Genomic DNA, 1,153,433 nt, shown 5'->3' with positions numbered 1-1,153,433 from the left:
GGGTTGAATACTCTACCCTCGAAAACAACCGCGATCCCACATGTTGGTGGGCCATTGCAAGACAATTTCTAATTGTTGAGCAACTCGGAGCAGCTCTTTTCTGGCGCCGTTGCCAGGGAGGCATCAAGTCAAGAATAGTTGTCCGTCAACACATACCCGGGGTAAGTACCCGATCAATACCTTTTCCCTGAAAAGAGGTCCACTAGATTGGTACCCAGCCCACATGTTGTACGTCTTACGAGCACCGACTCTGGAGAGTATCAACCATGCGGGGACCAACGGTGTGCCTCGAACACGTAAAAACGGCATAGTCGCCCTACCTGGCATGACCCAATCACAAGAGTGACCACACATCACTGTCGGCACTAGTAATGTGGCTCTTTGCTAGCACTGACCAGAGTAATCAGCAAAGCCCCGTCCCATAAAGGGGCAACGTGGTCGTACATGTAAGGTTGGGACGGTTGCCACATCATAAATCTATTCCCATTTCCGAAACCATACTCACACAAATACCCGGTGCACCACTTCACCAAAAGTGGCCACCTAACTCATCATCACCCTCGGGCATTAGTGGCACCCGATGGGGTTTTATAAACCTTTGGTTTATACCAACAATGCTCATGCTACTATGCTTAGATCTACTTGTCAACATGATATTAGCGTGACCCTCATAGGTGGTAGGATCATGCTCAGAATGCAAGTGCTCCGGAGGAGCCATCGGTAACATCACTTCAATGATTTACTGATACTTATGATCACATGCAACCGAATGTTTTCTATCCTAGCATGCAATATAATGTATGTTCAAAACATAGTCAAAGGGATGCTTGCCTTTGCTCACATAAGTCCTCATGGTCTTCGAGGTCTTCCGATCCAACTCCGAGTATTCCATCTACCCCATAAATTGTAGTCGGAAACAACCACGGTAAGCCGAGCAAAAATAATAGTGCTACAAAAATAGAAGTTATATTTTTCTTGGACCTCTCTCGTCATAAGAAAAATACCTGAAGCTTGCTAGAGGAGAGTTGGACCATCAGGGATTTTTGAATGGATGAACGGGGGAATAGGTGGTTCTTGAAGAAGCCTATAGAAAATATCATGATAAAAATGAGTGGAGTCACTCATTTAATAGAGCATAATTCTATAAATATTTAGGAAGTTGTTTCACTAGATTTGGAGTTGGTATGAATATTCTATGGATTTTACAATCTGGAATAACTAGCAAAATGAGCTATTTATTTAATGCAACAAAAACACGGCAGAGAAAAATATCCACCTTGGCTAGAAAATTAAGTAAGGATTTAATATGTCTCTAGAAATTATAATCACTCCATTGGTAGTTGATTTGGATCCTCTAGGAATTTCACAAAGTGGGGCTAAATATATCCAAATTTGAATTTAAATAAATACACTACATAAAGTTCTCTGGAAAAATGTGCCATGCACATATTTGGATAGGTTTTGAATTTAGGAACCTGTAGAAATTTGAATCATTAGAATTAGAGTTAAAATGAATTTTCTATAGAATATTGAACTTCCAGGAAAAAAGAAAAAGGCAAGGAAAAGGGCTACCAGGGAGTTATTCAACTCTGAGGGCGCAGAATAGCCACTGGGCCGGCCCGGTTGCGCAGACTGCCTGACGGTCCTGGTGACGCCCTAGGTGTACTCCTACCAATGCGCCTCCGCGCCACGGAGACGTCGACGGCCAGGGCGCGACCACTTAAAACTGGGGGCCCGGCCGCTGTGTGGCTGACGTGGGGGACCCGCCCGTCAGCCATTCTTCCTCCTCCTGCTTGATCTGGGAGTAGGCAGGGGAGGCAGGGTCGGCTACCGCAGGGGCTGGCTCCAGCGGTGCTCCGGCCACCAAAGGATCGGGGGGAACCACCCGCACCCAGTCAGGGGTCCAGCTACGCAAGGGAGGCCCTGGGGCGAGGGGGCCCTCGGCCATGGCGGAGGCCGAGGTCGGCGGACACGGCAGGGGGCTTTGGCCACCGCGAGGATAAAGGAAGAAGTGGGGCGGCTTCATGCTGGTGCTCCGGCGAGGGAGAAGGAGGCCGGAGAGAGGCTGCGGCGGTCGAATTTTGATCGAGGCCACTGGCATGGCTTCGGCCATTGCGGCGGGTGTAGGGGAAGAAGAGACACTACTAGGGAAAACCCTAGTAGTAGCGCTTGAAATATGCATAGCAGTAGCGCTGGGCCAAGCGCTACTGCTATCGCGCTACATCTAAACCCTAGTAGGAGCGCTGGTATAGGCAGCGCTACTAGTAAGTAGTGTTAGCAGTAGTGCTTCCCTGACCAGCGCTACCGATAATTATCTATAGCGCTTGTTCATATGGCGCGCTGCTGCTAAGTATTTTCAAGCGCTACTGCTAATATTTCTTCTTTCATAGATTTTCACCCTCTACGTATTTGTGATGTATTTATACAAGCTCTATACAACAGTTTGATCACATCATATTAAACATGCACTATTCTCACATATCATAGACATATAGTAGTCTTGTCATACCATCATCATCATCATCATTCAACACAAATATCATCACATCATCTCGAAAATAGCGATACATAAGTGTGATCATGTCATGTCTCGAATAAGTGCAACTGCATGGTCATGGCACACCCACAAGTTTCATCATCTCTATCTACAACATGATGTAGAAGAGAAGAGCGATCAGCATGAGGAAGAGCGCGACTATGTAGTATCGGCGGTCCCGCCCATGTTCATGCTGGAGTGTCCACCTCAAGTAACTACTTTCCGCTTCGGCTTTGGTGTCGAACCCTCCGTGGCTAGCACCCGGGTACCTGCGCACCTGGGCCTGAGCAGGTGGCCAGTGGTCGTAGACTCCTGGAACCCTCGCAACATACACGACGTAGTAGTCCTTTGCCATCTCTGATCGAGGTACCTGCATCGTGAGTTGTTGATTTGAACGATAATATGCAACATAATGTACTTAAGAAAAAAAAGAGGCATGATTAGCAAAATAAAAGCAACCAATAGTAAACATAAATGACGAAGTTCCTCATACCCAAACTAATTAACTAGAGCGATCTACGCTAGTTCAGGACCACAGTTTAGTTACATCACATAGTTTCGCCGTGCATAATTTCAAAGTTTTGCCATAGAAAGACAGTAGTGATAAGGCACGCTAATTCAGGACCACGGTTTAGTTACATCACATTGTCATTGACAATCAGTCCTCCATGTCGGCGTTCCAATCTACATAGTCAGGGAGGAAGCACCCGAGCTTTGTGAAAGGCTTCATGTCCAGACGCTGAGTGACTAGCAGTGCTCGGACATCAACCCACGTGCTTGGCCCATGGTAGAACATCCCCGTTGGTTCGAGGAAATGCTTCATGAACACTTGGGCTAGTTCACACTATGCGTGATAAAACTCAGCTCGGATTCAATGATCCAGTGTCTTTCCTATGCTTGTGGCCGAGCTAACAATCTCGGCATCTTCGGTAGTAGATGACATGCGAAGGCGTTGATTATCCCTTCTATGCTCCATCAGGTGATGCATGAGGTAGAATTCATCAGTTGTACTGTTGTGCGGTTGCTGTATGCAGCAGAACTCGGTCTTATGGAGGATAACCGGACCGGTCTTCGTCCTATGCCTTTTCACCTTGATATATCCACCAGTCAGGCTGAAGGTTAACAGGGCACAGTCGAGAACACTCTTTATGTGCGTGTAATCCTTTTTCTTGAGGTTCTTCGACGAGTCCAAGTACATAGCATGGGAGTATTCCGGGTACAGAACGATGAGGACGGAACTGCCCCCGCGTCGCGAATTAAGTACACCTCAAATTAGCCTGCATGATTGCAAAGGAATGATTAACATGTACGAAAGATATGCGTGTATGACTTACAAGGGATGATAAGGCAGGAGAATCGCTTACTTGTCCTTATTAACGATCATGAATTTTCCGAGGTACTTGCTCGCATAGTCACGGTGCTCTTTGCAAACTTCCAAGAAGCTCTCGTGCATATAGTATGGGTCCGTGACGCAGATATATTTGATGCTCTCCATGCTGATGAAGTAGTTAAGATACATCGCATACATGCGGATGAACTGGAAATCCAGCTTGGTCATGTGGAACATGTTGTAGATGTAGTCAAATCGCAGGAGGAACTGATTCGTCGGCCAGGTATCGACGTACAACTTCCCACCCGGCACCTCAACCACGTAAAGAGGGTATCCCGGATCTTTCGTGACCAGAAGGCTTTTCTCTCTGGCCAGCACATCTTCATGGAGTCTCTTTAGATCATTGTTACGTATGTAATCTAGCGCTTTGGCAGGTAGGATCGGCTCGCCGGCGACATGTGTCGGTGCACTAAAGACTGGGGTCTCTAGTGCCCCATACTTGTGCACGGGCGCAAAGAGCCCCTGACGGTAGGGCGCGGCAGGATCCAGGCAAGACTCAGTCCCAAGGTATCCAAGGCCCCGGCAAGCCTGCCTTGTCGGGAAGACATCCAAGGCCACGACCGTCTAATGGACGTGTTGAACACACCTAGCACAAAATCCCGGCGAGCCTCCCTCGCCGAGAAGACAACCGAAGCCCCCGGCAAGCTCCCTTGCCATCACGAAGCACCAAGGCCCCGGCAAGCACCCTTGCCGGGATGACGTGGGAAGATACTAGAGGGCGACCGCCCTTGCCACAGTGCCACCGCCCCCGAGTTCCAGCGCATTCCACGTGCGCCAACGAGGCGTCCATGTGTCGAAGCACCTGGACACATGTCTTCACCAGCACATAGCTGACATGGACAAGACGCACATTTAATGCACCTGACAAGCGGTAGATAGATAAGTGCCGCTATAGGTTCACTGTAACATCTCGTGAACCTACCATCGAGCATTGTAGGTGACCCCTTTGCCTATAAAAAGCGGCCCTTAGCTCATTCACAAGGGTTTTTTAGAATTTTTGGAGATTGGCCAAGAAGACAGTTATCATCACTGTAAATGAAGAACAAAAGAATGCTTAACACGATCAGACGAGCAGGACGTAGGGTTTTATGCGTAAGTGGCCCGAACCTGGGTAAAAAGGCTTCCCGGGTGTTGATAGTTAGTTCTGCTATTGACATTGCTTTTCCCCTCCCTATGATCACATGGGTATCATGTTAATCCCCATAGGTGTCGACCTAGCATCGCCGACATCTTTTGAGCGCCAGGTAGGGGGAGGGGGCAAGACGCGTGAATTAGGAGCAGGCTCAACTCCCGCTCCATCGAAGTTTGGGCACTATGCCGCATTCCTCCAGAAATGGAGTACCGCGGCGGGCACCCCATTGTGCTACAGATTCCCAAGGCCTGCGCAAGCGCGTTGCTACACGCGCGAGCAGGGCAGGGAGGCGGAGACTCCAAGAGCAGCCTTGTCAGGCTGATGCATCTCTCGGGGGGGCCGACGCGCAGCTGTCGAGGGTATGCCTGGGCGCTTCACAGAGGCCCCTGCCATACTCTAGTGGACGCACCTCCTTAGAGCGATGCATAGTCATTCAGGATGCGCCACACGGTCCCAAAGCACCGGCACGCACTCCAGTGCGAATGTTGGGCCCCTGAGTGCGTCGCATCGTCGCCCAAAGACGCGCTCGAGTGCTTCGCAAGCACGGCCTAGCAAGAGAAAAGCAACAGGGGTTACACCTTGGCTGGCTCTTCCTCCAAGCGACGGTCATGGACCATCAGGAAAAAGTCCTAGCCAGAGAAGAGACCCCCAGGAGCAGTAATTACCTGCTCGCCGAGGGCTCCTATGCCCCGACGAAAGATTCAAACGCCTCGCAGCCGCGGCGCGGACAGATAAGATTTTAAGTTTGAGAGTTAGATTTGAACTAGATAGATCTTTTCCTTTTTCCCTTCGGAAGTTTCAAATCTTTGTGTGAGGATTTTGTGCATACTGGGACCTTCCCAAAGCTCGGTGCACCTTGTCTTTGTTTCGAACTCATTCAAACAACCTGAACGGCCACAGAGCGCCTTCAAATAGTTGTGAACCTCATCAACAGAGCAAGCGGCTATGTAGCACCCGATTTCGTCTCAAGCTGCGCTTGGCGATTTCCATGGTTGCACCGAACGCGGCAAGGAGCCTTGCTGGTAGTCGCCAGCAAGCTGCTAGATATACAAGAACAAATCACACAAAGAGCAGAATCAAAAAAAGGAAAAAAGGTCTTTTCATTCATTTGTTTGAGGCATTTCTCAAACACGTCATATAGATGATATGATGTATTATAACCTAGAGTTTTTGTCCTTGGCGAGGAACTAAGCTCGCCGGACTGGAGCTCCGGAAGATGAAGAGCGGCCCTCCGCACGATCCATGCTGGTTCCCCCAGGACCAGCATTGCGCGGAGGAGAATGAAGCCGAAGAGATAGAGGAACAAAAGCCCGGGGCCAGGCTCCCTCATGCAGATATTTACTTCACCAGCACTTACCTGACATGTCTTCACCATCACTTAGCTGACATGGACAAAACGTTCATTTAATGCGCCTGACAAGAAGTAGATAGATAAGCGACATTGTAGGTTCACTGTAACATCTTGTGAACCTACCATCAAGCACTATAGGTGACCCCTTTGCCTATAAAAGGAGGCCCTTAGCTCATTCACAAGGTTTTTTTAGACTTTTTGGAGATTGGCCAAGGAGACGGTTATCATCACTCTAAACGAACAACAAAAGAACGCTTAACACGATCAGACGAGCAGGACGTAGGGTTTTATGCGTAAGCGGGCCGAACTTGGGTAAAAAGGCTTCCCAGGTGTTGATCGTTAGGTCTGCTCTTGACGTTGCTTTTCCCCTCCCCACGATCAAAAGGGTATCACGTTGATCCCCATAGGTGTCAACCTAGCATCGCCGACAACATGGAAACGCTTCTTACCTTCGTCAGGTATTCTATCTACCACCCGGGGTTTCGGAGGCATCTCGGTGCTTGAAGCAACTATGGCGCCTTTAGGGTCTTTCCTGGACGGTCTCTTCCTTTTGCTTCTTGGTGGGTGGCGGTAGTGATCCCATCATACCTTGCCTAACCACCACCCTAAGTGTCGTCGGGCTAAACAGTGGACGAGCCTCGGGGGGTTGTTGGGTAGAGGCGGCATCTGGAGGCGTCTCCTGCGAGGATGGCATGAAGAGAGATTTTTTGCATTCCGCCTTAGGAAGTTCCGGCTCCGGCAAATCAGGCAGCATCAAGTCATCATCTCCACGCTCAAAGCCTGAGTCTTCGGCGTCCCGAGCCATCAATCCATCATAGGCGGTATTGAAATACTTGTTCGGATCCTCATCATCATCCTCCATGTCATCATCAACATTTGCTTCTACGACAACGGGGGACGAGATGATCTGGCACTAATGGAGGCTCTCCCTCGTGTCGTACGCTACCATCATCCGCCACGACAGTTGCAGATAATTTGGTAGGTGGTGTGGTGTTCATACCTTGTTCATAATGTGGCGTTGGCGTGATATTGGGCTCCTCGAGACGAAGAAGAGACTTCGGCCAAGGCAAGAACCAGTCATGCGCTAATCATCTTAGGGGTCTCGACGTCATCGACTGATATCGGAGGAGGCAAATCCTGGAAGCCCGCTAAGACATTGGCCACGTTAACCTTGAAGCCGCTATCGGGCATCTCTCGGTTGTGGAACATGCGGTCTTTCGGCTTCATGATGGTTTCCTTTCCCACAACCACCTTCTGGCCCCTTGATGTCGTAGAGTAGGGTACATGGGGTGTCGTCGGCCTATGAAGGAGACATGCCTGCGACATCAAACATCTGAAAGGCAACTGAAACGGAAGACTATAGACATGCTGGTGAAAAGGGTATGACGTGTAATTACCCTGAGGGCGTCGAGCTCAGCCAATGACGAAGGCACGTCGAGCATGCTAGAGACGGAGTTCGGGCTGCTATGAATAGGAAGGGGACCTTTTGCGGTTGCTTGCGCAGGTGTTGGTGTTGTGGTGTTCGCCGAGTTGCTCCCGACAAAGCTGGTAAGGGGAAAGTCCTCCGGCCATGCATTTGGATAGCTCTTCGACCAATTGAAAATTTCCGGAATCAAGGTGGCCACCGCTTGAGTGACCAACCCACTCATTACCCCGACCAACTCTTCTTTGGTCTCAGCTTTGGTCTTATTGACCGCAATCGCAACCTTCTCGTCGATGCTCTCCTAAGTGACGACCAACCATCTCTTCCTTCTTTGCTCTGGCTCCTCGGAGTAGCACGTCTTCCACGAGGCGCCATCTCCGAAGCTGTGCACACGTCCATAGGACGGCGGCTTGTCCACCGGGACCTTATACAGTATGTTCAGGGCCTGGTTGAATGGGGTGTCCCACTTGGGCCTTGCTGACGACTGTGATGACTCGTCGCTTTCGACTGCCTTTTGGTGCTGCTCTTTCTGCAAAACGAACGTGGATGATTTACTAATGTGACAAAACTAACATTCAAATTGATTGGAAGCTAACATGATAATGTGGTAATATAAAAATTACCAGAAGTCTCATGAACTCCCTCGTGTTCGGGTCCGAGTAAAAGATCTTTCTAACTTTGTCCCACTTGTACTGGGCCCTGATCCAGTCATGCTCTAGCGGGTCGACGAACTCCGCCAAGGAGTCCGGGATCCCGAGACTTTCACGTTCGGCGTCCTCCTTGGCCCATATGTGCCTCTTCCCCTCGTAACAAAGGCTTCCGAGGCAGTGGGGACGCGTGTTCCTGGCTTGGAGCGCCATCATTTGCTCCGACTTTGCCTTGACTTCTTCTTTATCGCAATTCTCCTGGAATTTTGCAAAGTTCTCTGTCGTTATTGTCCAATTTATGAGCATGAATCTTGGACCACGGTTCATTCTTTGCAATCGCTTTTTTCATCTGAACTTTCCAGGAGGACAAGTCATTGGTGAACGTCAGCATGGCCTTGTCATTTATCTTTGTCATGGCGACGTCGTCCCATGGCTCTTTATATTTGCCTTCATCCCGGCCGAGGAACATGAACCTATTGTGCAACTTCTTTAGGAGCATCTGCTCCATATGTGGTATCTGCTTCAAGTTCTCGTCGTTGATGTTGGCGGTTTCCCTGAGGATGCACCCAAATTGATTGCCCGAGCACTTGCGTGCTTCCTCTGACGTTGTTGGCTCTAAATTCTTGGGGTGCATCTCCGTGACCACAATTTGTCTGATGCCAAGCTTGTTTGGTCTTTGTGTCCTCTTCTTCTTCGGTGCTTTACCGGCTACGATAGCATCGTTGCCGGTCTGAGGGGTGGTGTCGGTGCTGGTGCCAGTGCTGGTGTCGGTGTTGGCGCCGGGGTCAGGGTTGGGACCACTGCCGCCACCATGCAACCCCATCTGGTGTTTGTCCAGGTGATCGAAATAGTGATTTGCTACCTCGATGGGGTCTGGAGAGTGAGCAGAACCACCCACGACTTCGGCGGCGGTAGACATGTTTCCTATGCAACAATTGTAAATAAAAGATATAATGAAGAGAAAAAAGGGGGCCTATATTTGGTAGAAATGTTGATTCATTCCTCTTCCCACAAATCTGGGGTACTGCATATGTTCTGGTTTCTAGCACAAGTCATGCCGAAAATTTCGGCATGACCTTTGCTAAAAAGTGGACATATGGAGCACCTGAAATTTGTCGAAAAGGAAATGAATCAACATTCCGACAAAACATAGGCCACTCGGACATTCCGGCAAAACATCAATGACAAGAAGGGACATTCCGACATTATTTCATCATCTCTATCTAAACCATGTTAAAAATAAAAAGTAATTAATTATATTAGAGGATCAGCACCTACTTTTGTTGCTAGAACAATTATGTAAATGGAAATTCACATAGACCTGTATAAGACTTACGAATAGTTACACTATTGAAACAATAATTAACAATGCTAGTTAATCATATCCATAAATAAAAGATGCTCCCCAAAGTTATTCACTTTGATATCTAATCGATTCATCGAGTCCATTTGATTATGAAATAATGTATAACTATTTTTCATTTGAACAATTTTTATGTCAGCTGCACTTCTACAAACATCTTTGATGTTACTAGAGAACAAAAGGTAAGAAATCTTCTCATGGAACACTCTAAGTTCTGGTGGAAGGAACAAAACATTTCTTTGGCAAGCATTTGAGAAATGCTCCTATAAAAGTTGTTATTTGAGAAACTTCATGAACCTTTCGCACAACATTTTCGGCACATATGGAGTACATAGCTGTAATGCCGTAAAACTACAACACCTTGCTTGACGAAGTATATGATCAGACATGAAAATTGTTGGTTCACCAAATAACTAAAGATTTTCTATAGTTGTTTCAGTAGCCAAACAGACAAAGTTGTATTAAAAATCTACATAGTAGCAATGTCATCTCACTTCAACAATAGTGTTCATGTATACCTGTCGGCGGAGAGAAGATGGCGCGGCAGCGCTGGCCTGACAGGACCTGCTGCAGGAGGGAGGCGGCACGGGGAAGAGGCGCAGTGGGGGAGTCGGTGGAGGGGGTGGTGGGGGAGTGCCGGTGGGGGGCATCGATGGAGGGGATGGTGGGGGCGCCAGTGGAGAGCGCCGGTGGGGGCTGTCGGTGGAGGGGACGATCGGGGATGTCGGTGGAGGGCGTCGGTTGATGGGACCATGGGGGCGTCGGTGGACGGCGCCGGTGGAGGGGCGGTGGGGGCGCCGGTGGAGGAGAGCTGCGTGCGAGATCTGCCGCGGGATGGAGGCGGCAGGGGGATTTGGTGAAAAAACTTAGTGCGCGGGGCGTGGGGTTAACTCAAAATAGAGGTAGCGCTGGTTTTGAACCAGCACTATAGCTAACTTAGCGATAGCGCTTGTTTACAAACCAGCGCTACGGCTATCATTTCGAATTATTATTTTTTAATTGTAAAATACAGTAGCGCTGGTTTAGGAGCCAGCGCTATAGCTAACTTAGCTATAGCGCTGGTTCCCTAAACCAGCGCTACTGCTCTCTTTTCCATCTTTTCTTTTTTAATTAATTTCCTTTTCTAGTTTTTTGTTTTCTTTTTTTCATTATTTTCCTTTTCTTTTCTGCTTACTTTTATTTTTATTTTGTACTAGTTTCTCCCTTTTGTTTTTGTTTTTTGTTTTTGTCCCGACGACGGCGTCTCCCTCTCCCCCAACGCGCGAATATTACAGGAACCATGCATGTGGTGGTAACATATCAGTTGACCGATAACGGTTACTTAAGTGCGTACACAAAATAGATACATATATATAAATGTAGGTTTCTGATCAGCCGCGTCGATGACGTTTCACATTGAGCTTCTTCCCTTTCTTGTTTGTTGCCGAGTAATTGAGCCCCTCCTTTTGACTTTTTTGGAGCCATGGAGTACGGTCTTTCTTACGTAATGTAGTCTTGATTCTTCTTTTCACATATGCTGCATCGTCATCGTCATCTTCCCTCATCGGGTTGCGTATTGGTCGTAGTCTTCCTCGTTGGTGACTCCATCCATTCCAACGATGCTCCTTTTGGATCTCCTCACGACAACACGGCTGGGATAGGCCTGGTCGGTTATGAAGAAGCATTGTGTCACGTGCTTAGCGTGTACCCATGGCTCATTTTTGGCGATGATGTTAACGTTCACGGGAGTGCTCTTCGCATCGGGTATAGACATGGTGGTGAAATACTTGTTTTCTCTTACGATGTCCTTGGCCCATCTGACACGGAATATCGTCACATCGTGCATTCCAGCATAGTCAAGCTCCCAGATCTCTTCGACCCTTCTGTAGAATCTTTCAGTTGTGCCGTTTTCGTCGGTGACGCATTGAATTGTCACCCCAGAGTTCTGGTAATCACTGTCCATGTCTTTGGCCTCCGTGTAGAATGTGCACCCAGTGATATCGTAGAACTTATAGGTCGCGAGCTTGGCCGCAGGACCATGTGCTAAGGTGTGTATGAGCAATCGGTCCGAACTGCCCTCTTCCGGGGGATTTTAAAGAACTTGCTCTTTGAACCAACGCAAGAAAGTAGCGTTGTGCTCTACAGTAACTTCGTCGTCCGTCTTGAGCATCCCCTTATCACCGTACTTCTTTGTGTTGCTTTCTTTGTGTCGTTCCACATAATCATCTACCACATCTAGGTGTTGTAGCACTACTAAGTTAGCCCTATCAAAGTCGTTCCGTCGATTCGAGTAGTCCATGTGTAATTCCCTCCGGCCGTTGTTGTGACCATCTCCTTCGAGCTTCCCATCGTGCTTCTTGACGGGACAACCAACAACAGGGTCTGCGATGCTTATATAATTCTCGCAAAAGGAGACGCACTCATGTGTCAGATACCCCTCGACGATGCTCCCTTTGGTACGGGACTTGTTAAGAACGAATCCTTTGATGACCGCATTCATCCTCTCGAACGGCATCATGCTATGAAGGAATGTCGGCCCGAGGTCGATGATGTCGTCAACGATGTGGACACACAGATGCACCATGACGTCAAAGAACGCGGGCGGGCAGTATATCGCAAGCTCACATAGTATGACAATGATCTCTTCCTATGGCCTTCGGAGCTGCTTCACACTTATGGACTTTCGAGAGATAACGTCGAAGAAGTTGTAGAGACTAGTAAGCATGTCACGGACGTGCTGGTCCATTATACCTCTAATGGCAAACGGGAGCATCTGCGTAATCATCACATGATAGTCATGAGACTTCATCCCGCTGAACCTTTTTTTCTTGGGGTCTAGAAATCTGCTTATCTTCCCACAGTAACCGGAACTGACTTTGATTCCCAGAAGGCACTTGATGAATTGATCGACCTCCTTCGCACGTAAGGTGAAGCAAGAAGGGGGCAAGAATTCTCCTTCTTCTTGTTGACTTTTCTTCCCCTTTCCCCCTCCTCTATCTCCGTCTCCTCCATCAACTTTTTACGGTGGAGGTCTTTCCTGATCTTCAAATCTTCCAAGTCTTTCCTTGCCTTCGGCCCATCCTTGGTCTTCTCCGGCTTGTTCATCAGTGTGCCAAGCAAGATCTCGAGGACATTCTTCGTGACATACATTTGATCAAGGCAATGAGGCGTGTTGTGATTGGGCCAATACTCCAAGTCCCAAAAACAGACCTTGTTTTCCATACCTTCAGAAGCGGCTCTGGCGCATTTTTGATCTTTCCCAGCGCGGGGCATTGTTCCCAGTTACTCAACAGCTTGTCGATTTTGGCGCCGCTCCTCTTACATTAAGGTCCTCGAAGCTCAGGCAACCCATTGAATAGATCTCCATGCTTTCTCCATGGGTCATCCTTCTCGAGCCATCTACGATGCCCCATATACACAATTTTCCCAGACCGACCATCTTTCATTGACATAAGCTGCTGAGACGTTGTATCATCCATGCGCCTCGTGCATCCGTAGTATCCATGGCACACCTGGCCTGAGGTGTACCCGTAACCGAGATAGTTGTGCACCGTCGTCATCAGCGCGACTCTCATATGGAAATACTCTCCTTTGCTGGCATCCCATGTCCACGTCGGTGATTTCCATAACGTGTCTAGCTCCTCTTGCAGAAGCCCCATATACAGGTTAATACTATTTCCCGGTTGTTTTGGCACTTGAACCAGCATGCACATGTGTATGTACCTTGTCTTCATGCACTTCCATGGGGGGAGGTTGTACATCCATACAAACAAGGGCCATGTGTTGTGGTTGGTGTTCTGGTTTCCAAACGGATTCATGCCATCGGTACTCGCACCAAGCACGATGTTCCTTGGATCTTCTTTAGCAAATCCATATACGGTGTTGAATGCTCTCCACTGGCTACCATCTACGAGGTGTCTTAGCCTCGGATCATCTCCATCGTCGGGCTTCTTCCTCTCCGCATGCCAGCGCATGAGCTTTGCTTCCTTTGGATCTACGAAATACCACTGCAGAAGGGGAGTGATTGGAAAGTACCATACAACTTTCTGAGGAGCTTTCTTTCCTGCCTTCTTGTATCGAGAAGCATTGCACACTGGACAGTTGGTTTTTTCCGCGTGCTCCCCCCGATAAATGATGCAATCGATGATGCATGTGTGGTACGTAATGTGCGGCAAACCAAAAGGGAAAATGATTTTCTTCGCCTCCTCGACACTACTAGGACACAGGTTCCCCGCGGGAAGAACTTTATTATGTAGATACTTCAAATGCTCATCAAGGCTTTTGTATGTCCATTTGTTTTTGGCCTTCGTATTTAGAAGTTCGAGCGTGAAACTCAAGCAGGTCACCTCGGGATCGCAACCGTCATACAAAGGAGTCCTCGAGCCCACTTCAAGTTGAGCCAGCTTGTCCTCCTCTCTAGAAGCAGCTATCTCGCTAGTCGTACTCTTGTGAATGAGGTCTTGAACATGAGGGTCTTGCACGACTGCACTTAGTAGCGACGAAGACTGCAGCGTGACCACCGCCTCTTCTCCTCCATGTCCGGACTCTTCTTTGCTGTGTCCGGAACATTCTCCACCGCCGCTATTTCCGGACTCTTCCCGCCGCCATGTCTGGCACCATCGCCTTCGTGTCGATCGGTCATGTCTTTGTCTAGCCCCATGTCATTATTTTGTGCCATTTGTACGTCCTCATCATCATCATATTCTTCACTTATCCATTGAGTATAGCCATCCATGAAACCATTCATCAGCAGGTGCGTCTTCAAAGTGCCACGATCAAAAGGGTCCAAAAGGACTCCTTCCTTGCATCTTGCACACGGACATCTAATCCTAGTCCGATTATTTGCATACATGTCCATCACTACGAATTGCATATACCGCTCCACCTTCCATCCACTCACCTTCATGACCGCCTTCACGGTATAACAAGAAAAAAGGTTATAAAATAAATAATGCATGCATGCTTCAAAGTCATATAAACTTTTGGCATGACCTTGCCTAAAAATAGGACATGTTGAGTTTGCTCGAAATTCAATGAAACGGAAATAAGTCAACATTTCGGCAAAACATAAGCAACTCGAGGGTATGTCACACTCGCACAAATCTAACCATATATATATTTCCCAAACACACATATTCTCATTCACGCACATATTCCCGTTCTTTAAATGAACAAATTTTTTTACTCACCTATATATCTCCCGAGAGATACCGATCGAGAGAGATGATGAGAGAGACTGATCGAAAGAGCATGCGTGGATGGCTAAATAGCTAGCTAGATCTAGTTGTTGGGGAGGAGAGGTGAATCTAGCTATCTAACTAATGGAGAGGGGGTTATGGTGGAGGGGGCATTAACGGGGAGAGGAAGAGAGCTAGGACAAAGAGAGATGTGAGAGAGGCCATTTATGAAGGAGAGTTATGGTGGAGGGGGACATTAATGAGGAGAGAAGAGAGGTAGGAGGAAGAGAGAAGAAGAGCAACAATGGTGTGGAGAGTGGAGAGGGGAAAGGAGGGGGAGAGAGGTCAAAGTGGGGGAGAGGAGGGGGAGGGGGTAAAAAGGTGGCAGCAACCGCAACTAGCAGTAGCACTGCATACCAGAAAGCTTTGTTGCTATGCTATTAGTAGTAGCGCTTGTCAAATGCGAGCGCTACTACTAAGTGTGGCCCACTAGCAGCAGCGGTGCTGCGAAACAAAGCTCTACCACTAAACACTTAGCAGCAACGCTGGATTTTGGGCAACGCTGCTACTACAGCTACCGTCGGTGGCATCATCTGGTCCCACATAGTAGTAGAGCATTTTTCATAAGCAGCGGTACTGCTAAGGTGTTAGTAGTAGCGCTTAACTGGATCAGCGCTACTGCTAATTAGCAGTAGCATTTTCTTTTTTCCAGCGCTACTACTGAGGTCCTGCCTATAAGCATTTCCCTAGTAGTAAGAGCAGAGGGGAGATCGGAGGCTTAAGAAGGTGAAAGAGAAGGAGATGGAAGGCAGCAGGTACTCGGGGAGGCTCTAAGTGGGGGAGGAGAAGCCAAGAAGGATCTCGGTGCACCTTGGATGCTCTAGGCACGGGAGAGCACGCGTGCTAGGGCGATTTGGAGGCAAGCTGGCATCGGGGAGGGGCTTGAACGGTCCAAGGGAGGTGGAGGGAAAGCTCTGTCGCGCTGGGGTTCTCTGCAGCTATGGGACACGAGTTGTAGGACGAAGAAATGATGGACAGCACCTTTTTTGCATGCTGCCTCCATGGTCACCGTGGCCACGCGTGTCCAAAGTGCCCTTATGACCAGTAAATGATGTCCTACACGTAGAGCACACATGCAGGAGGAAGACTCTGGAGTTTGGCCCTGAGTGGAGTTAGTTTGAATTGATTTTGACTGCTGTTAAGTTTGCGGCAGCAAACTTAGGGCTTTTTATGAGGGCACTTACTGGAGAGAAAATGGGGGGAAAGCATGTCTTGGAGTCTTAGGCATGGAAGGATTACATTTCTGCAAAGTTTCAGCTCAAGAGGAGGTGTCTAGCTACCAGTTGCAGTTCAAAGCTATATTTCAGCCAGAAATCAAGTTTCATATGGGCTGCTCATATTTCCCACATGAGCATGCTATATATTGATATGAAATGGTGCATTAGCATGGTAGAGATTCCCTGGAAGAATGTACGGGCTTTTGATTAAGCATGAGTGGGGCAAGAAGAGTAAAAATGATGATTCCAAGGGTAAAATGAGAAGTAACTACAAGGGGTCCGTCTCCAATAATTGACAAGTGTCCATGGCAAGGCTACTGGAGTAAAAAGGTAACTAGGAGAGGATGTGGTAGAAAGTTGAGCTCAAGGGTAAAAGTTGAAGGGGTCAAAGTAGCCAATAAAGTGAGTGCACACAAGGTGTTTGATTAGTGTCAGGGCAATCAAATAGACTTCAATGGATATGAAACTTAACATAATCAAATAATAGATGAAAATAAGCTTGGACACCAAATTTGGGATTTGGTGGAGAAGATTTCCAGTGTAGACTTGGAAAACCCATGAAATGGGCAAAAGTGGCCTTCTGCTTATAAATCTATTCAAATCAATTCCCACAAATCCAATATTTGGTGTGGGGGCATTATTTGAGCATTAAATCATGCCCAAAAAGTTTGGGGTTAATTGGAGAAACTTTATAATGTAAAGTTTCCCAAAGTCAAAAATCAACAAAGAGGATTTTGAGGGGCTTGGGACAAGTTCTTCTATTCTCCTTGATGCACCACTTGGTGTGGATGCATTATTGGAGTATCAGAACATGTCTACCAAATTTGACCACGATTGGAGATACTTGACAATGTGGAATTGCTCAAATTCGGATCTGGACATATAAGGTTTCAGAATAATTAGGGGAAGCAAATCAACTTGGAATGAGATAAAACTTGGCAAGACCATCACATATATCATATGTGACATGTTATAATTTTACTGGAATTTATTGAGAATATTTCTTATAGAAATATTCCAAAAGCTTGAAATAGGCAGGAAGGGTTTTCAAGGGGGTTGCCCAATATTTTGAACATAACCATGTGTTGAAACTCATGAACATGGAATATATATGTCCACTGAGTTTCCCTAAATTTTCTTAAATAATTTGAAAGCAATAAAAATAACTTTCCTTCATAAGAGACCATTTCTGGCCTCATAGGAAGGCATTGAAATAAAATAGTAAAATAACTATTAAAATAGTAATATTGTGGTTTGGGAAGCCATTTTGATAGTGGGTTTTAAATAAAATAATTGGCGCAAAATAAATTCCCTAATTTGAGGACTTGTAGAACATATCCCATCTCACGGGTTTTGAAAGCTTAATTCAAAAAATGCTTTTTGGTGAAAATAATATTTGGTAAGAATTGTTTTTGGTCCTCAACACATGGCATGATCATTAGGTAGGAGTTTTGGGCTAAGGAGGTGAGTCTGGAGAGTAACAGGAATTATTGAGGATCAGCCACATGCATTCAAGCAAGCAAGCAAACAAGAGTCACTTCAAGCATCACAAGCATTCACAAAAAAATTAATTGGTCCTAATTATTGAAATAAGTAAATTAGTCAGGAAAGCTAAACACGGGGTGTTACAGACCTTACCACCTTAAGAAAATCTCGTCCCCGAGATTTCTAGGCAAGGGGTTGGAGAGATACAAAATCTTGAGTCAGAGGTAGCCTTCATGTCACCATGTTGCTGTTGTGGGTCTTGAGGTGCTTGATGATACAACTTCAATGCTGTGCACGTCCTTGCCTGATTGAGGGGGTTCTCGCAATAACTTAGGCTTGATCGAGTGTCGGTGGCTTGGTTAACTAAGTTCGTGCAAGGTTCTGGCTTGCAAGTGCATTCCAAGATAGGAATACGTGGCAAGATAATGTGTGTGGTTTGGGTCTAGGGGCCGCTCATGCCGGTTAGTGACATCTAGATGTCTCGCTTTAGAACATAAGGGTCAAGGCCTTTGTGTAGCTTCCTACTGATCGGGAAGTACTAGACTCCCTTAAGGCAGGCAAGCTATGGTCGCGGGTGTTCTTCATCCTCGAGGGTGTTGCAGTGGTGTGGGTTCGGTCTCGCCCATGAGTCAAAGCTCGGAGGCTCAGAGTATAGATCAGGTCCTACCATCTCGGAGGGCTCGCGTGGGGTTCTGGATGAGGTGACTACCCAAGTGTATAGACCAGTCATCTACTCCCAAGGTTTGCGGCTCGGAAAGCGGGTGAATCAGCTTTTGCAGGTTTTCACCATGATCTAATCAGGACCCTCGTCCTTGGTTTGGACCAAGAAGAAGTCGCCTGATTCTCTCATTGTCCAAGGGCTTCATCGTATTTATTCATCGAGGCTTCTTGACATCGTTGATGTAGTGGGTGCAGGATCTGTGGTTGACGTCTTCTGCTTCTTCGTTAGTGTCGTGGCTTCCCAACCATGGCGTTTCTTCATCCTGTCTTGAGTAGAATGGACTTTTGCTGACTTGAGGTTGCTTCGAGAATCCCACCTTCTCGAGATAACACTGTACCCTCGAGAGGCATAGCGATCGGCATTCTTGGGGCTCGTCCAAACAGGACTAAGGTGTTTTTACCTTTATTTGGTGAATAATTACATCATCCGTGAGGACAACAACATCTTTTCCCAAGCATCACATAAGCATAGTGCTTACGAGACAGGTGAGGAGAACGGGGACTTGCTATGCGTGGTTGCTGGCCGAAGGGTTTGTGGTCCAACATGACCTAGTCCTTCATCCCCATGTTCGACATGACACGATGGGTGGTAGTCGGGTGAAGTACTGGCCATATTCCAACAACTTAGAGTCATTCTCTATGGTCGTAGTCCGACCACCTTATGGCTCGAAGGAGCTTCGGGGTTTCAACGAACTTGGGATGTGAGTGAACAGTCATCATCTTATCTCTAAGCACATTCCTTAGATGCCAATAGTTCGACCTCTAACTCAGGACGACATCACCCTATTTCATCAAGGATACCATCTCACGTAAGTCAACTCCACACCACTCATGCTAGTCAACTCCGGGGTTGAGGGAAGGACTAAACCCAAACACCACAAGTATTATACAACATACATTGCACATGCGTCCCTATGCAGGAACCTCGGGGAAGCATACGAGCTGTTAAGCTTGAACTAGGATGCTACAAATCCAAATGCCCAGCTAGATCATTCAATGGACATGGTACTACATTCCTATATTAAGAAAACACGTAGTATTCGAATCCAAGATCTCGTTTCCTTCCTAAGAATCCGATCAAGTGATCCATCAATCCGGTCGATCACCACTGGACCCATCACTCCTACAAATCTGATACTGATGGGGTTCTACAGGATCACTGAGAGTACTCATAATTCACATGTTACCGCAAGGATTCCACCGTAGTATATACACCAACTTCCAATATCATGGCCATCTAATCTCCAAGGCCAATCCACATAGGTTAGTAAATCAATTCAACAACTCCAAGTATTCACACTCGTTATCCACCGAGAAACATGGTATCATGATCGAGATTATCAGGCTAAATCCATTTTACTCCGAACCATGTGGTGTTTGTCATCATCGATACTCTATTGAGATTACCTATTTAAATCCAGAACTCAAGTCCAATAAGAACTCTTACTGGATACTCCAAGTCATTATGGTAATCAGCGTCAATCCATGCCAACTACTTGATAAAGTCAATTATACCACCAAGAATAAATTCTCGTGATCATAATCGTCCAACTAAATCCAATCTTACTCCAGGAACATGTAGGTTATGCTACTATATCAATTTGTTCCACCAAGTTCACCTACCTTCATAAGGGTCTTACGATCCACCAAGGTAGTCCAGTTATATCCTCGAGACAACTACCATCATCACAACAATCTTTAGTCCAATACTTTTATATCTGAGAACGATCCCTCTTATGGCATCAGGGTTATGGTGCTAGCTTAAGAATGAAGGATACTCGTTCACCGCGATCACTTGTTCCATAAAGAACCCGATGCCAAGCGGGGTTCATCGGGGCTCTACGGGTGTTCTGGCAATTCTATGTATTATACACGTGACCAGAAATTTGAGCCGGAAAGTCGTGTGGAGGTTAGTCTGGTCTAGAGAGGGTTCCCGATCTTGAGGGAAAAGCATAACCTCTACAGGTTGCGCGTGGTTAAGCAGGGTATAGTTAGTGTCTTCAGCGTCAGCTGCCGTCGAAGTGGATCCCTGGTGCATCTTGTCTTGTTGGTCTTCCATTGTCGAGTGGGATGAGAGAGAGAGAGAGAGAGAGAGTAGCAGCACAGAGGAGAGTGCCTAAGGGGTGCTATAGTGCAAGTGCAATCAAACAAGTGTTGGAAGAGTCAACTCAACATCAAGATGAGGCAGGTGATATAACCGCATGCTTGTTGCCTAGAGCAAAAGTGCGACTTATATCAAAGCACAAACATGGTCCCATCCGAGCCATTTCACGGACTCGACTTCATATAAGGGATTTACGACTCTTCCTACTCTAGGGGTCCTCGCACTCGACAGTCGTACTTGCTTCATGTCCCGAAGAGGGCCTGCTTAGCATTCTAGATATTCTAATGGTATTGCCATGTGTCTTGTTGTTGCTTGCCGAAATGACTCGGGTTGACTTGAAAGAATTCTTGATGACTTATCATGTGGTGAGTTGCCGATGAAGGTGGTTCTTCATGGCTGTCGCTGACAGGGTCATGTGTTGTCTTCATAATCTTGTCATTGTCTTCTTGTCCTATAAGGCTTCGAGAGTCCAAACTGGATGACCTTTATGCAATGACATCAACATGGCATGATAGAGTTCCGACCCTTCAGCCACGTTGATCACGATATCGACACCTGGAGTGGGGGATGAAGAGAACCGTTTTCCTGCTCATTGAGGTGAGGCGGACCAAATGGCGAAATTCTCATCCACCGGTGGTGGTCGACACAATCCTTAATGTTGACAGGGTCGCTCTATTAGCGATGCAGATCATGGCCTTGCATATATTACGTCTTGATTATCACAGGTGTAGGTGGCATCACCTCGGAACAGTGTCGATGGTGTCGCTATCCTCTGGATCTCGATATCCTTCTTCCTCATGGAGATACTTCTGTTGGTGTCGTCTGGTCGTTGCTTGTCATCCTGGTTCTTTAGTACATGGGTGGTTGCTTGGAAAGATTGCTTCCTTCCAAGTTGCCCATGCGGACTTTCAAGTAAGCCCGGGGACAGAGGGCATAAGTATGCTAGTGACCATTTGCAAGTTTTGAAAAAGTAGGCGAGGAGTGTCACAGAATAAGGGTGGAAGGCTAAAGTATAACCTTCATTTTCTTTGAGGATTTAGGAGAGGCGAGAAAATATATAGGTTTTGCAAGTACTTTTGAAGGGTTTGGAAAGCAGCTTTATCCTAACTAACGTGCATGCTAACTAAGGGCTACCTACAGTCATGATGGCTCTGATACCAGCTCTCTGGTGACCCCGACTTACGAGTCGAGATCGCCGAATGAACGTGCTCAGTGATCCCAGAGATCAATGCTCACCAAACACACAGAAACTGAATTACAAGAGTCTTACATCCGTACATACCATTTCATACAATAAATGACCATTGCGGTCAAGTCTTACATATATAGGACCTTGAGGGCCAACACAGCAAACTGGACCAATATCGGAAATATTGCTCGAAAGGGTAAACCCATGGCATCAGCCTTAACATACAGGCATTCTGACTTGGAAGCGTCCTAACTCGCAGGAACGTCACCAAGTTACTCTTCACCATATCCTGTTCTCTCATACCTGGTCAATGAAATAACTAGTGGCAAGCCAATGAGTACTTTGAATGTACTTGCAAACAGCCCATGATATGGGTAATGCAGTTGGTACGGTAACAAGTAATATGCAGTTTGGTGGATAGCAACTCAACTGTAAATAAACATGATCATGGATGTGCGACATAAGCTAGATGATATTTAGAAGAATAGGTTACAGATATCAACATATTTGTCAAGGGTTGAACACTCCGGGTTCACCTGATATGCCAAGTCACCAAACTTGGTCATATCAACTCTTTCATATTAACACCATTTACCACACACACACACACTCACACTTGGTTTATGCGAAAACGACTAGACGTAGTTTAAGCAGGATTACCCAACTGTCCTTGACCGTGGACACGGCTATTCGAATAGTTTTACACTCTGCAGAGGTAGTACGCTGGACCCACATGATCCAGGAAACTTCTGTGTCATCCACGACTCGTGGTATATAACGTACCCGAGGTAAGTACCCGATCAATGCCTTTTCCCTGGCAATACTATACAAAGAGGTCGACTCGATTGGTACCCAGCCCACATGTTGTACGGCTTATGAGCACTGACTCTAGACAGTATCAACCATGCGGGGACCAACGGTGTCCCTGGAACACGTAAAAATGGCATAGTCGCCGTACCTGGCACGACCCCATCACGAGAGTGACCACACATCACTCCTGCCACTAGTGATGTGGCTCTTTGCTAGCACCGACCAGAGTAATCAACAAAGCCCCGTCCCATAAAGGGGTAATATGGTCGTATATGTAACGTTGGGATGGTCGACACATCATAAATCTATTCCCATTTCCGAAACCATACTCTCACAAATACCCGGTGTACCACTTCACCAAAAGTGGCCACATAACTCATCATCACCTCGGGCATTAGTGGCAGTCGACGGGGTTTTTATAAACCTTTGATTTATACCAACAATGCCCATGCTACTATGCTTAGCTCTACTTGTCAACATGGTATTAGCGTGACCCTCATAGGTGGTAGGATAATTCTCAGAATGCAAGTGCTTCGGAGGAGTCATTGGTAACATCACTTCAATGATTTACCGATACTTATGATCACATGCAACAGAATGTTTTCTCTCCTAGCATGCAATATAACATATGTTCAAAACAAGGTTAAAGGGATGCTTGCCTTTTCTCACATATCTCATCGGGGTCTTCGAGGTCTTCCGATTCAACTCCGAGTATTCCATCTACCCCGTCAACTACCGTCGGAAACAACCACGGTAAGCCAAGCAGAAATAAAAGTGCTACATAAATAGAAGTTATATTTTTCTTGGACCTCTCAGGTCATGAAAAACAAATACCTGAAGCTTGCTAGAGCAGAGTTGGACCATCAGGGAGTTTTGATTAGATAAAAGGGGGAATAGGTGGTTCTTTAAGAAGCCTACAAAAAATATCATGATAAAAATAAGTGGAGGCACTCATTTAATAGAGCATAATTTCAGAAATATTCAGGAAGTTGTTTCACTGCATTTGGAATTGGTATGAATATTCTATTGATTTTACAATATGGAATAAATAGCAGAAGGAGCTATTTACTTAATGCAACAAAAACAAGGCAGAGAAAATGTCCACCTTGGCTAGAAAATTAGGTAAGTATTTAATATGTCTCTAGAAAATGAAAGCGGTCCATTTGGACTTGATTTGGATCCTCTAGGAATTTCACAAAGTGGGGCTAAATATATCCAGATTTGAATTTCAATAAATACACTACACGAAGTTGCTCTAGAAAAATGTGACATGCGCATATTTGGATAGGGTTTGAATTTAGGAACCTCTAGAAATTTGAGTCATTAGAATTGGAGTTAAAATGAATTTTCTATAGAATATTGAACTTTCTGGAAAAAGAAAAAGGCAAGGAAAAGGGCTACCAGGGAGTTATTCAACGCTCAGGGTGCAAAATAGCCACTGGGCCGGACCGGTTGCGCAGACTGCCTGGGGGGTCCTGGTGACGCCGAAGGCATACTCCTACCGATACGCCTACGTGCCAGGGAGACGTCAACGGCGAGGGCGCGACTACTTAAAGCTGGGGGCCCGGTCGGTGTGTGGCTGACGCGGGGGTCCCGCCTGTTGGGCCCTTCTTCCTCCTCCCGCTCGATCTAGGAGCGGGCACGGGAGACAGGGCCGGCTAGCGCAGGGGCTGGCTCCGGCGGCTCTAGACACCCCCCCCGGCGACACTCCGGCCTACAGAGGCTCGGGGGGCCTCCTGCACCCGGCCAGGGGTCCAGCGACGTAGGGGAGGCCCTGGGGCGAGGGGGCCCTCGGCCATGGCGGAGGCCGTTGTCAGCGGACACGTCAAGGGGCTTTGGCCACCGCGAGGAGAAAGGCAGGAGCGGGGCGGCTTCATGTTGGTGCTGCGGGGAGGGAGAAGGAGGCAGGGGAGAGGCTGTTGCGATCGAATTTTGATCGACGCCGCCGGCATGGCTTCGGCCATTGTCGCGGGTGTAGGGGAAGAAGAGGGCAGAGGGAAGCTCTGAGGCTTAAGAAGGTGAAAGATAAGGAAATGGGAGGCTCTAAGTGGGGTAGGAGAAGTCGAGAAGGATCTTGGTGCACCTTGGATGCTCTGGGCACGGGAGAGCACGAGTGCCAGGGTGATTTAGAGGCGAGCTGGCGTCGGGGAGGACCTTGAACGGTCAAAGGGAGCTGGAGGGAAAGCTCTGGCGCGCTGGGGCCCTCTGCAGCTGCGGGACACGAGCTGTAGGACGGAGAAATAGTGCAGAGCACCATTTTTTGCATGCTGCCAGCATGGTCACCATGGCCACGCGTGTCCAAAGTGCCCTTATGACCAGTCAATGATGTCCTACAGGTAGGGCACACATGCAGGAGGAAGACTCTAGAGTTTAGCCCTTAGTGGAGTTAGTTTGAATTGGTTTTGACTATTGTTAAGTTTGTAGTAGCAAACTTAGGGCTAATGATGAGGGAACTTACTGGAGAGATAATGGGGGAAAAGCATGTCTAGCACTCTTAGGCATGGAAAGATTACATTTCTGCAAAGTTCCAGCTCAAGAGGAGGTGTTTAGCTAGCAGTTGCAGTTCAAAGCTATATTTTAGCCAGAAATCAAGTTTCATATGGGCTGCTCATATTTCGCACATGAGCATGCTATATTTTGATATGAAATGGTGCATTAGCATGCTAGAGATGTCCTGGAAGAGTGTGGGGGCTTTTGATTAAGCACGAGTGCGCCAGAGGAGTAAAAATGATGATTCCAAGGGTAAAATGAGAAGTAGCTACAAGGTGTCTCACTCCAATAATTGACCAGTGGCCATGGCAGGGCTACTGGAGTAAAAAGGGTAACTAGGAGAGGTTGTGGTAGAAAGTTGAGCTCAAGGGTAAAGGTGGAAGGGGTCAAAGTAGCCAATAAAGTGAGTGCACACAAGGTGTTTGATGAGTGTTAGGGCAATCAAATAGACTTCAATGGATATGTAACTTAACAGAATCAAACAATAGATGAAAATAAGCTTGGACACCAAATTTGGGATTTGCTGGAGAAGATTTCCAATGTAGACTTGGAAAACCCATGAAATGGGCAGAAGTGGCCTTCTGCTTATAAAGCTATTCAAATCAATTCCCACAAATCCAATATTTGGTGTGGGGGCATTATTTCAGCATTAAAACATGCCCAAAAAGTTTGGGGTCAATTGGAGAAACTTAATAATGTAAAGTTTCCCAAAGTCAGAAATCAACACAGAGAGTTTTGAGGGGCTTGCGACAAGTTCTTCTTTTCTCCTTGATGCACCACTTGGTGCGGATGTATTATTGGAGTATCAGAACATGTCTACCAAATTTGAGCAGAATTGGAGATACTTGACAACGTAGAGTTGCTCAAATTTGGATCTGGACAGATAAGGTTTTAGAATAATTAGGGGAAGCAAATCAACGTGGTATGAGATTAAAGTTGGCAAGACCATCACATATATCATATGTGACATGCTACAATTTTACTGGAATTTATTGATAATATTTCTTATAGAAATATTCCAAAATCTTGAAATAGGCAGGAAGGATTTTGAAGGGGTTTGCCCAATATTTTGAACATAATCATGTGTTGAAACTCATATATATGGAATATATATGTCCACTCAGTTTCCCTAAATTTTCTTAAATATTTTGAGAACAATAAAAATAACTTTCCTTCATAAGAGACCATTTTTGGCCTCACAGGATGGCATTTAAACAAAATAGTAAAATAACTTTTAAAATAATAATATTGTGGTTTTGGGAAGACATTTTGATAATGGGTTTTAAATAAAATAATTGGTGCAAAATAAATTCCCTAATTTGAGGACTTGTAGAACAAATCCAATCTAAGGGGTTTTGAAAGCATAATTCAAAGAAATGCTTTTTGGTGAAAATAATATTTGGTCCTAAACACATGGCATGATCATTAGGCAGGAGTTTTGGGCTAAGGAGGTGAGTGTGGAGAGTAACAGGAATTATTAAGGATCAACCACAGGCATTCAAGCAAGCAAGCAAACAACAGTCACTTCAAGCATCACAAGCATTCACAAAAAAAAATGGTCCTAATTTTTGTAATAAGTAAATTAGTCAGGAAAGCTAAACACAGTGTGTTACAGACATCAACAACGTCGCGACCACCTCTCGCGTACGCACTGGCTTACAATGATGCAGCTGACTCACGCGTTGACGCCGGGCTACAACACCATGGCTGACTCGCATGTCCACACCAGCGTACAACGCCGTGGCCGACTTGCATCCACATCGGTCTTCAATGCTACAAGAAACTCTCGCGCCTACATCGACACACCAGTGTTGTGCCTTCTCGCTCGAGCCCCCCAACGGATGCGCGCGAGTATTCGTTCCCGCGGTCCGGTCTTCATCATCATGCCGGTGTCGTGCGTGTTCGCACGAGCTGCCCCACAAATGCGCGTGAGCCACCGCCCCCGCGGCCTGGTCTATATCAAATTTATCCCAAGCTTTGTGATGTTTATCCGTGAAAAATACTAGGTGCTATCCATCTTATTTATTTTATCAATATAATATTTATTTTGAGAACAATTACTTTGTATACAATGTTTTTTCTTTGGAGGAAAAGTGCTCACTATGAAGCTGATATAATATTGTGGATATGGAGCTAGCGCCAACATTATCATGCACCAGCATTCGTCCATGGCACATCCTCCAAGGGAAGCGTGCAAGCCGTCGCCCCCGTGGTACGATCTACATCAACTGGACACGACCGACCTACTGTCTAAACTCGCTTACAACGCTCTGGCTGGCTCGCCGTTCGTGCCGTCTTGCAATGCCACGGCCGTCTTGTTGTCCTCACAGGTTTCAAACATCATGTCTGACTCCCACATGTACATCAACACGTCGGGATTACATACGCCCGTACGATCCGCCCAATGGATGCACACAACCCTGCGTCCGCGCGGTCCGGTCTACATCAACACGTTGGAGCCGCGCCTACTCGCTCAGGCGCCGTCCCCACCAACGCATGCAAGCCACCCCCACGACCCGTGTCCTTCAACATCACTAAAGCAAAGGAAAAAGTGACATTCAGAATCATGTCTTACACAACATTGCCAAAATATGAGCTAGCCGCCACTCGCAACGTGTTGATCAATGGATAGACACATTGGCTTGTTATCCCAGTGATACGTTCTACTTCAATATCAAAAGAAACGAAAGATCTTTCCATGAAGGAAATATCCCTGGAGAAGCTACAATTTTAGCCGGGCAACATTGAGCCAGTAATTCAAAGGCCAGCAGCAAAGAAAAAATGGTCGTGGAGAAACAATGAAAGCTGGACTACATGAGAATAACAAAGCATGGGTCACGAGGCGTATGAACTCAATAGGGCCACGACTTTTGCCAAAATATATACGATGAGCATCACGAAGATTATCAACTCGCCAAATCATCTCCAGTTTTAGTAAATTCCATTATTTAGTCATCAACCTTATACCGGCTTATGCCACAACAAAGTATGAAGATTCTCAAGCCGCCTCCATGAGTCGACTTAAATATCGAGGGTTAGACAAACATGACTCAGCAGATTTGGTTGTTTCCAACAAATTCAAGAACTCCGGATCATCGCAGGGAAGACAACCGGGACCCGGGGGTTGCTGTCGTATTGGCCAACAGTTAAATGTTGCAAAAAAGAACTTGCTTCCACGATGCACAATTCTAACATAAATGCCCTACCTTATGGGCGAAAAAGTAAAGATTCGAAAATATAAACAGCTGCCATGATGCGTTGTTCAAACACAGGTATACCCCTTTATTGGATCATCATAATATTGTTGTGATGAATGGAATCAAGCCAAGTTATCTGATCTCCAGATTGTTTGGCAGTGATAGCATTTTCTTCTGCAATCCTATGTTCGGCTTTCCTATTGATCACATGTCACTTGGGAGCTTCCAACTCATCGAGTTTAGCTTTCTCACCCTCTTGATCTGGCAAACACGCCATAAAATGGTTATACCTGCCTGTATGTTTGTTGCAACTCCGATGTGGTGACTCCATGTACTCTTGACTATTCAATCCATTGTGGACCCTGAATCAGCAAGGTTAAAACGTTGGTTTGTCACGTGAGAGACGGCATACTGCAGTAGGCCAAACCATGGGTTAACATACCCGCTTCATTGAAGCAAGACTTGACCTCTAAAGCCAGTCTCTTTTTACCGTGTCTCACTGAGCCGGCTTATTATCAGTATTTTATTATTCTTACTAGATACACATACATCATCCTCCATTGCATCATGCATCATACATACATATCATGTCGCTCTTCAAATCGGGTTACAACATAAACTTTTGCATGAGAAAATAAGTCTTTGAGAGCCAAAACTGGCTGGATTTTTGTCATGGTTTATCATAACCAGTGTTAAATGATTGGGGGTTTTAAAATCAGCTTAGGAGAAATAAATATCCTCGAAAATACAGATTCTCACATATTGTTTAGCTTGTAGACGACATGTTGCTGAGCTAGCCCGTCACTTATAATGTCGGGTCATCTAATTCACGAGCTCATGGATTTCCTCAACATGTACTCTATAGTAAACTACAACAGTTATGGATTTCTCAAGCATATATTTGCTGTGTTGCACCATAAACCACGAGCAATGATTTCATCTCCAAGACAATGGCATTATTCTAGGATATTCATACAAACAACAAAATATCGGGTTACACTACAACCACGGTTAAGGATTCATTCAAATCAGATTAATATCAGTTCCAGAGAACTTCTTAAGTGCATTATGATGAGTTATATTTTACTCACAGAGTCCCAAGTCGATGTAGGCACTTGGGGGCTACATTATACAAATTGAATCAAGTATTAAAGTCCCATGTCGCTGCAAGCATGCACCACGACACTTGGAATGCATAGTCATTTTGACTAGTCTCATTGAAAATCCAACCCATCATGTAATAATGAGCCGGTCCTTGGGGCTACCAATTGCTCCTATCAAAAATTGAAAATGACCTCAACTTTGGGGGCTACACCATATGATATTTTCTTTTCAAAAGGAAAATTACATGTAAGTCCCAAGTCAATTCAGGCATACAACCCGGCACTTAGTGTTGGGGAACGTTGCATGGGAAACACAAAATTTCCTACGCACACGAAGACCTATCATGGTGATGATCATCTACGAGAGGGAGATCGGATCCACATACCCTTGTAGATCGCTAAGAGGAAGCATTAATAAACGCGGTTGATGTAGTGGTACGTCTTCATGATCCGTCCCATGAACTGTCCCACGTTCCGTCCCACGAACCGTCTCACGATCCGTCCCCCGATCAAGTGCCGAACGGACGGCACCTCCGCGTTCCGCACACGTACAGCTCGATGACGATCTCCACCTTCTTGATTCAGCAAGAGGGGGCGGAGAGGTAGATGAGTTCTCCAGCATGATAGCATGGTGGTGGTGGTGGTGATGCTATTCCAGCAGGGCTTCGCCTAAGCACCGCTGAAACTAGAGGAGAAATAGATCTAGAGAAAGAGGGCAGCACGTGGCTGTTTTCTGTTGTGTCAAAAACCCTCAAAACCGTTAGTATATATAGGAGGATAGGAGGGAGAGGGTTGCACCCTAGGGCAGCCTTTTTTTCTCTCTTGCGCAAGGGAGAGAGGAGGAGTCCTACTCCAATCCTATTTGGAGTAGGATTCCTCCTTCCCACTTGGAGACTCTTTCCACCTTGTGTTTTTTCTTCTCAAACCTTATGGGATTTAGTGGAAACTTATTCCAACCCACTAGGGGCTGATTTATCTCTTCCCACAGCCCATGAGGCCCCTTGGGGCGTGACAATCCTCCCAATGGTCCCTGGCACCCCTCCCGGCACTCCCGGTACACTACCGATGAGCCCAAAACTTTTCCGGTGACCAAAACATGACTTCCTATATATCAATCTTTACCTCTAGACCATTCCGGAGCTCCTCGTAACGTCTGGGATCTCATCCGGGACTTCAAACAACCTTCGGTCACCAACACCTATAACTCAACTATACCGAAACGTCACCGAACCTTAAGCGTGCACACCCTGCAGGTTCGAGAACTATGCAGACATGACCTGAGACACTCTCCGATCAATAACCAACAGCGGGACTTGGATGTCCTTATTCGCTCCTACATATTCTACGAAGATATCTATCGGTTGAACCTCTATGTCAAGGATTCATATAATCCCGTATACTATTCCCTTTGTCCTTCGGTATGTTACTTGCCCGAGATTCGATCCTCAGTATCACCACACCTAGTTCAATCTCATTAAAGGCAAGTCTCTTTACTCGTTCCGTAATACAAGATCCCGTGACTAACTCCTTAGTCACATTGCTTGCAAGGCTTGTTGTGATGTTGTATTACCGAGTGGGCCCCGAGATACTTCTCCGTCACACGGAGTGACAAATCCCAGTCTTGATCCATGCCACCCCAATAGACACCTTTGGAGATACCTATAGAGCACCTTTATAGTCACCCAGTTACATTGCAACGTTTGATACACACAAGGTATTCCTCCGGTGTCCGGGAGTTGCATGATCTCATGGCCATAGGAACAGATACTTTGACATGCAAAAAACAGTAGCAATAAACTGACACGATCATACACTACGTTTATAGTTTGGGTCTTGTCCATCACATCATTCTCCTAATTATGTGATCCCGTTATCAAGTGACAACACTTGTCTATGGTTAGGAAACCTTAACCAGCTTTGATCAACGAGCTAGTCAACTAGAGACTTACTAGGGACAGTGTTTTGTCTATGTATCCACACATGTATTTGTGTTTCCAATCAATACATTTATAGCATGGATAATAAACGATTATCATTAACAAAGAAATATAATAGTAAATAATTTATTATTGCCTCTAGGGCATATTTCCAATAGTCTCCCACTTGCACTAGAGTCAATAATCTAGTTCACATCACTATGTGATTTTAATGAATCCAACACCCATACAGTTCTGGGGTTTGACCATGTCTTGCTTGTGAGAGAGATTTTAGTCAATGAGTCTGAACCTTTCAGATCTATGTGTGATTTACAAATATCTATGTTATCCTGTAGATGTTGCTACTACGTGCCATTTGGGACTATTCCAAATGACTGCTCCATTATACGAATCCGCTTTACTCCTTAGAGTTATTCGGATTAGTGTCAAAGCTTGCATCGACGTAACCCTTTACGACAAACTCTTTAATCACCTCCATGATCGAGAAAAATTCCTCAGTCCATTAGTTACTAAGGATAACTTTGACCGCTGTTCAGTGATTCAATCCTAGATCACTCTTTGTACCCCTTGACAGACTTATGGCAAGGCACACATCAGGTGCGATACACAGCATGGCATACTTTAGAGCCTACAGCTAAGGCATAGGGGACGACCTTCGTCCTTTCTCTTTCTTCTGTCGTGGTCAGGCTTTCAGTCTTACTCAAATTCACACCTTACAACACAGCCAAGAACTCCTTCATTGCTGATCTATTTTGAACTCCTTCAAAAATTTGTCGAGGAATGCATTTAGTTGAAATTTCTATTAAGCGTTTCGATCTAGCTCCGTAGATCTTGATGCTCAATGTTCAAGTAGCTCAATCCAGGTTTTCCTTTGAAAAACTCCTTTCAAACAACCCTTTATGCTTTCCAGGAATTCTACATTACTTCCGATCAACAATATGTCAACCACATATACTTATCAGAAATTCAATAGTGCTCCCACTCACTTCTTTGGAAATACAAGTTTCTCACAAACCTTGTATAAACCCAAAAACTTTGATCATCTCACCAAAGTGTATATTCCAACTCTGAGATGCTTGTACTAGTCCATAGAAGGATCGCTGGTGCTTCCAAACTTGTTAGCATCCTTAGGATCGACAAAACCTTCCCCTTGTATCACATACAACCTTTCCTCAAGGAAACCGTCGAGGAAACAATGTTTTCACATCCTATAATGCAGCAACTGCTAACATAATTCAAACAGACTTTTAGCATCTCTATGAGTGAGAAAGTCTCACCATAGTCAGCTCTTTGAACTTGTCAGAAACATCTTTGCGATAAGTCGAGATTTTCTCAATGGTGACTTTTCGCCATCATCGTATGTCTTGCTTTTAAAGATCCATTTGTACATAATAGTGTTACGACCATCAAGTAGTTTTTCCAAAGTATACACTTTGTTTTATACACGGATCCTCTCTCGGAATTCATGGCCTCCAGTCATTTGCCGGAATCCGGGCCCACCATCGCTTCTCCATAGCTCGTAGGTTCATTTGTTGTCCAACAAGATGACCTCCAAGACAGGGTTACCGTACCACTCTGTAGCAGTACATGACCTTGTCGACCTACGATGTTTGTAGTAACTTGATCCGAACCTTAATGATCACTATCATCAGTTTCCACTTCAATTGGCATAGGCGCCACAGGAACAACTTCCTATGCCCTGCTACACATTGGTTGAAGTGACGGTTCAGTAAGCTCATCAAGTTCCACCATCCTCCCACTCAATTCTTTCGAGAGAAACCGTTCCTAGAGAAAGGACCCATTTCTAGAAACAAACACTTTGCTTCCGGATCTGAGATAGGAGGTATACCCAACTGTTTTGGTTGTCCTATGAAGATGCATTTATCCACTTTCGGTTTGAGCTTTATCATGCTGAAACTTTTCCACATAATCATCGCAGCCCCAAACTTTTAAGAAACGACAACTTAGGTTTCTCCAAACCATAGTTCATACGGTGTCATCTCAATGAAAATACGTGGTGCCCTATTTAAAGTGAATGCGGTTGTCTCTAATGCATAACCCATAAACAATAGTGGTAATTCGATAAGAGACATCATAGTATGCACCATATCAAATAGGGCGCGGCTATGACGTTTGGACACACCATCACACTATGGTGTTCTAGGTGGCATGAGATGTGGAACAATTTTCACATTTGTCTTAATTGTGTACCAAACTTGCAACTCAAATTTTCATCTCTATGATCATATCGTAGACATGTTACCCTCTTGTCACGACAATCTTCAACTTCACTATGGAACTCCTTTAACCTTTCAATAATTTAGACGTTTGTTTCATCAAGCAAATACACTAGTATCTATTCAAATCATCTGTGAAGTAAGAACATAATGATATCCACTGCGTGCCTCAGCACTCATTGGACTTCATACATCCAAATTATTACTTCCAATAAGTTACTTTCTAGTCCCATCTCACTGGAAAACAAGGTATTCAGTCATCTTGCCCATGTGGTATGATTTGCGTGTCTCAAGTGATTCAAAAATCAAGTGAGTCCAAACGATCCATCTGCATGGAGTTTCTTCACGCGTTTATACCAATAGGCTTGGTTTGCATGTCCCAAACGTTTCAAAAATGCGTGAGTACAAAGATCCATCAGCATGGAGCTTCTTCATGCATTTTATACCAACATGACTCAAGCGACAGTGCCACAAGTAAGTGGTACTATCATTACTACTTTGTATCTTTTGGCATCGATATTATGAACATGTGTAGCACTACGATCGAGATTCAATAAACCATTGAAGGTATTTATTCAAGAAAATAGAATAACCATTATACTCTTTAAATGAATAATTGTATTGCAATAAACATGATCCGATCACGTTCATGCTCAACGCAAACACCAAATAACAATTATTTAGGTTTAACACCAATCCCGATGGTAGAGGGAGCGTGCGATGTTTGATCACATCAACCTTGGAAACACTTCCAACACATATCGTCACCTCGCCGTTAGCTAGTCTCCGTTTATTACGTAGCTTTTCTTTCGAGTTACTAACACTTAGCAACTGAACCGGTATCTAATACCCTCGTGCTACTAGGAGTACTAGTAAAGTACACATCAATATCATGTATATCAAATATACTTATGTCGACTTCGCGAGCCTTCTCATCTACCAAGTATCTAGGATAGCTCCTCTTCAGTGATTGTTCCCCTCATTACACAAGCACTTAGTCTCGGGCTTGGGTTCAACCTTGGGTCTCTTTACCAGAGCAACAACTGGTTTGCCGTTCCATGAAGTATCCCTTCTTGCCCTTGCCCTTCTTGAAACTAGTGGTTTTACTAAGCATCAACAATTGATGGTCCTATTTGATTTCTTGTCACATCCCTAGTTTTCCTATTGGTGATTAGCAAGATTGTGCTCATGTTTTATTCTTTCATTAAAAATGAAATAGGGATGAAAGAAACCCTAGCACCTCACCTTGTTTAAACCAAAATAAAAAGAGTGTGATTTCAATGAACCTAAAATGGCCTTCATTAAAAGCCCACTCTATTTGATAAATATTGGAAACAATATTTCAGGGTTGGGTATTATTTTTAAAGTACTTTTGGCATTTTATTTAAACCACCAAAGCCACTGATATCACGCAAATGTGTGGTTTTAAATATCTCAAGATATTATAAAATGTTGAAATATTTTTGTGGACTTGGAAATAATTCAAATAACACCCACAATTATTTTCACTATTTGTAGGAATAGTTTGGAGCCAAAAATAAAGTAAACAAATGTCAGAAATGTTAAGCAGAAAACAGAAAAGAAGAAAATAGAAAAAAAACTATCTACCGCTCACTTGGCCCAGCCCACTTACCCCCTCCGTGACGTCTTCCTCCTCTCTAGTCAGCAGCAGGAGGTGGCCGCCGCTTCCTCCGGCGATGGTACACAACTGGGTGCGTGCCTGGCCGCCCTATCGTGCTGGCAAGGGAGATAAGCTCCCCCGCAACCCATTCCAAGCTCCCCCCCCCCCTCCTCATTCGGGATCCTTCCCTCTCCTCTCTCTGCCGCCATTGGAGCCAAGCTCGAGCTCGAGCTCGCCGTCGTCTCCGGCCACATCAGGCTTCCCCGAGCGCCTCATCGCCTCCGCCTCGTCAAGCTTGTTGTCTACGCCGTAGGAATCGAGGCACCGAGCCCTGCATCACCCCATCACCGCTGTTTCCCATCTCCGGCCACCGAGGCTTGGCCGTCGATCCGGCCGTCCCCGACCTCCTTCCTCGTTTCCGTTGCCTCCTATAGCACCGCTGTGTGTTGCGGATCGTTTCCCACCATCTAATCGAGTCCCTCGCGTTCCCTAGCTCCTTGGTCATCGGACCCGAGCTCCAGCAGCCGCCACGGCTCATCGCCGGTGCCCTCCGGCCACCGTCAGCCCCTCCCTATGCACCTGGTAGATGAGGCCGAGCGAGGGCTACATGCCGGTGCCCTCAGCTCACGATTTGGCCGCCTGTAGCGCAAGCCAGAGCGATTCCAGCGAGCCCTCCGCCACAGCTAAGGTCGCATGTGACCACCCTCCAGTGGGAGCCAACGTGGCCAGCTCATTAGAGCTTAATTAACCCCATGTGCCACTGACAGTGGGCCCCACGAGTGGGTCAAACCCACTTAGGGGCTAGTCAGCGCGGGTTTACCCCGTGGGTCATTGACCAGTGGCCCCCACTGGTCAGTTTGACCAAACTAGGCGCAGTTCACTGTGATGACGTCAGCCTGACGCAATAAATCAAATTCTGTGATTAAAAATAATTCCAGAAATGCTGAGAACTTTGAAAAATCATAGAAAATAAAATATGACTCCAAATTTGACAAATACCATATGTTAAATGATCACAAAAATTCAATGAACACAATGGTGCTACTTTCATGCCTGACAAACAAAGTTATGAAACAACACCAGGTCAAATCAATTAAATGAATTTGATAAATATCGTATTTCAAATAATATTCGAATTATGAATTCAAATCAGAATCATATTAAGGTTTTGTTAGCCACATTAAACAATACCACATTTCATTTCATGCCTGTTCATGAATCATATTGTTGCATATGAATGATATTGATTGTCGCTATTATTTCGGTAGGCTCTGCCCTCCGATTACGTCCGAATATCCGACTGACGAATTTAATCCTTCCGCTGAGCAACAAGGCAAGCACCATTTTTTATCATCCCGATAAAATCCCATGTTCCCGCTCCTGCTCTCACTTATTGCATTAGGACAAAATATTTCAAATGCTTTACTTCAGTAGCTGAACCCATTCCTTTGCATGACCTATCATTTTCACAATAAATAGCTAAACCTTGCAACCTAGCATACCTGGTAGTTGCTTGATACATGATGTGTGTTATCCTGCTATGCTTGCCATGCCTAGAGTTTTGTCAGGTTTATTTCATCTGGGTGATGAACAGGAATGGAAGAATGTGTTCTAGTGACAAAAGAATAAGTGTGGAACCTGATTTGATAAAGGTATCGATGAAAGGCTATGTAGGAGTACATGACAGGTTGTTTCATTGGAACCGTCCTTAGGAACTGAGTTCCGTGTATGTATTCCAAGTCTAGTTACTACCACATGTTGGGCCCTAAAATATGACCCCGCTCGACTTATTAATCGCCTAGTACTCGGTCCAGGAGTTGCAAGTAGTTTCTGGTGTTTATAGTCATGCTGGAGGCCGTGCATAGTGCTGACGTGAGAGGTGGGGTGTGACGCGGTAGGCAATGGCACGGTGTACCAAGTGGCACCCGCATGGTAGGCTTGGGAACCCTGCGCACATCATTTGGGGCCGTAGCGGAAACCTCGGCCGGACATCCGTGTTGGTTCACTCTCAAATAGGTGATAAACCTGGACTAGGTATTAGTGTGGTTAATGGTCGTGGCCGACTCCCTCGCTGGGCTTCCGCTTGAAGGTCGCCGAGGTGCATGACGTGCATATGGCGGTAAGTGGCGAGAGCGTGTGTGAAGAAGTACACCCCTAGAGGGTTATGATCTATTCGAATAGCCGCGTCCGGGGATATGGACTACTTGGAGACATATGTTGTTCATAGATAACTTTAATGGCTACTCATAAAAGTATCAAGATAAGTGTGAGTATCATGTATGGCATTCCCGTAGGGAGACGGGAAGGAATCCATGATAGTGTATTGTTGTAGTGGTAGTGGACTCGTGTATGAGTTATCAAAGTTGTTTAAAACTATTTAAAGTTGTAGTATAGGCTAGCCAAGAGTCAAAGTTGCCTTGCTGCATGAAACCCCACAACCCCTTTATTGATACATGTGCATGAGTAGATAGATCTGTTCTAAAGTATTGTTGAGTGCCTTTGTACTCATGTTTGTTTAATAAATGTTGCAGAAGACACCCACGAGCCAATAGGTGGGTTCTATCTAGACCTTGATGATGACGAGTAGCTGGTGTCACAGCTACGACCTGGCCCCTTTCAGAAGGTATCTATAGATAGCCAGGCTTTATGCCTTTTCCTTTCAACTGTCTGTATTGAGACAGCTTTAATGCTTCCGCATGGCTTGTATAACTTTGTTTGTATGACTTGAGTGTCGGGTCATGTGACCCCTACCTGTATGCACTTATTATGCCAGACTCTTCCTAGTCTTCTAAATGAATGTTGTGATGTTGTATGGTTATGTTGTGATGCCATTGTTGTATCTATGCATATCGAGTATGTCATGCATACGTGTGATGTACTGTGATATGTATGGGGTTCGACACCTAATCGTATGCCCTTAGTAGCTCTCTATACAGGGAAATGCCCCTTTTTCTTCCACCAAGCCTTGGTAGTTCGCTACTGCTCCGGACACATTGGTTGACCGGCATGTATCCTTCTTAGTTGATGTGTGTGTCCCTACGGGGAAATGTCACGCGATGTAATGGAGTCCTTCTAGCTTGCTACGACTCGTCTACACTCGCTGATGACTAACACCTGCTTTGTTGGGTTATGTATGCCTGTCTCTGTACAATTGAGCCACTTGAGTTTATGACTAGTTATGTCGACCCGGGTTCTTTGACGTTAGAATGCTAGCGACACAATTGCATACGTGAGTCAAAAGGCGCAAACCGTCTCGGCTAAGCTAAGGTGGCAGCCGTGGGGTTAACCATGTGTGAGATTGCAAATGGATGTGATGTGTTACAGGCTGGATTCCTATGGCTTAGGATCGGGGTCCTGACATCGTTGGTATCAGAGCCTGACTGACTGTAGGATTACCAAGCCAAACCGGTCGAACTCGAGTCTAGAAGTACTTTAGTTATATGTAAGGGAATTGTTTGTGGAAGGGAATGTAAGGCTCTTGATTCTCTTCTCAAGACATTCTGTTTTGGTCACTCTCATCTTTTCTATGGGGATTAAGAACTAGGTTTCTTATCTATCTCTCAGGATCGCGTGTTCCTAACTAGGTTTCTTATTAAGCGGTTTGAGAGTCAATCTGAATTTTCTTTTGTTCCAAGAAAAAAAAAATATTTGATGACCATGGAATTTGAACTTGATAGATTAGTGGTTATGTTATCCAATATTTTGTGGGTTGTCTCAAAATTAGTTTTTGAGCATTTACCGCCGTTATGTTGCCCAATTTCATTTCTAGAGCTCTAATGCCTTTGCATTATTCTCTATTTCAGATGTCGGCCCGTCCTTTTCGTCAGGTGGTCCGTCTGACTAGGTGCATTGATGTACCGGGTCACACGGCCATGATGGTCAGGATGATGTCAGTAGCAGGTTACCGTTGGTACCCAGATTATACAGTGGAGGAGTGATACGTCTCCAACGTATCTATAATTTTTTATGGTTTCATGCTATTATCTTGTCAAACTTTCGATGTTTTGTATGCCTTTTATATCTTTTTTGGGACTAACTTATTAACTCAGTGCCAAGTGCGAGTTCCTGTTTTTTCCGTGTTTTTGACCCTTTTCAGAGGAGGATTTGAAACGGCGTCCAAACGGAATAAAACTTCCAAAAAGATTTTTTCCAAAACAGAAGATGATCGGGAGACTTGAGAACCAAGGCACAGGGTCACCAGGGACCCCACAAGCCCTCATCGCGCGACCAAGGGGGCGCGCCTCCCAGGCTTGTGGGCTCCCTGGGCCTCCTCTGCCCTAGCTCCTTCGCCTATATATTCCGTAAAATCCCAGAAAAAATCAAGAGATCCACGAAAACACTTTTCGGCCACCGCAAGCTTCTTTAACCGCAAGATCCCATCTGGGGCACGTTCTGGTGCCCTACCGGAGCGGGGATTCGGATACGGAGGGATTCTTCATCAACACCATGACCTCTCCGATGATGCGTGAGTAGTTCACCATAGACCTACAGGTCCATAGCTAGTAGCTAGATGGCTTCTTCTCACTCTTGGATCTTCAATACAAAGTTCTCCATGATCTTCACGGAGATCTATCCGATGTAATCTTGTTTTGCGATGTGTTTGTCGGATCCGATGAATTGTGGATTTATTATCAAATTATCTATGAATCTTATTTGAGTTTCTTCTCATCTCTTAGATGCATGATTTCTTATCCTTGTAATTCTCTTTGAGTTGTGGGTTTTGTTTGGCCAACTTGATCTATGATTCTTGCAATGGGAGAAGTGCTTGGTTTTGGGTTCATACCGTGCGGTGACCTCACCCAGTAACAGAAGGGGTAGCAAGGCCTGCATCATGTTGTTGCAATCAAGGGTAAAAAGATGGGGTTTTCATCATTGGTTTGAGTTTATCCCTCTACATCATGTCATCTTTCTTAAGGCGTTACTCTGTTCGTCATGAACTCAATACACTAGATGCATGCCGGATAGTGGTCGATATGTCGAGTAATAGTAGTAGATGCATAAAGTATCGGCCTACTTGTCTCGGACGTGATGACTATATGTATGATCATTGCCTTAGATATCGTCATGACTTTGCGTGGTTCTATCAATTGCTCGATAGTAATTTGTTCACCCACCGTAATATTTGCTATTTTGAGATAAGCCTCTAGTGAACACTATGGCCCCCGGGTCTACTTCACATCATATTTTCAGCATTACACTTTTACTTCGTTGCACTTTCCGCCTTTAGATCTCACTTTGCAATCAATCTTGAAGGGATTGACAACCCCTTTATAGCGTTGGGTGCAAGCTCTTTTTGTGTTTGCGCAGGTGCTCTGGACTTGACGCGATTCTCCTACTGGATTGATACCTTGATTCTCAAACTGAGGGAAATACTTTCTGCTCTTGTGCTGCATCACCCTTTCCTCTTCAAGGGAAAAACCAGCGCAACCAAGTCTCCGTCAACGTGCCAATTTCTGGCGCTGTTGTCTCTTGCCGTAGCAGAAGAATTTATGGCGCCGTTGCCGGGGAGGATCAAGTCAAGAACTCATCCAAGTAAGTGTCACAAACTCATCTCTTGCGTTTACCTTTTTTGCCTCTCGTTTTCCTCTCCCCCACTTGTGAAAAACAAAAATTTACAAAAATATTTGCCCTTTTTCGTTTGCCTTTTTCATTCGCCCTTTTCTCTCGCTTGCTTTCTATTCGCTTGTGTGCTTGTTTGCTTGTTGAAGTCACCATGACTGAAAACACCTAACTTTGTGACTTCTCGAATACTAATAATAATGATTTTATTAGTACTCCGATTGCTCCCGCCACTAGTGCGGAATCATAAGAAATCAATGCTGCTTTGCTGAATCTTGTTATGAAAGAGAAATTCTCTGGCCTTCCTAGTGAAGATGTCGCATCCCACCTTAATACCTTCATTAAGCTTTGCGATATGCAAAATAAGAAAGATGTGGATAATGATGTGATTAAATTGAAGCTTTTTGCTTTCTCGTTGCGAGATCGAGCAAAAACTTGGTATTCGTCTTTGCCCAAAAATAGTATTGATTCTTGGAACAAGTGCAAAGATGCTTACATATCCAAGTATTTTCTGCCGGCTAAGATTATCTCTCTCTGTAATGATATCAAGAATTTTAAGCAACTTGATCATGAACATGTTGCACAATCTTGGGAGAGAATGAAATTGATGATTAGAAATTGTCCCGCTCATGGCTTGAGTCTTTGGATGATTATATAAATCTTCTACGTTGGCTTGAATTTCGCTTATAGAAACATCTTGGACTACGCCTTAGGTGGAACGTTCATGGAAATCACGTTAGGAGAAGCCACAAAACTCCTAGGCAATATCATGACGAACTACTCTCAGTGGCACACTGAAAGGTCACCTACTAGTAAGAAGGTACACGCTATAGAAGAAATTAACTCGTTGAGTGCTAAGATGGATGAGTTAATGAATTTGGTTGCTAGTAGAAGTTCTCCTTTAGATCCTAATGACATGCCCTTGTCTTCCTTGATTGAGAGTAGCAACGCTAGCTTGGACGTTAATTTTATTGGTAGGAATAATTTTGGCAATAACAATGCTTTTAGAGGAAACTATGTTCCTAGGCCTTTTCCTAGTAACCCCTCTAATAACTTTGGCAACTCCTACAACAATACTCATGGAAATTACAATATATTACCCTCTGATCTAGAGAGTAATATCAAAGAGTTTATCAACTCACAAAAAATTCAATGCGTCCATAGACGAAAAACTACTCAAAATTGACGATTTGGCTAGGAGCGTTGATAGAATGTCTAGTGATATTGATCCTTTGAAAGTTAGATGTGCTCCTCCCAAGATCAATATGGATGAAACTTTGAAAGCTATGCGTGTTTCCATGAGTGAGAGCAAAGAAAGAACCGCCCAAGTTCGTGCTAGTCATGAATGGCTTAAGAAGGCGTGTTCTCGTGATAAAAATCACGAAGATCTTAAAGTTCTTGGTGTGACTCCCATTTAATCTTTGTTCTCTTGTGTCAAACCTAATGATGATTGGTGTGGATATGAATCCACTTTGGTTGAAAAACGCCCCAATGATACGGAGTCCATCTATCTTGATGCTAAAAGCATTGAAAGTGGAGTAGAAGATATTAAAACTTTGAGTAGTAATGAAATTACTACTTTGGATTTCAAGGAATTTAATTATGATAGTTTCTCCTTGATTGAGTGCATTTCCTTGATGCAATCCATGCTAAACTCTACACACGCTTATAGCCAATACAAGGCCTTTACCGATCATATCATCGAAGCTATGATAAAATCTCTTGAAGAGAAACTAGAATTGGATGTTTCTATCCCTAGAAAGCTTCATGATGAGTGGGACCTACTATCAAAATCAAAATCAAAAACTATGAATGCAATGCTTTGTGTGATTTGGGTGCCAGTGTTTCCGCGATTCCAAAGTCTTTATGTGATCTTCTGTGTTTTAATGAGATTGAGGAGTCTTCTCTTAATTTGCATCTTGCGGATTCTACTGTGAAGAAATCCATGGGAAGGATCAATGATGTTCTTATTATTTCAAATAGGAACTATGTACCTGTGGATTTCATTGTGCTTGACATTGGTTGCAATCCTACATGCCCTATCATTCTTGGTAGACCTTTCCTAAGGACTATCGGTGCTATCATCGATATGAAGGAAGGGAATATTAGATTTCAATTTCCTTTAAAGAAGGGCATGGAGCATTTTCCTAGAAAGAAAATAAGATTGCCTTATGAATCCATGATGAGGGCTAGTTATGGTTTGAGCATCAAAGACGACGATACGTGATTCTATCACTTTATGCCTAGCTAAGGGTGTTAAAAAATAGCGCTTGTTGGGAGGCAACCCAATGAATTTATATTTTTCTTTCTGTTTTGTTGCGTCCACACCATCATAATTCTGTTATGATAGTGTCTTTTGTGTTTCTTTTTGTGTTTGAGCCAAGCAAAATCTTTATGACTAGTATTGGTGATGGTTGTTTGATCCTTCTCGGAAAAGACAGAAATTGTTCGCTCACGAGATTATTTTTCATTTTTATTGAGAAAGATATTTTGAGTTGATTCTTTTTTATGCTGTTTGATATGCCTTTTTACCAGGCAGTCGTAATTTTTCAGAATTTTTGAGGTAACAGAAGTATACGAAGTATACAGATTGCTACAGATTGGTCTGTTTTTGACAGATTCTGTTTTTTGTTGAGTTGGTTGCTTGTTTTGATGAAACTATGGATAGTATCGGGGGGTACTAGCCATGAAAAAGTGAGAATTCAGTAATCTAACACCAATATAAATAGAAATCAAAATTTCTACAGTACCTAAAGTGGTGGTAGTTTGTTTTCTTCTGCTAACGAAATCACGAGTTTCTGTTTAAGTTTTGTGTTGTGAAGTTTTCAAGTTTTGGGTGATGATCTCAAGGACAAAGGGATAAAGAGTGGAAAGAGCTCAATCTTGGGGATGCCCAAGGCATCCCAAGCCAAATTCAAGGACACCAGAAAGCCTAAGCTTGGGGATGCCCCGGGAAGGCATCCCCTCTTTCGTCTTCAATCCATCGGTAACATTACTTGGAGCTATATTTTTATTCACCGCATTATATGTGTTTTGATTGGAGAATCTTGTATCGTAGGAGTCTTTTATTTTTGTTGTGTCACAATCATCCTTGCTGCACACCTTTTGAGAGAGACATGCACTCATCGTGATTTTGCTAGAATGCTCATTGTGCTTCACTTATATCTTTTGAGCTAGATAATTTTGCTCTATGTGCTTCACTTAGATCTTTTAGAGAACGGCGGTGTGTGACTTGGTAGTATGCTTGTGCAATGAAAGTAGTCCCAAAGGTGATAGGTACCCGAAGAGGATACAAAAACTTCCATCTTCATGTGCGTTGAGTAGAAAGAAAAGTTTGATTCCTCTCAATTAGTTTTGAGACGTGGATTTGGTAATATGAAGAGTTATGTTAGTAGGGTGTTGTGAATCTAGAAATACTTGTGTTGACGTTAGTGATTCCCGTAATATGCACGTATGGTGAACCGCTATGTTAGGAAGTCGGAGCATAATTGATCTATTGATTGTCATCCTTTGTGTTGCGGTCGGGATCGCGCGATGGTTAACACCTACCAACCGTTCCCCTAGGAGTATGCGTTTAGCACTTTGTTTCGATTACTAATAAAAACTTTCACAACAAGTATGTGAGTTCTTCATGACTAATGTGAGTCCATGGTATAGATGCACTTTCACCTTCCATCATTGCTAGCCTCTCTGGTACCGAACAATTTTTGCCGGTGCACAAACCCACCATATGCCTTCCTCAAAACAGCCACCCTACCTACCTACTATGGCATTTTCATAGCCATTCCGAGATATATTGCCATGCAACTCCCACCGTTCCGTCTCATGACTTGTGCCATCACTCTCATATTGCCATTGCATGATCGTAAGATAGCTAGCGAGATGTTTCAACGTCATACACCAAGCTAGATCGTTGCACATCCCGGTACACTGCCAGAGGCATTTCCTATAGAGTCATCATCATTCTAATCTTTGAGCTGTGAGTAAATAAAAGTGTGATGATCATCATTATTAGAGCATTGTCCCATGTGAGGAAATAAATAAAAAGGCCAAAGTTTCCCAAAATAAAAAAAAGATTTGGAAAGAGGCCAAAGAGGCCAAATAAAAAAATAAAAAAAGAGAGAAAAAGAGAGAAGGGACAATGCTACTATCTTTTTCCACACTTGTGCTTCATAATAGCACCATGTTATTCATGATTGAGAGCCTCTCGTTTCGTCACCACCATATGCTAGTGGGAATATTTATTATATAACTTGGCTTGTATATTCCAATGATGGGCTTCCTCAAATTGCCCTAGGTCTTCCTGAGCAGTCAAGTTGGATGCACACTCACTAGTTCTCCTTTTGAGCTTTCACATACTTCTAGCTCTAGTGCATCCTTTGTATGGCAATCCCTACTCATTCACATTGATATCTATTAATGGGCATCTCCATAGGCCTTTGATACGCCGAGTCAATGTGACCATATCCTCCTTTTTTTGTCTCAGAACCACCACCACACTCTATTCCACCTATAGTTCTATATCCATGACTCACGCTCATGTATTGCATGATAGTTGTAAAAGGTTTGAGAAAGTAAGAGTGCAAAAACAATTACTTGGCCAATACCGGGGTTGTGCATCATTTAAATTAGTTGTGTGGGGATGATGGGGCATAGCCAGACTATATGATTTTGTAGGGATAACTTTCTTTGACATTGTTATTTCGAAAGTTCATGATTACCTTGCTAGTTTGCTTGAAGTATTATTGTTTTCATGTCAATAGCAAACTATTGTTTTGAATCTTACGGATTTGAACATTCATGTCACATGAAATAAGTTACAAAGGACAACCATGTTAGGTAGCATTCCACATCAAAAATTCAGTCTTTATCACTTCCCTGCTCGAGGACGAGCAGGAGTTAAGCTTGGGGATGCTTGATACGTCTCAGACGTATCTATAATTTTTCATGGTTTCATGCTATTATCTTGTCAAACTTTGGATGTTTTGTATGCCTTTTGTATCTTTTTTGGGACTAACTTATTAACTCAGTGCCAAGTGCGAGTTCCTGTTTTTTCCGTGTTTTTGACCCTTTTCAGAGGAGGATTTTAAATGGAGTCCAAACGGAATAAAACTTCCGAAAAGAATTTTTCCAAAACAGAAGACGATCGGGAGACTTGAGAACCAAGGTAGAGGGCCACCAGGGACCCCACAAGCCCCCTAGTCGCGGCCAGGGGGGCGCGCCTCCCAGGTTTGTGGGCTCCCTCGGCCACCTTTGCCCTAGGTCTTTCGCCTATATATTGCCAAAAATTCCATAAAAAATGAGGAGATCATCGAAAGTACTTTTCGGACGCCGCAAGCTTCTGTGTCCGCAAGATCCCATCTGGGGCACATTCTGGTGCCCTCCTGGAGGGGGGATTCAGATACGGAGGGCTTCTTCATCAACACCATGACCTCTCCGATGATGCGTGAGTAGTTCACCATAGACCTACGGGTCCATAGCTAGTACCTAGATGGCTTCTTCTCTCTCTTGGATCTTCAATACAAAGTTCTCCATGATCTTCATGGAGATCTATCCGATGTAATCTTCTTTTGCGGTGTGTTTGTCGAGATCCGATGAATTGTGGATTTATGATCAGATTATCTATGAATCGTATTTGAGTTTCTTCTGATCTCTTATATGCATGATTTCTTATCCTTGTAATTCTCTTCGAGTTGTGGGTTTTGTTTGGCCAACTTCATCTATGATTCTTGCAATGGGAGAAGTGCTTGGTTTTGGGTTCATTCCATGCGGTGACCTCACCCAGTGACACAAGGGGTAGCGAGGCACGCATCGTGTTGTTGTCGTCAAGGGTAAAAAGATGGGGGTTTTATCATTGGTTTGAGTTTATCCCTCTACATCATGTCATCTTGCTTAAAGCGTTACTCTGTTCGTCATGAACTCAATACACTAGATGCATGTTGGATAACGGTCGGTGTGTGTAGTAATAGTAGTAGATTCAGATACTTGTCTCGGACGTGATGCCTATATGTATGATCGTTGCGTTAGATATAGTCAGGACTTTGCGCGGTTATATCAATTGGTCGACGGTAATTTGTTCACCCACCGTAATATTTGCTATTTTGAGAGAAGCCTCTAGTGAACACTATGGCCCCCGGGTCTACTTCACATCATATTTTCAGCCTTACACTTTTACTTCGTTGCACTTTCCGCCTTCAGATCTCACTTTGCAATCAATCTTGAAGGGATTGACAACCCCTTTATAGCGTTGGGTGCAAGCTCATTTGTGTTTGCGGAGGTACTCTGGACTTGACACGATTCTCCTACTGGATTGACACCTTGGTTCTCAAACTGAGGGAAATACTTACTGCTCCTGTGCTGCATCACCCTTTACTCTTCAAGGGAAAAACCAGCGCAAGCCAAGTCTCCGTCAACGTGGCAATTTCTGGCGCTGTTGTCTATTGTCGTAGCAAGGAGCAGTACCGGGATTTCAACCAAAGTCAGTACATGTGCACTGTTAGGGTATTCCCAGATTACCCTGGAGCCGAGGAGCCGATCCATTGGTCTTATGTTTTGGGGGTTACCATTGACATGGCGGTACTAGATGTCGCCTATTCAATGTTGACCATCATGAGAGCCAGACATGCACTTCTGCAGAATTTAGAGTTTTGCTATGTTCCAGCTTCTCAGCCAGGAAAAGAAGGATATCTCACTGGAGTCTAGTTTGATTCTTCTTTGGAGGATCCGCTGGTGCAGATTACCACTCAGATGTTAGAGAATAGAGACCGAGATGCTCGTGCCCTTCGTATGGAGCTTTATGCTACTTGTTCCCATCTGTGGACAGCTTTGACATAGCTGGCACCTGTAGTTCAGACAGGCTATGGAGACATGCAGATGTTGAACCCAGTTAGGACTCATCTTCTAGCTCATGTTGACTGGCCTTCTATCGGAGGTGTCACCCCTCTACGTGGACATCTGTTGCCACCAGTCAGGGGACCGAGGCCACATCCGTGTCCTTACGGTTCCTAGGGGTCTCAGGATAGAGTGTTCCCTGATCTGCACGTTCAGCTCCCAGGTCACGGAGGAAACCTGTATGAGATGTTCTATGCGGATGCTTGAGCTCGTGAGTGGATCAATAGTATTGTACCAGTTATATTTCCACAGTCCTGTGTGTCTTGTGGAATATGACTATGTTGTGAGATGAGTTCCGGAGGCATAGATAAATAATGTATAGGAAGCTTGGAAAGCGTGTGATGAGTAGTATCATCTTTTCAGTAGTTTGCTCTTCAGTTTGAGGTTGTACTAAACTATGTTATGGTGTGTATGAACCATGGTGTATATATAGCAGCTTGCTTGTTTCCATGTGATGACCCACAAGTATAGGGGATCTATCGTAGTCCTTTCGATATGTAAGAGTGTCGAACCCAACGAGGAGCAGAAGGATCTGACAAGTGGTTTTCAGCAAGGTAATATCTGCAAGCACTAAAATTATTGGTAACAAGTGGTTGTGTGGTGAGATGATTCGTAGCAAGTAGCAAGCAACAAAAGTAACAACGGTGCAGCAAAGTGGCCCAATCCCTTTTGTAGCAAGGGACAAGCCTGCACAAAGTCTTATGGGAGGTAAAACGCTCCCGAGGACACATGGGAATTTCTGTCAAGCTAGTTTTCATCATGTTCATATGATTCGTGTTTGCTACTTTGATAGTTTGATATGTGGGTGGACCGGCGCTTGGGTACTCCCCTTACTTGGAAAAACATCCCACTTATGATTAACCCCTCTCGCAAGCATCCGCAACTACGGAAGAAGAATTAAGACAAAGTCTAACCATAGCATTAAACTAGTGGATCCAAATCAGCCCCTTACGAAGCAACGCCTAAACTAGGGTTTAAGCTCCTGTCACTCTAGCAACCCATCATCTACTTACTACTTCCCAATGCTTTCCTTGAGGTCCAAATAATGGAGAAGTGTTATGTAGTCGACGTTCACATAACACCACTAGAGGAAAAATAAAATACAACACATCAAAATATCGAACGAATACCAAATTCCCATGACTACTTATAGCATGACTTATCCCATGTCCTCAGGAACAAAAGTAACTACTCACAAAGCATAATCATATTCATGACCATAGAGGTAATGAGTAGCATCAAATATCTGAACGTAAACTCTTCCACCAAGTAATCCAACTAGCATCAACTACAAAGAGTAATTAACACTACTAGCAACCTTACAAGTACCAATCTGAGTCGTGAGACGGAGATTGGTTCCAAGAGATGAACTAGGGTTTGGAGAGGAGATGGTGCTGATGAAGATGTTGATGTTGATGAGTCCCCTCCGATGAGAAGAGTGTTGGTGATGACGATGGCGATGATTTCCCCCTTCGGGAGGGAAGTTTCCCCCGCAGGATCGTCCTGCCAGAGCTCTAGATTGGTTCTCCTCAAGTTCCGCCTCATGGCGGCGGCGAATCCTCAGAAAAGCCTCCTCCTGATTTTTCCAGACTCAAACCCTTCTTGTAGAAAAAGAGGGGGGCCAGTGGGCCAGCAGGGAGCTCACAAGCCCCCAAGGCGCGGCCAGGGGGGAGGCCGCGCCTAGCAGGCTTGTGGCCTCCTGCTCGCGCCCGTGTGGCACTTCTTCGGCCCAGTATTTTTTATAAATCCCAAAAAAATACTCGTTGATTATCAAGGCTTTTGGAGTTGCGCGGAATAGGTATCTCAAACTTGCTCCATTTTTAGGCCAGAATTCCAGCTGCCCGCATTCTCCCTCTTCATGTAAACCTTGCAAAATAAGAGAGAAAAGGCATAAGTATTGTACCATGAAGTGAAATGACAGCCCAAAAAGCGATAAATATCAACATGAAAGCATGATGCAAAATGGACGTGTCAACTCCCCCAAGCTTAGACCTTGCTTGTCCTCAAGCGAAAGCCGAGATCAATAAATATGCCCCCATGTTTTGAGAGAGAGGTGTCGACAAAACAAGATACGAACATGCAGGCACCATGATCATGATCAGAACAGCAATACCATCATATCAACTCTTATGCTAAAGTGGCAATTCCTTCACAAAGTAAAGTACGGATCAAGAACCTTACCGAGAATCAACAACCGATAGCCTTTAGTCATTGAAGCAATTGCAATTTATCAAAACATCGGACAGAGTCAAATAAGAGCTTGTAAAGCAAATCCACATACTCAATCATCTTGTTTCTTATACAATTGCTACAACTCACGTGGTACTCATGAGACCAAAGTTTCAGCTGGACACAGAGAAAGATAGGGGCTTATAATTTCACCTCCCAACCATTTCCCTCAAGGGTAATGTCAACAGTAATAATTCATGAATGCTTACCTCCAAGTTGGCATATGAATATAGATCTTTCCCAAGCATATGACGTGAGCCAAGATAAAGGCAAAACAAGGAATTGGTGAAGATCACCATGACTCTTTCAAGGGAAAAATTAAAGGTACAAGATAGGCCCTTCGCAGAGGGAAGCAGAGGTTTTCATGCGCTTTTGAGGTTTGGATGTGTGTCCTCTTAGTGCAGAGGAATGTCACTTTATATTGCCTCATGTGATAAAGAACTTTATTATGTATTCTATCGCTTTTATGTCTTCCTCATCACAAGTTCGTACAAAGCTAATTTTCCACACACCAATAGATCATACATATTAGGGAGAAATTTTTATTTCTTGCACCGATGACAACTTACTTGAGGGATCTTATCCAATCCATAGGTAGGTATGGTGGACTCTCATGGCAAAACTGGGTTGAAGGTTTATGTATGCACAAGTAGTATCTCTACTTGGTGTGGGAGTTTTGGCTAATATGAGGTGGAAGCAATCGTCACATGCTAAGGGATCTCTAGTCATATAACATTGTTCGAAACCAAGCAAACACAATTCATTATGGTGTCTTCCTTGTCCAACATCTACTTCTAAGCATGTAATAGTGTAGTGAGTGTTCACAATCATAGATGGTGTCAAAGATGATATATTTATATGTGAACCGCTCCGTCTTTATCACTTCCTATTAATTGCAACAATGACCAAGGTCTACGTTTGTCTACCCTCAGCAAGTTTCAATCATCATTATTTTTATATGTGAAGCCATCACTTCCCATAAGATCATTGCATGATCTTTCATGCTTTTGTTCTTTTCTCAATCTCTTGATCATGGCATGAGGCTCTTTATTATATGGCTCACGAGCTCGAATACATCGGGGGTGACACAAAGCAAAACTCAAGCCTAAAACACTAAGACCTTTATTCTACTAGAGAAGAGAAAACTGAAAAGGAAGAAACTAAGAAAAGGTAAAGGCAAAAGATATGATGGTGATACGATACCGGGGCAACTCCCCCAAGCTTGGCACAAGCCAAGGGGATTGACCATACTTAGTCATCTTCCTTTGGAAGTGATGGTGGTGGAGTTGTTTTGTCCTTTGATTCCAAGAGGGCCATCAATCTTTGATTTATACCTTGGAGATCCGTGATATGTTTCTCCAACAAAACAACTTCACGAGTGAGATAAGTATTGCGAGCACGAGTTGTTTCACAAAACCTCAAGAGTTCAATCAAGGATGGAGACAGTAGGTGGAGGTAGGTTTGGAGGAAATCCACTTCTTCAACTTCTTCCTTGTTGAACACAGATTGTACTTCGTCCCATGCCTGATTCTTCTCCTTAGTTTTGCCCTTGGCTTCCGTGACATCCACTCTTTTCAGATCAGCATCTACTTCTTGATATACTTGAGGGAAATTGTTCTCCCCGACAGATTCCTGAGACGGCATCCTTGCTCTAAATCTGCGGCACAAAATAGGCTCGAAACAAAAACAGAGGAAATTTGCGTCATACGAGGGTCAGACCTTTCGGGCGAATATATAATGATTTTTTCTAGACCAGAAGGAGTACTCCGCAAGAAAACGGAGTACGGGAGGCACACGAAGTGGCCATAAGCCCCCCAGGTGCGGCCAGGATGGTGGCCCGCGCCTGACAGGCTTGTCGCCTCCTTGTTCGCTTTCCGGACTACTTCAAATTTTTCTATTTTTCTGAATATTCCAAAACGGAGAAAATTCCTACTGGAAAAGTTTTGGAGTCTGTTTACTTACCGAATCACATACCTCTTCATTTTCGGAGTCTCAAACACGCTGATAAATATCCCTTAGGTATTCCTCCGGAGTTATGGTATTGATAATATTGCTTTCAACATTTATGGGAGTACGTGAGATATAATGCTTGATTCTCTGCCCATTTACAACTCTCGGACAATTAACTTCCGTGTTGTTGATCTTGATAGCACCGGAACAATATACTTCCTCAACAATATAGGGACCTTCTCATTTACAGAGAAGCTTGCCTGCAAAAAATATTAAACAAGAATTATATAGCAAGACATAATCACCTACATTGAACTCACGCTTTTGTATCCTTTTATCATGCCACCTCTTAACCTTTTCTTTGAAAAACTTGGCATTCTCATATGCCCGAGTTCTCCATTCATCAAGTGAGCTAATGTAAAATAACCTCTTCTCACCAACAAGTTTGAAATCAAAGTTGAGCTCTTCGATTGCCTAATAAGCCTTATGCTCTAGCTCAAGAGGTAAGTGACATGATTTACCGTACACCATTTTGTACGGAGACATTCCCATGGGATTCTTATAGGCAGTTCTATAAGCCCACAGTGCATCATCGAGCTTCTTAGACCAATTCTTTCTAGACCTATTGACAGTCTTTTGCAGAATCAGTTTAATCTCTCTATTGCTTAGCTCAACTTGACCACTGGACTGAGGGTGATAGGGAGACAAGAATATATGGTTGACATCGTACTTAGCAAGTGTTTTACGGAAAGCACCATGAATGAAATGTGAACCACCGTCGGTCATTAGATATCTAGGGACTCCAAATCTAGGGAAAATAACTTCTTTAAGCATCCTAATAGAAGTGTTGTGATCAGCACTACTAGTGGGGATAGCTTGTACCTACATAGTGACGTAATCAACAACAACTAGGATATGAGTATACCCGTTGGATTTTGGAAAAGGTCCCATATAATCAAAGCCCTAGACATCAAATGGTTCAATGACAAGTGAATAATTCATAGGCATTTCTTGACGTTTACCGATATTACCTATTCTTTGACATTCGTCACAAGACAAGACAAACTTACGGGCATCCTTGAAGAGAGTGGGCAAATAGAAACCTGCTTGCAATACCTTGTGTGCAGTTCTATCTCCCGCATGATGTCCTCCGTAGGCCTCGCAGTGACAATTCTGTAGGATCTGTCCCTATTCACGTTCAGGTACACAACGTCTAATAACACCATCTACTCCTTCCTTATAAAGGTGAGGATCATCCCAAAAGTAATGTCTCAAATCGAAGAAGAATTTCTTCTTTTGCTGGTATGTGAAACTAGGTGGTATATATTTGGCAACTATATAGTTTGCATAATAAGCATACCATGGTGTACTACGTGAAGTATTGATGACATTCAATTGCTCATTAGGAAAGCTATCATCAATAGGTTGTGGGTCATCAAGAACGTTCTCCAACCTACAAAAGTTATCTGCTACGGGGTTATCAGCACCCTTCCTGTCGACAACACGCAAATCAAATTCTTGTAGCAAGAGAACCCATCTGGTAAGTCTAGGTTTAGTGTCTTTCTTCTCCATTAGGTACTTAATAGCAGCATGATCAGTGTGAATAGTGACTTTGGAATCAACTATGTAAGACCTGAACTTTTCACATGCGAACACGACTGCTAAAAATTCCTTTTTCGTAGTAGCATAGTTTCTTTGGGCACTGTCTAGAGTTTTACTATCATAGTGAATAACATTCAACTTCTTATCAACTCTTTGCCCTAAGACAGCACTAACAGCATAATCACTAGCGTCACACATGATTTCATAAGATAAGTTCCAATCAGGTGATTGAACAATAGGTGCAGTTATCATAGCCTTCTTAAGTATTTCGAAGGCTTCCTCACAATCATGTCAAAAACAAAAGGAATATCCTTTTGCAAGAGATTGCTAAGAGGCCTAGAAATCTAAGAGAAGTCTTTAATGAACCTTCTATAGAAACCAACATGACCAAGGAAACTTCTTATACCTTTGATATCTGTGGGATATGGCATTTTCTCGATTGCATCAACCTTAGCCTTATCGACTTCAATACCTCTTTTAGAAATTTTATGTCCTAAGATGATGCCTTCATTAACCATAAAGTGGCACTTCTCCCAATTCAAGACAAGATTGGTATATATACATCTCTGCAAGACTCGATCAAGGTTGCTGAGGCAATCATTAAAAGAAGACCCGTAAACGGAGAAGTCATCCATGAAAACCTCGACAATCTTTTCACAGAAGTCAGAGAATATAGCCATCATACATCTTTGAAAGGTGGCAGTTGCATTACCTAATCCAAAAGGCATACGTCTATAAGCAAAGGTACCGAAAGGGCAGGTGAAAGTGGTTTTCTCCTGATCAGATTGTGCAACAGGTATTTGGGAGAAACCAGAATAACCGTCTAGAAAGCAGAAGTGTGTGTGTTTAGATAGTCTTTCTAGAATTTGGTTGATAAAAGGCAAAGGGTAATGATCTTTCCTAGTGGCCTTATTCAATCTCCTAAAATCGATCACCATCCTATAGCCAGTAATAATCCTCTGTGGGATCAATTCATCCTTATCATTAGGGACAACGGTAATACCTCCCTTCTTAGGGACGCAATGCATCGGACTTACCCAATCACTATGAGCAACAGGATAGATAATACCTACTTCCAGGAACTTTAGTATTTCTTTACTTACTACCTCTTTCATCTTAGGCTTTAATCTCCATTGATGATCAACAACTGGTTTGGAATCAGGATCAGTCTTAATCTTGTGCTGGCATAGAGTGGGACTAATGCGCTTAAGATCATCAAGAGTATATCCAATAGCAGCACGGTGCTTCCTCAGTGTTTTTAATAACTTCTTTTCTTCATGCTCTGAGAGTCTAGCACTAATAATAACAGGATATATCTCTTTTTCATCAAGATAAGCATACTTAAGAGTATCTGGCAACTGTTTAAGCTCGAACACAGGATCACCCTTTGGTGGGGGTGGATCCCCAAGCAGTTCAACAGGCAAATTATTCTTAAGGATAGGATATTGTTCTAAGACAACTCTATCTATCTCATCCCTTTCATCCATATGCATATCATTTTCATGCTCAAGCAAGTATTGCTCTAAAGGATCAGTAGCAGGCACAGCAATAGAAGCTAAAGCAATAGTTTCATCCTTACTAGGCAACTCCTTTTCATGAGGTTGTCTACCAAGCTTGGAGAAATTGAACTCGTGTGACACACCTTCAAAGCCAACAGTGACAGTTTGCTTCTCACAGTCAATATGAGCATTGACAGTATTGAGAAAAGGTCTACCAAATATGATGGGACAAATTCTATCTTGTGTGATAGCAAGAATGAGGAAATCGACAGGATACTTCATTTTACCACACAAGACTTCAACATCCCTAACAATTCCCACACTGCAGATAGTATCTCTATTGGCAAGCTGAATAGTGACGTCAATGGGTTCTATCTTGACAGGTGCATTCTCGTCTTTAATTTCATCATATAAGGATTGAGGTATTGCACTAACACTAGCACCCACATCACAGAAACCATGATAACAATGATCTCCTATCTTAACAGAAACAACAGGCGTGCCAACAATAGGCCTATGTTTGTCTCTAGCGTGTGGTTTAGCAATTCTAACAGCATTTTCACAGAAGTTAATATCATGGCCCTCAACATTGTCGAACAGGAGATCTTTGATAATAGCAATGCTAGGTTCAACTCTAATTTGCTCAGGGGGTGTAGGTGTTCTAATGTAGCCCCTACGTATCACAGTTGAAGCTTTAGAATGATCCTTTATCCTAACAGGGAAAGGTGGTTTCTCAATGTAAGCATTGGGAACAACAGGATCATTATAGGCAATGACTCTCTCTTCAATTGGGTTAGGTTTAACTACATTGACTTCTAAGGGACGATGATATTTAAACCACTTCTCTTTGGGGATATCAATATGAGCAGCAAATGATTCACACAATGAAGCTACTATCTCAGAGTCAAGTCCATACTTAGCGATAAAATCACAAAAAGTATTTGTTTCAACAAAGGATTTAACGCAATCAAACTTGAAATTCATACCTGACTCCTTACCTTCATCAAGCTCCCAATCTTCAGAGTTGCGTTTAATTCTTTCCAATAAATTCCATCTAAAGTCAATATCTCTCTTCATAAAAGAACCGGTACAAGAAGTGTCAAGCATGGTGCGGTCATCATGAGAAAGTCGAGCATAGAAGTTTTGAATGATAATTTCCCTCGAGAGATCATGGTTGGGGCATGAATATAACATTGGTTTAAGCGTCCCCCAAGCTTGAGCGATGCTTTCTCTGTCATGAGGCCAAAAATTATAAATATAATTCCGATCACGATGTACTAAATGCATAGGATAAAACTTTTGGTGAAATTCTAATTTCAACCGATTGTAGTTCCATGATCCAGTATCATCACATAGCCTATACCATGTCAACGCCTTATCCCTCAAAGATAAGGGAAAGACCTTCTTATTGGCCTCATCCTCGGGCAAACCTGCAAGCTTAAATAAACCACAAACTTTATCTACATATATTAGATGCAAGTATGGATGTGATGTTCCATCTCCTGTAAAAGGATTAGCCAGCAGTTTCTCAAGCATACCCGAAGGAAATTCATAGGAAATATTTTCAGTAGGTGCAGCAGGTTGAGGAGCAACTCTTTGTGCTTCCGTTCGAGGTGAAGATACCCCGAACAAGCCCCTCAAAGGATTAGTTTCCATAGTGACAAGTGACAATAAATTTTAGCACACTATATGAATGTTTCCTTACCAATTTCCACTTACCAAAGGCGCTTCACTCCCCGGCAACGGCGCCAGAAAAGAGTCTTGATGACCCACAAGTATAGGGTATCTATCGTAGTCCTTTTGATAAGTAATAGTATCGAACCCAACGAGGAGCAGAAGGATCTGACAAGTGGTTTTCAGCAAGTTGATATCTGCAAGCACTGAAATTAACGGTAAGAAGTGGTTGTGTGGTGAGATGATTCGTAGCAAGTAGCAAGAAACAAAAGTAACAACGGTGCAGAAAAGTGGCCCAATCATTTTTGTAGCAAGGGACAAGCCTGGACAAAGTCTTATAGGAGGCAAAACGCTCCCGAGGACACATGGGAATTTCTGTCTAGCTAGTTTTCATCATGTTCATATGATTCGCGTTTGCTACTTTGATAGTTTTATATGTGGGTGGACCAGCCCTTGGGTACTGCCCTTACTTGGACAAACATCCCACTTATGATTAACCCATCTCGCAAGAATCCGCAACTACGAAAGAAGAATTAAGACAAAGTCTAACCATAGCATTAAACTAGTGGATCCAAATCAGCCCCTTACGAAGCAACGCATAAACTAGGGTTTAAGCTTCTGTCACTCTAGCAACCCATCATCTACTTACTACTTCCCAATGCTTTCCTCTAGGCCCAAATAATGGTGAAGTGTTATGTAGTCGACGTTCACATAACACCACTAGAGGAAAAACAACATACAACACATCAAAATATCGAACGAATACCAAATTCACATGACTACTTATAGCATGACTTATCCCATGTCCTCAGGAACAAAAGTAACTACTCACAAAGCATAATCATATTCATGACCAGAGAGGTAATGAGTAGCATCAAAGATCTGAACATAAACTCTTCCACCAAGTAATCCAACTAGCATCAAGTACAAAGAGTAATTAACACTACTAGCAACCTTATAAGTACCAATCCGAGTCGCGAGACGGAGATTGGTTAGAAGAGATGAACTAGGGTTTGGAGAGGAGATGGTGCTGATGAACATGTTGATGGTGATGTGTCCCCTCCGATGAGAGGAGTGTTGGTGATGACGATGGCGATGATTTCCCCCTCCAGGAGGGACGTTTCCCCGGCAGGAATCGTCCTACCGGAGCTCTAGATTGGTTCTTCTCAAGTTCCGCCTCGTGGCGGCGACGAATCCTCCGAAAAGCCTCCTCCTGATTTTTCCATACCGAAACCCTTCTTGTAGCAAAAGAGGGGGGCCAGTGGGTCAGCAGGGACCTCACAAGCCCCCTAGGCGCGGCTAGGGGGGAGGTCGTGCCTAGCAGGCTTGTGGCCTCCTGCTGGCGCCCCTCTGGCACTTCTTCGGCCCTGTATTTTTTATAAATCCCAAGAAAATCCTCGTTGATTTTCACGGCTTTTGGAGTTGCGCAGAATAGGTATCTCAAACTTGCTCCATTTTCAGGCCAGAATTCCAGCTGCTCGCATTCTCCCTCTTCATGTAAACCGTGCAAAATAAGAGAGAAAAGGCATAAGTATTGTACTGTGAAGTGAAATAACAGCCCAAAAAGCGATAAATATCAACATGAAAGCATGATGCAAAATGGACGTATCACCATGTTGTTCGGATGTTCATTTCTGCATTCCATGTTGTTTAGTGCATTCTTAATATATAGTTAGTATTGATGTTGATCTAGTCTAAGCTGTGAGTTTGCTTGCCAGGATTGTGTTTACCAGGCACAACCGTGCCCCTAGCCATGAGCAGGGAGAGGGTAGTCATGCAGCTCAGGAGGACCTGCCTCACCCGCCTTCTCTGGCGGAGGTTATGCTAGAGGCAGAAAGGAAAAAGAGAGAGACCAACCGTCTGTTAGAGCGTATTGAGCAAAATATGGCTTGTCAGCCGCGAAATGACGCAGTGTATCTCAATGACTTTGTGAAGCTCAATCCCCCTAAATTCCATCATTCCGTCGATCCTCTCGATGCTGATGATTGGTTGTCCAGTATATTATACAAGATACGATCTGCCAACGTTGCTGAGGCTGACAAGGTGATCTTTGCTGCTTACTTTCTCAAAGGCCCTGCCAATCTGTGGTGGGAAAATTATGAAGCTATGCGTCTTGCCGGACCAACAGTCACCTGGGCTGATTTCAGCGCAGCTTTCCGTCTGCATCACATTCCAGAGGGTCTGATGGACCGCAAGACAGAGGAATTTTGTGCTTTCACTCAGGGAAAGTTGACCGTGGATACTTATAGCCGCGAGTTTGGAAATCTCGCTCCCTACGCAACTGAAGAGGTGTCAACTGACGCCAAGAAGCAAGCAAGATTCCACAAGGGACTGAGCCCCGAACTCCGTCGTGATCTATGTCCTCATGAATGTACAAGTTTCCAAGCTCTTGCCAACAAGGCGATCAGTGTTGAGACTGGTCATACCTAGTATGAAGCAACGAAGAAGCACGCTCGTGATTCTGGCTCTTCATCCGGTTCAGCGTTTCAGAAGCGCTGGGTGTGGGTCCCAAATAGTTCTCTGTCGCCAATATATACCCCGAGACCATCCTATGTGGCGCCTCAGGCAAACCAGACCAACCCCCCAGCCAAGACCTATGGTGATTCAGCTACCAATGCTACACCACGTGCCAATCAGGTGATCTGTTACAAGTGTGGAGAACCCGGTCACTATGCGCGTGAGTGTCCTCAGAATATCGCTGCCAAGCAACCTGGGAAGTCTAGTGGGCAAGGCAAGTCGGGCAAGGCTTATTATGTGAAGCCAACTCCTGCGGATGGCCGCATGAATTATGTTTCAGCAGAAGAAGCTGCACAGGATCCCGACGTCATTTGGGGTACGCTCCTTGTCAATCGTCACCCAGCGTCTGTTCTTTTTTATACTGGGTCATCTCATTCCTTCATTTCCGAAAAGTTATGCGCAGTTGCATAACATATCCGTTTGTGATATATCAATTCCATTAGTGGTCCAAACTCCGGGTAGTAAATGGCAAACTTCTAGGATAAGTTATGATAATGAAATTCTAGTGGACAGGCTAGTTTTCCTAGCATCTTTGATAGCCCTTAAATCCTCAGATATCAATATCATCTTGGGTATGGACTGGATGTTAGCTCAATACACCAAGATTGATACCCATTCTAGGAATGTTCAGCTTACCCATCCATCGGGTGAGATAGTTAATGTCTCAACTTGAGTTGCCAAATGCCAACTCTATTCCCTCAATGCTAGTCCTCTTCCAGAACTTGAAGACATTCCGGTAGTCCGTGACTTTCCGGATGTTTTTTCAGAAGAACTGCCAGGAATTCCACCTGACAGGGATGTAGAGTTTGTGATAGATCTTGTTCCGAGAACTGTCCCAATAGCCAGAAGACCCTATAAGATGGCACCCTTAGAGGTAGCCGAACTTAAGAAACAACTAGATGAGGCCTTGAGTAAAGGTTTCATTCGTCCTAGCTCTTCTCCTTGGGCTTGTCCCATCCTCTTCATCAAGAAAAAGGATGGAACAGATCGGATGGTTGTAGATTATCGACCAGTTAATCTGGTCACCATAAAGAACAAGTATCCGCTCCCCAGGATCAACGATCTGTATGATCAGCTCGCTGGATCCTCAGTATTCTCCAAGATGGATTTGAGGTTGGGATACCATCAAATCAAGATCAAGATCGGGGCATTCCAAAAACGCCCTTTGTCACTCGTTATGGCCAATACGAGTACACCGTCATGTCCTTCGGTTTAACCAATGCCCCAGCCACCTTCTCTTGCTTGATGAATTCGATCTTCATGGAGTATCTAGATAAATTCGTCGTGGTATACCTCGATGATATTCTCATCTACTCGAAGAACGAACAAGAACATGCCGAGCATCTAACGCTGGTAGTGTTGAAACTTTGAGAGCATCGCCTTTATGCCAAGTTTTCAAAATGTGAATTTTGGTTACCAGAAGTGACCTATTTAGGCCACGTAATCTCTGGTAAGGGTATTGCTGTCAATCCCGAGAGAGTTCAAGCCGTCCTTGATTGGACTCAACCTCAATCGGTTAAGCAAGTTAGGAGTTTTCTTGGTCTTCGGAGCTATTGTCGCCGCTTTGTCGAGAACTTCTCCAAGGTTGCAAAGCCTCTAACTGAACTCCTCAAGAAAGATAAAAAGGTTGAGTGGACACCACACTGTGAGCATAGTTTTCAGGAACTGAAAAGGCGCCTGACTTGCGCACCTGTGTTGCTACCACCAGATTTCTCTAAGGACTTGTTATCTGTTGCGACGCCTCGCGACAATGATTAAGTTGCATTCTCATGCAGGATCGTCACGTGATTGCATACGCATCTCGACAGTTGCGTCCACATGAGGATAAATATCCCATACATGATCTTGAGCTTGCAGCTGTAGTCCATGCACTAAAAACCTGGCGACATTACCTTCTTGGTAATTGTTGCAAAAAATTTAATGATCACCAAAGTCTGAAATATATCTTCACCCAACCGGATTTGAATCTCGGGCAAAGACGGTGGGTCGAGTTGATCACAGATTACGACTTAGGGATAACTTACACCCCGGGGTAGGCCAATGTCATGGTTGATGCACTAAGTCATAAGTCTTATTGTAACAATCTGATGTTACAACGAGGTCAACCACGTCTCTATGAGGAATTTCGGAAGTTAAACCACCACATTGTTCCTCAAGGATGTATTTCCAACCTGGTGGAAAAACCTACTCTTAGGGATCAAATCATAGCTGGCCAAAAGCGTGATAAGGGTATATCACGGATCAAGGACAATATTACTAGTGGAAACACTAAGGAATTCTCCATGAATGATCAAGATGTCGTGTTCTTCCAAAACCGTCTAGTGGTTCCTAAGAATCCACATCTGAGGCAGTTGATCATTAAGGAGGCTCATGAATCTCCTCTCATGATTCATCCTGGTAGTACCAAAACGTATCAGGACCTATGCCAGAGATTATGGTGGACTAGGATGAAGAGCGACATTGCTGAGTTCGTTGCTAACTGCGATGTTTGTCATCGAGTTAAGGGAGAACATCAATGGCCTGCTAGGACCCTTCAACCCTTAGCTATTCCTGAATGGAAATGGGATAAAGTTAGTATGGATTTCATCACCGGATTTCCGAGGACCAAGAAAGGGAATAATGCTATCTTTGTGGTCATTGACCGTCTTTCCAAAGTAGATCATTTTCTTCCAGTTCGTGAGAGTATAACAGCTAGTGAGCTAGCAGAGTTATATATATCTCGAATAGTGTCTCTTCATGGTATTCCATTGGATATTAACTTGGACCGTGGAAGTATTTTTACTTCTCGTTTCTGGGAAAGCTTTCAGAATGCCATGGGGACTCATGTGTCCTTTAGCACTGCTTTTCATCCTCAATCAACTGGTCAAGTATAAAGAGTCAATCAAATCCTAGAGGATATGCTTCGTGCTTGTGTTATATCGTTCGGTATGAATTAGGAGAAGTGTCTTCCATTCGCCAAATTTGCTTATAACAATAGTTGTCAATCAAGCTTGGGCAAAGCCCCTTTTGAAGTTCTTTATGGACGAAGATGTCAAAAACCTCTTAATTGGTCAGAAACCGAAGAGAGGCAACTCTTCGGTCCGGATATGATCCAGGAAGCACAAGAGCAAGTTCGCATTATTCTTGAAAAGTTGAAAACAACCCAATCTCGTCAAAAGAGCCAATATGATCGTCATCATAAGGCTTTGACCTTTGAAGTTGACGAGAAGGCTTACCTTCGGGTTACACCTTTAAAGGGTACCCATCGATTCGGTATCAAAGGCAAATTGGCTCCTTGTTACATTGGTCCTTTCCGCATTCTTGTCAAACAAGGAGAAGGTGCCTACCAATTGGAACTTCCTCCGCATCTTTCCAAGGTTCATGATGTTTTCCACGTCTTGCAACTCAGGCGTTGCATCTCGGATCCTATCCGCGAAGTAGACCACGAAACGCTTCATCTCCAAGATAACCTTTCATACCGAGAATGCCCTGTTCGTATTCTTGATCAAGCTGAGCGTACCACTCGACAGCGAAACCTCAAGTTTCTTAAAGTTCAATGGTCAAATCATTCTGAAAAAGAAGCAACATGGGAAAGAGAGGACCGTCTCCGACTTGAGTATCACGTGCTCTTCCCGATGACTTCCAAATCTCGGGACGAGATTCTTTTGAGTGGGGGTGAGTTGTCACATCCCTAGTTTTCCTATTGGTGGTTAGCAAGATTGTGCTCATCTTTTATTCTTTCATTAAAAATGAAATAGGGATGAAAGAAACCCTAGCATCTCACCTAGTTTAAACCAAAATAAAAAAGAGTGTGATTTCAATGAACCCAAAATGGCCTTCATAAAAGCCCACTCTTTTTGATAAATATTGGAAACAATATTTTAGGGTTGGGTATAATTTTTAAAATACTTTTGGCATTTTATTTAAACCACCAAAGCCACTGATATTACCCAAATATGTGGTTTTAAATATCTCAGTATATTGTAATATTTTTGTGGGCTTGGAAAAAATTCAAATAACACGCACAATTATTTTCACTATTTATCGGAATAGTTTGGAGCCAAAAATAAAGTAAACAAATGTCAGAAATGTTAAACAGAAAACACAAAAGAAGAAAATAGAAAAAAAAACCTATCTACCGCTCACCTGGCCCAGCCCAATTACCCCCTCCCTGTCGTCGTCCTCCTCGCCACTTAGCAGTAGGAGGTGGTCGCCACTTCCTCCAGTGATGGCACGCACCTGGGTGCCTGGCTGGCCGCCCTGTCATGCTGACGAGGGAGATAAGCTCCCCCACAACCCATTCCAAGCTCCTCCCCCTCCTCATTTGGGATCCTTCCCTCTCCTCTCTCTGCCTCCATTGGATCCGAGCTCGAGCTCGAGCTTGCTGTCGTCTCCGGCCACAGTAGGCTTCCCCGAGCATCTCATCGCCTCCACCTCGTCAAGCTCGTCATCTACGCCGAAGGAAACGAGCCCCCGAGCCCTGCATCTCCCCATCGCCATCGTTCCCCATCTCCGGCCACCGAGGCTTCACCGTCGATCCGGTCGTCCCCGACCTCCTTCCTCATCTCCGTTGCCTCCGACAGCACCGCGGTGAGCTGCGGATCGTTTTGCCCCATCTAATGGAGCCCCTCGCGTTCCCTAGCACCATGGTCATCGCACCCGAGCTCTGGCAGCCGCCACGGCTCGTCACTGGTGCCCTCTGATACGTCCATTTTGCATCATGCTTTCATGTTGATATTTATTGCTTTATGGGCTGTTATTACACTTCACGGAACAATACTTATGCCTTTTCTCTCTTATTTTGCAAGGTTTACATGAAGAGCGAGAATGCGGGCAGCAGGAATTCTGGCCTGAAAAGGAGCAAGTTTGAGATACCTATTATGCGCAACTCCAAAAGTCGTGAAAATCAACGAGGATTTATTTTGGAATCTATAAAAAATACTAGGCCGAAGAAGTACCAGAGGGGAGCCAGCAGGAGGCCACAAGCCTGCTAGGCACGACCTACCTCCCTGGCCGCGCCTAGGGGGCTTGTCAGCTCCATGTTGGCCCTCTGGCCCCCTCTCTTTTTCTATAAGGAGGGTTTCCTTCCCGAAAAAATCAAGAGGAGGCTTTCGGGAGGAATCCCCGCCGCCACGAGGCGGAACTTGAGCAGAACCAATCTAGAGCTCCGGAGGGGGAAATCGTCGCCATCGTCATCACCAACACTCCTCTCATCGGAGGGGACACATCACCATCAACATCTTCATCAGCACCATCTCATCTCCAAACCCTAGTTCATCTCTTGTAACCAATCTCCGTCTCGCGACTCCGATTGGTACTTGTAAGGTTGCTAGTAGTGTTAATAACTCTTTGTAGTTGATGCTAGTTGGATTACTCGGTGGAAGATTATATGTTCAGATCCTTGATGCTATTCAATACCTCTCTAGTCATGAATATTATTATTCTTTGTGAGTATTTACTTTTGTTCCTGACTACATGGGATAAGTCATGCTATAAGTAGTCATGTGAATTTGCTATTTGATCGATATTTTGATGCGTTGTATGTTGTTTTTCCTCTAGTGGTGTTATGTGAACGTCGACTACATAACACTTCACCATTATTTGGGCCTAGAGGAAGGCATTGGGAAGTAGTAAGTAGATGATGAGTTGCTAGAGTGACAGAAGCTTAAACCCTAGTTTATGCGTTGCTTCGTAAGGGGCTGATTTGGATCCACTAGTTTAATGCTATGGTTAGACTTTGTCTTAATTCTTCTTTCGTAGTTGCGGATTCTTGCGAGAGGCGTTAATCATAAGTGGGAGGTTTTTCCAAGTAATGGCAGCACCCAAGCACCTGTCCACCCACATATCAAACTATCAAAGTAGCGAACGCGAATCATATGAACATGATGAAAACTAGCTTGACAGAAATTCCCATGTGTCCTCGGGAGCGCTTTACCTCCTATAAGAGTTTGTCCAGGCTTGTCCCTTTCTAGAAAAGGGATTGGGCCACTTTGCTGCACCGTTGTTACTTTTGCTACTTGCTACTTGCTACGAATCATCTTACCACACAACTATCTGTTACCGATAATTTCAATGCTTCAAGAGAATACGTTGCTGAAAACCACTTGTCAGATCCTTCTGCTCCAGGAGTGGGCCCCAGGAGTGGGTCAAACCCACATACGGCCTGGTGAGCACGGGTTTACCCCATGGGTCACTAACCAGTGGCCCCCACTGGTCAGTTTGACCAGACCTGGCGCAGTTGACTGTGATGACGTCATCCTGACGCAATAAATCAAATTATGTGATTAAAAATAATTGCAGAAATGCTGAAAACTTTGAAAAATCATAGAAAATAAAATATAACTCCAAAGTTGATAAATAATATATGTAAAATGATCAGAAAAATTCAATGAACATAAAGGTGCTACTTTCATGCATGACAAACAAAGTTATGAAACAACATCAGGTGAAATCAAATAAATGAATTTGATAAATATGATATTTCAAATAATATTTGAATTTTGAATTCAAATCAGAATCATTCAAAGGTTCTGTTAGCCACATTAAACCATACCACATTTCATTTCTTGCTTGTTCATGCATCATATTGTTGCACATGAATGATATTGATTGCGCTATTATTTTGATAGGCTCTGCCCTCTAGATACGTCCGAATTTCCGACTGACGGATTTAATTCTTTCGCTCAGCAACAAGGCAAGCACCATTTTTGATGATCCCGATAAAATGCCATGTTCCCACTCCTGCTCTCACTTATTACATTAGGACAAAATATTTCAAACGCTTTACTTCGGTAGCTGAACCCATTCCTTTGCATGACCTGTCATTGTCACAGTAAATAGCTAAACCTTCCAACCTAGCATACCTGGTAGTTGCTTGAGCCATGATGTGTCTTATCCTACTATGCTTGCTATGCCTAGAGTTGTGTGAGGTCTGTTTCATCTGGGTGATGAACAGGAATGGAAGAATGTGTTCTAGTGACAAAAGAATAAGTGTGGAACCTGATTTGGTAAAGGTACCGATGAAAGGCTATGTAGGAGTACATGGCGGGTTGTTTCCTTTGAACCGTCCTTTGGAACTGAGTTCCGTGTATGTATTCCAAGTCTAGTTACTACCACATGATGGGCCCTGAAATATGACCCCGCTCGACTTATTAATCGCCTAGTACTCGGTCCAGGAAAAGCAAGTAGTTTATGGTGTTTATAGTCATGCTGGAGGCCGTGCATAGTGCTGACCTTAGAGGTGGCCTGTGACGCGGTAGGCAATGGCACGGTGTACCAAGTGGCACCCGGATGGTGGGCTTGGGAACCTTGCGCACATCGTTTGGGGCCATAGCGGAAACCTCGGCCGGACTTCCGTGCGGGTTCACTCTCAAATAGGCGATAAACCTGGACTAGGTATTAGTGTGGTTAACGGTCATGGCCGACTCCCTCGCTGGGCTTCCGCTTGAAGGTTGCCGAGGTGCATGACGTGCACATGGCGATAAGTGGCAAGAGCGTCTGTGAAGAAGTACACCCCTGTAGGGTTATGATTTATTCGAATAGCCGCGTCCGCGAATATGGACTACTTGGAGACATATGTTGTTCATAGATAACTTTAATGGCTACTCATAAAAGTATCAAGATAAGTATGAGTATCATGTATGGAATTCTTGTAGGGAGACGGGAAGGAATCCATGATAGTGTAATGTTGTGGTGGTAGTGGACTCGTGTACGACTTATCAAAGTTGTTTTAAACTATTTAAAGTTGTAGTATAGACTAGCCAAGAGTCAAAGCTAGCTTGCTGCATGAAACCCCACAACCCCTTTATTGATACATGTGCATGAGTAGATAGATCTGTTCTAAAGTCTTGTTGAGTACCTTTGTACTCATGTTTGTTTAATAAATGTTGCAGAAGACACCCACGAGCCAACTGGTGGGTTCTATCTAGACCTCGATGATGACGAGTAGCTGGTGTCCCAGCTACGACCTCGCCCCTTTGAGAAGGGATCTATAGATAGTCAGGCTTTATGCCTTTTCCTTTCAACTGTGTGTACTCAGACAGCCTTAATGCTTCCGTGTGGCTTGTATGACTTTGTTTGTATGACTTGAGTGTTGGTTCATGTGACCCCTACCTGTATGCACTTATTATGCAAGACTTTTCCGAGACTTCTAAATAAATGTTGTGATGTTGTATGGTTATGTTGTGATGCCATTGTTGTATCTATGCATATCGACTATGTCATGCGTATGTGTGATGTACTGTGATATGTATGGGGTTCGACACCTAGTCGTATGTCCTTAGTAGCTCCCTATACAAAGAAATGCCCCTTTGTGCTTCCACCAAGCCTTGGTAGTTCGCTACTGCTCCGGACACATTGGGTGACCGACATGTATCCTTCTTAGTTGTTGTGTCTCTCCCTATGGGGAAATGTCACACGATGTAATGGAGTCCTTGTAGCTTGCTACTACTCGTCTACACTCGCTGATGACCGACACCTGCTTTGCTGGGTTATGTATGCTTGTCTCTGTACAGTTGAGCCACTATAGTTTATGACTAGTTATGTCGACCCGGGTTCTTTGACGTTAGAATGCTAGCGACACAATTGCATACGTGAGTCAAAAGGCACAAACGGTCCCGGCTAAGGTAAGGTGGAAGCCATGGGGTTAACCGTGCGTGAGACCACAAAGGGATGCGATGTGTTACAGGCTGGATTCCTATGGCTTAGGATCGGGGTCTCGACATTTCTACTTTGGCGATGTCAAACATCGTGAATAGCTTAAGGATCATCATATGTATCCTTGATATGTTATAGTTCATCACGAAGCTCTAGTAGCTTGGTGGCAGTGAATTTGGAGAACCATCACTATCTCATCTAGAAGATCAACTCCCACTCGATTCAAGCGATTGTAGCACTCAAACAATCTGAGCACATGCTAAACGATTGAGCTTTTCTCCTTTACTTTGTAGACAAAGAATCTTGTCGGAGGTCTCATACCTCTTCACAAGGGCACGAGCATGAAATCCCAATTTCATCTCTTGGAACATATCATATGTTACATGATGTTTCGAAACGTCTTCGGGGTCCCAATTCTAAGTTGTTTAAGCATTACGCACCGAACTATCACGTAGTCATCAAAAACGTATGTTAGATGTTCGCAACATCCACATACGACGCTCGAGGTTCAACACACCGAGCGGTGCATTAAGGACATAAGCCTTTCGTGCAGCAATGAAGACAATCCTCAGTTTACGGACTCAATCCGCAAAAAATTTACAATCATCTTTCAACTAAATTTTCTCTAGGAACATATAAAAATAGTAGAGCTACAACGCAAGCTACAACATAATTTGCAAAGACCTTTTTGACTATGTTCATGATAATTGAGTTTAGCTAATCATATTACTAATAACTCCCACTCAAAATAGTCATCCCTCTAGTCATTTGAGTGGTGCATGATCCAAATCCACTAACTCAAGTCTGATCATCACGTGAGTTGAGTATAGTTTCAGTGGTGAACATCTCCATGTTGATCATATCAACTATATGATTCATGCTCGACCTTTCGGTCTCTTGTGTTCCGAGGCCATGTATGTACATGCTAGGCTCATCAAGTTTAACCCGAGTGTTCCGTGTGTGCAACTGTTTTCCAACCGTTGTATGTGAACGTTGAGTCTATCACACCCGATCATCACGTGGTGTCTCGAAACAGCGAACTGTCGCAACGGTACATAGTCGGGGAGAACAAAATTTTATCTTGAAATCTTAGTGAGGGATCACCTTATAATGCTACCGTCGTTCTAAGAAAAATAAGGTGCATAAAAAGGATTAATATCACATGCAATTCATAATTGACATGATATGGCATTGATCTTGTGCTTCTTGATCTCCATCACCAAAGCACCGGCATGATCTTCATCATCACCGGCGCCACACCATGATCTCCATCATCATGATCTCCATCATCGTGACGCCATCGAGGTTGTCATGCTATCTATGCTATGACTACTAAAGATACAACCTAGCATTATAGTAAACGCATCTGCAAGCACACACGTTAGTTTAAAGACAACCCTATGGCTCCTGCCGGTTGCCGTAGCATCGACGCGCAAGTCGATATTAACTATTACAACATGATTCATCTCATACATCCAATATATCACATCATGTCGTTGTCCATATCACATCACATGCATACCCTGCAAAAACAAATTTGACGTCCTCTAATTTGTTGTTGCATGTTTTACGTGGCTGCTATGGGTATCTAGTATGATCGCATCTTACTTACGCAAAGCCACAACGGTGATATGCAATTTTCTATTTAACCTTCTCCAAGGACCGCCTCAGTCAAATATGATTCAACTAAAGTTGAAGAAACAGGCACCTGACAGTCATCTTTATGCAATAAGTTGCATGTTAGTCGATGAAACCGGTCTCTCGTAAGCGTACGAGTAAGGTTGGTCCGGGCCGCTTCAATCCAACAATACCACCGAATCGAGAAAAGACTAAGGAGGGCAGAAAAAAGAACATCAAGGCCCACAAACTCTTTTGTGTTCTACTTGAGATATCATCTACGCATGAACTTTGCTCATGATGCCACTGTTGGGGAACGTTGCATGGGAAACAAAAAATTTCCTACGCACACGAAGACCTATCATGGTGATGATCATCTACGAGAGGGAGATCACATCCACATACCCTTGTAGATCGCTAAGAGGAAGCGTTAATAAACACGGTTGATGTAGTGGTACGTCTTCACGATCTGTCCCACGAACCGTCTCACGATCTGTCCCAATCAAGTGCCGAACGGACGGCACCTCCGCGTTCTACACACGTACAGCTCGATGACGATCTCCATCTTCTTGATCCAGCAAGAGGGCGCGGAGATGTAGATGAGTTCTCCAGCACGACGGCGTGGTGGTGGTGGTGGTGATGCTATTCCAGGAGGGCTTCGCCTAAGCACCGCTGAAACTAGAGGAGAAACAGATCTAGAGAGAGAGGGCAGAACGTGGCTGTTTTCTGTTGTGTCAAAAACCCTCAAAACCCTTAGTATATATAGAAGTAGAGGAGGGAGAAGGCTGCGCCCTAGGGCAGCCTTTTTTCTCTCTTGCGCAAGGGAGAGAGGAGGAGTCCTACTCCAATCCTATTTGGAGTAGGATTCCTCCTTCCCACTTGGAAACTCTTTCCACCTTGTGTTTTTTTTTCAAAACTTATGGGCTTTAGTGGGAACTTATTCCAGCACACTAGGGGCTGATTTATCTCTTCCCACAGCCCATGAGGCCCCTTGTGGCGTGACACCCCTCCCGATGGTCCACGACACCCCTCCCGGCACTCCCGGTACACTCCCGATGAGCCCGAAACTTTTCTGCTGACCAAAATAGGACTTCCTATATATCAATCTTTACCTCCGGACCATCCCGGAGCTCCTCGTGATGTCCGGGATCTCATCCGGGACTCCGGACAACCTTCGGTCACCAACACCTATAACTCAACTATACCGAAATGTCATCAAACCTTAAGTGTGCAGACCTTGCGGGTTTGAGAACTATGCAGACATGACCTAAGACACTCTGTGGTAAATAACTGCTACGACCACAGACAACAGCGCTAGAGATTGACACGTTGTCGGAGACTGGCTTTGATACGTCCATTTTGCATCATGCTTTCATGTTGATATTTATTGCTTTTTGTGCTGTTATATTACTTGTGGTTCCATATTTATGCCTTTTTCTCTCTTATTTTGCAAGGTTTATTTGAAGGGGGAGAATTCAGGCAGCTGGAATTGTGGACTAGAAAAGGAGCAAATCCTAGTCCACTATTATGCACATCTCCAAATGCCCTGAAAATTTACGTGGATTGTTTCTGGAATATATTATAAATACTGGGCGAAAGAACTACCACAGGGGGGCCACCAGGGCTCCACAAGCTTGCCCATCGCCACCACCCCCTGGTGGCGCAGGGCATGCTTCTGGGCTGCCTGACGGCCCACTAGCCCCCCTCTTTTGCTATATGAAGCGTCCTGGTCTGGAAAAAATCATTCGGGAGCTTTTTCGTGGTTTCGCCGCCGCCACGAGGCGGAACTTGAGCTGATCCAATCTAGAGCTCCGGCAGGACGATCCTGACGGGGAAACTTCCCTCCCGGAGGGGGAAATCATCGCCATCGTCATCACCAACACTCCTCTCGTCGGAGGGGAGGCCTCTTCATTAACATCTTCATCAGCACCATCTCCTGTCCAACCGTTAGTTCATCTCTTGTAACCAATCTTTGCCTCGCAACTCCGATTGGTACTTGTAAGGTTGCTAGTAGTGTTGATTACTCTCTGTAGTTGATGCTAGTTGGATTACTTGGTGGAAGAGTTTATGTTCAGATCCTTGATGCTATTCATTACACCTCTGATCATGATTATGATTATGTCTTGTGAGTAGTTACTTTTGTTCCTGAGGACATGGGATAAGTCATGTTAATAATAGTCATGTGAATTTGATATTCGTTCGGTATTTTGATATGTTGTATGTTGTCTTTTCCTCTAGTGGTGTTATGTGAACGTCAACTACATAACACTTCACCATATTTGGGCCTAGAGGAAGGCATTGGGAAGTGGTAAGTAGATGATGGGTTGCTGGAGTGACAGAAGCTTAAACCCCAGTCTATGCGTTGCTTCGTGAGGGGCTGATTTGGATCCACTAGTTTAATGCTATGGTTAGACTTTGTCTTAATTCTTCTTTTGTAGTTGCGGGTGCTTGCGAGAGTGGTTAATCATAAGTGGGATGCTTGTACAAGTAAGGGCAGTACCCAAGCGCCGGTCCACCCACATATCAAACTATCAAAGTAACGAACGCGAATCATATGAACATGATGAAACTAGCATGACAGAAATTCTCGTGTGTCCTCGGGAGCGTTTTTCCTCCTATAAGACTTTGTTCAGGCTTGTCCCTTGCTACAAAAGAGATTGGGCCACTTGCTGCACCGTTGCTACTACTTGTTACTTGTTACTCTTTGCTTGCTACGTTTTACCTCGCTACACAAATACTTGTTACCGCTACTTTCAGTGCTTGCAGTTATGATTAACCATTTATATTACCTTGCTGAAATCCATTTATCAGAGCCTTCTGCTCCTCGTTGGGTTCGACACTCTTACTTATCGAAAGGACTACGATTGATCCCCTATACTTGTGGGTCATCAAGACTCTTTTCTGGCGCCGTTGCCGGGGAGTGAAGCGCCTTTGGTAAGTGGAAATTGGTAAGGAAACATTTATATATTGTGCTGAAATTTATTGTCACTTGTCACTATGGAAACTATTTCTTTGAGGAGTTTGTTTGGGGTATCTTCACCATGAACGGAAGCACGAGGAGTTTCTCCTCAACCTGAGGTTGTCGGGACCCCGATCCTAAGCCATAGGAATCCAGCGTGTAACACATCACATCCCTTTGCGGTCTCACGCACGGTTAACTCCATGGCTGCAGGCTTACCTTAGCCGGTACCGTTTGCGTCTTTTCACTCACGTATGCAATAGTGTCGCTAGCATTCCAGTGTCAAAGAACCCGGATCGACAAGTCTAGTCATAAACCAAAGTGGCAGTACCGCACAAGGACAGGCATACATGACCCAACAAAGCAGGTGTCGATTACAGCGAGTGTAGACGAGTCGTAGCAAGCTACAAGGACTCCATTACATCGCGTGACATTTCCCCAAAGGGGACAGACACAGCAGCTAAGAGGGACACATGCCGGTCAACCAATGTGTCCGGAGCAGTAGCAAGCTACCATGGCTCGTTGGATCACAAAGGGGCATTTCCCTGTAAGGAGTGCTACTAAAATTCACGACTAGGTAATCGAACCCCATACATATCAAGTACGACACACGTACGCATGGCGTACTGATATGTATAGATACATCGATGGCATCACAACATAACCATAAACATACAAGCTTTATTTAAGAGGCTCGGAAGAGCCACACACATAATATTACACAGTAAGGGTCTCACGACCCATAATAGCAGTCATTCAGTTACAAGCCAACGGAAGAGTTTAAAACTGTGTGAGTACAGACAGGTGCAACTAGAAGGCACATGGCCTGACTATACTACAGACCCAACCTAGGGCCAGATCGTAGCTGGGATACCAGCTACTCGTCGTCGTCGATGTCTATGAAGAACCCTCCGTTAGGGTCATTAGCAACCTCTGCAACATTTATTAAGCAAACATGAGTACGGAGGTACTCAGCAAGACTTTAGGATAACTAACTACTCATGCAATGTATCAACTAGGTATTGTGGGGTTTCATGCGGGAAGCCAGCATTTGACTCGTGGCTAGAAACTTGCATTTTTAAATAATTTTGACAACTTGATTTCTCGCACACGAGTCCACTAACACCACAACAATACACCATCGTGGAATCATTCCGTCTCCATACGGAATTGCCGTCCACGACACTCACGCTTATCTTGACAATTTTATGAGTAGTCGTTGAAGTTATCTATGAACAACATATGTCTCCAAGTAGTCCATATCCGCGGACGCGGCTATTCGAATAGATCATAACCCTGCAGGGGTGTACTTCGTCACACACGCTCTCGCCACTTATCGCCATGTGCACGTCATGCACCTCGGCAACCTTCAAGCGGAAGCCTAGCGAGGGAGTCGGCCACGACCTTTAACCACACTAGTACCTAGTCCAGGTTTATCGCCTATGTGAGGGTAACCCGCACGGAAGTCGGGCCGAGGTTTCCGCCACGGCCCCAAACATTGTGCGCAGGGTTCCCAAGCCCACCATCCGGGTGCCACTTGGTACACCATGCCACTGCCTACCGCATCACAGCCCACCTCTCAGGTCAGCACCATGCACGGCCTCCAGCATGACTATAAACACCAGAAACTACTTGGAACTCCTGGACCGAGTACTAAGCGATTAATAAGTCGAGCGGGGTCATATTTCAGGGCCCAGCATGTGGTAGTATCTCATCTTGGATTACATACACGGAACTCAGTTCCTAAGGACAGTTACAATGAAACAACCCGCCATGTACTCCTACACAGCCTTTCACCAGTACCTTTACCAATCAGGTTCAACACACAACCTTTGCTTACCGAACACATTCTCACAATTCTGTTCATCTCCCAGATGACAGACCATACACAACTCTAAGCATAGCATGCATAGCAGGATAAGGCACATCATGGCTCAAGCAACTACCAGGTATGCTAGGTTGCAAGGTTCGGCTATTTACTGTGACAAGGATAGGTCATGCAAAGGAAGTGGGTTCAACTAACGTGGCAAAAGCAGTTGAAGCATTTGATCCTAATGCAATAAGTAAGTGCAGGAGCAAGAACATGGGATTTATCGGGATGATCAAAATGGTTGCTTGCCTTGTTTCTCAGAGGAGTGACAATATCCATCAGACGGATATTCGGCGGAATCCGGGGGAGCGAAGCCTACCAAAAGGAATGATAACAATCAATAACAAACATATGCAATCAAGATGATGCATGAGCATGGCATGAGAATGCAAGATGGTATACTATTATGGCTAACATGTATTAGGTTTGAAGTTGATTTGAATCAAATTCAAATATCACTTCAAACGAGGTATTCTCGAATACCATTTTAATTGATTCGACCTGATGCTCAGATCAACTTGATGTTAACATGCATGGGATGACATGTTAGGTTGCTGGTTTGTAATTAGGACAGTATTTGATCATGTCAATCATAGTGAAATTTAAATATTTTCCATATTCCATTTATAAAGTATTTATAAGAATTGACTTATTCATTAATCTACATGTTTGGCTTCCGTAACATTTTCAAACATGTTTGAAAATGGCATATTCAGATTCCTTGACTTTTTTTGATACTTTTTCATATATAAATTATTTTCATTGGAGTTACAGATTAATTTCTATGAATTTTTGAAGTTTTAAACATTTCTCGAAATATTCTTATACTCGAAAATCCCTTTATTGCGTCAGCCTGACATCAGCAGGTCAACTGACCTGCTCAGGTCAAACCTGACACGGGGGACCCACTGGTCAGCCTCTTAGGGGTTAATCCCGCACTAACCAGCCCCAAAGTGGGTTTGACTTGGCCTTGGGCCCACTGTCAGTGAGTGTTTAGGATTTAAACTTATGGATTAGGCTGGCCACGTCGGCCCCCGCTCGAGCCTGGCCGGCGGCGACCAGATCCGTGGCAGAACCTCGTCGGCGACACGCTAAAACGTGCTGTGGTGCTCGGAAAAGGAGGCTGAGAGCACTGGAGTGATCTCCAGGCTCGACCACATCCATTACTAGCCTCAGGGAGAGGTATAGGTGGCCGGAGTAAGCCGGCGACAAGGGGAAAGAGAGGGGAAATGATCGCAGGCTCACAGGGAGTGTAGAGCAGGGCTTAGACGGCTCGGGGAAGGGCTGTTGCCGGTGTTTCACCGTCGATTTCCCGGCGACCGAAGGTTGAAGACGATGGCGTTGGGGACGTTGCAGAGCTCGGGGAGACTTCGGCCGTTGCAGAGAGAACCAGCTCGACGAGCCGAAGCTACTGGACTACTCGGAGGGGGGGTTCCTGTGGCTAGAGGCGCAGCGGCTCGAGCTCGAGCTCGTGGCAATGGTGGCAGAAGGAGGGAGGAGAGATCCCGAGAGGAGGGGGGAACTGGAGATGGGGAACGGATAGGGTCAGGCTCGGGGTGGATATCCCCGTGCTTGCCAGCGCGAGGCGGCGGCCAAGCAGCTAGGGAGCTGCGTGGAGGCGTGCGGCGACGCGGCGGCCACCTCCTGCTCCTAATGGCGAGGAGGAAGATGGCAGGAGAAGATGGGCCGGGCCAGGTGAGCGTCAGGTAATTCCTTTTCTCTTTTTTTTTCTGATTTGTTTCTGTTTTTCTATTTCATTAACTTGCTATTTATTTCAGCTCCCAAATAGTTTGTAAAAGCTATTTTAAACACACCAGAATATTTGTTGGAATATTTCCAACCATTCCTAAAGTTTCCAACATTTTTGAAATTTTAAAGTTTCTGATTTCAAATTTAAAACTTGAAACCAGTAGCTTTTTGCATTTATTTAAAATGCTTAAAGTGTCAAGAAAAAGGTTTTCTTCATTGCTTATATACTTTCATGAATTATCAGAAAGATTGAACTTTTCTTGAGGCCATTTTGGGTTCATTGATTTTAGCTAGTTTGAATTTTTCCTTCATTTGAGAAGTGGCTAGGGTTTTAGCATTTTCCTTCATCACTTGCTTTGTTCTTGTTGAAAATTTCCTAGATGCAATGCAAAGAAAACATGAGCACAAAGCTAACTTGCTTAAGATGTCAGGGATGTTACAACTCACCCCCACTCAAAAGAATCTCGTCCCGAGATTTAGAAGTCGTCGGGAATAACGCAGGATACTCAAGTCGGAGACGATCCTCTCGTTCCCAAGTTGCCTCCTTTTTAGAATGATTTGACCATTGAACTTTAAGAAACTTGATGTTTCGACGTCGAGTGGTACGCTCAGCTTGATCGAGAATATGCACGGGGTATTCTCGGTATGAAAGGTTATCTTGGAGATCAAGCGTTTCGTGGTCCACTTCACGGATAGGATCCGAAAAGCAACGCCTGAGTTGCGAGACGTGGAAGACATCATGAACCTTGGAAAGATGCGGAGGAAGTTCCAACTGGTAGGCAACTTCTCCTCGTTTGGCAAGAATGCGAAAAGGACCAATGTAACGAGGAGCCAACTTGCCCTTGATACCGAATCGATGGGTACCCTTCAAAGGTGTAACCCGAAGGTAAGCCTTCTCGTCAACTTCAAAGGTCACAGCCTTATGATGACGATCATATTGGCTCTTTTGATGAGACTAGGTTGTTTTCAACTTTTCACGAATAATGCGAACCTGCTCTTCTGCATCCTGGATCATGTCCGGGCCAAAGAGTTGCCTCTCTCCGGTTTCTGACCAATTAAGAGGTGTTCGACATCTTCGTCCATAGAGAACTTCAAAAGGAGCTTTGCCCAAGCTTGATTGATAACTATTGTTATAAGCGAACTCGGCGAATGGAAGGCACTTCTCCCAATTCATACCGAACGGTATAACACAAGCTCGGAGCCTATCTTCTAGGATTTGATTCACTCTTTCTACTTGACCACTTGATTGGGGATGGAAAGCAGTGCTAAAAGATAAGTGAGTCCCCATGGCATTCTGAAAACTTTCCCAGAAGCGAGAAGTAAAGATACTCCCACGGTCCGAGTTAATCTCCAGGGGAACACCATGAAGAGACACTATTCGAGAGACATATAACTCTCCTAGCTGGCTAGCTGTTATACTCTCACGGACGAGAAGAAAATGAGCCACTTTGGAAAGACGGTCAATGACCACAAAGATAGCATTATTTCCTTTCTTGGTCTTGGGAAATCCGGTAATGAAATCCATACTAACTTTATCCCATTTCCATTCAGGAATAGCTAGAGGTTGAAGGCTGCCAGCAGGCCTTTGATGTTCTGCCTTAACTCGACGACAAACGTCGCAGTTAGCAACGAACTCAGCAATTTCTCTCTTCATCCTGGTCCACCAGAACCTCTGGCATAGGTCCTGATTCATCTTAGTACTACCGGGATGAATGGTGAGAGGAGAGTCATGAGTCTCCTTAAGGATCTACTGTCTTAGATGTGGGTTCTTAGGAACCACTAGACGATTCTGGAAGAACACAACACCTTGATCGTTCATGGAAAATTCTTTAGCGTTTCCGCTAAAAATATTCTCCTTGATCCGTGATATACCCTTGTCACGCTTTTGGCCAGCTATAATTTGATCCTTAAGAGTAGGCTTCGCCACCAGGGTAGAAAGGAATCCTTGAGGAACAATATGAAGATTCAACTTCCGAAATTCCTCATAGAGATGTGGTTGACCTTGTTGTAGCATCAAATTGTTACAATAAGATTTACGACTTAGTGCATCAGCCATAACATTGGCCTTCCCCGGGGTGTAAGTTATCCCTAAATCGTAATCCGAGATCAACTCAACCCACCGTCTTTGCCTGAGATTCAAATCCGGCTGGGTGAAGATATATTTCAGACTTTGGTGATCAGTGAATATTTCGCAACGATTACCCAGAAGGTAATGTCGCCAGGTTTTTAGTGCATGGACCACAGCTGCAAGCTCAAGGTCATGTGTGGGATAATTATCCTCATATGGATGCAACTATCGAGATGCGTATGCGATCACATGACGATCTTTCATGAGAATGCAACCTAATCCTTGTCGCGAGGCGTCGCAATAGATAACAAAGTCCTTAGAAAAATCTGGTGGTAGCAACACAGGTGCGGAAGTCAGGCGTCTTTTCAGTTCCTGAAAACTATGCTCACACTGTGGTGTCCACTCGAACTTTTTCTTCTTGAGGAGTTCGGTTAGAGGCTTTGCAACCTTGGAGAAATTCTCGACAAAGCGGCGACAATAGCTCGCTAGACCAAGAAAACTCCTAACTTGCTTAACCGATTCAGGTTGAGTCCAATCAAGGACAGCTTGAACTCTCTCGGGATTGACGGCAATACCCTTACCATAGATTACGTGACCTAGATAGGTCACTTCTGGTAACCAAAATTCACATTTTGAAAACTTGGCATAAAGGCGATGCTCTCGAAGTTTCATCAATACCAGCCTTAGATGCTCGGCATGTTCTCCTTCGTTCTTCGAGTAGATGAGAATATCATCGAGGTATACCACGACGAATTTATCCAAATACTCCATGAAGATTGAATTCATCAGACGAGAGAAGGTGGCTGGGGCATTGGTTAAACCGAAGGACATGACGGTGTACTCGTATTGGCCATAACGAGTAACAAAAGCCGTTTTTGGAATGTCCGTGTTCTTGATCTTGATTTGATGGTATCCCAACCTCAAATCCATTTTGGAGAAGACTGAGGATCCAGCGAGCTGATCATACAGATCGTTGATCCTGGGGAGCGGATACTTGTTCTTTATGGTGACCAGATTCACTGGTCGGTAATCTACAACCATCCGATCCGTTTCGTCTTTCTTCTTGACGAAGAGGACGGGACAAGCCCAAGGAGAAGAGCTAGGACGAATGAAACCTTTATTTAAGGCCTCGTCTAGTTGCTTCTTAAGTTCAGCTAGCTCCAGGGGTGCCATCTTATATGGTCTTCTGGCTATTGGGACAGTTCCCGGAACAAGATCTATCACAAACTCTACATCTCTGTCAGGTGGAATTCCTGGCAGTTCCTCTGGAAAAACATCCGGAAAGTCACGGACTACCGGAATGTCTTCAAGTTCCGGAAGAGGGTTGGCATTTAAGGAATAGAGTTGGCATTTGGCAACTCGAGTAGAGACATTTACTATCTGACCCGAGGGATGGGTAAGCTGGACATTTCTAGAATGAGTATCAATCTTGGCATAGTGAGCTGACATCCAGTCCATACCCAAGATGATATTAATATCCGAAGATTTCAAGGCTATTAATGAGGCTAGAAAAACTAGCCTGTCTACTAGAATTTCATTGTCATAGGTTATCCTAGAGGTTAGCCATTTACTACCAGGAGTTTGGACAACCAATGGAATTGGCATATCACAAAAAGACATGTTATGCAACTGTGCATAACTTTCTGAAATGAAGGAATGAGAAGACCCAGTGTCAAAGAGAACAGACGATGGGTGATGATTAACAAGAAGCGTACCCAGCATGATGTCGGGATCCTCTGCGGCTTCTTCTGTTGAGACATAGATCACACGGCCACGTGCAGGAGTTGGCTTCACATAGTAAGCTTTGCCCGACTTGCCTTGCCCGACGGACTTTCCGCGTTGCTTGGCACCCACATTTTGAGGACACTCACGGGAGTAGTGCCCTATTTCTCCATGATTGTAGCATATCACTTGGTTGGCACGTGGTGCAGCATTGCTAGTTGGACCACCATAAGTTTTTGCTGGAGGGTTGGCCTGATTCGTCTGAGGCGCCACGTAGGATGTCCTCGGAGTGTATCTTGGCGGCAGAGAATTGTTCGGAACCCACAACCTGCGTTTTGGAAACGCGGAACCAGAAGACGAGCCAAAGTCACGGGAGTGCTTCCTTGTAGCTTCAAAGTCAGTATGACCAGTCTCGGCACTGATCGCCTTGTTGACCAGGGCTTGAAAGCTTGCACACTCGTGGAGGCGCAGATCACGACGAAGCTCAGGGCTCAGACCCTTACGAAATCTTGCTTGCTTCTTAGCGTCAGTAGACACCTCCTCTGTTGCATAGCGGGCGAGGTTACCGAACTCGCGGCTATAAGCATCCACGGTCAACTTGCCCTGAGTGAAGGCACAGAACTCCTCTCTCTTTCTGTCCATCAGGCCCTCTGGAATATGGTGCAGACGAAAAGCTGCACTGAAATCTGCCCATGTGGCTGCTGGTTCAGCGGGACGCATAGCTTCAAAGTTCTCCCACCACAGATTGGCGGGTCCTTCCAGGAAATACGCCGCAAAGGTCACCTTGTCGGCCTCAGAGACATTCGCAGAGCGAATCTTGCGTGCGATGCTGCACAGCCAGTCATCAGCGTTGAGGGGATCGAGGAATGATGAAACTTTGGAGGATTCAGCTTCACAAAGTCGTTGAGGGACACTGTAGCACTCCTAGGCTGACGAGCCGTATTCTTCTCAATACGCTCTAACAGTCGGTTGGTCTCTCTTTTGTTTCTCTCTGCCTCAAGCATAACTTCCGCCAGAGAGGGCGGGTGAGGCAGGTCTTCCTGCGACACTTGACTACCCTCGCCTTGCTCATGACCAGGGGCACGGTTCAACCTGGTGAACACCATCCTGACAAACAAACTCACAGCTTAGACCAATATTATATCAATAATAGCTATGGATTAAGAATGTACTGAACACACGGAATGCGGAAATGAATATCCGAACAGCATGGTAACAAGCAACTGCTATATATACACCATGGTTTCTACACACCCTTACATAGTTCAGTGCAACCTTAACCGAAGAGCAAACTACTGAAATTATGAAACTACTCATTAGAGGCTTACAAGCTTCCTATACATTATTTATCTAGGCCTCCGGAATTCATTTCACATCACAGGCGTACTTCACAAGTCACGCAGGACTGTGAACTTACGGCTACTACCATATTATCCTTCCGCTCACAGCTCAGGCATCCGCATAGAACATCTCATAGAGATTACCTCCATGACCTGGAAGCTCAACCTGCGGATCAGGAAACACTCTGGCCTGAGATCCCTGGGATCCATAATGACACGGATGTGGCCTTGGTCCCCTGACTGGTGGTAAGAGGGGCCCCCAAAGAGGGGTGACTCCTCCTATAGATGGCCAGTCAACGTGGGCCGGAAGATGGGTCCTAACAAGGTTCAGCATCTCCATATCTCCGTACCCTGTCTGGACTACTGGTGCCAGCTGTGTCAAAGCCGTCCACAGACGGGCACGGGTAGCATAAAGCTCCATGCGGAGAGCACGAGCATCCCTGTCTCTGTTCTCTAACATCTCAACAGTGGACTGCAGTAGTGGATCCTCCATAGAAGAATCAAAATAGACTCCGCTGAGGTATCCCTCTTCACAAGGCTGAGAGGCCGGAACATAGCAGAACTCTGAATTCTGCAGCAGTGCATGTCTCGATCTCATAATGGTCAGCATTGAATAGGCAACATCTTGTACTGCCATGTCAACAGTGACTCCAAATCCATAGGACCAATGGATTGGCTCCTCAGCTCCAGGGTAGTCTGGGAATACCCTAACAGTGCAGATATACTGGCTCTGGTTGAAGTCTCGGTACTGTTCCTCCACTGTGTACTCGGGGTACTAGCGGTAACCGCACACCGACATCACCCTGACCAGCATGGCCGTATGACCCGGCACATCAATGCACCTGGTCAGACGTACCACCTGACGACAAGGACGGCCAGGCATCTGTAAATAGAGAGTAATGCAAAAGCATTAGAGCTCTGTATGCAAAATTGGGCCGCATAACGGTTGTAAATGCTCAAAAACAAATTTTGAGACAACCCAAAAAAAATGGAATTGCGTAACCACTCAACTATCAAGTTCAACTCTCTGATCATCAAACTTACTTCCTTTTTCCTAGGAATATAAGAAACCCAAATATCTCTTGACCCGTAGTCCTATAATCTACCGATCAGAAACACGAGCCTAGAAGAAGATGAGTAACCTAGTCCTTAATTCCCGCAGAAAAGACGAGGATGACCAGAATAGAATAACTTGAGAAGAGAACAAGAGTCTTACGTTCCCTTCCACAAACAATTCCCTTATATATAACTAAAGCAATTCTAGACTCAACTTCGACCAGTTTGGCTTAGTAATCCTACAGTCAGGCTCTGATACCAACGCTGTCGGGACCCCGATCCTAAGCCATAGGAATCCAGCCTGTAACACATCGCATCCCTTTGCGGTCTCACGCACGGTTAACTCCACGGCTGCAGCCTTACCTTAGCCGGGACCATTTGCGTCTTTTGACTCACGTATGCAATAGTGTCGCTAGCATTCCAATGTCAAAGAACCCGGATCGACAAGTCTAGTCATAAACCAAAGTGGCAGTACCGCACAAGGACAGGCATACATGACCCAACAAAGAAGGTGTCGGTCACAGCGAGTGTAGATGAGTCGTAGCAAGCTACAAGTACTCCATTACATCGCGTGACATTTCCCCAAAGGGGACAGACACAACAGCTAAGAAATACACATGCCGGTCAACCAATATGTCCGGAGCAGTAGCAAGCTACCATGGCTCGTTGGATCACAAAGGGGCATTTCCCTGTAAGGAGTGCTACTAAAATTCATGACTAGGTAATCGAACCCCATACATATCAAGTACGACACATGTACGCATGGCGTACTGATATGTATAGATACATCGATGGCATCACAACATAACCATAAACATACAAGCTTTATTTAAGAGGCTCGGAAGAGCCACACACATAATATTACATAGTAAGGGTCTCACGACCCATAATAGCAGTCATTCAGTTACAAGGCAGTGGAAGAGTTTAAAACTGTCTGAGTACTGACAGGTGCCACTAGAAGGCACATGGCCTGACTATACTACAGACCCAACCTAGGCCCAGATCGTAGCTGGGACACCAGCTACTCGTCGTCGTCGATGTCTATGAAGAACCCTCCGTTAGGGTCATTAGCAACCTCTGCAACATTTATTAAGCAAACATGAGTATAGAGGTACTCAGCAAGACTTTAGGATAACTAACTACTCATGCAATGTATCAACAAGGTATTGTGGGGTTTCATGCGGGAAGCCAGCATTTGACTCGTGGCTAGACAACTTGCATTTTTAAATAATTTTGACAACTTGATTTCTCGCACATGAGTCCACTAACACCACAACAATACACCATCGTGTAATCATTCCGTCTCCATACGGAATTTCCGTCCACGACACTCACGCTTATCTTGACAATTTTATGAGTAGCCGTTGAAGTTATCTATGAACAACATATGTCTCCAAGTAGTCCATATCCGCGGACGCGGCTATTTGAATAGATCATAACCCTGCAGGGGTGTACTTCGTCACACACGCTCTCGCCACTTATCGCCATGTGCACGTCATGCACCTCGGCAACCTTCAAGCGGAAGCCTAGCGAGGGAGTCGGCCACGACCGTTAACCACACTAGTACCTAGTCCGGTTTATCGCCTATGTGAGGGTAACCCGCACGGAAGTCTAGCTGAGGTTTCCGCCACGGCCCCAAACGATGTGCGCAAGGTTCCCAAGCCCGCCATCCGGGTGCCACTTGGTACACCGTGCCACTGCCTACCGCATCACAGCCCACCTCTCAGGTCAGCACAATGCACGGCCTCCAGCATGACTATAAACACCAGAAACTACTTGCAACTCCTGGACCGAGTACTAAACGATTAATAAGTCGAGCGGGGTCATATTTCAGGGCCCAGCATCTGGTACTATCTCATCTTGTATTACATACATGGAACTCAGTTCCTAAGGACGGTTCCAATGAAACAACCCGCCATGTACTCCTACACAGCCTTTCACCGGTACCTTTACCAATCAGGTTCAACACACAACCTTTGCTTACCGAACACATTCTCACAATTCTGTTCATCTCCCAGATGACAGACCATACACAACTCTAAGCATAGCATGCATAGCAGGATAAGGCACATCATGGCTCAAGCAACTACCAGGTATGCTAGGTTGCAAGGTTCGGCTATTTACTGTGACGAGGATAGCTCATGCAAAGGAAGTGGCTTCAACTAACATGGCAAAAGCAGTTGAAGCATTCGATCCTAATGCAATAAGTAAGTGTAGGAGCAAGAACATGGGATTTATCGGGATGATCAAAATGGTTGCTTGCCTTGTTGCGCAGAGGAGTGACCATATCCGTCAGACGGATATTCGGTGGAATCCGGGGGAGCGGAGCCTACCGAAAGGAATGACAACAATCAATAACAAACATATGCAATCAAGATGATGCATGAGCATGGCATGAGAATGCAAGATGGTATACTATTATGGCTAACATGTATTAGGTTTCAAGTTGATTTGAATCAAATTCAAATATCACTTCAAACGAGGTATTCTCGAATACCATTTTAATTGATTCGACCTGATGCTCAGATCAACTTGATGTTAACATGCATGGGATGACATGTTAGGTTGCTGGTTTGTAATTAGGACAGTATTTGATCATGTCAATCATAGTGAAATTTAAATATTTTCCATATTCCATTTATAAAGTATTTATAAGAATTGACTTATTCATTAATCTACATGTTTGGGTTCTGTAACATTTTCAAACATGTTTGAAAATGGCATATTCAGATTCCTTGAATTTTTCTGATACTTTTTGATATATAAATTATTTTCATTGGAGTTACACACTAATTTCTATGAATTTTTGAAGTTTTAAACATTTCTGGAATTATTCTTATACTGGAAAATCCCTTTATTGCGTGAGCCTGACATTAGCAGGTCAACTGACCTGCTCAGGTCAAACCTGACAGGGGGGACCCACTGGTCAGCCTCTCAGGGGTTAATCCCGCGCTGACCAGCCCCTAAGTGGGTTTGACTTGGCCTTGGGCCCACTGTCAGTGAGTGTTTAGGCTTTAAACTTCTGGATTACGCTGGCCACGTCGGCCCTCGCCGGAGCCTGGCCGGCGGCGACCAGATCCGCGGTAGAACCTCGCCGGCGACACGCTAAAACGTGCTGTGGTGCTCGAAAAAGGAGGCTGAGAGCACTAGAGTAATCTCCAGGCTCGACCACATCCATTGTTGGCCTCAGGGAGAGCTATAGGTGGCCGGAGTAAGCCGGCGACGAGCCGGGGCGGCTGCCGGAGTACGGGTTCGATGGTCAAGTGGCTAGGGGGCTCGAATCCAAGGGGAAAGAGAGGGGAAATGATCGCAGGCTCACGGGGAGTGCAGAACAGGGCTTTGACAGCTCGGGGAAGGGCTGTTGCCGGCGTTTCACCGTCGATTTGTCGGCGACCGAAGGTTGAAGACGATGGCGTTGGGGACATTGCAGATCTCAGGGAGACTTCGGCCATTGCAGACAGAACCAGCTCGACGAGGCGAAGCTACTGGACTACTCAGAGGGGGGGTTCCTGTGGCTAGAGGCGCGGCGGCTCGAGCTCGAGCTCGTGGCAATGGCGGCAGAAGGAGGGAGGAGAGATCCCGAGAGGAGGGGGGAACTGGAGCTGGGGAACGAATAGGGTCGGGCTCGGGGTGGATATCCCTGTGCTTGCCAGCGTGAGGTGGCGGCCAGGCAGCCAGGGAGCTGCGTGGAGGCGCGCGGCGACGCGACGACCACCTCCTGCTCCTACTCGCGAGGAGGAAGACGGCAGGAGAAGATGGGCCGGGCCAGGTGAGCGTCAGGTAATTCCTTTTCTCTTTTTTTTCTTATTTGTTTCTGTTTTGCTATTTCATTAACTTGTTATTTATTTCAGCTCCCAAATAGTTTCTAATAGCTATTTTAAACACACCAGAATATTTGTTGGAATATTTCCAACCATTCCTAAAGTTTCCAACATTTTTGAAAGTTTAAAGTTTCTGATTTCAAATTTAAAACTTGAAACAAGTAGCTTTTTGCATTTATTTAAAATGGTTAAAGTGTCAACAAAAAGGTTTTCTTCATTGCTTATATACTTTCATGATTTATCAGAAAGATTGAACTTTTCTTGAGGCCATTTTGGGTTCATTGATTTTAACTAGTTTGAATTTTCCTTCATTTGAGAAGTGGCTAGGGTTTTAGCATTTTCCTTCAACACTTGCTTTGTTCTTGTTGAAAATTTCCTAGATGCAATGAAAATAAAACATGGGCATAAATCTAACTTGCTTAAGATGTCAGGGATGTGACAGAGGTACCTACTGAAAATATCTTTTATGAAATTCCTTTGGGTATGCTTGAGAAACTGCTGGCTAATCCTTTCACAGGAGATGGATCTTCACATCCAGACTTGCATCTAATCTATGTAGATGAAGTTTGTGGTTTATTTAAGCTTGCAGGTTTGCCCGAGGATGAGGTAAAGAAGAAAGTCTTTCCTTTATCTTTGAAGGATAAGGCATTGACATGGTATAGGCTATGTGATGATACTGGATCATGGGGCTACAATCGGATGAAATTGGAATTTCATCAAAAGTTCTATCCTATGCATTTAGTACATCATGATTGGAACTTTATTTATAACTTTTGGCCTCGTGACAGGGAAAGCATAGCTCAAGCTTGGGAGAGGCTTAAATCAATGCTATATTCATGCCCCAATCATGAGCTCTCGAGAGAAATCATCTCTCAAAACTTTTATGCTCGGCTTTGTCATGAAGATCATACCATGCTTGACACTTATTGTGCCTCTTTTTTTATGAAGAAGGATATTGATCACAAGTGGAATTTATTGGAGAGAATCAAACGCAACTCTGAAGATTAGGAGCTGGAGGAAGGTAAGGAGTCAGGTATGAATTTCCAGTTTGATTGCGTTAAATCTTTTGTTGAGACAAACACTTCTAGAGATTTTAGCGCTAAGTATAGACTTGCCTCTCAGATAGTAACTTCTCTATGTGAATATTTTGCTGCTCATGTTGATCTTCCCAAACAGAAGTGGTTTAAATATCATCCTCCTGTAGAAAGCAACATAGCAAAAACCAATCTAGTTGAGGAGAAAATTATATCTTTTAGTGATGTTGTTGTTCCTTGTGCTTACACTGAGAAACCACCATACCCTGCTAGGATAAAGGATTATTCTAAAGCTACAACTGTGATACGTAGGGGTTACATTAGACCACTTGCACCCCCTGAGGAGATTAGAGTTGAACATAGTGTTGCTATTATGAAAGATCTCTTCGCCGAAGACATAGATGGGCATGTTATCAAATTCTGTGAAGACTCCGCTAGAATTGCTAAACCTCACGTGAAAGACAAACACGGACATATAGTTGGCCTGCCCGTTGTTTCTGTTAAGATAGGAGATCACTGTTACCATGGTTTATGTGATATGGGAGCTAATGTTAGTGCAATACCCCGTTCTCTATATGATGAAATCAAAGATGAGATTGCACCTGCTGAGTTAGAACCCATTGATGTCACTATTACGCTAGCTAATAGAGACACTATTTGCCCTCTGGGAATTGTGAGAGACGTACAAGTCATGTGTGGTAAGACGAACTATCCTACTGATTTCCTCGTCCTTGGTACTTCGCAAGATAGCTTTTGTCCCATCATATTCGGTAGACCCTTTGTCAACACTGTCAATGGTCACATTGATTGCATTAAGGACACTGTCACAGTAAGCTTCGAGGGTGTGTCTCATGAATTTAACTTCTCCAAGTTTGAAAGACAACCCCATGTAAGAGAGCCGTCTGGTAGAGATGAAATCATTGCTCTTGCCTCTATTGTCGTACCTCCTACGGATCCTTTAGAGCAATATATGCTTGAGCATGAAAATGATATGCATATGGAGGAGAGAGATGAGATAGATAAAATTGTTTTAGAACAATATCCTATTTTCAAGAATAATCTACATGTTGAACTGCTCGAGGATCCTCCCCCACCAAAGGGTGATCCTATGTTCAAGTTTAAACAGTTGCCTGATACTCTTAAGTATGCCTATCTTGATGAGGAGATATATCCAGTCATTATTAGTGCTCTCCTCTCACAGCGCGAAGAGAAGAAGTTACTAAAAACTCTGAGGAAGCACCGCGCTGCTATTGGATATACTCTTGATGATCTTAAGGGTATTAGTCCTACTCTATGTCAGCACAAGATTAAAACGGATCCTGACTTTAAACCAGTTGTTGATCATCAAAGGAAATTAAATCCTAAGATGAAAGAGGTTGTTAGAAAAGAAATATTAAAGCTTCTGGAAGCAGGAATCATTTATCCTGTTGCTCATAGTGATTGGGTAAGTCCAGTACATTGCGTACCTAAGAAGGGAGGTATCACCGTCGTTCCTAATGATAAGGATGAACTTCCTAATGATAAGGATGAACTAATCCCATAAAGGATTATTACCAGCTATAGAATGGTGATAGACTTCCGGAAACTGAATAAGGCAACCAGAAAAGATCATTATCCTTTGTCGTTTATCGACCGAATGCTAGCAAGGCTATCAAAACACACACACTTTTGCTTTCTAGACGGTTATTCAGGTTTCTCGCAAATACCTGTTGCACAATCTGATCAAGAGAAAAACACTTTCATCTGCCCTTTCGGTACCTTTGCCTATAGACGTATGCCTTTTGGCTTATGTAATGCACCTGCCACCTTCCAAAGATGTATGATGGCTATATTCTCTGACTTTTGTGAAAAGATCGTCGAGGTTTTCATGGATGACTTCTCCGTTTACGGGTCTTCCTTTGATGATTGCCTCAGCAACCTTGATCGAGTCTTACAGAGATGCGAAGAAACCAACCTCGTCTTGAATTGGGAGAAGTGCCACTTTATGGTTAATGAAGGTATCGTCTTAGGACACAAAATTTCTGAGAGAGGCATTGAAGTTGATAAGGCTAAGGTTGATGCAATTCAGAAAATGCCTTGCCCCACAGATATCAGAGGTATACGAAGTTTCCTAGGTCATGCTGGTTTCTATAGAAGGTTCATTAAAGACTTCTCTAAGATTTCTAGGCCTCTTACCAACCTCTTGCAGAAGGATGTTCCTTTTGTTTTTGATGATGATTGTGAGGAAGCCTTTGAAATACTTAAGAAGGCTTTGATAACTGCACCTATTGTTCAACCACCTGACTGGAACTTGCCCTTTGAAATCATGTGTGACGCTAGTGATTATGCTGTTGGTGCTATTCTAGGACAAAGAGTTGACAAGAAGTTAAATGTCATTCACTATGCTAGTAAAAGTCTAGACGGTGCCCAAAGAAACTATGCCACCACGGAGAAGGAATTTTTAGCAGTCGTGTTTGCATGTGAAAAGTTCAGATCTTACATAGTTGACTCCAAAGTCACTATTCACTCTGATCATGCTTCTATTAAGTACCTCATGGAGAAGAAGGACGCTAAGCCTAGGATGATCAGATGGGTTCTCCTCCTACAGGAATTTGATTTGCACGTCGTTGACCGAAAGGGTGCTGATAACCCTGTAGCAGATAACTTGTCTAGGCTAGAGAATGTCCTTGATGACCCACTACCTATTGATGACAGCTTTCCTGATGAGCAATTAATTGTCATCCGCACTTCACTTAGTGCACCGTGGTATGCCGATTATGCAAACTATATCCTAGCCAAATACATACCACCCAGTTTCACCTATCAGCAAAAGAAGAAATTCTTTTTTGATTTGAGACACTACTTTTGGAATGATCCTCACCTTTATAAGGAAGGAGTAGATGGTGTTATTAGACGTTGTGTGCCTGAACATGAACAGGGACAGATCTTGCAGAAGTGTCATTCCGAAGCATACGGAGGACACCACGCTAGAGATAGAACTGCCCATAAGGTATTGCAATCAGGTTTCTATTGGCCCACTCTCTTCAAAGATGCTCGTAAGTTTGTCTTGTCTTGTGATGAATGCCAAAGGATAGGGAACATTAGTAAGCGTCAAGAGATGCCTATGAACTATTCACTTGTCATTGAACCATTTGATGTCTGGGGATTTGATTATATGGGACCCTTCCCTAGTTCCAATGGGTACACTCACATCTTAGTTGTTGTGGATTACGTTACTAAGTGGGTAGAAGCTATCCCCACTAAAAATGCTGATCACCACACCTCTATTAAGATGCTTAAAGAAGTCATATTCCCAAGATTTGGAGTCCCTAGATACTTGATGACTGATGGCGGTTCACACTTCATTCATGGTGTTTTCCGCAAGATGCTAGCTAAGTATGATGTCAACCATAGAGTTGCATCTCCTTAACATCCTCAGTCTAGTGGTCAAGTTAAGTTGAGTAATAGGGAGATCAAGTTGATCCTACAAAAGACCGTCAATAGATCTCGAAAAAACTGTTCTAGCAAACTTGACGATGCACTATGGGCTTATAGGACTGCTTTTAAGAATCCCATGGGCATGTCACCGTATAAAATGATTTATGGTAAGGCCTATCATTTACCTCTTGAGCTGGAACACAATGCTTATTGGGCAATCAAAGAGCTCAACTTTGATTTCAAACTTGCCGGTGAGAAGCGGTTGTTTGATATCAGCTCGTTAGATGAATGGAGAGCCTAGGCATATGAGAATGCCAAGTTGTTCAAGGAAAAGGTTAAGAGATGGCACGACAAATGAATACAGAAACAAGAGTTCAACGTAGGTGATTATGTCTTGCTATACAATTCTCCTTTGAGATTCTTTGTAGGCAAGCTTCTCTCTAAATGGGAAGGTCCCTATGTTATCGAGGAAGTATATCGTTCCGGTGCCATCAAAATCAATAACACGGAAGGAAATTTTCCTAGAGTGGTAAATGGGCAAAGAATCAAGCATTACATCTGTGGTACTCCCATAAATGTTGAGACCAATATCATCAATGTCATAACTCCAGAGGAGTACATAAGGGATGTTTATCAGCCTGTTTGAGACCTTGAAAACGAAAATAGAAAAATAGGAAATTTCTTCCGTTTTGGAATTTTTGAAATTTTTGGAAAATTAGAAAAATAAAAGGCAGTCCAGAGAGCGAACGAGACGGCCACAAGCCTGCCACCGCCCCCTACCCCCCTGGTGGCGGAGGGCAAGCTTGTGGGCACCTCGTGTACCTCCCGGACTCCGTTTTCTTGCGGAGGACTCCTTCTGGCCAAGAAAAATCAATATATAGTCGCCCGAAGGTTTTGATCTCCGTATCACGCAGTTTTCCTCTAATTTCGTTTCGACCTTGTTCTGCCGCAGATCTAGGTCAAGATTTCTTCTCAAGATTCACAGGGAGAGAGCTATGTGGCTGACTACCTTGCTAACCCCAAGGTCTATGGGGACTTGGAACCATATGGCTGGACCACTGATGAGTAAGAGGACTATGAGCCCAAAGGGAAGGAGCAAACGAGTTCTGATGAAGAGGAGGCTCCTCTACCTCAACCTGCAAACACCCATGTGGAGTTCAAGAAGTCAAGCCTCCCTGACCATATGAAGAAGCCTAAGACCTTGTTTATCCCTTCTCGTTTCTTGCATGAGAGTAAACAGGAACTTTGCCATAGAGTGCTGATACATATGACACATATCATGATTGAAACTTGTTGAGAATAAATCAACATAGACCTAAGTCATTGTTGCAATTAATAAGAAGTAATAAGGGAAGAGAGGTTCACATATAGATATATCATCTTAGACACTTTTTACAATTGTGAGCACTCACCAAACTATTACATGCCTAGGAGTAGATGTTGGACAAGGAAGACAACATAATGAATTGTGTTTGCTTGGTTCCAAACAATGTTATATGATTAGAGATCCCTTAGCACGTGACGGTTGCTTCTACCTCATATTAGCCAAAACTCCCGCACCAAGTAGAGATACTACTTGTGCATCCATAAACCTCCAACCCAGTTTTGCCATGAGAGTCCACCATACCTACCTATGGATTGAATAAGATCCTTCAAGTAAGTTGTCATCGGTGCAAGCAATAAAAATTGCTCTCTAATATGTATGATCTATTAGTGTGTGGAAAATAAGCTTTGTACGAACCTGTGATGAGGAAGACATAAAAGCGATAGACTGCATAATAAAGTTCTTTATCACAGGAGGCAATATAAAGTGACGTTCCTCCGCACTAAGAGGACAAGCATTCAAACCTCAAAAGTGCATGACAACCTCTGCTTCCCTCTGCGAAGGGCCTATCTTGTACCTTTACTTTTTACCCTTGTAAGAGTCATGGTGATCTTCACCAATTCCCTTTTTGCCTTTGTCTTGGCTACCGTCACATGCTTGGGAAAGATCTATATTCATATATCAACTTGGAGTTGAGTACTTATGCTTTATTGTTGTTGACTTTACCCTTGAGGTAAATCGTTGGGAGGCAAAACTATAAGCACTTGTCTTCCTCTGTGTCCAGCTGAAACTTTGACACCATGAGTACCACGTGAGTTGTAACAATTGTGGAAAACAAAAGAGATGATTGAGTATGTGGGTTTGCCTTACAAGCTCTTATTTGACTCTTTCTGATGTTGTGATAAATTACAATTGCTTCAATGACTATGGAGTATTGTTGGTTACTTCTCGGTAAGGTTTTTGCTTCATGCTTTGCTTTGTGAAGGAATTGTTACTTACCCATAATAATCTTTATGATGTATTGTTGTTCTATGTGTGATCATGATGCCCTCATGTCCGTATTATGTTTTATCGACACCTTCGTCCCTCAACATGTGGACATGTTTATGGAACTTGGTTTTCGCTTGAGGACAAGCGAGGTCTAAGCTTGGGGGAGTTGATACGCCCATTTTGCATCATGCTTTCATGTTGATATTTATTGCTTTTTGGGCTGTTATATTACTTGTGGTTCCATATTTATGCCTTTTCTCTCTTATTTTGCAAGGTTTATTTGAAGAGGGAGAATTCAGGCAGCTGGAATTCTGGACTGGAAAAGGAGCAAATCCTAGTCCACTATTCTGCACATGTCCAAATGCCCTGAAAATTTACGTGGATTTTTTCTGGAATATATTAAAAATACTGGGCGAAAGAACTACCGGAGGGGGGCCACCAGGGCTCCACAAGCTTGCCCACCGCCACCACCCCCTAGTGGCGCAGGGCAGGCTTGTGGGCTGCATGACGGACCACTAGCCCCCCTCTTTTGCTATATGAAGTGTCCTGGCCTGGAAAAAATCAATCGGGAGCTTTTTCGTGGTTTTGCCGACGCCACGAGGCGGAACTTGAGCAGATCCAATCTAGAGCTCCGGCAGGACGATCGTGCCGGGGAAACTTCCTCCCGGATGGGGAAATCGTCGCCATCGTCATCACCAACACTCCTCTCGTCGAAGGGGAGGCATCTTCATCAACATCTTCATCAGCACCATCTCCTCTCCAACCCCTAGTTCATCTCTTGTAGCCAATCTTTGTCTCGCAACTCCGATTGGTACTTGTAAGGTTGCTAGTAGTGTTGATTACTCTTTGTAGTTGATGCTAGATTGATTACTTGGTGGAAGAGTTTATGTTCAGATCCTTGATGCTATTCATTACACCTCTGATCATGATTATGATTATGTCATGTGAGCAGTTACTTTTGTTCCTGAGGACATGGGGTAAGTCATGTTAATAATAGTCATGTGAATTTGATATTCGTTCGGTATTTTGATATGTTGTATGTTGTCTTTTCCTCTAGTGGTGTTATGTGAACGTCGACTACATAACACTTCACCGTATTTGGGCCTAGAGGAAGGCATTGGGAAGTAGTAAGTAGATGATGGGTTGCTAGAGTGACAGAAGCTTAAACCCCAGTCTATGTGTTGCTTCGTGAGGGGCTGATTTGGATCCACTAGTTTAATACTATGGTTAGACTTTGTCTTAATTCTTCTTTTGTAGTTCTGGATGCTTGCGAGAGAGGTTAATCATAAGTGGGATGCTTGTCCAAGTAAGGGCAGTACCCAAGCGCCGGTCCACCCACATATCAAACTATCAAAGTAACGAACGCGAATCATATGAACATGATGAAACTAGCATGACAGAAATTCCCGTGTGTCCTCGGGAGCATTTTTCCTCCTATAAGACTTTGTTCAGGCTTGTCCCTTGCTACAAAAGGGATTGGGCCACTTGCTGCATCGTTGCTACTACTTGTTACTTGTTACTCTTTGCTTGCTACATTTCACCTCGCTACACAATCACTTGTTACCGCTACTTTCAGTGCTTGCAGTTATTACCTTGCTGAAATCCGTTTATCACAGCCTTCTTCTCCTTGTTGGGTTAGACACTCTTACTTACTGAAAGGACTACGATTGATCCCCTATACTTGTGGGTCATCAGGCTTGCATTGGTTTTTCCCTTGAAGAGGAAAGGGTGATGCAGCACAGGAGCAGAAAGTATTTCCCTCAGTTTGAGAACCAAGGTATCAATCCAGTAGGAGAACCTCGTCAAGTCCAGAGTACCTGCGCAAACACAAAAGAGCTTGCACCCAACGCTATAAAGGGGTTGTCAATCCCTTCAAGATTGATTGCAAAGTGAGATCTCAAGGTGGAAAGTGCAACGAAGTAAAAGTGTAAGGCTGAAAATATGGTGTGAAGTAGACCCGAGGGACATAGTGTTCACTAGAGGCTTCTCTCAAAATAGCAAATATTACGGTGGGTGAACAAATTATTGTCGAGCAATTGATAGAACCGCGCAAAGTCATGACGATATCTAAGGCAATGATCATACATATAGGCATCACGTCCGAGACAAGTAGACCGATACTTTCTGCATGTACTACTATTACTCCACACATCGACTGCTATCCAGCATGCATCTAGTGTGTTGAGTTCATGACGAACAGAGTAACGCCTTAAGCAAGTGACATGATGTAGAGGGATAATCTCAAACCAATGACGAAAACCCCATCCTTTTACCCTTGATGGCAACAACACGATGCGTGCCTCACTACCCCTTCTGTCACTGGGTGAGATCACCGCACGGTATGAACCCAAAACCAAGCACTTCTCCCATTGCAAGAATCATAGATCAAGCTGGCCAAACAAAACCCACAACTCGAAGAGAATTACAAGGATATGAAATCATGCATATAAGAGATCAGAAGAAACTCAATTAAGATTCATAGATAATCTCATCATAAATCCACAATTCATCGGATCTCGACAAACACACCGCAAAATAAGATTACATCGGATAGATCTCCATGAAGATCATGGAGAACTTTGTATTGAAGATACAAGAGAGAGAAGAAGCCATCTAGCTACTAGATATGGACCCGTAGGTCTATGGTGAACTACTCACGCATCATCGTAGAGGTCATGGTGTTGATGAAGAAGCCCTCCATATCCGAATCCCCCCTCCGGCAGGGCACCAGAATGTGCCCCGGATGGGATCTTGCGGAGTCAGAAGCTTGTGGCGGCGGAAAAGTACTTTCGATGATCTCCTGATTTTTTCTGGAATTTTTGGGAATACATAGGCGAAAGACCTAGGGCAGAGGTGGCCCAGGGATCCCACAAGCCTGGGAGGCGCGGGCCCCCTGGCCGCGGCTAGGGGGCTTGTGGGGTCCCTGGTGGCCCCCTGCCCTGGTTCTCAGGCTCCCCGATCTTCTTCTGTTTTGGAAAAAATCTTTTTGGAAGTTTCGTTCCGTTTGGACTCCGTTTAAAATCCTCCTCTGAAAAGGGTCAAAAACACGGAAAAAACAGGAACTGGTACTTGGCACTGAGTTAATAGGTTAGTCCCAAAAAATATATAAAAGGCATACAAAACATCCAAAGTTTCACAAGATAATAGCATGAAACCATCAAAAATTATAGATTCATTGGAGACGTATCAAGCATCCTCAAGCTTAACTCATGCCCGTCCTCGAGTAGGGAAGTGATAAAGAATGAATTTTTGATGTGGAATGCTACCTAGCATATTTGTCCTTTGTAACTTCTTTCATGTGACATGAATGTTCATATCCGTAAGATTCAAAACAATAGTTTTCTATTGACATGAAAACAATAATACTTCAAGCAAACTAGCAAGGTAATCATGAACTTTCAAAATAACAAGGCCAAGGAAAGTTATCCCTACAAAATCATATAGTGTGGCTATGCTCCATCATCCTCACACAACTAATGTAAATCATGCACAACCCCGTTATTGGCCAAGTAATTGTCTTCACACTGTTACTTTCTCAAACTTTTTATAACTATCACGCAATACATGAGCGTGAGCCATGGATATAGCACTATAGGTGGAATAGAGTGTGGTGGTGGTTGTGAGACAAAAAGGAGGACATGGTCACATTGACTCGGCGTATCAAAGGGCTATGGAGATGCCCATTAATAGATATCAATGTGAATGAGTAGGGGTTGCCATACAAAGGTTGCACTAGAGCTATAAGTATGTGAAAGCTCAAAAAGGAGAACTAGTGGGTGTGCATCCAACTTGCTTGATCACGAAGACCTAGGGCAATTCGAGGAAGCCCATCATTGGAATATACAAGCCAAGTTATATAATAAAGATTTTCACTAGCATATGGTGGTGATGAAACGAGAGGCTCTCAATCATGAACAACATGGAGCTATTATGAAGCACAAGTGTGGAAAAAGATAGTAGCATTGTCCCTTCTCTCTTTTTCTCTTTTTTTTATTTGGGCTCTTTGGCCTCTTTTTTTTTATTTACTCACATGGGACAATGCTCTAATAATGATGATCATCACACTTTTATTTACTCACATCTCAAAGCTTAGAACGATGATGACTCTATAGGAAATGCCGCCGGCAGTATACCGGGATGTGCAACGATCTAGCTTGGCGTATGACGTTGAAACATCTCGCTAGCTATTTTACGATCATGCAATGGCAATATGAGACTGATGGCACAAGTCATGAGACGGAATGGTGGGAGTTGCATGGCAATATATCTCGGAATGGCTATGAAAATGCCATAGTAGGTGGGTATGGTGGCTGTTTTGAGGAAGGCATATGGTGGGTTTGTGTACCGGCAAAAGTTGTGCGGCACTAGAGAAGCTAGAAATGGTGGAAGGTGAAAGTGCATCTATACCAAGGACTCAAATTAGTCATGAAGAACTCACATACTTGTTGCGAAAGTTTTTATTAGTAATCCAAACAAAGTGCTAAACGCATACTCCTAGGGGAAGGGTTGGTAGGTGTTAACCATCACGCGATCCCGACCTCAACACAAAGGATGACAATCAATAGATCAATTATGCTCCGACTTCCTAACATAGCGGTTCACCATACGTGCATGATACGAGAATCACTAACTTCAACACAAGTATTTCTAGATTCACAACACCCTACTAACATAACTCTTAATATTACCAAATCCACGTCTCAAAACTAATTGAGAGGAACCAAGACTTCTCTTTCTACTCAATGCACATGAAGATGGAAGTTTTTGTATCCTCTTTGGGTACCTAACACCTTTGGGACTACTTTCATAGCATAAGCCAACTACCAAGTCATGCACCGCCGTGCTCTAAAAGATCTAAGTGAAGCACATAGAGCAAAATTATCTAGCTCAAAAGATATAAGTGAAGCATGATGAGCATTCTAGCAAAATCACGATGAGTGCATGTCTCTCTCTCTCAAAAAGGTGTGCAGCAAGGATGATTGTGACACAACAAAAAGAAAAGACTCCTACGATACAAGATTCTCCAAGCAAAACACATATCATGTGGTGAATAAGAATATAGCTCCAAGTAATGTTAACGATGGATTGAAGACGAAAGAGGGGATGCCTTCCCGGGGCATCCCCAAGCTTATGCTTTTTGGTGTCCTTGAATTTGCCTTGGGATGCCTTGGGAATCCCCAAGCTTGAGATCTTTCCAGTCCTTATCTCTTTGTCCATGAGAACATCACCCAAAACTTGAAAACTTCACAACACAAAACTTAAACACAAACGCGTGATAACATTAGCACAAGAAAACAAACTACCACCTCTCTAGATACTGTAGAAATCTTGATTTCTATTTATATTCGTGTTAGGCTACTGTATTCTCACTTTTCCATTGCTAGTACCCCCCGATACTATCCATAGTTTCATCAAAACAAGCAACCAACACAACAAAAACAGAATTTGTCAAAAACAGACCAATCTGTAGCAATCTGTATACTTTGTATACTTCTAGTACCTAAAAACTTCTGAAACATTACGACTGCCAGGGAAAAAAGTATATCAACCAGCATAAAAAAGAATCAACTCAAAATCTCTTTCTGAATAAAAATGAAATATCATCTCGTGAGCGAAAAGTTTCTGTCTTTTTCCAGCAGGATCAAACAACCATCACCAAGACTAACATAAAGGTTTTGCTTGGCTCAAACACAAAAAGAAACACACAAAAAACACAATCATAATAGAATTATGATAGTGTGGACGCAACAAAATAGAAAGAAAAAGATAAATTCATTGGGTTGCCTCCCAACAAGCTCTATTGTATAACGCCCTTAGCTAGGCATAAGGCGATAAAATAACGTATCGTCGTGTTTGGTGCTCAAACCATAAGTGGACCTTATCAGGGATTCATAAGGCAATCTTATTTTCTTTCTGGGAAAGTGCTCCATGCCCTTATTTAAAGGAAATTGAAATCTAATATTCCCTTCCTTCATATCGATGATAGCACCGATAGTCCTTAGGAAAGGTCTACCAAGAATAATAGGGCATGTAGGATTGCAATCAATGTCAAGCAAAATGAAATCCACGGGTACATAGTTCCTATTTGCAATAATAAGAACATCATTGATCCTTCCCATGGATTTCTTGACAGTAGAATCTGCAAGATGCAAATTAAGAGAACACTCTTCAATCTCATTAAAATCCAGAATATCACATAAAGACTTTGGAATCGCGGAAACACTAGCACCCAAATCACAGAAAGCATTGCATTCATAGTTTTTGATTTTGATTTTTATAGTAGGTTCCCACTCATCATGAAGCTTTCTAGGGATAGAGACTTCCAATTCAAGTTTCTCTTCAAGAGATTTTATCTTAGCTTCGACGATATGATCGTCAAGGCCTTGTTTTGGCTATAAGCGTGTGGAGAGTTTAGCATGGATTGCATCAAGGAAATGCATACAATCAAGGAGCAACTATCATAATTGAATTCCTTGAAAGTCAAAGTAGTAATTTCATTATTACTCAAAGTTTTAATATATTCTACTCCACTTTCAATGCTTTTAGCATCAAGATAGATGGACTCCAAATCATTGGGGTGTTTTTCAACCAAAGTGGCTTCATATCCAGCCCCATAATCATTGGGTTCGACACATGAAAACAAAGATTCAATGGGAGTCACACCAAGGACTTTAAGATCTTCGTGATTCTTATCACGAGAACACGCCTTTTTAAGCCATTCATGTCTAGCATGAATTTGGGTGGTTCTCTCTTTGCTCTCACTCATGGAAACACGCATAGCTTTGAAAGTTTCATCCATGTTGATCTTGGGAGGAGAACATCTAACTTTCAAAGCATCAATATCACTACACATTCTATCAACGCTCTTAGCCAAATCGTCAATTTTGAGTAGTTTTTCCTCTATGGACGCATTGAAAAAAAATTGCGAGTTGATAAACTCTTTGATATTACTCTCTAGATCAGAGGGTAATATATTGTAATTTCCATGAGTATTGTTGTAGGAGTTGCCAAATTTATTAGTGGGGTTACTAGGAAAAGGCCTAGGAACATAGTTTCCTCTAAAAGCATTGTTGTTGCCAAAATTATTCCTACCAACAAAATTAACGTCCAAGCTAGCGTTGCTACTCTCAATCAAGGAAGACAAGGGCATATCATTAGGATCTAAAGGAGCACTTCTACTAGCAACCAAATTCATTAACTCATCCATCTTAGCACTCAATGAGTTAATTTCTTCTATAGCGTGTACATTCTTACTAGTACGTGACCTTTCAGTGTGCCACTAAGAATAGTTCATCATGATATTGTCTAGGAGTTTTGTGGCTTCTCCTAACGTGATTTCCATGAACGTTCCACCTAAGGCGGAGTCCAAGATATTTCTAGAAGCGAAATTCAAGCCAACGTAGAAGATTTGTATTATCATCCAAAGACTCAAGACATGAGCGGGACAATTTCTAATCATCAATTTCATTCTCTCCCAAGATTGTGCAACATGTTCATGATAAAGTTGCTTAAAATTCATGATATCATTACAGAGATAGATAATCTTAACCGGCAGAAAATACTTGGATATATAAGCATCTTTGCACTTATCCCAAGAATAGATACTATTTTTGGGCAAAGACGAAAACCAAGTTTTTGCTCGATCTCGGAACGAGAAAGGAAAAAGCTTCAAATTAATCACATAATTATCCACATCTTTCTTCTTTTGCATATCACAAAGCTTAATGAAGGTATTAAGATGGGATGCGGCATCTTCACCAGGAAGACCGAAAAATTGCTCTTTCATAACAAGACTGAGCAAAGCGGCATTGATTTCGTATGACTCCGCACTAGTGGCGGGAGCAATCAGAGTACTAATAAAATCATTATTATTAGTATTCGAGAAGTCACAAAGTTTTTTGTTTTCAGGCAGGGTGACTTCAGCAAGAAAATAAGCACACAAGCGAACAAGGAGCATGCGAGAAAAAAGGGCGAACGAAAAAGGAAAATCATTTTGTAATTTTTTGTTTTTCAGAAGTGGGGGATAGGAAAACGAGAGGCAAAAAAGTAAATGCAAGGGATGAGTTTGCGACACTTACTTGGATGATTGCTTGACTTGATCCTCCCCGGCAACGGCACCAGAAATCCTTCTGCTATGGCCACACACAACAGCGCCACAAATTGACACGTTGTCGGAGAATGTGCTTGCGTTGGTTTTTCCCTTGAAGAGGAAAGGGTGATGCAGCACAGGAGCAGTAAGTATTTCCCTCAGTTTGAGAACCAAGGTATCAATCCAGTAGGAGAATCTCGTCAAGTCCAGAGTACCTGCGCAAACACAAAAGAGCTTGCACCCAATGCTATAAAGGGGTTGTCAATCCCTTCAAGATTGATTGCAAAGTGAGATCTGAAGGCGGAAAGTGCACCGAAGTAAAAGTGTAAGGCTGAAAATATGGTGTGAAGTAGACCCGGGGGCCATAGTGTTCACTAGAGGCTTCTCTCAAAATAGCAAATATTACGGTGGGTGAACAAATTACTGTCGAGCAATTGATAGAACCGCGCAAAGTCATGACGATATCTAAGGCAATGATCATACATATAGGCATCACGTCCGAGACAAGTAGACCGATACTTTCTGCATCTACTACTATTACTCCACACATCGACTACTATCCAGCATGCATCTAGTGTATTGAGTTCATGACGAACAGAGTAACGCCTTAAGAAAGATGACATGATGTAGAGGGATAATCTCAAACCAATGATGAAAACCCCATCTTTTTACCCTTGATGGAAACAACACAATGCATGCCTCGCTACCCCTTCTGTCACTGGGTGAGGTCACCGCACGGTATGAACCCAAAACAAACACTTCTCCCATTGCAAGAATCATAGATCAAGCTGGCCAAACAAAACCCACAACTCGAAGAGAATTACAAGGATATGAAATCATGCATATAAGAGATCAGAAGAAACTCAAATAAGATTCATAGATAATCTGATCATAAATCCACAATTCATCGGATCTCGACAAACACACCGCAAAAGAAGATTACATCGGATAGATCTCCATGAAGATCATGGAGAACTTTGTATTGAAGATCAAAGAGAGAGAAGAAGCCATCTAGCTACTAGCTATGGACCCGTAGGTCTATGGTGAACTACTCATGCATCATCGGAGAGGTCATAGTGTTATGAAGAAGCCCTCCGTATCCAAATCCCCCTCCGGAAGGGCACCAGAATGTGCCCCAGATGGGATCTTGCGGAGACAGAAGCTTGCGGCGGTGGAAAAGTACTTTCGATGATCTCCTGATTTTTTCTGGAATTTTTGGGAATATATAGGCGAAAGACCTAGGGCAGAGGTGTCCCAGGGAGCCCACAAGCCTCGGAGGCGCCCCCTGGCCACGGCTAGGGGGATTGTGGGGTCCCTGGTGGCCCCCTGTCCTGGTTCTCAGGCTCCCCGATCTTCTTCTGTTTTGGAAAAAATCTTTTGGAAGTTTCGTTCCGTTTGGACTCCGTCTAAAATCCTCCTCTGAAAAGGGTCAAAAACACGAAAAAAATAGGAACTGGCACTTGGCACTGAGTTAATAGGTTAGTCCCAAAAAAGATATAAAATGCATACAAAACATCCAAAGTTTGACAAGATAATAGCATGAAACCATAAAAAATTATAGATACGTTGGAGACGTATCAATAACCAACACCGGGACCTGGATGTCCATATTGGCTGCTACATATTCTACGAAGATCTCTATCGGCTGAACCTCTATGTCAAGGACTCATATAATCCCGTATATTATTCCCTTTGTCCTTCGGTATGTTACTTGCCCGAGATTCGATCGTCGGTATATCCATACCTAGTTCAATCTCGTTACCGGCAAGTCTCTTTGCTCGTTCCGTAATACAAGATCCGGTGACTAACTCCTTCGTAACATTGCTTGCAAGGCTTGTTGTGATGTTGTATTACCGAGTGGGCCCCGAGATACCTCTCCGTCACACGGAGTGACAAATCCCAGTCTTCATCCATGCCAACCCAACAGACACCTTTGGAGATACCTGTAGAGCACCCTTATAGTCACCCAGTTACGTTGCTACGTTTGATACACAAATGGTATTCCTCCGGTGTCCGGGAGATTCATGATCTCATGGTCAGAGGAACATATACTTTGACATGCAGAAAATAGTAGCAATAAACTAACACGATCATAAGCTACGATTATAGTTTGGCTCTTGTCCATCACATCATTCTCCTAATAATGTGATCCCGTTATCAAGTGACAACACTTGTTTATGGTTAGGAAACCTTAACCATCTTTGATCAACGAGCTAGTGAACTAGAGGCTTACTAGGGACAGTGTTTTGTCTATGTATCCACACATGTATTTGTGTTTCCAATCAAGAGAATTATAGCATGGATAATAAATGATTATAATGAACAAAGAAATATAATAATAACTAATTATTATTGCCTCTAGGGAATTATTCCAACACTTAGGGGCTACATTACTCAGATCAATTTCTAAAAAAAGTCCAAGTCGCCGCACGCGTGCGACCTCGCACTTGGAGGCTACAACATTCACGTGTCTAACAGATTATGAGGTCCAAATTGAAGACCCGACCCATCACACACTAATGAGCCGGCCCTTGGGGGCTACACATGTGAAATTCAAGACATTCAGTTCATATCTGGCGACTCGAAAGACAATCTGAATTTCTCAAAGTTATCTACAATACTCAAAGCTAAAGTTCAAGTCCCGGGTTGTTGCGGGCAAAACTAACCGGCCGTTGGGGCCTATACTAGTTGAAGCTTTATAAGCACAAGACAATTACAAAGAACTAGGCTACTGTAGGCAACACAACCCGACGCTTGGGGGCTACGCAGTCAAGATATTATTCTACCCGAAGCACCAAGTCATCATGAACTGATAACTCGGAGCTTGGGGGCTACACGTAGTGTGGAGATAAAAAATAGAGGAAGAACACCCTAAAGCGATCAATTTTAAATAGGAACTCAACCATTGAAAGACAGGCTCAGCATCACACAGATTTCTTTATTCCCAATAGAAAGACCGGGGTACAGTTGTTTGACCTGGCATCACCAACAATCAGGACCTGACATTTTTGAAGGAACATGCAAACGGCCGATGATAATTGTGGATCTTCAACACTGTGTCCAGTGCACACGCGAGTCGGGTAATTATTGGACCCGGCGGGTTGCAAAAATCATCCACTCGCCCGACAGCATTATGGCCTCCCAACCCGTCCTGATTTTGGAGAAAAATTGCCACTTCCAGCCCCTAGTCCTGAAGCTTGGTTGCCTAAAATGGAAGAATCGAGATATGGGCGATTTAATGGATGTTCTGACGAGGTATGTTAATTCATACGACACGAAGGATCCCGGCTCAAACGAAGAGAAAGTTGTCAAGAACAAGATAGTGAAGGTGGAAAGAGCAATCAACAAGGAGTTCCGGAATCAAGCCTTCCAGAGTCACCACGGGACTAATGGTGGAGTACATCCGGGTTAGTATGGTCAAACTGGCTCACAAGGCGGCTCGTCTGGCCGGTTCTCATGATCAGTTTTCAATGAACCAGGCGGCGCGCGATTGGGTTTTCCACACCAAGGAAACACTGGTACTGGGCAGCATCCCCATCAAGGCAATGTGCACCATAACAATCAATCTGGGTATCAAAGCAACCCTAAGCAGTTGAACAATGGTCAATACAACATTTTCATTACTAACACTTGCAAACAAGACCAGAAGTGCAAGCACAGAGCCAACAATATGATCGAGCCGGCAGTCCCTAGATACCTCAACTAGTGTGAGAAACCAATCATTTGGAGCAGAGAGAATCACCCTGCCCGGGTTGATAACCCAGGAGGGCAGATTAAGCTCAATGTTTCTTTTTGGGGACGGACATAACTGAGATGCGAGCCCTTAATGTTTGAGGTGGTGAAGATAAAAATGCATGATAGTACATTGACGAGCAAGATGATTGTGAAGACGGCTTGAATAAATCGGGATTTTCGAGGAGCCACTTCATTGAAATAAGCCGGCCAAGGAGCAAGCCGGCCCCTTAACATAATTATTATTCTTATTTGAGGAGCTTACAATGAATAAATTCAAGCCAACCTCGGGGCTAATGTCGGGGATATACCCCACTAATTGATCCGGCCAGGAGGTATGACCCGGCTAGGAGATTTGACCATTCCAGGAGGAATGATACGGCCATGAAGTATGACTCGGCCCATCAGCTAGCGACTCGTGGGCTACACCACTCGCCAGATCGACCTATACAATGAGGCCCAAGGTCCAGTATGCAGGCTGGCGTAAAGGTGGTTCATGGAGAGGCCTGGAGGGCGGTTCACAGAGAAGGCCCAAGAAGAGGAGGAATTCCTTCCAAGAGAGACTAGTCCAAGTCCGAGTAGGACACTATGTAAACCTACACCTTCAACCTATATAAGAAGGGGTAGGTCACCAAAGAGGGACAAGAAAAATTAGGTCTAGACAAGACAAATCATTAGATAGACACATTAGAAAACCTCAAGACTAGAGGTCATGATTCCGTACCGTGGTAATCGACATCATCATCTTCATCAATGAAACGCAAGAAGGATGTAGGCTTTTACCTCCATCGCAGGGGCCGAACCATGGTAACACGCGTCTCTCAATTCCGACCAACCCTTCTCAAGCCGCCACACAGCTGCGATGGCTCGACACCTAAGTCCTTTCACGGGGACATCTGCCATGATAAAAACCACGACACCCGATATAGTGTCACCATCACTTTTACCATCATTACTTATTTCCATTCAATACTTAGTTATCCTATTATTTAGAAGAATGAACTTTTAGTATGGCATAGTTTTGATTTCTTGCTTCATAATCTATCCATCGATGTAATCGAGTTTGAGAATTCTATAATAAAGAGTACTTTGAGTTTTTTTGCTTTGCCTTCTTGCATCAATCCTAGCAATGAAAATTATAAATAAAATATCATATGCTAATCCCATGAGGATTGACGACTTCAAATAAATTTAGTATAATTGATAAAGCTTGTTGGGAGTTGATAAACATAGTATTAGTCATTGACGCAATTCATAAAAAATTAATAATAGAAGAGGTTCTCACATATAAATATACTATCTTGGACATCTTTCAAGATTGTGAGCCCCCATTAAATATTCTATGCATGATCAATTAGTTTACATTGCAAAAGGAAGACAACGTAGAAGTTATATTGACATAGAAGTTATATTGTTTTGGATCCTCTAACTTTGCTGGCCAAAACTTTGCACCAAGTAGAGATACTACTTGTGCATCCAAAAACCCTTAAAACCAGTTTCTTGCCATAAGGGTCCACCATATCAACCTATGGATTGAACAAGATCCTTCAAGTTAGTTGTGAGCAATGCAAAAGCAATAAAAATTGTGTCTAAATATGTATGATATTTTATTGTAAGGGAAAATAAGCTTTGTATGAAATGTTGATGGCAAAGAAATAAAAGCGACGGAGTGCAAAATAAAGGTTGCTATCAAAAGGGGCAATATGAAGTGACATTCTTTCCATTAAGAGGTTGTGCATCCAAATAAAAAGCTCATGACAACCTTTGCTTCCCTCTACGAAAGGTCTATCTTTTACTTTCATGTATTTACTTTTATGCAAGAGTCATTAATGTTCATCCCTATTCCATCCTTATTTACTTTCTACTTGGCAAGCATCATGTGGTGGGGAAAGATCCAATCATATATATCACGTTGGATGTAGGTGATCATGATTTATTATTGTTGACATTATCCCCGAGATAAGTAGTTGGATCGTGAAAACGATAAACGCCTATTTTTGTATCTGTGTGATTGATACTTTTTATTTCATAAATGATGGTTGAGTATGTGAACTTGCTAAATACAGCTCTCACATAGACTTTTTGTGAATATATGATAAATTGTAATTGCTTCAGTGACTAAGAACATAGCTTGTTAGTTTCCAATAAGATTTGTGGTTTATGCTTTAGCGTGTGAATAAATTGCCACTTGATCGTGAGAAGTTTTATGATGATATATTGTTTCTATGGAAAGGAACATGAAGCATGCATGCATGTATTATATTTTATCGACACCTCTCTCTCTCTCTTTAAGCATGTGGGCATGGTTATCGAGTTCAGCTTTCGCTTGAGGACAAGCGAGGTCTAAACTTGGGGGAGTTGATATATCCATTTTGCACCATCATTTCATATTGTTATTCATATTGTTTTTGGCCATTATTCCTCCTCATGATGCAATTCTAATGTCGGTTCTCTCTTAATTTGCAATATTTACATGGAGAGGGAGATTACCAGCAGCTGGAATTCTGGACCTAAAAAAGATACATCAGAGATACCTATTCTACAAAACTCCAAATGATCTAAAACTTCATGGAGATTTTGTATTGAATATATAAAAAATACCGGAGCAAGGGAATACAAGAGGGGGCCACCACCTGCCCACAAGGCAACAAGACACGGCCACCCCCGAGGCGCGCCCCGAGGCCTTTTGGGTCCCACGGGCGGCCTCCAGTGCCCATCTTCTGCTATATGAGGGGTTCTAACCTAGAAAAAAAGGGGAAGACTTTTGGGACGAAGCTCCGTCTTCTCGAGGTGGAACCTGGGCAGGAATGGTTTTGCTCTCCGGCGGAGCAATTCCGTCGGGGAATCTTCCCTCTAGGAGGGGGAGATTGAAGCCATCGTCCTTACGAATGTCTCCTCGATTGTGGGAGGACCAACCTTCATCTACATATTCACCAACACCATCTCATCTCAAACCCTAGTTCATCTCTTGTATTCAATCTTTGCCTCAAAACCTCAGATTGGTACCTATGGGTTGCTAGTAGTGTTGATTACATCTTGTAGTTGATGCTAGTTGGTTTATTTGGTGGAAGATTATATGTTCATATCTTTAATGATATACAATATCCCTCTGATCTTGAACATGAACATGATTTGTGAGTAGTTACTTTTGTTATCGAGGACATGGGAGAAGTCCTGCTTGAAGTAATCATGTGAAGTTGTCATTCATTCGATATTTTGATATATGTATGTTGCTCTTCCTTTAGTGGTGTCATGTGAACATCGATTACATGACACTTCACCATACTTGCGCCTAACGGATGACATTATGGAGTAATAAGTAGATGATGGGTTGCTAGAGTGACAAAAGCTTAAACCCTAGGTTATGTGTTATTCTGTAAGTGGCTGATTTGGATCCATATGTTACATGTTGTGGTTAGATTTATCTTAATTATTCTTTCGTAGTTGCGGATTCTTGTGAGAGAGGCAATCATAAGTGGGTTTCTTCTTCAAGTAAGAACGTCACCCAAGCACCGGTCAACCCACCTATCAAATTATCAAAGTAGCAAACCCGAATCAACTAATAGGATGAACACGACAAGACGAAAATTCCCATGTGTCCTCGAGAGCACTTTGCCTTAGATGAGAGAACTTCCGGCTTGTCCTTTGCTATCAAAAGGATTGTGCCACCTTGTTGCACCTTTACTACTAGTTTTACTTGTTACTTGTTACGATTTATCTTGCAACAAAACTATCTATCACTGTTACTTACAACACTTGCACAGAATACCTTGCCGAAAACTGCTTGTCATTTTCTTTTACTCCTCGTTGGGTTTGACACTCTTACTTATCAAAAGGACAATGATTGATCCCCTGTACTTGTGGTTCATCAAGAGGTGCCATGATTTGCCCATTTTTGGCACCATGACCGTGTTTGACGACTAGTCTGAATATCTTACTTCTCAGATGAAGCCAAGCTTGAGTATCATGGCGAACTCTTCATCCATATCCTTACGCGTGGGATCCAAGAACATACAGAATGGCTGTTTTACCAGCTTGTATCTGGGGATGATGCTTAGGTCGTGCTGAAAGCACATATGCTCCCTTGGTGATTTTGATAATTCATGACAACATACATTGTCTCTTAGACTAACACTTTTACCTAGATATTTCAGAATTAGTCCATGGAGAGCTATGGCGTAAGTTTATTTTTGGAGATACCTGGATGCAAGAAAGGAATAATATTGGCTCAAGATTCAAGCTAGAAGACTCTTCAATTTATATTTGTGAAAAAACACTTTTGAGTCCATAGGAAAGCCAATACTATTAAAAGGGGGTGAGGTAGTAAAATGAACTGATTGCTCAAATGCTCAAAGTTAGCCACCAAAACACTTAGTCATTTTTCCCACATTTCCACTTTGTCAAATTCCACATTCACAAATTCGGTGTCACCAACATTTACATATTGGACCCTCCGAGTTTGACCTCACAGAGGAACACTGGCCATTCCCACCAAATAGTTGCTACCGAGTTTGGGTGACCAACATTCTGTTGCCAAGATACACAAAATTGGAATTTCCGAGTTTGAGTATCGGTGCCACCAAGTTTGGCCATATGACCGTTAGTCACCTTTTTGGTGCCACCGAGTTGTATATATCGGTCTCACCGAGATTCAAAAGTTCACACCTTTAGTGCTAGTCGGTACCACCGAGTTTCCAACTTCGGTGTCACCGAGTTTGCTCTTTTGTGTGTAACGGTTGAATTTTGGCTGCTGCCTATATATACCCCTTCACCCACCTCTCATTCATGGGAGAAGCACTTAGAACACACACTTCATTTCCGGATCCATTTTCTGAGAGAGAACCACCTACTCATGTGTTGAGACCAAGATATTCCAATCCAGTCATTTGAAACTTCATCTCTAGCCTCCCCAAACTGCTTTCCACCAAATAAACCTCTCCTACCCATGCATATTCTCTAAGAGAGTGATTTGTGTTAAGGAGACTATCTTCAGAAGCACAAGAACAAGGACTTCATTGATCTACCACATACATTACCTTTTGAAGGATGGTGCCTCCTAGATTGGTTAGGTGTCGCTTGGGAGCCTCCTACTTCGTGTTGTGGAGTTGAACCAAGATGTTTGTAAGGGCAAGGAGATCGCCTACTTCGTGAAGATCTACCGTGGGTAAGGCTAGTCCTCCGTGGACGGAAGCCGTGGTGGGATAGACAATGTCGCTTCTTTGTCGACCCTCCATGGGTGGAGCCCTCCGTGGACTCTCGCAGTCGTTACCCTTCGTGGGTTGAAGTCTCCACTAACATTGACGTATGATAGCGCCGCCTATCGGAACCATGCCAAAAATCGCCGTGTCAACATCACGCGTTTGATGTCCCTACCTTACTCCTGTATATTACACTTGCATGTTTTACTTTCCGCTGCTATACTCTTAGAACTGCATGTGTAGGGTGACCTGAACTTGTTACACCTACTAGATTTCTGCCCTCCTAGAAATAGGTTAGGCTAGAATTTTTATCTTGACAAGTAGTCTATTCACCCCCCCCCCCTCTAGACACATCTTGAATCGATCCCTGACGTGCTTCGCGAGGGTCGTGCCGAAAGGAAGTTCTGAAAAACATGTATTTTCCTATATTAAAAGGTAAGCAATCCATATAAACCAAAGTTGTAAGTTTGTGTGATAGGTGTGCTTAGCATACAAATGCTCTTAAATAGTGAATTGTGCTCTATGTTTCCATGAGCATAGAGGTTTAAGGGATGGATATGTGTGGGCTATTGGTTTCCATACGTTGTTCGCCAGGGAGACATGTGTGCTATTGGTTTCCACCGCATACATTTTGCAATTCTTGAGTATGATGTAAACCAAATTAGTTACCATGTAACCGAGACAACGAAGATAATGGGCAAGGGTCATCGTTGCATGTCATTGCTGAGAAAATTACAAATGCACTACGAATACAATAGCTTGGATGCAATTCACCATAGGCATCCTTCAAATGGTTGACCTAATTTCTCGGTTGTTCTTTTCCGCTAAAATTATGAGACGGGGAAAGGTTGGTGCATAAAAAAATATCTCAGAGTCAATTTACATGCCCAAGCACACGAGTTATGCATCTAAAAAAAGCTATGGGCAATGATTATTGTGAAGACAAACACACACTCAGTATGAACATAATCATTGCATATAGTTGAGGGAAAATACTTCATATTGCTCCCTTAATTTCTCACGTGTGAATTGGCGCAATGGGTAATCTATATAGTCTGAATTAGAACATGCATATAGTTTATCGAATAGGCACCATGTTGATCAAGTTGATCCAAAATCACCACAACATAACATGTATTATGCCGCAGATTGAACCCAACCAAAGGCTTGAAACACTAACTGAAACACCATCATCACTAAGTAAATCTTGACCACGTCCATAGTCACCACCTCGACGTCCACCACCATCCACAAGACCATGACCACAATCTTCTCGTTGTTCATCACCGTCTCCACTTCCACCATCACCATCACCAACATCAGTACCTCCAAGTATGCCACCACGACCTCCACCAGCATTCCGAAGAGAGACCTCCAATTGAGTCAAGATCTCCACGAGTGAGCTCCCCAATTTTTCTTGTCATGGAATCCATTATCCTTGGGTTCATAAGCATGATATCATGTTCTTCGACCTTCTTCTATTTCACAAGTCTCTCCTCCTGGAGAGCAACACTACGCTCCTTCGCCTTCAATTTACTCTATTCTGTCGCCAACTTTGACCACCATTTATCATCCTCCAACAACATGAACTCGTTCCATCTAGCCTCCTTCTCTTCTTTACGTTCAGATGCCAAGGATTCCTTGGTATCAATCATGGCCACAAGCTCTTCTTTGTAAGTGCAGACGAAGGCTCCTCTTCTTTCCCTCTCATTTGGAACTTGTTACCATCCAGTCTCTTGTTGGGATTTTTCATCCTTCTCGTCATCTTGTTCAAAGGATATGCTTATCCTTAACCTCTCCGGTGTGGTCTCAGAGTTTCTCCTAATCCTATTATCATCGTTGCAAAGTTCTTTGTAGAAACGGTGAATTGTGAAAGGCTTGTACTGTAATTGTCGTTGTGTTGCTTGAATATCTCTTTGATGATAGGCCCATGGTCTGATATTTGCACACCACTCGGTGGCGCATGGTTGACTTGACCAATACAAATGTACCATTGGTTGCATTGGTCTTGGATGGTACCCGAACGGTGCCCAAGAGAGCCTCGGGTACAACTTGATGAGACTTCCACGATGGTGTTATAGTACTCGTCAATCCTACCCCAAACCTCGTCTTTTGATTGATCTGTTACAACCAATGCATCAAGTGACACATTCATCCAACCGTGACACAAAGCAATATCTTCATCTTGTCAATAATTGTGTGTCCTTAACCTTGAGGGTGTCTTCATGCTTGATTGTGTCTTCATAAGATCATCAACCTCTTCGACCTCCATCTCCCCCCCCCCTTCGGCCTTCTCCTCCTCCATTTCGGGCTCATAGTCGCCGAGCAAACAACAAGTCGTAGTTGACACCATCAAGGCCAAGCTTGTCTCTCACTCCTCCAGAGACGACAAGAATTTGGCTGCGTTCATCTCCACACTACGATAACAACAACAAAAACAACACTCTCATTACCCTACGACCACAAGCAATCACCAAATAATGCACCGGCCGAAATGAAAAGTTTCTTTTACCTTGATGGGTTTCATCAAAAACTTGGTGACAACGGGCCTTAGTTGCGTTAGGTGGGCCCGAACTCACCGGACGAGCGGGTATAGGAGCGGACGGAGACATGGTACGAGGCGGCATGAGAGGACGAGGTCCACCGTCGGTTCCTCACTCGCTTGCCAACGGCTAGATCAATTGGAGGACAACCTACTGTCACCGAAGACGTTGTGGGCTAGCTATAGACCTTGCTACCGGCATTGGTTGCCAGTGCGGTGGCCCGAGTGAGGTGTCTAGTGCCCAGCATTTTTTCTTCCTGTGGGCGGTGGAGCGGTAGTTTTTGGCGGCGATGCACCAGTGGCGGTGGCCGGTGGGGTGGCGAAAGGATCTTGGCGATGGCCAGTGGGGTGGCGGAAGGATCTGGCCGAAATCAAAGGCATCGGAGGTGGTGATGGCGAGAACGGATGACGGTTGTGGGAAGTTGTGACAGTGGCGAGAATGGTGGCCGTGGCAGGAAGTGGTGGCCGCTCGGTCGGGAAGAGAGGGAGCCGAAACATTTTCTATGGGAGGCGCCGCGCGATTATACTTAGGAGAGTTGGGCTCACTTTTGGGCCGGCGGAGTAAAATATATCCTCCTCCAACGGTTTGAGACATGGGTTTTGGTGCGGTTAGAGGAGAAAAATAGGGGTTCTAACTTTTAGGGGATCGGTAGAGATTTCAGTCAAATTCAGATCTGTCCTAAATTTTAGGGATCTAAATTTTGACGGATCGGCTAGACATGTCCTAGGAAAGAAGACCCGGTTTCTGCAGCAACTAATAACTAGTTGACCATGGCAACAGAAGAGAGGCAAACTATCGAGTTTAGTGCACCAAAATTTACTTCAGCTAGATGTTACCTGCAATCTGAATGAGCTGCCGGACGTACGCGTTCCATACAAGGCAAATTTCAAGCACTGGGCCGGTACGAGTTGATGAGTTGTGAAACTAAATGGATCTTTCAGCAACTGCACTTACATACGTACGCAGGTAGCACAAAAAACGATCGATCTAGCTAGCTAGCTAGTTAGCTATAGCTAGAGTACCCACCTGCTGTACTACGACCATTCAAGTTCCCGGCTCATTCTCGGTTTCGATCATAATAGACACACTCACACACACATGCACAAACCTATGCATGCGTAACAATGCATGCATCTTCACCATTCAATTCGACGAGATTCAACCCTGTTGGGAACACAAGAAAGAGTTTAACTCGAAGCGGGGACCTTATAACTAGCTAAACGTTTATGAGAACGTTTGCTGAATTTCTTGCACCAGCTCCTCCGCGCTGAGCGAGCACTCGATTCCAATCTGTGAGAAGGTATACATGCACAACGTTAGGAATCGTTGCAGGTTTGCTAAAAAAGTGTAATTCGCACGAGAGATGCACTTTACACGCATGCATGATGAAACAGCTGTGGAAATGTGGGTGTATAGCTTCCAATTACACACTAATGTAAGACGTTTTTGCAGGTAGTAACTAAAAACAGGGTATCAGAGTTCCTAGCAAATGTGTGTTTCACAGATTCTAGACACTACTTGTGCAAATATATGGCCCTTGTATCGAAATATGTTGCTCACGTTTTTCATCAGTTTAGTCCTTTGAGTTAACAACTTGCTACATGCACTCAGCAGTACACTCAGCAGTTCAAAATATATGCACTGGACTGTTACATAGGTCGTGATCCCTATTTTGAAGCTGGGTCCGGGTCCAAGCTAGCCATCCAGCCCACAGTGCAGCTTCAACATGATTGGCCAGTAGGATATACACATGCTCTTAACAAGGGAACCTCACATGAAACGAAATGCAGTCCTCTACTCCTCTTCGGCTTTAATTAGTACTCCCTCCGTTTCAAAATAAGTGTCTCGAACTTAGTACAATTTTGTACTAGAGCTAATATAAAGTTGAGACACTTATTTTGACGAGGGAGTATACGTCCATGCAGTGTTTGGTCCCATGCATGCATGCCTGCCTTTACTACGTTCATGCTAAAGAGCGAGGGAAGCAAGGACAACTGCTAGTAGTTAGCTATACTAGGTACGGTACGTACACACCTTGACGGTGAAGGCGTTGACGTCGGTGTCGTCGATGGTGCTGATCTTGGCGTGGAGGATCTCCAGAGCCGGCGCCCGTGACTCGAGCGCGGCGATGATTTTGACCGCCTGCCCCGGCGCGCGGTGCGACACCGTCTTCAGCACCAGGTTTGCGCCGGCGAACTCCACCCTAACGTCGGGGAGTAGGTCAGTCGGTGGCAGCTGAAGCGCCTGCCTGTTGGCGTACACTGACAGCTCGGCGGCGATCGCGTCGAGCGAGGGGAGGTAGGAGGAGCCCGGTTCGTAGCCGGTAGGCGTCATCGCCGGGGATACGTAGGTGGAGCCGGAAATCGGCGGCGGCAGGGGCCGGAGCTTGTAGGGGCTGCCTGGCGTGGGCGGCGTCCTGGCAGGGCTGATCGGGACGGCGAGCCGCGGGCTGAGCGGCGGAGTGGACCTGAGCAGTGGGCTGAGCGGCGGCGTGGATTTGTGGAGCGGGCTGAGCGGGAGGCGTGGGCTGTAGGACGACGGCGGTGGACGCGGGCTGAGGACGTGCTCGGTGTAGGCCTTGCGCTGCTTCTTGGCCTCCAGCGACTGCTTCACTTGCTGCAGCTCCTTGATGTAGTCCACCACTCCTCCTATGATGGATGCTTGGTCACCCTGATCCAAAAACGGCCTAGTATATGTCAGTGTCACGGTCACCCACATACATAGGTCTAATTAAGTAATGACTGATGAATAAGCATCCTACTGCAGCTAGCTATCTAAGCTCAGGGTTTCCAAGAAAAAAAAGTAGATAGGCTACCCAGTTATAGCTAGGCAGGGCCATGGCCTTGCATTCAGCATGCATGCACTGATGCACTTGGCAGGTAGGCAGTGATATAGACATGTAGTACACCAGTACCTACTTTAATGTAGGACTAGATCCCCATTCCCAACGAGGAAGATCCATGTAGGTTGATGTCACTGTCAATAAGTGATCATCTACCCGAGTACTGGTAGTACAGAACCTGGACTAACGGAATCATCGACTAGTTCGTTAGTTGACACAAAAGAATCAACGCCTAGCTAAACAAGTAAAAGATCGAGTACGTACTCAATGTCGAGAGGAATGGATAGAAATGGAAGCAAGGCATAGACTGATAGACATAGACAGTAGGAGGGTCTTACACGCTTGACATAGAAGCAAGGCATGAGCGACCGCAACACGGTCAGGTGCTCGTTCATCTGCTTCCGGCGGTTGCGCTCCACCGTGATGTGGGCCGTCTTCGGTGCCGCGCCGCCTCCCTCCTCCGGCGAGCACTTCTGCCTCTTATGCTCATGCGATATTCCGTCACATTCGCCCTGCCGCGCTCGCCGCTTGCTGCTGCCTTTGTTCCCCGGCGCAGAACCGCCCAGCAGCCCACCACCGCTGCCGGCGCCAGCAGTGGGGCTCAACGCTGCCGCAGCGCCGTTCACACAGTCCTCCCAAGTCTCGAGGATGCTGAATAAGTCTTCGGCGTCGGTGGGGAGCTGGAACTCGCCGTCGACGTCCACGAGGAGCTGATCGCACAGCGCATCTCCCATGATCAATGCTTTGCACTACGAGCTTACCAGAGGCTTGTGTTTGCTAGCTGCTCGCTGAGTGGTGCAAGGAAGAATGTTGTGTGCAAGTGGAAGATCTTGGCTAGATAGCTTTGCTTCTTTTTAGCATAGAGAGATCGGCCGTTGCTTGGGTGATGGTCATGAGAAGAGTCGGGATGACATAAATACCGGAGGAGATGTACGGCTGCAAGGGATGCCCCACCAACAACACTTCGGCCATACCTGATAGGGCAACTCAAGCAGTGTACCGGCCTGTTGGTCGCTCTTAAATCAGCTATGACGGTGAAATATTAATCTAGCTCTCTTATGTGGAGTAGGGAAGTTTGGATCTCGGTCTCCATGGAGCCCTTTATTTAAAAAAAATCAAACTTTATGATTTTGAAAAAATCTAAGAAAGAATATGCAAATATACAAGGATGTAATGTATATGTGTGTAAAAATTCAGAATGAAATACCTTGAGACGCGTACAAAAAAAACAAATTCATGAGTGCGACTTTTTGAAGGACGGGCTCCTTGGAGCCCTTTTTTCAAAAAATCAAAATTGGTATTTTTAGTTTCCAAAGAAATTCAAAACAAATCATGTGAAAACTTATACATATTCGTGACGGATCTGTAAAATTTCACCAAATAATATTATGATTTGCAAGCTGTGCAAAAAAAAAAATCCCTCCCAAGAATAAAAGAAAAATGGCCTATTGCCATGTATGTATTCGTCTTTTTGTCTATACCATGTATGGAACTATATTGCTACAAAACTTTTCACAGACGTGTTATACACGTATTTTTATATGTATACCTTTTAAAAAAAATTGGGCTGTGGAAATATGATATTTTAAAACGGGCTCCATGGAGCCCGTCCTCTACTCGGGACATCCGCAAATTCATGGACTTTTATAATGAATAGTATCATGTGTTAAAAGGTCATATATTTTTTTTTTTTTTTGCACAACCCTCGTTTCAACGTATTTCGTTCTGAAAAATCACACACGTGTGTGTTATGCCTCTATACATATCTGTAACTTTTTCAGATTATTTTAGGATGAAAAAAATATAAATTTTGATGAATTTTTGGTTTTTCAAAACCCGGCCTCCATGGAGGCCGAGCTCCATACGGCATTTTCGCCTTATATTTACATATACACACATAAGTGTCTTGATTAGTCAAATGAAAATCACAAGATGTTTTGTTCGGTACACCCTCTAACAAAAGATTGCATTTAAAAAATAAATGTTGAGATTACAACTCAGCTCTTTCATGGTAATCTTGTCCATTTAACATGGCAGAATTAGTAAGTGCTTAAGGCTCCTTTGCTTCGGATGATTCTAAAAACATGTGAATACGAAAAACATAGGAATTAACATGCTATAAATGAAAGCGCAAAGCATAGGATTGGTAAACATAGGAGTTACATCAACTTGGATCTTCATTGGAATCCGAAGAAATAGGGTCAAATCAAATTCAAACCACATAAAAACATATAGTGAGAATGTTATTATTTCACTAAGAATCTTAATCTTGTTCTCCAGACATAGTAATTTGAGAAGGAAGTCCATGTGAATGTTGGAATTCTTTTGTTCTCTTTTGAAATCGAAATCAATTAAGGAAAATTTTCTTTGATTTTTGTTTGCCTAATTCCTTTGAACCAAAAATTGAATATTCCCGTCATAAGATAATTTCCTATTCCTATTTTTCCCGCCACTTTTTATTTGAACCAAATGAACTACTAATTAACCCATATATTGTTAGGGCATCTCCACCCCCCCCCCCCTAAAATGGATACATTATTTTTTTGACGGGATAGCCCGTGGATAAGGATGCCGGAGCCAATCATCCAACAACATCTCCTAAACATCCGCCCAGGTGTAACCAATTTCAGTTCAAATGCATAGAAATATGAGCAAATTATAGTGCAGCGCCCATAGTGCCTTATCACAACCAAAAAGAGGCGGATGTTCATAGTTTGTACATGCAATCGATCACAAAGGTCTTGTTGTGGTAGTTTGTACAGAAAATGGCATTTTTGCCTTGCCAGATCGGATGTCCGAGCCTCCTCTCGACCACATGGTCGGCAGCTCCAGCACACGACCAGTCTTCATCTTTACTTCCTTCATCCCAGCCACCGAGCGCTTCAATATCTTGACACATATGTCGTGCATGATCATCATTGCACCATCATCCAACTTGTACTTCCTCATAGTAAACATCTTGGTATCCTCGGAAGTGGTCGCGAGCACAACCATCCTCTCTTCAAGACTGGTTATCTTCTCTTTGAGGTTGATCTTCTTCTCGGCCTCCACCATCAAGTTGTTAAACCTCTCGTGTCCTTCCTTTTCCCTATACATCATAGCATTTGACACATGCATCCTCCATATCTAATATGCCATTGAACCTCTCTGTCATGTTGGCTGACGCTCCTTTCTCATGGTCCCACTTATTTTCCTGGAACGCCCTTCTAACCTTCTTGGACACCCCTTTTGTTGGGTTGGTTGTATCACCCGCTTCTTCCTCATTGCGAATGCCAACACTCTTGACGGTTTTGATCATGGATAGTTACCACTTGGGTTGCCCACTCAACTTGAACCTACAATGTGTGAGGGCGAAGTTATTCTTCTCCACCTTTTTAGAACAAGTTGCAAGAACGGGCGGGATAAGAAAAAAAAGAAATTATCACAAGTCACATATCTGACCAAATGACCAACACATTGAGCATGTCCGGCCAAATGGCCAACACATATGATAACTTACTTGCTCGGTGCCACTTGGTCATCATCCAATTAGTTGTTTTAAAGGGTACCAATACTTGCTCACAACCTCTTGGGTGATGTAACGTCGATGGTTGAGCGACTTCGTTGCACGATCGCTGATGAGTTTATTGCAGCAGAGATCAAAATTCATGTGCTCATGGAACCAGGAGTGGATGTGGACCAAAATCTTGCTTCCTTTTGCTCTGTTCCCTAGACCAAACCGGTGCTACTGGCCAAACATCGTCTCGACTGGTTGAGACATACATCATCTCGACCGGTTGAGACATACTGGCCAACAGAGAGTGGGCACTAAGTTGATGCATGCTTGGCATCCACGACTAAACAAGTTCTAGCGATGCCAAATCAGGAAAATGGAGTGGCTCTCCATTAACATGACCAAAATATGGCATGTACCCAATAGCAGAAGCCGATGACTCATGGTGTTGGCATAGTTATTTGGCGGCATATAAGTAGGGTGGTTGTTATTACTCCATCAAGCAGGCGGTGGTGGCTCGCATCCCCGGCCTTCCCCCCATCACACTTCTTCTCGACGGTCGTGTCATCCTTTGTTGAGAACGTTGCAAGGAAAACAAAAACAAAAAAAATCCTACAAACACCCACGATCTAATCTAGGATATGTAGAGCAACGACAGGGAGAGTGTGTCTACGCACCCTTGTAGACCATTAAGCCGAAGAGTATATAACGCGATTGATGTAGTCATACTCTTCGCGATCCAAGCAGGATCCAAACTGATCTAGCGCCAAACGGTCTTGATCGATCTAGCCAGTGCAATGTCGGTGGTTGGACCCCTTTAGCAAGCTGGTCTTGCTCAACTTTATTCCACAACGGTCGGGCTTTGATGTAGCCACTGACCCCGTGGTATGGTGATACTTCTTCAATGCAGCATTTCGCTTGTTTGACTCTGGCCTTTGCTTACCCTTGTTCGATTTCTTATAGGCCACAAATGCGGGCCAGTGATCTCTGATCGTCTCATACTAACCGATGAACTGTGGAGTCTCGGCTTTCTCGACAAACTTTGTGTTCAAATATTTCCCCCAGTTCTTGAATAGTTCTGCCATCTTCTTAATAGCAAACGCCTTGACCTTTTGCTCTATAACTGCGTTATTCGGATCCTCCTCTAGAGGTAGGCTGAAATTTCTCATCAGCAAGGTCCACCGATCGTCTTTCAGTCTATAATGGACATAAGAAACTTGAGGGGTCCTTCTTCTTATTCCATTCATAGATTGTGATCGGGATGCTGTCCCTAACAACAACTCCGCACTGATGTACAAATAAATACCAAAATAATTAATGCATCAAGTCAGCACATGCTTTATATATATATATATATATATATATATATATATATATATATATATATATATATATATATATATACCTCGCCGGACTTTGCAACAGTTAAGGCTCCCTCCTCCGTTCGGTCACCGAAGCCATCACCATGATCTCCTTCCTCCGCCATTCGGTCACCAGAGCCGTCCTGAAGTCGTCATCCTCTCCTCAATTGTTGGATGACTGAAGTCGTCATCCTCTCCTTCCTGACCATCTGTGTCATTGGGAAACGACAAGGGATCACGTCCGTCGAAGATTATATTCCCCAACAGTTCTTCTTGTTCAAAGTCTCTGCCGTCCATGGTTTCTACAAATATTACAACATGGCAATACACAAACATGAGAGATGGATTAGCATGAACGACATCGGGGTCGGCGTCAGCATCGGCATCGCGGTCGGGATTGGGAAGCAGCGCAGGCGGCCGATGTTGGCACCATGCAGGGGGGATAAGAGGAGAGGAGGGATCGAGGAGCGGTCACAGCAAAGAGTCATCGACGACGGGGCAGGGCTCGAGAACAGCGTCGGGGGCGGCGTCGACGAAGAGGAGGGTATCGGGGTGCAAGATCTAAAGATATACCTTCAAGCACTCACCTCCACGACAACGGCGTCAGAAAATAGCTTGATGTCTACTACACAATTTTATTCTTGTAGACTCGTGTTGGGCCTCCAAGCGCAGAGTTTTGTTGGACAGTAGCAATTTTCCTTCAAGTGGATGACCTAAGGTTTATAAATCCATGGGAGGTGTAGGATGAAGAGGGTCTCTCTCAAGCAACTCTGCAATCAAATACAAGAAATCTGTTGTGTCCCCAACACACCCAATACAATGGTAAATTGTATAGGTGCACTAGTTCGGTGAAGAGATGGTGATACGAGTGCAATATGGATGGTAGATATAGGTTTTCGTAATCTGAAAATATAAAAACAGCAAGGTAACAAGTGTCAAACAGCAAGCAAAACGTTGTATTGATGCTTGCAAATAAGGCCTAGGGTACATACTTTCACTAGTTCAATCTCTCAACAATGCTAACATAGTTGGATCCCTCAACGTGCAACAAAGAATCACTCCAAAGTTCCTATCTAGTGGAGAACAATAAGATGAAATTAGTGTATGTAGTAGAACCACCTCAAAGTTATTCTTTTCGATCAATCTATTCAAGAGTTCGTACTAAGATAATATCAAGCTATCCTTTCCATTCGATCTATCCAAGAGTTCGTACTAAGATAACATCAAGCTATCCTTTCCGCTCAATCTATCTAAGAGTTCATACTAGAATAACACTAACGATACATATCAATCGACCCTAATGTCACCCAGATAGTCCAATGTCACCTCCAGTATCCGTGGGTAAATTATGCGACATGCATCAAACAATTTCAAAGCTATCGTATTCAATCCAACACAAAGAACGTGCAAGGAGCACCCCAAGATTTATATTGGAGAACATGTTATGAGAACGTGCAATCAACCCCTATGTGTAGATCCCCAAGGTCACCAGAACCCGCAAGTTGATGCCTCAACATATATCTAGTGAAACAATAGAATACCCCAATGTCACTATGGTTATCCCATGCAAGACGTACATCAAGTGCTGTCATACCAATATACTCATACCAATATGTTGTTATCCCATGCAAGACGTACATCGTGACATCTTGAGAACACGAGAGAGAGAGAGAGAGAGAGAGAGAGAGAGGGAGGGAGGGAGGGATAGAGAGGGAGGGAGAGGGAGAGAGGGAGAGGGAGAGGGAGAGAGAGAGGGAGAGGGAGAGGGAGAGGGAGAGGGAGAGAGAGAGAGAGAGAGAGAGAGAGGGAGAGAGGGAGAGAGGGAGGGAGGGAGGGAGGGAGGGAGGGAGGGGGAGATAGAGAGAGAGAGATCGAACACATAGCTACTGGTATATATCCTCAGCCTCGAGGGTGAAATACTCCCTCCTCATCATGGCCTCCGTCGGGATAATGAAGAATGCCACCGGTGATGGTTTTCCCCCTTCGGCACGGTACTGGAATCGCTCCAGATTGGTTTGTCGGCAATATAGAGAGTTGCGGCGGCAGAGCGGAAGTTCTCTCTTTACTTCTTGGGTTTCTGGGATTTGTAGGATTTTTTAACGTTGGAATCACGCGCAACGGAGCCACGTGGGCCCCATAAGCCATCAGGGCGCGACCAAGGCCTAGACCGCGCCCTATTGGCTAGTGCCTCCGTGGCAGCCCTTTTCTCGTGGTTCTTCGCTCCAACGTTGCTCATATGTTCCAGAAAAAATTCACAAAAAAGTTTTGGGCGATTCCAAGAACATTCATTTTCAACACAAAAAACAACACCACGGTAATTCTACTGAAAACAGCGTCAGTCCGGGTTAGTTATAAATAAATCATATAAAGTGCATCAATATCATATAAACTTACTATAAAAATAGGCAAATATGTCATGAATACTTCATAAATTATTGATACATTGTAGACGTATCAGTGGCTCCAACCGGGACTAAAGGGTGAATTTTACCAGCCCAAAGGGCGTGAAACCGCTAGTCCTTTAGTCCCGGTTGGTGGTTTGGACAGGGACTAAAGGGGTACTTTAGTCCCGGTTGGAGCCACCAACTAGGACTAAAGGTCTAGTCCTGACGCTCGTGCAGGGTGGTGGGAGTTTAGTCCCACCTCACCAACCGAAGGGCGCTCAAAGTGGTTTATAACGCCTCTTGCGGCTTACCTCTCGAGAACTCTCCATTGCAAGCAGTATATGGATGCATAACACTTTCTTTGCCCTGTTGGGGTAGGCCCTCTAGGTCTTTCCAATAGGGTAGGTCCCAAAATATGAATTTCTTCTTCCACATGGGTGCGCATCCCTCAGAGTCATTTAGAACTGATTGTCCGCCAAGACCCTTTCCAAAGATTACTTGTAAATCATTGACCATATCAAGTATGTGATCACGAGTACGCAGGGCGGGCTTATTCTAGTGATCTTCCTCACCTTTAAAATGCTTGGTTTTCCTTCGACATTGATGGTTAGTTGGAAGAAATCGACGATGTCCCATGTACACATTCTTCTTGCATTTGTCCAAATATATACTTCTAGTGTCATCTAAATAGTGTGTGCATGCGTGGTACCCCTTGTTTGTCTGTCCTGAAAGGTTACTGAGAGCAGGCCAATCATTTATGGTTACAAACAGCAACGCATGTAGGTCAAATTCATGTTGTTTGTGCTCATCCCACACACGTACACCTTTTCCATTCTACGGCTGTAAAAGTTCTTCAACTAATAGCCTTAGGTACACATCAATGTTGTTGCCGGTTTTCTTAGGGCCTTGGATGATCACTGGCATCATAATAAACTTTCGCTTCATGCACAACCAAGGAGGAAGGTTATAGATACATAGAGTCACGAGCCAGGTGCTACGATTGCTGCTCTGCTCCCCAAAAGGATTAATTCCATCTACACTTAAACCAAACCATACGTTCCTTGTATCATGCGCAAAGTCCCCCCACCTTCTCTCGAGTTTTCTCCACTGTGACCCATTAGTGGGTGCTCTCAACTTCCCGTCTTTCTTACGGTCTTCCTTGTGCCATCGCATCAACTTGGCATGCTCTTTGTTTCTGAACAAACGTTTCAACTGTGATATTTTAGGAGCATACCACATCACCTTTGTAGGAACCGTCTTAATGGGGCGATCGCACTCAACATCACGAGGGTCATCCCGTCTGATCTTATACCGCAATGCACCACACATCGGGGGAAGCATTCAAATCCTCGTACTCACCGCGGTAGAGGATGCAGTCAGTAGGGCATGCATGTATCTTCTGCACCTCCAATCAGAGGGGACAGAGAACCTTCTTTGCTTCGTACGTATTGTCAGGCAATTCATTATCCTTTGGAAGCTTCTTATTCATTATTTTCAGTAGCTTCCCAAATCCCTTGTCACATAAACCATTTTCTGCCTTCCATTGCAGCAATTCCAGTGTGGTACCGAGCTTTGTGTTCTCATCTTCGCAATTTGGGTACAACCCTTTTTTGTGATCCTCTAACATGACCTCGAACTTCAACTTCTCCCTTTCACTTCCGCATTCTCTTTGTGCATCGACAATGACCCGGCGAAGATCATCATCGGGCACATCGTCTGGTGCCTCTTGATCTTCAGCTTCCCCCATTGCAGTATCACCATATTCAGGAAACATAGGATGCGAATAGTTGTCATCATCCTCTTCTTCTTCATTGTCTACCATCATAACCCCTCTTTCTCCGTGCTTGGTCCAAACATAATAGTGGGGCATGAAACCCTTCTCAAGAAGGTGGATGTGAAGGGTTTTCGGGGAAGAGTAATCCTTCGTATTCTCACAGTTAATACATGGATGGTACATAAAACCATTCTGCTTGGCTGCCTCGGCCACACCGAGAAAATTACGCAGGCCCGTAATGTACTCCGAAGTGTGTCGGTCACCGTACATCCATTGGCGGTTCATCTGTATTATGAAATTAAGTATATCAAAAACCATTGCAGAACATCATGAATATAGAAATGACCAAATTAATACAAGTTCATCATCACATTAAAACAGAAGTACAGTAGTGATCAAATGTTATTACTGCAAAAATAAATACATAAAGTCCATATATAGTTCTCGTAAAACAACATAAAACTATGTAAAACATTTAAATGCAACATCAAATGTGATCAATATCGCAACTAAGGTAACAGTTGACCCAACAACATAATGATACCAAGCCTCTTTATCAATGGCACATTTTCTAATATTCCTAATCGTCAAGCGCATTGCATCTATCTTCAACTGCATTGCATCCATATTGATCTTGTGATCATCGACGACGTTGCCAACATGCGACTCCAATTCCATATTCTTCTCCTCAATTATTTTCAAATGTTTCCTTCAAGAAATTATTTTCTTTTTCAATTAAATATAACCTCTCGACAAGAGGGTCGGTTGGAATTTCTTGTTGACATACCTCCTAGATAAAAACATCCATGTCACGTTGGTCGACATGATTGTCATAAACGGTAAATGAAACAAATAGTTATAAAAGAACATATACCACATCCGAATCATAGGCCCTACGAGGGCCGACGTGGGCGGATACCAAAACCATATCACTATATAATAACAAAAAATAATAAAAGTAAGAAATTTATACAAGTTTCTATCTAAATCATACAAGTAAGCATTTTTTCTTCTTTTAAAAAGAGATGAAAGGATGAAGTAGCTAATCTTTTAGAACACTTGTGTACTTGGTGCACCGCCAAACCTAGACAAATATTGAGGAAAATGGATCTTGGAGGTAGAGCTTGGAGAGGACAAAGGTTAAGTGTGTCTCGGGCATTTCATCAAACACCTCATGTGCATGCATAGAACAGTGAACAGAGCAGGGCATGCACACCTCCCACACGGCCGAAAAACTAAGGAGAGGGTGGGCAGGGGGCAAGTTTATATATGCATCTCTTTGGTCCCGGTTGGTGGCCAGAACCGAGACAGAAGACTGACCTTTAGTCCCGGTTCCACCCACCAACCGGGACTAAAGGTGTTGCGCCCGGAGCGAGGACCATTGGTCTCGGTTCGTGTTTGGAACCAGGACAAAAGGGGTAAGACGAACAGGGACCCTGGCCCCGCCGGCACTGTGGCCTCAAGAACCGGGACCGATGCACCCATTGGTCCTGATTCGTAACAGAACCGAGATTAAAGCCCTTTCATCGCCTGGACCAAAGCCATGTTTCTACTAGTGTGTATGTCATATAACTTATCTACCTCATAATCAACTAACAACTCATCATCCTCTTAATCATCTAAGAACTCATCATTCTTTAAATCATCTAACAACTTATAATCATCTTGATCATCATCTTAATCATCTAACAATTTATCATCATCTTGATCATCAAATCATTAGTACATAATGTCATAAACTAAAAAATGCATCTCTCTTAGCTAGCACATATTAATCTCTCCTAGGTAGAACCTACTACCCTCTACTGGATAAAATAGTATAGAAAAGGTAAGCTCAACTCTTTCCATTGTGAAGAATAGAGATCCACCTATCTCCAGCATGTGGCATGCGCAAATCCTTTGCGTCTCCGCCAAGTAGTTCTAGGAGGTTTTTCATTAAATTGTCAAATCCTTCAAGTTTTAGTCTTCCATACTTCTAGAAAGCGAGTATGCATTACAGAAACATATAGGACACCGTGGCCATAAGCTAATGACATTCAAATGAAGACCTTTTATAGTCATTAGTTCAAGCACAACCTCTGGCGGGAATTTGTGTTGAAGAACATAATAGTAACATAGTTAGCAATCCAGTTTTGCACTCGTGCACTAGGGCACGTATTCAGAATAATTTCCGCCAACATCTTCATAATTGGTCTTATAATCATTAACATAGTCAATAAATGAGATCAGATGATTTTCCTCTAACCAAGTTAGATCGGAGCCACGACTTTAGTAGGTCCTTTCCACTGTCTTTTGATTTTTTTAAAGAAGAGAAATAAGATGTCAATTAAAAACAAACAAGTTAAGTAGGGATGAACACTAACTATTTTAAAATAAACAATGCAATTTACTTAATATGGTTGTCAAAATCACATAGAGGTAAAACTGGAAGCGTATCGACATCCACCCAAATTTCGGTATTACCTTCAATATCATCTTCAAGACAAATATCGAAAGTTATTTCCATATCCTCCTGAAATCCATATGCCTTGCCTAGAGATTCCCAAGTTTAGAAACCAAAATGCGAGTGATTAACTGCATTGTACAGTGTAACCAAAAATGTGAAACCATGTTTAGTCCTCACGTGCTCTATTCTCGTCTCCATATTCTCCAATTCTTGGAAACCGAGCTTCTCCAAGACAAACCATCTTGCAAGTTAGGGGATGCACTAGTCGAATAGTAAAAAAAAGAAATTACACATTGAACGAAGCAAACAAACACAAAGCAAAGAAGCAAAAATAGTGGTCATATTGTTGCGTACCGTAAAAACATCAAAGGTCTCATCAAGCTTGATGATGAAGACCATATTGTTTTGTAGGTGACGTCGGTCGCAAAGACCCCGATCTTCGCCGCAATAAGCACACTCAGGGATCCCCTCGTCGTCAGACGACATTTATATGTTCATGATTCAAAGATTAAAAATCAACGACAACTTTTGGTGTATATGAAAAATCAGCATGGGTTGAGTTTCGTTCCGTCAAGGCTTTCTTTGAAAAACTCACATATCTCATAGTGTATATGATCCATACTCTCTCAAATAAATATGGTGATGTATGTTGGTGGACAATCCCTCCTCCTAATATTTCGACCGTCGGTGATGGTCGCACCTCTTCTTCTCTCCTTGCGCGATATACCGAGGTATATATCGCAAGAAGAGAAGAAGAGGAAGCGACCCCCATGGCAACAATCGGTATTCTTCCATCAAGAACATACTGAAAGTCACACAAGGACGTCCGACAAACTAAAAGTCAACCCTATAAGCATTATTCAATTATCATTACATTTATGGAGTACCGACATAAACATGGACTATGTTTTGTCGGAATGTCATCTAATTCATATTCTAACAAATCACGGGCACTCAATATTTCCTACTTTCGAGCACAAGTCATGCCAAAATCAAAATTTTGGCACGACCTTTTCTAAAAACAAGACATACTAAGCACCTGAAATTTGCTGAAACGGAAATAAATCTATATTTAGCAAAACGTAGGCCACTCGAAGGTGTTCCCTCCAAAATCATACACTCCAATAATGATATATAACATTATTTGTTGATAAAGTGATAATGACATAAAATTAATTAATAACAAAATTCTATTGCTAAATTTGAGAAACCTATTATGTTCTATTTTTATACCTATTTTTTAATTCCATTCTACTTCTGCACATAAATATTTTTACTAAAATTTCTATACCTATTATATTCTGTTTAAACCTATTCTATTCTATTTAAAAACCAATACCATTTTAATCTCTAGAAGAAGAGAGGGAGGAGGGAGGGGGGAGGGAGGGAAGTGGAGGGAGGAGCAACCTCGTCTGGGCGGCAGCGGGTGCGGGGCGGGAATGAAGAGAGTGGGAGGGCGGTGAGAGTGGGAGGGCGGCGAGCATGGGATGGAGTGCGTCTTGATTTAATAACTGAAACAAATATGTAAACTCAATCCACAAATCGTTTTCATAGAAGAAATGTTGTGGCTTGACTTTCACCATGAGACTCTCTCGCCCGACTTTTATTTACCTCGGGTACGAGTTATGCAATTTGTACATTTGCGTTATAATCGAGAAAAAGACAAAACAATTTAGTATTCACTTTAGCTACCAAGATCATTATATATATAATAACACTAATATATCGAATAATATACTTAATGCATCATTGAATATTATCGAATATAATCTCGAATACATCTCGAGTATTATCATCTAACATCACTAGCTTCTACAGTTCGGATATTTTCGAATAATCTAGTTCATTCGTGGTTCCTCATCAAACTGGTCACCCAAAGACTTGCCGCTGTACTGAGGGGCGGGCGATGAACACCCAAAGATAAGGAATCATCATAGCATCATAGCTCAGCTGACATCCCTGAAGAACCTACCAGGTATTGGAGAACCTGACGTCCAACACATCCATAAAGCGAAATACGTGCTCGTCCTCCTGCCTGACACGACGATGTACCTCCTCCTTGGGGTCGGCTGCCTCCGCACCGAAAGTAGCCTACGCGACCGCCACCAAAGAAGCTCTGAGTCGACGACGGGAGACTGATTCCTCATCAAGATGCGCGCCGCGGAAGGTAGCAACTCCTAGTGCCACCCCGGCGGAGCCGAGTCCCGAACATGGCGCCTCTCAAGCAGGTTGTCCCCACCAACGATAACGATGAAGGCCGGGCATCGTTGAAGTCGAGAACAAATTCTATAGCTATTTAAATTCTTAGTATTTAATAAACTTTACCAAAGTTTTACAACTATTTAATAAACGAGGCTGTAACTCACACCAGGACGGCGTGACTATGTATAATGAGAGGTCGTAAAAATTAACGAGGGATGCATACAATGAAGCCCATTGTAGTCAAAAGTGTAAAGGATGATATCTTTTGGAATTTCTTTAGGGCCTCTTTGATTCATAGAATTGTAAAAAACATAGGAATATAAAAAACATAGGATTGAAATTCCATATTCATTGCTTTCCTACATTATTTTGGTTCGTTTGATCGTATCGGCGAGAAAAGGAAAGGATTCTTTCCAAGAGATTGGACTGGATGCAAGAATTTAGATGGAATACAAATGATTTGTTAAGATAATTCCTATAAGATTCAATCCTAGGAATCAAACGCCCACGGCGAGGTCCATGGCGCCGCCGCGCTCGGGAAGGCCGACGGTCATGGCTCAGTCGCGCTCAGGCAGAGTGTCACAACCACGACGAGGGCCTTGGCGCCGCCGCGCTCGGGCAGGCCGGCGGCCATGGCGCAGCCGTGCTCGGGCAGAGTGTCACTGATACAGGGAGGGCCATGGCGCTGTCGCGCCCGGGCGAGGGTGGAGGCGAGGGGCAAGTGCAGCGGCGAGGTGCAAAGGAGAGGGAGGAACGAGGGAGAGGGCTCACCGTGGGGCTCGCTGGTGGTTAGGAGTAGCACGGGAGGGGGCAGCGATTTCCTCGGAGTCGCTGGTGGTTCGATCCAAATGTGTCCCATGCGGTGCATGGAACTGGGACACAAAGGCGAGGGGGTTATATACCATAGACCTTTAGTCTCGGTTGGAGCCACGAGCCGGGACTAAAGGGTCTTTAGTCCCGGCTCTAGCCGCCAACTGGGACTAAAGTTGGGATGCCTGGCCCACTAGCAGTAACCCTTAATCCGAGTTGGTGCCACCAACCGGTACTAAAGGTCTCCCTTTCAGCGGCCCAAATTGATGTCTCCAACCGGGACTAAAGGTGTATTTTCTACTTTTTGGTTTGTTTTGTTTTCTAAACAGGATAGTTTCTTCTTTTAGAGTTGGAATAACTGTTAGAATATTTATATTTTTTGAATGAATCTTTTTTGCTTTAGGTCAAAAAAATTATAAACTTTTTGTTAGTGCCAGTAGTTTTCTAATTTAAATATTTTAAATTTGAATTCTTTTCTAATTTGTGTGAATCACTAGTTTGAGAATAACTTTAATTTAAAAATATATTTTGGAGTGATTCTTTTTCCTAATGTTTAATATTATTGTGTTTTATCAGTATATTAAATTTGGTAATTTTTAGGTTATTTTAAATGGGTGGTTTAATCAAAAAAAGATTTTGTTTAGCTCTTTTAGTAATATATCTCAAAAAAAATCATTAAATGAATTAAAAATAGAAAATGAAGTCAGGAAGGGTTGAAAATTGATGATGAGGCTTTGAATGGCGCATATTGAACGCACAAAAAGTCAGAGTTCAAATAAGTTTAAAAAATGAGATGCCTTTGTAACACATGAGTACTCGTACGGAACCTTCATTCTTCGAAAAAGATTGTCCAGTTTGTACATGAAGTGTATCTAGTTTTTGTCGTAACCCTCTCAACTTTTTAGCAAATGCTATGTGGGTGAAATGATGATACAATGCAAAGTTTTAGCCTTTTCAGAGTTCATTTGTAGTGCTTTTCAATTTGAGGGTCATTTGGCTCAAAAAATATCATTAAATGCATGAAAAATAGCAAATGAAGTCAGATAGGATTGAAATTTGATGACGTGGCTTTAAATGATGCATATTGAAAGCACAAAAAGTTTGGAGTTGAAATAAGCTTAAAAATGAAATGCCTTTTTAACATATGGGTATTCGTCTCAAACCCTCATACTTTGAAAGAGATAGTCCAGTTCATACACAAAGTGCACCCAGTTTTTGCCGTAACCCTCTCAACTTTATAGCACATGCTATGTGGGCGAAATGATGATACCAAGCCAAGTTACACCCTTTTCAGGGTTAATTTGTAATGCTATTCAATTTCAGGGTCATTTGGCTAAAAAAATCATTAAGTGCATGAAAAATAGCAAACGAAGTTAGAAAGGGTTGAAAATTGATGACATGGCTTTGAATGGCGCATATTGAATGCACAAATATTCCGGAGTTGAAATAATATTTAAGAAATGGAATGCCTTTGTAACAAATGAGTATTCGTCCGAAATCCTCATACTTCGAAAGAGATTGTCCAGTTTCTACACGAAGTGCATCTAGTTTTTTCCATAACCCTCTCAACTTTTTGGCACATGCTATGTGGGCGAAATGATGATACCATGTCATATTTCAGCCTTTTCAGAGTTCATTTGTTCTGCTTTTCAATTTTAGGGTCATTTGGCTAAAAAAAATCATTAAATGCATGCAAAATAGCAAATGAAGTTAGAAAGGGTTGAAAATTGATGACGTGGTTTTGATGGTATATCCTGAATCGACAAAAAGTATGGAGTTAAAATAAGCTTAAAAAATAAATGCCTTTGTAAGAGATGAGTATTTGTCCAAAACTGTGATACTTCAAAAGAGACTGTCCTTCTTGTACACGAAGTGCATCCAATTTTTGCTATGACCCTCTCAACTTTTTGGCACATATGCTATGCGGGTGAAATGATGATACCATGCCAAGTTTCAGCCTTTTCAGAGTTCGTTTGTACTGCTTTTCAATTTGCGGGTTATTTTTCTCAAAAAATCATTAAATGCATGAAAAATAGCAAATGAAGTCGGAAAGGGTTGAAAATTGATGACGTGGCTTTGAATGATGCATATGGCCAACGCACAAAAAGTGCGGAGTTGAAATAAGCTTAAAAAACGAAACGCCCTCATAATTCGAATGAGATTGTCTAGTTTATACACGAAGTGCATCCAGGTTTTTCCGTAATCCTCTCAACTTTTTATCACATGCTATGTGCATGAAATGATGATATTATGGCAAGTTTCAGCCTTTTCACACTTCATTTGTAGTGCTTTATAATTCCAGGGTCATTTGGCTCCAAAACAAATCATCAAATGCATGAAAAATAGCAAATGAAGTCAGAAAGTGTTGAAAATTGATGAAGTGGCTTTAAATATTGCATATTGAACCCACAAAATGTCTGGAGTTGAAATAAGTTTAAAAAATGAAATGCATTTGTAAGAGATGAGTATTCGTCCAAAATCCTGATACTTCGAAAGAGATTGTCCAGTTTGCACACAAAGTGCATCCAGTTTTTGTCATAACCTTTCAACATTTTAGCACATGCTATATGGGTGAAATAATGATACCAATGCCAAGTTTTATCCTTTTCAGAGTTCATTTGTAGTGCTTTTCAATGTTAGGGTCATTTGGCTAAAAAAATCTTTAAATGCATGAAAAATAGCACATGAAGTAAGAAAGGGTTGAAAATTGATGATGTGGCTTTGAATGGTGCATATTGAATGCACAAAAAGTCCAGAGTTGAAATAAGCTTAAAATGAAATGCTTTTGTAACATATGAGTATTCGTTAAAACTGTGATACTTCGAAAGAGATTGTCGAGTTTGTACATGAAGTGCATCCAATTTTTGCCGTAACCCTCTCAACTTTTTAGCACATGCTATGTGGGTGAAATGATAATACGTACCTTGCCAAGTTTTAGCCTTTTGAGAGTTCATTTGTAGTGTTTTTCAGTTTCACGGTCATTTGGCTCAAAACAAATCCTAATGTGCATGAAAAATAGCATATTAAGTCGGAAAGGCTTGAAAATTGATGACGTGGCTTTGAATGATGCATATTGAATGCACAAAAAGTCTAGAGTTGAAATAAGCTTGAAAATGAAATGCCTTTGTAACAAATGAGTATTTGACCGAAACCCTCATACTTCGAAAGAGATTGTCCAGTTTGTACATGAAGTGCATTCAGTTTTGCAGTAACCCTCTCAAATTTTGAGCACATGCTATGTGGATGAAATGATGATACCATACCAACTTTCATCCTTTTCAGAGTTCATTTGTAGTGCTTTTTAATTTCGGGTTCATTTGGCTCAATGGAGAAAACAAAGAAATAGGCCTTTTCGGAGATGGGAATGGAGAAAATAGATAAATGGGGTCGGGGAACAAAGGTCTTATATAGGGAAATCTTTAGTACATGTTGGTTATACAAGCCGGGACTAAATGGCTAACTATAATCCCGGTTTGTAATACAAATCGGGACTATATGGGTTCGTGGGGCCCAGCCTCACACGAGCGTGCTAACATATATTTAGTCCTGGTTTGTATCACAAACCGGGACTGTAGGTACAAAATGAACCGGAACTAAAGATGCCCATGCCCCGACCGCTCCTAGCCATTGGAACCGGGACCAATGATCACATTAATCCGAGGCTGAAATCACACCGGGTCTAATGATCCAAACTTAAGGTTTGTTTTCTATTAGTGGTATGTTTTAACCTGTTAAACTGAATATGTCTCATCAAAACAGATAGGCCTTTTGCACATATCCACCACACATTCTGTGGTCTACATAATAATAGAAAAAAATAATAACACAAAGGTGCACAACAAACATCCAATTATTCTCTGGTGAAAAAACGTATTCTTGTGTGTTAATGCGACCAGTTCAAGCCCATCAAATAGATGTCGAATGCAACTAAATCAAGGGGAGCAAATTTCACCATGCCATAGTATATGACCTTAGGCTCCTCATAGTGGAGAGTAACATATAGTAGTATCATGCATATGTTACAATTGTATGATACTACCTTCATAGTGCATAATAACATAAACTAGTATCATAGGTGATCTCATTTATTGACATGCATGACACATAGTAGCATAGCATTTAACATGTTACGGTATCTATCTATGTTACTCTAATCCTCTCTCTCTTCTTTAATTATTTGCCACATCACCATGTTTGCTAGTCCCAAGACTATGTCACTAGCTATGATACCCCCACTATGGCCAGCCTTAAAGAATGTAGAAATTGTGATCCCGAGGTTGATACCAAATGGAAGATCTGCTTCGTAGTTAGTCACCTCGACATACGGAAGGTGCTAAACCTGCAAGGGGTACCGATGCGTCAACTACTAATTAACTTAATTATCTTGACATGCAATTATGCCAAGTCATCATACCATCATGCATGCCACATTAAATTTAATTCTCTCAACATGCAACTACGTCAACTCACTATGTCACCATGCATGTAAAAAGATCCATCTTAACATGCATCATGTATAATCAAATATATTAAATTATACTCCCTTCGTCCCAAAATAAGTGTCACAACTTTATACTAGCTGTAGTATAAAATTGTACTAAGCTTGAGACACTTATTTTGGAACGGAGGAAGTATGTTCTTGACTTTGAGTTCTCATATTGTTAATCGTGATAATAAGGTTTCATAAGGCTAATCTCACAGAAATCACCGCATCCAATTGGTGCTACAAACGAGCGTGTATCGTCTTTAGTTATACATGTTTAGGTGATTGTAAAATCCTTTCTACGTGAGTTAGTTAGTTTGAAAAACTTAGACCACACATATCGCTATGTGCATGAACACTAAAATTCCTATGTGGGCGTAAAGATGTATACCCAAATAGTTGATTCCCGCCAACTCAATTATCTTGACATATAAGTATGGTAACTCATCATGCTACCATGCATGTCACACTAAATTTAACTCTCTCGACATGCAACTATGCCAACTCACTATGCCACTTTGCATGAAAAAATACGCACATTAACATGCATTTATTTCAAATAAATTGTCTACAACTATATAATAATCCAATATACTCCCTCCGTCACGATTTAGAAGCCGTGTTTGAAGATTCTCTAGAACCTAGGTGGTTAGTGATTGACTATGAGATGGGGTAAAAAATAGCATTCACACTACGCATGCATATAGAAATAATACAGCAGAGTACTAATTAGCTGTTATGAGTAAATGCAATGCGCCTTAAACCTTGTCTATTATGGAAATGCACGTAAATTTAAATGTGTCTTCTAAACCGTGACAGAGGTAATATTGAATTATGTGTGCTTGAGTTTCAATTCTACTACTCCCTTTATTTCAGTTTATAAGTCCGGCACGTCTATCTAGGTCGTTAATTTGACAAACTTAATGAGAGACATATATTATAAAAAATATATCATTAAAAACTTTAGATGTTCTATCTTTAATGATATAATTTTTATGTTAAATAATATATTTTATATAAGTCAAATTGACGACCTAGGTACACATGCATTCCTTATAAACTGTGACGAAGAAAGTATTGTTAATCATAATAATAAAGTTAGGTACTACGGAATCTTCTATATCTAAATAGCTAGCCCTACTAACTATTTCTCTCACATGCAAGTATGCCACATCGAGAAAAGGTCCACCCCACTATCATATGTCTCTAAACATGCAAGCATGCCACTTCATCATGAAACATGCATGAAAAAACAACCCATCTCAACATGCAAACATAACACACGAGAATTTTCATTCTAGTTATATTTAATTGACATTTTACAACTGTACGATAATCAAACATAATAAAGTATATGTATTTTCTGTTTTAATGTTTTATATTATTACTTCAAATATTCATGTTTAATACAATGAATTGTATTGAAATATATTGTAAAATATTCCCGCAACAACTACCATCCAGTCTCATAAAAATAACTACACCCAACTTGCGCCGCAGGCGCGGGTATCATATTTAGTTTTAGGCCATGTTTGGATCACCGTTTCTCTTTTAAATACACTTGTAGAAAATATAGACCTACGTCTATCGTTTCACTTCCGGCTGAAATTGGCACAACGGTCAGTAAATTACAGATGTAAGTTATACACCTCCATATGGGAATACATCCAATCCAAGCAGGGCCTTACAGGTTTAGATGATTGTAAAGTCCATTGTACGTGCATTAGTTGTGTGGCTAAAACAGGTTACGCATAGCCCTTCGTGCATGAATACCAAAATTCCTAGTTTGGGATAAAGAGGTGTACTCCATTACTTAGCGTTGAAAATTACTTTGAGACTTTGAGTAGGTTTACAACAAGCTTCTCGTTACTTTGCGTTACTCTGAAAATTAAATGTATTAACTTTCTCTTGCCTGCGGCCCTTGCATTTCCTCGATCCATTTGCAGCCTGCCACGCTTGAATGCAGCAGCAAACATGGTAATTAAATTCCATTTAAGGCAGTACTGCGGATGGTCATCACTGTACACACTTTTCACCGCAGTAATAACGTTACATTCCTTTTGCCCCGCAAGTAGTAACATGCATGCTAACGTTTAGACCGCATGCATCGATCTCTAGGTAATATTCCCTGCGAGTGGCTCGTCTCACCATTAGTTAAGAAAGCTGCTTATACAATAAACCGCAAGGATCTAACAAGATAGAGCCAAGGCAAGCTTATGAAGTTCGGTTAATGTATAAAGTAGCCATATAGCCATTTCTCTATGTCTTTTTGTGTATGTCATGGAGTAGAGTTATGCAATCTAATAATCAGCTAGTTACTCGTCTGGGTGTGTCTTTTTGTGTATGTCTTATTGTTCCTTTGTCCTTTTGTCTATGTCTTTCTCTGTATGTCTTACTAGCGAGTACTACACTAAATGCTAGCGACTGCAGGGGGGTGGGGGTGGGGGGGGGGGTCTAATTTGTAAAATTACTACTTTGATTTGGGAATTATTTCTGCTTCTTTATCTTAGGAGATATGTCTGCATACAGCGGCACACAGTTTCTCTTGTTCTGTCTATGGCTGGCAATCCTAAACTCCCCATCTCCCCTGCCCTCTAATTAAACACAATCGTGCACCTAAGTAATGTTTTTTTTTCAGTTATAATATCCATGATTGGTTCATACACACGTCACACCACCAAACACATTGTTGTACACCGTTTAAAACTGAAGGATGCCATGGATAAATGGTTGATCCGGTAAAGTGCCCATTAAGCCATACTCATGGGTTCATTATATACCGAAATTTGCACTCCTTCATGTTTGTATATACAAAGCCACAAAGAAAAATACATTTTACAGCTATACAAAAGTCACAACAGTAATCGAGGTAAAATTGATAATCTTTCCTTGTACTTCAACTCATGATTTAACTACTTGCATATACATGAAGTGGATGATAATGATACCCTCAACTACTTTCTCCGTCCCGCCCACTCAATTTCCTCTAATTTGCTTGTGTCCTATTTAATTAACCTGGTAAATGAGAAGACAAGCTAGCTTGCATAGTAGGCATTAATTTTTATCTTGATACCTATAACTCGAGTTTGTGACAATGTATAAGTAAATGAAGGGAATACTATGTTCAGCGGAGTTATACACATATGATTCAACAATATTTCACAAGGCAATTTCCTCGCCAATTTGTATATTTGTTTCATTCGATTATCTCTGAATGGAAACAACGGGAAAAAGGAAAGCATAATTGCACTTGCCCTTACTTCATTTAATGTAGTTATCGTTGGGTTGTAGGATTCCAAAATATAGGAATCTAGCAGGGTTAACAATGCAAAATAAAGGACCGCAAAACATACGAAAGCTGTAGGAATATTCATTTGGATGGAATGTGAAAAAAACACGGGAAAAACCTCTTGATTTTGTATGATTGAGTCTCAAAAACATGGTCGGTGAATTCTAGAATTCATGTGGAACTGAGGTATAGGAATCCACTTCATGGGAATTTTTGTGCAACCATTCTTGTGATCCAAAGGCATTCCAACGAATTGGAATCCTACACAAATCCTGCAATCTATAGACGTCCTAGAAAGTATGTATACATCCATAGTTTCTGTGTATGGGTCAACTTCCTGATTATTAGTCACCCTTGACGAACCATCCTATCGCTATAAAATTACTCGGTCAGATAAATTTGTGCAAAACTAGAAAAACTTCCGGCTTAAATTTTTTAAAATTTGTATAAGATTGTTATTTTGATTGAAGTCGGTTCCATTTGGGTATACTATCAAGAAGAAAATCTCCTAACTATTGCTTCTCCCCTTGTAGCCAAGGAAGCAGTTGCTCTTCACCCCTAATGCTATATGGTTCCACACATGACTTGGCCAATGTAAGATGTTGCACCACTTACTTCTACACTATATCATAACCATAATTTCCTTGCCTTACGTACTCATACACTAACGGATTCAATAAACCCAACTTATGGAATTTATTATTTAAAATCTTGCTAGGCCTTGGCAATAGGTCTAGGGCATCCCAAGCTACTAGATCCTTGACGTGGAACTTCTTAGTTTGAGCTCATGTGAGCTCGAATGAACAGTAAAATCCGAACAAATAGGAAAAGAATAAGAAAAACCGAAATTGTTTTGTCAACAACATGAATGCAAAATTTCACGATAAAATCTTATTCCTGGAGGACGATTCTTGAAACGAATAATACGTAGAGGACTGGCCAAAAATAAATTGATGCTCCAAAATTCTATTTTGGGTTTAGGGTTTAGGGTGCATCTTTTTTCTTTCACACTTCTACAAATGTGATTTCATCCTGGAAATTTGCACGCATATGAAACACATATCAGCATTTTAAGGAAAAAAAAACAGCAGAAACTTCTGAATTTGTTTCTTATCTATTTTTCAGATTTAACTGTTTACTCAAGCTTACATGAGCTTTAGCTAAGAAGAGGACATTGACTAGCTAGATCGCTTCTACCACCATATGCCGCCCCCGAACAACCTCGTTGGTGAGGGCGATCCACTGCCTCCACGGTCCATAACCACACTCACATTTGCCTTCTCTCCTTTGTTGGCGAAGACATTCTGCATTTAGCTGTTATGTGTACTCGGTTTGTTCCTTCTTTTTTGTGAATAATCTGTAGTCGGTTTGCTGGCGTGCCAATAATGATAATGATATGATTAATTTGTTATATAGGCGAATCCTAACCTTTTTTCTACCAGCAAGGAAAGTGCGTGCTTGTGTCGAAGAGGAAAACATCCCAAAAATCACAAATTGCAATAATGTGGATTCACAGGTGAGAACCCTGTAACGAACTGTTTCTCCTCATGCCTTGAAGGCATAAACCATTCCCTTTAAAAACATGAACCATGAATGATGCAAGACACGGAGAAGTCATGGCACAGTTAAGTAGGACATGAATATGATCGTCCCATCTTCGCCAATCGAAGTTATGGCAACTGCAGCCCCTATTTAGTGATCATCAGCTAGCCGTCGCATCCCTCCCTCTCGTGTCTGCCTCCTGCCCAACATTTACTCCTATATTAATCCCATCAACTACCGGGATGCATGAGGAACTTAGCTTATCATTTCTCTCAACCATGAAGCATATGGGAGCGTTGGTGCATGCGTATGAAGAGTGAGAGAGAGAGGGTACGTTACAAATTGCATTGGTGCATTGATGCTTGCATGCGATACAATACAATATAGCACGTACGTACCAACATGCACAGCACAGTGCTGCTTCCTCTGATCCTTGATTGCATGTCAGGGCGAAGAAGAAAACAACAGCGAGACGACAAAGAAGGATCCTGCGTTCCCGCCGGTGGCCACGGAACAGAACTGCCAGGGCAACAATTATAGGGCACCATGCATGCAGCGACAATGCATGTATGCACATGTCAGGAAACTTAAATTTCTCGTGCCATGCAGAACCTCATCATCTCTGCATGCATGGCTACCGCTACCTAAGCGATAGTTTAGCTAGCTTGAGGTTGAGGGTCACACAGACACACACCATGCAGAACCTTCATAGCATGGTTTCATTTCATATAACACCGAGTCACCGACTACGGACTCTAATGGATAATTTAGTTTTTGCTCGATCGAGGTTCGTATGTGCAAACAACATTCAGAGGTCAGGGTTTAAGCAGAAAAAAATGGCTAATCCTTTATTAAGGCGCGCCAAGCAGTTTATAGAGCACCAAGGTCAGGGTCATGGCTCATGATCTAGAACCCATTCGAAGTTGCCTCGCATATGTAAATTTAAATTATGACTGCATGCATCACTCGATGCAGAGGCCGGGGCCTAGCGCTAGTGGAAAACGGGCCTTTGGCCTCGACCCTTTAGTCCCGGCCTCCCTCTGGACCGGGACTAAAGGCTCGGTCACGTCCCCCCAAATCGCAATGCCGCCCACGAGGCTTTGGTCCCGACCCGTAAGGAGCCTTTAGTCCCGGTTTGTGTCTCAAACCGGGACTACAGGGCTACGCGGTGTGCAGCCCGCATGTGCGCCACCTTTAGTCCCGGTTTGTGTCTCAAACCGGGACTAAAGTCCTCTGCCTATATATAGCACAACCCCCCTCTCCCCTCTTCCTTGCATTTTTCTTGGATGGAAGAGTGTGGGTGTGTGCTAGCTCTCTATTTTTTTATGCACTAGAGGTGTTTGTTGAAATGTGTGTTAGAGCGATGCCGCTTCAGTTCACCGAACACAACTACGATATGAGATGCCTGAGCCACGCTTAAACCTCTTCCTCTTTATTTCTACTTATTCTAAAAGGTTAGCAACTATATTTCCTCGTTTAGACCATGCGGTACTAATTTTTAGGATCGTGATTGTATTTGATATACTGTCGTATAACGCAGATGAGCCATCCATGGATGTACGGTGATCGACGCACAACCGCTTACAGAGAAGGCGTGCATTCCTTTCGAGATGCAGCCGATGCGAACAAGCATGGTGGTGGCTTTATGTTTTGTCCATGTGTTGAATGTCGGAATGAGAAGGATTACACTTCCTCAAGAGTCATTCAGAGCCACCAGCTTCGGTCCGGTTTTATGTCGGGCTATAATGTTTGGACCAAGCATGGAGAAAGAGGGGTTATGATGGAAGACGACGATGAAGAAGAAGAGAACGATGATGACAACTACCGATCTATGTTCCCTGAGTATGCTGATACCGCAATGGAAGACAATGAAGAAGAAGATCAGGATGAAGAACGGGAACCAGATGAGCCCGCTGATGATCTTCGCCGGGTCATTTCTGATGCACGGCGAGGTTGCGACACAGAAAAGGAGAGGTTGCAGTTCGAGCAGATGTTACAGGACCACAACAAATTGTTGTACCCAACTTGCGAAGATGGCCAAAAGAAGCTGGGTAGCACACTGGAATTGCTGAAGTGGAAGGCAGAGACCGGTGTGACTGACTCGTCATTTGAAAAGTTGCTGGTACTGATGAAGAAGATGCTTCCAAGAAAGAACGAATTGCCCGCCAGCACGTACGAAGCAAAGAAGCTTGTCTGCCCTCTAGGATTAGACGTGCAGATGATACATGCATGCCCTAATGACTGCATCCTCTACCGCGGTGAGAAGTACGAGAATATGGATAAATGCCCGGTATGCACTGCATTGCGGTATAAGATCAGAAAAGATGACCATGGTGATATTGAGGGCGAGCCACCCAGGAAGAGGGTTCCTGCCAAGGTGATGTGGTATGCTCCTATAATACCACGGTTGAAACGTCTGTTCAGAAATAAAGATCATGTGAAGTTGTTGCGATGGCACATGGAAGATCATATGAAAGACGATAAGTTGAGGCACACCGCTGATGGTCGGCAGTGGAGAAAAATCGAGAGAGAGTTCCCGAGATTTGCAGCTGACGCAAGGAACTTATGGTTAGGTCTGAGTACAGATGGCATGAATCCTTTTGGGGAGCAGAGTTGTAGTCACAGCACCTGGCCCATTACTCTATGTATCTACAACCTTCCTCCTTGGTTGTGCATGAAGCGGAAGTTCATTATGATGCCAGTGCTTATCCAAGGTCCAAAGCAACCCGGCAACGACATTGATGTGTACCTAAGGCCATTAGTTGATGAACTTTTACAGCTGTCGGCCGAACCAGGTGTACGTGTGTGGGACGAGCACAAACAAGAGGAATTTGACCTTCGAGCGTTGCTTTTCGTAACCATCAATGATTGGCCTGCTCTTAGTAACATTTCAGGACAGTCAAACAAGGGATGCAATGCATGCACGCACTGTTTGGATCAGACAGAAAGTATATATCTGGACAAATGTAGGAAGAATGTGTACCCGTACAATCGACGTTTTCTTCCGCCCAAGCATCCCTTAAAGAAAAAAGGTAAGCATTTCAATGGCAAGGCAGAACCCGGGGGGAAGCCTGTCATCCGTACTGGTGCTGAAGTATTTGATATGGTCAAAGATTTAAAAGTAATCTTTGGAAAGGGTCCTGGCAGCCAACCTATTCCTAACGGCCCTGATAAGCGCGTACCCATGTGGAAGAAGAAATCTATATTTTGGGAGCTACCCTACTGGGAAGTCCATGAGGTCCGCTCGACAATCGATGTGATGCACCTGACGAAGAATCTCTGCGTGAATATTCTAGGCTTCCTGGGCTTGTATGGGAAGTCAAAAGATACACGGAAGCACGGGAGGACCAGGAACATCATAAAGGAAGAGATGGCATGCATCCAGGGCAGTTTCAAGGGCGTGCCAGCTACGCTCTTACTAAGGAAGAGAAGGTAATCTTCTTTGAAGTCATTTTCAGTATCAAGGTCCCGACTGGCTTCTCGTCGAATATAAAGGGAATCGTAAATATGAAAGACAAAAAATTCCAAAACCTAAAGTCTCATGACTGCCACGTGCTTATGACGCAATTGCTTCCGGTTGCATTGAGGGGAATTCTACCGGAAAATGTTCGCCAGGCAATTGTGAAGGTATGTGCATTCCTCAATGCAATTTCTCAGAAGGTAATCGATCGAGAAAGTCTATCAGGGTTACAGATTGATGTGGTCCAATGTCTGGTCAGCTTTGAGTTGTTGTTCCCGCCATCCTTCTTCAATATAATGACACACCTCCTAGTTCACCTAGTCGAAGAGATTAGAATTCTCGGTCCTGTGTTTCTACACAATATGTTCCCCTTCGAGAGGTTCATGGGAGTCTTAAAGAAATATGTTCGTAACCGTGCTAGGCGAGAAGGAAGCATCTCCAAGGGCTATGGAATAGAGGAGGTCATTGAGTTTTGTGTGGACTTTCTTCCTGACCTTAAGCCGATTGGTGTTCCTGAATCTCGGTATGAGGGTAGGCTGACAGGAAAAGGCACACTAGGAAGGAAAGCAAAAGTATGTATGGACGGGCATTCTTTCTCTCAAGCACACTACACAGTTCTACACAATTCCACCGTGGTGGCTCCGTATATCGTGAGACACAAGAATATTCTAAGCTCCGAAAACCCGGGGAAGGCTGACTCTTAGATTAAAGGGGAACACGAGAAGACTTTCGGCAGTTGGTTGCAGACACATCTCATGAATGACGACACCGTTGGAGATCAGCTGTACTGTTTGGCCAGGCCACCATCTTCGACTATATGTACTTTCCAAGGGTATGAGATAAATGGGAATACATTTTACACGGTTGCCCAAGATAAAAAGAGCACCAACCAAAATAGTGGTGTCCGTTTGATGCAACAGACGAGAATGGGCACTGTTTGGAAACATATTACGGGTACATAGAGGAGATATGGGAACTTGACTATGGACCTACTTTTAAGATTCCTTTGTTTCGGTGCAAATGGGTGAAGCCGACAGGAGGCGGGGTAGTTGTAGACCAAAAGTACGGCATGACAACAGTGGATCTCAACAATCTTGCATACATGGACGAACCATTTGTCCTAGCCAATGATGTCGCTTAGGTTTTCTATGTGAAGGACATGTCTACAAAAACGAGAAAAAGAAATCAGCAAAAGAAGATATCGTCCGATGAGCCAAAACGCTACATAGTTCTTTCAGGGAAAAGAAACATCGTGGGAGTAGATGACAAGACAGACATGTCAGTAGATTATAATAAGTTCCATGAAATTCCGCCCTTCAAAGTGAAAACTGACCCAAGCATCCTACTGAATGATGAAGATTCTCCATGACTACGACCCAGAAGAAAACATAAATAATAGATAGGAATATTGGTGCAATAATGTAATAATGTATTAAACCTTTTATGTAATGCATGTATGGAATGTACTAAACCTTTTAGTTTTGAATTATTTATTCAATTTCAAACACTTTTCATTTTCATAGTTTTGTCAAATTCTCAAATATGCAAAAAGAATTTTAATAAACCTTTGTAAGAGATGAGTTCTCGTTCGAACGCTCATACTTCAAGAGAGATTGTCTGTTTTGTACACGAAGTGCATCCAGTTTTTGTCGTAGCCCTCTCAACTTTTTAACACATGCTATGTGGGTGAAATGATGATATCATGCCAACTTTCAACATTTTGAGAGTTCATTTGTAGTGCTTTTCAATTTCAGGGTCAACTAGCTCAAAAAAAAAAGTAAATGCACGAAGAATACCAAATGAAGTCAGAAATTGTTGAAATTTTGTGATGTGCCTTTGAATGGTGCATTTTGAACACACAAAAAGTATGGAGTTCAAATAAGTTCAAAAAAATGAAATCCCTTTGTAAGAGATGAGTTCTCGTTCGAAACACTGATACTTCGAGAGAGATTGTCCGTTTTGTACACGAAGTGCATCCAGTTTTTGTTGTAGCCCTCTCAACTTTTTAACACATGCTATGTGGGTGAAATGATGATAGCATGCCAACTTTCAACATTTTCAGAGTTCATTTGTAGTGCTTTCAATTTCAGGGTCAACTAGCTCAAAAAAAATAAGTAAATGCACGAAGAATACCAAATGAAGTCAGAAATTGTTGAAATTTTGTGATGTGCCTTTGAATGGTGCATTTTGAACACACAAAAAGTATGGAGTTCAAATAAGTTCAAAAGAATGAAATCCCTTTGTAAGAGATGAGTTCTCGTTCGAAACCCTGATACTTCGAGAGAGATTGTCCGTTTTGTACACGAAGTGCATCCAGTTTTTGCCGTAGCCCTCTCAACTTTTTAACACATGCTATGTGGGTGAAATGATGATAGCATGCCAACTTTCAACATTTTTAGAGTTCATTTGTAGTGCTTTTCAATTTCAGGGTCAACTAGCTCAGAAAAACATAGTTTTTCATTGAAAATAACAAAATAGTTAATAGTTTGGATAGTCAAAATAATTAATTTTGAAAATAGAAAATAGTTTTGAATTATTTATTCAATTTCAAACACTTTTCATTATCATAGTTTTGTCAAATTCTCAAATATGCAAAAAGAATTTTAATAAACATAGTTTTTAATTGAAAATAACAAAATAGTAAATATTTTGGAGTGTCAAAATAATTACTTTTGAAAATAGAAAATAGTTTTGAATTATTTATTCAATTTCAAACACTTTTCATTATCATAGTTTTGTCAAATTCTCAAATATGCAAAAAGAATTTTAATAAACATAGTTTTTAATTGAAAAGAACAAAATAGTTAATAGTTTGGATAGTCAAAATAATTACTTTTGAAAATATAAAATAGTTTTGAATTATTTATTCAATTTCAAGCACTTTTCATTATCATAGTTTTGTCAAATTCTCAAATATGCAAAAAGAATTTTAATAAACATAGTTTTTAATTGAAAATAACAAAATAGTTAATAGTTTGGATAGTCAAAATAATTAATTTTGAAAATAGAAAATAGTTTTGAATTATTTATTCAATTTCAAACACTTTTCATTATCATAGTTTTGTCAAATTCTCAAATATGCAAAAAGAATTTTAATAAACATAGTTTTTAATTGAAAATAACAAAATAGTTAATTTTGAAAATAGAAAAAAATTGAAACTATATGAGAATTTATAGAGAAACTTAAACCTAAATTCAAAGTGACCTCACTTTGAATTCACGTTTAATTTTCTCCATAATTTCAAATATAGTTTCAATTTTTAAATTTACAATCAGTTTAGGCCCGGAAGCTTTCTTTAGAGAGGAGCTCGATGGAGATGCTGCGACGGGGCTTATAAACAAGTGTTAGTCCCCCTCGCTGGGCGAGGTGGGACTAAACTTATCGTGCAGCCAGCGGAGGGGCTTTAGTCCCGGGTCGTGGCTCCACCCGGGACTAAAGGGTGTCTTTAGTCCCGGCTCGAGCCCCGACCCGGGACTAAAGGCCCCTGCTTCCCGCCTTTTGGTCTGCCGAAAAAGGGCCTTTAGTCCCGGGTCGTGGCTCCACCCGGGACTAAAGGGTGTCTTTAGTCCCGGTTCGAGCCCCGAACCTGGACTAAAGATCCACCTATATAAGCGGGAGTTTGAAAATTTTCAACCCAAATCGCATTTCGTTCTCTCCTTCTTCCTCGTTCTCCTGCTCGGCGCGGCACACCGACGAACTCGACGACGCCGTCAGGCTGCCCGCCGTCCTCCTCGCTGCCGCCTGCCGTCCTCCTCGCCGTCTCCGTCGTCCTCCTCGCTGCCGCCGTCCTCCCCGTCGCCGCCTGCCGTCCTCCTTGCCGTCGTCGACGACTCCAGCCGGTAAGCCCCCCGCCCCCTCCTCCCCAACACTCCGGCCGGTAGAAGAAAAGAAGAAAAAGGAGAAGAAAAGAAGAAAAATGAGAAGAAAATAAGAAAAAGGGAAGGAAAGAAGAAAAAGGAGAAGAAAAGAAGAAAAAGGAGAAGAAAAGAAGAAAAAGGAGAAGAAAAGAAGAAAAAGGGAAGAAAGGAAGAAAAAGGAGAAGAAAGGAAGAAAAAGGAGAAGAAAAGAAGAAAAAGGAGAAGAACGGAAGAAAAAGGAGAAGAAAAGAAGAAAAAGGAGAAGAAAAGAAGAAAAAGGGAAGAAAAGAAGAAAAGGGAGAAGAAAAGAAGAAAAAAGAGAAGAAAAGAAGAAAAAGGAGAAGAAAATAAGAAAAAGGAGAAGAAAGGAAGAAAAAGGGAAGAAAGGAATAAAAAGGAGAAGAAAGGAAGAAAAAGGAGAAGAAAGGAAGAAAAAGGAGAAGAAAAGAAGAAAAAGGAGAAGAAAAGAAGAAAAGATTTTTTTTGTCATTTAATTCCTATAGTTATTAGGTTTGTGCTAGATTATTAGGGTTAGTAATATTTAGAATTAGGTTAGGGTTACAAGAAGAAGAAAGATGAACAAAAATAAGAAAATAAGATTAGGAAAAAGGAAAATAAGAAGAGGAGGATAAGAAAAGAAGAAAAAGGAGAATAAGAAGAGGAGGAGAGGAGAAGAAGAGGAAAAATAGAAGAAGAGGAGAAGTAGAGGAAGAGAAGTTGAAGAAGAAGCGGAGAAGAAGAAGAAGAAGAAGAAGAAGAAGAAGAAGAAGAAGAAGAAGAAGACATTTCTACGTATATAGATGCTTAATTAGTGTTTCTTAGATTATTGCTTAATTTTGCTATTGTATATGCTTAAGTGTTAATAGTTTAATTTTGCTATTGTATATGCTTAAGTGTCAAAAGTTTATTTTTAGCAAGAAAATTAATAGAACTAGTTTATTTTTTAGTTCATTTTACGATGCCTATCCCGCATCCTCGTCGTCGACTCGGCAGAGGACACCTGCTTGATCAGAGGGGCCATGTCCGGGACTGGGCTCCGCCCGGCTGGTATTGGGAGGTGCTACCTTCCGGGGGTAGTAGGTTGGTGAGGAGCCAGCCCGTTGTTGACCCGATCCTTGTTTGGTGGCGGTCGCGTGGGCGAGTGACGGTGCCGAGGCTTCCGGACACCGCGGAGGTGGTACGTCACCGTGTCAGCGAGGAGGATGAGCACGTCCGTCGCTACATGGTTGCGTTGGAGGGCAGGTTCGAGCATACCTGGCAGGTTCTTCGAGGATCTCACTGGAGCTATGATCCTGTGATGGTTCCTTCTCTTTGGGTGTCCACCGCCCGCGACGATACCCGTCGGGTGCTACGGTTCTAGCTGTATCAGTGATGCTATATGTATGATAGTATTCGAGGAGTATTAGTGATAATATTCGACGATGTACGGACAAAAGAGATGATGTAGTTTTGCTTATAATTGAATGCATGCTAATTTGAATACTACTTTATTTTACCATTTGGTTTTGCTTATTGAATGCTCAAATTGGAAAAGTACTCCTACTTTGAATACTATGCAGAAATCTAGGAGAATCCGTTAGACATATTTTAGAGTTTAGGTTCTAGCCAAGACCCGGGACTAAAGGTCCTCCTATATAAAACGACACTTCAAAGTTTCCAACCCCTCTTATATAGTTTGTTAGTTTATTAGTTAATCAAATGTCCGTTTTTTGCAGAACTATGGATCCACATATCAGGAACCTCGAAGAGGAAGAACTTCTCGAAGATATAATCAAAGACGGCCCCGACGTTGAACTAGCTGAATCTCCGTCGTCATATCTAAACCCCTCCGGATATGGAATGGAGGTCGACCGACACGAAGATGAAGCCGATGGGGCAGGAGATATGTCCAATGACGGAGAATGTGATAGCTCCACTGATGGAGAAGCCGGTGGAGAAATAATAAAGTCCGGCGAGGTATACATATGAAGTTCGACAATCACTTGTAATATGTGAAAAATATTGGACATAGCTCTATATTGTATACATATACATTCATTTGACGAATGTTTCTCCCTCTTATGCGTCCACATCGAGCAAAGCTACGAAACGAGGCCCGACTAGAAAGTTGGATGCACGGACGCATTACACCTTTGAGGTGATATTGCCTACGGGCGAACCCAAGCTTCCTAAGAATGTTGCTGACACATTCAAGAAGCAATGCGGAGTTCTCGTCAGGGATCACGTCCCGATCAGCGTTCAGGAGTGGAACAAGCGCAAAGGGGCAGCCGATAGTGACTATGTCGCCGAAAGGTACAAATATAATCTTTGGAATGATCTCATGTCACATTTCAACCTGCCAGAATGTGAGAATGAAGACGCCGCAAAAAAAACTGAGGGCCAAAGTCAAGCAGTGGACTCTAAAGAAGATGGCCGAACTGTTCCGTAGCTGGAAGAAGAAGCTATGGAAAAACTATCTGGAGACAAAGAAAGTGCCAGTATTCGAGGGGTATCTAGCCAAGCAGGCGAATCACTGGAAGGTATTTCAAGAGTACAAGGAGTGAGAAGATGCCTAGGCATTATCAGAAAAGAACAAGAAAAATGCCGACAAGGAGAAATATCACCACAAGCTGGGGCGAGGGGGCTATGAGACTGCCATCCCAAAGTGGGATAAGAAAGAGCAAGATCTGCTAGCTAAAGGCATCGTACCTGAACCACTTCGTGATGAGTGGGAATTAAGAGCAAGAAATTGGTTCCTTGCGCATGGTGGTTCGTACGACGAAGAAACAGGGGACCTCATCTGCAGTGACAGTCTTAGGATACCCAGGGAGAATTGGAAAAAGATAGTGAAAGAAATTAAGGAGGGAAAAAGACAGTTCACTGCAGATAGAGAGAAAGATTTGCTCACACTGGTCCTCGGCAATGACGAACATGGAGGACGAACGCGAGGCTTCGGTCCTTCTTACCCGTGGTGGCTTGGGTTTGCCAGAGACCAAGACACTTACAGAAGCCGAGCGAGAGCAAAGAAGCGGCAGCAGGATGAGGAGAATGACAAGTTCAACCAGTTGCTTGCCAGGATTAACGAGCAACAGAAGCATATTGATGAGCTTAGAGGAGTAGCGCGCCAGGAAGATCCTGCACTCGATATTACCGACGCCCCATCAAAGCGGAAAAGCAGCGTGGCTGAATCTGAGGCTCCGCCAGACGATGCACGAAGAATGATAGAGGGCGGTCCCGGCTACCTCGTGAATGGAATCAAGGAGTCAACATCATGTGAACTCCATCAGAAATTCAAGAACATATCCATGAAGGTGGCCGTCGGACAAGCTTTACCTTCTGGCCCTGATGCACGCTGGCATGGCCGTGAGATTCCAGCTGGCTTTGCTAAAGTCGGGGTGGATGAAATCATGGAGGGGTTTCATGATATGGAGCTCGACATAGCTGGACCCGAAGATGAGAGGACACTCAGAGAAGTACTGGGTGGAGTCATCCTATGGGACAAGAACTACATCAAGCTTCCAGGCTCGGCCCCAAGGACAACACCGCCTCCGAGTCGTCGCAGGTCACCTACACCTCCATCACCTCCAAGCCCTCCACATGACGTCGGCCAGCACAACATGAGTCCATGTCGATCACCCCCGCCGGACTTGGGTCGTCCGTCTCCGCCATCGCCCGCTCCGGATACTAAGCGGAAGCGTGCCAGCAAGAACGCTCCGCCGATGATTTCTAAGCGACGGAGCCCCCCAAAGCGCAAACTGTCGCCCTCCCAAAGGTACCTCATGCTAATATTCCTATCAGACCTTATGATCGTACCCCCGAGGAAAATGCCAGGATAGCAAAGGAACATCATGATGCGCAGATGAAAAGAAGGAACCCGAGCCCTGCCCGGAATACACCGAGAAGCAAATAGCATTTGCAAAATACTTCACGAAACTTCCATCACAGTATGACTTACACCATAAGCCTGATGACTATACACGCACATTGCAGAAGGAAGTGAAAAAGAGCAGATCACGTGCAAGTGCGAGTGGGAGCAAATCAATTTCAACTACAAGAAAAAAAAGATCAGACGTTCCTCAGCTTGGACAACAGGCTAAACAGTCGATCCCACCCCTCAGGGTGTTACCCGAGAATGTCCCCCCTCTGGTGCAGGGGCAAGATGTGGAATTAGCAAAGAAGTGGGCGAATGAATGGGGTATCCCGGTTGAAGACATTCTGGCTTCCCAAGATGACAGGTTACCCAAGGCTGTGGTAGCCCCTAAGCCACAGTTTGTCATGGGAGCGCCTTTGGTCAGCAAAGATGATCTCCCAACAAATATGCGTTACTTGCATACATGGTACTTAAGTGAATCAAAGAATGGGAGAACGATGATCGTGGTGAGTGTCCCACGGGAGTACTACGGCCGCCCCGAAGAAATCCATATCAACTTTGATGAACTCTTCCAGATGTACAATGTCGACGCTCTTGACAAATCGCTTATGAGTTGCTATTGTCTGTAAGTTTTTCAATTTGTTGTCTACATATAACTTGTTTAGTTATTTCAATTCATTGTCTATATATAACTTGTACTCTATTATGCAGAATGACGATTCTGGATTGTAAAAATAGGAACATCCTAAATATTGGGTTTATTGACCCAGATAAAATACATATAGCGACGCTAACTGATAAACCCAAGGAGACGGAGGAAAACCTTCTAAGGTTTCTAACAGATCAAAATTTCTGTGACCACATACTGTTTCCTTACAACTTCAGGTGAGGGTCTTTACTCTGTTGTGTCCATTCACTTATAAGTGTAATTGATAAGTTACTGACACACACACACACACACACACATATATATATATATATATATACATGTGCAGCTTCCATTGGATTCTGTTGGACATTCAAATTGATAAGGGAAGAGTTGATGCCTTCAACCTATTATCGAGACCCTTGGAACAGTTCCAAAGCCTGCAGGACATGCTCCAAGGGTAATTTCAATCATTCTTGCGCTCTATCAGTCTCTTTCGATGATTTTCCGATATATCAATTAATGAAAAACTTAGCAAATCATTATCCTTGTCGGGCAGGGTTTGGAAGCGGTTCAAGTGCGTGACTCCCGGTATCGAGCCTGAGAAGCTGACCTTTAGAGCGGCTTAGGTAAGTAGTAGTATGATATACTTCTATTTTCAATACATTTATGATGCTAGATTATTATTTTGATTATATATATTCTATTCTCGTAAAGTGCGACCAGTAGCCACGGGGGACGCATCTATGCGGATACTATGTTTGCGAGACCATTCGCACGTTTACCTCTGAGCACAAGGATCACACATACGACGTAAGCAATGAACATTCACACCTCTATTTTTACCCGTCATTCTTTGTTATCATGATTGATATTCATATTCATCTCCTCTTCTTATATAGTACATGGCCATGAGGGAGAAGTCCCTACCAGAGCAACGCGCGATTGCTGTTGCAGAGGAGCTTGCGACCTTTCTGAGGACGGAAGATATAGATGACAAAGGACGATTTAGTGTAGCTAGGGGCCATTAGTGATGTTGGTCCATGTAATCGAATAGACGGGCTCTAGTCCCGATAATTCAGATCTCCATATAATTGTATATATATGCTCGCTTGTAAGATAAGTTAATCTTATATATATATGCATAATTATTTCTATTTAGAATTATATGAAAACTAATTCCCGAACACCAAACGAGGCATCACGTTAATCTCCCGAACACCTAAACCCTAAAACCCTAAAACCCAAAAATAAACAAAATCTGAAACTCTTTAGTCCCGGTCCGTGTAAACACCCGGGACTAAAGGGCCTGCACCTGAGGGCGCTCCGAGGCGCCCACGTGGAGCACCTTTGGTCCCGGCTTGGAACAGGGCCGGGACTAAAGGTTAGGCCTTTAGTCCCGCCCCTTTGGTCCCGGTTGGTGAACCGGGACTAAAGCCCCTTACGGGCCGGGACTATAGGCCCTGTCCCCACTAGTGTAGCCTCTTTTTCTAAAAAAAATATGTAAATTTAAATGCCTTATGTATGTTACAGTACCGTTATTATCACCTGCATTATTTATCGTTGCTAGCAAGAATGTGCGATTGCCTATGTAGAACTCCCCTAGTCCAAAAATACGTGTCATAAGAATGAATGTATCTAGATGTATTTTAGTTCTAGATACATCATTTTTTATCCATTTGTGCGACAAATAATTTCGGACGGAGGGAATATGAATATACACCATATTCTCAAAACAATATACATATATAATATATTGTGAAAAATTCACATTTGATGGCTCTCTCCCCTCTCCCTCCCCTCCCCTCCCTTCTCCGCGCGTCCCCTCCCTTGCCCCTGCTCCTCACCATGGTGGTATTCCCCAGTCCCACCCCCATCTCCCCCTCCCCCTCCTCCTAGTCGTCCCCTGCACTCTGTCTCCCTCCCTCGCCCTGGGCTGTGGGGATCTGGTGAGACGGCGTGGGCCAACAACTTCCGGGTGCTTGGGGACGACACGTCAGATTCGGAGGATGAGATGGCCTCGTGTGTGGCCTCCGAGGCGCGCCTCGGGCGGGCGTGGGAGTGTGATGGCCTCGTCTCCGATGGACCATGGCTAGTGTCATGTTCGTCGTCATAGGCGTAGATTGGCTAAAGATCCCAGGTTTGCTTCTCCCTCTCTCTCTTTGGGGATCTTTGGTCGGGCTATGTTGGGAGGTGTGTTGTGTGCGTCTTCTCGGGCATCCCCGGCTAGTTCGCCCCCGTCGCATGGGCGGCGTTCCCTGGCTCCGTCCTTCCCTCCATTGTCGGCCTTGGGTAGTGGCCTGCTGGCAGCGGAGCGGGGAGGTTCAAACGAAACCCTAGAGATCAGTGGACCTAGGGCGGGGGATGAATTGGGCCATCGTGTGGGCTGCCAGGTTCCAGGGGAGTGGTTGCACTAGTAGAAAAAGGGTTTTTTCGGTCGAGGGCCGAAAGACCATTAGTCCCGGTTCAAATGAAAACCGGGACCAATGCATGGCATTGGTCCCGGTTCGGTTCACCTCATTAGTCCCGGTTCGGGGCAAAACCCGGGACTAAAGATCCAGCGACTGCCACGTGGTGTGCCGCAAAGCATTAGTCCCGGTTTGTGGCTCGAACCGGGACTAAAGGGTATGCTATTAATCCCGGTTTCAGACAAAAACCGGGACTAAAGTGTTGCCTATATAAACCCTCGCCCCTGCCCAACCTCTCCTCTGTTTTTTGGGTGTTGAGGTGTGACAATGCCATGCTCTTGCCACTCTAGTTCATGCACATGAGGTGTTCGATGAAATGCCCGAGCCACACTACTTAAGCTTTCTCCTCTCCAAGCTCGACCTCCAAGCTCCATTTTCCTCAATATTGGTCTAGGTTTGGCCGTGCACCAACTGCACAAGTGTTCTAAAAGTTTAGCTACTTCATCCTTTCACCTGTCACTGCTAGTTTAGCTCATTTCAAATGCTCTAGAAGTAGAGTGATTTGTGAGGGAGTATCAACCATATATGAGAGAAGAAGAATGCCGACTGTTGTTGTGGGGGTCGCTTCTCCTTCTTCTCCTTGTGCTAGATATTTGTTATGCACTAGGGGAAGTAGGAGTAGCGACCATCATCGACGACCGAAAAATCAGGTGAGGGACTGTCCACCATATATGAGAGAAGAAGAATGCCGACTGTTGTTGTGGGGGTGGTTTTCCTTCTTCTCCTTGTGCTAGATATTTGTTATGCACTAGGGAAAGTAGGAGTAGCGACCATCATCGACGGCTGAAAACTCGATGAGGGAGTGTTCACCATATATGAGAGAAGAAGAATGCCAACTGTTGTTGTGGGGGTCGCTTCTCCTTCTTCTCCTTGTGCTAGATATTTGTTATGCACTAGGGGAAGTAGGAGTAGCGACCATCATCGACGGTCGAAAAATCAGGGAGGGGAGTGTCCACCATATATGAGAGAAGAAGAATGCCGACTGATGTTGTGGGGGTCGCTTCTCCTTCTTCTCCTCATGCTAGATATTTGTTATGCACTGGGGAAGTAGGAGTAGCGACCATCATCGACGGTTGACAAATCAGGTCAGGGAGTGTCCACCATATATGAGAGAAGAAGAATGCCGATTGTTCTTGTGGGGGTCGCTTCTCCTTCTTCTCCTTGTGCTAGATATTTGTTATGCACTAGGGGAAGTAGGAGTAGCGACCATCATCGACGGTCTAAAAATCAGTCAGGGAGTGTCCACCATATATGAGAGAAGAAGAATGTCGACTGTTGTTGTGGGGGTCGCTTCTCCTTCTTCTACTTGTTCTAGATATTTGTTATGCACTAGGGGAAGTAGGAGTAGGGACCATCCTCGATGGTCGAAAAATCGGTGAGGGGAGTGTCCACCATATATGAGAGAAGAAGAATGCCGACTGTTCTTGTGGGGGCCGTTTCTCCTTCTTCTCCTTGTGCCAGATATTTGTTATGCACTAGGGGCAGTAGGAGTAGAGACCATCATCGACGGTCGAAAAATTGGTGAGGGAGTGTCCATCATATATGAGAGAAGAAAAATGCCGACTGTTGTTGTGGGGGTCGCTTCTCCTTCTTCTACTTGTGCTAGATATTTTTTATGCACTAGGGGAAGTAGGAGTAGCGATCATCATCGATGGACGAAAAAACGGTGAGGGGTATGTCCACCATATATGAGAGAAGAAGAATGCCGACATTTGTGGGGGTCGCTTCTCCTTCTTCTCCTTGTGCTAGATATTTGTTATGCACTAGGGGAAGTAGGAGTAGCGACCATCATCGACGGTCGAAAAATCGGTGAGGGAGTGTCCACCACATATGAGAGAAGAAGAATGCCGACTGTTGTTGTGGGGGTCGTTTCTCCTTCTTCTCCTTGTGCTTGATATTTGTTATGCACTAGGGGAAGTAGGAGTAGCGACCATCATCGACGGTCGAAAAATCAGGTGAGGGAGTGTCCACCATATATGAGAGAAGATGAATGCCGACTGTTGTTGTGGGGGTCGCTTGTCCTTCTTCTCATTGTGCTAGATATTTGTTATGTACTAGGGGAAGTAGGAGTAGCGACCATCATCCACGGTCGAAAAACCAGGGAGGGGAGTATCCACCATATATGAGAGAAGAAGAATGCCGACTATTGTTGTGGGGGTCGCTTCTCCATCTTCTCCTTGTGCTAGATATTTGTTATGCACTAGGGGAAGTAGGAGTAGCGACCATCATCGATGGTCGAAAAATTGGTGAGGGAGTGTCCACCATATATGAGAGAAGAAGAATGCCGACTGTTCTTTTGGGGTCGCTTCTCCTTCTTCCCCTTGTGCTACATATTTGTTGTGCACTAGGGGAAGTAGGTGTAATTACCATCATCGACGGTCGAAAAATCACGTGAGGGAGTGTCCACCATATATGAGAGAAGAAGAATGCCGACTGTTGTTGGGGGGTCGCTTCTCCTTCTTTTCCTTATGCTAGATATTTGTTATGCACTAGGGGAAGTCGGCGTAGCGTCCATCACCGATGGTCGAAAAATCAGGTGAGGGATTGTCCACCATATATGAGAGAAGAAGAATGTCAACTGTTGTTGTGGGGGCCGTTTCTCCTTCTTCTCCCTGTGCTAGATATTTGTTATGCACTAGGGGAAATAGGAATAGCGACCGTCATCGACGGTCGAAAAATCGGTGAGGGGAGTGTCCACCATATATGAGAGAAGAAGACTGCCAACTATTGTTGTGGGGGTCGCTTCTCTTTCTTCTCGTTGAGCTAGATATTTTTTATGCACTAGGGGAAGTAGGAGTAGCGACCATCATGACGGTTGAAAAATCGGTGTGGGGAGTATCCACCATATATGAGAGAAGAAGAATGTCGACTGTTGTTGTGGGGGTAGCTTCTCCTTCTTCTCCTTGTGCTAGATATTTGTTATGCACTAGGGGAAGTAGGAGTAGCGACCATCATCGATGGTCAAAAAATCGGTGAAGGAGTGTCCACCATATATGAGAGAAGAAGAATGCTGACTATTGTTGTGGGGGTCGCTTCTCCTTCTTCTCCTTGTCTTAGATATTTGCTATGCACTAGGGGAAGTAGGAGTAGCGACCATCAGAGACGGTAGAAAAATCAGGGAGGGGAGTGTCCACCATATATGAGAGAAGAAGAATGTCGAGTGTTGTTGTGGGGGTCGCTTCTCCTTCTTCTCCTTGTGCTAGATATTTGTTATGCACTAGGGGAAGTAGGAGTAGCGACCATCATCGACGGTCGAAAAATCGGTGAGGGAGTGTCCACCATATATGAGAGAAGAAGAATGCCGACTGTTGTTGTGGGGGTCGCTTCTCCTTCTTCTCCTTGTGCTAGATATTTGCTATGCACTAGGGGAAGTAGGAGTAGCGACCATCATCGACAGTCGAAAAATCAGTTGAGGGAGTGTCCACCATATATGGGAGAAGAAGAATGTCGACTGTTGTTGTGGGGCTCGCTTCTCCTTCTTCTCCTTGTGCTATTTATTTGCTATGCACTAGGGGAACTAGGAGTAGCGACCATCATCGACGGTCGAAAATCAGGTGAGGGAGTATCCACCATATATGAGAGAAGAAGAATGCCGACTGTTGTTGTGGGGTTCGTTTCTCCTTCTTCTCCTTGTGCTATTTATTTGTTATGCACTAGGGGAACTAGGAGTAGCGACCATCATCGGCGGTCGAAAATCAGGTGAGGGAGTATCCACCATATATGAGAGAAGAAGAATGCCGACTGTTGTTGTGGGGTTCGTTTCTCCTTCTTCTCCTTATGCTTGATATTTGTTATGCACTCGGGGAAGTAGGAGTAGAGACCATCATGGACAGTCGAAAAATCAGGTTAGGGAGTGTCCACCATATATGAGAGAAGAAGAATGTCGACTGTTGTTGTGGGGCTCGCTTCTCCTTCTTCTCCTTGTGCTATTTATTTGTTATGCACTAGGGGAACTAGGAGTAGCGACCATCATCGGCGGTCGAAAAATCAGGTAAGGGAGTGTCCACCATATATCAGAGAAGAAGAATGCCGACTATTGTTGTGGGGGTCGCTTCTCCTTCTTCTCCTTGTGCTAGATATTTGTTATGCACTAGGGGAACTAGGAGTAGCGACCATGATCGACGGTCAAAAAATCAGGTGAGGGAGTATCCGCCATATATGAGGGAAGAAGAATGCCGACTGTTATTGGGGGTTCGTTTCTCCTTCTCCTTGTGCTATATATTTGTTATGCACTAGGGGAAGTAGGACTAGTGACCATCATCGACAGTCGAAAAATCAGGTGAGGGAGTGTCCACCATATATGAGAGAAGAAGAATGCCGACTGTATTTGTGGGGTCACTTCTCCTTCTTCTCCTTGTGCTAGATATTTGTTATGCACTAGGGGAAGTAGGAGTAGTGACCATCATCGACGGTCGAAAAATCAGGTGAGGTAGTGTCCACCATATATGAGAGAAGAAGAATGCCGACTATTGTTGTGGGGTCGTTTCTCCTTCTTCTCCTTGTGCTAGATATTTGTTATGCACTAGGGGAACTAGGAGTAGCGACCATCATCGACGGTCGAAAAATCAGGTGAGGGAGTATCCACCATATATGAGAGAAGAAGAATGCCGATTGTTGTTGTGGGGTTCGTTTCTCCTTCTTCTCCTTGTGCTAGATATTCGTTTTGCACTAAGGGAAGTAGGAGTAGCGACCATCATCGACGGTCGAAAAATCGGTGACGGAGTGTCCACCATATGAGAAGAAGAATGCCGACGGTTGTTGTGGGGGTCGCTTCTCCTTCTTCTCCTTGCGCTAGATATTTATTATGCACTAGGGTAAGTAGGAGTAGCGACCATCATCAACGACCGAAAAATCGGTGACGGGAGTGTCCACCATATATGAGAGAAGAAGAATGTCGACTGTTGTTGTGGCGGTCGCTTCTCCTTCTTCTCCTTGTGCTAGATATTTGTTATGCACTAGGGGAGTAGGAGTAGCGACCATCATCGATGGTCGAAAAATCGGTGAGGGTGTGTCCACCATATATGAGAGAATAAGAATGCCGACTGTTGTTGTGGGGTTCGTTTCTCCTTCTTCTCCTTGTGCTAGATATTTGTTATGCACTAGGGGAAGTAGGAGTAGCGACCATCATCGACGGTCGAAAAATCAGGTGAGGGAGTGTCCACCATATATGAGAGAAGAACAATGCCGACTGTTGTTATGGGGGTCGCTTCTCCTTCTTATCCTTGTGCTAGATATTTGTTATGCACTAGGGGAAGTAGGAGTAGCGACTATCATCGATGGTTGAAATATCAGGAAGGGGAGTGTCCACCATATATGAGAGAAGAATAATGCCGACTGTTGTTGTGGGGGTCGCTTCTCCTTCTTCTCCTTGTGCTAGATATTTGTTATGCACTAGGGGAAGTAGGAGTAGCGGCCATCATCGACGGTCAAAAAATCGGTGAGCGAGTGTCCACCATATATGAGAGAAGAAGAATGTCGGTTGTTGTTGTGGGGGTCGCTTCTCCTTCTTCTCCTTGTGCTAGATATTTGTTATGCACTAGGGGAAGTAGGAGTAGCGACCATCATCGACGGTCGAAAAATCAGGATAGCGAGTGTCCACCATATATGAGAGAAGAATAATGTCGACTGTTGTTGTGGGGTTTGCTTCTCCCTCTTCTTCTTGTGCTAGATATTCGTTATGCACTATGGGAAGTAGGAGTAGCGACCATCATCGACGGTCGAAAAATCGGTGATGGAGTGTCCACCATATATGATAGAAGAAGAATGCCCACTGTTGTTGTGGGTGTCGCTTCTCCTTCTTCTCCCTGTGCTATATATTTGTTATGCACTAGGATAAGTAGGAGAAGCGACAATCATCGACGGTCAAAAAATCAAGTGAGGTAGTGTCCCCCATATATGAGAGAAGAAGAATGCCGACTGTTGTCGTGGGGGTCGCTTCTCCTTCTTCTCCTTCTGATAGATATTTGTTATGCACTAGGGGAAGTAGGAGAAGCGACCATCATCGACGGTCAAAAAATCAAGTGAGGTAGTGTCCCCCATATATGAGAGAAGAAGGATGCCGACTGTTGTCGTGGGGGTCGCTTCTCCTTCTTCTCCTTGTGATAGATATTTGTTATGCACTAGGGGAAGTAGGAGTAGCGACCATCATCGACGGTTGAAAAATGAGGTGCGGTAGTGTCCCCCATATATGAGAGAAGAAGAATGCCGGTTGTTGTTGTGGGGGTCGCTTCTCCTTCTTCTCCTTGTGCTAGATATTTGTTATGCACTATGGGAAGTAGGAGTAGCGACCATCATAGACAGTAGAAAAATCAGGTGAGGGAGTGTCCACTATATATGAGAGAAGAAGAATGCCGACTGTTGTTGTGGGGGTCGTTCGCATTCTTATTCTTGTGGTAGATATTTGTTATGCACTAGGGGAATTAGGAGTAGAGACCATCATCGACGGTCAAAAATCGGTGACGGAGTGTCCACCATATATGAGAGAAGAAGAATGCCGACTGTTGTTGCGGGGGTCGCTTCTCCTTCTTCTCCTTGTGCTAGATATTTGTTATGCACTAGGGGAAGTAGGAGTAGCGAGCATCATCGACGGTAGAAAAATCGGTGAGGGGAGTGTCCACCATATATGTGAGAAGAAGAATGCCGACTGTTGTTGTGGGGGTCGCTTCTCCTTCTTCTCCTTGTGCTAGATATTTGTTATGCACTAGGGGATGTAGGAGTAGCAAGTATCATCGACGGTCGAAAAATCAGGTGTGGGAGTGTCCACCATATCTGAGAGAAGAAGAATGCCGACTGTTGTTGTGGGGGTCGCTTCTCCTTCTTCTCCTTGTGCTAGATATTTGTTATGCACTAGGGGAAGTAGGAGTAGCGACCATCATCGACGGTCGAAAAATCGGTGAGGGGACTGTCCACCATATATGAGAGAAGAAGAATGCCGACTGTTGTTGTGGGGGTCGGTTCTCCTTCTCCTTGAGCTAGATATTTATTATGCACTAGGGGAAGTAGGAGTAACGACCATCATCAACGGTAGAAAAGTCGGTGAGGGAGTGTCCACCATATATGAGAGAAGAAGAATGCCGACTATTGTTGTGGGTCTCGTTTCTCCTTCTTCTCCTTGTGCTAGATATTTGTTATGCACTAGGGGAACTAGGAGTAGCGACCATCATCGACGGTCGAAAAATCAGGTAAGGGAGTGTCTACCATATATGAGAGAAGAAGAATGCCGACTGTTGTTGTGGGGGTCGATTCTCCTTCTTCTCCTTTGTGCTAGATATTTGTTATGCACTAGGGGAAGTAGGAGTAGCGACCATCATCGATGGTCGAAAAATCAGGTGAGCGAGTGTCCACCATATATGAGAGAAGAAGAATGCCGACTGTTGTTCTGGGGTTCGCTTCTCCTTCTTCTCCTTGTGCTAGATATTTGTTATGCACTAGGGGAAATAGGAGAAGGGACCATCATCGATGGTCGAAAAATCGGTGAGGGAGTGTCCACCATATATGAGAGAAGAAGAATGTCGACTGTTGCTGTGGGGGTCGCTTCTCCTTCTTCTCCTTGTGCTAGATATTTGTTATGCACTAGGGGAAGTAGGAGTAGCGACCATCATCGACGGTCGAAAAATCGGTGAGGGGAGTGTCCACCATATATGAGAGAAGAAAAATGCCGATTGTTGTTGTGGGGGTCGCTTCTCCGTCTCCTTGAGCTAGATATTTGTTATGCACTAGGGGAAGTAGGAGTAGCGACCATCATCGACGGTCGAAAAGTCGGTGAGGGAGTGTCCACCATATATGAGAGAAGAAGAATGCTGACTGTTGTTGTGGGGGTCGCTTCTCCTTCTTCTCCTTGTGCTAGATATTTGTTATGCACTACGGGAAGTAGGAGTAGCGACCATCATAGACAGTAGAAAAATCAGGTGAGGGAGTGTCCACTATATATGAGAGAAGAAGAATGCCGACTGTTGTTGTGGGGGTCGTTCGCATTCTTATTCTTGTGGTAGATATTTGTTATGCACTAGGGGAATCAGGAGTAGAGACCATCATCGACGGTCAAAAATCGGTGACGGAGTGTCCACCATATATGAGAGAAGAAGAATGCCGACTGTTGTTGCGGGGGTCGCTTCTCCTTCTTCTCCTTGTGCTAGATATTTGTTATGCACTAGGGGAAGTAGGAGTAGCGAGCATCATTGACGGTCGAAAAATCGGTGAGGGGAGTGTCCACCATATATGTGAGAAGAAGAATGCCGACTGTTGTTGTGGGGGTCGCTTCTCCTTCTTCTCCTTGTGCTAGATATTTGTTATGCACTAGGGGATGTAGGAGTAGCAAGTATCATCGACGGTCGAAAAATCAGGTGTGGGAGTGTCCACCATATCTGAGAGAAGAAGAATGCCGACTGTTGTTGTGGGGGTCGCTTCTCCTTCTTCTCCTTGTGCTAGATATTTGTTATGCACTAGGGGAAGTAGGAGTAGCGACCATCATCGACGGTCGAAAATCGGTGAGGGGAGTGTCCACCATATATGAGAGAAGAAGAATGCCGACTGTTGTTGTGGGGGTCGGTTCTCCTTCTCCTTGAGCTAGATATTTATTATGCACTAGGGGAAGTAGGAGTAACGACCATCATCAACGGTAGAAAAGTCGGTGAGGGAGTGTCCACCATATATGAGAGAAGAAGAATGCCGACTATTGTTGTGGGGCTCGTTTCTCCTTCTTCTCCTTGTGCTAGATATTTGTTATGCACTAGGGGAAGTAGGAGTAGCGACCATCATCGACGGTCGAAAAATCAGGTGAGGGAGTGTCTACCATATATGAGAGAAGAAGAATGCCGACTGTTGTTGTGGGGGTCGCTTCTCCTTCTTCTCCTTTGTGCTAGATATTTGTTATGCACTAGGGGAAGTAGGAGTAGCGACCATCATCGATGGTCGAAAAATCAGGTGAGCGAGTGTCCACCATATATGAGAGAAGAAGAATGCCGACTGTAGTTCTGGGGTTCGCTTCTCCTTCTTCTCCTTGTGCTAGATATTTGTTATGCACTAGGGGAAATAGGAGAAGGGACCATCATCGATGGTCGAAAAATCGGTGAGGGAGTGTCCACCATATATGAGAGAAGAAGAATGTCGACTGTTGCTGTGGGGGTCGCTTCTCCTTCTTCTCCTTGTGCTAGATATTTGTTATGCACTAGGGGAAGTAGGAGTAGCGACCATCATCGACGGTCGAAAAATCGGTGAGGGGAGTGTCCACCATATATGAGAGAAGAAGAATGCCGATTGTTGTTGTGGGGGTCGCTTCTCCGTCTCCTTGAGCTAGATATTTGTTATGCACTAGGGGAAGTAGGAGTAGCGACCATCATCGACGGTCGAAAAGTCGGTGAGGGTGTGTCCACCATATATGAGAGAAGAAGAATGCTGACTGTTGTTGTGGGGCTCGTTTCTCCTTCTTCTCCTTGTGCTAGATATTTGTTATGCACTTGGGGAAGTAGGAATAGCGACCATCATCGACGGTCGAAAAATCAGGTGAGGGAGTGTCTACCATATATGAGATAAGAAGAATGCCGACTGTTGTTGTGGGGGTCGCTTATCCTTCTTCTCCTTGTGCTAGATATTTGTTATGCACTAGGGTAATTAGGAGTATCGACCATCATTGATGGTCGAAAAATCACGGAGGGGAGTGTCCACCATATAAGAGAGAAGATGAATGCCGGCTGTTGTTGTGGGGGGCGCTTCTCGTTCTTCTCCTTGTGATAGATATTTGTTATACACTAGGGGAAGTAGGAGTAGCGACCATCATCGACGGTCGAAAAATCGGTGAGGGAGTGTCCACCATATATGTGAGAAGAAGAATGTTGACTGTTGTTGTGGGGGTCGCTTCTCCTTCTTCTCCTTGTGCTAGATATTTTTTTTTGCACTAGGGGAAGTAGGAGTAGCGACCATCATCGACGGTCGAAAAATCAGGTGAGGGACTGTCCACCACATATGAGAGAATAAGAATGCCGACTGTTGTTGTGGGGTTCGCTTCTCCTTCTTCTCCTTGTGCTAGATATTTGTTATGCACTTGGGGAAATAGGAGTAGGGAGCATCATCGATGGTCGAAAAACGGAGAGGGAGTGTCCATCATATATGAGAGAAGAAGAATGCCGACTGTTGTTGTGGGAGTCGCTTCTCCTTCTTCTCCTTGAGCTAGATATTTGTTATGCACTAGGGGAAGTAGGAGTAGCGACCATCATCAATGATCGAAAAATGAGGTGCGGTAGTGTCCCCCATATATGAGAGAAGAAGAATGCCGGCTGTTGTTGTGGGGGTCGCTTCTCCTTCTTCTCCTTGTGCTAGATATTTGATATGCACTAGGGGAAGTTGGAGTAGCGATCATCATAGATAGTAGAAAAATCAGGTGAGGGACTGTCCACCATATATGAGAGAAGAAGAATGCCGACTGTTGTTGTGGGGGTCTTTCGCATTCTTCTTCTTGTGGTAGATATTTGTTATGCACTAGGGGAATTAGGAGTAGCGACCATCATCGATGGTCGAAAAAACAGGTGAGGGAGTGTCCACCATATATGAGAGAAGAAGAATGTCGACTCTTGTTGTGGGGGTCGTTTCTCCTTCTTCTCCTTGTGCTAGATATTTATTATGCACTAGGGGAAGTAAGAGTAGCGACCATCATCGACGGTCGAAAAATGGGTGAGGGAGTGTCCACCATATATGAGAGAAGAAGAATGCCGACTGTTGTTGCGGGGGTCGCTTCTCCTTCTTCTCCTTGTGCTAGATATTTGTTATGCCCTAGGGGAAGTAGGAGTAGAGAGCATCATCGACGGTCGAAAAATCGGTGATGGGAGTGTCCACCATATATGTGAGAAGAAGAATGCCGACTGTTGTTGTGGGGGTCGCTTCTCCTTCTTCTCCTTGTGCTAGATATTTGTTTTCCACTAGGGGAAGTAGGAGTAGCAAGTATCATCGACGGTAGAAAAATCAGGTGAGGGAGTGTCCACCATATATGAGATAAGAAGAATGCCGATTGTTGTTGTGGGGGTCGCTTCTCGTTCTTCTCCTTGTGCTAGATATTTGTTATGCACTAGGGGAAGTAGGAGTAGCGACCATCATCGACGGTCGAAAAATCGGTGAGGGGAGTGTTCACCATATATGAGAGAAGAAGAATGCCGACTGTTGTTGTGGGGGTCGCTTCTCCTTCTCCTTGAGCTAGATATTTGTTATGCACTAGGGGAAGTAGGAGTAGCGACCATCATCGACGGTCGAAAAGTCGGTGAGGGAGTGTCCACCATATATGAGAGAAGAAGAATACCGACTGTTGTTGTGGGGCTCGTTTCTCCTTGTTCTCCTTGTGCTAGATATTTTTTATGCACTAGGGGAAGTAGGAGTAGCGACCATCATCGACGGTCGAAAAATCAGGTGAGGGAGTGTCTACCATATATGAGAGAAGAAGAATGCCGACTGTTGTTGTGGGGTTCGCTTTTCCTTCTTCTCCTTGTGCTAGATATTTGTTATGCACTAGGGGAAATAGGAGTAGGGACCATCATCGATGGTCGAAAAATCGGTGAGGGAGTGGTCACCATATATGAGAGAAGAAGAATGCCGACTGTTGTTGTGGGGGTCGCTTCTCCTTCTTCTCCTTGAGCTAGATATTTGTTATGCACTAGGGGAAGTAGGAGTAGCGACCATCATCGACAGTCGGAAAATCAGGTGCGGTAGTGTCCCCCATATATGAGAGAAGAAGAATGCCGGCTGTTGTTGTGGGGGTCGCTTCTCCTTCTTGTCCTTGTGCTAGATATTTGTTATGCACTAGGGGAAATAGGAGTAGCGACCATCATCTACGGTCGAAAAATCGGTGAGGGAGTGTCCACCATATATGAGAGAAGAAGAATGTCGACTGTTGTTGTGGCGGTCGCTTCTCCTTCTTCTCCTTGTGCTAGATATTTGTTATGCACTAGGGTAAGTAGGAGTAGCGACCATCATCAACAGTCAAAAAATCGGTGAGGGGAGTGTCGACCATATTTGAGAGAATAAGAATGATGACTGTTGTTGTGGGGGTCGCTTCTGCATCTTCTCCTTGTGCTAGATATTTGTTATGCACTAGGGGAAGTAGGAGTCGCGACCATCATAGACAGTAGAAAAATCAGGTGAGGGAGTGTCCACCATATATGTGAGAAGAAGAATGCCGACTGTTGTTGTGGGGGTCGTTCGCATTCTTCTTCTTGTGGTAGATATTTGTTATGCACTAGGGGAATTAGGAGTAGCGACCATCATCGATGGTCAAAAAAACAGGTGAGGGAGTGTCCACCATATATGAGAGAAGAAGAATGTCGACTGTTGTTGTGGGGGTCGTTTTTCCTTCTGCTCCTTGTGCTAGATATTTATTATGCACTAGGGGAAGTAAGAGTAGTGACCATCATCGACGGTCGAAAAATCGGTGAGGGAGTGTCCACCATATATGAGAGAAGAAGAATCCCGACTGTTGTTGCGGGGGTCGCTTCTCCTTCTTCTCCTTGTGCTAGATATTTGTTATGCACTAGGGGCAGTAAGAGTAGCGAGCATCATCGACGGTCGAAAAATCGGTGAGGGGAGTGTCCACCATATATGAGAGAAGAAGAATGCCGGCTGTTGTTGTGGAGGTCTCTTCTCCTTCTTCTCCTTGTGTTAGATATTTGTTATGCACTAGGGGAAGTAGGAGTTGCGACAATCATCGACGGTCGAAAAATCGGTGAGGAAGTGTCGACCATATATGAGAGAAGAAGAATGTCGACTGTTGTTGTGGGGGTCGTCTCTCCTTCTTATCCTTGTGCTAGATATTTGTTATGCACTAGGGGAAGTAGGAGTAGAGACCATCATCAACGGTCAAAAAATCAGGTGAGGGAGTGTCCAACATATATGACAGAATAGCAATGTCGACTGTTGTTGTGGGGGGCGCTTCTCCTTCTTCTCCTTGTGATAGATATTTGTTATGCACTAGGGGAAGTAGGAGTAGCGAGCATCATCGACGGTCGAAAAATCGGTGAGGGAGTGTCCACCATATATGTGAGAAGAAGAATGCCGATTGTTGTTGTGGGGGTCGCTTCTCCTTCTTCTCCTTGTGCTAGATATTTGTTATGCACTAGGGGAAGTAGGAGTAGCGACCATCATCGATGGTAGAAAAGTCGGTGAGGGAGTGTCCACCATATATAAGAGAACAAGAATGCCGACTGTTCTTGTGGGGGGTCACTTCTCCTTCTTCTCCTTGTGCTAGTTATTTGTTATGCACTAGGGGAAGTAGGAGTAGCGACCAACATCGATGGTCGAAAAATCAGGTGAGGGAGTGTCCACCACATATGAGAGAAAAACAATGCTGACTGTTGTTGTGGGGGTCGCTTCTGCTTCTTCTCCTTGTGATAGATATTTGTTATGCACTAGGGGAAGTAGGAGTAGCAAGCATCATCGACGGTCGAAAAATCAAGTGAGGGAGTGTCCACCATATATGAGAGAAGAAGAATGTCAACTGTTTTTGTGGGAGTCGTTTCTCCTTCTTCTCCTTGTGCTAGATATTTGTTATGCACTAGGGGAAGTAGGAATAGCGACCATCATCGACGGTCGAAAAAACGGTGAGGGAGTATCCACCATATATGATAGAAGAAGAATGTTGGCTGCTGTTGTGGGGGTCGCTTTTCCTTCTTCTCCTTGTGCTAGATATTTGTTATGAACTAGGGGAAGTAGGAGTAGCGACCTTCATAGACGGTCGAAAAATCGGCGAGGGGAGTGTCCACCATATATGAGAGAATAAGAATGCCGACTGTTGTTGTGGGGGTCTGATACGTCTCCAACATATCTATATTTTTTGATGGTTTCATGCTATTATCTTGTCAAACTTTGGATGTTTTGCATGCCTTTTATTTATTTTCTGGGACTAACCTATTAACTCAGTGCCATGTGCCAGTTCCTGTTTTTTTCCATGTTGTTGACCCCTTTCAGATGAGATTTTTAAACGGAGTCTAATCGGAAGAAACTCCCCAAAAAGATTTTTTCTGGAACGGAAGAAGATCAGAGAGCTTGGGGGCCATGCCAGAAGAGCCCCATGGGCCCCACAAGCCCCCACCCCGCGGCCTGGGGGGCCGCACCGTGCAGGCTTGTGGCCCCCCTGGAGGTCCCCTAACCTAGATCTTGTGCCTTTAAATTCCCAAATATTCCCAAAAAAGTCAGGGGAGCATCGTAATCACTTTTCCGCCGACGCAAGCTTCTGTCTCCGCAAGATCCCATCTGGGACACGTCCTGGTGCCCTGTCGGAGGGGGGATTCGGACAGGGAAGTGTAAGTGCATCTAGTGCCCCTTAGTGATTTTTGTGGTTTGAAGACTTATAGGTTAAGTATCTAATGTGTTCATGAGTGTACATAGGATCTATAAGTCACTGAGGAGTTTGAAATATTTGATGAATATCGAACCCTAAAAATGTATATCTTCGATTGAAGAAATTGGTATGAAGCTGAAGAATTGAATCGCGAAGAATCTGCGATGAAATTGATATTCCTCATGAAGATATTGAAATTGAGGAATTCGGTGTGTCCTGAAGAAAACAGGTGAGGGAGTGTCCACCATATATGAGAGAAGAAGAATGTCGACTGTTGTTGTGGGGGTCGTTTCTCCTTCTTCTCCTTGTGCTAGATATTTATTATGCACTAGGGGAAGTAAGAGTAGCGACCATCATCGACGGTCGAAAAATCGGTGAGGGAGTGTCCACCATATATGAGAGAAGAAGAATGCCGACTATTGTTGTGGGGGTCGCTTCTCCTTCTTCTCCTTGTGCTGGATAGTTGTTATGCACTAGGGGAAGTAGGAGTAGCGAGCATCAACGACGGTCGAAAAATCGGTGAGGGGAGTGTCCACCATATATGTGATCAGAAGAATGCCGAATGTTGTTGTGGGGGTCGCTTCTCCTTCTTCTCCTTGTGCTAGATATTTGTTATGCACTAGGGGAAGTAGCAGTAGCAAGTATCATCGACGGTCGAAAAATCAGGTATGGGAGTGTCCACCATATATGAGAGAAGAAGAATGCCGACTGTTGTTGTGGGGGTCGCTTCTCCTTCTTCTCCTTGTGCTAGATATTTGTTATGCACTAGGGGAAGTAGGAGTAGCGACCATCATCGACGGTCGAAAAACTGGTGAGGGGAGTGTCCACCATATATGAGAGAAGGAGAATGCCGACTGTTGTTGTGGGGGTCGCTTCTCCTTCTCCTTGAGCTAGATAATTGTTATGCACTAGGGGAAGTAGGAGTAGCGACCATCATGGACGGTCGAAAAGTCGGTGAGGGAGTGTCCACCATATATGAGAGAAGAAGAATGTCGACTGTTGTTGTGGGGCTCATTTCTCCTTCTTCTCCTTCTGCTAGATATTTGTTATGCACTAGGGGAAGTAGGAGTAGCAACCATCATCGACGGTCGAAAAATCAGGTGAGGGAGTGTCTACCATATATGAGAGAAGAAGAATGCCGACTGTTGTTGTGGGGGTCGCTTCTCCTTCTTCTCCTTTGTGCTACATATTTGTTATGCACTAGGATAAGTAGGAGTAGGGACCATCATCGACGGTAAAAAAATCACGGAGGGGAGTGTCCACCATATATGAGAGAAGATGAATGTCGACTGTTGTTGTGGGGGGCGCTTCTCCTTCTTCTCCTTGTGATAGATATTTGTTATGCACTAGGGGAAGTAGGAGTAGCGAGCATCATCGACGGTCGAAAAATCGGTGAGGGAGTGTCCACCATATATATGACAAGAAGCATGCCGACCGTTGTTGTGGGGGTCGCTTCTCCTTCTTCTCCTTGTGCTAGATATTTGTTATGCACTAGGGGAAATAGGAGTAGCGACCATCATCGACGGTCGAAAAATTAGGTGAGCGAGTGTCCACCATATATGAGAGAAGAAGAATGCTGACTGTTGTTGTGGGGTTCGCTTCTCCTTCTTCTCCTTGTGCTAGATATTTGTTATGCACTAGGGGAAATAGGAGTAGGGACCATCATCGATGGTCGAAAAATCGGTGAGGGAGTGTCCACCATATATGAGAGAAGAAGAATGCCGACTGTTGTTGTGGGGGTCGCTTCTCCTTCTTCTCCTTGTGCTAGATATTTGTTATGCACTAGGGGAAGTAGGAGTAGCGACCATCATCGACGGTCGAAAAATCGGTGAGGGGAGTGTCCACCATATATGAGAGAAGAAGAATGCCTACTATTGTTGTGGGGGTTGCTTCTCCTTCTCCTTGAGCTAGATATTTGTTATGCACTAGGGGAAGTAGGAGTAGCGACCATCATCGACGGTCGAAAAGTTGGTGAGGAAGTGTCCACCATATATGAGAGAAGAAGAATGCTGACTGTTGTTGTGGGGCTCGTTTCTCCTTCTTCTCCTTGTGCTAGATGTTTGTTATGCACTAGGGGAAGTAGGAGTAGCGACCATCATCGACGGTCGAAAAATCAGGTGAGGGAGTGTCTACCATATATGAGAGAAGAAGAATGCCGACTGTTATGGTGGGGATCGCTTATCCTTCTTCTCCTTGTGCTAGATATTTGTTTTTCACTAGGGTAAGTAGGAGTAGCGACTATCATTGACGGTCGAAAAATCACGGAGGGGAGTGTCCACCATATATGAGAGAAGATGAATGCCGACTGTTGTTGTGGGGGGCGCTTCTCCTTCTTCTCCTTGTGATAGATATTTGTTATGCACTAGGGGAAGTAGGAGTAGCCACCATCATCGACGGACGAAAAATCGGTGAGGGAGTGTCCACCATATATGTGAGAAGAAGAATGCCGACTGTTGTAGTGGGGGTCGCTTCTCCTTCTTCTCCTTGTGCTAGATATTTGTTATGCACTAGGGGAACTAGGAGTAGCGACCATCATCGACGGTCGAAAAATCAGGTGAGGGAGTGTCCACCATATATGAGAGAAGAAGAATGCCGACTGTTGTTGTGGGGTTCGCTTGTCCTTCTTCTCCTTGTGCTAGCTATTTGTTATGCACTAGGGGAAATAGGAGTAGGGACCATCATCGATGGTCGAAAAATCGGTGAGGGAGTGTCCACCATATATGAGAGAAGAAGAATGCCGGCTGTTGTTGTGGGGGTCGCTTTTCCTTCTCCTTGTGCTAGATATTTGTTATGCACTAGGGGAAGTAGGAGTAGCGACCATCATAGACAGTAGAAAAATCAGGTGAGGGACTGTCCACCATATATGAGAGAAGAAGAATGCCAACTGTTGTTGTGGGGGTCGTTCCCATTCTTCTTCTTGTGGTAGATATTTGTTATGCACTAGGGGAATTAGGAGTAGCGACCATCATCGATGGTCAAAAAAACAGGTGAGGGAATGTCCACCATATATGAGAGAAGAAGAATGTCGACTGTTGTTGTGGGGGTCATTTCTCCTTCTTCTCCTTGTGCTAGATATTTATTATGCACTAGGGGAAGTAAGAGTAGTGACCATCATCGACGGTCGAAAAATCGGTGAGCGAGTGTCCACCATATATGAGAGAAGAAGAATGCCGACTATTGTTGCGGGGGTCGCTTCTCCTTCTTCTGCTTGTGCTAGATATTTTTTATGCACTAGGGGAAGTAGGAGTAGCGAGCATCATCGACGGTCGAAAAATCGGTGAGGGGAGTGTCCACCATATATGTGAGAAGAAGAATGCCGACTGTTATTGTGGGGGTCGCTTCTCTTTCTTCTCCTTGTGCTAGATATTTGTTATGCACTAGGGGAAGTAGGAGTAGAAAGTATCATCGACGGTCGAAAAATCAGGTGAGGGAGTGTCCACGATATATGAGAGAAGATGAATGCCGACTGTTGTTGTGGGGGACGCTTCTCCTTCTTCTCCTTGTGATAGATATTTGTTATGCACAAGGGGAAGTAGGAGTAGCGAGCATCATCGACGGTCGAAAAATCAGTGAGAGAGTGTCCAACATATATTTGAGAAGAAGAATGCCGACTGTTGTTGTGGGGGTCGCTTCTCCTTCTTCTCCTTGTGCTAGATATTTGTTATGCACTAGGGGAAGTAGGAGTAGCGACCATCATCGACGGTCGAAAAATCAGGTGAGCGAGTGTCCACCATATATGAGAGAAGATGAATGCCGACTGTTGTTGTGGGGGACGCTTCTCCTTCTTCTCCTTGTGATAGATATTTGTTATGCACAAGGGGAAGTAGGAGTAGCGAGCATCATCGACGGTCGAAAAATTGGTGAGGGAGTGTCCACCATATATGAGAGAAGAAGAATGCCGACTGTTGTTGCGGGGGTCACTTCTCCTTCTTCTCCTTGTGCTAGATATTTGTTATGCACTAGGGGAAGTAGGAGTAGCGACCATCATCCACGGTCGAAAAATCGGTGAGGGAGTGTCCACCATATATGTGAGAAGAAGAATGCCGACTGTTGTAGTGGGGTCGCTTCTCCTTCTTCTCCTTGTGCTAGATATTTGTTATGCACTAGGGGAAGTAGGAGTAGCGACCATCATCGACGGTCGAAAAATCAGGTGAGGGAGTGTCCACCATATATGAGAGAACAAGAATGCCGACTGTTGTTGTGGGGTTCGCTTCTCCTTATTCTCCTTGTGCTAGATATTTGTTATGCACTAGGGGAAATAGGAGTAGGGACCATCACCGATGGTCGAAAAATCGGAGAGGGAGTGTCCACCATATATGAGAGAAGAAGAATGCCGACTGTTGTTGTGGGGGTCGCTTCTCCTTCTTCTCCTTGAGCTAGATATTTGTTATGCACTAGGGGAAGTAGGAGTAGCGACCATCATCGACGGTCGAAAATTGAGGTGCGGTAGTGTCCCCCATATATGAGAGAAGAAGAATGCTGGCTGTTGTTGTGGGGGTCGCTTTTCCTTCTTCTCCTTGTGCTAGATATTTGTTATGCACTAGGGGAAGTAGGAGTAGCGACCATCGTAGACAGTAGAAAAATCAGGTGAGGGACTGTCCACCATATATGAGAGAAGAAGAATGCCGACTGTTATTGTGGGGGTCGTTCCCATTCTTCTTCTTGTGGTAGATATTTGTTATGCACTAGGGGAATTAGGAGTAGCGACCATCATCGATGGTCGAAAAAACAGGTGAGGGAGTGTCCACCATATATGAGAGAAGAAGAATGTCGACTGTTGTTGTGGGGGTCGTTTCTCCTTCTTCTCCTTGTGCTAGATATTTATTATACACTAGGGGAAGTAAGAGTAGTGACCATCATCGACGGTCGAAAAATCGGTGAGGGAGAGTCCACCATATATGAGAGAAGAAGAATGCCGACTGTTGTTGCGGGGGTCGCTTCTCCTTCTTCTCCTTGTGCTAGATATTTGTTATGCACTAGGGGAATTAGGAGTAGCGAGCATCATCGACGGTCGAAAAATCGGTGAGGGGAGTGTCCACCATATATGTGAGAAGAAGAACGCCGACTGTTGTTGTGGGGGTCGCTTCTCCTTCTTCTCCTTGTGCTAGATATTTGTTATGCACTAGGGGAAGTAGGAGTAGAAAGTATCATCGACGGTCGAAAAATTAGGTGAGGGAGTGTCCACCATATATGAGAGAAGAAGAATGCCGATTGTTGTTGTGGGGGTCGCTTCTCCTTCATCTCCTTGTGCTAGATATTTTTTATGCACTAGGAGAAGTAGGAGTAGCGACCATCATCGACGGTTAAAAAATCACGGAGGGGAGTGTCCACCATATATGAGAGAAGATGAATGCCGACTGTTGTTGTGGGGGACGCTTCTCCTTCTTCTCCTTGTGATAGATATTTGTTATGCACAAGGGGAAGTAGGAGTAGCGAGCATCATCGACGGTCGAAAAATTGGTGAGGGAGTGTCCACCATATATGTGAGAAGAAGAATGCCGACTGTTGTTGTGGGGGTCGCTTCTCCTTCTTCTCCTTGTGCTAGATATTTGTTATGCACTAGGGGAAGTAGGAGTAGCGACCATAATCGACGGTCGAAAAATCAGGTGAGCGAGTGTCCACCATATATGAGAGAAGAAGAATGCCGATTGTTGTTGTGGGGTTCGCTTCTCCTTCTTCTCCTTGTGCTAGATATTTGTTATGCACTAGGGGAAATATGAGTAGGGACCATCATCGATGGTCGAAAAATTGGTGAGGGAGTGTCCACCATATATGAGAGAAGAAGAATGCCGACTGTTGTTGTGGGGTGTCGCTTCTCCTTCTTCTCCTTGAGCTAGATATTTGTTATGCACTAGGGGAATTAGGAGTAGCGACCATCATCGACGGCCGAAAAATCAGGTACGGTAGTGTCCCCCATATATGAGAGAAGAAGAATGCTAGCTGTTGTTGTGGGGGTCGCTTCTCCTTCTTCTCCTTGTGCTAGATATTTGTTATGCACTAGGGGAAATAGGAGTAGCGACCATCATCGACGGTCGAAAAATCGGTGAGGGATTGTCCACCATATATGAGAGAAGAAGAATGTCGACTGTTGTTGTGGGGGTCGCTTCTCCTTCTTCTCCTTGTGCTAGATATTTGTTGTGCACTAGGGTAAGTAGGAGTAGCGACCATCATCGACAGTCAAAAAATCGGTGAGGGGAGTGTCCACCATATATGAGAGAAGAAGAATGACGACTTTTGTTGTGGGGGTCGCTTCTCCATCTTCTCCTTGTGCTAGATATTTGTTATGCACTAGGGGAAGTAGGAGTAGCAACCATCATAGACAGTAGAAAAATCAGGTGAGGGAGTGTCCACCATATATGAGAGAAGAAGAATGCCGACTGTTGTTGTGGGGGTCGTTCGCATTCTTCTTCTTGTGGTAGATATTTGTTATGCACTAGGGGAATTAGGAGTAGCGACCATCATCGATGGTTGAAAAAACAGGTGAGGGAGTGTCCACCATATATGAGAGAAGAAGAATGTCGACTGTTGTTGTGGCGGTCGTTTTTCCTTCTTCTCCTTGTGCTAGATATTTATTATGCACTAGGGGAAGTACGAGTAGCGACCATCATCGACGGTCGAAAAATCGGTGAGGGAGTGTCCACCATATATGAGAGAAGAAGAATACCGACTTTTGTTGCGGGGGTCGCTTCTCCTTCTTCTCCTTGTGCTAGATATTTGTTATGCACTAGGGGAAGTAGGAGTAGCGAGCATCATCGAGGGTCGAAAAATCGGTGAGGGGAGTGTCCACCATATATGAGAGAAGAAGAATGCCGGCTGTTGGTGTGGGGGTCTCTTCTCCTTCTTATCCTTGTGCTAGATATTTGTTATGCACTAGGGGAAGTAGGAGTAGCGATCATCATCAACGGTCAAAAAATCAGGTGAGGGAGTGTCCAGCATATATGACAGAAGAACAATGTCGACTGTTGTTGTGGGGGTCGCTTCTCCTTCTTCTCCTTGTGCTAGATATTTGTTATGCACTAGGGGAAGTAGGAGTAGCGACCATCATCGACGGTCGAAAATTGAGGTGCGGTAGTGTCCCCCATATATGAGAGAAGAAGAATGCTGGCTGTTGTTGTGGGGGTCGCTTTTCCTTCTTCTCCTTGTGCTAGATATTTGTTATGCACTAGGGGAAGTAGGAGTAGCGACCATCGTAGACAGTAGAAAAATCAGGTGAGGGACTGTCCACCATATATGAGAGAAGAAGAATGCCGACTGTTATTGTGGGGGTCGTTCCCATTCTTCTTCTTGTGGTAGATATTTGTTATGCACTAGGGGAATTAGGAGTAGCGACCATCATCGATGGTCGAAAAAACAGGTGAGGGAGTGTCCACCATATATGAGAGAAGAAGAATGTCGACTGTTGTTGTGGGGGTCGTTTCTCCTTCTTCTCCTTGTGCTAGATATTTATTATACACTAGGGGAAGTAAGAGTAGTGACCATCATCGACGGTCGAAAAATCGGTGAGGGAGTGTCCACCATATATGAGAGAAGAAGAATGCCGACTGTTGTTGCGGGGGTCGCTTCTCCTTCTTCTCCTTGTGCTAGATATTTGTTATGCACTAGGGGAATTAGGAGTAGCGAGCATCATCGACGGTCGAAAAATCGGTGAGGGGAGTGTCCACCATATATGTGAGAAGAAGAACGCCGACTGTTGTTGTGGGGGTCGCTTCTCCTTCTTCTCCTTGTGCTAGATATTTGTTATGCACTAGGGGAAGTAGGAGTAGCGACCATAATCGACGGTCGAAAAATCAGGTGAGCGAGTGTCCACCATATATGAGAGAAGAAGAATGCCGATTGTTGTTGTGGGGTTCGCTTCTCCTTCTTCTCCTTGTGCTAGATATTTGTTATGCACTAGGGGAAATATGAGTAGGGACCATCATCGATGGTCGAAAAATTGGTGAGGGAGTGTCCACCATATATGAGAGAAGAAGAATGCCGACTGTTGTTGTGGGGGTCGCTTCTCCTTCTTCTCCTTGAGCTAGATATTTGTTATGCACTAGGGGAATTAGGAGTAGCGACCATCATCGACGGCCGAAAAATCAGGTGCGGTAGTGTCCCCCATATATGAGAGAAGAAGAATGCTAGCTGTTGTTGTGGGGGTCGCTTCTCCTTCTTCTCCTTGTGCTAGATATTTGTTATGCACTAGGGGAAATAGGAGTAGCGACCATCATCGACGGTCGAAAAATCGGTGAGGGATTGTCCACCATATATGAGAGAAGAAGAATGTCGACTGTTGTTGTGGGGGTCGCTTCTCCTTCTTCTCCTTGTGCTAGATATTTGTTATGCACTAGGGTAAGTAGGAGTAGCGACCATCATCGACAGTCAAAAAATCGGTGAGGGGAGTGTCCACCATATATGAGAGAAGAAGAATGACGACTTTTGTTGTGGGGGTCGCTTCTCCATCTTCTCCTTGTGCTAGATATTTGTTATGCACTAGGGGAAGTAGGAGTAGCAACCATCATAGACAGTAGAAAAATCAGGTGAGGGAGTGTCCACCATATATGAGAGAAGAAGAATGCCGACTGTTGTTGTGGGGGTCGTTCGCATTCTTCTTCTTGTGGTAGATATTTGTTATGCACTAGGGGAATTAGGAGTAGCGACCATCATCGATGGTTGAAAAAACAGGTGAGGGAGTGTCCACCATATATGAGAGAAGAAGAATGTCGACTGTTGTTGTGGCGGTCGTTTTTCCTTCTTCTCCTTGTGCTAGATATTTATTATGCACTAGGGGAAGTACGAGTAGCGACCATCATCGACGGTCGAAAAATCGGTGAGGGAGTGTCCACCATATATGAGAGAAGAAGAATACCGACTTTTGTTGCGGGGGTCGCTTCTCCTTCTTCTCCTTGTGCTAGATATTTGTTATGCACTAGGGGAAGTAGGAGTAGCGAGCATCATCGAGGGTCGAAAAATCGGTGAGGGGAGTGTCCACCATATATGAGAGAAGAAGAATGCCGGCTGTTGGTGTGGGGGTCTCTTCTCCTTCTTATCCTTGTGCTAGATATTTGTTATGCACTAGGGGAAGTAGGAGTAGCGATCATCATCAACGGTCAAAAAATCAGGTGAGGGAGTGTCCAGCATATATGACAGAAGAACAATGTCGACTGTTGTTGTGGGGGTCGCTTCTCCTTCTTCTCCTTGTGCTAGATATTTGTTATGCACTAGGGGAAGTAGGAGTAGCGACCATCATCGACGGTCGAAAATTGAGGTGCGGTAGTGTCCACCATATATGAGAGAACAAGAATGCCGACTGTTGTTGTGGGGGTCGCTTTTCCTTCTTCTCCTTTTGCTAGATATTTGTTATGCACTAGGGGAAGTAGGAGTAGCGACCATCGTAGACAGTAGAAAAATCAGGTGAGGGACTGTCCACCATATATGAGAGAAGAAGAATGCCGACTGTTATTGTGGGGGTCGTTCCCATTCTTCTTCTTGTGGTAGATATTTGTTATGCACTAGGGGAATTAGGAGTAGCGACCATCATCGATGGTCGAAAAAACAGGTGAGGGAGTGTCCACCATATATGAGAGAAGAAGAATGTCGACTGTTGTTGTGGGGGTCGTTTCTCCTTCTTCTCCTTGTGCTAGATATTTATTATACACTAGGGGAAGTAAGAGTAGTGACCATCATCGACGGTCGAAAAATCGGTGAGGGAGTGTCCACCATATATGAGAGAAGAAGAATGCCGACTGTTGTTGCGGGGGTCGCTTCTCCTTCTTCTCCTTGTGCTAGATATTTGTTATGCACTAGGGGAATTAGGAGTAGCGAGCATCATCGACGGTCGAAAAATCGGTGAGGGGAGTGTCCACCATATATGTGAGAAGAAGAACGCCGACTGTTGTTGTGGGGGTCGCTTCTCCTTCTTCTCCTTGTGCTAGATATTTGTTATGCACTAGGGGAAGTAGGAGTAGAAAGTATCATCGACGGTCGAAAAATTAGGTGAGGGAGTGTCCACCATATATGAGAGAAGAAGAATGCCGATTGTTGTTGTGGGGGTCGCTTCTCCTTCTTCTCCTTGTGCTAGATATTTTTTATGCACTAGGAGAAGTAGGAGTAGCGACCATCATCGACGGTTAAAAAATCACGGAGGGGAGTGTCCACCATATATGAGAGAAGATGAATGCCGACTGTTGTTGTGGGGGACGCTTCTCCTTCTTCTCCTTGTGATAGATATTTGTTATGCACAAGGGGAAGTAGGAGTAGCGAGCATCATCGACGGTCGAAAAATTGGTGAGGGAGTGTCCACCATATATGTGAGAAGAAGAATGCCGACTGTTGTTGTGGGGGTCGCTTCTCCTTCTTCTCCTTGTGCTAGATATTTGTTATGCACTAGGGGAAGTAGGAGTAGCGACCATAATCGACGGTCGAAAAATCAGGTGAGCGAGTGTCCACCATATATGAGAGAAGAAGAATGCCGATTGTTGTTGTGGGGTTCGCTTCTCCTTCTTCTCCTTGTGCTAGATATTTGTTATGCACTAGGGGAAATATGAGTAGGGACCATCATCGATGGTCGAAAAATTGGTGAGGGAGTGTCCACCATATATGAGAGAAGAAGAATGCCGACTGTTGTTGTGGGGGTCGCTTCTCCTTCTTCTCCTTGAGCTAGATATTTGTTATGCACTAGGGGAATTAGGAGTAGCGACCATCATCGACGGCCGAAAAATCAGGTGCGGTAGTGTCCCCCATATATGAGAGAAGAAGAATGCTAGCTGTTGTTGTGGGGGTCGCTTCTCCTTCTTCTCCTTGTGCTAGATATTTGTTATGCACTAGGGGAAATAGGAGTAGCGACCATCATCGACGGTCGAAAAATCGGTGAGGGATTGTCCACCATATATGAGAGAAGAAGAATGTCGACTGTTGTTGTGGGGGTCGCTTCTCCTTCTTCTCCTTGTGCTAGATATTTGTTATGCACTAGGGTAAGTCGGAGTAGCGACCATCATCGACAGTCAAAAAATCGGTGAGGGGAGTGTCCACCATATATGAGAGAAGAAGAATGACGACTTTTGTTGTGGGGGTCGCTTCTCCATCTTCTCCTTGTGCTAGATATTTGTTATGCACTAGGGGAAGTAGGAGTAGCAACCATCATAGACAGTAGAAAAATCAGGTGAGGGAGTGTCCACCATATATGAGAGAAGAAGAATGCCGACTGTTGTTGTGGGGGTCGTTCGCATTCTTCTTCTTGTGGTAGATATTTGTTATGCACTAGGGGAATTAGGAGTAGCGACCATCATCGATGGTTGAAAAAACAGGTGAGGGAGTGTCCACCATATATGAGAGAAGAAGAATGTCGACTGTTGTTGTGGGGGTCGTTTTTCCTTCTTCTCCTTGTGCTAGATATTTATTATGCACTAGGGGAAGTACGAGTAGCGACCATCATCGACGGTCGAAAAATCGGTGAGGGAGTGTCCACCATATATGAGAGAAGAAGAATACCGACTTTTGTTGCGGGGGTCGCTTCTCCTTCTTCTCCTTGTGCTAGATATTTGTTATGCACTAGGGGAAGTAGGAGTAGCGAGCATCATCGAGGGTCGAAAAATCGGTGAGGGGAGTGTCCACCATATATGAGAGAAGAAGAATGCCGGCTGTTGGTGTGGGGGTCTCTTCTCCTTCTTATCCTTGTGCTAGATATTTGTTATGCACTAGGGGAAGTAGGAGTAGCGATCATCATCAACGGTCAAAAAATCAGGTGAGAGAGTGTCCAGCATATATGACAGAAGAACAATGTCGACTGTTGTTGTGGGGGTCGCTTCTCCTTCTTCTCCTTGTGCTAGATATTTGTTATGCACTAGGGGAAGTAGGAGTAGCGACCATCATCGATGGTAGAAAAATCGGTGAGGGAGTGTCCACCATATAAGAGAGAACAAGAATGCCGACTGTTCTTGTGGGGGTTACTTGTCCTTCTTCTCCTTGTGCTAGTTATTTGTTATGCACTAGGGGAAGTAGGAGTAGCGACCAACATCGATGGTCGAAAAATCAGGTGAGGGAGTGTCCACCATATATGAGAGAAGAAGAATGCTGACTGTTGTTGTGGGGGTCGCTTCTGCTTCTTCTCCTTGTGCTAGATATTTGTTATGCACTAGGGGAAGTAGGAGTAGCGAGCATCATCGACGGTCGAAAAATCAGTGAGAGAGTGTCCAACATATATTTGAGAAGAAGAATGCCGACTGTTGTTGTGGGGGTCGCTTCTCCTTCTTCTCCTTGTGCTAGATATTTGTTATGCACTAGGGGAAGTAGGAGTAGCGACCATCATCGACGGTCGAAAAATCAGGTGAGCGAGTGTCCACCATATATGAGAGAAGATGAATGCCGACTGTTGTTGTGGGGGACGCTTCTCCTTCTTCTCCTTGTGATAGATATTTGTTATGCACTAGGGGAATTAGGAGTAGCGAGCATCATCGACGGTCGAAAAATCGGTGAGGGGAGTGTCCACCATATATGAGAGAATAAGAATGCCGACTGTTGTTGTGGGGGTCTGATACGTCTCCAACATATCTATATTTTTTGATGGTTTCATGCTATTATCTTGTCAAACTTTGGATGTTTTGGATGCCTTTTATTTATTTTCTGGGACTAACCTATTAACTCAGTGCCATGTGCCAGTTCCTGTTTTTTTCCATGTTTTTGACCCCTTTCAGATGAGATTTTTAAACGGAGTCTAATCGGAAGAAAATCCCCAAAAAGATTTTTTCTGGAACGGAAGAAGATCGGAGAGCTTGGGGTCCATGCCAGAAGAGCCCCATGGGCCCCACAAGCCCCCACTCCGCGGCCTGGGGGGCGCACCGTGCAGGCTTGTGCCCCCCTGGAGGTCCCCTAACCTAGATTTTGCGCCTATAAATTCCCAAATATTCCCAAAAAAATCAGGGGAGCATCGTAATCACTTTTCCGCCGCCGCAAGCTTCTGTCTCCGCAAGATCCCATCTGGGACACGTCCTGGTGCCCTGTCAGAGGGGGGATTCGGACAGGGAAGTGTAAGTGCATCTAGTGCCCCTTAGTGATTTTTGTGGTTTGAAGACTTATAGGTTAAGTATCTAATGTGTTCATGAGTGTACACAGGATCTATAAGTCACTGAGGAGTTTGAAATATTTGATGAATATCGACCCCTAAAAATGTATATCTTCGATTGAAGAAATTGGTATGAAGCTGAAGAATTGAATCGTGAAGAATCTGCGATGAAATTGATATTCCTCATGAAGATATTGAAATTGAGGAATTCGGTGTGTCCTGAAGAAAACAGGTGAGGGAGTGTCCACCATATATGAGAGAAGAAGAATGCCGACTGTTGTTGTGGGGGTCGTTTCTCCTTCTTCTCCTTGTGCTAGATATTTATTATGCACTGGGGGAAGTAAGAGTAGCGACCAGACGGTTAGGTGTCATGCTCTAGAGCAATCCAGCAGTCAATTATGGATCGCCGGGTGACCAAGTTTGTGAGGGTTTGGAAGTCTGCCCTGAAGACTTACCACGAGAGTTGGGCGAGGACTGTGTGTTCTTAGCCCAAGGAGAATACGGTAGGGACTGTGTGTCCCGGGACTGTGTGTCTTTTGGTTTCAATACCAAGCCGCTCCAAACCAGATGTACAACTGTCACAGTAGTTGGAACTAGGTCATCAACTACTGTCTTCGGTGTGAAACTGGTTCTAATTTCTCAACCCTTTACATTCCTCAGACTATGTGTTGATGACTTTCACTGTGACTGTTTGAAGAATTTGCTGAAGATTTTCTCTGAAATTCCTCAACCCCAAATTCTTCACACTAGTTAATCCTCATCTGTTTCTGTGTGCTTGCTCACTGTGCAATCTGTCTTCACATTCCTCACACTGAGAAACTGCTATTGTGAAACTTTGCACTCCTCATCCTTTACTATTTTCACTGTAAGTTAGTCATCAGTGAGGAATTTCCTCAAAAGGAATTTCCTCGGTGATGAAATTCTAAAAATCTCCTATTCACCCCCCTCTAGTCGATATAATGCACTTTCAATTGGTATTGGAGCGAGGTACTCCCTTGTTCTGTGTGATTTTGGTTTAACCACCTGTAGTTTTAGTTATGTCAACTGCAGGCATGATTAAGGTTACTGCATCATGTCCTACTTTCGAAGGAAAGAACTTTCCCTTCCGGAACACCAACATGCAATTGCATCTACAAGCTATTGATAGTGATCTCTGGTATATTGTGGAACATGGCGTCCCCATCATCTCTGCTAGTGTCTCTGCTGATGTGAAGAAATTCAAGCAACTTGATTCTCAAGCGAAGAATATCATCTGTGGCCATCTGAGCCCAGGCCAGTTTGGAAGAGTGAGTGCTTTGGGCTCTGCAACACTTATCTGGGAGAGACTGTGCAAAGTAAATGAAGGAGTATCAACCCATCGTGACTCTCGTGTTGATGTTCTTCGCAATCTCTTCAATCGCTTCAAGAGGCATGACAATGAAAGCTGCCAAGATACCTTTGATCGCCTCACTGACATATCAAATGAACTACAAGCACTGGGAGCTCGAGACATCACTAATCACGAAGTTGTGAAGAAACTGCTAAGATCTTTGGATTCTTCATTTGATACTTTAGTCCTGATGATTCAAGAAACACCAGACTACAAGATGCTTGATCCAGCTGATATACTCGAAAGGCTCAATACTCATGAATTCCAGCAAGAAGAAAAGAAAGATCTATATGGACCAAGCTATTCTAGACCACGTGCACTGAAGGCTAGAGCAATTTCCTCATCTGAATAAGAAGACTCAGGTGAAAGCATTGGTGACCCTGAAGAATTTGGAAAGGAGCTTGCAATGCTCGTGAAGAAATTCCAGAGGTTTACACGACGTGGCCAGTTCGGTAAATCTTCAAGAAGAGACATGAGGAAATAAAAATCTTCATCTGAGGACTACAAGAAAAGAACCTGCCACAAATGCAAGAAATCAGGTCATTACATTGCTAACTGTCCCCATTGGGGAAAGGAATCAAAGAAGAAGAAATACAAGGATGACAGTTCTGATGACTCGAAGAAGAAGAAGAAATCTTCAAAATCCTCATCTTCAAAGCCCTCATCGCACAAGAAGACTAGTTTCAGAAAGGCTCGGGCAATTATTAGCAAGGAAATGGATCCCGAGGCAAAATCAGAGGAATGTGATGAAGAAGACGGTTCTGATGAAGACTCAGAATCCGGACAGGCCAGTCTTGCACTGGCAACCACTTTCATTCAGCAAGTCAATCTTCAACCTTGAAGAAGATCATAACACCATCCACACTGATGACTATGCTGATGGCTTCGCTCCAACCTATTTCTTCATGGAAAAAGGTTCAAAGGTACCAAATGATGCGTCCTCCTCTGATTCAAGTGACTGTGAACCTGATGATTATAAAAAACCCAGTTACAGTAAACTTGTTATCATTGCCACTAAACAACAAACTGCCCTGGAAAAGCTTCAGAAACTGCTAGATAGAAGTGATGATCTGTTGAATGATGAAATGAATCTTACCCAAATCCTCACTGAAGATGTGAAAAGTCTTCAGTCTAGATTTGATAATCTTCAAGATCGTTATGATACACTCCTCGTTGGTCATGAGAAACTTTCCTATGAATTTCTTCAAAGGAAGCTTGATCTAGAGAAGCTGAGGATTTCTCATGATGATCTTCGTATGGAAAATGATTCATTACTAGCTCAACAGATCAGCGCTGCTCAAGCTGAATTCATTCCTCCATGTCTTAAATGCATTGAACGCGAAACTGTTAATTCTTCACCAGAATCATCAAATGCTTCTATTGCTACAAATTCTTCAACTGCACCTGTAGTGTCTATTTCATCACTTGAGGAAAACACAAATGTTACTGATGAAAATGCAGGTTTGAAGGAATTGTATGTGACAGGCATATACAAAAGCCTCAAAGGACATCAAACCCTTTGTGATGTGCTCAAAAAGCAGATCTTGAACAGGAATCCGAGGAAAGAAGGAATTGCCTTTGAGAGGAAATTGAATGCTGATGGATCTTATTGGAAACCTGAGCAGTATCCCAAAACCTCATGGGTTGCTGCTACTGGGCCTCCTTTTGATCCATCCAATCTAACTGGCTTTTCATGTGAATTATCCTATTCCTCAGATGAATCATTTGACTCCAACTATAAACTGTTCAAAAATCAATCTGGTGAAGTATTTGCTCGATATGTTGGAACTAACTGTAGGAATGGTCCTCCCTTGAGGAAAATCTGGGTTCCCAAAAGTTGTCTTGAAAGTCTTCAGGTGAATGTCCTCATGACACCACCGATGAAGAATCTGAACCCCAGATCAAATTCCTCAGGAGGACCAAAGTCTTCAAGAGGATCAAAATCCTCAACTGGTCAAAATTATGCTCGTACCCGTGCTAATGCTTCTAACATGGAGGGAAACTACAAGGAATATGAATATGAGCGTTACTCTTCAAATCATTATGTTCATAAATCCTCAAATCAGTTCTCTGCATATTCATATGAGTACTTTAACCCCCCTACTGTTAAGAGAAGTGCATTAGCTTCAATGCCACCTTTCTCATATGGTGCTCGCAGGATGATGAATGCTTTACCACCCCTTCAGATGTGGGTGGTAAGGAAATCGAACTAATCACTTCTGTAGGACAGGTCTCTAGATGAAAATCATCATCTGAAGAATTTGCTGGAGACCTGAGAAAATGCTTGATAGGACGCAAGCCAATATTGATGAAATAGAAATATTTCACATGTCCTTATAATTCTGTTGTGACGAAATTTTTATCTGATGAAATTGATATCATATTCTTCAAATCTGAAGCATATGAGATGGTAAGGTGTACTAATTCATCTGCAGGATGACAAACCCAAGAATACCGAGTGGGTTCTTGATAGTGGCTGCACACATCACATGACTGGTGATAAAAGCTTGCTGATGAATATGCCACTAACTCCATCACCTCTGAAGCAAATCACATATGCTGACAAAGGTAAAAGCAAGGTATTGGGACTTGGCAAAGTGGCTATTTCCAAGGATAGGCATATGGACAAAGTGATGCTTGTTGAATCGCTTGGTTTTAACCTCATGTCGGTCTCGATGCTTTGTGATCTTGATATGATTGTTATCTTTGGTAGATATAGATGTGTAGTCATCATGGAATCTGACAGATCCAAAGTCTTCGAAGGTGTAAGAAGAGGGGATTTGTACATTGTTGATTTCTCTACAGGTCCTCAACCAGCCACTTGCTTACTAGCAAAGACCTCAGAAGGATGGCCATGGCACCGAAGACTAGGTCATGCAGGCATGAGGAATTTGCACACGCTCGCGAAGAAGAAGCATGTCATCGGCATCAAATCAGTCAAATTCCTTAAGGATCATCTCTGCGGTGCATGTGAACCTGGGAAAATGACCAGATCCAAGCATCCCTCAAAGACTATCATGACCACTACACGTCCCTTCGAATTGCTTCATATGGATCTATTTGGACCTACTCACTATGCCACACTAACCAATGCAGCATCTTTATATGGCTTCGTCATAGTTGATGATTATTCTAGATATACATGGGTGCATATCATCGTATATAAAACTGAAGTGCAGGAAATCTTCAAACGATTTTCTTCAAGGACCTCGACGAACTTTGGCATCAAGATCAAACATATCAGGAGTGACAATGGAACAGAGTTCAAAAACACTGGTCTTGATGATTATCTTGATGATTTTGGTATTACTCATGAATTATCTGCTCCTTATACTCCTTAGCAGAACGGTGTCGTCGAAAGGAAGAACATGACTCTGGTTGAGATGGCAAGAACTATGCTTGAAGAATATCAGACTCCTCGTCGCTTTTGGCCTGGAGAAATCAACACTGCATGCCATATCATCAACAGGGTATATCTTCATAAATTCCTCAAGAAAACCTCATATGAACTCCTCACTGATAAGAAACCCAATGTAAGTTATTTCAAAGTCTTCGGTGCAAAATGTTGGATTAGAGATCCTCACCATAGCTCAAAATTTGCACCTAAGGCACATGAGGGTTTTATGATCGGTTATGGAAAGGACTCGCACACCTACAGAGTCTTCAACAACTATCACAACAAAGTTGTTGAGACTGTAGATGTGCGGTTCGATGAAACTAATGGCTCGCAAAGAGAGCAATTGCCTTCTGATCTAGATAAGTTGTCTCGTGACGAAGCAATAAAGCTCAAACCTACTGAAGACATTGTTCCCACTAAGGAAATTGATGAAGAAACCATCCCCATCACTGATGAAAATCAAGAAGATGCTCCTGAGGAAATTGCTCCAGAACCACTTCCTCAGCCGAGACAAAATCCTCAACCAGCTCATCCAAGGATTGCAAATGAAGTAGAACTTGACAAAATCCTCACTGACATCAACACGCCAGGTCCTCTCACTCGCTCAAAAGCTTCACATTTACTTAACTTTTGTGGGCATTTCTCCTTTGTATCTATCACAGAATCCTCAAAAGTTGCTGAGGCTTTCTTGGAACCGGAGTGGATCCAAGCTATGCAAGGCAAACTTCTTCAATTCAAGCTGAATGACGTATATGGGAGCTCATCAAACGACCAGATCCTCGCAAGCACAACATCATCGGAACCAAGTGGATTTTCCGAAACAAGCAAGATGAGGATGGTCAAGTGGTGAGGAATAAGGCACGACTTGTATCCCAAGGCTACACCCAGGTTGAAGGAATAGATTTCAATGAAAATTTTGCACTTGTTGCTAGACTTGAAGCTATTCGAATACTACTTGCTTATGCTAATCATCATAACATCATCTTATATCAAATGGATGTGAAAAGTGCATTCCTCAATGGTAAGCTTGACGAAGAAGTATATGTTGCTCAGCCCCCAGGTTTTGAGGATCCAAAGAATCCAGACAAAGTCTTCAGACTCAAAAAGGCGCTCTATGGTCTCAAGCTAGCCCCTCAGGCATGGTATGATACATTGAAGGAATTCCTCATGAAGAAAGGCTTCAAACCTGGTTCACTAGATCCAATTCTTTTCACTAAATCCTATGACAATGAGCTATTTGTGTGCCAACTATATGTCGATGATATCATATTTGGCTATACTGACAAACGATACAGTGATGAATTTGCTTACATGATGAGTGAAGAATATCAGATGTCTATGATGGGGGAGCTGAAATTCTTTTTAGGTCTTCAAATTCGTCAACAACGCAATGGAATCTTCATATCACAGGAGAAATACCTCAAGGATGTTCTGAGGAAATTCGACATGCATGAATGCAAAGGTGCCAAGACTCCAATGCCTACCAACGGCCACCTCGGCACTGATGAAAATGGTAAAGAATTCGATCAGCAGGTATATCGCTCTATGATTGGCTCTTTATTGTATCTATGTGCATCTAGGCTAGATATAATGCTTAGTGTTTGCATGTGTGCACGTTTTCAAGCAAAACCGAAGGAATCACACCATAAGGCTGTGAAGCATATTTTTCGATACTTAGCTCACACACGAACACTAGGACTATGGTATCCCAAGGGCTCAAATCTTCATCTGGTAGGATATTCTGATTCTGACTATGCTGGTGATCATGTGGATCGCAAGTCAACTTCTGGTACATGCCATTTCCTCGGAAGATCACTAGTTTGCTCATCCTCAAAGATGCAGAACTGCGTATCACTCTCCACTGCTGAAGCTGAGTACATTGTTGCTAGTTCATGCTGTGCTCAATTACTATGGATGAAGCAAATCCTCAAGGACTACGACATGAACTTGAAGAATGTGCCTCTCTACTATGACAATGAGAGTGCAATCAATATTGCATACAACCCAGTACAACACTCGAAGACTAAGCACATCCAGATTCGTCATCATTTTCTTCGGGACCATGTCCTCAAGGGCAATATCCTCATTGACCATGTGAAGACTGATGATCAACTGGCAGATATCTTCACTAAGCCCTTGGATGAGAAAAGGTTTTGCAAGTTGCGGTGTGAGCTAAATATCTTAGAATCTTCAAATGTTTTGTAAAAACATGCACACATCCTAACACTTATGCAAAATTGATGACTTAGATGTGCAACACATGATGAATCAATTTTCTTCAACTGATGAAGAATATCACTCTGGATGTGAAGAAATCAATGAAGAAAGTGATTCTCAGGGCCCTACGACAATTGTACGCGGCGTCTGTAATCAACATTCTTATATGGTGGGTCACGCCACCGCCCAACATGAAATTCCTCAAGTTGATTTTCTTCAAAGTTCCATTTCCTCAAAATTTGATTTTCTTCAAAACAGTTTTTCCTCATTGTGACGATTTATCACAAAATCCTCAAGTTAGTCAAATCTTCAAAAACACTTGATGAATTTCGTTTGACTAGATAGACTGTGATTTCAAGTCCTCAACATCATTCACTTATAGCTATTTCTTCAAGTTGATATTTCATCTAAGTGAATGTGATTGGACCCTACTTCCCTCTATGCTATTCTCATCCAGTCTATTCAATTCTTCATATGCGTTCTACTTGAAACTTTGTTCAAAATCCTCACTGCGTCCTTGTCAGCTAATGATTTTGTAACAAAATCCTCAAATCTTCAAAAATGTTTCTTTAATGCACAGTAACTGAACCCCACTTCCCTCATTCGGATAACCACGATCTCCACGATCTCCACGATCACCACCGCTTTGCTCGGGAGCTACACGTGTCCTGCGGAGACATAGAGGCAGGGGCTATTTGGTCCAATTTCTTTGTGCCAACAGTAACTGCCTGGCTATAAGTATGTCCTTATCCCCCTCGGCAACACTTCTTCGCTCCATCGCTCCCCTGCTACAGCAGAAGCCCCGAACCCTAGCGCCACCGCTCGAAGTCCCGTCGCCGGTGAAGAAGAGCTTCACTGCCTCGACTTTTCCGTCGCCGAAACCAGGCCGGAGTCAGACCATCTTCGTCCGCCGCCACCGTAGACGTCCTCTGCTGCCGGGTTAGGGCGCATTGGAACGCACCGAAGAGCTTCTCCCGACAACTCTCCTCTGTTCTTCGTGCGCGCCATCTAGGGTAAATAAAAACCCTATTTTTACAGCAAGTTAGATCTACTATTTTACATCTGAGATGTGAAATCTGTTTTTCCTCAAGAATCAATACACATCTGATTCCTCAAACACTTCCTATCACCACACTATTGATGAACTTCAGTAAGCATCTAAGATTTTCACGAGATTCCTTAATTGTGCGAATTTTCGGATCTGTACAACTCTGGAACCCAAGAACAGTATGCTTAGGCAAATTCCTCAACCACTAGTTAAATTCCTCAACTGTCAAACTTTTTCATTTTCTTCAAATCTGAGAACGCATATGACCTCTCCAAATTCCTCGCAATTATACTCTGTTCACAGGTACACACATGTCAGCTAATGAATCTCTCGGTTCTCATCACATTAACTCATTTGCAGCGTTTCTTGAAGAAAATCTTCAAGTCTCATCAGAATCCTCAAGAGTTCAATCTCATCAGCAAAATCCTCAGCTGAAGAAAATGGAGGATGACAGGAAATAGAAGGGAGGCAAGAAACTTGAGCAGAATACAGCTTTGGATATCCCTGAGGATATTTACTTGGACTATTGCACACCTGATGAAAATGAAACAATGGCCAAGAGAAAGATTCGGCTGTAGAAGATAGAACGCCGATGGGCTAAGGAGTGGAAGGAATACAGATTTGTCACTCCCAAGTATGCGAAGAAATTCGCTCTGAAGCCTCCAGGCAAACGGGCTCCACTTGAGGAACATCAAGTAGCACATCCCTCAAGCCTCAAGACACTTGATGACTATCCTGATGAAAAGGAAAAGCACTTGGCTAAACCTAAGAAGCAAGCAGAAGCTAGTGTGAGGAAATTCAATGAATCATCTGCTGCAGCTTCAACTTCAGCTACTTCCTCTGCCGCTGAGACCTCTGGTTCAACAATTCCTCAACAAAAGTCTGTGCCATCAAAACCAAAGGCTCCAAAGCCTCAAGAGAAACCAGCTCTGGCATCAGTTACAAAACCATCAGCGCCAAAATCTTCAGCACCACCACTGGTTTCAAAACCAGAATAGAAGCCAGTCATGAAGCCACTGCCCGCTACCTCCAGCTCCTCACTCCCAGCTGCAACCAGCTCAGAGACAAAGTCTTCACCACCTTCTATGAAGACTCAGGTGTCTACTGGAAGAGGAACAAAACTAAGCCCTAACAAAATCATCACCGTCCCTTCTGCATCAGAGGGTAGTGATGAATATGATGATGAAACCCTGCAAGCTATAATCAGAAACAAGCAGGAGAGGGTAGCTCAAGCTTCTAGTAGTGCCATTCCTCTGGCCATGGACCCCAAAGTCCTCCTAGACTATATAAACATCTGGTATGAGGACCCCAACACTCCGCTTGATGATTTGAAACTTCCCCTGGCATCAGCCACATGGTGGCCACATTCATCAACGAGGCCAAGTGGAAGGAGCAGCAAGCCAAACAGGCCTAAGTTGGTAAGCTCAAGAAGGAGAAATTCCTCAAGCAGAATCTCCTCAACCTGACGCCTGATGCACTAGTGTCAACACAGGCTGAGCTGAAGACTTTGACAGATAAGTACTCCAAGCTATCTGATCGTCAGAGTCTCAAAAGAAGTTTCATCAAATTTGCCACTAAAGCTGTTGACGACTACAACAAGAAGGTTGCCCCTCCAGTACCAACTCCTCAGCCTCAAGAAGGTTGACAGATAAGTACAAGAAGATTGAAGAGCCAGCCGACAAATCTCTTCAAGCTGATGAAACTCCTCAAGCTGAGGAAATACTACAAGAAAGTCGTGTGGATGTGCCGGCAATTGAAGAAATCACCACGGAAAATCCAGCTGATGAATCTGCTACAGCTAGTGAGACTGCCCCTGATCCAGCTGCTGCTTCAAAGCAAGCTGATGACTCTGATCCAGCTGGTTCCTCAAAGCCAGCTGATGAATCTGCTGAGAAAACACCTTCACCAAAAGCTTCAAAGGTGAAGAAGATGACTCCGTCTGCATCAGACATGAAGAAGAAAGGGCTGCTGAGAAGGAAGCCAAAAAGAGAAAGGCCTCCTCAGCAGAAGAAAACACTGAGGCCAAGCGCCTCAAAGCGCTTGAAGAAAATGCTCCACTGGACCCTGTGCCCCTCAACGTCGCTCCATCTTATGGAATGGTCACCTTTGAAGACCAGGAGAAAGGGCCAGATGAGGAAATGAAGGATGTTGCATCTGAGGAACACACTGACGAAGAAATTCGCATTGACGACAGTCCTCAGCCCTCCATTCCTCAGGTAAGAACTGTACAAGGATCAGCTGCACCAGCTGATGAATCTGGCTCGGTCACTAAGCAAGCTAAGGAAGAGCAAAGTGAAAATCTTCAAGCTGTTGAAATTCAGAGTCCTAAGAAAAATCCTCAAGTTGAGGACCAGGTTGACCCAACTCCTCCTCCTGAGCAAGATCTTCACACTAAGGCTCAGAATGAACCTACTCCTCCTCCTGAGCAGAACACTCAACATGATGCTCCAGTTGATGACATTCCTCAGTCTGAGGCATAGCCGGATCCCGTTCCTCAACCTGAAGCACAACACGAGCATGCTCCTCAGCCTGACGCCCAAGCTGATGAAATTCCTCACCCTGAGGACAATGCTGAGGAAAATGCACCAGACCAAGACAATGCTTTCGTCATGCTCAATCCAGAGACTGCAATTGTTGTCTCCCCTCCAGTTCCACAGCAAAATGATCAGCCAATGCAGCGCCAGCCATTCTCCAAGCGACCACAGTTTCAAAAGGAGAACTTCTTTGAAGAACGTATGTACTTCATTGGAGAAAATCCCTATGACAAGCCTCAAATCAGGCATCTGAAGTTTTGGACAAGAACACGGCTGAATTACTATGCCTCTGTGCTGTGTGAAGAAATAAGATATTCCGGCACATGCATATTCGTCATGTTGAACTTGAAGCAATACCATGCCTGGCTCCAGTCCTCAACGTCCTTCATGAAGTTGGACTGTTACCATTGTGCTCAGACATCTCTGATTGGAACAGTGAGCTCATTCTTCAGTTTTACGCCACTCTTCACATATCTGGCGATCCTGAAGATATTAACACCTGGGTGCTTGACTAGATGACGCAAAACACTCACTACAAGGCTCCTGCTACTGAGCTATTGCATCAATTGCCAGTATCAATTCCCTCAGAGGAGGCCGTGAAGTTTTATGGTGAGCGTGAGCTGCCCAACAGGATGATGGAAGTCCTCATGAAGCCCTTGGCTAAAGGGCAACCACCTAGAAAAACCTTCCTCGTCCACGAGCTCAAATATACACCAAGCTCCGTTTACATAATCCTTTGCAGTGTTCTTGCGCCGATCAAATGCCATGATGATGAAGAAGATGTCGTAGGAATCATGAAGAATATCCTCTTCAAGATCATCCATGGTATTCCTATCAACATACATGACTTCTTCTTGAGGACTTTGGCCGACAATGCCATGTGTCCATTTGACCACAAGATATATGCCCCATGGATCATGAGATTCATTAGGACAAGGACATGCATCAACTTCCACGCTGATTTCAACAACCATGTTGGTTATATACCTCCTATCACGGTCAACAAGAAGACTTTCAAGACAGTTGAAGGAAAAGGCAAGTCAGTTATTGAGGAAGGCCGTAGGCCCCTTGATGGCTAGTTCAGAGAGACGGAAGCATATTCTTCATGCGATGATACTGAGACTCATCCTCCAAGCCCTGTTGCTCCTCGCGTGATGAATCCAATAGAACTTCTCCTCAGTCTTCACCAGAAGGTGGATCACAATCACAAGTGGGTCAAACGCCAGTTCGGCGCCATTGTGAAAACCCTCACTGAAACACAGAACTCTGTGAAGCTTAACCATCACTATTTGCATGAGGTTTTTGATCGCACCTGGGCCACACTTGCTCATCTGAAGACTCAGACACAACTTGAAGAATTGGAGTTTGAGCGAGACTTTGACTGGTCGTGGCCTCCCAAGAAGAAGTTCAGGCCAATTCCAGTTCCAGACCTTGAAGACAGTTCCTTTTCTTCATTCCGCACTGCTGAATGTGATGAAGAACAACACGACACTACCACCGGTCGAAGGAAGAAGACTACTCCCAAGAAGCACCATGCATCTTCATCAACCGCCAAGGAGTGAAGTCTTCACAGGCGTTAGTCCTCAGTTTGTCCCTTTTTTGTCACTTGATGACAAAGGGGGAGAAACTTGAGATTTAGTCTTCAAGCGGGATATTTTGGGGCTTATGAACTATATTTAAGTTAAAAACTCTTGGCTCTTCTGAAGTTTTTACGTAATGAGTTGTAACTTAAGCCTGATGGTACTCTGACGCTTTTGAACATTTTTCTTCGCATGCTTACTCCTCAAGTTTTTAATGCACGCATGCTGAAATTCGTCAGATACCTTTTGTCATCAGGCATCTTCACGTTCTTCATACTATGTGTTATATGTATGCATGATTTACAGGACTCAGGGGGAGATCTCCATGATATAAATCATCAATGTGCATTTTTTGTGAAAAGCAACATCCTCAAGATATGCACACCTTCAGGGGGAGTCTCTGTGAATCTTGATTTCAAATTCCTCAAATGAGTATTTACACTTCATATTTTTATCCCTGTTGAAGACTTAACCTAATTGTCATCAACCACCAAAAAGGGGGAGATTGTAAGTGCATCTAGTGCCCCTTAGTGATTTTGTGGTTTGAAGACTTATAGGTTAAGTATCTAATGTGTTCATGAGTGTACACATGATCTATAAGTCACTGAGGAGTTTGAAATATTTGATGAATATCGACCCCTAAAAATGTATATCTTCGGTTGAAGAAATTGGTCTGAAGCTGAAGAACTGAATCGCGAAGAATCTGCGATGAAATTGATATTCCTCATGAAGATATTGAAATTGAGGAATTCGGTGTGTCCTCAAGAAAATCATTCTGAAGACTTTGAAGAATGAAGATTTACTCTTTCTATTTTGTTTTCTTCACACTTGAGTAATAGGAACACCGTATTGTTAAAGGGGGTCGAAGTTACACTTTGGAATGAATTTCCTCATGATGCTCCACCCAAGCCTAATCCTACCAAAAGCCTCAAGTGAGGAATACGAGTGACATGAGGACTCTCACAGTTGAGGGTTCCGACCGTTTCGATAGCCACGCCACATCATTGGTCTTATCCACACCAACGGTCATATTATTTAAGGGCATTAGTGTCAAATCATGTCGGGATGCTCCCAGGCTATAAATAGCCGCCCCCACAACCATTAGCTGGTTGGCTACTCCGTTAGAAACTGACACTTGTCAAAAGATCAACCCAATTCCTCAGAGTCTTCGAGAGTAATTCATCAGTGAGGAAATACCCCAAACACCAAACCACAAACCTAGAACCAAGTGATTGAGCATCACTTAAGAAGTTGGTCCTATGTGGGACTGAAGCCTTTTACCTTTGAGGACTGTGCATCCTCCAGACGGTTAGGCGTCATGGTCTAGACCAATCCAGCAGTCAAGTGTGGATCGCCGGGTGACCAAGTTTGTGAGGGTTTGGAAGTCTGCCCTGAAGACTTACCATGAGTGTTGGGCAAGGACTGTGTGTTCTTAGCCCAAGGAGAATACGGTAGGGACTGTGTGTCCCGGGACTATGTGTCTTTTAGTTTCAGTACCAAGCCGCTACAAACCAGATGTACAACTGTCACAGCAGTTGGAACTGGGTCATCAACTACTGCCTTTGCTGTGAAACTGGTTCTCATTCCTCAACCCTTTACATTCCTCAAATTATGTGTTGATGACTTTCACTGTGACTGTTTGAAGAATTTGCTGAAGATTTTCTCTGAAATTCCTCAACCCCAAATTCTTCGCACTAGTTAATCCTCATATGTTTCTGCGTGCCTGCTCACTTTGCAATCTGTCTTCACATTCCTCACACTGAGAAACTGCTGTTGTGAAACTTTGCACTCATGACCCTTTACTGTTTCCGTTGTAAGTTAGTCATCAGTGAGGAATTTAATCAAAAGCAATTTCCTCAGTGATGAAATTCTAAAAAACTCCTATTAACCCGCCTCTAGTTGATATAACACACTTTCAGGAAAGCTTCTTCATCAACACCATGACCTCTCTGATGATGCGTGAGTAGTTCACCATAGACCTATGGGTCCATAGCTAGTAACTGATATGTCTCCATCGTATCTACTTTTCCAAACTCTTTTGCCCTTGTTTTGGACTCTAATTTGCATGATTTGAATGGAACTAACCTGGACTGACGCCGTTTTCAGCAGAATTGCATTGGTGTTATTTTTGTGCAGAAATGAAAGTTCTCAGAACGTCCTGAAAATTTACAGAAAATATTTTTGGAAAATATGAAAAATATCTGCGCAAAGATCCACCAGAGGAGGTGGGCCCATGGGCCACAAGCCGTGTAGCCGCCACCCCCTCGTGGCGGATGGCAAGCTTGTGGGGCCCACGTGGCTCTGCTGCCCCCAATCTCAGCTCTATAAGTTCACTTTCGTCCCAGAAAAAATAAGGAGAGAAGATTTCGTCGCGTTTGCGTACGGAGGCACCGCCACATCCTGTTCTTCATCTGGATGGCAGATCTAGAGTCCGTTTTGGGCTCCAAAGAGGGGAAATCGTCGCCATCGTCATCATCAACCTTCTTCCCTCTCCAATTCCATGAAGCTCTTCGTCATTCGTTAGTAATCTATTCGTAGGCTCACTGGGCGGTGATGAGTAGGATGAGATCTATCATGTAATCGAGTAAGTTTTGACGGGGATTGATCCCTAGTATCCACTATGTTCTGAGATTGATGTTGCTACTACTTTGCCATGCTTAATGCTTGTCACTAGGGCCCGAGTGCCATGATTTCAGATCTGAAATTATTATGTTGTCACCAATATATGTGTGCTTTAGATCCAATCTTGCAAGTTGTAGTTACCTACTATGTGTTATCATCGGGCAACCCCGGAGTGACAATAACCGGAAGCACTCCCGGTGATGAACATAGTTTGAGGAGTTCATGTGTTCACCAAGTGCTAATGCGTTGGTCCGGTTCTTTATTAAAAGGAGAACCTTAATATCCCGTAGTTTCCTTTTGGACCCCGCTGCCACAGGTGGGATGGACAATAGATGTCATGCAAGTTCTTTTCCCTAAGCACGTATGATGACACATGGAATGCATGCCTACATCACATTGACGAACGGGAGCTAGCCACATATCTCTGCGTGTTATAACTATTGCATGATGAATATCATCCAAACAAATCACCGACCCATTGCCTACGAGTTTGTCCTACTGCTGTTGTTACTTGTCTTGCCCTGTTGCTACTGCTGTTACTTGTCTTGCTCTGCTGCTACTACTGTTACTTGTCTTGCTTTGCTGCTACTGTTGCTACTACTGTCGCTTGCTACTGTTGCTATTTGCTACTGCTGTCACTACTGCTGTTCCTTGCCACTGCTATTACTCGTTACACTGCTGCTACCTGCTACAATTTTGATTCGCTCGACGTTGACGGGAGAAGACAATTTCCGTCAACGGGCAACTTGGCGCCATTGATACAATCGTTAGGAATAGTCTGCCGTCAACAGATCGTTTCTGACACCGTTGTTATCATACTACTTTGCTGCTGACTCTTTGCTTGTAGATACTAATGTTTCAGGTGTGGTAGATTCTGACACATTCAGCTTCTAATACTCGAGAGTATTCTCTCACCTCCTATTTGGCGATCAAAAAATTTGGGTCGAATACTCTACCCTCGAAAACTGCTGCGATCCCACACGCTGGTGGGCCGTCAACAACATTCTTCTAGTTTCGATTGCCGGAGAGTGCTAGTAGCATTCTTCTAGTGCCGTTGCAGGGGAAGGTCTACTGTCACGGAATCAACATTTTTCTAGCGCCGTTGCCGGGGAGGTATTGCTATATTCTCTGAGTTACTTGGGATTTATATCTGCTGATCACTATGAAGAATCGGAAGGATCGAAAAACCAAAGTATTGCCCTCAACTACGAGGGTAGGTAAGGAACTGCCATCTAGCTCTGCACTTGATTCACCTTCAGTTATGAGTAAGTTTGCGACACCACCTCCTGCTAGAAATCTTGATATGTCGCATGTGCTTGATGATGCTTATGATGCTACTGCTAGAGATGCTATGCCTGATGATACTATGCTTGATACTGCCAGAGATGCTATGCTTGATACTGCTTTGCCTGATGATGCTAGAGATGCTATTTTTCCTGATGATGCTAGAGAAACTACTTTTCCTGATATGCCACTAGGGGTATTCCTTGATGCTCATATTGCTAGAGTTACTGCGAATGTTCGTGATGCTTCTGAAACTACCGATACTATTGAGATAGAACCTGCTTTTGCTCCGGCTAGATCTAGCTCTCCTAGATATGAATTGCCTCATATACCTGAGGGTTACGTTATGGAGGGAGAGATAGCTGTGGATTTTTTTGCGTGTAAGGATGCCTATGACGCTGGGACATTACTTCTCAAGTGGAAGGAAAAATCTCTGAAAGCTAGGATGAAATACGACCCGAAGTTTGCCACTTCAGCTATCTTTATCACCGATAAGGATTATGAATTCTCTGTCGATCCTGAGATAATCTCTCTAGTCGAATCTGATCCTTTCCACGGTTATGAGTCTAAGACGGTCGTAGCCCATCTTACCAAACTACACGATATAGCCACCCTTTTCACTAATGAGGAGAAGATCTGCCACTACTACATCCTTAAGTTGTTTCCTTTATCTCTAAAGGATGACGCTAAAGCCTGGTTCACCTCTCTTGCTCCTGGATGTGTGAGTAGTCCCCAGGATATGGTCTATTACTTCTGTGAGAAATATTTCCCTATCCATAAGAAGCAAGCTGCCTTGCAGGAAATATACAACTTTGCTCAACTCCAAGAAGAGAGTCTCCCACAAGCTTGGGGGAGGCTCGTCCAGCTACAAAATGCTTTGCCTGATGACCCTCTTAAGAAGAACGAGATACTTGATATCTTCTATAACGGACTTACCGATGCCTCTACAGACCACCTAGATAGTTGTGCCGGTTGTGTTTTTAGGGAACGAACTGTAGAACAAGCTAAGACCCTACTGAATAACATCTTGATCAACGATAATGCTTGGACTATTCCCGAACCACCTCCTAAGCCAACTCCGAAGAAAAGAGGTATTCCATTCCTCAGTCCCGAAGATATGTAAGAAGCCAAGAAATCTATGCAAGAGAAAGGCATTAGATCTGAAGATGTCAAAAATCTACCACCTATCGAAGAGATCCATGGTCTCGATAACCCGATATAAGTAGTAGAAGTGAATTCTCTGCGTAGGTTTGATGAGAGTGATATTCGCTTTGACAAACCTGCTAGCCTATGCTTTGATGAATTTGACAACTTTGTTGCCAAACAACAGAGTTTCAATGATTATGTTAGCAGACATTTGGAATAAAGTACTCGTATGCTTACCATTTAAGTGCTTGTGTAGACAGGAATGTCAATGATTTGAAGCTTCTGAGTAAACATGCCTCTATGATTACTACTCAGGTAGAACAAGTACTTAAAGCTCAAAATGACCTGCTCAATGAATTAAATGACAACTCTCTCAGAGTCATTACTAGAGGAGGCAAAATGACTCAGGAACCTTTCTATCCTGAAGGTCATCCTAAGAGAATTGATCAAGATTCTCAAGGAATCAATGCTGATACACCTAGTCATCCTAAGGAGAAGAAGAAGGATGATAGAAACCTACATGCCAGTTCACCAAATACTGTCACACTTGAAGAACCTAATGATATTTCTGCGTCTGATGCAGAAACACAATCTGGTGATGAACATGAACGTGGTGACAATATGGACAGTGATGTTCATAATAATGCTCAACCTAGCAATGGTGAGGATGTGGAGATGGAACCTACGGTTAATCCTGATAACCCACAACCTAAGAGATACGATAAGAATGACTTCACTGCTAGGAAGCATGGTAAAGAAAGGGAGCCATGGGTTCAGAGATCTATGCCCTTTCCTCCTTAGCCATCCAAGAAAAAGGATGATGAGGATTTTGAGCGCTTCGTTTAGATGATAAGACCCATCTTTCTGCAGATGCGGTTAACTGTATGCTCAAAATGTCTCCGTATGCCAAGTACATGAAAGATATCGGGACTAATAAACGGAAGATACCAGATCTTGAGATCTCCACCATGCTTGCCAATTACACTTTCAAAGGTGGAACTCCTAAGAAACTTGGTCATCCCAGAGTGCCCACTATACCTTGTTCCATTAAAGGAAACTACGTAAGAACTGCCTTTTGTCACCTTGGAGCCGGTGATAGTGTTCTGCCGCTCTCTCTTTATTGTAGACTTGAATTGGATAAGTTGACACCCACTGAAGTTTCTCTGCAAATGGCCGACAAATCAACTGCTTTCCCTATCAGCATTTGCGAGGATGTGCTTGTTGTGGTTGCTAACACCACTATCTTAGCAGACTTTGTTATCTTGGATATTCCCGAGGACGATGCCATGGCTGTCATCCTCGGAAGACCCTTTTTAAACATGGCAGGGGCTGTTATAGATTGCAACAAAGGCAATGTCACTATCCATGTCAACAGTTATGAGCACATAGTGCACTTTCCAAAGAAACGATATCAAGTGCATTGCATCAATGCTATCGAAAAGACTTCATCGATTCTTATTGGGAGCCTTGAATGCCCTGTTCCTAGTGTCAAGATGAAGTATGATTTGCTTGTTGGGGAGATACATATCCCCATTGAGGTGACTTAGTGGCTATTCGAAAATTCTCCGTTCTCTCTTGCGATTCGAGAAGGTTTTGTCATGAGGACTTGATCAACCCCATTGACGGATTTCTTTTGATGACCATGAAATGGATGAATCAAAGAGTTACATACCTCTGTTTTGAGCTTTCATTTTCTGTTGCTTAGAAGAAAAATGATGGATTTAGTTTAGTTTTTCCTGTTTTCTGTTTTAGCGTCCCGGAGAAAAATATCCCGAAAATAAAAGTTCCCCGATGGTCCTGAAATTTAGTATGATTTTTTTTTGGAATATTTGAAAAATATTGGGCCTGAGAGCTGGCCTGGGGGCCAGACAAGTGGGCCACAAGCCCTGCCACCGCCACCCCCTGGTGGCGGCTAGCAAGCTTGTGGGGCCCATAGGGACCCCCTCCACTCATTCTCGCTCTCATCTGGTTCTCCTACCTCCAGAAAAAATCGTTTCGCAGCTCAAACCCGTGTTCTTGCTCCTCTTGCTGGGATTTTCGAAAAGTTTCAACATGGGAGCTATTATAGCAAGGAGGCTCAATAAGAATGCTAATGAAGGGGATTTCTTTGGTGGGATCTATGCCACTCGCATAGCAAATTTTCTTGGAGTACCCATCCGCGAAGGAGATCCCCCGCTCCATACAGCTTTCCTTGACCGCGTCGCTTTGACACGCTACCAGTTCCTTGAGAGGGATGATGAATCCCTCCTATACCATTTGATATTTAACCGGCAGCGTATTTTCCATATTACCCTTCCCACTCCTGACATTTTTGACTTTCAGGTAAAACGGAGATATTACATAACCAGAGGAGAGGCAGAGGAGTATGAGAGGGAGGCAAAGGCTGCTCGTCTCCGTGAGGCAGCTATTCAGGTAGTGGCTGCAGCGCTCCCTTATAACACCCATTACGGTTTTGGGTTTCACCAGGACCATCCATGGGAGTAGACCAAGCTAGGCCAAAAGCCTAAGCTTGGGGGAGTACGTGTTCTCACCGACCTTACATTCATGCTTATGCTTTCGCTTTGTTAGCCGGTGTTTACATTTTGCCACTGTATTATCCATGCTAGTTTATTTTCGTTTTCTTGTTTTGTGTCCTTTTGAGAAAACCCAAAAAGATTTTTCTTTCTTCTTTTGCTAGTTGGGAGTTTTCATGTGTAAATAGTTTTCTCTTTTTCTTTGGGTCAAGGTAGAAGATATTGATTACAATGTTTAGTGTCTCTTGCATGCATACATGTTTAGCTTTCAAAGAGCAATATTACTTTGTATTCTCCTTTGTGTTTGCCTGCAGATTCAGCTTAGTCCAATGCACGAGCACTCTTATTATTGTTCACATCGTTCGGTCGTGCAAGTGAAAGGCAATAATGATGATATATGATGAAGTGACTGAGACTGAAAAGCTGGTATGAACTCTATCTATTTTGTTTTTGTAAATATGACTAGCTTGTCGACCCAAATTTAGCTTTGTTGTGAGAGAACCATGTTTGCAATGACAACTTAGATATCATAGTTTCTCATGCCATGCTTAATTAGCTGAGAGTTTATAATGGTTTGTCTTGAATGCCAACATAGATTTTGAGATGACTATGATGTAGTATGATAGGATGGTATTCTCCTTTGAATGATTCAAGTGGCTTGATTTGGCGCATGTCCATGCATGTAGTTGAAACAAAATCAACATAGCCTCTATGATGTTCGTGTTCATGGTGATTTATATCCTGTTCATGCTTGCATTCAATGTTAGTCAAACTCATTGCATCTTGATGACTGTTGTCGCTCTCTAGTTGGTCTCTTCCCAGTCTTTTGCTAGCCTCCACTTGTACTAAGCGGAATACTGCATCCACTTCCATAAACCCAAAAGTTTTTCCATGAGAGTCCACCATACCTACCTATTTGCGGTATCTACCTGCCGTTCCAACTAAATTTGCATGTGCCACCCTCTAAACCTTCGAGAAATAATCCGTTTTGCATGCCCGAACCGCTCATGTGGTGACAGGGGGCTATTGGTATCTTCCATGCTAGGAGTGTTATCCTCGACATGTGTTTATCCACTGTCATTCACGAGAAAGGGGCCGGTAATTGGAATGCCCATTTCCACGCTTAAATCAAAAACATAACTGTAAAACAAGACTCCCCCCGGATTGATGTTAGTATGGACGGTACCCGAGGATTCGGCTAGCCGTGGAGTCTGATTGCTTGGTGGTGGGGGAGTTAAAACTTTACTTTTCTGTTAGGCAACCGCCTATAGCATGAGTAGCATGGAAGATATTGAGAACTCTTGGACATTGCGTTGACAATGAAAGCATGTCACCCAAAATTATTATCTCTGTTTTCAAAGCTTGAGCTCTGGCACCTCTGCAAATCAATGCTTCCCTCTGCGAAGGGCCTGTCTATTTATTTTCCTGTTGAGTCGTCCTTCTCTTATATAAGCACCAATTAGAGAGCACCTCTGTCATTTTTATGGTTTTCTTTTGATTGATGTTGAGTATGACTATGACTGGATCTTCGTTGCTATGAATTACAATGTTTAGTCAGCCCTTGATCTTTGAAAGTGCTCTGCATTTATGTTTTGCGGTCTGAGAAATAGCTAGCGAGATACCACCTATTCATGTTGCTTCATGCTTGTTTTGATTGAAGTGTTGGTATTTGAAACTCATTATTATTTGCTCGTTAGCTGATTATGCCATTGATATTAGTTTACCGTGAGACCTTTGTGTTACTTGCTTATGTGGTTAACGTGTGATCTTGCTGAAATTCTGGTTATGAGTTAGACATAGTTGCAACAACAAGATCAAACAGAGTTTGTCAAAGTTTTTCTTTCTCCCTCAGTTTGTCAACTGAGTTGCTTGAGGACAAGTAAGGTTTTAAGCTTGGGGGAGTTGACACGTCTCCATCGTATCTACTTTTCCAAACTCTTTTGCCCTTGTTTTGGTCTCTAATTTGTATGATTTGAATGGAACTAACCTGGACTGACGCTGTTTTCAGCAGAACTGCCTTGGTGTTATTTTTGTGCAGAAATGAAAGTTCTCCGAATGTCCTGAAAATTTACGGAGAATATTTTTGGAAAATAGGAAAAATACATGCGCAAAGATCCACCAGATGAGGTGGGCCAGTGGGCCACAAGCCCTATAGCCACCACCCCTAGTGGCGGATGGCAAGCTTGTGGGGCCCACGTGGCTCTGCTGCCCCCAATCTCAGCTCTATAAGTTCACTTTCGTCCCAGAAAAATAAGGACAGAAGATTTTGTCGCGTTTGCGATACGGAGGCGCCGCCACATCCTCTTCCTCATCTGGAGGACAGATCTGGAGTCCGTTTTGGGCTCCGGAGAGGGGAAATCGTCACCATCGTCATCATCAACCTTCTCCCCTCTCCAATTCCATGAAGCTCTTCGTCGTTCATGAGTAATCTATTCGTAGGCTTGCTGGGCGGTGATGAGTAGGATGAGATCTATCATGTAATCGAGTTAGTTTTCACGGGGATTGATCCCTAGTATCCACTATGTTCTGAGATTGATGTTGCTACTACTTTGCCATGCTTAATGCTTGTCACTAGGGCCCGCGTGCCATGATTTCAGATCTAAAATTATTATGTTGTCACCAATATATGTGTGTTTTAGATCCAATCTTGCAAGTTGTAGTTACCTACTATGTGTTATGATCCGGCAACCCCGGAGTGACAATAACCAGAACCACTCCCGGTGATGACCATAGTTTGAGGAGTTCATGTGTTCACCAAGTGCTAATGCATTGGCCGGTTCTTTATTAAAAGGAGAACCTTAATATCCCGTAGTTTCCTTTTGGACCCCGCTGCCACGGGAGGGATGGACAATAGATGTCATGCAAGTTCTTTTCCCTAAGCACGTATGACGACACACGGAATGCATGCCTACATCACATTGACGAACAGGAGCTAGCCACATATCTCCCCGTGTTATAACTGTTGCATGATGAATATCACCCAAACAAATCAACGACCCATTGCTACGAGTTTGTCCAACTGCTGCTGTTACTTGTCTTGCTCTGTTGCTACTGATGTTACTTGTCTTGCTCTGCTGCTGTTACTACTGCTGCGACTGCTGTTACTTGTCTTGCTCTGCTGCTACTGTTGCTACTACTGTCATTTGCTACTGTTGCTACTTTCTACTACTGTCACTACTCTTGTTCCTTGCCACTGCTATTACTCGTTACACTCCTGCTACCTGCTACAATTTTGATTCGCTCGACGTTGACGGGAAAAGACAATTTCAGTCAACGGGCAACTTGGCTCCATTGATACAATCGTTAGGAATAGTCTGCCGTCAACAGATCGTTTCTGACATCGTTGTTATCATACTACTTTGCTGCTGACTCTTTGCTTGCAGATACTAATCTTTCAGGTGTGGTTGAATCTGACACATTCAGGTGCTAATACTGGAGAGTATTCTCTCACCTCCTCTTTGGCGATCAACAAATTTGGGTCGAATACTCTACCCTCGAAAACTGCAGCGATCCCACGCGCGGGTGGGCCGTCAACAACATTCTTCTAGTTTCGATTGCCGGAGAGTGCTAGCAGCATTCTTCTGGTGCCATTGCAGGGGAATGTCTGCTGTCACGGAATCAGTAACTAGATGGCTTCTTCTCTCTCTTGGATCTTCAATACAAAGTTCTCCATGATCTTCATGGAGATCTATCCGATGTAATCTTCTTTTGCGGTGTGTTTGTCGAGATCCGATGAATTGTGGATTTATGATCAGATTATCTATGAATCTTAATTGATTTTCTTTTGATCTCTCTTATGCATGATTTCATATCCTTTTAATTCTCTTCGAGTTGTGGGTTTTGTTTGGCCAACTATATCTATGATTCTTGCCATGGGAGAAGTGCTTGGTTTTGGGTTCATACCGTGCGGTGACCTGATACGTCTCCATCGTATCTACTTTTCCAAACTCTTTTGCCCTTGTTTTGGACTCTAATTTGCATGATTTGAATGGAACTAACCTGGACTGACGCTGTTTTCAGCAGAATTGCCTTGGTGTTATTTTTGTGCGGAAATCAAAGTTCTCTAGACGTCCTGAAAATTTACGGAGACCATTTTTGGAAAATATGAAAAATATTTGCGCCAAGTTCCACCTGAGGGGGTAGGCCAGTGGTCCACAAGCCCTGGCTCCGCCACCACCCCTGGTGGCGGTGGGCAGGCTTGTGGGGCCCACACGGCTCTGCCGCCCCCAACCTCAGGTCTATAAGTTCCCTTTCGTCCAAGAAAAAAAAAGAGAAGTTTTCGTCGCGTTTGCGATACGGAGGCGCCGCCACCACCTGTTCTTCATCTGGAGGGCAGATCTGGAGTCTGTCTTGGGCTCCGGAGAGGGAAATCGTCGCCATCGTCATCATCAACCTTCTTCCCCCTCTAATTCCATGAAGCTCTTCGTCGTTCGTGAGTAATCTATTCGTAGGCTTGCTGGGCGGTGATGAGTAGGATGAGATCTATCATGTAATCGAGTTAGTTTTGACGAGATTTGATCCCTAGTATCCACTATGTTCTGAGATTGATGTTGCTACTACTTTGCCATGCTTAATGCTTGTCACTATGGCCCGAGTGCCATGATTTCAGATATGAAATTATTATGTTGTCACCAATATATGTGTGTTTTAGATCCGATCTTGCAAGTTGTAGTTACCTACTATGTGTTATGATCTGGCAACCCCGGAGTGACAATAACGGGAACCACTCCCGGTGATGACCATAGTTTGAGGAGTTCATGTGTTCACCAAGTGTTAATGCGTTGGTCCGGTTCTTTATTAAAAGGAGAACCTTAATATCCCATAGTTTCCTTTTGGACCCCGCTGCCACGGGAGGGATGGACAATAGATGTCATGCAAGTTCTTTTCCCTAAGCACGTATGACGACACACGGAATGCATGCCTACATCACATTGACGAACGGGAGCTAGCCACATATCTCTCCGTGTTATAACTGTTGCATGATGAATATCATCCAAACAAATCACCGACCCATTGCCTACGAGTTTGTCCTACTGCTGCTGTTACTTGTCTTGCTGTGCTGTTGTTACTACTGTTGCTACTACTCTTACTTGTCTTGCTCTGCTGCTGTTACTTGTCTTGCTCTGCTGCTACTGTTGCTACTATTGTCGCTTGCTACTGTTGGTACTTGCTACTGTTGTCACTACTACTATTTCTTGCCGCTGCTATTGCTCGTTACACTTCTGCTACCTGCTACAAGCTTGATTCGCTGGTCGTTGACGGGAACAAACTATTTCCGTCAACGAGGCAACTTGGCGCCATTGATACAATCGCTAGGAATAGTCTGCCGTCAACAGATCGTTTCTGACACCGTTGTTATCATACTACTCTGCTGTTACTACTTTGCTTGAAGATACTAATCTTTCAGGTGTGGTTGAATCTGACAAATTCAACTGCTAATACTCGAGAGTATTCTCTCACCTCCTGTTTTGGCGATCAACAAATTTGGGTCGAATACTCTACCCTCGAAAACTGCTACGATCCCACGCGCTGGTGGGCCGTCAACAACATTCTTCTAGTTTCGATTGCCGAAGAGTGCTAGCAGCATTCTTCTGGTGGCGTTGCAATGGGGAAGAACAGTTGACATCAAGCATTTTTCTGGCACCGTTGCCGGGGAGGTATTTCTATATTCTCTGAGTCACTTGGGATTTATATCTGCTCATCACTATGAAGAATCTAAAGGATCCGAAGACCAAAGTCTTGCCCTCAACTACGAGGGGAGGTAAGGAATTGCCATCTAGCTCTGCACTTGATTCACCTTCAGTTATGAGTAAGTTTGCGACATCACCTCCTGCTAGAAATCTTGATATGTCGCGTGTGCTTGATGATGCTTATGATGCTACTGCTAGAGATGCTATGCTTGATACTATGCCTGGTGCTATGCCTGATACTGCTAGAGATGTTATGCCTGATACTGCTAGAGATGCTATGCTTGATACTGCTTTGCCTGATGATGCTAGAGATGCTATTTTCCCTGATGATGCTATGCTTGATACTGCTAGAGATGCTACTTTGCCCGATGTTCCACTATGGGTGTTCCTTGATGCTCATATTGCTAGAGTTACTACCAATGCTCGGGATGCTTCTGATACAGCCGATACCATTGAGATAGAACCTGCTTTTTCTCCTGTTAGATCTAGCTCTCCTAGATATGAATTGCCTGATATACCTGAGGGTTACGTTATGGAGGGAGAGATAGCTGAGGATTTTCTTGCATGTAAGGATGCCTATGACGCTGAGAAATTACTTCTCAAGTGGAAGGAAAAATCTCGGGAAGCTAGGATGAAATACTACCCGAAGATTGCCACTTCACCTATCTTTATCACCGATAAGGATTATGAATTCTATGTCGACCCTCATATAATCTCTCTAGTCGAATCTGATCCTTTTCACGGTTATGAGTCTGAGACGGTCGTAGCCCATCTTGCCAAACTACATGATATAGCCACCCTTTTCACTAATGAGGAGAAGATCTGCCACTACTATATCCTTAAGCTATTTCCTTCCTCTCTAAAGGATGACGCTAAAGCCTGGTTCACCTCTCTTGCTCCTGGATGTGTGAGTAGTCCCCAGGATATGGTCTATTACTTCTGTGAGAAATATTTCCCTACCCATAAGAAGCAAGCTGCCTTGCAGGAAATATACAACTTCGCTCAACTCCAAGAAGAGAGTCTTCCACAAGCTTGGGGGAGGCTCTTCCAGCTACAGAATGCTTTGCCTGATCACCCTCTTAAGAAGAATGAGATACTTGATATCCTCTATAACGGACTTACCGATGCCTCTAGAGACCACCTAGATAGTTGTGCCGGTTGTGTTTTTAGGGAATGAACTGTAGAACAAGCTGAGACTTTACTGAATAACATCTTGATCAACGATAATGCTTGGACTATTCCCGAACCACCTCCTAAGCCAACTCCAAAGAAAAGAGGTATTCTATTCCTCAGTCCCGAAGATATGCAAAAAGCCAAGAAATCTATGCAAGAGAAAGGCATTAGATCTAAAGATGTCAAAAATTTACCACCTATCGAAGAGATCCATGGTCTCGATAACCCGATACAGGTAGTAGAAGTGAATTCTCTGCGTAGGTTTGATGAGAGTGATATTCCTTTTGATAAACCTGCTTGCCTATGCTTTAATGAATTTGACAACTTTGTTGCCAAACAACAGAGTTTCAATGATTATGTTAGCAGACATTTGGAACAAAGAACTCGTATGCTTAGCCATTTAAGTGCTTGCGTAGACAGAAATGTCAATGATCTGAAGCTTCTGAGTAAACATGCCTCTATGATTACTACTCAGTTTGAACAAGTACTTAAAGCTCAGAATGACTTGCTCAATGAATTAAATGACAACTCTGTTAGAGTCATTACTAGAGGAGGCAAAATGACACAGAAACTTTGTATCCTGAGGGTCATCCTAAGAGAATTGACGAAGATTCTCAAGGAATCAATGCGGATACACCTAGTCATCCTAAGGAGAAGAAGAAGGATGATAGAAACCTGCATGCCAGTTCAACAAATACTGTCACACCGGAAGAACCTAATGATATTTCTGCGTCTGATGTAGAAACACAATCTAATGATGAACATGAACCTCGTGACAATATGGACAGTGATGTTCATAATAATGCTCAACCTAGCAATGATGAGGATATGGAAATTGAACCTACGGTTAATCCTGATAACCCACAACCTAAGAGATACGATAAGAATGACTTCACTGCTAGGAAGCATGGTAAGGAAAGGGAGTCGTGGGTTCAGAGACCTATGCCCTTCCCTCCTAAGCCATCCAAGAAAAAGGATGATGAGGATTTTGAGCGCTTCGTTGAGATGATAAGACCCATCTTTCTGCAGATGTGGTTAACTGATATGCTCAAGATGTCTCCGTCTGCCAAGTACATGATCTCCACCATGCTTGCCAACTACACTTTCAAAGGTGGAACTCCTAAGAAACTTGGTGATCCTAGAGTGCCCACTATACCTTGCTCCATTGAAGGAAACTACGTAAGAACTGCCTTATGCGACCTTGGAGCCGGTGTTAGTGTTATGCCGCTTTCTCTTTATCGTAGACTTGATTTGGATAAGTTGACACCCACTGAAATTTCTCTGCAAATGGCCGACAAATAAATTGCTTTCCCTATAGGCATTTGCGAGGATGTGCTTGTTGTGGTTGCTAATACCACTATCTTAACATACTTTGTTATCTTGGATATTCCAGAGGACAATGCCATGGCTGTCATCCTCGGAAGACCTTTTTTAAACACTGCAGGGGCTGTTATAGATTGCAACAAAGGCAATGTCACTTTCCATGTCAACGGTAATGAGCACACCATGCACTTTCCTAAGAAACGATATCAAGTACATTGCATCAATGCTATCGAAAAGACTTCATCGATTCGCATTGGGAGCTTTGAATGCCCTATTCCTCGTGTCAAGATGAAGTATGATTTATTTGTTGGGGAGATACATATCCCCATTGAGGTGATTTAGTGACTATTTGAAAATTCTCCATTCTCTCTTGCGATTTGAGAAAGTTTTGTCATAAGGACTTGATCAATCCCATTGACGGATTTCTTTCGATGACCATGAAACGGATGAATCAAAGAGTCACATACCTCTGTTTTAGGTTTTCATTTTCTGTTGCTTAGAAGGAAAATGATGGAATTAGTTTAGATTTTCCTGTTTTCCGTTTTAGCGTCCCGGAAAAAATACCTCGAAAATAAAAGTTCTCCGATGGTCCTGAAAATTTAGTATGATTTTTTCTGGAATTTTTGAAAATTTCTGGGCCTGAGAGCTGGCCTGGGGGCCAGATCAGTGGGCCACAAGCCCTGCCATCGCCACCCCCTGGTGGCGGAGTGCAAGCTTGTGGGGCCCACAGGCACCCCCTCCACTCATTCCAGCTCCCAGCCTCTTCTTCGACCTCCAGAAAAAATTGTCTCGCAGCTCAAACCCGTGTTCTTGCTCATTTGGCTGTGATTTTCGATCTCGTTGCTCAAAGCACCATTCTCCGAACCGGTTTGGGGAAATTACTCCTTGGTAAGTGACTCCTCCATTGGTCCAATTAGTTTTTGCTCTAGTGCTTTATCCTTCGCGTATTCTTGCTACCTTGGTGACCCTTTGCTTGAGCTAGAAAAGTTGATTTTAGATGGTCCCAAGTAGTTTTAGCGCGTGATACGGTCTCTAGGCACTAGTAGGAGTAGTTGCTACAAGGTGTGGTGGGTCTTTATTCACTTTTCTCTTGAACTTCAAAAATTTCAGCAAAAGGAAATTATGTTCAGGAGGAAGTTTGATGGTGGTTCCTCAAGTAAGAAGGGTCCTCGTCTTTCTTTTCGAGAGCCCGAACCTTTTCAACTAAGGGACGTACCGGTACAACCATGTGAATGGCCTTCCGATGAGTTCATGATCGAAGCAGGTTTCAAGGATGAGTTTGATACACTTGTCCGCAATGCCGGGTTAGAAGAGTTCCTCTCAGATAAATGTGAACAGTATGCCATGCTCACTGCCTCTTTCGTGCGTAGATTTAAATTTTCAGTTGGCCGTGACTCATCCATACTGTTTGATCTGTACGATAAATCCTATACCATGGATTCGGAGGATTTCAATAGGATTTGCAAGATACCCGATGGGGGTAGTATTAATGATCCTTCTAAGTCTTCGGTCAGATACTTTGTCTCGAGTATAACTGTTGGAGAAACCAGAGATATTACGCAAGCCACCATAGGAAGCATCCATTTTCCTGCCTTGCACTACCTTTCCCTCTTAATAGGTAGGTGCATTAACGGCAAGGGTGCACATTGTCACCTATGCGCTTCTGACCTTAGTATCCTTAAGAGCGCAGTAACAGGTGACAGGAGCTTCAATATGGGAGCTATAATAGCAAGGAGGCTGAATAAAAATGCCAGTGAGGGGGATTTCTTTGGTGGAGTTTATGGTACACGCTTAGCAAATTTTCTTGGAGTATCCATCCGTCCCGAAGACCCTCCTCTCCGTACAGCCTACCTTGATCGTGTCGCTCTAACACGCTACCAGTTCCTAGAGAGAGATCATGGATCCCTCCTATACCGCTTGATATTTAACCAGCAATGTGTTTTCCATATTACCCTTCCTGCTCCTGCTTTCTTTGACTTTCAGGTAAAACAAAGATACTACATAACCATAGGAGAGGCAGAGGAGTATGAGAGGGAGGCGACTGCTGCTCGACTTCGTGAGGCAGCTATTCAGGCAGTGACTGCAGCACTCCCGTATAACACCCATTATGATTTTGGGTTTCTCCAGGACCATCAATAGGAGTAGACCAAGCTAGGCCAAAAGCCTAAGCTTGGGGGAGTACATGTTCTCTCTGACTTTACATTCATGCTTATGCTTTAACTTTGTTAGCCGGTGTTTACACTTTGCTACTGTATTATCCATGCTAGTTTATTTTTGTTTTCTTGTTTTGTGTCCTTTTGAGAAAACCCAAAAAGATTTTTCTTTCTTCTTTTTCTTGTTGGGAGCTTTCCCGTGTAAATAGTTTTCTTTTTCTTTGTGTCAAGGTAGAAGATATTGGTTACAATGTTTAGTGGTTCTTGCATGCTTACCTGTTTAGCTTTCAAAGAGCAATATTACTTTGTATTCTCCTTTGTGTTTGCCTGCAGATTCAGCTTAGTCCAATGCACAAGCACTCTTATTATTGTTCACATTGTTCGATCGTGCAAGTGAAAGGCAATGATGATGATATATGATGAAGTGACTGAGACTGAAAAGCTGGTATAAACTCTATCTATTTTGTATTTGTAAATATGACTAGCTTGTCGACCCAGATTCAGCTTTGTTGTGAGAGAACCATGTTTGCAATGACAACTTAGAGATCATAGTTTCTGATGCCATGCTTATTTAGCTAAGAGTTTATTATGGTTTGTCTTGAATTCCAACATAGATTTTGAGATGACTATGATGTAGTATGATAGGATGGTATTCTCCTTTGAATGTTTCAAGTGGCTTGACTTGGCGCATGTTCATGCATGTAGTTGAAACAGAATCAACATAGCCTCTATTATGATCGTGTTCATGGTGATTTATATCATGTTCATGCTTGCATTTAATGTTAGTCAAACTCATTGCATCTTGATGACTGTTGTCGCTCTCTAGTTGGTCGCTTCCCAGTCTTTTGCTAGCCTTCACTTGTACTAAGCGGAATACTGCTTGTGCATTCACTTCCATAAACCCAAAAAAAATTCCATGAGAGTCCACCATACCTACCTATTTGCGGTATCTACCTGCCGTTCCAAGTAAATTTGCATGTGCCATTCTCTATACCTTCAAGAAATAATCTGTTTTCCATTGCCCAAACCGCTCATGTGGTGACAGGGGGCTATTGGTATCTTCCATGCTAAGAGTGTTATCCTCGACATGTGTTTATTCACTGTCATTCACGAGAAAGGGGCCAGTAATTGCAATGCCCAGTTCCACGCTTAAATAGAAAACATAACTGTAAAACAAGACTCCCCCTGGATTGATGTTAGTATGGACGGTACCCGAGGATTCGGCTAGCCGTGGAGTGTGATTGATTGGTGGTGGGGGAGTTAAAAGTTTACTTTTCTGTTTAGGAACCGCCTATAGCATGAGTAGCATGGAAGATATTGAGAACTCTTGGTCATTGCGTTGACAATGAAAGCATGCCACCCAAAATTATTATCTCTGTTTTCAAAGCTTGAGCTCTGGCACCTCTGCAAATCAATGCTTCCCTTTGCGAAGGGCCCGTCTATTTATTTTCCTGTTGAGTCATCCTCCTCTTATATAAGCACCAATTAGAGAGCACCTCTCTCATTTTTACGCTTTGCTTTTGATTAATATTGAGTATGACTATGGCTGGATCTTCGTTGCTATGAATTACAATGTTTAGTCAGCCCTTGATCTTTGAAAGTGCTCTGAATTTATGTTTTGCGGTCTGAGAAAGAGCTAGCGAGATACCACCTATTCATTTTGCTTAATGCTTGTTTTGATTGAAGTGTTGGTATTTGAAACTCATTATTATTTGCTCGTTAGCTGATTATGCCATTGATATTAGTTTACCGTGAGACCTTTGTGTCACTTGCTTATGTGGTTAACTTGTGATCTTGCTGAAATTCTCGTTATGAGTTAGACATAGTTGCAACAACAAGATCAAACAGAGTTTGTCAAAGTTTTTCTTTCTCTCTCAGTTTGTCAACTGAGTTGCTTGAGGACAAGCAAGGTTTTAAGCTTGGGGGAGTTGATACGTCTCCATCGTATCTACTTTTCCAAACTCTTTTGCCCTTGTTTTGGACTCTAATTTGCATGATTTGAATGGAACTAACCTGGACTGACGCTGTTTTAAGCAGAATTGCCTTGGTGTTATTTTTGTGCAGAAATCAAAGTTCTCCAAACGTCCTGAAAATTTACGGAGATCATTTTTGGAAAATATGAAAAATATCTGCGCCAAGTGATACGTCCATTTTTCATCATGCTTTCATGTTGAATTACTTGTGGTACCATATTTATGCCTTTTCTCTCTTCTTTTACAAGGTTTATTTGAAGAGGGAGAATTCAGGCAGCTGGAATTCTGGACTGGAATAGGAGCAAATCCTAGTCCACTATTCTACACATCTCCAAATGCCCTGAAAAGTTACGTGGAATTTTTGGGGAATATATAAAAATACTGGGCGAAAGAACTATCGGAGGGGGGCCACCAGGGCTACACAAGCTTGCCCACCGCCAGCACCCCCCTGGTGGCGCACGGCAGGCTTGTGGGCTGCCTGACGGCCCACTAGCCCCCCCTCTTTTGCTATATGAAGGGTTTTGGTCTGGAAAAAATCAATCGGGAGCTTTTTCGTGGTATCACCGCCGCCACGAGGCGGAACTCGAGCACATCCAATCTAGAGCTCCGGCAGGACGATCCTGCCGGGGAAATTTCCCTCTCGGAGGTGGAAATCGTCGCCATCGTCATCACCAACACTCCTCTCGTTGGAGGGGAGGAATTTTCATCAACATCTTCATCATCACCATATCCTATCCAATCCCTAGTTCATCTCTTGTAACCAATCTTCGTCTCGCAACTCCGATTGGTACTTGTAAGGTTGCTAGTAGTGTTGATTACTCTTTGTAGTTGATGCTAGTTGGATTACTTGGTGGAAGAGTTTATGTTCAGATCCTTGATGCTATTCATTACACCTCTGGTCATGATTATGATTATGTCTTGTGAGTAGTTACTTTTGTTCCTGAGGACATGGGATAAGTCATGTTAATAATAGTCATGTGAATTTGATATTTGTTCGGTATTTTGATATGTTGTATGTTGTTTTTCTTCTAGTGGTGTTATGTGAACGTCGACTATATAACACTTCACCATATTTGGGCCTAGAGGAAGGCATTGGGAAGTAGTAAGTAGATGATGGGTTGCTGGAGTGACAGAAGCTTAAACCCCAGTCTTTGCGTTGCTTCGTGAGGGGTTGATTTGGATCCACTAGTTTAATGCTATGGTTAGACTTTGTCTCAATTCTTATTTTGTAGTTGCGGATGCTTGCGAGAGAGGTTAATCATAAGTGGTATGCTTGTCCAAGTAAGGGCAGTACCCAAGCGCTGGTCCACCCACATATCAAACTATCAAAGTAACGAACGCGAATCGTATGAACATGATGAAACTAGCATGACAGAAAGTCCCGTGTGTCCTCGGGAGCGGTTTTCCTCCTATAAGACTTTGTTCAGGCTTGTACCTTGCTACAAAAGGGATTGGGCCATTTGCTGCACCATTTCTACTACTTGTTACTTGTTACTCTTTGCTTGCTACGCTTCACCTTGCTACATAATCACTTGTTACCGATACTTTCAGTGCTTGCAGTTATTACCTTGCTGAAATTCGTTTATCAGAGCCTTCTGCTCCTCGTTGGGTTCGACACTCTTACTTATCGAAAGGACTACGATTGATCCCCTATACTTGTGGGTCATCAAGACCCTTTTCTGGCGCCGTTGCTGGGGAGTGAAGCGCCTTTGGTAAGTGGAAATTGGTAAGGAAACATTTATATACTGTGCTGAAATTTATTGTCACTTGTCACTATGGAAACTCTTCCTTTGAGGAGTTTGTTCGAGGTATCTTCACCACGAACGGAAGCACGAGGAATTTTTCCTCAACTTTGGGTACCTACTGAAAATATCTTTTACGAAATTCCTTCGGGTATGCTTGAGAAACTGCTGTCTAATCCTTTTACAGGAGATGGATGAGGTAAAGAAGAAAGTCTTTCCTTTATCTTTGAAGGATAAGGCGTTGACATGGTATAGGCTATGTGATGATACTGGATCATGGGGCTACAATCGGTTGAAATTGGAATTTCATCAAAAGTTTTATCCTATGCATTCAGTACATCGTGATCGGAACTTTATTTATAACTTTTGGCCTCGTGACAGGGAAAGCATAGCTAAAGCTTGGCGGAGGCTTAAATCAATGTTATATTCATGCCCCAATCATGAGCTCTCAAGAGAAATCATCACCCAAAACTTTTATGCTCGGCTTTCTCATGAAGATCGTACCATGCTTGACACTTCTTGTGTCGGTTCTTTTATGAAGAAGGATATTGATCACAAGTGGAATTTATTGGAGAGAATCAAACGCAACTCTGAAGATTGGGAGCTGGAGGAAGGTAAGGAATGAGGTATGAATTTCCAGTTTGATTGCGTTAAATCTTTTGTTGAGACAAACACTTCTAGAGATTTTAGCGCTAAGTATGGACTTGACTCTGAGATAGTAGCTTCTCTATGTGAATGTTTTGCTGCTCATGTTGATCTTCCCAAAGAGAAGTGGTTTAAATATCATCCTCCTGTAGAAAGCAACATAGCCAAAACCAATCTAGTTGAGGAGAAAATCATATCTTTTAGTGATCCTGTTGTTCCTTGTGCTTACACTGAGAAACCACCATACCCTGCTAGGATAAAGGATTATTCTAAAGCTCGAACTGTGATACGTAGGGGTTACATTAGACCACTTGCACCCCGTGAGGAGATTAGAGTTGATCCTAGTGTTCCTATTATCAAAGATCTCTTAGCCGAATACATAGGTGGGCATATTATCAAATTCTGTGAGGACGCCGCTAGAATTGCTAAACCTCACGCGAGAGACAAACACGGACCTGTAGTTGGCTTGCCCGTTGTTTCTGTTAAGATAGGAGATCACTGTTACCATGGTTTATGTGATATGGGAGCTAGTGTTAGTGCAATACCCCGTTCTCTATATGATGAAATCAAAGATGAGATTGCACCTGCTGAGTTAGAACCCGTTGATGTCACAATTACGCTAGCTAATAGAGACACTATCTTCCCTCTAGGAATTGTGAGAGACGTAGAAGTCCTGTGTGGTAAGACGAGGTATCCTATTGATTTCCTCGTCCTTGGTACTACACAAGATAGCTTTTGTCCCATCATATTTGGTAGACCCTTTCTCAACACTGTCAATGCTCACATTGATTGCATTAAGCAGACTATCACAGTAAGTTTCAAGGGTGTTTCTCATGAATTTAACTTCTCCAAGTTTGGAAGACAAACCCATGAAAGAGAGTCGTCTGGTAGAGATGAAATCATTGCTCTTGCCTCTATTGCCGTACCTCCTACGAATCCTTTAGAGCAATATCTGCTTGAGCATGAAAATGATGTGCATATGGAGGAGAGGGATGAGATAGATAAAATTGTCTTAGAACAATATCCTATTCTCAAGAATAATCTGCATGTTGAACTGCTTGGGGATCCTCCCCCACCAAAGGGTGATCCTGTGTTCGAGCTTAAACAGTTGCCTGATACTCTTAATTATGCTTATCTTGATGAGAAGGAGATATATCCTGTCATTATTAGTGCTCTCCTCTCAGAGCGCGAAGAGATGAAGTTACTAAAAACTCTGAGGAAGCATCGCGCTACTATTGGATATACTTTTGATGATCTTAAGGGTATTAGTCCTACTCTATGTCAGCACAAGATTAAAACCGATCCTGACTTTAAACCAGTTGCTGATCATCAAAGGAGATTGAATTCTAAGATGAAAGAGGTCGTTAGAAAAGAAATATTAAAGCTTCTGGAAGCAGGAATCATTTATCCTGTTGCTCATAGCGATTGGGTAAGTCGAGTACATTGCGTACCTAAGAAGGGACGTATCACCGTCGTTCCTAATGATAAGGATGAACTAATCCCACAAAGGGTTATTACCGGCTATAGAATGGTTATAGACTTCCGGAAAGTGAACAAGGCAACGAGGAAAGATCATTATCCTTTGTCGTTTATCGACCGAATGCTAGAAAGGCTATCAAAACACACACACTTCTGCTTTCTAGACGGTTATTCAGGTTTCTCGCAAATACCTGTTGCACAATCTGATCAGGAGAAAACCACTTTCACCTGCCCTTTCGGTACCTTTGCCTATAGACGTATGCCTTTTGGCTTATGTAACGCACCTGCCACCTTCCAAAGATGTATGATGGCTATATTCTCTGACTTTTGTGAAAAGATCGTCGAGGTTTTCATGGATGACTTCTTCGTTTACGGGTCTTTCTTTGATGATTTCCTCAGCAACCTTGATCGAGTCTTACAGAGATGCGAAGAAACCAACCTCGTCTTGAATTGGGAGAAGTGCCACTTTATGGTTAATGAAGGTATCGTCTTAGGACACAAAATCTCTGAGAGAGGCATTGAAGTTGATAAAGCTAAGGTTGATGCAATTGAGAAAATGCCTTGCCCCATAGATATCAGAGGTATACGAAGTTTCCTAGGTCATGCGGGTTTCTATAGAAGGTTCATTAAAGACTTCTCTAAGAATTATAGGCCTCTTACCAACCTCTTGCAGAAGGATGTTCCTTTTGTTTTTTATGAGGATTGCGAGGAAGCTTTCGAAATACTTAGGAAGGCTTTGATAACCGCACCTATTGTTCAACCACCTGACTGGAACTTGCCCTTTGAAGTCATGTGCGAGGCTAGTGATTATGCTGTTGGTGCTGTTCTAGGACAAAGAGTTGACAAGAAGTTGAATGTTCTTCACTACGCTAGTAAAACTCTAGACAGTGCCCAAAGAAACTATGCTACTACGGAGAAGGAATTTTTAGCAGTGGTGTTTGCATGTGAAAAGTTCAGATCTTACATAGTTGACTCCAAAGTCACTATTCACTCTAATCATGCTGCTATTAAGTACCTCATGGAGAAGAAGGACGCTAAGCCTAGGCTAATCAGATGGGTTCTCCTGCTACAGGAATTTGATTTGCACGTCGTTGACCGAAAGGGTGGTGATAACCCTGTAGCAGATAACTTGTCTAGGCTAGAGAATGTCCTTGATGACCCACTACCTATTGATGACAGCTTTCCTGATGAGCAATTAAATGTCATCCGCACTTCACTTAGTGCACCATGGTATGACGATTATGCAAACTATATCGTAGCCAAATACATACCACCCAGTTTCACCTATCAACAAAAGAAGAAATTCTTCTTTGATTTGAGACACTACTTTTGGGATGATCCTCACCTTTATAAGGAAGGAGTAGATGGTGTTATTAGAAGTTGTGTGCCTGAACATGAACAGGGACATATCCTGCAGAAGTGTCATTCCGAAGCCTACGGAGGACACCATGCTGGAGATAGAACTGCCCATAAGGTATTGCAATCAGGTTTCTATTGGCCCACTCTCTTCAAGGATGCCCGTAAGTTTGTCTTGTCTTGTGACGAATGCCAAAGGATAGGGAATATCAGTAAGCGTCAAGAGATGCCTATGAACTATTCACTTGTCATTGAACCATTTGATGTCTGGGCTTTGATTATATGGGACCCTTCCCGAGTTCCAATGGGTACACTCACATCTTAGTTGCTGTGGATTACGTTACTAAGTGGGTAGAAGCTATCCCCACTAAAAATGCTGATCACCACACCTCTATTAAGATGCTTAAAGAAGTCATATTCCCACGATTTGGAGTCCCTAGATACTTGATTACTAATGGCGGTTCACACTTCATTCATGGTGTTTTCCGCAAGATGCTAGCTAAGTATGATGTCAACCATAGAGTTACATATCCTTATCATCCCCAGTCTAGTGGTCAAGTGGAGTTGAGTAATAGGGAGATCAAGTTGATCCTACAAAAGACCGTCAATAGATCTCGAAAGAATTGGTCTAGCAAACTTGACAATGCACTATGGGCTTATAGGACTGCTTATAAGAATCCCATGGGCATATCACTGTATAAAATGGTTTATGGTAAGGCTTGTATTTTACCTCTTGAGCTGGAACACAAAGCTTATTGGGCAATCAAAGAGCCCAACTTTGATTTCAAACTTGCCAATGAGAAGCGGTTGTTTGATGTCAGCTCGTTAGATGAATGGAGAGCCCAGGCATACGAGAATGCCAGGTTGTTCAAGGAAAAGGTTAAGAGATGGCACGACAAACGAATACAGAAACGAGAGTTCAATGTAGGTGATTATGTCTTGCTATACAATTCTCGTTTGAGATTCTTTGCAGGCAAGCTTCTCTCTAAATGGGAAGGTCCCTATGTTGTCGAGAAAGTATATCGTTTCGGTGCCATCAAAATCAATAACACGGAAGGAAATTTTCCTAGAGTGGTAAATGGGCAAAGAATCAAGCATTACATCTCTGGTACTCCCATAAATGTTGAGACCAATATCATCAATGTCATAACTCCAGAGGAGTACATAAGGGATGTTTATCAGCCTATTTCAGACCTCGAAAACGAAGATGTATCTGTTTCGACAAGAAATTGGACTCCGATACTTTCCCAATAGGAAATTTCTTCCGTTTCGGAATTTTTGGAAAATTAGAAAAATAAAAAGCAGTCCGGAGAGCGAACGAGGCGGCCACAAGCCCTGCCACCGCCCCTACCCCCCTGGTGGCGGAGGGAAACCTTGTGGGCACCTCGTGTGCCTCCCGGACTCCGTTTTCTTGTGGAGGACTCCTTCTGGTCCAGAAAAAATCAATATATACTCGCCCAAAAGTTTTGATCTCCGTATTGCATAGTTTCCCTCTGTTTTCGTTTCGAGCCTGTTTCTGTGACAGATCTAGATCATCATGACTTCCCCAAACGTTCCTAAGGACAAGATCTTCGAGAAGGTCATCAATACCTACCTCACGGAAGTGCTGAAACACCCTCAATCTATCAAGATGAGCGAGGGGATGTTGCACATCCGTGATGTTGAGGGGCCTAAGAACACCAGGAGCGTGGAGAGGAGGCTCGAAGCAATGGAGCACCAAGTCTTCAAGTGCCAAGGGATGCTGGAGCGTGGACTCAACGCCAACCACACGATGATCACGGAGTTCACTAGCAATCACAAGATGGATGCCATTGATATTGGGAAACACCTCTCCAGGCTCTACGATAGGATTGACCAACTTCAGGGCCAGATCTATGACCTGCAGAATCAAAACTGTGAGTATGAGTATAGATTTAAATCAATAAGGTTAGCTGCAGATTTGAGGATTCCGGTGACTCGTTCATCCTGCCATGATGGAGCACCTATGCCTTGGAAGACGGAGGATCAGACTACTCCGATAACAACACCACCATCACTACCAAAGGAAGACAACTAAGCATTGGTATGGGCAATCCCCTTGGCTTCTGCCAAGCTTGGGGGAGTTGCCCTGGTATCGTATCACCTTTATATCTTTTGCTTTTACCTTTGTTTTAGTTCTTTCCTTTTCTGTTATTATTTCTTCTCTTAGAGGAATAAGTCTTTAGTTTTTAGTTTGAGTCTTTTGCTTTTGTCTCTCCCCTGATGTATTCAAGCTTACGAGTTATATAATAAAGAGTATCTTAGTCAAGGGCTTTGCTTTGTGCCATGATCAAAAGTATGAAAAGAACGATAGCATGAAAGATCATGAGATGATCTTATGGAAAGGGATAACTTCACTTATGACACGTATGATGATTGAAACTTGTTGATAATAAATCAACATAGACCTCAGTCATTGTTGCAATTAATAAGAAGTAATAAGGAAAGAGAGGTTCACATATAAATATAGCATCTTAGACACTTTTTACAATTGTGAGCACTCACCAAACTATTACATGCCTAGGAGTAGATGTTGGACAAGAAAGACAACATAATGAATTGTGTTTGCTTGGTTCCAAACAATGTTATATGATTAGAGATCCCTTAGCATGTGACGATTGCTTCCACCTCATATTAGCCAAAACTCCCGCACCAAGTAGAGATACTAATTGTCATCCATAAACCTTCAACCCTAGATCTTTGAAAGTGATCTGAATTTATGTTTTGCGGTCTCAGAAAGAGCTAGCGAGATACCACCTATTCATTTTGCTTCATGCTTGTTTTGATTGAAGTGTTCGTATTTGAAACTCATTATTATTTTCTCGTTAGCTGATTATGCCATTGATATTAGTTTACCGTGAGACCTTTGTGTCACTTGCTTATGTGGTTAACTTGTGATCTTGCTGAAATTCTGGTTATGAGTTAGACATAGTTGCAACAACAAGATCAAACAGAGTTTGTCAAAGTTTTTCTTTCTCTCTCAGTTTGTCAACTGAGTTGCTTGAGGACAAGCAAGGTTTTAAGCTTGGGGGAGTTGATACGTCTCCATCGTATCTACTTTTCCAAACTCTTTTGCCCTTGTTTTGGACTCTAATTTGCATGATTTGAATGGAACTAACCTGGACTCACGCTGTTTTCAGCAGAATTGCCTTGGTGTTATTTTTATGCAGAAATCAATGTTCTCCAAACGTCTTGAAAACTTACGGAGATCATTTTTGGGAAATATGAAAAATATCTACGCCAAGTGATACGTCCATTTTGCATCATGCTTTCATGTTGATATTTATTGCTTTTCGGGCTATTATATTACTTGTGGTACCATATTTATGGCTATTCTCTCTTATTTTGCAAGGTTTATTTAAAGAGGGAGAATTCAGGCAGCTGGAATTCTGGAGTAGAAAATGAGAAGATCCTAGTCCACTATTCTGCACATCTCCAAATGCCCTGAAAATTTACGTGGAATTTTTGGGGAATATATAAAAAAAATACTGAGCGAAAGAACTACCGGAGGGGGGCCACCAGGGCTCCACAAGCTTGCCCACCGCCACCACCCCCCCTGGTGGCGCAGGGCAGGCTTGTGGGCTGCCTGACGGCCCACTAGCCCCCCTCTTTTGCTATATGAAGGGTTTTGGTCTGGAAAAAATCAATCCGGAGCTTTTTCGTGGTTTCACCGCCATCACGAGGCGGAACTTGAGCACATCCAATCTAGAGCTCGAGCAGGACGATCCTGCCGGGGAAATTTCCCTCTCGGAGGGGGAAATCGTCGCCATCGTCATCACCAACACTCCTCTCATCGGAGGGGAGGCATCTTCATCAACATCTTCATCAGCACCATCTCCTCTCCAATCCCTAGTTCATCTCTTGTAACCAATCTTCGTCTCGCAACTTCGATTGGTAATTGTAAGGTTGCTAGTACTGTTGATTACTCTTTGTAGTTGATGCTAGTTGGATTACTTGGTGGAAGAGTTTATGTTCAGATCCTTGATGCTATTCGTTACACCTCTGGTCAAGATTATGATTATGTCTTGTGAGTAGTTACTTTTTTTCCTGAGGACATGGGATAAGTCATGTTAATAATAGTCATGTGAATTTGATATTCGTTCGGTATTTTCATATGCTCTATGTTGCTTTTCCTCTAGTGGTGTTATGTGAACGTCGACTTTATAAAACTTCACCATATTTCGGCCTAGAGGAAAGCATTGGGAAGTAGTAAGTATATGATGGGTTGCTCGAGTGACAGAAGCTTAAACACCAGTCTATGCGTTGCTTCGTGAGGGGCTGATTTGGATCCACTAGTTTAATGCTATGGTTAGACTTTGTCTTAATTCTTCTTTTGTAGTTGCGGATGCTTGTGAGAGAGGTTAATCATAAGTGGTATGCTTGTCCAAGTAAGGGAAGTACCCAAGCGCCGGTCCACCCACATATCAAACTATCAAAGTAACGAACGTGGATCATATGAACATGATGAAACTAGCATGACAGAAATTCCCGTGTGTCCTCGGGAGCGTTTTTCCTCCTATAAGACTTTGTTCAGGCTTGTCCCTTGCTACAAAAGGGATTGGGCCATTTGCTGCACCGTTGCTACTACTTGTTACTTGTTACTCTTTGCTTGCTACGTTGCACCTCGCTACACAATCACTTGTTACCGCTACTTTCAGTGCTTGCAGTTATTAGGATGACTTCATTTGGTTACCGAAAAGTTTTCACGCATTACCGGGAATGTACCGAGAGTGACGAATGGGTTCTAGAAGTTCACCGGGAGGGGGGCTACCTTCCCGGGGGAAGCCCAAAGGACCTATGGGTGGCGCACCATCCCTTAGTGCGCTGGTGGGACAGCCCAAGAGGAACAATGCGCAAGGAAGAGAAAAACCAAAGAAAAAAAAGAAAGGTGGGAAGGAAGAGAAGGACTCCACTTTCCAATCCTAGTTGTACTAGGATTGGAGTAGGACTCCTCCTCCTCCCTATCCGGCGCACCCTTGAGGGCTTGGCCCTCAAGGCAAGCCTCCTCCCCCTCCCTCCTTGCTCCGGTGGGGCTGATTTGAGACAACTTTTGCCATGTGCAACTCAGATCTAGACACCATAGTTTTACCTCTAGATCGTATTTCGGCAGAGCTCGGGCAGAGCCCTGCATGAGTAGATCCTTCACCACCACCGGAGCACCTCCATGCTGCCGGAGAACTCATCTACTTCCCCGTCTTGCTTGCTGGATCAAGAAGGCCGAGATCATCATCGAGTTGTACGTGTGCTGAACGCGGAGGTGTCGTCCGTTCGGCACTAGATCAGAGCGGGTCGTGGGACGGATCACGGGACGGTTCGTGGGACAGTTCGCGGGGCGGATCAAGGGACGTTAGGACGTTCCACTACATCAATCGCGTTTCTTAACGCTTCCTGTTGTGCGATCTACAAGGGTACATAGATCCAAATCTCCTCTTGTAGATGGACATCACCATGATAGGTCGTCGTGCGCGTAGGAAATTTTTTGTTTCACATGCGACGTTCCACAACATGAACATGCCCTACCATTCTACAAAATCTTGAAGAAGGCAGGACCAATGGAATGGACCACCGAGGTGGAAGTAGTGCTACGAGACCTGAAGAAATACATTTCCTCTACACCAATCCTGGTAGCGCCTAGACCACAAGAACCACTGCTCCTGTACCTAGCGGCAACCAACCAAGTGGTTAGCGCTGCCCTGGTGGTGTAGAGGGAAGACGACGAAGATATGCCGGCAAAGACGACACCATAGAATGAGGAAGCGCACACGGGCAACCAAGAACCCCCGGCAGAGTCCGGGAGCGATCAAGAGAAACCCCCGCCAATAGGCGGGCTACTGCAGAAGAAGAAGACAGTGTAGCGCCCGGTCTATTTCGTCAGCTCCCTCTTGCAGGGGGCTAGAATGAGATACTCTGGAGTGCAAAAATTGCTTTTCAGCCTCCTCATGGCCTCGAGAAAGCTGCGCCACTACTTCCAAGCACACAAGATCACCATGGTCACTCGCTTCCCGCTGCAAAGGGTTTTGCGAAACCCTGATGCAACTGGAAGGATCGTGGAGTGGGCGTTGGAGTTGTCCAGTTTTGGCCTAAAGTTTGAAAGCACGTCAAGCATCCAGAGTAGGGCCTTGGCGGAGTTCATTGCCAAATGGACCCCGATGCTAGACGAAGAAATGCGAGAATCAACTCTCCCGGGTGAGGAGTCGAGCCAAGAATGGATCATGTATTTTGATGGAGTCTTCTCACTGCAAGGTGCTGGAGCCGGCGTGCTGCTAGTGGCACCTACACGAGAACACCTCAAGTACGTAATCCATATGTACTTTCCTCGGGAGAAGTCGAAAAATAACACTACCGAGTACGAAGGACTACTTGTCGGCCTCCGGATCGCGGCAGATTTGGGGATCAGGAAGCTCATTGTCAGAGGAGATTCACAACTAGTAGTCTGGCAGGTCAACAAGGACTACCAGAGTTCACTGATGGAGGCATACGTAGATGAGGTGAGAAAGTTGGAAGAGCGCTTCGACGATCTACAGACGGAGCACGTCCCTCGTGCCGAGAATACCATCGCCGACAACCTGTCGAAGCGTGCAACCCTTAAGTTGCATGTGGAACCAGGAACTTTTGTTCTACGACTGGCTCAACCCTCTATAACACCATCAACCAAGCCAGGAAAGAGAAGGAGACTAAACTCCGGCCATTATTTTCCAGCAGACCTGTCAAGGAGTCCCGGCAGGAATCTTGCTGGGGAAGACGTTGCCGGAGAGGAGGACAAGCCTGCCGAGAGGGATGCCCCCTCGGCAGAGGATATGCCTTTAGTCCTTGCCGCCGAACCTCAGGCTCCGACATGGGCGCAACACATAGTCTAGTACCTCCAAACTGGGGATCTGCCCGAAGAGCGGGAAGAAGCAGAAAGAGTAGCCCGTCAGTCCAACATGTACAAGTTCGTGGATGATGCTCTCTACAGAAGACGACTGAACGACGTGAAATTGAAATGCATCCCCCAAGAGCAAGGACTGGAGCTGTTGGCCGAGATACATGGGGGGATATGTGGCTCCCATATAGGGTCAAGAGCCCTTGTCATCAAGGCATTCCGGCAAGGCTTCTTTTGGCCCACAGCCTTCCAGGATGCAACTGAACTAGTAACCAAGTGTGAAGCGTGCTAGTTCCATTCAAGAAAGCTTCATCAGCGAGCCCAAGCTCTCCAGACGATCCCTCTCTCCTGGCCATTCTCGGTCTGGGGGCTCGATATCCTCGACCCTTTCCCCCGCACTGTCGGGGGCTTTGAGTACTTGTACGTCACAATCGACAAGTTCACAAAGTGGCCAGAGGTGGAACCAGTGAGAAAGGTGGCAGCGCAGTCAGCCATCAAGTTCTTCAAGGGGATTGTTTGTCGTTTCGGTATCCCGAACAGGGTCATCACAGACAATGGCACTCAGTTCATGAGTCGGGCCTTCATGCAGTACGCCCAAGACCTCGACAGCAAAATATGCTTCGCTTTTGTTGCCCATCCTAAGAGCAATGGTCAACCTGAAAGGGTAAACGCCGAAGTACTACGGGGGCTCAAGACAAGTACTTTTGACAAGCTGCGAAGGCATGGAAAGCACTAGATTGATGAACCGTTGGCGGTTCTTTGGTCGATGAGAACAGCAGCAAATTGAGCCACCGGCCAAACACCTTCTCCCTGGTCTACGGGGTGTAGGCAGTTCCACGGAACTAACTTATGAGTCCCCTCGGGTGCTTGCTTATGATGAGCTTGAGCAAGAGCAATTGCGTCGGGATGATGAAGTGCTCCTCGAGGAGAACCGGATTCAGGCAGTTGTGCGAGCCACTCGCTATCAGCAAGCCTTGCGTCGCTATCATAGCCGCAAGGTACGAGCCAGAAGTCTTGAGGAAGGCGACCTTGTTCTTAGGCACATTCAGTCGGCCAAGAATTAAAACAAGTTGACGCAAAAGTGGGAAGGCCCATATCGGGTAGTACGAGTCACCAAGCCCGGCGCTGTCCGCCTGGAGATCGAATATGTCACACCGGTGAGCAATTCCTGGAACATTGAACATCTTCGAAAGTTCTACCCGTAGGGAGAGGTTTCCGGGTCCACCAGCAACCACCTTTTGTACAAGTCTTGCCGAAATTGCATGTAATCCTTTGTACAAATCCAGGCGAATACCCTCTATGCAGTTGAATAAAGCTTAGAGTTCTGCATCATCTCTAAGAATTTCATGTTAGATCATATACATGCATAATCTAGGATTTTGTGAAATGCCTGAAGTAATAGACCGCCAAGGTCCAAGCATCTATCTTCTCTTCTTTCTTTTTCAAAAGACAGATGCAACCCCGCGCACAAGTTTGCCAAGGGGAAGATAGTGGGGACGCCCACGGCAGCAACAAGAACAAGGACAACCTACTCGAGACAGAAAGAAGTACTACAGCCTAGAGATAAGTTGCGAAAACTTTGAGTAAGTTATTGGGTAGATACAGTATCCCCTTCACACGTCCTCAGTTCTTTTGTATGGAAAACCTATACGCGGGGAAACTCAGTCGCGAACCTCCTAAGCATTGTCTTGAAGCGCGCTCGATAACCTAAGGGGATTATCTTGTATACCCCTTCTGTTTAAGAAAGAGCGTGCTCAACAACATGGAGAGGGAGCCAGAGGAAAGCAAGGCGTCTTGCGAGCAGTGACGACTCCGGCAAGAGATGCTCCTCGAGACGCTCACGACAAGGCCAAATGATCTGGCAAATCCCTAGCGAAACACGGGGGCAAGCCAGACAAAAAGAACAACCAAAGGAGGGGGTAATACTTATCAAGGATATCAAATATATTACAATACTAATTCTCATAATCAAAATACAACTGCTCTTAGCTGGGAGATGCAGCAACATGAATTAATCTCGGCGCGGTCCTTCCACCCTCTTAATCTAGTCCACCTTATTGACGATGGGCATGACCAGCTTCTCGAGCTCCCCAAGGTCCGCCTCCTTCGGCAAGCGCCCCAAAGTGAGGTCGATACCGGGATTCATGTGCACCAACTTGGTGAGTACTTTCAAAAGGGCGCCCCGGCACAACCTCCTGGACTCGTTCGCCAGGCGTGCCGCCTCACCGGCTTGGATCTGTTTCAAGGCGTCGGTCACGCTCTTGAAGAACAGAGTCAACTTGGTGCTTGGAGACACCTCCGGGCCCGAGGGATAGACAAAGCCTTGAAGATTCATAGAAGCCAGCTGCACGACGATCCTCTCCACGGCGTTGACGAGGCGTTTGGTCCAGAACTCCATGCCCCGCGTGTAATCCTCGTGGGCGATGGAGGCGGTCTCGAGCTGATTCATCGCGTCAAGGAGCTTACGAGCCAAGACCCCTTTGCGGGCCTTGGTTTCTTCAAGGTCCTACTCCAGGGGAGCTAGTTTATCCTGCAAGACGGCAAGGGAGGCTTTGGCGAAGCGAAGTTGGGCATCCTTGTCGAAAACGGCAGCTTGGATCTCCGTCAAGTTGGAGACAACTTTCTCTCTCTCAACTATGAGGGTTGAGATCTCCTTGCCGAGGCCTTCAAGGTCTTCCTCGATCTTCTTCAACTTGTCGGCAAGCTCCTCCCTGGCAGCCTCGGTGCCGGCAGCCTTGTAAGCAACCTCCTGCAACTTGCCGGCGTGCTCTGGAGCTTGGGCGGCGAGGGCGTCCTTGTGTTGATCCATCAGCTCTTGGGTACGCTGCGCCAGGAGCCTCTTGACTTCCTTGTCCTTGTCGCGGAGCTTGTCGCTGAGCGCTTTCTCACGATCAGCAAGTTCCTCCTTGTGGGACTGGAGGCTGATCCGAAGCGCATTTAGGCAGGCGTCTTTGTCGGAAATGCGGCGTCGAGCCTCTTCCTCCTCCTTCCGGATGTCATACGATTTCAAAAGGATCTCGTCCCGCATGGCCCTCAGCTTTTCGCGATCGACCTAAACCTCGTGGTGAGCCTCGGCGAAGTGGATCCAAATCTCCTTGAAGCGCTTCTCGAAGGCCTCCTTTGCTGCCTCGACAATCGCCGCCCGGGAGTCTAATTTCTCGTTCCGGGCCCGATAAAGGGTCTGGAGCTGGCTGACGTTGTCCCTCATGGACTGGAAGAGCTGCTCTTCGCTGACTTTCCCGCTGCTGGTCTCCAATCCATCCAATCTCAAGCCCGGCACTAGCGGAGATTTCAGCGTCGAAGCTTTTCCCCTCCATGGCTATCCTCGTGCGACTCACACCTGGCGGGTTGATGAATCGACCCTCGCCAGCGCGAATGTATTCGATGGCTAGAGGGGCCCAGACATGGGAGGTTAGTTGCCACCAACATCCTCGCCGGCAAGAGGGGGCTCCTCATCCAGTACTGCCTCCTCAGCCCCGGCAGCAGGACAATTGCCAGCACGTGCTCGAGGTTCCTCGATGGACTCCTCCGTCGGTTTCTGAGTGGCGTGTTCCTGCGCCTCGCCGGTGGACTCGCTCGCGGCAACCTTATCGGCTTCAGCAGGCGCATCCCGGGCGGTCTCCTCGATGACGAAGTCAACGTCCATGTCCTCCAAAGGGGAGAGATTTGAGGTGCAAGACAAGGAAGACTATGATCAGAGCAAGATGAATAACCAAGAAAACAAAAAGGAAGCTCGCGGATGTCCTTCGCTGGGACGCTCACCCTCGTCGAGCTCATGAGGGGTAGATGTCCCCTCTCCGGCGATGTCGGCTACCGTGGGCTCGTCTTCGGGCGTAGTGGGCCTCGTCGGCTCACGTTGGGGGCTTTGCCGAGGGCTGGGCACCGGGGTGGCCTAAGCCACCGGCGGCACCTCCGAAGTGCTTTCCGAGGGGCGGTCGCTTGCCGACACCTTGGCCTTTTTTGCCATCCTTTGGGCTAGCGTTCCCGTGTCCCTACGGAGGAGAGCCAGCACTAGATAAACAAGAATATGAAGCAAGGGGTTTAAAGGAGATAAATGGTCAGGCGCGTACTCTTCCTCCTCCCCCAAGCTGAAGGCCGGAAGATCAAAGTCTGCTCTCCTTCGGCGTCCCCCAAGGGGGATGCCACCCTGGAGCGCTTGACGGGCGCGGTGGGCGGAGCTTGCCGGACGGGGAGATTGAAGCCGACGTGTCGAAGCACTCGTTTGCACTTCCGACGGGCTAGAGGTTCTTCCTATTCCTCCTCCTCCCCTTTATCGGGCGCCCGTTCCTTTGAAGGGCCCCCGACGGCTGAGCCGCTACACTCCGGCAAGCCCTCCCGCCAGCAGCACCCCTTCCTCGGGCGCTCCCTCGTTGAAAAAGTCGACGCTTCTAGTCGCCTCGGCAAGGGCTTGTTCCTCGACATGGCTGGCGATGTACATCACTTCCTCGTCGGTGGTGTCGCGGATGAGGACAATTTCTTCCCTGATGGGTTTCTCCGACAAACTGTCAAAGAAAGACAAGACATTCTCCTCCTTGGGCGCAACCCAAGTTGCGACCACGCCATGAGCATTGCACTCCGGCATCATTGCCATGAGCGCACTTAAGGCTGAATTGTTGCACAAGGGTATGACGCCATGCGGCAACCGAGGCCTCAAGTCATATTTGAACAGCTTGTGGAAAACGTATGCATGTTGCATCATCGTCGGATTACTATTCTGGCCAGTCCGCAACCGCATAACATCTACGGCGTTCACGAAGGACGAGGCTGGCCTTCCTCCCATGTTCTGGAGGGTGGCGATGCACCTGCGGATAAAGTCGGCACCCACCATCTCCATTGTCAACCCTGCGGTCGTGAGACGCAGGATCCTGCTGACAGCGGCGGTCAGCTTCTTATCATCAGGGGCAAAATCACTCCAATGCTTTTCCCGGGAATCAGTCTGGGCAGTCCTGGGCTCGCAAAAGGGCAGATACCCCTCCTCACGGATCCAACACCATTTTCCTCACCATTCTTACCACTTCTCACGAAGGGCCCCATCCGGGTATAACTCCTTACATCCGTGCCTTGGGATCCAGGTAATGGAGCCCGGAAGGGCGTCCCTACCCTGGATACGAGGAGTGAAGTAATGGCGGAAGAGGGCCGTGTTGGGGGTGATCCCGACGAAGTTCTCGCAGAGATGCGCGAATATGGACATGCATGTCATCGTGTTCGGCGTGAAGTCCAGAAGATGGAAGAAGAATTCTAAGAAGGGCGGGCAGATCCCGCAATAAAAGTAGTCGACAAAGAAAGGATACTTGTCTGAGCCACCGCCGGCCTCTCCCGGGGTCACACGGGTGGTCGGATGCGCCATCGCTGGGCCGCCCACATGAACTGGTAGTGTCGCTTCAGGGTGAGCGCATCAGGCCCCGAGGAGAAGTAGGCGAACTCTTTCCGCATCATCACCAACTCCCTCTCCGCGGTGACAGCCTGCTTCTTGCATTTGGTTCCCTTCGACGCCATAGAAAAGGCGGAGGCTACGGCTGCCCGGAGCACAAGTTTAGAAGTGGGAGGGGGGAAGGGGCGGAAACTCTAGCGGAAGGGAGGCGACGGCAATGGCTTCGAGATTGAAGGGAACTAGGGGCAATGGGCTTGTGCGCTTGCGTTCCCCCCTCTTATGTGGGGGGAGGGGATGTGCGGGTCGACCCTTGCATACCCAACCAACGGCTCTGCGTGCGTGTGGCCACCTTGGCCACTATGCACACGCCTCCCCACTTCATGGGTTCAGTGCGCGATTTGGGGAAGGGCCACTTGCAACGTCTACAGATTGCCAAGTACCCCATCACAGAAGCACGTGCACCACTTTGGGCCTGGCCCAACGATGCTTCGTGTACGTGTGTGGCACAGGCCCGGGGCCTCCTGTCGGTGCACTAGAGACTGGAGTCTCCTGTGCCCCAGACTTGTGCACAGGCACCAGCAGCACCTTTGGCGGCAGTACGCTAAGAGAGCCGACGGGAAGACAAACCCTAGGCTCACCAAGACCACACCCCACCAAAGGTGTGAACAACCAGCCCAAGCTACAAGGCCCTAGCAAGACCTCCTTGGCAGGAAGACCCTCAAGGCTCCGGTAAGCTCTCCTTACCGAGAAGACTCCGAGGCCCCCAGCAAGCCCTCCTTGTCGGGAAGATGTCCAAGGCATCGTCAAGCCATCCTTGCCGGGAAGATGAGTGAGGCCACAGGCAAGGACGCCGGGCCAGCAGGTTCCCTTCGCCCGCTAGGTGTCCCTCCTACCACAGTGCCACCGACCTCCACCGCTCCAGCGCATCACCCATGCGCCAGCACAAAGGCCAGGCGTCAATACACTTGGGCACGCGTCGAAGCCACCTCGATGAAGATCAGGGGGGAGACAAGGCATTTACTGCCCCTAACACCACAGTAGAAAGATAAGCGGTGAACCCTGTTCACTATGCAACCCGTGAGCACACTATTGCTGACTCCTTTGCCTCTAAAAGGAGGCCCAAAGCTCATTCCTAGGGATTCGACATTTTGGGGTCTAGCCTCTTTGATCACCAGCAAATTATTGTAGCAAATAACCCTACAGTAAGCACCCAAAACAAACAAGTAGGAGTAAGGTTTTACGCGCCAAGCGGCCCGCACCTGGGTAAAACTATTCTGTAAGGGGCTGATTTGGATCCCTATGTTTAATGCTATGGTTAGAATTTATTCTTGGTACTTTTCTCGTAGTTGCAGATGCTTGCGGGAGGGTCAATCATAAGTGGGAGGTTTGGTCAAGTAAGAATAGCAACCAAGCACAGGTCCACCAACATATCAAATTAGCAAAATAACGAACGTGAATTAACCCAACATGACAAAAGTGACTAGATGAAATTCCCGTGTGCCCTCAAGAACGATTTTCCTATTATAGGATACCTTGCTGCACTTATTGTTACTATTGCTACTTGTCACTTGTTACAATTATCTTTTTATCAAACAACTTGTTACCCCTATTTTAGTGCTTTCATAAATTACCTTGCTCAAAACGGCTTGTCATTTCCTTCCGCTCCTCGTTGGGTTCAACACTCTTACTTATCGAAAGGACTATGATTGATCCCCTATAATTGTGGGCCATTAGGTCCCTTGACTCATTTTTTTAGATTTTTCTAAAATACTAAAACCAACAGAACATATTTTTTTCTAAATTTTTGGAGTCGGTTTACTTATAGTATCACATACCTACCCCCTTTTCAGCTTTCTGGAGTGTTCTGGAAGGTGTCTATTATGTGTTCTTCTCGAGTCATAACTTGAACAATATTAGTTTCAGCATTGATGAGCGTACGTGAGATATATTGTTTAATTCTTTGCCCAATTACCACTCTCGGATTTTTGCCTTGAAAGTTGTTAATCTTGATAGCACCGGAGTGATAGACTTCCTAACCGACATAAGGGCCTTCCGATTTGGAGAGAAGTTTGCCTAGAAAATATCTAAAATGAGAATTGTACAAAAGAACTAGGTCTCCTACACTGATTTCCCATTTTTGGATTCTTCTATCATGCCATCTTTTAACCTTTTGTTTAAACAACTTCGCATTTTCATAAGCTTGTGTCCTTCATTCGTCTAATGAACTCATATCAAATAGCCTCTTTTCAAGGACAATTTTAAAGTCACAGTTAAGTTATGTAATTGCCTAATAAGCTTTATGTTCTAACTCAAGAGGTCAATTGCATGCTTTTCCTTCGACTATTTTATGGGGGGACATTCCCATGGGATTTTTGTAAGCAGTTCTATAAGCCAATAAAGCATCATCAAGTTTCTTAGACCAATCCTTTCTAGATCTATTAATAGTGTTTTGCGAGATCAATTTTAATTCTCAGTTACTCAATTCAACTTGGCCACTGTAATGAGGATGATAAGATCATGCAATTGTATGGTTAACATCATATTTTGCTACAATTTTATGAAAAGAACCATGAATAAAATGTGAACCACCATGAGTCATCAAGTATCTAGGGACTCCAAACCTCGAGAAGATAATATCTTTAAGAATTTTAATAGAAGTGTCAAGATCAGCACTGCTAGTTGGAATAGCTTCTACCCACTTAGTAATGTAATCAACAACAACTAAAATATGTGTGTACCCATTAGAGGAAGGAAAAGGTCCCATATAATCAAAGCCCCAAACATCAAATGGTTCAATTTGAAGTGAATAATTCATAGGCACTTCCTCATGTTTACTAATGTTACCAATTCTTTGGCATTCATCACATGAGAGTACATACTTACGAGCATCTTTGGAAAGAGTAGGACAATAAAAACCGGATTGTAATACCTTGTGTGCAGTTCTGTCACTAGTGTGGTGCCCTCCGTAGGCCTTAGAATGGCACTTCCGTAGGATGTGTTCCTATTCATGCTCACGTAAAAAGCGTCTAATAACACCAACTTCTCCTTCTTGATAAAGATGTGGGTCATCCCAAAATCATAAAAGAACTTTCTCTTTTGTTGGTAAGTGAAACTTGGTGGTATATATTTAGCAACAATGTAATTAGCATAATCTCCATACTAAGGGGTACTACGGGAATCATTTATAACAACTAATTGCTCACCAAGAGAATTATCATCAATGGGTAGTGGGTCATCAATAACATTTTCCATTCTAGACGAATTATCTTCTATAGGATTTGCAGCTCCCTTTTTATCAACAATATGCAAATCAAACTCTAGAAGTAAAAGCAGTAACTAGTCTAGGCTTAGAATCTTTCTTCTCCATAAGGTATTTAATAGCCGCACGATCAGAGTGAATAGTAACTTTGGAACCAACAATGTAAGGTCTAACCTTATTACATGCAAACACAATTGCTAAAGATTCCTTCTGAGTATTAGCGTAATTTCTTTGAGCTCGAGGGTCTTAGTAGCATAATGAATAACATTCAATTTCTTGTCTACTCTTTGCACTAGAACAACACCAACAACATAATGAATAGCATCACACATAATCTCGAATAGTAAATTCCAATCAGGTGGTTGAACAATAGGTGCAGAAATCAAGGCTTTCTTAAGTATTTCAAAGTCTTCTACACAATCATCATCCAAAACAAAAGGAATATCTTTTGAAGAAGATTGGTTAGTGGATTAGAAATATTTGAGAAATCTTTGATGAAGCACCTATAGAAACCAGCATGACCAAGGAAAATTCTTATACCTCTTATATCTTCAGGACATAGCATTTTCTCTATTGCATCAACTTTAGCTTTGTCTACCTCAATGCCTCCTTAAGAGATTTTATGCCCAAGTACTATACCTTCATTTACCATAAATTGGCACTTCTCCTAGTTCAAGAAAAGATTAGTTTCTTTGCATCTCTACAAAACTCGATCAAGGTTGCTCAAGTAATCATCAAAAGAAGTCCCATATACAGAAAAATCATCAATGAAAATCTCAATAATCTTTTCACAAAAGTCAGAGAATATAGCAGTCATACATGTTTGAAAGGTAGGAGGTGCATGGTATGAACCAAAAGTCATACGTCTATATGCATAAGTTCCAAAAGGTCATGTCAAAGTAGTTTTCTTTTGGTCCTATTTTGACAAAAGTATTTGAGAGAACCAGAATATCCATCAAGGGAACAGAAGTGTGCATGCTTCGATAACCTTTCTAACATTTGATCAATAAAAGGCAAGGGGTAATGATCATTTCTTGTAACTTGTGTAATTTCCTGAAATCAATTACCATCCTATAACCACTTATGATTCTTTGTGTGATAAGTTCATTTTTATCATTAGGAACAACACTTATTCCTCCTTTCTTAGGAACACAATGAACAAAACTTACTCATCTACTATCATAAATAGGATAAATTGTACCTACCTCCAGAAGTTTTAGTATTTCCGCTCTTACCACTTCCTTGATGTTAGGATTTAAGTGGCGTTGATGATCAACGACAGGTTTAGCATATGGTTCCATGTTAATCTTGTGCTCGCATAGAGTGGGGCTTATTCCCTTAAGATCATCAAGAGTATATCCAATAGTATCCATGTGCTTCTTCAAAGATTTAAGTAATCTCTTTTCTTCATGCTCTAAAAGGTTAGCACTGATAATAATAGGATATATCTTTTTTCATCTAGATAATCATATTTCAAAGTATCCAGTAATTTCTTTAGATGAAACATGGGATATCCTTTAGATGGTGGAGGATCCACTAAGATATCAACTCCTAAGTTGTGTTCAATAATAGGTGTTTGTCTAAGAAATCTATCTCATTTATTTCATTCGTATGCATATCATTTTCATGGTCTAGAAAATATTGTTCTAATAGATCGTTAGGAGGCATGGCAATAAAAGCAAGACCAATTATTTCAGCCTTACTGGGTAATTCTTTCTCATGTTCTTGTCTAACAAACTTAGAGAAATTAAATTCATGAGACACATCACCAAAGCTTATTTTAACCTTCTGAGTAGGACAATTAATTTTGACGTTAGAAGTATTAAAGGAAGGCCTACCAAATATAATGGGACAAAAGTTATCTTGTTCTGAACCAAGTACTCAAAAATCAGTAGCGTACTTAACTTTTTTCACACAAGACTTCAACATCTCTAACAATCCCAAGTGGTGAAATAGTGTGTGTGTGTGTGTGTGTGCAAGTTTAATTGTGACATTAATATCTTCAATCTCACAGGGTGACATGTCATTCATAATTTCTTGATATAAAGTAAAAGGTAGCACTAACACTAGCATCCATGTCACACAGGCCATGATAACAATGATATCCAATCTTAACAGAAAAATAGGCATGCCAATAACTTGTTTCTTTTTGTCTAACTAATCATGATTGTTTCTAACCTATTTTGCAATTCTAGCAGCTTCATCACTGATGGGGTTATACTCCCAGGGTAGGGTCATAGGCCTGCCCTATAGGTCCTACCCAAGGACTACCCTTCATAAGGGACAAGGCCCTTAGTCAGTTCCGACTGAATTAAGGACTTCCCATCATCCAGTCGGTGACGATTCCCCCATAATCCAGTCGGGGACGAGCAACCGACTGGATTCCACTCTGTATATCATAACCTCCCTGGAGGGCAACAGTCATACGTTTTCATGCGCCATTATTAGCATTTAAGGCATACATTACCTGTAATGTAGGCATTTATTCGCCACTACTCCACCCCTGTGCACCAGACCGTTGTGAAGGGCAGCGCACTCTATATAAGCCGCCCTTTCCCACTGGTGCAGGGGTTAGCATTTTACGGTACTCCATATTTCACTCGACATTAAGCTCCCAAGAGCACTGAGACGTAGGGCTTTTACCTCCACCGTAGAGGGGCCTGAACTCATACAACCTCGTCGTAGCTAAGGCTCTGCCCATCCTTTCGTACCCTACACATCTACTGTCATACTTATACCCACGACAATCACAGAAGTAAATAACATGACCATCAATGTTATCAAATAGGAGATCTTTAACGATAGCAATATTAGGATCAAAATTTAATTGTTCAGAGGGTTTAGGTGTTCTAATATAACTTTTTTAACCATAGTTGCAGCTTTAGCATGTTCCTTAATCCTAGCAGGAAACTCAGGTTTCTCAATATAAGTAGTAGGTACAACTAGATCCACATGATAAACAATTGTTTCCTATTTAACTTTAACAGGTTCCTCTATTGGTTTTTCAATAGGTGCATGATATTTAAACCACTAATCTTTAAGGAGATCAACACCAGTACCAAATGATTACATAAAGAAGCTACTATCTCGGAGTCGAGCCCATATTTATTGCTAAACTCATGGAAAGTATCGTTCTCCATAAAAGATTTAACACAATCAAACTTAAGCTTTATACTTGACTCTTTACCTTTTTTGAATTCCAAATCTTCAGAGTTGCGTTCAATTCTTTCCAGAAGAACCCATTTTAATTCAAAAGTCCTCTTCATGTAGGAACTACTAGAAGAAGAATCGAGTAATAATTGATCATCATGAGAAAATCGAGCATAAAAATTTTGTATAATCATTTCTCTTGAGAGCTCATGGTTGGGGAAAGTGTGCATCATAGTTTAAGCCTCACCCAATCTTGAGGGATACTTTCTCCTTCACAAGGCTAGCAACTATATATAAAGTTCGGATCACGATGGACTACATGCATAGGATAAAACTTATGATGAAATTCCAGCTTCAAGCGATTCCAGTCCCATGATGCAATATCATCCAATAGCATGTACCGTATCAATGACTTTCCCTCAAAAGATAAAGGGAAAACCTTCGTATTAACATTGTCTCTGGATAAACCTACAAGCTTAAATAATCCACAAATCTCATCATCTATATCAAGTGGTAATGAGGATGAGTTGTACCATCATAAAGATTAACTAGCAGTTTCTCTACCATACCCGAAGGAATCTCATAGTAAATTTTTGAATATGTTCAATAGGTTGATATACAACCTTTTCCACTTTCGTTTGATTCAAAGATGCCCTGGTCAAGCCACTCAAAGGGTGATTGTCCATAATAACAAGCAATAGTAAATTTAAGCACAGACCAAAAATGATTCCTTACCAATTTCCACTTACCAAAGGTGCTTCACTCCCCAAAAACGGCGCCAGAAAAGAGTATTGATGACCCACAAGTATAGGGTATTAATCATAGTACTTTTGATAAGTAAAAGTGTAGAATCCAACAAGAAGCAGAATGAAATGATTAGAAGTTTCAGCAAGGTATTCTCTGCAAGTGATGTGAGTAACAATGATAGATAGTTTGGTAACAAGAGAATTCCTAACAAGTGACAAGTAAAAATAGTAGCAAGTGTGCAGCAAGATTGCCCAATCCTTTTTATGAAAAATGGCAGGCCTGAGAGTACTCTTATATGAAGGAAGCGCTCCCGAGGACACATGGGAGTTTCTGTCTAGTCATGTTCATCATGTTGAGTTGATTCGTGTTCGTTACTTTGATAATTTGATATGTGGGTGGACCGATGATAAGGTGTTGTTCTTACTTGAACAAGCAACCCAATTATGACTACCCCCTCTCGCAAGCATCCACAACTGTGAAATAATAATTAATATAATTCCAACCATAGCATGAAACGTGTGGATCAATTAAGCCCCTTGTGAAGCAACGCATAAACTGGGTTTAAGCTTCTGTCACTCTCGCAACCCATCATCTATTTGTTACTCCATAGAGCATTCCCTTAGGCCCATAGCATGGTGAAGTGTCGTGTAGTCGATGTTCACACAACACCACTAAAAGAAGCAACAACATACATATCGTAAAAATATCGAGCGAATACCAACTTCACATGACTACTTATAACAAGACTTCTCCCATGTCCTTAAAGACAATAGTAAATACTCACACATCATCAACATGTCCAAGATCATAGGTTTGATAGTCATAATTAAGGATCTGAACATAATATCTCCCACCAAGTAAACCAACTAGCATCAACTACGAGATGTAATCAACACTACTAGTAACCCACGTGTACGAGTTTGAGATTTTGAGACAAAAATTGAATACAAGAGATGAACTAGGGTTTTAGATGACATGGATCTGGTGAAGATGTTGATGAAGATTGGTCCTCCCGCGAAGGAGGAAGCATTGGTGATGATGATGGCTTCGATTTCCCCCTCCCGGAGGGAAATTTCCTCGGGAAAATCTCTTTGTCGGAGAGCAAAAGGGCCTCTGCCCTAGTTTACTCCTCGAGACAACGCCGCTTCATCCTGAGTGTATCCTTATTATTTTTTCTACAATAAAACACACCATATAGGAGAAGAGGGGGTCGGGAGACCTTCTGCGCCCCCCACACACAAGGCAACAGGGAGCGCCAAGCGGGGTCAGCGCGCCATGTTGGCTTGTGGACAGTAGGTGGACCCCCCTCGTAAATATTTGGCCCAATTGTTCTTTTACATTCCATGAAAATCCTTTGTGAAGTTTCAGGTCATTTGTAGTCTACTAAATTTTCAGCCATTTTCTTGGTTTTCACATCCATAATTCCAATTTCTAGTAATTTCCCTCTTTGTGATGTACCTTGCATATTCATAGTGAAAAAGAATAAGAACTGTACCATAATGAGGAATGATGGACAAGAATAACATAAATATAAATAATAATTCATGATGCAAAATGGACGTATCAGGATGCATGCTGGATAGCGGTTGATGTCAGTTGTGCTTCCCTGGCAAAGGGAATCCTTTGCTACGGCTACGCCTTAAGGGACTTCCTAGGAAAATATGCAAAGGATTTCCCCCGTGGCCTTGGAGCCTTGAGTTGGTGTTCCCTTGAAGCAGAAAGGGTGATGTAGCACAGCGGTGGTAAGTATTTCCCTCAGTTTGAGAACCAAGGTATCGATCCAGTGGAGGAGTATCACAAGATCCTGCATAAACACAAAAGTTTGCTCCCAACGCTATGAAGGGGTTGTCAATCCCTTATAGATTGTTCGCCAAGTGAGAACTGAAAGCAACAAAGTAACAAAGCAAAGTAAAAGCGAAAGTGGAAACGATAGATGTGAATAGACCTGGGGGCCGCAGTGTTTACTAGTGGCTTCTCTCATGAAAGCAAGTAGACGATGGGTGAACAAATTACTGTCGAGCAATAGATAGAACCGAGCAAAGTCGTGACGTCATCTATGGCAATGATTATATCTATAGGCATCAAGTCCAAAACAAGTAGACCGATATTGTCTGCATCTACTACTATTACTCCACACGTCGACCGCTATCCAGCATGCATCTAGTGTATTAAGTCCAAAAGAACAAAGTAACGGCTTAAGCAATATGACCTGATGTAGATGGACAATCTCATATCAATGATAGAGCCCATCTTGTTACCCTTGATGGCAACTACTTAATGTGTGCCTTGCTGCCCCTACTCTCACTGGGAAAGGTCACCACATGGTAAGAACCCAAAACCAAGCACTTCTCCCACTGCAAGAATCATAGATCTAGTTGGCCAAACAAAACCCAAGACTCGGAGAGACTTACAAGGATATCAAATCATGCATATAAGACATCAGCAAAGACTCAAATATATATCATAGATAATTTGATCACAAATTCACAATTCATCAGATGTCGACAAACACACCGCCAAAGAAGATTACATCGGATAGATCTCCATGAAGATCATGGAGAACTTTGTATTGAAGATCCAAGAGAGAGAAGAAGCCATCTAGCTACTAACTACGGACCCATAGGTCTGAAGTGAACTACTCACGAGTCATTGGAGGGGCGATGATGATGATGAAGAAGCCCTCCAACTCCAAAGTCCCCTCCGACAGGGCGCCGGAAGGGTCTCCAGATGAGATCTCGCTGAAACGGAAGCTTGCGGCGGCGGAAAAGTATTGTCGTGGATCCCCTCATTTTTTGCTGTATTTTAGGGAATATATAGCCCAAAGATCTAGGTCAGGGGGCGCTCAGGGAGGCCACAAGCCCTGCCACCGCCGCCTCCCCCCTGGTGGTGGAGTGGGGGCTTGTGGGCTCCCAGGAGCCCTCCTGGCTTGGCCCACAGGCCCCCTGATCTTCTTTCGTTCGGGAAAAAATCATTTCGGGGATTTTATTCCGTTTGGACTCCGTTCCAAAATCAGATCTAAAAAGAGCCAAACACCCAGAAAAAACAGGAACTGGCACTTGGCACTGAATCAATAAGTTAGTCCCAAAAAAGATATAAAATGTACATAAAACATCCAAAGATGAAAAGATAACAGCATGAAACCATCAAAAATTATAGATACGTTTGAGACGTATCAAGCATCCCCAAGCTTAACTCTTGCTCGTCCTCGAGTAGGGAAGTGATAAAGAATGAATTTTTGATGCTTTCATGCTACCTAGCATAGATGTCCTTTGTAACTCCTCTTATGTGACGTGAATGTTCAGATCCATTAGATTCAAAACAAAAGTTTTCTATTGACGTGGAAACAATAATAATTCAAGCAAACTAGCAAGGTAATCATAAACTTTCAAAATAACAAGGCCAAAAGAAAGTTATCCCTACAAAAGCATATAGTCTCGCTATGCTCTATCATCATTCCACAACGAATTTAAATCATGCACAACCCCGGTATTGGCCAAGTAATTGTTTCACACCTTTACTTTCTCAAACCTTTTCAACTCTCACGCAATACATGAGCGTGAGCCATGGTTATAGCACTATAGATGGTGTGGAGTGTGGTGGAGGTTGCAAGACAAAAAGGAGAAGATAGTCACATTAACTAGGCATTTCAATGAGCTATGGAGATGCTCATCAATAGATATCAATGTGAATGAGTAGGGATTGCCATACAAATGATGCACTAGAGCTACGAGTAAGTGAAAGCTCTTAAAGAAAACTAGTGGGTGTGCATCCAACTTGCTTGCTCACGAAGACCTAAGGCAATTTTGAGGAAGCCTATCATTGGAATATAGAAGCCAAGTTATATAATGAAACTTTCCCACTAGCTATAATGTGGTGACAAAATGAGAGACTCTCAATCATGAAGATCATGGTGCTTAATATGCACAAGTGTGGAAAAAGTGGTAGCATTGTGCCTTCTCTCTTTTTCTCTCATTTTTTTTGGTGGGCTCTTTGGCCTCTTTTTTTTATTTTTGTGGGCTTCTTCAGCCTCTTTTATTTCCTCACATGGGACAATGCTCCATTAATGATGATCATCACACTTTCAACTCAAAACTTAGAGCAACTATGACTCTATATGGAATGCCTTCGGTATTGTACCGTGGTAATGATCTAGTATGGCATAGACATCAAAGGAAAACATCATGCTAGCTATCTTACGATCATGCAATGGCAATGTAGATGTGGTGGCACATGTCATGGTGGTAGTTGCATGGCAATATATCTCATAATGTCTTTGAAAAAGCCATAGTAGGTAGGTATGGTGGCTGTTTTGAGGGAGGCTAATGGTCGGTTTTCTGCACCGGCGAAAGTTGCACGGCACTAAGAAGATAGTTATGGTGGAAGGTGAAAGTGCATCTAAACCATGGACTCAACATTAGTCATGAAGAACTCATATACTTGTTGCAAAAGTTTTATTAGTAATCGAAACAAAGCATTCAACGCATACTCCTAGGGGAAGGGTTGGTAGGTATAAACCTTCGCGCGATCCCGACCGCCACGCAAAGGATGATAATCAATAGACTAATCATGCTCAGATTTCATCACAGAGTGGTTCACCATACGTGCATGCTACGGGAATCACTAACTTCAACACAAGTATTTCTAGATCCACAACACCTTACTAGCATGACTTCAATATTACCATAACCACAACTCAAAACTAATTGAGATGAATCAAACTTCTCTAACTATTCAATTCACATGAAGGTGGAAGTTTTCGTATCCCTTTGGATAACTACCCCATTTGAGACTACTTTCAAAGCATAGATCAACTACCAAGCCACGCACCGCTGTGCTCTAAAAGATAAAAGTGAAGCACATAGAGCAAAAGTATCTAGCTCAAAAGATATAAGTGAAGCTCGACAAAATCACGGTGAGTGCATGTCTCTCTCTCTAGATGTGCAGCAAGGATGATTGTGACACAACAAAAATAAAAAGACTCCTATGATACAAGACGCTCCAAGCAAAAACACATAACATGTGGTGAATAAAAATATAGCCCCAAGTAACATTACCGATGGATTGAAGACGAGAGAGGGGATGCCTTCCCGGGGAATCCCCAAGCTTAGGCTTTTACGACATCCTTGAATCTCTTGGGGTGCCTTGGGCATCCCCAAGATTGAGATCTTGCCACTCTTTATCTCTTTGTCCATAAGAACTTCACCCAAAACTTGAAAACTTCACAACACGAACCTTAAACACAAACTCGTGATAACATTAGTATGAGAAAGCAAACCACCACTTCCTTAGGTACTGTAGAAAACTTAAATTTTACTTGTGCTGATGTTGGGTTACTGTATTTTCAATCTTCCATGGCTAATACCCCCCGATACTATCCATAGTTTCATCAAAATAAGCAACCAACACAACAAAAACAGAATCTGTTAACAGCAAACTAGTCTGTAGAAATCTGTATATTTCGTCTACCTCTCGTACTTCAAAAATTCTGAAAAATTACTACAGTCTAAAGAATTTGTGTAGAAATCATCAGCAGAAAGAATCAACTCAAAAGCTCTTACATAAAAAAATGAAAATTCGTTTTGTGAGCACAAAGTTTCTGTCTTTTCCAGCATGACCAAACAATCATCCCCAAGACTAATCATAACGGTTTTGCTTGGCACAAACGCAAAAATACACACAAAAAACACAATCATAACAGAATTATGAAAGTGTGGAAAACACAAAACAGAAAGAAAAAGGATAGATTCGATGGGTTGCCTCCCAACAAGCGCTATTGTTTAACGCCCTTATCTAGGCATTCAATGATGCTCTCACAAAAGACAAGAATTGAAGCACAACAAGAGCATCCTAAAACATGTGAAAATCACATCTAAGTCTAACATACTTCCTATGCATAGGCATTTTATAGAAAAACAGATTGTCAAGATAACCAATAGTTGCCATATGCAAGGAAGAAGAAAAAGACAATAGCAATCTCAACATAACGAGAGGTAATTTGGTAACATGAAAGTTTCTACCAAAATAGTTTCCTCTCTCATAGCAATTACAGTGGGATCATATTCGAATTCAACAATGTAACTATCACATAGGATATTCTTTTCATGATCCACATGCATGCAGAGTTGACGCTCTTCAAAAATAGTGGGATTATAATCATAAAAAAGTCATGACGTCTCCAAACGCACTTTCAATAATATTGAGAATATCATATTCATCATGAGGTTTGAACAAATTTTCAAGATCATAAGAAAGATCATCACCCCAATCATGATTATTGCCACAAGTAGTGGACATAGCAAAACTAGCATCCCCAAGCTTAGGGTTTTGCATATTTTTAGCATGGTTGTCACTAATAGAATTTATAGTGAAACCATTGCAATCATGCTTTTCATCCAAAGAGCCCTCGTGAATCACTTTATGAATTTCTTCCGCACAATTTTCAGATCCACGCATCTCAAGCAAAACTCCATAAAGATAGTCAAGAGCCCTCAACTCACTAGCAATTCGTTCCACATAAGTGGGTCTCTTAAAGAGATTAGCTAGTGGATGAGGATCCATATCACTAGATTTTCAGCAAGCGAAGATGCAAGCATATTGAAGGCACATAGCACACAAGCAACGGAAAGGCAAACGAGAGAAAAGGGCGAACAAAAAAGGCAAATGAAAACGGAAAATGTGAAGTGGGGGAGAGGAAAACGAGAGGCAACTCGCAACAAAAGTATATGCAAGAGATGAGTTTGTGAGACCTACTTGGATAGATCTTGATCTCTCCTTCCCCAGCAACGGCACCAGAAATACTTCCGATGTCACTTGTGCTTCCCTGGCAACGGCGCCAAGAATAGTCGTGTTGACGGCACCAGGAATCCTTCTGCTACGGCTACGCCTTAAGGGACTTCCTAGGAAAATATGCAAAGGATTTCCCCCGTGGTCTTGGGGCCTTGCGTTGGTGTTCCCTCGAAGCGGAAAGGGTGATGTAGCACAGCGGTCGTAAGTATTTCCCTCAGTTTGAGAACCAAGGTATCGATCCAGTGCAGGAGTATCACAAGATCCTGCACAAACACAAAAGCTTTTTCCCAACGCTATGAAGGGGTTGTCAATCCCTTATAGCTTGTTCGCCAAGTGAGAACTGAAAGCAACAAAGTAACAAAGAAAAGTAAAAGCAAAAGTGGAAACGATAGATGTGAATAGACCCGGGGGCCGTAGTGTTTACTAGTGGCTTCTCTCATGAAAGCAAGTAGACGGTGGGTGAACAAATTACTGTCGACCAATTGATAGAACCGCGCAAAGTCGTGACGTCATCTATGGCAATGATTATATCTATAGGCATCACGTCCAAAACAAGTAGACCGATACTGTCTACATCTACTACTATTACTCCACACGTCGACCGCTATCCAACATGCATCTAGTGTATTAAGTCCAAAAGAACAGAGTAACGCCTTAAGCAAGATGGCATGATGTAGATGGACAATCTCATATCAACGACAGAGCCCATCTTGTTACCCTTGATGGAAACTACTTAATGTGTGCCTTGCTGCCCCAACTATCACTGGGAAAGGTCACCGCATGGTAAGAACCCAAAACCAATCACCTCTCCCATTGCAAGAATCATAGATCTAGTTGGCCAAACAAAACCCAAGACTCGGAGAGACTTACAAGCATATCAAATCATGCATATAAGAAATCAGCAAAGACTCAAATATATATCATAGATAATCTGATCACAAATCCACAATTCATCGGATGTCGACAAACACACCGCCAAAGAAGATTACATCAAATAGATCTCCATGAAGATCATGGAGAACTTTGTATTGAAGATCCAAGAGAGAGAAGATGGCATCTAGCTACTAACTACGGACCCGTAGGTCTGAAGTGAACTACTCATGAGTCATTGGAGAGGCGATGATGATGATGAAGAAGCCCTCCAACTCCAAAGTCCCCTCCGGCAGGGCGCCGGGAAGGGTCTCCATATGAGATCTCGCGGAAACGGAAGCTTGCGGCGGCGGAAAAGTATTTTCATGGATCCCCTCATTTTTTGCTGTATTTTAGGGAATATATAGGCCAAAGATCTAGGTCAGGGGGCGCTCAGGGAGGCCACAAGCCCTGCCATTGCCACCTCCCCCCTGGTGGCGGAGTGGGGGCTTGTGGGCTCCCAGGAGCCCTCCTGACTTGGCCCACAGGCCCCCTGATCTTCTTTCGTTCGGGAAAAAATCATTTCAGGGATTTTATTCCATTTGGACTCCATTCCAAAATCAGATCTGAAAAGAGCCAAAAACACAGAAAAAACAGGAACTGGCACTTGGCACTGAATCAATAAGTTAGTCCCAAAAAAGATATAAAAGGTACATAAAACATCCAAAGATGGCAAGATAACAGCATGAAACCATCAAAAATTATAGATACGTTTGAGACGTATCAGCGGTCGATGGGTGGAGTAATAATAGTACATGCACGCAAGAGTCGGTCTACTTGCTTATGGATGTGATGCCTATATGTAATGAACATTGACATGAATGAAACATTGTATAACTATGCTGTTTCTATCAATTACCCAAGAGTAATTTGTTTACCCACCGTATACTTTCTATGAGAGAGAAGCCTCCAGCAAAAACTATGGCACTGGGTGTCTACAAATGAAATTCCAAAGACTAAAAATACATTGTTGTTATTATTTACTCTATTTTATTTTATATTTATATTTAGCAAAAAATCTATCTATTAGTACGTATCACTTGCAAGTAACGAGTTCAAGGGGATTGACAACCCTCTTGCCCGCGTTGGGTGCATGTGTGTCCTCTTTTGTGTGGAGGCGCTGAAGAGGAAAATGCATGGTCCTCCTATTAGTTTGATAAACATGGTTCTCACTAAGGGAAATACTTACCTCTACCATGCTTCATTATCCTCTCCTCTTCAGGGAGAATCCCAACGCAGTTTACAAGTATCAACACAACACTGAAACTATACGATACACCAATGTCTCTTCATCATCATAATCACAGTGACACAACATAGTCTCATCACCATAGAAATAGCGATACAAGTTAATGAAAGTCTTGTATACAACTACATGATCACATAGAAATATTTCATCGTCCATCTAAACTATGATCACATACAACAGAAACTCGATCAGGATGAGAAAACAAGGGATTATGAAGTAGTTCTTAAGCCGAATATTCCTCATCTCTGCCGTGAGCGTGAAACTCAAGTAACTAGCTTCCGCTTCACTTTTACTTTGAACCCTTTGTGATTGCTGACCGGGAAGCGATCCACTCGGTCCGAACACTTTGACCACTCATCCTACACTCCTTGAACCCTCCCTCTATACATGACATACCACTTATTTTTCATCTATATCCCTAACACAAATGCATCATGATTATGCAAATTCATAGATAATATGGAACATAATACTAAAGCAATACCAAGAGAAAGAGTTAAAAGATTTAGCAAATAGAAGCAACATAGTAAGCATAATGAACTTCATCATACCCAAACTAGAACGCTACGCAAGTTTAGGAAGACCGTTTACATCACAAAGCTTGATCATACACAAATTCAATGCTTCTACATACACAAAGTACTAAATGGACATCATCATCATCAATCACCTTTTTTGAATCACCTTCATCCTTTCCAGGAGAATGTCACCTAGCTTTGTGAAAGGCGTGAGGTCCTAATATTTTTTGTTGTATGCGAGTGTCAACGTCATCCCGCAATTGTGGGACGGTGAAGAAATCTCATCATCTGCGATGACATCTTCGTAGATGATTGACGCAAGTGGCTCGTGGATGTGATAGAACTCAACTCTGAGTTTGTCATTGGTTCATATGCTAACTTTGCTCCCCAATCACGGAGATGGTTAACGGGTCCAGTTGGCATGCGAAGTCTTCGTTCATATCTTACGAACGCCTCCATGTGATGGACGACGTAGAATTTATCCCTCGTACTTGTTTGGGGGACGGACGCAACAGAAGTTAGTAGTGTGGACGAAAAACAGCACGCATGTCCTGTGTTTTTCTGCCTAATGTAGCATCCCCTACAACTTTCGGCGAAGAGAGGAGCATCCAGAAAACTCTTGATGTGGGTGTAGTATTTGTTCTCCTTATTTCTGGACGAGTCCAAATAGAGAGTATGGCATATTGTGGGTAAAGAATGATTGGGATGTAGTGGTCGCTGCGCATAAAAAATAAGCTCCATACATGCAAACAAAATGATTGATCTATGAAAGGATGTGTGGCTAGATGCAAATGACTTACTTGGCATGCTAAGGCACGAGAAACACTTCCATGTCCTTATTCGCCACCATGAAATCTTCAAGGTACTTCATCACAACATCATGTTCTACTTTGCGAGCCTTCAAGAAGTACTCAAACATGATGTTGGTGTCCACTACTGCAACGACATAGATTTCTTCTTTTCTAACCCCATAGTTTAGATGGAGCGCAAAAAGGCGGACACACATAAAATCGACTGGCCTCATGTGATACATCTCGAAGATGTTATAAGTTGCAGGAAGAACATATCCACGTGGGATATGTCGATGAACCCTAAGCTCTCTGACACCTTAACCGTATCAATAGGGTATCATGCATCATCCGATTGAAGAAGACTCATCTCTATCAATAGCACATGGTTATGCAACATCTTGAAATCCCCCATTGTGTTGTGGAGTGCATCCAACGGTAGAATTGTCTGCCCACTTTATGGATCAGCGAAGCATTTCCGATCGGTACCATTAACACGGAACGTTGGAGGTGGACGGATGTTGGAAGCTCCGGCAATAGTGCCTTTCTTCATTTTTATCTCCCGTTGCTTTGTCACGGGCATAGGTAGTGAGCCTACCATAACCTCCTTGACCACCACCCCCAATGTGCCTAACCTCAATACAGTATGATGCTTGGATCATTGATCTTGGGTGTAGGCATGTAGAGGTTTATCCTCAAAGGATTTCCCATAATAGGAACTTCTTGTACTCAATAGGAGGATGTTCCTTCGCTGGTAGATCATCCATTTCAGTATCCCTATTATCACACTCATGGTCATAGCTTGAATCATATAGAGCCATTCCTTTGTAATAGCTGATATTGAGGTATTGTTTAATGTCATCCTCCATCTCATCTTCTTGATCCACGGGGTCGACATGATGATCAGCCATCGGAATGCTTGAACCTCCTTATTTTCGTCCACTCTGACCCCCCCCCCCCCCAAGATAGAGTGTTGTAATGGTGGAGTGATCTCGCTTTGGACCGACCTTGACCCGAATGGTGTTCCATTGATGTGCTCTCGGCCTCCACATGAATTAGGTATTTCGGCCACAACATCGGCCAATTATTGCTTTGTCCCACAGAATACGGGCTCTCATTATCCTATCCCATGGTTCAAAGCGGAGGGGCCAAACTCTCATGGCCCGGTATTACACATGCCACATAAATCATCTACGCGCCACTTGGCATTGGTTGGCTGTGGAACAAGTGATCTAATGGCTTCAATATTGTACCTTGTGCAATATCCACGAACTGACCCCAGGTGTAGCATAGGAGGGTGCATGGAGTTTTGTCGACCTGCGAAGACATGTGCAGAGTCATAGATCCGAAAGGCAAAGGAAAGGAAGAATAAATTTGTTGATTGATACTTGTGATCTGCGTTGGGTTTCAGTGAAGAGGAACTGGTTATTGCAACACAATATGTGTAATTATTTGCCTCAGTTATGAAACCAAGGTTTATCAAACCAATAGGAATATCAACCAGATCCGTCTTCGGCGGCTGCACACAAAATTACTAACAACTTGCACCCAACGCGGGCAAGAGGGCTGTCAATCCCCTTGGTCTCGTTATTTGCATGCAAATAAGGTGTGTATATAGTTGTAGATAATTGTAAAGTTCAAAATAAAAAAATGGCAGCAAGGTATTGAAAGTTTTGTAAATATGATGTGAATAGACCTCGGGGACATAGTTTTCGTAATGGCGTCTCTCATGGGAAATAGCATACGGTGGGTAAACAAATTACTTTTGAGCAATTAAGATAAAAGCCGATAGTTATGTGATATTCACGATAATGATCATGTGTATATAGGCATCACATACATAAACAAATAGGTCGACTCATGCGTGCACCTATTACTATTACTTCACTTCAAGAGCGCTTCAATGCTTTCCTCTTTACATATTAAGTTCATGACGAACAAAGTAATGCATGGAGAAAGATGACATGATGTACAAAAGTAAAATCAAGCAATATGAATAAACCCCATCGTTTTATCCATAGTATCAGCAACACAAAGATGCATCTTGTACCCTTCTGTCACTAGCATATAAAAATTCACCAGGTTGAACCTACTAAAATGCACCTCTCTCGCTAAAGAAATATCAATATATTTGGACAAACTATTTCAATAGATTGGGGAGAATTAGGAAGCTATCATAATCATGCAATTAAGAATCATATAATATTTTACAGAAGACACAAATATTTATCTTGAATAATCTGAACATAAAACCACAATTCATCGGATCCCAACAAAAAAATGCACAAAAGTGAATTACATCATGTGGATCAAAGCGAAGATGCGGTGACCATTGTATTGAAGATCAAAGAGAGATATTGCCATCTAGGTAGAGGCCATGGACCTGTAGGTCTATGGTGAAATACTCACACATCATCATGCGGGAAGCAAGGTTGATGAAGAAGCCCTCCGTGATTGACCCCCTTCCGACAGGGTGCTGGAACAGAGATCCAGATGGCCTCATATCGGAACAAAGACTTGCGGCAGCGTAAAACGTGTTGTGTGTCCTCTTCTGGTGTTTTTAGGGTAGAGGAGAATTTATAAACCAGAGAACGGAGTTGGGACGGCCACAAGGGAGTCACAAGCCATCAGGGCGCCTCCCCCAAGAACGCACCCTGTTGGCTTGTGGGGCCCTCATGATGCCTCCGACCTTCTTCCTATGCTCCTCGGTCTTCTTTTGTTCTAGCAAAAAACACCAAAATGTTTCACATCAATTCGACTTTGTTTGGTATTGAAAACCTAAAAAGTGAAAAACATACAGAAAACAGAAAATGTCACTGGGCACTGGGTCAGTAGGTTAGTTCTCAAAAATAATATAAATTGGTAAATAAATACCCCAAAAGTATTCTAAAATTGTAATATATCAACATTGAACAATCAAAAATTATAGATACGTTGTAGACATATCAAGTATCCCCAAGATCAACTCATGCTCGTCCTCGAGTAGGTAAATGATAAAACATAATTTTTGGTGTGACATGCTATCCATGATGTAACCTTATGCATGTATGCTCATTGAGAAATTATGAATTAACAAATATTAACATAGCAATACTTATAGGTATGAGCAAAAAAATAATTAATCTTTCAAAGTATACAATCCTCAAATAATGTTTTACCCCTATCCATCTTATTATATTAGCAAGGCATGGCCCCATCTTCAACACATTAATACAAATGCTAAGAACCACAGTGTCCAATTGAGGCAATTGGATCATACTTTTTCAATATGCATCAACTTTTTATTCTTCACGCAGTACATGAGCGTAAACCATTTGACATAGCACAAACGTGGAATAGAGTATGGTGGTAGGATTCAAAGGGGTGAAAAGTGGAGAAGATAGTCTCACATCAACTAGGCGTACCAACGGGCTATGGAGATGCCCATCGATAGATATTGATGCAAGGAGTAGGGATTGCCATGCAAATAATGCACTAGAGCTATAAGTGTATGAAAGATCCACTGAGGATAAGTGGGTTGTGCATCCAACTTGCTTGCCTATGAAGACTTCGGGCATTTGAGGAAGATCGTCATCGGAATGTACAAGCCAAGTTTATGAAAAAGTAAATTTCACTAGAATATGAATGATATAACATGAGACTCTCTATATGAAGAACAAAGTGCCACTTTGAGGCACAAGTGTGGTAAAGGATAATAGCAAAGTCCCTTTTCTCTTTTTATCTTATTCTTTTTTTTAATTTTTTTATGTTGGGATCATTTGGCCTCCCCCATATTTATTTCCTCACTTGGACAACTCTGTAATAATGATGATCATCACACATTTATTCACTTACAACTCATTGACAACTGGATATTGTGAACTATGAAGTAGTATGACTCCAATATGAATGCCTCTGACTATGTACCAGGATGTGCAATGATCTAGCGTGACATGTTATGGGCATATGATGAATGGTGGCTTTTCCACAAATTCTATAATGAACTATGGCTTTGCCAACAATACTATGGTACCTCTGTATGATCATCCAAAGCAATATGATGACGAACGAACTAGTCATGTGAAGTCATGATGGCATTTGCATGGCAATATATCATGAAATAGCTTTGGAAATGCCATGATAGGTATGTATGGTGGCTGTATTTAGGAGGATATAAAAAGGATTGTGTGCAAGAGAGTGTGTCATGTCATGGGGTTTGGATGCACCGGCAAAAGTTGCACCAATCCTCGAGGTGAGAATGGGCTATGCATGGTAGTGAAGAGGCTAGCAAATATGAGGAGGTGAGATTGCGTATGTCCATGGTGTCACATTAATCATGAAGAAATCATATTCTTATTGCAAAGTTTTATTAGTCTTATCACGAATAAAAGTACTACTCCCATGCCCTGAGGGAGAGGGTTGGTAGGAATTAACCATCACGCGACTACGACTCAAAACAACACAAGGATTTCCATGAGGAATAGAAATACTCACACATCATCACCATGCCCTTTTATTTTATTAGATGGGCCATAAATTTATCATCTCTTAATATCGACACCTCTTTGAATTAATAATAATGCACACACACCTTTTTATATTACCACATCAATATCATTAACCCACAATTTTTCTATATGTGCTACATGATGGTTTCAATTATCACACATTGAATACCCATTATTTTTAGCTAGTCTTATGACCCATGCAAATTAACATCACTATTTATTTAGCTCTCAAACAAATATAAGTGAAGAATGAGAGCATATTATTTCTATAAAATCAACACGCCATCATGCTCTACAAGATATAAGTGAAGTACTACTCGAGCAACTCCTAAGGTCAAAAGATATAAGTGAAGCACATAGTGTATTCTAACAAATTATGATGATTTGGTATCTGTATCAAATAGGTGTGCCTAGCAAACAACGATTGTGGCAAACTGAAAGTAAAAGAAAACTAAGACAAACGACGCTAAAGCAAAACTCATATCATCCGATGAATAATAATGTAGATCCAAGTGACATACCAATGGTGTGAGACAAAATAGGGGATGCCTTCAAGGGCATCCCCAAGCTTAGATGTTTGCTGCTCTTCAATCCTGAGTCCATCAAGATAATACCCAAAACTTGAAAACTTCAATCACATAAAACTCAACAAAACTTTGTGAAATTAGTTAGTATAAGCAACATATAAAGTACTTTCAAGTATTGTTATAAGTTGATTCTTATTTTATTTTAGCATAAGGTATTGTATTCTAACTTCTTTATAGCTTATACCTCCTGATACAATCCATAGCATCATCAAAACAAGCAAACTATGCAAGCAAAAAACTGAATCTGACTGAAACAAAACAGTATGTAGTAATCTGTAATGAACCTATACTTCTGTAACTCCAAAAATTCTGGACAATTAGGATGACCTGAGTAATTTTTTCGGCAATACTGTGTAAAATTTTAGCTTAAAAATATGTTCTAGTAAAATAAGAGAAATCTGCACTTGACGTCAAAGTTTTTGTTTTTGCACTGTATCAATTCTACTCATCATGCAAATCATCCCAAAGGCTTTACTTGGCACAAACACTAATTAAAGATAACTATTGGGTTGCCTCCCAACAAGCGATATTGTTTCATGCCCCTAGCTAGGCATATTGCATAGTTTCAAGTGTTGTCGTCTTTCACACTCCACCCATAAGTTGCTCTAACGATTGATTCATAAGGTGGTATAATTATCTTTCTAGGGAAGTGTTCCATTCCTTTCTTTAATGGGAATTGGAACCTTATGTTTCCCTCTTTCATGTCAATAATTGCACCTCTAGTTTGAAGGAAAGGCCTTCCAAGTATAATTGGACAAGTAGGATTACAATAAATATCGATAACAATGAAATCTATAGGCACATAATTTTTATTAGCAATTATCAGTACATCATTAATTCTACCTAAGGCTTTTAATGGTAAAATCCGCAAGATGCAAGTTCAGGGAACATCCTTCAATATTAGTGAGACCAAGTAAATCACATAAAGATTCAGGTATAGTTGAAACACTAGCACCAAGGTCACACAAATCATTGCATTAATATTTATTTATCTTAATTTTGATAGTAGGTTTCCACTCGTCATGCAACTTTCTATCAATAGAAACTTCAAGCTCAAGTTTCTCATCATATGCTTTTACCATAGCTTCTACTATATGTTGAATAAAAGCTTTATTTTGTTCATAAGCATTGGGTGAGATAATAATGAATTACACCAAGGAAATGCATTCTACTAAAGATCAATTATCATAATTACAGACCTTGTAATCCAAGATAGTGGGTACATCACTAGTTAAAGTTTTGACCTCTCCAAACCCACTTTTCAGTTTTATCATTAAAATCATCACCCTCCAAACAAATGGGATGATCCTTTACTAGAGTTGACTCATCTAAAGTCCCTTTATCATCAATATTTAGAGAAGTAAACAAAGATTCAATAGGAGAAGTACCAATAATTTTAAGACCTTCATCATTATTTCAATAAAAACTCGGTGGAAGAGCTTTTTCTAGGAATTCCTGCTTAGCTTTCAACTTAGCGGTTCTCTCCTTACTCTCATTAATAGAAATTTGTTTATATTTACTAGTATCATTAAAATCATGCTTTGTAGGCATAGTCTTTTTAAGAGTTTCTACATCAAGAGCAATTTTATCCATGTTTTTAGCCAAAGTATCAACAACATGCAATTTCTCTTCTACCATAGTATTGAAAACTTTTTGAGAATTAATGAATTCTTTAATTGTGTTCTCAAGATTAGAGCGTATCCTATTAGAATTTTAAGAAGAATTCCCATAAGAATTACCATAATAATTGTCATAACCATTAGGATTATTACCGGGATATGGCCTAGCATTGAAATTACCCCTATAAGTATTGTTGTTGAAATTATTTCGCGAGACAAAGTTCATATCAATAGCATCATTATTTTTCTCAATCAAATTAGACAATGGCATATCATTGGGATCAACATGAGTATTTTTATTAGCAATCAAACTCATAAGAGCATCCATTTTTTCACTCAAAGTAGTGATTTCCTCAACAAAATTTACCTTCTTACTAGTTAGAGCTCGCTCGGTATGCCATTGAGAATAGTTGGCCATCATGTTGTTCAGAATTTTGGTGGCCTCTCCTCAGGTCACCTCCATGAAGGTACCACCTGCGGAAGAATCTAGAAGATTTCTAGATACAAAGTTTAGTCCAACATAGTAATTTTGGATAATCATCCACAAGTTTAAACCATGCGTTGGGAAATTTATTATCATCAATTTGATCCTCTCCCAAGATTGTGCAACATGTTCATGATCTTGCTATTTAAAATTCATTATTTTATTTCTAAGGGAGACGGTTTTAGCAGGAGGAAATGTAACGAGTAAGATGCGGCACTTTCCCTATTTGGGGGCAAGGCCTCAAAAGGGGAAAGGGTCGCATCTAAGCGTATCGCAAGCAGGATAATATTACCATTACCTAAATAGAGAGATGAGTATAAGATTCGCCTTACACTCGCCACATGCTAGATTACAATCCACACAAGCATTCATTATTCATTCATAAGATAGGGCCCGACTACGGACAAGATAAACGGCAAAATAATGCTATATCCTGCCTTGCTAGGCCCACGATCATGACCATGCGCCTCTAATCCTCGGGATACGTCACATATAGCCTGCCATTGTCTTCGTCGAACTTCCACCTCAGCTGGGTATCCACGGGGACGTCTGCATCTGGAGTACCTATACCTGTGGATGGTTGCAGCAAACTGTGAGCCACGAGGACTCAGCAATCTCATGACCTTGGTAACGAGTCTAACTAAGTTAATGGGTGAGGTAGGGTTAAGTGTTTGAGTTTGCAGCATCCTAAGAAGATATGGTGGCTAACTTACGAAAATAGAATTAAGTTATGGTGGTCTACGTAAGATGGTCGAGATCTAAGAATGATCACTAAGTGATCCTGAACACCTACTTACGTCATTCATAACCCCACCGTGTTCTCGATCAGAGAAAGAGCTCTGAAAGAAACAGTCACGGTTACGCACACAGTTGGCAGGTTTTATTTAAGTTACTTTAAGTTATGTAGAACTGGATGTTAACAAAATATCCATGTTTGCCACATAACCGTGGGCACAGCTTTCTGAAAGATTTAACCCTGCAGGGGTGCTCCAACTAGTCCATCACAAATTACCACAGGCCGCATAGTAATCCTCGACCACAAAACTCGCGATCTCTTCGGATTCCTTAAAGGAAAACCTCAACTCCGAGAAGACCCAACATCTCACCGTAATCCCAATGTGCAAGACATATCGCTAAGGTAAGACAAGTCCAGCAAGACCTCCCGACGTGTCGACGAACCCGATAGGAGCCGCATATCTCATTCTCAGGACACGATGGATAAGCACACGTACGGTGGCCTAATAGAAATCACCCAAGTTTCCCTGGGTTGGCCCAGCACAGTGCTCTAGTTTGGACCAACACTCATGAGGAGCACTGGCCCGGGGGGCTTGATTAGATTCCTCGAGGTAGCTATTACCTATGATTTTTATTATTAAGTTGTTAGTAGATTAACACTAAAGTTGGATCTTGCCAGACAAGCCTTAACACTAAACGATTTATCAAGGGGTTCCACATAACAACCCCGAACGTGTTAGGAGCGCTCAGTTATGGAATAAAACACTGATAGCCGAAACTAAGGCGGCAACAGCGGAACAAATCACCCGACAAAAGGCTAGGCCTTCCGCTATTTACCAAGTATATAGGTGCATTAATTAAATAGCAATTTAAATAAGATGATATCAAATTGTCCATGTTATCACATGGACCAGCTGGCACCTGCAACTAGCAATGCTAACAAATTAGTGGTTGAGCAAGCCTAAATTAGCCAAACAATATTTGCTAGGAGGGGAGGTGTTTGAGGCTTCATGGCAATGTTTGATGGCCTATATATCATGTGGTAGGCAGGGGAGAGGTAACAATAGAAATGAATCACTAAGCATAGCAAAGTTAGAAACGGTGTCATGGTCACGATCATCTTGCCTATGATTTCTTCACAGTAGAACTATTCCTAAATCTTCCTGGACGAACTCACCGGACTCCTCGAACTCGTTTCCGGCCCCAGTAGCTATCCAAAAGAAACAAACATATAATAAACACTAGCAACAGATGATGCAACAGACAACATGGTGCATGTATGCACAGCTCCAAACATGCACAGAAAACAATCCTACTTGGATAAACAAGTGCCACCTCACCACAAGGTGACTTTTTACACAACTGCTCAAAACTGAATTCCAGTACCAACATTGGATTCCTTGGGATTTTCTACCCCAAATCCATATATCATACTGCCATATTTGCATGCAAAAAAACACCACAAACAGCAAAAGAAAAAACTACTCAAAATCAAGCTACACTAATGTCAAGAACAGGAATTGTTCTTGAGCATGCCAAATTTGGCATATGCCAGAATAGGAAAATTCCATTTCTGTACTATTCCAAAAATGGAATCATCACATCAAACAGAATAAGTAATAAAAACAAAAGGAAACAAATCAACTAACCTATTCAGACAGGGCCCACTAGTCATAGATACCAGGGTCCCTCGAGCATGGCATGTCGGCCCTTGATGTCAACTGTTCTTCCCCTTGCAACGGCACCACAAGAATGCTGCTAGCACTCTCCGGCAATCGAAACTATAAGAATGTTGTTGATGGCCCACCAGCGCGTGGGATCGTAGCAGTTTTCGAGGGTAGAGTATTCGACCCAAATTTGTTGGTACGCCAGACAAGAGGTCAGAGAATACTCTCGAGTATTAGCAGCTGAATGGGTCAGATTCAACCACACCTGAAAGATTAGTATCTGCAAGCAAAGTAGTAACAGCAAAGTAGTATGATAACAACGGTGTCAGAAACGATTTGTTGACGGCAGACTATTCCTAACGATTGTATCAATGGCGCCAAGTTGCCTCGTTGACGGAAATTGTCAGTTCCCGTCAACGACCAGCGATTAAGATTGTAGCAGGTAGCAGCAGTGTAACGAGTAATAGCAGCGGCAAGGAACAACAGTAGCAAGTAGCAACAGTAGCAAGCAACAGTAGCAGCAGAGCAAGACAAGTAACAGCAACAGCAACAGTAGTAACAGCAGTAGAGCAAGACAAGTAACAGCAGTAGTAGGACAAACTCGTAGGCAATGGGTCGATGATTTGTTTGGATGATATTCATCATGCAACAGTTATGACACACAGAGATATGTGGCTAGCTCCCGTTTGTCAATGTGATGTAGGCATGCATTCTGTGTGTCGTCATATGTGCTTAGGGAAAAGAACTTGCATGACATCTATTGTCCATCCCTCCCGTGGCAGCGGGGTCTAAAAGGAAACTACGGGATATTAAGGTTCTCCTTTTAATAAAGAACTGGACCAACGCATTAGCACTTGGTGAACACATGAACTCCTCAAACTATGGTCATCACCAGGAGTGGTTCCGGTTATTGTCACTCCGGGGTTGCCAGATCATAACACATAGTAGGTAACTACAACTTGCAAGATCGAATCTAAAACACACATATATTGGTGACAACATAATAATTTCAGATATGAAATCATGGCACTCAGGCCCTAGTGACAAGCATTAAGCATGGCAAAGTAGTAGCAACATCAATCTCAGAACATAGTGGATACTAGGGATCAATCCCCATCAAAACTAACTCGATTACATGATAGACCTCATCCTACTCATCACCGCCCAGTGAGCCTACGAATAGATTACTCATGAACGACGAAGAGCTTCAGCGAATTGGAGAGGGAAGAAGGTTGATGATGACGATGGCGATGATTTCCCCTCTCCGGAGCCCAAGACGGACTCCAGATCTGCCCTCCAGATGAAGAACAGGTTGTGGCGGCGCCTCCGTATCGCAAACGCGATGAAAAGTTCTCTTTTTATTTTTTCTCGGACGAAAGTGAACTTATAGACCTGAGGTTGGGGGCGGCAGAGCCGTGTGGGACCCACAAGCCTGCCCACCGCCACCAGGGGGTGGTGGCGGAGCCACGGCTTGTGGCCCACTCGCCCACCCCCTCAGGTGGAACTTGCGCAAATATTTTTCATATTTTCCAAAAATGCTCCCCGTAAATTTTCAGGATGTTTGGAGAACTTTGATTTATGCACAAAAATAACACCAAGGCAATTGTGCTGAAAAGAGCGTCAGTCCAGGTTAGTTCCATTCAAATCATGCAAATTAGAGTCCAAAACAAGGGCAAAAGAGTTTGGAAAAGTAGATACGATGGAGACGTATCAACTCCCCGAAGCTTAAAACCTTTCTTGTCCTCAAGCAACTCAGTTGACAAACTGAGAGAGAAAGAAAAACTTTGACAAACTCTGTTTGATCTTGTTGTTGCAACTATGTCTAACTCATAACTAGGATTTCAGCAAGATCACAAGTTAACCACATAAGCAAATGACACAAAGATCTCACGGTAAGCTAATATCAATGGCATAATCATCTAACGAGCAAATAATAATGAGTTTCAAATACCAACACTTCAATCAAAACAAGCATGAAGCAATATGAATAGGTGGTATCTCGTTAGCTCTTTCTAAGACCGCAAAACATAAATGCAGAGCACTTTCAAACATCAAGGGCTGACTAAACATTGTAATTCATAGCAACGAAGATCCAGTCATAGTCATACTCAATATCAATCAAAAGCAAAGCATAAAAATGACAGAGGTGCTCTCTAATTGGTGCTTATATAAGAGGAGGATGACTCGACGGGAAAATAAATAGACAGGCCCTTCGCAGAGGGAAGCATTGATTTGTAGAGGTGCCACAACTCAAGCTTTGAAAACAGAGATAATAATTTTGGGTGGCATGCTTTCATTGTCAACGCAATGACCAAGAGTTCTCAATATCTTCCATGCAACTCATGCTATAGGCAGTTCCCAAACAGAAAAGTAAAGTTTTAACTCCCCCACCACCAATCAATCACACTCCACAGCTAGATGGATCCTCGGGTACCGTCCATACTAACATCAATCCGGGGGGAGTCTTGTTTTACAGTTATGTTTTCGATTTAAGCGTGGAACTGGGCATTCCAATTACAGGCCCCTTTCTCGTGAATGACAGTGAATAAACACATGTCGAGGATAACACTCCTAGCATGGAAGATACCAATAGCCCCCTGTCACCACATGAGCGATTCGGGCATGCAAAACAGATTATTTCTTGAAGGTTTAGAGAATGGCACATGCAAATTTACTTGGAACGGCAGGTAGATACCGCAAATAGGTAGGTATGGTGGACTCTCATGGAAAAACTTTTGGGTTTATGGAAGTGGATGCACAAGCAGTATTCCGCTTAGTACAAGTGAAGGCTAGCAAAAGACTGGGAAGCAACCAACTAGAGAGCGATAATAGTCATCAAGATGCAATGAGTTTGACTAACATTAAATGCAAGCATGAACAGGATATAAATCACCATGAACACGAACATCATGGAGGCTATATTGATTTTGTTTCAACTACATGCATGAACATGTGCCAAGTCAAGCCACTTGAAACATTCAAAGGAGAATACCATCCTATCATACTACATCATAGTCATCTCAAAATCTATGTTGGCATTCAAGACAAACCATTATAAGCTCTCAGCTAAATAAGCATGGCATCAGAAACTATGATCTCTAAGTTGTCATTGCAAACATGGTTCTCTCATAACAAAGCTGAATCTCGGTCGACAAGCTAGTCATATTTACAAAAACAAAATAGATAGAGTTCATACTAGCTTTTCAGTCTTAGTCACTTCATCATATATCATCATTGTTGCCTTTCATTTGCACGACCGAACGATGTGAATGATAATAAGAGTGCTTGTGCATTGGACTAAGCTGAATCTGCAGGCAAACACAAAGGAGAAGACAAAGTAATATGGCTCTTTGAAAGCTAAACAGGTAAGCATGCAAGAACCAATAAACATTGTAACCAATATCTTCTACCTTGACATAAAGAAAAAGAAAACTATTTACACGGGAAAGCTCCCAACAAGCAAAAGAAGAAAGAAAAATCTTTTTGGGTTTTCTCAAGAGGACACAAAACAAGAAAACGAGAAAACGAAAATAAACTAGCATGGATAATACAGTGGCAAAGTGTAAACACCGGCTAACAAAGTGAAAGCATAAGCATGAATGTAAAGTCGGTGAGAACACGTACTCCCCCAAGCTTAGGCTTTTGGCCTAGCTTGGTCTACTCCCAAGGATGGTCCTGGCGAAACCCAAAATCATAATGGGTGTTATACGGGAGTGTTGCACCCACTGCCTCAATAGCTGCCTCACGAAGTCGAGCAGCAGTCGCCTCCCTCTCATACTTCTCTGCCTCTCCTATGGTTATGTAGTATCTTCGTTTTACCTGAAAGTCAAAGAAAGCAGGAGCAAGAAGGGTAATATGGAAAACATGCTGCCGGTTAAATATCAAGCGGTATAGGAGGGATCCATGATCTCTCTCAAGAAACTGGTAGCGTGTTAGAGCGACACGATCAAGGTAGGCTGTACGGAGAGGAGGGTCTTCTGGATGGATGGATACTCCAAGAAAATTTGCTAAGCGTGTAGCATAAACTCCACCAAAGAAATCCCCCTCACTGGCATTTTTATTCAGCCTCCTTGCTATTATAGCTCCCATATTGAAGCTCCTATCACGTGTTACTGCGCTCTTAAGGATACTAAGGTCGGAAGCGCATAGGTGACAATGTGCACCCTTGCCGTTAATGCACCTACCTATGAAGAGGGCAAGGTAGTGCAAGGCAGGGAAATGGATGCTTCCTATGGTGGCTTGCGTGATATCTCTGGTTTCTCCAACAGTTATACTGGAGACAAAGTCTCTGACCGAAGACTTAGAAGGATCATTAATACTACCCCCATCGGGTATCTTGCAAATCCTATTGAAATCCTCTAAATCCACGGTATAGGATTTATCGTACAGATCAAACAGTATGGATGAGTCACGGCCAACTAAAAATTTAAATCTACGCACGAAAGAGGCAATGAGCATAGCATAATGTTCACATTTATCTGAGAGGAATTCTTCTAACCCGGCATTGCGGACAAATGTATCAAACTCATCCTTGAAACCTGCTTCGATCATGAACTCATTGGAAGGCCATTCACATGGTTGTACCGGTGCGTCCCTTAGTTGAAAATGTTCGGGCTCCCAAAAAGAAAGACGAGGACCCTTCTTACTTGAGGAACCACCATGAAACTTCCTCTTGAACATAATTTCCTTTTGCTGAAATTTTTGAAGTTCAAGAGAAAAGTGAATAAAGACCCACCACACCTTGTAGAAACTACTCCTACTAGTGCCTAGAGACCGTATCACACGCTAAAACTACTTGGGACCAGCTAAAATCAACATTTCTAGCTCAAGAACAGGGTCACCGAGGTAGCAAGAATACGCGAAGGATAAAGCACTAGAGCAAAAACTAATTGGACCAATGGAGGAGTCACTTACCAAGGAGTAATTTCCCCAAAACGGTTCGAAGAATAGTGGTTTGAGCAAGGAGATCGAAAATCACAGCCAAATGAGCAAGAACACGGGTTTGAGCTGCGAAACAATTTTTTCTGGAGGTGGAAGAAGAGGCTCGGAGCTGGAATGAGTGGAGGGGGTGCCTGTGGGCCCCACAAGCTTGCACTCCGCCACCAGGGGGTGGGTGGCGGTTGCAGGGCTTTTGGCCCACTGGTTTGGCCCCCAGGCTAGCTCTCAGGCCCAGTAATCTTCAAAAATTCCAGAAAAAATCATACTAAATTTTCAGGACCATTGGAGAAATTTTATTTTTGAGGTATTTTTCTCCGGGACGCTAAAACAGAAAACAGGAAAAACTAAACTAATTCTATCATTTTTCTTCTAAGCAACAGAAAATTAAAGCTCAAAACAGAGGTATGTGACTCTTTGATTCATCCGTTTCATGGTCATCGAAAGAATCCGTCAATGGGGTTGATCAAGTCCTCATGACAAAACCTTCTGGAATCTCAAGAGAGAACGGAGAATTTTCTGAATGCCACTAAGTCACCTCAATGGGGATATGTATCTCCCCAACAAGCAAATCATAATTCATCTTGACACGAGGAATAGGGCATTCAAAGCTCCCAATAAGAATCGATGAAGTCTTTTCGATAGCATTGATGCAATGTACTTGATATTGTTTCTTTGGAAAGTGCACCATGTGCTCATTACCGTTGACATGGAAAGTGACATTGCCTTTGTTGCAATCTATAACAGCCCCTGCAGTGTTTAAAAAGGGTCTTCCGAGGATGACAGCCATGGCATCATCCTCGGAAATATCCAAGATAACAAAGTCTGTTAAGATAGTGGTGTTAGCAACCACAACAGGCACATCCTCGCAAATGCCGATAGGGAAAGTAGTTGATTTGTCGGCGATTTACAGAGAAATTTCAGTGGGTGTCAACTTACCCAATTCAAGTCTACGATAAAGAGAAAGCGGCATAACACTAACACCGGCTCCAAGGTCACATAATGCAGTTCTTACGTAGTTTCCTTTAATAGAGCAAGGTATAGCGGGCACTCCAGGATCACCAAGTCTCTTAGGAGTTCCACTTTTAAAAGTGTAATTGGCAAGCATGGTGGAGATCTCAAGATCTGGTATCTTCGTTTATTAGTCACGATATCTTTCATGTACTTGGCATACGGAGACATCTTGAGCATATCAGTTAACCGCATCTGCAGAAAGATGGGTCTTATCATCTCAACGAAACGCTCAAAATCCTCATCATCTTTTTTCTTGGATGTCTTAGGAGGAAAGGGCATAGGTCTCTCAACCCATGGCTCTCTTTCTTTACCATGCTTCCTAGCAGTGAAGTCATTCTTATCGTATTTCTTAGGTTGTGGGTTATCAGGATTAACCGTAGGTTCAATCTCCACATCCTCATCATTGCTAGGTTGAGCATTATTATGAACATCACTGTCCATATTGTCACCAGGATCATGTTCATCACCAGATTGTGTTTCTGCATCAGACACAGAAATATCATTAGGTTCTTCAGGTGTGATAGTATTTGGTGAATTGGTGTGTAGATTTCTATCATCCTTCTTCTTCTCCTTAGGATGACTGGGTGTATCAGCATTGATTCCTTGAGAATCTTGATCAATTCTCTTAGGGTGGCCTTCAGGATACAAAGGTTCCTGAGTCATTTTGCCTCCTCTAGTAATGACCCTGACAGAGTTGTCATTTAATTCACTAAGCAAGTCATTCTGAGCTTTAAGTACTTGTTCTACCTGAGTAGTAATCACAGAGGCATGTTTACTCAGAAGCTTCAGATCATTGACATTTCTGTCTACACAAGCACTTAAATGGCTAAGCATACGAGTACTTTGTTCCAAATGTCTGCTAACATAATCACTGAAACTCTGTTGTTTGGCAACAAAGTTGTCAAATTCATCAAAGCATAGGCTAGCAGGTTTGTCCAAAGGAATATCACCCTCATCAAACCTACGCAGAGAATTTACTTCTACTACCTGTATCGGGTTATAGAGACCATGGATCTCTTCGATAGGTGGTAGATTTTTGACATCTTCAGATCTAATGCCTTTCTCTTGCATATATTTCTTGGCTTCTTGCATATCTTCGGGACTGAGGAATAGAATACCTCTTTTCTTCGGAGTTGGCTTAGGAGGTGGTTGGGAATAGTCCAAGCATTATCGTTGATCAAGATGTTATTCAGTAGAGTCTCAGCTTGTTTTACAGTTCGTTCCCTAAAAACACAACCGGCACAACTATCTAGGTGGTCTCTAGAGGCATCGGTAAGTCCGTTATAGAGGATATCAAGTATCTCGTTCTTCTTAAGAGGGTGATCAGGCAAAGCATTCTGTAGCTGGACGAGCCTCCCCCAAGCTTGTGGAAGACTCTCTTCTTGGAGTTGAGAAAAGTTGTATATTTCCTGCAATGCAGCTTCCTTCTTATGGGCAGGGAAATATTTCTCACAGAAGTAATAGACCATCTCCTGGGGACTACTCACACATCCAGGAGCAAGAGAGGTGAACCAGACTTTAGCATCATCCTTTAGAGAGAAAGGAAACAGCTTAAGGATATAGTAGTGGCGGATCTTCTCCTCATTAGTGAAAAGGGTGGCTATATCGTGTAGTTTGGCAAGATGGGCTACGACCGTCTCAGACTCATAACCATGAAAAGGATCAGATTCGACTAGAGAGATTGTCTCAGGATCGACAAAGAATTCATAATCCTTATCGGTGATAAAGATAGGTGAAGTGGCAAACTTCGGGTCATATTTCATCTTAGCTTTTAGAGATTTTTCCTTCCACTTGAGAAGTAATTTCTCAGCGTCATAGGCATCCTTACATGCAAGAAAATCCTCAGCTATCTCTCCCTCCATAACGTAACCCTCAGGTATATCAGGCAATTCATATCTAGGAGAGCTAGATCTAGCAGGAGAAAAAGCAGGTTCTATCTCAATAGTATCGGCAGTATCAGAAGCATCACGAGCATTGGCAGTAACTCTAGCAATATGAGAATCAAGGAACACCCCTAGTGGAACATCAGGAAAAGTAGCATCTCTAGCAATATCAAGCATACATCATCAGGCAAAATAGCATCTCTAGCAGTATCAGGCAAAGCAGTATCAGGCATAGCATCTCTAGCAGTATCAAGCATAGTATCATCAGGCATAGCATCTCTAGCAGTATCAGGCAAAGCAGTATCAGGCATAGTATCAAGCATAGCATCTCTAGCAGTAGCATCATAAGCATCATCAAGCACAGGCGACATATCAAGATTTCTAGCAGGAGGTGATGTCGCAAACTTACTCATAACTGAAGGTGAATCAAGTGCAGAGCTAGATGGCAATTCCTTACCTCCCCTCGTAGTTGAGGGCAAGACTTTGGTTTTTGGATCCTTTAGATTCTTCATAGTGATCAGCAGATATAAATCCCAAGTAACTTAGAGAATATAGCAATACCTCCCCGGCAACAACGCCAGAAAAATGCTTGATGTCAACTGTTCTTCCCCTTGCAACGGCACCAGAAGAATGCTGCTAGCACTCTCCGGCAATCGAAACTAGAAGAATGTTGTTGACGGCCCACCAGCGCGTGGGATGGTAGCAGTTTTCAAGGGTAGAGTATTCGAACCAAATTTATTGGTACGCCAGACAGGAGGTGAGAGAATACTCTCGAGTATTAGCAGCTGAATGGGTCAGATTCAACCACACCTGAAAGATTAGTATCTACAAGAAAAGTAGTAACAGCAAAGTAGTATGATAACAATGGTGTCAGAAATGATCTGTTGACGGCACACACTTCCTAACGATTGTATCAATGGCACCAAGTTGCCTCGTTGACGGAAATTGTCAGTTCGAGTCAACGACCAGCGATCAAGATTGTAGCAGGTAGCAGCAGTGTAACGAGTAATAGCAACGGCAAGGAACAGCAGTAGCAAGTAGCAACAGTAGCAAGCAACAGTAGCAGCAGAGCAAGACAAGTAACAGTAGCAACAATAGTAGTAACAGCAGCAGAGCAAGACAAGTAACAGCAGCAGTAGGACAAACTCGTAGGCAATAGGTCGGTGATTTGTTTGGATGATACTCATCATTCAACAGTTATAACACGGAGAGATATGTGGCTAGCTCCCGTTCGTCAATGTTATGTAGGCATGCATTCCGTGTGTCGTCATACGTGCTTAGGGAAAAGAACTTGCATGACATCCATTGTCCATCCCTCCCGTGGCAGCGGGGTCCAAAAGGAAACTACGGGATATTAAGGTTCTCCTTTTAATAAAGAACTGGACCAACGCATTAGCACTTGGTGAACACATGAACTCCTCAAACTATGGTCATCACGGGAGTGATTCCGGTTATTGTCACTCCGGGGTTGCCGGATCATAACACATAGTAGGTAACTACAACTTGCAAGATCGGATCTAAAACACAAATATATTGGTGACAACATAATAATTTCAGATCTGAAATCATGGCACTCGGGCCCTAGTGAAAAAGCATTAAGCATGGCAAAGTAGTAGCAACATCAATCTGAGAACATAGTGGATACTAGGGATCAATCCCCATCAAAACTAACTCGATTACATGATAGATCACATCCTACTCATCACCGCCCAGTGAGCCTACGAATAGATTACTTCGAACGACGAAGAGATTCATGGAATTGGAGAGGGAAGAAAGTTGATGATGACGATGGCGATGATTTCCCCTCTCCAGAGCCCAAGACAGACTCCAGATCTTCCCTCTAGATGAAGAACAGGTTGTGGCGGCCCCTCCGTATCGCAAACGCGATGAAAACTTCTCTTTTTATTTTTTCTTGGACGAAAGTAAACTTATAGACCTGAGGTTGGGGGGCAGAGCCGTGTGGGCCCCACAAGCCTACCCACTGCCACCAGGGGGGTGGCAGAGCCAGGGCTTGTGGCCCACTGGCCCACCCCTTCAGATGGAACTTGGCGCAAATATTTTTCATATTTTCCAAAAATGCTCCTCGTAAATTTTTAGGACGTTTAGAGAACTTTGATTTCTGCACAAAAATAACACCAAGGCAATTCTGCTGAAAACAGCGTCAGTCCATGTTAGTTCCATTCAAATCATGCAAATTAGAGTCCAAAGCTTGGAAAAGTAGATACGATGGAGACGTATGAGCCCTCGACCCACTGTCAGTGGCACACACTGCACAACACACAAAGGGAAAAATACAGGTGCAGAGGGGGGACTCGAACCCACCACCTCCTACCACCTCACACTACCAACAACCACTGGGCTATGCTCGGGTAGCTGATCTAACAGGGCAAGGAATTACTATCTAGTTATACTGCCATGGGCTACAGAGGGAAAAACCCCTCAAAAGATAAAAGGGGCGTGCCAGGGCTCGAACCCTGGACCTCTTGCGCTCACTCTGGTTCTGCTGCCACTACACTAGCGTCGATCACTTGTTATAATAGTGGTAGGAACTAAGGTAAAGAGAGGACACTGACTAGTACACAAAAGAAATATCACCATACAATAAAAAGGGCGCGCGGGGGATTCGATCATAGGTCACACGCGCAAGGTACGAGTCGGTCGGGCTAGGTAGGTGGTTTTCGGGGGGAAGACTAACGTAGGTATAAGGAAACGGGGGGTGCTAAGTCTATACAAACCCAAACGCTTTGATCACCTCATCAAAGCGAATGTTCCAACTCCGAGATGCTTGCACCAGCCCATAGATGGAGCGCTGGAGCTTGCATACCTTGTTAGCATTACTAGGATCGACAAAACCTTCTGGTTGTATCATATACAATTCTTCCTTAAGAAAGCCGTTCAGGAATGCCGTTTTGAAGTCCATTTGACAGATTTCATAATCATAAAATGCGGCAACTGCTAACATGATTCGGACCGACTTTAGCATCGCTACGGGTGATAAGGTCTCATCATAGTCAAGCCCTTGAACTTGTCGATAACCCTTAGCGACAAACCGAGCCTTATAGATGGTCACATTATCATCCGCGTGAGTCTTCTTCTTAAAGATCCATTTATTTTCTATGGCTCGCCGATCATCGGGCAAGTCCACCAAACTCCATACTTTGTTCTCATACATGGATCCTATCTCATATTTCATGGCCTCAAGCCACTTGTTGGAATCCGGGCCCGCCATCGCTTCTTCATAGTTCGAAGGTTCACTATTTTCTAACAACATGATTTCCATGACAGGGTTGTCGTACCACTCTGTTGCGGTACGTACCCTTGTGGACCTTCAAGGTTCAATAGCAACTTGATCTAAAGTTTCATGATCATCATCATTAACTTCTTCTCTAGCCCGTGCAGGCGCCTCAGAAACATTTTCTTGCACTACGCTACTCTCTGGTTCGAGAGGAGGTACAATTACCTCATCAAGTTCTATTTTCCTCCCACTTACTTCTTTCGAGAGAAACTCTTTCTCTAGAAAGGATCCTTTCTTGGATACAAAGATTTTGCCTTCGGATCTAAGATAGCAGGTGTACCCAATAGTTTCCTTAGGGTATCATATGAAGACGCATTTTTATGCTTTGGGTTTGAGCTTCTCTGGTTGAAGTTTCTTCACATAAGCATCGCAGCCCCGAACTTTCAAAAACGATAGCTTACGTTTCTTGCCAAACCATAATTCATTACGTGTCGTCTCAACGGATTTAGACGGTTCCCTATTTAAAATGAATGCGGCAGTTTCCAATGCATATCCCCAAAATGATAGCGGTAAATCGGTAAGAGACATCATAGATCGCACCATATCCAATAAAGTGCGATTACGACGTTCAGATACACCGTTACGCTGCGGTGTGCGAGGCGGCGTGAGTTGTGAAGCAATTCCACATTTCCTTAGGTGCGTGCCAAACCCGTGACTCAAATATTCTCCTCCACGAACAGATCATAGAAACTTTATTTTCTTGTCACGTTGATTCTCCACCTCACTCTGACATATCTTGAACCTTTCAAAGGTTTCAGACTTGTGCTTCATTAAGTAGACATACCCATATCTACTTAAATCATTTGTGAGAGTGAGAACATAACGATAGCCAACGCGAGCCTTAACACTCATTGGACCGCATACATTGGTATGTATTATTTCCAATAAGCTGGTTTCTCGCTCCATTGTTCCGGAGAACGGAGTCTTGATCATCTTTCCCATGAGGCACGGTTCACACGTGTCAAATGATTCAAAATCAAAAGACTCCAAAAGTCCATCTGTATGGAGTTTCTTCATGCGCTTGACACCGATATGACCAAGGCAGCAGTGCCACAAGTATGTGGGACTATCATTATCAACCTTACATCTTTTGGTACTCACACTATGAATATGTGTAACATCACGATCGAGATTCATCAAGAATAAACCATTGACCAGCGGGGCATGACCATAAAACATACCACTCATATAAATAGAACAACCATTATTCCCAGATTTAAATGAGTATCCATCTTGCATCAAGCGAGATCCCGATACGATGTTCATGCTCAAAGCTGGTACTAAATAACAATTATTAAGGTTTAAAACTAATCCTAAACGTAGATGTAGAGGTAGTGTGCCGACGGCGATCACATCGACCTTGGAACCATTCCCGACGCGCATCGTCACCTTGTGCTTTGCCAGCCTACGTTTGTTCCGCGGTTCCTGTTTAGAGTTGAAAATGCGAGAAACAGCACCGGTATCAAATACCCAGGGGCTACTACGTGCGCTGGTAAGGTACACATCACTAACAAGTATATCACATATACCTTTGAGGTTGCCGGCCTTCTTATCCGCTAAGTACTTGGGGCAATTCCGCTTCCAGTGACCGGTTCCCTTGCAGTAATAGCACTCAGTCTCACGATTGGGTCCTTTCTTTGGCTTCTTCCGGACAACTGCTTTGCGTCTTTCTTTAAGTTCTTTTTACCCTTGCCTTTCTTGAAACTGGTGGTCTTATTCACCATCAGCACTTGATGTTCTTTCTTGATTACTACCTTCGCAGATTTCAGCATTGAATACAACTTGGGAATAGTCTTTTCCATCCCTTGCATGTTGTAATTCATCACAAAGCCTTTCTAGCTAGGTTTAAGCGACTGGAGGACTCTATCAATGACCGCGTCATCCGGAAGTTCAACTCCGTGCTGAGTCAAGCGGTTGTGCAACCCAGACATTCTGAGTATGTGCTCACTCACATAACTATTCTCCTCCATCTTACAGCTAAAGAACTTGTCGGAGACTTCATATCTCTCGACCCAGGCATGATCTTGAAAAACAAGTTTTTGCTCCTCGAACATCTCATATGCTCCGTGTTGCTCAAAACGCCTTTGGAGCCCCGGTTCTAAACTGTAAAGCATGTCGCACTAAACCAGAGAGTAGTCATCACTCCACGACTACCAGGCGTTCCTAACGTCCTGGGTTGCCGCGGGAACAGGAGGATCACCTAGCGGTGCATTAATGACATATGCCTTCTTGGAAGCAGTGAGGATGAGCTTTAAGTTACAAGCCCAATCCGCATAGTTGCTCCCATCATCTTTCAGCTTGGTTTTCTCTAGGAACGCATTGAAGTTGAATGAGACATTTGCGTTGGCCATTAGATCTACAATATTTGTAAAGACAATTTTAGACTAAGTTAATGATAATTATGTTCATCTAATCAAATTACTAATGAACTCCCACTTAGATTGACATCTCTCTAGTCATCCAAGTGTTACATGATCCACGTCGACTAGTCCGTGTCTGATCATCACGTGAGACGAACTAGTCATCAATGGTGATCATCTCCATGCTGATCGTATCACCCATACAACTCATGTTTGACCTTTCGGTCTCCCGTACTCAAGGCCATGTTTGTACATGCTAGGCTCGTCGAGTCAACCTAAGTGTTTTGCGTGTGTAAACTGGCTTACACCCGTTGTATGTGAACGTTAGAATCTATCACACCCGATCATCACGTGGTGCATCAAGACAACGATCCTTCGCAACGGTGCACACTTAGGGGAATACATATCTCGAAATTTTAATGAGGGATCATCTTATCTTTGCTACCTTTGTTCTAAGCAATAAGATGAAAAACATGATAAACATCACATGCAATCATATAGTGACATGATATGGCCAATCTCATCTTGCTCCTTTGATCTCCATCTTCGAGGCACCATGATCATCATTGTCACCGGCGTGACACCATGATCTCCATCATTGTGTCTCCGTGAAATCGTCATGCCAACTATTACTTCTACTACTATATCTAACGTTTAGCAATAAAGTAAAGTAATCACATGGTGTTGCATCTCATACAATAAATTAAGACAACTCCTATGGCTCCTGCCGGTTATCATACTCATCGACATGCAAGTCGTGAATCCTATTACAAGAACATGATCAATCTCATACATCACGTATGTAACATCACATCCTTTTGGACATATCACATCACATTGCATACCCTGCAAAAACAAGTTAGACGTCCTCTAATTGTTGTTACAAGTTTTCCGTGGCTGATGAGGGTTTCTAGCAAGAACGCTTCTTACCTACGTGACAGCCACAACGTTGATATGCCAATGCTATTTACCCTTCATAACGACCCTCTTCATCGAATATGATCCGACTAAAGTGGGAGAGACAGACACCTGCTCGCCACCTTATGCAACAAGTGCATGTCTGTCGGTGGAACCAGTCTCACGTAAGAGTACGTGTAAAGTCGGTATGGGCCGCTTCATCCCATGATGCCGCCGAATCAAGAGAAGACTAGTAATGGAAAGCAATTGACAAATCAGCGCCCACAATTTTTGTGTTCTACTCGTGCATAGAATCTATGCATAGAACCTTGGCTCTGATGCCACTGTTGGGGAACGTGGTAATTTCAAAAAAAATCCTACGCCACACAAGGATCTATCTATGGAGAAACCAGCAACGAGCAAAGGGGTAGAGCATCTTCATACCTTTGAAGATCGCTAAGCGGAAGCGTTGCTAGAACGTGGTTGATGGAGTCGTACTCGCAGCGATTCAGATCGTGGTGGATTCCGATCTATGCACCGAACAACGGCGCCTCCACGTTCAACACACGTGCATCCTGGTGACGTCTCCAATGCCTTGATCCAGCAAGGAGGGAGGAGAGGTTGAGGGAGAGCTCCGGCAGCACGAGGGCGTGGTGACAGTGGAGCTGCGTGGTACTCCGACAGGGCTTCGCCAAGCACTACGGAGGACGAGGAAGACGAGAAGTAGGGCTGCGCCGAGAGAGAGAGAGAAATTGTGTCTCAAAACAGCCCCAAACCCTCCACTATATATATGAGGATAGGGAGGAGGTGGCACCCTAGGGTGGGAAGCACACCACGCCTAGGGTTAGCCCACCACCCCTCTCTTCCACCTTGGGCTGATGGTGGTGCGCACCAGCCCACTTATGAGCTGGTTCCCATCGACGTTTGGCCCATGTACCCCTTCGGGGCTGGTGGACCCCCGGAACCCTTCAGGTCGTCCCGGTACATTACCGGTGACGCCCGAAACACTTTCGACGATCAAATCCTCACTTCCTATATATGAATCTTTACCTCCGGGCCATTCCGGAGCTCCCCGTGACGTCCGAGATCTCATCCGGGACTATGAACAACCTTCGATAACCACGCATACTATTCCCATATAATCATAACATCATCAAACCTTAAGTGTGTAGACCCTACGGGTTTGGGAAGCATGCAGACATGACCGAGACATCTCTCCGGTCAATAACCAACAGCAGGGTCTGGATATCCTGTTGGCTCCCACATGTTCCAGGATGATCTCATCGGATGAGCCACGATGTCGGGGATTCAATCAATCCTGTATGCAATTGTCTACCGGTATGATACTTGCCCGAGGTTCGACCGTTGGTATCCCTATACCTTGTTAAATCTCCTTACTGTTAAGTCTCTTTACTCATTCCGTAACACATCATCCCGTTACTAACTCCTTAGTCACACTGAGCTCAATATGATGATGGATTACCGAGTGGGCCCAGAGATACCTCTCTGTCATGCGGAGTGACAAATCCCAGTCTCGATTCGTACAACCCAACAGACACTTTCGGAGATACTTGTAGTGCACCTTTATAATCACCCAGTTACGTTGTGACGCTTTATACACCCAAAGGACTCCTATGGTATCTGGGAGTTGCACAATCTCATGGTCTAAGGAAACGATACATGACATTAGAAAAGCTTTAGCACACGAACAACACGATCTAGTGTTATGCTTAGGATTGGGTCTTGTCCATCACATCATTCCCCAATGATGTGATCCCGTTATCAGTGACATCCAATGTCCATGATTAGGAAACCATGATCATCTATTGATCAACGAGCTAGCCAACTAGAGGCTTACTAGGGACACATTCTGAATTATATATTCACACATGTATTACGGTTTCCGGTTAATACAATTATAGCATGAACAATAGACAATTATCTTGAACTAGGAAATATAATAATAACCACTTTATTATTGCCTCTAGGGCATATTTTCAATAGTGGGCCCCGACATTCCTAGCCTAAAGACCCTTGAAATGTTCTGACTAGGCCTGCGTTACAGGCTGATCGGTGGTACCCGTGAAAATAGTGAATTGCCCATCTGTAATCATCCACCATATCGTGTGGATCGTGGCATGGCATGCACCTTCTTAAGCCATCTCTCGTCGCACCCTATGTTTCCACGCGCTCAAGTCCTTACTATCCATTTTGAGGCCTTTACTATTTATCAGATCAATGTTCAGATCTTTTCCTGGATCAACTTCCGGATTAGAGCCGAGAACTTGTATCTTTGCAACTTAGTTTGGAGGTGTGTCACCAAAGGTCCTTTGCCATCCTCTCTCATGTTCATCTTGTTGATCGAGACACTTTCTCAAAGGGTGCTTGCTACGTTGTTGTCGTAGCCTGCTAACACCATTCCAGGACTTGTTGGCTCTCCTATGTTGGGTGCACTACATGGACATTGAGTCTTCCTGTGTTGAGCTTATATATTTGCGGTTCAGATCCTCTTCTTCTTAATGTCTTGGTTATCACCATATGTGGTCCAGTTGCCACCATCTATGGTCTCAGTTCTGGTCTCCATGCCATCTGTGGTGTCGGTGCGACCAACACCCTCTTGTATGCGAAGAGGGCCCTAATACCCTTCTTGACTCATCAAATATTGTAGGTATCGGTTGTTTGTCGCTGTTGAGAACCCCATCTTTGTCCTTCTGTGATATATTGCCTAGGGTCTACTGGATTAATTTTAGTAATAATAAAATGAATAATGACATAAAAATGCTATTTTGCCAGAATGTCGTTTAGTTCCCGTCCCGGCAAATTCTGGGCACTCAATATGTCCTACTTAGCAAATGTCATTCCAAAATCCATGGAAAAATTTATCACAATCACGCACAATTTTTGCAATATATAGGCAACTCATGTCACACACAATTACTCAATTTCATCATGGTCACGCACAATTCGATCATTTCCAGCACATAAATTTCATTCTTTGATCAACATATTATTTACTCACATCTAGCTATCTCAAGAGACCACGGTAATGTGAGGTTGGTATCTCTTGGGATCAAAATGGACAAAGATATTTAATGCTCCTTCATTATTGAGGAAGGGATATAGCTAAGTTCATCTAATGAGTGGGAGAGATAGGTGATTAAGTACTATATCTACTTGGAGGAGATGAGTTCAAAAACTGGAGAGGGTGAGCAAGCTAGTGAGTGAATGGGGTGAAGGGGCAAGATATATTGGGAGAAAGGAGAGAGAAGAAAGCAAGTTAGGAAGAGAGGAAGGGGAGCCTAATAATAAAGATGGTGGAGAGAGAGAGAGAGAGGTATCTAGCTAGCCCATTACTGGAGATGGTGGATGGCAAGATACGGGGAGAAGTAAGAGAGAAGAAAGAAAATGGGAGGAAAGAGGTTGCTAGAGGAAGGGATAACAGGGTATAGTGGATGTTGCGCTTAGTAGTTGCAAGGGGCATGCGGGGCGCACTACTACTAACCATAGTAGTTGTAGAGCGGCCTCGAGCACCAGCACCACTACTAAGTGTGGCTCACCAGCTGGCCACGTCTAACCATAGTAGTAGCGTCGGACCTACATATCGCATACTAATATCAACTTAGTAATAGCGCAGGTTCTATGCTCCATGCTACTACTATGGCATGTCGGCAAGGTGGGGACCACTTAGTAGTAGCGTGTGTGTTCCGTGCCTGTGCTATTATTATGCCCCACTAGTAGAGCGTTTATTTAAATTTGGCCCACGCTACTACTAAGTAGTAGTAGTGCGTGCCTATTAATCCGCAACACTACTAAGGGCATCTCCAATAGTTTGTATGTAGTCTTATTGGTAAAATTGTTCATTTCATCAACCAACAAGGGATCATACAACTACTCCAATGGTTGCATCTAAATTATCCAATAGGAGAAGAGGGAATAAATGCAATTGCTCTTTATTTAACCTTGAAGCATGTGCAAGAGGTGTTGGTTAGACTACCCACAATGGGAGTAACATAGGAAGTATCATAGATGCCACCTAAGCAAAAAAATATGATGTGGCAACTAATCAATGAGAAGAGAGAGAAATTGAGTAACTTAGCATGTTACAACCCCTATGAGTAACATAACACATATCAAGGCAAGATGAGTCTATAAACTAATAAATGAAAGGTTCAATGTTACTATCCCTATGTTACTATCCACTATGGAGGTAGTAACTTAGACTAGTAACATGTGCATGTTACTACTCTACGTTACTCCCCATTGTGGGTAGTCTTAATCTACATACAACTTTCCTATCTCTCCTCATTTATTTGTTGTCACATCATATTATATCCTAGGTGGCAAAGTTTACCAAAAACTATCTTATAGCTATTGGACATGCCCTAAGTGGCTCCTTGTAGGGATTTTCCTAGTAGTGTTGCACTAGTAGGAAAAGGGCCATCAGTCCCGGTTTGAGAAGGTCATTAGTCCTGGTTACTCAACCAGGACAAAGCAATCGGGACTAAAGGCCCAAACCTTTAGTCCCGGTTGGCTTACGAACCGGGCCCAAAGGAGCTCCACGTGGCCGCTGCGGGGCGCCCAGGCAGGAGGACCTTTAGTCCCGGTTGGTAACACCAACCGGGACAAAGAGGCAGCCACACGTCGCAGCTCGCAGTCGCTGCTTTTCAAAGGGGAGGGTTAGGGTTCCAGAGGTTTTTTTAGGGGTTTCATATTGTGTTTCCCCTTTTTCTTTTTGTGTCCATCATCTTTGGTTCCTTATGCTTGTTGGTGTTTTCGGTCGGTGTCAACTAGATGCTAGCTACTACGTACATAAAGCATTACACGGCATCATATATCACTCCTCGTCATTGCACATACTAGTTAAAAAGCTCTTCATTATTCTAGGTAAAACAGCATAAAAAGATGGACTCCTCATCATTCTGGTTGTTATCATAGTAGCAAAGGACCAAGTTATCACAAGGTTGAAACACTAACTACTACTCTCTCCTATGGTAAAAAAAGAAAAAGAAAGGCGAACTCCCACATCTCCGTATTGATACATGTTCTGGAATTTTCAACCCTTTCTGACTTCATTTGTCATTTTTTTCATGCATTTACTGATTATTTTGAGCTAAATGACCCTGAAATTGAAAATCACTACAAATGAACTCTGAAAAGGTTGAAAGTTGGCATGGTATCATCATTTCACCCACATAGCTTGTGCTAAAAAGTTGAAAGGGTTATGGCTAAAATTATATGCACTTCGTGTAAAAAATGGGCAATCTCTTTCAAAGTATGAGGGTTTGAGACGAAAACTCATTTACTACAAAGGAATTTCATTTTTTGAACTTATTTCAACTCCAGACTTTTTGTGCGTTCAACAAGCACCATTCTAAGACACATCATCAATTTTCAACCCTTTCTGACTTCATTTGGTATTTTCCATGCATTTACTATTTATTTTGAGCTAAATGACCCTGAAATTGAAAAGCACAACAAATGAACTCTCAAAAGATTTAAAGTTGGCATGGTATATCATCATTTCACCCACATAGAATGTGCTAAAAAGTTGAGAGGGTTATGGCAAAAACTAGATGCACTTCGTGTGCAAAATGGACAATCTCTTTCGAAGTATCACGGTTTCGGACGAAACTTATCTGTTACAAAGGGATTTAATTTTTTTAACTTATTCCAACTCCACACTTTTTGTGCGTTCAACATGCACAATTCAAAGCCACATCATTTCAACCCTTTCTGACTTCATTTGGTATTTTTGATGCATTTAGTGATTATTTTGAGCTAAATGACCCTGGAATTGATAAGCACTACAAATCAACTCTGAAAAACGTTGAAAGTTGGCATGGTATCATCATTTCATCCACATAGCATGTGCTAAAAAGTTAAGAGGGTTAAGGAAAAAAGTGGATGCACTTCGTGTACAAAATGGACAATCTCTTTCGAAGTATGAGGGTTTCGGACAAAAACTCATTTCCTACAAAGGGATTTCTTTTTTTTAATTATTTCAACTCCACACTTTTTGTGTGTTCAACATGCACCATTCGAAGACACATCATCAATTTTCAACCCTTTCTGACTTCATTTGGTATTTTTCAGTCATTTACTGATTATTTTGAGCTAAATTACCCTGAAATTGAAAAGCACTACAAATGAACTCTGAAAAGGTTGAAAGTTGGCATGGTATCATAATTTCACCCACATAGCATGTGCTAAAAAATTGAGAGGGTTACGGAAAAAACTAGATGCACTTCATGTGCAAAATGGACAATCTCTTTCGAAGTATCAGGGTTTCGGACGAAAACTCATGTGTTACAAAGGGATTTCATTTTTTGGAACTTATTTCAACTCCAGACTTTTTGTGCGTTCAACATGCACCATTCAAAGCCATATCATCAATTTTCAACCCTTTTTGACTTCATTTGTTATTTTGTCATGCATTTACTGATTATTTTGAGCTAAATGACCTTGAAATAGAACCGGGACAGAAGACTCATCTTTTGTCCCGGTTCTAGACACGAAATGGGACTAAAGGTGTTGTGCCAGAAGCGAGGATCATTGGTCCCGGTTCGTGTGTGTAACCATGACCAAAGGGGTCAGACGAACCGGGACCTTGGCCCGGCCGGTGCCCTGGGCTCACAAACCGGGATTGATGCACCTATTGGTCCCGATTCGTAACAGAACATGGATTAAAGCTCTTTTCTCACATGGACCAAAGCCTTATTTTCTACTAGTGTAGGTCTTTTTCTTATTGCACATTCTAGACTTAGGCCGTGTTTGGAACCACCCAGATTATATAATTCAGTTTTTATAATCTTCTTTGTCTCCAAACAGGACAGATTATGATGTAGATTATAAAAACTAGATAGATAGATTATTCAAAACTCATAATCTATTCTACATCAGCTAAAATCAGATTATTGATTGCTAATGACCCATTACCCTTGTAAAGTTGGAGATAATTACATTCCTACCACCGCCACCCTCCTCTTTTTACAAAAACAGACGGCATACATGTCATTATGCAATGTAAAACCTGGATTACAGTTTATATAATCTGGCCTCCAAACATGTCCACCTAGATTATTTTTATAAACCAGATTATATAATCTATCTTCATAATCCAGATTATCATAATCTATTATGGTTCCTAACAGGGCCTTACATCTCTATCCTCTACACAACTTGTGTTCCTTCTTTAATGGGTCGATCATTGCCAAATAATAGCCGCACCTCACCCTTTGCCTTTTTTTCTAATGTCATTGCCAGATTATAGTCACACCTCACCCTCTGTTTGTTTATTTTCAAAGGTACTTGTTCATTGTCTATTTGGTGACATATATGAATTGATGGGATCATGTATAAATTAGCGAGGTGATACTTTTAATTGATGAGGACAAAAAGTTGGTAGAAGTGAAAATTAGCCCAGTGCCCAATAGACAGAATCATAGAGGTGACCAAAACAATATGACTGAACGAATGAAAAGGTCAAAGAAATGCAACTTATTATATTAGTAGGCATAGATATAGATAAAGAGGGATGCTTCTTGTTCCTTTCTTCTAAACATGTCTTACTTCATGGACATGTTTTCCTTCTCCAGTAATTAAACCTTCTCTTTTATTTTCGGAGCGCAGAGATGCACTCCTTTTGTTAATTGGAGTATATATATGCAAGCAATTCTTCGTATTTCCTCTTTTTTCCTAGTACACATCTAGCTCCTTTTCTTTGGAGAGGGATTTTAGAAATCAGAGATGTAAACAAATATACTACTTAGTGGCTACCAACAAAACCATGGACGTTGTAACTCTAGTAGTGCTGAGGATTGAGCTTTCTGCCACTAGATTCAAATCTTAAAACTATCAAACCGAGTTATACAGTAGTACAAGCTAACTACCTGTCTAGCAAGCGAAAATGCCTTTTGAAGTTCGACCTCCGTGGAGGTCGGTTTTTGAAAAAACCCAAAATCATCAAAATTCATATTTTTACAATTCAACAAAATCTGAAAAAATAGAGATATACATGGAGACATAACACATATGTGTGTAAATTTTTAGGACAAAATACGTTGAGATAAGGGTTGTGTAAAAAACACAAATATGAGCCTTTTTAACCCATGATACTATTCATTCTCAAAGTCTAAAAATTTATCTTTTTTATACCGGTATATTTAAAGATATTTTATCCTGAATTTTTACATACATATACATTTCATTCTTGTATAGTTGCATATTTTTTCAAAAAAAGTTTAAAGTTAAAAAGTTTAAACTTTGAATTTTTTAAAAAGAAAAGGCTCCGTGAAGCTCGGTAAGCAAAACGCACGCCCTACTCTCTAGCAAGCCTATATAATACATGGAGCCATGGAGGCATACATCTCTCTCTCGATCCCTCTCTCAGTTTTCATACTATATGAAGCTTCATTGAAGCCAAGCTCAGTGCATTGAATGACATCCACGAAAGAGGTATGACATGGAGAGATGTCCTTAACTTATATACTACTAGGGGTTCAGGAGTTTGGAATGGCTCCACTATTGCGAGAAAATTAAAGAAGACGGAATATTTATTAATAACCTTGAACATTTGAGGCGAGATCTGCAGGCCCACAATTGAGAAGGCTACTCAGCTAGCTTGCACAGTAAAGGAGTGCATAAATGAGAGGAAATCAAGGCCAGCTAGCTGCCGCTGCTGCTGCTGCCGCGGCTGCATACAGCTACCTTGGTGATGTGTATGTGCATGCATGGTTGGCCTGCCGGTGCCGGGGTCTCACGTACAGTACATTTATCTGAGCTACAGACATGTTCCGCCGGGATATATGTCGGCCTTCCGGACCCGCGGCCGGCGCCCGATTTAAATGCGGGGCCATAAAGATGGCTTCTGGCGCTTGTGAATGGCTCAATTAGCCTTCTGCCATGCCTTGTCTCACACCATATCCTTCTGGGTGCTTGGGGATGCATGGCTCCATGCAAGAAGTTATTGGGAGTACCGTTTCCCCTTCAAATAAAGGACAATGGTTGGTATATGCACTCGTGTATGTGATGTTTTGATTTAAAGTAAGTACACAACATTTTCCTTTGCGAGGAAAAGTAAGTATAGCTTTAATAGCTTGTTACAACAAGAATACAAGATTAGAAATAAGGAGAGGATGCTAAATTAATACGGAAACGCTTTCACCCGGCGCGCAGGCCGAATCGTTCGGCCGGTCGCCCGCGGGCCGCGCACCTCGCTGGCAGATGCTTACAGCATTTTTTCGTCAAATTTGTTGCAATCGTTTAATTTTCGTTGATACAAATGTTTTCCATGCAATTTTTTTCTCGTGTAAATTTGTTACATTCGTCCACTAAAAAGTTGCATATACATTTGGTTGCAACTCCAGTTCGTCGAATTTTTTGTTACAATCGATGTTTTTACTTTTGCTACAACCGACATCAGTTTTTGCTGCAACCGTTCACTAAAAAAATTGCATACACATTCACGTAAATATTTGTTACAACCGGCGTTTAACTTTTGCTACCACGCACCATCAGATTCGTTTTTTCGCTACGATCACACAAATATTTTTTTTGCTATAAATTTTGTTCTTTGTTGCAACCGTTGAAAAAATTGCTGCATCGCGACGAATTTTGCTGCATCGGGAGAAAAAAATGTTACATGAAGACCCAATGATGCGGACGCGCGGGGTTGGTAGATCGGATTGTCCGCGCGCGGCCGACCGAAAGTTTGGGCCGGCGCGCCGGCGCAGATCACTCCCCAAATTAATATCATGTGGTGAAACAACTCTACAATACTGTAACTATCTAGTTTGTTTCTTTATCTTGTAACGGAAAAATACTACCTTGGATAAGAATAAGTTTTATGGTTTTAGTCATAGTTTAAATAGCGCGTTATAGCATTTAAAAAAGGTAATCAATCGCTAAGAAGCTTTGGTCCAAACACATGGACAAACATTTTAACTAGCACACTGTAGCACCGCTGTAGCATTGATATAATGTTCAGAAAAGATTCACTGCCAATAGGCATAGCCCGTTATTTAAATCTATGATTTTTGTTTAAATTTAAAATAAAATCACGGCACCTATTTTGAAACGAGGAAGTAGGTATGAACATTGCATCATGAATAGCCATTCATTACCAGATAAACATGCCCACTGTAAGTCACACATAAAGTTTAAAATTTGTGATTTTGCATGTTTCTAACTCTTCGGTATTAGCAACATACATCTTCTCTCTTCCTCATAACACAACTTTACTCTCTCCTTCCTGTTTTTCTTCCACATCACAGAAGTATCACTAATCTGGCCAGTAGGTGGCGCGTGGCGGCTCGCGGGACCACCCCGGGCCGGCGGGCCCCGGCCCCATTCTTAGAGCCTTTTTTAAAAGGTAAGCTAATCTCTCTTCTAAGCGATGTACAAATCATTCTGCGTCTTTGATCAGCCTAGCTGCTATTTCTAGGTTTTGCTCTCGTTTACTCGATGCCTATGCACACTCGGTTTATAAGGCACGCAGTCATGTAGCCGTCAAATACTTCCCTGGTTAGAGTACCACCGTCCACCAATAGATGATGTAAATTTAGAGATGTAAAATTAGCTGTTATATAATTTACATCATAAAAAAATGCATTTTACATCTTGAAAAAGAATAAAAAGAGTCAACTACAACAGATGATGTATATTGGTGAAGTAAAAGTTCAACTCCAATAGACGATATACATTGAAGATGTAAAATTGGAAACTCCGACTACTACTTCATTTTAAACATAATTCAAACGTAGCAAGTTTAACTAAAACTTCATTTCAAAAATAATTAAACATAATTATAATTGAAAACATAAATTAAACTACTACTACTAATTCAAACTACTACATCCATCACTCCTCGTCATCCGAGGGCACCTAGAACTCCTCGTCCTCCTTCGAGGTCATCCAGAACTTCTCGTCGTCGTCCTCCGAGGACTCGACGGGGATCACCGTCGAGGGCTCGGCCCCGTACTCCTCCTCCTCCTCCTCCCCCTTCTTCTTCTTCTTCTTCTTCTTCTTCTTCTTCTTCTTCTTCTTCTTCTTCTTCTGCTCGGCCTCGTGCTTGCAGTAGAACTCGTGGCAAGCCTGGAGATACTCCGGATACTTCCGTGCGAACCTCGCTATCGTTGGGAGAACCGACAATGGCCAGCCTCTTCTTCTTCGTCATCACCATCTCCTCCATTTGAATACCGCTTTTCACGAGGAATTCCGCGTCCGCCCGGGTCTTGATCTCCGGGAAGTTGAGGTCCGTCCTCGGTCTCCTAACACGCCATACAGCCATGTCGTACGCATGTGCGGCCACCTCGATGGTCGGGTACGTGCCAAGCTAGAGGCGGTGGCCCGTGTGAGAGAATTCGATGCCGGAGTGGCCGGACGGCTTCGCGCGGACTCCAAAAAAGCCGGTCTTGTTCTTGGAGTCTTTCTTCGACGTCTGAGCGACGTCGGCGACGAAAATGACAACGGATACGAATTGGGCGATGGCTGTAATGCGGCATCAGGCGGAGGTGGTGGGGTTGGGCAGAGGCTGTTGAGAACATCGGCGAGGAGGAACCAATGGTCATGCTAAATCGGTCGGTGCGGTTGAGTGGCGGAAACATGGCCGATGTGGGGCGTGTGGCGATGGTCGAAGGTGGGACGGGGCTAGGCGTAGGCTTGGGACTGGCAGAGAAGCGGCGACTATGGCAAAAACAACGACAAGGCCGAATCGTGCAGCGATGGAGGAGCGGCAAAAAAAGTTTGATTTGCGTCATGTGATGGGGGACGACGATGGATGAGCGGCGAAACCGACAACGGGGGTGATGGAGCGTACGGAGCTATCGCAGGGCAACGACGGTGTGGGATGATGGGTGGGCGGGCGGCGGCCATATTGCAACGGGAGGTGGGAGGAAGAAGAAGTTGGTGGGAGAAAGAAAAGAAGAGCAGTTGACGGTTGACACGCGGACGTGGAGATGCAAATTTGCATCTTCGGGTGTTGTATTTTGCATCTTCTAGAGGAGGTGATGTAAAAAAGTTGACATCTACATCATCTGTGGAGGTGGATTTCTAAACCTTGAAGATACACAAGTTAGTTATTTTACATCTACGTCTAGTAGGAATAACTTTGCCGAGCATTTTAAGCCGATGACGAGTGTTTTGTTGTAATCCGAGGTTCATTCTCTAATCCTTTTCTTTTGCGGGAAATAAATACTTTCTCTAATTCTTTGCTTAGTATCGTCTACGGCAAGGTCAATATTTTTGCCATGTATTTGAGAGTTTTGTACTCTATATTCACCTTACGCATGCATAAACCGAGTACCCAGGAAATGATACTTAGCTTTAGAGCAAGTCTAGTAGAACCCTCAAACCCTTAAATTCTGGAAAATAACCGCTTTTTTACAGTTTTCGTCGAAAAACGACGTAGACTAGAACCCTTAAACCCTTAAACCCGTAAAAAAGTTAGAGGTCGAACCTGTAAACGCCCTCGCAGCCTGTAGAAGTGAGGGTCGGGGGGAGAAACTGTCCCCGACCTGCACTCCACTTCCGGACGAGCGCGGGAGGGAAGTTGCAGCTCCCTCCCTGGATCCGCCGCCGCCGCCGCTCCGGTCCGGCCGCCCCTCCGTCGCCCCGCCCCAGCCGCCCTCCGCCGCCGCTTCCCCGCCGCCCCGTCTGCCCCGCCAGCGTCGCCCCGCCGCAGCGTTTGCCCCGCCCCTGTCCGCATCGCCGCCACTGCCGCAGCGCCGCCCCGCCCCGCCGCCCCTCCGCAGCGCCGCCCCGCCGACGCCCCGCCACAGCGCCGCCCCATCCCCGCCGGCCCTCCGCAGCCCCGCAGCGCCGCCCCAGCCCCCGTCCCCGCAGCGCCTCCGCCCCGGCCTCCCCTCCGCTGCAGCCGGCCGGCCCTCCCAGCGCCGCCCCGTCCCGGCAGTCCCGGCCGCCCCTCCTAGCGCCGCTCCGTCCCGGCAGTCCCGGACGATTTTGAGGTACCCATTTTTGCTTTGTTGCTTCATTTTTACATTTTTGCTTCATTGGACATTACTCACAATTGTTGCCACTCACATTGTAGATGGACTCGTTGTCCGGTGCATCGGATTGGTCGTCATCCGACGATTCGGACCTTGACGAGTTGTTGCACGACGACGATGTTGAGATGATGAGCCTCCTCGTCGACGTCCAAGCGTTTGAAGACCGCTTGAAGCTTATGGATCAGAGGAGAGGGTCGACGATGGGGCGACTCACCATCTACCGGAACCGTGTTCTCGGACACGAGCATTTGATGCAAGACTACTTCGCGGAGGTACCTACATACCCTCCTCGTCTCTTTCGCAGAAGGTACCGAATGCGTCGTAGTTTGTTTGTGAAGATTGTCAACGATTGTGAGGCTGCCTCCTATTATTTTAAACGTCGTAGATCCGCCACCGTCGTTGATTCGAACAATTGTTGTAATTTGCTGAAACATTGTTTTATGTTGTTATTTGCTCAAACATTGTTGTAATGATTTGAATGATTATTGTTTTATTCGGTGTTGTAATAATAACTAGAATGATTATTGTTTTATTCGGTGTTGTAATAATAACTAGAATGATTATTGTTTTATGTTAAATGTGATTGAATTTGTGATATGTCATATGATGAAATGTGATGAAATGTGTGATATATGAATGACAGTTTTAAGGTTTGGGGTTGGGGCAAAGACTAGAACCCTCAAACCCAACCCTTATAACAGATTATAAGGGTTGGGTTTGAGGGTTCTAGTCTTTGCCCCTGTTTTTCAACCCTTAAAAGTGTCAAAAATGTGCAATTCTCGATCTTTAAAACTGATTTTTGTTTTAAGGGTTTGAGGGTTCTACTAGACTTGCTCTTAGTACTTCATATACCAGGCAACGTATGATTTTTGTGGTGCCCTCCTCCCCCACACATACACTCCGGCATTGCCGAACAATTGAATGTACTATTGGGGGAGTAATGCTAGAGTTACGCGAGCCATTTTACGGATTCTAGTTAGTAGTTGAAATTTTTTGGTTGGAGATTATGGCGGAGTAGATCATCCATGGATCTAGTATCATTGCAATTGAAGACGCTGTATATTTTTTGTGGAAGCAATGCACATTCTTTTTCTTTGAGCAAAAACAATGCACATTTAACACCTACTCCCTCAGTTCACAAATATAGAATTTTCTAACTTTTTTGTGAATTGAAAGAATATAAACACGTTTTAGTGTCTTGTCCACTTATTTCAGTTTGTACGTAGTCTTTTTTTTGTAAATAAGTCTGTCTTTTTTTTGAATAAGTCTGTATGTAATTTATATTAAAATATTCATAACATCTTGTATCTGTAGAAAACACACCGACCCACACCGACCCCGTACCACCACCCAGGGCAACGCCACAGGGGGCCAACTCCTTCATGCCGCCGGCCCTCCCGCGAGGCATATCCCTACCACCGGCACTGGCCGCGGTGGTGGCGGCGCCCGACGCCAGAAGGGCTAGGCCAAGAGGGTTTGCACCGGATCTCCCATGAGGCGGCTAGGGCGCCTCGTGCAGGATGTCCTCGCGCGGCAGCCACGCCGACGTCCTTGCGGTGCGGTGGCAGCTAGCGAACCCATGGCTGGCGAGGGCTCTGATGGGATCCTTCGTTCTGCGATGTGCGGCGGCGGTGGCCATGGATCTGGCGTCCTGGCCATATCCGTCGTGGTTTGGGTTTTGCCGGTCGGTGACGCGTGATAGGGCCGGGGTGGGGCAGTCGGAGGTCCTCAACATGCTTTCTGACGACACCATACGTCTACATGGCGAAGGTGAGCTCAGATCCAGTCAGCGGCGCGAGATCGTGGTGGCGCTACTTGCGGTGAAAATCGCGCAGACTTCGATCATAGCAGACGATGATGTAGTCTCCGCCGTCATTCCCCTGTTGAGGCATTGTCGTTGCAAGTTGCGTCGACATGATCAGGATGTTTTGGGGGAAACCCTAGACCTGGGTCTACCGGATCAGACAATGACGTCATAGTCGGTGTCTTTCTCCCTCTTGGGGACATCGTTTTTTAGCACGAGCTGGCTGGAGGGGATAGGAGGAGGAGTGGTGTTACATCTACAGCGAAGCCGTCGACGGATCCCGACGGCATGACACTGCGGAATTTCAGCGATGGGTGCGTGTGGATGGATACGTGCAAGATGGTGGCGTTGTTTGGTGTCGTGGGGCCGTTGACGCCAGGCCTGGCAAGATCGGTGCATCAATACCTCCTCTGGAGATGGATCGGTGGAAGACGTCGGCGGCGCCTTCTAAGAGTGCGCCAGACCGGTGTGACCTAGTCCCGGTATTGTGGCTAGGCTAGGGCATCCGGGTATTGTTGGAAATATGCACTAGAGGCAATAATAAAGTGGTTATTATTATATTTCCTAGTTCATGATAATTGTCTATTATTCATGCTATAATTGTATTAACCGGAAACCGTAATACATGTGTGCATATATAGATCACAATGTGTCTCTAGTGAGCCTATAGTCAGCTAGCTTGTTGATCAATAGATGATCATGGTTTCCTGATCATGGACATTGGATGTCATTGATAACGGGATCACATCATTGAAGAATGATGTGATGGACAAGACCCAATCCTAAACATAGCACTAGATCGTGTTGTTCATCTGCTAAAGCTTTTCTAATGTCAAGTATCATTTCCTTAGACCATTAGATTGTGCAACTCTTGATAGCGTAGGAGTGCTTTGGGTATATCAAACGTCACAACATAACTGGGTGATTATAAAGGTGCACTACAGGTATCTCCGAAAGCATTTGTTGGGTTGTACGAATCGAGATTGGGATTTATCACTCCGTGTGACGGAGAGGTATCTCTGGGCCCACTCGGTAATCCATCATCTTATTGAGCTCAGTGTGACTAAAGGAGTTAGTCACGGGATGACATGTTACAGAACGAGTAAAGAGACTTGTCGGTAACGAGATTAAACAAGGTATAGGGATACCGATGATCGAATCTCGGGCAAGTATCATACATATAGACAAAGGGAATTGCTTACAGGATTGATCGAATCCCCGACATCGTGGTTCATCCGATGAGGTCATCGTGGAACATGTGGGAACCAACATGGATATCCAGAACCCGCTGTTGGTTATTGACCAGAGAGGTGTCTCGGTCATGTCTGCATGCTTCCCTAACCCGTAGGGTCTACACACTTAAGGTTCGATGACGCTAGCGTTATAGGGAAATAGTGTACATGGTTACCGAAGGTTGTTTGGAGTCCCGGATGAGATCCCGGATGTCACGAGGAGTTCCAGAATGGTCTGGAGGTAAAGATTTATATATAAGAAGTGAGGAATTGGTCGCGGAAAGTGTTTTGGGCGACGCTGGTAATGTACCGGAACCACTGGAAGGGTTCCGGGGGTTCACCGGCAAGGGCCACCAGCCCCAAGTTGCTACATGGGCCAAGAGTGGGAGGGAACCAACCCCTAAGTGGGCTGGTGCGCCTCCACAACCAGCCCAAGGCGCTGCAAGGGGTGGAGGGGGCAAACCCTAGGCGTGGAGGCGCCCTAGGGTTGACCCCTAGGGCGCCGCCCCGAGGCCATCTAGGGCTGCCCCACCCTTAGGGTGGGCACCCTCCTCCCTCTCCTCCTATATATAGTGAGGGTTTTGGGGCTTGAGACAACTTCTCTCTCTCTTTCGGCGAACCCTACACCTCCTCCTCGTCGTCCTCCGTAGTGCTTGGCAAAGCCCTGTCGGAGTTACCACGCAGCTCTATCGTCACCACGCCATCGTGCTGCCGGAGCTCTCCCTCAACCTCTCCTCCCTCCTTACTAGATCAAGGCGTTGAAGACGTCACCGGGTTGCACGTGTGTTGAACGCGGAGGCGCCGACGTTCGGTGCATAGATCGGAATCCACCGCGATTTGAATCGCTGCGAGTACGACTCCATCAACTGCGTTTTAGCAACGCTTCCGCTTAGTGATCTTTAAATGTATGAAGATGATTTACTCCTTTGCTCGTTACTCGTTTCTCCATAGATAGATCCTTGCATGACGTAGGATTTTTTTTTGAAATTACTACGTTCCCCAACACGTATAGGTGTTAGGCTTTGGTGCTATGTTTGTTTGGTATTAGGCTTCGAGCGACAGATGTTGTCAAGATGATGACTTTAGACTTATTGATGTATTACTTTATAAGGTCATTGTGATTAATTAATAAAATGACTGCATGCAGCGTCCAGATAGAGAAGCCGAGGATATATCCTCCTTTTCCAAAAAAAAATCTTGTATTTGTGAATTGAACGGAGGGAGTACATTGCAACTTCTGTATCATCTCATCGTTGCCTGATTATATGCGTCTGTCACAACTTGAGAGTGTTTTTCTTTCATAGATTTCCTTATTGAAAAAGCTTTATTTCTTGGACGGTCCCTTCAAATCTTAAATCATTTCCAAAAAAAAACCCAGAACAAACCGGAAAAAACAATACAAAAAATATATATATATAAACCCAGAAAAAACAAAAAAGGCAACGGACACAGTGAATGACCAGAAATTGTTGAAAAAAACAGAGTTAGAAGCACGGTTGTGGTTTTTGACCCTTTTTTCCTTTTTAAGTTGTGCTCCTTCCAGTCCAGCTTCCACGAAAGGCAAATCGATGCTTATAGTTGAAGCACGTTATTTTCCCCAAGAAGGATAGATGTGTTTTTCGTGAAAGTAAATCTGTGCATTTTATGAAATGTATTTTTTTTTACGACAAGCACAATTGTGCCTTGCATGGAAGCATAATTTTCTCTTTCCAAAAAGCACAGTTGTGCTTCCTGCAGAAGAATATATATGCCTTCATGAGAAGTAAAATTATGCTTCTCTTTGTCACAAAATTTTCCCAAGTTTTTTTGTTGGAAAAACAATTCTTCAAATCAAGCAGAACAAAAAAGCTAAAAAACATGGAAAAAAGTAATCTCGTATGGAAACCAACATTTGGTGGAAACAGATGAGAACAATAAAAATATGTTTTGAAAATTTGAAAATTTGAAAAAAATGAGATGTTAAGAGGATGATGTTTTGTTACCACACAAATTTCAAATTGAAACATATTATGAGATGTGAGCTATGAAAAAGATAAAATCAGTTTTGAATAGTGTCAAATAGTAATGTCACTATTCATGAATGAAATTTGTCTTTTTCTCACATCTCGTAATGTGTTTTAACTTGAAATTTTGTGTGACAATAAAACATCATCGTCTTAACATTGTATTTTTTTTCAGATATTTTTTTGAAACACAAAAATATGATTTCCATTAAATTTTCACTAAATATTGGTTTTCGTATAATATTCTTTCGAGTAACCTGTGTCAAATCCTCCATCTTGTTGCTCTTTCCTTCGACGGGTGGCTGATGCATCAAAAGAACGAGATAACATCTTGAATAAGGCAAATCCTATTCCCTGCATTGGCCAGCCTCAGTAAATACCGTTTTTGTTTTTGCTAAACGCTTTTACTTGGCGCGCCGGCCGAATCGTTCGGCCGTGCGCCTCGCTGGCATGTGCATGCAACGTTGTTTTCGTCAGATTTGTTGCAATCATGTGTGAATTTGATACAAACGTTTTTCATTTTGCTATAATCGTTTTATTCAAAAAGCAACATCCACGTTTGGTTGCAACTCGAGTTCGTTGAATTTTTGCTACAACCGATGTTTGACTTTTTGCTACAACCGTGTTAATTTTTGCTACAACCGACATCGTTTTTTGCTGCAAGTGTTTATTAAAAAAGTTGCATACACGTTTACGTAGATATTTGCTACAACCGGCATTTGACTTTTGATACCATTCATCATCTGCTTCGTTTTTTTGCTACGATCACGTAGATATTTTTTTTGCTACAAATTTTCTTTTTACAACCGTTGACGAAAATTACTGCATAGCGCCGAAATGTATTGCATCGAGAAAAAAAATGTTGCATGAAGATCTAACGGCGCGACCCGCCTACAGCTGACAGATCGGGCGACCCGCACGCCAGCGCAGAGCATCGCCCTTTGTTTTTTCAGCTTGTGTTGCTTTTCGATTTTTGCACTTTTCCTAGGGCTACATATCGCTTGCTTCCTACGATGATGGGTTGTGGCTAACGTCTCTCTCTCTTCATCCCTAAATACTCCATAAATGAATACATGAACTGGCCCAACGCGCGGGAGTAATACTACTGCCTATCACGCGGTTTATTCTATTATTTCATTTTTCCAGTTTATATATATATATATATATATATATATATATATATATATATATATATATATATATATATATATATATTTCTAAAATAAAATATATTTTTAATAAATGTGTGCACAATTTAAAAAACTCCTTTGTGCAATGCAAAAAAAAATATACATACCGTTGAAAAAATATATGTGACAATTTTCGAAATTGATTCTCCCATGTAAAAAAAGTTTCCGTAGTATAAAAATGTTTCATAGCATTAAAAAAATCAATATTGCATTAAATATTATAGATTTCCAAAAAATAGCCCACCAATATTTTTCAAACTGTTTATACAATGTAAAGAAATGTTTGCCTGTTTCCAAAAAAATATTTCATGCCAATCATAAAATGGTCAACTTGTATTTGAAAATGAATAAATGTATTGAAAATCTGTTTGAGTATGTATTTATAAAATTGTATATAGTATATTTGAAAATTATTCGAAGTCAATGAAAAATGTTCCATGTGTATATGGAAAATGTACAATATGTTTTTTGAAAAGTAGACATGTGTTAAAAACGGTGAAACAACACATAAAATAGAAAAAAAGATGTGAAGAAACACAAAAAAAAATGAAGAAACCGGGGAAGAGACTCAGAAGCCAGTCAAAACCGAGGAAACAAACAGAAAGAAACGAAAATAAAATCAAAGCTGTATATTTATTACAGGGCCGGGCCATATAAACACACAGCTTTTTTTTTCTACGCAGTCCAGTTTTGGGAAGTTTCAACCGGTTTTTCTCCTTGTTTTTGGCCTGCTTTTACTAATTTTTATTTTTTCCCATTTTTTCCTTTTTATTATACGTTTTAATTCCTAAATTTTCTTTGGGTCAAATTTGTGGATTTTTAATCTGTGATGTTTTCAAAATTAGTGAAAGTTTTTGGATTCATATTTATTTAAAATTCATAAACATTGTTTTCAATTTCACAGTTTTAAACATTTCTTACATTTTGGGAACTCGCGAGAATTTTTAAAATTTATCAAATTCAAATTAGTAAAAAGTGTTTCAAGTTTTTGAACATATTTTAAATTCATAACTTTTTTAATAATTCCTTAACATTTATGGAGTTCATGAAGATTTTAAAAAATAAACTTTAAATGTAAGATTTTATGTCTGTAACCCAGAAGTGGATTTGTGTCTTAAACTTTTTTTAATTTAGACAATTTATCTCTGAAGCTGTTGAAATATTCCCGAGCAAGCGACCAAGCCTATTAAAGCCTTACTGGACCGTGGTACAAGTAGCATGAAGCGCCATGGTCCAAGTAGGGCATTTCCTATTTGGTGCTACACGCGTCAGTTCATTTGCATTTTTGTTAACTGGCACCTGTGGCGTTTGTAAATAGACCGTTCATCTAGGTTTTGGTTGACGATTTGTTTTTCAATTTTATGGACTTTTTTAAATATCGATGTACCTTTTTAAATTTCAAAGAATATATTTTTTTTGGATTGATGAACTTTTACCTGAAATCGATGAGCCTTTTCTAAAATATTAGAATTCTATGAACTTTTAAAATATCGATGAACTTTTTGGAAATTTGATGAACATCTTTTTAAAAATGGATGAGTTTTTATCAAAATTGATGTACTTTTTAAAGGTTTATGAACTTTATTTTCAGTTCAATGTACTTTTTTTAAAATACATGAACATTTTTTAATTTCTATGAATGTTTCTAAATTGGATGAACTATTTTTAGAGTATCAATTAACTTTTTTCAAAACTGATGAACCTTTTTTAAACATATGAATATTTTTTCAGATGGATGAAACTTTTTCTTTAAATTTGTAAACCTTTTTTGATTTCACATTTTTTTCGTAACAAATAATAAATCTGGGATTTGTTCTACCAGATCAACAGAAATAAATAAATAAATAAATGGAGAACACGCTAGTGGGCCGGCCTATGCCACGCGTCTGCAGCGCTGTATAGGAGCTCCCTCCAAGTAGCATGAAGGGACCGACCTTATAAAGCCTTGCCGGGCAATGGTAACACAGGCAAATGAAGCTCCAAAGAGGCCCTCCACGTTTTTCGTTCATTTCTTGTTGTCTATTTTCAATTATTTTTTACCGTTTCTATCATTTATTTCTTTTTCTTCCGAATTTGATCCTGATTTTTTTGTTCTGTTTTGCTTCTTACCCGTTTTCATTGAATTTTCCTTTTTTTGTCATGCTTACCTTTTTATGCATGGACCTTTTTGTAACAACGTGAAGAATATTTTTGAAATATGTAAAGATTTGTTTTCAAATATATGACAAATTTCGTAAAATATACCGATTTAAAATCCATTTTAGAGAACTCATGATCACACTTTGTTTATACTCAATAGATTTTACTTTAAATGCAGGATGAACTTGTTAAAATAATTACATTTATAATACATATTGAATATATTTAAAAAAATATGTGGTGCACATTTTTTTTAATGCGCAATGAAGGTCTTTAAAACACGCGATGAACAATTGTATAACTAGATAATACCTCACGCGTTGTGGCATGAATGATCCATTTTCTTAATTCCTAGCTTATCAATCTACTAAAAATGGGTACAAACATAATTAATTCGAAGTCTTTGAAGAATATGTCTTTGTAAAAGTGAAGATGGTAGTAGAACAACATATATCATTGACTTACCATATAGGGCGTCTCCAACGCTAACTTTCAAGTTGCGAGCAAACGTCCCAACCGCCCGATCTCGATGTAGTTTGCCAAACTACACGGTCCTCCATAGGTTCGTAGGGTGGTTCAAACACACCTTCTCTCGCAAACTAGAGACAAATCAGGGAGGGGGGGCTTCACGGGTGTCCGGACAGTAGCCACACCAGCTTTTGACCAGCCTGGTCCACCCAAAATCCTCCCCCCTTGCCCACGTACGTTCTCATCCGGCGTCCGCTGCCCGCATTCATATCGTTGTAGAGAGGCCGCTCCACATTGATGTCGGCCCGAGCCTGTGTAGGATGCGAAGTATGTCTAGAGGGGGCGAATGATTAGACTGCTTGACCAAATAAAAGCTTAACATTTTCTTAATTTTAGTTGTGGGCCAATTTTAGAAATTATGACTAGTCAAGTTCCCCGTACACATACATATCTAAGATTATATTAGTAAAAATTAAAGACATGTAAATGTAAGTAAAGGGTGGGGAAAGAAGATCAAACGCAAAAGTTGACACGACGATTTTTGGCGTGGTTCCGATAGACGGTGCTAGCGTACGTCCAGGTTAGTGGAGACTTCAACCCACGGAGGATAATGGTTGCGAGAGTCCACGAAGGGCTCCACCCACAAGGGGTCTATGAAGAAGCGGCCTTGTATATTCCACCATGGCTTACGTCCACAAAGAACTAGCCTCACTCGGGGTAGATCTTCACGAAGTAGGCGATCTCCTTGCCCTTACAAACTTTTTGTATCAACTCCACAACATGAAGTAGGAGGCTCCCAAGCGACACCTAACCAATCTAGGAGGCACCACCCTCCAAAAGATAATAGATGCGGTATAACGATGAACTCCTTGTTCTTGTGCTTCAAAAGATAGTCACCTCAACACTTAATCATGCTCTCACAGATTTGGCATGGGTAGAAGAGATTGATTGGGTGGAAAGTAACTTGGAAAGGCTAGAGATCAAGTTTCAAATGCTTGGATTGGAATATCTTGATCCCAACACATGAGTAGGTGTCTCTCTCTCAGAAAAAATGGATATGACAAGTGTGTGTGTGTGTGTGTGTGTTTTGAGTGCTTCCTTTGCGAATGAGAGATGATGGAAAGGTATATATAGGCATATCCCAAAATCCAACTGTTACAACATTATTTCCCAACTCGGTGGCACCGAAATGAATCTCGGTGGTACCGAGATGCACTTAATGTAACAACTTTTGAATTCTCGGTGAGACTGATATATGAATCTTGGTGGTACCGATTAAATGACCAAGGGCAGTTTCCAATTCTCGGTGAGACCGATTTCAAAACTCAAAATTTCTGATTCTTGAAATCGACATACCAGAAAGTTGGTCACTATGTTTCGGTGGAACCGATATGAAAGTTGGTGGTACTAAGAGATTATGGATTGGAAAAGGTTCTGTGTGTGGAAAATCGGTAAGGCCGAATGGCAAAACTTGGTGGCACCAATTTTGTAGTGTAAGTTTTGGACAGAGATTTTGTGAGAGAAATGATGAGTATTTTTGGTGTCTATCTATAAGCACTTGAGCAACCAATTCATCATAATACCTCACCCCCATTTAATATTATTGGCTTTCCTATGGACTCAAAAGTGACTTCTCACAAATAAAAAAATGTAGAGTCCTCTTCCTTTAAGCTTGGCCAATCCTATTCATTTCCATGCATCAAGGGGTTTCTCCTCACAATCCTTTAGCCAATGCATCTTTGAACTTTTCTGAAATATACTTAGCTAAGATCATTAGTTCAATGATACATATGTTGCTATTAATTACCAAAACCACCTTAGGGAGCAATTGTGCTTTCAATTTCCCCCTTTTTGGTAATTCATGACAGCATCTAGATTAAAGCTTCGACAAAAGATAAAATCAATGATTATCATCGTTGCTTGGAGAAGTATGTGAAAAGCAAGAGCCCCTCCCCCTAAATTTTGGCATTATTTTAAATTTGCGCTTGAATGCAAATGCAAAATCGATTGGGATCATGGGTCAGTCTTTCATGTCACATACATCTTGGTGGTGCACATAAATTATATGAATAAATATTAATGCACATAACAACAAACAAATGAGTGAATGGTCATCATGTAGATAGCTCAAAGGTATAACGTAGTAGCATCAACAATCAAAGCGTATGATCAAACACGAAAGTTTAAGTCATCCAAAAGGCCAAATGTTTTGTAAAACCAAAAGAGAGCAAATAAAAATAAAATCTCTCTCTCTCTCTCTCTCTCTCAGCCCTAATTGATCTATACCCTTCTCCCCCTTTGGCAACAAGTTACCAAAGAGTTCAAAGGTATAGAACTAATCGCCTGTCTGGGGTCGATCTCCTCTGGTAGCAGTCGATGGAGTAGACAGAAGAGCGTCTGCGAAGGCTTCTGTGGATGTCCCCGGAGGTGGAGACGTTGACACTCGAGGTGGAGGAGCTGGAGCTGGAGCTGAAGATACTAATGCTTGAGATGATGAAGTTGGTCTTGCTTCCGTCACTGACACAACTGCTGACCTAGACTGGGTCCTAAACTGAGTAGTTGTTGGAAGATGTGAATCCTCATCATCACTGCTAGAGCGAGGTGTATGCACTGCATCAACTTCATGCTTGAGCTGCTCAATATTTGTAGCCAACTCTGTCACTTTGACATGCATGTCATGAAATTTAGTCTCCACGATCCTCTCAAGGCTCTTCTGGTTCACAAGATCTTAGAATTATTATTTTCCATCCCTCAGATGGTGCTGACAAGAAACGACATCTACTCCTCTCTAGATCTAAGTTGTAGAGTTAGAGCATCTCTAGCTGCATGTGCTGCATGACGCGTTGTAGCTAAGCTGGGATGGCTAGGTTCCATCACAACTTCATTATCCTTGAACTATGGTTGTAGTGGCAGGTGGGGACGATCAAGGTGATATGCATGCTTACCAATCTTGGCATTGATAAGCATGTGAATAAATGGTGCATACCCACAAGATCTCTTTTGATCTGCAGAAGTCCTCGTGACACTATCTATTATCAAATCCATCACTCTGATCCTGGTATGGGTGTCTAAGTGGTGCAACATGTTAATGGAATACCCTCTGATCATCTTATCATCTCCTGATTTAGGCATCAGGGTGTATCTCATAATGGTGTTAGTTCTTGGTATTCCTGTTTGCAGAAAATAGAGAGAGCCAAGCTTATGTGTCTTCACATATTGATGGGGGATTGGATTGTACATGTCATTGTGTTGCGATTCATCTTGGGTTCCGAGTACACATCCAAATCACCCTCTTTGGTCTAAGGGGCACCAATGATAGTGGCCCACTCCTCTATAGTAGACTCATATCTCTGACCTTCCTCATCCACACTATCCTTCCATCTAGATAGAAATGAGCAGTTGAATAGAATTGCATGATCATTTCATCATTCCAAGCTATCATATCTCTGTCCACAAAACCTTCAATGTCAATGAGCTTGAAATTATCTCTCACATGAGAGAAGTAGTCCTCATTGTCCTTGATGTAATCCGTGTCAACATATCTCATGTCACTGGCTGCAGGACTCTTGTCTAACAACACTGTCTCATAAAAGTCTTGTTTGGAAACGAGGATCAACAACAGTTCTTCTCCTGATAGAATATGGATCTATAGTCCTCCACTGCCGCAACCCTTGATCCCTTCTTTTCTTCATGTCATCAGCAAGAGGATGAACATCACTGTTCAATGGCAAGTGAGCTCTTAATTTTCTCAGCACAGATGCATCTTCTGCCTCCTCTGCAACAGCCTCTGTGGATGCACAACCTTTGTTCTTCTCTACCACACGTATATCCCTAGTAGTCCTCTTGGGAGCTACTGACTTCTTAGGCTTGGGTGCTGAAGGTTTGGGTGTAGACTTTCTCGGCATAGCATTTGCCATTAGCTACTTCTTCTTAGGAGGAGGTGCATTAGTAGCAACCTCTTATTCCTCTTCCTCAGCGGCTTCTGCTGGATCTTCATACATGGATGTTCTCCTTCCAATAAGATGCATCAGTCTCTTCCTAGCTCTTTCCTGCCCTGACTTCTTGGCCTGTTTGGAAGATGGGTTCTAAAGTATGAGCTTCATCCCTTTCTGTCAGCCTCTAGAATTCACATAGAATCTGGCCTAGCATACTCTTTTCTCACGGTTTTCTTGACTGTGCTCTTCTCCTTTTGCTTCTGGGGGATGCTCTCTTCTCGTATAAAATCAACATCCTCCTCATCAAAATTAAGCTTCTTCCTAGACCAGGTAGCTTCCTTTGGCAAATCATGGGAACTAGGAGTACCTAGGTCAGAAGCAGTCCTCTCATGACTAGTGCCTGAGTCCATCTCAACATTGGCCTCTGTGAAGTCATTCTGACTATCCTTTGAACCTGACATTCTTAAAATCTCCGAGCAAACAAGGTGACCGTGTGAAAATAAGTAGAAGAGCTGGAGTGGATGAGCATCACAAAAATTCAGAAGTTTTTACAAGTTTGAACTCTGGAAAATTTAAGTTTAACTTTCTGCAAAAAGGGATATCGGTTCCACCGAGACAAGAATTTTGGAGCCACTGAGACTTACAATCTCCTCAATAGAAACTTTTTCATACTTTTTGGTTCCACCAAAAAGTATAAGTCGGTTTCATCGAGACTATTCTCAGTAGCCCAAAAACCAAAATCAGTAGGACTGATTTTTATGACTCGGTGACACCAAGATTCGATTTTGCGGACTATTAACCCTAAATGTTTCTTTGTTCTCTAATCTAAAGGAATTTTCTTCTATATGGAAACATTGCAATCGTGGACCAAAGACAGGCTAAACCTATTTGCGCAATATTTGGAGTTGGGAGCGCAAAGAGGGCCGAGATCTTATCCTAACTTGGTGAATATCTCGCTATGGCGACGACGGCGGAGGTGATTCCCGTCGACAGCGAGGTCACACTAGAGACAACGACGGTGTCCTAGGGACGAGGGCATGACAACGAAGAGGTGCAGGGAGGCGAGTTTGAAGGAGTAATTTCAAACATTGGGTTCGCGAGGAATATATACCCCCTGTTTGTCGATGACACTGAGTTCCATAAGTGTGAGGTGACAGTGAAATTCGGTGAGGCCGAAAGCTTCCTATCAGTGGTACCAAGATTGAAAAACCAGATCAACCCTAGGCTTTGGTGGGACCGAGTTTTTGAAGTTGGTCACACCGAGATGCATTTGTGAGGGTTTTGGAAGCCAGCCCTTGTCGAGAAGGATTTCTGAGTGCTCCTCACACAGAGTGTCCCTAAAGTGATTGCTCAAATTTTGTGATGTAGCATGAAAAGAATTTGAGACGAGAAATCATAGTTAGGTAGAGAGAGGTACTTAGGAATTCTTGTATATCCAATTGGCCAAATAAAATAGAAAGCCAAATAACTACAATTGGATATCCTCGAATGAGCAAAATATGCATACATACATGCTCACACAATAAGATGTCAAATAAAACATGGTGAATATGCACAAACACTGTAGTGTCTACTAAGCACTTTGGCGATGACGAATTCATCTATATATGAGTATACTGACTTAGGATCCAAGCAAGAATACTTGATCATAGGTCATACTCATCATTTAAGCACAAGTGGGTTACCAGTTTTACATAAAGCTTTCAATGTGTTCACATCTTAAGAGTGATTATACTCAAGTCCTAGAGTAAAGCTCCCCCTTGATGTGACATCCCCCCTAAGAGGGATAAACTAATCTTGGGTTTTGTTGTAGAAGACTTCATGTAGGTGTAGTAGTGGTGTATGCTCATTGTTGATGAAGATCATATTGAGTTGGGAGCAATCCTAGTTGTTTCTTATTCTTCTCACTTACATGGGTTAGTCCCAAAGCACAAGCAACATATGCAAGAATATCTATGGACATGGAATGAAATGCATGTGAGATGATGTCCAATGATACATTAATTACCTTGTCTCTTGCTTACCTTTGAGGGAATGTGTGACTCCTTGAACTAATGCATATGGTTGGAGTTGATTGCATATAGTTCTTGCCAAAATGAATAAGAGTGAATTTTATTGGCAGAGTCGCCCCTCAAGAACTTCTGTAGTTCTCTGTTTTGGGGACCCACATCAACTTGATGGGGATCATTGGAGTTGTGGTAGCACTAGATGAACTGGAGCTAGTAGTGTCCTTGGGAATCCACTTGACCTTGGCTTGGGGTTCTTCCTCAAATGAGTTTATCTCCTCTTGAATCTTGTTCTTGTCCTTGTGGTCGTGTGGTAGAGGGTCATCTTGAGAGCTTGTTCCTTCGGGGAGAGTAGGATCACACTTCTCCTTTTGGGGAACAAACTTCGGGATGGGATATTGACCTTCTTCCCATTCAACTTCGTTGGCATCGAATTAGCCAACACCTTGCTAATTCCGTTGTCCTCCTTGCTTGCGTACAATTTCCTTGAATTTCTTACTTTTGGCAAGACTCTCTAAGAAAGCTCTCTCTATAATCCCTTTCAATAAATCGTTTTCTTGCTCAAGTGTAACTTAGCTAAGAGAATCATTAGTCCAATCGAGAGAGCTAATAGCAACAACATCATTTTATTTAACTTTAGAATTGTTACTAGATGAAGAAACTTTCTTGCCTTTGTCACTAGTGTTCTTAGGTTTAACTTGTGGAACAAGAGTAGACAAGAGTAATCGTTTGGCTAGATCAGAAGAACTCTTCTTTTGAAGTTCATCATTGATTGCTTTTAGAAACTCATGCTCTTGCTCTAAATTTAGCTTCTCAAAGCGTAGCTTCTCATGAGTTCTTACAATCTCTATATGATCTTATTGAGTAGTTTCATGATCTAACTTAAGAGTGTTTAATTCTTTATTTAGTCGTTCAATCTATTTCTTATCATCATCACTCGATTTATCTTGACTAGCATGATTATTATCAAGTTCATTTTCAATGTTATCACTAGTCTTATCAAAGAGCAAGTCATCCTCGTCACTATGAAGTCAAAATACTCAGGGTATGATACCTTGGGGACTTTTTCCATGAAGCAGCTTCCAATACCCTCATTTTGTGAATCAAATATGTTGTCTACTCGGAGGAAATGAGTGCAAGACTCGCAACAACTTCATCTTTACTATTGTCGGAGTTGGAGTGGTAGCTTCTCTGGATTGCTTTTCGGACTCGGAGCCGGATACCCATTAACCAACATGAGCTTGATGTATTTTTCTCGAGCTACTCCTGGTGTATTTGTCCTTCTTCTCCGATTCCTTGCTTCTCTGGGAGTGTCTTCATTCATTACGATCTTCTCTATCCTTCTCTCTCTGCGAGTTGACTCTTGTCTCGAGCTTCGTCTTCTAGACGACTCTTCTCTTTATTTGTGGGGAGTCGAGCACTCATTAGAATAGTGTCTATGCTTTCCACAATTGTAGCAGTTTTTGTCACGGCTCGATGGATGCTTCTCTTCATATCTTGAGCTTGAGCTTCTCTGTTTGCCTCTACTCTTGTAGAACTTTTTGAATTTTCTGACCATGAGGCTTATCTCTTAATTGGTAACAAGCTTGTCATTTCAAGTAGCGGGAGTATCACTTGAAGCTTTGTAAGCACCGCTTGACTTGTTGTGCAACTCATATTTGTCCTTGAGTGACATTTCATGAAAAAAACAATCCTTCCAATGACTTCCGTTGGCTTAAGATCCTTGTAATTTGACATTATTTGGATCAATGTGCACACGGTGTCGTATCTTCCATACGAGGCTGTAAGTATCTTCTTGATGATGAATTTGTCGGTCATCTCTTCGCTTCCTAAGCCGGCAATCTAATTTGTGATGAGAGCTAGCCTAGAGTACATCTCAGCGACTCCTTCACCATACTTCATCTTGAACTTTTCAAGCTAAATTTGTAGCACATCCAAGATTCCCTGACTGATTCTCTACTTTCGTGCATATCAACCAAAGTATCCCAAATTTACTTTGCATTCTCAAGGCGGCTAATTTTCTTGAATTCTTCGAGGCACAAGCACTTGAATAGAATGTCGCACGCTTGAGCATTGTATTGCAACATCTTCAATTCTTTCGTTGTCGCATCACGATCCACTTCCCTTCCTTTACCGAAGAAATCGCCTTGCACACCAACACGAACAAGAACCTAAACGACAAGGTTATGACTAAGAATATGCATTTTCACCTTATGCTTCCAACTAGCAAAGTTTGTACCATAAAAATATGGACCTCTACAGTGGTAATTTCCATCACTAGATGCCATACTCTCCAAGGTTATGAAACCAATGCAATGGAGACCAATGCTCTGATACCACTTGTAGGATCCGAAGTATGTCTAGAGGGGGGTGATTAGACTACTGGACCAAAAAACTTAACCTTTTCACAATTTTAGTTTTGGACTAGTTTTAGCGATTATGACTAGTTAAGTTCACCCTACACATGCATATCTAAGAGTGTAGAAATGTAAATTAAAGACATGCATATGTAAGTAGAGGGTAAGGAAGGAAGATCAAACGCAAAGGTTGACACGATGATTTTTGGCGTGGTTCTGGTAGGTGGTGCTATCGTATGTCGACGTTAGTGGAGACTTCAACCCATGGAGGGTAATGGTTGCGAGAGTCCACGGAGGGATCCACCCACACGGGGTCCATGAAGAAGTGGCCATATCTATTCCACCATGGTTTACGTCCAGAAGGACTAGCCTCACTTGGGCTAGCTCTTCACGGAGTAGGCGATATCCTTGCCCTTACAAACTTCTTGGTTCAACTCCACAACACGAAGTAGGAGGCTCCCAAGCGACACCTAACCAATCTAGGAGACACCACCCTCTAAAAGGTAATATATGCGGTAGAAAGCTGAACTCCTTGCTCTTGTCCTTCAAAAGACAATCTCCTCAACACTCAATCACTCTCTCACAGAATTGGCATGGGTAGAAGATGTTGATTGGGTGGGAAGCAACTTAGGGAGGCTAGAGATCAAGTTTAAAATGGATGGATTGGAGTATATTGATCTCAACACATGAGTAGGTGGCCCTCTCTCAGAAAAATGGATATGACAAGTGTGTGTGTGTGTGTGTGTGTTCTGAGTGCTTCCTTTGTGAATGAGAGGTGGTGGAGGGGTATATATAGGCATCTCCCAAAATCCAACTGTTACAACATTGTTGCCCAACTCGATGACAATGAAATGAATCTCGGTTGCACTAAATGTGTCAATTTTTTAATTCTCGGTGAAACCGATATATGAATCACGATGGTACCAATTCAATGACCTAGGCAATTTCTAAGTCTCGGTGAGACAAATTTCAAAACTCCTAATTTCCGATTCTTGAAATCGACAAACCAGAAAGTTGGTCACTATATCTCGGTGGCACTGATATGGAAGTTGGTGGTATCGAGAGATTAGGGTTTGGCAAAGATTCTGTTTGTGGAAAATCGATATGGCCAAATGGAAAAACTTGGTGGTACCAATTTTATTGTGTATGCTTTGGACAAAGATTTTGTGAGAAAAACTCTTAGTATTTTTGGTTGCTATCTCTACGTACTTGAGCAACCAATTCATCATAATACCTCACCCCCTTTTAATAGTATTGGCTTTCCAATGTACTCCAAAGTGATTTCTAACAAATGTAAAATGTAGAGTCCTCTTGCTTGAAGCTTGGCCAATCCTATTCCTTTACTTGCATCAAGGGGTTTCTCCTCATAATCCTTTAGCCAATGCATGTTTAAAATTTTCTGAAATATACTTAGATAAGATCATCAGTTCAATGATACGTATGTTGTTATTAATTACCAAAACCACGTTAGGGAGAAACTGTGCTTTCAACCTCTCACTCGCAGAAGCATTGAAGCGGCATGATGACCGAGAGACCTACTTTGGTCATACATTCGTTTGCGAGCGGACCGACATTAACCACAAAGCCATGCAATCTCCTCGTGCATGCTTGCTATATAAAGGAGGCTACACACCTAACAAGAATCACACCACTCCTCCGCTCCCCATATCCTCCTTTCACCATTTTCTCCATCCTTTCCATGGCATCTTGAAAGCACATATGCTCCCTTGGTAGTTTTGATAATTCATGAAAACATACATTGTCTCTTGGCCTAACACTTTGACCTAGTATATTTCAGGTATAGTCCACATAGAGCCTTAGCATATAGGATTGTGAGGAGAAGCCCCTTGATGAAGGAAAGGAATAGGATTGGCTCAAGCTTCAAGCAAGAAGACTCTATATTTTACATTAATGAGAAATCACTTTGAGTCCATAGGAAAGCCAATACTATTAAAAGGGGGTGAGGTATTATGATCAATTGGTTGCTCAAGTACTTAGAGGTAGCCAGCAAAAATACTCAGCCATTCTCCCATAAAATATCTCTGTCCAAAGCTAAACCAGCAAAATCGGTGCCACCAACTATTCGCATTCGGCCCTACCAATTTTACACTTGGAAAATCCTATGCCAAACCCTACCATCTCGGTACCACCGAGATTCGGTGACCAACTTTCTGTTGAGAAGATTTCAAGAATCGAAATTTCCGAGTTTGAAATCAGTCTCACCGAACTTTGGAAACTGGTCCAGGTCATCGTATTGGTACCACCGAGATTCCTATATCGGTCTCACCGAAAATTCAAAAGTTGCCACATTTAGTGTAATTTGGTACCACCGAGATTCATTTCGGTGTCACCGAGTTGGGCAATAATGTTGTAATGGTTGGATTTTAGGGGATGCCTATATATACCCCTCCACCACCTCTCATTCATTGAGGAAGCACTCTAAACAGACTTACACTTGCCAGATCCATTTTTCTGAGAGAGAGCCACCTACTCATGTGTTGAGATCAGGAGATCCCAAACCAACCATCTGAACCTTGAATTATAGCCTCCCCAAGTTGCTTTCCACAAGATCAGTCTCTCCTACCCCCACCAAATCTAAGAGAGAGCGATTGAGTGTTGAGGAGACTATCTTTATAAGCACAAGAGCAAGGAGTTCATCATTCTACCACATCTATTACCTTCTGGAGGGTGATGCCTCCTAGATTGGTTTTGTGTCGCTTGGGAGCCTCCTACTTCGTGTTGTGGAGTTGAAGCAAGAAGTTTGTACGGGTAAGGAGATTGCCTACTTCGTGAAGATCTACCATGAGTGAGTCTAGTCCCGTGTGGACGGAAGCTGTGGTGGAATAGACAAGGCCGCTTCTTCTTGGACCCCTTGTAGATTGAGCCCTCCGTGCACTCTCGCAGTCGTTACCCTCCGTGGGTTGAAGTCTCCACTAACATGGACGTACGATAGCTTCACCTATCGGAACCATGCCAAAAATTGCCGTGTCAACTTCTTTGTGTTTGATCTTCCTAAACTCTACTCCTTACTACATGTGCAAAGTATTTACTTTGTGCTGTCATATTTGTTGACTAGCATGTGTAGGGTGCACTAGACTTGTTAGAATAGGTACAATCTGCCAACCATTAAAATTGGGAAAAGGCTAGGATTTTAAGTTATGCAAGTAGTCTATTCACCCCTCTCTAGACAGCTCTTCTATCGATCCCACACATCTAGCGAGCAGGAAGAGCAACTGTCCATTATAAAATCCAACTGGGTGGCCCGTCAAGCCCACCGTATATGAGCTAGGGACACGCTGCTCCACCTCCCTCGCCGAGCCCCACAAAACATGTTCCACTCCAAGCCAGCACCTAGTTTAGCAACTCTTTACTCCAAGTCAGCTCGCACACGAGTGACGAGTTTCTCTAGGAAAAAATGGTGAAATGGGCATTGTGGATGACATGGACGAGGCGAGATGTCGAGCCCGACAGAAAAAGAAGTCAGTTTGGAGATTGACGAGACGACGTGTGAGAGCCTAGCTTATAAGAATGATATACTACTCATATCAACAAGGAATTCCTTCTTTTCCGGTAGCCCATTCAAAAAAAAACTCCAAAGTTAAGCGTGCTTGGCTTGGAGTAATTCAAGGATGGGTGACCGACCGAGAAGTCGGTCTCGGATGTGCATGAGTGAGGACAAAGTGCGCAGGAAACACTAGTGTTGGTTTGTGGGGCCAGTCTAGATCCCGCCAAGCGTAACAAAGTGTTAGAATTGGTATCAGAGCCGACCCTTGCGGTTACACGGGCATGCATGGGCATGTGGTGCATGGCGCGTCTACCCCATTGGGGGCACATGGCATGGCACATGTGCCAGACTGGATGCGCATACGTGTGCCAAGAGGGAACATTCCTGATGGGCCGAGGAGGACGTTGGTTACTCTGAGTGTGGAGGTGTATGTGAGAGCCTGCCTTAATAGGAATGATAGACTACTCATATCAACAAGGAATTCCTTATTTTCTGGGAGCCCATTTGAAACGAACTCTAATGTTAAGTGTGCTTGGCTTGGAGTAATTCTAAGATGGGTGACCGACCGGGAAGTTGGTCTCGGATGCGCATGAGTGTGGACAAAGTGCACATGAAAGACTTGTGTTGGTCTATGGGTCCAGTCTAGATCCCGCATGGAATAACGGGGTGTTACACGAGGACCTGCATGTTCGGGTCCTCCGTTAACATCAAGGAACAGTAGAACATGGGAGGTCACCGCCGCTTGGTTCCGAGGAAGGCCACCACTTACGCGTCACCGATGTACACAACTAGTGTCTCGTCCTCTCTTGTGGGCCAACATCGTACCCCACCCCAAAAACTAACCATGATTTTCGCTTCACTAAGGCAGACAGGCCTCCGATGAAGCACCGCCTTTGCCACTCTAATGAGCAGTGCAACCGGACATATGGAACATATCGGGGGAGAAATATACCTCCGCTGAGCAGGCTTCCGAATATGAGGAAGGAAAAGCGATTTGTTGTGGGCGATCGTAGACTAGTATAGTGTATGTTTGTTGCGAGAATGGAGCCCGGCGTGACCGCTCGTGGACATAATTTTACATTTTTAGTTAAATATGTTCAAAATATGAATGTTATTTTTTCCAATTTGGATGAAATCCGTCGTGTTTGCATGAATTCGTCGTGTTTGCGTGAAATCTGCAAAACTTGCTAGAGTGTGGCGTACCGCAAAATGGCCTTGTTGATTGGGGTCCGGTTCATCCAGCGGCAAACCCCTAGCTACAACATGACCGTGGCATGTTCATCCAACCCCCACCCGCTGGGGTGGGGCATATGTGCACGCGCACGACAACTTGCAACGGGGACTACTCATCCACAGCCAACCAACCGACTATGTCAAAACATTCTCTCATGCAAGGGGTTGGATTGAGGCAACCGATTGTTGTTTCGGCTCGATCTACGTATCATGATCACAACAACAAATGGGACTGTTCATGGAGAGGCAACCAACTCGCTAGGTCAACTCACATCTTGCGCGGGGGCTCGATGCAATGTATCGATCCTTCAGGCCATCAAACTATGTACACGCACGAGTCTCGCTCGCATCGATCGAGTTCAGTAAGAAGCAAAGGGATCGCTCAGGTTTAATACGTGTGCGAAGGATCGCTTCGGTTTAGTAAGAAGCAATAGAACCGCTTGGGCTCAGTAGTAGTGCGAGGGATCGATTGCTCACGTTCAATAAGTGAGGGATCACTCTCGTTTAACATAGTGTGAGCGATCGATCGCTTAGGTTTCATGTAGTGCGAGAAATCAATCGCTCGAGAGGTAAGGGAATGGCTCACTCAGGTTTAGTTGGAAAAGTGCTCGCACACACGCGTGTATGAGGGAAATGCATAAACCAGAGTGCATCGCTCAGGCCCAACCACCCACCGTATACCGGGAAATCATCAAAAAATACTCTCCCTCACTTCTACCACATTTTTTAACGGCATGGATGGACCAAAGAATATCATGTAGGTGTGCCTCTGTCTTGCCAAGGACGAAAATGCCATTTTCTGACATACTTTTTTTTGTCATAGATGTGGAACCCATCATATGCATGATGATATGTGTCTTTGTCACAATTTTCGTCATGGAAGTGTCACTTCTATGATAGCAAATGTTTTCATTCGGGCTATAATGTCACATATGTGTCTTTTTTTGTAGTGTTTATAATTTGATAAACCCTCCTAAATACATAAGGTCTAATGTATAGTAATGTATCTATAAATTGACAAAGATAAAAATATTTGATGAAGCTTTACTTGTTGAAAATAGTTTATGACAAGATCAAGTTACTGACAATGATCAGATTGTCTCATCATAACAGTGCTCACCGCCAGTTTGAGTTAAACTAGAAATTACTACATATTTCAATTATGAGACATAAATGGATGGCAAAAAGGATTCTCATGAGATGAAAATAGAAACATGATTGTATATATCATTCGGTCCAAGGTAATTTTGTCAATCTAGAGGATGCTAGTAAGTGCGCTAACTTCAATATATCCTATAGGGGACCAAAGCAAACATAGTGGATTTGGAATCTTTGTTCTGATGAAATGGTGAAATAATTTAATTTTCTCGAGGAAAGCAAAGATGCTTGTATTTACAAGAAAGTAAGTGGGAGCATTGTAATAATTCCAAACATTGTGTGTGCATGACACATTGTTGATTCAAAATTATATAAATTTCTTGACACGAATTATGACTTCATTGAAACTAGTTTTTATTTAGAGAACTTAGGCAATATAGATTTAGTGAAAGGATCAATATGGTGACTAAAGGGGACGGGGTGAATAGACAACTACCAATTTTAGTTTTTCTAAACAAATTAGGTTTAGCAAAAAAAAGGTTGTCTAGATGTGGAACTAAGTGAGCAACCTATATGATGCTAGCAACAACAACAATACAAGGAACAAAGGATACAACACAAATATATCTTGCATAAAGTAAAGGTAAGAAGTAACCACGAGTGGAGTTGGTGCACACGAGGATGTGTTACCAAAATTTCTTCCCTTTGAGGGGAAGTACGTCTCCATTGGAGCAGTGTGGAGACACAATGCTCCCCAAGAAGCCACGAGGGTCAATGTATTCTCCTCACACCCTCACACAATGTGATATGTCGTGATTCCACTACTGGCGCCCTTGAAGGTGGCGACCAAACCTTTACAAACAAGGTTGGGGCAATCTACACTACTTAATTGGAGGCTCCCAACACCACCATGAAGCTTCACCATAATGGATAGTGGATCCAAGGTTACCTCAACTGTCTAGGGTGCTCAAACACACAAGAGTAACAAGATTCTCAAGGGATTAGTGGGGGAATCAAATTTCTCTAGGTGGAAGGGTAGATTGGGGCCCTCTCAACCAAACCTTAGGGAATCAACAAGTTTTGTTGGATAGGGAGAGAACATGCAAATATGGAGCTTGGAGCAACAATGTAGCTTACGGAAGGAAGAGGTGATCTTCTTGGGGGAAGAAGACCCCCTTTTTATAGTGGTGGGCGGGGGGGGGGGGGGGGGGGGGTATCCAACCTTTACCACCTCTCAGCTCGCAAACAAGAGGTACTACCGCTCATGGGAGCAGTACTACCACTTGGGAGGCTATAACCGCTTCAGAGTTCAATGGCACGAAGCCACGAGGCGGTAGTGTGGTCTGCGTGGAACTACCACTCGCCCCAGCGGTACTATCGCTAGGGTTACATCACAAGAGCTCACAGAGGCAAGGAAGAGATGGGGATAGAGGTAAACCGCTAAAAGCAGTACTACCGCTTACAAGAGGTAGAGCCTCGTCGTACTACCACCCTACATCCGGTGAGAGTGCGAAGGGTCCAAAAGGGGAGCGGTAGTGGAGCGGTAGTGGTGGGCAGTACTAACGCTTATAGGAGGTATAACCACTTTGCACTATCATCCCACTACTCCTCAGTACAACACAAAAAGTCGAGACCCCAAAAAGCAACAGTAGTCCATGCAACACTTGACATGGGGTACTACCGCCTGTAGGAGGCACTACCGCATGCCCAGAGCGGTAGTACCTCTTGCCAGAGCGGTACTACCGTTTGGGTCCTGTCGGAGTAAAAACCGATGGATCTTGTCTAGGGGTTCCTGAACTGTGGACCTTGGATCGATGGGTTGCAAGAGACAAAGGAGACAATATTTACCCAGGTTCGGGACCTCTTTAGGCCTTGTTTCGTACTAGGGTTTTTGAGGAGATTGGTGGGGATAATCCCCACAGGGATTGGGTGAAACCCGAACCTTCACCCAATCCCTTTAAATCCCAATTTATCCCCAATACACTAGGTAGGGGTAGTGTATTGGGTATTGAGAAAAATGAACTAGAATTTGGGGATTTGTGGGGAAATGTGAAACATGTCAAATACACTAGAACCAAATGGTGTTATGGGGTATATGGGGATTTACGGGTTTGACCGGGATAATTTCCACTAATTCCCTAAAATATACTAGTACCAAACAAGGCCTTATGGAGGTAAAAACCTATGTCCTGCTCTTGTTTATATTAATGATGAAGTATCGAGTACAGAGTTGATCTACCTGGATATCTTATGTTGTTTTCTAAACCCTAATGATGTAGACATTATGTCTATCGAATATGATATTGTCTATCGACTAGCCCGGCCTCGGTTTATATAATGCACTATAGGCCTAGGATAACTAGAGTCCTAGTCGGCTACGTCGGTGTAGAGGAGTCCTTGCCTTGATCCCCACATCTTGTGGAATATTCCTCGTCTATATCATCGATCGGCTGCCCGTAGTAGCCCATGGGCCCCCCCATAGAGATAGGTCGGCGGCACGAGGACCCCATAATCCATGACTCCCTCAGTAGCCCCCGAACTGGCCGGCGATGCCATTGTCTTGATCCTCAACAACTTCCCATTTACAAAGTCTTCGGCTTGCGGGGCAAGTTCGTCTCCCCATTTATGTTCGGCCAACACTAGTTCGACCGTTGATCACTTCCTGATTTCTGATCATAGGTATTGAAGTTGGGGACGTTCCTTGGTTCTTCTGAACCGTTCTTCATCTTCGATCGTCAGTCTTGAATACTGGTTCAACAAATCTTCCCACCACTGACCTTGAAGATCGCCGGGGTGAATCCGAAGAGTTCACACGTTGGGAATCCGAGGAGCCCCTTAAGTTATCAACCTTTATTAATGCGGCGGTATCCTCTAGCGTCCGAGCTCCAACGCCGAACTGCATCCGAGGTGTCCTCTTGCGTCTGAGCTGCAACGCCGGACTTTATTCGAGGTGTCTTTTTGTAGGTGATCTCCAACTCTGGTCGACATACGAGGTGTCATAGATTACCTCGGTCACTGAAAATCTGAAGGAATTCAGCCAAACTCAATGCAGGAAATGCCTTCTATGGAACCAACCACTTGCATCCGAACTTTATGCCAGACTGCTTTCAAGGTGGTGCACCACCTCGGCTATGCGATAATTTTGATTAGTGCAATTCAATTACTATTGAGATATATAGCCAATAGCCCTAAAGGTGTGTGTCGGTCTAAAACGTGAGATGCACCTGAAGGAAATAATAAAATTGCTGATCCCAGTAGCCCCTGAGACTCAGGTTGATTCGCGAAATCATCCTATGGATCAATTCCTTGCTCGACAACATACTTTAGGAATGAAAACACGGTGTGCAGTAGCCCCCAAGACTCAGGTTGGGTGCGACCGATCGACGTGAGGATCGAATCTCCTCGGAAACCATATTGCACTTCTTGTGTACATTTAAACAATGTTGAGGTGCAGATCGACAGGAAAGATGTTGAACTGCGAGGCGGAAAAACATTTTCCGGTTGGTGTAATTTATTCTGTGATGAGCTATATAACCAGTATCCCCCGAGACTTGAGTTGGGAAACATGGCCGACCCTAGGATCGTATCTCCTGGGAACTATTTCATCCATTAAGTGTGTTTTGACAACACCAGCATGGAGCTAGACACGGAAGATGCCGAACCGTAGGTCAGAAAAGATTTTCCGAGCAGAACCACCATGCAAAGCACCTCAAACAAGAGGATGTCGTGTATCCTGAAAGAAACAAACATCTAAATGGATTAAAGGTGCCATAAGCTCGGAAATACGAGATTTTTTTTAGCAAAAACGTTACTTTCTGAACCAAAATCAACTTTCTTTCACGTGTGTAGTAGCCTCCGAGACTCGGATTGGGTGGGGCCGACCGAATTGAGGATCGAATCTCCTCGGAAACTGTATTGCACTTTGATTTTGCTGCATTGAATAAGGAATGCAGTAATCCCCGATCCTCAGTTTGGACACGGGTGGTCGAATTAAGGATCCATATTTGTTTGACACAATTTTTTTTATGTTTGACACAATTTAAGTGTAATGATTCTATGTACCACTATACATCATTAATGCTCGTATCCGCATTGCAAAACACTTTGTTGACCGACCATCAGCTTCAACCTCCTCGGCCAGTAGTCGAGGAGTGTTTGTCCTACTTTATAAAGCCTTTATAAGGGCAAAGATTTAAGGCAAACAAGGCAATCTGGCCATAAGGTTTTATAAACAAAGGTACACAAATAGATTACTAATTTAACGTAAAAAACGTCTTCTGGGAAAAATAGTTCATTTATAAGTTCCTTTCCCCAGGATATCATGTTTGACCATGATCTTGAAACCTCAACTCCGATCAATGTGGGAGGAAAATATTGAGGATTTATTTCGGGGAATGTTCCTGAACTCTGTGGTCTTTAATGAATCGAATTTTTCACTTCCATCATTGCCGACCAATTATATTCTTAAGATGGCTAGCTTTCGGCTTCACCCAGTCTAAGGTACTAACCCGAATGACCCGAAAGTAACAATCACAGAGGTGCTCCCTTTACTCCCTAGCCGAACAATCGGGAACGTAGGTGGTAAGCACAGGAGCCAGGAAACCCGCTTGGCCAAAATCTTAAGTCAAATTGATGCATATTTATGGCTTTATAACGATGAATACGGAAGGCAACACTCGCATATTGAATACAAATGCTTTTATGCTATATGCTATTTTGACTCCATTGTGACTGTTTATAATCTTAAAGTGGCCCATCATCAGCTTCCACCCCTTTGTAGTGTAACACCCTGGATTTTGTCCATTTCTTTTTCTTTTGATTTTGGTATGGATTTGCTTTTCTATGGCTTGGTAGTTTTGGAACCTAAAGGGATCACCCTTGATTTCTCTTCCCTAGTGACTTGCCAACCTCCAAACCATTACAAGACCTTGTCATTTCCATCTTGAGCCAATCCCAATAATCTTTTCCCTAGGAATATTCCCTTTTCTATTAAAGGAATAACCGTGTTGCTCTGTGTTGTGAAGCAACCCACATTTCTATCATTTAAAAAATTCCCAAATAATTCTTATAAATCTCTTGGGTCATATCTTCCTCAAATATGACAAAATCCTTCCTTGCCATGTTCAAAAATATTCCTCAAATATTACTTTTCTGATTCTGCCCTAGCTGTCAAGTTGTGAAGCAAGTACCCTTTATATGTGCTTTATTGCTCTCAAACTTTTTGGGCACTATTTCCTACCCATATCATTGCCTCATGCCAAAATTCAACCTCATTTGGCTAGTAAATATTTCTTGGCAAATTTCCAAAGTTTCTGATCCAGAGGAAGCTTTCTGAAGCAAGTGCTAGCTAAGAGTAAGCAAATGAGTTAAAAATTTTCCATGATCTCAATATGCTCAAATAATGCCTCTCCACCAAGTTTGAGCATCACCCCATCAACTATGTGACCACAACATCAAATCTTTGTCTTTGATCATTATTTTGGATTGTGAACAACTGTACCTTATGTTGCTCCATAATTTCTGAATTTTACCAGGACATTCTCCTACCTATAAAACATCTCTCCACCAAATTTTGGGCTCATTTTATCTAACCATTTCCCCTCAGTAATTTTCCTAAGATTCTGTCTAGTGGGATGCTGTGTGAAGGAAGTACCACTTTGGTTTATCCAGATGGTATGAAATTTATACAGTGCCTCTATATGCCTAAATCATTGGTCTTCACCAAAAGTCAAATCATTCCATCTGGCCATTTGACCCCAGCATCATCTTTCTCATTTCTGACCAGTTTGGCATATTGCAAAGGAAGTATCATCTATCTTTGCCCATTTGAGCTGATATTTTGCCAAGTAGACCACCTTAGTAGATGCTTAACCCATACCAGAGATAAAAGCAAGGAGATGCACTGTGGTGGCCACACCACAGCACAAGCAGGTTGCTGTTGGCTACTTGTGGATCAAGGTGTAGTCACACCAGAGCAAACCTTTTCTTACTTGAGGGGTCAAGTCAGCTCAGCGTAGAGTGGAGAATAGTCTAGACATGTTTTGGCGTCGATCAGGGCGTGGCAACGCCGTGGCCACGCGGTGACCACGTGCGAAGCCAGCCAAAATTGTGCCCTGTGCATTCGAGTCGTCGGGAGCGCCTCTCCAGCGAGCCCTGGCTTGTCCACGAGCGTCGGAGAGCTTCCCAGTGCGTTTGCGCACCCTCCAGATCCCTCTCCCCCTCGTCATGTACCTTACGGCTGTGTTTGTCGACCGCCGGAGCGCCGCCACGGCGACGACCATCTCGAAGCCTCGGCCGCCATCACGTAGCTCCTCCCCGGGCCTATATAGGGCGTGCCCCGAGCCCTCCTTGCTACCAGCAAACCCAACCCCTCCCATTCGAGCTCAGGGAGCTCCTCTCCTCACCCATGGCCGAGACAGCCGCCGCCGATCCCCATGGCCAAAACCCATCCCCAAAGCCCTCTTTCCTTCCTAACCCCTCAACTAGCCTACCCGAGACCCACCAGAGCCGCCTCCGCCCTCCTTTCCTCCGGAGAGGCCCCACCGGCGTCGCTCCCCCAAGGCATCCGACCGCTGCAACCCCGTCGATGGCCTCGGCGTGGTGAGCTCCCTCGGACGCCCCGCCGCTTCCCCCGGGCGTGAGACGGAGTGGCAGTACCGCCGCGCTCGTCGGCCAACCTTCTGGCACGGCGAGGCAACGCCGGTGCCGGTGCCCGAGCCCTTCCCTGTCCTTTGTCAGGAGGATGAAGGTGACTAGAGGCCGGGGATATAACCTGCAGGTGGGCCCCGCGCGTCAGCGGCCCAGGCGCTGACTAGGCTAACCCGTTGACTGGCATTAGTGAAAACGTATTTTGTATAATACGTTTCCCCATTATGAAGGCATACTTTGCTTCGGCCTGGAGCAGGAATACGTTTTCTCTTAATTCAAAACGCACTTCCGCGAATGCGCTTTCAGTTCTAACCAGCCGATCGAATCTGCTATATTATGAACGTTCACTGGTCAAGAGCATAAATAAATGGTTTTTATTTTCTGCCTAACAAATGAACATCTGTATCTTCGCGATCCCAACTCCGATCGAGACCCTTTGAGAGAGAACTGTGCCCGTCAATCAATTCCGCGGACTTTCCGCACTTCTTCCCGATGGTTCTATCACCCCGAGGCAAGCCACAACCCTCATTTGCATAATTGCATTGCAATATCATAGTTTAATCAATTAATTTAGTCGCAATCATAATTATTTGTAGTATGGATTAGATTATGCAATGTTTGAATAAATTCTGAGGTGACTACCATGTTGAGTACGGGATTAGTAACTAGTATTTTACACACTAGTTAGTGCCATGCTGTTCAAGATTATTGTCTATGATTATTTTAGGTTTCATCCGGCAGTCTATGGATATGAATCAATAGCAGTGGCTTGAGCTTATTGGTTACTGGATTACTATGATATTGGAGTGTCAGCTATGATCTAAATATTATTTGGGGGATAATATACTTAGTTGGTTGATCAGGAGTCACCTGTTGGGGCTTATCCGTTCAGCCACATTTGCCGGTATGGGATGGCCTTGACTTGGTCCGATCGCGTGCTCTTTTATTTGTACCACCAAAGAGGAAAGGTTATGCGCGCTACCCTGGCCTGGTAGGCGATTGTAACCTTGTGAGCCCTGTTGAGTTGTTTGGGCCCGTCTTCGTTTGGGACAGTTTAGTTTGGCCACGATGGTGGCAGGTGTCATGAGGACACAGGGGCCACCCAGGGCACGACTCCGGGGGAGGATGAATGCCGGTGGTATGGAGGGGGAGTCACGGGTCAGGCAAGTTTTGTTGGAGCAACACAGGTCCACCCGAATGGGATCACGAGGTCAGACGCTCCATGATGTGGGTAAAGTGCACAACCTCTGCAGAGTGAAAAATCTATTTGAATAGCCGCGTCCACGGTATTGGACACCCGTCCAGACCTTACTAGGTGGTCAACCATAACCATGATAGTGATGATAATGATGGAAGAACTCGTATGAGTATGGTAGCAGTTGGGCATCATGCCGGTGACAAGTCTTGGTGTCCGTGTTGAGGATATTCACTGAAGGATCTTGGTGAGATCACGAGTTGGTCACCAGAGTACGGTGAGAGTAGCCTGGTATAGTTATTTTCAACTATCCCTTTGGTGCTGATGAATCTTTACCTAATATTGATTACTATGATGTTGTCTTGTCTTAATGCTGATGTTTGTTGTGAGCTTGCGAGTACATTCAAAGTACTCACCTGACGTGTCATGCCAGTTTGCAGGTCATGCCATGATTGCTTGCTTGTCGAGGATCCCAAGTTGCGATCTAGGATACACGTTCCAGCCAGAGTCACTGCAGACGGGAGCCCATCACCACCTCGTTGTTCCGTTGCTAGTGTAGAATTACCGTAGGCAGGCGTAATATCGCCGTGGCGATGTAATCCAAGTACCCTTGTAACCTTTTTTCATAGTAATAAAGAGCTGATTTGTTCTATGCCAACGGTGCCGTATTCCAGAAGACTTGTCCCTGGGCTGGAATACGGGGCGTTCCGGTTTCCTCTAAGCCGGGGTGCCACAAGCGTTGGTATCAGAGGAGGTCTGGCTGTAGGATGTCCTGGACCGCGCGAACATTAGTAACCGGTAGTATAGGATCTAGTTGGATTTTTGCGATTGGTTGTTGCATTTGTTTGTGCATAGCATACATATAGACTAGATATTTTATCACTAATGATTGATCCGATGAGTGCATGTGGCATGGGTCTCGATGCACAACCTGTACCCACCAGTTGCATATTTGCTCCTTGGTGTGGTGTCATCTTCACCCAGCGGAGTGATACCAAGGTGCCTGGTTGTGTCGATCCCTTGTCGGATTGATGCACCGGTACCACACCAATGTATTATCTTCAGCCACCCTATTGTCTTGGTGATAGATATGCTTCTATCCCGGATCTTGCCCATCCCTCTAGCCGCGTTGGCAACCCTTACTGATCTTGCTCATCAGAAAACGATAATGCCCGCTAGCCTTCTTTTTATCGTTATCCCACCCTGCCCTCCTGTTGGAAATATGCCCTAGAGGCAATAATAAATTGGTTATTATTATATTTCCTTGTTCATGATAATCGTTTATTATCCATGCTATAATTGTATTGATTGGAAACTCAAATACATGTGTGGATACATAGACAGAACATTGTCCCTAGTAAGCCTCTAGTTGACTAGCTCATTGATCAAAGATGGTTAAGGTTTCCTAGCCATAGACAAGAGTTTTCGCTTGATAATGGGATGACATCATTAGGAGAATGATGTGATGGACAAGACCCAAACTATAAACGTAGCATATGATCGTGTTAGTTTATTGCTACTGTTTTCTGCATGTCAATGTATCTGTTCCTATGACCATGAGATCATGCAACTCCCGTACACTGGAGGAATACCTTGTGTGTATCAAACGTCGCAACGTAACTGGGTGACTATAAAGGTGCTCTACAGGTATCTCCAAAGGTGTCTGTTGGGTTGGCATGGATCAAGACCGGGATTTGTCACTCCGTGTGACGGAGAGGTATCTCGGGGCCCACTCGGTAATACAACATCACAACAAGGCTTGCAATCAATGTGCCTAAGGAGTTAGTTACAGGATCTTGTATTACAGAACGAGTAAAGAGACTTGCCGGTAACGAGATTGAACTAGGTATAGAGATACCAACGATCGAATCTCGGGCAAGTAACATACTGAAGGACAAAGGGAATAGCATACGAGATTAGTTGAATCCTTGACATAAAGGTTCAACCGATAGAGATCTTCGTAGAATATCTGGGAGCTAATATGGACATCCAGGTTCCGCTATTGGTTATTGACCGAAGAGTGTCTCACGTCATATCTTCATAGTTCTCGAACCAGCAGGGTCTGCACACTTATGGTTCGGTGACGTTTCGATATAGTTGAGTTATATGTGTTGGTGACCGAAGGCTGTTCGGAGTCCCGGATGAGATCCAGGAAGTCACGAGGAGCTCCAGAATGGTCCAGAGGTAAAAATTGATATATAGGAAGTCCTGTTTTGGTCACCGTAAAAGTTTCAGGCTCATCGGTAGTGTACCGGGAGTGCCGAAAGGGTGCCGGGGGACCACCGGGAGGGGTGTGATGACCCGAGAGGCTCATTGGCTATGAGAGGAGGTGGATCAGCCCTTGGTGGGCTGGCCTAAGTCTTTCTCAAGGGCCCATGCGAAAAGGATAAAGGAAAAAGGCAAAAAGGCCAAATTAGGAAGGAGTCCTAATAGGATTCCACCTCCCTTGTGGGAGGTGGATTTCTCCCTTGTGGGTTCGGCCGAACCTCCTTGGTTTGGAGGCCAAGGCTGCCTCCTCTCCCTCCTCTCCTCCTATATATACTAAGGGTTTTGAGGGTTTTTGTGACAACAAAAAACAACCACGTGTTGCTCTCTCTCTCTAGATCTGTTTCTCCTGTAGTTTCAGCGGTGCTTAGGCGAAGCCCTGCTGGAATAGCACCACCACCACCACCACCACGCCGCCGTGCTGGAGAACTCATCAACCTCTCCGCCCCCTCTTCCTGGATTAAGAAGGTGGAGATCGTCATCGAGCTGCACATGTGCTGAACACGGAGGTGCTGTCCGTTCGAGACTAGATCGGGAAGGATCATGATGGGATCGCAGGACAGATCGTGATGAGATTGCGGGACGGGCTGCGATTTGGCTCGTGAAGATGTTCCACTACATCAACCGCGTTATATACGCTTCCCCTTAGCGATCTACAAGGGTATGTAGATTCACTCTCCCCTCTCGTAGATGATCATCACCATGGATAGGAATTGCGTGTGCGTAGGATTTTTTTGTTTCCCATGCTATTTTCCCCAACAGTGGCATCATGAGCTAGGTTCATGCATAGATGATATCTCGAGTAGAACAACAAAGAGTTTGTTGGCGTTGATGTTCAATTTGCTGCCCTCTTTAGTCTTTTCTTGATTCGACGGTATTGTTGGATTGAAGCGGCTCGGACCAACTTTACTCGTACGCTTACGAGAGACCGGTTTGATCCACTGACATGCAACTTTTTGCATAAAGATGATTGGCGGGTGTCTGTTTCTTTAACTTTAGTTGAATCGGATTTGACCGAGGTGGTCCTTGGAGAAGGTTAAATAGCAATTTGCATATCACGGTTGTGGCTTTGCGTAAGTAAGATGCGATCTTACTAGATACCCATAGCAGCCACGTAAAACATGTAACAACAAATTAGAGGACGTCTAACTTGTTTTTGCAGGGTATGCATGTGATGTGATATGGCCAAAGACATCATATGATATATTGGATGTATGAGATGATCATGTTGTAATACTTAAATATCTACTTGCACGTCGATGCTACGGCAACCGACAGGAGCCATAGGGTTGTCTTTAAACTAACGTTTGTGCTTGCAGATGCGTTTACTATATTGCTAGGTAGTAGCTTTAGTAGTAATAGCACAGATAGCACGACAACCTCGATGGCGGCACAATGATGGAGATCATGGTGTGGTGCTGGTGACGATGAAGATCATGCCAGTGCTTTGGTGATGGAGATCAAGAAGCACAAGATCACGACCATATCATGTCACTTATGATTTGCATGTGATGTTAATCCTTTTATGCACCTTATTTTGCTTAGAACTATGGTAGCATTATAAGGTGATCCCTCACTAAAATTTCAAGATAAAATTGTGCTCTCCCCGACTGTTGGGGATATAATTGCGGTGTAACCCTCCCTAGATGGGCCGGGTCATTAAAAGGGCGACTCAACCATAGGTAGTACAACCCTTGGCCCAGGAGCCGGATGGTAGTTCAGGAGTAATACAGAAGATAGACTCCCAGGGAGGTTTCCAGTCTTGGAAGGCACGGCGACTTAGAGATAGGGAAAGCTACGATTTGGAGCGTAGCCAGGACTCTTGTAAACCCTAGGGCCTCGACCTGTATATAAAGGCGAGTCCCGGGGAAAGATAGGGCAAATTAGAAATCATCGAGAGCCAGGTCAGGCGAGTTACACCCTCCTTGTAATCGAAACCATCATCAATCTACACAAAGCAGGACGCAGGCCTTTACCTCCATACGAGGGGCCGAACCTGGGTAAATCTGAGTCTCGTTTTCACTCACCCTCTTTGAGTCGCCACCAAGGTGCGATGGCTCCATCTTTAAGTCCTTTCACGACGACATCTGCCGTGACAAAACCACGACAGTTGGCGCCCACCGTGGGGCCAGCGCACGGTGGAGTTGAGTTCTCAAAGGGAGCCCTATCAGGGTGAGAAAGCTATGCGGTCGGCATCATGACGAAGAGCCGCCGCTGAAGGTACTATATCGACAACTCGCTGTGGGGGCCAGAAGCCGATTTAGTCGAATATGGTTACAGAGTCCCCTTCGGCAAAATCAACATCTTCATCGGCATGATTGGAACACCCGTGCCTGAGCCGGACACCCCCACCGACATCGTCGAGCCGGCCAGGTACGTCCTCCCCATCACACGATAGGACAGGAGTCGTCGTGTTTTTGTCGGTTTTACGCAGGGAAACAATGTACAAGACGAACCTGCGACCCAGGAGATCACCCCCGTCAATTTTAGCGGCGAGTCGTCCATGGGCGAGACAGATTCAATTTATCCCCTTCATGAAGAACAACTCGGAGGGCTGTCACTAGTGATGGACCCCGAGATCCTTGATAGATCCCATCGACAAACCGCCGTGACGCCCGAGAATCAGGAATCGATCAACGCCGAGCTGGCGAAGCTACGGGAGGTGATGGCCAAAGCCCAGCGGGACGTGGAAGCAGAAGCCGCCATGGTAGAGACGCAGCAGGCTACGATTGCAGCAGAGACGAAACGGCTGAACACCGAAGGCTGGCGGCTCGAGAGACAACTGCATGCGTCCGACGCTGTTCACCAAAGGAGACACCACAGACGCATCCCGGCCGACTTACACCCAACTCGCCTCTTTGACACCCCGCGCTCCCCTGGGGCGGGTCCTGATCGACCTTTGGAAGCTGTTCCGAGGGAGGTCTGGTTCAACCACCTAACCCGCCGCCGCCTCAACCAATGGATGCCCATGCAACTCGCTTCCAGACGCCACGAGGCCACTTCTCAAATCTCGTGGATAATGTGCTGGCGGCAACCCGCCACCTGGAGTCCCTCCCGATTTACGGAAACTCCCTGGCCGAGATAGAGGCGAGAAACGCCATCGAGATGCTGAATATAGCTGTGGTCCAACACGCGCAATATTCTCACAGCCTCGACCGGTTACACTCCACGCCCCAGGCGAGTCACACCAGAAGTCGCCAAGAGGAGTTACCCGCAGTAACCAGCGGGCAAAGGCGCCTTCCTCAAGCCAACCCACTTGGGATACCTGACACACGAGCCCAAGACATTGTGGATGCAGCGTGAGCCGCACGTCAGATGGAAACGACAGCCGCGGCGGGTCAGGGTTATTCGGCTTACACCCAGACGCCTCCCGCGCCTCTCCATGCCGGAAGCAAGCACATTGGAGTGTCATGTCTCATGCCCGCTCTACGCAATGAGCAGATGCCGAAGAACTTCAAAGGACCTAGGAAGGTGCCTAATTACACGCCAGATCTCGAACCAGGGTCATGGATCGAGAGTTACGAACTTGCGATGGACATGCTCGACGTAAATGAGGCGGTTTGCACCAAATATTTCACTATGATGCTTGAAGGAACGGCGTGTGCGTGGTTAAAAAACTTGCCGCCTAACTTCATCAACACTTGGGCAGAGTTAAAAGAGCGCTTCATCAAGAATTTCTGAGGGACTTGCAAACGCTCGATGACCATTGTAGACCTGCAACACTGCGTCCAGCGGCTGAATGAGTTAGCCCATCATTGGACTCGGCAAGTCGCAGAAGTTATTCATTCATCAGAGGGCATCTCGGCGGCTCAGGCAGTGTTGATCCTGGAGAAAAACTACCATTGCGAGCCTCTGGTGCTGAAGCTGGGGCTACTTAAGAGTAAAGTACACGATATGGGCGAGTTGATGGATACCCTCATCAGATATGCCGAGTCAGATGACACCAAGGATCCTGGAGAGGACGACGACAAAGCTAGCACCGCCAGGAAGGGCGAGTCGTCGAAGGGCAATTCTCAGTTTCAGGGCCGGGGCAACCACCATCATGGTGGGCAAGGCAAAAAGAGACAATAGGAAGGTTCCACGGATTTCATTGCTAATACCAATACCGGCAACGAAAACCAACGCCAGAAGAAGCGGGGTTTCAGTGGGAAGAAACCGCGCAATTATCACGAGATGCTCAAAGGCCCTTGTCCATAGCATGCTATGGCTGAGGGACCGGCGACTCACTCTTGGGAGGATTGCTACGTGATGCAGGAATTCCGGGCTGAGGCGCTCAGAAAAGGCCAGGGTGGTGATCAGGGCCAGCGACAGGAGCAGCTCGGCGCGCCTGGGTCACGCAAGAGCCCGTTCGGCAACTTTCCTAACTCGGGTTCACACGGCGGATCGCAACCCAATAGTGGACAGTACCAAGTTCACAACCAACAACGGTTCAACCTGCCAGGAGTGTTTCAGCAACCAACCCCGCAAGGGGATCTCCAGCGACAGGATGATCGTGGCGGTTTCCAGAATAACCCTAAGCAACTGAACAACGGGCAGTATCATGTGTTCACCACCAGCACCTGCAAACGGTATCAGAAGGTGAAGCATAGAACCTTCAGCGTGGTTGAGCCGGTGCTCCCCAGGTACCTTCACTAGTCTGAACAGCCCATAACCTGGAGTAGGGAGGATCACCCGCCCCGAGTGGATAACCCTGGTGACTTGGTTTTGGTCATGGCTCCCCAAGTCGGAGGATACACCCTTTCCAAAGTCCTCATGTATGGAGGTGCTACTTCTTGAGCTTGCGTTAGTTTTTCCCTTGAAGAGGAAAGGGTGATGTAGAAAAGTAGAAATAAGTATTTCCCTCAGTTTGAGAACCAAGGTATCAATCCAGTAGGAGTACCAAGATGAGGCACCAATTAACCTGCGCAAAAACAAACAAACTTGCACCCAACGCGATAAAGGGGTTGTCAATCCCTTCATGATTCCTTGCAAGGTGAGATCTTTAGATGAAAGGTAAATAGAAATAAAAGTGCAGCAAGGTATTTTTGGTGTTTTTGTATGTAGAGCTGAATATATGATGTGTAAAATAGACCCCGGGGCCATAGTGTTCACTAGAGGCTTCTCTCATGATAGCAAGTATTACGGTGGGTGAACGAATTACTGTCGAGCAATTGATAAAATCGCGCAAAGTCATGACGATATCTAAGGCAATGATCATACATATAGGCATCACGTCTGAGACAAGTAGACCAATATTGTCTGCATCTACTACTATTACTTCACACATCGACCGCTATCCAGCATACATCTAGTGTATTAAGTTCATAACAAACGGAGTAACGCCTTAAGCAAGATGACATGATGTAGAGGGATAAATTCATGCAATATGATATAAACCTCATCTTTTTACCCTTGATGGCAACAACACGATGCATGCCTCGCTACCCCTTCTGCCACTAGGTGAGGACACCGCATGGTATGAACCCAAAACCAAGCACTTCTCCCATTGCAAGAATTATAGATCAAGTTGGCCAAATGAAACCCATAACTCGAAGAGAATTACAAGGATACGAAATCATGCATATAAGAAATCAGAGGAGACTCAAATAATATTCATAGATAATCTGATCATAAATCCACAATTCATCGGATCTCGACAAACACACCGCAAAACAAAGTTACATCGGATAGATCTCCATGAAGATCATGGATAACTTTGTATTGAAGATCCAAGAGAGATAAGAAGCCATCTAGCTACTAGCTATGGACCCGAAGGTCTGTGGTGAACTACTCACGCATCATCGGAGAGGCAATGGTGTTGATGAAGAAGCCCTTCGTGTCCGAATCCCCCTCCGGCAGGGCACCAGAACGGTCCCCAAATGGGATCTTGCGGAGACAGAAGCTTGCGGCGGCGGAAAAGTATTTTCGTGGCTCTCTTTGTTGGTTTCGGGATTTTAGAGAATTTATAGGGGAAATAGGTAGGGCAAAGGAGGCACGGGGGGCCCACGAGCCTGGTAGGCGCGGCCCCCCTAGGGCGCGCCTAGGGGGCTCATGACCTCCCCCGAGACCTCCTTCCTTGGTTCTCAAGTCCTTTGCATATCTTTTGTTACGGAAAAAAATCATCCCGCAGGTTTTATTCCGTTTGGACTCCGTTTAATATTCTTTTCTGAAAAACATCAAAAACACGGAAAAAACAGAAACTAGCACTAGGCACTGAGTTAATAAGTTAGTCCCAAAAATGATATAAAATGTCATATAAATGCATATAAGACATCCCAAGTTGATAATATAATAGCATGGAACAATAAAAAATTATAGATACGTTGGAGACGTATCAGGAGGCAGCAGCATTAACATCCTACACTTCGACACCTTTCGACGGATGAATCTCTTGGAGAAAGACTTGATGCCATCGTCCGCGGTCTTCCGCAGCATCGTCCCCGGTAAGTCAGCGTATCCAATTGGGCGGATTAAACTTAACGTGGCTTTTGGCACAAAGTCCAATTACAGGAGCGAGTCTCTCATGTTTGAGGTGGTTAAAATCAAGAGCTCCTACCACGCGTTGTTTGGGAGGCCGGCTTACACCCGATTCATGGATCGCCCATGTTATGTTTATCTCAAGCTAAAGATGCCTGGTCCTAAGGGACCTATTACAATCAGTGGAGACAGGAAGATAGCCCAAGAATGCGAAGAGGGAGATGCAACTTATGCTGAGTCGGCTTGTGTGGCCGAAGAGCTCAAGTTTCACCAAGCCAATGTTGATCCGGCAGACATGATGTTGCTCAAGAGGCCAACAATCGACTCTGAACCGCCCCTCAAGTTTAAACCAACGGACGACACCAAGGTCATAGATTTCACGCCTGGCGACTCCACCAAGTAGTTCACTATTGGGACGAGTCTGGATCCCAAATAGGAAAGCGTGCTCATCGAATTCATCCATGAGAATCAGGACATCTTCGCGTGGAAACCTTCTGACTTGCCAGGTGTACCGAGAGAATTCGTTGAGCACCATCTTAATACTGACCCCAAAGTAAAGCTAGTCCGGCAGTACCTTTGCAGGTTTAATGAGGAGTGTCGTAAGGCGATCGGAGAGGAAGTCGCCCGACTTTTGGCTGCCGGGTTCATCATCGAGGTTTTCCATCCTGAATGCTTGGCTAACCCGGTCCTGGTGCTAAAAAAGAACGGCACTTTCCGCAAGTGCATCGACTACACTCACCTCAACAGAGCGTGTCCGAAGGATCCCTTCGCCCTTCCCCTCATTGATCAAATCATTGACTCAATGGCGGGTTGCGAGCGTTTGTGTTTCTTGGATGCTTATTTAGGGTACCACCAGATCAAGATGGCGGTGGCGGACCAGGAAAAAAACATCCTTCATAACCCACTTTGGAGCCTTCTATTACGTGTCTATGTCGTTCGGGCTCAAGAGTGCGGGGGCGACTTATCAGCGTTGCATCCAAAATTGTTTGCATAACCAGATCGGTCGTAATGTCCATGCTTATGTGGACGACATCGTAGTCAGATCTCAGAAGAAAGAGTCGCTCTTGGAGGATCTCAAGGATACTTTTGACAACTTGCGCGTCTACCAGATGAGGCTTAATCCCACCAAGTGTGTGTTTGGTGTATGCAGGAAAGTTGTTGGGTTTTCTGGTGTCAGAACGCGGCATTGAAGCTAACCCGGACAAAATCGAAGCGATTACTTTGCTAGGAAAGCCGACTAATATTAACCAAGTCCAACGCATGCCGGGTCGTATCGTAGCTCTAAGCCTCTTTATAAGTCACCTCGGGGAGAAGGCCATCCCTCTCTATCAGCTGCTCAAGAAAACTGATCAATTCGTATGGACAAACAAAGCCAACGAAGCCTTTGAAGCCTTGAAGCGACAATTAGTTAAGCCGCCAGTGTTGGCGGCTCCGACGGAGAAGGAGCCTATGCTCTTGTACATCGCGGCCAATTCCAAGGCAGTAAGCGTCGCAGTAGTTGTCGAGCAGAAGGAAGAAGGAAAGGAATACCCGGTCCAGCGACCAGTGTATTTTATCAGCAAGGTCCTGACCCTCTCCAAACAACGCTATATGCATTGGCAGAAGCTGGTCTTTGGGGTGTTTATGGCGAGTCAGAAGGTGAAGCACTACTTCCAGGAACATCCCATCATGGTTGTCAGTTCTGCACCCCTTGGCGACATCATACAAAATCGAGAAGGAACCGGACGGATTGCTAAGTGGGACATTGAGTTAGGGCCCCATCACGTGCGGTATACTCCCCGTATGGCCACTAAATCTCAAGCACTAGTGGACTTCATCAATGATTGGACCGAGTTGCCAATCATAGAGGATATGCCCGATCATACCTATTGGACCATCTATTTCGACGGATCCAGGCAGCTGGAAGGCTCAGGGGCTGGCGTGGTGATAACGTCGCCTCAAGGTGACAAATTTTGCTATGTCCTCCAGCTCATGTTCCCATGTACCAACAATGCCGCAGAGTATGAAGCCTTGCTCCATGGATTGCGACTCGCCAAAGAGATGAGCCTCATGCGAGTCAGATGTTTGGGCGACTAAGATTTGGTGGCACAGTAGGTTTCTGGCACCTGTGTCGGGACTCCGATCCTAAGTCATAGGAATCCAGCCTGTAACACATCGCATCTCTTTGCGGTCTCATGCACGATTAACCCCATGGCTGCAGCCTTACCTTAGCTGGGACCGTTTGCGCCTTTTGACTCGCGTATGCAATTGTGTCGCTAGCAATCCAATGACAAAGAACCCGGATCGACATGTCTAGTCATAAACCAAAGTGGCAGTTCCGCACAGGGACAGGCATACATGACCCAACAAAGCAGGTGTCGGTCAGCAGCGAATGTAGATGAGTCGTAGCAAGCTACAAGGACTCCATTACATCGCGTGACATTTCCCCAAAGGGGACAGACACAACAGCTAAGAAGGACACACGCCGTTCAACCAATGTGTCCGGAGCAGTAGCGAGCTACCATGGCTCGTTGGATCACAAAGGGGTATTTCCGTGTAAGGAATGCTACTAAAGTCTACGGCTAGGTAATCGAACCCCATACATGTCAAGTACGACACACATACGCATGGCATACCGATATGTATAGATACATCGATGGCATCACAACATAACCATAAACATACAAGCTTTATTTAAAAGGCTCAGAAGAGCCTCACACATAATATTACACAGTAGGGGTCTCACGACCCATCATAACAGTCATTCAAGTTACAAGCCAGTGGAAGTAGATAAGCTGTCTGAGTACAGACAGATGAAACTAGAAGGCACGTGGCCTGACTATACTACAGACCTACCCTAGGGCCAGATCGTAGCTCGGATACCAGCTACTCGTCGTCGTCGATGTCTAGGAAGAACCCTTCATTAGGGTCATTAACAACCTCTGCAACAAATATTAAGCAAACATGAGTACGGATGTACTCAGCAAGACTTTAGGATAACTATCTACTCATGCAAGTATCAATAACGAATTGTGGGGTTTCATGCGGAAAGCCAACATTTGACTCGTGGCTAGACAACTTGCATTTTTAAATAATTTTGAAAACTTGATTTCTCGCACACGAGTCCACTAACACCACAACAATACTCCATTGTGGAATCATTCCGTCTCCATATGGGAATGCCGTCCACGACACTCACGCTTATCTTGACAATTTTATGAGTAGCCATTGAAGTTATCTATGAACAACATATGTCTCCAAGTAGTCCATATCCGCGGATGCGGCTATTCGAATAGATCATAACTCTGCAGGGGTGTACTTCTTCACACACGCTCTCGCCACTTATCGCCATGTGCACATCATGCACCTCGGCAACCTTCAAGCGGAAGCCCAGCGAGGGAGTCGGCCACGATCGTTAACCACACTAATACTTAGTCCAGGTCTATCGCCTATCTGAGGGTATCCCGCACGGAAATCCGGCCGAGGTTTCAGCCACGGCCCCAAACGATGTGCGCAGGGTTCCCAAGCCCACCATCCGGGTGCCACTTGGTACACCGTGCCACTGCCTACCGCATCACAGCCCACCTCTCAGGTCAGCGCTATGCACGGCCTCCAGCATGACTATAAACACCAGAAACTACTTGCAACTCCTGGACCGAGTACTAAGCGATTAATAAGTCGAGCAGGGTCATATTTCAGGGCCCAGCATGTGTTAGTATCTCATCTTGGATTACATACACGAAACTCAGGTCCTAAGGACGGTTCCAATGAAACAACCCGCCATGTACCTCCTACATAGCCTTTCACCGGTACCTTTACCAAATCAGGTTCAACACACAACCTTTACTTACTGAACACATTCTCACAATTCTGTTCATCTCCCAGATGACAGACCAAACACAACTCTAAGCATAGCATGCATAGCAGGATAAGGCACATCATGGCTCAATCATCTACTAGGTATGCTAGGTTGCAAGGCTCAGCTATTTACTGTGACAAAGACAGGTCATGCAAAGGAAGTGGGTTCAACTAACGTGGCAAAAGCATTTGAGCATTTGATCCTAATGCAATAAGTAAGTGCAGGAGCGAGAACATGGGATTTATCGGGATGATCTAAATGGTTGCTTGCCTTGTTTCTTAGAAGAGGGACAATATCCGTCAGTCGGATATTCAATGGAATCCGGAGGAGCGGAGCCTACCTAAAGAAATGACAACAATCAATAACAATCATATGCAACAAGATGATGCATGAGCATGGCATGAGGATGCAAGGTGGTATGCTAATATCGCTAACATTTATTAGGTTTGAAGTTGATTTGAATCAGATTCAAATATCACTTCAAACGAGGTATTCTCGAATACCATTTTAATTGATTCGACCTGATGCTCAGATCAACTTGTTTTTTTACATGCATGCAAATGATATGTTAAGTTGCTGGTTGTGATTGAACAATGTTTGATCATAGCATTTGAAGTGGAATTCAAATGATTTTCAAATTCCATCTCCATAGCATTTATGAAATTTAACTTATTCATTATTCTACAAGTTTGGTCGAGTCACATTTTCAAACATGTTTGAAAAAGACATATTCAGATTCCTTGGATTTTTCTGATACTTTTTCATATATAAATTATTTTCATTGGAGTTACAATTAATTTCTATGATTTTTTAGAAGTTTTGGCATTTTTATGGAATTCTTTTTTAAATCAGAAAATCTTAACTGCATCAGCATGACATCAGCAGGTCCAACTGGCCGTTGAAAGTCAAACCTGACCAGTGAGACCCACTTGTTAGTGACTCTGGTCAGTTTTAGATTAGTTTTAAACTTAATTAGATAATTAATAGTACTGGACCCACATATCAGTGACTTATTAAATTAATTAACTTTATTTTTATTAATCCAAAACATCCAGAGGCTGGCCCCACGCGTAAGTGGCTCAGGCCAGCTGAGATCCACCGGTGGCGAGGTCGTCCTCGCCGACGGTGAGCCTCCGGCGACCACCAGTATGGCGGAGGGCATCGGAAACTCGTCTTCGACGACCAAACACACGGCAGAAACCACAGGGAGATCGGCCACTCGACGACGCGCATGATGGGGCAAACCCCACGGGCTAGGGTGGCCGGAATCGACGCCGGCGACGAGCTCGGCGGCGACCAAAGCTCGACCATCGTCGAGGTCATCAGAAACAGGGTCAAATCGCGCGGGGCTGGGCTCCTAAAGCATCTACGCGACGACCTGAAGCTGTTGGTGGCCTCAGATGGACCAACCGTTCACCGAAGGGCTACCGGCGACGAGCTGCAGCGGCGGTCCTCGTCGGGCTCCGGTGGAACTAGGCCTAGAGGAAGAGATCGACGGGGAAAACTTGGGGGAAAGTTGCGCAAGCTCACGAGGAGTGCAGTGGTGGCGCTAGCTTGCTCGGGGAGGCGCTGTAGGCGACAAATCGATCGGAGCTCGCCGGCGGCCGAAGCTTGAAGACGACGGTGCCGTGGGCGTTGCAGGGCTCGGGGAATCTTCGGCTTCTGCAGGAAGGACCAACTCGTCGAGGCGGAGCGAATGGGGCACTTGGGGGAGAGAACTAGTGGCCAGAGGCATGGGAAGCTCGAGCTCCTGTCAATGGCAGAAGAAGGGGGGAGGAAAGAACCGAGAGGAGAGGGGGAATGGTGCACGGGAATGGATAGGCCAGAGCTCGGGGAGGTTATCCCTGCTGTCGCGCTGTCCTGGGGAGCACTGGTGCGTGCCACGATGAAGCAGGAGGTGGAGGAGACGCCGTGGGCGTTCGCTCCTCTACCAGAAGGCAGGAGGAAGAAGACGCCGCTGCCCGTGGTGGGCTGGGCCTCCTCAGGGCGACAGGTAAGTGCTTCTTCCTTCTTTTTTTTTCTGTTTTGTTTTCTGTTTTACTAACTATTTTGGTTTGCTATTTATTTCAGCTCCAAAATAGTTTACCGAAAATATTTTGAACACACCAGAATATTTGTTGGAACATATCCAACCATTCTTGAAGTTTTTAGCATTTTTGAAAACTTAAAGTTTTTGAATTCAAATTTAAACTTGAATCCAGTAGCTTTTTGCATTTAAATAAAATGCCAAATGTGTTATGAAAATAGTTTTGTTCACTGCTTACTTGCTTCCATGAATTATCAGAAAAGTTGAACTTTTCTTGAGACCATTTTGGGTTCATTGATTTGAACAATTTTATAATTTCTTTGAATTTGAGAAGTGGCTAGGGTTTTTGAGTTTTGCTTCACCACTTGCTTTTTTCTTGTTGCAATTTCCTTTGATGCAACGCAAAGAATATATGAGCACAATGCTATACTTTATTAGGGTTCCAGGGATGTGACAACTCACCCCCACTCAAAAGAATCTCGTCCCGAGATTTAGGAGTCGTCGGGAATAACGCAGGATACTCAAGTCGGAGACGATCTTCTCTTTCCCAAGTTTCCTCCTTTTCAGAATGATTTGACCATTGAACTTTAAGAAACTTGAGGTTTCGACGTCGAGTGGTACGCTCAGCTTGATCAAGAATACATACAGGGTATTCTCGGTATGAAAGGTTATCTTGGAGATCAAGCATTTCGTGGTCCACTTCACGGATAGGATCCGAAAAGCAACGCCTGAGTTGCGAGACGTGGAAGACATCATGAACCTTGGAAAGATGCGGAGGAAGTTCCAACTGGTAGGCAACTTCTCCTCGTTTGGCAAGAATGCGAAAAGGACCAATGTAACGAGGAGCCAACTTGCCCTTGATACCGAATCGATGGGTACCCTTCAAAGGTGTAACCCGAAGGTAAGCCTTCTCGTCAACTTCAAAGGTCACAACCTTATGATGACGATCATATTGGCTCTTTTGACGAGACTGGGCTGTTTTCAACTTTTCACGAATAATGCGAACCTGCTCTTCTGCATCCTGGATCATATCCGGGCCAAAGAGTTGCCTCTCTCCGGTTTCTGACCAATTAAGAGGTGTTCGACATCTTCGTCCATAGAGAACTTCAAAAGGAGCTTTGCCCAAGCTTGATTGATAACTATTGTTATAAGCAAATTCGGCGAATGGAAGGCACTTCTCCCAATTCATACCGAACAATATAATGCAAGCTCGGAGCATATCCTCTAGGATTTGATTTACTCTTTCTACTTGACCACTTGATTGAGGATGGAAAGCAGTGCTAAAAGATAAGTGAGTCCCCATAGCATTCTGAAAACTTTCCCAGAAGCGAGAAGTAAAGATACTCCCACGGTCTGAGTTAATCCCTAGGGGAACACCATGAAGAGACACTATTCGAGAGATATATAACTCTGCTAGCTGGCTAGCTGTTATACTCTCACGAACTGGAAGAAAATGAGCTACTTTGGAGAGACAGTCAATGACTACAAAGATAACATTATTTCCTTTCTTGGTCTTGGGAAATCCAGTAATGAAATCCATACTAACTTTATCCCATTTCCATTCAGGAATAGCTAAAGGATGAAGGGTGCCAGCAGGCCTTTGATGTTCTGCCTTAACTCGACGACAAACGTCGCAGTTAGCAACGAACTCAACAATTTCTTTCTTCATCCTAGTCCACCAGAACCTCTGGCGTAGGTCCTGATACATCTTAGTACTACTGGGATGAATGGTGAGAGGAGAATCATGAGCCTCCTTAAGGATTAACTGCCTTAGATGTGGGTTCCTAGGAACCACTAGACGATTCTGGAAGAACACAACACCTTGACCATTCATGGAGAATTCATTAGCGTTTCCGCTAATAATATTCTCCTTGATCCGTGATATCCCCTTATCACGCTTCTGGCCAGCTATAATTTGATCCCTAAGGGTAGGCTTCGCCACCAGGGTAGAAAGGAATCCTTGAGGAACAATATGAAGATTTAACTTCCGAAATTCCTCATAGAGATGTGGTTGACCTCGTTGTAGCATCAAGTTGTTACAATAAGATTTACGACTTAGTGCATCAGCCATAACATTGGTCTTCCCCGGGGTGTAAGTTATCCCTAAGTCGTAATCCGAGATCAACTCAACCCACCGTCTTTGCCTAAGATTCAAATCCGGCAGGGTGAAGATATATTTCAGACTTTGGTGATCAATGAATATTTTGCAACGATTACCCAGAAGGTAATGTCGCCAGGTTTTTAGTGCATGGACTACAGCTGCAAGCTCAAGATCATGTGTGGGATAATTATCCTCATGTGGACGCAACTGTCGAGATGCATATGCAATCACATGACGATCTTGCATGAGGATGCAACCTAATCCTTGTCGCGAGGCGTCGCAATAGATAACAAAGTCCTTAGAAAAATCTGGTGGTAGCAACACAGGTGCAGAAGTCAGGCGTCTTTTCAGTTCCTGAAAACTATGCTCACACTGTGGTGTCCAATCGAATTTTTTATCTTTCTTGAGGAGTTCAGTTAGAGGCTTTGCAACCTTGGAGAAATTCTCGACAAAGAGGCGGCAATAGCTCGCTAGACCAAGAAAACTCCTAACTTGCTTAACCAATTCAGGTTCAGTCCAATGAAGGACGGCTTGAACTCTCTTGGGATTGACAACAATACCCTTACCAGAGATTACGTGACCTAGATAGGTTACTTCTGGTAACCAAAATTCACATTTTGAAAACTTGGCATAAAGGCGATGCTCTCGAAGTTTTGTCAATACCAGCCTTAGATGCTCGGCATGTTCTTGTTCGTTCTTCGAGTAGATGAGAATATCGTCGAGGTATATCACGACGAATTTATCCACATACTCCATGAGGATTGAATTCATCAGACGAGAGAAGGTGGCTCGAGCATTGGTTAAACCGAAGGACATGACAGTGTACTCGTATTGGCCATAACGAGTAACAAAAGCCGTCTTTGGAATGTCTCCGTTCTTGATCTTGATTTGATGGTATCCCAACCTCAAATCCATTTTTGAGAAGATTGAGGATCCAGCGAGCTGATCATACAGGTCGTTGATCCTGGGGAGCGGATACTTTTTCTTTATGGTGACCAGATTAACTGGTCGGTAATCTACAACCATCCAATCCGTTCCATCCTTCTTCTTGACGAAGAGGACGGGGCAAGCCCAAGGAGAAGACCTAGGACGAATGAAACATTTATTCAAGGCCTCATCTAGTTGCTTCTTAAGTTCAGCTAGCTCCAAGGGTGCCATCTTATATGGTCTTCTGGCTATTGGAACAGTTCCCGGAACAAGATCTATCGCGAACTCTACATCTCTGTCAGGTGGAATTCCTGGCAGTTCCTCTGGAAAAACATCCGGGAAGTCACGGACTACCGGAATGTCTTCAAGTTCCGGAAGAGGGTTGGCATTGAGGGAATAGAGTTGGCATTTGGCAACTCGAGTAGAGACATTGACTATCTCACCCGAGGGATGGGTAAGCTGAATATTTCTAGAATGAGTATCAATCTTGGCATAGTGAGCTGACCTCCAGTCCATACCCAAGATGATATTAATATCCGAAGATTTCAGGGCTATCAATGAGGCTAGAAAAACTAGCCTGTCTACTAGAATTTCATTGTCATAGGTTATCCTAGAGGTTTGCCACTTGCTACCACGAGTTGGACAACCAATGGAATTGGCATATCACAAAAAGACATGTTATGCAACTGTGCATAACTTTCTGAAATGAAGGAATGAGAAGACTCAGTGTCAAAAAGAACAGACGCTGGGTGATGATTAACAAGAAGCGTACCCAGTATGACGTCGAGATCCTCTGCAGCTTCTTCTGCTGAGACATAGTTCACACGGCCACGTGCAGGAGTTGGCTTCACATAGTAACCTTTGCCCGACTTGCCTTGCCCGACGGACTTTCCGGGTTGCTTGGCACCCACATTCTAAGGACACTCACAGGAATAGTGCCCTGGTTCTCCACACTTGTAGCATATCACTTGGTTGGCACGTGGTGTAGCATTGCTAGCTGGACCACCATAGGTTTTTGCTGGAGGGTTGGTCTGATTTGTCTGAGGCGCCATGTAGGATGGCCTCGGAGTGTATCTTGGCGGCAGAGAACTGTTTGGAACCCACAACCTGCATTTTGGAAACGCGGAACCAGAGGACGAGCCAAAGTCACGGGAGTGCTTCTTTGTGTCTTCGAAGTCAGTATGACCAGTCTCAGCACTGATCGCCTTGTTGACCAGGGCTTGGAAGCTTGCACACTCGTGGAGGCGCAAATCACGACGAAGCTGAGGGCTCAAACCCTTACGGAATCTTGCTTGCTTCTTGGCGTCAGTAGACACCTCCTCTGTTGCATAGCGGGCGAGGTTACCAAACTCGCGACTATAGGCATCCACGGTCAACTTGCCCTGGGTGAATGCACAGAACTCCTCTCTCTTTCTGTCCATCACGCCTTTTGGAATATGGTGCAGACGGAAGGCTGCACTAAAGTCTGCCCATGTGGCTGCTGGTTCAGCAGGACGCATAGCTTCAAAGTTCTCCCACCACAGATTGGCGGGTCCTTCCAGAAAATATGCCGCAAAGGTCACCTTGTCGGCCTCAGAAACATTCGTAGAGCGAATCTTACGTGAAATACTACACAACCAATCATCAGCGTCGAGGGGATCGACGGAGTGATGGAACTTTGGAGGATTCAGCTTCACAAAGTCATTGAGGGACACTGCAACATTCCTTGGCTGACGAGCCGTATTCTACTCAATACGCTCTAACAGTCGGTTGGTCTCCCTTTTGTTCCTTTCTGCCTCAAGCATCACTTCTGCCAGAGAGGGCGGGTGAGGCAGGTCTTCCTGCGATGCTTGACTACCCTCGCCTTGCTCATGAGCAGGGGCACGGTTCAACCTGGTGAACACCATCCTAACAAACAAACTCACAGCTTAGACCAATATCATTATCAATACTAGCTATGGATTAAGAATGCACTGAACACATGGAATGCGGAAATGAATATCCGAACGACATGGTAACAAGCAACTGCTATATATACACCATGGTTCATACACACCCTTACATAGTTCAGTACAATCTTAACCGAAGAGCAAACTACTGAAATTATGAAACTACTCGTCAGAGGCTTACAAGCTTCCTATACATTATTTATCTAGGCCACCAGAATTCATTTCACATCACAAGCATACTTCACAAGTCACACAGGACTGTGAACGTACGGATACTACCATACTATCCTTCCACTCACGGTTAAGGCATCCGCATAGAACATCTCATAAAGATTTCCTCCATGGCCTGGAAGCTCAACCTGCGGATCAGGAAATACTCTGGCCTCAGATCCCTCGGATCCATAAGGACACGGATGTGGCCTTGGTCCCCTGACTGGTGGTAGTAGGGGTCCTCGAAGAGGGGTGACTCCTCCTATAGCTGGCCAGTCAACATGGGCCGGAAGATGGGTTCTAACAGGGTTCAACATCTCCATATCTCTGTACCCTGTCTGGACTACCGGTGCCAGCTGCGTCAAAGCCGTCCACAGACAAGCACGTGTAGCATAAAGCTCCATGCGGAGGGCACGAGCATCCCTGTCTCTATTCGCTAGCATCTCAGCAGTGGACTACAGTAGCGGATCCTCCATAGAGGAATCAAAATAGACCCCGCTGAGGTATCCCTCTTCACCAGGCTGAGAGGCAGGAACATAGCAGAACTCTGAATTCTGCAGCAGTGCATGTCTCGCCCTCATAATGGTCAACATTGAATAGGCAGCATCTTGTACTGCCATGTCAACAGTGACTCCCAATCCATAGGACCAATGGATTGGCTCCTCAGCTCCAGGGTAGTCTGGAAATACCCTAACAGTGCAGATATACTGGCTCTGGTTGAAGTCTCGGTACTGTTCCTACACTATGTACTCTGGGTACCAGCGGTAACCACACACCGACATCACCCTGACCAGCATGGTCGTATGACCCGGCACATCAATGCACCTGGTCAGACGAACCACCTGACGAGAAGGACGGCCAGGCATCTGAAAATAGAGAGTAGTGCAAAAGCATTAGAGCTCTGAATGCAAAATTGGGCAGGATAACGGCTGTAAATGCTCAAAAACAATTTTGAGACAACCCAAAAAATAGAATAACGTAACCACTAAACTATCAAGTTCAATTCTCTGATCATCAAACTTACTTCCTTTTTCCTGGGAATAAAAGAAACCCAAAAATCTCTCGACCCGTAGTCTTATAATCTACCGATCAGAAACACGTGCCTAGAAGAAGATGAGTAACCTAGTCCTTAATTCCCGCAGAGAAGACGAGGATGACCAGAATAGAATAACTTGAGAAGAGAACAAGAGTCTTACGTTCCCTTCCACAAACAATTCCCTTATATATAACTAAAGCAATTCTAGAATCAACTTCGACCAGTTTGGCTTAGTAGTCCTACACTCAGTCAGGCTCTGATACCAACGTTGTCGGGACCCTGATCCTAAGTCATAGGAATCCAGCCTGTAACACATCACATCTCTTTGCGGTCTCATGCACGGTTAACCCCACGGCTGCAGCCTTACCTTAGCCGGGACCGTTTGCGCCTTTTGACTCGCGTATGCAATTGTGTCGCTAGCAATCCAATGACAAAGAACCCGGATCAACATGTCTAGTCATAAACCAAAGTGGCAGTTACGCACAGGGACATGCATACATGACCCAGCAAAGCAGGTGTCGGTCACCAGCGAATGTAGACGAGTCGTAGCAAGCTACAAGGACTCCATTACATCGCGTGACATTTCCCCAAAGGGGACAGACACAGCAGCTAAGAAGGATACTCGCCGGTCAACCAATGTGTCCGGAGCAGTAGCGAGCTACCATGGCTAGTTGGATCACAAAGGGGCATTTCCCTGTAAGGAATGCTACTGAAGTCTACGGCTAGGTTATCGAACCCCATACATATCAAGTACGACACACATACGCATGGCATACCGATATGTATAGATACATCGATGGCATCACAACATAACCATAAACATACAAGCTTTATTTAAAAGGCTCGGAAGAGCCTCACACATAATATTACACAGTAGGGGTCTCACGACCCATCATAACAGTCATTCAAGTTACAAGCCATCGGAAGTAGATAAGCCGTCTGAATACAGACAGATGAAACTAGAAGGCACGTGGCCTGACTACACTACAGACCCACCCTAGGGCCAGATCGTAGCTGGGATACCAGCTACTCGTCGTCGTCGATGTCTAGGAAGAACCCTCCATTAGGGTCATTAACAACCTCTGCAACAAATATTAAGCAAACGTGAGTATGGAGGTACTCAGCAAGACTTTAGGATAACTATCTACTCATACAAGTATCAATAAGGAATTGTGGGGTTTCATGCGGAAAACCAGCATTTCACTCGTGGCTAGACAACTTGCATTTTTAAATAATTTTGACAACTTGATTTCTCGCACACGAGTCCACTAACACTACAACAATACTCCATCGTGGAATCATTCCGTCTCCATACGTGAATGCCGTCCACGACACTCACGCTTATCTTGACAATTTTATGAGTAGCCATTGAAGTTATCTATGAACAACATATGTCTCCAAGTAGGCCATATCCGCGGACGCGGCTATTCGAATAGATCATAACCCTGCAGGGGTGTACTTCTTCACACACGCTCTCGCGACTTATCTCCATGTGCACGTCATGCACCTCGGCAACCTTCAACCGGAAGCCCAGCGAGGGAGTCGGCCACAACCGTTAACCACACTAATACTTAGTCCAGGTCTATCGCCTATCTGAGGGTATCCCACACGGAAGTCCGGCCGAGGTTTTCGCCACGGCCCCAAACGATGTGCGCAGGGTTCCCAAGCCCACCATCCGGGTGCCACTTGGTACATCGTGCCACTGCCTACTGCATCACAGCCCACCTCTCAGGTCAGCGCTATGCACAGCCTCCAGCATGACTATAAACACCAGAAACTACTTGCAACTCCTGGACCGAGTACTAAGCGATTAATAAGTCTAGCGGGGTCATATTTAACGGCCCAACATGTGGTAGTATCTCATCTTGGATTACATACACGGCACTCAGGTCCTAAGGACGGTTCCAATGAAACAACCCGCCATGTACTCCTACATAGCCTTTCACCGGTACCTTTACCAAATCAGGTTCAACACACAACCTTTACTTACTGAACACATTCTCACAATTCTGTTCATCTCCCAGATGACAGACCATACACAACTCTAAGCATAGCATGCATAGTAGGATAAGGCACATCATGGCTCAAGCATCTACCAGGTATGCTAGGTTGCAAGGTTCAGCTATTTACTGTGACAAAGACAGGTCATGCAAAGGAAGTGGGTTCAACTAACGTGGAAAAAGCATTTGAGCATTTGATCCTAATGCAATAAGTAAGTGCAGGAGCGAGAACATGGGATTTATCGGGATGATCAAAATGGTTGCTTGCCTTGTTGCTCAGAAGAGGGACAATATTCGTTAGTCGGATATTCAGTGGAATCCGGAGGAGCGGAGCCTACCGAAAGAAATGACAACAATCAATAACAATCATATGCAACAAGATGATGCATGAGCATGGCATGAGGATGCAAGGTGGTATGCTAATATCGCTAACATTTATTAGGTTTGAAGTTGATTTGAATCATATTCAAATATCACTTCAAACGAGGTATTCTCGAATACCATTTTAATTGATTCGACCTGATGCTCAAATCAACTTGTTTTATTACATGCATGGAAATGATATGTTAAGTTGCTGGTTGTGATTGAACAATGTTTGATCATAGCATTTGAAGTGGAATTCAAATGATTTTCAAATTCCATCGCCATAGCATTTATGAAATTTAACTTATTCATTATTCTAGAAGTTTGGTCGATTAACATTTTCAAACATGTTTGAAAATGACAGATTCAGATTCCTTGGATTTTTCTGATACTTTTTCATATATAAATTATTTTCATTGGAGTTACAGATTAATTTCTATGATTTTTTAGAAGTTTTGGCATTTTTCTGGAATTCTTTTTTAAATCAGAAAATCTTTACTGCATCAGCATGACATTAGCAGGTCCAACTAGTCGTTGAAAGTCAAACCTGACCAGTGGGACCCACTGGTCAGTGACTCTGGTCAGTTTTAGATTAGTTTTAAACTTAATTAGCTAATTAACATTACTGGACCCACATGTCAGTGACTTATTAAATTAATTAACTTTATTTTTAGTAATCCAAAACATCCAGAGGCAGGCCCCCACGCGTCAGTGGCTCAGGCCAGCTGAGATCCACCGGCGGCGAGGTCGTCCTCGCCGACGGTGAGCCTCCGGCGACCACCAGTACGGCGGAGGGCATCGGAAACTCGTCTCCGACGACCAAACGCACGACAGAAACCACAGGGAGATCGGCCACTCGACGACGCGCACGATGAGGGCAAACCCCACGGGCTGGGGTGGTCGGAATCGACGCCGGCGACGAGCTCGGCGGCAACCAAAGGTCGGCATTGTCGAGGTCATCGGAAACAGGGTCAAATCGCGCGGGGCTGGGCTCCTAAAGCATCTACGCGATGGCCTAAAGTTGCTGGTGGCCTCAGATGGACCAACCGTTCACCGGAGGGCTACCGACGACGAGCTGCAGCGGCGGTCCTCGTCGGGCTCCGGTGGAACTAGGCCTAGAGGAAGAGATCGACGGGGAAAACTTGGGGGAAAGCTGTGCAAGCTCACGAGGAGTGCAGTGGTGGCGCTAGCTTGCTCGGGGAGGTGCTATAGGCGACGAGTCGATCGGAGCTCGCCGGTGGCCGAAGCTTGAAGACGACGGTGCCGTGGGCGTTGCAGGGCTCGGGGAATCTTTGGCTTCTGCAGGAAGGACCAGCTCATCGACGCGGAGCGAATGGGGCACTCGGGGGAGAGAACTAGTGGCCAGAGGCACGGGCAGCTCGAGCTCCTGTCAATGGCGGCAGAAGGGGGGAGGAAAGAACCGAGAGGAGAGGGGGAATGGTGCATGGGAATGGATAGGCCAGAGTTCGGGGAGGTTATCCCTGCTGTCGCGCTGTCCTGGGGAGCACCGGAGCGTGCCACGGCGAAGCAGGAGGTGGAGGAGACGCCGTGGGCGTTCGCTCCTCTACCAGAAGGCAGGAGGAAGAAGACGCCTCTACCCGTGGTGGGTTGGGCCTCCTCAGGGCGACAAGTAAGTGCTTCTTCCTTTTTTTTCTGTTTTGTTTTCTGTTTTACTAACTATTTTGGTTTGCTATTTATTTCAGCTCCAAAATAGTTTACCAAAAATATTTTGAACCCACCAGAATATTTGTTGGAACATATCCAACCATTCCTGAAGTTTTCAGCATTTTTGAAAACTTAAAGTTTTTGAATTCAAATTTAAACTTGAATCCAGTAGCTTTTTGCATTTAAATAAAATGCCAAATGTGTTATGAAAATAGTTTTCTTCACTGCTTACTTGCTTCCATGAATTATCAGAAAAGTTGAACTTTTCTTGAGGCCATTTTGGGTTCATTGATTTGAACAAGTTTATAATTTCTTTGAATTTGAGAAGTGGCTAGGGTTTTTGAGTTTTGCTTCACCACTTGCTTTGATCTTGTTGCAATTTCCTTTGATGCAATGCAAAGAAGATATGAGGATAATGCTATACTTGATTAGGGTTCTAGGGATGTGACAACCTGGTATTCAAGAGATCCCTTGATGGAGGCTTACAGGCGAGATGTGTCAGATGTAGCGGGTCACTTTCATGGCTATCAAGTGGATCACATTGACCAGTGATACGTCTCCGTCGTATCTACTTTTCTGAACTCTTTTGACCTTGTTTTGGACTCTAATTTGCATGATTTGAATGGAACTAACCCGGACTAACGCTGTTTTTAGCAAAATTGCCATGGTGTTGTTTTTGCGCAGAAATAAAAGTTCTCGGAATGACCTGAAAATTTACGGAGAATTTTTCTGGGATTTATGAAAAATACTCGCGCAAGAATCAACGGAGGGAGTGGAGCCGTGAGCCCACAAGTCCACCAGGCGCGCCCCCAGGCCGCGCATGGCAGGCTTGTGGGGCCCACAAAGCTCCACCGCCTCTCAATCCAGCTCTATATAGTCCGTTTCGTCCGGAAAAAAATCAGGGAGAAGAGTTCATTGCGTTTTATGATACGGAGGCGCCGCCACCTCCTGTTCTTCATCTGGAGGGCAGATCTGGAGTCCGTTTTGGGCTCCGGAGAGGGGAAATCATCGCCATCGTCATCATCAACCTTCCTTCATCGCCAACTCCATGATGCTCTTCACTGTTCGTGAGTAATCTCATCGTAGGCTTGCTGGACGGTGATGAGTTGGATGAGATCTATCATGTAATCGAATTAGATTTGACGGGGATTGATCCCTAGTATCCACTATGTTCTGAGATTGATGTTGCTACTACTTTGCCATGCTTAATGCTTGTCACTAGGGACTGATTGCCATGATTTCAGATCTGAACCTATTATGTTGTCGCCAATATATGTGTGTTTTAGATCCTATCTTGCAAGTTGTAGTCACCTACTTTGTGTTATGACCCGGCAACCCCAGAGTGGCAATAGCCGGAACCACTCCCGGAGATGACCATAGTATGAGGAGTTCATGTATTCACCAAGTGTTAATGCGTTGGTCCGGTTCTATATTAAAAGGAGAACCTTAATATCCTGTAGTTTCCATTAGGACCCCGCTGCCACGGGAGGGATGGACAATAGATGTCATGCAAGTTCTTTTCCCTAAGCATGTATGACTACATACGGAATACATGCCTACATTCGATTGACGAACGGGAGCTAGTTACATATCTCTCCGTGTTATAACGGTTACATGATGAATCACATCCGACATAATCATCCATCACCGATCCAATGCCTATGAGTCTTTTCCTACTGGTCCTTGCTATGTTAGTTTGCTGCTACTGCTGTCACTGCTGCTACTGTTACTCTCTTGTTACTGCTGTTACTTTGCTGCTACTGGTTATTGTTGCTACTGCTGCTATCACCCTACTTTGCTACTGATACTTTGTTGCAGATATTAAATATTTCAGGTGTGGTTGAATTGACAACTAAACTGCTAATACTTGAGAATATTCTTTTGCTTCCCCTTGAGTCGAATCAATAAATTTGGGTTGAATACTCTACCCTTGAAAACTGTTGCGATCCCCTATACTTGTGGGTTATCAAGACCTTTTTCTGGCGCCGTTGCCGGGGAAGCACAACTATATTCTCTGAGTCACTTGGGATTTACGTCCGCTGATCACTATGAGGAATCCGATAGATCCAAGAACTAAGTCTTGCCCTCCACTACGAGGACATGTAAGGAACTGCCATCTAGCTCTGCACTTGATTCACCTTCAGTTATGAGTAAGTTTGCGACATCACCTCCTGCTAGAAATCTTGATATGTCGCCTGTGCTTGATGATGCTACTTCTGCTGCCCATGATGCTATGCTTGATACTGCTTTACCTGATGATGCTATGCTTGATACTGCTTTGCCTGATGATGCCATGCTTGATACTGCTTTGCCACTAGGTGCATTCCTTGATGCACAAATTGCTAGAGTCGCTGCTAGATGTGATGATACTTCTGAAACTGCTGATACTATTGAAGTAGAACCTGCTATTTTGCCTGCTAGAACTAGCTCTCCTATGCCTGAATTGCGTGATATGCCTGAGCGTTTTGTTATGGAGGGAGAGATAGCTGAGGACTTTCTTGCGTGTAAGGATAGCTATGATGTTGAGAAATTATTGCTCAAGTGGAAAGAAAAATCTCTGAACGCTTGGATGAAATACGACCCGAAGTTTGCTACTTCGCCTATCTTTGTGACCGATAAGGATTATGAATTCTCTGCAAACTGCACGATATAGCCACCCTATTCACTAGTGAGGAAAAGATCCGCCACTACTATATCCTCAAGCTGTTTCCTTTCTTGCTAAAGGATGATGCTAAGACCTGGTTCACTTCTCTTGCTCCTGGTTGTGTGCGTAGCCCCCAAGATATGGTCTACTACTTCTCTGAAAAATAATTCCCTGCCCATAAGAAGCAAGCTACCTTGCAGGAAATATACAACTTTGCTCAAGCTGAAGAAGAGAGTCTCCCACAAGCTTGGGGGAGGCTCGTCCAAGTACTGAATGATTTGCCTGATCACCCTCTTGAGAAGAATCAAATACTTGATATCTTCTATAATGGACTTACCGATGCTTCTAGAGACCACCTAGATAGTTGTGCTGGTTGTGTTTTTAGGGAACGAACTGTAGAACAAGCTGAGATCCTATTGAATAACATATTGTGCAATGAGAATGCTTGGACTATTCCCGAACCACCTCCTAAGCCAACTCCGAAGAAAAGAGGTATTCTATTCCTCAGTCCCGAAGATATGCAAGAAGCGAAGAAATCTATGCGAGAGAAAGGCATTAAATCTGAAGATGTCAAAAATCTACCACCTATTGAAGAGATCCATGGTCTTGATAACCCGATACAGGTAGTAGAAGTAAATTCTCTGAGTAGATTTGATGAGAGTGATATTCCTTTTGATAAACCTGCTTGCTTATGCTTGGATGAATTTGATAACTTTTTTGCCAAACAACAGAGTTTCAATGATTATGTTAGCAGACAATTGGAACATAATGCTCGTATGATTAGTCATTTAAGTGCTTGTGTGGACAAAAATGTCAATGATCTTAAGCTTCTGAGTAAACATGCCTCTATGGTTACTACTCAGGTAGAACAAGTACTTAAAGTTCAGAATGACGTGCTCAATGAGTTGAATGACAGTTCTGTCAGAGTCGTCACTAGAGGCGGTAGAATGACCCAGGAACCCTTGTATCCTGAGGGTCATCCGAAGAGAATTGAACAAGATTCTCAAGGAGTTAGCACTGATGCACCTAGTCATCCTAGGAAGAAGAAGAAAAATGATAGGAACTTGCACGCTGACAACCCTGATGCTGTTACACCTGAGAGTCCAAACGATGCCTCTGTCTCTGATGCTGAAACACAATCTGGTGATGAACATGAGCCTAATGATGATATCAATAGTGATGTTCATGATGATGCTCAACCTAGCAACGATAAGGATGTGGAGATTGAACCTGTTGATCTAGATAACCCACAGCCTAAGACTAGGAGATATGATAAGAACGACTTTGCTGCTAGGAAGCATGGTAAAGAAAAGGAACCATGGGTTCAGAAACCCATTCCCTTTCCTCCCAAACCATCCAAGAAAAAGGATGATGAGGATTTTGAGCGATTTGTTGAAATGATTAGACCTATCTTTTTGCAAATGCGTTTGACAGATATGCTCAAAATGTCTCCATATGCTAAATACATGAAAGATATTGTGACTAATAAGAGGAGGATACCCGAGGTTGAGATCTCCACCATGCTTGCTAACTATACCTTCAAGGGTGGAACTCCTAAAAAACTAGATGATCCCAGTGTGCCCACTATACCTTGCTCCATTAAAGGAAACTACGTTAGAACTGCTTTATGCAACCTTGGAGCCGGTGTTAGTGTTATGCCTCTCTCTATTTATCGTAGACTTGAACTGGATAAGTTGACACCCACTGAAATATCTCTGCAAATGGCCGACAAATTAACTTCTTTCCCTATCGGCATTTGCGAGGATGTGCCTGTCGTGGTTGCCAATGTCACTATCTTAACAGACTTTGTTATCTTGGATATTCCCGAGGACGATGCCATGACGGTCATCCTCGGAAGACCCTTTTTAAACACTGCAGGGGCTGTTATAGATTGCAACAAAGGCAATGTCACTTTCCATGTCAACGGTAATGAGCATACAGTGCACTTTCTAAAGAAACAATATCGAGTACATTGCATCAATGCTATCAAAAAAACTTCATCGATTCTTATTGGGAGCTTTGAATGCCCTATTCCTCCTATTAAGATGAAGTATGATTTGCTTGTTGGGGAAATATACATCCCCATTGAGGTGACCTAGTGACTATTTGAAAATTCTCCGTTCTCTTTTGCGATTCGAAAAAGTTTGTCGAGGAGACTTGATCAACCTCATTGACGGATTTCTTTCGATGACCATGAGATGGATGAATCGAGGAGTCACAAACCTCTGTTCCAAGCTTTCACCTTCGGTTGCTTAGAAGAAAAATGATAGGTTTAGTTTAGTTTTCCGTGTTTTCTGTTTTAGCGTCCCATGGAAAAGTACCCCGAAAATAAAAATTCTCCGAACGTCCTGAAAATCAAGTATGATTTTTTATGGAATTTTTGAAAAATACTGAGACGAAGAGCTAGTCTGGGGGCTGCACCAGTGGGCCACAAGCCCTGGAGGCGCGGGCACCCCCTGGCCGCACCTACCTAGCTTGTGGGGCCCACCTGCACCCCCTCCACTCATTCTTGCTCCCATCTGTTTCTCCTACCTCCAGAAAAAATCGTTTCACAGATCAAACCCATGTTCTTGCTCCTCTTGCTGGGATTTTTGATCTCTTTGCTTAAAGCACCATTCTCCGAACTGTTTTGGGGAAATTACTCCTTGGTAAGTGACTCCTCCATTGGTCCAATTAGTTTTTGCTCTAGTGCTTTATACGTCGCGTATTTTTGCTGCCTTGGTGACCATGTTCTTGAGCTTCGCATGCTAATTTTAGCTGGTCCCAAGTAGTTTTGATGCGTAATATGGCCTCTAGGCACTTGTGGGAGTAGTTGCTACGAGTTTCGTTGAGCCTTGTTCACTTTTCCTTAGAATCACTAAAATTTTTAGTAATCTTCAGAGATAGAAAAGGGAAACGATGAGGAGGTTCTTAAGAGGCTCTTCAAGCCGTGACCCCAAGGATGATGGAAGTGAGAAGAAGCCCAAGTATCTTGTCCCTCGAGTCGTAGAAGTTCAAGCGTGCGAGTGGCCAAGCGACGTGTTCTTACGCGCCGCTGGACTTTATGAGGACTTTTATCACTTGGTGGAAAACGCAGGCCTTAGCGCCTTCGTTTAAGATAAGTGTCCGCAATACCTCCTCCTTACTAATATCTTCGTACAAAGCTTTAACTTCTATTCGAAGAAGAATCCTCCTATGGTTGAGTTCAAACTTTATGATATCCCCCAGCGCATGTCACTCCAGGATTTTTGCAATGTTTGCAAATTACCATACGTTGGGGATATTCATGAACCTCGTCCACGAGACTTGGAAGCTTTCATCGATACTATTGCTATATGAGAGGAGAGAGGAGTGTCTTGTGCTAGAGCTGCTAGCATTCATTTTCCCGTGCTTCGGTGCTTCTCATTATTTGTGGGAAAATGTTTGATTGGCCGTGGGAAAGCTAGGTCGCTTAGTTCCCCAGATCTTGGGCGCTATAGTAGCTTAACGGTTGAACACGAACCGTTCTAAGGGCATCGTCTATGGAGGTATCTATGCTACTCGTCTTTCTAGACACTTTGAGATACCTATTAGACTGGAAGAGGAAGCAGATATTCTTCTTCCCGAGAGATATCTAGATTATGATAGCATGGTTCGCCATGACTTTCTCGATAGAGATATAAATAGAAGGATGATTTATAACCTAGTGTTTAGTCAGGGTACTCGTGAGACTATTACTTTGCCTGCTCCTTCTTTGTTCAATCTTTATGCAGGCAGGTACATTATTATGCCCTCGGACATCTACGCATATTAGGGCTTAGCCCAACCACAGGTGCCCGTGCCCGAGCCACCAGTCGAGTACCAGATGCTAGTTTATCAGTGGGAGCCGAAGGAGCTCACACAACAGTGGCATCATCAGTCCACTCCGGAGTATCCCGGAGCTGGTTATTTCCCTCCTTGGGAGTAGACCAACTTAGGCCAAAAGCCTAAACTTGGGGGAGTACGTGTTTCTCACCGACTTTACATTCTCGCTTCTGCTTTCACTTTGTTCATCGGTGTTCACACTTTGCCACTGTATCATCCATCCTAGGTTATTTTGTTTTTCTCGTTTTTCTTTTCGTGTGTCTGTCTAGTTTGAGAAAACCCAAAAAGATTTTCTTTTTCTTCCTTTTGCTTGTTGGGAGGTTTCCCGTGTAAATAATTATCTTTTTCTTTTGGTCAAGGTAGAAGATAATGGTTACAATGTTTAGTGGTTCTTGCATGCATACCTGTTTAGCTGTCAAAAGAGCCATATTACTTTGTCTTCTCCTTTGTGTTTGCTTGCAGATTCCAGCATTAGTCCAATGCACGAGCACGCTTATTATTGTTCACATCGTTCGGTCGTGCAAGTGAAAGGCAGTAATGATGATATATGATGAAGTGACTGAGCCTGGAAAAGCTTGTATGAACTCAATATATTTTGTTTTTGTAAATAGGACTAGCTCATCATGCCTGATTCAGCTTTGTTGTGAGGGAAACATGTTTGCAATGACAACTTAGAGATCATAGTTGCTTATGCCATGCTTACTTAGCTAGGAGCTTATAATGGTTTGCCTTGGATGCCAACATGAATTTTGAGATGACTGTGTTGTAGTATGATAGGATGGTATCCTCCTTTGAATGTTTCAAGTGGCTTGACTTGGCGCATGTTCACGCATGCAGTTGAAACAAAATCAACATAGCCTCTATGATATTCATGTTCATGGTGATTTATGTCCTACTCATGCTTGCACTCAATGTTGGTTAAGCTCAATGAATTTTGATGACTGTTGTCGCTCTCTAGTTGGTCACTTCCCTGTCTTTTGCTAGCCTTCACTTGTACTAAGCGGGAATACTGCTTGTTCATCCACTTCCATAAACCCAAAGTTGTTCCATATGAGTCCACTGTTGGGGAACGTCGCATGGGAAAATAAAAATTTCCTACGCGCACGAAGACCTATCATGGTGATGTCCATCTACCAGAGGGGATTTCCGATCTATGTACCCTTGTAGATCGCACAACAGAAGCGTTAGTGACCGCGGTTGATGTAGTGGAATGTCCTCACGTCCCTTGATCCGCCCCGCGAACCGTCCCACGAACCGTCCCGCGACCCGTCCCACGATCTAGTGCCGAACGGACGGCACCTCCGCGTTCAGCACACGTACAGCTCGACGATGATCTCGGCCTTCTTGATCCAGCAAGAGAGACGGAGAGGTAGATGAGTTCTTTGGCAGAGTGACGGCGCTCCGGAGGTTGGTGGTGATCTAATCTCAGCAGGGCTCCTACCGAGCTCCGCAGAAACGCGATCTAGAGGTAAAACCGTGGAGGTATGTGGTCGCGCTGCCTTGGAAAAGTTGTCTCAAACCAGCCCTAATTGCTCCATATATATAGGAGGAGGGGAGGGGAGGCTTGCCTTGAGGCTCGAGGAGCCCCAAGGGCTGCGCCGCCAAGGGAGGAGGAGTCCTCCTCCAATCCTAGTCCAACTAGGATTGGAAGGTGGAGTCCTTCTCTCCTTTCCCACCTCTTTTCTTTTCTTTTCTCATTGATTTTCTATATATGGCGCATAGGGCCTTCTTGGGCTGTCCCACCAGCCCACCAAGGGCTGGTGCGCCACCCCCAAGGCCTATTGGCTTCCTCGGGGTGGGCTGCCCCCCCGGTGAACACCCGGAACCCATTCGTCATTCCCGGTACATTCCCGGTAACTCCGAAAACCTTCCGGTAATCAGATGAGGTAATCCTATATATCAATCTTCGTTTCTGGACCATTCCGGAAACCCTCGTGATGTCCGTGATCTCATCCGGGACTCCGAACAACATTCGGTAACCAACCATATAACTCAAATACGCATAAAACAACGTCGAACCTTAAGTGTGCAGACCCTGCGGGTTCGAGAACTATGTAGACTTGACCCAAGTGACTCCTCGGTCAATATCCAATAGCGGGACCTGGATGCCCATATTAGATCCCACATATTCTACGAAGATCTTATCGTTTGAACCTCAGTGCCAGGGATTCATATAATCCCTTATGTCATTCCCTTTGTCCTTCGGTATGTTACTTGCCCGAGATTCGATCGTCAGTATCCGCATACCTATTTCAATCTCGTTTACCGGCAAGTCTCTTTACTCGTTCCGTAATACAAGATCCCGCAACTTGCACTAAGTTACATTGCTTGCAAGGCTTGTGTGTGATGTTGTATTACCGAGTGGGCCCCAAGATACCTCTCCGTCACACGGAGTGGCAAATCCCAGTCTCGATCCACACTAACTCAACGAACACCTTCGGAGATACCTGTAGAGCATCTTTATAGTCACCCAGTTACGTTGCGACGTTTGATACACACAATGCATTCCTCCGATGTCAGTGAGTTATATGATCTCATGGTCATAGGAACAAATACTTGACACACAGAAAACAGTAGCAACAAAATGACACGATCAACATGCTACGTCTATTAGTTTGGGTCTAGTCCATCACGTGATTCTCCTAATGACGTGATCCAGTTATCAAGCAACAACACTTTGTACATAGTCAGAAGACCCTGACTATCTTTGATCAACTGGCTAGCCAACTAGAGGCTTGCTAGGGACAGTGTTTTGTCTATGTATCCACACATGTATATAAGTCTTCATTCAATACAATTATAGCATGGATAATAAATTATTATCTTGATACAGGAATTATAATAATAACTATATTTATCATTGCCTCTAGGGCATAATTCCAACAGTCTCCCACTTGCACTAGAGTCAATAATCTTGCCCTCACATCATCATGCGAATTACATTGTAATAAATCTAACACCCATACAGTTCTGGTGTTGATCATGCTTTGCCCGTGGAAGAGGTTTAGTCAGCGGGTCTGCTACATTCAGATCCATGTGCACTTTGCATATATTTACGTCTTCCCCTTCGACGTAGTCGCGGATGAGGTTGAAGCGTCGTTTGATGTGCCTGGTCTTCTTGTGAAACCGTGGTTCCTTTGCTAAGGCAATGGCACCCGTGTTGTCACAGAACAAGGTTATTGGATTCAGTGCGCTTGGCACCACTCCAAGATCCGTCATGAACTGCTTCATCCAGACACCCTCCTTAGCCGCCTCCGAGGCAGCCATGTACTCCGCTTGACATGTAGAATCAACTACGACGCTTTGCTTGGAACTGCACCAGCTTACCGCACCCCCATTAAGAATAAATACGTATCCAGTCTGCGACTTAGAGTCGTCCGGATCTGTGTCAAAGCTTGCATCGACGTAACCCTTTACGGCGAGCTCTTCGTCACCTCCATACACGAGAAACATCTCCTTAGTCCTTTTGAGGTACTTCAGGTTATTCTTGACCGCCGTCCAGTGATCCACTCCTGGATTACTCTGGAACCTTCCTGCCATACTTATGGCCAGGCTAACGTCCGGTCTAGTGCACAGCATTGCATACATGATAAATCCTATGGCTGAAGCATAGGGGACGGTGCTCATATGCTCTCTATCTTTATCAGCTGCTGGGCACTGAGTCTTACTCAATCTCATACCTTGTAAAACTGGCAAGAACCCTTTCTTGGACTGTTCCATTTTGAACCTCTTCAAAACTTTATCAAGGTATGTGCTTTGTGAAATTCCTATCAGGCGTTTTGATCTATCCCTGTAGATCTTAATGCCTAGAATGTAAGCAGCTTCTCCTAGGTCCTTCATAGAGAAACTTCTATTCAAGTAATCCTTTATGCTCTCCAAAAACTCTACGTTGTTTCCAATCAGCAATATGTCATCCACATATAATATTAGAAACGCCACAGAGCTCCCACTAACTTTCTTGTAAATACAAGATTCTCCAACCACTTGTACAAACCCAAATGCTTTGATCACCTCATCAAAGCGTTTATTCCAACTCCGAGATGCTTGCACCAGTCCATAGATGGATCGCTGGAGCTTGCATACCTCGTTAGCATTTTTAGGATCAACAAAACCTTCGGGTTGCATCATATACAACTCTTCCTTAAGAAAACCTTTAAGGAACGCTGTTTTGACATCCATCTACTAGATTTCATAATCGAAAAATGCAGGTATTGCTAACATGATTCTGACGGACTTAAGCATCGCTACGGGTGAGAATATCTCATCGTAGTCAACTCCTTGAACTTGTAAAAAACCCTTTTCCACAAGTCGAGCTTTATAAACGGTCACATTGCCGTCAGCGTCCGTCTTCTTCATAAAGATCCATTTGTTCTGAATAGCCTTGCGACCCTCAGGTAGTACTTCCAAAGTCCACACTTTGTTTTCATACATGGATCCTATCTCGGACTTCATGGCCTCCAGCCATTTGTTGGAATCTGGGCCCACCATTGCTTCTTCATAATTTGCAGGTTCATTGTTGTCTAACAACATGATTGACAAAACGGGATTACCGTACCACTCTGGAGCAGCACGTGATCTCGTCGACCTGCCCGGTTCGAATGGAACTTGAACCGGAGTTTCATGATCATCATCATTAACTTCCTCCTCAACCGGCGTCGCAATGACAGGGGTTTCCCCTTGACCTGCGCCACCATCCAGAGGGATGAGAGGTTCGACAACCTCATCAAGTTCTATCTTCCTCCCACTCAATTCTCTCGAGAGAAAGTCCTTCTCGAGAAAAGCTCCGTTTTTAGCAACAAACACTTTGCCCTTGGATTTGAGATAGAAGGTGTACCCAACTGTCTCTTTTGGGTAACCTATGAAGATGCACTTTTCCGCTTTGGGTTCCAGCTTTTCAGGCTGAAGCTTTTTGACATAAGCATAACATCCCCAAACTTTAAGAAACGACAACTTTGGCCTTTTGCCATACCACAGTTCGTATGGTGTCGTCTCAACGGATTTTGATGGTGCCCTATTTAAAGTGAATGCAGCTGTGTCTAATGCATAACCCCAAAACGATAACGGCAAATCGATAAGAGACATCATAGATCGAACCATCTCTAATAAAGTACGATTACGACGTTCGGACACACCATTAAGTTGTGGTGTTCTAGGTGGTGTCAACTGTGAAACAATTCCACATTGTCTTAAGTGAGCACCAAACTCGAAACTCAGATATTCACCCCCACGATCAGACCGTAGGAACTTGATCTTCTTGTTACGATGATTTTCAACTTCACTCTGAAATTGCTTGAACTTTTCGAATGTTTCAGACTTGTGCTTCATTAAGTAGACATAACCATATCTACTCAAATTGTCAGTGAAGGTGAGAAAATAACGATATCCGCCGCGTGCCTCCACGCTCACCGGACCGCACACATCGGTATGTATGATTTCCAACAAGTCACTCGCACGCTCCATTGTTCCGGAGAACGGAGTTTTAGTCATCTTGCCCATGAGGCATGGTTCGCACGTGTCAAGTGAATCAAAGTCAAGTGACTCCAAAAGTCCATCGGTATGGATTTTCTTCATGCGCTTTACACCAATATGACCTAAGCGGCAGTGCCACAAAAACATGGCGCTATCATTGTTAACTCTAACTCTTTTGGTCTCAATGTTATGTATATGTGTATTATCACTATCAAGATTCAATATGAACAATCCTCTCACATTGGGTGCATGACCATAAAAGATGTTACTCATAGAAATAGAACAACCATTATTCTCTGACTTAAAAGAGTAACCGTCTCGTAATAAACAAGATCCAGATATAATGTTCATGCTCAACGCAGGCACTAAATAACAATTATTCAAGTTCATAACTAATCCTGATGGTAACTGAAGTGAAACTGTGCCGACGGCGATTGCATGAACCTTGGAACCATTTCCTATGCGCATTGTCACTTCATCTTTCGCCAGCCTTCGCCTATTCCGCAGTTCCTGTTTCGAGTTGCAAATATGAGCAACAGAACCGGTATCGAATACCCAGGCACTACTACGAGAGCCGGTTAAGTCCACATCAATAACATGTATATCAAATATACCTGATTTTTCTTTGGCCGCCTTCTTATCAGCCAGATACTTGGGGGCAGTTGCGCTTCTAGTGACCCATACCCTTGCAATAGTAGCACTCTGTTTCAGGCTTAGGTACAGCTTTGGGTTTCTTCGTCGGATTGGCAACAGGCTTGCCGCTCTTCTTTGAATTACCCTTCTTCCCTTTGCCATTTCTCTTGAAACTAGTGGTCTTATTCACCATCAACACTTGATGCTCTTTACGGAGTTCAGACTCTGCGACTTTCAGCATCGCAAACAACTCGCCGGGTGACTTGTTCATCCCTTGCATGTTGTAGTTCAACACAAAGCCCTTATAGCTTGGCGGCAGTGATTGAAGAATTCTGTCAGTGATAGCCTCTTGCGGGAGTTCAATCCCCAACTCAGCTAGACAGTTTGAGTACCCAGACATTTTGAGCACATGTTCACTGATAGACGAATTCTCCTCCATCTTGCAAGCATAGAATTTACCGGAGGTCTCATACCTCTCGATCCGGGCGTTCTTCTGAAAGATAAACTTCAACTCCTGGAACATCTCATATGCTCCATGACGCTCAAAGCAACGTTGAAGTCCCGACTCTAAGCCATACAAGACTGCACATTGAACTACTGAGTAGTCCTCCTTACGTGTTAACCAAGCATTCTTAACATCTTGGTCAGCCGTAGCGGGTGGTTCATCTCCTAGCGCAGCATTAAGGACATAATCCTTCTTCCCAGCTTGTAGGATCAACTTAAGATTACGAGCCCAGTCTACAAAGTTGCTTCCATCATCTTTCAACTTAGCTTTCTCTAGGAACGTATTAAAATTCAGGATGACTGTTGCATGAGCCATGATCTACAACACAAATACATTCAAAGTGGACTTAGACTATGTTCAAGATAATTAGAGTTTAACTTAATAAAATTACTTGCTAAACTCCCACTCAAAAAGTACATCTCTCTAGTCATTTGAGTGGTTCATGACCCACTTACACTAGCTCAAGTCCGATCATCACGTGAGTTGAGTATAGTTTCAGTGGTAAGCATCCCTATGCTAATCATATCAACTATATGATTCATGATCGACCTTTCGGTCTCATGTGTTCCGAGGCCATGTCTGCACATGCTAGGCTCGTCAAGCTTAACCCGAGTGTTCCGCGTGTGCAACTGTTTTGCACCCGTTGTATGTGAACGTTGAGTCTATCACACCCGATCATCATGTGGTGTCTCGAAACGACGAACTGTAGCAACGGTGCACAATCGGGGAGAACACAATTTCGTCTTGAAATTTTAGTGAGAGATCACCTCATAATGTTACTGTCGTTCTAAGAAAAATAAGGTGCATACAAGGATTAACATCACATGCAATTCATAAGTGACATGATATGGCCATCATCACGTGCTCCTTGATCTCCATCGCCAAAGCACCGGCACGATCTTCTTGTCACCGGCGCCACACCATGATCTCCATCAACGTGTCGCCATCGGGGTTGTCGTGCTACTCATGCTATTACTACTAAAGCTACATCCTAGCAAAATAGTAAACGCATCTGCAAGCACAAGCGTTAGTTTAAAGACAACCCTATGGCTCCTGCCGGTTGCCGTACCATCGACGTGCAAGTCGATATTATCTATTACAACATGATCATCTCATACATCCAATATATCACATCACATCGTTGGCCATATCACATCACAAGCATACCCTGCAAAAACTAGTTAGACGTCCTCTAATTTGTTGTTGCATGTTTTACGTGGTGACAATGGGTATCTAGTAGGATCGCATCTTACTTATGCAAACACCACAACGGAGATATATGAATTGCTATTTAACCTTATCCAAGGACCTCCTCGGTCAAATCCGATTCAACTAAAGTTGGAGAAACCGACACTTGCCAATCATCTTTGAGCAACAGAGTTACTCGTAGCGATGAAACCAGTCTCTCGTAAGCGTGCGAGTAATGTCGGTCCAAGCCGCTTCAATCCAACAATACCGCGGAATCAAGAAAGGACCAAGGAGGGCAGCAAGACGCACATCACCGCCCACAAAAACTTTTGTGTTCTACTCGAGATTACATCTACGCATGAACCTAGCACATGATGCCACTGTTGGGGAACGTCGCATGGGAAACAAAAATTTTGCTACGCGCACGAAGACTTATCATGGTGATGTCCATCTACGAGAGGGGATTTCCGATCTATGTACCCTTGTAGATCGCACAGCAGAAGCATTAGTGAACGCGGTTGATGTAGTGGAACGTCCTCACGTCCCTCGATCCGCCCCACGAACCGTCCCACGAACCGTCCCGCGATCCGTCCTACGATCTAGTGCCGAACGGACGGCACCTCCGCGTTCAGCACACGTACAGCTCGATGATGATCTCCGCCTTCTTGATCTAGCATGAGAGACGGAGAGGTAGATGAGTTCTCTGGCAGCGTGACGGCGCTCCGGAGGTTGGTGGTGATCTAATCTCAGCAGGGCTCCGCCCGAGCTCCGCAGAAACGCGATCTAGAGGTAAAACCATGGAGGTATGTGGTCGGGCTGCCTTGGAAAAGTTGTCTCAAATCAGCCCTTATTGCTCCATATATATAGGAGGAGGGGAGGGGAGGCTTTCCTTGAGGCTCAAGGAGCCCCAAGGGCTGCGCCACCAAGGGAGGAGGAGTCCTCCTCCAATCCTAGTCCAACTAGGATTGGAAGGTGGAGTCCTTCTCTCCTTTCCCACCTGTTTTTTTCTTTTCTCTTTTCTTTTCTATCTATGGCGCATAGGGCCTTCTTGGGCTGTCCCACCAGCGCACCAAGGGCTGGTGCGCCACCCCAAGGCCTATGGGCTTCCCCGGGGTGGGCTGCCCCCCCGGTGAACACCCGTAACCCATTCGTCATTCCCGGTAACTCCGAAAACCTTCCGGTAATCAAATGAGGTCATCCTATATATCAATCTTCATTTATGGACCATTCCGGAAACCCTCGTGACGTTCATGATCTCATCCGGGACTCCGAACATAATTCGGTAACCAACCATATAACTCATATACGCATAAAACAACGTCGAACCTTAAGTGTGCAGACCCTGCGGGTTCGAGAACTATGTAGACATGACCCGAGTGACTCCTCGGTCAATATCCAATAGCGGGACCTGGATGCCCATATTGGATCCCACATATTCTATGAAGATCTTATCGTTTGAACCTCAGTGCCAGGGATTCATATAATCCCGTATGTCATTCCCTTTATCCTTCGGTATGTTACTTGCCGGAGATTCGATCGTGAGTATCCGCATACCTATTTCAATCTAGTTTACCGGCAAGTCTCTTTACTCGTTCCGTAATACAAGATCCCGCAACTTACACTAAGTTACATTGCTTGCAAGGCTTGTGTGTGATGTTGTATTACCGAGTGGGCCCCAAGATACCTCTCCGTCACACGGAGTGACAAATCCCAGTCTCGATCCATACTAACTCAACGAACACCTTCGGAGATACCTGTAGAGCATCTTTATAGTCACTCAGTTACGTTGCGACGTTTGATACACACAAAGCATTCCTCCGATGTTATTGAGTTATATGATCTCATGGTCATAGGAACAAATACTTGACACGCAGAAAACAGTAGCAACAAAATGACACAATCAACATGCTACGTCTATTAGTTTGGGTCTAGTCCATCACGTGATTCTCCTAATGACGTGATCCAGTTATCAAGCAACAACACTTTGTACATAGTTAGAAGACCCTGACTATCTTTGATCAACTGGCTAGCCAACTAGAGGCTTGCTAGGGACAGTGTTTTGTCTATGTATCCACACATGTATATAAGTCTTCATTCAATACAATTATTGCATGGATAATAAACGATTATCTTGATACAGGAATTATAAAAATAACTATATTTATCATTGCCTCTAGGGCATAATTCCAACATCCACCATACCTACCTATATGCGGTATCTACCTGCCGTTCCAAGTAAATTTGCATGTGCCACTCTCTAAACCTTCAAGAAATAATCTGTTTTGCATGCCCGAACCGCTAATGTGGTGACAGGGGGCTATCCGTATCTTCCATGCTAGGCGTGTTATCCTCGATATGTGTTTATTCACTATCATTCACAAGAAAGGGGCCAGTAATTGGAATTCCCAGTTCCATGCTCAAATCGAAAAGATAATTACAAACAAAACTCCCCCAGGATTGATGTTGGTATGGACGACACCCAAGGATTCGGCTAGTCGTGGAGTGTGATTGATCGGTGGTGGGGGAGTCAAAACTTTACTTTTCTGTTTGGGAACCGCCTATAGCATGTGTAGCGTGGAAGATGATGAGAACTCTTAGTCATTGCGTTGACAATGAAAGCATGCCACCCAAAATTATTATCTCTGTTTTCAAAGCTTGAGCTCTGGCACCTCTGCAAATCAATGCTTCCCTTTGCGAAGGGCCTATCTATTTATGTTCCTGTTGAGTCATCCTCCTCTTACAAAAGCACCAATTAGAGAGCACCTCTGTCATTTTTATGCATTGCTTTTAACTGTGTTGAGTATGACTGTGACTGAATCTTCTTTGCCTTGAATTGCAATGTTTAGTCAGCCCTTGGTCTTCGAAGGTGCTCTGCATTTATGTTTTGCGGTCTCAGAAAGAGCTAGCGAGATTGTTTTGATTGAAGTGTTGACATTTGAGACTTATTATTATTTGCTCGCTAGTTGATTATGCCATTGATATGAGTTTACCGTGAGACCTAGATGTCATTTTCTTATGTGGTTTGCTTGTGATCTTGCTGAAATTCTGGTTATGAGTTAGACATAGTTGCAACAACAAGATCAAACAGAGTTCGTCAAAGTTTTTCTTTTGTCTCTTTCAGTTTGTCAACTGAATTGCTTGAGGACAAGTGATGCGTCCATTTTGCATCATGCTTTCATGTTGATATTTATCGCTTTATGGGCTGTTATATTACTTTGTGGTACCATATTTATGCCTTTTCTCTCTTATTTTGCAAGGTTTATTTCAAGAGGGAGAATTCAGGCAGCTGGAATTCTGGATTGGAAAAGGAGCAAATCTGAGTCCTCTATTCTGCACAACTCCAAATGCCCTGAAAATTTACGTGGAATTTTTTGGGAATATATAAAAAATACTGGGCGAAAGAAGTACTAGAGGGAAGCTACTAGGGCCCCACAAGCCTGGTAGCCGCCACCCCTGGTGGCGGCTACAGGGCTTGTGGGCTCCCTGACGGCCCACTGCCCCCCCTCTTTTGCTATATGAAGGGTTTCGTTCTAGAAAAAATCAGGAGGGAGCTTTTTCGTGGTTTCGCCGCCGCCACGAGGCGGAACTTGAGTAGATCCAATCTAGTGCTCCGGCAGGACGATCCTGCTGGGGAAACTTCCCTCCGGAGGGGGAAATCGTCGCCATTGTCATCACTAACAGTCCTCTCGTCGGAGGGGAGGCATCTTCATCAACATCTTCATCAGCACCATCTCCTCTCCAATCCCTAGTTCATATCTTGTAACCAATCTCTGTTTCGCGACTCTGATCGGTACTTGTAAGGTTGCTAGTAGTGTTGATTACTCTCTGTAGTTGATGCTAGTTGGATTACTTGGTGGAAGAGTTTATGTTCAGATCCTTGATGCTATTCATTACACCTCTGATCATGATTATGATTATGCTTTGTGAATAGTTACTTTTGTTCTTGAGGACATGGGATAACTCATGCTAATAATAGTCATGTGAATTTGGTATTCGTTCGGTATTTTGATATGCTGTATGTTGTATTTTCTTCTAGTGGTGTTATGTGGATGCCGACTACATAACACTTCACCATACTTGGGCCTAGAGGAAGGCATTGGGGAGTAGTAAGTAGATGATGGGTTGCTGGAGTGACAGAAGATTAAACCCTAGTTTATGTGTTGCTTCGTAAGGGGCTGATTTGGATCCACTAGTTTAATGCTATGGTTAGACTTTGTCTTAATTCTTCTTTCGTAGTTGCGGATGCTTGCGAGAGGGGTTAATCATAAGTGGGATGCTTGTCCAAGTAAGGGAAGTACCCAAGCGCCGGTCCACCCACATATTAAACTATAAAAGTAACGAACGCGAATCACATGAACATGATGAAACTAGCATGACAAAAATTCCCGTGTGTCCTCGGGAGCGTTTTTCCTCCTATAGATGTCATGCAAGTTCTTTTCCCTAAGCACGTATGACTACATACGGAATACATGCCTACATCAGATTGACGAACGGGAGCTAGTTATCTATCTCTCCGTGTTATAACTGTTACATGATGAATCACATCCAGCATAATCATCCATCACCGATCCAATGCCTACGATTCTTTTCCTAGTGGTCCTTGCTACGTTACTTTGCTGCTACTTCTTTCACTGCTACTATTGTTACTCTGTTGCTACTGCTATTACTTTGCTGCTACTGGTTACTGTTGTTACTGCTGCTATCACCCTACTTTGCTACTAATACTATGCTGCAGATATTAAATCTTTCAGGTGTGGTTGAATTGACAACTCAACTACTAATACTTGAGAATATTCTTTCGCTTCCCCTTGAGTCGAGTCAATAAATTTGGGTTGAATACTCTACCCTCGAAAACTGTTGCGATCCCCTATACTTGTGGGTTATCAACTGACCACTTAATGAAGCAGTGGATGCTCTTTCCAGTCTTGGTTCACAGCGTAAGACGGTTCCTCCCAATGTCTTTTTGGATGTATTACATAACCCTTCGGTGAGACTGCCTTCAGAGGAAGACTTGGCGGTGCCGGACCCCGAGTCCCAACTCGTGGCGGCTCTTCGTGCCACTCCGGATTGGGCGGCTCCCTATATGGCGTATCTCACCCGAGGCGAATTATCCGCAGATGAATTATTGGCTCGCCAAATCGTCCGTCGGTGCAAATCCATGGTCATACACAATGGCGAGTTGCACAAACGAACCACTTCAGGGGTATTTCAAAGGTGTGTCTCTTCTAAAGAAGGATGTATGATCCTCAATGAGATTCATGCAGGGGACTTTGGTCATCATGCCAGGTCATGATCTTTGGTTGCTAAGGCCTTTAGACATGGGTTCTATTGGCTCACGACTCATGAAGACGCAGAGGAGATAGTTCACCGATGTGAGGGTTGCCAAAAATTTGGACGTCAGATGCACGTGTCGGCTCAGGAGTTACGGATGATACCAATCGCTTGGCCATTTGCAATAGGGGCTAGACACGGTTGGCCCTTTCAAGATGTCGTCCAAGAAAAAGACTCACATATTGGTGGCGTTTGACAAGTTTACTAAGTGGGTCGAGGCAGAGCCCGTTAGTAGCTGTGATGCAGATACAGCTGTCAAATTGTTGAAAAAATTGATTTTCCGGTTTGGATACCCTCATAGTATCATTACTGACAATGGTACTAATCTATTGAAGGGCGCAATGCAAGAGTTTTACAGTTGAGAACATATCCGGCTTGTCGTCTCTGCAGTCGCACATCCCTAGTCTAATGGGCATGCAGAAAGGGCGAATTAGCAAATATTGCGGGGAACCAAGCCCCGACTCATGGTACCTTTGGAACGTACTCTAGGATGTTGGGTGGAAGAATTGCCCTCAGTATTATGGAGCATCAAGACCACTCCAAATCGCTCCATGGGTTTTACTCCTTTCTTTCTGGTCTACGGGGTAGAGGCGATGTTGCCAAGCGACGTTAGACACGATTCACCATGAGTCGCCACCTATGTAGAACAGGTCAACGAGTTGGCACGACAAGACTCGTTGGATGATTTGGAGTAAGAACGCGACTTGGCCGCGTCACGGTCGGCGATCTACCAACAAGACTTGTGCCGCTACCACAGCCGCCGTGTCAAGAGCCGTACTTTTCAAGAGGGTGACTTAGTGCTCCGGTTGGTTCAAGATCACACTGGTATGCACAAGCTATCACCTCCATGGGAAGGACCGTTTGTCATCAGCAAGAATCTTCGAAACGGCTCATACTACTTGGTGGATCTTTGCCCAGATCCGCCGACTACAGAGGTTGAGACAACTCGCCCCTGGAATATAGCCCACCCGCGGCCTTACCACACCTAGAGCCATGGGCTCCTGTCTTTTTTCCAAATTTTAGAAATTGTAAATCCTTTATTTATAAAGCAATAAAGCCGGCACCCACGAACTTCGGGGTCCTTTGTTGTTTCAGCTTCTTGAAAGCATGAGTCTTTATTGTTCTATGAGTCGTCCAAACATGGACGCTATTAGGGCCAAAGAGCATAAGTCGCCATGCTGCACTTATTTCAAAACTGGGCCCTGGTAAGCCAAAGAGGACCAGTCGCCACGTTTCACGGTTCAAACATGGGCGCCTTATATGATTTTGAAAATTAAGCCGACTTACTTGGGGGCTACAAGTTCCCAAGTCGTTTTGCGGTGAGAGCATACACGCTTCTGCAATCCTATGCCCAACTTTTCCTAAATCATAGGTCACTTGGGGCTTCCACTCACTGAGTTCAGACTGAATACCCTCTTGGCTAGCGAAAAATTACCGCATTACAAATGGTTATAATGGACTATGTGTTGGACAAGTTGCCACATGGACCTATGTACTCTGGGCGAGTCAATCCGTTATTTGGACCCTGAACTCGCCTTGGTTAAAACATAAAAGGTACCGGCCGGAGCCACACATGGAAAATAGAGAAACCATTGGTTCACCGAACCTGCTTCACTGAAGCTTGACTCGCGCCTGATCAGCCGGTCTAAATAATATGGGCTGTTGCAAAAGCCTTCTAGGGGTAACAGTAGAGTGTTGCAAACTCGTCTTGTCCTGTCGCAGCTCATTGAGCCGACGAATTTTATTTCTTGATGGCACGACCACAAGGTTTCATAATATCCTTATGTAACTTGCCACGACTCATTGAGTCGGCTTTTGTTCATAACTCGCGGCGTCTCATTTGGCCGTTTTTCAGCTGCTATTTTCCATAACCCAAGAGGCTGGTTTATCTTTTGCCATAACCCCAGGGGCTGGTTTATCTTCTGCCATAACTCATTGAGTCGGCTTATGTTTTTCCTGACACACAGGTTGAAGGCTTTTATGTCAAACTGTGACACTTCCTCGCTTATCAAGCCGAAGAATTTTAAAAAGGGCGGTTCATGATACACTAAAGGGATAAATTATTCAGGAATGTCAAGCAAAATGCATGGGTGACACATTGTTTCCTACAAAATCTAACAAACTATTACATGGCTTGCACGACCAAGTCGGGCGTCATCCCCCGATAAAGAAGAAATCAAATTGTCTTTTAAGGCAATGATTACATCTTGAGAAGACTCAAGCCGCCTCCGGGTCATCTTGCCTCGAGCTCTCTCCACCTTCATTTTGTAAGTCACCCAGTTTCGAGTTACACTTGGATAAGGCGATGAACTCATCTTCATCATTAAGGAAGATGGATAGATCTACATCAAGGTCAAAGGGATTCTTGGGCCGGCGAGGAGCCAAGCTAGTAATTTCGTATGAGGGAGGAGTCACCTTCTTGTTCTTATCATCATACGCGGCTTGGTATTTGTTTAAATCCAAGCCGGCTACCAGCTGAGTCGTCGCAAAGGGGGATTCCTTGATTACTCGGTGGTAGTCGTCCTCGGTGAACTCCGACCCGTCATCTTTCAGTTCAGGATAGCCAGCAGCTACCTCTTCTGGTTTTAGCTCAGGAGCATAGGCCAAACAACGGCTTAGGGTGTTCAGGGATCCCTTCCGGACGGCTGATCTCTTCAGCTCCTCACTTTGAAGAGGTAACATGGACAGGTAGCTGATCATGCTCTTGATGGATTTAACTGGCTCTTTGCTGCCCATCACTACTTTAATCGTCAGCATGCTCCCTGTATACAACTGCTCGGTGAAGGTATATATCGCCTTTAGTTTCAACATGCAGTGATCTTGGAGATTAGCGGATCGTGGACCTACAAAGGATACATTCGTGTTTGTTAGCCTTGGAAACTAGACTGATTTTTTTGATGAAGGGGTTTAATACTTACCAAACATGGCTAGAGTCATGTTGGAGATGTGTTTTTTCAAGCCGGTGAACTCTTGCTGGGCGACTTCCAGTTTACCCTCGGCTTGCTCAGCCCACTTCAGGATGGTGGCTTGGTCAGCTGTGGCTTTCTTTTCCAGTTTCTGGTGATCAACTTTCATTCTTTCTAGTTCAGCCAGAACCAAGTGATATTTCTTCTCAAACTCACACCGAGCATTCTGCTGTTCAACTAAATTCTTCCTTAATTCCGCTAGGGCTGACTCGGTCTGGGTCACAGATTCTTGCAAAGCAAAATTTGGGGAGACAAGTTTCAAAACTATTGCAAGCAATATTCCTGACACTTGGGGGATAATGTATGATTCTACTCGAAGTCATACAAAATACAAGACCCGGCTCATCTTTCAAAATATGACCCAACCCTTGAGGGCTACAGGTTGAAGATTTTAAACTAAATACATGACCTGACTCATCTTTCAAAAGGTGACCAAGCCCTTGGGGGCTACGGGTTGAAGATTTTAAACTAAATACAAGACCCGACTCATCTTTCAAAAGATGACCCGGCCCTTGGGGGCTACAGGTTGAAGATTTTAAACTACATACAAGACCCGGCTCATCTTTCAAAATATGACTCGGCCCTTGGGGGCTATGGACAGATACGGGTCTAACACACATTGCAACAAAAATTATTTCATCAAGCCAAGACTAGTCTATTGGAAGGCTAATGGGTGGAAGAGAATACATAATAGACGTACCTCATGTTTAACTTTCATCAGGTGGATCAAGCTTTTGTTCATTTCATAACTCGTCTCTAGGCGACTTGCGAAGCCAAAGCAGAGTTGATCAAATTCCAGCTTCTCATACTGGGGAAGTTTCAGCTTACTGGCATCTTGTTCGGTGGAAGGATGGAATTCCTTTGAAGTGTGCTTAGATAACACCGCCGCCACAGGTTTGGAGTAGCCAATACTAGTGATTATGATGGCATTTGGATCCTCAGTCGCCTTGGGAAGGCTTGACGGGTTAACCTTGTCAGCAGTTTCCTTTAAGATTCCTGGCGAGTCACCCGGACGTCAGGGATATCATCCACAGGAACGTCATGAGCCGCCACTTGGTCCTCATCAAGCTCTAGGACAGAGGCGCTCATGCCTAAGACCTCAGTCGTCTTAGGAGCTGAAGATGAGTCGCCAATCTTTCTTTTCTTCGCTTGTGCTCTGAGATGAAGGCACCAAGATTAGGGCAAATATCATTATTGGGAAGAGAAAGAGTAAATAAAGGAACTCACCCTTGTACACGAACCATTGGCGGAAGAGCTGACATCGCTGAGTCGCCAGATGAAGGAGGAGAAGTCTGAAAGAATAAAAGTATGAAAACTGAGGGAGTTGTGAATCGCATTTTCCACAAGGAAGAATGTGTTCAAACAAGAGTATACCTCGCTTGTGCGCTTCCGACCGGTTGTCTTCTCAGGCAACCCAGAAATTAAGTCGCCAGAACGGCTCCGGGTTTTGCGCTTTGGAGTATATTTCGCCTTCTTCAAAAGGAAATCAGGGTCCATATAAGCATTTGGGTGAGACATGGGAACTTTCCCACAGATCCGCCTTGCTGGCCTAGGTGAAGAGGAAGTTGAGTCGGAAGAAATAGAAATTACCTCAACCGCATCATCTTGGCTTTCGTCGTCGTCGTCCTATGCAAAGGACACAAGGTATAAGCATGAGTCGGAACATAAGAATGATAAGTAAAGGGGAAGTTTTACCTCTCACTGTTCTTCGACAACTTGTGTCTCGCCAACAAATGATGAATCCTTGACGACGGCTTTGCCTTTGCTTGCTTTCTTCTTCTTCTTTGGTGGTGGTTTGGTTGTTTTTTGGGCTGTCACTTTTGGACCCCTTTGCCAAAAGGGATCACCTTTCTGATGGATAGAATAAAATTTCAAACCCGGAACGTTGGTATGTGTATTTATAAGGTAAAGGAAGGCAACTTAGATTCTTACCGGTGGAGCCGGGTTGGAGCGGCAGAAGGCCTTGAGCCCGATTTTGGCACAATCTTCCAAAGACTCGCCGGTTAGCTTCTTAATTATCCCAACAATGTCCCTCTCTGCGTGTTTTTTATGGTGTAAGCATTGCGGATGGTCCATGCTACCATCGTATTCACACATCAATCCGTCCCGGCGACTCAGAGGAAGAATGTTCCATTCCACCCAGCAACGGAACAGATCAATCCCAATGAGTCCGTTATTGGTCAAGGACCGTAACTCGGAGAAGATGCGGATGAATTCTGATTCTTCTTCTTCTGTTAGCTTCTCGGGCAGCTTGAAATTCATGGTCATGCGATCTTCTCTATAACCCGGAAGTGGGTTCTCGCCAGGAGGAGAGGTGTCGCGACAGTAAAACCATGACTTGGCCCAGCTTTTGGGATGGCTGGGCGGAAGGACCGATGAGAACCCACGCTCACGGCGTCTCTGGATGTTGACTCCTCCGAGTTCATGATTGGGTCCGTTAGATAACTCGGTCTGGCGATTCACATGAAAGAAGTTCGAGAACAAAGGAACTGTGGGCTCTCTTTGCAGGTATACCTCGCAAAACACTTGAAACTAGCAGAGGTTGCTGATGGAATTGGGTCCCAGGTCTTGAGGATAAACGTTAAGGAAATGCAGAGTGTCTCTGAAAAACTTTGACCCGGGCGATTTAAAACCTCGTTCAAGATAATCGGTGAAAATGACTACTTCTCCTTCGGCAGGGTTGGGGATCAACTCGCCTGGGGTGGTTCGCCGACCAATGACTTCCTTACTGTCGAGGTGACCCGACTTAACATATTTCTCAAGAATAGCATCATCGATCTTGGTTGGTAACCAATCGCATTTCAAAACAACAACCATGACTACAAAAAAGAGGAAACAAGGCGGTTCAGTGGGGACCATGAAATACGGCAACTCGCTAGTTCGGGATCTACGATGTGTCTGTGAAGGACTTTATGATTCACTATTAGGTGACAAAATATGGATGTGAAGGCACCCTAACTCGCGAGTTGGGCGATTTATGAAATATCTTTAAGGTATTGCGACTCGCCTCTCGACCGGAAAAAGGGCGTAGCTATGGTGATAGTCTAACTCGCTGTGGTGGAAGGAACTGAGTGGCGACTCTCAAAGGTCATTTTCCTTAGGGATATTCCCGGGAGAAGGAGGAATGATACGTCCATTTTGCATCATGCTTTCATGTTGATATTCATCGCTTTATGGACTGCTATTATACCTTGTGGGACCTTACTTATGCCTTTTCTCTCTTATTTTGCAAGGTTTATTTCAAGAGGGAGAATACCGGCACCTGGAATTCTGGACTGGAAAAGGAGCAAGTCTGAGTCCTCTATTCTGCGCAACTCCAAATGCCCTGAAAATAAACGTGGATTTTTTGGGAATATATAAAAAATACTGGGCGAAAGATGTGTCAGAGGGGAGCAACCAGGGGCCCACAAGCCTGGTTGCCGCGGCCTACCCCCTGGCCGCGGCAACAGGGCTTGTGGGCACCCTGGTGGCCCACTGGTGCCCCTCTTTTGCTACATGAAGGGTTTCGTCCGAAAAAAACCAGGGTGGAGCTTTTTCGTGGATTCTCCACCGGCACGAGGCGGAACTTGAGCAGATCCAATCTAGAGCTCCGGCAGGATGATCCTGCCAGGGAAACTTCCCTCTCGGAGGGGGAAAATCGTCGCCATTGTCATCACCAACACTCCTCTCGTTGGTGGGGAGTCATCTCCATCAACATCTTCATCAGCACCATCTCCTCTCCAAACCATAGTTCATCTCTTGTAACCAATCTCGGTCTCGCGACTCTGATTGGTACTTGTAAGGTTGCTAGTAGTGTTGATTACTATTTGTAGTTGATGCTAGTTGGATTTCTTGGTGGAAGAGTTTATGTTCAGATCCTTGATGCTATTCATTACACCTCTGATCATAATTATGATTATGCTTTGTGAGTAGTTACTTTTGTTCCTAAGGACATGGGATAAGTCATGCTAATAAGAGTCATGTGAATTTGGTATTTGTTCGGTATTTTGATATGATGTATGTTGTTTTTCCTCTAGTGGTGTTATGTGAACATCGACTACATAACACTTCACCATATTTGGGCCTAGAGGAAGGCATTGGGGAGTAGTAAGTAGATGATGGGTTGCTAGAGTGACAGAAGCTTAAACCACAGTCTATGCGTTGCTTCGTAAGGGGCTGATTTGGATCCACTAGTTTAATGCTATGGTTAGACATTCTCTTAATTCTTCTTTCATAGTTGCGGATGCTTGCGAGAGGGGTTAATCATAAGTGGGATTCTTGTTCAAGTAAGGGCAGTACCCAAGCGCCGGTCCACCCACATATCAAACTATCAAAGTAACGAACACGAATCATAGGAACATGATGAAACTAGCATGATTGAAATTCCCGTGTGTCCTCGGGAGCGTTTTTCCTCTTATAAGACTTTGCTCAGGCTTGTCCCTTGCTACAAAAGGGATTGGGCCACTTTGCTGCACCTTTTCTACTACTTGTTACTTATTACTTTTCGCTTGCTACGTTTCACCTCACTACACCATCACTTGTTGCCGCTACTTTCAATGCTTGTAGTTATTACCTTGCTGAAAACCATTTATCAGAGCCTTCTACTCCTCGCTGGGTTCGACACTCTTACTTATCGAAAGGACTATGATTGATCCCCTATACTTGTGGGTCATCAAGACTCTTTTCTGGCGCCGTTGCCGGGGAGTGAAGCACTTTTGGTAAGTGGAATTTGGTAAGGAAACATTTATATACTGTGCTGAAATTTATTGTCACTTGTCACTATGGAAACTGTTCCTTTGAGGAGTTTGTTCAGGGTATCTTCACCATGAACGGAAGCACGAGGAGTTGTTCCTCAACCTGAGGTACCTACTGAAAATATCTTCTATGAAATTCCTTCGGGTATGCTTAAAACTGCTGGCTAATCCTTTTACAGGAGATGGATCATCACATCCAAACTTGCATCTGATCTATGTAGATGAAGTTTGTGGTTTATTTAAGCTTGCAGGTTTGCCCGAGGATGAGGTAAAGAAGAAAGTATTTCCTTTATCTTTGAAGGATAAGGCGCTGACATGGTATAGGCTATGTGATGATACTCGATCATGGGACTACAATCGGTTGAAATTGGAATTTCATCAAAAGTTTTATCCTATGCATTTAGTACATCGTGATCGGAATTATATTTATAGCTTTTGGCCTCGTGACAGGGAAAGCATATCTCAAGCTTGGGGGAGGCTTAAATCAATTCTATATTCATGCCCCAATCATGAGCTCTCGAGAGAAATTATCACTCAAAACTTTTATGCTCGTCTTTCTCATGAAGATCGTACCATGCTTGACACTTCCTGTACCGGTTCTTTTATGAAGAAGGATATTGACCACAAGTGGAATTTATTGGAAAGAATCAAACGTAACTCTGAAGATTGGGAGCTTGAAGAAGGTAAGGAGTCAGTTATGAATTTCCAGTTTGATTGCGTTAAATCTTTTGTGGAAACAAACACTTCTAGAGATTTTAGTGCTAAGTATGGACTTGACTCTGAGATAGTAGCTTCTCTATGTGAATCTTTTGCTGCTCATGTTAATCTTCCCAAAGAAAAGTGGTTTAAGTATCATCCTCCTATAGAAGTCAACATAGTTAAACCCAATCTAGTTGAAGAGAAAGTCATTGCCTTTAGTGATCCTATTGTTCCTTGTGCTTACGCTGAGAAACCACCTTACCCTGCTAGGAAAAAGGATTATTCTAAAGCTCCAACTGTGATACGTAGGGGTTACATTAGACCACTTGCACCCCCTGAGGAAATTAGAGTTGAACCCAGTGTTGCTATTATCAAAGATCTCTTAGCCGAAGACATAGACGGGCATGTTATCAAATTCTGTGAGGACTCCGCTAGAATTGCTAAACCTCACGCGAAAGACAAATACGAACCTGTAGTTGGTCTGCCCGTTGTTTCTGTCAAGATAGGAGATCACTGTTATCATGGTTTATCTGATATGGGTGCTAGTGTTAGTGCAATACCCCGGACCCTATATGATGAAATCAAAGATGAGATTGCACCTGCTGAGTTAGAACCCATTGATGTCACTATTACGCTAGCTAATAGAGACACTATCTGCCCTCTGGGAACTGTGAGAGATGTAGAAGTCCTGTGTGGTAAGACGAAGTATCCTACTTATTTCCTCGTCCTTGCTACTGCACAAGATAGTTTTTGTCCCATCATATTTGGTAGACCCTTTCTCAACACTGTCAATGCTCATATTGATTGCATTAAATAGACTGTCACTGTTAGTTTCGAGGGTGTGTCTCATGAATTTAACTTCTCCAAGTTTGGAAGACAACCCCATGAAAAAGAGTCGTCTGGTAGGGATGAAATCATTGCTCTTGCCTCTATTGTCGTACCTCCTACGGATCCTTTAGAGCAATATCTGCTTGAGCATGAAAATGATATGCATATGGATAAAAGAGATGAGATAGATAAAATTGTCTTAGAACAATATCCTATTCTCAAGAATAATCTGCCTGTTGAACTGCTTGGGGATCCTCCCCCACCAAAGGGTGATCCTGTGTTCGAGCTAAAACAGTTACCAGATACTCTTAGTATGCCTATCTTGATGAGAAGGAGATATATCCTGTTATTATTAGTGCTCACTTCTCGAATCACGAAGAGAAGAAGTTATTATAAACTTTGAGGAAGCACCGTGCTGCTATTGGATATACTCTTCATGATCTTAAGGGTATTAGTCCCACTCTACGTCAGCACAAGATTAAAACCGATCCTGATTCTAAGCCAGTTCCTGATCATCAACGGAGATTAAATCCGAGGATGAAAGAGGTCGTGAGAAAAGAAATATTAAAGCTTCTGGAGGCAGGAATCATTTATCCTGTTGCTCAGAGTGATTGGGTAAGCCCAGTACATTGCGTACCTAAGAAGGGAGGTATCACCGTCGTTCCTAATGATAAGAATGAACTAATCCCACAGAGGATTATTACTGGCTATAGGATGGTGATAGACTTCCGGAAACTGAACAAGGCAACCAGGAAAGACCATTATCCTTTGCCGTTTATCGACTAAATGCTAGAAAGGCTATCTAAACACACACACTTCTGCTTTCTAGACGGTTATTCATGTTTCTCACAAATACCCGTTGCACAATCTGATCAAGAGAAAACCACCTTCACATGCCCCTTCGGTATCTTTTCTTATAGACGTATGCCTTTTGGCTTGTGCAATGCACCTGCCACTTTTCAAAGATGTATGGTGGCTATATTCTCTGACTTTTGTGAAAAGATTGTTGAGGTTTTCATGGATGATTTCTCCGTTTATGGTTCTTCCTTTGACGATTGCCTCAGCAACCTTGATCGAGTCTTACAGAGATGCAAAGATACCAACCTCGTCTTGAACTGGGAGAAGTGCCACTTCATGGTTAATGAAGGCATCGTCTTAGGACACAAAATCTCTGAGAGAGGCATTGAAGTTGATAAGGCTAAGGTTGATGCAATTGAGAAAATGCCTTGCCCCACAAATATCAGAGGTATACGAAGTTTCCTAGGTCATGCTGGTTTCTATAGAAGGTTCATTAAAGACTTCTCTAAGATTTCTAGGCCTCTTACCAACCTCTTGCAGAAGGATGTTCCTTTTGTTTTTGATGAGGATTGTGAGGAAGCTTTCGAAATACTTAAGAAGGCCTTGATAACCGCACCTATTGTTCAACCACCTGATTGGAACCTGCCCTTTCAAATCATGTGCGACGCTAGTGATTATGTTGTTGGTGCTGTTCTAGGACAAAGAGTTGACAATAAGTTGAATGTCATTCACTACGCTAGTAAAACTCTAGACAGTGCCCAAGGAAACTATGCCACTACGGAGAAGGAATTTTTAGCAGTCGTGTTTGCATGTGAAAAGTTCAGATCTTATATAGTTGACTCCAAAGTCACTATTCACTCTGATCATGCTGCTATTAAGTACCTTATGGAGAAGAAGGACACTAAGCGTAGGCTAATCAGATGGGTTCTTCTGCTACAAGAATTTGATTTGCATGTTGTTGACCGAAGGTTGCTGATAACCGTGTAGCAGATAACTTGTCTAGGCTAGAGAATGTCCTTGATGACCCACGACCTATTGATGACAGCTTTCCTGATGAGCAATTGAATGTCATCTGCACTTCACATAGTGCACCGTGGTATGCTGATTACGCAAACTATATCATAGTCAAATACATACCACCCAGTTTCACCTACCAGCAAAAGAAGAAATTCTTCTTTGATCTGAGACACTACTTTTGGGATGATCCTCACCTTTATAAGGAAGGAGTAGATGGTGTTATTAGATGTTGTGTGCCTGAACATGAATAGGGACAGGTCCTGCAGAAGTGTCATTCTGAGGCCTACGGAGGACACCATGCTGGAGACAGAACTGCTCATAAGGTATTGCAATTAGGTTTCTATTGGCCCAGTCTCTTCAAGGATGCCCGTATGTTTGTCTTGTCTTGTGACGAATGCCAAAGAATAGGGAATATCAGTAAGCGTCAGGAAATGCCTATGAACTATTCACTTGTCATTGAACTGTTTGATGTCTAGGGCTTTGATTATATGGGACCTTTCCCAAGTTCCAATGGGTATACTCACATCTTAGTTGATGTGGATTACGTCACTAAGTGGGTAGAAGCTATCCCCACTAGAAATGCTGATCACCACACCTCTATTAAGATGCTTAAAGAAGTCATCTTCCCAAGATTTGAAGTCCCTAGATATCTGATGACTGATGGCGGTTCACACTTCATTCATGGTGTTTTCCGCAAGATGCTCGCTAAGTATGATGTCAACCATAGAGTTGCATCTCCTTATCACCCTCAGTCTAGTGGTCAAGTGGAGTTGAGTAATAGGTAGATCAAATTGATCTTACAAAAGACCGTCAATATATCTCGGAAGAATTGGTCTAGCAAACTTGACGATGCACTATGGGCTTATACGACTGCTTATAAGAATCCCATGGGCATGTCGCCATATAAAATGGTTTACGGTAAGGCCTTTCATCTACCTCTTGAGCTAGAACACAGAGCTTATTGGGCAATCAAAGAGCTCAACTTCGATTTCAAACTTGACAGTGAGAAGCGGTTGTTTGAAATCAGCTCATTAGATGAATGGAGGGCCTAGGCATATGAGAATGCCAAGTTGTTCAAGGAAAAGGTTAAGAGATGGCACGACAAAAGAATACAGAAACGAGAGTTCAATGTAGGTGATTATGTCCTGCTATACAATTCTCGCTTAAGATTCTTCGCACGCAAGCTTCTCTCTGAATGGGAAGGTCCCTACGTTGTCGAGGAAGTATATCATTCCGGTGCCATCAAAATCAATAACACGGAAGGTAATTTTCCTAGGGTGGTAAACGGGCAAAGAATCAAGCATTATCTCTCTGGTACTCCCATAAATGTTGAGACCAATATCATCAATATCATAACTCCAGAGGAGTACATAAGGGATGTTTATCAGCCTGTTTCAGACCCTGAAAACAAAGAGGTATCTGTTTCGGTAAGTATTTGGATTCCGAAACTTTTCCAATAGGAAATTTTCTCCGTTTTGGACTTTATGGAAAATAAGAAAAATAAAAAGCAGTTCGGATAGCGCACGAGGCGGCCACAAGCTTGGTTGCCGCGAGCTCCCCCCTGGCCACGGTAACAGGGCTTGTGGGCACCTCGTGTGCCAACCGGACTCCGTTTTCTTGCAGAGCACTCCTTCTGGTCCAGAAAAAATCATTATATAGACGCCCGAGGGTTTTGACCTCCGTATCGCGCAGTTTTCCTCTGTTTTTGTTTCGAGCCTGTTTCTGTTGCAGGTCTAGATCGTCATGACTTCCCCAAAAGTTCCTAAGGACAATATCTTCCAGAAGGTCATCAATCCCTACCTCACAAAAGTATTGCAACACCCCCAATCTATCAAGATGAGCGAGGGGATGTTGCATATCCGTGATGTTGAGGGGCCTAAGAAGACCGGAAGCGTGGAGACGAGGCTCGAAGAAATGGAGCAACAAGTCTTCAAGTGCCAAGGGATGGTGGAGCGTGGACTCAACGCCAACCACATGATGATCGCGGAGTTCACCAGCAATCACAAGATGGATGCCATTGACATTGGGAAGCACCTCTCCAGGCTCTATGATAGGGTTGATCAACTTCAGGGCCAGATCTATGACCTGCAGAACCAAAACTGTGAGTATGAGTATAGATTTAAATCAATACGGTTGGCTGCAGATTTGAGTATTCTGGCGACTCGTTCATCCTGCCATGATGGAGCACCTATGCCTTGGAAGACGGAGGACCTGACTGCTTCAACAACTCCACCACCATCACCACCAAAGGAAGACAACTAAGCATTGGTACGGGCAATCCCCTTGGCTTATGCCAAGCTTGGGGGAGTTGCCCTGGTATCGTATCATCTTTATTTCTTTTTCTATTACCTTTGTTTTAGTTCTTTCCTTTTCAGTTTTATTTCTTCTCGTAGTGGAATAAGTCTTTAGTGTTTAGTCTGAGTCTTTTGCTTTATGTCTCCCCTGATGTATTCGAGCTTGCGAGCTATATAATAAAGAGTATCTTAGTCAAGGGCTTTTCTTTGTGCCGTGATCAAAAGTATGAAAAGAACGATAGCATGAAAGATCATGAGATGATCTTATGGAAAGTGATAGCTTCACATATAACAAGTATGATGATTGAAACTTGTTGAGAGTAGACCAACATAGACCTCAGTCATTGTTGCAATTAATAAGAAGTAATAAGGAAAGAGAGGTTCACATATAAATATATCATCTTAGACACTTTCTTTAATTGTGAGCACTCACCAACCTATTACATGCTTAGAAGTAGATGTTGGACAAGGAAGACTACATAATGAATTATGTTTGTTTGGTTCCAAACAATGTTATATGATTAGAGATCCCTTAGAATGTGACGATTGCTTCCACCTCATATTAGCCAAAACTCCCGCACCAAGTAGAGATACTACTTGTGCATCCATAAACCTTCAACCCAGTTTTGCCGTGAGTGTCCACCATACATACCTATGGATTGAATAAGATCCCTCAAGTAAGTTGTCATCGGTGCAAGCAATAAAAATTTCTCTCTAATATGTATGATCTGTTAGTGTGTGGAAAATAAGCTTTGTACGAACCTGTGATGAGGAAGACATAAAAGCGACAGGCTGCATAATAAAGTTCTTTATCACAGGAGGCAATATAAAGTGATGCTCCTCCGCACTAAGAGGACACGGATCCAAACCTCAAAAGCGCATGACAACCTCTGCTTCCCTCTGCGAAAGGCCTATCTTGTACCTTTACTTTTTTCCCTTGTAAGAGTCATGGTGATCTTCACCAATTCCTTATTTAGCCTTTTTCTTGGTGATCGTCATATGCTTGGGAAAGATCTATATTCATATATCAACTTGGAGCTTAGTACTTATGCTTTATTATTGTTGACTTTACGCTTGAGGTAAATGGTTGGGAGGCAAAATTTTAAGCCCCTATCTTTCTTTGTGTCCAACTGAAACTTTGATACCATGAGTACCACGTGAGTTGTAACAATTGTGGAAAACAAAAGAGATGATTGAGTATGTGGATTTGCTTTACAAGCTCTTATTTGACTCTTTCTGATGTTATGATAAAATGCAATTGCTTCAATGACTATGGACTGTTGTTGGCTACTTCTCGGTAAGGTTTTTGTTTCATACTTTGCTTTGTGAAGGAATTGTTACTTTCCCATAAGAATCTCTATGATGTATTGCTGTTCTATGTGTGATCATGATGCCCTCATGTCAGTATTATGTTTTATCGACACCTTCATCCCTAAACATGTGGACATGTTTTGGGTCTTGGTTTTCGCTTGAGGACAAGCGAGGTCTAAGCTTGGGGCAGTTGATACGTCCATTTTGCATCATGCTTTCATGTTGATATTCATCGCTTTATGGACTGTTATTATACCTTGTGGAACCTTACTTATGCCCTTTCTCTCTTATTTTGCAAGGTTTATTTGAAGAGGGAAAATATCGGCAGCTGGAATTCTGGACTGGAAAAGGAGCAAGTCTGAGTCCTCTATTCTACGCAACTCCAAATGCCCTGAAAATCAACGTGGATTTTTTTGGAATATATAAAAAATACTGGGCGAAAGAAGTGTCAGAGGGGAGCAACCAGGGGGCCACAAGCCTGGTTGCCACGGCCTACCACCCTGGTCGCGGCAACAGGGCTTGTGGGCACCCTGGTGGCCCACTGCCCCCCTTCTTTTGCTATATGAAGGGTTTCATCCGGAAAAAACCCAGGGTGGAGCTTTTTCGTGCATTCTCCGCCGCCACGAGGCAGAACTTGAGCAGATGCAATCTAGAGCTCCGGCAGGACGATCCTGCCGGGGAAACTTCCCTCCCGGAGGAGGAAATTGTCGCCGTCGTCATCACCAACACTCGTCTCATCGGAGGGGATTCATCTCCATCAACATCTTCATCAGCACCATCTCCTCTCCAAACCCTAGTTCATCTCTTGTAACCAATCTCCGTCTCGCCACTCCGATTGGTACTTGTAAGGTTTCTAGTAGTGTTGATTACTCTTTGTAGTTAATTCTAGTTGGATTACTTGGTGGAAGAGTTTATGTTCAGATCCTTGATTCTATTCATTACACCTCTGATCATGATTATGATTATGTTTTGTGAGTAGTTACTTTTGTTCCTGAGGACATGGGATAAGTCATGCTAATAAGAGTCATGTGAATTTGGTATTCGTTCGGTATTTTGATATGTTGTATGTTGTTTTTCCTCTAGTGGTGTTATGTGAACGTCGACTACATAACACTTCACCATATTTGGGCCTAGAGGAAGGCATTGGGGAGTAGTAAGTAGATGATGGGCTGCTAGAGTGACAGAAGCTTAAACCCAGTCTATGCGTTGCTTCATAAGGGGCTGATTTGGATCCACTTGTTTAATGATATTGTTAGACGTTATCTTAATTCTTCTTTCGTAGTTGTGTATGCTTGCGAGAGGGATTAATCATAAGTGGAATGCTTGTCCAAGTAAGGGCAGTACCCAAGCGCCGGTCCACCCACATTTCAAACTATCAAAGTAACGAACGCGAATCATATGAATATGATGAAACTAGCATGACAGAAATTCCCGTGTGTCCTCGGGAGTGTTTTTCCTCTTATAAGACTTTGCTCAGGCTTGTCCCTTGCTACAAAATGGATTGGGACACTTTGCTGCACCGTTGCTACTACTTGTTACTTGTTACTTTTCTCTTGCTACGTTTGACCTCACTACACCATCACTTGTTACCGCTACTTTCAGTGCTTCAGGTATTACCTTGGTGAAAACCATTTATCAGAGCCTTCTGCTCCTCGTTGGGTTCGACACTCTTACTTATCGAAAGGACTACGATTGATCCCCTATACTTGTGGGTCATCAACGAACATGTTTCTCAAAGCGAGCAGTGAATTACGGATCTACGGGCGGATCGAATTAAGAGGATAATACTTGATAAAATGGTGAAGGCTATGAACACAAAGATGCGGCAGTGCTATTATCTGCATCTATGGAGTGAAAACTTAAGTGGCGGAGAGTTGCAATGAGGCTACCATAATTTGCTACTACAAAGATCTACCGCAAGAATATGAAGCAAATCCGGAGCAAAAAAAAGGACGTTCGTTGCATTTCGAAGCTAACTTACAGGAACAATGGCGTTCTCGGTCTAACCCTAATGGGGAAATGCGTTTACCTGGGAGAGGAGAATGGCGCTGGAGATGGATGGGAAGAACTTTGCGCCTTTGGTTGGCTCACAGACGCCTAGGAACCCACGGCTGGCGATGGAGCTTCGGGGGTCGGTGAGGAGGCCGTGGCGGTGGCAGGAGGAAGACGAAGGGTGCAAGGAAGACGAAGGTCGCGAGGAGGCCAAAGTGGGGGTTGGTGACGGTACCCCCACTCCCCCTACGGCTATTTAAAGAATTGGAGCTGGAATCGAGGCGGCCAGTGCGGGAATCGAGGCGACAAAACGGAAATCTACAATGATGGCGCCTCGATTTTCGGGATAAATAAATGGTGGAGAGAAAAAAATCCGATGGGTGGTTACGACATTAAAACCCCGGGATTAAAGGGATAAGGTGATGTCATCAAAGATTGCATGGCGGTTCAAACAAATCCATGATGAATGGCGGCTTATCATCCGTCGAAAGGCAAGGATGGTACAAGTCGCCCCAAGCGGGTGAAGGTTTATTGGGGTGAATGAATTCAAGACAATCTGGGGCCTAATGTTGGGGATATTACTTGCGGTGCAACCCGCCCTAGATGGGTCGGGTCATTAAAAGGGCGACTCAACCATAGGTAGTACAACCCTTGGTCCAGGAGCCGGATGGCTGTTCAAGAGTTATATAGAAGATAGACTGCCAGGGAGGTTTCCAGTCTTGGAAGGCAAGGTGACTTAGAGATAGGGAAAGCTACGATTTGTAGCACAGCCAGGACTCTTGTAAACCCTAGGGCCTCGACCTGTATATAAAGGCGAGTCCCTGGGAAAGATAGGGCAAGTTAGAAATCATCGAGAACCAGGTCAGGCGAGTTACGCCCTCCTTGTAATTGAAACCATCATCAATCTACACAAAGCAGGACGTAGGCCTTTACCTCCATACGAGGGGCCGAACCTGGGTAAATTTGAGTCTCGCTTTCGCTCACCCCCTTCGAGTCGCCACCAAGGTGCGATGGCTCCATATTTAAGTCCTTTCACGAGGACATCTGCCATGACAAATCCACGACACCGACTGTGCACCATTGCGACAGTTCGCCGTTTCGAGACACCACCTGATGATCGGGTGTGATAGACTCAACGTTCACATACAACAGGTGTAAAACAGTTGCACACACGGAATACTCGGGTTAAACTTGACGAGCCTATCATGTACAAACATGGCCTCGAAACACAAGGGACCGAAAGGTCGAGCATGAATCATATAGTTGATATGATCAACATGGAGATGTTCACCACTGAAACTATACTCAACTCACGTGATGATCGGACTTGAGTTAGTGGATTTGGATCATGCGCCACTCGAATGACTAGAGGGATGTTTATTTTGAGTGGGAGTTATTAGTAATATGATTAGCTAAACTCAATTATAATGAACATAGTCAAAAGGTCTTTGCAAATTATGTTGTAGCTTGCGTTGTAGCTCTACTGTTTTTGATATGTTCCTAGAGAAAATTTAGTTGAAATATGATAGTAGCAATTATGCGGACTGGGTCCGTAAACCAAGGATTGTCCTCATTGCTGCGCAGAAGGCTTATGTCCTTAATGCAGTGCTGAACCTCGAGCGTCGTGTGTGGATGTTGCGAACATCTGACATACACGTTTTTGATGACTAGATGATAGTTCGGTGCGTAATGCTTAACGGCTTAGAATTGAGGCGCCAAAGACATTTTGAACGTCACGGAACATATGAGATGTTCCAAGAGATGAAATTGGGATTTCATGATCGTTGAGTATAAGACCTCCGAGAAGATTCTTTGTCTACAAAGTAAGGGAGAATAAACTCAATCGTTGAGCATGTGCTGAGACTGTTTGTGTGCTACAATCACTTGAATCGAGTGGGAGTTAATCTTCAAGATGAGATAGTGATGGTTCTCCAAAGTCACTGCCACCAAGCTACTAGAGCTTTGTGATGAACTATAGCATATCAAGGATAGATATGATGATCCTTAAGCTATTCACGATGTTTGACATCGCGGAAGTAGAAATAAAATAGGAGCATCAATTGTTGATGGTTAGTAAAACCACTAGTTTCAAGAAGGGCAAGGGCAAGAAGGGATACTTCATGAAATGACAAACTAGTTGCTTCTCTAGTGAAGAAACCCAAGATTGAACCCAAACCCAAGACTAAGTGCTTCTATTATGAGGGGAACAGTCACTGAGGCGGAACTACCCTGGATACTTGGTAGATGAGAAGGCTCGCAAAGTCGACAAAAGTATATTGGATATACCTGATATTGATGTGTACCTTACTAGTACTCCTAGTAGCACCAGGGTATTAGATACCGGTTCAGTTGCGAAGTGTTAGCAACTCAAAATTATAGCTACGGATTAAATGGATACTAGCAAGAGTGAGGTGACGATGTGTGTTGGAAGTAATTCTAAGGTTGATGTGATCAAACATCGCACGCTCCCTCTACCATCGGGATTGGTGTTAAACCGAAATAATTGTTATTTGGGGTTTGCGTTGAGCATGATTATGATTAGGTCATGTTTATTGCAATATGATTATTCATTTAAATAGAATAATGGTTATTCTATTTGCTTGAATAAATACCTTCAATGGTTTATTGAATCTCGATCGTAGTGATACACATGTTCATAATATTGATGCCAAAAGATGCAAAGTGGTAATGATAGTACCACTTACTTGTGGCACTGTCGCTTGAGTCATGTTGGTATAAAATGCATGAAGAAGCCCCATGCTGATGGATCTTTGTACTCACTCATTTTTGAAACGTTTGAGACATGCAAACCATACCTATTGGTATAAACGCATGAAGAAACTCCATACAGATGGATCGTTTGGACTCACTTGATTTTGAATCACTTGAGACATGCAAATCATACCACATGGGCAAGATGACTGAAGGCCTCATTTTCCAGTGAGATGGAACTAGAAAGTAACTTATTCGAAGTAATACATTTGCATGTATGCAGTCCAATGAGTGCCGAGGCACGCAGTGGATATCGTTATGTTCTTACTTCACAGATGATTTGAGTAGATACTAGTGTATTTGCTTGATGAAACACACGTCTGAATTATTGAAAGGTTCAAGTAGTTTTAGAGTGAAGTTGAAGATCGTCGTGACAAGAGGGTAACATGTCTACGATATGATCATAGAGATGAATATTTGAGTTGCGAGTTTGGTACACAATTAAGACAAATGTGAAAATTGTTTCACATCTCATGCTACCTAGAACACCATAGTGTGATGGTATGTCCGAATGTCATAGCCGCTCCCTATTTGATATGGTGCATACTATGATGTCTCTTATAGAATTAGCACTATCGCTTATGGGTTATGCATTAGAGACAACTGCATTCACTTGTAATAGGGCACCACGTATTTTCGTTGAGATGACACCGTATGAACTATGGTTTGGAGAAACCTAAGATGTCGTTTCTTTAAAAGTTTGGGGCTGCGATGCTTATGTGGAAAAAGTTTCAACATGATAAGCTCAAACCAAAAGAGGATAAATGCATCTTCATAGGAAACCCAAAACAGTTGGGTATACCTCCTATCACAGATCCGAAAGCAAAGTGTTTGTTTCTAGAAACTACTCCTTTCTCAAGGAAAAGTTTCTCTCGAAAGAATTGAGTGGGAGGGTGGTGGAACTTGATGAGTTTATTGAACCGTCACTTCAACCAGTGTGTAGCAGGGTGCAGGAAGTTGTTCCTGTGGCGCCTACGCCAATTGAAGTGGGAACTGATGATAGTGATCATTAAGCTTCGGATCAAGTTACTAAAAACCTCGTTGGTCGACAAGGTCGCATACTGCTACAAAATGGTACGGTAACCTTGTCTTGGAGGTCATGTTGTTGAACAACAATGAACCTACGAGCTATGGAGAAGCGATGGTGGGCCCGGATTCCGGCAAATGGCTGGAGGCCATGAAATCCGAGAGAGGATCCGTTCATAAAAACAAAGTGTAGACTTTGGAAGAACTACTTGATGGTCGTAAGACTATTAAGTACAGATGGATCTTTAAAAGGAAGACATACGATGATGGTGAAAAGTAACCATTAAGAAAAGCTCAACTTGTCGCAAATATGTTTCCGACAAGTTCAAAGAGTTGACTATGATGAGACTTTCTCACTCGTAGCGATGCTAAAAGTCTATTGGAATTATGTTAAGCAGTTGCTGCATTATTTATGAAATATTGCACATAGGATGTCAAAACATTGTTTCCTCGACGGTTTCCTTGAGGAAAGGTTGTATGTGATACAACCATAAGGTTTTGTCGATCCTAAGGATGCTAACAAGTATGCAAGCTCCAGCGATCCTTCTATGGACTGGTGCAAGCATCTCGGAGTTGGAATATAAACATTGATGAGATGATCAAAGTTTTTGGGTTTATACAAGGTTTGTGAGAAACTTGTATTTCCAAAGAAGTGAGTGGGAGCACTATAGGATTTCTGATGAGTATATGTGGTAGACATATTGTTAATCGGAAATAATGTAGAATTTTTGGAAAACATAAAGGGTTGTGTGAAAGGTGTTTTTCAAAGGAAAACCTGGATTCAGCTACTTGAAAATTGTGCATCAAGATCTATGGTGATAGATCAAGACGCTTAATAAGAGCTTTCAACGAAATGCATGCCCTGACAAGTTTTGAAGGAATTCAAAAATAGATTGGCAAAGAAGGAGTTCTTGGCTGTGTTGTAAGGTGTGAATTTTAGTAAGACTCAAAGCTCGACCACGGCAGAAGAAAGAGAAAGGATGAAGGTCTTCCCCTATGCCTTAGCCGTAGGCTCTAAATATGCCATGCTGTGTACCGCACCTGATGTGTGCCTTGTCGTGAGTCTGTCAAGGGGTACAAAGACTGATCCAGGATTGAATCACTGAACAACGGTCAAAGTTATCCTTAGTAATATAACTAGTGGACTAACGAATTTTTCTCGATGATGCAGGTGATTAAAGAGTTCGTCATAAAGAGTTATGTCGATGCAAGCTTTGACACTAATCCGAATAACTATGAGTAGTAAACCGGATTCGTATAGTGGAGCAGTCATTTGGAATAGTTCCAAATGGTGCATGGTAGCAACATCTATAGGATGACATGGAGATTTGTAGAGCACACACGGATCTAAAAAGTTCAGACCCATTGAATAAAAACCTCTCTCACAAGCAAGATATGATCAAACCCCATAAGTGTATGGGTGTTAGGTTCATTGCAATCACATAGTAATGTGAACTCGATTATTGACTCTAGTGCAAGTGGGAGACTGTTGGAAATATGCCCTAGAGGCAATAATAAATTGGTTATTATTATATTTCCTTGTTCATGATAATTTTTTATTATCCATGCTATAATTGTATTGACTTGAAACTCAAATACATGTGTGGATACATAGACAAAACACTGTCCCTAGTAAGCCTCTAGTTGATTAGCTTGTTGATCAAAGATGGTTAAGGTTTCCTAGCCATAGACAAGAGTTGTCGCTTGATAACGGGATCACATCATTAGGAGAATGATGTGATGGACAAGACCCAAACTATAAACGTAGCATATGATCGTGACAATTTATTGCTACTGTTTTCTGCATGTCAATGTATCTGTTCCTATGACCATGAGATCATGCAACTCCCAGACACTGGAGGAATACCTTGTGTGTATCGAACGTCGTAACATAACTGGGTGACTATATAGGTGCTCTACAGGTATGTCCAAAGGTGTCTATTGGGTTGGCATGGCTCAAGACTGAGATTTTTCACTCCGTGTGACGGAGAGGTATCTCGGGGCCCACTCGGTAATACAACATCACAACAAGCCTTGCAAGCAATGTGACTAAGGAGTTAGTTACCAGATCTTGTATGACGGAACGAGTAAAGAGACTTGTCGGTAACGATATTGAACTAGGTATGGAGAAAGCAACGATCGAATCTCGGGCAAGTAACATACCGAAGGACAAAGGGAATAGCATACGGGATTAACTAAATCCTTGACATAGAGGTTCAGTCGATATAGATCTTGTAGAATATGTGGGAGACAATATGGACATCCAGGTTCCGCTATTGGTTCTTGACCGGAGAGTATCTTAGGTCATGTCTGCATAGTTCTTGACCGGACAATATGGACGTTTCGGTATAGTTGAGTTATATGTGTTGGTGACTGAAGGTTGTTCGGAGTACCAGATGAGATCCAGGACGTCACGAGGAGCTCCAGAATGATCCGAAGGTAAAGATTGATATATAGGAAGTCCTATTTTGGTCACTAGAAAAGTTTCGGGCTCATCGGCAGTGTACCAGGAGTGCGAGGCGGGTGCCGGGGGACTATCGGGAGGGGTGTGACGACCCAAGAGGCTCATGGGCTATGAGAGGAGGTGTATCAGCCCTTGGTGGGATGGCCTAAGTCTCTCTCAAGGTACCATGTGAAAAGTATAAAGGGAAAAAGGCAAAAAGACCAAATTAGGAAGGAGTCCTAATAGGATTCCACCTCCCTTGTGGGAGGTGGATTCCTCCCTTGTGGGTTCAGCCGAACCTCCTTGGTTTGGAGGCCAAGGCTTCCTCCTCTCCCTCCTCTCCTCCTATATATACTAAGGGTTTTGAGGGTTTTTGTGACAACAGAAAATAGCCACGTGTTGCCCTCTCTCTCTAGATCTGTTTCTCCTCTAGTTTCAGCGGTGCTTAGGCGAAGCCGTGCTGGAATAGCACCACCACCACCACCACGCCGTCGTGCTGGAGAACTCATCTAACTTTCCGCCCCTCTTGCTGGATCAAGAAGGTGGAGATCATCATCGAGCTGTACATGTGCTGAACACGGAGGTGCCGTCCGTTCAGCACTAGATCGGGAAGGATCGTGATGGGATCGCAGGACGAATCGTGATGAGATCGCGGGACGGGCTGCGATTTGGATTGCGAAATGTTCCACTACATCAACTGCGTTATATACGCTTCCACTTAGCGATCTACAAGGGTATGTAGATTCACTCTCCCCTCTCATAGATGATCATCACCATGGATAGGAATTGCGTGTGCATAGGAATTTTTTTGTTTCCCATGCTACGTTCCCCAACACCTCCATCCTCTGGACGAGTACGGTTTTTCTCCGTACGCTTGATGATGATGTGGTCGTGACCCCCGTGTTCTGACCCGCGATCACCAAGTTCGTCCTCGTCAGCTTTCTTCCACACATTGATTCACATTAGTGCACACTGCCACAACGTGTTAGACCGTAGAACCGGAGTTCTTGCGAGATTTGTGTGCTTAAGTAGGAATGCATATCATTGTTTTGAATAGCTTTAGAGTATGTGCTATTACTGGTGATCTTGCTACTTTGTGTGTGTGTGTGTTGGTCTTTTCCCTTGCTTCTTTCTTTGGGCCCTTGGTGTTACCTTATTTTCCCCTTATGCAAGTTGCTCACCGACACTGGACTCAAAGAAGCAGTGAAGAGACATTCATTTGGAAGCTCAGTTCAACAATATAGAATTTTCAGCACATTGCATTATATCGGGAATATCAGGTCTGAATATAAATGATATCTTGGTTGGATGGGTTATCAGCATCAGTGCAACCTTTGCAACGGCAATCATCGAATCAGCAAGAAGGAAGGGATGTGTACAATTTCAGTCAAATGTATGATTCATATACGTGGTTGAGTATGTTATGTATACAATTTGAAACCTGCTATGCTACAGAAGGAAGTAAGAATGTGCTATGAACTTAGTGTTCAGGAAGAAGGATAGCCGAATACCATGTTTCTTACAACAAGTAACCGACAGTAGGAACATTAAGGAGATATATATGCACTTAGCTTGCATATGGCAAAAAGAAAGCTTGAGGTATAAGCAACCCAATCTTTCTCCGCAAGTTACCAGAACAACTTATGACACAAGGTTTCTCTGACTTCCTCAATACGACACACGTATATTTGCCATATAAGACACCCATGCTTCTGCAGTAAGTTATCACAGCAAGCTTCCGACATAAGGTACCGAGTCTTACCCAGCAAGTCTTTAAGGAGGGAAGCATTTGAGATACGATAGCCAATCTTCTTCAGGAAGCTATCTCGGCAGAAACTTCGAGCACAAGATATCTAGTCTTCCTTGACACGGTACTCTTGATGACTTACAACACAAGCTAAGTAACCTTTGTCGCAAAGGCATCACATTCTCACTAGTACAAGCTATTCCACCAACAACTAGCAGCATATGACCATGCATCTCAAGGGTCCGCACCACAACAGTTGGTTACAAGACAAAAAGTCAGTAAGGACACAAGCCTGCTTCAAGAATCAATCCCTCAGCCGCATAGACCCAATATATATAATGGACACGTTTCCCAAGGCCATATGAGTCAATCATACAATGATGCCAGCCCGATGAGAATCCTACTATTGCATGAGCTATATAAGAAGAAGATGAATGCCAGTTATATACCTCAGTGAGATGACCAACAACCTATGGATAAGCTGTATGGGACACAAATGAACCCTTGCCTATCTTTCTTTGGTGACGGCACGACGCGTGTGTTCTGAGCTATTTTCGGCTGTCTAGGGTGGATTCCGACTTTTATTTCTCTTGTCAGCAACTGGCCTGTGTTCTGAGCTGTTTTTCAACCGTCACGGGCAGCTGTTGAATTTCTTTCCGTAGTAGTGACCCTATGCTCTGAGCTGTTTCTCGGCCATCTTAGGGAACTGCTACTTTCTTCTTATCGACACCGTCTCATGCTCCGGGCTGCTTTTCAACCGTCTTGAGTCGGGGTTGAGTTACTCCGGTAATGTCCTAGATCTGAGTTGTAAAGATCATTCTAGCGGCTACTCGTTCATTTGCCGGTTTCATCCAAGGGTTCATACGGTCGTTACCGTACAGCTAAAACTTGTTAAGTAATATGCCTGGCGAACTATTGTACCTAGCATCACCCATGGTAATCCAAGGAATAAAGAACACATCACACCAAGCTCTTTCAACTAAGGATCCACACAATGAGAACTATAATGAAAAAGCAAGATTGGCCATATAGGTATGATAATGGTTGCAAGATCAACATGGTACAGATACTCAAAACAGTCGGGTTCGATACCAATCACCGTGGGTACACACCCCGTGGGGTCTATTCCATTTGCAAGGACCATATATCGAGCCAACCCTATTAGCCCAACCAGATAAGCTCAAAATATTGAGAAGGGGATATTTGAATCTGTGAGGAAGACTCAGCAGTTCGATTGCAACAACAGTGTTAAAGCATTACACGTCCTACTATTCATTTAAAGGTGTCGATAGACGAAATGGCCAGAATGGTGGACAACAACCTCGGAGCATGTGTCCTCACATATGGGAATCAGTCAAAGGATAGCGTGCTGTGAACAAGATCTTTCTGTCAGAACCTCTATCAGTCAAGTCAGCAGACATAAATGGATGGAAGTCGGAGTAACATATGAGGATCCAGTGAAACAAACCACCTCGAAGCTACGCAGTGAGTCAAATAACCCAGCAGGGGCATCATACCAAGGCAAAAAGGAAACCTGAGTTGGAAACAGTTTCCTCAAGTGGGGATATTCATGCTTGGACCCTGAGCAACCAATTCTCGAGGACGAGATTTCTTTAAGGGGGGTAGCTTTGTAACACCCTGGATTTTGCCCATTTCTTTTTCTTTCAATTATGGTCTGGATTTGCTTTTCTGTGGCTTGGTAGTTTTGGAACCTAAAGGGATCACCCTTTATTTCTCTTCCCTAGTGACTTGCCAACCTCCAAACCATCCCAAGACCTTGTCATTTCCATCTTGAGCCAATCCCAATAATCTTTTCCCTAGGAATATTCCTTTTTCTATTAAAGCAATAACCCTGTTGCTCTGGGTTGTGAAGCAACCCACATTTCTATCATCCCAAAAATTTCCAAATAATTCTTATAAATATCTTGGGTCATATCTTCCTCATATATGACAAAATCCTTCCTTGCCATGTTCAAAAATACTCCTCAAATATTCCTTTTCTGATTCTACCCTAGCTGTCAAGTTGTGAAGCAAGTACCCTTTATATGTGCTTTCTTGCTCTCAAACTTCTTGGGCACTCTTTATATGTGGATCACGAGGTCAGACGCTCCATGATGTGGATAAAGTGTGCAACCTGTGCAAAGTGAAAAATCTATTCGAATAACCGCGTCAACGGTATTGGACAGCCCGTCCAGACCTCACTAGGTGGTCAACCATAACCATGATAGTGATGATAATGATGGAAGAACTCGTCTGAGTGTGGTAGCAGTTGGGCATCATGCCGGTGACAAGTCTTTTTGTACGTCTTGAGGATATTCGCTGAAGGTTCTTGGTGAGATCATGAGTTGGTCACCAGACTACGGTGAGAGTAGCCTGGTATAGTTATTTTCAACTATCCCTTCGGTGCTAAAAAATCTTTACCTAATCTTGATTGCTATGATGTTGTCTTTCCTTAATGCTGATGTTTGTTGTGAGCTTGCGAGTACATTCAAAGTACTCACCTAGCGTGGCATGCCAGTTTGCAGGTCATGCCATGATTGGTTGCTTGTCGAGGATCCCGAGTTGCGAGCTGGGATACGCGTTCCAGCCAGAGTCCCTGCGGAGTGGAGTCCATCACCACCGTCGTTGTTCCTTGCTAGCATAGAATTACCGTAGGCAGGCATAGTATCGCCGTGGCAATGTAATCCAAGTACCCTTGTAACCTTTTCTTCATAGTAATAAATAGCTTATTTGTTCTATGCTAACGGTGCCGTATTCTAGAAGACTTGTCCCTCGGCTGGAATACGGGGCGTTTCAGTTTCCTCTGAGCTGGGGTGCCACATGTAGATACTATGCAGGGTGTTTCTGTACTAACAAGACAACCCTTAGCCGACGTCTTGGTGCCCGGAGGCGGTTGTGTTTAGTGGAGACGAACCAATTGGATATTTAGTCTTTATAACTTTCATTTAGTCATAGCATCTTTTAAGTAGGGAGGAGGGTTACTAGCCGCCAACTAGTGTTCGACATCAGCCCTCGTTAAGCCATTAACACTTTGGCAAATTTTATGTAAGGCCCATGGGGTAACCTCTATCGGTATATAGTTTGACGGAGTCATCGGGTCGCTGACCAGCTTGCACTCATCGTGACAGTCTGTTTTCGGCTTTCTCCACTTAGGTACTTGACCAATCAAATCGAAAGTACTATCGCAGTGGTTCTCCCTTTGTACACCTATCCGAACAAAGAAGAATATAGGAGGAAATCACAGAAGCCAGGCAATCCTAGTATTGACCAAAGACATAGTTCGAAACTGATGCATATAAAGCAATATCTGAGAAATCGAGGTGCAAGTCGGCAGGGAAGATGCTAAACTGCGGGTCGATAAATATTTCCCCAGGTGAATTATTACATAGGGTAGCATGGTCGTGAGGATGCCCGACCTCTTGAAAGAAAAACATAAAAGTAGATTAATGGTGTCTAAAGCACAGAAAACCAAAAATATTAGCGAAAACTTTACGTCCGAGCTAAATCAAGTTTCTTGGTCCCAATATAAAAAATTGGTCTTAAAATTAGTTTGTGCTTCGGTCGTGCTTTAACATGGCACATCCGATCTCAAGACTTCAAGGAAGACATCCCTTGGCTTCAAACTCCATATCTCGAAGGCACGGTGTTCCTCCGAGGCCAGTTTAGCAAACTAAACTCGAGCGGCTTTAGAAGGAAAACAGGCAATCCGGTATTGACCGAACACTCGAGTGGAGAAAGGAGCGATAGAAAAATACTTTGCAACGACCAAGAAGAAAATATTTACGTCTCATCTAAATTTTTAAGAGCCCCCAGTTAACATGGGTAAAGGAAGTGTTTTTTAACAAACAATGCTCTTAACAAGCTAAGTTTTTAACAAACAACTTATTTTCTTAACACAAATATAATGGCTCGTTGAGCCACATATAAATTGAAAATTGAAAAAGTTGATCATGGAAGCGACTTAGCTGGTTATGTGCTTGGTGTTCATGATGAGGGATGAGCTTTTGGCTGGTCAAGGTCACAACCCCCAAGCCGGTCACGAGGAAGACGACAAAGAGCTCGGTGCTACCTCTTGAGCTTGCATTGGTTTTCCCTTGAAGAGGAAAAGGTGATGCAGCAAAGTAGATAAGTATTTCCCCTCAGTTTGTTGAGAACCAAGGTATCAATCCAGTAGGAGGAACAAGCAAGGCCCCAATAGTAGTACCTACACAAATAATCAAACTCTTGCACCCAACTCTATAAAGGGTTTGTCAATCCCTTCAGAGTTATTTGCAAAGATTAGAACTGACAGAGATATATATATAAAAGATTGCGGAAACAAAAGTAAAATAAATTGCAGCAAATTACTTTTGTTATTTTTGGTTTATAGATCTGAAAATATATTATGGAAAATAGACCCGGGGGCCATAGGTTTCACTAGAGGCTTCTCTCATAAAGGAAAATAATACGATGGGTGAACAAATTACTGTCGAGCAATTGATAGAAAAGCAAATAATTATGAAGATATCCAAGGCAATGATTATGCATATAGGCATCACGTCCGTATCAAGTAGACTGAAACGATCCTGCTTCTACTACTATTACTCCACACATCGACCGACTCCTGCCTGCATTTAGAGTATTAGGTTCATGAAGAATAGAGTAACACATTAAGTAAGATGACATGACGTAGAGGGACAAACTCAAGCAATTTGATGAAAACCCCATCTTTTTACCCTTGATGGTAACAATACAATACATGCCTCGCTACCCCTACCGTCACTGGGTGAGGACACCGCAAGATTGAACCGAAAACTAAGCACTTCTCCCATTGCAAGAATTACCAATCTAGTTGGCCAAACCAAACAAATAATTTGAAGAGACTTGCAAAGATATGAAATCTGAACATAAACTCACAATTCATCGAATCTCGACAAACACAAAGCAAAAGAGTACTCACTACAGGAATTAGCTTCTTTGCCGTCTGCCATCACAGACGGCAGAGAGTATATCACAGACGGCAAAGAGTATATCACAAACGGCAAAGAATCCCACTGTCGGCAAAATTTCTGCGTCAGCCTACGACGGCATTGTAGCTTCTTTGCCATCTGCCTCACCGAAGCGGACGACAAAGAGCTTTGCCGTCAGCTTTTCATAAGAGCAGTCGGCAGATATGTCGAGACGGCAGACGGCAGGCGTTGCCTCCGTTAGCTTCTAACGGAGGCTTTGTCGTCTGCCTCCCCCCTCTTCTTTGCCGTCTGCCTCCCCCCTCTTCTTTGCCATCTGCCTCCACCTCCTCCCCCCACTCTTTGCTGTATGCCTCCCCCCTCTTCTTTGCCGTCTACCTCCACCTCCTCCCCCCCTCCACTCTTTGCCGTCTGCCTACCCCTCCTCCCCCTCCTCTGTGCCCTCTTCTTTGCCGTCTGCCCCCCTGGAAGCAGACGGCGAAGATACTATATGGCCAGCTGCTGCTGCCCAGGTTGCACAGCTGGGCGTCACGTGGCACCGTACCTTTGCCGTCGGTCAGCTGATGGCAAAGGCATGTGCCATCAGCTGGCAGACGGCACAGAGCCCATATCGTCACAGTTTTGTTTGTTTTGTTTAGTTCATAGCACATATACATATACATAGCACATATATAGGTCACACCACATATACATATACATAACACATATATAGGTCACAACACATATTCATAGCACAAAGTTTCATCCATATTCATAGCACATATATAGGTCACAACACATATACATATAGTTCCACATATACTGTTCATCCATATATACATATACATATAATTCCACATTGTTCATCAACTCAAATGAAAACTAGAACTAAAGCACTCCATCAATGCCAGCTTCCATGCATGTAGTTCATCCAATCTGCAAAATGGGAATAAGAAAGTCAGAAAAAGAACAACAACAACATATATATGACAAATAAGCTAAATTGAAGAAGAAAGAGAAGAAGCAAGAAGAGAACAAGGAGAAGAAAAACAAGAAGGAGGAGGAGGAGGGGAAGGAGAAGGAGAAGGAGGAGGAGAAGAAGAAAAAATAAGAAGAGAAGAAGAAGGAGAAGAAGGAGGAGAAGAAGGAGGAGAGAAGAAGAAGGAGAAGAAGGAGGGCTCCTTCTCCTTCTTCTCCTTCTTCTTCTCTTCTTCTCCTCCTCCTTCTTCTTCTTCTTCTCCTTCTCCTTCTCCTTCTCTTCTTCTTCTCTTCTTCTTCTTATTCTTCCTTCTTTTCATTTCTCCTCTTCTCCTCTTCTTGGAGCTAAATTAGCTAACTATGTCTTTTTGCAGCTAAATGGGCTAATTATGTCATTCTAGAGGAAAACAAGCTAAGTATATAATATTAATGATCTAACCAAGGTTCTTATGCCATTTTGATCTTATTATGTCTTTTAGGAGCTTAATTAGTCATTTTATTGAGCTAACCAAGGTTCTTATGATGTTTTTACCTAACTAAGCTAATTATGTCATTTTGGATGATAAATGGCTAAGTATGTCTTTATTGGGGAAAATAAGCTAAATTGAAGAAGAAGAGGAGAAGAAGCAGGGAAGAAGAAGGAGAATAAGGAGGGCTCCTTCTCCTCCTTCTCCTTCTTCTCTTCTTCTTCTCCTCCTCCTTCTTCTCCTTCTCCTTCTCTTCTCTTTCTCTTGTTCTATTTGTTCTTCCTTTTCATTTCTCCTCTTCTCCTCTTCTTGGAGCTAAATTAGCTAACTATGTCTTTTTTGGAGCTAAATGGGCTAATTATGTCATAATAGAGGAAAACAAGCTAAGTATATAATATTAATGAGCTAACCAAGGTTCTTATGCCATTTTGATCTTATAATGTCTTTTTGGAGCTAAATTGGCTAATTATGTCATTGTTGGGGAAATTAAGGCAAGGAGAATATGAAAGAGGAGAATAAAGAGGAGGAGGAGGAGAAGAAGAAGAAATAAAGAAGAAGGAGGAGAAGGAGGAGGAGGAGGACAAGGACTAGAAGGTCCTTGGCCTTCTCCTCCTCCTCCTCCTCCTTCTGCTTCTTCTCTTCTTCTTCTTATTCTTTCTTTTCATTTTTCCTATTTCTTCTCCTCTTCTCCTCTTCTTGGAGCTAAATTAGCTAACTATGTCTTTTTGGAGCTAAATGGGCTAATTATCCCATTTTAGAGGAAACCAAGCTAAGTATATAATATTAATGAGCTAACCAAGGTTCTTATGCCATTTTGAGGTTATTATGGCATTTTGGAGCTAAGTGGGCTAATTATGTCATTGTTGGGGAAATTAAGGCAAGGAGAATACGAAAGAGGAGAAGAAAGAGGAGGAGGAGGAGGAGAAGGAGAAATAAATAAGAAGGAGGAGAAGGAGGAGGAGGAGGAGAAGGACTAGAAGGTCCTTGGCCTTCTCCTCCTTCTCCTCCTCCTCCTCCTTCTTCTTCTCCTCCTCCTTCTTCTCCTTCTCCTTCTCTTCTCTTTCTCTTCTTATTTTTGTTCTTCCTTTTCATTTCTCCTCTTCTCCTCTTCTTGGAGCTAAATTAGCTAACTATGTCTTTGTGGAGCTAAATGGGCTAATTATGTCATTGTAGAGAAAAACAAGCTAAGTATATAATATTAATGAGATAACCAAGGTTCTTATGCTATTTTGAGGTTATAATGTCTTTTTTGAGCTAAATGGGCTAATTATGTCATTGTTGGGGAAATTAAGGCAAGGAGAATGTGAAAGAGGAGAAGAAAGATGAGGAGGAGGAGAAGAAGAAGAAATAAAGAAGAAGGAGGAGGAGGAGGACGAGGACGAGGACTAGAAGGTCCTTGGCCTTCTCCTCCTTCTCCTCCTCCTCCTCCTCCTCCTTCTCCTTCTTCTCTTCTTCTTCTTCTTCTTTCTTTTCATTTTTCCTATTTCATCTCCTCTTCTCCTCTTCTTGGAGCTAAATTAGCTAACTATGTCTTTTTGGAGCTAAATGGGCTAATTATCCTATTTTAGAGGAAAACAAGCTAAGTATATAATATTAATGAGCTAACCAAGGTTCTTATGCCATTTTGAGGTTATTATGGCATTTTGGAGCTAAATGGGCTAATTATGTCATTGTTGGGGAAATTAAGGCAAGGAGAATATGAAAGAGGAGAAGAAAGAGGAGGAGGAGGAGAAGAATAAGAAATAAATAAGAAGGAGGAGAAGGAGGAGGAGGAGGAGAAGGACTAGAAGGTCCTTGGCCTTCACCTCCTCCTCCTCCTCCTCCTTCTCCTTCTTCTCCTCCTCCTTCTTCTCCTTCTCCTTCTCTTCTCTTTCTCTTCTTCTTATTGTTCTTCCTTTTTATTTCTCCTCTTCTCCTCTTCTTGGAGCTAAATTAGCTAACTATGTCTTTGTGGAGCTAAATGGGCTAATTATGTCATTGTTGGGGAAATTTTGGCAAGGAGAATATGAAAGAGGAGAAGAGAAACTTACCGTAGTGGTCATCAAGGAGGAGAAACACGTGGAGAAGGGTCGTGCGATGCCGCTCGAGAGTTATTCTGCAGAATAGATATTTTGCAATGTCTCAGTTAGCATGATGACACTCAATTATTAATACTAATTTATAATGAAACTCACCGTGCCAATCGAAGAGAAGACGGGCATCGGCGGAGGGACTTGACCGCTCTTCTCGCACAGACCCTGAAGAGGGGGTCGTATTAGTTAGTAATGAAACAGATATTACACACATGATTTGGCTAATGTGAAAAAAAACTTACCACAAAAAGCTCGTACATGGCCCATTGACCCGCCTCATTCTGGGACCTCTCCTCCTCAATCAATCGTGCCGTGGTCTGGTCGCTCTCATCAAGAGCAGCCTGAAGAGCAGACTGGCTTGCCAATCTCTCTTTCTCAAGAGCAGCCTGGTTTGCCAATCTCTCTTTCTCAAGAGCAGCCTGGTTTGCCAATCTCTCTTTCTGAAGAGCAGCCTGAAACACCATACCTCGTTACCACCGTAATGATTTATGGTGACACAAATAATGAAATGGATGAAAGTGTTCTTAGTCCGTACAACTAACCTCGATGGCAAGATCGACTGGCCGTGGACGACGTGTTATCTCAGGACAGCAGCTCGACTGGCGCGCCTTGATCTTCGGGAGAGTGAGTGGAAAACGTATTATCCCATCTCCAATGGCTATCGAGCCATGGGGCCTCCCGCCACCAGATATCATCACGAGCTCTGGATCCAAAGGTTCCTGGCTAGGGTTAAAGTCATCCCCTTACGTAGCCTTCCCCACGTCCCTGTATGCCACGAGCTTGTGGTGGGATGATATGTTGGTGAAGTTATTGGGATCATCCAAGTCAGACTCAGAGAATGCCTTCGCCTTCTTGTACGAGGCAGTATGGGCCATGCCATAAAGGTCATACAAGTGTGGGATCTCCGTCTTATTGTGATGCGCCTAAAAGAGAGGAACAAAATATTAGCATGAAGAATGAATTGCATGAATCATGAAGCAAATCACATACCAAGTTTTGTCCGAACTGAAGTAAGTTGGCACTGCCTTGATGGTGTGGCACACCAACCATTTGGCTACGCCGATGCTTCACATTCTCGTGGACGGCTCGCCAGCTGCCTATGCACCACTCATCAACCAACGCCTCCCAACAATCCATATTATCCGCACACCATCTCCGGGGCACCTGTAAGGTATTAGAAAGAATTTTGAGTGCTACGCCTATGAATGAAATCAAGAAAACTACGTAGAAGGACTTAAGAATAGGTAATTACCTTCATGTATTGCTCCTTCTTCAGAAACTTTCCGCGGCAATCCTTCTTGTGCTTCTTAATACCACGCGTGGCGTAGTAGTCTCGAATAGCCTGCGCCTGAGCCTCGTGGCGTAAGTTCTGTAGTAACCGCCTACACTCGGCCTCGAGAACCTCGGTCGCCTCCTCCTCATATCCATCCTCACACCTATAGAAGGTATGCAATCAAACGTGAAAACACCGATTAGTACAATAATTAGCTATATTGTTAATTTTAGATTGTGTAAAAGGATAATTTACCCAAAAGCTCTTGATCACCATCTCGGCCCTTGTGTGGCACAAGGCACCATCTATAATCTCCTCCGGCGGGGCCTGCGCAGCCTGGTAGTGCTCCCAGGAAAATCCTAGTGTAGGAACCTGACCCTCACCAGGCAACGTGACAAACCCTGGGAAATTTGTCCGGCAAAGCACACCAAAGATGGAGTTCGGCCTGCGGACTCCAAGAGGGTGTACCCATCCCCTGCAGTATGATAAGGTCAACGCATTAGATATTTGAACAAACTTGAAAGAAAAAGCTAAAAAAAGAGTAAATGTACTTACCTATCTCCTTCAGGTTTAATCACCGGCCTCTGCTCGTGGGTAGCCGGCACGACCGGGAGACGTGTACTACCACGCTTGTACACGGTGGACCCATCCACCTGCACATCGCCCTCACTATCCATAAACTCATCCCCTCCATCCCCGCCCCCTGAGCCACCCGGACCCTCGGTCCAATCCGGAAACTCGGTCCAATCCGGCCAGGTATCCCATCCGGCCCTCTCCACGTCGGGTGAAGCCTCCGAAATCTCGTGGGCCGAATGCAACTCGACCCAAGGCTGATCCTGGACCGGAGTCTCATGGGACGAATGCCCGTCAACACCAGGCTCCTGGACTAGAGTCCCCGTAGCCTCCTCCGCAAATGGGTCGACCATAGTAGTCCTATGCTCGGGTGAATGAGCTGGTGGTGGTGGCGAGGACGCCTCAACAGTCCTCCTGGATCTTCCGCGACCACCACCTCTCCCTGTACCCTTCCCCTTCTTCCCTACCCGACCAGCACCTCTCCCAGTGGGAAATGCCGCCGACGAAGAAGAACCCACGGGTGGTGTCGTCAGACTGTCTGCGAAGGCTCTACGGAGAGATAGGGGTGGAAGGGAAGTACCACCCCTCGTGCGGGGCGGCTGGGAAGAACCCGTCGAGCGCTCTGGACCAGCGCCCACCATCTTTCAACACCTGGTGACCTGCCATGATAAAGATTAAAAGAAATTAGTACAACATAAAAAAAATGAATAACTGACATGAATAATAATATGTACATGAATAATAAAGATTAAAATATATATAGTTTAAGTTGTGAATCTTACAAACTAATAATCATCATCAATAAATGCATCATCATCATCACTATCACGCATGTCTTCATGAATGACGTGCTCGTCGGGTTCAACGGCGTGAAGTTGTGAAAGGCCTTTCTTTAATCGTTGAAGCATTGACAGGTCATCCGCATCAGTAACCTCTACGAGTTCCAGGTCTTCTGGTTCCGGCTCAGGGGTGGAGTCGGATTCATTGTCGCTGTCTACTTCCATGTTCTTAGGTGAAGCACGGCGGTTCTTGAAATGTTTCTTGGAAAGACGTGTTTCTTGGAAGAATTCTCCATCATATGTGTCTGGGTTAATGTGAGGTTCATAATCATGTTCATTTGGGAGAGGTGGTCTGACATGTGGCGGCACTTCATAAACAACATACCAACCTTCCAGACTCTTATCCGTTTGGCATGCCCACGGTAGATAGAAAACTTGGGTCGCCTGTTGAGCTGTAATATAGACATCGGGAACATCTAAATGGGTGTTTGTATTGATTTCGACTAGTCCTATATGTTCATGAGTCCTTCTAGTCTCCTTCGAATGGAACCAATAACATTTGAAGACTACGACGTTCGGTGGGTTTTCACCATAGAATTGAAGTTCATAAATTGCTTCAACTCTTCCATAATACTCGATAAAACCTTCGCCGATAGCAGAGACACCACAATTTGTAGATTTCCGGTCGGGCATAGATAGCTCTTGGCCAAAGGTACGAAAGAGATACCCGTTGATGTTGTATTTCTCAAATGAACTGACCTTATAGTCAAAACCATTAGCGACTTGTCTCTATTCGGCGTCCATAGACTCTAAATTAGCCTACAAGTTTAATATGCAACGATTGTTGCATTAGCCGCAAGTTAGACCAACAAATGAAATGGTCCATTATTGATAATTACCGTTTTTTTGAACGAAGAGATGAAACCGGGATAGCCGCCTCCTGTCTTTGATAGAAGCTCATACTCTTCGACGGAATCATTTTCGATCACCGATCCATCCGAGAATTTGGCGACGTAACGGTTGTTTGAAATATCCGGGAATAAGAGTAGTTCAAATGAATTAGAAGTTACGGGAAAATGTGCCGAGAACTCACTCGATGTACGACCGCACTTCTGTTAGGTTGTTGAAGATATACAATGAAATGTTACGCCCTTCTTCGACATCCAACATTATTGGTTTCGAAGCACCGGCTTGTGCGAGCTTCCCTTTGAATAGGCTGAGGTTGGACTCACATTTTTTAGGGTCTGCATCATTGTGTCGAGGCTTCGGATTATGCAAATGATGATTTTTGGTTTCGTAGTGTGATGTCACAAAGTTTGCCACCTCCTTAGTAATGAATGCCTCAGCCATCGATGCTTCAATTCTACGCTTATTTTTAAATTTAGCTCGAAGGGTCTTCTGCATCCTCTCAGTTGCATAGCACCAACGATCTTGCACGGGCCCACCCAATCTTGCCTCGGTCGGTAGATGTAAAATCAAAGGCTGCATTGGATTAAAGAAGCCCGGTGGAAAGATCTTCTCTAATTTGTACAACAACTCCGGTGAAAACTCCTCCATGTCTTCTACCACGCCAGTCGACAATTCTTTCGCACAAAGAACACAGAATAAATAGCTCAGCTCCGCCAGTACTAGCCATTCATCCTCAGGAATAAAGCCACGTAACATCACCGGCATTACCCGCTCTAGCCATATGTGCCAATCATGACTCTTGAGACCAAAGATTTTTAATTTTTCAAGACTCACTCCCCTCTTTAGATTCATTTCATACCCATCGGGGAACATCAAGTGCATTTTGACCCACAAGATAATTTCCCTCATAGCCGGCCTTCCAAGATTGAACCAGGCCTTTGGCTTCGACCACTTCTGCTTTCCTTTGCCTTCTCGCATGTTTTGTAACGGTCTATGACATAGTGTCTCTTGATCGACTCTAGCCTTAGTATTATCCTTTCTCTTCCCATCTATGTCGAACGATGTACCAAAAATAGCCTCTCCAATATTCTTTTCAATGTGCATCCTGCCGATATTGTGTGGAAGAAGGAGGTCTTTGAAGTAAGGCAGATCCCAGAAGCATGGCTTGTGAGTCCAGGCGTGTTTTGAATTATACCCCTTGAAATACCCTGGACGCTCTGGATCAGGCTCGAGGGCGTTTAACTCATCCAGGATCTGTTGCCCTGTCAACGCACGTGGTGCCAAGTTTTTGACAACTTTACCTTTGGTAATGTTCTTCTTGTCTTTTCTGAACTGATGGTCAGGATCCAGGAACTGTCTATGCAAGTCAAAGCAAGAATACTTCCGACCCTCCTGCAACCAATGAAACTGAAGAGCTGCCTTGCATTGGGGGCACGGGAACCTTCCATGCACACACCATCCAAAGAATAGTGCATACGCCGGCAAGTCATGTATAGAGTACATGTAACACACATGCATTTTGAAGTTTTTTTATCTAGTAGCATCGTATGTCTTGACCCCATTATCCCAAGCGTCTTCCAATTCATCCTTAAGTGGCTGCAGGTACACATTCATATTCTTCCCCGGATAATTGGGCCCTGGAATTATCAATGTCAGAAATATGTTCTTTCTTTGCATAATCTGTCTGGGGGGGAGATTGAGTGGAATGACAAATACAGGACAACAACTATATTTGGTTGCCGTCATGCCGAAGGGATTAAAACCATCCGTGGCGATGCAGACTCGTGGATTCCTTGGATCTGCCGCTTTATCCAGATGCAGTCCATCAAAATGTTTCCACGCTTACCCATCCGATGTTTGTACCACCATCTTATTCCCATCCGCATCTAGTTCGGTTGTTTTGCCCAATTTGTGCCATGTCATCTGTCTGGCTGTCTCTTCAACCATGAAAAGACATTGAAGTCTTGGTACGATTGGCATATACCGAAGAACACTAACTGTGATTTTGGTCTGCCTCTTCTCACCCATACCGTTGTCTACCACAAGATACCTGCAAGACTCGCAATTGGGACAATAGTCCAAGTGTGCACACTCCTTCCTAAATAAGACACATCCTTTCTCACATGGATCTATCTTCTCATAGGGCATCTTAAGTACACGAAGTATTTTGTCCGACTAGTATAGGTTTGCAGGCATGGCATGGACTTTGGGTAGGAAGCGTCCAAATAGTGTCATCATCGCGTTGTAGCATTCTCTTCCCAAGTTGAACTAAGCCTTCAGAGCCATTACTTGTGCAGTTGCATCCACCTGACAGAGCTCAGTGTGCTCATGGACAGGACGTTTTGAAAACACCAACATTTCATAAAAGGCATTTGTAGATTCCTCCATCTCATCTTCTGAATCCCGAGCATCATCAAAGTCTTGCACCATATCTTCGATCCCGGTACCATGCTCATCCGTGCAACGACGGACCACCTCAGCTCTTGTGCGTTGTATAGACTCACCATGAATGTCCACACCTTATAATTAGGCTTAAAACCCCTCCTGTGCAGGTGTTTAATCATTAGAGCCTCTATCGTCTTTTTATAGTTGTCGCATCCACGACAGGGGGAATAGTTTCTTTCCTGGCCATTTGCGGATGCGGCTTTCACAAATTCCTTTGTTTTTACAAACCATTCTTTCGTCATCTCTTTCTGACTAGGGTGACCGGTATACATCCACGCACGATCACTCATCTTGCCTAGCTACTAAAGACAGAATAAATATATTTATATATAATTTAGCATTTATATTCATCGGTTAATCAGGTTCGCCATTTTTATTACGTCCAGGCAACCTACGCGCTAATAGGTAAAGATAGGTCCTAATCCCACCCGAGTATGTGTAGATTGGGTTCGTTTTCCCATGCTCTGCTCCGGATCCAATGCAAAATTTCGGCAGCACCTCCTGGTGTTCTCCTGATACACGTCTGTGCAATAAACAGAGAGGATGTGCATCCGGAGAACAACAGGGAGGCACTGACGAAATTCCGCATCGGATCGAGAGCACAACATACAGGAAAACGAACCCAATCTACACAAACTCGGGCTGTCCATGGATAATGTTGGACAATTCGAAAGGATGGCGATTATAAATATGCAAAGACATGCATATTTATAGATGTCGCCCTTTCGAATGGGAGACGCATACTGGTCACGCATACTGATAAATTAATTTATTTACTTTATCTAGAAAGTTTCATCCGGAAACCGAGCCACGGTAAATGAAGGGGCGAGGAGGAGATGAAATTTGTACTGACCCACGAATGCAGGGGTGGAGCTCGTACAACGCACGGGGAGGTCTTCGCACAGCAGACCTCACAACGACGAGACAACTATCACATGTAAATCCACCCGATCAACACAAATATTCTAATTATGTCATTTTAGAGGAAAACAAGTTAAGAATATAATATTCATGAGCTAACCAAGGTTTTTATGCCATTTTGTAGCTAAATGGGCTAATTATCTCATTGTTGGGGAAAATAAGGTAAGGAGAATAAGATAGAGGAGAATAAAGAGGAGGAGAAGAAGAAGAAGAAGAAGACATCAAGAAGAAGGAGAAGGAGGAGGAGGAGAAGAAGGAGAAGGAGGAGAAGGTATTCTTCTTCTCTTCTTCTCTTCTTCTCTTCTTCTTCTTTTCTTCTTCTCCTTCATATTTTTGTCTTCTCCTCCTCCTCCTCCTCCTCCTCCTCTTCTTCTTCTTCTTCTTCTTCTTCTTCTTCTCCTCCTCCTCCTCCTCCTCCTCTTCTCCTCTTCTCCTCCTCCTCCTCCTCTTCTTCTTCTTCCTATTCTTTCTATTACGCTAACTAACTAACTACCCTAACTAACCAAGCTAACTAAACCTATCGCTAAACCTATATAGCACTAAACAACAAAAAAATAAAAAAAAAATCAGAATCTACCACTAAGTAACTAAAGAAGAATCTAGCTAACTAACCAAGCTAACTAACTTCTCCTTCTAATTTTTTTCTTATTCTCTTCTTCTCTGCTTCTCTTCTTCTTCTCTTCTTCTTTACTTCTTCTCCTTATTTTTTTTTTCTTCTTCTTCTCCTTCTTATTTTTTCTTCTATTCTTCTTCTTCTTCTTCTTCTTCTTCTTCTTTTTTCTTCTCCTCCTCCTACTCCTCTTCTTCTTCTCCTCTTCTCGTCCTCCTCCTCCTCCTCTTCTCCTCTTCTCCTCCTCCACCTAACTAACCAAGCTAACTAACTAACCTAACGAATTTAACAAGCTACCACTAATTAACAAAACAAAATCTACCACTAAACTACCTACTAAATCTACAAAGTAACTAAATCCACCACTAAAACTACTAACAAGAACAACAACTAAAACTACTAAAAGTACTAACAAGAAAAACTACTAACAAGAACAACTACTAAAACTACTATCACTAAAACTACTAACAAGAACAACTACTACAACAACAATAAAAAAGCATGCCGGTAGGTATAATCTAATTCCAAAAAATCATGCCGGTGTGGGGGCTCACCGGGATGGGCGGCTGTGGCGGGGTCGGGGGTGTTGGGGGTGGCAGGGCGCCAGCGGCGGCGGCGCGACGGTGGTAGGGCAGCGGCGGCGGGGATGAGGTGGGGCAGTGGCGCGACGGTGGTGGTGGCTCAGGTGGGCGTTGGGGAGAGGTGGGGCAGCGGCGCCAGGGGGCTGTGGGACACCGGGGTGGCGACGAGGGCGGTGGGGTGGCGACGGCGGGGGCGACAGGGGCGGCGGCGGTAGGCGTCGGGGAGAGGAGTGGGAGAGAGAGAGGGGCGAGGTGAGCCGTTACACAGTGTGGGTGAGAGAGAGAGGGGTGGGGTGGGGGCAAAGAGCCGTTAACGGAGTTAGCTATTTGCCGTTTGCCGGAAGACGGCAAAGAGTCTAGACTCTTGGCCGTCTTCCTCCGGACTCTTTGCCGTCCCCTAGTAGACGACAAAGAAGGGACTCCAGTTTGACCTAACACCCCGCGGTCAGGTGGGCCCATTTACATGTTTGTCGTCTGCTGTGCATCTCTTTGTCGTTTGCTAGCCGACGACAAAGATGTGACTGATGGCAAAAACACTCTATGCCATCACCCAGTGCTTTGCCGCCTGCTTTGTGGAAGCTGACGGCAAAGACACTCTTTGCCATCAGCTAGCAGACGGCAAATATTTGGCAGATGGCAAAAAACTGTTTTCCAGTAGTGACTACATCGGATAGATCTCCATCAAGATCATGAAGAACATTGTATTAAAGATCAAAGAGAGAGAAGAAGCCATCTAGCTACTAGATATGGACCCGTAGGTCTATCGTAAACTACTTACATATCATCGAAGAGGCAACGGAGTTGCTGTAAATGCCCTCCGTGATCAATTCCCTCCCTGGCAGATTACCGGAAAAGGACCCCAGATTGGATCTCTCGGGAATAGAGGCTCCCGACAGCGTAAAAGTATTTTCATGGCACCTTTTGGCGATACTGGAATATTTGGGAATTTATAGGCCAAGAATTAGGGTTAGGAGACCTACAGGGGGCCCACAAGCCACGGGGGCGCGACCACCCCCGAAGGCGCGCCCTGCAGGCTTGTGGCCTCCCGCAAACTGCCTTGCCCCCTACTCTAAGTCTGTTGCATGTCTTCTGGTCCAAGAAAAATCTTTCCGGAGATTTTATTCCGTCTGTACTCCATTTAATATTCCTTATGTGCAATATTCAAAAACATGGAAAAACAGAAAATGGCACTAGGATCTAGATTAATAGGTTAGTCCCTAAAATATATAAAACAACATATAAATGCATATAAAACATACAAAACATATAATATAATAGCATGGAATAATCAAAAATTATAGATAGGTTGGAGATGTATCACTCGACATGATGAAGTGAGAACACAATACTTTGGAAGGGCTGAGGTGAACCCCATGTCCATCCGAGGAGACAGAGTAATTCGGCTGTGTGATGGAGAAGCCTCCATGTTAGTCGACCATGTCGACGATGCAATTCGGTTGACGCAGGCATGATGACTACATCGACACGTCGATGTGTCTGTCTACCACAGTCGGAGCCGATCACCTGTGCACATAAAATAGTGCAAGACAAAACTAATATCAAATAATTTAAAAAAATGTAGCTTGAGCGCGGAGGTGCCTGAGCGAACAGATGGGCTTGATGAAGTCGTGATGCGGCACGACTGATGTGGTGAGGCGAAGCCCTCGGTCCAGGCGAGGTGACGAAGCTGGTCGACCGATGATGCCGAAGTCCCCGCAACATGTTGATGAAGAGATGACGAAGCCCTCGGCTAGCCCAGGTGACGTGGTAGTCCGGTAAGGTGGTGCTAGAGCCCCCATGCCAGCCGACGTGTCGAAGCAGGTCGGCGTGTTGAACGTCACCTTGAAGAAGGGACGACATGGCGATGCCAACATAGGTTAAAATTTGTGACGCGATCAATGCTAGCTTGATGAGGTAATGGCGCACCCGACCCGTGCAACCCGTGGGCGACTAGATTCTCCAGAGATTATTTGGCCCGCACGATACCAAACTCTTGGACGGATCGTGAAGGTATTGATCCGATGAGATTAATCTTGGCTCGACGAGGCGATGATCTCTCTAGTGCAGGTCGGTAGCCGTGGAGCAACGTTGTTGGGTTAGTTTGACACCATCGTAATGACAAATATTGCCTTAGAAAAGGATCAAAATTTATTGGGGTGAATTTTAGGAAAACACATAATACCTTTAAAAAATCCTTCAAAAAGGATGTCCAAAACCACGTTCATGAAGAAAGATGAACTCGGGTCAGATTCGTTTTCCGAAAGAAAATAGATCCAAAATTTGTTGTATTCATCGGATGTTTCCACGAGTTTCGACAGTCGGATCGGGCTGAAAGCTAAAGAGGTGGTCCATAAACGAATTCCGCAGCCAATGAACAGTGGGATGTTCCAACGGATATGTGAGCAGGATACTGGACCCCTGACTCTAAACTCCTCCAGATTCCCGTCCAAGTTCGACAAGGCTCCGGTATATCGAAGATCGTTGGAGATTCCTGCATTCGAACGCGACGAAATTTTGTAGGGTTGTTGTAGATACAATTACGCACAATTCCACCGCAGCAATCGTCAAAGCAACACTTGAGGAAACGGTGATGAGGAACACAAATTCGTTGTCCAGAAGAAAAACTGCAATCAGTCTGCACAGGAGCCATCAATCCTTCTGTCGATCACACATCGGAACTCTCAATGAAAACAACAATGTTAAAGTCAAAACCGGCGGATATTGGTTAGGGGTTCCCGAACTATGGACCTTGGTTTGATGGGTTGCAGGTGACAAAGGAGAGAGTATTTGCCTAGGTTCAGGCCCTCTTGATGGAGGTAAAACCCTACATCCTGCTCTTGTTTTATATTGATGATGAAGTACCGAGTGTAGAGTTGATCTACATCAAGATCATATGTTGTGGTCTAAACCCTATTGATGTAGACGTTATGTCTAATGAATATCAGATTGTCTATCGACTAGCCTGGCCTCGGTTTATATAATGCATTGTAGGCCTAGGATAACAAGAGTCCTAGTCGGCTATGTCGATGTAGAGGAGTCCTTGCCTTTATCCCCAAGTCTTGTCGAATCTTCCTTGTCTATGTCATCGGCTGCCCGAAGTAGCCCAGGGGTCCGGCCCATAGAGTTAGGCCGGTGGCCCGTGGACCCCTTAGTCCATGAGTCCCTCAGGTCATTCGGGACCTAAGAAGAGGACACAAATAAACAACTCCATTGAAGAAATAAAGGAATGAGGGTGCAAATATATATGTGGAGACCCCCTCTTAATAGTATGGTTCGCCTATGACTCAATTTCACCAAAAATGGAACGCAGGAAAATAGTTGTCTTCAATTTTAAACTCTGAGGAGATCAAATCGTCTTGTGCCATATGATAGATTATCTAAAGGCTTAATGCACACGATTAGTTCGCAAAAACATTGTCATGGATCACCAAAACCACTTAGGGAGAAATATGCCCTAACAATCTCCCTCTTTTGGTGAATTAATGAAAACACGAGATTTGCATAAAGGATATACTAAGATAATATGCAAACCCCAACATATACAAAATATAGACGCCCCCTAGATTTGTGCACTATTTAGGTATGCTATTGAAATGCAAAGCACACACACTAGGATCAGCACTCCCCAAATATTTTATAGACTAGCAATACTTGCATTAAAATGATGAGAGATAAGCATAATGGAAGAGATAGCATGTGAGCATAATCATAGGGAACAATATTAGCATAAACTCACATACTAACGGAGTAATAAGACATACATGGATAAGTAAAGGGTAGCATATGTCTCACACCATACGACTCGGTCTTTAGGTCTCATAATCACAAATAACCAAAAATGATATAAGAGTTCAGGAGCAAAGAAAGCAAGCAAATAATACACACTCGTGACATGACAAATCCCTATACTCTCTCCCCCTTTGTCATCAAGACACCAAAAGGACAGAAAACACTACGGTGGTCCAAGGTGGTAGCAACATAGGGGATCATCATCACCACTCACGCTTGCTGGTGTTGTCATCTTCTGCGGCAACATAAGTATCAATATAGGAGTCCATCCACTTGCAATGATGTGCAATCCAATCTTCCTCATCAATGATCCTATCCTCAAACCTGCTGGCAACCTTCATGCCAAGGTGCCTCATCTTGAGCTTGTCACGACTGCGAGACTTCTTCTTTGCCACGTGAGTTGTGTGCTGACCATGTGCCACCATGCAGAATAGCTTCTTCATCTCCGACTTGACCTTCTTAGCGCAAGACGACTCCTGGCCAAATGGCTACTAACTGGGTTCAACATCGCCTTCATCCTCATCATCATCCTCAGCCTCGGGAACCTCCATCTGTGGGGCAACTTGAGTACTCCACTTGTCCTTCAGCCTTAGTTGCACTACCTCATGAGTAGTCAGATGACCATTGTCAAGCAATTCCTCAAGGAAGATTCCCAGGTTCTCTTAGTAAGATGCATCAAGAATGGACTATAGATGTGACACTTGCGCGCCATCACAACTGAGTGAAGCTCCGACCATATGACATGGGACACATCCAAAACCTGTTGTGTGGGCTCTTTCTTCTATTTTTGGCAAATGAGTGGCATGTCTACAAGGTAAGAGTGTACCTGATACAAACTCCCAACTCGAGGGAAGAAAATGTGCGTGAATATCCGATGCATGATGTCCTGAAATGGGATAACAGATATGTTGTTTTGCCAGTAGTGAAAGAGACAATCCCTATAGAGTAGGGCCAGAGAGCAGACTTGAGCATGACAGCGGTGTCCGGGTGAGGGCGCAATCCAATTGGGTTATGGAGCCCGTGGTCATCATATCCCAGCAAAGCCATAAAATCCTTTAATTCGATAGATAGAACCCACCCATTAGTCATCCAACTCAAATTCCTCTTCTCATCGGTTCCGAGATAGACCGTGGCATAGAACACGACCACCAACTCAGCATCAAAGTCCTTGTTGAATCTCATGAGCCTGGTAATATCCAGCTGGTCACACAATGCAAGAGTTGCACCAAAATAGTTAGGATCCTTTTGCATATGATCAATATCAATGGACTTGACATAAGGAACAAAAAAGTTCTTATTCTTCTTGAGCATATCATGATATTTAGAGCCTTGCTGCTTGGTTTGAAGGGACGGTTGGTAAGATGTGCATCTCGTGGATTGATATTTGGGTTGCGGCGGCCAACAATAATGAACTCCTTGCTTAATAATTCACTCATTCACTAAGTTTTCTATGGCTTGGTGACAATCTTCTTGGTTCTATGCTTGGGTGGGGCACTGGTATTGGCACTGTCATCCCTTGATGTGCGGTAACGCTTGGAGCCACCTTCGCAACATTGATTCACACGACGTTCCTGATAAAAAAGGTGCTCACTACAGGAATCAACTTCTTTGCCATGTGCCATAGCAGACGACAAAGGGGATGTTCACGGATGACAAAGCCCTTTGCCATCCGTCTCCAATTCGCAAAATTCCTACGACAACTTTTGTTGGTAAAGGCCCTTCTTTGCCGTGTGTCTGGTGAAAGCGGACGACAAAGGGCTTTGCCGTCAGCCTGCCGTCGCAAGCACACGGCAAAGCCCTTAGATGGCAGCCGACAGACAACTACTCTGTTAGTTGGCTAACGGAATATTTGCCATCTGCTATATTTGATGGGTCTTTGCCATCTGCCTTGCGGGGACCTTTACCGTCTGCCATACGTCAACATGGGAAACCCCCCGCTGCCGCCAGGTGGCTTCTGTTTGTCGTCTGATGGGGGTATGTACCTAGGATAGGTCCATAAGCCTAACCTACATGCCCTACCTAAGGGCACCTCATTATTAACTTGAAGACCACAAGGAGGGCTCTGACTGGATAGCTGTAGCGTCTCAATCACTCGGTAAGCAATCAGTCGGAGAATTTCCCCCTTCACTCGACAATCAATTTCCACTCGGAAGAACCAGAAGCCAGTCGACGCAGAAGACCAGAAGCCACTCCAGGGAGGACGACAGGCGAGCGTTCGACTGGTCGTCATAAGTAACATTAAGTACCTACATTATCAGTAACATACGCCTTTAAACTCCACTGATGGAACCCTTGGTTGTCGGGTATTGATGAGAGGCAGCAAACTCTATATAAGCGACCCCTCTTTTCTGGCACAAGGGTTCACACCCCCTATAACACACATTCCACACTTCAAGAGCTCCTGAGCACTAAGACGTAGGGCTTCTACCTCCACGAGAGGGGGCTAAACTCATACATCTTGTGTACAAGCTTGCCATAGCTAGTACTCTGCCCTCTCCTTCCGTACTCCTCACCTCTACTGTCAGGTTCATTCCCACGACATCGTCTGCCTATGCGGGAAGCTTTGTCGTTTGCCTATGTGGGAAGCTTTTCCGTCTGCCTATTGGGGAAGCTTTGTCATCTACTTGTCGGTGGCAGCAGACGGCAAAGTAACCATATGGGTCAGTCGCTGCTGCCCCAGGATGCACGGATGGGTGCCACGTGTCCCCTTTGCCGTCTGCTGGCTGATGGGAAGTCTTTTGTCGTTCGCTGGCAGACGGCAATGATGACCTATTGTCACTATTTTGTTTGCTTTTATTTATTTCCCTCCAATTTTAAAATACATATATTTTCACATATAGTTTCAAACATCCACATGTACTTTCAAACATCAGATAAGCACCTTAGGCCATGTATCGAACATCATATAAGAGCAAGACCATCGTATATATAGACCATAGGCCATGTATCGAACATCTTATCTCCATACATACACATAGTTTCATATTGTTCATCAAAACAAATCAAAACAAAAATTAAACAGTAGCAGTCCATCAATGCTGACTTCCATGAATGGCAGCTTCCATGAGTGAATGAAATCTGCAAAATGAGAATAAGAAAGTTAGAAGAAGAAGAATAATAAAACTACAAGCAGAATAATAAAACTATAAGAAGAAGAAGAATAAAACTAGAAGAAGAATCAAAGTAGAAGAAGAAGAATAAAACTAGAAGAAGAATCAAAGTAGAAGAAGAAGAATAAAACTAGAAGAACAAGGAGAATCAGAAGAAGAAGAAGGAGAAAAAGAAGAAGGAGGAGGAGAAGAAGGAGAATGAGAAGAAGGAGGATAATAATAATAATAATAATAAGAAGAAGAAGAAGAAAAAGAAGGAGAAGGGGAAGAAGAAGGAGAAGAACAAGAAGAAGGAGGAGGAGGAGAAGAAGAAGAATAAGGAGGAGGAGAAGAAGAACGGGAAGAAGAAGAAGAAGAAGAAGAAGAAGAAGAAGAAGAAGAAGGAGAAGGAGAAGGAGGAGGAGAAGAATGAGAAGAAGAAGGAGGAGGAGGAGGAGAAGAAGAAGAAGAAGAAGAAGAAGAAGAAGAAGAAGGAGAAGAAGAAGATGAAGATGATGATTACAATACTTTTCTTGTTTTAAGCTTATTATGTCATTTAGGAGGAAGATACGCTAAGTTATGAGCTAACCAAGGTTCTTGTGATGTTTTGTATCTAACTAAGCTAATTATGTCATAATAGAACTAAATTAGCTAATTATGTCATTTTCGAGGATGATTAGCTAATTATGTCTTTCTTGGGGAAAAAAGCTAAGGAGAAGAAGAAAGCGGAGAAGAAAGAGGAGAAGAAAAAGAAGAAGAACAAGAACAAGAACAAGAAGAAGAAGAAGAAAAAGAAGGAGGAGAAGGAGAAGAAAAGGAGAAGAAGGAGGAGAAGGAGAAGAAGAAGGAGGATAAGAAGGAGAATAAGGAGAAGAAGAAGAACAACAAGAAGAAGAAGCACAAGGAGAATAAGAAGAGGAAGAGGATGATTACAATACTTTTCTTAAATTGAGCTTATTATGTCATTTAGGAGGAAGATACGCTAAGTTATGAGCTAACCAAGTTTCTTGTGATGTTTTTTACCTAAATAATCTAATTTTGTCATAAATGAACTGAATTAGCTAATTATGTCATTTTGGAGGATAATTAGCTAAGTATGGCTTTCGTGGGGAAAATAAGCCAGGAGAAGAAGAAAGAGGAGAAGAAAGAGGACAAGAAGGAGGAGAAGAAGAAGAAGAAGAAGGAGGAGGAGGAGGAGAAGAAGAAGAAGAATAATAAGAAGAAGAAGCTGGAGGAGGAGAAGAAGAAGATGTAGAACAAGGAGAAGAAGAGGAAGAGGATGATTACAATGCGTTTCTTATTTTGATCTTATTATGTCATTTAGGAGGAAGATACGCTAAGTTATGAGCTAACCAAGGTTCTTGTGATGTTTTTACCTAACCAATCTAATTCTGGCATAAATGAACTAAATTAGATTATTATGTCATAAATGAACTAAATAAGCTAATTATGTCATAAATGAACTAGAGAAAACTTATAGTCGTGGTCATCAAGGAGGAGAAGCACCAGGGTTTATCGGGGCGGGTGCGTTTGGAGAAGGTTGCCCTTGAGAAGGGTCGTGCGATGCCGCTCGGGGGTTATTCTGCAGAAAAGATATTATGTAATGTCTCATTAGCATAATGACACTCAAATGTTAATACTATTTTATAATGACCATTGAAATGAAACTTATCGTGCTAATCGCAGAAAAGGCCGGCATCTACAGAGGGGGTTGACCGGTCTTCTCGCACATAGAATGCACATTTAGTTTTGAAGAGTTGGTTGTATTAGTTAGTGATGAAATAGACATTCTACGCATGATTTGGCTAGTATGAAAAAGAAACTTACCATAAAAAGCTCGTACATGGCCAGGTGACCCGCCTCATTCCGGACTCTCTCCTCCTCCAAGAGCCAAGCCGTGGTCCGGCAGTCTCCTCGAGAATCACGTGAAGAGGAGCCTGGTTTGCCGCTCTCTCTCTTTGTGGAGAGCAGCCTGGTTTGCCACTCTCTCTTTCTGAAGAGAACCCTGCAACACCACTCCTCGTTAGCATTGTCATGATCGATGGCCACACACACAATGAAATGGATGAAAGATTTCTGAGTTCATACAACTAACCTCGATGGTGAGATCGACTGACCGAGGACGAGGCGTTATCTCAGGACAGGATCTCGACTAGCGTGCCTTGATCTCCGGGAGAGTGAGTGGACAACGTATTATCCCATCTCCAATGGCTATTGAGCCATGGGACCTCCCGCCACCAGGTATCATCACCAGCTCTAGATCCAAAGGTTCCTGGCTCGGGTTAAAGTCCTTCCCTTTCCTAGCCTTCCCCACGTCCCTGTATCTCACGAGCTTGTGGTGGGAGGAGATTTTGGTGAACTTCTACGGATGATCTAGGTCAGACTCAGAGAATGCCTTGGCCTTCTTGTAGGAGGCTGTATAGGCCATGCCAGAAAGGTCATACAACTCTGGCACCTCCGTCTTATTGTGATGTGCCTAAAAGAGAGGAACAAAGTATTAGTAATGGGCTCAAGCTAGCATGAAGAATGAATTGCAAGAATCATGAAGCAAAGCACATACCCAGTTCCGTCCGAACTAAATTAAGATGGCACTGCCTTGATGGTGTGGCACACCAACCATTTGGGCACGCCGATCCTTCGCATTGTCGTGGACGGCTCGCGAGATGCCTGTGCACCACTCATCCACCAACGCCTCCCAACAATCCATCTTGTGTGCACACCATCTCGGGGGTACCTATAAGTTAGTAAAGGGAATTTTGAGTGCTACGCCTATGAATCAAATCCATAAAACTATGTACAAGGCCTTAAGATTAGGTAATTACCTTCATGTACTACTCCTTCTTCAGATACTTTCCGCAACACTTCTTATTTTGCTTCTTAACACCACGCGTGGCATAGTAGTCTTGAATAGCTTGCGATCGAGCCTCCTGCCGTAAGTTTCGTAATAGCCGACTGCACTCGGCCTTGAGAACCTTGTCCACCGCCTCCTCATATCCCTCCTCACACATGTAGAAGGTCTGCAATCAAACAAGACAACACCGATTCGTACAATAATCAGCTATATTGTTAATTTTAGATTGTGTAAAAGGAGAATTTACCCAAAAGCTGTTGATCACCATCTCGGCCCTCGTGTGGCACAAGACACCATCTATAATCTCCTCCGGCGGGGCCTGTGCAGCCTGGTAGTTCTCCCAGGTAAATCCTAGTGTAGGAACCTGACCCTCACTGGGCAAAGTGACAACCCCAGGAAATTTGTCCGGCAAAGCACGCCAAGGACGGTGATCGGCTTGCGGACTCCAACGGGGTATGACAAGGTCAATGCATTAGATATTTGAAGAAACTTGAGGGCAAAAAGTAAAAAAATAGTAAATGCAATTGCCTCTCCCCTTCAGGCTAATCACCGGCCTCTGCTCGAGGGTCGCACGTACTACCGGGAGATGTGTACTACCACACTTGTACACGATGACCCCGTAAACCACCTCGCCCTCACTATCCGTAGACTAATCCGCACCATCAACAGAATGGCCACCCGACCCCTCGGTCCGATCCAGCCAGGCACCCCATCCGGACGTCTCCGCTTTGGCCGAAGCCTTTGGGGCGGGAGTAGCCTGGGATGTAGCCTCAGGAACCGTAGTCTCATGGGTCGAATGCCTGTCGACCCGAGGCTCTTGGACCAGAGTCCCCGTAGCCTCCGCCGCAAACGGGTCCACCATAGTAGTGATGTGCTCGAGTGAATAAGTTGGTGGTGGTGGGGAGGATGGCGTAGCAGTCCACCTGTCCCGCGGCCACGTCCTGTACCCTTCCCCTTCTTCCCTGCCCGACCTCCTCTCCCATTGGGTAACGCCACCGACGAAGAAGCACCCGCGTGTGGTGTCATCAAACTGTCCGTCAAGGCTCTACGGAGAGATAGGGGTGGAATGGAAGTAGCACCCCTCACGCGGGCAACCAACGAAGAAGTACCCACAGAGCAATCTAGACCCGCGCCCACCATCTTTCAACACCTTCCATGATAAAGAGTAAAAGAAATTAGTGCAACATAAAAAAATTGAATAGGTGACATGAATAATAATATGTACATATATAATTTAAGTTGGGGGTGCATACAAAATAATAATAGTCTGGATCAATAAATGCACCATAATCATCATTACCACACGTGTCTTCATGAATGACGTGCTCATCGGGTTCAATGGCATCAACTTGTGGAAGGCCTTTATGTAATTGGTCAAGCATTGACACGTCATCCGCAACAGTAATCTCTTCTAGTTTCGGCTCAGGGGTGAAGTTGGATTCACTGTAGTTGTCTAGTTCCATGTTGTAGGGTGAAGCACAACGGTTCTTGAAACGTTTCTTGGAAAGACATGTTTCTTGGAAGAATTCTCCGTCATATGTGTCTGGGTTAATGCGAGGTTCATAATACTCTTCATGTGGGGGAGGTGGTCTAGCATGTGGTGGCACTTCATAAACAACATGCCAACCATTCAGATTCTTATCAGTTTGGCAGGCCCACGGTAGAAAGAAAACTTGGGTCGCCTGTTGAGCCGTAATATAGACACCGGGAACCTCCAAATGGGTGCTTGGATTGATTTTGACTAGCCCTATATGTTCATGAGTCCTTCTAGTCTCCTTCGGCTGGAACAAATAACATTTGAAGACTACGACGCTCGATGGGTTTTCACCATAGAATTGAAGTTCATAAATTGCTTCAATTCTTCGAGAATACTCGATACCACCTTCGCCGATAGCAGAGGCACACCAATTTTTAGATTTTCGGTCGGGCATAAATAGTTCTTTGCCAAAGGTAAGAAAGTGATACCTGTTGATGTTGTATTTCTGAAATGAACGGACCTTATAGTCAAAACCATTAGCGGCTTGTCTCAATTCGGCGTCCATATACTCTGAATTAGCCAACAAGTTTAGTACGAAACCATTGTTGCATTAGCCGTAAGTTAGACCAAGAAATGAAATGGTCCATTATTGATAATTACTGTTTTTTTGAACCAAGAGATGAAACTGGGATAGCCGCCTCCATGCTTTGCCAGAAGCTCATACTCTTCGACGGAATCATTTTGGATCACTGATCCATCCGAGAATTTGGTGACGTATCGAGAATTTTGGATCATTGTACCGAGCCTTTGGATTATGCAAATGACGATTTTTGGCTTCGTAGTGTGCGGTCACAAAGTTAGGCACCTTCTTAGTAATGAACGCCTCGGCCATCAATGCTTCAATTCTACATTTATTTTTACATTTAGCTCGAAGTGTCTTCTGCATCCTCTCAGTTGCAAAGCACCAACGATTTTGCATGGGTCCACCCAATCTTGCTCGGTCGGTAGATGTAAAATCAAATGCTGCATTAGATTGAAGATGCCCAGCAGAAGGATCTTCCCTAACTTGCAGAGCGACTCCAATGCCAACTCCTCCATGTCATCCACCACCCTAGGCGACAGTTCTTTCACACAAAGAACACGGAAGAAATAGCTCAGCTCCGCCAGTACTAGACATTCTTCCTCAGGAATAAAGCCATGTAACATCACCAACATTACCCGCTCAAGCCATATGTGCCAGTCAGCTCTTTGCCGTTTTCTTTCCATCTCTGTGCCGTCAGCTCGCAGACGGACAAGTGCTTACTCGTGGCAAATAGAACCTTTGCCATCAGTATGCTCTTTGCCGTCTGGTTTTTGTCAGCTGATGGCAAAGAGGATCTTTGCCATCAACCAGCAGACGACAAAGAAAAGGCTGATGGAAAATTCTCTGATTCCAGTAGTGTGCTACCACCTGGAACCCACAACACAAAGCGAGGGGAAAACAGGTGTAAAGAAATTGCATAAGCCAAAATAAAAACAAACAAAGAAGAATCAAAGTGCAAACGAAAGATATGTGAAACTTACAGCACAAGCGGTAGTACCTCTTCCTGCAGTGGTAGTACCGCCTACAAGTGGTAGTACCACTCCCGAGGGAGCGGTAGTATCGCTCGAGGCAGAAGTTGCGAGGGAAATCACGATCGCCATGAGATCCAATACTATAGGTGGTGCCAAATTCAAATATACTTCAATAGAACTTCAAATCTACTGTTCTAGCAGTCTTCAGCATCCTACTCATGCTTGCTTTGACCAAAAATGGACAAATGTTACACATGTTTCCCTAAATCCTAGATCCAAAAAATAGAATTATAGGAGATGAAAACGAGGGCAATACCAACATCGATGGCAAGAGGAGAGGGTGGGGATCGACTGCATCGGTCGGAATCACGGAAGAACAACCAGAATCGACGGTCGAGCACCGGCCTCTAGAGCAACTTAGTCTCCTAGAGAGAGACAAAATGAGGGGAGAGAGATGAATGGGTATGGGGGAGTTGGAACTCCCCTTCCGGACTCATAACCCGCTCCCCGCCACTCAGAGCGGTAATAGCGCTCAGGGGAGTGGTAGTGCCGCCTTGGTACTACTGTGCGACATGAGGCACCGTAGTACCACTCGAGCGGTAGTACCATAGGGCGCTGTGGTAGTACCACTTATAAGCGGTAGTACCCCCCAGATCCAGCGGTAGTACCGCATAGCCAAACTAGCTATGAAAATGGTGTCCTATGCAATAGTTCAAAAAGGCGGGTTTGAGCTGAGAGAATGGCTTGGGTTGGAGATAGAAAGACCAACCAATGGGATGGTACACTCCAAGTTAAAAATTCCAAATAAAAGAAGAGAAAATTTGGAGTCACACAAAGCAGACAAAAATCTCTAACTCTAGGAAATACCTCACTAAGAGGGGGCGGCGGCCGAAGCCACCTATGTTTGAGTCAATTGGTATGACATCGGGAAGTTTTTAACCTTGGGTCCGTGACCAAAACTCGTCTTTGAAGCACAAGTACCATAAAAATGGATAAGGTGAAAGACTTCATCGATTTATGCATAATGGGGGGGGAGAGTTCACTCATAGAACAACACTCCCCATATATCCACGCATGCATCTAAACAAGACAAAACGATGAGTGTGGTGGGGTGTGCAATACTTCAAGCCACATTGCTCGAATCAATGATATTTAGATCATGTCTTAACTCATGAAATCTTGCTTCATCCAATGGCTTCGTGAAAATATGAGCAAGTTTTTCATGAGTGTTGACATAAATAAGGTTAATTTCTCCATGCTTGATGTGCTCCCGGATGAAGTGATGACGACTATCAATATGCTTCGTCTTGCAATGTTGAACGGGGTTGTGGGGGATCTTGATACCACTTTCATTGTCATAGAAAAGAGGCGCTTTTCAGAATTGGCATCGTAGTCCTTTAAAGTTAGCCTCATCCATAGCAATTGTGCATTAGAACTTGCGGTGGCTTCATACTCGGCCTCGATGGTAGAGAGAGGAACACAATTTTGTTTCTTTGAAGACCTAATTACCAAAGAGCAACCAAGGAATTGGAACCCTCCGAAAGTTGACTTCCTATCCAAATGGTTGAGGGAGTCCGGGACTAAGGCATACTCGGTCCGCTGGCTGATCTTCACGGGCCAGACTCATGGGCCAAACTACGAGACGTTGCCAAGTCAAGATGATCACATCGGCATGTTTACTCCCTAACGTAACCGACATTGCGTAAACCCTAGGTACCCCTGGTATCTATATAAACCAGAGGATTTTAGTCTGTATGATACATTAAGACCATTACTCCTAGGGTTTTAGACCACATCATAAGATCTCGAGGTAGATCAACTCTATAATTGATACTTCATCATCAATACAAACAAAGCAGGATGTAGGGTATTACCTCCATCAAGATGGACCGAACCCGGGTAAATATCATCTCGCCTGTATCATGTTACCCATCCATCCAAGATCCACAGTTCGAGACCCATACCCGAGATATGTTGGTTTTGACACCAACATTGTTGCTTACATTGAGAGTTCCACTATAGGATCACCACAAGGATCGATGGCTTGCTTGGTTAATAGTGATGACATCAACATCGGGGATATCTTTGTCCTCGGTCAGCTTTCCACGCTCGGCAACGTCGTTCCTCATGTCAAGGCGGCTGGTCATCTCGACCGGTTTGTCGGATTCTCCCTACGACATTGAATCAACTTAGGTGACTAATACGTCTCAAACGTATCTATAATTTTTTATGGTTTCATGCTGTTATCTTGTCAACTTTGGATGTTCTGTTTACCTTTTATATTTTTTTGGGACTAACTTATTAATCCAGTGCCAAGTGCCAGTTCCTGTTTTTTCTGTGTTTTTGACTCTTTTCAAATCTGATTTTGGAACGGAGTCCAAACGGAATAAAATATCCGAAATAATTTTTTCTAGAATGGAAGAAGATCGGGAGGCTTGAGGGCCAAGGAAGTGGGCTCACAGGGAGCCCACAAGCCCTGTTTCTGCGGCCAGGGGGAGGCCGCAGCAACCAAGCTTGTGGCCCCCCTGGTGCTCCCCTGCCCTAGGTCTTTGGCCTATAAATTCCCTAAAAATCCAGAAAAAATCAGGGCATCCACGAAAACACTTTTCCGCCGCCGCAAGATTCCGTTTCCGCGAGATCTCATCTGGAGACCCTTCCCGGTGCCCTGCCGGAGGGGACTTTGGAGTTGGAGGGCTTCTACATCAACATCATCGCCTCTCCAATGACTCGTGAGTAGTCTACTTCAGACCTACGGGTCCGTAGTTAGTATCTAGATGGGTTCTTCTCTCTCTTGGATCTTCAATACAAAGTTCTCCGTGATCTTCATGGAGATCTATCCGACGTAATCCTCTTTGGCGGTGTGTTTGTCGAGATCCGATGAATTGTGGATTTGTGATCAGATTATCTATGAATTATATTTGAGTCTTTGCTGATTTCTTATATGCATGATTTGATATCCTTGTAAGTCTCTCCGAGTCTTGGGTTTTGTTTGGCCAACTAGATCTATGATTCTTGCAATGGGAGAAGTGCTTGGTTTTGGGTTCATACCGTGTGGTGACCTTTCCCAGTGACATAAGGGGTAGCAAGGCACGCATCGTGTTTTTGCCATCAAGGGTAACAAGATGGGTTTTTATCGTAGATATGAGATTGTCCATCTACATCATGTCATCTTGCTTAAGGCGTTACTCTGTTCTTTTGGACTTAATACACTAGATGCATGCTGGATAGCGGTCGACGTGTCGAGTAACAATAGTAGATGTAGAAAGTATTGGTCTACTTGTTTTGGACGTGATGCCTATAGATATAATAATTGCCTTAGATAACGTCACGACTTTGCACGGTTCTATCAATTGCTCGGCAGTAATTCGTTCACCCACCGTCTATTTGCTTTCATGAGAGAAGCCACTAGTGAACACTACGGCCCTCGAGTCTATTCACAACTATCGATTCCACTTTCACTTTTACTTTGCTCTGTTTACTTATTGCTTTTAGTTCTCACTTTGCAAACAATCTATAAGGGATTGAAAACCCCTTCATAGCGTTGGGTGCAAGCTCTTTGTGTTTGTGCAGGTACTTGTGACTTGACGAGATCTTCCACTGGTTCGATACCTTGGTTCTCAAAACTGAGGGAAATACTTACCGCCGCTGTGCTACATCACCCTTTCCTCTTCAAGGGAACACCAACGCAAGGCTCCAAGGTCGCGGGGAAATCCTTTGCATATTTGCCAAGGAAGTCCCTAAAGGTGTAGCCGTAGCAGCAGGATTCCTGGCGCCGTACCAGGGAAGGTCTGTTGTTTGAGTAGCAGAAGGAATTCTGGCGCTGTTGCCGGGGAGGATCAAGTCAAGAATAGTCTCTCGTTAACGTGCTGATTTCTGGCGCGGGGAGGAGATCTATCCAAGTAGGTGTCACAAACTCATCTCTTGCATTTACCTTTTTTGCCAGTTGCCTCTCATTTTCCTCTCCCCCACTTCACATTTGCCGTTTTCATTTTCCTTGCTCCCTTGCCGTTTTCATTTGCCTTTTTGCCTTTCTCCTTTGTCGTTTTCATTTGCCTTTCTCCTTTGCCTTTTTCGTTTGCCTTTTTTCGTTTGCCTTTTTTCGTTCGCCCTTTTCTCTCGCTTGCTTTCTGTTTTCTTGCGTTGCCATGTGCCTTTAATATGCTTGCATCTTCGCTTGCTGAAAATCTATTGATATGGATCCTCATCCACTTCCTAATCTCTTTAAGAGATCCAATTATGTTGATCCAATTGCTAGTGAGTTGAGTGCACTTGACTATCTTTATGGAGTTTTGCTTGAGATCCGTGAATCTGAAAATCGTGATGAAGAAATTCATGAAGTGATTCACGAGGGCTCCTTGGATGAAAAGCATGATTGCAATGGTTTCACTATAAATTATATTAGTGACAATCCTGCTAAGAATATGCAAAACCCTAAGCTTGTGGATGCTAGTTTTGCTATGTCCACTACTTGTTGCAATGATCATGAGTGGGGCGATGATTTTTCTTATGATCTTGAAAATTTGTTTAAGCCTCATTATGAATATGATATTTGCAATATTATTGAAAGTGGGTTTGGAGAATTCATGACTTTAGTTGATGATAATCCCACTATTTTTGAAGAGCATCAACTTTGCATGCATGTGGATCATGAAAAGAATATCCTATGTGATAGCTATATTGTTGAATTCGAATATGATCCCACATGTAATTTCTATGAGAGAGGAAAATATTGTGGTAGAAACTTTCATGTTACCAAATTACCTCTCGCTATGTTGAGATTTCTATTGTCTCTTTCTTCTTCCTTGCATTTGGTAACTATTGGTTGTCTTTCCAATTTGTTTTCCTATAAAATGCTATGCATAGGAAGTATGTTAGACTTAGATATGTTTGCCATATGCCTAGCTAAGGGCGTTAAACAATAGCGCTTGTTGGGAGGCAACCCAACGAATCTACCCTTTTTCTTTATGTTTTGTGTTTTCCACACTTTCATAATTCTGTTATGATTGTGTTTTTTGTGTTTCTTTTTGCGTTTGTGCCAAGCAAAACCGTTATGATTAGTCTTGGGGATGATCGTTCGGTCATGCTGGAAAGGACATAAACTTTCTGCTCACGAAAAGAATGTTCATTTTTTATGTAAGAGCTTTTGAGTTGATTCTTTCTTCTGCTGATTGCTACGCAAATTCACCAGACTGTCGTAAGTTTTCAGAATTTTTGAAGTACCACAAGTATACGAAGTATACAGATTGCTACAGACTGGTCTGCTGTTAACGGATTCTGTTTTTGTTGAGTTGGTTGCTTATTTTGATGAAACTATGGATAGTATCGGGGGTATTAGCCATGGAAGATTGAAAATACAGTAACCCAACATCAACATAAGTAGAATTTCAGTTTGCTACAGTACCTAAGGAAGTGGTGGTTTGCTTTCTTATACTAATGTTATCACGAGTTTCTGTTTAAGTTTTGTGTTGTGAAGTTTCCAAGTTTTGGGTGAAGTTCTTATGGACAAAAAGATAAAGAGTGGCAAGAGCTCAAGCTTGGGGATGCCCAAGGCACCCCAAGTTGATTCAAGGATGCCGTAAAAGCCTAAGCTTGGGGATGCCCCGGGAAGGCATCCCCTCTTTCGTCTTCAATCCATCGGTAACGTTACTTGGGGCTATATTTTTATTCACCACATGTTATGTGCTTTGCTTGGAGCGTCTTGTATCGTAGGAGTATTTTATTTTTTTGTTTCAAAATCATCCTTGCTGCACACCTAGAGAGAGAGACATGCACTCACCATGATTTTGTCGAGCTTCACTTATATCCTTTGATAGACAATTCAGCTCAGATGTGCTTCACTTATATCTTTTGAGCTAGTTGCTTTTGCTCTATGTGCTTCACTTATATATTTTAGAGCACGGCGGTGCGTGGCTTGGTAGTTTATCTATGCTTTGAAAGTAGTCTCAAAAGGGGTAGTTATCCAAAGGGATATGAAAACTTCCACCTTCATGTGCATTCAATAGTTCGAGAAGTTTGATTCATCTCAATTAGTTTTGAGTTGTGGTTGTGGTAATATTGAAGTTATATTAGTAAGGTGTTGTGGATCTAGAAATACTTGTGTTGAAGTTAGTGATTCCCGTAGCATGCACGTATGGTGAACCGCTATGTGATGAAGTCTGAGCATGATTAGTCTATTGATTGTCATCCTTTGTGTGGCGGTCGGGATCGCGCGATGGTTTATACCTACCAACCCTTCCCCTAGGAGTATGCGTTGAATGCTTTGTTTCGATTACTACTAAAACTTTTGCCACAAGTATATGAGGTCTTCATGATTAATGTTGAGTCCATGGTTTAAATGCACTTTCACCTTCCACCATCACTATCTTCTTTAGTGTCGTGCAACTTCCGCCGGTGCACAAAACCACCCATATAGCCTCCCTCAAAACAGCCACCATACCTACCTACTATGGCTTTTTCAAAGCTATTCCAAGATATATTGCCATACGATTACCACCATGACATGTGCCACCACTTCTACATTGTCGTAAGATAGCTAGCATGATGTTTCCATTGATGTCTATGCCATGCTAGATCATTGCCACGGTACACTACCGAAGACATTCCATATAGAGTCATCATTGCTCTAAGTTTTGAGTTGTAAGTGTGATGATCATCATTGATGGAGCATTGTCCCATGTGAGGAAATAAAAGAGGCCAGCGAAGCCCATATATGAAAAGAGGCCAAAGATGCCCACCAAAAAAAATGAGAGAAAAAGAGAGAAGGGACAATGCTACCACCTTTCCACACTTGTGCATATTAAGCACTGTGATCTTCATAATTGAGAGTCTCTTGTTTTGTCACCACCATATAGCTAGTGGGAAATTCTCATTATATAACTTGGCTTGTATATTCCAATGATAGGCTTCCTCAAAATTGCCTTAGGTCTTCGTGAGCAAGCAAGTTGGATGCACACCCACTAGTTTTCCTTAAGAGCTTTCACATACTCTTAGCTATAGTGCATCATTTGTATGGCAATCCCTACTCATTCACGTTGATATCTATTGATGAGCATCTCCATAGCTCATTGATATGCCTAGACAATGTGACCATCTTCTCCTTGTTTGCCTTGCAACCTCCACCACACTCCACACCACTTATAGTGCTAAAACCATGGCTCACACTCATGTATTGCGTGAGAGTCAAAAAGTTTGAGAAAGTAAAGGTGTGAAAACAATTACTTGGCCAATACCGGGGTTGTGCATGATTTAAATTTGTTGTGCAATGATGATAGAGCATAGCCAGACTATACGATTTTGTAGGGATAACTTTCTTTTGGCCTTATTATTTTGAAAGTTCATGATTACCTCGCTAGTTTGCTTGAATTATTATTGTCTCCACGTCAATAGCAAACTATTGTTCTGAATCTGATAGATATGAACATTCACGTCACATAAGAGGAGTTACAAAGGACATCTATGCTAGGAAGCATGAAAGCATCAAAAATTCATTCTTTATCACTTCCCTACTCGACGACGAGCAGAAGTTAAGCTTGGGGATGCTTGATACGTCTCAAACGTATCTATAATTTTTGATGGTTTCATGCTGTTATCTTGTCAACTTTGGATGTTTTGTTTACCTTTTATATCTTTTTTGGGACTAACTTATTAATCCAGTGCCAAGTGCCAGTTCCTATTTTTTCTGTGTTTTTGAGTCTTTTCAGATCTGATTTTGGAACGGAGTCCAAACGGAATAAAATCCCCGAAATAAATTTTCCATAATGGAAGAAGATCGGGAGGCTTGAGGACAAAGGCAGTGGGCTCACAGGGAGCCCACTAGCCCTATTATCGCGACCAGGGGGGAGGTCGCGGCAACCAAGATTGTGGCCCCCTGGCGCTCCCCTGCCCTAGGTATTTGGCCTATAAATTCCCTAAAAATCCAGAAAAAATCAGGGCATCCACGAAAACACTTTTCCACCGCCGCAAGCTTCTGTTTCCGCGAGATCTCATCTGGAGACCCTTCCTGGTGCCCTGCCGGAAGGGGACTTTGGAGTTGGAGGGCTTCTACATCAACATCATCGCCTCTCCAATGACTCGTGAGTAGTCTACTTCAGACCTACGGGTCCGTAGTTAGTATCTAGATGGCTTATTCTCTCTCTTGGATCTTCAATACAAAGTTCTCCATGATCTTCATGGAGATCTATCCGATGTAATCCTCTTTGGTGGTGTGTTTGTCGAGATCCGATGAATTGTGGATTTGTGATCAGATTATCTATGAATTATATTTGAGTCTTTGCTGATTTCTTATATGCATGATTTGATATCCTTGTAAGTCTCTCTGAGTCTTGGGTTTTGTTTGGCCAACTAGATCTATGATTCTTGCAATGGGATAAGTGCTTGGTTTCGGGTTCATACCGTGTGGTGACCTTTTCCCACTGACAAAAGGGGCAGCAAGGCACGCATCGTGTTGTTGCCATCAAGGGTAACAAGATGGGTTTTAATCGTAGATATGAGATTGTCCATCTACATCATGTCATCTTTCTTAAGGCGTTACTCTGTTCTTTTGGACTTAATACACTAGATGCATGCTGGATAGCACTCGACATGCGGAGTAATAGCAGTAGATGCAGAAAGTATCGGTCTACTTGTTTTGGACGTGATGCCTATAGATATAATCATTGCCTTAGATAACGTCACGACTTTGCGAGGTTCTATCAATTGCTCGACAATAATTCGTTCACCCGCCGTCTACTTGCTTTCATGAGAGAAGCCACTAGTGAACATTACGTCCCGCGGGTCTATTCACAACTATCGTTTCCACTTTCACTTTTACTTTGCTCTGTTTACTTTTTCCTTTCAGTTCTCACTTTGCAAACAATCTATAAGGGATTGCCAACCCCTTCATAGTGTTGGGTGCAAGATCTTTGTGTTTGTGCAGGTACTTGTGACTTGACGAGATCTTCCACTGGTTCGATACCTTGGTTCTCAAAACTGAGGGAAATACTTACCGCCGCTGTGCTACATCACCCTTTCCTCTTCAAGGGAACACCAACGCAAGGCTCCAAGGCTGCGGGGAAATCCTTTGCATATTTGCCAAGGAAGTCCCTAAAGGCGTAACCGTAGCAGCAAGATTCGTGGCGCCGTCCCAGGGAAGGTCTGTTGTTGCGGTAGCAGTGATCGGTCTCCGCGGGCCATAGGGAATTTTATTTCCTACCCACTACCTACTTGATAGACACTATTTAAGATGTAACCAATATGCTGGACTTCTCTTCAGATCACGATAAAGATATATATGCGAATGTCGACACAACTACCCCACCCACCACCTGAAGGTGGACACCCACCGCCACCTACGATGTGTACATGGTGGACACCCCTGGTGATAAGGACGATGGCGCCACAGGGAAGAGCGGTGACGACACCTCGATAAAATAGCGGCGACAAGCCACCCAAGCCCCGGTGCGAGTGCAAAAAACCCAAGGCACGCAAGGGCAAGAAGAGCAATACGGGCACCAAAGAAAACGCTACCTTAGACAACCCAGAAAACCCCGGATACATCCATTTTGCATCATGTTTTTTACTGTTATTTTTAGTGTTTTTATGCATTATATAACTTTGTGGAGTAATTCTAATGCATTTTTTCTCATAATATGCAAGGTTTACATCAAGAGGGAGAATGCCGGCAGATGGAATTCTGGAGCTGAAAAACCTATGTCAAAGATACCTATTCTGCACATCTCCAAATGGGATGAAACTTCATGGAGATTTATTTTTGAATAAATGAAAAATACTGGTAGAAAGAAGTACCACAGGGGGCTATGAGGCGCCCACTAGGCACCAGGGAACCCCAGCCCCTAGCACGGCTTGGTGGTTAGTGGGCCCCCTAGCACAGTTCTAGCAACCACCTTCTAGTATAAATTCTCTTTTGACCTGAAAAAAATCATGAGAGGACTTTTGGGATGAAACGCCGATGTCTCAAGGTGGAACCTGGGCAAGAGCACTTTTGCCTTCCGACGAAGCGATTCCGTCGGAGGAACCTCTCTCCTGGAGGGGAAATCAAAGCCATCGTCATCTCCAACAACCCTCTTATCTTGGGGAGGCCAATCTTCATCATCATCTTCATCATCACCATCTCCTCTCAAAACCCTTGTTCATCTATTGAGCTCAATCTTGTACCAAAACCTCAGATAGGTACTAGGGGTGTGACTAGTAGTGTTGATTACATCTTGTAGTTGATGCTTTATGGTTTACTTGGTGGAAGATCATATGTTGCGATCGAATATGCTATTTAATACCTCTGCAATCATGAGCTTGTTTATCACTTGTGGGTAGTTACTTTTGTTCTTGAGGCCACTAGAGAAGTCATGTTGCAAGTAGTCATGTGAAGTTGATATTCGTCCGATATTTTGATGATGTGAATGTTGTGATTCCCTTAGTGGTGTTATGTCCCTTAGTCGTGTTATGTGAACATCGACTACATAACACTTCACCATCTTTGGGCCTAATGAAATGCATTGTGGAGTAGTAATTAAATGGTGGATTGCGAGAGTGACAAAAACTTAAACCCTAGTTTATACGCTACTCCACAAGGGGCTGATTTGGATCTGTATGTTAATGCTCTTGTTAATATTTATTTTTAATAATTTTCTCGTAGTTGCGGATGCTGGCGAGAGGATTACTAATAAGTGGGGGGCTTGTTAAAGTAAGAAAAACACCCAAGCACTGGTCCACCCGCTTATCGAATTATCAAAGTAGCAAATGCGAATTCACCCAACATCACGAAAGTGACTAGATAAAGTTTTCGTGTGCCCTCAAGAATGCTTTGCCTATTATAAGAAACCGTTCTGACCTGTCCTTTGACACAAAATGATTGGGATACCTTGCTTCACCTATTGTTAATATTTATACTTATCACTTGTTACAATTATATTCCTATCAAACAACTTTTTACTGCTATTTCAGTGCTTGCAGAAATTACCTTGCTGAAAACCGCTTGTCATTTCCTTCCACTCCTCGTTGGGTTTGACACTCTTACTTATCTAAAGGACTATGATTGATCCCATATACTTGTGGGTCATCAGGAGTCTTTTCTGGTGTCGTTGCCGGAGAGTAAAGGGCCTTCGGTAAGTGGAATGTGGTAAGGGAAAATTTAGATTACGTGCTAAAATTTACTATTACTTGTCACTATGGAAAGTAATCCTTTGAGGGGTTTTCTCGGGTATCTTCACCTCATCCTAAAACGCCAAGAGTTACCCCTCCACCTGCTGAACCTACTGAAATTTTATTATCAAATTCCTTCGGGTATGATAGAGAAACTGCTAGTTAATCCTTATGTAGGAGATGGAACAAAACCTCCCGATATGCACCTAATCTACGTGGATGAAGTTTGTGGATTATTTAAGCTTGCAGGTTTATCTGGAGATGAAGTCAATAAGAAGGTTTTCCTTTTATATTTGGGGGGAAAAGAATTGACACGGTATAGGCCATGTGATGATACATGACAGATCTGGGAACTGAAATCGATCGCAATTGGAGTTTCACCAAAAAAATTATCCTATGTGTCTTGTTCATCGTGATCGGAATTTTATCTATAGTTCTTGGTCTCGTGAAGGAGAAAGTATCGTTCTAGCTTGGGACAGGCTGAAGTCAATCGTATATTCATGTTCCAATCATGTGCTCCCGAGAGAAAGTAATATTCAGAATTTTTATGCTCGGCTTTCTCATAATGATCAAACCATGCTCAATACTTCTTGTTTTAGTTATTTTATGAAGAAGACTATTGAATTCAGGTGGGATCTTTTGGAAAGAATTAAACGCAACTCTGAAGATTTGGAACTCGACAAAGGTAAGGAGGCAGGTATAAAACTGAAGTACAATTGTGTTAACTCTTTTATGAATACCGATACTTTCAATGATTTTAGCACTAAATATGGACTTGACTGTGACATAGTAGCCTCCTTCCGTGAAACTTTTGCTGCTCATGTTGATCTCCTTAAAGAGAAATTGTTTAAATATCATCCACCTGTTAAATAAAAAGTAGAAACCCAATTAAAGTTCAGGATAAAACTATAATTTACAATGTTGACCCAGTTGTGCCTACTGCTTATATTAAGAAACCACCTTTCCCTGTTAGGATAAAGGAAAATGCTAAAGCTTCAACCATAGTTAACAAAAGGTATCTTAGAAAAACCAAATCCTGTGCAAAAATCAAGGTAGAACCTAGCATTGCTATAGTTACAGATCTCTTGATAATATAATATTGATTGGCACGTTATTTATTTTTGTGATGAAGCTGCTAGAATTTCCATACCTGATACTAAAGATAAAAATATACCTCTTGTTGGCATGCGTGTCATCTCAATCAAAATAGGAGATCATTGCTATCATGGCTTATGTGATATAAGTGCTAGTGTTAGTGCTATACCTTTCACCTTATATCAAGAAATTATGCATGATATATCACCCGCTGAAACAGAAGACATAGATGTTACTATTGAACTTCCTAATAGAGATACCATCACACCACTTGGGATTGTTAGAGATGTTGAAGTATTGTGTGGAAAAGGAAAATACCCTACTGATTTTCTAGTACTTGGCTCACCACAAGATGATTTTTGTCCCATACTATTTGGTAGACCCTTCTTGAACACTGTCAATGCCAAAATAGATTGCAAAAAGGAAACTGTCAATGTTAATTTTTGTTGGTATGTCCCATGAGTTTCATTTCTCCAAGTTTAGTAAGCAACCCCATGATAAATAATTGCCTAGTAAACATGAAGTAGTTGGTCTTGCTTCTATTGCCATTCCTCCTACTGATCCATTAGAACAAAATTTTCTAGGCCATGAAAATAATATGCATATGTGTGAAAGAAATGAACTAGATAATATGCTCTTTGAGAAAAAGCCTATCCTTAAACACAAATTGCTTGTTGAAACTCTAGGAGGTCGTCCTTCACCCAAGGGTGACCCTATGTTTGAATTAAAGCAATTAACTGACAGTTTAAAATATGCTCATCTTGATGAAAATAAGATATATCATGTTATTTTTAGTGCTAACCTTACAAAGCATGAAGAAGAAAGGTTGTTAAAACCATTAAGGAAGCACCAAGACGCTGTTGGGTATACTGTTGATGATCTTAAGGGCATTAGTCCCACTCTCTGTCAGCACAAGATTAATATGGAACCAGATGCTAAACCCGTTGCTGATCACCAATGAAGACTAATCCCAAAATAAAAGAAGTGTTAAGAAATGAAATATTAAAGTGTTGTATCGATAGAAGGGTTGTATATATAGGGGGATGAATAGACTACTTCCATGAATTAAAATTATAGCCTTTTCCTAATTTTAATGGTTGGCAGATTTTAGCAATTCTAACAAGTCTAGTGCACCCTACACATGCTAGTCAACGAATATGGCAGCGGAAAGTAAAGACATTGCACATATAAGTAAGCAGTAGAGTTTAGGAAGATCAAACACAAAGAAGACACGACGATTTTTTGCGTGGTTTCGATAGGTGGTGCTGTCGTACGTCCATGTTAGTGGAGTCTTCAACCCACGGTTAGTAAGGACTGCGAGAGTCCATGGAGGGCTCCACCCACAAGGGGTCCACGAAGAAGCGACCTTGTCTATTCCACCATGGCTTACGTCCACACAGGAGTAGCCTCACTCATGGTAGATTTTCACAAAGCAGACGTTCTCCTTGCTCGTACAAACTTCTTGGGTCAACTCCACAACCTGAATTAGGAGGCTCCCAAGCTACACCTAACCAATATAGAAGACACCACCCTCCAAAAAGTAATAGATGCGGTAGAACGACAAACTCCTTGCTCTTGTGCTTCAAAAGATAGTCTCCTCAACACTCAATCACTCTCTCTCAGATTTGGCATTGGTAGGAGAGATTGATCTTGTGGAAAGCAACTCAGGGAGGCTAGAGATCAAGTTTCAAATGGTTGGATTGGAATCTCTTGATCTCAATACATGAGTAGGTGGCTCTATCTTAGAAAAATGGATCTAGCAAGTGGGTGTGTGTTCTGAGTGCTTTCTCTGCGAATGACAGGTAGGTGGAGGGGTATATATAGGCATCCCCCGAAATCCATCTATTACAACATTATTGCCCCACTCGGTGACACCAAAAGGAATCTTGGTGGTACCGAGTTGCATTAAATGTGGCAACTTTTGAATTCTCGATGAGGCCGATATAGGAATCTCGGTGGTACCGATAGGATGACCTAGCCAGTTTCCAAATCTCTGTGAGACCTATTTCAAACTCGAAAATTTTGATTCTTGAAATCTTCTCAATAGAGAGTTGGTCACTGAATCTCGATGGCATCAATGTGCAAGTTGGTGTTACCAAGATTGTAGGTTTTGTCATAGGATCTGCCAAGTGTATAATCGGTAGGGCCGAATGGAAATAGTTGGTGGCACCGATCTTGTTGGTTTAGCTTTGGAAAGAGATATTTTGTGGGAGAATGGCACAGTATTTTTGGTGGCTACTTCTAAGCACTTGAGAAACCAATATCATAATACCTCACCCCCTTTTAATAGTATCGACTTCCCAATGGACTCAAAAGTGATTCCTCTTAAATGTAAAATGTAGAGTGCTCTTACTTGAACTTGAGCCAATCATATTCCTTTCCTTGCATCAAGGGGCTTCTCCTCACAATCCTTTGGCCAATGCTCTCTATGGACTATACCTGAAATATACTAGGTAAATTTTTTAGTCAAAGAGACAATATATGTTGTCATGAATTATCAAAACCACCAAGGGAGCATATGTGCTTTCAGTCTCCCCCTTTTTGGTAATTGATGACAACATACAATCGAAGCTTCGAATAAATATAGGCATTAGAATATGACATCTTTGAAAGATACATGACTAGTACAAGCTCCCCCTATATGTGTGAAGTCCCTTTTTAAAGGATAGTTACTTTGGACTGCATGGGCACACACATGGTAGAAAGACAATAAAAATCATATAAATGTTGGATATATGCATCAAACAATATGTGTAAGAGACAAGAGATCATCATGAACAAGGATATGATGCATGTACTTACCTTGAGATTCTTGAGCGTCTTAGCAGTAGGAGTACACTTGGGAAAACAAATGTTAGATAACAGAGGAGTACTCTATTGTAAAGATGCAAAGAGCTTCAATAGTACCAAGATATGGAGAACATATGAGAAATCTGATTTGATGATAAATATGTCTCCAAGAGAATTTAGAACTTTCTACCATAAGGATGACTATGTAAGAATTTCCTCCCTTTTGGATCAGGGTTATTGAATTGGACCTTTCTCCCTCTTAAGGATTGTTAAGAGTTCCTTGAACTATGTCCCCCTATGTTAGGGATCCTAGATGTTTCTCCCTCTTATATTGTGGGATCACTCATGATTTCTCCCCCTCAAATTTTTTGTGAAGCAAGATTATATCATCCTTTTGGCAAAAATGGAAATGTTTAATAAGAGCTTAGGAGGTAATAAAACTTGGAATCACTAAACATTTTTCTCCCCCTTAGGCAAAAGTTCCGAAATATCTGAAAATAATAGGCGGTGAAAAATTTCGGAGTCATCGAGGAATTATTGTTTGGTAGAACCGAGAATGATAGCAGGCCTCTAGAAGAAATCGGTGAGACCGAGTTTTTGAGATCGGTAAGACCGAGTTGTAATGAAAATCAACTCTTAATTCAAATAGACAATAATTATCCACAGACTTTTTAAACGGAAATATCCAAGGATTAAAAGGAAATAATAGAAGCCAACACATTATTTTAAATATATACATACATATAGATGAGAGTTGAATGGTTCCATGAAATCATGCAATGGAAAATGTGAACCATACAAGAATCTCCATCGAGATGTTGTGCGGTGATTAGGTCACCTATATTACAGTATATTGACTTGAGGAATCAGGCAAGAATGCTTCATCATATGTCACACTCATTGTTAAGCGCAAAATGGGGTTACCATTTATCGACTAAGCTTTTCAATGCCTTCATATTACTTGAGTTGCTTTACGTGATGAGTTGGTGCAAAGCTTTATCAAGGATATGAGTACATACTTCTGAATGATGTTGATGACATGGCATGTAGGTGAATTTGTCGTGGATGCTCAACATTGATGATGATCATCTTGAGTTGGGAGCTATCCTTGTCATTTTGGTTCACTTTTCATCTACATTGGTTAGTGCTACGACAACAAAAGTCCTTCCGCGACAACGCCAGGAATTGTTCTTGCTACTTCTCTGGCTTGCGTCGGTTTTTCCCTTGAAGAGGAAAGGGTGATGCAGCACAGGAGGAGTAAGTATTTCCCTCAGTTTGAGAACCAAGGTATCAATCCAGTAGGAGAATCTCGTCAAGTCCAGAGTACCTGCACAAACACAAAGAACTTGCACCCAACACTATAAGGGATTGTCAATCCCTTCAAGATTGATTGCAAAGTGAGATCTGAAGGCGGAAAGTGCAACTAAGAAAAAGTGTAAGGCTGAAAATATGGTGTGGAGTAGACCCGGGGGCCATAGTGTTCACTAGAGGATTCTGTCAAAATAGAAAATATTACGGTGGGTGAACAACTTACTGTCAAGCAATTGATAGAACCACACAAAGTCATGATGATATCTAAGGCAATGATCATACATATAGGCATCACGTTCGAGACAAGTAGACCGATACTTTCTACATCTACTACTATTACTCTGCACATCGACCGCTATGTGATGACCCACAAGTATAGGGGATCAACCGTAGTCCTTTCAACAAGTAAGAGTGTTGAACCCAATGAGGAGCAGAAGGCTCTGATAAACGGATTTCAGCAAGGTAATAAGTGCAAGCACTAAAAGTAGCGGTAACAAGTGATTGTATAGCGAGGTGAAACGTAGCAAGCAAAGAGTAACAAGTAACAAGTAGTAGCAACGGTGCAGCAAGTGGACCAATCCCTTTTGTAGCAAGGGACAAGCTTGAACAAAGTCTTATAGGAGGAAAAACGCTCCCGAGGACACACGGGAATTCTGTCATGCTAGTTTCATCATATTCATATGATTCGCGTTCGTTACTTTGATAGTTTGATATGTGGGTGGACCGGCGCTTGGGTACTACCCTTACTTGGACAAGCATCCCACTTATGATTAACCTCTCCCGCAAGCATCCGCAAATACAAAAGAAGAATTAAGACAAAGTCCAACCATAGCATTAAACTAGTGGATCCAAATCAGCCCCTCATGAAACAACACATAGACTGGGGTTTAAGCTTCTGTCACTCCAGCAACCCATCATCTACTTACTACTCCCCAATGCCTTCCTCTAGGCCCAAGTATGGTGAAGTGTTATGTAGTCAACGTTCACATAACACCACTAGAGGAAAAACAACATACAACATATCAAAATACCGAACGAATATCAAATTCACATGACTATTATCAGCTTGACTTATCCCATGTCCTCTGGAACAAAAGTAACTACTCACAAAACATAATCATAACCATGATCAGAGGTGTAATGAATAGCATCAAGGATTTGAACATCAACTCTTCCACCAAGTAATCCAACTAGCATCAACTACAAAGAGTAATCAACACTACTAGCAACCTTACAAGTACCAATCGGAGTTGCGAGACGAAGATTGGTTACAAGAGATGAACTAGGGATTGGAGAGGAGATGGTGTTGATGAAGATGTTGATGAAGATGCCTCCCCTCCGACGAGAGGAGTGTTGGTGATGACGATGGCAACGATTCCCCCCTTCGGGAGGGAAGTTTCTCCGGCAGGGTCGTTCTGCCGGAGCTCTAGATTGGATCTGCTCAAGTTCTGCCTCGTGGCGGCGGCAAAACCATGAAAAAGCTCCCGATTGATTTTTTCTGGACCAAGACGCTTCATATAGCAAAAGAGGGGGGCTAGTGGGCCGTCAGGGAGCCCACTAGCCCCCACTCCGCTACGAGGGGGTGGCGGTGTTAGGGCTTGTGGCGCCCTGGCAGCCCCCCTCCGGTAGTTCTTTCGCCTAGTATTTTTTGTATAATCCAGAAAAAATCCACATAACTTTTCAGGGCATTTGGAGATGTGCAGAATAGTGGACTAGGATTTTATCCTTTTCCAGTCCAGAATTCCAGGTGCCTGAATTCTCCCTCTTCAAATAATACTTGCAAAATAAGAGAAAAAGGCATAAATATGGCACCACAAGTAATATAACATCCCAAGAAGCAACAAATATCAACATGAAAGCATGATGCAAAATGGACGTATCAACTCCCCCAAGCTTAGACCTCGCTTGTCCTCAAGCGAAAACCAAGTTCCATAAACATGTCCACATGTTGAGGGACGAATATGTCGATAAAACATAATATGGACATGAGGGCATCATGATCACACATAGAATAGCAATACATCATAAAGATTCTTATGGGAAAGTAACAATTCCTTCACAAAGCAAAGCATGAAGCACAAACCTTACCGAGAAGTAACTAACAATAATCCATAGTCATTGAAGCAATTGCAATTTATCACAACATCAGAAAGAGTCAAATAAGAGCTTGTAAGGAAAATCCACATACTCAATCATCTCTTTTGTTTTCCACAATTGTTACATCTCACGTGGTACTCATGGTGTCAAAGTTTCAGCTGGACACAGAGGAAGATAGGGGCCTATAGTTTTGCCTCCCAACGATTTACCTCAAGGGTAAAGTCAAGAATAATAAAGCATGAGTACTCAACTCCAAGTTGATATATGAATATAGATCTTTCCCAAGCATGTGACGGTAGCCAAGACAAAGGCAAAAAGGGAATTGGTGAAGATCACCATGACTCTTACAAGGGTAAAAAGTAAAGGTACAAGATAGGCCCTTCGCAGAGGGAAGCATAGGTTGTCATGCGCTTTTGAGGTTTGAATGCGTGTCCTCTTAGTATGGAGGAACGTCACTTTATATTGCCTCGTGTGATAAAGAACTTTATTATGCAGTCTGTCGCTTTTATGTCTTCCTCATCACAGGTTCGTACAAAGCTTATTTTCCACACACTAATAGATCATACATATTAGAGAGCGATTTTTATTGCTTTCACCGATGACAACTTACTTGATGGATCTTATTCAATCCATAGGTAGGTATGGTGGACTCTCATGGCAAAACAGGTTGGACGTTTATGGATGCACAAGTAGTAACTCTACTTGGTGTGGGAGTTTTGGCTAATAAGAGGTGGAAGTAATCGTCACATGCTAAGGGATCTCTAATCATATAACATTGTTTTGAACCAAGCAAACACAATTCATTATGTTGTCTTCCTTGTCCAACATCGACTCCTAGGCATGTAATAGTTTGGTGAGTGCTCACAATTGTAAAAAGTGTCTAAGATGATATATTTATATGTGAACCTCTCTTTCCTTATTACTTCTTATTTATTGCAACAATGACTGAGGTCTATGTTGATTTATTCTCAACAAGTTTCAATCATCATATGTGTCATAAGTGAAGTTATCACTTTCCATAAGATCGTCTCATGATTTTTCATGCTATCGTTCTTTTCATAATTTTGATCATGGCACAAAGCAAAGCCCTTGACTAAGACACTCTTTATTATATAGCTCGTAAGCTCGAATACATCGGGGGAGAGACAAAAGCAAAAGACTCAAACTAAAAACTAAAGACTTATTCCTATAAAAGAAGAAATAAAAATTGAAAAGGAAAGAACTAAAACAAAGGTAAAAGCAAAAGATATAAAGGTGATACGATACGAGGGCAACTCCCCCAAGCTTGGCAGAAGCCAAGGGTATTGCCCATACCAATGCTTAGTTGTCCTCCTTTGGTGGTGATGGTGGTGTTGTTGGAGCAGTCTTGAGCTTGTCTAATTTCCACTTGAGTAAAAAGTTTTGCTCCCTTAGATCGTCATTTTCCTCCTCAAGTTTCAAAACTCTATGGCAAAGCTCTTGCTTACTCTCCGAAACAGATACATCCTCGTTTTTAAGGTCTGAAACAGGCTGATAAACATCCCTTATGTACTCCTGTGGAGTTATGACATTGATGATATTGGTCTCAACATTTATGGGAGTACCAGAGATGTAATGCTTGATTCTTTGCCCATTTACCACTCTAGGAAAATTTCCTTCCGTGTTATTGATTTTGATTGCACCGGAACGATATACTTCGTCGACAACATAGGGACCTTCCCTTTTAGAGAGAAGCTTGCCTGCAAAGAATCTCAAACGAGAATTGTATAGCAAGACATAATCACCTACATTGAACTCTCGTTTCTGTATTCCTTTGTCGTGCCATCTCTTAACCTTTTCCTTGAACAACCTAGCATTCTCATATGCCTGGGCTCTCCATTCATCTAACGAGCTGATATCAAACAACTGCTTCTCACCGGCAAGTTTGAAATCAAAGTTGAGCTCTTTGATTGCCCAATAAGCTTTGTGTTCCAGCTCAAGAGGTAAATGACAGGCCTTACCGTAAACCATTTTATACGGTGACATGCCCATGGGATTCTTATAAGCAGTCCTATAAGCCCATAGGGCATTGTCAAGTTTGCTAGACCAGTTCTTTCGAGATCTATTGATGGTCTTTTGTAGGATCAACTTGATCTCCCTATTACTCAACTCAACTTGACCACTAGACTAAGGATGATAAGGAGATGCAACTCTATGGTTGACATCATACTTAGCTAGCATCTTGTGGAAAACACCATGGATGAAGTGTGAACCGCCATTAGTCATCAAGTATCTAGGGACTCCAAATCTTGGGAATATGACTTCTTTAAGCATCTTAATAGAGGTGTGGTGATCATTATTTTCAGTGGGGATAGCTTCTACCCACCTAGTAACGTAATCCACAGCAACTAAGATGTGAGTGTACCCATTGGAACTCGAGAAGGGTCCCATATAATCAAAGCCCCAGACATCAAATGGTTCAATGACAAGTGAATAGTTCATAGGCATCTCCTGACGCTTACTGATGTTCCCTATCCTTTGGCATTCGTCACAAGACAAGACAAACTTACGGGCGTCCTTGAAGAGAGTGGGCCAATAGAAACGTGATTGCAATACCTTATGGGCAGTTCTATCTCCAGCATGGTGTCCTCCATAGGCTTCAGAGTGACACTTCTGTAGGATCTGTCCCTGTTCATGTTCAGGCACACAATGTCTAATAACACCATCTACTCCTTCCTTATAAAGGTGAGGATCATCCCAAAAGTAGTGTCTCAAATCAAAGAAGAATTTCTTCTTTTGCTGATAGGTGAAACTGGGTGGTATGTATTTGGCTACCATATAGTTCGCATAATTGGCATACCACGGTGCACTAAATGAAGTGCGGATGGCATTTAATTGCTCATCAAGAAAGCTGTCATCAATAGGTAGTGGGTCATCAAGGACATTCTCTAGCCTAGACAAGTTATCTGCTACAGGGTTATCAGTACCCTTTCGATCAACGACGTGCAAATCAAATTCCTGTAGCAGGAGAACCCATCTGATCAGCCTAGGCTTAGCGTCCTTCTTCTCCATGAGTACTTAATAGCAGCATGATCAACTGAATAGTGACTTTGGAGTCAACTATGTAAGATCTGAACTTTTCACATGCAAACACGACTGCTAAATATTCCTTCTCTGTATTGGCATAGTTTCTTTGGGCACTGTCTAGAGTTCTACTAGCATAGTGAATGACATTCAACTTCTTGTCAACTCTTTGTCCTAGAACAACACGAACAACATAGTCACTAGCGTCGCACATGATTTCAAAGGGAAAGTTCCAGTCAGGTGGTTGAACAATAGGTGCGATTATCAAAGCCTTCTTAAGTATTTCAAAGGCTTCCTCACAATCCTCATCAAAAACAAAAGGAACATCCTTCTGCAAGAGGTTGGTAAGAGGCCTAGAAATCTTAGAGAAGTCTTTAATGAACCTTCTATAGAAACCAGCATGACCTAGGAAACTTCGTATACCTATGATATCTATGGGGCAAGGCATTTTCTCAATTGCATCAACCTTAGCGTTATCAACTTCAATTCCTCTTTCAGAGATTTTGTGTCCTAAGATGATACCTTCATTAACCATAAAGTGGCACTTCTCCCAATTCAAGACGAGGTTGGTTTCTTCGCATCTTTGTACGACTCGATCAAGGTTGCTGAGGCAATCATCAAAGGAAGACCGTAAATGGAGAAGTCATCCATGCAAACCTCGACAATCTTTTCAGAAAAGTCAGAGAATATGGCCATCATACATCTTTGGAAGGTGGCAGGTGCATTACATAAGCCAAAAGGCATACGTCTATAGGCAAAGGTACCGAAAGGGCAGGTGAAAGTGGTTTTCTCTTGATCAGATTGTGCAACAGGTATCTGCGAAAAACCTGAATAACCGTCTAGAAAGCAGAAATGTGTGTGCTTTGATAGCCTTTCTAGCATTTGCTCGATGAACGGCAAAGGATAATGATCTTTCCTGGTTGCCTTGTTCAGTTTCCGGAAGTCTATCACCATTCTATAGCCGGTAATAATCCTTTGTGGGATTAGTTCATCCTTATTATTAGGAACGATGGTGATACCTCCCTTCTTAGGTATGCAATGTACTGGACTTACCCAATCACTATGAGCAACAGGATAAATGATTCCTTCTTCCACAAGCTTTAATATGTAGCGACCCGACTCAAAACGAGTCAAGCCTCTGTGTTTCTGTGCCATCCCTGGATCAGTATGCTGGCACACATAGTACATCAATGTATATATCAAAGTGCAATCACATGTAAATAGCGTAAAACTGATATATACCTTAAATATCTCAGCGGAAGCAGTCAAAGGAGTGGAGTCCCAATAAACACCAACGGCAAGTTGAGTGTAGACCGTAACCCTGAATCATACTCTTACTCGGCGAAGAAAAAATATCTGCAACATAAGACGTTGCAGCCGTTTAGGTCAGCATATTGTATATGCCGGCAAGTCACATATGAAAGGGGGTAAAATATCATCTATACTATATGCATATATGGCAGGTGGTGTTGTAAGTTTTAGCATAAAGCAAATTTTCTCCTACAACAAGAGAGGGGCTAAAAGCAAAATTTTACTACACTGTTGGTTGTTAATGAGATGGTTCCGCCAACCAGTTCTCATACCCAAGTTATCAATATTACCCTCATCAAGTATTTGTAATGGTGTTGAGAATTTCAGATAACTTCAGTTCCTTTGGCTCAAGTTGTCCATGACCGTGGACACGGCTAATCGATTAGGTTTGAGTACTCTGCAGATTTTTGCACACGTTCCCCACAAGATTTGATCGCCTCCGTGTATGTCCTCGCACTTCAGGGTGTTTGAAGACCGGATGATCAAAACATGGTCTTTCGACGGGTCCCTCTAAATCCCTGTCGGTGCCCATCCATTCCTACCGTTCTTCTACATCTGCTAGCACCGCCTGTCCAGAGTCGCCGCGTTGTCCAACCAAGCCAGAGCCCATAATGACTTGTGGCTGTGCAGGTAAGCGTTGGGTCTTGAAAATATCCGCCCGTCTCTTTGAGCCTGGGTGAAGCTTTCCGCACGATGTCATGGCCGTCTCCAGCATCCCGGGTCATCCACTGGTTTCTTGAGGGAGCCGATCAACTGTCCTTCACCCAGAGTTGCATTGCATCACGAGGTCTTGAAAAGTCTTGACTTAACCGGTCTTGGTTATTAAAGTATCCTCGCATCACTCGTGATAAACTCTCAACCAGAATCCCGTCTACTCAAGCATAGCAATATGAAATTTGTCGTCCCGGGCCTAGTAACGGGGTTGTTGGGTGCCTACCACATGATACTACAATATGTAACCATAATTTCCAAGTACCTAGTCACCATGCAATTGGGCATAGGATGGTAGAACTACAATGTATAGAACATAGGTGATACATGATCAAATGACTTGCCTGGCGATGTTGATGAAGAAGAATTTCTCGAGAAATAACTTGATAGACTACTCGTCACTCTCCGATGAAATCTATATAATCAAACATAGTATTCACATAAGCACTCACACTAGCAATCATTCTAGCAATCAATTAACAAACAGCAATAAAAGTTGATGCAATCAAAAATCAATAAGAGAGAGCGGATAAAAATCCAAAGGAAACTTCAAAGAAGCTAGGAAGCCTTCTACTACATCAAACACTATATAGTTTTTGTTCTAACTGAAAATAAAACACTAAAATAGAAAAAATAACAGAAAACAAAATATAAAATAACTAAGATAACAGAAGTAAAATTTACAAAACAATATTATTTTATAAGTATTTTCAAAATAGGATATCAAACTAGCAATGCAATCAATTCGCAAGTTAGTATAGAACTAGAATTGATTCCATGCAAACAAATAAGAATAAATGAAATAAAATTTTGTTGTTGTTGAAAAGTTACTGGTAAATATCAGAAAAAAAATATAACTTGTCACAATTACAAAGATAAACAAATTAAGAACAATTAATACAAAAGAAATAGAAAGAAAACAAAAAAGGCTAAAACAGAATCTGTTTTGCTTAAAACCCTAAGTCAAATATTTAAAAAAAATTGAAACTTAAACTACTGAAAGATATGATCAATAGGAAACAGTAGCAAAAAGAATTAATTTAAAAGCTATTTTTAAACTCCCGGTATAAGAAAAACAAGATTTAAATAAAATCTGATTTAATTCAAATTTTATAAATCCAAACATAGACAAATTATATATCTACAGACACTAAATAAATTTTTTGATCCAACGCAAAAAGAATCACCTAATTCGGAGTTATAGACTAATAGATATGAATTTTCTAAGATTGCAATTTTCTCAAAAAACTGCAATACGGGATTTCGTGAATCTCACCATGGGTGAGAGAGAGGAAGAACTCCGGCGAGGTAGCTGCTCCGGCGAGGTGGGGAGGTCGCCGGCGGGGGTGGGGGTGCGATGGAGGAGGGTGGCGGCGAGGTAGGGAAGTCGCGGGAGGTGGTGCAGGGGGGCTGGAGGTGGCGCAGGGGCGACACGGGAGAGCTCCCTCATGCGTTCTTGACAGGGAAAAGGGGAGGTCGTGGAGAGATGCTACGGGCATGGGAACGGGGCTTTTCTTGAGGGGAATGGAACGAGGAGGACGAGGGGATCCTTTATAGGGGCGAGGGAGGTGCTGGGAGGGAAAGGATCTCGCGAATCCCGGGGAATAACCTTCCTGTGAGGTGACTGCCATGGCCAGGGAAAGGAAAGCGCTGGAGGTAGAAGAAAGGAAATAACGGGCCAGATTCAGATTTCCTAATGGGCCCAGATAACTTTCCAAATAAAGTGATTTGTTTCCTTTTATACAAAAACCGGAAAGGAAACTAAATAAAAGAAAACTATAATACTTTTATATAGACATATTATATATCAAAATTTGCAGAAAAAGATTTCCTACGAGATGAACATATTTTCGAGACCAAATAAAATTCTCACAAAATCAGAAAATTCAAACATTGTTGCTGGTTTAAGAAAAATGCAAAGAAAACATTTTGAAAATACAAAAATGGATTCAAATTAATTCGTATCCATTTTTATATTGAAGGGAATCATTTTACCCTATTTTCCATGTATTTTATTTTTGGAGAAAAATAAATTTGAAAACCACTTAAAAAAATTGTTTTTGAAACATAATATAAAACATTTTCAAAATAGTCTTGTGAGTTTCATAAGTTCAAATATAATTTCAAATGGCCCCTGGTTTGGAGTGTCATATTGCTCCTCTCAAGATTTGAATTTGGGCAAGGGGATTTGAATTCATTTGAACTTTAAAATAGGACCAAAATAAGAAATAGATTGCAAAAGGAATTATTTTCACAAACCACTTTTTTGCATGTCCTTTATTTTGAAGAAGTCATGTTATCTTCTTTCAGTGATTTGTATCGGATGAAATTGGAATTCAAAAGAAAATGGGAAAGTCATTTTATTCCCTCTCATTCAAAAGTTTTAAAAAGTTTCAAATTTCACTCAAGTTTCAATCACTCAAACAAACAAACGAACAATATAATAATTATATTAACATTCCAAAATTTGGGATGTTACAAACCTACCACACTTAAAATGAATCTCGTCCTCGAGATTCGAAGAGGCTAGAAAGAAAGGTTAGGGTTTGGGGGTCTTCTAACAAATCCAACTTCCGGCAAAGTGGGATGCTACCACACTTAAAATGAAGATTACTGGTCCCTCAAAATGTTTTAACGATCCTCTGGGGTTTTGGCAACTGACTTCGCATAGCCTTAAATCCTTTGGTGATGCTCTCCCGTTATATTCATAACGTTTCCATCAAAATCGAGAGTTCGCATGTGGATATAAGCTTCTTCCGTTACTGGGTCTTCTTTAACTCACAGTCTCGTGCCCAATTCTAAATAACATATCGATGGTGCTCATGGTGGTCTATCGTTTGTGGTTATCCTGCAGAGAGAGGGGTCTTGTCTTCATCCTCACCGTAAAATTCCTACGCGTGACAACAAGTGCCATGTACATGGGCTTTCATTATACCATTCTAAGGCTCAAACAAAAGCTTCAAAGAACGCCGTCTCTCACTATGGGTAAGTCTCTCAGATTTACCACTCCGAATAGCAAGAGAATGATAATAGTAAGTCATCATGGTGGCCAAGCCATGTCACACTGAAATCATTACCTTGTATAAGGCTTAGTGAATCTCTTATTCTAACACTTGGGCAAACTCACAAGCATTGCAGAATTTCTCTTGTCCATGAACGAAATTCGGATAATCCATTGGTTCTGCAAGCTGAACAAAACATCTATCGTGTCTTCACAACTCTCCGGTTTTCGTATGCTCGTAAGAAAAACGTTTGCGGAAACAAGTTTCCTTCTCCAAAATATAGTACTCGATCCTTATTAGTCCCAGGGTCCGTGGGTTGCAGGCATACTTGGAATTACTCCGCCTTTAAATTCCATAGTGTTTCAATCCATCATATTCTTGGGGTAACCATCATATAATAATAATCCTCAGACTTATTTTTGGTACACACTCCACTTTGTGGGATGCTTTCCGCTGGTGTGTTTACCATGAAAATGTATTGGTTCATCCATAAATCATACTCATTTCATAATCAATCCTTTATTACATCCTTAATTTCTACTCAAAAACTTCAATTCAAAAGTACTCTATTACAATTCTGCCATCCACATTGTTCGGTATGGTCAAGCATTTCTGCCAACTTTATTCATCTATCTCTCTTGGAGGTACTTTAGTTCCACTCGAGCTTTCCGAGGTGCTCCTTGAAATCATCCATCTTTTGCTTCATCATGGTGGCCATTAGCTTCATCTCCATCATCTCCGCATGCACTTCACTCAGGTATTCCTGGGTATGACGGAGTCTTGCTTCAAGTATTTCTCCAATCTGACGTATGGCTTCCATGGCAGCTTCACGAACAACATCAAAGAAGGTTGCTCGTGGTACACGTGAAATGAAAAAGTATTGCCCCATAGTCTTTGGACAAACTCCTTTCACATGGTGGAGGTGTACTTCCACATACCAAAGTTCTACTCCACTTTCCATGAATGGGTAGCCTTTGTAGACTGCATCTCCTTCAACATGAATGTGCTTCATCATGTCCTTCAGGATTTTCGGGTAATCATGCTCACTGGTCAGGGTCATGATCGTTTCTGGGCCCTTGAGGAATGACTCGTAGAGAGTTGTCATCTGCAGGTGTCAGTAAATAGGTACTCAGAGGAATGTATGTGTCTCCTTGGTAATCATGGTACATTCCTACTCAGTGGATCCTGTGGGTTTACCGATTACTACCACACTAAAAATGAATTATACTCATGCCTGCATAGACCATATTTTCTCTTATCCTCATAAACTGTTCAAAGATCTTTGCTCGTAGAGAAACAACGCATACAGTTTCAACATAGGCAATCATGAGACAATAAATTCCATTTATTCATGATGTTATTACAATCTCAGGGACTTCTGTTACAAAAAATTTCACTCCATGATCTCATGAAAAACAAGAGTTCTTCAGATTACACTAACTGTCGCGGTCAAAACTTAACTACTCCTTTTTAGCTTTCTTCCTTTGTGGACAATCGCTAGCAAAATGTCCTGCTTCCTTGCAATGAAAGCAAATGAGTTCTGACAACTCTCGAGGCGTCTTAGTGTTTGCTTTTGCTCCTTGGGTTTCCGGCTTCCTTCCTGAGCACATGTATTTGTGGTGGCCAAATTCCATGCACTTGTAACATCTGACATGACTCAGGTCTATATCTACACAGATTTGGCTCTTCCGAGGGTACTTTTTCTTCTTTCCGGACTCCTTTATTTTGGCCAGTTCTTCTATTTCAAGTGGACCAAACTCCACTTTTTCCGTCGAGAAGTTTCCTAGATACTCTTGGCTTCCCTTCGTGCAATCGTGTGAATAATGTCCTTCTTCTCCACATGAGTAGCATGCGTTGGAGAAAAATCTGGTCAGACCTTGTCCATCAGGGTCTTCAATATTTTCGTTCATCACCGGTTCTTCTAGAATCTTCTTCTTGAGGGTTTACTTCACTGCATCTTTCTGCTGCTTGACAACTTGTTGCACCTTGGGATAAATGTGACACTGAGCTGGGTAGTGGGTGGTTCCTTCACAAAGGAAACAAGTCACCTGACTACTTGGGCACTCCTCAGCTGGGTGATTTTCTTCACAATGAGTGCATCCATCCTTGTGTTCTTCCTGGGTATGTCCTATTTCTCCACAGATCTTGCATGCACAAGTCTTCTCCTTCGTATTATCATAGCACTTCTGAATAAGTCGGGATCTTAATAGAGTGTCCTTGAATTCGTCCCAAGTTTCTGCTCCACTAAATCCTTGTATGGCATGGTGCATTTTCCACCAGATAGCAGCACTTTGGGTAAAGTACTCGAGAGCGTGTTCCACTTCATACTTCCTTGAGATCAAGTTGCTCCCGAAGTGGTTCTCCATGTTCTGAATCCATATCTCAGCTTCCAGCTGGGTCATTGGTCCAGAGACTACAAGTCCAGCTTCATACTCCATCTGGTAGGGTTGAGGTTTTGGGGATGAGACGGGTAAGAGAGGGAGATACACACAATACAAACAATATTTTTGAGAATAGGTTTTAGTTGTGGCCGTCGGAAAACACACACCAATGACGGCTCACAAATCATCGTAACTAACGTGGGTATATAATTGGGGTTTGGACTTTTAATAAACATTGGAACGTTTCGGGGTCTTCGAGTTCTTCGGGTCTTGAGAGTCCTCTGTTGGTGTAGCTTCAATTCTTCAAACGCGTGGTGAAATCCTCTTTACTTTGAAGTAGAACTCCGTTGATTCTTCATGAGGTCGAAGGGGTAAGGGTATTGTCTAACTATTTGAGGTGAGAGAGAACGTTTGTTGAAATCAGAAGAGATGAGAAGTGAAAGGTGTTCTCGAAAATAAGATTTTTGAGAGGTCCTATCCTAAGAAGTTTCCAGTTTCTAGGGTCACGTCCGACAATCAACATGTGCTCTGATACCATTTCTGTAGCGACCCGACTCAAAACGAGTCAAGCCTCTGTGTTTCTGTGCCATCCCTGGATCAGTATGCTGGCACATACAATACATCAATGTATATATCAAAGTGCAATCACATGTAAATAGCGTAAAACTGATATATACCTTAAATATCTCAGCGGAAGCAGTCAAGGGAATGGAGTCCCAATAAACACCAACGGCAAGTTGAGTGTAGACCGTAACCCTGAATCGTACTCTTACTCGTCGAAGAAAAAATATCTGCAACATAAGACGTTGCAGCCGTTTAGGTCAGCATATTGAATATGCCGGCAAGTCACATATGAGAGGGGGTAAAATATCATCTATACTATATGCATATATGGAAGGTGGTGTTGTAAGTTTTAGCGTAAAACAAAGTTTCTCCTACAACAAGAGAGGGGCTAAAAGCAAAATTTTACTACACTGTTGGTTGTTAATGAGATGGTTCCGCCAACCAGTTCTCATACCCAAGTTATCAATATTACCCTCATCAAGTATTTATAATGGTGTTGAGAATTTCAGATAACTTCAGTTCCTTTGGCTCAAGTTGTCCATGACCGTGGACAGGGCTAATCGATTAGGTTTGTGTACTCTGCAGAGTTTTGCACACGTTCCCCATAAGATTTGATCGCCTCCGTGTATGTCCTCGCACTTCAGGGTGTTTGAAGACCGGATGATCAAAACATGGTCTTTCGACGGGTCCCTCTAAATCCCTGTCGGTGCCCATCCATTCCTACCGTTCTTCTACATCTGCTAGCACCGCTTGTCCAGAGTCGCCGCGTTGTCCAACCAAGCCAGAGCCCATAATGACTTGTGGTTGTGCACGTAAGCCTTGGGTCTTGAAAATATCCGTCCGTCTCTTTGAGCCTGGGTGAAGCTTTCTGCAGGATGTCATGGCCGTCTCCAGCATCCCGGGTCATCCACTGGTTTCTCCAGGGAGCCGATCAACCGTCCTTCACCCAGAGTTGCATTGCATCACGAGGTCTTGAAAAGTCTTGACTTAACCGGTCTTGGTTATTAAAGTATCCTCGCATCACTCGTGATAAACTCTCAACCAGAATCCCGTCTACTCAAGCATAGCAATATGAAATTTGTCGTCCCGGGCCTAGTAACGGGGTTGTTGGGTGCCTACCACATGATACTAGAATATGTAACCATAATTTCCAAGTACCTAGTCAGCATGCAATTGGGCATAGGATGGTAGAACTACGATGCATACAACATAGGTGATACATGATCAAATGACTTGCCTGGCGATGTTGACGAAGAAGAATTTCTCGAGAAATAACTTGATAGACTACTCGTCACTCTCCGATGAAATCTATATAATCAAACATACTATTCACATAAGCACTCACACTAGCAATCATTCTAGCAATCAATTAACAAACAACAATAAAAGTTGATGCAATCAAAAATCAATAAGAGAGAACGGATAAAAATCCAAAGGAAACTTCAAAGAAGCTAGGAAGCCTTCTACTACATCAAACACTATATAGTTTTTGTTCTAACTGAAAATAAAACACTAAAATAGAAAAAATAACAGAAAACAAAATATAAAATAACTAAGATAATAGGAGTAAAATTTACAAAAGAATATTATTTTATAAGTATTTTCAAAATAGGAAATCAAACTAGCAATGCAATCAATTCGCAAGTTAGTATAGAACTAGAATTGATTCCATGCAAACACCTAAGAATAAATAAAATAAAATTTTGTAGTTGTTGAAAAGTTACTGGTAAATATCAGAAAACCAAATATAAATTGTCACAATAACAAAAATAAACAAATTAAGAACAATTAATACAAAAGAAATAGAAAGAAAACAAAAAAGGCTAAAACAGAATCTGTTTTGCTTAAAACCCTTAGTAAAAATATTTAAAAAAAATTGAAACTTAAACTACTGAAAGATATGATCACTAGGAAACAGTAGCAAAAAGAATTAATTTAAAAGCTATTTTAAACTCCCGATATAAGAAAAACAAGCTTTAAATCAAATCTGATCTAATTCAAATTTTATAAATCCAAACATAGACAAATTATATATCTACAGAAATTGCATAAATTTGTGATCCAATGCAAAAAGAATCAACTAATTCAGAGTTATAGACTAATAGATATGAATTTTCTAAGATTGCAATTTTTTGAAAAAACTGCAATACGGGATTTCGTGAATCTCACCATAGGTGATAGGGTGACAGAGAGGAAGAACTCCGGCGAGGTAGCTGCTCCGGCGAGGTGGGGAGGTCGCCGGCGGGGGTGGGGGTGCGATGGAGGAGGGTGGCGGCGAGGTAGGGAAGTCGCGGGAGGTGGTGCAGGGGGGTTGGAGGTGGCGCAGGGGCGACAGGGGAGAGCTCCGTGGTGCGTTCTTGACAGGGAAATGGGGAGGTGGTGGAGAGATGCTACGGGCATGGGAACGGGGCGTTTTCTCGAGGGGAATGGAACGAGGAGGACGATGGGATCCTTTATAGGGGCGAGGGAGGTGCTGGGAGGGAAAGGATCTCGTGAATCCCGGGGAGGAACCTTCCTGTGAGGTGACTGCCATGGCCAGGGAAAGGAAAGCGTTGGAGGTAGAAGAAATGAAATAACGGGCCAGATTCAGATTTCCTAATGGGCCCAGATAACTTTCCAAATAAAGTGATTTGTTTCCTTTTATACAAAAACCAGAAAGGAAACTAAATAAAAGAAAATCTGTAATACTTTTATATAGACATATTATATATCAAAATTTGCAGAAAAAGATTTCCTACGAGATGAACATATTTTCGAGACCAAATAAAATTCTCAAAAAATCAGAAAATTCAAACATTGTTGCTGGTTTAAGAAAAATGCAAAGAAAACATTTTGAAAATAGAAAAATGGATTCAAATTAATTCATATCCATTTTTATATTGAAGGGAATCATTTTACCCTATTTTCCATGTATTTTATTTTTGGAGAAAAATAAATTTGAAAACCACTTTAAAAAATTGTTTTTGAAACATAATATAAAACATTTTCAAAATAGTCTTGTGAGTTTCATAAGTTCAAATATAATTTCAAATGGCCCCTGGTTTGGAGTGTCATATTGCTCCTCTCAAGATTTGAATTTAGGCAAGGGGATTTCAATTCATTTAAACTTTAGAATAGGACCAAAATAAGAAATAGATTGCAAAAGGAATTATTTTCACAAACCACTTTTTTTGCATGTCCTTTATTTTGAAGAAGTCATGTTATCTTCTCTCAGTGATTTGTATCGGATGAAATTGGAATTCAAAAGAAAATGGGAAAGTCATTTTATTCCCGCTCATTCAAAAGTTTTAGAAAGTCTCAAATTTCACTCAAGTTTCAATCACTCAAACAAACAAACGAACAATATAATAATTATATTAATATTCCAAAATTTGGGATGTTACATAATATTTCTTTTCTAACGACCTCTTTCATATTAGGATTTAATCTCCTTTGATGATCAACAACTGGTTTAAAGTCAGGATCGGTTTTAATCTTGTGCTCACATAGAGTAGGACTAATACCCTTAAGATCATCAAGAGTATATCCAATTGCAGCGCGGTGCTTTCTGAGAGTTTTTAAAAACTTTTTCTCTTCGCGCTCTGAGAGGAGATCACTAATAATGAGAGGATATATCTCCTTCTCATCAAGATAGGCATACTTAAGAGTATCAGGCAACTGTTTAAGCTCGAACACAGGATCACCCTTTGGTGGGGGAGGATCCCCAAGCAGTTCAACAGGCAGATTATTCTTGATAATAGGATATTGTTCTAAGACAATTTTATCTATCTCATCTCTCTCCTCCATATGTATATCATTTTCATGCTCAAGCAGATATTGCTCTAAGGGATCCGTAGGAGGTACGGCAATAGAGGCAAGAGCAATGATTTCATCTCTACCAGAGGACTCTCTTTCATGGGTTTGTCTTCCAAACTTGGAGAAGTTAAATTCATGAGACACATCCTCGAAACTTACTGTGACAGTCTCCTTAATGCAATCAATGTGAGCATTGACAATGCTGAGAAAGGGTCTACCGAATATGATGGGACAAAAGCTATCTTCTGCAGTACCAAGGACGAGGAAATCAGTAGGATACTTCGTCTTACCACATAGGGCTTCTACGTCTCTCATGATTCCCAGAGGGCAGATAGTGTCTCTATTAGCTAGCGTAATAGTGACATCAATGGGTTCTAACTTAGCAGGTGCAATCTCATCTTTGATTTCATAATATAGAGAACGGGGTATTGCACTAACACTAGCTCCCATATCACATAAACCATGGTAACAGTGATCTCCTATCTTAACAGAAACAACGGGCAGGCCAACTACAGGTCCATGTTTGTCTTTCGCGTGAGGTTTAGCAATTCTAGCGGAGTCTTCACAGAATTTGATAACATGCCCATCTATGTTTTCGGCTAAGAAATCTTTGATAATAGCAACACTAGGTTCAACTCTAATCTCTTCAGTGGGTGCAAGTGATCTAATGTAACCCCTACGTATCATAGTTGGAGCTTTGAATAATCCTTTATCCTAGCAGGGTATGGTGGTTTCTCAGTGTAAGCACAAGGAACAACAGGATCACTAAAAGCAATGACTTTCTCTTCAACTAGATTGGTTTTGGCTATGTTGCTTTCTACAGGAGGATGATATTTAAACCACTTCTCTTTGGGAAGATCAACATGAGCACCAAAAGATTCACATAGAGAAGCTACTATCTCAGAGCGAAGTCCATACTTAGCGCTAAAATCTCTAGAAGTGTTTGTCTCAACAAAAGATTTAACGCAATCAAACTGGAAATTCATACCTGAATCCTTACCTTCCTCCAGCTCCCAATCTTCAGAGTTGCGTTTGATTCTCTCCAATAAATTCCACTTGTGATCAATATCCTTCTTCATAAAAGAACCGGCACAAGAAGTATCAAGCATGGTACGATCTTCATGAGAAAGCCGAGCATAAAAGTTTTGAGTGATGATTTCTCTCAAGAGCTCATGATTGGGGCATGAATATATCATTGATTTAAGCCTCCCCCAAGCTTGAGCTATGCTTTCCCTGTCACGAGGCCAAAAGTTATAAAAAAAGTTCCGATCACGATGTACTAAATGCATAAGATAGAACTTTTGATGAAATTCCAATTTCAACCGATTGTAGCCCCATGATCCAGTATCATCACATAGCCTATACCATGTCAATGCCTTATCCTTCAAAGATAAAGGAAAGACTTTCTTATTTACCTCATCCTCGGGGAAACCTGCAAGCCTAAATAAACCACAAACTTCATCAACATAGACCAGATGCAAGTCTGGATGTGAAGATCCATCTATTGTGAAACGATTAGCCAGCAGTATCTCAAGCATACCCGAAGGAATTTCATAAAAGATATTTTCAGTAGGTACCTCAGGTTGAGGAGAAACTCCTCGTGCTTCCGTTCATGGTGAAGAGATCCCGAACAAACTCCTCAGAGGAACAGTTTCCATAGTGACAAGTGACAATAAATTTCAGCACAGTATAAAAATGTTTCCTTACCAATTTCCACTTACCAAAGGCGTTTCACTCCCCGGCAACGGCGCCAGAAAATAGTCTTGGTGACCCACAAGTATAGAGGATCAGTCGTAGCCCTTTCTATAAGTAAGAGTGTCGAACCCAACGAGGAGCAGAAGGCTCTGATAAACGGATTTCAGCAAGGTAATAACTACAAGCACTGAAAGTAGCGGTAACAAGTGATTGTGTAGCGAGGTGAAACGTAACAAGCAAAGAGTAACAAGTAACAAGTAGTAGAAATGGTGCAGAAAGTGTCCCAATCCCTTTTGAAGCAAGGGACAAGCCTGAAACAAGTCTTATAGGAGGAAAAACTCTCCCGAGGACACACGGGAATTTCTGTCATGCTAGTTTCATCATGTTCATATGATTCGCGTTCGTTACTTTGATAGTTTGATATGTGGGTGGACCGGCGCTTGGGTACTGCCCTTACTTGGACAAGCATCCCACTTATGATTAACCTCTCTCGCAAACATCCGCAACTACAAAAGAAGAATTAAGACAAAGTCTAACCATAGCATTAAACTAGTGGATCCAAATCAGCCCCTCACGAAGCAACGCATAGACTGGGGTTTAAGCTTCTGTCACTCCAGCAACCCATCATCTACTTACTACTCCCCAATGCCTTCCTCTAGGCCCAAATATGGTGAAGTGTTATGTAGTCGACGTTCACATAACACCACTAGAGGAAAAACAACATACAACATATGAAAATACCGAACGAATATCAAATTCACATGACTATTATCAGCATGACTTATCCCATGTCCTCAGGAACAAAAGTAACTACTCACAAAACATAATCATAATCATGATCAGAGGTATAATGAATAGCATCAAGGATCTGAACATAAACTCTTCCACCAAGTAATCCAACTAGCATCAACTACAAAGAGTAATCAACACTACTCGCAACCTTACAAGTACCAATCGGTTACCAGAGATGAACTAGGGATTGGAGAGGAGATGGTGCTGATGAAGATGTTGATGAAGATGCCTCCCCTCCGATGAGAGGAGTGTTGGTGATGACGATGGAGACGATTCCCCCCTCCGGGAGGGAAGTTTCCCCGACAGGATCGTCCTATCGAAGCTCTAGATTGGATCTGCTCAAGTTCTGCCTCGTGGCGGCGGCGAAACCACGAAAAAGCTCCCGATTGATTTTTTTTTTGGACCAGGACGCTTCATATAGCAAAAGAGGGGGGCTAGTGGGTCGTCAGGGAGCCCAGAGGCCCCCACTCCGCCACCAGGGGGTGGCGGTGTCAGGGCTTGTGGCGCCCTGGCAGCCCCCCTCCAGTAGTTCTTTCGCCCAGTATTTTTTATATAATCCAGAAAAAATGTATGTAACTTTTCAGGGCATTTGGAGATGTGCAGAATAGTGGCCTAGGATTTTCTCCTTTTCCAGTACAGAATTCCAGCTACCTGAATTCTCCCTCTTCAAATAAACCTTGCAAAATAAGAGAGAAAAGGCATAAATATGGTACCACAAGTAATATAACAGCCCAAGAAGCAACACATATCAACATGAAAGCATGATGCAAAATGGACGTATCACTATCCAGCATGCATCTAGTGTATTGAGTTCATGACGAACAAAGTAACACCTTAAGCAAGATGACATGATGTAGAGGGATAATCTCAAACCAATGATGAAAACCCCATCTTTTTACCCTTGATGGAAACAACACGATGCGTGCCTCGCTAACCCTTCTGTCACAGGGTGAGGTCACCGCACGGTATGAACCCAAAACCAAGCACTTCTCCCATTGCAAGAATCATAGATCTAGTTGGCCAGACAAAACCCACAACTCGAAGAGAATTACAAGGATATGAAATCATGCATAAGAGAGATCAGAAGAAACTCAAATAAGATTCATAGATCATTTTATCATAAATCCACAATTCATCGGATCTCGACAAACACACCGCAAAAGAAGATTACATCGAATAGATTTCCATGAAGATCATGGAGAACTTTGTATTGAAGATCCAAGAGAGAGAAGAAACCATCTTGCTACTAGCTATGGACCCGTAGGTCCATGGTGAACTACTCACGCATCATCGGAGAGGTCATGGTGTTGATGAAGAAGCCCTCCATATCCTAATCCCCCTCCGACAGGGCACCAGAACGTTCCCCAGATGGGATTTTGCGGAGAGAGAAGCTTGCGGCGGCGGAAAAGTACTTTCGATGATCTCCTGATTTTTTCTGGGATTTTATGGAATATATAGGCGCATAACCTAGGGCAGAGGTGGCCCAGGGAGCCCACAAGCTAGGGAGGCGCGGGCCCCCTGGCCGCGGCTAGGGGGCATGTGGGTTCCCTGCAGGCATCGTGCCCTGATTCTCCGGCTTCCCGATCTTTTTCTGTTTCGGAAAAAATCTTTTTGGCGGTTTCATTCCGTTTGGACTCCGTTCAAAATCCTCCTCTGAAAGGGGTAAAAAACATGGAAAAAACAGGAACTGGCACTTGGCACTGAGTTAATATGTTAGTCCCATAAAATATATAAAAGGCATGCAAAACATTCAAAGTTTGACAAGATAATAGCATGAAACCATCAAAAATTTATAGATACGTTGGAGACGTATGAGTTAGTCATGCAAGGAAGAACATAATATATATCCAATTGACCTGAGTGACGGTTCTCATCAAATAGTTGTCAAGGATATGATTTTGTTGTCTTCTTCCTTCATCTCTGAAGAATGGGTTGTTGATAGTTGGCCATGTCAAGATTGATTTCTATGTGAGTTGATGGCGATTTTGTGGAGTGTAGTCCTTCCAAGTACCTACAATAGGTTAGATGCAATACAAGGAGCATAGTTTTCCAAGATATAAGATAGTGTCATATCGACAACATCATGGAGTAATCAAGTAAGCTCATTCCCTTGCATGCATCCGAGTGAGTCTACCTCAAGTTTGAAGCATCAATGATGTTCAAATCACTCCTCAAATGACAAAACTGTTGGGTAACGTAGCATAAATTCAAAAAATTTCCAACGATATTCAAATCTTCCTATGGAGAGACCAGCAAAAAGAGAGGGGTAAGAGCATCCTCATACCTTTGCAGATCACTAAGCGGAAGCGTTGCTAGAACGCGGTTGATGGAGTCATACTTGCAGCGATTCAGATCATGGTGTGATTCCGATCTAGTGCCGAACTACGGCACCTCCGCGTTCAACACACGTGCAGCCCGGTGACGTCTCCCGCACCTTGATCCAGCAAGGAGGAGGGAGAGGTTGAGGAAGAACTCCAGCAGCACGACGGCGTGGTGTCGATGGAGAGACGAGGTCTCTCGGCAGGGCTTCGCCAAGCACCGGCAGAGAGGAAGAGAAAGAAGGGCAGGGCTGCGCCGAGGGAGAGGGAGAAGTCTGTCTCCCAAGGGCGAAAACCCCTCTCTATTTATAGGAGGAGGGGGAGGGGGGTGAGCCACCCCTAGGGTTCCCCCCTAGGTGGTGCGGCAGCCACCAGATGGTAAAGGGGGCGGCGGCTAGGGTGGGAGGGGGTCGCGCACCACCTGGTGGGCCTAAGGCCCACCTATGCCTAGGGTTTGCCCCCCCTTCCATCTCCCGTGCGCATTGGGCTGAGTGGGGAGGCGCACCAGCCCACCTAGGGGCTGGTTCCCTCCCCCACTTGGCCCACTTTACCTCCCGGGGTCGTTGCCCCCCTTCGGCGGACCCCCGGGGCCACCTCCGGTGGTCCCGGTCGTCCCGGTACGTTACCGGTGATGCCCGAAACACTTCCGGTATCCGAAACCATCCGTCCTATATATCAATCTTCACCTCCGGACCATTCCGGAGCTCCTCGTGACGTCCGGGATCTCATCCGGGACTCCGAACAACTTTATAACAATTCTCTATAACCCTAGCGTCATCGAACCTTAAGTGTGTAGACCCTACGGGTTCGGGAGACACGCAGACATGACTGAGATGCCTCTCCCGCCAATAACCATCAGCGGGGTCTGGATACCCATGGTGGCTCCCACTTGCTCCACGATGATCTCATCGGATGAACCACGATGTCAAGGATTCAATCGATCTCGTATACGATTCCCTTTGTCTGTCGGTATAGAACTTGCCCGAGATTCGATCGTCGGTATACCTATACCTTTGTTCAATCTCGTTACCGGTAAGTCTCTTTACTCGTTCCGTAGCACGTCATCGTGTGACTAACTCCTTAGTCACTTTGAGCTCATGATGATGTTCTACCGAGTGGGCCCAGAGATACCTCTCTGTCACACAGAGTGACAAATCCCGATCTCGATTCGTACCAACCCTACAGACACTTTCGGAGGTACCCGTAGTGCACCTTTATAGTCACCCAGTTACGTTGTGACGTTTGATACACCCAAAGCACTCCTACGGTATCCGGGAGTTGCACAATCTCACGGTCGAAGGAAAAGATACTTGACATTAGAAAAGCTTTAGCATACGAACAATACGATCTAGTGCTATGCTTAGGATTGGGTCTTGTCCATCACATCATTCTCCCAATGATGTGATCCCGTTATCTATGACATCTAATGCCCATGATCAGGAAACCATGATCATCTATTGACTAACGAGCTAGCCAACTAGAGGCTTGCTAGGGACACATTGTGATCTATTTATTCACACATGTATTACTGTTTCCTGTTAATACAATTATAGCATGAACAATAGACGATTATCATGAACAAGGAAATGTGATAATAACCATTTTACTATTGCCTCTAGGGCATATTTCCAACAAAAACACTTTCTCATCAAATGGTTTGGTAAAGATATCAGCTAATTGTTTGTCAGTGCAAACATGCTTGAGATCTATATCTCCTTTACCAACATGATCACGAATGAAATGATGTCGGACTTGAATATGTTTAGTCCGAGAGTGTTGAACGAGATTATAGGCAGTTTTAGTAGAATTTTCATTGTCACACAATAATGGAACATGTCTCACATGAGTTCCATAATCCTTAAGAGGTTGAGTCATCCATAGTAATTGCGCACAATATGATCCGGCAGCAATGTATTTCGCTTCGGCAGTAGATAAAGATACCGAGTTTCATTTCTTAGATGACCAAGACACGACAGATCTCCCAAGAAATTGACATGTACCCGAGATGGATTTTCTATCAACCTTGTCTTCGGCATTGTCCGAGTCGGAATAGCCAACAAGATTAAAAGAAGATCCCTTGGGATACCATATGCCAAAGTTCGCCGTATGTATCAAGTATCTCATAATTCTTTTCATAGCCTTTAGATGACACTATTTAGGTGCCGCTTGATATCGGGCACACATGCAAACACTCACCATGATATCGGGGCGGGAGGCATATAGATATATCAATGAACAGACCATTCATCGATAAACCTTTTGATCAACCCGTTTGTCCTCCTTAGTGAGGTCAACATGTCCACTAGTATGCATGGGGGCTCTCATACCTTTGCACTCTTGCATGTTGAGCTTCTTGATTAAGTCCTTGGTGTACTTGGTTTGAGAGATAAATGTAACTTCTCTCGATAGTTTGCTTTCCAACCCATGGAAGAATTTCAGCTCACACATCATAGACATCTCATACTTATCTCACATTGATGACCAACAAGTATAGGGGATCTATCGTAGTCCTTTCGATAAGTAAGAGTGTCAAACCCAAAGAGGAGCAGAAGGATCGGACAAGTGGATTTCAGCAAGGTAATATCTGCAACCACTGAAATTATCGGTAATAAGTAGTTGTGTGGTGAGATGATTCGTAGCAAGTAGCAAGTAACAAAAGTAGCAACGGTGCAGAAAAGTGGACCAATCTCTTATTTTGCAAGGGACAAGCCTGGACAAACTCTTATAGGAGGAAAAACGCTCCCGAGGACACACGGGAATTTATGCCATGCTAGTTTTCATCATGTTCATATGATTCACGTTCGTTACTTTGATAGTTTGATATGTGGGTGGACCGGCGCTTGGATACTGCCCTTACTTGGACAAGCATCCCACTTATGATTAACCCCTCTCGCAAGCATCTGCAACTACGAAAGAAGAATTAAGAAAAAGTCTAACCATAGCATTAAACTAGTGGATCCAAATCACCCCCTTACGAAGCAACGCATAAACTAGGGTTTAAGCTTCTGTCACTCTCGCAACCCATCATCTACTTAGTACTTACCAATGCCTTCCTCTAGGCCCAAATAATGGTGAAGTGTTATGTAGTCGACGTTCACATAACACCACTAGAGGAAAAACAACATACAACACATCAAAATATCGAACGAATACCAAATTCACATGACTACTATTAGCATGACTTATCCCATCTCCTCAGGAACAAAAGTAACTACTCACAAAGGATAATCATATTTATGACCAGAGAGGTAATGAGTAGCATCAAAGATCTGAACGTAAACTCTTCCACCAAGTAATCCAACTAGCATCAACTACAAGGAGTAATTAACACTACTAGCAACCTTTCAAGTACCAATAGAAGTCGCGAGACGGAGATTGGTTACAAGTGATGAACTAGGCTTTGGAGATGAGATGGTGCTGATGAAGATGTTGATGATGATGAGTCCCCTCCGATGAGAGTAGTGTTGGTGATGACGATGGCAACAATTTCCCCCTCCGGGAGGGAAGATTCCCTGGCAGGATCGTCGTGCCGGAGCTCTAGATTGGTTCTGCTCAAGTTCCGCCTCGTGGCGGCGGCGAATCCTCCGAAAAGCCTCCTCTCGATTTTTTCCAGACTGAAACCCTTCTTGTAGCAAAAGAGGGGGCCCAGTGGGCCTGCAGGGAGCCCACAAGTCCCCTAGGTGCAGCCAGGGGGTGGCCACGCCTAGCAGGCTTGTGGTCAACTGCTGGCGCCCCTTTGGCACTTCTTCGGCCTAGTAGTTTTTATAAATCCTAAAAAAAATCCACATTGATTTTCACGGCTTTTCGAGTTGCGCAGAATAGGCAACTCAAACTTGCTCCTTTTTCAGGCCATAATTCCAGCTGCCGGCATTCTCCCTCTTCATGTAAACCTTGCAAAATAAGAAAGAAAAGGCATAAGTATTGTACCGCGAAGTGAAATAACAGCCCAAAAAGCGATAAATGTCAAGATGAAAGCATGATGCAAAATGGACGTATCAACGACCCCAAGCTTAGACCTCGCTTGTCCACAAGCGAAAGCCTAGATCAATAAACATGCCCACATGTTTAGGGAGAGAGGTGTCGACAAAACAAGATACGAACATGCAGGCATCATGATCATGATCAGAACAACAATACCATCATATCATATCTTATGCTAAAGTGACAATTCCTTCACAAAGTAAAGTATGGATCAAGAACCTTACCGAGAATTAACAACCGATAGCCTTTAGTCATTGAAGCAATTGGAATTTATCACTACACCGGAAATAGTCAAATAAGAGCTTGTAAAGCAAATCCACATACTCAATCATCCTTTCGTTCTCTACAATTGCTACAACTCACGTGGTACTCATGGCATCAAAGTTTCAGTTGGACATAGAGAAAGATAGGGGCTTATAGTTTTGCCTCCCAACTGCTTACCTCAAGGTTAATGTCAACAATAATAATTGATGAGTACTTACTTCCAAGTTGACATATGAATATAGATCTTTCCCAAGCATATGACGTTAGCCAAGATAAAGGAAAAATTAAGGAATTGGTGAAGATCACCACGACTCTTTTAGGGACAAAAAGTAAAGGTGCAAGAAATGCCCTTTGCAGAGGGAAGCACAGGTTGTCATGCGCTTTTGAGGTTTGGATGCGTGTCCTCTTAGTGCGGAGGAACTTCACTTTATATTGCCTCCTGTGATAAAGAACTTTAATATGCAGTCTGTCGCTTTTATGTCTTCCTGATCACAGGTTCGTACAAAGCTTATTTTCCACACACTAATAGATCATACATATTAGGGAGCAATTTTTATTGCTTGCACCGATGACAACTTACTTGAGGGATCTTATTCAATCCATAGGTAGGTATGGTGGACTCTTATGGCAAAACTGGGTTGAAGGTTTATGGATGCCCAAGTAGTATCTCTACTTGGTGCGGTAGTTCTGGCTAATATGAGGTCGAAGCAATCGTCACATGCTAAGGGATCTCTAGTCATATAACATTGTTCGGAATCAAGAAAACACAATTCATTATGTTGTCTTCCTTGTCCAACATCTACTTCTAAGCATGTAATAGTTTAGTGAGTGTTCACAATCATAGTGGTGTTAAAGATGATATATTTATATGTGAACCTCTCCTTCTTTATCACTTCCTATTAATTGCAACAATGACCAAGGTCTACGTTTGTCTACCCTCAACAAGTTTCAATCGTCATTCTTTTTATATGTGAAGCCATCACTTCCCATAAGATCATTGCATGATCTTTCATGCTTTTGTTCTTTTCTCATTCTTTTGATCATGGTATGAAGCAAGGCCCTTCAACTAAGACACTCTTTATTATATGGCTCACGAGCACAAATACATCGGGGGTGACACAAAGCAAAACTCAAGCCTAAAACACTAATACTTTTATTGTACTAGAGAAAGAGAAAACTGAAAAGGAACAAACTAAAACAAAGGTAAAGGCAAAAGATGTGATGGTGATACGATACCGGGGCAACTCCCCCAAGCTTGGCACAAGCCAAGGGGATTTCCCATACCCATGCTTAGTTGTCTTCCTTTGGAAGTGATGGTGGTGGAGTTGTTGCAGAGGTCTTGAACTTGTTTAATTTCCACTTGAGCATAAAATTCTGCTCCCTCAGATCATCATTTTCCTCTTCAAGCCTCAACACCCTTTGGCATAATTCCTGCTTACTCTCCTGCACGAAACGAGAAGGGATAAACAAAGTCTTAGGCTTCTTCCTTGAGTCAGGGAGGCTCGACTTCTTGAATTCCACATGGGTGTCTCCAGGTGGGGGTAGAGGAGCCTCCTGCTCATTGGAACTTGTTCCTTGCTTCCCCTTGGGGTCATAATCTTCTTCCACATCAGTGGTCCAACCATAATGATCCAAGTCCCCATAGACCATGGGGTTAGCAAGGTAATCGGCCACATAGCTCTCCCCCTCTGAATCTTGAGAAGACATCTTGCCCTAAATCTCCGGCAGAAAACAGGCTCGAAACGAAAATAGAGGAAATTTGCGTGATACGAGGGTGAGACCTTACGGGAAAATATATAATGATTTTTTCCACACCAGAAGGAGTACTCCGCACGAAAACGGAGTCCGGGAGGCACACGAGGTGGCCACAAGCCCCCAGGCGCGGCCAGGGGGTTGGCTCACGCCTCGCAGCCTTGTCGCCACCTCGCGCGTTTTCCGGACTCCTTCCAATTTTTCTATTTTTTCAAATATTCCAAAACGGAGAAAAATTCCTACTGGAAAAGTTTTGGAGTCTGTTTTCTTACCGAATCACATACCTCTTCGTTTTCGGAGTCTGAAACAGGCTGATAAATATCCCTTAGGTATTCTTCCGGAGTTATTGTATTGATAATATTGCTTTCAACATTTATGGGAGTACCTGAGATATAATGTTTGTTTCTCTGCCCATTTACCACTCTCGGACAATTACCTTCCGTGTCGTTGATCTTGATAGCACCGGAACGATATACTTCCTCAACAATATAGGGACCTTCCCATTTAGAGAGAAGCTTGCCTGCAAAAAATCTTAAACGAGAATTATATAGCAAGACATAATCACCTACATTGAACTCACGCTTTTGTATCCTTTTATCATGCCACCTCTTAACCTTTTCTTTGAACAACGCGGCATTTTCATATGCCTGAGTTCTCCATTCATCAAGCGAGCTAATATCAAATAACCTCTTCTCACCAGCAAGTTTGAAATCAAAGTTGAGCTCTTTGATTCCCCAATAAGCCTTATGTTCTAGTTCGAGACGTAAATGACATGCTTTACCATACACCATTTTGTACGGGGACATGCCCATGGGATTCTTATAGGTAGTTCTATAAGCGGCCCAGAGTGCATCATCGAGCTTCTTAGACCAATTCTTTCTAGAACTGTTGACAGTCTTTTGCAGAATCAGTTTAATCTCTCTATTGCTTAGCTCTACTTGAACACTGGACTAAGGGTGATAGGGAGACGCAATTCTATGGTTGACATCGTACTTGGCAAGCGTTTTACGGAAAGCACCATGAATGAAATGTGAACCACCATCAGTCATTAGATATCTAGGGACTCCAAATCTAGGGAAAATAACTTCTTTAAGCATCCTGATAGAGGTGTTGTGATCAGCACTACTAGTGGGGATAGCTCCTACCCACTTAGTGATGTAATCAACAGCAACTAGGATATGAGTATACCCGTTGGATTTTGGAAAAGGTCCCATATAATCAAAGCCCCAAACATCAAATGGTTCAATGACAAGTGAATAGTTCATAGGCATTTCCTGACGTTTACCGATACTACCTATTCTTTGACATTCGTCACAAGACAAGACAAACTTACGGGCATCCTTGAAGAGAGTGGGCCAATAGAAACCTGATTGAAATACTTTGTGTGTAGTTCTATCTCCCACATGGTGTCCTCCGTAGGCCTCGGAGTGACACTTCTGTAGGATCTGTACCTGTTCATGTTCAGGTTCACAACGTCTAATAATACCATCTACTCCTTCCTTATAAAGGTCAGGATCATCCCAAAAGTAATGTCTCAAGTCAAAGAAAAATTTCTTCTTTTGCTCGTATGTGAAACTAGTTGGTATATATTTGGCAACGATATAGTTTGCATAATCAGCATACCACGGTGCACTACATGAAGTATTGATGACATTCAATTGCTCATCGGGAAAGCTATCATCAATAGGTTGTGGGTCATAAGAATGTTCTCCAACCTCAACAAGTTATCTGCTACTGGGTTATCAGCACCCTTCGTGTCAACAACATGCAAATCAAATTCTTGTATCAAGAGAACCCATCTGATAAGTCTAGGTTTAGCGTATTTCTTCTCCATTAGGTACTTAATAGCAGCATGATCAGTGTGAATAGTGACTTTGGAATCAACAATGTAAGACCTCAGCTTTTCACATGCAAACACGACTGCTAAAAATTCCTTTTCAGTAGTAGCATAGTTTCTTTGGGCACTGTCTAGAGTTTTACTAGCGTAGTGAATAACATTCAACTTCTTATCAAATCTTTGCCCTAGGACAGCACCAACAGCATAATCACTAGCATCACACATGATTTCAAAGCCTTCTTAAGTATTTCAAAGGCTTCCTCACAATCATCGTCAAAAACAAAATGAATATCCTTTTGCAAGAGATTGGTAAGAGGCCTAGAAATCTTAGAGAAGTCTTTAATGAACCTTCTATAGAAACAAACATGACCAAGGGAACTTCTTATACCTTTGATATCTGTGGGGTATGGCATTTTCTCGATTGCATCAACCTTAGCCTTATCGACTTCAATATCTCTTTCAGAAATTTTATGTCCTAAGACGATGCCTTCATTAACCATAAAGTGTCACTTCTCCCAATTCAAGACAATATTGGTATCTTTACATCTCTGCAAGATTCGATCAAGGTTGCGGAGGCAATCATCAAAAGAAGACCCGTAAACGGAGAAGTCATCCATGAAAACCTCGACAATCTTTTCACAGAAGTCGGAGAATATAGCCATCATACATCTTTGGAATGTGGCAGGTGCATGATATAAGCCAAAAGGCACACGTCTATAAGCAAAGGTACCGAAAGGGCAGGTGAAAGTGGTTTTCTCCTGATCAGCTTGTGCAACTGGTATTTGGGAGAAACCAGAATAACCGTCTAGAAAGCAGAAGTGTGTGTGTTTAGACAGTCTTTCTAGCATTTGGTCAATAAAAGGTAAAGGGTAATGATCTTTCCTAATGGCTTTATTCAATTTCCTAAAATCGATCACCATCCTATAGCCAGTAATAATCCTCTGTGGGATCAATTCATCCTTATCATTAGGGACGACGGTAATCCCTCCCTTCTTAGGGACGCAATGCGCCGGACTCACCCAATCACTATGAGCATCAGGATAGATAATACATGCTTCCAGGAGATTTAGTATTTCTTTTCTTACTACCTCTTTCATCTTAGGATTTAATCTCCGTTGATGATCAACAACTGGTTTGGAATTAGGATCAGTTTTAATCTTGTGCTGGCATAGAGTGGGACTAATGACCTTAAGATCATCAAGAGTATATCTAATAGCAGCATCGTGCTTCCTTAGAGTTTTTAGTAACTTCTTTTCCTCATGCTCTGAGAGGCTAGCACAAATTATGATAGGATATATCTCTTTTTCATCAAGATAAGCATACTTAAGAGTATCAGGCAACTGTTTAAGCTCGAACACAGGATCACCCTTTGGTGGGGGTGGATCCCCAAGCAGTTCAACACGCAAATTATTCTTAAGGATAGGATATTGTTCTAAGACAACTCTATCTGTCTCATCCCTTTCATCCATATGCATATCATTTTCATGCTCAAGCAAGTATTGCTCTAAGGGATCAGTAGGAGGCACGGCAATAGAAGCTAAGGAAATAGTTTCATCCTTACTAGGCAACTCTTTTTCATGAGGTTGTCTACTAAACTTGGAGAAATTGAACTCATGTGACACTGCTTCAAAGCCAACAGTGACAGTTTGCTTCTCATAGTCAATATGAGCATTGACGGTATTGAGAAAGGGTCTGCCAAATATGACGGGACAAAAGCTATCTTGGGTGGTAGCATGAACGAGGAAATCAGTAGGATACTTCGTTTTACCACACAAGACTTCAACATCCCTAACAATTCCCACAGGGCAAATAGTATCTCTATTGGCAAGCTGGATAGTTACATCAATAGGCTCTATCTCAACAGGTGCAATCTCGTCTTTAATTTCATCATATAAGGATTGACGTATTGCACTAACACTAGCACCCATGTCACATAAACCATGATAGCAATGATCTCCTATCTTAACAGAAACAACAGGCGTGCCAACAACACGCCTATGTTTGTCTCTAGCGTGAGGTTTAGCAATTCTAGCAACATCTTCACAGAAGTGAATATTCTGTCCCTCAACATCGTCGGATAGGAAATCTTTGATAATAGAAATGCTAGGTTCAACTCTAATTTGCTCAGGGGTGTAGGTTTTCTAATGTAGCCTCTACGTATCACAGTTGAAGCTTTAGACTGATCCTTTATCCTAACAGGGAAAGGTGGTTTCTCAATGTAAGCACTGGGAACAATAGGATCATTATAGGCAATGACTCTCTCTTCAACTGGATTGGGTTTAACTACATTGACTTCTGAGGGAGCATGATATTTAAACCACTTCTCTTTGGGGAGATCAATATGAGCAGCAAATGAATCACACAATGAAGCTACTATCTCAGAGTCAAGTCCATACTTAGCGCTAAAATCACAAAAGGTATTTGTTTCAACAAAGGATTTAACGCAATCAAACTTGAAATTCATACCTGACTCCTTACCTTCTTTAAGCTCCCAATCTTCAGAGTTGCGTTTAATTCTCACCAATAAATTCCATTTGAAGTCAATATCTCTCTTCATAAAAGAACCGGTACAAGAAGTGTCAAGCATGGTGCAATCATCATGAGAAAGCTGAGCATAGAAGTTCTGAATGATAATTTCTCTCGAGAGCTCATGATTGGGGCATGAATATAACATTGATTTAAGCCTCCCCAATGCTTGAGCGATGCTTTCTCTATCACGAGGCCAAAAATTATAAATATAATTCCGATCACGATGTACTAGATGCATAGGATAAAACTTTTGATGCAATTTCAACCGATTGTAGTTCCATGATCTAGTATCATCACATAGCATATACCATGTCAACGCCTTATCCCTCAAAGATAAGGGGAAGACCTTCTTCTTGTCCTCATCCTCGGGCAAACCTGCAAGCTTAAATAAACCACAAACTTCATCTACATAGATTAGATGCAAGTCTGGATGTGATGTTCCATCTCCTGTAAAAGGATTAGCCAGCAGTTTCTCAAGCATACCCGAAGGAAATTCAAAGAAAACATTTTCAGTAGGTGCAGCAGGTTGAGGAGCAACTGTTTGTGCTTCCGTTCGAGGTGAAGATACCTCGAACAAGCCCCTCAAAGGATTAGTTTCCATAGTGACAAGTGACAACAAATTTCAGCACACTATATGAATGTTTCCTTACTAAGTTCCACTTACCAAAGGCGCTTCACTCCCCGGCAACGGTGCCAGAAAAGAGTCTTGATGACCCACAAGTATAGGGGATCTATCGTAGTCCTTTCGATAAGTAAAAGGATCTTACAAGTGGTTTTCACCAAGGTAATATCTGCAAGCACTAAAATTATCGGTAACAAGTAGTTCTGTGGTGAGATGATTCGTAGAAAGTAGCAAGTAACAAAAGTAGCAACGGTGCAGCAAAGTGGCCCAATCTCTTTTGTAGCAAGGGACAAGCCTGGACAAAGTCTTATAGGAGGAAAAACTCTCCCGAGGACACACGGGAATTTATGTCATGCTAGTTTTCATCATTTTCATATGATTCACGTTCGTTATGGTGATAGTTTGATATGTGGGTGGACCGGCGCTTGGGTACTGCCCTTACTTGGACAAGCATCCCACTTATGATTAACCACTCTCGCAAGCATCTTCAACTACGAAATAAGAATTAAGACAAAGTCTAACCATAGCATTAAACTAGTGGATCCAAATCAGCCCCTTACTAAGCAACGCATAAACTAGGGTTTAAGCTCCTGTCACTCTAGCAACCCATCATCTACTTACTACTTCCCAATGCCTTCCTCTAGGCCCAAATAATGGTGAAGTGTTATGTAGTCGACGTTCACATAACACCACTAGAGGAAAAACAACATACAACACATCAAAATATCGAACGAATACCAAATTCACATGACTACTATTAGCATGACTTATCCCATGTCCTCAGGAACAAAAGTAACTACTCACAAAGCATAATCATATTCATGAACAGAGAGGTAATGAGTAGCATCAAAGATCTGAACATAAATTCTTCCACCAAGTAATCCAACTAGCATCATCTACAAGGAGTAATCAACACTACTAGCAACCTTTCAAGTACCAGTCGGAGTCGCGGGACGGAGATTGGTTACAGGTGATGAACTAGGGTTTGGAGATGAGATGGTGCTGATGAAGATGTTGATGATGATGAGTCCCCTCCGATGAGAGGATTCTTGGTGATGACGATGGCAACGATTTCCCCCTCCGCGAGTGAAGTTTCCCCGGCAGGATCGTCCTGCCGGAGCTCTAGATTGGTTCTGCTCAAGTTCCGCCTCGTGGCGGCGGCGAATCCTCCGAAGAGCCTCCTCTTGATTTTTTTCCTGACCGAAACCATTCTTGTAGCAAAAGAGGGGGCCAGTGCGCCAGCAGGGAGCCCACAAGCCCCCTAGGCGCGACTAGGGGGTGGCCGCGCATAGCAGGCTTGTGGGCACCTCCTGGCGCCCCTCTGACACTTCTTCAGCCCAGTATTTTTTATAAATCCCCAAAAAAATCCACGTTGATTTTCACGGCTTTTGGGCAGAATAGGCATCTCAAACTTGCTCCTTTTTCAGGCCAGAATTCCAGCTGCCGACATTCTCCCTCTTCATGTAAACCTTGCAAAATAAGAGAGAAAAGGCATAAGTATTGTACCGTGAAGTGAAATAACAACCCAAAAAGCGATAAGTATCAACATGAAAGCATGATGCAAAATGGACGTATCACACATCAACCTTACAAATTTCTCACTAAAATGTGGGTTAGTATAACCAAAGATAATATCATCCACATATATTTGGCAACAAATAGTTCTCCATTAACTCTTTTAGTGAATAAGGTTACGTCAATTGTACCAATGTCAAAACTCTTTTCAATGAGAAAATTCATTAGGCACTTCTACCAATGTCGGTGAACTAAAGACTCGGGTCTCCTGTGCCCCAGACTTGTGCGCAGACACCGGCAACCCCTCCGCAGTGGCAAGGCGCATCACTGAGGCTTAGGGAGAAAGCAAGACTCAGAAACCACCAAGTGCAGATTGCAAGACCCGGCAAGCACTCGCCTGCTGGGAAAGAAGAAGAGATCCCGGCAGGAGTTCCCTGCCAGGGAGATAGACAATGCCACTGCGAGACCCTCCCGCTGAGGAAGAAGGACTGAGCCCTGCCAAGCCATCCTTGCTGGGAAGGCAAACAAGGCCTCAACAGGCCATCGCCTCCCCACCGAGAGGAACAAGAAGAGCCCCGACAGGGTAACCCTGCCGGGAAGAAAGATAAAGGCCCGAGGAGAGGCGCGGGCCTAGGGCGCCCTCGCGACCTGTGAACGCCTCCACCGACGAGCACGCCACCTATGATGCATGAGCCACGCGTCCGCCCGCACGCCAACGCAACACCCCGAAGTTGCCACGTGTGGGTACGTGCCCAACCCCCCTGACGAGGTCAGGCAAGTTTGTCGAAGCATTTATTGCACCTTTGACAAGGCAGTAACACTATAACTGCCGGTCGGCGCTGTTTCACTCGTGAACCCACCGTTCACCCACTGAGCCACTATGGCGACCCCTTCGCCTATAAAAAGTGGCCCGAGGCTCAGTAGTAGGGACTTTTGGCTTTTTTACCAATCGAAAGGCTGTAAAAGGAGATAGATCAATAGTAAACCAAAACGAATAACTAAACGCATGCAGGAGTAGGGTTTTACGCATTACGCGGCCTGAACCTTGGTAAAAAGACCTTGCCGGGCCCTGACTGTTGGTTCTGCTCTTGCCGCGACCCCTCTCCTCGCCAAACTAGCAAAAAGAGGACCGTTGAGGCCCCCATAGCTGTCAATCCTTCACCAACATCTTTGGCACGCCAGGTAGGGGGATCGCCGGAAGCAGGCCGGCGTCGGCGCCACCCTGATCTGGCGAGCCGTCGGTCGGCTCGAGGGATCCCAGTTCGCCGTTGCATCTTCCCTGAGTGCGAGGAAGCAGTGACTGCTCTGCCCGCACGAGAGCTCATAGCGCCTCCATAGCTCGTGTGCGAGCGCGGGTGGAAGGTGTTGAAGCCCCGAGCTCCGCATCACCCGGCAGACACACCTCCTTGGAAAGGCGCGCTGCACTAGAGGGCGTGACAGGGGGCTTCGGCCATGCCTCCGATGCTTACTCTGACCGACGCACCTCTCCGAAGCGCTGCATGGTCATCGAGGACACGTCCGAGGTCCCGAACCGCCCCTTCACGTGCCCTCCGGCTCGCATTTCTCCTTGGAGCACTGTGACACCAGAAAGATGCGCTCGGGGGATCCGCCAGCAAAACTCTTGCAAAAGAGATGAGGAAGTGTTACGCCCCAGCGTGCCTCTTTCCTTCAGAGTGGCCAAAGGCCACCGGCGAAAACCTCGTTGGCAAGGAGGCCACTGGAAGCGGCATCAGCTTGCCCGGGGTACAGATATTCCTCCACGATAGCACCTTCATACGCTGCGTCTAGGAATGCCGCGACATGCCAGATAAGTACAGAGGCAAGCTTCTTGCTAGACTTATGGTAGATTAGTTGTATCCTTTTGAAGCATCGACTTTTGTATGAGAATCCCGCGCACAGAAGGACTTTGCTAGGATCAGTGCACTCCGACTCTGTTTCGAGTCTGTTCAACGACTTGAGCGGCCATAGAGCACCCTTATCTCGTTTTGAACTCGCTCAATGTTTCGGGCGGCTACGTAGCACCTTATTTCTCCTCGAGCCGCGCTCGAAGATTTATATGGTTGCACTGAGTGCGGCAAGGAGTCTTACCCAAAGTTATCAGAATCGTGACTCAAGTCTTAGAATCTTACGACTTTACGATCCAAACTAGCCCCTTCGATTCTACTATTTTTCTCATATAATCTAAGTTTCTACGATCCGATTAGTTATGATTCTACGATTCACGATTATACCAATGGATCTCCGACCCGATTCAAAATCGCGATTCTGACAACCTTGGTCTTACCACTCACGACATCCTCTGTTGAGTTTTATGAGGATCCTCTCCTATAAGGGCTCGCGGCAGGATAAGTCAAGCTGGCAAGCATCCGGAAATTGCAAAGAAATAATCATACAAAATGAGAGTCGAATAAAGGATAAAACTATTCATTCACTTGTCTGGATACATTTGATATCGCTTACAAAGCATTGTTGACCTAACCTAAAGACTGTGTCTTTTAACTAGGGACAACCTATGCAGAGGAAGTGAAGTTCAAGAAGACAAATAGGCAGAGCCCGCGGCGCGGCCAGGGCTGGCTCCCCAGGACCAGCACTGTGCCGACGAGAACGGGACCAGCCCCAACAAGCAGCACTTGTCCCCCTCTGGCTTGATACCAGAGGGCAGTGCACATGAAGGGGCGAAGGATCTAGAGTCCGCGAGCGCGCCTCCTCCTAGAGCCGGGGGGGGGGGGGCAGCACCCGCTCCGGTGACGTGGCCCAAATAGAGGGCATGGAGAAGTCACAACTTGCGGAGTTGCCTCCCTCTCGAACACAAGGCACCGACGCCAGCTCCGGCAAGATAACCCTGCCAGGCGGGGGAGAGGCGTGAGCGTGCCTCGGCAGCACGGCCGGCGGTCAGTCGGAACCCGCGGAATCGTACTCCGACCTGACCCCCCAAGATCTCGACCTGCCAAAGGAACCACTGCCGCCGATTTCCCGCTCGTAGCTATCGCTCGAGGAGGGACACTCGGCACCGCTTGAGCTCCCTTCGCAGCAGCCGAGACGCACACCTGTGCGCTCGTAAAACTTGATGGGTAACATATTTTCCTCCGCTAGCTTAAAGCGGAGGATATGCCCATCCTCGGGGCTGTGGGCACGGGAGAAGGCTTTCCAGCCCCGCCCGAGCAGCATGGAGTGGCGCTTAGGGTACTCCACGCAAGCCAGCATAGCATCGTGGGAGCAGCCGTGCGCCCACAAACACAAGATAGGGGGCCTGGCAGCCTCCATCGCCCTAGCGAAAGGGGCGAGGGAGATGCAGGTGGCCTCGAAGAACATCGTGTAGCTCCACGACGAACTCCAGCGTCGTCCCGTCCGAGTGCCCGCCAAGCCCAGGAGAAGGCGGAGACGCTGGAGTAGCACTCCGCCTCCCTTGTCCACCACCCCGGCGTCCTCGGCCCCTCAAGCCTTCCCCACCATGGTTGACGGGGCTGCCGCTGAGTGCGGTCCCTGAAGGTGTGGCATGATCCGAACAGGACCCCATGCCGCCCTGGCGACCGAAGGAGGCCAACCCCGTCCCTTAACCATGGTTAGGGGCGGGCGCCACCGGCGAGGCTGAAAGAAACAAGAGAAGACAAGGCGACAGGCGCTGAAGGTTTTGAGAGTGAAATGGATGGGCAAAACCTCTGCACAAACACCCTAATTTATAGGCAAAGCTCGGAGGCTCGCCCCCTCGCTCCAGAAGTCACCACCCCTCTCGCCCAATCGCCCTCAAGTCACGAGCGGAACAGGGAACCGCCCTGCTGCACCAATGCATGCAGGGGCGGGCCCATCCATGCCCGCGGCTTTTGAGGCCATGATCAACACTTGCCCGACCGCCGCTGCTCATGTCCTGCACGTGGCATAGACATTTTTTAGGGAATAAAGAGGCCATCACACGCACGCCACGCACCCTCCCACTTCACGCGTTCAATGCACGACATGGGGAAAGAAAGCTTGTAACACCTCGATTCTGATAAGCCCGGCGCCCACGAGTCCGCGCACTGCTTTGGGGCTGGCCCAACAACGCCTCGCATGCGTGTGTGGCCCAGGCCTGGGGGCTCCTATCGGTGCACTAAAGACTTGGGTCTCTAGTTCCCCACACTTGTGAGCGGACACCGACAGCACCTCCGTAGAGGCAAGGTGTGTCGCTGAGGTTTAGGGAGAAAGCAAGACTCAGAAACCACCAAGTGCAGATTGCAAACCCCGGCAAGCATTCGCCTGGTGGGAAGGAAGAAGAGACCCTGGCAGGAGTTCCTTGGCAGGGAGATAGTCAATGCCACGGCGAGACCCTCCCGCCGAGGAAGAAGGACTGAGCCCTGGCAAGCCATCCTTGCCGGGAAGGCAGACAAGACCTCGGCAGGCCATCACCTCCCAGCCGAGAGGAACAAGAAGAGCCCCGACAGGGTAACTCTCCGGGAAGAAAGAGAAAGGCCCGAGGATCGGCGCGGGCCCAGGGCACCCTTGCAACCTGCGAACGCCTCCACCGACGAGCTCGCCACCGACAATGCATGATCCACGTGTCCGCCCGCACGCCAGCGCAATGCCCTGAAGTTGCCACGTGTGGGTACGTCTCCAACACCCCTTGACGAGGTCAGGGAAGTCTGTCGAAGCATTTATTGCACCTCTGACAAGGCAGTAACACTGTAACTATTGGTCGGCGTTGTTTCACCCGTGAACCCACCGTTCACCCACTAAGCCACTGTGGTGACCCCTTCGCCTATAAAAGGAGGCCCGAGGCTTTTTGACCAATCGAAAGGCTATAAAAGGGCATAGATCTACAGTAACCCAAAACGAATAACTAAACGCATGCAGGAGTAGGGTTTTATGCATTACGCGGCCCGAACCTGGGTAAAAAGACCTTGCAGGGCCCTGACTGTTGGTTCTGCTCTTGCCGCAACCCCTCTCCCCGTGAAACCATCAAAAAGGGGACGGTTGAGTCCCCCATAGGTGTCGATCCTTCACCGACAACCAAGCTCTAGGGGCTTGTTTAAGACCATATAAAGCTTTACAAAGTTTGTAAACATGATTAGGTTTCTTAGGGTTCACAAATCCGGGAGGTTGTTTTACATAAACCTCCTCCTCAATTTCACCATTTAGAAAAGCATTTTTGATATCCATTTGGTAAAGAGTAATATCATATTGATTGGCATCAGCGAGAAGAATGAAAATGGCTTCAAGTCTAGGAACGGGGGCATATGTCTCACCATAGTCCATACCTTCGACTTGCATGTAGCCTCGGGCTATGAGACGTGCCTTGTTGTGTACAACTTGACCATCTTCATCTTGCTTGTTCTGAAACACCCATTTTGTAAAAATGATGTTGGGCTTGTCCTTGGGCTTTTCCATGAGTGTCCACACTTTATTCCTCTCGAAGTTGTGTAGCTCTTCGTGCATGGCGTTCAACCAATCCGGGTCTTGAAGGGCTTCTTCAACCTTCATAGGCTCAATGCTAGAGATAAATGAGTAATGTTGACAAAAATTAGCTAAGCGATATTTAGAATGAGTGATTCTCCCTGTTTTTATGTCACCGAAGATTTAATTCAGCAGATGCTCCTTGTCCACTATTGCTCGAACTCATGACAACTTTTTCTTGTTGGACGGTGGAGCTTCCTCATCATCATCTTCTTGTTCTTTGTCGTTGACGGTGTCATCTACTTGTGTTGGTGGTGAGGAAGGTTGAGGTGGATCATCACGATGTAGTTCTTCCTCCTCTTCATCACGTCGTGTATGGCTTGTGGATGCCTCCATGTCGTTTTTTGGTTCGCCTTGACGCAAATTATGAGCTTCCACTTGAGTTAATGAAGTGCTTTCCTTCACCTCCAAGGGATGAATCAGGCCGATATATAGATCTTGGATGGCTTCCGAAGGTTCATTATCTCCTCCATCATTTGGCAATTGTTCGACTTGCGAACCATTAGATTCATCAAACTTCACACCTACCGTGTCTTCAACTTTTTGAGTGAAGCTGTTCTAGACACGGTAAGTGTGAGAATTTGATCCGCAACCAAGTAGGAAACCTTCATGAAATTTAGGAGCAAATTTAGTGCGAGATGCTTATCAAGAATCTAGAACTTAGAGCCGAATACTCGAAAGTAAACAACTTGGGGTTTATTACCGGTGAGTAGCTCGTATGCCGTTTTACCGAGAAGCTTGTGCACGTAGAGTCGATTTATGGCATGACAAGATGTTTCCATGGCTTGTGCCTAGTGTCTTGGCGTCTTGTAATCCTCAAGTTTCATTCTGGCCATCTCTATGAGAGTTCGGTTCTTCCTCTCAACAACTCCACTTTGTTGAGGTGTGTACGTCGCCCAGAACTCATGTGAGATAACTTCTTTGTCAAGAAAAGTATCGACATTTGTGTTCTTGAATTCCATTCCGTTGTCGCTCCAAAATTTCTTGATCTTCACTTCAAATTGATTTTGGCCTTTCCGAGTGAAGTTCTTGAAGATTTTTTGTACCTGTGACTTATCATCAAGAAAGAATGCCAACATAAATTTGGAAATATTATCAACAATGACTAAACCCTAATAATGTCCACCGAGGCTCTTGTAAGCGTTGGGACCAAAGAGATCCATGTGAAGCAGCTCGAGTGGCCTTCTTGTAGTCATGATGTTCTTCACGGGATGACATTCGCCGACATGCTTTTCTCCTTGACAACCACTACAAAGTCTATATTTGTCAAAGATAACATCTTTAACACGAAGAATATGATCACCTTTGATAAGCCTGTCAAGGTTACGCATACCAACATGCCCTATCCTTCTATGCCATAACCAACCTTTAGAAGATTTTGCAATAATACATATACGGTGTTTGGATTTTTTAGTGAAATAGACAATATATAGATCACCTTTTTGAAAACCAATAAAGACCATGTTATGATTGTCGCTACGAAACACTTGGCAGTCAACTTTTGTAAATAGCACATTGAATACAAAGTTTGCTAGTCTAGATATGGAAAGAAGATTGTAGCCAAGGGATTCAACAAGAATGACATTTTGAATGGAGCTATCATGACATATGGCCACATTACCAAGACCATGTACCTTACCCTTGGAGTTATCTCCAAAAGTCACATACCTTCGAGGTCCATGTTTTGGTGTGATCTCATGGAACATGTCTTTATCTCCGGTCATGTGATCGGTGCATCCACTATTAAATATCCACTCTTTTCCTCCACCATGTCGTCTCTAAGGTTTGCCATAATACTAAGGTTCCTCATGGTCTTCTCATATTCGATGTCAAACTCCTCGTCTTCATTGTAGTAGCCATACTACACATTGTCATCGTTAGATGAAATATCCTCGTCATTAGAATGAAGAATTTCATCAGAATTTTTAAAAAGGCATTGTTCATGTTTATGCATGCGAATGGCTTCAACAATGACATGTTTATGGTAATGATATCTCCTTTAGCACGCATGAGGTCACGAAGCTCAAATAGACATTTATCATAATTAGGATCACCTGACTTCATTTTGTGAAAGGCAATGCATTTGTGGAAATGATATCTAGATTTTTCTGAAATAGTTTGGATATCTTTCCTCTAAGTTTTTACACTTATTATGAGCACACACAAAATTCTGCATTTGATTAAGTACGTTTCTTGGCAGTCCTCTAATGATGAGATTAACAGTTTTAGGATTGTCAAGCATATCAAGTTGTTGATCATGAGAAGGGTGTAAGGGATCAATTTGGGGCACATAGGAATATTCAACATACTTGCGCAAATGGAATTCATCAAATATATCAAACATTTCGTCTTTCCATTCTCCATAATACTCCCCATCAAGAACACACACTCTACAACTAAGATTCCCCAAACTAGGCACGTTCATCTTCCTCCAATGGTGTTTAAACCAAGGCTATGGAGACCAAGCTCTGATACCAATTGTTGGATCTATATAAGGGGTGTCTAGAGGGGGGGCTGAATATACTACTTGCATAAATTAAAATCCTAGCCTTTTCCTAATTTTAATGGTTGGTAGATTTTAGCAATTCTAACACGTTGTGATATTCCCGGATTATGCTACACTGATCACTATAATTTAGCTACAGTACCATGAGGATTAGACCACTCCATTTTACTAATCCATGCTTGGTCACAATGGGATCAAGCCTCATTTCTTTTTCCCAATGATTTTCAAAAATCATTTAAAAGGTGGAATTAAAAGTTTTGAAAACCTATGAATAAAAATCAAGAATAGTTTTCAAATATTCTTTTGGTATTTCTAAAATTGCGAACAACATTTTTGCAAGAGTTTTGGTGCCTCAAAACTATTTTAAACAATGACCAAATAAATTATTAAATAATCTTATAAATTTCGGAGTACTCAAATAATTTGAAAAGGGACCCAAACTTCTTTTGGCACTATCGAATATTATGGTTTTAATATTTGGACACATGCCATATTTTTAGAACATGCATCTTTTACTAAAAATAATTAAAACAAGAACAGTAAAACAAACAAAAAAAATAAATTGTAAAAACGGGGGAAACCCCCACTAGGCCTTGGCCTAGCTGGCCAACCAGCCGGCCCAACCACCTTACCTATATCCCCCTTCCCCGTGGGAGAGCACCATCGACACCCCACTCCACCCCCACGTTCTCTTCCCTCTCCCCCCTCGAACGGATCGGGATGGAGCCCCCGACCCCGTGTAGAACCCGTGACCCTACTGCCCCCCACCGGCCACCGCCAGCCGCGTTGCCCCTTCTCCGACATCCTCACCCCCTCCCCAAGACGCTTCAGCATGCCTTGCCGCCCCCTCCCCTGCATCAAGTGTGACCAGCCACCCTCACATCTCTTCCACCCCCTAGCCCGGGTACCCTCCGACAAGCCCTGGCCCCATCTCACAGCTGCTCCCGCTCGAGACCCGCCGACAACGCATGGCCACGCCCCTGTGCCTCCGATCGTTTCCTGCACCGCACACGTGCGCCCTCGCCACCGCTCACGACCGCGAGCTCAGCTCCGTCGCCCACGAGCTTAGCTCCGTCGCTCTCGCCTACTCGTCCGGTCATCGCCGCCCACGCGTGTTGCCTATTGTTGCCGTTGTGCCCTTCACTGTCGGCCATCGCATACAGCCACCGTCATTGCACCCCACGCTTGCCGGCCGCCACTCGCTGCCTCCCCATGGACGCGCTCGCCATGGCCAGCCCCTACCATGGGTATGTACTAGCCCGACACTGTGCCACTGCACCATGGGTCCGTGCTGTGAAATAATTAGTTAGGACTAATTAGTATTTAAGTTATTACTAACAGACACCAACAATTGGCCCCACTCGCCAATCAAATCCCTATTTATACTAAACTGAGAATGACAGGTGGGCCCCCAACTAATAAATCAATAATTAGTTTAATTTAAACTATGTTAAAGCCCACTGTCTATCAGAGGTGGGGCCCAACTATCACTTTGACCAATCAATAGTCTTGATGACTGCATGAAATCACCCTGATGTCATGCTCACGTCATAATAGCATTTTTCAAATGAAAGTAAATCTGTTAATTTTAGAATATTATTAAAATTTTGAGAATTCATATAAAATAATTTATAGATCGGATGAAAAAGTTTTAGAAAAACAAGACGAACCCGGATACGATGTCCGTTCGTGTGTCACGCCTCCCTAGTATAGCGAACACGGAACTTTTCCATCGTTTTCACCTATTCGATAGTAGCCACAGACCAGGGAAATATCATCAGATATTTTCCCAATCCGTCTATGACATACAATACTGTGTTACCTCTTCCTAGTACTGCTTATTGCCTTGTCATGCATTGTGATGCATTTGCCAGCTGTATATTTATTGTTTCTTCCCCCTCTTCTCTCCGGTAGACGCTGACGGTGAAGCTGACACTACTAGGAAAAGGCATGCTAGTGGCGCACCTGTTTTGGCTACTAATGGCGCACTACAGGTGCGCCACTAGCATCACGCCATTAGAATTTTTTACTAATGGCGCACCACATGTGCGCAATTAGTATCTGGTATACTAATGGCGCACCAGGCAGTGCGCCATTAGTATAGCCCATGGTGCTCCATTAGTATGCCTCCTAGGGGCCATATTTACCCATGTGCTCTGGCTTACTAATGGCGCACTAGTTGACGATGCGCCATTAGTGTGCTTTTTGCAGGACGCCACTGAAGTGCTGAGTGGTGCGCCACTAGTATGAAATCTTTGCTGAGAGCATAAAATCTTTGTTGAGAGCCCCATGACATCAAAGATTATGGCATATATATGTGTTGTTTCAAAACCACAAATTCAACAGAACATAACATATATATCAAATATATAATACACAATATGTGCCCAATAGTTTTACTAATCCACAACACATAACATATATGCAAAGTTGCATAACAAATTTCATGATCCATATATCAAAAATCCATAGCATCCATACATCCAAAATTCCATAGCATCCATATATACATATAGTTCGATAGCATCCATACATCCATAGCTCCATAGCAAATATAATACACAACGATACTTTGCGGGCATTAGTAAGTAATATTTGGCACTAAAACAAATGACTTCATGTCCATATCGTAGTCCAAAGAGCATCCGCATGGCAACCTACAAGATGAAATCATCAACATGTCAAATTTAACACTCTAAATCATGAAGATCTTCAAGAATGGTCTCTAATTATAAATTTGATCTTCAAATGGGTCAAATGATCTCTAGTTACATGTTTTGAAGAGCTCAAACCTATGCCTAGTCCCAATGATTAAATAAAATGACATATGTCAAAAGGAAATAAGGAACGCAATCTTGAAATTCATCCACACTCAGCTGATGCCTCCCTCTGTCCCTCCCACTCTCTCCCTCTCTCTCTCCCCCTCTCTCTCCCTCTCTCTCTCCCCCTCTCTCTCTCCCCCTCATTCTTTATTATGATTAGATGACCCGGTTGCACCAATGGCGCAAGAAGCCAATTAGAAAGAATATTAGTATTGAGTAACTGGAAATATAATGCAATGTGGATTGTATTATACCATGTGTTAACCACAAATCATGAAATCAATACTAGAGAACCAAATAATGTCACCACCTCTGTACTAACAACCGACATTTTAGCATAAGGAATATCACAGTAGTGTTTACTTGCACATCAGGAGTATCACAATTACAAGTAAAGAGGCATTGTCCTCACTGCTGTCCCTGAGCCCATCACAAGGAGAGTTCCAAGCCTCGCAACTTCTTCCTCCAGCTCTCCACATGACCCTCAGTTACGAACCTCTTCCCCAGCTATGATTATTTCAAGATGAAATCAACATGCTATTTCTCTCACATGGAACATGTTCAGAATTTAGTCAGTCTCACTAATCTTTCAGCTACAAACGTAGATAGAAAAATGGCATGATCGGTAACTAAAAAATGGAACAATAATGCTTGTGGCAGTAAAAAACTGAGAAACTGAATTGAGGACAACAGAACAATTTTTTGTAAGAACGGCAAGCTTGGCTGTTGCAAAATGATCACTCTCAAACTATATCTTTAGAACCAAATTAAAAATAAATAAAATAAGCTTATACTCCCTCCGTTCCAAAATAACTGTATGTACTTTGTACAAAAACACCATGTATCTTTAGGACCAATTTTTAGACCATGGTACCACATAAATCAAGAATTAGACATCAGACTACAACGTATTCCTGGTCAGTTACCAATCATGTCACACCAAGGATTTGCACATACAACCTGAAATAACTGCAGCTAGCTTGAAATCTTAAATCCACCGGGTGACGGACAAAAACAATACCACCAAACCTTATTCTTATTGGACGAGCACAACATTTATAAGAACATAACACACACAAAATCCTATTTGGTTTCTGGGTGCATGCACTTTCTGGATTGTGCACCTCAAAGCATGCGAGAACATTCCTAGGAGAGCCATTGTAGCACAACGAAGTAAACAAAAAATCAAAAAAGAGAAGTGAGTTTGTATCATGTAATTTAGCAATGTATCAGGCTATCAGCCCACATCACCATTTATTTTTCAAAGATCAAAGAAAATGACAGAAGTTTCCCTATTCTTTCCTGTACCTTTCTACCAGAATGCTCTTTATTTACGAGCACCACACACACTATTTCCACTTGGCAGCAGGTTGGACACATCAATCCTCGCCGCGAGCTGCAGAAGAACCACACACGCGCATACGCTAGGCCAGGAGACACGAACACGGGCATCATGAGGGGGGAACGGAACAGACCGGAAGGGGAGAAACAAATCGAAAGAGGGAATGTATGGAGGCATAGTCGGGCTGGGAGGCCCTGAGTGTGGCGGCGGTCTCGGCGGCGAGCTCGTCGAGCTGGCTGGTGGTGACGCCCATGTATACCCCGGCGCAGACCTTTTGCGCGACGAGCACGGGGTCGCAGTGCTCCTGGCTGAGCCCATAGCTGAGCTTCTTGAGCCGCGCCGTGATCTTGTTGAAGTGCACTGTCTCCGTCCACCCGTCCCACTTCACGACGTACATCACCGAGAACTAACAAAAACACACTCATGTGCATCATCCAAACAGGCAATGGTTTTGCCTGTTTGTACATCAGAATCAATGATTGAATCATCAACAGATTGGTATATGCAACATGCTTAAATATCATGCCAGGAGAAGAATTAACTGCCACATTTATGAATAACTGAACATTATGAATGCCATGCTGCATTTTGTAATGGTGATGATCAAAGATAGTTAAATAGATGGTTATTATTAGAAATTCTCCATAGGATCTAAAGACACGTGTGCATGTTTCTTAAGTATAACTAAACATTATGAATGCCATGCTGCATTTAGCTCTATTAGCTAGACTTGTAGCAATGGGGACACCGCAAAGTTTATGACGTCCTAATAGTCACAGACAACAATCTTGTAGAAGATCATGCCCAACCTTGGTCCTTGGAGGGACGTGTGTTGTAGTGGTAACCACATCAGTGAACTTGAAAGGATATACATGTTCCTACATTATAGAAATGAAACAATAAGCATTTTCGCAATAGGATTACATCACTGATACATGCTTTAATCATCAAATCAATCTATAGTGGCATGCCTGAAGAAACAAAAAAAATAGTGCAAACTATAGGCACGCAACATAGGAAGACTATAGTGCAAACTATAGGCACGCAACATCTTAAAAGGAAATAGACCGCAACTTTCAAAGCCAAGTCCCAACTGGATAGCAAGCGAATAAGCATCTCAACAAATCAAACAAGCAACACTAGCCCTACAACCAGGTAGCCTGAGCCTGAAACCAACGCTTTCCTTGAGATTTCTGCATAGAACAAATGATCACAATCCAAGCACCAAAATGCAGGCATGAGCTAACCAATAAAGAAGCACCTCAATTACGCTTCATAGTATGAAGCACCTCACCTGAACCTTGGATGACTATTATACCTTAAACTGTAGATCATGGAATGCAAAATAATAAGCACTAAAATGGAAGTAGTTGAAACAATCGAAACATTGTTCTCTCCTGATCATGGTTGCACCCCGGATAGATCAGACCATGCAAGTAGGTTAAACAATCAATAAGGCCTTGTATTATCAGACTACGGTCTTATTCGATGCCACATATATGATCTATTTCATACCAAAGAGGAATGATTTGGCTTTCAGTTTGTAAAAATATAGAATAGTTAATAAATCGAGGCCCTAGCAATCAATAATTTTATCTCTAGAAGTCCTTTCATCAGTTCAGGGTAATAACTCTATAGAGTAGTGCACATCAAAGGACACACAGTTAAGATGCAAAAAAGAAAATCCCCAGTTCAGTTCTACTGAAAGACAAAGATGATGATACATATTCTAAGCTAGCTGGCACATCTACACAAAGAACCAGCATGACAAATGCAAGGAAACCGGAGATAAATCTTTGGATAAGATTGAAGAAAGAAAATAGGATGAGCTCACCTTTGATATGCATAGCACATCCAGGAATAAGCAATTTCTTCCTTAATCATGTGAGTGTCCAGGACAAAACAATCTTCTAGTTCGTTGGTGCGCAACCCTTCTGAAGCTCCTACAAAGAGAAAAAATATAATTTTAACCTAGAGCACATAGGTGCAATGATTAAGCAAACTAGAACACTCTCAAATGCTTAGGAAGCTCTACTTTCAAGAACCATGTACAAAATCAATGAATAGAAGGCTGAGTGAAGTAAACAGAGTTTGGTTAAAGCTGTCACTCTACAATTAGAAAGGCATATCCGTAGCTGTCAAAAATATATAATAGATTTCCTTGGAGAAGGATAATCTAATCAACCCTAAACAACAACCAATTAAGGGATTAACCTCAGACGGCAGCGAACACCTAACTTGCCATATATACCCTGAAGGGATTAACCATGTTTCAGATTCAAGTACAGATGCCTTCAGAATCTGAAACAGAGCATGGTACAGCTCAAAGTACCGGAGAGGTAGGGGGTCGGGCCTAAGAAGAGTCACTTGAGAAGGAGGGGGTTCCATGGGGCCTCTGTGTGGCTTCAGATGATCAAACATTGATGAGCTTACGCCAGTATCAAGAAGATAAACAAACGGTATATGACTTACCTAAAATGATTCCTACATCCAACATTGATGGGCCTGAGCACCATATTAGGTATATATAAATCTACTATGGTTTCCATACAATCATCACATCCTTTTAACTCTTACAGAGACATGTAAAACATATTTCCAAGAATGATCATGTACAAATTGGTGGTAATGAGCACAGATAGACGAATTTCACATCACAACTAATCCAATCGCCAATCTAGCATCCAAGACTCCTCAATTCTTCACACGTTTTCCACTAGATTATACTCCAACATTTCAAGCACATCCAGTGCACCATTTGCCACGGTGCTAAACAGTGTTTGGGTCTGGGACGGATCGAGGAGCGAAAGCAGAGGGCGGGCAGGGGCAGGCTCACCGAGATGACGAGGATGGAGCGGAGGCCGCTGCCCTGCTTGGTCCAGGGGAGCAGGTCGCAGGCCGAGTTCCTGGAGGCATCCCCGAGCCGCGGGGCCGCCTCGCAGGAGGCAACGCGGAGGCGCTGCAACAGCGGATCTCCACCGTTGCCGGGTGGCGGCCAGACACCGTCCACGAAGTTGTGGAGCACCACGGGGAGGGTGTCCTCTCCACCGACGACCTCGATGGCACGGCCGTTGTCGTCGGAGGCCTCGCCGTTGGCCATCTTCCCGGCTGCCGTGTTGGATTCGGCCATCTCCACGCGCGACGAGAGGTCGTCCATGGGAGAGGGGAACGGGAGGGCGGGTCGGGGGGTGGAGCGGTGCGGTGTTGTGCTGGTAGTGGTGGTAAGACCGGGGAGGCCATGGCGCGATTGCGACGCTGTGGCGCGCAGGAGGAGAGGATGAGGACGATAGAGGGTTGCTAGGTTTGGGGTCATGGGTGGCAGAGAGATACATTTTTTTTGCAAAACTACTAATGGCGCACCACCTACAAATTCGCCATTAGTAACCCTAATGGCGCACCAGCTCGTGGTGCGCCATTAGTAGTTTTGCAAAAAAAATTATAGAAGTGGCGCACTCGGTGAGTGGTGCGCCATTACTAGTTAAACTAGTAATGGCGCACTCTGCCCCGGTGCGCCATTGGTACTTTTGAAAAAAAAGTTTGTTAGTAGTGGCGCACCGTGTGTGTGCTGCGCCATTAGTGTCGATCATACTAATGGCGCACCTATACATGGTGCGCCACTGCTATATAGTGGTGGCGCACTACTTGTCTGGTGCGCCATTAGTGTCTGTATTATCTATAGCCCTTTTCCTAGTAGTGTGTTGTCGGGTATGACTACCCTCCCGACAACCAGCCCTTTGCCACAGAGGAACAAGGCAAGCAACCCCCTTGATCATTCCTATATTGCCTATTCTTTATCCCTGATGCTTGCATTAGATATTGCTACTCTTGTAGATAGGTCCTATACTGATGCATAACCTGTTTTTGATGAACTGCTACTTTAATCTAATACACTTTACATGTTTAGTATAGGTGGAAAAGTGATCCCCTTTGACCCCTTAGTACAGTTGCCCCGCTTTATCAACAAGTCCCGGTCATCTGATCGACGAGCAAAGACCCATCACATCACTCACACCCCCTTAGTTGTATGACTCTGCAGAGTTACTATCGAGTATCGAGGGTAACACCTCGTTACGTACTCCAATGTTAGCCCTGTAGTGTACTTGACCGACGGTGGTCTCTAATTGTGATTCCTCCTTCACCACCGCCGATGACGACTTTTTCGTACAACCCATCAAGCGTGGTCCATCAAGGGTGATTCCTCCCTGGCCAACTACATGATTACATTGTTCGGTATCCATCGAGGGTGATACCTCGAATCCCTCTTGTTATGGTTTTGTCATGGCAGATGTCCTCATGAAAAGACTTAGTGATGGAGCCATCACACCTTGGTGGCGACTTAAAGGGGTTGAGAAGAAGCGAGACTCGGGTTTACCCAGGTTCGGCCCCTCCGATGGAGGTAAAAGCACACATCCTACTTTGTGTATATTTGATGGTGGAATCGATTACAGGGGTGCGTAACTCGCCTGACCTAGGTCTCAATGGATTGTAACTTAACCTTTCTATCCTAGATACTCGCCTTTATATATAGGTCGAGGCCCTAGGTTCACAGGAGTCCGGGTCACATCATGAATCGTGACCCGATATATCTCTAACCTGCCGTGTCTCTCAAGTAAGGAAACCTCCCAGCGAGTCTTCCTCTTCTTGGGTCTCGAGTCACCCTCAGGCTCATGGGCTGAACCGGCCCTCTCTACGAAGATCACGTCACGCCTCCTGTGTTCTTAGGCCTTGAGTCGCCATGAACCTAACTCGACCCAATAGGGTGGGTCACACAGCGGGTAATATTCCCAACACCTCTGACGTTACAGTCGCACAGTTACTTGACCTTGCTACTAGGTACATGAGGTGTGTTGTGGGTGGATTCCCGCGTGGTTGTGATGGGGCATTCTGGGCACTTGCCAGGCATCCTCAAGACGGGTCAACGGGACCACATATCGTGGATTGCTCGTCATCATCCCAGTGTTAATTAAAATGCTAATGGGATTTGGGTATTTGATCTGAGTTGGTCGGGAGACCTTTTGGCACTAACCTTCACGTGGGAGAAGTTATGGGTACTCAACGTCGTGGTATCAGCCAAAGATCTTCAAGTGTCAGCAATGGAGCGGCGCGCAACCGAGTGGTCCGCGTAAGAATCGTCTTGTATAAAAGGTGTTAGGACTGACATCGGCCGCCCTTGCATCATGCAGGAGCGCAAAGGGTGATCGGCCCTTGAGCCTTGTGCACTTAGGATTTAGACCAACGAGATGTCCTCTCTGTTGAGTTTATCAAGCGTGTTGGGTATTGTGGTGCACCCGTGCATGGATGAAAATTAACTACTCGAATAGCCGTGTCCATGCTTATAGGACGACTTGGAGTTTTACCCCGATCTTATACAACTTCAACTGTTACTTAACTGTAATGTTTGCTCCAGGATTGCTTTCTCATAGGGAGTCGAGGAAAAACTCTGGGCGTGACCTTAATTAATATTGCTGCAACCATATGACTATTTAATTCTGTTACTTGCTCTACTCTTGTCTATTGCTGCAAGACGCTGAACATGCTAGTCTTTGATAGGACTAGTCCCCTCTCTCTATTCTTGAATTTCTGCAGTCAGTCCCCATATTAGTCCATTCCTTTGATAGTAATGCATACTTAGCATAGTTCTGATGTCAGCCTTGCGAGTACTTTGGATGAGTACTCACCGGTGCTTTGCTCCCCTATTGCCCTTGATGCAATCGCTGTGACCAGATGATGGAGCCCAGGATATGGCGTATCCCGCCAACGACGCCTACTACCCCGATGGTGCCGACTACTATGTGAAGGCCGCCGACGATGAGGAGTAGTTTAGGAGGTTCCCAAGAAGGAGGCCTCGCCTCATTCGAACTATGTCTCGTTTGTGCTCGCCTCCTCTAAGGCATCTCTTTGTTTTATGTGTGTACTTAGATATTTGTTGCTTCCGCTGACTCGTGTGTTTCTTGAGCTTCTATATTCTAGCCCTCGAGGCCCCTGGCTTGTAATATGAAGCTTGTTCGTCTTCATTTGGGTCTAGAGTTGTGTTGTGATATCTTCCCATGAGACCTTGAGCTTGGTCGTACGCATTTGCATGTATGATTAGCATATGGTCAAATTGAGGGCGTCACAAGTTGCTATTAGAGCGAACTGCCTATAGGTAGCCCCCTTTCCAACTCCTTGGCCAAAGTTGAGTCTAGTACCTGAAAAACTTTACTGACATTGTTCTGTGGCTTACGGGCCCACATCTCAATCGGGTGGTAGTAGTATCTTTTACTCCTCTTCTATACTCTCGGTTCTAATCTTTCTTCTCTTTTGAATTGAATATTTTGCTAGCTCTAACTTTAGGTTCTCGTAAATACTTCCTCCTGAAGAGCCTCTCATTCCAGAATATGGATTGATTCATCAAAAGACTTTGAAGATACTCTCCAATGTTTTCTCGAGAACTTGTTCTCATCAGATTTACGATTCCCTTTCTCCGTCAACCCCTATGGATGACTACATAAAAATGACATTCATACTTCATTTCCAGTTGCTCTTGTTTTTACAAGATGCAACGAATTATCTTACCGGAGATTCATTCGTCCTCAGTTGTCATGGGTTTCGCAAGTCCGTGGAATTACTATATGATCTTCCGAAATCCTTAGTAGTCTATTGCTCTTGACCTTTTCACCTGCTTGCATTATGGTTAATCCCCTATGTCTAATAGCATTCATTAAAATCATTTGTGATTGTCCTTTTATCTTAGTGATTCAACATGTGTGTGAATGCATGCAATCATCAGTTGATCCTCATAATTTATCTTTCCGGCTCAGACGTCCTTCCAGACAGGAGCTGGTTCTCGGCAAATGAACCTTGATTGATTGCCAATTTAGGTCCATTCAACTTAACTGTATCTAATCAGAGCATACGATTGTAAACCAACCTAGAAATCATAAATTCCTTTGGTATTTAAGTATTGATATTATCTAGATGTTTTATAATCTGATGCCTTGCATTCTAACTTCCTCTGATTGAGTACTGATACTTAGCTCAGGTCCTTTGTGGACTGCCATACCGATTGCTCGGTTATCATCCGACGACATCCTTCACATTCAAAATTCTTGTGATATTCTTCCCCTGATACATGATGCCATTGGTAAATTGTGTCTTCTCCCTGTGATAAGTTGTATCATATGCTTTTGTGAGACATGCTCTGCTATCAAGCATGTGTTAATTACTCTTGAAGTTTGTGGTATATGTTCCCAAGATGATCCAATGGGTTGAACCTATGCCTTCGTAAATACGTGTGATCCCAACAGTTTTAATGAGTCTTATTCTTCTGGTGTTTTTCCAGATAATCCTTCAAAGCTACAACATCACCAAAGCCTAGTAGTAAATGGAAGGTGATGCATTCATGAAGTGGGAGTCGACCTTGAACTTTGTGTTCATGCCCATGGAAAGGACGTTGATCCTATCATAGAAGCTTCTCGTATAAATAATCATTCATGGTATGATTTGGTCTTCTATTTGTGGTTTGGTACTTTGGAACCATGGTTCTGACCATGATTGTTCTTCCTTGATCCCATTTTTAAACAAGTTAAAGCACTTGTCTTCTGCATATCAATACACCGGTCCAACCTTTAATTCTTATCTAGCTCCGAGTATTAGCCGTGGTATCTTGAGAAAATCATGGAGCTATGTAACTTCACATGAGCTCCTCATCAACTATGATATTTCGCTGATTCCAGTTTTCCTCGTGTTCTAAGTGGTTGGACAACGATAACTGATTCGAGTATGCATTGCAATTCAAGAACTCTTAGTAATATTCTTTGCTGATGAGTTTGTACTCTATCATGTCCTTGCAATCTGTTAGACTACATCATCATCGTCATGCTAGAGCTTGACCATGCTATATCTGTCTTTCATCACAGAATCACATTTCCGACTATGCATTAAGCTTACAACAATATTTCAACATCATGTTCGTTGTCTTGAAAGACAATTTTGATTATGAGCTATCAATCTTATCTGTGGTTCTGACAACCTTTCTCTTCACCATTCATTTGCTTGATGTCATCATCGATCGATTAAATCTTCATGAGACTTCTCGACAAATGTGTCGTGATCATCATCAGCATTCTGAGCTCTTCCAGGATACTACTTGAGTTCATGATGAGAAATACCATCCTTGCCCCTCGAGGATTTGTGATATCATCGACAACCTTTTTGCCTTCCCTCGAACACAAACTTGTTCATGTTTTGCATTGTCCCTTGAGTTCCTTGCTATCCAGCTTATGTTGTCTTATACCTTGGAGTATTACCATCTTTTAGGTCAAGAATGCTGTGAGAATTGTTTTGCACCTCGTAAGAATTCTTGATATAGTGATACTTATCGACATCGCCATTTATTTCTTGGTCCTCTGTTGTTTCTAACCGGATTACCAACAAGTAAACTCTGATGTATGATTCCAATACTTCTAGCAACCCTATTTCTTTGACATTAATAACTAATTTCTTCATTCTTAGTGTGTTGGTTGTTGACTCACCATTTTAACATTGGCCGTGGTACTCAGTCCATTTTTCCAAGTGCACCCTTCGACCAGTGTTTAATTGTTGTTGTTCCCTTGAGCATACGTCATTATATCATTTGAGTTGACAAATGCTATCTCCTTGATCTTATAATTTTGGAAATTCATCCCTATCGAAATCTTAAGGGATTTTTGCTAAGCCCATCAGCCACACCCTCAACTTCTCCATGTTTCATTATGAAGCTATTGAAGGCATCATCTTTGTCCCTAGCTCATGAAGAATGTGTTTCATAAAAGAAGTGTTTCCCCAAAGTTCACATACATTCTTGTTGTCGTGAATATAAGAGAGTTTTATTTCACTTCCTCTCAGGTCATCCCAAATCTTTCATGCATGTGCAAAGTGTTATATGTTTTGAAGATTTGCTATCTTCACTTCATTTATTTTTTCTTAGCACCCCAAGCCACTGACCGATTTGATCAAGGAAAATAAGTTCCTTCATAAGAGCTAATCCAGGCTTACACAAGGGCCTTGATATCCTCTATGATGGTACCCAAACCAGAACTCGGTTGCATTTCGTGGTATGAATTCCATGTGGGTAGGAATGTCTTGACATTGTGTTCACCTGTCTTACATCCAACTCTCAATTCAATACTAGCTTCCGTAGTTCGTATCCCGAGAATCTTGCATCATCATATCATCAGTTTTGTTGACCCCCGTTTCTTCTTAGGCATCCTGAGTCTGAGGTATCCTGACACGAATCAGATCTAAATCTCGTGCAGATATAATGGCTGGAATATTTCCCAATTATTTTAACTTTGGTCTTTATGTAACTTGGTATGGTGATGTCTTGTCTAGGACACCTAGCTGAAGGACCTATTGATATATTATCTTCCTTAACAAGATTTTCCATTCTTCCATGAGGATATTGTATGACTTATTTTACAAGATGTTCCTCGTGGATCCTTTGTGTACCCAAGGCCTGACATTTATTCGAGGACCATGTCGATGCTACCTCGAAGCACGATTGTGGTACTTCAAATGTCAACGGGGACATTGGAAGCGCAATGCTAAATTGTTCTTGATCAATTATCCAAACCATGTTGTATGGGTAAACACCATGTTTCTCCTTGCCCTTTTATCGAAATTGTTATGTACTTGGTGACCTATCTCGTATACCATACTCTATTTTTTCTTAGAATGGTATACTCTAAATACTTGTGTGTGAACACATTTTCCTTTCTATTGGTTTGTTTAGACCTTCTTGTAAGCTAATTTATCCAAGTATTGGTAATTCCTTGCTTAGGTAAAAACCACGGTGTACAACTCTATCGGTAAGACCCTGTTACTATTGTGGAAAACATTCTGGTAGCCGTCGATGGACGAGAACTTTGCCTATTGGCCCGCCTTGTTTCAACGAGCAGGAAAATGGTTATATTCGTCCCCCGCCCTTGGTTCCGACGTTGTTGCCAATATAAATAACAAGCTATCCTATGACATTTCTTTCTACAAGACCGTGCAAGATGTCACCGCTCTCCCTACTCTTCACCCACATGGTGGATCGATAACCCAAAGTTCCGCAGGATCGAAACCTGAATCTCCTATACATCTTCGACTCCAAAGTATCCTTTGCATTTTGCTTCGTGTGAAATTCCCGAGCCACTGTCCAATGGGGCGATCTATCCTTGTATGAGATACAATATTTATTTTCATTCCTCTAAACACCGTTTCATCTCTGTTTAGGCATCAAATGATTGCCTAACCATTTGAAACATGGGTATCATGGCATGCTACTCTCAATGAATTCCGTGAGTTGCAACTTGAGGGATAATTCTTGTCCTCTTCCCTAAGTTTGCCTTCATATGCCCAACTTTTTGTAGCTACGTTGTTCCGAAGTTTTCCCTATTATCGCCTTTGTAAGAAGATGGAGATCCCGAAGGAAGGATGATGACTTCATCAGGTTGACCTTAATCAGAATAATGACTACATCAACAAATGGGACCACCCCCCTTCAATGCATTTCTTAACCAAACATTTCCCCTTTCTACCTCTTAATTCTTGGGACGAGAATTTCTTTTAGTGGTGGAGAGTTGTTACATCCCCGAATTATGCTACAGTGATAATTATAATTTAGCTATAGTACCATGAGGATTAGGCCATTCCATTTTACTAATCCATGCTTGATCACAATGGGATGAGGCCTCATTTCTTTTTCCGAATGATTTTAAAAAATCATTTGAAAAATAGAATTAGAAGTTTTGGAAACCCATGAATAAAAATCCTGAATAGTTTTCAAATATTCTTTTGGTACTTCTAAAATTGCAAACCACATTTTTGCAAGTGTTTTGGTGCCTCAAATGACCACATTTTTCCATTTTTGTAAATGACCAAATCAATTATTAAATCTCCTTTTAAATTTTGGAGAATTCAAATAATTTCAAAAGGGCCCCAAACTTCTTTTGGCACTATCACATATGATGGTTTTAATATTAGGACACGTGCCATATTTTTCGAACGTGCATTTTTTACTAAAAATAATTAAAACAGAAAGTGTAAAACAAAACAACAAAAATAAAATGTAAAAAAGGGGAAACCCCTACTAGGACTTGGCCCAGCTGGATTACCGACCGACCCAGGCCACTGGCCTATATCCCCCCTCGGCCCTCGGAGAGCACCACCAACACCCCACTCCAACCCCCACACCCTCTTACCTCTCCCTCCGAACAGATGAGGATCGAGCCCCTGATCCCACGCGGAACCAGCGAACCTGCCGGCCCACGCCGGCCGCGTCGCCCCTTCTCCGGCGTCCTTGCCCCCTCCCCAAGACGCCTCATCACACCTCGTCGCCCACTCCCCTCCAGCGAGTGTGAGAAGCCACCCTCACCTCTCTTCCACCCCCCCCAGCCCGTCGACCCTTCGTTGATCCCTTGGGGCCATCTCGCAGCAGCTCCCACTCCAGACCCCATCGGCAGCGCCTAGCCACGATCCCGCACCTTCGGCCGTTTCCCGCATTGCTCCCGTGCGCCGCTCGCCGCCGCCCACGACCGCGAGCTCGTCTCCGTCGCCCGCGCCTACTTACCCTTCCGCCGTTGCCCCCACGCGCTGCCTTCTGCTGCAGCTGCGACCGCCATTGCCGGCCATCGCCTCCGGCCACCGCCGTTGCACCCCACGCTTGCCGGCCACCGCTTGGTACCTCCCCATGGATGCGCTCGCCATGGCCAACCCCTGTTGTGGGCACGTACAAGCCCAACAACCTGTGTGATGGCCTTGTGCCACTGCACCACGGGCCCGCGTTGTCAAATAATTAGTTAGGACTAATTAGTATTTAATTTAATACTAACACACTGACAATGGGACCCACTCGCTAATCAAACCCATGTTTAAACTAAACTAAGAATGACAGGTGGGCCCCGAGCTTATAACTGAATATTTAGTTTAATTTAAAATTTGTTAAAGCGCACTCTCTATGACACGTGGGGCCCAACTGTCAGTTCGATTAATCAGCCGTCCTGATGACTGCATGACATCATCCTGATCTCATGCTGATATCATCCTGATCTCATGCTGACATCATCCTGATCTCATGCTGACATCATAATAGCATTTTTCGAATTAAAGTAAATCTGTTAATTTTAGAATATTATTAAAATTTTGAAAATTCATATAAAATAATGTATAGCTCGGATGAAAAAGTTCTGTACATGAAAGTTGAGCATAGGTAGGGTTGCAACATGTTGATGTTCCGAAGCCGGGCATGACCCACTAAAGTGTGTCCGGCCAGACTTTATCAAGCGTGTTGAGTACTGTGGTGCACCCGTGCAAGGATGAAAATTAACTATTCAAGTAGTCGAGTCCACGGTTATAGGACGACTTGGAGTTGTGCGCCGCTCTTATACAACTTCAATTGTTACTTAACTCGAATGTTTGCTCCGGGATTGCTTTTTCACAGGGAGTCAAGGAAGAATCTCTCGGCGTGACCTTAATTAATATTGCTACAGCAATATGACTATTTAATTGTGTTACTTGCTCTACTCTCTTCTATTGCTGCAAGACACTGAAGATGCTAGTCTTCGATAGGACTAGTCCCCTCTCTCTATTCTCACATTGTTGCAGTCAGTCCACATATAGCCCCATTTCTTTGATACTAATGGATACTTAGCATAGTTCTGATGTCAGTCTTGCGAGTACTTTGGATGAGTACTCACCGTTGCTTTGCTCCCCCTTTTCCCCTTGTGAGATTGATGATGTGACCAGATGATGGAGCCCAAGAGATGGCGTAACCCGCCGATGACGCTTACTACCCCGACGGTGCCTACTACTACGTGAGGCCACTGACGACCAGGAGTAGTTTAGGAGGTTCCCAGGGAGGAGGCCTTGCCTCGTTCGACCTATGTATCTTTTGTGCTAGCCTTCCCTAAGGATTCTCCTTGTTTTATATATGTACTCAGATATTTGTTGCTTCCGCTGGCTCATGCGTTTCCCAAGCTTCTGTATTCTATCCCTCGACGCCCCTGGCTTGTACTATGAAGCTTGTATGTTTTTATTTGTGTCTAGAGTTGTGTTGTGATATCTTCCCGTGAGTCCTTGAGCTTGGTCGTACGCATTTGCGTGTATGATTAGCGTATGGTCAAATCGAGGGCGTCACACAAGTCTAGTGCGCCCTACACATGCTAGTCAACAAATATGGCAGTGTGTTGGAGCATATATCTCCATATGTGGTTTTGGTACTTGATGACAATTCCTATGGACTAATGGTTGCCTTAAGTTACATTTATAGGATTTGTCCATAGGCACTTCTTGAAGTCCATCTGTTGGGTTCAAGGAGTTTATATGATGACCAAGATGGTATTCAAGGTATTATCCAAAGAATGGTCATATAGACACATGGTTGATCAAGATGTCAGACAAAGAGTAAATCAAGATGATCAACACACAAAGCGTACAAGATGTACCGAGAGGGATCAAGTGATCCCATAGTATGGATTTGTCCATAGGCACTTCTTGAATTCCATCTGTTGGGTTCAAGGAGTTTATATGATGACCAAGTTGGTATTCAAGGTATCATCCAAAGAATGGTCATAGAGACACATGGTTGATCAATATCTCAGACAAAGAGTAAACCAAGATGATCAACACACAAAGCGTACAAGATGTACCGAGAGGGATCAAGTGATCCCATGGTATGGTAAGCATTGTCCATTACGTGTTTGTGTACTAACCCATGGTCTTCGTGAGAGTTCTATGTGGGGGTTAGGTGTGTTTCCATGTGCTTGCGTCAAAGGGAAGATCTCATACAACCCATGGAGTATGGCATCAAGTTGTGATCGTCATCAAGATTGCGATGTGCAAGTTCAAGTGGATCAACACGAAGATAGCATGCTTGAAGCTTGCCGTCCATTGTGGTGCATATGGACTTGTGAAGATATGCTGAAGAGTGGCTCACCCATAGTGAGTATGGGGGAGCAATCAACTAGTCTTCATCAAGCCAACACAATCAAGAAAGGTGGTCCATCTTGAGGAAGCCAAGATCATCATCATCTAGCTCAAGAGGACGAGGTGCAAGGTATAGGTTTGGCCTTGATAGGTTTTCTGGTTAGGATAGATTGTTGTTCTATCAAGGGGTGCTCTCAAGTGAGTAGCTTGATCGTATCGTTCGTTGAGAGCTCAAACCATTTGCATCCTTGCATCATACTTCTTGGTTCTTGTTTGGTGTTTCTCTTTGTGAGTCTTTGAGCTTATGGTCATCTTCGTGACAAGCTCGAGTTCATCAAAAACGGAGTCCATATGCATCTACTATGATGTTTTTGATGTTGGAGTTTTTGCCGGTTCTTCATTCATAGAGATCTCACATCTCTATATCTTTGGCATATTCATAACCGCATGGTCTTAAGATTTCCAACAAGCTTGGGTTTGCTCGATTCGGAGCTCGTATGCGAAAGTTATGGCTGTTTCAGTGGCAAGCGGTAGTACCGCTGGACCTAGCGGTAGTACCGCTAGAGTTGGCGGTAGTACCGCTGGCTCGCGGTAGTACCGCCCCTGGTCAGCGGTAGTACCGCTCCAGGAGCTTAGTACCGCCTGCCTAGCGGTTGTTCGTGGACGGACCTTTTTGCGAAGACTTTCTTGGCAGTGGTAGTGCCTTTGCACTACCAGGGGCCCAGCGGTAGTACCGCTAGAGTGCCAGCGGTAGTACCGCTGCAGCCAGCGGTAGTACCGCTCGCTGGCGGTAGTACCGCTGGAGTGCCAGCGGTAGTACCGCTGGAGCTCGGGCAAAGAGTGGGGGTAACGGTTTGATTCCTTCCCCCACTATATAAAGGGGGTCTTCTTCCCCCTTGGCCTTATCTATCTGTTGAGCTCTTGTTCTACCTCCATTGTTGACATTCTTAGAGCTTGATTACTCTCTATCCCTCCAATGATTCTTGCTTGTTCTTGAGGGAAAAGAGAGAGGAGATCTAGATCCACATCTCCACCAATCACTTTCTCCTCTATGTGAGGGGAACCCCTTGGATCTTGATCTTGGAGTTCTTTGTGAGCTCCTTGTTCTTCCTCTCATATTTCTCCATAGCTTTTGTTGTTGTGGAGGGATTTGAGTGTGAGGGACTTGACCACTTCGTGTGTTCTTGCCATTGCATTAGTTGCATCGGTTTGAGTTCTCCACGGTGATACGTGGAAGTGAGAAGTTGAGAAGCTTACTACCTTTGGTACTTAGTACCCTAGATATTGTTCTTCGTGGATGCTTTGGCGTCCTAGAAGCTTGGTGGTGTCTCGGAGCTCAATCATTGTGGTGTGAAGCTCCGGGAAGCGTCGGGGTCTCCAATTAGGTTGTGGAGATTGCCCCGAGCAATTTGTACGGGTACCGGTAACCGCCCCCAAGTGTTGCCACGTGTACGGGTACCGGTAACCGCCCCCAAGTGTTGCCACGTGTACGGGTTCGGTGACCGCCCCCAAGGGTTGCCATTTGTACGGGTTCGGTGACCGCCCTCAAGGGTCCCTTAGTGGAATCACGGCATCTTGCATTGTGCGAGGGCGTGAGGAGATTACGGTGGCCTTAGTGGCATCTTGGGGAGCATTGTGCCTCCACACCGCTCTAACGGAGATTAGCATCCGCAAGGGTGTGAACTTCGGGATACATCATCGTCTCCCCGTGCCTCGGTTATCTCTTACCCGAACCCTTTACTTATGCACTTTACTTTGTGATAGACATATTGTATATTGTAATATATCTTGCTATCACTTAGTTGTTTATCTTGCTGAGCATAAGTTGTTGGTGCACATAGGTGAGCCTAGTTGTTTGTAGGTTTTGTGCTTGACATATTAAACGTTAGTTTTATTCCGCATTTGTTCAAGCCTAAACCTTAACTATTTTAAAGCGCCTATTCACCCCCCCCCCTCTAGGCAACATCCACGTCCTTTTCACAGTGGATTGTAAAGACATTGCACATGTAAGTAAGGAGTAGAGTTTAGGAAGATCAAACGCAAAGAAGACAATGCTATTTTTTGCGTGGTTCCGATAGGTAGTTTTATCGTACGTCCATGTTAGTGGAGATTTCAACCTACAGAGGGTACCGGCTGTGAGAGTCCACGGACGGCTCCACCCACAAGGGGTCCACGACGAAGCGGCCTTGTCTATTCCACCATGGATTACATCCACACATGACTAGCCTCGCTCACGGTAGATCTTCACAAAGTAGGCGATCTCCTTGCCCATACAAACTTCTTGATTCAACTCCACGACACGAAGTAGGAGGCTCACAAAAGACACCTAACCAATCTAGGAAGCACCACCCTTCGAAAGGTAATATACATGGTTGAACGATGAACTCCTTGCTCTTGTGCTTCAAAAGATAGTCTCCTCAATACTCAATCGCTCTCTCAAAGATTTAGCATGGGTAGGAGATATTGATTTTGCGGAAAGCAACTTGGGCAGGCTAGAGATCAAGTTTCAAATGGTTGGACTGGAATCTCTTGATCTCAACACATGAGTAGGTGGCTCTCTCTCAGAAAAATGGATCTGGCAAGTGTGTGTGTGTTGTGAGTGCTTCCTCTGTGAATGAGAGGTAGGTGGAGGGGTGTATATAGGCATCTCCCAAAATCCAACCGTTACAAAATTATTGCCCAAATCGGCGACACCTAAATGAATCTCGATGGTACCGAGTTGCACTAAATGTGGAAACTTTTAAATTCCCGGTGAGTCCGATATATGAATCTCGGTGGAACTGATATGATGACCTAGAGCTGTAGCGACCCGACTCAAGACGAGTCAAGCCTCTGTGTTTCTGTGCCATCCCTGGATCAGTATGCTGGCACACACAGTACATCAATGTATATATCAAAGTGCAATCACATGTAAATAGCGTAAAACTGATATATACCTTAATTATCTCAGCGGAAGCGGTCAAGGGAGTGGAGTCCCAATAAACACCAACGGCAAGTTGAGTGTAGACCGTAACCCTGAATCGTACTCTTACTCGTCGAAGAAAAATATCTGCAACATAAGACGTTGCAGCCGTGTAGGTCAACATATTGAATATGCTGGCAAGTCACATAAGAGAGGGGTGAAATGTCATCTATACTATATGCATATATGGCAGGTGGGGTTATAAGTTTTAGCGTAAAGCAAATTTTTCTCCTACAACAAGAGTGGGCTAAAAGCAAAATGTTACTACATTGTTGGTGGTTAACGAGATGGTTCCGCCAACCAGTTCTCGTACCCAAGTTGTCAATAGTTACCCTCCTCAAATATATTTAATGGTGTTGAGAAATCCAGATAACTTCAGTTCCTTTGGCTCAAGTTGTCCATGACCGTGGACACGGCTAATCGATTACGTTTGAGTACTGTGCAGAGTTTTGCACACGTTCCCCACAAGATTTGATCGCCTCCGTGTATGTCCTCACACTTCATGGTGTTTGAAGACCGGATGATCAAAACATGGTCTTTCAACGGGTCCCTCTGAATCCCTGTCGGTGCCCATCCATTCCTACCGTTCTTCTACATCTACTAGCACCGCATGTCCAGAGTCGCCGCGTTGTCCAACCAAGCCAGATCCCATAATGACTTGTGGCTGTGCAGGTAAGCCTTGGGTCTTGAAAATATCCGTCCGTCTCTTTGAGCCTGGGTGAAGCTTTCCGCAGGATGTCATGGCCGTCCACAGCATCCCGGGCATCCACTGGGTTCTCCACGGAGCCGATCAACCGTCCTTCACCCAGAGTTGCATTGCGTCCGAGGTCTTGAAAATCTAGTCTTAATCGGTCTTGACTATTTAATCAACCTCGCATCACTCGTGTTATGCACTCAACCGAAATCCCGTCTACTCAAGCATAGCAATAAGAATTGTCGTCCCGGGGCCAAGTATCGGGGTTGTTGTGTGCCTACCACATGATACTACAACTTATACTAAAATTTCCAAGTACCTAAGCAGCATGCAATTGGGCATAGGATGGTAGAACTACGATGCATAAAACATAGGTGATAGTATGATCAAAGTGACTAGCCTGTTGATGGTGACGAAGAAGAATTTCTCGAGAAATAACTTGATAGACTACTCGTCACTCTCCGATGAAATCTATATAACAAACATATCATTCACATAAGCACTCATACTAGCAAGCATTCTAACAATCAAAACAAAAGAGAGAACGAATAGGAATCCGAAAGAAACTTCAAATAAGGTTAGGGAGTCTTCTACTACATCAAACACTAAATAGTTTTTGTCTAACAGAAAATAATAACAAGGAACTAATATATAAGTTTAACTAAGATAAAATAAAGTATTTTTCGCAAAACTACTTGAAAGTATTCCCAAACGGGATGTGAAACAATGGTGAAACCAATTGCAAGTTACTAAGGAACTAGAATTGATTTCATGATAACAAATAAAAATAAAATCAACACTTGTTGCAAAACTACTGTTATCTAACAGAAACTAAACAAAATCTTTCTGAAATAATAAAGAAAATATTTTTAAAAGCAAAAGTAGAAAAGGAATTAGCCGAAATCCTAAAAGAGGTGAAACAGAAATAGTTTCACAAGAAACAGTGAGCTAAAATACTCAAACAAATATGAAATTTCTACCACTGATAAATAAGATCACTAGTGATCAGTACCAAAAGGAATCAAATTAAAAGCTATTTTTAAACTCCTGGAATAAGCAAAACAATGTTTAAACTAAATCTGATCTAACTTAAATTTGAAAATTTCCAACATAGACAAATTATATGTTTTTAAAAACTACAGGAAATTTGTGAGCTACTGGAGAAAGATTCACTATAATTGGACTTCGGGATCAAAAGTTATGGGAGAACAAGATTGAAACTATTCTGTTTTTGGAATTAAACAGAAAAAAGCTAACTAATGAACGGCCACGTGGCGATCTCTGGTTGGCTAGGGGGTGTGCGCTGCGGTGCTAAACGAACAAACGTCCACACAATAGAAGAAAACTATTTGGCTAACTAATTAAATAAAACAACCGCCGGTTCTTTTTAGAAAACCGAAGGGGTAAGTACCTATGTAATCTACACCGTGGATTATGGATCTAAGGGCTACTACATAAAAACAAAAAAGAAACAGGAGGGGGATGGAGTTACTGTGGCTGGGACTCCCGTGCTGCAATGGTGGCCGAGGTGGTGGAGTTCTGGTGGGGGGGGGGGGTCGCCGGTGGGGAGGAGATCCGGCGGAGGGGGGGTGGTGGCCGGCGAGGGTGGGGAAGGGGCCGGTGGAGACTCCTGGGGGGGAGGGCCGAAGGGGAGGAGGGAGCCTGCAGGTGGGGGGCCGACGGGGAAGCTCCTGGCTGCCTGGTCGTGGTGATGGGGAGGAGCAGCAGCGGGGGTGCAGGGCAAGGGGTGGGGTGGGGCGGCGGAGGAGGAGGGTGCCGAAGGGGTGGCGGGGTGCAGGGGTGCAGGGGTGCCAGGGGGCTCGGCAGGGAGGGGAGGGTGCAGGGGGGGTGGCGAGGTGGGGAGCTCCTGTGAGTTTTTGGGTGCCGACTCCGGCGAGGGGTGCGCGAGCTAGAGGCGAGGAGAGGGGATGGTTTCAACGGGAATGGAACGAGGAGGTGCACGGGGTTCTTATAGAGGCGACGGGAGGCGCTCGGAAGGGAAGAGCTTCGCGAATCCCGGAGGTGGAGATCCTCTGTCCATGGAGGGAAAGCTCCTGTGACGTGGGGAAGAAGAGAGGTAGGAGAAGATCTCCTGTTGGGCCAAGAATAGGAAAGTGCTTAATGGGCCAGCAGGTCTTTCCAAATAAAAACGATTCCTTTCCTATTTTTAAAACTAGGAAACTAAAATGATAAAAAGGAAATGAAATCAATTCGGAATAAAGAGTTTTTATATACTAAAATTATCAGAAAAATAAAATATAAATGATGGGCATTTTTCCACGGCAAAAATAAAAACTTCAAAAAAAATATTTTCACAAAATTGCCTAAAATATTTATTTTCTTTTGCAAATAATTTTCAAATGACTCTCTAAGTTTGAGGGTTCAAATAACTTTCAAAATGCCCGTGGGTTCGAGGGTCATGTTCCTCCTCTCTAGAATGTATTTCCCGGCATTTCTTGCACGAAGAAAACGAATGGAAATGCAAAAGAATTCAATGCAAATATCTCCGTTCAAATTCTTTATAGTTGAAGAAGTCATGTCATCTTCTCTCTTTGCTTTTAAAATATTGAATTTGAATTCACCGGAGATGGGGAAAGTCATTTTATTCCCTCTCTTTCAAAAGTTTCGAAAAGTTTCAAATTTCACACAAGTTTCAATCACTCAGGCAACCAACAAACAATCAATCTAATAATTATGTTAACATTCCAAAATTTATAATTTTGGGATGTTACAAGAGCACTTTCCAAATCTTGGTGAGTCCGATTCCAATCTCAGAAATTACGATTCTTGGAATTTCCTCAACATAAAGTTGTACACATGCTTTCAATGGCACGAATATGAAACTTGGTCGTCCCGAGAGATTAGTCTTTGCAAAAGAAAGATCCGTTACTCAAAAAATCGGTAGGGCCGAGTTGGAAAAGCTCGTGGCACCGATTTTGCTGCTTTATCTTGGGAGAGAGATATTTGTGGGAGAAAGAGTGAATATTTTTGGTGGCTATGTCTAAGCACTTGAGCAACCAATTCATCCTAATACCTCACCCCCTTTTAATGGAGTCCTCTTGCTTGAAGCTTGAGCCAATCCTATTCCTTTCCTTGCATCATGGGGCTTCTCCTCACAATCCTTTGGCCAATGCTCTCTATGGACTATACCTAAAATATACTAGGTAAAACTTTTAGTGCAAGAGACAATGTATGTAGTCATGAATTATCAAAACCACCAAGGGACCATATGTGCTTTCATAAAGCTTCTCGGAGCAGGTATATTTTATCCCATAGCTGATAGTAGATGGGTAAGTCTCGTTCATTGTGTTCCTAGGAATGGATATATTACTGTTGTTCCTAGTGATAAAAATGAACTCATTCCACAAATAATTATGACTGGCTATGGAATGGTAATTGATTTTTGAAAATTAAACAAAGCTACAAGAAAAGATCATTATCCTTTACCCTTCATAAACCAAATGCTAGAAAGACTATCGAAGCACACACCTTTTTTTCTTTCTTGATGGTTAATCTGGTTTCTCTCTAATATATGTGTCACAACCTGATCAAGCAAAAACCACCTTTACTTGTTCTTTTGGAACCTATGCTTATAGACGCATGACTTTTGGTTTATGCAATGCACCTGCTACCTTCCAAAGATGTATGACTCATATATTCTCTGATTTTTGTGAACAGATTGTTGAAGTTTTCATGGATGATTTCCCCATTTATGGAACTTCTTTTGATGATTGCTTAAGCAACCTTGATCGAGTTTTGCAAAGATGTGAGAAAACTAGCCTTTTCATGAATTGGGCTAAGTGCCACTTTATGGTAAATGAAGGTATTGTCTTGGGTCTTAAAATTGTCGAACGAGGTATTGAGGTGGATAAGGCTAAAGTTGATGCAATTGAGAAGATGCCATGTGCTAAAGATATTAAAGGTATCCGTAGCTTCCTTGGTCATGCTGGTTTCTATAGGTGGTTTATTAAAGACTTCTCTAAAATTTCTAGGCCTATTACTAATTTATTATAAAAGGACGTTCCTTTCATTTTTGATGACGATTGTGTAGCAGCCTTTGAAACACTTAAGAAAGCGTTAACTTCTGCACCTATTGTTCAACCACGTGATTGGAACTTGCCTTTTGAAAATAATGTGTGATGGTAGTGACTATGTTGTTGGTGCTATTCTAGGACTAAGAGTGGATAAGAAACTAAATGTTATCCATTATGCTAGTAAAACTCTAGAGAGTGCCCAAAGAAATTATGCCACCACAAAAAAATTATTCTTAGCAGTTGTATTTGCTTGTGATAAATTCAGATCTTACATTGTTGATTCTAAAGTAATTGTTCACACTCATCATGCTGCTATTAAATATCTTTTGTAAAAGAAAGATGATAAGACTAGACTTATTAGGTGGGTTCCTTTGGTACAAGAATTTTATTGGCATATCATTGATAGGAAAGGAGCTGATAACCGTGTAGCGGATAAATTGTCTAGGTTAAAAATGTTCTTTATGACCCACTACCTATTGATGATAGTTTCCCTGATGAGCAAGTAGATGTGGTCAATGTTTCTCATAACACACCGTAGTTTGCTTATTATGCTAATTACATTGTTGCTAAGTACATACCACCTAGTTTGACCTAACAACAAAAGAAAAAGTTCATCTTTGATTTAAGACATTACTTTTGGGATGACCCACATCTTTATAAAGTGGGAGTGGATGGTCTTATTGGACGTTGTTTACCTGAGCATGAACATGGACAAATCCTTCGGAAGTGTCTCTCCGAGGCTTATGGAGGACACCATGTGGGAGATAGAACTGCACACAAGATATTATAGTATGGATTTTATTGGGCTACTCTTTCCAAAGATGCTTGTAAGTTTGTACTCTCTTGTGATGAATGCCAAAGAAATTGTAATATTAGTAGACGTTAGGAAATGCCTATGAATTATTCACTTCATATTGAACCATTTGGTGTTTGGGGATTCTATTATATGGGACCTTTTCCTTCCTCTAATGGGTATACACATATTTTAGTTGCTGTTGATTATGTCACTTAATGGGTAGAAGCTATTCCAACCAATAGTGTTGATCATAAAACCTCTATTAAAATGCTTAAGGAAGTTAGTCTCCCATGTTTTGGAGTCCCTAGATACTTAATGAATGATGGTGGTTCACATTTTTTTCATGGTGATTTTCGTAAGTTGCTTGCTAGATATGATGTTAACCATAGAATTGCATCCTCCTATCATCCTCAATCTAATGGTCAAGTAGAATTAACCAATAGAGAAATAAAACTATTATTGCAAAAGACTATCAATAGGTCGCGACAACAAATTAGATGATGCATTGTGGGCCTACAGAACAACTTATAAAAATCCTATGGGTATGTCTCCTTATAAAATGGTTTATGGAAAAGCATGTCATTTACCTCTTGAGTTAGAAAATAAAGCTTTTTGGGTAACTAAAGAACTCAGCTATGATTTCAAATTTGCTGGTGAGAATAGATTATTTGACATTAGATCATTAGATGAATGGAGAACCCAAGCTTATGAAAACGCCAATCTATTCAAAGAACAAGTTAAAAGATGGCATGACAACAGAATCCAATTCAAAGTTGGTGTATATGTTCTATTGTACAATTCTTTTCTTAGATTTTTTTTGCAGGAAAACTTCTCTTCAAATGGGAAGGATCATATATCATCCATGAAGATTATAGGTCTGGAGCTATTAAGATCAATAATCCCAAAGGCACTAACCTGAAGGTGGTTAATGAACAAAGAATAAAGCACTATATTTTAGGTAAACCAATTAATGTTGAAACAGATATTATCCAAACCATGACTCCGGAGGAGGACATTAAGGAGACCTTCTAGAACACTCGAGAACCCTCAGAAGGAAGAGGTATGTGATATGGTAAGTTAACAGACTCAGAAAAAACCGCAAAAATATTTTGTGTGAGTTTAGTATTTTAGAAAAATTAGGAAATTGATAGGCACACGGGAAGGCAACCCAGGTGCCCACAGGAAAGAGGGCACACCATCTCCCCTAACGCGACTAGTGGCTAGTGCCCCCCTCGGCAACCTTCATGGCTCCATTTCTTGTGGGACACATATTTCCTTGTATAAAAATTCTCTGTATATATCTCCCGATGATTTGACCCCAGTACCACGTAAAAAATCATCTGTTCTTGTTTCGTGTTGTTTTCTTGGCAGATCAAGAATTATGTCATCTCAAGATTCGGAGGGAGAGAGGTATGTCGCTGACTACATCGCAAACCCTAAGGTCTATAGAGAGGTGGATCACTACAGTTGGACTACGGAGGAGGAGGAAGATGAAGATATGATGGAAGCAAAGGAGAATAGCTCCAAGGAAGAGGAGGATTCACTACCTCAACCCGGAGATATGCATGTGGAATTCAAGAAGCAAGACTCCCTAACAAGTACAAACCTAAGGTCCAATTTATCCCTTCCGGTTTTGTGCACGAGAGCAAAGCAGCCTTATGTGAAAAGATATTAAAGCTGGAGTTCGATTATGAGGATCTGAGGGAGAATAACTTTAACCTCAAACACAAGTTGGAAAAGAAAAATGCTACACCACCACCACCTCCACCTTCATCACCAAAGAAGGAGACTTGAGTACACGGGCATGGGCACTCCCCATGTCTTGTGCCGAGCTTGGGGGAGGTGCCCTGGTATCTCATCAACATCACTCTTATTTTCTTTCTCAATCTTAGTTTGATATTTAGCTATTTCAGGATTTAATCCAATAAAAGTTTAGTTCAATCCATCTTTTTCGAGTGCTAGTTTCATGATCTATAAATCTATCTATTTAACCGAGTGAGAATTATATAATAAAGTTTAGTTTGAGTTGTGCTTCTTTAATTTCTTGCTGCAATTAAAATAAAGGAAGATAATGAAAATGATCAAATGTTAATCTTATAGTAAGTAGTGACGTCACATAAGGAATATTATATGAGTGGTAAAAAAATTTGAAGGTTGACAAACATAACATTGGTCGGTGATGCAACACAACAAAGAATTAATAAGGGGAGAGAAGATTTACATGCAAATACACTATCTTTGACATCATTTATGATTCTGAGCCCCCATTAATTATAATATGCCAAAACTATTGACGTTGGCTAAGGAATATGATGTAATTATTTATGCTTGTTCACATTCACATAGAAGTTATATTGTTATAGATCCTCTAACATGTGGTGCTTGCCCAATATCTTTGTTAGCCAAAACTCCTCACTAAGTAGAGATACTACATGTGCATCCAAAACCTTGAAAATAAATCCATGTTTTAAGATTACACCATACCTACCTATGGATTGAGTAAGATCCTTCAAGTAAGTTGTCTTCGGTGCACAAAGCAAAAAAATTGCTTCCAAACATGTTTGATCATTTAGTGTAAGGGAAATTAAGCGTTGTACAAACTTGTGATGGAAATAATAAAAGCGACGAACTGCATAATAAAGGTTGCCATCACAAGGGGCAATATAACGTGATGTTCCTTTGCACTAAGGGATTTGGAATATAACCAAAAATCACATGATAACCTTTGCTTCCGTCTGTGAAGGGCCTATCTTTTAATTTTATGTATTTACTTTTATACAAGAGTCAAAGTATTCTCCTCTCCTTCCCTTTATCTTCTCTTTGGCAACCATCATGTGGTGGGCAAAGATCTAGAAATATATATCCAGCTTAATGTGGTGGTCATGAGTTATTATTGTTCACATCATCCTTGAGGTGAATACGTTGGGAGGCGACACTTTAAGCCCCTATCTTTCTATGTGTCTCGTTGAAACCTTTTGATCATATGTATGTGCTGAGTCTTAGCAACCATAGAAGAATAAATGATGGTTCAGTATCTAGACTTGCTTAAAATCTCTGATGTGACCCTTCCTGAATGTGTGATGAATTGTTTTGCAAAGTTGACTAAAACATAGTTTGTAAGTTTTCAATAGAGTTTATGATTCAAACTTCGATGCTGTGATGAATTGTTACTTGTTTATAAGAAGCCTTTATGATGAAAGTTATATGATGAAAATGATGTGATTAACCATTTTAAAAATTTCCATTTTTTGTTATAATAATGAGCATGATGCTACTATGTACGTATTTTGTTTTTACCGACACCTCTCTCTCTCAAAGCATATGGTCATGATTTTCGTTATTGGCTTTCGCCTGAGGACAAGCAAGGTCTAAGCTTGGGGGAGTTGATATGTCCATTTCGCATCATGTTTTATTACTATTAATTTTAGTGTTTTTATGCACTATATCACTTTGTGGAGTAATTATAATGCCTTTTATCTCATAATATGCAAGGTTTACATCAAGAGGGAGAATGTAGGTAGATGGAATTCTGGACCTGAGGGGGCTACGTCAAAGATACCTATTCTGCACATCTCCAAATGGGCTGAAACTTCATGGAGACATTTTTTTGGAATAAATGTAAAATACTAACAGAAATAAGTACCAAAGGGGGCTACCAGGCACCCACTAGGCACCAGGGCACACTAGCCCCCCATCGTACAACATGGTGGTTAGTGGGACCCCTGGTCCTACTCGGGCGACCAACTTCTAGTATAAATTTTCTTTTAACCTAAAATAAGTAAGGAGATGACGTTCGGGACAAAGCGCCGCCATCTCGAGGCAGAACCTGGACAGGAGCACTTTTGCCCTTTAGTGGAGCGATTCCGTCGGAGGAACTTCCCTCCGGAGGGGGAAATCGAAGCCATCGTCATCACCAACAACCCTCTCATCTTAGGGAGGCCAATCTTCATCAACATCTTCATAAGCACCATCTCCTCTCAAAACCCTAGTTCATCTCTTGTCCTCAATCTTGTACCGGAACCTCAGATTGGTACATGGGGTGTGATTAGTAGTGTTGATTAAATCTTGTAGTTGATGCTTTGTAGTTTACTTGGTGGAAGATCATATGTTAAGATCCAATATGGTATTGAATACGTATCTGATCATGAGTATGTTTATCACTTGTGAGTAGTTACTTTTTTTCTTGAGGCATTGTGATTCCCTTAGTGCTGTTATGTGAACCTCGACTACATAACACTTCACCATGTTTGGGCCTAAGGGCATGCATTGTGGAGTAGTAATTATATGGTGGGTAGCGAGAGTGAAGAAACTTAAACCCCCGTTTATGCGCTAATTCGTAAGGGGCTGATTTGGATCCCTATGTTTAATGCTATGGTTAGAATTTATTCTTAATACTTTTCTCATAGTTGCGGATGCTTGCAAGAGGGTTAATCATAAGTGTGGGGCTTCTTCAAGTAAGAACAACACCCAAGCACCGCCTCCACCCACATATAAAATTATCAAAGTATCGAACGCGAATTAAGACGACATGGTGAAACTGACTAGTTCAAATTCCCGTGTGCCCTCAAGAACACTTTACCTACTATAACAAACGGTTCTGGCCTGTCCTTTGGCACAAAGGATTGGGATACCTTGCTACACCTATTGTTACTATTGCTAATTGTCACTTGTTACAGTTATTTTGCTATCAAACAACTTGTTACCGCTATTTCAGTGCTTACAGAAATTATCTCGGTGAAAACTGATTGTCATTTCCTTTCGTTGCTCGTTGGGTTTGACACTCTTACTTATCAAAAGGACTACGATTGGTCCCCTATACTTGTGGTTCATCAACCCCATTGACCCCGCTGCTCTCGAACAACAAATCGATAATTCGAAGGGGCGTACTGATTGGGGAAAACCCCGAGGACCTTGATGATTCTGAAGACATCAACTACCTCCCTTATTCCGATGAGGAGGATAGTCTCGGAGACGAGGATTTCATCGTCCGAGTAGTCCCTCTGGATCAATAACGGTTGAAGCGGAAAGTCATAGCCACTGCCCGGGGCCTCAAGATGAAAGAGAAGCAAATCAAAGATGAACAGGAAACCTTTAACAACAAATGGACACAAGTCCTAGCTGCCAAAGAAAGGTATGGCTATGAACAGTAGGGACAAAACAAAAGTTACACACACTATAATTTACTGCCAGAATTTGACGATGAGGCCTTTGATCCAGCACCCCCAGGTGCACTAAGGGTGACCAGCCAGACCGCCAACCTCAAGGACGGGAGAGGACAACCAAAGAAGCCTAAGACTGACCCGACCCCTGACCCCCGCAGAACAAGGAGAGAACCAGCACAGCCTAGAGACCCACTCGACGTGCGACACAACTTGAATGATAGAGTGGGTTATACAAGATCCATTTATGGATCTAGGGGGCGCACTCCCACTAGATGAGATGAGTACCAAGCTCAGCTCGACCAGAACGATAGAGTTCGGGAGCAACACCTGGTCAAGATTCCATCCGACCTCCAGCATAACATAGCTTAGATCAGGAGTGCCGATTACCCGATGTGTTTTACAGAAGAGGTGATGCAACATTAATTTCCCGAAGGGTTTAAACTCGTAACCAAAGAACAATATGATGGGACAACAAATCCAATCGTGTGGATTGATGAATTTCTTCTCCACATTCATATGGCTCGAGGAGATGATGTCCATGCCATATAATATTTACCATTGAAGCTCAAGGGACATCCATGGCATTGTCTGAACAGCCTCCCTGAAAGCTCCTTTGGGGGTTCGGAAGAGCTCGAAGATGCTTTTTCATGCTAAATTTCAAGGCCCACATTTGTCCGGCCGCTGGGTTCCGATGACTTGAGACAAATCATCCAACAAGCGGGTGAGTCATCTCGGCAATTCTGGAACCGATTCCTCACCAAGAAAAATCAAATCGTCTATTGTTCACATGCTGAGACACTAGCCTCCTTCCGCAACAACATCCGGGATGAATGGCCAGCCCGTACTCTCGGGCAGGATAGGCCAAAAATAATGGCAGCCCTTACCTCGCTTATGTCCCGTTGTTGTGTGGCAAGGATTGGTGGCTAGCCCATAGGAACAACTCTCTCGAAAATCCCGACATACCTAAAGTTCGGGACGACAACGAGAAGCCATGTCGCAACAAGAACAAGCATCAGCACAACGTCTATGAGCCCAAAGACACGACAGTCAATACCAGATTCAGCAACCCATGGTCTGGACCATGGAAGAAACCCTGTAAGGGAAATCGGAATGGACTAACCGCACTGCAAAAAATACTGGACATTCCTTGTCAGATCGGTGGTACCTCCAACAAGCCCGCTACCCACACCATCCGTAATTGTTGGGTGATCAAACATGCGAGCAAACCCACAACCAAGGACCAGGGCAAGAGTCCCCATAGCAAGGACGATGAAGAACCTCGTAGGCCGAATAATGGAGGCCAAAAGCAATTATCTCCTAAGGTGAAAACTGTGAACATGATCTATGTCACACAAATACCCATGGAGAGGAAACACTCTATTCGATATGTCTACACCATAGAGGCGATAGCTCCGAAGTATAACCCATGGTCGGCATGCCCTATCATTTTGACCGCATGGACCACCTGACTAGTATTCGGCATGGCGGTTCGGTGGCCCTAGTATTTAACCCCATTATCGATGGATAACACCTAACTTCAGTCCTCATGGATGGAGGCATCAGCCTCAATCTGATTTATGCATATGCAATGAGGAAAATGGGTATCGATTCATCAAGGATCAAACCAAGCACTACCACCTTTAAATTAATAATACCTAGCATCGAAGCCCGCTGTTGGGGCACCATAACTTTGGAAGTAGTGATTAGCTCGCCGAGCAACTTCCCCAGCCAAGATTTGATATTCAACATTGTCCCTTTTTGCAACGGCTATCATGCACTTCTCGGTCATACAAGTTCGCTCTCTTTAATGTTGTCCCCTATTATGCATATCTAAATCTTAATATGTCGGGACCCAAGGGTGTTATCACTGTCAATGGTAACACTGAGTGCTCACTTTGAACCAAGGAACACACAACAAATCTGGTAGCCGAAGAATAGATTGGGAATACAACTCCAAACCCGAGCTCGCTGTTATGGAACGAGGGCAAACAAGCAAGCCCGAGTCCCGCCTCAGTTCCCAGATTGTTCCCATGCTCAGCACAAATAGGGATACACTCCCCACAACAGGGACTTGCTAGCCATAAAGTACGTGCCCCGAAGGCACAATTTCGTACTCAAAATACCATGGGCATTTGTGGGGACTGAATACATAAGGACTAACTATCTGGCTCTACCGAGCTATGGTCAAACATGGTTTCAGACAATACCAGTTACCATAAGGGACCTACTCAGCATCAAGCTAACATACTTCAACGACTTCCTAAGACCTTCTCCTACACAGGCTCGCTCGCCGACTACTATCTCCTCTAAAGGAGCACCCCCTCGAGAGAAAATGAGTAGACATGCAGCACATCACAGTAAAGGACATGAAGCCATCTGCAAAGGCCCTTTGTAAACCCTTTCTTTGTAAATTTATTTTCAAGTATCAATAACAATTACTTGGGAGGATCGAATTGTATGGTTAGATTTCACGAGTTAATCATAAATACAGACCAGTTTTTATGGTTCCATGGCAGTCACCTACATTGCATAGCCATTTTCCTTTTGATTAGTTTCCGCTCTTTGGAATGAAAACAAGCCAGTTCAATACATCTTTTCGATGTGACTGGCTAATCGATCGGGAGCTTGGCTATTAAGGTTTCCCTAAGCATCACTCCATCTTTTACTATGTGTGTTCGGCGTCTTGGATATTAAGTTATACGCATCGATTCTGAATTATATCTTGGGTCAATAGTTGGGTTTCCCGGCTCCTATGCTTAGCCTTTTACGTTTCACATGTTCGATTAAAACGGTAAAGGAAGAACCACTACGATTGTACTTCTAGCTCACCTGGTTAATACCTAAGTGGTGAAAGCCAAAAACTGACTCGCATAATAAGTGTGAATCGGTCTGCAATCCGATGACAAGTGTTAAACTAAGAATTTATGGAGGTTCCCCATGTTATATGAATGGTTTGAAGTTACACAAACCACATGATAATGGTTTTTAACCGTGGTATATCCGAACACCACAAAATATAGGGGGCTAGTAACTAGTCTCCGCAGTCAAGCAACTATCGTTAAGTGAAAGCATTAAATCAGCATAGTATAATTGCCTCATTTCCTTGTGCACTACTGCGTCCGGGCACCAAGTCGTTGGGTAATGAAAACAGCGCAGAGGTGAAAAAATGCCCCTGGTAGTATCTACAAAGGAGTTCAAGACGAGGACCGAAAACTTTCAAATTAATACAACCACAAAGGAGTGGAAATAAAGAAGGCCAAAGCATGATATACCATGCAAAGCAACAATATTATAATACAGTCAACCATAGACATATTCTAGTTAATGATCGTATAGTCAATATACCAAGTTTTCGTTGAAGATTAACTGTCAATTCATGATAGTACTTTTAGTCAAGAATTACATCCTTCAGGCACAAGGTTTCTATCGCCCGAGAACCATCCAAAACGGTGGGAAAATACAGCTCGGGGCGCCTATGCTCTTTTCCGGGAGGCGGAGGACCGGTGGGCATTTTGGTTAGCTCAACTTCGGTAAATGCACCATCGTCTTCTTGAACACCATCCGAGCTCCTCAATGCATACAGAGCATGTTAGGACGTCAATCCGAGGCGCAACAATGATAAGCTTCTGCACCAAGCTGAAGTAGCTGTTCGGCAGCGGCTCTGTAGGCCATAGCCTGGTGCACAGATCCTTAATGGAGGGCTACACCATCCGAATCAACTACATCAGCTATTTCAGCAGATCGGAGACGAGGAGAGGTTGATAAGGGGCTTGGAATTGCGCCTAGAATAACATCAGCTCGCCATGCCCTTCCTGGGATGTATATTGCCTTCCCGCATGCGCCACTCTTTAGGAGGTCCACAAATCTACCAGGAGAATGCCATATAGGGGTGAGCAACGCGAACCTTTTCCCACCATACACATTGTAGTAAGTATCGCTTACCATCAGCACTTCGTTCAATTTGCTGGATCTCCTACTGGTTGCCTCGCACTTTGAGTCGTGCCTCCTGAATCGCTACGGTAAAAGAGGACAGCTCGGAGGCTTGATTCTTATTCTTCTACTCAAGGACCTGACAATTAGTGAAGACATCCTTGAGCTCTTGCTGCACTTCAGTGACCCTAGACTCGTGCTTGTTACCCGCAAACTTGGCCAACAATAGTTCGGCAACCGCTCGTTCGGCTGCCACCTTTCATTCAGCAGCCTCTTGCCTTGCCTTGTTCAGCTCAGCCTTGAGGTTCTCGACCTCCGCGACAACAACAACACTTGTTATAAAAAAACCACACTTAAGGATACAAATAATGATACCTCGTTTCAATTAGGAAAATAATGATAGTAGTCCATTTCGGACTTAGCTTCTGCATCATCAAACTGCTTGTTGAGAAGCTCGAGCTCCTCCTTGGAGCTCTTAAGCTTCTCTTTCATTTTCGCCGATTCCATGGAGTTGGGGGCTGCTGCCGAAGGCAAGGCCTGCATAAGTAATTCATATGTGTATGACTCCCAAGTTATCAGATTTTGATCCCTCTGTAGGTTTTTCTGTCATCCTCCGAGAGTCCTAGGAGTTATGGCTCATTTTAATGTTATAAGTGTCTTTTCCGAATTATTTTGACCCCCGCATGAGTTTTTCAAACTCACATAGGTCTCGGGGGCAACTGAATATGGGGATTGTATATAAACCCATAAATTAAAATTACTTTGTAAAAAAGAATGTTGTGTAATTTACCTTAAAGCCCGTCAACGGTCCGGTGAAAGCTTCCTTCAATCCGTTGTCAATGGACCGAATGCATTGTAAAACCGCACCGAGAAGAGTCCCATGTTGTTCAGCAATGAAGGAGTCATTCAAACTATTCTCCATCATGGACAGACACCTTATTTGGGTCCCCTCTATTACGGTTGGCTCCGGGTGCGGCATTGTGGTCTCTCCTCTTGGAGAGACCGGGATAGGTGACCCAGAGGCTTGGAAGTCTCCGGAATTGTCTTCGGAGAGAGTTCGGTCTAACCAAGCTCCCCCCCTCTTTATTTTACGGAAGGGATTCAACCTCCTAATCTTTGGTGATAGAGGTGTTAACCTCGGCCATGATATCATCACCCCCATCCCTAGTATCCGGCTCAGGGGGTCCATCGAGATTCCACCTCCCCGATCTCCTCCACAACCGAAGAGGTCTGCTGTGTGATGTGGTTCCACTCTCCGCCAGATCGGCTGGCAAGGAGTCCCCCCTCCGATTCCTGACAGGTGGGGAAATCATGCGGCGGGCTACAATATGAAAAGTTTGCCTATAGTCAATAATAAAACCTCAATGCGGAAAAAAATTATGATCTTCGGATTAATACCTTCGCGTCGGGGACTTAACCTTCGGGTTCCTTAGAGGAACCCTTTAAAAAGCATCAAACTCCTTCGCAGAGTCCGAGCCATCATCTAACAAGGCCGCTTTGGCCCTACATTGCCTTTTTGGGGTGGTAGGAGATAGATATCCCTCGACATCTTCGAACGCCGCCCTCTTCTTCATATGGGAGGAGCCGCTCTCCTCCCTGCCCTCTTCCTGCTCTTCCTCAAGTGCAGAAGGGGCGTGTGTGTGTGTCTTCGGACCTAGTATCTCGAGGTCCTTTTGAGCGGAGGCCTCCTTTGGACTCCTTCTTATCTTCCTTGTTCTTCGATGTCGTGTATGGCTTTTCGACCAACATGCCCATTAGTAAGGCCGTCCATGTCCCTCGCATAATGGTGGTCGGTAGTTGATCCGCTTGGACTTCTCCATCTAGATCTATAAATGCAGCGGAAAGGGGGGTGATAGCCTTGTTAAAGGGAAATATCTAAACACAATGGATGAAATTTTACCTCTCCGGGAGGGTTCATGGTGTCGATGCCGATGCCATCCTCCTTGGCAGGCTAAGTCTTTTGCGGCTTGAACAACACCTTCCACAGCTTGTCGTGGGTGATGCAGTAGAAGTATTCCACACTGACTGGGTCATTCAGACTATAGGACCACATGGGGGCTGCCCGATGTTGACAGGGGAGGAGGCGGCTGCATGGCATGACCTGCACCACATTGGTCATGTCAATCTTCTTCTTTAGCAAGATGGAGACGCATCTTTGCAGCGACTCCACCTCTGTGGCTTCCCTGCAATCGGGTCCCTTCTTCGTCTGTGACACTAGTGTGGTGGGTGGACCAGATCTAAATATGGGGTGTGTTGCCCACTCCACGTCACGTGGTTTGGTGATGTAGAACCACTCCTGTTGCAAGTTCTTGATGGTGTCTATGAAAGAACCATGCGACCATTATACAAGGGGAGCTTGCTAATCATCTATCTCTCACAGTCTTCCTGCACGCTGATAACTACCTTCGGCTTGATGTCTAGAACTTGCAAACACAAGACGAAATGGAATTGGACCCGCAGAAAGGTCTCGCATACAGTGATAATGGCCGAATATGCATAAAAGAGTTCAGGGGCAGGTCATGGAAATCCAACCCATAATAAAACATCAAACCCCGTACGAAGAGGTGGAGTGGGAAGGCAAGGCCCCAAAGGAAGTGAGGGACGACCACCACCCTCACATCTTCTTTGGAAGTGGGGATGACTTGGTCCTTCTCCGGAGCACGATGAACAATATTCGTCGGCAGGTAGCTGACGTGCTTCAACTCCAAAATATTGATGTTGGTGACGAGGGAGGCCTCCCACTTGCCTCTGGATCCGGAGCCGGCCATGGCCGAACTGGAGAGAACGGTTTCAAGTGATTGGGGGAAAGATATGAACATGGGAGCTTGAAGCTTAGCAGGTTAGGGAAGGAAATAGAATGTGATATCTGAAGAGCGTGTGGAGGTTATTTTGCCAATTTTCCTTTTTATAAGCCGCTAAAATACCAAAATCCCCTTGGTCGTGTCGCGGACCACGCCACTTGTTGATAAATCATGCAGTTATGAGCGTGTGGGATAGCCCAAATCATAAACCGCATCACCTAAAAAGCGGGGCACGATCTCAATATTGATGGAACGTGCCAATGAAAGAACTACCTCAAACCGCACATCGAGTTTTTGTAACTGGTTAGTGGTCATGACCGGCCGCAACCTTTTGCTAAAAATTTCTTAGACAGAAGCACTGTTCACACTAGAACGATTGATTTTCGAGGTAAAGTAACATATATTGTTTGAAAATAGGGAAATTATCGGTGGTGGAACTATTACTGGCCGAATAGAAATATGGAGAGGAACTTTCGATGCAAGCCGAAGACCTTGGACACAAGAAGGAGCGAGGAATCAAGACTATGGCGTTGGAGGCTTGTTCAGGGTCTACTTAGGGAGTCCGAGACTAAGGGGTCCTCGGGCCACTAACTTATCTTCACGTGCAGGACTCATGGGTCGTCCTATGGTTATCATTGAAGGGTCGAACTATGATATGACACCGCGTCCAGCACAGAAACTTCTGAAGCCTTGGTCGGTGCTCCAAGTCAAGATGATCATATCAGCATGTTTAATCTCTGACGTAACCGACATTGTGTAAACCCTTGATACCCCTAGTATCTATATAATTAGTCCATAAGGCACGTTAAGATCATTACTCCTAGGGTTTTAGACCACATCATTTGATCTCGAGTTAGATCAACTCTATAATTGATAATTCAACATCAATACAAACAAATCAGGACGTAGGCTATTACCTCCATTAAGAGGGCTCGAAGCTGTGAAAATATTTTCTCCCCTGTCTCATGTTACCCATCAACAAGATCCATACTTCGGGACCCCATACCCGAGATCTGCGGGTTTCGACACCGACAATGGCCTCCCGCCCAATCTAAGCCCGAGTATCCCATGAAATCAAATGTTGCACCTTTGGGGTACAATAAGCCAAAGCTTGGGGTATGAGACAAATATTGAAAGATTCGCTTAGCGACCACATAGTAAATTTCCTTAGGTGCAGCCTAAAACCATGCACACATTCCCACACTCCACATAATATCCGGTCTAGATGCACAAAGGTAAATCAAGGATCCAATCATGGAGTGTTAGACCTTTTGATCCACGACTTTACCATTGGGATCAATATCAAGTTGCCACTTGAGTGGCAGAGGTGTCTTTGCGGGCTTCATATCATCCATCTTGAACCTCTTGAGCATGTCTTGAGTGTATTTTGCTTGGTTGATGAAGGCTCATTGTCTTTGTTTCTTGACTTTGAATCCAAGGAAGAACTCCAACTCTACCATCATAGAAATCTCAAAAAAATTAGTCATGATTGCGGCAAACTCATTATTGAAAGATTTGTTAGGAGGACCAAAGATAATATCATCAACATATAGTTGGCATATGAAAAATGCCCTTTAACCCTCTTAGTAAAAAGAGTGGGATCAATTTTCCCAATTACAAACCTATGATGTTCTAACAACTCGGTAAGGTGTTCATACCATGCACGTGGGGCTTGTTTAAGGCCATAGAGTGCCTTATCGAGCTTATAGACATGATTGGGGAAATTGGGATCCTCGAACCCCCGAGGTTGTTTGACATATACCAATTCATTACAAGGAAATTTTAAAATGCACACTTCACATCCATTTTTTGCAACTTTAAATTACGATGGGAAGAATATGCAAGCAACATGCGAATAAATTCAAGGCGAGCAACATGGACGAAGGTTTCCCTGTAGTTGATACCCTCAACTTGGGAGTAGCCTTGAGGCACCAACCTTGCCTTGTTCTGACTGGTGACACCGTTTTGATCTTGCCTGTTCCTGAAGATCCATTCGGTTCTAATGACATTGTGGTCCTCCTTTGTCCTTGGAACTAATTGCCAGACCTCGATGTGCTCGAAGTTGTTGAGTTTATCATGCATGGCTTGAAGCCAATCCATGTCCTCGAGCGCCTCTTGTACCTTAAGGGGTTCAATACGAGAAACAAATGTGTGATCCTCACAAAAATTTATTAATTGTCTACTAGTGGTTACCCCTTTACTCAAGCCCCCATAGACATTCTCCAAGACACGTTCTTGGCGTTTTAGTGTTGAAGCGGTCTTGGTGGTGCAGCGCTCCAAAATCTCCTCCATCGAGAGTTGAGGAGCACCCTTTTTCTTAACATGATCACCGTCTTGAGCTAGCTTGGAGTCATGAACATGGTCTTGGGCATCACTTGGCGAGTCACCATCATCATGAGGTTGATCTTGCCCTTCATATTGTTCATTTGGCTGAGGACTTTCACTTTGTTCTTCGGAACCGTGTGGGTGAAGTCTTAGTGAGGGTTCCACTTGCGTAGAACATTCTACTTCTTATGGATTGGGGAGGAATTTCATCACCTATATCACAAAGACCACTTTCTTCCACTTGGGAGCCATTATTTTCGTCAAACTCTATGTTACGCGTCTCCTCAATGAGTCCGGTGGACATGTTGAGGACACGATAAGCATGAAATTTGTAGCATCCCCAAAAAAATATGCCCTCTTGAGTTCTAGAATAAAACTTCATTATACGGGATCTCTTTTCGAAAATTAAACACTTACACTCGAACACCCGGAAGTACTTGAGGTTGGGCCTTTTACCGGTACTCATATGTAGTCTGCTTCAAGCCTCTGTAGAGGTAGGGCCGATTGGATGCATCTATGGCATGCAGCGTTGGTGGCTTTGGCCCAAACATTTTAGGGAGATTTTAATTCCCCCATCATGGTCCTTACCTCCTCCATCAACGCTTGGTTTTTCCTTTCCGCTACACCGTTTTGTTGAGAGGTATATGTTGTGGAGCATTGGTTCTTGATCCCCTCATCACTCAAAAACATCCAAGGTATAGTTAATGAACTTTGAGTCATCGTCACTTATAATCATTGAAATCTTTGCTTCATGTTGGTATTGAGCTTCTTTGCAAAGTCGATGATAGTTTGTTGGGTCTCACTCTTCCTCTTGAAGAAGAATACCCATGTGTATCTTTTATAATCATCCATAATCACCAAGCAAAATTTTCTTCCTCCAAGACTATCAAAATACCGAAGAGATCCATATGTTGGAGCTCTAAGGTCCTCTTCGAGTGAATAGTAGTCATGGAGCAATGAGGCATCTCATGAATCTTTCCTTCGATACAAGCACTGCAAGTAGGATCTTTGGCAAAACTAACATTTGTGAGTCCGCGGATATGGTCCCCTTGAGGAGGCATTACAAGGATATCACATTTATGTGGGATAAATGGTGATGCCAAAGCCATCCAACATCAACTTTATCCATTTGACATGTTGCGGTCTTAGTGGGATTCTCCTAGAAGATGACCACATAGAGACCGTTCTCAACATATCCAACATAGCCTACTTTAAGTGTCTTGCTCCACACGAGGGCCACAGTATTAATATAAAAGAATGTAGAAAATCCCATGAGTGTAAGTTGACGAACAAAAAGAAAATTGTATGCAAGGATCTCAACAAGCATGACTTTCTCAATTGTTAAATCCATAAATATCACCACCTTGCCAAGACCCAATTCCTTTGAAGTTGTAGCACCACCAAATAGGAATTGAGTGGCCAAAGATGAACTAGTTTGAACATCCACTAATAAGTCTCCAACATATCTATATTTTTTCAATGTTCCATGCTATTATATTATCAATCTTGGATCTTTTATATGCATTTATATGATGTTTTATATCATTTTTGAGCACTAACCTATTAACCCAGTGCTCAATGTCAATAGTTGTTTTCTGCATGTTTTTGGCTTTTGAGTGAGACAGTACCAAATGGAGTCCAAATGCAATAGAACTTTTTGATGATTTTTCTGAACAAAAATAGGACCTGGAAGCTTTGGGGGCAGACTAGAGGACACACGGGGTGCTCCCAAGCCAATAGGGCGCGCCTAGGAGGGGTTGTCACGCCGTGTGGGCTTGGGGCCACCTCCCAGCTCCTCCATCCCTAGCTCCACCTTTATAAATCCTATTTCATGGGAAAATATCAGAGATCCACCCAAAATACTTTGTCCGCTACAACAAGTCTCTATTCCGCTGTGATCCCATCTAGAGCCCTATTCTGGTGCCCTATAAGAGGGGGGATCAATCATAGAGGGCCTCAATTTCAACCTTGCCGCTCCCATGGTGATGTGTGAGTAGTTTACCACAAACCAACGGGTCCATAGTTAGTACCTAGATGGCTATCTCTATCTATGTTCGTTGATGCCAAGATCACCACGATTCACGCGGTGATCTATCTGATGTAATCACTCTTAGCGGTGTGTTTGTTGGGATCCGAAGAATTGTGGGTTTAGGTTCAGATTATTCATAAAAGTTTATTGAACCTTTGCTGGTTATATATACGCATAATTATGATCGCTTCATATTTCTCTCTCATATCTCAGTTTGGTTTGGCAACCTCGATTTAATTATCTTCACCAGGAGTGATGCTTTGTAATGGATTCAGTCTTGCGGTGCTCAATCTGATTGACAGAAAGGGACATGGCATGTATTTGTATTGCTGCCATTAACAATAAAACGACGGGGCTTATTCATATTAGTTGAGTGTACTTCGTATACATCATGTGATCTTGCTTAAAGCATAACTCTGTTTTACTTAATACTCTAGGCGCATGCTGGACAACGGTCTATGAGTGGAGTAATAGTAGTAGATGTAGGCAAGAGTTGGTCTTCTTGCTTACAGACATTATATATATAGACCATCTATTCTGACACTGGGTGCAGAATAACTATTCTGACATCACTTCAGAACTGCACGTGTAACACGAGTGCACTGCGTCCCTATCGAACGAGCACATCAATCTAACAGAAAAAACTGCATGCATTTTTATGTCACGCTCCAATTTCTAGATCGTCTACCAGAACGAGGAGTATAATATACCATTGGATAGCTATGGAAAATTTGCAACTTCACCATGTTGAACACTTTTCGATGTTCCTCACGGTTTAATAGTAGTTTCAAAAATGATGGTAGACTGACGGGTGACAGTGAGCGTATTTTCACTATTTTTTCCTAAACCGCTCATCGGAGTGAAGCAAACTATAAGGCGTTGGAAGTATATCATCGAGGCGCAACTATGCTATGTATATTGCACTCTCTAATTCCTTACGGTTTGAGAGTAATTGTAGATTTACTAAAATAGGGAATTTTGTTTTTCAAGTTTTAAGAATTTTTTGGTACAGTTTTCGCTGTAGTTTTCTCAACGTTTGTCGGAGTGAGGCGTGTGATATGGTATTGGAAAGCTATGGAATAAGCAAAACTTTCATATGTTGGTCATTTGTTGAGATTACTCATGGTTTTGAAGGAATTTTGGAAAGACGTTGTTGCCTGCGAGTGACGGCCAGCGTATTTCGTAAACAAAATTCAGACCGCTCGCAGAAACAATGTAAATGATATGGTGTGGGAAATATATCAGCAAGGTGCAACTTTCTCATGTAGAAAACTCTCTCTAATTCCTTACGGTTTAAGAGTAGTTTTGATATTACTCAAATGCGGACACTGTATTTTTTGAGACACTAAAATCGACGCCTGAACCGCATCAGACAGAACAACACACTGCTTCACATGGAAAACTCCACTACACCATATGGACAAGGAGATTGCATGGTTTGTTTTTGTGCAACATTAATTTTCCCAGACAAGGGGGTGAAGCGCGCTTCATGTCGGACGGAAGTGAGCCGCATCACTTGTTTTGTCGTTTTCCTATTTTTTTCCTATTTACATTGGTATAACTGAACCACAACACTATTCAAAGTGAACCACAAAGAGTATCAAAGTGTTCCACATTTCTTTTTTATTGTTCCCTAACTATTTTGCACTTCACACCAAGTATAAGTTAACCACAACACTATGAGAAAGTAAACAACATTACATGTTTTCTTTCCCTCACATTTTGCACTTCACATAAAGCGCAAGTGAACCTCAACACTTTTTAAGTGAACCACATTCGTTTTTGTTCAGCAGCCGACCGAATCAAACTTTCACTACAAACAAATACTTCTTACAATGTGGATGAAACAACATAGGCACCCATCGAACGACTACTTATAATAAAGAAATAATGAACCAGAAACAATGTAATAATCAATTACAAAACCTTTTGATATGTAAAACCCAAAAACAGTGAGAACTTCTAAGCCTTTTCTGTACGTATGTGCAGCAGCATGCTCATCGCAAAATTAAGTTTAATATTTTTTGCGTAGAAGCATGGAGAGGTGACTCATTCCAGGTAGCCTCTGATCGACTTCTGGATCAAGAAGGCCGCCTCCTTGTTCATGTGCCTGGCTGCAGGCGCACAGCCTCGCCTTAAAGAGCTCACGGCAACCATGGCAGTGATGGAGGGCTACCTCTAGGATCGACAAGACTTCTCCTGGCCTTGGCGAAGCTCCACCTCCTCGTCCCGGTCGGCGGCACGCCTGTGGTGCTCTACTTCTTTGTACCTTCCTTGTTGCCTCCAATGGCTAGCACCTTCTTTAGCAATCTCATGGTGCTCCCCATGGCGTGATGATTTGCCCAACCTTTTTCAAGAACGACATGATGCATCGACATTGAGGAAGAAGAACCTGTTATTTGTAAATTTGTAAATCAAACCAAAGGAAAAGTATAGGCAATTGCAGTGCACTAAAAAGAGCAACAAAACGCAAGCAAAAAAACACACCGATGTATCATGACCATCGTGCGGGGAATATACTACATCAGGCGCAACATCCAACTACAACCAAGGGCGCAACACACCTCCTGGCAAGACCTGCAAAAGTGCATAACACAAAAAAACCTCTCCCCTAGCTAGTGAACTGCTCGTGCCGGGAGCCACACGCCTACACAAACCTATCCATGGGAGAGGAACAAGAAAAATCTCGCCGGTGAGGTCATCTCAAGAACAAATGTAGCCTCACCTCCTTCTCCGCCACATGGTGAGGCGGGTGGTCATACTTGAGAACCACACGCACTCCAGTGCATATGAGCACAATGCGCATCGCATGCCACTACAAGACACGTCAAACCCCGTCGTCAGCTTGTCCAACACGACGTCGGTGACCAATGACCTCACTAGAAAGGATAAGATGCAAGGAGTTTGGCGGCGTGGGCCTTGCTACAGCGACAGAAATCTTCTGTCGTCTCTTGAGCTTGCGTTGGTTTTTCCCTTGAAGAGTAGCACATGAGGACCTGAGGAGTAAGTATTTCCCTCAGTTTGAGAACCAAGGTATCAATCCAGTAGGAGAATCTCGTCAAGTCTAGAGTACCTGCACAAACACAAACGAGTTTGCACCCAACGCTATAAAGGGGTTGTCAATCCCTTCAAGATTGATTGCAAAGTGAGATCTGAAGGCGAAAAGTGCAACGAAGTAAAAGAGTAAGGCTGAAAATATGGTGTGAAATAGACCCGGGGGCCATAGTGTTCACTAGAGGCTTCTCTCAAAATAGCAAATATTACGGTGGGTGAACAAATTACTGTCGAGCAATTGATAGAACCGTGCAAAATCATGACGATATCTAAGGCAATGATCATACATATAGGCATCACGTCCGCGACAAGTAGACCGATACTTTCTGCATCTACTACTATTACTCCACACATCAACCACTATCCAGCATGCATCTAGTATATTGAGTTCATGACAAACAGAGTAACGCCTTAAGGAAGATGACATGATGTAGAGGGATAATCTCAAACCAATGATGAAAACCCCATCTTTTTACCCTTGATGGCAACAACACGATGCGTGCCTCGCTACCTTTCTGTCACTGGGTGAGGTCACTCCACGGTATGAACCCAAAACCAAGCACTTCTCCCATTGCAAGAATCATAGATCAAGCTGGCCAAACAAAACCCACAACTCGAAGAGAATTACAAGGATATGAAATCATGCATATAAGAGATCAGAAGAAACTCTAATAATATTCATAGATAATCTGATCATAAATCCACAATTCATCAGATCTCGACAAACACACCGCAAAAGAAGATTACATTGGATAGATCTCCATGAAGATCATGGAGAACTTTGTATTGAAGATCCAAAAGAGAGAAGAAGCCATCTAGATACTAGCTATGGACACGTAGGTCTATGGTGACCTACTCACGCATCATCGAAGAGGACATGGTGTTGATGAAGAAGCCCTCCGTATCCGAATCCCCCTCCGGCAATGCACCAGAATGTGCCCCAGATGGGATCTTGCGCAGACAGAAGCTTGCGGCGGCGGAAAAGTACTTTCGATGATCTCGTGATTTTTTATGGGATTTTAGGGAATATATAGGCGGAAGACCTAGGCAGAGGTGGCCCAAGGAGCCCACAAGCCTGGGAGGCACGGGCCCCCCTGGCCGCGGCTAGGGGGCTTGTGGGGTCCCTGTTGGCCCCCTGCCTTGGTTCTGAAGCTTCCCGATCTTCTTCTGCTTCGGAAAAAATCTTTTTGGAAGTTTCGTTCCCTTTGGACTCCGTTTAAAATCCTCCTAACACGGAAAAAACAGGAACTGTCACTTGGCATTGAGTTAATAAGTTAGTCCCAAAAAAGATATAAAAGGCATAAAAAACATCCAAAGTTTGACAAGATAATAGCATGAAACCATCAAAAATTATAGATACGTTGGAGACGTATCAAGCATCCCCAAAGCATAACTCATGCTTGTCCTCGAGTAGGGAAGTGATAAAGACTGAATTTTTGATGTGGAATGCTACCTAGCATCGTTGTCCTTTGCAACTTCTTTCGTGTGACATGAATGTTCAAATCTGTAAGATTCAAAACAATAGTTTGCTATTGACATGAAAACAATAATACTTCAAGCAAACTAGCAAGGTAATCATTAACTTTCAAAATAACAAGGCCAAAGAAAGTTATCCCTACAAAATCATATAGTCTGGCTATGCTCCATCATCCTCACACAACTAATTTAAATCATGCACAACCCCGGTATTGGCCAAGTAATTGTTTTTGCACTCTTAGTTTCTCAAACTTTTTATAACTATCACGCAATACATGAGCGTGAGCCATGGATATAGCACTATAGGTGGAATAGAGTGTGGTGGTGGTTGGGAGACAAAAAAGAAGGAGATGGTCACATTGACTCGGCGTATCAAAGGGCTATGGAGATGCCCATTAATAGATATCAATGTGATTGAGTAGGGATTGCCATACAAATGATGCACTAGAGCTATAAGTATGTGAAAGCTCAAAAAGGAGAACTAGTGGGTGTGCATCCAACTTGCTTGCTCACGCAGACCTAGGGCAATTTTGAGGAAGCCCATCATTGGAATATATAAGCCAAGTTATATAATAAAGATTCCCACTAGCATATGGTGGTGACGAAACGAGAGGCTCTCAATCATGAAGAACATGGTGTTATTATGAAGCACAAGTGTGGAAAAAGATAGTAGCATTGTCCCTTCTCTCTTTTTCTCTCTTTTTCTTTTTGTTTGGCCTCTTTGGCCTCTTTTCATATCTCTCCCTTTTTTTGGGATATTTGGCCTCTTTTTTTTATTTCCTCACACGGGACAATGCTCTAATAATGATGATCATCACACTTTTATTTACTCACAGCTCAAAGCTTAGGACTATGATGACTCTATAGGAAATGCCTCCGGCAGTGTACCGGGATGTGCAATAATCTAGCTTGGCGTATGATGTTGAAACATCTCACTAGCTATCTTACGATCATGAAATGGCAATATGAGAGTGACGGCACAAGTCATGAGACGGAACGGTGGGAGTTGCATGGCAATATATCTCAGAATGGCTATGAATATGCCATAGTAGGTAGGTATGATGACTCTTTTGAGGAAGGCATAAGGTGGGTTTGTGCACCGGAAAGAGTTGCGCGGCACTAGAGAGGCTAGCAATGGTGGAAGGTGAAAGTGAATCTATACCATGGACTCACATTAGTCATGAAGAACTCACATACTTGTTGCGAAAGTTTTTATTAGTAATCAAAACAAAGTGCTAAACGCATACTCCTAGGGGAAGGGTTGGTAGGTGTTAACCATCGCGCGATACCGACCTCAACACAAAGGATGACAATCAATAGATCAATTATGCTCCGACTTCCTAACATAGCGGTTCACCATACGTGCATGCTACGGGAATCACTAACTTCAACACAAGTATTTCTAGATTCACAACACCCTACTAACATAACCCTTAATATTACCAAATCCACGTCTCAAAACTAATTGAGAGGAATCAAGACTTCTCTTACTACTCAATGCACATGAAGATGGAGGTTTTTGTATCCTCTTTGGGTACCTAGCACCTTTGGGACCACTTTCCTAGCATAAGCCAACTACCAAGTCAGGCACCGCCGTGCTCTTAAAAGATCTAAGTGAAGCACATAGAGCAAAATTATCTAGCTCAAAAGATATAAGTGAAGCACGATGAGCATTCTAGCAAAATCACGATGAGTGCATGTCTCTCTCAAAAGGTGTGAAGCAAGGATGATTGTGACACAACAAAAATAAAATACTCCTACGATACAAGACGCTCCAAGCAAAACACATATCATGTGGTGAATAAAAATATAGCTCCAAGTAATGTTACCGATGGATTGAAGACGAAAGAGGGGATGACTTCCCGGGGCATCCCCAAGCTTAGGCTTTTTGGTGTCCTTGAATTTGGCTTGGGATTCCTTGGGCATCCCCAAGCTTGAGCTCTTTCCACTCCTTATCTCTTTGTCCATGAGAAGATCACCCAAAACTTGAAAACTTCACAACACAGAACTTAAACAGAAACTCGTGATAACATTAGCACAAGAAAACAAACTACCACCTTTTTAGGTACTGTAGCAATCTTGTTTTCTATTTATATTGGTGTTAGATTACTGTATTATCACTTTTCCATGGCTAGTACCCCCCGATACTATCCATAGTTTCATCAAAACAAGCAACCAACTCAACAAAAAACAGAATCTGTCAAAAACAGACCAGTCTGTAGCAATCTCTATACTTCATATACTTCTGGTACCTCATAAATTCTGAACAATTACAAATGCATGGGAAAAAGGCATATCAAGCAGCAGAAAAAAGAATCAACTCAAAATCTCTTTCTGAATAAAAATGAAAAATAATCTCGTGAGCGAAAAGTTTCTGTCTTTTTCCAGCAGGATCAAACAACCATCACCAAGACTAGTCATAAAGGTTTTGCTTGGCTCAAACACAAAAAAGAAACACAAAAGTCACAATCATAACAGAATTATGATGGTGTGGACGGAACAAAACAGAAATAAAAAGAAATAAATTCATTGGGTTGCCTCCCAACAAGCGCTATTGTTTAACGCCCTTAGCTAGGCATAAGGCGATAGAATCACGTATCGTCGTCTTTGGTGCTCAAACCATAAGTAGCCCTCATCATTGATTCATAAGGCAATCTTATTTTCTTTCTAGGAACGTGCTCCATGCCCTTCTTTAAAGGAAACTGAAATCTAATATTCCCTTCCTTCATATCGATGATAGCACCGATAGTCCTTACGAAAGGTCTACCAAGAATAATAGGGCATGTAGGATTGCAATCAATGTCAAGTACAATGAAATCCACGGGTACATAGTTCCTATTTGCAATAATAAGAACATAATTGATCCTTCCCATGGGTTTATTTACAGTAGAATCAGCAAGATGCAAATTAAGAGAACACTCTTCAATCTCGTTAAAACCCAGAACATCACATAAAGACTTTGGAATCGCGGAAACACTAGCACCCAAATCACACAAAGCATTTCATTCATAGTTTTTGATTTTGATTTTGATAGTAGGTTCCCACTCATCATGAAGGTTTTTAGGGATAGATACTTCCAATTCAAGTTTCTCTTCAAGACATTTTATCATAGCTTCGACGATATGATCGGTAAAGGTCTTGTTTTGACTATAAGCTTGTGGAGAGTTTAACATGGATTTCATCAAGGAAATGCATTCAATCAAGGAGCAACTATCATAATTGAATTCCTTGAAATCCAAAGTAGTAATTTCATTACTACTCACAGTTTTAATATCTTCTACTCCACTTTCAATGCTTTTAGCATCAAGATAGGTGGACTCCGAATCATTGGGGCGTTTTTCAACCAAACTGGATTCATATCCAGCCCCATCATCATTGGGTTTGACACAAGAAAATAGAGATTCAATGGGAGTCACACCAAGCACTTTAAGATCTTCGTGATTCTTATCACGAGAACATGCCTTTTTAAGCCATTCATGTCTAGCACGAATTTGGGCGGTTCTTTCTTTGCTCTCACTCATGGAAACACGCATAGCTTTCAAAGTTTCATCCATAGATCTTGGGAGGAGCACATCTAACTTTCAAAGCGTCAATATCACTAGACATTCTATCAACGCTCTTATCCAAATCGTCAATTTTGAGTAGTTTTTCCTCTATGGACGCATTGAAAAAATTTGCGAGTTGATAAACTCTTTGATATTACTCTCTAGATCGGAGGGTAATCTATTGTAATTTCCATGAGTATTGTTGTAGGAGTTGCCAAAGTTATTAGAGGGGTTACTAGGAAAAGGCCTACGAACATAGTTTCCTCTAAAAGCATTGTTGTTGGCAAAATTATTCCTACCAACAAAATTAACGTCCAAGCTAGCGTTTCTACTCTCAATCAAGGAAGACAAGGGCATATCATTAGGAACTAAAGGAGTACATCTACTAGCAACCAAATTCATTAACTCATCCATCTTAGCAGTCAACGAGTTAATTTCTTCTATAGCGTGTACCTTCTTACTAGTAGGTGACCTTTTAGTGTCCCACTGAGAGTAGTTCATCATGATGTTGTCTAGGAGTTTTGTGGCTTCTCCTAACGTGATATCCATGAATGTTCCACCTGAGTCGGAGTCCAAGATATTTCTAGAAGTGAAATTCAAGCCAGCGTAAAAGATTTGTATAATCATCCAAAGACTCAAGCCATGAGCGGGACAATTTCTAATCATCAATTTCATTCTCTCCCAAGATTGTGCAACATGTTCATGATCAAGTTGCTTAAAATTCATGATATCATTACGGAGAGAGATAATCTTAGTCGGCGGAAAATACTTGGATATATGAGCATCTTTGCACTTATCCCAAGAATCAATACTATTTTTGGGCAAAGACGAAAACCAAGTTTTTGATCGATCTCACAACGAGAAAGGAAAAAGCTTCAATTTAATCACATCATTATCCACATCTTTGTTCTTTTGCATATCGCAAAGCTCAATGAAGGTATTAAGATGGGATGTGGCATCTTCACTAGGAAGGCCGGAGAATTGCTCTTTCATAACAAGATTCAGCAAAGCGGCATTGATTTCGTATGACTCCGCACTAATGGCGGGAGCAATAGGAGTACAAATAAAATCATTATTATTAGTATTCGAGAAGTCACAAGGTTTGGTGTTTTCAGTCATGGTGACTTCGGCAAGCAAGCAAGCACGAAGCGAACAAAGAGCAAGCGAGAGAAAAGGGCGAACGAAAAGGCAAACGAAAAAGGCAAATATTTTTTTGTAAATTTTTGTTTTTCAGAAGTGGGGGAGAGGAAAACGAGAGGCAAAAAAGTAAATGCAAGAGATGAGTTCTTGACTTGATCCTCCCCGGCAACGGCGCTAGAAATTCTTCTGCTATGGCGACACAAATCTTCTGTCGTCTCTTGAGCTTCCGTTGGTTTTTCCCTTGAAGAGGAAAGGGCGATGCAGCATAGGAGCAGTATTTATTTCCCTTAGTTTGAGAACCAAGGTATCAATCCAGTAGGAGAATATCGTCAAGTCCAGAGTACCTGCGCAAACACAAACGATCTTGCACCCAACGCTATAAAGGGGTTGTCAAGCCCTTCAAGATTGATTGCAAAGTGAGATCTGAAGGCGGAAAGTGCAACGAAGTAAAAGAGTAAGGCTGAAAATATGGTGTGAAGTAGACCCCGGGGCCATAGTGTTCACTAGAGGTTTCTCTCAAAATTGCAAATGTTATGGTGGGTGAACAAATTACTGTCGAGCAATTGATAGAACCACGGAAAGTCATGACGATATCTAAGGCAATGATCATACATATAGGCATCACGTCCGAGACAAGTAGACCGATACTTTATGCATCTACTACTATTACTCCACACATCGACCGCTATCCAGCATGCATCTAGTGTATTGAGTTCATGACAAACATAGTAACACCTTAAGCAAGATGACATGATGTAGAGGGATAATCTCAAACCAATGATGAAAATCCCATCTTTTTACCCTTGATGGCAACAACACGATGCGTGCCTCGCTACCCCTTCTGTCACTGGGTGAGGTCACCACACAGTATGAACCCAAAACCAAGCACTTCTCCCATTGCAAGAATCATCGATCAAGCTGGCCAAACAAAACCCACAACTCGAAGAGAATTACAAGGATATGAAATCATGCGTATAAGAGATCAGAAGAAACTCAAATAAGATTCATAGATAATCTGATCAAAAATCCACAATTCATCGGATCTCGACAAACACACCGCAAAAGAAGATTACATCGGATAGATCTCCATGAAGATCATGGAGAACTTTGTATTGAAGATCCAAGAGTGAGAAGAAGCCATCTAGCTACTAGCTATGGACTTGTAGGTCTATGGTGAACTACTCTCGCATCATCGGATAGGTCATGGTGTTGATGAAGAAGCCCTCCGTATCTGAATCCCCCACCTGCAGGGCACCAGAACGTGCCCCAGATGGGATCTTGCGGAGACAGAAGCTTGCGGCGGCGGAAAAGTACTTTCGATGATCTCCTGATTTTTTCTGGGATTTTAGGGAATATATAGGCGGAAGACCTAGGGCAGAGGTGGACTAGGGAGCCCACAAGCCTAGGAGGCACGGGCCCCCTGGCCACGGCTAGGGGGCTTCTGGGGTCCCCGGTGGCCCCGTGCCTTGGTTCTCAAGCTTCCCGATCTTCTTCTGTTTCGGAAAAAATCTTTTTGGAAGTTTCGTTCCGTTTGGACTCCGTTTAAAATCCTCCTCTAAAAGGGGTCAAAAACACGGAAAAACAGGAACTGACACTTGGCACTGAGTTAATATGTTAGTCCCAAAAAAGATATAAAAGGCATACAAAACATCCAAAGTTTGACAAGATAATAGCAAGAAACCATCAAAAATTATAGATACGTTGGAGACGTATCAAGCATCCCCAAGCTTAACTCCTGCTCGTCCTCGAGTAGGGAAGTGATAAAGACTGAATTTTTGATGTGGAATGCTACCTAGCATAGTTGTCCTTTGCAACTTCTTTCGTGTGACATGAATGTTCAGATTCGTAAGATTCAAAACAATAGTTTGCTATTGACATGAAAAGAATAGTACTTCAAGCAAACTAGCAAGGTAATCATGAACTTTGAAAATAACAAGGCCAAAGAAAGTTATCCCTACAAAATCATATAGTCTGGCACTGAGTTAATAAGTTAGTCCCAAAAAATATATAAAAGTCATACAAAACATCCAAAGTTTGACAAGATAATAGCATGAAGCCATCAAAAATTATAGATACGTTGGAGATGTATCAGGCCTCACCCAGCTCCACGTACCTTTTGTTGGCGATGTACCTCCTTAGGGGGAAGAGAGAGGTACAAGTGCTCGTGCAATGGATTGTAGTCACAATGAGGCTAGAGGAGTAGGAGGGGTTGTAGAGGGATCTTGGGAGGATGGGGGTCATCGATTCCGAGTAGGTTGCCGGCGTGGTGGTTGACCCAACGATGCCGATGTGATGGAAAATGACAAGGGTAGTGAGAAAAGAGACACGAAGGAGAGGCTGGATGGAGAAGCGGCAAAGATGGAAATAAGGCTCTTTATGAACTGCACGGGGGTCGTTGCTCGCACTGACCTTCATCAGCATGGAATATGAATTAACAGGGAGGAGGTAGAAGGTCACCATCAGTGGTGGGGGTGGTTGCTAGCCCGGATCCGCAACCCAAAGGTGCAATGCGGGTAGTTGTCGTCCCGGATCAGCCGCAGGGAGGAACGCTGGGGGAGGTTGTCGGCCCGGATCCACCGCTGGAAAGCAAGCCGGGGACAATGTAACAATGGATAGGTGGGGAGTGGAGGGGCACTACGATGGGGGAGGGGCATGTCACTATGGTGAGGGAGTGGTGGGCGTTGCGGTGGGGGAGCGGAGGAACGATGACCTAGTTTGAGAGGAGGCGCAACGACCCATCGATCTTGGGTGGAGGAGTGGATGTGCTTTGCGGTGGGGATGTGGAGGCACATTGGCCAGGAGTGAGAGGGAGGTGGTTGGGGACCGTCCCCGTGGTCGGTGGCTTCTAGAGAGGTGATGATGGGAAGCGGGATGGGGGTGGGAGGCTGGTGGAGATCATCGACCGAGACGGTGGGTAGCCAGCACGGTGTCTCGGATCTGACCGCCAGTGGCACGATGTGTAGGAGAGGAGGATCTACCAATCTATGAGGATGGCAGCGGTGTGGTGGCCAGTTGTGCGTCGACGGCAGAGGAGGATGAAGGTCTCGAGGGTGTGGTGGTTAGTTGGGGTTAGGGGAAGTGGCAATGGTGCAAGGGCCTGTAGGGGCGACGCTGGGGGAAGAACGTGGGATTGGGGGAGGAGCTGCGGAGGAAGAAGGTGGAGAGGAGAGGGAGGAGTTGGTGGGATGGCTTCCTTTCTTTTTTGTGCGTGCGGTTCAAATCGGTCCGACTAACTGTGTGGTGCTCGTCGGGACTGTTAGGCTGGGTGGTGTTAGAATAACGAGATTGGTGTGAGAATAAGGTCTTAACGGCTGGTGTCAAAATAGACCCACCACACACACACACACACAAACACACACACACACACACACACACACACACACACACACACATATATATATATGACATCACCCCTTAAGAGTCTTATTCTAACACCAAAACCTTATTCTGACATCACCCCGTGCACAACCCCGCCTCCCCTCCCCTCCCCACATTCTACCGGGGTGGCGGCCAACAAGTCGTCGCCGCCTCTCCCCGTCACACCTTCCACGAGAGAAAATTGGAGCGATGTCACCCCTCCCGTCCCCGCTTTCTTCCGCGGCAGCAGCTTGGGAGCACCACCGACCTACTCCTCTCGGCCTTCTACCGCGGCGACCTCGGAGCACCGTTGGCACTTCCCTTTCAACCTTCTTCCGCAGTAGCGGCCTCGTATGGCGGGCGGCCCACTCCGCTGGGCCTTCTTCATCGGTAGCTGCCTCAGAGATTGTTGACGCGTCGGGACCCAGAAGTGGTAGATCCACTGCGTTCCATCCTTTGCAAGATCTGATCCGATTCTACGTCAACATTGCACCAATTCGACGTAGGAGAAGTGCACCAAAGGCTCCTTCCTCCGCCCTCGCTGCTTGGATTCAAGCTTCGATGAGGTTCGGCTCAAGACCTCCATCTCCACTGACATTGAGCCAAGTTCAAATTGCACATGATCTACTTAAGAAACGAAAGAGAGAGTGGGCTGCACTGGTGAATGCAAGAGAGATGCAGACAGGTGTGAATGGAGCTACATGCAATCGCAAGAACGAACCTCCGGTAAGCAGTCCAGTCTTTCTTCGCTCTCCATTTTGTTATTACAATCAATGCAGCGCTCGAAGTGAAGTACGCCTTCGAATCCAATGCACTATGTTCAATCTAGTTCAATTCAGTTCGCCATGCGTGAATTTGCAGTGCACTTAGTTGACTATGCAGTACAATTGTAGATGTTCACATTTCCATATGGACGAAGCGCGATTGCTTCAGTTCGCAAAGAGCAATAATGCAGTCCGCATGCATTAGTTTGCAGTACCGTTTTATATGTAATGAAGTTCGTATGATTCAGTTCATATCATCTCACAAAGCATATTGACCGTTTTGTGCGGGAAAAGACGTTTAGGAGATAGAAAATGCCATAGATAATTCACTATCCACAGCCCCTGAACTGCATGATGAGCCACTCTCCTGCAAACACTCGAGAGGTAACTCCTCAGATACCTCCTGGATTCTTCAATGCATCAAACAGGCTGTCGTACTCTTCGGAAGAAGATTTTTCCAGGAAGAAGAGGCACAGGAAGATGGTGACGATATGGCCTTCTTGTGGGAGGCACTGCCCAACACCAGCAGGATGGTGATGATGATGACGATGATGATGAACCGATAACAATTCTCAAGCCAGAGCACAAGCATGACTTCACTTAGTTTGGACAACATGTCCGAATAGACAATGATGATTTTGTTGGCCACGATGATGAAGATGACGATGGTGTGCCGTAGCACCAACAATTTCAAACCAACCAACTGAGATAGCAACACAATGCTAGATTACCACCGTGTGTACCTACTACACAAAACGGAGCTCCGCATGCACCTGCAGAATCAAGTTCAAGCCAGCGGTCACCAAGGGTGCATTGGCCAAAAGCCAACACCTGAAACAAGACTTTCTCACCACTTCCATCGCGAGACCCTAAACTACACATATCCATTCTAACCCCACCATGCCCAATACAACCTGGCGAGCTGCAAACACCGTTGGGTGAGCGGAAGTATACACACGTAAGTTTCTATCCTGGAAATAATAACATTGTAGTCTATTGAGCAAAGCCGCACACTTTTAGTTCATGTGAAGTTTGGTATTATATATAATGCAGTCCACACTTTGTAAGCAAAATATCTAGCAGTACTTTCTTATTTCTTATGCAGTCCTCATATGTCAAACAGAACAGTGCACTTAGTCTGAAAAGATGATGATGATGCAATTTTTATCTAATATGGTTTACGACAATGATACCTTGCAGGATCCAAAGATGCCGCCAGATCTCGTACCTGCTGCGGGAATGAAGTTCATCTCATACGACCAAGCAAGGGAGTTTTACAACACCTATGCAAGGCATGAAGGGTTAGGCAAATGCAAAAGAGGAACCAACAACATAAATAACTACATCGTCTGCTTGAGACAAGGGACCCATATTGAGACAGCGCCAGAATATGAGCAGAAACGTGCATAGACATCTAAAAGGACTGGCTGCAAAGCAGGAATCAGAGTGAAAAGGAAACAAAATGGGCGCTTCATTATAGAGGAGGCGGAGCTCAAGCACAATCACACGATGATAGATAGTCCCGGGATGCCTTTGCACACATCTCTCTAAAAAAAAGATGATCCTTTGATTGATCAATTGCTGAAGGACATGTAGATGGACAACCACAGTCTCGCACATGTGATGTCAATACATGGGTCGTACTAGCCGTGACTGGGTGAACGAGTAAGCACATCACTATGAACATCTCGCTTGAGCATCCTTTTTGTAACTACTATTTCCTATTTGGACAATATATGTTGGCATTGTCTTTGAACTATAGGAAACAACAATTTGCAAGAGAGGAATCTCAAGATGACATCAAGAAGCTACATGATTATTTAGAGAAGATGAAGAAAATAAACCCAGAGTTCTTTTACGATAACAACAAAGATGCTAGATAATCGTGTAAGAAACATCTTCTCGAACAACGCAAGATGTAGAGGGTCCTACGAGGACTTTGGAGATTGCATCACATTCGCCACGACATAGAAAACGAAAAAATTCCATATGCCTTTGTGGGTGTTCGTGGGAGTGAACCATTGTCTACAAACCACGATCTTTGTTGTCACCCTAGTCCGGGATGAAACAATCCCATCTTTTGAATGGGTTTTCAAAACCTTCTTGAGATGCATGAACTAGAAGGTGCCAATTTGCATACTCGCAGGTACAAATGCAAGGGCCTGCATATTTACATCTATTCATTCCCACTCTATTTGTTCCGTCTTTTCATGTACATAGCCAACTACATAATAATACACGGATTCTGCCTCTCAAATCAATGTTCCTCGACGAAGGCAGCACTAGAGACCAGCCTCCCAAATACATGGCATAAGCTATGTCAGTGGCACATCATGAAAAAATATAAAGACCACCTCGCCTTACTATATAAGGAGTGTGACACATGAAAGGTTGGCCTCACTTCTATGTTGAACCATCCACTCATGCTTTCAGAATGCGAACAAGGATGGAATGACCTTATGCAGAAGTAAAACCTGTAAGAGGATGAAGTGATGAAATCTCTATGGGCCGATAGGCATGGGTGGATCTCAGCATAATACAAGGAAATATTTTGTGCGCGTATGAATTCCACACAAAGAATAGAGAACATGAACCCCATATTGAAGAGGAATTTTGGGAAAGAGAAGCACGATCTACATATTTTTTTTCTCAAGGAGTGGACAAGTGCATTCGGACCAAGAGGGGCGTCGAGCACGGAGAGATAATCAAAAACGAGGTAAAACAATAATGTTCATAGTAACCCAAGAAATGATACTATAGGTTTCCCATGTGTCTAACGCTGATTTTCTAATAACACAGTCAGAGGTGAAGACACAAGGGCCTTTTTTGCTGATTTCCAATAGACTCGTTACCACAGTGGTGCATTTAGAGCTGAAACATATTCTGACAACCCAACAAAGTTCTTTGTACACCACTACAACCAATCAGATTTGTGACAGGCATAGATTCCAGGTGGTTGCCAATAAGGAGAGGGGTGTCTACGAACGCGAGTACAAACTGTGGACACACACAGGTGAGCTTCGCTTGCATAAAAACATAATTTTTTCTTGTCCTCCATGAATCCTTTAGAGTAAAAAACCTTTCATCGAGAAGTGAAGTTCACTTTCAACAAAGAAACACGGTCTATAAATTTCATGAAGTTCACTCACAAACATGAATAAATTTATGTTGTTTACACGTATGTTTTGCGTCCATGTGATATGCATGCTTGATATGTTGAGAGTGGACAGGATACCTGAAGCGTACATCCTGAAAAGAAACACGAGGAACACAAGATCAAATCCAACATTTGATCGTCAAGACTACGAACAAACATCACCGGATTGAAATTCTGCATCCTGTCATGGATAAATGCTGTCAGAAATAGCCATGAACCTTTCAAAGAGAGCAAAAAATTCAAACGCTGGTTACCACACAGCAATGGCTAGTATGAAGGTTGTGTCACACAAGGTTTATGTATTAAACAAAGAAGAAGAAGCAAAAAAGAAATCAGTAACAAGAGAAGATACTGCTTGAAAATAGTACTAAGCAAACACAAGAAACCGAACGAAATGCTACTTCTCGAATCAAATAGGAAACAATTCTCCAACCTCTTGTTTCAAATACGAAAGGAAGAAAGAAATGGGAAATAAAGCTAAACAAAAGGCTGCATCCACAGGAAAAAAATGGTAAAACAAAACCTAAGCCACAACTTGAATTGGACAGTGATGGTCGGCCACTCGAAATAAGAAGGTGCTTGACATGTAATTCAATAAACGGACACATTCGCGGACATGTAAGAAAAACATGAAAAACATCCCTCGCTCGGGCAGTGTGCAACAAAATAGTAATGTTGCACTAACAAAGCAGAGTAAGAGCTAGAATAGTTTTGCTGCCAACACAAGAAATTTGCCAAAAGCAAGACTTTGTAGCATGTGCAATAAGAGAGAGACACAATGCAAGAACTTGCCCAGAAAGAACAAAAACACAAAATAAAGCTGAGGATAAACATCAGGAATAAGAAGAAGGAGAAGAAGCAGCAGAAGGACAAGAAGAAGTAGAAGGACAAGAAGAAGCAGAAGTAGAAGAACATGATGATGAAGAATATAATGAAGTAGAAGAAGAAGGAGAAGACGAAGAAGAAGATGATGATGATGAATATGATGATGAATAAGTTGATGAAGTAGTAGTAGAAGAAGAAGACGAAGTAGATGATGAAGAAGATGATGACGATGAAGGAGAGACTAAAGAAGAAGAAGAACCTGAATAAACAATGCCTACAAGACAACAAACCAAAAGGAAGAAAAACAGAGGAAAAACATGTGCAGAAGAAAGCAATGATGACACCACAAACAAAAAACTGGATTGGATCACGAAAGGATGAAGTTTAGAGTGATGCAAAAACAAGACCGACATCAACCAGCAAGCGAGGAACGACTAAGATTGCAGTTCACACCAGTGGAAAACAAAAACAAAGACAGGCAGGAACCAACATGAGAGGAACTACAACCACAACAATACAGAGAGAAGAATAAACAACACCGCCATGAAGAACAAGGTAAATTATAACAAAAGACACAATCGAGTCACTAATGAGAAGCAACAGGTTAACGTTAAAATAGATAGAGTTCCTATAGAAGTTTGGTAATCTGTAATGCTTATATGGCAGTTTGCATTTATGTATAAGATTTGTATAGCCGTTCACATTTCGGTAAAACTTATATAAAACATATTTTTCCACTGACTTGGAGTTTTACACTAGAACAACTGAGAAAGTGATAAAGAATTTATGAACCATACATTAAAGCACTTTGACAATCCACAAAACACAAAGAGTGCAGTACGTAGGGTGAAATCTTAAAGTTTTGTTCTACAAAATAGAAAGTTTGGATTAGCTAAACAAGCTGTTAATTGATTTAGCGATCAAACGCACATGTTTCGTAGATAAAATACAATGTGAATTATTATTAATGACCACAAAAGAGAACACAATGTAGCATTCTATCCACAAAAAGTAAATATTACAATAGACCTCAAAAAATTAACCAATCACGTCAAATGTGATTCCAAACATAAGATAGTCAACTTTGAAAAGGTTGACAACAACAACTTGGTTAGACTTCGAGCCACTCTGAATAACAAATTCCTTCCAACTTTTGGGATGATACAGCCGCCCATCAGCACTAACACGATACTCAGCAGGTTGTGTGTAACCTTCACAAAGAATAACTTGGAGAATACCCTTCCTCCTGAGATTTAGATTCCTAATAGCTCGATGAGGGAATTTCTGTAAAAAATAATTAGTGCACTTCTTACACTTGATGCAGTACTGACGCAAGCTAGATGAAGTTTATAGTCGGGCCATAAGCAGTACAGAGCATCCGCATAAGGAGTTTCATTACCATCTTACGCGAAGTATATACAATGCGCATCATACTAATATGCAGTATAGGTGTCACTTATGATGCAATTAATGTATTCCAACACATGGATTAAGTAATAACAAGGTACAAGAACATTACCCAGTACACCTTAATAGATAAAAGAGGTTCACTTATACACCAATAGTAGTTCACATTAATAAAAGTATAAGACATCAAGACCAAACACACAAAAATAAATCACACCCAATGAAACTTACCATCTTCTAAGAAGATCCACATCTACAGGTGTAAGGATATTGACAAATGGGCTTGTGTGCCCAAGTCCATGATGAAGCAGAGCAGAATAGAACACAACAACATTGATTTTGTCTGAATCTAATCCCTTTGTGCAAATAGTGCCATATGCAAGTTGTTGTGCTCGTCGAGCTTGGCACAACACGTTTCCCCTTCTACGAGCATGTCTGGCCTCTGTGCAAGCTGAGCAGTCTGTGGGGACCCCGACTCATAAGTCATGATCACGGAATGTCCCTGCACAGTGATCCTAGAGATCAATGCTCACTGAGCACACCAAAACTGAATAACAAGAGTCTTACATCCATTACGTACCATTTAGCTCGAATATGGCTTTTATGGCCAAGTCATCATATATTTGTAGCGGAAATCTTCAATGATAGCGTGAACCCATGCCATCTGCCTTAACCCTATAGGCATTCTAATTGGAAAGAATCCTAGCTCGCACGTACGTCACCAGGTAATCTTCATCACATCTTGTGCTCTCATGCCTAGTCAATAAAATAACCAGTGGCAAGCCAATGAGTACTTTGAATGTACTCGCAAGCAACCCATGTTTGGAACAAGGCAATAATAATGCATGATATAGCAGTAATAGGTAAGTTTGCAGAAAGCTAATTTTGAGTGCAATGACAAGTTGAACTCAAGTTGTAAAACATGAATCAACAGGTTGCAAATATCCATACAACCAAGTTCTGATATAAATATAAGCATCATGTCAAGTCATGTAACTTATCTCAAGTGTCATCTTCCTCACACATACACTACAGGAATCACCTTCTTTGCCGTCTACCATCACAGACGACAAAGATAATATCCCGGACAGCAAAGACAATACCACAGACGGGAAAGATTGTCACGGCCGGCAAAGTTTCTGCGTCAGCCTACGACGGCATAGGACCTTCTTTGCCGTCTGCCCGCGCAAGGCGGACGACAAAGCTCTTTGCCGTCAGCTTTCCTCAGGAGCTGTCGGCAAAGCTCTTGAGACGGCAGCCGACACGCGTTGCCTCCGTTAGGGGTTAACGTAGCCTTTGCCGTCTGCCTTCCCGTCCATCTTCGCCGTCTGCCTTCTCCTCCCCTCCCCCCCTCCATCTTTGTCGTCTGCCTCCACGTCCATCTTTGCCGTCTGCCGGGTCCTCCCCTCCCCCCTCTCTCGACTCTTTGTCGTCTGCCTCCTCCTCCCCCTTCCTCTGTTCCCTCTTCTTTGCCGTCTGCCCCCTGGAGGCTGACGGCAAAGAGACTATATGGCTAGCTGCTACTGCCCAGGTTGCACAGCTGGGCGCCACGTGGCACCTTTGCTGTCGGTCAGCTGACGGCAAAGGCCTTTGCCGTCAGCTGGCAGACGGCAAAGAGCCTATATTGTCACATTTTTGTTTATTTTTTCTATTTCACAACACATATACATATAATTCATAGCACATATATGATAAATAGGTCACAACACATATATGATATACATATAAAGCTCATCAATGCCATTTCTTCATCAATGTACATCCCATATATTAAAAGAACCAACACATACAAAGTTTCATCCATATATACATACATATAGTTGCACATATATTGTTCATCCATATATACATATACATATAGTTCCACATTGTTCATCAACTCAAATAAAAACGGAAACTAAAGCACTCCAACGCCAGCTTCCATGCATGTAGTACATCCAATCTGCAAAATGGGAATAAGAAAGTCAGAAGAAGAAGAACAACATATATATGACAAATAAGCTAAATTGAAGAAGAAAGAGAAGAAGCAAGAAGAGAACAAGGAGAAGGAAACTAAGAATGAGGAGGAGGAGGAGGAGGAGGGGAAGGGGAAGGAGAAGGAGAAGGAGGAGGAGAAGAAGAAAAAAGAAGAGAAGAAGAAGGAGAAGAAGGAGGAGAAGAAAGAGAGAAGAAGAAGGAGAAGAAGGAGGGCTCCTTCTCCTTCTTCTCCTCCTTCTCCTTCTTCTTCTCTTCTTGTCCTCCTCCTTCTTCTTCTTCTCCTTCTCCTTCTCTTCTTCTTCTCTTCTTCTTCTTCTTCTTCCTTCTCCTTCTTTTTGAGCTAAATGGGCTAATTATGTCATTTTAGAGGAAAACAAGCTAAGTATATAATATTCATGAGCTAACCAAGGTTCTTATGCCATTTTGAGCTTATTATGGTATTTTGGAGCTAAATGGGCTAATTATGTCATTGTTGGGTTAATTAAAGCAAGCATAATATGAAAGAGGGGAAGAAAGAGGAGGAGGAGGAAAAGAAGAAGAAATCAAGAAGAAGGAGGAGGAGGAGGAGAAGGAGGAGGAGGAGAAGGAGGAGAAGGAGAAGGATAGAAGGTCCTTGGCCTTCTCCTCCTCCTCCTACTCCTCCTCCTCCTCCTTCTCCTTCTTCTCTTCTTCTTCTTCTTCTTCTTCTTTCTTTTCATTTTGCCTATTTCTTCTCCTCTTGTTGGAGCTAAATTACCTAATTATGTCTTTTTTGAACTAAATGGTCTAATTATCCCATTTTAGAGGAAAACAAGCTAAGTATATAATATTAATGAGCTAACCAAGGTTCTTATGCCATTTTGAGCTTATTATGGTATTTTGGAGCTAAATGGCCTAATTATGTCATTGTTGGGGAAATTAAAGCAAGGATAATATGAAAGAGGAGAAGAAAGAGGAGGAGGAGGAGAAGAAGAAGAAATCAAGGAGGAGAAGGAGGAGAAGGAGGAGGAGGAGAAGGACTAGAAGGTCCTTGGCCTTCTCCTCCTTCTCCTCCTCCTCCTCCTTCTCCTTCTTCTCTTCTTCTTCTTCTTCTTATTTCTTTTCATTTTTCCTATTTCTTCTCCTCTTGTTGGAGCTAAATTACCTAATTATGTCTTCTTGGAGCTAAATGGGCTAATTATCTCATTTTAGAGGAAAACAAGCTAAGTTTGGAAGAGAAACTTACCGTAGTGGTCATCAAGCAGGAGAAACACCACGGTTGTTCGCGCCGGCTTCGTTTGGAGACGGTTGCCCTGGAGAAGGGTCGTGCGATGCCGCTCGGGAGTTATTCTGCAGAAAAGATATTTTGCAATGTCTCAGTTAGCATGATGACACTGAATTATTAATACTAGTTTACAATGAAACTCACCGTGCCAATCGAAGAGAAGACGGGCATCGGCGGAGGGACTTGACCGCTCTTCTCGCACAGACCCTGAAGAGTGGGTCGTATTAGTTAGTATTGAAACAGACATTACACACATGATTTGGCTAATGTGAAAAAAAACATACCACAAAAAGCTCGTACAGGGCCCGTTGACCCGCCTCATTCCGGGCCCTCTCCTCCTCAAGCAATCGTGTCGTGGTCTGGTCCCTCTCATCAAGAGCAGCCTGAAGAGCAGCCTGGCTTGCCAATCTCTCTTTCTCAAGAGCAGCCTGGTTTGTCGCTCTCTCTTTCTGAAGAGCAGCCTGAAAAACCATTCCTCGTTACCACAATAATGATCTATGGTGACACACATAATGAAATGGATGAAAGTGTTCTTAGTCCGTACAACTAACCTCGATGGCAAGTTCGATTGGCCGTGGATGAGGCGTTATCTCAGGACATCTGCTCGAGTGGCGCGCCTTGATCTCCGAAAGAGTGAGTGGACAACGTATTATCCCATCTCCAATGGCTATCGAGCCATGGGGCCTCCCGCCACCAGATATCATCACCAGCTCTGGATCCAAAGGTTCCTGGCTAGGGTTAAAGTCATCCCCTTTCGTAGCCTTCCCCGCGTCCCTGTATGCCACGAGCTTCTGGTGGGATGATATGTTGGTGAAGTTACTGGGATCATCCAGGTCAGACTCAGAGAATGCCTTCACCTTCTTGTACGAGGCAGTATGGGCCATGCCATAAAGGTCGTACAAGTGTGGCATCTCAGTCTTATTGTGATGCGCCTAAAAGAGAGGAACAAAATATTAGCATCAAGAATGAATTGCATGAATCATGAATCAAATCACATACCCAGTTTCCTCCAAACTGAAGTAAGTTGGCGCTGCCTTGATGGTGTGGCACACCAACCATTTGGCTACGCCGATCCTTCGCATTCTCGTGGACGGCTCGCCAGCTGCCTGTGCACCACTCATCAACCAACGCCTCCCAACAATCCATCTTATCCGCACACCATCTCGGGGGCACCTGTAAGTTATTAGAAAGAATTTTCAGCGCTACGCCTATGAATGAAATCAAGAAAACTATGTAGAAGGACTTAAGAATAGGTAATTACCTTCATGTATTGCTCCTTCTGCAGAAACTTTCCGCGGCAATCCTTCTTCTCCTTCTTAATACCACGCGTGGCGTAGTAATCTCGAATAGCCTACGGCAGAGCCTCATGGCGCAAGTTCTGTAGTAACCGCCTACACTCGACCTCGAGAACCCTGGCCGCCTCCTCCTCATATCCGTCCTCACACCTATAGAAGGTCTGCAATCAAACGTGAAAACACCGATTAGTACAATAATTAGGTATATTGTTAATTTTAGATTCTGTAAAAGGATAATTTACCCAAAAGCTCTTGATCACCATCTTGGCCCTCGTGTGGCACAAGACACCATCTATAATCTCCTACGACGGGGCCTGCGCAGCCTCGTAGTGCTCCCAGGTAAATACTAGTGTAGGAACCTGACCCTCACCAGGCAACGTGACAAACCCCGGGAAATTTGTCCGGCAAAGCACACCAAGGACGGAGTTCGGCCTGCGGACTCCAAGAGGGTGTACCCATCCCCTGTAGTATGGTAAGGTCAGCGCATTAGATATTTGAACAAACTTGAAGGCAAAATCTAAAAAAGGGTAAATGTACTTACCTATCTCCTTCAGGTTAATCACCGGCCTCTGCTCGCGGGTAGCCGGGGCGACCGGGAGACGTGTACTACCACGCTTGTACACGGTGGCCCCGTCCACCTGCACATCGCCCTCACTATCCGTAAGCTCATCCCCGCCATCCCCGCCCCCTGAGCCACCCGGACCCTCGGTCCAATCCGGCAACTCGGTACGATCCGGCCCAGGCTCCCATCCGGGCCTCTCCATGTCGGGTGAAGCCTCCCGAACCGTAGTCTCCTCCGGCTGCTCCTGGGCCGAATGCACCTCGACCCGAGGCTGCTCCTGGACCAGAGTCTCATGGGACGAATGCTCGTGAACACCAGGCTCCTGGACCGGAGTCCCCGTAGCCTCCTCCGCAAACGGGTCGACCATACTAGTCCTATGCTCGGGTGAATGAGCTGGTGGTGGTGGCGAGGACGGCTCAACAGTCCTCCTGGATCTTCCGCGGCCACCACCTCTCCCTGTACCCTTCCCCTTCCTCCCTACCCGACCAGCACCTCTCCCAGTGGGCAATGCCGCCGACGAAGAAGAACCCCCGGCTGGTGTCGAAAGACAGTCTGCCAAGGCTCTACGGAGAGATAGGGGTGGAAGGAAAGTACCACCCCTCGTGCGGGGCGCCTGGGAAGAACCCGTCGAGCGCTCTAGACCCGCGCCCACCATCTTTCAACACCTTCCATGATAAAGATTAAAAGAAATTAGTACAACATAAAAAAATTGAATGACTGACATGAATAATAATATGTACATGAATAATAAAGATTAAAATATATATAATTTAAGTTGTGAATCTTACAAACTAATAATCATCATCAATAAATGCATCATCATCATCACTATCACGCATGTCTTCATGAATGACGTGCTCATCGGGTTCAACGGCGTGAAGTTGTGAAAGGCCTTCCTTTAATCGTTGAAGCATTGACAGGTCATCCGCATCAGTAACCTCTACGAGTTCCAGGTCTTCTGGTTCCGGCTCAGGGCTGGAGTCGGATTCATTGTCGCTGTCCACTTCCATGTTCTTGGATGAAGCACGGCGGTTCTTGAAACGTTTCTTGGAAAGACGTGCTTCTTGGAAGAATTCTCCATCATATGTGTCTGGGTTAATGTGAGGTTCATAATCCTGTTCATTTGGGAGAGGTGGTCTGACATGTGGCGGCACTTCATAAACAACATACCAACCTTCCAGATTCTTATCCGTTTGGCATGCCCACGGTAGATAGAAAACTTGGGTCGCCTATTGAGCCGTAATATAGACATCGGGAACATCTAAATGGGTGTTTGGATTGATTTCGACTAGTCCTATATGTTCATGAGTCCTTCTAGTCTTTTTCTCGATAACACCTTCGCCGATAGCAGAGACACCACAATTTGTAGATTTCCGGTCGGGCATAGATAGCTCTTTGCCAAAGGTACGAAAGAGATACCCGTTGATGTTGTATTTCTCAAATGAATGGACCTTATAGTCAATTCATTAGCGACTTGTCTCAATTCGGCGTCCATAGACTATGAATTAGCCTACAAGTTTTATACGAAACAGTTGTTGCATTAGCCGCAAGTTAGACCAAGAATGAAATGGTCCATTATTGATAATTACCGTTTGTTTGAACCAAGAGATGAAACCGGGATAGCCACCTCCTGTCTTTGACAGAAGCTCATACACTTCGACGGAATCATTTTCGATCACCGCTCCATCCGAGAATTTGACGACGTAACGGCTGTTTGAAATATCCGGGAATAAGAGCAGTTCAAATGAATTAGAAGTTACGGGAAAATGTGCCGAGAACTCACTCGATGTATGGCCGCACTTCTGTTAGGTTGTTGAAGATATACAACGAAATGTTCCGCCATTCTTCGATATCCAACGTTATTGGTTTCGAAGCACCGGCTGAGGTTGGACCCACCTTTTTTAGGGTCTCCATCATTGTGTCGAGGCTTCGGATTATGCAAATGATGATTTTTGGTTTCGTAGTGTGCTGTCACAAAGTTTGCCACCTCCTCAGTAATGAATGCCTCAGCCATCGATGCTACAACTCTACGCTTATTTTTACATTTAGCTCAAAGGGTCTTGTGCATCCTCTCAGTTGCATAGCACCAACGATCTTGCACGGGCCCACCCAATCTTGCCACGGTCGGTAGATGTAAAATCAAATGCTGCATTGGATTATAGAAGCCCGGTGGAAAGATCTTCTCTAACTTGCACAACAACTCCGGTGCAAACTCCTACATGTCTTCTACCACGCCAGGCGACAATTCTTTCGCACAAAGAACATGAAAGAAATAGCTCAGCTCCGCCAGTACTAGCCATTCATCCTCAGGAATAAAGCCACGTAACATCACCGGCATTACCCGCTCTAGCCATATGTGCCAATCATGACTCTTGAGACCAAAGATTTTTAATTTTTCAAGACTTGCTCCCCTCTTTAGATTCGCTGCATACCCATCGGGGAACATCAAGTGCATTTTGACCCACAAGATAATTTCCCTCATAGGTGGCCTTCCAAGATTGAAGCAGGCCTTTGGCTTCGACCACTTCTGCTTTCCTTTGCCTTCTCGCATGTTTTGTAACGGTCTATGACATAGTGTCTCTTGATCGACTCTAGCCTTAATATTTTCCTTTGTCTTCCCATCTACGTCGAACAATGTACCAAAAATAGCCTCTCCGATATTCTTTTCAGTGTGCATCATGTCGATATTGTGTGGAAGAAGGAGGTCTGTGAAGTAAGGCAGATCCCAAAAGCATGGCTTGTGAGTCCAGGCATGTTTTGAATTATACCCCTTGAAATACCCTAGACGCTCTGGATCAGGCTCGAGGGCGTTGAACTGATCCAGGATCTGTTGGCATGTGAACGGAGGTGATGCCAAGTTTTTGACAACTTTACCTTTGGTAAAGTTCTTCTTGTCTTTTCTGAACTGATGGTCAGGATCCAGGAACTGTCTATGCAAGTCAAAGCAAGAATACTTCCGACTCTCCTGCAACCAATGAAACTGAAGAGCTGCCTTGCATTGGGGGCACGGGAACCTTCCATGCACACACCATCCAGAGAATAGCGCATACGCTGGCAAGTCATGCATAGAGTACATGTACCACACATGCATTTTGAAGTTTTCTTTTCTAGCGGCATCGTATGTCTTGACCCCATTTTCCCAAGCTTCTTCCAATTCATCCTTAAGTGGTTGCAGGTACACATTCATATTCTTCCCCGGATAATTGGGCCCTGGAATTATCAACGTCAGAAATATGTTCTTTCTTTGCATAATCTGCCCGGGGGGGGAGATTGAGTGGAATGACAAATACAGGCCAACAACTGTATTGGGTTGCCGTCATGCCGAAGGGATTAAAACCATCCGTGGCGGCGCAGACTCGAGGATTCCTTGGATCTGCCGCTTTATCCTGATGCAATCCATCAAAATGTTTCCATGCTTCCCCATCCGATGTGTGTACCATCATCTTATTCCCATCCGCATCTAGTTCGGTTCTTTTGCCCAATTTGTGCCATGTCATCTGTCTGGCTGTCTCTTCGACCATGAAAAGACTTTGAAGTCTTGGTACGATTGGCATATACCGAAGAACACTAACTGCGATTTTGGTCTGCCTCTTCTCACCCATACCGTTGTCTACCACAAGATACCTGCAAGACTCGCAATTGGGACAATAGTCCAAGTGTGCATACTCCTTCCTAAATAAGACACATCCTTTCTCACATGCATCTATCTTCTCATAGGGCATCTTAAGTACACGAAGTATTTTGTTCGACTGGTACAGGTTTGCAGGCATGACACGGCCTTTGGGTAGGAAACGTCCAAATAGTGTCATCATCGCGCCGTAGCATTCTCTTCCCAAGTTGAACTGAGCCTTCAGAGCCATTACTTGTGCAATTGCATCCAGCTGACAGAGCTCAGTGTGCTCATGGAGAGGACGTTTTGAAGACTCCAATATTTCATAAAAGGCCTTTGCAGATTCCTCCATCTCATCTTCCGAATCCCGAGCATCATCAAAGTCTTGCACCATGTCTTCGATCCTAGTACCATGCTCGTTCGTGCGACGACGAACCACCTCAGCTCTTGTGCGTTGTATAGACTCACCATGAAATGTCCACACCGTATAATTAGGCTTAATACCCCTCCTCTGCATGTGTTTAATCATTACAGCCTCTGTCGTCTTTTTATAGTTGTCGCATCCACGACAGGGGCAATAGTTTCTTTCCTGGCCATTTGCGAATGCGGCTTTCACAAATTCCTTTGTTTTTAAAAACCATTCTTTCGTCATCTCTTTCTGACTAGGGTGATCGGTATACATCCACGCACGATCACTCATCTTGCGTAGCTACTAAAGATAGAAGAAATATATTTATATATAATTTAGCATTTATATTCATCGGTTAATCAGCTTCGCCATTTTTATTACGTCCAGGCAACCTACACGCTAATAGGTAAAGATAGGTCCTAATCCCACCCGAGTATGTGTAGATTGGGTTCGTTTTCCCATGCTCTCCTCCGGATCCAACACAAAAATTCGGCAGCACCTCCCCGCTGTTCTCCTGATACACGTCTCCGCAATAAACAGAGGGGATGTGCATCCGGAGAACAACAGGGAGGCACTGACGAAATTCCGCATCGGATCCAGAGCACAGCATACGGGAAAACGAACCCAATCTACACATACTCGGGCTGTCCATGGATAATGTTGGACAATTCGAAAGGAAGGCGGTTATAAATATGCAAAGACATGCATATTTATAGATGTCGCCCTTTCGAACGGGAGACGCATACTGGTCACGCATACTGATAAATTAATTGAATTACCTAAATCTAGAAAGTTTCATCCGGAAACCGAGCCACAGTAAATGAAGGGGCGGGGAGGAGATGAAATTTGTACTAACCCACGAATGCAGGGGCGGAGCTCGTACAACGCACGGGCAGGTCTTCGCACGGCAGACCTCACAGCGACGAGACAACTATCACATGTAAATCCACCCGATCAACACAAATATTCCAATTATGTCATTTTAGAGGAAAACAAGCTAAGTATATAATATTCATGAGCTAACCAAGGTTCTTGTGCCATTTTGAGCTTATTATGGTATTTTGGAGCTAAATGGGCTAATTATGTCATTGTTGGGTTAATTAAAACAGGGATAATATGAAAGAGGAGAAGAAAGAGGAGGAGGAGGAGAAGAAGAAGAAATCAAGAAGGAGGAGGAGGAGGAGAAGGAGGAGGAGGAGAAGGATAGAAGGTCCTTGGCCTTCTCCTCCTCCTCCTCCTCCTCCTCCTCCTTCTCCTTCTTCTCTTATTCTTCTTCTTCTTTCTTTTCATTTTGCCTATTTCTTCTCCTCTTTTCCTCTTGTTGGAGCTAAATTACCTAATTATGTCTTTTTTGAGCTAAATGGGCTAATTATCCCATTTTAGAGGAAAACAAGCTAAGTACATAATATTAATGAGCTAACCAAGGTTCTTATGTCATTTTGAGCTTATTATGGTATTTTGGAGCTAAATGGACTAATTATGTCATTGTTGGGGAAATTGCCCTGCTGCATGGACATGCACCTACCACGCAAAGTTCACAGGTCCAGAAGTTGCCCTTTTGCTCCAGAGGACTTTCCAGGTTACCTATACTACTTTTTAATTTATATAAAACTTTTCGATATTTCTACATTTGACGATGGCAATATTATTTAAGTTGTCCTGTTTTGCTCCGGTACCAATAAATATAGACGATACATTATTTTGACAGACTTGATTTCAACAAAAGAACATGTGATCTTCTTTGAAGTAGTCTTGAACCTAAGCAATAATGACGGGCGAATAAACTAACAGAATCTACCACTAAATCTACTAATTAACTAACAGAATCTACCACTAAAACTACTAATTAATTCCAAAAAACTAAATACCAAACATGTGATCTTCTTTTTGTCTTCCCCTCCTCCTATTCTTCTTCTCCTTCTTCTTCTCCTCCTCCTCCTCGTCTTCTCCTCTTCTCCTCCTCCTCCTCTTCTTCTTCTTCCTATTCTTTCTAGTAAGCTAACTAACTAACTAACCTAACTAACCAAGCTAACTAAACCTATCGCTAAACCTAGATAGCACTAAACAGCAAAAAAATAACAAAAACAGAATCTACCACTATAACAAAAATAGAATCTACCACTAAGTAACTAAAAAAGAATCTAGCTACCACTAAATACCAAACAATAAAAAATCAACTTCTTCTTCTTTTTTCTGTTCTTCTCCTTCTTATTTTTTTCTTATTCTCTTCTTATCTTCTTCTTCTCTTCTTCTTCTCTTCTTCTTTACTTCTTCTCCTTCTTATTTTTTTCTTCTCTTCTTCTTCTTTTTCTTCTTCTTCTCCTTCTTATTTTTTTCTTCTCCTCTTCTTCTTCTTTTTATTCTCCTCCTCCTCCTCCTACTACTCCTCTTCTTCTTCTCCTCTTGTTGTCCTCCCCCTCCTCCTCTTCTCCTCTTCTCCTCCTAACTAAATCTACTAACCTAACTAAAACTACTAACCTAACTAAATCTACTAACCTAACTAAAACTACTAACCTAACTAAATCTACCACTAAAACTACTAACAATAACAACTACTAAAATACTAAAAAATAATAAAACTAGTAAAAAATAATGTGGGTGGGGGGGTGGGGGTGGGGGTAGGGGTGTGGGGGCTCACCGAGAGGGGCGGCTGTGGAGGGGCCGGGGTGGCGGGGCGGCGCCGGGGGCGCCAGGTGCGGCGGCGCGACGGTGGTGGGGTAACGGCAGCGCCAGCGGGGGCGAGGTGGGGAGAGAGAGAGGGGGGTGGCGGGGGCGACATGGCCGACAAGGGCGGCAGTGGGGCGCGACAGGGGCGGCGGCAGGGGCGGCGACGCGACGGTGGTCCTGGTGGCCGTTACAGAGAGAGGAGCGCGCGGGGTGTGGAGAGAGAGCGAGGGGCGCGCGGGGATGAGCCGTTACAGAGAGAGAGAGGGCCGGGGGGGAAGGAGCCGTTAACGGAGTTAGCGCTTTGCCGTCTGCCGGCGGACGGCAAAGAGTCTAGACTCTTTGCCGTCCGCTAGCAGACGGCAAAGGTCCGACTCCTGTTTGACCTAGCCACCCCGCGGTTAGGTGGGCCTATCTCCATCTTTGCCGTCTGTGTCTGGACTATTTGCCGTCCGCTAGCACACGACAAAGAGGTGACAGATGGCGAAAAGGTTGTATGCCATCAGCCAGTACTGTGCCGTCTGTTTTGTTGAAGCTGACGGCAAAGACAATCTTTGCCATCAGCTAGCAGACGGCAAAGACTAGGCAGATGGCAAAATACTGATTTCCAGTAGTGATACACACCAAGTTTGTGAAAACATCTGGACATAGTCTAATCAGGACCACCCAACTGTCCTTCACCGTGGACACGGCTATTCGACTAGTTTTGCAGTCTGTAGAGGTTGTGCACTGTACCCACAAGACTAAGGGAACTTCTATGTTATCCATGACTCGTGATATATTACATACCCGAGGTAAGCACCCGAACAATGTGTTTGCCCTGTCGACTCTAAAAAAATAGTCCACTCATTGGTGCCATCCCTCATGATGTACATCATACGAGCCTCGCTCAAGATCGTACCATACATGAGGGCACGCAACAGTGTGCCCGGTGTCTATAAAAACATCCCATGGTCGCTCTACCTCGCACGACCGCGTCTCGAGAGAGTGACTCGGCTCTCCCGCCACTAGTAATGTTGGATCTCTGCTAGCATTGACCAAAGTAATCAACAAAGCCACATCCCATAAAGGGGTATCATGGTCACTCCTGTAAGGTTGGGATGGACAACAAATCTTAAATCTAATCCGTTTTTGAAAGCACACACAACACTTGTCTTGGGACACCACTTTTTTCTGAAGTGGTTACCTAACTCAACATCGTTTCCCTCAGGCATTATTGGCACCCGACGGGGTTTTCAAAAAGCCTTACAAATAATACCTTTTTGTTTCCATGCATATTCCCATCCCATTTATGTAGCAATTACATAGCATCCTAATTACTTCCTAGCCGCACAACCCGCATAAGATGGTAGGGTCATGCTCAGTGCAAGTATCAACGAGGAGTTATCGGAGACAACCAACCAAGGTGGTCACCGATTTAACATGATTCAAATACAACGAAGTAAAGTGTCATATGACATGCATAAAATGGTTTCTTAGTCATGGTAAAAGGACCGCTTGCCTGGTTAAGCAAAGTCTTCGAGGTCTTCAAAGCTTCTCGTCCAACTACGAGCACTTTGTCTTCTTCGTCAACTATCGTCCGAAACAACCACGATAAGCCTCAGAACAAGCAAAAAACATAAGCACTATAAATAGGACTTTTATTTTTCTTGGATGCCTCTGGTCCCAAGAAAAATACCTAAGGATTGTTCTAATAGACTTGGAACACCAGAGATTTTTGACCGGTGGAAATGGAGGCATTAGTGGCCCCACAAGAAGTCTATAGAGAATATTTTTCTAAAAATGAGTGGAGGCACCCTTTAAATAGGACACGATTTTAGAACCATTTAGGAAGTGGTTTCACTCTATTTGGAGTTAGGATGATTTCCCTATGGTTTTTCTAAGATGGAAATAGTGAAAAAGCGAGCCATTTATTTGTCCTAGCAGAAACAATGCATGAGAAAAATGTTCACCTTGGCTAGAAAAATAGAGGAAGATTTTATAGACACCTAGGACTTGGAATCACTCCATTTGGATATGGTTTATACATTCTACAGATTTTGCAAGGAGGGGTTTACAATGTTCAAATTTGAATTTGAATTTAAACACAATATAAAAGTTTGCATGAAAATGTGTAGGATATAGTTTTGGATAGAGCATGATTTTTGATGTTTCTAGGAACTTGAATCACCAAATTAGGAGTTCAAATAAATTTCCTAGGATTTATTTAGCCTGTCACAAAAAAGGAAATAGGTAAAAGAATTTTTACCCACAATAATGGGCTAAATAGCACCCTGGTCGCAGAATAGCTTCTCGGCTAGCCCAACAGCTCGGCCACGGGGATAGGAGGCCACGTCGAAGGCGTACTCCCTGGAGTGCGTCTTCCTTGTGAGTAGGCGTTAAAGGAGCGGTGGCACCTCCACTTAAATCAGAGCACCCGGGTTTCAGCTCGCTGACAGCAGGGCCCTGCCTGCATGGCTTTCTTGTTCCTCGCACCAGAAGGCTGCGGGGCACCGGCCGTCATGTGCCCCGGCCGCTCTACTGTGTTGACCGTCGAGCCGGTGGCCTGGGCGGATGCACCACCCTAGGCCACACCCATGGATGGTCTCACGGGTAGCGGGGGTGCCCGAAGCGCGCTGCCCGCCATGGGGGGCGGACGGAAGGGTTGTCCGTTGCTGGGGAACATGACACGGCCTCGGGGATGGAGGCTGGGAGTTCATGGGGAGCAGCTCTTGTCAAGGGCGTCCGTTCGGCGTTGCTGGTTGAGGAGAAGGGGGGCCGGTGGGCTCGGATTTGAGCGGAGCCGAATGGTGGCAAAGCCAGCCATGGGAGGAGAAAAGGGCCACGTGAGGATGAGTGTGAAAGCCCAGGAGGCAATTAGTGTTGGGGAACGTCGCATGGGAAACAAAAATTTTCCTACGCGCACGAAGACCTATCATGGTGATGTCCATCTACGAGAGGGGATGAGTGATCTACGTACCCTTGTAGATCGTACAGCAGAAGCGTTAGTGAACGCGGTTGATGTAGTGGAACGTCCTCACGTCCCTCGATCCGCCCCGCGAACAATCCCGCGATCAGTCCCACTATCTAGTACCGAACGGACGGCACCTCCGCGTTCAGCACACGTACATCTCGATGATGATCTCGGCCTTCTTGATCCAGCAAGAGAGACGGAGAGGTAGAAGAGTTCTCCGGCAGCGTGACGGCGCTCCGGAGGTTGGTGATGACCTTGTCTCAGCAGGGCTCCGCCCGAGCTCCGCAGAAACGCGATCTAGAGGAAAAACCGTGGAGGTATGTGGTCGGGCTGCCGTGGAAAAGTCGTCTCAAATCAGCCCTAAAACCTCCGTATATATAGGTGGGAGGGAGGGGACCTTGCCTTGGGGCTCAAGGAGCCCCAAGGGGGTCGGCCGAGTCCAAGGGGGAAGGCTCCCCCCCCCCAAACCGTAATACAAGATCCTGCAACTTACAATAAGTTAGATTGCTTGCAAGGCTTGTGTGTGATGTTATATTACCGAGTGGGCCCCGAGATACCTCTCCGTCACACGGAGTGACAAATCCCAGTCTCGATCCATACTAACTCAACGAACACCTTCGGAAATACTTGTAGAGCATCTTTATAGTCACCCAGTTACGTTGCGACGTTTGATACACACAAAGCATTCCTCCGGTGTCAGTGAGTTATATGATCTCATGGTCATAGGAATAAATACTTGACACGCAGAAAACAGTAGCAACAAAATGACACGATCAACATGCTACGTCTATTAGTTTGGGTCTAGTCCATCACGTGATTCTCCTAATGACGTGATCCAGTTATCAAGCAACAACACTTTGTTCATAATCAGAAGACACTGACTATCTTTGATCAACTGGCTAGCCAACTAGAGGCTTGCTAGGGACGGTGTTTTGTCTATGTATCCACACATGTAAATGAGTCTTCATTCAATACAATTATAGCATGGATAATAAACGATTATCTTGATACAGGAATTATAATAATAACTATATTTATTATTGCCTCTAGAGCATAATTCCAACAGTCTCCCACTTGCACTAGAGTCAATAATCTAGCCCTCACATCATCATGTGGATTACATTGTAATAAATCTAACACCCATACAGTTCTGGTGTTGATCATGCTTTGGCCGTGGAAGAGGTTTAGTCAGCGGGTCTGCTACATTCAGATCCGTGTGCACTTTGCATATATTTACGTCCTCTCCCTCGACGTAGTCGCGGATGAGGTTGAAGCGTCGATTGATGTGTCTGATCTTCTTGTGAAACCGTGGTTCCTTTGCTAAGGCAATGGCACCCGTGTTGTCACAGAATAAGGTTATTGGATTCAGTGCGCTTGGCACCACTCCAAGATCCGTCATGAACTGCTTCATCCAGACACCCTCCTTAGCCGCCTCCGAGGCAGCCATGTACTCCGCTTCACATGTAGAATCTGCTACGACGCTTTGCTTGGAACTGCACCATCTTACCGCACCCCCATTAAGAATAAATACGTATCCGGTTTGCGACTTAGAGTCGTCCGGATCTGTGTCAAAGCTTGCATCGACGTAACCTTTTACGGCGACCTCTTCGTCACCTCCATACACGAGAAACATCTCCTTAGTCCTTTTCAGGTACTTTAGTATATTCTTGACCGCTGTCCAGTGATCCACTCCTGGATTACTCTAGAACCTACCTGCCATACTTATGGCCAGGCTAACATCCGATCTAGTGCACAGCATTGCATACATGGTAGAACCTATGGCTGAAGCATAGGGGACGGAGCGCATATGCTCTCTATCTTCATCAGTTTCTGGGCACTGAGTCTTACTCAATCTCGTACCTTGTAAAACTGGCAAGAACCCTTTCTTGGACTGTTCCATTTTGAACCTCTTCAAAACTTTATCAAGGTATGTGCTTTGTGAAAGTCCTATCAGGCGTTTTGATCTATCCCTATAGATCTTAATGCCTAGAATGTAAGCAGCTTCTCCTAGGTCCTTCATAGTGAAACTCTTATTCAAGTAATCCTTTATGCTCTCTAAAAACTCCACGTAGTTTCCAATCAGCAATATGTCATCCACATATAATATTAGAAACGCCACAGAGCTCCCACTCACTTTCTTGTAAATACAAGATTCTCCAACCACTTGTATAAACCCAAATGCTTTGATCACCTCATCAAAGCGTTTGTTCCAACTCCGAGATGCTTGCACCAATCCATAAATGGATCGCTGGAGCTTGCACACCTTGTTAGCATTCTTAGGATCGACAAAACCTTCGGGTTGTATCATATACAATTCTTCCTTAAGGAAACCGTTAAGGAACGCCGTTTTGACATCCATCTGCCAGATTTCATAATCGAAAAATGCAGCTATTGCTAACATGATTCTGACGGACTTAAGCATCGCTACGGGTGAGAATGTCTCATCGTAGTCAACTCCTTGAACTTGTGAAAAACCCTTTGCCACAAGTCGAGCTTTATAAACGGTCACATTGCCGTGAGCGTCCGTCTTCCTCTTAAAGATCCATTTGTTCTGAATAGCCTTGCGGCCCTCAGGTAGTACCTCCAAAGTCCATACTTTGTTCTCATACATGGATCCTATCTCGGACTTCATGGCTTCTAGCCATTTGTTGGAATCTGAGCCCACCATTGCTTCTTCATAATTTGCAGGTTCATTGTTGTCTAACAACATGATTGATAAGACGGGATTACCGTACCACTCTGGAGCAGCACGTGGTCTCGTCGACCTGCGTGGTTCGACAGAAACTTGAACTGGAGTTTCATGATCATCATCATTAACTTCCTCCTCAACCGGCGTCGCAACGACAGAGGTTTCCCCTTGCCCTGCGCCACCATCCAGAGGGATGAGAGGTTCGACAACCTCGTCAAGTTCTATCTTCCTCCCACTCAATTCTATCGAGAGAAACTCCTTCTCGAGAAAAGTTCCATTTTTAACAACAAACACTTTGCCCTCGGATTTGAGATAGAAGGTGTACCCAACTGTCTCTTTTGGGTAACCTATGAAGACGCATTTTTCCGCTTTGGGTTCCAGCTTTTCAGGCTGAAGCTTTTTGACATAAGCATCACATCCCCAAACTTTAAGAAACGACAACTTTGGCCTTTTGCCATACCACAGTTCGTATGGTGTCGTCTCAACGGATTTTGATGGTGCCCTATTTAAAGTGAATGCAGCTGTTTCTAATGCATAACCCCAAAACGATAACAGCAAATCAGTAAGAGACATCATAGATTGCACCATCTCTAATAGAGTACGATTACGACGTTCGGACACACCATTACGCTGTGGTGTTCCAGGCGGTGTTAACTGTGAAACAATTCCACATTGTCTTAAGTGAGTACCAAACTCGAAACTCAGATATTCACCCCCACGATCAGACCGTAGGAACTTGATCATCTTGTTACGATGATTTTCCACTTCACTCTGAAATTGCTTGAACTTTTCAAATGTTTCAGACTTGTGTTTCATCAAGTAGAGATAACCATATCTACTCAAATCGTCAGTGAAGGTGAGAAAATAACGATATCCGCCGCGTGCCTCCATGCTCATCGGACCACACACATCGGTATGTATGATTTCCAACAAGTCACTTGCACGCTCCATTGTTCCGGAGAACGGAGTTTTAGTCATCTTGCCCATGAGGCATGGTTCGCACGTGTCAAGTGAATCAAAGTCAAGTGACTCCAAAAGTCCATCAGCATGGAGTTTCTTCATGCGCTTTACACCAATATGACCTAAGCGGCAGTGCCACAAAAATATGGCGCTATCATTGTTAACTCTAACTCTTTTGGTCTCAATATTATGTATATGCTTATCGCTATCAAGATTCAATATGAACAATCCTCTCACATTAGGTAGATGACCATAGAAGATGTTACTCATAGAAATAGAACAACCATTATTCTCTGACTTAAAAGAGTAACCGTCTCGCAATAAACAAGATCCAGATATAATGTTCATGCTCAACGCAGGCACTAAATAACAATGATTTAAGTTCATCACTAATCCTGATGGTAACTGAAGTGAAACTGTGCCGACGGTGATTGCATCAACCTTGGAACCATTTCCTACGCGCATCGTCACTTCATCTTTCGCCAGCCTTCGTCTATTCCGCAGTTCCTGTTTCGAGTTGCAAATATGAGCAACAGAACCGGTATCGAATACCCAGGCACTACTACGAGAGCCGGTTAAGTACACATCAATAACATGTATATCAAATATACCTGATTTGTCTTTGGCCGCCTTCTTATCTGCCAGATACTTGGGGCAATTGCGCTTCCAGTGACCCATACCCTTGCAATAGTAACACTCCGTCTCAGGCTTAGGTCCAGCTTCGGGTTTCTTCGTCGGATTGGCAACAGGCTTGCCGCTCTTCTTCGAATTACCCTTCTTGCCTTTGCCGTTTCTCTTGAAACTAGTGGTCTTATTCACCATCAACACTTGATGCTTTTTACGGAGCTCAGACTCTGCGTCTTTCAGCATCGCAAACAACTCGCCGGGAGACTTGTTCATCCCTTGCATGTTGTAGTTCAACACAAAGCCTTTATAGCTTGGCGGCAGTGATTGAAGGATTCTGTCAGTGATAGCCTCTTGCGGGAGTTCAATCTCCAGCTCAGCTAGACGGTTTGAGTACCCAGACATTTTGAGCACATGTTCACTGACAGACGAGTTTTCCTCCATCTTGCAAGCATAGAATTTATCGTAGGTCTCATACCTCTCGATCCGGGCGTTCTTCTGAAAGATAAACTTCAACTCCTGGAACATCTCAAATGCTCCATGACGCTCAAAGCGACGTTGAAGTCCCGGTTCTAAGCCATACAAGACTGCACATTGAACTATTGAGTAGTCCTCCTTAGGTGCTAACCAAGCGTTCTTAACATCTTGATCAGCCGTAGCGGGTGGTGCATCTCCTAGCGCAGCATTAAGGACATAATCCTTCTTCCCAGCTTTTAAGATTAGCTTAAGATTACGAGCCCAGTCTACAAAGTTGCTTCCATCATCTTTCAACTTAGCTTTCTCTAGGAACGTATTAAAATTCAGGATGACTGTAGTGTGAGCCATGATCTACAACACAAATATATTCAAAGTGGACTTAGACTATGTTCAGGATAATTAGAGTTTAACTTAATCAAATTATTCGCTAAACTCCCACTCAAAAAGTACATCTCTCTAGTCATTTGAGTGGTTCATGATCCACTTACACTAGCTCAAGTCCGATCATCACGTGAGTTGAGTATAGTTTCAGTGGTAAGCATCCCTATGCTAATCATATCATCTATATGATTCATGATTGACCTTTCGGTCTCATGTGTTCCGAGGCCATGTCTGCACATGCTAGGCTCGTCAAGCTTAACCCGAGTGTTCCGCGTGCGCAACTGTTTTGCACCCGTTGTATGTGAACGTTGAGTCTATCACACCCGATCATCACGTGGTGTCTCGAAACGACGAACTGCAGCAACGGTGCACAGTCGGGAAGAACACAATTTCATCTTCAAATTTTAGTGAGAGATCACCTCATAATGCTACCGTCGTTCTAAGCAAAATAAGGTGCATAAAAGGATTAACATCACATGCAATTCATAAGTGACATGATATGGCCATCATCACGTGCTTCTTGATCTCCATCACCAAAGCACCGGCACGATCTTCTTGTCACCGGCGCCACACCATGATATCCATCAACGTGTTGCCATCGGGGTTGTCGTGCTACTCATGCTATTACTACTAAAGCTACATCCTAGAAAAATAGTAAACGCATCTGCAAGCACAAACGTTAGTATAAAGACAACCCTATGGCTCCTGCCGGTTGCCGTACCATCGACGTGCAAGTCGATATTTTCGATTACACCATGATCATCTCATACATCCAATATATCACATCACATCGTTGGCCATATCACATCACAAGCATACCCTGCAAAAACAAGTTAGACGTCCTCTAATTTTGTTGTTGCATGTTTTACGTGGTGACCATGGGTATCTAGTAGGATCGCATCTTACTTACGCAAACACCACAACGGAGATATATGAGTTGCTATTTAACCTCATCCAAGGACCTCCTTGGTCAAATCTGATTCAACTAAAGTTGGAGAAACCGACACTTGCTAGTCATCTTTGAGCAACGGGGTTACTCGTAGCGATGAAACCAGTCTCTCGTAAGCGTACGAGTAATGTCGGTCCAAGCCGCTTCAATCCAACAATACCGCGGAATCAAGAAAAGACTAAGGAGGGCAGAAAAATGCACATCACCGCCCACAAAAACTTTTGTGTTCTAGTCGAGAAGACATCTACGCATGAACCTAGCTCATGATGCCACTGTTGGGGAACGTCGCATGGGAAACAAAAAATTTCCTACGCGCACGAAGACCTATCATGGTGAAGTCCATCTACGAGAGGGGATGAGTGATCTACGTACCCTTGTAGATCGTACAGCAGAAGCGTTAGTGAACGCGGTTGATGTAGTGGAACGTCCTCACGTCCCTCGATCCGCCCCGCGAACAATCCCGCGATCAGTCCCACGATCTAGTACCGAACGGACGGCACCTCCGCGTTCAGCACACGTACAGCTCGAGGATGATCTCGGGCTTCTTGATCCAGTAAGAGAGACGAAGAGGTAGAAGAGTTCTTCGACAGCGTGACGGCGCTCCGGAGGTTGGTGATGACCTTGTCTCAGCAAGGCTCCGCCCGAGCTCCGCAGAAACGCGATCTAGAGGAAAAACCGTGGAGGTATGTGGTCAGGCTGCCGTGGAAAAGTCGTCTCAAATCAGCCCTAAAACCTCCGTATATATAGGTGGGAGGGAGGGGACCTTGCCTTGGGGCTCAAGTAGCCCCAAGGGGGTCGGCCGAGTCCAAGGGGGAAGGCTCCCCCCCAAACTGAGTTGGACTTGGTTTGGTGGGTGGGAGTCCTTCCTTCCCTTCCCACCTCCCTTTTTTTTCTTTTCTCTTTGATTTTCTTTTCTAGGCGCATAGGGCCCTTTTGGGCTGTCCCACCAGCCCACTATGGGTTGGTGTGCCACCCTCAAGGCCTATGGGCTTCCCCGGGGTGGGTTGCCCCCCCCCCCCCCGGTGAACTCCCGGAACCCATTCGTCATTCCCGGTACATTCCCGGTAACTCCGAAAACCTTCCGGTAATCAAATGAGGTCATCCTATATATCAATCTTCGTTTCCGGACCATTCCGGAAACCCTCGTGACGTCCGTGATCTCATCCGGGACTCCGAACAACATTCAGTAACCAACCATATAACTCAAATACGCATAAAACAATGTCGAACCTTAAGTGTGCAGACCCTGCGGGTTCGAGAACTATGTAGACATGACCCGAGAGACTCCTCGGTCAATATCCAATAGCGGGACCTGGATGCCCATATTGGATCCTACATACTCTACGAAGATCTTATCGTTTGAACCTCAGTGCCAAGGATTCATATAATCCCGTATGTCATTCCCTTTGTCCTTCGGTATGTTACTTGCCCGAGATTCGATCGTCAGTATCCGCATACCAATTTCAATCTCGTTCACCAGCAAGTCTCTTTACTCATTCTGTAATACAAGATCCTGCAACTTACAATAAGTTACATTGCTTGCAAGGCTTGTGTGTGATGTTATATTACCGAGTGGGCCCCGAGATACCTCTCCGTCACACGGAGTGACAAATCCCAGTCTCGATCCATACTAACTCAACGAACACCTTCGGAAATACTTGTAGAGCATCTTTATAGTCACCCAGTTACGTTGCGACATTTGATACACACAAAGCATTCCTCCGGTGTCAGTGAGTTATATGATCTCATGGTCATAGGAATAAATACTTGACACGCAGAAAACAGTAGCAACAAAATGACACGATCAACATGCTACGTCTATTAGTTTGGGTCTAGTCCATCACGTGATTCTCCAAATGAGGTGATCCAGTTATCAAGCAACAACACTTTGTTCATAATCAGAAGACACTGACTATCTTTGATCAACTTGCTAGCCAACTAGAGGCTTGCTAGGGACGGTGTTTTGTCTATGTATCCACACATGTAAATGAGTCTTCATTCAATACAATTATAGCATGGATAATAAACGATTATCTTGATACAGGAATTATAATAATAACTATATTTATTATTTCCTCTAGGGCATAATTCCAACAATTAGGAGGGTGGGGGAGCGAGAGGGGACAAGTGGGGGCTCGGGGAGGAGCATTTAGACAGAGGGCCGGAGTGACTCCAACCCACCTCGGATGCCCTTGGCGCAGCAAGCACGCACATCAGAGCTTCCTTGGAGGCTTCTGAGCATCAGGCTGCCTGTAATGGGTGTATCATAGGTAGTATCTTGCGTGCCAACTAGGCAATTTTGATGAGATGGCATAGAATTAAATGAAGAAAGAGAGGATTGAGTATAATATCATGATACCGTATCATATTAAATGTTGTGCTACTATGTGTCTTGCATGGCAATAAATGAACTATTCTATGATACTACCATATGATACTATGCATTATGGATGTGGTATCGTAGAGTAGTATCATATGCATGATACTAGTATATGGTACTACCCATTACAACCACCCTCAGGGCGGACTGAGGGGGCGAAGTGGAGATCCCTAGATGATACATGTGGCCGGCAAGGGTCAAGGTAGGGCGAGCGTGTGGGCTCGGCCATTAGCTCGACCATGGCGGCAGAGGGCATGTGAGGGCGAGCTCGAGAGAGAGATGAAAGATGGGTAGACCGGCAGGCGTACTGCATATGCCATAGGGAAGACTCTCGGGAGTAGGAGGGGCTTGAGGAGCACAGGGGGGGTCGGGATGAGGGAAGCTATAGTGCACTAGGGCACTGTAGCGCACTCTGTAGTTGTCTTTTGGCATGCCAGGGCATGCCACTTGCTTCCTAGGCACGCCCAAGCATGTCCACTTGTGTCTTGGATGTTCTGCAGATGCACATGACTGCCTAGGAACTAGTGGGGCTGACTAAATCAGGGAATAGAGAGAGGGAGAGCTGAGAAGGAGTGAGGATGGGGATTTCTAGTGCTGAAAAATGGGGTTTTCACTAACCAATTATTCATATGGGGGCTGGGTTTCTTACTGGTGGTGAATTAGCACTAGGAGAATAGTGGAAGGGGTCAAAACATCAAGTTTGGTAAAGCAACAAAAGGTGTTTGTTGTAGGTTTGGGCTAGTTAAAATGTTTCGATTGCCATGAAACTTAAGAGGATCAAATAGTTGGGATAAATAAGCCTGTTCACCAATTTTGAGATTTGTTGGCGAAAGTTTCCAATGTAGACATAACAAACTCAAGAATTTGGCAGAAATGGTTTTCTATAGACAAATCCATGCAAATTAATTCCCCCTAATGCACCACTTGTTGTGCATGCATTATTGAGTATTACAGCATGCCCAAAAAGTTGGGGATCAGTACGAGAAAATGGCAAATGCAAATATTCTCAAATCTTGAAATTAGTAGAAGTGGTTTTGAGGGTCTTTGGACAAGTGGATTTGTTCTCCTTGATGCACCACATGGTGTGGATGCATTAATAGGGGTTTATAACATGTCCACAAAATTTGAGAAAAAAAGGAGAAACTTTGCAATGTGGAGTTGCTCAAATTTGGTTTTGGGTAGAGAGGGTTTTGGGATATTTTTGTGAACCAAAAGAATTTGGATTGAGGTGAAACTTGGCAAGATCATCGCATATACCATGTGTGACTTGCTAGAATTTTCCTGGAATTTATGGAGAATATTTCCTATGGAAATATTTCATAATCTTTAAATAGGTAGAAAAGGTTTTGGAGAGTTTTGTCCAATATGTTGAGCATGACAATGTGTTAAAACTCTTATATATGAAAGGTATATGTCCAGTGATTTTCTATAAAGTTTCTCAAATATTTTGGAAGCAAGAAAATATTTTTTGTCCAAAGAAGACCATTTGTGGCCTTAGAAAAAGCTATTTACATAAAATAGGAAAATAACCTTTAAAATAATAATTTTGTGGTTTTGGGGAGTCTTTTTTATAATAGGATTTTAATAAAAAAATTGGGGCAAAACAACTTCCCTAATTTGAGCACTTGTGGTACAATCCTCGATACACGGGCTTCTGAAAGGCTAAATGAAATAATGCTTTTTTGCCAAAAAAAATTTAAAAAAAAATAGCTTTAGGTCCTATACACATGGTATGGTCACTGGGGAAATATTTGGGCAAGGAGGTGAGTTTAAAGAGTAGGAGGAATGTTTGTGATTTAAAACAGAATCAAACAAGCAATCACAATCAAGTCAAGCATCACAAGCACATACAAAAGTTTTATCTTGCCCTAAGTTTTTAGCTATGTTGACTTAGTGAGGAGAGGCAAAACACACGGTGTGACACAGTCATAGTGTGTCAGCAAACCACAAGCATGACCACAGCAGGATACTGTCCCGCAGGGGCCTAACGCCATGGCAAAAAAAATCTAGAAACTGAAAATAAAGAGAGGACAAGAACACAAGAGAGTAGTTCGGGATGCAGTGTGTTAAAAGTTGTGGTAATTGTATAGAAGACGAATGCAAAATGGTCTAGGCGAGTTAATGCAGGTGCATAGGAGAGTAATTCAGGAAAATAAATGAAAGATACGTTACAAAAATCAAAGGGAAGTCAATGAAACTAACGTTACCCAAACGATAAACTCTGACTGCTCGATGGACTACTTGGGTGGATTGGGAGATTACTACAAATAAAGATCCTATTTACCCGCATCACCACTAGAAACGTAGCTAACTAATACTTAAAATTTATCTTAGAATGTAGTTGTGTAGATGTTGAATGCACTTCACAAGTGTATACCCACGACGTGCATTATCTCGGTACATGAAGTTCACAAAGGTATATCACATGTATATGGAAAGAGCAGTGCACAACGTTGGTGCATGCAGTTCACTTGAAAAAATAATGAAAAAATATGACCGCCCAGGTGGGACCCATCACCAGCTTGTCTTGTCATAGGGCAGTGCCCGCACTGTTTCGCACGCATGCCCATTTCGAGCGATGATACATGGTGATACGCACACAAGGGCCCATAGGTCATGGTGTGTGTGGTTCAACAAGCGTCGTGTGTAAGATCCCAACAATGGTATCGAGGAGTTCATAGATCCTGCCTCGTGAGCACTTATAAACAAGTCGATGTCGACCTCGGCAAGCGACGTGGGACTAAATATTGGTGCCATTTGCGCATCAAACTAACAAAAGGCTTATTTGGAAGCTTTTGCCGCGCGAGGTGGGCCTATTTGGGCCGATTGTGATTTACTCGCAGTAGGAAAGCACAGAAATGTAAGGGCCGTAGATTTACATATTTGGGTCCAATGTGTTTTTTGTTTGTTTTGCTTCACATATAAAATGCATGAAACTGAATGCCACAACATTAATGCAATACACACCTTTTAGAAATGAAGTGCGTCATGGTAAGGGAAGAAGTTCCGTTCAACAGATGACTATATAAAATAATGAAGTGTAGAGCACAACTATGGACGTGATCCAATACAATATGCTCAGAAAAATGTGTGCAGCCTCCCATCCCAGTGTTATGAACTGCAGCTATATCAAAAAAGATTGCAATCCTCTCCCTCAATGAAAGCAGTTCTATAACTAAACAAAAGAAGTTCGGAATATTATTTAGTGTAGTTCATTAACTAAATCACTTTCAATGTCTGTACCGCCTACCGCATACTACAAATAAATGCGCGATTACGGATAGCACGATGGTTAACAAATATTATTGATGAAAAAACACGTTCAAAATACAAATGATCATAGACAAACCCACGCTTCGATGGGTTGCATAAGTAAAACCCACGATCACAAACACAACACAACCCACAATCACAAAAAAGCACAACCCATGATCTCCACAATCGCATCATCAGGGGAGTTCGTCGAGTTCCTCGCTTTATGCCATCCCTCCCATAAATGCAGACCTCCAGAACAACAATAGAGATCACCATTGTGTTTCCATCACTTCCCTCCTAGCTCATCCCTCTCAATTAGAAATCAGCAAAACCTTCTCCAGGTCTACCAGTGATGGGGTTCATCAAGAAAGGTGGAGAAGACCATCAAGCACTATGATCAGCACCTCAAGTACCAGCGCCACAAGATCGTCGGAGTTGATGTCGAGTACACAAACGAGCCAACCCACGAGAAAAAGGCCGCTCTCGTCCAGCTCTCCAACGGCAAGACCCAGTCGTTGCTGCTCTTCGAACTAAGCGCTCGTGAAGACATGTGAATGGCATTCGACAACTTCCTTCACGACACAATCTACACTTTTGCTGGATTCTGCATGGATGGGGACATCAAGAAGCTCCACCGTGTAGTTGCGGAGACCGGCCACTTCATTGACATCCAGAAGGAATTCAGGGTGCCCGAAAGCACCAAGTACATGGACTCGCTTGGTGACGTCTCGAGCATTATCATTAACGACTACTACACCGACATGAAGCACAAGATGACGGAGGAAGATCACGGGCACTAGACCAGGATGCCTCTTCCCAGGAACCGCACTGAGTACGCGACAAAGGACTTTTACACCGCATACGAGATATGGAACCGCATCACTATCACCTAAGACAGGCTTCGCCGTGCAAAGATGGAGAAGTCGAAGAAGCGCGCTAGGACATGGGGACACTACGTCGAGTTAAGATGGAGATGGTGCAGGACAAAAGGTATCTTCAAGATTGCTCTAGTCATCTTAGGTTTCGAGTTAAATTTTTTTTTGCTTTCGAGTTTTTAGTTTGCTTTTGCCTTAGCAAGGTGTGCTTATGATGTAGTTACTTTGCTTTTGAATCATGTAGCTTGCTTGAGTATGAAGGAAGTTTATTTCCTGCACAATATTGTAGTTATCTTTTATAACACGCTGCAGTTTGCTGTAAAATTATACTGCAATGCAGACAAATGCAAACATACCAAAGTTAGCATGTGATGCAAAATCACTACATAAAATACGTGGTTCCAGGCACAAAAAATGCAGTTATACTTTACAACATGATGCAGTTCGGTGTAACATTATACTAGAGTGCACAAAAATACAAGCATACCAAAGTTAGCGTGTGATGCAAAGCATTGCATAAAAATAATGTGGGCATGGCAGTACAACAACACACAAACCTATGGACAAGGGATGAAGAAAACACACAAAAATATTTAAAAGGAAAAATATATATGCAGTTCTATCTAGAACACAATGCAGTTTAAAGGATTGATAAATGCAGTATTCATGAGTATGTCAACAGAAGGTCTCAACAGAAAAGAGAATTTTGGCGCCCAGCCAACCAACCAACTCACTTGGCTAGTGGAGTGGATGTACAACCCAGCCACCCAGGTTCAAGTCCCCACGGACGAGAATTTGGGTTCTTATGATTTAAAAAACTCGCTGTGGGGGTTTCCCTTGCAGTTTTCCTTCAATATAAAATTGGCGCCAAATTAGACAGATTTACCGCCCACGTGGGACCGGTACAAGCAGTGCCCGCACTATTATGCACGCGCGCCCATTCCGAGCCAAGCTGCATGGTCACAGGCACACAATGGGCCACATGTCATGCATTGCGTAGCAGCGAGCGCCGTGTGTAAGCGCCCAATAGTTGTAACGAGGAGTTCAGAAGTTCTACCTCGCCGGCGCTTAAAAATAGGGCGACATCGCCCCTCGGCGGGTGAGGTGAGACTAAACATTGATTCATTTGCACTACACCGAGAAGCTATAGTGCCTCCAGGCCTATTTGGGCCGAATGACATTTACGAGTAATAAGAAGGCCCAACAACGTTTGTGCATGGATATATCTTTTCTCAAATATCACGGGATAAATAAAAATGCACTAAGAGGACTTTAGCTATGAAGAAATATATGATATGCATAGTAGGGATGATTTTCCTAGAATGCAGTTCGCCATTTACAAAACATCACGGCGGTTACCTTCAAGAATGCATCACTCTAATAAAAATAAAGCACAATGTGTATATTAGTATGAGTGAAAACAAAGCACAAGGCCTACATTACTATGGAATAAAGTCTCTCCTATAATGCAATATGCTCATAAAACACTAGGATACATGAAGTACACAGTGTTAACAAAGGCAGTCCATTTCTACTTTTTAGGAAGTGCATGTAATTCGAAAATAATAATCAATAAACGGCCTATAGGCCAGTTATCCAATGTATGCGAAAAAAGAATGGACACTGTCTTAGATTTTGAGGCCACTAACAGAACCTCCACCCCACTCATGTTCTATCTATAGTTGCCACGTTATAGCTGAGACCACCACCCTACCATGCCTCTCACCACCTCCCCCACCACACAACCTTTATCAAACCGCCATAAAAACCCCATTCAGGAGTTATTCGTTCATCTTTGTTTCTCACCGAAACAACCATTGCCGCTTCTTCTTATCAATCTCATGCAATCCCCCTTCATATACCTATCTCTTCCATCAACCTCTCCACAAAAAATCAAATGAGAGGAAGCAGAGCCATGGCCGATGCACCTCTATATAAGAGGAAGCGCAAGTACACCAGGGAGCTTCACGACATCGAGCTCCACGGCTACAACAAGCTACACATCGTTTGGACAAGCAAGGCTTGCAACCTGGACAAGATGATGTGCAATCTAAGGAGAAAGCTTGTTGTCATGTCGTTCAAGAGAATAAATGTTGATGTCGAGTAACTAGACTATGAAGGACCACACAAGGCAGCGGTACTCCAACTATGCATAGAAAATGAGTGCCTTGTCTACCACATATCTACAGCAAAAGACAGGTTAAAATTATTTTCAATTCATATTGTTCATTCTGAATCTGTAGTTTTAATTTATTCATCTCAAAAATCCCTTTTAGCTTGATTCGAAAAAAATTAAAACTTGGATTTTGATTTATTTATAAGCATGTCATATGATTCAAAGAAAATTTTGGGTTGCCTCCATATAACCAGTGTGTTCAGTACTTGATTAATTGCTTTAAGCATGTTACTGTGTGAAAGATACAAAAATGCCGTGAAAGCAAAGAGAAAATAGAGTATATGTACCCTGCTATTGTTGTTGCAACATATTATAAGGTTCATTTCTCATAAAGGTCTGTTACTCATAAAGTAAAAAGTATGAGCATGTGCTTAGTAAAACAAAATCTAATTTCATGGTGCACTTTAGTTTACAAAGTATAAAACACAATTGTTCAAACGGAATAATTTGTATAATCTCACTATGAACAACACTCATATTCAGTCTATAACAAATTGCACGCCACATTAACTAGATGAATTCGTGATGAATAAAGAATACACCTTTGTCGGATTCACTATTGAAGGATACAAAAATAAGATGAAGCTCTCTAACTTGGAGATCAACTCAAACAACTACATTAATATTCACGTGGAAGGGGGAGACCCATACAGCAAAAAGGAATTAAGATTCTTTAGCTAACGTTTCTAGAAGGGTGATCCACAGTCATTACAAGGACAGGAAGAACGTAATAAATCGCAAAGAAGACCATACTTTGTGTGGGTTCTGCCGAATGTCAGAGAAGCTCATCAAGTATGCAACAATAGATGCATATGCCAGCTATGAATTATGGAAACACATTAATGATATCGAGCGGGGTTACAAGGATCCAATAAAGAAAAAGAAGCAAGGAAGAAGAACAAGGATGTAATGTGTGCTATAGTCTTATATGTGTGAGGTCTTGTTAATTTGTGTTGCAGTTGTGATTTTTCTTTAGTTTTGTTGCATCGTGTTTATTGTTGATTGTTTTTTTACTTCAGTCTCTACTACAACACTATGGGGTTTGTATTGAGATAAGTATTAGGGTGTTTGTATTCAGACAAGTATGTTCAATATATGGTGCTTTTTTTAATGATGTGTTCACCCAATTATACTACATGCATCATGATACATTCAAAAAATTAATCCCATAAAACGATTAAACACCTCAAACATCCTTGGGAAGCCACTTGACGAATGTAAACAATTGCAATACACTGCGGAGAAAGTAGACGTTGTAGTGCAAGATACAAGTCCACACATGCAGTTCCAATAATGAACAACAGAAGTACATATATATAAGAGGATTTAATGTGCTATAGTTGTGACACCCCTAAGATAGATAGTGGGGTCACGTGTGTGACGGACTCGCAAGAGCAAGCAACACTGCGACAAGCCGCGCCGTCGCCTGCTTCGGCTTGTTCCTAGCTCGGCCTCGCCGAGGGTGTGTGAGGGGGGTATAGATCCCCCTCTCCACTGTTGGGTAACGTAGCATAAATTCAAAAAAATTCCTATGCATATTCAGAGCTTCCTATGGAGAGACCAGCAACGAGAGAGGGGTGAGTGCATCTTCATACCTTTGAAGATCGCTAAGCGAAAGCGTTGCTAGAACGCGGTTGATGGAGTCGTACTCGCGGCGATTCAGATCGCGGTGTGATTCCGATCTAGTGCCGAACCACGGCACCTCCGCGTTCAACACACGTGCAGCCCGATGACGTCTCCCGCACCTTGATCCAGCAAGGAGGAGGGAGAGGTTGGGGACGCTCTCCGGCAGCACGACGGCATGGTGTCGATGGAGAGACGAGGTCTCCCGACAGGGCTTCGCCAAGCACCGTGCGAGGAGGAGGAAGGAGGGGAGCAGTGCTGCGCCGAGAGGAGAAGAAACCATGTACAAAACAGCCCCAAACCCCTCTCTATTTGTAGGAGGAGGTGAGGGGCGTGCCACTCCTAGGGTGTTGGGGATATTGCCTATTAAGTGACCCGCCAAATATGGGCCGGGTTACTTGTAAGGCGATTCATCCTTTAGGGTTAGTTGGGCCTCAGCCTGGGCGGTTCAAAGCCGCAGGATGGCTATGATTTATGGAAGGTCTCCGGGTTTTACAAGACGGCGACTTAGAAACCGCGGTGGTCACGATTCGTAAAGAGGAAGGGACTCTTGTAAACCCTGAGGCTTCGACCTATATATAAAGGCGAGTCTGGAGGAGGAGAGGTAGGTTAGAAATCATTGAGTGCTAGGTAAGGCGAGTTACGCCTTTCTTGTAATCAAATCCACATCAATACACGCCAAGCAGGACGTAGGCTATTACCTCCACGCGAGGGGCCGAACCTGGGTAAATTGCCGTGTCTCTCCCGCTTAACCCCTTTGAGTCGCCACCAAGGTGCGATGGCTCCAGTACTAAGTCCTTTCACGAGGACATCTGCCGTGACAAAACCACGACAGTTGGCGCCCACCGTGGGGCCTGCGCACGGTGGAGTTGAGTTCTCAAAGGGAGCCCTACCAGGGTTCGGGAGTTATGCGGCGGCACTCATGACTTGGAGCCGGCACGGCATAGCCTACATTGACAACCAGCGATGGGGACCTGAAGCGAATTCTCTCGAATCAGGCTACAGGGTCCCCTTCGGCAAGATCAACGTCTTCATCGGCATGATCGGGTCATCTGTTCCTGAGCCGGACATCTCCTCCGACATCGTCGAGCCGGCCAAGTACGTTCATCCAGTCATCACCCGGAATCTGACCCGCCCGGTCCTTGTGGGTTTCACGCAGGGGTCGGAGGAGCCAGAGCACGCGGCGGCTCAGGAGGTAACCCCCAACAACTCTGATGACGAATCGTCCATGGGCGAGTCAGATTCCATCCAGTCCCTCCACGGAGACGGTCTCGGGGGCTTGTCATTGGCCATGGATCCGGAAATCCTTGATCGAACCCGCCGCCAGATCGCCATCTACATGGCCGGGGCGACTCAACCCGCACAGAATCCCGCCGGAGGCGATGGGACCGGCGGGACGTCCAGAAGCGCGTCAGCAGTCCTGGTGGATTTAGCGGCGGAAATCACAAGACTAATGTCAACCCCCCTCACGCCAGAGAACCAAGAAGAGATAAATGCAGAGTTAGCAAAACTGAGGGAGGCGGTGGCAAAGGCCCATCAGGATGCTGAGACGGAGTCCGCCAGGATGGAAACTCGACAAGCCCAGATTACGGCCGAAAGGATGCGATTGAACACCGACAACTGGCGGCTTGAAAGACAACAGTGCGCGTCCGACGCCGTCCATCAGCGGAGACACCAGGGACGCCTGCCCCATGATCTCAATCCGACTCGCCTGTTCGACACTCCCCAAACACCCGGGATGGGAGCCGCCCCAGCAGGAGGGCTGGGCCACCCCGCTAACCCACCGATCTAGCCGACTGAGGGTCAAATTCCTCGTTTCCGTACCCCTCGAGGCCACTTCTCCAACCCGGTGGATAACGTGCTGGCCGCGACTCGCCATCTGGAGTCTCTTCCGATCCACGGCAACATCCCAGCTGAGATCGAAGCAAGGAACGCCATCGAGATGTTGAAAACGGTGGTGGTCCAAAACGCGCAGTTCTCACATAGCCCTGAGCGGTTGCACTCCACCCACCAGGCGAGCTATACCAGGAGTAGGTCGAAGGATTAGCCAGCCGTAAACAGTATCCCGCAACACTTTCCGCAGGACAACCCGCCCGAGCGGAACCCGCCGGGCAGAGGTCCACCCAACATGCAAGAGGCTCAGACTCCTCCCGCATGGACCGGAGGGCGAGTTGGGGTGCCCTGCTTTTCCCTGGCCCTTCGAAACGAAAGAATGCCCAAGGATTTCAAAGGACCAAGAAAGGTGCCTAATTACACACCAGATCTCGAACCAACATCCTGGATCGAGGGCTATGAGATCGCCATGGACATGCTCGATGTAAACGAGGCGGTTTGCGCCAGATATTTCACCATGATGCTCGAAGGATCGGTGCGCACTTGGTTAAAAAACTTACCCCCAATTCTATCCAATCCTGGGCCGAGCTGAAGGAGCGTTTCATCAAAAACTTCCGGGGAACCTGTAAACGGCCGATGACGATCGTCGACTTACAACACTGCGTACAACGCCCGGATGAGTCGGCGCACCATTGGTCGCGGCGAGTCGCGGAAGTTATCCATTCATCGGATGGCATCACGGCAGCACAAGCCGTGCTCATCCTCGAGCACAACTGCCACTACGAGCCGCTGGTCCAGAAATTGGGGCGACTCAAACGAAAAGTTCAGGATATGGGCGAGGTGATGGATACCCTCACTAGGTACGCCGAGGCCGATGACACCAAGGATCCCGGCGAAGATGGTAAGGTCAACTCGCCCAAGAAGGGCGATTCAACCAAAAGCCACACCCGCTTCCAAGGCCGCAACCGTCACAACCAGGGGACCAACGGCAAGCGTAGGCCACATGAGGAACCCTCGGATCTGGTTGCGAACACAAACGCCATTGACGGCAAAAAGAAGAATCGAGGCTTCAGTGGGAAAAGACCGCGTAACTACGAAGAGCTACTCAAAGGCCCTTGCCCACACCACGCCACGGCCGACGGCCCGACGGGTCATTCTTGGGAGAACTGCTTCGTGATGCGAGAATTTCGGGCCGAGGTGATCAAGAAGAGCCAAAGCGAAGATCCGAACCGTCGCCAGGACCAACTCGCCGCGCCCAACCAAAGGCACAACCCTTTCGGCGGTTATCCCGAACAAGAGGCACAGGGGGGCCCGCAGCCAGGCGGCGGCCAGTACCCGGTGCACCACCAACGGCGGTACAACCCGCCGGGGGTTTTCCAGCAGCCGCCCCCACAGGGGGCTCCGCAGGACCAGGATGACCATGGGGGTTTCCGCAACAATCCTAAACAGCTAAGTAATGGGCAGTACCATGTTTTCACCACTAATGCTTGCAGGCATGATAAAAAGGTAAATCACCGGGTGTACAGCGTAATTGAGCCGGCAGTTCCCAGATATCTCCACTGGTCCGAACAGACCATAACGTGGAGCAGGGAGGATCACCCGCCGAGAATCGATAACCCGGGCGACCTGGCATTAGTCGTGGCTCCCCAAGTGGGGGGCTACACTCTATCGAAAGTACTAATGGATGGCGGCAGCAGCATTAATATCCTATACTTCGACACCTTCCGGAGGATGAATCTATTAGAGAAAGACTTGATGCCTTCAACCACGGTCTTCCACGGCATCGTCCCGGGCAAATCGGCTTATCCCATAGGCCGGGTCAGGCTCTCAGTAGCGTTTGGGACTGCGCAGAATTATAGGTCGGAGTCTCTTATCTTCGAGGTGGTCAAATTAAAAAGCCCGTACCATGCGCTGTTCGGGCGACCGGCTTACGCTCGCTTCATGGCCCGCCCGTGCTACGTCTACCTCAAGCTTAAAATGCCTGGTCCTAAAGGGCCCATCACGATTAACGGAGATACGAGAATCGCAAAGGAATGTGAGGAAGGAGACACGGCCTATGCGGAAGTCGCCTGCGCGGCGGAAGAGCTCAAAAACCATCGGGCCAATGTTGACCCGGCAGACATGTCACCGCTCAAGAAGCCGACTTCAGATTCTGAGTCGCCCCTCAAGTTCAAACCAACGGATGACACGAAGACAGTCGACTTCGTCCCCGGCGATTCATCCAAGCAGTTTACCATTGGAACGGGTCTGGACCCCAAATAGGAAAGCGCGCTCATCGAATTCATCCGTGAGAATCAGGACATCTTCGCATGGAAGCCCTCTGACATGCCGGGTGTACCGAGAGAATTCGCTGAGCACCATCTTAATATTGACCCAAAATGCAAACCTGTCCAACAATACCTTTGCAGGTTTAACGAGGAGCGACGGAAGGCGATTAGAGAGGAAGTCGCCCGTCTTTTAGCCGCCGGATTCATCGTGGAAGTCTTTCATCCCAAATGGCTGGCTAACCCGGTGTTAGTACTCAAGAAGAACGGCACGTTCCGTATGTGTATTGACTATACGGACCTCAACAAAGCTTGTCCCAAAGATCCTTTCGCTCTTCCCCGCATCGACCAAATCATTGACTCGGTGGCGGGATGCGAACGATTGTGCTTTTTGGACGCCTATTCAGGTTATCATCAGATTAAAATGGATGTGGAAGATCAGGAGAAGACGGCCTTCATAACCCCCTTCGGGGCCTTTTGCTATGTGTCCATGCCGTTCGGGCTCAAGAGCGCAGGGGCGACTTATCAACGCTGCATCCAGAATTGTCTTCATAACCAAATCGGCCGCAACGTCCACGCTTATATTGACGACATTGTGATCAAGACCCGCCGGGAGGAAACTCTTCTCGAAGACCTTAAGGAAACCTTTGATAATCTACGGGTATATCAGATGAAGCTAAATCCTACCAAGTGCGTTTTCGGCGTTCCGGCGGGAAAACTACTGGGTTTTTTGGTGTCGGAGCGTGGTATCGAGGCTAACCCGGACAAAATTGAAGCGGTTACTTCCCTCGGCAAGCCGACGAATGTTAATCAGGTCCAGCGATTGGCGGGTCGCGTTGCGGCCCTAAGTCGTTTCGTGAGCCGCCTCGGAGAAAAGGCGATTCCTCTTTACCAATTGTTGAGAAAATCCGACCGATTTGTATGGACAGAGGAAGCAGACGAGGCGCTTCAGGCCTTGAAGCACCAATTGGTTAACCCGCCGGTCTTGGCAGCCCCAACCGAAAAGGAGCCTATGCTCCTGTATATCGCCGCGAATTCCAAAGCGGTCAGCGTGGCTGTGGTCGTCGAAAGAAAGGAGGAAGGAAAGGAACACCCGGTGCAACGCCCGGTGTACTTTATTAGTGAGGTGTTAACTCCTTCCAAACAGTGATACCCACATTGGCAGAAGCTTGTCTATGGGGTGTTCATGGTGTGTCGAAAGCTTAAACATTATTTCCAGGAGCACCCGATCACCGTGGTCAGTTCCGCGCCCCTCGGTGACGTCATCCAAAATCGAGAGGCAACAGGACGAATTGCCAAATGGGCAATAGAACTTGGGTCGCATCACATACAATATGCCCCCCGCACGGCCATCAAGTCCCAGGCACTAGTTGATTTCGTTAACGATTGGACGGAGCTACAGGCTCCGGAAGATCGGCCGGACCTTACCTATTGGACTATTTACTTTGATGGATCCAGGCAGTTGGAGGGCTCGGGGGCTGGTGTGGTGTTGATATCCCCTCAAGGAGATAAGTTCTGCTATGTTCTCCGCCTCATGTTCCCCTGCACGAATAATGCGGCGGAATATGAAGCTCTGCTTCACGGTTTGCAACTGGCAAAAGAGATGAACCTAACCCGAGTCAGATGCTTTGGGGATTCAGATTTGGTGGCGCAACAGGTTTCGGGTACTTGGGACTCTCGGGATCCTATGATAGCGGCTTACAGGCGAGCTGTATCTGACGTGGCGGGTTATTTTCATGGGTACCAGGTTGACCATGTTGATCGGCGACTCAACGAAGCAGCTGATGCCCTCTCGCAACTCGGCTCACAGAGAAAGCCGGTCCCCCTAATGTTTTCTTGGATGTCTTGCACAAACCGTCTGTGACTATATCTACGGAGGAGGAATTGGCGGTACCAGATCCCGAGTCTCAGCTTGTGGCGGCTCTCCATGCCACTCCGGATTGGGCTCTTCCTTATCTGGCTTATCTCGCTCGGGGCGAGCTACCCACCGACGAAGTTTTGGCTCGCCAGATCGTTCGACGTAGCAAGTCCATGGTCATCATTAATGGCGAGTTATATAAACGAAGTTCTTCAGGGGTCTTTCAGCGATGCGTTTCTTCTGAGGAAGGATGCACAATCCTAAATGACATCCATTCTGGAGACTGCGGGCATCACGCCGGGTCACGTTCTTTGGTAGCAAAAGCTTTTCGACATGGTTTCTTCTGGTTGACGGCTCATGCAGACGCAGAAGATATAGTACGGCGTTGTGAGGGGTGCCAACGATATGGGAGACAGGCTCATGTGCCGGCTCAAGAATTGAGGATGATCCCCATTACTTGGCCTTTCGCGCTCTGGGGGCTGGACATGGTCGGTCCCTTTAAGATGTCCTCCAACAAGAAAACTCACTTATTGGTGGCGGTTGATAAGTTCACTAAATGGATTGAGGCGGAACCTGTTGGGGCTTGCGATGCGGAGACTGCGGTCAAATTTCTAAAGAAGCTGATTTTCCGTTTTGGATACCCACACAGTATCATCACGGACAATGGTACTAACTTGTCCCAAGGAGCGATGCTGGATTTCTGTCGCCGTGAACATATCCGGCTTGATATCTCTGCGGTTGCTCACCCGCAGTCAAACGGGCAGGCCGAGCGGGCGAATCAGGAAGTCTTGCGAGGGATCAAACCTCGGCTCATAATTCCCCTGGAAAGAACTCCAGGATGTTGGGTGGAGGAGTTACCTTCGGTATTATGGAGCATCCGGACCACCCCGAATCGGTCCACGGGGTTCACCCCTTTCTTTTTGGTCTATGGAGCAGAAGCCGTCCTCCCTACCGACATAAGGCATAATTCTCTTAGAGTCGCCGCATATGTGGAGCAAGACAACGAGCTGGCGCGTCAGGACTCTTTGGATGCCTTGGAAGAGGCACGTGACTTAGCAGCGGCTCGTTCGGCGATCTATCAGCAAGATCTGCGGCGTTATCATAGTAGCCGGGTGAAGAGTCAGACTTTCCAGGAAGGCGATTTGGTGCTTCGACTGATACAAGATCGGGCAGGCATGCACAAGCTTTCGCCCCCTTGGGAGGGACCTTTCGTTGTCAGCAAGAACCTCCGCAATGGTTCTTACTACTTGATGGATCTTCGGCCTGATCGACCGACTACGGGGGCTGAGTCAACTCGCCCTTGGAATATTGCCCATTTGCGGCCTTACTACACTTGAGTTCTTAAAACTCCATGCTTTGTAAGTTTTTCAGTTTCATTATGGAATAATATAATGTTTCCCTGACTTGGGGGCTTCTTCTTTAAGAAAAAGAGAGAGAAATTTCATGACATCCTGTTGCGACCTTATGAGCCGACAGAACATGCATTAAGGGTGGGTGCACGAGCTTTCTGACTTGCCTCCCCCTGTCGCGACCGTATGAGCCGACGAAACCTGCATTAAGGGTGGGTGCACGAGCTTTCTGACTCGCCTCCCCCTGTCGCGACCGTATGAGCCGACGAAACCTGCATTAAGGGTGGGTGCACGAGCTTCCTGACTCGCCTCCCCCTGTCGCGACCGTATGAGCCGACGAAACCTGCATTAAGGGTGGGTGCATGAGCTTTCTGACTCGCCTCCCCCTGTCGCGACCGTATGAGCCGACGAAACCTGCATTAAGGGTGGGTGCACGAGCTTTCTGACTCGCCTCCCCCTGTCGCGACCGTATGAGCCGACGAAACCTGCATTAAGGGTGGGTGCACTAGCTTTCTGACTCGCCTCCCCCTGTCGCGACCGTATGAGCCGAAGAAACCTGCATTAAGGGTGGGTGCACGAGCTTTCTGACTCGCCTCCCCCTGTCACGATCGTATGAGCCGACGAAACCTGCATTAAGGGTGGGTGCGCGAGCTTTCTGACTCGCCTCCCCCTGTCGCGACCGTATGAGCCGACGAAACCTGCATTAAGGGTGGGTGCACGAGCTTTCTGACTTGCCTCCCCCTGTCGCGACCGTATGAGCCGACGAAACCTGCATTAAGGGTGGGTGCACGAGCTTTCTGACTCGCCTCCCCCTGTCGCGACCGTATGAGCCGACGAAACCTCCATTAAGGGTGGGTGCACGAGCTTTCTGACTCGCCTCCCCCTGTCGTGACCGTATGAGCCGACGAAACCTGCATTAAGGGTGGGTGCACGAGCTTTCTGACTCGCCTCCCCCTGTCGCGACCGTATGAGCCGACGAAACCTGCATTAAGGGTGGGTGCACGAGCTTTCTGACTCGCCTCCTCCTGTCGCGACCGTATGAGCCGACGAAACCCGCAATAAGGGTGGGTGCACGAGCTTTCTGACTCGCCTCCCCCTGTCGCGACCGTATGAGCCGACGAAACCTGCATTAAGGGTGGGTGCATGAGCTTTCTGACTCGCCTCCTCCTGTCGCGACCGTATGAGCCGACGAAACCCGCATTAAGGGTGGGTGCACGAGCTTTCTGACTCGCCTCCTCCTGTCGCGACCGTATGAGCCGACGAAACCTGCGTTAAGGGTGGGTGCACGAGCTTTCTGACTCGCCTCCTCCTGTCGCGACCGTATGAGCCGACGAAGCCTGCGTTAAGGGTGGGTGCACGAGTTTTCTGACTCACCTCCTCCTGTCGCGACCGTATGAGCCGACAAAATTACTCGTGTTATGATTTGACCTTGGAGATTTTTATCCTCACTGCTTATTCGTTGAAACTATTTGTAGTTCTTTTATTTTCACAGATAAAGTGTTCAAGGTTTTCATCCTTGGCGGATTGAGCATTACAGGCTATTCTGATAAGGATTAACAACATATTTTAAACCGCCTCAAAAGCGGTATAAGGGTTTTTTGCAGAAGATGTCATCAAAAGATAGTACTGACTATTACATGGCTCTTGGGCCAAATTCAAGGAAAATCTATTCCCTAAGTCCTGGCGTGAGCTCTGACCAGCTTCGATTTGTAAATCGCCCAACACCCAATTGCATCTGGACAAAGAGGCAAAATCGTCTTCATCGGTCAAGATTGATGCCAGGTCTGTTTCCCAGTCGAAGGGATTCTTGGGTCGCCGAGGGATAAGGTTGGTCACCACGAACGTTGGCGGCCTGATTTTCTTATTCTTATCATCATAAGCCGCCTGATATTTTGTCAAGTCAAGGCTGGCGGCGAGTTGAGTGGCGGCCAGCCGAGAATCTTTGACAACCTTCTGGTAGTCTTCTTCCACGAATTCCGAGCCGTCATCTTTAAGCTGAGGGAAGCCGACAGCTACTTCTTCCAAATTAATTTCCGGAGCATACGCCAAGCAGCGACTCAGAGCCGTCAGGACACCCTTCCGGGCGGCTGATCGGGTTAACTCGCCGATTTGGGGAGAATGTATGGATAGATATCCAAGCACCTTCTTGATGGAAGTTATGGGCTCTTTTGCACCTATCACTTCTTTGACGGTCAGCACACTGCCTGTGTACAGTTGTTCCGTCAGTGTATAGATCGCCTTCAGCATCAACACGCAGTCGTCTTGCAGATTGGCGACTCTCGAGCCTGGGATTGAATAACCGGTAAGTTACATTAAGGAATTTGCCCAAGGAAGAGGATAAGATTGGAGAGTTAGGTAAAGCTTACCAAAGATGGCTTGTGTCATGTTGGAGATATGGCGCTTTAAGCCGGATAGCTCCTGCTACACAGTTGCCAGCTTTGCTTCTGCTTTTTCGGCTCTCGTCAAAACCGCGCTGTAGTCAGCCTGAGTTCTTTCTAACTCGGCTTTGAGCTTTTCCAGTTCAACCAGAGCCATCTTATATTTGTCTTCCGACTGAGTTCGGGCATTTTGTTGGTCAGCCAAGTTTTTCCTTAAGTCGCCCAGGGCCAGCTCGGTCTGGGCAAGGCTTTCCTGTTCAAAATTTAAAACAAAGAGAAGTCTCAGAATTATTGCAAGGCAATACCCCTGATACTTGGGGGCTAATGTATAATTTCTCAAGGGAAATTATACAGAAATCGAGACCCGGCTCATCATTTTACTGATGACCCGGCCCTTGGGGGTTACTGGTCGCGAAGCTTTTTAAAAGATCCGGCTCATCATTTTACTGATGACCCGGCCCTTGGGGGTTACTGGGAATAATATAGAGTATAAATTTTACCGCATGCTTGTTATTTAACATCTTTAGCAGATTCTTTTCCATCTCGTAACTCGCTTCCAGGCGACTTGCGAAGCCAGAATAGAGTTCTTTAAACTCCAGACCTGCATAGTCATAAAGTTTCGCCTTGGAAGGCCCAGACTCGGGAATTGATGGAGAAGGGGATGCTATATGTTTGGAGAGGATTGTCTCTGCCGGCTTGGAGAAACCAAAACCAGTAATGACCACAACATCTGGGTCATCAGTTGTCGCCATTATGACCGGTGATCTAGGGACATCCGTTGATCCTTTGGGCGACTCAGGAGGGTTTGCTTGAATTGTCGGCTCGTTTTGACTCGGATCTTCTTGAGTCGGAGTAGCTTTCCTTGGAGGTTCAGAAGTGGCGTCAGGGATTGATCCACTGGTCTTCCTCTTTTTGGCTTGCGCCCTAATGAAAGAGATAGGCGTGTTAAAAAATTAAAAAGAGTGTTATTCTCAAGGATCAGGACAAGGAACTTACCCCGGGACTCGGATCATTGGTGGAAGGGTCGACATCACTGAGCCGCCAGAAGTGGGGGGAGAATCCTGCAGAATTTGTACATCGATAATACTGGTGGGTTATGACTGTGATCCAAAGCAGCACGAACAATGGTTGCTCAAATAAAAAAAAGGAGGTACCTCGCTTGGTTTTCTTTTGTTCGTTGTTGGCAAGCCAGGTGTCAGGTCGCCAGAATGACTTCGCGTTTTCCGTTTTGAGGCGTGCTGCATTTTCTTCAGTAAGAAATTTGGGTCCAAATGGGCATTTGGATGTGAGAGAGGTACTTTCCCACATATTCGCCGGGCCGGCTTAGGTGGAGAAGGAGATGAATCGGAGGAGACGGAAATTACCTCGACAGAGTCTTCCTGGCTTTCGTTATCTTCATTCTATTATAAGAGGAGTAAGAGATATAAATAAAAGTTAAAAGGTGATAGGTGGCGAGTGAAAAAGAGGACGGTTTGGTACCTCTGAGAGTGCGTCGCTAGCTTGAGATTCGTCGACTTCAGATGGTTCGGCCGCAGCCGATTTACCTTTACTCTTGTTTTTCTTGGAGGGCGGCTTAGCACTCTTCATGGCTTGTTTCTTAGGTCTCCTAGACCAGAACTTGTCGCCTTTCTGGAAAGGTATATGGCATGAAGTCATAATGGCAATAAGAGAGAGGGAATAAAGATCGAGGGCGAGTTAGCTTTGGTTACCTTGGGTGCCGGGTTAATCTTGCAGAAGGGCTTAAGGCCGATTTGGCCACACTTTGCTGCAGGTTCGCCGGTCAGCTTCTTGATGATGGCGACGATGTCTTTTTCCGTTAATGCTGTGTGAAAGTAGCATTGGGGGTGATACAGGGTACCGTCAAATTCGCACATCAGACTTTCTCGGCGGCTCAGAGGAAGGATCCGCCATTCGACCCAACAGCGGATCAGGTCAACCCCGGTGAGACCGTTGTTCGTCAAGGATCTCAGTTCGGACAGAATTGGGACAAAGTCCGACTCTTCTTCCTCGGTGAGCTTGTCAGGGAGCTTGAAGTTGACCGGAAGGCGGCTTGGCCTGTAGCCCTGAAGTTTGTTCTCGCCGGCAGGGGATGTTTCTTTGCAGTAAAACCAAGACTCGCCCCAGCCTTTGGGATGGCTAGGCATAGTGAGTGAAGGGAACGAACTGTCCCTGCGACGCTGGACGTTGACCCCGCCGAGTTCCAAACTGGGGCCATTGTGGAATTCCGTCTGGCGATTCAAGTGGAAAAAGTACCAAAACAGAGGGACGGAAGGCTCAATCCGCAAATAAGCTTCGCAAAGGACTTGGAATTGACTTAGGTTGCTTATGGAATTGGGTCCCAAATCCTGGAGTCGGACATTCATGAAGTTCAGAGCGTCCCTAAGAAATTTAGATCCAGGCGGCTTAAAACCCCGTTCCAAGTGTTCCACAAAAACTACTATCTCCCCTTCCTTGGGGTTGGGGAGGTCTTCTCCTAACCCGGTGCGCCATCCAATGACGTCTTGAGGATCCAAGCAGCCCGCTTTCACGTAATTTGCCAAAACAGCATCATCGACTTTGGTAGGGAGCCAATCGCTCTTGAAAACGGCACCCATGCTACAAATAGGTAAGAATATGGTATTACATGTCTCGAACATTTACTATGTGAATCGGGATCAGCTCTTGCTTAAACCGCTGGACTAGGAGGCCGGGTTAGGCCGATGTGGCGATTTGTCGGAGCAGAGATATTCTCAGAAGTGATGTTACTGTGGGTGGTGGACTTTATTCTTTCCGGAATACTAGGGGAAGGACGAAGTTTCCAAACAGCTTTTTACAAATAGTGAATGAGGAATGGATCTGTTGAACAGATGTGAAAACTTGCGGACATGGCTAAAACATGAACGATGTACGATCAGGGTGGTGCTTCGTGTTTGAAGAGACTAGTGTATTTAGAAAATTCGCAAGAACACAGATGGATAAGACTATTCAAGACGCTGGGTGCCCTAATGGCGCTCGGGCTAAATCAGTGCAAGGATAATAGATGGTTGCGAGCGGAGGTCTTCGGAGCTATGGTAATGGCGGAAGCATGACAATGGCGGGAGCATGAACAAGAGATAAATCTACCCTTAAAGAGGGGGAAACAGCGGCCTAACCTGAAGATCTTGGCCGAAGAAGATCGGCGGTGGCGGACGCTGTTGGAGAAGCGCAGGGGTCCCGGAGAATGGAGAGGCCCTCGGCGACGGTGGAGCCTGGCAACGGCGATGGCTTGCAGGCGGCACAGGAGCTCTTCGAATGGCGACGGCTTGCGGGCAGCGCCGGGGCTTCTCAAGCGGCGACGGCTTGCAGGCGGCGCCAGAGTTCTTCGAACGGCGACGGCTTGCGGGCAGCACTGGAGTTCGCGGCCGGCGGCGAAGCTTTCGGGATGCGGAGCGTCTCTTCTCGCTGTGATGATGGTGGAGGGACTGACGAGACTGGTAGGTAGCCGGTGTCAGCCCTGTCCCTTCCGCCTATTTATCAGGACGGGCGCGGGGATCGAGGCGCCGTGAGCGGGAACCGTCGAGGAAGAAAAGATTCGCTATGACGACGTCCGAAAATTTTGGGATAATGATGCACTAAAAGATCCGTTGGGATTGTGGTGAAGATCCCGAAAATCGAGGGCTAAGGAAAGTGCTGACGGGAAATGCATTGGCGGCTCAAAGATTTTTTCCGGTACGGGTTGGCGAGTTAAAATTTCTGGCGTATGGAAGAACACAAAGGAGTGAATCACCTTCAACTAAAACGGAAGCATTAGCATGAAGATTCAAGTCAATTTTGGGGCCTAATGTTGGGGATATTGCCTATTAAGTGACCCGCCAAATATGGGTCGGGTTACTTGTAAGGCGATTCATCCTTTAGGGTTAGTTGGGCCTCACCTTGGGTGGTTCAAAGCCGCAGGATGGCTATGATTTATGGAAGGTCTCCGGGTTTTACAAGACGGCGACTTAGAAACCGCGGTGGTCACGATTCGTAAAGAGGAAGGGACTCTTGTAAACCCTGAGGCTTCGACCTATATATAAAGGCGAGTCTGGAGGAGGAGAGGTAGGTTAGAAATCATCGAGTGCTAGGTAAGGCGAGTTACGCCTTTCTTGTAATCAAATCCACATCAATACACACCAAGCAGGACGTAGGCTATTACCTCCACGCGAGGGGCCGAACCTCGGTAAATCGCCGTGTCTCTCCCGCTTAACCCCTTTGAGTCGCCACCAAGGTGCGATGGCTCCAGTACTAAGTCCTTTCACGAGGACATCTGCCGTGACAAAACCACGACATAGGGTTTCCCCAATAGGTGGTGCGACAGCCCCCCCAGATGGGAGGTGTGGTGGCTAGGGCAAGGGGAGGGGTGGCGCACCCCTTAGGTGGGCCTCAGGCCCACCAACGCCAGGGTTCCCCCCATTCTCTCCCTCCTGCGCCTTGGGCCTCTTGTGGGAGGAGCACCAGCCCATGCTACCTCTTGGGCCTGGTGGCCCCTCCCGGTGGACCCCTGGTACCATTTTCGGTGGTCCCGGTACGCTACCGGTGACGCGCGAAACATTTCCGGTGTCCAAAACCATCCACCCTATATATCAAAGTTTACCTCCGGACCATTCCGGAGCTCCTCGTGCCGTCCGGGATCTCATCCGGGACTCCGAACAACTTTCAGTAACCTCGTATAACATTTCCCCATAACCCTAGCGTCGTCGAACCTTAAGTGTGTAGACCCTACAGGTTCGGGAAGCATGCAAACATGACCGAGACGCTCTCCGGCCAATAACCATCAGTGGGATCTGGATACCCATGGTGGCTCCCATACGTTCCACGATGATCTCATCGGATGAACCACGATGTCAAGGATTCAATCAATCCCGTATACAATTCCCTTTGTCTGTCGGTATAGAACTTGCCCGAGATTCGATCGTCGGTATACCTATACCTTGTTCAACCTCGTTACCGGTAAGTCTCTTTACTCGTTCTATAGCACGTCATCGTGTGACTAACTCGTTAGTCACATTGAGCTCATGATGATGTTCTACCGAGTGGGCCCAGAGATACCTCTCCGTCACACGGAGTGACAAATCCCGATTTCGATTCGTACCAACCCAATAGACACTTTCAGAGGTACCCGTAGTGCACCTTTATAGTCACCCAGTTACGTTGTGATGTTTGATACACCCAAAGCACTCCTACGGTATCCGGGAGTTGCACAATCTCAGGTTCGAAGGAAAAGACACTTGACATTAGAAAATCTCTAGCATACGGACAATATGATCTAGTGCTACGCTTAGGATCGGGTCTTGTCCATCACATCATTCTCCCAATGATGTGATCCCGTTATGAATGACCTCTAGTGGCCATGATTAGGAAACCATGATCATCTATTGATCAACGAGCTAGCCAACTAGAGGCTTGCTATGGACACATTGTGATCTATTCATTCACACATGTATTACAGTTTCCTGTTAATACAATTATAGCATGAACAATAGACGATTATCATGAACAAGGAAATATGATAATAACCATTTTATTATTGCCTCTAGGGCATATTTCCAACAGTCTCCCACTTGCACTAGAGTCAATAATCTAGTTACATTGTGATGTATCGAACACCCATAGCATTATGGTGTTGATCATGTTTTTCTCGAGGAAGCGGTTTAGTCAACGGGTCTGCAATATTCAGATCCGTGTGTACTTTACAAATATCTATCACTCCACTCTGGATATGGTCTTGGATGGAGTTATAGTGGTGTTTGATGTGCTTGGTCTTCCGGTGAAACCTGGCCTCATTGGCTATGGCAATGGCCCCAGTGTTATCACAGAAGAGCGTCATTGGACCCGACCCGCTTGGAACCACTCCAAGGTCGGTGATGAGCTCCTTCATCCAAATTCCTTCATGAGCCGCTTCTGAAGCAGCTATGTACTCCGTTTCACATGTAGATGCTGCCACGACTTCTTGCTTGCTACTGCACCAGCTCACTGCCCCACCATTCAAAACATATACGTATCCGGTCTCTGACTTAGAGTCATCCGGATCTATGTCGAAGCTAGCATCGACGTAACCCTTTACGATGAGCTCTTCGTCACCTCCATAAACGAGAAACATATCCTTAGTCCTCTTCAGGTACTTAAGGATATTCTTGACCGCTTTCCAGTGTTCCATACTGGGATCACTTTGGTACCTCCCTACCAAACTTATGGCAAGGTTTATATCAGGTCTGGTACACAGCATGGCATACATTAGAGAGCCTACGTCTGAAGCGTAGGGGACAGTACTCATCTTCTCTCTATGTGCTTCCGTGGTCGGTGACGGAGTCTTACTCAATCTCATACCTTGCAAAACTGGCAAGACCCCTTTCTTTGAGTTTTTCATATTGAACTTTTTCAATATCTTGTCAAGGTATGTACTTTGTGAAAGACCTATGAGGCGTCTCGATCTATCTCTATAGATCTTGATGCCTAATATGTATGCAGCTTTTTCCAAGATCCTTCATCGAAAAACTCTTGTTCAAATAGGCCTTTATGCTCTCCAACATATCTATATTATTCCCCATCAATAATATGTCATCCACATACAGTACGAGGAAAGCTACAGAGCTCCCGCTCACTTTCTTGTACAAACAGGCTTCTCCGTAAACCTGTATGAACCCAAACGCTTTAATCACCTCATTGAAGCGAATGTTCCAACTCCGAGATGCTTGCACCAGCCCATAGATGGAGCGCTAGAGCTTGCACACTTTATTAGCACCCTTAGGGTCGACAAAACCTTCTGGTTGCATCATATACAACTCTTCCTTAAGATTCACGTTAAGGAACGCTGTTTTGACGTCCATTTGCCAAATTTCATAATCATAAAAGGCGGCAATTGCTAACATGATTCGGACTGATTTCAGCTTTGCTACGGGAAAGAAAGTCTCTTCGTAGTCAACTCCTTGAATTTGTCGAAAACCCTTTGCGACAAGTCGAGCTTTATAAACGGTCATATTGCCGTTTGCATCAGTCCTCTTCTTGAAGATCCATTTATTTTCTATGGCTCGCCGGTCGTCGGGCAAGTCCACCAAAGTCCATACTTTGTTCTGATACATGGATCCTATCTCGGATTTCATTGCTTCAAGCCATTTGTTGGAATCTGGGCCCGCCATTGCTTCTTGATAGTTCGAATGTTCACCGTTGTCTAACAACACGATTTCCATCACAGGGTTGTCGTACCACTCTCGTGCGGAGCATGCCCTTGTGGACCTTCGCGGTTCAGTAGTAGCTTGATCCGAAGCTTCATGATCATTATCATTAACTTCCTCTTCAGTTGGTGTTGGCGCCACAGGAACAATTTCCCGCGCTGCGCTACTTTCCTTTTCGAGAGGGGGTGTAATTACCTCATCAAGTTCTACTTTCCTCCCACTTACTTCTGTCGAGAGAAACTCTTTCTCTAGAAAGGATCCGTTCTTGGCAACAAAGGTTTTACCTTCGGATGTAAGATAGAAGGTATACCCAATAGTTTCCTTAGGGTATCCTATGAATATGCATTTCTCCGCTTTGGGTTCGAGCTTCTCTGGTTGAAGTTTCTACACATAAGCATCGCAGCCCCAAACTTTAAGAAATGACAACTTAGGTTTCTTGCCAAACCATAGTTCATACGGTGTCGTCTCAACGGATTTAGACGGTGCCCTATTTAAAGTGAATGCTGCAGTTTCTAATGCGCATCCCCAAAATGATAGCGGCAAGTCGCTAAGAGACATCATAGATCGTACCATATCTAATAAAGTGCGATTACGACGTTCAAACACTCCGTTGCGTTGCGGTGTGCGAGGCGGCGTCAGTTGTGAAATTATTCCACACTTCCTTAGGTGTGTCCCAAACTCGTGACTCAAATATTCTCCTCCACGATCAGATCGTAGACACTTAATTTTTGTGTCACGTTGATTCTCAACCTCACTCTAAAATTCATTGAACTTTTCAAACGTCTCAGATTTTTGCTTCATAAAGTAGATATACCCATACCTACTCAAATCATCGGTGAGAGTGAGAACATAACGGTAGCCACCGCGAGCTTCAATGTTCATTGGACCACACACATCAGTATGTATTATTTCCAATAAGTCGGTAGCTCTCTCCATTATTCCTGAGAATGGAGTCTTAGTCATCTTGCCCATGAGGCACGGTTCGCATCTGTCAAATGATTCAAAGTCAAGAGAGTCTAATAGTCCATCAGTATGGAGCTTCTTCATGTGCTTAACACCGATATAACCAAGGCGGCAGTGCCACAAGTATGTGGGACTATCATTATCAACTTTACATCTTTTGGTACTAACGCTATGAATATGTGTAACATCACGATCGAGATTCATCAAGAATAAACCATTCACCAGCGGAACATGACCATAAAACATATCACTCATATAAATAGAACAACCATTATTCTTTGACTTAAATGAGTAGCCATCTTGCATTAAGGAAGACCCTGATACAATATTCATGCTCAAAGCTGGTACTAAATAACAATTATTAAGGTTTAAAACTAATCCCGACGGTAGATGTAGAGGTAGCGTGCCGACGGCGATCACATCGACCTTGGAGCCATTCCCGACGCGCATCGTCACCTCGTCCTTGGCCAGTCTCCGCTTATTCCGCATTTCCTGCTTTGAGTTGCAAATGTGAGCAACATCACCGGTATCAAATACCCAGGAGCTACTACGAGCGCTGGTAAGGTACACATCAATAACATGTATATCACATATACCTTTAACGTTGCCGGCCTTCTTGTCTGCTAAGTACATGGGGCAGTTTCGCTTCCAGTGACCTTTTCCCTTGTAATAGAAGCACTCAGTCTTAGGCTTGGGTCCATTCTTTTTCTTCTTCCCGGTATCTGGCTTACCGAGCGCGGCAACGGCTTTGCATTATTTCTTGAAGTTCTTCTTACCCTTGCCCTTCTTGAAACTGGTGGTCTTGTTGACCATCAACACTTGATGCTCTTTCTTGATTTCTAATTCTGCAGACTTGAGCATCGAGTACAACTCGGGAATGGTCTTCTCCATTCCTTGCATGTTGTAGTTCAGCACAAAACCTTTGTATCTTGGTGGGAGAGACTGGAGGATTCTGTCAATTATAGCATCATCCGGAAGTTCGACTCCAAGTGAAGTGAGACGACCGTGTAACCTAGACATCTTGAGTATGTGCTCACTGACAGAACTGTTCTCCTCCATCTTACAGCTTAAGAACTTGTCGGAGACTTCATATCTCTCGACACAGGCATGACCTTGAAAAACTAGTTTCGGCTCTTGGAACATCTCATATGCACCGTGTTGCTCAAAACGCCTTTGGAGCCCCATTTCCAAACTGTATGACATGCCACACCTAACCAGAGAGTAGTCATCACTCCGCATTTGCCAGACGTTCAGAATGTCCTGGGCTGCTGCAGGAGCGGGAGGGCACCTAGCGGCGCATCAAGGACATAAGCCTTTTTAGCTGCTTCAAGGATGAGCTTCAATTTGCGAACCCAGTCCGCATAGTTGCTACCATCATCTTTCAGCTTTGTTTTTCTCTAGGAATGCGTTGAAATTGAGGTTGACGTTGGCCATCTACAATATTTATGAAGAAAGATTTTAGACTAAGTTCATGACAATTAAGTTCATTTAATCAAATTAAGTATGAACTCCCACTTAAATCGACATCCCTCCAGTCATCTAAGTGATACATGATCCATGTTGACTAACCCTTGTCCGATGATCACGTGAGACGGACTAGTCATCATGGTGAGCAACTTCATGCTGATCGTATTCAACCATACGACTCATGTTCGACCTTTCGGTCTCTTGTATTCGAGGTCATGTCTATACATGCTAAGCTCATCGAGTCAACCTAGGTGTTTCGCGTGTGTAAATCTGGCTTACACCCGTTGTATGCGAACGTTAGAATCTATCACACCCGATCATCACGTGGTGCTTCGAGACAATGATCCTTCGCAATGGTGCACACTTAGGGGAATACGTTCTTGAAATTTTAAGAGGGATCATCTTATTATGCTACCGCCGTTCTGAGCAATAAGATGAAAAAGATGATAAACATCACAATGCAATCATATAGTGACATGATATGGCCATTATCATCTTTGCTCTTTCGATCTCCATCTTCAGGCATCGCATGATCATCGTTGTCACCGGCGTGACACCATGATCTCCATCATCATGATCTCCACCATCGTGTCTCCGTGAAGTCGTCACACCAACTACTACTATCACTACTACTATAGCTAACCGTTAGCAATGAAGTAAAAGTAGTAGCACATGCATTGCACCTCATACAATAAATTAAGACAACTCCTATAGCTCCTGCCGGTTGTCATACTCATCTACATGCAAGTCATGAAATCTATTACAATAACATGATCATCTCATACATCATACATGCAACATCACAACTTTGGCCATATCACATCACATGTCAAACCCTGCAAAAACAAGTTATACGTCCTCTAATTGTTGTTGCAAGTTTTACGTGGCTGATTTGGTTTTCTAGCAAGAACGCCTTCTTACCTACGTGACAGCTACAATGATGATATGCCAAAGCTATTTACCCTTCATAAGGACCCTTTTCATCAAATCCAATCCGACTAGAGTAGGAGAGACAGACACCCGCTAGCCACCTTTATGCACGGTGTGCATGTCTGTCGGTGGAACCAGTCTCACGTAAGCGTATGTGTAAGGTCGGTCCGGGCCTCTTCATCCCACAATACCGCCAGAAAAGAATAAGACTAGTAGAGGCAAGCAATTGACAAATCATCGCCCACAACCTTTTGTGTTCTACTCGTGCATAGAATCTACGCACAGAAAACCTGGCTCGGATGCCACTGTTGGGTAACGTGGCATAAATTCAAAACATTTCCTACGCATATTCAGATCTTCCTATGAAGAGACTAGCAACGAAATAGGGGTGAGTGCATCTTCATACCTTTCAAGATCGCTAAGAGGAAGCGTTGCTAGAATGCGGTTGATGGAGTCGTACTCGCGACGATTCAGATCGCGGTGTGATTCCGATCTAGTGCCGAACCACGGCACCTCCGTGTTCAACACACGTGCAGCCCGGTGACGTCTCTCGCACCTTGATACAGCAAGGAGGAGGGAGAGATTGGGGATGGAGAGATGAGGTCTCCCGGCAGGGCTTCGCCAAGCACCGTGGGAGGGGAAGGAAGGAGGGGAGCAGGGCTGCACCGAGAGGAGAAAAACCGTGTGCAAAACAGCCCCAAACCCCTCTCTATTTATAGGAGGAGGGGAGGGGGGTGCCACCCCTAGGGTTTCCCCCCTAGGTGGTGCGGCAGCCCCCCCCTAGATGGGAGGTGTGGCGGCTAGGGCAGGGGGAGGGGGTGGTGCACCGCTTAGGTGGGCCTTAGGCCCACCAGCGCAAGGGTTCCCCCCCCCCTCTTCTCTCGCTCCTGCGCCTTGGGCCTCGTGTGGGAGGCGGACCAGCCCACTTTGGGCTGGTTTCCCTCCCTCTTTTGGCCCATGCTACCTCTTGGGCCTCGTGGCCCCTCCCAGTGGACGCCCGGGACCATTTTCGGTGGTCCCGGTGGTCCCGGTACGCTACCGGTGACGCCCGAAACATTTCCGGTGTCTAAAACCATCCATCCTATATATCAATCTTTACCTCCAAACCAATCCGGAGCTCCTCGTGACGTCTGGGATCTAATCCGGGACTCCGAACAACTTTCGGTAACCTCGTATAACATTTCCCTATAACCCTAGCGTCATCGAACCTTAAGTGTGTAGACCCTACGGGTTCGGGAAGCATGCAGACATGACCGAGACGCTCTCCGGCCAATAACCATCAGCGGGATCTGGATACCCATGGTGGCTCCCACACATTCCACGATGTCAAGGATTCAATCAATCCCGTATACAATTCCCTTTGTCTGTCGGTATAGAACTTGCCCGAGATTCGATCATCGGTATACCTATACCGTGTTCAATCTCGTTACCGGTAAGTCTCTTTACTTGTTCCGTAGCACGTCATTGTGTGACTAACTCATTAGTCACATTGAGCTCATGATGATTTTATACCGAGTGGGCCCAGAGATACCTCTCCATCACAAGGAGTGACAAATCTTGATGTCGATTCGTACCAACCCAACAGACACTTTCAGAGGTACCCGTAGTGCACCTTTATAGTCACCCAGTTACGTTGTGATGTTTGATACACCCAAAGCACTGCGACAGTATCCGGGAGTTGCACAATCTCACGGTCGAAGGAAAAGACACTTGACATTAGAAAAGCTTTAGCATACGAACAATACGATCTAGTGCTATGCTTAGGATTGGGTCTTGTCCATCACATCATTCTCCCAATGATATGATCCCGTTATCAATGACATCTAATGTCCATGATTAGGAATCCATGATCATCTATTGATCAACGAGCTAGCCAACTAGAGGCTTGCTAGGGACACATTGTGATCTATTCATTCACACATGTATTACTGTTTCCTGTTAATACAATTATAGCATGAACAATAGACGATTATCAAGAACAAGGAAATATGATAATAACCATTTTATTATTGCCTCTATGGCATATTTCCAACATCCACGACCCCGGTTGGCATCACGATAATGCGGGAGTGTGCTTAATTGACAGACGTAGTGCGGTTATTCTATTTCCCCCCACCCCAAGAACAAACCTCACCACCCCAACACCCCTAAGATAGATAGTGGGGTCACGTGTGTGACGGACTCGACGGAGCATGTGACGCCGCGCCAAGCTGCCTCGACAAGCCGCCTTGTCTCCTTCTCTCGCTCGTTCCTGGTTCGGCCTCGCCAGGGGTAGGGGAGGGGGTCCAGACCCCCCCCCCCTCTCCCACCCACGTCTCGGCCTCGCGCTAACGTGACAGTGCGCTTGGTTGACACGCGCAATGCGGTTATTCTATTTCCCCCGCCCAATAACAAATCTCACCATCCCCACACCCCAAATATAGACAGTGGGGTCACGTGTGTGACGGACTCTCCGGATCATGCGACGCCTTATTCCTGGCTCGATCGAGTTGGGTGGGGGTGGGGGGTTTGGACCCCCCCCCTCCCCCACCGTCGGCTCGACCTCATGGTAACACGGCAGTGCGCTTGGTTGACATGCACAGTGCAATTATTCTATATCCCCCCACCCCAAGAACAAATTGCACCATCCCCACAACCCTAAATAGATAGTGGGGTCACGTGCGTGACGGATACGCCGGAGCATGCGACACCACGGCAAGCCACGTCGTCGCCTGCTGTGACTTGTTCCTGGCTTTGCCTCGCAGAAGGTGGGGGAGGGGGTGCAGACCCCTCTCCCCCACCCCTAGCTTGGCCTTGCGCTAACTTGGTAGTGCGCTTGGTTGACAGGCATAGTGCGGTTATTCTATCCCCTCACCCTAAGAACAAACCATACCACCCCCGCACCGCTAAGATAGATAGTGGGGTCATGTGTGTGACGGACTCGCGGGAGCATGCGACGCCATGGAAACCCGCGTCATTGAATGCTCTTGCTCGTTCCTGGCTTGGCCTTGCGTGAACGAGGCAGTGCGCTTGTTTGACACGAGGAGTGGCGTTATTCTATTTCCCCCACCCCAAGAACAAACCGGACCACCCCACATGCCCCTAAGGTAGATAGTGGGGTCACGTGTGTGTCGGACTCGCCGGAGCAAGCGACGCCATGGCAAGCTACATCATCGCCTGCTCCGACTTATTCCTTGCTCGTTCTCGTAGGAGGTGTGGGAGGGCGTCCAAACCCCCTCCCCATCCACAACATGGCCTCCAGCTAACGCAACACTTTTTTTTGACCGGCTACTGGGAAAACACCCCACAACCTTTTTTCTTTTATTCCCATATGCAAGAGTTATATGTACAAGAAGAGGTTAGGATGTACAAGGGGGGTGGGTAGCTATGAATATAAACCTCAAGGAGGCAGAAAGGAAATCCATTTAAGGAGATCATCCCTGAAACTAGCCTTAATCCTATGAGCTAACAGGGAAATGTCATGAATAAAGCTGGATCTCCATTTTCTGAACCTCGGTTGCTCCTGGTTAAACACCTTGGCATTTCTGACAGTCCAGATGTTCCAACATGTAGTGAACACTACCTCAGCAAAAAAGGGGTTGTGGAAGTCTCTCTTAGCAGCCAAAGCAGAGCTCCACATGGATTGACCCTGCCATGTGATCTGCAGGTAGGTCCAAACCCTGGTGCTGAAAAGACAGTTGAAGAATAGGTGATCTATGTCTTCTTTAACTCTGGCATGGCATAAAACTAAAAGATTGGAGTCTGAAACATTGCAGTGGCGCCGTTCAAGCATGTCTTGGGTGTTGAGCCTATCCATGATTAGCATCCAGGCAAACATCTTGATCTTCATCGTACAATAGCTCTTCCAAATCCAGTTCAGCAAGGGGTTTGGGGTAATAGTGATGTGGATATGAGTATAGTATCTCTTGGTTGTGTAGGCCTTAGCATCCTTACCCCATACCCATATATCAGAGGCCTGGGGATTGATCACCAGGTCTTGAAACAGGGAGTTGACAGAAAGTAGCTCCTGGTAAGCATGAGCAGAGAGTGGTAAATGGAACATGGTGAGCATACTTTCATCATGAAAGGCTTTAAAAACCTCCTCGGCTATGCAGAAAGGACCAGTAACAAAGGAGAATAGCCTTTGGAATCTAGCAGCCAAAGGCCTAGTAGAATTTCCAACCAACTAGGAGTCAGATCAACACAGTAAAGTGTCTCCATTGTTAGGCTTAACATATGTAACAGATCTGAACTTGTCAAGTGTTTTGCAGATATCCTTCCACCAAAATGAACCACAAAGAGCAATGTCCTGAAGGACTGTGTTATGGTAGTAAGTGTTCCAGATTAAGTGAACCCATGGGATATCAGCTTGATTCAGGAATTTGTCTACATTCTTGAGCAGCAGGGCTTCATTCTGGATTGCCAGATTCATAATGCCTAAACCCCCTTTGTGTTTGGGTCTGCACACCAGATTCCCGGAAGCAAGAGAGGGTGCATGACCTTGCCCACTTTTCCTCCAGAGGCATTGTCTCTGAATTCTTTCAAGTTGTTTCAGTATGCCTGGTGGGATATCCAAACTGCATAGAAAGAAAATAGGAACAGAGGATAGTGTTGAGTTTAAATACTGTAACCTTCCCCCCACGGCCAGGAAAGATGAACTAGCACTTAGTCTTCTCTCCATGTTGTCCACCAGTGGCATGAGATCAATAATTCTTGGTTTAGTTGTCCCAACTGGAAGCCCAAGGTATGTGAAGGGTAATGATCCTACTTTAGAGCCAATGGAGTCAGCAAGGTCTTGGAGATGCTCTGGAGAAATGTTAACAGGCAGAAGGGCAGATTTATGATAGTTCACTTGTAGCCCAGTGGATTGGGAGAAGAGCAAGAGCATTTTCTTGAACTACAACAGTTGAGTTTCATCAGCAGGGAGGATGATAAGGGTATCATCAGCATATTGGACTATAGGAAAATCCTTATCATGGCAAGGGATGGGCAACTGAATCAGTCCATCCACCAACAGCTTGTTAACCAAGGTATGCAAAAAATCTACAGCAATTGCAAAAAGCATTGGGGACATGGGTTCTCCCTACCTGACCCCTTTCTTGCACATGAATTTCCTTCCAGGCACACCATTGACCAGGACAGAGGAAGAGCCAGAAGTTAGGAGTTGTTGTACCCAAAGTATCCATTTATCATTGAATCCTTTGTGTTTGAGAATCTGAAAGATAAAGTCATGTTCCACATAATCAAAAACCTTTTCAAAGTCCATCTTGACAATAACTATAGGTTTTTTGGATTGATGACATTGATGCAGGTATTCCAGAGTCCAGCCAACACAATCTTGTATCGTTCTAGACTTTATAAAGCCATACTAATTCTTGTGAATACACTTCATGATCTGCAACTGCAATCTGTTGGCTATCATTTTAGACAGAAACTTAAGGCACATCCCAGTGAGGGACATAGGTCTGTAGTCTCCCACTTGCTCAGGTGATCTCTTTTTGGGAATCAGAGTAATATAAGAAGAATTCATGTTCTCCAGTTTAGCAGTACCAGCATGAAAGGCAGCAGCAAGTTGATAAAACTCAGGAGAAATAATAGACCAGCATTTCTTAAAGAAAAGGCCATTGAAGCCATCAGGTCCAGGAGCTTTGTCAATTGGCATTTCCTGAATAGTTTTATCCATTTCATACTTAGAAAAAGGCTGTGTGAGGACATCAAGACCATCCACCTTCTGGATCAGAGATTGTATATCAAAGGCCATGTTAATTCCAAGGGAAGTTCCCATTCTATCCTTAAAGGTTGCCCAAAAACATGCAACAATTTGGTCATGGTCTGATATGATGGATCCATCATTTAACTTGAGAGAGGCAATGGAGTTCCTCCTATATCTCTCAGTTGCCATAGCATGGAAAAATTTGGTGTTTTCCTCACCAACTTTGACAAATCTGATAGTGGCTCTCTTTTTCCAGTACAGGAACTAAAGATGCAAGAGGTGCTCCAGGTGCAACTTAATAATGCTCCTGAAGTTAGCTTCACTATGTAGAGAGGCGCAGTGCGGTTATTCTATTTCCCCACCCCAAGAACAAACCACACCACCCCCACACCCGTAGGATAGATAGTGGGGTCACATGTGTGACGGACTCGCTGGAGCATGCGACGCCACGTCTTGCCGTGTCGTCCCGTGCTCCAGCTCGTTCCTGGCTCGCCCTCGCTAGTGATGGGGGTGGTGGGTCCAAAACCTCCTCCCCATCCATGGCTTGGCCTCGAGCCAATGCGACACTGTGCTTGGTTGTCAAGCGCAATGCGGTTATTATAATTCCCACATCCCAAGAACAAACCGCACAACCCCCACACTCCTAAGATAGATAGTGGGGCCATGTCCATGACGGACTGGCCGGAGCATGCGACGCCGCGGCAAGCCGCTTCGTCGCTTGCTCCTGCTCGTTCCTGGCTCGGCCTCATCGGTGGTCGGGGAGGGGGGCTCCAGACTCCCCTTCCCCACCCCCCGTTCGGTCTCGTGCTAATGAGGCAGTGCGCTTGGTGGTCATGTGCAATGCGGTTATTCTATTTTTTTCCCACCCCAAGAACATACTACACCACCCCCACACCCCTAAATATGATAGTGGTGTCACGTGTGTGACGGACTCGCCGCATCTTGCGACACCGCGGTGATGACGAGATGATGTATATAATTCTCGCACGCCCTTGGTTACCCCAAGTGGAAGGTTGACATGTAGTCAGCAGCAAGTTTTCCCTCACACGGGAACTGTAAGGTTTATCGAACCAGGAGGACTCCTAGGATCAACAAGTAGGTGTCTTCCACCCTGGCAATAGCAGAAGACATGGACCTGCACACACAATAGATAACTTTTCTCCCAGCGAGTACAAATAGGTTGTCAATCTCTCCAGCCTTGTAGTTTGCAAAGGATCAAAACACAAGCGGGAAACTAATAGTGATAGCAACGGAGAAGTAACTCAAAGCGGAAAATGATGGAGGTGTAAACAATGGTGGTGATATGGACCGGAGTCTCATGATGTTCACTAATGATGTCTCTCTCCCAAAAGACGATAAACAACTATGCTTGGGCAAACAAATCACAGTTGGCCAATTGACAGAATTATGAACGCACCGCAATGCTAATTATGCTACTTGATAGTTAGACATTCAATAGTAATGGGCAGTACACCAAGACAAGTAGACCGTTTATTCATCAGCATATACTTACTAATCATCCACCTTCATATATCTATCCAGAACATCTCGCTGGTATTAAGTTGCAAGCCCAACCCAAAGTGTAAACTCAAAGCAACGGACAACTGCATTAATGAACTATGCGTAAGGTAAACAATCCTTGCAACCGTTGTCACAAGCACCGTTGTTTTATCCCTGGTGGCAACAGCACATCCCCTAGTCTCATGTTTCTGTCACTCAAGCTAGGTATCGAGGGGCATGAACCCACAATCATGCATAACGCTCCCTCTTGGAGTTACAATCTACTACTCGACCAAAGCAACAAATATCAAGGGAGAAAGTGCATGAATCACTAAGGAACATAATATAAAAGGATAATCGAATATATAACTCATAACAACCTGAACATAATCTAAGAATCCATCGGATCCAAAGAAAACGAGCATAGCAATTGCAAGAGAATTACATAGATGCCTTGATCATGTAGGGCAGCTCACAAGGACTAACCATTGACGCACAAGATTGGATAGAAGACATCACATAGCTACTGGTCATGGTCTCATGGTCCAAGGAGGACCACTCACGGCACGTCCGGGAAGCATCCATGGCGGTGGAGAAGCTCCCGGAGGTCAATCCTCCCTCCGGAAGGGTGCCGGGAAGAGGTCTCCTAACGCTCCCGGTCTCGGAAGCGCTACGACACCGGAACAGTGGAGAAATTTGCGATTATGGAAGTTGTGGAAGGGTTTCCTCTCGGGACTCAAAATATAGGCCATAGGAGGGCACCAAAGGAGGTGGGGCCCAGCCAGACACCCTCCTGCGCCGCGCCAGCAGGTCGCCTGGGCATCCCCTCGCCCCCATCTGTCCCATCTTTGGTCATCCGGAAGCTTCTGTTTTGCTGATTTTTTATATATTTTTCCTGGAATTTTTCGGGCTTCGGAAAATTGGTAAAAGCCCGTGCAAAATAGACATCAGTAGACAGAAACTGGCACTGGGTGCACTGAGTTAGTAGGTTAGTCTAATATGTGTAAGATGGTATAAAAGTGTAGCAAAACATATAACAATATCACCCAAAAGATCATGGAACAAGGAGAAATTATAGATACGTTTGGGACATATCAACATCCCCAAGCTTAATTTCTGCTCGTCCTCGAGTAGATAAATGATAACATAATAACTTCTGTGGTGACATGCTAAAACACATATAAGAACTTCAAAGTAAAGCAAGTGAGATATGAAATTCAAGTCAAGACAATAACAAGCAAGAGTATATATCTAGTATTGAGTTTAGCAAAGTAAGAACATAAATGTGCAAGAGCTCCCGCTGTCCGTGACTCGAATGTCCCCAAATGGTGTTTGCGTGCAAGAAGTGGGAGATGGGTCTAGATCATAAAATATTTTTTAATTGAGAACTCAATCTACTAAAATTCACACTTGGTCCCCTTTGGAATCTTATTTTGACTCATCCCCAGACCACTAGTGAGGCACAAGTCAAAATGATCCTCTCCCTTTCGACTTTGAGCACTCATGCAATGGATGAGTGTAAGCAAGATATGTTGGCACTTAGGATGGAAAATATAATAATGATGGGGAAGGAAGACAAAAAGGTGTGAAAGGCTCACATCAATGAGGACAACCATAGGCAAGAGAAAGCCAAATGATAGATATGATGTGAGGAGTAGGGATTGCCATATAACGGATGCACATATGAGCTAAGGTAAGCATTCCAATGGAACTAGTGGGGGTGCATCCAACTTGTTTTCTCATGAAGACCTAGAGATCATTTGAGGAGGCTCATCATTGGAATATGCAAACCAAGTTCTATAGTGTAAGGGTCCCCACATAGTTATGCATGAATGATAATCTCTATGTTGTACCAATATAGCAGTGGAGTACGAGTGTGGATCTTCAAAAGGAATAGTAGTGTTGCCCGTTCTCTCTTTTTATTTCTTTTTCTTTTACTCTGTCCTCTTTAGGATCTTTTGTTTGTCCTCTTTGGGATCTTTTCCTCTCTTAAGGGGAACACTATATGTTTTACATGAATAAAAAGAAGATCATCACACTTTATAGGAAGTACTCAACATAAAGACAAGTGAAAACTATCATGATGTATGCAAATGTATGCCACTGCCAGTGTAGCAGGATATGCAATGATACTAGCGCGTCATGTAGCAATAATGGGAGCAAGGCCCAACTATCATGCGGCTCTACGATCAAGCAAAAGCATGCATGACATGATGATCAAGTCATGAGATGGTGGATGTTGCATGGCAATGTATCTCGGGAAGGCTATGGAAATGCCTTAATAGGTAGGTATGGTGGTTGTTTTGAGGAAAGATATAATGAGGCTTATGTATGACAAAGCGTATCATGTGATGGGTTTGGATGCACTGGCAGAGTAATTTTTATTGCGAGACGGTTACTCTTTTAAGTCAGAGAATAATGGTTGTTCTATTTCTATGAGTAACATCTTTTATGGTCATGCACCCATTGTGAGAGGATTGTTCATATTGAATCTTGATAGTGATGATACACATATACATAACATTGAGACCAAAAGAGTTAGAGTTAACAATGATAGCGCCATGTTTTTGTGGCACTGCCGCTTAGGTCATATTGGTGTAAAGCGCATGAAGAAACTCCTTACCGATGGACTTTTGGAGTCACTTGACTTTGATTCACTTGACACGTGCGAACCATGCCTCATGGGCAAGATGACTAAAACTCCGTTCTCCGGAACAATGGAGCGTGCCAGTGACTTGTTGGAAATCATACATACCGATGTGTGGGTCCGATGAGCGTGGAGGCACGCAGCGGATATCGTTATTTTCTCACCTTCACTGACGATTTGAGTAGATATGGTTATGTCTACTTAATGAAGCACAAGTCTGAAACATTTGAAAAGTTCAAGCAATTTCAGAGTGAAGTTGAAAATCATCAGAGCAAGAAGATCAAGTTCCTATGGTCTGATCATAGGGGTGAATATCTGAGTTTCGAGTTTGGTGCTCAGTTAAGACAATGTGGAATTGTTTCACAGTTGACACCGCCTGGAACACCACAGCGTAATTATGTGTCCGAACGTCGTAATCGTACTTTATTAGAGATGGTGCGATCTATGATGTCTCTTACCGATTTTCCGTTATCGTTTTGGGGTTATGCATTAGACACAGCTGCATTCACTTTAAATAGGGCACCATCAAAATCCGTTGAGACGACACCATACGAACTATGGTATGGCAAAAGGCCAAAGTTGTCGTTTCTTAGAGTTTGGGGATGTGATGCTTATGTCAAAAAGCTTCAGCCTGAAAAGCTAGAACCCAAAGCGGAAAGGTGCATCTTCATAGGTTACCCAAAAGAGACAGTTGGGTACACCTTCTATCTCAAATCTGAGGGCAAAGTGTTTGTTGCTAAAAACAGAGCTTTTCTCGAGAAGGATTTTCTCTCGAGAGAATTGAGTGGGAGGAAGATAGAACTTGATGAGGTTGTCGAACCCCTCATCCCTCTGGATGGTGGCGCAGGGCAAGGGGAAACCCCTGTCATTGCGACGCCGGTTTAGGAGAAAGTTAATGATGATGATCATGAAACTCCGGTTCAAGTTCCTATCGAACCACGCAGGTCGACGAGACCACATGCTGCTCCAGAGTGGTACGGTAATCATGTTTTGTCAATCATGTTGTTAGACAACAATGAACCTGCAAATTATGAAGAATCAATGGTGGGCCCAGATTCCAACAAATGGCTGGAGGCCATGAAGTCCGAGATAGGATCCATGTATGAGAACAAAGTGTGGACTTTGGAAGTACTACCTGAGGGCCGCAAGGCTATTCAGAACAAATGGATCTTTAAGAAGAAGACGGACGCTGACGGCAATGTGACCATTTATAAAGCTCGACTTGTGGCAAAGGGTTTTTCACAAGTTCAAGGAGTTGACTACGATGAGACATTCTCACCCGTAGCCATGCTTAAGTCCGTCAGAATCATGTTAGCAATAGCTGCATTTTTTGATTATGAAATCTGGCAGATGGATGTCAAAACGGCGTTCCTTAACGGTTTCCTTAAGGAAGATTTGTATATGATGCAACCCGAAGGTTTTGTCGATCCTAAAAATGCTAACAAGGTTTGCAAGCTCCAACGATCCATTTATGGACTGGTGCAAGCATCTCGGAGTTGGAACAAACGCTTTGATGAGGTGATCAAAGCATTTGGGTTTATACAAGTGGTTGGAGAATCTTGTATTTACAAGAAAGTGAGTGGGAGCTCTGTGGCGTTTCTAATATTATATGTGGATGACATATTGCTGATTGGAAACAACGTAGAGTTTTTGGAGAGCATAAAGGATTACTTGAATAAAAGTTTCTCTATGAAGGACCTAGGAGAAGCTGCTTACATTCTAGGCATTAAGATCTATAGGGATAGATCGAAACGTCTGATAGGACTTTCACAAAGCACATACCTTGATAAAGTTTTGAAGAGGTTCAAAATGGAACAGTCCAAGAAAGGGTTCTTGCTAGTTTTACAAGGTACGAGATTGAGTAAGACTCAGTGCCCATCAAACGACACTTCAACCTCATCCGCGACTACGTCGAAGGGGAGGACGTAAATATATGCAAAGTGCACACGGATCTGAATGTAGCAGACCCACTGACTAAACCTCTTCCACCGGCAAAGCATGATCAACACCAGAACTGTATGGGTGTTAGATTTATTACAATGTAATTCGCATGATGATGTGAGGGCTAGATTATTGACTCTAGTGCAAGTGGGAGACTGTTGGAATTATGCCCTAGAGGCAATGATAAATATAGTTATTATTATAATTCCTGTATCAAGATAATCGTTTATTATCCATGCTATAATTGTATTGAATGAAGACTTATATACATGTGTGGATACATAGACAAAACACTGTACCTAGCAAGCCTCTAGTTGGCTAGCCAGTTGATCAAAGATAGTCAGTGTCTTCTGACTATGTACAAGGTGTTGTTGCTTGATAACTGGATCACGTCATTAGGAGAATCACGTGATGGACTAGACCCAAACTAATAGACGTAGCATGTTGATCGTGTCTTTTTGTTGCTACTGTTTTCTGCGTGTCAAGTATTTGTTCCTATGACCATGAGATCATATAACTCACTGACATCGGACGAATGCTTTGTGTGTATTAAACGTCGCAGCGTAACTGGGTGACTATAGTGATGCTCTACAGGTATCTCCGAAGGTGTTCGTTGAGTTAGTATGGATCGAGACTGGGATTTGTCACTCCGTGTGACGGAGAGGTATCTTGGGGCCCACTGAGTAATACAACATCACACACAAGCCTTGCAAGCAATGTAACTTAGTGTAAGTTGCGGGATCTTGTATTACGGAACGAGTAAAGAGACTTGCCGGTAAACGAGATTGAAATAGGTATGCGGATACTGACGATCGAATCTCGGGCAAGTAACATACCGAAGGACAAAGTGAATGACATACGGGATTATATGAATCCCTGGCACTGAGGTTCAAACGATAAGATCTTCGTAGAATATGTGGGATCCAATATGGGCATCCAGGTCCCGCTATTGGATATTGACCGAGGAGTCACTCGGGTCATGTCTACATAGTTCTCGAACCCGCAGGGTCTGCACACTTAAGGTTCGACGTTGTTTTATGCGTATTTGAGTTATATGGTTGGTTACCGGATGTTGTTCAGAGTCCCGGATGAGATCACGGACGTCACGAGGGTTTCCGTAATGGTCCAGAAATGAAGATTGATATATAGGATGACCTCATTTGATTACCGGAAGGTTTTCGGAGTTACCGGGAATGTACCGGGAATGACGAATGGGTTCCGGGTGTTCACCGCGGGGGCAGCCCACCCCGGGGAAGCCCATAGGCCTTGGGGGTGGCGCACCAGCCCTTGGTGGGCTGGTGCGACAGCCCAAGAAGGCCCTATGCGCCATAGATAGAAAATCAAAGAGAAAAGAAAAGAAAAAAGGAGGTGGGAAAGGAGAGAAGGACTCCACCTTCCAATCCTAGTTGGACTAGGATTGGACGAGGACTCCTCCTCCCTTGGTGGTGCAGCCCTTGGGGCTCCTTGAGCCTCAAGGCAAGCCTCCCCTCCCCTCCTCCTATATATATGGAGCTATTAGGGCTGATTTGAGACAACTTTTCCAAGGCAGCCCGACCACATACCTCCACGGTTTTACCTCTAGATCGCATTTCTGCGGAGCTCGGGTGGAGCCTTGCTGAGATTAGATCACCACCAACCTACGGAGCGCCATCACGCTGCCGGAGAACTCATCTACCTCTCTGTCTCTCTTGCTGGATCAAGAAGGCCGAGATCATCGTCGAGTTGTACGTGTGCTGAACGCGGAGGTGCCGTCCGTTCGGCACTAGATCGTGGGACGGATCGCGGGACGGTTCGTGGGACGGTTCGCGGGGCGGATCGAGGGACGTGAGGACGTTCCACTACATCAACCGCGTTCACTAACGCTTCTTCTGTGCGATCTATAAGGGTACGTAGATCGGAAATCCCCTCTCGTAGATGGACATCACCATGATAGGTCTTCGTGCGCGTAGGAAATTTTTTGTTTCCCATGCGACGTTCCCCAACAGTTAAGAGCCTCCCCAACGGGAGATTCCAAGAAATTCCATCCTATTGCTGTGTCTAGAACAAACCTATGCCAAGAAGTAATGACAACATAAAAATTCTAAGAAAAACAGTCGTGGATTTCTTCTTGGTGGCTCTATCTTGAGAATTCTTAATTATATACCAAGCATCTTTCAAACTTTCTCCAACCCTTTGTTTCAAGGTGAGAATCTCTCCTTCGGGTGCAACACTAGAGGCAAAGGATTTAGACATACTAACTAAACAAAACAAAGTAACTAATTTTTTTGTGATCTTTGGTATAAGACTCTAAAGCAAAAACTAGAAAGCAAACTAACAAGACTAAAAAGAAATGTTAAAGGATGGCATGCAACTCCCCTATCTTGAAGACTGGAGGCCCCGGTAACGGGGCCAGGAAACTTTGCTTGATGACGAGATGGTGAATATACTTCTCGCATCCCGTTCATTACCCCAAGGGGAAGGTTGAGATGTAGTCAGCAGCAAATTTTCCCTCACACGAGAACTATAAGGTTTATCGAACCAGGAGGACTCCTAGGATCAACAAGTAGGTGTCTTCCACCCTCGCGCTAGCAGAAGACGTGGACATGCACACACAACAAATAACTTTGCTCCCAACGAGTACACAGAGGTTGTCAATCTCTACAGCCTTGTAGTTTGCAAAGGATCAAAACACAAGCGGGAAAGTAATAGTGATAGCAACGGAGAATTAACTCAAAGCGGAAAATGATGGAGGTGTAAACAATGGTGGTGATATGGACCGGAGTCTCATGATGTTCACTAGTGATGTCTCTATCCCAAAAGACGATAAACAGCTATGCTTGGGTAAACAAATCACAGTTGGGCAATTGACAGAATTATGAACGCACCGCAATGCTAATTATGCTACTAGATAGTTAGAGGTTCAATAGTAATACGCAGTACGCCAAGACAAGTAGACTGTTTATTCATCAGCATCTACTTACTAGTCATCCACCTTGAGATATCTATCCAGAACATCTCGCCGGTATTAAGTTGCGAGCCCAACCCAAAGTGTAAACTCAAAGCAACAGACAACTGCATTAATGAACTTTGCGTAAGGTAAACAATCCTTGCAACCGTTGTCACAAGCACCCTTGTTTTCTCCCTAGTGGCAACAACACATCCCCTAGTCTCATGTTTTTGTCACTCAAGCTAGATATCGAGGGGCATGAACCCACAATCATGCATAATCCTCCCTCTTGGAGTTACAATCTACTACCCGGCCAAAGCAATAAATAGCAACAAAGAACATGTATGAATCACTAAGGAACATAATATAAAAGGATAATCAAATATGTAACTCATAACAATCTGAACATAATCTCATAATCCATCGGATCCCAACAAAACGAGCATAGCAATAGCAAGAGAATTACATAGATGCCTTGATCATGTAGGGTAGCTTACAAGGACTAACCATTGAAGCACAAGATTGGATAGAAGACATCACATAGCTACTGGTCATGGACTCATGGTCGAAGGAGGACTACTCATGGCATGTCCGGGAAGCATCCATGGCGGTGGAGAAGCTCCCGGAGGTCAATCCTCCGTCCGGCAGGGTCCCAGGAAGAGGTCTCCTAACACTCCCGGTCTTGGAAGCGCCGCGGCACCGGAACAATGGAGAAATTTGCGATTATGGAAGTTATGGAAGGGTTTCCTCTCGGGAATCTAAATATAGGCCAAAGGAGGGCACCGAAGGAGGTGGGGCCCACCCAGGCAACCTTGTGGCGCGACCTAGGGCCTGGCCGCGCCAGCAGGTCGCCTAGGCAGCCCCTGGCCCCCCTGTGTCCCGTCTTCGGTAATCCGGAAGCTTTTGTTTCACTGATTTTTTATATATTTTCCTGGAATTTTTCGGGCTTTGGAAAATTGGTAAAAGCCCCTACAAAATAGACATCAGTAGACAGAAACTGGCACTGGGTGCATTGAGTTAGTAGGTTAGTCCAAATATGTGTAAAATGGTATAAACGTGTAGCAAAACATATAACAATGTCACCCAAAAGATCATGGAACAAGCAGAAATTATAGATACGTTTGGGACATATCACGCGGGGAGCCGCGTTGTCGCGTGCTCCGGCTCATTCTGGCTTCGCCTCCCTGGGGTCGGGGAGGTCTGGTCCATACCCCCTTCGCTACCCCCGGCTCGGCCTTGCGCTAACGCGGCAGTCCGCTTGGTTGGCACGCACAAGGTGGTTATTCTATTCCCCCCGCACCCAACCCAAGAAAGAACCGCACCGCTCCCCACACCCATAAGAATTATAGTGGGGTCACATGTGTGACGTACTGGCCGGAGCATGCGACGACGCGCCAAGCCGTGTCCTCACCTCCTCCGACTCATTCATGGATTCACCTCGCACTAACGCGACAATGCGCTTGGTTGACAGGCGTAGTACGATTATTCTATTTTTTTCACCCCAATAACAACACAAACAATGCCCCACACCCCTAAGATAGATTGTGGGGTCATGTGTGTGATGAACTTGCCGGAGCATATCACGTCGACCAAGCCGCGTCGTCGCCTGCTCCGGCTCGTTCTTGGCTTGGCCCAGCCAGGGGTGGGGAGGGGGTCCAAAGCCCCTCCCCCACTCCAGCTCGGCCTCGCGCTAAGGTGGTAGTGCGCTTGGTTCACAAATGCATTGCGGGTATTCTATTTCTACCCATCCAAGAACAAACTGCACCACCCCCACACCCCTAAGATAGATAGTAGGGTCATGTGTGTGACGGACTCACCAGAGAATGCAACGATGCGGCAAGCCGCGTCATCGCCTGCTCCGGCATGTTCCTGGTTCGACCTCCTCGGGGGCGGGGGAGGGGGTCCTGACCCCTCCTCCCCCACCAAGGATCGGCCTCTCGCCATTGCGGTAGTGCGCTTGGTTTACAAGCACAGTGCTTTTATTCTATTTTTCCACCACCCCAAGAAGAAGCCGGACCACCCCCACACCCCTAAGATATATAGTGGGGTCACGTGTGTGACGGACTCGCCGGAGCATGCGACGCCGCGGCAAGCCGCGTCATCGCCTGCTCGGATTCATTCATGGCTTGGACGCGCAAGGGTGGGGGAGAGGGTCCACCCCCCCCCACACACACACACCCTTGGCTTGGCCAAGCCAGGGTGGGGGAGGGGGTCCACCCCCCCTCCATACCCTTGGCTTGGCTGAGCCTGGATAGGGGAGGGGGTCCAGACTCCCCTTCCAGACCCCCAGCTCGGCCATGCGCTAACGCGGCAATGCGCCTGGTTGACAAGTGTAGTGCGGTTATTCTATTTTCCCCCACCGCAAAAACAAAAGCACCACCCCCACAACCCTAAGATAAATAGTGGGGTCAAGTGTGTAACAAACTTGCTGGAGCATGCTATGCCACAACAAGCCACATCGTCGCCTGCTCCGGCTTGTTCCTGGCTCGGCCTTGTCGGGGTGTGGGACGGGGTCCAGACACCCCCACCCCTAGCTTGGCCTCTCGCTAATGCGGTAGTGCGCTTGGTTGACAAGCGTTGTGCGTTTATTCCATTTCCGCCACCCCAAGAACAAACCGCACCCCACACACCCCTAAGATTGATAATGGTGTTAGGTGTGTGACGGACTTGCCGGAGCATGCAACTCCGCAACAAGTTGTTTCGCCGCCTGCTCCGGCTCCTTCCTGGCTCGGCCTCGCAGGGCTTGGGGGAAGGGGTGTCCACACTCCCTTCCCCTACCCCCGTCTTGGCATCATATTATCGCGATAGTACACTTGGTTGACAAGCGCAGTGCAGTTACTCTATTTTCCCCCACCCCACGAACAAATGGTATGACCCCCACACCCCTAAGATAGAAGTGGTGTCACATGTGTGACGGACTCGCCAAAGCAGGCGACACTGCGGCAAGCCGGGTCGTCGCCTTCTCCGGCTCGTTCCTGGCTCGGCCTCGCTAGGGTGGGGGAGGGGAGTCCAGAACAAACCGAATCTCCCCACACGCCCCTAAGATAGATAGTGGGGTCACGTGTGTGTTGGACTTGCCGGAGCATGCGAATCTGTGGCAAGCCACGTCATCAGTTGTTGTGGCTTATTCCTTGCTCGGCCTCGCAGGGGGTGAGGGAGGGGGTTTGGACCCCGCCCCCACCCACAGCTCAGCCTCGCGCTAACGCGACACTTTGCTTCATTGACACGCGCATTGCGGTTATTCTATTTCTAACCACCCCATGAAGAAACCACACCACGCCCACTCCCCTAGGATAGATAGTGGGGTCACGTGTGTGACAGACTCGATGGAGCATGCGACATCACGGCAAGCCGCGTCGTCGCCTGCTCCGGCTCATTGCTGGCCTTGCCAGTGGTGGGGAAGGGGGGGTCCAGAACCACCTTCCCCACCCCGGCTCGGCCTTGAGCCAATGTTGTAGTGCGCTTGGTTCACTCGCGCAATGCAGTTACTCTATTTCCCACCACCCCAAGAACGAACCACACCACCCCCACACCCCTAAGATAGATAATGGGGTCACATGCGTGATGGACTCGCCGGAGCATGCGATGCCAAGCAAATAGGGGTCGTTGTTTTCTCCAGCCAGTTCCTAGCTCGGCCTCGTCGGTGGTTGGGGAGGGGGTCGACACCCCCCTCCCCACCCATGGCTCGACCTCTCGCTAATGCGAGAGTGCACTTGGTTGACAGATGCAATGCAGTTATTCTATTCTTTCCCACCCCAAGAACAAACCGCACCCCCCCCCCCCAAACACACCCCTAAGATAGATAGTGGGGTCACGAGTGTGACGGACTCGCCGGAGCTTGCCATGTCGAGGCAAGCCGTGTCATCGCCTGCTCCGGCTCGTTCGTGGATCTACCTCGCCGGGGGAGGGGGAGGTGGGGGTCCAAACCCACCTTCGCCACCCCGGCTCGGCCTTGCGTTAACGCGGAAGTGCGCTTGGTTGGCACGCCACTACTAGAAAAAGGGCTATTAGTGGTGCACCTACTTTGTCTATTAATGGCGCACTATAGGTGCGCCATTATTATCACACCACTACTAATAAATAGTAATGGCGCACCCCTGGTGCACCACTTTTAATATACACAACAGTGGCGCACCACCTGGTGCGTCATTACTATCCCAGGTACTAATGGCGCACCACCTGGTGCGCCACTAGAGTGCAATTTGATGCGCCACTACTATGAATATTAGGATTTTTTTTCTTTTCTGATATTTGTACAGGTTACAATATACATTATAGCACAGAATATAAACAACACAACATATAAACAACAGATTTATCGAATACAATAGAAGATTAGTCTCCGAATACAATTCATCATATTAGTCTCCGAATTCAAAAATAACGAACAAAGTTAGAACATTACAAGTCTCAAGACCGCGAGTAGCGAGTTTGTCTTCACATTACAAGTCGATATCTAAACTACCATCACATAGAAGAGGATTGCGGTCACGATGAGCATCATCGCGATGAAACTGATCTTCATCCGGTTCCTCCTCCGCTCCCTCTCTCCCGCTAGATAGCGTGCGTATCTAGCTTCCGCCTCCGCCCTAGTGGTGTACCCTTTGTAACTGTTACCGCTGAAATGGTGAACCTGTCTCCGACACTCCTCCTAGTCGTCGTAGACTCCAGGAACCTCACCCTTGTACACGACATACAACGACATCTCTATGCACTAGACAACCAAAATGTTAGTAGCAATTCACAGATAATATATAAGCAATATATAAGTATGCAACAAAAGGATCGGAAGGGAAAATTAACAGATTAATAGCATGATTCATGGTCCTACTAATAAATAGCATCGACTACACATATAAGTTGAACGACTGTCCAAACTAAAGAGACATACAAGTTCATTAAAGTTTAATTACAACATAGCATCAATACTTTCGACTCGACTCAGGGACCGGAGCGTGGATGAAGCCGCCGTCTTTCGTGATGGTCATGAATGTGCGGTCGTTGTCAGCCTGCATTTGTAGCGTTGTGTCAGTTTCACTCTTGGACGGTTGACAGTTTAGGACATCTTGATAGATGATTTCCGCCAACTCCGACTGGATGCGATAGAATTCTTGTCTGATGTCCATGTCCTGGATTGCCGACAAGCGTGCGGCCAATTCTTTGAGATCATTTGGTAGAATATGGTGATGTTGGTCCCATACGATCGACCGCATGTGAGGGAGGGCGTAGTAGGCATCCTTATGACTGCCAAGCGGCTGCTTGACGCAGGGGAACGTCTATACGTGGGTGAACACGTTCTTGCCATACCTAAGAATTGGCCTCATGAAGGTGCCTCCAGATTTGGCGTAGCCGGGGAGGACATCATCAAGAACTTTCTTGATATTTTTGTAGCCTTTCTTTGACTGACGGTCCGAGTCGAAATATGTGGCCATGGAATATTTTGGGCTTAAGAGGATGAGTGTGCAATGTGTGTCACTGCACAAAACACGGAATGTTAGAAAAAAAAGAACAATCGAAATCTAAGAAATCATATGTTACGGGGCGATGAGGGGATGACTTACTCAGAAAAGTAAGGCATGAGGAAGTAATCCTTATCTGCGTTCCCTAGAATGACGCCTTCGAGGTATGAACTCGCGACTTGCCGGTCCCCAGCACCATCCAAGAGCTTGGCACGCATGTAGAAGGGACCGACTATCATGATGTCCGGGGTCTTGTCTCTAAAGATCCGCATCTCCATACTAAGCGAAAATAGCCGAATGAAGGTGTAGTGCAGCGGATAAAGGTTAAGCATAGTGAAGATGTCATCAAAACGCAGGACGATCATACGCCCGAAGGTGCTATCAACAAATCCCTTGCCCTATGGTACCTTGGCCACGAAAACCGGGTATGTCACATCATTCTCGGAGAGACGCCGCTTCTTCATATAAAGAACATCGTCATGCAGACTCCACATAGCACTGGTTGCAGCATTGAGCAGATTAGTCGGTAGCATCGGCCTACCCGCCACATGCACCCTCTTCTCAATATCCTTAGATATTGGTGGCCCATCCTGAGCACGGATCGTACTCGGTGTCGGCTGGCTCGCACCCTTGTTAGTTTTTCTTTTCCGTCCCTTCTGCTTCCTCTGCTGTAATGGGATCGAGTTCTGCTCAGAGACCACCTTCTTGAGTGTGTTGGGGCTGATAATATTTCGCACCTCGGCTATTTGAGTCTCAGTGCAGGCGGGAGCTACAGGCGTCTCTTGAGAACTGAACAGCCGACGCCTGTTGAAATTGGGTTTCTCCGTGGTACCAGCTAGATTGCCATCATCTTTTGCAGGGTTGGGTTCTTGAGAAGGAGGCCCGAACAAGTCGTTATCGTCACCGTACCCATGCTCGTTGATGTACTTATCGATGTTGGAAATTGTATCGTCGTCGTCGTCCGGATCATGTGCCATATGCATGTTCGGATCAGCTGACAGCGGTAGTGTTGCGGCGGTCTTGCCATGGCTTGGCGCCGACACGACTGGCGGTGTTGTCTGTGGGGTGGTGTCCCCCGCCCCCAAACGAATCTGGCTCTTCGACCAAAGCATGGACCAGTTTAAGCAGGCGCTGAGGGTCATCACATCATCTTCGTCGGCCCCAGTGGGTCGATACGGAGGTAACAAGTCATCGCAGCCCCGCGGCACCCGAACCAGTTGAACCCTATACACGGTGGGTGGCATCGGATTACCGTGGAACACACGGTTGCCCGGTTCAACGATTTTGGCCTTGGTGACATCGATCAACTCGCCGTCCACGAAGTGTAGGAGAGTGCATGGAACGTTGGCGGCGCCCTACGAAAACATGTAGGGCGTCAGGGATGCCCAATCAAAAAGGCAAGGAGATGAAGTCATCGGCCAAGGCTTAGTTACCGTGATGGCGTCGAGCTCGGCTAATGTCGAGGCACCGCCAACGGCGGGCGTGCAAGTGACAGAGGGGCCGCTTGATGTCGAGGTGCCGACCGGCGTATTCTTCCCACACGCGGGTGCATTAACCTCCAATACAGGCGCGGACGCCGGAGGCACCTGCAATGCCGCCTCCGCCGGAGACACCGATGTCGGTGCATTGTGCGAGTTGTTGCCCGTGAAGCTGGGAATCGGGGGCAGGCCCTGTTGGCCGCCCGCAATCCACCTCCGCAACCTCTCAAGGAAGGAAGGCATAATGGCGGTGATCGTCGCTCCAAGTTGGTCTCGCACTTGCTCTTGGACTATCTCTGGAATCCTTGCCACTTGTGCCTTGAGTTCTTTAACCTCGCGCTCCTGGCTTTCCGAGATGGTCTTTCTGTCCTTTCGCCCAGCCTTATAGTATTCCGACCATTTCGTGGACAAGCCTTCGCCGGCCACACGACCAGGTGACGATAGCTTAATGAGCTTATCCTTGTGTTTCATTACGTTCAACGCCCTATTTAAAGTGTTGTCCCAAGGGGCAAACGGGGAGCTCGGAGACCCCGTGCTACTGCTTTCAGTTTCCTGCGGAAGGAACGTGAACCATTTAGAAATTTGGCCTCATTAATTAGAATGCAACCATATGGAGCTAATTACGCGGGGTGTATTCCTTACCAGAACACGCTCAAGCTCCTTCACCTTTGGATCCGTGGTAAGCTCCTTTGTTACCGGGTCCACCTTGTACCGGGCCCTCACATAGTTCCTAGTCCGCTTTTCATGGTATTTATCGAAGAGGGGCGGTAGAACTTGCTCGGCACGCTCCGCGTCCTCCTTGTACCATTTAGGTTCCGCCACTCTGTAGCCGCCGGGACCGAGTTTGTGGACCCCTAAGTACAAGCCCCGCATATCTTTCCATCACTGACTTGATTACGCGGATGCGTTGCCCTCGCACTTGATCTTGAACTCCAGGTAGTCAGCTTCGCTGATGGAAGGATTTGTCTCCTTGATCTGCTCAAAACTATCACCTCTTAGAATCCTTCTCTTCACCGAGGCTCTCGAAGTAGCCAGGGCCGTGCTCATCTTCGTGAGGGCGGCACTGTTCACTTTATTCCCTGAGAGGCGTGTGTTTGCAATGTCATCGGGGAACTTGTATCGTTTGTGCAGCTTCATGAAGAGGAGCTTGCGCAAATTCGCTCGGCCTTGATGCATTAGGTTCTCAGTGTTGATCGAGACGGTGCTCGGGAGAATGCACCGGAGTTGTCCTGCGTACCCACTAATTCTTTGGGTGTCGTTGGATGCCCACTGGAGGACACTTCAGTAAATTCCTCCCTAACGTTGCCGAGCACGTTCGGGCGCCGGTCCTTCCATTGCTTCTTCGGTTGGCTGCCATCTGTGTGTTCCCTTCCATCATCAGTGGTGGCATCCTCGGCGGCACCATCAGTGGTGTCATCCCCGACGCCACTAGGGGTTGTGTAGTTGGGATCGGTGTCTTCCGCGGCATCCTCATAGTGGTGAGGTTCTTCCTCCAGCTCCTGGGACAGCTCCCAGAATGGCTTGCTTGAACCGCCGGCCTCATCGTTGTTGGCCATGTTCGCTTTAAATAGGAAAAAAGGCTACTAGAGTTATTGGATGAGATCAGGGTAGTATCTATTCTTCTCAGATTTAGAGTAGCTCCTTATTTATTCTATGGAGTATTAAGAAAGTACTTGCATCACATATATATAACCCCAATAAAATTAAACTATGTTCCCTGCACACATGAGGTATGGCTGACAGGGAAAAATCAAGTAAAGTTGTATTAATTTGGTACTTCTTGTAAAAGAATGGTACTTCTTGTAATAAAATTTGGTACTTCTTGTAATAAAATTAAACCTTGTTTTTTATAGGCATCACATATTTGGTACTTCTTGTAAAAAAATGGTATCTCCTATTTCTCTGCAACTTAATTACTTTCAATGAATAGTTTTAATATTTCTCTACGGCATTAAATTTATATCATTTTATACAGTTCGATCATGACTGCTAGTGCTGGTAGTCCCCTCTTTTTTTACCTCGTGTGCTCCTATAGCTACCTGGCCTTTTAACTTACTCTCCATGTTGTATATATGCACACAATTAAACTGTGTGGCGACATGCACCCCGCACATGCTCCTGAATCGCTACATGAATCATGCACGGGGTTGAATTATCACCAACTATAATTCCATCGTATCCAATTTTACTTTTCTTTTACTCCATAGGATCACAAAACGTGACAGACGAGAAGTTCCAACGTATCCATACCAAAAAGTAGTAATAGTCACTGTTTCATTTTTGGGGCCCTTTTAGTGAAGCAAAAGAAAACAAAAATATTGTGCTAATGAGTTACTTATTCGATATTGTTTCACAAGCTTAACAATGAGCTTCCCCGCAAATAAAGTTCAACAATTCACTATCCCACTATTTAGCAATAACACTACTCATGAGTCATGAACTCATGATCCACCTACTGTATTATTATCTACTCCCTACGTAAAGAAATATAAAAGCCTTTAGATCATCAAAATAGTTATCTAAACATGCTTATATTTTAAAACAGATGGAGTAGCACACATAAAGCAAGGATAACAAGATAATACAGAGACATGGACATACATATTTACGGAGATTGTCAAATTTTTAAACATTGTACAATATACACCAAGCTGATCAATCCAGCTCACATATACAATGTCTTTTTGTACACACTCCGCGAAAGGTGGAGGCTGCCAGTGGAACCGGATGTACCAATTTCATATATTTTAAGCTCGATCAGTATGTACTATATACACATGACTTCGTTTGGTTAGTTTAATTGTAATGTCCTAAGAATGTATATAATCATCTTCAAGTGAGATCAGCATTAATACGAAGGCATGGATTTATTTGGCCAAAGAAATCTTGTATTGTTGATTCCAATGAAAACTCATTTTTGTATCCTTCTACTATATCTGAACTAAACCAGCATTTCCTAGTAATAAGTAATAACGTTGCAATCTCTGAATTCTGAATATGGCATATTCTTGCTCACATTGAAATTTGGAAATTTGTCATACTAATCCAGTAGTGTGGTAGTATTGATAATGTCATCTAATCTAACATTTGTATAGATCATTTTGGACCCATTTCACTCACATAAAAGTAAACATAAGAATTAAAAAGAAATAAGCTCTGTTTTCAAGGAAGGATAAGGATTTTGTTTCGGTTGAGAATCGGGCACCTTCTAGGTCAAGAAAATTGGGCATGACCTTTGCTAATTTTCTTGACCTAGGAGTGCCCAATTCTCAACCGAAACGGAAATTAATCTACGTTTCAGGAGAAAGGGGTAATCTTCAGATTGTCAGCAAATGCTGGCACAAGCAGCTCTACTATCCCAACTTAAGCGATGAGTAGTGCATAATAAGAACTTGATCACCTTCTCAATGCTGCAAGCTGTACTTTCATGTTTTACTTTGATACGAAGGTACTTTGGCTCTTTCATTACTTTTATTTTGGACTTATCTATATGAGAATTAAAAAGAAATAAGCTCTATTTTCAAGCAGTGCATAATAAGAACATGATGTGAGATGAAGTAAACGTTGGACTTATTTATATGTCAGCAATTGAATAGTGGTGTGAAGACGGGGACTCCTTCACCAATCATCGTTGGCTCAGGTGCCACACACCGGAAACCTCTCGCACGATACTTCTGTAATACTAGTAATTAATTACTAGATCAACCATCCAAATTGTAAAAAGAAATGAGGTACGTAGTCCATGCCAAAATGTGGAAAGCGTAGAAGAACGCACTCAAAATCACCTTGAAACTTAAAGAGATATATCCAAAACTGAGGGTTATTATGAGGGGCTGAGAATAAGTGTTCTCCACGAGGAAAGTATTTTGCCGTGAGCAATTGAACCCAATGACCCATAACAACTATGTTGGCACATTTTCCACCACTACTTCATCAAGAGGCATTTGTGCATGTTAGTCATGTTAATAGTCCCCAACCACAAGGTTTTCAAGTTTGCACATAAATTTTCGTTCGCAATCAGAAGATCGTCCTTTTCAATAAGGATGATGCATGGTATCGTGAGCATATCGCAGGCTCTGGCCGAACAACATTCGAGTGCGCAAGTATTTTCTTTCAAGCTAAAAATGAAGACTAGTACTACTTGGTTCAGAATATTTGTGCAGAATGTTTACCTATTTGGATTGCTTGAGTTTTCCAACTCCAAATGAGGCATGCAGAGCATCATCAAGACTAAATTGACATATAGAATTTGTGTGCAGTTTTATATACAAAAGTCTTGGGAAATTTTACAAAATATGCAAACAAAATTTACTGGCGGTAGTTAAATATCCTAGGACTACTCAACCAAGCGGCTCTGCTCATGGACATGACAAATTCATAGTGACTATCTTGTCAAAAAAGAAAAAAGCATCTCAATTATAAGCGTTGTTAGATATATCCACTTGCACCAGAGTACAAATTAGCTTCCAATAACAGATCGAGATCGAACCTTGCGCCTAGAAGAACAAGTAGAAGAGCGGGAAGAGGGATAAATACCTTGGAGAGGAGGACCTCGACAGCTGGCAGCGGAGGCGGAGGGGGAGGAGGGAGTCCCCGGCGGCGCAGTCCCCGTGGAGGAGGAGGAGGGAGTCCCCTGCAGGGCAGCCCTGTGGAGGAGGAGGGAGTCCCCAGCGGCGCAGTCCCCATGGAGGAGGAGGAGGGAGTCCCCGGCGGCGCAGTCCCCGTGGAGGAGGAGGAGGGAGTCACCGGCGGCGCAGTCCCCGTGGAGGAGGAGGAGGGAGTTCCAGCGAGATCGAGGAGAGGTGGGGAGAAACAACAGGCGTTGTGCGGAGAGTGAGGGCAGGGGGAATGAATTGGTATAGTGGGGGAGGGTAGCAATGGTGCACCATTTAGGGGTGCGCCATAAGTAAGTTGATAGCAATGGCGCACCTTCTAGTGGTGCGCCATAACTAAGGTGATAGCAATGGCGCACCTTCTAGTGGTGCGCCATAAGTAAGGTGATAGCAATGGCGCACCTTCCCCTTGTGCGCCATTACCAACTTTTTTTTATTTTTTTGATTTTTAGTTGCATGCATGTAATAATTTCGCCCCTATTGATACGTCTCCAACATATCTATAATTTTTCTTGGTTTCATGCTATTATCTTGTCAAACTTTGGATGTTTTGTATGCCTTTTATATCTTTTTTGGGACTAACTTATTAACTCGGTGCCAAGTGCTAGTTCCTATTTTTTCCGTGTTTTTGACCCTTTTCAAAGGAGGATTTTAAACGGAGTCCAAATGGAACGAAACTTCCAAAAAGATTTTTTTTCAAAACAGAAGACGATCAGGGGACTTGAGAACCAAGGCATGGGGCCACCAGGGACCCCACAAGCCCCCTAGCCGCGGCCAGGGGGGCCCGCGCCTCCCAGGCTTGTGGGCTCCCTGGGCCTCCTCTGCCCTAGGTCTTTCGCCTATATATTCCCAAAAATTCCAGAAAAAATCAAGAGATCATCGAAAGTGCTTTTCTGCTGCCACAAGCTTCTGTCTCCACAAGATCCCATCTGGGCACATTCTGGTGCCCTGGCGGAGGGGGATTCGGATACGGAGGGCTTCTTCATCAACACCATGACCTCTCCGATGATGCGTGAGTAGTTCACCGTAGACCTACGGGTCCATAGCTAGTAGCTGCATGGCTTCTTCTCTCTCTTGGATCTTCAATACAAAGTGGTCCATGATCTTCATGGAGATCTATCCGATGTAATCTTCTTTTGTGGTGTATTTGTCGAGATCCGATGAATAGTGGATTTATGATCAGATTATCTATGAATCTTATTTGAGTTTCTTCTGATCTCTTATATGCATGATTTCATATCCTTGTAATACTCTTCGAGTTGTGGGTTTTTTTTGGCCAGCTTGATCTATGATTCTTGCAATGGGAGAAGTGCTTGGTTTTGGGTTCATACCGTGCGGTGACCTCACCCAGTGATAGAAGGGGTAGCAAGGCACGCATCATGTTGTTGCCATCAAGGGTAAAAAGATGGGGTTTTCATCATTGGTTTGAGATTATCCCTCTACATCATGTCATCTTGCTTAAGGCGTTACTTTGTTCGTCATGAAGTCAATACACTAGATGCATGCTGGATAGCGGTCGATGTGTGGAGTAATAGTAGTAGATGCAGAAAGTATCGGTCTACTTGTCTCAGACGTGATGCCTATATGTATGATCATTGCCTTAGATATCGTCATGAAGTTGCGCGGTTCTATCAATTGCTCGACAGTAATTTGTTCACCCACCATAATATTTGCTATTTTGGGAGAAGCCTCTAGTGAACACTATGGCCCCCGGGTCTACTTCACACCATATTTTCAGCCTTACTCTTTTACTTCGTTGCACTTTCTGCCTTCAGATCTCACTTTGCAATCAATCTTGAAGGGATTGACAATGCCTTTATAGCGTTGGGTGTAAGCTCTTTTGTGTTTGTGCAGGTACTTTGGACTTGACAAGATTCTCCTACTGGATTGATACCTTGTTCTCAAACTGAGGGAAATACTTATTGCTCCTGTGCTGCATCACCCTTTCCTCTTCAAGGGAAAAACCAACGCAAGCAAGTCTCCGTCAACATGTCAATTTCTGGCACTGTTGTTTGAGAAGTAGCACCTATCTAGTATACTTTGTATTTAGTTCATCTAATTTCTTACTAAGAACTATGTACGACCAAGAACTATGTCCTTTGGGACATATTGTTCTATATATTTGTAGGTTTGGTCCACATTCAAATGTTGATCTACGTAGTAGCATACTTTGTATGGATTTGGTTGAATCTTTGAGGACTACAACCATGCGTGAGGACAAATAAAGGGTGGCTACTTAATGAAAAGAGCCAATCACTCATTTCCACTTGTTTAACCAAACGAGCTAATGTGTTTTATGAGTAGCCCGAGGAAAGCATGTTTTACACCTAATCCAGCCATAAAGCTCACGGAGAGAGACACTTACAAAAAATCATGTTATGAGGTGATATCACATTGTGCAGAGATTTAGAATTACATGACATGGTTGAAATCAAATGACGTGAAATAACAGTCATCAAAGATTGAGGTTGCCACTTACACACACACGCGGCCGATACGTCGTGATTCGATCTTAGGTATCTTTTCGCAATGATCTTCTTGCCCTTCTTTCTCGTGGTTGAATAATTTAGCCCCGGAACCCCTTGAATTCTTCTCTTGAACGGACGTCCTTTAGGTAGGGTGGTCCTGCCTCTTCTTGTGGTGTGTCCTACTTCATCGTTGTCGTCATCTTCCATCTTCGGGTCGCCGTACTTGTCGAAGTATTGCTCATTGGCGACTCCATCCATTCTGATGATGTTCATTTGCCTCTCCTCACGACAACACGACTGGGCTTTGACGGGTTGGTAATGAAGAAGCATTGGTCCACTTGGCAAGCCAGTACCCATGGCTCATTTTTTGTGCAGATGTTTGCGCCCGCGGTCTTGGATTTGGCTTCATGTATAACCATGGTGGGGAAATACCGGTCTTCTTTTAGGACGCTCTTGGCCCATCTGACACGGAACATCGGAACCTTCTCTCCAGCGTAGCTCAGCTCCCACATCTCCTCGATCCTTCTATAGTATCTGTCCTTGTCGTTACCGGTATAGGATTCCATCGTTACCCTGGAGTTCTGATAATCGCTCTTCATGTCCTTTTCCTCGGTGTAGAATGTGTAGCCATTGATATCGTATGCCTCATAGGTCATCAGGTTGTGCTCGGCGCCCTATGACAAGGCTAATATGAGTTTTTCTTCCATGGAAGAATCCTCATGTAAAGGGTACGACAGAAGCTTGTCCTTGAACCAACGTGTGAAATATGAGTTGTGCTCTTTCATTATATCTCCGTCCGTCCTCTGTTGGCCTCGGTCATTGTACGTCTTCTCAATAAAGGTTTTGTGCTCTACCACCCAAGGATCGACCACGTCTATGTTTTGTAGCACGACTAGGTTTGCTCTTTCAAAGTCGGCGAGTCGACCCTTGAAGTCGACATGCATTTCACGGTGACCCAATCCAGCGAGCCTGCTGATGTGCTTGTTGACGGGCAGACCAATGGGGTTCTCGATGCCTAGATAATTCATGCAGAACGAGATGCACTCTTCAGTCAGAAAGCCATGGGCTATGCTTCCATCTGGACGTGCCCTGTTGCGAACGTATCCTTTGATGACACCATTCATCCTTTCAAACGGCATCATGCTGTGCAGGAACGTCGGCCCGAGTTGGATGATATCCTTCACGATATGGACCAGCAGATGCACCATAATGTCGAAGAATGCGGGTGGGAAGTACATCTCAAGCTCGCATAGTATCACCACGATCTCTTCCTGTAGCCTTCTGAGTTGCCTCACGCCAACCGACTTCCGAGAGATGACGTCGAAAATTTGCATAGGCCAAATAGCGTTTCACGGACATGCGCGTCCATGATCCCATAGATTGCAACTCGAAGTATCTGCATCATCAGCACATGACAGTCGTGAGACTTCATCCCGCTAAACTTATGCAGCGCTGAGTCTAGGTATCAGATTATCTTCCCCGCGTAACCGTAAGGAAGTTTTACTCCTACGAGGCAGGTGAAAAATTGTTCGATCTCCTTCTGACTTAGAGTGAAGCATGCGGGAGGGCAGTCATATTCGATCTTCTTGGCCTTTTTGCCTTTGCGACGACTTGCCGTGTCCTTCGCCTCATCATCATGATTATCATCATTAGGGCATTTTGCGTGAAGCTCCTCCCTGATGCCCATTGATTGCAAGTCTGCCCTTGTTTTCGGCCCATCTTTGGTCCTCTCTGGCATGTTGAGCAGGGTACCAAGCAGATTCTCGCACACATTCTTCGTGATATTCATGACATCAAGGCTGTGAGGAACATGAAGGATCTTCCAGTACGGCAAGTCCCACAAAACAGACCTCGTTTTCCATACCTTCAGCAGCGGCTCTGGCGCCTTTCCCTTCTTTCCCGGAGGTGGGCACTACTCTTTCCAATTTTTCAACAACTCGTCTATTTCCTCGCCGCTCCTCATACATGGCGGTCTTCGTGGTTCGGTTTCACCATCGAACAGATCCTTGCGTTTTCTCCATGCGTCATCGTCACGAAGCCACCTTTGATGTACAATGAACACGTTTTTCAAAGACCCGGGATCTCTATCTAGCTAACGACACGTTGTGTCATCCATGCACCAGATGCATGCACAAAATCCGTGGACCACCTGCCCCACGACATATCCGTAACCGAGATAGTCGTGCACCGTCGTGAGCAGTGCGGCTCTCATAGGGAAATATTGTTTCGCTGCGGCGTCCCACGTATTGGCTGGCGTATTCCACAGTGTGTCTAGATCCTCTTTGAGCAGCCCTAGATACAGATTGATGTTGTTCCCTGGTTGTTTCGTCCCTTCAATTAGCATACTCATGTGAATGTACTTCCTCTTCATGCACATCCAGGGGGAAGGTTGTACATCCACACAAACACAGGCCAGGTGCTATGTGTGCTTCTCTGGCTGCCAAACGGATTGACTCCATCGGTGCTCGCGCCCAGCATGATGTTCCTTGGATCGTCCCCAAATTCTGGGTGTTCGAAGTTCAACGCTTGCCATTGGCTCGCATCCTTAGGGTGACTCGGCATCTTGTCTTTTTTATTTATCTCTGGATCATTTCCTCCATCTTCTCTCTTATTCTCCTCCCTATCCACGTGCCAACGCAGGAGCTCTGCTTGCTTAGGGTCCGCGAAATACCGCTGCAGACGAGGAGTGATCGGAAAGTACCACACCACTTTTCGAGGAGCTTTCTTCCTCTTCTTGTATCGAGTGACGCTGCACACCGGACATATGGTAGACTCCGCGTGCTCGCTCTGATAGATGATGCAATCGTTCATGCACACATGGTATTTCACGTGTGGTAAATCCAGAGGACACACATGCATTTTGTGTTTTACCTTCATCTCCAGAGCCATGAGCGTTACTTTCAGGCGGGTATCCTCGGGCCTGCATCCTTCATACAATGGAGTAACCGCGTCTATCTCCAGTTGATCCAACTTGGCTTTCTCTCGAGCGGCAGCTCTTGTGTTACCTGTCTGCTTGAGAAGCAGCTCTTGAATATGAGGGTCCTGCACCCAGCCCATCGATGGTCCATCGTCGTCTGCTCCGACATCTTCATCTTCATGATCATGCGCTCTGTCTTGATCTTCCTCATCATCATGTCCGGCATCTTCTACATGATGACTCTGTCCTGCATCTACTTCGTGATCATGTCGTGGAGATTCTTCGTCTTCTCGCCCGCCCTCACCGCTATTGTCTTGTAGCCCTTCCTTATTTCTTGCCCGGCCCCCATGGATGACTTGATAATCATCTTCATCACCTTGCCACCGATAGCCATCCATGAAACCACGCACGAGCAGGTGGTCCCGCACCTGTCAGGAATCCGGGTCCATACGGCTCTTCAGCTTGCATCTTCGACATGGACATCTTATGTCGTTTTCGTGTTTTGAAGCATCTCGGCCTTCGGGGAGCTCAAAAACCTATTCATGATGCCTTCGGTCATCGTGCGGACCATGGTCGCCTGCAGGGTAGAGAAAAACGATATTTTAGAACGAAATTTTTTTTGGCATGACTTGGCCTAAAAATAAGACCAAAAAGAATGCATAGTGCCAAATTCTCGCTGAAACGGAAATGAATCAACATTCCGGCAAAATATTGGCAACTATCGCATTTCAAATACCGGTACCTGCAAACACAAACATATGCAACACCACAAACATACGTAGATCTAGGCCATAAAAAGTGTGTACACGTTGGAGGGAGAAAAAAATTAGATCTAGAACATAAAGAAAGCTTTCCCCTTACTTACCTATCAAAAAAAGGAAATTTAACCACTTAATTTGGGTGAATCTATGGTGCAAATGAGGTGAGGAGGTGGAGGCAGCCGAGACCAACAAGGTTGGTAGAGGTGGGGAGAATGAAGTGGGGGGAAGTGAGTGTGAAGTGGGTTGTCAAAAATATATACTGCTCCCAGGTTACCAATGGCGCACCCACAAAGAATGCGCCATTAGTAACCAGGGTTACTAATGGCGCACCTAGTAAGAATGCGCCATTAGTAGTTTTGAAAAAAACTGAAAAAAATTGTTAGTAGTGGTGCACCGTGGATGTGGTGTGCCATTACTAGTCAAAACTAGTAATAGCGCACTTCCCTTAGTGCGCCACTGGTATCTCTAGGAAAGGGTGCGGGGCCAGGACAAAGATAGTAATGGCGCACCACACATAAGGTGTGCCATTAGTAATATGGATAGTAATGGCGCACCTGTATCTGGTGCGTCACTTCTATATAGCAGTGGCGCACCACATACATGGTGCGCCATTAATGTCCATATTAGCTATATCCGTTTTTCTAGTAGTGGGCGCAATGCGGTAATTCTATTCCCCCCGCCCCCACCCCAAGAAAAAATCGCAAAACGCCCCCACAACCGTAAGATAGATAGTGGGGTCACGTGTGTGATGGACTCACCGGAGCATGCGGTGACGCGGCAAGCCGCGTAATCCCCTCCTCCGACTCGTTCCTGGCTTGGCCTCGTACTAACGCGGCAGTGCACTTGGTTGACATGCGTAGTGCAGTTATTCTATTCCCCCCACCCCAATAACAAACCGCACCATGCCCCACACCCCTAAGATAGATAGTCACTGCAAAAAATATGCTCATACATGACGTTTTTAAGACGTCCTTGATGAATTCGCCATAAATCTATGACGATTTCATCCGAGATTGTCGTAAACCGTTTCAGGGGATCAAATCTACATATAAATTATGACGATGTGAGTCAAAAACGTCGTAACCGCATAAGATGATATCGTCATAACTTTTACGACGATTATAAAAATGTCGTAACATGTTCTAACTATGTTGACATGTCACTCGTGGATCCATTCTATGTCACGTGCCAAACCCGCCTAGTTTGTGAAGCAACCTACTATTCTGTCATTCCAAAAATTCTTGAAAATTTCTCATAAATAATTTAGATCATATATTCCTCAAATATGTGAAAACCCTTCCTTCCATAGTTCAAAAAAAAAATCAGAAATATTCATTTTGCTATTCTGTTCAGAATAGCACTTTGTGAAGGAAGTGTTATTTCTATTTATTTGATTACCCTCGTATTTTTTGGGCACTCTTTCCTATCCAAATCATTGCCTCATGAAAACTTCTGGAACCATTTTCCTTGTAAATCTTTCTCCGCAAATTTCCAAAGTTTGCGTTCAGCTAACAGCTTTGTGAAGGAAGTACTAGATAGGAATATCCTAATGAGTTGAATTTTTTCCACACATTCTATGTGCCCAAAACATAGCTCTCCACAAAATTTTAGCCCCATATAACAATCCATGTGAGCTCATCAGCCAATCTTTGTTTCTGGTAATATTTTCATTTTATGAAGCAACTACATTTTATATTGCTTTTATAGTTGATGAAAATTTACCACAGGATGAAACTGGCCATATAACCTCACTCCACCAAATTTTAGCTCATTTAATTCAGCCAGTTTCCCTCAATATTTTTCCCAATATTTTGTTCAATAGAGAGCATTGTGAAGGAAGTACAATTTTTGTTTATCCAAATTTTATGAAATTTTTCCAGTGCCTTAACGTGCCCAAATTATCATCCTCCTCCAAATTTCCTCCCAATCATCTATGTGAGCCCAGTTTCAATTACCATTTTCTGTCCAGATTGACACATTGTGAAGGAAGTGTCACTTTGGCATGTCCAATTGGTATAATTTTTTTGTAGTGCCTTCATATGCCCAAATTAACATCATACACCAAATTTCAGCTCAATCCATTCATCCATTTGATCCCAGCTTCAACATCCATATTTCTGCATAGTGTGTTACTTTGGAAAGCAAGTGCCACCTAAGTTCATCCATTTGAGCTAAAAATTTGCCAAGAGAGTCTCCTTAGTAGATGATCATCCTCAGTCAAAATTTAGGCCAATTGTCTATGTGCATTACCCGCACCGTTAACCAAAACTTGGCTCCTAATTCATGTTTGAGCTTAGTTCAGTCTCCTCGTGAGATTCTTCTATTGTATTCTTCTTCCTAACACCTACCGAGGGATTGTCCAAGCAACCACACATGCTTATTCCACCCAGAATGCGTGGCAACGCAACGGTCAGGCGGTGACCATGCGGCTGGCATGCAGGTTCACGCGCTCTGGAGTTGGGGCCCTCGACCACCATCCAAACCTCGACGTCAAGGCACCACACCATGTATTTCTGATTAAATAGATACTTATGTACCTATAAATGATTTTTGGGAAAATAAAGAGCAAACTATAATGTAGCTGCAGTTCAAATTTAACCCGCTTCTAGTTGAATCGACATAAATTTGTCTTTTTCACGAGAGTTGGATAAAAGTTTTTAACACCCAACCATTTTGTCAATTGTACATTGAATATGGCCTAGTATTTTCGAAAAATGATTTGGTCCATTTTTGGAACAAACGTATGGTAGATCCCTCACAAAAAAACTCATTTTGGGTACTCGAAAAATGGAAAATGGATTTTCCGTCCAAAGAAAATGAAAACTTCCTTAATAAACTATGTTTGCCATTCCAACATGCACCCTTGTGCACAATATGAGATCATTTCAACAAACTATGTCATGAATGTGGCCATAAGATTGATCATTTGTCTTGAAAGCCATGAATCTTCACACATGACAGCCCATTTCTAAAACACTTTTTAAAAAAAATTGTCGTATTAGAAGTTTATTATTTTTCCTCGTAACTTTGTCACATATAATGACACAATGCAATGGTTTTCCAATTTTTTGAATTATTTTTAAATTTTTCATGCCCATTTCAAAATGCGGTCAAAACTGCGGGTATGACCGTTCCTACCTAGTGATTGAATCTTGAAAATATTTTGGTGTTTCTCTGATTAAATGGATACTTATGTACCTAGAAATAATTTTTGGGCAAAATAAAGAGCAAACTATAATGTAGCTGCAGTTCAAATTTGGCCCGCTTCCAGCAGATTCAACGAAAATTTGTCTTTTTCACGAGAGGTGGATAAAAGCTTTTGACACCAAACTATTTTGTCAATTGTACATTAAATGTGGCCTAGTATGTTAGAAAAATGATTTGGTCCAATTTTGGAACAAATGTATGGTAGGTCCTTCACAGAAAACTCATTTTGGGCACTCGAAAAATAGAAAATGATTTTTCCGTCCAAAGAAAATGAAAACTTCCTTAGCCAACATTGTTTGCAATTCCAAGATGCACCCTTGTGCACAATATGATGTTAGTTTAACAAATTATGCCATGAATTTGGCCATAAGATTAATTATTTGAGTCGCTTCTGTTGGAATCCCATGTTCTGCTTGGTCAATGGGTATGTCACACGGATCACGCATCAAAGACCGTCGGATGATCCCGGATCCAACGGCAGCCCTCGCCTCCCAGTTGAAACCCTAGTTTTGTCCTGTGGACATTTTTCCAACCCCCGTGTGCAGCCACACACACTCCCTCATCCCTCCCTCCCTCCCAGATCCGATCCATTGGCGCCGCCCAGCTCGCCTCGGCGACCGGGAGCCCGAGTTCCTCGGCGAGCCCGTCCCCACCGACGAGGACCGTGCCAAGTGGCCGTCGCTGCTACCTTGTCTTCCCTTCCGCCTGTGGTTCTGGAGCTCGACCCGCCGGCGTCACCATCCTCCTCCGGCCGTCCACGATGGACATACTCGAGCTCCAGAATACCTCCTTCCCGTCCGCCCAGGAGAAGAAGCGGCGGCCGCCCAAGGAGCCGCATCGCAAGCCCGATGGCGTCTCGCGCGAGGTACTGCCCTTCGTCACCCTCCTCTGCGTGTTTGGTTCTTCTCTCGGCGCTAACGCTCGTTGTGCGGATCGAGGTGTACGCGCTCACCGGAGGGGTGGGAATGGTGCCGCTCATGCCCACCATTTTCCACAGCGCGAGGGGCCCGGCCGCAATATTATACGGACCGGCGGCCCTCGGTTGCAAGAAAAACAAATGACGACGGAGAATTACTCCCTGGTCTCCCCTTTGCTCCTTCGTTCACACCTTCCGCTAAGCTGGTCGCCGCTGGTGCGGGGGGGCGGGGGCGACCGTCGTCCGTCCGTCGCCTTCGAGCAAAGCTTGCGGCCGCGGTTCCGGCTTCATCGCGCGCCGCCCCGAGGTGAGTCACGGTGTCCCTGCTGCTGCGCCGCCGTCTCGTCTCGTGCCATGCGCCTTGCTTGTGCGGGTGAGCGCCACTTTCTTGCGGGAATCTTTGGAGTGGGCTGCGGTGGTGGGGTTGTTGTTGCCCCCGTTTGAAGCGCCCGCATGCAACAAATCGCTCGCTTCTCGCCGCCGCGGGCTGGACCTCAACGCCCGCCTCTCTTGGTGCCTGCTCCTGCCGCCTCTTGGGGTTCCGCCGGAGTCCTACACCTCCGCCGTGATCCGGTCCGGGAGCGCATTCTTGGCCCTCGGCCTGTTGCTATCGTGATGGTCGATGCGTGGCCGCGCGAGTGACACAGAGTGGCCATGTGAGCTTTTCTTCAGATCTGAGCGAGTTTTCTCTCCCATTTCCTGCTCTTCAGATCTGCCGCGACAAGCGCTGCCGAGTAGCCGACGTGCTGGTGAGCTTTCGGTGTGAATACCAACTTGACTTGCAGTGCTGACTCAAAATTGATACCCCGTCAGGTTCGAATCGGCGTTCCTGGTCTTCCTATGTTTGAATCTCCTGCTCACCATGTTCGCCACGGTGCTGACGGTGTACGTGGCGCCCGCGGCGGCTGGCTCTGGCATCCTGGAGGTGAAGGCCTACTTGAACGGTGTCGATGCACCAAACATTTTCTGTTTCAAGACACTAGTGGTTAAGGTAGAGTAGTGAATTCCCTTTCCCTTTCACCCCTGTAGTTTCATGGCATGAATTGTTGGTATGATGATGTGCCCTTGCGTTCATGATGGCTGGCACTTGGCACTCACTACTAGCTCACACTTGGCTTAACTTAAAGCAATAGGTTGCTTGATTGGTTTGTTGGCCTCTCATTTGAGCTTAGTACAATAGCAGAGATACTTCTAAGCTATTTGTCAGACATTGTAGTGGGATCTGCAGTTGTTTTGTTTGTTTATGATTATTCTGCTTTGTTCAACACATGATTTACACACTGAAAAAACTTGTTACTGTTGTAGCATTTGAACTCAGATTTCCATACACTACTGTTTGTGCATTTGAGGAAATTGGCTCCAGAGTGTGTCATCACCAAGGTACTGTTAAATAGAGCATCTGTTATTGGTCGTTCACTTGCGTGTCAGATAGTGTACAAATTAATTGTTGTTCTGAGTTGGCGGTCAAACTGACACTTTGTTATCATACTAAATCGCATCGGTTGCATTGTATCATCTGGGTAGTCGCAAGCGAGGACTAGTTGTTCAGACTTAGGGGGTATGTTCTTCTGATTTGTGATGCTAATGGGAGTTCTGCCCGTAGCATTTGTCAGTTCAGTTGGACTGAATTAGTGATACATAGCACTAAACTTAGGAAAAGTACATGGTTGACTGGGTGCATAATTAATCTGTGTACTAACGATTGTTTCCTGTCTCTGATTGATGTTGACGTTCTTTCTGTTCGTTTCATCCACAGTAAGCAAACACGGTGCCATCCATGAGCCTCGTTCCGAAAGGACTGCTCCCCTTCGGAGCGCTCCCCTCGAGTGGCGGCATCGCGTAGAGGCCGGTGTCCGTGACCGCCTCCCTCGAACTCCATTGTTAGCAGATGTGCCATTGTTCTATTGTGCAATTCTGTCCCTTCTTGCTATATTCCTGTGTAAGGAAATGTATTCATGAGATAAGTTATTGTGTTATGTAAACCTATGAGATGTATTATGTGACGTTATATGATGGATGATTTTAATTCGACTTGAAGTTTTCTTGATTTGAATATGAAATAGTGTTGGATTTAATATTGGACAAATAATTGGGTTGAAAAGGCCCAACAAATAGAAATGAAACCAAGTTCTGGAACAAAAAGTTGCTGAATTCAAAAATGGAAAAAGGCCAAAACTTAAACTGGATCAAATGTATTTGGGCACTAAAAGGCCAGGGCCCAAATTATAATGATACAAAAAAAATTCGAAAAAAATACTAGAAGTGGCTGTAAATAGGCTAAGGCCCAAAAGAAGCCCAATAAGAAAAAGCCCAGAAAAATAAAACCAGACCATGTGATCAATGGAAATGGGTTGGACTGATTTCAACCATGACATTTTGATTTCGTCGTAATTTTGCCACGTAGGACTGCCACGTAGGACTCGGTTCGATTGCCAACGACGATTTAGGATCATTGTAAATGTTATGACGATCCAGGAATCATCATAAAAGTTACGATGATTTCGATCAAAACGTCGTTGTTGTCCGTTTTCGACGCTCCGTTTTTGACGCTTGGTTTTTCATCGTAAGATCGTCGTAAATTAAAAACCGTGACGATGTAGTGACGAAAATATACTGTTGTGTATTAGCATATCTCTTGTAGTGAGTGGGGTCACGTGTGTGACGGACTAGCCGGAGCATTCCATGCCTCGGCAAGCCGCGTCGTCCCCTGCGCCGGCTAATTCCTGGCTTGGCCGGGCCAGGGGTCGGGAGAGGGTCGAGACCCCCTCCCCAACCCCGGCTCGGCCTCGTGCTAACGCGGCAGTGCACTTGGTTGACAAATGCAGTATGGTTATCATATTTTCCCCACCTCAAGAAAAAACCGCACCAAGCACACACCCCTAAGATAGATAGTGGGGTGACGTGTGTGACAAACTCACCGGAGCATGCGACGCCGCGGCAAGCCGCGATGTCGCCTACTCTGGCTTGTTCTTGGATCAGCCTCCCCGGGGCTGGGGGAGGGGGTCCAGACCCCTCCTCCCCACCCCCGGATTGGCCTCGCGTTATTCCGACTGTGTCTTTGGTTGACACACACAGTGCTTTTATTCTATTTCCCCCACCCCAAGAACAAGTCGGACCACCCCCACACCCCTAAGACAAATAGTGGGGTCACGTATGTGACGGACTCGTTGGAGCATGCGGCGCCGCGGCAAGACGCGTCGTCACATGCTTCGGCTCATTCCAGTGCGCTTGATTGACACGTGTAGTGCGGTTTTTCTATTTCCCCCCACTGCAAGCCACACCACTCCAACACCCCTAACATAGATAATGAGATGACATGTGTGACGGAATCTCTAGAGCATGTGATGCCGCGACAATCTGTGTCATCGCCTGCTCTGGCTCGGTTCTGGCTCGGTCTCATGTTGACGCGACAATGCACTTTGTTCATAGGTGCAGTGCAGTTATTCTATTTCCCCCCACCCCAAGAACAAACTGCACCACCCCCCCCAAAGACACACCTCCAAGATAGATAGTGAGGTCTCGTGTGTGACGAACTCGCCAGAGCATGCGACGTCGTGGCAAGATGAGTCGTCGCATGTTCCTGGATCGACAGAGCCAGGGGTGGAGGAGGGGGTCTAGACCACCCCTCCCCCACCCCTGGCTCGACCTCGCACCAACGTGGTAGTGCGCTTGGTTGATGCGCGTAGTGTGGTTATTCTATTCACCCCATCCCAAGAACAAACTGCACCACCCCCCACATCCCTAAGATAGATAGTGGGGTCACGTGTGTGAAGGACTCGCGGACGAATGTGACATCGTGGCAAGATGCGTTGTCGCGTGCTCCGGCTCGTGCTCGTCGAGGGTGGGGAGGGGAGTCCAGACCGACTCACTCACCCCCGACTCGGCCTCGCGCTAATGCAATTCGGTTATTCTATACCCCCACCCCAAGAACAAACCGCAACACCCCCACACCCGGAAGATAGATAGTGGGTTCACGTGTGTGAAGGGCTCGTTGGAGCATGCGATGACGCGGCAAGCCACGTCATCGCCTGCTCCGGCTCGTTCCTAGCTCGGCCTCGCCAAGGATGGGGGAGGGGGATGCTGACCCCTTCCCCCACCCCCGGCTCGGCCTCGCGCTAACGCGGCAATGCATTTGGTTGTTAGGCGTAGTGCGGTTAATCTATTTCTTGCCACCTCAAGATCAAACCGCACCACCAGCCACAGCCCTAAGAAAGATAGTGGGGTAACGTGTGTGACAGACTATATGGAGCATGCGACACTGCAGCAAGCCGCGCTGTCGCCTGCTCTGGCTCATTCCTGGCTAGGCCTCGCCGGGGGTGGAGCAGGGGTGTCCAAACCCCCTTCCCTCGCCCCTGCTCGGCCTCGTGCTAATGCAGCAGTGCACTTGGTTGACAAGCGCAGCGCGGTTATTCGATTTCCCCCAACCTAAGAGCAAACTGATCCACTCCCACACCCCTAAGATTGATAGTGGGGTCATGCATGTCACGGACTCGCCGGAGCATGCAATGTCGCGCAATACGCGTCGTCGCCTCCTCTGGCTCATTCTTAACTCGGCCTAGTCGAGGGTGCGAGAGGGGGTCCGGACCCCGTCCCTGACCCGCCGGCTTGGCCTCACGCTAACGCGGAAATGCGCTTGGTTGACAAGTGTAGTGCGGTTATACTATTTTGCCCTACCCCAATAAGAATCCGCACCACCCCCACACCCCTAAGATAGGTAGTGGGGTCACGTGTGTGATGGATTCCTCGGAGCATGCAACTCCGCGACAATCTGTGTCGTCGCCTCCTCCTTCTCATTCCAGGCTCGTCCTCGCGCTAACGCGGCAGTATGCTTGGTTGACAAGCGCGGTGTGGTTATTCTATTTTCCCTCGACACCAAGAACAAACTGCACCACCCCCCACACCCCTAAGATCGACAGCAGTGTCACGTGTGTGATGGACTCGCTAGAGCATGCGACACCGCAACAACTGCGTCATCGCCTGCTCCGGCTAATTCCTAGCTCGGCCTTGCCACGGGTGGGGGAGGGGACTGTCCAGACCCGCTGCATCACCCCGGCTCGCCCTCGCACTAACGCGGCAACGTGATTAGTTGACACGCACAGTGCGGTTATTCTATTTCCCCTCACCTTAAGAACAACCCGCACCACCCCACGCCCCTATGATAGATAGTGAGATCACGTGTGTGATGGACTCGCCGTAGCATGCGACACAGTGGCATGTCGTGTCGCCGCCTACTCCAGCTCGTTCCTAGGACAGCCTTGCCGGGGGTGGGGAGGGGGGTTTAGACCCCCCCACCCCCGGGTCGGCCTCGTGCTAACACGACAGTGCGCTTGGTTGACAGGCTCACTAATATTATTCTATTTTCCCCCACCCCAAGAACAAAGCGCATCCGCACACACACCCCTAAGATAGATAGTGGGTTCGCGTGCATGATGGACTCTCGGGAGCATGCGACGCCGCGGCAAGCCACGTCGTCGCTTGCTCCGGGTTGTTCTTCACTCGGACTCATCAGTGGTGGGGGAGGAGGGGTCCAGACCCCCTCACCCACCCCCGGTTCGGCTCGTGCTAACACGACAGTGCGCTTGGTTGAGAGGCAAGTCTAGTTATTCTATTTCCCATAACCCAAGAATAAACCGCACAACACCCCACACTTCTAACATATATAGTTGGGTCACATTTTGGATGGACTCACCGGAGCAAGCAACATCACGGCAAGCTGCATCGTCGCCTTTTTTGCCTCGTTTCTAGTTCGGTCGAGCCGGGGGAGGGGGAGGGGGGTCCAGAGCCCCCTCCCTCACCCCCGGCTCGGCCTCGCGCGAATGCAGAAGTGTGCTCGGTTGACACGCACAGTGCGGTTATACTATTTCCCCCACCCCAAGAACAAATCGCACCACCCCCAGACCCCTAAGATAGATAGTGGGTCACATGTGTAACAGACTCGCCGGAGCATGCGACGCCGGGCAAGACGCGTTATCGCGTGCTCCAGCTCATTCCTGGCTCGACCTCGTGAGGGGTGTGCGAGGGGGGTCCAGACCCCCTGACAAGGGAATGAACATGACAATTGTACGAGGGGTACGAACGGAAGGTGGAGACTAGCTACGTCGTAGTAGTAACACTCAGATGTACGAGTTCAAGCCAAACTAGGGAGTGGTAAAGACCCTACGTCTCGAGCCCGAAGGCTTAGTGTTGCTTAAGGGGATGTGAATACACGTGGTGCTTAACCCTTGTCCAGAAGCTCGGGTGTGGCTTATATAGAGTGCACCACGACCGGCCGAGCGCCATTAAAAGGGTGAGTTCCTAATAACTACGGAAGTTACTAGTAACAACAACTCTAACTATGGCGATACTGGTAACGATGGTCTTCATTGTGCTTTATGTGGTAATTTAATCCTCTTGTCGTTGCAGTCTCTTCATCCTCCACAACTTGCTCTAGTCCGAGTGTGTGGGTACGCTCGACTGACTAAAGAACGTCTCAGTGACCTTGTGACTCTGAGTGAGACTCTGTTTGCCCGAGTGAGATCGAGACTACACTAATAGCCTTGATGATATTGATGACTGTGTGAGGCGCTAGGTGGGCCGAGGAATGCAGGTCCATGGCCCTACCCCTAAAGGAAAACCCTATCATTAGCACCCGAATCAGTTGAGCTTTTACTAGCCGAGTGAAAGACACTTCTTAGAGTACTTGGCATCTCGGAGACTGATACGTCTCAAACGTATCTATATTTTTTTGATGGTTTCATGTTGTTATCTTGTCATCTTTGGATGTTTTATGTACCTTTTATATCTTTTTTGGGACTAACTTATTAATTCAGTGCCAAGTGTCAGTTCCTCTTTTTTCTATGTTTTTGGCTCTTTTCAGATCTGATTTTGGAACGGAGTCCAAACGGAATAAATTTTTCCCGAACGGAAGAAGATCACGGGGCTTGAGGGCCAAGGAACGAGAGCTACAGGGGGCCCACAAGCCCTATAACCGCCACAAGGGGCGGCTAGCAGGCTTGTGGCCTCCCTGGTGCCCCCTTGACATAGCTCCTTCGCCTATATATTCCCTAAAATACAGAAAAAATAGGGGAATCCACGAAAACACTTTTCCGCCGACGCAAGCTTCCGTTTCCGCGAGATCTCATCTGGAGACCCTTCCCGGTGCCCTGCCGGAGGGGACTTTGGAGTTGGAGGGCTTCTACATCAACATCATCGCCCCTCCAATGACTCGTGAGTAGTTCACTTCAGACCTATGGGTCCGTAGTTAGTAGCTAGATGGCTTCTTCTCTCCCTTGGATCTTCAATACAAAGTTCTCCATGATCTTCATGGAGATCTATCCGATGTAATCCTCTTTGGTGGTGTGTTTGTCGAGATCCGATGAATTGTGGATTTGTGATTAGATTATCTATGATATACATTTGAGTCTTTGCTGATTTCTTATATGCATGATTTGATATCCTTGTAAGTCTCTCCGAGTCTTGGGTTTTGTTTGGCCAACTAGATCTATGATTCTTGCAATGGGAGAAGTGCTTGGTTTTGGATTCATACCGTGTGGTGACCTTTCCCAGTGATAGAAAGGGCAGCAAGGTACGCATCATGTTGTTGCCATCAAGGGTAACAAGATGGGTTTTGTCATAGATATGAGATTGTCCATCTACATCATGTCATCTTTCTTAAGGCGTTACTCTGTTCTTTTGAACTTAATACACTAGATGCATGCTGGATAGCGGTCGACGTGTGGAGTAATAGTAGTAGATGCAGAAAGTATCGATCTACTTGTTTTGGACGTGATGCCTATAGATATAATCATTGCCATAGATAACGTCACGACTTTGTGCGGTTCTATCAATTGCTCGATAGTAATTTGTTCACCCACTGTCTACTTGCTTTCATGAGACAAGCCACTAGTGAACACTACGACCCCCGAGTCTATTCACACCTATCGTTTCCACTTTCGCTTTTACTTTGCTTTGTTACTTTGTTGCTTTCAGTTCTCACTTGGCAAAGAATCTATAAGGGATTGAAAACCCCTTCATAGCGTTGGGAGCAAGCTTTTTGTGTTTGTGCAGGTACTTGTGCTACTCCTTCACTGGATCGATACATTGGTTCTCAAAACTAAGGGAAATACTTACCACCGTTGTGCTACATCACCCTTTCCGCTTCGAGGGAACACCAACGCAGGGCTCCAAGGACACAGGAGAATCCTTTGCATATTTGCCTAGGAAGTCCCTAAAAGAGTAGCCGTAGCAGAAGGATTCCTGGTGTCGTTGCTGAGGAGTATCAAGACAAGAATAGTCTCCCATCAGCACGTGTTTCTGGCGCCATTGGAAGGTCTTTTGTTGCATTAGCAGAAGTATTTGTGGCGCCGTTGCCGGGGAAGGAGAGATCTATCCAAGTAGGTCTCACAAACTCATCTCTTGCATTTACTTTTTTGCCAGTTGCCTCTCGTTTTCCTCTCCCCCACTTCACATTTCCCATTTTCATTTGCCTTTCTCCTTTGCCTTTTTCATTTGCCTTTTCCGTTTTCCTTTTTCTCTCGCTTGCTTTCTGTTCGCTTGTGTGCCATGTGCCTTCAATATGCTTGCATCTTCGCTTGCTGAAAATCTAGTGATATGGATCCTCATCCACTTGCTAATCTCTTTAAGAGATCCACTTATGTGGAACCAATTGCTAGTCAATTGAGTGCACTTGACTATCTTTATGGAGTTTTGCTTGAGATGCGTGAATCTGAAAATCGTGATGAAGAAACTTATGAAGTGATTCACGAAGGCTCCTTGAATGAAAAGCATGATTGCAATGGTTTCACTATAAATCCTATTAGTGACAATCATGCTAAAAATATGCAAAACCCTAAGCTTGGGGATGCTAGTTTTGCTATGTCCCCTACTTGTTGCAATAATCATGATTGGGGTGATGATCTTTCTTATGATCTTGAAAATTTGTTCAAACCTCATGATGAATATGATATTTGCAATAATATTGAAAGTGGGTTTGGAGAAGTCATGACTTTAGTTGATGATAATCCCACTATTTTTGAAGAGCGTTAATTTTGCATGCATGTGGATCATGAAAAGAATATCCTATGGGATAGCTATATTTTTGAATTTTAATATGATCCCACATGTAATTGCTATGAGAGAGGAAAATATTGTGGTAGAAACTCTCATGTTACCAAATTACCTCTCGTTAGGTTGAGATTTCTATTGTCTCTTTCTTCTTCCTTGCATTTGGTAACTATTGGTTGTCTTGCCAATTTGTTTTCCTATAATATGCCTATGCATAGGAAGTATGTTAGACTTAGATTCCATCACCTTATGCCTAGCTAACAGCGTTAAACAAAAGCGCTTGTTGGGAGGCAACCCAACGAATCTATCCTTTTTCTTTCTGTTTTGTGTTTTCCACACTTTCATAATTCTGTTATGATTGTGTTTTTTTTGTTTCTTTTTGCGTTTGTGCCAAGCAAAACCGTTATGATTAGTCTTGGGGATGATCATTTGGTCATGCTGGAAAAGACAGAAACTTTCTGATCAGGAAAAGAATTTTCGTTTTTTTTCTGTAAGAGATTTTGAATTTATTCTTATTGCTGCTGATTGATACGCAAATGCTTTAGACTGTCGTAATTTTTCAGAATTTTTGAAGTACCAGAAGTATACGAAATATACAGATTACTACAGACTGGTCTGCTGTTAACAGATTCTGTTTTTGTTTTGTTGGTTGCTTATTTTGATGAAACTATGGATAGTATCGGGGGGGGGGGTATTAGCCATGGAAGATTGAAAATACAATAACCCAACATCAACATAAGTAGAATTTAAGTTTGCTACAGTACCTAAGGAAGTGGTGGTTTGCTTTCTTATACTAATGTTATCACGAGTTTCTGTTTAAGTTACGTGTTGTGAAGTTTTCAAGTTTTGGGTGAAGTTCTTATGGACAAAAAGATAAGGAGTGGCAAGAGCTCAAGCTTGGGGATGCCCAAGGAACCCCAAGAGATTCAAGGATACCATAAAAGCCTAAGCTTGGGGATGCCCCGGGAAGGCATCCCCTCTTTCGTCTTCAATCCATCGGTAACATTACTTGGGGCTATATTTTTATTCACCACATGTTATGTGTTTTGCTTGGAGCGTCTTGTATCGTAGGAGTCTTTTATTTTTGTTGTGTCACAATCATCCTTGCTGCACACCTAGAGAGAGATACATGCACTCACCGTGATTTTGTTGAGCTCCACTTATATCCTTTGGTAGACAATTCAGCTCACATGTGCATCACTTATATCTTTTGAGCTAGTTGATTTTGCTCTATGTGCTTCACTTATATCTTTTAGAGAACAGCGGTGTGTGGCTTGCTAGTTGATCTACGCTTTGAAAGTAGTCTCAAAAGGGGTAGTTATCCAAAGGGATATGAAAACTTCCACCTTCGTGTGCATTGAATAGTTAGAGAAGTTTGATTCATCTCAATTAGTTTTGAGTTCTGGTTGTGGTAATATTGAAGTTATGCTACTAAGGTGTTGTGGATCTAGAAATACTTGTGTTGAAGTTAGTGATTCCCGTAGCATGCACGTATGGTGAACCACTATGTGAAGAAGTCTGAGGATGATTAGTCTATTGATTGTCATCCTTTGTGTGGCGGTCGGGATCACGCGATGGTTTATACCTACCAACCCTTCCCCTAGGAGTATGCGTTGAATGCTTTGTTTCGATTACTACTAAAACTTTTGCAACAAGTATATGAGTTCTTCATGACTAATGTTGATTCCATGGTTTAGATGCACTTTTACCTTCCACCATCACTATCTTCTTAGTGTCGTGCAACTTTCACCAGTGCACAAAACCCACCATTAGCCTCCCTCAAAACAGCCACCATACCTACCTACTATGGCTTTTTAAAGTCATTCCGAGATATATTGCAATGCAACTACCACCATGACATGTGCCACCACTTCTACATTTCCATTGCATGATCGTAAGATAGCTAGCATGATGTTTCCATTAAATGTCTATGCCATGCTAGATCATTGTCACGGTACACCACCGAAGGCATTCCATATAGAGTCATCGTTGCTCTAAGTTTTGAGTTGTAAGTGTGATGATCATCATTGATAGAGCATTGTGCCATGTGAGGAAATAAAAGACGCCAGCGAATCCCATATACAAAAAGAGGCCAAAGATGCCCACCAAAAAAAAGGAGGCCAAAGAGCCCAGCAAAAAAAATGATGAGAGAAAAAGAGAGAAGGTACAATGCTACTATCCTTCCACACTTGTGCCTATTAAGCACCATGATCTTCATGATTGAGAGTCTCTCGTTTTGTCACCACCAAATAGCTAGTGGGAAATTTTCATTACATAACTTGGCTTATATATTCCAATTACAGGCTTCCTCAAATTTGCCTTCAGTCTTTGTGAGCAAGCAAGTTGGATGCACACCCACTAGTTTCCTTTAAGAGCTTTTACATACTCTTAGCTCTAGTGCATCATTTGTGTGGCAATCCCTACTCATTCACATTGATATCTATTGATGAGCATCTCCATAGCTCATTGATATGCCTAGTTAATGTGATCATCTTCTCCTTGTTTGTCTTGCAACCTCCACCACACTCCACACCACTTATAGTGCCAAAACCATGGCTCACGCTCATGTATTGCGTGAGAGTTGAAAAGGTTTGAGAAAGTAAAGGTGTGAAAACAATTACTTGGCCAATACCGGGGTTGTGCATGATTTAAATTCGTTGTGCAATGATGATAGAGCATAGCCAGACTATATGCTTTTGTAGGGATAACTTTCTTTTGGCCTTGTTATTTTGAAAGTTCATGATTACCTTGCTAGTTTGCTTGAAGTATTATTGTTTCCACGTCAATAGCAAACTATTGTTTTGAATCTAATGGATCTGAACATTCACGTCACATAAGAGGAGTTACAAACGACATCTATGCTAGGTAGCATGAAAGCATCAAAAATTCATTCTTTATCACTTCCCTACTCGAGGACGAGAATGAGTTAAGCTTGGGGATGCTTGATACGTCTCAAACGTATCTATAATTTTTTATGGTTTCATGCTGTTATCTTGTCATCTTTGGATGTTTTATGTACCTTTTATATCTTTTGTGGGACTAACTTATTAATTCAGTGCCAAGTGCCAGTTCCTGTTTTTTCGGTGTTTTTGGCTCTTTTCAGATCTGATTTTGGAACGGAGTCCAACCGGAATAAAATCCCCGAAATAAATTTTTCCCGAAAGGAAGAAGATGAGGGGGCTTGAGGGGCAAGGCAGGAGAGCTACACGGGGGCCACAAGCACTGTAGCCGCCACCAGGGGGCGGCGGCTAGCGGGCTTGTGGCCTCCCTGGCGCCCCCCTGACATAGCTCCTTCACCTATATATTCCCTAAAATACAGAAAAAATAGGGGAATCCACGAAAACACTTTTCCGCCGCCGCAAGCTTCCGTTTCCGTGAGATCTCATCTGGAGACCCTTCCCGGTGCCCTGTCGGAGGGGACTTTGGAGTTAGAGGGCTTCTACATCAACATCATCGCCCCTCCAATGACTCGTGAGTAGTTCACTTCAGACCTACGGGTTCGTAGTTAGTAGCTAGATGGCTTCTTCTCTCTCTTGGATCTTCAATACAAAGTTCTCCATGATCTTCATGGAGATCTATGCGATGTAATCCTCTTTGGCGGCGTGTTTGTCTAGATCCGATGAATTGTGGATTTGTGATCAAATTATCTATGATATATATTTGAGTCTTTGCTGATTTCTTATATGCATGATTTGATTTCCTTGTAAGTCTCTCCGAGTCTTGGGTTTTGTTTGGCCAACTAGATCTATGATTCTTGCAATGGGAGAAGTGCTTGGTTTTGGGTTCATACGGTGTGGTGACCTTTCCTAGTGATAGAAAGGGCAGCAAGGCACGCATCGTGTTGTTGCCATCTAGGGTAACAAGATGGGCTTTGTCGTAGATATGAGATTGTCCATCTACATCATGTCATCTTGCTTAAGGCGTTACTCTGTTCTTTTGAAATTAATATACTAGATGCATGCAGGATAGCGGTCGACGTGTGGAGTAATAGTAGTAGATGCAGAAAGTATCGGTCTTCTTGTTTTGGATGTGATGCCTATAGATATAATCATTGCCATAGATAACGTCATGACTTTGTGCGGTTCTATCAATTGCTCGACAGTAATTTGTTCACCCACCGTCTACTTGTTTTCATGAGAGAATCCACTAGTGAACACTACGGCCCTCGGGTCTATTCACACCTATCATTTTCACTTTCGCTTTTACTTTGATTTGTTACTTTGGTGCTTTCAGTTCTCACTTGGCAAACAATCTATAAGGGATTGACAACCCCTTCATAGCGTTGGGAGCAAGATTTTTGTGTTTGTGCAGGTACTTGTGATACTCCTTCACTGGATCGATACCTTGGTTCTCAAAACTAAGGGAAATACTTACCGCCGTTGTGCTACATCACCCTTTCCGCTTCGAGGGAACACCAACACCAACGCAAGGCTCCAAGGCTCGGGGGAATCCTCTGCATATTTGCCTAGGAAGTCCCTAAAGGCATAGCCGTAGCAGAAGGATTCCTGGTGCCGTTGCTGAGGAGTATCAAGACAAGAACAGTCCCTCGTCAGCACGTGTTTCTGGCGCCATTGTAAGGTCTTTTATTGCAGTAGCAAAGACACCAACAATGCAGCTCGAGGCTGTTTCACTTTGACTCTCAGTAAACCACCACGGATTCATGAGTGAAATATTTCGAGTGTTCGGGCATGTCCGCATACCTACAGTTGGTAACAATTGTTTATCTCTCGGGGAGATGAGTTGATGGTTCGTATGAATGTGATCCCGGAGCTCCGAATGACCAGAAGGAGTTAGGATGTATCCCACTCGCGCTATGGTAAGGGGAACATGGTCATCTTCACGCGTATCCGAGTGACTGAAGTCCTACAGAGGGACGAGTCATAGGATGTCCAACCCGCTCCATTCTGAGCTATAGGATGCGGACCCCATTCGGGATGCGAGCGTGGTGGAGTTTCCGCAATTTTTGAATCGTGGGCGCATGCTCGAGGGAGAGGAATCAGCAACATCGTGAGAAGTGGGGGATGTGGCGAGGAGCCAATATTCCATGCATGAGATGTCGCCACGTGCTGAAGACGTGATGTCCTCGGGATCCTGCGGATCCCCTCCTTGACGATGGATTGCTCGATGGAGATCCCCTTGGGCAGCGTATAAAAAGGGCGAGGGCCGAGGGTGGAGGGCATCACCCTCTCACATCTCAAGACTTTCTTCCTCCTTTCATTCTCAGTTACCGCGTTTGAGAGCCCCACCGCACCCCCAACAATCACCTGCCTCGACCACCTTGCCGTGCTATATGGCGAAGGGCGCGACGACGAAGGCCGAGCGAGTGAAGATGGGTTTGCGCGGGTCCTCGTCAAGTGTTGGGGTGCTTCCGCCGGGCTGGATCCAAGGTGAATGGATGTTGTCCCGTGTCTCTAGTGGCCGCCTGATGGAGCTGGAGAGCGATCTGCTCATGGCTCCGGGGAGCTGGCGACTTTCGAAGGAGGGCGAGCGGGAGCTGGCGCCGCGAGGACACGAGCGAGTGCTCCTCATCACTCACATGGAGAGAGGTTTCTCCATGCCCCCACATCCTTTCTTCCGTGTGTTTCTTGATTTCTTTGGTGCGCAACTTCATAATCTTCCCCAAAATGTCGTCTCGTATTTAGCTACCTTTGTGTCTTTGTGTGAGAAGTTCCTAGGATGGCATTCGCATTGGGGACTGTTCAAACACTTGTTCACATGCTGAATGATGATGGGAAGAAGTCTTCGCAGTCGGGGGGAAGACGAACGCAGTGCAGCTTTGCACACGTTTGGGCTTTCAGCTTAGAAGAAAGAGTAGTTTCCCCCAAATGTCCTTCCCTGTTCTATGAAGGGTTGGCAAAACTCGTGGTTTTACAGCCAGGATGTCCCAATCGGTGAGGGTCAATCAGATGTTCCACCTTACTCGGCTGAGCGAGTCCAGTTATCTCCTTCTTTGACCGTGTTGAATGAGGATAAGGTGGACATAGACATCTTGGTGATCACTCTGGTTGCACTGCTGCGGAAGGGTGTCAATGGGATGGACCTTTTGGAGGACTTTTTCTAATGGAGAATCTAACCCCTTCACTCTAGAGCTCGCCCCATGTGGAGGTATGAGGGGCCGAATGATCCGACCCGCATTCACCGGGGAGGAGATGTTGGGGAATGTTGCATGGGAAATAAAAAACTTCCTACGCACACGCAAAACCTATCCATGGTGATGATCATCTAGGAGAGGGGAGAGTGAATCTGCATACCCTTGTAGATCGCTAAGCGGAAGCGTATATAACGCAATTGATGAAGTGGAACATCTTCACGATCCAAATCACAGCCCGTCCCACGATCTCATCCCGATCAGTCCCGCGATCCCATCACGATCCATCCCGATCTAGAGCCAAACAGACGGCAACTCCACATTCAACACAAGTACAACTCGATGACAATCCCCGCCTTCTTGATCCAGCAATAGGGGCAGAGAGGTAGATGAGTTCACCAGCACGACGGCGTGTTGGTGGTGGTGATGACCTGATCCAGTAGGGCTTTGCCTAAGCACCGCCAAACTAGACTAGAGGAGAAACAGATCTAGAGATAAGTAGAGGTAGCCATGGCTGATTTCTATGTCTCAAAACCCTCAAAACCTCTAGTATATATAGGAGGAGGGGAGAGGAGGCAGCCTTGGCCCCTACTCCAAGGAGAAGGGGTCGGACGAAACCTACAAGGAAGAGTCTACGTTCCCGCAAGGGAGGTGGGCTACTTTGGGAGGACTCCTCCTTCCTTTCCTTTTAAAGGACTTTTGCCTTTTATCTCCACTCCTAGCCACATGAGCTTTTCAAAAAGGCTTCAGCCAGCCCACCAAGGGCTGGTCCACCTCCTCTGACAGCCCATAAGGCTCTTGGGTAGTCACACCCCTCCTGGTGGTCCCACGGCACCCTGTCGGCACTCCCAGCACACTACCGATGAGCTTGAAACCTTTATGGTGACCAAAACGGGACTTCCTATATATATCTGTACCTCCAAACCATTCCGGAGCTCCTCGTGACATCCAGGATCTCATCTGGAACTCCGAACAACCTTCGGTGACCAACACCTATAACTCAACTATACCGAAATGTTAATGAACCTTAAGTGTGCAGACCCAGCGGGTTCGAGAACTATGCAGACATGATCTGAGACATTACCCGGTCAATAACTAATAGCGGGACCTGGATGCCCATATTGTCTCCTACATATTCTATGAAGATCTCTGTCGGTTGAACCTCTATGTCACCGATTCAGTTAATCCCGTATGTTGTTCCCTTTGTCCTTCGATATATTACTTGCCAGATATTCGATCGTCGGTATCTCCATGCCTAGTTCAATCTCGTTACCGGCAAGTTGTTGGAAATATGCCCTAGAGGCAATAATAAATTAGTTATTATTATATTTCTTAGTTCATGATAATCGTTTATTATCCATGCTATAATTGTATTGATTGGAAACACAATACTTGTGTGGATACATAGACAAAACACTGTCCCTAGTAAGCCTCTAGTTGACTAGCTCGTTGATCAAAGATGGTCAAGGTTTCCTGGCCATAGGCAAGTGTTGTCACTTGATAACGGGATCACATCATTAGGAGAATCATGTGATGGACTAGACCCAAACTAATAGACGTAGCATGTTGATCGTGTCATTTTGTTGCTACTGTTTTCTGCGTGTCAAGTATTTATTCCTATGACCATGAGATCATATAACTCACTGACACCGGAGGAATACTTTGTGTGTATCAAACGTCGCAACGTAACTGGGTGACTATAAAGATGCTCTACAGGTATCTCCGAAGGTGTTAGTTGAGTTAGTATGGATCAAGACTGGGATTTGTCACTCCGTGTGAACGGAGAGGTATCTCGGGGCCCACTCGGTAATACAACATCACACACAAGCCTTGCAAGCAATGTAACTTAGTGTAAGTTGCGGGATCTTGTATTACGGAACGAGTAAAGAGACTTGCCAGTAAACGAGATTGAAATAGGTATACGGATACTGACGATCGAATCTTGGGCAAGTAACATACCGAAGGACAAAGGGAATGACATACGGGATTATATGAATCCTTGGCACTGAGGTTCAAACGATAAGATCTTCGTAGAATATGTAGGATCCAATATGGGCATCCAGGTCCCGCTATTGGATATTGACCGAGGAGTCTCTCGGGTCATGTCTACATAGTTCTCGAACCCGCAGGGTCTGCACACTTAAGGTTCGACGTTGTTTTATGCGTATTTGAGTTATATGGTTGGTTACCGAATGTTGTTCGGAGTCCCGGATGAGATCACGGACGTCACGAGGGTTTCCGGAATAGTCCGGAAATGAAGATTGATATATAGGATGACCTCATTTGGTTACCGGAAGGTTTTCGTGCATTACCGGAAAAGTTTCGGGCTCATCGGTAGTGTACCGGGAGTGCCGGGAGGGGTGCCGGGGACCATCGGGAGGGGTGTCACGCCCCAAGGGGTCTCATGGGCTATGGGAAGAGATAAACCAGCCCCTAGTGGGCTGGAATAAGTTCCCACTAAGGCCCATAAGGTTTGAGAAGGAAAAAACACAAGGTGGAAAGAGTTTCCAAGTGGGAAGGTGGAATCCTACTCCAAGTAGGATTGGAGTAGGACTCCTCCACCTCCAATTTCGGCCAAACCTTTAGGTTTTGAGGCTGCCTCCTCCCCTCCCTCCCACCTATATATACGGAGGTTTTAGGGCTGATTTGAGACGACTTTCTCACGGCTGCCCGACCACATACCTCCATAGTTTTTCCTCTAGATCGCGTTTCTGCGGAGCTCGGGCGGAGCCCTGCTGAGACAAGATCATCACCAACCTCCGGAGCGCCGTCACGCTGCCGGAGAACTCTTCTACCTCTCCGTCTCTCTTGCTGGATCAAGAAGGCCGAGATCATCGTCGAGCTGTACGTGTGCTGAACGCGGAGGTGCCGTCCGTTCGGTACTAGATCGTGGGACTGATCGCGGGATTGTTCGCGGGGCGGATCGAGGGACGTGAGGACGTTCCACTACATCAACCGCGTTCTCTAACGCTTCTGCAGTACGATCTACGAGGGTACGTAGATCACTCATCCCCTCTCGTAGATGGACATCACCATGATAGGTCTTCGTGCGCGTAGGAAAATTTTTGTTTCCCATGTGACGTTCCCCAACAGTGGCATCATGAGCTAGGTTCATGCGTAGATGTCTTCTCGAGTAGAACACAAAAGTTTTTGTGGGCGGTGATGTGCGTTTTGCTGCCCTCCTTAGTCTTTTCTTGATTCCGCGGTATTGTTGGATTGAAGCGGCTTGGACCGACATTACTCGTACGCTTACGAGAGACTGGTTTCATCGTTACGAGTAACCCCCTTTGCTCAAAGATGACTGGCAAGTGACTGTTTCTCCAACTTTAGTTGAATCGGATTTGACCGAGGAGGTCCTTGGATGAGGTTAAATAGCAACTCATATATCTCCGTTGTGGTGTTTGCGTAAGTAAGATGCGATCCTACTAGATACCCTCGGTCACCACGTAAAACATGCAACAACAAAATTAGAGGACGTCTAACTTGTTTTTGCAGGGTATGATTGTGATGTGATATGGCCAATGATGTGATGTGATATATTGGATGTATGAGATGATCATGTTGTAATAGAAATATCGACTTGCACGTCGATGGTACGGCAACCGGCAGGAGCCATAGGGTTGTCTTTATACTAACATATGTGCTTGCAGATGCGTTTACTATTTTGCTAGGATGTAGCTTTAGTAGTAATAGCATAAGTAGCACGACAACCCCGATGGCAACACGTTGATGGATGATCATGGTGTGGCGCCGGTGACAAGAAGATCGTGCCGGTGCTTTGGTGATGGAGATCAAGAAGCACGTGATGATGGCCATATCATGTCACTTATGAATTGCATGTGATGTTAATCCTTTTATGCACCTTATTTTGCTTAGAACGACGGTAGCATTATGAGGTGATCTCTCACTAAAATTTCAAGACGAAATTGTGTTCTCCCCGACTGTGCACCGTTGCGACAGTTCTTCGTTTCGAGACACCACGTGATGATCGGGTGTGATAGACTCAACGTTCACATACAACGGGTGCAAAACAGTTGCACACGCGGAACACTCGGGTTAAGCTTGACGAGCCTAGCATGTGTAGACATGGCCTCGGAACACATGAGACCGAAAGGTCGAGCATGAATCGTATAGTTGATATGATTAGCATAGGGATGCTTACTACTGAAACTATTCTCGACTCACGTGATGATCGGACTTGAGATAGCGGATTTGGATCATGTACCACTCAGATGACTAGAGAGATGTACTTTTTGAGTGGGAGTTCTTAAGTAATATGATTAATTGAACTAATTGTCATGAACATAGTCTAATGGTCTTTGCGAATTACGATGTAGCTTGCGCTATAGCTCTACTGTTTTTACATGTTCCTAGAGAAAATTTAGTTGAAAATTGATAGTAGCAACCTTTGCAGACTGAGTTTGTAAAACCGAGGATTGTCCTCGTTGCTACGCAGAAGGCTTATGTCCTTAATGCACCACTCGGTGTGCTGCACCTCGAGCGTCGTCTGTGGATGCTATGAACATCCGACATACACGTTACTGATGACTACACGATAGTTCAGTGCAAGATACTTGATGGCTTAGAAGCAAGGCGCCGAAAACGTTGTAAAACGTCACGGAACATAAGTGATGTTCCGAAGATATGAAATTGTGATTTCATGCTTGTGCCCTTGTTAAGAGGTACGAGACCTCCAAACAAGATTCTTTGTCCACAAAGTAAAGGAGAAAAGCTCAATCGTTGAGCGTGTGCTCAGATTGTCTGAGTACGACAATCGCTTGAATCAAGTGGGAGTTAATCTTCCAGATGAGATAGTGATGGTTCTCCAAAGTCACTGCCACCAAGCTATGAGAGCTTCGTGATGAACTATAACATATCAAGGATAGATACTATGATCTTTTGAGTGATTCGCAATGTTTGACACTGCGAAAGTAGAAATCAAGAAGGAGCATCAATAGTTGATGGTTAGTAAAACCACTAAGTTTCAAGAAAGGCAAGGGCTAGAAGGGATACTTCGTGAAACGGCAAAACAGTTGCTGCACTAATGAAGAGACCCAAGATTAAACCCAAACCCGAGACTAAGTGCTTCTGTAATAAGGGGAACAGTCACTGAGGCGGAGCAACTCTAGATACTTGGTGGATAAGAAGGCTGGCAAAAGTCGAGAGAAGTATATATGTGATATACATAATGTTGATGTGTACTTTACCAGTACTCCTAGTAGCACGAGGGTATTGGATACCGGTTCGGTTGCTAAGTGATTAGTGACGCGAAATGAAAGCTACGGCATAAACGGAGACTAGCTAAAGGCGAGGTGACGATACGTGTTGGAAGTGTTTCCAAGATTGATATGATCAAACGTCGCACGCTCCCTCTACCATCGGGATTGGTGTTAAACCTAAATAATTGTTATTTGGTGCTTGCGTTAAGCATGAACATGATTGGATCGTGTTTATTGCAATACGATTATTCATTTAAGGAGAATAATGGTTACTCTATTTTCTTGAATATTCACCTTCAATGGTTTATTGAATCTCGATCGTAGTGTTACACATGTTCATGATATTGGTGCCAAAAGATACGAGTTAATAATGATAGTACCACTTACTTGTGGCACTGCCGCTTGAGTCATGTTAGTACAAATTGCATGAAGAGGCTCCATGCTGATGGATCTTTGTACTCACCTGATTTCGAATCACTAGTGACATGCAAATCATACCACATGAGCAAGGCCTTGTTTTCATTGAGATGAAATAAGATAGTAACTTGTTGGAAGTGATACATTTTGATGTATGCAGTCCAATGGGTGCTGAGGCACGCAGTGGATATCATTATGTTCTTACTTCACTGACGATTTGAGTAGATACTAGAGTATTTACTTAATGAATCACAAGTCTGAAATATTGAAAAGTTCAATTCTGTTTCAGAGTGAAGTTCGTCGTAACAAGAGGATAAACTGTCTACGATATGATCATAGAAATGAATATCTGAGTTACGAGTTTTGGTACGCAGTTAAGACAATGTGGAAGTTGTTTCGCAGTTCATGCCACCTGGAACATCATAGTGTGATGATGTGTCTGAACATCATAGCCACGCACTATTTGGTATGATGCATACTATGATGTCTCTTATCGAATTACCACTACCGTTTATGGGTTATGCATTAGAGACAACCGCACTCACTTTAAATAGGGCACCGCGTATTTCCGTTGAGATGACACAGTATAGACTGAGGTTTAGAGAAATCTAACCTGTCGTTTCTTGAAAGTTTGGGGTTTCGACTCTTATGTGAAAAAGTTTCAGTCTGATAAGCTCGAATCCCAAAGCGGATAAATGCATCTTCATAGGATATCCAAAACAGTTGGGTACATCTCCTATCTCAGATCCGAAAGCAAAGTGTTTGTTTCTAGAAACGGATCCTTTCTCGAGGAAAGGTTTCTCTCGAAAGAATTGAGTGGGAGGGTAGTAGAACTTGATGAGGTTATTGAACCATCACTTCAACCAGTGTGTAGCAGGGCGCGGGAAGTTGTTCATGTGGTGCCTACACCAATTGAAGTGGAAGCTGATGATGATGATCATTGAGCTTCGAATCAAGTTACTACAAACCTCGTAGGTCGACAAGGTCGTGTACTGCTGCAGAGTAGTACGGTAACCCTGTCTTGGAGGTCATGTTGTTGAGCAACAGTGAACCTACGAGTTATGGAGATAGCGATGGTGGGCCCGGATTCCGACAAATGGCTGGAAGCCATGAAATCCGAGAGAGGATCCATGTATGAAAACAAAGTGTAGACTTTGGAAGAACTACTTGATGGTCAGAGGACTATTGAGTAAAGATGGATCTTTAAAGGAAAACAGACGATGATGGTGATAAGTCACTATTAAGAAAAGCTCGACTTGTCGCAAAGATGTTTTCGATAAGATCAAACAGTTGACTATGATGAGACTTTCTCACTCGTAGCGATGCTAAAAGTCTGTTAGAATTATGTTAGTTGTTGATGCATTATTTATGAAATATTGCACGTAGGATGTCAAAACATTGTTTTCTCGACGGTTTCCTTGAGCAAACATTGTATGTGATACAACCAGAAGGTTTTGTCGATCCTAAAGATACTAGCAAGTATGCAAGCTCCAGTGATCCTTCAATGGACTGGTGCAAGCATCTCGGAGTTGGAATATACACTTTGATGAGATGATCAAAGATTTTGGGTTTGTACAAGGTTTATGAGAAACTTGTATTTCCAAAGAAGTGAGTGGGAGCACTATAGAATTTCTGATAGGTATATGTGGTTGACATATTGTGGATCAGAAGTAATGTAGAATTTCTGTAAAGCATGCAAGGTTGTTTGAAAGAAGTTTTCAAAGGAGTACCTGGATTACGCTACTTGAACGTTGAGCATCAAAGATCTATGGAGATAGATCGAAAGCGCTTAATAGAAGTTTCAACAAGATGCATGCCTTGACAAGTTTTTGAAGGAGTTCAAAATAGATCAGCAAAGAAGGAGTTCTTGGTTGCGTTGTGAGGTGTGAATTTGAGTAAGACTCAAAACCCGACCACGGCAGAATAAAGAGTATAGACGAAGGTCGTCTTCTATGCCTTAGCCGTAGAATCTAAAGTATGCTATGCTGTGTACCGCATCTGATGTGTGCCCTGACTCAAAGTATGTTGAGAGGTACAGAAAGTGATCCATGATTGAATCACTAGCAGCGGTCAAAATTTATCCTTAGTAACCAATGGACTAAGGAACTTTTCTCGATTATGGAGGTGGTTAAAGAGTTTGTCGTAAAGGGTTACGTCAATGCGAGCTTTGACACTAATCCGAATAACTATGAGTAGTGAAACGGATTCGTATAGTAGAGTAGATATTTGGAGCATTTCGAATAGCACGTAGTAGCAGCATCTATAAGATGACATAAAGATTTGTAAAGAACGCACGGATCTGAAAGTTTCAGAACCGTTGACTAAAACCTCTCTCACAAGCAAGACATGATCAGACCCCATAACTATATGGGTGTTGGATTCGTTGGAATCACATGGTGATGTGAACTAGATTATTGACTCTAGTGCAAGTGGGAGACTGTTGGAAATATGCCCTAGAGGCAATAATAAATTAGTTATTATTATATTTCTTAGTTCATGATAATCGTTTATTATCCATGCTATAATTGTATTGATTGGAAACACAATACTTGTGTGGATACATAGACAAAACACTGTCCCTAGTAAGCCTCTAGTTGACTAGCTCGTTGATCAAAGATGGTCAAGGTTTCCTGGCCATAGGCAAGTGTTGTCACTTGATAACGGGATCACATCATTAGGAGAATCATGTGATGGACTAGACCCAAACTAATAGACGTAGCATGTTGATCGTGTCATTTTGTTGCTACTGTTTTCTGCGTGTCAAGTATTTATTCCTATGACCATGAGATCATATAACTCACTGACACCGGAGGAATACTTTGTGTGTATCAAACGTCGCAACGTAACTGGGTGACTATAAAGATGCTCTACAGGTATCTCCGAAGGTGTTAGTTGAGTTAGTATGGATCAAGACTGGGATTTGTCACTCCGTGTGAACGGAGAGGTATCTCGGGGCCCACTCGGTAATACAACATCACACACAAGCCTTGCAAGCAATGTAACTTAGTGTAAGTTGCGGGATCTTGTATTACGGAACGAGTAAAGAGACTTGCCAGTAAACGAGATTGAAATAGGTATACGGATACTGACGATCGAATCTTGGGCAAGTAACATACCGAAGGACAAAGGGAATGACATACGGGATTATATGAATCCTTGGCACTGAGGTTCAAACGATAAGATCTTCGTAGAATATGTAGGATCCAATATGGGCATCCAGGTCCCGCTATTGGATATTGACCGAGGAGTCTCTCGGGTCATGTCTACATAGTTCTCGAACCCGCAGGGTCTGCACACTTAAGGTTCGACGTTGTTTTATGCGTATTTGAGTTATATGGTTGGTTACCGAATGTTGTTCGGAGTCCCGGATGAGATCACGGACGTCACGAGGGTTTCCGGAATAGTCCGGAAATGAAGATTGATATATAGGATGACCTCATTTGGTTACCGGAAGGTTTTCGTGCATTACCGGAAAAGTTTCGGGCTCATCGGTAGTGTACCGGGAGTGCCGGGAGGGGTGCCGGGGACCATCGGGAGGGGTGTCACGCCCCAAGGGGTCTCATGGGCTATGGGAAGAGATAAACCAGCCCCTAGTGGGCTGGAATAAGTTCCCACTAAGGCCCATAAGGTTTGAGAAGGAAAAAACACAAGGTGGAAAGAGTTTCCAAGTGGGAAGGTGGAATCCTACTCCAAGTAGGATTGGAGTAGGACTCCTCCACCTCCAATTTCGGCCAAACCTTTAGGTTTTGAGGCTGCCTCCTCCCCTCCCTCCCACCTATATATACGGAGGTTTTAGGGCTGATTTGAGACGACTTTCTCACGGCTGCCCGACCACATACCTCCATAGTTTTTCCTCTAGATCGCGTTTCTGCGGAGCTCGGGCGGAGCCCTGCTGAGACAAGATCATCACCAACCTCCGGAGCGCCGTCACGCTGCCGGAGAACTCTTCTACCTCTCCGTCTCTCTTGCTGGATCAAGAAGGCCGAGATCATCGTCGAGCTGTACGTGTGCTGAACGCGGAGGTGCCGTCCGTTCGGTACTAGATCGTGGGACTGATCGCGGGATTGTTCGCGGGGCGGATCGAGGGACGTGAGGACGTTCCACTACATCAACCGCGTTCTCTAACGCTTCTGCAGTACGATCTACGAGGGTACGTAGATCACTCATCCCCTCTCGTAGATGGACATCACCATGATAGGTCTTCGTGCGCGTAGGAAAATTTTTGTTTCCCATGTGACGTTCCCCAACACAAGTCACTTTACGTGTTCTGTAATACAAGATACCGTTACTAACGCCTTAGTCACATTGCTTGCAAGGCTTGTAGTGATGTTGTATTACCGAGTGGGCCCCGAGATACCTCTCCGTCACACGGAGTGACAAATACCAGTCTTGATCCATGCTAACTCAACGAACACCTTCGGAGATACCTGTAGAGAACCTTTATAGTCACCCAGTAACGTTGTGACATTTGATACACGCAAGGTATTCCTCCGGTGTCAGTGAGTTACATGATCTCATGGTCATAGGAATGAATACTTGACACGCAGAAAACAATAGAAACAAAATGACACGATCACATGCTACGTTTATAGTTTGGGTCTACTCCATCACATGATTCTCCTAATGATGTGATCGAGTTATCAAGTGACAACACTTGCACATGGTCAGAAATCCTTAACCATCCTTGATCAACTGGCTAGCCAACTAGAGGCTTGCTAGTGACATTGTTTTTTCTATGTATCCACACATGTGTCTATGTACCCGGTGTCTGGGAGTTGCACGACCTCATGGTCATAGGAATAGGTACATTGACATGCAGAAAACAGTAGCAATAAACTAACACGATCATATGCTACGTTCATAGTTTGGGTCTTGTCCATCACATCATTCTCCTAATGATGTGATCCCATTATCAAGTGACAATACTTGTCTATGGCTAGGAAACCTTGACCATCTTTGATCAACGAGCTAGTCAACTAGAGGCTCACTAGGGACATAGTGTTGTCCATGTATCCACACATGTATTTGTGTTTTTAATCAATTCAATTATAGCATGGATAATAAATGATTATCATGAACAAGGAAATGTAATAATAACCAAATTCTTATTGCCTTTAGGGCATATTTCCAACATTCTCCCACTTGCACTAGACTCAGTAATCTAGTTCACATCACTATGTGATTGTAATGAATCTAACACCCATACAGTTCTGGGGCTTGATCATGTCTTGCTTCTGAGAGAGGTTTTAGTCAACAGGTCTGAACCTTTACGATCCGTGTGTGCTTTACAAATCTCTATGTGATCCTATAGATGCTTCTACCATGCACTATTTGTAACTATTCGAAATGACTGCTCGATTATACAAATCCGGATTACTACTCGGAGTTATTCGGATTAGTGTAAAAGCTTGCATCAACGTAACTCTTTACGACGAACTCTTTAATCACCTCCATAATCGAGAAATATTCCTTAGTGCAGTAGTTACTAATGATAACTTTGACCGTTGTTCAGCGATTCTACCTTGGATCACTCTTTGTACCCCTTGACAGACTCATGGCAAGGCACATATCAGGTGCGGTACACAGCATGGCATACTTAAGAGCCTACGGCTAAGGCATAGGGGACGACCTTCGTCCTTTCTCTTTCTTCTGCTGTGGTCGGGCTTTGAGTCTTACTCAAATTCACACCTTACAACACAGCCAAGAACTCCTTCTTTGCCGATCTATTTTGAACTCCTTCAAAAACTTATCAAGGCATGCATTTCATTGGAAGTTCTATTAAGCGCTTTGATCTACCTCCATAGATCTTGATGCTCAATGTTCAAGTAGTTTAATCCAGGTTTTCCTTTGAAAAACTCCTTTCAAACAACCCTTTATGCTTTCCAGAAATTCAACATTATTTCCGATCAAAATATGTCAACCACATATATTTTTATCAGAAATTCAATAGTGCTCCCACTCACTTCTTTGGAAATACAAGTTTCTCGTAAACTTTGTATAAAACCAAAAACTTTGATCATCTCATCAAAGTGTATATTCCAACTCCAAGATGCTTGCTCCAGTCCATAGAAGGATCGATGGAGCTTGCATACTTGTTAGCATCCTTTAGGATCGAAAAAACCTTTTGATTGTATCACATACAACCTTTCCTCAAGGAAACCATCGAGGAAACAATGTTTTGACATCCTATGCGCAAGATTTTATAAATAATGCAACAACTGCTAGCATAATTCCAATAGACTCTTAGCATCGCTACGAGTGACAAAGTCTCATCGTAGTCAACTCCTTGAACTTGTCGGAAACATCTTTGCGACAAGTCGAGCTTTCTTAATGGTGACACTTACCATCATCGTCCGTCTTCCTTTTAAAAATCCATCTGTACCCAACAGCCTTACGACCATCAAGTAGTTCTTCCAAAGTCTACACTTTGTTTTCATACATCTGTACCCAACAGCCTTACGACCATCAAGTAGTTCTTCCAAAGTCTACACTTTGTTTTCATACATCTGTACCCAACAGCCTTACGACCTACCTTGGATTTCATGGCGTCTAGCCATTCGTCCGAATTTAGGCCCACCATCGCTTCTCCATAGCTCGTAGGTTCATTGTTGTCCAACAACATGACCTCCAAGACAGGGTTATCGTACCACTCTAGAGCAGTACGTGACCTTGTCGACCTACGAGGTTTGTAGTAACTTGATCTTAAAGCGTCATGATCACTATCATCATCTTCCACTTCAATTGGTGTAGGCGCCACAGGAACAACTTCCTGCACCCTGCTACACACTGGTAGAAGTGATGGTTCAGTAACCTCATCAAGTTCCTCCATCCTCCCAGTCAATTCTTTAGAGAGAAACTTTTTTTCGAGAAAGGGCATGTTTCTAGAAACAAACACTTTGATTCCGGATCTGAGATAGGAGGTATACCCAACTATTTTGGGTGTCCTATGAAGATGCATTTATCTGCTTTGGGTTCGAGCTTATCACACTAAAACGTTTTCACATAAGCATCGCAGCCCCAACCTTTTAAGAAATGACAGCTTGCTTTTCTCCAAATCATAGTTCATACGGTGTCATCTCAACGGAATTACGTGGTGCCCTATTTAAAGTGAATGCGGTTTTCACTAATGCCTAACCCAAAAAACGATAGTGGTAATTCGATAAGAGACATCAAAGTATGCACTACATCCAATGGGGCGCGGCTATGACGTTTGGACACAACATCACACTATGGTGTTCCAGGTGGCATTAGTTGTGAAACAATTTCCACAATGTCTTAATTGTCTACCAAACTCGCAACTCAGATATTCATATTTGTGATCATATCGTAGACATTTTATCCTCTTGTCACGACGATCTTTAAGTTCACTCTGAAATTACTCGAACCTTTCAATAACTCAGATTTGTGTTTCATCAAGTAAATATACTAGTATCTACTCAAATCATATGTGAAGTAAGAACATAATGATAGCCACTGCGTGCCTCAGCACTCATTCACTAGTAGAAAATGGCCCATTTGTCCCGGTTCCAGAGGCCCATTAGCCCCGGTTCTTGAACCGAGACTAAATGGTCGGGACTAAAGCCCATAACCTTTAGTCCCACTTCCTTTACAAACCGGGACTGAAGGGTCTCCACGTGGCCTCTGCGGGTAGCCGTGCAGGAGGTTCTTTAGTCCCGATTGGTCACACCAACTGGGATAACATGGCATCCACGCGTCAGCATCTGGTCGGAGCTGGGGTTTTTGTTTTTTTAATGGGGGTGGGTTTGGGGGGTTTTTGGAGCGTCAATTTAGTGATTTCTTATTGTGTTAGCTAGCTAATAGAGAGACGTGTCCTCTCTTTCTCCATGCTTGGTCGAACAACAAATTTTCGTATATCTATCCGACGCTATTACATATATACAATATAACATCTTTTACAATTAATCCAAAACATCATCTAATTAAGATCCAGTGACAAATCCACATGTCATTCTCCGTCTTTAGGTATGACGTGGTCAACAAAGAATCCCGCCAATTCCTCTTGAATTGCTCGTATGCGATCATATGGTAGGAGTTGATCCCGCATCTCGCAGATCTAATTTAAAGAAGGGGGTCAATACATGCATATATATGAATAAAACTCAACACAATTGTGAATATTATTTATGTACTTGATATTGTTTCTCACAGAAGACCCACTCAGAGCTCGAGTGGCGAATGAACTCACATATGTAGTATGCACATAAAACAGTGCCTTCTTTCTGGTACATACACTTTACGAGAACAGAGTTCAATCAAACTGATAAGCAAGCATGGTAATGATATATTGATGTAAATTTGAATCAATTAGAGATGCGTGGAACTAGCTAGTACTACTTACTTTGGGGTGCGTAAATCGAAACTCTTTTTTTAGACCGGGAACCATATTGGCGAAATTCGTCCAAACCCTGCGAGGCAAAGAAAATGATTCTTGATATCAGGAAATTAACGAAAGTGGCATGCCGATATGGTCTCGGTATATTGACTGAACTTACTTCTTGAGCAGTGCAGTAATGTCCTCATAATCCTCTTCGGCTTTATGTCTCGAGTCTAAGACATTTACTAGTGCCCTGCCAATGTCAATGGATAGCAGAATAAAGTGGTCTCTGCGGAGGCATATATAACTCATCAATTACATTAATTAATTAACCTCGAATAAGCGAAAACGAGTTTACACAGAAGACAGCAACACTCACTTGAAGTTGTAAGGAAAGATTATTTCCACTTTTTTTATGTATAAGGAACGAGTTTAGCAAGTTCTCCTCGGTCTCTTTGAATGAGTTTCGTACCGTCAATTCATTTTCGGCATCTGGGCTAATGAACCCAAAGTCGGCGATTCCTGCTTTTTTTAATTCGACGATCTTCAATATGCATAATATATATAGTGAGGATAATTATATATACATGCAACGAACGAGCTGAGCTAGATACTTAACTGTAGAAGTAATACTTACAGACAGTAGGAAGCCATGAGTTGTTTGTCGAGGGCCAGTTGATTGTATAACTGAAATAACTCCTCAAATTGAATAGTAATCATGGGAGGTCCAATGAATTTGTGCTCTAGTTTCACTGCCACATACATAGCGTTTTTCCCAGACTCCCTACAGGTTTTGATGTACCACTCATGCAATCTGTGCATCGTCGTTGTTAGAGCAGGATGACCAGGTTTGACGACAGGATTCTCGTGCACGTATTTATATTGTTCTTTTGTTACATCATCCCCCAAGTAATCATCAGGATTGGTACCGGCCACCATCTCCGGATGATTAGCGACGACGATATCGAGCTCGGGAATTGTTTTCCCACTTCTTTGTTCTGCTAACCTTGCATCACTAGAAGTAGTTCTCGACCGCACCACTTGTGCATATGTCTTTTTAAGAATGAGGTAATAGCTGGAATCCGGCGGAGGCGATGGTGGACGCTGTAGTAGATTGATAGTGTGCTCCACTCTCACCGAATCTAGCTTCTCCTTCAGAGGTGGATTTTTCTTTGCAAAATTGGCCCTTAATTCGGCATGACATATCTCCTCGTTTTCCTCCTTGGTCCTCTCATATGGTAACTTTTCCAGAGGCTTGAGAGATGGACCGAATTTCCCGCCTCTGCTTGTACTGCTAGCCATCGGAGAGAAGGAGGCGCATCTCTTCCACTTGAGAGAACGAGGCGGACTTCTCTGACGCGCCGGACGAGCCGGAGTGGTGGCATTTGTCTTACGACGTTGCCGGCGAGGCGAAGGAGGAGGCGGACTGCTCTGGCGCGCCAGAGTAGGCGAAGGAGGAGGCGGACTGCTCTAACATGCCAGAGTAGGCAAAGGAGGAGGCGAAGTGCCCTCACGCGTCGGAGGAGCTGGAGAAGGAGGCGGAGTGCCCTGATCACTCGCCGGAGGAGTAGGACGACAAGGAGGGGGAGGAGGCGGAGTGCCTTGACTCATCGTCGGAGGAGGAGGAGGCGGAGGCGTCCAGTTTGGAAGCTTGATGAACTCCTTCTGCCATAGACATGTACTCCCCACACCACGAACCAGCTGAATCTCCCCATCACCTGTAGGGTGGTCAAGCTCGAGCTCCTCAAAATCCTCCCTTACTTGATCCACCATCACAACAGCATAGCCATGTGGAATCGGAAGGCAGTGAAAAGTTATGTTGGGTTGAGGAGGTTCAACAGAGCCGATAGCCGCCTTGAAACTGAGGTTCCGACATTTCATCATAAGCTCGCAACATTGAGCCTCCGTGATAGTATCCACGGGGTAGCTAGGAGCCGTGAAGTCATGTTGAACAGGCTCCGTGGAAGCCACGCTGCTTCTCTGCTGAGATGGTGGGGTACCTTCTTGTTGGGGAACGTCGCATGGGAAACAAAAAATTTCCTACGCGCACGAAGACCTATCATGGTGATGTCCATCTACGAGAGGGGATTTCCGATCTACGTACCCTTGTAGATCGCACAGCAGAAGTGTTAGTGAACGCGGTTGATGTAGTGGAACGTCCTCACGTCCCTCGATCCGCACCGCGAACCTTCCCGCGATCCGTCCCACGATCTAGTGTCGAACGGACGGCACATCCGCGTTCAGCACACGTACAGCTCGACGATGATCTCAGCCTTCTTGATCCAGCAAGAGAGACGGAGAGGTAGATGAGTTCTCCGGCAGCGTGATGGCGCTCTGGAGGTTGGTGGTGATCTGATCTCGGCAGGGCTCCGACCGAGCTACGCAGAAACGCGATCTAGAGGAAAAATCGTGGAGGTATGTGGTCGGGCTGCCGTGGCAAAAGTTGTCTCAAATCAGCCCTAATACCTCTGTATATATAGGTGGGAGGGGAGGGGCCTTTCCTTGAGGCTCAAGGAGCCCCAAGGGGGTCGGCCGAGCCAAGGGGGGAAGTCCTCCCCTTCCAAACCGAATCCAACTTGGATTGGAAGGTGGTGTCCTTCTCTCCTTTCCCACCTCCCCTTTTTTTCTTTCTCTATGATTTCTTATCCTTTGGCACATAGGGCCTTCTTGGGCTGTCCCACCAGCCCACCAAGGGCTGGTGCGCCACCCCCAAGGCCTATGGGCTTCCCCGGGGTGGGTTGCCCCCCCCCGGTGAACACCCGGAACCCATTCGTCATTCCCGACACATTCCCGGTAACTCCGAAAACCTTCCGGCAATCAAATGAGGTCATCCTATATATCAATCTTCATTTCCGGACCATTCCGGAAACCTCGTGACGTCCGTCATCTCATCCGGGACTCCGAACAACATTCGGTAACCAACCATATAACTCAAATACGCATAAAACAATGTCGAACCTTAAGTGTGCAGACCCTGCGGGTTCGAGAACTTTGCAGACATGACCCAAGTGACTCCTCGGTCAATATCCAATAGCGGGACCTCGATGCCCATATTGGATCCCACATATTCTACGAAGATCTTATCGTTTGAACCTCAGTGCCAAGGATTCATATAATCCCGTATGTCATTCCCTTTATCCTTCGGTATGTTACTTTCCCGAGATTTGATCGTCAGTATCCTCATACCTATTTCAATCTCGTTTACCGGCAAGTCTCTTTACTCGTTCCGTAATACAAGATCCCGCAACTTACACTAAGTCACAATGCTTGCAAGGCTTGTGTGTGATGTTGTATTACCGAGTGGGCCCCGAGATACCTCTCCGTCACACGGAGTGACAAATCCCAGTCTCGATCCATACTAACTCAACGAACACCTTCGGAGATACCTCTAGAGCATCTTTATAGTCACCCAGTTATGTTGCGATGCTTGATACACACAAAGCATTCCTCCGGTGTCAGTGAGTTATATGATCTCATGGTCATAGGAACAAATACTTGACACGCAGAAAACAGTAGCAACAAAATGACACGATCAACATGCTACGTCTATTAGTTTGGGTCTAGTCCATCACATGATTCTCCTAATGATGTGATCCCGTTATCAAGTGACAACACTTGCCTATGGTCAGGAAACCTTGACCATATTTGATCAATGAGCTAGTCAACTAGAGGCTTACTAGGGATAGTGTTTTGTCTATGTATCCACACAAGTATTGTGTTTCCAATCAATACAATTATAGCATGGATAATAAACGATTATCATGAACAAAGAAATATAATAATAACTAATTATTATTGCCTCTAGGGCATATTTCCAACACTTTGAGGGTAGATTCGTGCCCCTAAGATGGTTGGCTGGCAGCTCGCTCGCTCACAAGTTCCTCTAGCTTTTGTAGTCTTGCCTTGATCAGCTGCAAGTCGCTCAGCTCTGCTTTCTCTTTCTCTCCCGGCTTCTGTAACCGCTTGCGTTAGGAAACCCAAACTTCCACGGAACGGAGCCTGGTTTGCCTCGTGTTCGTCCAGGGTGCTCAGCATTCCCTAGGGCCTCAGTCAGCTCGTCATTCTCTTTGTCTGGAATGAACATCCCTTCCTGCACTGCGGCGACACACTTCTGAAGCTTGATCATGGGTATTGCATGTTGCTCGTCCGTCCAACGACACTTCCTTGTTTCAGGATCAAAGTTCCCCCAACCCCGAAGAACCAAGTCCTTGAAGTCTCTGGCCAGTTCAATGTCTATGGTTGGGCCCCTTTAGCAATCAGGTCATTCTCAGCTTTGTCCCAGAACGACTGGGATTTGAGGTAGCCACCTGATCCCGTGTGATGTTGATACTGATTCTTTGCAGATTGTTCTTGTTTGCATCTGACATTTTCTTACTCTTCTCCAATGACTTGTAGGCCACAAATGCGGGCCAGTGATATCTTATCTTGTCAAATCAGCCAACGAATTCTGGAGTCTTCCCTTTGTCGACAAACATTGATTTCAAATCATTCTTCCACTTCCCGAATAGATGTGCCATCTTATTAATAGACACGCCTTGACAAGTGGATCTATAACTTGCTTATTCGGATCTTCCTCTAGCGGTAGGCTAAAATTTGCCTTCAGCGCGGTCCAAAGATCATATTTCTGCCTATTGGTGACATAATCACCTTCAGAACGTCGTCGCCCTTAGAATTTTTCCATTGCTTGACGCTGATCGGGATGTTGTCCCTAACAATAGCTCTACATTGCGCAGAAAATGTGTCCTTGGTCAGCTTGAGTTCAATCGGTAGGCCATCGGCCGTGATTGTTGTGATTGTGAACTAATCATCCATGCGCAACCTTCTCTTCGGGCCTCGTCTCTTTACCGAAGTTTGGCTCGATCCGGAGGGCTATAGAAGAAGAAAGAATGAAGTGTTAATATATGTACATACCTTCGGGCTTAATTAATATATATACCTCGCCGGACTTTGAAACATCTCCCTCCTCTGTTTGGTCATCGGAACCGTCATCATGGTCTCCTTCTTCCTCCGGCCTTCGGTCACCGGAGCCATCATGATCATGTCCTTCCTCCTCCATTGTTCGATCATCCGAGCCGTCATCCTCTCCTTCCAGACCATCGGTGTCGCTGAGATACGACAAATAATCACCGACCATTATCTCCCCCAACAACTCTTCTCTTTGATCCATATAGTTTCTGCAAATAATCACCGAGCATTATCTCCCCCAATAACTTTTTTATATTTCATTTTCAAATGTTGAATAGTTTATAGATGTACGTTATCTATACCTACTGATAAAAGAAATAGTATCACAAGGCACTTTTAAGATGAGTCTTTTCAATTTAACTCGAAGGGATCAGTATAATGAAATTTTATATATTAAGATTTTCTTAAATGTCAGGTACCTCAAATATTTCAAAGCTAGCAACATACAGATATAAAACAACACCGGTCGATCTGGCAAGCTACATTAAAATAGATAATTTGTATCTTTCTTATATTATCCGTTTAGTGCTACATGACTAGAATAGATAATGTTTTCTCTTTCACCCACAAAAATGCCGTTTAAAAATGTCGTTTGATATGTATTTTTTCTAGACTTTGGCATGTTCCTCCCTGGCGCCGGATGACACTGTCTGGATGCTGCACCATTGGGAACTTTTATCGAACTGACGAATCCTGCTTTATACTTAAATCTCGAATACATCTCTAGTATAAGCTATATATGAACAAAATTTGTATGAACAACAATATGCAGGGGCGGCGGCGGCGACTAGCAGAGCACGCATAGAGGAGGAGCTCACCGGGGCCGACGGGCTTGGGCAGCAACAACGATGGGCTTGGGGCGGCGACGACAATGGGCTCAGGGCAGCAACGATGACGGGCTCGGGGCGACGGCGACGGGCTCGGTGGCAGCGACGGTGACGTGCTCGGGGCATCGACGACGGCGACGAGGACTGGATTGGGGGCGGCAACGACGGCGATGTGCTCCGGATGATGGCGACGGGCACGGGGATGGCGGCGACAACGAGGAGGACTGGATCGGGGGCGGCGACGACTAGGACTGGCTCGAGGGGCGGCTGCGAGCAATAGGAGAGTTTTGGGGAAAATTTTGACAACTCCCGCCGATATGCGAACCTTCTGTACCGGTTGGTGGCCCGAACCATCACCAATACCATCCTTTCGTCCCAGTTTACTCAGCAAACCGGGACTAAAGGTCAATTTTCAGTTGCCAAATGGCGGGGAAGAAGATACTTTTACCCCCGGTTTGGGAAACCAACCGGGATGAAAGGGTGCCATTTGTCCCGGTTTGTTCCACCAACCGACAGTAAACTCTATTTCTGGTCCTGATTTGTGCCACAAACCGACACGAAAGGCGTGTGTCTGGCACAGTCGCGATGGAGTTAGATGTTTAGTGCCACCTCGCTTGCCGAGCAAGAAGTTTGGTGGTTTATAAGGGCTTGTGCACACACAGTCTTGAGCTCCTCTCATATGCAGGCTTCTGGGCCTAACTATCACTAGTTGTTGGGCCTTCTCCGGGCCTGAATCCTGACCCAACTGTCTAGTTGGGTTTCTAGTCGTATTCAGGCCGTGGTGGCCCATTAGTTGACATTTTTTTAAAGATTATAGTTTTTTGTTCCTACTTACTGTTTTTATTGATTCTTTCATTTTTTTGGAATTATTTGAACTCCAGACCTTTTGTGTGTTCAAAATGCACCATTCAAAGCCACATCATCAATTTTCAACTATTTCTGACTTCATTTGGTATTTTTCATGCATTTATTTATTTTTTGAGCTAAATGACACAGAAATTGAAGAGCACTACAAATGAACTCTGAAAATGTTGAAAGTTGGAATGGTATCATCATTTCACCCACATAGCATGTGCTAAAAAGTTGAGAGGGTTGCGGCAAAATCTGGACGCACTTTGTGCACAAATCGGACAATCTCTTTCGAAGTATCAGGGTTTCATACGAAAACTCATCTGTTACAAAAAGGGATTTCATTTTTTGGAATTTTTTGAACTCCAGACCTTTTGTGTGTTCAAAATGCACCATTCAAAGCCACATCATCAATTTTCAACAATTTCTGACTTCATTTGGTATTTTTCATGCATTTATTGATTTCTTTGAGCTAAATGGCCCTAGAAATTGTAAAGCACTACAAATGAACTCTGAAAATGTTGAAAGTTGGCATGTGCTACGTCGACGGAAACCTTCTGTCGTCTCTTGAGCTTGCGTTGGTTTTTCCCTTGAAGAGGAAAGGGTGATGCATGATGACCCACAAGTATAGGGGATCAATCGTAGTCCTTTCGATAAGTAAGAGTGTCGAACCCAACGAGGAGCAGAAGGATCTGACAAGTGGTTTTTTGCAAGGAAATATCTGCAAGCACTGAAATTATCGGTAACAAGTGATTGTGTGGTGAGATGATTCGTAGCAAGCAACAAGTAACAAAAGTAGCAACGGTGCAGCAAAGTGTCCCAATCCGTTTTGTAGCAAGCGACAAGCCTGGACAAAGTCTTATAGGAGGAAAAACGCTCCCGAGGACACACGGGAATTTCTGTCATGCTAGTTTCATCATGTTCATATGATTCGCGTTCGTTACTTTGATAGTTTGATATGTGGGTGAACCAGCGCTTGGGTACTGCCCTTACTTGGACAAGCATCCCACTTATGATTAACCCCTCTCGCAAGCATCCGCAACTACGAAAGAAGAATTAAGACAAAGTCTAACCATAGCATTAAACTAGTGGATCCAAATCAGCCCCTTGCGAAGCAACGCATAAACTAGGGTTTAAGCTTATGTCACTCTAGCAACCCATCATCTACTTACTACTTCCCAATGCCTTCCTCTAGGCCCAAATAATGGTGAAGTGTTATGTAGTCGACGTTCAAATAACACCACTAGAGGAAAAACAACATACAACATATCAAAATACCAAACGAATACCAAATTCACATGACTACTATTAGCATGACTTATCCCATGTCATCAGGAACAAAAGTAACTACTCACAAAGTATAATCATATTCATGATCAGAGAGGTAATGAGTAGCATCAAGGATCTGAACATTAACTCTTCCACCAAGTAATCCAACTAGCATCAACTACAAAGAGTAATTAACACTACTAGCAACCTTACAAGTACCAATCGGAGTCGCGAGATGGAGATTGGTTACAAGTGATGAACTAGGGTTTGGAGATGAGATGGTGCTGATGAAGATGTTGATGGTGACGAGTCCCCTCCGATGAGAGGAGTGTTGGTGATGACGATGGCAACGATTTACCCCTCCGGGGGGAAGTTTCGCCGGCAGGATCGTCCTACCGGAGCTCCACATTGGTTCTGCTCAAGTTCCGCCTCGTGGCGGCGGCGAAACCATGAAAAAGCTCCTCCCTGATTTTTTTTTTCCTGGACAAAACCCTTCATATAGCAAAAGAGGGGGCCAGTGGATCAGTGGGCCAGTGGGCTGCCCACAAGCCCTCATGGCGCGGCCTGGGGGGTGGCCGCGCCGTGCAGGCTTGTGGGCACCCCCTGGTGCCCCTCTGGCACTTCTTCGGCCCAGTATTTTTGATAAATCGGGAAAAAAATCCTCGTTCATTTTTACGGCATTTTGAGTTGCGCAGAATAGGTGTCTCAAACTTGCTCCACTTTTAGGCCAGAATTCCAGTTGACGGTATTCTCCCTCTTCATGTAAACCTTGCAAAACAAGAGAGAAAAGGCATAAGAATTGTACCGTGAAGTGAAATAACAGCCAAAGAAGCGATAAATATCAACATGAAAACATGATGCAAAATGGACGTATCAATGCAGCACAGGAGCAGGAAGTATTCCCCTCAGTTTGAGAACCAAGGTATCAATCCAGTAGGAGAATCTCGTCAAGTCCAGAGTACCTGCACAAACACAAAGAGCTTGCACCCAACGCTATAAAGGGGTTGTCAATCCCTTCAAGATTGATTGCAAAGTGAGATCTGAAGGCGGAAAGTGCAACGAAGTAAAAGAGTAAGGCTAAAAATATGGTGTGAAGTAGACCCGGGGGCCATAGTGTTCACTAGAGGCTTCAGTCAAAATAGCAAATATTACGATGGGTGAACAAATTACTGTCGAGCACTTGATAGAACCGTGCAAAGTCATGACGATATATAAGGCAATGATCATACATATAGGCATCACGTCCGAGACAAGTAGACCGATACTTTCCGCATCTACTACTATTACTCCAGACATCGACCGCTATCTAGCATGCATCTAGTGTATTGAGTTCCTGACGAACAGAGTAACGCCTTAAGCAAGATGACATGATGTAGAGGGATAAACTCAAACCAATGACGAAAACCCCATCTTTTTACCCTTGATGGCAACAACACGATGTGTGCCTCGCTACCCCTTCTGTCACTGGGTGAGGTCACCGCACAGTATGAACCCAAAACCAAGCACTTCTCCCATTGCAAGAATCATATATCAAGTTGGCCAAACAAAACCCACAACTCGAAGAGAATTACAAGGATATGAAATCATGCATATAAGAGATCAGAAGAAACTCAAATAAGATTCATAGATAATCTGATCAGAAATCCACAATTCATCGGATTTCGACAAACACACTGCAAAAGAAGATTACGTCGGATAGATCTCCATGAAGATCATGGAGAACTTTGTATTGAAGATCCAAGAGAGAGAAGAAGCCATCTAGCTACTAGTTATGGACCCGTAGGTCTGTGGTGAACTACTCACACATCATCAGAGAGGTAATGGTGTTGATGAAGAAGCCCTCCGTATCCGAATCCCCCCTCCGGCAGGGCACCAGAACGTGCCCAAGATGGGATCTTCCAGAGACAGAAGCTTCGGCGGTGGAAAAGTACTTTCGATGATCTCCTGATTGTTTCTGGAATTTTTGGGAATATATAGGCGAAAGACCTAGGTCAGAGGTGGCCCAGGGAGCCCACAATGGCCACGGCTAGGGGGCTTGTGGGGTCCCTGGTGGTCCCCTGCCTTGGTTCTCAAGTTCCCCAATCTTCTTCCGTTTTGGAAAAAATCTTTTTGGAAGATTCATTCCGTTTGGACTCCGTTTGAAATCCTCCTCTGAAAAGGATCAAAAACACAGAAAAACAGGAACTGGTACTTGGCACTGAGTTAATAAGTTAGTCCCAAAAAAGATATAAAAGGCATACAAAACATCCAAAGTTTGACAAGATAATAGCATGAAACCATCAAAAATTATAGATACGTTGGAGACGTATCAGGATGGTATCATCATTTCACCCACACAGCATGTGCTAAAAGGTTGAGAGGGTTGCGGCAAAAACAGGATGCACTTCGTGTACAAATTGGACCATCTCTATCGAAGTATCAGGGTTTCATACGAAAACTCATCTGTTACAAAAGGGATTTCGTTTTTTGGAATTATTTGAACTCCAGACCTTTTGTTTGTTCAAAATGCACCATTCAAGGCCACATCATGAATTTTCAACTATTTTTGACTTCATTTGGTATTTTTCATGCATTTACTGATTTTTTTAGTTAAATGACCTAGAAATTGAAAAGCACTACAAATGAACTCTGAATAGGTTGAAAGGTGGCATGGTATCATCATTTCATCCACATAACATTTTGTGTTTGCGCCAAGTAAGACCTTTGGGATGGTCTACGGTCTTCGCAATTTAATTTTGCTGAAAAACCAGAAACTTTCAACCTCAGTCTAGGAATTTTTGAAATTCACTAGAATGTGCTTTTGATCTCAATTTTTTACACAAGATTCATATACAATTTACCCAGATTGTCTTAATTTTTTATAATTTTTGGAGTTACATAAGTATTCAAATTATACAGATTACTTCCGACTATTCTATTATTGACAGATTCTCTTTTCTTTGTGTTGTTTGCTTATATCGATGTATCTGTGGGTTGTATCGGAGGGTATGAACCATGGAGAAGTCTGAATACAGTAAATATTACACCAATATGAATAAAAATTAGTTCACAACAATACCTAAACTGGTGATGAATAGAGAAAGGGCTAAATAACCATTCAAATTTGGAAACTCTATATAATGGCACAAACAGAAACTATATATATATATATATATATATATATAAATTGGTCCAAGCAGTACATAGTAATACATGCAAGCAGTACAAAATAATAGCTAGCATACATATATATATACAAGTGTTCGTCGTTCTGTGAGGTGACGCTGGCCATATCTCACGATACAAGTTTTGCGGTACAACTCGTATGCAAGGTATGCATCTTTTTCTGCATAATCAACGTTGATAGGGTCAAGTTGGGTCTTCCCCACTTCTTGTGCTGAGACTTCGGGAAAGCCTTCTTCATATCATGGTACTCCTCGTCGATCAAGGCGACTGCCATATCAGCCATCGAAGTCCTCGGATATTCAAGCTGGAATAGGCCTTGGAGATCAATGTGGCACTCAGCTGGTATCTCAATACCAAAGTTGCGCCTCATATTCATCATGTCGTTCGTTATGTCAACGCTAGCGAAACGTATGTCGCTGCGAAGGAAGTCCATGAGTTCTGGACAATGGTTGTCACTACTGCAACATCAACAAATTAAAATGGAACAAATGTTACATACTGCTGCAACAAGGAAAAATGTTTCAATACAACTAAAGATAAATTTATCATAACGATTCAAATGGAACATATTGTTATTCTATGCAATTTTCATATCCTATGAATTGATTTTTATAGGATTCCAATATTGTAAATTATTGCTATCCGATGCAATTTTCATATCCTATGAATTGATCAAGAAACCCTCAATTAACTATCCAATAGAACATATAAAGAAACTGCATATTGCTATCCAATGGAACCTAGAGAGATTAGTATATGCAATTTTCATAACCTTTGGATCAAAGAAAGCCTCAAAACTTACCGATGAAAAAATGTTTCACTACAACTAAAGAGAAATTAATATTTATAGGATTCCAATATTGTAACATATTGCTATCCTATGCAATTTTCATATCCTATGAACTAATCAAGAAACCCTCAATTAACTATATATCCAATGGAACATATATAGAAACTGCATATTGCTATCCAATGGAACCTAGGGAGATCAATATATGCAATTTTCATAACCTTGGATCAAAGAAAGCCTATGTTGTAATATATCCAATGGAACCTAGGGAGATCAATATATGCTATCCAATGGAACCTAGGGAGATCAATATATCCAATGTTGTAACACATATTGCTATCCTATGCAATTTTCATATCCTATGAATTGACTAAGAAACCCTCAATTAACTATCGACTGGAACGTATATAGAAACTCCATATTGCTATCAAATGGAACCTAGAGAATATCAATACATGCAATTTTCATAACCTTGGATCAAAGAAAGACACAAAACTTACCTCACCCATTGGAAGATCAAGACATGTTGTTTGAAACACAGCTGGATGACGGCAACACCTTGATGGTTGGTCGTGAACTCCGGATCAAGCCCCAAAAACGCCTTATGCTCCGGCGCAGCATCAACCCACTCCCGGATCCATGATAGAAAATTTGGCACCGCCCTACTCTCGTTCGTGAACCTGACCCTGAGCATGGTCGTGCCATGTGCGCGCACCTCTCCGGTATCATATGTCATGGTGGAAGAAGAATGAAAGAATAGAGTGGAAGAAGAGAGGAAGGAGAAGAACAGAGAATAGGAGAAGAACGGAGAATGGCGATAGACTCTGCTTCGGTTGCACTTTTCATCGCTGGAAACGACGCGGGAGGGCGAACCGTTTGGACCTTTAGTCCCGGGTTGATCCACCAACCAGGTCTAAACGAGGATACGAACGGTTCTACGAATGCCCGCCACCACACCTTAGTCCCAATTTGATCCACCAACCGGGACTAGCGGGGATACGAACGGTTGCCGGCCTATTAGTCCCGGTTCTTGACTGGAACCGAGACAAAAGGGGTGAGACGAACCGGGACCAATAGCCCACGATGCCCGGCCGGCGACCTGGCCTCACGAACCGGGACCAATGTCACCATAGGTCCCGGTTCGTATATGAACCAGGACTAATAGGATTTCAGGACCTGGACCAAAGCCCTCTTTTCTACTAGTGATTGGACTACACACATCAAAATGTATTACTTCCAACAAGTTACTTTCTTGTTCCATCTCACTCGAAAACGAGGCCTTCAGTCATCCTGCCCATGTGATATGATTTGCATATCTCAAGTGATTCAAAATCAAGTGAGTACAAACGATCCATCTGCATGGAGTTTCTTCATGCGTTTATACCAATAGACATGGTTCGCATGTCTCAAACTTTCAAAAAACGAGTGAGCCAAAGATCCATAAGCATGGATCTTCTTCATGTGTTTTATACCAATATGACTCAAGTGGTAGTGCCACAAGTAAGTGGTACTATCAGGACTACTTTATATATTTTGGCATCAATATCATGAACATGTGTACCACTACGATCGAGATTCAATGAACCATTGAAGGTATTTATTCAAGCAAATAGAATAAACATTATTCTCTTTAAATGAATAATCATATTGCAATAAACACGATCTAATCATGTTCATGCTCAACGCAAACATCAAATAACATTTATTTAGGTTCAGCATTAATCCCGATGGTAGAGGAAGCGTGCAATAGTGATCACATCAACTTTGGAGACACTTCCAACACACATCTTCATCTCGCCTTTATCTAGTCTCCGTTTATTCTGTAGCTTTTATTTCGTGTTACTAACAGTTAGCAACTCAACCGGTGTCTCATACCCTGGTGCTACTAGGAGTACTAGTAATGTACACATCAATATCATGTATAACCAATATACTTTTGTCGACTTTGCCAGCCTTCTAATCTACCAAGTAACTAGGGTAGTTCCACTCCAGTGACCGTTCCCCTCATAATAGAAGCACTTAGTCACGGGTTTTGGGTTTAACCTTGGGTTTCTTCACTGGAGAGGCAACTGGTTTGCCTTCATGAAGCATCCCTTCTTGCCCTTGCCCTTCTTGAAACTAGTGGTTTTACTAACCATCACTATTGATGCTCCTACATGATTTATAGTTTCATGATGTCAAACATCGCGAATAGCTCAAGGATCATCATATCTATCCATGGTATGTTATAGTTCATCACGAAGCTCTCTAGCTTGGTGGCAGTGACTTTGCAGAACTATGTCAATCACTATCTTATTTGGAAGATGAACTCCCACCCGATTCAAGCGATTGTAGTACTCAGACAATCTGAGCACATGCTCAATGATTGAGCTTTTCTCCCTTACTTTGTAGACAAAGAATCTTGTTGGGGGTCTCATATCTCTCAACAAGGGCACTAGCCTGAAATCCAAATTTCATCCCTTGGAACATCTTGCATGTCCCACGACGTTCAAAACGTCTTCTGCGCCTTAATTCTAAGCCATTTAAGAAGTATGCACTGAAAAATCATGTAGTCATCAAAAACGTGTATGTCAGATGTTCGCAACATCTACAGACGATGCTCGGGATTTAGCATAGCGAGCGGTGCATTAAGGACATAAGCCTTCTGTGCAGCAATGAGGAGAACCCTCAGTTTACGGACCCAGTCCACATAATTGCTACTATCATCTTTCAAATAAGTTTTCTCTAGGAACATATCAAAAACAATAGAGCTACAGCACAAGCTACAACATAATTTGCAAAGACATTTTGACTATGTTCATGATAATGAGTTCAATTAATCATATAATTAAGAACACCCACTCAAATTGATATCCCTCTAGTCATTCGAGTGTTGCATGATCCAAATTCACTAACTCAAGTCCGATCATCATGTGAGTTGAGTTTAGTTTCAATGCTGAACATCTCCATGTTGATCATATCAACTATATGATTCATGCTCGACCTTTCGGTCTCTTGTGTTCCGAGGCCATGTCTGTACATGCTAGGCTCGTCAAGTTTAACCCGAGTGTTCCACGTGTGCAACTATTTTGCACCCATTGTATGTGAACGTTGAGTCTATCATACCCGATCCTCACGTGGTGTCTCGAAACATAGAACTGTCACAATGGTGCACAGTCGAGGAGAACACAATTTTATCTTAAATTTTAGTGAGGGATCACCTTATAATGCTACCGTCGTCCTAAGAAAAACAAGGTGCATGATAGGATTAACATCACATGCAAATCATAAGTGACATGATATGGCCATGAACTTGTGCTTCTTGATCTCCATCACCAAAGCACTGACATGATCTCCATCGTCACCAGCGCCGCACCATGATCTCCATCATCGTGTTGCCATCGAGGTTGTCAAGCTATATGTGTTGTTACTACTAAAGCTACTACCTAGCGATATAGCAAGAGCATCTGCAAGCACAAAATAAATTTAAAGATAACCCTATGGCTCCTTCCAGTTGTCGTAGCATCCACGTGCAAGTTGATATTTAACTATTACAACATGATCATCTCATACATCCAATATATCATATCATGTCATTGGCCATATCATATCACAAGAATACCCTGCAAAAATCAAGTTAGACGTCCTCTAATTTGTTGTTGCAAAATTTTACGTGGCTCCTATGAGTATGTAGTATGATCGCATCTTACTTATGCAAATCCACCACGGTGATATGCAAATTACTATTTAACCTTCTCCAAGGACCGCCTCGATCAAATCCGATTCAACGAAAGTTGAAGAAACAGACTCCCGCCAGTCATATTTATGCAACAAGTTGCCTGTCAGTCAATGAAATAGGTCTCTCATAAGCGTACGAGTAAAGTTGGTCTGAGTCGCTTCAACCAACAATACCGCCGAATTAAGAAAAGAATAAGGAGGGTAGCAAATTGAACATTGATGTCCCACAAGCGTATGGGATCGCAGAAGTTTTCGAGGGTAGAGTATTCAACCCAAATTTATTGATTCGCTCACAAGGGGAAGCTAAAGGATATTCTCAAGTATTAGCAGCTGAGTTGTCAATTCAACCACACCTGAAAGATTAGTGTCTGCAAGCAACGTATCAGTAGCAAGGTAGTATGATAGCAACGGCACCAGAAAAAGCTTTGACAATTCCCAGCAACGGCGCCAGAAAAGGCCTTGTTGACAGGATGTTAGCGCCAACAAAGTCTTGCAACAAGTAACAATGGAGTAGCAAGGAATAGTAGTAGCAGCAGCAGCAAAGTAACAACTAACAGTAGTAGCGACAGCAGCAACAAAGTAACAGCAGCAGTGACAGCAGCAAAGTGGCCCAATCCCTCTTGTAGCAAGGGACAAGCCTAGGCAAAGTAACGTAGCAAGAACCAGTAGTAGAAGACTCGTAGGCAGTGGATCGGTGATGGATGAGTGTGACGGATGTGATTCATCATGTAACAGCTATAACACGGAGAGATATGTGGCTAGCTCTCGTTCATCAATCTAATGTAGGCATGTATTCCGTATGTAGTCATACGTGCTTAGGGAAAAGAACTTGCATGACATCTATTGTCCATCCCTCCCGTGGCAGCGGGGTCCTAATGGACACTACGGGATATTAAGGTTCTCCTTTTAATAAAGAACCAGACCAATGCATTAACACGCGGTGAATACATGAACTCATCATACTATGGTCATCTCCGGGAGTGGTTCCGGCTATTGTCACTCCGGGGTTGCCGGGTCATAACACATAGTAGGTGACTACAACTTGCAAGATAGGATCTAAAACACACATATATTGGCGACAACATAATAGGTTCAGATCTGAAATCATGGCACTCGGGCCCTAGTGACAAGCATTAAGCATAGGCAAGTAGTAGCAACATCAATCTAGAACATAGTGGATACTAGGGATCAATCCCCGTCAAGAACTAACTCGATTACATGATAGATCTCATCCAACTCATCACCGTCCAACAAGCCTACGATGAGGTTACTCACGAACGATGAAGAGCATCATGTAATTGTCGATGGAGAAAGGTTGTTGATGACAATGGCAACGATTTCCCCTCTCCGGAGCCCGAAACGGACTCCAGATCTGCCCTCCAGATGAAGAACAATATGTGGTGGCGCCTCCATATAGCAAAACGCGATGAAACCTTCTCTCTGATTTTTTTTTCCAAGGGAAACGGGAGATATAGGACTGAGATTGGGGGCAGTGGTGCCACGTGAGCCCCACAAGCCTGCATGGCGCGGCCTAGGGGGGTAGCCGCGCCGTGTGGGCTTGTGGCCCACTAGCACACCCCCTCCGATGGATCTTTGCGTAGGTATTTTTCTTTTAATCCAGAAAAAATCTCCGTAAATTTTCAGGATGTTCCGAGAACTTTTATTTCTGCAAAAAAAACAACACCATGGCAATTCTGCTGAAAACAACATCAGTCCGGGTTAGTTAGATTCAAATCATGCAAATTAGAGTCCAAAACAAGGGCAAAAGAGTTCGGAAAAGTAGATACGATGGAGACGTATCAACTCCGCCAAGCTTGAAGCCTTGCTTGTCCTCAAGCAACTCAGTTGACAAACTGAGAGTGACAAAAGAAAAACTTTGACCAACTCTGTTTGGTCTTGTTGTTCCCACTATATCTAACTGATAACCCGAATTTCAGCAACATCACAAGCAAACCACATAAGCAAATGACATCTAGGTCTCACGGTAAACTCATATCAATGGCATAATCATCTAGCGAGCAAATAATAGTAAGTCTCAAACGTCAACGCTTCAATCAAAACAACATGAAGCAGCACGAATAGATGGTATCTCGCTAGCTCTTTCTGGGACCGCAAAACATAAATGCAGAGCACCTTAAAAGACCAAGGGCTGACTAAACATTGTAATTCATGGAAATGAAGATCTAGTCATAGTCACACTCAACACAGTTAAAAGCAAAGCATAAAAACGACAGAGGTGCTCTCTAATTGGTGCTTGTGTAAGAGGAGGATGACTCAACAGGAACATAAGTAGACAGGCCCTTCGCACAGGGAAGCATTGATTTCCAGAGGTGCCAGAGCTCAAGCTTTGAAAATAGAGATAATAATTTTGGGTGGCATGCTTTCATTGTCAACGCAATGACTAAGAGTTCTCAACATCTTCCACGCTACACATGCTATAGGCGGTTCCCAAACAGAAAAGTAAAGTTTTGACTCCCCCACCACCAATCAATCACACTCCACGGCTAGCCGAATCCTCAGGTAACGTCCATACCAACATCAATCCTGGGGGAGTTTTGTTTGCAATTATCTTTTCGATTTGAGCATGGAAATGGGAATTCCAATTACCGGCCCCTTTCTTGTGAATGATAGTCAATAAACACATATTAAGGATAAGACGCCTAGCATGGAAGATACCAATAGCCTCCTATCACCACATGAGCGGTTCGGGCATGCAAAACAGATTATTTCTTGAAGGTTTAGAGAGTGGCACATGCAAATTTACTTGGAACAGCAGGTAGATATCGCACATAGGTAGGTACGGTGGACTCATATGGCACAACTTTGGGTTTATGGAGGTCGATGCACAAGCAGTATTCCCGCTTAGTACAAGTGAAGGCTAGCAAAAGACTGGGAAGCGAACAACTAGAGAGCGACAACAGTCATCAAAATGCATTGAGATTAACTAACATTGAGTGCAAGTATGAGTAGGACATAAATCACCATGAACATGAACATCATAGAGGTTATGTTGATTTTGTTTCAACTTTATGCGTGAACATGTGCCAAGTCAAGCCACTTGAAACATTCAAAGGAGGATACCATCCTATCATACTACATCATAGTCATCTCAACATTCATGCTGTCAACCAAGACAAACCATTATAAGCTCCTAGCTAATTAAGCATGGCATAAGCAACTATGATCTCTAAGTTGTCATTGCAAACATGTTTCCCTCACAATAAAGCTGAATCAGGCATGATGAGCTAGTCATATTTACAAAAACAAAATAGATCGAGTTCATACCAGCTTTTCCAGGCTCAGTCACTTCATCATATATCGTCATTATTGCCTTTCACTTGCACGACCGAATGATGTGAACAATAATAAGAGTTCTCGTGCATTGGACTAAAGGTGGAATCTGCAGGCAAACACAAAGGAGAAGACAAAGTAATATGGCTATTTGAAAGCTAAACAAGTATGCATGCAAGAGCCACTAAACATTGTAACCAATATCTTCTACCTTGACCCAAAGAAAAAGAAAACTATCTACATAGGAAAGCTCCCAACAAGCAAAAGAAGAAAAGAAAATCTTTTTGGTTTTTCTCAAACTAGACAGACACACGAAAAGAAAACGAGAAAAAGAAAATAAACTAACATGGATGATACAGTGGAAAAGTGTGAACATCGGCAAACAAAGTGCAAGCATAAGGAAGAATGTAAAGTCGGTGAGAACACGTACTCCCCCAAGCTTAGGCTTTTGTCCTAACTTGGTCTACTCCCAAGGAGGGAAATAACCAGCTCCGGGATACTCCGGAGTGGACTGAGGATGCCACTGCTGTGTGAGCTCCTCCGGCTCCCACTGATAAACTGGCGTCTGGTACTCGACTGGCGGCTCGGGCACGGGCACCTGTGGTTGGGCCAAGCCCCAATATGCGTAGATGTCCGAGGGCATAATAGTGTACATGCCTGCATGAAGATTGAACAAAGAAGGAGCAGGCAAAGTAATAGTCTCACGAGTACCCTGACTAAATACCAGGTTATAAATCATCCTTCCACCTATATCTCTATCAAGAAAGTCATGGCGAACCATGATATCGTAATCTAGATATCTCTCGGGAAGAAGCATCTCTTCTTCCTCCTCCAGTCTAATGGGTATCTCAAAGTGTTTGTAAAGACGGGTAGCATGGATACCTCCATAGACAAGATCTTTAGAACGGTTCAGGTTCACCGTTGATCTACTATAGCGCCCAAGCTATAAGTTTTATCGTTATAAAGGGCTTCGCGCAAGACCGCAAGATCTGGGGAACTAAGTGACCCAGCTTTCCCATGACCAATCAAACATTTTCCCACAAATAGTGAGAAGTACCGAAGCACGGGAAAATGAATGCTAGCAGCTCTAGCGCAAGACACTCCTCTCTCCTCTCCTACATCAATTGTACCGATAAAAGCTTCCAAGTCCCATGGACGAGGTTCATGAATATCTCCAACATAAGGTAATTTGCAAACATTGCAAAAATCCTGGAGTGACATGCGCTAGGGGACATCATATAGTTTAAACTCAACCATAGGAGGATTCTTCCTCAGATAGAAGTTAAAGCTTTGTACGAAGATATTAGTTAGGAGGAGGTATTGGGAACACTTATCTTCAACGAAGGCGGTAAGGCCTGCGTTCTCCACCAAGTGATAAAAGTCCTCATAAATTCCGGTGGCGCGTAAGAACACGTTGCTTGGCCATTCGCACGGGCGAACTTCTGCGACTCGAGGGACCGGATACTTGGCCTTCTTCTCACTCCCATCATCCTTGGGGTCACGGCTTGACGAGCCTCTCAAGAACGTCCTCATCTTTTCCCTTTTCTATCTCTGAAAATTTCTGAAATTATTAGTGATTCTAAGGAAAAGTGAATAAGGCTCAACAAAACTCGTAGCAACTACTCCCACAAGTGCCTAGAGACCAAATCACGCATCAAAACTACTTGGGACCAGCTAGAATTAGCATACAAAGCTCAAGAACATGGTCACCAAGGCAGCAAAAATATGCGGAGTATAAGGCACTAGAGCAGAAACTAATTGTACCATTGGAGGAGTCACTTACCAAGGAGTAATTTCCCCAAAACAGTTCGAAGAATAGTGATTTGAGCAAAGAGATCGAAAATCCCAGCAAGAGGAGCAAGAACACGGGTTTGAGCTACGAAACGATTTTTTCTGGAGGTAGGAGAAGGAGATAAGAGAAAGAATGAGTGGAGGGGGTGCCTGTGGGCCCCACAAGCCTGGGTGGCGCGGCCAGGGGGGTGCCCGCGCCCCTAGGGCTTGTGGCCCACTGGTGTGGCCCCCAGACAGACTCTTTGTCTTAGTATTTTTCAAAATTTCCAGAAAAAATCATACTTGATTTTCAAAGCTTTTATTTTCGGGGTACTTTTCTACCGGACGCTAAAACAGAAAACAGGGAAAACTAAACTAAATCTATCATTTTTCTTCTAAGCAACCGAAGGTGAAAGCTTGGAACAGAGGTTTGTGACTCCTCGATTCATCCATCTCTTGGTCATCGAACGAAATCCGTCAATGGGGTTGATCAAATCCCCTCGACAAAACTTTCTCGAATCGCAAAACAGAATGAAGAATTTTTGAATAGTCACTAAGTCACCTCAATGGGGAAGTGTATCTCCCCAAAAAGCAAATCATACTTCATCTTGACACGAGGAATAGGGCATTCCAAGCTCCCGATAAGAATCGATGAAATTTTTTGATAGCATTGATGCAATGTACTAGATATTGTTTCTTCGGAAAGTGCACCGTATGCTCATTACCGTTGACATGGAAAGTGACATTGCCTTTGTTGCAATCTATAACAGCACCTGCAGTGTTTAACAAGGGTCTTCCGAGGATGACAGCCATGGCATCGTCCTCGGGAATATCCAAGATAACAAAGTCTGTTAAGATAGTGGTATCAGCAACCACAACAGGCACATCCTCGCAAATGCCGATAGGGAAAGCAGTTGATTTGCCGGCCATTTGCAGAGAGATTTCAGTGGGTGTCAACTTATCCAGTTCAAGTCTACGATAAAGAGAGAGAGGCATAACACTAACACCGGCTCCAAGGTCGCACAACGCAGTTCTAACGTAGTTGCCTTTAATGGAGCAAGGTATAGTGGGCACACCGGGATCAGCTAGTTTCTTCGGAGTTCCACCCTTGAAAGTGTAATTGGCAAGCATGGCGGAGATCTCAAGATCAGGTATCCTCCTCTTATTAGTCACAATATCTTTCATGTACTTAGCATACGGAGACATCTTGAGCATATCCGTCAAACGCATCTGCAGAAAGATAGGTCTGATCATTTCAACGAATCGCTCAAAATCCTCATCATCCTTTTTCTTGGATGGTATGGGAGGAAAGGGCATAGGTTTCTGAACCCATGGTTCCCTTTCTTTACCATGCTTCCTAGCAGCGAAGTCATTCTTATCGTATCTTCTATTCTTAGGCTGTGGGTTATCAAGATCAGGTTCAATCTCCACATCCTTTTCATTGCTAGGTTGAGCATCATCATGAACATCACTATTGATACTATCATTAGGCTCATGTTCATCACCAGATTGTGTCTCAGCATCAGAGATAGAGGCATCGTTTGGACTCTCACGAGTAGCAGCAACATGGTTGCTAGCGTGCAGGTTCCTATCATCTCTCTTCTTCTTTCTAGGATGACTAGGTGCATCAGTGCTAACTCCTTGAGCCTCTTGTTCAACTCTCTTCGGATGACCCTCAGCATACAAAGGTTCCTGGGTCATTCTACCGCCTCTAGTAACGACTCTAACAGAATTGTCATTCAACTCATTGAGCAAGTCATTCTGAGCCTTAAGTACTTGTTCTACCTGAGTAGTAACCATAGAGGTATGTTTACTTAGAAGTTTAAGATCATTGACATTTCTGTCCACACAAGCACTTAAATGACTAAGCATACGAGCATTCTTTTCCAATTGTCTGCTAACATAATCATTGAAACTTTGTTGTTTGGCAACAAAGTTATCAAATTCATCCAGGCATAAGCTAGCAGGTTTATCAAAAGGAATATCACTCTCATCAAACCTAAGCAGAGAATTTACTTCTACTACCTGTATCAGGTTATCGAGACCATGGATCTCTTCGATAGGTGGTAGATTTTTGACATCTTCAGGTTTAATGCCTTTCTCTCGCATAGATTTCTTGGCTTCTTGCATATCCTCACGACTGAGGAATAGAATACCTCTTCTATTCGGAGTTGGCTTAGGAGGTGGTTCGGGAATAGTCCAAGCATTCTCATTGCACAAGATGTTGTTCAGCAGAATCTCAGCTTGTTCTACGGTTCATTCCCTAAAAACAAAACCGGCACAACTATCTAGGTGGTCTCTAGAAGCATCGGTAAGTCCATTATAGAAGATATCGAGTATCTCATTCTTCTCAAGAGGGTGATCAGGCAAAGCATTCAGTAGCTGGATGAGCCTCCCCAAGCTTGTGGGAGACTCTCTTCTTCAGCTTGAGCAAAGTTGTATATTTCCTGCAAGGCAACTTGCTTCTTATGGGCAGGGAAATATTTTTTAGAGAAGTAGTAGACCATATCCTGGGGGCTACGCACACATCCAGGAGCAAGAGAAGTGAACCAGGTCTTAGCATCATCCTTTACTGAGAAAGGAAACAGCTTGAGCATGTAGTAGTGGCGGATCTTTTCCTCACTAGTGAATAGGGTGGCTAAATCGTGCAATTTGGTAAGATGGGCTACAACCGTTTCAGACTCGTAACCGTGAAAGCGATCAGATTCGACAAGAGTGATTAACTCAGGGTCGACAGAGAATTCATAATCCTTATCGGTCACGAAGATAGGTGAAGTGGCAAACTTCGGGTCGTACTTCATCCTAGCGTTCAGAGATTTTTCTTTCCACTTGCGCAGAAGTTTCTCAACGTCATAGCTATCCTTACATGCAAGAAAATCCTTAGCTATCTCTCCCTCCATAACATAGCGCATATCAGGCATAACAGGCATAGTAGAAGGTTCTACTTCAATAGTATCAGGAGTTTCATAAGTATCATCACATCTAGCAGCAGCTCTAGCAAGTTGTGCATCAAGGAATGCACCTAGTGGCAAAGCAGTATCACGCATAGCAGGCATAGTATCAAGCATAGCATCATCAGGCATAGTATCAAGCATAGCATCATCAGGCATAGTATCAAGCATAGCATCATCACGCACAGGCGACATATCAAGATTTCTAGCAGGAGGCGAAGTCGCAAACTTACTCAAAACTGAAGGTGAATCAAGTGCAGAGCTAGATGGCAGTTCCTTACCTCTCCTCATAGTGGAAGGCAAGATTTTAGTTCTTGGATCTTTCGGATTCCTCATAGTGATCAGCAGACGTCAATCCCAAGTGACTCAAAGAATATAGATGTGCTTCCCCGGCAACGGCGCCAGAAAAAGACTTGATGTCCCACAAGCGTATGGGATCGCAGCAGTTTTCGAGGGTAGAGTATTCAACCCAAATTTATTGATTCGCTCACAAGGGGAAGCTAAAGGATATTCTCAAGTATTAGCAGCTGAGTTGTCAATTCAACCACACCTGAAAGATTAGTGTCTGCAAGCAACGTATCAGTAACAAGCTAGTATGATAGCAACGACACTAGAAAAAGCTTTGACAATTCCTAGCAACGGCGCCAGAAAAGGCCTTGTTGACGGGATGTTAGCGCCAACAAAGTCTTGCAAAAAGTAACAATGGAGTAGCAAGGAAGAGTAGTAGCAGCAGTAGCAAAGTAACAAGTAACAGCAGTACCGACAGCAGCAGCAAAGTAACAGCAGTAGTGACAGCAGCAAAGTGGCCCAATCCCTCTTGTAGCAAGGGACAAGCCTAGGCAAAGTAACGTAGCAAGAACCAGTAGTAGAAGACTCGTAGGCAGTGGATCGGTGATGGATGAGTGTGACGGATGTGATTCATCATGTAACAGCTATAACACGGAGAGATATGTGGCTAGTTCTCGTTCATCAATCTAATGTAGGCATGTATTCCGTATGTAGTCATACGTGCTTAGGGCAAAGAACTTGCATGACATCTATTGTCCATCCCTCCCGTGGCAGCGGGGTCCTAATGAAAACTACGGGATATTAAGGTTCTCCTTTTAATAAAGAACCAGACCAATGCATTAACATGCGGTGAATACATGAACTCATCATACTATGGTCATCTCCGGGAGTGGTTCCGGCTATTGTCACTCCGGGGTTGCCGGGTCATAACACATAGTAGGTGACTACAACTTGCAATATAGGATCTAAAACACACATATATTGGCGACAACATAATAGGTTCAGATCTGAAATCATGGCACTCGGGCCCTAGTGACAAGCATTAAGCATAGCCAAGTAGTAGCAACATCAATCTAGAACATAGTGGATACTAGGGATCAATCCCCGTCAAGAAGTAATTCGATTACATGATAGATCTCATCCAACTCATCACCGTCCAGCAAGCCTACGATGAGATTACTCATGAACGATGAAGAGCATCATGGAATTGTCGATGGAGAAAGGTTGCTGATGACGATGGCGACGATTTCCCCTCTCCGGAGCCCGAAATGGACTCCAGATCTGCCCTCCAGATGAAGAACATGATGTGGCGGCGCCTCCGTATCGCAAAATGTGATGAAACCATCTCTCTGATTTTTTTCCAGTTGAAACGGAAGATATAGGACTGAGATTGGGGGCGGTGGTGCCACGTGGGCCCCACAAGCCTGCATGGCGCGACCTAGGGGGTGGTCGCGCCTTGTGGTCTTGTGGCCCAGTGGCACACCCCCTCGAGTGGATCTTTGCGTAGGTATTTTTCATTTAATCCAGAAAAAATCTCCATAAATTTTCAGGACGTTCCGAGAAATTTTATTTCTGCACAAAAACAACACCATGGCAATTCTGCTGAAAACAGCGCCAGTCCAGGTTAGTTGCATTCAAATCATGCAAATTAGTGTCCAAAACAAGGGCAAAAGAGTTTGGAAAAGTAGATACGACGGAGACGTATCAAACATCAACTACAACAAACTCTTTTGTGTTCTACTCGAGATGTCATCTACGCATGAACCTAGATCATGATGCCACTGTTGGGGAACGTTGCATGGGAAACAAAAAAATCCCACGCACACGCAATATCTATCCATGGAGATGATCATCTACGAGAGGGGAGAGTGAATCTACATACCCTTGTAGATCGCTAAGCGGAAGCGTACATAACACGGCTGATGTAGTGGAACATCTTCGCGATCCAAATCGCAGCCTGTCCCGCGATCTCATCATGACCCGTCCCGCGATCCCATCACGATCCATCCCGACCTAGTGCCGAACGGACGGCACCTCCGTGTTCAGCACACGTACACCTCGATGACGATCCCCGCCTTCTTGATCCAGCAAGAGGGGTGGATAGGTAGATGAGTTCACCAGTACGGCGGCGTGGTGGTGGTGGTGGTGAACTAATCCAACAAGTCTTCGCCTAAGCACCGCCGAACTAGACTAGGGGAGAAACAGATCTAGAGAGAAGTAGAGGCAGCCGTGGCTGATTTATGTGTCTCAAAACCCTCAAAATCTCTAGTATATATAGGAGGAGGAGATAGGAAGCAGCCTTGGCCCCTACTCCAAGGATAAGGGGTCGGCCGAACCATACAAGGAAGAGTCCACCTTCCCACAAGGGAGGTGGACTACTTTGGGAGGACTCCTCCATCCTTTCCTTTTAAAGGACTTTTGCATTTTATCTCCATTCCTAGCCTCATGGTCTTTTGAGAGAGGCTTCGGCCAGCCCACCAGGGGCTGGTCCACCTCCTCTAACATCCCATAAGGCTATTGGGTCGTCACACACCCCTCCCGGTGGTCCCCCGGCACCCTCCCGGTACACTACCAATGAGCTTGAAACCTTTCCGGTGACTAAAACAGGACTTCCTATATATAAATATTTACCTATGGACCATTCCGAAGCTCCTCATGACGTCTAGGATCTCCTCAGGGACTCAAAACAACCTTAGGTCACCAACACCTATAACTTAACTATACCGAAACGTCATTGAACCTTAAGTGTGCAGACCGTGCGGGTTTGAGAACTATGCAGACATAACCTGAGACACTCTCCGGTCAATAACCAATAGCGGGACCTGGATGCCTATATTGTCTCCTACATATTCTACAAAGATATCTATTGTCTGAACTTCTATGTCAAGGATTCAATTAGTCCCCTATGTTGTTCCCTTTGTCCTTCGGTATGTTACTTGCCCGAGATTCGATCGTCGGTATCTCCATACCTAGTTCAATCTCGTTACCGTCAAGTCTCTTTACTCGTTCCGTAATACAAGATCCCGTGACTAACTCCTTAGTCACGTTGCTTGCAAGGCTTATTATGATGTTGTATTACCGAGTGGGCCCCGAGATACCTCTTTGTCACACGGAGTTACAAATCCTAGTCTTGATCCATGCCAACCCAACATACACCATTGGAGATACCTGTAGAGCACCTTTATAGTCACCCAGTTATGTTGCGACGTTTGATACACACAAGATATTCCTTCGGTGTTCGGGAGTTGCATGATCTCATGGTCATAGGAACAGATACATTGACATGCAGAAAACAGTAGCAATAAACTGACACGATCATATGCTACATTCATAGTTTGGGTCTTGTCCATCACATCATTCTCCTAATGATGTGATCCCGTTATGAAGTGAAAACACTTGTCTATGGCTAGGAAACCTTGACCATCTTCGATCAACGAGCTAGTAAACTAGAGGCTCACTAGGGACATAGTGTTGTCCATGTACCCACACATGTATTTGTGTTTCCAATCAATACAATTCTAGCATGGATAATAAACGATTATCATGAACAAGGAAATATAATAATAACCAATTTATTATTGCCTCTAGGGCATATTTCCAACAAGAGACCGGGGTCGAAGAATTGGAGAATAAGCTCAAAGCCATAACCCCAGTGCGTGACACCCTAGGGGCACCAAGCTGGTGTCTCCTTTTTCGGAGAAGAACTCGTCGAATGAGGTGAACTCCCATATATTTTATCTGAGTGAATTGTATTGCAATTGTCTTCCATCCTTGTTCATGAACTTGTTTTCTTCACTCGACGGGCCTTTATAGCATTCATCAGTTCTGTGTCGGTGGTCGATCATACGTCGTTTGATGTGGCAAGTGACACCGAGCATCCGTAGAGCCCTGAAGGTGACGAACATCGCGACAACGAAGAGGAGACCGAGGAGATTGACGATGATGACAAACACGGGGACAGGGTCGAGTCTTCCCCGTCTGTTGAAGTCCCAGCTAAGCCTCGCACCAAGGCGCGACAGGACCCTGGAGTCCGTACTAGGGGCACCAAGTCCCCGAGTGCAGCAAAAACGATTGTGTCGGCAGCGCCAACCCATAGCTCCAAGCGGGGGCGGAGTGAGCCTGAGGTGTCGCAAAAGAAGGCCACCAAGCAGCCCAATACCATGGCCTCTAAGCCTCGAAAGGCTTTCATTCGTGGATCAAGGTCGATGTGCCAGAACCTTCAGCGTAAGTGCTCTCATCGAGTGACTATAATTTCTTAGCAGAGTTTCCCAAATAACGGTTGATTTCTTTGTTGTTTTGTTATAGATTCGATACTTCAACCGCTTTGCTTGAACCCAAAACTTCAGATAAAGGACAGGTTGATGCCAACGTCATGTCTTCCAAGGGTAATGCTTGAACTCATCCATGCTACATTCAAGACTTGGGTTTTCTCTTTGGAATAATCGTCGAGTGCCTTCCAAACCTTGCAGGGCCACAAAGCGTGATCGAGCTTGACCCGGCCAGCCCTCTAGCTGTTAAGGATGTGGCGAAGCAGGGCGCCACTCCTAGCTAAGTGACTAGGTCTTTGGTTTTCAAGGATATCACTCCCGTGCGGGGTGCTGCCTCGACCAAAGCATCACTCGGAGCTGGTCCGACTGCCACTCCATTGAATCTTCCCATGGCCAATATCTTCCAGATGCATCATATCCTAGAGGATCAAGAAGGTGAGCACAAGGAGACATTAGCCCAGCTAGGGTTGATGGTAGGACGACTGAAAGAGGCATATGATGCAAGTGATGTCGTGGAGAAGAATGTTCGGGTGAGTTTTCTTGCAAATGCCAACCTTTGTCGGGAGTTTTCCCTTTGCATTTTTCTTATTTTTGGTCTACAATGGGCTTGTGTGGAGCACACGCATTGGGTGTTCTCTTCTAGTGGGGGCGCAGTGAGCGCACCGACTGGGTGTAGTGCCCGAGACTGCCGTCGACTAGATCAGTCGGCAGGTAGTCTTAGTTCTCATTTTGGCTTAAGATAGACCAATGGGGTACATGTCCCCTTGTCTTTTCTCCTTATTCTTCCAGTGGGGGTGCGTTGAGCGCACACACTCGGTGTAGTCCCCGAGATTACCGTTGACTGAAGTAATCGGTAGTAGTCTTAGAATTACCAATGCTAAATTTTGCGTGATAGTGTTCACTCTTTACAGAATGTTTGTGGTCTCGTGAGCCGTTACGACGCCATGGAGCAGGAGGTGCAGGACCTGCGTCTCACTCTTGATGTGGAAAGGGATAGAAGCGAGCATCTGGAGTAGGAGAGACGCTCACTCGAAGGTAGACATCTTCCATGCGACTCTCTTAATATTTGAACTCTTTCCTCATTCGACTGAGGTTATTTTAGCAGATCAACTTGCTGAGATGTTGGAAACTTCTATTTCTTTAGTTACCATGAAGGACGCTCTTGATAAGAGGGACTAAGAACTTGAATTGGTTTGGAATGAGGCCAACCAAAAGAACAAAGCGGCTGAAGCCAAGCTCAAATCAGTCAAAAATCTCGAGAGGACAAACAACTCTTGGAGGTTGCCACGAAGAAGTCTATTGAAGAACCTGCCGATCTTAAGACGCATTACACTGAGTGAGCGAGAAAGTTTGAGCAGGCCACCGCCAAGAAGCTCGAGTTGGAGCAGTTTGTCAAGGACTTCGGCAAGGATATGAGCAATAAACTAAAAGGTATGCTTCAGGTCCGAGAAATTTCTTACAATGTCTTTTTGCAGTTCTCAAGTGATATTTGATGCCCTTTGTCCTCCACTTGTGTGCAGGATTCTGCGTCGATGTCAACGAAGATACCGAGAAGATCGAAAAGGATCTGAATCCAAATAGGGGACTCTTTAGAGATAGCAGAGCTCTAGCTCTTCTTCGACTCAGGGAGCGCATCAACTATGTGTTGGGCTGATTCAAGTGGCTTGAATCAGCAGTCTTGGAGATTCACCAAGAGATCTCCCATAGCGAGGAGTTCTCCAAGTTCGTGCAAGCCCTTATTAATCGAGTGAAGGGAGTCCCCAGTCAGATGCAGTCTTGGAAGAAGTCAACAGCTCGAGTAGGATCCGACATCACCCTCGCACTCCTCCGCATCCATTGCAAGGGAGTGGACGAAGAGAGGCTGAAGATCCTCAAGGTCGCCAACAGGAAGAACGCCAAGTTTGAGGACTTCATAGAGAAGTTCATGGAGGCTGCCACTCATATTGCTGATGGGATTGACCTTGAAACATTTGTGGAAGTTGTGGTTCCGCCATCCTCCGAGTGATACTCGGAAAAAGACACTGAATTTGATTTGCCTCAGAATGCCGAGCGGATGATATAATCCTAAAACTTTGGGTGAGCCTTGAGCTCCCGCAATCCATACCTTTGCTTTGAATCAGAATGTGGTTTTATTTTCTATGTTTTCATTGGAATTTAAGTCTCCTAACTAATGATGGATCCGTCCATAATGACCTCCGAGTAAGGGTCATGCCCACATTCGGAGTTGTTTTTTACTTAGGCGAAAGCTGGTTCACAGTTAAGTCCCCGAGCGTGGAGATCGTCCTCACTCAGGGTAGGTTCTACCTTAGGCAAAAACAGATTCGCAGCTAAGGAATGATGTCATGTTCATCTTGGCATCCGAGTGTGGATTGTGCCCTCGTTCGGAACTACTTTTACTTAGGTGAAAGTAGTTTCACGGCTAAGCCCCCAAGCGTGGAGGTCGACCTCACTCGGGGCCGATTTTATCTTAGGCAAGTTCTAGTTCGCAACCAAGAAGTGAAGGTAGTTCTTGTGAACTTAATGATGGTCATGTCCATCTTGGTGTCCGAGTGGGGATCATGTCCTCATTCAGAGACGTTTTTACTTAGGCAAAAACAGGTCCACGGCTAAGCCTCTGAGTGTTTAGGTCATCCTCACTTGTGGCAGGTTTTACCTTAACCAAGAGAAGGTTCGCAACTAAGGAATGATTGTATTGTTCATCTTGACATCCGAGTGGGGATCGTGCCCTCATTCGGAACCGCTTTTCCTTAGGCGAAAGTAGGTTCACGGATAAGCCCCTGAGCATGGAGGTCGTCCTCACTCGGGGCCGGTTTTATCTTAGGAAAATTCTGGTTCGCAACCATAAAGTGAAGGTAGTTCTTGCAAACTTAATGATGGTCTTGTCCATGTTCGTATCCGAGTGGGGATCTGATGTCTACTACGCAACCTTCTCCTTGTAGACGTTGTTGGGCCTCCAAGTGCAGAGGGTTGTAGGACAGTAGCAATTTTCCCTCAAGTGGGTGACCTAAGGTTTATCAATCTGCGGGAGGCGTAAGATGAATATGGTCTCTCTCAAGCAACCCTGCAACCAAATAACAAAGAGTCTCTTGTGTTCCCAACACACCCAGTACAATGGTAAGTTGTATAGGTGCACTAGTTCGGCGAAGAGAAGGTGAAAGAAGTGCAATATGGATGGTAGATATAGGTTTTTGTTATCTGAAATTACAAAAACAGCAAGGTAACAAATGGTAAAAGTGAGCACGAACGGTATTGCAGTGCGTGGAAACAAGGCATAGGGTTCATACTTTCACTAGTGAAGTTCTCTCAACAATGATAACAAAATTGGATCATATAACTATCCCTCAACATGCAACAAAGAGTCACCCCAAAGTCACTAATAGCGGGGAACAAATGAAGAGATTATTGTCGGTTACGAAACCACCACAAAGTTATTCTTTCTGATTGATCTATTCAAGAGTCCGTAGTAAAATAACACGAAGCTATTCTTTCCGTTCAATCTTTCATAGAGTTCGTACTAGAATAACACCTTAAGATACATATCAACCAAGACCCTAATGTCACCTAGATACTCCATTGTCACCTCAAGTATCCGTGGGCATGATTATACGATATGCATCACATAATCTCAGAATCATCTATTCAACCAACACATAGAACTTCAAAGAGTGCCCCAAAGTTTCTACCAGAGAGTCAAAACGTGTGCCAACCCCTGTGCATAGGTTCCCAATGTCACGAACCCGCAAGTTGATCACCAAAACATACATCAAGTACTCACATGAATCCACGTGTGCCAACCCATATGCATAGGTTCCCAATTGTCACAAACCCGCAAGTTGATCATAGCAGATAGACACGTGCAAGACATACATCAAGTGTTCTCAAAGACTCAATCCGATAAGATAACTCCAAAGGGGATACTCAATTCATTACAAGAGGGAGAGGGGGAATAACATCATAAGATCCAATATAGTAGCAAAGCCCATGGTACATCGAGATCAAGACATCTCAAGAACACGAGAGGGAGAGAGATCAAACACATAACTACTAGTACATACCCTCAGCCCCGAGGGAGAACTACTCCCTCCTCGTCATGGAGATCACCGGGATGATGAAGATGGCCACCGGAGATGGATTCCCCCTCCAGCAGGGTGCTGGAACGGGCTCCAGATTGGTTTTTGGTGGCTGCAGAGGCTTGCGGCGGCGGAACTCTCGATCTAGGTTTCTTTTGGGGGGTTTCTGAATTTATAGGAATTTATGGCGGTGGAATTGCATCAGTTGGGCCTACAAGGATGTCACAAGCCTGCGCGCCACCACCGGGGGGGTGGTGGCGGCGTGAGGGCTTGTGACTCCCTCGTGGCCCATCTAGCCTTCTCCCAAAGCTTCGGGGGTCTCTTTTGGTCCAAAAAAATCATCGTAAAGTTTCATTCCATTTGGACTCCGTCTGAAAATGGGCCAAAAACACGGAAAAAACAAAAACTGGCACTTGGCACTGAGTTAATAGGTTAGTCCCAAAAAAGATATAAAATAGCATATTCATGCATATAAAACATCCAAAGTTGACAAGATAATAGCATGGAACCATCAAAAATTATAGATACGTTGGAGACGTATCAGGATCATGTCCTCATTCAGAACTATTTTTTACTTAGGCGAAAGCAGGTTCACAGCTAAGCCCCCAAGCATGGAGGTAGTCCTCACTCGGGGCAAGTTCTACCTTAAGAGAAAGCAGGTTCATAGCTAAGGAATGATTGTCCTGTTCATCATGGCATCCGAGTGGGGATTGTGCCCTCATTCAGAACTGCTTTTACTTAGGCGAAAGCAGGTCCGCAGCTAAGCCCCCGAGCATGGAAGTCGTCCTCACTCGGGGTCGATGTTATCTTAGGAGTATTCTGGTTCGCAACCAAGAAGTGAAGGTTGTTCTTGCAAAATTAATGATGGTCCTCACCATCTTGGTGTCTGAGTGGGGATCATATCATCATTCGGAACTATTTTTTACTTAGGCGAAAGCAGGTCCGCAACTAAGCCCGCGAGTATGGAGGCCGTCCTCACTCGTGGCAGGTTTTACCTTAAGCGAAAGCAGGTTCACGACTAAGAATTTTTACCCACTAGAGGTATGTTTTATCAGAGTGAGAAATTTGACAAAAGGTGAAGGAATAAATGATTTTATTCTTCAAACCATTGGGATTCATTACAAGAATGAGAAGATATGTTCTATGTATAGAACTTGTGGAGCAGGTCCGCGTTCCAGGTTTTGGGCTCTTCTTCTCCATTCTAGAAGTTGTACAATCGATAGGCTCCATTGTGAAGGACTTTGGAGATACCGTAGGGCCCTTGCCATGGAGGTGGCACCTTGTGGGGATTTTGATGGTCCAGTCGGAGGACGTAGTCAGCCTCATGGAAAGCTCGGCCTCTAACTTGTTTATCCCGGTAGCGCCTCAGATCTTGCAGATATAGCATGGACCAAATGAGGGATAGTTCTCTCTCTTCTTCCAAGAGATCCAGACTGTCTTGACGTGTTGCATCGGCTTCAGCTTCATTGTATTGCTCCATGCGGGGGAGGGGGGTTGTGACGTAAGTCACTCGGCAAGATGCCTTCAGACCAATACACCATGAAGAAAGGGGTATGCCTGGTGGAACAATTCAGAGTCGTTCGCATGCCCTGGAGGACAGACGGTAGTTCTTCAACCCATGCTCATGCGGTGTACTTGACATCCCTCGTCAGTTGGGCTTCAATCCTTGCAATATCATACAATTTGCCCGCTCCCCTTGTCCATTCGACTGTGGGTGAGCCACGGAGGCGTAACTAACCTGACTTTCTTGGGAGTAGCAGAACTCGTGAAAATTGTCTGAGTCAAAACTGAACTCGTTGTTAGTGATTATATCATGTGGAACTCTGAATCTGAAGATAATTTGCCGAATGAAACTAATGGCAGTTGCTTAGTCCAGACTTTTGATAGGCTTTGCTTCAACCCACTTGGTGAACTTGTCCACCGATAATAGCAGGTGGATAAATCCACTCGACACGGTCCGCGGAGGGCCGGCCATGCTGAGACCCCACACGGTGAATGACCAGGTGGGCAGAATTGTCTTGAATGTGGATGCGGGTTTGTGTGACTGATTCTTGTAGAATTGACACTCAACACATAGCTCAACCACGTCTCTTGATGCCTCATCGGCTCAGGGCCAATAAAACCCCACTTGGAATGCCTTGGATACTAGCGTCCGAGAGGACGCATGATTGCCATAGGTTCCCGAGTGAATCTCATGCAAGATTTGCGGCCCTTCCTCTCGGGAAATGCATTTCCGACTAACGCGTGCAGCACTTTTCTTGTATAGTTAGTCTCCCAAAACTTCGAAAGCTTTAGATCACCGAACTATTCGGTGAGCTTCCTCTTTGTCTTTTGGGAGTTCTTGCCAGAGCAAGTAAGCCATATAAGGTTGAGTCCACTTGGGAGTGATGACCAACATCTCGTGGACTGCGGATGCGTAAAAATTATTTCCTTGATATCTTTAGGGTTTCCGTAATATTTGGGAATTTATAGGCCAGAGAACGAGGCAAGAGGGACCACAGGGAGGCAACAAAGCATTAGGGCATGGCCAACCCCCCTGGACGCGCCCTGTTGCCTTGGAGACTCCTTATGTGGCTTAAGGTTTCCTCCTGAAGCTTCCAAGTCTTCTTTTCGTCCAAAAAATTCATCAAAAAATTTCATGGCAATTGGACTTCGTTTGGTACTGAGAACCTGAATAACAAAAAACACGCAGAAACCAACATCTCACACTAGGCATTGGGCTAATACGTTGGTACTAAAAATTAATAAAAATTGGTGCATTATGACACAAAAAGTATCTTAAGATGATAATATAACACCATGGAACAATCAAAAATTATAGATACATTGGAGACGTATCAAACCTCCCTACGCACTTGCGGTGGTTGGTCGCGCACACGCTGGCTTGCCGACTTCGCCCGCCCCGCCCTTTTGGCCCACGTCGCCTCAGCTCCGCCTAACCCGCATCCGGCCTGGTCACCCACCGACCCCAACCCATGCGCGCCCCAGTTTTCGCCAAGCCGTGCCCGCGCATCCGCTCCGCCCACACGTCCGTGATGCCTCGTCACGCCCGCTCCTCCCGTGCGTCCGACTCGCCATGTACCGGGTGTGCTCTGCCTCAGATCGGGCTGCCCGCGTGCGCCCCCGGTCGGCTCCCGTCTGACCCGCATCCGTCCTGGCCATCCGCTGGCTCCATCCAACCTCCCCATGCACGCACCCCTGGCTGGTTGTCAGCTCACCGCACCCGCTCCATCTGCGCGTCTGCATTGCCTTGCCGCACTCGCGCGTCCACGACGCCTCATCGCGCCCTCTGCCTGCGCGTATGCCTCGTCACGCGCTCGCTCTACTCTACCTATGGCCCGACCACCCGTGCGTGCCCCTGACCGGCTCCCGCCGGCTCTGCCTCACCCCTCGTGCGTCGTCTGGCTTCGCCAGCCGTCATCCTTGCAGGCCGGATGCCCGAGGGCCAACTAGAACAACAGAAGAGAGAGAGAGACGGCTGCAAAAAACAAAGAGCACCGAGCTGAAAAAAGAAAACAAAAAAACCAACTCGGCCTCCCAACCTGCGTTGTCGCACGCTCAACAGGCCTGCGTGCATGCTCCGAAGTCAGGCCAGCTGGGTCAGGTTCGCTGGAGGGCCGACTTGGCTGCCCCCCGCTCCGCTGCCTGGCCGGTCGGGCCGGGTCGGCTAGGGCGCCCCTCGACCGCCCAAAAGCTCGAGGCCCCGCTGAAATGCACCTTTGCCCATCTACGCCAAACCAATGTGAGGCCCCGTATGCACACCTTGGTACCTCGCGCAAAATCGGGTAACCCCAAGCAACCCTCGGGGGTTGTCCCGACTTTTTTCTCAGCTGCTTAGCTATCCGAACAGGGGCCAACAGGTCTCGGCCTCGGGCTGGCCAGTTGGCTCGATATGTTCTTCCCCGCATACGGCTTAACTGTGTGTACAGCAACGAAGACCCAGTCTTTGCCTCAGCTATAGATTGCACCTTGGCTATCCGACTAGCAAGACCAAAAGTTCAAGCTCACCCCACGTGAAAAACATCTGAGGCAAAAAGTGCTTGGGCAACTTGGTCATTACCTTTCCTAATGTCCGCTCAATCAAACCCACTCCCTAGCGTCTGAGTACTATATGATCCACTCCGCAGCCCACTCTTCGTCCCAGCTATACACCACAACACGAATGTCCGGCTCGCGAGAGCAAAAGCCAAATTGCGGACGGGACATCAAAATGACCCTCGGGGCTCGGACGAAGCCGGTCGGCATTCCCTCGACATAAAAACTTGCACCGCCAAACCAAATATTTGATATAACTATGGACTAACTTTGTCTTTTCCACGATCACACCCCCCATCGCTCGGAGGCTCAAAGGCTACACCCAGTGGGTGCGCCGGCGTAACCTACCGGGAAGACGATGCATCGGTTGTAGGACAATGGCCGGCTACCACCTAGATCTTTGACGCCACCATCTGCTACAACAACAGTGAAAACCCTCTGACCGACTCTTCGAGTCGCCTGAAGGCTTGGAGAATACACGCAGTGGGTGCTCTGTCGTGCCCCCACTCGAAGAAAGCCATGTTGGCTGCGTCCTGCAACCGGCTGCCATCGACAACCATCTGCTACAACAACATTGAAAACCCTCCGCCAGATTCTTCGAGTGACCCGGAGGCTCGGAGGCTACACCTAGTGGTGCACTGGCATGCCCCCACTAGAAGAAATCCACGCCAACTATGGCCCGCAGCCGGCCACCATCGACAACGTCAACCACAACCGCAACAAAGACCGTCTGCTCGACTCTTTGAGGTCCGAATGTAAAGACAGTCGCACCGGCTGCAGGCCCCCGGTCGGTTACACTGAGGTCCTCGATGCCACCATCTGCTGCGACAACAGCAAAAACCCTCCGCCTGACCCTTCAAGTCGACCGGAAGCTCGAAGACTACGGATGGGGGGATGACCCCCGGGAAGGCTTAGGGAGATAACACAACATTTCAAAATATCGGGACGGCCAAGGCCCCTCGGTCTGGCTGCTCCGGCTGACTCCCCGGCGGGTTAGCTCCCCGATATGGCTACTCCACCTAGCTCTCCGGTTGGCTCACTCCCCCTGTCCGGCTCCTCCAGATGGCTGCTCCGTCCGGCTCATCCAGTTGGCTTCCCGTCCAAATCCACCAGCTAGCTCCTCCATTTGTCTCCCAGTCCGGCTCCTCCGACTGGCTCCCTTGGCTGGCTCCCAGTCGGGCTCCTCCAGCTTACTCCTAGTTCGCATCCCTCGACTAGCTCCCCCGTTCGGCTCCTCCAATTGACTCCCCGTACGGCTCCTCAAGTTGGCCTGCTATGTGAAGTCAATCGTAGCGTTCCATCGGACATGACAAGAAGGCACTATAGCCATGCCACTTCAGGCTCACTACGCTCCAACAGTCCAGCACTATTGGCAAATAGGGCCCCACTATGCACATGTCATGTGTCACCTCACCCGTCACCTCCAATAGTGTAAGGTAGGCCACATGGGCCACCCCTTGTCCCCTCAGCACCCCTTTATAAGGTGACCCATGGAGCCCTCCCATGCATATTCTCCACTCCCTCTTATTCTCACACACCCACACACACTCCAGGAGAAGAGGAGAGCCAGAGCCTCCTTGCATTGTTCCTCCTTGAGACACTCTAGGAGCAACCATGTACAACCATATACACTTCATATACATCAGACATGTAGGAGTAGGGGTGTTACCTCCACACGAGGGTCCCAAACCTGGGTAAAGCACATTGTGTTATTGCCCAATCCCGTCCCGGATCTCCATCATAGCCTTTCTCTCACTTCTCGATTAGCCAGCGCATAGCATCTGCCGTGAAACACCACGACATTAAGTAAGTTCAAAGGATTTAAAAGAAATATTCATATCTTTTAAATGCTAACTCCGATTTCGACACGTTATATATGAGAGATTAGAAACACATATAGAATCTGAATATAATGTTGTTTTACATGTTAAACATTTTAAATATAATATTTATGATGCAATCTTAATCAATAGTGCATGATTCGTCTTTCTTTCATATCGGTATAGATCCGCATTAGAGATATACACGTCAACAAAATCAGTTTGAAGATGAAAGCAACCATCTGTAATCACGCATGCAGGCCTCGGCAAAGCCTCCAGGTGAAAAAAGAAAGCAGATTTTTCATGTTATGTGAAGAGAGGGAGACCTTAGAATTGAGTACGTTCAAACGTTTTGTGATTGTATGAACGCTGAGGCGACCGTCAAAGAGGGTGAGAAGGAGGACAAGCAGCAGCACAAATGGGATGCACATGGACCTAGTAGTTTTCAGTCAAGGTTATTATGTTAAACACGTGTGGTATTTTCTTCTACACCATTGTAACTTGGGGCCTCTTTTGTTACTATAGCTAAAATGCAATATACTCCCTCCGTCCCAAATTAAGTGTCTTAAGCATAGTACAAATTTGTACTAGAGCTAGTACAAAGTTAAGACAGTTATTTTGAGACAGAGGGAGTATAAGATAACGGTTAAAAACTCATTAACCCTACTCTCAAAGAATTGATCAGGCCTTCCCCTGCCTCCTGAGGTCACCTGAGGTAAGCACCGGCAAAAAAGCAGAAGCGACGATTTCATACTAGTGGGTATTTTTGTGTATGGAGGTTTCGTCGGTTACCAAGCAAGCTATTTTCTTAATACATCATACTCCCTCCATCACAGTATATTGGACGTATCTTACAGGGTCTGGGACCTGGATGTTTTTTTATTGATAGAAAAAACCGAGCCGACGAGCTGTAGAAGCGTCCAATTAATCGCAAAACTGACGCATTAATAACCCACCGTGTCCACTAAATGAACGACTTCCTCGCATGCATTGGTGGAGAAGGTTCTCAAAATCCCCCAATTGATAGGCTAATTAATGACATGCGCCTTATTTCCTTTTAATTGTGAAAAAATATTGTTTTGGAGATACGTCCTATATACTTTGATGGAGGGAGTACTACCATATTTAAGAGGTAGTATTAAGTGTGGATCCAACTGTTAACGTGGTTCATCTCAAAATCTGGTTCGAGAACAATTTGATAACTTCTTATGAGCAATGTTACACACGGGGGTTTTACAGGAGTTTTACGGACTGAGCTGAGGTAAAATGTGTTGATTGGTGATTAAGATGAAGGGCCCCATTCCGAAAATCAGGGAGAGAGATTAGTTATAGGAGAAAGACCAGTCCATTAGGCTGCCCGTAATGATAGTATCATAGGTACTATCATGCATGTCAACTAGGCACTTCCGATGAGGTGGTATAGAATTAAATGAAGAAAGAAAGGGTTGAGTATCATATCATGATACCGTATCATATTAAATGATGTGCTACTATGTGTCTTGCATGGCAATAAATGAACTACACTATGATACTAACATATGATACTCCCTCCGTTTCGGTTTATAAGTCATCTTATGAAATAAATAATTCCAAAACACTTAGGCACGGTGCATTAACTTTCATCTCGTTTTTGTTTTTTGACATGAATAAAGGAATCAACCAATAAGAGAGGTGGGGCGTGTATATTTTTAATGACTTGATACTAACTAGCACGACATGCAGTGGTCAGTTTATTGCATGCAATGGTATTAATTAGCAAAATCACATTAATTTTCTTGTTTTCCTCTCCGTCTTGATCATGGTGCACTATCTAGGATGGCCTATACACCAAGACGGAGAGAGTACTATGCATTATGGATGTGGTATCATACACTAGTATCATATGCATGATACTAGTATATGATACTATCCATTACAACCAGCCTTAAATCTTATAAAAAGTTTCGCTTAAGTCTAGCATTTCCGATTTCTTATTTGGCTGCCCCACGACGTCACCTCGTCCTGTTGCACGGTCGTCAATTGATCTTCATGATTCACTAATAAAAATTATCTTCATGAGCCCTCGGCGCTGCTGCGTGCCCTCGGCTCTGCCATATGAGCGGAGTGCCGCTGCGTGCCCTCGGCTCTCCGTCCGTCTTGCTACTAAGCAAGTTCGTGGAGTTCGACGTCTACTCACAATCGATGCATACAGCGGTAGAAGGAGATCATTTACATGGCTGGTATTCTTGAACGGACAGTCCACTGTAGCTTGGTGCGGGAGAAGTGATGAGCTGGTGGACGAACGCTGCTGACACATTGGTGTTGGCGCTTGACTGATGGAAGTCGCGGCTCACCGTCTTCATCAACCTGCCCTAGGAATTGCTTGACGCGGCGCTGGCTGCCGCCATGGCCGCCTTCCGGCGATTTTTGTAGGTTGCCTAGTTGATGTCCGCTTAGAGTATCTTCAATAGCCGTCCAACGCACACCGCGTTAAAAATCAGTTTACGACGCGTTGTTCGTTTATTTTGACGCGGCGACTAGCGCTGGCTTTCGTGACCGTTGTAAATTGCAGCACACGCGTAGCTCCAGCAGACACATTAAAATACAGCGTGGGCTATCGCTCAAACAACATATGCGCTCAAAACACAAGTAAAAAGATCAAACACAAACAAAATAAATCAACAAAAATAATTCAATTTCGTTATTACAACTTAAACAAATAGTTTATCTTTCAATACAACAAATAGTTCAACAATACAACATCAAATGCACAAATCATGATGCTCTTTGTCGGCCATTTCATGTCCACCACTACTTAATGAGGTCCTTCTGAAGATCATTAAGTGTTCGGGATGCCGGATGGCATGATAAGAGGCAACAAAAGGGGCCACCCTTTTAGCCCTCCGCCGCACTCGTACGGGATGTCCGAAAAGCCCATAGTGAGAGTAGTCTAAATCTTGATCATGCTTATTCTTGATGATCATGTTGTGCATGATCACACAAACATGCATGATGTACCAAATCATCTTTTGATCGCAAAATCTAATCATTCCTCTTACAATAGCAAATTGGCCTTGCAAAATCCCAAAAGCTCTCTCCACATCTTTTCTAGCCGCCGCCTGAGCATTGTGGATAACTGCAAGATCCTAAAATTGATGTGCATAGTTATGATCATTGCAAGATCCTCCTCCTCTTTCATGTCAAGTTCTTCTTCGGAAGAATCATATGACGAACTCATCTACAATGTTTAATTTAAACTAAGCTATAAAAACTACAAACAACATGTATCAAATTCATATAAAAATGTGAAGTTAAAGCAATACATACCTTGCGGACGTTTTGTCGAACACCTTGCGGGCGTCGAGCGGCAGTGGACGGCCGGCCGGCGAGCGACAGTAGGTGGTCGGGCGGCGAGCGGCAGTGGGCGGCCGGGTGGCCGGTTGGCGGTGACTAGAGAGAGATGCAGAAAGCAGCGGCGGCGCGTGGGGTAGGCCGGGGAAGCACCGAAACGATCGCCGGAAGAAATGAGGTGGTGCGGGCGGCGGCGGCGCCGCGGCTAGATGGGGTAGGTGTAGTTGCGAGCGGGCGCTCGAGTGTGTAGCATGCGGATAAACGACACGCGATGACGTTTTCGTCCGTGCGTTGAACTGGTTATGCCGCGTGCGGTTTTTGCGTTTTTGCTGAAGCGTCCGGAACAATAACGCATGTAAAAATGACTATTTCTTAAAACGGCCCTTGTTTAGCGGGTGTTGCAGATGCTCTTAGGCACTAGGTCTGTATAAGTTTGTCATCTCCTCATCCCGACGAAACCGATCAACAAGCTACCTAGTATGTGTGTATTGCCGAAAAGTATTGGCAGCATCATCCAGGTCACGGCGTAGGGGTGGCTCGACGGGCCGGAGCTCAGGCCAGTCGCTGAACCGGACGACGCATGCCACAAGCTCGTCCCAATCATTATGGCAAACATCCCTGTCTCCCAGAAGTCTGAGATTGATATAACAGTAAACAACCCAAAATGTCACTAAGTACCCAATATACTATTACCTCTGTCACAGTTTAAAAGACACGGTTAAATTTACGTGCATTTTCACAATAGACAAAGTTTATCGCGCATTGCATTTACTTCTAGTTCCTAATTACTATTTCGTTGTATTATTTTTATATGCATGCGTAGTGTGAATGCTATTTTTTAACTCATTTTACAGCCAATAACCATCTATGTTCTAAAGAATTTTCATGCACGCCTTCTAAACCGTGAGGGAAGAAGTATCAGAAATTTGATATAGTATTACCTTATCTGGGCTGTCCAACCACAAAAATAAACGGCTCAAATTGACTTGATGTACTGTAAAAGGTCTCAAAATGTATCATGTACTAGCGCCTGAATCGCTCTTGTGACTTGAGGGTACGTCAACATCGTTACGCTGACTCCTTGGAGTGGAATAATTCATCTGTTACATGGATGATAAGATTGCGGACCCAACTTTGTCTGATTCAGCTTGCGCTCGTCCAATGATATTTGAATGCGTGAAGTCAAGAAAATTGGATGGAATACTTTTATCCGCTGTTGCTCTCTGAAAAACATGCAAGTTTGAAATTCAAAATGTTCTGTAGGTAGTAGTAGTTGGCTCTGATCAATAGTCCAATACATACGTCGGCATGATTTCCTTCTAAGAATAAACAAAACACGAGTCCATCTATGATACATCCACGTACGCCTCGATCGTCGGTCTTCCTTGGAAATTATGATCCAAAGTTTAATGGTCAAGGCACTGAAGTAAATTAAGTGCTTAATGCGACAGATAAACATATGCGTTTACACCTAATTAATCCCCCACAAAGAGTGCGTCCCACATCGACCTTTGGATCACCATCTCTGCACCTTTTTCTCTCACGTCGATCGGCCGCAAGTGGAGACGGAGGTCGATCGCGTCGTGTGAGCCGTGAGCTCGCTCGCCCCCTTTATCACACGCTGCACACCGCGCGTTCATGCCACCTCCACCCACTTGTAAAGCGAGACAGCCCCTCTCCCCTCTCTCCCTCCCTCTGTCATCCATTTCTTGCTGCTTTGATCCAAGCAAAAAAAGGGAAAGCTATAAAGATGGCGAGGCACATCCAAGCCGATCACGAGTCCGCAGATGACATTGGTGGTGGTGCTGGTGCCGCGCTCGTGCTGTGGGACTGCGGCAGCGCTCTCTACGACTCCTACGAGCTCACCTCCTTCAGGCGCCAGCTCGACGCCACCGTGCTCGCCTGCCGCTCGCTCTCCATGCCGCACCTCCCCGCTGCCAGCCAAGCCGTTCATCCTGCCGGCCGCAGGAAGCGCGCGAGGCGGCTCCCCGCCCTCCTGCGGAAGCTATTCTCCAAGGTGCTACGGCTGGCGTCGGCCCGTGGCGCGAGACACGACCGCTACCGGGCATACGAGGGGTACGGCCACGGCGGCTACAGCGGCACGGGGTCGCCGTGGTCCGGGGCGCTGACGTCCATCCCGGAGGAGAGCGGCGGCAGCCCGGAGGCCAGGTCGTCCCCGGTCGTCCCGGGCCCGAGCGCGCTGCGCAGGGCTCAGTCGGAGCGGTTCATCGGCGGCAAGACGGCGAGCCCCATGGTGCAATTCGACGTCGTCTTGTAGTTGTAGCTCGTATGTGCATGCTATTAGTTACTTAGGTATCAGACCATGACAAGCTAGTCAGATGCCTGTATACTGCAGAATATGCAGTCTGCGGTGAGTTCTTCTGTGCTGCTGTACATACAGTGTTCGTGTAAGAATTTACAGGTGAGAACTTAATGAAGTGGCGGCCATGGCAAAATAGCTTGTGGCCCTTCTTTTTCTACACGGCAAGGTAGCTCTTGAGACAAATTGGAACTTGGAAGCGCGGTGGTTGAGGAGGATGCTTTCTAAGTTGACATCAGTAGTGAGGTCAGCTGGGCATCTGTTTTTGTCACTCTCATGTCCATGCGGTAATCCGTTACGCGCATCCTCACGGGGTCACCGTGTTCAATTTCGAGGAGGGACAGGATCGTGGGAAAGACTGTGCCTTGGAGCCTGCGCAGCGCGAAAGGTGTCGGCCGTGCCCAAAGTAATTTGCCGGATTTTCGCTATACTAAAGGCTGTCCGTAGGTTGTTGTTGGTTTTGATTCGCTCTACCCAACCAATAAAGGCCTCGCATGCTTTCATTCGCTCCATTCCATCCCCTTGATATCACCTTCCCTCATACAAACCCATCGGTCCCACCCTTCCTTAATATACAATGGCCATGTTTGGATACTCTAACTCGGTTAGAGGTTAGAGTTAGATTCTAACCTTGGACTAACCCTAAACTAACTCTAACCAAAGAGGTGTTTGGATGGAAGGGTTAGATTGTCAATAAATGCACCTTTTTCAATCATTTGGCTCCTTTATCAATTATTTGGTGTGGTGGAGGTAAAGAGAAAAGTAACTTTTTGTGGGCCCAACCCAACTCTAACCCAAATAAGCACCTCTTGGGTGGGTTAGATGCATCTAACCAACTCTAACCCTCCCTGTTTGGATGTTTTGGGGTTAGATTGGTCTAACTAACTCATGGATCCAAACAGGGCCAATAAAAATCAATTGAGGAAATAATATACTTTTCAAACCGAGTGAGTCCACAATAAAAAGCAATCAAGGAAATAGAGGGAATCAGTTCCTTTTCAAATCGAACAAGTCCACAATAAAAAGTAATCGAGGGAATCCTTTCCTTCCGTAAAGAACAACAATCAATTTATTTGGTCTTTCCATGTCACACCTTCAATGGTAAACATCAATAATATGAAAATATCGCAGCCTTCCACATACTGGCCTTGATTATAGGGAGATCCAAATTTGACTGGTTACTAAAGATAATTAAATACCTTAGTCCGTAGGTTGTCGTTGATTTTGGTTCGCTCCACCCAACCAACGAAGGCCCCACATGTTTTCATTCGCTCCATCCCATCCCCTCGATATCACCTTCCATGATACAAACTCGTCGGTCCCATCCTTCCCTAATGCACAATAAAAAGAAATCGAGAGAATAAGACCGTTTCCAAACCAAGTCAATCCACAATAAAAAGCAATCAAGGAAATCGGATCCTTTCCAAACCGAGCGAGTCCACAATAAAAAGTAATTGAGGGAATCCTTTCCGTCCATAAAGAACACCAATCAATCTCACAATAAAATGTAATTGAGGGAATCCTTTACTTCCATAAAGAACACCAATCAATCTGTTTGGTCTTTTCATGTCACACCTTCAATGGCAAACATCAATAATATGGAAATGTCGCAGCCTTCTACATACCGGTCTTGATTACAGGAAGAACCAAATTTGATTGCTTACTAAAAATAATTAAATATATTTGTTAGGTTGCCAAATATTATGCCAATGATGAATTGGGAGGCTAGCCTTCATTATAGTGTGATCCGAATTTATTGTGTTACTACAGATAAATAAACTAAATTTAATAGGTTGTCGAAGATTGATCAAATGACTTGCGATTTTGCTGGTTAAATGGAAACAATGCTCAACGAGGGATACTGCCTTGGTTACACGGAGATCCGAATTTGATTGGTTACTAAAAATAATTGGCAATATTTATTAGGTTGCAAAAGATTGATGAAATGACTACTACGGTTGCTGGAGGAGTGGGGCTGATCATACGACAAAGATTTTCACGGACTCGCACCTAGACCGCCAAAACCAATGTTTGAAAGATAGTTCATTTTCTCGCTGCCTAGTGTGCTTATATAAAAATGCTCAACACCACCATATATGTCCCATATTTCTACATAGGCTCATCCATGTCCTCCATGATCATGGTAATCTCATACAGATTGAGGACCTCTAAGAGGGTGATGGCTTCATCGCCAGTTCCTCCCATCCCTCGACCTATCATATCTCCGTTGAACATGCAAGATAGATGAATCAGTCTGTATGGCAATTTGCCATCACCGTTCAATTATTTACATCATCCATTTATTCTAATTATGCACATGAACTTGACTATTGAGAGCATCCAGATGGAGCATATTTATTAGAATTGTTTTCATTCGCTCCATCCCACCCCCTTGATATCACCTTCCTTGATACAAACTCGTCGATCCCATCCTTCCCTAATGCACAATAAAAAGCAACCTAGGGAATCAGATCCTTTCCAAACCGACTTAGTCCACAATAAAAACAAATCAAGGGAAAAGGATCCTTTCCAAACCGAGCGAGTCCATAATAAAAAGTAATCGAGGAATCCTTTCCTTTCATAAAGAACACGAATCAATCTGTTTGGTCTTCCCATGTCACACGTTCAATGGCAAACATCAATAATGTGGTAATGTTGTAGCCTTCCACATACTGGCCTTGATTACATAGAGATCCAAATTTGATTGGTTACTAAATAACTGGTTGCCAAAAATTATGCCAATGATGAATTAGGAGACTGGGCTTCATTATAGTGTGACCCGAATTTATTGTGTTACTACAGATAAATAAACTAAATTTAATAGGTTGCTGAAGATTGATCAAATGACTTGCGATTTTGCTGGTTAAATGAAAACCATGCTCGGCAAGGGATACTGGCCTCGATTACAGGGAGATCCGAATTTGATTGGTTACTAAAAATAATTGGTAATATTTATCAGGTTGCAAAAGATTGATGAAATGACTACTGCGGTCACTAGAGGAGTGGGGGTCGTACGACAAATTTTTTGCATGGACTGAAACATAGACAGCCAAAACCAAATTTTGAAAGATATTTCATTTTCGCGCCGCCCAGTGTGCTTATATAAAAATGCCCCGCACCACCAAACATGTCCCATATTTCTACATAGGCTCAGCCATCTCCTTCAGGACCATGGTAATCACATACAGATTGAGGACCTCTAAGAGGGTGATGGCATCGTCACCGGTTCCGGCCATCCCTTGACCTATCATCTCTTCGTTGAACATGTAAGATAGATGAATCAGCGTGTACGACAATTTGCCATCACCGCTCAATTATTTACCCCATCCATTTATTCTGTTCAATGCAGATGAACTTGACTTTTCAGAGCATTCATATGGAGCATACTTATTAGAATTGTTGGATTGTTGAATCATTCATGTGAGGGTCATGTGCAAGGCCCAAATCAAGGAGAATGGAATAAGAAATGTTTACGTTCAGCTTATACTGCTGAATCAGGATGTAAGGCATTACTCTTCAGTTTTTATAACATGTTTTTTAATATACACATTTGACAAACAGTTTTGTTCCTTTATTATTGTTATGATTCATAACAAAATATTAGGGAACAAAAATGGAAGCTGTCGTATACAACAACTAAGCAGTTCGCTTCAACAGCATGCTACAAAACGACATGATCTATGACTTCACTCGCATTGGGTTCAAACCCACGGAGACACAAGATAAAGACATTTCTGGTATCTAGCTATGGAATTTGTAATCACACCAAATGCTAGGACTGAAGTTGGGACGTCATCGCACATGATAACATCGGCAATTTTATACACCGTGCTTCCCACGGTTTGGGGCCATATTCTCGCTACATGACAGTAGTATCACTCGTGCACCATTTTTAACTTTGTTCTTGCACATTTCATACAACTCAGTGTCTTACTTTGATTTGAAAAATTCACATGTTGTTGCTATTCTTGCCTACGTTGGTAAGATAAATGATAGTGGGATTCAGTATATAGACGCAACATCCCTTTCCTCAAGAATGTCCTCATGAACTTTCGGTATGCGCCATTTAGAATTTGAGATTTTCGTATGCTTCATTTAATTTTATTGTTTCGATCATAAACTAACATTTTTTTGTAGATGACAGATAATTGTCCTACATGTATGTGAAGAGAATGTTGGTTGTCACTGCAACACACTTAAAATGTATTCGGGAAGCTTGTTGTTACTTACGTACAATTAAATCGTAGGCGTCAATGCTTGCACACCATGAGGGAGAACACATTCTTCTACTCTCCTCACATTAATGATGATGATCATCATCTACGAAGTAGGGGTTGTGTTCTATTTTAAATTTGTTGTCATTCCATTATTTTCTATAATACTATGTCATTATTGACACTTATTTTTATCATGTATATCCATAAAGCCAGCCTCATGAAACTTGCTGAAACACGTGCGTACGTCAATGATATTGTTCATACTAGAAACAATGGGTGTTAGAATTATCTATGTGTACACAAGTGCAGATTTCATCACAAATGTATCAACATGGTGCGTGCAACATTTCGTTGCCAAGTGACATGTTCTGAAGTATCGGTATACCCTTTTTTTATAATAATGTATTATATTTAATAAAATATGTATAAAAAAGTTATGGCGTAATTCGTTGCCAAGTGTCAGTGGACCTCTTTTAGTACTATATATCAATGTATGATACATGTACTCCTGGGCAACCCTTCGATGTATATATAATTTATTGACGAAAATAAGATATTTCTTTTGACTGGGATAGAAAAATTAAATAGGATACAATCCGAAGATATGATTTTCCTAAGAAAGAGATAATGCTTGTACAATCAGGAAATCAATCATTCCCATATGCACCAGATAGAGAGGAAAGGGAAAGAAATTTCCTTTCAAAATTTGGGATGTCATCACCAAATAGATTTATTTCCTTTTCTAGTTTATCCATAAGGCGATCTTGACCAAATTTTTGATGTCGTCACCAAATAATTTCTACATGGAATCAAACAATGACTTCAATTATATGGCGGTCATCATTTGGAAGGTAATATTAAATATCCAAAAATTATATGTCAAATGGGGTAAAATCTTAAATATAAAAACTCCCGTTGACCTCCTATTTCACTACCCACCCAGTTCACATATAATTCATCAGCAATTTCTGATCAACCACGAATTTTCAATCACAAATGGAGGCGATCATTGGGAATGATACGCCCGCACCCCAGGAGGATGTGCCTGCACCCATGGATTCTCTGCCCACACCAATGCATGTTGTGTAAGATCCACTCGAATACATATATGACTTTATCATTGGCGTTCAAGGCGAAGAGGCATTAGAGTAAGTTATCTGACCATGAGTTCGGCTTCTATGTTAGTACTGCTTGATCTCAGCGAGATTGTAAAGACAAAGTTAAACAACAATAGAACCACTCACGTTGCAACCACTACTAAGGATTTAATTATGTATACTGAATTTTTGTTATTTCCATGTTATTATTATTTTTACAGTGTGGGACAATCTATATTTTCTAGTGAACTAATTATTTGGTTATCATGTCCCTACTTTGTACAACAACTCTAATTAATGAATGTTGTTTTTCTCACATTCTTGGGCATCCAAATACACCACTGTACACTCCCACCTCCCACTATAATGTACATCTGGCCATATTGTTTCTTCACAGCTAACAGATTATTAGAAAGAAAAAATATCATGCTATTAAAAATGAGTTACCAGATTTGGAAGGGAACTAAAAACTTTTTGCTAATCTTATTTGCAGTCAATTGTATTATTATCTCACAACTATCAGATTATCTGAAAAAATGCCGCCATTTTAACAAACTGTTGTTCCAATATACACATATATAGATAGATGTTTTTTGCTAAAGGTTGTTGTGCATTTTTTGGTGTAGCAATATAGATAAGAAGCACACGCCACCATATCAGATCGAAATCAGCCTCCGGATGATCCAGGACACCCTTTTTTATAAACATATAAATCAAGAATACTTCAATCTTGTTGTTCATAAGCTTGCTAGCGTTGAAGTATAGAGGACCGCAGGCACCAACTTGGTTGGAAGGAAACATTATTTCGACTTGTAGTTTCATGCGCAATCACTGGCCCTCACGTACTCCTGGATGATACAAGAACAATGCACCACGATGCTGATTGAGTATGTCGTGGCCCAATCTCTTCCTAAATATGATGTGTTCAAGTCTATAATTATAAGAGAAGCTCATTTCTAAAGTTTATTTTACTTATCATAATAACAATTAATTATTGTCGACCTGCTACAGTATCTACTGCCATTGTCTATTTGTAGTCAACCTGATGAGGAGGAGGGTTGTACTAATGGATCCATCTATCAACGTCCTTCGAGTTGGAGAGTGCAGTCCTAACAAGGAGACGAGGAAGGAAATCAGATTGTTGAAGCAAGAATTCAAAAATGTGTTGTAGACAAGGATTCCTAGTTGGAATACCCAAATAATGAATTGGTGACAAGATATCATGTCTTCTAATGCTTGCCAGTAATCTACTAAATTGATCACATATATAAGATGCAGACCATTATAATGTTTCATATTTATTTTTTGTGTCACAACAACGACTCTAGCTTCTTTGTCCTACAGGATATGGGCCACCAGATTGGTTGTTTGTGTAGCATGTGCTGGATGAGCACTAGGGTAAGTACATGTACAATGAGTTTGTGTGTGCCATTTATGATCCAACCACTTTATCAAATGATTGAGTTTTTCCATCTTTCATATGATCCAATACAGCTCAGGAAGCAAATGATGGTCCAGAAGCTAATCGTGAAAGACAACAAAGGCAGCTCGAAACATTCCACAAGGAATTAGAGTGGCGTTGAGTGTTTTAAGCAACTGAAGATCGGTCGATGCATGCAGAAATGTCACAAATAATTTCCTATACATCATTGTTACACATTGAAATGATAATTATCTATTTTTATATGAATAATTAGATAATATATTGTCTTCTATATACGTAGAAACTTTATGGTGTTTTGGTGTTATTGAACTTTGGTTTTGCTACCGTATTGTTGGATGATTAATTGATCTTGTTGCAATGTCGTCAATAATTTTTTTGGTTGTCTGCCATGAATGAGTAGTGAGGCCCATTTGAAAACTGGTATGAGGCTAATATGTAGGCAAGCACATTATTGTCAAGGGTCATGATGCAAGATGATATGAGCCACCATGGTTTATTGTTTTTCCTAAAATAGGCAAATGCTTGTGCGTGCAACGAATATTTACATCCTTTGGCGGCATCATTGTATTTTGCTATCATCATAAACCAATCTTATTCTTTTTTCTCGACCTACTGTTTTTGCCTCTTATATATACACATCGGAGATTGTCGCAAATATCAGTGTCGCATCCAGCTCGCAATACCCGTAATCACTTCGAGTGCCGTTGTATTTTAGGGGATTTTTAGTTTTGAGCAACATGTTGCCGAGCCAAAAAATTGTCGTTGACAACACACAAGGAACCTATTTGGATGGCAGACAATTATTTGGCTTGCCAATGCTCCATCCACACTTCATCATGTTCAAGCTGTCTCTATTATTGTGATGTACATTTGAGAAGAGTACATCCTCGTGCTTGCCTTACTTGATCTCAACAATTTTCATGGGAGCTTTACAAATCCTACATACTGTATCAAATATGTCTTTCTGGTCAAAGGTTTTAAGTTGACAAAACAAGATACTATGCAATTTCTCCTTACCCCTTCTGGTGGGTCTCTAACATAACACACAATTGGATAGGTGTTCCAAGTTCATAAACAAAATGACCCTTCGAGGAACAACCAAGCGAAGACATTTATTGCGGGGATGAAAAGTTAGTAGCCTATTTATTCAATTACCAATTTTGACAAAAAAGGGAGAGTGTGAATTCTGAAATGATAATTAATCAGGTGGCACATAAATGTACTATACAGTGACAACACAAAATCATCTTGGAGGGAAATAATGGTCAGACACATTAACGAAGCATGCAATCAGGAGTTATTATTTTCCTAAGAAAGAGATAATGGAAATACGTCCATGGAATCAAGGATTGCCATATGCATCAGCCAAAGGATCACAGTGAGTATGAGAAGGAAAGAAAATTCTCCGGTGTATCTTATTAATTGATGGGCACGACAATTATATCATGAGGAAGATCAATTATTGGAGATATACTTAATGCCTACGGAATTGAAAATAAGATGAAACCAATAGTTGGTTTATTATTTGGAAGGCACTTTAATCTAGAAAACTTATCTGTCAATCAGGACCTCAACCCTTCATATAAACTCTGTCATATATCGTGGAACGGTAAAGACCCGATGAAACCGGTTTGCACCGTGAGAAGTGTAACATTACACATGTTTTTAGACCTTTCACGTGAAGTATTGGTGCTAATTACATTTATTTCTTTTGCAAGATAGGTATGAGTTGAGGAAGAAGTTTTTATTATATTTGCTCAAACATCGTGCAAATGAAGCTACAGACAAGTTTCCACATATTGTGCGAGAATTTCTTAAGCGCATCAAGTAGATTTCAATCATTTGTAATATAGTTTTAGTTGGATCATCACGTCATCTGTTTACTTGTCAATTTTCTATTTTGTTATTATACGTGAATACATTAGTTATTATGCAATTGTGACGATGTTATATTTTATCTACCTGTGAAATTCAATATGCATTAATTTTATATAACCTCAGCGAAATATTTCAAAAGCCTCTGGCAACGCACGGGCATTCTACTAGTATGTCATAATTTCTCAGGTCCTGTTTGATTCTCATTTGTAGATGGAATCAGGTATAGCACCATGCCCACAGTATTTCCTAAAACCTGAACATTTTAAATCCAGGTCAGGAACAAGTTGGAATTGCACTTGTGGAATAAAAGAGAGGGGGGGTTTTGCAAATACTAGAGGGGGTTTTGGAATTGCAACAAAGGGGTTTTAGAAAGGAAAAGCACCTCACGCTCTCAATACTACAACCACACATCACACCAGGTCATAACTCACATCACCACATAAGATCACATGGAATCACATGACTCAAAGCAACACCACCTAACACATGAAATGATATGCATGCAAGCAAGGGAAGAACAAAAGGACAGACGAATTCATAGAAGCAATAGGACTCTCGCATAACATGTCAAGGTGGTCCCACATGGAAGGTTACAAAAAGGGAAAGCTTTACACTTGGGGCACTACACTTCATCACCTGGACGCCCAACACGTCGCCACTCCGCCGAGCACGTCATCATCCTGCTAGACGCGCCTACATCACTTGGACGCCTAGCGCATCGCCATTCAGTTGGAAGCGTCTCCATCACTCGGCCGCCTCGCGTGCCACCACTCTGCTGGACGCACCTACATCGCTTGGCCGCCTAGCTCGTCGCCACTCGGTAGGACGCGTCTCCATCATTTGGCCGCCTTGCGCACCGCCACTCGGTTGAGCGCGTCTTCGTCACATGGTCGCCCAGCGCGACGCCATTCGACTAGACGCGCCTACATCACTTGGCCGCCCTGCGCATAGCCACTCTGCTGGACGCGCCTACATCACATGGCCGCCCTGCCCGTCACCACTCTGTTGAACGCACCTGCATTACTTGGTCGCCCCGCGCGTCACCACTCTGATGGACGTGCCTACATCGCATGGCCACCCCGTGCGTCGCCACTCTACTGGACGCGCCTACATCGCATGGCCGCCCCGCGCGACGCCACTCAGCTGGACACCTCTTCATCACTCACATGCCTCGTGCATCGCCACTCCGTGTGGCACGTCTTCATCACTTGGCGGCCCCGCCCATCGTGACTCGGCTAGACGTGTATTCATCACATGGCCGCCCTATGCGTCGCCACTCTGCTGGACGCGCCTACATCACTCGGCCGCCTCACGAGCCATCGCTCCGCTGAACGCGTCTTCAACACATGGTCGTCCCACGCGTCGCCATTGAGCTGGACGTGTCTTGAGCACTTAGATGCCTCGTGTATCTCCACTCCGTGCGGCACGGCTTCATAACTGAGCCGGCCCATGCACCATAGCTGAGCTGAACACATCTACACCATAACCCCTACTAGGTGACCGACTTAGCTGTGACTCCGTGTCGCCTAAGTTAAAAGCAACTCCGAGTGCGGATATCCTCCACACTTCGGAACTTAGCTACGACTCTGTATCGCGTAAGTTAAAATCTACTTCGAGTACGAACATGATCCACACGCGAGAACTTAGCTGTGACTCCTTATCGCCTAAGTTAAATACTACTCCGAGTACGGACATGCTCCACACTCGGGAACTTAGCTGCGACTCTGTATCGCCTAATTTAAAAACTACTCCAAGTACAGACATGCTTCACACTCGTGAACTTAGCCGCGACTCCGTTTCGCCTAAGTTAAAAACTACTCCGAGTATGGACATGCTCCACACTCGGGGGCTTAGCTGCGACTCTATATCGCCTAAGTTAAAAACAACTCCGAGTATGGACATGCTCCTCACTCGGAAACTTAGTCGCGACTAAGTATCGCCTAAGTTAAAAACTACCCCGAGTGCGGACATGGTACACACTCGGGAACTTACCTGAGACTCTGTATCGCCTAAGTTCAAATCTACTCCAGGTACTTATATGCTTCACACTTGGAAACTTAGCCGCGACTCTGTATCGCCTAAGTTAAAAACTAATCCGGATACGGACATGCTACACACTTGGGAACTTAGATGTGACTCTGTATCGCCTAAGTTAAAAACAACTCCGAGTGCGGACATCCTCAACACTCGGGAACTTAGTCGCGACTCCGTATCGCCTAAGTTAAAATCTACTCCGAGTACGGACATGCTTCACACTCGGGAACTTAGTCGCGACTCCGTATCACCTAAGTTAAAAACTACTCCTAGTACGGACATGCTCCACACTCGGGGGCTTATCTGCGACTCCGTATCGCATAAGTTAAAAACAACTCCGAGTACGGACATTCTCCACACTAGGGAACTTAGCCGCAACTTTGTATCGCCTAAGTTAAAAACTACCCCGAGTACGGTCGGGAACGACGGGAAGCAACCAAGGGCAACCTCCTATCGCGCTTGGGCGAGCCCAGTTAGCCCTCGTTTTTTTGTTTGAAACTCCAGAAATAACATGCGACAGTGGGATTCGAACACGTGACCTCTTGCGTCGTAGGAATAGAACGACCAATAGGCCATCGCGGTCGATGTGAATGCTATATTCCTTTCCCTTTTTATCACTTTATGCACCCAGTTTTATCCGCCTGGTTTTGGGAAGGTTCTAGAAGCTTCCCAAACGGGTGTTTTCCAAATTTTTATTCTATTTCAGCGGGGTTTTATTCTTTTTTTCTTAAATTTGTGGAAATTGTTTTCAAATTCGTGAAAGATTTTTTTTTCAATTTAATGAAACTTTTTCAAATTCAATGAACTGTTTCCAAATTTGACGATTTATTTTCAAAATCGATGGATTTTTAAAAATCAATGAACTTTTCTCCAATTTCGATGAACTTTTTAAAAAATATATATGAACTTTTTTGGAACCGATGAACTCTTTTCAAATTCAATGAACTTTTTAAAAAAATTCTATGAACTTTTTTCGAAATTGATGAACTCTTTTCAAATTCAATGAACTTTTTAAAAAAATTCTATGAACTTTTTTCGAAATTGATGAACTCTTTTCAAATTCGGTGAAATTTTTTAAAAAATTGATGAACTTTTTTCAAATTCGATGTTTTTTTTAAAACCATTTAACATTTTTTCAAATTTAATGAACATTTTTCTAAACCTCTGAACTTCTTATACAAATTAATGAACCTTTATCAAATGATGACAAAGTTTTTTCAAATTTGATTAGCATTATTTTTAAAATATTTCAACATTTTTCCATTTCAAGAACTTTTTTGCAAAATCGATGTACTTTATTTTTCGAAAACTAAAGAACATTTTCAAGGCCTGCACACGGGCGCGAGATATGTTTGTTGGGCCGGCCCAAGGCGGGGCGCTACACGCGCGAGGAGGGCAAACCGGCGCCTTCAGCGCCGTATATGAGGTCCTGCAACCGGAGGGAGTAAGTGGGGATCGAGAGTGGGCTAGGGTTAGGTTATGATGGGGGTGGCTCGGGCTAGATGGGTCGGCTGGCCTGAGTCTGCGACTGGTCTCATTAAGTGGCTTAGGTCGGCTCCGGGGATGGGCTAGCCCAGTTGGCCTCTCACCTTCTCTCTTCATTACAGAAAAAACAGGAATTTGTATGAAGAAAATAAAGAGAGGGATATGAAAAGAATTTGAGCATATGGGTAATTTTCCTAGACTCACAAAATTGTGCTTGGTCCACAGAAAATAGAAGTTGGCATGAATGAAAAATTTAATTCAAACTCATTTGAATTAGTTTGAATGGTTTGAACTAGGACAAGTTTTAGGAAGTGTCTAAAAATGTTGAGAATTTGGGTGGAGCCTCGATAAATGGAGGAAGAATTATTCACAAGGCTTGGAGGTCAAACTCGAAGCTAAAAAGGCATGCGATTAAATGCAAGTGTGCTTATAGGTGCATCCGAATTGTGGAATATTTATTTTAGCTCCCTAAATATTGGGAGGATATGTTATAAAGAGAAATCACCATGTGGATTTCCCTCAATTTAAATAGATCGACATATCTACGCAATTTTTTTGTTTGAATTGCAAAAAAAAATAGAGTCAAGAGTTCTAGAGGTAGGTCCACTCATCCATGCCATCTTGTTGAGTTCTGTCATAAATGGAGGTGTTCGAGAAAATGAAATGTTGATGAGGTTGAGTGGACAAAGGCATGTGGAATGAATCTTCCAAGTCTTCAAATGTCACAGCTTGTTGTAGAGGACTCTCAAAGCACAACTTATCCATAATTGGTTTTGGTAATTAATTACAACATATATCTCATTGAACTATTAGGTTGATCAAGTATATTTTAGGAAAATATCAATGAATGGATTGGCTAGGATTTGTGATGATAAACCCCTTGGATGCAAAGGAAACATATTGTCAAAAGCTTCAAGACTCTACATTTTGCTTTAAGTGATTTGATCACATTGAGTCCATAGGAAAGCCAATACAATTAAAAGGGAATGAGGTACCAATGATGATCTGGTTAATCAAGTACTTAGAGATATGCCACCAAAAGCCTCAAGCATTTCCTCACATAAAATATGTCCAAAACCCTAACTATCCTTTCGGTGCCACCAAGATTTCTCCTTCGGTATCACTGAGTGGGTACCAGACAGAACCATAAGTGAAACCCTAATCTATCTGTGTAACCGAGACTCCATTCGATGGGACCAAAAAACAGTGACCTTGCATTTGTGGTCAAGATTTTGAGTTTCAGAATTTTTGAGATTTAATTTTTGATGCCACCAAAGTGATGGAACTAGCTAGGTTAAGCCGAGTCGGTCTCACCAAAAAGTTCCATTCTGTCTCACTGAAAAGCCAAAAGTTGGGGCTTTTTGCACTAGTCAATATCATCGAGTTTTCTCTTAAGTGTCACCGAGTTGGGCGATAATATTGTAACGATTGGATTTTTGGTGAAGGCTATAAATAACCCTTCACATACTCTCACTCGTTGAGAGAGCCATCATTACGAACCAATACTTTCACCATTCATTTTCTGAGAGAGAACCACCTACTCATGTGTTGAAATCAAGGGATTCCACTCCAACCAATAGATCCTTCATTTGTAGCCTCCCCAAGTTGCTTTCCACCCAATCATCCTCTTCTATGGTTCTACCAAGCAAAACCCTGTGAGGGGGTTATTGAGTGTTGAAGAGACTATTTTTTAAGCACAAGAGCAAGGAGTTCATCATCAACACAACATTTATTACCTCTTGGAGAGTGGTGTCTCCTAGATTGGTTAGGTGTCGATTGGGAGCCTCCAAATCGTGTGGATTTAAAGCAAGAAGTTTGTAAGGGGAAGGAGATCGCCTACTTCATGAAGATCTGCCCCGAGTAAGGCTAGTCCTTCATGGACGTAAGCCATGATGGAACAGACAAGGTTGCTTCTCCGTGGACCCTTCATGGCTGGAGGCCTTCCTGGACTCATGTAGGCGTTACCCTTCATGGGTTGAAGTCTCCATCAGCATAGACGTCCAATAGAACCATTTATCGGAACAACGCCAAAAATCTTCGTGTCTTCATTGCATTTGATCTTCCTATCGTTGCCTTTACATTCACTTGCAAGGTCTTTACTTTCTACTACAAAACTCATAGACTTGCATGTGTAGGATGTGCTAGACTTGGTAAATTCGCTAAAACTTGCCAACCAATAAAAATGGGAAAAGGTTAAGTGTTAATTTCATCAAATAGTCTAATCACCTCCCTAGACATACTTTCGATCCTACAAGTGGTATCAGAGCTTTGGTATCCATTACATTGGTTTCATAACCTAGGAGACTATGACGTCTAGTGAGGCAAATTATTGCCATAGAGATCCATATTTTGATGGTATAAACTTTGCTAGTTGGAAGGATAAGATGAGAATGCATATTCTTGGCCATAACCCCGTCGTTTGGGGTATTGTTCATGTTGGCTTGCAAGGTGAATTCTTTGAAGACGGAAAAGAACCACATCATGAAGAAATCTTGGATGAATTGAAGATGTTGCAATACAACACTCAGTCTTGTGACATTTTATTCAACGGTTTGTGTCCCAAGGAGTTCAACAATATAAATCGCCTTAAGAATGCCAAGGAAGTTTGGAATACTTTGGTTGATATGCGTGAAGGAATAGAATCCATCAAGGAATCTAAGTTTGATCTGCTTCAAAGTCAACTTGACAAGTTCAAGAGGAAGAGTGGTGAAGGAGTTATGAAAATGTACTCTAGGCTTGCTCTCATCACAAATGAGATGATCGGTTTAGGAAGTGAAGAGATGACCTACAAATCCATCATCAAGAAGTTCCTTAGAGCCTTGGATGGAAAGTACGATACCGTGTCCACATTGATCCAAACGATGCCAAATTACAAAGATCTCAAGCCCATGGAAGTCATTGGAAGGATAGTTTCCCATGAAATGTCACTCAAGGACAAAGAGTAGCTCCACAACAAGTCAAGCATTGCATACAAAGCAACAAGTGATTCTCCTACAACTTCAAGTGACAAGCTAGATTCCAATGAAGAGATAAGTCTCATGGTCAAGAACTTCAACAAACTATATAAGAATAGAGTTAAAGAAAGAAGCTCCAACTAAAGATACAATGAGAATCGTCCTTCTAGTCGTGATCAGAATTGTTACAAGTGTGGAAGGTACGGACACTTCTTGAATGAGTGCACGAAACCTCCGAAAAAGATATATGGGCCACCTAGAAGAAGGAGTAGAAGAGATGAGTCACCCCTATGAGAGATAAGGAGTAGAGAAGACCAATGTGAACAAAGACCCTCCCGGAGAAGCAAGGACTTAGAGAGAAAGGACAAGTACACCAAGAGTTACACAAGAAGAATACATCAGGCTCATGCTGGTGAACGATTTTCTGGCTCCGACTCTAACAACCAATCCAAAAGAAGTTATCACTACAACTCTAACTATAGTGAAGATGAAGGTGTTGCCGGACTAGCTCTCATATCCTCCAACTCCTACGACCTATTTGATTCACAAAATGAAGGAATTGGCAGATTCTTCATGGATAAAGGCCCCAAGCTCTCACACCCCAAATATATTGACTTCAATAGTGATTAGAATGACTTACTAGGTGATGATGATTTGCTATTTGATAAAACTAGTGATGTTAGTCAAAATGAACTTTCTAACAATCATGATAGTCAAGATGAATTGTTTTATGATGCTAATAAGGAGATTGAGTGCAAAGAACCCAACACTCTTAAGTTAGCTCATGAATCTACTCAAAAAGATCATAGAGAGCTTCTAAGAACTCATGAGAAGCTATGCTTCGAGAAGAAAAATTTAGAGCAAGAGCAAGAGTTTCTTAAAGCTATCAATGACGATATTAGAAAGAAGAGTTATAATTATCTTGCCAAATGACTCCACTTTTCTACTTATATGCCTCAAGTTAAATCTAAGCAAACTAGTAACAAAGGCAATAAAGATTCTTCATATTGCAACAAGAATAAAACTGCTAAATCAAATGATGTTGTTCCTTGTCGGGACTTCGATCCTAAGCCATAGGAGTCCAGCCTGTAACACATCGCATCTCTTTGCGGTCTCACGCACGGTTATCCCCACGGCTGCAGCCTTACCTTAGCCAGGACCGTTTGCGCCTTTTGACTCGCGTATGCAATTGTGTCGCTAGCAATCCAATGACAAAGAACCCGGATCGACATGTCTAATCATAAACCAAAGCGGCAGTTCCGCACAGGGACAGGCATACATGACCCAGCAAAGCAGGTGTCGGTCATCAGCGAATGTAGACGAGTCATAGAAAGCTACAAGGACTCCATTACATCGCGTGACATTTCCCCAAAAGGGACAGACACAGCAGCTAAGAAGGACAAATGCCGATCAACCAATGTGTCCGGAGCAGTAGCGAACTACCATGGCTCATTGGAATCACAAAGGGGCATTTCCCTGTAAGGAGTGCTACTAAAGCCTACGGCTAGGTATTCGAACCCCATACATATCAAGTACAACATACGTACGCATGGCATACCGATATGTATAGATACATCGATGGCATCACAACATAACCATAAACATACAAACTTTATTTAGAAGGCTCAGAAGAGCCACACACATAATATTACAAGGTAGGGGTCTCACGACCCATCATCATCAAGTCATACACACAATTCTTACAAGCCAGCGGAAGATTTAAATTGTCTGAGTACAGATGGATGGAAAGATAAATGCACATGGCCTGACTATCTACAGACCCATCCTAGGGCCAGATCGTAGCTGGGATACCGGCTACTCGTCGTCGTCGATGTCTAGGTAGAACGCTCCATTAGGGTCATTAACAACCTCTGCAACAATTTATTAAGCAAACGTGAGTACAAAAGTACTCAACAAGACTTTAGGATAAACTATCTACTCATGCAATGTATCAATAAGGAGTTGTGGGGTTTCTAGCAGAAAATGAGCATTTGACTAATGGCTAGACAACTTGCATTTTTAAATAGTTTTGACAACTTCGATTTCTCGCACACGAGTCCACTAACAACACAACAATACTCCATCATGGAAACATTTCGTCTCCATACGGAAATGTCGTCCACGACACTCACGCTTATCTTGACAATTTTATGAGTAGCCATTATAGTTATCTATGAACAACATATGTTTCCAAGTAGTCCATATCCGTGGACGCGGCTATTCGAATAGATCATAACCCTGCAGGGGTGTACTTCTTCACACACGCTCTCGCCACTTATCGCCATGTGCACGTCATGCACCTCGGCAACCTTCAAGCGAAAGCCCAGCGAGGGAGTCGGCCACGACCGTTAACCACACTAGTACTTAGTCCAGGTCTATCGCCTATTTGAGAGTAACCGCAAGGAAGTCCGACCGAGGTTTCCGCCACGGCCCCAAACGATGTGCGCAGGGTTCCCAAGCCCACCATCCGGGTGCCACTTGGTACACCGTTTCACTGCCTACCGCATCATAGCCCACCTCTAAGGTCAGCGCTGCGCACGGCCTCCAGCATGACTATAAACACCAGAAACTACTTGCAACTCCTGGACCGAGTACTAAGCGATTAATAAGTCGAGCGGGGTCATATTTCAGGGCCCAGCATGTGGTAGTATCTCGTCTTGGATTACATACACGGAACTCAGTTCCTAAGTACGGCTCCAATGAAACAACCCGCCATGTACTCCTACATAGCCTTTCGCTGGTACCTTTACAAAATCAGGTTCAACACACAACCTTTAATTATTGAACACAATCTCACAATTATGTTCATCTCCCAGATGACAGACCATACACAACTATAAGCATAGCATGCATAGCTGGATAAGGCACATCATGGCTCAAGCATCTACCAGGTATGCTAGGTTGCAAGGTTCAGCTATTTACTGTGACAAAGATAGGTCATGCAAAGGAAGTGGGTTCAACTAACGTGGTAAAAGTAGTGAAAGCATTTGTCCTAATGCAATAAATAAGAGCAGGAGCGAGAACATGGGATTTATCGGGATGATCAAAATGGTTGCTTGCCTTGTTGCTCAGCAGAGGGACGGTATCCGTCAGTCGGATATTCGATGGAATCCGGACGAGCGGGGCCTACCGGTAAAACAATATCAATCAATAACAATCATATGCAACAAGATGATGCATGAGCATGGCATGAAAATTAAAGGTGGTAGGCTAATGTAGCTACCATTTCTTAAGTTAAAGTTGATTTGAATCAAGATTCAAATATCACTTCAAACAAGGTATTTTCAAATAGCCTTTTAATTGATTCGACCTGATGCTCAGGTAATCTTGTTTTAGCATGCATGAAGATGGTATTTTGAGGTGGTGATTGTTCTTGATCATTGTTTGGTCGTATTAGTTGAGGTGGAATTCAAATGGATTTTAAATTCCAACTCATAAATATTTAATAAGGTTATCCTATTCATCATTTAACTTGTTTGGTGATGTTAACATTTTCAAACATGTTTGAAAATATCAAAATCAGATTCCTTGGATTTTTATGATACTTTTTCATATATAAATTATTTTCATTGGAGTTACAGATTATTTTCTATGATTTTTAGAAGTTTTGGGCATTTTCTGGAATTCTTTTAAATCAGAAAATCTCTCTATTGCGCCATAACCACGTCAGCACTGCGTCAGCAGGTCAACTGACCTGGTCAGGTCAAACCTGACAGGTGGGGGCCACTGGTCAGCATCTCAGGAGTTAATCCCGCGCTGACCAGCCCCTAAGTGGGTTTGACCCACTGCTAGGGCCCACTATCAGTGGCTAATTAGCATTAAACCACAGGGATTAGGCCGGCCACGTCGTCCCCTACCGAAGACTGACCGGCGGCGACCAGATCCGCGGCGGATCTTCGCCGGAGATGCACCGGGGCGTGCTGTGGTGCTCGGGATCGAGTGCCGAGAGCACTCGGATGATCCCCAGGCTCGGCCTCATCCTCTACGGGCATCAGGAGGGGCTATAGGTGGACGGAGCATGCCGGCGACGAGCCGAGGCGGCTGCCGGAGCTCGGGCTCGTCGGTTCCGTGGCTAGAGTGCCGGAGAGAGAGGGGAAACAGAGGGGAAATGCTTGCAAGCTCTTGGTGGAGACGAAGCTGGGCTGAGACTGCTCGGGGAGGGGCTGTAACGGGCGATCCACCATCGATTTGTCGGCGGCCGGAGGTTGAAGATGACGGCACTGGGGCGTTGCAGGGCTCGGGGAGGACGGTTCCGTTGACGTGCGCGTCGAGCTCGATGTTGCGGAGAGGATGGAGCACTCGGGGAGGGTTCCCTGTGGCCAGAGAGCTCGGGCTCCTCGAGCTCAAGCTCCTGTCAATGGCGGCAGGAGGAGAGGGAAGAAACCGAGAGGAGGGGGAGGAATGGAGAGCGGGGATGGATAGGGAAGCGTTCGGGGAAGTCATCCCCATTGTCGCGCTGTCCTGGGGGCACCGGAGAACACCACGGCGAACCAGGAGGTGGAGGAGGCCGCCGTGGTCGATCTCTCCTCTGCCAGAAGGCAGAGGAAGAAGACGACCCTGCCCCTGGTGGGCTGGGCCTCGCAGGTGAGCGTAGCTTAGGGTTTTTTTCTTTTTCTTCTATTTCTGTTTTCTATTTTATTTGCTGATTTTATTTGCTATTTATTTTGGCTTCAAAAAGCAATTCAAAAATTAGTTTGAATAGCCTTGAGTGTTAGTTGGAATATTCCCAACTACTCCTGAGGTTTGCAACATTTTTGAAACTTCAAAATATTTGAATTCAAATTTAAGTTTGAATTCAGGGGCTTTTTGAATTAAAAAATAAATGCCAAGGGTGTTTTGAAAATAGTTTTCTCCCCTGATAAATTGTTTTCATTATTTATCAGAAATATTGAACTTTTCTTGAGGCCATTTTGGGTTCATTGATTTTGGCAAGATCTGAATTTCCTTTGAATAAGAGGTGGCTGGGGTTTTTGGTTTGAGTTGCACCACTTCTTTGGAGTTTTTTTCAAATTCTTGAATGCAATGCAAGAAAACATGAGCACAAATACTAAACCCTAGTTAGGGATCTAGGGATGTGACAACTCACCCCCACTCAAAACAATCTTGTCCCGAGATTTGGAACTTGTCGGGAATAGCGTGGGATACTCAAGTCGGAGACGATCCTCTCTTTTGCATGTTACCTCCTTTTCAGAATGATTTGACCATTGAACTTTAATAAACTTGAGGTTTCGACGTCGACTGGTACGCTCAGCTTGATCAAGAATACGCACAGGGTATTCTCGGTACGAAAGGTTATCCTGGAGATCAAGCATTTCGTGGTCCACTTCACGGATAGGATTCGAAAAGCAACGCCTGAGTTGCGAGACGTGGAAAACATCATGAACCTTGGAAAGATGCGGAGGAAGTTCCAACTGGTAAGCAACTTCTCCTCACTTGGCAAGAATGCGAAAAGGACCAATGTAACGAGGAGGCAACTTGCCCTTGATACCGAATCGATGGGTACCTTTCAAATGTGTAACCCGAAGGTAAGCCTTCTCGTCAACTTCAAAGGTCACAACCTTATGATGACGATCATATTGGCTCTTTTGACAAGACTGGGCTGTTTTCAACTTTTCACGAATAATGCGAACCTATCCTGGCCAAAGAGTTGCCTCTCTCTGGTTTCTGACCAATTAAGAGGTGTTCGACATCTTCGTCCATAGAGAACTTCAAAAGGGGCTTTGCCCAAGCTTGATTGATAACTATTGTTATAGGCAAATTCGGCGAATGGAAGGCACTTCTCCCAATTCATACCGAACGATATAACACAAGCTCAGAGCATATCTTCTAGGATTTGATTCACTCTTTCTACTTGACCACTTGATTGAGGATGGAAAGCAGTGCTAAAAGATAAGTGAGTCCCCATAGCATTCTGAAAACTCTCCCAGAAGCGAGAAGTAAAGATACTTCCACGGTCTGAGTTAATCTCCAGGGGAACACCATGAAGAGACACTATTTGAGAGATATATAACTCTGCTAGTTGGCTAGCTGTTATACTCTCACGAACTGGAAGAAAATGAGCTACTTTGGAGAGACGGTCAATGACCACAAAGATAGCATTATTTCCTTTCTTGGTCTTGGGAAATCCGGTAATGAAATTCATACTGACTTTATCCCATTTCCACTCAGGAATGGCTAAAGGTTGAAGGGTGCCAGCAGGCCTTTGATGTTCTGCCTTAACTCGACGACAAACATCGCAGTTAGCAACGAACTCAGCAATTTCTCTCTTCATCCTAGTCCACCAAAACCTCTGGCGTAGGTCCTGATACATCTTAGTACTACCAGGATGAATGGTGAGAGGAGAATAATGAGCTTCCTTAAGGATTAACTGCCTTAGATGTGGATTCTTAGGAACCACTAGACGATTCTGAAAGAACACAACACCTTGATCATTCATGGAGAATTCATTAGCGTTTCCGCTAATAATATTCTCTTTGATCCATGATATACCCTTATCACGCTTCTGGCCAGCTATGATTTGATCCTTAAGAGTAGGATTCGCCACCAGGGTAGAAAGGAATCCTTGAGGAACAATATGAAGATTTAACTTCTGAAATTCATCATAGAGATGTGGTTGACCTCGTTGTAGCATCAAATTGTTACAATAAGACTTACGACTTTGTGCATCCTCCATAACATTGGCCTTCCCCGGGGTGTAAGCTATTCCTAAGTCGTAATTCGTGATCAACTCAACCCATCGTCTTTGCCTGAGATTCAAATCCGGCTGGGTGAAGATATATTTTAGACTTTGGTGATCAGTGAAAATTTCACAACGATTACCAAGAAGGTAATGTCGCCAGGTTTTAAGTGCATGGACTACAGCTGCAAGCTCAAGATCATGTATGGGATAATTATCCCCATGTGGACGCAAGTGTCGAGATGCGTATGCAATCACATGACGATCTTGCATGAGAATGCCACCTAATCCTTGTCGCGAGGCGTCGCAGTAGATAACAAAGTCCTTAGAGAAATCTGGTGGTAGCAACACAGGTGCGGAAGTCAGGCGTCTTTTCAGTTCCTGAAAACTATGCTCACACTATGGTGTCCACTCGAACTTTTCATCTTTGTTGAGGAGTTCAGTTAGAGGCTTTGCAACCTTGGAGAAATTCTCGACAAAGCGGCGACAGTAGCTCGCTAGACCAAGAAAACTCCTAACTTGCTTAACCGATTCAGGTTGAGTCCAATCAAGGACAGCTTGAATTCTCTCGGGATTGACAACAATACCCTTACCAGAGATTACGTGACCTAGATAGGTCACTTCTGGTAACCAAAATTCACATTTTGAAAACTTGGCATAAAGGCGATGCTCTCGAAGTTTCATCAATACCAGCCTTAGATGCTCGGCATGTTCTTGTTCGTTCTTCGAGTAGATGAGAATATCGTCGAGGTATACTACGACGAATTTATCCAAATACTCCATGAAGATTGAATTCATCAAGCGAGAGAAGGTGGCTGGGGCATTGGTTAAACCGAAGGACATGACGGTGTACTCGTATTGGCCATAACGAGTGACAAAAGCCGTTTTTGGAATGTCCCCGTTCTTGATCTTGATCTGATGGTATCCCAACCTCAAATCCATTTTTGAGAAGAGTGGGGATCCAGCTAGCTGATCATACAGATCATTGATCCTCGGGAGCGGATACTTGTTCTTTATGGTGACCAGATTAACTGGTTGGTAATCTACAACCATCCGATACGTTCAGTCTTTCTTCTTGACGAAGAGGACGGGACAAGCCCAAGGAGAAGAGCTAGGACGAATGAAACCTTTATTCAAGGCCTCATCTAGTTGCTTCTTAAGTTCAGCTAGCTCCAGGGGTGCCATCTTATATGGTCTTCTGGCTATTGGAACGGTTCCCGGAACAAGGTCTATCACAAACTCTACATCTCTGTCAGGTGGAATTCCTGGCAGTTCCTCTAGAAAAACATCCGGGAAGTCACGGACTATCGGGATGTCTTCAAGTCCCGGAAGAGGGTTGGCATTGGGGGAATAGAGTTGGCATTTGGCAACTCGAGTAGAGACATTGACTATCTCACCCGAGGGATGGGTAAGCTGAACATTTCTACAATGAGTATCAATCTTGGCATAGTGGACTGACATGCAGTCCATACCCAAGATGATATTGATATCCGAGGATTTCAGTCTACTAGAATTTCATTGTCATAGGTTATCCTAGAGGTTTGCCACTTACAACCAGGAGTTTGGACAACCAATGGAATTAGCATATCACAGAAAGACATGTTATGCAACTGTGCATAACTTTCTGAAATGAAGGAATGAGAAGACCCAGTGTCAAAAAGAACAGACGCTGGGTGATGATTAACAAGGAGCGTACCCAGTATGACGTCGGGATCCTCTGCAGCTTCTTCTGCTGAAACATAGTTCACACGGCCACGTGCAGGAGTTGGCTTCACATAATAAGCTTTCCCCGACTTGCCTTGCCCAACGGACTTTTCGGGTTGCTTGGTACCCACATTCTGAAGACACTCTCAAGAATAGTGCCCTAGTTCACTATACTTGTAACAAATCACTCGATTGGCACGTGGTGCAGCATTGCTAGCTGGACCACCATAGGTTTTTTTCTCGAGGGTTGGTCTTATTCGTCTAAGGCGCCACATAGGATGGCCTCTGAGTGTATATTGGCGGCAGAGAACTATTTGGAACCCACAACCTGCGTTTTGGAAATGCGGAACCAGATGACGAGCCAAAATCACGGGAGTTCTTCTTTGTGGCTTCATGGTCGGTATGACCATTCTCGGCACTGAACGCCTTGTTGACCAGGGCTTGGAAGCTTGTACATTCGTGAAGGCACAAATCACGACGAAGCTCAAGGCTCAGACCCTTACGGAATCTTGCTTGCTTCTTGGCATCAGTAGACACCTCATCTGTTGCATAGCGGGCGAGGTTACCGAACTCGCGGTTATAGGCATCCACGGTCAACTTCCCCTGGGTGAATGCATAGAACTCCTCTCTCTTTCTGTCCATCAGGCCCTCTGGAATATGGTGCAGACGGAAGGCTAGACTAAAGTCTGCCCATGTGGCGCTGGTTCAGCAGGACGCATAGCTTCAAAGTTCTCCCACCACAGATTGGCAGGTCCTTCCAGAAAGTACGCTGCAAAGGTCACCTTGTCGGCCTCAGAAACATTCGCAGAGCGAATCTTGCGTGATATACTGCACAACCAATCATTTGCGTCGAGGGGATCGACGAACTAATGGAACTTTGGAGGATTCAGCTTCACAAAGTCATTGAGGGACACTGCAGCATTCCTAGGCTGACGAGCCGTATTTTGCTCAATACGCTCTAACAGACGGTTGGTCTCCCTTTTGTTTCTCTCTGCCTCTAGCATAACTTCCGCCAGAGAGGGCGGGTGAGGCAGTTCCTCCTGCGACGCTTGACTCCCCTCGCCTTGCTCATGAGCAGGGGCATGGTTCAACCTGGTGAACACCATCCTGACAAACAAACTCACAGCTTAGACCAATATCAACATCAATACTAGCTATTGATTAAGAATGCACTGAACACATGGAATGCGGAAATGAATATTCGAACAGCATGGTAACAAGCAACTGCTATATATACACCATGGTTCATACACACCATTACATAGTTCAGTACAACCATAACCGAAGAGCAAACTACTCAAAACATGAAACTACTCATCAGAGGCTTCCAAGCTTCCTATACATTATTTATCTATGCCTCTGGAATTCATTTCACGACACAAGCATACTTCACAAGTCACACAGGACTGTCAAAGTACAACTACTACCATACCATCCTTCCACTCACGGTTCAGGCATCCGCATAGAACATCTCATAAAGATTTCCTCCATGGCCTGGAAGCTCAACCTGCGGATTAGTAAATACTCCAGCCTGAGACCCCTGGGATCCATAAGGACACGGGTGTGGACTTGGTCCCCTGACTGGTGGTAGTAGAGGTCCCCGAAGAGGGGTGACTCCTCCTATAGGAGGCCAGTAAACATGAGCCGGAAGATGTGTCCTAACAGGGTTCAGCATCTCCATATCTCCATACCCTGTCTGGACTACAGGTGCCAGCTGCGTCAAAGCCGTCCACAGACGGGCACGTGTAGCATAGAGCTCCATACGAAGGGCACGAGCATCCCTGTCTCTATTCTCTAGCATCTCAGCAGTGGACTGCAGCAGCGGATCCTCCATAGAGGAATCAAAGTAGACCCCACTGAGGTATCCTTCTTCACCTGGCTGAGAGGCAGGAACATAGCAGAACTCTGAATTCTGTAGCAGTGCATGTCTAGCCCTCATGATGGTCATCATTGAATAGGCAGCATCTTGTACTGCCATGTCAACAGTGACCCCCAATCCATAAGACCAATGGATCGGCTCCTCAGCTCCAAGGTAATCTGGGAATACCCTAACTGTGCAGAGATACTGACTCTGGTTAAAATATCGATACTGCTCCTCCACTGTGTACTCTGGGTACCAGCGGTAAACGGACACTGACATCATCCTGACTAGCATGGCCGTGTGAACCGGCACATCAATGCACCTAGTCAGACGAACCACCTGACGAGAAGGACGGTCAGGCATCTGAAAATAGAGAGTAATGCAAACGCATTAGAGCTCTGAAGACAAAATTGGGCAGCATAACGGCTGTAAATGCTCAAAAACAAAGTTGAGACAACCCATAAAATAGGATAGCGTAACCACTTAACTATCAAGTTCAATTATCTGATCATCAAAACTTACTTCCTTTTCCTAGGGATAAAAGAAACCCGAAATAACTCTCGACCCGTTGTCCGATAATCTACCGATCAGAAACACGAGCCAAAGAGAAGGTAAGTAACCTAGTCCTTGATCCCCGCAGAAAAGACGAGGATGACCAGAATACAATAACTTGAGAAGAGAAACAAGAGTCCTACTTTCCCTTCCACAAACAATTCCCTTATATATAAGTAAAGCAATTCTAGACTCAACTTCGACCAGTTTGGCTTAGTAATCCTACACTCACTCAGGCTCTGATACCAACGCTGTCGGGACCCCGATCCTAAGCCATAGGAGTCCACCCTGTAACACATCGCATCTCTTTGCAGTCTCACGCACAGTTATCCCCACGGCTGCAGCCTTACCTTAGCCGGGACCGTTTGCGCCTTTTGACTCACGTATGCAATTGTGTCGCTAGCAATCCAATGACAAAGAACCCGGATCGACATGTCTAGTCATAAACCAAAGTGGCAGTTCCGCACAGGGATAGGCATACATGACCCAACAAAGCAGGTGTCGGTCATCAGCGAATGTAGATGAGTCGTAGCAAGCTACAAGGACTCCATTACATCGCGTGACATTTCCCCAAAAGGGACAGACACAGCAGCTAAGAAGGACACATGCCGGTCAACCAATGTGTCCGGAGCAGTAGCGAACTACCATGGCTCGTTGGAATCACAAAGGGGCATTTCCCTGTAAGGAGTGATACTAAGGCCTACGGCTAGGTATTCGAACCCCATACATATCAAGTACAACATACGTACGCATGGCATACCGATATGTATAGATACATCGATGGCATCACAACATAACCATAAACATACAAACTTTATTTAGAAGGCTCAGAAGAGCCACACACATAATATTACAAGGTAGGGGTCTCACGACCCATTATCATCAAGTCATACACACAATTCGTACAAGCCAGCGGAAGATTTAAACTGTCTGAGTACAGACAGATGGAAAGATAAAGGCACATGGCCTGACTATCTACAGACCCATCCTAGGGCCAGATCGTACCTGGGATACGAGCTACTCGTCGTCGTCGATGTCTAGGTAGAACCCTCCATTAGGGTCATTAACAACCTCTGCAACAATTTATTAAGCAAACGTGAGTACAAAAGTACTCAGCAAGACTTTGGGATAAACTATCTACTCATGCAATGTATCAATAAGGAGTTGTGGGGTTTCATGCAGAAAGCGAGCATTTGACTCATGGCTAGACAACTTGCATTTTTAAATAGTTTTGACAACTTCGATTTCTCGCACATGAGTCCACTAACACCACAAAAATACTCCATCATGGAATCATTCCGACTCCATATGGAAATTCCATCCATGACACTCACGCTTATCTTGACAATTTTATGAGTAGCCATTATAGTTATCTATGAACAACATATGTTTCCAAGTAGTCCATATCCGTGTACGCGGCTATTCGAATAGATCATAACCCTGCAGGGGTGTACTTCTTCACACACGCTCTCGCCACTTATCGCCATGTGCACGTCATGCACCTCGGCAACCTTCAAGCGGAAGCCCGACGAGGGAGTCAGCCACGACTGTTAACCACACTAATACTTAGTCCGGGTCTATCGCCTATCTGAGGGTAACCCACACGGAAGTCCGGCCGAGATTTCCGCCACGGCCCCAAACAATGTGCGCAGGGTTCCCAAGCCCACCATCCTGTGCTAGTTGGTACACCGTGCCATTGCCTACCGCATCATAACCCACCTCTAAGGTCAGCGCTACGCACGCCCTCGAGCATGACTATAAACACCAGAAACTACTTGCAACTGCTGGACCGAGTACTAAGCGATTAATAAGTCGAGCTGAGTCATATTTCAGGGCCCAACATGTGGTAGTATATCGTCTTGGATTAAAAACACAGAACTCAGTTCCTAAGGACGGTTCCAATGAAACAACCCGCCATGTACTCCTACATAGCCTTTCACCAGTACCTTTACCAAATCAGGTTCAACACACAACCTTTATATACTGAACACAATCTCACAATTTTGTCCATCTCCCAGATGACAGACCATACACAACTCTAAACATAGCATGCATAGCAGGATAAGGCACATCATGGCTCAAGCATCTACTAGGTATGCTAGGTTGCAAGGTTCAGCTATTTACTGTGACAAAGATAGGTCATGCAAAGGAAGTCGGTTCAACTAACATGGTAAAAGCAGTGAAAGCATTTGTCTTAATGCAAGAAATAAGAGCAGGAGCGAGAACATGGGATTTATCGGGATGATCAAAATGGTTGCTTGCCTTGTTGCTCAACAGAGGGACAATATCCGTCAGTCGGATATTCGGTGGAATCCGAAGGAGCGGGGCCTACCGGTAAAACAATATCAATCAATAACAATCATATGCAACAAGATGATGCATGAGAATGGCATGAAAATTAAAGGTGGTAGGCTAATGTAGCTACCATTTCTTAAGTGGAAGAGTAGTTGAATCAAGATTCAAATATAACTTCAAACAAGGTATTTTCAAATACCATTTTAATTGATTTGACCTAATGCTCAGGTAATCTTGTTTTAGCATGCATGAAGATGGTATTTTGAGGTGCTGATTGTTCTTGATCATTGTTTGGTCATATTAGTTGAGGTGGAATTCAAATGGATTTTAAATTCCAACTCATAAATATTTAATAAGGTTATCCTATTCATCATTTAACATATTTGGTGATGTTAACATTTTGAAACATGTTTGAAAATATCAAAATCAGATTCCTTGGATTTTTCTCATACTTTTTCATATATAAATTATTTTCATTGGAGTTACAGATTATTTTCTATGATTTTTAGCATTTTTGGGCATTTTCTGGAATTCTTTTAAATCAAAAAATCTCTTTATTGCGCCATAACCATGTCAGCATTGCGTCAGCAGGTCAACTGACCTAGTCAGGTCAAACCTGACAAGTGGGGGCCACTCGTCAGCATCTCAGGAGTTAATCCCGCGCTTACCAGCCCCTAAGTGGGTTTGACCCAGTGCTAGGGCCCACTGTGAGTGGCTAATTAGTGTTAAACCACCAGGATTAGGCCGGCCACGTCGTCCCCTCTCGGAGACTGACCGGCGGCGACCAGATCCGCGGCGGATCTTCGCCGGAGATGCACCAGGGCGTGTTGTGGTGCTCGGGATCGAGTGCCGAGAGCACTGGGATGATCCCCATGCTCGGCCTCATCCTCTACGGGCATCAGGAGGGGCTATAGGTGGCCGGAGCATGCCGGCGACGAGCCGAGGCGGCTTCCGGAGCTCGGGCTCGTCGGTTCCGTGGCTCGAGTGCCGGAGAGAGAGGGGAAACAGAGGGGAAATGCTCGCAAGCTCATGGTGGAGACGAAGCTGGGCTCAGACTCCTCGGGGAGGGGCTGTAGCCGGCGATCCACCGTCGATTTGCCGGCGGCCGGAGGTTGAAGACGACGGCACTGGGGCGTTGCAGGGCTCGGGGAGGACGGTTCCGTTGACGTGCGCGTCGAGCTCGATGTTGCGGAGAGGATGGAGCACTCGGGGAGGGTCCCCTGTGGCCATAGAGCTCAAGCTCCTATCAATGGCGGCAGGAGGAGAGGGAAGAAACCGAGAGGAGGGGGAGGAATGGAGAGCGGGGATGGATAGGGAAGTGTTCGGGGAAGTCATCCCCATTGTCGCGTTGTCCTGGGGGCACCGGAGAACACCACGGCAAAGCAGGAGGTGGAGGAGGCCGTCGTGGTCGATCTCTCCTTTGCCACAAGGCAAAGGAAGAAGACGACCCTGCCCCTGGTGGGCTGGGCCTCGCAGGTGAGCGTAGATTAGGGTTTTTTTTCTTTTTCTTCTATTTCTGTTTTCTATTTTATTTGCTGATTTTATTTGCTATTTATTTTTGATTCAAAAAGCAATTCAAAAATTAGTTTGAATAGCCGTGAGTGTTAGTTGGAATATTCCCAACTACTCCTGGGGTTTGCAACATTTTTGAAACTTGAAAATATTTGAATTCAAATTTAAGTTTGAATTCAGGGGCTTTCTGAATTAAAAATAAATGCCAAGGGTGTTTTGAAAATAGTTTTCTCCCGTGATAAATTGTTTTCATTATTTATCAGAAATATTGAACTTTTCTTGAGGCCATTTTGGGTTCATTGATTTTGGCAAGATTTGAATTTCCTTTGAATAAGAGGTGGCTAGGGTTTTTGGTTTGAGTTGCACCACTTCTTTGGAGTTTGTTTCAAATTCTTGAATGCAATGCAAGAAAACATGAGCACAAATACTAAAGCCTAGTTAGGGATCCAGGGATGTGACATTCCTAGTACCTCTATTAATTCCACTAATGATTCTCTTAGCCAAGTTACACTTCAGCAAGAAAACAATTTATTGAAAGGAATTATAGAGAAAGATGTCACATACGTCCATTTTGCATCATGATTTCTTACTGATAACTATATTGTTCTTGGTTATTATATCAATTTATGATGCAATTCGTATGCCTTTTCTCTCTTAATTTACAAGGTACAACCCAAAGAGCGAAATGGCCAAAAACTAGAATTTTGCACCTAAAACCATGAAAAAAGCTGAAAATTCCCTGGACACCAAATGTCCTGAAACTTCAGAGGAAAATTTGTGGAATATATCTGAATTTACGGAGCAAAGAAGTATCAGAGGGGGCCACCTATTGGTGCCAAGCCAACAGTCTGCTCCCACACCCCTAGGTACGCTCTGATGGATTGAGGCTACCTCCAACCCTCCCCCTCTTCTGCTACATTATGGATTTTGACCTAGAAAAAAAGATAATTTCGGGATGAAGCACCGCCTTCTCGAGGCGCAAACCTGGGAAGAGGTCCTTTTTCTCTCCGACAGAGTGATTCTATCGAGGAAACGTCTCTCGAGGAGGGGGAAATCGAAGCCATCGTCATCACCAATGCTTCCTACTTCGTGGGAAGACCAATATTCATCAACATGTTCACCAGCACCATCATCTCAAACCCTAGTTCATATATTGTATTTAATCCTTGTCTCAAAACCTCAGATTTGTACCTGTGGGTTACTAGTAGTGTTGATTATGTCTTGCAGTTAATGCTAGTTAGTTTGTTTGGTGGAAGATAATGTGTTCAGATCCTTTATCATATTCTTTACACCTCTAATCTTGAACATGGTGATAATTTGTGAGTAGTTTATTTTGTTATCAAGCACATGGGGTAAGTCTTGTTATAAGTCTTCATGACAATTTGGTATTCGTTTGATATTTTGATGATGTGTATGATGTTGCTTCCTTTAGTGGTGTCATGTGAACGTTGACTACATCAAACTTCACCATACTTGGGCCTAAGGGAAGGCATTTTGGAGTAATAAGTAGATGATGGGTCGCTAGAGTGACATAACCTTAAACCCTAGTTTGTGTGTTATTTCATAAGGGGCACATTTGGATCCATATGTTTCATGCTATGGTTATATTTATCTTAATTCTTGTTTCATATTTGCGGATGATTGTGAGAGGGGGTAATCATAAGTGGTTTGCTTGTTCAAGTAAGAACAGCACCTTAGCACCGTTCCACCCACATATCAAATTATCAAAGTAACGACATGAATCTACTCAACATGATGAACATGACTAGATGGAAATTCCCATGTGTCCTCGAGAGCATTTTCCTTTATATAAGGGAACTTTTAGGCTTGTCCTTTTCTACAAAAATGATTGGTCCACCTTGTTGCACCCTTGATACTTTTCTTTCTTATTACTTGTTACTTGCTACCAATTATCTTGCTACAAAAGTATCTCTCACTACTACTCACAGCACTTGCACGGAATACCTTGTTGAAAACATCTTATCATTTCCTTCTGCTCCTCGTTGGGTTCGACACTCTTACTTATATAAATGACTAAGATTGATCCCTTATATATGTGGGTCATCAAGACTCTTTTCTGGCGCGGTAGCCAGGGAGTGAAGCACCTTTGGTAAATGGAATATGGTAAGGAAACCTTTTCGGTACGTGTTGAAATTTACCTTGGCTTGTCAATATGGATAATATTCCTTTGAGAGCTTTGTTCGGGATATCTTCGCGTCGAAAGGAAGTGGAAAAATATGCTCCCTCACCTACTAAACTTTATTAAAATATTTGTTATTATATTCCTTCTGGTATGTTAGAGAAACTGCTAGCTAATCCTTATGCAGGAGGCGGTACAACTCATCTTGATTTGCACTTCATATATGTAGATGAGATTTGTGGATTATTTAAGCTTGCAGGTTTATCCGAGGACAAAGTTAAGAAGAAGGTTTTGCCTTTATATTTTGAGGGAAAAGCATTTATTTGGTGTAGGCTATTGGATTATATTGGATCATGGGACTTGATCGCTTGAAACTGGAATTTCCTCAAAAGTTTTATCGTATGCATCTAGTTCATTGTGCTTGAAACTATATATATAGTTTCTAGCCTCGTGGAGGAGAAATCATCACTCAATCTTGGGGGAGGCTTAAATCTACGATACACACTTGCCCCAACCATGAGCTCTCAAGAGAATTATCATAACAAAACTTTTATGCTCGTCATTCTTGTGATGATCAATTAATATTGGATTCTTCTTCCACTGGTTCCTACATGAAGAAAACTATTGAATTCAAATGGGATTTTCTGAAAAGAATTAATTGCAACTCTGGAGATTGGGAAATTGACAAAGGTAAAGAGTCATGTATAAATCTTGAGTTTGATTGTCTTAAATCTTTTATGGAAACTTATACTTTTCATAAGTTTAGCAATAAGTATGGGCTTGACTATGAGATAGTAGCTTCTTTCTGTGAATCATTTGTTACTCATGTTGATCTACCTAAGGAGAAGTGGTTTAAATTCCATCCACCTATTGAAGAATTTTTAGAGGAACCCATTAAAGTTAAAGAAGAAACAATTGTTTGCTATGTTCATCCATTTATGCCTACTGATTATATTGAGAAACCACCTCTTCCTGTTAGGATTAAGGAACATGCTAAAGCTTCAAATATGGTTAATAAAAGTAATATTAGGACACCTAAACCTTCTAAGAAAATAAATGTAGAAACTAAATTTGTTGCACAATAAGCTAGGTTAGCTAGCAAGTTCAGTTTTCAGTTAGTTCAGTTAGCAGATAGGTTCAGTTAGCATTTCCTTCTCGTCAGGTTAGTTAGTCCCTCCCGCAAGAAGCATTCGTGCGATCTGGGAGGAGTTTTAGCTCGTCGTGGACCAAGTGCTCGATCGTGGGATGGCACGATCTAGTCGGAGTGCAGGAACCGCGACACGTTCGTTTCAGTTAAGGAATAAAAGGAGAAGAAAGCAGAAAAGCAGCACGGAGCTCGCTGCGCAAAATCTCTCGTGTGTGCTGTGTTTCAGAGAGTCGAGAGGCAACAAGTGGTATCAGAGCCATGTCAAGGACGCCGGCGGCCGCGGCAAGGACGTCCGCGGGCGGCTCAGGGCGTTCGCAGACCCCTCCACGCCTCCGTGCACCGTCCCAGGATCGGGGACGAACTCGTCGCCGCGGCGACATGCCTATGCAGCCGATGGTGCAGCCGGCGCCCTCTTCGGGCGCGCTCCCGATGCTGACACGCACTAACTACGCCGAGTGGGCTCTGCTCATGAAGGTCTACCTTCAGGCCCATGGCTGGTGGGGGCGGTATCCCATGGCGACGTCTCCTTCCACCACGAGCGCAACGCGATGATCACCATCTTGCGCGGCCTCCCTTCGGATGCGCTGCTCGCGGTGGGAGAGAAGGAGACCGCCAAGGAGGCGTGGGACGCCATCGCCCTGCAGCGCCTCGGTGCCACGCGTGTGCGCGAGGCCAACGCGCAGAAACTCCGGCGTGACTTCGAAGGCATCACTTTCCGCGACGGTGAGACAATCGACGACTTCTCGCTCCGCCTGTCAGGGATTGTCACCGGCCTGCGCGCCCTTGACGACACCATGGAAGAATCAAAGGTAGTGGCCAAGTTTTTGCGCGTGGTTCCACCTCAGTTCACGCAGGTGGCGATCGTGATCGAGACGCTGCTGGACATCAGCACGCTCCGACGAGGTCACCGGCAGACTACGCGTCGTGCAGGACCGCCTCGACGACGCACAAGGCGGCAGCAGCAGCCAAGGTGGGCGGCTGCTTCTCACTCGGGAGGAGTGGCAGGCCAGCGAACTGCAGCCGCGTGCCTCGGGCGGCAACAACAACCGTCGCAAGGGCGGCGGCCGTGGCCGAGGAAGGGGCCGCGGTGGAGGATGTGGCGCCGCGCGCGGCGCGGACTACCCCGACAAGAGCGGCGGGGACAAGGAGAAGTGTCGATACTGCGGCATCAAGGGCCACTGGGCTCGCGAATGCAGGAAGAAGAAGAGGGAGGAGGAGGCCCTTCTCGCCCAGGCCGATGAGGAGGCCGATCCTCGGATGCTGTTCGCCGAGGTGGTCGAGCTCGTGCACCCGATCCAGACGGATTCGCCGGCCGATGATCGTCGTGATCCTCCCCAGGTCGTTGTCTTCCTCAACGAGGAGCACTCCAGCGTCGCTCCAGCCACAGGGGATGCTGCCCCGGACCCAGTGTGGTACCTGGACACTCGCGCGTCCAACCACATGACCGGCGACCGCGCGGCATTCACCGAGCTCGACAACGCGATCACCGGATCCGTGCGGTTCGGGGACGACTCGGTGGTCCAGATCGAAGGGCACGGCACCGTCGCATTCGCCACCGATAGGGGAGCGCAACGCGCCCTGGTGGATGTGTACTACATCCCCAGGCTCAAGAGCAGCGTGGTGAGCCTCCGACAACTCGACGAGAACGGCTGCGACATCAACGTCCACCACAGTATCCTCTCCGTCCACGACCGCCGCGGCGCCCTAATTGTCAAGGTAAAGCGATCTCCAAATCGTCTGTACAAATTGCACATTCACCCCGTGCGCCCGGTCTGTCTCGGTGCGCGCACGGACAGCATGTCATGGCGCTGGCACGCCCGCTTCGGCCACCTGCACATCGACGCTCTGCAGAGGATGGCGCGGGGAGGAATGGTGCGAGGGCTGCCAGGCATTGAGCATTCCGGAGAGCTCTGCCAGGCGTGCCTTGCCGGCAAGCAACGTCGGGCGCCGTTTCCCCAGACGGCCAAGTACAGAGCGGAGGCGCCGCTCGACCTCATCCACGCGGACCTCTGCGGAGCGATCACGCCAGCGACACCAGGAGGACGGCGCTACTTCCTCCTTCTCGTGGACGATCACAGCCGCTACATGTGGCTCAACCTGCTGACAAGCAAGGACGAGGCCGCGGCAGCGATCAAGGAATTCCAGGCGCGTGTTGAGACAGAAGCACGGCGTAAGCTGGGCACACTGCGGACGGACCGTGGTGGAGAGTTCATGTCCACGGCGCTGGCAAAGCACTTCGCATCCACCGGAGTACAGCGCCATCTGACCGCGCCCTACTCACCGCAGCAGAACGGCGTGGTCGAGAGGCGCAACCAGACGGTGGTGGGCATGGCAAGGAGCATGATGAAAGCCAAGGGCATGCCGGACTACTTCTGGGAGAGGCGGTGACCACGGTCGTCTACCTCCTGAACCGGGCGTTCACGCGCAGCGTGGACGGGGCGACTCTGTACGAGGCCTGGCACGGCAGGAAGCCGGAGGTGAGCCACCTGCGCGTCTTCGAGTGCGTGGCGCATGTCAAGAGCGCGTGCCCCCTTCTGAAGAAGCTGGACGACCGGAGCACTCCCATGGTACACATCGGGTATGAGCCCGGCTCCAAGGCGTACAGGGTGTACGACCCGGCGACGCGTCGGGTGCACGTGTCCCGCGACGTCGTGTTTCACGAGAGCGCGAGCTGGGATTGGAGCAACGAGACGGCGGGCACAGGCGGCTCCTTCGTCGTCGACTTCTCGGCATATGGAGGACCCCTTGAAGATGTGGTCACGCCGGCAAGAACTTCTGCTCCGCCGTCACCCGAACCTGCCACCGGGGGAGCTGGATTGAGCACGCCTACATCGCCACGCCCCGTTTCCGCTGCCGGGACAGAGAACTCGCCAGCAGCAGGCGGCGCGTCCGCTGCCACTCCTGTCTGGCAGGATGTGCAGTTCGCAACCCCGCCGCCTCATGACGCGGACATGTTCGACGACGCAGACGATCCCGACGCCGTGCACCGCTTTCGCCGCCTGGATGATCTGGTCAACCTTGGCGCGGCGCAAGGCGGGAGGACAGAGCATCTCCTCCTACTACCTAAGGGAGAGCCGGCGACGTTCGCAGAAGCGGAGCCCCATGCGGCGTGGCGGGCAGCGATGATCGAAGAGATGGGGTGCATTGAGTCCAACGAGACCTGGTCTCTCTGCGATCTGCCCGCAGGTCACCGACCCATCGGCCTGAAGTGGGTCTTTAAGGAGAAGAGGAACGCCGCCGGCGAGGTGATCAAACACAAGGCCCGTCTGGTGGCGAAGGGTTTTGTGCAGCGTGCCGGCATCGACTTTGAAGAAGTCTTCGCCCCGGTGGCCCGTCTCGACTCCGTGCGTGTGTTGCTCGCCGCAGCCGCACAGGAAGGGTGGGAGGTGCACCACCTGGATGTCAAATCAGCCTTCCTCAACGGCGAACTTGAGGAGGAGGTGTACGTGGTGCAGCCTCCCGGATTCGAGCACGCCGGTGCGACGAGCAAGGTGCTCCGGCTGCACAAAGCGCTATATGGGCTGCGTCAGGCACCAAGGGCGTGGTACGCGAAGCTCGACAGCAGCCTCAATGCTCTCGGCTTCGAGAAATTCCCATCCGAGCACGCAGTGTACACGCGCGCTGGCCACGGCGGACGGCTCCTGGTGGGCGTGTACGTGGACGACTTGATCATCACCGGAGCGTCCACGGCGGCGATTGTTGAGTTCAAGAAGGAGATGATGGGGCTCTTTAAGATAAGCGATCTGGGGCTACTGAGCTATTACCTCGGCATCGAGGTGGACCAAAGGCCGGGCCGGATCGTCATCGCGCAGTCCTCGTACGCCGGCAAGCTGTTAGAGAAGGCAGACATGGCCGACTGTCACCCCATGGCCACGCCGATGCAGCCGTGCCTCAAGCTCAGGCGGGACGGGGCCGGCGAACTCGTGGACGCCACATACTACAGGAGCGTGGTGGGAAGCCTACGCTACCTCACCCATACGCGACCTGGCATCACCTACGCCGTCGGGTATGTCAGCAGGTTCATGGAGGCACCGACGAGAGAACACTGGGTCGCTGTGAAGCAGCTTCTCAGGTACATCGCCGGCACACGACAACTAGGGTGTTGCTATGCCCGGCAGGAGCGCGGCACAGAGCTCGTCGGCTACAGCGACTCGGACCTCGGGGGAGACCTGGATGACCGCAAGAGCACGAGTGGCACCATCTTCTTCCTCAGAGGCAGTCCGGTGTCGTGGCAGTCAGCCAAGCAGAAGATCATCGCACTCTCCTCGTGCGAAGCGGAGTACGTCGCCGCGGCTGGAGCTGCCTGTCAGGGCATCTGGCTCAGGCGGCTAATCGGAGAATTACTTGGGCGTGACGACGGCGCCATCAGGCTCTGCATCGACAACAAGTCAGCGATCGCGCTAAGCAAAAACCCTGTCTTCCACGACAGGAGCAAACACATTGAGCTGCGCTACCATTTCATCCGTCGGTGCGTCGAGGACGGCAGCATCAATGTTCAGTATGTGTGGACCGGCGATCAGCTTGCGGACATTTTCACCAAGGCGCTCGGTCGGATCCATTTCCAGGAGATGCGTGATCTAGTGGGAGTCGTCAGATGCAAGAAAACCTAGCTTAGGGGGAGTTTGTTTCACAATAAGCTAGGTTAGCTAGCAGGTTCAGTTTTCAGTTAGTTCAGTTAGCAGATAGGTTCAGTTAGCATTTCCTTCTCGTCAGGTTAGTTAGTCCCTCCCGCAAGACGCGTTCGTGTGATCTGGGAGGAGTTTTAGCTCGCCGTGGACCAAGTGCTCGATCGTGGGATGGCACGATCCAGTCGGAGCGCTGGAACCGCGGCACGTTCGTTTCAGTTAAGGAATAAAAGGAGAAGAAAGCAGAAAAGCAGCACGGAGCTCGCTGCGCAAAATCTCTCGTGTGTGCTGTGTTTCAGTGAGTCGAGAGGCAACAAAATTTCTATGGTTAAAGAATTCCTAGTTGATAATATTGATGGACAAGTTATTTACTTATGTGACGAAGCTACTAGAATTGCAAAACTTGATAGAAGAAAGCATGATGAGTAAGATAAAAATAAACCAATTGTTGGCATGCATGTCATTTCTATTAAGATTGGAGATCATTGCTATCATGGCTTGTGTGACATGGGTGCCAGTGTTAGGGATATACCTTTTACCTTATATCAACAAATTATGAATGACATGGCACCCTATGAGATTGAATACATTGATGTCATGATTAAACTTGCAAATAGAGACACTATTTCACCACTTGGAATTGTTAGAGATGTTGAGGTCTTGTGTGGAAAAATTAAGTACCCCCACTGATTTCTTAGTAATTGGTTCACAACAAGATAATTTATGTTCCATTATATTTTTCTTGAATATCGTTAATGTTGACATTACTTCTATTACGGAGAAGGTTAAAATGAGCTTTGGTGATGAGTCTCATTAATTTAATTTCTCTAGGTTTGGAAGACAACCACGTCAGAAAGAATTGTGTAGTAAGGATGAAATATTTTGCCTTGCCTCTATTGTCGTACCTCCTACTCATCCATTAAAGCAATATCTACTAGACGAAGATAATGTTATGCATATAAATGAAATGATTGAAATAGATGAAATATTCTTTAGACAAAAACATATTCTTCAACACAACTTTCCTATTGACATTCTAGGGACCGTCCCCACCTAAAGAAGATCTCGTGTTTGAGCTAAAGAAATTACCTGATACTTTGAAATATGCTTATCTTGATGAAAATAAGATATATCATGTTATTATTAGTGCTAACCTGTGAGATCATGAAGAAAAGAGATTACTCAAAACTCTAAGGAAGCACTGAGCTTCTATTGGATAAACTCTTGATGGTCTTAAGGGCATTAGTCCCACTCTATGTCAGCACAGGATTATTATGGAACCGGGTGCTAAACCTGTTGTTGATCATGAACATCGCCTGAATCCTAAAGTGATTGAAGTGGTAAGAACTGAAATACTAAAGCTTCAAGAGGCAAGTATAATTTATCATATTGTTGATAGTAGATGGGTAAGTCCTCTTCATTGTGTTCCCAAGAAAGGAGGTATAAGTATTGTTCCAAATGATAAAAATGAACATATCCAACAAAGAATTGTAACTGGATATAGGATGGTAATTGATTCTAGGAAATTAAACAAATCTATTAGAAAAGATAATTATCCCTTGAATTTTATAGATCAAATGTTAGAAATATAAAATAAGCACACACACTTCTGCTTCCTTGATGGATATTTTGGATTTTCTGAAATACCTGCGTCAAAAGAAGAGAAAGAGAAAACTACTTTTACATCCCCATTTGCAACTTATGCTTATAGACATGTGCCTTTTGGTTTATGTAATGCACCTCCTACCTTTCAAGGATGTATGACTCCTATATTGTTTGACTTTTGTAAAAATATTGTCGAGGTATTAATGGATGATTTTTTTGTTTGAGGGACTTCTTTTGATGATTGCTTAAGCAACCTTGATCGAGTTTTACAAAGATGTGAAGAAACTAATCTTGTCTTGAATTGGAGAAATGCAACTTTATGGTGAACGAAGGTTTAGTACTTGGGCATAAAATTCTGAACGAGGTGTTGAGGTAGACAAATATAAAGTTGATGCAATAGAGAAAATGCCATGTCCTAAAGATGTTACAGGTATAAGAATTTTTCTTGGTCATGCTGGTTTCTATAGGCATTTCATTAAAGACTGCTCAAAGATTTCTAGGCTATTAACTAATCTTCTTCAAAAAGATATTCCATTTGTTTTCTACGATGATTGTGTAGAAGCCTTTGAAATACTTAAGAAAGCCTTAATCACTGCACCTATTGTTCAACCACCCGATTAGAACTTACCATTTGAAATTATGTGTGATGCTAGTGATTATGTTGTCGGTGTTGTTCTAGGGCAAAGAGTAGACAAGGAATTGAATGTTATCCATTATGATAGTAAGACTATAGAAAGTGCCCGAAGAAATTAAGCTACTACTGAAGAAGAATTTTGAGTTGTTGTGTTTGCATGTGATAAGTTTAGACCTTATATTGTTGATTCCAAAATTACTATTCACATAGATCATGCTGCTATTAAATACCTTATGGAAAAGAAGGATCGTAGGCCTAGACTGATTAGGTAGGTGCTTTTACTTCAATAGTTTGAGTTGCATATTGTTGACACAAAGGGAGCTGAAAACCCAGTAGCAGATAATTTGTCTAGAATGGGAAGTGTTGTTGATGACCCACTGCCTATTGTTGATAATTTTCATGATGAGCAACTAGTTGTTATAAATGCTTCCCGTAGTACTCCTGGTATGCAAATTATGCTAATTACATTGTGACTAAACGTATACCACCTAGTTTCACCTACTAACAAAAGAAAATGTTCTTCTTTAATTTAAGACATTACTTTTTGGATGGCCCACATCTATATAAAGAAGGAGCACATAGTGTCATTAGACATTGTGTACCTAAGCATAAACATGAACAGATCCTACGGAAGTGTCATTTCGAGGCCTACGGAGGGCATCATGCTCGCGACACAACTACACATAAGGTACTACCATATGGTTTTTATTGGCTTACTCCTTTCAAAGATGCATGTAAGTTTGTCCTTTCTTGTGATGAATGTCAAATAATTGGTAATATTGGTTGACATCAGGAAATGCCTATGAATTATTCACTTGCAATTGAACCATTTGATATTTGGGGTTTTCATTATATGGGACATTTTCCTTCCTCTAATGGTTATACTCATATGTTTTTGCTATTGATTACGTTACTAAGTGGGTACAAGAAATTCCAACTAGTAGTGTTGATCACAACACTTCTATTAAAATGCTTAAAGATGTTATTTTCCCGAGGTTTTGAGTCCCTAAATATCTAATGAGTGATGGTGGTTCACATTTTGGTCATGGTGCTTTTCATTAAATTCTACCTAAATATGATGATAACCATAGAATTGCATCACCATATTATCCTCGATCTAGTGGTCAAGTTGAATTGAGTAACTAGGAAATAAAATTGATCTTGCAAAAGACTATTAATAGATGTAGAAGGAATTGGTCTAAGAAACTTCATGATGCTTTATGGTCTTATAAAATTGTTATAAAAATCCGATGGGAATGTCTTCGTATAAAAGGGTCTATAAAAAGAATGTCATTTACCTCTTGCTTAGAACATAAAGCTTGTTGGGCAATTAAAGAACTTAACTATGATTTCAAACTTGTCAATTAAAAGAGGTTATTTGATATAAGCTCCTTAGATGAATGGAGAACCCAAGCCAATAAAAATGCCAAGTTGTTTACATAAAAGGTTAAAATATGGCATGAAAAGAGCATCCAAAAATAGGAATTCATTGTAGAAGACCTAGTTGTTTTGTACAATTCTCGTTTCAGATTCTTTGCAGGTAAGCTTCTCTCTAAATTGGAAAGACCGTATATCATTGAGGAGGTTTATCGCTCCGGTGCTATCAAAATTAAGAACACTGAGGGGACAAACGTGAGAGTGGTTAAAGGGCAAAGAATTAAACACTACATCTCAGTTACACCCATTAATGTTGAAACCAATAGCATTCAAGTGATGACACCGGAACAACACATAATAGAAACCTTCTAGAACACTCCAAAACCCTAAAAAAGGGGGGGTGTGATACATTAAGTAAACTGACTCCAAAAATTCAATAAAATATTTTATGTTGGTTTGGTATTTTAGAAAAATTACAAAAATAAAAACAGCCATGGGAACCCATGAGGGAGACCCAAGCCAGTAGGGTGCGGCCACCCCCTTGGACGCGCCCTAATGGCTTGGGAGCACCCCGGGTGCCTTCCAGACTCTGTTTTCTTCCTAGACACATATTTTGACCTAGAAAAATTCATTATATACACTCCCGCATGTTTTGACCACCGCATCGCAAGTTTCTCCTTTGTCCTTGTTTCGAGCTGTTTTTCTAACAAATCTAGATCGCCATGATGCTATCAAGATCCTCCAAGGACAAGTTCTACGAGAAGGTCATCAATCCTTACCTCCCAGAGGTGATCAAACACCCTCAATCCATTGAGATGCATGAGGGGGTGCTTCTCATCCGGGTCATTCAAGGAACAAAGAGGGAGAGAAGCGAGAAGGCCAGGCTTGGAGTAGTGGAATAAGAGATCTTCAAGTGTGAGGGGATGGTGGACCGTGGTCTGAGCGCCAATCACTATGGTCACGAATTTTATTCGTGAACACGAGATGGACAGCAAGTAGATCGTGGAGATGATCTCAAAATTCCATGAGAGGCCTCAAGACCTTCAGGCTCAAATTTATGATCTAAAAAATCAGAACTGTGAGTATGAATCTCGTTTCAAGAGGATGAGCATAGCTGCAGATTTCAAGATCCCGAATACGAGCTCTTCCTTTTTCAACGGAGAACCTATACCATGGAAGACGAGGGATAAGCCCACTAAATCATCACCACCATCACCCAAGAAGGACACTTGAGTACATGGGTATGGGCACCACCCTTAGCTTGTGCCAAGCTTGGGGAGGTGCCACGGTATTGTATCACCATCACTCTTACATCATCATCTATCTTAGTTCGATCCTTAGTTATTTTGTGATTTAGAGGAATAAAAATTTAGTATTTCTTTGCTTTGAGTGCTTGCTTTGTGATCTATCTACCCTTGTAATCGAGTGTGAGAGTTCTATAATAAATATTAGTTTGAGTTTGCTTGTTTTACTCTCATGCATCAATCATAGCAACGAAATAAAAGAAATAGAAACATCATATGCTAATCCCATGGGGAGTAATGAATTCACAGATAAATAAGTATGTTTAATAAAAGGTGTTGGGAGTTAAAAACATAGTACTAGACAATCCATGTAAAATTATGAAAGAGTAGAGGAGATTCACATACAAATATACTATCTTGGACATCTTTTATGACTGTGAGCCCCCATCAAATATTATATAATGATCGAATTGTTGATGTTGGACAACAAAGATAGCATAATGAGTTATGTATGTTTACATTCACATGGAGGTTATATTGTCATGGATCCTCTAACATGTGGTGCTTCTCTAGGATATTTTGCTAGCTCAAAAGTTTGCACTAAGTAGAGATATTACATGTGCATCCATAACCCTTAAACCCAGTTTCTTGCCATGAGATTCCACCCTACCTACCTATGGATTGAATAAGATCCTTCAAGTAGGTTGTCATGGTGCATAAAGCAATAAATATTGTTCCTAAATATGTATGATCTTTTATTCTAAGGGAAAATAAGCTTTGTACGATCTTGTGATGGCAAAGAAATAAAAGCGACATATTGGATAATAACGGTTGCTATCATAAGGGGCAATATAAAGTGATGTTCCTTTACATTAAGAGTTTGCACATCCTAAATTAAAAAGTGCATCACAACCTCTGCTTCCCTCTATGAAGGGCCTATCTTTTACTTTAACGTATTTAATTTTACGCAAGGGTCAATAATGTTTATCCCTATTACAATCTACTAATTCTTTAGTTGGCAAGCATCATGTGTTGGGGGAAATATCCATATATATATATATATATATATATATATATATGCAATTGGATGTAGGTGATCATGAGTGATTATTGTTGACATTACCCTTGAGGTAAATAAGTTGGGTGGCGGAAATGATAAAGCCCCTATCTTCCTATGTGTCTGATGGAAACATTAGCTCCAAAAATATGCATTGTGTGTCAGTAGTCATAGAAGACTAAATGATAGTGGAGTATGTGAAATTGCTAAAATGAAAGCTCTTAGATAAAGTCTTCTTTGAAATATAATGAATGATTGTGTCAATGAATAAGAACATAGTTTGTTGATTGTCGATAAAGTTTATGCTTCATACTTCAATAATTGTGGATACATTATTACTTGTTTATGAGAAGTTATATGTTGAAACCTTGCTACTATGTTATTATTCATGATGCTCTCATGTCTGTATTTTGTTTTTATCGACATCTCTTTCTCTAATTATGTGGTCATCATTATCAAGGCGAGCTTTCCCTTGAGGACAAGCGTGGTCTCAACTTGGGCAAGTTGATACGTCCATTTTGCATCATGATTTCTTATCGATACCTATATTATTTTTTATCATTATTCCACTTTATGATACCATTCTTATGCCTTTTCTCTGTTAATTTACAAGGTACAACACAAAGAGGGAAGTTCTGAAAACTGGAATTCTGGACCTAAAAACAAGAAAAAGGCTGAAAATTCTATGGACTCCAATTGACCTGAAACTTCACAAGGAACTTTTGTGGAATATATTTGAATTTATGGACAAATAAGTAATGGAGGGTCCACTTGTTAGTGCCAAGCCAACAAGGTGCGCCATCATGGCTTGGGGCCAGCTCCCAGCTCCTACAGCCCCCCTCTTCTACTATATTATGTGTTTTGACCTAGAAAAACAATAAGATTCTTTTAGGACGAAGACCCATCGTATCGAGGCGATAACCTGGGCAAAGGCCCTTTTTCTCTCCGGCATAGTGATTCCGGTGGGGAAACTTCTTTCCGGGAGGGGGAATCGACGCCATCTTCATGACCAAAGCTTTCTCCTTCATGGGTGGACCAATATTCATCAACATCTTCACCAGAACCATCTCATCTCATACACTAGTTCATCTCTTGTATTCAATCTTTTTTCTCAAAACCTCATATTGGTACATGTGGGTTTACTAGTACTGTTGATTACGTCTTGTAGTTGATGCTAGTTGGTTTTTTTGGTGGAAGATAATATGTTCACATCCTTTATCATATTCATTACAGATATGATCTTGAACATGGTGATGATTTGTGAGTAGTTGCTTTTGTTCTCGAGGACATCGGAGAATTCTTGTTATAATTAATTATCTAAAGTTGGTATTCATTCGATATTTTGATGATGTGTATGTTATTGCTTACTTTCGTGGTGTCATGTGGACGTCCACTACATGACACTTCACCATAATTGAGACTAAGGGAAGTCATTGTGGAGTAATAAGTAGATTATGGGTTGCTAGAGTGACAAAATCTTAAACCCAAGTTTATGCGTTATTTCTGAAGGGGTTGATTTGGATCCATATGTTTCATGCTACGGTTAGATTAATCTTAATTCTTCTTTGATAGTTGCGGATGCTTGCCATAGGGGTTAATTAAGTGGGTTGCTTGTCAAGTAATAAAAACACCTTAGCACTGGTCTACCCACATATCAAATTATCAAAGTAACGAATGTGAATCAACTCAACATGATGAACATGACTAGATGAAAATTCACATGTATCCTCAAGAGTGTTTTCCTTTATTTAAGAGAACTTTCAGGCTTGTCCTTTGCTACAGAAAGGATTAGTCCACCTTGCTACACCCTTGCTACTTTTATTACTTGCTACTTGCTACCAATTATCTTGCTACAAAACTATCTATCACTTCTACCCATAACACTTGCAAACAATACCTTGCTGAAAATTATCATTTCCTTCTGCTCCTTGTTGGGTTTGACACTCTTACTTATCGAAAAGACTATGATTGATCCCTATACTTGAGGGTTATCATTGTCTATGTGAGTCTTGCTGGGAGTAAGCAATTCTTGGAAATTGTGTGCAAGCAAGGATGGCTCCGGAAGAATCAAGGTGTTGGTTTTGAGCGAAAGTTCAATTCCAATGGATTTGAATGGGAGGAAGATCTATACCCCGAGACGAAGTTTGTTCCTCGACAAGACAAGTATGATCCTACTCTCTTCAAGGGAACATAATCTCAAGGTGATCTTCCACCACAGGATCACAAGATAAAGGGAAAGGATAATCTTCAAGAGGATACTGACTCATTTGAAGAACCACCACTAATTATGGTCAAGTGGGCTCTCAAGGCTACTACAAGCTCTACTTCATCAAGTGCTAGTTCAACTCCAAGGATTCCCATCAAGTTGTTTTCGATCCTAAAGAAGAAGAACTAGCGAGTTCTTGAGGGTGACTGTGCCAACAATTTTCACTCATATTCACTTCTTGGCTCTTGTCCAGACGATAATCACATAATCACATGAGACAATGTATTTGATGCATCAATGGACATAATCACATGAGAATTTCATCTTTGTCCATACGATAGATATCCTTGTTATTGTTCCTTGTGTGGGACTAACACATGTGTGTGTTGAGAGTAACAAAACAACAAGGACTGCTCCCGGCTCTAGATGATCTGCATCAACAACGAGCATCCACTACTATAACATCTACATTAAGTCTTCAACGACAAAACTCAAGGTTAATTCATCCCTCTTAGGGGGGATATCACATCTAGGAGGAGCTTTTATCTAAGACCTAAGCTAAAGCATCTCTAATGGTGTGAACACATTAATGCATTATGTAAAAGTGGTAATCCCACTTGTCCTTAAATGATCAGTATGACCTATGATCAAGTGTACTCACTTGGCTCCTAAGTCAATATACTCATATATAGATGACTTTGTCATCGATAGTTGCTTCATAGATACTAGAGTGGTTTTGCATGTTTGACATATTTCATTTGCCATTTTATTGTGTGAGCATGTTGGTATGCATGATTTTCTCATTCAAAGACATCCAATTGTACTTTATTTGGTTTTGATTTTTTTGGCCAATTGAATGTACAAGAAAGCCTAAGTACCCCTTGTAGCTATGAATTCTATCTTATCTCAAACTCTTTCATGCTTCATCACAAAATTTCAACAAGGTAATTTTCGGACTCTCTCGGTGAGGAACACTCAGAGCCACCGATCCGTCTACGGACGACTTCCAAAACCTTCTAGGTGTTTTTTGGTGTGACCAACCCCTAAACATTCGGTTCCACCGAAGGCATTTAAACAGATCAGGTTGTCTCACCTTGGTAACACCAATCAGAAAATTTTGGTATCACTCAGTTCCTCCGCCCATGGCAGTTATGAACTTCGGTGCCACCGATCCATTCTTCCGGTGTCACCGACAACACATGGGTATATATATCACACGGCTAGGACTTTGAAAAATTCATCAAATCTCCCACTCCTACAACCCATTGCTTTCGTCGCTTAGGTCTATGGACATTCACCTTCATCTCCAACGCGCCCTCAATGCCGGAATCCGCCGCTGTCAACGGCAATCATCACTGTTGTTGCCATCGTAGAGAGGCTCCACCAAGTTAGGGTAAAGCCTCAATCCCCTTTTCGTTCCCCTTCTGATTCTTGCACAAAAGGACATGTCTTGCATCCTGCTACAGTGTGCACATTATTATCCTCTCAGAAATTCAATAGGATAGATTTGAAGAAAAAAATTAGGGCTAGGTTTCCGTAATATGCAACTCGGACCCTCCGACAGAAAAGTTTAGGCGTCATAGATGTGGTTAAGGACAAAATACAAAAGGGCTTCTCGGTGAAAACGAGAGGATCCTATTGGTGTCACCAAAGATGGATCTTAGGAGTGATATGAGCACTTTGGAGAGACCGAGAAACGTCTCAGTGAAACCGAAATGACGTTGCCAACTCTCTATTGCTACCTCAGAGCTTCCAAAATCTAGAACTTGGTTTCCTAATTGCATATTGTGAAACCCTAAAATTAAACTTTGAGTTCAAATATTTTGCGGTTTTTTTCGAATTTTGGGATGCTCATCTATTCCACTTTGCTCAATCTAATTCAGAGGGTCTGCGATCACTATGTTTGCATCAGAAGACAATTAGAATATGTGTGTTGATTCAAGTTGGAGAGTGGCACTAGTCTAGATGAGAGCTTTTCTAAGGGAAAGAGGATCTCTCCTAATCTTCCTAAGGATGGCACGAGGGCTAGGGGAAGAAGAATTCACATGATGAATATGAGGATTTTGCACTTAAGGAGGTTACTTCCAAAAAGCAAACAGCGAGGAAAGAGTATGAAGGTACTAGGAAGGAGAGAGTGGGTGCAAGGAAAGTCTCAACATCCACTGTAGCAAAGAGGGACGTGACTCTCACTCTAGAGACCCCTGTCAGTTCAAGGACACCTAAGTCTTTGCCCAACAAATTAGGTGTTAATAGGGCAAGGAAGATGATTATGCATGTGACTGGCTGGCAGACTTCCATGTATGTAGACCTAGCTGAAAACTAAGGAGGAGGAACAGGCAGCTCAACCCCCACCTACCAAGCAGCGGAAGCTCATGGCAGATGCAATGCCTAAGAAGGTTGCCACCACCTCCAAGGCTCCTTGCAAGCGTAAGAGGACTACTAGAGATATTTCCATAGCTAACAAGACCAAGGCCCAAGTGCCTACGAGGACATTAGATGATGAGTGTCTTGTGCTCAAGAAGCTTAGGCTAAGGTTGCCTGAACATGATGATACACACCTAGTGGCTAAGAACATGAAGGACAGGAAGGACTAAGGTCTGAGGAAGTGGAGAGTTGTGGATCCTTATGCCACAGCGAGGAAGACTGTCGTGGACTATAGATTCCACACCAAGGAGAAATAGGATTTCGATGAGATAGTGCTCCTAGACAAGAGCCTAGCAGTTAGCGATATGAGATATGTTGATTGGAAATACATTGACGACAATGTTAACAACTTTCCCCACATGTAGGATATTTTTTGTTCGACGGTCATTAATGATTTTGTTGGTAAGGAGATGACCGCTTGGACTAACAAGCACATCATGCAGTTTTACTCCACCGCAAACTTCTATCCCGATGAAAGGATTGTGTGGATGTGAGGGGGAATGAGGTACCAGTCCGCGGTTAATGAGTGGGCAAAGCTCATTGGTACCCTAAGGTCAAGGATGACGATGTGAATGTCTATGGAGAATCCAAGAAGGGACACAACTCTATGGCCAATATGTACACACCCATTACCAAGGAATATCTGAAATATCATAAGCTTGGACAGTTTATTTCTTGCTAGTAGAACTTCCTGCTACGGCAACAAAAGACCTTCCCCGGCAACGGCGCCAGAAGTCCTTCTGCTGCTGGCTACGCCTATAGGGATTTCCTTGGCAAATATGCAAAGGATTCCCCCGCTGCCTTGGAGCCTTGCGTTGGTGTTCCCTTGAAGAGGAAAGGGTGATGCGGCACAGAAGCGGTAAGTATTTCCCTCAGTTTGAGAACCAAGGTATCAATCCAGTAGGAGGAGCGCGTCAAGTCACAAGTACCTGCACAAACACAAAGAGCTTGCACCCAAAGCTATGAAGGGGTTGTCAATCCCTTATAGATTGTTTGCAAAGTGAGAACTGAAAGCAAAAAGTAAACAAAGCAAAGTAAAAGTAAAAGTTGAGATGATAGTTGTGAATAGACCCGGGGGCCGTAGTGTTCACTAGTGGCTTCTGTCATGAAAGCAAGTAGACGGAGGGTGAACGAATTACTGTTGAGCAATTGATAGAACCGCGCAAAGTCATGACGTTATCTATGGCAATGATCATACATATAGGCATCACGTCCAAAACAAGTAGACCGATACTTTCTGCATCTACTACTATTACTCCACACGTCGACCGCTATCCAGCATGCATCTAGTGTATTGAGTTCATAAGAACAGAGTAACGCCTTAAGCAAGATGACATGATGTAGATGGACAATCTCAAATCTATGACGAAAGCCCATCTTGTTACCCTTGATGGCAACAAGATGATGTGTGCCTTGCTGCCCCTTCTGTCACTCGGAAAGGTCACTCCACGGTATGAACCCAAAACAAAGCACTTCTCCCATTGCAAGAATCACAGATCTAGTTGGCCAAACAAAACCCAAGACTCAGAGAGACTTACAAGGATATCAAATCATGCATATAAGAAATCAACAAAGACTCAAATATAATTCATAGATAATCTGATCACAAATCCACAATTCATTCGATCTCGACAAACACACCGCCAAGAGGATTACATCGGATAGATCTCCATGAAGATCATGGAGAACTTTGTATTGAAGATCCAAGAGAGAGAAGAAGCCATCTAGCTACTAACTACGGACCCGTAGGTCTGAAGTAAACTACTCACGAGTCATTGGAGAGGCAACGATGTTGATGTAGAAGCCCTCCAGCCCCAAAGTCCCCTCTGGCAGGGCACCGGGAAGGGTCTCGAGATGAGATCTTGCGGAAACGGAAGCTTGCGGCGGCGGAAAAGTGGTTTCGTGGACGCCCTGATTTTTTCTGGGATTTTAGGGAATATATAGGCCAAAGAGCTAGGGCAGGGGAGCTCCAGGGAGGCCACAAGCCTGGTGGTCGCGGGCCCCCCTGGCCGCAGCGATAGGGCTTGTGGGCTCCCTATGGGCCTCCTGCCTTGGCCCTCAAGTCCCCCGATCTTCTTCTGTTCTGGAAAAATTCATTTCGGGGATTTTATTCCGTTTGGACTCCGTTCCAAAATCAGATCTGAAAAGAGTCAAAAACACAGAAAAAACAGGAACTGGCACTTGGCACTGAATTAATAATTTAGTCCCAAAAAATATATAAAAGGTATATAAAACATCCAAAGTTGACAAGATAACAGCATGAAACCATCAAAAATTTATAGATACGTTTGAGACGTATCAAGCATCCCCAAGCTTAACTCCTACTCGTCCTCGAGTAGGGAAGTGATAAAGAATGAATTTTTGATGCTTTCATGCTACCTAGCATAGATGTCCTTTGTAACTCATCTTATGTGACGTGAATGTTCAGATCCATTAGATTCAAAACAATAGTTTGCTATTAACGTGGAGACAATAATACTTCAAGCAAACTAGCAAGGTAATCATGAACTTTCAAAATAACAAGGCCAAAAGAAAGTTATCCCTACAAAATCATATTGTCTGGCTATGCTCTATCATCCTTTCTCAACGAATTTAGATCATGCACAACCTCGGTATTGGCCAAGTAATTGTTTTCACACCTTTACTTTCTCAAACTTTTTCAACTCTCACGCAATACATGACGTGAGCCATGGTTTTAGCACTATAAGTGGAATGGAGTGTGGTGGAGGATGCAACGCAAACAAGGAGAAGATGGTCACATTGACTAGGCATATCAACGAGCTATGGAGATGCTCATCAATAGATATCAATGTGAATGAGTAGGGATTGCCATACAAATGATGCACTAGAGCTAAGAGTATGTGAAAGCTCTTAAAGAAAAACTAGTGGGTGTGCATCCAACTTGCTTGCTCACGAAGACCTAAGGCAATTTTGAGGAAGCCTATCATTGGAATATACAAGCCAAGTTATATAATGAAAATTTCCCACTAGCTATATGGTGGTGACAAAACGAGAGACTCTCGATCATGAAGATCATGGTGCTTCATAAGCACAAGTGTGGAAAGATAGTAGCACTGTCCCTTCTCTCTTTTTCTCTCATTTTTTTGGTGGGCTCTTTGGCCTCTTATATATATATATATATATATATATATATATATATATATATATATATATATATATATATATATATATATATATATATATATATTGTGGGCATCTTTGGCCGCTTTTTGTAAATGGGCTTCGCTGGCCTCTTTTATTTCCTCACATGGGACAATGCTCCATCAATGATGATCATCACACTTACAACTCAAAACTTAGAGCAATGATGACTCTATAAGGAATGCCTTCGGTAGTGTACCGTGACAATGATCTAGCATGGCATAGACATCAATGGACACATCATGCTAGCTATCTTATGATCATGCATGGCAATGTAGAAGTGGTGGCACATGTCATGGTGGTAGTTGCATGGCAATATATCTCGGAATGGCTTTGAAAAGCCATAGTATGTAGGTATGGTGGCTGTTTTGAGGGAGGCTATATGGTGGGTTTTGTGCACCGGCGAAAGTTGCACGGCACTAAAGAAGATTGTGATGGTGGAAGGTGAAAGTGCATCTAAACCATGGACTCAACATTAGTCATGAAGAACTCACATACTTGTTGCAAAGTTTTAGTAGTAATCGAAACAAAGCATTCAACGCATACTCCTAGGAGAAGGGTTGGTAGGTATAAACCATCGCGCGATCCCGACCGCCACACAAAGGATGACAATCAATAAACTAATCATGCTCAGACTTCATCACATAGCGGTTCACCATACGTGCATGCTACGGGAATCACTAACTTCAACACAAGCATTTCTAGATCCACAACACCTTACTAGTATAACTTCAATATTACAACAACCACAACTCAAAACTAATTGATATGAATCAAACTTCTCTAACTACTCAATGCACATGAAGGTGGAAGTTTTCATATCCCTTTGGATAACTACCCCTTTTGAGACTACTTTCATAGCATAGATCAACTACCACGCCATGCGCTTCCGTGCTCTAAAAGATAGAAGTGAAACACATAGAGAAAAATCAACTAGCTCAAAAGATATAAGTGAAACACATGTGAGCTGAATTGTCTAACCAAAGGATATAAGTGAAGCTCAACAAAATCACGGTGAGTGCATGTCTCTCTCTCTAGGTGTGCAGCAAGGAAGATTGTGACACAACAAAAATAAAAGACTCCTACGATACAAGACGCTCCAAGCAAAACACATAACATGTGGTGAATAAAAATATAGCCCCAAGTAATGTTACCGAGGGATTGAAGACGAAAGAGGGGATGCCTTCCCGGGGCATCCCCAAGATTAGGCTTTTTCGGCAATCTTGAATCAACTTGGGGTGCCTTGGGCATCCCCAAGCTTGAGCTCTTGCCACACTTTATCTCTTTGTCCATAAGAACTTCACCCAAAACTTGAAAACTTCACAATACGAAACTTAGACAAAAACTCGTGATATCATTAGTATAATAAAGCAAATCACCACTTCCTTAGGTACTGTAGCAAATTTAAATTATACTTATGTTGATGTTGGGTTACTGTATTTTCAATATTCCATGGCTAATACCCCCCCCCCCCGATACTATCCATAGTTTCATCAAAATAAGCAACCAACTCAACAAAAACAGAATCTGTTAACAGCAGACCAGTCTGTAGCAATCTGTATACTTCGTATACTTCTGGTACTTCAACAATTCTGAAAAATTACGATAGTCTGAATAATTTGCATAGCAATCAGCAGCAAAAAGAATCAACTCAAAATCTCTCACAGAAAACAAATGAAAATTCTTTTCGTGAGCAGAAAGTTTATGTCTTTTCTAGCACGATCAAACGATCATCCCCAAGACTAATCATAATGGTTTCACTTGGCACAAACGCAAAAGAAACACAAAAAACACAATCATAACAGAATTATGAAAGTGTGGAAAACACAAAACAGAAATAAAAAGGATAGATTCGTTGGGTTGCCTCCCAACAAGCGCTTCTGTTTAACGCCCTTAGTTAGTCATAAGGTGATGGAATCACGTATAGTCATCTTTGGTGCTCAAACCATAAGTAGCCCTCATCATAGATTCATAAGGCAATCTTATTTTCTTTCTAGGAAAATGCTCCATGCCCTTCATTAGAGGAAATTGAAATATAATATTCCCTTCCTTCATATCGATGATAGCACCAATAGTCCTTAGGAAAGGTCTACCAAGAATAATGGGACATGAAGGATTGCAATCTATGTCAAGTACAATGAAATCCACGGGTACATAGTTCGTATTTGCAACGATAAGAACATCATTGATCCTTCCCATGGGTTTCTTGACAGTAGAATCCGCAAGATGCAAATTAAGAGAACACTCTTCAATCTCATGAAAACCAAGAATATCACATAAAGACTTTGGAATCGCGGAAACACTAGCACCCAAATCACACAAAGCATTGCATTCATAGTTTTTGATTTTGATTTTGATAGTAGGTTCCCACTCATCATGAAGCTTTATAGGTATAGAGACTTCTAATTCGAGTTTCATAGCATCTACGATATGTGCGGTAAAGGCTTTGCTTTGTCTATAAGCACGTGGAGAGTTTGCAATGGATTGCATCAAGGAAATGCATTCAAACAAGGAGCAACTATCATAATTGAATTCCTTGAAATCCAAAGTGGGAGTTTCATTACTGCCCAATATTTTGATTTCTTCTACTCCACTCTCCACACATTTATCATCAAGATAGGTGGACTCCGAATCATTGGGGCGTTTCTCAACCAAAGTGGATTCATATCCAGCCCCTTCATCAATAGGTTTGACATGCGAAAACAAAGATTCAAGAGGATTCACACCAAGCACTTTAAGATCTTCGTGATTTGCATCACTAGAACACACCCTTTTAAACCATTCATGCTTAGCGCGAATTTGGTCGGTTCTTTCTTTGCTCTCATTCATGGAGACACGCATAGCTTTTAGAGTTTCATCCAAGTTAACCTTGGGAGGAGCACATCTAACTTTCAAAGCATCAATATCACAAGACATCCTATCAACGCTCTTAGCCAAATCGTCTATTTTTAGTAGTTTTTCCTCTATGGACGCATTGAAAATATTTTGAGAGTTGATGAACTCTTTGATATTACTCTCTAAATTAGAGGGTAATTTGTTATGATTTCCATAAGTGTTGTTGTAGGAATTGCCATAATTGTTAGAGGAGTTACTAGGAAAAGGACTAGGAACATAGTTTCCTCTAAAAGCATTGTTGTTGCCAAAATTGTTCCTAGCAACAAAATTAACGTCCAAACTAGCGTTGCTACTCTCAATCAAGGAAGATAGTGGCATGTCATTAGGATCTAAAGGAGCATTTCTACTAGCAACCAAATTCATCAACTCGTCCATCTTAGCACTAAGCGAGTTAATTTCTTCTATAGCATGTACCTTTTTGCTAGCAAGTGACCTTTCAGTGTGCCACTGAGAGTAGTTGGTCATGATATTGTCTAGGAGTTTTGTAACTTCTCCTAACATGATTTCCATGAACGTTCCACCTGAGGTGGAGTGCAAGATATTTTGAGAAGCAAAATTCAAACCAGCGTAAAAGATTTGTATAATCATCCACAAACTCAAGCCATGAGCGGGACAATTTCTAATCATTAACTTCATCCTCTCCCAAGATTGTGCAACGTGTTCATGATCAAGTTGCTTGAAATTCATGATATCTTTACGGAGAGAGATAATCTTAGCTGGCGGAAAATACTTGGATATGTAAGCATCTTTGCACTTATTCCAAGAATCGATACTATTTTTAGGCAAAGAAGAAAACCAAGTTTTCGCACGATCTCGCAAAGAGAACGGAAAAAGCTTCAATTTAACAACATCATTATCCACATCTTTCTTCTTTTGCATATCGCAAAGTTCAATGAAAGTATTGAGATGGGATGCGGCATCTTCACTAGGAAGGCCAGAAAATTGCTCTTTCATAACAAGATTCAGCAAGGCAGCGTTGATTTCATATGATTCCGCACTAGTGGCGGGAGCAATCGGAGTACTAATAAAATCATTATTATTAGTATTCGACAAGTCGCAAAGTTTGGTGTTTTCAGCCATGATGACTCCAACAAACAAACAAGAACACAAGCAAGCAAGAAAACTGGCAAAGGAAAACGGCAAAAGGCAAATGAAAATGGCAAAGGAGAAAGGCAAATGAAAACGGCAAATGTGAAGTGGGGGAGAGGAAAACGAGAGACAACTGGCAAAAAAGGTAAATGCAAGAGATGAGTTTGTGACACTTACTTGGATAGATATTGACTTGATCTCTCCCTGGCAACGGCGCCAGAAATCCTTCTGCTACGGCAACAAAAGACCTTCCCCGGCAACGGCGCCAGAAGTCCTTCTGCTGCTGGCTACGCCTATAGGGATTTCCTTGGCAAATATGCAAAGGATTCCCCCGCGGTATTGGAGCCTTGCGTTGGTGTTCCCTTGAAGAGGAAAGGGTCATGCAGCACAGAAGCAGTAAGTATTTCCCTCAGTTTGAGAACCAAGGTATCAATCTAGTAGGAGGATTGCGTCAAGTCACAAGTACCTACACAAACACAAAGAGCTTGCACCCAACTCTATGAAGGGGTTGTCAATCCCTTATAGATTGTTTGCAAAGTGAGAACTGAAAACAAAAGGTAAACAAAGCAAAGTAAAAGTAAAAGCTGAGACGATAGTTGTGAATAGACCCGGGGGCCCTAGTGTTCACTAGTGGCTTCTCTCATGAAAGCAAGTAGACGGAGGGTGAACGAATTACTGTCGAGCAATTGATAGAACCGCGCAAAGTCATGACGTTATCTATGGCAATGATCATACATATAGGCATCACGTCCAAAACAAGTAGACCGATACTTTCTGCATCTACTACTATTATTCCACATGTCGACTTCTATCCAGCATGCATCTAGTGTATTGAGTTCATAAGAACAGAGTAACGCCTTAAGCAAGATGACATGATGTAGATGGACAATCTCAAATCTATGATGAAAGCCCATCTTGTTACCCTTGATGGCAATAACATGATGTGTGCCTTGCTGCCCCTTCTGTCACTGGGAAAGGTCACCGCACGGTATGAACCCAAAACCAAGCACTTCTCTCAGTGCAAGAATCACAGATCTAGTTGGCCAAACAAAACCCAAGACTCAGAGAGACTTACAAGGATATCAAATCATGCATATAAGAAATCAGCAAAGACTCAAATATAATTCATAGATAATCTGATCACAAATCCACAATTCATTGGATCTCGACAAACACACCGCCAAGTGGATTACATCGGATAGATCTCCATGAAGATCATGGAGAACTTTGTATTGAAGATCCAAGAGAGAGAAGAGGCCATCTAGCTACTAACTACGGACCCGTAGGTCTGAAGTAAACTACTCACGAGTCATTGGAGAGGCAATGATGTTGATGTAGAAGCCCTCCAGCTCCAAAGTCCCCTCCAGCAGGGCACCGGGAAGGGTCTCCAGATGAGATCTTGCGGAAACGAAAGCTTGCGGCGGCAGAAAAGTGGTTTCATGGACGCCCTGATTTTTTCTAGGATTTTAGGGAATATATAGGCCAAAGAGCTAGGGTAGGGGAGCTCCAGGGAAGCCACAAGCCTGGTGGCCGTGGCCCCCCTGGCCGTGGCGACAGGGCTTGTGGGCTCCCTGTGGGCCTCCTGCCTTGGCCCTCAAGTCCCCCGATCCTCTTCTGTTCTGGAAAAATTCATTTCGGGGATTTTATTCCGTTTGGACTCCGTTCCAAAATCAGATCTGAAAAGAGTCAAAAACATAGAAAAAACAGGAACTGGGACTTGGTACTGAATTATTAAGTTAGTCCCAAAAAAGATATAAAAGGTATATAAAACATACAAAGTTGACAAGATAACAGCATGAAACCATTAAAAATTATAGATACGTTTGAGACGTATCACTTCCCACCTCCAACACCATCATGAGGTATACTTTGATGCATAAGTGAGGAGATGAGAAGATGATCAGAGGATATTCTATCAACATGATGGACCTTGTCGATCAAAACACCAGATTCAGAGTGATGGATCTTATTGTTGAGACCATCAAGAGGACTGCAACTAACTAGAAGAGATCATGTGGCTATGCACCCTTCATTCGGATGCTCATCAACTCCAAAGTTGGTAGCAAGGTATATCTGCTAGATCGCACACCCATACTACTTCAGTCGGAGTTCATAGATAATATCGTGATGATGGACCCTTCCCATCCCACTTCATCTGCAGCTCACGCAAAGATAGAGGCTGAGGACGAGGTAGAGGTAGATAGAGTCGCTAGTGCTCCGTGATCAAGCCTAAGTCTGACTAGATGGCCTATCTTATTAGTGCCACACAAAGGATAGATCAGAGCCTAGCTGACAACATCAAGAACCAAGCTAGCCTGGAGAGGGTGGTTGAGTCAAAGATCCATGATCTTAATATTAAAGTGACGGAGATTCAAACTCCGTAGGGCGGCTTTAGAGGGATGTGTATGGAGTCAATGATGATGAGACTCTTCCCACTACTAGGAAGTTCACTACTATGCCTAGATCTCCAGCGTGCCACTGCCATAGTCCAGAGCCACAGTATCTGCTCATGTCGCTACCCCTGTTGCTACTACTGCTGCTACACTATTAGTGCTTCCAGTTTCCACTCCACCATCCCAGCATACCTCGACAGAAGCATTTGTTGAAGCACTACTCTTGACTCCTTCGACGAACACCGGAGTGGCAACTCAGCAGACTTCATCACCACGTGGAGGAGAGCCAGCTAGAGCAATGTTTAGCTCTACATGCTTCGGAATTTTGTTAACTTGTTGCCAAAGGGGAAAATTTGTATAGATCATAGGGCTTGAGAGAGTGTTTGTTGCCTTTTTTCTTTGCTTCTCTTGGTCTTTCTTGATACATTTAGTTTACTTTTGCTCATCCCGTGATTTGAACTATGTCATGTTTGATCATACACTTTATAGTTGATGCTCCATTGCCTATCTTTGTGGTATATATTATGATCATTCACTTGTATAATTGGTGATGTGTGCATTGCAATTCATTCATATCATTTTTTGCGCTCCACCAAGATGTATGTGTCACGAAAGAGCGACCAATACTCCTAATCAATCGTACATTCGCATTCAAACACAAATTCAAAAGAATGCACAAATTTAGGGGGAGCTCTTGCTTATCACATACTTCTCAAAGTGATGATATTATGCATTGATTATATCCATTGTGTAAGCTTTGATCTATATGTTATCATCATTTACCAAAAAGGGAAGATTGAAAGCATGACTTCTCCCTAGGTGGTTTTGGTAATTAATTACAACATATATCTCATTGAACTAATAGGCTTATCAAGTATATTTCAGGAAACGGTCAGTGAACGGATTGGCTTGGATTTGTGATGAGGAACCCCTTGGATGCAAAGGAATCGTATTGCTAAAAGATTCAAGACTCTACATTTTCCTTTAAGTGATTTGATCACATTGATTCTATAGGAAAGTCAATTTTGTTAAGAGGGGATGATGTACTGATGATGATCTGGTTGCTTAAGTAAAGATGGCAATGGGTACCCATTACCCATGTATCGTGTGGGTGAAAACCCTATTAGGCTAAGGGTATGGGAGAAAACTTTACTCATGGGTACATAAATGGAAAAATACCATACCCATTAGTAGAGACAGTACGTGTATGGGGTCGTATAACCCATACCCACGAACTCATGTACCCATCTAAATGTTAACAATTAGGTTTGCTTTCATATTGTAACATATTAACTCCCCTGTAACTGCGCTAGGTAAAAACTCTAATGTGTGGTCAAATTATATCTTATCATGATTTTGTGAAGTGTATGAGTGTGTGTTGTTATTTATGATTATGAGTTGTTGTTTACAATGTTTATGTGTTGCTTTATAGGAAAGTTTTTTTGTTTATGAGAATGTGTTGTTATTGAAATATGTTAGTACATTATTGTTTAAAATATGTTACTATTAATAATTTATGATTATATGTTGCTTTTTACAACTATTTTATGCTCAATTTGATGTGTTGTAAATGTGGGTATTTTTACCCGTGGGTAACCATATAGGTATAGGGAAAACTTGTACCCATAACGAGTATGGATCCTTGATTCCACTCCAACCAATAGATCCTTGATTTCTAGCCTCCCCAAGTTGCTTTCTACCCAATCATCCTCTTCTACCAAGCAAAATACTGTGAGAGAGTGATTGAGTGTTGAGGATACCATCTTTTGAAGCAAAAGAGCAAGGAGTTCATCATCAACACAAAATTTAGTAGCTCATGGAGAGTGGTGTCTCCTACATTGGTTAGGTGTTGATTGGGAGCCTCCAAATCATGTGGAGTTGAACTAAGAAGTTTGTAAGGGCAAGGAGATTGCCTACTTCATTAAAATCTACCCCGATTGAACATAATCCTTCATGGACGTAAGCCATGGTGGAATAGACAAGGTTGTTTCTTTGTGGACCCTTTGTGAGTGGAGCCCTTCATGGACCCGTGCAGTTGTTACCCTCCGTGGATTGAAGCCTCCATAAATGTGGACGTACGATATCACCACATATCAAAACCACGCACAAAATCAACATGTCTTCATTGCGTTTGATCTTCATATCCCTCTGTTTACATTGACCTGCAATGTCTTTACTTTCCGCTGCACAACTTGTAGACTTTCATGTATAGGGTGTGCTTGTGGGGACCCCGACTGGTAAGTCGAGATTGCCGTGCCAAGTGATCCCAAGGATCAATGCTCACTGAACACAGATACTGAATAATAGAGTCTTACATCAATACATACCGTTTGATACAATAAATGACCACTTCGGTCGAGTCTTACATACATAGGGCCTTAAAGGCCAAAGCACCAAACTAGACCAATAGCGGAATTATTGGTTGAAAGCGTGAACCCATGCCATCAGCCTTAACCTACAGGCATTCTGACTGGGAAGCGTCCTAGCTCGCAAGAACGTCACTCAGTTAATTTTCACCATATCCTGCCTTTCACACCTAGTCAATGAAATAACCAGTGGCAAGCCAATGAGTACTTTGAATGTACTCGCAAACAGCCCATGATACGAACAATGAAAGTGAAGGATAACAATATCATGCATCTTTAGTGTAACACATCAGGGTGGAATGATCATGATTATGCATCAACTTTAAAGAATTACTTTTGATGAACAGGTTACAAATATAAACATATCCGCTAAGGGCTGAACCATCCGAGTTCGCCCTATATGCCAAGTCATCGGACTTGTCATAACCTCAATGTATCAACTGAGGGTTAAACCATCCGGGTTTACCCTATATGCCAAGTCACCGAACTTGGTCATATTTTATCATGATTATAACAACACCTTTTTAACACCACACACACACACTTTTGGTTTATGCGGAAAAGTTTGACGTAGTTTAAGCAGCACCACCCAACTGTCCTTGACCATGGACACGACTATTCGAATAGTTTACACTCTGCAGAGGTAGTACGCTGGACCCACGAGAAACGGGAAACTTCCGTGTCATCCACGACTCGCGGTATATCACATATACCCAAGGTAAGTACCCGATCATCATCTTTCCCCTGACGATACTAGACAAAGAGGTCCACTCGATTGGTACCCAGCCCACATGTTGTACGTCTTACGAGCACCGACTCTGGACCGTATCAACCATGCAGGGACCAACGGTGTGCCTGGAACTCATAATAATGGCATAGTCGTCCTACCTGGCACGACCCCATCACGAGAGTGACACCGATCACTCCCGCCACTAGTAATGTGGCTCTTTGCTAGTACCGACCAGAGTAATCAACAAAGCCCCGTCCCATAAAGGGGTATCATGGTCATACTGGTAAGGTTGGGACGGTCAACACATCATAAATCTAATCCCATTTCCGAAACCATACTCACACCAAAACACCGGTGCATCACTTCACCAAAAGTGATCACCAACTCATCATCACCCTCGGGCATTAGTGGCACCCGACAGGGTTTTCATAAACTATTTATTTAACTCATCATCATGCTTGTGATAATATCCTCTATCTTTACTTGTCAACATGGTAATAACATGACCCTCACGGGGTAGGGTCAAGCTCAGTGCAATGATCTTATAACTTTACTAATCAACATGATAGTAGAATGATCCTCATAGATAGTAGGGTCATCTCATCATGTTTGTGCTCCGAGGAGCCATGTGATTAACATCATCACCATGCAAGGGCTTTGAAGAAGCCTTCGGTACCATCACCACAATGATGAACCGGCACTGTGATCTCACGCAACGTAAAGTACTTGCTATTCTAGCATGCAACATTTCATATGCTTAAGTCATGGTCAAAGGGCTGCTTGCCTTGCTCATGTAAGTCCTCGGGGTCTTCGAGGTCTTCCGCTCCATCCCCGAATACTCCGTCTACCGTCAACTACGTCGGAAATAACCATAGTAAGCCATATATCTAGCAGAATAAAAGTGTTCTATAAATAGGAGTTTTATTTTTCTTGGACCTCTCTGGTCATAAGAAATATATGTGAAGCTTCTCACAGGAGATTTGAATCATCAAGGATTTTTGAATAGGTGAAAGGAGCAATAGGTGGCCATTGAGTAAGCCAACAGAAATCTTTCTGTTAAAAATGAGTGGAGGCACCCATTTAACAGAGAAGGATTTTAGAAATATTTAGGAAGTTGTTTCGCTGGATTTGGAGATGGTATGAATATTCTAGAGATTTTACAAGGTGGAATAAATAGCAATAGGAGCTATTTATTTATTGCAACAGAAGTAAGTCCCACAAAAATGTTGACCAGGGTTCTAAAAATAGAGAATGATTTTAGAAGGCTCTGGGAGTTTGAATCACTCCATTTGGAGTTGAAATGAAGCCTATGGGATTTTTGAAAGGTGGTGTTAATGATATCCAGATTTGGATTTTAATTAACACACCACAGAAACATGCCTTGGAAAAATGTGCAAAGCACATGGGTGGATAGAGTTTGAATTTAGGAACCTGCAGAAATTTGAACCAAGTGATTTGTCGTTAGAATGGGTTTAATATGGAATTTATAAGTCAAGGAGAAAATGAAAAAGGGAAGGGCTCAGCCTCTAGGGGGGGTTATCTTGCGCCACTGGCGCCAGATAGGCCTTCGGGACGGCCCAGTGGCTCCAGCCGCGAGCAACCGGCCACGCGGGACGCGCACTCCTGGGAATGCACCACCGCGCGAGGGAGACATAAACACGCCAGGGCGCCTCCACTTAACAGGAGAGGGCCCGGCCGGTGGCTGGCTGACGCGGGGCCCCACCTGTCGGGTCTTCTTCCTCCTTCACCCGATCTGAGGCGCGCACGGGGCAGGGAAGGGGAGCCATGGCCGAGCACTCCCGGAACCAGCTCCGGCGACACTGGCCATCTCCGGTGAGGACACGCACACCGACGAGCTCGGGCGACCGTGCCGCATCCAACTGTGCCCTAAGCGCCGGCGGGGAGGGGCTATAGCGGCATCGGCTAGGGCTGGCCGTAGGGAGAGCCGTCGGCCGCTGTGGCTCGGTGCACACGGTGTCCTAGAGGGAAAACAGTGTCGGAAGGGCATGAAATAGGAAGGGGGGGTGCTTCACGCCAACCAGATGTAACATCCCAAAATTATAAATTTTGGAATGTTAATATAATTATTAGATTGATTGTTTGTTTGTTTGAGTGATTGAAACTTGAGTGGAATTTGAAACTTCTCAAAACATGAGAGGGAATAAAATGACTTTCCCAAAATTTTCTATTTTGAATCCCTTTTCAATTTTGAGTTTGAATATTTTCAAAACCCTTTAATTAAAAAAAATCAAAAGTGAGGAGGAAAATGACCCTCCAAAATCAGAGACAATGTTTGATTCAAATTTTAAGTATTTGTAATTTATTTGAAATTCAAATTCCTTTTCATTTTGAAGTTATTGCAAAAAAATATTTTTTTAAAGTATTTTTTGGTTTTGAAAATATGTTCATGTTTTAGAAAATTTTATTCTGAAAATTTTGATATATAATATGTCTATATAAAATGTTCTCTCTTTTTCATTTATACGTTTTTTCTTCTTTGTTTTAAAAAAAATTTGTTCGTTCGAAAAAAAAACAAAAAAAGCAAAGGGCCGCGGCTGGCCGGTACTTGTCACCACGGTTGGCCAAATCCTGGCCCATGCAACACTCCTTTCTTTTCTTTCTAGTTTCCCTACACTACGTATATATTTAGTCCCACATCGCCTACCTATGGACCATTAGACCTGCCTTCCACCTATAAATATAGACCCATAGGAGCATCCAAAAAAATCATCTATTTCGGGTTAAATCAATCTTTTGGTTTAACTAGATTTATTAAATAAAAATATGTTTTCTTCTCTTCGGCGGGATTTCTCGAAGTCGTCTCCTCATTGGAATTAATTCTTACTCTCCATTCTAAAGGTATTTCTCTTCGTATTTTTTTTATACTCACGTAGTTTATTATTTCTAGACTAGTATTCCTACACTAGTATACGGTAGAGTAATTAGATATATTATTTAGTCTTTGTATTTACACATTAGTATTAGAATTCTTTTAGACATAGCACTTTTCTTCCGTAAAACAGCTTGGCCCTGATTTTTCAAATAGTCATAAATTTTTACTCGTTTATCCGAATTAGATGAAACAAATGCCTAGAGTTTCATCTTGATCCCACCTATCCGATGAACCTATCATATCAAATTTTTTAAAATTTTCATATTTCGAAATTTGTTCATATTCATATTCAAACTTCTTTTGATCATATCTTTTTATCCGTAGCTACGTTTTGGATGAATCCAATTGCGTCGGATTCGTATCAAAGTAATCTTCCTGTTTGTATCATTAGTTTTAACTTTTCAACTTATAATTTTGATCAAATCAGATTTATCTATTAGTACCCAAAAGTGTTCACATCGTTCTAAGCCGATTCAATGTTATATTGAAGTATTTGTATCTTTTGATCCGCTATTTCAAATCTAGTAATTCTTTTTTCTACACGCTCATATTGATCTCCTATATCCAGTAGCATCATTAGTTTCGACCTTTGAACCGTACAAATTTGAGCGATTCAAATTTGTATTCGAACATTCATTTGATCTTATCTTGCAAATCGTACCACCTTTTCAATTGATTCCTTTTACCCCTAAACACTCATGTCATATATTTTTGTACATAACCATCGTACTTCAGTTCAACTTCTCTTGACCTTTTGAATGCAAATTCAATTCATACTTCAATTCGCTATAACTTGCGTTGTAGTGCTCCATTTCAAGAAATTCTTTCTACAAATAAATTCTTATGTCTTATACTATTTGTCAAACAACATTCATGTTGTTCTCCCAATATTTTTTATCATCTCCCATAGTGTATGCAAGTCGAGCTTATATAGCAATGGTTCCTCGTCCATTAACTCTTTTGATCTCATTCATGCACCTTCACTTTACAACACACTTAGGACCTTTTCAATTAACCTTAGTACGTTGTTATTTTGCACCAAGACATGCTTTGTTCTTATGTTCTCTTGGTTCTTCCTTTTTGGCATGAATGTTTATTGAATGCTATTCATTTACGGTAGATTGCTCGGAGTGTGGCGAGTAGAATTATCAGGAATTTGAGAGCGACTATCTTCATCAAGTAATAACAGGCAAGTCACTTTGATCATACTATCACCTATGTTTTATGCATCGTAGTTCTACCATCCTATGCCCAATTGCATGCTGAGTAGGTACTTGGAAATTTTAGTATAGATTGTAGTATCATGTGGTAGGCACACAACAACCCCGATACTTGGCCCCGGGACGACAAATTTCATATTGCTATGCTTGAGTAGACGGGATTTCGGTTGAGTGCATAACACGAGTGATGCGAGGTTGATTAAATAATCAAGACCGGTTAAGACAAGATTTTCAAGACCTCGGACGCAATGCAACTCTGGGTGAAGGACGGTTGATCGGCTCCCTGGAGAACCCAGTGGATGACCCGGGATGCTGGGGACGGCCATGACATCCTGCGGAAAGCTTCACCTAGGCTCAAAGAGACGGACAGATATTTTCAAGACCCAAGGCTTACTTGCACAGCCACAAGTCATTATGGGCTCTGGCTTGGTTGGACAACGCGATGACTCTGGACAGGCGGTGCTAGCAGATGTAGAAGAACGGTAGGAATGGATGGGCACCGACAGGGATTCAGAGGGACCCGTTGAAAGACCATGTTTTGATCATCCGGTCTTCAAACACCCTGAAGTGCGAGGACATACTCGGAGGCGATCAAATCTTGTGGGGAACGTGTGCAAAACTCTGCAGAGTACTCAAACCTAATCGATTAGCCGTGTCCACGGTCATGGACAACTTGAGCCAAAGGAACTGAAGTTATCTGGATTTCTCAACACCATTATATATATTTGATGAGGGTAATTATTGACAACTCGGGTATGAGAACTGGTTGGCGGAACCATCTCGTTAACAACAAACCTTTGTAGTAATATTTTGCTTTTAGCCCTCTCTTTATGTAGGAGAAAACTTGCTTTTCGCTAAAAACTTATAGCCCCACCCGCCATATATGCATATAGTATAGATGATTACTTTTCACCCCTCTCTTATGTGACTTGCCGGCATATTCAATATGCTGACCTACACGGCTGCAACGTCTTATGTTGCAGATATTTTTCTTCGACGAGTAAGAGTACGATTCAGGGTTACGGTCTACACTCAACTTGCCGTTGGTGTTTATTGGGACTCCACTCCCTTGACTGCTTCCGCTGAAATATTTAAGGTATATATCAGTTTTACGTTATTTACAAGTGATTGCACTTTGATATATACATTGATGTACTGTGTGTGCCAGCATACTGATCCAGGGGTGGCACAGAAACACAGAGGCTTGACTCGTCTTGAGTCGGGTCGCTACACCAGAGGGAGAGGAGGAGCTCGGGGGAGCTCGGATTCGGGCGAGCCGAATCAGTGGCCTCGCGGCCATGGGAGGAGGAGGCAAACTAGGGAGCTCAAAGGGGAGGCTCGAGGGTGGCTAGGAGGGAGGAGGGACTCGGGGGAGAGGATCTGAGGCTCTGGTGCACGGGGAGGCCCTAAGTGGGGAAGGAGGAACCGAGAAGGACCTCAGAGCTCTCTGGTGCACCCAGGGCACGGCGGCCACGCGTCCCTGAGCCTTCTTGGAGCATTGCTGGCGTCGTGGAGGGAGTCGAGGATGCTTTGCGGCGCTCTGGGACACGCTCCCCTCGCTGGACCCAAGCTGCAGCTAGAGTCCAATGGTGCAGAGCAGCGTTTCAGCATGCCAGGGTGGTGGTCACCACCCCACCTGGTGTCCTGGGGCACCCCTTGGCCAGGCCAAGGTGTCAACCGTGCAAGGCATGCTTGCCATGATGCACTGGAGGAGTTTGGAAGCATCTCGGGCTGGTTTGAACTTGCTTTGACAGCTGTTAAGTTTCTAACAGCAAACTTATAGCTGATAAAAGTGGGTCTTAGGAGGGAAGCCTTGGGGAAAAATTATGTCTGGCAGTGTTAGGCATGGAAGGACTACCAGACTGCAAAGTTTCAGCTCATGAAAGCAAGTTTAGCTAGTACTTGTTGTACAAAGTCATGATTGAGCCAGAAATCCATTTGTAGAAGTGATGCTCATATTCTCCACATGAGCATGCCATATCTTGGTTCTAAATGAAGCCTTGGCATATATTAGATGCTCTGGAAAGAGTTGGGGGTGATAGCTTGAGCAGAATAATGGAAAGAAGGGTAAAACAGTGCTGCCAAGGGTAAAAATGAGAGAAAGTTACAAAGGGACCTTTTCCAATAATTGACCAGTGGCCATGGGAATGTTACTGGAGGTGAAATGTAACTATGTGAGGCTGTGGTAGAAAGTTGAGCTCAAGGAATAAAGTAGAAGGGGCAATAGAAGCCAAATTAGTGAGTGCACACAAGGTGTTTGATCTGTGGTTAGGCTATCAGATGGATTCCAATGGCTGTGAAACTTAACAGGATCAAATAATAGATGAAAATAGGCTTGCACACCAAATTTGGGGTTTGTTGGAGAAGTTTTCCAATGTAGACTTGAAAAACCCTAGAAAGGGGCAGAAATGGGTTTCTGCTTAGAACCCTATTCAAATAAATTCCCACAAATCCAATATTTGGTGTAGGTGCATTATTTGAGCATTAAGGTATGCACAAAAAGTTTGAGGTCAATTGGACAAACTTTATAATGTAAAGTTTGTCAAAGTCAGAAATCAACAGAGAGGGTTTTGAGGGTTTTAGGACAAGTTCCTCTATTCTCCTTGGTGTACCACTTGGTGTGGATGCCTCATTGGAGTACTGGAACATGTCCACCAAATTTGAGCACAATTGGAGACACTTCACAATGTAGAGTTGCTCAAATTTGATTCTGGACAGATAGGGTTTTAGAGTGATTAGGGGAGTCAAATCAACTTGCATTGGAATGAAACTTGGCAAGATCATCAAGAATATCATAGATGACATGCTAGAATTTTACTGGAATTTATTGAGAATATTTCTTATAGAAATATTCCAAAAGCTTGAAATAGGCAGGAATGGTTTTGGAGGGGTTTGCCCAATATTTTGAACATGACCATGTGTTGAAACTCATAAATATGGAATAAATATATCCACTGAGTTTCCCTAAATTTTCTTAAATATTTTGCAGGTAATAAAAATAACTTTCCTTCATAAGAGACCATTTCTGGCCTCACAGAAGGGCTTTTAAATAAAATAATAAAATAATTTTTAAAATAATAATATGATGGTTTTTGGAAGACATTTGGATAATAGGTTTTAAATATAAATATTGGTGCAAAACAAATTCCCTAATATGAGGACTAGTAGTACAAACCTCATCTTAGGGGTTTGAAAGTTTAATTCAAAGAAAAGCCTTTTGGTGGAAATAATATTTGGTAAAAATAGATATTTGTCCTAAACACATGGTATGATCATTAGGGAGGAGATCATGGGATAAGGAGATGATTAAGAGAATGGAAAGAATTAATGGAGATCAATCAGAGGCAAAACAAACAGACACACAATAGTCACTCCAAGCATCACAAGCATTCACAAAAATTTTAATTGGTCCTAAATTTTGAAATAAGTTAGTTAGTCAGGAAAACCCAAAACTGGGATGTGAAAGTGCTAGACTTGGTAAATTTGCTAAAACTTGCCAACTAATAAAATTGGGAAAAGGCTAAGTTTTAATTTGCTCAAGTCGTTTAATCACCCCCCCTTCCCCTCTAGACATACATTCGATCCTACACATTCTCAGTTGTAAGACATACCATCTCTAGGCTTTGATCAAGCCATTTATCAGTCCAAAAAAGAGTGGAATTGCTAGAACCATGTAGATAGGTAGCAACTTAAAGACCCTTGATCCAATGGTTCTTGGGCACCTATTTAACCTTCCTAGGGATTCCTCATAGCCCCATGAGTCCCTACAGTCATGGCTTGGCCTAGTAAGTTTCCAAGGTAATGTTGGCCCATTGGGAATAACTCGAGTAGCATGCTCTTTGTAGATAGGCAACAATTTGGGAACAACTTTCCACCAAAAAGAACCCACGACATTGTTACTAGGGATGCACTTGGGTAGTAAGTTTTCAATGTTGACCCACGGGGAATCTACTTTGTTGAAAAACATGGGCAAGTATTTCATCGGTACAGCTTGATTGTGAGTGATGAAATCTAAAATAAGTCCCCCATGGGATTTAGGCGGACATGCTTTATCCCAAGAGATCTTAGCTAGCCCTTTCTCCTCATTGCCATATTTTCTCCGAAAGCAATTTTCAAATATTTGTTGATCAATCATGCTCATTGGGATGGACAGAGAGCACATGAAGAAAATTGGTATACTGGAGAAGACTGCTTTTATTAAAGTTAGTTTGTCTCTATAGGACAACAAGGTGGCACATCCACTTAATCTATTCTTGATCCTTTTGAGCATGGGTACAAAGTCTTAAATTCTTGATTTATGGAGACTTAAGGGAAGTCCAAGGTATATGAGAGGGAGCTAACCCACTTGACAACCTATACGAGCTAAGAGGTTCAACATCTTCTGATCAAGGGTATCGATTGATATCATAGTGGATTTAGCATAGTTGAGTTTGATTCGAGTGTAAGTTGCATAAGGTAGCAATAGTGCCAATATTTGGAATTATCAAAATGGTGTCATCAACACATCGAACCATAGAAATTCAGGACAAGAAGTGTGATGGATTGGGGCGATGAGAGAGTATGCATAGCTTCATTCTGTTGGAACTATGCCCTAGAGGCAATAATAAATTGGTTATTATTATATTTATTTATTCATGACAATCATTTATTATCCATGCTGTAATTGTATTGATTGGAAACTCAAATACATGTGTGGATACATAGACAACACATTGTCCCTAGTGAGCCTCTAGTTGACTAGCTCGTTGATCAAAGATGGTTAAGGTTTCCTGACCATAGACAAGTGTTTTCACTTGATAACGGGATCACATCATTGGGAGAATGATGTGACGGACACGACCCAAAACTATGAACGTAGCATATGATCGTGTCAGTTTATTGTTATTGTTTCATGCATGTCAATGTATCTGTTCCTATGACCATTAGATCATGCAACTCCCGGACACCGGAGGAATACCTTGTGGGTTATAAAATGTCGCAACGTAATTGGGTGACTATAAAGGTGCTCTACAGGTATCTCCAAAGGTATGTGTTGGGTTGCCATGGATCAAGACTGTGATTTGTCACTCCGTGTGACGGAGAGGTATCTCGGGGCCCACTTGGTAATACAACATCACAACAAGCCTTGCAAGCAATGTGACTAAGGAGTTAGTTATGAGATCTTTTATTACAGAACGAGTAAAGAGACTTGCTGGTAACGAGATTGAACTAGGTATGGAGATACCGACGATCGAACCTCAGGCAAGTAACATATCGAAGAACAAAGGGGACAGCATACGGGATTAACTGAATCCTTGACATAGAGGTTCAACCGACAGAGATCTTCATGGAATATGTGGGAGCCAATATGGACATCCAGGTCCCGCTATTGGTTATTGACCGGAGAATGTCTCATGTCATGTCTGCATAGTTCTCGAATCTGCAGGGTCTGCACACTTAAGGTTCGATGACGTTTCGGTATAGTTGAGTTATAGGTGTTGGTGACCGAAAAAGTTTCGAGCTCATGTATATATAGGAAGTCCTGATTTGGTCACTGGAAAAGTTTCGGGCTCATGTAGTGTACCGGGAGTGCTGGGAGGGGTGTCGAGGACCATCGGGAGGGGTGTCACGCCCTGTGACAACCCGAGACCGACTTTCCAGAAGACTCCCCCTTTATTACATTTTCGTCGTGTGACTTATTTTATTTGTCATGCGCATCATCATTGCATCATGCGCATCATCAGCATTGCATCAGCATCCCGTTGTCGCCAGTTTTCAAAACTTGCATCTGTTGTTAGTTGTCGGTTCTCGTTGTTGTTCGTTCTGAGCCCGAACACACACGCACGCGCCCGCGGCATCGACTAAACCCTGTTTTAAATGTGTGTATAAAACTTTCTCGGATTGGGTTGAATTTGACGTGCGGTCTTACTTTAATATAGGTAGGCCGCCTGTCGAATTTCGTCGCGATCGTAGTCCATCTGGTACCCGAACGGTCGACTGTAGCGGCACCGTATTCGGTCTACCGTCGGACGGTTGTCGGTGTTTTAAAAATCGTTGTCGCGCTGACCGTTCTCTCTCGGACGGTTGCAGGTCGCCGGGAACCCACCGGAGCCGCGCCAGCACCGAGCCCCGCCGCCAGCACTCCAGCAACCGCCTCCGCCTTGCGCCGCCAACCTCCGGTCTCGCAGCCCCAGCTCGCCTCGACGCTGGGATCCAGGCGCCCTCGCCAGATCCAGCGGAGCCCCCACCGGATCCGCCTCTATCTCGCCGCCCCGGTCGCCAACTCTCGTCACCCGCGCCTGCTGCCAGCCGCCGGCTCCCTGCTCGTGCTAGAGGTGCACGACGAGTACTAGCTCTCGTGCCTCTTGGGCCACGAGGAGCCAGGCCGAGCCGCCGGCCCACTCCGCCTGTGCTGGTTCCCTGGGCCCACACCGCCTCATGCCCCAAGCTCCAAGCCCAGCTCGCGACTCCCCCGCCGGCCCAAGCTCCCTCCAGGCCGGCCCAAGGTGAGAACCTCCCCTGGCCTCTTTTCCCTCGCCCCAGGCAGATGTTAACTAAATTGCGCCCTTATTGTTCGGCCCGTTAGAAAACTTAGATAATTTTCGGAATTAATTAAATTCCAGAAAATTGATGATATTCATATGCCCGTAACTTTAAAACCGTAAGTCGGATCGCGATGAATTAGATATGGTTTTTGTGTAGAATCTTGCGTAGAATACCATTTTGCAACCTGCATACTGTTTAACGTAGTTTGGCGTGTCGAATACCTAGAAACGCGTGTTGTCCTATTATGTTTTATTCCGTAGTTATTTCTCGTGCGTGTTCGATTTTCCCGAACTCCATAGTAGAAATGTTCATGTTTTAGGAACCCTCTTGCCATGTATTTTAGAGTAGTCGTTGGTATTTTTGCATGTAGGGTTTAGCCGCTAATTTATTTTTCACATTTAGGACATACTCCCGCATTTACATGTGGCGATATTTTTGTGTTGCAACCCCACATGTTTTATATGTTTTCGGGGTAGAAAAATCCATAGGATTTAACTTTGTATTTAGTTTTGGCTTTTGAGCACGTTATTTCGTGTGATATTTTTCCATGTTGCCCTCTTGTCTAGTTTGTGGGATTTATTCCGTGCTTGATATGATTAAGTTGTCAACTAGAGATTTGCCCTTTGATGTTTAGTCTAGTCCCTGGTATTTTTGGTTGCAATAGAAATCCATGTTAGGTGTGGTTTGTTTGTTCTTTACTTGCTAGGAAATAGTGTTGTTTTAGAGATGCTGAAATATTTCTAAGTCTGAATCTGTTATATTTTGTTGTTATCTTGTCTTGATTTTATCTGGTGATCTGTAGCTCTTTTGAGGTTGGTGCACTGGAGTTAGTTGTAGACTTTAGGATTCTCTAGCATGCTGTAAATTTTCATGCCATTTGGAGTCCTGTAGCTTATGGTTTTGTTGTTGTCAATATGCCTTCAGATCGAAAATTGCAGTTTCATAAACTGTTATTTTCTCTAAGTCTGAAACTGTGTGTGAGAAGCCATTTTATGACTTCTTTTCCTAGTGATCCATGCTTCCATGCTAGTTGTTATTAGTTGTATGTTGTAGTGCTTCTTGACCTCTATCGTGTCATGCCTTGGTTGAGTATATTAGATTTGTGTAGCTCGTAGTTGTGGGGTGTAGAAAATGCTATGTGGCTGATTTTGGCAGATTGTAGTGATTTCTTGTTTAGCTCGTAGTTGTTGAACCGTAACTCCGTTTTGATCGTGTCCTATATGAAAATTGCTTAGAATCTCGTGTAGTTTCATATTATCTTGCTGGTTGTATGTTTTGAAGTGCTCGTGACTGTCGTTGCACACATATTGCATTCATGCCATCATATCTTGTGGTGTCCGTATCTTTTGTTCCGTAGCTCCGTTGGAGATGTTCTCTATGTGTAAATTGCTTGTAACGATGCATAGAATCACATGAACCTATTTGTTTTGCTGTTTAAAAACATATAAACATGTTAGTTCAGATCTGGACAGAATTGTAAATTAATATGTGAGGTCGTTTCGGAGATGCTATATGTCATTTCCGACCTCATTTAAAACGCCTAGATAAATAGATTGATTACGCTTCACCTCTTGCCATGTGTAACCACATTTAATATTGTCGTGTATCTAATCGAGATAGAACTAAATAATTAAACGTGGAGATTCGTCAATATGCAACTCGTTGCATATTGAGCTTCACTTAATGTGTAGTGTTTGAGTGTTGTGAATTGCCATGCCATGTCTTGCATATATTCAGCTGCTCATGCTTCATATGTGATGTGCATCGTGTGGTGAATATCGTGTGTTGATTCTTGTTTCTGGTTTCTTCATCTTGATATAGTTCCGCAAGCGTGTCGGACTTTGAGGACCCGTTCGACTACATCGGTTCGTCTGCTTCACGGAGTCATTCTTCTTCCAAGCGGGATCTCAGGCAAGATGACCATTTCCACAGATACCATTACTATCATTGCCATGCTAGTTTTTATCGCTTCTATCGATAATGTCTCGTTGCCTACCACATGTTAAATATTAGCCTCTCAACAATGCCATGAAAACCTTCAACCTGTTCACAACCTAGCAAACCACCGATTGGCTATGTTACCGCTTGCTTACCATGTATTAGCGTTACTAGTTGCAGGTGTAGTTGCTTCCATGTGATTACATGGGTTCCTTGTTATATCATCCTATTAAATGCTATTTCATTTAATGCACCTATATACTTGGTAAAAGGTGGAAGGCTTTGCCTTTCTAGCCTGGTGTTTTGTTCCACCTTTTCCCCCTTAGATTCGGCTACCGGTGTTATGTTCCATAATTGAGCGCTCCTAACACGATCGGGGTTGTTATGGGGACCCCTTGATAATTTGTTTTAGATTAAAGCTGGTCTGGCAAGGCCCAACATTGGTACTACATTTGCCCAACATAATAATTTTGTTAATACGGAAAGCATAGGGCGTCATGAACCCGAGGAGTAATTTCACATAATACAGGGAGGGCCAGTGCTGATGGTGTTGGTCCAAAACAGAGCAGCTTACTAACGCTACCCGGGGAAACTCGGCGTTTGGCGTGGTAACCATCGCTCATTCGTCGTGTCCTGAGAAAGAGATACGCGTCCCCTTTCGGGATCGTCGACACGTCGGGTGGCCTTGCTGGATTAGTTTTACCTTTGATGAGATATCTTGTGCATCGGGATTTCGGTGATGCTTTGGGTAATCTCAGAGTTGAGGTTTTCCACTAAGGAGTCCGACGAGATCGCGAGCTTCGTGATCGAGGATTTCTATGCGGCTTGTGGTAATTTGTGATGGACTAGTTGGAGCACCCCTATAGGGTTAAATCTTTCGGAAAGCCGTGCCCGCGGTTATGTGGCAACGTGGAAACTTTGTTTAACACTATTTCTAGATAACTTGAAGTTAACTTAATTAAAATATGCCAACTGAGTGCATAACCGTGACTGTCTCTTTCGTGTGTTCCTTCTCCGAACGAGGACATGGTGGGGTTATGTCTGACATAGGTAGGTGTTCAGGACCATTCATTTGATCATCAGTAGTCACGTCCGCTATGCGTAGATCTTCCCCCTCTTATTTGTTGTACTCGTAAGTTAGCCACCTCATATTATGCTTAGTCGCTTGCTGCAGCCTCACCACTTAACCATACCTCACCCATAAAGCTTTGCTAGTCTTGATACCTTTGGAAATGAGATTTTTGAGTCCCCTGTGGCTTACAGATTACTACAACACCAGTTGCAGGTACAGGTAAAGGTTACTTGACGCGAGCGCGTTGATTGTTCATTTGGAGTTGCTTCTTCTTCTTCTTCTTCATCAATGTAGCATGGGTTCCAGGCCGGCAGTCTGGGATAGCAAGGATGGACGTCGTTCTTCTTTTCTCGTTTGTTTTCGTCTGTAGTCGGACCCTGCTCTTCTTCATGATGATTATGTATTGTACTGATGTGACTCTATTGTAGCCTGTGCCTAGTGCAAGCCAATTCTATATATCTCTTCTTTTCAGTACATGTACTTGTAACTATATCCATTGTTGTGAAACAACGAGATGCGCTTCTATCCCTGACGAGGCCCTCGCGCCAAATTAAGGATAGGGTCGCATCTTGGGCATGACAAGTTGGTATCAGAGCAGTACCGACCTAGGATCCCCCTTGATTGATCGAACTTGGCCGAGTCGAATCTAGTGAAAAACTACTTTGAGTCTAGTTATATATTGGAGAGTAGGATTCTTTTTTTCTCCTCTTCTATGACCTGGTGAGGAATCTTGACGTAATAATTTATTCTACTCCTCTTGTCACTCAAAAAAAATTTAGGATCACGGGGATATTTTTGGAATCTATATGATGTCGATGTGACGGAGTTCTGTCTTGGTGCCTCCTGTCTGACTTGATTTCTTCCAAGGAGTTGAGCTCCACGGGATTCTCGAGCACATTGTTATCATTCAGATTTCTTAGTATCTCAGAACGAAGGATGTTCATAATTTCTTCAATACTAGTAGTGGCGAGATAACCCCGATGTCCCCAGTACTGGTGCAGATTGTTCGGGAGTACTGCCATACTTTGTATCATTGTGATCACGAGGGTCTGTAGTAGATGAAGGTCCGAGATTCTAGTTGTGTGTTGGCGGATGTGATACATTCGACGGGTTAGTATAGGAGTTGTGTGATATATTACTCCTTGTATCCGTATACCAGATTGCATGGCCAGATATTTCGGGAATTCTTAGGTGGGAATTCAAGTAGTTGCTTATAGGACAATCTTCCAACAAATGCATGATGTTAGGTTGGGGTTTGACATATAGTGGATTCATTTGTTCACGATCGTCTTACAGCGGTTCTCGTTGTGTCCTAAAGAGTCCTTGTAGCTTGCTACGACTCGGGGACGCTTCGTATGTCGGGTGCACTGCCTTGCACTTGATGGCTACTGTAAGGATCGAGCCCGTGCGATCCTGTCCATGAAAATATCGAACGGAAATCTTTCTCATGAGTTTGTTCTGGCTAACTTGCAAGCCTCACCCTTTGTTTTGTTGGAATATGGTAATTCAAGTTGCTTCGATGTCAAGTGGTGATTTTAGATCTTTCCTAAGTGGTGTTCTCATATTTTTATGAGAGTATTAATTATGTTGCTCAAATCAACTTGTCTTTTCAATTTCTTGTCAACCGGAGTCTTCATATCAATTCTTTTCCAACCGGTGTGCTTCTCTTCAGTGAATTCAATCCTCTCCAATTTTCCAAGATCAATCTCTCATTTCATTCCAGAGTTCATCTCATATGTTCCAAGTTGTCTTTGTTTTTCCCCACCCTCCCGCCCTTTTCTTCAGTGTTTGGATTTCATCCAAGTGCCTTTCTTTTCATCAATGCTTCCGTTCTCTTGTCTATCATTTTGTTTCCGGTGTTTCATTGTGAAGATTCTCAGGAGTTTGAGTTCATCATTTCTTCAATTTTGTTCTCTTTTCAGTGAATTCAGTTCAGTTATCCGTGTTCATCAAATCCTTTTCATCCTTTAAATTCTTTCCCATGTTGGAAATTCTTATCAACCTATCTTGTTATTCTTTTCTCTCTGTTCTATCCGGAGTGTTGAAGATATTTCAGAAGTCCTGATTCTCGATCCTTCAATTATTTCAAGGTTCTCAACCTCATCTAGTTTTAATTTGTACCGGTGCAGTATCCTTCTTTTTGAGAAATATTTTCAACGGTGGTTTCTTTTGAGTGGGCCCATAACCCAAAGGTTCTTTCCCAGGATCTTATCTGCCTTTTGTAATATTTCCAGTGCTCTCTAATTCTTTTTCAATGTGACGTAAGAATGATTTTCCATCGGTCATATTCCTTCTTCAAGATCTATTTGAATTAATTCTCATATTCGGCTCAACCTTTAATTCTTCTTTAGTCCGGAGTGTCTCAGTTAATCTCGGTGATGTTTTTCTCATCATTTTCACCTTTGAAGACCGAAGGAGTGTTTCTCTCAAATCTTGCTCCATTCTCTTGAAGTTATCATTTCAGCTTTGTGTTATAATCTTGAATTGTTCCCAATCATGCGCAATCCAATTCTTGCTATCCGATGCATTTCTGAGTTGTTTCATTCTCGATCCTCCGAAGGCCAGCATTTCAGAAGATTTCTTCGTTCTCAGCTTTCAACTTTTGTTCTCAAAATCTTCTCAATTGTTGCCTCTTCGTTCGTCTCTCGGTTATTTCGGCGCCTTGTTCAAAGTTTTCTCTCAGGTGGCTTATGATCTATTCATTCTCATGTATCTCCATTAATTCTTGGTATCCCCATTCAATCCAATTCTCACCGATGCTTCCATCAATTATGCTTCAAGTGGTGCTTATCTCTGTGTCTCTTCAAGATTCTTTCAAGAAGATTAAGTTGTATGCTAAATCCGTTTCTTGCCATCAATTAAAATTGATGAAGGATAAGCATAACATAATTCTTATTCTGTTCATAGTAATCTGAATTCTTCTTCCGGAGTGGCTCATGATATCAATTATTTTTCTCAAGTGCTTATATTTTTTTCGGAGTTCCAAGTTCTTTTAAGTATCTCTTTGTGAGGCTTCATCTAAATCTTGGCAAGGCCATAATTTTATTCTTTTCTACCTTCATATCTTTGCATCATTCAATTGTATACGGAGGTCCTTCATGGTGGTTCATCAAGGTTACCACCCATTCTCAGGTGTTCTTCAAGATTCTTGTGATAGTAGTTATCATTCTCTTATTCTTTCTTTGATCCCATGATCTAGTTTTATTCTCTTGTTCCGGAGGCATTGTGATGTTGCTCTTTTGGGTCAATCATATCGTTCTATCAAGATCATGGTGTTCTCTTGTTCTATTTAGTTGTTTGTTATGAATATTGTCTATTTCTCCCATCTTATCGAAATTTTTTGTCCCATTTTCCTACCGAAGTGCTGCCGAAATTTTCCGTGAATTCTTGCTTGTTTCCCATTTCATTCCTCATCTCTTTGCAACTTTCAAGGATCGTTGGTTTCACTCGTTTGTCAAAGAAGCGACTAAGTTTTGCCTCTTGCTTTCTCATCCTCTCCCCCTTTCATTCTTGGATCTCGGGGCGAGATCCTCTTGTAGTGTAGGAGAGTTGTGACAACCCGAGACCGACGTTCCAGAAGATTCCCCCTTTATTCCGTTTTCGTCTTGTGACTTATTTTATTTGTTGCATCATCATCGCATCATGCGCATCATCAGCATTGCATCGGCATCCCGTTGCCACCAGTTTTCAAAACTTGCATCCGTTGTTAGTTGCCGGTTCTCGTTGTTGTTTGTTCTGAGCCCGACCACACATGCACGCGCCCGCGGCATCGATTAAACCCTATTTTAAATGTGTGTATAAAACTTTCTCGGATTGGGTTGGAATTTGACGTGCGGTCTTATTTCAATATAGGTAGGCCGCGTATCGAATTTCGTCGCGATCGGAGTCCGTTTGGTACCCGAACGGTCGACCATAGCGGCACCGTATTCGGTCTACCGTCAGACGGTTGTCGGTGTTTTAAAAATCGTTGCCGCGCCGCCCGTTTTCCCTCTCGTCTCCGGTTAACCACTCTACACAGCCACTTACCCTTTCCCGCATGCGGAATCGTCCGATTCCGACCATGCGGTTGAAACCGGGAAGGAATTTCGCTAAACCTAGCCCCCCTTTGTCTATAAATAGGACCCCGAGGTTATTTTTAACAGCCCTCCCTCTCTTTGCCTCGAAATCCGCGCCACCTGCCCCCCAGCAACCACTCCCACCTCCTCTCTCCTCCCGCGGGCCAGCCAGGCCCAGATCGGGCCTGGCCGAGCCCAGATCCGTCGCCGGCTCGCCAGCCTCTCCCCGAGCTCCCATGCCCGAGGTGCCCCGTTGCGCCGCGCAGCAGCGCCGGCCGATCCCGCAAGCGCAGGTCGCCGGGAACCCACCGGAGCTGCGCCAACACCGAGCCCCGCCGCCAGCACTCCAGCAACCGCCTCCGCCTTGCGCCGCCAACCTCCGGTCTCGCAGCCCCAGCTCGCCTCGACGCCGGGATCCGGTCGCCCTGGCCAGATCCGACGGAGCCCCTACCGAATCCGCCTCTATCTCGCCGCCCGGGTCGCCGACTCTCGCCGCCCACGCCTGGTGCCAGCTGTCGGCTCCCTGCTCGTGCTGGAGGTGCACGACGAGCGCTAGCTCTCATGCCGCTTGGGCCACGAGGAGCCAGGCCGAGCCGTCGGCCCACTCCGCCTCTGCTGGTTCCCTCGGCCCACACCGCCTCGCGCCCCAAGCTCCAGGCCCAGCTGGCGACTCCCCCGTCGGCCCAAGCTCCCTCCAGGGCTGCCCAAGGTGAGAACCTCCCGTGGCCTCTTTTCCCTCGCCCCAGGCAGATGTTAACTAAATTGCGCCCTTGTTGTTCGGCCCGTTAGAAATTTTAGATTATTTTCGGAATTAATTAAATTCCAAAAAATTGACGATATTCATATGTCCGTAACTTTTTAACCGTATATCGGATCGTGATGAATTAGATATGGATTTTGTGTAGAATCTCGCATAGAATACGATTTTGCAACTTGCATATTTGTTTGGCATAGTTTAGCGTGCCGAATGCATAGAAACGTGTGCTGTCCTATTATGTTTTATTCCGTTGTTATTTCTCGTGCGTGTTCGATTTGCCCGAACTCTGTAGTAGAAATGTTCATGTTTTAGGAACCCTCTTGCCATGTATTTTAGAGGAGTCGTTGGTATTTTTGCATGTAGGGTTTAGCCGCTAGTTTATTTTTCGCGTTTAGGACATATTCCCGCATTTACGTGTGGCGATATTTGTGTGTTGCAACCCCATATGTTTTATATGTTTTCGTGGTAGAAAAATCCATAGGATTTAACTTTGTATTTAGTTTTGGCTTTTGAGAAAGTTAGTTCGCGTGATATTTTTCCATGTTGCCCTCTTGTCTAGTTTGTGGGATTTATTCCGTGCTTGATATGATTAAGTTGTCAACTAGAGATTTGCCCTTTGATGTTTAGTCTAGTCCCTGGTATTTTTGGTTGCAATAGAAATCCATGTTAGGTGTGGTTTGTTTGTTCTTTACTTTCTAGGAAATAGTGTTGTTTTAGAGATGCTGAAATATTTCTAAGTCTGAATCTGTTATATTTTGTTGTTGTCTTGTCTTGATTTTATCTGGTGATCTGTAGCTCTTTTGAGGTTGGTGCAATGGAGTTAGTTGTAGACTTTAGGAGTCTCTAGCATGCTGTGAATTTTCATGCCATTTGGAGTCCTGTAGCTTATGGTTTTGTTGCTGTCAATATGCTTTCAGATCGAAAACTGCAGTTTCATAAACTGTTATTTTCTCTAAGTCTGAAACTGTGTGTGAGAAGCCATTTTGTGACTTCTTTTCCTAATGATCCATGCTTCGATGCTAGTTGTTATTAGTTGTATGATGTAGTGCTTCTTGACCTCTATCGTGTCATGCCTTGGTTGAGTATATTGGATTTGTGTAGCTCGTAGTTGTGGGGTGTAGAAAGTGCTATGTGGCTGATTTTGGCAAATTGTAGTGATTTCTTGTTAAGCTCGTAGTTGTTGAACCGTAGCTCCATTTTGATGGTGTCCTATATGGAACTTGCTTAGAATCTCGTGTAGTTTCATATTATCTTGCTGGTTGTATGTTTTGAAGTGCTCGTGACTGTCGTTGCACACATATTGCATTCATGCCATCATATATTGCGGTGTCCGTATCTTTTGTTCCGTAGCTCCGTTGGAGATGTTCTCTATGTGTAAATTGCTTGTAACGACGCGTAGAATCACGTGAACCTATTTGTTTTGCTGTTTAACAAACATTTAAATGTGTTAGTTCAGATCTGGACAGAATTGTAAATTAACATGTGAGGTCGTTTCGGAGATGCTATATGTCATTTCCGACCTCATTTAAAACGCCTAGATAAATAGATTGATTACGCTTCACCTCTTGCCATGTGTAACCACATTTAATATTACCATGTATCTAATCGGGGTAGAACTAAATAATTAAACGTGGAGATTCGTCAATATGCAACTCGTTGCATATTGAGCTTCTCTTAATCTGTAGTGTTTGAGTGTTGTGAATTGCCATGCCATGTCTTGCGTATATTCAGCTGCTCATGCATCATATGTTTTGTGCATCGTGTGGTGAATATCGTGTGTTGATTCTTGTTTCCAATTTGCTTCGTCTCGATAGAGTTCCGCAAGCGTGTCGGACTGTGAGGACCCGTTCGACTACATCGGTTTGTCTGCTTCACGGAGTCATTCTTCTTCCAAGTGGGATCCCGGGCAAGATGACCATTTCCCCAGATATCATTACTATCATTGCCATGCTAGTTTTTATCGCTTCTATCGATAATGTCTCGTTGCCTACCACATGTGAAATATCAGGCTCTCAACAATGCCATGAAAACCTTCAACCTGTTCACAACCTAGCAAACCACTGATTGGCTATGTTACCGCTTGCTTACCATGTATTAGCGTTACTAGTTGCAGGTGTAGTTGCTTCCATGTGATTACATGGGTTCCTTGTTATATCATCCTATTAAATGCTATTTAATTTAATGCACCTATATACTTGGTAAAAGGTGGAAGGCTTGGCCTTTCTAGCCTGGTGTTTTGGTCCACCTTTTCCCCCTTAGTTTCAGCTACCGGTGTTATGTTCCATAATTGAGCGCTCCTAACACGATCGGGGTTGTTATGGGGACCCCCTTGATAATTCGTTTTAGATTAAAGCTGGTCTGGCAAGGCCCAACATTGGTACTACATTTGCCCAACATAATAATTTTTTTAATACTGAAAGCATAGGGCGTCATGAACCCGAGGAGTAATTTCACATAATACAGGAAGGGCCAGTGCTGATGGTGCTGGTCCAAAATAGAGCAGCTTACTAACGCTACCCGGGGAAACTCGGCGTTTGGCGTGGTAACCATCGCTCAACTGTCATGTCCTGAGAACGAGATACGCGGCTCCTATCGGGATCGTCCACATGTCGGGCGGCCTTGCTGGATTATTTTTACCTTTGATGAGATATCTTGTGCATCGGGATTTCGGTGATGCTTTGAGTAATCTCAGAGTTGAGGTTTTCCACTAAGGAGTCCGGCGAGATCGTGAGCTTCGTGATCGAGGATTTCTATGCGGATTGTGGTAATTTGTGATGGACTAGTTGGAGCACCCCTGTAGGGTTAAATCTTTCGGAAAGCCGTGCCCGCGATTATGTGGCAACGTGGAAACTTTGTTTAACACTGGTTCTAGATAACTTGAAGTTAACTTAATTAAAATATGCCAACTGAGTGCGTAACCATGACTGCCTTGAGTTCCTTCTTCGATCGAGGACACGGTGGAGTTATGTCTAACGTAGGTAGGTGTTCAGGACCATTCATTTGATCATCAGTAGTCACGTCCGCTATGTGTAGATCTTCCCCCCTCTTATTTCTTGTACTCGTAAGTTAGCCACCTCATATTATGCTTAGTCGCTTGCTGCAGCCTCACCACTTAACCATACCTCACCCATTAAGCTTTGCTAGTCTTGATACCTTTGGAAATGAGATTGCTGAGTCCCTTGTGGCTCACAGATTACTACAACACCAGTTGCAGGTACAGGTAAAGGTTACTTGACGCGAGCGCGTTGATTGTTCATTGGGAGTTGCTTCTTCTTCTTCTTCTTCATCGATCTAGGATGGGTTCCAGGCCGGCAGCCTGGGATAGCAAGGATGGACGTCGTTCTTCTTTTCTCGTTTGTTTTTGTCCGTAGTCGGACCCTGCTCTTCTTCATGATGATTATGTATTGTACTGATGTGACTCTGATGTAGCTTGTGGCGGGTGTAAGCCAATTCTATATATCTCTTCTTTTCAGTACATGTACTTGTAACGATATCCATTCTTGCGAAACGACGAGATGTGCTTCTATCCCTGACGAGGCCCTCACGCCAAATTAAGGATAGGGTCGCATCTTGGGCGTGACACTCCACAAGGGGCCTCATGGGCTATGGTAAGAGATAAACCAGCCCCTAGTAGGATGGAATAAGTTCCCACTAAGGCCCATAAGGTTTGAGAAGGAAAAAAACACAAGGTGGAAAGAGTTTCCAACTGGGAAGGAAGAATCCTACTCCAAATAGGATTGAAGGAGGACTCCACCTCTCCTCCTTGCACAAGGGAAGAAAGGGCTGCCCTAGGGCGCAGCCCTCTCCCTCCTCTACTCCTATAAATACTAAGGGTTTTGAGGGTTTTAGGAACAACAGAAAACAGCCACGTGCTGCCCTATCTCTCTAGATCTACTTCTCCTCTAGTTTCAGCGGTGCTTAGGCGAAGCCGTGCTGGAATAGCACCACCACCACCACCACCACGCCGCCGTGCTGGAAAACTCATATACCTCTCCGCCCCCTCTTGCTGGATCAAGAAGGTGGAGATCGTCATCGAGCTGTAAGTGTGCTGAACACGGAGGTGTCGTCCGTTCGGCACTAGATCGGGAAGGATCGCGGGACGGATCGTGATGAGATCGTGGGACGGGCTGCGATTTGGATCGCGAAGATGTTCCACTACATGAACCGCGTTATATACGCTTCCGCTTAGCGATCTACAAGGGTATGTAGATTGACTCTCCCCTCTCGTAGATGATCATCACCATGGATAGGTATTGCGTGTGCGTAGGAAATTTTTTGTTTCCCATGCAACGTTCCCCAATAGTGGCGTCATGAGCTAGGTTCATGCGTAGATGATATCTCGAGTAGAACACAAAAGAGTTTGTGGGCGTGATGTTCAATTTGCTGCCCTCCTTAGTCTTTTCTTGATTCGGCGGTATTTTTGGATTGAAGCGGCCCGGACGAACTTTACTCGTACGCTTACGAGAGACCGGTTTCATCGACTGACATGCAACTTGTTGCATAAAGATGACTGGCGGGTGTTTGTTTCTTCAACTTTAGTTGAATCGGATTTGACCAAGGCGGTCCTTGGAGAAGGTTAAATAGCAATTTTCATATCATCGTTGTGGCTTTGCGTAAGTAAGATGCGATCATACTAGATACCCTTAGCAGCCACGTAAAACATGCAACAACAAATTAGAGGACGTCTAACTTGTTTTTGCACGGTATGCATGTGATGTGATATGACCAAAGACATGATATGATATATTGGATGTATGAGATGATCATGTTGTAATAGTTAAATATCAACTTGCACGTCGATGCTACGGCAACCGGCAGGAGCCATAGGGTTGTCTTTAAACTAACGTTTGTGCTTGCAGATGCGTTTACTATATTGCTAGGTAGTAGCTTTAGTAGTAATAGCATAGATAGCACGACAACCTCGATGGCGGCAAAATGATGGAGATCATGGTGTGGCGCCGGTGATGATGAAGATCATGTCGGTGCTTTGGTGATGGAGATCAAGAAGCACAAGATCATGGCCATATCATGTCACTTATGATTTGCATGTGATGTTAATCCTTTTATGCACCTTATTTTGCTTAGAACGATGTAGCATTATAAGGTGATCCATCACTAAAATTTCAAGATAAAATTGTGTTCTCCCCGACTGTGCATCGTTGCGACAGTTCGTCGTTTCAAGACACCACGTGATGATGCGGTGTGATAGACTCAACGTTCACATACAACGGGTGTAAAACAGTTGCATACACGGAACACTCGGGTTAAACTTGACGAGCCTAGCATGTACAGACATGGCCTCGGAACACAAGAGACTAAAAGGTCGAGCATGAATCATATAGTTGATATGATCAACATGGAGATGTTCACCACTGAAACTATACTCAACTCACGTGATGATCGGACTTGAGTTAGTGGATTTGGATCGTGCGCCACTCAAATGACTAGAGGGATGTCTATTTTGAGTGAGAGATATTAGTAATATGATTTCCTAAACTCAATTATCATGAACATAGTCAAAAGGTCTTTGCAAATAATGTTGTAGCTTGTGATGTAGCTCTACTATTTTTGATAAGTTCCTAGAGAAAATTTAGTTGAAACATGATAGTAGCAATTATGCGGACTCGGTCCGTAAACTGGGATTATCCTCATTGCTGCGCAGAAGACTTATGTCCTTAATGCACCGCTCGGTGTGCTGAACCTCGAGCGTTGTCTGTGGATGTTGCGAACATCTGACATACATGTTTTTGATGACTACGTGATAGTTCAGTGTGTAATGCTTAACGGCTTAGAATTGAGGCGCCAAAGACGTTTTGAACGTCACGAAACATATGAGATGTTCAAAGAGATGAAATTGGGATTTCATGCTCGTGCCCTTGTTCAGAGGTATGAGACCTTCGACAAGATTCTTTGTCTACAAATTAAGGGAGAAAAGCTCAATTGTTGAGCATGTGCTCAGATTGTATGAGTGCTACAATCGCTTGAATCGAGTGGGAGTTAATCTTCCAAATGAGATAGTGATGGTTCTTCAAAGTCACTCCACCAAGCTACTAGAGCTTCGTGATAAACTATAACATATCAAGGATACATATGATGATCCTTGAGCTATTCGCAATGTTTGACACTGCGAAGTAGAAATCAAGGAGGAGCATCAATTGTTGATGGTTAGTAAAACCACTAGTTTCAAGAAGGGCAAGGGCAAGAAGGGATACTTCATGAAACGGCAAACCAGTTGTTGCTCCAGTGAAGAAACCCAAGATTGAACCCAAACCCGAGACTAAGTGCTTTCGTTATGAGGGGAACGGTCAGTGAGGCGGAACTACCCTAGATACTTGGTAGATAAGAAGGCTGACAAAGTCGACAAAAGTATATTGGATATACCTGATATTGATGTGTACCTTACTAGTACTCCTAGTAGCACCAGGGTATTAGATACCGTTCAGTTGCTAAGTGTTAGTAACTAAAAATTATAGCTACCGATTAAATGGATACTAGCAAGAGTGAGGTGACGATGTGTGTTGGAAGTAATTCTAAGGTTGATGTGATCAAACATCGCACGCTCCCTCTACCATCGGGATTAGTGTTAAACCTAAATAATTGTTATTTGGTGTTTTGCATTGAGCGTGAACATGATTAGATCGTGTTTATTGCAATACGATTATTCATTTAAAGAGAGTAATGGTTATTCTATTTGCTTGAATAAATACCTTCAATGGTTTATTGAATCTCGATCGTAGTGTTACACATGTTCATAATATTGATGCCAAAAGATACAAAGTAGTAATGATAGTACCACTTACTTGTGGCACTGCCGCTAAATTCATGTTGGTATAAAATTCATGAAGAAGCTCCATGCTAATGGATCTTTGTACTCACTCATTTTTGAAACGTTTGAGACATGCAAACCATACCTATTGGTATAAACGCATGAAAAAACTCTATGCAGATGGATCATTTGGACTCACTTGATTTTGAATCACTTGAGACATGCAAATCATACCACATGGGCAAGATGACTGAAAGCCTCGTTTTCCAGTAATATGGAACTAGAAAGTAACTTATTGGAAGTAATACATTTGGATGTATGCAGTCCAATGAGTGTTAAGGCACGCTGTGGATATCGTTATGTTCTTACTTCACAAATGATTTGAGTAGATACTAGTGCATTTGCTTGATGAAACACACGTCTGAATTATTGAAAGGTTCAAGTAGTTTCAGAGTGAAGTTGAAGATCGTCGTGACAAGAGGGTAACATGTCTATGATATGATCATAGAGATGAATATCTGAGTTGCGATTTTGGTACACAATTAAGACAAATGTGAAGATTGTTTCACATCTAATGCCACCTAGAACAACATAGTGTGATGGTGTGTCCGAACGTCGTAGCCGCGCCCTATTTGATATGGTGCATACTATGATGTCTTTTATCCAATTACCACTGTCGTTTATGGGTTATGCATCAGAGACAACCGCATTCACTTTAAATAGGGCACCACATATTTCCGTTGAGATGACACCGTATGAATTATGGTTTGGAGAAACCTAAGTTGTCGTTTCTTAAAAGTTTGGGGCTGTGATGCTTATGTGCAGAAGTTTCAGCATGATAACCTCGAACCCTAAGCGGATAAATGCATCTTCATAGGACACCCAAAACAGTTGGGTATACCTCCTATCTCAGATCCGGAAGCAAAGTGTTTGTTTCTAGAAACGGGTCCTTTCTCGAGGAAAAGTTTCTCTCGAAAGAATTGAGTGGGAGGGTGGTGGAACTTGATGAGGTTATTGAACCGTCACTTCAACCAGTGTGTAGCAGGGCGCGGGAAGTTGTTCCTGTGGCGCCTACACCAATTGAAGTGGAAGCTAATGATAGTGATCATGAAACTCCGGATCAAGTTACTGCAAACGTCGTAGGTCGAGAAGGTCACATACTGCTACAGAGTGGTACGGTAACCCTGTCTTGGAGGTCATGTTGTTGGACAACAAATGAACCTACGAGCTATGGAGAAGCGATGGTGGGCCTGGATTCCGGCAAATGTCTGGAGGCCATGAAATCCGAGAGAGGATCCGTGTATAAAAACAAAGTTTAGACTTTGTAAGAACTACTTGATGGTCGTAAGACTATTAAGTACATATGGATCTTTAAAAGGAAGACAGGCGATGATGGTGAAAAGTCACCATTAAGAAAAGCTCGACTTGACGCAAAGATGTTTCCGACAAGTTCAAAGAGTTGGCTATGATGAGACTTTCTCACTCGTAGCGATGCTAAAAGGTATGTTGGAATTATGTTAGCAGTTGTTGCATTATTTATGAAATATTGCACATAGGATGTCAAAACATTGTTTCCTCGATGGTTTCCTTGAGGAAAGGTTGTATGTGATACAATGAGAAGGTTTTGTCCATCCTAAGGATGCTAACAAGTATGCAAGCTCCAGCGATCCTTCTATGGACTGGTGCAAGCATCTCAGAGTTGGAATATACGCTTTGATGAGATGATCAAAGTTTTTGGGTTTATACAAGGTTTGTGAGAAACTTGTATTTTCAAAGAAGTGAGTGGGAGCACTATAGGATTTTTGATGAGTGTATGTGGTAGACATATTGTTGATCGGAAATAATGTAGAATTGCTAGAAAGCATCAAGGGTTGTTTGAAAGGTGTTTTTCAAAAGGAAAACCTGGATTAAGCTACTTGAACATTGTGCATCAAGATCTATGGCGATAGATCAAGACGCTTAATAAGAACTTTCAACGAAATGCATGCCCTGACAAGTTTTGAAGGAGTTCAAAATAGATCGGCAAAGACGGAGTTCTTGGCTGTGTTGTAAGGTACGAATTTGAGTAAGACTCAAAGCTCGACCATGGCAGAAGAAAGAGAAAGGACGAAGGTCGTCCCCTATGCCTTAGTCGTAGGCTCTAAAGTACGCCATGTTGTGTATCACACCTGATGTGTGCCTTGCCATGAGTTTGTCAAGGGGTACAAAGAGTGATCCAGGATTGAATCACTAAACAGCGGTCAAAGTTATCCTTAGTAACTAGTGGACTAAGTATTTTTTTCTCGATTATGGAGGTGATTAAAGAGTTCGTCGTAAAGGGTTACGTCGATGCAAGCTTTGACACAAATCCGAATAACTATGAGTAGTAAACCGGATTCATATAGTGGAGCAGTCATTTGGAATGGTTCCAAATGGTGCGTGGTAGCAACATCTATAGGATGACCTAGAGATGTGTAAAGCACACACGGATCTGAAAGGTTCAGACCCATTGACTAAAAACCTCTCTCACAACCAACATATTATCAAACCCCATAATTGTATGGGTGTTAGGTTCATTGCAATCACATAGTGATGTGAACTAGATTATTGATTCTAGTGCAAGTGGAAGACTGTTGGAAATATGCCCTAGAGGCAATAATAAATTGGTTGTTATTATATTTCTTTATTCATGATAACCGTTTATTATCCATGCTGGAATTGTATTGATTGGAAACTGAAATACATGTGTGGATACATAGACAACGCACTGTCCCTAGTGAGCCTCTAGTTGACTAGCTCGTTGATCAAAGATGGTTAAGGTTTCCTGACCATAGACAAGTGTTGTCACTTGATAACGGGATCACATCATTGGGAGAATGATGTGATGGACAAGACCCAAAACTATGAACGTAGCATATGATCGTGTCAGTTTATTGCTACTGTTTTCTGCATGTCAATGTATCTGTTCCTATGACCATGAGATCATGCAACTCCCGGACACCGGAGGAATACCTTGTGGGTTATCAAACGTTGCAACGAAACTGAGTGACTATAAAGGTGCTCTACACGTATCTCCAAAGGTGTCTGTTGGGTTGGCATGGATCAAGCCTGGGATTTGTCACTCTGTGTGACGGAGAGGTATCTCGAGGGCCACTCGGTAATACAACATCACAACAAGCCTTGTAAGAAATGTGACTAAGGAGTTAGTTACGGGGTCTTGTATTACGGAACGAGTAAAGAGACTTGCCGGTAACGAGATTGAACTAGGTATGGAGATACCGACGATCGAATCTCGGGCAAGTAACATACCAAAGGACAAAGGGAACAGCATACGGGATTAACTGAATCCTTGACATAGAGGTTCAACCGATAGAGATCTTCGTGGAATATGTGGGAGCCAATATGAACATCCAGGTCCCGCTATTGGTTATTGACCGGAGAGTGTTTCAGGTCATGTCTGCATAGTTCTCGAACCCACAGGGTCTGCACACTTAAGGTTCGGTGACGTTTTGATATAGTGTAGTTATAGGTGTTGGTGACCTAAGGTTGTTCAAAGTCCCGGATGAGATCCCGGACGTCACGAGGAGCTCCGGAATGGTCCGGAGGTAAAGATTGATATATAGGAAGTCCTGTTTTGGTCATCGGAAAAGTTTTGGGCTCATCGGTAGTGTACCGGGAGTGTCGGGAGGGGTGCCGGGGACCATCAGGAGGGGTGTCACGCCCCAAGGGGCCTCATGGGCTGTGGGAAGAGATAAACCAGCCCCCTAGTGGGCTGGAATAAGTTCCCACTAAGGCCCATAAGGTTTGAGAAGGAAAAAACACAAGGTGGAATGAGTTTCCAAGTGGGAAGGAGGAATCCTCTCCTCCTTGCGCAAGGGAAGAAAGGGCTGCCCTAGGGCGCATCCCTCTCCCTCCTCTCCTCCTATATATACGAAGGGTTTTAGGAACAACAGAAAACAGCCACGTGCTGCCCTCTATCTCTAGATTTGTTTCTCCTCTAGTTCAGCGGTGCTTAGGCGAAGCCCTGCTGGAATAGCACCACCACCACCACCACGCCGTCGTGCTGGAGAACTCATCTACCTCTCCGCCCCCTCTTGCTGGATCAAGAAGGTGGAGATCGTCATCGAGTTGTACGTGTGCTGAACGTGGAGGTGTCGTCCGTTCGGCACTAGATCAGGAAGGATCGTGATGGGATCGCGGGACGGATCGTGATGGGATCGCGGGACGGATCGTGATGAGATCGCGGGACGGGCTGCGATTTGGATCGCGAAGATGTTCCACAACATCAATCGCGTTATATACGCTTTCGCTTAGCGATCTACAAGGGTATGTAGATTCACTCTCCCTTCTCGTAGATGATCATCACCATACATAGGTATTGTGTGTGCGTAGGAAAAAATTTGTTTCCCATACAACATTCCCCAACACATTCAACATAGATCGAAGGAGATCAACAACAAGCACAAATATCAGTTGTGAGAGTGGATCTCCATGTCTTACTCATCTTTTGCATAGAAACAATTTTCCCGGGACCATTCAAAAGGATAGAAGAAAAGCTAGTGTTGTAAATCAAGTTAATCCATTGAATCCATTTAGGTCCAAAATCCTTAGAAAACATGATTTCAATGATAGTGGCATGGATCAACATATCAAAGCCCTTCTCAAAGTAAAGCTTAAGAAACACAAATTCCATTTTTAGCTTCCTGACCCTGGTAGATGTACTCAAATGACAAAGCCAGACAATCTTGAATGCATTTATTGATCAGAAACCATATTGATTCGTATGCGCCATATTTAGGATAAACCTCTGCAGTCTATTGGCAAAGAGATTTGTTATGATTTTCATACTACAATTGAGCAAATATATAGGTACAAAATCCCCAGGTGCAGCGGCATAATCTTTCTTAGGACTCAAAGTAATGGAGTAGTTGATTCTTTGAATGTTGACCTTGCCTCCATGGAAGTCCTCAATCAATTTATAGAAGTCGGGTGCAACAATGTCCCAACATGGCTTCAGAAAAGCAGCATTGAAATCATAAGGGCCAGGAGATTTATCACTAGGTACCTTCATAACTACTTCATCAATTTCCTCTTTAGAGAATGGGGCTTCCAAGTCAAGAAGATTTGACCTTAAAAAAAATGACCTTCAAAAAAAGTCAAGAAGATTGTCTTAGAGAATGGGGCTTCCAAGTCAAGAAGATTTGACCTTAAAAAAAATGACCTTCAAAAAAAGTCAAGAAGATTGTCCTTAGGATGGATCAGAGTGTGAAGATCTAGGGGTTTGTTAGTGACAGATGCCTGACCCAAACTATCTTCGATCTTTCTTAATAAAATAGCAGCCTTAGACTGATGATCAAGATGTTCAGAACCATAATCATCTCTAAGAATGGAAATGTCATTGTTTCTGTATTTGATTGTGGCTTTGGCCTAGAAGAATTTGGTATTGGCTTCCCCAAATTTAATAGCTTTGATAGTAACCCTCTGCTTCCAATAAATCCTTTCATATTGCAGAATTTTCTCCAAATTAATTTTCAAAATGTTTCTACCATCACTTTAAGAAAGATCGAAGTTACAATGTTTATAGTAACCACAAAATGTTTATATACAATATTCGTTAACTACACGAGTTACAATGTAACTTAAAGATTGTTTAAGCTGCATCATACAATAGGAATGCAGGGTGATGTAAGTGCCACCTTGTGCAGTCAACTGAAGAAGAATCAGATTCTTCACCCTTATTTTCCCTTCAACCTATTGTTTTCTGATGAATCAGATTCTTCAACCGCAAAAAGAAAAAGAATAAAAGAACATGCCAACAACAAATAGAGGTGAAGAACGTTGATCTTGATTCCAGAGCTACACGATCTTTTTTTGAACAATGATTTAGGATCTTATTTCACAGTTTTGGACAAGACATAACTTTAATTCCTTCAAACAGAAGTCACAACTTGCAAGACAAAGGCAGTCAAGTGCTTTGCACAAAACATGTCAGAGACAGGAGGTACACACCACTACTGACCCTCTTATCATCCGCTTCAGTCATATGCATGGCAATGCAGGATAACCACAACATGTGCAAAAGTGCAGACTGAAGACAACTAATAACTTAGAATTATCCATTAGCAAAACAAACAAAAAAACTAACAACTTGAATAAGAACCTGCAGATATTTAATTATTTTCGTCTCAAAAATACTCAGCTGGAATAACTACAACGTAATTCAGGAGTCACAGGGAATGCAACAGAGAAGGCAAGGAAAAAAACAGACACATTTTAGAAGCACTGGCCCCGGCTCATCGGTAGAGCTAGCCAACATAGGTGCCAGTTTCCCTATATGCATACAGCCCAAGCAATCGAAGGCACATAGGCATCTGTGTTTTGTCGAGAAACACCAAATAATTACTTCTAAGAAATTGCACTTCACATAGGATAATGACAAAATAATTACTCCCAGGGAATTGTATTTCATAAAGGACAGGGAAATCATGAAATAAGGGGAAATTCAGACATCCTAATCCATTCTCTCCATGATGTCATCATCAATCTCAATTGCGATGATCTCCCCGTCTTCAAACTGATCCTTCCTTGGAGGCGCTGGAGGGGCGTAAAGCCGTGCTGGGCCTGTTCCCTTCTTCTTGTTACGGGGCCGTGCCTAACATGACGATACAGAGAGATAAGAATCACAACAAACACATCAGTTTGAGATTGTGCTAGAAGACTCACATTTCCATATGAGTGGCTGAACCTTTTGCCTCTCTTTGTCTTTCTGTCCCCTCTTCCACAGTAGACTGGTCAAGGGAGAGACAATTTTGAAGTCACAAGCAGAGACAATTTTGAAGTCACAGTTGGTTCAAAGTTCAAACGTTCACCCAATATTCAACATATCCATTCTTAATTCTTTTTATGAGAAATTTGTTTATTGTTTAGTGAATCCACACATAATATCCACTAAATTGTATGCTAACCGATACACAGCCTACTCAGACTAATAAAACTACACTACCCATCTGGGTTTTTTGCTAATTCTTGTGAACGTTCCGGCGAAATTTCTTGCCAAAATCAAAGTGAAATTCCTTCTCTCTAAACAAATTTCAGCTCCCTCTGCGTTTCACACTCACTAATATCCATGGCATTCCCAACTAATTTCTTGATTTCTACTTGGTCAGTCGGTCGTACTTCTTTTTCGTTGGACAATAAATGGGAGAGGAGTTCCCCTAAGGAACTGTCCAGCATTAGAACAAACTACCGAACGAAATTCACGCCTCCATAAGTAAGAGAGAAAGGAGCAGTTGATTTACCATCAAGAACTGATGTGGGAGGAGCCGAGACGGCGGTGGCGGCGAGGCTTCTGGCGGAGCGGCAGAACGATACCGTGGCTGAGAGCCCGAAAGAGAAAGAGGATACGGCTCCGTGGTGGTGGGAGGGGAAGGCGGCCGTGGACATGGCCATGCCCTGGACGGCGAGGAGCGCCATTGGAGGGAGCAGGGAGGAGTGTGTTGGATTGGTGTGGATTTGTGAAGTGTGGGAGATGATGGATTGGATGGGATAAGGAGAGATAAATAAAACAAAGGTCACGGCTGGCCAAAGATTTAGCTACTGGGCTTAAAACAGAAGCGTATGGGCCATTTTCCTCTCCGAACTCATATAGGGTTCATTTCGACGTGTTTTAGGTTCTTCTCGAAAAAAAACAAAAAAAAAATCGACGTGTTTTAGGCTTTTTACCTATACTTTATTAATTACCTAAATTTCACAAAGAAAATGTTAACTAACTTAAGTCTATAAAAATATTAATTGCCAAAAAATGTTATACTTTGTTATTTTTTATTCTATAAAAAATATATATCCTTTCATTAAAGGGTAAAGATATCAATATATCAATATATATATATATATATCTTATTAAAAATTTAAATAATAATTACACAGGTGTAGAAAAATAGGTCATACATCATACAGTTTGTGAGAACTGTTTACATGTACTGAATAAATGTTCATATATTCACGCTATTTGTGAAAAATGTTCGTGCAGCCTGACACAAAAACAGGTATGACTATCAGAATAAAAATATGTGTGCTTTCCACAGGAATTTCATGTATTCGAACAAATGTCCGTGCATCTAAGAATCATAATTTTTAAAATAAATATTTTTTATAACTAAAACAAAAAAAATATCAATGAGAATAAAATTGATGAAAAATGTATAAACTTAAATCATAAATAAGCAAAACTAAACAAGCAAAACAATAATGTATTAGGACAAATAACAAAAAATAAGGAAACGACAAAGAAAGGAACAATATAAAACCCCAAATGAAAAAATATATAAATAAACCTAAAAAAGCAACCTAAAATTAAATTAAATCAATACAATAAAGAAAATATATGATAGAACAAGAAAAAAGGGAAAATCTACCGCATGTTGGGCTGCACCCATGTCATAGGAGGGGTATACGTGTAGCCTCAGTATTCACAGTAATATGCTGGGAATAAGGTTTGCTATTATCCTTGTTTGCTCGAAAATAAAATGATCGTGCCCCACAAGAATATACGCGCCAAAGGTATTGTGAACCGATACAATAGTTAAAGGCCTAAAAAGTTTCCCCCATCATTTCTAAGAAATTTTCTTACCCAATTTCATATTGGGAAAAATATGTATACAATGCATCGTGTGTGCAAAAGCAATAAAACTGTAAATACAAAAGAGAGAAATTGTGCCTATAGAATCCAAAAAGTTTACATCGTTTGTGTCTCCCAGAGTGGGTACCATGTGGCTAGTGTTTTTGGCTCATAAATATCTTCTACTGAAATAACTCGTAATTTTAAAATTCCCGGTTTGCCTAGATGACTTATATAGTTTCTTTGTCAGATTATTCTAGTTAATGGTCCAAAATGGCTAGGCAAAAACACATGTGCTTTTTACTTAAGAGTGTATGTTCTTGTCTCCTTTTGAGACACCTTAAAGTTCTGAACAAAATTATGAAATGTCCATGCACTACAGTATGTTATAACATGTTGAGCTAAAAAACTAAATAAAATGATGGATTTATTTCATAAATGCATAATGTTTTTTGTGTAGTCAACTAGTCATATTGGAAGAAGTTTTTGTTATGTTTCTTTGCATGTAACCAAATGGTAACATGGTTGGATGAAAGTTCGGAGATTCTCAGGTATACTCCATAGATACGCATATTTTCATAATTTTTGAGAAATTTAAGGTGCATTATAGAATGGTAGAAACATGTACTCACTCTTAAGATTTTTTTTAAATAAGCTTCCATTTGTTTGCCATATATTTTTGGCGGCTCATGTGTCTTGTTCTAACTTCGGAGCCTAGGAGCATCATGCATAAAGTCAATTTTTGAAAAAAAAACATGTAATGTAGAAGAAGAAACAATGAAACACATAGAAAGAAATAGTGAACCTTGGATAAAGAATGAATGGAACTTAGAATTGGTTCTTAATATTTGGTAAATAAGAAGTATTTATAAAAGCCTAAAAAGGAAAATAAAGAAATAAATACTCCCTTCATTTTATAATATAGTGCATACATATTTTTTAACTCAAATCACATATATTTGTCTAAATTTACTGAGAAAAATAACAAATTGATAATACCAAATAAATAGAATAAATATGTCTCATGATGTATCTAATGATATTAATTTAGCATCGTGGATGCACTCTTTATATAAACTTGCTTAAAGTGGATGAATCTTGGATTAGAAAAAACAACTATAGGCACTACCTTATATAATATGGTGGGAGGTCACGTGAATTTGTCAACTGCTTATGGATTTTTGAAAGAATTGTACTACGGGACATGTAGTTTAGTCAGATAACAAGCATAATCACTAACCAAATACATGCCTCTCCTCCACTAGAAATTCTAACGGGTGAATTACAAAGGTGAACTCTAGACGTGCCTCATCCCGTTAACTCTCCCTTGAATTTCAAGGCATGGGCCTCCTTGACAATTCCTATTCGTCACTCTTTGCAACTAATATACGAGTGGCGGTAGCAACTCACTAGGCGGTCCATGTAGCTATTACACTAGTCTACAAAAGTCCAATTTTAGGAACTTTCTAGAAGTTTATTTCCAGTATTTACAAGTTTAGGAACGTTTTAGAAGTTCTTTTTCTGAGAGTTTTTCCATGTGTGTTTTTCTTTTTCCTTTTTCATTTTCATACTTTTTCTTACTCTTTTATGCATTTTTCTCTCAATGTTTCTAAAAATGGTTCCAAAATTGTAGGAGTTATTTGGAATTCTTATGTTTTTTATAATTTCCCAAAAAGTAAATTGAAGATTTATAAAAATGTTCAGGATTTCCAAAAATACATTTACAAGTTTTTAAAAATGTCCACATTATCTCATTTTTTTAGTTTCCAAGATTTTTCTCAAATTTTAAGAAGTCATTAGTAAAAATGTTCTATTTTAAACTTTTGAAAACTATAATGGAAAATAAAAACCAAAGGAAAACATGAAAAAGAGGACTAGTAGTGAACCCAAAATAAGGGCTAGCTACAATGGTTCTCGTAGGCCCAATCGGGGAATGCGTGTGCGTTTGCGCGGTAAATTGGGGCTCTGTCACATCGTGTGTTTTGCCTTATTTTGCTAAGTTATCATAGCTCAAAAAATTAGCACCAATTAAAAAATTTGAGTGCTTATGATGGTTGACTTGATTGTTGCTTGCTTGCTTGCTTGATTGTGTTTTAAAATCACAAAACTTCCTTCTACTCTCTAGGCTCACGTCCTTGACCTAAATCTTTGTCCAATGACCATACCATGTGTATAGAGCCTAAAACTAGTTTTACAAAATATTATTTCGACCAAAAGGCTTTTATTTATTTTAAACTTTCAAAACCCTCTGAATTGAGGTTTGAACTACCAGTCCTCAAATTGGGAAAGATGTTCTGCCCTAAATATTTTATTTAAATCCTATTATCAAAAAGACTTCCCAAAACCACAAATTATTATTTTATAGTTTATTTTCTAATTTTATTCAAATACCTTTTTCTGAGCCCAGAAATGGTCTTTTATAGGGGGGGGGGGATATTTTTATGCTTTCAAAATATTTGAGAAAATTTAGGAAAACTCGGTGCACATATATTATCGATGTATAAGAGTTTTAACACATGGTCATGTTTAAAATATTTGATAAAACCCTTAAAAACTTTTTCTGTCTATTTCAAGTATTTGAAATATTTTTATAAGAAATATTCTCAAATAATTCCACTAAAATTCTGGCATGCCACACATGATATATGTGACGATCTTGCCAAGTTTCATCTTGATCCAAGTTAATTTGGTTCATCAAAATTATTCAAAACCCACTCTGTCCAGAACCAGATTTGAACAACTCTACATTGCCAAGTTTCTCCTCTTGTTCTCAAACTTCGTGGACATGTTCTAATACCCTATTAATTTATCCACACCAAGTGGTGCATCAAGGAGAACATATGAACTTGTCCAAATCCCCTCAAAACCACTTCTACTGATTTCTAGAATTGAGAAGTTTTACATTGTCAAGTTTCTCCAACTGATCTCAACTTTTTTGGGCATGCTATAATCCTTACATAATGTCACCACACCAAGTGGTTCATTAGGGGGAATTAAATTGCATGGATATATCTAAAGAAAACCATTGCTACCCATTTATAGGGTTTGTAGAGCTTACATTGTAAACTTTCACTACCTAATCCCAAATTTGGTGATCAACCTTGTTTGCACCTATAATTAAATCATGTTAAGTATCATGGCAATCACATCAATTTATCTAGCTCAAATTATCATCAAACACCTTGTGTTCTTTTCCCAAAATTGTTGTTTGAACCTCTTCCACTATCCTCCTTCAGCTCAAACTTTTACTAGGCCTTCTCCTAGTCATGTTTTACCTCCAGTAAGCTTTGCATGGCCTTGACAGAATTATTGGGGGTGAAACCCCAGGATTCCTTCTCTCGACAGACACTTTTCTCTCCCCTCTCTCTGCTCTCCTCCACTCATAGATTTTTCACGCTATCCAAGGTTCTTTCCCACTTGTTTTCTACCCCCTACAGCTAGTAGACAAGTGTGGCCGCGTCGATGACGCGAGTGGCCGCGCTAGAGCGCTTGTAGACGCGCCCATGCTAGCCAAAAGCCTGCTCTCGACCGTGCCGCACCGCATTCAAGTACTGACGCTGCGCCACTGACCACCTCGAGTCCCTCCCCCTCGCATGCAAGATGCCCTTGGTGTGCGTGACACAACCAGTTGTTGACCCCCTCCTCTCTCTCCCTCCCGCTGCCCCTCCTTTGCATTCGCGATGGTTGCCCGAGGCCTCCAATCGGCGCCCCCGCACGAGCAAGCATTTGACCTTGCCTCGCCTCCTTTATTCCTTCCCCTAAACCAAGAACGCGCCCACTAGGTCCGCAGACACGACGCAGAGCGGCGATTTGGCCTCTCGCGTTGCCCGGGCCATGGCCGTGGACGCCGTCCGCGGTGCACCATCACTTGTATATAAAATGCCCCCACCGGACCTCCCTCTCCTCCCCCGTTGCACACAACGACCCCAATTGAACCTCCGAATGACCCATTCGTCCTCCCATGCCCTCTTCATCCCCCCACGGCCAGCATCGCAATTGCGGTTTGTGCTCGAATTCGAGCCCTGTAGACTCCCTCCTCTCTGTCGAATAGCACGAGGGAGCTTCACTTATCATCGTGAGCTCCTCCCGCACTTTAATCCCTTCCTCCGGTGACCGTGGCACCGTACCCACCTCGCTCCACGCCGTCCTGCCTCATGGTCGCAGTGTGCTCGGCCTCGACCTACCCAAGCCCCAAAGGCCACCCACGATGATGCGACTCAATCTCCCGATCCCATCGGTGGCCAGATCACCAGAAACGGCGACTGGGAGCGCCATCAATACCCATCGGGACCCCCGTGTCTCCATCGGTGGGAGGAGGAAGATAAACCCGCCACGCGCCCCCGTGTCAGTAGCTAGTAGTGTGTGCCCGACATAAGTGGACGCTCCCCCTCCTTGCTCTGCCTTCCCGCATGGGAGATGTACTCCCCAAAGTGCGCCTTCGACGTGGCCCTCTGCGTGCGCGCAGCTTAGCCGCCGGGCCGGCCCAATCAGGCCGCTACTATCCTGCGCCCTGTGCGTGGTTTAGTCTGGTTTCCTTTGGTAATTACTTTTACCTTTTTTCTTTTTTAGAGAGGTTAATAAATTCATAGTTATTTCAAATAAACTCCAAATTTAATGATTCAAATTCCGAGGAGCTTCTAAAATTATAACCTATCCAAATATGTGCAATGCACATTTTTCCAGAAATATTTTCTATAGTGTTCAAATTCAAAATTGAATTTGAATTATTCAAAGCCCACGTTGCAAAATTGCTAGAGCGTCCAAATCAACTCCAAATGGAGTGATTCAAGTTCCTAGGTGCCAATAAAATCATAACCTATTTTGCTATCCTTAGTTGACATTTTTATCATGCATTATTTTTGTAGAACCAAATAAATAGCCACATTTCCATTTATTCCATCTTAGAAAAATCATAGGAAAATACAGTGAAATCACTTCCTAAAATCTTCTAAATTCATGCCCTATTAAGTGGGTGCCTCCACTCATTTTAGGAAAACATTCTCTCTATACTTATTGTGTGGCGAGTGATGCCTTCATTTCCACCATTCAAAATTCTCCGGTGATCCAAATCCATTAGAATAAACTTTCAGAATTTTTCTTATGACCAAAGATGTCCAAGAAAAAGAAAACTGCTATTTATAGATCACTTTTATTTTCTTTTTGCTTGTTGTGTGGCTTAATATGGTTGTTTCCGATGATAGTTGATGAAATAGATGAAGTACTCGGAATGGACTAGAAGCCCGCAAAGACCTCGAAGACTTTGGTGAACCACGCAAGCATCATTTCGACCATGATTGTGAAACCATTTTATGCATTTCATATGGCACTTTACTTCGTTGCATTTGAATCACGTTGAATAGGTGACCACCTTGGTGGGTCATCTCCGATAAATCCTCGTTGAACTTGCACTCGGCATGACCCTACCATCCTATGAGGATTGTCGGTGAATACTCACAACATATCTCATAGGTAGGCTAAAGTCGGTGAGAACCGAAGGGACAAAGGTGGGCGCTGGGAACGAGGTTGGTACACGCATGGGACGCACGATGTACCCAGGTTCAGGGCTCTCCGTAGAGATAATACCCCTAATCCTGCCGGAGTGTTTGATGTATATTTTGGAGAAGAGCGGCCTCCTCGGTCGCGACCTTCCCGCCACCATGGTGGTCCGCTGGATTCTGCCACTGCAGAGGCGGCCGCATCTGGTCTGCCACATGAGCGGCTGGCTTGATCCATGTTGACTATCCACCAAGAGGTTTACCCCGGGCGCTTTGGCGCGAAGGGTGAACCTGATCTCCACCGCCCGCATGGATGAGGGCGGGGAATGGACATGGGGGATGTCCCCGTTTAACAGGGCTCACCCGCCTCCGATGGTAGCTTTACTCCATTTTTCTCTGTTGTTTTGTCTCGAAGCGGGTGGCGTTGCTGAGCCTTTGGTCGAATTATTTTTCGTAGTTGTTCGAGACCCTGCAGGGGTCCCTCCATCAGCCTGCTCCCGATGTGGAGGTGTCCGACGCCTCTGAGATTGAGGACGAGGGTCCAGCGGAACCCCGCTCAGACTCCTCCGCCGGCTCGGAGGATCCCCTGGAGTCGGAAGGGACCGAGCCGTCTGGTGAGTATACGTGGCCCACCGTAGCAGACTGGACGGACGACGACGAGGTAGCCTCATTCTGTTCTGGTGCAGCCTTCGAGGAAGACTCTGATGAGGTGGAGGAGGTCACCAGCTCACCGCTGGCGCGTGACCGGCGTCAAGGTGGCGGAGCGACCGCTGCTGACGAGGTAGCCGGGAAGAAGGGCAAGGGTGCCACAACTTCCCGGCAGGTCTCTAAGCGGCCGGCGCCGGGTCCTCCAGCCGGGCAGCAAGCAGGCGGCGCCAAGAGGCGCCGTGGTGGTGGCCGGAGGCAGGTCCCTCTAGTTGCGGGGTACGGTTTCCTTCTTGTTTCCTTTGTCCATCTTGGGATGAGCTTTGTTCCTTAGGATCTTTGCTTGACAGGGAGGCGGAGGATGCGGATGGAGACACCGCCTCCGTAGCCGAGCGGGCTGGCTGGGCAGCAGCTGATGCTGCCCAGAGGGAGCTTGAGATAGAGTCCAAGCGCCGGTGGGACATGGCTGCGGGGAAGGCCGCCGTGGGTCAGCCTCGCCCCAGCCGGGTTGAGAGGCTGGTGGAGAAGCGTGCGAAGGCTAGACATGACCCCTCCGCACATGCTCGTGCGGAGGAGCCAGCTAGTGAGGCCGCCTCCAGGCCGGCCCCAAGGACCGAGGGGGCCCAGCCATCCGAACCGGCGGCCTCGGTGCAGGTGGACCTGGAGACGATCCCTGACTCTCCCCGGGCTGAGGCGGCCCCCGACGCGGCCCCTGACGCCCCAGGGGCGACCATGGATGCGCCGGACGCGGCCCATCCGCCTCCTGCGGAGGAGGTAGCGCCGGCCGGGATGGCGCCCGAGCCGGCTGTCGAGCGGCACCAGGAGCCGGCGCCATTGTCGTTCCTTAGCACGACCCTGTTGCGCCAGGAGCCGCGGGCTGGGCTGGGAGCCGGCCTATGAAGTCATGGCGGGTGGCGAACTTGGCCCGCCTGCGACTGTCCGCTGGTACCGTTCTTTCCGGCGTACCGGAGCTGGTGACGTTGTTTTCCAGCGGCCGGTCGAAGGTGGAGCAGTTGGCCCGCGTGGTATGCGGCGACATGGAGCGCGTGGAATCCCGCACCCAAGTAGGCATTGCCTTCTTTGGTTTTTTGTAATTTTTTCTCTTCTCTTGGCGTTAGTGGGGGCGCGACAGCGCACCCACTGGGTGTAGCCTCCGAGAATCGGGCGGGTCGATTGCCGACCGGTCCGAATCTCTTGGAGGCCCTTTTCCTGCATAGTTTTCTTTAGTGGGGGCGTGCTAGCGCACCCACTGGATGTAGCCCCCGAGAATCGGGCTGGTTAGGTTTTTAACCAGGCCGAATCTTAATCTTGTTCCCTTTTTCTCTCTTTTGGCAGGCGCTTTATGATGCTCAGGCACAAGCATACAACGAGCTACAGACCCAGCACCTGGGTGCCGATAGCCGGATTGCCGAGCTTGAAGCCCGGCTGTGCGAGGTCGCCACAGAGCGTGACGCCCTGCGCAACGCCGGCGGCCGGCTCCAAGAGCAGCTGGACCTTCTTCAGGCAGAGAAAAAGAGCTCGAGGCGGCCGGCCGGGTCGAGTTGGAGCGGCTGCAGGCCACGCTGCAGGAGAAGGAAGCCTCCTACTCTGCCGATGTGGACCGCCTCGCGTCGCTTCACCTCAAGGAGGTGGACCTCAAGGACGCCGCCTTGAGGGAGAAGGATGAGGCCCTTGTGCAGAAGTAGACGCAGCTGGCCAAGGCTCTGGAGTCTGCGGCGACCCTCCAGGAGGAAGTTGCCCGCCTTACTCATGCAAGTAAGGTGCGGGAGCGCGAGGTCCTCGAGGTCTCTCATGAGACCGACGACGCCTTCCATCGTCGGTCTCTCTTCCTTGTCTTATGTTTGGTCTTTTTGTCGTCTCCTCCTTTTGCTGTGTTCTTACGTCCTGGTTGCCGTCACTCCATGTCTCTTCCCCGAGACCCAGATCGCAGCCGACACCGCCGTCGAGGTGTGCCGTGAGGAGCGCCACGCGGCCGGGCAGGAGGTAGACACTACCTCCGGCTGGAGTGTGGAGAAGATCGGGGTGGGCCTTCGGGCCCGCCTGCATGCCCTGGGCGAGTCTGTGGCTCAACTCCAGGTCGCAGGTTCGTCGATGGTGGCGGCCTTGTGGCCGGAAGGCGTGGAGCCGGCGTCCATGAGCCGGCTCGACCGTTGGCTTGCAATGGGTGGAGAGCGCCTCGATGCCTGGCGTGCCTCCGCAGCGCGGTCTGGGGCTTATATGGCCCTGCGCTTGGCCAAGTCATGGTATCGGAACCTGAACTTGGGCAAGCTGGTTGCCCAGCGCGACGGCTCGGAGGCGGAGCTGCAGGGCATGGAGGAGGAGCTTCGCGTGAGAGCCAGCGCCTTCGCCGAGTACGCAGCCTAGGATGACTTTGTTTTGGAGCGGGGTGAAGATGGCGGTGTGATCACTGAAGATCTGCACGGCCTTCAGCCCTATGACGCCGACGGCAGCTCCGACGAAGCGATCCGGGTTGCGGAATCTGCTGCCGCCTCTAGCGGTTCGGCGTATGCCGACTCCGGTGTTGACGGAGCCGGGGGCCTCAGCGAGGGAGATGGCGCAACCACCTCGGGAGGAGCCGGAGGCGGTGATGCTACCACATCAGGAGCAGCGGCCGAGATGACCAATGAGGCCGCTGTCCCGTAACTGGTGTCCTTTTGTGTTTTGTTCTACCCCCGGAGGGATGTAATGAACGTGGGTCGTGGGCCAATGCTTTTGTGAATGTATATATTCAGCATTATATTCGTCACCATGCGTGTTGTCTTATGATCTTGTCTTTTGATTCCTGGTTGACTTCTCTTATCCGAAGCCATCAAGACATAAAGAACAAGACATAAGCCAATCAGAGACCGGCTTGAATGAGATCGTATATATGATCGAGCCAACCCGAGCCGGCGACCCAATTGTAGCCGGACTTTGCATGTATTCGACCTGACCTGGCGTCACCTCACAAACCGGACGACCAGAGCCAGCCCGCAGGTTCGTACGAGGGATCAGGGATCAGCCGGTACACTATGTGTCCATTTACAAGGGAGGGCGTCCGAGCGGCTAGCGAGCCCCCGAGCTTTTTAAAGCCAGCAAGGGGCGTGCGCTGCGTAGCCTCCGAGCTTGATTAAGCCAGCAAGAGGTTGTACGCGGTGTAGCTCCCAAGCTTAATGAAGCGTGTCAGAGGGCGTACACTGAGTGAAAACTCTCAATAGAAATAAGCATGAAGCATGCTCTTTTTATCGCATTTGTTGTTCCCTAAAGAGGGAGAAAGATACAAGTGCATGCTCTTTCCGTTGCTTGACTCTGAATGAGATCGTATATATGATCGAGCCAACCCGAGCCGGCGGCCCAAGTGTAGTCGGACTTTGCAGGTATTCGACCTTACCTGGCGTCATCTCACAAACTGAGCGACCGGAGCCAGCCCGCAGGTTCGTACGAGGGACCAGGGATCAGCCGGTACACTATGTGTCCATTTACAAGGGAGGGCGTCCGAGCGGCTAGCGAGCCCCCGAGCTTGTTAAAGCCAGCAAGGGGCGTGCGCTGCATAGCCCCCGAGCTTGATTAAGCCAGCAATAGGTTGTACGCGGTGTAGCCCCCGAGCTTAATGAAGCGTGTCAGAGGGCGTACACTGAGTGAAGACTCTCAATAAAAAGAAACATGAAGCATGCTCTTTCCTTTGCTTGAATTCTGCCTTTTAGCAATAGAACGGGCGAAGCAACGCCGCGTTCCATGGATGCTCCATTTCTTGGCCGGAGTCGTCCCTCTTGCGCTTCCTTGGCTTTTGGGCGTCAATCAGGTAGTAAGCGTTGTTGTGCAGCGCCCTACTAATGATGAAGGGTCCCTCCCATGGGGATGAGAGCTTGTGCTGGCCGGCAGTGCGCTGGATTCTTCTGAGGACCAAGTCTCCCTCCCTGAAAGAGAGGGGCCTGATCTTTTTGCTATGGTAGTATCTCAGCTTCTGTTGGTAGATGGCCATCCGGCTCAAAGCCAAGTCCCTTGCTTCTTCGAGGAGATCCACACCGTCTTCTCTGGCCTCCTTTGCCTTCGTTTCTGTGTATAGGGTGACCCGAGGCGAGTCGAACTCGACATCCGTGGGAATAATAGCCTCAGACCCATATACCAGAAAGAATGGAGTGAAGTCGGTCGACCGGTTGGGCGTGGTGCGGAGGCTCCATAGTATAGCCGACAGTTCTTCAATCCAGCAGCCGGCTGACCTGACCGGTGGTGCCACCAGCCTTGGCTTGATGCCGGCTAGGATCAGGCCGTTGGCCCTCTCTGCTTGGCTGTTTGACTGAGCGTGTGCCACTGAAGCCAAGTCGAGCCGGATGCCTACCTTGGAATAGTAGAGCGCCAGGGCGCCCTTGGCGAAGTTGGTGCCATTGTCGGTGATGATGCTGTGGGGAACGCCATATCGGACAGAGATGTCTCTGATGAACCTGATAGCGATGGGGCCGTCAAGCTTTTTTATGGGTTTGGCTTCGATCGACTTGGTGAACTTGTCGACGGCTACCAAAAGATGTGTCATCCCTCCGCGAGCCGTCTTGAAGGGCCCAACCATGTCTAGTCCCCAGACGGCGAATGGCCATGATAAGGGAATGGTTTTGAGCGCCGAAGGCAGCATGTGGCTTTGTGCACTGAAGCGTTGGCAGCCTTCGCATTTGTCCACCAGATCCACGGCCTCCTCGAGGGCCGTGGGCCAGTAGAATCCATGGCGGAATGCTTTGGCCACCAGGGTTCTGGAGGCGGCGTGATGCCCACACTCCCCCTGGTGGATGTCTCTGAGGATCTCCTGCCCTTTTTCTGATTCGACACAACGTTGGAACACGCCGGTCGCGCTGCGTCGCACCAGTTCGCGATTGATGATGGCGTAGGCGGCGGACCTGCGCTGGATCTGTCTCGCCTCCGCCTCGTTCTGAGGAAGTTCGCCGTGAAGAAGGAAGGCCAGAATGGCTTGATCCCATGATGGAGCTGACACAAGGGTCGCCTCTGCTTTGTCTTGACTGTTGGAGGCTTCTGCAGCCCCCGAACTTGATGGTGTCTCTGGTGCTATTACTGCAGCCAGCTCACCGTCTACCTCCATGACGTCCACCCACTGGGAAGTTTTGAGCCCGGACAGAGCCGGGGTTGTTGTTGTAGCTGGTGCCGCTATTGGAGTCGGTTGGACCAATGGAGCCGGTATGGGATCCGCATCCGGCGTAGTTGGTGGAGCCGACGGCGCTTGCACCGTGAATTCAGTCGGTGCCGCATTTGGAGCCGGTGTCGCCAGCGCAGCCGGCGTGGGGTCCGCAGCCGGCGTAACTGGCCGAGCCGGCGGCGCTTGTATCGTAGAGTCGGCTGGTACAAAGATTGCTGCCGACTCGGGAGATGGCTTGATAGACGGTTTATGGAGTTGCTTGAGGGAGACGCCGGCTGGAATGGCCTGTCTTGTGGAGCCAATTTTGGCCAGTGTATCGGCCGCCTCATTTTCCGCCCTGGGAACGTGGTGGAACTCACAACCCTCGAAGGGCCCGCTGAGCTGCTGGATGAGGAAGCGGTAGCTCGCCATGTTGGTGTCCCTGGCGTCCCATTCGCCAGAGACTTGCTGCACCACTAAGTCTGAATCGCCGAAGTATATGAGCCGCCGGATGCCGATCTCCTTGGCAAGCTGGAGGCCATGAGCTAGTGCTTCCTACTCGGCGACGTTGTTGGAGGCGGCGAAATGGATCTGGAGAGCGTACTTGAGCTGGCCCCCCTTTGGAGACGTCAAGATGATGTCGGCTCCCAGCCCTGTCCGTATCTTCGAGCCATCGAAGTGCATCCGCCAATGCATGGAGTCTAGAGGCGGTGGCTCGAACTGGGTCTCGTCCCAGTCGACTAAGAAGTCGGCCACCACCTGTGATTTGATGGCGGTGCGAGGCTCGTACCGAATATCATGGTCCGCCATGTCGATGGACCATTTGGCAATTCTGCCCGTGGCATCACGGTTACCCATGATCTCTGAAAGCAGAGCAGTGCTCACCACAGTGATGGCATGCTCTTGGAAGTATTGCTTCAATTTCTTTGCAGCAAGGTAAACACCATAACACATTTTCTGATAATGAGGGTAGTTCTGCTTAGAGGTGGACAAGACCTTGCTAAGGTAGTAGACAGTGCACTGCACTGGCAGGGCCTTGCCTTCCTCTTTACGCTGAACTACCAACACTACGCTGACCACGCGAGTGGTCGCCGCGATGTATATGAGTATGGATTCCCTTTCAGATGGGGCTGCCAAGATTGGCAGGCTCGAGATTACCCGCTTGAGGTCGCGGAAGGCTTCGTCCGCCTGGTCGTTCCACTCAAACTTTGTCGTCTTCTTCATGAGCTGGTAGAGTGGAAGGGCCTTCTTGCCAAGCCGGCTGACGAACCGGCTGAGGGATGCCAAGCAACCGACGAACTTTTGGACGTTGAGGATCCGAGCCGGCCGCACCATCCGCTCGATGGTGCTGATCTTCTCACGGTTCGCTTCGATGCCGCGGGCGGATACGAAGAACCCCAAGAGTTTGCCGCCCGGGACCCCGAAGACGCACTTCTCAGGGTTGAGCCGGATCTTGTATTCGCGCAGATTAGCGAACGTCTCCCGTAGGTCATCGAGGAGGCTGAAGTGCTGCTTCGTCTTGACGACGATGTCATCCACATAGACGTGGATGTTTCTGCCAATCTGTGGCAGTAGACACTGCTGCATGCAGCGTTGGAATGTTGCACCTGCGTTCTTCAGACCAAACGTCATGGTGGTGTAGCAGTAGGCCCCGAAGGGCGTGATGAAGGAGGTCTTCAGGCGATCAGCTGGATCCATCTTGATTTGATGGTAGCCTGAATAAGCATCCAAAAACGACAGCAGTTCGCAGCCTGCAGTGGAGTCGATCACTTGATCTATCATAGGCAACGCGAAAGGTTCTTTCGGACAGACCTTATTCAGGCTAGTGTAGTCGATACACATTCGCCATGTGTTGTTCTTCTTCAGCACCAGGACTGGGTTAGCCAGCCAGTCCGGGTGGAAAACCTCCATGCTGAAGCCGGCTGCAAGGAGCCGGGTGATCTCTTCTCCGATTGTGCGCCACTTCCCCTCGGCGAAGCGGCGCAAAGGTTGTTTCACCGGCTTTGCATCCAGTCGCACGTGAAGTTTGTGCTCGGCGTACTTCCTCAGAACACCCGGCATGTCCTTGGGGGACCATGCAAAGATGTCCCGATTCTCACGGAGGAAGTCGACGAGCTCGCCTTCCTATTTGGGTCTAAGGCCAGCCCCGATGGTGACGCACTGCTTCGGGTTGGCAGGGTCGAGTGGGACCTGCTTGGTCTCTTTAGCCGGCTTGAAAGAGCCCTCGCCGGCCGACTGGGACGGAGGAGAAGGAATCGCCGGCTGCTCGGTAGCCTGGGCCTTGAGCCGGTCGATCTGCCGCTTCTCCTCAGCAATCACCAAGGCGTCGGCGAGGCGGCTGCTATCGTGGGCACACTCGAGCGACTTCTTGTAGTCGCCAACAACAGTGATGATGCCCTTGGGACCCGGCATCTTCATCTTTAGGTAGACGTAATGCGGAATAACCATGAACTTGGCCTGACCCGGTCTTCCCAGCAGCGCGTGATACGGGCTACTGACGTCCACTACCTCGAACCATATGGACTCTCGGCGGAAGTGGTCCTTGTCGCCGAAGAGGACGTCCAGCTGGATCTTGCCGATGGGCGAGCAGGACTGCCCAGGCACGATGCCATGGAAGACAGTGTTGGTTGGCAAGACGTCCATCTCCTCGAGCCCGAGCTTGAGGAGAGTGTCGAGGTAGAGGATGTTGATGCTGCTGCCGCCATCGACCAGCACCCGGGAGAATCGGCAGGTGAGCCTTTTGGAGGCGAAGGTGGGGTCGAGGACGAGTGCGTATGATCCTGGGTTGGGCATCATCGCAGGATGGTCCACCCGGCTCCATGTGATTGGTTTGTCAGACCGATGCATGTACTGGGGAACCGGGGGGACAGTGGCGTTTACCTCGTGCCGTCTTTGGCGCAGGCGGTGCTTGTCGTCACCTTTGCTGGTGAAGACGACGAACTCTCCGTCTTGATGATGATAGTCGTCTGGGTGATGACCGTCATCGCGATGCGGCGGTGGCGGAGGCGGAGCGTGGTTGGGAGCCGATGCACGGGGCGCCGCCTGTGCACCCGGAGGAGCCGGGACACCATCCCCTTGCGACAGCCGGCGCGCAACGCTGCACTGTCGAAGGGTATGTGAAGACGGCATTGCCCCAGAATGTATCTTGCAGGGGGCGTCGAGCAGCTGCTCGAAGGACTGCCTGGGCAGCTAGTTGGGGTTGCTCCGGTTGGGACACTTTCATGGAGGGCTGGCTTGAGGAGCCGATGCCTCGCCCTCCACATTGTCCACCAACTTGCTGTTGGAGCGGGGATCCATCTAATCCGCCTTGCGCTTGTAGTTGTTCTGGCCGCCTCGGTTGTCGCCAGCCAGCTTGGGACTAGCCGACGTAGGCACAACCTTGTCCGAGGCAGTCACCTTGATGCACATTGCGGAGTCGGACGTGGCGTACTTATCCGCCTTGGCCATGAGCACCGCCAAAGAGGTGGGATCGGTGCACATGAGCTTGTACTTGAGGAGGGTGCCATCTCGGCAACCGTCAATGAAGTACTGGATGTCTTGTACCTCATGCACCCCTCGCAGGAGTTGCGGAGCTCAGTCCACCGGGTGACGTAGTCGCGAAGGGGTTCGTCGGCCTTCTGGACGCACATAGCCAGCTCGCGGGGCCGACCAGGGCGCTTGTAGGTGCCGGTGAAGTTGCAGACGAACACCTCCTCGAAGTCCACCCAGGAGTTGACACTGCCAGACGGGAGGCTGTTAAGCCAAGTCCGGGCTGAGCCGGCCAACATGAGTGGTACGTAGCAAACCGCTACGTGCTTGTTGCCCCTGGCGATGCCTACGGCCGTGGTGTAATCAATCAGCCAGTCTTCTGGCTTGGCCATGCCGTTGTATTTTGGCGTATCTCGAGGTAGGGTGAAACCTCGGGGGAACGGCTCCCCTCGGATCCGGGGGCCGAAGCATGCCGGACCGACGGGTCCGTCTTCCTCTAGGAGGGCTGACTGGGCCAGGGCGATGATACGCCGGCGGGCGTCCCGCTCATCCTGGGTGGCGTGGGCGCCAGCCCCGGTGGCGAGAGGGGAGGCGCCTCGTGAGCCAGAGACGTGAGTTCTTCGCGGGGGAAGAACCTCACACTCCGAATCGCCCTCGTCGCCTCCGTGACGCAAACCTGAATTGTGCTCGCTCTGGTGCTGAGAGCGCCGGTCTTGGCTTCCCTCGCCCCTCCGACCGGAAGGGCGATGCGAGGAAGATCCTTCTGCATGGTGCTGGCCGCTAGGGTGGCGGCGTGCCCCCGAGTTCGGTTCCGGGGACTCCGATTGAGCCTGACCAGGGTCAAGCCGAGCGTGCTGCTGGTTGGCGGCGTCAAGGAGATCCTTGACACGCTTCTCCTGGAAGGCACGCTCCTTGCCTTCCAGGCTTGCCATCTCCTCCATGGCTACCTGCGCCGCTCGCATGTTGGCCGCAGGAGTCTCCTAGGTGGGCAGATCACCGCCTAGAACCTCGACGATGAACCGGCCGTGGCTGCGGACCGATCCAAGCCGGCTAGGGGCCTCGGAAATCGGAGTGAGACCGTATGCGGAGTTATACTCGTGTTGCTTAGCCTCCAACCAACGTTTCGCCGAAGCTACGGCGATGCCCTCCTCCAAGATACGCTTGCGAGCCTCCTCCAGCGAGGCCCGGGCGTCTGCAGGGTCGGCGGAAGTGGTGACAGGCGTCTTCAGGCCGGCGATGGTGTTCCGAAGAGTATCAACGGTGGCCGCAGCGGGCTCGCCAGCGCCTGCGGAGGCCTTGCCGGGAGCCGTGCTGGTGTCAACGCCGATAACCATCACCTCCACGGTGTTGGAGACGGCATCAACGTGGTATGGAGTGAAGAACCCTACCGACGGCGGAGGGCCGTCGAAGATGAGGACGTTACTGGGGTAAACGTCGTGGGCAGGCATCTCAGCGATAGAGAGCCTGCTAAAGCTGGCGCAGAGCGCCTCAACGTCGAGGTCCTCGCCGAAGTAGCGCGTGCCGTCGTTGAGACGAAGGTCGCTGAAGAGAACGCTGAGGTTCTCCATAGCAGCGACGACGACGCTGGGGAGCGCCTCGTCATCAGAATCTTTGTCTGAATCCGCATGGCGGACGGGGACGTCGATCATCATGGGTGTCGCCTCATCGAAAGCGGGCTCCACGTGCATGCAAACTGATCCGGACGCGATGCATTCGGTGGTGTAGGTGCGGGTCCCCGCCCAACGCGTAAAGCCAGCCGATGCCGCGATCGGCCCCATGGTGGGCGCCAAATGTCGGTGAATACTCACAACATATGCCATAGGTAGGCTAAAGTCGGTGAGAACCGAAGGGACAAAGGTGGGCACTGGGAACGAGGTTGGTACACGCATGGGACGCATGATGTACCCAGGTTCATGGCTCTCCGTAGAGATAATACCCCTAATCCTGCCGGAGTGTTTGATGTATAGGAACAGAGTACAATGTCGCTCCTGGAGCTGTGTTGGGAGGAGGAAGAGGGGAGCAGCCGGCTCGTCTCTGCCTCTTTCTGTGTGGTTGGTGAATGTGTTGTGCTGAATGACTAGTGAAGGATCGGCCCCCTTGCATGGAGGGCGACCGGGGGGCTTTATAGACGAACCCGTCGGCCTACATTATGGATAAAGGGTACAAGTGTGGGACCCGACTCGCAGCTTTGCCGGCTGGCCAGGGGCCCACAAGGGTCTTGTCTTGTCGATGCGGGGCCCGCCGGCTGCATGGTCTTGATTGCCTGTGGGACCCGCCGGCTGGCCAATGAGGCTCTCGCGTAAGGTTGACGCTGAGCACGCGTTGTACGTCAAGCGTCGCCCCGCGAGATTCTTCATGGGCAGGTACTACGACTGCCTCCTCTGTTCCCCACGTCGAGTGCAGTAATGGAGTGGGAGTGTGACGGTCCGACACTATGCTAGGTGATGGATCAGAGCCGGGGTAGGTCAGCAGCGTGGCCGCCGACGCTCGTACCTGCCGGGCGCCCCGATCCAGTACCTTTGCTGACGCGTAGCTACCTTTAATCGTGAGGTCTCTTCCTGACCTACGATCTGATGTGACTTGTGATCCTCGGCCGGCTAGCCTGCTTGGCCAGCCGGCTTAAGTGTGACCGCCTCCTCCCCAGTCCGGCTGGCGGGACCAGGCCGGCTCCGAAGAGGAGGCCGCCAGGATTCTAGCCGGCAGGGGTTGCCTGGCCGGCCAGAAAGGTGGCCGCCTCGTCCTCTAGCCGACAGGTGATGCCTAGCCGGCCAGAAGACTTGGGCCTTGGGAATCTTCATACGTCCATGTCCGTTGGGCCGAAAATGAAGGAATAGGCTTGATGAGCCTACCCCGGGGTTATCCCCCCGACAAGGATTGTGTGGGTGGGAAGAAGCTAGGATGCTAAAGTAGTTGCTACGCAAGTGGGATGGGAATATGCATGGTGATGAAAAAGATATGATTTCAAAGACTTCTCGAAAACCCCGTCACGTGACACTAATGCCCAAAGTAAACGGTGTTGAATTAGGTAACCACTTGAGAAAGAAGTGGTGTACCAAGAGAAGTGGTGTGTGTGATTTCAAAAACGGATTAGATTTAAGATTTGTCATCCGTCTCAACCTTACATGTGTGACCACGATACCCTTTTATGGGATGGGGCCTTGTTGATTACTTTGGTCGATGCTATCAGAGAGCCCGCATTACTAGTAGCGGGAGTGGCATGTCCACTCTCGATACGGGGTCATGCCAAGTAGGGCGACCACGTGATGTTTTCACAAACACCGGGCGCACCAGCGTGTGCCCTCATGGATGGTATGATCTGGAGCGAGGCTCGTATGTTGTACATCATGAGGGATGGAACCAACGAGTGGACTCTTTGTTAGTATCGTCAGGGGAAATTCATTATTCGGGTGCTTACCTTGGGTATGTAATATACCGGGAATCATGGATGACATGGAAGTTCCCCGAGTCTTGTGGGTACAACGCGCAACCACTCTAGAGTGTAAAATTATTCGAATAGCCGTGTACACGGTCAAGGGCAGTTGGGTGGTCCTCCTTAGACTATGTCCAGATGTTTTACAAACATGGTGTGTGTGTGTGAGAGAGAAAGATTATGCTTGAGTTAAGTCAGATGACTTGATATGATAAAGGAACATGAGATGTTCAACCCCTGCTTATGATGATATCTATAACTTGTTTGTATGGATATCTGCAACCTGTTGATGCATGCTTTTACAAGATTGATTGATCATGACATTGCACTCAAAATTAGATTTCTGCAATTTACCTACATAGTGCTATAGCATGCATTGTTATTGTCTTATTCCAAACATGGGTTGCTTGTGAGTACATTCAAAGTACTAATTGGCTTGCCACTGGTTATTTTATTGACCAGGCATGAGAGAACAAGATATGATGAAGAATATCTTGGTGACGTTCGTGCGAGCTAGGACTCTTTCCAGTCAGAATGCATGTAGGGTTAAGGCGGATGGCATGGGTTCACACTATCAATGAAGGTTTCCGTTCAATGAAGACTTGGCCACGAAGGCTATATTGGAGAAAAATGATATGTAATGGACGTAAGACTCTTGTTATTTAGTTTTTGTGTGTTCAGTGATCACTGATCTCTGGGATCACTGTGCACGTACATTCGGTGATCACGACTTATGAGTCGGGGTCCCCATAGAGCTGGTATCAAAGCCGTCCTGACTGTAGGAAGCCCTTAGTTACCACGGATGTTAGTTAGGACAAATCTGTTTTTCCAGACATTTTAAACCACTTACAAAACCTATATATTTCTCACCTCTCCTAAATTTTCAAAGGGAGCGAATGCTTTTGCCTTAGCACTTCTACCCTTACTCTCCTCACTCTCCTTATCTGCTTTTTTTAAACTTACAAACGGTCGCTAGCACCCTTATGCTCCGGCCACTGGATTCCTTGAAATCCTGGTGGGTAACTTGAAAGGAAACAACCTTGACAAACTATCGCCCACATATTTGGAAGACAAGGTTGATGACGATAGGACAAGATGACATCGACAGAAGCTACCTTCTCGAGGAATGAGGACACCGAGACTCAGAAGATAGTGACACCCTCGACACAGTCCAAGAGTGATGCAACCTTGTCCTATGATAATCAGGACGTAATATATCCAAAATCATGATATACATCACTAGTAGACTGACCCTGCCCTTATCATTGTTATGTCGACAACAACTGGTGGATGGGAACCTCGCCATTTGGACCGCGTTACCATAGAGCAGGAAAAATGGTTCGTTTCACCCCCCTCTCTTGGTGTCGATATTGTCATCAACATAACTGACAGGTTTGAACTCTATCATCCCTTGTCCATGTCATTGCATAAAGGAGTGTCCACTTGGAACTCTCAACTCCTTGGAAGACAAGAAGGCAATGATGTGGTTACAAAGACAACAGAAGACCCTGTCAACGATAGCCATGAGGAACCACCTTCGTCGGCAGCTCACCAGATGAGAAGTGGTCAAGGACTCTTTCCAACACAACCCGGATCATTTTTACGAACAATAACAAGAGACATAGAGACACATGAAGAAGACCCAAAAGACTGAGCGAACTCCTCCCCAAGACACGAAGCAAGCACGACTACTGAGTCTGAGAACCCCTAGGGTAGGATGAGTCGTGCATCCCCTATACGAAGTCGAGTCTGTGTGATGGTTCGAATGGAACCATGTTGAGTGTTGTTTGTTTTTTCCTAGTTGTGACTTGATATAAGTCACACTTTTGCCCCATGCAACAAGTACACGACTATATCACCTACCTCATCTTGATGTTTGTGTTTGCCTTTCAGCACTTGTTTGATTGCACTTGCACTATACCACCCCTTAGACACTCCCCTCTATGCTACCTTTCTCTCTCTCACCTTTCTCGACAACTGAAGACCAGCAAGACAGGATGCACCAAGGATTCACGTCGACTGATAACTAGCACTAAAGACTCCGACTACAACATGCTCAACCCGACGCAACCCCATAGAGTTATGTTTTTTCCTCGAGGACTAGAAACCCCTCCCTAGACCAACCTAGACCTCACAAGCTACCCTAGCTCAAACCTATGATCTCATGTTTAATACACGGGTTTGCCAGAGCACCTATTGAGCTTCAATAACCCCTTCTTAGCACTTGGTTCCTTATGGAGCTAGTGATCGTAGTGAACAAACATCTTCCATTCTTAAGCTAGCACCAGAACCCTGACGCAATAGGCAGGATCGTTCTAACGATATATGAATGACAAACAATGATTTGAGGTGACTATAATAGGTGTCTTGATGATGTAGCTAACCCCTTTGGTGGATTACAAGAACTTTCATGGTGATGGGTGACTTGGTGGAACAAGTTGATAAAGTAGCATAACCTACATATTCGTGGAGTAAATTTGGATTTAGTAGGACAATTATGATCACGAGCTAAAATTCTTGGTGGTATGATAACTTGATTCTTACAAGTAATGGTCATGGATTGATGATGTTACAACAGTGGTTTGAAGGAGACAGTAGGAATTCTCATAGGACATGAGATTTGGATTTAAATAGGTAATCCCTATGGAGTGTTGATGTTAAATAAGTCTACATGGTTCGGAGTAGTTTGGATTTAGTCCAATTATCTTGATTATGATACCATGTTCTCGGTGGATGATAAGTAGAAGAAATTGGATGATGTTAGTGATGATTTGAGTATCTATATAAGCTTGACCTTGGAGTTTACTAGATCGTAATGATGGGAATTCATGAACATACTACGATAATAGTCCTTTCAATAATTTATGGATTACAGGAACTCTGGGAGATCATATGGAACACCATCAGAATTGGATTATAGGAGTAGAGTGTCATGTAATGATTGATGAGATTGGTTAAGCACTTGATTGGATTCGTAGGAAGGAAAAAAGATCTTGGATTGATATACTACATGTTTCCTTAGCGTAGAAATGCAGTACCTTAGACTCTGGATAAGTTAGCTGAGCACTTGTATTTATAGTGTCCTATTCAAGCTTAGCAGCTTGTATGTTTCCTGAGGATTTGTACATAGGGATATAAATAAGTTGACAATAGTGTACTTATGATATTTTGGTTTAGTCCTTCTCTCAAACCTTGGAGTTGAATAGCATAAGTGACGTGGGAGTTGACTTATTTGACGTGGTACCTTTTTATGATATTGGATGATTCTGTTTGGAGGATTAGGTCCGAATATTGTCATCTAAGGAAGTGTGATCAAATATAAGGTGATAGATGTTCACTCACATCCTAAGTTACTTGAAACCTTGAAGCCTTATCTAGCCATAATATGGTCGGATTATGACCATAGGTCTTGACTCTAAGTCATTAGACTATGGCCAATACCCCGCCTCAACCACTGCCAACCATGTCCATGAGGAAGGTGGACATGAAGAACTAGATTATGTTGAATCACAAACCCCTGGACAAGTGACCATCAAGAGAAAATGCCCGCTCGTCTCACATATCCCATGAGCAATCTGCTTATGTGATGCTTGGAGAAATATGTTGTCGTCCTCATGGATGGCATACTTATTTAACCAATGGGAGAGGGAACACCTTAGTCCTATTTGGATAGCCCGAGAAGCACCAATTTTCATTCTTCTCAAGTGAAATGTTTTACCTTGAAGAAGTGTACTCCTCGAAGCACCCTCCAAGCAGCAGAAGACAATCTTGCCCAAGTAAGACGAAGAACCACTACGGTTGGGAAACCATGACAATGAAGAAGAAGCAATAGAAATCAACTACCACTCCTCTGCCGGCTACATCAACAAGATTGTGCCAAGAAGCACCGACATTTAAGCACGATGAAGCCTTTAGACATCAAGGGAAACTAAAGAACCCTTTTTGGTCCAATCAAGGACATAAAGTCCTGACTGGATCATGGTGAAACCCCTGTCAAAGATGGTTCACCCCACTTGCCAACCCTCAGACCTTGGGGATTGGATGACTAGTCTATACTTTTGGGTAGCCAGCTCATCTAGGGCCCCTCGAAAACTTTCCTAGGTGATAGAACCCGTTTTGACACAAGTCTCTAAACTTAGTCTTAGGGACGAGACTCAGCCCAGAACTTTCATAAGAAGCTACAAGACCAGGCATCTGAAGACACGCCGGAAACGTGCGTCCGTGTCGGCAAATACAAACGGCTGGAGACAAATGAAGTACATACTTGGGCAACTTACTCAAGCAGAAGGTCTCTATAAGAAGCCCACGTTGGCACACTTCAACACTCTCGAGGATGAATACCCCCTACGACTACAGATCACCTAGTTTAAGGAAGTCAAGGACATCCCCGTCAATGGGGAGCTACACAGAAACCTTGACCCTTATAGTCTAGCATGAGACATCTAGATGTCACTAACCAATGTGAGCAACCCCTGAACCAACACATAGACAAACTATTTTGCCACATATTCCAACTTTGGAATACACACGCTAGCCAGACCCTTGCCGAATCTTTTTTACCAAGCCCTTGACCTCTAGTCAGACTTAGCATGTTGCAAGAACCCCGTTCACTCTCACATGAAGCCAAGATAAGCATTCAAAGTTGTATCATCAAGCACTTCAAGTTCGACAGGAGCAACCATATCGAAGAAGGAGCAACATGGGAACGTGAAGACTAGCTGAGACCCCAAATTTTTGTATCTCTTCAATGCCTAGCCTAGGAATCTCGGGGACGAGATTCTCGTAAGGGGGTTGGTATGTCATACCCTGTGTTTTGGCTTACTTTTCTAAGTTAACATAACTCAAAAATTAGGACCAATTAAAAATTTGAGTGCTTATGATGCTTGACTTGATGGTTGCTTGCTTGATTGTGTTTTAAAATCACAAAACTTCCTTATACTCTCTAGGCTCATCTCCTTGACCCAAATATTTTCCCAATGACAATACCATATGTATATAGCGTAAAACGATTTTTATTAAATATTATTTTGTCCAAAAGGCTTTTATTTAATTGTCCAAAACACCCTAAATTGAGGTTTGAACTACAAGTCCTCAAATTGGGGAAGATGTTGTGCCCCAAATATTTTATTTAAATCCTATTATCAAAAAGACTTCTCAATTTTTTTATTTTAAAGGTTATTTTCCAACTTTATTTAAATACCTTTTTCTGAGGCCAAAAATGGTCTTTTCTAGGGGGAAAATATTCTTATGCGTACAAAATATTTGATAAAATTTATGGTAACTGAGTGGACATATATTTTCGATATATAAGAGTTTCAACACATGGTCATGTTTAAAATATTGGACAAAACCCTTCAAAACCTTTCTTGTCTGTTTCAAGTGTTTGAAATATTTCAATAAGAAATATGCTCAAATAATTCCAGTAAAATTCTGGCATGTCTAACATAATATATGTGATGATCTTGCCAAGTTTCATCTCAATACAAGTTCATTTGGTTCTCCAAAATATTTCAAAACCATGTGTGTTCAAAACCAGATTTGAACAACTTTACATTGCCAAGTTTCTCCTCTTGTTCTCAAACTTCGTGGACATGTTCTAATATCCTATTAATGCATCCACACCAAGTGGCGCATCAAGGAGAACATATGAACTAGTCCAAATCACCTCAAAACCACTTCTGTTGATTTCTACAACTAAGAAGTTTTACATTGTCAAATTTCTCCAATTGATCTCAAACTTTTTGGGCATGCTCTAATCTTTAAATATTGTCACCACACCAAGTGGTGCATTAGGGGAAATTAAATTGCATGGATAGATCTGGAGAAAACCATTGCTTCCCATTTCTAGGGTTTGTAGAGTTTACATTGTAAACTTTCACCACCTAATCCCAAATTTGGTGATCAACCTTGTTTGCACCTATAATTAAATAGTGTTAAGTATCATAGCAATCACATCAATTCATCTAGATCAAATTATCATCAAACACCTTGTATTGTTTTCCCAAAATTGTTGTTTGGACGACTTCCACTATTCTCCTTGAGCTCAAATTTTACCAGGCCTTCTCCTAGTCATGTTTTACCTACGGTAAGCTTTGCATGGCGGTGACACAATTACTAGGGGTGAAACCCCAGGATTTCTTCTCTGGACAACCACTTCTCCCCCCTCTCTCTCTGATCTCCTCCACTCATGGATTTTCCATGGCATCCAAGGTTCTTTCCCACTTGTTTCCTACCCCTGCAGCTATTAGACAAGTGTGGCTGCGCCGAGGACGATATTGGTCGTGCAAGAGCGCATGCAGACGCGCCCATGCCAGCCAAAAGCATGCTCTGGAGTGCGCCGCAACGCACTCAAGTACTGATGTCGCGCCACTGACCACCTCGACCCCCTTCGCATGCAAGATGCCATCAGCGTGCGTGACACGGCCAGTTGTCGACCCTCTCCTCTTTGTCCCTCCTGCTGCCCCTCCTTCGCATGCACGGCGGTCGCATGAGGCCTCCAATCGGCGCCCCGGACGCTCAAGCTTCTGACCTCGTCCCGCCTCCTCTATTCCTTCCCCTAGACCAAGAACATGCCCGCGAGGTCCTCAAACACGACCCAGAGCGGCGATTTTGCCTGTGGCGTTGCCCGGGCCATGGCCGTGGACACCGTCCGCGGTGTACCATCGCCTATCTATAAAATTCCCCCCACCGGACCTCCCTCTACTCCCCCACTGCACACACACGACTCCAATTGAACCCCCGAACCAACCATTCATCCTCCCATGCCCTCCTCACCCCCACGGCCAGCATCACAGCCGCGGTCTCCGCTCGAATTCAAGACGTGTGGACTCCCTCCTCTCCGTCGAACAACACGTGGGAGCTTCCCGCGTCATCGTGAGCTCCCCTCGCTCTCCAATCCCTCCCTCCGGTGACCATGGCGCTGTACCCACCTCGGTTGACACCGTCCTCTGCCATGGTCGCAGTGCGTTCGGGCTTGACTTGCCAAAGCCCGAGAGGCCACCCAGGATGATGCAAATCGCTCCCCCGATCCCACAGGTGGCGAGATCACCGGAAATGGCAGCCATGAGTGTCGACAATCCCCATCGGGACCCTCCTGTCTCCATCCGCGGGAGGAGGAAGATAAACCCGCCATCGGGCCCCCTATCAGCAGCTAGCCGTGTGGGCCCGACATAAGTGGATGTGCCCCCTCCTTGCTCCGCCTTCCCGCACGGGAGAGGCACTCCCCAAAGTGCACCTTCGTTGTGGCCCAGTGCGTGCGCGCAGCTTAGCCGCTGGGCCAACCCAATCAGGCCACTGCTATCCTGCGCCCAGGGCATGGTTTAGCCTTGTTGCCTTTGGTAATTACTTTTACCTTTTTCTTTTTCCAAAGAGGTTAATAAATTCATAGATAATTCAAATAAATTCCAAATTTAATGATTCAAATTCCCAGGAGATTCTTCAATAATAACCTATCCAAATATGTTTAATGCACATTTTTTCAAAAATATTTTCTCTAGTGTTCAAATTCAAAACTGAATTTGAATTATTCAAACCCCACGTTGCAAAATTCCTAGAGGGCCCAAACCAACTACAAATGGAGTGATTCAAGTTCCGAGGTGCCTATGAAATCATAAACTATTTTTATAGCCTTCGTTGAAATTTTTATCATGCATTATTTCTGTCGAACCAAATAAATAGCCCCATTTCCATTTATTCCATCTTAGAAAAATCATAGGAAAATCATCCCAACTCCAAATACAGTGAAACCACTTCCCAAAATCTTATAAAATCATGCCCAATTAAATGGTTGCCCAACTCATTTTTAGGAAAATATTATGTGCAGACTTTCTTGTGGGGCTAGTGATGCCTCCATTTCCACCATTCAAAATTCTCCGGTGATCCAAATCCATTAGAACGAACTTTAGAAAATTTTATTATGACCAGAGATGTGCAAACAAATAAAACTCCTATTTAAAGATCACTTCTATTTTTTGCTTGTGGTGTGCCTTATTATGGTTGTTTGCGACGATAGTTGATGAAATACACGAAGTACTCACAGTGGACTAGAAGCCGGTGAAGCCCGCGAAGACCTCGAACACTCTGCTCAGCCAGACAAGCAGCCCTTTGACCATGACTATGAAAACATTTTATGCATGTCATATGGCACTTTACTTTGTTGCATTTCAATCATGTTGAACCGGTGACCACCTTGGTTGGTTGTCTCCGATAACCCCTCATTGATACTTGCGCTTAGAATGACCCTACCATGCTATGAGGGTTGTGTGGGCGGGGAGTAGTTAGGATGGTAAAGTAGTTGCTACGCAAGTAGGATGGGATTATGCATGGTGACAAAAAAAATATGATTTGGAAGACTTCTCGGAAACCCCGTCGGGTGTCACTAATGCCCGAAGGAAATGGTGTTGATTTAGGTAACCACTTGATAAAGAAGTGGTGTACCCAGACAAGTGGTGTGTGTGCTTTCAAAAAGGGATTAGATTTAAGATTTGTCGACCGTACCAATATTACATGCGCGACCACGATACCTGTTTTATGGGATGGGGCCCTGTTTATTACTTTGGTCGATGCTAGAAGAGACCCTGCATTACTAGTGGCGGGAGTGGAATGGTAAGTCTCGATACGGTGTCGTGCCAAGTAGGGCAATTATGGGATGTTTTCACAGACACCGTGCACACCGTTGTGTGCCCTCATGGATGGTCGATCTTGAGTGAGGATTGTATGATGTACATCATGAGGGATGGCACCAACGAGTGGACTCTTTGTTAGTATCGTCAGGGGAAAGGCATTGTGCGGGTGCTTACCTCAGGTATGTAATATACCACGAGTCGTGGATGACACGGAAGTGCCTACTCGCAGGTGCGTTGGTTTCCCTCCAAGCTTAAATGGTGATGTAGCACACCGACGACAAGTATTTCTCTCAGTTAAGAAACCAAGGTATCAATCCAGTAGGAAGATCCACAAGACTATGTAAGCAGCACTTGCACACAAATAGGAAATCCTCGCAACTCAACGCGTGGAGGGGTTGTCAATCCCTCTTGGGTAAAGTAATGATAAATTGACAAATGCAAATAAGAGTGATAGAAAATAGAACGCACCAAGGTATTTTTTTGATATTATATATCTGAAAAGAGAATAGCAAATAAAGTAGAAAAGCAAATAGAAAATTAGAGATTACAAATAGATGATCTGAAGTAGACCCCGGGTCCGTAGGTTTCTCGAGTGGCTTCTCTTGAGAAAATAGCAAGCAGTGGGTAGACAAATTAATGTTGGGAAATTTATAGAAGAGCAAATAATTTTGACGATATTCAAGCCAATGATATGTATATAGGCATCACGTCCAAAATAAGTAGACCGACATCTGCATGCATCTACTTCTATTACTCCACACATCGACCGCTATCCACCATGCATCTAGTGTATTGAGTTCATGGAGAAACGGAGTAATGCCTTGAGAACAATGACATGATGTAGACAAGATCTATTCATGCAGGAATAGTTCTCGTCGTTTTATCCTTGATAGAAATGAGACATGAGTGTCATGTCCCTTTTTGTCAATGAGATTGAGCACCGCAAGATCAAACCCATCACAAAGCACCTCTTCCCATTGCAATATGAAAGATCAAGTTGGCCAGACAAAAACCAAATATCAGAGAAGAAATACGAGGCTATAATAATCAAGAATGAATATCTTTTCATAGGTCTGATCATAAACTCACAATTTATCGTATCCCAACAAACACACGGCAAAAGAAAGAGTTGCATCATATGGATCTCCAAGAGACTATTGTATTGAGAAATAAAACGAGAGAGAATCCATCTAGATACTGCCTACGGACCAATAGGTATGATATGAATTAATCACACATCATCAGAGGAGCACTAATGAGGATGGTGAACCCCTTCGTGATCGTGTTCCTCTCCAGAACAGGCTCTAGATTGGATTTCGTGGCTCTGGAACTTGCGGTGGCTGAAACGATTTTTCGTCGACTCCTCGAGGGTTTTCTAAATATTGTGGTGTTTATAGAGCTCGGAGGCAGTGGAGAAGCTTCCTGAGGGCCTCACTAGGCACCAGGTCGCGCGAGGGGCCTCTCGAGCACCCCTGATGTCTAGTCGCCCCCCTCGACCTTTGTCTGGTGCTCATTCTTGGTTCCCAAGTTTCCTTCTAGTCCAAAAAATCTTCGTAAAGTTTTGTGGCAATTAGACCTCATCTGATATGGATTTTCTGCGAGTAAAAAACCCAGCAAAAATAGCAACTGGCACTAGGCACTATGTAAATAAGTTAGTCCCAAAAAATGATATAAAAATGCTATAAAATGATTATAAAACATACAAGAATTATAATATAATAGCATCGAACAATAAAAAGTTTATAGATACATTGGAGACGTATCAACATCCCCAAGCTTAATTCCTGCTCGTCCTCAAGTAGGTAAATGATAAAAACATAATTTTTGATTGTGGAATGCTGCCTTACATGTTCATCATATTCCTTTTCTTCCATGATGGACATATGGAATTATAGATGATGCAAAGCAATAGTCTATAGTTTCACATGAAAATTTCAATACTCAAGCATATCAACAAGCAACTAAGTCTTTCAAAATATCAACACTAAATAACGTTATCCCTAGCCCATCATGCTCTATCATTGTTCCATTCATGCAACACACTCAAATATTAGCTACATCCAATGCTCAAGTGTGATAATGGTGTTCCTTAGTTGGGGATTTATAAGAGAAGATGGAGACTCAAATTCAAAAAACAAAAATTGCATAAAGTATATAGATAGACCCTTCGCAGAGGGAAGTAGTGATATGTAGAGGTGCCATAGCTCAAAGTGAAAAACTTAGAGATAATTTTGTTTAGGGTGGCATGCTTTTCCTTTCAACAAGAACGGCTAAGAGTTTCCAATATCCTTCATGCTAAAAAATTATAGGTGGTTCCCAAACTGAAAATAAATTTTATTCTTTTTCCACCATTCTTTCACATTCCACGGCTAGCCATATCTATGGGTGTCGTCCATACCAACACTTTCCAAGGAATTTATTATTTGACAATATAATTTTTTTTTTCTTTTTGGGGCTGGGCATCCCTATTACCGTCATACTCTCATACAATGATAAGTGAATAAACACTCATCTTGAGAATAACCTATTTAACATGGAAGATACCGGCCACCCCTCATCGCTTCATGAGCGGTACGGGCACACAAAACATAATTTTATTTTGAATATCAGAGTTGGCACTCGCAAATTTTCTTGAAATGACGTTGAAATACCGCATATAGGTAGGTATGGTGGAATAATTTGGCACAACTTTGGTTTAGGATTTGGATGCACAAGTAGTATTCCTGCTTAGTACAAGTGAAGGCTAGCAATAAATTGAGAAGCTCCCAACCAAGGAACAAAAAATATCATAAGTGAACATTAAACATAACTAACACCGAATAATGCAACACAAGTAGGATGTAATTTCATAGCATAATTATTGACTTCATGTGCATGCATAGGGAATCACAAACCTTAACACCAATATTCTTACTAGAGCATAATGACTCATCAACATAACTCACATATTACTATATTCATATCGCAATACTGTTGCAAAGAATCAAGCTTAATATACAATGATCTTCATGAAAGTTTTTATTATATCTTTTCTGGAAATTCATCACTTTGGAACTAACTTTCATTTAAGGCAAATTGCTAATGCAAATAACAATCTCTCAAACAAGTACTCCCTGTGTCCCAAAATAAGTGACTCAAAATGACGCAACTTTGTACTAAAGTTAGTGAAGATTTGATTCACTTTTGAGTACCTTATTTTGGGATGGAGGGAGTATAAGTGAAGCATGAGAGGATTTCTTAAAAATTTTAGCAACTCTCAAAATAATCTAAGTGAAGCATGAGAGTAAATTTCTTCACAATAACAGCACCACCGTGCTCAAAAAGGATATAAGTGAAGTACTTGAGCAATTCCATTGCTCAAAAAATTTAAGTGAAGCATAAAGAGTGATTCTAAGAAATCATAGCATAATTTAGCCTCTCAAATGGGTGTGTCGAGCAAGGTTTATTATGTGATGACACAATGATATGTGATGAATACGGCGCTCCAAGCAAAACTCATGATATGTGATGAATAAAAATATAGCTCCGCGTAAAACTACTGATGGTTTCAAGAAGAAAGAGGGGATGCCTTCCGGGGAATCCCCAAGCTTAGCTGCTTGGTACACCTTTGATATTTCCTTGGGGTGCCATGGGGCATCCCCAAGCTTTGGCTTTTATCACTCCTTATTCCATCATCCATCGTGATCTCACTCAAAACTTGAAAACTTCAATCACACAAAACTCAACAAATTTTTTGTGAGACCCGTTAGTATAAGAAAACCAAACCTTACTATAGGTACTGTTGAAAACCCATTCCAATTTTGGTTTTGCATTATACCTACTGTATTCTAACTTTACCATGTCTTATGACCACCGATGTAAACCATAGAATCATTAAAATAATCACATAATGCAAAAAACTAGAATCTGTTAAAAACAGAAGAGTATGTAAAGATTCAAAATTTAATAATACTTTTGTAACTCCAAAAATTCTGAAAAATTAGTACAACATAGGTAATTTTTATATTAATCTTGTGTAAAACATTCATACACTTTCGTCGTTTCTATGATGTTTAGAATTTTTCTACTGCACGCAAAAGTTTCTGTTTAAAATAGGATTAAAGCAACTAATACCCCACATGATCCCAAAGGTTTTGCTTGGTACAAATAGTAAATAAACACAAAAAACAAAATTATAATAGAAGCATAATTGTGTAAACACTCAAGAACAGAAAGCAAAGGTAAAGATATATTTTATTCATTGGGTTGCCTGCCAACAAGCGCTATAGTTTTACGCCCCTAGCTAGGCATATATCATAGATTTTTAAGTGATGACGTCCTTAGCAATTGATCCATAGGTTTCCCTCATGATAGATTCATATGGTAATTTAATTTTAGTTCTAGGGAAGTGTTCCATGCCTTTTCATAGTGAAAACCGAAATTAAATATTCCCTTCTTTCATATCAATCACGGCTCCTATAGTACACAATAACAGTCTACCAAGAACTATTGGACAAGACGGATTGCACTCAGTATCAAGAACAACAAAATCATGGGCACATAATTTTTTTCAAAAATAATAACATCATTAATCCTACTCATAGTTTATCAATGGTAGAATCCACCAAGTGCAAATTAAGAGAGCATTCTTCAATATTGGTAAGACCAAGTACATCACAAAGAGATTTCGGAATTGTGGAAACACTAGCACCCAAATCACATAAAGCATAGCACTCAAAATTCTTGATTTTTATCTTAATGGTGGGTTCCCATTCATCATTTAATTTTCTAGGAATTGAAATATCTAGCTCTAACTTTTCTTCCAAAGGTTTAATCAACCCATCCGAAATATGTTTAGTAAAAGCTGTATTTTGTTCATACGCATTGGATGAATTTATCATAGATTGCAACATAGAAATACACTCAATCAAGGAGAAGCTATAAAAAAATAAAGTTTTTGCAATCCAAAATAATGGGTGCATCACTAGCTAAAGTTTTTACTGTTGGGGAACATCACATGGGAAACACAAAATTTTCTACGCGCACACAAGATCTATCCATGGTGATGACCATCTACGAGAGGAGAGTGTGCATCTACATACCCTTGTAGATTGCTAAGCGGAAGCGTATATAACGCGTATGATGTAGTCGTACATCTTCACGATCCAATCACGATCCATCCCGCGATCTCATCCAGATCCTTCCCGATCTAGTGTCTAACGGACGGTACCTCCGCGTTTAGCACACATACAGCTCGATGACGATCTCCTTCTTGATCCAACAAGAGGGGTGTGACATCCTCAGCTTTTGCTATAGTGTTGAATGTAATTAAGCTACACTAATCCCATGCTAATGATGACACGTCACCGTGATTTCTATCGTTGATCTCGTGTTAGTCGAAATCGAGTCAAATTCAAATTTTAAAAATAAGCCGAACGAGAAAAGTTTTCGAATGTTAAAATAAAAATGTCAAAGGAGTTATATAAATTCCCTAATAAATTATAAAAGTGAATCGGGCATTTCCGAAATTATTTAAAACCCCTATATAATTAAAACAAAAACTATAAAAAAATAACAAAAAAAACAAAAATAAAATAAAAATGAAAAAAGAAAAACCCCAACAGGCCCCGTCCCAACTGGGCCAAATGGCCCACCCGGCCTAATCAGCCCACAATCCACCTGGGGGTATAAGACCCCCACGGGAAACCCTAATCACCCCAGGCCCCACTCATCCCACCTGGCGCCGCCAGGAACCCACGAGGGGAACCTCTCCACTCGTCACCCCACCTCTCCCTCGTCTCCCCACCACGAAGCCCCACGTTGCCCGATCTCTCTCTCTCCCGTCGCTACCTCCCCACCCTCGCGAGCGCTCCCCCAGCGCCTTCCTCTCCTCCCGGCTTCGCCCCAGCGCCAGCTCGCCTTCCCCTCGCGCGAACCTCCTGGCGTCACACGGGCCAGCACCCCGCCCCAGCCCCTCGGCTCTTCCCCAGGCCGACCCCTCTCCTCGCCTTGCCATCTCTCGCCCCGGCCCAGCCGCCGCGCCTTGCCGGCCCTATCTAACCCCGCAGCGCCCGGGCCACCTCGCTCCTCTCCCCTCACCGTCCCAGTGCGCAGCCTCCCTCCTCCTCAGGCCGCCTCCCTGGCACCACCGAGTCGCCACCGCCGGCCCAGAGCTCTCCTCTTGCCGGATCCGCATCGGGGCCACGCCGGCAGCGCCGCGGCGCCCCTCCCCGGGGCATCTCCCCATCGAGCAGAACCGGAGGCTCCTCCTCGTTGAACTGCACCGGTCTCCTCGTCATCCTCCACGCCAGCTCCATCGAGCCTCGCCGCCCCTCTTCCCAAAAACGCGTTGTGAGCCCATTCGGGCTCCTCCCACCTTCTCCTTCCTCTCCCTACTCCGGCGAGCCGCCGGTTGCGTGCTTGCGTGCACTCCGGTTCCTCCCTACAAAGGGGATTAGCCCCTGTTCATTGTGTAGTGTAGGAGAAAATGGAAATGTGCATGTATGTATGTATATATGTATGTATTATGTATGTATGTACTCCCTCCGTTCCTAAATATAAGACCTTTTAAAAATTCTACTATGGACTACATACGGAGCAAAATGAGTGAACTTATACTCTAAAATATTTCTACATACATCCGTATGTAGTCCATAATGTAATCTCTAAAAGGTCTTATATTTAGGAATGGAGGGAGTATTATGTATGTATGCATGTATGTAGAAAAAGATACATAATGTATATGTATGGATGTGTGTTGTGTATGTGTGTGCGTTAGGCCGATGGGCCACTTACACGTGGGCCACCCCGTGTAAATTGCTTTTAAAATAATAATAGTAATAATAATAGATAATAAAATAAATAAATAAGTAATTAATTAGTTAGTTAATTAATTAATTAATTAGATAAATAAGTATTAGTGATAATAATCATGAGTAAATAGATTAATTAGATAATTTGTTAATTAGGATAATTAAATTATCCTATTAGAGTATGACACGTGGGTCACCCATTGAATTAATCTGATTAATTAATAATTAACCTAATTAAAAATGGAGTCTATGACACATGGGACCCACTAGTCAGTTTTACTAGCCAACTGCTGATATCAGCATGACATCATGCTGATGTCATAATAGATTTTAATAATTAATTAAATCTGTTTTTAATTCCTAAATATTAATAAAACTTCAAAAATTAATATTAAATAAACCATAAGTCAGATCAAAATATTTTCAATATGAAAGTTGATGAGCACAACGAGACGAACGAGGATGCACGGTCCATTCGTTTGTCACGCGACCCTAGGATAGCAAACGTGGAACTTTTCTATCGTTTTCAGTATGACCGGTAGTAGCCACAGACCCGGGAAATATCATCTGATATTTTCCCGACCCGTCTATGACGAATGTTACTGCGTTAACTCATGCCTAGCCTGCATATTGCCATGGCATGCTTAGTGTTGCACCTGTTGCTATTATTATTTTTTTCTCCTCCCTCTTCTTACCAGTAGACCCCGAGATTGACGCTGCTGCCGGGTACATCTACCCTCCCGACGACCATCCCTGTGCCGAAGAGCAACAAGGCAAGCAAAACCCCTTGATCATTCCTATATCGCCTATGTCTTTCTTCCTCCTGCTTGCATTAGATTTTTTCTACTGTTGTAGTTAGATCCTATATGTCATGCATAGCCTAATTTTTGATGAACTGCTACTTTCTGTACTGCATCTTTAAACTGTTTAGTACAGGTGGAGCAGTCATCCCCTCTGACCCCGTAGTCCAGTTGCCCCGCTTTGTTTTCAAGTCTCGATACCTGATCGGCGAGCCATACCCGGCACAACACTTACACCCCTCCTTAGTTGTGCGAAGCTACAAAGATACTATCGGGTACCGAGGTTGACACCTCGCAAAGTACTCCTGATGATATCTCTATAGTACAGCTAGTCGGTCGTGGTTATCGAGGGTGATTCCTCTTTCACCATTCCTGACGATGCCTCTGTTATGCAATCCCTCAAGTGTGGGACCCTCGAGGGTGATTCCTCTAGGTCCACCTTGACGGATACATCGTTCGGAATCCAACGAGGGTGATACCTCGGATTCCCCCTCATGTTTCTACCACACAGTTACTTGACCATGTTACTGGGATCTTTGATGAATAGATGTTAGGCGGGTGGATTCCCGCGTATTTGAGTCGATGACATAATTAAAATGATAATGGATTTGGGTATTTGATCTGGGTTGGTTGGAGACCTTTTCGCACTAACCGGCTACGCGGGAAGAATTATGGGTACTCGACGTCGCGGTATCAGCCAAAGCTCTTCAGACGTCAGCGATGGAGCGGGGCGCGCCCGAATGGTCCCGAGATGCATCACTGTTGTATTAAGGGGTGCTAGGACTGACATCGGCCGCCCACGCATCGTGCAGGAGCGTGGAGGGCAAGTGGGCCCATGACCCCTTTGTGCTTAGGAGTTAGACCGGTGGGCTAGCCTCTCTATTGAGCTTAGGTGGGGCTGCGACGTGTCGATATTCCGAGGTCGGGCATGAACCAGAAAAGTGTGTCCGACCAGAGTGTTATCGAGCGTGACGGGAAACTTGGTGCACCCTTGTAGGGATGAAAATTAACTATTCGGATAGTCGTGTCCATGGTTACAGGACGACTTGGAGTTGTGCCCTCATCTTGTACAACTACAGTTGTTACTTAAGTGGAATTAGTTGCTCACGGATCGCTTCCTTGCAGGGAGTCGAGGAAGGATCTCTGGGCGTGACCTCATATTAATATTGCTGCAACAATATGACTATTAATTGTGTTACCCTGTTCTACTCTCGTCTATTGCTGCAAGACCCTCAAGATGCTAGTCTTCGATAGGACTAGGCCTCCTCTCTTTTCTCGCATTGTTGCAGTCAGTCCACATATAAACCCCCTCTTTTGATACTGTTGCATACTTAGCATAGTTCTGATGTAAGGCTTGCGAGTACTTTGGATGAGTACTCACCGTTGCTTTGCTCCCCCTTTGTCCCTTGATCCGTTGTTGCGACGAGATGATGGAGCCCAGGAGATGGAGTACCCCGCCGACGACGACTGCTATCCCGACAGTGCCTACTACTACGTGGAGGCCGCTGAAGACCACGAGTAGTTAGGAGGTTCCCAGGCAGGAGGCCTCGCCTCATTCGATCATTGTATCTTTTGTGCTAGCCTTCTCTAAGGCACCCAATGTTTTATGTCTGTACTCAAATATTTTTGCTTCCGCTGACTCATGTGTTTATCGAGCTTCCGTATTCTAGCCCTCGAGGCCCCTGGCTTGTAATATGAAGCTTGTATTGTTTTATTTGTGCCTAGAGTTGTGTTGCGATATCTTCCCGTGAGTGCGTGAGTTTGATTGTACGCATTTGCGTGTATGTTTAGCGTACGATTAAATCGAGGGCGTCACAAGTTGGTATCAGAGCCGACTGCCTGCAGGTAGCCCCCTTTCCAACTCCTTGTCAGAAGTTGAGTCTAATGTTTGAAAAACTTTACTAACACTGATGTTGTGGCTTATGGGCCCACATCTCAATTGGGTGGTATTAGTATATTTTACTCCTTTTCTATACTCTAGGTTCTACTCTCTCTTCTCTTTCGGGTTAAAGAATTTACTAACCCTAACATTAGGTTCTCGTAATTACTTCCTCCTGGAGAGCCCCGCATTCCAGACGATGTCTTGATCCATCAGAAGACTCCGATGATACTCTCCGATGTTCTCTCGAGAGTTGATGCTCATCACTTCCGCGATTTCCCTTCCTCTGTCAACCCTTATGGACGACTGCATACAAATGTCGTTCATACTTTCTTTTCCAATTGCTCTTGTTTTACGAGATGCAACGAATTATCATACCAGGGATTCGTCCATCATCAGTTGTCATGGGTTTCGAAAATCCTTCGAATTGCTATTTGATACGTCTCCAACGTATCTATAATTTTTGATGGTTTCATGCTATTATCTTGTCAAACTTTGGATGTTTCGTATGCCTTTTATATCTTTTTTGGGACTAACTTATTAACTCATTGCCAAGTGCCAGTTCCTGTTTTTTCCGTGTTTTTGACCCTTTTCAGAGGAGAATTTTAAACGGAGTCCAAACGGAATAAAATCTGCGGAATGATTTTTTTCCATAACAGAAGACACACGGGAGACTTGAGAACCAAGGCAGGGGACCTCGGAGGAGGTCACAAGCCCACTAGGCCCGACCTGGGGGGGGGTGGGCCTAGAAGGCTTGTGACCTCCCCGTGGCTCCCCTGCCCTAGGTCTTCCGCCTATATATTCCCTAAAATCCCCAAAAAAATCAGGAGATCATCGAAAATACTTTTCCGCCGCCGCAAGCTTCTGTCTGGGGCACGTTCTGGTGCCCTACCGGAGGAGGATTCGGATACGGAGGTCTTCTTCATCAACACCATGACCTCTCCGATGATGCATGAGTAGTTCACCATAGACCTACGGGTCCATAGCTAGTAGCTAGATGGCTTCTTCTCTCTCTTGGATCTTCAATACAAAGTTCTCCATGACCTTCATGGAGATCTATCCGATGTAATCTTCTTTTGCAGTGTGTTTGTCAACATCCAATGAGTTGTGGATTTATGATCAGATTATCTATGTATCTTATTTGAGTTTCTTCTGATCTCTCTTATGCATGATTTCATATCCTTGTAATTCTCTTCGAGTCGTGGGTTTTGTTTGGCCAGCTTGATCTATGATTCTTGCAATGGGAGAAGTGCTTGGTTTTGGGTTCACCCAGTGATAGAAGGGGTAGCGAGGCACGTATCGTGTTGTTTCCATCAAGGGTAAAATGATGGGGTTTTCATCATTGGTTTGAGATTATCCCTCTACATCATGTCATCTTGCTTAAGGCGTTAGTCTGTCCGTCATGAACTCAATACACTAGATGCATGCTGGATAGCGGTCAATGTGTGGAGTAATAGTAGTAGATGCAGAAAGTATCGGTCTACTTGTCTCGGACGTGATGCCTATATGTATGATCATTGCCTTAGAAATCGTCATGACTTTGCGCGGTTCTATCAATTGCTCGACAGTAATTTGTTCACCCACCGTAATACTTGCTATTTTGAGAGAAGCATCTAGTGAACACTATGGCCCCCGGGTCTACTCCACACTATATTTTCAGCCTTACTCTTTTTCGTCGTTGCACTTTCCGCCTTGAGATCTCACTTTGCAATCAATCTTGAAGGGATTGACAACCCCTTTATAGCGTTGGACGCAAGCTCTTTTGTGTTTGTGCAGGTACTCTGGACTTGACGAGATTCTCCTACTGGATTGATACCTTGGTTCTCAACTGAGGGAAATACTTACTGCTCCTGTGCTGCATCACCGTTTCCTCTTCAAGGGAAAAACCAACGCAAGCAAGTCTCTGTCAACGTGTCAATTTCTGGCGCTGTTGTTTGAGAAGTAGCAGAAGGATTTCTGGCGCCGTTGCCTGGGAGGATCAAGTCAAGAACTCATCCAAGTAAGTGTCGCAAACTCATCTCTTGCATTTACTTTTTTGCCTCAAGTTTTCCTCTCCCCCACTTATGAAAAACAGAAATTTACAAAAAGATTTGCCTTTTTCGTTTGCCTTTTTTGTTCGCCCTTTTTTCTTGCCTGCTCTTTGTTCGCTTGTGTGCTTGCTTGCTTGCCGAAGTCACCATGATTGAAAACACCAAACTTTGTGACTTCTCGAATACTAATAATAATGATTTTATTAGTACTCCGCTTGCTCCCGCCACTAGTGCGGAGTCATATGAAATCAATGCCGCTTTGCTAAATCTCGTTATGAAAGATCAATTTTCCGGCCTTCGTAGTGAAGATGCCGCATCCCATTTTAATACCTTCATTGAGCTTTGCGATATGCAAAAGAAGAAAGATGTGGATAATGATGTGATTAAATTGAAGCTTTTTCCTTTCTCGTTGCGAGATCGAGCAAAAACTTGGTTTTCGTCTTTGCCCAAAAGTAGTATCGATTCTTGGGATAAGTGCAAAGATGCTTATATATCCAAGTATTTTCCGTCGGCTAAGATTATCTCTCTCCGTAACGATATCATGAATTTTAAGCAACTTGATCATGAACATGTTGCACAATCTTGGGAGAGAATGAAATTGATGATTAGAAATTGTCCCGCTCATGGCTTGAGTCTATGGATGATTATACAAATATTCTACGCTGGCTTGAATTTCGCTTCTAGAAATATCTTGGACTCCGCCTCAGGTGGAACGTTCATGGAAATCACGTTAGGGGAAGCCACAAAACTCCTAGACAATATCATGACAAACTACTCTCAGTGGCACACTGAAAGGTCACCTACTAGTAAAAAGGTACACGCTATAGAAGAAATTAACTCGTTGAGTGCTAAGATGGATGAGTTAATGAATTTAGTTGCTAGTAGAAGTGCTCCTTTAGATCCTAATGAGATGCCCTTATCTTCCTTGATTGAGATTAGCAACGCTAGCTTGGACATTAATTTTGTTGGTAGGAATAATTTTGGCAACAAGAATGCTTTTAGAGGAAATTATGTTCCTAGGCCTTTTCCTAGTAACTCCTCTAATAACTTTGGCAACTACTACAACAACACTCATGGAAATTACAATAGATTACCCTCTGATCTAGAGAGTAATATCAAAGAGTTTATCAACTCGCAAAAAAAAATTCAATGCGTCCATAGAGGAATAACTACCCAAAATTGACGATTTGGCTAAGAGCGTTGATAGAATGTCTAGTGATATTGATGCTTTGGAAGTTATATGTGCTCCTCCCAAGATCAATATGGATGAAACTTTGAAAGCTATGCTTGTTTCCATGAGTGATATCAAAGAAAGAACCGCCCAAATTCGTGCTAAACATGAATGGCTTAAAAAGGCGTGTTCTCATGATGAGAATCACGAAGATCTTAATGTGCTTGGTGTGACTCCCATTGAATCTTTGTTTTCTTGTGTCAAACCTAATGATGATGGGGCTGGATATGAATCCACTTTGGTTGAAAAATGCCCCAATGATTCAGAGTTCATCTATCTTGATGCTAAAAGCACTGAAAGTGGAGTAGAAGATATTAAAACTTTGACTAGTAATGAAATTACTACTTTGGATTTCAAGGAATTCAATTATGATAGTTGCTCCTTGATTGAATGCATTTCCTTGATGCAATCCATGCTAAACTCTCCACACGCTTATAGCCAAAACAAGGCCTTTACCGATCATATCGTTGAAGCCATGAGAAAATCTCTTGAAGAGAAACTTTAATTGGAAGTCTCTATATCTAGAAAGGTTCATGATGATTGGGTACCTACTATAAAAATCAAAATCAAAAACTATGAATGCAATGCTTTGTGTGATTTGGGTGCTAGTGTTTCCGCGATTCCAAAGTCTTTATGTGATGTTCTGGATTTTAATGAGATTGAAGAGTGTTCTCTTAATTTGCATCTTGCGGATTCTACTGTCAAGAAACCCATGGGAAGGATCAATGATGTTATTATTATTGCAAATAGGAACTATGTACCCATGGATTTCATTGTGCTTTACATTGATTGCAATCCTACATGCCCTATTATTCTTGGTAGACCTTTCCTAAGGACTATCGGTGCTATCATCGATATGAAGGAAGGGAATATTAGATTTCAATTTCCTTTAAAGAAGGGCATGTAACACTTTTCTAGAAACAAAATAAGATTGCCTTATTAATCCATGATGAGGGCTACTTATGGTTTGAGCACCAAAGACGACGATACGTGATTCTATCGCCTTATGCCTAGCTAAGGGCGTTAAACAATAGCGCTTGTTGGGAGGCAACCCAATGAATTTAACTTTTTCTTTTCTATTTTGTTGTGTACACACAATCATAATTCTGTTATGGTTGTGTCTTTTGTGTTTCCTTTTGTGTTTGAGCCAAGAAAAACCTTTATGACTAGTCTTGGTGATGGTTGTTTAATCCTGCTGGAAAAAGACAGCAACTTTTTGCTCACGAGATGATTTTTCATTTTTATTCAGAAATAGATTTTGAGTTGATTCTTTTTGCTTCTGGTTGATATAACTTTTTCCCAGGCATTAGTAATATTTCAGAATATTTGAGGTATCAGAAGTATACGAAGTATACAGATTCCTACAGACTGGTCTGTTTTTGACAGAATCTGATTTTGTTGAGTTGGTTGCTTGTTTTGATGAAACTATGGATAGTATCGGGGGGTACTAGCCATGGAAAAGTGATAATACAATAGCCTAACACCAATATAAATAGGAATCAAGATTGCTATAGTACCTAAAGAGGTGGTAGTTTGTTTTCTTGTGCTAATGTTATCACGAGTTTCTGTTTAAGTTTTGTGTTGTGAAGTTTTCAAGTTTTGGGTGATGTTCTCATGGACAAAGAGATAAGGAGTGGAAAGAGCTCAAGCTTGGGGATGCCCAAGGCATCCCAAGCCAAATTCAAGGACACCAAAAAGCCTAAGCTTGGGGATGCCCCGGGAAGGCATCCCCTCTTTCGTCTTTAATCCATCGGTAACATTACTTGGGGCTATATTTTTATTCACCACATGATATGTGTTTTGCTTGGAGCGTCTTGTATCTTAGGAGTCTTTTCTTTTTGTCGCGTCACAATCATCCTTGCTGCACACATTTTGAGAGAGACATGCACTCATCGTGATTTTGCTAGAATGCTCATTGTGTTTCACTTATATCTTTTGAGCTAGATAATTTTGCTCTTTGTGCTTCACTTAGATTTTTTAGAGCACGGCGGTGCGTGACTTGGTAGTTGGCTTATGCTATGAAAGTAGTCCCAAAGGTGATAGGTACCCAAAGAGGATACAAAAACCTCCATCTTCATGTGCATTGAGTAGAAAGAGAAGTCTTGATTCCTCTCAATTAGTTTTGAGACATGGATTTGGTAATATTAAGAGTTATGTTAGTAGGGTGTTGTGAATCTAGAAATACTTGTGTTGAAGTTAGTGATTCCCGTAGCATGCACGTATGGTGAACCGCTATGTTAGGAATTCGGAGAATAATTGATCTATTGATTGTCATCCTTTGTGTTGAGGTCGGGATCGCATGATGGTTAACACCTACCGACCCTTCCCCTAGGAGTATGCGTTTAGCACTTTGTTTCGATTACTAATAAAAACTTTCACAAGAAGTATGTGAGTTATTCATGACTAATGTGAGTCCATGGTATAGATGCACTTTCACCTTCCACCATTGCTATCCTCTCTAATACCGCGCAATTCTCGCCGGTGCACAAACCCACCATATGCCTTCCTCAAAATAGCCACCATACCTACCTAGTATGGCATTTTCATAGCCATTCCGAGATATATTGCCATGCAACTCCCACCGTTCCGTCTCATGACTTGTGTCGTCACTCTCATATTGCCATTGCATGATCGTAATATAGCTAGCGAGATGTTTCAACGTCATACACCAAGCTAGATCGTTGCACATCCCGGTACACTGCCGGAGGCATTTCCTATGGAGTCATCATCGTTCAAGCTTTGAGTCGTGAGTAAATAAAAGTGTGATGATAATCATGATTGGAGCATTGTCCCATGTGAGGAAAAAAAGAGGCCAAAGATCCCAAATAAAAAAAGAGAAGAGGCCAAGATCCCAAATAAAAAAAAGAGAAGAGAGAAAAAGAGAGAAGGGACAATGCTACTATCTTTTTCCACACTTGTGCTTCATAATAACACCATGTTCTTCATGATTGAGAGCCTCTCCTTTCGTCACGACCATACGCTAGTGGGAATCTTTATTATATAACTTGGCTTGTATATTCCAATGATGGGCTTCCTCAAAATTGCCCTAGGTCTTTGTGAGCAAGCAAGTTTGATGCACACCCACTAGTCATCCTTTTGAGTTTTCACATACTTATAGCTCTAGTGCATCCTTTGTATGGCAATCCCTACTCATTCGCATTGATATCTATTAATGGGCATCTCCATAGCCCTTTGATACGCCGAGTCAATGTGACCATCTCCTCCTTTTTGTCTCACAACCACCACCACACTCTATTCCACCTATAGTGCTATATCCATGGCTCACGCTCATGTATTGCGTGATAGTTATAAAAAGTTTGAGAAAGTAAGAGTGCGAAAACAATTACTTGGCCAATACCGGGGTTGTGCATGATTTAAATTAGTTGTGTGAGGATGATGGAGCATGGCCAGACTATATGATTTTGTAGGGATAACTTTCTTTAGCCTTGTTATTTTGAAAGTTCATGATTACCTTGCTAGTTTGCTTGAAGTATTATTGTTTTCATGTCAATAGCAAACTATTTTTTTGAATCTTACGGATCTGAACATTCATGTTACAGGAAAGAAGTTGCAAAAGACAACTATGCTAGGTAGCATTCCACATCAAAAATTCAGTCTTTATCACTTCCCTACTCGAGGACGAGCAGGAGTTAAGCTTGGGGATGCTTGATACGTCTCCAACGTATCTATAATTTTTGATGGTTTCATGCTATTATCTTGTCAAACTTTGGATGTTTTGTATGCCTTTTATATCTTTTTTGGGACTAACTTATTAACTCAGTGCCAAGTGACACTTCCTATTTTTTCCGTGTTTTTGACCCTTTTCACAGGAGAATTTTAAAAAGAGTCCAAACGGAATAAAATCTGCGAAATGATTTTTTCAATAACAGAAGACACACGGGAGACTTGAGAACCAAGGCAGGGGACCTCGGAGGAGGTCACCAGCCCACCAGGCCCGGCCTAGGGGGGCGGGCCTAGTAGGCTTGTGAGCTCCCCGTGGCTCCCCTGCCCTAGGTCTTCCGCCTATATATTCCCTAAAATCCCAGAAAAAATCAGGAGATCATCGAAAATACTTTTCCGACGCTGCAAGCTTCTATCTCTGCGAGATCCCATCTGGGGCATGTTCTGGCGCCCTGCCGGAGGGGGGATTCGGATACGGAGGGCTTCTTCATCAACACCATGACCTCTCCGATGATGCGTGAGTAGTTCACCATAGACCTACGGGTCCATAGCTAGTAGCTAGGTGGTTTCTTCTCGCTCTTGGATCTTCAATACAAAGTTCTCCATGACCTTCATGGAGATCTATCCGATGTAATCTTCTTTTGCGGTGTGTTTGTCGAGATCCGATGAATTGTGGATTTATGATCAGATTATCTATGAATCTTATTTGAGTTTCTTCTGATCTCTCTTATGCATGATTTCATATTCTTGTAATTCTCTTCGAGTCGTGGGTTTTGTTTGGCCAGCTTGATCTATGATTCTTGCAATGGGAGAAGTGCTTGGTTTTGGGTTCATATCGTGCGGTGACCTCACCCAGTGATAGAAGGGGTAGCGAGGCACACATCGTGTTGTTGCCATCAAGGGTAAAAAGATGGGGTTTTCATCATTGGTTTGAGATTATCCCTCTACATCATGTCATCTTTCTTAAGGCGTTATTGTGTTCGTCATGAACTCAATACACTAGATGCATGCTGGATAGCGGTCGATGTGTGGAGTAATAGTAGTAGATGCAGAAAGTATCGATCTACTTGTCTCGGACGTGATGCCTGTATGTATGATCATTGCCTTAGATATCGTCATGACTTTGCGCGGTTCTATCAATTGCTCAACAGTAATTTGTTCACCCACCGTAATACTTGCTATTTTGAGATAAGCCTCTAGTGAACACTATGGCCGCGGGGTCTACTCCACACTATATTTTCAGCCTTACTCTTTTTCTTTGTTGCACTTTCCACCTTCAGATCTCACTTTGCAATTAATCTTGAAGGGATTGACAACCCCTTTATAACGTTGGGTGCAAGCTCTTTTGTGTTTGTGCAGGTAGTCTCGACTTGACGAGATTCTCCTACTGGATTGATACCTTGGTTCTCAACTAAGGGAAATACTTACTGCTCCTATGTTGCATCACCCTTTCCTCTTCAAGGGAAAAACCAACGCAAGCAAGTCTCCGTCAACGTGCCAATTTCTGGCGCTGTTGTTTGAGAAGTAGCACTATTTGATCTTTCGGAATTCCTAGTAACATATTGCTCTTGACCTTTCTCACCTGCTTGCATTATGGTTAAATCCATATGTCTAGCCGCATTCATTAAAATCTTTTGTGATTTTCCTATGATCTTATTGATTCTACCTTTGTGTGAATGCACACAATCATCTATTGTTACTCATAAATTATCTTTTCGGCTCAGACGTCCTTCCTGACAGAGCTGGTTCTCGACAAATCAACCTTGATTGATTGTCCATCTAAGTATAGTCAGCTTACTTGTATTTGATCGGAGCATCTCATTATGATACACTAACCTGGAAATCCTAATTCCTTTGGTAATTAAGTATGAGTATTTTTCATATGTTCTATAACCCGATGCATTGCATCATATCTCTCTTTGATTGAGTACCGATACTCACATCAGGTCCTTTGTGGATTGCCAGACACATTGATGCGTTATTATCCAACGACATCCTTTACATTCAAAAAATTCTTGTGATATTGTTCCCTTGATGCATAATGCCATTGGTAAACTGTGTCTTCTCCTTCTAATGAGTTGTGTCCTATTCCCTTGTTAGCCATGCTCTTCAAGCATGTGTTAATTACTCTTGAAGTTTGCGGTATATGTTCATAAGATGCCCCGACGGGTTGAACCTATGCCTTCACAAAACAATATGATCTGACGAGTTTTCACGAGTCTTGCTCTTCTGGTGTTTTGCGAGATAATGTTCCCAAGCTACGACCTCATCAAAGGTGAGGAGTAAATGGCAGGTGATGCATTGATGAAGTGGGATCAACCTTGAACTTTGTGTTCATGCCCATGGAAACGATGTTGATCTTACCATAGAAGCTTCTCGTATCAATGATCATTCATTCTGTAGTTTAAATATGGTATTTGAGATCTTGTCCTTTGCAATCGTGGTTCCGACCATGTTGTCCTACCTTGATTTCATTCTCAGACGAGTTAAACTACTTGTCTTCTTCATATCAATACATCGGTTCAAGACTTAATGTTGATCTACCTCCGAGTATTATCCCTTCTACCTCTTAGTAATCTTCTTTGCTTACGAGTTTGTGCTCGCTCATGTCCTTCCAAGCTGTTAGGCTACATCATCTTTGTCATGCTAGGGCTTGACCATGCTATCTATGTCCTTCATCCCTGGTACCCAAATCCAACAGCGCAATAAGCTTACATCGAGCTTTCAATATCATGTTGGTTGTCTTGAAAGGCAATCTTGATCCGAGCTAGCGGTCTTATCTATGATTCCGACAACCTTTAGCTTCATCATTCCTTTGCTTGATGTCGTCGCTGATCGATTACATCTTCGTGAAGCTTCTTGACAAATGTGTCGTGGTCACCATCAACATTCTGAGCTCTTGCAGAGTATCAATCGAATGCATGATGAGAAATACAATTCTTGCCTCTCGATGATTTGTGTTATCATCGGCAAACCTTATTGCCTTCCCTCCAACACAAACTTGATCCTGTTTTGTGTTGTCCCTTAAGTTCCTTGCTATTCAGCTTATGTTATCTTCTACCTTGGAGTATTACTATCTTTTATGTCAAGAATGTTGTGAGAATTGCACACGTCTTAAGAATTCTTGATATAATAATACTTCTCGCCATCACCATTCATTTCTTGGTCCCGTGTTGTTTCAAACCGGAATACCAACAAGTGAATTCTGATGTGTGATTCCAATACTTCTGGCAACCCTATTGCCTTGAGGTTTAACAACTCATTGTTTCATTCTTAGTGTGTTGGGTGTTGACTCATCATTTTTGACATTGGTTGTGCTACTCCGTCCGTATTTCCGAGCCACAATTCAACCAATGTCTAATTGTTGTTGTCCCCTCGAGCATACGACATTATACCATTTGACTTGACAAATGCTATCTCCTTGATATTATAAATTTTGGAAATTCTTCCCCATAGAAATCTTGAGGGATTGTTGCTGAGCCCATCAACCACACCCTCAACTTCTCCATGTCCCACGATGAAGCTCTTGAAAGCATTATCCTTGTGCCTAGCTCATGAAGAATATGTTGGATAGAAGAAGTGTATTTCCCGAAGTTCACGTGCTCTCTTTCCGCCGTGAATACGTGAAAGTTTTGTTTTGCTTCCTCTAGGGAAAAATCAAATCATTCACGCATGTGCGAAGTGTTATATGTTTTGAAGATTTGTTATCGTCACTTCATATAACTTCTCTTAGCACGCCAATCCACTGACTGATTTGATCAAGGGAAAAGAAGTTCCTTCATAAGAGATAATCCAGACTTACACATGGAACCTTGTTATCCTCGATGATGGTTTCCAAATGAGAACTCAATTGCATTTTGACATAAGAATTCTATGTGGGCACAAATGTCTTGACAATGTGTTCATATGTCTTACAGTCGAACTCATGATTCAAGAATTGCTTGTATAGCTCATATCATGAGAATCTTGCATCTTCATTTTTCTTCTCAAGCATCTTGAGTCTGAGGTGTCCCGACACCAATCAGATCTGAATCTCGGGCAGATATGATGGTTGGAACTTTTTCCAATAATTATAACTTTGGTCTTATGTAACCCGGTACGGTGATGTCTTGTCTGGCACACCAGGCCGAAGGACCTATTGTTCTAGATTCTTCCGTATGTAAGATTCGCCATTCTACCATGCGGAAAACTATATGACTTATTTCATAAGTTGTTCCTCATGGATCCTCTTTGTGTACCCATTGGTCCGACCTTTATCGGATGACCATGTCGATGCTATCTTGAAGCACGGATGTGGTACTTCAATGTCAATAGGAACATTGGAAGCGCAATGCTAAATTGTTCCTGATCGATTATCCAACCCGTATGGTATTGGTAAACATCATGATTCTTCTTGACCTTTTATCAAGATGATTATGTACTTGATGACCTACCATGTATGCCATACCCTATTTTCCCTCGGGAATGGTATACTTTAATACTTGTGTGGTAGCACATTTTCCTTCCCATTGGTCTGTTTGACCTTTCTTGTGGCATTACTTATCTAAGCAGTGTTAATTCCCTGCTTAGGTAAAATTCTCAGTATACAACTCTGTCAGTAAAATCCTGTTACTATTGTGGATAACATTCCGGTAGACGCCGGTGGACGAGAACCTTGCCTATTGGTCAGCCTCGTTTCAACGAGCAGGAAAATGGTTATATTCGTCCCCCGCACTTGGTACCGATGTTGTTGCCAACATAACTGACATGTTATCCTCTGACATGTCTTGCTACCAATACCGTACAAGATGTCACCGCTCTTCCTACTCTTGGTCCACATGGTGGACCCATAACCCAAAGTTCCAAAGGATTCAAACCTGACTCTCCTGTACATCTTTGAATCCAAGGTATCCTTTAAACTTGGCTTCGTATGAGATTCCAGAACCACCGTCCAATGGAACGATCACTATTCGGTCTGGATTTTTGTCCAACATGTGGAAGGTCAAATCGGCGTTGTTCTTGAGAATCTGAAGGCTGCTCAGTCTCGTCAGAAGAGTCGGTATGACCGTCATCATCAAGATATGGTCTATCAACCTGGCGAAAAGGCTTATCTTCGTGTCACACCAGTGAGAGGTGCACACCATTTTGGGATCAAGGGAAAGTTAGCTCCTCGCTATATTGGTCCTTTCACTGTTCTCGAAAGGCGTGGACGATTGGCTTATCAATTGGAACTGCTGGCAAACCTTTCTCAGGTTCACGATGTCTTCCATGTGTCTCAGCTCCGCCGCTGCTTCAAGGATCCTATTCGAGCAGTGAATAAATGATATGCTTGAACTGCAACAAGACCTCCCTTATAAAGAGCATCCGGTCCGCATTCTCGACCAGGCTGAACGTCAGACTAGTCGTAAAGTCACCAAGTTCCTTAAAGTGCAGTGGTCAAATCATTCTGAAGATGAAGCCACTTGGGAACGCGAGGATCATCTTCGTGATGAATACCCCGAGATCTTTCCTTCTACCTCTTAATTCTTGGGACGAGAATTCTTATTAGTAGGGGAGAGTTGTGACATCCTCAGCTTTTGCTACATCGTTGAATGTAATTAAGCTACAGTAATCCCACGTAATGATGCCACGTCACCGTGATTTCTATTGTTAATCTTGTGTTAGTCAAAATCGAGTCAAATTCAAATTTTAAAAATAAGTCGAACAAGAAAAGTTTTCAAATGTTAAAATAAAAATGTCAAAGGAATTATATAAATTCCCTAATAAATTATAAAAGTTAATCGAGCAATTTCGAAATTATTTAAAACCCCTATATATTTAAAACAGAAACTACAAAAGAATAACAAAAAAAGAAAAGAAAAAAAGGAAAAAGAAAAAAGAAAAACCCCAACAGGCCTCGGCCCAACTAGGCCAAATGGCCCACCTGGCCAAATCAGCCCACCATCCACCTGGGGGTATAAGACCCCCACGGAAAACCCTAATCGCCCCCAGCCCCCCACTCATCCCACCTGGCGCCGCGAGGAACCCACGAGGGGAACCTCTCCCCTCGTCACCCCACCCCTCCCTCGTCTCCCTCCCCACGAAGCCCCACGTCGCCCGCTCTCTCTCTCCCGTCGCTACCTCCCCACCCTCGCGAGCGCTCCCCCAACGCCTCCCTCTCCTCCCCGCTTCGCCCCAGCGCCAGCTCGCCTTCCCCTCGCTACCTCCTCCCCCTCGCGTGAGCCTCCCGGCGCCACACGGGCTAGCACCCCGCGCCAGCCCCTCGGCTCTTCCCCAGGCCGACCCCTCTCCTCGTCTTGCCACCTCTCACCCCAGCCCAGTCGCCGCGCCTCGCTGGCCCTCTCTCACCCCGCAGCGCCCTCGCCACCTCGCTCCTCTCCCCTCACCGTCCCAGTGCGCAGCCTCCCTACTCCTCGGGCCGCCTCCCTGGCGCCACCGAGTCGCCACCGCCGGCCCTGCGCTCTCCTCTCGCCGGATCCGCACCGCGGCCACGCCGGCGGCGCCCCGCCCCGGGGCATCTCCCCATCGAGCAGCACCGGAAGCTCCTCCTCGTCGGACTGCACCGGCCTCCTCGTCATCCTCCAAGCCGGCTCCATCGAGCCTCACCGCCCCTCTTCCCGGCAACGCGCGGTGAGCCCATTCGGGCTCCTCCCACCTTCTCCTTCCTCCCCCTACTCCAGCGAGCCGCCGGTTGCGTGCTCGCGTGCACTCTGGTTCCTCCCTGTTAGACAGAGGCGATTAGCTCTTGTTGATTGTGTAGTGTAGGAGAAAATGGAAATGTGTATGTATGTATGTATGTATGTATGTATGTATTATATATGTATGCATGTATGTAGAAAAAGATACATAATGTATATGTATGGATGTGTGTGCGTTAGGCCGATGGGCCATTTATAGGTGGGCCACCCCCTGTAAATTGTTTTTAAAATAATAATAGTAATAATAATATAAAATAAATAAATAAATAAATAAGTATTAATTAGTTAATTAATTAATTAATTAGATAAATAAGTATTAGTGATAATGATCATGAATAAATAGATTGATTAGATAATTTGTTAATTAGGTCCCCATTGAATTAATCTGATTAATTAATAATTAACCTAATTAAAAATGGTGTCTATGACACATGGGACCCACTGGTCAGTTTGACTAGTCAACTGCTGATGGCAGCATGACATCATGCTGATGTCATAATATCTTTTAATAATTAATTAAGTCTGTTTTTAATTCCTAAATATTAATAAAACTTCAAAAATTAATATTAAATAAACCGTAAGTCATATCAAAATATTTTCAACATGAAAGTTGATGAGCAGAACGAGACGAACCCGGATGCACGGTCCATTCGTGTGTCACGCGTCCATAGCATAGCAAACGTGAAACTTTTCCATCATTTTCACTCTCACCAATTGTAGCGAGAGACCCGGGAAATATCATGTGATATTTTCCCGACCCATCTATGACGGATGTTACTGCATTAGCTCATGCCTAGCATGCATATTGCCATGTCATGCTTAGTGTTGCACCTGTTGCTGTTATTTATTGTTTCTCCCCCCTCTTCTTACCGGTAGAACCCCAGACTGACGCTACTGCCGGGTACATCTACCCTCCCGACGACCAGCCCTTTGCCGTAGAGAAACAAGGCAAGCAAACCCCCTTGATCATCCCTATATCGCCTATGTCTTTCTTCCTCCTGCTTGCATTAGAATTTTGCTACTATTGTAGTTAGCTCCTGTATCTCATGCATAGCCTCATTTTTTATGAACTGCTACTTTCTATACTACACCTTTAAACTGTGTAGTATAGGTGGAGCAGTCATCCCCTCTGACCCCGTAGTCGAGTTACCCCGCTTTGTTTTGAAGTCTCGATCCCTGATCGACGAGCCAGACCCGGCACAACACTTACACCCCCCTTAGTTGTGCGACGCTATAGAGATACTATCGGGTACCGAGGGTGACACCTCGCGAAGTACTCCTCATGATATCTCTGTAGTACAACTAGTCGGTCGTGGTTATCGAGGGTGATTCCTCTTTCACCATTCCCGACGATGCCTTTGTCGTGCAATCCCTCAAGTGTGGGACCCTCGAGGGTGATTCCTCTAGGTCCACCTTGACGGATACATCGTTCGGAATCCAACGAGGGTGATACCTTGGATTCCCCCTGATGTTTCTACCACACACTTACTTGACCATGTTACTGGGATCTTTGATGAATAGATGTTAGGCGGGTGGATTCCCGCGTGTTTGAGTCGATGACATAATTAAAATGATAATGGATTTGGGTATTTGATCTGGGTTGGTCAGAGACCTTTTCGCACTAACCGACTACGCGGGAAGAATTATGGGTACTTGACGTCGCGTATCAGCTGAAGCTCTTCAAACGTCAACGATGGAGCGGAGCGTGCCCGAGTGGTCCTGAGATGCATCACTCTTGTATTAAGGGGTTCTAGGACTGACATCGGCCGCCCACGCATCGTGCACGAGCGCGGAGGGAAAGTGGGCCCATGGCCCCTTTGTGCTTAGGAGTTAGACCGGCGGGCTAGCCTCTCTGTTGAGCTTAGGTGGGGCTGCGACGTGTCGATATTCCGAGGCCGGGCATGACCCAAAAAAGTGTGTCCGACCAGAGTGTTATCGAGCGTGATGGGAAACTTGGTGCACCCCTACAGGGATGAAAATTAAGTATTCGGATAGTCGTGTCTATGGTTACAGGACGACTTGGAGTTATGCCCTAATCTTATACAACTACAATTGTTACTTAACTGGAATTAGTTGTTCCGAGATCGCTTCCTTGCAGGGAGTCGAGGAAGGATCTCTGGGCGTGACCTCACATTAGTATTGCTGCAACAATATGACTATTAATTGTGTTACCATGATCTACTCTCGTCTATTGCTGCAAGACCCCGAAGATGCTAGTCTTCGATACGACTAGGCCTCCTCTCTATTCTCGCATTGCTGCAGTCAGTCCACATATAAACCCCCTCTTTTGATACCGTTGCATACCTAGCATAGTTCTGATGTAAGTCTTGCGAGTACTTTGGATGAGTACTCACCGTTGCTTTGCTCCCCCTTTGTGCACTTGATATGTTGCTACGACCAGATGATGGAGCCCAGGAGATGGAGTACCCCACCGACGACGACTGCTACCCCGATGGTGCCTACTACTACGTGGAGGCCGCTGAAGACTAGGAGTAGTTAGGAGGTTCCCAGGCAGGAGGCCTCGCCTCGTTCGATCGTTGTATCTTTTGTGCTAGCCTTCTCTAAGGCACCCCGTGTTTTATGTCTGTACTCAGATATTGTTGCTTCCGCTGACCCGTGTGTTTATAGAGCTTCTGTATTCTAGCCCTCGAGACCCGTGGCTTGGAATATGAAGCTTGTATTCTTTTATTTGTGCCTAGAGTTGCGTTGTGATATCTTCCCGTGAGTCCTTGAGTTTGATCGTACACATTTACGTGTATGTTTAGCGTACGATTAAATCAAGGGCGTCATAAGGGGCGGAGAGGTAGATGAGTTCTCCAGCACGGTAGCATGGTGGTGGTGGTGGACAATCCAGCAGGGCTTCGCCAAGCACTGTGGAGCTAATCTAGAGGAGAAAATGATCTAGAGAGAAAGAGGGAGCACGCGGCTTATTAGGGTTAGGGCTGCCCTCAAATCCTCTAGTATATATGGGAGGGAGGGAGGGGAGGAAGCAGCCAAAAAACCCTCTACGGGTTCGGCCGAACTAGGAGGAGGTGGAAGAGTCCACCTCCAATCCTACTCCAAGTAGGATTCCTCTCCTACTTGGAATCCTTCCTCTCCTTGACCACCTCTTGGCTGAATAGGCCCTCTTGGACTGGACGACTAGCCCACTAAGGGCTTGTGCACCACCTTTAGGCCTGTTAGGTTCTCTCCCGGGTGGGTGGCCCCTCCCAGTAAAACCCCGGAACCCATTCATCACTCCCGGTACTTTACCGGTAATGCCCAAAAACTTTCTGGAAGCCAAATGCAACTTTCCTATATATCAATCTTTACCTATGGACCATTCCGGAGCTCCTCGTGACGTCCGAGATCTCATCTGGGACTCCGAACAACTTTCGTTCACCAACATACATAACTCAATAATACAAAAATGTCACTGAACCTTAAGTGTGCAGACCCTACGGGTTCGAGAACTATCTAGACATGACCTGAGACACTCTCCGATCAATAACCAATAGAGGAACCTCGATGCCCATATTGGCACCTACATATTCTATGAAGATCTTTATCGGTTGAACCTCTATGTCAAGGATTCAGTTAATATTGTATGTTGTTCCCTTTGTCCTTCGGTATGTTACTTGCCCGAGATTCAATCATCGGTATCTCTATACCTAGTTTAATCTCGTTACCGGCAACTCTCTTTACTTGTTCCGTAATACAAGATCTCGTGACTAATTCCTTAGTCATATGGCTTGCAGGGCTTGTTGTGATGTTGTATTACCGAGTGGGCCTTGAGATACCTCTCCGCCACACGGACTGACAGATCCCAGTCTTGATTCACGCCAACCTAATAGACACCTTCGGAGATACCTGTAGAGAACCTTTATAGTCACCCAGTTATGTTGTGATGTTTGATACACACAAGATATTCCTCTGGTGTCCGGGAGTTGCATGATCTCATGGTCATAGGAACAGATACATTGAAATGTAGAAAATAGTAGCAGTAAACTGACATGATCATATGCTACCTTCATAGTTTGGGAATTGCACAATCCCATGGTCTAAAAAAACGATACTTGACATTAAAAAGCTTCAGCAGACAAACTACACGATCTTGTGCTAAGCTTAGGATTGGGTCTTGTCCATCACATCATTCTTCTAATGATGTGATCCCGTTATCAATGACATGCAATGTCCATGATCAGGAAACCATGACCATCTATTGATCAATGAGCTAGCCAACTAGAGGCTCACTAGGGACATATTGTGTTCTATGTATTCACACATGTATTACGGTTTTCGGTTAATACAATTATAGCATGAATAATAGACAATTATCATGAACAAGGAAATATAATAATAATCAATTTATTATTGCCTCTAGGACATATTTCCAACAGTCTCCCACTTGCACTAGAGTCAATAATCTAGTTCACATCACTACGTGATTGTAATGAATCTAACACCCATGCAGTTCTGGGGTTTGATAATGTCTTGCTTGTGAGAGAGGTCTTAGTCAACGGGTCTGAACCTTTCAGATCCGTGTGTGCTTTACAAATCTCTATGTTATCCTGTAGATGCAGCTACCACACGCCATTTGGAAGCATTCCAAATGACTCCTCCACTATACGAATCCGGTTTACTTACTTAGAGTCATCCGGATTAGTGACAAAGCTTGCATCATCATAATCCTTTACGACGAACTCTTTTACCATCTTCATAATCGAGAAAAATTCCTTAGTCCACTAGTTACTAAGGATAACTTTGACCGCTGTCCAGTGATCCATTCCTGGATCACTCTTGTACCCCTTGACTGACTCATGGCAAGGCACACTTCAGGTGCGGTACACAACATAACATACTATAGAGCCTACGGCTCATGCATAGGGGACGACATTCGTCCTTTCTTTCTCTTCTGCTGTGATCAGATTTTGAACCTTACTCAATATTCACACCTTATAACACAACCAAGAACTTTTTCTTTGTCGGTCTATTTTGAGATTTGAATGCACGGTGTAAGAAATAAAACGTTTTAGAAATACAAATCTAAAAAAATAGATTGCGATAAATGACACACGTATAATGCGCCGCTTATCTCAGCTTATGAAGTCGGAGTGATCTTTGAAAATACTATTCCTCTAATGATTTTGTGAGGACACGGACTCTCGACAAGGATCAAAGCTTGCACAAAAAATTAAGCACAAACAGATCGAACGGTGATGATCTTAGATGCAAAATAATTATATTACATCTAAATGTAAAATAGCAATTCTGTATCCCCACACTTTCGCTTCTATTTTCCAATCAAATCTTGCCAACATAACTGGTAACTACGGAACGCATTCATTACAATCTGTTGACCAAAAAATCAACTCGAAATACCAGGTAATATAGTACTTCTTCGTCTGAAAATATTTATTATAAAAATAGATATATCTAGATGTGTTTTAGTTTTAGATACATTTATTTTTATATATTTATGTGATAAGTAATACTGAAGGGAGAAAGTACAATACAAGCAGCACAGGATGCATACGTGTCGAGTCTTCAACCTCGTAGCTTGCCCAGTGTATATTTTGATTGAAGATTTCTTGACACTTGTATACATCGTCCCCTTCAGAGTAAGTACAATAAGGTACAGTCAGCAGGCTGTAAGAATTAAAATACTATATTTTTGTTAAGTTGGATGAGAGAGAAGAGGAGAGAGAAGGGAAGCGGGCTCTTCGTGAAGAGCCAGCTCTAGCACGTGCTCCTAGGTGCTTTGTGAGAATGAAAGGTGGGCCATATATGATAAAAGTAGTACTCTTTTATAACTAACTATCGTACAATCTAGCTATAAGGTGGGCTATAAGCTTGCTTTAGCCAGCAGTTGGCTATACTATTAACCATGCTCTCAGCTGGAAATTCAGAGGACTGTTCTTGTCTTGCTAGCTTTGACCCGGCCTTAATCTTGACCTTTCTTCTCTATGTTTGACCAGTATACTACTTCTGTTCTGTTGTCTTTTCTTGACTTTGTCAGCATATATGTTTAACCTATAAAACCCCTCACAACGTGCCTGTTTCCATCCGAATACCCCAATCACACACAAATACACAACAGACATACGTGTCAACATAAGCAGATAAGCTGCAACCTGCAAACATACCCAAAGAAACCATAGGCTGCAAGATGGCAGCTCTAGCTCTAGTGCTGCTGTGCGCAGCCACGATCATGGTGGCGCCGGCGGCCGCGGACGTGGAGTCCCATAGCTTCCCCGTCTTCAACGCCACCACGGCCGAGAGCCTGTGGGTCGCCACGAACACGTCCATCATCATGCCGGCAGCGCTCCTCTTCGGGCCCGGGCAGTCGTTTCCCGAGGGGTTTCTGCTGCTCCCCAAGAGGGTCGACGTCTGGCGCGCCGGCGCCGGCGGGTTACCGACACGCGAGGCGTCCTTCAACACGAGCTTCACGGTGGAAAGCTCTGCCCCTCCAGTCTCATTCGTCGTCCTCCTCGACAGGTTCCCGACGCTCAACAACCCCTTGGGCCTCCGTGGCTCTAACGACTCCACCACCGGCGCCGTGCCCAACGCCACGGACGGCCTCGCCGCGGTCGAGATCGGCACGGTGAGGTCGTACGCGCCAGAGTCTCCGAACGTCGGCCTCAACGTCACCATCACGCCCAACGGCACCGCGGCGCCTGGCCGCCGCGCCGTGTGGGTCGAGTACAACGCCGTTGCGCACCTCCTGCGCGTGTACGTCGCCGCCGGTGGGGAACCGAGGCCAGCCAGAGCGCTCCTCGACGCACGGCTTTCCCTCGCTGGCCAAGGCACCACGCAAACCGCGTTTGTTGGCTTCTTCGCCACCCGAGTCCGCGATGTCTTCCTCGGTGTCCGTGATTGGGACCTCACGGTGGACAGGCTCGACACCGACGGCAAGAAGAAGGGAACGCCGTGGTGGGTGATACTGATCGCGGTGCTCGGGTCCGTGGCCGCCACCGCCGCCATCGTATCTCTGGTAGTGTGCTCCTCTGTATCAAGGCGCCGGGCGCGCGACATGGAACCCAAGCAATAGTCTATGCAGACCTGTCATGTGCGTGTAGACGTCTGTCTGCAAACTACTCTGTCTTAATGTTACTTCTGAAACTCAAATTTAACGAGTGAAGAGCAGCGTACCGTACTTCTCTTCTCCTGTCCTGCATTAAAAAACGCAAAATGTTCTGCCGTCCATTCGTTATTCGTCCAAAATCTCATTTTCCTTTCGTGTTTTTTTTATTCCCTGCTATCCATATTACTTGTCGCTTTGATTCATGTACTACCTTGTACGAGTGTAGATTTTGTGGACAATCACATTTTCTTTCTTCACGTCCCAGTCGTCGCCCACGTTATACCGGCTCATCACCCATATGGCCATATCATATATACTTCCCCTCGTCGCTGTACCAGATAAACACCATGAATGTCTCTCTCCAACCTATATGTCGACCATCAACCTTGTGTGGAACTAAATTGATAGCCTTGCGCCATACCATACCGATACCTGGATCCGGCTCTAACCTGCAATGCTTCATTGGCCCATATATAGTCACACGCCTGGGAGCAAACACAGGAAAAACATATCATATACAGTCACAGCCGGACTAGCGTGCCGTGCGACGGCGCTGCATGTGGATCCTAGTGGCGGTGTGCGGAGCGCGTCGACGACTGAGGTTCGTTCTTGCGACACGGTGTGACGGCTGCGAGAGGGGCAACACATGGTGGTCGCGTGCGTCGTCGAGTTCGGGTCAGATCCTTCTGGATCCGGTGCCCGAACACCGTCGGCCAGCGCAGGGTGGTGGTACTCGTCACTGTTTAGATTGGATCTTCATTGATCCAGATACCCGCGGTGTGCTTCTCTCCCGCGGTTTCCTGGTGTTGCCGGCGTGGCCGCGGATGAAGGTGGTGGGGAGATTCAGATAAGGGGAAACCCATTGGTCGGCCCTGGCCGTCCGCGCCGATGACGATGCTTAAGGATGCCGTTTTTCTTTCTGGAGACGTCGGTTTACGTCTGCTCCTCCACTTCCTACCTCACTGCGCCGTCTCGGTGGGCGCGGCGGCGTCCTTGACGTCGTGACCTTTCTGAAGGCGTCGCCTTGAGGGCTGAGTGGTGGTGAACACTATGTGGGTCCTGGACAGTTGCTGGTGGTGGGCACTGCTTCGGGGGAAACCGTAAGATCTGACGTTTTAGATTGGACGATGGCGGTACTGCGGTGTCGTTTCTCTCTTGGAAGCATCGTTTGTGGAGCAGCGCTCGATGACAGAGGAGGAGATGGAGCGGCTTCGTCTGGCCCGAAGATTTGGTGGAACTATCAAGTCATGCCTGACCGACAGGTGCTACGCTGAGTCATGCCTGGTTTGTAGGTGCTACGTACGACAATTCTTTTAGAATCTTCGTGTCTGGACGAATGAGCGCAGGACATGGCGTTGTTTGGCGTCGTGGCGGCGTCGATCATCTTGCACGGAGCTTTCGGTGGAGATGTCAAGTCATGCCTAGCCGACAGGTGCTACGCTGTGTCATGCCTGGTTAGCAGGTGGTACGCACGACAAATCTTTCAGAATCTTCGCATCTAGACTGGCGAGCCGTGGTGGCGTCGACGGATGGACGGACTGGCAAGGATGATACGGATCTCTCTCATGAAGATGGGTTAGCGGCCTGATGATGATGACGGCATCTAAAACGTGTGCATATGGTGTACGCTTTAGGCCTGCTGCACCGGCTGTGGGTTCCGATACGTTATGTGGATGTATCGGTGACGGCACCGGTTTTAGATATGAAGAGTGAGAGCACTCTACATTATCGAATTTTATAGGTGTAAGTGGTGGCTCCGGATGGTTTGATGTATGTTCTTGTTAGACCTATGTTGAATAATTAATAAAAATGACCGTATACCTCGATCGATGCAGAGGCTGGAGGTTGAACCTCCTTTCCAAAAAAAATGTTTTTACACCTACACTACACAAGACACAATGATACACGTCGTAGTGAAAATGATTACACCGGCTGGAAGCAAACAATATTTATACGCGCGTGACATGGAAAATTTTGATGATGGGTATAACATACGCATTATCAGATGTCTATGGTTTGTATGAAATGATTAATTAGAGGGTGACATCTCTTCCTTTCGTCCCCAACTATGACCTCGAGGTGTCCCATCAAAGGAAGTTTACGGAACATTATAATACACGACAACACGTGTATTATATAAGCGATCCAACGGATGATATTAATTGAGCCTTATTAAACCCAATGGCATTTTTGACCTAAGAATATTAAAGTTTAGGGTGGCCCATTTAAGTCTAGGGGCATTTTTGTCCTGAAATTTTAAATTAATAATTGCATTAACATAACACTTGAATCGCCGTCACAACGGTTCGTTAGCTCCTCTCGAACCCTATCACCGCCGTGCCACTCCCTCCTCCTCAGAGCGGTTCGTCATCTCCTCTCAAACCCTATCATCGCCGTGCCACTCCCTCCTCCTCTTTCTCCCCCTTCACCCCCTCCCTCGCACCAATCCCTCTTTCTCCTTCTCCTCCTCCACCCCCTCGCTCGCAGGCGATCCCATCTTTCGAGGAGCCGCTTAATCCCCTCCTTCCCCGATTGGACGCCCCTTCCCTGACGCGAGGCCAGATCATCGTCATCGCCGTCCATCGCGCCGGATCTTCGCAACCACCTCTGAGATGTAAGTGCTGCTGCGATCTCTCATCTTGTCTCGTCCCTTCTGCATAGGACATATTGATGGAGTTAGTTAGGGTTATGTGGCATGAGAAAGTTGTCAGCAGATTTGGATTCAAAGAAAGTTATTTTGGACTTAGTTAGGAGATACTTTTGAATTGAGTTTCCAGATATTTTGGATTTAGTTAGGAGATAATTATTTTTGTAGGGAGTTTGGAGTTATTTTGGATTTAGTTAGGAGATACTTTTGAATTGAGTTTCGAGATATTTTGGATTTAGTTAGGAGAAAATTATTTTTGTAGGGAGTTTGGAGTTATTTTGGATTTAGTTAGGAGATAATTTGGATTTACTTAGGTCGTAGTTTTGGATTTAGTTAGGAGAAAATTTTGAATGGAGTTTGGAGATAATTGATCTATCAGGGTGGATCTATCAGGGGACTTGAAGGATTCATGGACTTTGGATTTAGTTAGGAGATCATCAGTTACAACAAGTACAATCAATTAAATATTTATGGATTCGGTGAGGGCATATTTTATACTTGTTTATAGATTTTGAAGGACTGAGTTAGATACATGAATCCGATATGAAAACTTCAATCGGTTATTTAAGGAGAGTAGTGCATAATTATTACTTATGCTATCCATCTGTAACATTGACTATCTGTTTTCGTTGGCAACATAAGGACATGGATGATAAAGGCAACGATGCCGAAAATTTGGGTGATACATGCAAGGATGACAAGGACATGGGTGATAGAGGAAACGGAGGCAAAGACATGGATGATAAGGATAATGATTTCGTAGCCATGGACCCCAAAGGAATGGATGGTACGTGCATGGATGATAATGATGAGGATGCATGCAAGGATGGCATAGACATGGATGATGTACACTTGCAAGGTAAATGAATTGATAATAAAGGCATGGCTGGTTCAGACCTGAATGAGTATATGGAATACTTAGAGATTGTGAATAAGACTTTCAGGACTGAGGTAGAAGCCTACATGTTTTACGTAGGATATCCAAGAAAAAAAATGGTTTGGTGTTAGAAAGGATGATCTGAAGTACACGGGTCCGGGTCCGAAACAAAATGCATACAGAAGGACATACAAGTGTTGCAAACAAGGATGGCAGTCCCTTAAGCACTTTAACAGAGCTGAAAGAAAAAGAACACAGAGGGGTCTTTCTCGGTGTGGGTGTCCCGCTCTTTTTCAGGTTGAGCTACAAGATAACAGTGGCCTCTGGTTCGTCAAGAATTTTGTGGACAAGCATAACCATCTGTTTATCCCTGCTCACCTGACTCCCTACTTATCGGCTCATCGTAGAATGACTGACGCACAAAAGGCCGATGTCATCGAGTATGCTGTCAGTGGACTTCGAACACATCAGATTGTGAATGTAATGGAGAAGAATGCCGGAAGTCCCAACAAGCTTGGATTTATAGATCGAGACCTATACAACCATGTTTCAATCCAGAAGAAGCGCAAGATAGAAGGCAGTGACGCTAGATATTTGCTCACCTACATGATTGGACTGAAAAAATCAGACCTGGAATTCCTTTTCTAATACACAAAAGACAACGAAGGCCATTTGAGAAACATATTCTGGGTTGATTCACAATCCCGGATTGACTATGTTGCCTTTGGTGGTGTCGTGGTGTTCGACAGTACATATCGGTCTAACAAGTACAAGCTTCCGTTTGTTCCATTTGTTGGTCCAAACCATTACCGCATCACAGTTTTGTTTGGGGTCGGTCTAGTGTCAGACGGGACAGTTGCATCATACCAGTGGCTTCTTCATGCATTTTTGGAGGCAATGTCCCAGAAGCCACCCACTTCAGCAATCACCGATGGGGACCCTGCAATGGCTAAAGCAATAGCTACTGTCTGGACCGGAACAGATCATCGTTTGTGCACGTGGCATATCGAGGAGAATATAGTGATGCACCTCCGCAAGAAAAAACTTGAGGGATTTAGGGAATTCATTTACCGTCGTTGGGATGTTGATGAGTTTTAGAAAAGACGGGAGGCTTATAAGGTTCGGTTCAAAATAGAACCAACGGGGAAGAGGTCGTCATGGGTTAACAAGTTGTACGAGCTGCGACACAAATGGGCTGCTGTGTACACAAATGGTAGATATTTCCTAGGCATGATGAGTAATCAGAGGAGTGAGTCTCTCAACTCAAGGCTTCATGTGCACCTGAACAGGAAGATGCAACTTGTTGATTTGTTGCAGCATGTTGAGCACGGTGTATCCATAACGCGTAAGAATGAAGCAGCATTAGACGCAGTAGCGACATATGTGATACCCTTCACTAAGTTGAATGCAGACCCTGTGGAGATTGCTGCCTCTTATATTTATACAACTTTGATGTTTGCACGGGTAAAAAGTCAGATTGTCGAAGGAACAAATTGGCAGGTCGCACACCAGGTAGCATGTGATGCTTTGATCGTGTTTGGAGTTTTGTGCAAAATCCCATATGGCAGGGATGCTAGAGAATTGCAAGGTAAGGATGGTAAGGACTCGGATTCTAAGGTTCCTATAAACTTGGAAGGTAAGGATGGTGATGACTTGAATGCAAAAAACTTGGATGCTGAGGATCCCAATGACTTGCAAGGCAAGGATGGTGTGGACTTGGATGCAAAAAACCTGGATGCTAAGGATCCCAATGACTTGGAAGGTAAGGACACTGAGGAGTTAGATGCAAAAAAAGTTGGATGCACAAGGTGTCGATGCAAAAAAGTTAGATGCACAAGGCATGGATGCTAACTCTGAGGATGTTAGATATCATGTGACTTGTCTGTTTACACGAGCAAGACTGGATGCTGCAGCTTGTAAATGTAAAAAGTTGGAAAGTGAGGATAACCCATGCGCACATATATTCTACGTTCTGGATCATCTTGGTGTGCGCACATTTCCAAAAAAAATTGTGAAGAAAAGATGGACAATGCATGCCAAGCCAGCGTTCCCTTCTTCGAGGACTACAAATACTCATGTATGGTCTGATCACATGAATAAGTATCATCAACTACGCAACATGGCTAGTGACACTTTATTCACAGCCGCATCTTGCGATTCACAGTCAGAACAGGTGATGGAGCTCCTCCGGAGTATATTGGTTGATGGAGAAAAAACTGATTTGGATGAAGGCCACAAATCGTTTGTTCCTTTGTCAGCATACTTATTTGCTGCTTGCGAATGCTGTACTGCTGACGTGGAAAATCCAATCAAAATAGTTCCAAAATGGAGACCAACTACCGAAGAATCGAACGCGAGTATTATATCCAGGCGCGGGAGGATGAGAGTGAAAAAAAGTAACAAAGTTAGTGCACATGTTTATCTCATTGTTCATTTCCATACATGCTTACAGTGTTAATATGTTCTCCGGGAGAGTGTTCACATGTTTTTCTTCAATTTACGCAGGAAAAAATTGGGGAATTCAAAGATCACAGGGAGGAAGAAGCGAAAAGATAAAGACTCGGAGACAGAAGAAGACAAAGAGTCAGATACAGAAGAAGAGGAAGATTCAAAAAAGCAACAAAGTTAGTGCACATGTTTATCTCATTGTTCATTTCCATACATGTTTACAGTGTTAATATGTTCTCCGGGAGAGTGTTCACATGTTTTTCTTCAATTTACATAGGAAAAAATCAGGGAATTCAAAGGTCACAAGGAGGAATAAGAGAAAAGAGAAAGACTCGGAGACAGAAGAAAACAAAGAGTCACATACAGAAGAAGAGGAAGATTCAAAAAAAGTAACAAAGTTAGTGCACATGTTTATCTCATTGTTCATTTCCATACATGATTACATTGTTAATATGTTCTCCGGCAGAGTGTTCACATTTTTCTTCAATTTACGTAGGAAAAAATCGGGGAATTCAAAGGTCACAGGGAGGAAGAAGCGAAAAGAGAAAGACTCAAAGATAGAAGAAGACAAAGAGTCATATACAGAAGAAGAGGAAGACTCGAAGAAAATTACAAGGATACGAAATAATGCATATAAGAGATCAGAGGAAACTCAAATAATATTCATAGATAATCTGATCATAAATCCACAATTCATCGGATCTCGACAAACACACCGCAAAAGAAAGTTACATCAGATAGATCTGCATGAATATCATGGAGAACTTTGTATTGAAGATCCAAGAGAGAGAAGAAGCCATCTAGCTACTAGCTATGGACCCGAAGGTCTGTGGTGAACAACTCACGCATCATCGGAGAGGCAATGGTGTTGATGAAGAAGCCCTCCGTGTGTGAATCCCCCTCCGGCAGGGCACCAGAACGTGCCCTAGATGGGATCTTGCGGAGACAGAAGCTTGCGGCGGCAGAAAAGTATTATTGTGGCTCTCTCTAGTGGTTTTGGATTTTTAGATAATTTATAGGCGAAAGAGGTAGGGCAAAGGAGGCACGTGGGGCCCACAAGACTGCCAGGCGCCCCTAGGCCGCGGCTAGGGGGCTTGAGACCTCCCTTTGACCTCCCCCGAGGTCTCCTGCCTTGATTCTCAACTCCCGTGCGTATCTTCTGTTATGGAAAAAATCACCTCACAGGTTTTATTCCGTTTGGACACCGTTTAATATTCTTCTTTGAAAAAGGTCAAAAACACGGAAAAAACAGAAACTGGCACTTGGCACTGAGTTAATAAGTTAGTCCCAAAAATAGCATAAACGTGCATATAAAACATCCAAAGTTGACAAGATAATAGCATGGAACCATCAAAAATTATAGATACGTTGGAGACGTATCAAGCATCCCCAAGCTTAACTCCTGCTCGTCCTCGAGTAGGGAAGTGATAAAGACCGAATTTTTGATGTGGAATGCTACCTAACATATTTGTCCTTTGTAACTTCTTTCTTGTGGCATGAATGTTCAGATCCGTAAGATTCGAAACAATAGTTTACTATTGACATGAAAACAATAGTACTTCAAGCATACTAGCAAAGTAATCATGAACTTTTGAAATAACAAGGCCAAAGAAAGTTATCCCTACAAAATCATATAGTCTGGCTGTCACGCCCAAGATGCGACCCTATCCTTAATTTGGCACGAAGGCCTCGTCAGGGATAGAAGCGCATCTCGTCGTGTCGCAAGAATGGATATCGTTACGAGTACATGTACTGAAAAGAAGAGATATATAGATAGAATTGGCTTACACTCGCCACAAGCTACATCAGAGTCACATCAGTACATTACATAATCATCAAGAGTAAGAGTAGGGTCCGACTACGGAGGAAAACAAACGAGAAAAGAAGAACGATGTCCATCCTTGCTATCCCAGGCTGCCGGCCTGGAACCCATCCTAGATGGATGAAGAATAAGAAGAAGCAACTCCAAATGAACAATCAACGCGCTCGCATCAAGTAACCTTTACCTGTACCTGGAACTGGTGTTGTAGTAATCTGTGAGCCACAGGGGACTCAGCAATCTCATTTCCAAAGGTATCAAGACTAGCAAAGCTTAATGGGTGAGATCAGGTTAAGTGGTGAGGTTGCAGCAGCGACTAAGCATATATTTGGTGGCTAAACTTACGAGTACAAGAAATAAGAGGGGGATGATCTACGCATAGCGGGCGTGATCTAATAATGATCAAATGAATCATCCTGAACACCTACCTACGTCAGACATAACCCCACCGTGTCCTCGATCGGAGAAGGAACTCATGAAAGAGACAGTCAAGGTTACGCACACAGTTGGCATATTTTAATTAAGCTAACTTTAAGTTATCTATAACCAGTGTTAAACAAAGTTTCCCACGTTGCCACATAACCGCGGGCACGGCTTTCCGAAAGATTTAAACCTGCAGGGGTGCTCCAACTAGTCCATCACAAATTACCACAAGCCGCATAGGAATCCTCAATCACGAAGCTCGCGATCTCGTCGGATTCCCTAGTGGAAAACCTCAACTCTGAGATTACCCAAAGCATCACCGAAATCCCGATGCACAAGATATCTCGTCAAAGGTAAAACTAATCCAGCAAGGCCGCCCGATGTGTCGACGATCCCGATAGGAGCCGCGTATCTCGTTCTCAGGACACGACGGATAAGCTACGCGTACGAGTGCCAAACCTCGAGTTTCCTCACGGTGGCCCCGCACGGTGCTCTGTTTTGGACCAGCACCATCAGCACTGGCCCTCCCTGTATTATGTAGAATTACTCCTCAGGTAGCGCTAACTCCCTATGCACTTCAGTTTTATCAAATTATTATGTTGGGCAAATAGTACCAATGTTGGGCCTTGCCAGACCAGCTTTAATCTAAAACGAATTATCAAGGGGGTCCCCATAACAACCCCGATCGTGTTAGGAGCGCTCAATTATGGAACATAACACCGGTAGCCGAAACTAAGGGGGCAAAGGTGGAACAAAACACCAGGCTAGAAAGGCCGAGCCTTCCACCTTTTACCAAGTATATAGGTGCATTAAATTAAATTGCATTAATATGGTGATATGACAAGGAACCCATGTTATCACACGCTAGCAACTGCACCTGCAACTAGCAACGCTAACACAGTGTTAAGCAAGCAGTAACATAGCCAATCAGTGGTTTGCTAGGTTGAACAGGTTGATGGTTTTCATGGCATTGTTGAGAGGCTGATAAAATAACATGTGGTAGGCAACGAGACATAATCGATAGAAATGGTGATACTAGCATGGCAATGATAGTAATGGTATCTGGGGAAAAGGTCATCTTGCCTGAGATTCCGCTTGGAAGAAGAATGACTCCGTGAAGTAGACGAACCGACGTAGTCGAACGGGTCCTCACTTTCCGACACGCTTGCGGAACTCTAACAAGACGAAGGAAACCGGAAACAAGAATCAACACACGAAATTCACCACACGATGCACAACACAAATGATGCATGAGCAGCTGAATACATGCAAGTCACGGCATGGCAATTCACACATACAAACACTACACATTAAGTGAAGTTCAATATGCAACGAGTTGCATATTGACGAAACTCCACGTTAATTATTCAGTTCTATCCCGATTAGGTACACGACAATATTAAATGTGGTTAAACATGGCAAGAGGTGAAGCATAATTAAACTACCTATCTAGACATTTTAAATGAGGTCGGAAATGACATATAGCATCTCCGAAACGACCTCACATGTTAATTTACAATTCTGTCCAGATCTGAACTAACACATTTAATTAGTTGTTAAACAGCATAACAAATAGGTTCACGTGATTCTACGCGTCAAGACAAGCAATCTACATATAAAGAACATCTCCAACGGAGCTACGGATCAAAAGATACAAGCACCGCAAGATATGATGGCATGAATGCAATATGTGTGCAACGACGGTCACGAGCACTTCAAAACATACAACCAGCAAGAGAAAATGAAACTACAAGAGATTCTAAGCAAGTTTCATGTAGGACACGATCAAAACGGAGCTACGGTTCAACAACTACGAGCAAAACAAGAAATGACTACAATATGCCAAAATCAGCCACTTAGCATTTTCTACGCCCCACAGCTACGGGCTACACAACTCCGATAAACTCAAGCAAGGCATGACACGAAAGAGGGAAAGAATCACTAATACGAACAACTAACAACAACTAGCATGGCATCATGGATCACTAGGGAAAGAAGACACAAAATGGCTTCCCACACACTATTTCAGACTTAGTGAAAATTACACCTCATGAAAGTGCAGTTTTAGATCTGAAGCCATATTGACAGCAGAAAAACCTATAGCTACAGGACTCCGAATGGCATGAAAATTTACAGCATGCTAGAGAAACACAAGGGGTGCAACTAACTCAATTGCACCAATCTGAAAAGAGAAACAGATCACAAGTTACAAGCAAGAGAAGACAGCAACAAAATATAACAGATCTCAGACTTAGTAATATTTCAGCTCCTCCAAATCAGCACTATTTCTAGCAACTTGAGGGCAATCAAGCCACACCTAAACATGCATTTCTATTGCAACCAAAAATACCAGGGGCTAGACAAAACATCCAAGATCAACTCTCTAGTTGACAACTCCTTAAAACGAAGCACAGAATAAATCCTACGAATTAAATAAAAGGGCAACTTGGCAAAATATCGCGCGAACTAACTTGCTCAAAAGATAAAACTAATTGCACAGAAAAAATCCCATGGATTTTTCTACCCCGGAAAAATATAAAATATGTGGGGCTGCACAACAAAAATAAAGCCACACATAAATGCGAGAAAATAACCTATACACGGGAAAATAAACTAGCGGCAATCCCTACACGCAAAAATACGAGTGACCGCTCTAAAATACAAGGAATAATGGTTCCTAAAACATGAGCATTTATACTACGGCATCCGAGCAATTCGAACACGCGCGGAAAATTATTACGAGACAAAACCTATAGAAACAACACGCTAACCTATGCATACGACACGTCAAACAACATCAAATAATTATGCAAGTTTTATAAACGGATTCTACGCGCAAAACTACCCGAAAACCATATACAATACGCCTCGATCCGACTAACGGAATAAAATTTACGGTCGAAAGAATATACGCTAATTTCTGGAATTACTAAATTCGTGAAAAACAAAAAAAAACCTAAACGGGCCGAACAGGTGGGCGCGAGATAACAAACCAGTGCATGGGCGTAGAATAGTGGCTTGGGGGGGGGGTGCTCACCTTGGGCCGGCTCGGTCCGGCCTGGAGTGGAGGCTGCGGCTTGGGGAGAGGGGCGAGCTGGGCCAGGAGACGAGGCCGGCCCACGCTGGGTCTGGGCCGCGGGGAGGCAGGGCGCTGGCCCAACTCGTGGCCACGTGAGCTCGTGCTCGTCGTTCTCCTCCCGACGGGAGTTGCTGGCGGCGCGTCACGGCGGCGACCTCGGCGAGGAAGGGTCGGCAAGCTCGGGCGAAGGCGCAGGCGAACGGCGGGCGGCGGATCCGACTAGCGCCGTTCAGATCCGTCGAGGGGAAGCGTGGGGAGGCAGGCGACGGGGCACGTACTGCGGTGGGTGCTGCACTGGGGCTGGAAGCTCTGGCGGCGGCGCGAGGCTCAAGGCGGCGGTGCATGGCGGCAACGGCGGGGGGGGGGGGGGGGGGGGCGCACCGGCCGGCGAAACTCCGGTGGGGCTCCGGCCTGGGGGGGATCCGTCGAGGGAGGGGCGAGGGGCGGCTCCGGCGGCTCAAGCTGCTGCCTCGGGCACGGCCGGCGTGGAGCGCTGCGGGTGGCGGCGGCTGGTGGGTGGTGGGAGGTGAGAGAGAGAGTGGGGGAGGGGCTAGGGTTCGGGCGCGGATCCCGATGTGGAAGGGGGGCTGTCTAAAAAAAATACACACGGAGACTATATATAGACAAATGGGGGGGCTAGGTTTAGCGAAATTTCGACCCGGATCCAACCGCGCGGTCGGATTCTGACGATTCCGCACGCGGGAATGGGTACGTGGCCGTGTAGTGTGGTTTACCGGAGACGAGAGGGAGAACGGGCGGCGCGGCAACGATTTTTAAAACACCGACACACGTCTGACGGTAGACCGAATACGGTGCCGCTACGGTCGACCGTTCGGGTACGAGACGAACTCCGATCGCGACGAAATTCGACAGGCGGTCTAACTAAATCAAATTATGACCGCATGCCAAGTTTCACCCGATCAGAGAAAGTTTTAAACGCACTTTTAAAACAGGGTTTGACGATGCCACGGGCGCGTGCGTGTGCGGTCGGGCTCAGAACGGACAACGACGAGAACCGACAACTAACAACGGATGCAAGTTTTTGAAAACTGACGGCACGGAGATGCCGATGCAATGTTGATGATGCACATGATGCGATGATGATGCGACAAAATAAAATAGACACATGACGAAAACGGAAAGAAAAGGGGAATCTTCTGGAACGTCGGCATCGGGCTGTCACAACTCTCCTACACTACAAGAGGATCTCGCCCCGAGATCCAAGAATGAAAGGGGGAGAGGAAGAGAAAGCAAAAGGTAAAACTTAGTCGCTTCTTTGACAAAAGAGTGAAACCAACGACCCTTGAAGGTTGCAAAGAGATGAGAAATGATATGAGAAAGAAGCAAGAATTCACGGAAAATTTCGGCAGCACTTCGGTAGGAAAACGGGACAAAAAATTCGAAAAGGTAGGAGAAATAGACAATAATCACAACAAACAAGTAAATAGAGCAAGGGAACACCATGATCTTGATAGAACAACAAGATTGACCCAAAGAGCAATAACACAATGCCTCCGGAACAATAGAATAGGAACTAGCTCATACGGAAGAAGAAAATGAAGAAAAGAATGACAACTACTAACTCCAATGAACTTGGCAAGCATCCCTGCAAGAAGAATTGGACGAAGTTGTTGGAAAAACAACAACGAAAAGAACAACATAGTAGTGGGCTTATGGAAATCATCTCACATTTATGAGGTGACAACCACCCACTAAAAGAAACAAGGATAGGTTAGGAGAAACAAGATATGAACAATTTCTTACACCAAGAGGATACATTGAGAACGTGTATTAATGACAAGCACCATGATAGCAACAATCCATTGGAAAAGCTTTAATTGAAATCCAAACCAAGATAGCTCAATGAAGAAATCATGGGTTGCAAATATCTCATGATCATAGAATTGGTGGGTTTAATTATCTCATTCTTGAAGAAAAACTCTTCAAGGCTCCTGCAGTAACAAGAATGCTATAATACCACCTCAAAGGACAAAGGAAGAACAATTGCACATAGAAATGCAAGAGAAAGGATACTTGAGGTTCTCCAACAAGAATCTTGAAGAACACCTAAGAACGAATTGAAACCTTGATGAACCACCATGAAGGACCTCCGTACATAAATGAATGATGCAACGATATGAAGCTAGAAAAGAATAAGATTATGACCTTGCCAAGATTAAGATGAAGCCTCACAAAGAGATACTTAAAAGAACTTGGAGATCCGGAAAAAAGATAAGCACCTGAGAAAAGAATCGATATCATGAGCCACTCCGGAAGAAGAATTGAAATCTCTTGGAAGAAGGAAGAACAAAAATAAGAATTATGTTATGCTTATCCTTCATCAAGTTTAATTGATGACAAGCAACTGATTTAGCATACCACTTATTCTACTAGAAATGAATCTTGAAGAGGCAGAGAGACAAGCACCACTTGAAGCACAATTGAAGGAAGCACCGGTAAGAATTCACAATTGAATGGGAACACCACGAATTAATGGAGATACATGAGAATGGAGAGATCATGAGCCACCTGAGTCAAAAGTAGAACAAGGCACAGGATAATCGAGAGACGAACGAAGAGACAACAACTGAGAAGAATCGAGGATGAAAGCTGAAAGCTGAGAACGAAGATTCTTCTAAAATGATGGCCTTCGGAGGATCGAGAATGAAACAATTCAGAAATGCTCCGGATAGCAAGAAAGGGATACCCATGATTGACAACAATTTAGAGGATACACGAAGCTGAGATGAAAGTCTTCACAAGAATGGAACAAGACTGAGAGAAACACTCCTTCGAATTTGCAAGCTGAGAATGATGACGAGTAACAACACCAAGAATAGCCGAGACACTCCGGAATAATGAAGAATGAAAGGTTGAGACAAATATGAGAATTAATTCAAATAGATCTTGAAGTAAGTAATATGACTAATGGAAATCATACTTACGTCATAGTTGAAAAGATTTAGAGATCTCTGAAAAAATAGAAGAGACATATAAGATCCTGGGTAAAACCTGTGGGTTATGGGCCCACTCGAAGAAACCATCATTGAGAAGATTGCTTAGAAGAGGGATATTGCACCGGTATAAAGAGAACTAGATGAGGTTAGCACCTCGAAATAATTGAAAAGATTGGAAACAAAAACTCTAAGACATCTTCAATGCTCCGGATAGAATAGAGATAACTGAAATGAATTCACCGGTAAGGATGACAAGAATGAATAAAGATGAACATGAAGCTCCTGAGAATCTTCACAACGAATCACCGGGTAAGAGGGAAAAGAACACACAGTGGAAGCACAATGAAAAAAAAATTGAATCATTGAAGAAAAGGGTGGGAGGGCGGGAAAAACAAGGACAACATGGGACAGATGAGATGAACTCCGGAATAAAACGAGAGAATGATCTTGCAAAAATTGGAGAGGATTGAATCCACTTGGAGAGAAACACACCGGTTGGAAAAGAATTAACATGACGACTCCGTTTGACAAAATTGAAAAGACAATTGATTGAGCAAAAGGATTAGCACTCTCATATGAATATGAGCACACTGCGTAGAAAAGATCTGAAATCACCACTTGACATCGAAGCAACACGAATTACCATATTCAACAAAACAAAGGATGATGCTTATGAAACAAGCCAGAACAAACTCATGAGAAAGATCTCGTCCGATATTTTCGTGGACAGGATCGCACGGGCTCGATTTTACAGTAGCCATCAAATGCAAGGCGGTGCACCGGACATACGAAGCTTCCCCGAGTGGTAGCAAACTACAAGGACTCTTTAAGACACAACGTGTACCGCTGTAAGTCGACCGTGAAATCCACTAGATGTCGAACCCCAACCTAACATCATGCATTTGTTGGAAGATTGTCCTATAAGCAACTACTAGAATTCCCACCTATGAATTCCTGAAATATCTGGTCATGCAATCTGGTACATGGATACAAGGAGTAATAATCACACAACTCCTATACTAACCCGTCACCTATATCACATCCGTCAACACACGACCAGAATCTCGAACCTTCATCTACAACAGACCCTCGTGATCACAACGATACAAAGTATGGTAGTACTCCCGAACAATCTGCACCAGTACTGGGGACATCGGGGTTATCTCGCCACTACTAGTATTGAAGCAATTACGAACATCCTTCGTCCTGAGATATTAAGAAATCTGAATGATAACAATGTGCTCAAGAATCTCCTGGAGCTCAACTCCCCTGAAACTTAAAGCAGGTAGGAGGCACCAAGATAGAACTCCGTCATATCGGCATCATATAGATCTCAAAAATATCCGCGTGATCCTAAAAAAAATTTGAGTGAGAAGAGGAGTAGAATTAAATTATTACGTCCAGATTCCTCACCACAGCATAGAAGAGGAGAAAAAGGAATCCTACTCTCCGATATATAACTAGACTCAAAGTAGTTTTTCACTAGACTCGACTCGGCCAAGTTCGATCAATCAAGGGGGCTCCTAGGTCGGTACTGCTCTGATACCAACTTGTCACGCCCAAGATGCGACCCTATCCTCAATTTGGCACGAAGGCCTCATCAGGGATAGAAGCGCATCTCGTCGTGTCGCAAGAATGGATATCGTTACAAGTACATGTACTGAAAAGAAGAGATATATAGATAGAATCGGCTTACACTCGCCACAAGCTACATCAGAGTCACATCAGTTCATTCACTACAGGAATCACCTTCTTTGCCGTTTGCCATCACAGACGGCAAAGACAATAACCCTGACGGCAAAGACAATACCACAAACGGCAAAGATTGTCACGGCCGGCAAATTTTCCGCGTCAGCCTACGACGGCATAGGACCTTCTTTGCCGTGTGCCCGCGCAAGGCGGATGACAAAGCTCTTTGCCGTCAGCTTTCCTCAGGAGCTGTCGGCAAAGCTCTTGAGACGGCAGCCGACACGCGTTGCCTCCGTTAGGGGTTAACGGAGCCTTTGTCGTCTGCCTCCCCGTCAATCTTTGCCGTCTGCCTCCCCGTCAATCTTTGCCGTCTGCCTTCTCCTCCCCTCCCCTCCCCCTCCATCTTTGCCGTCTGCCTCCACGTCAATCTTTGCCGTCTGCCGGGTCCTCCCCTCCCCCTCTCTCCACTCTTTGCCGTCTGCCTCCTCCTCTGTTCCCTCTTCTTTGCCGTCTGTTCCCTGGAGGCTGACGACAAAGAGACTATATGGCCAGCTGCTACTGCCCAGGTTGCACAGCTGGGCGCCACGTGGCACCTTTGCCGTCGGTTAGCTGACGGCAAAGGCCTTTGCCATCAGCTGGCAGACGGCAAAGAGCCTATATTGTCACATATTTATTTATTTTTTCTATTTCACAGCACATATACATATAATTCATAGCACATATATCATAAATAGGTCACAACACATATATGATATACATATAAAGCTCATCAATGCCATTTGTTCATCAACGTACATCCCATATATCAAAAGAACCAACACATACAAAGTTTCATCCATATATACATACATATACTTGCACATATATTGTTCATCCATATATACATATACATATAGTTCCACATTGTTCATCAACTCAAATAAAAACGGAAACTAAAGCACTCCAACGCCAGCTTCCATGCATGTAGTACATCCAATCTGCAAAATGGGAATAAGAAAGTCAGAAGAAGAAGAACAACAACATATATATGACAAATAAGCTAAATTGAAGAAGAAAGAGAAGAAGCAAGAAGAGAACAAGGAGAAGAAAAACAGTAAGGAGGAGGAGGAGGAGGAGGAGGAGGAGGAGGGGAAGGGGAAGGAGAAGGAGAAGGAGGAGGAGAAGAAGAAAAAAGAAGAGAAGAAGGAGAAGAAGGAGGGATCCTTCTCCTTCTTCTCCTCCTTCTCCTTCTTCTTCTCTTCTTCTCCTCCTCCTTCTTCTTCTTCTCCTTCTCCTTCTCTTCTTCTTCTCTTCTTCTTCTTCTTCTTCTTCTTCTTCTTCCTTCTCCTTCTTTTTGAGCTAAATGGGCTAATTATGTCATTTTAGAGGAAAACAAGCTAAGTATATAATATTCATGAGCTAACCAAGGTACTTATGCCATTTTGAGCTTATTATGTCTTTTAGGAGCTTAATTAGTCATTTTATTGAGCTAACCAAGGTTCTTATGATGTTTTTACCTAACTAAGCTAATTATGTCTTTTTTGAGCTAAATGTTCCAATTATGTCATTTTAGAGGAAAACAAGCTTAGTATATAATATTCATGAGCTAACCAAGGTTCTTGTGCCATTTTGAGCTTATTATGGTATTTTGGAGCTAAATGGGCTAATTATGTCATTGTTGGGTTAATTAAAGCAAGGATAATATGAAAGAGGAGAAGAAAGAGGAGGAGGAGGAGAAGAAGAAGAAATCAAGAAGAAGGAGGAGGAGGAGGAGAAGGAGGAGGAGGAGAAGGACTAGAAGGTCCTTGGCCTTCTCCTCCTCCTTCTCCTTCTTCTCTTCTTCTTCTTCTATCTTTTCATTTTGTCTATTTCTTCTCCTCTTCTCCTCTTGTTGGAGAAATTACCTAATTATGTCTTTTTGAGCTAAATGTTCCAATTATGTCATTTTAGAGGAAAACAATCTAAGTATATAGTATTCATGAGCTAACCAAGGTTCTTGTGCCATTTTGATCTTATTATGGTATTTTGGAGCTAAATGGGCTAATTATGTCATTGTTGGGTTAATTAAAGCAAGGATAATATGAAAGAGGAGAAGAAATAGGAGGAGGAGAATAAGAATAAATCAAAAAGAAGGAGGAGGAGGAGGAGGAGAAGGAGGAGGAGGAGAAGGATAGAAGGTCCTTCGCCTTCTCCTCCTCCCCCTCCTTCTCCTTCTTCTCTTCTTCTTCTTCTTCTTCTTTCTTTTCATTTTGCATATTTCTTCTCCTCTTCTCCTCTCGTTGGAGCTAAATTACCTAATTATGTCTTTTTTGAGCTAAATGGGCTAATTATGTCATTTTAGAGAAAAACAAGCTAAGTATATAATATTAATGAGCTAACCAAGGTTCTTATGCCATTTTGAGCTTATTATGGTATTTTGGAGCTAAATGGACTAACTATGTCATTGTTGGGTTAATTAAAGCAAGGATAATATGAAAGAGGAGAAAAGAAAGAGGAGTAGGAGGAGAAGAAGAAGAAATCAAGAAGAAGGAGGAGAAGGAGGAGAAGGAGGAGGAGGAGAAGGACTAGAAGGTCCTTGGCCTTCTCCTCCTTCTCCTCCTCCTCCTCCTCCTCCTTCTCCTTCTTCTCTTCTTCTTCTTCTCTTCTTCTTCTTCTATCTTTTCATTTTGCCTATTTATTCTCCTCTTCTCCTCTTGTTGGAGCTAAATTACCTAATTATGTATTTTTTGAGCTAAATGTTCCAATTATGTCATTTTAGAGGAAAACAAGCTTAGTATATAATATTCATGAGCTAACCAAGGTTCTTGTGCCATTTTGAGCTTATTATGGTATTTTGGAGCTAAATGGGCTAATTATGTCATTGTTGGGTTAATTAAAGCAAGGATAATATGAAAGAGGAGAAGAAAGAGGAGGAGGAGGAGGAGAAGAAGAAATCAAGAAGAAGAAGAAGGAGGAGGAGAAGGATAGAAGGTCCTTGGCCTTCTCCTGCTGCTCCTCCTCCTCCTCCTCCTCCTCCTCCTCCTTCTCTTCTTCTTCTTCTTCTTCTTCTTTCTTTTCATTTTTCATATTTCTTCTCCTCTTCTCCTCTTGTTGGAGCTAAATTACCTAATTATGTCTTTTTTGAGCTAAATGGGCTAATTATCCCATTTTAGAGGAAAACAAAGCTAAGTATATAATATTAATGAGCTAACCAAGGTTCTTATGCCATTTTGAGCTTATTATGGTATTTTGGAGCTAAATGGACTAATTATGTCATTGTTGGGGAAATTAATGCAAGGATAATATGAAAGAGGAGAAGAAAGAGGAGGAGGAGGAGAAGAAGAAGAAATCAAGGAGGAGAAGGAGGAGCAGGAGGAGGAGGAGAAGGACTAGAAGGTCCTTGGCCTTCTCCTCCTTCTCCTCCTCCTCCTCCTTCTCCTCCTTCTCCTTCTTCTCTTCTTCTTCTTCTTCTTTCTTTTCATTTTTCCTATTTCTTCTCCTCTTGTTGGAGCTAAATTACCTAATTATGTCTTCTTGGAGCTAAATGGGCTAATTATCTCATTTTAGAGATAAACAAGCTAAGTTTGGAGGAGAAACTTACCATAGTGGTCATCAAGGAGGAGAAACACCACAGTTGCTCGCGTCGGCTTCGTTTGGAGACGGTTGCCCTGGAGAAGGGTCGTGCGATGCCGCTCGGGAGTTATTCTGCAGAAAAGATATTTTGCAATGTCTCAGTTAGCATGATGACACTCAATTATTAATACTAGTTTATAATGAAACTCAGCGTGCCAATCGAAGAGAAGACGGGCATCGACGGAGGGACTTGACCGCTCTTCTCGCACAGACCCTGAAGAGTGGGTCGTATTAGTTAGTATTGAAACAGACATTACACACATGATTTGGCTAATGTGAAAAAAACATACCACAAAAAGCTCGTATAGGGCCCGTTGACCCGCCTCATTCCGGGCCCTCTCCTCCTCAAGCAATCGTGACGTGGTCTGGTCCCTCTCATCAAGAGCAGCCTGAAGAGCAGCCTGGCTTGCCAATCTCTCTTTCTCAAGAGCAGCCTGGTTTGCCGCTCTCTATTTCTGAAGAGCAGCCTGAAAAACCATTCCTCGTTACTACAGTAATGATCTATGGTGACACACATAATGAAATGGATGAAAGTGTTCTTAGTCCGTACAACTAACCTCGATGGCAAGTTCGACTGGCCGTGGATGAGGCGTTATCTGAGGACATCTGCTCGACTCGCGCGCCTTGATCTCCGGAAGAGTGAGTGGACAACGTATTATCCCATCTCCAATGGCTATCGAGCCATGGGGCCTCCCGCCACCAGATATCATCACCAGCTCTGGATCCGAAGGTTCCTGGCTAGGGTTAAAGTCATCCCCTTTCGTAGCCTTCCCCGCGTCCCTGTATGCCACGAGCTTCTGGTGGGATGATATGTTGGTGAAGTTACTGGGATCATCCAGGTCAGACTCAGAGAATGCCTTCGCCTTCTTGTACGAGGCAGTATGGGCCATGCCATAAAGGTCTTACAAGTGTGGCATCTCAGTCTTATTGTGATGCGCCTAAAAGAGAGGAACAAAATATTAGCATCAAGAATGAATTGCATGAATCATGAAGCAAATCACATACCCAGTTTCGTCCAAAGTGAAGTAAGTTGGCGCTGCCTTGATGGTGTGGCACACCAACCATTTGGCTACGCCGATCCTTCGCATTCTCGTGGACGGCTCGCCAGCTGCCTGTGCACCACTCATCAACCAACGCCTCCCAACAATCCATCTTATCCGCACGCCATCACGGGGGCACCTGTAAGTTATTAGAAAGAATTTTCAGCGCTACGCCTATGAATGAAATCAAGAAAACTACGTAGAAGGACTTAAGAATAGGTAATTACCTTCATGTATTGCTCCTTCTTCAGAAACTTTCCGCGGCAATCCTTCTTCTCCTTCTTAATACCACGCGTGGCGTAGTAATCTCGAATAGCCTGCGGACGAGCCTCGTGGCGCAAGTTCTGTAGTAACCGCCTACACTCGACCTCGAGAACCCTGGCCGCCTCCTCCTCATATCCATCCTCACACCTATAGAAGGTCTGCAATCAAACGTGAAAACACCGATTAGTACAATAATTAGGTATATTGTTAATTTTAGATTCTGTAAAAGGATAATTTACCCAAAAGCTCTTGATCACCATCTCGGCCCTCGTGTGGCACGAGACACCATCTATAATCTCCTCCGGCAGGGCCTGCGCAGCCTGGTAGTGCTCCCATGTAAATCCTAGTGTAGGAACCCGACCCTCACCAGGCATCGTGACAAACCCCGAGAAATTTGTCCGGCAAAGCACACCAAGGACGGAGTTCGGCCTGTGGACTCCAAGAGGGTGTACCCATCCCCTGCAGTATGATAAGGTCAGCGCATTAGATATTTGAACAAACTTGAAGGAAAAAGCTAAAAAAGGGTAAATGTACTTACCTATCTCCTTCAGGTTTAATCACCGGCCTCTGCTCGCGGGTAGCCGGGGCGACCGGGAGACGTGTACTACCACGCTTGTACACGGTGGCCCCGTCCACCTGCACATCGCCCTCACTATCCGTAAGCTCATCCCCCCATCCCTGCCCCCTGAGCCACCCGGACCCTTGGTCCAATCCGGCAACTCGGTACGATCCGGCCAAGGCTCCCATCTGGGCCTCTCCACGTCGGGTGAAGCCTCCGGAACCGTAGTCTCCTCCGGCTGCTCCTGGGCCGAATGCACCTCGACCCGAGGCTGCTCCTGGACCGGAGTCTCATGGGACGAATGCCCGTGAACACCAGGCTCCTGGACCGGAGTCCCCGTAGCCTCCTCCACAAACGGGTCGACCATACTAGTCCGATGCTCGGGTGAATGAGTTGGTGGTGGTGGAGAGGACGGCTCAACAGTCCTCCTGGATCTTCCGCGGCCACCACCTCTCCCTGTACCCTTCCCCTTCCTCCCTACCCGACCAACACCTCTCCTAGTGGGCAATGCCGCCGACGAAGAAGAACCCCCGGCTGGTGTCGAAAGACTGTCTGCCAAGGCTCTACGGAGAGATAGGGGTGGAAGGGAAGTACCACCCCTCGTGCTGGGCGCCTCGGAAGAACCCGTCGAGCGCTCTAGACCCGCGCCCACCATCTTTCAACACCTACCATGATAAAGATTAAAAGAAATTAGTACAACATAAAAAATTTGAATGACTGACATGAATAATAATATGTACATGAATAATACAGATTAAAATATATATAATTTAAGTTGTGAATCTTACAAACTAATAATCATCATCAATAAATGCATCATCATCATCACTATCACGCATGTCTTCATGGATGACGTGCTCATCGGGTTCAACGGCGTGAAGTTGTGAAAGGCCTTCCTTTAATCGTTGAAGCATTGACAGGTCATCCGCATCAGTAACCTCTACGAGTTCCAGGTCTTCTGGTTCCGGCTCAGGGCTGGAGTCGGATTCATTGTCGCTGTCTACTTCCATGTTCTTGGATGAAGCACGGCGGTTCTTGAAACGTTTCTTGGAAAGACGTGCTTCTTGGAAGAATTCTCCATCATATGTGTCTGGGTTAATGTGAGGTTCATAATCCTGTTCATTTGGGAGAGGTGGTCTGACATGTGGCGGCACTTCATAAACAACATACCAACCTTCCAGATTCTTATCCGTTTGGCATGCCCACGGTAGATAGAAAACTTGGGTCGCCTGTTGAGCCGTAATATAGACATCGGGAACATCTAAATGGGTGTTTGGATTGATTTCGACTAGTCTATATGTTCATGAGTCCTTCTAGTCTTTTTCGGCCGAAACCAATAACATTTGAAGACTACGACATTCGGTGGGTTTTCACCATAGAATTGAAGTTCATAAATTGCTTCAACTCTTCCATAATACTCGATAACACCTTCGCCGATAGCAGAGACACCACAATTTGTAGATTTCCGGTCGGGCATAGATAGCTCTTTGCCAAAGGTACGAAAGAGATACCCGTTGATGTTGTATTTCTCAAATGAACGGACCTTATAGTCAAAACCATTAGCGGCTTGTCTCAATTCGGCGTCCATAGACTCTGAATTAGCCTACAAGTTTAATACGAAACGGTTGTTGCATTAGCCGCAAGTTAGACCAAGAATGAAATGGTCCATTATTGATAATTACCGTTTTTTTTAACCAAGAGATGAAACCGGGATAGCCGCCTCCTGTCTTTGACAGAAGCTCATACTCTTCGACGGAATCATTTTCGATCACCGCTCCATCCGAGAATTTGACGACGTAACGACTGTTTAAAATATCCGGGAATAAGAGCAGTTCAAATGAATTAGAAGTTACGGGAAAATATGCCGAGAACTCACTCGATGTACGGCCGCACTTCTGTTAGGTTGTTGAAGATATACAACGAAATGTTCCGCCATTCTTCGATATCCAACGTTATTGGTTTCGAAGCACCGGCTGGTGCGAGCTTCCCTTTGAATAGGCTGAGGTTGGACCCTCCTTTTTTAGGGTCTCCATCATTGTGCTGAGGCTTGGGATTATGCAAATTATGATTTTTGGCTTCGTAGTGTGCTGTCACAAAGTTTGCCACCTCCTCAGTAATGAATGCCTCAGCCATCGATGCTTCAATTCTACGCTTATTTTTACATTTAGCTCGAAGGGTCTTCTGCATCCTCTCAGTTGCATAGCACCAACGATCTTGCACGGGCCCACCCAATCTTGCCTCGGTCGGTAGATGTAAAATCAAATGCTGCATTGGATTAAAGAAGCCTGGTGGAAAGATCTTCTCTAAGTTCCACAACAACTCCGGTGCAAACTCCTCCATGTCTTCTACCACGCCAGGCGAAAATTCTTTCGCACAAAGAACACGGAAGAAATAGCTGAGCTCCGCCAGTACTAGCCATTCATCCTTAGGAATAAAGCCACGTAACATCACCGGCATTACCCGCTCTAGCCATATGTGCCAATCATGACTCTTGAGACCAAAGATTTTTAATTTTTCAAGACTCGCTCCCCTCTTTAGATTCGCTGCATACCCATCGGGGAACATCAAGTGCATTTTGACCCACAAGATAATTTCCCTCATAGTTGGCCTTCCAAGATTGAACCAGGCCTTCGGCTTCGACCACTTCTGCTTTCCTTTGCCTTCTCGCATGTTTTGTAACGGTCTATGACATAGTGTCTCTTGATCGACTCTAGCCTTAATATTATCCTTTGTATTCCCATCTATGTCGAACAATGTACCAAAAATAGCCTCTCCGATATTCTTTTCAGTGTGCATCATGTCGATATTGTGTGGAAGAAGGAGGTCTTTGAAGTAAGGCAAATCCCAGAAGCATGGCTTGTGAGTCCAGGCATGTTTTGAATTATACCCCTTGAAATACCCTGGACGCTCTGGATCAGGCTCGAGGGCGTTTAACTGATCCAGGATCAGTTGGCCTGTGAACGCAGGTGGTGCCAAGTTTTTGACAACTTTACCTTTGGTAAAGTTCTTCTTGTCTTTCTGAACTGATGGTCAGGATCCAGGAACTGTCTATGCAAGTCAAAGCAAGAATACTTCCGACCCTCCTGCAACCAATGAAACTGAAGAGCTGCCTTGCATTGGGGGCACGGGAACCTTCCATGCACACACCATCCAGAGAATAGCGCATACGCTGGCAAGTCATGCATAGAGTACATGTACCACACATGCATTTTGAAGTTTTCTTTTCTAGCGGCATCGTATGTCTTGACCCCATTTTCCCAAGCTTCTTCCAATTCATCCTTAAGCGGTTGCAGGTACACATTCATATTCTTCCCCGGATAATTGGGCCCTGGAATTATCAACGTCAGAAATATGTTCTTTCTTTGCATAATCTGCCCGGGGGGGGGGGGAGATTGAGTGGAATGACAAATACAGGCCAACAACTGTATTGGGTTGCCGTCATGCCGAAGGGATTAAAACCATCCGTGGCGGCGCAGACTCGAGGATTCCTTGGATCTGCCGCTTTATCCTAATGCAATCCATCGAAATGTTTCCACGCTTCCCCATCCGATGTGTGTACCATCATCTTATTCGCATCCGCATTTAGTTCGGTTCTTTTGCCCAATTTGTGCCATGTCATCTGTCTGGCTGTCTCTTCGACCATGAAAAGACGTTGAAGTCTTGGTACGATTGGCATATACCGAAGAACACTAACTGCGATTTTGGTCTGCCTCTTCTCACCCATACCGTTGTCTACCACAAGATACCAGCAAGACTCGCAATTGGGACAATAGTCCAAGTGTGCATACTCCTTCCTAAATAAGACACATCCTTTCTCACATGCATCTATCTTCTCATAGGGCATCTTAAGTACACGAAGTATTTTGTCCGACTGGTACAGGTTTGCAGGCATGACATGGCCTTTGGGTAGGAAACGTCCAAATAGTGTCATCATCGCGTAGTAGCATTCTCTTCCCAAGTTGAGCTGAGCCTTCAGAGCCATTACTTGTGCAATTGCATCCAGCTGACAAAGCTCAGTGTGCTCATGGAGAGGACGTTTCGAAGACTCCAACATTTCATAAAAGGCCTTTGCAGATTCCTCCATCTCATCTTCCGAATCCCGAGCATCATCAAAGTCTTGCACCATGTCTTCGATCCCAGTACCATGCTCGTCCGTGCGACAACGGACCACCTCAGCTCTTGTGCGTTGTATAGACTCACCATGAAATGTCCACACCATATAATTAGGCTTAAAACCCCTCCTCTGCAGGTGTTTAATCATTACAGCCTCTGTCATCTTTTTATAGTTGTCGCATCCAGGACAGGGGCAATAGTTTCTTTCCTGGCCATTTGCGAATGCGGCTTTCACAAATTCCTTTGTTTTTAAAAACCATTCTTTCGTCATCTCTTTCTGACTAGGGTGACCGGTATACATCCACGCACGATCACTCATCTTGCGTAGCTTCTAAAGACAGAAGAAATATATTTATATATAATTTTGCATTTATATTCATCGGTTAATCAGGTTCGCCATTTTTATTACGTCGAGGCAACCTACACGCTAATAGGTCAAGATAGGTCCTAATCCCACCCGAGTATGTGTAGATTGGGTTAGTTTTCCCATGCTCTGCTCCGGATCCAACGCAAAATTTCGGCAGCACCTCCCCGTTGTTCTCCTGATACACGTCTCCGCAATAAACAGAGAGGATGTGCATCCGGAGAACAACAGGGAGGCACTGACGAAATTCCGCATCGGATCCAGAGCACAGCATACGGGAAAACGAACCCAATCTACACAAACTCGGGCTGTCCATGGATAATGTTGGACAATTCAAAAGGATGGCGGTTATAAATATGCAAAGACATGCATATTTATAGATGTCGCCCTTTCGAACGGGAGAGGCATACTGGTCACGCATACTGATAAATTAATTGAATTACCTAAATCTAGAAAGTTTCATCCGAAAACCGAGCCACAGTAAATGAAGGGGCGGGGAGGAGATGAAATTTGTACTGACCCACGAATGCAGGGGCGGAGCTCGTACAACGCACTGGCAGGTCTTCGCACAGCAGAACTCACAGCGACGAGACAACTATCACATGTAAATCCACCCGATCAACACAAATATTCCAATTATGTCATTTTAGAGGAAAACAAACTAAGTATATAATATTCGTGAGCTAACCAAGGTTCTTATGCCATTTTGAGGTTATTATGGCATTTTGGAGCTAAATGGGCTAATTATGTCATTGTTGTGGAAATTAAAGCAAGGAGAAGGAGGAGAAGGTATTCTTCTTCTCTTCTTCTCTTCTTCATCTCTTCTTCTTTTCTTCTTCTTTTCTTCTTCTCCTTCTTATTTTTGTCTTCTCCTCCTCCTCCTCCTCTTCTTCTTCTTCTCCTCCTCCTCCTCTTCTCCTCTTCTCCTCCTCCTCCTCTTCTTCTTCTTCTTCTCCTCCTCCTCCTCCTCTTCTCCTCTTCTCCTCCTCCTCTTCTTCTTCTTCTTCTTCTTCTTCTCCTCCTCCTCCTCCTCTTCTCCCCTTCTCCTCCTCCTCCTCTTCTTCTTCTTCCTATTCTTTCTATTAAGCTAACTAACTAACTAACTAACCTAACTAAACCTATCGCTAAACCTAGATAGCACTAAACAGCAAAAAAATAACAAAAACATAATCTACCACTAAGTAACTAAAAAATAATCTAGCTACCACCAAATAACAAAACAAAATCTACCACTAAACTACCTACTAAATCTACTAATTAACTAACTAAATCTACCAACTAACTAAACTACCACTAAAACTACTAATTAACTAACCTACCAACTAAACTATATATGCCACAACAACTACAATAACAACAACAACTACAATAACAAGAACAACTACTACAACAACAATAAAAAATCATGCCGGTAGTTATAATCTAATTCCAAAAACTAAATACCAAAAAATAAAAAATCAAGGGGGCAGGGGTGGATGGGCTTACCGGCAGTGGGGCTGCGGGGGCGGCACCGAGGCCTGTGGGGCAGTGGCTGGGCCGGCGGTGTCGACGGTGGGGCTGCGGGGGCGGCACCAGGGGCACCGGGGGTGGGGCAGCGGGGGCGCACCAAGGGCACCACGGGGCGCCGGGGGGGGGGGGGTTGTGGGGCTTCGGGGCGGCACCAGGGGCACCGGGGCGGCGCCGGGGGTGGCCGGGCGACAGTGGTGGCGGCGTTGGGCGTCGGGGGAGGACAGAGAGAGGGATTGGCCGTTTGAGAGAGAGAGGGCCACGGTGGGGGCGGGACAGCCGTTACTAGATTCAGGACCTTTGCCGTCTGCTCGCACACGGCAAAGGGGTCTATACTCTTTGCCGTCTGCCTCTGGCATCTTTGCCGTCAGCCAGCAGACGGCAAAGAGGGGAGTAGTTTGACCTAAGGTTCCCCCCGGCGAGATGAGCTTCTTTGCCGTCTGCTGGCCCCTTCTTTGCCATCTGCGGTAGACGGCAAAGAGTTGACTGCTGGCAAAGACCTTCTTTCCCATCAGCCAGTTCTTTGCCGTCAGTTTTGCTGAAGCTGATGGCAAAGAGTGTCTTTGCCGTCAGCTAGCAGACGGCAAAGACTAGGCAGACGGCAAAATCTCTGATTCCAGTAGTGATTACATAATCATCAAGAGTAAGAGCAGGGTCCGACTACGAACGAAAACAAACGAGAAAAGAAGAACGACGTCCATCCTTGCTATCCCAGGTTGCCGGCCTGGAACCCATCCTAGATCGATGAAGAAGAAGAAGAAGAAGCAACTCCAAACGAATAATCAACGCGCTCGCGTCAAGTAACCTTTACCTGTACCTGCAACTGGTGTTGTAGTAATCTGTGATCCATAGGGGACTCAGCAATCTCATTTCCAAAGGTATAAAGACTAGCAAAGCTTAATGGGTGAGATCAGGTTAAGTGGTGAGGTTGCAGCAGCGACTAAGCATATATTTGGTGGTTAAACTTATGAGTACAAGAAATAAGAGGGGGATGATCTAGCAACTTCTCAAGTCCCCTGCGTATCTTCTGTTATGGAAAAAATCACCCCACAGGTTTTATTCCGTTTGGACACCGTTTAATACTCTTCTTTGAAAAAGGTCAAAAACACGAAAAAACAGAAACTGGCACTTGGCACTGAGTTAATAAGTTAGTCCCAAAAATAGCATAAACATGCATATAAAACATCCAAAGTTGACAAGATAATAGCATGGAACCATCAAAAATTATAGATACGTTGGAGACGTATCAAGCATCCCCAAGCTTAACTCCTGCTCGTCCTCGAGTAGGGAAGTGATAAAGACCGAATTTTTGATGTGGAATGCTACCTAACATATTTGTCCTTTGTAACTTCTTTCTTGTGGCATGAATGTTCAGATCCGTAAGATTCGAAACAATAGTTTATTATTGACATGAAAACAATAGTACTTCAAGCATACTAGCAAAGTAATCATGAACTTTTGAAATAACAAGGCCAAAGAAAGTTATCCCTACAAAATCATATAGTCTGGCTGTCACGCCCAAGATGCGACCCTATCCTCAATTTGGCACGAAGGCCTCGTCAGGGATAGAAGCGCATCTCGTCGTGTCGCAAGAATGGATATCGTTACAAGTACATGTACTGAAAAGAAGAGATATATAGATAGATTTGGCTTACACTCGCCACAAGCTACATCAGAGTCACATCAGTACATTACATAATCATCAAGAGTAAGAGTAGGGTCCGACTACGGACGAAAACAAACGAGAAAAGAAGAACGATGTCCATCCTTGCTATCCCAGGCTGCCGGCCTGGAACCCATCCTAGATGGATGAAGAAGAAGAAGAAGAAGCAACTCCAAATGAACAATCAATGCGCTCGCATCAAGTAACCTTTACCTGTACCTGGAACTGGTGTTGTAGTAATCTGTGAGCCACAGGGGACTCAGCAATCTCATTTCCAAAGGTATCAAGACTAGCAAAGCTTAATGGGTGAGATCAGGTTAAGTGGTGAGGTTGCAGCAGCGACTAAGCATATATTTGGTGGCTAAACTTACGAGTACAAGAAATAAGAGGGGGATGATCTACGCATAGTGGACGTGATCTAATAATTATCAAATGAATGATCCTGAACACCTACCTACGTCAGACATAACCCCACCGTGTCCTCGATCGGAGAAGGAACTCATGAAAGAGACAGTCAAGGTTACGCACAAAGTTGGCATATTTTAATTAAGCTAACTTTAAGTTATCTATAACCAGTGTTAAACAAAGTTTCCACGTTGCCACATAACCGCGGGCACGGCTTTCTGAAAGATTTAACCCTGCAGGGGTGCTCCAACTAGTCCATCACAAATTACCACAAGCCGCATAGAAATCCTCAATCACGAAGCTCGCGATCTCGTCGGATTCCCTAGTGGAAAACCTCAACTCTGAGATTACCCAAAGCATCACCGAAATCCCGATGCACAAGATATCTCGTCAAAGGTAAAACTAATCCAGCAAGGCCGCTCGATGTGTCGACGATCCTGATAGGAGCCGCGTATCTCGTTCTCAGGACACGACGGATAAGCTACGCGTACGAGTGCCAAACCTCGAGTTTCCTCACGGTGGCCCCGCACGGTGCTCTGTTTTGGACCAGCACCATCAGGACTGGCCCTCCCTGTATTATGTAGAATTACTCCTCGGGTAGCGCTAACTCCCTATGCATTTCATTTTTATCAAATTATTATGTTGGGCAAATAGTACCAATGTTGGGCCTTGCCAGACCAGCTTTAATCTAAAACGAATTATCAAGGGGGTCCCCATAACAACCCCGATCGTGTTAGGAGCGCTCAATTATGGAACATAACACCGGTAGCCGAAACTAAGGGGGCAAAGGTGGAACAAAACACCAGGCTAGAAATGCCGAGCCTTCCACCTTTTACCAAGTATATAGGTGCATTAAATTAAATTGCATTAATATGGTGATATGACAAGGAACCCATGTTATCACATGGTAGCAACTACACCTGCAACTAGCAACGCTAACACAGGGTTAAGCAAGCAGTAACATAGCCAATCAGTGGTTTGCTAGGTCGAACAGGTTGATGGTTTTCATGGCATTATTGAGAGGCTGGTAAAATAACATGTGGTAGGCAGCGAGACATAATCGATAGAAACGGTGATACTAGCATGACAATGATAGTAATGGTATCTGGAGAAAAGGTCATCTTGCCTGAGATTCCGCTTGGAAGAAGAATGACTCCGTGAAGCAGACGAACCGACGTAGTCGAACGGGTCCTCACTTTCCGACACGCTTGCAGAACTCTAACGAGACGAAGGAAACCGGAAACAAGAATCAACACACGAAATTCACCACACGATGCAAAACACAAATGATGCATGAGCAGCTGAATACATGCAAGTCACGACATGGCAATTCAGACATACAAACACTACACATTAAGTGAAGTTCAATATGCAACGAGTTGCATATTGACGAAACTCCACATTAATTATTCAGTTCTATCCCGATTAGGTACACGACAATATTAAATGTGGTTAAACGTGGCAAGAGGTGAAGCGTAATTAAACTACCTATCTAGGCATTTTAAATGAGGTCGGAAATGACATATAGCATCTCCGAAACGACCTCACATGTTAATTTACAATTCTGTCCAGATCTGAACTAACACATTTAATTAGTTGTTAAACAGCATAACAAATAGGTTCACGTGATTCTATGCGTCAAGGCAAGCAATCTATGCATAAAGATCATCTCCAACGGAGCTACGGATCAAAAGATACAAGCACCGCAAGATATGATGGCATGAATGCAATATGTGTGCAACGACGGCCACGAGCACTTCAAAACATACAACTAGCAAGAGAAAATGAAACTACAAGAGTTTCTAAGCAAGTTTCATGTAGGACACGATCAAAACGGAGCTACGGTTCAATAACTACGAGCAAAACAAGAAATGACTACTATATGCCAAAATCAGCCACTTAGCATTTTCTACGCCCCACAACTACGGGCTACATAAATCCGATAAACTCAAGCAAGACATGACACGAAAGAGGGCAAGAAGCACTACTACGAACAACTAACAACAACTAGCATGGCATCATGGATCACTAGGGAAAGAAGACACAAAATGGCTTCCCACACACTATTTTAGACTTAGTGAAAATTGCACCTCACGAAAGTGCAGTTTTCGATCTGAAGCCATATTGACAGCAGCAAAACCTATAGCTACAGGACTCCAAATGGCATGAAAATTTACAGCATGCTAGAGAAACACAAGGGGTACAACTAACTCCATTGCACCAACCTCAAGAGAGCTACAGATCACAAGTTACAAGCAAGACAAGACAGCAACAAAATATAACAGATCTTAGACTTAGTAATATTTCAGCTCCTCCAAATCAGCACTATTTCTAGCAACTTGAGGGCAATCAAACCACACCTAAACATGCATTTCTATTGCAACCAAAAATACCAGGGGCTAGACAAAACATCCAAGATCAACTCTCTAGTTGACAACTCCTTAAAACGAAGCACAGAATAAATCCTACGAATTAAACAAAAGGGCAACTTGGCAAAATATCGCACGAACTAACTTTCTCAAAAGCTAAAACTAATTGCACAAAAAAATCCCATGGATTTTTCTACCTCGGAAACATATAAAATATGTGGGGTTGCACAACAAAAATAAAGCCACACATAAATGCGAGAAAATAACCTATACACGGGAAAATAAACTAGCGGCAATCCCTACATGCAAAAATACGAGTGACCGCTCTAAAATACATGGAATAATGGTTCCTAAAACATGAGCATTTATACTACGGCATCCGAGCAATTCGGACACGTGCGGAAAATTATTACGAGACGAAACCTATAGAAACAGCACGCTAACCTATGCATACGACACGTCAAACAATGTCAAATAATTATGCAAGTTCTATAAACGGATTCTACGCGCAAAACTACCCGAAAACCATATACAATACGCCTCGATCCGACTAACGGAATAAAAGTTACGGTCGAAAGAATATACGCTAATTTTTGGAATTACTAAATTCGTGAAAAACAAAAAAAACGTAAACGGGCCGAACAGGTGGGCGCGAGATAACAAACCAGTGCATGGGCGTAGAATAGTGGCTGGGGGGTGCTCACCTTGGGCCGGCTCGGTCCGACCTGGAGTGGAGGCTGCGGCTTGGGGAGAGGGGCGAGCTGGGCCGGGAGGCGAGGCCGGCCCACGCTGGGTCTAGGCCGCGGGGAGGCAGGGCGCTGGCCAACCTCGTGGCCACGCGAGCTCGTGCTCGTCGTTCTCCTCCCGACGGGAGTTGCTGGCGGCGCGTCACGGCGGCGACCTCGGCGAGGAAGGGTCGGCGAGCTCGGGCGAAGGCGCACGTGAACGGCGGGCGGCGGATCCGGCTGGTGCCGTTCAGATCCGTCGAGGGGAAGCCTAGGGAGGCCGGCGACGGGGCACGTACTGCGGTGGGTGCTGCATTGGGGCTGGAAGCTTTGGCGGCGGCGCATGGCGGCAGCAGCGGGGGGGTGGGGGGGTGGGGGCACCGGCCGGCGAAATTCCAGTGGGGCTCCGGCGTGTGGGGGATCCGTCGAGGGAGAGGCGAGGGGCGGCTCCGGCGGCTCGAGCTGCTGCCTCGGGCACGGGCGGCCGAATGGGCCTCCCCGGGCCCGATCTAGGCTCGGCGGGCCCGCGGCGGCTGGTGGGTGGTGGGAGGTGAGAGAGAGAGTTGGGGGCTAGGGTTTCGGGCACTGATCCCGAGGTGGAAGGGGGGCTGTCTAAAAAAAATACACACGGGGACTATATATAGACAAATGGGGGGCTAGGTTTAGCGAAATTTCGATCCGGATCCAACCGTGCGTTCGGACTCGGACGATTCCGCATGTGGGAATGGGTACGTGGCCGTGTAGGGTGGTTTACCGGAGACGAGAGGGAGAACGGGCGGCGCGAGAACAATTTTTAAAACACCGACAGACGTCCGACGGTAGACCGAATACAGTGCCGCTACAATCGACCGTTCGGGTACCAGACGAACTCCGATCACAACGAAATTCAATAGGCGGTCTAACTAAAACAAATTACGACCGCATGCCAAGTTTCACCCCGATCAGAGAAAGTTTTAAACGCACTTTTAAAACAGGGTTTGACGATGCCACGGGCGCGTGCGTGTGCGGTCGGGCTCAGAACGGACAACGACGAGAACCGGCAACTAACAATGGATGCAAGTTTTTGAAAACTGGCGGCACGGAGATGCCGATGCAATGTTGATGTTGCGCATGATGCGATGATGATGCGACAAAAGAAAATAGACACACGACGAAAACGGAAAGAAAAGGGGAATCTTCTGGAACGTCGGCATCGGGCTGTCACACTGGCTATGCTCCATCATCCCCACACAACGAATTTAAATCATGCACAACCCCGGTATTGGCCAAGTAATTGTTTTCACACTCTTACTTTCTCAAACTTTGTCGACTCTCACACGATACATGAGCGTGAGCCATGGATATAGCACTATGGGTGGAATAGAGTGTGGTGGAGGTTGTAAGGCAAAAAGGAGGAGATGGTCACATCGACTCAGCGTATCAACGGGTAATGGAGATGCCCATCAACAGATATCAACGTGAATGAGTAGGGATTGCCATGCAATGGATACACTAGAGCTATAAGTGTGTGATAGCTCAAAAACAAAACTAGTGGGTGTGCCCAACTTTCTTGCTCACGAAGACCTAGGGCAATTTTGAGGAAGCCCATCATTGGAATATACAAGCCAAGTTATATAATGAAAATTCCCACTAGTATATGGAAGTGACAAAACAAGAGACTCTCTATCATGAAGAACATGGTGCTATTTTTAAGCACAAGTGTGGAAAAAGATAGTAGCATTGTCCTTTCTCTCTTTTTCTCTCATTTTTTTTTGTTTGGTTTCTTTGGCCTCTTTTTTTTTAATTTTTTGGTGGGCATCTTTGGCGTCTTTTTTTATTCCTCACACGGGACAATTCTCTAATAATGATGATCATTCTACTTTTATTTACTTACAACTCAATACTTAGAACAATGATGACTCTATAGGAAATGCCTCCGGTAGTGTACCGGGATGTGCAACGATCTAGCTTAGCGTATGACGTTGAAACATCTCGCTAGCTATCTTACGATCATGCAATGGCAATATGAAAGTGACGGCACATGTCATGAGACGGAACGGTGGAAGTTGCATGGCAATATATCTCGGAATGGCTATGAAAATGCCATAATAGGTAGGTATGGTGGCTGTTTTTAGGAAGGTATATGGTGGGTTTTTGCACCGGCGAAAGTTGTGCGGCACTAGAGAGGCTAGAAATGGTGGAAGGTGAAAGTGCATCTATACCATGGACTCAGATTAGTCATGAAGAACTCATATACTTATTGCGAAAGTTTTATGAGTAATCGAAACAAAGTGCTAAATGCATACTCCTAGGGGAAGGATTGGTAGGTGTTAACCATCGCGTGATCCCGACCTCCACACAAAGGATGACAATCAATAAATCAATTATGCTCCGACTTCCTAACATAGCGGTTCACCATACGTGCATGTTACGGGAATCACTAACTTCAACACAAGTATTTCTAGATTCACAATACCCTACTAACATAACTCTAATATTACCATATCCATATCTCAAAACTAATTGTGAGGAATCAAACTTCTCTTACTAATCAATGCACTTGAATATGGAAGTTTTTATTATATCATCTTTGGATGCCTATCATATTTAGGACTAACTTCATAGCACACACCAATTACCAAGTTACTTAGAGAGAGCACTCTCAAAAAGATATAAGTGAAGATCGAGAGTTTTTATTTCTTCAAAATATGACACCGCCGTGCTCTATAAATATTTAAGTGGAACACTAGAGAAAAGGTATCTAGCTCAAAAGATATAAGTGAAGCACATGCGAGCTAAATTGCCTAACTCAAAAGATATAAGTGAAGCTCAATGAGTATTCTAGCAAATTCACGATGAGTGCATGTCCCTCTCAAAAATGTGTGCAGCAAGGATGATTGTGACAAAACAAAAATCAAAGACTCTTATAATACACGACGCTCCAAGAAAAAACACATATCATGTGGTGAATAAAAATATAGCTCCAAGTAACGTTACCGATGGATAGAAGACGAAAGAGGGGATGCCTTCCCGGGGCATCCCCAAGCTTAGGCTTTTGGTGTCCTTGAATTTGGCTTGGTATGCCTTGGGCATCCCCAAGCTTAAGCTCTTTCCACTTTTTATCCCATCGTCCATGAGAACATCACCCAAAACATGAAAACTTTAGAACACAAAACTTAAACAGAAACTCGTGATATCATTAGCATAAGAAAACAAACCACCACTCTTTAGGTACTCTAGTAAACTTGAATTCTATTTAGATTTATGTTAGGTTACTGTATTCTCACTTTTCCATGGCTAGTACCCCCCCCCCCCCGATACTAACCATAGTTTCATCAAAATAAGCAATAAACACAACAAAAACAGAATCTGTCAAAAACAGACCAGTCTGTAGCAATCTGTATACTTCGTATACCTGTGGTATCCCAAAAATTCTGAAACATTATGACAATTAGGGAAATTTGTATATCAACCATAATAAAAAAGAATGAACTCAAAATCTCTTTCTGGATAGGAATTAAAAATAAATTCGTGAGCGCACAGTTTCTGTCTTTTTCGCAAGATCAAACAACTATCACCAAAACTGATCATAAAGGTTTTACTTGGCACAAACACTAAAAGAAACACAAAAAACACAATCATAACAGAATTATGATGGTGTGGACACAAGAAGACAGAAAGCAAAAAAGCAAAGATAAATTCATTGGGTTGCCTCCCAACAAGCGCTATTGTTTAACGCCCTTAGCTAGGCATAAGGCGATAGAATCAAGTATCGTCATCTTTGTTGCTCAAACCATAAGTAGCCCTCGTCATGGATTCATAAGGCAATCTTATTTTATTTCTAGGAAAGTGTTCTATGCCCTTATCTAATGGAAATTGAAATCTAATATTCTCTTCCTTCATATCGATGACGGAACCAATAGTCCTAAGGAAAGGTCTACCAAGAATGATGGGACATGTCGGATTGCAATCAATATCAAGCACAATGAAATCTACGGGCACATAGTTCCTATTTGCAATAATAAGAACATCATTGATCCTTCCCATAGGTTTCTTAATAGTAGAATCCGCAAGATGCAAATTAAGAGAGCACTCATCAATCTCATTGAAGCCTAGAACATCACATATAGACTTTGGAATAGCGGAAACACTAGCACCCAAATCACACAAATCATTGCATTCATAGTTTTTAATCTTGATTTTTATAGTAGGTTCCCACTCATCATGAAGTTTTCTAGGAATAGATATCTCCAACTCAAGGTTCTCTTCAAGAAATTTCATCATAGCATCAACGATATGATCGGTAAAAGCCTTATTTTGGCTATAAGCATGTGCGGAGTTTAGCATGGATTGCATCAAGGAAATACATTCAATCAAAGATCAACTATCATAATTGAATTCCTTGAAATCCAAAGTAGTAATTTCATCACTACTCAAAGTTTTGATATCCTCTACTCCACTTTCAGTGCTTTTAGCATCAAGATAAATAGACTCTGAATCATCGGGGCGTTTCTCAACCAAAGTGGATTCATATCCAGCCCCATCATCATTAGGATTGACATTAGAAAACAAGGATTCAATAGGAGTCACACCAAGCACTTTAAGATCTTCGTGATTCTCATCACGAGAACACGCCTTTTTAAGCTATTCATGTCTAGCACGAATTTGGGAGGTTCTTTCTTTACTCTCATTCATGGAAACACGGATAGCTTTCAAAGTATCATCCATATTAATCTTGGGAGGAGCATGTGATAGCCTGCCTTATTAGGGATGATAGACTACTCATATTAATAAGGAATTCCTTCTTTTCCGGGAGCCCATTCGAACAGAACTCCCAGGTTAAGCATGCTCGGCTTGGAGTAGTTTTAGGATGGGTGACCGACCGGGAAGTTGATCCCGGGTGCACATGAGTGAGGACAAAGTGCGTAGAAAAGACTACTATTGATATGTGAGGCCAGTATAGTTCCTGCCAGGAGTAACGACCGCCGGCGGGTGTGTCTGGGGCGTTACAAGTTGGTATCAGAGCTGACCCTCGCGGTTACACGGATGTTTGCGGACAGTTGTGCGGTCATGTTGTTCATGACATGACGTTTGTGACCCGTCGTGGCACACAACATGGTACATGTACTGGACTAGATGCACAGACGTTTGTGCCAAGAGGGAACACTCGTGTGGCCCGACGAGGACGTCGGTTTCTCTGAGTGGTAGTGTATGTGATAGCCTGGCTTATTAGGGATGATAGACTACTCATATCAACAAGAAATCCCTTCTTTTTCGGGAGCCCATTCGAACAGAACTCCGAGGTTAAGCGTGCTCAGCTTGGAGTAGTTCTAGGATGGGTGACCGACCGGGAAGTTGATCCCGGGTGCGCATGAGTGAGGACAAAGTGCAAAGAAAAGACTAGCATTGATATGTGAGGCCATTCTAGATCCTGCCAGGAGTAACGACCGCCGGCGGGTGTGTCCGGGGCATTAGAGATCACATCTCAATTTCAAAGCATCAATATCAAGAGACATTCTATCAACGGTCCTAGCCAAGTCATCAATATTGAGAAGTTTTTCTTCTATGGATGCATTGAAAATCTTTTAAGAGTTGATAAACTCTTTGATATTACTCTCAAGATCAGAGGGTAATTTATTGTAATTTCCATGAGCATTGTTGTAGGAATTGCCAAAGTTATTAGAGGGATTACTAGGAAAAGGCATAGGATTAAAGTTACCTCTATAAGCATTGTTGTTGCCAATATTATTCCTACCAACAAAATTAACATCCAAGATTTCATTGCCATTCTCAATCAAGGAAGACAAAGGCATATCATTTGGATCTAGAGGAGCACCTTTACTAGCAAACAACTTCATTAACTCATCCATCTTAGCACTCAAAGAGTTAATTTCTTCTATAGCATGCACTTTTTTACTAGTAGGTGACCTTGTAGTGTGCCATTGAGAATAGTTTGTCATGATATTATCTAGGAGTTTTGTGGCTTCTCCTAGTGTGATTTCCATGAAAGTTCCACCAGAGGCGGAATCCAAGATATTTCTAGAAGCAAAATTCAAACCAGCATAGAAGATTTGTATAATCATCGAAAGACTCAGGCCATGAGCAGGACAATTTCTACTCATCAATTTCATTCTCTCCCAAGATGATTTGTGAGGCCATTCTAGATCCTTCCAGGAGTAACGACCGCCGACGGGTGTGTCCGGGGCGTTAGAGAGCACATCTCAATTTTAAAGCATCAATATCAAGAGACATTCTATCAACGGTCCCAGCCAAGTCATCAATTTTGAGAAGTTTTTCTTCTATGGATGCACTGAAAATCTTTTGCGAGTTGATAAACTCTTTGATATTACTCTCAATATCAGAGGGTAATTTATTGTAATTTACATGAGCATTGTTGTAGGAATTTCCAAAGTTATTAGAGGGATTACTAGGAAAAGGCCTAGGATTAAAGTTACCTCTATAAGCATTGTTGTTGCCAAAATTATTCCTACCAAAAAAATTAACATCCAAGCTTTCATTGCTATTCTCAATCAAGGAAGACAAAGGCATATCATTTGGATCTAGAGGATCACCTTTACTAGCAAACAACTTTATTAACTCATCCATCTTAGCACTCAAAGAGTTAATTTCTTCTATAGCATGCGCTTTTTTACTAGTAGGTGACCTTTGAGTGTTCCATTGAGAATAGTTTGTCATGATATTATCTAGGAGTTTTGTGGCTTCTCCTAGTGTGATTTCCATGAAAGTTCCACCAGAGGCGGAATCCAAGATATTTCTAGAAGCAAAATTCAAACCAGCATAGAAGATTTGTATAATCATCCAAAGACTCAGGCCATGAGCAGGACAATTTCTAATCATCAATTTCATTCTCTCCCAAGATGATATGTGAGGCCAGTCTAGATCCTGCCAGGAGTAACGACCGCCGGCGGGTGTGTCCGGGGCGTTAGAGAGCACATCTCAATTTCAAAGCATCAATATCAAGAGACATTCTATAAACGGTCCTAGCCAAGTCATCAATTTTGAGAAGTTTTTCTTCTATGGATGCATTGAAAATCTTTTGCGAGTTGATAAACTCTTTGATATTACTCTCAATATCAGAGGGTAATTTATTGTAATTTCCATGAGCATTGTTGTAGGAATTGCCAAAGTTATTAGAGGGATTACTAGGAAAAGGCCTAGGATTAAAGTTACCTCTATAAGCATTGTTGTTGCCAAAAGTATTCCTACCAACAAAATTAACATTCAAGCTTTCATTGCTATTCTCAATCAAGGAAGATAAAGGCATGTCATTTGGATCTAGAGGATCACCTTTACTAGCAAACAACTTCATTAACTCATCCATCTTAGCACTCAAAGAGTTAATTTCTTCTATAGCATGCACTTTTTTACTAGTAGGTGACCTTTCAGTGTGCCATTGAGAATAGTTTGTCATATAGGAGTTTTGTGGCTTCTCCTAGTGTGATTTCCATGAAAGTTCCACCAGAGGCGGAATCCAAGATATTTCTAGAAGCAAAATTCAAACCAGCATAGAAGATTTGTATAATCATCCAAAGACTCAGGCCATGAGCAGGACAATTTCTAATCATCAATTTCATTCTCTCCCAAGATTGTGCAACATGTTCATGATCTAGTTGCTTAAAATTCATGATATCATTACGGAGAGATATAATCTTAGCCGGTGGAATATACTTTGAAATATAAGCATCTTTACACTTGTTCCAAGAATCAATACTATTTTTGGGTAAAGATGAAAACCAAGTTTTTGCTCGATCTCGTAATGAGAACGGGAATAGCTTCAATTTAATCACACCATTATCCACATCTTTCTTCTTTTGCATATCACATAACTCAATGAAGGTATTAACATGGGATGCGACATCTTCACTGGGAAGGCCGGAAAATTGCTCTTTCATAACAAGATTCAGCAAGGCATCATTGATTTCATATGATTCCTCACTAGTGGCAGGAGCACTCAGAGTACTAATAAAATCATTATTATTAGTATTCGAGAAGTCACACAATTTGGTGTTTTCAGTCATGGTGACTTAGCAAGCACACAAGCACACAAGCGAACAAAAAGCAAGTGAAAGAAAAGGGCGAACGAAAAAGGCAAATATTTTTGTAAATTTTGTTTTTTCAGAAGTGGGGGAGAGGAAAATGAGAGGCAAAAGGAAAATAATGTAAATGCAAGAGATGAGTTTGCGATAGTTACTTGGATATGCTTCACTTTGAATACTCCCCGGCAACGGCGCCAGAAATTCTTCTTGCTACTTCCCGAGCTTGCGTTGGTTTTTCCCTTGAAGAGGAAAGGGTGATGCAGCATAGTAGCGATAAGTATTTCCCTCAGTTTGAGAACCAAGGTATCAATCTAGTAGGAGTATCAAGATGAGGCACCAATGTCCCTGCGCAAAAACAAACAAACTTGCACCCAACGCGATAAAGGGGTTGTCAATCCCTTCACGATTATTTGCAAGGTGAGATCTGAAGGAGAAGTGCAACAAAGTAATTTTGTAGATCTGAAAATATGATGTGAAGTAGACCCGGGGGCCATAGTGTTCACTAGAGGCTTCTCTCATGATAGCAAGTATTACGGTGGGTGAACGAATTACTGTCGAGCAATTGATAGAATCGCGCAAAGTCATGATGATATCTAAGGCAATGATCATACATATAGGCATCACGTCTAAGACAAGTAGACCGATACTTTCTGCATCTACTACTATTACTCCACACATCGACCGCTATCCAGCATGCATTTAGTGTATTGAGTTCATAATAAACAGAGTAACGCCTTAAGCAAGATGACATGATGTAGAGGGATAGATTCATGCAATATGATATAAACCCCATCTTTTACCCTTGATGGCAACAACACGATGTGTGCCTCGCTACCCCTTCTGTCACTAGCTGAGGACACCGCACGGTATGAACCCAAAACAAAGCACTTCTCCCATTGCAAGAATTATAGATCAAGTTGGCCAAACGAAACCCATAACTCGAAGAGAATTACAAGGATACAAAATCATGCATATAGGAGATCAGAGGAGACTCGAATAATATTCATAGATAATCTGATCATAAATCCACAATTCATCGGATCTCGACAAGCACACCACAAAATAAAGTTACATCAGATAGATCTCCATGAAGATCATGGAGAACTTTGTATTGAAGATCCAAGAGAGAGAAGCCATCTAGCTACTAGCTATGGACCCGAAGGTTTGTGGTGAACTACTCACGCATCATTGGAGAGGCAATGGTGTTGATGAAGAATCCCTCTGTGTCCGAATCCCCTCCGGCAGGGCACCAAAACGTGTCCCAGATGGGATCTTGCGGAGACAGAAGCTTGCGGCGGTGGAAAAGTATTTTCGTGGCTCTCTCTGGTGGTTTTGGATTTTTAGAGAATTTATAGGCGAAAGAGGTAGGGCAAAGGAGCCACGTGGGGCCCACAAGCCTGCCAGGCGCCCCCCAGGCCGCGACTAGGGGGCTTGTGACCTCCCCGGAGGTCTCCTGCCTTGGTTCTCAAGTCCCGTGCGTATCTTCTGTTATGGAAAAAATCATCCCGCAGGTTTTATTCCATTTGGACTCTGTTTAATATTCTTCTCTGAAAAAGGTCAAAAACACGGAAAAAACAGAAACTGGCACTTGGCACTGAGTTAATAAGTTAGCCCCAAAAATAGCATAAATATGCATATAAAACATCCAAAGTTGACAAGATAATAGCATGGAACCATCAAAAATTATAGATACGTTGGAGACGTATCATTCCCGACGATGGAAGCTACAGGGCCGACAGGCAGATGCGGCAGGCGAGTGGGGAGCTCATCCGACGGGGCGAGGAGGTGGCCAGGCGATTAGGAAACAGTGGGGCGGCACGGGGAGAAGGAGAACGGTGCGTGCTGGGCTGCGGGCGATGGTGTCGGCTTGGCTCGGGCGACGAGCTCGGCTGCGGGTGCTCCAGCTGCTGGATCAAGGCATGGCTCGATGCACGAGGTGGCCGATGAACTCGGTGGTTGGCTGCAGGAGGATCATCGATGGGTGGATGGATTTGGGTGGCTGGCTTCAGTTTGTGGCGGGATCTGGGGGGATCCCGAGGTGGGTTATGTGGCTGGTGGCGGCTGGGAGGAGTGGATCGAGGTAGTGGCTAGGGTTAGGGTAGGATTGATCCAGAATCACATATAAATAGCCCCGATTTTCTACATGGGTCTAATTAGAGCCCTCCGATCTAAATCGAACGGCCGCTTAAAAAATAGGCTAGGCGGTCCTATTGAAAAACCGATGACGGTTTGCGGCAAAACGGGGTTGATAAGGATCCAACGGTCACGACCGCCCGGTTCGGGTCCGAGGGACATTCCGGACTAGGTTGCGGGTAGGTCGGTGCACTGTGCAGAGGGGCTAGGCGGAGATGAGAGGGAAAACGGGCAACCCAACGATTGAGTCTAAAAGAACTAAAGACGTCCGACGAAGGGCCGCCTCTATTGCCGCTATAGGTTTTATGGTTCGGGTATCAAACGAACTCCGATTGCGACGAAAATTGACAGGCGGCCTACCTACACTATATTAAGACCGCACGCCAAGTTTCAACCCAATCCGAGAATATTTGATACACAGTTTTACAAACAATATTTAAGTGATGTCGTGGTTACGTGTGTGTGTGGTTGGTCTCAAAAAGGTCAACGACAAATCGGAGAGAACCGACAGCTAATAACGGATGCAAGTTTTGAAAACTGTCGGCAACGAAGTGCCGATGCAATGAGGATGATGCGAATGATGCTATGATGAGCGCGACAAACAAATAATCACAGGGCGGCAACAAAATAAAAAGGGGAATCTTCTAGAGCGTCGGTCTCGGGCTTTTACAAAGATCAAGGACTTAGAACGAACCAACACTTACCCCATTCGTTTTCCGGAGAGGGAGATACACCTACTCATGTGTCGAGAGCAAGATATTCCATTCGTACAATATGAATCTTGATTTCTAGCCTCCCCAAGTTGCTTTCCACCCAATTAATCTCTTCTACCCAAGCAAAATCTGTGAGAGAGTGATTGAGTGTTGAGGAGACTATCTTTTGAAGCACAAGAGCAAGGAATTCATCATACTATCACACCTATTACCTTTTGGAGAGTGGTGTCGCCTAGATTGGTTAGGTGTCGCTTGGGAGCCTCCTACTTCGTGTTGTGAAGTTGAACCAAGAAGTTTGTACGGGCAAGGAGATCACCTACTTGGTGAAGATCTACCTCGAGTGAGGCTAGTCCTTCCTGGACGTAAGTCATGGTGGAATAGACAAGGTTGCTTCTTCATGGACCCCTTATGGGTCTAGCCCTCCGTGGACTCGCGCAGCCGTTACCCTCCATGCGTTGAAGTCTCCGTCAACGTGGACGTACGATAGCACCACCTATCGGAACCACGTCAAAAATCACCGTGTCAATCTTTACGTTTGATCTTCCTAAAATCTACTCCTTACTTTACATGTGCATGTCTTTACTATTCGTTGCTATACTCATAGACTTGCCTATGCAGGGTGTGTTTGACTTGCTATAATTGCTAAAATCTGCCAATCATTAAAATTGGGAAAATGCTAGGTTTTAACTTGTCAAGTAGTGTATTCACCCCCCTTTAGACATCCCTTCTAGTGATCCCATAGTTACACAGCCTATCACCAGGTCCTATGGCAGTGGGGTGGGACGGAAGGGGACGACAATCATTTAGGGCTGGTCACGTGGATTAGTCACCTACCGTCAGGATATTTAGCGGTAGGCTATGTTCCCCTACCGCCATAGACCCTGGCGGTAGGAAAAGGGGTCAGATCCCGAATTTTTTGCAACCGGGGTTAAATCTTGAAAATATTCTTCAAAAGGGTTAAAACACAAAAAAATTCCATGCCTCAACAACACAAATTAGATGAAGTGAAGACCGACAAAAACAAGACAGCTCGAACCGAGTGACACGGGCACACTGTTCTTTGGATAGAAAAAAGAAAGGAGCCGCTCCGTAGCGTCATCGATTTTGGTGGTACCGTCAAAGACGCTGGCGACAGAGTATTATTCCTTTTAAATGGACATGATGGCATAGTTAAATTCTAACGTCGTAGATCAGGGTGATAGGCGGTTTCACCCTACCGACTACCGCCAAGGTCTACGGTGTTAGAAAAAGGTTCAGATCATTATTGTTTTTGAAACCGGGATAGATCATGCTTAAGTTACGAGGAGGAGATGATGTCGAGGTGGTCGCCGCGGAGGAGCAGGAGCTGCAGATTGTCCTTGGTCACATGATGGGTTGGCCCTACGACCGTGGCTCGCTGGTTCCTACCACGAGTAATGGATGCAAAATTGCAAATGTACTAAACCCCTGACAAGAATTTCAGGACGAAATGTCTGTTGGAAGATTAGGCAAGTTCACGATTAATTCCAATAAATAATTCATGACTAGAACAGAAGATAGCATGCAACACTCTATCAATCTAGAAGAGCAACCGAACATGCAGATCGTCACAGCGCACGAAGTAGAAGCTACAACAAAGAACATTAACATATTATGACTAACGAATTGTTCGTTAGTTGCAGCAGCAATGACTATTATGACGATGATGTTGGTGACACTCTTTTGTTGATGGAGATGAAGACGATGATGGGTAGCACCGCCTGACTTGGACAGTAGACGACCCGTGGTGAAGGATTTGAGTAGTCGCGCAAAGCGCTTCCCAAAAACCTAATCCGTCCTCTCCCGGTGCAGGATCCCAAAGACGAACAGTTCCGGAGACCTACCCTATCGCACACGGATGCACGTCGGCATTCGAGATGAGGTAGACTACAATGGCGGCAAAAGTGCTGAGACGATGCAAAACCCTAGATATTGTTCGGTGTGTCTTTGGTCGACCACGGTAAGCAGTATATATATGAGGACGAAGGTCGGTTCCGTGTCGCGATCACGTCTCGAACCGACTTGGTTTCCAAGCCGTATACTTACCGGACAAGAAATTCTCAACTTGTCTGCCAAGACATATAAATAAAACGACAAAAGTAAGCCGTGCCCGTGCAAGGCAACATTCCGGAATTCGGCGGACCATTCACGCGCATATCGCACGTACGCGCCGCCCGGCCCGGCCGGCCAGGCGAGGCAAGCGAGCGCGCGCGCGTGGTCTTCTCCTTTCTCTTCTCAACACACACTTAGAGTGGTGGCGAGAACTCACTATATAAAGAGGTCCAACTCTTCCTCAACTAGCGGTATGGGACTAAACTTTAGCACGACCACACCACCACTTGCCATTTTATTCATGGGATCATTTGAGATTTCAGAATTTTGTAAATGGGCCAAGCCCAATAATTCTAACAATCCCCCACCAGATCTCAAATACTCATTTAGAGACTTGCCGTTTCTCTTCACTTGTTTAATATACCGGTGTTTCAGGAGAGACTGTTAAGTTGAACTTCTGCCTAGAACTTTAAGCTACATCCATCCACAACTTGACAATGTACTATGCCTTGAATTGCTAGTTTTGTTTGAACAGGTTTCACTCAAAGTCTTTACGAGTACATGGCCACCAGTAGGCTGCCCCGCGGTTTGGAGCATATGCGTCATACTCCTTGGTCTCCTCATGAGCTTACTAGAGATCACCCAAATCTCCTAGATTGCGACATTTTACAATTGGAGGTCATATAGGTGTGTTCTTTCAAGATTGATCTGTAGGACAACATATTTGCTATAATAGCCAATAGAATCACATTAAGGCATATTGCCAACCCGCCTTACAGCTCTCAGAGTTTTGCATCTTTACTTAGAGGCGGGCATTTATTACTCTCCTCTGTTAACCAATAGCTTATTCTTTCGAGGTCCTAATTCATGGGATCTCCGATCACAAAGGTTGGGTTACTACTATGGTGTAACGTCTATGGGTCTCATACCCATCTCCCTCGATGCAATATCTATCACATTTCGTGATAGTCCCTTTGTAAAAGGATCTGCCAGGGTTTTGTCTGTTTGAATATACGTAACAATTATTACTCCGGAGTTTCTCTTCACATGTCTTGATGACTTTTTTTTATCCTTAGAATTATTCACTTTAGTGATAACCGTTTGGTTGTCACAATTCATAAGAATAGCTGGTACAGGTTTTTCCACCACATGCAAGTCCATCAAGAGTTCACGCAGCCATTCTGCCTCAACAGTGGTTGTGTCTAAAGCAGTTAGTTGTGCTTCCATAGTTGACCTTGTCAATATGGTTTGCTTGGAAGATCTCCATGACACTGCATCACCCCCATGAGTAAATACATACCCACTTGTACATAGAGTACATCAACATCGGAGATCCAATTTGAATCACTATATCCTTCTAGCACAGCGGGATGCCTTGAATAGTGAATTCCATAACTCATAGTACCTCTCTGATAGTGCAAGACCCTTTCTACTGCATGCCAATGATTATTACCCGGGTTGGACATGAACCTACTCAGTTTGCTCATAGCAAAAGAGATGTCTGGTCTTGTAGCGCTAGCTAGGTACATGAGTGAACCGACAATTTGAGAGTATCTTAATTTATCTCCCGTTTCTTTCTTGGTCTTTCTAAGTGTCACGCTGGGAACATAATGTGTTGGACAAGGCTTGCTATCCATAAAGCCAAAACGGCTCAAGACCTTCTCAACATAGTGAGATTGCGTTAGAATAATCCCACTCTCATCCTTAATAAGTTTGATGTTTAGGATCACATCAGCTTCTCCCAGATCTTTCATGTCAAAACTCTTTGATAGGAAAGACTTGACCTCATTGATTGCAACAATGTTGGTACCAAAGATCAATATGTCATCCACATACAAACATAATATGGCACTATTGCCACCACCATGGAGATGGTACACACACCTGTCAGCCTCGTTAATGACAAATCCCGCAGAAGTCAGAGTTCATTCAAACTTCTCATGCCATTGCTTAGGTGCTTGTTTTAGACCGTACAAAGATTTTAACAACTTGCACACCTTTCTCTCTTCTCCTTTTACCACAAACCCATCAGTCTGATCCATATAAATTTCCTCTTCCAACTCTCCATTTAGGAAAGTTGTCTTTACATCCATTTGATGAATGATCGGACCATAAGAGGCAGCCAAGGAAAGTAACACCCGAATGGTGGTTATTCTAGCAACAGGTGAATAGGTGTCAAAGTAATATTCACCTTATTTGTGAGTGTAGCCCTTGGCCACAAGTCACGCCTTGTACTTATCAATAGTACCATCAGGCTTAACTTATTTTTGAACACCGATTTACAACCAATAGGTTTACAACCATATGGTCGTTCAGTTAACTCTCAAGTTCCATTAGAAAGAATTGAGTCCATCTCATTATGAACAACTTCTTTTCAATCATCTACATCCGGAAATGCATATGCCTCTTCAATAGGCTTTGTTCCCCTACCGCCATAGACCCTGGCGGTAGGAAAAGGGGTCAGATCCCGAACGATTTTGCAACCGGGGTCAAATCTTGAAAAACTTCTTCAAAAGGGTCAAAACACGAATTTTTGCCATGCCTGAACAACAGAGAGAGATGAAGTGAAGACCGGCAAAAACAAGACAGCTCGAACCGAGTGACACGACACACTGTTCTTTGTATAGAAAAAAGAAATCAGTCGCTCCGTACCGTCATCGTTTTTGGTGGTACCGTCAAAGACGCTGGCAACAGAGTATTATTCCTTTTAAACGGACGTGATGGAATAGTTAAATTCTATCGTCGTAGATCAGGGTGTTAGGCGTTGTCACCCTACCGACTACCGCCAAGGTTTACGGTGATAGAAAAAGGTTCATATCGTGATTTTTTTCGGGTTAGATCATGCTTAAATTACAAGGAGGAAACACCCGTCAAGGTGGTCGCCGCGGAGGAGCGGAAGCCGTAGATTGCTGGGTCGATGGGCCGGCCCTACGACGGTGGTTGGCTGGTTTGTTGGAATTATGCCCTAGAGGCAATAATAAATATAGTTATTATTATAATTCCTGTATCAAGATAATCGTTTATTATCCATGCTATAATTGTATTGAATGAAGACTTATATACATGTGTGGATACATAGACAAAACACTGTCCCTAGCAAGCCTCTAGTTGGCTAGCCAGTTGATCAACGATAGTCAGTGTCTTCTGATTATGAACAAGGTGTTGTTGCTTGATAACTGGATCACGTCATTAGGAGAATCACGTGATGGACTAGACCCAAACTAATAGACGTAGCATGTTGATCGTGTCATTTAATTGCTACTGTTTTCTGCATGTCAAGTATTTATTCCTATGACCATGAGATCATATAACTTACTAACACCGGAGGAATACTTTGTGTGTATCAAACGTCGCAACGTAACTGGGTGACTATAAAGCTGCTCTACAGGTATCTCCGAAGGTGTTCGTTAAGTTAGTATGGATCTAGACTAGGATTTGTCACTCCGTGTGACGGAGAGGTATCTCGGGGCCCACTCGGTAATACAACATCACACACAAGCCTTGCAAGCAATGTGACTTAGTGTAAGTTGCGGGATCTTGTATTACGGAACGAGTAAAGAGACTTGCCGGTAAACGAGATTGAAATAGGTATACGGATACTGACGATCGAATCTCGGGCAAGTAACATACCGAAGGACAAAGGGAATGACATACGGGATTATATGAATCCTTGGCACTGAGGTTCAAACGATAAGATCTTCGTAGAATATGTAGGATCCAATATGGGCATCCAGGTCCCGCTATTGGATATTGACCGAGGAGTCTCTCGGGTCATGTTTACATAGTTCTCGAACCCGCAGGGTCTGCACACTTAAGGTTCGACGTTGTTTTATGCGTATTTGAGTTACATGGTTGGTTACCGAATGTTGTTCGGAGTCCCGGATGAGATCACGGACGTCATGAGGGTTTCCGGAATGGTCCGGAAACGAAGATTGATATATAGGATGACCTCATTTGATTACCGGAAGGTTTTCGGAGTTACCGGGAATGTACCGGGAATGACGAATGGGTTCCGGGAGTTCACCGGGGGGGCACCCACCCCGGGGAAGCCCATAGGTATTGGGGGTGCCGCACCAGCCCTTAGTGGGCTGGTGGGACAGCCCAAAAGGGGCCTATGCGCATTGAGAAGAAAATCAAAGAGAAAAGAAAAAAAAAGGAGGAGGTGGGAAAGGGAAGAAGGACTCCACCTTCCAAACCAAGTAGGACTCGGTTTGGGGGGGGGGAGACCTTCCCCCCTTGGCTCGGCCGACCCCTTGGGGGTTCTTGGACCCCAAGGCAAGGCTCCCCCCTCTCCCTCCTATATATAGTGGGGTTTTAGGGCTGATTTGAGACAACTTTTGCCACGGCAGCCCGACCACATATCTCCACGGTTTTACCTCTAGATCGCGTTTCTGCGGAGCTCGGGCGGAGCCCTGCTGAGACGAGATCATCACCAACCTCCGGAGCGCCGTCACGCTGCCGGAGAACTCTTCTACCTCCCCGTCTCTCTTGCTGGATCAAGAAGGCCGAGATCATCGTCGAGCTGTACGTGTGCTGAACGCAGAGGTGCCGTCCGTTCGGCACTAGATCGTGGGACTGATCGCGGGATAGTTCGCGGGGCGGATCGAGGGACGTGAGGACGTTCCACTACATCAACCACGTTCACTAACGCTTCTGCTGTATGGTCTACAAGGGTACGTAGATCACACATCCCCTCTCGTAGATGGACATAACCATGATAGGTCTTCGTGCACGTAGGAATTTTTTTGTTTCCCATGTGACATTCCCCATCAGTGGCATCATGAGCTAGGTTCATGCATAGATGTCTTCTCGAGTAGAACACAAAAGTTTTTGTGGGCGGAGATGTGCGTTTTGCTGCCCTCCTTAGTCTTTTCTTGATTCCGCGGTATTGTTGAATCGAAGCGGCTCAAACCGACATTACTCGTACGCTTACGAGAGACTGGTTTCATCACTACGAGTAACTCCGTTGCTCAAAGATGACTCGCGGGTGTCAGTTTCTCCAACTTTAGTTGAATCAGATTTGACCGAGGAGGTCCTTGGATGAGGTTAAATAGCAACTCATATATCTCCATTGTGGTGTTTGCGTAACTAAGATGCGATCCTACTAGATACCCATGGTCACCACGTAAAACATGCAACAACAAAATTAGAGGACGTCTAACTTGTTTTTGCAGGGTATGCTTGTGATGTGATATGGCCAACAATGTGATGTGATATATTGGATGTATGAGATGATCATTTTGTAATAGAAAATATCGACTTGCACGTCGATGGTACGGCAACCGGCAGGAGCCATAGGGTTGTCTTTATAACTAACGTTTGTGCTTGCAGATGCGTTTACTATTTTGCTAGGATGTAGCTTTAGTAGTAATAGCATGAGTAGCACGACAACCCCGATGGCGACACGTTGATGGAGATCATGGTGTGGCGCCGGTGACAAGAAGATCGTGTCGGTGCTTTGGTGATGGAGATCAAGAAGCACGTGATGATGGCCATATCATGTCACTTATGAATTGCATGTGATGTTAATCCTTTTATGCACCTTATTTTGCTTAGAACGACGGTAGCATTATGAGGTGATCTCTCACTAAAATTTCAAGACGAAATTGTGTTCTCCCCGGCTATGCACCGTTGCTACAGTTCGTCATTTCGAGACACCACGTGATGATCGGGTGTGATAGACGCAACGTTCACATACAACGGGTGCAAAACAGTTGCTCACGCGGAACACTCGGGTTAAGCTTGACGAGCCTAGCATGTGCAGACATGGCCTCGGAACACATGAGACCGAAAGGTCGATCATGAATCATATAGATGATATGATTAGCATAGGGATGCTTACCACTGAAACTACACTCAACTCACGTGATGATCGGACTTGAGCTAGTGTAAGTGGATCATGAACCACTCAAATGACTAGAGAGATGTACTTTTTGAGTGGGAGTTTAGCGAGCAATTTGATTAAGTTAAACTCTAATTATCTTGAACATAGTCTAAGTCCACTTTGAATATATTTGTGTTGTAGATCATGGCTCACGCGACAGTCACCCTGAATTTTAATACGTTCCTAGAGAAAGCTAAGTTGAAAGATGATGGAAGCAACTTTGTAGACTGGGCTCGTAATCTTAAGCTAATCTTAAAAGCTGGGAAGAAGGATTATTTCCTTAATGCTGTGCTAGGAGATGAACCACCCGCTACGGCTGATCAGGATGTTAAGAACGCTTGGTTAGCACGTAAGGAGGACTACTCAGTAGTTCAATGTGCAGTCTTGTATGGCTTAGAACCGGGACTTCAACGTCGCTTTGAGCGTCATGGAGCATTTGAGATGTTCCAGGAGTTGAAGTTTATCTTTCAGAAGAACGCCCGGATCGAGAGGTATGAAACCTCCGATAAATTCTATGCTTGCAAGATGGAGGAGAACTGGTCTGTCAGTGAACATGTGCTCAAAATGTCTGGGTACTCAAACCGTCTAGCTGAGCTGGGGATTGAACTCCCGCAAGAAGCTATCACTGACAGAATCCTTCAATCACTGCCGCCAAGCTATAAAGGCTTTGTGTTGAACTACAACATGCAAGGGATGAACAAGTCTCCCAGCGAGTTGTTTGCGATGCTGAAAGTCGCAGAGTCTGAACTCCGTAAAGAGCATCAAGTGTTGATGGTGAATAAGACCACTAGTTTCAAGAGAAACGGCAAAGGCAAGAAGGGTAATTCAAAGAAGAGCGGCAAGCCTGTTGCCATTCCGACGAAGAAACCCAAAGCTGGACCTAAGCCAGAAACAGAGTGTTACTATTGCAAGGGTATGGGTCACTGGAAGCGCAATTGCCCCAAGTATCTGGCTGATAAGAAGGCGGCCAAAGAAAAATCAGGTATATTTGATATACATGTTATTGATGTGTACTTAACCGGCTCTCGTAGTAGTGCCTGGGTATTCGATACCGGTTCTGTTGCTCATATTTGCAACTCAAAACAGGAACTGCGGAATAGACGAAGGCTGGCAAAAGATGAAGTGACGATGCGCGTAGGAAATAGTTCCAAGGTTGATGCAATCGCCGTCGGCACAGTTTCACTTCAGTTACCATCAGGATTAGTTATGAACTTAAATCATTGTTATTTAGTGCCTGCGTTGAGCATGAACATTATAGCTGGATCTTGTTTATTGCGAGACGGTTACTCTTTTAAGTCAGAGAATAATGGTTGTTCTATTTCTATGAGTAACATCTTTTATGGTCATGCACCCAATGTGAGAGGATTGTTCATATTGAATCTTGATAGTGATACACACATACATAACATTGAGACCAAAAGAGTTAGAGTTAACAATGATAGCGCCATATTTTTGTGGCACTGCCGCTTAGGTCATATTGGTGTAAAGCGCATGAAGAAACTCCATGCCGATGGACTTTTGGAGTCACTTGACTTTGATTCACTTGATACGTGCGAACCATGCCTCATGGGCAAGATGACTAAGACTCCGTTCTCCGGAACAATGGAGCGTGCAAGTGACTTATTGGAAATCATACATACCGATGTGTGTGGTCCGATGAGCGTAGAGGCACGCGGCGGATATCGTTATTTTCTCACCTTCACTGACGATTTGAGTAGATATGGTTATATCTACTTAATGAAGCACAAGTCTGAAACATTTGAAAAGTTCAAGCAATTTCAGAGTGAAGTTGCAAATCATCATAACAAGAAGATCAAGTTCCTGCGGTCTGATCGTGGGGGTGAATAACTGAGTTTCGAGTTTGGTGCTCACTTAAGACAATGTGGAATTGTTTCACAGTTGACACCGCCTGGAACACCACAGCGTAATGGTGTGTCCGAACATCGTAATCGTACTTTATTAGAGATGGTGCGATCTATGATGTCTCTTACCGATTTTCCATTATCATTTTGGGGTTATGCATTAGAAACAACTGCATTCACTTTAAATAGGGCACCATCAAAATCCGTTGAGATGACACCATATGAACTGTGGTATGGCAAAAGGCCAAAGTTGTCGTTTCTTAAAGTTTGGGGATGTGATGCTTATGTCAAAAAGCTTCAGCCTGAAAAGCTGGAACCCAAAGCGGAAAAGTGCATCTTCATAGGTTACCCAAAAGAGACAGTTGGGTACACCTTCTATCTCAAATCCGAGGGCAAAGTGTTTGTTGCTAAAAACGGAGCTTTTCTCGAGAAGGAGTTTCTCTCGAGAGAATTGAGTGGGAGGAAGATAGAACTTGACGAGGTTGTCGAACCTCTTATCCCTCTGGATGGTGGCGCAGGGCAAGGGGAAACCTCTGTCGTTGCGACGTCGGTTGAGGAGGAAGTTAATGATGATGATCATGAAACTCCGGTTCAAGTTTGTGTCGAACCACGCAGGTCGACGAGACCACGTGCAAATTATGAAGAAGCAATGGTGGGCCCAGATTCCAACAAATGGCTAGAAGCCATGAAGTCCAAGATAGGATCCATGTATGAGAACAAAGTGTGGACTTTGGAAGCATTACCTGAGGGCCGCAAGGCTATTCAGAACAAATGGATCTTTAAGAGGAAGACGGACGCTGACGGCAATGTGACCGTTTATAAAGCTCGACTTGTGGCAAAGGGTTTTTCACAAGTTCAAGGAGTTGAGTACGATGAGACATTCTCACCTATAGCGATGCTTAAGTCCGTCAGAATCATGTTAGGAATAGCTGCATTTTTTGATTATGATATCTGGCAGATGGATGTCAAAACGGCGTTCCTTAACGGTTTCCGTAAGGAAGAGTTGTATATGATGCAACCCGAAGGTTTTGTCGATCCTAAGAATGCTAACAAGGTGTGCAAGCTCCAACGATCCATTTATGGACTGGTGCAAGCATCTCGGAGTTGGAACAAGCGCTTTGATGAGGTGATCAAAGCATTTGGGTTTATACAAGTGGTTGGAGAATCTTGTATTTACAAGAAAGTGAGTGGGAGCTCTGTGGCGTTTCTAATATTATATGTGGATGACATATTGGTGATTGGAAACAATGTAGAGTTCTTGGAGAGCGTAAAGGATTACTTGAATAAAAGTTTCTCTATGAAGGACCTAGGAGAAGCTGCTTACATTCTAGGCATTAAGATCTACAGGGATAGATCAAAACGCCTGATAGGACTTTCACAAAGCACATACCTTGATAAAGTTTTGAAGAGGTTCAAAATGGAACAGTCCAAGAAAGGGTTCTTGCCAGTTTTACAAGGTACGAGATCGAGTAAGACTCAGTGCCCAGCAACTGATGAAGATAGAGAGCATATGCGCTCCGTCCCCTATGCTTTAGCGATAGGTTCTATCATGTATGCAATGTTGTGCACTAGACCGGACGTTAGCCTGGCCATAAGTATGGCAGGTAGGTTCCAGAGTAATCCAGGAGTGGATCACTGGACGGCGGTCAAGAATATCCTGAAGTACCTGAAAAGGACTAAGGAGATGTTTCTCGTGTATGGAGGTGAAGAAGAGCTCGTCGTAAAAGGTTACGTCGATGCAAGCTTTGACACAGATCCGGACGACTCTAAGTCGCAAACCGGATACGTATTTATTCTTAATGGGGGTCCGGTAAGCTGGTGTAGTTCCAAGCAGAGCGTCGTAGCAGATTCTACATGTGAAGCAGAGTACATGGCTGCCTCGGAGGCGGCTAAGGAGGGTGTCTGGATGAAGCAGTTCATGACGGATCTTGGAGTGGTGCCAAGCGCACTGAATCCAATAACCTTGTTCTGTGACAACACGGGTGCCATTGCCCTAGCAAAGGAACCATAGTTTCACAAGAAGACCAGACACATCAAAGGACGCTTCAACCTCATCCGCGACTACGTCGAAGGGGAGGACGTAAATATATGCAAAGTGCACACGAATCTGAATGTAGCAGACCCGCTGACTAAACCTCTTCCACGAGCAAAGCATGATCAACACCAGAACTGTATGGGTGTTAGATTTATTACAATGTAATTCGCATGATGATGTGAGGGCTAGATTATGGACTCTAGTGCAAGTGGGAGACTGTTGGAATTATGCCCTAGAGGCAATAATAAATATAGTTATTATTATAATTCCTGTATCAAGATAATCGTTTATTATCCATGCTATAATTGTATTGAATGAAGACTTATATACATGTGTGGATACATAGACAAAACACTGTCCCTAGCAAGCCTCTAGTTGGCTAGCCAGTTGATCAACGATAGTCAGTGTCTTCTGATTATGAACAAGGTGTTGTTGCTTGATAACTGGATCACGTCATTAGGAGAATCACGTGATGGACTAGACCCAAACTAATAGACGTAGCATGTTGATCGTGTCATTTTATTGCTACTGTTTTCTGCATGTCAAGTATTTATTCCTATGACCATGAGATCATATAGCTTACTAACACCGGAGGAATACTTTGTGTGTATCAAACGTCGCAACGTAACTGGGTGACTATAAAGATGCTCTACAGGTATCTCCGAAGGTGTTCGTTAAGTTAGTATGGATCGAGACTGAGATTTGTCACTCCGTGTGACGGAGAGGTATCTCGGGGCCCACTCGGTAATACAACATCACACACAAGCCTTGCAAGCAATGTGACTTAGTGTAAGTTGCGGGATCTTGTATTACGGAACGAGTAAAGAGACTTGCCGGTAAACGAGATTGAAATAGGTATACGGATACTGACGATCGAATCTCGGGCAAGTAACATACCGAAGGACAAAGGGAATGACATACGGGATTATATGAATCCTTGGCACTGAGGTTCAAACGATAAGATCTTCGTAGAATATGTAGGATCCAATATGGGCATCCAGGTCCCGCTATTGGATATTGACCGATGAGTCTCTCGGGTCATGTCTACATAGTTCTCGAGCCCGCAGGGTCTGCACACTTAAGGTTCGACGTTGTTTTATGCGTATTTGAGTTACATGGTTGGTTACCGAATGTTGTTCGGAGTCCCGGATGAGATCACGGACGTCACGAGGGTTTCTGGAATGGTCCGGAAACGAAGATTGATATATAGGATGACCTCATTTGATTACCGGAAGGTTTTCGGAGTTACCGAGAATGTACCGGGAATGACGAATGGATTCCGGGAGTTCACCGGGGGGGCCACCCACCCCGGGGAAGCCCATAGGTATTGGGGGTGCCGCACCAGCCCTTAGTGGGCTGGTGGGACAGCCCAAAAGGGGCCTATGCGCATTGAGAAGAAAATCAAAGAGAAAAAAAAGGAGGAGGTGGGAAAGGGAAGGACTCCACCTTCCAAACCAAGTAGGACTCGGTTTGGGGGGGGGGAGACCTTCCCCCCTTGGCTCGGCTGACCCCTTGGGGGTTCTTGGACCCCAAGGCAAGGCTCCCCCTCTCCCTCCTATATATAGTGGGGTTTTAGGGCTGATTTGAGACAACTTTTGCCACGGCAGCCCGACCACATATCTCCACGGTTTTACCTCTAGATCGCGTTTTCTGCGGAGCTCGGACGGAGCCCTGCTGAGACGAGATCATCACCAACCTCCGGAGCATCGTCACGCTGCCGGAGAACTCTTCTACCTCTCCGTCTCTCTTGCTGGATCAAGAAGGCTGAGATCATCCTCGAGCTATACGTGTGCTGAACGCGGAGGTGCCGTCCGTTCGGCACTAGATCGTGGGACTGATCGCGGGATAGTTCGCGGGGCGGATCGAGGGACGTGAGGACGTTCCACTACATCAACCGCGTTCACTAACGCTTCTGCTGTACGGTCTACAAGGGTACGTAGATCACACATCCCCTCTCGTAGATGGACATCACCATGATAGGTCTTCGTGCGCGTAGGAAAATTTTTGTTTCCCATGCGACGTTCCCCATCATGGTTCCTACCACGGGCAACGGATGCAAAATTGGAAATGTACTAAACCCCCGACACGAATTTCAGGACGAAATGTCAAGGTGTACGGATCAATTATATTTCAAAATTTTTGACATTTTGAAATGTTTATTTTTCAATGATAGGAGCATATGCTCCTATATGCTCCTATGTGACAAAGTAAGGCCAACTCCAGTGCACGGCCCATCGCACGGGAGCATACCCAATTTTTGCCATGTCTGTGTCCGTTTCTACCCTATTTACACACGAAAGTTGCTCTGGGTTTGGGGTCAACTGGACAGAGAACGGACGTCTTCGCGTCCTCTTCGTCCGCGTGTGTCCGCGTGTGGCCCACATATCATCCTCTCTCCCCATCTTCTCTCCTGTGATCACCATGCCCGCTCGTGTTGTCCTCCGCCGCCGCATGCGCTGCCCTCATCCCCGCCTCCGGTGCTGCCCTCGCCCCACCCGTGTCTCCCTCGGCTGCCGCTCGTGCACCTCGTCTGGAGCTCGCGCTGGAGTAGGCAGCACGCACGCGGCGGGGGTGCGAGCGGACAGGTGAGGGGGAGAGCGGCGAGGCTTGGCGCGGGCGGCCAGACGCGCTGACGTCGGACGCACGGCGAGGCGGGTGGCAGAGCGCGGCGCGGGCGGCAGGTCGCCGGAGCACGATGCTCAGCCTCGACACGGTCCGAGCCGGTCCGGTCCCGGTCCAAGCCGGTGTTTGGATCGGCCGCCGGCGGTCCGGACCGGACAGGACCGAGCTTTCCAGCGAGCTGCTTTTTCAGGACCGGACCGAAATGGAGCTGGCTCGGTCAAGCTTTAGAGGATCGTCTGGACCGATGCCCTGACTTTTTCAGCTACCGTTTATGTCCTAGTTAGCTGCAGTTTAGGTCCTAGTTAGCTTCTGTTTAGTTGTGCAACCAGTGTTGTGGTGGCCTTCTTCATCAGGGTCTGTCGCTGCTAAAAATACTGAAGATTCTGACGAAACTGAACCACGACGAGTTTAATATATACTGACGAACTGAACGTGTGCATGTGTGAGCATGTCCATGTCTTGGCTCAATTTGAGGTTAATTAAATTTGGCCATTGTGGGAGCTCATAGGATAGCGCGATTTCAACTCGTGAAGCGAAAACATAGCTGCGGAGGAATGGATGTGGGATAGCACAGCCGAAATACCCACACAAATAGAGAAAAATGCAGAAAACTTGCAATCGGTTGCACGCAGCGCAAGCATCTCGTGTTCATGAGAGTTGTTCCTCGCGTAGAATTCATTGGCCAGTTATCCTGTGCAGCAACAGAAAGGACATCCATGGTTGGGACGGGGTCGAGGCCATTGCCAAGAACTCCAGATCGGTGGCAGTTCAAGCATGACAGCGATGGCGACCGGCGGCAAGAAGGTACGGCACACGAAGAGGAGAGGAAAGAAGGAGAAGGCAAGCTCGGAGACATGGCAGTTCACCTCGAGGTTGCCGGTGGCCGCGGCGACGAGGAACTGCGACGGCGGTGACTACGTCTTCTCGGTCCGCTCGCTCGGCTCGTTTAAAGACCAGACCGGACCAACAATTTCTCGGACCTGATTTGGCAGACCGGACCGTTCAATTTATCTAGCGGGCCAGGACCGAGCGGGCCAAAAAGCCCGCTCGGTATGTCCACCCTGACGCGGCGCGGAGGAGCATGTCGCCAGAGCTGGGCACGAGCAGGAGGAGCTCATGGGCGCGGGCGTGTCGTGAAGAGCTCGTCGGCGCGGACGAGATGGGCTGCTGCTGGCCGAGGCACGACGCGACGGCGAGCTGCTGCCCGGGCACATCTCCAACGGCTTCGAACGAGCGCGACGTGGCGCGAGCGGTAGGGCAAGGCGACGACGACACGAGCACAACGGACCGTGGGAGCGCGAGCGATGCACGATGGCGACGTGGATGCAGTTGCGGCGGCCTTGGTCGAGCACGACATGGCAAGGCGACTGTCAAGCCTGAAGATGCAGTGCAGGCAGAGAACTCCTTCAGTTATCGGACGGCTTGCGTAGCTCGCATCGGACGGCTCGCGCGGCTCGCCGTTACTATGCCGTTTCTGTTGTCGTCACTGTAGCATTTCCAGTACTGTTTACGTTGCCGGCAGGTGGCCGTTTCCGTTCCGTTAGCACTGGCTTTAAAGCCACGACAACCTCGTCTGTAAGGGGTATCGATGATTCATTATGCTTTAAGCATCTTATACAAAACACTCTACAGTAATACAACCCTAGCCGGGGCTACTTTCCCCTCCTTCCCCTATCTGAGATCGTGTTCATGGTTGTTCTTGGTTGTTCCTGCTGATCTCCTTAGCTAGGGTGTGACAATTGGTATCGTGAGCTCAGTCTTTCCTTGGAGAAGAGATAGATCGGAGCTGCTGCAGTAGTTCCCACCCTCCCTCCCTTTTCTCTGATGGCGACGGTGGCGGGGTAGTGGCGCGGCGGCGGTAGAAAATTTGACGGCAGCTTGTTGTGCGCGACTGGTTGGGGGAGCACCTCGCCCTTCCAGTAAAATCCCAGGTCAAGCGGCGGGTGGTGCTGTATCGGCGGCGATCTCGCAGGCGGCGACGATAGTTCGGGCCAGATCGGGTTACCGGTATAGCCGGCAGTAAAATTCCCCTCTGCAAATCCCAACACCACGATGGGGCGCTCCAAGTCCACCCTGGAGGAGTCTGACGTCGTGGATCTGCTCGCGATGAAGGGCGATTTCTTACTGCATCGTGAGGAGACAGCAGATTTATGTGGAGAAGTGGATGATCTGCGCAAGGATGTCCACAGTATCAACCTGAAGCAAGACACCATGGTTACGGTCCTCGATGGAGTTCAGAAGGCGGTGTCGACCCTTAGCTCACAACTGTCGACCATGGCAGATGTGCTTAAATATCTCCGATCCACAGAAGCATCAGGATCAGTGCAACAGGGTAAGTCTTCACCTGATGAACCACATCATGCAGTTGTCACTGGCGAGATCGCCATGTCTGACGAAACTCGCAGACGCCTTGTCAGTGAACAGGAAAAAACTAAGATCGCTGCAGCTCAAATTCCAAATCACCTAGCTCCCATCCAGGTCCATAGACCTACCATCCCACCAGGATATGGAGCCAACCAAATAGCAGAACCACACTCAGGCAATGTGACTCCTATGGCAGCCTATAAAACTGCCCGCACTCCAGGATTTCATTGTTTTCAACCACCAGCACTACGTCAGGGTTGGGATGATTTTTAGAGGCAGTATGATCAGGAAATGCGTACCCAGTTTTTGAAGAGCATCACAAAAGGGCCACGCATTGATTTCCCTCGTTTTGATGGTGACAACCCTGCTGGATGGATCCGACAGTGTGAGAAATATTTCCAAATGGCTGGAGCTCCTGCTGAATTCAAAGTTAATTTGGCCCAGTTATATGTAACAGGAAGAGCTGATGTGTGGCTGAGATGCTCTGGCATTCTAAAAAAACAATTAACATGGGCACAGTTCTGTGATGAAATCTTGCGTAGATTCTCTTTAGCCAGTTCCTATGAGCTCACTGACAAATTTAACACCCTAAAACAGGGTACCCTCTTTGTGTCAGAATACACTGATCAGTTTGAAGAGCTAATGGCTGAGGTGCAAACAGATAATCCTATAATGGATGAAAGCTGGTTTGTAAGGTGCTATGTGAATGGCTTACGTTCTCAGATCAAATTTCCGGTGAGAGCCCTTAGACCCTCTGGTTTGACAGAAGCACATTGGCTGGCAGTGGACTTGGAAAAGGGAGCAGCTGAGAAAAAAGCTTCCACTAGCTACTCTAGCAATGCTAAATTTACTTCAGGATACCAAAAGTCCACTACTACTTCTTATGAGAAACCAACTGACTACAAACCTGCCCCAGCAAACCAAAGAGCTAGAGAACCTGGTAAATGGTCACAAATGTAAGCTGGCTCCTGTTCTGAATGTCCTCACTGGGGAAGACCCCAATGAACAAGGAAAAGAATAGGAGGAAATGGAAGAGCAAGAGGAGGCAGAACAACCACCTCAAGAGGAACTGTGTATGACACTTTCTTCCCAAGCCATGAAATCTGATAATGCTAATACCATTTCCATTCTAGTTCAGATTGGGGGAAAACAAGGCATTGCCTTAGTTGACTCTGGAAGTAACTCTACTTTCATCAGCCTCAAATTTGCTCTGTCTACCAACTGCACCATATTAAAAGACAATTCAAGAGCAGTCATTGTTGCAGGAGGGGGCACACTTTGGTCAGGTTCTTATGTCCCACCCACCACTTTTATTGCAGGCAACACCAAGTTCACACACCAGTTCAGAGTTCTAGACCTACCTGGACATGATATAGTACTTGGCAGTGATTGGATGGAGCAACATAGTCCTGTGGCCTTTCACTACAACCCAAGACATATATCAGTTATGATAGATCAACATATCCCAGTGAAAATTCAAGCATGTAATACTCTAGCTGATGCCACTCACATAGAAGCACCTGAAGTGGACAAACTGCTAGCTATGGGGGCACCTGGGTATGTCCTGCATCTTATTAGAGATGCTGCAGTAAAACTACCAACTCCACAGGAAGTTCCACCAGATGTTCAAGAGGTTCTCCAACAATTTCCTACAGTCTTCCAAGAACCAAAAGGGCTACCTCCAAAAAGAGCACATGACCATAAGATTCCTCTCAAAGAACAAGCAACACCCCCCAACTCCAGGCCCTACCGAGTACCACATATGCAAAGAAATGAACTGGAAAGGCAAATTGATGATATGCTCAGGGATAAGATCATTAGAGCTAGTGAAAGTCCATATTCTTCCCCTGCTATTTTGGTAATGAAGAAGGATGGTATTTGGAGAATGTGCATTGACTACAGAAAACTAAATGCTGCAACTATCAAGAATAAATTTCCAATACCTGTGATTGAGGATTTGCTGGATGAACTACAAGGAGCTACCTTTTTCACTAAGCTGGACCTGAGGTCTGGTTACCATCAAGTGAGGATGGATGAACAAGTCATTCCTAAAACTGCATTCAGAACATATTTTGGGCACTATGAATTCCTGGTGATGCCTTATGGGCTAGCTAATGCACCTGGGACTTTCCAAGCTCTCATGAACAACATTTTTGGCCCTTACCTGAGGAAGTTTGTGTTGGTCTTCTTTGATGATATTCTCATTTTCAGCAAAAATCTCTCTGAGCATTTGGAACATTTACAGATTGTTCTTCATCTTTTAAAAGAGCACCAACTCTTTGTCAAGCTATCCAAGTGTGTGTTTGCTTCAACACAGGTGGAGTACGTGGGTCACATCATCACTGGGGAGGGAGTTTCCACTGATCCTGCAAAAATTACTGCTGTTACTGACTGGCCTATACCTACCACCATCAAACAACTTAGGGGTTTCTTGGGCCTTTGTGGTTACTACAGGAGGTTCATCCAGCACTTTGGCTCTATTGCTAGACCATTACATGACATCCTAAAGAAAGACAATTTCTGTTGGACTGACCTTCAAACCACTGCTTTCAACACTCTGAAGCAGGCTATGGTTAATGCACCAGTGCTAGCATTACCAGATTTTTCTGAACCCTTTACCTTGGAAACAAATGCTTCTGGTGTGGGACTAGGAGCAGTTATGATGCAGAAAGGTAGGCCTCTAGCTTACTACAGCTCCACCCTATGTCCAAAAAATGCTGCACTTTCAACTTATGAAAAAGAAGCTCTGGCTATCATTGCTGCTCTCAAGAGATGGCGACACTACTTTCTGGGGAATGATCTCATTATTAAGACTGATCACCAAAGCTTACAGTTCATGACTGACCAAAAAATCACAACCAGCATCCAGCACAAACTCATGCTCAAACTGCTTGAGTTCAACTTCACATTGCAATACAAGAAAGGCAAGGAAAATATTGTTGCTGATGCCCTTTCTAGGAGGAATTCTATTATGGCCATGTCTGTAGTAACACCACAATGGATATCTGCAGTGGAGCGATCTTATGCTCAAGACAAGACTTGCCAATCCTTGATAGAAAGACTCTTGCTATCTCCCACACATTCTAAGAACCAAAACACTTTGCATTCTGGAATTATCAGGCACAAAGGAAAAATTTATGTGGGAAAAGACATGGAGTTAAGAACAAGATTATTAACAACTCTTCACTCCTCTGCTATAGGGGGGCATTCAGGAAGGAAAGCAACTTACCATAGAGTCAAGCAAATCTTCTACTGGCCAGGGCTCAAACAAGCAGTGGACAATTTTGTAGCTACTTGCCCAGTCTGTCAGAAAAATAAAGGTGAGAACTGCTCATATGCAGGATACTTAGATCCCCTGCAACTTCCAGATATGGTGTGGACACACTTGAGCATGGATTTCATTGAGGGACTACCAAAGTCAAATGGATATGATGTGATCTTTGTGGTAGTGGATAGACTCTCAAAATTTGCACATTTTATCCCAATGTCCCATCCTTACACTGTCCAGATTGTAGCACAGGCCTTCATTGATAATGTCATCAAACTCCATGGCCCTCCCCTAGCCATTGTTTCTGACAAAGATCGTATCTTCACGAGTCAGCTCTGGCAGGACATTTTCAAAGGCATGGGAATACAGTTGCGCTACATTTCTGCTTATCACCCTGAATCAGATGGTCAAACAGAACGAGTCAACCAATGCTTGGAGAATTACCTTCGATGTCTCAGCTCCATGCAACCCAAACGCTGGGCTAAACATTTGGCTATGGCAGAGTACTGGTACAACACAACATACCATAGCTCCCTCCAGAAGACACCATTTGAAGCAGCTTATGGATATCCACCCCCAACATTTGTGAGAATATCCTGCCGGATAACATGACTGAAGAAGCCCACAATTTTTTCACTGATCGAGAAGCACTCCTCCAGCATCTGAAGGAAAACCTTACTGCTGCCCAAGCTCGTATGAAGAAGTACGCGGACAGGAAGCGTACAGAGAGAGTCTTGGAAGTTGGAGATATGGTGTACCTCAAGATGCAGCCGTATCGTCTGAATGCCTTTGGTTTGCACACCCACATCAAGCTCCAAAGCAAATTCTATGGGCCCTTTCGCATCATTGCCAAAGTAGGGCAAGTGGCGTACAAACTCCTTCTACCCGATAGCACCAGCATCCATCCTGTCTTCCATGTGAGTCAATTGAAGAAGCACGTGGGTCCTAAAGCTATACCCTGTTTGGATCTTCCTTTGGTGCGGCCAGACGGGATGATCCTTATTGAGCCAGTCCTAGTGTTGGAGACACGACAGATTCCTCGCAACAACTTGCCGGTTGTCCAATGGCTTGTGCAATGGGCTAATCTTCCTCCTGATGAAGCTTCCTGGGAAGACGCCGCGTTCATGAAGAAGGCGTTCCCTGCTTTCTTTACGGCAACCATCGATCGGTGGTTCGGCCGTTGATCTCCTTGAGGACAAGTTCGATTTCTCCAAGGGGCATTGTCAAGCTTGAAGATGCAGTGCAGACAGAGAACTCCTTCAGTTATCGGACGGCTTGCATAGCTTGCATCGGACGGCTCGCGCTGCTCGCCGTTACTATGATGTTTCCGTTGTCGTCACTGTAGCATTTCCAGTACTGTTTCCATTGCCGGCATGTGGCCGTTTCCTTTCCGTTAGCACTGGCTTTAAAGCCCCGACCACCTGGTCTGTAAGGGGTATCGATGATTCATTATGCTTTAAGCATCTTATACAAAACACTCTACAGTAATACAACCCTAGCCGGGGCTACTTTCCCCTCCTTTCCCCGATCTGAGATCGTGTTCATGGTTGTTCTTGGCTGTTCCTGCTGATCTCCTGGCTACGCGGGCGTAGCTGCCGGGAGGAGCGCGGGCGAGGCAAGTTTCACGAGAGCAGGTGCGGCGTGCTTGGCTACTGTCGATGGTATTTTGAAATGTTTATTTTTCGATGACAGGAGCATATGCTTCTATATGACGTGGAAATCAAATCCGAATCGCACACATAAACGTGCGAACCCGATATGAACAGGAATTGGACGCGCCGCATAGCGATCGAACCCATCAACATAAATAGCAACGACATGCCGTAGAAAATCGGTCGACAGCAGAGACACACCAAACCGATGGCAGATCAAGCGATCACAGCGATGTCCGCCGAGGCAATGCGAGCGGAATTCGAGTCTGGCACGGCGGCCGACCCGGGGAACAGCGAGCTGTGGCGCCGCTTCGTCAAGTTCGAGCTGGAGGAGGGCGGCGGAATCGAGGCCGCCCGCACCGTCTACGAGCGAGTTCTAGCCGCACTTCCCGATGGAGAGACGCACATGTGGGGCTGGTTCTGGAGGGAGCGCGAGTTCGGCGACGTCGACAGCCAGCGGCGCGTGCTCCAGCGGTGGGCGCGGTGGGCGCAGGCCCAGGGCGGCGGCTTCCTCAGGTCAAAGGCAGGCTGGAGGGTCTACATGGAGTTCGAGATCAACAACGGCGGCGGGGTGGAGCGCGTCCGGGCCGTCGGGGAGGCGCTCCTCGCCACCTTTCCCATGGATCCGCACGCGTACGTTATCTACATCAGGGCTCTGGCCGCTCTGTCCCGACACGTTGAAGCCGATGCCCTGGCTCGCCGTGGCGTCAAGGAGCTGTCCGCCTTCTGTCGTGGGTCTGATGGGTATATTAGGATGTTTATGCGCATGTATTTGAAGAGGCTCAGGGAGAGGCGGAGCACCGCGTGGGAGGAACATATGCTGAACGACTAGCTGTTTTTTGTTGGCATACGTTGAATGATTAGTCTTATTTTGAGGGAACTGTTACGAGTATATATATGTACAAGTAACAGATTTTCGCCGTGTTTACTGTTTATCGCCTTATTCTACTTCCCGATCTCAATGTATCTCTATTGACAAACTGAAGCTAATGTAGTCGAGAAAACATTTTTTTCCTCAACAAATCACACCATGAAACATAACTCTATTTGATGCCATGTTTTGGTTGCCCATGTTTTGATCAATATTGGCAAGCAAACCTTTTTTTCTCTAACGGGATATTGGCAAGCAAACTTAACTCGAGTAATAAGCTATATAAAGAGCATAGGCATGGCCGACTCAAACAGAGCAAAGTTTGGGTCCAGCAGAAGTTTTACCAATATTTACGACATGTAAGTTTTTATCAACGATTAAATGGCAATACAAAGCAGAATTATCCAAAGTGACATGAGCCCGATGTCCAGAGTTATCATGGGAGAGGATCCTAATCTAGCGATGCGTGCGGAGACCCAAGTCAGGCGGCTGACAGTGGCGCCTCTGTCGGGCTCCACCGAGCCGGCAACGTCGCCGGGGTCGGAGGGCTCGTCCGGTTCACGATTTGCTTGTGTGGGACCAGAAATTGGGTCTTCTGACGAGAAGGATGCGCCGGCAGTAGGCGTGCAGATGGCACTTGAGGTTCTTGGGGAGGATGTCGGATGCGCTGAGTGGAACACGATGGCTCACCGGAATAGGGAAACTGAGGCATAATTGGTCCAGGAGTTCTGGAACGACGCGGGTTTCCCGACACCCGCGTCTCGTTTTTGGGAGCATCGGTCGCCATACACGTCGGAGGAGAAACTAACTCCAGATGGGAATAGGTCCGCCTTTTTTTAATAAGGACCTGTTCGGATCCAATCCACTCCACAACTCCGCTCCGGGAGCGGGAAGAGCGTGCCGAACGCTGCAACTCCATGGAGTCAAAAGAGTGGAGTGGAGTCGATCGCAGTTGAATCTGACGGAGTCATCAAATTCTGGCTCCCAACGACTCCCTCCCCAAAAATTGCATGTTCGATCCCCTTCCTCCTCCTCCTAGCACACCGACATGGAAACCTAGGTCCCCGCCACCACTACCCCTGCCGCCAGATCTCGCCATCTCCTCGTCCCCCTCACCGCCATCTCCTCATCATCTCCTCGCCCCCCTCCTCAAGGCGGCTAGGACCTCGCCCTCCAGCGGTTGAGATCAACATGGCCTCGTCCTCGTTCCCGACAGCTTGGATTCATCGTCAGCAAGGTCTACATCCAGGCCCACGTCACATCCAGCAAGGTGAGATCCATATTCCATCTACACCGTTGTTCCTCTATATGTTCTTGATTCATATCCCTCATTAGTTTTATGTGTTCTTGATTCCAGAAAGGATTGGTGTGTTCTTGATTCCAGAAAGGATTAGTGTGTTCTACATTCTAGAAAGGATTAGTTCTACATGTGCACGATTCGAGCAAGGATTAGTAGTGAAAGTAGATACAAAAGAAATTTTGTGCAGATAAAAAAGAAAGTAGATACAAAAGATCCCTAGCATTTTGTACAAACAACGGATTAGTTCTATGAATGACCATCTCTATCTCGTACTGAAATCCATCAGTGTTATAATTTGTTTGTTGTGGAGTTTAGGTATAAGCAGCACTAGCTAGGAGCAGCACTTAAGAATTGATCAGTAGCAGTACCACGTTCATGCCATTAGAGTAGATGTTGATTAATTCTGGATTTTAGTTTGACAAGGAGAAACATGGTAGTATGGCTATATGGGGATAGACAGAAGATAGCCAGAGAGGTGTGCGCAGGTTTGCCGTGGCTGCACGCCTCGTGCGTGTCGCTGCGCTCGGGAAGAAGGTAGACAGAGAGACGCCGTCGCCGATGCGGCCGGTGGCGAGCCAACCATATCCGGTGGTTAATTATTATTTGTTTGTACTAGAGTAGCTTTGGTGATTCGTTTTCGCCATGGCCTTTGCTACTATGTGACTAGGAGCCTAGTTGATGATTATTTACCAATACGTGTTCACTTGTAATGCTTGCAATTAATATGTATTTTTTTGAAGAATGTTTGCTGATTGGAGTGACGACAATACTACGATCTTGATCGAGCTCTTTGTCCAACAAGTGCATGCTGGCAACAGACCACACAAGCACTTGACTATGCTTATGAGGAAGTTGCAAAGGATTTCAAAGTCTGAATAGATTTGGAGTACACCACGATCCAACTATCAAACAAGTGGGATAAGTTGAAGACTGATTACAACAATTTCAGAAAACTCAAGTTGAAGGAGACTGGGGGTGGGTGGGACTATGAGAGAAACACTGTCAAACAAGATGCTGAATGGTGGAAGAAAGCAAAGATAGTGAGTCATGACTTTTCCTATTTGTTCTCACCATATAAGCAATTGTTCCCTGAGTAGTGATGCTAATGAATCATTGTTTTGTTTTATTTCAGGACATCCCTGGTTGTGGCAAGTTTTGAAAGCGTGGACTTCGAAATGACAATAACTTATCTATCATGTTTGGTGATATCACGAGTGATCGTACACATCATTGGAAACCCGCTTGAGGCACCATTCCTCATCTAGTAGTGCAACTTCAGTTTTCAATGCGTACAAGATACACGATGTTGATCTGGAGGAGACACAAACAGGCGAGTCGCATGCTGATGCAAAAGGGAAGAGACTTGGCAGGGTTGTGGATGGCAATAACAAGAAGCAGAAGACCTCACTTGTTATACAATAACAGATAACCAGGGTTGGAGATATAGGAGAGAGGACCCAATCTAGCTTTGAATCATACATGAAGAAAGAAGAAAGTTCATCGGTTACTTATGTGATGGATCTAGTTGTTGAGTGCGGTGCAATAGTAGGCAGTGATGAATATTTCATTGCTAGTGAACTATTTGTAAAGAGAGAGCAGAGAGAGATGTTCATGCACATGACTGAAAGTGCTGCTCATTTTGATTGGTTGCGTAGGAAATACAACACCAAGTATGGGCATTAGATGCTACTAATGTTGTTTCTACCTATTGGGAAGTAATACTAATTTAAAGTTTGAACTTCATTATGTACTCTATGGTTTGACTGTAAGACTATTTCGGATGTGTGCCTTCGTTTACCTTGTTTCAGCCATGTCTTGAATCTTAAATTATAAATCTTGTTACATATGATTTGTTTTTAATGTTAGTATTACATTCTCACTTATCTTCTTGCTATGACTAATCTGGTTGACAATTGAGTATTAATTGTTGTTACTTGTGTATGTTCAGATGTCATCGGATAGTGACCATGATAGTGATAGTTATGAAGAAAGGAAGAAGAGGGTATGCCACTATGTTCAATCAATGTCCAACATATATGCTGGTGCATCAACACTTACAGGGAAGTAGTGTGACAATTATTTGATCAAGGTAGATCCAAGGACTTCTATTCTCAGTGGGTTCGGATGGCTGCAGGAGACAGTGTCAACACCTGGAGAAACATATACAATGTTGAGGATGAACGCTCGCCTCTTCTTTCAATTGCATGACTTGTTGGTCGAAAGGTATGGCTTCAAATCAACCTGTTTCATGAGCAGTTATGAGGCACTTGCAATGTTCTTGTGGACTTTGGGGGTTGCGAGTCTAATAGGAGAACACAAAACCATTTCAAGCGCTTAGGAGATAGAGTCCATCGTAAGTTTCATGAGGTTTTGCTATGCGTGATCAAGATGGCAGCAGATTACCTCAAACCCAAGGACCCAAACTTTAGTAGTGTGCACCCAAGGATTCAAAAGTATAGAAGGGCTTATCCACATCTTAAGGAGTGCATCGTTGCACTAGATGGTACTCATGTCAGAGCTTCTATTCCTCCTGTCGACCAAGTTAGATACATTGGAAGGTCGGGATTAACAACTCAAAATGTTCTCGCAATATATGGTTTTGACATGCATTTCATGTACACCTCAGTTGGTCAACCCGGTTCTATGCATGATACCAGTGTCTTGTATCATGCTATTGAAGGTGACAAAGATACCTTTCCTCATCCTCCAAAGGGTTAGTAGTTCCTAGAATAATTTCATTTCTTCAAATTCTTTAAACAAATCATAGGCCTTACATGCAATCTGCCTGTTGTTTGTAGGTAAGTACTATCTTGTGGACGTGGGCTATCCTAATAGACCTGGATATCTGGCACCTTACAAGGGAGGGAGGTACCATGTGTCTGATTTTCAACGAGGTGTGGCACCAAGAACACCTAAGGAGAAATTTAACAACATACACTCATCCAAGCGTAATGTGATTGAGAGAGGGTATGACGTGTGGAAAATGAAGTGGCAGATTCTACTAAAGATGCCCAATTATTTAATTGAAACTCAGAAGATGATAGTGGCTGCAACTATGACCCTTCACAACTATGTTCGATATCATGATAAGGGTGATCTTCACTTTCTTTGAGTTGACGGAGATCCCAACTATGTCCCAACTATTCCTTCAAGGTATCAACGGTACGCCATCCCTCCAAATGCATTAGACGCGTCAACCTCAGAGGCTAGCGATAAAGACATGGACCGATTTCATAATAAAGTAGCAACTGATATTGCTCATGGTTGGTAACTTTTGCTTCTGCTATAAATGTGAGTACACACTAGTTTCTATCCCATGTATGTGTTTATATTTGTTATAGTCCTAGAGTTTGTTTGAAATATTATCCACAATATTACTTGTCATTTATTTCCTTGTGGCAAGATGCATCAGTCTAGAATCAGGAAGATGTTGTTAGCTAGTTCAGTGATTACCCGATTCTACTTCTTTTACATATTTCATCTATTTTTGTACCTACTAATAAATTTGCAATTTTGTAGGTGAAATTTTTCGAAGCAGAGTATATACGTTTCTGGTTCTGTTCAAGCCATCACGAGCTGCCACAATAAAAAAAGAAGCAAGCGAAACAGCTCGAAGCGCTAGCTTCGTCGCGCCCACGGTTTTGCTGATGCTCTTGTGCATAAAGATTTTCATGTGTTGAAAATTGTTTCTCCAAGAGCTTCACTAGAACTAGATTGGTGTCTACAGAATCCATGTGTTTATGTGGCTTTTGTTCGTGTTTCTCATATGAAAATCCCTTCTGTTTATGTTGCTAAAGTCCTATAATTTCAACAAATTCATGTTAAAGTGCTCTTGTGCGATAAATTTCATTACGTGTGAAATTTTGCACAAAGAAATTATGTGTGAAATTCTGCTTCATTTGGAGTAAACTCGGCATTATATGCAATTTTGTGCATCCTTGGCACAACAAACACACGCTTGTATTGATGTGTGGTGGGGAGCCAGCAATCCACAGTATGGAGTGGAGTTTGTTGCCGAACAGGTTGCCAGCTCTCGAGTTCTCATGAGGAGCGAGCTGATTAGGAGCGGGGAGTGGAGCTGAGAATTTGACGGAGTGGAGTGGATCCGAAGAGGCTCTAAAAGGGCTCCTCACTTTTTTATTAATGAAGAAAAGTATTATCGCCAGGTACAAACATAACATCCTCTAGAACGACACCAAAAGTAAAGGAAACTCCAACCGTAGAAATAAAGTCATATTAAACTACAGACGAGATGGTAAATTATTGATAACTACTCCAACTCAGGTTTGCAGATTCCTCCAAGCGATGCGCATAACCTCCCCTCGGTATTTGTCAAGATAGGTCCGCGCCTTCTTCCAGGGAGGAGTAAGAGAACGTTGCCGCAAAGGGCTCGAAACTGGATGTTTCAACGTCGCCGTCGAGATCGTCGGCCCCGGAGTTTGCTATCTGTAAACCTGGGCCGTCGTTGTCCGGTTTTTGGATGGCCCGGCCGCCGCGAACAGGGTCTTGGGATGGTCCCCTGCCGTCGCGTCGGGTGACACCCCCGCCTGTGTTGGGACAGTTCATCGACGCGGCCACGCGGAGTACTCCATCGACAAGTAGACGGTGCTCGCCGACAAAGTTTGCTTCGCCGCGATCTGACAGTGTTCGGGCCCTTGGTTTGGTGGCGAGATTAGAGGAAATTCAGAGTCATCTGAACTCGGACATCGGACCCATGCATGTATAGTTGGAGACAAGCTAGGCAGCATTTTTCTGGGCCTTTCTAACGCCGTGCATGCGAGCGGCCTGGGTGTTTCTTCAGAATCTTCAGATGCCACAATGGCCTGCTACTGTTGATATCCACCTGTGACGCCCTTGATTTAATCGTACGCTAATCATACACGCAAATGCATACGATCAAACTCAAGGACTCACGGGAAGATATGACAACACAACTCTAGACACAAATAAAACATGCAAGCTTCATATTATAAGCCAGGGGCCTCGAGGGCTAGAATACGGAAGCTCGACAAGCACACGAGTCAGCGGAAACAACAATATCTGAGTACAGACATTAAACATGGTGTGCCTTAGAGAAGGCTAGCACAAAAGATACAACGATCGAACGAGGCGAGGCCTCCTGCCTGGGAGCCTCCTAACTACTCCTGGTCTTCAGCGGCATCCACGAAGAAGTCACCATCGGGGTGGCAGACGTCGGCACGAAACTCCATCTCCTGGGCTCCATCATCTGGTCGCATCCACTGATCAAGGGAACAGAGGTGGAGCAAAGAAACGGTGAGTACTCATCCAAAGTACTCGCAAGACTTATATGAGAACTATGCAAAGTATGCATCAGTATCAAATAAGGGGTTTATAGGTGGACTGACTGCAACAAAGCAAGAATATAGAGAAGGCCTAGTCCTATCGAAGACTAGCATCTTCAGGGGTCTTGCAGCAATACTCGAGAGTAGAACAGGGTAAGACAAAAAATAGTCATATTGTTGCAGAAATATTAATATGAGGTCACGCCCAAGGATCCTTCATCGACTCTTTGCGAGGAAGCAATCCCAGGGCAACAATACCAGTTAAGTAACAGTTGTAGTTGTATAAGATCGGGGCACAACTCCAAGTCATCCTGTAACCGTGGACACGACTATTCGAATAGATAAGTTCTTCCCTGCAGGGGTGCACAACATATTCCCCGTCACGCTCGATAACAATCTAGCCGGACACACTTTTCTGGGTCATGCCTGGCCTCGGAATATCGACACGCCGCAGCCCCACCTAAGCTCAACACAGAGGCCAGTTCGTCGGTATATGTAATGGCCCAGAGTGTATCTTGCCTTATTTGGAACCTTCTGTATGTGGGTCCATCTTGTCATTGCCATGGGAGATCAATGCATGTGTTATTTCATGTGATGCTTACCTTGTCCTATTTCCTTTTGCATGCATGCATCCTTATCATTCCATGTCTCTTGTGTTTGTTGCTAATGTGATCATGTATGTGGTGTGACATGTGGTGAGGACATGTGAAGTGATGTGGGGTGTTGTTTGAAAGTAGAGAGCAACTATGTTGGTTTGCAACTAGGTTTCAAAACTTCTTCCTCTCTATTTATCTCAAGCTCAAGTTTCACTAGCTCCATCCGTGTTTCAAAAATGCTCTTGTTTTAGTATGAATTGTGGTGGATGTGATGATGTGTTTTTAGTGTTTTGAAACTTTGTTTTAGTGGTGCAAATATTCACAAAACACACCAATTAATTCTGTTTTGTAAATATTTATATGCTCCAAAAATTCCCTTTTCATTTTATTTAAATAGGTCATAATTCCTTATGACCAGGGGTATTTTTGTTTTATTTTTAGGGTCAACAGTGTTGCGTGTGCATCTGTTTTGCCTCTGTTTGTTTTGTAAATAGAAAACCCTAGTGGGTTTTCTTTTTCTCTATCTGGCGCCTTCGAGTGGGCTTTCTCCCACTGGCTGGCCCAACTCCTCCTAGCTTGCAGCCCTTCCCTGTAGACGCCGTCTTCCTTCCTCCTCCTTCCGTCAGTTCGTCAGAGAGAGAGGCGAGATAGAGAGTGACGTCAGTTGTGCTTCCCTGGCAATGGCTCCAGAAAAGGGTTGATCCTGCAATCTCTGGCGTTAGCTAGACGAATGCTTATAACAACTAAACTTCTCCTGCAACGGCACCAGAAGAATGCTGATAGCAATTCCCGGCAATGAAACTGGAAGAATGTTGTTGATGGCCCACCAACGCGTGGGTTCGCAGCAGTTTTCGAGGGTACAGTATTCGACCCAATTTGTTGGTTTGCACGACGGGAGGTGAGAGTATACTCTCAAGTATTAGCAACTGAATTTGTCAGATTCAACCACACCTAAAACATTAGTATCTGCAAGCACAGTAGTAACAGCAAAGTAGCGAGTAACGGCAGTGTAACGAGCAATAGCAGTGGCAAGGAACAGCAGTAGTGACAGCAGTAGCAAGTAGCAACAATAGCAAGCGACAGTAGTAGCAACATAGCCTATACCATGTCAGCGCCTTATCCTTCAAAGATAAAGGAAATACCTTCTTCTTGACCTCATCCTCAGGCACCCCTGCAAGCTTAAATAAACCACAAACCTCATCTACATAGATTAGATGCAAGTCTGGATGTGATGTTCCATCTCCTGTAAAAGGACTAGCCAGCAGTTTCTCAAGCATACCCGAAGGAAATTCAAAGCAAATATTTTCAGTAGGTGCAGCAGGTTGAGGAGCAACTCTTTGTGCTTCCGTTCGAGGTGAATATACCCCGAACAAGCCCCTCAAAGCATTAGTATCCATAGTGACAAGTGACAACAAATTTCAGCACACTATATGAATGTTTCCTTACGAAGTTCCACTTACCAAAGGCGCTTCACTCCTCAGAAACGGCGCCAGAAAAGAGTCTTGATGACCCACAAGTATAGGGGATCAATCGTAGTCCTTTCGATAAGTAAGAGTGTCGAACCCAACGAGGAGCAGAAGGATCTGACAAGTGGTTTTCAACAAGGTAAAATCTGCACGCACTGAAATTGTAGGTAACAAGTGATTGTGTGGTGAGATGATTCGTAGAAAGCAACAAGTAACAAAAGTAGAAACGGTGCAGCAAAGTGGCCCAATCCCTTTTGTAGCAAGGGACAAGCCTGAACAAAGTCTTATAGGAGGAAAAACGCTCCCGAGGACACACGGGAATTTCTGTCATGCTAGTTTTCATCATTTTCATATGATTCGCGTTCGTTACTTTGATAGTTTGATATGTGGGTGGACCGGCGCTTGGGTACTGCCCTTACCTGGACAAGCATCCCACTTATGATTAACCCCTCTCGCAAGCATCCGCAACTACGAACGAAGAATTATGACAAAGTCTAACCATAGCAATTAACTAGTGGATCCAAATCAGCCCCTTACGAAGTAACGCATAAACTAGGGTTTAAGCTTCTGTGACTCTAGCAACCCATCATATACTTACTACTTCCCAATGCCTTCCTCTAGGCCCAAATAAAGGTGAAGTGTTATGTATTCGACGTTCACATAACACCACTAGAGGAAAAACAACATACAACATATCAAATTACCGAACGAATACCAAATTCACATGACTACTATTAGAATGACTTATCCCATGTCCTTAGGAACAAAAGTAACTACTCACAAAGCATAATCATAATCATGATCAGAGAGGTAAGGAGTAGCATCAAGGATCTGAACATAAACACTTCCACCAAATAATCCAACTAGCATCAACTACAAAGAGTAATCAACACTACTAGCAACCTTACAAGTACCAATCAGGGTCGCGAGACGGAGATTGGTTACAAGTGATGAACTAGAGTTTGGAGATGAGATGGTGCTGATGAAGATGTTGATGGTGACGAGTCCCCTCCGATGAGAGGGGTGTTGGTGATGACGATGGCGATGATTTCCCCCTCCGGGAGGGAAGTTTCCCCGACAGGATAGTCCTGCCGGAGATCTAGATTGGTTCTGCTCAAGTTCTGCCTCGTAGCGGCGGCGAAACCACGAAAAAGCTCCTCCCTAATTTTTTCCTGGACGAAAACCTCCATATAGAAAAAGAAGGGAGCAAGTGGGCCAGTGGGCTGCCCACAAGCCCTCATGGCGCGGTCTGGGGGGTGTCCGCGCCGTGCAGGCTTGTGGGCACCCCCTAGTGCCCCTCTGGGACTTCTTCGGCCCAGTATTTTTGATAAATCGGGGAAAAAATCCTCGTTGATTTTTACGGCGTTTGGAGTTGCGCAGAATAGGTATCTCAACTTTGCTCCACTTTCAGGCCAGAATTCCAGTTGCCAGCATTCTCCCTCTTCATGTAAACCTTGCAAAATAAGAGATAAAAGGCGTAAGAATTGTACCGTGAAGTGAAATAACAGCCCAAGAAACGATAAATATCAACATGAAAACATGATGCAAAATGGACGTATCACAACTCTAGCAATTTGTGCATCAAGGAATGCACCTAGTGGCAAAGCAGTATCAAGCATATCATCATCACAAGCATCATGGGCAGCAGAAGTAGCATCATCAAGCATAGGCGATATATCAAGATTCCTAGCAGGAGGTGGTGTCGCAAACTTACTCATAACTGAAGGTGAATCAAGTGAGAGCTAGATGGCAGTTCCTTACCTGTCCTCGTAGTTGAGGGCAAGACTTTAGTTCTTGGATCTTTCAGATTCCTCATAGTAACCAGCAGACATAAATCCCAAGTGACTCAGAGAATATAGCTGTGCTTCCCCGGCAACGGCGCCAAAAAATAGTCTTGATAACCCACAAGTATAGGGGATCGCAACAGTTTTTGAGGGTAGAGTATTCAACCCAAATTTATTGATTCGACACAAGGGGAAGCCAAAGAATATTCTCAAGTATTAGCAGTTGAGTTGTCAATTCAACCACACCTGAAAGATTTAGTATCTGCAGAAAAGTATCAGTAGCAGAGTAGTGTGATAGAAATAGTAGCAATAGTAACCAGTAGCAGCAGAGTGACAGCAGTAGCAGCAGAGTAACAGTAGCACCTGCAGAGTAACAGTAGCAGCAGTGACAACAGTAGCAACAAAGTAATGTAGCAAGGACCAGTAGGAAAAACTCATAGGCATTGGATCGGTGATGGATGATTATGCCGGATGCTATTCATCATGTAATAGTTATAACAGGGAGAGATATGTAACTAGCTCCAGTTCGTCAATGTAATGTAGGCATGTATTCCGTATGTAGTCGTACATGCTTAGGGAAAAGAACTTGCATGACATCTATTGTCCATCCCTCCCGTGGAAGCGGTGTCCTAATGGAAACTACGGGATATTAAGGTTCTCCTTTTAATAAAGAACCAGACCAATGCATTAACACTTGGTGAATACATGAACTCCTCATACTATGGTCATCTCCGGGAGTGGTTCCAGCTATTGTCACTCCGGGGTTGCCGGGTCATAACACATAGTAGGTGACTACAACTTGCAAGATAGGATCAAGAACACACACATATTGGCGACAACATGGCACTCGGGCCCTAGTGACAAGCATTAAGCATGGCAAAGTAGCAGCAACATCAATCTCACAACATAGTGGATACTAGGGATCAATCCCCATCGAAACTAACTCGATTACATGATAGATCTCATCCAACCCATGACCGTCCAGCAAGCCTACGATGAGATTACTCACGAACGGTGGAGAGCATCATGGAATTGGCGATGAAGGAAGGTTGGTGATGACGATGGCGACGATCTCCCCTCTCCGGAGCCCAGAACGGACTCCAGATCTGTCGTCAACAGGAAGAACAGGAGGTGGCGGCGCCTCCGTATCGTAAAACACGATGAACTCTTCTCCTTGATTTTTTTGTGGACGAAAGGGACTAAATAGAGCTGAGATTGGAGGCGGTGGAGCAACATGGGCCCCACAAGCCTGCCAGGCGCGGCCAGGGGGCCCCGCACCTGGTGGGCTTGTGGGCTCACAGCTCCACCCCTCTGGTTGATTCTTGCGCTAGTATTTTTAATATATTCCACAAAAATTCCCCATAAATTTCTAGGTCATTCCGAGAACTTTTATTTCTGCGCAAAAACAACACGATGGCAATTCTGCTGAAAACAACATTAGTCCGGGTTAGTTCCATTCAAATCATGCAAATTGGAGTCCAAAACAAGGGCAAAAGAGTTTGGAAAAGTAGATATGACGAAGACGTATCAAGTACCACAAGTGTGATGATGGCCGCATCATCTTTGGCAAGGGGTGGAGTGATTTTGTTGACAGTGAAGAGCTCAAGATTCATAAAGCCGTTCTTTTCAGTTCCAAGACCACCACCCGTGAAGATCTTCAGATCAAGGCGGTTATGAACATGCTGTCCGAGGAGCCACAAATGTAGCACGACAACACAAGAGTATCGTTTACACTAGGTATAGTGCGAAAACTATGTTGATAGCAGCTATGAATCTATGGGGTTACATCTTCATTCTGTCTTGGGTGATGATGACTATGAGAGGAGGACATGTTGTAGTTAGAGTAAATGATTGGGCCCTATTCATGACTCAAAATAGGGCTTACATAGGTGGTTGCTTTATGGGTTGTTGTTTCCCGGGCTATAATCATGAACGATGGTAATGCAAATGGAATCGTTAAGGGGTTTTTATTAAGAATTTAAATCATGGAGTTAAGGTGGTAGAACTACCTATGAGTGTTTGCGTAGGAGATGCAGGAAGGGCATGGGTTGTGTTCTTGACTCTTTGATAATGCAGGAATAATGTGAGATTACAAAATAAATGGTATAGTGATCTTATGATTCTTGTTTAGCTAATTTTCTTGTGGATCGTGGGATGGTCTATATTGCAGATGAAGGTGGTAAACAAAGAGGTGCGGATGTTGGGAGCAAAGCTGCTAGAGCATGTAGCAGGTGAATTGTACAGATCATCGCAAGTGTGGAGTCACAGGGTACTGCGGTGTCGCCTGCGCATCTCCCAGCTATATTTTCTGTCCTCTGCCGTAGTTTTATGTTTGGGACCTTCATGTTAAGTCTGGCTGGTCTTGCTACCATGTATGATTTGTACTGCTAGTTGATTACTTTAGTTTCTAGCTGTAGTTTAGATCAGGGGCTTGAGAGACCATGTGGTTTCTGTTAATGGAAAATCAGAGGGGGCGACCCTTCTTTTGATTAAAAAATGAACTTTCTCTATTCAATAAAAAAATAAACTTTCTCTATTCAAACCCAGTTGAGAACATTATTTATTATAAATCTGAAATAATCTTTTGGTAAAAATGGCTATTGCATTCTGTATCATAGCTAGCGAGAACAAAAATAAACGTGTTAAGTATAATATCTCGTGAACGTGGATCAAATTAGGTAACACAACTAGAATAAAGGATGATTCAACTTGCAGGAAATTTGAATTTACGACTTACTAGCAATATAATAAAGTTTAGAGACTATCAACTAGATAAATAGAAGAAACATTTTAGGTTGATTCATTTTTCCTTCCGGACTTCCTCTACCGCCTATATTGTTTGGCGAGATGATGGGACTGGCTCTTGAACCCCTTATGGAAGTTCACCAAGCGCCTTATACATCGTAGGTGGCATACGCGGCCATGGAAGCATAGTAGATGTTCTTCAAGGGCAAGGGCACTTCTGCCCATATATGGTGGTCATCTTCTGTGATAGCATCCTTCATCTTGTTGTAGTTGTGGTGGATGATGGAACCAGCGTAGTCAGCCAAGCCATACTTTTCCTTAATCTTCATTGGATCAGGCTCTCTCCACATATTGTTGATATCCACAAAGTTTCATACAACCATACCAACACGCTTGAGTTTTTTCCGGTCATTGTTGATGTCCAACCCAACAAAGGTGTACTCCTTGTCGAGCAGGAAGGCAGCCAGCAGGCCGTAGTGCTCATCAGCAACGCTTATGTGGTACACGAGGACGTAGATGTCAACGCATAACTGGACCACGACAGCCATCTGTGTTGGACCACGAGTCCAGGTGTTCTCCACATCCAGTCCAACTATCTTCTGGTCGTCGTTCTGCAGCCAGTATTTGAATCTGCTAACACAATAGTTAATACAGCTAGCCTTGTTCATGTACTTCACAAAAATTTGGGTATTTCCATCTGCCCTGGCAGCGTAATCTTTCACGAACGCCATGCCGAAGGACTGTAATTGATGAAACCAGTATAAGACATGAATCATGACAATAACATGATAATAGTAAGCCGAGATGAATATGACGGCAGATAGTATAGTAATTCTGGCGCTATTGAAAGTTTATGTAAACAAGTGCATGAACAATTTAAACTAAACATGTACTCCCTCTATAAAGAAATTTAAGATCTTTTAGACCACTAAAGCAGTGAATCAAAAGTTGTTATATTTCATTGCAGTGGGAGTATATGCGAATTAACAATCAAAATTTACGATCTTGAAATATTTATCTAAACAACTGCATAAACAATCAAGAATAAACATGTATCTACGAGTTGTTCATCGCCTATGCAGATGAATCTATGTGTACTTGACAGGAAGGAGAACTCACTGTTCCAGAAGCCAGATTGTTGGGAGAGTGGGTGACACAGAGGAAGAGGGAATCAAGGGGACGCAAAGGCAGAGGAACCATTTTTTGGAAAGTCGTGGTAGTGAGGACGAACGTTCCTCGCGCTTGCCCGTCCTAAATAATTGGGAAGCGTGTCGAAGTCCTCCTGCCTGTTGGACTCCTCGTTTAATATGGCAACAAGTGCACTTTTGGAGGGGAAAAACAGGTGCACTCGTTCCACCGTGCCTCCCATGATTTTTCTTCCATGTATTTCGCCGCAAAGCCCACAATATTGGAGGAAAAAGGAAGAATGTGATTTGCCTAAAAAACGACTTGGGGAGAAATTCTCAACTAACCATATTTAGCTACTAGGTGGAGGTTGCTCCCGTGGGGATATTCGATCTACCTCTCCTTGATTTTAGGGTGAGTTTTTTTTGAGGTAAGATTTTAGGGTGAGTTCAACGTGAACGGGATGGTGAGAGGCTTAATGAGGAGCTTTGTGCGTTTACAACACCTTTGTTTTAGGAAAAAATAAGCACCTTATAATGTGAAATTATAAAATCCTTATTAAAACATGCTAAAAGTAATTATTTATAAAAACTCGTTTGTCTTGCCAGATAAAACAAACTTCAATAATGGGGGTAGGTAATTGCATGACCTTTCTTGCCCCTACCCCCCCTCCATCCCTCGCATATTCAGGCCATTTACCGCATTTCTATGGTTGTAACCTTGAAAGTTCAAGATCTTACAAGGCCACATGAAATCATAGCATGGAATGAGATGAGTGGCCCATGTTAAGCTCTTTGGTCCATATATGTGCCATATGCTACCAACAGGAGGCGTGGCCTCGACTTTGTTCTCTAGGGCTATGATGCACGTCTGCTATCGTTATAATCAGTGCAAATTCATGAGGGGCTAAACATTCACGGGACCCGGCATGATGTCATCATACAACCACTTGAGGGTATGGTAATACATCGAGAGCGGCATGCATCGGCCCTCACATAGGCTGTGTGCAAACGCGACCATATCGCAAGTCGGATCAAGCCATCGAGAGAGAATGCATCCAGCTTGTGAAGGGAGTGCGGGGCCCATTCCTTCATTTTCCTCAAATCTTGACGCCACGTGATGTTAGACCTAGTAACCAAGGCCTGTCCCATGCATCGCACTCAACTGGACGCACAACATGCATGCACACATGTCCACGCATGAGTCTAAATGGCGGGGATGCATGCTTCGGGGACTGGCATAAGTGGTGTGAGTCATGTGTCTACGTGATGCTCCACGTGGGTCTAGACGGCAGGGGTGCATGGTTTGGATCTAGCTACCGAGAGGTAACGCGTTCGGTTTGTGCCTAGGCGGTGCTTCACGGGGCCTGGCGCGGTCTCATCGTATGACCCATGAAGGGTGTGGTCAAACACCGAGAGCGGCACACATAAGCCCTATCGCGGGCTATGTGGAAACGATGCCATATCGCATGTTGGATCTAGCCAATGGAGGGAACGAGTTCGACATGCAGACGAAGTGCGGGGCCCGTTCCTTCATTTTCCTCAAATTTCGGTGCCGCTTCATGTGAGCCCTATCCAAAAAGGCCCGTCCAGTGCATCACACATAGCTGGATTCACATCATGCATGCAAACTTGGCCACGTAGACACTCACCGTAAACCTTTAGCCAAGTTGACCCACACCATCCATCCACCCTTGACCCCAGCTCGGTTCGTTGGATTTTCGACGAGGCCCTTCCCTCAATATGCCAAGCATGTTAAAACGACACACGACTATCCGTCTTGCACACCGAGATTGACGCATCATGCACTAGTGCCAACAAACATGTCAGCTGAGCATCTTTGCCCATGGTCTGAATCGAGGAGGCTAGTGGCGCATGTTGTCGGCCCGGTTGCCTAGCGGTCCATGCTATGGGTCGACATGAATCGCATTGCATCGGATCAAGATTCCCCTCTCTTGTACCGGAGCAGCACACGTGCATGGTAGATGAATCTGAGCAGTTGATGTCGGAGCTTGGATGAGATGCCATGGGATAGGTGCATGCTGAAATTCAAGATTTAGGAATTGATAACAAATGAAAACGACAATTGAATTGTTTGTACATGTGTACAACATGTTTTAAGGAAAATGTGAAATATGACACGTTCACATGCATTTTGGCAACAAGTGCACTTTTGGAAGGAAAAAAATAGGTAGCCCCCGTGGCTCCCACGATTTTTGTTCCATGTATTTCACCACAAATATTGGAGGAAAAAAGAAAAATGTATTTCCCCCTCAAAAAACGACTTGGGAAGAAAATCTCAAGTAACCATATTTTGCTATTCCGTGGTGGTTGACCCCCGTGGGGAGATTAGATCTGAGGATGTAAATGGATAGATCAATGGGCAATATGGGACTTGCCCACATCAGCCGGCAGATCTTATACAGGATTATGTCAAAGTCCACTTAATATTTATGTGGCTAATGTGGTGTCCACATATGACCACTTAATACTAGAGACTAAACTAGACTATTGCTTTCCTCCCATGCATGATATGATGCATCCCCAGCCAGCATTAACACTAGCAGAGAACCCCGATACAGAGTGCAGAGTGCAACAACCTTACAATATATGCTTGCTCAAGAATTGTCGAAAAGAAACACACAAGGATCGGCGTGCTGAGCTACCACTTTGTAGCCAAAACTGTTTGACAAGAAACTATACAAAAATAAGCTCAATTTTTACCTTCTCCTGCAGATCACTGATGAACTAGAGGATGAACTCTCTGTTTCTTGTTGTGTTTTGACTGTCTCATACATACATGCATACGCTTATGGTACACACTGGTGCCTAGTGTGATTGTGAGTGGTTTGTCCTGTGAGCTATGGTACTGGTGCAACAACTTGTAGCTGCTGCGGTGGAGATTGGTACCGTTCACGGGGGTGAGGCGGAGGTGCGAGGGAACCGGGAACTCGGAGCAACGGACATGTGGTGCCTGAGATGAAATGCTGGAGCAGGCAACGGATGACAGCGCATTGGTCCATGTATTCTAATACTTCTAGTACTGACAGGAGCCGCTGACGTATGTGGGCTTTCATGGGTTGTCCATGTATTCCATTTAATTTAAGTGGATATCCACGTATGCCATTTAGCATGTTTTAAGTGGACGACATATATGGGACAAGAGGTATCCATCGCCATTTACATCCTTAGCCAAAATATTGGAGGAAAAAGGAAGAATGTGATTTGCCTCAAAAAATGACTTTGGGAGAAATTCTCAACTAACCATATTTAGCTACTAGGTGGAGGTTGCCCCCCGTGGGGAGATTCGATCTACCTCTCCTTGATTTTTGGGTGAGTTTTTTTTGGAGATAAGATTTTAGGGTGAGTTCAACGTGAACGTGATGGTGAGAAGCTCAATGAGGAGCTTTGTGCGTTTACAATACCTTTGTTTTCGGAAAAAATAAGCACCTTATAATGTGAAATTATAAAATCCTTATTAAAAAATGCTAAAATTACTTATTTCAAAAAACTCGTTTGTCTTGCCACATAAAACAAACTTCAATAACGGGGGTAGGTAATTGTGTGGCCTTTCTCGACCACACCCCACCCCCTCCGTCCCTCGCATATTCGGGCCACTTACCGCATTTCTGTGGTTGTAACCTCGGAAGTTTAAGATCTTACACGGCCACATCAAATCATAGCATGGAATGAGATGAGTGCCCCATATTAAGCTCTTTGGTCCATATATGTGCCATATGCTACCAATGGGAGGCGTGGCCTCGACGCCGTTCTCTAGGGCTATGATGCACGTCTGTTGTCGTTATAATCAGTGCAAATTCGTGATGGGCTAAAAATTCATGGGACCCGGCGTGATGTCATCATACAACCACTAGAGGATGTGGTAATACATCAAGAGCGGCATGCATCGGCCCGCACATAGGCTGTGTGCAAACGGGACCATATCGCAAGTCGGATCAAGCCATCAAGAGAGAATGCGTCCAGCCTGTGAAGGGAATGCGGGGCCTGTTCCTTCATATGCCTCAAATCTTGATGCCACGTGATGTTAGACCTAGTAACCAAGGCCTGTCCCATGCATCGCACTCAACTATACCCACAACATGCATGCGCACATGTCCACGTATGAGTCTAAATGGCGGGGATGCATGCTTCGGGGACTGGCATAAGTGGTGTGAGTCATGTTTCTACGTGATGCTCCACGTGGGTCTAGACGGCGGGGTGAATGGTTTGGATCTAGCTACGAGAGGTAATTCATTCGGTTTATGCCTTGGCGGTGCTTCACGGGGCCTGGCGCGGTCTCATCGTATGACCCATGAAGACTGTGGTGAAACACCGAGAGCGGCACGCATAAGCCCTAACGCGGGCTATGTGGAAACGATGCCATATCGCATGCTGGATCTAGCCAATGGAGGGAACGAGTTTAGCATGCGGACGAAGTGCGGGGCCCGTTACTTCATTTTCCTCAAATTTCGGTGCCGCTTCATGTGGGACCTATCCAAAAAGGCCAGTCCAGTGCATCACACACAGCTAGATTCACATCATGCATGCACACTTGGCCACGTAGACACCCACCATAAACCTTTAGCCAGTTTGACCCACACCATCCATCCACCCTTGACCCCACCTCAGTTCGTTGGATCTCCGACGAGTCCCCACCCTCAGTATGCCAAGCATGTTAAAACGACACACGCCTATATGTCTTGCACACCGAGATTGGCGCATCATGCACTAGTGCCAACAAACATGTCCAGCTGAGCATCTTTGCCCATGGTCTGGATTGAGGCGGTTAGCGGCGCATGTTGTCGGCCCGGTTGCCTAGCGGTCCATGCTTTGGGTCAACATGAATCGCATCGCATCGGATCAAGATTCCCCTCTCTTGTAGCGGAGCAGCACACGTGCATGGTAGAATAATCTGAGCAGTTGATGTCGGAGCTTGGATGAGACGCCATGGGATAGGTGCATGCTGAAATTCAAGATTTAGGAATTGATAACAAATGATAACGACAATTCAATTGTTTGTACACGTGTACAAGATGTTTTAAGGAAAATGTGAAATATGACACATTCACATGCATTTTGGCAACAAGTGCACTTTTGGAAGGAAAAAAAACAGGTTGCCCCCCTGCCTCCCACGATTTTTGTTGCATGTATTTCGCCACAAATATTGGAGGAAAAAAGAAAAATGTATTTGCCCCTCAAAAAAAAGACTTGGGAAGAAAATTTCAAGTAACCATATTTAGCTACTCCATGGAGGTTGACCCCCGTGGGGAGATTAGATCGACCTCTCCTTGATTTTAGGGTGAGTTAAACGTGAACGTGATGGTGAGAGGCTAAAGAAGGAGTTATGTGTGTTTAAAACAACCTTTGTTTTAGAACTGCATAATAATAAATAAAAGAGAATACGTGAAAATAAAAATTAAAAGGATATGCATAGAAAATGGGCCAGCCTCTTTGTGAGATCCTGGTTGTTAGAGAATCCCATATAAATACAAAGCTTTTCACGACCGTATACTCCACCCCACGCGCCTCCCACGATCATATACTCCACCCGACGCCTCCCACCCCATGCGCCTCCCAGACCTAGCCTTCTGTGACTACACCGAATTACCACCCCACGCCGCCCAAAGTAGTGTTGGAAATATGCCCTAGAGGCAATGATAAATAGTTATTATTATATTTCCTGTTTAAAGATAATCGTTTATTAACCATGCTATAATTGTATTGAATGAAAACATAGATACATGTGTGGATACATAGACAAAAGAATGTCCCTAGCAAGCCTCTAGTTGGCTAGCTAGTTGATCAATGATAGTCAAGGTTTTGTGACTATGTGCAAGTGTTGTCACTTGATAACTGGATCACATCATTAGGAGAATCATGTGATGCACTAGACCCAAACTGTGAACTTTTCATATTGGTTGTGTTGTTTTATTGCTATTGTTTTCTGCGTGTCAAGTATTTGTTCCTATGACCATGAGATCATATAACTCAGTCGCACCGGAGGAATGCCTTGTGTGCATCAAATGTCACAATGTAACTGTGTGACTATAAAGGTGTTCTACAGGTATCTCCGAAGGTGTCCGTTGAGTTAGTATGGATCAAGACTAGGATTTGTCACTCCATGTGATGGAGAGGTATCTCGGGGCCCACTCGGTAATACAACATCACACACGAGCCTTGCAAGCAATGTGACTAAGTGTAAGTCACGGGATCTTGTATTACAGAACGAGTAAAGAGACTTGCCGATAACGAGATTGAAATAGGTATGCGGATACCGATGATCAAATCTCGGGTAAGTAACATACCGAAGGACAAAGGGAATGACATACGGGATTATATGAATCCTTGACACTGAGGTTCAACCGGTAAGATCTTCGGAGAATATGTAGGATCCAATACGGGCATCCAGGTACCGCTATTAGATATTGACCGAGGAGTGCCTCGGGGCATGTCTACATAGTTCTCGAACCCGCAGGGTCTGCACACTTAAGGTTCGATGATGTTTTAGTATAGTTGAGTTATATGTGTGGTTACCGAATGTTGTTCGGAGTCCCGGATGAGATAACGGACGTCACGAGGGTTTCCGGAATGGTCCGGAAACGAAGATTGATATATAGGATGACTTCATTTGGTTACCGGAAGGTTTTCGGTCATTACCGGAATTGTACCGGGAGTGACGAATGGGTTCCCGAAGTTCACCAGGAGGGGGGTGTTGGGGAACATCGCATGGGAAACAAATTTTTTCCTACGCGCACGAAGACCTATCATGGTGATGTCCATCTACAAAAGGGGATTTCCGATCTACGTACCCTTGTAGATCGCACAGGAGAAGCGTTAAGAAACGCGGTTGATGTAGTGGAACGTCCTCACGTCCCTCGATCCGTCCCACGAACCGTCCCGCGATCCGTCCCACGATCCGCTCCGATCTAGTGCCGAACGGACGACACCTCCGTGTTCAGCACACGTACAGCTCGACGATGATCTCGGCCTTCTTGATCCAGCAAGAGAGAGGGAGAGGTAGATGAGTTCTCCGGCAGCGTGACGGTGCTTCGGAGGCTGGTGGTGATCTAATCTCAGCAGGGCTCTGCCCGAGCTCCGCAGAAATGCGATCTAGAGGTAAAACCGTGGAGGTATGTGGTCGGGCTGCCGTGGCAAAAGTTGTCTCAAATCAGCCCTAAAACCCCACTTTATATAGGTGGGAGGGAGGGGAGGAGGCAGCCTCAAAACCTAAAGGTTTGGCCGAAATTGGAGGTGGAGGAGTCCTACTCCAATCCTACTTGGAGTAGGATTCCACCTTCCCACTTGGAAACTCTTTGCACCTTGTGTTTTTTCCTTCTCAAACCTTATGGGCCTTAGTGGGAACTTATTCCAGCCCACTAGGGGTTGGTTTATTATTGCCTCTAGGGCATATTTCCAACAGTCTCCCACTTGCACTAGAGTCAATAATCTAGTTCACATCACCATGTGATTTCAACGAATCCAACACCCATATAGTTCTGGGGTCTGATCACGTCTTGCTCGTGAGAGTGGTTTTAGTCAACGGTTCTGAAACTTTCAGATCCGTGCGTTCTTTACAAATCTTTATGTCATCTTATAGATGCTGCTACTACGTGCTATTCGGAAATGCTCCAAATATCTACTCAACTATATGAATCTGTTTCACTACTCATAGTTATTCGGATTAGTGTCGAAGCTTGCATCGACGTAACCCTTTACGACGAACCCTTTAACCACCTCCATAATCGAGAAAAATTCCTTAGTCTATTTAGTTAATAAGGATAACTTTGACCGCTGATCAGTGATTCAATCCTGGATCACTCTGTGTACCTCTTAACAGACTTGCTGCAAGGCACACATCAGGTGCGGTACTCAGCATGGCATACTTTAGATTTTACGGCTAAGGCATAGAAGACGACCTTCGTCTATTCTCTTTATTCTGCTGTGGTCGGGTTTTGAGTCTTACTCAAATTCACACCTCACAACGCAACCAAGAACTCCTTCTTTGCTGATCTATTTTGAACTCCTTCAAAAACTTGTGAAGGCATACATGTTGTTGAAACTTCTATTAAGCGCTTTCGATCTATCTCCATAGATCTTTGATGCTCAATGTTCAAGTAGCGCAATCCAGGTATTCCTTTGAAAACTCCTTTCAAACAACCTTGTATGCTTTACAGAAATTCTACATTACTTCTGATCCACAATATATCAACCACATATACTTATCAGAAATTCTATAGTGCTCCCACTCACTTCTTTGGAAATACAAGTTTCTCATAAGCCTTGTACAAACCCAAAATCTTTGATCATCTCATCAAAGTGTATATTCCAACTCCGAGATGGTTGCACCAGTCCATTGAAGGATCACTGGAGCTTGCATACTTGTTAGTATCTTTAGGATCGACAAAACCTTCTGGTTGTATCACATACAATGTTTGCTCAAGGAAACCGTCGAGGAAACAATGTTTCGACATCCTATGTGCAATATTTCAAAAATAATGCAACAACTACTAACATAATTCTAATAGACTTTTAGCATCGCTACGAGTGAGAAAGTCTCACCATAGTCAACTGTTTGATCATTTCGGAAACATCTTTGCGACAAGTCGAGCTTTTCTTAATAGTGACTTACCACCATCGTCGTCTGTCTTCCTTTTAAAGATCCATCTTTACTCAATAGTCCTATGACCATCAAGTAGTTCTTCCCAAGTCTACACTTTGTTTTCATACATGGATCCTCTCTCGGATTTCATGGCTTCCAGCCATTTGTCGGAATCCGGGCCACCATTGATTTCTCCATAACTCGTAGGTTCACTGTTGCTCAATAACATGACCTCCAAGACAGGGTTACCGTACCACTCTGCAGTAGTACGCGACCTTGTCAACCTACGAGGCTTGTAGTAACTTGATCCGATGCTCGATGATCACCATCATCAGCTTTCACTTCAATTGGTGTAGGCGCCACAGGAACAATTTCCTGCGCCCTGCTACACACTGGTTGAAGTGATGGTTCAATAACCTCATCAAGTTCTACCACCCTCCCACTCAATTCTTTCGAGAGAAACCTTTCCTCGAGAAAGGATCTGTTTCTAGAAACAAACACTTTGCTTTCGGATCTGAGATAGGAGATGTACCCAACTATTTTGGATATCCGATGAAGATGCATTTATCCGCTTTGGGTTCGAGCTTATCAGACTGAAACTTTTTCACATAAGTGTCGAAGCCCCAAACTTTCAAGAAACGACAGTTCCGATTTCTATAAACATCAGTCTATACTGTGTCATCTCAACGGAAATACGTAGTGCCCTATTTAAAGTGATTGCGGTTGTCTCTAATGCATAACCCATAAACGATAGTGGTAATTCGATAAGAGACATCATAGCATGCACCATACCAAATAATGCGTGGCTATGACGTTCAGACACATCATCACACTATGATGTTCCAGGTGGCATGAACTGCAAAACAATTTCCACATTGTCTTAACTGCGTACCAAAACTCGTAACTCAGATATTCATTTCTATGATCATATCGTAGATAGTTTATCCTCTTGTTACGACGAACTTCACTCCGAAACAGAATTGAACTTTTCAATATTTCAGACTTGTGATTCATTAAGTAAATACTCTTGTATCTACTTAAATCGTCATTGAAGTAAGAACATAATGATATCCACTGCGTGCCTCAGCACCCATTGGACTGCATACATCAAAATGTATCACTTCCAACAAGTTACTATCTTGTTTCATCTCAATGAAAACAAGGCCTTGCTCATGTGGTATGATTTGCATGTCACTAGTGATTGAAAATCAAGTGAGTATAAAGATCCATCAGCATGGAGCCTCTTCATGCAATTTATACCAACATGACTCAAGCGACAGTGCCACAAGTAAGTGGTACTATCATCATTACCTCATATCTTTTGGCACCAATATCATGGACATGTGTAACACTACGATCGAGATTCAATAAACCATTGAAGGTGATTATTCAAGCAAATAGAGTAACCATTATTCTCTTTAAATGAATAATCGTATTGCAATAAACACGATCCAATCATGTTCATGCTTAACGCAAGCACCAAATAACAATTATTCAGGTTTAACACCAATCCCGATGGCAGAGGGAGCGTGCGAAGTTTGATTATATCAACCTTGGAAACACTTCCAACACGTATCATCACCTCGCCTTTAGCTAGTCTCCGTTTATGCCGTAGCTTTCATTTCATGTTACTGATCACTTAGCAACCGAACCGGTATCCAATACCCTCGTGCAACTAGGAGTACTAGTAAAGTACACATCAACATCATGTATATCAAATATAATTCTTTCGACTTTTGCCAGCCTTCTTTATCTACCAAGTATCTAGAGTTGCTCCGCCTCAGTGACCGTTCCCCTCACAACAGAAGCACTTAGTCCCGGGCTTGGGTTTAATCTGGGGTCTCTTCATTAGTGCAGCAACTGCTTTGCCGTTTCACGAAGTATCCCTTCTAGCCCTTGCCTTTCTCGAAACTTAGTGGTTTTACTAACCATCAACTATTGATGCTCCTTCTTGATTTCTACTTTCGCAGTGTCAAACATCGCGAATCGCTCAAGGATCATTGTATCTATCCTTGATATGTTATAGTTCATCATGAATCTCTCACAGCTTGGTGTCAGTGACTTTGGAGAACCATCACTATCTTATCTGGAAGATCAACTCCCACTTGATTCAAGCGATTGTCGTACTCCGATAATCTGAGCACACGCTCAACGATTGAGCTTTTCTCCTTTACTTCGTGGACAAAGAATCTTGTCAGAGGTCTCATACCTCTTAACAAGGGCACAAGCATGAAATCTCTTTAGAATATCTCTTATGTTCCGTGATGTTTCAAAACGTCTTCGGCACCTTGCTTCTAAGCCATTTAAGTATTTTGTACTGAACTATCGTGTAGTCATCAGAAACTTGTATGTCGGATGTTCACAACATCTACAGACGACGCTTGAGGTGCAGCACACCGAGTGGTGCATTAAGGACATAAGCCTTCTGCACAGCAACGAGGACAATCCTCGGTTTTACAGACTCAGTCTGCAAAGTTTGCTACTATCAACTTTCAACTAAATTTTCTCTAGGAACATATAAAAAACAGTAGAGCTATAGCGCAAGCTACATCGTAATTCGCCAAGACCATTAGACTATGTTCATGACAATTAGTTCAATTAATCATATTACTTAAGAACTCCCACTCAAAAAGTACATCTCTCTAGTCATTTGAGTGGTACATGATCCAAATCCACTGTCTCAAGTCCGATCATCACGTGAGTCAAGAATAGTTTCAGTAGTAAGCATCTCTATGCTAATCATATCAACTATACGATTCATGCTCGACCTTTCGGTCTCATGTGTTCCGAGGCCATGTCTGCACATGCTAGGCTCGTCAAGCGTAACCTGAGTGTTCCGCGTGTGCAACTGTTTTGCACCCGTTGTATGCGGACGTTGAGTCTATCACACCCGATCATCACGTGGTGTCTCTAAACGAAGAACTGTCGCAACGGTGCATAGTCGGGGAGAACACAATTTCGTCTTGAAATTTTAGTGAGAAATCACCTCATAATGCTACCGTCGTACTAAGCAAGATAAGGTGTATAAAGGATTAACATCACATGCAATTCATAAATGACATGATATGGACATCATCATGTGCTTCTTGATCTCCATCACCAAAGCACAGGCACGATCTTCTTGTCACCGGCGTCACACCATGATCTCCATCAACGTGTCGCCATCGGGGTTGTCGTGCTACTCATGCTATTACTACTAAAGCTACGTCCTAGCAATATAGTAAACACATCTGCAAGCACAAATGTTAGTTTAAAGACAACCCTATGGCTCCTGCCGGTTGCCGTACCATCGACGTGCAAGTCGATATTAACTATTACAACATGATCATCTCATACATCCAATATATCACATCACATCGTTGGCCATATCACATCACAAGCATACCCTGCAAAAACAAGTTAGACGTCCTCTAATTGTTGTTGCATGTTTTACGTGGTGACCATGGGTATCTAGTAGGATCGCATCTTACTTACGCAAACACCACAACGGAGATATATGAATTGCTATTTAACCTCATCCGAGGACCTCCTCGGTCAAATCCGATTCAACTAAAGTTGGAGAAACCGACACTCGCCGGTCATCTTTGAGCAACGGAGTTACTCGTAGCGATGTAACCAGTCTCTCGTAAGCGTACGAGTAATGTCGGTCCGAGCCGCTTCGATCCAAAAATACCGCGGAATCAAGAAAAGACTAAGGAGGGCAGCAAAACGCACATCACCGCCCACAAAAACTTTTGTGTTCTACTCGAGATTACATCTACGCATGAACCTAGCTCATGATGCCACTTTTGGGGAACGTCGCATGGGAAACAAAAATTTTCCTACGCGCACGAAGACCTATCATGGTGATGTCCATCTACGAGAGGGGATTTCCGATCTACGTACCCTTGTAGATCGCACAACAGAAGTGTTAAGAAACGCGGTTGATGTAGTGGAACGTCCTCATGTCCCTCGATCCGCCCCGCGAACCGTCCCACGAACCGTCCCGCGATCCGTCCCACGATCCGCTCCGATCTAGTGCCGAACGGACGACACCTCCGTGTTCAGCACACGTACAGCTCGACGATGATCTCGGCCTTCTTGATCCAGCAAGAGAGAGGGAGAGGTAGATGAGTTCTCCGGCAGCGTGACGGTGCTTCGGAGGCTGGTGGTGATCTAATCTCAGCAGGGCTCTGCCCGAGCTCCGCAGAAATGCGATCTAGAGGTAAAACCGTGGAGGTATGTGGTCGGGCTGCCGTGGCAAAAGTTGTCTCAAATCAGCCCTAAAACCCCACTTTATATAGGTGGGAGGGAGGGGAGGAGGCAGCCTCAAAACCTAAAGGTTTGGCCGAAATTGGAGGTGGAGGAGTCCTACTCCAATCCTACTTGGAGTAGGATTCCACCTTCCCACTTGGAAACTCTTTCCACCTTGTGTTCTTTCCTTCTCAAACCTTATGGGCCTTAGTGGGAACTTATTCCAGCCCACTAGGGGTTGGTTTATCTCTTCCCATAGCCCATGAGACCCCTTGGGGCGTGACACCCCTCCTGATGGTCCCCGGCACCTCTCACGGCACTCCCAGTACACTACCGATGAGCCCGAAACTTTTCCGGTAATGCACGAAAACCTTCCGGTAACCAAATGAGGTCATCCTATATATCAATCTTTGTTTCCGGACCATTTCGGAAACACTCGTGACGTCCGTGATCTCATCCGGGACACCGAACAACATTCGGTAACCAACCATATAACTCAAATACGCATAAAACAACGTCGAACCTTAAGTGTGCAGACCCTGCGGGCTCGAGAACTATGTAGACATAACCCGAGTGACTCCTCGGTCCATATCCAATAGCGGGACCTGGATGCCCATATTGGATCCTACATATTCTACGAAGATCTTATCGTTTGAACCTCAGTGCCAAGGATTCATATAATCCCGTATGTCGTTCCTTTTGTCCTTCGGTATGTTTCTTGCCCGAGATTCGATCGTCAGTATCCGCATACCTATTTCAATCTCGTTTACCGGCAAGTCTCTTTACTCGTTCCGTAATACAAGATCCCGCAACTTACACTAAGTCACATTGCTTGCAAGGCTTGTGTGTGATGTTGTATTACCGAGTGGGCCCCGAGATACCTCTCCGTCATACGGAGTGACAAATCCCAGTCTCGATCCACACTAACTTAACGAACACCTTCGAAGATACCTGTAGAGCATCTTTATAGTCACCCAGTTACGTTGCGACGTTTGATAGACACAAAGCATTCCTCCGGTGTCAGTGAGTTATATGATCTCATGGTCATAGGAATAAATACTTGACACGCAGAAAACAGTAGGAACAAAATGACACGATCAACATGCTACGTCTATTAGTTTGGGTCTAGTCCATCACATGATTCTCCTAATGATGTGATCCCGTTATCAAATAACAACACTTGCCTATGGCCAGGAAACCTTGACCATCTTTGGTCAACGAGCTAGTAAACTAGAGGCTTAGTAGGGACAGTGTTTTGTCTATGTATCCACACAAGTATTGTGTTTCCAATCAATACAATTATAGCATGGATAATAAACGATTATCATGAACAAAGAAATATAATAATAACTAATTATTATTGCCTCTAGGGCATATTTCCAACAGGGGGCAACCCACCCGGGGGAAGCCCAATGGCCTTAGGGGTGGCGCACCAGCCCTTAGTGGGCTGGTGGGACAACTCAAGAGGGCATATGCGCCAAGAGAAGAAAACCAAAGAAAGAAAGAAAAAGAGGGGAGGTGGGAAGGAAGAGAAGGACTCCACTTTCCTATCCTAATCGGAGTGGGAATCCTCCTCTCCTCCTAGCCGGTGTAACCTTGAGGGCTTGGCCCTCAAGGCAAACCTCCTCCCCCTCCCTCCTATATATAGTTGTGGTCTGGGGCTGATTTGAGAAACTGTTGGCACGTGTAACTCAGATCTAGACACCATAGTTTTACCTCTAGATCGTATTTTTGCGGAGCTCGGGTGGAGCCCTGTAGGAGTAGATCCTCACCACCACCGGAGTGCCGTCACGCTACCGGAGAACTCATCTACTTCTCCGTATTGCTTGCTGGATCAAGAAGGCTGAGATCATCGTCGAGCTGTACGTGTGCTGAACGCGAAGGTCCCGTCCGTTCGGCACTAAATCGGAACGAATCATGGGACGGATCGCGGGACGGTTCGTGGGGGCGGATAGAGGGACATGAGGACATTCCACTACATCAACTGATGGGGTTATAGTCCTAGGGTAGGGTCATAGGCCTGCCCTATAAGTCCTACCCAAGGACTACCCTTCATAAGGGATAAGGCCCTTAGCCAGTTCCGACTGAACTGAGGACTTCCCATCATCTAGTCGGTAACGAATCCTCCACCATCCAGTCAGAGATGAGCATTCGGAGTGTATCAAACTAACCGACTGGATTCCACTATGTGCATCGTAACCCCCCTAGAGGGAAACGGTCATACGTTTCCATGTGCCTTTATTAGCATTTAAGACATATGTTACCTGTAACGTAGGCATTTATTCGCCACTACTCCACCCGTGTGCAGCGAACCATTGTGAAGGGCACCGCACTCTATATAAGCCGCCCTTCCCCACTGGTACGAGGGTTAGCAATTCACTGTAATCCATATTCCACTCGACAACAAGCTCCCAGAGCACTGTGACGTAGGGCTATTACCTCCACCGCAGAGGGGCCTGAACTCATACAACCTCGCCGTAGCTAAGGCTCTGCCCATCCTTTCGTACCCTACACATCTACTGTCATACTTATACCCACGACAGTTGGCGCCCACCGTGGGGCAGGCGTCTAAGCGACTTCCGGCGAGTTTGCGACTACATCTTTTCGTCATGTCATCCGGTGGAGATTTGAACATGGGTCACGAGATCCTCTTCGGCGCTCTCTCCTTCATCATCGATGATTCGGCATGGCTTCGGGACGCCCCTCTCGACGTCGAGGCGGTTCCCCGTCATGGGATTACGCACTTCCGTGCCGGCGCCCGCGGTATCCTTCTTCTCCAGCAGTCGGCTCCGGTGTCGACCTACACCGCCGTCACGTGCCGCAACAAGCGGTCCCGCCGTCCGCGGCTCCAGCGTTGGGTGCAACACGCCCAGGCGCGCTAGAACGCGTCTTCACAAGTGGCGGTCCTAGAATCGGTTGTGGTTGCCCCACCATCCCAGCGCTCGGACTCGGTTCCGACTAAGTTTCCTTCCGAGTACTTGGGTCGTGGGCCTGCAGCAGAAGTGCACATGGCCAACTCCCATGAAAGTCCCCGCCAAACTAGCCGGAACGAGCACGAGATCGGCGAAACATCCGGCGCTCGCCGTCCGCCTCGCCGTTCTGCCAGTCGGCACACTCGGCGGAGCAACGTGGAGGTGTTCCGCACACCCATCCTCAACCTAGCCGCCGCCGCCAAGATAGGCGATTCCCTTCAGCCGACTGATTCAGAGGCTGGCAGGGGGATCGAGCAAATCCGCGCCCTGCTGCACACGGCGCATCAGCAAAATTCGGCGGTCTCCCAGTCGCACAACAGGATCCACAACAGTTCTGTTCATGCGAACACCCATCGGTCAGTTCACAACCCTGGTTCTCATCAGTGACACAGGGGAGGCAGCCGTTCCATAAATCCCGAAGATCGTCGCCGTTCACGCACCCCTCCGCGGGGTGGGCCCTACGGGCCCCGACATCATGATGATCGGCATTCAGTCGGTGACACGATCCAAGGCCCGACGCGAGAGGGCATATCGCCCAGCGTAGGGTCGAGAGGGGCCGAGCCCACCGCGATGGTCATGATATGGACCGTCCGAGTGGAAGCAAGACCATCGTCTCTGGTCCCGAGTGCTTCAGTCGGGCCATCCGTTCAGCTGACATCCCTCCCAACTTCCGATTGGCGACGGGCATCAGCAAGTTTACAAGAGAATCCAAGCCAGAAACGTGGCTGGACGACTACTGAGTGGCAGTCCAGATCGGAGGAGGGGATGACCACGTCGCCATGAAGCACCTCCCTCTGATGCTCGACGGCTCGGCGCGAGCGTGGCTGAATCAATTGGCCCCCTTAAGCACCTACAGCAGGGCAGATCTGGCCCGAGTCTTCATCAGGTCCGTCGAAGGTACGTGCAAACGCCCTGCTGGCCTCGTGGAGCTCCAACATTGTGTCCAGAAGGAGAATGAGCCCCTGCGCGATTTCATTCAGCGTTGGACGACCCTCTACCACACGGTGGAGAACATCACAGAGCACCAAGCAGTCTACGCCTTCAAGGCAGGCGTGAGATACAGAGATTTGTACCTAAAGTTTGGTCGAACAGGCGACATCTCCATGAGCAAGATGATGGAGATAGCGGCATGCTATGCAAACGGCAAAGAAGAGGACCGCATCCGTAGCGGCAAGCACAACGCAGTTGCCGATGGGGATGGGAATAACACTCGGAAGCAGAAGCAGAAAGCTCCGTCCACTCCGCAGGCAGAAGCCGCAGCTGTTACCAATGCCAAGTTCAAAGCAAAGGGAAGGCTCAGTTCACCCCCAAGAAGAAGCAGTTCAGTAACCCCATCCTGGACCAGCCATGTCCGATTCACACAAAGATGGATGAAGAGGGCAACGCCATATATCCGAAGCATACCACTCGGCAATGTCGCCTCCTGATCCAGGGGTTCGGCGAAGGGAAACCGAGTGAAAAGGGCAATGAACATGATGAGGAGGACAAGGAGGATCCGTTCCCCCAAGTCCATGCAACACTGATGATTTTTGCTGACGTTGAGAGCAAGAGTCGACTGAAGCTGGTGAACAAGGAGGTGAACATGGCCACGCCTACCAACCCCAAGTTCCTCAAATGGTCTCAGACTGCGATCACCGTTGACCAGTCGGATCATCCAGCACACGTACCCACCCCAGGGAGACAGGCTCTGGTTGTCGACCCGGTGGTGGAAGGAGTCCGACTGCGCAAAGTCCTCATGGACGGCGACAGTGGCTTGAACATCATGTACGCCGACACTCTCAAGGGGATGGGCATTCCGATGTCCAAACTCAGCGAGAGCAGCATGCAGTTCCATGGAGTCGTCCCTGGACGAAAGGCCAAGTCACTCGGCCAGATCGCGTTGGACGTCGTTTTCGGCTCCGACAAGAACTTCCGCAAGGAAAAGCTGACATTCGAGGTGGTGGACTTCCAGAGCGCGTACCACACAATTCTGGGCCGCCCGACATATGCGCGTTTCATGGCCCGTCCCTGTTACGTGTACCTGAAGCTGAAGATGCCAAGCCCAAAAGGTGTGATCACTATCATAGGCAATCGACAGCGGGCCGAGGAGTGTCTGCAGCAGGGATCAAGGATCGCCGATCAGCAGATGGCTGTCCTCGAGCTTGACGAGTACAAGAAAACAGCCGACCCCGCTGACTTGATGCGTGCAAAGAAGCCAGCTTCGGAGTCCGCATTCCAGTCGGCGAGAGAGACGAAGAAGGTCAGCGTCCACCCGACGGAGGACACCGCTGCCCCGACGAACATCTCCACCACCCTCGATCCTAAATAGGAAGCCGAGCTCATCCAATTCCTCCGTGAGAACTGGGACATCTTTGCATGGAAGCCCTCTGACATGCCAGGTGTACCCAGGGAGTTGGCTGAGCACCGACTGCATGTGGATCCCGCCGCTCGTCCTGTCCGAGAACGCCTGCGTCGGTTCGCCGCGCACAAGAGGAAGGCAATCGGAGATGAGGTGGCCAAGCTTTTGGCAGCCAACTTCATTCGCGAGGTACACCACTCCGAGTTGCTCGCCAATGTTGTCATGGTGCCCAAGAAGGACAAGTCGCTCTGAATGTGCATCGACTTCAAGCATCTCAATAAGGTATGCCCGAAAGACCATTTTCTGCTCCCCCGCATCGATCAAATTGTCGATTCGACTGCGGGTTGCGAGCGTTTGTCATTTCTTGATGCCTACTCGGGCTATCATCAGATCCGTCTGTATGGCCCCTATGAATTAAAAACCGCCTTCATCACCCCATTCGGGTCCTTCTGCTACATCACTATGCCATTTGGTTTGAAGAATGCAGGAGCAACCTTTATGCGCATGATCCAAAAATGCCTCCTCGACCAGATCGGTCGGAATGTGGAGGCGTATATGGATGATATCGTAGTCAAGTCACGCAAAGGTTCCGACCTGCTGACTGACTTGGCAGAAACATTGCCAACCTTCATAGGTACGATATCAAGCTCAACCCCACCAAGTGTTCATTCGGCGTTCCCAGCGGAAAGTTACTCGGTTTCCTCGTTTCCGAATGAGGGATCGATGTCAACCCCGAAAAGATCGGGACCACCGTCCGAATGGAGCGGCCGGTCAGAATACACGATGTTCAATGACTCACAGGTTGCCTAGCGGCTTTGAGCAGGTTTATCAGTCGACTTGGCGAGAAGGCGCTTCCTCTGTACCGACTCATGAAGAAATCAGATACTTTCGAGTGGACAGACGAAGCCCAAGTCGCATTTGACGACCTCAAAGTCCTACTTTCCACCCAGCCGGTTCTTACTGCTCCGCTCAGTAAAGAGCCCCTTCTTCTGTACATCACGGCTACAAATCAAGTCGTCAGCACTGTTCTCACAGTCGAACGAGAAGAAGAAGGCAAAGCATACAAAGTTCAGTGGCCAGTGTATTACGTCTCCGAAGTCCTGACTCCTTCCAAGCAGAGGTATCCCCACTATCAAAAACTTATCTACGGGATTTACATGACTGCGAAGAAGGTGGCTCATTATTTCCAAGACCACTCGGTGTCTGTCGTCTCCGATGCTCCGTTGTCGGAAATCCTCCACAATCGGGACGCATCGGGCCGAGTGCCGAAGTGGGAAATGGAGATGTTGTACTGCGACATCAAGTTCGAGGCCAAGAAAGCTATAAAGTCTCAAGCTCTGGCTGACTTCATAGCAGAATGGGTAGCACAATAGCAACCGACCCACATCTACTCGGCTCATTGGACAATGTTCTTTGATGGGTCCAAGATGATGAATGGCTCCGGCGCTGGCGTTGTGATCATATCGCCAAAGGGTGACAAACTCAAATATGTGTTGCACATACACTTTGATTCCTCCAACAACGAGGCTGAATATGAAGCTCTCCTTTACGGACTGCGCATGGCCATCGCACTCGGCGTCCATCGCCTAATGGTCTATGGCGATTCGGATTTGGTGGTTAATCAAGTGATGAAGGAGTGGGACGTCAGGAACCCCACCATGACCACATACTGCAATGCAGTGAGGAAGCTCGAGAAAAAGTTCGAAGGTCTAGAACTCCACCATGTTCCGCGACTGAAGAACCAGGCAGCTGATGAGTTGGCAAAACTCGGATCCACTCGGAGACCAGTCCCGAGTGACGTCTGCCTCGAGCACCTCCACCTTCCCTCAGTTAAAGAAGATCCTTTCACAGAGGAACCAATACAACCAAAGAGCTCGACAGATCCGACTGAAGTCAACGTACCTGCTGTGGTTGATTTGATCATGGAGATTCTTGCTGACATCCCCGATTGGACTGTGCCGATCATTGCATACATCCTGAGGCAAGAATTACCAGAAGATGAAGTCCAAGCCAGACAGATCGTCCGCAGGTCAAAGTCGTTCACTGTCATCGATGGCCAGTTGTACAAGGAAAGCGTTTCCGGCGTTCTTCAACGATGCATCTTCCCTGAGGAGGGACAGTTAATCCTGGAACAAATTCACTCGGGAACCTGCGGACATCACGCCTCTTCAAGAGCAATCATCACCAAAGCATTCAGAGCTGGCTTCTTCTGGCTGCAGGCGAATGAAATGGCGAAAGATATGGTCGACCGATGTGAAGGCTATCAGTTCTACTCTAACAAGTCCCACAAGCCAACATCTGCGTTGAAGACAATCCCTCTTGTTTGGCCGTTTGCGGTATGGGGATTGGATACAGTCGGTCCATTCAGGACAGGCCAAGGGGGATTCACACATCTGTTGGTGGCAGTCGACAAGTTCACAAAGTGGATCGAAGCCAAGCCCATCAAGAAGCTCGACGCCCTAACAGCCATCAAGTTTGTCAGGGACATCATCTCCAGATTCGGGGTACCTCACAGCATAATCACTAACAATGGAACAAACTTTGACTCGGACAGATTCAAAGGTTTCTGTATAGGCCAAGGTATCCTAGTGGATTTTGCATCTGTGGGGCATCCCCAAACAAACGGGCAAGCAGAGCGGGCGAATGGACTTATTCTACAAGCTTTGAAGCCTCGACTCCTGCGAGAGGTGGGACATGCCGCTGGCGCATGGGTCACCGAGCTACCTTCGGTGCTTTGGGGTCTCCGCACAACCCCAAATAGATCTACATGGTGATCCCCGTTCTTCCTCGTTTACGGAGCAGAGGCAGTCCTTCCGAGTGACTTGCTTCACAATGCTCCACGAGTTGAACTCTTCTCCGAAGCTGAAGCAGAACAAGCAAGGCAAGACGGAGTGGATCTTCTAGAGGAGGAGCGCGAGATGGCACTGACTCGCTCAACCATTTATCAACAAGATATGCGACGTTTTCACGTGCGACACGTCAGGAGTCGTACATTCCAAGTAGGCGACCTGGTGCTCCGAGTGGATCAGCAGAGACCTCACAAGTTGGCTCCCGCTTGGGAAGGACCCTTCATCATCTCCAAGGTGCTGAACAATGGTGCATACCGACTCTACAACATCGACAGGGAAATGGACGAGCCGCGAGCATGGAACAGAGATCTCCTGAAGCGCTTCTACACGTGACCGTCGACTGAAGCAATGTAAAGAACAAGTATTGGTGAAATAATACAAAGTGGATTGAGTTTTTGCAGAATCAAAATTCTTCCGCGGTCACAGACTCAGGACTCAAAAACAAAAAACTTAGCTGCGATCACGATTCGCCTAAGTATTAACTTTCTCCGAGTGTGCACTTAACGTCGCACTCGGGGACTTAGCTGCGATCCAGAATCGCCTAAGTACTAACTTTCTCCGAGTGTGCACTTAACGTCGCACTCGGGGACTTAGCTGCGATCCAGAATCGCCTAAGTACTAACTTTCTCCGAGTGTGCACTTAACGTCGCACTCGGGGACTTAGCTGCGATCCAGAATCGCCTAAGTACTAACTTTCTTCGAGTGTGCACTTAACGTCGCACTCGGGGACTTAGCTGCGATCCAGAATCGCCTAAGTACTAACTTTCTCCGAGTGTGCACTTAACGTCGCACTCGGGGACTTAGCTGCGATCCAGAATCGCCTAAGTACTAACTTTCTCCGAGTGTGCACTTAACGTCGCACTCGGGGACTTAGCTGCGATCCAGAATCGCCTAAGTACTAACTTTCTCCGAGTGTGCACTTAACGTCGTACTCGGGGACTTAGCTGCGATCAAGAATCGCCTAAGTATTAACTTTCTCCGAGTGCGCACTTAACATCGCACTCGGGGACTTAGCTGCGATCAAGAATCGCCTAAGTACAAACTATCTCCGAGTGTGCACTAAACGTCGCACTCGGGGACTTAGCTGCGGTCAAGAATCGCCGAAGTACAAACTTTCTCGGAGTGTACACTAAACGTCGCACTCGGGGACTTAGCTGCGATCCAGAATCGCCTAAGTATTAACTTTCTCCGAGTGTGCACTTAACGTCGCACTCGGGGACTTAGTTGCGATCAATAATCGCCTAAGTACAAGCTTTCTCCGAGTGTGCACTAAACGTCGCACTCGGGGACTTAGCTGCGATCACGAATCGCCTAACTACACACTTTCTCCGAGTGTGCACTTAACGTCGCACTCGGGGACTTGTCTGCGATCAAGAATCGCTTAAATAGAAAGCTTCCTTCGAGTGTATCTCACAGATCCACTCGGAGGCTTAGCAGACCCTCATTGAGGCTCATGTAGATGTCAAGACCACTGACAATTACATGAGTAGCAGAACCTCATTGAGGCTCATGTAGATGTCAAGACCACTGACAATTACATGAGTAGAAAACCCTCATTGAGGCTCATGTAGATGGCAAGACCACTGACAATTACATGAGTAGCAGAACCTCATTGAGGCTCATGTAGATGTCAAGACCACTGACAATTACATGAGTAACAACTCGCTCCGAGTACGACCTGACAGTCGCACTCGAAGACTTAGCCGCGATCCCGAATTGCCTAAGTACTCTATTGCCTTCGAGTGTATCCTACAGATCCACTCGGAGACTCAGCAGACCCTCAGTGAGGCTCATGCGGATGTCAAGACAACTGACAATTACATGAGTAACAACTCGCTCCGAGTACGACCTGACAGTCGCACTCGAAGACTTAGCCGCGATCCTGAATCGCCTAAGTACTCTATTGCCTTCGAGTGTATCCTACAGATCCACTCGGAGACTCAGCAGACCCTCAGTGAGGCTCATGCAGATGTCAAGACAACTGACAATTACATGCTCCGCATGTTTGCCATTGGCTTCACCAAGAAACGCCAAACAAACACCACGAGCCAAAATAGTATCAACAACTCTTTGGCAAAAGAAGAGAAAAAGATTCGATTCAAATTCAAAGTTCGCCTAAGGATACTTGGCTCGATGTAGATCAAGCTTATCCACAACGAACCACGAATGTGACGGCCAACAGCAGTGGCCAAAGTTTCTTACAACCAACAATCGGCATACCGAGGTAAAAGTTTTCTTAAATGTCGTCAGGACTGGCACTGGGACTGGCAGGCTGCACGAATGTGTCGAGGTCGATCCCGTCGGCGATGCGAGTGGCGCTCTCAAGGAAGGTCTCCATGAAGTCTTCGAATCGAAGCTTTTTTGTGTTGGCGACCTACAACGCCTTCAGCTTCTCTTTGCGAGCCTCCTTGCAGTGCACTCGGACAAGCGACAGAGCGACGTCCGCACCACAGCGAGCCACAAATTTCTTCCACGCCTGCACTCGGTTCGGGACTTCCTCCAGCCGAGTCATCAAGCCTTCCATCTCGTGCCGAGAATCGTCTTCAGGCCAAATCTCCTTGTCGATTTGGCCGACGACCTCTCTCAGTCGACCGATGAAAGGTCCCACTTTGCCCAGGCGAATGTGCGCTCGGAGCATATCTCGATTGGCGTCCTCGCCGAGTGGAACGTTCGCAAGAATCGACCGCTCAACGTCAGCTGCTTCCACCTCAGCGTCCATGCAAAAATCTGCAAAGACAGGACGAGCAAACAGTAAACGCAGAATGAAATGCACAGTCCACAAGCACTCGGAAAAACAGAACTTACCACCGAGAAGCGCTATCATCTTCCGGACCCAGTCACTGACGTAATTTTCCTATGCTATGCACCGCCTATTCAACACTTTCGTCTGTCCCATCAGCTCGGTCCTTTGTTTCCCCATTTTCTCCACTTCAGCAGTCAATGCCTTGTTTGCCTCACGGGCCTCCTCCAAGCACTTTTCTCGTTCAGCCAGAACATCCTTCATACCAACCAACGCAACCATTGCTGCATCCAGTTCCCCAGCAAACTGCACCTTTTCAGCCCTCAGAGTCTCGTACGCTGCTCCCATTTCGCAAGTTTTCTGCAAGTCAGCGCCAAGAGACGATTAGACAAATTCAACAAGGACAACAACAAACATTCTAAGTTCTTCAGACCCCTGCCGACGCAAGCAGTCGACAGCGGTCTCGGGGACTACACCGAGTGGGTTCACTAAGAGTGACCCCACTGGCATGAAGCTCAAACAGGTCCGCCCTATTGAGATACATGACAAAAAACAAGCCTATGAGGTTACTACTACCCGACCTGAGTAAAATTACTCTCGGGGACTCATCCAGTAGGTGCACCCGGAGTGCCCCCACTGCTAACATTCGAACAGATTAGTTTTTGATCTGATCAAGTTAAAGAAAATGTGTATAAAGACAACTGCCGGTGCAAGCACTGGACAGAAGTCTCGGGGACTACACCCACTGGGTTCACTAAGAGTGAACCCATTGCAAAATAATCATACAATATCCGAGTGCATTGATCAAACACCCAGTGGGTTACAAGAGGAAAGTAAATACTTACTAGCCCACTTACTCGGATATCGTCCCGCAGTTCCAAACTTCGCTTGTACACGGACGCGATGGAGTCGTACGCTTTCTTGGCCTCTCCCGCCATCAGCTCCGCCTGCACCATGGCCCCCTTGGCAGCTCCCACCTGATCTTCCGGGAGGCGCTGGACGTTGTAATCGACAGTCGATGGGCCTGGCATCGTAGGAGGCTCCTTGGACATCCCAAGGACTGCTCCAGTCGGTTCAACAGCGATCAGCACCGTTTCAGTCGACGACATCGCCTCAGTCGGCGGCGCGTCCATGGCGAGAGTAGTAACTGGCGGAACAGCCTCAAGGACAGGCACCGCAGCTTGCTCGGACCTCCTCTGGTCGCCCTCCTCCACATAAATCACCCCAGAGGGAAACCCGACCGAACGGCGTGAGACCACAGGAAAAAGGCAAGACCAAAGACAGAATTCGTGACGCAATAATGTAGATTCTCGTAATCGCTACGACGCACCTGGCTGAGATGTGGCAACGTTGTCCATGTCCATGGGATCGTCCCCCTAGCGTGTCGGAGAGGTAGCAGAGGTGGCAACTCTGTCGAGTAAAATTCAGTCAACCAATAAGCAGGAGTTCGATCAAATACTGAAAGAAGATAGAAGAACAATGCACTTACGTGGAGGTGACGGGAATTGTGACCCTCATCCGCGGTAAAGCCTTCCGAGGCTTAGATCCACTCGGTTTGGCCACCTTAGAGGGCTGACCCGCATGCTCAGCAGTAGAGTCCCTGGTCCTCTTTGTGCTCCGAGCACTCGGAGCCACAGGAACGGCTGGCGAGGCACTCGGTACCACAGGAGCAGCTGGCGGCACACTCAAGGATGCTGGAGGGTCCGAAGGTGCCACAGGTTCATGACGGCGTTTAGTTCGAAGCTCTGGCGGTGGGGGTGGCGAGTTCTGCTCCTCTTCTTCTTCAGACTCCTCCTCCGTCTCCCCACTGTTGGAGACATACTCGACGCTTTCCACGCTGCCCTCCTGGCTACCATCCTCTTCCTCGGCCGGATTCCCGTTCGAGACAGGAGAAAACCAGTTGGTCCACGCCTGCACAAGATACAGTCGACAACATCAGACGTCAGACAGTGATTCAAGAAAGTGATAAATCTAAGACAATTGTGTACACTCGACAAGTTGTACTCGCCTCATTCGGAGGAGGGCTGTCCGCGCGGAAGGCCTTCACTCGCCGGGCCCCTCTGGGGTTTTCGCAGGCGCCTGTGATGTTGAGCACCCACGACACCACCGTCTCCCCGGTCACGCACTCGACGTTGGTCCGAGTGGAGTCCTCAGGCCCCGTGTAGTGCCACATGGCGTGGTGTCGAGCTTGCAGAGGCTGGATGCGTCGGCCCAGGAAAACCTCCAGCAAATCTATGCCGGTGACTCCCCTTCGGACGACATCTACAAGTGCATCGACCAGAGGCTGGATATGGATCTTCTCCGCCTTCGTGAGCGCGAGCTGCTTAAGCGGAGCCGGTCGGTCTAAGCTAAAAGGAGGCAATCTTGTTGTGGCATTCGGGCAAGCAACGTCCTGGCAGTAGAACCATGTCGACTGCCAGTTCCTAACAGATTCACTCAACTGAAGAGCGGGATAGCTACTTTTACTCTTCTTTTGGAAGCCTAAGCCTCCGCGGAGCTGGAGAAGGTGAGTTTTATCATCCGACTGGTTAAGTCGTTTGATGGTTTGGGATCTAGCAGAGAAGATGTGTTTGAAAAGCCCCCAATGAGGAGGATAGCCGATGAAATACTCGCACAACACGACGAAGGCAGAGAGATGAGCTATGGCATTTGGGGGAAAATGGTGGAGCTGCGCCCCGAAGTGGTTCATTATACCTTTGAAGAAGGGATGTGGGGGCAGAGAGAAACCTCGGTGCACGTGGCTGAGCAGCAAGACGCGCTCCCCCTCCCGGGGCGCCGGCTCGGTCTAGCCCTCCGCCGGCAACCTCCACGACTTGTGCGCAATCATTCCGTGCTCCACCAACTCCAGCAAGTTCTCCTCCGTCACCGTGGAGGGGAGGAAATCCCCCTGGATCCACCCCGCCGGTAGCGCTCGCTGTCGCCGCTGAGCAGGAGCCGCCGCCTTCCCCTTCTTCTTCCGCGCCTCTAGCTTGCTAGTCTGCCCCTTTGTCATGGCGGAGGCTGCAGATTCACGAGGGACAAGGAGAAGGAAGGAGCTTGGGATGCGCAGGAGATGGCGAGAGAAGCGGATCAAATGCAAATTATCCGGCGAGTGTAACGAAAAACCCTCGCCGCAGAAGCTTAAATAGGGTTCCGACTGGGTCACTAGCAAGTGGCCCCGAAATCTTATCCCCCGACCGGTTGCTGCGATATTAGTGGAGAAGATGAAGGAGCGGGAATCGAGGCGTCAAGTGCTACTCGATTGCGATGTCGTCATCCCCGCTGAGCACACGGCAACCGAAATTTGAGGATCTCGGAAAATCCGCCGCTGTCAGTTGACTGGTCACGTCAAAAGATACCACAGAAGCACTCGGTCCCGGACAGTCCGTTTCACAAGAACATCCACTCGTATCGTTGGTCAAAGAAGATAAAATGGATCGAGGCAAGCAACGCCAAAGTCGCATCCGTACCAGTCGGATCCGTACTCCAAGCATCGCTTCGTCGTTCCAACCCCAAACCATTTGGGGACTAATGATGGGGTTATAGTCCTAGGGTAGGGTCATAGGCCTGCCCTATAAGTCCTACCCAAGGACTACCCTTCATAAGGGATAAGGCCCTTAGTCAGTTCCGACTGAATTAAGGACTTCCCATCATCCAGTCAGTAACGAATCCTCCACCATCCAGTCGGAGATGAGCATTCGGAGTGTATCAAACTAACCGACTGGATTCCAGTCTGTGCATCGTAACCCCCCTGGAGGGAAACGGTCATACGTTTCCATGTGTCTTTATTAGCATTTAAGACATACGTTACCTGTAACGTAGGCATTTATTCGCCACTACTCCACCCCTGTGCACCGAACCGTTGTGAAGGGCAGCGCACTCTATATAAGCCGCCCTTCCCCACTGGTGCGAGGGTTATCAATTCACTGTAATCCATATTCCACTCGACAACAAGCTCCTAGAGCACTGAGACGTAGGGCTATTACCTCCACCGCAGAGGGGCCTAAACTCATACAACCTCGCCGTAGCTAAGGCTCTGCCCATCCTTTCGTACCCTACACATCTACTGTCAGACTTATACCCACGACATCAACCGTGTTTCTTAACGCTTCGTGATGTGCGATCTACAAGGGTACGTAGATCCAAATCTCCTCTCGTAGATGGACATCACCATGATAGGTCTTTGTGTGCGTAGGAAATTTTCTGTTTCCCATGCAATGTTCCCCAATAGTGGCATCATGAGCTTGGTTCATGTGTAGATGTTATCTCGAGTAGAATACAAAGGGTTTTGTGGACGGTGATGTTCGATTTGCTGCCCTCCTTAGTCTTTTCTTAATTCAGCGGTATTGTTGGATTGAAGCGGCCCGGACCGACATTATTCGTACGCTTACGAAAGACTGGTTTCATCGATTGACATGCAACCTTGTTGCATAAAGATGACTGGCGGGTGTCGGTTTCTTCAACTTTAGTTGAAATGGTTTTGACCGAGGCGGTCCTTGGAGAGGTTAAATAGCAATTTGCACATCTCCGTTGTGGTTTTCGCGTAACTAAGATGCGATCATACTAGATACCCATAGCAACCACGTAAAACATGCAACAACAAATTAGAGGACGTCTAACTTGTTTTTGCAGGGTATGCTTGTGATATGATATGGCCAATGACATGATGCGATATATTGGATGTATGAGATGATCATGTTGTAATAGTTAATATCGACTTGCACGTCGATGGTACAGTAACCGGCAGGAGCCATAGGGTTGTCTTTAAACTAACGTTTGTGTTCGCAGGTGTGTTTACTATATTGCTAGGATGTAGCATTAGTATTAATAGCATAAGTAGCATGACAACCCTGGTGGCGACACGTTTATGGAGATCATGAAGATGGAGATCATGGTGCGGCGTCGGTGACAAGAAGATCGTGCCGGTGCTTTGTTGATGGAGATCAAGAAGCATATGCTGATGGCCATATCATGTCACTTATGAATTGCATGTGATGTTAATCCTTTTATGCACCTTATTTTGCTTAGAAGGACGGTAGCATTATAAGGTGATCTCTCACTAAAATTTCAAGACGAAATTGTGTTCTCCCCGACTGTGCACCGTTGCTACAGTTCGTCGTTTCGAGACACCACGTGATGATCGGGTGTGATAGACTCAACATTTACATACAACGGGTGCAAAATAGTTGCACACGCGGAACACTCGGGTTAAGCTTGACGAGCCTAGCATGTGCAGACATGGCCTCGGATCACATGAGACCGAAAGGTCAAGCATGAATCGTATAGTTGATATGATTAGCATAGATATGCTTACCACTGAAACTATTCTCAACTCACGTGATGATCGGACTTGAGTTACTGAATTTGTATCATGTACCACTCAAATGACTAGAGAGATGTACTTTTTGAGTGGGAGTTTAGCAAGTAATTTGATTAGTTAAACTCTAATTATCTTGAACATAGTCTAAGTCCACTTTGAAAATATTTGTGTTGTAGATCAATGGCTCACGCGACAGTCACCCTGAATTTTAATACGTTCCTAGAGAAAGCTAAGTTGAAAGATGATGGAAGCAACTTTGTAGACTCGGCTCGTAATCTTAAATTGCTCCTGCAAGCTGGGAAGAAGGATTATGTCCTTAATGCTGCGCTAGGAGATGAACCACCCGCTACGGCTGACCAAGATGTTAAGAACGCTTGGTTAACCCGTAAGGAGGACTACTCAGTAGTTCAATGTGCAGTCTTGTATGGCTTAGAGCCGGGACTTCAACGTCGCTTTGAGCATCATGGAGCATTTGAGATGTTCTAGGAGTTGAAGTTTATCTTTTAGAAGAACGCCCGGATCGAGAGGTATGAGACCTCCGGTAAATTCTATGCTTGCAAGATGGAGGAGAATTCATCTGTCAGTGAACATGTGCTCAAAATGTTTGGGTACTCAAACCGTCTAGCTGAGCTGGGGATTGAACTCCCGCAAGAGGCTATCACTGACAGAATTCTTCAATCACTACCACCAAGTTACAAGAGCTTTGTGTTGAACTATAACATGCAAGGGATGAACAAATCACCCGGCGAGTTATTCGCGATGTTGAAATTCGCAGAGTCAGAACTCCGTAAAGAGCATCAAGTGTTGATGGTGAATAAGACCACTAGTTTCAAGAGAAACGGCAAAGGAAAGAAGGGTAATTCCAAGAAGAGCGACAAACCTGTTGCCAATCTGACGAAGAAACCCAAAGCTGGACCTAAGCCTGAAAAGGAGTGTTATTATTGCAAGGGTTTGGGTCACTGGAACCGCAACTGCCCCAAGTATTTGACTGATAAGAAGGCGGCCAAGGAAAAATCAGGTATATTCGTTAAACATGTTATTGATGTGTACTTAACCAGCTCTCGTAGTAGTGCCTGGGTATTCGATACCGGTTGTGTTGCTCATATTTGCAACTCGAAACAGGAACTGCGGAATAAGCGAAGACTGGCGAAAGATGAAGTGACGATGCGCGTGGGAAATGGTTCCAAGGTTGATGCAATCGCCGTCGGCACAGTTTCACTTCACTTACCATCAGGATTAGTTATGAACTTAAATAATTGTTATTTAGTGCTTGCGTTAAGCATTAACATTATATCTGGATCTTGTTTATTGCGAGACGGTTACTCGTTTAAGTGTGAGAATAATGGTTGTTCTATTTCTATGAGTAATATCTTTTATGGTCATGCACCCAATGTGAGAGGATTGTTCATATTGAATCTTGATAGCAATGATACACATATACATAACATTGAGACCAAAAGAGTTAGAGTTAACAATGATAGCGCCGTGTTTTTATGGCACTGGCTCTTAGGTCATATTGGTGTAAAGCGTATGAAGAAACTCCATTCCGATGGACTTTTGGAGTCACTTAACTTTGATTCACTTGACACGTGCGAACCATGCCTCATGGGAAAGATGACTAAGACTCCGCCCTCCGAAACAATGGAGCGTGCAAGTGACTTGTTGGAAATTATACATACCGATGTGTGCGGTCCGATGAGTGTGGAGGCGCGCGGCGGATATCGTTATTTTCTCACCTTCACTCACGATTTGAGTAGATATGGTTATGTCTACTTGATGAAGCACAAGTCTGAAACGTTTGAGAAGTTCAAGCAATTTCAGAGTGAAGTTGAAAATCATCGTAACAAGAAGATCAAGTTCCTACAATCTGATTGTGGGGGTGAATATGTGAGTTTCGAGTTTGGTGCTCACTTAAGACAATTTGGAATTGTTTCACAGTTGACACCGCCTGGAACACCACATCGTAATGGTGTGTCCGAACGTCGTAATCGTACTTTATTAGAGATGGTGCGATCTATGATGTCTCTTACCGATTTGCCGTTACCGTTTTGGGGTTATACATTACAGACAGCTGCATTCACTTTAAATAGGGCACCATCAAAATCCGTTGAGACGACACCATACAAACTGTGGTATGGCAAAAGACCAAAATTTTCGTTTCTTAAAGTTTGGGGATGTGATGCTTATGTCAAAAAGCTTCAGCCTGAAAAGCTGGAACCCAAAGCGGAAAAGTGCGTCTTCATAGGTTACCCAAAAGAGACAGTTGGGTATACCTTCTATCTCAAATCTGAGGGCAGAGTGTTTGTTGCTAAAAACAGAGCTTTTCTTGAGAAGGAGTTTCTCTCGAAAGAATTGAGTGGGAGGAAGATAGAACTTGATGAGGTTGTCGAACCTCTAATCCCTCTAGATGGTGGCACGGGGCAAGGGGAAACCCCTGTTGCTGCGGCGCCGGTTGAGGAGCAAGTTGATGATGATGATCATGCAACTTCGGATCAAGTTGCTATCGGACCTCGTAGGTCGACAAGATCACTTACTGCTCCTGAGTGGTACTGTAATCCTGTCTTAACAATTATGTTGTTGGACAACAATGAACCTGCGAATTATGAAGAAGCAATGGTGGGCCCGGATTCAAACAAATGGCTGGAGGCCATGAAGTCCGAGATAGGATCCATGTACGAGAACAAAATGTGGACTCTGGAAGTACTACCTGAAGGCCGCAAGGCTATTCAGAAGAAATGGATCTATAAGAAGAAGACGGACGCAAACGGTAATGTGACCGTTTATAAAGCTCGACTGGTGGCAAAGGGTTTTTCACAATTTCAAGGAGTTCACTACGATGAGACTTTCTCACCGGTAGTGATGCTTAATTCTGTCCGAATGATGTTAGCAATAGCTGCCTTTTACGATTATGAAATCTGGCAGATGGATGTCAGAACGGTGTTCCTTAACGGTTTTCTTAAGGAAGAATTTTATATGATGCAACCCGAAGGTTTTGTCGATCCAAAGAATGCTAACAAAGTATGCAAGCTCCAGCAATCCATTTATGGACTGGTGTAAGCATCTCGGAGTTGGAATAAACGCTTTGATGAGGTGGTCAAAGCATTTGGGTTTATACAAGTGGTTGGAGAATCTTGTATTTAAAAGAAATTGAGTGGGAGCTCTGTGGTGTTTCTAATATTATATGTGGATGACATATTGCTCATTGGAAATAACATGGAGCTTTTGGAGAGCATAAAGGATTACTTGAATAAAAGTTTCTCTATGAACGACCTAGGAGAAGCTGCTTACATTCTAAGCGTTAAGATCTATAGGGATAGATCGAGGCGCATGATAGGACTTTCACAAAGCACTGCCTTGATAAAGTTTTGAACAAGTTCAAAATGGATCAGTCCAAGAAAGGGTTCTTGCCAATTTTACAAGGTATAAAATTGAGTAAGAATTAGTGCCCAGCAAGTGTGGAAGATAGAGAACAAATGAGTTCTGTCCCCTACCCTTCAGCCGTATGTTCTATCATGTGCACTAGACCAGACGTCAGCTTGGCCATAAGTATGGCAGGCAGGTTTCAGAGTAATCCAGGAGTGGATCACTGGACAGCGGTCAAGAATATTCTGAAGTACCTGAAAAGGACTAAGGAAATGTTTCTCGTTTATGGAGGTGACAAAGAGCTCGTCGTAAAAGGTTACGTCGACGCAAGTTTTGACACCGATCCGGATGACTCTAAGTCTCAAACCGGATACATATTTATTCTTAATGGGGGTGCGGTAAGCTGGTGCAGTTTCAAGCAGATCGTCGTAGCAGATTCTATATGTGAAGCGGAGTACATGGCTGCCTCGGAGGCAGCAAAGGAGGGTGTCTGGATGAAGCAGTTCATGAGAGATCTTGGAGTTGTGCCGAGCGCACTAGATCCATTAACTCTGTTATGTGACAACACTGGTGCCATTGCCTTAGCAAAGGAACCAAGGTTTCACAAGAAGACCAGACACATTAAACGACGCTTCAACCTCATCCGCGACTACGTCCAAGGAGAGGACGTGAATATTGGCAAAGTGCACACGGATCTGAATGTAGCAGACCAGCTGACTAAACCTCTTCCACGGGCAAAACATTATCAACACCAGAACTGTATGGATGTTCGATTTATTACAATGTAAATCGCATGGTGATGTGAGGACTAGATTATTGACTCTAGTGCAAGTGGGAGACTGTTGGAAATATGCCCAAGAGGCAATTATAAATAGTTATTATTATATTTCTTGTTTAAAGATAACCGTTCATTATCCATTCTATACTTGTATTGAATGAAAACATAGATACATGTGTGGATACATAGAAAAAACAATGTCCCTAGCAAGCCTCTAGTTGGCTAGCCAGTTAATCAATGATAGTCAAGGTTTTCTGACTATGTGTAAGTGTTGTCACTTGATAACTGGATCACATCATTAGGAGAATCATGTGATGGACCAGACCCAAACTATGAATGTAGCATATTGATTGTGTCGTTTTATTGCTATTGTTTTCTCCGTGTCAAGTATTTGTTCCTATGACCATGTGATCATATAACTCACTAGCACCGGAGGAATGCCTTGTGTGCATCAAACATCACAACGTAACTGGGTGACTATAAAGGTGTTCTACAGGTATCTCCGAAGGTGTCCGTTGAGTTAGTATGGATCAAGACTGGGATTTGTCACTCCGTGTGACGGAGATGTATCTCGGGGCCCACTCGGTAATACAACATCACACACAAGCCTTGCAAGCAATGTGACTAAGTGGAAGTCATGTGATCTTGTATTATAGAACGAGTAAAGAGACTTTTCGGTAACGAGATTGAAATATGTATGCGGATACCGACGATCAAATATCGGGCAAGTAACATACCGAAGGACAAAGGGAATGACATACGGGATTATATGAATCCTTGACACTGAGGTTCAACCGATAAGATATTCGGAGAATATGTAGGATCCAATATGGGCATCCAGGTCCCGCTATTGGATATTGACGATGAGTGCCTCGGGGCATGTCTACATAGTTCTCGAACCCGCAGGGTCTGCACACTTAAGGTTCGATGATGTTTTAGTATAGTTGAGTTATATGTGTGGTTACCGAATGTTGTTCGTATTCCCGGATGAGATCACGGACGTCACGAGGGTTCCCGGAATGGCCCGGAAACTACGATTGATATATATGATGACTTCATTTGGTTACCGGAAGGTTTTCGGGCATTACCAGGATTGTACCGGGAGTGACGAATGGGTTCCGGAAGTTCACCGGGAGGGGGGGCAACCCACCCGGGGGAAGCCCAATGGCCTTAGGGGTGGTGCATCAGCCCTTAGTGGGCTGGTTGGACAGCCCAAGAGGGCCTATGCGCCAAGAGAAGAAAACCGAAGAAAGAAAAAAAGGGAGGTGGGGAGGAAGAAAAGGACTCCACTTTCCAATCCTAATTGGAGTAGGAATCCTCCTATCCTCCTAGCCGGTGCACCCTTGAGGGTTTGCCCTCAAGGCAAGCCTCCTCCCCCTCCCTCCTATATATAGTGGTGGTCTAGGGCTGATTTGAGACAACTTTTGCCTCGTGCAACTCAGATCTAGACACCATAGTTTTACCTCTAGATCGTATTTCTGCGGAGCTCGGGCGGAGCCCTGTTGGAGTAGATCCTCACCACCACCGGAGCGCCGTCACGCTGCCGGAGAACTCATCTACTTCCCGTCTTGCTTGCTGGATCAAGAAGGCCGACATCATCGTCGAGCTGTACGTGTGCTAAGCGTGGAGGTGCCGTCCGTTCGGCACTAGATCGGAACGGATCGTGGGATGGATCACGGGACGGTTCGTGGGGCGGATCAAGGGACGTGAGGACGTTCCACTACATCAACCGCGTTTCTTAACGCTTCCTGCTGTGCGATCTACAAGGGTACGTAGATCCAAATCTCCTCTCGTAGATGGACATCACAATGATAGGTCTTCGTGTGCGTAAGAAATTTTTTGTTTCCCATGCAATGTTCCCCAACAAGTAGCTCTCAGGTCAGAGATGCCGATGAAAGAGAAGGGCTCGTCGGAGAAGCCGGCAAAGCAAAGCATGAAAGAGAACAACAATGGAGCCGGTCGCCATCGAGAGAATCCTCTGGTAACAATGGAGATCCTTCTATTCTATATACTCCCTCCTTCCCAAGTCTAATTTTTTGCATGCAATCCCATAATTTAGGGTGCACTTGCCTTTTGATCTCGTTTAGTTACATCCACGTGAGACCCCTCTTTGAAGAATCCACGTGGAAATACAGATCTCAAAGCATCTTCGTCCCTTTCCCTTACTCTACGTCCGTTTGGATCTGATGAATGTAGGCATGTAGCAAGGTCGGCCATGTCTCACCTGCGGCTATTGGGGTTGTTCTGTCCGTCATATCGTCGATTAATGGACAAGCAGATAGTTGCGTCGGACTCTCCTTGGCCGGCAAACCAACTGTTTCTGGTTTGACGACAACGGTCGGTGACTCATTATACAAGAACAAGGCAAAAATCTATGAGCTATTCCGTGTTGTATTGTTGTAGGATCAATGCATAATAGATGATATGCTTTGAGATTTCAAGCTATTCCGTGTTGTCGTTTACCATTAAATCAATGACATAAAATCTATGTCTAGTGTTCATTATATGGCCTAGAAGCTCTATGATTTCATGCGTGTTTAAATGAATACCATACAGAATCTAATCACGCTATTTGTACATTCAGGGAACTCAGGTTGCTTCTTTGCTGCAATACAAGAAGTTCATAAAAGAATTAAACCAACAGCAACTGACGTACATCAAGTTGATTTGACTGGGTGAACTTATCAAGACTCCTGGCATGAGAATTAGACGTCTACTATGCCAGGCCATCGCTTATTCATATGACGTAGAGCAGGATGCCTTTATAATTAATGGGAGACCATGTAGTATCACACTAAAAGATGTGGAGCATATAACAGGCCTGCCCTGCATGGGGAAGAATCATGTCTCTTCAAATCACAATGATACTTTGGAGTTGTGGAAGGAACTGAAAGACCCCAATGACACAAAAGTAACTTTGAAAGGATTGCTAGCCAAGATGAAAGGCGACAACACACCAAATTTTGTCAGGCCATTTGTCTTGTACACCATAGGCAAATATGTATGCCTGACAACACAATAGTATGTGGACAACAGATACCTTGGGATTGTTAGAAACGTTGAGACAATAAAGAGCACCAATTTTGGACAGCTTACGCTTGACAATCTTATGGCTAGCGTCAGGAAATTTGGAAATGGTGGAGCAAATCCGGAGGGGAACCTACCGCTGCTGCAGGTAATACAATCATTATTAACATACCATACATTTAATTTTATGGAAAATTTTCTAAGTTGTTTTTGTTGTAATGCAGACGTGGTACTACGAGAAGTGGAGGGTGCACCAATTGAACTCTACCATATCGTATGCATCAAGGTTAAGGCCGTTGATCCAAAACTAGAGTGACGAGAAGGCATAGAAGGTTGACAACATAATCAACAAAAAATATATAGGGGTTGGAGAGGTAAAGTGTTAGTACTGTGTTCCTGGATTATCTACCATATGTTTTGAATGATACTAACGACACTAACATGCAGTATGTCGATGACCTTCTGCGGCTTTTAATCCGCCACGAGTTGGGACGCCGGTCAAACCGAAGACTGGTGGTCAGGTAAATGATGAACATGAGGCACAAATATATATTGTAGCTTTGCGAGTACAATCGAAGTCATATAATTCAAATTGCTTTTAATTTATAGGATAAGGCACTCATCGGTCGTGTATTAGCTGATTTGAAAGAAGTTGCCTCCATTGTGAGGGAGGCCAGTGCACAACAATTTGATAGGATGTGCACCCTTGAAAAAAAATGGACGAGTGCCTTAGGCGTACCCTTGCGAACGGCAGACGTACGGACGACCTCATCACATAATTCAATCTAAGTATACCATTATGAGTTTCTATAGATAATTTTACTATCAATACTCTCCACACTAACACATTTATTTAAAGAACTACCGCTATGGAATATTTGATGTTGATCGCCCAGGAGTCGAGGACATACAACTATGTGACCTGGAAGTACCTGCGTACCCAATGGATTTCCCAGGAGAGAATACTACTCACGAGAAAAAACAAAAAGATGACACGAAGGTCATTGCCAAAGGCATTTCTGGTAAGGGAATACAAAAAGATTACATGGATGCCCCCATGAAGAACGTAGTTGAAGATCTGCCGCCTGCTCCTAGTTTGCAGTCGCGAAAGCATTCAAAAAGCACCACAAGCCTTGAAGCTTTCATGGTGATACACATTTTACATCTAACTGATTTTCTTTTAAGTTAACGCAGATTCATAGCTAACATATGATCTTCCACGTTCAGGATGAAGAAGACAGAGTTGTTGCTGCAGCCTGTAAGGAGAGTCTCAAGAATGTTTCACAACTTTATAAAGAGCTGGATGCTTTGGAGGGTGCTTCGAGTTTGGATTCACGAAAGCATTCCAAATCCACCACAACCCTTGAAGCTTTCCTCGTGATGCACATTTTACAGTTAACTATTTTTTTCGCGCAGATTGCAAGCTTACAAGTGCTTTATTTATAATCACGGGATCCTATGAATTTGAGGCACAATAAGAATGTGCGAAAGTCTGAAGAAATAAGAAATCAAGATGACGAAGATTTCTTTATTGAGGTGGGGAAAGAGGCAGGTACCAAAAGCAACCACTAGTCTGCCAAGGCTAAGGGAATAAGGGAGCCAGAAGAGCCCCATGTCTTCCCAATTGGTGAGGAAAACTATGATGATTCTTTAGCAAAGCAGCGACAAGATAGTGTGGTTGATTCCATGCTACCAACTCGTGCGAGTAGCCGGAAAAGAGTGGTATCTTCATTATTGAGCAATGAAGATTATGTTCTGTACGATAGTGATAAGAAGAGAACGAAAAACAGGACTCCATCGGAGTCTACCAACGATTCCAAGGACACAAAGAATACAAAGAGGAAAAACCGTGCAAGCAATTTAAAAGATACAAACACAGGTGCTTCGAGGCTGGAGACCGACCTTGACAAGTTTTGACAGATTTACGTGTCCGAAATTATCAACACCTCAGATCTTGATAAACAATTGGTGGTAATTGATGACATTGTTCTGCTACAGAAGCATTTGCAATGCCTCACCATGACAGATGGAGGCGAAGATGACAAATGGTTGGGGTGACGAAGTAAGATAGTTGCCAAATTAGTTTATCAATTTCCTTTTGCACAGTACAGTTAACTTGAATTCACTTTTCAGCTATGTAGTACGCACACAAGTGGTTCACGTGGTGAGATTTTAAACATCTTTCTATATAACACAAGATTTAGCATCATACCTAACCATGAACCATGAGCAACTTCTCAGCCCATGGACTTGGCAGATACGTGGGGTGGAGGCATATCTAAGAGCATCGCTGCGAATCAATGGACCACAAAGCCATGCATGGCAAGACATTAACATGACCCTATGGACAGTAAAGCATGTTCCTGGGCAGACAAGATGAAAGGTCAGTCAACAATATTAGCTTCTAATTATGTTTTTCATTGTTAATACGTGAAATGTTGCTAACCGAATTAATTGTTGTAGTTTTTCTTGTGCACTCTACATGCTGAAGAACATCACATTCTTTACGGGAGAATATCTTACGCTGCATTATGACCAAGTACGTAGAGTAACAACTTAAATTCTGTCAATTTTGTAAACATATGGAATGATACTAACATATTCTCCCATGCAGGCATACATCGACAATTGTAGAAGAGAGCTGCCTGTTATCCTTCTTAATTCGCCATACAACAAATTGAAATCCATGAAAAAGCTCAAGACGTACAATGCTAGCCTATCGGATGCAGCTGCGATTTAAGATCATGAAGATGTAAGCAGTTAGTCCAGCAGTGGTTGATTCTTAGATATGCAGTGTACACTTGGTTATGAAGCGGTAGAGTAGGGTGTGGTTTGGTTTTAGTCCCGAAAAAGGTTTCCTAGCCATGTTCTTAGTCCAGTGTGGATTAATCAAGTTGTAATGCTTCACGGTACTGGTTCCAAATACTATTCTTAAAATAAATTTGGTCTGCATGGGAGACGTTGATACATATATTTGCTTTTTACAACCAGAACTTTTGAAGCTTAAGAAGGTTAACTGAATTCTTGAACTTATATTTAACTTTCGTTGGAGTGTGGACAAGATTTAGAACAATTACATCGCTAGTTAGAAGTTTCAGAATTTTTTTCCATCGCCGTTAGAAGTTTCAGAATTTTTTGTCCAACATCGTCTGAGATGGTTTGGGCATATTCAGCGTAGGCCTCCAGAGGCCCAATGCATAGCGGACGGCTAAAGCATGCTGATAATGTCAAGAGAGTTCGGGGTAGACCGAACTTGACATGGGAAGAGTTCGTAAAGAGAGATCTAAAGGATTGGAGCATCACCAAAGAACTAGCCATGGACATGGGTTCGTGGAAGCTTGCTATCCATGTGCCAGAACCATGAGTTGGTCGCGAGATCTTATGGGTTTCACCTCTAGCATACCCCAACAGGTTTGGGACTAAAAGCTTTATTGTTGTTGTTGTTGTAGTGAGAAGTTTCAGAAAAAATTCGGCGAGTGCTGAAATATTTTGGCCAAAATTCGACGAGGCTGAAAATTTTTGGCTGTAATTCAGTGAGGCTGAAATATTTTGGCCGAAATTCAGTGGGGCTGAAATATTTTGGCCAAACATCATATTGATAATAATTTGTGCGTGGGGGACAGATGATGATTGAATGGAGTTGATTCATACAATGCAATACCTTTGATATTGAGAGGAAGAACTCATGGTTTTCTTGTCCGTAGTTCAAACCTCTAGGGTTTAGGCACTTTGTTTGGCAACAATACACATGCGCTCAAATGGAATCATACAACAATAAAAATCGAAGAAAACAAATATTATAGGTAATGAAAGGATGGATGTGTTGTGTCCCCAATATACAAAATGTATAGAAAAATCTATGGAAGCAAATTATTGAGAGCCTGGAAGCGTCTTGATTGTAATTTAGATCGACAAATGCGGGATGAGCTTCCACGGCCGGGCGCTGTGCCAAACTCTGAAATAGGTAGACCACTAGAGGAAGAACTTCTAGCGAAGAGACGCACTGCAGCACATGACCAACTCGTCATCCACCGGTAGGATGCAAGCACCTTCAAATAACACGGTTGTCAATCAAGGCCCTTTTTTGTAACATTTCGTAAAAAGCACATCAATGTTATATTTGAGATATTTTTATAAAACGCTTCAAATTACCTTTTTATGACGATTTCATCAAAATACGTCAAAAAGGTAAATATTAGAGAAACCAGGGAAAAAATAATAAATATTATTTATACTTAGGATTTTTTTCATTATGCTACAAATAATTAGAAAATAGCTCGAACAGAATGCTAGATATGGAGTTGAACATCTCCAAACACCAGCAAAACGTGGCGTCTTTATTTACTCGTGCACTGAACTGACAAATTGCTACAAAAAAATTCAACTCCCCTAAATATCACAGGTTGTGTGCGGCCGGCGCTGTTGCACATGTGGTTGGCCCGGCACGTGGCGGCTGACGTTGCTAGAAGTGTCCCATCCTTTAAGAGGTGGGGAACCGCCTCCGGGCATGTCGCCCTCACCATTTTCCCCCAAATCTTCTCCCTCGTCGCCTCATCTTCCTCTCCTCCCACTGCATCTTCTCGCTCTCTCCCGTGGCATCGTCTCCCCATTGCTCTCGTCTCCCCGTTGCTCTTGTCTTCCTCACCAAATGGCCGACGCTCGTCACACTGTCGCCGGGGATGTGTTGGAGGAGAAGCCTCGCGCTGCGGCCGGGGATGTGTTGGAGGAGAAGCCTCACGCTGCGGTCGGGGATGTGTTGGAGGAGAAGCCTCGTGCGGCGACCGCGGCAGAAGCGGTGCATGACATTGGCGGCGCTGCTACCGATCTTGAGAAGGATGTGCCGGAGCAGAAGGTCACGGCCTCGAGCAGTGCTAGCAGGCTGACGACGAGGAGGTAGTTCTATTTCCTTCTAATATTTAGCATGCAGGGTGGTTTTTCTTCTAAATAACCATGCAAGGTATGATGATTTGTAGATGGGGTCTTCTCTAGGGCTTTGTTTGGTTAATCGCTGTCCTAAGGGGATTGGAGGGGATTTGGGGGAATTTGACTTGCATGGGATTGAATCCCCTTCAATCCTCGCCAAACTCTCTCCTAATCCCTGTCAACCGAACATAGCCTATATGGGGTTCTAATGGTGGTTTCAAGATGAGGATTTATAGATGGGGGTTTTTAGGTTTTCTGGGTTAATGCTTAACCTCCCTGTAGATTACTGTTTTTGTATTTGACATCAACTAGAAAAACTAGGGATGTGGTTGTATTTGACAGCAAATACAAAAACAAGGTAGACATGTTTGTAGATGTAGTTGTCCCAATAAATACAAAAAACTAGGGATGCGCTTGAATGCTAGACAGATTTAATGACACATCAAGTTTTTTAATTAGAATCTTGATTGCTGCATGTGGATATGGTAATGCTTCCCATTCCCCTCTACCTTGTTTTTCCCGAAATAGATTTGCTTTTCACCCAATCAGATATAAAGATGGATGATTGGAAGTTAGAAACAAATTGCTGAAACTCGAAAATAGCTTATGGAAGAAAGTGATATTTGATGAGAAGTAAAATATGGCAATCGATACTTCTCGAAGTGAATTTGCTTTGTGGCAAGCAATTGAAACTCATATTTCAATATGTTGTTGCAAGTTGTGAAACTATTTTTTTGAAATAAATTCTTTAAATGTATGAAACTAATATTTATTTTATTTGTAATTTGTTATTTCAGTGTGATATGTGTTGAAATAGTTGTTGAAATATAATTTCACACTTTTTGGGTGAAATGAATTTGGAATGAATTATGAAAGGTGTGTGAAATTCATTGAGACATTGTTTGCAAGACATGATTTATGAACTATGGAATCCAGTGAAATCAATTGAATTCATTGAGAATAAATGAATACAATTGTTTTGTTATTTGATTGTGTGAAATGAAGATTTGTGTTTCTGAAATTTATTGGAGATAGAATCAATTGACTACTGCAATTAAGGATGTTACTAGTAGGACATATATGCATTTATTAGTTTATTCATTCTCTTTTGATAAATTTTGAGTTCTGACATGTAAAACTGATCATGCCGTGTATGGTATTGTGTGGATAGAATCAAATGAGTAGAGGTTGTACAACCTGACCACGTTTTTTAGCAAGATTATGGAACAACAAATTAAATTTGTAACATGCAAGGAAATTGTGCAATTTGTGTTGATAATCATATGTATTCGGCTTGAGTGGTAATATTTGAGTCATGGCTTGATGACCAACAAGTGTAGGGGATCTATCGTAGTCCTTTTGATAAGTAAGAGTGCCGAACCCAATGAGGAGCAGAAGGAACTGACAAGTGGTTTTGAGCAAGGTATTCTCTGCAAGCACTGAAATTATCGGTAACAGATAGTTGTGTGATAAGATGATTCGTAGCAAGTAGCAATAGTAACAAAGGTGCAGAAAAGTGGCCCAATCCCTTTTGTAGCAAGGGACAATCCTGGACAAACTCTTATAGGAGGTAAAGCGCTCCCGAGGACACATGGGAATTTCTGTCAAGCTAGTTTTCATCATGTTCATATGATTCGTGTTCGCTACTTTGATAGTTTGATATGTGGGTGGACCGGTGCTTGGGTGCTGCCCTTACTTGGACAAACATCCCACTTATGATTAACCCCTCTCGCAAGAATCCGCAACTACGAAAGAAGAATTAAGACAAAGTCTAACCATAGCATTAAACTAGTGGATCCAAATCAGCCCCTTACGAAGCAACGCATAAACTAGGGTTTAAGCTTCTGTCACTCTAGCAACCCATCATCTACTTATTACTTCCCAATGCCTTCCTAGCATAAACTAGGCTCCAAATAATGGTGAAGTGTTATGTAGTCGACGTTCACATAACACCACTGGAGGAAAGACAACATACAATGCATCAAAATATCGAACGAATACCAAATTCACATGACTACTTATAGCAAAACTTATCCCATGTCCTTAGGAACAAAAGTGACTACTCACAAAGCATAATTATGTTCTTGACCAGAGAGGTATTGAATAGCATTAAGGATGTGAACATATACTCTTCCACCGATTAATCCAACTAGCATCAACTATAAAGAGTAATTAATACTACTAGCAACCTTACAAGTATCAATCGGAGTCGCGAGACGGAGATTGGTTACAAGAGATGAACTAGGGTTTGGAGATGAGATGGTGCTGATGAAGATGTTGATGGTGATGAGTCCCCTCCGATGAGACGAGTGTTGGTGATGACGATTGCGATGATTTCCCCCTCCGGGAGGGAAGTTTCCCGGCAGGACGGCCCTGCCGGAGCTCTAGATTGGTTCTGCTCAAGTTCCGCCTCGTGGCGGCGGCGCCTCCTCCCGAAAGCCTCCTCTTGATTTTTTCCAGAATGAAACCCTCCTTATAGCAAAATATAGGAGCCAGAGGGGCAACAGGGGGCCCACAAGGCACCTAGGCGCAGCCAGGGGGGTAGGTCGCGCCTGGTAGGCTTGTGGCCTCCCGGTGGCTCCCCTTTCGTACTTCTTCCGTCCAGTATTTTTTATAAATTCCAAAATAATTCCTCATTGATTTTCACGACTTTTGGAGTTGCGCAGAATAGGTATCTCAAACTTTCTCCTTTTTCATACCAGAATTTCGGCTGCCGACATTCTCCCTCTTCATGTAAACCTTATAAAATAAGAGAGAAAAGGCATAATTATTGTATCGTGAAGTGTAATAACAACCCATAAAGCGATAAATATCAACATAAAAGCATGATGCAAAATGGACGTACAAACTCCGCCAAGCTTAGACCTCGCTTGTCCTCAAGCGGAAGCCGAGATCAATAAATATGCCCACATGTTTAGAGATAGAGGTGTCGATAAAAAACATACGGACATGCAGGCATCATGATCATAATTGGAACAGCAATATCATCATATAATCTCTTATGCTAAAGTGATAATTCCTTCACAAAGTAAAGTATGGATCAAGAACCTTATTGAGAATTAACAACCAATAGACTTTAGTCATTGAAGCAATTGCAATTTATCATAACATCGGAAAGAGTCAAATAAGAGCTTGTAAAGCAAAGCCAGATACTCAATCATCCTTTCGTCTCCTACAATTGCTAAAACTCACGTGGTACTCACGAGATGAAAGCTTCAGTTGGACACAGAGAAAGATAGGGGCTTATAGTTTCGCCTCCCAACTACTTACCTCAACGGTAATGTCAACAATAATAATTCATGAATACTTACTTCCAAGTTGACATATGAATATAGATCTTTCCCTAGCATGTGACGGTAGCCAAGATAATGGCGAAATAAGGAATTGGTGTCGATCACCATGACTCTTTTAAGGACAAAAAGTAAAGGTACAAGATAGGCCCTTCGCAGAGGGAAGCAGAGGTTGTCATGCGCTTTCGAGGTTTGGATGTGTGATCTCTTAGTGTGGAGGAATGTCACTTTATATTGCCTCATGTGATAAAGAACTTTATTATGCAGTCTGTCGCTTTTATGTCTTTCTCATCACAGGTTCGTACAAAGCTTATTTTCCATACACTAATAGATCATACATATTTAGGGAGCAATTTTTATTGCTTGCACTGATGACAACTTACTTGAGGGATCTTCTTCAATCCATAGGTAGGTATGGTGGACTCTTGTGGAAAAACTGGGTTGAAGGTTTATGGATGCACAAGTAGTATCTCTACTTAGTGCGGAAGTTTTGGCTGATATGAGGTGGAAGCAATCGTCACATGCTAAGGGATCTCTAGTCATATAACATTGTTCGGACCCAAACAAACATAATTCATTATGTTGTCTTCCTTGTCCAACATCTACTTCTAAGCATGTAATAGTTTAATGAGTGTTCACAGTCATAGACGGTGTCAAAGATGATATATTTATATGTGAACCTCTCTTTCTTTATTACTTCCTATTAATTGCAACAATGACCAAGGTCTACGTTTGTTCACCCACAAGAAGTTTCAATCAACATTATTTTTATATGTGAAGCCATCACTTCCCATAAGGTCATTACATGATCTTTCATGTTTTTGTTCTCTTATTATTCTTTTCTTTAGATCATGGCATGAAGCAAGGCCCTTAACTAAAACACTCTTTATTATATGACTCACGAGGTCGAATACATAGGGGGTAACACAAAGCAAAACTCAAGCCTAGAACACTAAGAACTTTATTCTACTAGAGAAATATAAAACCAAAAAGGAACAAACCAAGAAAAAGGTAAAGGCAAAAGATGTGATGGTGATACGATACCGGGGCAACTCCCCCAAGCTCGGCACAAGCCAAGGGGATTGCCCATACCCGTGCTTAGTTGTCTTCCTTCGAAGGTGATGGTGGTGGAGTTGTTGGAACCTTGGTTTGATCCTCCGTCCTCCAAGGTATAGGTGATCCATCATGGAAAGATGATCGAGTCTCTGGAATCCTCAAATCTGCAGCCAACCGTATTGATTTAAATCTATACTCATACTAACAGTTTTGGTTCTGCAGGTCATAGATCTGGGCTTGGAGGTGATCAATTCTGTCATAGAGCCTAGAGAGGTGCTTCCCGATGTCGTTGGCATCGATCTTGTGCTTGTTGGTGAACTCCGTGATCATCATGTGGTTGGCGTTGAGTCCGCGTTCCACCATCCCTTGGTACTTGAAGACCTGTTGCTCCATTGCTTCAAGCCTAGCCTCCACGCTTCCGGTCTTCTTGGGCCCCTCAACATCACGGATGTGTAGCACCCCCTCATGCATCTCGATAGATTGAGGGTGTTGCAGCACTCCCGCGAGGTAGGGATTGATGACCTTCTCAAAGAACTTGTCCTTCGGAACTTTTGGGGACGCCATAACGATCTAGATCTGTCTGCACAGTAGCTCGAAATGAAAACAGAGGATATTTGCGTGATACGAGGGTCAAACCTTTCGGGAGAATATATAATGAATTTTTCCCAAACAAAAGGAGTACTCCACAAGAAAACGGAGTCCGGGAGGCACACGAGGTGCCCACAAGCCACCCAGGCGCGACCACGGGGGTAGGCCGCGCCTGGCAGGCTTTTCGCCTCCTCGTGCGCTTTCCGGACTACTTTAATTTTTTCTAATTTTCTAAAAAATCCAAAATAGAGAAAAATTGCTACTGGAAAAGATTTGGAGTCGGTTTACTTACCAAATCACATACCTCTTCGTTTTTGGAGTCTGAAACAGGCTCATAAATATCCCTTATGTACTCCTCCGGAGTTATGGTATTAATAATATTGCTTTCAACATTTATGGGAGTACCTAAGATATAATGCTTGATTCTTTACCCATTTACCACTCTCGGAAAATTACCTTCCGTGTTGTTGATCTTGATGGCATCGGAATGATATACTTCCTCTACAACGTAAGGACCTTCCCATTTAGAGAGAAGCTTGCCTGCAAAAAATCTTAAACGAGAATTGTATAGCAAGACATAATCACCTACATTGAACTCACGTTTTTGTATCCTTTTATCATGCCACCTCTTAACTTTTTGTTTAAACAACTTGATATTTTCATATGCCCGAGCTCTCTATTCATCAAGTGAGCTAATATCAAATAACCTCTGCTCACCAGCAAGTTTGAAATCAAAGTTGAGCTCTTTGATTTCCCAATAAGCCTTATGCTCTAGCTCAAGAGGTAAATGACATGCTTTACCGTAAACCATTTTGTATGGAGACATGCCCATGGGATTCTTATAAGCAGTTCTATAAGCCCATAGTGCATCATCAAGCTTCCTAGACCAATTCTTTCTAGACCTATTAACAGTCTTTTGCAGAATTAGTTTAATCTCTCTATTACTTAGCTCTACTTGAACTGTGGATGATAGGGAGATGCAACTCTATGGTTGACATCATACTTAGCAAGCGTTTTATGGAAAGCACCATGAATAAAATGTGAACCACCATCAGTCATCAAATATCTAGGGACTCCAAATCTAGGGAAAATAGCTTCTTTAAGCATCCTGATAGAGGTGTTGTGATCAGCACTACTAGTTGGGATAGCTTCTACCCACTTAGTAACGTAATCAACAACAACTAGGATATGAGTATACCCGTTGGATTTGGAAAAGGTCCCATATAATCCAAACCCCAAACATCAAATGGTTCAATGACAAGTGAATAATTCATAGGCATTTCCTGACGTTTACTGATATTACCTATTCTTTGACATTCATCACAAGACAAGACAAACTTACATGCATCCTTGAAGAGAGTAGGCCAATAGAAACCTGATTGCAATACCTTGTGTGTAGTTCTATCTCCCGCATGGTGTCCTCCGTAAGCCTCGGAGTGACACTTCTATAGGATCTGTCCCTGTCCATGCTCAGGTACACAACATCTAATAACACCATCTACTCCTTCCTTATAAAGGTGAGGATCATCCCAGAAGTAATGTCTCAAATCAAAGAAGAATTTCTTCTTTTGCGGGTATGTGAAACTAGGTGGTATATATTTGGCAACGATATAATTTGCATAATCAACATACCACGGTGTACTACGTGAAGCATTGATGACATTCAATTGCTCATCAGGAAAGCTATCATCAATAGGTTGTGGGTCATCAAGAATATTCTCCAACCTAGACAAGTTATCTGCTACGGGGTTCTCAGCACCCTTCCTATCAACAACATGCAAATCAAATTCTTGTAGCAAGAGAACCCATCTGATAAGTCTAGGTTTAGCATCTTTCTTTTCCATGAGGTACTTAATAGCAGCATGATCAGTGTGAATAGTAACCTTGGAATCAACAATATAAGATCAGAACATTTCACATGCAAACACGACTGCTAAAAATTCCTTTTCAGTAGTAGCATAGTTTCTTTCGGCACTGTCTAGAGTTTTACTAGCATAGTTAATAACATTCAACTTCTTATCAACTCTTTGTCCTAGACCATCACCAACAGCATAATCACTAGCATCACACATAATTTCAAAAGGTAGGTTCCAATCAGGTTGTTGAACAATAGGTGCAGTTATCAAGGCCTTCTTAAGTATTTCAAAGGCTTCCTCATAATCATCGTCAAAAACAAAAGGAATATCCTTTTGCAAGAGATTGGTAAGAGGCCTAGAAATCTTAGAAAAGTCCTTAATGAACCTTCTATAGATACCAGCATGGCCAAGGAAACTTCTTATCCCTTTAATGTCTGTAGGACACGTCATTTTCTCGCTCGCATCAACCTTAGCCTTATCGACTTCAATACCTCTTTCAGAAATTTTATGTCCTAAGACGATGCCTTCATTAACCATAAAGTGGCACTTCTCCCAATTCAAGACAAGGTTGGTATCTTTACATCTCTGCAAAACTCGATCAAGGTTGATGAGGCAATCATCAAAAGAAGACCCGTAAACGGAGAAGTCATCCATGAAAACCTCAACAATCTTTTCACAAAAGTCAAAGAATATAGCCATCATACATCTTTGAAAGGTGGCAGGTGCATTACATAGACCAAAAGACATACGTCTATAAGCAAAGGTAGCGAAAGGGCAGGTGAAAGTGGTTTTCTCCTGGTCAAATTGTGCAATAGGTATTTGGGAGAAACCAGAATAACCATCTAGAAAGCAGAAGTGTGTGTGTTTAGACAATCTTTCTAGCATTTGGTTAATAAAAGGCAAAGGGTAATGATCTTTCCTAGTGGCTTTATTCAATTTCCTGAAATCAATCACCATCCTATAGCCAGTAATAATCCTGTGTGGGATCAATTCATCTTTATCGTTAGGGACAGCGGTAATACCTCCCTTCTTAGGGACACAATGCACCGGACTTACCCAATCACTATGAGCAACAGGATAGATAATACCTGCTTCCAGGAGCTTTAGTATTTCTTTTCTTACTACCTCTTTCATATTAGGATTTAATCTCCGTTGACAATCGGCAACTGGTTTGGAATCAGGATCAGTTTTAATTTTGTGCTGGCATAGAGTGGGACTAATGCCCTTAAGATCATCAAGAGTATATCCAATAGCAGCACGGTGCTTCCTTAGAGTTTTCAACAATTTCTTTTCTTCATGCTATGAGAGGCTAGCACTAATAATAACATGATATATCTCTTTTTCATCAAGATAAGCATACTTAAGAGTATCAGGTAGCTGTTTAAGCTCGAACACAGGTTCACCCTTTGGTGGGGGTTGATCTCCTAGCAGTTCAACACGCAAATTATTCTTAAGGATAGGATGGTGTTCAAAGATAACTCTATCTATCTCATTCCTTTCATCCATATGCATATAATTTTCATGCTCAAGCAAGTATAGCTCTAAAGGATCAGTAGGAGGCACAACAATAAAGCTAGGGCAATAATTTCATCCTTGCTAGACAACTCTTTTTCATGAGGTTGTCTACCAAACTTGGAGAAATTGAACTCATGTGACACACCTTCAAAGCCAACAGTGACAATTTGCTTTTCACAGTCAATATGAGCATTGACAGTATTGAAGAAAGGACTGTCAAATATGATGGGACAAAATCTATTTTGTGTGGTAGCAAGAACGAGAAAATCAGCACGATACTTAGTTTTACCACACAAGACTTCAACATCTCTAATATTTCCCAAAGGGATGATAGTATCTCTATTGGCAAGCTGAATAGTGACATCAATAGGTTCCATCTCGACAGGTGCAATCTAGTCTTTAATTTCATCATATAAAGATTGAGGTATTGCACTAACACTAGCACCCACGTCACATAAACCATGATAACAATGATCTCCTATCTTAACAGAAACAACAAGCGTGCCAACAACAGGCCTATGTTTGTCTCTAGCATGAGGTTTAGCAATTCTAACAGCATCTTCACAGAAATGAATATCATGTCCATTTACATTGTCGGACAGGAGATCTTTGATAATAGCAATGCTAGGTTCAACTCTAATTTGCTCAGGGGGTGTAGGTGTTCTAATGTAGCCCCTACATATCACAGTTGAAACTTTAGAATGATCCTTTATTCTAATAGGGAAGGGTGGTTTCTCAATGTAAGCACTAGGAACAATAGGATCATTATAAGCAATGAATTTCTCTTCAACTGGATTGGGTTTAACTACATTTACTTCTAAGGGAGGATGATCTTTAAACCACTTCTCTTTAGGGAGATTAATATGAGCAGCAAATGATTCACCTAATGAAGCTACTATCTCAGAGTCAAGTCCATGTTTAGCGCTAAAATCACAAAAAGTATTTGTTTCAACAAATGATTTAACGCAATCAAACTTAAGATTCTTACCTGACTCCTTACTTTCATCAAACTCCCAGTCTTCAGAGTTGCGTTTAATTCTTTCCAATAAATTCCATTTGAAGTCAATATCTCTCTTCATAAAAGAACTGGTACAAGAAGTGTCAACCATAGTGCGATTATCATGAGAAAGCCGAGCATAAAAGTTCTGAATAATAATTTCTCTCGAGAGCTCATGGTTAGGGCATGAATGTAACATTGACTTAAGCCTCCCCCAAGCTTGAGCGATACTTTCTCTATCACGAGGCCAAAATTATAGATATAATTCCGATCACGATGTACCAGATGCATAGGATAAGACTTTTGATGAAATTCCAATTTCAATCAGTTGTAGTTCCGTGATCCAGTATCATCACATAGCCTATACCATTTCAATGCTTTATCCCTCAAACATAAGGGAAATACCTTCTTCTTGACCTCATCCTCGGGCAAACCTGCAAGCTTAAATAAACCACAAACTTCATCTACATAGATTAGATGCAAGTCGGGATGTCATGTTCCATCTCGTGTAAAAGGATTAGCCAATAGTTTCTCTAGCATATGCGAAGGAATTTCATAAAAAATATTTTCACTAGGTGTAGTAGGTTGAGGAGCAAATCCTTGTGCTTCCGTTCGAGGTGAAGATACCCTGAACAAGCTCCTCAAAGGATTAGTTTCCATACTAACAAGTGACAATAAATTTCAGCACACTATATAAATGTTTCCTGACCAAATTCCACTTACCAAAGGCGCTTCACTCCCCGGCAACGGCGCCAGAAAAGAGTCATGAAGACCCACAAGTGTAGGGGATCTATCATAGTCCTTTCAATAAGTAAGAGTGTCGAACCCAACGAGGAGCAGAAGGAACTCACAAGTGGTTTTCAGCAAGGTATTCTCTGCAAGCACTGGAATTACCGGTAACCGATAGTTGTGTGATAAGATGATTCGTAGCAAGTAGCAAGTAGAAATAGTAACAAAGGTGCAGCAAAGTGTCCCAATCCCTTTTGTAGCAAGGGACAAGCCTGGACAAAATCTTATAGGAGGTAAAGCGCTCCCGAGGACACATGGGAATTTCTGTCAAGCTAGTTTTCATCATGTTCATATGATTCGTGTTCACTAGTTTGATAGTTTGATATGTGGGTGGACCGGTGCTTGGGTTCTTCTCTTACTTGGAAAAACATCCCACTTATGATTAACCCCTCTCGCAAGCATCCGCAACTACGAAATAAGAATTAAGACAAAGTCTAACCATAGCATTAAACTAGTAGATCCAAATCATCCCCTTACGAAGCAATGCATAAACTAGGGTTTAAGCTTCTGTCACTCTAGCAACCCATCATCTACTTATTACTTCCCAATGCCTTCCTCTAGGCCCAAATAATGGTGAAGTGTTATATAGTCGACGTTCACATAACACCACTAGAGGAAAGACAACATACAACACATCAAAATATCGAACGAATACCAAATTGACATGACTACTTATAGCAAGACTTATCCCATGTCCTCAGGAACAAAAGTGACTACTCACAAAGCATAATTATGTTCGTGACCATAGAGGTATTGAATAGCATTAAGGATCTGAACATATAATCTTCCACCGAGTAATCCAACTAGCATCAACTACAAAGAGTAATTAACACTACTAGCAACCTTACAAGTACCAATCGGAGTCGCGAGACGGAGATTGGTTACAAGAGATGAACTAGGGTTTGGAGATGAGATGGTGCTGATGAAGATGTTGATGGTGATGAGTCACGTCCGATGAGAGGAGTGTTGGTGATGACGATGGTGACGATTTCCCCCTCCGGGAGGGAAGTTTCCCCGGCAAGACAGCCCTCCCGAAGCTCTACATTGGTTCTACTCAAGTTTCGCCTCGTGGTGGCGGCGACTCCTCCCGAAAGCCTCCTCTTGATTTTTTCTGGAACGAAACCCTCCTTATAGAAAAATATGGTAGCCAGAGGGGCAACAAGGGGCACACAAGCCACCTAGGCGCGGCCAGGGGTTAGGCCGCACCTGGCAGGCTTGTGGCCTCCTCGTGGCTCCCCTCCGGTACTTCTTCCGTCCAGTATTTTTTATGAATTCCAAAATAATTCCTCGTTGATTTTCACGGCTTTTGGAGTTGCGCAGAATAGGTATCTCAAACTTGCTCCTTTTTCAAACCAGAATTCCGGCTGTCGGCATTCTCCCTCTTCATGTAAACCTTATAAAATAAGAGAGAAAAGGCATAACTATTATATTGTGAAGTGTAATAACAGCCCATAAAGAGATAAATATCAACATAAAAGCATGATGCAACATGGACGTATCATGGCACCACTAGTACATGTAAGGATCTGGTATAAGGATGTGGAGAGTTATGTAAATGCTAGTACAATTTAAGTCAGTGCACTATCCCATTGCAGGAGAAGGATCTTGAGGGCAAGAAGAGGAAGCTTGACATATTTGGCTTTTGTGACCCATAAGATCCAGACTCTGATGATGAACCCTATGGCGTTTAGCCCTAGTTGAAATTTTATTTGTTCATCTAGTTCCTTTCATATGTTTTACTATATCAATGCATAATGTATTAATGTAATTTATTTGTGTGTGCAGTATGACTCTGATGATGATGTGGACAAGGGGAACATCGAGTCCTTCATAGCGAAGGAAGTTGAGAAGATCAAGGCCAAGGGATCCTCTATGTACAAAAAGGGGAAGAAGTACGTGTGCCCCTACTGTGCCATGAAGAGAAAGCCCAAGGATGGTCCCTATGAGCACCTTCTCTTGCATGCACGGGATGCATCGCTTCATTTCGACAACTACAAGGTCCGAGGATAGCATGGTGCCCTCCTGAAGGCTGTGTATCCCAACTAGGCCTACTCATGATCGTTCTCATGTGAAGCTACAAGTTCCACTCATCATCAATATATGGGATGACGTTTTACTTTTTTTAATATGCATGGGGTTGTGAACTGTTGGAATCTTAGTTTGCTTTTGTATTATGTTTATATATGGCTATAATGTAGTATGTCTTTGAACTTGATGCCCTGTTTAGAAGACCTGGATGGTATTAATCTAGGAGGATATCTAAATTTCTGTCTCATGGAATTTATTTCTTAGGTATGCATCCTTCTTATTAGATTACACAATGAATCATCATTTTAAAAAGTGTGTGAATCTTGGAGTGAAATATAGACGTGTAAGAAAGTAGTCAAAACGGTGCTTGCAAACTGTAATTGTGAATCCGGCTCAACATTTCATTTTGGTCCGGTAGTTAAAATATTTTTGTATTCCATGTACAATATTGAGCTGTAACCTGGTTTTCGTAGGGATGCAGAATGTACAACAACTGTAATTTAATATGCTAAGATGAAATATCTAATATAAAACATGTACAACAATATGCTAAGATGAATATAACCGGGTTTTAACTACATGGAATATCAAACTGTAATTAGATATAAGTTGTACAGGGATTATTGTATGAAATGAGTGAAATATAAGACACCATATTATAATGCAATCATGAATTTAAAAACTACAATAAATGATAAAAGGGAAAATTTGAAAAAAAAAGGAAAAATAAATATAGTAGTGTAAGAAAATGTTTGGTAAAAAAGGGTGGTTGCAAACAAGAACATTTGAATTAGAAGTGATGAATTTTTGTATGAAATGATCGAAAGATAAAATGCATCGAAAATGGGCCAGCCCAACCATCTACATGATGTGTGGTCCAGCACGCTGGTGAGGATTGCCTCGGCCAGCCCACCAAAATTGGGCCCAACCGCTGAGCTACACCGGGAACAGCTGACGAGTGGTGGGAGTTTAGTCCCACCTCGCCGAGCGAGAGGCGCATGCACCTAGTTATATTCACGGCTGAGCGACCATTGGCATGAGCCTCTCTCACTGAAACAGCATGTTCACTATCCAGTTCTGTGTATGCCCTGTGTGGCCTACTGGCAGGAATAACACAAGCCCTGTGGGCCTGCGTCCTAGCCCATATTGTTGGGCTTCTAGTCGTATGCAGGCCGCGAGTTCTGAACTTTCCTGTTAAGTGGGCGGGCATTTTTGTTTTTTTTTTCATAGGTCACTTCCTTATTTCTTGCCCATATCCAAATCACCCCAAATTTGTTGTACATGGTGGCATGCATGTAGTAAACAAGATTATCAAAGAAATTTCAGCAATAATGAAGTGTACATTGTCCCCCTATGGCAACATAATGAAGTGCACATTGTCCCCCTATGGCAACGTATGACGTATGTCCCTTTGTCTCACCGAGCTACTAAAAATGGAAGACCTACATATTCTATATATGCTTATGGAGGATAAGGGGTGTGCAAAATTTCATGTGATTTGGAGGAGGTCAAAAAAATCACCTTGTTAGAAAAACTGGCTTAAGTGAGACCAAACGGTCTCGTCTGTAATGAAGTGATTTTTTTGACCATCTCCAAATCACCCCAAATTTGCTGTACATGGTAGCATGCATGTAGTAAACATGAATATCAAAGAAATTTCAACAATAATGAAGTGTACATTGTCCCCCTATGGCAACGTATGACGTATGTCCCTTTGTTTCACCGAGCCACTATAATTATAAAAAATAAAAAAATGGAAAACCTACATATTCTATATATTCTTATGGAGGAGAAGGGGTGTGCAAAATTTTATGTGATTTGGAGGAGGTAAAAAAAGTCCCAAAATTTACAGACGAAGTGCCCTCGCGCATGCCCATCCTAAATAATTGGGACGGGACTCGGCCCGCGTGTTGGAGTCCTCACTTTCCTTTCTCATGTTTTAATGGGCCAATATAAGAAAGCGCAAGAAGCCCAAATGGTTCATGGTTGCGATTACCGATCTAGCCTTCCACCCCACGCCTCCCACCCCACGCATATAAATACAAAGTTGTTCATGGCATAGACCTAGCCTTCCACCCCACGCCTCCCAGACCTCTCCACCCCACGCATATAAATACAAAGTCGGCGAAGCAAAATATGAAAGAGAAACGCAATGGAGCCGGTCGCCATCGAGAGAATCCTCCGGTAACGATCATCTATTTTTTGCATGCAATCCCATAATTTACGGTGCATTTGCCTTTTGACCTCATTTACTTACACCCATTCTCTTTCAGAAAAATTTACGGCGTACTTGCCTTTTGCAATCCCATAATTTACGGCGCACTTGCCTTTTTATCTCGTTTAGTTCCAGCCGTTATCTTTCAGAAAAATTTATGGTGCATTTGCCTTTTGCAATCCCATAATTTACAGACTTAGCATAAAATCAATTTGTCGATAGAGATAGCTTGTTTTTCTATGTCTGGTGTTCATTATATGGCGTAGAAGCTCTATGATTTCATGCAGTATTGTAGACCACAATTTTGATATAGGCAAAGATTAGATCTATTCGTTTGTATGAGTGTTTAAATTGTATAGCACCCTGAATCTAATCACACTTGCACATCCATTGAAGCCAGGATGCTACTTTGCCGCCATATGAGGAGTTCATAAATGGATTGAACACATAGCAAAGGATGTACATCCAGTTGATAGGACTGGGTGGACTTCTCAAGACACCTAGCATCAAAATTAGACGTGTACTGTGCCTGGCCATCGCTAATTCATATGATGCAGAGCAGGATGCCTTTATCATCAATGGGAGACCATGTAGGATCACACTAGAAGATGTAGCGCATATAACAGGCATGCCCTGCGATGGGAAGAAGCACATCCCTTCAAATCTTGATGATAATATGGAGTTGTGAAAGAAACTGAAAGACCGTAATGACACCAAAATAACTTTCAAAGGATTGCTAGCCAAGATGAAAGGCGACAGCTCACCAAATTTTGCCAGGCCATTTGTCTTGTACACCATAGGAAAATATGTATGCCCGACAACACAACACCCTGGGATTGTTAGAAACATTGAGACAATAAAGAGCACCAATTTTGGACAGCTTACGCTTGACCCTCTTTTGGCTAGTGTTAGGAAATTTGTAAATGGTGGAGAAAATATGGAGGGGAACCTACCGGCAACCGCTGCTGTGGGTAATACAATCATTATTAACATACCATACATTTAATTTTATGGAAAAATTTCTAAGATGTTTTTGTTGTAATGCAGACGTGGTAGTACGAGAAGTGGAGGGTGCACCAATTGGACTCTACCATCTCGTATGCATCAAGGTTAAGGTCGCTGATCCAGAACTAGAGCAAGGAGACGGCAAAAAAGGTTGGCAATATAATCGAGAATAATTATCTGGGAGTTGGAGAGGTAAAATGTCAGCACATTTCCTGGTTTATGTAACATGTATATTTTCTAAATGATACTAACGACACTAAACTGCAGTATGTTGAGGACCTGATGAGGCCTTTCATTCCAGCACAAGATGGTACGCTGGCCAAACCGAAGACTGGCACTCAGGCAGATGAGTTACATCAGGCACAAATATATATTGTAACATTCCAACTAGTATCTAGTTATATGATTTCTAACTATTTCAAAGGCTCAGATTAAGGTACTCGTGGAATTTGCAGGGCCCGTCGAGCATGGCCTCGAAGGTGTACTTGGCCTGTCATGGCTGCTTGCCTTTATTGATGCCCTGGCGCCGGCTGGGGCATGGGCCCTCTGCAAGGCGGCCGTCCTCGACGATCGCAACCTGTCGGGTACCCTCGCGGGCATCCGGCTGGTTGGCCTTGCGCTTGTCATGTTCCGGCTGGGATCGGCCAGCCGTTGGGGCGGCATCCGGCTTTGACATGGTCGGCTTTTCGACCGCGTCGACGAGCACGGGGAGCTTCACGGAAGACTCGGACATGGCGTACTGGTCGACCACGGCCATCAGCTGCGCGAGGGTGGATGGTTCCCGACGCATGAGCTTGTGCTTGAGGAGGGTGCCGTCTCGGGAGCCGTCGATGAAGTACTCGATCCCTTGCACTTCATGGACGCCTTCGCAGGAGTTGCAAAGCTCGGTCCACCGCGTGAGCTAGTCGCGAAGCTGCTCGACCGGGCCCTATACACACAGGTGAGCTGCCGGGGCCGACTAGGGCGCTCGTACGTGCTAGTGAAGTTGCGCACAAACGCCTCCTGGAAGTCCAACCGGTCGTTCATGCTGCCAGTCGGCAGGATGTTAAGCCAGGTCCGAGCCAAGCCGAGCAGCATCAGGGGCGCATAGCGTACGGCTACGCACTTGTTGCTGCCGGCAATGTTGATGGTGGTGGTGTAGTCAGTCAACCAAGCCTCGAGGTGGGTTGAGCCGTTGTACTTGGGGGTGTCATGCTCCAAGTTGAAGCCCTTGGGGAATGGGTCCTTGAGGCTGCGCGGCCCGAAGAACGGCGGGCCGGCTGTGCCTTCCTCCTCGACCGCGCGGGATTGGGAGAGACGGTCCAGGCGGAAGCGCGCATCCTGATCGTCGAGCTGGCGTGCGCTGATCCACTCGTATACCGACACGCGGGGTACCGCTGACCGGCCGCACTCGTCGCGCCACCCGCTTCATGCCGACTGGCGATCGCACTGGCTAGGCGACACCCGCACGCGGCTATCGACATACGACAGGCTATGGTCCCGCCGGCCGTGGCTGCCCACCTATTGTCTGTCGCGGCGGTGATGATCGTTGGCACGCGAAGATGCGTGATTTGTCTCCCGTCGGCCGGCTATGGGCTGGCCGGCGTCATTGTATGTCCTTGAGCGGGAGCCGGCCGGGTCGCGGGACGACTGGGCCTGCTTCGCATTGGCGGCCTCTATGAGGACGCGAATGTGCTCCTATTGTTCGTCGTGAGACGGACCATCGAGCCCCTCCAGCTCGCTGATGGTAGCGTGCCCAGCTTGCATGTTCTTGATTGGGGTAACGTAGACGGGTGGTAGCCGTCCAGCTCGTGGTCGACGGCGCCTCCTCGGCTGGCTAGTCCCTGGGGAAGCCGACGTGAGACCATGGGCCGCGTTAAACTCGCGTCGAGTGGCTTCGAACTTGCGCTGAGTAGCCTCCACAGCTTCCGCCTCGCGGAGCAGCTGCAGGCGATGGGTGTCGAGCTCTTGGGTGGCGACTGTGGGGTCGGCCACTTGAGGGATGGGGGTGCGGAGCGTGTCCACTGCTGCACGAATCGGGGTTTGGTACCGAGATGCGCCGCCATGCGAGGTGACGGTGAGCACCTACACACGGTCGCACAGGTCATCGATGCTTCGGGAGGGGTTGTTATCGCCAGTCAGCGGTAACTTCTTCTTGTAGACTCGTATTGGGTCTCCAAGCGCAGAGTTTTGTAGGACAATAGCAAGTTTCCCTCAAGTGGATGACCTAAGGTTTATCAATCAGTGGGAGGCGTAGGATGAAGATGGTCTCTCTCAAGCAACCATGCAATCAAATAACAAAGAGTCTCTTGTGTCCCCAACACACCCAATACAATGGTAAATTGTATAGGTGCACTAGTTTGGCGAAGAGATGGTGATATAAGTGCAATATGGATGGTAGACATAGGTTTTTGTAATCTTAAAATATAAAAACAGCAAGGTAACTAATGATAAAAGTGAGCATAAACGGTATTGCAATGCTTAGAAACAAGGCCTAGGGTTATACTTTCACTAGTGAAAATTCTCTCAACAATACTAACATAGTTGAATCAAATGTAAATACCTCTCGTGTGACAAAGAGTTCACTCCAAAGACACAAATAGCAGAGAACTAACAAAGAAATTATTGTAGGGTACGAAACCATGCTGCTGGCTACGCCTATAGGGATTTCCTTGGCAAATATGCAAAGGATTCCCCCGCGGCCTTGCAGCCTTGCGTTGGTGTTCCCTTGAAGAGGAAAGGGTGATGTAGCACAGCGGTGGTAAGTATTTACCTTAGTTTGAGAACCAAGGTATCAATCCAGTAGGAGGATCGCGTCAAGTCACAAGTACGTGCACAAACACAAAGAGCTTGCACCCAACGCTATGAAGGGGTTGTCAATCCCTTATAGATTTATTGCAAAGTGAGAACTGAAAGCAAAAAGTAAACAAAGCAAAGTAAAAGTAAAAGCTGAGATGATAATTGTGAGTAGACCCGGGGGCTGTAGTGTTCACTAGTGGCTTCTCTCATGAAAGCAAGTAGACGGTGGGTGAACGAATTACTATCGAGCAATTGATAGAAGCGCGCAAAGTCATGACGTTATCTATGGCATTGATAATACATATAGGCATCACGTCCAAAACAAGTAGACCGATACTTTCTGCATCTACTACTATTACTCCACACTCGACCGCTATCCAGCATGCATCTAGTGTATTGAGTTCATAAGAATAGAGTAACGCCTTAAGCAAGATGACATGATGTAGACGGACATTCTCAAATCTATGATGAAAGCCCATCTTGTTACCCTTGATGGAAACATCACCATGCGTGCCTTACTGCCCCTTCTGTCACTCGGAAAGGTCACCGCGCGGTATGAACCCAAAACCAAGCAATTATCCCATTGCAAGAATCATAGATCTAGTTGGCCAAACAAAACCCAAGACTCGGAGAGACTTACAAGGATATCAAATCATGCATATAAGAAATCAGCAAAGACTCAAATATAATTCATAGATAATCTAATCACAAATCCACAATTCATCGGATCTCGACAAACACACCGCCAAAGAGGATTACATCGGATAAATCTCCATGAAGATCATGGAGAACTTTGTATTGAATATCCAAGAGAGAGAAGAAGCCATCTAGCTACTAACTACAGACTCGTAGGTCTGAAGTGAACTACTCACGAGTCATTGCAGGGGCGATGATGATGATGAAGAAGCCCTCCAACTCCAAAGTCCCCTCCGACAGGGTACCGGGAAGGGTCTCCAGATGAGATCTCACGGAAACGGAAGCTTGCGGCGGCAAAAAAGTGGTTTCGTGGACGCCCTGATTTTTCTGGGATTTTAGGGAATATATAGGCCAAATAGCTAGGGCAGGGGAGCTCCAGGGAGGCCACAAGCCTAGTAGCTGCGGGCCCCCTGGCCACGGCTACAGGGCTTGTGGGCTCCCTGTGGGCCTCCTGCCTTGGCCCTCGAGTCCCCCGATCTTCTTCTGTTCTGGAAAAATTCATTTCGGGGATTTTATTCCGTTTGGACTCCGTTCCAAAATCAGATCTGAAAAGAGTAAAAAACACGGAAAAAACAGGAACTGGCACTTGGCACTGAATTAATAAGTTAGTCCCAAAAATATATAAAAGGTATATAAAACATCGAAAGTTGACAAGATAACAACATGAAACCATAAAAAATTATAGATACGTTTGAGACGTATCAAGCATCCCCAAGCTTAACTCATGCTCGTCCTCGAGTAGGGAAGTGATAAAGAATGAATTTTTGATGCTTTCATGCTACCTAGCATAGATGTCCTTTGTAACTCCTCTTATGTGACATGAATGTTCAGATCTGTTAGATTCAAAACAATAGTTTGCTATTGACGTGGAGACAATAATACTTCAAGAAAACTAGCAAGGTAATCATGAACTTTCAAAATAACAAGGCCAAAAGAAAGTTATCCCTACAAAATCATATAGTCTGGCTATGCTCTATCATCCTTGCACAACGAATTTAAATAATGCACAACCTCGGTATTGGCCAAGTAATTGTTTTCACACCTTTACTTTCTCAAACTTTTTCAACTCTCACGCAATACATGAGCATGAGCCATGGTTTTAGCACTATAAGTGGAATGGAGTGTGGTGGAGGTTGCAAGGCAAACAAGGAGAAGATGGTCACATTGACTATGCATATCAATGAGCTATGGAGATGCTCATCAATAGATATCAATGTGAATGAGTAGGGATTGCCATACAAATGATGCACTAGAGCTAGGAGTATGTGAAAGCTCTTAAAGATAACCGGTGGGTGTGCATCCAACTTGCTTGCTCACGAAGACCTAAGGAAATTTTGAGGAAGCCCATCATTGGAATATACAAGCCAAGTTATATAATGAAAATTTCCCACTAGCTATATGGTGGTGAAAAAACGATATACTCTCAATCACGAACAGCCCTAGAGTTCATACTAAAATAACACCTTACGACACACATCAACCAAAACCCTAATGTCACCTAGATACTCCAATGTCACCACAAGTACTCACGGGATTGATTATATGATATGCATCACACAATTTCATCATGTTCAATCCAACACAAAGAACTTTAAAGAGTGCCCCAAAGTTTCTACCGAAGAGTCAAGACGAAAACATGTGACAACCACTATGCATAGATTCCCAAGGTCACGGAACCGGAAGTTGATCACCAAAACATACATCAAGTGGCTCAATAGAACACCCCATTGTCACCACGGATGTCCCACCACAAGACATACATCAAGTGTTCTCAAATCCTTAAAGACTCAATTCGATAAGAAAACTTCAAAGGGAAAAGTCCATTCATTACAAGAACATAGAGAGGGGAAAACTCCATATGATTCATCTATATTAATGTAAGTGCATCTAGTGCCCCTTAGTGATTTTGGTGGTTTGAAGACTTATAGTTTAAGTATCTAATGTGTTCATGAGTGTACACAGGATCTATAAGTCGCTGAGGAGATTGAAATATTCGATGAATATCGATCCCTAAAAATGTATATCTTTGGGTGAAGAAATTGGTCCGAAGTTGAAGAATTGAATCGCGAAGAATTTGTGATGAAATTGATATTCCTCATGAAGATATTGAAATTGAGGAATTTGGTGTGTCCTGAAGAAAATCAATCTGAATACTTTGAAGCATGAAGATTTATCCTTTCTGTTTTATTTTCTTGACACTTGAGTAATAGGAACACCGTACTGTTAAAGGGGTCAAGGTAACACTTCGGAATGAATTTCCTCATGATGCTCAACCCAAGCCTAATCCTACCAAAAGCCTCAAGTGAGGAATATGAGAGACATGAGGACTCTCACAGTTGAGGGTCCCGACCGTTACCGCAAGTCGCGCCACATCATTGGTCTTATCCACACCAACGATCATATTATTTAAGGGCATTAATGTCAAATCATGTTGGGATGCTCCCAGGCTACAAATAGCCGCCCCCACAACCATTAGCTGGTTGGCTGCTCCGTTAGGAACTGACACTTGTCATAAGAGCAACCCAAATTCCTCAGAGTCTTCGAGAGTAATTCATTAGTGAGGAAATACCCCAAACACCAAACCACAAACCGAAAACTAAGTGATTGAGCATCACTGAAGAAGTTGTTCCTGTGTGGGACTGAAGCCTTTTACCTTTGAGGACTGTGCATCCTCCAGACGGTTAGGTGTCGTGGTCTAGAGCAATCCAGGAGTCAATTGTGGATCGGCAGGTCACGAAGTTTGTGAGGGTTTGGAAGTATGCCATGAATACTTATCACGAGTGTTGGGCGAGGACTGTGTGTTCTTAGCCCAAGGAAAATACGGTAGGGACTGTGTGTCCTGGGACTGTGTGTCTTTTGGTTTCAATACCAAGCCGCTCCAAACCAGATGTACAACTGTCACAGCAGTTGGAACTAGGTCATCAACCACTGTCTTCACTGTGAAATGGGTTGTATTTCTTCAACTTTTTACATTCCTCAGATTGTGTGTTGATGATTTCCACTATCACTGTTTGAAGAATTTGCTGAAGACTTTCTCTGAAATTCCTCAACCCAAATTCTTCACGCGAGTTAATCCTCATCTGTTTTTCTCCGTGCCTGCGTACTGTGCAAACTGTTTCCCTTATTCTTCACCGTGAAAAACTGTTGTAGTGATACTTTGCACTCGTGATCCTTTTGCTGTTTGTGCTACAACTTAGTCATGAGTGAGGAATTTCCTCAAAAGGAATTTCCTCAGTGATGAAATTCTAAAAATCTCCTATTCACCCCCCTCTAGTCGATATAACGCACTTTCAATTGGTATCAGAGCAAGGTACTCCCTTGTTCTGTGTGATTTTGGTTTAACCACCTGGAGTTTTAGTTATGTCGACTGCAGGCATGATCAAGGTTACTGCAGCATGTCCTACTTTCGAAGGAAAGGACTTTCCCTTCTGGAAGACAAAGATGCACATGCATCTACAAGCTACTGACAACGATCTCTGGTATATTGTGGAACATGGCATCCCTATCGTCACTGCTACTGTCTCTGCTGCTGATGTGAAGAAATTCAAGAAACTTGACTCTCAAGCGAAGAATATCATCTGTGGCCATCTGAGCAAAGGTCAGTATGGCAGAGTGAGTGCTTTGGCCTCAACAAAACTTATCTGGGAAAGGTTGTCCAAAGTTAATGAAGGAGTATCAACCCAGCGTGATTCTCGTGTTGATGTTCTTCGCAATCTAATCAATCGCTTCAAGAGGCTTGACAATGAAAGCTGCCAAGATACCTTTGATCGCCTCACTGACATATCAAATGAACTACAAGCACTGGGAGCTCGAGATATTAGTGATCACGAAGTTGTGAAGAAACTGCTAAGATCTTTAGATTCTTCATTTGATACTTTAGTTCTGATGATTCAAGAAAGACCAGACTACAAGCTGATCTAGCTGATATAGTCGAAAGACTCAATACTCATGAATTCCAACAAGAAGAAAAGAGAGATCTATATGGACCAAGCTATTCTAGACCACGTGCACTGAAGGCCAAAGCAATTTCCTCATCTGAAGAAGAAGACTCGGATGGTAGCATTGGTGATCCTGAAGAAATTGGACAGGAACTTGCGATGCTCATGAGGAAATTCGAGAAGTTTACACGATGCGGCCAGTTTGGTAAATCTTCAAGAAGAGATATGAGGAAATCAGATTCTTCATTTGAGGACTACAAGAAAAGAACATGCCACAAATGCAAGAAATCAGGTCACTACATTGCTGATTGTCCTCGTTGGGGAAGGAATCAAAGAAGAAGAAATACAATGATGAAAGTTCTGATGACTCGAAGAAAAAGAAGAAATCTTCAAAATCCTCATCCTCAAAGTCCTCATCGCACAAGAAGACTAGTTTCAGAAAGGCTCGAGCACTTATTGGCAAGGAAATGGATTCCGAGGCAGAATCCGAGGAATGTGATGAAGAGGAGGGTTCTGGTGAAGACTCAGAATCTGGGCAGGCTAGCCTTGCACTTGCAACCACATTCGTCAGCAAGTCAATCTTCAACCTTGAAGAAAATGATAACACCATCCACACTGATGACTATGCTGATGACTTTGCTCCAACCTATTGCTTCATGGCAAAAGGTTCAAAGGTACCGAATGATGCTTCCTCCTCTGATTCAAGTGACTGTGAATCTGATGATTATAAAAAACCCAGTTACAGTAAACTTGCTATCATTGCCACTAAACAACAAACTGCCCTGGAAAAGCTTCAGAAACTGCTAGGTAGAAGTGATGATCTGTTGAATGTTGAAATGAATCTTACCCAAATCCTCACTAAAGATATGAAAAGTCTTCAGTCCATATTTGATAATCTTCAAGATCGTCATGTTACACTCCTCGCTGATCATGCAAGGCTGAAGGAATTGTATGTGACAGGCATATACAAAAGTATCAAAGGACACCAAACCCTTTGTGATGTGCTCAAAAAGCAGATCTTGAATAGGAACCAGAGGAAAGAAGGATTTTCCTTTGAGAGGAAATTGAATGCTGATGGATCTTATTTGAAACCTGAGCAGTATCCCAAAACCTCGTGGGTTGTTGCTACTGGGCCTCCTTTTGATCCATCCAATCTAACAGGCTTTTCATTTGAATTATCCTATTCCTCAGATGAGTCATTTGACTCCAACTATAAACTGTTCAAAAATCAATCTGGTGAAGTATCTACTCGATATGTTGGAACTAACTGCAGGAATGGGCCTCCCGTGAGGAAAATCTGGGTTCCCAAAAGTTGCCTTGAAAATATTCAGGTGAATGTCCTCATGACACCACCTATGAAGAATTTGAATCCCAGATCAAATTCCTCAGGAGGACCAAAGTCTTCAAGAGGATCAAAATCCTCAACTGGTCAAAACTATGCTAGTACCCGTGCTAATGCTTCTAACATGCAGGGAAATTACAAGGAATATGAATATGAGCGTTATTCTTCAAATCATTATGTTCATAAATCCTCAAATAAGTTCTCTGCATATTCATTTGAGTACTTTAACCCCCCTACTGTTAAGAGAAGTGCATTAGCTTCAATGCCCCCTTTCTCATATGGTGCTCGCATGATGATGAATGCTTTACCACCCCTTTAGATGTGGGTGGTGAAGAAATTGAACTAATCACTTCTGCAAGTCAGGTCTCAAGATGAAAATCATCATCTGAAGAATATGCTGGAGACCTAAGGAAAATGCTTGATAGGACGCAAGCTAATATTGATGAAATAGAAATATTTCACATGTCCTTATAATTCTGTTTATGTTGAAATTCCTATCTGATGAAATTGATATCATATTCTTCAAAGCTGAAGCATATGAGATGGTAAGCTGTACTAATTCATTTGCTGGATGACAAACCCAAGAGTACTGACTGGGTTCTTGATAGTGGCTGCACACATCACATGACTCGTGACAAAAGCTTGCTGATGAATATGCCACTAACTCCATCACCCCTGAAGCAAATCACATATGCTGACAAAGGTAAAAGCAAGGTATTGGGACTTGGCAAAGTGGCTATTTCCAAGCATAGGCACATGGACAAAGTGATGCTTGTTGAATCCCTTGGATTTAACCACATGTTAGTCTCAATGCTTTGTGATCTTGATATGATTGTTATCTTTGGAAGATATAGATGTGTTGTCATGATGGAATCTGACAGATCCAAAGTCTTCGAAGGTGTTAGAAGAGGGGATTTGTACATTGTTGATTTCTCTACAGGTCCTCAACCAGCCACTTGCTTACTAGCAAAAACCTAAGAAGGGTGGTTGTGGCATCGAAAAATCGGTCATGCAGGCATGAGGAATTTGCACACGCTCGCGAAGAAGAAGCATGTCATCAGGATCGAATCAGTCAAATTCCTCAAGGACCACCTCTGCGGTGCTTCCGAGTCTGGGAAAATGACCAGATCCAAGCAGCCCTCAAAGACTATCATGACCACTACTCGTCCATTTGAATTGCATCACATGAATCTATTTGGACCTACTCATTATGCCACTCTAACAAATGCATCATCTTTATATGGCTTTGTCATAGTTGTTTATTATTCCAGATATACATGGGTACATATCATTTTATATAAAACTGAAGTGCAGGAAGTCTTCAAACGATTTTCTTCAAGGGCCTCGACGAACTTCGGCATCAAGATCAAACACATGAGGAGTGATAATGGAACAGGGTTCAAAAACACTGGTCTTGATAATTATCTTGATGAACTTGGTATTACTCACGAATTGTCTTCTCCTTATACTCCTCAACAGAATGGAGTCGTTGAAAGGAAGAATAGGACTCTGGTTGAGATGGCAAGAACCATGCTTGAAGAATATCAGACTCCTCGTCGCTTTTGGCCTGAAGCAATCAACACTGCATGCCATACCATCAACAGGGTATATCTTCACAAATTCCTCAAGAAAACCTCATATGAACTCCTCACAGACAAGAAACCCAATGTAAGTTATTTCAAAGTCTTCGGTGCAAAATGTTGGATTAGAGATCCTCACCATAGCTCAAAGTTTGCACCTAAGGCACATGAGGTTTTATGCTCGGTTATGGAAAGGACTCGCACACCTACAGAGTCTTCAACAACTATGACAACAAGGTTTTTGAGACTGTAGATGTGTGGTTTGATTAAACTAATGGCTCGCAAAGAGAGCAATTGCCTCCTGATCCAGATAAGCTGTCTCCTGAGGAAGCAATAAAGCTCAAAGCTACTGAAGGCATTGTTCCCACTTAGGAAATTGATGAAGAAATCATTCCCAGCACTGATGAAAATGAAGAAGATGCTCCTGAGGAAATTGCTCCAGAACCAATTCCTCAGCCCAGACGAAATCCTCAACCAGCTCATCCGAGGATTGCAAATGAAGTGGAACTTGACAAAATCCTCAATGACATCAACGCGCCAGGTCCTCTCACTCGCTCAAAAGATTCACACTTAGTTAACTTTGTGGGCATTTCTCCTTTGTGTCTATCACAGAACCTTCAAAAGTTGTTGAGGCTTTCATGGAACCAGAGTGGATCCAAGCCATGCAAGACGAACTTCTTCAATTCAAGCTGAATGACGTATGGGAGCTCGTCAAACGACCAGATGCTCGCAAGCACAATATCATCGGCACCACGTGGATTTTCTGAAATAAGCAAGATGAGATGGTCAAGTGGTGAGGAATAAGGCACGACTTGTAGCCCAAGGCTACCCACAGGTTGAAGGAATAGATTTCGATGAAACTTTTGCACCTGTTGCTAGACTAGAAGCTATTCGAATACTACTTGCTTATGCTAATCATCATTACATCATCTTATATCAAATGGATGTGAAAAGTGCATTCCGCAATGGTAAGCTTGAGGAAGAAGTATATGTTGCTCAGCCCCTAGGTTTTGAGGATCCAAAGAATCCAGACAAAGTCTTCACACTCAAAAAGGCGCTCTATGGTCTCAAGCAAGCCCCTCGGGCATGGTATGATACATTGAAGGAATTCCTAATGAAGAAAGGCTTCAAACCTGGTTCACTCGATCCAACTCTTTTCACTAAATCCTATGATAATGAACTATTTGTGTGCCATATATATGTCAATGATATCATATTTGGCTGTACTGACAAACGTTACAGTGATGAATTTGCTTACATGATGAGTGAAGGATATCAGATGTCTATGATGGGGGAGCTGAAATTCTTCTTAGGTCTTCAAATTCGTCAACAGCACAATGGCATCTTCATATCACAAGAGAAATACCTCAAGGATGTTCTGAAGAAATTCGACATCCATGAATGCAAAGGAGCCAAGACTCCCATGCCTACCAACAGCCACCTCTGCACTGACAAAATTGGTAAAGAATTCGATCAGCAGGTATATCGCTCAACGATTGGCTCTTTACTGTATTTATGTGCATCTAGGCCAGATATAATGCTTAGTGTTTGCATGTGTGCACGTTTTCGAGCAAAACCGAAGGAATCACACCATAAGGCTGTGAAGCATATTCTTTGATACTTAGCTCACACACCAACACTAGGATTATGGTATCTCAAGGGCTCAAATATTCATCTTGTGGGATATTCTGATTCTGACTATGCTAGTGACCGTGTGCATCGCAAGTCAACCTCTGGCACATGTCATTTCCTCGGAAGATCACTAGCCTGCTGGTCCTCAAAGAAGCAGAACTGCGTTTCACTCTCCACTGCCGAAGCTGAGTACATTGCTGCTGGTTCATGTTGTGCTCAATTGCTATGGATGAAGCAAACCCTCAAGGACTACGGCATCAACATGAAGAATGTGCCTCTCTACTGCGACAATGAGAGTGCAATCAAGATTGCATACAACCCAGTACAGCACTCGAAGACCAAGCACATCCAGATTCATCATCATTTTCTTCGGGACCATGTCCTCAAGGGCAATATCCTCATCGACCATGTGAAGACTGACGATCAACTGGCAGATATCTTCACTAAGCCCTTGGATGAGAAAAGGTTTTGCAAGTTGCGGTGTGAGCTAAATATCTTAGAATCTTCAAGTGTTTGGTAAAAACATGCACACATCCTAACACTTATGCAAAATTGATGACTTAGATGTGCAACACACGATGAATCGATTTTCTTCAACCAATGAAGAATATCACTCTTAGTGTGAGGAAATCAACGAAGAAATTGATTCTCAGGGCCCTACGACAATTGTACGCGGCGTCTGAAATCAACATTCTTATATGGTGGGTCACGCCACCACCCAACTTGAAATTCCTCAAGTTAAATTTCTTCAAAGCTAAATTTCTTCAAAAGTTGATTTTCTTCAAAACAATTGTTCTTCAAACTTGTTTTTCTTCAAAACTGAAATTCATCATCATGACGCTTTGTCACAAAATCCTCAAGTTAATCAAAATCTTCAAAAACACTTGATGTTTTTCGTTTACCAAGATAGACTGTGATTTCAAAGTCCTCAACATCATTCAATTATAGCTATTTCTTCAATTTGATATTTCATCTAAGTGAATGTGATTGGACCCTACTTTCCCTCTATGCTACTCTCAGCCAGTCTATTCAATTCTTCATATGCGTTCTATTTGAAACTTTGTTCAAAATCCTCACTGCGTCCTTCTGAGCTGATGATTTTGTAACAAAATCATCAAATCTTCAAAAATATTTTTTTGTTACACAGTAACTGAACCCCACTTTCCCCGTTCGGATAACCACGATCTCCACCGCTTCGGTCGTGGGCTACAAGTGTCTTGCGGAGACGTAGGGACAGGGGATATTTGGTCTGATACTTTCACGCAAACAGTTACCACCTAGCTATAAATATGTCCCCATCTCCCTTGAGTAAAATCTTCTTTGTCCCATCGCCCTCCTGCTACAGCAAAGCTCAAAAGCCCTAGCGCCACTGCTAGAAGTCTCAACGCCGGCCAGGAAAAGCTTGACTGCCTCGACCTCTCCGTCACCGAAATCACGCCGGAACCGGATCATCTTCATCCGCCGCCGCCGTAGCTGTCCTCTGTTGCCGAGTTAGGGCGTAGTGGACTCACACTGAAGAGCATCTACTGCTACTTCCTTCTCTGTTCTTCATGCGCGCTATATAGGGTAAATAAAAACCCTATTTTTACAGCTCTTTCGATCTACTATTTTACCTTAGATGTGTGAAATCTGTTTTTCCTCAAGTATCCATCAGTTTCTTTTCGTCAGACACTGCTTATTCCTCAACTATTGATGAATTTCACTAAGCATCAAAAATCTTCACGAGATTCCTCAATTGTGCAAATTTTCAAATCTGTACAACTCTTGAACCCAAGAACAGTGTGCTTAGACGAATTCCTCATCCACTGGTCAAATTCCTCAACTTTAAAAAATTTCATTTCATCAAATCTGAGAACGCATATGACCTATCCAAATTCCTCGCAACTATACTCTGTTCACATGTACAAAAATGTCAGCTGGTGAATCTCTAGGTTTTCATCATCTTAACTCATTTGCAGCGTTTCTTGAAGAAAATCTACAAGTTTCATCAGAATCCTCAAGAGTTCAATTTCCTCAGCAAAAGCTTGAGCTGAAGAAAATGGAAGATGAAAGGAAGCAAAAGGGTGGCAAGAAGCTCGAGCAAAACACTACCATTGATATCCCTGAGGATATATACTTGTAATACTACACTCCTCATGAGCAAGAGACTATGCCCAAGAGGAAGATAAGGCTTCAAAAGATAGAACGCTGATGGGCTAAGGAGTGGAAAGAATACAAATTCGTCACTCCCAAGTATGCGAAGAAATTCGCTCTGAAGCCTCCTCGCAAACGGCCTCCTCTTGAGGATTATCAGGATGCACACCCCTCAAGCCTCAAAACAATTGATGACTATCCTGAAGAAAAGTCACAACATTTTCAAAGCTTCAGAAGCAAGCAGAAGCCGCCGTGAGGAAATTCAATGAAGAATCTGCTACTGCTGCAACTGTCGCCACCTCCTGTGCAGATGAAACTTCTGGTACGGCCATTCCTCAAATGAAGTCTGTGCCACCGAAACCAAAGGTTTCAAAGCCTCAGGAGAAAATGCCTCGGAAAGCTGCACCATCATCCGCACCAAAACCGTCAGCACCACCAAAGGCTTCAAAGCCTAAACAAAAGAAGATTGTGAAGCAACTGCCAACTGTCTCCAGCTCCTCTGTTCCGTCTGCAACAAGCTCCAAGACAAAGTCTTCACCGACTCCCATGAAGACTAAGGTAACTGCTGGGAGAGGAACCAGACCAAGCCCTAGCAAAATCATCAAAGTCCCTTCTGCATCAGAAGGTAGTGATGAATATGATGATGAGACTCTGCAAGCCATCAACAGAAACAAGCAGGAGAGGGTAGCACAAGCTTCAGGCAGCTCCATTCCTCTGGCCATGGACCCAAAAGTCCTCTTGGATTACATCAACATATGGTATGAGGACCCCAACACTCCTATCGATGATTTGAAGCTTCCCCCAGGCGTCAGCCACATGGTGGCCACATTCATCAACGAGGCCAAGTGGAAAGAGCAGCAAGCCAAACAAGCTAAGGTTGCAAAGCTCAAAAAGGAGAAATTCCTCAGACAGAATCTCCTCAACCTGACGCCTGATGCACTTGTGTCCACATAGGCAGAATTGAAGACTTTGACTGACAAGTACACTAAGCTCTCTGACCGTCAAAGTATCAAGAACAATTTCATCAAACTTGCTACTAATGCAGTTGATGATTACAACAAGAAGGATGCCCCTCGAGCAACAACACCTCAGCCTCTGATTGAGGAACCAGCTGATGAAATTGCTCATGTTGAGGAAATCCCTCACGAAAGCCGTGCTGATGAACCGGCTATTGAGGAAATTACCAAGGAAAATCCAACTAATGACTCTGCTACAGCTGGTGAAACTGCTCCAGCTGATGCTTCTAAGCCAACTGATGACTCTACTCTAGCTGAAGAAACTGTTTCAGCTGAAGAAACTGCCAGGACGGATGTGTCTCCACCTCCTGAAGAGAAAACGTCTTCACCAAAATCTTCAAAAGTGAAGAAAATGACTCCGTCTGCATCAGATGTGAAGAAGACCAGAGCTGCTGAAAAGGAAGCCAAGAAGAGAAAAGCTTCCTCAGCAGAAGAATCAACTAAGGCCAAGCGCCTCAAATCTCTTGATGAAAATGCACCTCTGGATCCTGTGCATCTCAATGTTGCTCCATCTTATGAGATGACTCCCTTCGGTAGCGAAGACAAGGAGCACTTGGCTGATGAGGAAATGAAGAATGCTGAGTCTGAGGAACATACTGATGAGGAAATTCGGATTGATGACAGTCCTCAGACCTTCATTCCTCCTGAAGAAACTGCTCAAGGATCAGCTACACCAGCTGATGAATCTGGCTCCTCCACCAAGCAAACCCCTCGAGCTGAGGAAAAACAAAGCGAAAACTCTCAGCCAGAAGAAAATCAAAATCCTGAGCAAAATCCTCAACCTGAGGCTCAAGATGAAGCTATTCCTCCTCCTGAGCAAAATCCTGAACCAGAGGCTCCCGTTGATGAGATTCCTCAACCAGATCAAGCTCCTCAGTCTGAAGCACAAGCAGATGAAATTCCTCATCCTGAGGAGCATGCTGAGGAAAATGCCCCTTCACCAAATCCAGAGAATTCTCTTGTCGTCGTCAATCCAGAAACTGCGATGATTGTCTCTCCTCAAGGGAAGAAGCAAAACCTTCAGCCGATGCAGCGTCAGCCGTTTTCCAAGCGGCCAAAGTTTCAAAAGGAATCCTTCTTTGAAGAACGCATGTACTTCATCAGAGAAAATCCCTATGACAAGCCTCGCATCAGGCATCTGAAGTTTTGGACCAGGACACAGCTCAACTACTATGCATCTGTGATGTGTTGGAGAAACAAGATTTTCTAGCACATGCATATTCCTCATGTTGAGCTTGAAGAAATTCCGTGCTTTGCTCCAGTCCTCAACGTTCTTCATGAAGCAGGACTGCTCCCCATCTGCTCAGATATCTGTGATTGGAACAACGACATTGTTCTTCAATTCTATGCAACTCTGCACATCTCTGGAGATCCAACAGACATCAACACTTGGGTACTGGATTGGATGACGCAACACACACACTTCAAGGCTCCAGCCAATGAGCTGTTGCGAGAACTCCTTGTGTCAATTGCCTCAGAGCAGCCAGTAAAGTTGTATGATGAACAGGAGCTGCCAAACAAGCTGATGGAAGTCCTCATGAAGCCTTTGGCCAAGGGGCAACCACCAAGAACAACCTTCCTGGTCCATGAGCTGAAGTATGAACCCAGGATGGTTTACAGAATCCTCTGCAGTGTTCTTGCGCTTATCAAGGGTCATGATGATGAAGAAGACGTCGTAGGCATCACGAAAAATATCCTCTTCAACATCATCCATGGCATTCCCATCAACATCCATGATTTCTTCTTGAGGACTCTGGCGGAAAATGGTATGTCCCCTTTTGACCTGAAGATTTACACTCCATGGATCATGAGATTCATCAGACGCAGGTCAGGCATCAACTATCACGCTGATTTCAACAATCATCAAGGTTATATGCCTCCTCTAAGGGTCAACAAGAAGACTTTCGATCCTGTTGAAAGAAAAGGCAAGTCCGTCATTGATGGAGGCAGTCAGCCCCTTGATGGCCAGTTCCGAGAGCCAGATGCATATTCCTCATGGGATGACACTGAAACCCATCCACCAAGTCCTGTTGCTCCAAGGGTGATGAATACCAGAGAGCTTCTTCTCAGTCTTCACCAAAAATTTGATCGGAATCATAAGTGGGTCAAACGCCAGTTCAGCGCCATTGTGAAAACCCTCAATGAAACACAGAATGCCGTGAAGCTTAACCATCATTATCTTCATGAGGTTTTTGATCGCACCTGGGCCACACTGGCTCATTTGAAGACTCCGGCAGAACTTGAAGAATTGGAGTTTGCATAGGACTTCGACTGGTCGTGGCCACCAAAGAAGTAATTAAGGCCAATTCCAGATCCAGACCTTGAGGACAGTTTGTTTTCTTCATTCCGCACTGCTGAATCAGATGAAGACCAACAAGATACTGCCAGTGGTCCAAGGAGGAAGTCTGCTCCCAAGAATCCTCACGCGTCTTCCTCAACTGCCAAGAAGTGAAAGTCTTCACGGGGTGTTAGTCCTCAGTTTGTCCCTTTTTGTCACTTGATGACAAAGGGGGAGAAATCTGAGAGTTAGTCTTCACGTGGGATATATTTTGGGGGCTTATAAACTTTATCTAAGTTACAAACTCTTGGCTCTTCTGAAGTTTTTTATGTAATGAGTTGTAACTTAAGCCCGCTAGTACTCTGACGCTTTTGAACGTTTTTCTTCACATGCTTATTCCTCAAAATTTTAATGCACGCATGCTGGAATTCGTCAGATACCATTTGTCATCATGCATCCTCAATTTTTTCATACTATATGTCGTATGTATGCATGATTTACAAGACTCAGGGGGAGATCTCCATAATATAAATCATCAATGTGCATTTGCTGTGGAAAGCAAAATCCTCAAGATATGCACATCTTCAGGGGGAGTCTCTCTGAATCTTGATTTCAAATTCCTCAAATGAGTATTTACACTTTATATTTTTATCCCCGTTGAAGACTTAACCTAATTGTCATCAACCACCAAAAAGGGGGAGAATGTAAGTGCATCTAGTGCCCCTTAGTGATTTTGGTGGTTTGAAGACTTATAGGTTAAGTATTTAATGTGTTCATGAGTGTACATAGGATCTATAAGTCGTTGAGGAGTTTGAAATGTTCGATGAATATCGACCCCTAAAAATGTATATCTTCGGCTGAAGAAATTGGTTTGAAGCTGAAGAATTGAATCGCGAAGAATTTGCGATGAAATTGATATTCCTCATGAGGATATTGAAATTGAGGAATTCGGTGTGTCCTCAAGAAAATCAATCTGAAGACTTTGAAGCATGAAGATTTATCGTTTTTGTTTTATTTTCTTCACATTTGAGTAATAGGAACACCGTACTTTTAAAGGGGGTCAAGGTAACACTTCGGAATGAATTTCCTCATGATGCTCAACCCAAGCCTAATCCTACCAAAAGCCTCAAGTGAGGAATATGAGAGACATTAGGACTCTCACAGTTGAGGGTCCCGACCGTTACCGCAAGTCGCACCACATCATTGGTCTTATCCACACCAACGGTCATATTATTTAAGGGCATTAATGTCAAATCATGTTGGGATGCTCCCAAGCTATAAATAGCCGCCCCAGAACCATTAGTTGGTTGGCTGCTCCGTTAGAAACTGACACTTGTCATAAGAGCAACCCAAATTCCTCAGAGTCTTCGAGAGTAATTCATCAGTGAGGAAATACCCCAAACACCAAACCACAAACCGAAAACCAAGTGATTGAGCATCATTGAAGAAGTTGTTCCTGTGTGGGACTGAAGCCTTTTACCTTTGAGGACTGTGCACCCTCCAAACGGTTATGTGTCATGGTCTAGAGCAATCCAGCAGTCAACTGTGGATCGCCACGTGACCAAGTTTGTGAGGGTTTGGAAATCTGCCTTGAAGACTTATCACGAGTGTTGGGCGAGGACTGTGTGTTCTTAGCCCAAGGAGAATACGGTAGGGACCATGTGTCTCGGGACTGTGTGTCTTTTGGTTTCAATACCAAGCCGCTCCAAACCAGATGTACAACTGTCACAACAGTTGGAACTGGTGCATCAACCACTGTCTTCACTGTGAAATGGGTTCTATTTCTTCAACTCTTTACATTCCTCAGATTGTGTGTTGATGATTTTCACTGTTACTATTTGAAGAATTTGCTAAAGAATTTCTCTGAAATTCCTCAACCCCAAATTCTTCACGCGAGTTAATCCTCATCTGTTTTTCTCCGTGCCTGCGGAATGTGCAAACTGTTTTCCTTATTCTTCACCCTGAAAAATTGTTGTAGTGATACTTTGCACTCCTGATCCTTTTGTTGTTTCTGCTGCAACTTAGTCATCAGTGAGGAATTTCCTCAAAAGGAATTTCCTCAGTGATGAAATTCTAAAAATCTCCTATTCACCCCCCTCTAGTCGATATAACGCACTTTCAATTAATAAAGCTCATGACACATCAAGATCGTGCCATCTCTAGAACACGACAGAGAGAAATCAAACATATAGCTACTGGTACATACCCTTAGTCCCGAGGGTGAACTACTCCGTCCTCATCATGGAGACTGTCGGGAGGATGAAGATCGCCTCCGGTGATGGTTTCCCCCTCCGACAGAGTGTCGGAACGGGATCCTGGTTGGTTTTTCGTGGCTCTGGAGGCTTGAAGTGATGAAACTCCCTATCTAGGTGTCTTTCTGGGGATTTTGGGATTTATAGGAATTTTTGTTATTGGTCTCACATCAAGGGGACTCGTGAGGGACCCACAAGACAGGGGCACGCCCTAGGGGGCGCCCCCTAGGCTTGTGACTCCCTCTGGACTCCTCTCCGGTATCTTTTTGCTCCAGTATTTTTTATATTTTCCAAAAACATTCTTCATAAATTTTCAGCCCATTCCGAGAACTTTTATTTCTGCACAAATACAACACCACGGTAGTTCTGCTGAAAACAGCGTCAGTCCGGGTTAGTTCTAATAAAATCATACCAAAATCATATAAAATTATTGTAAACATGGCATAAATACTTCATAAATTATAGATACGTTGGAGGCGTATCAGCATCCCCAAGCTTAATTCCTGCTCGTCCTCGAGCAAGTAAATGATAAAAGAAATAATTTATGAAGTGTGAATGCTAGCAAGTGCACAAGTTTGATCAATGAAAATTTCACTCACTTTTTTCTAGCATAATCATAAATAGTAGGTCATGTCATAAAACTTCTCATGAAGAAGTAATAATCTATTCACATGTTAAAGTATAGACCATAAAGTTTCTTGAAAACTAACAAACTATGCTTTCAGTCACCAAACAATTGCAATTCATCTTATTTTCAGGAAGGGTCTATATAAGAGCTTTAGTTTAGAAAATTCCACATACTCAACTATCATATAGTCTTCCATGATTGCTAACACTGAAAGCATATTTTTAGAGCAAATGGCATCCATCGAACACAGAGAAAGATAGGGGCTTAAAGTTTCGCCTCCCAACTTATTTATCATATAGATAATTGTCAACAATAATAATTCATGATCAAATATATTTGAATGGCCATATATGCTTGGATCTTTCCCCACCACATGATGCTTGCCAAGAGAAAAAAGGTGAAATATAGGAAGTGGTGAAGATCACCATGACTCTTGTATAAAGGTAAGTACTAAAAAGTAAAATATAGGCCCTTCGTAGAGGGAAGCATTTATTTGCAGAGGTGCGAGAGCTCAAGCTTTTAAAACAGAGACGAATGATAATTTTGGGCAGTATCCTTTCATTGTCAACATAACAACCGAAAGATCTCGGCATATTCCATGCTAGATATATTATAGGCAGTTCCCAAATAGAATGGTAAAGTTTTTACTCCCCCTCCACCAATTAATCACACTCCACGGTGAGCCGAATCCACGGGTACCGTCCATACAAATAACAATCTTGGGGGAGTTTTGTTTCATTATATTTTGATTTGATTTTTTTAGCATGGGACTGGGCATCCCGAATACCAACCACTTTCTCATGAATGATAGTGATTCAACACATGTCGTGAGAATAACTCACCTAGCATGGAAGATACTGACATCCCCTAGTCACTATATTGAGCGTTTCGAGCATACAGGAGAGAATATTATTTGAAGGTTTAGAGTTTGGCACATGCAAATTTACTTGGAACGGCACGTAAATACCGCATATAGGTAGGTAAGATGGACTCATATGGAACAACTTTGGGTTTAAGGTTGTTTGGATGAACAAGTAGTATTTCTACTTGGTGCGGAAGTTTTGGCTAGTATGAGGTGGAAGCGAGCACCACATGTTGGAGGATCCATAACAATATAACTTCTATACAAATATACCTAATCATAACTCATTACACTGTCTTCCTTCTCCAACTTCAACTAATTTGCTCAAGTTTGAAAATATTTAACGGGTATTCGCAATCGTAGAAGACTTCAAGATAGTATACTTATATGTGAAATCTCTCTTCCTTCAATATTCTTTCATGAATTGTTCAAGTGACCAATGCGGTGTTTGCTAACTTTCAATATATTTTAACACCTATACTTCTTATATGTAAAGTCATTACTCCCCATGGATAAGCATATAAAACATATATAATCTGAGATTTATGATATTCAATTCATTCAACCATTTACTCATAGGATATAAGTGAAGCATGAGAGTAAATGACAAAACTACTCCAAAACATGTAAGTGAAGATCAATGAGTAGTCAAACAATCAAGTAGCTACTTTCTATGTCTCTCTCAATAAAATTTTCATATCTAAGTATTTTATTTAAACATCAAGCAAAAGAAAAATAGCACTCCAAGAATAGGACGCATCATGTGAATGAATAAAAAATTAGGCTCAACATAGGCTAATTGATAGTTGACGAAGAGAGGTGGGATGCCTAGCATCCCCAAGCGTAGATGCTTAAGAGTTCTTGAAATATTTACATGTGGTGCCTTGGGCATCCCCAAGCTTGAGCTTTTGTATCTAGTTCAATCCTCTCGTATCCCGGTTCCACCTATTCTCAAAAACTTCATCCACACAAAACTTGAAAAGAACACGTGAGATAGGTTCGTGCACATAATAATAAATCAACTCTTTACGTACTGCCAAGACAAGTTGCATAATAATTGCAAACATCATCTACTGTTCACTATCATTTCCACAATTTATATCTATCAATATAGGCTATGGAAACTATAGGATAACTAGATAACAAAACTATGACAGCAATCTGTCCAAACAGAACAGTGTGTAGCAAATTGTGAAAACAGCGTACTTATGTAACTCAAAAAATTATTAAAATATGTAAACACTGTGTAAAAATTTCAGAAACTTTTCACGTTCCAGTAAAATATGAAAATTCAAACATTACAGCACGAGTTTCTGCTTTTACACAACACCAATCAAAGCATGCAATGCAAGCATCCTAATACAACTCTCGGAACTTTTTATTGAAAAAAAATATTATAAATAACACCTAACAGAGAACAACAAAATAAAATTATGCTCCAAGCAAAACTCATATCATGTGACGAATAAAAATATAGCTCCAAGTAAGATATACCGATGTTGTTGAAGACGAAAGAGGGGATGCCTTCCGAGGCATCCCCAAGATTAGGCGGTTGAGTCTTCCTTATATATTACCTTGGAGGTGCCTTGGGCATCCCCAAGCTTAGGTTCTTGTCACTCCTTATTCTCCTCATATCGGTGTCTCACCCAAAACTTGAAAACTTCAATCACACAAAACTTAACGGAACTTCGTGAGATGGGTTAGTATAATAAATAATGATCATTCACTTAGGTATTGTCAAGACAAGATTCATAATTGTTCCCACATAATAGCTAATGTATTCTAGTATTCCCATAATTTATATCACTGAATATAAGGTATGGGAACACTAAAACAAGCAAACTATGCATGCAAAACAGAATCTGTCAAAAACAGAACAGTGTGTGAAGATCTGTAATGTAACCATACTTCCCTGTCTCTAAAAATTCTGAACAATTAGTAAAATCCAGGAAATTCTTATATAAATCATGTGAAAAAAATTCAGATCAAAATCACGTACCAGTGAATTTAAAAAATTCCTAGACTGAGAGAAAATGTTTCTCTTTTTGCACACAATCAAGTCAACTATCATCCACACTATCCCAAAGGCTTTACTTGACAATTTATTGAAATAAAAGTTATAAAACATGATTACTACAGTGGCTTAATCACGTGAACACCAAAAAACATAAAGTAAAAGTGTTGGGTTGTCTCCCAACAAGCGATTTTCTTTAAAGCCTTTTAGCTAGGCATGATGATTTCAATGATGCTCACATATGAATAATAATTATAACATTCGAAAGAGCATCATGAATCTCATGACAAGCACATTTAAGTCTAGCCCACTTCCTATGCATAGGGATTTTTTGAACAAACAATTTATGGCAGCAAGAATCAACTAGCATAGGAAGGCAAAACAAGCATAACTTCAAAACTTTGAACACATAGAGAGGAAACTTGATATTATTGCAATTCCTACAAGCATTTGTTCCTTCCTCATAATAATTTTCAGTAGCATCATGAAGGAATTTCACAATATAACTATCACATACATCATTCATTTCATGATCTACAAGCATAGAAAATTTATCAATCTCCACATAAGCAAACTTCTTCTCATTCATAATAGTGGAAGCAAACTCAACGAAATAACTCATGAGGTACTTGACTAACATAACCACTTTGAATATTAAAATCATGATAACAAGTTTCATGGTTAGTGTCACTCTTTATAGCATACATGTCATCGCAATAATCATCACACATAGGAGGCATGCTATCATCATAATAGTTTTGCTCATCAAAACTTGGGGACTAAAAATATCATATTCATCAAGCATAGCATCCCCAAGCTTGTCGCTTTGCATATCATTAGCATCATGAATATTCAGAGAATTCATACTAACAATATTTCTATCATGCTCATCACTCAAAGGTTTAGTCCAAATATTTTAATAACTTCTTCTTCTAACACTTGAGCAAGAAAATGATCTGTTGAAAGGGATTATAGAGAGAGGTGTCTTCAAGAGTCTTGCTGGAAGTAAGCAATTTGAGGAAATTGTGCGCAAGCAAGGAGGACATCGGAAGAAACAAGGTGTTGGCTACTTCAACGTCAACGGAGAAGTTTGGGAAGAAGGTCCATATCCCACTCCCAAGTTTGTTCCCCAAGAAGAGAAGTGTGATTCCACTCCTTCCGAAGGAACGAGCTCACAAGATGGCTTTCTACCACAAGACAACAAAGGCAAGGGAAAGCTTCAAAATGACATTGACCTATTTGAATAAGAATCCCAAGCCAAGGTCAAGTGGATTCCCAAGGATAATACTAGCTCTACCTCAATAAGTGCTACCACAACTCCAAGGATTCCAATTAATTTGGTGTGGATTCCCAAGAGGAAGAACTAGAAGTTCTTGAGGGGTGACTCTGCCAATGAAATTTACTCTTATTCATTTTGGCAATAACTATATGCAATCAACCTCAACCATATGCACTAGTTCAAGGAGTCACACATTCCCTCAAAGGTAAGCACGGAACAAGTTTATTATTGCATCTTTGGACATTATCCCCTGTGTGCATCACTCCATGTCCATAGATATTCTTGCATATGTTCCTTTTGCTTTGGGACTAACCCATGTAGGTGAAAGGGGTATGAAAACAACAAGGCTTGCTCCCAACTCAAGATGACCTTCATCAACATTGAGCATCCACCACTACTTCACCTACTTGAAGTCTTCTACGACAAAACCCAAGGTTAGTTGATCCCTCTTAGCGGGGATATCATATCAACGGGGAGCTTCACTCTAAGACTTGAGTATAAGGATCTCCTAAGGATATGATCACATTAATTCTTATGTAAAAGTGGTAACCCACTTGTGCTTAACAATGAGTATGACCTATGATCAAGTATTCTTACTTGGATCCTATGTCAATATACTCATATATAGATGACTTTGTCATCGCCCAAGTGCTTGATAAGTGCTAGGATGTTTGTGCATGTTCACCATGTTTTGTTCATCTTTCTTATTGTGTGAGCATGTTGGGCTGCATGTGTTTGATCATTCAAGGACATCCAATTGTTGTTATTTGGATTTTGATTTATCTTTTGCTAATTGGATGAACAAGAATGCCTAGGACCCTTCTCTAGCTATCTATGTTATCTCATCTCAAGTTCTATTCATGCTTCATCACAAAACTTGAACAAACACGTGTCGATCCCTCTATGTGAAGGTGCACTCGGAGTTCCGTATCGTCAAAGGCTGCCTTCCAAAACCTCTTTGAAAAACTCGGTGTGCCCAACTCCACAAACTCGGCGCCACCGATTTTTCAAAGTTGATCAGGTTTTCCTATCTCGGTACCACCGAATTCGCCAACTCGGTTACACCTAGTTTCCCTATCTACTGATAGTTGAGGAACTCAGTGACATCAATTTGCCCATATCGGTGACACCAACAGCGCACAGGTATATATATCCGCGGACCGAATCGATATATTTCATTTCGTCAAAACGGTTCATTCACAAAACGTTCACTGCCCCCCCCCCCAAAACCCCAGGTCATCGCCTTTGTCTCCCCGAGCGCCGTCGCCTGTGGGACTCACCGCCATCGATGCAATCTACTCCGCCATCGTCGTCATAGCCGAACCTCCACCGAGCTAGGCTACGGTTCGATCTTCTTTGTGTTTCCCCGTCCGATTCTCATGCATTGGAATATTTATTCTTCATACCACCGTGTGCAAACCTTGTGTCCACCAGATGAATCCTTAGATTAGTAGAAGTAGGAAATTTCGGATCTGATCTGCCGCAGTATGCAACTCGATGAGACCAAGTTTCTAAAATCGGTTCCACCGATTCTTCTTTTAGGGTTCCTCAGAAGCAACTCGGTGAGACCGGCAGCTCTTTTTGATGCCACCAAAAATGACTGCCATGTTTTTGTTAAGCGAGTAAGCTTTCTCGATGACTAAAAAATGCTAACTCGATGGCACCGATTTACACCCTGCAGAAGATCATACCCTAAGTTTCACACTTCAAATTTTCAAAAATATATGAACTTTGTGATGCTCATCCATTCTGTCTTTCCTATACCCACTTCATAGGTTCTGTTGTTTGCTGCCAGTGTGTCTATCAGTAAGTCTGGTTCAGATGATAGTCAAAATAATTTTAGGGAACCAAGTGTTGACTTGGATGCTGGCACTAGTCCAGAGAAGACAGACTCTGACCCTGGATCATATAGCTCCCATGGCTTGCCCAAGGTAGCCACCAGGCAGAGAAGGAAGCTAAATTCTGACGAGGAGGATTCATACTTTGTGCCTAAAGAGACTTCAGCTCCTTCGAAGGTCCCTCCTAAGAAAGCAGTCAGGTAATTCACTGCTACTCCAGCTGATCTGAGAGCACCTGACTATGCCAGGAAGAGCACTGAGGTTTCCAAGGATGCACCTGCAAAGAAAGTTGGTGTGAAGAGGCCCGGGAAGAGAACTGTCCATCTTGTTGGTAGAAAAACTTCCATGTATGAAGATCCAGAATCTACTGAGGAAGAAGCTTTTGAGGAGATCCTAGTTCCTCCCAAGAAGAAGAAGTTGATGGCTGACGCCATGAAGTCTGCTCCTAAGCCTGCTGCTAAAGCAAAGAAGGCTCCAACTTCCAGGAAGACCACCAAAGACATACCTGCAACTGCCAAAGCAAAAGGCACTGCATCTAGTGCCCCAGCTACAGAGGAATAAGCAGATGAGAATGCTCTAGTTCTCAGGAAGCTCAGACCATCCCTTCCACTCCATCATCAGTTGCCCCGAGAGACGAGTAGTTCTATACTTTTGAACTATTTGGTAACTTGTTGCCAAAGGTGGAGAAATGTATAGATCATAGACTTTGTGTGAGAGAGAGCTTTTGACTTTATTTTCTCTCATTTGGTTTTAAAAAACTTTGGTTGTTGGATGACTTTATCCTATCTGTGTGATTGATCATACATTTTATCCTGTGTGATGCTACGATATCATCTCTTAGCTATCCTTGTGATGATCACTCACTTATCTTGTTGGTGTCATGTACATTGCTATTATTTTTACGCACCACCAAGATGTATGTGACATGGAAGAGTAACCCATGATCCTAATCGATTGTGCATTCGCATTCAAAGGCAAAGTTTAAATAATGCACAAATTTAGGGGGAGCTCGTGCTTTTCACATACTTCTCAAATCGTCGATGCTAATCATTGATTATATCTTTTGTCGAAGCTTCGATCTATATGTTGTCATCAATTACCAAAAAGGGGCAGATTGAAACCACAATTGCTCCCTAGGGTTGTTTTGATAATTGATCAAAACATATGCATCATTCGACTAATGTATTTTCCAAGTATATTTCAGAAAAGTTCAAAAGATGTTATATGCCCCTTGATGCAAGAAATGAATAATATTGGCTCAAGCTTCAAGCTAGAAGACTCTTAATTTTATATTTGTAAGAAATCACTTTTTGAGTCCATAGGAAAGCCAATACTGTTAAAAGGGGGTGAGGTAGTAAAATGAACTAATTGCTCAAATGCTCAAAGTTAGCCACCAAACACTGAGTCATTTTCCCCACATATCCACTTTATCAAGTTCCACATTAACAAATTCGGTGTCACCAACATTTCCACATCGGACCCACCAAGTTTGAACCTCAGACAGAACCCTAGCAATTCCCACCAAATCGGTACAACCGAAACTGCATCGGTGCTACCGAGTTTGGGTGACCAACATTTTGTTGCCAAGATACACAAAATCGGAATTTTCGAGTTTGAGTATCGGTGCCGCCGAGTTTGGCCATATGACCGTTAGTCACCTTTTCGGTGCCACCGAGTTGTATATACCGGTCTCACCAAGATTCAAAAGTTCACACCTTTAGTGCTAGTCGGTACCACCGAGTTTGCTATTTTATGTGTAATAGTTGGATTTTGGTTGTTGCCTATATATACCCCTTCACACACATCTCATTTGTGGGAGAAGCACTCAGAACACACACTTCATTTCTAGATCCATTTTCTGAGAGAGAACCACCTACTCATGTGTTGAGACCGAGATATTCCAATCCAATCATTTGAAACTTGATCTCTAGCCTCCCCAAACTGCTTTATACCAAATCAACCTCTCCTACCCATGCATATTCTGTGAGAGTGTGATTTGTGTTGAGGAGACTATCTTTAGAACCACAAGAGCAAGGAGTTCATTGATCTACCCCATCTATTACCTTTTGGAGGGTGGTGCCTCCTAGATTGGTTAGGTGTCGCTTGGGAGCTTCCTACTTCGTGTTGTGGAGTTGAACCAAGATGTTTGTAAGGGCAAGGAGATCGCCTACTTCGTGAAGATCTACCGTGAGTAAGGCTAGTCCTCCATGGACGTAAGCCGTGGTGGGATAGACAAGGCCGCTTTTTTGTGGACCCTCTGTGGGTGGAGCCCTGCATGGACTCTCGCAGCTGTTACCCTCCGTGGGTTGAAGTCTCCACTAACATGGACGTACGATAGCGCCACCTATCGGAACCATGCCAAAAATCGTCGTGTCAACCTCATGTGTTTGATCTCCCTGCCTTACTCCGCTATTTACACTTGCATGTTTACTTTCCGCTGCTATACTATTAGAACTGCATGTGTAGGGTGTACTTGACTTGTTATAACTGTCGTAGCTGCCTCTCAAGTAAAATTGGGAAAAGGCAAAAAAATTATCTTGTCAAGTAGTCTAATCAAACCCCCCCTCTAGACATACTTTCGATCCTACACAGGTACTAGCATTAATTTTGGAGGGTGTGAAAGTGGAACCTACTTTATCAATAACCTCCTCCATTTTATCAATCCTATTCATACTTTATTCCATTCTATTATTAATAATACTCCCTACGTTCCTCAATATAAGTCTTTTAAAGGTTCTATTAGGAAACTACATATGGATGCATATAGACATACTTTAGTGTGTACATTCATTCATTTTGTTCTGTATGTAGTCCCCTCGTGAAATATCTAAAAAGACTTATATTTAGGAACGGAGGGAGTAGTATCTTTCTCCTTCCAAGTTTTCAAAGTCATTCCTACCGCGAACGAAATGGAGTAATATGATTATGAAGATTTTTGTCTAACTCCTCAATTTGTTCATTAGTAGAAATTTTCTTTCCAATAGCATCAAGCTATGCATTACATCTTCCAAGGTAAAAACAGTTCCATTAACAATGGTGGAAGGTGATCTCACAAGATTTGCAATAGCAATATACTCAAGTGTGACACATTAAGAAATTACCACGAGTGATGGTGTTAAGGACGAACCTATACCAAGTTGTCACACCTGCATAAAAATTAAGAAGCAAGGTAGTAGTGGGTTACTTATGAATTGATCTATTTTGAGCATTTCAAATCCTATACCAAGTATCTTTCAAATTTTCTCCTCCCCTCTGTTTCAAATTAAACACTTCATTTTCCGAAGTGAGCAAGAGAGAGGAGGAACTAGCCATAGTAACAAGCAAATGCAAATATTTTTGATTTGTTGAATTTTTTTAAGCAAGAAAAATATAGCAGCAAATAAAAAGAAGAACAAGTGAATGATAATTTGTGTCAAGTTACTTGATAGTTGGTGATGATACTCCCCGGCAATGGCGCCGGATATCCTTCCAGATGCTTGTGATCTGCATTGGGTTTTCTGTGAAGAGGAACGAGTTATCCCAGCACAATGCGGGTAAGTATTTCCCTCGATTACCAAGGTTGATCGAAACAATAGGAATATCAATCCTCAACCGTCTTCAGCGGCTGCACACAAAAGAGCAAACAACTTGCACCCAACGACAAGAGGGTTGTCAATCCCCTTGATCACGTTATTTCCAAACGAATGGGGTGTGTACATAATTGTAGATAAATGTGACTTGCAAAATAAAATAACAATAATAATTGCAACGAAATTATAAGTTTTCTGAATATATATATGTGAATAGACCCGGGGGCATAGTGTTCTCTAGTGGCATATCTCATGAAAGCAACATACGGTGGGTAAACAAATTATTGTTGGGCAATTGATAGAACAACGGATAGTTATGTGATTTTCACGACAATGATCATGTGTATATAGGCATCACGTCCATAAGAAAATAGGTTGACCCCTACCTACATCTACTACTATTACTCACCCATCGACCGCTATCCAACATGCATATAGAGTATTAAGTAAAACATATTAATGCTTGGGGAACAATGACATGATGTAGAGAAAGTAAACTCAATCAATATGAATAAACCCCATTGTTTTATCCTTAGTGGCAGAAATACAAAGATGCATCTTGTCCCCTTCTGTCACTCAGATATGGAAATTCACCAGGTTGAACCCACTACAACGCACATCTACCACTGAAAAAAGATCAAACTACTTGGCCAAAGCAATTCAATAGATTGCTTAGATTTATGAAGTTAGGATGATCATGCAAATAAGAATCATAAAAATCAGAGAAGTCTTGAATACTTTTCATGAATAATCTGAGCATAAACCCACAATTCATCGGATCCCAACAAACACACAATACAAAAAAATTACAACGGATAGACCAAAGCAAAGATGTGACGATCATTGTATTGAAGATCAAGAGAGAGAGAGAGAGAGATAGCCATCTAGATACTAACAACGAACCCGTAGGTATGTGATGAACTATGCACACATCATCATGAGGGCACAAAGGTTGATGAAGAGGCCCTCCGTGATCAACCCCCCCCCCCTCTGGTAGAGTGCCAGAACGATGCACCACATTGGGTCGCCATGGAACAAAGACTTGCGGCAGCGTAACAAGTGTTTCATGGATATATTAAGGGTTTCTGGAATGTTTCGGAATTTATAGGCCAAATAATGAGGCAAGAGGGGACACAGGGAGGTGACAAGGCATCAGGGCGTGTCCACCACCCTGGTCGCGCCCTATTTCTATCGGGGATATACCTCGCGGTGTAACCCGGTTTGAAGTATGACCCGGCTAGGACTTAGCGACTCACTCGCGACTCATTAGTGACCTGGCGGGCAGCTCGTACATGACCCAGTAGGCGACTTAGACAAACGACAAAGACCCAATGGTCCAGAAGGCGGCTCATGGGAGGGTCGGCTCACAGAGAAAGCCCAAGGAAAGGAGGGACTCCCTCACAAAGGAAACAAGACCCGGATTAGGATCGAGAGAGACTAGTCCTACTCCTACTCCTAGTAGGACTCTACATGTAAACCTATCCCTTCCACCTATATAAGGAGGGGTAAGGTGCCCCAAGAGGGACAAGTTCAAGTCATTAGAGATAGGCTTTTACCTCCATCGGAGGGGCCGAACCTGGGTAAACTCGCGTCTCTCGATTCCGACCAGCCCCTTTCAAGCCATCGCATAGTTGCGATGGCCTCACACCTAAGAGCAACTCCAACGGGCCGACCCAAAAGGACAGCGATTTCGTCTGCTTTTTGTCTGTTTGGGTCGGCCAGCCGGACACGAATGTCCGCTTCCACAAATGGGTGGGCTCGTGCGCCCAACGTTGGCCGGACTCACTTTTTGCCGGCGTGAAAAAAACACATAATGCATAATTAAACATTAAAAGCCATCCACGAAGGTCGGCGATAGTCCATGCGTCGCATCCGCATTACATTAAATAAAAATAAAAAAACCTAAAACTACGTCGATGCAGCCCTAGGCTGCGGCGTCATCGTCGGGGCCGGTGAGTGTGACATCCTCGACTTTTGCTACAATGATGATTGTAATTAAGCGACAGTGATCCCGCGTTAATGATGCCACGTCACCGTTAATTATATCAATGGTCTCGTGTTGGTTGAAACCGAATCAAAGTGCGAAACTTAAAATTAAAGTCGAACGAGAAAGGTTTTATGTTGTTTAAATAAAAACGCCGGGGAGTTATATAAATTCTCTAGCAAATTATAAAGGTGAATCGGGCGCTTTTGAAATTATTAGGTAATCCCTATATATTTCAAAGCGGAGCTTTATATAAAATAAATAAAGGAAATATAGTAAATCAAAAGAAATAATTAAAAGTATATATAACGAATTGTAAAATAAAGTAAATAAAATAGAATAATAATAAGAAATAAAAAAGAAGAAGGAAAAAGACCCCGTGGCTAACTGGCGAAAACTGGCCCAGCCAGCCACCCCTCGGGTATAAAGCCCCCCACGGAGGGCCAACCCTAATTCCCCATCGGCCTCCTCCCGTTCCCATCAGCCGCCGCCACCCCACCGCTCGATCTCACCAACCCCCACGACACCCCAACCCCACCTACTCTCTCGGCCTCTCCCCCTCCCTCCCACGCTCACCCACCAACCCCAGGCCTCTCCTCTTCTCTCGGCCTCACACTCCCTACCAACAGCCATCCCACCCCACCAAGAATGACCCCCAGACCCCCCACAACACCACCACCCCACCGCGCGCCCCTGGACACCCAACCCCGCCGGCGACCCTCCCCCTGCGCCTCCCCGGCCGAGCACCGCCCCTGCACCGGCCGAAGCCCCGCCCGGCGGCTCCATCCCCGGGGGGGCCTCCTCACCGGGGCCCCTCTCGACGACCCTCCGGCCGGCTCCCCTCGCCGGCACCATCCTCACCAGAACCGGGCCACCACCATCACCGCCTCGTCCTCCTCCTCACCGTCTCCTCCGCCTCCCGAGAACTCCAGCTTCACCGGGCCCTCTCGTCAACTTCGGTGAGCCCCTTTTCGGGCTCCTCCCACTGTCTCCTTCCTTGTGTCGTTCCGGTCCATCCCAGCAAACGGCACTTCGTTCCGGCGTCGTGGTGCTCGTGTAGGCGTAGGTGAAGCTAGCCCCCCCCCTCTCTCTCTGTTGAGATAAGAGAGTTGAGCAGTGAGTTTCCAGAGAGAGTTAGGAGATGAGATGAGAAAAAGAAAATTGAATAAAAAGACGTATGTATGTATGTATTAGATGACGTACGTATTTTGTATGTATGAGATGCACATATGTATGTATTTGTGTATGTAGGTATGTGGAGAATACGTGTATGCAGGAAAAATGTGTATGAGGCCTAAGCCACTTACCGGTGGGGCCAACCCACCCCGTTGTCTATGACAGGGAGGCCCCACAACCTCTTTTAAAGAAAAGTGAAAATTAAAATATATAAATAAAAATATGTTTTTATTAAATAAATAAATATATATTATATTAATTAATTGGTTAATTAATTAATTGGGTAATTAGAATAATTAGAGTATGACACGTGGGTCCCCCACTAAATTAATCTGATTAATTACTTTTTAATCTTAATTAAAAACTTGTGCCTATGACGCTCGGGACCCACTTGTCAGTTGACCAGTCAACTATTGATGTCAGCATGACATCATGCTGATAGCATAATATCATTTAATTAAATTAATTAAATCTGTTTAATTTCTAAATAATTAATAAAACTTTGCAAATTAATATAAAATAATCCGTAATTCAGATCAAAATATTTTCAACATGAAAGTTGATCAGCAGAACGAGACGAACCCGGATACACGGTCCATTCGTTTGTCATGTGTCCCTAGCATAGCAAACATGGAACATTTCCATCGTTTTCCATTTGTCCGGTAGTAGCGAGAGACCCGGAAAATATCGTCAGATATTCTTCCGACCCGTCTATGACGGATGTTGCTGCGTTAGCTCATGTCCAGCCTGCATCTTGCCATGTCATGCTTTGTGTTGCACCGTTGCTATTATTTATTGTTTCTTCCCCCTCTTCTTACCGGTAGACCCCGAGACTGACGCTGCTGCCAGGTACATCTATGACCCTGCCGATCAGTCCTTTGCCGCAGAGCAGCAAGGCAAGCAAACCCCCCTTGATCATTCCTATATCGCCTATGTCTTTCTTCCTACTGCTTGCATTAGTATTTTGCTACTGTTGTAGTTAGCTCCTATATCTTATGCATAGCCTGTTTTTGATGAACTGCTAGTTTCAGCATTGTACCTTTAATCTGCTTAGTATAGGTGGAGCAGTCATCCCTTCTGACCCCGTAGTCCAGTTGCCCCGCTTGTTTTCAAATCTTGATCCCTGATCGACGAGCCAGACCCGACACAACACATACACCCCCCTTAGTTGTACGACGCTACGGACATACTATCGGGTACCGATGGTGAAACCTCGCTAAGTACTCCTGATGATATCTCTGTAGTATAGCTAGTCGGTCATGGTTATCGAGGGTGATTCTTCTTTCACCATTCCGACGATGCCTCTGTCGTACAACCCCTCAAGTGTGGGACCCCTGAGGGTGATTCCTCGGAATCCAACGAGGGTGATACCTCGGATTCCCCTCGATGTTACAGCCACACAATTACTCGACCATGTTACTGGGATCATTGGTGATTAGATGTTAGACGGGTGGATTTCCCGCGAGATTGTGTTGATGCCCTAATTAAAATGATAATGGATTTGGGTATTTGATCTGGGTTGGTTGGAGACCTTTTCGCACTAAACGGCTACGCGGGAAGAATTATGGGTACTCGGCGTTGCGGTATCAGCCGAAGCTTTTCAGATGTCAGCAATGTAGCGGCACGTGCCCGAGTGGTCCCGAGATGCCTCGTGCTTGTGATTAAGGGATGCTAGGACTGACGTCGGCCGCCCACGCCACGTGCAGGAGCGCGAAGGGGAACTGGGCCCATGAACCCTTTGTGCTTAGGAGTTAGACCGTCGGGCTGACCTCTCTGATTAGTCTTAGGTGGGGTTGCGACGTGTCGATATTCCGAGGTCGGGTAGGACCCAGAAAAGTGTGTCCGGCCAGAGTGTTATCGAGCTTGACGGGACATGTGGTGCACCCCTACAGGGATGAAAATTAATTATTCCAATAGCCGTGTCCATGGTTACAGGACGACTTGGAGTTGTGCCCTCATCTTATACAACTACAATTGTTACTTAACTGGATCATTAGTTGCCTCGGGATTGCTTCCTCGCAGGGAGTCGAGGGAGGATCTGTGGGCGTGACCTCACTTTAATATTGCTGCAACAATACGATATTAATTTGTGTTACACCTGTTCTACTCTCGTCTATTGCTGCAAGACCCTGAAGATGCTAGTCTTCGATAGGACTAGGCCTTCTCTCTCTTTTCTCACATTGCTGCAGTCAGTCCACATATAAACCCCCCTTCTTTGATACTGATGCATACTTAGAATAGTTCTGATGTAAGACTTACGAGTACTTTGGATGAGTACTCATCGCTGCTTTGCTTCCCCTTTGCCCCCTTGATCCGTGTTGCGACCAGATGATGGAGCCCAGGAGATGGAGGTCCCCGCCGACGAGGACTGCTACCCCGAGGGTGCCTACTACTAGGTGTAGGCCGCTGATGACCAGGAGTAGTTAGGAGGTTCCCAGGAAGGTGGCCTCGCCTTGTTCGATCGTTGTATCTTTTGTGCTAGCCTTCTCTAAGGCACCCCATGTTTTATGTCTGTACTCAGATATTGTTGCTTCCACTGACTCGTGTGTTTATCGAGCTTCCGTATTCTAGCCCTCGAGGCCCCTGGCTTGTAATATGAAGCTGATATCGTTTTATTTGTGTCTAGAGTTGTGTTGTGATATCTTCCCCTGAGTCCTTGGGTTTAATTGTACGCATCTGCGTGTATGATTAGCGTACGATTAAACAGAGGGTGTCACAAGTTGGTATCAGAGCCGACTGCCTTTAGGTAGCCCCCTTTCCAACTCCTCGGCTCAAGTTGAGTCTAGCGTTTGAAAAACTTTAATAACACTGATGTTGTGGCTTACGGGCCCACATCTCAATTGGGTGGTATTAGTATCTTTTACTCCTTTCCTATACTCTGGGCTCTACTCTCTCTTCTCTTTCGGGTCAAAGATTTTACTAACTCTAACATTAGGTTCTCGTTATCACATCGACCCGAAGCGCTGGACTATCTACTCTTTCTCGTGAATATATATTACACACACTGTCATTTGACATCCGTCAATCTTATTTTCAGATGCGTCCCGCAAGACACCACGTGCGCCTGACATAGGCCACTGAGACGACTGGGTTCCCGGCCATTTTGGTTGACCTCCTGACCAGGCTGGGATATCACTGGTACCCCGAGTACACTGTGTACGAGGAATTCCGCGAGTACAACCAGTGCCAGTACCAGGCTGAGGTTCGCATCTTCGACCAGATGGGCGGTGAGACCCTCGAGCGCCACAACTTCTGTGGTATTGGAGTGTCGGTCGAGATGGCCGTCCATGATGCGGCATACATTGCTATCACCTGTCTCCGTGGAGCGTACCCTCACGTGGAGGAGAGCCCTTTCAGATACATCCCGCATGCTCCTACTGGGGATGAGACTGGGTCTGATCTCACTGCCTACACTGCTGACGTTCGGGAGCGCAGCGACCGATCCTACGTCGTTGTCTGCGCCCCCTACGTGACGCGTCACTACGACGCGCGGATTCTGGTGCAGTACACTGAGGCACTGGATCGTGCTTTTCGAGCTCTGACTGTGGAGGTATATGCTACGCGCGCTCGTCTTTACGACGCGTTGATAGAGCTGCAACCATCACACTGCCCGAGGGTTCCCCCTATGCACATCCGCGAGCCGAGCAGGACAGAGCTACCATCAGGTCTCGAGTGGACTCATGTTGGGGGTAGAACCCCTACACTTGGACCTCAGCTCCTCAAGTGGATGCGGTACTCTCACCAGAGTCACAATAGGACACAGGGTCCTGTCCCTACCTTCTATCACCGCCAGCTACCAGGATTCGTTCGTCCTCTCCGACGTTGATGTAGCCTTATTGCTATATCTCGTTGTGGTACTCTTCCACCGCATGCCTATGTCCCGCCTCGTGAGTCCAGTGTATCGTCTAATGCGTCCAGGCTATCGCCAAATTTCGAATTTGTAATCGTTGGTCTGTAATCAAACTTATGTATGGGTCTGTATGTCGAACTCAACTACTATGAAGTATCTATCGCCTTTCCCTTTCATCATGCTTGATTACTTCATGAATGCGTGCGATGCCTTTGCAATTACTTTAAGCTAAACTACCCCTGTTAAATATTTAACAGGATGGTTAGACCAGCTGGCCGCCCGTGTGGCCCTGCCAATGATGCACCACCCCGCCTCCTGAGTATATGGCGGGGATGATCCAACAGTTTGAGCTGAACTGCCAGTTTATGCAAGGGCTCATGGATCAGTTCCAAAGGCCGAACATGAACCAATCGCAAGGCGTGACACTGCAAGACTTCTGCCGCGTCAACCCTGCGATCTACCGCAGCTCAACTCAGCCTCTTGATGCTGATGACTGGCTCCGTGACATGGCTTACGAGCTGGAGTCTGCCAATGTGCCCCTGGCGAGCTATGTCAACTTTGCCGCCTACTTCCTGAAGGGTCCCGCTGCTCAATGGTGAGACAGCCACAGGCGCTCTCAGCCCGATGGAACTATCATCACTTGGACAGAGTTCAAGAGTGCTTTCCGTGCTCGCTACATTCCTCAGGGAATCATGGATCGGAAGAAGCGTGAGTTCCGCAACCTGGTCCAGGGCAACAAGACTGTCGATGCTTATCAGCGGGAATTTCTGGACTTATCCCGCTATGCTGAATAAGACATTACAACTGATGCACATAGACAGGAGAAGTTCTGTGAAGGCCTCCACCCTGATATCAAGCTGACACTCCTCGTTCAGGACTATGCTGATTTCGCCACCCTGGTGAACAATGCTATTCAGGTTGAGACTGGTCTGCAGGAATACAAGGATAGCAGCAAGCGCAACCGTGACATGGGCTCATCTTCGGGCTCATCTACACAGAAGCGGAAGATCTGGATTCCCAACAACATGTACCATGCACCTGCTCCTGCTCCGAGGCCGTCCTATGTTGCACCTCGCCTGCCTCCTCCACCACCTAGGCAGCCGAGGCTTCCAGCTCCACCGCCTCGAGTTCCTCCTTCCCGTCCTGAGGACGGGCTGTGCTTCAAGTGTGGCCGTCCAAGTCACCGTGCCAGAGACTGCAGGCAGAATCCGAATCAGCTGACACTTCCGTCAACTGGCAGTGGCAACAACCAGAACCGCAACTTCAATGCTAAGCCTGCTTATGTTCGTGGTCAGGCCAACAACATTGATATGGGTCAAGCTCAAGACCAGCCTGCTACCGTGATGGGTACACTTCTCGTTAAGTCAGTACCTGCTTCTGTATTCTTTGATACAGGAGCATCACATTCCTTTATGTCGGAAAATTTTGCATACATGCATGACATTAGGAGCGAAGAGATGAACATCCCGATAGTGGTAAACACCCCTGGGGGCGAATGCCACACCTCTGTAGTTTGCCCCCATGTTCCAGTTGAAATTGAAGGATTAGAATTCCTTGCCAACCCCATCCTACTAAAGTCATCCAACATTGATCTCATACTGGGGATGGACTGGTTGAAAGCTCATACGGCATCGATCGTTTGTGCCACCAAGACCGTCCACCTCTTACACCCTTCAGATGAATTAGTAAGCTACCATGCTCATCTCGTCCGAAATGCTGAGGCACGGCTATATGCTTTGAATGCATTAAATGTGTCGCCTCTTGAAGGGATTGAAAACATTCGAGTGGTCCGACAATTCCAAGATGTCTTTCGAGAAGAACTTCCGGGGATTCCCCCTGCTCGAGCTGTCGAGTTTGTCACTGACTTGGTACCCGGTACCACTCCTATTGCCAAGCGTCCTTATAAAATGCCGCCACATGAACTTCTTGAAATTAAGCAAGAAATTGACAACTCGCTTCGTCTGGGTTTCATTCGTCCAAGTTCCTGTGCTTGGGGAGCACCTTCTCTCTTTGTTAAGAAGGATGGGACAAATCGTTTGGTTCAAGATTATCGTCCTATCAACCAGGCCACTATTCAAAACAAATATCCTCTCCCCCGGATAAATGATTTGTATGATCAACTTGCTAGTTCCACCGTCTTCCCTAAGCTCGACTTGAGGTTGGGATACCACCAGATCCGTGTTCGCAAAGAGGATATTCCAAAGACCGCCTTTGTTACTCGTTATGGATCATACGAGTACACTGTCATGTCCTTCGGCTTAACCAATGCACCGGCAACCTTCTCTCGATTGATGAACTATATATTCATGGACTACCTTGACAAATTCGTCGAGGTATATCTGGATGATATTCTGGTATTTTCGAACCATAAAGAGGAACATGCTGAACATCTTCGTCTTGTACTGGATAAGCTTCGGGAGCATAAACTCTATGCGAAGTATTCCAAATGTGAATTCTGGCTAGACAAAGTGACTTACCTTGGTCATTTGATTTCCAAGGATGGTATTGCAGTCAAGCCCGAACAAATTCAAGCTATTCTTGACTAGACTCCCCCGAAGAATGTCAAGCAAGTCAGAAGTTTTCTCGGACTCGCCAGCTATTGTCATTGATTCATCGAGAACTTCTCCAAGATTGTGAAGCCCTTAACCAACGTGCTTCACAAAGGTGTTAAGTATGAGTGGACTGATAAATGTCACGAAAGTTTCCAGGCGCTCAAGGACAAACTGACATCTGCTCCAGTACTTGCTCCTCGGGATACAAAAAGGGATTTCGTCATATATTGTGACGCTTCTCGTCAGGGAATAGGTTGTGTCCTGATGCAGGACCGCAAGGTGATTGCTTATGCTTCACGTCAACTGCGTGCTCATGAAGATAACTACCCAGTTCATGATCTCGAGCTTGCCGTAGTTATTCATGCACTGAAAGAATGGCGACAATACCTTGTCGGTAATCGCTGTGAAATGTACACCGACCATCAAAGTCTGAAGTACTTGTTCACTCAGCCTGAGCTGAATCTACGTCAACAAAGATGGATGGAGCGTATAGCAGATTTTGACTGTAGTATATCATATACCTCTGGCAAGGCTAACATAATGGCTGATGCCTTGAGTCGCAAGTCATACTGCAACCACCTCCAGGTTCATAAGGTTCACGATCGTCAGCAAGAGGAATTCCGTAAGCTAAACCTTCATATTGTTCCTCAGGGTTACCTTGTTCCCCCTCCTGAAGAGTGTCAAAAGATGAACCTTCATGTTGTTAATCAGGGTTCCCTCAGTAACCTAGTTGTTGAACCAGATCTTGTGAGCTCCATAAAGAATCTGCAAGGCTTTGACGATGATGTCGATAGGATTAAGATCTATATTGCGAAGGGTAAACCCTCCTTTTTCACTGTTGCTGAAGATGGCGCCTTGTACTTCAAGGGTCGCCTATTCGTCCCAAATAAGAAGGAAAATCTTAGGATGACCGGAGAGGTGATGAAAGAATCTCATGACACACCATTGTCTATTCACCCGGGTAGTACCAAGATGTACCAAGACATCCGACAAAGATTCTTGTGGCCCAATATGAAGCAGGACATTGCACGCTATGTGGAAGAATGTGATATATGTCGGTGTATCAAAGAAGAACATCAAAAGCTTGCTGGAACTCTGCAACCTATCTCTATTCCTAAGTGGAAATGGGACCATGTTGCAATGTACTTTGTCACTGGTTTTCCCAAATCTCATAAAGGTAATGATGCTATTCTTTTCGTCATTGATCGACTGTCCAAAGTTGCACATTTCCCGGCCGTCAAAGAAACAGTTAATGCTAGTCAGCTGGCAGATCTTTATATGTCAAGAGTTGTTTCACTTCACGGTATTCCGTTGGTAATCAGTTTGGACCGTGGCAGCTTGTTCACTTCAAAATTCTGGGAAAGTTTTTAGAAGGCTATGGGGACTCATCTGTCCTTCAGCACTGCATTTCATCCTCAATCCTAGGGACAGGTTGAACGATTCAACCAAATTCTCGAGGACATGCTTCGAGCTTGTGTCATTTCTTTCGGTAAGAAATGGGAGGAATCTCTCCCGTATGCCGAGTTATCTTACAACAATAGCTATAAAGCTAGTCTGAAGATGGCCCCTTTCGAAGTATTGTATGGACGAAGGTGTCGGACTCCTCTGAATTGGTCAGAAACTGGGGAACGATCACTCTTCGGTCCGGATATTATTCAACATGCCGAAGATCAAGTCCGCATTATTCATGAGAATCTGAAGGCTGCTCACTCTCGTCAGAAGAGTCAGTACGACCGTCATCATCAAGATATGGTCTATCAACCTGGCGAAAAGGCTTATCTTTATGTCACACCAGTGAGAGGTGCATATCGTTTTGGGATCAAGGGCAAGTTAGCTCCTCGCTATATTGGTTCTTTCACTGCTCTCGAAAGGCGTGGAAGAGTGGCTTATCAATTGGAACTGTCGGCGAACCTTTCTCAGGTTCACGATGTCTTCCATGTTTCTCAGCTCCGTCGCTGCTTCAAGGATCCTATTCGAGTAGTGGATCATGGTATGCTTGAGCTGCAACATGACCTCTCTTACAAAGAGCATACGGTCTGCATTCTTGACCAAGCAGAATGTAAGTCTCGTCGCAAAGTCACAAAGTTCCTTAAAGTGAAGTGGTCAAATCATTCTGAAGATGAAGCCACTTGGGAACGCGAGGATCATCTTCGTGATGAATACCCTGAGCTTTTTCCTTCTACCTCTTAATTCTCGAGACGAGAATTCTTGTTAGTAGGGGAGAATTGTGACATCCTCGACTTTTGCTACAGTGATGATTGTAATTAAGCGACAGTGATCCCGTGCTAATGATGCCACGTCACCGTTAATTATATCAATGGTCTTGTGTTGGTTGAAACCGAATCAAAATTCGCAACTTAAAATTAAAGTCGAACGAGAAAGGTTTTATGTTGTTGAAATAAAAACGTCACGGAGTTATATAAATTCTCTAGCAAATTATAAAGGTGAATCAGGCACTTTTGAAGTTATTAGGTAATCCTTATATATTTAAAAGAGGAGCTTTAAATAAAATAAATAAAGGAAATATAGTAAATGAAAATAAATAAATAAAAGAAAGAATTAAAAGTATATATAATAAATTGTAAAAGAAAGTAAATAAAGTAGAATAATCAAAAGAAATAAAAAAAAAGGAAAAAGACCCCCTGGCTAACTGGGCCAAAACTGGCCCATCCAGCCACCCCTTCGGCCCACCCACCCCTGGGGTATAAAGCCCCCTAGGGAGGGCCAACCCTAATTCCCCATCGACCTCCTCCTGTTCCCATCGGCCGCCGCCACCCCACCGCTCGATCTCACCAACCCCCACGACACCCCAACCCTCACCTACTCTCTCGGCCTCTCCCCCCTCCCTCCCACGCTCACCCACCAACCCCAGGTCGAGCCTCTCCTCTCGGCCTCACAATCCCCACCGACAGCCATCCCATCCCAGCGAGGCCGACCCCCAAATCCCCCACGACACCACCACCCCACCGACCCCCCCCCCCCGGTTCCTCCGTAGGCCTCCCCCGCGCTCCCTCCTACCGGCGGCCCCCCACCGCATGCCCCTGGACCCCCAACCCCGTCGGATACCCTCCCCCTGCGCCTCGCCGGCCGACCACCGCCCCTACACTGGCCGGAGCCCCTCTCGGCGGCTCCATCCCCGGGGGCCCCTCCTCACCGGGGCCCCTCTCGGCGACCCTCCGGCCGGCTCCCCTCGTCGGCACCATCCTCACCGGAACCATGCCACCACCGTCACCGCCTCGTCCTCCTCCTCGCCGTCTCCTCCGCCTCCCGAGAACTCCGGCTTCATCGGGCCCTCTCGTCAACGTTGGTGAGCCCCTTTTCGGGCTCCTCCCACCGTCTCCTTCCTCGCGCCGTCCCGGTTCCATCCCGGCAAACGGCACTTCGTTCTGGCGTCGTGGTGCTTGCTACTTATCAAACAACAGCGCCATAAATTGACACGTTGACGGAGATTGGGCTTGCGTTGGTTTTTTCCCGTGAAGTGGAAAGGGTAATGCAGCACAGGAGCAGTAAGTATTTCCCTCAGTTTGAGAACCAAGGTATCAATCTAGAAGGAGGGTTTCGTCAAGTCCAGAGTACCTGCGCAAACACAAACAAACTTGCACCCAACGCTTCAAAGGGGTTGTCAATCCCTTCAAGATTGTTTGCAAAAGTGAGATCTGAAGGCGGAAAGTGCAACGTAGTAAAAAGTGTAAGGCTGAAAATATGGTGTGGAGTAGACCCTAGGGGCCATAGTGTTCACTAGAGGATTCTCTCAAAATAGCAAGTATTACGGTGGGTGAACAAATTACTGTCGAGCAATTGATAGAACCGCGCAAAGTCATGACGATATCTAAGGCAATGATCTAGCATATAGGCATCACGTCCGAGACAAGTAGACCGATACTTTCTGCATCTACTACTATTACTCCATACATCGACCGCTATCCAGCATGCATCTAGTGTATTGACTTCATGACGAACAGAGTAACACTTTAAGCAAGATGACATGATGTAGAGGGATAATCTCAAACCAATGATGAAAACCCCATATTTTTACCCTTGATGGCAACAACACGATACGTGCCTTGCTACCCCTTCTGTCACTGGGTGAGGTAACCGCACGGTATGAACCCAAAACCAAACACTTCTCCCATTGCAAGAATCATAGATCTACTTGGCCAAACAAAACCCACAACTCGAAGAGAATTACAAGGATATGAAATCATGCATAAGAGAGATCAGAAGAAACTCAAATAAGATTCATAGATAATCTGATCATAAATCCACAATTCATCAGATCTCGACAAACACAACGCAAAAGAAGATTACATCGGATAGATCTCCATGATGATCATGGAGAACTTTGTATTGAATATCCAAGAGAGAGAAGAAGCCATCTAGTTACTAGCTATGGACCCGTAGGTCTATGGTGAACTACTCACGCACCATCGGAGAGGTCATGGTGTTGATGGAGAAGCCTTCCATGTCTGAATACCCCCTCCGACAGGGCACCAGGATGTGCCCCTGATGGGATCTTGTGGAGACAGAAGCTTGCGGCGGCGGAAAAGTAACTACGATGCTGCTCTAATTTTTTTGGGAATATTTGGGAATTTATAGGCGGAAGATCTAGGTCAGGGGACCTCTAGGGGGCCCACAAGCCTGCATGGCGTGGCCCCCCTGGCCGCGGGGTGGCGGCTTGTCGGACCCCTGGGGCTCTTCTAGCTTGGCCACCAAGCTCTCTGATCTTCTTCCATTCCAGAAAAAATCTTTTCGGGGATTTTCTTCTGTTTGGACTCCGTTTCAAAATCTCCTCTGAAAGGGGTCAAAAACATGGGAAAAAACAGGAACTCGCACTTGGCACTGAGTTAATAGGTTAGTCCCAGAAAATAAATAAAAGGCATGCAAAACATCCAAAGTTTCACAAGATAATAGCATGAAACCATCAAAAATTATAGATACGTTGGAGACGTATCAAGCATCCCCAAGCTTAACTCATGCTCGTCCTCGAGTAGGGAAGTGATAAAGAACGAATTTTTGATGTGGAATGCTACCTAGCATAGTTATCCTTTGCAACTTCTTTCACGTGGTATGAATGTTCAGATACGTACGATTCAAAACAATAGTTTGCTATTGACATGAAAACAGTAATACTTCAAGCAAACTAGCAAAGTAATCATGAACTTTCAAAATAGCAAGGCCAAAGAAAGTTAACCCTACAAAATCATATAGTCTGGCTATGCTCCATCATCCTCACACAACTAATGTAAATCATGCACAACCCCGGAATTGGCCAAGTAATTGTTTTCGCACTCTTACTTTCTCAAACTTTTTATAACCATCACGCAATACATGAGCGCGAGCCATGGATATAGCACTATAGGTGGAATAGAGTGTGGTGGTGGTTGTGGGAAAAAAGGAGGAGATGGTCACACTGACTCGGCGTATCAATAGGCTATGGAGATTCCCACTAATAGATATCAATGTGAATGAGTAGGGGTTGCCATACAAGAGATGCACTAGAGCTATAAGTATGTGAAAGCTCAAGAGGAAAACTAGTGGGTGTGCATCCATCTTGCTTGCTCACGAAGACCTAGGGCAATTTTGAGGAAGCCCATCATTGGAATATACAGGCCAAGTTATATAACGAAGATTCCCACTAGTGTATGGTAGTGTCAAAGCAAGAAGCTCTCAATCATGAAGAACATGGTGCTAACATGAAGCACAAGTGTGGAAAAAGATAGTAGCATTGTCCCTTCTCTCTTTTCTCTCATTTCTATTTTTTATTTGGGCTCTTAGGCCTCTTTTTTTCTTTTCTGTTTTTTTTGTTTTTGGGCTCTTTGGCCTCTATTTTTTATTTCCTCACATGGGACAATGCTCTAATAATGATGATCATCACACTTTTTAGTTACTCAAAGCTCAAAGATCACAATGATGATGACTCCATAGGAAATGCCTCCGGTAGTGTACCGGGATGTGCAATGATCTAGTATGATCATGCAATGGCAATATGAGAGTGATGGCACAAGTCATGAGACGGAACGGTGGGAATTGCATGGCAATATATATCGGAATGGCTATGAAAATGCCATAGTAGGTAGGTATGGTGGCTGTTTTGAGGGAGGCATATGATGGTTTTGTGCACCGGCGAGAGTTGCGCAGCGCTAGAGAGGCTAGCAATGGTGGAAGGTGAAAGTGCATCTATACCATGGACTCAACATTAGTCATAAAGAACTCACATACTTGTTGCAAACGTTTTTATTAGTAATTGAAACAAAGTGTTAAACGCATACTCCGAGGGGAAGGGTTGGTAGGTGTAAACCATCGCGTGATCCCGACCTCGACACAAAGGATGACAATCAATAGATCAATTATGCTCCGACTTCCTAACATAGCGGTTCACCATACATGCATGCTACGGGAATCACTAACTTCAACACAAGTATTTCTAGATTCACAACACCCTACTAACATAACTTTTAATATTACCGAATCCACGTCTCAAAACTAATTGAGAGGAATCAAAACTTCTCTTTCTACTCAATGCACATGAAGATGGAGGTTTTTGCATCCTCTTTGGGTACCTAGCACATGTGACTACTTTCATAGCATAAGCCAACTACCAAATCACGCACCGTCATGCTCTAAAGATATAAGTGAAGCACAAGAGCAAAAGTATCTAGCTCAAAAGATATAAGTGAAACACTAGAGCAAAAGTATCTAGCTCAAAAGATATAAGTGAAGCACTATGAGCATTCTAGCAAAATCACAATGAGTGCATGTCTCTCTCTCTCAAAAAGGTGTGCAGCAAGGATGATTGTTACACAACAAAAAGAAAAGACTCCTATGATACAAGACGCTCCAAGCAAAACACATATCATGTGGTGAATAAAAATATAGCTCCAAGTAATGTTACCGATGGATTGAAGACGAAAGAGGGGATGCCTTCCCGGGGCATCCCCAAGCTTAGGATTTTTGTTGTCCTTGAATTTGGCTTGGGGGCCTTGGGAATCCCCAAGCTTGAGCTCTTTCCACTCCTTATCTCTTTGTCAATGAGAACATCACCCAAAACTTGAAAACTTCACAACACAAAACTTAAACAGAAACTTGTGATAACATTAGTACAAGAAAACAAACTACCACTTCTTTTGGTACTGTAGCAAACTTGAATTCCATCTATATTGATGATGGGCTACTATATTCTCACTTTCCCATGGCTAGTAACCCCCCGATACTAACCATAGTTTCATCAAAACAAGCAACCAACTCAACAAACAGAATCTGTCAAAAACAGACCAGTCTGTAGAAATCCGTATACTTCGTATACTTCTGGTACCTCAAAAAATCTGAAACATTACGACGGTCTAGGGAAAAAGCATATTAATCAGAAGCAAAAGGAATCAACTCAAAATCTCTTTCTGAATAAATATGAAAAATCATCTTGTGAGTGAAAAGTTTATGTCTTTTTCCAGCAAGATCAAACAACCATTACCAAGACTAGTCATAAAGGCTTTGCTTGGCTAAAACACAAAAAGAAACACAAAAAACACAATCACAACAGAATTGTGAAAGTGTGGACGCAACAAAACAGAAATAAAAAAGATAAATTCATTGGGTTGCCCCCCAACAAGCGCTATTGTTTAACGCCCTTAGCAGGCATAGAAGTGATAGAATCACGTATCGTCGTCTTTGGTGCTCAAACCATAAGTAGCCCTCATCATGGATTCATAAGGAAATCTTATTTTCTTTCTAGGAAAGTGTTACATGCCCTTCCTTAAAGGAAATTGAAATCTAATATTCCCTTCCTTCATATCGATGATAGCACCGATAGTCCTTAGGAAAGGTCTACCAAGAATAATAGGGCATGTAGGATTGCAATCAATGTCAAGCACAATGAAATCCACGGGTACATAGTTCCTATTTGCAATAATAAGAACATCATTGATCCTTCCCATGGGTTTCTTGATAGTAGAATCAGCAAGATGCAAATTAAGAGAACACTCTTCAATCTCATTAAAACCCAGAATATCACATGAAGATTTTAGAATCGCAGAAACACTAGCACCCAAATCACACAAAGCATTGCACTCATAGTTTTTGATTATGATTTTGATGGTAGGTTCCCACTCATCATGAAGCTTTCTAGGGATAGAGACTTCCAATTCAAGTTTCTCTTCAAGAGCTTTTATCATAGCTTCGACGATATGATCGGTAAAGGCTTTGTTTTGGCTATAAGCGTGCGGAGAGTTTAACATGGATTGCATCAAAGAAATGCATTCAATCAAGGAGCAACTATCATAATTGAATTCCTTGAAATCCACGGTAGTAACTTCATTACTACTCAAAGTTTTAACGTCTTCTACTCCACTTTTAACGCTTTTAGCATCCAGATAGATGGACTCCGAATCATTGGGGCACTTTTCAACCAAAGTGGATTCATATCCAGCCCCATAATCATTAGGTTTGACACAAGAAAATAAAGATTCAATGGGAGTCACACCAAGCACTTTAAGATCTTCATGATTCTCATCACGAGAACACACCTTTTTAAGCCATTCATGTCTAACACGAATTTGGGCGGTTCTTTCTTGGCTCTCAATCATGGAAACACGCATAGCTTTCAAAGTTTCATCCATGTTGATTTTGGGAGGAGCACATCTAACTTTAAAAGCATCAACATCACAAGAAATCCTATCAACGCTCTTAGCCAAATCGTCAATTTTGAGTAGTTTTTCCTCTATGGACGCATTGAAAATCTTTTGAGAGTTGATGAAATCTTTGATATTACTCTCTAGATCAGAGGGTAATCTATTGTAATTTCCATGTGTATTGTTGTAGGAGTTGCCAAAAGTTATTAGAGGAGTTACTAGGAAAAGGCCTAGGAACATAGTTTCCTCTAAAAGCGTTGTTGTTGCCAAAGTTATTCCTACCAACAAAATTTACGTCCAAGCTAGCGTTGCTACTCTCAATCAAAGAAGACAAAGGCAAATCATTAGGATCCAACGGAGCACTTCTACTAGCAACCAAATTTATTAACTCATCCATCTTAGCACTCAACAAGTTAATTTCTTCTATAGTGTGTACCTTCTTACTAGTAGGTGACCTTTCAGTGTGCCATTGAGAATAGTTCGTCATGATGTTGTCTAAGAGCTTTGTGGCTTCTCCTAACGTGATTTCCATGAATGTTCCACCTGAGGCGGAGTCCAAGATATTTCTAGAAGCGAAATTCAAGCCAGCGTAAAAGATTTGAATAGTCATCCAAAGGCTCAAGCCATGAGCGGGACAATTTCTAATCATTAATTTCATTCTCTCCCAAGCTTGTGCAATATGCTCATGATCAAGTTGCTTGAAATTCATGATATCATTACGGAGAGAGATGATTTTAGCCGGCGGAAAATACTTGGATATATAAGCATCTTTGCACTTATACACATATTTTTCTTTTGCATATCGCAAAGATCAATGAAGGTATTGAGATGGGATGCGGCATCTTCACTAGGAAGGCCAGAGAATTGCTCTTTCATAACAAGATTCAGCAAAGCGGCATTGATTTCGTATGACTCCGCACTAGTGGCGGGAGCAATCGAAGTACTAGTAAAATCATTATTATTAGTATTCGAGAAGTCACAAAGCTTGGTGTTTTCGTTCATGGTGACTTCGGCAAGGAAGCAAGCACACGAGGAAACAAAAAGCGGGCGAGAAAAAGGGCGAATGAAAAGGCAAACGAAAGAGGCAAATTGGTGAAGTGGGGGAGAGGAAAACGAGAGGCAACTAGCAAACAAAGTAAATGCAAGAGATGAGTTTGCGACACTTACTTGGATGAGTTCTTGACTTGATCTTCCTCCCCAACAACGGCGCCAGAAATCCTTCTCCTACTTCTCAAACAACAGCGCCAGAAATTGACACGTTGACGGAGATTGGTCTTGCGTTGGTTTTTCCCTTGAAGAGGAAAGGGTGATGCAGCACAGGAGCAGTAAGTATTTCCCTCAGTTTGAGAACCAAGGTATCGATCCAGAAGGAGGGTCTCGTCAAGTCCAGAGTACCTGTGCAAACACAAACAAACTTGCACCCAACACTTCAAAGGGGTTGTCAATCCCTTCACGATTGTTTGCAAAAGTGAGATCTGAAGGCGGAAAGCGCAACGTAGTAAAAAGTGTAAGGCTGAAAATATGGTGTGGAGTAGACCATGGGGGCATAGTGTTCACTAGAGGCTTCTCTCAAAATAGCAAGTATTATGGTGGGTGAACAAATTATTGTCGAGCAATTGATACAACCGCACAAAGTCATGACGATATCTAAGGCAATGATCTAGCATATAGGCATCACGTCCGAGACAAGTAGACCGATACTTTCTGCATCTACTACTATTACTCCACTCGACCGCTATCCAGCATGCATCTAGTGTATTGAGTTCATGACGAACAGAGTAACGCTTTAAGCAAGATGACATGATGTAGAGGGATAATCTCAAACTAATGATGAATACCCCATCTTTTTACCCTTGATGGCAACAACACGATACGTGCCTCGCTACCCCTTCTGTCACTGGGTGAGGTCACCAAACCCAAAACCAAGCACTTCTCCCATTGCAAGAATCATAGATCTAGTTGTCCAAACAAAACCCACAACTCGAAGAGAATTACAAGGATATGAAATCATGCATAAGAGAGATCAGAAGAAACTGAAATAAGATTCATAGATAATCTGATCATAAATCCACAATTCATAGGATCTCGACAAACACACCACAAAAGAAGCTTACATCGGATAGATCTCCATGAAGATCATGGAGAACTTTGTATTGAAGATCCAAGAGAGAGAAGAAGCCATCTAGTTACTAGCTATGGACCCGTAGGTCTATGGTGAATGCTACTGCAACAAAAGACCTTCCAACGGCGCCAGAAATAGTCGTGTCGATAGCACTAGGAATCCTTCTGCTACAGCTACGCCTTAAGGGAGTTCCTAGGCAAATATGCAAAGGATTTCCCCCGTGGCCTTGGAGCCTTGCGTTGGTGTTCCCTCGAAGCGGAAAGGGTGATGTAGCGAAGCGGTGGTAAGTATTTCCCTCAGTTTTGAGAACCAAGGTATCGATCCAGTGAAGGAGTATCACAAGTGCCTGCACAAACACAAAGAACCTGCTCCCAACGCTATGACGGAGTTGTCAATCCCTTATAGATTGTTCGCAAAGTGAGAACTGAAAGCAACAAAGTAACGAAGCAAAGTAAAAGCGGAGGTGTAAACGATAGATGTGAATAGACCCGTGGGCCGTAGTGTTTACTAGTGGCTTCTCTCATGAAAGCAAGTAGACGGTGGGTGAACAAATTACTGTCAAGCAATTGATAGAACCGCGCAAAGTCGTGACGTCATCTATGGCAATGATTATATCTATAGGCATCACGTCCAAAACAAGTAGACCGATACTGTCTGCATCTACTTCTATTACTCCACACGTCGACCGCTATACAGCATGCATCTAGTGTGTTAAGTCCAAAAGAACAGAGTAACGCCTTAAGCAAGATGACATGATGTAGATGGACAATCTCATATCAACGACAGAGCCCACCTTGTTACCCTTGATGGCAACCACTCAATGTGTGCCTTGCTTCCCCTACTGTCACTGGGAAAGGTCTCCACATGGTAAGAACCCAAAACCAAGCACTTATCCCATTGCAAGAATCATAGATCTAGTTAGCCAAACAAAACCCAAGACTTGGAGAGACTTACAAGGATATCAAATCATGCATATAAGAAATCAGCAAAGACTCAAATATATATCATAGATAATCTGATCACAAATCCACAATTCATCGCATCTCGACAAACACACCGCCAAATAAGATTACATCGGATAGATCTCCATGAAGATCATGGAGAACTTTGTATTGAAGATCCAAGAGAGAGAAGAAGCCATCTAGCTACTAACTACAGACCCGTAGGTCTGAAGTGAACTACTCACGAGTCATTGCAGGGGCGATGATGATGATGAAGAAGCCCTCCAACTCCAAAGTCCCCTCTGGTAGGGCGGCGGGAAGGGTCTCCAGATGAGATCTCACGGAAACGGAAGCTTGCGGCGGCGGAAAAGTATTTTCGAGGTTCCCTTCATTTTTTTTTGATTTTTAGGGAATATATAGGCGCAAGATGTAGGTCAGGGGGCGCCAGGGAGGCCATAAGCCCTGCCACCGCCGCCTCCCCCCTTGGTGGCGGAGTGGGGGCTTGTGGGCTCCCTGCAGCCCTCCTGGCTTGGCCCACAGGCCCCCTCATCTTCTTCCGTTCGGGAAAAAATCATTTCGGGGATTTTATTCCATTTGGACTCCGTTCCAAAATTAGATCTGAAAAGAGCCAAAAACACAGAAAAAATAGGAACTGGCACTTGGCACTGAGTTAATAAGTTAGTGCCAAAAAAGATATAAAAGATACATAAAACATCCAAAGATGACAAGATAACAGCATGAAACCATCAAAAATTATAGATACGTTTGAGAAGTATCAAGCATCCCCAAGCTTAACTCCTGCTCGTCGTCGAGTAGGGAAGTGATAAAGAATGAATTTTTGATGCTTTCATGCTACCAAGCATAGATGTCCTTTATAACTCCTCTTATGTGACGTGAATGTTCAGATCCATTAGCTTCAAAACAATAGTTTGCTATTGACGTGGAAACAATAATAATTCAAGCAAACTACCAAGGTAATCATGAACTTTCAAAATAACAAGGCCAAAATAAAGTTATCCCTACAAAAGCATATAGTCTGGCTATGCTCTATCATCATTGCACAACGAATTTAAATCATGTACAACCCCGGTATTGGCCAAGTAATTGTTTCACACCTTTACTTTCTCAAACCTTTTCAACTCTCACGCAATACATGAGCGTGAGCCATGGTTATAGCACTATAGATGGTGTGTAGTGTGGTGGAGGTTGCAAGACAAAAAACGAGAAGATGGTCACATTAACTAGGCATATCAATGAGTTGTGGAGATGCTCATCAATAGATATCAATGTGAATGAGTAGGGATTGCCATACAAATGATGCACTAGAGCTAAGAGTATGTGAAAGCTCTTAAGGAAAACTAGTGGGTGTGCATCCAACTTGCTTGCTCACGAAGACCTAAGGCAATTTTGAGGAAGCCTATCATTGGAATATACAAGCCAAGTTATATAATGAAAATTTCCCACTAGCTATATGGTGGTGACAAAACGTGAGACTCTCAATCGTGGGCTCTTTGGCCTCTTCTTTATTTTTATTTTATTTTGGTGGGCTTCTTTGGCCTCTTTTATATCCTCACATGGGACAATGCTCCATTAATGATGATCATCACACTTACAACTCAAAACTTAGAGCAACTATGACTCTATATGGAATGCCTTCGGTAGTGTACCGTGGCAATGATCTTGCATGGCATGGACATTAATGGAAACATCATGCTAGCTATCTTACGATCATGCAATGGCAATGTAGATGTGGTGGCACATGTCATGGTGGTAGTTGCATGGAAATATATCTCAGAATGACTTTGAAAAAGCCATAGTAGGTAGGTATGGTGGCTGTTTTGAGGGAGGCTAATGGTGGGTTTTGTGCACCGGCGAAAGTTGCACGGCACTAAGAAGATAGTGATGGTGGAAGGTGAAAGTGCATCTAAACCATGGACTCAACATTAGTCATGAAGAACTCATATACTTGTTGCAAAAGTTTTATTAGTAATCGAAACAAAGCATTCAACGCATACTCCTAGGGGAAGGGTTGATAGGTATAAACCATCGCGTGATCCCGACCGCCACGCAAAGGATGCCAATCAAAAGACTAATCATGCTCAGATTTCATCACATAGCGGTTCACCATACATGCATGCTACGGGAATCACTAACTTCAACACAAGTATTTCTAGATCCACAACACCTTACTAGCATGACTTCAATATTACCAAAACCACAACTCAAAACTAATTGAGATGAATCAAACTTCTCTAACTATTCAATGCACATGAAGGTGGAAGTTTTCGTATCCCTTTGGATAACTACCCCTTTTGAGACTACTTTCAAAGAATAGATCAACTACCAAGCCACGCACCGCTGTGCTCTAAAAGATATAAGTGAAGCACATAGAGCAAAAGTATCTAGCTCAAAAGATATAAGTGAAGCACATGTGAGCTGAATTGTCTACCAAAAGATATAAGTGAAGCTCGACAAAATCACGGTGAGTGCATGTCTCTCTCTCTCTAGGTGTGCAGAAAGGATGATTGTGACACAACAAAAATAAAAGACTCCTACGATACAAGACGCTCCAAGCAAAAACACATAACATGTGGTGAATAAAAATATAGCCCCAAGTAACGTTACCGATGGATTGAAGACGAGAGAGGGGGTGCCTTCCCGGGGCATCCCCAAGCTTAGGCTTTTACGGCATCCTTGAATCTCTTGGGATGTCTTGGGAATCCCAAATCTTGAGCTCTTGCCACTCTTTATCTCTTGTCCATAAGAACTTCACCCAAAACTTGAAAACTTCACAACACGAAACTTAAACAGAAACTCGTGATAACATTAGTATGAGAAAGCAAACCACCACTTCCTTAGGTACTGTGGAAAACTTAAATTCTACTTGTGCTGATGTTGGGTTACTGTATTTTCAATCTTCCATGGCTAATACCCCCCGATACTATCCATAGTTTCATCAAAATAAGCAACCAACACAACAAAAAACAGAATCTGTTAACAGCAGACCAGTCTGTAGCAATCTGTATATTTCGTATACTTATGATACTTCAAAAATTCTGAACAATTACGACAGTCTGAAGAATTTGTGTAGAAATCAGCAGAAAAAAGAATGAACTCAAAATCTCTTACAGAAAAAAAATGAAAACTCTTTCCGTGAGCAGAAAGTTTCTGTCTTTTCCAGCATGACCAAACGATCATCCCCAAGACTAATCATAACGGTTTTGCTTGGCACAAACGCAAAAAGAAACACAAAAAACATAATCATAACAGAATTATGAAAGTGTGGAAAACACAAAAAAGAAAGAAAAAAGATAGATTCGTTGGTTTGCTTCCCAACAAGCGCTTTTGTTTAACGCCCTTAGCTAGGCAAAAGGTGATGGAATCACGTATAGTCATCTTTGGTACTCAAACCATAAGTAGCCCTCATCACAGATTGATAAGGAAATCTTATTTTCTTTCTAGGGAAGTGCTCCATGCCCTTCTTTAAAGGAAATTTAAATCTAATATTCCCTTCTTCATATCGATGATTGCACCAATAGTCCTTAGGAAAGGTCTACCAAGAATAATAGGACATGAAGGATTGCAATCTATGTCAAGTACAATGAAATCCACGGGTACATAGTTCTTATTTGCAACAATGAGAACATCATCGATCCTTCCCATGGGTTTCTTGACAGTAGAATCCACAAGATGCAAATTAAGAGAGCACTCTTCAATCTCATGAAAACCAAGAATATCACATAAAGACTTTGGAATCGCGGAAACACTAGCACCCAAATCACACAAAGCATTGCACTCATAGTTTTTTATCTTGATTTTGATAGTAGGTTCCCACTCCTCATGAAGTTTTCTAGGTATAGAGACTTCTAGTTCGAGCTTCTCTTCAAGAGATTTCATCATAGCATCTACTATATGCGCGGTAAAGGCTTTACTTTGGCTATAAGCGTGTGGAGAGTTTGCAATGGATTGCATCAAAGAAATGCATTCAAACAAGGAGAAATTATCATAATTGAATTCTTGAAATCCAAAGTGGGAGTTTCATTACTATCCAAAATTTTGATCTCTTCTACTCCACTCTCCACACCTTTATCATCAAGATGGGTGGACTCCGAATCATTGGGGCGTTTTTCAACCAAAGTGGATTCATATCCAGCCCCTCCATCAAAAGGTCTGACACGCGAAAATAAAGATTCAAGAGGAGACACACCAAACACTTTAAGATCTTCGTGATTTGCATCACTAGAACGCACCCTTTTAAACCATGCATGCCTAGCGCGAATTTGGGTGGTTCTTTCTTTGCTCTCATTCATGGAGACACGCATAGCTTTCAAAGTTTCATCCAAGTTGACCTTGGGAGGAGCGCATCTAACTTCCAAAGCATCAATATCACAAGACATCCTATCAAATATTTTAGCCAAATCGTTTATTTTGAGTAGTTTTTCCTCTATGGACGCATTGAAAATCTTTTGAGAGTTGATGAACTCTTTGATATTACTCTCTAAATCATAGGGTAATTTGTTGTGATTTCCAAAAGTGTTGTTGTAGGAATTTCCATAGTTGTTAGAGGAGTTACTAGGAAAAGGCCTAGGAACATAGTTTCCTCTAAAAGCATTGTTGTTGCCAAAATTGTTCCTACCAACAAAATTCACGTCCAAACTAGCGTTGCTACTCTCAATCAAGGAAGATAGTGGCATGTCATTAGGATCTACAGTAGCGTTTCCACTGGCAACCAAATTCATCAACTCGTCCATCTTAGCACTAAGCGAGTTAATTTCTTCTATAGCATGCACCTTTTTGCTAGCAGGCGACCTTTCAGTGTGCCACTGAGAGTAGTTGGTCATGATATTGTCTAGGAGTTTTGTAGCGTCAATCCAGCGTAACGTGATTTCCATGAACGTTCCACGTGAGGCGGAGTCCAAGATATTGCGAGAAGCGAAATTCAATCCAGCGTAAAAGATTTGTATAATCATCCACAAACTCAAGCCATGAGCGGGACAATTTCTAATCATAAGCTTCATCCGCTCCCAAGATTGTGCAACGAGTTCATGATCAAGTTGCTTGAAATTCATGATATCGTTACGTAAGGAGATGATCTTAGCCGGCGCAAAATACTTGGATATGTAAGCATATTTGCACTTATCCCAAGAATTGATACTATTTTTAGGCAAAGAAGAAAACCAGGTTTTTGCGCGATCTCGCAACGAGAAAGGAAAAAAGTTTCAACTTAATCACGTCATTATCCATATCTATTTTCTTTTGCATATCACAAAGCTCAATGAAGGTATTGAGATGGGATGCGGCATCTTCACTAGGAAGGCCAGAGAACTGCTCTTTCATAACAAGATTCAGCAGAGCTGCGTTGATTTCATACGATTCCGCACTAGTGGCGGGAGCAATCGGAGTACTAATAAAATCATTATTATTGGTACTCGAGAAGTCGCAAAGTTTGGTGTTTTCAGCCATGGTGACTTCAACAAACAAACAAGCACACAAGCAAGCAAGAAAACCGGCAAAAGAAAAAGGCAAAGGTAAAAGAAAACGGCAAAGGAGAAAGGCAAACGAAAATGGAAAATGTGAAGTGGGGGAGAGGAAAACGAGAGGCAACTGGCAAAAAAAACTAAATGCAGAAGATGAGTTTGTGAGACCTACTTGGATAGATCTCTCCTTCCCCGGCAACGGCGCCATAAATACTTCTGCTACTGCAACAAAAGACCTTCCAACGGCGCCGGAAATAGTCGTGTCAACGGCACCAGGAATCCTTCTGCTACGCTACGCCTTAAGGGACTTCCTAGGAAAATATGCAAAGGATTTCTCCCATGGCCTTGGAGCCTTGCGTTGGTGTTCCCTCGAAGCGGAAAGGGTGATGTAGCACAGCGGTGGTAAGTATTTCCCTCAGTTTTGAGAACCAAGGTATCGATCCAGTGAAGGAGTATCACAAGTGTCTGCACAAACACAAAGAACCTCTCCCAACGCTATGAAGGGGTTGTCAATCCCTTATAGATTGTTCGCAAAGTGAGAACTGAAAGCAACAAAGTAACAAAGCAAAGTAAAATCGGAGGTGTAAACGATAGATGTGAATAGACCCGGGGGCCGTAGTGTTTACTAGTGGCTTCTCTCATGAAAGCAAGTAGACGGTGGGTGAACAAATTACAGTCGAGCAACTGATAGAACCGCGCAAAGTCGTGACGTCATCTATGGCAATGATTATATCTATAGGCATCACGTCCAAAACAAGTAGACCGATACTGTCTGCATCTACTACTATTACTCCACACCTCGACCGCTATCCAGCATGCATCTAGTGTATTAAGTCCAAAAGAACAGAGTAACACCTTAAGCAAGATGACATGATGTAGATGGACAATCTCATATCAACAACAGAGCCCACCTTGTTACCCTTGATGACAACCACTCAATGTGTGCCTTGCCGCCCCTACTGTCACTGGGAAAGGTCACCACATGGTAAGAACCCAAAACCAAGCACTTCTCACATTGCAAGAATCATAGATCTAGTTGGCCAAACAAAACCCAAGACTCGGAGAGACTTACAAGGATATCAAATCATGCATATAAGAAATCAGCAAAGACTCAAATATATATCATAGATAATCTGATCACAAATCCACAATTCATCGGATCTCGACAAACACACCGCCAAAGAAGGTTACATCGGATAGATCTCCATGAAGATCATGGAGAACTTTGTATTGAAATCCAAGAGAGAGAAGAAGCCATCTAGCTACTAACTACGGACCCGTAGGTCTGAAGTGAACTACTCACGAGTCATTGGAGAGGCGATGATGATGATGAAGAAGCCCTCCAACTCCAAAGTCCCCTCCGGCAGGGCGCCGAGAAGGGTCTCCAGATGAGATCTCGCGGAAACGGAAGCTTGCGGCAGCGGAAAAGTATTTTCGAGGCTCCCTTGATTTTTTTCCTGATTTTTAGGGAATATATAGGTGCAAGATCTAGGTCAGGGGGGGCAGGAAGGCCACAAGCCCTGCCACCGCCGCCTCCCCCTGGTGGCGGAGTGGGGGCTTGTGGGCTCCCTGCAGCCCTCCTGGCTTGGCCCACAGGCTCCCTGATCTTCTTTCGTTCGGGAAAAAATTATTTTGGGGATTTTATTCCGTTTGGACTCCGTTCCAAAATCAGATCTGAAAAGAGCCAAAAACACAGAAAAAACGGGAACTGGCACTTGGCACTGAATTAATAAGTTAGTCCCAGAAAAGATATAAAAGATACATAAAACATCCAAAGATGACAAGATAACAGCATGAAACCATCAAAAATTATAGATACGTTTGAGACGTATCAGTGAACTACTCACGCATAATCGGAGAGGTCATGGTGTTGATGGAGAAGCCTTCCGTGTCCGAATCCCCCCTCCGGCAGGGCACCAGGACGTGCCCCAGATGGGATCTTGTGGAGACAGAAGCTTGCGGCGTCAGAAAGTAATTACGATGCTCCTCTGATTTTTTTTGGGAATATTTGGGAATTTATAGGCGCAAGATCTAGGTCAGGGGACCTCCAGGGGGCCCACAATCCTGCATGGCGCCCCCGTGGCCGCGGGGTGGGGGCTTGTTGGGCCCCTGGGGATCTTCTGGCTTGGCCCCCAAGCTCTCCGATCTTCTTCCGTTCCAGAAAAAATCTTTTCGGGGATTTTCTTCCGTTTGGACTCCGTTTCGAAATCTCCTTTGAAAGGGGTCAAAAACATGGGAAAAAATAGGAACTGGCACTTGACACTGAGTTAATAGGTTAGTCCGAGAAAATAAATAAAAGGCATGCAAAACATCCAAAGTTTGACAAGATAATAGCATGAAACCATCAAAAATTATAGATACGTTGGAGACGTATCAGTGCTCGTGTAGGCGTAGGTGAAGCTAGACCCCTCTCTCTCTCTCTTGAGATAAGAGAGTTGAGCAGCGAGTTGCCAGAGAGAATTAGTTGATGAGATGAGAAAAAGAAAATTGAATAAAAAGACGTATGTATGTGTGTATTAGATGTCGTACATATTTTGTATGTATGAGATGCACATATGTATGTATTTGTGTATGTAGGTATGTGGTGAATACGTGTATGTAGGAAAAATGTGTATGAGGCCTAAGCCACTTACCTGTGGGGCTAACCCACCCCGCTGTCGATGACATGGAGGCCCCACAACCTCTTTTAAAGAAAAGTGAAAATTAGAATATAAAAATAAAAATATGTTTTTATTAAATAAATAGATAGATATATTATATTAATTAGTTAGTTAATTAATTAATTGGGTAATTAGAATAATTAGAGTATGACACGTGGGTCCTCCACTAAATTAATATGATTAATTACTTTTTAATCTTAATTAAAAACTTGTGTGTATGACGCTCGGGACCCACTCGTCAGTTGACCAGTCAAGTGTTGATGTCACCGTGACATCATGCCGATGTCATAATAGCATTTAATTAAATTAATTAAATCTGTTTTTAGTTTCTAAATAATTAATAAAACTTTAAAAATCAATATAAAATAATCCGTAAGTCGGATCAAAATATTTTCAACATGAAAGTTGATCAGCAGAACGAGACGAACCAGGATACACGGTCCATTCGTGTGTCACGCGTCCCTAGCATAGCAAACATGGAACATTTACATCGTTTTCCATCTATCCGGTAGTAGCCAGAGACCCAGAAAATATCGTCAGATATTCTTCCGACCCGTCTATGACGTATGTTGCTGCGTTAGCTCATGTCTAGCCTGCATCTTGCCATGTCATGCTTTGTGTTGCACCATTGCTATTATTTATTGTTTCTTCCCCCTCTTCTTACCGATAGACCCCGAGACTGATGCTGTTGCCGGGTACATCTACGACCCTGTCGATCAGTCCTTTGCCGCACAGCAGCAAGGCAAGCAAACCCCCCTTGATCATTCCTATATCACCTATGTCTTTCTTCCTACTGCTTGCATTAGTATTTTTCTACTATTGTTGTTAGCTCCTATATCTGATGCATAGCCTGTTTTTGATGAACTGCTACTTTCACCACCGTAACTTTAATCTGTTAGTATAGGTGGAGCACTCATCCCTTCTGACCCCGTAGTCCAGTTGCCCCGCTTGTTTTCAAATCTCGATCCCTGATCGACGAGCCAGACCCGACACAGCATATACACCCCCCTTAGTTGTACGACGCTACAGAGATACTATCAGGTACCGAGGGTGAAACCTCGCTAAGTACTCCTAATGATATCTCTGTAGTATAGCTAGTCGGTCATGGTTATCGAGGGTGATTCCTCTTTCACCATTCGCGACGATGCCTCTGTCGTTCAACCCCTCAAGTGTGGGACCCTCGAGGGTGATTCCTCTAAGCCCACCTTGACGGATACATCGTTCGAAATCCAATGAGGGTGATACCTCGGATTCCCCCCGATGATACAACCACACAGTTACTCGACCATGTTACTGGGATCATTGGTGATTAGATGTTAGACAGGTGGATTTCCCGTGAGATTGTGTTGATGTCCTAATTAAAATGATAATGGATTTGGGTATTTGATCTGGGTTGGTTGGAGACCTTTTCGCACTAACCGGCTATGCGGGAATAATTACGGGTACTCGGCGTCGCGGTATCAGCCGAAGCTTTTCAGATGTCAGCAATGTAGCGGCGCGCGCCCGAGTGGTCCCGAGATGCCTCGTGCTTGTGATTAAGGGATGCTAGGACTGACGTCGGCCGCCCACGCCACGTGCAAGAGCGCGAAGGGGAACTGGGCCCATGAACCCTTTGTTCTTAGGAGTTAGACCGGCAGGCTGACCTCTCTGATTAGTCTTAGGTGGGGTTGCGATGTGTCGATATTCCGAGGACGGGCAGGACCCAAAAAAGTGTGTCCGGCCAGAGTGTTATCGAGCGTGACGGGACATGTGGTGCACCCCTGCAGGGATGAAAACTAACTATTCGAATAGCCGTGTCCACGGTTACACGATGACTTGGAGTTGTGCCCTGATCTTATACAACTACAATTGTTACTTAACTGGATCATTAGTTGCCTCGGGATTGCTTCCTCGCAGGGAGTCGAAGGAGGATCTCTGGGCGTGACCTCACTTTAATATTGCTGCAACAATATGACTATTAATTTGTGTTACACCTATTCTCCTCGCGTCTATTGCTGCAAGACCCTGAAGATGCTAGTCTTCGATAGGACTAGGCCTTCTCTCTCTTTTCTCGCATTGCTGCAGTCAGTCCACATATAAACCCCCCCTTCTTTGATACTGATGCATACTTAGAATAGTTCATATGTAAGACTTGCGAGTACTTTGGATGAGTACTCACCGCTGCTTTGCTTCCCCTTTGCCCCCTTGATTCGTGTTGCGACCAGATGATCGAGCCGAGGAGATGGAGATCCCCGCCGACGACGACTGCTTCCCCGACGGTGCCTACTACTACGTGGAGGCCGCTGATGACCAGGAGTAGTTAGGAGGTTCCCAGGCAGGTGGCCTTGCCTCGTTCGATCATTGTATCTTTTGTGCTAGCCTTCTCTAAGGCACCCCATGTTTTATGTCTGTACTCACATATTGTTGCTTCCGCTGACTCATGTGTTTATCGAGCTTCTGTATTCTAGCCCTCGAGGCCCCTGGCTTGTAATATGATGCTGATATTGTTTTATTTGTGTCTAGAGTTCTGTTGCGATATCTTCCCGTGAGTCCTTGGGTTTGATCGTATGCATTTGCGTGTATGATTAGCGTACGATTAAACCGAGGGTGTCACAAGTTGGTATCAGATGTGACTTTTTCACTGTGTCAGATAAATACTAGGCATTCAAGGGAGAAGGGCAACGTTAATTCCCACTCAATGTCATATCTCCCAAGCAAACAGTAGTACTTCCTTCATTTTTATATACAAGGCCACTATCAAAATTGCAATTTGCAGAAATACAAAGCCACTAACACTAATCGATGCAATATTAATGATGTTTGCCTCGTAATACTAACAAATGAGGACATTAATTATCCCTTGCATGCATGTGAGAGTGAGATCATTGGTTAATATGGATGAGAGAAAAAAATACACATTAATTTACACGACAAACAAGAAGCCATTAACTTTTACATTGATACATGTAATATGAGTTTGTGGTCTTGTATACAAAAATGGAGGGAGTACTACAAGTCTAAAGGGCACAGGGATCAAGGGATGATGAACATTGTATTCCATGGGAAGTTGGCAGCTAGCAAGCCGGTCCTAGCACATGTCCGATTTAAGAAAGATGACCTCGAGCATCGTTCAACAGGGGCGATTTGACCGGCCTCCTGTCAGACGGATGTCCGTCGGTTAGGCTAACTACACCACGCAATCCCGAACGGACGTCCGATTTGACCGAATTTTGTTCATTTGGGGCGGCAATGGGTTCGTTCATGTCCGCTTCTGTCCGTTGGGTCGTGCGTGCGCCCACCGTGCGTCCGCACCCCAAATCATGTATGTGTTCGACGTGATTAAAAAATAGGAAAACTTAAATAAAAAGTAAACAAATCCAGTTAAAAAAACTTAAAACATAACATTAAGGGTCACGGCCACAAAACGGCCCAGTTTCACCATCGTTGACATAATTAAAATTAAAAAACGCCCGTTGATGCCGTCGACGTCGCCGTCTTCAATGGTCGCCGGTGTCGTCGTCGTCGCTGACGAGGTCGACATAGGCCGGCGGCGTCTAGAGGTGGGTCGGCGGTCCGTGGTGCGCGGGGGTAGGCTGGAAGCTGGCAGGTGCCTGCAGCACCTCCTCCCATGGCGAGGCGTCCCACTACGGTGACCGCGGCGGCGTGGGGCACCAGTTCACGCCCCCACTGCGTGCGCCACCTCCCGCGTCGTGCATGACCAGCTCCACTGCTATCCCACCAGATCCGAAGGGAACACGGCCACCGGGGTGTCCTCCATCACCTCCTCCTCCTCCATCAGCTCGGGGATGGTGACGTCGCCGGCCGCAAAGAGGGCCATCGCGTCCTCTAGGCCCGCCCATTGGTGTTCATCATGCGTGATCATGGAGTCCTCCATGACATGCTGCATGAGCCGGGCCTCCTCCTACGCTGTCATGCGAGGAGGTGGAGGTGGTGACAGAGACGGGGAAGCCGACGGCGTGGGCGTGAGGCCGCGCACCTCTCGTGCCCGCCGCGGCCCCGACACCGTGCCGGCGAATACGAGGCGCGCCGCACGTCGTGCTCGTCCTTGAGCCACGTGTCCCAGAGGGTGGAGTCGGTATCTGTCGTCGTAGTACAGGTCGTCGGGGAGGAGGCGGCGGCGGCGCTCGATCTTGTCGCGACGCGCACGGCCGCTCGTCAGCACCGGCGGGATCGGGACCCGGTCGGCGGAAAGGTGCCAGTTGTTGGGGAGTTGGACGTCACTCCATGGGACCGGCGTCCTCGTCTCACAGTAGAGCCGGCATACCTCAGCGCTGAGGTACTACCGGTCACGCTGGTCGGCGGGCCTAGGGCCGATGGTGAAGGGAGCAGGCGCGGAGGCCCGGCACGTTGGCGATGTGGCCTCTGCCTTCATGGAGCCACGGCGGTGTCCCGACGAGGAGCCAGCCTCGCGGTCGTGCTTCCCCTTGCGGTCGTAGTTCTAGAGCCCCATGGCTGCGAGGCGGCCGGCCAGCGAGTTCGAGGAGGCTAGGGTTTGGGTGTCGGGTTTCGAGGAGGCCGCGGGGTGGCGATGGGAAGTGTGGACGATGATCGGTCCACGGCTTCCCCATTTAAGAAGGACCGCGACCATTCCCTCGGCGGATGATAGGCGAGCCCGGACGCTCGTACGAATTGATGTGGGCAGGTGGGAGGTAGGTGGCTGCCTGCCACGCGGCCCCGACGCGTATGAGCGCGTGTCCATTTGTTGTCCGCCGCGACCCAAATCACGTGCAAGTTTGCGCTCTAAATGGGTCGCCCAGGACACAAAACGGACAAGATGGGTCTGGGCCATCTCGCACTAGGCCGACCGGTTTGTCCCTTTTACCCCAAACGGACGGGGCCAGAGAGGATGGGGTCGCGCGGTGGAGTTGGCCTTAGCTTTGCATAGTGTTGCTGGTTTCCCCATCGAACAAAGACTGGCGACGCGCGCACCCTATCTGGAAGGAAAATTATGCACTGCAAAATTGACCATCATACCACGGATACATAATACGTCCAACACTATCGGGCGCTGGTGTCCGCGTTCATCCGACAAAAAATCGAGATGATATTCATCCTATCTATATTTCCATACATATTAACTCATCCAAGAGCAATTACTCTGGCATATAGTACTTTTTACGCATGGCAATTACTCATTAGAAAAGCGGCGTCATATTGCGAGTACAAAACTCGTGTCAATCAAAGACACGGACGACTAACTATCCGTGTTGGCCTACAAACGTCATGGGCGACTCACCGACCAATATGGCTTATAATGACGCAGCCAACTCTCACGTTCGTGCGACCAAGACGATTTACAATGACGTGGCCAATTCTCACGGCCGCGCAACAAAGACGGCTTACAACGCTGCGACCGATTCTGGGATCCGTGTCAAACCGCCAGCCAACTCTCGCGTCTACATCAACACACTGGTGTCGTGCCTGTTTGCTCAAGCCGTCCAACGGCTGCGCGTGAGCCGCCACCCGATGATCCGGTCAACATCAACACGCTGGTGTCGCGCCTGCTTGCTCCAGCCGCCCAACGGGTGCACGTGAGCCACCGCCCCGCGTTTCGGTCGACATCAACACTCCGGTGCCGCACTTGCTCGCTCAAGCTGCCAAAGGACGTGCGCAAGCCGTCGTTGCCATGGTACGTTCTCCATCAATATATCAGTGTAGTGCTCGCCTATACGAGCCACCCAACAGACGCGCACACGACGCCGCCCCTGCGGTCCAGTCTACATCAACCCGCTGGTGCAGTGCTCGCCTATATGAGCCGCCCAACAGACGCATGCAAGATGCCGCCCCTACGGTCCGGTATACATTCAACATATCGGTGCAGTGCTCGCCTATACGAGCCGCCCAACAGAAACACACAAACCGCCCCCACGGTCAGTCTCCTCCAACAACGTTGGAGCGAAGGAAAAAAATGATATTCATGTCCTACACAACAGCATCAAAACACAGACTAGCTCCCACTCACACCGAGTTGCCTAATGGATAGACGCATTGGATAATACTATCTACTTCAACATATCAAGAAAAACAGGAGAGCTGTCATGAAAGAAACATCCCTGGTGAAGCTACAATTAGAATCGGCCATCATTGAGCCGGCAATTCAGAGCAGGCGATAAAGAAAAAGGAAAATAGCCCTGGAGGAGCCAGGAGAGACGGGCCACATGAGAATAAAGCATGGTCCAAGAGGCATATACACTCAATTTGTCCATGATATTTGCCAAAGACATATGATGAGCGTCACCAAGATCATCAGCTCACTATGTTGTCTCTAGTTTGGATAAATCCATCGTTCAACCATCAACCTTATGTTGGCTTATGTCACAATCAAGTATGGAGACTCTCAAGCCGACTCCTTGAGTCGACTTAAGACTCGGGGGATACACAGACATGGCTCGGTAGATTCAACAGCGATGAATAATTCAAGAACCCCGGGTCATTACAGGAATGTTACGTCGGTCCTGGGGGTTGCTGTCTCATTGGCGTAAAGATTTGAAGTCGACCAAGAGGACGAGTCGCCATGATGTGACCGTTCAAACATGGGTGACCTTCCTCATTGGCTGGATATTTTGAAGTCGTCCAAGAGGACGAGCCGCCATGATGCCACCGTTTAAACATGGGTGTCCTGCCTCATTGGCGGGTGATTAAAAAGTCGCCCAAGAGGTTGAACCTCCATGATGTGGCCATTCAAGCATGGATGTTAACGACGCCAAAGAGGATGAGTCGACATGATGCACCGTCCAAACATAGGTGTTATGAGACAAAGAGGACCAAGTGCCATGTTGCACGGTTCAAACATAGGCGCCAATTGTGGTCAGTGGATAAAAGCTAGCTTATCTGGGAGCCACTTGTTCCCAAATTGTTTGACAGTAATAGCATTGTCTTCTACAATCCTATGCTAGGCTTTTCCCTGAGCATGGGTCACTTGGGGGCTTTCAACTCACTGAGTTTAGCTTTATCACCCTCTTGGCTTGCGAAAAATTAACGCTATACGATGGTTAGACCTGATTGTACGTTCGTGCTTATCCCCCCAAGACCCCGTGTAATCTTGGCAAGTCAATCCATTATGGACCCTGAACTTGTCAAGGTTAAAACATTGTGTGTGTCGTATGAGCGCTGGCATATGGAAAAAGGACAAACCATGGGTTAACATACCCGCTTCACTAAAGCTTGACTTGAGCCTGATCAGCGAGTCTGAATCATAAAGGGTTATTGCAAATACCCATCTTAGGGCATGACTAGAGCCTTGCAAGATCATCTAACTGCCGAGTCTCACTGAGACGACTTATTAAAAATAACTTGATGCCATTATGGTGTTACCTTTTCTTATAAAACCGGCACTGTTCTATCATATAAATGCATCATCTTGCACTGCATCATGCATCATGCATACATATCATGCCGGTCTTCAAATCAGGTCAAAGCATAAATTTTTGCAGGAGCAAATAGATCTTGATAGCCAATATGGCTGGATCTTCATCATGGTTTATCATAACCACTGTTAAATGATTGGGGTTTTTTAAGTCAACTCGAAAAAAATGATTATTTTCGAAGAGCCGCCCTATCACATATAATGTCGAGTCATCTAATTAACCGGCTCTTGGATTTCTTCAACTTGTGCTCTCTAGTAAACTACAACACTTATGGATTTCTCAAACATATATTTGTCGGGTTACATTGCAACCACGGTCAAGGATTTCTTTCATCACAAAGGCATCATCAGTTCACGGAGTGGATATGATTTTATTCTACAATGGAAGGAATAGTCCCAAGTCACTGCACGCATATGACCCGGCACTTGGGGGCTACATTATTCAAATCAATATTACATCAAAGTATGAAAGTCCCATGTCGGTGCAAGCATGCACCATGACACTTAGGGGCTAATGCAAACTGCCCTTTCAAATCATCACATCATCAACAGACTCAGCTATCTCAAGGAGATAAGTGGGCCCTGGGGGACTACAGGTTGCTCTTTATTCAAGTATGGATTCAAGGAAGAACCGTCTCATCATTTTTATAATGACCCGGTCCTTGGGGGATACACATGGTTGCTCAAGTTTACATAATCAGATCTACAAAGTCCCTGTTCATTATTGCATAAGGACTCGGCTCTTGGGGGCTACACCAGCTGAAGCTTTATAAATATAAGATGATTACAAGTCCGAGGCTGTTGCAGGCAAGACAACCCAGCACTTGGGGCTATATAGTCAAAGATATTATTGCAATTCACCAAGTCATCATGAACTGATAAACTTGGAGCTTGGGAGCTAGAGGTAATATGGATATATCAAAAAATTGAAGAGAACTTTCAAGATGTCAATTGTATGAAAGACCGTCTCAACATCACATGGATTTTTCATCCCAACAATTTTTTTAGCCAAAGCAATAGAAGCCGGCTCAACATCGTGTGGATTTATTATTCCCAAAATGTTCATCAAGCCAAAAGCATTGGAGGCCGACTCAATAGCATATGTATTTTATTGCAAAGGACACGTACCTGCAAGATGATTGTGAAGACGGATCGAAGAAACAAGGATTTTCGAGGAGCCACTTCATTGAAATAAGACGGACAAGGAGCAAGCTGGTCCCTTAAACATATTTATAATTCTTATTTGAGGAGCTTACCATGAATAAATTCAAGCTAACCTGGGGGCTAATGTCGGGGATATACCTCGCGGTGTAACCCGACTTGAAGTATGACCCGGCTGGGACTTGGCGACTCATTAGTGACATGGCGGGCGACTCGTACATGACCCGATAGGTGACTTAGACAAACGACAAAGACCCAACGGTCCAGAAGGCGTCTCCTGGGAGGGTCGGCTCATAGAGAAGGCCCAAGGAAAGGAATGACTCCCTCACAAAGGAAACAAGGCCCGGATTAGGATCGAGAGAGACTAGTCCTAGTCCTACTCCTAGTAGGACTCTACATGTAAACCTACCCCTTCCACCTATATAAGGAGGGGTAAGGCACTACAAGAGGGACAAGTTCAAGTCATTAGAGGTAGACAAATTAGACACCCTAGACATTAGAGGTAGCGATTCTGCACCCTTGTAATCGAGATCATCATCTTCATCAATGAAACACAAGCAGGACGTAGGCTTTTACCTCCATTGGAGGGGCCGAACTTGGGTAAAGTCGCGTCTCTCGATTTTGACCAACCCCTCTTAAGCCGCCACATAGTTGCGATGACCTCACACCTAAGTTCTCTCATGAGGACATATGTCGTGACAAAACCACGACGATTTCCTTGTGGGCTTCTCGTGTGGCTTCACATCTCCTCACAAAGCTTCGAGGTCTTCTTTTGGTCCAGAAAATATCATAAAAAAGTTTCGTGGAAATTGGACTTCGTTTCGTACTGAAAACCTGAAAAACGTAAAACATGTAGAAAACAGCAACTCGCATTGGGCACTTGGTTAATAGGTTAGTGCTCAAAAATAATATAAATTGGTGCATTATGACACAAAAAGTATCTTAAGATGATAATATAACAACATGGAACAATAAAAAATTACAGATATGTTGGAGATATATCAGGGTATAAGCCATGGTGAAGTTATAATATAGTACCTTATGTAATAATTAAATTTGAATCAATTTATAAGAGTGCCTAAAGTTTATGATTTGCCTATTATACTAATAGATCTCACGAGGTTTTTGTTAAGTTTTGTGTGACTAAAGTTTCCAAGTTTTGGTTGGGATACCGATATGAGGAGAATAAGGAGCATCAATACCCTAAGCTTGGGGATTCCCAAGGCATCCCCAAGGTAATATCCAAGGAAGACTCAAGCATCTAAGCTTGGTGATGCCCCGGATGGCATCCCCTCTTTCTTCTTCAACACTATCGGTATATCTTATTGGAGCTATATTTTTACTCATCACATTATTTGTGTTTTGCTTGGAGAGTCATTTTAATTTGTTAGTATTTCCTTGATATTATTCATAATCTTGTTTTTCAATAAAAATTTCTAAGAATTGCCTTTAGAATGCTTGAATTGCATGTGTGAGATGTGTTGTATAAAAACAGAAAAACAAATTGTAGTATTTGAATTATGAGATTCTACTGGAACGTGGAAAGTTTCTGAAATTTTTATAGAATACTTTCATACAAATTATTTATCTTTTCCTAAATTTTCATAATGTTCGGATATATATAAGTACATTGTTCAAATTGATTACTACAAACTGTTCTGTTTGGACAGATTGTTGTCATAGTTTTGTTATCTACTAATCATAGAGTTTTCATGGCTTATATTGGTAGATATAAATTTTTGAAATGACATAATACATTACCTAATGTTTGAAAATTATTATTCAACTTGTATTGGTAGTACATGAAGTGTAGATTTATTCTTATGTGTGCTAACCTATCACACGAGTTCTTGCCAAGTTTTGTGTGGATGAAGTTTTTGAGAATTGGTGAAACTGGGATATCAGAGGATGGAATGGGATACAAAATATTAAGCTTGGGGATACCCAAGGCACCCCAAGTAAATATTACAAGAAGTTTCAAGTGTCTAAGCTTGGGGATGTTATGCATCCCATCTCTCTTCGTCAACAATTATCGGTTAGGCAATGTTGATCCTAAGTTTTCATTCGTTCACATGTGCTATTCTTGGAGCATATGTTGTGTTTACTATTCCCTTTTATTGTATGCACCATGATGGTACGAGATAATCCTTGGTTGATTTATATAATGCTTCATGTGCTTCACTTAAATCTTTTGAGTATGGCTTTATAGAATGTTTCGTGTGCTTCACTAATATATTTTGAGCTTGGATATTGGTCTCACTGTATTCATTAAAGAATGCTTTATGAACTTCACTTATATTATTTTGTGAGTAGTTTGATGGTCACTCTTGTTCTTCACTTATATCCTAAGAGAAAATATTGAATGAATTGAAGGTCATAAAACATGGAATAATATATTCTTAGTAGTGACATCACATACTAAGAGTATAAGCAATAAAATTTATTGGAGGTTAGCAAACATGGCATTGGTCACTTGAACAATTCATGATAGAACATTTAAGGAAGAGAGACTTCACATATAAATAGAATATCTTGTACATCTTCGACTATTATGAGCCTCCATGGTGGAGCGTGGACTCAACGCTAACCGCATGATGGTCACGGAGTTCACCAACAAGCACAAGATCGATGCCAATGACATAGGGAAGCACCTCTCCAGGCTCTATGACAGAATTGATCACCTCCAAGGCCAGGTCTATGACCTGCAGAACCAAAACTGTGAGTATGAGTATAGATTTAAATCAATACTGTTGGCTGCAGATTTGAGGATTTTGGAGACTCGGTCATCTTTCCATGATGGAGCACCTATGCCTTGGAAGACTGAGGATCAAACCCATGTTGCAACAACTCCACCACCATCACCTCCAAAGGAAGACAACTAAGCATGGGTATGGGCAATCCCCTTGGCTTGTGCCAAGCTTGGGGGAGTTGCCTCGGTATCGTATCACCATCACATCTTTTGCCTTTACATTTTCTTAGTTCGTTCCTTTTTGGTTTTATATTTATCTAGTAGAATAAAGGTCTTAGTGTTTTAGGCTTGAGTTTTGCTTTGTGTCACCCCCGATGTATTCGATCTCGTGAGCCAAATAATAAAGAGTGTCTTAGTTAAGGGCCTTGCCTCATGCCATGATCAAAAGAATGAGAAAAGAACAAAATCATGAAAAGATCATGCAATGATCTTATGGGAAGTGATGGCTTCACATATAAAAAGAATGATGATTGAAACTTCTTGAGGGTAGACAAACGTAGACCTTAGTCATTGTTGCAATTAATAGGAAGTGATAAAGAAGAAGAGTTCACATATAAATATATCATCTTTGACACCATCTATGATTGTGTACACTCACTACATGCTTAGAAGTGGATGTTGGACAAGGAAGACAACATAATGAATTGTGTTTGCTTGGTTCCGAACAATGTTATATGACTAGAGATCCCTTAGCATGTGACGATTGCTTCCACCTCATATTAGCCAAACCTCCCGCACTAAGTAGAGATACTACTTGTGCATCCATAAACCTTCAACCCAGTTTTGCCTTGAGAGTCCACCATACCTGCCTATGGATTGAATAAGATCCCTCAAGTAAGTTGTCATCGGTGCAAGCAATAAAAATTGCTCCCTAAATATGTATGATCTATTAGTGTGTGGAAAATAAGCTTTGTACGAACCTGTGATGAGGAAGACATAAAAGCGACAGACTGCATAATAAAGTTCTTTATCACAGGAGGAAATATAAAGTGACGTTCCTTCACACTAAGAGGACACACATCCAAACCTCAAAAGCGCATGACAACCTCTGCTTCCCTCTGCGAAGGGCCTATCTTGTACCTTTACTTTCTGCCCTTGAAAGAGTCATGGTGATCTAAACCAATTCCTTATTTCGCCTTTGTCTTGGCTAACATCATATGTTAGGGAAAGATCTATATTCATATGTCAACTTGGAGGTAAGTATTCATGAATTATTGTTGTTGACATTATGGTTGGGAGGCGAAACTATAAGCCCCTATCTTTCTCTGTGTCCAACTGAAACTTTGATCTCATGAGTACCACGTGAGTTGTAGCAATTGTAGAATACAAAAGGATGATTGAGTATGTGGATTTGCTTTACAAGCTCTTATTTGACTCTTTCCGATGTTGTGATAAATTGCAATTGATTCAATGACTAAAGGCTATCGGTTGTTAATTCTCGGTAAGGTTCTTGATCCATGCTTTACTTTGTGAAGGAATTGTCACTTTAGCATAAGAGATGATATGATGGTATTGTTGTTCTGACAACGATCATGATGCCTGCATGTTCGTATCTTGTTTTGTCGACACCTCTCTCTCTAAACATGTGGGCATGTTTAATGATCTCGGCTTTCGCTTGAGGACAAGCGAGGTCTAAGCTTGGGGGAGTTGATACGTCCATTTTGCATCATGCTTTCATGTTGATATTTATCGCTTCACGGGCTGTTATTACACTTCACGGTACAATACTTATGCCTTTCCTCTCTTATTTTGCAAGGTTTACATGAAGAGGGAGGATGCCGGCACCTGGAATTCTGGCATGAAAAAGGAGCAAGTTTGAGATACCTATTCTGCGCAACTCCAAAAGCCATGAAAACCAACGAGGATTTTTTTTGGGATTTATAAAAAATACTGGGCCGAAGAAGTACCAGAGGGGCGCCAGCAGGAGGCCACAAGCCTGCTAGGCGCCCCCCTGGCCGCACCTAGGGGCTTGTGGGCTCCCACTTGGCCCTCTAGCTCCCCTCTTTTTCTACAAGAAGGGTTTCGTTCTAGAAAAAATCAGGAGGGGGCTTTTCGGAGGATTTGCCACCGCCACGAGGCGGAACTTGAGCACAACCAATGTAGAGCTCCGGCAGGACGATCCTGCCGGGGAAACTTCCCTCCCGAAGGGGGAAATCGTCGCCATCATCATCACCAACACTCTTCTCATCGGAGGGTACTCATCACCATCAACATCTTCATCATCACCATCTCATCTCCAAACCCTAGTTCATCTCTTGTAACCAATCTCCGTCTCGCGACTCCGCTTGGTACTTGTAAGGTCGCTGGTAGTGTTAATAACTCTTTGTAATTGATGCTAGTTGGATTACGTGGTGGAAGATTATATGTTCAGATCCTTGATGCTATTCATTACCTCTCTGGTCATGAATATGATTATGCTTTATGAGTAGTTACTTTTGTTCCTGAGGACATGGGATAAGTCATGCTATAAGTAGTCATGTGAATTTGGTATTCGTTCGATATTTTGATGTGTTGTATGTTGTTTTCCCTCTAGTGGTGTTATGTGAACATCGACTACATAACACTTCACCATTATTTGGTCCTAGAGGAAGGCATTGGGAAGTATTAAGTAGATGATGGGTTGCTAGAGTGACAGAAGCTTAAACCCTAGTTTATGTGTTGCTTCGTAAGGGGCTGATTTGGATCCACTAGTTTAATGTTATGGTTAGAGTTTGTATTAATTCTTCTTTCGTAGTTGCGGATGCTTGTGAGAGGAGTTAATCATAAGTGGGATGCTTGTCCAAGTAAGGGCAGTACCCAAGCGACGGTCCACCCACATATCAAACTATCAAAGTAGCGAACGTGAATCATATGAACATGATGAAAACTAGGTTGACAGGAATTCCCATGTGTCCTGAGGAGCGTTTTACCTCCTATAAGACTTTGTCCAGGCTTGTCCCTTGCTACAAAAGGGATTGGGCCACTTTGCTGCACTGTTGTTACTTTTGTTTCTTGCTACTTGCTGCAAATCATCTCACCACACAACTACTTGTTACCGATAATTTCAGTGCTTGCAGATATTACCTTGCTGAAAACCACTTGTGAGATCCTTCTGCTCCTCGTTGGGTTCGACACTCTTACTTATCGAAAGGACTACGATAGATCCCCTATACTTGTGGGTCATCAAGACTCTTTTCTGGCGCAGTTGTCGGGGAGTGAAGCGCCTTTGGTAAGTGGAATTTGGTAAGGAAACATTTATATAGTTTGCTGAACTTTATTGTCACTTGTCACTATGGAAACTAATCCTTTGAGGGGCTTATTCGGGGTACTTCACCTCGAACGGAAGCACAAAGAGTTTCTCCATGATACATCTCCAACATATCTATAATTTTTGATGGTTTCATGCTATTATCTTGTCAAACTTTGGATGTTTTGTATGCCTTTTTTTATCTTTTTTCGGACTAACTTATTAACTCAGTGCCAAGTGCGAGTTCATGTTTTTTCCGTGTTTTTGACCCTTTTGAGAGGAGGATTTTAAACGGAGTCCAAACGGAATAAAACTTCCGAAATGATTTTTCCGGAATAGAAGATACGCAGAAAGCTTGGGAACCAAGGCAGGGAGTCCCGGGGGAGGCCACAAGCCCCCATGGCGTGGCCAGGGGGGCCACGCCTCCCAGGCTTGTGGGCTCCGTGGGCCTCCCGTGCCCTAGCTCCTTCGCCTATAAATTCCATAAAATCCCAAAAAAATCAGGAGATCCACGAAAATACTTTTCCGCCGCCGCAAGCTTCTGTCTCCGCAAGATCCCATGTGGGGCACGTTCTGGTGCCCTGCCGGAGGGGAGATTCGGATACTGAGGGCTTCTTCATCAATACCATGACCTCTCCGATGATGTGTGAGTAGTTCACCATAGACCTACGGGTCCATAGCTAGTAGCTAGATGGCTTCTTCTCTCTCTTGGATCTTCAATACAAAGTTCTCCATGATCTTCATGGAGATCTATCCAATGTAATCTTCTTTAGCGGTGTGTTTGTCGAGATCCGATGAATTGTGGATTTATGATCAAATTATCTATGGATCTTATTTGAGTTTCTCCTGATCTCTTATATGCATGATTTCATATCCTTGTAATTTCTTCGAGTTGTGGGTTTTGTTGGGCCAACTTGATCTATGATTCTTGCAATGGGAGAAGTGCTTGGTTTTGGGTTCATACCATGCGGTGACATCACCCAGTGATAGAAGGGGTAGCGAGGCACGCATCATGTTGTTGCCATCAAGGGTAAAAAGATGGGGTTTTCATCATTGGTTTGAGTTTATCCCTCTACATCATGTCATCTTGCTTAAGGCGTTACTCTGTTTTTCATGAACTCAATACACTAGATGCATGCTGGATAGCGGTCGATGTGTGGAGTAGTATATGTAGAAAGTATCGGTCTACTTGTCTCGGACGTGATGCCTATATGTATGATCATTGCCTTAGATATCGTCATGACTTTGCACGGTTCTATCAATTGCTCGACAGTAATTTGTTCACCCACCATAATATTTGCTATTTTGAGAGAAGCCTCTAGTGAACACTATGGCCCCGTAGGTCTACTTCACACCATATTTTCAGCCTTACACTTTTACTTTGTTGCACTTTCCGCCTTCACATCTCACTTTGCAATCAATCTTGAAGGGATTGACAACCCCTTTATAGTGTTGGGTGCAAGCTCTTTTGTGTTTGTGCAGGTACTCTGGACTTGACCCGATTCTCCTACTGGATTGATACCTTGCTTCTCAAACTGAGGGAAATACTTACTGCTCCTGTGCTGCATCACCCTTTCCTCTTCAAGGGAAAAACCAACGCAAGCCAAGTCTCCGTCAACGTGCCAATTTATGGCGCTGTTGTTTGAGAAGTAGCAGAAGGATTTCTGGAGCCGTTGTCGGGGAGGATCAAGTCAAGAACTCATCCAAGTAAGTGTCGCAAACTCATCTCTTGCATTTATTTTTTTGCCTCTCGTTTACCTCTCCCCCACTTCTGAAAAACAAAAATTTACAAAAATATTTGCCTTTTTCGTTTGCCTTTTTCGTTCGCCCTTTTCTCTCGCTTGCTTTCTGTTCGTTTGTGTGGGATAGTCTACCTATCCTCATGGCTAGACCCACCACTTCGAACGACACTCCCGAGAACGAAGTTCTCAATTTCAAACAAATTGAGGAAGAAAACGTAAAGGATGCTTGGTATAGGATTTGCAATGCTCAGAGTAGATCTACTCATAAGCAATCTACTACCGTCCTGCTTTGCAGTTTTTATGTGGGTATTTCTCCTTGGAATAGGTATATTCTTAACACCATCGTAGGCGGAAATTTCTAGGGTAGCCATACAGTTGATTCTTACAGAGCTGTAATAAATTTGGTAGGCTCACCCCCACTCATGGTTGATGGAACTACCTTAAATTTATAACATGTGATGCGTAGGCTGGATGTCAATGAAAATAAAGTTGCTACGATCGAACTTATTGAGAATTTGGATAAAAAGATCCACAATCAAATCACTCAGTACGGATCGAAGGTGGGAATGGTTTTGAAAATTTTAAAGGAGAAGGAACCCACAGTTAACGAAAAACTAGATCATGCCTCCGCTAGGATTGGCAAACTAGAGGATGTTATAACCAACTTGGGTTCCGCTTTTGCCGCTGTGCAGAATACTCCAAAATTTGCCCACAATAAAGTCACCAAGTCTGTTTTTGTCCCTAAAAATAGTGGTGAATCATCTAGTAAGAAAGATGAATACCTTAAGATGATGAGTGATCATGCTACTTATGGTTTGAGCACTAAGGACGACGATATGTGATTCTATCGCTTTATGCCAAGCTAAAGGCGTTAAACAATAGCGCTTGTTGGGAGGCAACCCAATGAATTTATCTTTTTCTTTCTGTTTTCTTGCGTCCACACCATCATAATTATGTTATGATTGTGTATTTTGTGTTTCTTTTTGTGTTTTAGCCAAGCAAAACCTTTATGACTAGTCTTGGTGATGGTTGTTTGATCCTGCTGGAAAAAGACGGAAACTTTTTGCTCACGAGATTATTTTTCCTTTTTATTCAGAAAGAGCTTTTGAGTTGATTCTTTTTTCTTCTGGTTGATTTGCCTTTTGCCCAGGTAGTCGTAATGTTTCAGAATATTTGAGGTATCAGAAGTATACAAAGTATACAGATTGCTACAAACTGGTCTGTTTTTGACAGATTATGTTTTTGTTGAGTTGGTTGCTTGTTTTGATTAAACTATGGATAGTATCGGGGGGTACTAGCCATGGAAAAGTGAGAATACAATAATATAACACCAATATAAATATAAATCAAGATTTCTACTGTACCTAAAGAGGTGGTAGCTTGTTTTCTTGTGCTAATGATATCATGAGTTTCTGTTTAAGTTTTGTGTTGTGAAGTTTTCATGTTTTGGGTGATGTTCTCATGGACAAAGGGATAAGGAGTGGAAAGAGCTCAAGCTTGGGGATTACCAAGGCATCCCAAGCCAAATTCAAGGACAGAAAAAAGCCTAAGATTGGGGATTCCTCGGGAAGGCAACCCCTCTTTCGTCTTCAATCCATCGGTAACATTACTTGGAGCTATATTTTTATTCACCACATGTTATGTGTTTTTCTTGGAGCGTCTTGTATCTTAGGAGTCTTCTCTTTTTGTTGTGTCACAATCATCCTTGTTGAACACCTTTGGAGAGAGACATGCACTCATCGTGATTTTGCTAGAATGCTCATCGTGCTTCACTTATATCTTTTGAGCTAGATAATTTTGCTCTATGTGCTTCACTTAGATCTTTTAGAGCACGGCGGTGCGTAACTTGGTAGTTGGTGTGTGCTATGAAAGTAGTCCCAAAGGTGATAGGTACCCAAGGAGGATACAAAAACCTCCATCTTCATGTGCATTGAGTAGAAAGAGAAGTTTGATTCCTCTCAATTAGTTTTGAGACGTGGATTTGGTAATATTAAGAGTTATGTTAGTAGGGTGTTGTGAATCTAGAAATACTTGTGTTGAAGTTAGTGATTCCCGTAACATGCACGTATGGTGAACCGCTATGTTAGGAAGTCAGAGCATAATTGCTCTATTGATTGTCATCCTTTGTGTTGCGGTCGGGATCACGCGATGGTTTACACCTACCAACCCTTCCCCTAGGAGTATGCGTTTAGCACTTTGTTTTGATTACTAATAAAAACTTTCGCAACAAGTATGTGTATTCTTCATGACTAATGTGAGTCCATGGTATAGATTCACTTTCACCTTCCACCATTGCGAGCCTCTCTAGTACCGCGCAATTTTCGGTGGTGCACAAACCCACCATATGCCTTCCTCAAAACAGCCACCATACCTACCTACTATGGCATTTTCATAGCCATTCCGAGATATATTGCCATGCAACTCCCACCGTTCCGTCTCATGACTTGTGTCGTCACTCTCATATTGCCATTGCATGACCATAATATAGCTAGCGAGATGTTTCAACGTCATACGCCAATCTAGATCGTTGCACATCCCGGTACACTGTCGGAGGCATTTCCTATAGAGTCATCATCGTTCTGAGCTTTGAGGTGTGAGTAAATAAAACTGTGATCATCATCATTATTAGAGCATTGTCCCATGTGAGGAAATAAGAAAAAAGAGGCCAAAGTTGCCCACATAAAAAAAAGAGGCCAAAGTGCCCAAATAAAAAAAGAGAGAGAGAAAAAGAGAGAAGGGACAATGCTACTATCTTTTTCCACACTTGTGCTTCATAATAGCACCCTGTTCTTCATGATTGAGAGCCTCTCGTTTCGTCACCATCATATGCTAGTGGGAATCTTTATTATATAACTTGGCTTGTATATTCCAATGATGGGCTTCCTCAAATTGCCCTAGGTCTTCGTGAGCAAGCAAGTTGGATGCACACCCACTAGTTCCCCTTTTGAGATTTCACATACTTATAGCTCTAGTGCATCCTTTGTATGGCAATCCCTACTCATTCACATTGATATCTATTAATGGGCATCTCCATAACCCTTTGATACGCTGAGTCAATGTGACCATCACCTCCTTTTTTGCCTCACAACCACCACCACACTCTATTCCACCTATAGTGCTATATCCATGGCTCACGCTCATGTATTGCGTGATAGTTGTAAAAGGTTTGAGAAAGTAAGAGTGCGAAAACAATTACTTGGCCAATACCGGGGTTGTGCATGATTTAAATTAGTTGTGTGGGGATTATGGAGCATAGCCAGACTATATGATTTTGTGGGGATAACTTTCTTTGGCCTTGTTATTTCAAAATTTCATGATTACCTTGCTAGTTTGCTTGAAGTATTATTGTTTTCATGTCAATAGAAAACTATTGTTTTGAATCTTATGGATCTGAACATTCGTGACACATGAAAGAAGTTACAAAGGACAACTATGCTAGGTAGCATTCCACATCAAAATTTCAGTCTTTATCACTTCCCTACTTGAGGACGAGCAGGAGTTAAGCTTGGGGATGCTTGATACGTCTCCAACGTATCTATAATTTTTGACAGTTTCATGCTATTATCTTGTCAAACTTTGGATGTTTTGTATGCCTTTTTAATCTTTTTGCGACTAACTTATTAACTCAGTGCCATGTGCCAGTTCCTGTTTTTTCCGTGTTTTTGACACTTTTCAGAGGAGGATTTTAAACGGAATCCAAACGGAATAAAACTTCTAAAAAGATTTTTTTCCGAAACAGAAGATACGCAGAAAGCTTGCGAACCAAGGCAGGGAGTCCCGGGGGAGGCCACAAGCCCCCATGGCGCGGCCAGGGGGCCCGCGCCTCCTAGGCTTGTGGGCTCCCTGGGCCTCCCCTGCCCTAGCTCCCTCGCCTATAAATTCCCTAAAATCCCAAAACAAATCAGGAGATCCACGAAAATACTTTTCTGCCGCCGCAAGCTTCTGTCTCCGCAAGATCCCATGTGGGGCACGTTCTGGTGCCCTGCCGGAGAGGAGATTCGGATACGGAGGGCTTCTTCATCAACACCATGACCTCTCCGATGATGTGTGAGTAGTTCACCATAGATCTACGGGTCCATAGCTAGTAGCTAGATGGTTTCTTCTCTCTCTTGGATCTTCAATACAAAGTTCTCCACGATCTTCATGGAGATCTATCCGATGTAATCTTCTTTTGCGGTGTGTTTGTCGAGATCCGATGAATTGTGGATTTATGATCAGATTATCTATTAATCTTATTGGAGTTTCTCCTGATCTCTTATATGCATGATTTCATATCATTATAATTCTCTTTGAGTTGTGGGTTTTGTTTGGCCAACTTGATCTATGAGTCTTGCAATGGGAGAAGTGCTTGGTTTTGGGTTCATACCGTGCGGTGACCTCATCCAGTGATAGAAGGGGTAGCGAGGCACGCATCGTGTTGTTGCCATCAAGGGTAAAAAGATGGGGTTTTCATCATTGGTTTGAGTTTATCCCTCTACATCATGTCATCTTGCTTAAGGCGTTACTCTGTTTGTCATGAACACAATACACTAGATGCATGCTGGATAGTTGTCGATGTGTGGAGTAATAGTAGTAGATGCAGAAAGTATCGGTCTACTTGTCTCGGATGTGATGCCTATATGTATGATCATTGCCATAGATATCCTCATGACTTTGTGCGGTTCTATCAATTGCTCGACATTAATTTGTTCACCTACCGTAATATTTGCTATTTTGAGAGAAGCCTCTAGTGAATACTATGGCCCCCGGGTCTACTTCACATCATATTTTCAGCCTTACACTTTTACTTCGTTGCACTTTCCGCCTTCATATCTCACTTTGCAATCAATCTTGAAGGGATTGACAACCCCTTTATAGCGTTGGGTGCAAGCTCTTTTGTGTTTGCGCAAGTACTCTGGATTTGACACGATTCTCCTACTGGATTGATACCTTGCTTCTCAAACTGAGGAAAATACTTACTGCTCCTGTGCTGCATCACCCTTTCCTCTTCAAGGGGAAAACCAACGCAAGCCAAGTCTCCGTCAATGTGCCAATTTATGGCACTGTTGTTTGAGAAGTAACACTCCTCAACCTGCTGCACCTACTAAAAATATTTGCTATGAATTTCCTTCGGGTATGCTTGAGAAACTGTTGGCTCATCCTTTTACAGGAGATGGAACATCACACCGACTTGCATCTAATCTATGTAGATGAAGTTTGTGGTTTATTTAAGCTTGCAGGTTTGCCCGAGGATGAGGTCAAGAAGAAGGTATTTCCCTTATCTTTGAGGGATAAGGCGTTGACATGGTATAGGCTATGTGATGCTACTGGATCATGGAACTACAATCGGTTGAAATTGGAATTTCATCAAAAGTTTTATCCTATGCATTTAGTACATCGTGATCGGAATTATATTTATAATTTTTGGCCTCGTGACACAGGAAGCATCGCTCAAGCTTGGGGAGGTTAGAGCAATGTTATATTCATGCCCCAACCATGAGCTCTCGAGAGAAATTATCATTCAGAACTTCTATGCTCGGCTTTCTCATGATGATCGCACCATGCTTGACACTTCTTGTACAAGTTCTTTTATGAAGAGAGATATTGACTTCAAATGGAATTTATTGGAGAGAATTAAACGCAACTCTGAAGATTGGGAGCTTGATGAAGGTAAGGAGTCAGGTATGAATTTCAAGTTCAATTGCGTTAAATCGTTTGTTGAAACAAATAATTTTTGTGATTTTAGCGCTAAGTATGGACTTGACTCTGAGATAGTAGCTTCATTGTGTGAATCATTTGCTGCTCATATTGATCTCCCCAAAGAGAAGTGGTTTAAATATCATCCTCCCTTAGAAGTCAATGTAGTTAAACCCAATCCACTTGAAGAGAAAGTCATTGCCTATAATGATCCTATTGTTCCCAGTGCTTACATTGAGAAACCACCTTTCCCTGTTAGGATGAAGGAACATTCTAAAGCTTCAACTGTGATACGTAGGGGCTACATTAGAACACCTACACCCCTTGAGCAAATTAGAGTTGAACCTAGTATTCCTATTATCAAAGATCTCCTGTCCGGCAATGTTGATGGCCATGATATTCACTTCTGTGAAGATGCTGCTAGAATTGCTAAACCACATGCTAGACACAAACATAGGTCTGTTGTTGGCACGCCTGTTGTTTCTGTTAAGATAGGAGATCATTGTTATCATGGTTTATGTGACGTGGGTGCTAGTGTTAGTGAAATACCTCAATCCTTATATGATGAAATTAAAGACGATATTGCACCTGTCAAGATAGAACCCATTGATGTCACTATTCAGCTTGCCAATAGAGATACTATCTACCCTGTGGGAATTGTTAGAGATGTTGAAGTCTTGTGTGGTAAAACGAAGTATCCTGCTGATTTCCTCGTTCTTGCGACCACACAAGATAGCTTTTGTCCCATCATATTTGGTAGACCTTTTCTCAATACTGTCAATGCTCATATTGACTGTGAGAAGCAAACTGTCACTGTTGGTTTTGAAGGTGTGTCACACGAGTTCAATTTCTCCAAGTTTGGTAGACAACCTCATGAAAAAGAGTTGCCTAGTAAGGATGAAACTATTGCCTTAGCTTCTATTGTCGTGCCTCCTACTGATCCCTTAGAGCAATACTTGCGTGAGCATGAAAATGATATGCATATGGATGAAAGGGATGAGATAGATAGAGTTGTCTTAGAACAATATCCTATCCTTAAGAATAATTTGCCTGTTGAACTGCTTGGGGATCCACCCCCACCAAAGGGTGATCCTGTGTTCGAGCTTAAGTAGTTGCCTGATACTCTTAAGTATGCTTATCTTGATGAAAAATAGATATATCCTGTTATTATTAGTGCTAGCCTCTCAGAGCATGAAGAAAAGAAGTTACTAAAAACTCTTAGGAAGCACCGTGCTGCTATTGGATATACTCTTGATGATCTTAAGGGCGTTAGTCCCACTCTATGCCAGCACAAGATTAAAACTGATCCTGATTCCAAGCCAGTTGCTGATCATCAACGGAGATTAAATCCTAAGATGATAGAGGTAGTAAGAAAACAAATACTAAAGCTCCTGGAAGCAGGTATTATCTATCATGTTGCTCATAGTGATCGGGTGAGTCCGGTGCATTGCGTCCCTAAGAAGGGAGGTATTACCGTTGTCCCTAATGATAAGGATGAATTGATCCCACAGAGGATTATTACTAGCTATGGGATGGTGATCGATTTTAGGAAATTGAATAAAGCCACTAGGAAAGATCATTACCCTTTGCCTTTTATCGACCAAATGCTAGAAAGACTGTCTAAACACACACACTTCTGCTTTTTAGACGGTTATTCTGGTTTCTCCCAAATACCAGTTGCACAAGCTGATCAGGAGAAAACCACTTTCACCTACCCTTTCGGTACCTTTGCTTATAGACGTATGCCTTTTGGCTTATGTAATGCACGTGCCACTTTTCAAAGATGTATGATGGCTATATTCTGTGAGTTTTATGAAAAGATTGTTGAGGTTTTCATGGATGACTTCTCCGTTTACGGTCTTCTTTTGAAGATTGCCTCAGCAACCTCGATTGAGTCTTGCAGAGATGCAAAGATACCAATCTTGTCTTGAATTGGGAGAAGTGCCACTTTATGGTTAATGAAGGCATCGTCTTAGGACATAAAATTTCTGAAAGAGGTATTGAAGTCGATAAGGCTAAGGTTGATGCAATCGAGAAAATGCCATGCCCCATAGATATCAAAGGTATAAGAAGTTTCCTTGGTCATGCTGGTTTCTATAGGAGGTTCATTAAAGACTTCTCTATGATTTCTAGGCCTCTTACCAATCTCTTGCAAAAGTATATTCCTTTTGTCTTTGACGATGATTGTGAGGAAGCCTTCGAGATACTTAAGAAGGCCTTGATAACTGCACCTATTTTTGAACCACCTGATTGGAACTTACCTTTTGAAATCATGTGTGATACTAGTGATTATGTTGTTGGTGCTGTCCTAGGGCAAAGAGTTGATAAGAAATTGAATGTTATTCACTATGCTAGTAAAAATCTGGACAATGCCCAAAGAAACTATGCTACTACGGAAAAGGAATTTTTAGCAGTCGTGTTTGCATGTGAAAAGTTCAGATCTTACATAGTTGATTCCGAAGTCACTATTCACACTAATCATGCTGCTATTAAGTACCTAATAGAGAAGAAAGAGGCTAAACCTAGACTTATCAGATGGGTTCTCTTGCTACAAGAATTTGATTTGCATGTTGTCGATAGGAAGGGTGCTGATAACCCTGTAGCAGATAACTTGTCTAGGTTGGAGAATGTTCTTGATGACCCACAACCTATTGATGATAAATTTCCTGATGAGCAATTAAATGTCATCAATACTTCACGTAGTGCACCGTGGTATGCTGATTATGCAAACTATATCGTTGCCAAATATATACCACCTAGTTTCACATACCAACAAAAGAAGAAATTCTTCTTTGATTTGAGACATTACTTCTCGGACGATCCTCACCTTTATAAGGAAGGAGTAGATGGTGTTATTAGACGTTGTGTACCTGAACATGAACAGGGACAGATCCTATAGAAGTGTCACTCCGAGGCCTACGGAGGACACCATGCGAGAGATAGAACTGCACACAAGGTATTGCAATCAGGTTTCTATTGGCCCACTCTCTTCAAGGATGCCCGTAAGTTTGTCTTGTCTTGTGACGAATGTCAAAAAATACGTAATAGCAGTAAACGTCAGGAAATGCCTATGAACTATTCACTTGTCATTGAACCATTTGATGTCTGGGGCTTTGATTATATGGGACATTTTCCAAAATCCAACGGGTATACTCATATCCTAGTTGCTGTTGATTATGTCACTAAGTGGGTAGAAGCTATCCCAACTAGTAGTGTTGATCACAACACATCTATCAGGATGCTTAAAGAAGTTATTTTCCCTAGATTTGGAGTCCCTAGATATCTAATGACCGACGTTGGTTCACATTTCATTCATGGTGCTTTCCGCAAAACGCTTGCTAAGTACGATGTCAACCATAGAATTGTGTCTCCCTGTCACCCTCAGTCCAGTGGTCAAGTAGAGCTAAGAAATAGAGAGGTTAAACTGATTCTGCAAAAGACTATCCATAGGTCTAGAAAGAATTGGTCTAAGAAGCTCGATGATGCACTATGGGCTTATAGAACTGCTGTAACATCCCAAATTTTGGAATGTTAAAATAATTATTAGATTGTTTGTTTGTTTGATTGAGTGATTGAAACTTGAGTGGAGTTTGAAACTTTTGAATGAGAGGGAATAAAATTACTTTCCCCTTCTCCGGTAAATTCAAATTCATCCAATTAAAAGCAATGAGAGAAGATGACATGACCTCTTCAACTATAAAGAATTTGAACGGAGTTTTGCATTTGAATTCTTTCAAATATTTGCCCTTGCTTCTATATTTTTCTTCCCCGAGAAATACCCCGAAAATAATCCTTGCCGAGCAAGAAAGAGAGGAGGAACATGACCCTCCAAAACCAGGGGCATTTATTGAAATATTTTGATCCAAGAAAACCAAAATTTAATTGAGAAAATATTTGCAAAAAGAAATAAAGCTTTTAGGGATTTTCTGAAAAAAAAACATTTTTTGAAAAGTTTTTATTTTGGCCGTGGAAAAATGTCCATCATTTATATTTTCTTTTTCTGATAATTTTAGTATATAGAAATTCTATATTCCGAATTTATTTGGTTTCCCTTTTATCATTTACTTTCCGGTTTTTGAAAATAGGAAAGAGATATCTTTTAATTGGAAATAGATCGCTGGCCCATTAACACTCTCCAAATCTGGCCCGACAAGATCATCTTCCTCCTCACGTTCTCCTTCCTCACGTCACACGAAACTTCCATAGCCATGGTGAGAGGAATCTCGACCTTCCCGATCTCCTTGCTCCTTCCTTCTCCGAGCACCCCGAGCCCCTATAAATACTCCCCTCAACCTCCTCTCCCCATTTTCCCCGTAGCCCAGCCCCTCCCCTCGTCGGAACGCAGCCCCAACCTCGCCGGAGTTCGCCTCCAATAGGAACTCGCCGGATCTCTTGCTGCTCCCTCCCGTCGCCCCCATGCCCCGCCGACGCCACCAACCTTCGGCCCGAGCCCTCCTCCATCGCGTGGACCCCTCCACCGCCTCGGCCGGCCACCGGAGCAACCTTCCCGCCGTCTTCTCCAACTCCGGCGACTAACTCCGGTGAGATTCACGAAATCCCGTATTGCAGTTTTTTCAGAAAAAATTGAAATCTTATAAAATTCATATCTAATAGTCTATAACTCCGAATTAGGTGATTCTTTTTGCCTTCGATCACAAATTTTATGTAGTTTCGGTAGATATATAATTTGTCTGTGTTTGGATTTATAAAATTTGAATTAGATCAGATTTGATTTAAATCTTGTTTTGCTTATACCGGGAGTTTAAAAATAGATTTTAAATTAATTCTTTTTTCTACTGTTTCCTATTGATCATATATTTCAGTAGTTTAAGTCTCAATTTTTTTTAAATATTTTTACTAGGGGTTTTTACCAAAATAGATTCTGTTTTAGTTCCTTTAGGATTATGGCTATTTCTTTTTCTATAATTGTATTTAAATTATTTTCTTTTATATTTCAGAAAGTTTACATTTTGTTTCTGTTAGTTAACAGTAGGTTTTCAACAAATTTTTATTTTTATTTTTATTTGTTATCATGAAATCAATTCTAGTTCTCTAATAACTTGCAACTGATTTCTCTACTAGTTCAACTCCCATTTGAAAATATTTTCAAATAGTTTTATGAAAAATACTTTATTTTATCTTAGTTCAATTTATATTTTATTCTCTGAATATTTTATTGTTTTATTTTCTGTTAGACAAAAACTTTTTTTTGTGAATGTTGTAGTAGAAGGCTCCCTAGCTTCTTTGAAGTTTCCTTTGGATTTTATCCGCACTCTCTTATTGATTTTTGATTGCATCAACTTGTATTGTTGTTTGTTAATTGATTGCTAGAATTATTGCTAGTGTGAGTGCTTATGTGAATACTATGTTTGTTATATAGATTTCACCGGAGAGTGACGAATAGTTTTATCAAGTTATTCCTCGAGAACGAAAATTCTTCTTCGTCAACATCACCAGGCAAGTCATTTGATCATGTATCACCTATGTTTTATGCATCGTAGTTCTACCATCCTATTCCCAAACTAGTGGAAAATGCATCATGCCATACAAGGATTTCGTGGAGCAGAAACCTGGGACGAATTCAAGAAGACTTTGTTAAGATCCCGTCTTGTTCAAAAGTGCTATGATAATCCAAAGGAGAAGACTTGTGCATGCAAGATCTATGGAGAAATAGGACACACCCAGGAAGAACACAAGGATGGATGCACTCATTGTGAAGAAAATCACCCAGCTGAGGAGTGCCCAAGTAGTCAGGTGACTTGTTTCCTTTGTGAAGGAACCAACCACTATCCAACTCAGTGCCACATTTACCCCAAGGTACAACAAGTTGTCCAGCAGCAGAAAGAAGCAATGAAGGAAACACTCAAGAAGAAGATTCTAGAAGAGACGGTGATGAACGAAAATATTAAAGACCCTGATGGACAAGGTCTGACCAGATTTTTCTCCAATGCATGCTACTCATGTGGAGAAGAAGGACATTATTCACAGGATTGCACGAAGGGAAGCCAAGAGTATCTGGAAAACTTCCCGACGGAAAAAGTGGAGTCTGATCCACTTGAAATAGAAGAACTCGCCAAAATAAAGGAATCTGGAAAGAAAAAAAAAGGTACCCTCGGAAGAGCCAAATCTCTGCAGATATAGACCTGAGTCATGTCAGATGTTACAAGTGTATGGAATTTGGCCACCACAAATACATGTGCTCAGGAAGGAAGTCGGAAACCCAAGGAGCAAAAGCAAACACTAAGACGCCTCGAGACTTGTCAGAACTCATTTGCTTTCGTTGGAAGGAACCAGGACATTTTGCTAACGATTGTCCACAAAGGAAGAAAGCTAAAAAGGAGTAGTTAAGTTTTGACCGCGGCAATTAGTGTAATGTGAAGAACTCTTGTTTTTCTTGAGATCATGGAGTGAAATTTTTGTAATAGAAGTCCCTAAGATTGTAATAACATCATGAATAAATGGAATTTATTGTCTCATGATTGCCTATGTTGAAACTGTATGCGTTGTTTCTCTTCGAACAAAGATCTCTGAACAATTATGAGGATATGAGAAAATATGGTCTATGCAGGCATGAGTATAAATTCATTTTAAGTGTGGTAGTAATCGGTAAACCCACAGGATCCACTCAGTAGGAATGTACCATAACTACCAAGGAGACATATACATTCCTCTGAGTACCTATTTACTGACACCTGCAGATGACAACTCTCTACGAGTCATTCCTCAAGGGCCCAGAAACGATCATGACCCTGACCAGTGATCATGATTACCCGAAAATCCTGAAGGACATGATGAAGCACATTCATCTTGAAGGAGATGCAGTCTACAAAGGCTACTCATTCATGGAGAATGGAGTGGAACTTTGGTATGTGGAAGTACATCTACACCGTGTGAAAGGAGTTTGTCCAAAGACTATGGGGCAATACTTTCTCATTTCACGTGTACCACGAGCAACCTTATTTGATGTTGTTCGTGAAACTGCCATGGAAGCCATACGCCAAATTGGAGAAATACTTGAAGCAAGACTTCGTCATACCCAGGAATACCTGAGTGAGGTACGTGCGGAGAAGATGGAGATGAAGCTCATGGCCACCATGATGAAGCAAAAGATGGATGATTTCAAGGAGCACCTCGGAAAGTTCCAGTGGAACTAAAGTACCTCCAAGAGAGACAGATGAATAAAGTTGGCAGAAATGCTCGACCATACCGAACAATGTGGATGGCAGCATTTGTAATAAATTACTTTTGAGTTAGAATTTTGAAGAAAGTAAGGATGTAATAAAGGATTGATTATGAAATGAATATGATTTATGGATGAAGCAATACCTTTTATGGTAAACACACCAATCGAAAGTATCCCACAGAATGGAGTGTGTACCAAAAATAAGTCCGAGGATTATTATTATATGATGGTTACCCCAAGAATATGATGGATTGAAACACTATGGAAATTTAAAGGCGGAGTAATTCCAAGTATGCCTGAAAACCCACAGACCCCGAGACTAATAAGGATCAAGTACTATCTTTTTGGAGAAGGAAACTTGGTTCAGCAAACGTTTTCTTAGGAGCATACGAAAACCTGAGAGTTGTGAAGAAACGATAGATGTTTGTTCAGCTTGCAGAATCATTAGATTTATCCGAACTTCGTTCATGGACAAGAGAAACTCTGCAACGCTTGTGAGGATGCCCAAGTGTTAGAATACGAGATTCACTAAACCTTATACAAGGTAATGATTTCAGTGCGACATGGTTTGGCCACCATGACGACTTACTATTATCATTCTCTTGCTATTCGGAATGGTAAATCTGAGAGACTTACCCATAGTGAGAGACGACGTTCTTTGAAGCTTTTGTTTAAGCCTTAGAATGGTATGATGAAAGCCCCATGTACATGGCATTTTTTGTCACGCGTAGGAAATTTTACGGTGAGGATGAAGACAAGACCCCTCTCTCTGCAGGATAACCACAAATGGTAGACCACCATGAGAATCATCGATAGGTTATTTAGTATTAATCACGAGTCTGTCAGTTAAGAAGACCCAGTAACAGAAGAAGCTTGTATCAACAGAAGAACCCTCGATTTTGATGAGAACGTTATGAGTATAATGGAAGAGCATCACCAGAGGAGTTAGTATGAAGACTCTGAGGAGTCAGATGCCAAAACCCGAGAGGATTTCTAAAATTCTGAGGGACCAGTAACTCTCATTTTTAAGTGTGGTAGCATCACACCTTGCCGGAGGTTGGATTTGTTATAAGACCCCCAAACCCTAACCCTTCTTTCTAGCCTCTTCGAATCTCGAGGACGAGATTCATTTTAAGTGTGGTAGGTTTGTAACATCCCAAATTTTGGAATGTTAAAATAATTATTAGATTGTTTGTTTGTTTGATTGAGTGATTGAAACTTGAGTGGAGTTTGAAACTTCTCAAAAACTTTTGAATGAGAGGGAATAAAATGACTTTCCCCTTCTCCGGTAAATTCAAATACATCTAATTAAAAGCAATGAGAGAAGATGACATGACCTCTTCAACTATAAAGAATTTGAACGGAGTTTCGCATTTGAATTCTTTCAAATATTTGCCCTTGCTTCTATATTTTTCTTCCCCGAGAAATACCTCGAAAATAATCCTTGCCAAGCAAGAAAGAGAGGAGGAACATGACCCTCCAAAACCAGGGGCATTTATTGAAATATTTTGATCCAAGAAAACCAAAATTTAATTGAGAAAATATTTGCAAAAAGAAATAAAGCTTTTAGGGATTTTCTGAAAAAACATTTTTTAAGTTTATATTTCGGCCGTGGAAAAATGTCCATCATTTATATTTTTATTTTCTGATAATTTTAGTATATAGAAACTCTATATTCCGAATTTATTTGGTTTCCCTTTTATCATTTACTTTCCGGTTTTTGAAAATAGGAAAGAGATATCTTTTAATTGGAAATAGATCGGTGGCCCATTAACACTCTCCAAATCTGGCCCGACAGGATCATCTTCCTCCTCACGTTCTTCTTCCTCACGTCACTCGAAACTTCCATAGCCATGGTGAGAGGAATCTCCACCTTCCCGATCTCCTTGCTCCTTCCTTCTCCAAGCACCCCGAGCCCCTATAAATACTCCCCTCAACCTCCTCTCCCCATTTTCCCCGTAGCCCAGCCCCTCCCCTCGTCGGAACGCAGCCCCCACCTCGCTGGAGTTCGCCTCCATTAGGAACTCGCCGGATCTCTTGCTGCTCCCTCCCGTCGCCCCCACGCCCCGCCGACGCCACCAACCTTCGGTCCCAGCCCTCCTCCATCGCGTCGACCCCTCCACCGCCTCGCTCGGCCACCGGAGCAACCTTCCCGCCGTCTTCTCCAACTCCGGCGACTAACTCCGGTGAGATTCACGAAATCCCGTATTGCAGTTTTTTCAGAAAATTGCAATCTTATAAAATTCATATCTATTAGTCTATAACTCCGAATTAGGTGATTCTTTTTGCCTTGGATCTCAAATTTTATGTAGTTTCTGTAGATATATAAGTTGTCTATGTTTGGATTTATAAAATTAGAATTAGATCAGATTTGATTTAAATCTTGTTTTGCTTATACCAGGTGTTTAAAAATAGCTTTTAAATTAATTCTTTTTGCTACTATTTCCTATTGATCATATACTTCAGTAATTTAAGTATTAATTTTTTTACAATATTTTTACTTGGGGTTTTTACCAAAACAGTTTCTGTTTTAGTTCCTTTAGGATTATGACTATTTCTTTTTCTATAATTGTATTTAAATTATTTTCTTTTATATTTCAGAAAGTTTATATTTTTTTTGTTAGTTAACAGTAGGTTTTCAACAAATTTTTATTTTTATTTTTATTTGTTATCATGAAATCAATTCTAGTTCTCTAATAACTTGCAATTGATTTCTCTACTAGTTCAACTCCCATTTGAAAATACTTTCAAATAGTTTTATGAAAAATACTTTATTTTATCTTAGTTCAATTTATATTTTATTCTCTGAATATTTTAGTGTTTTATTTTCTGTTAGACAAAAACTATTTTTGTGAATGTTGTAGTAGAAGGCTCCCTAGCTTCTTTGAAGTTTCCTTTGGATTTTATCCGCTCTCTCTTATTGATTTTTGATTGCATCAACTTTTATTGCTGTTTGTTAATTGATTGCTAGAATGATTGCTAGTGTGAGTGCTTATGTGAATATTATGTTTGTTATATAGATTTGACCAGAGAATGACGAATAGTTTTATCAAGTTATTCCTCTAGAACGAAAATTCTTCTTCGTCAACATCACGAGCCAAGTCATTTGATCATGTATCACCTATGTTTTATGCATCATAGTTCTACCATCCTATGCCCAATTGCATGCTGAGTAGGTACTTAGAAATTATGGTTACATATTGTAGTATCATGTGGTAGGCACCCAACAACCCCGTTACTAGGCCCGAGACGACAAATTTCATATTGCTATGCTTGAGTAGACGGGATTCTGGTTGAGAGTTTATCACGAGTGATGCGAGAATAATTTAATAACCAAGACCGGTTAAGTCAAGAATTTTCAAGACCTCATGATGCAATGCAACTCTGGGTGAAGGACGGTTGATCGGCTCCCTCGAGAAACCAGTGGATGACCCGGGATGCTGGAGACGTGCCATGACATCTTGCAGAAAGCTTCACCCAGGCTCAAAGAGACGGACGGATATTTTCAAGACCCAAGGCTTACCTGCACAGCCACAAGTCATTATGGGCTCTGGCTTGGTTGGACAACGCGGCGACTCTGGACAGGCGGTGCCAGCAGATGTAGAAGAACGGTAGGATGGGATGGGCACCGACAGGGATTCAGAGGGACCCGTTGAAAGACCATGTTTTGATCATCCGGTCTTCAAACACCCTGAAGTGCGAGTACATACACGGAGGCGATTAAATCTTGTGGGGAACGTGTGCAAAACTCTGCAGAGTACTCAAACCTAATCGATTAGCCGTGTCCACGATCATGGACAACTTGAGCCAAAGGAACTGAAGTTATCTGGAATTCTCAACACCATTATATATATTTGATGTGGATAATATTGATAACTTGGGTATGAGAACTGGTTGGCGGAACCATCTCATTAACAACCAACTACGTAGTAATATTTTGCTTTTAGCCCCTCTCTTGTTGTAGGAGAAAATTTGCTTTACGCTAAAACTTACAACACCACCTGCCATATATGCATATAGTATAGATGATATTTTACCCCCTCTCATATGTGACTTGCCGGCATATTCAATATGCTGACCTACATGGCTGCAACGTCTTATGTTGCAGATATTTTTTCTTCGACGAGCAAGAGTACGATTCAGGGTTACGGTCTACACTCAACTTGTCGTTGGTGTTTATTGGGACTCCACTCCCTTGACTGCTTCCGCTGAGATATTTAAGGTATATATCAGTTTTACACTATTTACATGTGATTGCACTTTGATATATACATTGATGTACTGTGTGTGCCAGCATACTGATCCAGGGATGGCACAGCTACACAGAGGCTTGACTCGTTTTGAGTCGGGTCGCTACAACTGCCTATAAGAATCCCATGGGCATGTCTCCGTACAAAATGGTGTACGGTAAAGCATGTCATTTACCTCTTGAGCTAAAGCATAAAGCTTATTGGGCAATCAAATAGCTCAACTTTGATTTCAAACTTGCTGGTGAGAAGAGGTTATTTGATATTAGCTCGCTTGATGAATGGAGAGCTCAGGCATATGAAAATGCCAAGTTGTTCAAAGAAAAGGTTAAGAGGTGGCATGATAAAAGGATACAGAAGCGTGAGTTCAATGTAGGTGATTATGTCTTGCTATATAATTCTCGTTTAAGATTTTTTGCAGGCAAGCTTCTCTCTAAATGGGAAGGTCCTTACATTGTTGAGGAAGTATATCGTTCCGGTGCTATCAAGATCAACAACACGGAAGGTAATTGTCCGAGAGTGGTAAATGGGCAGAGAATCAAGCATTATATCTCATGTACTCCCATAAATGTTGAAAGCAATATTATCAATACCATAACTGCGGAGGAGTACCTAAGGGATATTTATCAGCCCGTTTCAGACTCCGAAAACGAAGAGGTGTGTGATTCGGTAAGTAAACAAACTCCAAAACTTTTTCCAGTAGGAATTTTTCTCTGTTTTGGAATTTTTGAAAAAACAGAAAAATTTGAAGTAGTCCGGAAAGTGCACGAGGTGGCGACAAGTCTGCCAGGCGCGGGCCACCCCCTGGCCGCGCCTGGGCGGCTTGTGGCCACCTCGTGTGCCTCTCGGGCTCTGTTTTCTTGCGGAGTACTCCTTCTGGTCGGAAAAAAATCATTATATATTCTCCCGAAAGGTCTGACCCTCGTATCACGCAAATTTCCTCTGTTTTGGTTTCGAGCCTGTTTCTGCTGCAGATCTAGATCGCTATGGCGTCCCCAAAAGCTCCGAAGGACAAGATCTTCGAGAAGGTCATCAATCCCTACCTCGTGGGAGTGCTGCAACACCCTCAATCTATCGAGATGCGTGAGGGGATGTTGCACATCCATGATGTTGAGGGGCCCAAGAAGACCGGAAGCGTGGAGGCGAGGCTCGAAGCAATGGAGTAACAAGTCTTCAAGTGCCAAGGGATGGTGGAGCGTGGACTCAACACCAACCACATGATGATCACGGAGTTCACCAACAAGCACAAGATCGATGCCAATGACATCGGGAAGCACCTCTCCAGGCCCTATGACAGAATTGATCACCTCCAAGCCCAGATCTATGACCTGCAGAACCAAAACTGTGAGTACGAGTATAGATTTAAATCAATACGGTGGGCTGCAGATTTGAGGATTCCGGAGACTCGGTCATCTTTCCATGATGGAGCACCTATGCCTTGGAAGACGGAGGATCAAACCCATGTTGCAACAACTCCACCACCATCACCTCCAAAGGAAGACAACTAAGCATGGGTATGGGCAATCCCCTTGGCTTGTGCCAAGCTTGGGGGAGTTGCCACGGTATCGTATCACCATCACATCTTTTGCCTTTACCTTTTCTTAGTTCGTTCATTTTTGGTTTTATCTTTCTCTAGTAGAATAAAGGTCTTAGTATTTTAGGCTTGAATTTTCCTTTGTGTCACCCCCGATGTATTCAATCTCGTGAGCCATATAATAAAGAGTGTCTTAGTTAAGGGCCTTGACTCGTGCCATGATCAAAAGAATGAGAAAAGAACAAAAGCATGAAAAGATCATGCAATGATCTTATGGGAAGTGATGTATTCACATATAAAAAGAATGATGATTGAAACTTGTTGAGGGTAGACAAACGTAGACCTCGGTCATTGTTGTAATTAATAGGAAGTGATAAAGAAGGAGAGGTGCACATATACATATATCATCTTTGACACCATCTATGATTGTGAACACTCACTACATGCTTAGAAGTGGATGTTGGACAAGGAAGACAACATAATGAATTGTGTTTGCTTGGTTCCGAACAATGTTATATGACTAGAGATCCCTTAGCATGTGACGATTGCTTCCACCTCATATTAGCCAAACCTCCCGCACTAAGTAGAGATACTACTTGTGCATCCATAAACCTTCAACCCATGAGATTCCACCATACCTACCTATGGATTGAATAAGATCCCTCAAGTAAGTTGTCATCGGTGCAAGCAATAAAAATTGCTCCCTAAATATGTATGATCTATTAGTGTGTGGAAAATAAGCTTTGTACGAACATGTGATGAGGAAGACATAAAAGCGACAGACTGCATACTAAAGTTCTTTATCACAGGAGGCAATATAAAGTGACGTTCCTTCACACTAAGAGGACACACATCCAAACCTCAAAAGCGCATGACAACCTCTGCTTCCCTCTGCGAAGGGCCTATCTTGTACCTTTACTTTCTACCCTTGAAAGAGTCATGGTGATCTACAGCAATTCCTTATTTCGCCTTTATCTTGGCTAACGTCATATGTTAGGGAAAGATCTATATTCATATGTCAACTTGGAGGTAACTATTCATGAATCATTGGTGTTGACATTACCCTTGAGGTAAGTGGTTGGGAGGCGAAACTATAAGCCCCTATCTTTCTCTGTGTCCAACTAAAACTTTGATCTCATGAGTACCACGTGAGTTGTAGCAATTGTAGAAGACAAAAGGATGATTGAGTATGTGGATTTGCTTTACAAGCTCTTATTTGACTCTTTCTGATGTTGTGATAAATTGCAATTGATTCAATGACCAAAGGGTATCGGTTGTTAATTCTCGGTAAGGTTCTTGATCCATGCTTTACTTTGTGAAGGAATTGTCACTTTAGCATAAGAGATGATATGACGGTATTGTTGTTCTGACAATGATCATGATGCCTGCATGTTCGTATCTTGTTTTTTCGACACCTCTCTCTCTAAACATGTGGGCATGTTTATTGATCTCGGCTTTCCCTTGAGGACAAGCGAGGTCTAAGCTTGGGGGAGTTGATACGTCCATTTTGCATCATGCTTTCATGTTGATATTTATCGCTTTATGGGCTGTTATTACACTTCACGGTACAATACTTATGCCTTTTATCTCTTATTTTGCAAGGTTTACATGAAGAGGGAGAATGCCGACAGCTGGAATTCTGGCCTGAAAAAGGAGCAAGTTTGAGATACCTATTCTGCGCAACTCCAAAAGCCATGAAAATCAATGAGGATTTTTTTGGGATTTATAAAAAATACTGGGCCGAAGAAGTATGAGAGGGGCGCCAGTAGGAGGCCACAAGACTGCTAAGCGCCCCCCTGGCCGCGCCTACGGGATTGTGGGCTCCCACTTGGCCCTCTGGCTCCCCTCTTTTGCTACAAGAAGGGTTTTATTCCAGAAAAAATCAGGAGGAGGCTTTTCGGAGGATTTGCCGCCGCCACGAGGCGGAACATGAGCATAACCAATCTAGAGCTCCCGCAGGATGATCCTGCTGGGGAAACTTCCCTCCAGGAGGGGGAAATCGTCGCCATCGTCATCACCAACACTCCTCTCATCGGAGGGGACTCATCACCATCAACATCTTCATCAGCACCATCTCATCTCCAAACCCTAGTCCATCTCTTGTAACCAATCTCCGTCTCGCAACTCCGATTGGTACTTGTAAGGTTGCTAGTAGTGTTAATTACTCTTTGTAGTTGATGCTAGTTGGATTACTTGGTGGAAGATTATATGTTCAGATCCTTGATGCTATTCATTACCTCTCTGGTCATGAGTATGATTATGCTTTGTGAGTAGTTACTTTTGTTCCTGAGGACATGGGATAAGTCATGCTATAAGTTGTCATGTGAATTTGGTATTCGTTCGCTATTTTGATGTGTTGTATGTTGTTTTTCCTCTAGTGGTGTTATGTGAACGTCGACTACATAACACTTCACCATTATTTGGGCCTAGGGGAAGGCATTGGGAAGTAGTAAGTAGATGATGTGTTGCTAGAGTGACAGAAGCTTAAACCCTAGTTTATGTGTTGCTTCGTAAGGGGCTGATTTGGATCCACTAGTTTAATGCTATGGTTAGACTTTGTCTTAATTCTTCTTTCGTAGTTGCGGATGCTTGCGAGAGGAGTTAATCATAAGTGGGATGCTTGTCCAAGTAAGGGCAGTACCCAAGCGACGGTCCACCCACATATCAAACTATCAAAGTAGCGAACGTGAATCATATGAACATGATGAAAACTAGCTTGACAGGAATTCCCATGTGTCCTCGGGAGCGTTTTACCTCCTATAAGACTTTGCCCAGGCGTGTCCCTTGCTACAAAAGGGATTGGTCCACTTTGCTACACCGTTGTTACTTTTGTTTCTTGCTATTTGCTGCGAATCATCTCACCACACAACTACTTGTTACCGGTAATTTCAGTGCTTGCAGATATTACCTTGCTGAAAACCACTTGTCAGATCCTTCTGCTCCTCATTGGGTTCGACACTCTTACTTATGGAAAGGACTACGATAGATCCCCTATACTTGTGGGTCATCACTTGCTTAGCATCTTTTGCTAGCCCAAAAATTCGCACTAAGTAGAGATACTACTTGTGCATCCATAACCCCTAAACCCAGTTTCTTTCCATAAGAGTCCACCATACCTACCTATGGATTGAATAAGATCCTTTAAGTAAGTTGTCATTGGTGCACAAAGCAATAAAAATTTCTCCTAAACATGTATGATCTTTTATTGTAAGGGAAAATAAGCTTGTGTACGATCTTGTGATGGCAAATAAATAAAAGTGACGGACTGCATAATAAAGTTTACTATCACAAGGGGAAAAATAAAGTGGCGTTCCTTTTCATTAAAAGATTGCACATCCAAGAATAAAAAGTGCATGACAACCTTTGCTTCCCTTTGTGAAGGGCATATCTTCACTTTTCCCTATTTACTTTTATGCAAGAGTCAATAATGTTCATCCCTATTCCAATCTATTGACTCTTTAGTTGGCAAGCATCATGTGGTGTGGAAAGATCCAGGAACATATATCCAGTTGGATATAAGTGATCATGATTCATTATTGTTGACATTATCCCTGCGATAAATAAGTTGGTTATGTCTACGGTGTCCCCTACCATGGCTGGTTCCAAGGCGAGGGCGGGCCCTCCCTGTCGGTTGCTGCACGACAAAGTGCATGGTTCTATCAGTCCTAGATCCTTCATGATGGTCGTGTCCCGATGATCTCGGAGAAGGCATCCATGCGGGCGGCTGCTCGCCACCTGTCCCAAGGTAACCCTCCCGCTCCTTCCGATCCTTCCTCTTCTGGTTTGAGATTTTCTATTCTTGGGTTTGTTCCTTTTCAGCACCTAACAGAGGTGGCCTTTGATAGTGACAGAGTGTTTCGCGGTGAGAAGGGGCATATCCTTGAGCAGATATCCGCTATCTGCGGCAAGGAGGAGCTCGATAGGGCGCTTGCAGAAGCCTGCGCTCGCACGGAGCGCAGGGACCTCAGGGCCTCGGCCCACACTCACCTTGGCCATAGAGAGGCTGGGGTTGGTATGGTGTCATCCCATGAGACTACGAATAGCATGCCACTTGTATATCCTCCTCCGGTGAGGGCACCAAAGGGGTAGGCCTCCCACGTGTCTCAACCCCACTGAACACTAGATAGTGGTGTGTGGGGATAGTGTCAGTTCTTCATCCCTTGGGCCTTCAGTCGTCTATGTATCCCGTATGCGGGGGTGGCGCGGCCGTTCGACAAAGCCTTCCCCCCGATCCACGATTATTGTACTGGCTAGTTCGGCCCCACCTGAGGGGCCTAGTCTTACCCCGGATGTTCCAATATGAAACTCCTATGTTGGAACATTCGGAGCTTCGACCATATTGGCCGAAGGCGTCAGCTCATAGACTATTTGTGACAAGAAGAGGTCAACATTGTTTGTTTCTAATACATCACGAACATATCGATAATTTATAAAGTATTCATGTCAATATTCTACAACTTTCATATACTTTTGGCAACATTTTATATTATTTTTGGAACTAACTTACTTATCCACCGCCCAATGTGAGTCCCTATATTTCGTATGTTTTTTTGTTTCAAAGAAAATCCATATCAAACAAAGTCCAAACGCGATAAAAATTTACGGTGTTTTTTTTAATATATGTGAATTTTGGGAACAAGATTCAATGCAACACGGTGCCCGAGGGAGGCACAAGTCAACAGGGCATGACAAGGGGGTGGTCGCGCCTTGTTAGATCGTGCCTCCACTTAAGTCAGTTGGGGCCCTTCTTTCGCTGCAAGAAAGATATTTTTACGAAAAAAATCCGCTCAAAATTTCAGCCGGATAGGAGTTATAGATATCCGGATATTTAATAAACGGTGAAGCGCGAGAAAACAAGAACGAAAACAGGATAGAAACAAAAAGAGTGATCCAATCTTCGAGGGGATCTCACCCCTCCGGGCGCCATGGAGGCCAAGGACCAGAGGGGAGTGATACGTCCCAAATGTATCTATAATTTATGCTTGTTCCATGATCTTTTGGGTGACATTGTTATATGTTTTGCTACACTTTTATATCTTTTTACACATATTTGGACTAACCTACTAACTGAGTGCACCTAGTGCCAGTTTCTGTCTGCTGATGTCTTTTTGCAGGGGCTTTTACCCAAATTTCCGAAGCCCCAAAAATCCCGAGAAAAATATATAAAAATCAGCATAACGGAAGCTTCCAGATCACCGAAGATGGCCCAGAGGGGGACGAGTCGTGCCCAGGCGACCTCCCGGCACAGCCTGGCCCCTGGCCGCGCCAACAGGCCGCCTGGGTGGGTCCCACCTCTTCTTACGCCCTCCTTTGGCCTATATTTACTCCTCCGAGCGGAAACCCTTCGAGGATATCCAAAATCACGAATTTATCCATCGTTCCGCCGCTGCAGCGCTTCCGAGATCGGGAGCGTCGGGAGACCTCTTCCCGGAACCCTGTCGGAGGGAGGATTGACCTCAGGGAGCTTCTTCACCGCCATGGACGCTTCCTGTACGTGCCGTGAGTAGTCCTCCTTGGACCATGAGTCCATGACCAGTAGCTATGTGATGTCTTCTCTCCAATCTTGTGCTTCCATGATTAGCCCTTATGAGTTGCCCTGCATGATCAAGGCATCTATGTAACTTTCGTGCTATTGCTATGCTCGGTTTGTTGGGATCCGATGGATTATGAGATTACGTTCAGATTGTTATGAGTTATATATTTGATTATCCTTCTATATTATGTTCATTAGTGATTCATGCATGTTCTCCGTTGCTCTTTATTGCTTTGGTCGAGTAGTAGATTACAACTCCAAGAGGGAGCGTTATGCATGATTGTGGGTTCATGCACCCTGATGTTTAGCTTGAGTGACAGAAACATGAGACTAGGGGATGTGTTGTTGCCACCAGGGAGAAAACAACGGTGCTTGTGACCATGGGTGCAAGGATTGTTTACCTTACGCATAGTTCGTTAATGCAGTTGTCCGTTGCTTTGAGTTACACTTTGGGTGGGGCTTGCAACTTAATACCAGCGAGATATTTTGGATATATATCTCAGGTGCATGATTAGTAAGTAGATGTTGATGAATAAACGGTCTACTTATCTTGGCGTACTGCCCATTACTATTGAGCCTCTAACTTTCAAGTAGCATAATTAGCATTGAGTGCGTTTATAATTCTGTCAATTGCCTAGCTGTAATTTGTTTACCCCAGCATAGTTGTTTACTGTCTTTTGGGAGAGAGACATCACCAGTGAACATCATGTCACTCCGGTCCATATCACCACCATTGCTTACACCTCCATCATTTACTGCTTTCATTTACTTTTCCGTTGCAATCACTATCACTATTCCCGCTTGTGTTTTGATCATTTGCATACTACAAGGCCGGAGAGATTGACAACCTCTCTGTACTCGTTGGGAGAAAAGTTATTTGTGTGTGTGCAGGTCCACTTCTTCTGCTTGCGCGAGGGCAGGGGACACCTACTTGTTGATCCTAGGAATCCTCCTGGTTCGACAAACCTTACAGTCTCCATGTAAGGGAAAACTTGCCGCTGACTACATCTCTACCTTCCACTTGGGGTAACCAACGAGGAGCGAGAAGTATAGCCATCATCTCATCATCAAGCAAGTTTTCTAGCGCCGTTGTCGGGGACTCCAGTCTTCAAGATAGGGGAGTTGCACACTATCTTTTACCTTTGCTTTTAGTCTTGTTAGTTTGCCATGAGCTAGTTTACCATATCATCTTTTTGATCTTAAAGTTTTTTGACAGCATGATCTATATAATTGTCTTTCTGGCATCTATTCTGAGTTTTTCGATTTGAGTTGCAGAAGTGCCCCGAAAAAATTATTTACTACCTTTGTTCTGTTTTTCACAGATTCTGCCACGTTTTGCATTTTCATCACTTTGCAAATCGTAAGCTTGTTTTTCCTTTGCAAAAACCTTTTGGAAATCATGATAAGCTGTAGCTTTTCATGAAAATATTTATTTCCAGTAGGTAATGAATTATTTTATCATGGGTACTAACCACTCTAATCAGCTTATGATGAGTTTCGTATGAAGGGAGTTTTCAAGTATGTGATGGAAGATGATGAAAGAAGATCCAGGAGTGTCAAGCGCTCAAGCTTGGGGATGCCCCCATGAACCCCCAAGAAATATTCAAGGAGACTCAAGCGTCTAAGCTTGGGTATGCCCCCTTGCATCCCCTTCTCTATCAACAATCATCAGTTCGTCCATCTCCATGCTATATTTTTATCACTTCATATGTTACGTGCTATGCTTGGAGCGTCCCGCTCTTCACTTTTTAGTTTGTTTTAGTTTTAATTGCTGTTCATAACAATTCGGAACCTAGCCTACCTTGTTTGGGAGAGAAACACGCTCCATTCCACTCTAGAACACAACATAGTTTTTCATGCTTATCCTTTTGTGTGTTCTCTATGTTTTCTTAGCTACTGTCATGCTTAGCTCTTACTTTTTATTCTATATCTTTTTAAGAGATTTTATTTAGGTTGCTTTTGGAACTCTCTTAAGTTATCATGCTTATCTTGCTTAGAGAGTTGGCTCGTTGCACTGAGTTGTGTGTCTTGCATGAGTAGGTAATTGAGGTTGCTATTTAAGTATAGTAGTAACTTGCAATAGTTTTGAGGTATTGATTTGAATAATGTTTGGAATATTGGTGCCAAGAGCTTGAGCCTATTAGTTATAGGTGTCATATTTTGGGAAACCCGTGTGTTTTTCAAAAACTAAAAAAAATAGTTGAGAACTCTAGCTACTAAATTGATCGCTAACCTCTGGAGGGGTTGGAATATATAGAGTACCCTCACGTTTCCATGGGTAGAGGATGCGCAAGGATAACCAAACCCCCAAACACTCCTCATCAGGGTATTTGTCTCTTTTTGAATCTCCTAACTAGATAGATAGTTACCGATAATAACTGTATGAGTTCTTCGGACTAATGTGAGTATTCGATTGTTGGCACTTCCACCATCCGTATTTTGCTAGCCTCTTGGATACCCTGCATTATCCTTCCTCATCTTGAGAGTTGGTGCAAACTTCGCCGGTACATCCAAACCCTTGGCATGATACGCTCTGTCATCATAAGCCTCATTATATCTTTCCTCAAAACAGACACCATACATACCTATTAAGGCTTTATCATAGCCTTTCCGAGATACATTGCCATGCAACATCCACAATCTCATGACTTGATCTTCATGTCATACATGCTTTTTCTTGATTGGGGAGCCGCATGATAGTTGGGACTTGCCCTTATTATTGCTACATGACGCACTAGTATCATTGCATATCCTGCTACACTGGCAGAGGCATACATTTGCATACATCATGATAGTTTTCACTTGTCTTTATGTTGAGTGATTCTTATAAAGTGTAATGATCTTCTTTTTATTCTTGGAAAACATAGAGTGTTGCCCCTAAGTGAGGAAAAGATCCCAAAGAGGAAAAAATAAGATCCCAAAGAGGACAAATGAGAGATAAATAGAAAGAGCCAAAGAGGGCACACAAAAATAAAAAAATGAGAAAAAGAAAAAGAAAAAAAGAAAAAAAAAAGAGAGAAGGGGGCAACACTACTATTCCTTTTGAACGATCCACACTCGTAAGCTCTAGGTCTTCATGAGCAAGCAAGTTGGATGCGCCCCCACTAGTTCCATTGGAGAGCTTACCTTAGCTCATATGTGCATCCGTTCCATGGCAATCCCTACTCCTCACATCATATCTATCATTTGGCCTTCTCTCGCCTATGGTTGTCCTCATTGATGTGATCATTTCACACCCTTTTTGTATCCCTTCCCCATCATTATTCTATTTGCCATCCTAAGTGCCAACATATATTGCTTGCGCTCATTCATTGCATGAGTGCTCAAAGTCGAAAGGGAGAGGATCATTTTGACTTGTGCCTGACTAGTGGTCTGAGGATGAGTCAAAATAAGATTCCGAAGGAGACCAAGTGTGAGGTTCAGTAGATTGAGTTCTCAATTAAAAACAATTATTTTCATGATCTCAACCCATCTCCCACTTCTTGCACGCAAACAACATTTGGAGACATTCGAGTCACGGACAGCGAGAGCTCTTGCACCTTTATGTTCTTACTTTGCTAATCTCAATACTAGATATAGACTCTTGCTTGTTATTATCTTGACGTGAATTGCATATCTTACTTGCTTTACTTTGAAGTTCTTATATGTGTGTTAGCATGTCACCACAAAAATTATTGTGTTATCATTTACCTACTCGAGGACGAGCAGGAATTAAGCTTGGGGATGTTGATACGTCCCAAATGTATCTATAATTTCTTCTTGTTCCATCATCTTTTGGGTGACATTGTTATATGTTTTGCTACACTTTTATATCTTTTTACACATATTTGGACTAACCTACTAACTCAGTGCACCCAGTGCCGGTTTTGTGTCTGCTGGTGTCTTTTTTGTAGGGGCTTTTACCCAAATTTCCGAAGCCCCAAAAATCCCGAGAAAAACATATAAAAATCAGCGTAACGGAAGCTTCCAGATCACCGAAGATGGCCCAGAGGGGGGCCGAGTCCTGCCCAGGCGACCTCCCAGCACGGCCTGGCCCCTGGCCGCGCTCACGGGCCGCCTGGGTGGGTCCCACCTCTTATGACGCCCTCCTTTGGCCTATATTTACTCCTCCAAGAGGAAACCCTTCGAGGATATCCAGAATCGCGAATTTCTCCATCGTTCCGCCGCCGCAGCGCTTCCGAGATCGGGAGCGTCGGGAGACCTCTTCCCGGAACCCTGCCGGAGGGAGGATTGACCTCCGGGAGCTTCTCCACCGCCATGGACGCTTCTCGGACGTGCCGTGAGTAGTCCTCCTTGTACCATGAGTCCATGACCAGTAGCTATGTGATGTCTTCTCCCCAATCTTGTGCTTCCATGATTAGCCCTTGTGAGCTGCCGTGCATGATCAAGGCATCTATGTAATTTTCCTGCTATTGCTATGCTCGGTTTGTTGGGATCCGATGGATTATGAGATTATGTTCAGATTGTTATGAGTTATATATTTGATTATCCTTTTATATTATGTTCCTTAGTGATTCATGCATGTTCTCCGTTGCTCTTTATTGCTTTGGTCGAGTAATAGATTGCAACTCCAAGAGGGAGCATTATGCATGATTGTGGGTTCATGCCCCCTGATGTCTAGCTTGAGTGACAGAAACATGAGACTAAGGGATGTACTGTTGCCACCAGGGAGAAAACAACGGTGCTTGTGACCACGGTTGCAAGGATTGTTTATCTTACGCATAGTTCGTTAATGCAGTTGTCCGTTGCTTTGAGTTTACACTTTGGGTGGGGCTCATAACTTAATACCAACGAGATGTTCTGGATAGATATCTCAAGGTGGATGATTAGTAAGTAGATGCTGATGAATAAATGGTCTACTTGTCTTGGCGTACTGCCTATTACTATTGAGCCTCTAACTTTCAAGTAGCATAATTAGCATTGCGATGCGTTTATAATTCTGTCAATTGCCTAGCTGTAATTTGTTTACCCAAGCATAGTTGTTTATCGTCTTTTGGGAGAGAGACTTCACTAGTGAACATCATGTGACTCCGGTCCATATCACCACCATTGCTTACACCTCCATCATTTACTGCTTTCATTTACTTTTCTGTTGCAGTCACTATCACTATTCCCGCTTGTGTTTTGATCCTTTGCAAACTACAAGGCCAGAGAGATTGACAACCTCTCTGTACTCGGTGGGAGCAAAGTTATTTGTGTGTGTGCAGGTCCACGTCTTATTCTTGCGCCTGGGCAGGGGACACCTACTTGTTTGATCCTAGGAGTCCTCCTGGTTCGATAAACCTTACAATCTCCGCGTAGGGGAAAACTTGCTGCTGACTACATCTCCACCTTCCACTTGGGGTAACCAATGAGGAGCGAGAAGTACATCCATCATCTCGTCATCAGGGAGAACCTCTCCCCCATCTAGGTAAAGTCCATGGAGGAGGAATCCTAAGGGGGGAGACTCCCCCCCCTCTCTCCCAACGGTGCTGGAGTGTCGCTGGGGGAACCATAGCCACCGGTGATCATCTTCATCAACAACACCATGTTCATCACCTTCCTCATCTCTTTTCAGTGGTCCACTCTCCTGCACCCCTGTGTAATCCCCTTCTTGAACATGGTATTTCATGACACGTATTATTAATCAATGATGTGTTGCCATCCTATGATGTTTGAGTAGATTTATCTTGTCCTTTGGGTTGATTGATGATTTTGGTTGATTTGAGTGTATGTTTTATTTTGGTGTTTTCCTATGGTTCCCTTCGTGTCGCATACATGTGAGAGAATTCCCGCTATAGAATTTGCAATACGTTCATGATTCGCTTATGGTGGGTGGCTAGAATTACAAAAGCTTACACCCAAGTAAGGGAGTTGTATGCGTATGAGAGTAAAGGGGACTTGAAGTGTTAATGCTATGGTTGGGTTTACCTTAATGATTTCTAGTAGTTGTGGATGCTTGCTAGAGGTCCAACCATAAGTTCGTATGATCCAAGTACGAAAAGTATTTTAGCTCATGCCTCTCCCTCATATAAAATTGCAAGAATGATTATCGATCTTGTTAACAACTTCCTAGGATGATTTCACACACCATACCATCATTATTACACACTCTTTATTTGTAATATATTATGATATATTCTAACTCTATTTAGTGCAACAACTATTTTTCATATTTTAGTTCTCCAATATCATGCAAAGCTATCCTCTTTATACCCACAACACAGTTTTATTTCTCGTTACTAGATAGAAGCAAACGTTCTGTGTATGTAGAGTCGTATCGGTGGCAGATAGGACTTGAGAGAATATTGATCTTAACTTTAGCTCCTTGTGGGTTCGACACTGCATACTTACCACTTCCATCTTTGGAAAGTGCTACGATGATTCCTTGCACTTGGGGATTATCAGCCAACTCATTCAGTAGGGTGTCACTACTGATGAGTTCGTTCCATGAACCTATTCTATCGTCTATCTTGAAATTGTTGGCTAAACACAGAAGACATTGGGACATACCAGTGTGAAAACTACGATCTAAAGGGTAATGGAACATCTTGACGAAACTACGATACTACACTGGACTGCTTACCCACCTTAGTGTGGATGGGGGTTTATAGGTTCAGAAGAGAAGAATAGGCGGGAACTCTGAAGCGGGAAATTATGGCGGGAGATATCAGCGGGAACTAAGAAGCGGGAAACTATGGCGAGAGATATCAGCGGGAACTAAGAAGCGAGAAACTATGGCGGGAAGTTAGAAGCGGGAAATTATGGCGGGAATTCAGAAGCGGAGAAAAGTCTTGCTGCTTGGTCTAGTAGCGGGATCTGCCACGCAAGAAACTAGAGGGGCTATTTTGTCGTTCTAGTCACCAAAAGGTCTTAGTTACACATGAAAATATGAATGTATGCACCTATTGGCTTTGCCAAAACCGATTGGAGCTAATTGGTCACTTCTAAGCCAATTAGTACCAAACGGGACCTTTTGGATTTGGCAAAGCTGGCCAATCGTCCTAGTCAAAGCTGACACGGGCTAATAGGCTTTGGCGAAGCCGACTGGAGCCAGTCGGCTTTGGCTAGGCCGACGATGTATTATGTTTAAAAAATGTGGTGATGGTGTAACATTTTTTAAAATTGAAAAAAATGTATTATTTAAAAAAATAGCTAGCAAATAGGGGGTTGAGACGCCAAGGTGTGAATCAACGTGGCTCATGATACCAAGTTGATATGGGGCCAACACGTGGGTGTCGATCTTTTTACACAAGGAGGGGAAAAGGGAGAAAACAAAGAGAGAATACATACTCTCAAGAACAATCTATGAATACACATCCACAAGATCTATAGAAAAAAATATGAGGATATATCGAACATACTACAACAAAGGATACACGTAACGGTAGTCTTCCTACTCCAGAGAGGGACCTTGATATCCCGGATGATCTTCCATACGAGACGGGCCTTGACATCCACTTGGATCTTCTCACATAGATGTATTCATCTACATGGGATGATGAAGTGGAAGGAGAAATCCTCAACTATATATGATCCAACAATATGATAACCCTAGAAAGGAGGATGAGATGTCCTATTTATAGTATTAGATGAGTTGGGAGTGAGAGAGAGGGGATACATGGGCCTTTGGCCCGCATCTTCCCATGCAGGGGTTGGATATTTGGCTAGATGACGGATGACCCGTGCTTCAGGACGGGCCGAATGTCCGGGCCATGCATTGATGTCCAAGCCTTCGAGAGTCACCGGATGTCTAGGCTCGGGCCCGGTGTCCGGGGCTTGGGGGCCTAATTCAGCACAGTTCTAGACAGGATGCACCGGATGTCCGGCCAGGGGCGAGGTGTTCGACCAGTGGAACTTCAACTGGCCTGGTCTTCTCGTCTGGTGGCGCCGGATTTCCAGGCCTGGGCCGGATATCCATTCGCTGGGAGGTCTTGTGGCCTTCCTTTTGGGCTTCCCTTTTCCATCTTCGCGTCCACCTTCATGGTTGCTTGGCCTTCATTCTGAGCATCTTTAAGGTCATCTTCATGGTAGCTAAGCATGCATAGAGTTTCTGCTTGAGGTGGCATCCATATCTCGAGTATATCAAATGGAGAATCACTAAGGAGAGATGTCACCACGATTTCAATGGTACGTGCGTGAGCACTTGTCATAGGACCACTTGGAGTTTGAGGTGTTGGTCAAAGACCATGGGGATGACCATGGGATGCTCCGCATCACCCTCTCTATACACAGTTTAAATTCAAGCTCAACTCTAACCAATCTTATATAAAATATTCGACACAATTCCAACACTTCCATGGATACAAGCAGGGGTTATATGCAAACTAGTAGTGTTTAGGTGGTTTCTTGTACCCCACCTCTCATATGCACCATCCGTTAAGCATCTCACACTCGAGTGAGCAACTTTTCAAGTTTCACTTGATACATCACCATGCCTCAATATAAAATGTCGATATATTTAAAATGGGTGTTCATCTCATGTTTAAAAAATATTTATATGTATGAAATATCTTCTTGGATTAAGAAATCATATTTGAAAAGTTGTTCATGCACAACAAGCTATATGTTTCATGATTGTATATTTTGGAAAACAAGAATAAAACACACAACAACTTGAAAATAAAACGAGAACTTGAATGAAAAAAAAATATTTGAAAGAAAAAATAAAATAATAAAGGAACTAAATATAAAAAAAATCAGGTAAAAGAAAAGGCAAGGCTGACATGGGGCACACCCGGAATGAAGAGGTAATGTGTGTTTGGAAGACTACTTGTCCCATGGAGCAATGAATATGATTTTCAATAATATAGCAATAGGGCCCGTGCGTTGCAACGGGAGAAGAATATACCACACGCTTTTAAATTTTTTATAATTATTTTGATTTATTAAAATAATAAACTAACTAACTAATGTAGTCAGTCCTATTCTATTTTGTTGAGAAATCAACCCGTCCATTGTTAATTCCACCATGATGAGAAATTGAGCGGGACAAGCAAAGCAAAACAAAGAGCCTACGTGAATTGATCAATAGATTGTTATCTTATTTCACTCATGGGGTAGAGAATGTGGGATCAAATGACAAACTGAAGGTGGTGTTCCATTCTCTGTCTCTACAACAATACAATCTTACATTCAATACATTCATTCATCAGCAAACAAATCCCCACAAAACAAAATTTCTTACCGGTGCTTGGCACACGGTTGGAGGCATGGGGAGGGGATCTCACCAGATGATGAGTTCCTGCCGGAGGAAGGGATACGATGAGGGCAGCAAGGGTTAGACGCCTCTATCTGGCCATAAGGAGTCGCCGTTGCCGCGCCATAACCTCGGAGTTCCCCGTGTGAGCCATGGAGGCCCGCCTCCACCTGCAAGTACTTCGCTCCGCCGCGCCGCTGCCGTTCTGCATCGAGCAGACGCATCATCCCCAGTCATTGTAGCTGTCGCGTTGATTTGATCCAGAAGCTGTGCTCGAGCGCCGAAACGGGGGCAGCAAGCGGACAGAGGTACGACCGCGGAGGCGGGTGGGTTGAGATCGACAACAGTGGTGGTTGAGGTCGGCCGCGACGGCGAGTGGTGTGGCAGCGGTCTGAACACAGGTCAGGGTGGACCAGGGTCGACGCGATACGCTCGAGCGCCGCAACGGGGGCAGCGAGCGGGGATAGGTATGGCCGCGGAGGTGGGTGGGTTGAGATCGGCAGCGGTGGCGGTTGAGGTCGGCCGCGGCGCCGAGTGGTGTGGCGGCGGCCTGGGCAGAGGCCAGGGTGACCCAGGATCGACGGGAGGAGGCGATGCGTACGGGTATAATTTTTGCAGCGAATCATTTTTTCTTTTGCACTGCAGATAAATGATGGAACACGGGTTAAATAACAAAAATTACAGGGGCTTTTTTATAAAAATGCCGCTGTGGGTTTTTCGACGGAAGCAATAGCCTCTTTATTATTAAGTATAGATATAGATATATTATCATTTAGATTATATAATCAATATTTAGTAATCATATAATTTTAGAAATATTGAAACAAAATTTGTTAGACATATTGTAAGAACTGATTTTTTAGACACATCGAAACAATTGGTAAAATTGAAATCATGAGAAATAACTGTACTGGACTGGGCTCATTTAAGGTTCCTGAACACGCGGCTTGACATAGTCCCCCGTAAAATCTGCTACAAAAGAGACACCCTTGCCACCACCTTCACAAAATCTCTCACTGCGTTCCCCTTCACCGGCCCTTGTCCTTTCCGTTTCCCGCTTCTCCCAACGGCATGGCTGGCTCGGGCAGCTCTCCGCACGCCGACGAACCCAATTGCGGCGGCGGTGGGGCGACTCAGCAAGACTTCCATGGGCACTCCACGGCGGCCTCCCCTCTCAGCACTAACCCTTCTGGTCAGGCCCCGAGGACCTCGGTCGTCGCCGACGAGGCTGCCGCCTCGTCTTCCGCCTGCGCATCTGACAAAGACGACGAGCCCACGGAAAGGGATAAGAACGCCGCCGAAGCCGCCGTCTCCTTCTTGGGACCGCAGAGTTCGAGCCCCACGGGAGCGTCCTCCCCCTCCTCCTCCTGCAGCGACTTCAGCGGGGGCGCCTCGACCTCGAGCTCTCTGGACGCCTACGAACAGGTATTGCAATTTGCAAGATTCGTAGTTCGGGATTTGTCTCTGTGGATGCTTTGACCCTTGACATGGTAGATTCACGAATTTAGATTTGGGAATTGCAAGAACAGGTACCGCAAGAAACATAGTTCGTTCTTGATTTGGAAAGTGTCTCTGTGGATGCCAGAACAGGGCATTAGATTTTGGGAACTGCAAGAACCAGTACTGCAAGAATAGGGTCTTGGATTTTGGTATGATTGCATAGCGTTAGTCATTTTTAGAGTGTAGCAATTATGTTAGTGCTAAAAGGCCAATTGACCTTGGGGTTGCTTTTCTGTAGGGTTTTCACATTCCATGAATCTGTACTGATGAGCATAACATTGAGCACATTTTTTGTGTGCTTATGAAAAAGTGCAAGGTCGTCTGGTTGTCAAAATTGTTATATGTAGATAAACTTACATAGTTTCCATTAATACTCCTGAACCTAATTGGTTCTTTATATGGATCTTGTGTGTGAATGATTTGATCATTAAGTTGAAATATTGGATCTTGCAAATGGTTGATTTGGATATTTTGTTATGATTACGACTCCAGTAGTGCCCATGCTTAGAAGATTCGTCATATACAACATACCGTCTCTTAGATACCAAAAAGAAATGTATGACTTGATAACAAATATTATGCTTTCCCTACATTCTTGTTAACTCTGTTAGGGATGCCAATGGTGCTTGTTCGTTTACAAGATCAGTCTTCTGTGCTTCAACTGCAAGGCTTGTAAAATCTTAGTGTTGTTGCTTCTGCACCCTTGTATATATGTTCTGTATTGAAATGTGTGCACTTCTGTGTGTGCAGTTGTATGTTGTTAGTTTGGCTTCACTCATGCAAACTTATGCCTTAAATATTTGCTATTTTTGGAATTGTACAGAGCTCGAGTTTTTTCTCGAACAGTACAGTAGTGAAATTGTAGCAAGTGCACTCATGCTAAATGCCATTTCTTCCTATGGATTTTACATTTCACGGCTCGGGTTATCTTTTGGCCTTTTTTGAATGTTTATCGTTGTATATTAGCCATGGGGACGAAAATAGAATGATTGCACAGATAAGAACGAACAGGAACAGTAAAATCTGTACCTTTGAAAGTTCCTTTGTTTCGCTAGTTGATATTTCTTTGGCCACAAGTCTTGTTAATTTAGATGGCAGATATTTTTGTCTAATATTTTTACAATACCATCAGGATTTAACACGAATTTTACCCATCATTTCCTTTGTTAAGTTTTACATTTTGTGCCCTGTTATGCAGCAGATACTTGTAAGTTAGTATTTGCATTTTTTTACTTTCTCAAGTTTCTTCTTTTCTACTGAATCCATGTTTCTGCAAAAAGGTTAGATATCCTACAGGCTACAACAAGGCTGCAAATAATTAAAAAATGTTAACAGTGACTACAGTCAATACTCAGATTCAAATAGGCATCCTGCAACCTGTTCACACAAGTCTTCTTGAAAATGAAAATACTTGCAATTGTTCACAACTTTCTGTAATGACTTCAGTGCAACACATATCCTAAGTTCCTAACACAAAGTTTGCTACAAGTATGACTGAGATGGGAAGTTTAGGTATGGCCTAGCTAGCTTACAAGATCCACATTCGTTTTATTAAAGGTACTAGCCATTTGTAATTTATTTAACTCTATTGGAAAATAAAATTTAGAGGCAAAACATGTCCCTTTGTTTATTTTTATCTAGCCTGAACTGAAAAGGTTGTGAGAAACAACGGTGAATTGCAACAACAGTGAATTGCTCAAGTAGAGAGCAATCTGCATGTCATAAATCTATATACATACAACCTAAAATAGTTTCCAGTATACTACTTGTTGCATATTTAAAATTTTGGAGGACAAAATGATAACTTGTTTTTCTTACTGTTTTTCAAGATTCTAGAGTCTTCTTTCTGGTGGAACGAGTACGAGACTTGTGATGATATGAGGGCTTATTTTGGAAGAGTTGAGTATGAGGTGAGGGGCTGTTATTATAATGTATAGTCTAATTGACCATCCCTCCATATTTCTTTGTTAACCTCTTCCTAACTTCAATTTTCCATGGGTTTCTGCAGATGCTTTTGGCCAATTACTGTGTATATCGGGAAATATGTCCAGATGGGAACTGCTTTTACAGATCTTTCATATTCTCGTATCTGGTAAGTTAATATCTTTTGGATCATTTTTGTTGCTAGACTTCTTCTAGTTCTGTGCCTTGAAGTTCTTGACGCTGCGCTTAGTGATAATTTCATTTGTCCTTTGGGTCTATAGGAGCAGCTGGAAGCATCTCCTAACGAGGAACTACGTTTATTTGGTGTACTTGAACCAATGTGGGAGAAGTTTCAAAGTCTTCATTGGTTTGATTCATATTCTGATCTTCATATTGTAAGACTTCTTGCATAGTTTCGTCCACCGGTTTGTTTAATCTTGAACCGCCATTTGCACTCAAGTCAATTAATAACTTTGTAATTCATCCAGGCTTTTGTGTGCTTCATACTGGAATGTGTGGAACAAAAAAAAAGAACTCTCAGCAAGGTGGGTTTGCATTGGAAATTTTTGCAACAATAAACTATGTTGCGTACTTATGTTATAAATGTTGTTGCAGTGCCTATCAAAACTGGCTTTTTCAGGAGAGTCAAAATGAGCAGAAGTTTGCCAACAGTGAGAACATACAACCATTTTCTTAGTTCCCTTGTTACCGCTTTAATTTTCTGACTCCAGCTATTTTTATTTTTTTCAGTTCTCTCGTATCTTCGACTCATCACAACTATTGAGATATGTACCAAGGCTCAAACGTATAAGCCATTCATAGATGACACCGATTAGAAGCTTAATCTAGTAGAGGTGAGTCTTTCTTATCTGCTAGTTATCCTTTTGTGTGATGCAACCGCATAGTTGGGGCAAAAAGTACATCATGTTTCTTATACCAGCAAGGACAACTGTTTGTCGAAAATGGATACAATATCTCACTGTTAGATCCCTTATCTTTGTTTGAATTGACAGTACTGCAGGGAGAATGTTATCCCAATGAAAGAAGAGGTGGAACACATCAATCTATTTGCGCTCACGAGTGTCCTGCAGGTGCCCCTCCAAATTGTGAACATTTACGATAAACGGACTGAGCCTAACACCCTCATCATCTACGAGTCACCTGATTCTTCGGTTCCTACTGTGACACTACTGTATAGACCAGGGCATTATGATATTATCTACAAGAAGTAATAACTGTAGACTGTAGTAACAGATATTATATGACATTTCGCAGGAGTGTTGCTGGCCGTGTGACGGTGTGAGGATAAACTCTATACATGTAAATTACTGTTGTTGTGGACATCAGCTGTAAATATGCACTATCACTGTTTTCCTTCCTTATATGTGTGTGATGAAAAATTCTACAGGAAATTGCATTAGTATTGGTGTACCACTGTTTCTTCGCTATTCTCTAAATATATCACTAGAATATGACATCTTTGCAAAATGATACTCAGTTCTCTAACATTCCCAAAAAGCATTGGTATTCGTTTCGGACAGAGGGTGCTAGTCAACTCTTGACATGGATCCACGATCCATGGTTTGTTTGAGCCAATTATAGAAGTCTGATCCTTGTAGCAAACCAATAATGGCGGTATGATGCTGTTGCGATAATTCTGCTTTGTATTGCCATTTAATAGCTGTGATGTCGAAAATTTAGCCAAAATGCTGCCAAAACTTCTTCTGAAATGAGCAGCAAGTAGATACGACTTCATTTTTCTTGTTATGTTGGGGGTGAAGAGGCGAACAAGTGATGGCAAAGTGTATGTTCGGTTGATGACCAAAACGAATGCTATTCTTTTTCTGTCATGACCCAAACATTGCTCTTGCTTGGGTTGACCATGCCTATGCTCTTTATGTACATCTTATTACCTTTGATGGCCAGTATGTACTGATCAAAACATGGCATCAAATCGAGTTATGTTTCCCCTGCAAAAATAAAAAAATAAAAAAAAAATCAAGTTATGTTTCGTGGTGTGGAAAGGTTGAGAAAATAATATTTTCTTGACTCTAGTAGCTTCATCTGTCAATAGAGATACATTGAGATTGTGAAGGAAATAAAAGTGACAAACAGTAAACACGGCGACAATCTAATTACTCGTAAGAAACAGCTAATCATTCAACGTATGCCAACAAAAAACAGCTAGTCGTTCAGCATATCTTCGTCCCACGCGGTGCTCCGCCTCTCCCTGAGCCTCTTCACGTACTTGAACATAAACCTCCAAATCAACTCATCATGTCCCCGACAGAAGGCGGACAGCTCCTTGACGCCACGGCGTGCCAGGGCGTCGGCTTCAACGTGCCGGGACAGAGCGGCCAGAGCCCTGATGTAGATCACGTACGCGTGCGGATTCATGGCAAAGGTGGCGAGGAGCGCCTCCCCAACGGCCCGGACGCGCTCCACCCCGCCGCCGTTGTTGATCTCGAACTCCATGTAGACCCTCCAGCCTGCCTTGGACCTGAGGAAGCCGCCGCCCTGGGCCTGCGCCCACCGCGCCCACCGCTCGAGCACGCGCCGCTGGCTGTCGACGTCGCCGAACTCGCGCTCCCTCCAGAACCAGCCTCACATGTGCGTCTCTCCATCGGGAAGTGCGGCGAGAACTCGCTCGTAGACGCCGCGGGCGGCCTCGATTCCGCCGCCCTCCTCCAGCTCAAACTTGACGAAGCGGCGCCACAGCTCGTCGTTCCCCGGGTCAGCCGCCGTGCCAGACTCGAATTCCGCTCGCTTCGCCTCGGGGGACATCTCTGTGGTCGCTTGCTCTGCCATCGGTTTGATGTGTCGATCCGGGTATTGGGTTTTGCGATATATTTCTACGGTAAGTCGTTGATATTTATGTCCGATGGATTCGATCGGTAGGCGGTGTCTGAATTCCATATCAGATCAGGTTCGAACACCGTACGTCCGAATCATGTCGATCACTCAGCGTCTCAGCCTCGTGTGTGTAGTAAAGGAGAGTAACTAAGTCCCTTCTTTTATTTTTTCTTATTTTTTATGATGGGTTCATTTGGCCTTCTTTATTATTTATTTCTTCACAGGAACAATGCTCACACTTTTATTTACTTACAACTTGGTATTACATCTCGATATGAACGACTATGAAGCAATATAGTTTAATACAAATGTCTGTGTAAGTGTACCGGGATGTGCAACGATCTAGCATGACATGTATAAAAAATTATAGTTGGTAGCTTTGCCACAAACACTATATCATTCTGTATGATCATGCAAAGCAATATGTAGATGGATGGACTAGTCATATTATATGATGATGGAAGTTGCATGTCAATATATATCTGAATGGCTATAGAAATGCCATAATATGTAGGTATGATGTCTGTTTTGAGAAATATATTAAGGTGGTTTATGTGCGACAGATGAGGTTTGGATGCACCGGCTAGGTTCGCACCGATCCTCGAGATGAGAATGGGCGATGCACGGTACCGAAGAGGCTAGCATAACAAGAGGAGGTGAGATTGCGTATGTCCATGGATGCATATTAGTCATAAAGAACTCACATGCTTATTGCAAAGTTTTATTATTCTTATCGCGAATCAAAGTACTACTCGCATTTCCCTAGGGAGGAGGTTGGGAGAAGTTAACTATGGCGCGCCTCTGACCCAAAATAACACTAGAATTTCAACGAGGAATGATAATGCCCATACATCCTCATCATGCCTTTTACCAATACTTAGACAAATCGAAAGTTAACACCTCTGAATACTGATGCTCCTATGAACCGACAACCATGTATTCATACCATTTTGAATTACAACATTAATATCATTAACTCAAATTTTCTCTTTTAAGTGATACATGAAGGTTTTATTAATCACTCATTGAATACCTATTAATTTTTGGACTAATTCTACAACCCATGCAGTTACCACCGCTACTATAACTCTCAACCAAATATAAGTGAAGAACAAAAGTGCAATTATTTCTATAAAATCTATATGCCGCCGTGCTAAAAAAGATACAAATGAAGTACTAGAGCAACTACCTAGCTTAAATGATATAAGTGAAGCACAAAGAGTATTCTAACAAATTATGGTAAAATTGTGTCTCTGTCAACTAGGTGTGTCTAGCAAAAAATGATTGTGGCAAACTAAAACAAAAGCAAGTAAAGACAAACGACGCTCCAAGCAAAACTCATATCATGTGATGAAGTAAAATATAACTCCAAGTAACACACTAATGGTTTGGAACGAAAGAGGGGATGCCTTCCCGGGGCATCCCCAATCTTAGACGCTTGAGTCTTCCTAGAATATTACCTTGGGGTGCCTTGGGCATCCCCAATCTTAGTCTTTTGTTGCTCCTTATTCCTTGTGATCGTCAGAACACCTAAAACTTGAAAACTTCCATCACACGAAACTTAACAAAACTGCGTGAGATCCGTTAGTATAATCAACATATCAAATACTTTTAGGTAATGTTATAAATTGATTCATATTGTATTATTTCATAATAGGTATTGTATCACAACTTATCTATTCCTTATACCCCCTCCCCCCCCCCCCCCGATACAATCCATATCATCATCAAAACAACCAAACTATGCAAGCAAAATAGAATCCGCCTATGTAAATATCTGTATTATATCTATACTTATGTAACTCCGAGAATTTTGAAAAATTAGGAAGACCTCTAGAATTTTTATATCTATACTTCATAAAAATTCAATTTAGAAAGTCGTTCTAGTAAAATCACAGAATTTCTTCACTCGACGTCAAAGTTTCTGTCTTTTGCACCGTATCAATTCTACTTATCATGCAAATCATCCCAAAGGCTTTACTTGCCACAAACACTAATTAAAACATAAAAACAAAATAATTATAGTAGCAATAATAATGATATAAAAGGCAAACACAAAGTAAAAATTAAGGATAACTATTGGGTTGCCTCCCAACAAGCGCTATTGTTTTATGCCCTTAGCTAGGCATAATGCATAGTTTTAAGTATTGTCATCTTTGACACTCCACCCATAGGTATCTCTCAAAATTGAGTCATATGGTGATTTAATTATATTTATAGGGAAGTGTTCAATCCCTTTTTAATGGAAATTGGAACCTTATGTTTTCCTCTTTCATATCAATAATTGCACCTATAGTTCGTAAGAAGGGTCTTCCAAGTATTATTGGACAAGTAGGATTTCATTCAATATCAAGCACAAAAAAATGTAAATGCACATAATTCTTGTTTGCAATAATGAGAACAACATTTATTATACCTATAGGTTTTTTAATGGTAGAATCCGCAAGATGCAAGTTTAGGGAACACTCTTGAATATTAGTGAGACCAAGCACATCACAAATGGATTTAGGAATTGTATACATGCTAGAACCAAGGTCACACAAAGAATTATATTCCTATTTATTTATCTTTATTTTAATAGTGGTTTCCCACTCATCATGCAATTTTCTAGGAATATAAACTTCTAGCTCAAGTTTCTCATCATAAGCTTTTATCATTGCTTCTACTATATGATTAGTAAAAGCCTTGTTTTGTTCATAAGCATTAGGTGAGCTAATAATGGTTTGCAATAAGGAAATGCATTCTACTAAAGAGCATATCTCATAACTAAAATCCTTGTAATTTAAGATAGTGGGCACTTCACTAGACAAAGTTTTAACCTCTCCAAACCCACCTTTTCAATTTTATCATTAGAATCATCACTCACCAAGAAAACTGGATTCTCCTTAGCTAGACTTGGATAAATTCCAGTCACTTTATCATTTATATTCAGAGAAGTAGACAAAGAATCAATAGGAGAGGTACCAATAATTTTAAGATCTTCATCATGATTCCGGTAAAACCCGGGTGGAAGAGCTTTTTCTAAGAATTCCCGCTTAGCTTTTAATCCAGCAATCCTCTCCTTACATTCATTAATAGAAGTTTGTGTAGATTTAATAGTCTCATTAAAATCATGCTTAGGTAGCAAAACTTTATTTTGAAGAGATTCTATGTCAAGAGCAATTTTATCCATGTTTTTAGCCAAATCATCAAATTTATGCAACTTTTCCTCTACCATAGTGTTGAAAACTTTGTGAGAGATAATGTATTCTTTAATAATGTTTTCAAGATAAGAGGATAACTTATTATTATTGGTAGAAGTATTTCCATAATAATTACCATAAGACTTACATTAGTTGTTAGAGGAGTTACCGGGATACGGTCTTGCATTAAAGTTTCTTATATAGGCATTATTGTTGAAATTGTTTCTTGAGACAAAGTTCACATCAATAGCATCCTCATGTTCAATCAAGGTGGACAAAGGCATATCACTGGGATCAACATGGGAATTTTTAGTAGGGAACATATTTATGCGAGCATCCACTTTTCACTCAAAGAAGCAATTTCTTTGATGGAATTTACCTTCTTACCAGTTGGAGCTCTCTTGATATGCCATTGATAATGGTTTACCATGATGTTGTATAGAAGTTTAGTGGCCTCTCCTAGTCTCACCTCCATGAAGGTACCACCTGCGGCAGAATCTAGAAGGTTTCTAGACACAAAGTTTAGTCCAGCATAGAAAGTTTGGATAATCATCCACAAGTTTAGACCATGAGTTGGACAATTTTTAATTATCAATTTCATCCTCTCACAAGCTTGTGCAACATGTTCATGATCATGTTGTTTAAAGTTAATTATATGATTCCTAAGGGAGATGATCTTAGCAGGAGGAATATACTTGGTAATGAAAGCATCTTTATGCGTATCCCATGTTCCAATAGTATTACATGCTAAAGATGAAAACCAAGCCTTAGATTTATCTCTAAGTGAAAAAGGAAATAGTTTTTTTACTGGGAACTGTAGGGAAAACCCCTACAACATTTATAAATTTTATTAAAAGAGAGAGAGAATTATAGATGTTACAAGGAGTAACTAAAATGTATAGTTAAGGAACTAAAATAAAACCAATATACGAGGATATACAGAAGAACAATCAAGGGGGTAAGTATGAAATCCATCTCGGAAGCTCATCCTTGAAGGCTGTCTTGATTCTGTGCTGCATGAGATAAATATCATGCACAAAGGCTGCTCTCCACCTGTTAAATTTGGGTCTTTCATTCCTAAATACTTTAGCATACCTGATAATCCAAATATTCTAGCAAGGAATGAATACCACTTCAGGGAAAAAGGGCTTTGCAAACTCTCTCTTGGCATGTATGACCACTTCTCCCATAGTATCCCCCCTGAGATGAGTCAATCTGAAGGTAGTTCCATACCCTTATACTAAAGTTGCATTGAAAGAAAATATGGTCCCTGTTTTCTCTTGTATGCAGTGGACAGAGAACACACTGTACACCATCATCCAGGTGCCAATGTCTCCTTTCAACCATATCCTTAGTATTGAGCCTCTCCGTGATCAACATCCATGAAAAGACCTTTTTTTATGGTGCAAGAGGATGTCCATATCCATGAGAGCAATTGATTAAAATCAAGGTTGGATTGCATGAGTGTGTAGAAGCTTGATGTCCCACAAGCGTATGTGATCGCAACAGTTTTCGAGGGTAGAGTATTCAACCCAAATTTATTGATTCGCTCACAAGGGGAAGCTAAAGGATATTCTCAAGTATTAGCAACTGAGTTGTCAATTCGACCACCTGAAAGATTAGTGTCTGCAAGCAAAGTATCAGTAGCAAGGTAGTACGATAGCAACGGCACCAAAAAAGCTTTGGCAATTCCCAGCAATGGCGCCAGAAAAAGGCATGTTGACGGGATGTTAATGCCAACAAAGTCTTGCAACAAGTAACAGCGGAGTAGCAAGGAACAGTAGTAGTAGCAGCAGCAAAGTAACAAGTAACAGCAGCAAAGTGGCCCAATCCCTCTTGTAGCAAGGGACAAGCCCTGGCAAAGTAACATAGCGAGGACCAGTAGTAAAAGACTCGTAGGTAGTGGATCGGTGATGGATGAGGGTGACAGATGTGATTCATCATGTAATAGCTATAACACGGAGAGATATGTAACTAGCTCCCGTTCGCCAATCTAATGTAGGCATGTATTCCGTATTTAGTCATACGTGCTTAGGGAAAAGAACTTGCATGACATCTATTGTCCATCCCTCCCGTGGCAGCGGGGTCCTAATGGAAACTATGGGATATTAAGGTTCTCCTTTTAATAAAGAACCGGACCAACGCATTAACACGTGGTGAATACATGAACTCCTCATACTATGGTCATCTCCGGGAGTGGTTCCGGTTATTGTCACTGAAAGTGCGTTATATCGACTAGAGGGGGGTAAATAGGAGATTTTTAGAATTTCATCACTGAGGAAATTCCTTTTGAGGAAATTCCTCACTGATGACTAACTTACAGCGGAAACAGTAAAGGATCAGACGTGCAAACGTTCACACCAGCAGTATTTCAGAGTGAAGAATGTGAAAACATATTGCACAGTAAGCAGGCACGCAGAATACATATGATGATTAACTATTGTGAAGAATTTGGGGTTGAGGAAATTCAGAGAAAGTCTTCAGCAAATTCTTCAAACAGTCACAGTGAAAGTCATCAACACATAATACAGAGAAAGTAAAGAGTTGAGGAATTAGAACCCGATTCTCAGAGAAGACAGTCGTTGATGACCCAGTTCCAACTGCTGTGACAGTTGTACATCTGGTTTGGAGCGGCTTGGTATTGAAACCAAAGGACACCCAGTCCCGGGACACACAGTCCCTACCGTATTCTCCTTGAGCGAAGGACACACAGTCCTCACCCAACACTCGTGGTAAGTCTTCAGGGCAGACTTCCAAACCCTCACAAACGTGGTCACCCGACGATCCACAATGAACTGCTGGAACGTTCTAGACCATGACGCCTAACCGTCTGGAGGATGCACGGTCCTCAAAGGTAAAAGGCTTCAGTCCCACACATGAACAACTTCTTCAGTGATGCTCAATCACTAGGTTTGGTTTGTGGTTTCGGTGGGTGGTGTATTTCCTCACAGATGAATTACTCTCGAAGGCTCTGAGGAATTTGGGTTGCTCTTATGACAAGTGTCAGTTTCTAACGGAGCAGCCAACCAGCTAGTGGTTGTGGGGGGTGGCTATTTATAGCCTGGGAGCATCCCAACATGATTTGACACTAATGCCCTTAAATAATATGACCGTTGGAGTGGATAATACGAGTGACTTGGCGTGGTTATCGAAACGGTCGGGACCCTCAACTGTGAGAGTCCTCATGTCACTCATATTCCTCACTTGAGGCTTTTGGTAGGATTAGGCTTGGGTTGAGCATCATGAGGAAATCCATTCCATAGTGTTACTTTGACCCCCTTTAACAGTACAGTGTTCCTATTCATCAAATGCGAAGAAAGTAAAACAGAAAACGTAAATCTTCACGCTTCAATTTCTTCAGAATGATTTTCTTCAGGAACCACCGGTCTTCTCAATATCAGTATCTTCATGAGGAATATCAATTTCATCGCAGATTCCTCGCGATTCATTTCTTCAGCTTCAGACCAATTTCTTCAACTTAAGATATACATTTTTAGGGGTCGATATTCTTCAAATATCTCAAACTCCTCAATGACTTATAGATCCTGTGTATACTCACAAGCACATTAGATACTTAACCTATAAGTCTTCAAACCACCAAAATCACTAAGGGGCACTAGATGCACTTACAATCTCCCCCTTTTTGGTGGTTGATGACAATTAGGTTAAGTCTTCAACAGGGATCAAAAATATGAAGTGTAAATACTCATTTAAGGAATTTGAAAACCAGATTCAGAGAGACTCCCCCTGAAGAAGTGCATACCTTGAGGATTTTGCTTTTATAGCAGATGCACATTGATGATTTATATCATGGAGATCTCCCCCTGAGTCTTGTAAATCATGCATACATATAACATATCATATGAAGAAAATGAAGATGCATGATGGAAAATGGTATCTGACGAATTCCAGCATGCGTGCATTAAAACTTGAGGAATAAGCATGCGAAGAAAAACGTTCAAAAGCGTCAGAGTACCATCGGGCTTAAGTTACAACTCATTACATAAAAACTTCAGAAGAGCCAAGAGTTTGTAACTTAAATATAGTTCATAAGCCCCAAAAATATCCCGCTTGAAGACTAACTCTCGAGTTTCTCCCCCTTTGTCATCAAGTGACAAAAAGGTACAAACTGAGGACTAACGCCCGTGAAGACTTCATTTCTTGGCGGTTGATGAAGAGCCGTGACGCTTCTTGGGGGTAGTCTTCTTCCTTGGGCCGGTTGCTGTGTCAAGTTGTTCCTCATCAGATTCAGTAGTGCGGAATGAAGAAAAGGAGCTGTCTTCAAGGTCTGGCACTGGAATGGGCCTGAATTTCCTCTTGGGAGGCCACAACCAGTCAAAGTCTCGCTCAAAGTCTATTTCTTCAAGCTCAGTCTGAGTCTTCAGATGTGCAAGTGTAGCCCAAGTGCGATCGAAAACCTCATGCAGATAGTGATGGTTAATCTTCACAAAGTTCTGTGTTTCAGTGAGGGTTTTCAAAATGGCACCAAACTGGCGTTTGACCCATTTGTGGTTGCGATCCACCTTCTGGTGAAGACTGAGGAGGAGCTCTCTAGTGTTCAGCACGCGAGGAGGAACTGGGCTTGTTGGACGAGTCTCGGTATCGTCCCATGAAGAATATGCTTCTGGCTCTCTGAACTGGCCATCAAGGGGCCTGCTGCCTTCTTCAATCATAGATTTTCCTTTTCCTTCAATGGGCTCAAAAGTCTTCTTGTTGACCCTGATAGGAGGCATATACCCAACATGGTTTTGACAATCAGCATGAAAGTTGATGCCTGTCCTTGTCCTGATGAATCTCATGATCCACGGGGCATAAATCTTGTGGTCATAGGGGCACATGATATTAATAGGAATACCGTGAATGATGTTGAAGAGGATATTCTTCATGAGGCCTACAACATCTTCTTCATCATCATGGCCTTTGATTGGCGCAAGCACACTGCAGAGGATTCTGTAGACAGACCCGGGTGTGTACTTGAGCTCATGGACGAGGAATGTGGTTCTTGAGGGTTTTCCTGCAGCCAAAGGCTTCATGAGGACTTCCATCATTCCATTTGGCAGCTCACACTCACCATAAAGCTTCACTGCCCCATCTGAGGGAATTGGTACGGGGAGTTCTCTGAGGAGTTCAGAAGCAGGAGCTTTGTAGTGAGTATTTTGGGACATCCAGTCAAACACCCAAGTGTCGATGTCATCAGCGTTGCTAGATATGTGCAGAGTGGCATAGAACTGAAGAATAAGCTCACTATTCCAGTCTGATATGTCTGAGCACATAGGGAGCAAACCTGCATCGTGGAGTACACTAAGTACTGGTTCCATGCAAGGTATTGCTTCAAGCTCAACATGAGGAATGTGCATGTGCTGGAATATCTTGTTGCGTCCACAGAGCACAGAGGAATAGTAGTTCATCTGAGTCATTGTCCAAAACTTCAGATGCCTCATTTGAGGCTTGTCATACGGGTTCTCTCCGATGAAATACATGCGTTCTTCAAAGAAATCTTCTTTCTGAGACTTTGGACGCTTGGAGAATGGTTGGCGCTGAACTGGCTTGAGATTTTGCTGAGGAATGGGGGAGGAGACAACCATGGCAGTCTCTGGGTTGAGCACAATGAATTCATTGTCTTGGGCGGGTACATTTTCTTCAGCATTTTCTTCAAGTTGAGGAATTTCATCAGCTGGTACTTCTTGCTGGGGAGATGATGCTTGCTCTGTTGAGCTTCAGGCTGAGGAATTTCTGCTTCTTTCTCAGTCTGAGGAGTTGGATCAGCCTGTTCAGAATGAGGAGTCTGCTCAGAATGTGCATTTTCCTCAGCTTGTTTATCTTCAGCTGGCTTAGTGGCAGAAGCAGTTTCATCAGCTGCTGCAGCTGATGCTTGAGCAGTCTCTGTGTGAGGAATAAGGGGTTGAGGACTGTCATCAATATGGATTTCCTCATCAGTGTGTTCCTCAGAGGCGACATCCTTCATTTCCTCATCTGCCCGTGCAGCTGGGTCATCAATGACGACCATCTCATATGAAGGGGCGACATTTAGAGGCACTGGATCCAGAGGAGCAGTTTCTTCAGTTTCTTTGAGACGCTTGGCCTCTGTCTCTTCTACCGCTGAGGAGGCTTTTCTCTTCTTTGCTTCCTTTTCAGCAGCCCTTGTTTTCTTCACGTCTGATGCAGACGGAATTATCTTCTTCACCTTTGAAGCTTTAGGTGAAGGTGTTCTTTCTGCAGATTCTTCAGCTGGTAGTGGGGAACTAGCTGGAACAGAGTCATCAGCCTGCTTTGATGAAGCAGCTGGATCAGGAGCAGTTTCATCAGTGGTTTCTATTTCATCAGTTGCAGTTTCCGTGATGATTTCTTCAATGGCCGGTTCATCAACACGGCGCTCTTGGTGTTCTTCCTCAGCTTGAGGAGTTTCCTCCTCATCAGGAGATGCATCTGCTGGCTGCTCAACCAGGGGCTGAGGAGTTGGTGCTGGTGGTGCGGTTTTCTTGTTGTAGTCATCAACAGCACTAGTGGCTAGCTTGATGAAATTGCGCTTGATGCTTTTGCGATCTGACAGCTTGTCATACTTGTCAGTCGGTACTTGCAGCTCTGCCTGGGTTGACACCAGTGCATCAGGAGTCAGCTTGAGGAGATTTTGCCTGAGGAATTTCTCCTTTTTGGCCTTTGCAACCTTTGCCTGTCGGGCCTGCTGTTCTTTCCACTTGACTTCATTTATGAAGGTGGCCACCATGTGGCTGATGCCAGGAGGAAGTTTCAAATCATCAATGGGAGTGTTTGGATCCTCATACCAGATATTGATGTAGTCAAGGAGGACCTTGGGGTCTATGTCCAGAGGAATAGCACTGCCTGATGCTTGAGCAACCCTTTCTTGCTTGTTTCTGATGATGGCTTGCAGAGTTTCATCATCATATTCATCACTCCCCTCTGATGCAGACGGGACTGCGATGATTTTGCTGGGCTGGGCAGAGGTGCAGGTTGAGCAGTTGTCAAAGTCTTCACAAGTGGTGTTGAAGACTTTGTCTCCGAGCTAGTTGCAGCTGGGAGTGAGGAGCTGGAGCTGGCGGTCGTAGGTTTCACGACATGCTTCTGTACTGGTTTTTCTTGAGGCTTTGGAGGTGGAGCTGAGGATTTTGGAGGTGGTGCTGAGGGTTTTGGCGCTGATGGTTTAGGTGTTGAAGGTTTTGGTAATGAGGGTTTTGGAGCTGAGGGTTTTGTGACAGAAGCCTGAACAGACTTCTCTTGAGGCTTTGGAGCCCTTTGCTTTGATGGCACAGACTGCGTGTGAGGAATTTCTGAGCCTGAGGTTTCTGCCGCTGAGGAATTTGCAGCACCGGAGGCAGCAGCTGAGGATTCATTAAATTTCCTCACTGCAGCTTCTGCTTGCTTCTTGAGCTTGGCCAGATGCTTTTCCTTTTCATGTGGATAGTCATCAATTGTCATAAGACTTGAGGGATGTGCTACTTGATGATCCTCAAGTGGGGCCCTTCTGCCAAGAGGCTTCAAAGCGAATTTCTTCGCATATTTGGGAGTCACAAACCTGTACTCCTTCCATTCCTTCGCCCATCGGCGTTCAATCTTCTGCAGCCTTATCTTTCTCTTGGCCATTGTCGCATGTTCATCAGGCGTAGAGTAGTCCAAGTATATGTCCTCGGGGATATCAGCAGCTGTGTTCTGCTCCAGTTTCTTTCCTCCCTTCTGTTTTCTCTCTTCCTCCATTTTTTCCAGTTGAGGACTTTGCTGATGATTTTGAACTCTTGAGGATTCTAATGAGCCTTGAGGAGTTTCTTCCAGAAACACTGCAAATGAGTTAATGTGATGAGAACCGAGAGATTCATCAGCTGACATGTGTGTACCTGTGAACAGAGTATAGTTGCGAGGAATTTGGAGAGGTCATATGCGTTCTCAGATTTGAAGAAAATGAAAAAGTTTGACAGTTTGAGGAATATAACCAGTGGTTGAGGAATTTGCCTAAGCATACTGTTCTTGGGTTCCAGAGTTCTACAGATCCAAAAATTCGCACAATTGAGGAATCTCGTGAAAATCTTAGATGCTTAGCTAGTTCATCAATGATTGCGGTGATAGGTAGTGTTTGAGGAATCATGTGCGCATCGTATCTTGAGGAAAAACAGATTTCACATAGAAGATGTAAAATTTCAGATCTAATCTGCTGTAAAAATGGGATATATTTACCCTGGAAGGTGTGTGCGAAGAACACAGAAAGTAGTGTTGGAGAGGCTCTTCGTTCAAGTGTCCAATGCACCCTAACTTGGCGGCAGAGGACGTCTACGGCGGCGGCGGACGAAGATGGTCCGACTCCGGCATGATCCTGGCGACGAAAAGGTCGAGGCAGTGAAGCTCTTCCTTACCGGCGACAAGACTACCAGCGGTGGCGCTAGGGTTCGGTGGAGTGTGCTGTGGCAGGAGAGCGATGAGGTGAAGAAGAGGATACCGAGGGGGATAAGGACATATTTATAGCCCAAAAGTTACTGTTTGGCGTGAAAGTTTCGGACCAGATAGCCCCTGCCTCTACGTCTCCACAGGACACGTGTAGCTCCCGTACGATGCGGTGGAGATAGTGGAGATCGTGGTTATCCGATCGTGGGAAGTGGGGGTTCAGTTACTGTTCCTTTAAAGAAAACAATTTTTGAAGATTTGAGGATTTTCGTTACAAAATCATCAGCTGACAAGGATGCAGTGAGGATTTTGAACAAAGTTTCAAGTAGAACGCATATGAAGAATTGAATAGACTGGATAAGTATAGCACAGAGGGAAAGTAGGGTCCGATCACATTCACTTAGCAGAAACATCAACTTGAAGAAATAGCAATAAGTGAATGCTGTTGAGGACTAGAAATCACAGTCTACCTAGGCAAATGAAAGTCATCAAGTGTTTTTGAAGATTTTGTAATAGATCATCACAATGAAGAACAGTTGTTTTGAAGAAAAATGCATTGTGAGGAAATTGATCATTTGAAGAAAATCAACTTGAGAAATTTCACATTGGGCGGTGGCGTTACCCACCATATAAGAATGTTGATTACAGACGCCACGTACAATTGTCGTAGGGCCCTGAGAATCAATTTCTTCGTTAGTTTCTTCACATTCAGAGTGACTTTCTTCATCAGTTGAAGAAAATCGTTTCATCATGTGTTGCACATCTAAGTCATCAACTTTGCATAAGTGTTAGGATGTGTGCATGTTTTTACAAAACATTTGAAGACTCTAAGATATTTAGCTCACACCGCAACTTGCAAAACCTTTTCTCATCCAAGGGCTTAGTGAAGATATCTGCGAGTTGATTATCAGTCTTCACATGGTCGATGAGGATATTGCCCTTGAGGACATGGTCCCGAAGAAAATGATGACGAATATGGATGTGCTTGGTCTTCGAGTGCTGTACTAGGTTGTATGCAATCTTGATAGCACTCTCATTGTCACAGTAGAGAGGCACGTTCTTCATGTTGATGCCGTAGTCCTTGAGGGTTTGCTTCATCCACAGCAATTGAGTACAGCAAGAACCAGCAGCAATGTACTCAGCTTCGGCAGTGGAGAGTGATACGCAATTCTGCTTCTCTGAGGACCAGCAAACTAGTGATCTTCCGAGGAAATGGCAAGTGCGAGAAGTTGACTTGCGATCCACACGGTCACCAGCATAGTCTGAATTAGAATACCCTACCAGATGAAGATTGGAGTCCTTGGGATACCATAATCCTAGTGTTGGTGTGTGAGCTAAGTATCGAAGAATATGTTTCACAACCTTATGGTGTGATTCCTTCGGTTTTGCTTGAAAACGTGCACACATGCAAACACTAAGCATTATATCTGGCCTAGATGCACATAGATACAATAAGGAGCCAATCATAGAACGGTATACCTGCTGATCGAAATCTTTACCATTTTCATCAGTGCCGAGGTGGTCGTTGGTAGGCATTGGAGTCTTGGCACCTTTGCATTCGTGCATGTTGAATTTCCTCAGAACATCCTTGAGGTATTTCTCCTGTGATATGAAGATTCCATTGCTTTGTGGACGAATTTGAAGACCTAAGAAGAATTTCAGCTCCCCCATCATGGACATCTGATATTCTTCACTCATCATGTAGGCAAATTCATCACTGTATCTTTTGTCAGTACAGCCAAATATGATATCATCAACATATATTTGACATACAAACAACTCATTATCATAGGATTTTGTGAAAAGAGTTGGATCGAGTGAACCAGGTTTGAAGCCTTTCTTCATGAGGAATTCCTTCAATGTATCATACCATGCCCGAGGGGCTTGCTTGAGGCCATACAGAGCCTTTTTGAGTCTCAAGACTTTGTCTGGATTCTTTGGATCCTCAAAACCTGGGGGCTGAGCAACATATACTTCTTCCTCAAGCTTACCATTGAGGAATGCACTTTTCACATCCATTTGATATAAGGTGATGTTATGATGATTAGCATAAGCAAGTAGTATTCGAATAGCTTCAAGTCTAGCAACAGGTGCAAAAGTTTCATCAAAATCTATTCCTTCAACCTGGGTGTAGCCTTGGGCTACAAGTCGTGCCTTGTTCCTCACCACTTGACCGTCCTCATCTTGCTTGTTTCGGAAAATCCACTTGGTGTCGATGATGTTGTGCTTGCGAGGATCTGGTCGTTTGACGAGCTCCCATACGTCATTCAGCTTGAATTGAAGAAGTTCGTCTTGCATGGCTTGGATCCACTCCGGTTCCAGAAAAGCCTCAGCAACTTTTGAGGGTTCTGTGATGGATACAAAGGAAAAATGCCCACAAAAGTTAACCAAGTGTGAAGCTTTTGAGCGAGTGAGAGGACCTGGCGCGTTGATGTCATTGAGGATTTTGTCAAGTTCTACTTCGTTTGAAATCCTCGGATGAGCTGGTTGAGGATTTTGTCTGGGCTGAGGAAGTGGTGTTGTTGCAATTTCCTCAGGAGCATCTTCTTGGTTTTTATCAGCGATGGGGATCGTTTCTTCACCAATTTCCTCAGTTGGGACAATGTCTTCAGTAGGCTTAAGCTTTATCGCTTCCTCAGGAGACAACTTATCTGGATCAGAAGGCAATTGCTCTCTTTGCGAGCCATTAGTTTCATCGAACCACACATCTACAGTCTCAACAACTTTGTTGTGATAGTTGTTGAAGACTCTGTAAGTGTGCGAGTCCTTTCCATAACCGAGCATAAAACCTTCATGTGCCTTAGGTGCAAATTTTGAGCTATGGTGAGGATCTCTAATCCAGCATTTTGCACCGAAGACTTTGAAATAACTTACATTGGGTTTCTTGTCAGTGAGGAGTTCATATGAGGTTTTCTTGAGGAATTTGTGAAGATATACCCTGTTGATGATATGGCATGCAGTGTTGATTGCTTCAGGCCAGAAGCGACGAGGAGTCTGATATTCTTCAAGCATAGTTCTTGCCATTTCAACCAGATTCCTGTTCTTCCTTTCGACGACACCATTCTGCTGAGGAGTATAAGGAGCAGACAATTCGTGAGTAATACCAAGTTCATCAAGATAATCATCAAGACCAGTGTTTTTGAACTCAGTTCCATTATCACTCCTGATGTGTTTGATCTTGATGCCAAAGTTCGTCGAGGCCCTTGAAGAAAATCGTTTGAAGATTTCCTGCACTTCAGTTTTATAAACTATGATATGCACCCAAGTATATCTGGAATAATCATCAACTATGACGAAGCCATATAAAGATGCTGCATTGATTAGTGTGGCATAGTGAGTAGGTCCAAATAAATCCATATGAAGCAATTCGAATGGACGTGTAGTTGTCATGATGGTTTTAGAGGGATGCTTGGATCTGGTCATTTTCGCAGACTCACAAGCACCGCAGAGATGATCCTTGAGGAATTTGACTGATTCGATGCCGATGACATGCTTCTTCTTTGCAAGCGTGTGCAAATTCCTCATGCCTGCATGACCTAATCTTCGGTGCCACAGCCATCCTTTTGAGGTTTTTGCTAGTAAGCAAGTGGCTGGTTGAGGACCTGTAGAGAAATCAACAATGTACAAATCCCCTCTTCTTACACCTTCGAAGACTTTGGATCTATCAGATTCCATGATGACTACACATCTATATCTACCAAAGATAACAATCATATCAAGATCACAAAGCATCGAGACTGACATGAGGATAAAACCAAGGGATTCAACAAGCATCACTTTGTCCATATGCCTATCCTTGGAAATAGCTACTTTGCCAAGTCCTAATACCTTGGTTTTACCTTTGTCAGCATAAGTGATTTGCTTCAGAGGTGATGGAGTTAGTGGCATATTCATCAGTAAGCTTTTATCACCAGTCATGTGATGTGTGCAGCCACTATCGAGAACCCACTCAGTATTTTTGGGTTTGTCATCCTGCAGATGAATTAGTACAGCTTACCATCTCATATGCTTCAGATTTGAAGAATATGATACTAATTTCATCAGTTCAGTAATTTCATCATAACAGAAATGTAAGGACGTGTGAAATATTTCTATTTCATCAATTATTAGCTTGCGTCCTATCAAGCATTTCCTCAGGTCTCTAGCAAATTCTTCAAATGATGATTTTCATCTGGAGACCTGACCTGCAGAAGTGATTAGTTCGATTTCTTCACCACCCACATCTGAAGGGGTGGCAAAGCATTCATCATCCGGCGAGCACCATATGAGAAAGGTGGCATTGAAGCTAATGCACTTCTCTTAACAGTAGGGGGATTAAAGTACTCATATGAATATGCAGAGAACTGGTTTGAGGATTTATGAACATAATGATTTGATGAGTAACGCTCATATTCATATTCCTTGTAGTTTCCCTGCATGTTAGACGCATAAGCACGGGTACGAGCATAGTTTTGACCAGTTGAGGACTTTGATCCTCTTGAAGACTTTGGTCCTCCTGAGGAATTTGATCTGGGGTTCAGATTCTTCAGTGGTGGTGTCATGAGGACATTCACCTGAAGATTTTCAAGACAACTTTTGGGAACCCAGATTTTCCTCAGAGGAGGGCCATTCCTGCAGTTAGTTCCAACATATCGAGCAAATACTTCACCAGATTGATTTTTGAACAGTTTATAGTTGGAATCAAATGATTCATCCGAGGAATAGGATAATTCACATGAGAAGCCAGTTAGATTAGATGGATCAAAAGGAGGCCCAGTAGCAGCAACCCATGAGGTTTTGGGATACTGCTCAGGTTTCCAATAAGATCCATCAGCATTTAATTTCCTCTCAAATGCAATTCCTTCTTTCCTCGGGTTCCTGTTCAAGATCTGCTTTTTGAGCACATCACAAAGGGTTTGATGTCCTTTGAGACTTTTGTACATGTCTGTCACGTACAATTCCTTCAACCCTGCATTTTCATCAGTAACATTTGTGTTTTCCTCAAGTGAGGAAATAGACACAACAGGTGTAGTTGAAGAATTTGTAGCAATGGTAGCATTTGATGATTCTGGTGAGGAATTAGCAGTTTCGCGTTCAATGCATTTAAGACATGGAGGAATAAATTCAACTTGACTAGCGCTGATCTGTTGAGCTAGTAATGAATCATTTTCCATGCGAAGATCATCATGAGACATCCTCAACTTCTGAAGATCAAGCTTCCTTTGAAGAAATTCATAGGAAAGCTTCTCATGATCAGTGAGGAGTGTATCATACGATCCTTAAGATTATCAAATCTAGACTGAAGACTTTTCATGTCATCGGTGAGGATTTGGTTAAGGTTCATTTCATCATTCAACAGATCATCACTTTTGTCTAGCAGTTTTTGAAGCTTTTCCAGAGCAGTTTGTTGTTTAGTGGCAATGATAGCAAGTTTACTGTAACTGGGTTTCTTGTAATCATTATGTTCACAGTCACTTGAATCAGAGGAGGAGGCATTATTTGATACCTTTGAACCTTTTGCCATGAAGCAATAGGTTGGAGCGATGTCATCAGCATAGTCATCAGTATGGATGGTGCAATCATTTTCTTCAAGATTGAAGATTGACTTGCTGACGAAAGCGGTTGCTAGTGCAAGACTAGCCTGTCCAGATTCTCAGTCTTCATCAGAACCCTCTTCTTCATCACATTCTTCTGATTCTGCCTCGGAGTCCATTTCCTTGCCAATAAGTGCCCGAGCCTTTCTGAAACTAGTCTTCTTGTGCGATGAGGGCTTTGAAGATGAGGATTTTGAAGATTTCTTCTTCTTCTTCAAGTCATCAGAACTGTCATCCTTGTATTCCTTTCCCCAACGGGGACAATCAGCAATGTAATGACCTGATTTCTTGCACTTATGACAGGTTCGTTTCTTGTAGTCCTCAGATGCAGATTCTGATTTCCTCATGTCTCTTCTTGATGATTTACCGAACTGGCCTCGTCGTGTAAATCTTTGGAATTTCCTCACAAGCATTGCAAGCTCCTGTCCAAATTCTTCAGGGTCACAACTGCTGTCATCTGTGTCTTCTTCTTTAGATGAGGAAATTGCTCTAGCCTTCAGTGCACGTGGTCTGGAATAGCTTTGTCCATATAGATCTCTCTTTTCTTCTAGCTGGAATTCATGAGTATTTAGCCTTTCAAGGATATCAGCTGGATCCAGCATCTTGTAGTCTGGTCTTTCTTGAATCATCAGAACTAGAGTGTCAAATGAAGAATCCAAGGATCTCAGCAGTTTCTTCACAACTTCGTGATCAGTGATGTCTCGAGCTCCCAGTGCTTGCAGTTCATTTGATATATCAGTGAGGCGATCAAAGGTGTCTTGGCAGCATTCATTATCATGTCTCTTGAAGCGATTGAAGAGATTGTGAAGAATATCAACACGAGAGTCACACTGGGTTGATACTCCTTCATTTACCTTGCACAGTCTCTCCCAGATCAGTGTTGCAGAGCCCAAAGCACTTACTCTTCCAAACTGGCCAGGGCTCAGATGGCCACAGATGATGTTCTTCGCTTGAGAGTCAAGTTGCTTGAATTTCTTCACATCAGCTGCAGTGACACTGGCAGAAATGATGGGGACGCCATTTTCCACAATATACCAGAGATCATTGTCAATAGCTTGTAGATGCATTTGCATTTTGTTCTTCCAGAAGGGAAAGTTCTTCCCTTCGTAGGTAGGACATGATGCAGTCACCTTGAACATGCGTGCAGTCGACATAACTAAAACTCCAGGTGGTTAAACCAAAATCACACAAAACAAGGGAGTACCTTGCTCTGATACCAATTGAAAGTGCGTTATATCGACTAGAGGGGGGTGAATAGGAGATTTTTAGAATTTCATCACTGAGGAAATTCCTTTTGAGGAAATTCCTCACTGACGACTAACTTACAGCAGAAACAGTAAAGGATCAGACGTGCAAACGTTCACACCAGCAGTATTTCAGAGTGAAGAATGTGAAAACAGATTGCACAGTAAGCAGGCACGCGGAATACAGATGATGATTAACTATTGTGAAGAATTTGGGGTTGAGGAAATTCAGATAAAGTCTTTAGCAAATTCTTCAAATAGTCACAGTGAAAGTCATCAACACATAATACAGAGAAAGTAAAGAGTTGAGGAATTAGAACCCGATTCTCAGAGAAGACAGTCGTTGATGACCCAGTTCCAACTGCTGTGACAGTTGTACATCTGGTTTGGAGCGGCTTGGTATTGAAACCAAAGGACACCCAGTCCCGGGACACACAATCCCTACCGTATTCTCCTTGAGCTAAGGACACACAGTCCTCGCCCAACACTCGTGGTAAGTCTTCAGGGCAGACTTCCAAACCCTCACAAACTTGGTCACCCGACGATCCACAATGAACTACTGGAACGTTCTAGACCATGAGGCCTAACCGTCTGGAGGATGCACAGTCCTCAAAGGTAAAAGGCTTCAGTCCCACACAGGAACAACTTCTTCAGTGATGCTCAATCACTAGGTTTGGTTTGTGGTTTCGGTGGGTGGTGTATTTCCTCACAGATGAATTACTCTCGAAGGCTCTGAGGAATTTGGGTTGCTCTTATGACAAATGTTAGTTTCTAACGGAGCAGCCAACCAGCTAGTGGTTGTGGGGGTGGCTATTTATAGTCTGGGAGCATCCCGACATGATTTGACACTAATGCCCTTAAATAATATGATCGTTGGAGTGGATAAGACCAGTGACTTGGCGTGGTTATCAAAACGGTCGGGACCCTCAACTGTGAGAGTCCTCATGTCACTCATATTCCTCACTTGAGGCTTTTGGTAGGATTAGGCTTGGGTTGAGCATCATGAGGAAATCCATTCCATAGTGTTACTTTGACCCCCTTTAACAGTACAGTGTTCCTATTCATCAAATGCGAAGAAAGTAAAACAGAAAACGTAAATCTTCACGCTTCAATTTCTTCAGAATGATTTTCTTCAGGAACCACTGGTCTTCTCAATATCAGTATCTTCATGAGGAATATCAATTTCATCGCAGATTCCTCGCGATTCATTTCTTCAGCTTCAGACCAATTTCTTCAACTTAAGATATACATTTTTAGGGGTCGATATTCTTCAAATATCTCAAACTCCTCAATGACTTATAGATCCTGTGTATACTCACAAGCACATTAGATACTTAACCTATAAGTCTTCAAACCACCAAAATCACTAAGGGGCACTAGATGCACTTACAGTCACTCCGGGGTTGTCGGGTCGTAACGCATAGTAGGTGACTACAACTTGCAAGACAGGATCTAAAACACACATATATTGGCGACAACATAATAGGTTCAGATCTGAAATCATGGCACTTGGGCCCTAGTGACAAGCATTAAGCATAGCCAAGTAGTAGCAACATCAATCTAGAACATAGTGGATACTAGGGATCAATCCCCGTCAAGAACTAACTCGATTACATGATAGATCTCATCCAACTCATCACCGTCCAGCAAGCCTACGATGAGATTACTCACGAACGATGAAGAGCATCATGGAATTGTCAATGGAGAAAGGTTGATGATGACGATGGCAACGATTTCCCTTCTCCGGAGCCCGAAACGGACTCCAGATTTGCCCTCCAGATGAAGAACAGGATGTGGCGGCGCCTCCGTATCGCAAAACGCGATGAAACCTCTCTCTGATTTTTTTTCTAGGCGAAACGGAAGATATAGGACTAAGATTGGGGGCGGTGGTGCCACGTGGGCCCCATAAGCCTGCATGGCGCGGCCTAGGGGGTGGCCGCGCCGTGTGGGCTTGTGGCCCACTAGCACACCCCCTCACGTGGATCTTTGCGCGGGTATTTTTCTTTTATTCCAGAAAAAATCTCCGTAAATTTTCTGGACGTTCCCAGAACTTTCATTTCTGCACAAAAACAACACCATGGCAATTCTGCTGAAAACAGCGCCAGGCCAAGTTAGGTCCATTCAAATCATGCAAATTAGAGTCCAAAACAAGGGCAAAAGAGTTCGGAAAAGTAGATACGACGGAGACGTATCAACTCCCCCAAGCTTAAAGCCTTGCTTGTCCTCAAGCAATTCAGTTGACAAACTGAGAGAGACAAAATAAAAACTTAGACGAACTCTGTTTGATCTTGTTGTTGCAACTATGTCTAACTCACAACCAGAATTTCAGCAACATCACAAGCAAACCACATAAGCAAATGACATCTAGGTCTCACGGTAAACTCATATCGATGGCATAATCAACTAGCGAGCAAATAATAACAAGACTCATGTGTCAACACTTCAATCAAAACAACATGAAGCAGTACAAATAGATGGTATCTCGCTAGCACTTTCTGAGACTGCAAAACATAAATGCAGAGCACCTTAAAAGACCAAGGGCTGACTAAACATTGTAATTCATGGCAATGAAGATCCATTCATAGTCATACTCAACACAGTTAAAAGCAAAGCATAAAAATGACAGAGGTGCTCTCTAATTGGTGCTTTTATAAGAGGAGGATGACTCAACATGAACATAAATAGACAGGCCCTTCGTAGAGGGAAGCATTGATTTGCAGAGGTGCCAGAGCTCAAGCTTTGAAAATAGAGATAATAATTTTGGGTGGCATGCTTTCATTGTCAACGCAGTGACTAAGAGTTCTCAATATCTTCCACGCTACACATGCTATAGGCGGTTCCCAAACAGAAAAGTAAAGTTTTGACTCCCCCACCACCAATCAATCACACTCCACGGCTAGCAGAATCCTCGGGTACCGTCCATACCAACATCAATCTTGGGGGAGTTTTGTTTGCAATTATCTTTTCGATTTGAGCATGGAACTGGGAATTCCAATTACCGTCCCCTTTCTCGTGAATGATAGTGAATAAACACATATCGAGGATAACACGCCTAGCATGGAAGATACCAATAGCCCCCTGTCACCACATGAGCGGTTCGGGCATGCAAAACAGATTATTTCTTGAAGATTTAGAGAATGGCACATGCAAATTTACTTGGAACGGCAGGTAGATACCGCACATAGGTAGGTATGGTGGACTCATAAGGCACAACTTTGGGTTTATGTGAGTGGATGCACAAGCAGTATTCCTGCTTAGTACAAGTGAAGGCTAGCAAAAGACTGGGAAGCAACCAACTAGAGAGCAACAACAGTCATCAAAATGCATTGAGATTAACTAGCATTGAGTGCAAGCATGAGTAGGACATAAATCACCATGAACATGAACATCATAGAGGCTATGTTGATTTTGTTTCAACTACATGTGTGACCATGCGCCAAGTCAAGCCACTTGAAACATTCAAAGGAGGATACCATCCTATCATACTACATCATAGTCATCTAACCATTCATGTGGGCAACCAAGACAAACCATTATAAGCTCCTAGCTAAGTAAGCATGGCATAAGTAACTATGATCTCTAAGTTGTCATTGCAAATATGTTTCTCTCAAAACAAAGTTGAATCAGGCATGATGAGCTAGTCATATTTACAAAAACAAAATAGATCGAGTTCATACCAGCTTTTCCAGGCTCAGTCACTTCATCATATATCGTCATTATTGCCTTTCACTTGCACGACCGAACGATGTAAACAATAATAAGTGTGCTCGTGCATTGGACTAAAGATGGAATCTGCAGGTAAACACAAAGGAGAAGACAAAGTAATATGGCTCTATGAAACATTGTAACCAATACCTTCTAGCTTGACCCAAAGAAAAAGAAAACTATCTACACGGGAAAACTCCAAACAAGCAAAAGAAGAAAAAGAAAATCTTTTTGGGTTTTCTCAAACTAGACAGACACACTAAACAAAAACGGGAAAAAGAAAATAAACTAGCATGGATGATACAGTGGCAAAGTGTGAACACCGGCTAACAAAGTGAAAGCATAAGCAAGAATGTAAAGTTGGTGAGAACACGTACTCCCCCAAGCTTAGGCTTTTGGCCTAGCTTGGTATACTCCCAAGGACGGTCCTCGCGAAACCCAAAATCATAATCGGGGTTATACGGGAGCGTTGCAGCCACTGCCTGAATAACTGCCTCACGGAGACGAGCAGCCGTTGCCTCCCTCTCATACTCCTCTGCCTCTACTCTGGTTATGTAATATCTCCGTTTTACCTGAAAGTCAAAGAAAGCAGGAGCAGGAAGGGTAATATGGAAAACATGTTGCCGGTTAAATATCAATCGGTATAGGAGGGATTCATCATCCCTCTCAAGGAACTGGTAGCGTGTCATAGCGACGCGGTCAAGGAAAGCTGTATGGAGCGGGGGATCTCCTGCGCGGACGGGTACTCCAAGAAAATTTGCTATGCGAGTGGCATCGATCCCGCCAAAGAAATCCCCATCAATAGCATTCTTATTCAGCCTCCTTGCTATAATAGCTCCCATGTTGAAGCTTTTTTCACCTGTCACTGCGCTCTTAAGGATACTAAGGCCGGGTGCGGAGAGGTGACAATGCTCAATCTTGCCATTGATGCATCTGCCTATGAAGAGGGCAGAATAATGCAAGGCAGGAAAATGAATACTCCCCATGGTAGCTTGCGTAATGCCTCTAGTTTCTCCAACCGTAATACCAGCGCAAAAATCTCTAACCGAAGATTTAGGAGGATCATTGAGGTTACCCCAAATAGGTATTTTGCAAATTCTACTGAAATCCTCTAAATCCATGGTATACGATTTATCATAGAGATCAAATAGTATCGACGGCTCACGGCCAGCTGAAAATTTGAATCTACGAACAAAAGAAGCAGTGAGCGCAACATAATGTTCACATTTATCGGAGATGAATTCTTCGAGTCCGATGTTGCGAGCAAGTGCATCAAACTCATCTTTGAAACCTGCCTCAATCATAAATTCATCAGAAGGCCATTCACATGGTTGTACCTGCGTGTCCCTAGGTTCGTAAGGATCAGGCTCCCGAATTGCAAGACGGGGACCTCTCTTGCTTGAGGAACCACCATGAAAGTTTCTCCTGAACATCTTCCTTTTCTGAAATTTTCAGTGACCCAAAGGAATGGTGAACAAGGTTCAACTAAACTTGTAGCAACTACTCCCACAAGTGCCTAGAGACCATATCACGCATCAAAACTACTTGGGACCAGCTAGAATCAGCATGCAAAGCTCAAGAACATGGTCACCAAGGCAGCAAAAATACACAGAGTATAAGGCACTAGAGCAAAATCTAATTGGACCAATGGAGGAATCACTTACCAAGGAGTAATTTCCCCAAAACAGTTCAGAGAACGGTGATTTGAGCAAAGAGATCGAAAATCCCAGCAAGAGGAGCAAGAACACGGGTTTGAGCTGCGAAACGATTTTTTCTGGAGGTAGGAGAACTAGATGGGAGCAAGAATGAGTGGAGGGGTGCATGTGGGCCCCACAAGCCTGGGTGGCGCGGCCAGGGGGTGCCCGCGCCCCTAGGGCTTGTGGCCCACTGGTGTGGCCCCCACACAGACTCTTTGTCCAAGTATTTTTCAAATATTCGAGAAAAAACCATACTAGATTTTCACAGCGTTCGGAGAACTTTTATTTTCGGGGTATTTTTCTACGAGACGCAAAGACAGAAAACAGGGAAAACTAAGGGAAAAGCTAACCATCAGCCGACGGATTATAATGGCCGCATCAGCCACCTCCCCCGTAAGACACGCGTCCAAGTGACTATGCGGTTCTGCAACAAAGACTATGTTTCTGAAACATATACGATGTTGCAGTGATCTACTATAGATTTATGTTTTGACCATCCGGCCGCCGCCAACCGCCCATGAACGTTGCAAAAAATTTGCGCAACTTGACCTTTGTTGTAAAAGTTCGTGAAACATGACCTTTGTTGCAAAAAAATCTACCGCAAAAGTACCTATGTTGCAGAAAGACGAAGAAAAAAATCCTGCAACAAGCAAATTGTTTCTGAAACTTGACCGTTGTTTCAGGAATTAACGGGTCCAAAGTTTATTTCTTGCAACAAAGCAAAAATTTCTGCAACTCAGCCATCGTTTCAAGAATTATGGGGTGCCTGACCGGAGCAGATCCGACGGCTACGTGTAGATCGGACGGCCCTCGAAGTGGTGGATGTTTAGTAAACATCCACCGGTGGATGCGTAGCAGGCCCCGAAAACTAAACTAAATCTATCATTTTTCTTCTAAGCAACCTGAAGTGAAAGCTTAAAACAGAGGTTTGTGACTCCTTTATTCATCCATCTCATGGTCATCGAAAGAAATCCGTCAATGGGGTTGATCAAATCCCCTCGACAAAACTTTCTCGAATCGCAAAAGAAGACAGAGAATTTTTGAATAGTCACTAAGTCACCTCAATGGGGATGTGTATCTCCCCAACAAGAAAATCATACTTCATCTTGACACGAGGAATAGGGCATTCAAAGCTCCCAATGAGAACCGATGAAGTTTTTTCGATAGCATTGATGCAATGTACTCGATATTGTTTCGTCGGAAAGTGCACCGTATGCTCATTACCATTGACATGGAAAGTGACATTGCCTTTGTTGCAATCTATAACAGCCCCTACAGTGTTTAAAATGGGTCTTCCGAGGATGACCGCCATGGCATCGTCCTCAGGAATATCCAAGATAACAAAGTTTGTTAAGATAGTGGTGTTAGCAACCACAACAGGCACATCCTCGCAAATGCCGATAGGGAAAGCAGTTGATTTGTCGGCCATTTGCAGAGAGATTTCAGTGGGTGTCAACTTATCCAGCTCAAGTCTACGATAAAGAGAGAGATGCATAACACTAACACCGGCTCCAAGGTTGCACAACGCAGTTCTAACGTAGTTGCCTTTAATGGAGCAAGGTATACTGGGAACACCGGGATCACCTAGTTTCTTCGGAGTTCCACACTTGAAAGTGTAATTGGCAAGCCTGGCGGAAATCTCAAGATCAGGTATCCTTCTCTTATTAGTCACAATATCTTTCATGTACTTAGCATACGGAGACATCTTGAGCATATCTGTCAGACGCATCTGCAGAAAGACGGGTCTGATCATCTAAACGAAGCGCTCAAAATCCTCATCATCCTTTTTCTTGGATGGTTTGGGAGGAAAGGGCATAGGTTTCTGAACCCATGGCTCCCTTTCTTTACCATGCTTCCTAGCAGCAAAGTCACTCTTATCTTATCTTTTAGTCTTAGGCTGTGGGTTATCAAGATCAACACTAGGTTCAATCTCCACATCCTTTTCATTGCTAGGTTGAGCATCTTCATGAACATCACTATTGATATCATCATTAGGCTCATGTTCATCACCAGATTGTGTTTCAACATCAGAGATAGAGGCATCGTTTGGACTCTCAGGGGTAGCAGCAACAGGGTTGCTAGCGTGCAGGTTCCTATCATGTCTCTTCTTCATTCTAGGATGACTAGGTGCATCAGTGCTAACTCCTTCAGACTCTTGTTCAACTCTCTTTGGATGACCCTCAGGATACAGAGGTTCCTAGGTCATTCTACCGCCTCTAGTAACGACTCTGACAAAATTGTCATTCAACTCGTTGAGCAAGTCATTCTGAGTTTTAAGTACTTGTTCTACCTGAGTAGTAACCATAGAGGCATGTTTACTCAGAAGCTTAAGATCATTGACATTTCTGTCCACACAAGAACTTAAATGACTAAGCATACGAGCATTCAGTTCCAATTGTCTGCTAATATAATCATTGAAACTCTGTTGTTTGGCAACAAAGTTATCAAATTCATCCATGTATAAGCTAGCAGGTTTATCAAAAGGAATATCACTCTCATCAAACCTACACAGAGAATTTACTTCTACTACCTGTATCGGGTTATCAAGACCATGGATCTCTTCGATAGGTGGTAGATTTTTGACATCTTCAGATTTAATGCCTTTCTCTCGCATAGATTTCTTGGCTTCTTGCATATCTTCAGGACTGAGGAATAGAATACCTCTTTTCTTCGGAGTTGGCTTAGGAGGTGGTTCGGGGATAGTCCAAGCATTCTCATTGCACAAGATGTTGTTCAGTAGAATCTCGGCTTATTCTATGGTTCATTCCGTAAAAACACTACCGGCACAACTATCTAGGTGGTCTTTAGAAGCATCGGTAAGTCCATTATAGAAGATATCAAGTATCTCATTCTTCTCAAGAGGGTGATCAGGCAAAGCATTCAGTAGCTGGATGAGCTCCCCCAAGCTTGTGGGAGACTCTCTTCCTCAGCTTGAGCAAAGTTGTATATTTCCTGCAAGGCAGCTTGCTTCTTATGGGCAAGGAAATATTTTTCAGAGAAGTAGTAGACCATATCCTGGGGGCTATGCACACATCCAGGAGCAAGAGTAGTGAACCAGGTCTTAGCATCATCCTTTAGCGAGAAAGGAAACAACTTGAGCATATAGTAGTGACGGATCTTTTCCTCACTAGTGAATAGGGTGGCTATATCGTGCAGTTTGGTAAGATGGGCTACAACCGTTTCAGACTCATAACCGTGAAAAGGATCAGATTCGACCAGAGTGATTACCTCAGGGTCGACAGAGAATTCATAATCCTTATCAGTCACAAAGATAGGCGAAGTGGCAAACTTCGGGTCGTATTTCATCCTAGCGTTCAGAGATTTTCTTTCCACTTGCGCAGAAGTTTCTCAACGTCATAGCTATCCTTACACGCAAGAAAGTCCTCAGCTATCTCTCCCTCCATAACATAACGCGTATCAGGCATAACAGGCAATTCAGGCATAGTCACTACAAGAAATAAGTCAACTAACGACCTTTTGTCAGTGATGCTGGAAGGAATGGTCGTAAATCTATGACCATTTGACATCATTTGGTCGTAAGCTGTCTGGAGGGGTCCTAGCCCCAAAAACCAACGACCATTTTCATCAGAAAGGTCATCACTTGCTTACTGGAAAAGGTCATAAAGCAGACAGCACCTGGCACTGCCTTATTTCTAGGTGATAATGACCAATATGAATGGTCGTTACTAAATAGCTCGAATGCACTAGGCTGGTGACCAGCGGCGGTGGTGCTGACGCCACGGCCGCCTCACCCATCGGCAGTTGTTGCTGTTGTTGTTGCTATCTACATCAGAGAGCTGAATTGAGATGTAGCCTGTTGCTAACCAGTCGACCATAACATCCTGCCATAACATCCTGCCATAACATCAGTGAAGCAAAATAGAAGCAGAAAAATAGAAGAAGCCGTAACATCCTTCCATAACATCAAAAGTATAACACATTCCAACACAGTTCACAACAACCTGCCGATAACATCAGTGCGCAAAAGTACAACAGTTCACAACGACATCGATAAACCGAGGATTGTGGAGGGTGACTAAATGGGACCTAGAGCCTTCAGGAGGGCTGCATGCTCTGCCTTGGTCTTGATGTCTTGATCAGCACTCCTGGATAAACCGCGTGCATGCGACATAAGGTGTTCATAAATCCCATCCCTGGGCTTTGGCTTTGTGGTGCAGTATGGGCATCTGAACATCCCCTCCTCAAGTACGCCGCCTTCCCCTTCTCCCTGATCTTCTGGGCTTCCTTCTCAATGAAGGACTCTTTGCTGCCGTCCTCCACGTCATCTCCCGAGTTATACCGCACACACAAATTAATTGCGCACACATTATGCATTCATATAGGCATTATGGAGCCAGAGCACACACTTCTGATTCAGAATGATGCAATGAACAAACATCAGATAATTCCCATTTACCAAATTTTAATGAACAAACAAAGAAAAAAGTCATGTACAGTAATCTAATTAAACAAAGATTATGGGATAACCACAACAAATCTATCAACATGTCCGGCACATAATAAAATCTAAGCACATGCAACAATCAAGATCGCAATTCAAAACCTAACTCTTATTAAATCCTTACTAATAATCCCAATAAAATGCAAGAGAGGGGGCAGACCTAGGCGAAATTTAGGAATGGGTGTTCGTATATATCAAGCACATGACTTAGGTGAAATCTTTACTAATAAGAGAAAGATTTCGTTGATTCAAGCCAACAAAATGCAAAAGTTCGCCAACACATGCAAAAGCAGAGTGTGTTCTGCTCTCTGAATATATGCTAAATCTCCTGCTTATCAATGATAACTATGAAAGCAGGGGAACGGGAAGCATTACCACATCCACATGCACAAATCAAGATTGAAATTAAAGAAATCCAAGTCTCAATAAATCTATGTAGCATTCAAGCACGAATCAACTATAAAAAAACCAGAAAACCCTATCTAAAAAACCCACCTCATCATCGGCAGCACCGCTCGAGGTCGTGTCCTCCTGCTTCGGCACCTCCTTAAGATCCGCAGCGGTGACAGCGGTTGCGTTCGTGTCCTCCTGCTTCGGCACAGGCACCTCCTTCTCAAGTTCCGCAGCGGCGGCGACAGCGGTTGCGGTCGTGTCCTCCTGCTGCTTCGGCACCTCAAGCAGATCCGCAACGGCGACGGCGCGACGAGCGCCCTCCATTGGGAGACGAGGCGACGAGGGAGACGATGCGACGAGGGAGACGAGGAAGACAAAGTGGGAGACGAGGCGACGAAGTGGGAGACGAGGGAGACGAGGGAGACAAAGTGGCAGTTCCCTCTTTATACGATGTGATAGTTCCTGCAACGTCCCGTCCGCCACGTGCCGTCCGGGACATCTTACAAAAAAACAAATGGCATAGACACCTTCAAAAAAAAACAAATGGCCCGCTCGAACCTGGTCGGCACGAACCGGTTCGGTCGGTCTTTGTGTCTCGCTCGAACCTGGTCGACCGAGCCAGTCTACTCTGCTCGCGCTCTGCCCCCCTCGTCGCCGAAGCTCGTCGGCCGCCACCACCTCCGTTGCGCCATGGTTTACGAGGATGAGAGTAGCAACGACCTATCGAGCCTGGACATCAGCTCTTCCTCGGACGACATGATGTACCGGGTAATTTGTAGAGCTAGGGTTAGGTTTAGGGTTTCGGTTTCTTCACATTGGGGATTTATCTCTGTTTCTTGGTTCTTCTTTAGATCCCTGCTAGCATCGACGACAAAGACTACATGGGCATCGAGAATTCTGCCCTGGATGTTTGCTTGGAGCATGGTCTGCCGCCTGAGCGTCGTGTAGCATTCGAAGGATTTGAGACAGGGAGAAGATTTTTAGTGTGTGCTCAGCCGGTTAGTTCTATCTTATTTAGTGTTAGACATGCATGAAGTTGCTTCTGTTTTTCTATCTGGCTCAAAAGATTCAGACTATCGGTGTTTACTACATCACTGTCATTGTTTGTTTAGCTCAGATATTCAGACTGTCATTGTTTATTACAACACTGTCATTGCTAGTTTAGCTAAAAGATTGTGGCTTGTTACAACACTGTCATTGCTTGTTTATTATAGCACTCTCATTGCATGTTTATTACAGAATTCTGGCTTGTTATTTTCTGGTTATTTTGTATTGCTGAAGTACTGGTTATTTTGTATTGCAGCCACCTCAAAACTGTGGTTTTGTTGGTTGGGTAGACCAAGAGTGGCCTCCCACAATGCAAAATGCATTGTTAAAACTGTGGGAAATGTTGGAAGACAGCAAGAGTGCTAGGAGGGATGATAATTTGGAGAATTCACTGAAAATTCACCACCTCTCAGAGGAGAAAAGAAATCTTGATGCAAACTATGACAAACTAGTAGAAGATGTGAATCAACTGCTCAACCTTGCAGAAGCTCAAGGCGGGGTCATTAGGACCCATAAGGCAAATCATTTGAAGGAGAAGGACAAACTTAATGATGAAATTTTGGTGCTCAACCTTCACATTGATGGTCTGAAGAAAGGAATTGAGAATCTGATTAAACGCAGGGATGAGCTGAAGATCCAGATTGCTGATCAGTTGAATGCATTGGAGAAGAACCAAGAGAAGTTGAAGATGATCAGGGACATTTTGGATGGATGAGCTGATCAGATGAAGATGAAGTCCACTATGCTATGGTTGATGTGTTGTTGTGTTGCTGTGTTGCTCTTTTGTACCAATGTTGTAATGCAAGATGATCAGAATCTCTATATTATGTATGATTAAGTGACTCCACTATGCTATGTTTGTAACTCTACTATGCTATTGTTGGTGTGTTGCTCTTTTGTAGCAATGTTGTAATGCAAGATGAGAAGAATCTCTTAATTATGTATGATTAAGTGACTTTATCTTTGTTCAACCCAAGTATGTTGATAGATTGGTTGATCTTACTTGTTGTGTCTTATTTGTTCATAGATTGGTTTAAGTGACTTCTTATTTGTTGCAAATGTCTTTCAAGCCACACAAATGAGCTATCATGTGTGAAGATTCATGGCTTTCAAGCCACATGATCAATCTCATGGCCATATTCATGGCATAGTTTGTTGAAATAGTCTCATATTTTGCATAATGGTGATGTTGGAATGACAAACAATGTTGATTAAGGAAGTTTTCATCATCCTTGTATGAAAAATTCTTTTTTTTTTCAAGTGCCCGAAATGAGTTTTTTGTGAAGGACCTACCATATATTTGTTTCAAAATTGGTCCAAATCATTTTTCTAACATACTAGGCCATATTTAATGTACAATTGACAAAATGGTTGGGTGTCAAAAACTTTTATCCATCTCTCGTGAAAAAGACAAATCTATGTCGAATCAGTTGGAAGCGGGTCAAATTTGTACTGCGGCTGCCTTATAGTTTGCTCTTTATTTTTTCCAAAAATCATTTCTAGGTACACAAGTATCTATTTAATCATAGAAACACAAAAAGGTTTCCAAGATTCAACCACTAGGTAGGAACAGTCATGCCCGCCGTTTCGACCGCATTTTGAAACGGCCATGAAAAATTCAAAAAAAAATCAAAAAAATGGGAAACCTTTGCATTATGTCATCATATGTGATAAAGTTACCATGTAAAATAATAAACTTGTAATACGACAATTATTTTTAAAAAGTGTTCACACAAATGAGCTATCATGTGCGAAGATTCATGGCTTTCAAGCCACATGATCAATCTCATGGCCATATTCATGGCATAGTTTGTTGAAATGGTCTCATATTTTGCATAATGGTGCATGTTGGAGTGACAAATAATGTTGATTAAGGAAGTTTTCATCTTCCTTTTATGAAAAATTCATTTTTCATTTTTCAAGTGCCCGAAATGAGTTTTTTTGTGAAGGACCTACCATATATTTGTTTCAAAATTGGTCCAAATCATTTTTCTAACATACTAGGCCATATTTAATGTACAATTGACAAAATGGTTGGGTGTCAAAAGCTTTTATCCATCTGTCGTGAAAAAGACAAATCTATGTTGAATCAGATGGAAGCGGGTCAAATTTGAATTGCGGCTGCCTTATAGTTTGCTCTTTATTTTTTCCAAAAATCATTTCTAGGTACACAAGTATCTATTAAATCATAGAAACACCATAAGGTTTCCAAGATTCAACCACTAGGTAGGAACGGTCATGCCCGCCGTTTCGACCGCATTTTGAAACGGCCATGAAAAATTCAAAACAAAATAAAAAAAATGGGAAACCTTTGCATTATGTCATCATATGTGATAAAGTTACCATGTAAAATAATAAACTTGTAATACGACAATTATTTTTAAAAAGTGTTCACACAAATGAGCTATCATGTGTGAAGATTCATGGCTTTCAAGCCACATGATCAATCTCATGGCCATATTCATGGCATAGTTTGTTGAAATGGTCTCATATTTTGTATAATGGTGCATGTTGGAGTGACAAACAATTTTTATTAAGGAAGTTTTCATTTTCCTTGTATGAAAAATTCATTTTTCATTTTCAAGTGCCCGAAATGAGTTTTTTTGTGAAGGACCTACCATATATTTGTTTCAAAATTGGTCCAAATCATATTTCTAACATACTAGGCCATATTTAATGTACAATTGACAAAATGGTTGGGTGTCAAAAGCTTTTATCCATCTCTCGTAAAAAAAACAAATCTATGTCGAATCAGCTAGAAGCGGGTCAAATTTGAACTGCGGTTGCCTTATAGTTTGCTCTTTATTTTTTCCAAAAATCATTTCTAGATACACAAGTATCTATTTAATCATAGAAACATCAAAATGTTTCCAAGATTCAAGCACTAGGTAGGAACGGTCATGTCCGCCGTTTTGACCGCATTTTGAAACGGTCATGAAAAATTCAAAACAAAATAAAAAAAGGGAAACCTTTGCATTATGTCAGCATATGTGATAAAGTTACCATGTAAAATAATAAACTTGTAATACGACAATTATTTTTAAAAAGTGTTCACACAAATGAGCTATTGTTAGAGCATATATCCCCATATGTGGTTTTGGTAATTGATGACAATTCCTATGGACTAATGGTTGCCTTAAGTTACATTTATAGGATTTGTCCATAGGCACTTCTTGAAGTCCATCTCTTGGGTTCAAGAAGTTTATATAATGACCAAGATGGTATTCAAGGTATTATCCAAAGAATGTTCATAGAGACACATGGTTGATCGAGATCTCACACAAATAGTAAATCAAGATGATCAACACACAAAGCGACAAGATGTACCGAGAGGGATCAAGTGATCCCATGGTATGGTAAGCATTGTCCATTACGTGTTTGTGTACTAACCCATGGTCTTCATGAGAGTTCTATGCGGGGGTTAGGTGTGTTTCCATGGGCTTGTGTCAAAGGGAAGATCTCATACAACCCATGAAGTATGACGTCAAGTTGTGATCGTCATCAAGATTGCGATGTGCAAGTTCAAGTGGATCAGCACGAAGATATCATGCTTGAAGCTTGCCGTCCATTGTGGTGGCAATGGACTTGTGAAGATATGCTGAAGAGTGGCTCACCCATAGTGAGTATGGTGGAGCAATCAACTAGTCTTCATCAAGCCATTGCAATCAAGGAAGGTGGTCCATCTTGAGGAAGCCAAGATCATCATCATCTAGCTCAAGAGGACGAGGTGCAAGGTATAGGTTTGCCCTTGATAGGTTTTCTGTTTAGGATAGATTGTTGTACTATCAAGGGGGGCTCTCAAGTGAGTAGCTTGATCGTATCGTTCGTTGAGAGCTCAAACCATTTGCATCCTTGCATCATACTTCTTGGTTCTTGTTTTGTGTTTCTCTTTGTGAGTTTTAGAGCTTATGGTCATCTTCGTGACAAGCTCGAGTTCATCGAAAATAGAGTCCATATGCATCTACTATGATGTTTTCGATGTTGGAGTTTTTGCCGGTTCTTCATTCATAGAGGACTCACATCTCTATATCATTGGCATTTTCATATTTGCATGGTCGCTGTTTGGATAGCTCTTGTCGTCCTGAATCCAACAAGCTTGGGTTTTCTTGATTCGGAGCTCGTATTCGAAAGTTATGGCTGTTTCAGTGGCGAGCGGTAGTACCGCTAGAGTTGGCGGTAGTACCGCTGGCCCTAGCGGTAGTACCGCTAGAGCTGGCGGTAGTACCGCCCTTGGCCAGCGGTAGTACCGCTCCAAGTTTTTAGTACCGTCATCTTTGCGGTTGTACTGCGTCGGACATTTTTGCGAAGACTTTCTTGGCGGTGGTTGGCCCGGTAGTATCTTTGCGCTACCATGGGCTCAGCGGTAGTACCGCTGCAGCCAGCGGTAGTACCGCCGGAGGGTCAGCGGTAGTACCGCTGCAGCCAGCGGTAGTACCGCTGGGCTCGGGCTGTAAGTGGGGGTAACGGTCTGATTCCTTCCCCCACTATATAAAGGGGGTCTTCTTCCCCTTTGGCCTTAGCTATCCGTTGGGCTCTTGTTCTACCTCCATTGTTGACATTTTTAGAGCTTGCTTACTCTCAATCCCTCCAATGATTCTTGCTTGTTCTTGAGGGAAAAGAGAGAGGAGATCTAGATCCACATCTCCACCAATCACTTTCTCCTCTATGTGATGGGAACCCCTTGGATCTAGATCTTGGAGTTCTTTGTGAGCTCCTTGTTCTTCCTCTCATATTTCTCCATAGCTTTCATTGTTGTGGAGGGATTTGAGTGTGAGGGACTTGACCACTTCGTGTGTTCTTGCCATTGCATTGGTTGCATCGGTTTGAGTTCTCCACGGTGATATGTGGAACTGAAGTTTGAGAAGCTTATTACCTTTGGTACTTAGTACCCTAGATATTGTTCTTCGTGGATGCTTTGGCGTCCTAGAAGCTTGGTGGTGTCTCGGAGCTCAATCATTGTGGTGTGAAGCTCCGGGCAAGCGTCGGGGTCTCCAATTAGGTTGTGGAGATTGCCCCGAGCAATTTGTACGGGTACCGGTAACCGCCCCCAAGGGTTGCCACGTGTACGGGTTCGGTAACCGCCCCCAAGGTTTGCCATTTGTACGGGTTCGGTGACTGCCCTCAAGGGTCCCTTAGTGGAATCACGGCATCTTGCATTGTGTGAGGGCTTGAGGAGATTACGGTGGCCTTAGTGGCATCTTGGGGAGCATTGTGCCTCCACACCGCTCCAACGGAGATTAGCATCCGCAAGGGTGTGAACTTCGGGATACATCATCGTCTCCACGTACCTCGGTTATCTCTTACCCGAACCCTTTACTTATGCACTTTACTTTGTGATAGCCATATTGTCTCTTGTCATATATCTTGCTATCACTTAGTTGTTTGTCTTGCTTAGCATAAGTTGTTGGTGGACATAGGTGAGCCTAGTTGTTTGAGGTTTTGTGCTTGACATATTAAACGTTAGTTTTATTCCGCATTTGTTCAAGCCTAAACCTTAATTATTTTAAAGCGCATATTCACCCCCCCCTCTAGGCGACATCCACGTCCTTTCAGCTATCATGTGTGAAGATTCATGGCTTTCAAGACACATGATCAATCTCATGGCCATATTCATGGCATAGTTTGTTGAAATGGTCTCATATTTTGCATAATGGTGCATGTTGCAGTGACAAACAATGTTGATTAAGGAAGTTTTCATCTCCCTTGTATGAGAAATTCATTTTTCATTTTTCAAGTGCCCGAAATGAGTTTTTTTGTGAAGGACCTACCATATATTTGTTTCAAAATCGGTACAAATCATTTTTCTAACATACTAGGCTATATTTAATGTACAATTAACAAAATGGTTGGGTGTCAAAAGCTTTTATCCATCTCTCATGAAAAAGACTAATCTATGTCGAATCAGGTGGAAGCGGGTCAAATTTGAACTGCGGCAGCCTTATAGTTTGCTCTTTATTTTTTCCAAAAATCATTTCTAGGTACACAGGTATCTATTTAATCATAGAAACACCAAAAGGTTTCCAAGATTCAACCACTAGGTAGGAACGGTCATGCCTCCCGTTTCGAACGCATTTTGAAATAGCCATGAAAAATTAAAAAAAATCAAAAAAATGGGAAACCTTTGCATTATGTCATCATATGTGATAAAGTTACCATGTAAAATAATAAACTTGTAATACGATAATTATTTTTAAAAAGTGTTCACACAAATGAGCTATCTTGTGTGAAGATTCATGGTTTTCAAGCCACATGATCAATCTCATGGCCATATTCATGGCATAGTTTGTTGAAATTGTCTCATATTTTGCATAATGGTGCATGTTGGAGTGACAAACAATGTTGATTAAGGAAGTTTTCATCTTCCTTGTATGAAAAATTCATTTTTCATTTTTCAAGTGCCCGAAATGAGTTTTTTGTGAAGGACCTACCATATATTTGTTTCAAAATTGGTCCAAATCATATTTCTAACATACTAGGCCATATTTAGTGTATAATTGACAAAATGGTTGGGTGTCAAAAGCTTTTATCCATCTCTCGTGAAAAATACAAATCTATGTCGAATCAGTTGGAAGCGGGTCAAATTTGAACTGCGGCTGCCTTATAGTTTGCTCTTTATTTTTTCCAAAAATCATTTCTAGGTACACAAGTATCTATTTAATCATAGAAACACCAAAAGGTTTCCAAGATTCAACCACTAGGTAGGAACGGTCATGCCCGCCGTTTCGACCGCATTTTGAAACTACCATGAAAAATTCAAAAAAAAATCAAAAAAATGGGAAACCTTCGTGTCGCATCATCACATGTGACGTGCCAACTAGAAAAGATATATAAATTTGAGTACCCATGTCTTCTTGAAATATTCGGTATGATTTTAACCATTATTTCTACGATGTTTGTAAAAAAGAAAAATAGAAAGTCTCCCTCCAAACCCCAAAAAACTAGTGAAATTTTTCCCTCTCACCCCACCAAATTTTCCCTCCCACCCCACCAAAATTTCCCTCCACTCCCTCTCCCACTACCACGCGGGACCCACCACTCCCTCTCCCACTTCCCTCTCCATTCCACTCCCCACTACCCATGCGGGATCCATTCCACTCCCTACTCCGCCGCCCCTCCCGTGCTCCACGCCGCCCCTCCGCCCCTCTCCCCTCTCCCTGACGACGACTACATCGACGACGTCGACGGCTACATCTACATCGATGACGACTACATCAACGACGTCGACGGCTACATCTACATCGACGACGATGGCTATATTTACATCGACGTCGACGGATACGACTACATCGACGACGACAGTGGGTACATCTACATAATCAACAGTCAACGACGATAGGTACCTCTCCCCTCGACCCATCTCCCGTTGATAGATCCCCTCATGTGTTCTTCTAGTAGATCTTCTAGGGTTTGATAGATCCCCCTCATGTGTTCTTCTAGGGTTCATGGGGCTGGATCAATTGGGATGGTTCATGGTGTTAGGGTCGGATTCATGGGGTTAGGGTTAGGGTTAGGGTTAGGGTTATGGTTCATGGTGTTAGGGTCAGATTCATGGGGTTAGGGTTGTAGTTGTCATGGGGCTGGATCAATGGGGCTGGATCATGGGGTCCTGCATTTGTGATGGGTAAGAAATGGGGGTACATCCCCCACCTGGTCGATCTAGGGTTAGGATTCAGTCAATCTAGGAGCTCCTGGAGGTTCTTGTTCATGTTCATGGGATTTATTCCTAGTGGTTCGTTCTATCCCCCTCTGGTAGTCTGCTTCATGGGGTTAGGGTTCATGTTCATGTTGCTTGACTACTATGGCTTGCTTGCTTGCTAGCATACATGGTTAATTAGAGTTTCCATCAACAATACTTGCTTGTATCAGTAGCACTTGGAGAAGAAGCTACTAGGGTTGGTATCAACAGTACTTGCTTGCTTGCTCCTCTTCAATTTTCTTCCTTGCTTGCTTGTTTCTATCAGGAGCACTATGCTTGTTTCTATCAGTAGCACTTCTTTTGCTTGCTTGCTTGTATTAGTAGCACTTATGCACTTTGCTTGCTTGCTTGCTTGTATTAGTAGCACTTATGCACTTTGCTTGCTTGCTTGCACACTCCTTTCTTCTTTATTCACCAAATGTTGGGCAACCAGTTGCTATGAATGCATATGTTTGCCTCCATTAGGGATACAGTTGAGTAATTACTTTGCTTATAGATGATTGCAGGTACATGGATAAAATTTCAAGTTAAAACATAAAAGTAATTGTTGTAAATAGTTAATTCATTGCTTCACATATATGGTTTTCTTCAACTATTAGTTTAGTACATTACTACCTCCTGTTTCACATGTTTTAATACTGATGCATTGCTACACTTGTATGTGCATGCTAGTCCAAGTGCTTCAATTTAGTTGCTTGCTTCAACTGTCAGTTTAGTACTGATGCATTAACTGTATGTGCATTGCTACACGTGTATGTGCATGCTGGTCCAAGTGTTCTACATGTATTAGTACTGATGCATTAACTACATCACTATATTGTTGATCCAACAAGTTTGCTAGCTTCACATGTATTACATGTATGTGCATGCTCCTCTAAATGCTTTCCTTTATTGATATAAGTGCATCATTTTACTTTATCCCTGTTGTATCTGATTGTTGTTTATTCTATTTTGCAAGCACCACCTCAAGATCATCCATGTCAAGGATGACAAGGTCAAACCCGAGGCCAACCAGTGGTATGCAAGTTGCTCCTTGTGGTTATACTATCAGATTTATAAAATGTGTCTTAATATGCTAAGTGAAATGTAATATGCTAAGTACAATATCTTGGAGGCTGGTGATGTAAAATACTGTCAGATTTTATTATGCAAATGTATTGCTATAATCTGAATTAGCTGGCTTAGTTGTGCATGTGTGCTGTTACTCTTCCTTAGCTGAATAAGTAGGATTAAATGATAATAAAATATCATAAGATATGTTTGGTTGTCTGTCCATGCATTCCAACAATTAACCTAATAATTATGTTTACTTTGCCTTGCAAAGATGAGCATCCTCTCACCGAGTACGAGAAGGTTAGGGCTAGAAATATGATGAGGAACAATCGGATATTCTAGTCCCTTGGCATTGATGCAATAGCGTCAATGATTAGGAAAACAAATGATGTACAAGAAGGTACAACTAATGGGGTTCAAGAAGGTAGTGGAGTTATCAGTGATGACCGAGAGTACAATCCTAAGGAGGATGAAGTTGTAGTGCACAAGACTGTTAAGATGCAAACTCTGTCTTGTTTGGAGGGTTCGGGTTCTTGTATGATCTGTGCTTCCTTGTGCTCACATAATTATCTTGTGATCTAATTTTTTCTGTGCTATTTATACAAGGCACTAAGGACAGCCAGGAAGAAGAGGAAGAGCTCAGAAGCATCTGCTGCAATGCCTCCAGGAAGGGTGATGGCCCCACCTCCAGGACAAACAAAGAGGATCCTGGAACCTGATGAACCTGATAGAGTCACAAGGCAGAAAGCAACTATGGCGGCTGCGACGGACCATCAGGAAAGTCCGCTGGGCATGGACTTTGAGAGCTCGGTGGAAATGCGTGATGAGTTTTTGTGAAGTTGTGCACGTGTGAAGTTGTGAATTATTTAAGTGATTGGTCATTCTGGTGATGAAACAATGTCTTGCTCTATTTGAACCTGTGAACCTGATGAAGTATTTTGTGAAGTTGTCAATTATTTAAGTTTTGTTTGGACCATTTTGTTTGGGCACTAAAGTTAGTTTGGACAGCAAAAAGGCCCAGGCCCAAACAAGAAATAGACTAAGAAGGCTTGGGCCTAAAAAAAAGAGTAGGCCAAGGCCCAAATTAGAATTTGTCTAAAAAGGCTTGGGCCTAAAAAAAAGAGTAGGCCAAAGCCCAAACAAGAACTGGACTAAAAAGAGTAGGCCAAGGCCCAAAAGAAAAGTGGACTAATAAAAAACCTGCTCAGTAAAAGATTCTATCCCAGAAAATAAAAGGCCAAATTATTGGGCCCAGCCCATGTAGACGACCGGAATGGACCGGGCTGAATCTTATTTACGACCTTTTCATTTGGTTATAATTCTGCCACGTCAGCCTGCCATGGTGGCTCTGACGTGGTGCGGGCAGATTGCTAGTGACCAAATCATTTGGTCGTTAAACCTACGACCTTCTGTTTGGTCATAAAATCCTACGACCAATCGAGAAAAAAGGTTGTTATAATTCATTAAAGACCCTCAGCTTTAGACCTTTATTTTTGGTGATAAAAAGGTCACAAATGGAAATCAATGACCATTCAGTGACCAATATTGAAGGTCGTTAGTTGACATATTTCTTGTAGTGAGTAGCAGGTTCTACTTCAATAGTATTAGCAGTTTCAGAAGTATCATCACGTCTAGCAGCAACTCTAGCAATATGTGCATCAAGGAATGCACCAAGTGGCAAAGCAGTATCAGGCATAGCAGGCATAGTATCAAGCATAGCATCATCAGTCATAGTATCAAGCATAGCATCATTAGGCATAGTATCAAGCATAGCATCATCAGGCATAGTATCAAGCAAAGCATCATCAAGCATAGTATCAAGCATAGCATCATAAGCATCATGGGCAACAGAAGTAGCATCATCAAGCACAGGCGACATATCAAGATTTCTAGCAGGAGGCGATGTCGCAAACTTACTCAAAATTGAAGGTGAATCAACTGCAGAGCTAGATGGCAGTTTCTTACCTCTCCTCGTAGTGGAAGGCGAGATTTTAGTTCTTGGATCTTTCGTATTCCTCATAGTGACCAGTAGACGTCAATCCCAAGTGACTCAGAGAATATAGTTGTGCTTCACCGGCAACGGCGCCAGAAAAAGCCTTGATGTCCCACAAGCGTATGGGATCGCAGCAGTTTTCGAGGGTAGAGTATTGAACCCAAATTTATTGATTCGCTCACAAGGGGAAGCTAAAGGATATCCTCAAGTATTAGTAGCTGAGTTGTCAATTCACCACACCTAAAAGATTAGTGTCTGCAAGCAAAGTATCAGTAGCAAGGTAGTACGATAGCAACGACACCAGAAAAAGCTTTGGCAATTCCCAGCAATGGCGCCAGAAAAAGGCACGTTGACGGGATGTTAACGCCAACAAAGTCTTGCAACAAGTAACAGCGGAGTAGCTAGGAACAGTAGTAGCAGAAGCAGCAAAGTAACAAGTAACAGCAGCAAAGTGGCCCAATCCCTCTTGTAGCAAGGGACAAGCCTAGGCAAAGTAACGTAGCGAGGACTAGTAGTAAAAGACTCGTAGGTAGTGGATCGGTGATGGATGAGTGTGACGGATGTGATTCATCATGTAACAGCTATAACACGGAGAGATATGTAACTAGCTCCCGTTCGTCAATCTAATGTAGGCATGTATTTCGTATGTAGTCATACGTGCTTAGGGAAAAGAACTTGCATGACATCTATTGTCCATCCCTCCCGTGGCAGCGGGGTCCTAATGGAAACTATGGGATATTAAGTTTCTCCTTTTAATAAAGAACATGACCAACACATTAACACGTGGTGAATACATGAACTCCTCATACTATGGTCATCTCCGGGAGTGGTTCCGGCTATTTTCACTCCGGGGTTGTCGGGTCATAACGCATAGTAGGTGACTACAAATTGCAAGATAGGATCTAAAACACACATATATTGGCGACAACATAATAGGTTCAGATCTGATATCATGGCACTCGGGCCCTAGTGACAAGCATTAAGCATAGCCAAGTAGTAGCAACATCAATCTAGAACATAGTGGATACTAGGGATCAATCCCCGTCAAGAACTAACTCGATTACATGATAGATCTCATCCAACTCATCATCGTCCAGCAAGCCTACGATGAGATTACTCACGAACGATGAAGAGCATTATGGAATTATCGATGGAGAAAGGTTGATGATGACGGTGGCGACGATTTCCCCTCTCCGGAGCCCGAAACGGACTCCAGATCTGCCCTCCACATGAAGAACAGGATGTGGCGGCGCCTCCGTATCGCAAAACGCAATGAAACCTTCTCTCTGGGTTTTTTTTCACGCGAAACAGAAGATATAGGACTGAGATTGGGGGCGGTGGTGCCACGTGGGCCCCACAAGCCTGCATGGCGCAGCCTAGGGGTTGGTCGCGCCGTGTGGGCTTGTGGCCCACTGGCACACCCCCTCATGTGGATCTTTGCGCAGGTATTTTTCTTTTATTCCAGGAAAAATCTCCGTAAATTTTCAAGACATTCCGAGAACTTTCATTTCTGCACAAAAACAACACCATGGCAATTCTGGTGAAAACAGCGTGAGTCCAGGTTAGTTCCATTCAAATCATGCAAATTAGAGTCCAAAACAAGGGCAAAAGAGTTCGTAAAAGTAGATACGACGGAGACGTATCAAAGCTCTTGGTCTTAAATTCCTTAAATGAGCCCTACCACCACCAAGAATCCTTAAGATCAGTATCTCTATCACAAGCCCCTATCAAGTTTTGAAGGTCCATATAGTCATTGTAAGATTGCTCAGACAATGGGAGATGAAAAAGATCAGTCAACTCTTGTACCCTGAAGACTTCTTTGGGAGAAATCCATGGATCTTTCACATAAGAGAAAAGCCTTGGGAACCTAGATTCCAGAGTGGCAACACTACCACCAAGTTTCCAATTATCTGATTGAAATAACACATTGTCCCCAGCATTAAATTTTACCCAGGTTGAAGACCTGAACTGGGCTCGCACCTTACAAATATCCTTCCACCAAAAAGAGCCGCAATCCTTGGTTGCCTGTGGGACCCTTTCATGATAGTATGCGTCCCAGATCAGAGAGACCCATGGCACATCTTTTTTGTTCATAAAATTATTGGCATGCTTTAGCAATAATGCCACATTTTGAACCCAGATTCATGATGCCAAGCCCCCCTTGGATTTAGGTCTGCAAACCAAGTCCCAGGAAGCAAGTGAGGGAGCAGGTTCAGCCTTATGCTTCCTCCAGAGGCACTTTCTCTGAATTCTCTCAAGCTATTGAGGATGCTAGGTGGAATAGCGAGGCTACTTAGAAAGAACATTGGAGTGGAAGACAAAACTGAATATAGGAACTGCAATCTTTCACCTTGATTGAGGAAAGTAGAGCTAGCAGTCATCCTTCTTTCCATGCATTCAACCAGTGGCATGAAATCCACAATCTTTGGTCTAGTAGTACCAAGAGGCAGCCCTAGGTATGTGAAAGGCATTTTACCCACTTGACATGCAAAGGCTGCAGCTACTTCCTTTATAGTCACATCATTCACATTAATGGGGATTATAAAGGACTTATGGTAGTTCACATCAAGTCTAGTGGACTGATTGAGAGAAACTCTTGAGCATATCCTTGAATGCAAGCAACTGGTTCTTGTCAGCAGGAAAAATGATAAAGGTGTCATCAGCATATTGGATAATTGGGTAACCTTGATCATGGCAGGGTATTGGCAGCTGAAGGATGCCCCTCATATGCATATAATTGACTACTGACTGCAGGAGATCAGCAGCAATCACAAACAATAATGGGGAAACAGGATCTCCCTGTTTGACTCCCTTTTTTATAAGAACTTCCTTTGCATATCACACGGTTCAACAAAAGTATTAAGATGAGCAGCGGGATCCTCATTAGGACTTCCTGAAAATTGTTCTTTCATCACAAGATTCAGTAATGCGGCATTAATATCAAAAGCCTCTGCACTAGTGGTTGGTGGTATAAGAGTGCTAATAAAATCATCTTTATTAGAATTAGAAATGTCACACAACTTAGTAGTATCTTGAGACATGGTGACCAAGCAAGCAATGAAACAAGCAAAACAAGCAAACTAGCAACCTAGTAAATTAAAGATTTTTGTATTTTTGTTTTTTTTGAAACAAGCAAAATATAACAGAAAATAAAAAGTAGAACAAGTGAATGATAATTTGTGTGAAGTTACTTGATAGTAGATTGGTGATACTCCCCGGCAACCGCGCCAAAAATCCTTCCTGATGTATGTGATTCGCGTTGGTTTTTCCATGAAGAGAACGGATAATTGCATCACAAACAGATAAGTATTTTCCCCTAGTTAACAACCAAGGTTTATTGAACCAAGAGAAGTAACACGCAACCACCGTCTTCAACGACTACACACAAAAGAGCAAACACTTGCACCCAACGCGGGTAAGAGAGTTGCCAATTCCCTTAGTCTCGTTATTTGCAAGCTAGTGAAACAAGTAGATAGGAATGGATAGTTGTAAAATAAAATAAAAGGTAAATAAAGGCAGCAAGGAATTGAAATATTTTTGTAATTTATAAGTGAGAAGACCCGGGGGTCGTAGTGTTCTCTAGTGGCATCTCCAAGGGAGAAAAATAATGTTTTGTTTGCTCTTTTCCACTTGCTACCTTCGTGCTTTTAAATTTTTAGATTATAAAAACATATATTTCCACTATCCATACTACATTTATATCACCATCTTTTCATCGAACTAGTGCACTTATACAATTTGTCATTGTATTAAGTGTGTTGAAGACACAAGAGATTTTTTGTATTTGAGTGCAGGGTTGTTTGAAAGAGACCATCTTCATTCTACACCTCCCACGGATTGATAAACCTTAGGTCATCCACTTAAGAAAAATCTACTCGTGTCCTACAAAACTCTGTACTTGGAGACCCAACAACGTCTAAAAGAATAAAATTGCATAGTAGACATCAATCCTCGAAAGATGAAAAGCTAACTAGATACACATCAGGTTCGTGTTGAATATCCTCCCACTTCCATTGAACATATATCGGACATCTACTCACAATTTGGCTCTCAACAACACTAGCTGGTACCATATAACTAGTAGCGAGCTTGAGCGATCGGAGACTGTGTAGGTGCTAAGTGATCTTTCACCACACAATCACGCAACTGGGCAAAGTAACTCTCCTCAGCACCAACTCTCGAAACAAAAGCATTGAGCCTAGGGAGTTTGAGAACCACGCACCACAACGTTGGATGAGTGATTTTGTCACAAATATAGCAATAATGTTGCATAATGCAATCCTTCGATGCATGTGTATCATCCAGGGCCGTCTCTAGAAATTTGGGGCCCAATGCAAAATGCAAATTGTGTCCCTAAAATTTATAGAATGATTTTTTTAACGAATTCACACAGTGCAAAAAAATAGTCTTCTCGAGATAAAACAACAAAAAAGACCGCATACATTATATGTTTGTCATGGTAATACAACAAAAAAAGACCGAACCTAAATTTTAAACCGATGCATATGCAAACAATATGCTAACCCTAAAAAAATCAATTAACTAAATTATATGTTCTCAATGATGGCGCCACTTCCGTCAGTTGGATTTGGTAAAGACCGATGAAAAAATCTAATCTACACACGCCGCATCGGGGCTTTCCGATGGGGCAGCTGAATCTTTTTCTCATGCATGCATGCATGCATGCAATGATGTCATCAAATTCATTCTAAATTATCAAAATTCAAAAAGTTTTATCTTTCAAACCATTAATTCGATCGATGATCTGTTTTTGCCATTAACTTTGTTTCGATGAAATGTTTAAAACTAGATCCCATGTCGACATGTTTCGACAACTTTTTTGTTTCTCGTACTTACCACATTTGTTGTACGTACTTGTCATATTAGTAAGAATTTACTTATTTGATAAAAAATAACTTAACCGCCGTATTTTTTGAAAATTACATATAAATATGACATCTCGACATAATCGAACGAGCAAGCACAAACAACATTTTTAGGATGATAACGTGTAAAAATATGACAATTCAACATATTTAAAACCGACGACCACAAGAAATCTTTTTTTTATTATTGTTAGTAAATATGACAAGTCGACATAGTTAAACTAGCAAGCACACAAAATATTTTTCTGGCAAAGTTATGCGTAAATATGACAAGTTGACATATTTAAATTGTCAAACCAAACCTATAACATGCGTTTATATCATGTATAATGAAAATTGCTACTCTACAATACAATAATCATTTGTCAAACACGGTCGTTGGGTTTAAACAAGCGTAGTTGCCAAAAATCTATACATACAGTTGTCAAGTTGACAACTAAGTTAATAAAATGAGGCTACTAAGTGGCTCATAATCTAACAACAAAATAATAGTAATCTGGCAACTATCGATGAAAAAAAAGTTATCAACACATGTCGACATGGGATCTAGTTTTAAAGATGTCGTTGCGAGAAAGCTAATAGTAAAAATGGATCGTCAATTGAATTTATAGTTCAAGAGATAAAACTTTTTAAAAATTTAACATAAAAAGAATCTATGCTAATGTCACCGCCGCATGTGAAGGTCTGAAAAGGACGTGGATGTCGCCTAGAGGGGGGGGTGAATAGGCGCTTTAAAATAGTTAAGGTTTAGGCTTGAACAAATGCGGAATAAAACTAATCGTTTAATATATCAAGCACAAAACCTACAAACAACTAGGCTCACCTATGTGCACCAACAACTTATGCTAAGCAAGATAAACAACTAAGTGATAGCAAGATATATTACAATAAAGAGTATGTCTATCACAAAGTCAAGTGCATAAGTAAAGGGTTCGGGTAAGAGATAACCGAGGCACGGGGAGACGATGATGTATCCCGAAGTTCACACCCTTGCGGATGCTAATCTCCGTTAGAGCGGTGTGGAGGCACAATGCTCCCCAAGATGCCACTAAGGCCACCGTAATCTCCTCACGCCCTCACTCAATGCAAGATGCCGTGATTCCACTAAGGGACCCTTGAGGGCGGTCACCGAACCCGTACAAATGGCAACCCTTGGGGGCGGTCACCGAACCCGTACACGTGGAAACCCTTGGGGGCGGTTACCGGTACCCGTACAAATTGCTCGGGGCAATCTCCACAACCTAATTGAAGACCCCGACGCTTCCCGGAGCTTCACACCACACTGATTGAGCTCCGAGACACCACCAAGCTTCTAGGATGCCAAAGCATCCACGAAGAACAATATCAAGGGTACTAAGTACCAAAGGTAGTAAGCTTCTCAACTTCTCACTTCCACGTATCACCGTGGAGAACTCAAACCGATGCAACTAATGCAATGGCAAGAACACACGAAGTGGTCAAGTCCCTCACACTCAAATCCCTCCACAACAACAAAAGCTATGGAGAAATATAAGAGGAAGAACAAGGAGCTCACAAAGAACTCCAAGATCAAGATCCAAGGGGTTCCCCTCACATAGAGGAGAAAGTGATTGGTGGAGATGTGGATCTAGATCTCCTCTCTCTTTTCCCTCAAGAACAAGCAAGAATCATTGGAGGGATAGAGAGTAATCAAGCTCTAAGAATGTCAACAATGGAGATAGAACAAGAGCTCAACTGATGGATAAGACCAAGGGGGAAGAAGACCCCCTTTATATAGTGGGGGGAGGAATCAGACCGTTACCCCCACTTTCTGCCCGAGCTCCAGCGGTACTACCGCTGGCTGCAGCGGTACTACCGCTGGCACTCCAGCGGTACTACTGCTGGCCCCAGCGGTACTACCGCTCGGCCCCTGGTAGTGCAAAGGCACTACCACCGCCAAGAAAGTCTTCGCAAAAAGGTCCGTCCACGAACAACCGCTAGGCATGCGGTACTAAGCTCCTGGAGCGGTACTACCGCTGACCAGGGGCGGTACTACCGCGAGCCAGCGGTACTACCGGTAGGGCCAGCGGTACTACCGCCAACTCTAGCGGTACTACCGCTAGGTCCAGCGGTACTACCGCTAGGTTCAGCGGTACTACCGCTCGCCACTGAAACAGCCATAACTTTCGCATACGAGCTCCGAATCGAGCAAACCCAAGCTTGTTGGAAATCTTAAGACCATGCGGTTATGAATATGCCAAAGATATAGAGATGTGAGATCTCTATGAATGAAGAACCGGAAAAACTCCAACATCGAAAACATCATAGTAGATGCATATGGACTCCGTTTTCGATGAACTCGAGCTTGTCACGAAGATGACCATAAGCTCTAAAACTCACAAAGAGAAACACCAAACAAGAACCAAGAAGTATGATGCAAGGATGCAAATGGTTTGAGCTCTCAACGAACGATACGATCAAGCTACTCACTTGAGAGCCCCTCTTGATAGAACAACAATCTATCCTAACCAGAAAACCTATCAAGGGCAAACCTATACCTTGCACCTCGTCCTCTTGAGCTAGATGATGATGATCTTGGCTTCCTCAAGATGGACCACCTTTCTTGATTGTGTTGGCTTGATGAAGACTAGTTGATTGCTCCCCCATACTCACTATGGGTGAGCCACTCTTCAGCATATCTTCACAAGTCCATTGCCACCACAATGGACGGCAAGCTTCAAGCATGCTATCTTCGTGCTGATCCACTTGAACTTGCACATCGCAATCTTGTTGACGATCACAACTTGACGTCATACTCCATGGGTTGTATGAGATCTTCCCTTTGACGCAAGCCCATGGAAACACACATAACCCCTACATAGAACTCTCACGAAGACCATGGGTTAGTACACAAACACGTAATGGACAATGCTTACCATACCATGGGATCACTTGATCCCTCTCGGTACATCTTGTACGCTTTGTGTGTTGATCATCTTGGTTTACTCTTTGTCTGAGATCTTGATCAACCATTGATGATGATCACAACTTGACGTCATACTCCATGGGTTGTATGAGATCTTCCCTTTGACGCAAGCCCATGTAAACACACCTAACTCCCACATAGAACTCTCACGAAGACCATGGGTTAGTACACAAACATGTAATGGACAATGCTTACCATACCATGGGATCACTTGATCCCTCTCGGTACATCTTGTACGCTTTTTGTGTTGATCATCTTGATTTACTCTTTGTCTGAGATCTTGATCAACCATGTGTCTCTATGACCATTCTTTGGATAATACCTTGAATACCATCTTGGTCATCATATAAACTCCTTGAACCCAACAGATGGACTTCAAGAAGTGCCTATGGACAAATCCATACCATGGGATCACTTGACCCCTCTCAGTACATCTTGTACGCTTTGTGTGTTGATCATCTTGATTTACTCTTTGTCTGAGATCTTGATCAACCATGTGTCTCTATGACCATTCTTTGGATAATACCTTGAATACCATCTTGGTCATCATATAAACTCCTTGAACCCAACAGATGAACTTCAAGAAGTGCATATGGACAAATCCTATAAATGTAACTTAAGGCAACCATTAGTCCATAGGAATTGTCATCAAGTACCAAAACCACATATGGAGATATATGCTCCAACAAGGTCCTCATGCGGCGCTGGGCCGACCCGTCTAAATTTGCTTTCCCTGTTTCTCAAAACGAAAAGGGAAACGCTTCCACCTGGCGCGCCGGCTGAACCGTTCGGCCGGTCACGCCCGGACCGCCCGCGCCCGCTCACTGGTCATGCAACATTTTTTTGTTAAAATTGTTGCAACCAGCGTCATATTTGTTGCAAGCGTTATTTTTTCGTTACATTTGTTCAGTAAAAAAGTTGCATATATGTTTGGTTGCAACTCTAGTTCGTCGAATGTTTTGTTACAATCGATGTTTTTTACTTTTGCTACAATCGTATTAATTTTTGCTACAACCAGCATTATTTTTTGCTGCAACCGTTCACCAAAAAAGTTGCATACACGTCACGTAAATATTTGTTACCACCGGCGTTTGACTTTTGCTACCGCGCATCATCAGCTTCGTTTTTTTGCTACGATCACGTAGATATTCTTTTTCCTACAAATTTTGTTTTTTGTTGCAACCATTGAAAAAATTGCTGCATCGCATCGAAATTTTGTTACATAGAGAAAAAAAATGTTACATGAAGATCCAACGATGCGGACGCGCGGGGTTGATGGATCACGCGGTCCGCCCGGGGCCGGCCCAAAGTTTTGGTCGACGCACCGGCGCAGATCACTCCCCAAACGAAAAACATTTGCTCGTGTACGTGATGGCAACTCTAACCGACCATCTCCTGCTTCGACCTAGGTTGCCCTAACCACCACGGCACCAATCTTCACGTGTTTAATTCCACCTTCTTCCCCTTATTTTCTCTTTTCATTTTTCATTTTTTTTACTTTTATTTGTTCTTTTCACTTTTTTCGTTTTACCCCTTCCTAGTTCGTTGAATTGTTTTCAAATTCGCAAATTTCTTTTCTTCAAAGTTCATGAAGACTTTTTACAAACTTAATGAACTATTTTTTAAATTTGGTGATTTTTTTTCAAAATTGATGTACTTTTCTTCAAATTCTATGATTTTTAAATGTGTTTTCCACTTATTCAATGAACTTTGTTTTCAAATTTGATTGCCTTTTTTTCACATTTCATGGACTTATTCTAAATTTGATGAACTTTTTTTTGATCTATGAACTTATTTCGAAATTTCATTAAATCTTTTCAAATTCGATGAACTCTTTTCAAATTTGATGAACTTTTCTAAAAATTGATGATTTTTTTTTCAAATTCAATGTTCTTTTTTCAAATTTGATTAAGAATTTGCAAATTCGATAACTCCTTTTTAAATCTGATGAACTTTTTCGAAAAGTTGATGAAGTTTTTTTAAATTTGATGAATTTTTCGAAATTCATTGCACATTTTTCAAATTCGATGCACTTGTTCAAATTCGTGAACTTATTTCAAACTCATGGTTGTTTTTTGGTATTGTGAACTTTAAAAAAATAATGCACAATTTTTTCATTTTATGAATTCATGAACTTTTCTTAATACCGGAATCTTTTTTACGCTGCACACCTTTTTTATGCATATTCTTCAACTATCCAAATTTGTTTACATTTGTACGCTTTGTGTGTTGATCATCTTGGTTTACTCTTTGTCTGAGATCTTGATCAACCATTGATGATGATCACAACTTGACGTCATACTCCATGGGTTGTATGAGATCTTCCCTTTGACGCAAGCCCATGTAAACACACCTAACTCCCACATAGAACTCTCACGAAGACCATGGGTTAGTACACAAACATGTAATGGACAATGCTTACCATACCATGGGATCACTTGATCCCTCTCGGTACATCTTGTACGCTTTTTGTGTTGATCATCTTGATTTACTCTTTGTCTGAGATCTTGATCAACCATGTGTCTCTATGACCATTCTTTGGATAATACCTTGAATACCATCTTGGTCATCATATAAACTCCTTGAACCCAACAGATGGACTTCAAGAAGTGCCTATGGACAAATCCATACCATGGGATCACTTGACCCCTCTCAGTACATCTTGTACGCTTTGTGTGTTGATCATCTTGATTTACTCTTTGTCTGAGATCTTGATCAACCATGTGTCTCTATGACCATTCTTTGGATAATACCTTGAATACCATCTTGTTCATCATATAAACTCCTTGAACCCAACAGATGAACTTCAAGAAGTGCATATGGACAAATCCTATAAATGTAACTTAAGGCAACCATTAGTCCATAGGAATTGTCATCAAGTACCAAAACCACATATGGAGATATATGCTCCAACAAGGTCCTCATGCGGCGCTGGGCCGACCCGTCTAAATTTGCTTTCCCTGTTTCTCAAAACGAAAAGGGAAACGCTTCCACCTGGCGCGCCGGCTGAACCGTTCGGCCGGTCACGCCCGGACCGCCCGCGCCCGCTCACTGGTCATGCAACATTTTTTTGTTAAAATTGTTGCAACCAGCGTCATATTTGTTGCAAGCGTTATTTTTTCGTTACATTTGTTCAGTAAAAAAGTTGCATATATGTTTGGTTGCAACTCTAGTTCGTCGAATGTTTTGTTACAATCGATGTTTTTTACTTTTGCTACAATCGTATTAATTTTTGCTACAACCAGCATTATTTTTTGCTGCAACCGTTCACCAAAAAAGTTGCATACACGTCACGTAAATATTTGTTACCACCGGCGTTTGACTTTTGCTACCGCGCATCATCAGCTTCGTTTTTTTGCTACGATCACGTAGATATTTTTTTTCCTACAAATTTTGTTTTTTGTTGCAACCATTGAAAAAATTGCTGCATCGCATCGAAATTTTGTTACATAGAGAAAAAAAATGTTACATGAAGATCCAACGATGCGGACGCGCGGGGTTGATGGATCACGCGGTCCGCCCGGGGCCGGCCCAAAGTTTTGGTCGACGCACCGGCGCAGATCACTCCCCAAACGAAAAACATTTGCTCGTGTACGTGATGGCAACTCTAACCGACCATCTCCTGCTTCGACCTAGGTTGCCCTAACCACCACGGCACCAATCTTCACGTGTTTAATTCCACCTTCTTCCCCTTATTTTCTCTTTTCATTTTTCATTTTTTTTACTTTTATTTGTTCTTTTCACTTTTTTCGTTTTACCCCTTCCTAGTTCGTTGAATTGTTTTCAAATTCGCAAATTTCTTTTCTTCAAAGTTCATGAAGACTTTTTACAAACTTAATGAACTATTTTTTAAATTTGGTGATTTTTTTTCAAAATTGATGTACTTTTCTTCAAATTCTATGATTTTTAAATGTGTTTTCCACTTATTCAATGAACTTTGTTTTCAAATTTGATTGCCTTTTTTTCACATTTCATGGACTTATTCTAAATTTGATGAACTTTTTTTTGATCTATGAACTTATTTCGAAATTTCATTAAATCTTTTCAAATTCGATGAACTCTTTTCAAATTTGATGAACTTTTCTAAAAATTGATGATTTTTTTTTCAAATTCAATGTTCTTTTTTCAAATTTGATTAAGAATTTGCAAATTCGATAACTCCTTTTTAAATCTGATGAACTTTTTCGAAAAGTTGATGAAGTTTTTTTAAATTTGATGAATTTTTCGAAATTCATTGCACATTTTTCAAATTCGATGCACTTGTTCAAATTCGTGAACTTATTTCAAACTCATGGTTGTTTTTTGGTATTGTGAACTTTAAAAAAATAATGCACAATTTTTTCATTTTATGAATTCATGAACTTTTCTTAATACCGGAATCTTTTTTACGCTGCACACCTTTTTTATGCATATTCTTCAACTATCCAAATTTGTTTACATTTGTACGCTTTGTGTGTTGATCATCTTGGTTTACTCTTTGTCTGAGATCTTGATCAACCATTGATGATGATCACAACTTGACGTCATACTCCATGGGTTGTATGAGATCTTCCCTTTGACGCAAGCCCATGTAAACACACCTAACTCCCACATAGAACTCTCACGAAGACCATGGGTTAGTACACAAACATGTAATGGACAATGCTTACCATACCATGGGATCACTTGATCCCTCTCGGTACATCTTGTACGCTTTTTGTGTTGATCATCTTGATTTACTCTTTGTCTGAGATCTTGATCAACCATGTGTCTCTATGACCATTCTTTGGATAATACCTTGAATACCATCTTGGTCATCATATAAACTCCTTGAACCCAACAGATGGACTTCAAGAAGTGCCTATGGACAAATCCATACCATGGGATCACTTGACCCCTCTCAGTACATCTTGTACGCTTTGTGTGTTGATCATCTTGATTTACTCTTTGTCTGAGATCTTGATCAACCATGTGTCTCTATGACCATTCTTTGGATAATACCTTGAATACCATCTTGTTCATCATATAAACTCCTTGAACCCAACAGATGAACTTCAAGAAGTGCATATGGACAAATCCTATAAATGTAACTTAAGGCAACCATTAGTCCATAGGAATTGTCATCAAGTACCAAAACCACATATGGAGATATATGCTCCAACAAGGTCCTCATGCGGCGCTGGGCCGACCCGTCTAAATTTGCTTTCCCTGTTTCTCAAAACGAAAAGGGAAACGCTTCCACCTGGCGCGCCGGCTGAACCGTTCGGCCGGTCACGCCCGGACCGCCCGCGCCCGCTCACTGGTCATGCAACATTTTTTTGTTAAAATTGTTGCAACCAGCGTCATATTTGTTGCAAGCGTTATTTTTTCGTTACATTTGTTCAGTAAAAAAGTTGCATATATGTTTGGTTGCAACTCTAGTTCGTCGAATGTTTTGTTACAATCGATGTTTTTTACTTTTGCTACAATCGTATTAATTTTTGCTACAACCAGCATTATTTTTTGCTGCAACCGTTCACCAAAAAAGTTGCATACACGTCACGTAAATATTTGTTACCACCGGCGTTTGACTTTTGCTACCGCGCATCATCAGCTTCGTTTTTTTGCTACGATCACGTAGATATTTTTTTTCCTACAAATTTTGTTTTTTGTTGCAACCATTGAAAAAATTGCTGCATCGCATCGAAATTTTGTTACATAGAGAAAAAAAATGTTACATGAAGATCCAACGATGCGGACGCGCGGGGTTGATGGATCACGCGGTCCGCCCGGGGCCGGCCCAAAGTTTTGGTCGACGCACCGGCGCAGATCACTCCCCAAACGAAAAACATTTGCTCGTGTACGTGATGGCAACTCTAACCGACCATCTCCTGCTTCGACCTAGGTTGCCCTAACCACCACGGCACCAATCTTCACGTGTTTAATTCCACCTTCTTCCCCTTATTTTCTCTTTTCATTTTTCATTTTTTTTACTTTTATTTGTTCTTTTCACTTTTTTCGTTTTACCCCTTCCTAGTTCGTTGAATTGTTTTCAAATTCGCAAATTTCTTTTCTTCAAAGTTCATGAAGACTTTTTACAAACTTAATGAACTATTTTTTAAATTTGGTGATTTTTTTTCAAAATTGATGTACTTTTCTTCAAATTCTATGATTTTTAAATGTGTTTTCCACTTATTCAATGAACTTTGTTTTCAAATTTGATTGCCTTTTTTTCACATTTCATGGACTTATTCTAAATTTGATGAACTTTTTTTTGATCTATGAACTTATTTCGAAATTTCATTAAATCTTTTCAAATTCGATGAACTCTTTTCAAATTTGATGAACTTTTCTAAAAATTGATGATTTTTTTTTCAAATTCAATGTTCTTTTTTCAAATTTGATTAAGAATTTGCAAATTCGATAACTCCTTTTTAAATCTGATGAACTTTTTCGAAAAGTTGATGAAGTTTTTTTAAATTTGATGAATTTTTCGAAATTCATTGCACATTTTTCAAATTCGATGCACTTGTTCAAATTCGTGAACTTATTTCAAACTCATGGTTGTTTTTTGGTATTGTGAACTTTAAAAAAATAATGCACAATTTTTTCATTTTATGAATTCATGAACTTTTCTTAATACCGGAATCTTTTTTACGCTGCACACCTTTTTTATGCATATTCTTCAACTATCCAAATTTGTTTACATTTGTACGCTTTGTGTGTTGATCATCTTGGTTTACTCTTTGTCTGAGATCTTGATCAACCATTGATGATGATCACAACTTGACGTCATACTCCATGGGTTGTATGAGATCTTCCCTTTGACGCAAGCCCATGTAAACACACCTAACTCCCACATAGAACTCTCACGAAGACCATGGGTTAGTACACAAACATGTAATGGACAATGCTTACCATACCATGGGATCACTTGATCCCTCTCGGTACATCTTGTACGCTTTTTGTGTTGATCATCTTGATTTACTCTTTGTCTGAGATCTTGATCAACCATGTGTCTCTATGACCATTCTTTGGATAATACCTTGAATACCATCTTGGTCATCATATAAACTCCTTGAACCCAACAGATGGACTTCAAGAAGTGCCTATGGACAAATCCATACCATGGGATCACTTGACCCCTCTCAGTACATCTTGTACGCTTTGTGTGTTGATCATCTTGATTTACTCTTTGTCTGAGATCTTGATCAACCATGTGTCTCTATGACCATTCTTTGGATAATACCTTGAATACCATCTTGGTCATCATATAAACTCCTTGAACCCAACAGATGAACTTCAAGAAGTGCATATGGACAAATCCTATAAATGTAACTTAAGGCAACCATTAGTCCATAGGAATTGTCATCAAGTACCAAAACCACATATGGAGATATATGCTCCAACAAGGTCCTCATGCGGCGCTGGGCCGACCCGTCTAAATTTGCTTTCCCTGTTTCTCAAAACGAAAAGGGAAACGCTTCCACCTGGCGCGCCGGCTGAACCGTTCGGCCGGTCACGCCCGGACCGCCCGCGCCCGCTCACTGGT

At 44.0% G+C, this 1,153,433-nt stretch overlaps 5 protein-coding genes across 6 annotated transcripts; 3 read left to right on the top strand and 2 right to left on the bottom strand.

The window, feature by feature from the left end:
• Nucleotides 1-113,164: 113,164 nt before the first annotated feature.
• Nucleotides 113,165-115,956, bottom strand: LOC123411053 (transcription factor SPEECHLESS-like). Its single transcript, XM_045103974.1, has 3 exons — nucleotides 115,433-115,956; nucleotides 114,287-114,922; nucleotides 113,165-113,542 (listed from the first exon to the last, which is right to left on the bottom strand). The coding sequence occupies exons 1-3, from the start codon at nucleotides 115,826-115,828 to the stop codon at nucleotides 113,477-113,479; spliced, it is 1,098 nt and encodes a 365-aa protein (XP_044959909.1). The 5' UTR covers nucleotides 115,829-115,956; the 3' UTR covers nucleotides 113,165-113,476.
• A 577,385-nt stretch (nucleotides 115,957-693,341) lies between these two features.
• On the top strand, nucleotides 693,342-694,365 carry LOC123411031. The gene has a single exon (XM_045103946.1). The coding sequence runs from the start codon at nucleotides 693,345-693,347 to the stop codon at nucleotides 694,161-694,163; it is 819 nt and encodes a 272-aa protein (XP_044959881.1). The 5' UTR covers nucleotides 693,342-693,344; the 3' UTR covers nucleotides 694,164-694,365.
• A 92,247-nt stretch (nucleotides 694,366-786,612) lies between these two features.
• Nucleotides 786,613-787,758, bottom strand: LOC123411282 (30S ribosomal protein S31, chloroplastic). Its single transcript, XM_045104213.1, has 3 exons — nucleotides 787,512-787,758; nucleotides 786,937-787,001; nucleotides 786,613-786,865 (listed from the first exon to the last, which is right to left on the bottom strand). Exons 1-3 carry the CDS (start codon nucleotides 787,684-787,686, stop codon nucleotides 786,725-786,727), a joined length of 381 nt encoding a protein of 126 aa, XP_044960148.1. The 5' UTR covers nucleotides 787,687-787,758; the 3' UTR covers nucleotides 786,613-786,724.
• A 56,651-nt stretch (nucleotides 787,759-844,409) lies between these two features.
• On the top strand, nucleotides 844,410-845,799 carry LOC123411465. Its single transcript, XM_045104412.1, has one exon. The coding sequence runs from the start codon at nucleotides 844,828-844,830 to the stop codon at nucleotides 845,707-845,709; it is 882 nt and encodes a 293-aa protein (XP_044960347.1). The 5' UTR covers nucleotides 844,410-844,827; the 3' UTR covers nucleotides 845,710-845,799.
• A 246,585-nt stretch (nucleotides 845,800-1,092,384) lies between these two features.
• On the top strand, nucleotides 1,092,385-1,096,238 carry LOC123409085. Of its 2 annotated transcripts, none has more exons than XM_045102072.1 (8): nucleotides 1,092,385-1,092,809; nucleotides 1,094,714-1,094,794; nucleotides 1,094,893-1,094,976; nucleotides 1,095,089-1,095,202; nucleotides 1,095,296-1,095,352; nucleotides 1,095,423-1,095,478; nucleotides 1,095,558-1,095,661; nucleotides 1,095,829-1,096,238. In XM_045102072.1, exons 1-6 carry the CDS (start codon nucleotides 1,092,456-1,092,458, stop codon nucleotides 1,095,459-1,095,461), a joined length of 729 nt encoding a protein of 242 aa, XP_044958007.1. In that variant the 5' UTR covers nucleotides 1,092,385-1,092,455; the 3' UTR covers nucleotides 1,095,462-1,095,478; nucleotides 1,095,558-1,095,661; nucleotides 1,095,829-1,096,238. The 2 variants fall into 2 exon arrangements, with proteins under 2 accessions (XP_044958007.1, XP_044958006.1); XM_045102071.1 differs by having other exon boundaries at nucleotides 1,095,821-1,096,238.
• The last annotated feature ends 57,195 nt before the right edge of the window (nucleotides 1,096,239-1,153,433 follow it).

This window comes from Hordeum vulgare, chromosome 7H (assembly GCF_904849725.1).
Source record: "Hordeum vulgare subsp. vulgare chromosome 7H, MorexV3_pseudomolecules_assembly, whole genome shotgun sequence".
Taxonomy (NCBI): Eukaryota; Viridiplantae; Streptophyta; class Magnoliopsida; order Poales; family Poaceae; genus Hordeum; species Hordeum vulgare.
This window is presented reverse-complemented; position numbering and strand designations above follow the sequence as displayed.

Excerpts from the sequence above, each read along its gene's own strand:
- LOC123409085 (XM_045102072.1), top strand. The coding sequence starts at position 1,092,456 with ATGGCTGGCTCGGGCAGCTCTCCGCACGCCGACGAACCCAATTGCGGC. Across the intron at positions 1,095,203-1,095,295 it reads CATATTCTGATCTTCATATT|GCTTTTGTGTGCTTCATACT; the intron begins GTAAGACTTCTT and ends TAATTCATCCAG. Across the intron at positions 1,095,353-1,095,422 it reads AAAAAAGAACTCTCAGCAAG|TGCCTATCAAAACTGGCTTT; the intron begins GTGGGTTTGCAT and ends ATGTTGTTGCAG.
- LOC123411465 (XM_045104412.1), top strand. The coding sequence starts at position 844,828 with ATGGCAGCTCTAGCTCTAGTGCTGCTGTGCGCAGCCACGATCATGGTG.
- LOC123411282 (XM_045104213.1), bottom strand. The coding sequence starts at position 787,686 with ATGGCGCTCCTCGCCGTCCAGGGCATGGCCATGTCCACGGCCGCCTTC. Across the intron at positions 787,002-787,511 it reads TCCCACATCAGTTCTTGATG|TCTACTGTGGAAGAGGGGAC; the intron begins GTAAATCAACTG and ends TCCCTTGACCAG. Across the intron at positions 786,866-786,936 it reads TCAGCCACTCATATGGAAAT|GCACGGCCCCGTAACAAGAA; the intron begins GTGAGTCTTCTA and ends TCGTCATGTTAG.
- LOC123411053 (XM_045103974.1), bottom strand. The coding sequence starts at position 115,828 with ATGGGAGATGCGCTGTGCGATCAGCTCCTCGTGGACGTCGACGGCGAG. Across the intron at positions 114,923-115,432 it reads CTTGCTTCTATGTCAAGCGT|GGTGACCAAGCATCCATCAT; the intron begins GTAAGACCCTCC and ends TTTTTGGATCAG. Across the intron at positions 113,543-114,286 it reads TCAACGCCTTCACCGTCAAG|ATTGGAATCGAGTGCTCGCT; the intron begins GTGTGTACGTAC and ends ACCTTCTCACAG.
- LOC123411031 (XM_045103946.1), top strand. The coding sequence starts at position 693,345 with ATGCGTTTACACCTAATTAATCCCCCACAAAGAGTGCGTCCCACATCG.